The sequence below is a fragment of the Elephas maximus genome, chromosome 19 (assembly GCF_024166365.1).
Source record: "Elephas maximus indicus isolate mEleMax1 chromosome 19, mEleMax1 primary haplotype, whole genome shotgun sequence".
In the NCBI taxonomy this organism is placed as follows: domain Eukaryota; kingdom Metazoa; phylum Chordata; class Mammalia; order Proboscidea; family Elephantidae; genus Elephas; species Elephas maximus.
The window spans coordinates 30,900,576-32,049,048 of NC_064837.1; the positions used below are offsets into that span (position 1 = coordinate 30,900,576).

The following is a 1,148,473-nucleotide window of genomic DNA, read 5'->3' on the forward strand; positions in this document are numbered from 1 at the left end:
TGAGGCCTGTTTTCTCTGTTTAATAAGAAGGGAAAGGAGCCCCAGTGGCATAACTGCTGAGCACTTGGCTGCTAACCAGAAGGTTGGTAGTCAAACCCACCCTGTGGCTGCTCGGGAAAAAGTCAGGGCGATCTGCTCCCATAGATTCAAAACCAAACCAAGCCCATTGCTGATGAGCCGAATGCAACTCACAGCCACCCAACAGGACAAAGCAGAACTATCCTACAGGATTTCCAACTTGTAATCTTTACAGAAGCAAACGGCCACATCTTTTTCCCAAGGAGCAGCTGGTGGATTTGACTCCACGACCTTTCAGTTAGCAGCTGAGGACTTAACCACTGTACGACCAGGGCTCCTTCCCATAAAGATTAAACCCATAAAGATTACAGCCTAGAAAACCCTATGGGGCAGTTCTACTCTGTCACATGGGGTTGCTATGAGTGGAAAATCAGCTCCATGGCACCTAATAACAACAACAATCAAAAGGAAAGGGGGGGGCAGGGAGGAGGGACAGATTAGCAAGGCCTATTAAAAAAAAAAAACCTTTTGCCATTCAGTCAATTCTGACGGATAGCAACCCTATAGACAGGAGCCTATCTATGGAAAGTAGCATCCATGGCAATTAGTTTTAAATGGCTGAATGATCTCTCACAGTTGCAATGGCCTATAGAAACTGCTTATTGAGGCCTCTCCTCAAGTAGCCCAGGGCTTGGGCCCTACCTGCCATAGGTCATTTATACCTCTGCCTATAGGACAGAGTAGAACTGCCCCATAGGGTTTCCAAGGCTGTAATCTTCAAGGAAGCAGGCTGCCACATCTTTCTCCCTTGGAGTAGCTGGTGGGTTCAAACCACTGACCTTTCATTTGGCAGCTGAGCTCTTAATCACTGTGCCACCATGGCTCCAATAATACACTGTTTTTGATTGTCCCAGGCACCAGCCCAAACCAAAACCAAACCCACTGCCATTGAGTCGATTCCAACTCATAGCGACCCTATAGGACAGAGTAGAACTGCCCCACAGAGTTTCCAAGGAGCGCCTGGCAGATTCAAACTGCCAACCTCTTGGTTAGCAGCCATAGCACTTAACCACTACGCCACCAGGCACCACTGGAACTCCAACCAGGATCTCCTGTTTACTAGGCAGGAGCTTTAGCCAGCTAAGCCACGGTACCAGCTCCCTTAGCAAGGGTTAAAAACCAAACCCATTGCCACCCAGTCAATTCTGACTCATAGCCATCCCATAGGATAAAGTAGAACTGCACCATAGGGTTTCCAAAGAGAGGCTGGTAGATTTGAACTGGCAACCTTTTAGTTAGCAGCCGATCTCTTAACCACTGCTATTAAAACATCCGAACGTGACAACAGACTCCTTAAAGGAATCAGAATTGAAAATGGTTTTCTAATTAGAGATTTTGATTTGTTTTTAACAATTTGCCCATGTACTGGGGAAAAAGGGCCATATGGCATTCCCAGCACCAGTGGGTCTCCCCAAGTCTGTAATCACTTGTCTAGCTGGTTTTCAACTCAAGGACAGGTTTTTCTACCATCAACCCTTTTCCATTCCTCTTGCAATTCCAAAGTCCTGTCCTTATTCAAGATCTTGGTGTTTCTATGCAATATTTTTTGTATCTTCATCATTCACTTGCAAAGCGTGTTTCAGGTTTTGTAAGACCATAAACTTGCCAATGCTGTGTCAGTTCTGAGTCTGAAACAGGCCAGAAAATCAGTTGCCATCGAATCATGGGGACTTCATGTGTGTCAGAGTAGAGTTGTGCTCCATAGGGTTTTCAATGGCCAATTTTTTGCAAGTAGATTGCCCAGGCTTTCTTCTGAGGTGGCTCTGGGTAGACTCAAAGTGCCAACCTTTGGGTTAGAAGCTGAGCATGTTAACCATTTGTACCACTCAGGGACTCCCAGCAAAATCACCAAACCCATTGCCATCAAGTCAATTCCAACTCATGGCAACCCTATAGGACAGAGCAAAAGTGCCCCATAGGGTTTCCAAGCCTGTAATCTTTACAGAAGCAGACTGCCACATCTTTCTCCCAAGGAGCTGCTGGTGGGTTCGAACCACTGACCTTTTGTTAGCAGCCAAGCTCGTTAACACTGAGCTACCAGGGCTCCTTGGCAAAACCACAACCCTGGTTAAATCCAACTGTCAGCTTACTTAGCACCTGACCCCATGTAGCTGAAAGAGGTTCAAGAAAAACTCACAACCACGCTGGCTGCTCTCATTTTAAATACATGACCTCACACCTCAAATGGTCCCTTAATGCTGCCAGCACTCATACTACATATCCCTAGTCCATACATGTTGGCATATCCACTCAATAACTCTTTGTTGAATGAATGGATTAAATAAATGAATTGTATTTAGGGTCCCCTGAATGCTGTAGTGCCTCTGGTCCCAACTTTTAAAAAACTTAACAAAATGAATTTTGAAGCTAGGTTGTGATTTCTATTCAGGCTGAAATAGTCATCTTGTCATCTTTGTTTCAAAGCTGTCTTGGTGGTGTTTGCCTGAGCTGCTTCAACTTGTAGGCAGAGGAGGTTCTACTTGATTTAAATTGTCATTTGACCCAGCACTGGCCATGAGAGCCTCAGCACTTTCCTTCCTCCGGAAGAATCCTTTTGAGACAAGTCTAGGGGTCAGTCCAAAGCTCAGGAGCTGAAAATCAACTTATAAAGCTCTTTTATGGCATTACTTGACAAAGTAAACAGTCGGCTTCCTATTTCCAAAAAGGGTGTATTTGTTCTCCAGGCTGACTTGTGTCCTGGGCACCCACTGGACATGCTGGGGAGCCTAACCTCTCCCCTTCTGACATCGTTTTGAAATAGCCAGGGCAGTTTGGGCTGTTCAACCACCAAAAACAATGGTACATTGAAGCTGAAATACAAACCACACTGTTTCCCCACTCCCAGTTTTGTATTCTGCCACCTACCTCCTCCTAGCACTTACTAAGAGCGTGGGTTCCTTTCCACTCATTATAGGCACCTATGCAGATAATACGCATTACTTGCTTTTCATTGATGTCAGCAATGGTAATGATTAAGTGGAAACACCCCACTCCATTCAAATGGCTCCCTGTTACCTGCCCATCCCCACTGTGAGCGAGCGTGCGGTGTGCCTTCCAGCGTTCCTCCCAGAGCTTGTGGCTAGAGTGCAAGTGAGGCAAAACGGTAGACAGTCAGATCTTTTGCTTTGAATCATGCCACCACCCTCCCAGTGCTCTGAATGTTGACCTCCTCCCCACTCTGAAGCAACTGTCCTTGGCAAAGCCCAGAACAGAATCTTCTGGCACTAAGTAATACTGAACAAAAGCTGAAGATATTAAAAAGAAAAACTGAAAAATAAGCAAAGCGGAAGTATATGCGTATATGAAAATTTATCCAGCCGTCCACTTCAGGTGTGTCCTCTTTGTGTGAATTATACTTCAATCAAAATTTTTTTAATGAAGCAGAATTCTAGATCATGTTCTAACAAGTATAGGATTTCCCGATGGGGATAAGAACGCTATTACCCACTTTAAGATCCCAGTGGTCTGGGATGCCTTTGCCAAGAGAACACCAGGACAGTGAAGAACGATTACCAATTGTTGTTTCAAAAAAAAGGAAAATAATAAGAGGTAAGACACCCCACTCCCTACTTTTGCCCTCACATTCTCAATCCCTACAAGAGATTTTAAAAAGCCCAGGAAATTCCAAGCACGAATGCCTCGCCAGATAAGACAGAAACTGAAGAAAACCAAACTTTTTAAAGTAAGCATTTTGATCTTCATGCAAACATGGAGTTAATCTTGGGACAGCTAAGCACAATTACACAGATGAATTCATTGTGTGAAGTGGTCATTGAGCGTAGAGAATGTTAGCGCCGGTTCAGAGTCCAGGCTCGGTAGGGGTCATACCTGAATCTGCTGAGTTGGGCACATGGAAACCTTGGTGTGCATTCAGCCTTGACAATTCTTTTTGAATTATTTAAGAGTTGCTCACTGGGGTGGCTTTAAAAAAAAAAAAAAACCAAACCTGTTGCCATCAGGTTGATTCTGACTCATAGTGGCCCTATAGGATAGAGTAGAACTGCCCCATAGGGTTTCCAGGGAGCAGCTAGTGGATTCAGACTGCTGACCTTTTGGTTAGCAGCCGTAGGTTGTTGTAGCTCTTAACCACTGTCCTTTAGGAAATGTGAATCTACACGTCCAGAGTAGTGTTTGAAGAAGTGCAGGGTCTGGATGTACGTTAAACTGAAAATAGAAACATAAATCTTCATTTTCACTAAAAATGTTGTTCTTAAGATGCCTGTATAACTTCTATAATACTTTGTCCTTCAAATCAGCTTTGCATCCTACAAAGGGAAAGCACAGTCCCATGGCACCGGCATTAGATTGGACATGATGACAGCCAGGTTCTGTCTCAAACTCTCCAGACGTCCTGGGAAACTTCATTCCCAGACACTGGGCCTTCACACCTGTCCATTGAGGAGTCTGGACTACATGGTCAAGTTCTCAAGTTCTGAGGCTCCATCTCAGTGGAATTTGGAAACACCACTTACCCTTCAGGATTTTATTTTAAGCAAATGGGAAATATTTTTCAGCGTAAAATGCCCAGGACTCTACAGCCTGATTGACCTACCAAACCCACAGACCCAGAAGATCTTGCCTTTACTTTAAACACCTGTCCCTGTTCCAATCAAAAGCAAGTTCTAGATTTGTTAAGTATCATTGGCCATGGTGAACATGTGAAATTTAGCACTACCCAGGAACTACGTTATTGAGATATCTCTCTCAGCGTTCATAATCATAAAATATTTGAAAAAGTCCTTAGCAAGCATTTGGGCCCAGAGAGGTTAAACGACTGATTTGCGATCACACAGGCAGCAGGGCGGGAACCAGAACCAAAGCTTAGGTCTTCTCATTCCCAGCCCGGTCAGTAGTCCTGGATGTGCGCTTCAGAATGAGAAAAGCGCACCTTTTGAATTTGCCTTTCCAGATTCACCTACGCCCTTAACAGGAAATGGAAATACTGGATTTTATTTTTTAGAGTTAAATTCTGGCAAAATTCATTAGAGAACTGAATGTTAATGAAAAACTCACAACTCCCTAATCTGTAGTACAACTTCCCAAAAGAAATGAAGAAGGTATTTGTTTGAAGCTATTCCTACCTCATCACCAGAAGTGTAAACAAGAGGCAAGGGAAGGGAAGAGGGCCCTGGACTCCTCAGGAACTTTGTCACTGACAGAGCGAGCGGCAACCTCAGCTTGAAATGTCTATGCTGACTTTCCTAGTGTGAATCAGAACAGAGTGTAGCTTGCTGAGGAAGTTTTTGCATGGTCCCAGAATGTCCCCTGATCTTGCAACTTTGGGAAAGGGACTTCCATTTCCAGCATTCTCAACACACTTGTCTTCCAAAGTCAGACCTTGTTTATGAGCTGCCACACCTCTATTCAAATGCACACGGACGCAGGGACCATGTCCTCTGGGGAGGGAGGGCAAGGTGTGGGAGCAAGGAAAAGAAGAGTCAGCTGAAGCTGACAGAAATTATGAAGAGTCTAAAAATAAGTTAGCATGGCATGTTGGAAATGATATGGAACCACAAGAACCAAGTTTTGCTTTATTCCAGCTGTGTGGCACTGGGCAAGAAGCTTATCCTCTTTGTTTCCTCATCTGTGAGAAAGCATCGTTGAAGCGGTTGAAGGGGTTAAAGGAGATGTTTAGATAGATGTTGGGTGGACAGATGGACGGATGGACGCATGGACGGACGGATGGACGCATGGACGGACGGATGGACGCATGGACGGACGGATGGACGCATGGACGGACGGATGGACGCATGGACGGACGGATGGACGCATGGACGGACGGATGCATGGACGGACGGATGGATGCATGGACGGACGGATGGATGCATGGACGGATGGATGCATGGACCGATGGATGCATGGATGGAAGGATGCATGGATGCATGGATGGATGGTAGATATATAGCTCCTTTCCTCTTTCCCTTTTCTTAACAGCATCTCCATTGAGAAATGCTACTATTTACTGAGCACCCACTGTGAGCCAGACACCCAACTAGGGGCTTAGAACCCATTAGCTCATCTTATCTTCACAACTGAAAGTGTTTCTTCAAATGTCAGACATGGAAAGACATGGACCCAAGGTAGGATGTCACTTTGACACTCAACCCTCCTCCGCTTCCGTCAGTTAATACTATCATTTGTGAAACAGTAAAGTACAAGCAATTCACTTGAGTCTTTTCCTGTGTCTGTAAGGTTAGCTTCGATCTTCCCTTCTACCGTTCCCAGTTTCCACTCCACTGCTGGTGCCTTCTCCTGAAGATGAGGCTTATCCCTAACCCCTCTTGGGTAGGAGGAGCAGCTTCTGATAACTGAAAGTTGAGAGACCACACTGGACTTGGTGAGACACTGTATCTTCTTGTCCTGGTGTCTCTTTCCCACCCGTTTCCTCCCCCTGCCCTCCCACCCCACATTTAGTTCATACCATCCTCATAATGGACACTGTTGGCTGCAATCTGGGGAATAAACCATGAGCAGTTCAGGCTCTGCCACTCACATGGGCCAAGCCACTTTCTCTCTCTGAACCTCAGTTTCACTACTGGTAAAAGGAAGGATATGGATAATGTAGCTTCAAGGGCCATACCCGCTCAAATCTTCTGACTTGCTGCTATGTGACAAGAGTTATCTTACACCAGAAAATGCTTCTTTTTTAGCTCCCTAATGTAATTTTTTTTTTTTTTTTTAATGTAGCAAGGAGTCCTCTACCCATTCTAGGTATTCCAGACTTAATTTAAAGAGATCTTGTTTTGCCATGTTTTTCAGGCCCACTGCCACTTGGACGCCAAAATTATTCCAATGTCAGTGGCTAAAAGCAAATCAGATCAAAAAGCATCCCTGTGCCTCATCTGAACACAATTTCTGCTTTGAACCTTATGCCAAGTCTATGGCTTATCAGCCAGAGTGTGTGTGAATTACCATATGAAAGAACTCTCTTGGAGCACATTGAAAAGAATCCTTATTTCAATTTAGATAAGAAAAACACCCAGTCCTTCAGAAAATACATATGAATTCCTTTCTAAATGTTCGTGCAGATTTATACCCATAAAAAGAAGATGTAATTATCTCCTCCTAGAGTGAAGAAATCTTCCAGCTCATGAGGGGAGCCAAGACGCCAGAATGAATGTCCTGCTCAAGAGGACATGCAGCGGGCCACCATAGAACATTGTTCAAGTTGTTTACTGCATGAGAGTGCTTGGCTAAGGGTGTGTATGGGAGGCAGTAGGGGCTTAAATCCAGCCAGTACTCCACTGACCAGGCCATGTGTCAAGTGCAGAGTTAGTGTCAGTTCAGAGGTGCACCTCTTTGTAACTCAGCAAAGACACTGTATATGCTAGCAGGCAGCCCTCATCATGCAGAAACAGGTCTTTCCTCTGTTTACAAATATATTATCTCCCAAAGGTTCCTGGCAAGAGTAGATGGCAGAAAAGGAGAAATGGAGGCTGGGTGGTAGGGAGGATATGAGTAGAAGCTTCTCTTGGAGACCATCTGGGATGTCTAAACCAAAACCAAACACGTTGCCGTTGAGTCGATTTCAACTCTTAGTGACACTATAGGGTGGAGTAGAACTGCCCCATAGGGCTTCCAAGGAGCAGCTGGTGGATTTGAACTCCTGACCTTTTGGTTAGCAGCCATAGCTCTTAACCACTATGCCACTCTGGGGTATCTTAAAAAAAAAAAAAAAAATTATCTAAAGTGCCTTAAACCTCGAGTACTCCCCAGTTGGCTTCCAAATTAGAACAATTCTAAGAAACCAGTATGAGAGCACTCCCCTGCCCTTCCCCTCCTTCACCAGCCCTGTTTAGGTCTGACCTCTCAGCCTATACTAGAGTCCCTATTACACGTTCTCAGAGCACCTTTGTGTTTCCCTTATAACACTTGTGTTGCAATTTGTAATTACTTGTATGTGAGGACATTTGATTCACCTCTAGCTCCCCTGTAAGCTGTGGTGAGGGCAGACTGTGGCAAGTTTTGCTTTTGTGCCTCAGAACCCAGCACAGTGTCTGGGGCACAAAACAGGAGGTATGAACGAATGAAAATGTTGTAAGTTAAAGGGCATGGGCCTCATGCTTCTGCATCCCTTTCAGCTAGGCCTAGGGGCTGTCTATGCAGTTACATGGGGTCACCATGCCATAAGCCCTGTGCCTACACCTAGGGAACAGAGACTAGAAAAGACATCAAGGAAATTGGAGTCTAGAAGGATAGGAGAGACCCATACCCAGCACTAACCTGGCATCTGAAACTAACAGAAACCCAGCTTTCAAAACCCCACCCCAATAGACTGTGGTTCAGGCGTCTAGAATTTGTGTTTTAACAAGGTCCATCAGGTGACCCTGATCTGCCTATCAGGGTTGAGAACTCAACATATCATTGCAATAAGTATAAGGAAACAGGGCTGCTGTGGAAGCAGAGAAAAGGAGGCCAAAGTTCAACCTAAAGTTTTGTGGAAGGCTCTCGGGGAAGACACCTCAGCTGGGTCTTGATGGTTGATAAAGTGAGCAGTGTGAAGAGTGGAGCGAAGTGCATTCTGGACCAAATGACGAGTATGAACAATGACAGGGAGATGGGATACTACATGGAGTGTGTTTAGGAAGTAGGACTGGGTCAAAATGACAAGAATCAGGCTTCTGGTAGAAATTAAGCCTCAGTTAACCACCATTCAGCTGAGCCCCCAGAGCCCTTTCAAGCAGGAAGCCCAATTTCAGCAGCCCACAGAGATGCACCCCCATTTTTAATGCAGGCCTCATTCCTGTTTTTGGTTCCATTTATCTTCTGTCTCCAGCTAGACTGTGGCCTCATGGAAAAGCTTTACTGAGCCCAGAGTCCATCAGGGCAGCATTGCTAGGGGCTTCCTTGATAAACAGGCCTGACTTAAGAATCCCAAGCTGCCCTGGCCATAAATAGGAGGTTGCCGAAGCTGGCAAAACAGAACCACCTACAGCCAACATCCACAGACTGTCATACCTCTCCAACGTGACAGAAAGGGGGTAATTTTATTGGAGATAAAAGCAGTATCGGGAGCATAAAAGTTAGGCTCCAGAGGGACCTGCATATCATGTTTTCCTTCTGTCTTTTGGGGCCTAGAAGAGGGGTCTAAAGTTAGAAAGGATAGAGGGAGGTGTGTGGAAAGGGTGGGGTAGATCCTCAAAGATCCTTCAGATCCTTGAAGCCTGACCCTTCTCTGGAGTAGGAGCAATCCATGAGCTGGGTAACTTCAGCCGCAGGAACAACCTTCTCACCCCCTCTGGCTCTCTGTGCATACTTTCACATCCTTCCATTACCTCCTCTCTCCCTATTGCTCTCTTCCCCTGCCCAATCACACACAGTTGATCAGCGGGGTGGGTTGGCATGCTAACGCTCCCTCTTAACTGGACTTTTTTTAACTGAACTTTTCTTCAAAAGGGCCTTGCTGTTGTATGGACAGTCTTCTAAGCACATGTGCCAGGGAGAGGAAGGGAGAGACCTCAGCACATTTTCCCACTCTTTGGACCAGGAACCATTGTAGACCTGAAATCCTCAGTTTCTGTAGCAAGCTGCAGACCCAGCTGTCTTCTGAGCAATGTCCTACGCCACAGATCAGTGCCATGCCACCAAAGTCTGAACTATCTTGTCCGCTGTCAAGTTATAAATTAATCTCATGTCATCACTGATTAACTTATTCAAGCCACAGGAGCTGCTGAACCGAAACAGCCCCTTGAGGTTTTGAAACCCTCTGCAGTGTCGTGCGATGTGTGTGTCTGCCTGTGACCCTTCCCATTCTGGCCCTTGTGCTGTGTCAGCAGGGGTACAGGGATCGCCAGGCCAGGGTCCTGCTCTGTGCCCTGCTGCTCTGGAATGTACACTAGGTTCCCTGAGGTGGAGATCTGCACTACAAAGGTCCAGGGTGGTTTATAGGATTTGTTTTCTTTTCTCTGTTTGTTTTCATGGAAGGTTTTGAAAATGGGGTTGGGTGGAACATATTCTCTGGGGACATATGCCACCTGAATACAACCACTTGGGACTGATATGGAAGAAAGGGGAACCAGGTTTTGTTATTCATTGGAGGTTAAGGGGACTTAGGTGTCATCTCTTAGAGCATAAACCCTCACAGTGGAAAGAGGCCTTGGAGGTCATCGTTTTTAACTTTCTAATTGTATAGAAGCTAAGAAAGGAGCCTGACTCATTCAAGGCCATGCTGTAGAGCCAATAAGGAAAAAAAGGATACAACCTAATCTGTACCTTCAAGGAGTTCACAGTGTACTAGGGAGACCCCACATGGAAATGAACGATTTCAATCTGAGTGATTGTAAGCCTCTTTCCTTGTCTATAAGCTCTATGGGGACAAGGTCCATGACTGTGTCAGTCACTACTGTATCCCCTGTACCCAGCACAACTGCGAGCATATTTGCTCTCAATAAATGCTTGGTGAATGAAGGAATAAATGTGGTAAGTCTTGAGGCAGGTTTATGTACAGGTTCTGTGGGGTTGCAGAGAAGAGACTAACTTTCTAGGATGTTCAGAAAACTTACATGCTGTGATGTAGACAAGACTTACTGCAGCACTGAACCATCAAGATTTTCAAAGCTCTCCCTGGTGTAGTACTAATTCATGCAATCCTGAGTCCCCAAGCAAAGCCCTGCAAAAGTGGCTCCTTCCAGCCCACTATCTACTGCACGTGTCCTGGAACCCCTTCTTCTTGGGTATCCACAGACTCCCTGAGAAGGTTGGAGCCAGTCTAGACCAACTCTGTGCTCTGTCCAGGTTGCTCATAGTCTAGAGAAGGTGATATGTGTGCATACATATGCTTCACCCAACCTCAGCTGATGTAGTGTACTGAGAACAAGAGCAGAGGTGTGAACACAGGAGGAATCCGGAAGGGATAGTTCATGGGCCTGGAGCAGAGGCAGGTCGTGGAAGGCTTCCCAGAGGAAGTGACATCATTTCAGCACAAGATGCCTTGAAGTATGAAGAATGGGTTGATGCTGAAGTCCAGTTTCTGGGTTGGTATATCTCTTTTCATAAATCATTGCTTGTTTTCTTGTTCCTCCTTCCAAGGAGGGGTCCATAAGATCCTTAGATATAGCCTTTAGTACCATCACAAAGGCACCAATAAGACCCTCTTCTTATAGGTGACTCAGCTACTCAAAGGTAAGTGCCATAAAAAACAAAAATATGATATTTGACTTCTTGAGCCAACTAGAAGGAAGTGAATATATTTTTAACCTGGTTTCAAGTGCCTCAAAATACTGGGTGGCTAGGGCTGGAAACTGAATGCCATTGATATATGAGGGGCTCAGTAGAGACCTCTCCAGCACAGGCATGATCTTAGAGGAACTATGCAGCATAGCCTTACAAGAATATCAGAGTAGAAAGAGCAAGGAATTTGCAGACAGAAAAGCTGGGTGTAAAAAATAGCTCTGCCATTTACCAGCTGTGTCATCTTAGGAAACAAACTCTGAGCCTCAGTTTCCTCATGTGTAACATGCGGATATAGAACCTGATCCACAGGGCTGCTTTGAGAGTTAAAAAAGATAATACGTGTAAAGTATCCTGATCAATGTCTGGCAAATAAGAGACATCCAGTAAATTGCATCTATTATTTTTTCATGATTATTAGAGTTACTACTATAATTATAGAGATACCTTGCGAATTTGGAGAGTATGTGAAAATAAACTTCCATCAAAAAACTCCCTCTCACCCTACAGTTTATCCTAAAGCCTATTTTGTTCAAAGAACAAATGGAGCTCTGAGTTCTTATCCTGGACTAAATTGTAAGCAGAGTTGTAGCATTTACGATAAATACGTTGTTGTGGTAAAATACAGAAGTACAGAAACTGAAATTGAAACAAGACAGCTTCTCTGCCTTACAGCCTTTTCTGCAAAACAAAAAAACCCAGAGCACCTCAGTAGATATGCTGAGAGTGACAGATTTTGTCTCTAAAATATTTCAAGCTTCAATGTGAAATCTGATTTTAACGCCGTTTCTTATTAAGTCTTCAGTATTGCATAGTGCACTCATCTAAAGGAACACCTTATGAATGTAGAAACTCACATGATTGAAGAAGAAAAAGAAGAACAACCACAAAAGGAGGAGGGGGAGAATAGAGGGGAAGAGGGAAGCGGGGGAGAGGAGAAAAAGGAGGGGGAAGGAGCAAGAGGAAAAGGAAAAAGAGGAAGAAGGAAGAAGTCGCAGCAGCAATGGCTCTGCAATAACTAGCTCTGATCCCGGCTAGTTCATGAACTTGTGGATAAGGTATCTCTTCAAGAAGACTATCTAGTCTATGTTGAATTTCTCTGTAAAACCAAAGATGAGGCATTACATGTAGAAGTTCTAGGGACTGGGTTTGTTTTATTTAACTCTGTATGGATTAGCATATGCTTTCTCACAACCCCCACTGCCCCCAAAATATTTGGAAGTTATCTTCTCCTTGTCTAACTTCTAAATCCTACCCGACCAGTAGGGTCATACCCCAGCTCCCCCATGAAGTCTCTGGAGACCACACCCCATTCTTTTGCATTGGTGAACTCAGAATCACAGAGTCTTAAGGTTAAAATGGACCATAGAGGTTCTTTACTCTGCCTCCATCACCACCCCACCATCCCACTCAACTCTCAAATCCTCTTCCCTTTCAATTCTGTCTGCAAAATTCCCAAGCCGTCACTCAACTGCCTCCGAACCATCTCTGGCGATACGGGATGCATTCACTTATTCCGTTGCTGACTGGCTAGAAATGTGGGAGAACCAAAGTGTTTTCCTGCTGCTTCCATTCCTAGGGTCCAGTTCAGCCCTCAGGGCCACAGAGGGTTCCTCATGGGTATGCAACCTGTGCAGTTGCACAGGGCCCTGTGCTCAGAAAAGCATCCATACAATAGGCACTGTTTTAGCCACAAGGGATTCAGAGGTACATAAATCATGGTCCTTGCCACCTGACTAGAGAGGGAGGCAGACAAGTGAGTTACAAACAAGACAGCCATATGATGTAGTGGTTGTCAAAGTGTGGCTCCTGGACCAACAGCCCAGTATCTCCTAGGAACTTGTTAGAGATGCCAATCTCCCCCCTCCCTGAATTCGAAAAGCCTGGGCTAGGGCAGCAATCTGTGTTAAACAAGCCTCCAGGTGATTCTGATATACCCTAAAGTTTAGGAACCGCTGAAATACTACTATGCAGCCATTAAGGCGCCCTGGTGGCACAGTAGTTAAAGTGCTCAGCTGTGAATGGAAAGGTCGTTGGTTCGCTCCGCAGGAGAAAAAGATATGGCAGTCTGCTTCCCTAAGGATTTACAGCCTTGGAAACCCTACTCTGTTGTTACGGGGCCGCTTTGGGTTGGAATGGACTTGATGGCAATGGGTTGGGTTTGGTTTGGGCTATGCAGCCATTTAGATTTGTGTTTTCAAAAAGTACTAAAGGCATTGGAAAATGCTCTTGATATAATGATAAGGTTAGGGGGAAAATTAGTTTATAAAATCATACACAAAGAAAAAAAAAGCCTAATCTGTTGCTGTCGAGTAGATACCAACTCATAGCAACCCTACAGGAAAGAGTAGAGCTGACCCATAAGGTTTCCAAGCAGTGACTGGTGGATTTGAACTGCTGACCTTTTGGTTAGCAGCTGAGCTCTTAACCACTGCACCACTAGGACTCCTCAACTTAGGGGAATAGAGACTAGAGAGAGAAAGGTCCTAGAAATAAATGCTGTGAAATGTTGATAGTGGCTCTTCTGGAATTAGGGTGGTTATTTTCTATGTTGCCCAATACTATCTACATTTTCTGCTTTTATAGACGTAAATGTTATTTTTGTTTGTTTTTTTAACACAGATATTTCTTAATTTTTTATGATATAGTACAGCAAGCATATACAGAAAAGTATGGCAAATAATATAATGAGCACCCATGGACCTACATGCAACTTTTAAGAACTTTAACACCTTGAGTTATTTGCTGTGCATACACTTTCATTTTTCAAAGTTTTTGCAGTAAGCTTTTTCTGTTTCTACTGTGTATTAATCCTACAACTAAACACAACAAAAATTTAATTTGGAAACAGAAGTTAGTTATATACCAAAAAAGTTTGCAGATAAAGTTAAACCCTTCTGCCCATTCCCCTTCCTCTTTTCTCTGGATAGTAGTTACGACCCTGAATTTGGGGCTTATCACACATAAACAATATATAGTACAATAAACAATATATAACATCACTATATAATACAGTAAAACCTGTGAAAGCTGGAACATGGGTAAGGTGGAAACCTGCCAGAGAAGGAAAACTTAAATATTTTCACTAATAGAGAGTGATAGAATAGCGGTAGGACTGCACACTGTTAAAGGCAGAACATTTATGAGACCTGGGAAAACAAGGCGATCCTGTTGAGTTCCAGCTCTGGCAGGTTTCACTGATGTGGTCATCCTCCATTTTTGCATAATGCCAATTTTCACGTAACGACCTGGTCTTTGGAACCTAACCATGTCAATAAGTGAGGAGTGGGTGTACAATGAAAATAACATACCACTTCAAACCCATCAAATTGACATGTAGTGAGGCAGACAATACTAAGAACTCACAGGATGTAAAAGCAATGGAAACCATCATAATACTGTTGACGTGTGACTACTTTGGAGAGCATACTAGCAATCTCTAATATAATTTTAGATCCACACACGCAATCACAGGTGGTGAAAAAGTTAACATGTTCAGCTGTGGTTTTTAAAACTTGGTGTGTGTCGGAATCCTTTGTTAAAACAAATTCTCTGACCGCACCCTCCACAGTCCTAGTTCTGTAGGTCTGGGGTAGGGCCATAAACGTTATTTTTAAAGTACATCATTATAATTTGAGGCGTTCTGTAATAGTTGTCAGCTGAGAGCTGTGGGAGCTGCAAGGGGAGGGCCTCAATCCCCTTAAGACTCTGTTGAGTTTAGAGGTCACCAAGGCCCTGCCTCTTTGTCAAGGCGGTTAAGTTGCGTACTCACACCCTGCGCCTGCATAGTTGGCAGGACTGGATGTTCACACCCCTTTCATTTCCTATGGTAAGATTTGGCCCATGTCCAGATTACAGGAGCACTGGTGGTGTAATGGTTAAGCACTCAGCTACTAGCTGAAAGATTGGCGGTTCGAACCCACTAGCCTACATCCCAGATATGGATTCTTTCCTCCAGTGTGGTAACAATCCATCCCCTTACCTTGTCTGCCAGGAGGAAGAACAGTAAGTTACTGAAGCCTGTCACGTGCTAGCTACAGGGCTAACAGCTTAGCACGTGTTACTCACACTTCATCGCCCCAAGGATTCAAGCAGGTGAGTTAAATTATCCCTGTTTTACAAATGAGAAAACAGTCTCAGAGGAGGTAAGTAACTTGTTCAAGGATCACACCTCTTTCCTATCTGTGCCCTATCAACTACTAGCGGTTTTCAACCCTGGCTTCCTTTTAGACTCTTCTGGGAAGCTTTTTTTTTTTTAAAAAAAAATACCAAGCCTGAGGCCTGCTGCAAATCAATTAAATCAAAATCTCTGTGGGTAAGGCCCAGGCATTGATATTTTGAACAGACACCCAAGGTGATTGTAACGTGTAGCCAGAGTGAGGCCCATTGGCCAATTCCCTTTGGTACTTAGCCCTATGCCCCGCTCAGTAAGACAGAAAACAGGAAATACTTGCTTCCTTGTGTCTCTCTACAGGCCTATTTGGGTTTAATAAAATTGCCCCGGCCTGACATTTATTGTACTTGATAGATACTGCTAGAAGCCACGTGCTTATTGTAAAATAATCACTAGGAACACTAGAAACCACACTAGATCAAGGCCAAGGTTGTGTATTAGCATTTAGGTGTTAATGGAGGAGCCCAAGGCCTCGGCCAGGTGGGTGTTGCTGTTTAAACACTTGATGACTCACAAAGGATTTCAAATATTCACCAGACAATTTATACTGTTGATCTAATCACAGACACTCCGTCCAAAGAAGGAAGCCAAAAGAGCTTTAAAAGTTTGTTTTTTTTTTTAACTAAAGCATAGTTTTGTTTTATTTTTTCAGCTTTATTCCATTCCTATTTTCAAGTTGGCTTTTGGAGAAGTTTCTTGGTTTCCTCCTTGTTCATGTAACCACTAGATGGTGCACATTACAAAACATTTGCCCCAATGTGGAGTTGCATGTGTCACTTGGCAATGACTAGAAGGGAATCAGAGGTAGGATTGCCAGATTTAGCAAGTAAAAATATAGAATGCCCAACTAAATTTGAATTTCAGGTAAATAAATATTGCATGGGACATACTTACACTAAAAAAGTCCTCATTTATCTAAAATTCAAATTTAACTGGGTATCCTGTATTTTATCTGGCAAACTTAATCAGAGAGGACTCTAGAGAACAAGTGGATAACACAGTGGCTCTCAGCTTTTCAAATCCTAGAATGTTTGCTGGCATGCTTGAAGAGCTTAAAAGACTCAAAGCAACATGAAACAAGCCAGCAATTATTACAACATGATCACAACAACAACAGAGTAACAACGTCTCACAGAGTTCAAAATCCTTAACAGTTAACGCTCTACTCCCTGGTTTGCCCCACGTCATTGTGTGAGTCTATCTGTTCTTGCCCTGATCACGTCTCTTGTGTTATCAAGGCAAAGTTCCGAATGCTCCAGCAAACTTGTTTGTTTTCTTGGGCAATGGCTTGATGTGACCTTACCCTATGCCTCCTCACTCTTAAAGTAGGTTGGACTCACACTACTTTGAGGTGCATGACCCCTGAGCTCAATGCTCAATCTGACAGGGAGTAGCGTAGAAAATGACTTATAGCAAAATAAGTTTTACCTGTTGATCAAAATTTGGTGATATATATGTAAGGGTTAGTGTTACACTCCCTCCCCATAGCTGACATCTCTTGGCTGGCTTCAATTTTCATACCTAACAAAGAAGAAAAACAAAGCAGAGACTTTGCCTGTATTCTGAGCAATTTTTTGTAATCCATGCTTGGCCACAAAGCTGTGGGCAAAGGGGAATCTTCCAGAGGTGAGAACTGAAGAAGCCATATACTCACTACCAGGGCAGGACACCCTTGTGATTTCTGGCAGAACATGATCTGGGCTATGTACCTGTGACCTTTACCAGTACCCAGTGCCATTGAGTAGAATGACTCATAGCAACCCTATAGGACAGAGTAGAACTGCCCCATAGAGTTTCCAAGGAACGCCTGGTGGATTTGAACTGCCGACACTTTGGTTAGCAGCTGCAATTCTTTTCTCATTTCTTTCCTTTTCCAAGTAAGTTTTTACTGTAATTACCCTGTTCACAACTGTTTGCTGAGTACATCCACCTCGTTAAACTCACCATTTAGCCTCAGCAGGCCTGACAAGACCAGTAAGAGCTTCATATACCAAGTGAGAATGTCACATCACCCAGAGAACCTGAGCTGGATGAAATTGTGGCTTGTCTCTCTTAAAGGAAGAAGTTGACTGTGTTTTATGTAGATGGTGGATATTTTTTAAAGTATATTTATGGAAAGATAGGTATGTGTGGATATTGACCAGATTAAGGGTGGACTATATTATATATTGTTTTTGCAACCCGCCATTCACTCACTCTTCTTCTGATAAAATAACCTCCTCCAAATGTCAAGCCTTGTGGTTGGTTTGGCATGCATCTTGCCTGTTGGCCTAGAAAAAAAAAAAGGCCTAGAGAGGGGCCTTAATTCTCCTAAGTCAATCAGCATATCCGATCCCCTGACTATATAAAGACAGCCAATGAAGCTTGATATATACTTGGAAAAAGGAAATTTTCTCATTCCTCTCTTTCCATCTCTCTCCTGCAGAAGTTATTGGAAAGAGCACCTCTCTTTCCCTGGATGCCATTGCATGAAGATGTGAGACTTGCAGCACTGTGGTACCATAGAAGGCAGAATAGGGAGATGGAGAGAAACTGGCCCTTGGTGACGTTGTTTGATGTTAGTCCTCACCTGAATGAATCCTACTTTGACACTTTTCAATTACACAAGTCAAAACATCCTTGTTGTTTATGCTGATCTGGGTTAAGTTCTCTGTCAACAGTGTAAGGAGTTCTAACAGGTTCCATTAGCACAACTGAATCTTTTATTTTTTTAATAACAAAGCCTGTTATTTATCAAGAGCTTTATGGTTTACAAAGCGTTTGTATAGACAGGTCTCTTTTGATCTTTATCCTCTCCTATTTTTTTTATAGGGCAGACTGATCCCATTTTGCATTATTATCTTCATTTTATTAGATGAGGAAACTGGGCTCACAGAGATTCTATTTCGTCCAAAGATACCCAGTCAGTAATTAAAAAAAAAAAAAATGGCCATTGCGTCAGTTCTGACTCACGGCGACACCACGTGTTTCGGAACAGAACTGTGTTCTACTGGGTTTTCAGTGGCTGTGATCTTTTGGAAGTAGATCACCAGGACTTCTTTTGAGGTGCCTCTGGGTGGATTCAAACTTCCAATCTTTTGGTTAGTAGCTGTGCACTTAACCATTTGCACCATGCAGGGACTCCTTACAAGGGCTGGAACTTGAACCCAAGTCTTCTAACTTCAAGAAGAAGTCTCACATTGCTGTAGGGGTTGCACAGAACCCATAAACCTAGCTTCTGTTCTAACTTCTGTAAGTCAAACAAGACAGACATGCACCCAACCACCAGTTGATTTCCTTTTAGCCTCAAAGACTCCACTACGGTGCCTGGATTTCAAATCCTGAGCCTCAGAACAGCTGCCTCTGTGGGACGGGAAATGACTCTGTTGGAGATATCTGCCGGGCAGTCATGCGGGAGATCATTTTCCCTTGCGGTTTCATTGATTTTATGACGAGGGAGTCTGTGATCTTACTTAGAAATATTTATGTTTTAAGGAGAGAAACTCGGGAGTCAATTCCATCTGTTGGCCACTCACTCCCAAGGACTGTCTTAATTTAGTGACTTCTCCCCATGGCCCCCCTTCCTCTGTCAGTCTTCCTTTCAGCAGGGTGGGGCTGAGTGGGTGATGAATTAATAAGAGTAGAGCTCCGGAGCCCACATGGAGGAGTAAATTACAAGTGAATGCACCTCCAGGATGAGGCAGCCTCCCTTGTCCTGGCGGCACTTCAAAGCTTTCCTGAAAATTCCCCAAGAACAGCCAGTCTCAGTGGGGCTCCGTTCAACCTCCCATGGCTTTGCTAGTGGTCAGACACCCATCCTTATATTCTCCAAGATACGCGGGGTTTAACTCATTTGTTTCCATACCCCTCTCCCACATTTAGCCATGCCCCTTTGAAGGAGAGGCCAAGTTCGCAAACTTAGCAGATTTAGCAGCTGAACCCTCCTTCCAGATGACTGTCTGGGGTTCCATCTACCAGCACCACGTCCCAAAAAGCAAGGACCGTGTCTTATTTATCCTTGAATTCCCATCAGTAGGATGAATTATGGCAATAGCTGGGGCTCAATACATTTTTGTGGGAATAATGGACAATCTTGTTGTCTTGGCCTATAGGCCAAATATAATTAAAATCTAATCTGAATTTCCATTTTCTTTAGGCCACAGAGAACAACAGACTTAAGATGCCCCTAGACACTGACTAGTGTCCAATCTGAATCCTCGGTGACTCTTCAAGGTACCAAACTAAAAATACATTGGCAAAAATGCTTTACAATTTATAAAGCCCTTTTACTTATAACTTGTCAGTAATATCTACAGCATACTATGAGTCTGGCACAGCTATGTTCATCCCAGAGAAGATGGAAACTAAGGTACAGAGAAGTTAGGTAATGTGCCCAAAGTCACACAGCTGATAAGTGACAAAGACAGGACTTAAACTTAGGACTTTTTATTGAGTCCAGTGTTCCTTCCACTACATCACAGCAGGGGGTGTGTTTTTGTCCCTGTCTTCTCAGGGGCCCCCATAGGGGCTACTGGAAAAGGAGGGAGATAAAATTATGCATGGGAAATCCCTGACTCTGCCTAAGGCAATGGAGCAGGAAGATGAGTGTTGTCGCCAAGCTTCTTCTATTTCCTAAGCACCTACTGTTAGGCTCCATGCTACACCCTTACCTGCTTCTAGGGGAGGATTTACAGGGGAACCAATGCTTCAAGCCCTTCCTAAAGCCCTGGGTAATGAATGTCATCAATTCACTACACAAGAACACTTGAAATGAGCTCTTACGTGAAAGACATCTGATAGCGGTTTCCCCAAATTTGACAACACTAAAAATGTTCATGACATTACCAATAATGAGTTGTGGAATTAAATAATAACCTCTCATTAATAAAAAACAAATTTTGGTCAATCATGCTAAAGAAAAACTGAATTATCTTTCTTTTCTCACTGTGGAAAATGATATTATAAAATCTTTGTTATTTTAAGTTGTGTCCCCCAAAAATGTGTGTCAACTTGGCTAGGCCATGATTCCCAGTATTGTGTGATTTTCCACCATTTTGCTATCTGATGTGATTGTCCTATGTGTTGTAAATCCTAACCTCTACGATGTTAATGATGTTAATGAGGCAGGACTCAATATACAGGATTAGGTTGTATCTTGAGTCAATCTCTTTTGACATATAAAAGAGAGAATCAAGCAGAGAGGAGAAGGACCTCATTACCAACAAGCAAGAAGAGCCAGGAGTAGAGCATGTCCTTTGGACCCAGGGTCCCTGTGCTGAGAAGCTCCTAGACCCAGGGGAAAATTGATGACAAGAATCTTCCCCCAGAGCCGACAGAGAAAGCCTTTCCCTGGAGCTGACACTCTGAATTCAGACTTCTAGCCTCCTAAATTGTAAGAGAATAAATTTCTGTTTGTTAAAGCCACCCATTTGTGGTATTTCTATCATAGCAGCACTAGATTACTAAAACAAGGACTAATTAAAAAGTATGCAGTCCAAATGCAGGAAAGAGGCATTTTAAAGAGAATGTGTGTGTTCAGGTAGTTTTTTTTTTTTTTTAATATTTTTCTATATTTTGTGATATTTGTCAGCTTTTAAAATGTTATTTTTTGTCATTTCTAATTGTAAATAAATGTTCATGTTTGTGCCTAACTTATAATTGTAATTTTGAATTTTTTTTCTTAAAGAGGATCCTCTCAAATTGTAAAAGCTTCAGAGTCATAAAATAACATATGTCCCTGCATATGTCATCTTATTTAAATATTATAAGAAATATAATATTTTATATTTACATATTTAGATTATAATATAATAAATTATAACGAGTATTATAATAATCCATGCAAGAATTACTATTATTATTTTTATTTTACCTGAAATTAAGGTTCAGGGATGATCATTTTGCCCCAGATCCCACAAACTGGTAAGGATCAAAGCGTAGCTTCAAACTCAGATTTGACTCAAAGCCCGTATTCTTACTACCAGGATTTTACTAAAGCTAGTCTTTGTGGAAATTCATCTATGGTTGGCCGCTTAGTGCTTTGGGATACTATGATGGTTTTAAAGTATATCCATAAATCCTTTCATAGTCTTCCCTCCAAAAGGTAGTACCTAATTTCCTTCCCCTTGAATTTGGGCTAGATTTAGTGGCTGGCTTCTAATAACAGAATATGGTAGAAGCAATGGTGTTAGGTCTTAGAAGGCACTGTGGCTCTCTCTTCCTCTCTCTTTTGGATACCTTGCTCTGGGAGAAGCTAACTACCATGTTGTGAGACATTCAAGCAGCCCTAGGGAGAGGTCTTCTGTTTCTAAAATGTTTACAGAGGAGCTTGGTTATGACCGGCTCCAAGTAAAGCCATTGCCACTGGAAAAACACTTTCAAATTGGTGGATCGATAGTGTATTTCATTCTGAATTTCCAAACATCCAAACAGAAGAGCTATAGTGGTACAAGTATTCCAACTGCTCTGTCATAACCTAAATGATGTCTTTAAATTGAGAAGTAAAGTCAGGATTCAGGAGGAGAAATGTTTCCTTTTTAAAATTTGCAGTCTGCCTCATTTTACAAAGGATTTCAAATGTATTTATAATACTTATTCTTACATAAACAGGAAAATGGGAAACAAAAGTTAAACCCAGCAGAATAATATTGAGAGATCTGAATATCAAGACTACAGAAAGTTGGAATGTGTTATGTAAGCCCCAGGTCTTCCATAGTTATTAAAGACAACCATTAATTTTGGCTCTGAGCTTCCCAGTGGCTAAAGAGAACACGGAAACATCGTTCGTTGCAGATTCCCATCATCAGGGCCAGCTTCTTGTGTCTACAACTTCTAGGGTCGCATAGGGCCACACACTCAGAAGGACCCCACGCTTGAGGTTTAATGCTCTGAGGTTGCCATTTTGAAATTCTTAATAATTTTATCTTTGGAGTTGTTTTATAAGTGAAGTCTGATGGGAAAATGGAGCATGCTCTGGGAGAGTGCAACCTTGACTCATACAAGTGTCCCGCTTTTTATTGCCTCCCAATCTCCCCAAAACAGGTTCTTGACCACCCGTTCCTCTGCCCCCTGGTACCCTGGTCCTACTCAGCCTCCCCCATCCCACCAGATCCTGCAACCAATGTTGTCCTCTGCCCAGGGCGGTAGCTGGATCCATGGGCAGGGGTAGACCAGCATTCCACAATCTGTCTCCAATCCTTGCAGAAGCCTGGGCATGGGCATGGGGAAGAGTGAGATCAGGCATGTGTTTTGGGACAGGGCAAGGTGGCAGCTCTCTCCACCCTTCTCTGGCAGTGCCATGGCACCTTTGGCTGGCAACTCGGCAGAGGCCTTGGGCCCATCCCTGATCCAGGTACCAAGCCCACCCGTTGGGGGTTACCTGTCCACCATGGGTTGAGGCAGCAGCTTGTGGAAATGGAAGATTGACTTCCTTCCCCCTGCAAAAGCCCCACATTTTGCCCTGAGCTGCACAAATGATTTAGCCAGCCCTATAAAAAAAAAAAAAAAAAAAAAAAAAATTTTTTTTTTAATCCATTTTGCATCTACAGAAAGAACAAATCAATCCCTCAAGATTAAAGAAGTTTTTCTGACCCATGTGCCTGAAAGAAATACCCCTGTGATTCTGAGGAGAGGAAGGGCTGAAGAATATTCTTTTCTGTGTGGCCAAGATGATGGGATAGTAACAGAGGTGTGAAGAGTATGGCTGAGAGACTCAACCCCAGACAGGCAGACAGGGCTGCAGCTCTGTATTCACTTGTGGAAAGGAGCTCTGCAGCCTCAGGAATCCAACCTTAGCAACCAAATACCTACAGCACTAATGGGCCCTCACATTTGCCCATGAGGTGCAGAAACAGGCTGTACTGCATTTTCTCTGACCAGAAACTCGTTCTGCATGCAGCTAGCTAACTCAGTGAGCTCCCAGGACACGACAGGCACAGCAAAGGACACTTGGTCTGAGAGAAGAGGAACGCCCAGAGGCTTTTGGCAGCCACTCCATGTGTCCTGAGGGAACCTCTATGCTGTGCCTGGGACTGTTCTTTAGCATGGGGATAAAATTGCAGGGCTCAACGCTGGTGGGACATGGGCGGACAGACTTTACCATGAAGCTGGGGCACCAGAACTACCCTGTGCAGTTGACTGGGACTTGCTGTGAGGGTCCAGAGTCTGAATAAAAGGGAAGGACTCTATGGGAAGAATGCAAATACAAGGGGTTATAGGCTTGTCACGTGGCCCAACTCGAAACAGACTTTTCCTCTCTACCTTTCCATTTCCTCATTGCCAAATAAGGTGTTTCCAGTCGGGGCACAGCTCCCTACACAGGGTCTTCAGAGCCAATACTGAGTAGAGTGGAAAGTGCACCCAGAGAGATTGGTTTCATTATTCCTCCCCAGGAGGTGAGCTCTTCTTATTTCAAGACATTTCCAAATACTTCCTTGGGTTGACAAGTCTACTTGATTTGTTATTCGCATTTAGGATGACTAACAGTTTCTGTTTGTCTGGGTCTGAGGGGTTTTCAAGGATGCAGGACTTTCAGTGCTAAAATAGGGACAATCCTGGCAAATGGGATAATCAATCACCCTCTTGGTATTTAGGTAAGTGGGTGGCCAGGTAAATTCAGAAGATTTTTTTAGTAACAAAATAATGGTAATCTTTACTGCTCACCTTCAAGAGGGCATATATCTTAACAAGATAAAACTCTTTGAGCTTAATTTCTTCAGGAAATCTCAGAGCTTTGGGGGAGAGGGGAGGGAAGGAAAGAGATCTGAGTTTCTGAATTACACTCTTTGCCTTAAAGTTGAGTTCTGTTTAGCAGCGCTTGCAAATGATAACTCACCTGGAAGATTGTGCTTTTCTAGAAAGACAAGGTGAGAGGTAAATTGGTCATGTACCAACGCGCCTACAAGAGAGAGGACTGTTTAATTCAAAATGCAAGCAAAGAATCAAAACCACAATGAGATACAATTTCACCTTCACAAGGATGGCTATGATCAGAAAAATGGAAGATAACAAGTATTGGCAAGGATGCAGAGAAATTGGAATCCTCGTTCATTGCCAGTGAGATTGTAAAATGGTGCAGCTGCTGTAGAAAACAGTATGGCAGTTCCTTAAAAAGTTAAACGTAGAACTACCATATGACTCAACAATTCCACTTCTAGGTACGTACCCAAAAGAATTGAAAGCAGGGACTCAAACAGATACTTGTACACCAATGCAACATTATTTACAATAGCCAAGAAATGGAAACAAGGGTCCATCAACAGATAAATGGATAAACAAAATGTGGTGTGTGTGTGTATATATATATATATATATGTGATGGAATATTATTTAGCCATAAAAAGAAATAAAGTTCTGATACATGCTACAACATGGATGAACCTTGACAACATTGTGCTGTGTAAAATAAGTCAGACACAAAAGTACAAATATGGTATGATCCCACTTATGTGAAATATCCAAAATAGGCAAATGCATAGAGACCAAAGTTTATTAGCAGTTACCAGAGGCAAGTGGGAAGGGAAATGAGGAGGTATTGCTTAATGAGTACTGAGGTTCTGTTAAGGGTGATTTAAAAAATTGGGAAATGGAGAGTGGTGATGGCTGCACAACATGGAGAACAAAATTAATGTCACTGAATTGTACATGTAAAGTGGTTGAAATGGAAAATTGTATATATATATACATATATCTCACCACAAAGAAAAAAAAATTTAAATGCTAGCAAGGATCTCCAAGGTACACCTAATTTTTATAAGCACTCTCCTTGAATATGAACACAAGACTAGAAAATCAGTTGCACAAGAAAAGTAACTTAAAAAGCTTAATTTACTCTAAAATATATAGAAAACATCAACAACAACAAAAAGACAAATAACCAAATTAAAAAATAGGCAAAAGACACTTCACCAAAGAAGACATTCATCAAACACATGAAAAGATGCTCAAGATCATTAGCCATTCCATAAACCAAACCCATTGCCATGGAGTAGGTTCCAACTCATAGTCGACCCTATAGGACACAGTAGAACTGCCCCATAAGGTTTCCAAGGAGCTTCTGGTAGATTCAAACTGCTGACCTTTTGGTTAGCAGCCGAGCTCTTAACCACTGCACCAACAGGGCTCCCATTAGCCATTAAAAAAACAAAAAACCCATTAGCCATTAGAGAGAAGCAAATCAAAGCTACAATGAGATACTATCTTTGTCTTAGTCATTTAGTACTGCCTTAACAGAAATACCACAAGTGGATGGTTTTAACCAAAGAGAAATTTATTTTCTCACGGTCTAGTAGGTTACAAGTCCAAATTCAGAGCATCGGCTCCAGGGGAAGGCTTTCTCCCCCTGTCGGCTCTGGAGGAAGGTCTTTGTCCTCAACCTTCCCTTTGGTCAAGAAGCTTCTCAGGCGCAGGGACCCCGAATCCAAAGGACGTGCTCTGCTCCTGGTGCTGCTTTCTTAGTGGTATGAGGTCCCCAACTGTCTGCTTGCTTCCCTTTCCTTTTTTATCCCTTGAGAGATAAAAGATGGTGCAGGCCATACCCCAGGGAAGTTCCCTTTACTTTGGATCACAGGTCTGACCTGGGTTAGGGTGGTGTTACAATCCCACCCTAATCCTTTTAACATAAAATTACAATGACAAAATGGAGGACAACCACAGAATACTGGGAATCATGGCCTAACCAAGTTGATACACACATTTTTTGGGGGACATAATTCAATCCATGACAATCTCACTCCTGCTAAAATGGCACTGACCAAAAAAAACAGAAAATGACAAATACTGGCAAGGATGTGGGGAGACTGGAACCCTTATCCACTGCTGGTGGGACTGTAAAATGGCACTTCCTCAAAAAACTAGAAATACCTTATGATCCAGCAATTCCACTCCTAGGTATATGTTGTAGAAACCTAACAGAAGTGACACGAACAGACATATGCACACCTATGTTCATTGCAGCACTATTCACGATAGCAAAAACATGGAAACAATCGAAGTGCCCATCAATAGATGAATGGATAAGCAAATGCAGTACATACGTACGATGAAACACTATGCAACCATAAAGAAAAATGATGAGTCCTTGAAACACTGTATAACATGGATGAATCCAGAGGACATTATGCTGAGTAAAATAAGTCACAAAAGGACAAATATTGTATGATCCCACTTTTTTAAGGAGACAAAAAAAGTATACATACAGAAACAAATGTTTATTGGTGGTTACCAGGGATTGGTGAGTGGGCAGAGGGGGAATCACCTTTTAGATAGTAGACACATGTTATTTTTGGTGATAGGAAAGGTAACACCAAATGTGGGTGAAGTACACACGGCTTGGTAAATGCTGTCACTAAGAAGTACACACACACACAAAAGGACATTTTTGGTAAATGCTAGGACATATGTAATTTTCCAACAGCAACCAAAAAATATATGTGTAGTTACATATGTATGTATGTATGTATGTATATATATGTGTGTGTGTGTGTATTTTTTTTATAAACCCAAAACCTGTTGCCATCGAGTTGATTCCAACTCATAGTGACCCTATAGGACAGAGTAGAACTGCCCCATAAAGTTTCGAAGGAGCGGCTGATGGATTTGAACTGCTGATCTTTTGGTTAGCAGCCATAGCTCTTAATCACTGTGCCACCACAGCTCCATAGCTATATGCATATACATGTTTGTATGCATGCATGTATGTTCATATATATGATAAAGCACATGGGGGCATAGTTACAGATATTTCTTAGACATAACCAAACACCTAGAGGGATTGGTTTTCTGAGTTTGAAGTCTTAGGATCATATTCTTGTGGGACAACTTGGTCAACTGGCATAATATAGTTCATCAAGGTTACTTTCTACATCCGAGTTTGGTGAGTAACGTCTGAGGTCTTAAAAGTTTGAGAGTAGCCATCTAAGATACAACCATCAGTTTCTTCTCATCCAAAGCAAAATAGAAAGAAGGAAACCAAAGACTCAGAGAAGAAACTAGCCTACAGGACTAATAGCCTACAGGAACCACGGCCTCATTTACCGAGACCAGAACTAGATGGTGCCTGGCTACCACTAATGACTGTTCTCATCAGGGCCACAATAGATGGATCCTGATAGAAGGGGAGAAAAATGTGACAGAACTCAAATTCTTAAAAAGTCTAGACTTACCGACTCGGTTGAAACTAGAGGACTCCCCGAGACTGCTGCCCTGAGATACTGCGTAAACCGAAACTATTCCCTGAGGTCACCTTTCAGCTAAATAACAGGTTGACTCCTAAAGAATATTACCAGCGAGTACTGTGCACCTTTAAAAATTATGTACATGAGGGGGCCAAGATGGCGGACTAGGTGAACGCTGCCGCGGATCCCTCTTGCAACAAATACTCGGAAAAACAAGGGAATCGATAACATATATAACAATCTACGAACGCTGAACAACAAGCACAGACTTAGAGATGGAAAACGAACAAATACGGGCAGACGGCGACCGTTTTCAGAACTAGGAGCCAGCGTACCAGGCAGGTGACCTTCGGAGCCCAATCTGGGGCAGAGCCCAGGAGGCAGACGGCACAGACGGGGGGCCCAGCCCTTCCCCCCCGAACCCATCCCGGGAGGAAGTCTAGCTGGTTGGCGCGGGCAGCGTAGTGGAGCAGCCGGAGGGAGAAGCACCCGGGAGGTAGTGACTGATATTGGAGCGGGGAGAACAGCATCCCAGCTGGGGACCCATCCCGCCGGGAGTTTGGCAGGAAGCGGGCGGGGCGCGAGCGGGGGGGGGGAGGTCAGCTATATTTCCCTAAAGCGACCCTGGGGCGGGGCCCACACGTTCGTGCGGGAGGACGCCCACCCAGTCCGCGCCTGCCACGCGGCGAACTGGAGGGAGAAATCCCCGGAAGTGACTGGTCTCAGAACGGGGAAAACAGCGTCCCAGCCGACGAGCCGTCCCGCTGGGATTTGGGCGCGCGTGGGCGGGGCGCGAGTGTGGGGTCCAATTATATTCTCCTGAATAGACCCTGGGGGCGGGCCTACCCGTTAGTGTGGGAGACGCCCACCCAGTGCGCGAGAGCGGTGCCGCGCACCGGAGGGAGTAGTCCCTGGGAGGAAGTGACTGGTCTCCGAGCAGGGAAAGCAGTGTCCTAGCCAGGAAGCCGTCCCGCCCGGATTTTGGCAGACGGGGGCGGACTGTGAACGCGGTGTTCAGCTCTATATTCTGTGGTGCTACACTCCCAGCTCTCTGATCCCTCCCCCACCCTCCCCAGGCAGCTCCATTAACATCTGAATACCCGGAGCCAGAGGGAGAATTCAGATAGGGATCTGACGGCATTTTTTTTTTTAGCTGATTACCTGGAAAATCTAGTTTCCCAGTGATGGCTCGGAGACAGCAGTCCATATCAAACCACATAAAGAAACAGACCATGACAGCTTCTCCAACCCCCCAAACAAAAGAATCAAAATCCTTCCCAAATGAAGATACAATCCTGGAATTATCAGGTACAGAATATAAAAAACTAATTTACAGAATGCTTAAAGATATCACAAATGAAATTAGGCTAAATGCAGAAAAGGCCAAGGAACACACTGATAAAACTGTTGAAGAACTCAAAAAGATTATTCAAGAACATAGCGGAAAAATTAATAAGTTGCAAGAATCCATAGAGAGACAGCATGTAGAAATCCAAAAGATTAACAATAAAATCACAGAATTTGACAACGCAATAGAAAGTCAGAGGAGCAGACTCGAGCAATTAGAATGTAGACTGGGACTACTGGAGGACCAGGGAATCAACACCAACATAGCTGAAAAAAAATCAGATAAAAGAATTAAAAAAAATGAAGAAACCCTAAGAATCATGTAGGACTCTATCAAGAAGGATAACTTGCGAGTGATTGGAGTCCCAGAACAGGGAGGGGGGACAGAAAACACAGAGAAAATAGTTGAAGAACTCCTGACACAAAACTTCCCTGACATCATGAAAGACGAAAGGATATCTATCCAAGATGCTCATCGAACCCCATTTAAGATTGATCCAAAAAGAAAAACACCAAGACATATTATCATCAAACTTGCCAAAACCAAAGACAAACAGAAAATTTTAAAAGCAGCCGGGGAGAAAAGAAAGGTATCCTTCAAGGGAGAATCAATGAGAATATGTTCAGACTACTCAGCAGAAACCATGCAGGCAAGAAGGGAATGGGACGACGTATACAGAGCACTGAACGAGAAAAACTGCCAACCAAGGATTATATATCCAGCAAAACTCTCTATGAAATATGAAGGAGAAATTAAGATATTAACAGATAAACACAAGTTTAGAGAATTTGCAAAAACTAAACCAAGACTGCAAGAAGTGCTAAAGGAGATTGTTTGGCCTGATGACCAATAATATCAGGTACCAGCACAATACAAGGTCACAAAACAGAACGTCCTGATATCAACGCAACTCAAATAGGGAAAGCACAAAAACAAACAAATTAAGACTAATTCTAAAAAATAAATAAATAAACAAAATAATACACATAACAGGAAATCATGGAAATCAATAGATAAACGATCACAATAATCAAAAAGAGGGACTAAATATAGGAGGCATTGAACTGCCAGATGGAGAGGGATACAAGGCGATATAGAAGGATACAAGTTAGGTTTTTAATTAGAAAAATAGGGGTAAATAATAAGGTAACCACAAAAAGGAATATCAATTCCATAACTCAAGAAAAAAGCCAAGAAAAACGTAACGACTCAACAAACACAAAGTTAAACATTATGAAAATGAGGATCCCACAAGCTACTAAGAAAAACGTCTCTGCACAAAAAAGCATGTGGAAAAATGAAATGGCCAACAACACACATGAAAAGGCATCAAAATGACAGCACTAAAAACTTATTTATCTATAATTACGCTGAATGTAAATGGACTAAATGCACCAATAAAGAGACAGAGAGTCACAGACTGGATAAAGAAACACGATCCATCTAGATGCTGCCTACAAGAGACACACCTTAGACTTAGAGACACAAAAAAACTAAAACTCAAAGGATGGAAAAAAATATATTAAGCAAACAATAAGCAAAAAAGAAGAGGAGTAGCAATATTAATTTCTGACAAAATAGACTTTAGACTTAAATCCACCACAAAAGATAAAGAAGGACACTATATAATGATAAAAGGGACAATTGATCAGGAAGACATAACCATATTAAGTATTTATGCACCCAATGACAGGGCTGCAAGATACATAAATCAAATTTTAACAGAATTGAAAAGTGAGATAGACACCTCCACATTTATAGTAGGAGATTTCAACACACCACTTTCGGAGGACAGGACATCCAGTAAGAAGCTCAATAGAGACACAGAAGACCTACTTAAAACAATCAACCAACTTGACCTCATTGACTTATACAGAACTCTCCACCCAACTGCTGCAAAATATACTTTTTTTTCTAGTGCACATGGAACATTCTCTAGAATAGACCACATATTCGGTCATAAAACAAATCTTTGCAGAATCCAAAACATCGAAATATTACAAAGCATCTTCTCAGACCACAAGGCAATGAAGCTAGAGATCAATAACAGAAAAACTAGGAAAAAGAAATCAAATACTTGGAAAATGAACAATACCCTCCTGAAAAAAGACTGGGTTATAGAAGACATCAAGGAGGGAATAAGGAAATTCTTAGAAAACAACGAGAATCAAAATACTTCCTATCAAAACCTCTGGGACACAGCAAAAGCAGTGCTCAGAGGCCAATTTATATCGATAAATGCACACATGCAAAAAGAAGAAAGAACCAAAATCAGAGAACTGTCCCAACAACTTGAACAAATAGAAAGTGAGCAACAAAAGAACCCATCAGGCACCAGAAGAAAACAAATAATAAAAATTAGAGCTGAACTAAATGAATTAGAGAACAGAAAAACAATTGAAAGAATTAACAAAGCCAAAAGCTGGTTCTTTGAAAAAATTAACAAAATTGACAAGCCATTGGCTAGACTGACTAAAGAAAAACAGGAAAGGAAACAAATAACCCCGAATAAGAAACGAGAAGGACTACATCACAACAGAACCAAATGAAATTAAAAGAATCATTTCAGATTACTACGTAAAATTGTACTCTAACAAATTTGAAAACCTAGAAGAAATGGATAAATTCTTGGAACAATACTACCTACCTAAACTAACACATTCAGAAGTAGAACAACTAAATAGACCCATAACAAAAAAAAGAGATTGAAACGGTAATCAAAAAACTTCCAACAAAAAAAAGTCCTGGCCCAGACGGCTACACTGCAGAGTTCTACCAAACCTTCAGAGAAGACTTAACACCATTACTATTGAAGGTATTTCAAAGCATAGAAAAAGATGGAATACTACCCATCTCATTCTATGAAGCTACCATCTCCCTGATACCAAAACCAGGTAAAGACATTACAAAAAAAGAAAATTTTAGACTTATATCCCTCATGAACATAGATGCAAAAATCCTCAACAAAATTCTAGCCAATAGAATCCAACAACACATCAAAAAAATAATTCACCCTGATCAAGTGGGATTTATACCAGGTATGCAAGGCTGGTTTAATATCAGAAAAACCATTAATGTAATCCATCACATAAATAAAACAAAAGATAAAAACCACATGATCTTATCAATAGATGCAGAAAAGGCATTTGACAAAGTTCAACACCCATTTATGATAAAAACTCTTACCAAAATAGGAATAGAAGGAAAATTCCTCAACATAATAAAGGGCATCTATGCAAAGCCAACAGCCAATATCACTCTAAATGGAGAGAACCTGAAAGCATTTCCCTTGAGAACGGGAACCAGACAAGGATGCCCTTTATCACCGCTCTTATTGAACATCGTACTCGAAGTCCTAGCCAGGGCAATTAGGCTAGACAAAGAAATAAAGGGTATCCAGATTGGTAAGGAGGAAGTAAAGCTATCACTATTTGCAGATGACATGATCGTATACATGGAAAACCCTAAGGAATCCTCCAGAATACTACTGAAACTAATAGAAGAGTTTGGAAGTGTCTCAGGATATAAAATAAACATACAAAAATCACTTGGATTCCTCTACATCAACAAAAAGAATACCGATGAGGAAATAACCAAATCAATACCATTCACAGTAGCCCCCAAGAAGATAAAATACTTAGGAATAAATCTTACCAAGGGTGTAAAAGACCTATACAAAGAAAACTATAAAACTCTGCTACAAGAAATTCAAAAGGACATACTTAAGTGGAAGAACATACCCTGCTCATGGATAGGAAGACTTAACATAGTAAAAATGTCTATTCTACCAAAAGCCATCTATACATATAACGCACTTCCAATCCAAATACCAATGTCATACTTTAAGGGGATAGAGAAACAAATCACTAATTTCATATGGAAGGGAAAGAACCCCCGGATAAGCAAAACATTACTGAAAAAGAAGAAGAAAGTGGGAGGCCTCACTCTACCTGATTTCAGAACCTATTATACAGCTACAGTAGTCAAAACAGCCTGGTACTGGTACAACAACAGGCACATAGACCAATGGAACAGAATTGAGAACCCAGATATAAATCCGTCCACGTATGAGCAGCTGATATTTGACAAAGGCCCAGTGTCAGTCAATTGGGGAAATGATAGCCTTTTTAACAAATGGTGCTGGCATACCTGGATATCCATTTGCAAAAGAATGAAACAGGACCCATACCTCACACCATGCACAAAAACTAACTCCAAGTGGATCAAAGACCTAAACATAAAGGCTAAAACGATAAAGATCATGGAAGAAAAAATAGGATCAACCCTAGGAGCCCTAATACAGGGCATAAACAGAATACAAAACATTACCAAAAATGATGAAGAGAAACCAGATCACTGGGAGCTCCTAAAAATCAAACACCTATGCTCATCTAAAGACTTCACCAAAAGAGTAAAAAGACCACCTACAGACTGGGAAAGAATATTCAGCTATGACATGTCCGACCAGCGCCTGATCTCTAAAATCTACATGGTTCTGTCAAAACTCAACCACAAAAAGACAAACAACCCAATCAAGAAGTGGGCAAAGGAGATGAACACACATTTCACCAAATAAGATATTCAGGCAGCCAACAGATACATGAGAAAATGCTCTCGATCATTAGCCATTAGAGAAATGCAAATTAAAACTACGATGAGATTCCATCTCACACCAACTAGACTGGCATTAATCCAAAAAACACAAAATAATAAATGTTGGAGAGGCTGCGGAGAGATTGGAACTCTCATACACTGCTGGTGGGATTGTAAAATGGTACAACCACTTTGGAAATCCATCTGGCGTTATCTTAAACAGTTAGAAATAGAACTACCATAAAAAAAAAAAAAACCCAGAAATCCCACTCCTCGAAATATACCCTAGAGATACAAGAGCCTTCACACAAACAGATATATGCACACCCATGTTTATTGCAGCTCTGTTTACAATAGCAAGAAGCTGGAAGCAACCAAGGTGTCCATCAACGGATGAATGGTTAAATAAATTGTGGTATATTCACACAATGGAATACTACGCATCGATAAAGAACAGTGACGAATCTCTGAAACATTCCATAACATGGAGGAATCTGGAAGGCATTATGCTGAGCGAAATGAGTCAGTTGCAAAAGGACAAATATTGTATAAGACCACTATTATAAGATCTTGAGAAATAGAAAAAACGGAGAAGAATACATACTTTTGTGGTTACAAAGGGGGGGAGGGAGGGAGGGAGGGAGGGAGGGAGGGAGGGAGGGAGGGAGGGAGGGAGGGAGAGGGTTTTTTATTGATCAATCTGTAGATAAGAACTGCTTTGGGTGAAGGGAAAGACAACACTCAATACAAGGAAGGTCAGCCTAATTGGACTGGACTAAAAGCAAAGAGGTTTCCGGGATAAAATGAAAGCTTCAAAGGTCAGCGGAGCAGGGGCTGGGGTCTGGGGAACTTGGTTTGAGGGGACTTCTAAGTCAATGGGCAAAATAATTCTATTATGAAAACATTCTGCATCCCACTTTGAATTGTGGCGCCTGGGGTCCTAAATGCCAACAAGCGGCCATCTAAGATACATCAATTGGTCTCAACCCACCTGGAGCAAAGGCAAAGGAAGAACACCAAGGTCACACGACAACTAAGAACCCAAGAGACAGAAAGGGCCACATGAACCAGAGACCTACATTATCCTGAGACCAGAAGAACTAGTTGGTGTCCGGCCACAATCGATGTCTGCCCTGTCAGGGAACACAACAGACAACTCCTGAGGGAGCAGGAGACCAATGGGATACAGACCCCAAATTCTCATGAAAAGAACATACCTAATGGTATGATTGAGACTAGAGGAATCCCAGAGACAATGCTCCCCAGAACGTCTGATGACACAGGACAGGAACCATCCCCGAAGACAAATCATCAGGCATGAAAAGGACTGGTCAGTTGGGGGGAGAGAGATGCCGATGAAGAGAGAGCTAATTAAATCAGGTGGACACTGGAGAGTGTGTTGGCAACTCTTGACTGGAGGGGGGATGGGAAGATAGAGAGAGAGGGAAGATGGCAAAATTGGCACGAAACGAGAGACTGTAAGGGCTGACTCAATAGGGGGAGAGCAAGTGGGAGAAGGGAGTAAGATGTATGTAAACCTACATGTGACAGACCGTTTGGAACGGTAAATGTTCACTTGAAGCTTAATAAAAATTAATTAAAAAAAAAATTATGTACATGAGACCAAAGGGTCAACAATTACTCTAAAGCAAAAATGGAAGGGTAAGGGGATAGGGAAACCAGGTTACTGGAAATGGAACATCCAGAAGGGATTTAATGAGGATGTTAACACGTTTTGAAAAATGTAACCAATGTCTCTGAACAATTTGTATAAAACCAAAGCCCATTGCCATCGAGTCGATTCTGACCCTATGGGACTCTATGGGACAGAGTAGAACTGCCCTATAGGGTTTCCAAGGACCAGTTGGTGGATTTGAACTACCAATCTTTTGGTTAGCAGCCAAGGTCTTGATGGGAACCAAGTGTGCTATGTAAACTTTCACCAAAAACATTGTAAAATATTGTTGAAGGATGCCCTTTATCACCACTCTTATTCAACATTGTGCTGGAGGTCTTAGCCAGAGCAATTAGGCTAGACAAAGAAATAAAGTGTATCCAGATTGGCAAGGAAGAAGTAAAAGTATCTCTATTTGCAGATGACATGATCTTATACACAGAAAACCCGAAAGAATTCTCAAGAAAACTACTGAAACTAACAGAAGAGTTCAGCAGAGTATCACGATACAAGATAAACATACAAAACTCAATTGGATCCCTCTACACCAACGAAAAGAACATCGAAGAGGAAATCACCAAATTAATACCATTTACAGTAGCCCCCAAGAAGATAAAATACTTAGGAATAAATCTTGCCAGAGATGTAAAAGACTTATACAAAGAAAACTACAAAACACTTCTGCAAGAAACCAAAAGAGACCTACATAAGTGGAAAAACATACCTTGCTCATGGATAGGGAGACTCAACATTGTAAAAATGTCTGTTCTACCAAAAGCCATCTATAGATGCAACATAATTCCGATCCAAATTTCAATGACATTCTTTAATGAGATGGAGAAACAAATCACCAACTTCATATGGAAGGGAAAGAGGCCCTGGATAAGTAAAACATTACTGAAAAAGAACAAAGTGGGAGGCCTCACTCTATCTGATTTTAGAACCTATTATACCACCACAGTGGTCAAAACAGCCTGGTACTGGTACAACAACAATACATAGACCTTTGGAACAGAATTGAGAATCCACGCATAAATCCATCCACATATGAGCAGTTGATATCTGACAAAGGCCCCAAATCAGTTAAATGGAGAAAAGACAGTCTTTTTAACAAACGGTGCTGGCATAACTGGATATCCATTTGCAAAAAAAATGAAACAAGACCCATACCTCACACCATGCACAAAAATGAATTCAAAATGGATCAAAGACCTAAATATAAAATCTAAAACGATAAAGATCATGGAGGAAAAAATAGGGAAAACGTTAGGACCCCTAATACATGGCATAAACAGTATAAAAAACATTACTAACAACGCAGAAGAAAAACTAGATAACTGGGAGCTCCTAAAAATCAAACACCTATGCTCATCCAAAGACTTCACCAAAAGAGTAAAAAGATTACCTACGGACTGGGAAACAGTTTTTAGCTATGACATTTCCAGTCAGCGCCTGATCTCTAAAATCTACATGATACTGCAAAAACTCAACTACAAAAAGACAAACAACCCAATTAAAAAATCAGCAAAAGATATGAACAGGCACTTCACTAAAGAAGACATTCAGGTAGCTAACAGATACTTGAGGAAATGCTCATGATCATTTGCCATTAGAGAAATGCAAATCAAAAGTACAATGAGATTCCATCTCACTTTGACAAGGCTGGCATTAATCCAAAAAATACAAAATAATAAATGTTGGAGAGGTTGTGGACAGACTGGAACACTTATACACTGCTGGTGGGAATGTGAAATGGCACAACCACTTTGGAAATTGATTTGGCACTTCCTTCAAAAGCTAGAAATAAAACTACCATACGATCCAGCAATCCCACTCTTTGGAATATATCCTAGAGAAATAAGAGCCTTTACACATAACAGATATATGCACACCCATGTTCACTGCAGCACTGTTTACAATAGCTAAAAGATGGAAGCAACCAAGGTGCCCATCAATGCATGAGTGGATAAATAAATTATGGTATATTCACACAATGGAACACTATCCATTGATAAAGAACAGTGATAAATCTGTGAAACATTCCATAACATGGAGGAATCTGGAAGGCAATATGCTGAGTGAAATGAGTCAGTTGCAAAAGGACAAATATTGTATAAGACCACTATTATAAGAACTTGAGAAATAGTTTAAACAGAGAAGAAAATATTCTTTGATGGTTATGAGAGTGGGGAGCGAGGAAAGAAGGTTGAGGAGTATTCACTAATTAGATAGTAGATAAGAACTACTTTAGGTGAAGGGAAAGACAACACACAATACGGGCAAGGTCAGCACAACTGGACTAAACCAAAAGCAAAGAAGTTTCCTGAATAAACTGAATGCTTCAAAGGCCAGCGTAGCAGGGTGAGGGTTTGGGGACCATGGTTTCAGGGGACATCCAAGTCAACTGGCATAATAAAATCTATTAAGAAAACGTTCTGCATCCTACCTCGGAGAGTGGTGTCTGGGGTCTTAAACGCTAGCAAGCAGCCATCTAAGATCCATCAATTGGTCTCAACCCACCTGGAGCAAAGGAGAATGAAGAAAACCAAGGACACAAGGTAATTATGAGCCCAAGAGACAGAAAGGGCCGCATAAATCAGAGACTACATCATCCTGAGACCAGAAGAACTAGATGGTGCCCGGCTACAACCGATGACTGCCCTGACAGGGAACACAACAGAGAGCCCCTGAGGGAGCAGGAGAGCAGTGGGATGCAGACTCCAAATTCTCATAAAAAGACCAGACTTAATGGTCTGACTGACACCAGAAGGACCCCGGTCGTCATGGTCCCCAGACCTTCTATTAGCCCAAGACAGTAACCATTCCCAAAGCCAACTCTTCAGACGGATTGGACTGGACAATGGGATAGAAAAAGATGCTGGTGAAGAATGACACTTGAGACCATGTTGGCATCTCCTATCTGGAGGGGAGATGAGAGGGCAGAGGGGGTCAGAAGCTGGCAGAATAGACATGAAAAGAGAGAGTGGAGGAAAGGAGCCGGCTGTCTCATTAGGTTAAGAGCAATTAGGAGTATATAGCAAGGTGTATATAAATTTTTGTATGAGAGACTGACTTGATTCGTAAACTTTCACTTAAAGCACAAGAAAAAATTTTACAAATATGTTATTTGAAATAAATTAACTAAACACATTTTTTTAAGTTCTTAGTTTAGTTTCTGTTATAAGCACCATAGTATCATGGTGGTAACTTGATCTTAGCCAATTTTGAGGCCCCCTCTTTTCTTTGCTATGAGTCAGAGTCGACTCGGCAGCAAGAGGTTTGGTTTGGTTCTTTTCTTCAGGGTTGTATCTAAGTTTGGGGTGGGAGGGGAAACAATGTAATGGCCAAGGTGCAGGACAAGGGTGGGGTTGAAACCTGTTGCCACTGAGTCAATTCCAAGTCTTAGTTACCCTGTGTGTTGTAGAGCAGAACTGCTGCATTGGGTTTTCTTGGCTGTAATCTTTATGGAATAAGATTGCCAAGCCTTTCTTCCACTGCACTGCTGGGGAAGTTCGGACCACCAACCTTTAGGTCAGTCGTTGAGGGCAAACCATTTGTACCACCCAAAGACCTAAAGGTGGGGCAGTGGCATCTAGTAATACTAAGAGCAAATACTAAGTGCTTCCACTGTGCCAGGTCAGTACTGTGAGGGAGTACTATTTTATCCCCATTTTATCTATGAGGCATGGAGAAGATAAGAAACTTACCCAAGGGTTAAATGGCTAATAAGAGGAAGAGCTGGGGTTTAGAACCAAAAGGCCTCATGCGAGAGGCAGCCCACCTAATGTCATTCATTTAACAAACATTGATCTGTCACTTTTACTACCTGATCTAAGCCCTGAGACTGAGCAGTGATGAAAGCAGGCAGAAATCCCCACCGTCAAGGATTCTCCCTTCTGGCCACCTCCCACAGCCACAGAACCACCCAATCCCCAATCTAGCCCTGGGGCATCATTTTCCCCATGCTGCTGCGACACTTTTCCTTGTTTCCATTCAAGGAGACCCTTCTGGTCCTGTGACCCTCCTTTTGCTTCCACTCGGTTTACTGGGTTCCTCTCCTAGGGAGACGGACATTCATTCAGCTGTCTGCGCCGTGCTAGCTGAAGACTTTGCAGGGCTAAGTTCTCTTTTCTGCTCTCAAACCCAGGACATTCTGCCCTCTTATCATACCAGGGCCTGGGGAGCAAACTCAACAGGTGTCTCAGGCACATTTAACACAAATATCAGCCATTTCTATTCTAGGGCCTGGTCACCAGGCCTCACGGGATTCCCAGATCAACGGTGAAGAGGGCTCTGTGGCCCCATTTCTCTGGGAGGTCTATGCATGCTTCTTTCTCCTTCTAATGCTCCTCCTTTCCTGGGGCAAGAAAACTGGGTCCAACCCATCCAGTTAGTTTTATGTCTTGAGTTATCTCACGGCGAAGGATTTTGAATATCAAAACATTAAAACCTTTTCTTTGCTCTCTACAGAAATTCCCTTGTCTCCAACTGGGTGACTGTGTGACTGATCCTCAATGGCAGAAGCGTTAAGCAAGGGATAACAGAATATGTCAGGGCAAAGAAACCATCAGTTAACGCTGCAAAATGTTATCTCGCTTCAAACACCTGCCTATGATTATTCCTGCATCTCAGGCCCTGTAAATACACACGTTTTGTCCACTATTATTGCTCACACTATCTCTTTGAGATACATACTTCTCTGTGCTTCAGTTTAATCACTGGTAAAGTGGGCATAATTATAGTAGCATCTCATAGGATAGTTGGGAAGATTAAAATGAGCTAAAATATATAAAATGCTCAGCATGGTTTGTAGCACAGAGGGAGTGCCACAGAAAATTTTTGTTATTACTATTATTATTGTAATAATTTATTATCATATCTGCCTTTCCCTTTAGATATCTTACAGGGGAAGGACAATGTTTTAAAAATTTATCTCTGTATGCTCAGCACACACGGGCCCAACACGTAATAGTTCAGAATCTGTTGAATTTTAATTGAATGAACAAACTGTTTTGTTCTCTGGCTCTTAATAAAAAATCAGATTCAGATCTTTGCTGTAGAGAAGTCACTTGGTTTCTCCTCACCTTCCCATTCCTGGTAGAAGATTATATTCCTTAGAAAGTCTGACCTGGGAAAGACCTGGGAGATCATCTGATCTAACCTCAGTTGACAAAGAAGGATTATGAGCCCCAGGAAGAGAAAATGAAGTGCCCGTGGTCACCTGCTTAATAGCAAAGAAAGGGTTTATAATCCAGCAGCCAAGAGGAGTTTGATCATTTCTTCCAAATGGCCTTTCTCTGAGAGATAGAGCTCATCCCTTCCTTTCACTCATTTCTCATTGGCAACAGTTAATGAACACTCACTTTATGCTGTGCGCCAGAGTGGAAAAAGTACAGGCTACAATGCCAGATAGAACAGGGTTCAAATCCCAGTTCCGCCACTTGGTAGTCATGTGACTTTGTATAAACAACTTAACCTCACTGAGGCTCACCTTCCTCACTTGTAGAATGGGGGCAATAATACAGGGTCTTCAGGAATTTGGCTCCGGTAGCAAATCAAAGAAATGCAAGACATGGTCCTTGTCCTCAAGGAGATTATAATCAAAGATATAATGTATATCTTTGTGAGAATGAAGAAACTTGAGCAGAGATGAGCAGAAGGAAAGGTCAAAGGAGGGGAAAAGTCAACCAGAGATGTTTCATGAAAGAGGCGAGACCAGTTTTGAAGCAGAGAAAGAAGAAAGATTACCAGAGCAGAGTAGAAATGCTTCCAGTGTGCTTTTCTGAGAGGCCTTCCATGACCACCTGTATGAAGCAGGCCTCCATATTCTGTTTTTTTTTTTTTTTTTTACCAGCTTTGTTTATTCCCAGCACTTACACCCCTGACATACCATACGTTTTTCTTCCTGCTTATCGTCTGTATCTCCAACTAGAATGTGTGCTCCATGAAAGCAGGGACTTCCTTTGTTTTATGCTCAGTTTATGTTCTTAGAACAATGTCTGTCACACAATAGTCATTTAAAAAATATTTGTTGAATGAATGCATGAATAAGGTGTGACAAGTTACAAAGGTAGAAATTGAGTTATGGAAGGAAAGAACGATCTAACTGGGAAGAGAGATTATGCTTACAATATTGAGAAATACAGTAGATGGGACTATGGACTTGATCTGGATTGGATCATTTTCAATGGTGGAAATAAGGACTCTGTAGGGTCACTATGAGTAGGAATCGACTCGACGGCAACAGGTTTGGTTTGGGGTTTAGCGTGGAGCTGGAAGTGGGGCTAGCTTCCTTCTCTAGAAGGTCCACATTCCTGACCTTTGGCCAGCTGCTTTCTTGCCCATTCCAGCTGGTGAGGCTAGAGAGATAACCACCCATCCATTCAAGCCTTTGAGTGCTTTAGAACAGACCTTTACACGGGCATCATCTCTAGTCACAGCTAATTCTCTAGTGCATCTGACTTTGTTTAGCATTAGTCCAGTTAGAACAAAGTGTTAGATAAATGGACACGCAGAGCCACAAAGAGCATGGTTGAATCCCCAAGCATCTTGTTTGTGTTGGAAGGTGAAGTAAACTCCAGGAGTCTTCACCCATAAAACTGTCTGCAGTATTGAAAACATGCTTCATAAAAACTCCTTGGTGACTAGGAATGTACCCTTCTAACAGAGGGATATGGCTAAAAACATTTTGAGAGACTGAATTATTACTGGTTGCCTAGTGTCACTGATATACAGTAGGGGGCACTGTTGGTACAAATTACATCACTCAATATCCTGACTAATATCCTGACCACTGTCTCACTGAGTTTACAGATTTACATAGACACTTGGCCTTGGTTCTTAACACGGAATAGTTAACAGGTGTGCCAGGAAAAGAAAGTGGCTTGCTCAAACGGTTTGATGGATAACATTTTCCCGGTTGGGATCCTATTGACTGTGAATAGTTTTTTCCCTACAAAAACTTTTTCAGCTTTTTCAATCTTCAGCCTCTAGGAAGCCCAGCTTTCCTCCCTATAGAGGTTTTTTGTGATATTTATCCCAATGATAAATGTTTGGTGTCCCAAGAATCCCTGTGTTAGCAAAATGTCGAACTGCCTGAAATGTAAGACGGGGAATCCAACTCACACCCTAGATAGAGTCAAGCCTACTTCTCCCAAGAGATGAACTTGCTAATGCTGGAAAGGTAGTTGCTTGGAAAAGTTCTCTCGGGCTTCCCTATAAGTGAGACACAGTCATTTGGGGAAGAAAACTGCCCCTAAAAATCCCAAAGAGCGCGCATGAGAGCTTATGAGCGTCAGATGTTGTAGGGATATTCACCCTCATAGGGACTGAGCATTTTGCATTTCTGTAAACTTTGAGCTTACAGAATAAGGGATGAATAAAGGGTTCCCTGAGCCATGAATGAAGGGTGGTCTTCTTACCTCCAACCCTTTACCCTCTACTAAGCAACAAGTCCTCTAGGCTGGCTCAGCTTCACCCAGTCCTGCTTGGACCACCTTGGGACGCTCAAGTCATCACACGAGTCAGGAAAGTACCAAGACTGTTGAGGACACACAGATACTTTTATCTTTTTTGGAGTCTAGGACCTTCACTGACCTTGACAAGCTTGCTTCTACTTCTTCTAGCAAAGGAGGGCGGTGAATTCCTAAGAAGTTTCAGAGTTCCTCATGGTTCAAGGACTTTGAAACTGGGATCAAGACCCACTTGGTGTCTTAGGACCAAGCAAGGGGAGCAGCAGCCACAAAGTCCCTTCTGGCCCCTCAGCTCCCTCACCCTCCCTCCACACACTCCAGGGGACAGAGGTGCCAGAGAGAGGCTGGGAAACAAAGGTGGCTTTCACCCAGAGCCAGCTGAGAGGAGACGACAGTGGCGGGGTCTGCAGCCCTGAAGCAGAGTGCTGTCCTGTGACTCTGAGCTCAGAAATGTGTGAAATTTCTTTTTGCTGGATATTCTACATCAAGCGGAACCTGTTCTCAGAGAAACATTCCATTTCACAGACCCTAATGGCTTTCCTCTGTGCCGACGCATTAATGAGGCTCCGGCTCATTCTAATCAGAAGGAAGCCATGCAGATAATTGCCTGAATTTTTAATTCAGGGTTATGATAGGGGAATCAAAGTCACACTGCAGTTGCTGAGGCTGCCTCTAGTTCCAGGCCATTGACTTTTGCAATTTTCTTTGATTTCCCCCTCCCCGTCTCTTCTCCCCACCCCCACTTCTCTCACTGAGGCTTAGTGGAGACTGACAGTTTCGGGTTGGGGAGGGGTGGAGGAATAGGGGCAGCCCTTGGGGTCTCCTACACAGTCTTGCTTTCTTCCTCCTCCTCTTTTTCAACTTCCTCTCCCCCCCCCGCCCCCCATGAAACAGTGGATCCTGCCTGCACCTGTCACCCCAGGGCTGGTTCTGGGAGAGTGCCCCTGCAACTGGCCTCCCCACTCGGGGTCTCTGTGCCCGGGAAGCAAGGACAGGAAATTTGCCCCAAGAAAGGATCTCCCTTGGCAATTTACTTCTCATTTCATCCCAGTTCTTTAGGGCAGGGGAGAAAAATGAAAGGGGGAAAGGCAAAGAAATCAGATGACCAGAGCAGCCCGGAGTTTTCTAATTCCCTACAAAGGCAATGAGCTCTGGGTTGGGGCTAGGACCAAGGGTAGGTGGGAAGCTGGAGGAATCCAAGCCTGGGGTCCTTCCTGAATGAGCTTAGCTTGACATAACAATCACTGAGGGCTAGAGTTTTCAAGAAGTCACAGAACCCTGAGAAATTGTAGATAGTGCAAAGAGGTGAATGCAAACTAGTTGAATTATCAAAAAACTCAGAGTCTAGCACAGAAGGAGACTCCCTGATATTGGCCATTTTCCTGGGGTGCAGGGCCTTGGGGGTGATTAAGAATTTGTTTGAGTGAGAGTCAGCCTTTCTGGCTCAATTCTAACCAGGCAAGCTGGCTTTTCTAGGAAAACAACTATTCTTGCAAGGGAAGCTTCTTCCAGCATCTTGCAGTCCTGGCTATTGCAACACTATAGGTAAGCGTTATACTTTAAGCCGGTGCTCAGCAGAGTGACTCTTTTCTCTTCCAGACTGGACTGCTGAATCTTTGGGCACCAGTCACATGGACTCTAAGAGCAGAATTTATTTCCACATCTCTGGTTCTGTACATGTTCCAGATTACAACTTTCAAGAGAGAGAGAGAGAGAATATTTGCAGCATGATTATGTCCTAGATGCCAAGGCTTCATCTCCATCATTTCATTCAATCCTCCCAAGTACCTTGTGAAGAAGAGATGTATATCTTTATCTTACAGATTAGGAGACTCTGCCTCACCAGAAAAAAATGGAAATCTTGCTGCCCCCTGCACCTCACCTCCCAATAGACGTTTTCTTTTGTGGAATCTGAAAGTCCCTTTAAAGATGCCTTCCCAGGGCATGACAATTTCACTGCTAATACTGTCTTTCCAGCTGCAGTGTGCAGTTTTCAGAAATTATAAGGAGCGATTACCTTTATTCAAAAAACCAAAGCCATTGCTGTTGAGTCAATTCGGACTATAGTGACCCTGCGGGGCAGAGTAGAACTGCCCCATGGGGGTTTCAAGGAGCAGCTGGTAGATTCAACCTGCCCACTTTTTGATTAGCAGCCTGAGCTCTTAACCACTGAGCCACCAGGCCTCCTTACCTTTATTATGCTGGTGAAATTTGCCCAGGACGGGACTTTTTTTTCCTCCATAAAATGTTACCTCATGCTTGAATAGAACCCCTCTCCCAAGAATACCAAAAGGACCTTAAATATGCTCTGCAGTAATCCAAAGGCTGGGAATGAAGAGAAGAACAGACTCTTTAAGAACATTTGTAAATGCTCTCTCTTAGCCCACTGGACCTCATCTCGGGTCTATGATATTTTATGATACCACAGGGTATCTTAAGAGATGTTTGGGAACTGCTGTTGAACTTCCTAAGCAAAATATTTCCATTTCCTTTAGTTAAAAAAGAAGGCCTACGCTTTGGAACACCTATGGCAGAGTTAAGGTATCATTTATTCAATCAGCAAACATTTGATGAGCACGTACTGTGTGCCAGGCTGTGTCAGGCACTGAGGATGCTGAGATAGAAGAGGGACTCCTGCCCTCCAGGAGGTCACAGTTTAGTAGGGAAGATGGATGAGTAAATACTTACTATGTGTGGTAAGGGCTATGGCAGAGGGAAGCACAATATGCTATGAACACTGAAAGGAATTCCTGAAATCAGGCTAAGAAGATGCTGTGTAAACCCTAACGAAATTGAGAATCACGGTGAGAGCCCTTATTTCTGATCCCAGAGTGTAGATCCATTCAGGGACAGAAGACCCCCATTTAAGCTTTGGTCCCTTCCTGCTTCAAGAGCCATCTTTCTCTTAACTCTATAGACACCCAGCCTGCTCCTCAGGTCCTGTGCATTCCAGCTCCAGCCCTGTGAACTTGGAGTTAATGATTAAGCTGGGCGACAGTACTATGGCTGGAGGCCGAGGCTTCCTTAGGGTGAGCTGGGCGGCACGGCCCTGGAAACTGCCAAGTTCCTGGCTCTGCTCCAGCCTGGGATAGACCAGAGACAAATCCAGCCTCACACCCTGGATGAAGCTCATTTTTAAAGTTAACTGGAGTCGCAACAACATCCACTCAACGAGCCTCCTGGTACAAACATAAGGTGCTGTGGAACAGTAAAAGGGTATATAAAAGGAGAGAGAAGTCTTGGGTACAAATCCTGGGTCTGCTGCTAACTAGCTTTGTCTAGTCTCCTTACCCTTCCTGAGCTTTGGTTTCCTCTTTTGTAACAAAAGAAGTTAGTTGGACAATGTTCTCTCACATTTACATGCCTTTGCACCCTTCCTATCCCTTTTGTCTTGTCCTACTCAACCTTCAAGATGCAGCTGAGGTGTCACCATTTTCCGAATGTTCCCTGCCCCTTTCCCCACAAGATGCCCCTCCTTGTAGCTTCAAAACACTGTGTTTCTCTTTATCAAACACAGCCTACTGCTATTATTGCTTTGTTTGGCCCCATCTTCGCCCCTACCCCTCCAGCCTCTACTAGGCTGTGAGCTTCTCGAGAACAGAAGCTACAGTTTATTTGTTTTTGTATCCCCAGTAAAATGCCTGGTATCAAACACACGCTCAGAAATTTTGTGTTTCATCCAATTAGAGTCATTCATATTTCTGATATTTGTAGACTTATTTCTACCATCCTCGTTTACGTTTTCTTTTTATCTTTATTTACTTTCTTCTCTCTCTCTCTTTTTTTTTTTTTATTTGCATTCTACCAAATTGATCATATTTTCTTTTGTTTGGTATGGAAGGTTTATAATCTATTTCTATTCTTTTAGTGAAAACAAATTTTTAAGATAAATATTTGTCTTAAAAAAATCTCAAGTTAATCAATATATCTAACCTCTTCCCCCAAAATCTAAGAACCTGAAAACCCGTCGCTGTCAAGTCGCTTCTGACTCATAGCGAGCCTACAGGACAGAGTAGAGCTGCCCCACAGGGTTTCCAAGAATCTTAGCGCACTTTAACTTGTCCTTCCCAACTTCTTTGTCATATCCTTCTAGTACTTTGGTTTCATTTTATTTTTAAAACCACCAAAAATTACTCTTAAAAAAATTTTTTTAGCCCATGATTATTTAGATGTGTTGTTGTTGTGTGCCATCAAGTTGATTCCGACTCATAGTGACCCTGTAAGACAGAGTAGACTGCCCCCTAGAGTTTCCTAGGTTGTAAACTTTACGGGAGCAGATCACCAGATCTTTTCTCCTGTGGTGTCACTTGTGGGTTCGAACCATAGGCCTTCCAGTTAGCATCCAAACACTTAACCATTGTGCAACCAGGGCTCCTTTATTTAGATATAGCAGCATGTTTACATATATATATATCAGAATCGACTCGATGGCACTAGGTTTTTTTGGGTTTTATGTGTGTGTGTATATATATATGTAAACATGCTGAAGTACATCCTTTAGTAGTCCTTTCAGTGATGATTTGTGAGAAAAAACTGTCTGCAGGAAAATATTGTTTTGCCATCACTCTCAAATAATACCTTAGCTGAGTATAGATTTCTACACTGGCAGTTATGTTTCCTTTGCACTTTAAAGATTACTTCCACTGACATTACTTTGTAGGAAATGTCTTTGTATTTGTCTGTGGTAGCTTTAAGTATTTTTTGTCTCTATTGTTTCTGCAGTTTCATTATGATGTGTCTAAGTGTGCAGTTATTTTTATTTATCCTTTACGGAACTCAGTGTACGCCTTTAACCTGAAGACTCATACCTTTTTTCAATTTTGGAAGTCAATAACACTTTAAATATTGCCATTTCTACATTTTCTCATTCAAATATTTATGCACATATTGTTTTGTGACACATTGGTTGCAACCCCCACAATGTGACAGCTTACCCTCCCTGTCCACCCTGAGCCCCCTGTGTCCATTTGTCTAGTTCCTGTCCCTTCCTGCCTTCTTGTCCTGCTTTTGGACAGGAGTTGCCTATTTAGTCACGTATATTAGATTGAACTAAGAAGCACTTTCCTCGTGTGTGTTTTTTGTTTTATAGATCTGTCTAATCTTTGTTTGAAAAGTAGGCTTTGGGAATGATTCTGGTTCTGGGTTAGCAGAGTGTCTGGGGGCCATTGTCTCAGGGGTTCCTCCAGTCTCCATCAGACCAGTAAGTCTGGTCTTTTTTCATGAATTTGAATTCTGTTCTGCATTTTTCTCACTCTCTGCCCAGGACTGTCTGTTGTTATCTGTGGCAGAGTATTCATTGGTGGTAGCCAGGCACCATCTAGCTCTTCTGATCTCAGGCTGTTAGAGTCTCTGGTTCATGTGGTCCTTTAGTCCTTTGGGCTAATATTTTCCTTGTGTCTTTAGTGATCTTCATTCTCCTTTGTTCAGGGTGGGATGGGACCAATAGATGTATCTTAGATGGCCACTTGGAAGCTTTTAAGACCCCAGATGTTTCTTGTCAAAGGGGAATGTAGAACATTTTCTTTATGAACCATGTTATTCCGATTGACCTAGATGTCCCCCGAGACTACGGTCCCCAGGCCCCAGCCCCAGCTACTCAGTCTCTCAAAGTGTTTGAATGTGTCTAGGAAACCTCTATGCTTTTGCTTTAGTCCAGTTGCACTGACTTCCCCTATACTGTGTGTTATCCTTCCCTTCACCAAAGTTGACACTTGTCTACTATCTAATTAGTGATTTCCCCGCTTTCTCCCTTCCCACCCTCATAACCATCAAAGAATACTTTTTTTGTATGTAAACCTTTTCTTGAGTTCTTATAATAGTAGTTTCATACACTATTCGTTCTTTTTGCCTGACTTATTTCACTCAGCATAATGCCCTCCAGATTCATTCATGTTGCGAGATGTTTTGCAGATTCATCACTGTTTTTTATCGTTGCATAGTATTTCGTTGTGTGTATGTATAATTTGTTTATCCATTCATCTGCTGATAGGCATTTAAATTGTTTCCATCTTTTTGCTATTGTGAATAGTGCTGCAATGAACATGGGTGTACATATGTCTACTCACGTGACAGCTCTTATTTCTCTAGGGTATATTCCCAGGAGTGGGATTGCTGGATCGTGTGGTATTTCTATTTCTTGCTTTTTAAGGAAGGTCCATATCATTTTCCAAAGTGGTTGTACCATTTTACATTTCCACCAGAAGTGCATAAGAGTTCTAATCTCCCCCCAACCTCTCAAACATTTGTTATTTTGTATTTTTTGGTTTCTCTGATGGTTAATGGGAAAACCTGGTGGTGTAGTGGTTAAGAGCTATGACTGCTAACCAAAAGGTTGCCATTTTGAATCCACCAGGTGCTCCTTGGAAACCCTATGGGGCAGCTCTACTCTGTCGTCTAGGGTCGCTATGGGTTGGAATAGACTCAAAGGCAACGGGTTTGGTTTTTTGGTTTTGTAATGGTAAATGATAGTGAGCATTTCCTCATGTGTCTGTTAGCCACCTGAATGTTTTCTTTGGTGAAGTGTCTGTTCGTATACTTTGCCTATTTTTTAATTGGATTAGTTGTCTTTTTGTTGTTGAGGTGTTGCAGTATCTTGTAGATTTTAGAGATTAGACCCTTTTCGGATATGTCATAACCAAAAATTTTTTCCCAGTCTGTAGGTTCTCTTTTTACTCTTTTGGTGAAGTCTTTTGATGAACGTAATTTTTAGGCGCTCCCAGTTATCTAGCTTCTCTTCTGGTTTTCCTGCGTTGTTAGTTATGGTTTATATCCTACTTATGCCATGTATTAGGGTCCCTACTGTTGTCCCTATTTTTTCTTCCATGATCTTTATTGTTTTAGGTTTTTGTATTTAGGTATTTGATCCATTATGAGTTAGTTTTTGTGTGTGGTGTGAGGTATGGGTCCTATTTCATTTTTTTACAGATGGACACCCAGTTTTACCAGCACCATTTGTCAAAGAGACTGTCTTTTCCCCATTTAATGGACTTTGGGCCTTTGTCAAATATCAGTTGCTCATAGATGGATGGATTTACATCTGGGTTCTCAACTCTGTTCCATTGGTCTATGAGTCTGTTGTAGCAGTACTGTTTTGATTACCATGGCTGTAAAATAGATTCTAAAATCAGATAGTGTGAGGCCTCCCACTTTGTTCTTCTTCAGTAATGCTTTGCTTATCTGGGCCTTTTCCTTTTTCATATAAAGTTGGTGATTTGTTTCTACACCTCTTTAAAGAATGCTGTTGGAATTCGGGTCGGGACTGCATTGTATCTGTAGATTGCTTTGCGTAGAATTGATATTTTCACAATGTTGAGTCTTCTCATCCACAAGCAAGGCATGTTTTTCTCCTTATGTAGGTATCTTTTGGTTTCTTGCAGTAGTGTTTTGTAGTTTTCTCTGCACAGGTCTTCTACGTCCTTGGTTAGATTTATTTCTAAGTCCTTTATCTTCTTGGGAGTTATTGTAAATGGTATTGATTTGGTGAGTTCCTTTTCCAAGTTCTCTTTGTTGGTGTAGAGAAATCTTCCTGATTTCTGGATGTTAATTTTGTATCCTGCTACTTTGCTGAAATCTTCTATTAGTGCCAACAGTTTTTTTTTTGTGTGTGTGTGTGTGGATTCTTTGGGGTTTTCTGTGAATAAGATCATATTATCGGCAAATAGGGATAATTTTTTCTCTCCCTTACCAAGTTGAATGCCCTTTATTTCTTTTTCTTGGCTTATTGCTCTAGCTAGGATTTCCAGCACAATATGAATAAAAGTGGTGATAAATAGCATCCTTGTCTGGTTCCCATTCTCAAGGGAGATGCTTTCAGACTCTCTCCATTTAGAATGATGTTGGTAGTTGGCCTTGTATAAATGCCCTTTATTAGGTCAAGAAATTTCCTTTCTATTCCTATTTTGCTGAGAGTTTTTATCAGGAATGGATGTTGGACTTTGTCAAATACCTTTTCTGTGTCAATTAATAAGATCATGTGAATGAAACTAAAGGGACACACCAGCCCAGGGGCAAGGATGAGAAGGCAGGAGAGAACAGGAAAAGTAGTAATAGGGAACCTAAGGTTGAGAAGGGAGAGTGTTGACATGTTGTGGAGTTGGTATTCAATGTCACAAAACAATATGCATAAAAAAAAATTTACTAGCTGTTTAATGAGAAGCTAGTTTGTTCTGTAAACCTTCATCTAAAGGACAATTTTTAAAAAAGATCACATGGTTCTTTACTTTTATTTATGTGGTGGATTATGTTGCTTGATTCCCTAATGTTGAACCATCTCTGCATACCTGGTATGAATCCCAGTGGGTCATGGTGTATTATTTTTTGATATGTTGTTGAATTCTATTGGCTAGAATTTTGTTGAGAATTTTTGCATCTATGTTCATGAGGGATGTTGGTCTGTAGTTTTCTTTTTTTGCAGTGTCTTTGCCTGGCTTTGGTATCAGGGTTATGCTGGCTTCGTGAAATGAGTTCAGGCTTATTCCTTCTTTCCTATGCTCTGAAATATCTTGAGTAGTATTGGTGCTAGCTCTTCTGTGAAAGTTTGGTAGAATCCTCCAGTGAAACTGTCCAGGCCAGGGCTTTATTTGTTGGGAGTTTTTTTTATTACCTTTTCAATCTCTTCTTTTGTTATGGGTCTGTTTAGCTTTTCTGCCTCAGTTTGTGTTAGTTTAGGTAGGTAGTGTGTTTCTAGAAATTTGTCCATTTCCTCTAGGCTTTCAAATTTGTTGGAGTACAAGCTTTCATAGTACTCTGTTATAATCCTTTTTACTTCAGTTGAGTCTGTTGTGGTCTCACTCATCTCATTTCTTATTTGGGTTATTTGCATCCTCTTCTGTTTTTATTCTCAGCTAGGCCAATGGTTTGTTAATTTTGTCGATCCTTTCAAAGAACCAACTTTTGGTCTTGTTGATTCTTTCAATTGTTTTTCTACTTCCTGTTCCATTTATAACTGTTCTAATCTTTATCATTTCCTTTCTTCTGTTGCCTGAGTGTTTTTTTTTTTTTTTTTTTTTTTTGCAGCTCTCTTTCTGTTTGTTCAAGTTGTAAGGCTAATGTTTTGATTTTGATCCCTTCTTCTTTTTGGATGTGTGCATTTATTGCTATAAATTGACCTCTAAGGACTGCTTTTGCTATGTCCCGAAGGTTTTGGTAAGAAGTGTTTTCATCCTCCTTTGATTCTATGAATTTTTAAAATTTCATCCTTGATTTCTTCTGTTACCCAGTAGTTTTTAAACAAGGTATTGTTCAGTTTCCATGTATTTGATTTTTTTTCCTTGCTGTTTTTGTTACTGTTTTCTATTTTTATGGCATTATGATCAGAGAAGATGATTATTTTGATGTTTTATTTTATTTTGTATTGTTTTGATGTTTTGCATCTTGTTAACTCTTGCTTTGTGGCCTAAAATGTGATCTATTCTGAAGAATGTTCCATGTGTGTTGGAAAAGAATATACTCTGCTGCTGTTGGGTGGAGTGTTCCATACATGCCTGTGAGGTCAAGATGGTTGATCATGGCATTTAGATCTTCTGTATCTTTATTGAGTCGGAGTCGACTTGATGGCACTGGGTTGGGCTGGGGTTATCTTTATTGAGTTTCTTTCTAGATATCCTGTCCCTCACTGAAAACAGTATTATTGTGGAGCTACTTTTTTTTACTGTTACTGTGGAGCTGTCTATTTCTTTTTTCAGTGCTGTTAGAGTTTGTGTTATGCATTTTGAAGCCCTGTCATTGGGCGCGTATATATTTATTATGGTTATGTCCTCCTGGTGTATTGACCCTTTAATCATTACGTAGTGTCTTTCCTTATCCTTTACGGTGGATTTTGCTTTAAAGTCTATTTTATCGGAGATTAATATTACCATTCCCGCTCTTTTTTGGTTATTGTTTGCTTGATATATTGTTTTCCATCCTTTGAGTTTTGGGTTTTTTTCCCTTGTGTCTAAGTTGTGTCTCTTGTAGACAGCATATAGATGGATCATGTTTTTTTTTTTTTAATTCATTCTGCCACTCTCTGTCACTTTACTGGTGCATTTAGGCCATTTACATTCAGTGTAATTATTGATAGGCATGAATTTACTGCTGTCGTCATTTTGGTTTTTTTTTTTTTTTTGATGATGTGACAGTTTCTTTGTTCTGCTTAATTTTCTGTGCAGAGTTCTTTTTGTTTATGTATTTTCATTTCATCTCTTTCATTTTTGTTGATTTTGTGTTTACTAGGTCTTTATGTTTTTCTTCTTTTTTATTTTTATATGTGAGTTTGTTAGCTTCCTTTGTGGTTACCTTGAAATTTACCTTTATTTTTCTAAGTTTGAGGCAACGTTTAATTTCTTGATATCACCATGACTTCCTCTTTTTTGTTTTGACATTGTCATTGTTTACATATTGATGTCTCTGGTTACCTGTTTTCAGCCTTTTAGCTTTGATTTGTTTTTGTGAATTCCTTATCTGGGTTGATATCTTGTTGACCTGCCCTTTGTCCTAGTCTTAGATTGTTGTCTAATGCTGTTGGTTCTCTAACTGGAAGACTGCCTTTAATGTTTCTTGTAATTTTGGTCTAGTTTTTGTATATTCCTTTAATTTCTGTTTATCTGGAGATGACCTAATTCTGCCACTGAATTTTTTAAGAGAAAATTTTGCTGAATATATATAACTCTTAGCCAGCAGTTGTTTTTTTTTCCCCGCCTTTCAAAGCTTTATATATGTCATTTCATTTCCTTCTTGCCTGCATGGTTTCTGCTGAGTAACCTGAGAACTAATCCATTTTATTTGTTCTCCTTTGTAGGTGACTTTTCATTTATCTCTAGCCATTCTGAGGATTCTTTCTTTGTCTTCGGTTTTGGCAAATTTGATTATGATATGTCTTGGTGACTTTCTTTTGGGGTGTCTATCCTATGCAGTTTGTTGAGCTTCTTGGATAGATATCTTCTCATCATTCATTTAATATTAGGGAAGTTTTCTGCCAGCAAATCTTCAACAATTCTGTGTTTTCCTTTATCCCTTCCTGTTCTGGTACTCCAATCACTTGTAGGTTTTTCTTCTTGACATTATTCCACGTAATTCTTAGGCTTTCTTCTTCTTCTTCTTCTTTTTAATTCTTTTTTCTGATTTTTCCTCAAACAAATTAGTGTCAAGGGATTTATCTTCAATCTCGCTAATTTTGACTTCCATTGTCTCAATTCTATTGAGTTGTCTAATTCTGAAATTTTATTGTTAATCTTTTGGGTTTCTAGTTGTTGTCTCTGTATAGTTTCTAGCAGCCTGTTTATTCTGTCATTTTGTTCTTGTATTTGTTTCCTGAATTCTTCTATTGCTTTGTCTGTGTGCTCCTTGGTTTGGTCTGAGTTTTGCCTAATCTCTCGGAAAACTCCGTATATTAGTCTTTTGAATTCTTTATCAGGTAGTTCCATTGCTTTATCTTCCTCCAGAAGGTTTTTTGGTTCTTTATTTTGGTCACTGGCTGGAGCCATCTTATCGTGCTTCTTTATGTGATTCAATATTGACTGCTGTCTCTGAGGCATCAATAAGTTATTATATTTATTTATTGTATTTTGTTTACTGTGTCATGTATTTTCTGTCTGATTTGTTTTGTCTTGTTTTGATACATCTGGGTAGGCTAGGTGTGTGTGCTACTTTGGTTTTTGTGTCATTGACACTCTCACCTCTTGTCTCCAGGTGGTCAGAGCAGCTGCTAGGTTTGAGCCTGGGAGGCTGTTCACTGTTCTTGCAGGGGTGTGGTTGTTTGGTACACAGGTGTCTGGATCATCAATCACTGAGTGTGTGCACAGAGACTCTTGCCTACAGCCCTATTTGGGTAGGGCTGCATGGAGGTGTTCAGAGCAGCCACAGGTCTATGGTTGCAGTGGGGGGTGATGTGTAGGGCAAGACAGGGGGCTGTCAGCTGCCCCAGTTACCCCAGATGGAGGACATGTCCCTGTCCACTACAACATGTAGTAGGGGTAGTGCAGCCAGTCCTTGGGCACCTGGTGCTGTTGGCTGGAGGGATTGGAAGGCACCACTAACTCTCAGGTCTTTGTCGTGGGTGGCTAGATGGAGCAGATTGTGCTGCCAGCTCTAAGGCCCCTGTGTGGGTGAGTGAGGCCCCTTCTTAGAGGGTGGGGCAGTGTCAAATGTCACAAATCTGTAGCTCCCACTTGGCTGCTGCAGGTGAAAATGGGCTTCAGGTGGATGCCCTCCCATTTTATGGTAATGAGGGTGTGTGGTGTTGGATTGGCCCTTGAGGCACTGCAGTGGGGATGAAGGGTGGGGGTAAATGGTGCTGCAAGGCTGTGGGACCACTATGCCAGTAGCTGGGCAAAGGGGCAGGTGCCTCCCAGCCTGCTGTGAGTTCTTGGCTTAGGGGGCATGGCATTGTTGAATGCCCTAGGACTGGTGTTGGAGCATAGTGGAGAGTGAGTGAGGGGAAGGGAGTGCACCTCACCCATGGAGCTCTGGTTGGGGGTAGAGTTTTAGTGCCACCAAGCACAGTGTCTTGGGACCTTCCACTTAACTTTCAGAGGTCTGGTGTCACTCTCATTTGGTTCTAGAGGTGTGAACAGATTCTTAGCTGTACCAGATGGTGTGGGTTTTGGCTTGGGATGTTGCTACTTGCTTCAGCCTGTGTGCACTGTGCAGATTCAGCCAGCAGTATGCCAGTAATCCCACGTTCCATAGTTTCCTGTTTCCGCTGTTTTTGAATTGCTTCTCCTTTCACTTGCAGCTCAGTCCGATTCTTTAGCTTTGTCTTTGATGATTAGAGTTCCTAGATTGTCATATATATTTGATTCATTTGTTTTTTCTGGTCTTTGTTGTAATAGGGAAGACATGAAGCATCTGACTATTCCACCGTCTTGGCCCCGCCTCTCTTAGAAGTATTTTGGACCTTCTTAGTCTATTCTCCATATCTCCTAACTTCTTTTTCATGTTTGTCTATTTATTTATTCATAATTCACTTTAGGTGACTCATTTGGGGACCTCAGATCCATATTCCATCTCACTAATTCTCTCTTAAATTGTACCTATTTTATCATCTAGCCTATCCATTAAGTTTTAGGTTTTGGTGACTATATTTTCTTAGGTTTTCCTATTCTTTTTTTCATACTATCTCATTCTTAACCCCTTCTTACCATTTCAAATGTTTAAACATACATATTTTATAATCTGTTTCAGAATATTCTATTATCTCCAGTTTGGGGGAAACTAGTACTCCTACCCACCGCTCTGTCAATTTGTCGTGCTGTAGTGATGTCTTAGTTATCCAGTGTTGCTATAATCGAAATAGCACAAGTGGATGGCTTTAACAAAGAGAAACTTCCTCTCCCACAGTCTAGGAGTCTAGAAGTCCAAATTCAGGGTGCCAGCTCTAGGGGAAGGCTTTCTTTCTCTGTCGGTCTGAAGGAAGGTCCTTGACATCGATCTTTCCCTGGTCTAGGAGCTCTCAGTCCAGGGACCCTGGGTCCAAAGGACACAATATTCTCCTGGCTCTTGTTTCTTGGTGGTCTGAGGTCCCTGTGTCTCTCTGCTCACTTCTATCTTTTATTTCTCAAAAAAGATTGAATTAAGACACAACGTAATCTTGTAGATTGGGTCCTCCTCATTAACATAACTGTCTCTAATCCTGCCTTATTAACATCATAGAGGTAGGACTTACAACACATAGAAACATCACATCAGATGACAAAATAGTGGACAATCACATGATACTGGGAAATCTAGAATAGCCAAGTTGACACACATTTTTTGGGGACACAATTCAATCCATAAGGGGTAGCTTGAGTGTTGCTGTGATGCTGGAAGCTATGCAACTGGTATTTCAAATAGCATCAGGGTCACCCATGGTGGACAGTTTTCAGTGGAGCTTCCAGACAAAGATAAATGAGGAAGAAGGACCTGACAGTCTAATTCTGAAAAAAACTGGTGAGTAAAAACCTATGAATGGCAGCAGAACATTGTCTGATGTAGTCCCAGAAGGTGAGCCCCTGAGATTGGAAGGCACTCAGAATATGACTGGAAAATAGCTGCCTCCTCAAAGTAGACTCAACCTTTATGATGAGGATGGAAAAATCTTTCAAGACCTTCATTTGCTGATGTAGCACAACTCAAATGAGAAGAAACAGCTGCAAACATTCATTAAATATCAGAACATGGAATGTACAAAGTATGAATCAAGGAAATTTGGAAGTCATCAAAAATGAAATGAGATGCATAAAGATTGATATTCTGGGCGAGGCCAAGATGACAGAATAGTCAAATGCTTCCAGTGATCCCTCTTACAAGAAAGACCTTAAAAAACAAGTAAAATGATTATATATATGACAAGCTAGGAGCCCTGAACATCAAAGATGAAGTTAGAAAACAGACTGAGCAGCAGGGAGAGGGAGAGACAGTTCAGATGCAGCGAGGAGTTGCCAGACCTGAATCACCAGGAACTCTCAAGCACCATTCCCTGGAGCAGCCACGGTGGGGCTTGTGGTAGCATTCTGGATGTGGTTTCCTCAGGGAGAGACAGCCAGTCGCACAGCCTACTCACACCTCCGGAATGAGAGAAGGACAGCACTCTCGGCAAAAGTGAAGTACTTGGGTTTATTTACCACCTCCAGCCCCCACGCCAGCTTCAGTGGCTGTTGATTTCCCTAGGCCTGAGATAGGCCCTGCTGTGTGCCCTGAGACATCCTCTGGGTCTTAGAGAAGGAAAAAATTCACAATTGTGGGAAAAGATAATCTGCCAGCTCCACTAAACTGGGGAGCTCAGGACAGAAGTGGCTCCTGTCCAGGCACAAATGGCCCGCAGACTTTGACTATCTTTCAAATGGGCCCATTTCAGGAGAATAGGCCTTCGTTGGCAGACTGCAACTGATTCAGCTGTGCGCTGCAGAGGTGGGTGTTTGAAGTTTGACACCACTTTGCCTTTAAACAGAGTCCTCACCTACCCACATCAGGGGCCTAAGGACTGCTCGTTCCATCCATGTCACCTAGCCATCTGTGACAGGGGTCCAAGGATAAGTGGTACTTCCCTGTCCTTACAACCAAAAGCACTGGGTGCCCATGGTCCAGCTGCAGAACCCACCCACCTGTGCACTCTATGGAACAGGGGCGTGCTTTTCTCACAGACACTGGGGGACAGTTGTCAACCCCCTGCCTTGTTCAGAATGTGAGCCCCTCCCGCAATCAGATACCTGTACCTGTGCATACACCAATCACCCCTGCCCCTCTAAGACTGTAGGATACAGCCTGTACCACACACTTGATGACCAGCTACCTGGACACCTGAGCTAAATCCGTACAAGAAAAGTGAATGGACTCCTAGACTGATATACCTGATAACAGCACTAGCCATCTGATGACATGACATTAGAGCTTCAAAGGTGAAAATAATCAAGCTAGCTCACTCAAGCAGCCTATTTGGGCATATCAAAACAAAAAAAATGCTAGAACCTAGGATACAGTAAGCAAACATAAACTAATACAATAACTTACAGATGGCTTGGAGACAACAGTCAACATCAGATTGCATAAAGAAGCAGACCATGATCACTTCAACAAGCTCTCAAGACAAAGAATCAAGGAATCTTCCAGATGAAGGTATCTTCCTGGAATTACCAGATGCAGAATACAAAAGATTAATTTATAGAACTCTTCAAGACATCAGGAAAGAAACCAGGCAAAATGTATAACAAGCCAAGGAACACACAGATAAAGCATTTGAGGAAATTAAAAAGGTTATTCAAGAACATAATGAAAAATTAGTAAGCTGCAAGAATCCATAGAGTGACAGCAATCAGAAATTCAGAAGAGTAACAATAAAATTACAGAATTAGACAGCTCAATAGAAAGTCAGAGGAGCAGAATTGAGGAGGTGGAAGGCAGAATTAGTGAGGTTGAAGATAAAACACTTGGCACCAATAGAGTCAAAGGAAAATCAGATAAAAGAATTTTTTAAAATGAAAAAACTCTAAGAATCACGTGGGACTCTATCAAGAGAAATAACCTATGAGTGATTGGAGTACCAGAAGAGGGAGGGATAACAGAAAATACAGAGAGAATTGTTGAAGATTTGTTGGCAGAAAACTTCCCTGATATTGTGAAAGATGAGAAGATATCTATAAAGATTCTCATCAAACTCAACATAAGGTAGATCTGAAAAGAAAGTCACTAAGACATATTGTAATCAAACTTGCCAAAACCAAATATAAAGAGAGAATTTTAAGAGCAGCTAGGGATAAACGAAAAGTCACCTACAAAGGAGAGGCAATAAGAATAAGCTCAGACTACTCAGTAGAAACTATGCTGACAAGAAGGCAATGGGATGACTTATATAAAGCACTGAAGGAAAAAAATTGCCAGCCAAGAATCAAATATCCAGCAAAACTGTCTCTCAAATATGAAGGTGAAATTATTACATTTCCAGATAAACAGATGTTTAGGGAATTTGTAAAAACCAAACCAAAACTACAAGAAATACTAAAGGGAGTTCTCTGGTTAGAAAATCAATAATATCAGATATCAACCCAAGACTAGAACACAGCACAGAGCAACCAGACATCAACACAGATAGGGAAATCACAAAAATAAATCTAGATTAAAAAATACTCAAAACAGGGAAATAGCGATGTCATTATGTAAAAGAAGACAATATTAAAACAATAAAGAGGAACTAAGAAATGTAGTCATAGATCTTTCATATGGAGAGGAAGTCAAGGTGATACAAAGAAATGAAAGTTAGGTTTAAACTTAGAAAATAGGGGTAAATACTAAGGTAACCACAAAGGAGATTAACAATCCTACTCATCAAAATAAAATATAAAAAAAAAATACTCAGCAAAAACAAAATCAACGACAATGAAAAAGAGGAAAAGACAATATATACAGATAAACTACTCAGGACAAAAAATTACGTGGGAAAAAGGAAATGCCACCAACACACAAAAAAAGACATCAAAATGACAGCACTAAACTCATACCTATCTATAATTACCTTGAATGTTAATGGACTAAATGCACCAATAAAGAGACAGAGAGAGGCAGAAAGGATCAAAAAACACAATCTGTCTATATGCTGCCTACAAGAGACACATGTTAGACTTAGAGACACAAACAAACCAAAACTCACAGGATGGAAAAAGTATATCAAGCAAACAACAATCAAAAAAGAGCAGGAGTGGCAATATTAATTTTGGAAAAAATAGGCTTTAAAGTTAAATCCACCACAAAGGATAAGGAAGGACACTATATAATGATTAAAGGGACAATATACCAGGAAGATATAACTATGTTAAATATTTATGCACCCAATGACAGGACTTCAAGATACATAAAACAAACTCTAACAGCATTGAAAAGTGAGATAGACAGCTCCACAATGATAGTAGGAAACTTTAACACACCACTTTTAGTGAAAGACAGAACATCCAGAAAGAAGCTCAATAAAGACACGATCTAAATGCCACAATAAACCAACTTGACATATACAGAAAACTCCACCCAAAAACAGCCAAGTATACTTTCTTTTTTAGCACACATGGAACATTCTCTAGAATAGACCACATATTAGGTCATAAAGCAAGCCTTAGCAGAATCCAAAACATCAAAATATTACAAAGCATCTTCTCTGACCATAAGGCTATAAAAGTAGAAATCAATCACAGAAAAAGCAGGGGAAAGAAATCAAACACTTGGAAGCTGAACTACACCCTGCTCAAAAAAGACTGGATTATAGAAGCCATTAAGGATGGAATAAAGAAATTCATAGAATTCAGTGAGAATGAAAACACTTCCTATCAGAACCTTTGGGACACAGTGAAAGCAGTACTCAGAGGTCAATTTATATCAATAAATGCACACATACAAAAGGAAGGACCAAAACAAAGAATTACCCCTACAACTTGAACAAATAAAAAAAGAGAGCAATAAAAGAAATCCTCAGGCACCAGAAGAAAGCAAATAATAAAAATTAGAGCAGAATTAAATGAAATAGAGAACAGAAAAACAATTGAAAGAGTTAATAAGACCAAAAGCTAGTTCTTTGAAAAAATCAACAAAATTCATAAATCATTGGCCAAAGTGACAAAAGAAAAACAGGAGAGGAAGCAAATAACCCGAATAAGAAATGAAGTGGGCAATATCACAACAGACCCAACTGAAATTAAAAGAATCATATCAGCTTACTACGAAAAATTGTACTCTAACAAATTTGAAAATCTAGAAGAAATGGATAAATTTCTAGAAACACATTACCTACCTAAATTAAAACAAACAGAGGTAGAACAATAAACCCATAACAAAAGAAGAGATTGAAGAGGTAATTTTAAAACTGCCAACAAAAAAAAAGCTCCGGCCCGGCTGGCTTCACTGGAGAGTTCCACCAAACTTTCAGAGAAGAGTTAGCACCACTACTACTAAAGGTATTTCAGAGTGTAGAAAAGGATGGAATACTACCAAACTTGTTCTATGAAGCCAGCATACCCATGATACCAAAACCAGGTAAAGACACCATAAAAAAAGAAAACTACAGACCTATATCCCTCATGAATATAGATGCAAAAATCCTCAACAAAATTATAGCCAATAGAATTCAACAACATATCAAAAAAATAATTCACCATGACTAAGTGGGATTCATACCAGGCATGTAGGGATGGTTCAACACTAGAAAAACTATCAATGTAATCCATCATAGAAATAAAACAAAAGACAAGAGCCATATGATCTTATCAATTGATGCAGAGAAGGCATTTGACTAAGTCCAACACCCGTTCATGATAAAAACTCTCAGCAAAATAGGAATAGAAGGAAAATTCCTCAACATAATAAGAGGCATTTATACAAAACCAACAGCCAACATCATCCTAAATGGACAGAGTCTGAAAGCATGCCCCTTGAGATCGGGAACCAGACAAGGATGCTCTTTATCACCACTCTTATTGAACATTGTGCTGGAGGTCTTAGCCAGAACAATTAGGCTAGATAAAGAAATAAAGGGCATCCGGATTGGTAAGGAAGAAGTAAAAGTATCTCTATTTGCAGATGACATGATCTTATACACAGAAAACCTTAAAGAACCCTCTAGAAAACTACCAAAACTAATAGAAGAGTTCAGCAGAGTATCAGGATACAAGATAAACATACAAAAATCAATCGGATTCCTCTACACCAACAAAAAGAACATGGAAGAAGAAATCACCAAATCAATACCATTTACACTAGCCCCCAAGAAGATAAAATATTTAGGAATAAATCCTACCAGAGACATAAAAGACCTATACAGAGAAAACAAGACACTACTGCAGGAAACCAAAAGAGACCTACAGAAGTGGAAAAACATACCTTGCTCGTGGATAGGAAGACTCGACATTGTAAAAATGTCTATTCTACCAAAAGTGATCTATAGATACAATGCAATTTTGATCCAAATTCCAATAGCATTTTTTAATGAGATGGAGAAACGAATCACCAACTTCATATGGTAGGGAAAGAGGCCCCAGATAAGTAAACCATTACTGAAAAAGAAGAACAAAGTGGGAGGCCTCACACTACCTGATTTTAGAATCTTTTATACCGCCACAGTAGTCAAAATAGCCTGGTACTGGTACGACAGCAGATACATGGACCAATGGAACAGAATTGAGAATCCAGACATAAATCCATCCACATATGATCAGCTGATACTTGACAAAGGCCCAAAGTCCGTTAAATGGGGAAAAGACAGTCTCTTCAACAAATGGTGCTGCCATAATTGGAAATCCATCTGCAAAAACATGAAACAAGACCCATACCTCACACCATGCACAAAGACTAACTCAAAATGGATCAAAGACCTAAATATAAAATCTAAAACGATAAAGATCATGGAAGAAAAAGTAAGGACAATGCTAGGAGCCCTAATACATGGCATAAACAGTATACAAAACATTACTAACAATACACAAACACCAGAAGAGAAACTAGATAACTGGGAGTGCCTAAAAATCAAACACCTGTGCTCATCCAAAGACTTCACCAAAAGAGTAAAGAGATTACCTACAGACTGGGAACAAGCTTCTAGCTATGACATTTCCGATCAGTGCCTGATCTCTGAAATCTACATGATACTGCAAAAACTCAACAAAATAAAGACTAATAACCCAATTAAAAAATGGGCAAAGGATATGAACAGGCACTTCACTAAAGAAGACATTCAGGTAGCTAACAGATATATGAGGAAATGCTCACGATCATTATCCATTATCCATTAGAGAAATGCAAATCAAAACCACAATGAGATACCATCTCACGCCAACAAGGCTGGCATTAATCCAAAAAACACAAAATAATAAATGTTGGAGAGGTTGTGCAGAGACTGGAACACTTATACACTGCTGGTGAGAATGTCAAATGGTACAACCACTTTGGAAATTGATTTGGCACTTCCTTCAAAAGCTAGAAATAGATCGAGCAATCCCACTCCTTGGAATATATCCTAGAGAAATAAGAGCCTTTACATGAACAGATATATGCACACCCATGTTCATTGCAACAGTGTTTACAACAGCCAAAAGATGGAAGCAACCAAGGTCCCCATCAATGGATGAATGGATAAATAAACTATGGTATATTCACACAATGATATACTACACATTGATAAAGAACAACGATGAATCCATGAAACTTTTCATAACATGGAGGAATCTGGAAGGCATTATGTTGAGTGAAATGAGTTAGTTGCAAAAGGACAAATGTTGTATGAGATCACTATTATAAGACCTCAAGAAATAGTTTAAACAAAGAAGAAAATATTCTTTGATGGTTACGAGAGTGGGGAGGGAGTGAGGGAGAGGGGTGTTCACTAATTAGGTAGTAGACAAGAACTATTTTAGGTGAAGAGAAAGACAACACACAATACAGGAGAGATCAGCACAACTGAACTAAACCAAAAGCAAAGAAGTTTCTTGAATAAACCAAACACTTTGAAGGCCAACGTAGCAGGGGCAGGGGTTTGGGGACCATGGTTTCAGGGGACATCTAGGTCAATTGGCATAATAAAATCTATGAAGAAAACATTCTGCATCCCACTTTGGAGGGTGGCATCTGGGGTCTTAAATGCTAGCAAGCAGCCATCTAAGATGCATCAACTGGTCTCAATCCACCCGGAGCAAAGGAGAATGAAGAATACCAAAGACACAAGGTAATTATGAGCCCAAGAGACAGAAAGGGCCACATAAATCAGAGACTACATCGGCCTGAGACCAGAAGAACTATATGGTGCCTGGCTACAACCAATGACTGCCCTGACAGGGAACACAACAGAAAACCCCTGAGGGAGCAGGAGAGCAGTGGGATGCAGACCTCAAATTCTCATAAAAAGACCAGACTTAATGGTTTGACTGAGACTAGAAGGACTCTGGAGGTCATGGTCCCTAGGCCTTCTGTTAGCCCAAGCCATGAAACATTCCCAAAACCGACTCTTCAGACAGGGATTGGACTGGACTATAAAATAGAAAATGATACTGGTGAGGAGTGAGCTTCTTGGCTCAAGTAGACAATGAGACTATGTGGGCAGCTCCTGTCTGGAGGGGAGATGAGAAGGCAGAGGGGGACAGAAGCTGGCTGAATGGACATGGAAATACAGGGTGGAGAGAAGGAGTATGCTGTCTCATTAGGAGGAGAGCAACTAAGAGTATATAGCAAGGTGTATGTAAATTTTTGTATGGAGACTGACTTGATTTGTAAACTTTCACTTAAAGCACAGTAAAAATTTTTGAAAAATTGATATCCTAGGCATTATTGAACTGAAAGGGACTGGTATTGGACATTTTGAATCTGACAATCATATGTTTACCATGCCAGGAATGACAAACTGAAGAGGAATGGCATCATATTCATCATCAAAAAGAACATTTCAATATCTATCCTAAAGTACAACGCTGTCAGTGATAGGGTAATATCCATATGCTCACAAGCAAGATAAATTTGTGCACCAACCACTAAGGCCAAAGATGAAGAAATTAAAGATTCTTCCCAATTTATGCAATCCGAAATTTATCAAACGTGCAATCAAGATGCATTGATAATTACTTGTGATGGGAACGTGAAAATTGGAAACAAGGAAGAAAGATAGAAAATACGGCCTTGGTGATATAAATTATGCCAGAGACCGAATGATAGAACTTTGCAAGGTCAACAACTTCTTCGCTGTAAATATCTTTTATCAACAACATAAAGAGCAACTCTACATGTGGCTCTCACCGGATGGAATAAACAAGAATCAAATCAACTACCTCTGTGGAAAGAGACGATGGAGAAGCTCAGTATCATCAGTCAGTACAGGGCCAGGGGCCAAGTGTGGAACAGGCCATCAATTGCTCATATGCATGTCCAAGTTGAAGCTGAAGAAAATTAAAACAAGTTTTTTTTTTTTCTATGAGAGCCAAAATATGACCTTGAGTATATCCCACCTGAATTTAGAGACCATCTCAAGAATAGATTTAATGTATTGATTAACCACCAAAGACCAGATGAGTTGTGAGATGACATTAAGGACATCACGCACGAAGAAAGCAAAAGGTCATTAAAAAGATAGGAAAGAAAGAAAAGACCAAAATGGAAGTCAGAAGAGACTCTGAAACATGCTCTTGAATGTAGCTAGAGCAAATGAAAAAAATGATGAAGTAAAAGAGCTGAACAGAAGATTTCAAAAGGCAGCTCGAGAAGACAAAGTAAAGTATTATAATGAAATGTGCAAAGACCTGGAGTTAAAAAACCAAAAGGGAAGGACACACTCAGCATTTCTCAAGCTGAAAGAACTCAAGAAAAAATTCAAGCTTCAAGTCGCAATATTGGAGGATTCTATGGGCAAATATTGAATGACACAGAAAGATGGAGAGGAATACACAGAGTCACTGTACCAAAAAGAACCGGTCAGTTTTCAACCATTTTAGGAGGTAGCATATGATCAAAAACTGATGGTATTGAAGGAAGGAGTCCGAGCTCCACTGAAGGCATTGAAAAAAAACAAGTCTCCAGGAACTGACAGAATACCAAGTGAGATGTTTCAACAAACAGATCCAGCACTGGAGGTGCTCACTTGTCTATGTCAAGAAATCTGGAAGACAGCTACCTGGCCAATCGACTGGAAGAGATCCATATTTGTGCCCATTCCAAAGTAGGTGATCCAACAGAATGTGGAAATCATCGAGCAATATCAGTAATATCACACGGGAGTAGAATTTTGCTGAAGATAATTCAAAAGCAGTTGCTGCAGTACATTGACAGGGAACTGCCAGAAATTCAAACTGGATTCAGAAGAATAGGTGGAACAGGGATACCATTGCTGATGTCAGACGGATCTTGGCTGAATGCAGAGAATTCCAGAATGATGTTTACCTGTATTTTATTGACTAGGTAAAGGCATTCAACTGTGTGGATCATAACAAATTATGAATAACATTGCAAAGAATGGGAATTCCAGAACACTTAACTGTACTCATGTGGAAACTGTATATACACCAAGAGGCAGTCTTTTGAATAGAACAAAGGGATACTGCATGGTTTAAAATCAGGAAAGGTGTGCCTCAGGGTTGTATCCTTTCACCATACTTATTTAATCTGTATGCTGAGCAAATAATCTGAGAAACTGGGCTTTATGAAGGATAATGCAGCATCAGGATTGGAGGAAGACTCATTAACAACCTGTGATACGCAGATCACACGATGACACAATCTTCCTTGCTGAAAGTGAAGAGGACTTGAAGTACTTACTGTTGAAGATCAAAGACTACAGCTTTCAGTATGGATTACACCTCAACATAAAGAAAACAAAAATCCCCGCAAGTGGACCAATAAGCAATATCATGATAAATGGAGAACATTTTGAAGTTGTCAAGGGTTTCATTTTACTTGGGTTCACAATAAACACCCATGGAAGCAGCAGTCAAGAAATCAAAAAACATATTGCATTAGGCAAATTTGCTGCGAAAGACCTCTTAAAGTGTTAAAAAGTAAAGAAGTCATTTTGAGTGAGGAGTCCTGGTGGTGCAGTGATTAAAGCGCTTGTATGCTAACCGAAGGTCAAAGGTTTGAATCCACCAGCTGCTCTATGGGAGAGAGATGCGGTGCTTTGAGGATTAATTTGCACCTGGACCAAGCCATGGTACTTTCAATTGCCTCATATACATGTGAAAGCTGTACAATGAGTAAGAAAGACGGGAGAAGAATTGATGCCTCTGAATTATGTTGCTGGTGAAGAATATTGAATATACCATGGACTGCCAGAAGAATGAACAAATTTGTCTTGGAAGAAGTACAGCCAGAATGCTCCTTAAAAGTGAGGAAGGCGAGACTTCATCTCAAGTACTTGGAACATATTATCAGGAGAAATCAATCCTTAGAGAAGGACATCATGTTTGGTAAAGCAGAGGATCAGAAAAAAAGAGGAAGACCCTCAATGAGATGGACTGACATAGTGGTTGCAATGATGAGCTCAAGCATAGCAATGATTTTGAGGATGGCGCAGGACCGGGCAGTGTTTTGTTCTGTCCCCTATAGGGTCACTATGAGTTGGAACCAGCTAAATGGCAAATAACAACAGTATTCCTACTTGTCTCTGTTAACTCTCCCTCACGGTGCTTTGTTTCCTGGTATAGTCTATAATCTCTTTCAGAATGTTCTATCATCTCCAGTTTGGGGAATACTAATACCCGTACTTGTTGTCTCTGTTAACTCTCCCTCATGGTACTTCATTTCCTACTACAGTTTTTAACTTTTAATTATAGGCCTGCCTTCAGAGGGGGCTGTCTTTTGTGCAGTTTCACATTTGCCTCTTCTGGTATCCCAGTAATTTTACTTGTTCAAACTGATTCTTACACTGCCTCACCTCCACACCTACATATGGCATAGGCTTGGTTTACAATTTCGCACGGATGTCTATTTTTCTACCCCGAGTTTCAGGTGGGTAGCAAGGCTACTTGTAAATTCCTTAGGCTGGTGAATAGTTTTCCAACTCCCATTCATGTGCAAGATAATCTTTAGACTCCATCCCTCACTCCCACCTCCTCCTGTCCTCAGAGTTGCTCTTCTTGCCTTCACTTGGTGTTAAAAAATCTGTGTCTGAGACCTCTGTCAGCCACCACGGTCTCAACTCTCACTTACTACTTATTTTATTTTGCTAGTGCTATTTCCTAGTCCTATTGCGGGAAAGAAGAAGACCCTCAACGAGATGGACTGGCACAGTGGCTGCAACAATGGGCTCAAGCATAACGATTGTGAGCATGGCACAGGACCGGGCAGTGTTTCGTTCTGTGGAACATAGGGTCTCCATGAGTCGGAACTGACTTGACAGCACCTAACAACAACAACAGTGCTATTGTAACAGAAATACCACAAGTGGGTAGCTTTAAAGAACAGAAATTTATTTTCTCACAGTTCTGGAGGCTTAAAGTCTGAGTCAGGGTCTTGATCGTGTTGATTCCTTCCTTGTCAGTGGCCCGAAGTACTTCTTAGCTCCTTGACTTGTAGACTACCCTCATATGGCATTTGTACCACTCCTCCCCCATGTATGCATGTCTGTGTGTCTAATCTGGTCTTTTTGTAACTCAGAAGTGATTAGATTTAGAATCCACTCCTTGATCTAATTAACATAACAAAATCCTATTTCCGAACAGGATTGCATCCTCAGGTCTAGGGGTCAGGATCCCAACATATTCTGGAGGGGCACCATTTAATCCACAACACTACTCCAGCTTTGAATTCTTTCTTTGTTTCTTACAAGCTGATCTCTGTGTTTGGAAAAATAATTTTTACTTAAAACAGATTTTCTATGTGTTTGTAGCAGAAACGAGATCATATAAGTCAGTCTGTCTCATTACCAGAAGTTTCCAGAAATTTGTTTTTGATGAATGAATAAATGAATGACAGCCAGTGTCCTACAGTGTATAATTTTAAATGTATTCAAAAAAGATACATAACATCAGTAACAGAAATTCAAGAATCCTGTTCATCTTTCCATATCTTTCTTTTCTGTGGAAATCGAGGATCCAGTGACTCCAGCGGACACATGATTTAACACATAAACTGAGTTCTCTCCCAGTTATAATGGACATAAAATACGCCTAACTTTTTTATTCTTCAGAAGGGAAACAATTGTATTGACTTACATTGTGGAATATTGGAAGAACTAGTTTAAGGAATAATTTAACGACAAGTTTTGTGCATTATAATTTATCTCTGACAGTGCTAACAGTCAAATGTCAAGGCAACTTACTGATAGGCTCTTCTTCATGGGCATTAGAAATACCCAAGCCTACGGGACAGAGACTGAAGTATGATCCTCAGAAAATTTCCAGTCATGCCTCAGCAAATGAAGAAAATAGTTCGTAGAATCTGCCTTTCTAGAGTGAAGACAGGATAATAATTTGCTGTGTTGTAGGATTTTGTTCAGAATGCCTTGAAACTGCCCAAGAGAAAGCTATGTTCCTCCATTCCCAGGGCATGATTGTCCTGCCCATGAGAGTCCTTCAGTTCAGTTCTACAAACATTTATTGAACTCTTGCTGTAGACTTTCTGCGGTCTACATTCCAGGGCCACAGAAACTCACAATCTAGATGATATTTAATGTGGATGGGAAATAGTAACTTTTATGGGGTATTTTTATTTATTTCATTTATTTACCTATTTAGAATCTTTGGGTTTCCTCCAAAATGATTCCCCTTCCTCCTGAAGAGTGGTTATTGTAGCTTTTGTGGACTTAACTTCATGGTGGCTTGCTAGAGCACAGGGATATCTCAACCAGCCTCTTACATGAAATTCACCTTTGCCTTGAGACCATAAAAGACCATAGAAGGTCAGAATTTTAGAACAATCCAGCAGGAGCCTTCTTCTCTGAAGCCCCAGAGCACATTCTCTTGGAGCACCTGCCACTTTTCACTCTGTACTTTCATTACTTGCATACAGTAAGTCCCTGGGTTAAGAACCTCCAACTTACAGACAGCTAGTGTTTGCCCTTCAATGTTGTGTAAATTTGCCCTCACTTTGAAACAATAGAACCAGCCCCTACTTGCAACAAATGCTTCATCACAATCACCTTCACTTGCCACACAGGCAGCTTTTAAATCACTGGCAAGTCTTTGAACCTTTTCTTGCATTAAACCCACTGCCATCAAGTTGATTCCGACCATAGCGACCCTATAGGACAGAGTAGAACTGCTCCATAGGGTTTCCAAGGAGCGGTTGGTGGGTGTGAACTGCCAACCTTTTAGTCAGCAGCCGAGCTGTTAACCACTGCACGACCAAGATTCCTTTCTTGAACTAAATAAGAACCATATGCACTTGTTCCGACTTACCTACAAATTCTTAAAGACATACTTAGAAACAGATCTCATTCAGTAACCTGAGAACTGCCTGTGTTTTTCTTACCTCCATCACTAGAATCTAAGTTCCTAGAGGGCAGGGCTCATGTCTGGTTCATCTTTCATCCTTCCTATTAAGCTTTACGTGGGTCCCTGGTGGCTCAGTGGTTAAGAGTTCAGCTGCTAACCAAAAGGTCGTAGTTCAAATGTACCAGTCGCTCCTTGGAAACCCTATGGGGCAGTTCTACTCTGTTCTATAGGGTCGCTAGGAGTTGGAATTGACTTGATGGCAACAGGTTTGCTTTTCGTTGGTTTGGATAAAGCTTTACATAGGGCTCTGCTCAAAAATTAATTTAGTTTGATCTGATCCAGTCCGAAGTCCTCATTTTATAGCTAAAAATTTGAGACCCAAAGATGAGAAATGTCTTGCTAAAGGTTGCATACAAAGAGAGTGGCAGAGAGAATGACAGCAACACTAGGACCCATGTCTCTTGACTCTCCTTGTCATTATAAAAAAAAAAAAAAATTTTTTTTTTTTTTTTTTTGTCATTATACACTCAGTAAATTTCTCTTGTCTAACTCAGGGCTTCTCAGACTTGAATGTGCACACAGACCACCTGGGGATCTTGTTGAACTGCAGATCCTGGTTCAGTAGGTTTGGGCAGGGTCTGAGGTTCTGCATTTCTAAAGAGCTCTCAGGTGATGCCAGTGCTGCTGGTCCAAGGACCACACTTTAACTAAGAAGAGTCCAATACGTAAAACAAGCCAATACTGTGCAATGTACACAGGGAATGTGGGCTAGAGGTGGTGATTTGAAAATAAACAATAAAGTTGAAGAAAAAGAGAAAGACTCAGACCCTCCAAGCTCAGGGGCTACTGAAAAATACAGACAGGAAAGCATTTTGTTCCATATGGTACAGTTATTAATGAGGTGATAATAATAAGGTTAATAATAGTATTCTAGGAGCTCGGGAAAACGAAGAACCAATTATTTCCCTGGGTGAACGACGGAAAACAAGCCTTAGTACATTTCCTTGCAGGGTAGTCTAGGGATGGGTTTTCCTCTCTAGTGACAAATGCCAACAATTTTTTTTTTTTTCCTGAGCCCTCAAGCAAAACTGTAGCAAGGGAGCCTCCTCAGTCATGCCCACTCATGGACCCAGGGACCCCATTCTTTTGTGCACCCAGCTGCAGCATTTGGGGCCATAACTAGACCAGGTCCCTTACTCAGATTACATTGGCACAGACTCCAACCTCTCTGGTCCCTCCAAGAACAAATGCTTTGAGAACCCATCCTAGACAGATTGTGGATGCTTGAACTTTTAGTATGGTGTTGAGAAGAGGGAGAAATTACAGTGATAAGGGCAGGCCATCAGCCTATTAATTCTCATACCTCTAGCTGGTGGTCTTCTTGAGTGGAAGCCCCTTTACTACACCACTCTGATACCACACACTTGTTATATTTCTTGAAGAAGGGGAAACAGAAAAATTTATTCCAGTAATAATCCCATCTACATTTAATTACATTGCCCTAGGCATTTTTCTTTCACTGGCAATGATAAGTGGCCTATAAACAATGTCTAGGGCTCTCAGGCCGTAGTCACTTCCTACCAAGAGAAACTACGACGGGGATCTCCTGAGCCAGCCCAGAGCTGTGAGTATCCCAGGCCGTACTGTTCACCCTTGGAATGGACACATGACATCTGACAGTGAGCTCCCCAAATGGTTCTTTAAAATAAATTGGGAAAGAGAACAAAGATGAAGAAGGAGGTTTCTCCCAGGGCTCGCCCAACTTTTGTTACCAAAAAAGAGGCAAAGGGTCCTAGCTCTGCATTCTGTATATTCAATCCTTTCTTTCTAAAAGATTAAAAGGAAAAAGGCAGCTCAGCTGAACAGGGTGCCACAAAGCCCACAGGCCCCAAGCTTGTGGTTAGGGGAGAGTTGTGGCGAGCATACCATTGCCATGCCAACCTCAACATTAGCATCACCCCAATGGGCACTTTAGATACAGGTGGAATTTCAGGGAGGGACCTGAGGAGTTGCTAAATGAACTCCCTCATTTACAAATGGGGAGACTGAGGCCCAGTGAGGGGAAGGGGCTGATTTATGAAAGATCAAAAGCTGTAAAACAAACTCCACCATCCTCAACTTTCTCTTTGATACTATCTGGATTCCCTAGATTTGCTTGCAAAAAAAAAAAAGCACCGAATTTACAAAAAATGTATGTAACCATGTAGATCAGGGATTGGCAAACCATGACCCACTATTTTAGTACATCCGTGAGCTAAGAATGGTTTGTGCATTTTTAAATGGTTGAAAAAAAATCAAAAGAAAAATAGCATTTCATGGCACATGAAAATTATATGAAATTCAAATTGTAGTGTCCATAAATAAAGTTTTATTGAATACACCATGCTCATTTGTTCACATATTAACTATAGCTGCTTTTCCAATACGAAGGCAGAATCAGGTAGTTGCAATGGATACCATAACAACATCAAATTCTACCAACTGCTGCATCTTGGTTCCTAAAGAATTGTATTACAAGCGCTACTAGGCCCCATACCTTCTTTTACTGCTAGCTTTGGATCACAGATACTGCTGAAATAAGATCCAATTTTGCATCTATTAAATTAGAAATAAGATTGTTTTCAATGTAAGAATCCAGTGCTGGGTTACATTGCTGATAATACAAATTGGTATCAGCTTTCTAGAAGGTAACTTGCCAATACATATCAAAGAACCACAAAAAATGTCTATATCTGAGGACTTTTCCCCAAAAGATAAGTCAAAAGAAGAAAAGTTGTGAAAGGTGTCCATGTGGTGTTATTTAGAACTACTCAACGATAACATAAATAATAACACATCTCTAATAGCAGTACCGTTTGCTGAAATTCTCTGATAGGTCTTCATATGCTTCACAGCAACACTGTCATGTCTGCATTACACTCACTTCGTGGTTGTGGAAACTCAGAGCCAAAGGCAGTAACTAGATCAGTGTTACATGGCTAGTAAATGGCAGAACCAAGGCCCGATCCCAAGGCTTTGTGACTACAATGTCTCTGTTCCACTCATCCCTCAGATTGCTTTGGATTAAGATGCTTGAGCAGTATGAGTCTCAGGATGGGCCATGATGCTGTAGTTGCCATGGCAGGCATGAAAAAGATGCAGCAATATAGAAAAGGCATTTCTGAAATAACATTAAGAGAAAAGAGGGACCGCAAATTAGACCTACAGTATGATCATAATTTTCATAAAAACGTGTAAAAACTGAGATAGATGACAGAGGAAAAGAAGTTAGGTTAACATTTTGGGAAAAAAAAATGGGTGGTTGTTTTATTCTATTTTCTTAAATGTTGTTATATCGATGTCTTGACAAGTCTTAAAAAAAAAAAAAAGGCTAACTTGGCCACTGACTTGAGCTTAGTAAATGCATGTGGGTGGCGTTTCTCTCTCTTTCCTACCTTTGAGTAACTTCTCCACCCTGTCAGTTCTCTCTGTTTCATGATGCCTGGGCCTTGCTGAAACCATGACTTCCCCCTGGGGATTGCTGAGCACTGGGGAAGGAATTACTGGTAGGTCTTTTTCAATAGAGGTGAGAAGACATGGAAATATGACATCACTATTCAAATGGCACAGGAGAGAGGGAGAGCACCAAACAAACTCACACAACAAGGAGAAAACCAGTGGGCTTTTATGGTTCTGTTTATGGGAAGTATCTCACCCACCGAAAGGTCAGGAGCTGACGTGTCCAAAGGCACTGGAGCATTACATGAAATTGCAAAAATAGAACCTTATAAAAATTCATAAGCTCATGAAACACCCACTTGATCGTATAGGTTATGGGTGCGGTGGCTAGGATTTTGTCCAACTCTAAAAAAAGGAAGCATAATAGCTGTATACCAAACACCTAGAATGTTCTCAACACTGTCGAAGGCTCTTTTCATAGCAAAGGAATGTGAATAACTAACAAATATTAAATGCTTATCATACACCCACACTTTGTTGTGCTATTCCTGTAGTAACTGATTTAATTCTCCTATACATCCCTATGGTAGATGTTACCGGTTTCTGTCTTATCTTACAGATGAGGAAACAGGCTAAAACGAGGTTTAAAAAAATTGCCCAGCTGGGATTCAAGCCCAGGTCTGCCTGACACCAACTACTGTACCCTGCAGTCTTTCGCTATGCCACATTGCCCAAATGCTATTTAACCCACTTCTATCAATGACCCTGTGTGTACACAGCACTGCCTCCTTCATATAGAAGACACTGCTTTTCCCTTAGCTCAGGGAAAATTCTCTACTAACGCCCCTTCCCTAGATGATCAGACCTGAGTGAATGTTCATGGGTTTCCTGGATTTTCAGGGAAAGAGGAAAGAGGCAATGCGTCCTATGACGGAAAGAACGTGGCCTTTGCAACTAGATGAATCCGGGTTTGCATCCTGATTTCCACATGCAGTAATTTGAGTAAGTCACTGAATGTCTCTGAGTCTTGATTTCTCATCTATAAAATGGGGTCCCCACTTGCAGGTCAAGAGGATTGGAGTCCAGCACAGTACCTGGCATATAGCAGGAGTATGTTTACTTGGTTATTAATGCTGTCCCTTACTGGTTCTGGAGGAACCTCTACTGGCCAGGTATCCCCCTTTGAAATAAAGCTGTGGCAGAAGAGTGGTTGGTTGTCAGAAGTACTGTCAAAGTCCTAAAGTCTGATTGAGAGGTTCAGTGGTCTCTTGGTGATAAGGCACTAATTACCTACGATGTATCTCCAGGCTGCTACCTTTGGCCATTTCCTTTTGCTTTGCATTGATGCTACAAAGCTTTGCCTGATGTGTCCACCAATGGGTTTCTCTCTCCTTTGATGGACGTTCTCTCCCTTTCAATTATCCATTCCCAAATTTCTTAAGACATTTATCTTAATCTTTTCTGTGCCTAGTCATCAATGTCCTTGTTTATCCTCCCTTTCCAGCCTCGTCAGGTACTACATGCCTTGATTGTTCCATACTGACCTTTGCATGCCCTGTAGTTTGCACACAGAAAATTCCACTAGGGTACACTCCACAAGGGCAGTGACCATATCTGCTTCCCTCACCTTCTTATCTCCAGGGCCCAAGCATTGTGACTGGCATATAACAGGTGCTCAACACATGTGTGATAAATGAATGAATGACTGAATGAGGAATAAGCAGTTTGTAAGGCCTGAGTGGAGAGCAAGTCATCCTACAAACGTTTGCAGAGGACCTATTGTTGGCTGTGGGAGGAGAGTCACAAGATAGGAAGTCCATTAGGCTCCTTGGGAGTTGGGATGGGCTTTGCGCAGCCTCTCTGTTAAGTGTTTTATATTATTGTTGTTGTTCGGTGCTGTTGAGTCAGTTCCAACTCATAGTGACCGTGTGCACAACAGAAAGAAACACCGCCCTGTCCTGCACCATCCTCATAATCATTGCTATGTTTGAGACCGTTGTTGCAGCCACTGTGCCAATCCATCTCATCGAGGGTCTTCTTCTTTTTCACTGACTCTCTACTTTACCTAGCATGATGTTTTATATACATTATCTCATTTAATCCTCAGTCTAAGACAGACTAGGAAGAAAGGCCTGGCAATCTATTTCCAAAAATCAGCCAGTGAAAACCCTATGGATCACAATGGTCAAATCCACAACCTATCATGACGATGGCACAAGATCAGGCAGCACTTCCTTCTGTTGTGCGTAGTCTCCATGAGTTGGGGATCAACTCAATGGCAGCTAACAACAATTTAATCCTCAAAAGAAATCTATACACGGGGATGGAAATCCCTTTTACAGATAAGCCTAACTTGCCTAGTTACCTGATCGGGGGGGATTCTAACCCAGATCTCTCTGACCCCAAGGCCAATGCCATTTCTGAACACTAGAAGACTGTTTAGCATCATGGTGTAAGGCTATGCATAAGTATAAGGCATTGGTGTCAGACAATATGCATTCAAATTCTGCCTCACCTCCTACTAGCTGTGGGAACTCTGACAATTCATATGACTCTCCAAGTCTTAGTTATCTATAAAATAGGGATAATATTTTCTACTTCAAGGGCCGTCGTGAGAGTCAAATGAGATAATGTAAGTAAAATGCCATAAGCCAGGCACATAGTAAGTCTTCAGGAGCAGCATGGTAGAGGTAGCAGTAGTGATAGTAATACTGGTAGTAGTAATAGCAGTTGTGGAGATGGCAGCAGGAGTGGTAATAGAAGTGGTAGCTGTAGTGGTGGTTACAATGTTTGGAATAGTAGTAGTGATAGTAGCGGTAGTTAGTGATAGTGGTGGTAGTAGCAGTAACTGTAGTAGTTGTTGTGGTTCGGTGCCGTCGAGTTGGTTCCGACTCATAGTGTCCCTATGCACAACAGAACGAAACACTGCCCAGTCCTGCGCCATCCTTACAATTGTTGTTATGCTTGAGCTCATTGTTGCAGCCACTGTGTCAATCCACTTCGTTGAGGGTCTTCCTCTTTTCCGCTGACCCTGTCTGTACTCTGCCAAGCATGATGTCCTTCTCCAGGGACTGATCCCTCCTGACAATATGTCCAAAGTATGTAAGACGCAGTCTCGCCATCCTTGCCTCTAAGAAGCATTCTGGTTGTACTTCTTCCAAGACAGATTTGTTCGTTCTTCTGGCAGTCCATGGTGTATTCAATATTCTTCTCCAACACCATAATTCAAAGGCATCAACTCTTCTTCGGTCTTCCTTATTCATTGTCCAGCTTTCACATGCATATGATGCAATCAAAAATACCATGGCTTGGGTCAGGCGCGCCTTAGTCTTCAAGGTGACATCTTTGCTATTCAACACTTCAAAGTATTAGTATTATTATTAGTATTAGTAGTATTAGGGCAATTTTAATTTCAATGTACTCAGAAGCCATGGTGGTAATTAGAGGACGTCAAGTGGGCTTAACAATTTAACGTACTTCCAGTCTGGGAGATGGTCTGAGTGAGTGAATAGTAGGGGTGTAAGAGGGGTAGAATTGAAACCCTGCACCTACATTCTGGGACCCCAGTCATCCTTATGCCCAGGATGGCAAAACATGACAGCCATAATCTGCAGGCACAGACACAAGGTATGGCCATGATTTGGCACCCAGGATGACTGAACACTCTAGGGAAAAATAACTGGGTTAGTGTCATGGATTGAGTTCTGTCCCCCCAAAATATGTGTCAACTTGGCAAGTTCATGATTCTCAGTATTGTGTGACTGTACACCATTTTGTCATCTGATGTGATTTGCCTACGCGCTGTAAATCCTACTTCTATGATATTCTCATTCTGTATAAAACCTTCTTCCCTTCTCATGGCTAACCTTGCTCACTTGAAGTCTGTCTTAAATGCTAGGGATAAAATCATCTTCCTTTAATGCTCAGATATCCAACTCTCCTTGATTTGCCAAGAGTCTTCTGGGTCCCTAGGGTACTACCAGTTCCTGAGTGTCTTAGTCATCTAGTACTGCTATAACAGAAATACCACAAGTGGATGGCTTTAACAAAGAGAAATTTATTCTCTCACAGTCTAGGAGGCTAGAAGTCCAAATTCAGGAGGCCAGCTCCAGGGGAAGGCTTTCTCTCTCTTTTGGCTCTGGGGAAAGGTCCTTATCATCAACCTTCCCCTGGACTAGGAGTTTCTCAGCACAGGGACCCCGGGCCCAAAGAATGTGGTCTGCTCCCATCACTGCTCTCTTGGTGATTATGAGGTCCCCCTGTATCTCTGCTCACTTCTCTCTTTTACATCTCAAAAGAGATTGGTTTAAGACATAACCTAATCTTGTAGCTTGAGTCCTGCCTCACTAACATAAAAAAAAAAAAAAATTTTTTTTTTTAGACTGCCGCTAATCCTACCTCATTAACATCATAGAAGTATGATTTACAGCACATGGGAGAATCACATCAGCTTAAATAAACTCCAGGGAACCGAAACAGTGTTGTTGTTGTTAGATGCCTTCAGTCAGTTTCAACTCATAGTGACCCTGTGTACAACAGAACAAAACACTGCTCAGTCCTGCGCCATTCTCACAATTGTTGCTATGTTCAAGCCCATTGTTACAGTCACTGTCTCAATCCATCCCCTTGAGGGTCTTCTCTTTTTTGATGACACTGTACCAAGCATAATGTCCTTCTCCAGGGACTGGTCCCTCCTGATAACACATCCAAAGCACGTGAGACAAAGTCTCGCCATCCTCGCTTCTAAGGAACATTCTGGCTGTACTTCTAAAGCAGATTTGTTCGTTCTTCTGGCAGTTCATGGTATATTCAGTATTCTTCGCCAACACCATAATTCAAAGGCTTCAAATTTTCTTTGGTCTTATTTATTCATTGTCCAGCTTTCACATGCATATGAGGCAATTGAAAATACCATGGCTTAGGTTAGGCGCACGTTAGTCCTCAAAGTTACATCTTTGCTTTTTAACACTTTAAAAAAGTTGTTTGCAGCAGATTTGCCCAATGCAACATGTCCTTTGATTTCTTGACTGCTGCTTCCATGGGCATTGATTATGGATACAAGTAAAATGAAATCCTTGACAACTTCATTATTTTCTCCATTTATCATGATGTTGCCTGTTGGTCCAGTTGTGAGGATTTTTGTTTTCTTTATGTTGAGGTGCAATCCATACTGAAGGCTGTGGTCTTTGATCTTCATCAGTAAGTGCTTCAAGTCCTCTTTACTCGCAGCAGGCAAGGTTATGTCCTCTGTACGTTACAGGTTGTTAATGAGTCTTCCTTCAATCCTGATGCCATATTCTTCTTCGTATAGTCCGGTTTCTGGGATTATTTGTTTGGCATTACAGATTGAATAAATGTGGTGAAACGATACAACTCTGATGCACACCTTTCCTGATTTTAAACCATGCAGTATCCCCTTATTATGTTCAAACTACTGCCTCTTAGTCTATATATGGGTTCCACATGAGCACAATTAAGTGTTCTGGAATTCCCATTCTTTGCAATGTTGTTCATAATTTGTTATGATCCACACAGTCGAATCCCTTTGCAGTCAATAAAACATAGCTAAACATCTTTCTGGTATTCTCTGCTTTCAGTCAAGATCTATCTGACTCCATCAACGATATCCCTCATTCCATGTCCTCTTCTGAATTGGCTTGAATTTCTGGCAGTTCCCTGTCAATGTACTGCGGAAACCGCTTTTGAATTATCTTCAGCAAAATTTTACTTGTGTGTAATATGAATGATATTGTTCAATAATTTCAGCATTCTGTTGGATCACCTTTCTTTGAAAAGGGCACAAATATGGATCTGTTTCAGTTGGTTGGCCAGGTAGCTATCTTCCAAATTTCTTGTCATAGACTAGTGGGCCCTTCCAGCCTTGCATCCATTTGCTGAAATATCTCAACTGGTATCCCGTCAATTCCTGGAGGTTTGTTTTTTGCCAAAGCCTTCAGCGCAGCTTGGACTTCTTCTTCCAATACCAGTGGTTCTTAATCATATACTACCTCCTGAAATGGCTGAATGTCGACCAATTCTTTTTGGTACGGTGACTCTGTGCATTCCTTCCATCAGTATTGCAACTGAAGGCTTGAATTTTTTCTTCAGTTCTTTCAGCTTGAGAAAGGCTGAGCGTCTCTTACGGTTTTCTCATCCAGATCTTTGCACATTTCGTTATACGGTTTTACTTTGTCTTCTCAAGTTGCCCTTTGAAAACTTCTGTTCAGTTCTTTTACTTTTTCATCTCTTCCATTTGCTTTAGCTACTCTACATTCAAGAGCAAGTTTCAGAGTCTCTTCTGACTTCCATTTTGGTCTTTCTTTCCTATCTTTTTAATGACCTTTTGCTTTCGTAATGTATGATGTCTTTGTTGTCATTGCACAACTCATCTGGTCTTTGGTCATTAGAGTTCTATGTGACAAATCTATTCTTGAGATGGTCTTTAAATTCAGGTGGGATATACTCAAGGTTATACTTTGTCTCTTGTGGACTTGTTTTAATTTTCTTCAGCTTCAGCTTGAACTTGCATATGGGCAACTAATGGTCTGTTCCACAATCATCCCCTGGCCTTGTTCTGATTGCTGATACTGAGTTTCTCCTTTGTCTTTTCCCACAGATGTAGTTGATTTGATTCTTGTGTGTTCCATCCATCGAGGTCCACGTATATAGCTGCCATTCATATTGTTGAAAAAAGGCATTTGCAGTGAGTAAGTTGTTAGTCTTGCAAAATTCTGTCCTTTGATTTCCAGCATCCTTTCTATCACCAAGGCCATATTTTCTAGCTACCGACACTTCGTTTCCAACTTTCTCATTTCAATCACCAGTAATTATCAATGCATCTTGATTGCATGATTGATCAATTTCAGATTGCAGATGTTGGTAAAAATCTTCAATTTCTTCATTGTTGGCATTAGTGGCTGGTGCATAAATTTAAATAATATTCATATTAACTGGTCTTCCTCCTAAGCATATGGATATTATCCTATCATTGACAGTATTGTACTTCAGGGCAGGTCTTGAAATGTTCTTTTTAACAATGCTTTCGAAGCCATTCCTCTTCAATTTGTCATTCCTGGCATAGTAGACATGTAATTGTCTGATTCAAAATGGCCAATACCAGTCCATTTCAGATCAGTTAATACCTAGGATATTGATCTTCCTGCGTTCCATTTCATTTTTTACAACTTCCAATTTTCCTAGATTCATACTTTGCACATTCCAAGTTCCAATTATTAATGGATGTTTGCAGCTGTTTCTTCTCATTTTGAGTTGTACCACATCAACAAATGAAAGTCCTGAAAGCCTGACTCCATGCATGTTGCTAAGGTCGACTCTACTTTGAGGGAGAGCTGCTCCCTCAGTCTCTTTTTGAGTGTCTTCCAACCAGAGGGACTCACTTTCCAGGACTATATCAGACCATGTTCTGCTGCTATTCATAAGGTTTTCACTGGCCAATTTTTTTTAGAAGTAGATCACCAGGCCCTTCTTCCTAGTCTGTCTTAGTCTGGAAGCTCTGCTGAAACCTGTCCACCATGGGTGATGCTGCTGATATTTGAAACACTGGTGGCATAGCTTCCAGCATCACAGCAACACTCAAGCCACCACAGTATGATAGACTGACAGACGAGTGGTGGCCAAAGGGAGTGAAGGTTCATTTTAAGTATATCTTCCCTGGCCTCCTAAGCCTTCCTTGGCCTCATTATTTTTTTCTGAGAATGCAAGACCAACAAGTCTCCAAGGTCACTTGAGGGCCTTGGTATAGTGGATAGAGTTCCATGTGGAGACTCAAGGCAGGAGAATTATGGCTCCTTTCCAATCACTAAGTCCCTGTGTGGCCAGGGTCCCAGAGTCACTTGTCCCCTTCGGGCCTCAGCTTCCCCAGGCACAGGTTGCCCTGGAAGACTTCTAATGACTGTTCCAGTTGGGACACAGATGCCACCTCTAAAGTTCTCCGCAGCTCTGCCTGCTCTGCTCTCACCCCTCACACAACGTCCTTTGGGGATTCAGTGGTGAGTGAGTTTCACTTCTTTTTCTTTCTCTCAGTGCAGGGCAAACTTTCAGGCTGATGTAATCCCTCCAGAGACAGTCCGGGACACTTTAGGTAGATGAATGCAAACATGACTATTCCTTAATACAAGGGGTAGAATTGCTTGGGTTGCTGTTGTCCTTAGAAAATCACTACCCTTCTCCATGTGGTTTTCTCATCTGCAAAATGGGAAAGCATGCTTTGTTTTCACAAGCAATATCACTCCTAAGAAAAAATTTTTTTAATTGTGCTTTCTTTATTTATTTTGCTTTAGATGAAGGTTTACAGAGCAAATTTGTTTCTCATTAAACAATTAATACACGTATTGTTTTGTGACATTGGTTGCCAACCCCGTGACATATCAACACTCTCCCCTTCTCAACCTTGGATTCCATTACCAGCTTTCTTGTCTCCTCCTGCCTTCTCATCCTTGCCCCTGGGCTGGTGTGCCCATTTAGTTCAATGGTGTGCCCACTGAACTATGTGTGTTATTGTTTGTTTTATAGGCCTGTCTAATCTTTGGCTAAAGGGTGAACCTCAGGAGTGACTTCAGTACTGGGTTAAAAGGGTGTCCAGGGGCATAATCTCGGGGTTTCTCCAGTCTCTGTCAGACCAGTAAGTCTGGTCTTTTTTTGTGAGTTAGAATTTTGTTTTGCATTTTTCTCCAGCTCTGTCCAGTATCCTCTATTGTGATCCCTGTCAGAGCAGTCGGTGGTGATAGCTGGGCACAATCTAGTTGTGCTGGACTCAGTCTGGTGGAGGCCATGGTAGTTGTGGTCCATTAGTCCTTTGGACTATTCTTTCCCTGTGTCGTTGGTTTTCTTCATTCTCCCTTGCTCCCGATGAGAGCCGCAGCCATGTCTTAGATGGCCACTCACAAGCTTTTAAGACCCCAAACACTACTCACCAAAGTAGCATACAGAACATTTCTTTTATAAACTATGTAATGCCAGTTAAGCTAGATATCCCCAGACCTTGGTCCCCAGCCCTCAGTCCAGTAACTTGGTCCCTCAAGCGGTTTGGGTGTGTCTATGAAGTTTCTATGACTTTGCCTTGGTCAAGTTGTGCTGACTTTCCCAGTATTGTGTACTGTTTTACTCTTTACCAAAGTCACCACTTATCTATCATCTAGTTAGTGTTTTTCCCTTTCCACCTCTCCCCTTCCTCGTAACCATCAAAGATTCTTTCTTTCTGTGTGTAAACCTTTTCAAGAGTTTTTATAATAGTGGTCTCTCGTCCTTTTGTGATAGACTTATTTCACTCAGCATAATGCCCTCCAGATTCATCCATGTTATGAGATGTTTCTCAGATTCATCATTGTTCTCTTTATTTTTGTGTAGTATTCCTTTGTGCATATGTACCATAGTTTGTTTATTCATTCATCTGTTGATGGGCACCTAGGCTGTTTCTATCTTTTTGCTATTTTGAATAATACTGCAGTGAACATGGATGTGCATATGTCTATTTGTGTGATGGCTCTTATTTCTCTAGGATATAGTCCTAGGAGTGGGATTGCTGGATAATATGGTATTTCTGTTTCTAGCTTTTTAAGGAAGTACTATATCATTTTCCAAAATGGTTGTACCAATTTACATTCCCACCAGCAGTGCATAAGAGTTCCAATCTCCTTGCAGCCTCTTCAATACTTGTTACTTTCTGATTTTTTATTCATGCCAGTAATGTTGGGGTGAGATGGTATCTTATTTTAGTTGATTTGCATTTCTCTAATGGCTAGTGATCAAGAGCATTTCATCATGTGTCTGTTAGTCACCTGAATGTCTTCTTTAGTGAAGTACCTGTTCATATCCTTTGTCCATTTTTTAATTGGATTGTTTGTCTTTTTGTTGTAAAGGTGTTTGCAGATTCTAGAGATTAGACCTTTGTCAAATATGTCATAGCCAAATTTTTGTTTCCCAGTCTGTAGGTTCTCTTTTTACTCTTGATACTCCTAAGGAAATTTTGAAGGGCAATTCTATTATTAAAAATCTCGAGCAGAAACTTTTAGAAATGACTCCTTTTTTTGCAAATTACAAAATGAATAACTTCACATCTCCTCCTGCTGCTACTGCCCTCTCTTCAGTCCAGAAACTCAGGGGCTCTTTACAGAACATTCATCCCTTCAGAGAGGGAAGGAAAGAGTGGCTCTGATTCAACCTCGGGGGCCTTGAAATCTCATTTCATCACTGGCTGAACATTTCCCGAACAACCAGAGGCTTTTGAATAATTAATATTCAATAAACTGAATGGTTGACCTTTAGTAGCTGGGAACCTCCTGAAACTGCAAGTGTTGTGTGTGAAGGCAGTATTTTACGGTGGAGTCTAGGACGACGCTGAGTAAATGTCTCCTGTTAAATTCACAGAATGTGAGATTAGGTCAGAGGCTACCACAGCTGTAGCCCATTGCCCCAACCTCTGTTGAGGGCTGCTTAGGTGGGAGCTGGGCTCAAGTAGAGGGGCAGTGATAAGTGAATGACCATACTGTGTCTAGAAAGAGCAGCCATGTGACCAAGATATAAAAATGATCAGCTCTGCAGATCAGAAAGAGGTGAGACCCAGCAAGGTTGAAATTCAAATACCTGTCAGAGGCCAGGAAGTTTCTTTAATTCATTCATTGGATAAACATTTATTGAGAGCTACTAGTTGTTGTTCTAAATACTGGGGTTACAGCAGCAAACAAGTCAGACCTCCCCCAAATCCCTGCGTTCACAGGGCGTACATTCTAGTTGGGCAAGACAAACAATAAACGAAATAAATTGGTTTGATACATAGTTTGTCAGGTGGTAATACATACTTGGAATAAAAAAAACAGGGTATAGGGATAGAGAATACATAGTAGGAAATGAGTTGCAGTTTTTTAAAGGGTGGGCAAGGAAAGCCTCACTGAGAAGATGAAAATTAGTAGACTTGAGGGAGAAGAGGAGTAGGTCATGCAGATATCTGGGGAAAAGTATCCCAGGGCAGGGACACAGAAAGTGCAAAGGCCCTAAGGCAGATATGTGTCTGGCATGTTCCTGTAACAACAAGGAGGCCAGTGTGACTAGAGCTGAGGGTGTCAGGGTTTTTGCTCTGAGTGAAATGTGAAGCCATTGGAGAATTTCCCAGCAGAGAAGGACATGATCTGACTTTCAGTTTAACCAGGTCCCTCTGGCTGCTGTGTGGAGAATAAGATGTAGGGGTAACTTGCACTAAATGACCTCTTAGCACTGTTCCAGCTCGACACTCAGGGACGAGACGGGAGGACAAGAGAGAAGACTGGCATGACAGCAGGGATGTTGATGAAAGTGCCAAGAGGTGGTAGGATTCTGGGTTTAATTTAAAGGCAGGTCCAAGAGGACATGCTGAAGGATGAGTCCTTGATTTCAGACATGAGCAGCTTCAAGGATGGAATTGGGAGAGATTGCAGGAGAAGTAGGTTTGAGGAAGGAAATAGGAATGGGTTTAAACAACAGTGCGTGGGAGAGGCTTGTGGCACTTCTGCCCCACCCAAAGGGGTTCAAAAATCTTACAAAACTGTGTTAACCAGAGCATGTTGCATAAGCAATGTTTTGAGGTGGGGAAAAGCCCTGCTTTTCTGAGTCAGAACACCTGGCTTCCAGTCCCATGTTTGCCACTCTAGCCAAGGGATTTGGGCATGTCTCTGTGCTTCAATCTACTCCTCTTCAAAATCTGCTTTGTAAAATAGGAAACGCAGCACCCAGAGGCAGAGGTATGGTGGAAGGGGTCCAGACTCTGGAACTAAGAGCTAGGTTTTGAGCCTCTGACTAGCTACATGATGTTCAGCAAGTTATATGCATGAGTCTTGGTTTCCTTGTCTGTAAAATGGAGGAAATGCCTACCTCACAAGATTGTCGTGAGGATTCCCGACACAAGGTTTGTAAACCAGTAAGCAGAGAGCTTGGCATATTGCAGGTGAGTAATAATATATTAGGGTTATTACTACACGTAAAGTAACTGCTATTATAGATATATTTATCTGTGTGTTGGCCTTCTAGATAGTTGGTCACTGGTGCAAAAAATTCAGGGTGGCCCCAAAGTCTGGAAACATAGACATTATTTCATCATATTTGTTTTTTTATATTGTAATACAGTATAAATAAATGATTTATTATGTATTTGCCTGTGGCTAAAAAAAAAAAAAACAACAAAAAACCCATTGCTGTCAAGTCGATTACAAATCATAGTGACTCTAAAGGACAGAGTAGAACTGTCCCATGGAGTTTACAAGTAGCACCTGGTGGATTTGAACTGCTGACCTTTTGGTTAGCAGACATAGCTCTTAACCATCTTGCCACCAGGTTTTCCTGCCTGTGGCTTCCTGGTGTACAAGGACCCCTGGTGGCACAAAGGTTAAGCACTCAGCTATTAACCAAAAGGCTGATGGTTTGAATCCACGTAACGGCTCTGTGGAAGAAAGACCTGGCCATCTACTCCCTTAAAGATTACAGCCTAGAAACTTTATGGGACAGTTCTACTCTGTCACATAGGGTCGCTTTGAGTCAGAATCAATTCGATAGCACCCAACAACAACCCAAGGTGTACTTAGTGAGATTATGAGCTTCCAGGAAACTGCCTAGAAGCTAAGAAACAATACAAGAGGCTTAAACAACTATATCAAATTTTCTTGAGAAAAAAGACTCATTTTATTCTCTTTTGTGTCTTCCACTGCAGTCCTGGTTCAATGCCTATACCTGGGAGGTACTTAAGAGAGAGGTAGGATCAAAGAAGGAGGCCTTAGAGATATTTTTGCTTAGCCTTCTTTTTTTTTTTTAATTTTTGTTGTGCTTTAAGTGAAAGTTTACAAGTCGGACGGACTCTCAAATAAAAATTTATATACACCTTGCTATGCACTCCTAATTGCTCTCCCCCTAATGAGACAGCACACGCCTTCCCTCCACTCTCTATTTTCATGTCCATTCGGCCAGCTTCTGACCCCCTCTACCCTCTCATCTCCCCTTCAGACAGGAAATGCCAACATAATCTCATGAGTCTACATGATCCAAGAAGCTCATTCTTCACCAGTATCATTGTCTATCCCATAGTCTAGTCCAGTCCCTGTCTGAAGAGTCGGCTTTCCTGTTTTGGGCTAACAGAAGGTCTGGGGACCATGACCTCCGGGGTCATTCTAGTCTCAGTCAGACCATTGAGTCTGGTCTTTTTACGAGAATTTGTAACCACCTTCTTTTAAAACTAAGAAAACCAGGGCCCAGAGAGGGCCAGTGGCTTGTCAGAGTGACCCAGCGAGTAAGTGACAAATCTAGGGCTAGCGGTCAGCTCTCCTGAGTCTTACTTAGGCCAGTGGCTTTCCACTATACCTCATGCAGATCTTAAAATAATGGAACTGGATGCAATGAAATCAGGATCCTTTCATTGACTGATCCTTTCACAGGACTGCCATTTCAAAGGACAAGATCCTTTCACACTAGTCTCTTCAGTGGACGCATCCTGTTCGACAGAGATCCAGAGAGTTTCCTTGTAGTGACAGTAGGATAGATCAGGGGTTCTTGAACAATCACCTGAGCTTCTTGGATTTCTCTGGGGCCTGCGGTGTTTGCACTGGTCTAGACATTTTCCACCAAACCTCCTGGTAAATATTTGAAGCCCTTGATACAACATCACACAAATAGCCATATCTAAATCTCTCCCATGTAAACAGCCTGAAGTCCTTAGTCTCAGCAGTGATCAGAAGGAAAAACAAAACCCAAACTTGGCTGCTAGAAACATTTTTTAGAAGGTAAACCTCAAAGACGACCAAAAAAGCAGAACGTTTTCGTTGTGGGTTAAAGTCGCAATTGTTATTTATATGATTCATTAAAAGCTGGGAGGTGTGTGTGTGTGTGTGTATGTGTGTGTGTGTGTGTGTGTGTGTGTGAGATAGCTTTCCAGGGTACAGAAGAAATCCCCTGTGGTAGCAAATGCTGTTTTAGAAAGTAACTTTTAAACTTCAAAAAATCATGTGCCTCTTGTTCCCTTCCAAGTGTTGCTTATACAACCAACACTTTTATAATGTCTTTAACTTCAGGGGAGCGGGAAGGATTTTTAGAATTAGATTAAATAGAAAAAAAATTTTTTTTGCTCTAGATTTATGAGATGGTTCATATAGTCAGTTTCTCATCATTGGCAGAGAAAAAAATCACTATTTCCTCACGTATTAGCAAAGCTGGCAGTTGCGCTACGGAAGCTTTGGACAGGGAAATAGGCAGGCACGTGAAATCACCTAACAGTTGTTAACGCTCAGACCAAAGAAGCAACAGTGGGTAACCACAGATTACAAATTCCAGTACTATCACCTAGCCTGACTATCTAACCATCGCCATCCGCCACTCCCACCCTCCACAGGGTTTTTACACAATCTTCGTTACTTTTGCTCTCCCTTTTTTTTTTTTTTAACCCTAATAAATTGAGAGTCCTGTTTCCTAAAACCTTCTAGTTTGTTTATCCCAAGTAACTGAGGTTAATCTGATAAACTATTCTGGGATAATCAGTAAGCAAACCCTTTAATGGAAGTTGGTAACAAACTACCCTTAATGTATTTATTCTTCATAATAGTAGCAACTAACATTTATTGAGGGCTCACTTGATAACAATATTGTTCTAAGCGCTTTACCCACATTTCAATATTAATCTTCATTAAAACTATGAATTTGCACTATTTTATCTCCATTTTTAAGGAGCCCTGATGGTGCAACAGTTAAGCGCTCAGCTGGTAACCAAAAGGTTGGCTGTTCAAACCCACCCAGCGGCTTTGCAAACCTGGCAATCTGCTCCAGTAAAGATACCAGCCTAGAAAACTCTGTGGAGCATTTCTACGCTGTCACATGAAGTCACTATGAGTCAAAAATTGACTTGATGGCACCTAGCAACAACAACATCTTCATTTTTACCGATATGGCACCTGGGTCCTAAAGTGCACTGTTCTATCTAGCTTATATACAGGTAATACATAGGTAAGAAAGCAGACTGTCTCTTATTTTTTTATACAGTTCTGACTGAGGTTTTTTAACAAGCACCTATTAGTTTTATAATTAAAAAAAAAACAGTATTCTTAAAGTGAATGCTCACAGAGATTAGAAAAGCATTTAAGAATAAGAAAAAGAAGAAACAGTGAAAGCAGCAGGCTTGAGGGTCACTGCGTCTACAGAAGGTTCTTTGGAAATAATTTGGTAGACTTTCAGGATCATAAGCCTCTAAAGATCATATATTCATGCAGTGTCTTGCATGTTAATTCTCTTGGCTAATATTGGATTGGCAGTAATTCATAAGCAGTAAATGGGATCATACTATAAAAACATTTGAAACCTTTTTCCTCACTTAATATGTTGAGATGTCTTTTAAGAAATAAATAAGAACCAAAGAGTGTGAAAGGATAGACCCCAGCTGTCAACAGCAATTGAGATAAAGGAAACTTGCACTTCCTCATTCTGCTTTATTTTTTTACAATGCTGTATACTAGCAAAGGGGGAAAAAACGGTAAGAAAGTTATTTCCATTAAAAAAAAAAAATTTTCCAGTACTACTTAGGGCTGTGTAGCAGGACATTGACACGAACCTATTGATACAAAAAGTTAGTAATAATTGTTTACACCTACCTAGAGATTCAAGGTTTGTAAAGGACTTTTGCATATCCACTTCTCTTTAACCCTCACAATAATCCTGTAAGGTAGACAATACTGGACAGGGAAAAATAAGATCAAAGAGTTTACAGTGTGCATGACTTAAGGTTGTATATTATATAGCAAGGCAGAATTTGAATTTAGGTCTTCTGACTACAAATGCTGCTACCCCGTTACCTTTCTATAGTTACCTACCCACACTCCTCAGATCCTCAGTGTTTTTTGGGCTCTGTTCTGTGGCTTCTTCCTTAAAAATTTATGTTATGAGTTTTTACTCCAGGGACCTATACTTTTGAAAAAGATACTCATATTCTAACTGCTGTTCCTGATGGCTGGGAAGATGAAGATACACGTTCTTAACTTGTTCTTAGCTAGGCCCTTTGTAGCAAGGTGGTACCCGTATCATAGGGATAAGCACAGCACCTCCTGGAGGGTCCTGTCTCCTCTCTGTGGGCTTCCCTGATCCCTGACTACTCAGAGAGCCCACCACCAGGCCATGGAAGAAACTTCCGGAGAAAAATAACCATGGTCAGCCCTCACTGTGCGTTTCCTTTGGGCCAAGCACCTCTCACTGTTCTTTTTATTAAGTCGTAATAACAATAGTATCCCTATGTTCAGATGAGGAAACTGAGATTTAGAGAGGTAACTAGCCCATCGTCACAGTTAGTAAGGGGTGGAGTGGAAATTCAAATCCAGCAATCTGTCCCTACCTTACCATGGAAGAGAAGAAATCAATGATCCTACTTTGCTTTTTAAAGCATATATATACACACATATGTGTACACGTCTGTGTGAGCATACAAAACTGTCTGAAAGAAACAGGTAAACTGAATGGCAAGTGCTTAGAGAACAGGAGGAGGTTGAGAACCAATTAATAAATAGGTAAGAAAGTGGACTCTTTTTTCTCTATACAATTCTGATAGAGGTTTTTAAACAAGCACCTATTAGTTTTGTAATTTTAAAAAAAAGCATTCTTTAAGTGACTGCTCACATAGATTAGAAAAACATTTAAGAGTAAGAAAAGGAAGAAACCCTGAAAGCAGCAGGCCTGAGGATCACTGAGGTTGTAACAGTGCTGCAGTAGTGCCTGCCTGGCCTTTCGGAGGCCAAGGCTGGCTTTGGAGCTTTATTACCACCCCCTGCCCACCCCACCCCACCCCCCACCACCATGCTAGTCTCCTTGTAGGTGCTCAACTTACGTGAACTAAATCCCATTGTTCTAAGGAATGACTGAACCAGAGCATGTAGGCAAGTGGCAAGTCTTCCAAAAGGAAACAAAATAATGCATGGAAGCAGTGCCTCGGTGACGATGACAGGACTTTGTCATGTGTTTACATTTTGCTTCTCTGGGCTTCAGACGCTGCCCACCTTGTATCGTCACAGGATTATTGTGAAAATTCACCATTCATTCATTCAACAAAAATTGCATATCTCCTGGCCCAGGGCTAGATCGAATTAAAAAAAAAAAAAAATCCATTCAATAAACATTGCTTTCGTTTCTGTTTTGTATGATTTTATATTTTTGAATCATTTTATAGTCTGTGATTAGCTCTCCACTGAAGCGCCTTGTCTCACCCCTTTGTTTTCAAAGCAAGGGTCCAAATAGAAAAAAAGTGCTCAGGGTTCTCTAGAGCTTCTAATAAGACAACTTTCGATAGTTTTATAAACCCCAAAATTTTCTCCTATGCCCTACAGGAAAGAATTCCTGGGTCAGGAGCTTCTGGGAAACTGCCCATTCCTCTGCTCTCTGAAGAACCTGTCAGCCTTTCTAATCCATAATGGTCATCTCCCACTGCAAGGAGAAGTTAATGAGGTGTGCGGGACAGTGATGGGAAAAGGTCGGCCTCTACATCACTCCTGACACCACTGCTAAGTGAGGGGCACGGAGGGGAACCAGCAATAGGGTGAGAGAGATAGACCAGAAAACAATATCCACTTAATTAGCTGGTGATTCTGAATGTGTGTAAAGAGGCCAAGGTCCAGCCTACAGACTGTGACAGAACATTCTTACAACGCAGTGAGGTCTGGGCAAAGGCCAAGCCGAGAGCATACTCACTGTCTTTGTCCATTGGCATCTTGGGGGATTTTTCCTTTACTTTTTGCCTGCCTGCCTGCCTTTCTTCCTTTCTCTCTAACTCCTTTATCCCTTCCTTCCTTTTCCTACTTTCATTTCTTTCCTCTTCCTTCTTTCTCTCGCTTTTATCATTCTTCCTTCCTTTGTAAAATTTTATTTTCTCTCTTATTCTCATTATCCCCTTTTTCTTTTCTTCCTTTTTTCCTTTCTTTTATCCTTTGTCTCCAGTCAATTTCCTCTTATTTTTTCCAACTCTTAGAAAATTCCTGAGACTTCATGGATTCTAGCCTTTCTGGAGCCACGGAGGGTAGATGAACCCCTGAAACTATTGTCCTGAGATAATCTTTAAATCTTAAACCAAAAATATCCCCTGAAGTCATCTTAAAACTGAACAGTAGTTTAGCTTAACTAATAAATAAGGTCCGCCTTGAGCATTATGCTCTTTTAAGAACTATCTATATGGGATCAAATTGACAAGAGCAACTTGAGAGGTTAGATAGGAACCTTAAGGGACAATGAGTTTATGTTAAGGGGGGAGGAACACTTCAGAAAAGGGGGTGAGGATGGTTTCACAACTTGAAGAATGTAATCAATGTCACTAAATTGTACATGTAGAAACTGTTGAGTTGGTGTGTTTTGCTGTATATATTCTTAACAACAGCAACAAAATAAATAAAATTTAGGGAGAAAAAAATCCTGAGACTTATAACCAGGTTTCTGCTCATCCAAAAATATAATAAAATTTAGTGCTTTCATGCATTAGAACAGGGGTTCCAAAGTGGGTTGCATAAGATGATACATCGAGAGTACAGGATGAAAAGACAAGATCTTATTTTTATATTTACGTTTAATGCCATCCTTTTTATTTTTGTGTTTGCTTTAGAACGAGAATAAAACATTCGTGCAGTCCTACATGTAGCAAGTACAACAAATAATAAGAATGAGGTGCTCAAACTTTTTTTTTTTTTTGAGAGGAGTAACTCAGGAAAAATGTTTTCTAACTATTGCTTTAAAGAAAATTCCTTTAAAAGCCTAATCACATTTTTTTCAACTCATTCCTATTTACTGTCAGTGCCTTTGACTACACGTAAAGGTGATTTCCGGGCACACGTAGGAACTGAGCTGTGGGGAGGGCTGAGAGACTCCAGATCCTGATGAGAGCTGTCACAATGAGAAATGCCACTGAATTTGATTTTCAGCTTGTTAGCTGCCATCGAGTCAGCCCCCGACTCACGGCTATCCCATGCACACCGCAACAAAATGTTACCCTATCCTGCACCATCTCCGTGATCAGTTGTGGATAGGACCATTGTGACCCACAGGGTTTTTCATTGGCTGATTTTTGAAAGTAGATCACCAGGCTTCCTTCCTAGCCTATCTTAGTCTGGAAGCTCCCCTGAAACCTGCTCAGCATCATAGCAACACGCAGCTTCCACTGACAGACAGGTGGGTGCTGCACATGAGGTGTATTGGCTGGGACTCAATCCCCAGTCTCCCAATGGAAGGTGAGAATTCTATCACCGAACTTTCTACTGAATTCTACCCTGACATTGAGCTAAACGTCATTTATTTGAAAAGTCTTCCCTGATTACCCCTTGTTTACAATAGTGTCTCTTGCACTACCTTTTCACTTTCCCCTGCCCTTTTATTTTTCACCAGAGCACGCCATCATTCAATGTACTGCTTTGTGTGTTGTCTGTCTCCCACCCTCTCTAGAGCATAAGCTCTGTGAGGACAGAGACTTTGCTTGACTCACTGCTGTATCACCAGTACCTATCATGAATAGATAGTTGTTGAATGAACAAACTAAGTGCTGCAAAGGACTGAGTTAGAAACCCAAACAAGGCTTCAGGGATTCCTGTTAGAAATGGGGTCACTGAATGTTCTCTCTTCTCTTCTTTATCAATAGTCTTCTGAAGGCTCATTTCTCAGCAACTGAACGGAGCTATGGCTGCTAACCAAAGGGTTGGTAGTTTGAATCCACCAGCTGCTCCTTGGAAACCCTATGGGGCAGTTTTACTCTGTGCTATAAGGTCGCTGTGAGTCGGAATTGACTCTACAACAGTGGGTTTGGTTTTGATGTGGTGATGCTTCATCATGCTGAGTTAAAACACGCTCTAACTCCCTGACCAGAATGAACTCCATGAAGGTGGGAATTGTATCTTTACCATATTTAAATCCCCAGCATTTCATGTGTAGTAAATGCTTAATAAATGTTCGCTGAATGAGTAAACAAATGTACCCTGGGTCCTGGACATGCAGAAAGGTGAAATCAGCACAGAGCAAAAGAAGTTAGTAAGCAAGCACTTACAGAAGTTTATTTCCTGTGCTTTGGGGATTTAAAACTTGCTTAAAGGAGATAAAACATACAATCATGAAACGCCTTAATAATAGCTATAAGCAGTTCTGCACTTTCAGCAAGCACAACATAATAGATTAAAATGTGCTGAGGTGCGTTCATAGACCTACCCTCCAGCCTAGTCAATGAGTGTTGATACCCTACTGTGCATCATCACGGTCCCTGAGAAGCTTCCAGTCTAGACAAGTAACAAGGTCATTTTGGCAATGTGGGCAAAGAGCCAGGACAGAGGTCTAAACAGAGGACACTGGAATCAGACAGGAGGAACCAATAACCCAGAGTTATGCAACCTTGGCACTACTGACATTTTGTGCCTGATAATTTTTTCTTGTGGGGGCTGTCCTGTGCATTGTAAGATTTTTGGCAGCATCCCTGGCATCTACCTCCTAGATACCAGTAGCACCCCCCATCCATGACAATAAAAAATGTCTCTGTACATTAGGACCAACTATATAACTGCAAAGGAGCCCTGGTGGTGCAGTGGTTAAGTGCTCAGCTACTAACCAAAAGGTCAGTGATTTGAACCCATCAGCCATTCCCTGGGAGAAAGATGTGGCTGTCTGCTTCTGTAAAGATTTACAGCCTTGAAAACCCTACGTGGCAATTCTACTCTGTCTTATAGGGTCGCTATGAGTCAGAATCTACTTGATGGCAAGTGATTTGGTTTTTTTAGTACATAACTGTGGGGCCCAGCGTAAAATAAAAAAGCAGTGCCCCTTGTTCAAAAAGCAAGCAAAAAAAAAAAAAAAAAGCACATTAAAGATACTAAAATATAAACTTTTTCCCCCTTCTGTGGTTCCTTTCCCCTCTCTTCTCTCTCACTCTCTGTTTTTTATTTGCTATTTAATGTTGCATTCCTTAGGGCACAGGGATACTGACGTGGAGAGTTCAAATCCAGAACACCACCCTGTGACTCGTGACTCGAAGTTCATGCATGTACACAGCCCACCAGCTTCCCCCTCTGGCCAGCCATCAGACCAACACATTGTCTCCCAGCTGGGGGCATGAAAGTGAAGCCAGGCACCACCCCTTCCCATAGGCCACCACCATTTCAACCCATGGCAGGTGGAAAACCCCCAAGGGCATTGCAACATGGACAACCCGCAAGGGTATTGCAACCTCCGTAAAAGGACACACTTGGTACCTGAATCATGAGTGGCTAAGAGGCTTCCCCACTGCTTAGTCACCTGCCTAATGCTCCATGGTACTGCCAGCCAGGGGCAGGGATGACCACCGCCTTGTCCCACCCTGGGCATAGGGCAGTGAGCACTCTTTCCTGCCCCTCCCGACGCCTGTACCCAGGTCTCCTAAGGGGACAGGGGACAGCAGCAATTGCTGGATGGGAGTAGGGAAGGGGAGGCTGAGTGGATCCAGGAGGTGGAGGACCAGATGCCAAAAACCCATCTCAGAAAGGCAAGGAGGTGGTGGGAGTAGGGCCATGCCTGAGCTGAGGCTCCAAGTCCTTTGCACATGCTCCATTGTCCCATCAGACTTCACTTACAAAATGGAAAGTCAAAGGTAAAACTAGTAAGAATTTCAAGATGGCAACTACAGCGCATTAAACCCCAAGCACAGCCATGTCAGACATTGCTAAATCTTCTCTGGGGGGCAAACCACCCACAGCTGAGAACCACTGCTTAATAACTCAACATGGGGGTAGCTGGGGCTTCTCAAAGGGATTGAGCCCTCAGCTGATCCTAAAAAGTTGTGGGGGTGTGGAGTGGATATGATTAGAAGTGACATAGCTAATTAGGAAGGCCTCCTGCAGCTCATGAATTTTAAATCAAGTTTCCAGGGAAGTTGTGGAATCTGGTTTGGCTAGAAAGAGCTCTTCTAGGTGGAGGAAATGGCAGGTGCAAAGACGCAAAGATGCAGAAGTGGAAATTAGCAAGGTGCTGTAGGGGTCACTCCGGAGATGGCTTGCAGTGAAAGCGTTGGGTGAAAGGGGCTGGGTCTTAGCACCATGAAACCTAGTGAAGATTATTTCTGAACATTCCCATTGCTCCACTGAGGCTTCAGGTGAGTTGCTGAACTTCTGGCCTCCTCCTGGTCTGTGGATGCACTATACCTCATGCCTCCTGAGGCTCTGGGAGGGGAGCCCACCAGAGCCTGTGAAGAGTCTTCTTTCACAGCAACCCTCACCCATGCCCTGGTTTCCACCCCTTCTGCACCTGCCCCCCTACAGACTTGCACTCACCTCTTACAGGGATAAGGGCAAAGTCTCACGGAAGAGTCCCACAGAATACCCACGAGGCAATTTTCTCTCTAGCTAATTATTGATGGATAAAGAAACTATGGTATGTCCATATAATGGAATATTATTCAGCCATAAAAAGGGATGAAGTACTGATACATACTACAACATAGATGAACATTTGGAAACATTATGCTAAGTGAAAGAAGCCAGACACAGACGGTCATATATTACATGATTCCTCTTATATGTAAAATCCAGAAGAGACAACAGCACAAATGGTTAAGCACTCCACTACCAGCCAAAAGGTTTGTTCAAACCCACCCACCCAGGCACCTTGGAAGACAGCCCTGGCAATCTGCTTCTGAAATATCATAGCTCTGAAAAGCCTATGGAGAAGTTCTACTCTGCACTCATGGGGTCACCATCAGTCAGAACTGACTTGAGAGCGACTAACAAAAACAAGAGGTAGAAAGTAGATTAGTGGTTGCCCCAGGCTGAGGGGAGGGGAAGAAGGAATAGGGTGTGACTGCTTAATGGTTATAGGGTTATAGGATGTTTTAAGCCTTTTGGAGGGATGAAAACGTTCTGGAACTAGACAGTAATGATGGTTGCACAACACTGTGAACGTACTAAATGTGTCACTAATGGTAAATTTTATCTTTATGGTGTATTTTACCTTGATTAAAAAAAAAAAAGAATGATTAAGAGCTTATTGACGATGTATTTTCTAAGCACTTTATGTTACTCATTTATCCCTTAGAACCTCCCTGTTCAGCAGGAACTATTTCTATCACCATTTGGAGGATGAACACTGAAGTACAGAGAGATTTAGTGACTTGCCCATGGTACACCGTTAATGAGGTGTGAATCCAAAATCTGAATCCTGCATTTTGGTTCCAGAGTCCTCATATTTAAGCACTTCGCTCATTTTCTTTTATCTGTAAAATGGAGATAATGAGAGTAGCTTTGGTTGACTATGAGGATTAAATGAGATGTTGTTGTTAGGTGCCATCAAGTCGGTTCTGACTCATAACGACCCTATGTAAAACAGAATGAAACACTGCCTGGTCCAGGCAGTGTAAACGGTGTAAATCACTCAGCACAGTGATGTAGGCACTCAATTAGTAGTTACTACTATTGTTAATCTTGTTATGAGCATTCTAAAAAACAAGTTAATAATGGCAGGCCTCATCTTGAAAACTTTCAGAGACTTCTCATTGCCTAAGGTGAGAAGTTCAAACATGGGCTGGCATCCAGTGTTTGCTTCTAATCAGTCCTGTCTTTACTCTCCAGCTTCAACACTTGCAACATCCTTCCATAGTCCAAACAGCCCAGCCTGCCCTCCACCCCCATCACCTCATCATCTACTTTGATGTCTTCAAGTCTTTGCTCCGCTCTTCTTTTTGCCTGGAATATTCTCTGACTTTTCCTTGGTGTCAAAATCCCACTCACATTTCAAGGTCTCTGAGCCCCACAGAACTTTGCTGGCCCCTCTATTATTATCAACATTTGCTTCTCTTTGTTAATTGTGCCAGGTGGTTTACATATATTATCTTTCCTGATAATTTCTTCATAGGAGGAATTATTGTCCTACCTTTTACAGATGAGGAAACTGAGGTTCTTAGTGGCAACTTGACCAAAGTTACATCTAGGAAACAGCAGAGACAGGTTCCAAATCCTTATCAGTCTGACTCTAAGGCCCATGCTGATTCCCCTACAGCACCTGCCTCTTTGCTGGTGTAGAAGGATGTTTGAAGCCAGACAGATCTGGGTTTGAATCTTGACTCAGCGTGAGTAACCACAAGCTCTCTGAGCAACTCACAAGGTCTCTGAGCCTCAGTTGAGAAAACTAAAAATAGAAATTATTAGGGTTGCTATGAAGATTAAACGTGATATTTTATGTAAGATACAGTGCTTTTTGTGAAATCTACTCCATTCACCTAACAACAGAGGTAAGTATATAATAAACCCCTTTAGGACAGGAATTGAATCTTGTTCATCCTAACAGTGTCAGACACCTACCGCAGTGCTCAGCACATAGTGGATGCTCAATAAATGTTTGCTGCATTGACTCAGCCCTGCACAGCTTTCACCCCCAGGTCTGGGAGCAGGGTCTGTGTCTAGCTAGCAGGACATGAAAATAATACCTTGGTCATTCCTTAGCATTAAGCCAAGTGGTCACTCTCATGGCCAAGGTGTATGTCATGAGGCAGCACTCCTGACCCGACACAGGGTGATGCCTGGTCCCGCCATACAACTGGGGACTCTAGGATCTGAAGAGAGGAGATGTATGTGCTTGTTGGGGGGAGGGGAGGGCGGCGTACAGGGCAACATCAACTGGATAGAGGTTTCTAACTCATAGACTGTACCCAAAGACTTCCTTGGTATGCTTTAATGGGAAAAAAAGTGTTTTTCCATTACTCAAGCTTGACATCAGGAGTGGAAATGGAGGTATTATTATGTCTTATTCTTAGGCGTTGCACCTGTTCATGGGCAGCATTTTTTTGTTAACCTTGTCATTACACAAACACGATGAAGTGGAGAAAATACTGAAGTCTAGTTTCAGAAGGCTTAGATCGGAAGATAGTGCTTATGGCAATTTCAGGGGTCATTTTTCCTGTCTGACCCTCAGTCTTCTCACCTGTAAAATGTGGATAATAATCCCTGCCTTGCCTTCTTTGCAGAGTTATTTTGAGGATCAAATGAAGTGAGAAAGCTGTTTGCATATCAGAGCATATTGTACAAATACTATAGTTCTTTACGTGCCAGACAGCTCATTAGAGGGGAAAGAATTTGATCTCGCTCTCTAAGGCAATTACAAGATTTCTCTCTGCACTGAGGCTGTGCAGGGAAATTCTGTGGGCTCCCCCCTCTATTTGGGTGGGTAGAGGGCTTGGAAGGTGTGGAAGAGCCAGAAGTGAGGTACTTAACACAGAATTAGAAGGTCTGTAGTTCAAGTCCAAGGTTCCACCCCTCAGCCATTTTGGGGTCCTTGGGCCAATCCTTACCCTCCCAGAGCCTCGACTTCCTCATCAATAAAATGGGGGTGATAATGTGTACCTCATAGGTTTGTGGGAGAAAAAAAAAGAGAAGGGTGTAGCAAGGGCACTTCACTAACACTCATATGAATATAAACCTGAAAACACATCTGAAGAAATTTTAGTAAAAGTTACTGCTTTAGTCTAGACACCATAGCCTGGCCCATATTGTTTATTCAATAAACATTTATGGAGCGCCACTGTGTGCTGGGCCCACTGCCAATCTCTTTTGATGGGTGTTGTAGTAGAAGAAAGAAGAATAGATTATTGTTGCAGAGTGAAGCCTCTCTGTGCTAGGTGTAGTATTTATTAGTTTAATATCATACTAGGTCACTGGTCTTTTATTTAATCTTTTACAAGTACTGGGAACATCTTTTTTCTAAAAATGACCCAGCAGGAGGGGTTGCTGAATCAAAATGAAAGAAACCTCGTCTACCCTTTAGTAGTTTCCCTGGCAAGGATCTTATGATAGCAGCATGATTTGGAAATGAAATCACAGAGCTGGGACTTCTAGAAAGGAAGATGATGGTTAAGATTGGTGGGACCTGAGGTTTTGCCATAGCCATTCATTTCTCTCACAGCTCTCCCCAAGAGGCTTTGCACATAGTAGGCACTTGGAAGTGTTAGTGAACTTAAAACAGAACCTATACATTTAAATGGGAGAAGTGAAGGAAGAGAGGGAGGGAGGGAGGAAGGAATCCCTGAGCCATGTGCTATGATTAGGCAAGCCCTGGACTGGAAACCAAGCCCTGCTGTGCCAGTCCCCATACAAGGCATTTTTCCTGTGTTACCTCATCTAATCTTTCTAACAACCCTATGAGGCATAAATTCCATTACTATCACCTTTACATATGACAATAATATGTAAAGAAATCAAGTAACTTGCCCCAGACTCACACCTATACATTCTTATAACGCCCAGCAAGCAGCTGATGTCTCTGACTCCAAAGTTAGGGTTTCCCTACTGTACTGTGCTGTACCTGGGATCACTTCCCCCTGAGTCTTTTTCCTCATCCAGAAGAGAAAGAAGTTAAGTGCGATGATCTCTATGGTGCCTTTCAGGTCTATGGGTTTCTACCCGTATAAATTATCCTGGGGTTGACAAACTATGGCCCATGGGCCAAATCCAGCTGGCCAATTGTTTTTATAAACGAAGTCTTATTGGAACATAGCCACACATTCATTTATGTACTGTCTGTAACAGCAGAGTTGAGTAGTTGTGACAGAGATATATGTGCCACAAGTCTAAAATACTATTTGGTCCTTTATAGAAAAAGTTTGCTGAACTCTGGAATATACTATTCTATAAATTTTAATGATGATAAACTATACATGGTGGATAAAAGAGAATCTGGAGGGTCATACACTGGACACAGGGCTGAGTAGAGAGGTGACTTCTACTTTGGAATTGTTTATTAACTTAATTTACTTTATACTAAGTTATAACTTACATATAGCAACATGCACAAATTCTAAGTGTATGGCCTGATGAAGTAGCCACTATCCTGACCAAGATATAAAACATTTCCAATGCCCCAGAAAGCTCCTTCATGCCCTTTCCAAATATATCCCAAAAGATAACATCGACTCTGACCTCTATCACCATGGATTAGTTTTCCCTGCTTTTTAACTTCATATAAATGGAATCATGCAGTATGTATTCTTTTGTACCTGGAAAAGGTATTTATTTTTAAAATGTAACCTCATTACTGACAACTTGTAAAAACTGAGATGTACAAATACAGAAACAAAAATTATCTGTAAAGGCATTATGCAGAAATGATCGCTTACTCATTCACTTAACAAGTATTTTTATTGAACATCTACTATGTATCAGGCACTGCTCTAGGCACTGAAGAGTAAGACATGAGAAGGTCCCTGACCTCATGAAGCTTACTGTCTATGATGTATTTATTTGTGGGCTAGTCAAAAATCCTATGTTTACCACCACACAGGGGTCTGGCCTGAGCTCTTGGAGCATCTACCCAAAGGCCTGAAAGTGGGCACCCCAGTAATTTAAGATATCTTAGGAATTTCAAATCATAGAAATGTTAGGGAACTTAAATGGTCATCCCCAACTGGCCATTTTTCAAAGGTGGGATCAGAGGCCCAAAGAAGGTGCTTATCAAAGCCTTTGGGAAGCTGAAGAGTCGTCCAGGAAGGAGCGTTATATCTGGAAGTAGAACCTTAGGCTCCTGACCCTTAGGACGTTTTCCAGGCTGCAACACTGCTCTCTAACAGTAAGACCCACCCTGACCTCCTTCAGGCCAGGGTAGGGTAGTATTTATGTTTTACTTTAGAGATAATTTCATTTTGAGTCCTTCTAGACACTCTGTCCAATCAATGGGAAAGCCTTGGAAAGGACAGGGAACACTAATCTCTCCCTGCTGTAACCAAAGAAGAACAACCATGGAAAGTGAGGGGACAGCTGTGTGCTACAAGAGCAGGAAAAAGATCTCAGTTATGCTGCGAAGTTACAGGGGAGGTGAGTCCACAGGAGCCATATATGCCATTCTGTGAAATTACCAAGATGGTTCTTGGAAAACCTTCATAGAATGATGAGCCAAGTGGGATTTTAAGTTATTTTACTCCAGGGACTGCATTCCTCATAGAAAAGCTTGGATTTAAGCTGCAGATTTTCCACTTGAGTAGAAGAACTTACTATGGTCTCTTCAAATTCAATTCCTCCTAAAAATAAGCCGGCAATCTAGGAGCCTGCAGAGTTCAGTGTCTGCACTTCCTTGTACCCTTTTCATGATGTGCTTCTTCTTTCTAAACATGTGAGAGCCTGCCATATTCCAGAAACCTGCAGGTAAGTAACACATTTAATCTTCACAAAAACAGAGTAGAGCATTATTATTATTTTCCACATAAGGAAACTGAGGCTCAGAAAGATTACATAACATGCCCAAGTTCACAAAGCTGGTTAAGCAGATCTCAGACTCAAACTCAGGTCTGTTTTACTCTCAGGTCTGCCCTCTATTCTCTGCTCTGTCTCCTCTACCTTGCCCTGATAGAATCCGCCTTTCAATATCCCATCTCCCAAAGCAACAAAAGCTGGAGGCCTTTCTTGGGGTTGGAAAGACAGGCCAAAGTCTTTTCTCATTCTAAAGCCCTGCTCAAAAGTTCTGAGCTCCAATCCCAGCCCTTCCATTAATTTACTCCAGCAGCTCCAAGCAACCTCCTTAAACTGTCCTATGTCTTATTTCCCCACCTTTAAAATGGGCCTGACTATATTAGTTCATCACCAACTTATCCTAGATGAAGGATAAATTAAGATTATTTTAACTGTACTATTTCTTCCTCTATTTGGGGGAAGTTTAACAAAGGGGTTTATTAGATAACTCATTTATTTAGCATTTATGACACACACCTTAATCTGCTTTATGACATATAACCAGCACTATCTGCTGGCCTACTTTTCTTCTTAAACTTCCATGTGAAGAGATGGGTATTGAATCTGTTCCCAGATGCACTGTTGTGGGTACTTGGTGAGCACCCACAGTGTACCAGGTGGCATATACAAACTACATTTGGACAGGAGGGTTGCGAAAATTTGCTGGATATGAATGGCCAGGTTACCGGGATACTCACAGGAAGTTTTCCTTATTCTTTCTGTGAAACTTCTTCTAAGTTCACATAGTTGTCTGGGGATGGGGGAGAAATGGGTTTGCTGACACCTAAATTTTGAAAGATAAAGAGGCTTAGGAGTCAGACTAGGCAGCACAGCAGTTGGAACTACAAATTAAAGCTTTGGTGTTAAAAGGGAAGTGATTGCTGATTTTTTAATGGGCTTTCCCAGCTAAACACAGAAACTGGTCTTCATTACACTTGAGTGCTTCTATCATGATAGCAAGTGAGCGACAAGGAAAGAGATTGATCTCCAGGGACATATACTCTGAACACTTCATTATCGTTGTTGAGGGGAGCTGGGTAGCCAGGGAAATTTTTTCATTGGGCAGAACTGTGAAGGGCAAGGACCTGCCATATGTCACAACAAACTCAAAAACAATAAAGTGAAATGAAGGGCCCTCGTTTGCACGAACTTATTATCTCTTTCTCAGGGGAAGAAAGACAGAGTGGTGTTAACCTTTCCTAGGTCTCCATGCATACAACCACCACAATTCTTTGAGGTTCTCAGCTGGCAGGTGGCCCAGGCACCAGTAGCAGGCCCAGTATTTAAAAGAGGCAGCCTAACTCCTCAGCAGCTAGGCTGGAACCAATCACATCTGGGGTTTCAGCATTCATACACCTGGAAGATTTGTTCCTAAACTCAGCAAATGAGAGTGCAGGCCCTTCCGCCTCTAGCCAGAAATCCCTTTCTACCCCCAGCCCGACCTCAGCTTCCTCCTAATTATCTTTTGAAAGTAGGAGAAGTCGGAGAACTTGCTTAGAAATTCCTTTGCAAATTCCCAGCTGATTCTGAATTTGTGTCCCTAGCCTCTCAGTTCCTTCAACCCGAGTGCTACTACCAGCTTTTAAAGGCTGGATCTCCTTGACTCCGAGAACACTAAGTTTGGTGGGGGTGGAAGGGTAGAGGGGGCGGTGGCTAGATTTTACTACTGGGGTTTCTGCCCTCCCAGACTGGAAAGTGTGAACACTACCATGAGACCACAGGTTTCACGCGTGGTCTCATTCAACATGTATACAACCTCCCTGCACTAGAGGTATCTGTAGCATCCCCGTTTCACAGATGATGAAACTGAGGCTCAGACAGGCAAAGGAGTAGTCCTCTGTCCTAGGACGTAGGGATCTGTGAGAGATGTATCCCAATAAGACCCTTCCCCTGTTCTTCTGCGGGTCAGGTCCCAGCCTGTAGACTTGGGTGCGCCTCACTCAGCCTTCCGTTCCCTTCCGCGGGGAGGGGAGATGCGGGCGAAAGTTCGCTGGTGCTGAAAAACCCACACCAAGCCCGAGGTGGGGGGGAAAAAAAAAACTTTCGCTTAGCGAATTTGCCTGCGTCTGCCCAACTTGGGTGTTCACGACTCCAGCCTCGTGTGACTTCGCGTCTGCAAAGCGCGTCCTCCGCCCCGAACCGCGTGTGTCCAGGAGCTGCGAACAAACCAGAAATCAGTCGGCTCCATCCATCCAGCGGCGGGCCGAGCTTTGCTTTCACTGCTAGAAGGGAGGCCCGATAATCCCAGTTTTGCTCCCAAAGCGGAGGCGCTTTGATATCCCTTGTTTAGACAGGAGAGCGCTGCCCAAGCGTCCACCTCCCCCGCGGCTTGGCCAGGCTGGGCGATGGTGCAGCCCCGCTGCTGGGGAGCTCAACTTTGGCTACTCCCTCTGACCATAAATTAGTTGGCGCCTCCTTCAAGGGTCCTCCCGACCCTTTCCCCTCATCTACGCTCTTGGTGCCGGAAGTTCTGCAAATCCAAACCGCCCAACCCGGCAGGTGAGGGCCTCGGGCCTGAGCAGCGGTAACCGAAGTAGAAATAAATGGGGTCCCTCCAATCTACCATTTATTCACCCCGCTCAACATCACCCCACTTCCTCCAACTCTCTGCGCCCCTCCTCAAGCTGTCAGTTTCTCCTCCGCCCGGCTGTTCTCCTGGCCCACCGCCTGCGTCGGCTGGAACGCCTTAAAGAGTCTCTCTACTCTTCACCTCCTCCCTCACCCCCTTATTTCAAGAGCACCTCAACTTCCTCTAGTTCTCACCTGAACCCCCGGAGCGCAGTTTCTTCATCTCTCGGGACTAAGGCCGAATCTGCAGCCGGTGGAAAAGCCCTGGCGCCTTCCACACTAGGCTGCAAGCTACTTGCTTAACAAGTCCAAAGGTCAGCTAAACTTTGGCTGATAAACAGAATCAGGAGAAGAAGAGCTTTAGCCCCCCAGCGTGATTACAATGGATCCTGGCAAGCCCCGCTCGGCCCGGGGCCTCGGCTCCCAGTGTCTGCCCCTCGTGCTCTCCCTCTCTCTCGGTTTTCCCCCCTCCCCACCACCATTTGCATCTTGCCGAAAGCCGGGCCCTTCCCACTAATTTGCATATCTTATATGGCCTAATGGTGGCGATCATGGCAAGGTAGAAGTTTTCTGACTCCTCTGGAGGAGACTCCGGGCCCCGGAGAGTAACAGGTGTCTGGAGGCTGAAGGGTGGGGGGGCTCCCGGACTTGGGGTTCGCTGGTGAAACTCCCCCTCCACCCTCCTCTCTCGCACCCACCCACCCCCTCACCCCCTTTTTACCCCCGTCCTTGGAAAATGGTGTCCAAGCTCACGTCGCTCCAGCAAGAACTCCTGAGCGCCCTGCTGAGCTCCGGGGTCACCAAGGAGGTGCTGGTCCAGGCCTTGGAAGAGTTGCTGCCATCCCCGAGTTTTGGGGTGAAGCTGGAGACGCTGCCCTTGTCCCCCGGGAGCGGGGCCGAGCCAGACACCAAGCCGGTCTTCCACACTCTCACCAACGGCCACGCCAAGGGCCGCCTGTCTGGGGACGAGGGCTCTGAGGACGGGGACGACTATGACACCCCTCCCATCCTCAAGGAGCTACAGGCGCTCAACACCGAGGAGGCGGCGGAGCAGCGGGCCGAGGTGGACCGGATGCTCAGGTAGGCACCGAGCGAGGCTAGAGGTGTGCGCCTGAGACCTCTGCACCTTGGGCCCTGTGCCTGAGCGACACAGCGCTCAACCACTTTCGCCAGCCTGTTTCCCACCAGAAAAGTCCCCCGGGGGGCGCTCCGCTTCTCTCCCAACACCCGGACCCCTCCCAGTTTCTCAACCAAACGACTCCGGGACCCCGAGGCTTTCTCTCCCCAAACCTAGGCCCAGCGCCGGGACCCGAGGGATCCTCCAGGCTGGCTGGGGTTTGGCCGGGAGAACCGGCCGCTGCGAAGCCCTTTGCCTAGAGGTTTGCCCACGAGACTGGAGGTGCGGATGGGTGCCAAGACAGCAGTGTTTTCCCCAGTCCCAGATGCTCGGGCCTGCTACAAGCCCCAGGCCACTCATTTATCCTGGTTGCCACCTCTTGGGTCCGGGAAAAAGAAGGCCAGCCTCGGGCGCAGCGTTCTTTCGTTTCTTGCTGGGGGATTGGCGGCACTCAGGGCCAGGATCTCAGAGGCGGTTCTCTGGTGGGCACCCGCGCTAGCTGCGCGGGTGCAAGGTCCCTGGATTATCCCAAAGCCGGTTTACATTTGCAAAGGGGAATGCTTGATGTAGGATGATTGGGCCCACGCGGGGCAAAAGAAAGCACGCATTTAAGCCAACGTGGGGCAATTGCGGCCAAGAGCCCGGGTCTCAGCGAGTTTGGTCTCAACCTGAGAAAGGAGGGCACTTGGCGATCTCGCCGCCGACACTCTGGCGTTCCCCGGGGAATTCAGGCAGGCTGGCCGCCTATCTCAGTTCCAGGATCGTTTGCTGGACCTCCCCAGACGGTCCAGGGCTTTGACAGCTAGTTACTAATTATCCAAGGAGCAAAGCGGTTCCCTTAGACCACACGTCGCTCCCGGCCACTCGGCTTTAGGACCGAGCCGCTCGCGTGGCCTCGGACGCTCCAGCGCCTCGGTCTCGAGGCAACCGCCAAGACCCAAGTCGCTCCCGGGGCGCTGGCGGCCTCAGCCGCACGCCCGCGGCTGCAATTTGGGGTGGGGTATGACCTTGCATTTGAATTTGCGCTCCGGGGGCCCTACGGCTTGCCCTTCAGTCGGTGCATGGTGGGGGGGGGGGGGGAGACTTTATTTATTTTTTGAAGTATTTTGCTGCAATTCGTTTTGAGATTTTTTTTCTTCGCCTTTCCCCGGCGTGGTGGCGATTTCTCCCTGGCGGGCGTTAGGGCGCAGGAAAAGTGTGAGTCCCGGAGGTTGAGAGGGATCGGAAGACGAGTCCCTTGGAGCGTCTGAGGCACCAGCGCAGCCTGAAGGCTGACCCGGGCCTGGCCGACTACCCGAGCTCCCGTTGCCTTCCATCGGGGGCCAGCGGGCCTAGACCCTTTCGCTAGCCACAGGCGCCTGCTTTTTTGGCCCGGTGCTCGGAGGATCCGGGAAGCCCGATGGGACCTAGGGCGCCCCTCTACACCCAGCCCCGCGCCGGGCTGGTAGCAGCAGAGATGTAACATAAACTACAGCACGTGGAGTTGGGGTGTTATTAATTTATTTCTATAAATCATCAACAGAAAGATACACAAAGAGCAGTGATTAGGTTGAAAAGAGCAGCGGGTTATTCATTGGTGAAGTTGTAAACTAGGCTTAGAGGGGGAAGGAAATCCAAACTCGGACGCGGGGCTGCTAGCCGCTCCCAGCGCACACGCATAGTGCGCGGGGCGCGCCAGCCAGGCCCAGGTGCCGCCCGCCGTCTGACCCGGGCTGTCCGAGCGCCGGAGCCGCCAGCGGAGTCCGAGGGCCGCCAGAGAGAGCCAGGTCCGGCGGGGAGGACCCGGGACCTCAGCCCTGTTCCCTGTGCAAAGCCCCTCAGCTCCAGCAGGGCGGAGGGGGAGGGTGGGGACGCAGGACAGACTCCGAGGCTTTTCTTCCTTTTCCAAACGGGTGCGCCTCCCCTCCCCCACCCCCCCCCCCGGGAGTGGTCCGACTTTATTAAAGTAATTTTTCAAGAAAGTGTTAGCGGTTCCCAGGTCACTGCACAGTCGGCTCCCAAGCGCCAGCACACGCAGTCTCTTTTTTGTCCACCTTGTTCCCCTAAAGCAAAAAGAAAAGAAAAGGGAAAGCCACTTTTTTGGAGCGCCTGGACGTTCTTTATACCTCCTAGAAGATAAAGAAAAGAAAGCCGGGGAGTGCACGCTTCCCGGTTACCAACTCCCGGCCTTGCTCGCCGGCTTCTAGGGCTCGGGCGTGTTGGCGTTTGGAAAGTTAGCTGCTTTCAGAGAAGCCGGAGTTGAGCCTTCTTAACGAACGCGCGGCGAATTGCGGTAGGGTCGAGGGCTTTTCTGCTCGTGGACAGCCAAGTTATTGTTTGAAAAGGACCTTGCTGGGCGGACAATGCGGGCGCCGAGGTCGGGCGATTGACACCTGCGCTCTGAACACAATGGCCGCGCGCGCCTCTGGAGATCCGTGTATTTGTCCTGGTTGGAAACCCATGAAAATTGCTGTATTTTCAAATTAAAAAAAAAAAAAAAAGACTGCCAGTTCTCCGAGCTCTTCTCCGTGAATACATGTGAATTCTGGGGCCAGATAGCTTAAAGGTTTTACTATAGTTTATAGGATTTTCCTGAGATTTTTTTGTTTTTGTTTTTGTTTTGTTTTTAACCTTCCCAATTGTTGAGCTAATTTAGCACTCTTTCCACAAAACTCTTCTCACTTAAAACATTACACTATTTCATTAGGTTTCCTGAACACACAAAATTAACACAGGTAAAGAAATTTAAAACAAAACAAAAATAGCCAAGAAATCTGTTAAAGCAATAATAATAATAAAAAAAGCAATATTAACTTTTAAAATCCAGACACTTCTTCTCCCTTTTGAAGCGACTGTTCGAATTTGTTCGAAGTGTTTTTCCACCCTAGAAATACCCGTGGAAAAATTCTCCACGAGTTAGTTTTAAAATGATCTCTGATATTTAAATTGATATGTCCAAAATGCTTATTACATAATTTTTCTCTTATTCAAGGTCACTTTCCAAGCTTGAAACCGTAACACATTTTCTCATTTTGTTGTTTTTGTTGTTACTTCATTATTATATATTATGTGTCAGTACCTTTGTGAATACTTAAGAAATTCCTTATTAATTTACATATAATTAATACTAAAAGTTTGCGTTCCTCAAAAACTGTTAATCAAAGCTCGCGTTCTCCTGAATTTAATATCAAAGGCTTGCTTCAATAATCACAACTACTCAAATGCTTACAAAATATCTCGGTCTAGTTAATGGGCTTTTTTATTTATTCATTAGGCAAAGTTAATTTTATTTGACAAAGTATAGATAGCATGTAGAAATAAATTGGTTATTACATTGCAACACAGTATCTGTTTTGGCTTCTGCCTTACACCATTTTTTATTGCTTCACCCGAAATTAGTGCTTCCCTTTATTTTTCTGCTGTCTGTCAGGCTAATATACACATCAGCATACACTAGAGGGATGTTGGCTTCTGTAAATTAAATATGTAGCTGCATTAAATAGTGCATGTGGATGTATTGCTTCTTTAATATTTTGTTTGTACGGTGCATTATTGTCTTAATTTCTTGTTTTAAATAATATCTTATTTTTAAGTCTCCCATTCAATAAGCAAAAAAAAAAAAAAAGATATTGGCAAAGTTGAAAAACAGTTTAGATAAATAAAATCCAAACTTTTTTCTAAGCGAGGCACCAATACATTGCTCTTAAAAAGCTTTTTGCACACCTGGGTTTTTGAGAAATGAAAAATGTAACTATGTTCCTGCCCCAAGCTTGCAACTTATGAGAAACATTGATTTCCAGATACCCTTACCCTATATCAGAATAGACAGACTAGAAATGTAAGAATACAGAAAAGCAAGGTATATGGGATTGTTAATATCTTCTCTAGAAATTAAGGTTACTTGCACCATTGGGTTTTATTTGGGAGATAGGGCTGTGAATAATATTAGGGAAAAAAAAAACAACTTCATTTGCCTAACCGCATGGTATGATTGATTCCTCAGTTCCAGAGAGGAAGGTCTTGTATTTCTTAGAACTTTTCTACAACTCTGAAAGTTATTTAATATTTGACTAAGAAATCCTTTTTACTTCTGAGGAGGTAAACACATGTTTTACCCCCATTTTATTGATAAGAAACCGAGGCACCCATTCAGAAGAAAAATAAGGTGATAGAGGTCTAGTCTGAAATTTTAAAAAATTAAATTAAAATTTTAAAAAATTAGGTGAACTTAAAAACTGATGCTACCAAGCCCCCAAACCCCCTGCCCATGTCATTGCATGATCAGCCCAGCCCCAAGCTAATGGCATCCCCACTTTCCAATGGGCCTCTTGCCTTTAAATTTCTCACATTCTGGGAAAATGAAGGAAAGAAAAATAAAACAACAAGAGAGCAGGTGCTGGCAGTGCCCTCCCACTCCTGAAGATGGGAAGTCATCTTTATCTTTTCCTTCCTAACCTCAGAAGAAAGGGATAGAGTACAGAGGCCTTTACCTCCTTTTCTATTTAGGTTCCATTTTGGCCTCATACCCCTCCCAAGGATGTAACTAGGACAAGTGGAGAAATGGGTGAAGATTAGAGTTTTGCACAGACTTTAGGTAAAACCCCTAGAAAGAAAATATTTCCCTCTGGACATTGCCCACCAGCATCCTAACCATACGCTTGTCTGTCTAGCGAGGACCCTTGGAGGGCTGCCAAAATGATCAAGGGCTACATGCAGCAACACAACATCCCCCAGAGGGAGGTGGTCGATGTCACGGGCCTGAACCAGTCGCACCTCTCCCAGCATCTCAATAAGGGCACCCCTATGAAGACCCAGAAGCGCGCTGCACTGTACACCTGGTACGTCAGAAAGCAGCGGGAGATCCTCAGACGTAAGTGTTTTAATCCTGCCTCTGCCTCAACCTGGAGTGACCTTTGGCCTAATTCTGATCCCTGTGGGCTGCTTCAGTTTCCCCTTCATCGGGAAGGCCTACTGCTTGAGCACTTGATGAATACAAGAAAGCTGGCAGGTGGATTTGGTCTTCATGGTTGCTGTACAATGGACTGGCTCGTATTTCCTCTCTCACTATCCTTTGCTACCCAGCCAGTTGCTTTGACAAGCACTGAATGTGTACAATGTACCTTGAATTTTTTGGTCCCTGCTTCTCTTTGAAACCAAGTAGGTAAGAGAGTGAGATACCTTCCCCAAAGTAGGCTAAGTATATCCCCTTGATACAAGACTACAGGTCAGAGTTTCCAAAGAACACATTTCATAGCAGATCACTATTACTGTTATTTTCCTTCCCTCAAGAAAGTGTAAGAAATATAGGGTGTTTGCATAGATATATTCAGAACCTGTCCCTGTGTTATTTTGGGGGGAGGGGTGGGGGGGGACTGAGTCTTGAAATAATTTAAGGGACTTATTCACATTCACCAAAATTGGTAGTTTTGGGACCTCAGCTGGTGATCCTACTAATGAAGAAGCTGCTTCTAGCTAAGGCAGGGCAAGTAAAGATGTCTACATTGGGAACTCTAGCCAACCGAGTCCTATCATTTCCACTCCCACCCCAAAATTTCCTTTCTGTCCCAAGATTTCTTCCACACAATTACACTGAGAGATTTTGAAAGTGTGGGGAAGTTTGAACTGCGTTTGAATGACATATCATTTTTATTTTAGCAAAGTAGACTTTTACTCGACACTTCAGTTATTTCCATCTGGTCCTTTTCCTTGGAAATTTTTAATATCAGTTTTCAATCTCCCCACACACTATCCTCTAAAATTAGGCCTGGGTTTCTCTGTCTTTGTTAAGATGTTAGTCTTCACCACTTTCTGGGCTGAGTTTTTTCCTCCAGCTAGTTGGTCAGTTTTTTAAATTCACACTTGTTCACTGTCACACGTTGCTCTGAAGTGATTGTTTCAATATTCAGATGTCTCAATGTCTGCGGGCTAGAAAGGCCTTCATGGTGGAAGGAAAGGTTTTAGGTGTTCATCTCATATTGTGGTTGTTTCCTGGAAGCATTAAATGGATAGATTAGGAGTAAGAAGCAAAGTGAGAGCTGTTTGCTGCCTAGGTGCAGAGGCACCTTTTAAAGCATGGGTTTACCCTCTACCCATGGTGACTGGCTCTTTTAAAATGTGTTCCTGACATGAAGCAATTCTCTGTAGTTCCTGAAAATTCCAAGAAAATTCTCAGGAGCTGCAGTCCCCAAAAGCCAGAGAATCCTTGGGACCTTCCCTCAACACAATCCAGGTCTTACAAGACATCTACAGTCTGAGCTGCGTCTCTATGTTCAATGAGACTTCCCTCAGAAAGGAGAGGGAGGCTGGAAAGCCAATCTGGGAGCTTCTAAAAATACAAAAGTCCCAGAAATTTTTTCAAGATGCTTGAGATGAGACATTCTACAAAAATTTATGGCAGTCCTGGAAAGTTTTTGTTGTTGTTATTGTTTTAAAGTCACTTGAGACATAAATTTTAAGAACCATCATTCTGTAAATATGTGAACACCTATTATGTGGCAAGAGTTGTGCTAGGAAATTAAAAAAAAAAAATTGTGCTCAGCCTTGTGATGCACAAGTCTAGGGACTTACAACTTTACAACCTAAAGAGGGAGAGATGTTTAATAGTGATGATTGCTAAGAGCTGTTATACAGGCATAAACAAGGGGCAGCAGAGGAATTGTTAAATTGCCTGGAGAAATGACAGAGGGATTCCTAGAGAAGGTGACATTTGAAGCAAGGCTTGAAGGATAAATACAAGACAAATATGCATAGGATAAAAAATTAGGAAGTGGGAGAAATAAAAGAGTAACTCAAGTGAATGGGGTGGTCATAAGAAGAGAGGGGAGAGAAGAAAAAAAAGATGATATAGAATTGCACATTTTCCTGAAAAAAAAAAAAATGGCAGTATTCATGGACCCTTCTACACACGCAGAATCTCCTTGTCCAAGCTTGCTCCCAAGCCTATTAGGAGGCAGCTGGAGCCAACTTGCCCAAGTTAATTTTTATGGGCAATGAACATTTTCTCTTCTCCTGAATACTCTGAAAGGAAGTGGAGGGAAGTTGGTGGTGGTTGGAGGGCATACAGATGTCTAATTCTTCAAAAATTGAGAGAGGCTGGGGCCAAATCCGTGAGATGGGTAGAGCCTGAAGGCAAGCCAGTCTGGCTGATCCTGGCATATTCCGGGTTTCAGGCTGCTGCTCCCCAGTGGGCAACGGAGAGACAAAGGCAGCCCCCACACTGTGGGGCAGCTATGAGTGTGTCTTACATCCACCACAAAGCTTCAGGAGTTGGTTTTGTTATTTCCACATAAGTCAGATCTGAGAGTTTTGTGGCTGTATTATTTGGTTTTGGTTTTTAGTGAGAGGTGATACATTGGCTGGTGGCTAGGGGCTTTAAAGTCTGTAGGCTGGGTTCACAGCCTGGCTCCTGCCTCAAGTCCACACAACTTGGGGCAAGTCACTTAACCAGTCTGAACCTCAATTTCTTCATCTGTAAAATGAAGATAATAATACTTCTCACATGGAAAGGTTGTGAGAATTGGAGATGAAGGGATACATTTTAAGGACTTTGCATAAGACCTAACTATAGAAATGGTTCAATGAATGTTAACAGTTATTAAATCTGTCCACATCAAATGAAAATCGTCAATTGATCTCAAGTGCTTGGATTATCAATACTGGCTTTGGATATTAGTCATAGTAATTCCACAGGGCCACACAAAGCCAGAGGCAGAGACACTAAGACAGACCCTCACTGAGCAAGAAACTTCTTTATCCCCATTAGATTGTCCCTATAGTAACTGCACTTATAGAGCTGAAGAACAAATAAGAGGCGTGACAGCAATTTGAAAAGTATAACCTCTGTAGGAATTTGAGTTATCACCGTCATTATCATCCTGACTAAAGTTAAAAAAAACAAAACCCAGTGCCGTCTAGTTGATTCCGACTCATAGCGACCCTATAGGACAGAGTAGAACCAAAGTTAGATGTTCTAAAAGACTATTTCATGTTCCTCAGGTTTTTAGCCAGTAACATGCACAGGTGGGGAAGCTGATGACCCAGAAATTAAACAACTTGGCTGGGGTCCTATACTATCCCATTGAGTCTGTGACTTCTTGTGAGTATATCTGACAGCAACTCAGGTATCTAAAGGAGTTGTTGGACACCAGTGAAAGTAAAGTCCTAAGGTAGCCTAAGAATCATCCGAAGTGGATGGGTCCCAAAACAAACGCCCCAGTGACAAGCTCAGTCCATCTACCCAGGAGACTATTCATTAACTTGGCCAATCCGCAACTGGTTAATTAAACAAAGCCTAACACCACCTGCAGCTGGGATCCTAAGTCCAGGCTGATTAGAAGCCCACTGCTTCCTAGTGATAGACCAAAATGGAAATGGATCCTTGGATGAATAGTAAGTTCCCCATTGCTGGAGTTATGTAGACTGAAGGACCACTTGGTGGGGTGTCGTAGAGGGGATTCAAGCATTCGGTAGTGCCCCGACTTATGAAACCTCAAGGATTTTGGATTCCAGCTGTCCAAAGAAACAGGAAAGGCAGCATCTGTCAATAATAGCATGTCCAGACTTATTACCCCAGGGCTCAGTGTGACTGGAAGTTGTGACCTTCAAGGCTCTAAGACCTGCAGGAGTGCCTCCAGGAACCAAAAAAGAAAAACATCAAGGTCCAGAATATGAGAAATGAATATATTAGGTGTCCTTGCTCAGCAGGTGCTTGGCCTCTATGTTTACCCATCTGTAAAATGGAATTAATCAGCCCTGATGAACCCCTCCTTCATGCAGATGTGAGGGAGAAGACAATAAAGCTCTCTTCTTCTATGAGCAAATACTTAATCTCATTTAAACCATATAGGGTAAGGAGGTCTCACCACTAGCCTGAGCTGCTGGTTTTCTTTATTCATTCAACAAAAATGTACTGAGGGTCACAATATGTCTGGGCCCTGGGAATTAGACAGACAGGGAGCATCATTCCATCTACATTTATCCTTCTCCAACTCATTAAATACCATTTCTAAAAATGCCCCATGACTACGGTCTTCTGTACTTGCTATATTTCATATCTGTAGGCAGGTCTGTAAGACCTTTTCCTCTTGGACTGCTGCCTTCATAAATTGGTCCCTGGACACACACACACACCAGCACCTTTGGACACACACACATACCACCGCCTTTGAAATTATTTGTGATCTAAAGAGCATCTTTTCTTTGGGGCAAGTCACTTAACCGTCTTTCTAATACAAAGCTCTAGTTATATTTATTTCAAATCAGTATTCAAAGGTTTGGGGTTTTCTTAAAGAACCCACCGTTATAATATGGATAAAGCCAAACCAAACCCACCACCGTCTGGTCAATTCCAACTCATAGTGACTCTATAAGACAGAGTAGAACTGCCTCATAGGATTTCCAAGGCTGTAATCTTTACGGAGGCAGACTGCCACATTTCTCTCTCAGAGCAGCTGGGGGTTCAAAGCAGCTGAGCGCCTTAATCACTGTGCAACCAGGGCTCCTACATAATGTGAATAGCCAGAATATGTGAAGAGAGAGGTGGGGTAGGCAGAACTTTTTAAAGTCTCTGAATATTTTACCTAAGCGCATATAGATCTGAAACTTCATTGAGCTCATCCTCTCGACATCAAAATACAAGAGTTCAGGATTCAGAGTGTTGCTTTATGGCTGAGGGCCAGTGAGCCAACAAAAAAATAAATTGCCCTTAAAACAATGGTTGTCTGTGTTTGAGCTCTTTTAAAGAAAGGAGAGCGGTGGCTTTGGTGGAGTAAACTAAGGAGGGCAGTGAGGGCCCTGTCATAGGGACTCATCTCTGTAGCCCCCCATGCAATAATGGCAGCTTATAAAATTTAGGAGAGAGGAATAAAGGTGTCTTTGTCCGTCTGTCTATCTGCTGCGTGAAAGCTACAGACCCTATCAAATCTACTCCTTTCTCTTTTCAGAATTCAACCAGACAGTCCAGAGTTCTGGAAATATGACAGACAAAAGCAGTCAGGATCAGCTGCTGTTTCTCTTTCCAGAGTTCAGTCAACAGAGCCAGGGGCCTGGGCAGTCCGATGACGCCTGCTCTGAGCCTACCAACAAGAAGATGCGCCGCAACCGGTTCAAATGGGGGCCCGCATCCCAGCAAATCTTGTACCAGGCCTACGACCGGCAAAAGAACCCCAGCAAGGAAGAGAGGGAGGCCTTAGTGGAGGAGTGCAACAGGTAACACCACCAGCAGCTCATTCAAGTGGTCAGGCGAGCACATAGACCACAGACCCACCCCTAGTCCTGGGATACTGAGATACTGGTCATCCAAATAACCAGTGACCAGTTGCCGTCAAGTAGATTTTGACTCATGGCAACCCCATGTGGCACTGTGCTCCGTGAGGTTTTCAATGGCTGAGTTTTCAGAAGTAGATTGCCAAGACTTTCTTCTGAGGCATCTCTGTGTAGACTCATACCTCCAACCTTTCAGTCAGCAGCCAAGCACAATAACTCTTTGCACCACCATGTGGATAAATCAGGGTTTCCTTAAGTGTGTATCGCAGAACCCTAGTTTTAATATATTAAATAAGTTTGAGAAATGCCATATACGCACTTCCTCTTAGGAAATCATGACATACATTAAAGGCTCTGAGAAGTCCTGCAGTAAAGAAACCCACATAACTTTGCTGACTTGGTTGTTAACCATGGAATCCTTTTTCTGTAGAATACATACTAATAATACCCATGGAATTATTATTCTAAAGAAGGTACTCTGGAGAATGCTGGTCTAAGATATGATACAAGTGAAGTGAGAATTAGGTGACCCCATACACGCCAGGGCAAAACTATCCCTTAGCCACAGACTCTGGCTCTGGCCTCCCCCAATTGTCTTGCACCCATTAGTACAAAAGGAAACTTGGCAGGATAGTAAGAATTTGTCAGATCTTTTCAGTCCACTCTGCCCACCCTGGCTCAAAAGAGTTCTTTTTGTATCTTAATTACATGTAATTTCAAAGAAAATGATTGGAAACCCTTAGGAAGGCTTTTTGCTTCATTCCTGCCCCCTCCTCCCTGACTCTGATATTGACTCTAAAATCTACTCTTTTCTTTGGCCAAGACCTGTGGGCTCTTTCTCTGTCTCTGGGCTGGGTCATCTTCAGATGCAGAAGGATAAGACCAGGCAAGTCAGGGCAGGAAGTGGGGAGGAAGAAGAATCAGCCTTGGTGGGCCACAGAGGTCTTAGTCTGTGTTTCTGTTCTCCCTGCTAATGAGAAGCCCCTCAGCATCCACTGGTGTCTAAGAAATCTCTCACACCTGGATTTGGGGTTTTGTCACCACTGATAAAACCCCACCCAGCTAGCCTTTTAGAGGAGACTCCCGGGGTGTGCTTAAGAAATCTGGCTTCCCTTGCACATCTGTGTCCAAGCCTTTCAGAGTGCTTTGAAGGGACTTAGGCAGAGCCAGCAAAGGATTTTGCTTTTGATGAGGTGGGAAGAATGGCAAAACAAGGAGGCGTCAGTCAGGAGGCCCAGTCTGGACCTTTCCCAGGGACAAATTACTCAATAAGCAAGGTAAGCATGTGCTTAGGGCATCAACAAAACAGGGGCACAAGTTGTCCAAAGCAAAGACCCATAGATGCCAAGCAGACAGGACAGTGGAAGGGAACTGGCAGGGCACTAAGTGAAACTGGTACCAGCTCCAATGCTTAAGAATATGCCAGCTAGAAATAAAGTTCACGCAGGGTCACAAAGGTGCCCACACACAAAGTTGTTTAAGCTATGAGGCCCCTACCACTTCAACACCTTCATTGACATCTGTCTCCTACAGTCCCCTCCCGTGTAATTGAAACTCCTTATCTTGGTGAGCCTCTTGGAAGTATACTGTTTCTTTCTAATAAACAAGAGGTGGGGGTGGGCTGTCAAGTCTAACTGTGGCTACACTCACCCAATATGGAACTAAATCCAGCATAAGCGGTTACTGGGCAAAGATGGATTACATTAATAGATAACAGCTCTCTAATCCATTTGGAGAGAACCATTTTGTACATGGACATCTGCTGATCCAGCAACTCCAGCCAGGAGGGCCAGCCATGCTCTTTGCCATGATACAAACATGAGGCTATGTTCTTGCACATCAAAATTGAAGTATGAGCTGTTTAAAGCAAAACCAGGGATTGTCAATTTTTCATTGTGGGAGGTCAATAGAATTTTACACTGTTGAAACAGCTAAGTTCACTCATTCATTTTCTTTGTTGTAGAATATTCTTTTTGTAGAAAATGGGGTACGGTATTTTTATGCAAATAATGTGTACCTTCTCTGTTTGTTTGCCTGCCGTGCCCTACTCCCTCGAGGTGTTTTTGTAAACACACTACGTTATGTTTTTTTTTTTAACAGCATTGTGTGGAAGAGGATTGGCATGGCAGTGCTTGTGAGGGTGCCTCACGGGGGCAAGGTGCAGCCGGCAAACAAATGCAGAAGGTGCACGTTATTTGCGTAAAAATACAGTATATAGTAAAAATCTTAGTACCTCGCATCCACTAAAAATTTTATAATCCAGTTAATTTCATTCCACTAAAATGGTACACACCACTTTTGTGTTCAGTTGCTAATAATATAGCCACATTTAAAAAGAAGTTACACGATGGATAGCTAAGACACACACACACATATATATGCATATATATAACTCATATATCCCGTTCGAATGCGTAAGTAAGCAGAGGAGGGGGCACTACAGATTATCAGTGTTTAGGGCCCTCACATGCCTTAATTAGGCCCTGTTCTTTCCCCTAATTGCCTGGCCCCAGCTTGCTCTCTTCTCATCAGGAGCCACACCAGAGGCCTACACCCCTGACTTCCAGAGCAGCATCGCTTGCCTCGTACCTGTGTTCAGGGCCCACTCAAGCTATCATCATCAGATAATTAGATGGATTTACTTTTTCTCAGGACAGGATTTTTCCCAGCCTCCCACTGTATCCTCAGCTTCCTCACATTCCTAACCAAGACCACTATGATTTTGTGTTTGGGGCCAAGCACTGGCAAGCCCCCTTGGTCACCCTCACTCACCATCTCCCCTCTATCTATTCCCAGGGCAGAATGTTTGCAGAGAGGCGTCTCCCCATCCAAAGCTCATGGTTTGGGCTCCAACCTAGTCACTGAGGTCCGTGTCTACAACTGGTTTGCAAACCGCAGGAAGGAGGAGGCCTTCCGGCAGAAGCTGGCCATGGATGCCTATAGTTCCAACCAGACACACAGCCTGAACCCTCTGCTCTCCCATGGCTCCCCCCACCACCAATCCAGTGCCTCTCCTCCAAACAAGCTGTCAGGTAAGCAGGGTCTGGGCTTCACTGCCTTGGCAAGTGGACCACCCTGGTTTTTCCTGCAGGTCTCACCTGGCCCAAGAATTTTCACAGGAGTAAATGCTTTGGGATGGTACTAGGGCTGGTCTTTTCCCATTGCAAGATTATTCTCATGAAAAAAGAACATGGCTTTTTTCAGGTTTCTTCCAGCTCCTGGTCAACATTGCAGTGTAAGAGATAGTTTGGCCTCCAGGGAGCTATTCTTCTCTATTCCCTGTTTTTCTCCCTGTGTGGCTGCTGACTCAGAGGGTCAGTGCAGCCATCACATTATATACAGAGAAAGCTGCCTTAGTGGTATGCCAGGTGCAAGCCGCAGGCAGGGGGGGTCGTGATGTTGCATCATCAGTCATTGTGATGGAGAACGATGCTGTACTTCTCCATCCCTGTCCATGTCCCACCCCTGACACTCTGTCCAGCTGCAGCAGGAGAAGCTCTGTGGCCCTTAGGGAAGGGCCACTCCATTGGCAGCTTTTGCTTGTTGGTTTCTGTTCTCCATCAGGGTTAGGGTGGTGTCAGTCACTTGAAATCTTTTCAGTGATGAGTTGGCCAAAACCCATTGAATACCTACTGTGTGCTACTATGTGCTAGGCCCTGGCCTGGACTGGTGATGCCTCTTCCGTGAGGTTGGATTTGTCACGATGCAATCCTGCTTCTCCACTGTGGGAAAGTATCCTTGTATGCTGAGCGCTGCATCAGGCACAGGCTGGGGCTGAGCACTTCCACTGGACTTAGTTCTTTCAGGAAAGCTGGCTTCCCAGAATTGGTGTGTTTATTGGGGTCTCCATGGTGCCCATGTGGACAAAGTATGGCACGGTCCCCTTTCTGCTCTGGGGAAGGGCTTACAAAAGAAAATCCAAGCACTGTTTTTGACTCTAAGATGATTCTGAAATCTGTTCATTCACCTGCTGGTTGCCCTTCTGAGAGTTAATGCAAGTGTTGGGGTGACTAATATCACAAGAACAGGCTTAGAGCCACCAGTCAGGCAATATTCAAACATATGTTGCACAGCCATGCCCTCCCATAGTACAGAAATTTCCGAAGGGAAACTACCTTGGAGTCTCCTATCTTCAAGGGTCTGTGGAAACCTGATACTACCCAACATGTAGCCCGGGCCAGGGCTGGAAGCGTCTCTGGGTCACGCTTTCACAGGAGGGAAGAGCTCAGCTGGAGCGGGAGAAAGTTTGGGTTACCCTTGAGGGGTAGAAATATCCCCAGGCAAATACTGGCCTGATTGCAGAATAACTTAGCCCCTCTACGGAAATTTAAAGCAGGATTCAAAGAACAGTGCCAAAGGCATGTGGCTGGCACGGAACAGGACTTGGAGCACTTGCTGCCAGTGATCCACAGAACTGAATCTGGGCGCTGCAGGGGGCGTGGTTGGGATAAGGGACATTATTGTGAAGACAATGGCCATTGTGCTGGAACCTGTGATCTCCACACCAAAGTCAGGGAGCCTGCAAGCCAAACAAAGGCCCAGCAGCTTTCTGACAAGCTGGGGTTGTGTGGAGGTCACCACAGGGCCGTTAGCTTAAGCATTCTGTATTCCAACAGGAGACATCGAGAGCTAGGGCTGCAGGGATGGGGAGCAGGTATTGGAAATGGAGCAGAGTGGGTGTGAGATGCAGCCTGGATACCCCTCTGATGGCCTTTCCAGGGCCTGTGCCCCAGAAGTCTGGACCTTTTAAAAAAATCATGGAATGTTATAATTGTGATGGACTTCAAAGAAGAAATCTGAGGTCCAGGAAGAGGTAGTGACGTGTCAGAGTTACAGAGAAGTAGCAGCAGAGCAAGGACTAGAACTCAGTTTTGCTGATTTCTATTCTATGTTTTCCCGCAGCACAAGTGTGCATTGAGTGCTTATCCAAGTGCCAAGCACCATGCTAAGCATATATAAGGCACACATCTCTGCCCTCCTAGAGCTTACAGTCTAGTAAGGAAGCCATTATGCCAACGTGGAGTCCCCACAACCAGTCGGGGGTCAAGGTTATCTTTGGGGGCTTCATAAGTCTTTCTAGGGAAGGGAGCAACAATTATGGGACACAATATATTTTCAAGGAGCCCTGGTGGCACAGTGGTTAAAGTACTCAGCTGCTAACTGAAAGGTCAGTGGTTTGAACACACTAGCAGCTCCTTAGGAGAAAGATGTGGCAATCTGCTTCTGTAACCATTTACAGCCTTGGAAACTCTATGGGGCAGTTCTACTCTGTGCTACTGGGTCACTATGAGTCAGAATTGACTCCATGGCAACAGGTTTTTGGTGTATATTTTCAGCGTCTAGCTTACCCTCTGCCTCAGTCTTCACTCAGGGCTAATCGAAGTAGTCCTTGTCCCAAGCCCAGAGGCTGGATTCTCTGGAGTTAGTTTTGAATCATGGTTCTAACCAGCTAGGTTGTAATTTATATAACTTCTCTGAGTCTGAGTTTCCCATCTGTAAAACAGAGCAATAGTGCTTACCTCACAGGGTACATATGAGGATCAAATGAACGTGCAATACCGCATTTCCCAATAAACCATAACCACTGCCATCATTGCTCTTATTACAGATGGCCACATAAATAACCATGGAGAGAATGGCAGGCAGCAAAACATTTTCTTTTTGATTTCATACACTGGGGCATTATTCCTGAGAGGCAATGAGATATATCCTGGCACAGGCTCTGGAAGCAGAGGCAGCCACTGTGCTGGTGCCTGGAGTGCCCAGATGCTAGGACCACTGCTTTGCTCTCCCCTTTCAGGCTGCCAGGGAGGCCCCATGGGCTGTGACAGGCTCCTGAGAAGTGCATCCTGCACTAGGCAGATGAGCAGGCTGGAGCCAAATGCTCAGAGAAGGCTTTTGTCTGCGGTGTCTCAGCAGTGTGCTCCCCATCATGGTCTCTGTGGCCAAGATATGGTCTCTAGTCAAGCCCAAAACTTAACTGAATACAGAATTAAAAAAAAAAAAGCTCCATGGTGGCTGAGGTGAAGCCAACATCCACAGTCAGCACTAGCAACCTCTAAGGCTGAGCTGGGTAGGAGTAAGGCCCCACTCCCCTCATCCCCATTCCTAATCCTCTCTTCTACCCAAACATCAGCATCAAAGCCAGAAGGGCTGGCAGCACTCAGAGACAAGGTTTTCCCTGGGACTTTCTTCCTTGAGAGGCAGGGCATCGTTTCTCTAACTGAGCCCCTTCTCTCCCCGGCCACACTTAGCTCCTTGTGGCCCACTTGCCCACAGTGACCACAGTGTGACCCTGGTCCTGGAATGTCCGGCACAATAGGGATGGCAGGAGGAGCACTTTGCCTCTGTCAGCGGCTGATTGGTTACAAGGTGCCCTACAAACACATTGTCAGCAGAATCAGCTGTTTTCAGCGTTTCCCCTCCGTGGCTTTACAATCACACACCAGCATGCAGCCAGGGGTTGTCATGGCATTGTCTCCCTTATGCATGCTTAATTGACAATTAAGTTGGGGCTTTGAACCAGCCTGGCTGCCGCTGATGGGCCTTCATCTTTCCAGTGAGTGTCACAGGGGCACCCTTTGTTTGCTCTTCTTGGGGGCCTGAAGTTACTGTAGCAGGCTGCAGGCAGCCATTTATCTTCAGCCTAGAAGGCCTTTATCTGCCCCTCCCCATTCCAGCTCTCGCCAGCAGGAGCTGTCCCTGGTTATGGGGCCCATGACAGCCCATTCTGAGGCCTTTGAGCAGGCCCGGAGTGATGGCCTCTACCTCCATTCTGGAGCTGAATCAAGAGAAAGGCTCCCAAAAGGTCAGAGGGCAGGGCTGCCGCAAGGAAGAGGACTGGTTGGAGACTGGTGCTCGAATTGATCGGTTCAAGGAGGAGGAGGAAGTTGGCGTGGGATGGAAGTCGGGCTAGCCTTGGCCTAAGCCAGGAGATCTGGCTGCACAATCTGTGGTGGCCTTGCTCACTGTACCCTTTGCTCTAGTCTGCAGCAAACTCACCTGGCCGCTGCCTCACAGAGGGAGGGGAAGGACAAAAGGTCTTCATCTGCCTTTGCTCTCCCCAGTAGTGCCCTTGTCATTCTCCTGGAAAGAGACTGAGGCCCAGAGAAGAGATGAGGCCTTTCCAGGGGAACCTTTGGAAATCCTGGACCACAGCCTCTTTACCTAAGAGGAGACACTTATTTCTGTGGCTGCTACTCATCTATCCCTCGAACTCCATCCCTCTCCCTCCAGGCTCAGTGGACTTGTCTCTACTGCTAGTCAGATCAGAGCCTGAAAAACAGAGAATTCTGCCTCCTGTCTTCCCTACCTTCCCCCATACCCCCTCCCAAGTTGCCTGAAGGAATCTAACCCTAGGTCTAAGGAAAGTCAAACTCTGGACCAGGTTGCCTGTGTGGATGCTGCTGTTTTCCCTGATGCTAAAATCTTCAGAACCCAAGGAAATTTCAACAGTGCCCAGTGGCAAAGTTATAACTAAGTGTGAATGATTATAATAGCTAGTGTTGGTTGAGGATTTACAGGTACCAAGCCCTGGGCTGAGCATCTATATGTATCATCTTATTTAATCCTCACAACAACCTCGAGAGGTAGAAACTATCTGTATTTTTATCCTTATTTTGTTGTCAAGGAAAGGGGGATATTTAGAACGTAAATAATTCGCCAAGCTCATATAGTTAGTAAGTGACAAGCCAGGTTTTAACTTGTTCCACTTTCCATCTTTCTTTGCTATATACATGATGCTAAGTGTTTGGGTGCTAACCAAAAGGCTCTGCAGGAAAAAGACTTGGTGATCTGCTTCCACAAAGATTTCAGCCTAGAAAACCCTATTGGGACAGTTCTACCCTGTTACATGGAGTCGCTTTGAGTTGAAATCAACTCAGTGGCACCTAACAACAACAAGAACTTTCTAGGCACAGAAACCAACACACGCATACATATCCCAATCCTCCCACAGTCCCTTCTGCTCCCACATTCTCACTGTGTCCTTGTGAAGGACAGAGAAGCTTCGGGAGAATAGGACTAAGGAGGTGGGGTAAGAGTAGGGGTCTCCCAGTCTGACTAGTTTACTGCTTCCTTCCCAGCTGTTGTCCCTGCTCAAGGCGGATTCTGCACTCTGCTTAGAGAAGAAACCAAAGCCTACTCTTTCAGGACCCCATCCCCGTCTGTCCAGGGATTTGAACTGTCCTTGTAATCTGCACTGTCTGGGGCACTAAATGCCTTAACAACTTAATGGGGCTTCTGAGATAGAGCAGATACCTCAGCTCACCTCTGGGAGCTTCACCCCCTCCCTGGGCAGCAGACAAGTGAGGGGGGGGAGGTTATGAGGGCAGTTGTAAAAATATTCATCTTAGCAGCAAAGGTCCCCACAGTAAATAAACCCAACTGTCCCTAAGTAGCAGATTACTTCAGTTCAGAAGGGAAACAAATCATGCCTTAAAATGTCTGCAAAATATTTTAGGAACCGTCTTTAAAGTATTTGAAGAAGGTAAACACTTCTGTACTGACTTGGGGTCCTGTGGTAGACATGGGTCTATATCCTCCTTCTTAGGGATCTTATCTGGCTGCCATTTTATCTGTTGAATTTGAAGGCCATTTTATCTTGTGGGCACCACCCCATTGGCTGCCCCTAGATTGGGGAAAACAATCAGGATATTAATGAGACTAAGAGGCTCAACCTTCAGAGCATTCTGCTGTCAGCCTCTCCCTGATAGTGACTGGACCCTGGTCTGCATACAAAGAAACCTGGCTGCTGGGTTGGTGGCGCTCCCACCCCACACAAAGGGATTGTGGAGATACTGGGGTCCTATCACTGTAGGCAGCCCTATTGGCTATGCCTAATGCCCCGAAGGATCCTTAGAGAATTCAAGGACTCCTCGCTGCCCTCCAGTCAGCTCTGGGAAGGAAGGAAGCTGCTGGCAAGCACAGGGCCACAGCCTGTGAGTTTTGCAAGAAGTACCCTTGGAATCTGCTTGTTGTAAAGGTTTGATAGGAAGTGACAGGAACTTGTAGAGATCTCTACAAGGGCCTTTGAAGCTACATGCTTGATGGGAAGGCACAAGATCTGGCCTTATGCCTCTACCCACTTCTCTAGCGGGAAATACAAACATGAATGGGGAAGGAGGAAAAAATACATATATATATGTATATAAATATACGTACATATATATATAGAACATAACCCAGAAATATAGTCGAGTGAAGCATTTACTCATGGTTCTCATCCTAGCTGTTCACAAGTACTCTAGAACAGGGTCAACAAACTTTTCCTGTAAAAGACCAGATAGTAAATATTTTAGGCTTTTCAGGCCACAGAGTCTCAGTCACAATTACTCAACTCTGATTTTGTATTGCAAAAGCATTCGTAGTCAAAACAAAGGAACATGACTATGTTCCAAAAAACTATTTATGGGCTCTGAAATTAGAATTTCATGTAATTTCCACGTCATGGAATATTCTTCTTTTGAAATCTTTTCAACTATTTAAAAACCATTTTTAGCTTGTGGGCCACAGTTTGCTGACCTCTGCTCTAGGACACTTCAGAATCAACTGGGGAGCTTTTAAAAATCCCAGTGCTGGAGTTACCACCAAAACAAAACCCGTTGCTGTAGACTCAATTCTAACTCACAGCGAGCCTATAGGACTGAATAGAACTGCCCCATAGCATTTCCAAGGAACAGCTGATGGATTCGAACTGCTGACCATTTTGTTAGCAGCCAAACTCATAAGCATTGTACCTCCAGGGATCCAGCAATTTCACTCCTAGATATATACTCACGAGGACTAAAAACAAATAAGCACGGATGCTTATTGCAGCATTATTCATTACAGTCAAAACATGGAAATAATCCAAATGCCCATCTACTGATGAATAAACAAAATGTGGTACATCCACACAAAGGAATAGTATTCAGCCATAAAGGGAATGAAGTACTGATATATGCTACCATGTGGGTGAACCTTGAAAACATTATGCTAAGTGAAAGAAGCCAGGCACAAATGGCCACGTATTGTATGATTCCATTTATATGAAAAGGCCAGAATAGGCAAATCCATACTATAATCTATGGAAAGTAGACTAGTGGCTTCCAGAGGCTAGAGGAAAGGGGGAATGGGGAGTGACTGCTAATGGGAACGAGCTTTCTTTTTGGGGTGATGAAAACGTTCTGGAATTAGATAGTGGTGATGGTTGTACAACCTTGCAAATATACTTAAAAAAAATGACTGAATTGTTTACTTAAAAATCAGTTTGCATAAAACACATTTTTTAAAAATCCCAATGCCCAGGCTGTATACCAAAAAAAAAAAAAAAAAAAAAAAAAAGGCCTATTAAATTACAATCTCTGGGGGTCTGTAGTTAGAACTCTCTAGATGATCCTAATACGCAACCAAATTTGAGAATCAGTGCTCCAAGGAAGTGCTTCTCAAGTGTAAAAGTGCATGCTAATTACCTAGGGTGTGGTTAAAAAGCAAACCCTGGTTCGGCAGGTAGGTCTGAGGCCAAGCCTGAGTTTCTGCATGTTTAACAAGTTCCCAGGTGCTACTGAAGATGATGGCCCAAGGACCACAATTTGCGTAGTGAAAATCTTAAACCTACTAAATTAGGAACTAATTTCCTTTTATCTCTCAATCCCACCATTTAATATGCATTGATTGGGGTTTATTAAGTAGAGCCCTGGTGGCACAATAGGCAAGAGCTTGGCTGCTAACTGAAAAGTCAGCAGTTCAAATTCACCAGCTGCTCTTTGGAAACCCCATGGGATAGTTCTACCCTGTCCTATAGGGTGACTGTGAGTCAAAATCGACTCAACAGCAACAGGGTTTTTTGTATGTTTGTTTTGGTTTTGGGGCTTATTAAATGGGGCACTGAAAATGCTCTGGGAAATGCTCTTATAAATCCATTGGGAATAGCAACAAAATCATGGGCCGTGGAGTCAGACCTGAATTCCAACCTCAACTTGGAATTACTAGTCCAAATTATTATATTATATTCAAATTATTAGCTGTGTGATCCTGGGCAAGTGTCTATGTGACCCTGGGCAAGTCACTTCCCTCAGTCTATGAGCATGTGACTGGGATTTCTAAGCCTCAGTTTCTCCATGAGTAAAATGAAGACATCCATTCATGTAGATCCCAGAAGGATAAATGGTGTATGTAAAGCACTCCTAACGTAGCAGGCTCTCATAAATGATAGCTATTACCCTGGCTTGCAGAGCTTTATTGCCTCTCTCTTCTTCCCTCTGTCCTTCTGGGAGGTTTTGTTTTGTTTTTTTCAGTTGTGGTTTTTAGAGAATTTGACTATTTCCAAGTAGATACTTGTCTTGGTGTTTGCCGTAGACTCAGGCTGACTTCTTATGGCACATTAGGTAGAAGGAAGTTTCCTGTTCTTCCTAGAAGGAATGCTCTATGATATTCATAATGTAGTTTCAGAAATCATTCAAAATATGCTGTACAGTGAGAGGAGGCCGGGAAGCCCCAGGGACTGAGGGCTGGGAGGTGGGGGTTCATGATCATGTAGAAGGAGGTCAGGTTCATAAGATGACCCTGCATTTCCTGTACCAAATAGGGCATTTTTCTTCTTTAATTAAAGGATGTGTGAATACCCTGCTTGTGTATTTTGTTTGTTAGTAATTAGCCCTGGGAACCTGCCAATTAGAGGGAGTGTAGCACTCCTGGCAGAGGTGGTGTCTAAGAGGCTCAATGGCCTTTGTTCTTAGAAGGGAAGTTCCCCTAAACTTCAGGCAAAGGGCTGATTCTCTGAAAGCTACTTCTCTCAATCTATGAGCATGCGTCTGCTTAAGAAACCTTCCCACTGTCCTCTGCTTTGACTTCAGCAGCTTTTACAAAAGCACACTGTCTGAGTTCAGCCACGGAGGAGTCAACCAGCGAGAACTCAATCTCTCTAATGCTTTCTGGAAGTCAAGGGCCAACTTCCTCAAGATGGGCACTCTGGCATGCTTTTCCCAAGTTAAAGGTACACAAAGCAGGCAAACTTCAGCATTCAATGGCTTTCCTAAGGGAAGTCTACAACACCCTAGACAAGCTGGTTACAGGCAGTCCCTGCTCAGGACCAGACTCAGATGGATATGTCTGGGTTGCAAAGTGCAGTGCCCACAACAGGCTTAGACTTGAATTGTGGTTCTGTGACTATCTGGTGATGTGGCCTCAAACAAATTACTTAGCCTTTTTGAGCCTCAGTTTCTTCATCCATAAAATTGAGGTCATTATATCTATCTCCTTACGGCTGTCGTGAGGCTTAAATATGGTAAAACACGTTCAGTGCCAAGCACAGGGCCCGAGAAGGAAGGTTAACTTCCAGCACAGTGTTATTGGGTTGACTCAGGAACCGTCAGAGCATTAAGGGAGAGGCAGTGCTTTGGATCTGCCTGAGTCCTTGATAAAGGTGTGGCTTTACAGTTTCGCCCTGGAAGCATTTTCCTTTCTATGAGCCCTGCTTGTCATTTGGGACATCAGAAACAATGAAACCCAAGTATTAGCAAGATCCATGGGTCTCAAATCTCCTTCCAAGGCCACATAAAAATCATCTGAGTAGCTTATCAAAACTCTATATGGCTCATCTACCCACTCACATCAGAATTGGGTTGGGGGAAGGATCAGTCACGGGAAATTTCGACAAACTCCCTAAGAGATTTAGATGCACAGCCAGGACTAGACATCATCACTAGGCTACACGGGACAGGAGAGTTCTGAAGAGGTTAAAGACAATCCTGATTTTCCCTTTGCTGAATTGCAAGAAGTGAGGCAGCTAGTGTGAGGATCCCTGGATCAGGATTCAGGAGACCTGAGCCACCATGGAGTGGAGTGACCTTGGGAGAATCATTTAACTTCTCAGGGATTCTAGCAAGTGAGAGTGTTGGACCAGGGCCCTTTCAGCTCTGAACTGTTATTTGGAGATTTGTGTAGTATCAAGTCTTGGGGCCCAGAAGTGCTTGAAGTGGCAGTGGGAGGTTTGCCATTGTGATATTTTACTGTTAAGCTCATCCTCTGTCTCTTTCCTTCTTCTCTCTCACTCTCTCGCTCCTTCCCCATTTCGGGAACTGTGTGCTGTTAGAAGCCTTCCGTCTTTATTAGGGACCATTAGAGCTTTACAGCACCAGCAGATTGGGTGGGGCCAGTCACAATAAACAGATTTATAATGGGTATAAACCAGACACCTATTACTGCTGGAGGTTAACACTTTGAGGGCCTTTGAGTGGCAGCCCGAATGCACATGCCCTCTGGCCCTGCCACTGTGGGGTGCCTCTCCTGAGTCAGCACCTGTCGGACTGGGTTCTCAATGAAGCCCAAGTGAGTTCTTGCTCAGCAAGAAAGCCTCTGAATAACATCTCCCATTTGTGTAAAGTTCATTCGCATCGTGGGTACAAAGTAAATGCACAGTTCATCTTAAGATGTTTTACAAATGGGAACAGAAATGAGTAACCCCTCCTCATCTTTCTCTAGAATCCCACTACCAGGATTCAGAGGGGAAGCATAGAGTTTACATCCCTACCTGTCAAAGAAACAGAAACAAACCAACTAAGCCTTATCCTCACCACGAAGAAGGTCCCTAAAGTCTCTAAAGACCTACCTCACTATATGCTGTGTTCTGAATGGTAGAATAGTGGGCTCCACCAAAAGGCCCATAGTTTGAACCCACCCAGTGGCTCTACAGGAGAAAAAACCTGGCAATCGGCTTCTATAAAGATTATAGCCTAGGAAACCCTTTGGGGCAGTTCTACTTCATCAACTGGGGTTGCTACGATTTGGAATCAACTCAACAGCACCTAACAATAACAGCCAACATCTAAGCCTGAGTTGGATTTATTCGCCGTGGTGTCTCCAACACATAGCCTGTGTCAGACACATAGTAGACACCACATATTTAGGGAATGAAGATATCTATTATAGAGGGCCTTCAAAAGCTTAATGCATTTCCCCATGTTTTATATTCTTGTTACTCAGTTTTAGAGTTAAATTGCAGGTGAAATGAGTTTTATTATACATAATGTATGCATACATTATTTAAAGTATTTTTCCCTTTTCTAGACACAATATCATCCAGCCCCAACCCCACTAATACTGCTTAACTGAAATATAAAGTATCACAGTTCAATGTCAACATTAAATGCTACTAAAAGTTTTCAAAGAACATATTATTACTCTTAACCCTAATGTTCCATGGTTTAGTTTTTTAGTTTATTATATATAATCCCTTACCAGCATCTCTTGGGCAAGAGAAGAACAAGAATGCCTCCTCCTGAGTTTCCACTGAGTGAACTGAGGTCTAGAAAATGGATTGGGCTGTAGATCAGAGTCATTTGGAGAGACAGAAATGAAACTGCCCAGCTCTAGGCAACCACTAGTTCCCTGGTGGTGTTCCCTGAGCACTTGACTAGTGTTCCCGTTCTCCCAGCAGAATAGAAGCCAGTAATCATCCTCTTGCCAAGGTCTCAGAGCCCAACACCCAGTGCTTCATCCATGAGCTTTCGGGGTGATGAGTGGCTATCTGTCATGATGATGGTGATGATGATGATGATGATGATGATGCTGATGAAGCTGCCCTCAGTGATGGTGATGAAGAGGCTAAGGCCTGGCCAGGCAAACCCCTATAATGAGGCAGCTCTGAAACTAGCCCAGTCTCAAAGGATCTTCTCCCTGGGTATCACCTCCCAGTAGGGTCCTGCTAATGAATAGGTCCCAATGGAAAACTTCTCTTTTCTAAGGCAATTTTATTAGACCTTCAGTCACCATAGAGATGTCTGTTTATAGGACTTGACTTTTGTGTGGACACCCAGTGGCTCAGCCTGCTGATGGCTTTATAGCCTTTCCCCCATTGCCCAGACCCACTAGGGGCATCATCATTCTCATCAGCCAAGCCCAGGGACCTTTGTTACAGCCACATTGTTCTAGCTGCAAAGGCAGCCTCTCAGAAAAGACCAGGCCCCAGGAGCCAGTGTGCAGCAGGGCACTGTCTGTCCCCACAGCCTCTAGACCTAACGATGTCCACCATTAACCCTTCTTAGTCTTATCCCAGTTTCTTTGAAAAAAAAAAAGGCATTTCAGTTACCTATGTTGCCAAAGCAAATTTGCGTTAATTGATCCTTCTGTTTATCCCAAGTTAAACGCAAACGGCTTCAAAACTGGGTTCTAACTTGGTGAGTTTAAACTTGGGGTTCCCGTGTGAAGCCCAAAACCTTTGGAAATGGTCAGCCTGTGCTTAAGGAAGCCCCGTCTTTCACCCCTCACCCCTCACCCCCACCCCCCACCCCTGTTAAAGTGCCCCAGGTAATGGGTGTTGTGCTTAGGCCCCAAGAAGTGGAGAATGGGTAGGTACCCAGCAGGCATCCCATTGGCCATTTTGTACAAGATAAAGTGTTCTCTGGTGATCCGTGATCTTAGGTGTGAAAGAAGGCCTGCACATTGTACTTATTCTTCAGGGTGTCTACCTCATGCCTCTCATGTTTATCAGTTTCATGCCTTCAAACATGAGATTACCCAAATTTGTCAATACTATTCCTTCTATTTTGATTATATTTTAATCTTTCTTTCACCTCCTCTCTTCCTCTCTCTTACTCCCCCTTTTTCCTCCTTCAAAATATGCTTACCTCTCCATAACCACAGAAAAACTGGGAGATTTGGAGGATAAAGTTGTATCACTGTCACTTTTCTGACACTCAATGCAGTAGACTAAAGGTGAAGGGGTTTTGGAGCCCTGGGTTAGAGCTGAAGCGTAGGCTATGCATTCATCATTTACTCATTCAACAGATATTTACTGAGTGCCTAGCATGGGCTAGGCTCTGTATAGGTACTGAGAATACAATTGAGAAGACAGGCAAGGTCCTGCCTTCATTGAACTTATATTCTAGTGAGGGATCAAGCCAAGAAGAAATAAACAAACAAATAGAATCATTTCTATTAGTGGGTCATGACGAGAGGCTTAACAAGTCTGGAGTTGATTACGTGGTAGGAGAGGGTAAGGGAAAGGGTCAGCTTGGAAATACCACTGACTTGCTAGGAGGTTCCTAGGGTTGGAGATTCCTAACAAGAGGTAGTGAAGACCTCTCAGAGCCTCAGCTTTCTACTCTGTCAAATGGGCATCTGCGACACTGTGAGGCAGACTGTGTAAAATGCTCACACAAGTGAGGACTTCACATGTTCTTCAGGGCTGGGCTCATTTCCTTAACCTACAGCAGCAGTTTCCAGGCTGAAGTATTCATTGCAAGCCATTTAATATTTGCATACAGAAACAGCTCTCTGGTAAGGACGAAGTGTGGTGTGGTGACTGAGAGAGACCTTGTCGGGGAGCACAGGCTGAGCGAGCATTTCTGTTGCTCTTCTACCTCCCTGACATGCAATTTCCCCAGGTGCACTGTGCATATTAGCTTCTGTTCTCAGCCAAGATGCTTTTGATGGAAGACTTTTTTTTTTTTTTTTTCTTTTCTTGGTTACATTTGCTTTGATTTTTATAAGAAAACCAGTTTGTGGGCTTCCCTTAAGTATCACTCAACTTTAAATCCTTGAGTCAAGAATGTTTACCGTCCCTGCAGGCCTGTCTGTGTTTCTCCTCTTATGAACTAGGCTCCTAACTATGCCACCTTAGGTAGAAAGGGATCTGAATTAAAACCAGCCCAGTGTGCAAATTGCTTTCATCTTGCATCAGCTTTTTCCTCCCACGCTTTCAGATTTTTAATCTCCTAAACTCTCTGAAAACATTAATCTTTATCCCCAGAGAGAAGGAAATATTAATAAGAACTGGCAGTAGTCCCGTGTTACAAATGAGGAAACCGAGGCAGGAACACTTGCTTCCATGAAAGCTTTCATTTCTGGAGTTCCCAGTTTCAAGCCCGTGAATTTTTCACATTCTTTTATCCCAAATGAGTTTCTCAGAAGTTCACCAGACTGAATCATTTGTCTCTCTGCCTCTGTTCTCAAGAAAAGTGACTCCTCTTATGTGGGGGTGGAGCTATAAGGATGCAGGACTGGTCCATCAGGACTGGCCCAATTCCTCCCATTTCCCTCCCCAACACTATGTTTTGGCTTCATAGCAAAGAAGTTCTGTCTACCATAATCTACAGGCATGGTTGTTTCCTCTGGGAAGAGCTTTCTCCCTCCTGCCAGAGTTTCAATTCCCAGTTTTCAGACCCAGCAGGGTTGGGCTGTGCTCTGCATGAGGTTAGGAACACAGGGGAAGAATGTGTGTGACAGAGCCCTGGCCAGTTAAGTAATGTTTACTCTGTTCGTGGCTGGGACACTCACTCACGCTGGCAAAGGTCCACCAGGTGGAGGAACATTCCTGCATTATCAGGGATGGGAGATTGGCTTCAAAATGCCAAGGGTGAAAGACATCCCACCAGATTCTGGGTGCAGCTTGCAGACCCCAATGAAAGGGACCCTCAGATTTCAGTGCCAAAAGTCACATGGGGACAAGCTGAGCCTCACCTCGCCCAGCCCCAGGAGTTCCCACTTCTACCTCCTCTTCTTACTAAAAGAGCAATTCTGGTCATGCTTTCCTGGCTGATGTTTACCCAGCATTTTGTCTCCCAGGAGAACTCAATGCTTCTCTAACATTGTTTTATTCATTCACCATTCTGGCTTCTGAGGGAGATCTATAGGCCTGTTGTATGTGCAGAAATGCCAAGGCCCGGAAGTTGACTGGCCCAGAATTATCAGAGTTAAGGCAAAGAGAGAGAGGAATTAAAATGTGTAGAGGCTGGTACCCCGTTGGCCTCCGGATTTATGGGACTGGGGTCTCAGCTATTTTTTGAAGCTTTGAGAGAGTTGGATTAGCTATCCAGGGCTCTACGCACTGCAGCTCTAAACCCAGGAAACATGGGTTTCTGAAAAGTCTCTGTGGTTAACTACACCTTGAACAGCTCCTCTCTGGGCTCCTCCTATAAGGCATTTGTGCCTGGATTTGAACACAGGTGTACAGTCCGTTCACCTATAATCCAACAACAACAACAACAAAAACCATTGCTGATGAGTTGGGTTCCAACTCATAGCAACCACTGCATCACCAGGGCCCCTCCATAATCCAACGTACATATCCTAAAAATCACCACACTATGCAACATTGTGCAATAAAAACCTTACGGGGAAAATGGGGTTAAGGGCACAACATTAAAAAACTTCGGCAGTAACACATTAAAAAGAAGATAAGAATCTAATAAAAACTGCAGCACAGTTTTTACACTTGTTAAGTGCTTAGGAAATACATAAATGCTGTACAACAATAAATACGGCACTTTACCTTGAAAACGTCCTGAAGTCTGCCTGTGAAGTAAGTGGGCATCAGAAGAGTTGCATCTTGGAAGTTATTGTGAAGAGGTAGACAGAGGATTATCTGAAATCAGAAGGAACATTTTAACTGCAGATGTGGATGGATATGGCTTATAACACACACATTGAATTGAGGTAGCTGGTAGATGTTTGGAGAGAAGCCCTCGTGGGTCAGTGGTTAAAGTGCTAGACTGCTAACCAAAAGGTCAGCAGTTCGAACCCACAGCCACTCCACAGGAGAAAGATGTGGCAATCTGCTTCCGTAAAGAATTACAGCCTTGGGAACCCTATGGGGCAGTTCTGCTCTGTCCTGTAGGGTTACTATGAGTCAGAATCGACTTGATGGCACTGGGTTTTGTAGCTGTTTAAGGTGTGTGTGTGCGCACGCATGCGTGCAAGCATACACATGCAAGTTTAGTGAGTCCCTGCACAGCTCCACTCAGCTGGGTGCAGATTTCTGAATTCACATGTTTCTCAAGGATGAAATCTCTTATAAGCAAATGCAAAATCTGCATATTATACTCACGTCATTCCCTGATATAGTAATAGAATTAGAACAGATTCACGTTTTTAAAACAAGCATTATGGCAGAACTGAATGTATTTTCTCTTTCTACTAGAATTGACGCTTCTTGTTCTGGAATATGGGTATTCAAGGCAGCTGAGGACTCATACCTATATTTGATAAATAGTGACAGAGTCAGGCACTCTGCTAGGCTCTGAGGATGCAGCAATGAGTAAAAAGCCATCTCTTTCTTTGAGAGGAAGAGAGAAGTAAGCATATCGTCAGAGCACTACAGCACAGGGTGACTCCTGCTGTAGGAGTTTATGCAAGGTGTAAAACACAAAGGATGGAGCATCTAACCACCAGGATGAATCAAGGGAAGCTTCAGAGAAGAAGTAACGTTTAGCTCTCTTAAAGAACGTGACACGGAGAAGAAGAGGAAGAGAGCTCCCAGGCAGAGGGAACAGCATAAGCAACCGCACATAGGCAGGAGACAGGAGAGACTTTCCAAGGAGTGCTCTGGCATGGTGTGTCAGATGTGGTGGGAAAAGGTGAAAATAAAGCAGACTGGAGTCAGGAAACCCCTATTCTGCCAGTATAAGGTGTTGGGGCTTTTCCAGAAGGCACAAGAAGCCATCAGAGGTTTCCAAGCAGGGCGGCAATGTGGTGAGATTTTGTATTAGGAAGAAATCTAGGCCGCAATGTGAGAGTGCCCTGGACAAGGGCACTGGTGCAGGAAGGCAAGGCATGGAGATGTTGGTTTCTTGGAACCATTAAGTCTTCAGTTTCTTCCATGCTTTTGACTCTTCTGACCAGTCATTAGATTGAAACCAAATAATTTGTCTCTGTCCCATATGCTGTCAGGAATTCAGAAGTAACCCTACGTCCATGTTACTGAGGCCTGGGAACAAGTGAAAGTAGGTGACCTTCTCATCAAGGCCTGTAGACTCTAGGTAGGCTGTCTTCTACTGCTGGACACATTTACTGAGGTTCATAAGGCCAGTGATGGGGATATGGCCAATTAGTAGCTTAAGCCAGGAAGTGGGTAGAAGGTATGTGGCCAGCTTCTGGCATTTTCATTTCTCCCAGGGCCCTTTGTGGCTATCAACCTGGAACCTTTGCCCAGTCACTATTAAATGAGAGCCCTTCATTTCCAGAGCTTGCAATGGTGAAGGAAGAAGGGAAGATGCCATTCCACTTCTTCTTAACACAAGCTCCCTAGCACATTGCCTGGCATATGGGAGGTGCTCAGTAAAGCTTTGTGAACTCAACCTTCCTAAATACACCTTTTAGACAATGACAGTCCCAAAGTAGGAGGAATTATGTGTCTCGAGCAACTGTTACATGCTAAGCATGGGCTGGGTGCTTTCACATTCATAAACTCATTCAATCTTCACAATGGCCTAAGGGTAAAAAATATTATTAATGACAAGAAACTGAAGTTCAGGGAGGTTAAGTAACTTCCCCAAGGCCACACAGCAATTATGTGGTGGAGCCAGGATTTAAGCTCAGGCTGCCTGACTCTAGAGCCTACCTGCTTGCACTCCACTTTTGTTCTCATTTCAAGCACTCTTCTGAGTTTGTGAAATACACAAGGACTTGGTCTCTCCTTCCTCTAACAAGAACATCTATTTCTGGCCTATCGCCAGCAGACACCTTTTGATGACCCTTCACCCTCCCATTCCCCTTTAATAGTGTTGGCAGATTACAGCAACTCTTCAGTGTCCAGGGTGATCGCCAAATTCCTAGTGAGAGAAGCATTGCTGGGAAAGGTTACAGGTGAACTTGGAGCTGATGAGCAGTCTGTTTGCCTAGCTCCCACATGCCCCATGGTGGTAGTAGCCCTCTCCCTGCAGCTGGAAGTCCTGTGGTTTATAGATGAGGAAACTGAAGCTCACCTAGTAAATTGATGGCAGAGCTGAGATCAAAACAGAGATCCCCTGATTTCCAGACAGGACCCTATCCCTTAGCCAGAGGTTTTTAAAGGAATGTCTAGGCCTATCAGAGGGGCACATCTGTCTTGAAACAGAGCAGCTCCACCGTTATATTTCTTATACAATGAAGTTCTGCTTGGGGAGAAAAAAGTTTGAAAATGATAGCCTTAGGCTATGCTGTCTGGATTCTAACAAATGGCTCTTGACCCTCTCCTGCCAGGCTCCCTTGTAAAGAAGGCTTTTGTTTCCTGCGGATATCCTTGGTTAATTATTTTTAAATAAATAATTACGTAGCTTGTGGTAGGGGAGAAGCTTCCCTGTGACCCATATTTGATCATCAGAGGGCTGGCCTTCTTCCTCCAGCCAAATTAAATAGGCTAAACCCAGAGACTGTTTGATTTGAGACTGAATCGATGATGGGGACAGGCTGGGAGGTGAAAATACCCCTGACTCCCAGGGTTATCACCATTCTCTCAGGAGCAGAGCATCTTGGGGAGGTAAATAGCTGGTCAGAGAGTCAGAGAAAGCAGGAGAAAAACAGGGTGAAGTCCAGGTCCTCAAAAAGGAAAGAACAAGAGGGCAGTGGCCAGGTCTCCCTCCCAAGTTGCTCCCAGTAGGAGTGGGGTCCTTGGGAACTGTTCTCTTATGGAAAGGTATTTTCATTCAGTCCTTCAAATGTGCCCTAAACTATCTAGAATTCTAGCATGTTAGGGCAAATATCTTGGAGTCCACCTCTACCTCAGCTCACTCCCCACAGCATCCCCATTTATAGTTATGCTAGGAGCTTTAAAGATGTTACGTCTAATCCAAAAATAGCTCTGTTTGGGAAGTGAAAGTAATTTTCCTAAGATCACACATCTATTAAGCACAAAGTCAGGGTTTGAAGCTGAGTTTGTCTGGTTCCAGAGCCCATAATCTTCCCACTGCCTGTCATCATTAGGAAATTTCTCCTTTTATCAGTTTAAAGTCTGCATCCCTCTTTTCCATTGGGCCTAGCTCCACCTTCTGAGCCCTGAGGTTCAGATTTCTTTCTTCTTCTATATAACAACACTTCAAGCTGTTGGAAGCAGCCTGCTGGGAACCTGGTAGTGAATGTGAGTGGAGAAAAGGATCTAATTTAATCTAATGGAATAGTAGCGTTGTTGTTAGGTGCCATCCAATCGGTTCCAACTCATAGTGACCCTATATACAATGGAAGGAAACACTGCCTGGTCCTGCACCATCTTCACAATTGTTGCTGTTTTTGAGCCCATTTTTGCAGCCACTGTGTCAGTCCATCTTGTTAAGGGTCTCCCTCTTTTTCCCTGACCCTTTACTTTACCAAGCATGATGACCTTTTCCAGGGACTGGTCCCTCCTAATAACATGTCCAAAGTAGGTGTGACAAAGTCTTGCCATCCTTGCTTCTAATGAGCATTTTGGCTGTACTTCTTCCAAGACAGGTTTATTTGTTCTTCTGGCACTCCATGGTATATTTAATATTCTTCACAAACACCATAATTCAAAGGCATCAAATTTTCTTTGGTCTTCCTTATTCACTGTCCAGCTTTCAAAAACATATGAGGTAATTGAAAATACCATGGCTTGGGTCAGGCATACCTTAGTCCTCAAAATGACATCTTTGCTTTTTAACACCTGAAGGAGGTCTTTTGCAGCAGATTTACCCAATGCAACGCATAATTCGATTTCTTTTTTTTTTATGTATCTTTTTTTTTCTTTTTTATTGTGGTTTAGATGAAGTTTTACAGAGCAAATTGGTTTCTCATTAAACAATTAATACACATACCGTTTTGTGACATTGGTTGCCAACCCCACGACATGTCAACACTCTCCCCGTCTCTAACTTGGGTTCCCCATTACCAGCTTTCCTGTCCCTTCCTGCTTTCTCATTCTTGCCCCTCGGCTGATGTGCCCATTTAGTCTCGCTTTGTTTTATGGGCCTGTCTAATCTTTCGTGGAAGGGTGAACCTCAGGAGCGACTTCAATACTAAGTTAAATGGTGTCTGGGGGCCACACTCTTGGGTTTTCTCCAGTCTCTGTCAGACCAGTAAGTCTGGTCTTTTTTGTGTGAGCCAGAAGTTTGTTCTACTTTTATCTCCAGCTGTGTCCCAGATCCTCTATTGTGGTCCCTATCAGAGCAGTTGGTGGGGGTAGCTGGGCACCAACTAGTTGTGCTGGACTCAGTCCAATGGAGGCTGTGGTAGTTATGGTCCACTAGTCCTTTGGACTAATCTTTCCCTTGTATCTTTGGTTTTCTTCATTCTCCCTTGCTTCAGACAGGGTGGGACCAGTAAAGTATCTTAGATTGGTGCTCACAAGCTTTTTTTTTTTTTTTTAATAATTTTTATTGTGCTTTAAGTGAAAGTTTACAAATCAAGTCAGTCTCTCACACAAAAACCCACATACACCTTGCTACACACTCCCAGTTACTCTCCCCCTAATGAGACAGCCTGCTGTCCCCCTCCACTCTGTCTTTTCACATCCTTTTCGCCAGCTTCTAACCCCCTCCACCCTCTCATCTCCCCTCCAGGCAGAAGATGCCAACATAGTCTCAAGGGTCCACCTGATCCAAGAAGCTCACTCCTCACTAGCACCCCGCTCCAACCCATTGTCCAGTCCAATCCATGTCTGAAGAGTTGGCTTTGGGTATAGCTCCTGTCCTGGGCCAACAGAAGGTCTGGGGGCCATGATCACTGGGGTCCTTCCAGTCTCAGTCAGACCTTTAAGTCTGGTCTTATGAGAATTTGGGGTCTGCATCCCACTGCTCTCTTGCTCCTTCAGGGGTTCTCTGTTGTGTTCCCTGTCAGGGCAGTCATTGGTTGTAGCCGGGCACCATCTAGTTCTTCTGGTCTCAGGATGATGTAGTTGCTGGTTCACGTGGCTCTTTCTGTCTCTTGGGCTCGTAATCACCTTATGTCCTTGGTGTTCTTCATTCTCCTTTGATCCAGGTGGGTTGAGACCAATTAATGCATCTTAGATGGCTGCTTGCTAGCATTTAAGACCCCAGGCGCTACTCTTCAAAGTGGGATGCAGAATGTTTTCTTAATAGATTTTATTATGCCAATTGACTTAGATGTCCCCTGAAACCATGGTCCCCAGACCCCTGGCCCTGCTACGCTGGCCTTTGAAGCATTCAGTGTATTCAGGAAACCGCTTTTGGTTTAGTCCAATTGTGCTGACCTCCCCTGTATTGTGTGCTGTCTTTCCCTTCACCTAAAGTAGTTCTTATCTACTGTTTAATTGGTGAATACCCCCTCCCACTCTCCCTCCCTCCCCACCAAACCACAAAAGAATGTTTTCTTCTCAGTTTAAACTATTTCTCAAGTTCTTATAATAGTGGTCTTATACAATATTTGTCCTTTTGCAACTGACTATTTTCACTCAGCATAATGCCTTCCAGGTTGGTCCATGTTATGAAATGTTTCACAGATTCCTCACTGTTCTTTATCGATGCGTAGTATTCCATTGTGTGAATATACCATAATTTATTTATCCATCCATCTGTTGATGGGCACCTTGGTTGCTTCCATGTTTTTGCTATTGTAAAACGTGCTGCAATAAACATGGGTGTGCATATATCTGTTCATGTAAAGGCTCTTCTTTCTCTAGGATATATTCCAAGGAGTGGGATTGCTGGATCATATGGTAGTTCTATTTCTAGCTTTTTAAGGAAGCGCCAAATCGATTTCCAAAGTAGTTGTACTGGTTGACATTCCCACCAGCAGTGTAGAAGAGTTCCAATCTCTCCACAGCCTCTCCAACATTTATCATTTTGTGTTTTTTGGATTAATGCCAGCCTTGTTGGAGTGAGATGAAATCTCATTGTAGTTTTGATCTGCATTTCTCTAATGGCTAATGATCGTGAACATTTCCTCATATATCTGTTAGCTACCTGAATGTCTTCTTTAGTGAAGTGTCTATTCATATCTTCTGTCCATTTTTTAATTGGGCTATTTGTCTTTTTGCAGTTGAGTTTTTGCAGTATCATGTAGATTTTAGAGATCAGGCACTGATCAGAAATGTCATAGCTAAAAACTTTTTCCCAGTCTGTAGGTAGTCTTTTTACTCTTTTGGTGAAGTCTTTGGATGAGCATAGGTGTTTGATTTTTAGGAGCGCCCAGTTATCGAGTGCTTACAAACTTTTAAGACCCCAGAAGCTACTCACCAAAGTAGGATGTAGAACATTTTCTTTATAAACTATGTTATGCCAGTTGAGCTAGATGTTCCCTGAGACCATGGTCCCCAACCCTCAGCCCAGTAATCTAGTCTCTCAGGGTGTTTGGATGTGTCTATGAAGCTACCATGACCTTGCCTTGGTCAAGTTGTGCTGGCTTCCCCAGTATTGTGTACTGTCTTACCCTTCACCAAAGTTATCACTTATCTATTGTCTATTTAGTGTTTTTCCCTCTCCACCCCTACCTTCTCTCATAGCCATCAAAGATTGTTTCTTTTTGTGTGTAAACCTTTTCATGAGTTTTTATAATAGTGGTGTCATACGATATTTGTCCTTTTATGATTGACTTATTTCACTCAGTGTAATGCCCTCCAGATTTATCCATGGTGTTTCGCAGATTCATCATTGTTCTTTATTGTTGTGGAGTATTCTGTTGTTTGTATGTGCCATCATTTGTTTATCCACTCATCAGTTGATGGGCACTTAGATTGTTTCCATCTTTTTGCTTTTGTGAATAATGCTGCAATGAACAGGGTATGTATATGTCTATTCGTGTGATGGCTCTCATTTCTCTAGGATATATTCCTAGGAGTGGGATTGTTGGATAGTCTGGTATTTTTATTTCTAGCTTTTTAAGGAAGCACCATATCATTTTCCAAAATGGTTGTATCACTCTTCATTCACGTCAGCAATGCATAAGAATTCCAGTCTCCCCAAAGGTCTTTTGATTTCTTGTCTGCTGCTTCTGTGGCTGTTGATTGTGGATCCAAGTAGAATGAAATCCTTGACAACTTCAATCTTTTCTCCATTTATCATGATGTTGCTTATTGGTCCAGTTGTGAGGATTTTTTTTTTTTTTCTTTACGTTGAGGTATAATCCATACTGAGAAACCGTGGTGGCACAGTGGTTAAGAGTTCAGTTGCTAACCAAAAGGTTGGCAGTTTGAATCCACCAACCACTCCTTGGAAACCCAATGGGGCAGTTCTGCTCTGTCCTATATGGTCTGTATGAGTTGGAATCGACTTGACAGCGTACTGAAGGCTGTAGTCTTTGATTTTCATCAGTAAGTGTTTCAAGTCCTCTTTGCTTTCAGCAAGCAAGTTTGTGTTATCTTCATGTCGCAGGTTGTTAATGAGTCTTCCTCCAGTTGTGATGCCATGTTCTTCTTCATACAGTCCAGCTTCTCAGATTATTTGCTCAGCATACAGATTGAATAAATATGGTGAAAGGTTACAACCTTGACACACAGCATTTCTGATTTTAAACCATGCACTATCCCCTGGTTATGTTCAAATGAGTGCCTCTTTATCTATGTACAGATTCCACATGAGCACAATTAAGTGTTCTGGAATTCCCATTCTTTGTAATATTATTCATAATTTGTTATAATCCACACAGTCATATGCCTTTGTGTAGTCAATAAAACACAGGTAAACATCTTTCTGATATTCTCTGCTTTCAGCCAAGATCCATCTGACACCAGCAATGCTAACCCTCATTCCACTTCTTCTTCTAAATCTTGCTTGAATTTCTAGCAGTTTTCTGTTGATGTACTGCAACAACTACTTTTGAATAATCTTCAGCAAAATTTTACTTGTGTGTGATATTAATGATATTGTCCAATAATTTCCACATTCTTTTGGATCACCTATCTTTGGAATGGGCACAAACATGGGTCTCTTCCAGTCGGTTGGCCAGGTAGCTCTCTTCCAAATTTATTGGCATAAACGAGTGAGCACTTCCAGCATTGCATCTATTTGTCAAAACATCTTAATTGGCATTCCATCAATTCCTGGAACATTGTTTGTTGCCAATGCCTTCAGTGCAGCTTAGGCTTCTTCCTTCAATACCATCTGTTCAATCATATGCTACCTTCTGAAATGGCTGAATGTCAACCAATTCTTTTTGGTACAGTGACTTTGTGTATTCCTTCCATCTTCTTTTGATGCTTCCTGCATTGTTCAATATTTTGCCCATAGAATCCTTCAATACTGCAACTCAAGGCTTGGATTATTTCTTCAGCTCTTTCAGCTTGAGAAATGCCAAGCATCTCTTTTGGCTTTTTAACTCCAGGTCTTTGCACATTTCATTATAATACTTTACTTTGTCGTCTTGAGCCACCCTTTGAAATCTTCTGTTCAGCTTTTCATCATTTCTTCCATTTGCTTTAGCTACTCTACATTCAAGAGCAAGTTTCACAGTCTCTTCTGGCATCCATTTTAGTCTTTTCTTTCTTTCCTGTCTTTTTAATGACCTTTGCTTTCTTCATGATGATGTCCCTGATGTCATTCCAAAATTCATCTGGTCTTTGGTCATTACTGTTGAATGCATCAAATCTATTCTTGAGATGGTCTCTAAATTCAGGTGGGATATACTCCAGGTCACATTTTGGCTCTTGTGGACCTGTTTTAATTTTCTTCAGCTTCAACTTGAACTTGCGTATGAACAATTGGTTGTCTATTCTTCAGTCAGTCCCTGGCCTTGTTCTGACTGATGATATTGAGCTTCTCCATCATCTCTTTCCACAAATGTAGTTGATTTTATTCCTGTGTATTCCACCCATTCCACCATTCATGGGATGGTGTAGAGGGTGATAAATAGGAGGCCTAGAGCTCTGCAGAGATGCAGGAGATAGGACTGGGCAGGGGTTATTGGTTTGGAGATGTGGAAGCCTTTGTTCAACTTCATGACCTCTGTCTTCCCCCACCCCCAGAAATGTATAAGACCAATATCCATTGAATTCTAGTACTTTCCCATAGCCAATAACACTCTCATCAGGAGCCGCTTGAATCAAAGGATGGGAAAAATAGCCAATAGAAAAAGCCCGTAGAACAAGCATCAAGCCACTTCATAGTCAAACAAATTGCTCTTGAAAGTTAGAACCCTTCTTTAGGATTTATTTGTTTTTCCCCCAGCCCACTTAAGCTCTAGGTCATATCAGCCTTGGGTAATATACTTAGGAGGATCCAAGAAAAACTGGTTTGAGTCTCTTTAGGCAAACTTCATTGTAGTGAATTGGAGGCTGCTGGCTATGGCAGCTTGCCTGGTCCGTGGGGTGCCTTTGTAGCCTCCTCTAGAAGCTGAGGCTCCAGTGCGAACAGAAGGCAGGGTAAGGGGAAAACAGACCAAACAAATCAGTATACAGTAATGGCTCATCCTGGGAAACTGGGCAAAACGAGAAGTGAGGCCAAATGGTTGGCCCATTTCTCCAAATGATTCCATGCCTAGAGCATTTGGTTACCCTCATATGTAGGTAGGGACAAGGTTCCCCAAAACCTTTTTGTCAAATCCAGAACAAGAAATGAGAAGATTGTCTTTCTATGCTGTGAGCTTAGGGTAAGACATTCCCAGCTGCTCCCAGCCTTGTCCTTGGCTGTTTCATGGGCACATCAAGTGGGACTTTGCTTCTGCAAACTGGACCAAGGGTTCTTTGCCCTCCTTCACCTTCTTTCAGTTGCCTGGTCTCTGTCTAGCACTTTACCTTTCCTGAGAGCAGCCCTCCATTTTGGTTCCTGAGCAAGAGGGAGGGTCAGAGCAGTGGGGTTGTAAACAGACTGTGGTTCTTCCCTCCCTTGCAGACCAAATTGCAGTGGTTAACTAAGCATCCACATCCTGCCTGTGTGTGCCGCCTGCCCCACCTCCTAGCAGACGTGCCTCCCCCTGTGCCCTGGAAGTCAGCCAAATGGGACCCCATCAAGGAATGTGAGTTCCAGAGCCAAAGATTCTTAGCTGCAGTTCCATCCCTGTCTTGCTCTGCCTGGGTCTCCTGGCCTCTTGGGCTCTGCCAAAAAGGCAGTACACAGACTTATGCATTTTGCTATGGCTCTTACAGGGGTCACTGGGCAAGTTACTCTTCTTTGAAAAAGTGGGTCTACTCATACTTTGCAGCCCCACAGAGTCAAGGGATGCCAGGAAAAAATTTCTAGAAGGCACTTTGAAGAATAAAAGAACTACTCCAGCCAGAAGAAGGCCAGTCTCGGCCCCTAACCCTAGAAGAACTATGCTGAAGCAACAACTAGCACAATTCATTCATTCATTCATCCAGCAGATATTTATTGAGTAGCTACCAAGTACCAAGGCACTGGGAATACAGCAATGAACAAAACAACACAGATAAAAATGTCCTGCCCTCATGGAGCTTACTTTCTAGACTTAGAGGCCATGCCACCTTTACCCTAGAAAAAGATAGCCACTATTTCTCGTGGGCAGACAGGGGAGGAGAAAACAATTTTGTTTTCTTGTCATCTACCCTTGAAAACAAGGGGCCCAAGTCAGTGTTCCATTAATGTTGTGGCATTAATGTTGCCAATTGGGTTTGTGTTGTTTTGCAGGAGTTCGCTACAGCCAGCAGGGAAACAATGAAGTCACTTCCTCCTCAACAATCAGTCACCATGGCAACAGCGCCATGGTGACCAGCCAGTCAGTTTTACAGCAAGTTTCCCCAGCCAGCCTGGACCCAGGCCACAATCTCCTCTCACCTGATGGTAAAATGGTGAGTACACCTGGGCCATTGTAGCTCTGGAGCTGATAAGATAAGAGGCAAAACAAACACAACTTCTCACAAGGCCTGCCTCAAACAATGAACCATTGTAGCCCCACAGGGAAAAATGGGGGCTGTCCAGAGTTGGAACGGAAAGGTAGAACTGGTGACCCAGCCTTTGGCGGGTAGAAGAGGTGTTCAGTTTGAACCCAGCCAATAAATCTGACAGAGTCCTGCTCTCATTTTATTGATTGAATGCCTCATAAAGGACCAAGCCGGGCGGGACACTGTTTGTTCTGGGGCTGCCAATGACATTTGTGTTGATAAAATGTTCATTCATCCCCCCCACCCCAAGGCCTCCAAAGCCAGTTTTTTTAACCCAGAGAGTGCCTCACTTTGAAACGAGCCCCCTCCTCACCACCCCCTTGGTGCTAGCAAGGAGAGTCATAACAAGTAAGGATTTAGTGGATGGAAAAAAAAAATTTTTTTTTTTTTTTTTAGGAGGTAGGGAGAGGCTTCTTGAACTGGGATTTTGAAGGACACTGTATGCCATGTTCGGGAAGATCACAGCACAAAATGGCAGATGGGGTGGGGCAATGCTTACAGAGTGAGCGAGAAACACCGCCTTTGAAGTTGCAGTGACCTGAGTTCAAATCCCAGCTCCAGCACTCAATAGCTGTGTAGCCTTGGGCATGTTACTGAACTACCCTAGGTCTCTTATCTTCATCTATAAAATGGGATAATAACAATAGGTTGTTGGAGGAATAAATGTGATAATACATGTGAAATACTCAACACAGTGTTTGGCACAGTAAATATTCCATAAATGACAGTCTTGTTGTTGTGTGAATGTTAATGTTATTCTCTTTAAATTAAATGTTCTATAACCACAGCCCAACACCCACATGTAGGTTTAGAACACTTGATGAGAAATAGGCTATTTGAATCTTGAGTTTGCAAGGTCCTAGTCCTCAAACAACACATGTACGTGCAGGGAAGTGCAGCCAATGTGAGAACAGAAGCATTACAATACTTGTCAGGGTAGGAAATGGAAAACTTTATCCTTTGGGTCATGCTCTGTATTTCAGGTGAGGGAGGAGCCACAGCTTCCTGGCTTCCTTGCTGCAGGTAGAGCTACACACATTCCCTCAAGGTGTCTGACGCAGAGCCAGGTGGGGGCTGGAGTTGGGGGAGGGTGGCAGTGAAGCAGATGCCATTTTAGACCTTGACGTGTGTGCTATGCAGGCAACACAGAAATGGTGAGTCACACGTGATGGAGTCCCTGGCTCCCTAAAGGAAAAACAAAGTGTAGTTTCTTAGGAGAGAGCTGGCCCGGCCAACTCTAGTTTTCAGGGGACCTGAGCTGCTCTCCCTGGCAGTGGTCCCAGCAGACAAAAGTGAAAGGACACTCCCACAGGAAGCATTGTACAGCCCCATTGCCCTCCCCTCATCACTTAAGAAAGGTTATTCTTTATGAAGAACAATTATGTCAGTTACTGTTTTAAAGTCACAGACAAGTCCTTACAATTTTCTCAGTCACTTTGAAACCCAAATAAATTAGAGCTAAGGATTACCCAGGCTTCCCTGAAGAAGGGGGAGTTGTGGAAGAAGTCTTGATTTCTCAGTGGATAAAACCTTCCAAGTCTCCACTCTTATTGTTTGATGGTCCTTGGGGTTTCCCTTTGAGCTCTCCCGCCCTTCCATCTAAGAAGCAAACTGCCTCACCCAGGCCAGGGCTGTTCCAAACTCAGCCCACAAACATGCTTTTTTCTTCTGTTCTGCTCAGCAGTGCCCTAACAGAGCAGTAAATTACTGGACTGATAATTGACCGAGACAGTGTACTTCAACATTAGCAACACTTGGAAGTTCATCTGCAAGGACTAGCTTTTCACTGGTCTCCACCATCTTGCTTCCTATGTTGTGTCACCATCACTGGATGCTCACATTCAAGAGTCCATACTCTGTTAGCAAGAACATCACAGATCTTGGTCCACCAAGATAAGAGTAGGGTATAGTTAAAAAAGACTGCAGACACAGCCCGGTGTTCAAGCCTTGGCTCTGTCATTTATCAGCAATAGGATGAAAAAATTGTTTAACCTCAGTTTCTTCATCTGTAAAATGGAGGATAATAATTACTACATCATTATCATTATTGTGAAGATGGTGCAGGACTGAACAGTGTTTCATTCTGTTGTACATAGGGTCTCTATGAGTCGAAATCGACTCGACAGCACCTAACAACAACAATGCCTACATCACAGGGTTAGTGTGAAGATTGATTGTAGTTCTGCTGTTCTTTAGGTAAGCACTGTAATAGGAGCGATGATCTCTGTGTGCTGACTTTCAATAGGACAGGCTTTTGAAATCTTACCCCAGGGACTGGTTTTGGAAATGCCTATTCACATGAGCCCTGTGTTATACTGTGTGATTCCCATCCGCATGCTTAAATGGCATGCATTGACAAAACGCGGCCAGGTTTAAGGTTGTAGTCTGTGCTTGTTGAACCTTGCTACAAATTTTTTTTTAATAAATGAAGTACATACTGGATACTTCACAGTAAAGTTTAGGCCTTAAGACAGATAGCCTACTTTTGATGCCAATTCTACCGCTTGGGCACATTTCTTCTCTGAATTTCAGTTTTCTTGGCTTCAAAATAGGGATACTGATGCCAACCTCATAGACTGTAGGAACCTAAAGCACTTAGCACAGTGAAGGGACCTATCATTTTCAGCTATTAATATCAGTAAGGCTCTCTGAATTATCACATGAAGATCATCATAGATATCCTTGGCAAGTCCCTGGCTTCCATCAGTCCTTGAGGAGAGTAGAAAATAGTGGTTGCATTTTACAGTAGGAAGTAACTTGACCAAGGTTACTTGGCTCCCAAACATAGCAGACCTGGGTTTGAATTCTGGCTTCCTCACTTATTAATCAAGTAAAAAGTTATTCTTGCAATTTTTCTGAGTCCGTTTCTTTTCCTTCTTTCTTTTTTAATTGTGCTTTAGGTGAAAGTTTACAGCTCAAGTTAATTTCTCATTCAAAAATTTATACACTTATTGTTTTGTGACATTAGTTGCAATCTCCACAACATGACAGTATGCTCCCCCTTTCCACCCCAGGTTCCCTGTGCCATTCGTCCAGTTCCTGTCCCTTCCTGCCTTCTCATCCTGCTTTTGGACAGGAGCTGCCCGTTTGATCTCGTACATTTGATTGTACTAAGAAGCATATTCCTCGTGTATATATATATATATATATGTATATATACGTATTTGTTTTATAGGCCTGTCTAATCTTTGTCTGAAAAGTGGGCTTTGGGAATGGTTTCAGCTCTGGGTTAACAGAGCGTCTGGGGGCCATAGTTTCGGGAGAGAATCAGTTTGTTAGTCTATAACATGGGGGCAATAGTAATGCCAGCACTATTTGTGCCATTATCTATGGAGCAGAATCAGTGAAAGCACCTTACAAACTCTAAAGCCGTACACATTTAAGTTGTTTTTATTATTGGCATCCATGTCCAGCTTTCACCATTAAAACCAAACATTGGAGTGGCAGAAGGATTACTGTCACTTCCTTGACTCTCTCCACAGGACCACATTACCCAAGAGATTCAGTCCGAGGGCAGGTTACTGATTTTTTTTTTTTATGACTCTGACATTTTGAAAAACAAGTCCAGCAAACAGGCTGGTTCTTTCTTGTTTGATGTGGCTGGAATTCCTTTTTCATCATGTGACCTCTAGCTCATTTCTTGATGTTCAATTTTAAAAACACAAACAAATCAGTTTGGCTTTTCTTTCTCTCTATTTCAAATTAACCTTGGAAATGCTGGGGTCAATCAGAAGGGTATGGTGGGAGATAGGGCCTTCCCTGGATGCTGGTGTAAGACTTCTAATTTGCAGAGCTCTGGGTAACGCAAAGAAACCCCAGTGACATAGTGGTTAAGAGCTACAGTTGCTAACCAAAAGGTCAGCAGTTCGAATCCACCAGCCCCTCCTTGAAAACTCTGTGGGGCAGTTCTACTCTGACCTGTACGGTCACTATGAGTCGGAATCAACTCGACAGCAATGGGTTTGGGTAATGAAATATTAAAGAAGGGATGCCGAATGTCTTAGACATCTGATGTATCCTAACCCTAAAGCACCTCTTAGGGTTCCTAATGCCATCGGCAGTGTCTAGGTCAGTTCAGAATGAGGGGGACAATCCTTTCTTAATAATGTTTTTTTAATTATTTTAAAACTATAAATAGTGGACTACTTTATCATGAAAAAAAGTATGTGTGTGTGTGTGTGTGTAGAATTTATAGCTCCCTTATAATTAATGGAGAAACACTGAAAACATTTTTGATAACATCAGACTCAAAACAAGCATGTTTATTATAGCTGTTTTGTTTAATACTATTTAGAACGTTCTAATCAATGGATATGTAGACATAATATAAGATTAGCGAGGAAGAGACCCTTGTGATGCTTGTGATGCAATTATATACTTGCAAAAATGAAGAGAATCAATGAGGAAGACACTATTAGGAATAAACAAAAGAATTTAATGAAGTGGCCGTCTATTAAGTAAATTTTAAAAAACCAGTAGCTTTCCTGTACTAATCTGTCATTAAAATACAGTGATAAAACAGAATGGGAGTGATTGGAGCCCAAGGCATGTTTAGTAGACTTATTATTGCAACATCAGCTCTTTAAAAAAAATTTTTTTTTTATGTATAGCAAAGATTTGGAACAAGTGAAGAAATCCAATAATAGCTGAATAGTTGCAAGGTGAGTCCTCTATAACAGGTAATAACTTGGGTTCTGGAGTCAGACAAACCTGGGTTTGAATTACAGTTGTACCATTTACTAGTTATGGAGTCTTAGGCAAGACAGATATCTACTCTGAGCCTCAGTTTTCTCATCTGTAAAATGGGGTGACAGTAGGATCCCCCTATGAGGTGTAGGATTGTGGTGAGGTTTGTGAATTAATATACAAGGAGTGTATAATAGAACCTGGTACTCAATGAGGGCTTCTATGCCTGGTCCCTAATCTTCTATCACTTGGGAATTTCCAAGGCATTTCTTCAATTATTACTTTTAGCAATCATGTATCTTTAACCCTAATAATACAAAGGCAGAGAGCAGAACAGAGGATACATCCAACTTGAGAAAGTGACAACCATATAGTATACATGGGTAGGAGAATTTCTGAAGCAAGCCAGTAATTCAATGATAGTCAACAAATATGAAGACCATGAAGGCAAGGATTATTGTCTGTTTTACTTACTGCTATTTTTTTTTTTTATATCCTCAGCACCTAGAACAGTGCCTGTCCCACAGTAGGTGCTTAATAATTATTACTGAGTGACTGACTGACTGACTGAATGAATGAATCAGTGAATGCTCTCTAAGTAGCTATGCCAAGGAATTGTTAAGTCATGTCATTTTGAAAACTGTCGTTTGCAGTTCCAATTCTGCTCATGCTACTCTTGTTTTTCTCTCCAGCAGATCTCAGTCTCGGGAGGAGGTTTGCCCCCTGTCAGCACCTTGACGAATATTCACAGCCTGTCCCACCACAATACCCAGCAATCTCAAAACCTCATCATGACCCCCCTCTCTGGAGTCATGGCCATTGCACAAAGTAAGCTCTGTTCTTATTCAGAAACCTTAGGGGCAAGAAGAACAGGAATGGGAAGTAGGTCAACGTGCTTAAAAAAAGAATTATAGAAGACTCCCTTCAAGCTCACCCACAACTGGTAGATTTGATTTAATTTCTTTAGTATCTTATCTCTCTCAACAATATTTGGGTTTTTTAGCCTAAAATAAGAGAAAACTATGGAATGGATTTGGACACTGGTCACAGCTTACCAGCTATGCATCATCCTTGACCAATCATTTAACCCTTATGAGGTTTAATTTCTTCATCTGTAAAATGGGTTGTTGAGGAAATAAAATGACAACATATACAGACATGCTTCTAAAACAATAAAGCATGAGCATGTATAATATTGCATCTTATACTTCTGACTAGTATTCATTCCTATCAGCAAGTATATAGCAGGTTTTCCGGGAGGTTTGTGTTGCTAAAGATGGAGCAAGACATGATGGGCTTCCTTCTAAATGGGGAATTCTGCATGGTCCTAAGAGAGACCTCCTTGGCCAGTGGTGAAAACACATTGAGAGAGAGCCCTGTCGTAGCATCTCTGAGCCTTGAGAGTTTTAAGGAGAAATAGATTGTCTATGCCTGAAGACAGGGAAATGGATCGGGTCCTTCCAGCTTCAGGAGCTCATATTCTGCTAGTGAAGTTGTGCCAGGTCACAGATGGAGCATTTCAGGGCATGGGAAGGGTGAAGCTGGCTGTGACTTTGTATCTCTTAAAGAGTTTTAATGTTGATGAGTATTCAGCATATTTTTGGCTTCATCGTGACAGCTCCGGCCAAGTCATTGTTTCTCAGACTGATCATTGTGACCCATGAAAGTATTTCTGAGACATGTCAAGGAGACATAAACGTGGCACTCTGGTCATATCTTTCTTTCAACCTTGTATTTTGGCCTTCCTGCATCTAGTGCCCATGTTGACTGCCTCTTTATTTTGTTCTTACCTTTTTCTTTCCTTCCCTCTTCTCTCCCTAAGTCAGCTCTAGCCAGGTGAGGAGCTCTGATCACTTCTGAACAGGGCTTGGCTCATAGAAGTTACTCAATACAAATTTATTCAGTGAGCATGTATAGCTCTCATTCTGTCCTCAGCTGCTCAGAAACTGACACACTCTGAATTTATTTTTACAGAGGGAAAATGGGAATGGAGAAAACTTTAGAGGACTCACAACTTAAAAAATTACTGCTTTTTCATTAGACCCTCTCCAGGAATATAATAACCACACTAATACCAGGGTTTGGATTGAAAAATGAGATAGGATACCAGCTTGCATGCCTTCTAGAAGATCTGATTAAAAGACTTATGGATAAGATATCCTACTCCCTTATTTCTACAACCAAAATGAGACATACACCATTACACCCACCTTGTTTACACCCACTTCAAGCCTTGGCTGACACAATCATGTATGTTTTAAGGTACTATTGGAACTAAAATTTTCCCTGGGTTATTTCATATTTTTCAATTTTGTTCATCTTAATTTTCTCCAGCCATACTTCTCTACTTTATCAATGATCTTAATCTCCTACTGCAGATGGGCAATACCAGAATGTGTGCGTGTGTGTGTGTGTGTGCGCGTGTGTGCGTGTGTGTATCTGGGATGGGGTGGGGATGAAGAATGGGGAAGATCACCAGAAAACTTTGCCAAGACACTGTGGGCCCATCCTATCAAGTGGTAGCATGACCTGTTTGCAAACATTCTCATTTAGCTGACTCAGGACCTGCTGGGTACATGGGTCCTGCCTCAGAGGCTGTTGGCAAATATAACACTTTTCTTAACAGTACCAATTCCCCATTCTGCACTCATCTACTGGATGACTAGCATGCTTCTTCGTGGCCCACTCATTAAGCCGGAACCAGTGCTAGATCACCTGTCTCTGTCAGTTGGTTGTACTGTGGTGGTTTATGTGTTGCTCTGATGCTGGAAGCTATGCCACCAGTATTTCAGATACCAGCAGTGTCACCCACAGTGGGCAGGTTTCATTGGAGCTTCCAGACTAACACTAGGAAGAAAGGCCTGGCAGTCTACTTCTGAAAATTAGTCAATGAAAACCCTATGGATCACAAAAGAATATTGTCTGATATAGTGCCAGAAGATGAGCCCCCCATGTTGGAAGGCACTCAGTATACAGAGTGGCTGCAATAATGAACTTGGGCATACCAACAATCATGAAAATGGTGCAGGACTGGGCAACATTTTGTTCTGTTGTACATGGGGTTGTTATGAGTCGGAGCTGACTTGATGACAACTAACAATAACAACAGCACCCAGAAAACAGATAAAAAGACCAAGAGTCGTACACTGTGGAAGCTAGAATGACATCAGTAGTTCTCAATCCTGGAACTGAGGCACACTGGGATCACAGGATATGTTGAAAATAAAAGTCTTGGGCCCCACTTCTAAAGGTTCTGACTCATTAAGTCTTAGGTGAGGCCCAGGATTGTATATTTCTTAAAGAACTCTCCCAGATGACTCTGAGGCACAGGCAGGTTTCAGACCAGTGCCCTCAAATGTTATCCACTCTGAACCAGGATAATTTGCTTTCCTGAGCAGAGAGTTCTCAAAAAGAGCAGTGGCAGTGGGCTCCTGGGAAAAGAACAAATCAATGAGGGAAGCAGAAAATCAGGGTATCAGGTGAGACCCTGGCTTGGGAGAAGCTGAGCTCCCTGGAGAGTTGATGATACTGTTATTCTGGTGGTGATCAGATGATACTGGCCCCCCGCCCCCACCCAGGAGAGTCAGGAGGGGCATTATTCCCCCCTCACTTCTACTCAGGGGTCTTACCTTTTAGGTTTCTGATAACCATATCAGCTAAAGCTCTGAGTAGACAATTGTTGAGGGCTTTGTGCTATCTCCACTGAGGATTTCCCATGAACCTGCTTTGAAATCTTCTCCTGTTCAGGAAAGCTCTCTAGGTGTCTCTGCTGCATTTACCTAAAATAGACCTCTTTCTGGATTTCCTTCTTTGCCCCTTTCTTTCCCTCACCTCCCAGAAAGCAAGATCAAAGAAACAATGACTCCAGGAAAGAGGTTGGGGTATCTTCCCTCCTAATCCTCTTGTCCCCACTCCCACTCTGCCTCATCTCTCTTCCCCAGAGTCCTGCCCAGGCAGCAAATAGAGAATGGGTAGCGGGAGACCCAGTCCTTACAGTGCTGGCCCCAGTTCTGAAGAGGCCTCAGAATATAGACATAGTAGCCGCATAAGCCTTGATACCCTCAGAACAGAAAGATGGCTAGACTCACTATAACTGACAAGGGCCAGCCTTGAACTTACTACTACTTCCTCCTTTCAATACCTGGTCCTTTTGTTGCCACATGCCCTGCACTGCCAGATAAGAGTATACTCACTTCATCAGTTGAAAGGTTGGCTGAGTATAGTGGTGTTTTTGTTTTTTTTGTCCCCCCTTTCTGCTACAGTGAACAAAGCAGGCACCTGAACTCAGGGTTTTTGCACAGTCCACTAAGGAAGGGTCTTCGGGCTTCCTACAGGCTTTAGGGCTTCAGAGGTTGTTTTGATTTTAATCAGAATGTGGGTCCCTGCACACTCCTGCCCTCTGCTGGACAGACAGATCTGGGCTACAAATCTTGTAAACACCTTTAACTCTGCCCTGAGGACACCTGGGCAAGGCTGTCTCAGAGAGTCAGGCATGGAGTGGACAAGTAAAATCAGCTTCCCCAGAGCTCTGGTAACTGCAAGGGAACCAAGTTTGGTAGGTTACAGGATGCCTTTGGGAGACTCTCAGGTCTCAGTTGGACCTGTTTAAAATCTGTCTCCATCTACAGTTCACTGTGGGATTTGAGCAAGTCACCTAAATCGCTCTAAGCCTCAGTTTCTTTGTCTATAAGATGGGTCTATAAAATCGATTCCCATGTGATCTTTTATGTAACAAACTCAGCCCAGAGCCTCGCACATAGCAAGGGCTTAGTTGATGACTGTTCCCGTCCTTTTACCTCTCCTTATTCCAGAAGCCATCTCCGATCTTTCCCTCTTGCTCCCACAGGCCTCAACACCTCCCAAGCACAGAGTGTCCCTGTCATCAACAGTGTGGCCGGCAGCCTGGCAGCCCTGCAGCCTGTCCAGTTCTCCCAGCAGCTGCACAGCCCTCACCAGCAGCCCCTCATGCAGCAGAGCCCGGGTAGCCACATGGCCCAGCAGCCCTTCATGGCCGCCGTGACTCAGCTACAGAACTCACATAGTAAGGACATGGGCATGTTAGGGGAGGGGAGCACGAAGGGCCCTTCACAACCCTGCTTCCCTCTCTTGATCTGAACTGTCTTGGAAACTCATTGGTTTGGTCATTTTTCCTTAAGTAGGGCTTTTCTGACTTTGAGTACCCATGAAGACAATTTCTCAACCATAAGCCTTGAGTATTGCTGTGACTTTTCTAGTTTCGTTCTCTATTACCAAGGTTCCCAAGGAGAAAGTTTGAAGAGGACAATTTAGGCCTACATGTAAAGGGGAGTTGGAGATAAAGAGCAGAGATAGCATAATTGTGGAATACACGCCATGATTTCCCACACTGGCACCCATGGAAGACATCACCAAGTCAACTATAGCACCTTTTCCCAAATTCTTGTTAGTTGCTGTACAGTCGACTCTCAACCTAAAATTCCAAGCAGCTATTACCTAAAGATCAGGGTTGGCATGTGATTTGAAACCTGTTTCCCTTGCCCAAAATAGAAGAAGCTTCCAGCGCCCCATGCCCTCTAACTTATACACCCTAAACATCTCTAATCAAGAACTCATGAACATAGGTGGAAAGTACCAACCATGTGCCATCCTGGACAAGGAGTATTACAGTTTCTTTCCCCACCCACCGCCCACCCCAGACTGTTTCCCATGTCCAGTTTCTACCCCTGCTTTAATCTACCTTTCAATCCATTATTTCCCACCCATCCCTAGTCCCTGGATCTCCGCCCCCAGACCGCAATCCTCTAGCTAGACCTAGGTATATGCCCTGGCCTCCAAGTTTTGGGAGGCCCTGTAGAAAGGATGACTTCCCTGCCTCAGGCATAGTACTAGAAGAACGCTAGGGAAGTCTCTGGGACAGAATGCTAGTCCTGGAGGCAAACAGACCTGAATTTAAATCCTGGCTCTTACACTTACCAGCTATGTATTGTTGTTGTACACCATCGAGTCAGTTCCTTTCATAGTGACGCTACAGGACAGAGTAGAACTGCCCCGTAGGGTTTCTTTAGGGAAGAGATTGCCAGATCTTTTCTCCCGTGGAGCCGCTGGTGGGTTCCAAAGTCTGACCTTTCAGTTAGCAGCCTAGTGCTTAACCACTGTGCCTCCAGTGCTCCTTTACCAGCTATGTAGTCATTGGCAAGTTACTTAGCTGCTTTAAGCCTCAGTTCTTCATCCATAAAATGGAAATAATGTGCATACAGGATGATATGAAGATAAAAATAAATATCCACTCAGAGCCATTATGATGATGGAATAAAAATAGGCGTGAACTGTGTTTTGCTGGCATAAAGTTATAGAAACACAAGTGACTTTTTTTTTATTAATGGACTCCTAGAAGGCAGGGAAGGGGAAGAAGACTTGGGCTTCTCCCCTGGCTGCCTCAGACAGAGCTACAGGTCTGAGGGAGAGCAGCCAAGTTCAGTCCTCTTCTATCCTCAGGGCTCAATCCCTACTCAGGCTTGTGGAGCTGGTTTCTGAGCACCATCTCACATTCCAATCACATTTTTGTGCTTTTAAAAATCTGCCACAGCCTGTAGCAGAGTCTGGGGACATGTATGCCTCACTCCCCTTCCCCCCAGAGCCTGGCCATATATTCCTCACTTTCCCCCACCCCCTCACCTGGCCAGGCTTCCTAGTGGTCAGGCCTGGGTGGGACAGTCAGAGGTTGGTCACTAGTGGCCTGTGTCCTGCCAAGGCCCAGCAGGCCCGGCTGGTTACAAAAGATGCCGTATAAGGCCCTTGGTCCAGAAATAACCAGCCTCCCTGTACAGGACGGGCAAGCCAAGGAGTGGCAGTGACCTTCACTCTCTTTCCTTACTTGGTGAACTCCTTGGTAGGCTCCATGTTCTGAGGACAGGCTGGTCCATCTCTCACTACCAGGCACCCACGTGCTTTCATTAGTTGGTCCTGTGACCTGAAATTTACATGAATTTTATGGATAACTAGCATGAGTCAAAAGGTTCCAGACTTGGAAAACAAGTACAAGGAAAAAAAAAATCACACGCTCCTAGAGGTTTTATTTGAATCTAGTCTCCTTTTAAGGGGCCCTAGCAGCGCAACGGTTAAGTGCACAGCTGCTAACCAAAGCCGTGGTTCAAACCCCCCCAGTGGTTCTTCGGAAGAAAGACCTGGAGATCTGCTCCCATAAAGATTACAGCCTTGGAATCTCAATGGCAGTTCTAGTCTGTCACATTGTATTTCTGTGAGTCAGAATCAACTCCATGGCACCTGACAACAACAACAACACAAGTCTCCTTTTGTCTCCATAAGGCTATGATAACATTTTAGCGCAAATTGAACAGCCCAGAAACATACAATTAATTATATCTGTATAATTACAATTACTAATCAATCTACAACAGCTAGCGTGAGACCTCATGTTTGAGTCACAGCAGAAATGGTAAGCATATACTGGCCAGCTCCTTCATGTTTGCTGGCACGTAGAACTTTTGGGGCTTGAAATCCCAGATGAGCCACACTTGCCTACGGATCACTTGTTCGATATCCAGGCATCTAATATTTTATTGAAAGTGAGCATAGTAGTTAAGAGCTTGGCTGCTTACCAAAAGGTTATCAGTTTGAATCCACCAGCCGCTCCTTGGAAACTGTATGGGGGAGTTCTACTCGGTCCTGCAGAGTCGCTGTGAGTTGGAATTGACTTGATGACGATGGGAGAGGAACAGGAGGATCCCCAAATACCACTACATGTGGGCAGTGTATAAGGGTGTTTATTTATTCAGTCAAAAGTACTTTACACGTGATCTCTTCTCATCCTACGATAGTTATCATTCCCATTTTACCGATGAGGAAACTGAGGTTAAGTAACTTGACTGTGGATCCAGGATTAAAATACATGCTCATTCTTTTTACCACATCACGCTGCCTTCCTAAACATAACCACCACCAGCAGCGCCTTTTATCTGCCCAGGAAAATGGGAGCTATGGTGTGGAATGGGGGGGTCTGTAACTGTGTACATATCTGTGCTATCTCCAGTTGATTTTGTCTTCACTCTCTCCAGTGTATGCGCATAAGCAGGAACCCCCCCAGTATTCCCACACCTCCCGGTTTCCATCTGCGATGGTGGTAACAGATACCAGCAGCATCAGTACGCTCACCAACATGTCTTCCAGTAAACAGGTAATGTCAGCAGGATGCGGGTGGCGAACGGGGCCATGACTAAGGCTATTGATGTGCAGTAGGTGTGGCAAGCTTGGATGTGGCCTTAAGTTTGATCCTTCTGAGACTCTCTGTTACTTGCTAAAGGAATCCCTGGGATCACAGGTCAAAGAAGATGGACCACAGGCCAGGCTAAAGGGGGTTATTGTTCCCCCGACTCCCCCAACAAGAGCACTAAGTAAAGACTGAAATTTGATAGGTCACTGGAGACTAGATTACGCAGAACCTTTGTGTATTCCAGTTGAGTGTTCCCTGATGAATTGCTTGATGATCCATGGAAAAAGGTACTTCCAAGGAGGATTCAGGAGTCACATTCTTCTTACTGACTTTCATGCTTTGCAAGAGGGATTCCTGAGGATTTTCCACAAGTTGACCCCAGTTAGTCAATGGAGAAAGTGAGGCAGGGATCCTGAGGCTGTCCCCTCCCCCCGCCCCAGTCAAGGACCCATGCTGGACCCAGAATGCTGTAAGCTCCAGGGATGATCCAGTTCTTACAACCTATGGGGATTCCCCATTAGACAGCCTGGGCTTTCTAGGGGGCTGCATTCATTTGGTATTTTCAGTAAGAAACTTAGAACCAACTTCCTGTTGCAGAGCGAACGGGGAATCCAGAGGTTTAGTCACTGTTTCAGCTGATGACTAATTCCCCCCTTCACATAGAGGTGATCCGACTCGACAGCAATGGGTTAATGGTCACACAGAGGTGATGGCGTAGTCAACTGTGAGCCTCGCTGCTGCAGCCTGGACAGCTGGACTGCAATGGCACACGGAAAGTCAGAAAACAGGACAAGATGTCTGAACACTGATGACGACTCCAGAATAACACAATACAGCCTTTTAGTAGCTGGGGTCTGTGCAGTGTGGGAACTGTGTGGCCTTTATTGATTACTAGATAAATAGACAACAACCTTGAACTTCATGTCAGAGGCTCTCCATAGAGTCTGACCTTCTTGATGGTCTTTTTTTCATCTAAGCACTGCAAATCACACCTCATGCACTGCTGTGAGCTTCAGAGCAGGTCCTTCCACGGGCCTGGGGTTCTCTGTTCTTTCCTTTACCCCCATCTCCTTCCAACCAGTACAGAGCTTCTCCAGCCTTGTGGTGTAGTGGAGCAGGTGGCTCTATTCTTGGTTGTGCCACTTGCTCGGTGACCTTGACTTCCCTGAGCCTCTTTTTCATTATCTGTAAAATGAGAGTTGTAACATCTACTTATTCTGAGGATTTAGTGAGGTCATGTAGATTAAGTGCCTGGCATGTCTTGGGTGCTGAAACATGCACATGGCCTGGTCAGCAGGGCTCTGGAATTAGGGGTAGAAGGAGAGGTGTGTGGGACCTGCCTTGCCACTCTTCTCTCACCCAATGGAAGATGAAAGAACAACACCCCATTGCCCTGCCCTTCTACTCCTGTGCAATTTCCCAGTCTTTGTAGTGAGCAGGGAAAACATTTATCTATGCTCACAAATCTCAATCAGGGGGGCAGCCAGGCGCAGCAGCCCTCCTTGGGAATACCTTCCCTTTGAAAGGTTTATCAATCCATCTGCCGCTTGGTCAGCCCTAGACGGGCCTGTGATTAATTATTCCTGTCTTTCCCAAGTTGACTTTGATGCTTGCTTGTTGAAACAAGTCCTCTGAATTCAAGAAATGGCCTCTTAATCCAAATACTTTCAGATGCTCCCTGAGATCCTGCACCAGCCCCTGAGTGGCTCCCCCTCCACCGGACAGAGTAGCCAGCTGACCTTGAAGCTGCACGAGCAGCCCTCTAGAACCACCATGAAGCTTTCTCCATGTCCCTAGACTTTTCAGGAGTCTGACAATAGAAAAGTCTGGGATGATGATGATGATAGTAAGAATAAAAAGTATTCATGTAGCACTTTTACTGTTTATACTTCTCACAAACATTGCTTTATCATGTTCTCTTTATTATAACCTCCTAAAAAGCACAAAGAAGTACACTGATGCTCAGAGATGGGGAGTGTGACCTACCCAAGACACAGAGATGATAAATTCTGGAGCTGGCCCTCCGGACTTTAGTCTTTAATTCCAAATCCTGAACTCTTCCCACTAAACAATACTTGCCTTCCAATACCATCTTTAAAATGCTCGTGGTAATTGCCCTTCTTATGGTCACTAATGACCAGGAACAAGAATAAAAATGAAGCCCACATACTGTATTCATATCAGGAAACTCTTCTCACAGGCTGAAGCAGAGGGAGGAAATGGGAAAGAAGAATGAAGTAAAATGCGGGTAAGGGTGCTGCCTCCTGACAGCAGAGGCGTCATCCAAGGTGACAGTTTACAGACTGCTCCTAAGACAGAGGGTCAGAAGTGAGCTCCTAAAGAGACCAGGAGGCAATTCTGCTTTTTTTTCTTTGTTTTAAAGTATTGTTTTCTCAAAGGGATTTTAAAATTATTGCTAGATATCAGAGTCATATAGGGTGGGAGGAGAGGATTCCTTGGTCAAATATGTTGGGCAAACTGCTAGATTAAACAAGTTAAGCACCACCTGGCAAGGCTTCTCAGAACCTTTCATGTGCTAATGTGCACATTGAATAGGGCCATGTGGTGCACCCATGGAAATGCTATTTTAGAGGCACGCCAGCGTGGTAGGAAGCCAGCGTGGTAGGAAAAACAGACTGACCTGAGCTAATCCCAGCTCTATTGATCCTCTGCTATACAACCTTGGGCAGTTAATTAACCACGGTGAGACTCAGTTTCCTCATCCGTAAACTCAGAAAATTCTACCACCACAACCACTACCACTCCCTTCTCACCTCCACCTCAGAGTCCCTGGGTAGTGCTAACAGTTACACACACTTGGCTGCTAACCAAAAGGTTGGAGATTCAAATCTACCCAGGGGCACCTCAGAAGAACAGTTTAGCAATCTACTTCCAAAAAATCAGCCATTGAAAACTCTGAAGCACAGTTCTACTCTGATACACATGGGGCGTGCATGAGTCAGAGTTGATGGGACGGCAACTAGTTTTTACGCCGACCTCACAGAATATTCAAAGTGCCTAACAGAGTATCTGGTACAGAATCAAGTATTCAGAATGGTAACTCCCTGGGCCTTCTCCTTTCTGCTGATCCTTTTAGAAGACGGTTTTCTCCCCTCCCTTCTACTAACTCCTTCAACATTTAACTCAATCCTCAACCTACATGTGGTTGAAGGAGGTTCTGACATTAAAATTTCAAGATTAGAACAATCTCTCAAGCTCATTCATCCTCTTGGGCCTGGGCTGCAGATCACTGTTTCCCATTCTCCTGGTGACACAGGGGTTCCCTCTCATCCACCCCCAGGGAAGAAACAAACAGTTCAAGGGCCTCTCAAGGGAACCAAGCCCTTTGTGCTTAGCCAAATGCCTAGGCTATAGTAGATTTCAGTAAATATGAATAAATGAATACATTCAGAACTAGCACATTTTAAATGCTTCCCATTTGCCAAGAAGTACTCTGGGTGCTTTTCCTATTTACCTTTCCTGGCCAACCCTCCCTCTCATCCTGTAAGGTAGATATTTTTACACCTGATTTACAGAGCGGGAAACTGAGGTTCATAGATGGGAAGGAATCTGGCCAAGGTCACATGGATGATAAGTTCTGGAGCTGGACCTCCAGACTTAGGTCTTCTGACTCCAAATCCTAAACTCATTCCTTTAACGGTACTTGCCTTCCTATCCATTTTTTAAAAATTGTGGTGAAAGTATATTTACTAAAATATTGGCCAACACAACAACTTCCACATTTACAATCCTTCCTATCTATTTTTAAGCACCCATAATGATGACCCAAGGTTATAAAGGTATAAGGCTAAAACCAGGATTTGAAATTGTATCTGTCTGATCTCAATACTTCCTATTATCAAGACAGATATGCCCGAGGGGGGTCGTGGATCACTTTTCAGGAACCTCAGGCTGGGACCTTCTTATCCAGAATCCTCCTGCAGCTACTCCCATCTGTCCTTTGCAGAGCATATACCTTCTCCTCCTCAGCCCTTGGGTGCCAGTGAGGTACTGTCTGAGTGGGCCATGCTAAGCTCTGAAAAACAATGCCCGGCAGTCTGGAAACACACACTGCAGCAAGCACTGACCTCGGTCAGAACAAGTGTGGGCAGGCTGTGAGCCGACTCCTGCTTCCATGACTTCCCTACCTGCTGTTGCTGCACTTCCCAGTTTATAGGGAGGTCAAGAGAGGGCCTCCAGAGCAGTCACTAGCCGAGGGTGCTGACAAGAAGGTGGGCGCCTCATCATAAATTCCTTGCAGCTGTTCTTCTCCCTCCCAGCCCCTTTCATTGCACAGTGAGGCACTATTGCCTGATTGTTAGGAACTTGGACTTTAGAGTTAGGCAGACCCAGGCTCAAGATTTTACCACTGTTTAACTGCATGACCACAGGGAACTGTCTTAGCCTCTCTAAGCCTCAGTTTCCTCACCTGTAAAGTGAGAATAACGGGATCGTTGAAAGGACCAGATGCAGTAAGAATTGTAAAACCCTTAACTCAGTGCTTGGCTCAAAGGAATAATCTAGTACATTTTTTTTGGAAGCTGGGTCACACTCCACTTTCCTTCCTGGCAACCATGAGTGTCTCTAAAGCTTTAGAAGGAGATTTTTAAATGACAAAGGACATTTATTTCCCCTTGTTGCCACATTCAGAAGACTGAAGGAAGCAATCTTACAAGTGGTTTAGAGCACACATTTTGCAGTTGTGAGACCCTGGATGAGTTACTTGTACTCTTTTTAGGCCCCAGTTCCCTTTTCTGTAAAATTGGAATTACAATAATTATTTTTCATTAATAGAGCTACAATTACTCTAATGTAAGTTAATAAAAATAGAAGTGAGTTATGTATACTATCTTCACTTCCTCACCCTCAATTCTCTCTTGAGACCACTCTAGACTGGCATCTTCATGCCCATTCACAAACTCATGGGCATGGGCACATGTGTGCCTAATACAGCTGATGTTGTTGTTAGGTATTGCCGAGTCGATTTTGTCACATAGCGACAGTAGAACTGACTCATAGGGTTTCCTAGGCTATAATCTTTATGGAAGCAGATCACCAGATCTTTCTCCCACGGAGATGCTGGTGGGTTCAAACCGCCAACCTCTTGGTTAACAGCCGAGCACTTAACCATTGCACCATCTCAAAGAGAGCATGCCTAAAACGGGAACTTTTCATTTTGCCTGAGTTTCTCTCAACCCTAACTGCTTCCTCTGTGGGCTTCTCCATTTCAGCAAATAGTACCAGTTGTCAGGTGAGAGAGCCCTAAGAGTACCCTTGATTTTTCTCTCCACATCCCACATCCAGTACATCAATATGTTCTGCTAGGCATTCCACAAAATGCATCTTAAATCTGACCATCTCTCACCATCTCCATCAGTACTGTCCTAGTCCAGGTCACCTTATCTCTTACTGGTCTCCTACAGTTCCTCCCACCCCCATCTCCTGCATCTACTCTTGCCCCACTACCATCTATTTGCTACACAGCCACCAGAATGATTTCTTAAAAAGCAAAATCAGTCATATCACTCCCCTGCTCAAAACCTTCCAATAGCTTCCCATAACAACCAGAATAAAATTCAGAGGCTTACAAAGCCCTATGTGATTGGACCATTGCCAATGTCCCCATTCTCACCTCCTCCTCTCCTCTCTGGCTTGCTGCTTCAGCCATACCAGAGCTAATTCCCACCTCAGGAATTTTGCATTTAGGGTACGTTTTGCCTGGAACACTCTAAACTTGCATCTTTACATGCTTGCTTCTTCATTTCATTTAGTTTAAATGTCACCATCTCAAAGAGGCCTCTCCTGGTCCCACTCCCTAAATTATTCCCTTTTCCCTCAACTCACCCAACCTTTTACCATGCTTATTTTTCTACAAGAGGACTCATCCCCACCTAAAATTGTAATTGAGTGTGTGTGTGTCTATATATCTTTACTTGTTTATTGTCCAAAGCCCCCACTAGAACATTAGCTCCACAAGGATATGGACAGTGTCTTTTTCATATCTGCATTCTCAGTGCCTAAAAAAAGTGCTAAGAATGTAGCAGACACTCCAAAATATGTTAAATGAATGAGTAATTATCTACCTCAAAGGGCTGATGTAAGAATTAATTGCTATGATGCATGGAAAGCCCTTAGCATGGTGCCTTGCACACAGTATGTTAGCTATTACCATTATCTGAGGAATCCTCATAGAATTAGGGTGTCCTTAACAATACCTACAGCTACCACCCCTTTCGGATGGAGGGCTTCATAGTCACTCAAAGATCTTCTGGGCAAGGCCCCATGGGGCTGGGTATGCTGGGCCTCCGTTTCTGAGGGACTACAGTGTACCCCTTATCAGATGTTTGTGTTTAGACTCTGAAGGGGGCAAATAACTCTAGTTCCTCTGACAACATTTAGGGCTCTGCCACCATTTTATTATGTGAGCAAACATTTGATAGCTGGGAAGCCCATCCCTAATGACAGGTCATAGAATCTTGCTGGCGTCTCCTTATCTGCCCTTCTTGTTTGCTCTTCTATTGAAACCTGCAAGGTCACAAGCCATTTTCTCTCTCCTCCACCTGAATTCTGAAAATTGGAAAAAGGCTGATAGTGGGAAGTAAAGAGACTTGAGAGTGGGGGTGGGTAGAGAGAGGAAGAGGAGGCAAAGGGTATCAGAGGATCCTGACCAAGGCCTAAAGAATTTAAAAGGATCAGAAACCTGTCTCATCAAATGAATGTGCAGCTCAATCTTACTCTTAAGAGGACTCAAAAGAGCATCACGGTCTGAGTAACCCTGTGCAATACAGTATTAAGAATAACAATTATGCCAAGCACCATTCTAAGTACTTGACATGTATAAACTCCTCTAATCTTCACAACAACCCCCTGAGGTAGGGTCTCTTAATATCACATTTTACAGGTCAAGAAACTGAGGCATGGAAAGAGTAACTTGACCAAGAGCACAAAGCTAGTAGAGGGCTCTGAACCTCAGGGCATTGTAGAAAGAACACATGTTTGGAGGTTACCCAAAACTGGGCTTGAATCTCCGGCTCCACACTCTCCTACTTCTTGAACAATTAATTCACTGACTCTCTTTGAGTCTTTCCTAATCTATAAAATGGAGGTAATGGTAACCTCAAATAGGGTTATGGAATGAGGTAATAATAGAATAATAGGCCTTTAGTAGTGTGTGTGTATGTGTATGTGTGTGTGTGTGAGTGTATGTGTGTTTGAGGGGAACCCTTGAAAAAATTAGGCCAAAAGACAAAATGCAGAACTTTTCCCCTTAGATGCCAACAAAAGCAAAAGGGAAGAAGGAGGCAGAGGCAAGCAAAAATGGACTCCCTGGGAGAAAAAAGGAGAGTAATGATATTGCATGGCAGTTAACATGAATGCAGCCCAGAGCCCTTGAAGGGGTGGCTACCCTGGGCTGGGTCATGTGGCACCTCTCAGAGGGCTTCTCTAGACTTTTTGGGGTCTTCTGCCCTGGCGCTTTGAGAAGTATAGTACCACAGGCCTTCAGTCCCTGGATCCTTCCCCAGGCCTTCCCTTCCTAATAATAACAAACCTGCAGAAAGCACTCGGCTCTCTCAAACCTCCTTCCCTGATGGATAGTTGGAATAAGTGGTAATTTCCTCATATTGTTTATGGCCTTGCTGGTCAAAGTATGGATCGTGGATCAGCAGCACCAGGACAACCTGGACCTTATTAGAAACAGAGGATCTGAGGCCCCACGCCAGGCCTACTTTAATAGGGTCCCTGGTACTTGTATGGCATAGTGGTTAAGTGCTATGGCTGCTAACCAAAGGGTTGGCAGTTCAAATCCACCAGGCGCTCCTTGGAAACTCTATGGGGCAGTTCTACTCTGTCCTATAGGGTCACTATGAGTCTGAATTGACTCGACGGCACTGGGTTGGGTTGGGTACTTGTACGCACATTAAAATTTGGGAAGCAGTGGTTTAGGGATCCCTGTTCTTAGCGGTCTTAGGAAGAGACCCTCACTTCCATGAGAGGCAAGAGCTCCCCGTACAGCTGTCTTCTGAACCATACTGAGCAGTCTCACAGCAAAAGGAGCCCACTTCAGGATAAAGGGCTGCAAGCTATAACTATCTCCAGGTCCCCAGCAATTCACTTCCCCCTTCTGAAGTGGCCAAGAAATTTGGCTCCCACATTTTCCAAAATGGAGTCTGCTTTTGGACTAACATTGCAGAATGCAGCACACAGGAGGTCGCCAGCCCTCCACCCTCAGCTCTTTGTTGGTTGATTTGGGTGTTGGTGCTCTTGGAGAAGCCAAACTAATGGTCTGTGTCCCTGCTAAAATGCACACGGCTGAGCTCTTTCTCCTTCTCTCTGCAGTGTCCTCTCCAAGCCTGGTGATGCCCACACATCACTTACTTTGTGCGTAGCAACAAGGATCCTATTTTCCACACCATCACCCTCTGGGAAGCTGTCATGGAAAAGCCCAGTGACCTGACAAGCATCTGTGAGAGGTTCCAGCTTACCTGACATCCTGCTGGCGTCTCGGACAATCCGCTCTTGGGAGGCCCAGCCTGAAGCTCAGCTTCCCTTCTATGCAGTATTGTCATGATGACTCTCCCAAAGTCTTGTCTGTCATAAACTTGGGAGACAAGAAACCATGGAAGAGTCAGAGAAAGCTGCAGTGTCTACATTTTGCTCCTTCATCGAACAAACTCATGAGAAAACTTGAATCTGTTACTGAAATGAGGAGAGGAGGACACGTGCTATTGAACTGAGCCAAATACACTGTAAATATCAGCAAACTCCTTCCCCTTGGCCCCATCCCCAAATGATCTTGAGATTTCTTTTAAAGAAGTAAATTCGTCCAATGCGTGTAAATTATAAACTACTGTAATTAAGTGCAATTTCCCCTTTACTTCCTCTCTCTTCTGCCCTGTATATAATACTAAAGTGTTTATTAGTTTTCTTTGTAAAGGTCAGAGTTGAACCTTCAGAAGTGATTTTCTCCCTCTCTCTTCCCCTATGGAGAAATACCCTAAGTTGGAAGTGAGGTCCTTTGCCCCCACCCTCAGGCCTGGACACACAGAGTGACTATATATTTTAGACTGACTGCCAGCTAACTCCTGTCTCCTGATCTTAAGACACACCTCCAGATCTGTGGAGGGGCTGAACATGGGATCAGAATACCATCCTAGCTTCCTGTGGGCTTAGAGGTCCAGCCGGGGCACCCCCAAAAAACCCCAGGGTAGGAAAACTGGTAGCAAAAGAAAAAGTTGGCCTTTCAGAAAGCCTCCCATTAAAACAATTTATTTTATCACTGCCCAGAGTCTCATATTTCTGTCTCTGACACTTCCCCTGCCACAGTTCCACCAGGAACCCTTGGCCCTACATCTCTGTGGAATTTTCCGTTTGCTCTGCTAAAATCACAAAGTGTATAGTCTGGGGATATAGAGAGGTGGATGACTTTCACTTGCTGTCATATCCAAATTCTTTATGGTGGCCTTACTGCTAATCAAGGTAAGGAAGAGTTTATTCGTCCGATAGACTCTACAGGTCAGAGCTGGATCCAACGCCCTTTTCTTCTCTGCAACTCACAGGAGTAAAGCGATAGAGCCAATTCTTGGTGACTTGTGGTCACAGGAACAAATAAAAAGAAGGAAGAATGGGAACCCTGTGGATAAGTTTTCAATCTCATTTTAAACACTAATTCTAGCTTTTCCTCCCACCCTTCCTTCTGTAGGGCTGTTAGTCACTAGGAGAAGGGGTTCTTGTGGGTATTGGCTCCTGCCTGAGATTTTCTCTCTGGTGGGGATGCTAATGAATACAAATAGTCCTGAAGGTGAAAAGCCAAAGGCCTGGAGAATCCCTGAGCAAGGACAATTCAGTGTTGACTCCAGGAGTAAAGAGGATGGACCTGTCTTCTTTGCTGCCTCCTCTTTTGCATAAGAAAGACCCTCAGGTCTATGGTTTTTCACTTTTGGACAGAGCATTTCCAAGGGAAAGTGTAATCAAGGGAACCATACTGACCAGGCCTGAGCAACAAGCTTTGTCAATATCCTTGTGGGAGAAGATGTGAGTCTTGGTGAGCCAGGCAGATTTACTGAGTATCTACTAAGTACCCAGGGCAGGGATGGATGAATATGAAAATGCTGACCTCCATTTCTTCCTGGATCCCCAGGACAGTGTAATTTAGGCTGAAGTGGCCAAAGCCCATAGTTGAGAAGGACTGGTGACAAGGCCAAGCACCACAGTGTTAAAGAAGCCAAGATCCCCTTTCACTAGTTAGGATCTCCTGAAGAATGTCTCCAGCTACCCCTGGGACCTGTGAGTTCCAGGAAGAGGAAGGAAAATAGAGGTCTTAAACTCCAGGACCTATGTTGTTTCTGGAACAGCAAGTATCTGCATTTGGTAGATTTTAGATCTTATATTGTTGCAACAACCCTGAGAATCTGGAAGGTCATATAGATAAAAGAGGTTATCTGGGCAGAGATGCAGGTGGAAAGGAGGGAAGGTGGGTGGGCTAGGGAAAAACTAGCATCAGTCTCTAGGGACATTTCCTGACCCTGGCAACTGGAAGCACCAGAGAGGTTAGCACCTCCCTTCTTTTAAATCAAACAGGGATGTACCTCCAGTGTCTGTAAGAGGGACAAGAGGTCCCACTATGTGTGGGCCCAGATGTGAAACATCCACTTTGCAGATTTATTTGCAGCTAAAAACTCCCAGATACCTTCTTGCCAGCATGTTATGGAGCAACAGGCTAATAGATGGTTTTATTTTTTACCATGACCTGCTGTCATTTTCAAGGTTGAGCTCTGGGGAAGGCAGATCATTTTAACATCCCGGAATAGAAGGTGAAATTAGGGATGAAGACCCACCTTAAAAACTATTGAACTTTTCCATGCAAACAGTTGTGGAGTATTCCCTTCAAAGGTTTAGATAATGGGGTGTTAGCTACTGAATTCAGCTTGATAAGAATACAATGAGGACGGCCAAAGAATCTAAGTTCTTGGGTCACAGTTGGGGAAAAGTCTTTGATATTCTTTTGGAGCCAGAATGCCTTGATTACATAGACTCTCCAGCTGTACTGCTTCACCTCTCTGGTACCCTGTGTCCTCCTACAAAATTGGGATAGTACTTCATACCACTTCACAAGGTCATTTGAAGAATAAATGAGTTAATCTGTCTTAAATCCTTGGAACTGTGCTTGATACCTAGTGAGCGCTATGTGTTAGCAAGTATTGATATTAGGCCATCCCAGAGTCCCTTCTCATATAGTCTTTGGCCTTGCTTGATATTTCCTGGTAACCTAATCACAAATCTGTTGCTTATTAAAGAAAACTGCCAATAATTGGTAAAATGATTTTTTTCATTGCTATGTGGATGGCAAATCGAGAGGTGAACTAAGGATGAGTCAGGAAGGGAAGATCTAAGGAGAGGGGACAGGCTTGCCTGGGGAGTAACTTTGTCTTCCTTAGGGAAAGAAGATAAAATGTGATGAGTTTGCAGTGAGTAGGAGGGCCACAGAGAGCTGAGAGGCTGAACCTAAAACCAGCTTTGAGCTTGCAAAGGGGGTGGGGCTCCCGGAGAAGTCCAGGAGCCGAGAAAGGTGTGGGTGAGGAAGAACACAGGAACTGCTGCCCAGGGAAAATCAGGGCTGATGTGTTGCCTTTCAATTAGGAATTAACTGAAACAGATGCCATCAAATCTGTCCCGGAAAATAAGAGACTGTCAGTATTGGACTGCACTGTGCAATATGACACATCCATGTTTCAGTGCTTTGAACATCTCCCAACCACATCAAATAGGCTGAATATTTCTAAGAAATTACAATCAGCTGAACCAAATGCCTATAAGCCCCCCCACCCCCAAAGATGCAGAGGTCATTTCTGCTAGGCAAATACTGGATTGTCAGCCAAGATTTATAACGTGAGTGTATTTTAGAAATGACTCTTTGGGGTGTGCAGACTTTGCACACGCCTGGATGAACATTTCTTTTTCCTGGGTGAATGCAAGGTGCTATGTGCATGCACATACACTTTCTAAGGGAGAGAGAACAAAATAAACATGAGGAGGACAACATCAAAAGCAGGGATCATCAAAGCAGTTTTCATGTGGTATGTGTACGCACACTTATGCTAACAGGTCCTCGCAACACAAGCACAAGCTATTTGCAATTTCCACACATTATTTAATTTCCTTACCAGATACTATAGTGTGTTGTATTCCCAAAAGGCAGTTTTTTTTCCTGTGCCCTGTTTTCCAGACACCCTTAAAAACTGATTCTATTACATTTATTCCCAGTCAAATTATGGAAGATATAAAACAAGAAAGGCAATTTTTTTTTAAAGGACAAAAAAAAATTCCAGTATAAGAAAAGCACGCTTGATTTTTTAAGTCATTATAAGACCTTCTATGTATTTCTCTGCTTTTGGAAACATCATCTGGTCCAAAATAATTTTTCTTGTTCATTTATTCAAGAAATATTTACTGTTACCTACTGTGTGCCTTGGAAACCCTGGTGGCATAGTGGTTAAGAGCTATGGCTGCTAACCAAAAGATCAGCAGTTCAAATCCACCAGGTGCTCCCTGGAAACCCTATTGGGCAGTTCTACTCTGTCCTATAGGGTCACTATGAGTTGGAATCGACTCGACCGCGATGAGTTTGGTTTGGTTTTGACTGTATGCCCTGATGGTGCAGTGGTTAAGAGTTTGGCTGCTAACCAAGAGGTCAGCAGTTGGAATCCACCAGCTGCTCCTTCGAAACCCTATGGGGTAGTTCTACTCTGTCCTATAGGGTCGCTATGATTTGGAATTGACTTGATGGCAATGGATTTGGTTTTGGACTGTGTGCCAGGGACTTTTGTTCTAGTCACTGGGAATACATCAGAGGACAAAACAGACAAAATATCCCCCCTCATGGAATGTATATTTTAATGCAGAGAGATAGACAGTAAAAAAATATGTGAATGTGTGTGTGTGTGTGCGTGTGTTTGTGAGCAAGCGCGTACGTGTCTGATGAGGGCAGCAATTTTAAATGGGATGGCAGAGAAGGCCTCGCTGAGAAAGTAACATTTGAGATCCCTGAGGCCGCTGAGGGAGGAAGCCATGTGGACACCAGCTAGGAGAACATTCCAGGCAGAGGGAACAGTGAATGCAAAGACCCGAGGCAGGAACAGAAAAGCGGAGCTGAACAAGAGGAAAGTGGTGGGTCAGAGAGTAAGTGGAATACCGGGGCACAATGACAAATGGCATAGGGCCTTGCCACCAGGTGCTATAAGGACTTTGTATGGCTTTTACTCTGAGTGAGCTGGGAGCCTTCAAAGAGTTTTGAGAAAAGCAGGAACAAGATCTGACTTACGTTCTAAAAGAATCCCTCTGTTTGCTGAGATGTAGGGAACCCAAGAGTGACAGCAGAAGGCTATTGCTATAATCCAGGCAAGAGATGATGGTGGTTTAGACCAGGGGGTGGTGGTAGAGATTTCTGAAGTTCGAGCACCAGGATTTGCTAACGGTTTAGTAGTGGTGTGTGACAAAGAGAGGCATCAAAGATGATTCCAAGGCCTAAACAAAGTAGGAAATAGAAATTGGCATTGTAAAAAGTGGGAGAAAAAAGTGTTATCTGAGCTTGAAATCTATCTCAGTTTGTTTTTTTTTTTTTTTAAGTGCTATTTTAGGAAGCATCTTGGTAGTATGTCATGCTGTGTTGGCTGATATTATCATATCCCAAGGCTCTTTAGGCGGTCATAACATGACATTCACTCACTCATTCGACACATTGGAGTCCTTTCTATGTGCCACATACTCTTCTAGGCATGAGGAGAAAAGCATTTTAAAAATGTCACTTCTCTCATGGAGTTTATGTTCAACTAGAAGGGAGCCAATGATAACTAACTAAACAACTAGAGTCCACACCAGGTGTTGTTATGTACTAGGACGAAACACAAAGCAGAAAGGGGGAGAGGGAGGTGGGATGGGAGGAAGGAGGTCGATTCATTTTTGTAGGGGGATCTACTCGTTTTCCAAGTCAGGACTCCTTTTGGGCATCCTCACCAGAAAGATAGATGAGTAAATATTTCTGAATCACCTGTGTTGGTAGCTGAAGACTTCAGGACTTTTTCCCCTTGCTGCCTCCTCCTCTAGGAGACTATTTGTTTCCTGTGGCTGCTGTAACAAATTACCACAAATTGGGGCTTAAAACAGCAGAAATTAATTTTCTCACAGTTCTGGGGGCCAGAAGTCCAAAATCAGTATTGCTGGACCCAAATCAAGGTGTCGGTAGGACCCACTTCTTCAGGAGGCTCTAGAGGAGAATCCATCCCTTGCCCCTTCCACCTTTTGGTGGCTGCCGGCATTCCTTGGCTTGTGGCTGTATCACTCCTGTTTCTGCCTCCCTGGTCACATTGCCTCCTCTTCTTCTGTGGGTCTGTGTCAAATCTCCCTTGTCTTCCCTCTTATGAGGATACATGTGATTGACCAAGATTATCTGGGATAATCTTCCTTAGTTGATCATGTCTGCAAAGACCTGTTTCCTTATAAAGTAATATTTATAGTTTCCAAGGATTAGGACCTGATGTCTTTGGAGCCATTAAGAGACTTTATCACAAATCCAAAAAAGAGAACTTAAGGTTATAGTTTCTTTTGTACAAAACCTAAATCAACTTTTCTCAATTATAATTCATTATTTTTTATGAAATAGGTTGTCTTTCCAAGAAAGCATGGATGGTAACAAGAAAAATGGTTGTTTCTTAATCTTCATAAAATCTACTTTCGACAGAGGCCACGCTTTGGAGAAGTTTGAATCAGTAAGTAAATGAAAAACTTAGACATGTTGCTCGTGTTTGTATCATGGAGGCAAAACAAAAGATTGCCACTATAGGTAGGGTTAACCATTCATCCACCCATTTATTCATCTAGTAAATATTTACTGTTGGCAGACGCAGTTGTGGTTATGAGCTCAGGCTGGGTAGTTAAACAAGTCTGGGTTCTAATCCTGGCTCTACCACTTACTAACCATGTGATCCTAGGTAGGTTAGTCTGTTTCTTTACCTGAAAATAGGGTTCTCATAAGGATTAAATGAGATACAAGGCACGTAAAACCCTTTTCCTGGCACATGAGAAACCCATTGTCAAGTCGATTCCAATTCATAGCGACCCTGCAGGATGGAGCAGAACTGCCCCACAAGGTTTCTAAGGAGTGGTAGTGAATTCCAACTGCCGACCTTTTGGTTAGCAGCTGTAGATTTAATCACTGTACCACCAGAGCTCTGGCACATAAGGAAATGCTCAATAAACATTAGCTATTAGCATCCAGCCCTGCTGGGAATACAATATGGAAGAACATGACAGGTCCCATTCCTACCTTCACTAGAATATCTCCCCTTTCCCCCTAAATATAAGCTTTATGAGGGCAGGGACTTTGTGTTTTTTTCACTGTCTTTTTCCCAGCATCTGATACCTGGCACGTATTAGGCATTTAGTATTTTTTGAATGAAGGAATGATTGATTAAGTGTATGTATGTCATAACGTTAACTAGTGTTATGTCTGGAAAATGACCCAAATGTACACGTACCACCACCACCATAACTACCACTCTCTAATGCCTCCCAAGATTCAAAGGAAGGAGGAAGTCATTGGTATTACTTTTACAGATAGGGATAAAGAGAAAAGAAAGAGATAAAATGGCAGTCCTGTGTGATGCCTTATGGCTAGTTTAGTACCATGACTAGTTAGAATCATGGCCAGTACAGTTCTATTCTAAAAGTTAAAGTTAAAAGACTTCAGTGAGTTAAAGAAAAAGCAGGCCACCTCTCAAACCCATTTTAGCTTCTGAACTGGCACTCAAAGAGAGGGAAAACAAAACAAAGCAAAAAAAAAAAAAAAAAACCTTCCGCCTAACCACCGGTCCAATCTTACTCCCCACTGCAAACAATCCTACCATTCACAGAAAGACAACCAGATTGCAAACTTCTTAAGGACAGACACCTTATCTTATTCCTCTCATTACCTACTATGGGGCTAACTCAGGATTTTTATTCCTTTGACAATATTCTTTGTACATTTTCAATATGCAAAGCATCTAAGTGTGGTGAGGATGCCCATTTACTCATTCATTCAACAAACTCCTTTTGCACACTGACTTTGGGCCAGGCACTGTGGTGAGTGCTGGAAATACCAAGATGCCCTGAAGGAGTTCGCAGCCTGGCTGGAGAGAAAAAGTTAATAAGTAATTGCAATCTAGTGGGTAGGTGTTAGAAGGTATAGTGGTAGGACAATGGAGGAAATTCTGCTTAGGTTTAAATCAGAGAAGGTTTTTTGGAAGATTTTTTAACTGTATCATGAAGAATGAGTGGCAGTTCACTGGGTGGATGGGAGTTGTAGGAGACATTCCAGTCTGAAGGACCACAGAATGCAAATTGAGTATCTAAATCAATGAGTTTCCAGCGTTGTTTCAACCCAAGTCGTCTTCTATCCTTATGGATTCCCTCAACCCATCCTCTGCATGCCTAGGACCCTTGCCTGAACTTCTCTTGTCCTGGCTCTGTAAATCATGATCTGACACAGTGAAATGTGTTCTCCAAGCTGCAGGGTCCTCAGGTCAAGGCAATGGGTCACTAGCCTGACGGTGTCTCAGCAAAACGATCTAGGGCCTAAGAATCAAATATGTGGGCCCCACATCCCAGATGAGCAGAGCTAAGGCATGGGGCAGGGCATGTGATGTTTACGTTCAGAAACTGCAAAGCCACTAGCTTAGTAAGTGTCATTACGTCTGCAGGTGGAGGGTAATTTTCTCGTTACTCAAGGACTCCTGATCGGGCTGTGATTGGTTTCTGGGGAATTGTTTTATGACCCAGAGCGAGGCAGCGGTAGATAGGAGATGTGGTTTGGTGGGCAGAAATTTACAAGGCAGGAAATTGCTTCACTGGGTACAGCCATTCATAAGAAACAGCTTTGGGAAAAGGAGACCCAGGCTCCTGGCAGGTCTGCCCCTGGCATTTATTTACATCAGCAACAACCTGTGTTCCTGGTTACACAACATGGCAGCGTCACTTTGAGTGGGGGATCTTTGCCCCTTGGAAGAATAAACACATTCCTCACTCACACTGGAATTAGTAGACCTCACAAACTTTTCAGTGACTCTTCTGGAGGCCTTAATGTCCTAGGAAGGTGACTAAACATTATGAGCTGTACAAACTAACTCACTCCAAATTTGCTTGTATTTTCCTTTAAATGGTAGTACTAGGTTAGATTAAGATACTCCAAAGGTGAAGGGTGGGAAAGAGGGACAGTCTTTGTTAGGCAGTTGCCAAAGCCCTGCCAGGTTTCACAGGAACAATCCAGTCCCCTGGTTTAGGGGTCACTGGTCAATCTTTGGGGAGGAAGGGACAGTGCTATGGTTGTTTGGATAAGTTCCAAAGCCCACACTTCCATTGTTTTACCAGGTCTGCTTTTTCTTAGTTGAGTTCTAGAGTCCAGGGTTTTTTACACCTAGAGCCATAGAATCTGCACAAGCCATTGGGAGCCCTGGAAGGAAAGATAAGGAGCAGCAGCCAAAGTCTCCAGACCTGCAGGGGTCTGTCTAGTGAGTTATTGGAGGCCTCCAGTCCCAGCATTGTTCAGTGGAATTGAGTCACACCCTGGGCCCTACTTCTCCCCACATCATTGGTAAGCCCTATCTTAGTTCTGTCCTGACCAGGTGAGCTTCAACAGGCTGCTTTCACCTTTCTAAGGTCTCAGAATCTGTGTCTGAAATGCGGGAGAGCCATGCCACTTAACTTTGCAAATCTAATGTGAGAATTGGATGAAATAATGAATTTTCTCATTCTCAAGCATGTTTCCACGTTTACTGTTTGGTCTTTGTCTCTGGGGCAGTTGGGACGGTGAGGGGACTTAGATGGGACTTTCATTTTATATTTTTTGACCTTCATGTGAGGAATTATAGACAACCCACCATTACCCCTGACAATCTACTTAGTCCAAGACCTACTGTGTGTTTACTTATACTATTGGGCAGGGAGGGTCACCCCACATCCAGGGCCAAGAGCAGTCAGTAGCAGAAGACCCTGGGGTTGCCCCCTTGGATCCTGTTTCATTTGTTTCCCTGGAGACTATTTAATTTTGTCTCCCACATGAGACTGCAAGGTCTAAGGAGGCCGAGGTCATGTCAGTCTTTCTCATTACTATTTCTCCAGTACCTCATACAGTGCCTGGTACACAGTACTCTCTATAAAGACTTGTTGAATGAATAAACAAATGCATGAATGCCTTAACACCTGCATGAATACATACAGCGGTTGCACTTCTTCGAAAACGTGAAAACCATTGATAACTGTAGAGTGAATCCATAACAAACCCACTATGGACTCTGGATCACCTAATCTCAACATCATCAGATAAGCGGGGGTCTTGACCCCTAGTTTATTGTAAAAATGGAGCAGCTATGTCAGGGAAAGTGAGGTGGGGTATGGTGATAAAGCCAACCAAGGCAGTTGCAGGGACAATCCCGAGCCCAGGACCCTTTAGTAAATTAGTTCATTAAGTATCCACGTTAAGTTGTTTTCAACCTCCCTCAGGAACCTATGCTTACTGCTGCCCCTTCCCTGTTCATTCTCCGTGAAGGAGACTGTAAGAAGGTTTACAGCCACGCCACGGCCCTAGATATTTAGGGAGTAGTATTACTGGCCACCTGATCTTCAAGTCCTGCTAGAGGAACAGGGGTAAGCCCAGAGGAGGAGACAGGATCCTGGGGTGGGGGTGGGGGCCAGACTGGGAGGAGTGTGTAGCCGGGGCAGCACAGAATGCTAGATGAGAACATATCCAGAGGAGTATTTCAGGATCAAGGGTATGACCATGCAAGTATGTTAGAGGCCCACTTTGGGGTGGTGCCCCTGAATGTGGTAGATACGTATGGGCCAGATGTCTTAAAAGTCACGTTTCTTAAACTAGGGTATAGAGCAATTACCCAGAGGGTACAAGAAGCCACAAGAAAAACAGCTCATCTTCCTGGAGCATCAATTTTATTCAGAGATAAGTAATTTTAACTGTACTTTCATATAAAAGCAAATCGATAGATTATGATAATAATGTAAAATGTACATGCGTTTTTAAGATAAAACTTAGGGCTTAAAATGGCCTGGGTGATCTAAAAGCCCAAGGCCCTCAAGAAGTATGAATTCACTCTTCTCTTCCATTAGCGGTATTTCGATAGAAAAGTTTAAGAAGCACTGGCTTGAAAGAACCACACAGAAACTATCACCCCTGGGTCTCACATAGTCCATACATATAGCTAGATCTCCACCCCGTACATTGAAGCTCCCCGCAATGCGACAAGGGCATTGGCCTGAGAGGCCCCTCACATCATCCGGGCTGGCCCTCTGTCCCCAAGAGATCAGCTTGCTGTCCTTCTTGCCAGTTCTCAGGGATATAAGCCCCCTGTCTGAGAGGAGGTGTCCCTTATGCTATTATTTTCTCTATTCCTAGTGGCCAGCACAGCTCTCAGCACAAATGAGGCATTCCATAAATGTGTGTTAGGATTAACTGAACTCCAGGTGTCTCCATCCCTTCCTTCCTTCCTCCTTAGGGCAGAAGCAGCTCTGGCCTCAAATCCATGGGGAACCTAAACCAAACACCAAACAACTAACAAGTATGGCTTCAGTTGGGCACCGTGGGAGCAAGTTTTGCTTCCTTTGTTCCCAGGGTTAAAAAGCTGAGAAATTTTTTCCAGGTAGAGACATTACAAATTCTATTAACATTTTTTCAAAGAGGACACTGAAATCACATAGGGAAAAGGTAGACACAGAGATAGTTGGTGAGTTAACAGCTCCACTCTGGAATATACTGAAATTGAAGGTGAATGGGTATCTGGGTCTGTAGGGCCAACTTTCCCAAGACCCCAGGCTTTCAGTTGCCAGTGCAGATTTCCTGGGGGCCCCAGCTCCAGCTTCTTCCTCTGACCTGGCAAGTGAAGCTTCGATTGGTCTTCCTGACTCCAGGTTAAACCCCTGAAAGTGGGAATGCTGTCTAATTAACTGTTACACCCCTACTGCCCAACGGAGTCACTGCACATAAGACACCCTCAATAAATATTTGCTGGGAATGAGTACGACAGCATTCACTTAGTCACTTAACAAATATTTATGTGCTGTACAGTCCACTGGGCACTAGGGTTCAATGATGAATAACAAACAGTCTCTTCTCTCAAGGAGCTCACAGCTTTGTAGGGAAGACTGACATGGAAAACGCCAATTGCAATGCAGTCTAAGTACCACAACAGAGGCATGGGCAAAATAAAGAGCTGGTACCAGGGCACTCCCATAGTGGTTCTGCCTGATTCCTGCCAGTTGACTCAGTAGCTAAAGTGAGGACTTCTAAGGCCACTGAGCTGGGCTCGGCCTTCTGTAGCTGAAGTCATGGAGGCGCAGGGAGAGGGTTATATTTGAAGGTGGGCTTTTACAATCACAGGAATGTCTAGAGTGGGTGGGCTGGAGGGTGACCTCCCCATCACCCTGTAGGAAAGTGAGGCCCAGCTAACACCTGTTGAGACAGGTAACTCCCATTTGCCCATTGTCCCATGTTTGCAGAGGAGGAGCAGGGAACTCCAGGGGATGGGTCACAACCAGGTGAGCCTCTTTCGGCACCACAAGCATTAGCACAGAGATAGGGCAGCCCATTCTGGGCAGAACTTATAACTCCAGATTTCAAGGTCTTATCATAAACGAGCTCTTTCTCAGTTGCAACACGTCAGGAATTGGGGGAGTGGGCAGGCAGGGACAGAGTGGAGAGTGGTGTTAGGGGTAGGGGTGAGAATCTAGTAGCAATATGCAATGGAGGAGGTGGATGGGGAGTTTAGGGGAGAGAGAGAGAGAGGAGAGAGGAAGGGAGTAAGAGATAGAGAGAAGCAGGACTGTTCATGGCCACTATTGTATGGGAATATTGAGCTGGTTGATAGTGCTTTATTACTCGTCCCACTCCCTGTGGTCCTGGCCTGAAAGGCAATGATCATGTTTTGGAACACAGTGAAATCCCAGGCAAGCCCAGAGAGCCAGCCTTGTGGGTGCATTGTCTTGCCCAGGCTTCTGCTCTCTGAAAGCTCCTCCCCACCTTCAGGGTTCCTCGTCCAGTACATTTCATTTATTGGCAGAAGGGAAATCCGTATCTCTGGTCATACCTATAGCTTCTGAGCCAGTGTTCCCCCTTCAAGCCTTCTTTCATGTTCATTTTTACCTGATGACACCTGAATAAAAACAGTGCCCAAGGGAAGCAGTACATTCTGCAATTTGCCTTGGACTACACCCCTTGAGAGCACCATGAAGAGAGAGAATTGGGTATTTCCTTCCTTCACAGGCCTGTGAGGGGCTCTTCTAGCCTTGGGTCTGGCCTGTACTCTGCTCCTAGGTAGACAGTGGGCTCAGCAGGAATTGAAAGATGTCCTGTGGAGGACCCCTGGAGTGCACCTCCCTCCTCCTGCTTCTACTCAGACATCAAACACGCCAGGCCTCTGGCTGGCAGGTGGAGTTAACAAACATAGGCTTGGGGGAGGCTTCCAGGCCTCTCCTTCAGTCTTCCAACTCCAGCCTGAGCAAATCCCATCTAGAACTTCAAAGCCAGCAGCTTGTTTGCTTGACCACAGGGCAGCAACAATGCTTTCCCTTTTGACCTAAGAAAGCATCCCTGGCATCACTGCTGGAGAGCTGCTGGCCAGGGGGCTGACTAAGAGCATCGACCCCTGATCAGGGGCTGTGAGGTGGGCATTCTTGCCAGACCAACCTGCTGGTCCAAGACCAGGGAAATGTTTTGGGCAGGCTTGAAAGGAACTCTGTCCCCAGGCTGCTGGATATACTCCTGGAAAGGATGCCTCTGATGAGACCAGGGCAGAGAGGGCAGGCCTCACTCTACCCAGCGGGGCATGATTGGCCACTTCAATGCACCTGGGAATAGAGATGGCACCAAGATGAACTTGCTGATGTCCTGAAGGCTGCCCTTGTTTCCAGAAACTTCCCACCCTGAATGTGGCGGTGTGTGTGCTCGTCTATGCCAGGTGCATGTGTGCCCTGTACATGCATGTGCACAGCAATGTGCACAACCCAGGGATCCCAGACACCACCACACAGCTCTCTAGGAACTATGCCCTTGGCTCACATCCTGAAAACAAATGTGTTTGATTTAAAAGCAAGGGCCGGAGAATGGAGTATGAGTAGCAGTAACTTCAGTCAGTCAGCCAGCTCAGGAAATGAAGAATTCTAGGACGGGAACCTTGTGTAGCCTTCAGCTTACTTCTGCCAAATCGATGATGAAACACTCATACTTTCAGGGCCCCTCAATTTGAGGCTTGAAGAGCAATCCCAGATCATAGCATCTAGCACCCAGTTAAGATTTTTCTGGTAATGATCATGATAATGGTTTTTCCGTGAAGAACAGCCCCGTATATTTTCTACCCGATGCAAAAGAGTAGTGAGAATGTTCAGGCTCTTTTTGAAGATATGGAGCCATGACAGAGGCTGTGTAGTGTAAGGGGAAGTGTGTAGATGCTAAAGTCACCCAGAGCTTGGTTCACATCCTGACTCTGTTACTTACTCCCTGCATGATGCCACGTACATTACTTAACACTCTTAGTCTCGTTTCTTCGTCTATAGAGAGGCTAAACCTACTGGAAGATGCCACCCTAAGTAATATTCTTGATGATTGTAATGAGATGAAATCATTTGGCAGAGTAGCTTTTGGGTGAAACTCAGGGGTGGGGCTGCAGACCCCACACGTATGATAGCCACTGCAGCTCTTTTCATGGTGACAGGCAGCATAGCAGAGTAGCTAAGAGCCCAGACACTAGAGCTGGACTGCCCAGGATCTAATCCTACCCTACCACTTACAAGCTGTATGACCTTGAGCAAGTACTTATCTCTGTGCCTCAGTTTCCCCATCCATAAAATAAAGATAATAATTGTATATACCACATAAGACTATTGTGAGGATGAAATGAGTTGAAGTGCTTAGAACAATGGGTGCCACATAATAAGTGCTATACAAATGTTTGCAATTTTTCTTATTTCCCTGGTCAATATTAGGTACACACAACACTGTCCTTGTAAGTACTGCCCAGGCAAAATTACAAGTATTTGGTAAAGATGAACAGCATGTGTTGAGGTGGGGCAATGCCTTATTAATTTGCAAGTATGGATTTATAAGCAGGGCAGAGCCAGGGGAGAAATAGGTAACTAGAATTTTGGTCTTAAAGACGTAACCTGCAATTGTGCTAATTGAATAGAAGGGTGGATGATAACGCTGCTAAAACAGGGGTGCAACACTGAGCCGAGCACTCTGACTCCTGCTGTCTCCCCCTAGGATACCAGACTCCTATAGCTCTTCTATTATCTCTTAAGGGATTTTTAAAAAAATTATGAGATTTCTGGTTTCATGTAAGAAATTTTACTTTAACTCTACAGTAAATACTGCAAAATATCAATGTTGTGAAATTTGAGGAAAGTTTTATTGTCCTGGGACAGCAGTCCTAATAGCTTCATCTACCTCTGACCCCAACAGGTGTTTTCCTATTGGCAGCCAGCAAACTGCAAAGGCTGCTTGGCTTGTCTCCAGAACAGTAGATTTCTGTCCTGGTTGCCTCCCCACAGACCTTGTTCTGACCTGGAGAGCTCCACAGTTCTGTGGGGAAGGGCAGAGGGGATGGAAGAGGAGAAAAAGTTAAAAATGCCAACATGGCTCCTGGCCTGAATGATTAGGAAAGGCAGGGCAATCTCTCCTTGCATTCCCCAAGGAGACACTACACAGGCATGCTTTATCACAGAAGGCAGATTACAAACCAGGAACACAAATGATTAAATTTAGTGAGGTTATGTATAAAGTCCAGCCTTCAGGATTACATTTTTAGTAATATGGTTCAAGTAAAAAATATAGGGAGAGCTTGTTGTTGTTGTTATTATTAGGTGCCGTCGATTTGGTTCCAACTCACAGTGACCCTACAGGACAGAGTAGAACTGGCCCATAGGGTTTCCAAGGAGTAGCTGGTGGGTTTGCACTGCTGACCTTTTGGTTAGCAGTTGAGCTCTTAACCACTATGTCCCCAGGGCTCCACGGAGGGCTTAGTTAACCCTAAACTTAACATGAGTGAGCGATGTGCCAAAGCTGCTAAAAATCTAGACTACATCAATACAAGTAACTACGCCCAGATACTGTGTGACACAAGAGTTCCATTTTGTTTATTATCAACTCACACCTTAAAGTCAGGCATCACTTTTTCAAGAAGGACATTGATCGACTAGAAAGCATTGAGAGGAGAATGACCAGGATAGTGAAATGTCTGAAAAACGATAGCTGAATGTTTAGGGGTAGACTCAGGAGGGAAGATATAAGAAGAACAAATATGTGAAGAGATATTTTGTGGAGGAGAAAACATCCTGGTGTCTGGCCCAGTGGGCAGGTTGTGGCTCCACATGAGAATTATTCAACTGCTCAACAGTGAGGTGAACCCATTCCTGGCAGCTGGAAAAGGCTTGACGATGATCTCTCAGGGATGCAGCACAGGGGACACCTATACTAAATAGGGCTTGGATGAGATAAGAACCCATCCAACTATAAGAGTCTCTGAATCGATAAAATATTATAAATAGACAGAGCCTTTTTTTTTTCTCTTTAGGCAAAAGAGGACAACTGCCCAGAATTCCCACTATTAGAGTCATTTAATTGGGTAAAGGCATTGTTTGTTCCCAAGTATCTCTTGTAAAATGTAAATATGTTATTTGGGAAGGGTAACACATTAGTACAGATAGATTTATCAGTTAACTAGCTGGAAGGAAGTGTGGAATCATGGAAATAGCCTCAGACTAGGAATCAGAAGATTTTGGGTTGAATCTCCCACATATTAACCGTGTGACCTTGAGCAAGTTACCTCTTTGAGTTTCTTAAACTATTATATAAGACTAAAAACACCTATTCTTAAACACCAAAGACATATACATTTTGCTGTTAAAGGTTTAACAGGCACAGCATAGCTCCATAGAAACAGTTCTGGTGACACAGCTAAGCTAGGAGTTCCTTTAACTAATAGCTATCAGCTATTATCACTTTCATGCAGCATCTTACTGGCTACTCCAGCCAATGTGGTAAAGCAAGAAAATAAATAAAATTTATAAAGATTGAAAAGAAAATAACAAACTTGTTGCTATTTACTGACAATCCAAATAGGATTGTCTATATAGAGAATCCAAGAGAATTTATAGACGAAGTATCAGAACTATTAAAAGAATTGTGCAAGGTTGCTGAATTTACTATCAACATACAAAAAATTGAAATTATTCCTAATTAGAAAATGTAATCTTTAAGAATTCCTATCACCATTTTCACAAAAACTAAAAAATGTTAGTAATGAATCTAATAAAATAAGTGTACGACCCAAATGGAGAAAATTTTAAAATCTCATTAAAAGACATAACCAAAGCCAAACCAAACCCACTGCCATCTAGTCGATTCTGACTCAAAGCGACCCTATAGGACAAAGCAGAACTACCCTACGGTTTCCAAGGCTATAAATCTTTAGGGAAGCAGACTGCCACATTTTTCTCCCTCAGAGAGGCTAGTGGGTTAAAACTGCTGATCTTTTGGTTAGCAGCCAAGTGCTTTAACCACTTCACCACCAGGGCTCCTAAAAGACATAAAAGAAGACCTAAATACATGGAGCAATATACCGTGCTTATGGATAGAAAGACCCAATATTATAAAATAGTTAATCCTTTCCAAATTAATCTATAAATTCAGTGCAATTCCAATAAAAACCCCAACTTGGTTGTATCTGTGTACAGGAAATGCACAAGCTAATCTTAAAATAGTAAAGAGCCAAGAATAGCTAAGAACATTTTGAAGAAGAATAAAAAGGAGGCATTTGCCTAGCCAGATGTGAAACCTTGTAATAAAGCTATTGTAATTGAAAACAGTGTGGTACTGACACAAAGATAAATACCCCAATGGAATGGAATAGAGAGCTCAGAAACAGATCCATGTATGTGGGAACTTGGTATATTACAGAGATAACACCACAGAACACTGGATGAAGTGTGCACAATTCAATAAATGGTGCTAGAATAATTGATTATCTATATAGGAAAATAAAATAAAGTTAGCTTACTTCACACTATATACAAAAACAAGTCCAGGTCGGTTAAATGCCTTGGTGTAAACAGCAAAATTTTCAAGCTCATAGGAGAAAATATTGGAGAACATTTTTGTGCCTTTGGGATAAGACGTGACTTCCTAGGTAAGACCCATAAAGTACAATACCGTAAAGGATAAAATCACTATATTAAAAGGAAAAATTAATTTATTAATTATTAAATTACATTAAAATGGAAAGGGTATTATAAACAAAGTTAAAAGTCAAGCCATAGAGTGGGAGAAAATATTTATGATTACAACTAATAAAGGTTAAGTTCTAGCTTACACAGAGTTTTAACAAATTAGTAAGAAAAAGACAAAGAACCCAAAAGAAAAATGTGCAAAAAGTATGAAGAAGCAAGTCACAGAAAAGGAAACACAATAGTCAAAAAATATACACAACTACAATGAGATTCCATCTCACTCCAACAAGGCTGGCATTAATCCAAAAAACACAAAATAATAAGTGTTGGAGAGGTTGTGGAGAGACTGGAACACTTATACACTGCTGGTGGGAATGTAAAATGGTACAACCACTCTGGAAATCGATTTTGCAATTCCTTCAAAAGCTAGAGATAGAACTACCATATGATCCAGCAATCCCACTCCTTGGAACATATCCTAGAGAAATAAGAGCCTTTACAAGAACAGATATATGCACACCCATGTTCATTGCAGCACTGTTTACAATAGCTAAAAGATGGAAGCAACCAAGGTGCCCATCAATGGATGAATGGATAAATAAATTATGGATAAATAATTGTATATTCACACAAGGGAACACTACCCATTGATAAAGAACAGTGAGGAATCTGTGAAACATTTCAAAACATGGAGGAACCTGGAAGGCATTATCCTGAGTGAAATTAGTCAGTTGCAAAAGGACAAATATTTTATGAGACCACTATTATAAGAACTCAAGAAATAGTTTAAACAGAGAAGAAAATATTCTTTGGTGGTTACAAGAGTGGGGAAGGAGTGAGGGAGAGTGGTGTTCACTAACTGGATAGGAGACAAGAACTATTTTAGGTGAAGGGAAAGACAACACACAATACAGGAGAGGTCAGCACAACTGGACTAAACCAAAAGCAAAGAAGTTTCTTGAATAAACCAAACACTTTGAAGGCCAATGTAGCAGGGGCATGGGTTTGGGAACCATGGTTTCAGGGGACATCTAGATCAACTGGCCTAATAAAATCTACTAAGAAAACATTCTGCATCCCACTTTGGAGAGTGGTGTCTGGGGTCTTAAATGCTAGCAAGTGGCCATCTAAGATGTATGAATTGGTCTCAACCCACCTGAAGCAAAGGAGAATGAAGAATACCAAAGAGACAAGGTAAGTATGAGCCCAAGAGACAGAAAGGGCCACATAAACCAGAGACTACATCAGCCTCAGACCAGAAGAACTAGATGGTGCCTGGCTACAACCAATGACTGCCCTGACAGGGAACACAACAGAAAACCCCTGCCGGAGCAGGAGAGCAGTGGGATGCAGACCTCAAATTCTCATAAAAAGACCAAGCTTAATGGTCTGACTGAGACTAGAAGGGCTCTGGAGGTCATGGTTCCTAGGCCTTCTGTTAGCCCAAGCCATGAACCATTCCCAAAGCCAACTCTTGAGTCAGGGATTGGACTGGACTATAAAATAGAAAATGATATTGGTGAGGAGTGAGCTTCTTGTCTCAAGCAGACACATGAGACTATGTGGGCAGCTCCTGTCTGGAGGGGAGATGAGAAGGCAGAGGGGGGCAGAAGCTGGCTGAATGGACACGGAAATACAGGGTGGAGAGAAGGAGTGTGCTGTCTCATTAGGGGGAGAGCAACTAGGAGTATATAGCAAGGTGTATATAAATTTTTGTATGGGAGACTGACTTGATTTGTAAACTTTCACTTAAAGCACAATAAAAATTAAGAAAAAGAAAAAATATATATACACGAAGGTACTTGGCCTCACCAGTACTCAGAGAAATGCAACTTAAAAATCGCAATAAAAGAGATTTCCAGGTAAAGAAAGCCGATTGATCACTAAAATGTCAACAAAGACAGAAAAGTTTCTTTCTTTTTTATTTTTTAAGGCATAAATTAACAAGGATAAAGAACAGGAGAGAAGATTACAGCAACAAAATTTTGGAAGCTAGAAAGTAGATAAATGAGGGGTAACTGATTCAGTAGACCTAAGAAAGCTGAATCCCAAGCCAGAAATGGAAAAAGCTGGAAAGGAATCCATGTTGGTCTACCAGGTACCTCAAATAATGGTGATGAATGTAGAGTGAAAAATATGAAGACTGGATGAAAACCTTTAAAAAGCCATTAGCTCCCCATATTTCTTTCCCTGATTCAGTCAGACCTTTGCAGAGAACAACAGGTAAAGCTGAGGGCAGGTTAATATATGGAGAGTAAGAGGATCATTGTTTATATACCAAATGCTAAAGCTCCCAGGAATCCTTGGGATGAAGTCAAGAGAGTCTATAATCTCCAGATAGGAGATTGGGAAAAGTGCTTCCCTAGGAATGCTCACCATCAAAGAGAAAAAGCTTAAAACTACTAATATCAGGTCCTTCCCCAAGGAAGTGGCCCAGCCTGATAACCCGACAGTGAACCCCATAGTTGGCAAGCCCTACTCACAAGCTCAGAGCTTTCAAACAGTTTTTTAGTGCCCTACTTTAAAATATGAGTGAGCATCCAAGAATTACCAGACTTCTAATGAAGGCTTTTTATATGAAAGATAGAGACCAAACAAACAGAAAAAAGCAACCTTGAAAAAACAGATGCTATGCAGAAAAAGGGAAGCTAAAAACAAACAAAAAATACTATAACTATTATTCTTGAGGCAGTAAGAGTAGACATTACATCCGTAAAATAAGAACAGAAAGCTATAAAAGGAATATTCGAATAATTTTTTTAAAAAGAGCTATTGGAAGTTAAAAATATATATGATAACATTAACGAAAAACTTAGTAAGCGGATTGGAAGATAAAATTACCAAAAAAATCAAACCTGTTGTCGTTGAGTCAGTTCCAACTCATAGGGACCCTATAGGACAGAGTAGAACTGCCCCCATAAGGTTTCCAAGGAGATCCTGGTGGATTTGAACTGCCAACCTTTTGGTTAGCAGCCATAGCTCTTAACCATGACTCCACCAGGGTTCCAACATTTCAATTAGGGAGTGAAAAATGTTCCAAAGATTAAAGAACTTCAAAGATCCTTATGCCCCAAGTTATGACATTGCCATGAAAATGGGGCCAGAACAGTGTGTTTATATAATAATTTACCCTAAAACACAGTTTCCAGCCTGACCCTGGAGTTTCTGTTTTTCCAAAGTGACTGCACATAGGTAATTCCTCAAAAGAGGCCAATGCCTAGGACTAGGCTATTGTTTGACTGAAAGGTGACTTTGGGAACCCAGTTTTCTCAAGGCTCAAGGTTCAAAAGAAGATCTCAGGGCAATGGCTTGAGTGGGTCATTACAACTCCATGGGCCCCAGAAATATGGATTCCAGGAGAATGAAAACTGTTTCTCAAAAGAAAAAATAAAATAAAAGGTCCAATCCAGGAGGTCCAATATCTGAATAATCAGAGTTCCAGAGAGATCAGAGAAAACAGACTAGAGGAAATTTTTAGATAAATAATCCAAGAAAAATTTCTCAGATGTAAAAGACATGACTTTCCAGATGGAAAGAGCCCATTGAGTGTCCAGCATATTAGATGAAAATTGATCCATCCATACATAAGATAGATATTATTCATAATTTTTTTTATATGTATATGTAGTAAACATGTAAAAGTACAGAGGGGAATAGGAGAGGGGGCTGAGACAAAGTGAGTTTCAGCTAAATCTGTAATGTGTCCTTAAGGACAAGTGAATATGGCAAAATGTTAATTTTTATTAAATCTGGATAGTGAATACATGAGTACCTGTAATAGTCTTCAAAGTGTTCTGTATATACCTTATCATTAAAATATAAATGCAATGGGGCTCAAGAAGATCTATAAGAATGATCATAACAGCCTTATTCATGATAGTCCAAAACTGGAAATTACTGAAATGCACATCACAGGAAAATGGATAAATTATGGTATATTCATACAATGGAGTAGTATACACAATAACTTCTGATACATGCAACAATGTGAATGAATCTCAAAAACATGTTTATCAAAAAGCCAGATACAAAAGAATGAGAAATCCAACAACAGGCAAAACTAAGAGGTCAGAAAGTGTTTGCCTAGGAGGAGAGCAGAAGGGAATCTGGGGACTGACTGAAAAGGAGCACAAGGGAATTTTCTGGGGTGATAGAAAATGTTCTATTTCTTGAGTTGAGTGGAGGTTACATAAATGTATACAATTTTCAAAATTCATTGAACTGAACACTTAAGACTTGTCATTTTATTGTATGTAAATTAAACTTCAATAATAAATGAATGAATGAATGAAAACACAAAGTGGGAAGATCAGGTGACAAAAGAGAGCTTCAAAGTTAAATTTTGGGTTAAAGATCATGGTCTCCACTCTGACCCTATGGTGTCCATAAAGTAAAGCTTTATTGTGGGATGGTAGAGTCAAAGTTCCTGGATGTTCTCACTATGTCTCTTCTATATTTTCATCTGCTCCCAGAGTCCATGCGCAGTGGTACCAGGGTGAAGGTTTGCTTCAGAACTCTAGGAAGAGCTAGCCAACCCTGGGACAGATAAAGCCCACTTAAAGTTTTGATTTTTCAGGTTTCTCGGGCTGCTAGTGTCCCACTTATAGTATGTGCTGCCATTTGATCACTGGGAAACGCAAGTCCCACTGATATTCTTTGCCTCTCACAGTTCTTGGGATGCTAGTGACCCATTTATAGTATGTGCTGCCATCCGAAGGGGACACATATAAAAAATAATTCGGACTTAAAAGGATTACACTACACAAAAGTTAAAAAGAAGTCACAGGACCCAGACCTCATCTTGGCCAACCTCCATCTGATTCATGAATCTCCCTTACAACAGCCCTCACAAAGGGTAAGCCCCACAGTGGCAAAGAACTCCCTCCCTCCCTGTCATAATAACAACTAACCCTTATTGAGTTTGTCTGAAACTTTTCTAAGCCCTTAGCATGCATTATTGACTCATTGCAAGCAGCTCGTTCTGAATTTGGTGAGCTCTGTAGAAAGTTCAGACAAGGCTCTAAAGTTTTCCTCCTCACTGGTCTCTTACTAAGAAGGAATGAGGGTTTTCATTTTAGAAGGCAATGTCCATGGAGATTATAGGAGAAGACAGAGTTGTTGTCCACTGTGTTACATATTTATCATCATAAGCACAGTCTATACTGGGCTATAAAATAATAGCAACAGTATTAGTTAACATTGTTTGCTCACTTTACTTGTATTTGCCTCATTTAATCCATATTCCAACCCTGTCTTTCTACAGATGAGCAAACCGAAGCTTTGAAAGATTAAGTAACTATCTTCAGGTCACAGAACTAGTAGCCAGCATCCTAGCCCAGGCTGTCTGACCCATAGGCTCAGCTGTTAAATGCACCTGTTTGCTCAAGTTTTCAGAGTTAGTGTTTTTCTGAGAAGTAAAGATTTCAAAGTGTGGCATGAGAAGACAAAGTAAAGTACTACAATGACATGTGCAAAGAGCTGGAGATGGAAAACCAAAGGGGAGAACATGCTCGGCGTTTCTCAAGCTGAAAGAACTGAAGAAAAAATTTTAGTCTCGGGTTGCGGGAAAAATATTAAATGACGCAGGAAGCATCAAAAGAAGATGGAAAGAATACACAGAGTCATTATACCAAAAAGAATTAGTCAATGTTCGAACATTTCAAGAAGTAGCATAAGATCAGGAACCGATGGTACTGAAGGAAGAAGTCCAAGCTGCTCTGAAGGCATTGGGGAAAAACAAGGCTTCAGGAATTGATGGAATATCAATTGAGATGTTTAAACAAACAGATGCAGCGCTGGAGGTGCTCACTCATCTATGCCAAGAAATATGGAAGACAGCTTCCTGGCCTGACTGGAAGAGATCCATATTTATGCCTATTCCCAAGAAAGATGATCCAGCTGAATGTGAAAATTATAGAACAATATCATTAATATTACACGCAAGCAAAATCTTGCTGAAGATCATTCAAAAATGGCTGCAGCAATATATCGACAGGGAACTGCCAGAAATTCAGGCTGGTTTCAGAAGAGGATGTGGAACCAGGGATATCATTGCTGATGTCAGATGGATCCCGGCTAAAAGCAGAGAATACCAGGAGGATGTTTACCTGTATTTTATCGACCATGAAAGGCATTCGACTGTGTGGATCATAACAAATTATGGATAACGCTGTGAAGAATGGGAATTCCAGAACACTTAATTGTACTCATGAGGAACCTTTACATAGATCAAGAGGCAGTTGTTCGGACAGAACAAGGAGATACTGATTGGTTTAAAATCAGGAAAGGTGTGCACCAGGGTTGTATTCCTTCACCATACCTATTCAATCTGTATGCTGAGCAAATAATCTGAGAAGCTGGACTATATGAAGAAGAATGGGGCATCAGGATTGGAGGAAGACTCATTAACAACCTGCGTTATGCAGATGACACAACCTTGCTTGCTGAAAGTGAAGAGGACTCGAAGCACTTACTAATGAAGATCAAAGACCACACCCTTCAGTATGGATTGCACCTCAACATAAAACAAAAATCCTCACAACTGGACCAATGAGCAACATCGTGATAAACGGAGAAAAGATTGAAGTTGTCAAGGATTTCATTTTACTTGGATCCACAATCAACGGCCACGGAAGCAGCAGTCAAGAAATCAAAAGACGCATTGCATTGGGCAAATCTGCTGCAAAGGACCTCTTCAAAGTGTTGAAGAGCAAAGATGTCACCTTGAATACTAAGGTGCGCCTGACCCAAGCCATGGTATTTTCATTTGGATCATATGCATGTGAAAGCTGGACAATGAATAAGGAATACTGAAAAAGAGTTGATGCCTTTGAATTGTGGTGTTGGTGAAGAGTATTGAATATACCATGGACTGCCAAAAGAACGAACAAATCTGTCTTGGAAGATGTACACCCAGAATGCTCCTTAGAGGCAAGGATGGCGAGGCTGTGTCTTACATACTTTGGACATGTTATCAGGAGGGATCAGTCCCTGGAGAAGGACATCATGCTTGGCAAAGTACAGAGTCAGGGGAAAAGAGGAAGACCCTCAACGAGGAGGCTCAACACAGTGGCTGCAACAATGGGCTCAAGCATAACAACGATTGTGAGGCTGGCGCAGGACTGAGCAGGGTTTCGTTCTGTTGTGCATAGGGTCGCTATGAGTCGGAAGCGACTCAACGGCACCCAACAACAATAACAACATTTAATAGAAAAAAATCTCTGAACTGGGAGTGAGAAGACCTGACCTCTACTCTGTTTTCTGCCTCTTTCTCTGTGAACTTCAGCAAATTGCTTTATTCATTTCCTCATACATGAAACAAGGGAGCTGAACTAGATGATCCCTTTAGGCCCCTGTCTAATTCTGATAACATATGTCACAGGCTGAAAAAAAGAAAAAAAAAAAAATTTTTTTTTTTTTTTTGGCGTCTGTAATTCATTCCCATCTGTGATGTGCTAAACTAACTCTTGGGGCAACCAATTAACACGTGAGAATGATGATGATGAAGAAATCCACCGATGAATGAGGTGGTTTCCTGAATCCTTAGCATTTTCCTTTGCAGAAAGGTGCCCCTGGTCAGATGTTTCTGGAGGAGAAAAAGAGGTTCTCATCTTCCTTTTCAGCTTCAGTTTCTTTTTACCAGTTGATCTGAAACTCAGGTATAAATAAATAAAGCTAGTTTTGCCCCTGGCCTTTCTCTCAAGGCCCAGCTGTAGGGTAGAAGCAGAAAGTGAATATGCACAGAGTGGCCAATTAGTTCACTCAGTGCCCTCATGACCTCTGACCCCTGCTGGGCCACCCCATCCATTAGCTGTCTTCTTCCCCCTCCACCCTCCTCTCTCTGTTTGAATCGTTGTCCTGCCATTCTCTTTCAGAAAAGAAACACGCTCAGGCATTCAGCCAGCCGCTTCCACTTTCTGTTCTTTTGTTTCCTCTCTCTGTTGCTGTTGTTGCTAACCTGGTCACCACTCCTTGACCCTAGGCTCTCACCCCTCTTTTAGGGGGTGTGTGTGGGAGGGGCAGTACTCCAAGGCAGGGCTTGCTGGGAGGATGGGAGCACGATTTTGCTTTTCCATTTCACCTGGGTTTCATCGGACAAACCTGTTTTTAGCCATCGGGTGTTTTGAGCCCACTCATCACAAGAAATTCCATATAATGATTTCTTTCAAAGGCAAGCGTTTTGAAAAGTCCATGTTGGTGAAGGCAGTGGTTGGTTATTCCTCTTAAGGTCGGAAAAAAAAAATGTATTCCTTTATTTGAGACTGGGTAAAGGCTAATTCAAAATTATAGATGTGTGAACATTTATGGGTAAATGTAAAGCAAACACCAAAAAAAGGAAAATCAATGAATTAATTTTTAAATAGACTTTATTTTTTAGAGGAGTTTTAGGTTTACAGAAAAATTGTGCAAATGTCCGAGAGTTTCCATATGCCTCCACCCCCCGCACTCTGTTTCTCCGATGATTGACGTCTTTCATTCCTATGGTGCAGTTGTTACAGTTGATGAACCAATATTGATTGGTGCGTTATTGTTAACTAAAATCCTTAGTTTACATTAGGGTTCACTCTGTGCTGTACAGTCCTACGGGTTTTGACAAATGCATAATGTTATGTGGCTATCATTACAGTATCATACAGAATACATCCACTGCCCTAAAAATGCACTTTATTGCACTTAAAAAGTCTTCGAAATGTTGATAGCATCTGATAACTCTTTAGAATTCCAGCTTGGAGCAAAAAAGAGCTGGTGGTGAGTTTACTAGAAAAGGGCAAGTACCTACCTGCAAGTCAGACCGACTGGATTAAAATCCACTTGCTGACTGGGTGACTTTTGGTAACAATAGTATCTCCTACTTTCTGAGTTCGCTGTATGTGCCATGCACTTTGATCTCATTTAATGATTTCATTTAATTCTTATAACAATCAGTGAGGTAGATATTGTTATCAATTATCATCCCCGTTTTAGAAATAAAGTATTGGAGGCCAAGAGAAGTTAAATTATTTGCACTAAGTTGTATAAACAATAAGTGTTAGAAAAGGAATTTGAACAAAGTATGCTTAACTCTAGGGTTTTTAACTGTAGTACTCTACTTCCTCCAAGTTGTAAAGTACTTATTTAACTTTTATAAGCTTCAGTTTCCTCACTAGTAAAATGCCCATCTGTAAACCACCTAACTGTAGTAATTAACAACTACTAAAAAAACCAAAACCAAAACCAAAACCGTTGCCATCGAGTTGATTCTGACTCATAGTGACCCTATAGGACAGAGGGGAACTGCCTCATATGGTTTCCAAGGAACGGCCGGTAGATTCAAACTGCTGATCTTTTGGTTAGCAGCCTGAGCTCTTAATCGTTGCACCACCAATGGATCAAAATTCGCTTTAATGCCAAAAAGCCTCAGAAATATATCTTTTTCACAAAGTGAGATATGTCTCTATCAATGTTGACACTATAAAAGAAAGTAGGATCCTTGCCATAAACATGTCTAATAAATAGTAAGGCAGGGGGAAAAACAGTAAGGTGGGTACTTGTATCTTAGTCATCTTGGTACTTCCTCACCTTCCTCTTTCTATCCCAACAGCATCTAGAACAGTACATCACATATAGTGGCTGCTCTGTACATAAAAATATCTCTCCTAAATGAATAAATGAACGATACCTCAGGAAGGATTTGGTTGGGGTAAATGGTCTTTGGTTTGGTGGATACAGCAGCCCCCGAAGCTGGAAGACCCTCTTCCCTCTCATCTTTCCCTGCAGCTTCTCTGACAAGACCACAGGCTGAGCGATAGGGGCCCACTCTAGCAGAGATGATTTATGGTTCTTTGTTATACAAATCCTTTCACATTCCTCCCCATACTTTTTTTGCAGCCAATTCATCATGGTATTTAAATGAAACGTTAGCTACTAAGCTATGGCTCACAGCCCTGAGGATAATTGTTCAGGGTACCTTCTCTAGTATTCAGATCTATAAAAAGATCCCTTTTCCATCAGGATTATCTTAGATCTCCCTGCGTCTCCCAAGGACCCACAGAAATGCTTCATTTCTAGCTTAGACAATCCCAGGTATTTAGTGAGCCTGAGCAGTGAAAAGCAAGGGGGTGACGCCTAGCTAACTGGCCACAGGAGGCAATGCTCCGTAATTGCTCTATAATTAAAATAATGGAGGTCCTAAGGAAGATATTTCAGCATGGGCTGAATAACTTTGCAAAGATGACTCAGAGGTACCTTACTCAATGCTCTGGGAACTCCATTTTTACTTAGTCGATCTGTCATTAAAATGATGATGCAAAGTGAAACTTTAAAATTTTTCATGCTATTAATGTAAGCTGACATTGTTTTATTGTTGGATGCCGTCAAATTGATTCCAACACTAATCTAAAGTTAATTTTTATACTGGTTATAGAAGTAAGACAGGGGTAACCTTTCATCTGTCATTAAGCCTATTTCAACCACTTCACTTGGGATAATATATATACTGACATAATCCTGACTGTATCAGCTGAGTCAGTACAGACTTAAAACCTTAGGCAAAAATCACATATGCTAACACAAGATCATGTAGAATTAGGCACTTTCAATTTTACTTATTGTTATATACCCCCCCAAAAAAAACCCAGTGCCGTCAAGTCAATTCTGACTCATAGCGACCCTATAGGACAGAGTAGAACTGCCCCATAGAGGTTCCAAGAAGCGCCTGGCAGATTCGAACTGCCGACCCTTTGGTTCGCAGCTGTAGCACTTAACCACTACACCACCAGCGTTTCCATCACTTTATTGTGAAAAGAACTTGCAGCTGTTAGGTACTTATTACATGATTTTTTATAACCCAGATGCTTTCCAATTTTCTACTGTGTGGCGCTAAAAAATTCTCTTCGTGTTTCATTTTCTCTTTTAGCAGAAAGGAGATTAGGAGATGCACGTTTTGCTTCCTGTCCTAAAAAACAGAAAACTCAAAAGGCAACATGAAACAAAAAAGGGATGTTTTATAAAATGTTGTTGGGTGCCATCGAGTCGATTCTGACACATAGTGACCCCATGTGACAGAGTCGAACTGCCCCATGGGATTTTCTTGGTTGTAATCTTTATGGAAGCAGATCACTAGGTGTGATCATTAAGGTTGTGTGTCAGCTTGGCTCAGCTATGATGCTCAGTGGTTTGGCAGCTATGTAATGATATAATCTGGCAGTTATGTAATGATGTAGTTATCCTCTATTTTGTGATATAATGTAATCACCTCCATGATGTGATCTGATGTGATGAGCCAATCAGTTGTAAGGGGAGTTTCCTTGGGGGCGGGGCCTGCATGCAACATATATGGACATTCTGGCAAAGTTCGCTGGCTTTTGCTTGCTCTGGATCCTGCATCCAGCTCATCATCATCTGACTTCCAGCTCTTGGGACTTGAGCCAGCAGCCTGCTGTCTTACCTGACAATCTTGGGTTCCTCAGCTCCTGCAGCTACATGAGTCAGGAGAGGCCTCCAGCCTGATGCCTCACCCAAGACTTGGGACTTGCCAGCTTCTACCTCCGCACGAGCCATTTCCTTGAGATAAATCTCTCTTAAAAAAACAAAAAAAACCAAATCCATTACCATCAACTGGATCCTGACTTATAGTGACTCTATATGACAGAGAAGAACTACCCCACAGGGTTTCCAAGGAGTGGCTGGTGGATTTGAACTGCCAACCTTTTGGTTAGCAGCCATAGCTCTTACCCACTGCACTACCAGGATATATATATATACGTGCATATTGTGTATATACAAGTATATGTGTGTATATATGTATGTGTGTGTGTATATGTATGTGTGTGTGTGTGTGTGTGTGTGTGTATATATATATATATATATATATGCTTCACTGGTTTTGCTTCTCTAGAGAATCCAGCTTAAGACACCAGGTCTTTCTCCCGCAGAGCTGCTGGGTAAGTTTGAACCACCAACCTTTTGGTTAGCAGCCAAGTGCTTTCAATCTTTGTACCACCAAGGCTCCTTGTTTTATAAAATGTTGTTGTTGTTAGGTACCATCAAGTACAACTCATAGCAACCCTATGTACAGTGGAATGAAACACTGCCCGGTCCTGCACCATCCTCATAATCATTGTTATGCTTGACCCCACTGATGCAGCCACTGTGTCAATCGGCCTCATTGAGAGTCTTCCTCTTTTTTCGATGATCCTCTACCAAGCATGATGTCCTTCTCCAGGGACTGGTTCCTCCTGAGAACATGTTCAAAGTATGTCAAAGTCTCGCCATCATTGCTTCTAAGGAGCATTCTGGCTGTACTTCTTCCAAGATAGACTTGTTTGTTCTTCTGGCCATCCATGGTATATTCAATATTCTTCGCCAAACACCATAATTCAAAGGCATCGATTCTTCTTTGGTCTTCTTTATTCATTGTCAAGCTTTCACATGCACATGAGACAATTGAAAACACCATAGCTTGGATCAGGCACACCTTAGTCCTTAAAGTGACATTGTTGCTTTTTTACACTTCAAAGAGATCTTTTACAGCACATGTGCCCAGTGCAATGCATCATTTGATTTCTTGACTGCTGCCTCCATGGGTGTTGACTGTGGATCCAAGTAAAATGAAATCCTTGACAACTTCAATCTTTTCTCCATTTATCATCATGCTGCTTATTGGCCCAGTTGTGAGGATTTTTTTTCTTTATGTTGAGGTGTAATCTATACTGAAGGCTGTAGTCTTTAATCTTCATCAGTAAGTGCTTCAAGTCCTTTTCACTTTTCAGCAAGCAAGGTAGTGTCATCTGCATATCGCAGATTGTTAGTGAGTCTTCCTCCAATCCTGATGCCCCGTTCTTCTTCATATAGTCCAGCTTTTCGTATTATTTGCTCAGCATACAGACTGAATAAGTATGTTGAAAGGATACAACCCTGATGCACACTCTTCCTGACTTTAAACCACACAGTTCTGTTCAAACAACTGCCTCTTGGTGTACATACAGGTTCCATATGAGCACAATTAAGTGTTCTGGAATTCCCGTTCTTCGCAATGTTATCTATAATTTGTTATGACCCACACAGCTGAATGCTTTTGCATAGTCAGTAAAAACAGGTAAACATCTTTCTGGTATGCTCTGCTTTCAGCCAGAATCCATCTGACATCAGCGATGATATCCCTTGTTCCACGTCCTCTTCTGAATTCGACTTGAATTATCTTCAGCAACATTTTACTTGTGTGTGATGTTGGTGATATTGTTCAATAATTTCTGCATTCTGTTGGATCACCTTTCTTTGGAACGGGTACAAATATGGATCTCTTCCACTCGAGTGGCCAGGTAGCTGTCTTCCAAATTTCTTGGCATAGACGAGTGAGTGCTTCCAGCATTGCATCTGTTTGCTGAAACATCTCAATTGGTATTTCGTCAATTCCTGGAGCCCTGTTTTTTTTTGCCAATGTTTTCAGTGCCATCAGCTCTTGATCATATGCTGCCTCCTGAAATGGTTGAATGTCAACCAATTATTTTTGGTACAGTTACTCTGCATGTTCCTTCCATCTTCTTTTGATGCTTCCTGTGTCATTTAGTATTTTCCCCATAGAATCCTTCAATATTGCAATGCGAGGCTTGAACTTTTTCTTCAGTTATTTCAGCTTCAGAAATGCTGAATGTGTTCTTCCCTTTTGATTTTCTATCTCTAGGTCTTTGTACATTTTGTTATAATACTTTGTCTTTTCAAGCTGCCCTTTGAAATCTTCTGTTCAGCTCTTTTACTTCATCATTTCTTCCTTTCACTTTAGCTACGCTATGTTCTTCAAGAGCAAGTTTCAGAGTCTCTTCTGACATCCATTTTGGTCTTTTTTTTCTTTCCTGTCTTTTTAATGACCTCTTGCTTTCTTCATGTATGATGTTCTTGATGTCATTCCACAACTCGTCTGGTTTCTTCAGTCATTAGTGTTCAATGTGTCAAATCTATTTTTGAGATGGTCTCTAAACTCAGATGGGATATACTCAAGGTCATACTTTGGCTCTTGTGGACTTGTTCTAATTTTATAAAATAGCGTGTTCAAAAAAGTTGGCTGTATGTCTTAATTTCAGTGAACCACCCGGACAAAAACACAATACTTTAAACATACCAAGGAATTTCACACCATATTTTTGTAAAGTGAATAATCACCTTCCCTTGTATAATGGTTTTGAACATTCAAATTTTTGAGTAATAAAATTGCATAAAAGAGGTTCAATTAAACTTGCAATGTTCCTTGAGTTAACCCTGTGCACTTAGTAGTACAAAATATTTTTGTTACATATACTATCATTTGAAACATTTATCATCTACTTTCCTTGCTTCCCACTCCTTAAATGCAAGAATTTACCTTTGACTTATATGATGTTAAAATTTTATTGTTCATTCCAAGCTGATTCTGTTTCTGTTTTGTTGTCTGCAAAACAGAAGTTTATCCCCAATTAGACAAAAGAAAATAAAAGATATACATTTTTTCCATCCTTTGAGTTTTAGTTTGTGTCTCTAAGTCTAAGGTGTGCCTCTTGTAGGCAGCATATAAACAGATCGTGTTTTTTTATCCGTTCTGACACTCTCTGTCTCTTTATTGGTACATTTAGTCCATTTACATTCAGCGTAATTATGGATATGTGTGAGTTCAGTGCTGTCATTTTGATGTCCTTTTTTGTGTGTTGTTGACACTTTTTTCCCCACTTAATTTTTTGTGCTGAGTAGTTTATATATTGTCTTTTCCTCTTATTCATTGTTGTTGATTTTGTTTCTGCTGAGTATTTTTTTCTTGTATTTTGATGAGTAGGATTGTTAGTCTCCTTTGGGGTTACCTTAATATTTACCCCTATTTTTCTATGTTTTAGCCTAACTTTTATTTCTTTATATCGCCTTGTCTCCCTCTCCATATGAAAGAACTATGACTACGTTTCTCAGACCCTCTTTATTGTTTTAATGTTCTCTTCTTTTACGTAACAACACTGGTGTTTCCCTGTTTTGAGCATTTTTTTAATCTTGATTTATTTTTGTGATTTCCCTATCTGGGTTGACATCTGATTGCTCTGTCCAGTGTTCTAGTCTTGGGTTGATATCTGATATTATTGATTTTCTAACCAGAGAACTCCTTTTAGTATTTCTTGTAGTTTTGGTTTGGTTTTTACGAATTCCCTAAACTTCTGTTTATCTGGAAATGTCCTAATTTCACCTTCATATTTGAGTTTTGCTGGATATATGATTCTTGGCTGGCAGTTTTTTTACCTTCAATGCTTTATATAAGTTATCCCATTGCCTTCTTGCCTGCATGGTTTCTGTCGATTAGTCCGAGCTTATTCCTATTGACTCTCCTTTGTGGGTGACTTTTTGTTTATCCCTAGTTGCTCTTAAAATTCTCTCTTTATCTTTGCTTTTGGCAAGTTTGATTACAATATGTCTTGGTGACCTTCTTTTAAGATCTACCTTACGTGGAGTTCGATGAGCATCTTGGATAGATATCTTCTCATCCTTCACAATATCAGGGAAGTTTTCTGCCAGCAAACTTTCAACAATTCTCAGTATTTTCTGTTATCCCTCCCTGTTCTGGTACTTCAATCACTCGTAGGTTATTTCTCTTGACAGAGTCCCACATGATTCTTAGGGTTTCTTCATTTTTTTTAATTCTTTTATCTGATTTTTCTTCAAATATGTTGATCCCAAGTGCTTTATCTTCAATCTCACCAATTCTGCATCCCACTTGCTCAATTTTGCTCCTCTGACTTTCTATCGAGTTGTCTAATTCTGTAATTTCACTGTTAATCTTCTGAATTTCTGATTGCCTGTCTCTCTATGGACTCTTGCAGCTTATTAAATTTTTCATTATGTTCTTGAATAGCCTTTTTGATTTCTTCAACTGCTTTATCTGTGTGTTCCTTGGCTTGTTCTGTGTATTGCCTGATCTCCTTCCTGATCTCATTCCTGATGTCTTGAAGGGTTCTGTATATTAATCTTTTGTATTCTGCATCCGGAATTCCAGGAAGGCACCTTCATCCAGAAGATCCCTTGATTCTTTGTTTTGAGAGCTTATTGAAGCAATCATGGTCTGCTTCTTTATGTGATTTGATATTGACTGTTGTCTCCAAGCCATCTACAAGTTATTGTATTAGTTTATTTTGTTTGCTTACTGTATCCTAGCTTCTTGCTTTGTTTTGTTTTGATATGCCCAAATAGGTTGCTTGAGTGAGTAGTCTACTTCTGTAAAGATTAGAGCCTTGGGGAACCCTATGAGACAGTTCTACTCTGTCCTATAGGATTGCTATAGTAGGAATCAACTGGATGGCAATGGGGTTTCTTGGAAGAGAAGAGAAATTCATCCACTTTTTTATTTTCTGATTTCCTCAACTTTTAGGCTCCTGGGATTTGAAACCTTCATCCATTTTTTTTTTAAACAACTAGAAACAAAGAATTTATCTCTGATACATAACAAAAGCAACCCATTGCCATCTAGTCGATTCCGACTCACAGTGGCCCTATAGAACAGGGTAGAACTGCCCCATATGGTTTCCAAGGAGTGCCTGGTGGATTTGAACTGCCAACATTTTGGCTAGCAGCCATAGCTCTTAACCACTACACCACCAGGGTTTCTGACATGTTACAGACAGTTTTTAAAAACAGCTATCAAAAACCCTTTTCTAACAGGTTTATATCTTTTCTAGAGTCTTTTCTAAAAACATTTTATATTAAGACTTTTGTCCTCCGACCTCCACCCCCAAACTATGGCCTTCCATAAACTGTTCTGCTAAGGAGGCAGGCAGAATGAACTTGCTATACATTGATTACACAGCCTCTGTCTTGTTGTAGCTTAGCAAACTCCTTGGAAATGCTGTCTTTTCCTTTTAACTTTTAATTTTGATATAATTTCAGATTTATAGAAAAGTTGTAAAAACAGTACAAAAAATTCCTGTATATGCTTCACTCAACTTCCCCAAATATTGACATTTGCTTTGATTTTTTCATAAACACAGTATGTGCCAGGTTGCTCCACTGTAAATTTACTAGTTTTCTCTTTGTAATTAATAAATTTTTTGTGGAAACTTACCTCATGAGTTTGTAAATATCATGTTTCTCATCCAAACTTTACTCACTAGTTTTACCATCCAGTAATGATTCAATTATTACTATGATGGTTGCCAAATAGTGATTTTCTAATTCCATCATTCCTTCTATGTTTATTTAGTTGACATTCGACTGTAAGAACTCACTTTCTCTTCTTCATTTATTCTTTTAATTATTTTTATGCCTATGGATTCATATTTTATTCAATGATTTATAACCCATTACCATTATTGTTTATGCTTAAATCGTCCCTGATTTGGCCACCGGGAGTCCCTTCAGGATAACTCTGTGTTATTTTGACATGCCTTCATCGCTCTTAGAGCACTTCCTAACTTTCTAGCATAATGAGATGTTCAAAGTTCATCTTGTACTTTCCCAGCCCTAGACCCAGAACTGGCCAATTTCTCAAAGAGTTCTGGTTACTGGGAAACAGAATTTAAAAACCAAGATCTGGGTGCCAGGTGTGCTCAGTGCTCCTGAGTCACTGCTTCCGGGCTTTCGCAGTGAACAGAGCTAGGGAATACTCAGATGTATATACACACAGAAACACACATCCATAGCTATCCAACTGTATTAAAAACCATGAGTCCATACTGTTATGTCCAATTCTAATCCAACACCACAGGATTCATTCAACTCTTCTCCCTTTCCTTATTTATAACCTCCTTCTCTATTAAAAAAAAAAAAAAAAAATTTTTTTTTTTTTCTCTATCAGTGAGAAACCTGAATCCCATTATCCATATTTACTTATTTGCCCAATTCTAGAATACACAGAAAGTAGTTTCAGAATTGCTGGGAAAAGAAAAAAAAAAAACCTCCACTGTAAAAAACAACCCCACTAAAAACCTCCACTGTAAAAAACAACCCCACTATAGTTTAATATTCATTTACAGTTCATTTTTTCCTTTGGTCTGAGAATATATAATCAAAAAATTATATTCTAAAGTTACTTGGGTTGGGTTAATTCTCCCCATCCTCTGCTTTTTAGTGTGGTTATATTATTTATTTGGAACAGGTTGATTTGTTTGTGTTCCATTTTAGGGTTCCCTCTCCCCATTCTTGCTGATTTCTTTTTTTATATATAAAACATTAATATGGTTCCAAAAGATAGAACCACATAAAAAGGAATATTCCCGTTGTGTTACATATATTTTTACAACAACAAAGAAATATTCAAGAGAAAGGGTCACTTCTCAGCCCCACTTCATTCTACCTCATTCCCACCTACCTGTAGGTAACCAGTCTCATTAGTTTCTGGTTTATCCTTTCTGTTTTTCTTGTTGGTAAAAAAATCAGACACATGTATATTTTCTCACTTCCCTTTCTTTCTTACGCAAAAAGTAGCATACCTATTCCTGTATTTAGCTTTTTTTCACTAAACAATGTATCCTGGAATTCACCCCCTATCGGTTCATAGACATGTTCCACATTCTTTTTTTAACACATGCATAGTACTATGCATAGTAACACATGCGTAGTTTACTCAACCACTCTTCTCTTTATGGGCATTTAGGTTGTCTCCGGTATTTTGCAAATACAAACAATGATGCAATAAATAACCTTGTGCCTATGTATTTTCATATTGTTGGAGGTATATATTCAAAGTAAATGCTTAGAAGTGGGATTACTGGACCAAAAGTAAACACATTTAAAGTTTCACTAGATAACTAAAAAATCAAACCAAATCCACTGCTGCTGAGTCTATTCCAACTCATAGCAACCTTATAGGACAGAAGAGAACTGCCCCATAGGGTTTCCAGGGCTGCCCCATAGGGTTTCCAAGGCTGTAATCTTTACATCTTTCTCCTGGGAGTAGCTAGTAGGTTTGAACAGCTGACCTTTCGGTTAGCAGCCAAGTGCTTTTAACCGCTGCGCCACCAGGGCTTCTGTTAGACATTTTTTGTGATAATGTTTGTTATATATTTGTCCACGTAGGTGTTTCTGTTTTAGATTTTGAGTCACTAGATTTTGTATTTATATCTTTTAATCAGCACAATTACATCTTAACAAAAGTGCTCTAGTGACTATAAGCAATTAGACAACAAAATTCTTTCTAATATTGGATTTTTATGATTTATTAAATAGATTTTCACTCCATAAGTAATGCCGTACAAAAATAATGAGAGGATCCCTTAGATCTGAGAAACAATAGGTATGTAAGGATGGATCACATTCTGCCCCTGGGAGTGATCAAAAAAAAAAAAAAAACCCAAAACTGAGAAACAATAGGTATGTAAGGATGGATCACATTCTGCCCCTGGGAGTGAGCAAAAAAAAAAAAAAAAAAAAAAACCCAAAACTGAGAAACAATAGGTATGTAAGGATGGATCACATTCTGCCCCTGGGAACAATCAGGAACGTAATATTTTTAAATCTCTAAGAAGGAGGTATTTCCTCCCAGCAGAGCTGATAATCTAAAGTTGCTGGAAACATGACGAATAAAGAAGGGAGCTCATCTGCCAGGGCTACAGGACTGGTTAATTGTACTGTAAATCATGAAAACACCAACATATTGAACAAAAAGCTTCTCCAGTCATTTTTCCCTCTCACTAAAAGAACAGTTCTTTACAAAACAGGCAGATTGGTAGTTAGCTCAGGTTGAGAATATACCAAGGGCTGACATTAATCTCTAGAGATGCAGAGAAGTTTTATGGCTTTCAAATCCGTAAGGCATTTAAAAAATGTTTAAAAAATATGATTAGGCACTCTTGATTAAGCATTCTTGGAGTAAGGGTAACTAACTTCCACCCCCACAGTCTACACGCAGTACAATAACATTATTCTGGAATTTTTGCTATTTGCATCTTTCTTTTGGGTGGCTTCCCTTACATAGGGTTTAAGATTCACCAATATATTCCATATCCCTTAGAAAGCTAAATATTTCATTTGGAAACCTTTGTGGGATTTGGGCTTTCACAGATGGAGATCAAAGATAGGAATTAGCTCTCTGCTCCACTGCTGACCAATAATGTCAACAAGTCCTCCCTGTCCCTTTATCTTTTCCACTATAAAAGCAAAAGATTTTTTCTCTATGGCACAAAGATGTGGTGAAGGGTTTCAGGGAGAGGCCTCAAATTTACAACTGAGGTTCTCACTTGTTATTGCTGTTGTTATGTGCCATCGAGTCAGTTCCAACTCACAGTAACCCTATGAGACAGAACAGAACTGCCCCATAGGGTTTTCAAGGAGCAGCTGGTGGATTTGAACTGCCAACCTTTTGGTTAGCAGCTGAGCTCTTAACAACTACGCTGTCAGGACTCCAATGAGGTTCTCACTAGATCTCCTTAAATATATTATTACTTAAACCACTTCATGCTAAACAGTCTATACCTGGAAAAAACCAAGTTTCATTAGTTACTGCTTGGCTCTTGGCATCAGTAACATGAGGCTATGCAACCTTGCTAAAGAATCATATAGATTGGGTTCAGAATCCAGCATGGCTACTTACTACCTATATGATCTGAGGCAAGCTACTTAATGTCTCTAAGCCTCAGTTTCTTCCTCTGAAAAACAAGGATAATATCAACCTCAGAGGGTTGTTGTGCAGGTTAATATATAACATACCCAGGGCAGTGGGCAGCACACAGTAGGCACTTGATAAATAGTAGCTTAATAATAAAGTAAGAATGAGAATATTATTTTCTTTAGTTCTGAACTCTGATGAAATTTATTTTTTGGGTAGAGACCTTCTACAGTACTATAAACCTATACTGCTGATCCAGACTTAGCTCGCAACTGATTTAAACACAGAAAAGCATATCCCCCACCCTGGAAATACTCCCCAGGAATATAATCAGTGGGGTCTATGGACCCCAGAGTTCACATCAACTCTTTACTTCAGCATAGAGGACTGTTTCCTTAAAAAAAAAAAAAAAAAAAGATTTCAGAGTACTTGATTCTGACAAGACTGGAGTGCCACCCTGAGGTCAGCTTTGACCCTAGAGAATTCTGTCCTGATTGCAAGAATATTTGAGTAGTTACATTTACACTGCATTACATTTACACTAAAGCCTGAAAACTACACTCTATTGACTTTTTATCGATGGCATAAAAATTTAAAAAGTATAAAAATTTGGATTTCTTAAGTAGTCGATTTGGATTTCTAAAGTATTAGAGTATTGGTGTTTATCCAAGGGTGGTACAAAGAGTTAACACCTTCAACTAGCTGCTAACCATAAGGCTGGAGGTTCAAGAATTCCACACAGAGGTGCCTTGGAAGAAAGGCCTGGTGACCTACTTCCCAAAACTCCGCCACTGAAAACCCTATAGAGCACAGTTCTATTCTGACACACACAGGATCACCATGAGTCGGAGTCAACTCATGGCGACTAGAGTATTGGTGAATCTGGAGAATATAAAATTGAAAACTTAGCCCCAGGGAAAGTAATATTTTTGTCTATGTGTGAATGGCTGATAGATTTATCTACATTAAGTACCCTCTCCTCAACTTGCATTTTAATTAAGACCCTGAAGCTGTGGTCTAATAGTTTCTAGCTCTCTGTGAAGAAATACTTCCTATTTCCAAATGACCTTTAGAATCTCCACTCAGGAGTCCCACAGAAATCTCAGTCTATTCAGAATCAAACTTATTATACTGTTCTCAACCAAACCTGTTGTGTTGTTTTGTGCCATCAGGTCAACTCCTACTCATAGTGACCCTACATGACAGAGTAGAACTGCCCCACAGGGTTTCCTTGGCTGTAATCTTTAAGAAAGCAGACCACCAGGTCTTTTCTCCTATGGAGTGGCTGGTGGGTTCAGACCACGGACCTTTCAGTTAGCAGGTGAGCACTTAACCATTGCGCCACCAGGGCTCCTTCACCTAAACCTAACCCTCCAATATTTCCCATCTCCCTCGCTCAGCCCCTAAGTTTGAGACCTGGTAGTTATCCTAGGTTTCTCCCTCTCCCTGTCACTAAGGAAATACTATCAACTTTACTCCTTAACGTCCTTTAGATCCACTCCATTCTCTTCTTCCCTACTGCTACTGGTTTCTCCTCACTAGACTACTATTATAATATTCTCTAGGTCTCAGGTCTCCCTGACTCCAGACTTGCCTCCCTTCCACATTGTTGCTGGTGATCTTTTAAAGGTAAAAACTGTTCATATCACTGATTTAACATCCTTCAATGGGTCTCAGTGCCTACAAGATCAAGTCCAAACTCCTCAGTGTACACATAAGTGCTTTCAGGAACTTGTCCCAATCCCACTCCCGCAACTTTTGCTTCTTAATACATCATTCCCTTCCAGCTTTGTTTTCTGTTTGTTGATCCCCAAACACAAGAGTCTGTTTTCACTCTTCCTTATATTTGTTCCTGTTCTTCCCCCTACTCAGAATGCCCTTACCTGTCTTGTCTAATTGGTCAACATTTTATATTTTAAGTCTATTTTTAAGGTTCAACTCCTTTACAAAGCCTTTTCTAATTCTCTACAAAGCCCACCCACCTCTGCCACCAGAGCAACCACTCTCTCACTTCCTATAACTTAGACTACAGTACCTAGTGAACTACCTTGCTCTGTTTGAAAAGAGCTCTCTATCCCTACTTGACTTTAAGCAGGGACTGTGCCTAATTCATCTCTGCATCCCTAGGCCCTCGTCCATGCCTGGCACACAATAATAAAAAAAAAAAAAAAATTTTTTTTTTATCTGAATGTTAAGCACGTAGGTGAGGAGAAGATTTTCAAAAACACACTTTTAAGGCAGAGAATGAAAACTCTGTTCATAACCACAAGATATCCTAACTAGTCCCCACGGCAGTTTTATACACAGTTCATGTTCTCACTTGCTACAGCTGAGAGACCATGTGTGTTTACCAGTTAAACCATACTGGTTTTTGGAGAAATTCCAGTTATACAAAAGCACAATTAAATTTCCTCACAACTTTTATTGATGATGCTTTTAAAATAGTGAAGCAAACAAAATTCTGTGGCCAGAGCACTGCTTTGTTTTTTCCCAAGAGGAAATGGCCCCTTAATGACTCAGCTGAGAACTGCCAAAGTAGGAAATAGTATACCTCTGACATTTTCCATTTGGTTTCATTCATTCATCAGCCAAAATTTATTACAAAGCACCAAGCAAAAGACACAGGTCCATTCCTAAGTTCACAAGGTTGCGGGTTTAGGGAGGGATCTTTGTCTATTTTATATCACTTCATTAATTCAACAAGATTTATTGACCATTTACTATGACTCAGGCCCCATACAAGCAAATGTAATATGAAGATAAATGAGATACAGGCCCACACTTCCAAAAGCTCAAAGTCTGATGTGGGATGGTTGTGGAAACAATTACGATGTTAACAGGAAAGTAACTAAAATAGAGGTACTTAAAAAGTGTTAGGAAAACTCAAAGAAAGAGATGGATTATGTCAAGGAGGGAACATTCAGGGTAGACTTCACAGAGGAGGAAACATGTAAACTGAGTTTTGAAGGACATAAGGTTTAACAGGGAGGAAAGGGAGACAGGACATTATGGGAAGAAAGAAAAATATGTACGAAAGTTCAGAGTTATGAAGAAGTATGGCTAAAACGAGATGTGAAAACTGAAACTTAGAGGGTAAGTAACTTGTTCAAGGTCACACAGCTGATAACTGATAGGGCTGGGAGTTGAACCCAGGTTGAAATTATTTATAGGAGTATGTCATATTTCTTGAGATGCTGAAGTAGAAAAAGGATCGAGAACCACTGCTTACAGGGCCTGGTATACAAGTTGCGGAATCCCTGCGTAGCAAAACGGTTAAGCACTGCACTAGTAGCCAAAAGGTTGGTGGTTCGAACCACACAGAGGTGCCTCAGAAAAACAGGCCTGGGAACCTGCTTCTGAAAGGTCACAGCCTTGAAAACCCTATGGAGCAGTTCTACTTTACACACATGGGGTGACCAATGAGTCAAAATTGACTCGATGGCAACTAACAACAATAACATGCAAGTTACAGCAGTTTAGACTCCATTCAGTAGACAATGGAAAATCACTAGATTGTTAAGCAGAGAAGCAACCCCCCCTCAAAAAACCCAGTGCCAAGCAACATGGTTCCATTTGGACTTTACGAAAGTAATCCCAGCAGGGATTCTTAGCCCTGACTATAATTAGAATTGCCTAGGGAGCTTTAAAAAATTACAGGCCAGGAAGTCATCCCAAGCCAATTAAACCAGAATTTCTTGGGGCAGACCCAGTTTTGTTTTGTTTTTAAGCTCCTCAGGGGATTCTACTGTGTGGTTAAAGTCAAGAACTACTACTCCAGGAGGATGAACTGAAGCTTAGAGGATAAGTAACTTGTTCAAGGTCACACAGCTGATAATTGATGGGAGTTGAATAACTAGTATTTATTAACCATCTAATGTGTTTGAGATTTTGTTCCAAATGCTCTAAACAATAACTACAATGTATTAGGATTGCATGAATAGATACAGATATCTAGTATCCTGACCCACGTCAACCATTTCAACCCCTGTATGGTTAACCATTGTTACTCCTAGCCTTCAAGGTAGATATTACAATCCCTAATTTACCACGGGGAAACCCTGGTGGCATAGTGGTTACATGCTACAGCTGCTAACCAAGAGGTCAGCAGTTCAAATCCACCAGGCGCTCCTTGGAAACTCTATGGGGCAGTTCTACTCTGTCCTATAGGGTTGCTATGAGTCAGAATCAACTCGACAGCAGTCCGTGGGGGTTAATTTACCGAGGAGTAAACTGAGGCACAGACCAGTGAAATAACTCACCCAAGATTATCAAATTATTAAGTGACGCAAATGGATTCAACCTAAGTCTTTCTGATGCCCAAGCCCAGGCTCTTTCCACTACACACACCACTGCCTATGAGCCTAGGTTAATCCTCAGAACAATCTCGAAGTAGGTATCTTCATTCTCATTTTATAAATGAGGAAACGAGCCCAAGAGAGGTTAACGTGCCCAAGTAGAGAGGCTGAGGGATTTAAGGTATGAAGAAAATAAAAATAAAACGTGATAAACTAAATCATCTTGCTCTCTCCCTAAAAAAAATATTTGAATAGCTTCCCAGAGTGCTTAGATTAAAATCCAAATTCTTTACCATGCCCTTGTTGCAAGGTTCTATGAGATCTGGTTTCCGTTTGTCCCTCTAATTTATCTGTACCACTCTTCCTCACTGGAACTTGGCTCCAGTTACCTTGGCCTTCTTTCTATTCTCTCAACGTGCCAAACCTTTTCCCTCCTTCGGGCACATGCTTCCTCTATCTAGAAAGATCTTCTCCAGATCTCTGAAAAGCTGCCGCCTTCTGAAAATTCAATTAGCTCAAATATCATTTCATCAGCGTGAATTTGACTAATCTACCTATAAGTAGCCCCTTCTCTATTAATTAAACTTTCACTTGTTCAATAGCACTTTTCAATTTCAGAGATTATCTTGCTTCTTCATTTGATAACTACATCTTCTGTCCCCACTAGAATACAAGCTTCCTGAGGAGAAGGATTTTAGGTGTTGTTCAACAAGTGTCCCTAAAACGCTAGAAGAGTGTCTGGTATAAGAGGGTCTCCATAAATACTTTGTCAAAGACAGTTGGTGAATTAACGATGGACTTGATACAACAATGGAAACCCTGGTGGCCTACTGGTGAAGTGCTACGTCTGCTAACCAACAGGTCAACAGTTCTAATCCGCCAGGCGCTCCTTGGAAACTCTATGGTGCAGCTCTGCTCTGTCCTATAGGGTCGCTAAGAGTTGGAAACGACTCTACCGCAGCGGGTGTTTATACAGCAATAGAACTCGCGAGCCTCTCACCACAGCCAGGCTCCGCCTCCCTGAGACACTTCCGCCCACGGTCCCGCGGGAGACTGTCTTGGGCAGAGGAAGTCCTCTGCGCAGGCGCCGTTGGGCCGCGGGGCTTTCTGGGTAAAGATGGATGTCCACGATCTTTTTCGCCGGCTTGGCGCGGGGGCCAAATTCGACGTGAATCGCTTCTCGACAGATGCAGCCCGATTTCAGGTAATGTGCGCAGGGGGACAAGATGGTGTAGGGGGCCGAGTAGCCGGGAAGGAGCAGGAGCCCGAGAATGAACCGGCTGCTTGGGGAGCCAGCGCACCCGGTGACCCGGTAGCCTGGCCCTGACGATAATTGGGAACTTTTCTGTCCTCTTTTATTCATCTTACGGCAGACCTAACCGGTTCAGGTCCCGAGTTTTGAATGTACTCTTTCCGATTATTCTGTAGATTTAATTCGGTCTGGCACGGAAATGCTCTTTTTTTGCATCTTAATTTATTCAAGGCAAAGTTGGAATCCTTTCAAAGGGAACATTTTCGCCGAAATTGGTGGAAATTTTGAAAGCAGAAACAAATAAAAATGAAGAGTACAGATCCTTTCACTGTACACTGTCCAGATTTGACTTGGTATACATATCGTTTTACTGGACATGGTTCTTATTGTCCCAACCCCACGCGTGTTAAGTAACCAATGAGAAGAGTGGCTCCGAAGTAAAGGGCCTTGCATAGGGAAGTGGTGAGTGATAATTCAGGAGAAGCCAATTGGAGCCCGATTTTGAAAAACTTTGAATGTCAGCATTTGCTGTTGGGACTGAATGCTGTCAACAGTGGACAGTCACGAAAAGGTTTTCAAGTGACACGTGTGTTTTTTCTTTCTTTGGCAAGATAAAAACCCAAACCAAACCTGTCGCCGTTGAGTCGATTCCGATTCATAGCGACCCTATAGGAGACAGCTGCCCCATAGGGTTTCCAAGGAGCTGCTGGTGGATTCGAACTGTTGACTTTTTGGTTAGCAGCCGAGTTCTTAACCACTGTGCCACCAGGGCACCGACTGGCAGTATAATAGAGTTAAAAATTCGAATTCTGGAGCCAGATTATCTGGGTCCAAATTCTAGGCCTGCCAGTTACTAGTTTGTAGACCCTTGATCAGGTTACTTAACCTCTCTATGCTTCAGTTTTCTTATATGTAATAATGCTATTTGCTTCGTTGGGTTGTTGAAAGGATGAAGTAAATTCATGTGTAAACATGCCTAGAAATATGCCAGTGGCAATGGGTCTTAGGTACATAAGTAACATGGGTGTTAGTGCTCATATGATTATTTTATGAGGTCAGAAAATATATCTTGGGTTCCATTTGCCCAAACACACTTACCAACTCAACAAATATTTGGTGATTAGGTTTTAAAAAAAAGAAAAAGGGTGAAGTCAGTGGGCTTATGTCTTTCTTACTGCCAGTCCTGCTTGGATGAAAGCAATGCTATCTCTTAGTAGATTTTATTGTAAATTTTTTTGTTTTTAGTTAGGAAAAAGGAAACATGACTTTAATTCTTCAGAGGTGCTGCAGGGACTGGACTTTTTTGGAAACAAGAAGTCTGTCCCAGGTGAGTATGGCACATCCAGAATGCATCAAGAACTCCAAGGTGAAGAGAAAGAAGAAGAAAGCTTAATCGAAGGGAAGAGGAAACAGAACAAGAAAAAGAGAAAGATGATGACTCCAGGTTAGTGCTTGGTTTCTGTTATCCTTTTTCTCTTTAATTTTTTTCAGTTACAAAAGTAATACAAGCTTATGGGTACAAGTCAGACAGTATGTCAGTTGATGGCATTCAGGTTGTTTCCAGGTATTTGCCACTAAAAATATTGCTGCAATAAACTTGTACACAAATTTTCATAGCAACTTTGTTTGTCGTAGCTAAATGTTCTTCAACAGGTGAATGGATAAACAAATTGTTATATATCCGTGGAGTGGAATACTACCTAGCAAAACATAACACGTTAAGAGCTGTCAGCGCGTGGAACAACGTGGGTGAATCTCAAAATAACTGTGCCGAGTGAAAGAAGCCAGACCAAGACTAATATGTATTATAAGATTCCGTTTATATCAAATTTCAGAAAAACCAAACTAGTCTACTGTGACAGAAGGCAGATCAGTGGTTGCCTAGGGATGGATTGATGGGTCATGTGTGCTGATGGTTTAATGGGTCACTACTCATTATATACTTTAAATATATGCAGTTTATTGTACATCAGTTACACCTCACTGAAGTTGAAAAAAAATTTTAAATACCGGCTAGTCTTTGCTTGTTACTCTTCTTAGATTTTATTAGGTTATTCTCATACGTTTGTTTTTCTTATAAACTTTAAAGTTAGAAACCCACTTACCAAAATCCTGTCATTACTTTTAATTGAACTAGTCCTATTTATAGGAGAATTGCTGTATTTATAGTACTGACGTTTCCTAAGTATTGCATTGCATTTATTGCTGTTGTAAGTAAAATCTTTTCTTTCATATTTATTTTCTAGCTGGTTGTTGTTTGGGTATAGAAAAGCTGGCTACCTTAATTCTCTATTTAAATAGTCTTTCAGTTAATTTGCTTGTGATTTCCAAGTGTACAACCATACCATTTACCTTCTAAGGTAGCTGAAACAACCAAAAAGGAAGATGAACTTCAGAGCTCTGAATATAGCAACATAGAACTAATCTGTCCTTTTCTAATTTTTATACTTCCTCTTATCATCAGCTAGTACTTTTTTTTTTAGTGTGAAGATAGTAACCTCTTTGCTATACCCAAGAATGTCACACTTAAAATCTTCTAATTTTTAAAAATTTATTTAGAAATTACGTCTCCAGAAGAAGGAGCTACTATACAGTGGATATCATCTGTGGAAGCCAAGATTGAAGATAAAAAAGTTAAAGGAGAAAATAAACTAACTTCAGGCAAGTTGGAGCATCTCAGAAAGGAAAAGGTTAGAAAAAATGTCTTAAGCCCAGAAAGTGTATGTTTTTCTGACCTAGTGATTTTTTCCACTGTACGTGGGTTATTCTCTTGGTAAAAATGACTATAGTTTGCAAAGGTAGAAGATTAATTACATTATATTGGATTTTATTTTAGTGAAAACTTAAAACAAATTAGGCATTTGCGCTTTGGCTGGACATTTTAAAGTTTGAAATTCTTAGCTATAGCTATATATTTCTTGACCTGTTCAAGTTTCAGTGTGTTTAGAATTCCCCCTTTTTAATTCCATACCCTTGTGGAGCTGCCAGATTTTGGCCTGGGGCCGTACTTGTCAATCCACTTGGATAAACATAAAATTTAGTCCCCTTTCTCTGTGTTGAGTTCACTGGTTAAGAGATACTTCCTTTGATAGGGATTAGAGAGTTAGAATTCTTAAGAACCTTTTTTATAACTTGAGAAAAGGGTAAGTAGTATACAGAAGAAACAAGTATACTGTTATCATATGTGCTGTTTACCTATGTGTTGCTGGTGGAGAATTGTGTTCACCTCACTTCAGAGATTGCAGTGGCAGTGCTTCAGTAACCCAGAATCCAGAATGTGGTTGTCTCTAGATTAGAGAATGGGCAAACAAACCAAATCAACACCACTGGACTCCACTTCTGGCACTCACTTGTAATATATAGTTGCATAGTAAAGTTCTAGGGTCAATCATGAAAAAGCATCTAGACTTGCATGCTTAGTCCCATATGAAGAAAATAAATGGATTCATTGTCTGCCTTCTGACAATTTATATATAAAACTATGAGTAAAAAAAAAAAAAAAAAATGAGTATGACACCTTAATATGGATAACATCACTCATAGCCAAATATTCATCTTCAGCAAAATTTTACTTGTGTGTGATATTAATGATATCGTTCGATAATTTTCACATCCTGTTGGATCACATTAATATCACACACAAGTAAAATTTTGCTGAAAACTGAAAGGCTGTTGCAGCAGTACATTGATAGGGAATGTCCAGAAGTTCAAGCCAGTTTCAGAAGAGAATGTGGAACAAGGGATATCATTGCTGATGTCACATGGCTCCTGGCTGAAAGCAGAGAATGCCAGAAAGATATTTACCTGTGTTTTATTGACTACGCAAAGACACTCGACTGTGTGGATCATAACAAATTATAGATAACGTGAAGAACGGGAATTCCAGAACACTTTATTTGTGCTCCTGCAGAACCTGTACATAGACCAGGAGGCAGTTGTTTGAACAGAAAAAGGGGATATTGCGTGGTTTAAAGTCAGGAACGTTGTGTCAGGGTTGTATCCTTTCAGCATACTTATTCAATCTGTTTGCTGAGCAAATAATCCAAGAACCTGGAGTATATGAAGAGGAATACAGCATCAGGATTGGAGGAGGACTCATTGACAACCTTTGATATTCAGATGACAGAGCCTTGCTTGCTGAAAGTGAAGAGGAGTTGAAACACTTACTTCAGTATGGATTGTACCTCAACATAAAATAAAAATCCTTACCACTAGACCAATAAACAACATCATGATAAATGGAGAAAAGATTGAAGTTGTCAGGGGTTTCATTTTAATTGAATCCACAATTAACGCCCATGGAAGCACCGTCAAGAATTCGAATGAAGTATTACATTGGGCAAATATGCTGCTAAAAGACCTCTTTAAAGTGTTGAAAAGCACTTGAGGACTAAGGTGTTTCTGACCCAAGCCATGGTATTTTCATTCGCCTCATATACATGCAGAAATCCTGGTGGCATAGTGGTTAAGAGCTATAGTTGCTAACCAAAAGGTCGGCAGTTCGAATCCACCAGGCTCTCCTTGGAAACTGTATGGGGCAGTTCTACTCTGTCCTTTAGTATCGCTGAGTCGGAATCAGCTTGACAGCAGTGGGTTTGGGTTTTTTTTTTTTTTTTTTTTTTCCATATACATGTGAAAGTGGGACAATGAATAAGGAAGACTGAAGAAGAATTGATGCCTTTGAGTTATGGTGCTGGTGAAGAATATTCCATATACCATGGACTGTCAGAAGAATGAACAAATCTGTCTTGGAAGAAGTACAGCCAGAATGCTTCTTAGAAGCAAGAATGTCGCGACTTTGTCTCACATACTTTGGACATGTTATCAGCAGCGACTAGTCCCTGGAGGAGGACATCATGCTTGGTAGAGTAGATGGTCAGATAAAAAAAGGAAGACCCTCAACGAGATGAATTGACACAGTGGCTGCAACATTGGACTCAAGCGTAACAACGATTATGAGGGTGGCCCAGGACCAGGCAGTGTTTCATTCTGTTGTACATAGGGTCACTATGAGTTGGGACCGACTAAATAGCACCTAACTACAACAACAACATAGCCAAAACCGTTGCTATCAAGTCAATTCTGACTCATTATTAGGAGCCATTGAGTTGGTTTGCACTCATAGTGACCCTATGTACAACAGAATGAAACAGTGCCCAGTCCTGCGCCATTCTCACAGTCATTTGTTATGCCTGTGTCCATTGCTGCAGCCACTGTCTCAGTCCATCTCACTGAGGGTCATCCTCTTTTTCGCCGACCGTCCTACTTTACCAAGCATGATGTCCTTCTCCAGGGACTGGTCCCTCCTGATGACATGTCCAAAGTACATGAGACCAAGTCTCGCTATCCTTACTTCCAAGGAACACTTTGGCTGTATTTCTTCCAAGAGAGATTTGTACTTCTGGCAGTCCATATAGTCAATATTCTTCACCAACACCATAATTGAAAGGCATCCCCCAACATACAGCAACCCTGTAGGAGAGAGTTGAACTGCCCCATACAGTTTCCAAGGCTGTAAATCTTCATGGAAGCAGAGTACTACATCTTTCTTCTGTGGAGCAGCTAGTAGGTTTGAACCACTGGCCCTTCACTTAGCAGCCAGATGCTTAACCACTGCACCATCAGTACTCCTTTTTTACTCATGGCAGTGTGACACTTTAATATGAAGAAAGCGTGGGTAGAGTTCATTGTTATGAAGGTCTTCTTTCTATGAAAGAGCATGATTGATATCTGTAATTTTTTTTAAAGATGAAAGGAATCTTTCTTAAAAAAGGAAAAGATTAATATCTGTGATCTTTTAGGGTTTGCAATGTAACCAAAAAGTTCCGTATGCTACTAGGTTTATCCCAGAAACTATTATTGTTACTTGATAACATCTGGCAATGTATTTGGCCGATATCCACGGTGGCCCCTTTGCTTCACTTTTCAGATAAACTTCTTCCGGAATAAACACAAAATTCATGTCCAAGGAACAGATCTTCCTGACCCAATTGCTACATTTCAGCAACTTGACCAGGAATATAAAATCAACTCTCGACTACTTCAGAATATTCTCGATGCAGGCTTCCAGGTGCCTACAGCAATCCAAATGCAGGCCATTCCCGTTATGCTGCACGTGAGTATGCAGGTCTAGAATGCCTCTAACATTCCTTTCTTTGTGTGTTTGCTCACTCTCTTCCCTCTTTCCTTGAAATTCCGTTTCAATCTCCTACCTAATCTCCTCTGTTGAAATCTTTCTCTTGCTTTTAAGGCCCGTCTCAAATGTCCATGCCTCCATGTCTTAACTATCTAGCGCTGCTATAACAGAAATACCACAAGTGGGTAGCTTTAACAAACAGAAATTTGTTTTCTCACAGTGTAGGAGGCTGGAAGTCCGAATTCAGGGTGCCAGCTTTAGGTGAAGGCTTTCTGTCTGTTGGCTCTGGAAGAATGTCCTTGTCTCTTCTGAGCTGCTGCTGCTGTGCAATTTTCATGGGCTTGGCAGCCACCCCCCCACCACTAGTTTACAGTTTACGTTTAATCTTTTTTATGTCTCAAAAGAAATTGACTCAAAACACACTGTACACTAATCCTGCCGCATTAACATAATGATGGCAGCCTACTCCCAAATGGGATTATAACTATAAGCATAGAGGTTAGGATTTACAACACGCATTTTGGGGGGACACAATTCAGTCCATAACACTCCATAAAACTTGTCTTGATCCCCGCAACTAGATGTGATCTTTTCCCTTTACTAACACCTTTCCCCTGAACACATTATTCTCCTTGGTATTTAGTGTTTTTTTTTTTTTTTTTCCATGATTTTTATCTTATATTTTACATTTTACCATGTGTTTGCGCCAATTATATTTGTCTTTTCCATTTTTCTAGAGTGCAAACTGTCTGAGAATGGGGCCTATGTTTATTCACTTTGGATTTAGCTTATGATGCCCAGGAACTATTTCAGAAATAAGATACTTTCTAAAATTTTTGTACATACCTGATTTAGGTTTTTCCCAGTATTTGTATTATTGAAATACAATTTACATACAATAAAATGCGTAGGTTTTAAGTGCATAGTTAGTGAGTTTCAACAATGTAATCACTGCGCCAATTAAGATATGTAACATTCCTATAATCCCAAAAAATTCTCCTGGGACCCTTTTCATTTAGTTCTCACCCCACCCAAAGGGGTGCCCAGAGGTAACTGCTGTTGCGGTTTCTATCACCAGATATTAATTTTGCTTCTTCTAGAATTTCATGGAACTTTAAATGGAATCATACATTATTCACTGTTTTATTTCTGTCTTCTTTTGCTCTACATAATTTTTTTTAATACTTTTTATTGAGCTTTAAGTGAACGTTTACAAATCAAGTCAGTCTGTCACATATAAGCTTATATACACCTTAGTCCATACTCCCACTTACTCTCCCCCTAATGAGTCAGCCCTTCCAGTCTCTCCTTTCGTGAAAATTTTGCCAGTTTCTAACCCTCTCTAACCTCCTATCTCCCCTCCAGACAGGAGATGCCAACACAGTCTCAAGTGTCCACCTGATACAAGTAGCTCACTTTTCATCAGCTTCTCTCTCCTACCCATTGTCCAGTCCCTTCCATGTCTGATGAGTTGTCTTCGGGAATGGTTCCTGTCCTGGGCCAACAGAAGGTTTGGGGACCATGACTGCCGGGATTCCTCTAGTCGCAGTCAGACCATTAAGTCTGGTCTTTATATGAGAATTTGGGGTCTGCATCCCACTGATCTCCTGCTCCCTCAGGGGTTCTCTGTTGTGGTGTCAGGGCAGTCATCGGTTGTGGCCGGGCACCATCTAGTTCTTCTGGTCTCAGGATGATGTAAGTCTCTGGTTCATGTGGCCCTTTCTGTCTCTTGGGCTCATAGTTATCGTGTGACCTTGGTGTTCTTCATTCTCCTTTGATCCAGGTGGGTTGAGACCAATTGATGCATCATAGATGGCCGTTTGTTAGCATTTAAGACCCCAGATGCCACATTTCAAAGTGGGATGCAGAATGAAAACTTGTAATAGAATTATTTTGCCAGTTGACTTAGGAGTCCCCTTAAGCCATAGTCCCCAAACCCCACCCTTGCTCCGCTGACCTTTGAAGCATTCATTTTATCCCGGAAACTTCTTTGCTTTTGGTCCAGTCCAGTTGAGCTGACCTTCCATGTATTGAGTATTTCTACATAATTTTTTGAGGTTCATCCATGTTGCATATATTTGTAGTTTGCTGCTTTTTAGTTGCTGAAACTTGTCCATTTCATAAATATATCACAATTTGTTTATCCATTAACCTATTGATAGACATATGATGCCTTAGTCATCTAGTGCTGCTATAACAGAAATTCAGGTGGATGGTTTTAACAAAAAGAAATTTATTCTTTCACTGTCTAGTAGGCTAAAGTCCAAATTCAGGGTGTCAGCTCTAGGGGAAGGCTTTCTCTCTCTGTCAGCTCTTGAGGAAGGTCCTTGTCACCAGTCTTCCCCTGGTCTGGGAGCATCTCAGCACAGGAACCTCAGGTCCAAAGGACGTGCTCTGCTCCCAGTGCTGCTTTCTTGGTAGTATGAGGTCCCCCCTCTCTGCTCACAGTAAAGTAGGCTAAAAGTCCAAATTCAGGGTGTCAGCTTCAGGGGAAAGCTTTCTCTCTCTGTCAGCCTGGATGAAGGTCCTTGTCCTCAATCTTCCCTTGGCCAAGGACCTTCTCAGGCGCAGGGACCCCAGGTCCAGAGGATGCGCTCTGCTCCTGGTACTGCTTTCTTGGTGGTATGAGGTCCACCCTCTTTGCTAGCTTTTATCTCATCTCTTGAGAGATAAAAGGTGGTACAGGTCACACCCCAGGGAAACTCCCTTTACAATGGATCAGGGATGTGACCTGGTAAAGGTATTACAATCCCACTCTAATCCTATTTAACATAAAATACAATCACAAAATGGAGGACAACCACTTGCTATTGTAGACATTGCATGTAAATAGATTATATAATACTTGTTCTTTTGTGACTTTCACTCAGCATTATGTTTTCAAGGTTCATACATGTTGTAGCATACATCAGGACAAAGCCACTTTTTCTTTCAGCCATTCTGTATTTTACTGAAACCTTTCCTAGGGATTGAGCAACACAAATATTAGGACAAAAAGTTGATTTTTAATTTTGCTTTGTAAAAGAGTTTAGTAGGAGAGAAGAATTGAAATGAATGTGTATAGTAGAGTTTGTGAATAATCTTTGGGTTTCAGTTATCTACATTCTTTATAGAGTTCAGGTAGTACAAGTGGTCTTAAGTGTCAGTACCCAAAGACTCCTTGGGGTGGTGGTGACAGTGCTGGGAGATGTTAGAAAAGCTGTTATGGGTTAAGTTTAAAAAGTAGATGGGGACTTGAATGATTGGATTTGTTATAATTTTGTTATTTCTGTGGCTGGTAGCATTATTTAACTAGACTCTGAAAATTTATGCACTTTTCCTTGTACTTAGTGTACTCTATGTTTTTAGGGTCGTGAACTTCTGGCTTCTGCTCCTACTGGATCTGGAAAGACTCTGGCTTTTAGCATTCCCATTTTAATGCAGCTGAAACAACCCACAAATAAAGGCTTCAGGGCTCTGATAATATCACCAACACGAGAACTTGCCAGCCAGGTATGACTTGTAGCTTTTGAAGAGAATGTGTTTGGTGTTTGCTCCTGTGCTCTTTCAAATAAAAAGGTCTCCAAAGAGCAAGGTCCACATCTCTGTCATGGTCAGGTATTAATGTACAGAGCATACTACTGCTCTCTGTCTTCCCACGTATGGGCAAGTCTCTTAAGCCTTTTCGTAATTTCCTAAAAGATGATGGTTTTAACATTTAGACCTCTTGGTAAGTACTTTAAGATCCTTAAAGTTGAGAGGCTATTGTGATATACAGTCCCTATCTAAAATTTATTTTTCGTGAGAAAATAAACCTTGAAAAACAAAACCTCATCTCAGTTTTTGCGAATGTAAAACTAATAGTGATTTGCTCCATCATCCCAATCTGCTTAAGTAACAATATAAATACATGCCAAGAAGTATATATAGTCTTGTAGTTTTGCTGTATTCTAAAATGAATATGTAACAGATTAGAAAAAGGGTGGTTTTCTCTCTTAGAACTAGTTTACTAGGCCTGAAGAAACTATTGAATGTTATTGGGTGTTGAAATTTTGAAAAGCTGAGATTGCAGGTTAATCTACAGAATATTGCAGACTTAATTTCAGATATTCATGGGTCAGTAATAATTTTGTTAATAATAGAAAAAAACTGTAGATCTTATACAAGTATCTTAGCAGCTATTGCTTTTTATTATTTTCTGTTTTAGATTCACCGAGAACTATTAAAAATCTCTGAGGGAACAGGGTTCAGGATACACATGATTCACAAAGCAGCAGTGGCAGCCAAAAAATTTGGACCTAAATCATCTAAGAAGTTTGGTAAGGGATTCGTTCTTGGATATGTAAGGGATTTGGAAATTACAAGTATTCTAACATCCACCTAAGAGTTGTTAAGTGTAGTCTTATAATTGGTTTGATTTTTAGAGAAGCTGAAATAGACACCTTCCCCCCGCTCCACCTTCTGCTCCTGCCCAGCAACTACATAAATACAGACCAGTGGTTCTTTACCAGAGGCATCTTTGTTTTTTTTTTCCCTGTGCTTTAGGTGAAAGTTTACGGCAAATTAGTTTCTCATTCGAAATTTTATACACAAATTGTTTTGTGACATTGGTTGCAATCCCCACATTGTGTCAGCGCTCTTCACTTTTCTCTTTCCACCCTGGGTTTCCTGGTCTCATTCATCCAGTTTTCTTGTCCCTTCCTACCGTTTTGGTTTTATCTTTTGGGGAGGTGTTCCACATTTGTTGTCATATACTTGATTGATCTAAGAAACACGTTCCTCATGTGTGTTGTTATTTGCTTTATAGGCCTGCCTAATTTTTTTTTAATTAATTTGTTGTGCTTTAAGTGAAAGTTTACAAATCAAGTCAGTCTCTCATATAAAAAGTTATACGTACCTTGCTTTGTACTCCTAGTCGCTCTCCCCCTAATGAGACAGCATATTCCCCCTCTCCACCCTGTATTCCCTGTGTGCATTCAACCAGCTCCTGTCCCCTTCTTCTCGCCTTGCCTCCGGACAAGAGTTGCCCACATAGTCTCATGTGTCTACTTGAGCCAAGAAGCTCACTCCTCACCAGTATCATTATCTATCTTATAGTCCAGTCCAATCCCTGTCTGAAGAGTTGACTTCAGGAATGGTTCCAGTCTTGGGCTAACAAAAGGTCCAGGGACCATGACCTCCAGGGTAGGCCTGCCTGATTTGAAAGGTGAACTTTGGGAGTAGCTTCAGTTCTTAGTTAAAAGGGTGTCCAGGGACCGTAGTCTCAGGGTTTCCTCCAGTCTCTGTCAGAGCACTAAGTCTGGTCCTTTTTGTGAATTTGGTCTTCTGCATTTTTCTCCCATTCTTTCTTGGACCTTCTGTTGTAATCCCAGTCAGAGTGGTTGGTAGGGGTAGCCGGGCACCATCTAGTACTTCAGGCCTTGGAATCGTGTAGGCTCTGGTTCATGGCCGTTAATCTTTTGAACTAATTGTTCCCTTGTGTCTTTAGTTTTTTTTGCACTCTGCTTTGCTCCAAACCAGAAGAGACCGATAGTTGTATCTTAGATGACCGCTCACAAGCTTTTAAGCCCCCTGACTCTACTCACCAAAGTAAGATGTAGAACACTGTCTTTAAGAACTGTGTTGTGCCAGTTGATGTAGATGTCCGTTGAGTCTATGGTCCTTTGCCTTCAAGCCTGACAACTTCATCCCGTGAGGTGTTCAGTTATGTCTGAGAGGTTTCCCTGACTGTGCACCTTGCGTGCTCTGTTGTCTATAGTAATATATGAGGAGTACCTACAGTCATGTGTTTAGAAATTTCTACCTCCAAACCCATATATGCTGGTGAGTGTGCTCCCTTACCCACTCCCTCATCTGTTGGCATATGTATCTATGTATGTATCCATTTGTAGATTGTGTTTGTTAATACTATTGTTGCAGATTGTCTGTGCTACAGTAGTTACTTTAATCCTGTGTTCCAGAGACATCCCTGGCCTCCTTGCTGCCCTGGAGACATTTGGCAATATCTAGAAACATTTTTAATCATCACTGGGTAGAGGCTAGAGATGCTATTAAACATCCTACAGTGCAAAAGATAGCCACCCACAAGAAAAAGTTATTTTGCCCAAAATGCCAATAGTGCTGAAGTTGAAAAACCCTACTTTATACCAGTGATTTTAAAGTAGCCCTTTGGAACCCTACAAGACACCCTGGCAAAGAATGGCTTATATCCCTGCCTTTATATCATCCAGAGAATGTGCTTTTATTGTCTTTTATCTCAACTTCTAAGTAAAACTTCATTGAAAGACAGGGTTTTCCTGCCAAAAAAAAAAAAAAAAAAAATTTTTTTTTTTGTTTTTAAAAACAAACTATTGGATTATAATGTTCTTGTTACTTGGAAGTTAAGGAGGCAGCTTGAATATAATAAAAGGAGAGAAAGGATATAGCAGTTTTTGCTATCATGGATTAAAAAGATATATACATTAGCTTGGAGTCCTGGTGGCGTAGTGGTTAAGGGTTTGCCTGCTAACCAAAAGGTCGGCAGTTTGAATCCATCAGCCGCTCCTTGGAAACCTTATGGGGCAGTTCTTCTCTATCTTATAGGATCACTGTGAGTCAGAATCGACTCAATGGCGATGGTTTTGGTTTTTTGGGTTTGGTACATTAGCTTACTAATGAGGATGAATTTTGTTGTTGGCTAATGAGTACAACTACTCCCTCCACTTTCCACCTCAGGTTATTAACTGAAATTCAAGGAGGATGAATTCTCAAGGGCAAGAGGCACGATGCTTGTTTTTATAATTTGTACCCTTTATCTTTCCTGTAGATATTCTTGTGACTACTCCAAATCGACTGATTTATTTATTAAAGCAAGATCCTCCAGGAATAGACCTAACAAGGTACAAATAATATTTTCATGTCCTTTAGGTGTGTTTTTCATTTGGTTGTATTTTATGCTCAATTGCTTGTGTTACCCTTTGGAGCTTGCTGTCTGCCAACTTTTAGTCAGTGTTGGTGCTCAGAATAATAATTTTCACTAAATCCATAGAAAAATAACTGTCTGATCTGAAGAAGGAGCTCTGTTGATGAGTGGTTAAGCCTTTGGCTCCTGACCGAAAGGTCGGCAGTTTGAGTCCACGAACTGCTCCTTGGAAACCCTGTGGGACAGTTCTGCTCTGTCCTATAGTGTCACTAGGAGTTGGAGAATCAACTCAACGGCAACAGGTTTGGTTTTGACCTAAAGGTTACATATTTTTATAAGCAGTTACTGCAGAATTTTCTAGACCTTTTCACATCTTAGTAATGGGAGTATAGTTCATGAGGTTTATGTGAATCTCTTTTATTGCTAACTGGAATCTTATATCTTTGAGGTTTACCTTTCTCCTGCTTATTTTTTTTATACTTCTTTCTGTTATGATAAAATAGATCTGAGAGCAACATCATGGTCTGACTTCCTCATGTGTTCCCACAGTATAATGTCATTTCTTGAATCTTCCAGTTTAGTATCCACAAGTTGTTTTGTTATTTCTTAGTATTGAGTGGCTCGTGGTAGATGAATCAGACAAACTGTTTGAAGATGGTAAAACTGGATTTAGAGACCAGCTGGCTTCCATTTTCCTGGCCTGCACATCCCACAAGGTCAGACGAGCTATGTTCAGTGCCACTTTTGCATACGATGTTGAACAGTGGTGCAAACTCAACTTGGACAATGTCATTACTGTATCCATTGGAGCAAGGTAATTCTTCTTCCGCATTATCCCACTGCTTTTTTCTTTAAATACAAGTCAGTTTCTTAGAGTCAAGGTGATAGGTATTTGGCCTGAGATTAAAGGACAGGATTTTACTGATAGAGTTGTATTCTTTTAAGTGAAGACTGATTATGGATTTTCTGTTTTAAAATAATCCTAAGGGAGTTCTCAAAGTATCGTATTAGTATTACTATCATTACAGTTTTAGATGATCTCTCCCGCCCACAAAGTAGGACATGAGCCTGTGGCCATCCAGAGGAGTTAGCTTCTTGATAGCTTAACTAGGACCATAGAGAAGGGAGCTGATATTAGTAATTAGTTGGTTTATGATTCTTTTGACAAATTATTTTGGGGAGACTTTTATGCTAAATGAATACTCAGTGGTAGAGAAATTGTTAAGGAAATTATGATATAGAATATTATGCAACCCATGAAATGATAAATATGAAGGTTGTAGCTATGAAAAATGGAAACCCTGGTGACATAGCTGTTAAGAGCTATGGCTGCTAACTGAAAGGTCGTCAGTTCAAATCTACCAGGCACTCCTTGGAAACCATGTGGGGCAGTTCTGCCCTATCCTATAGGGTCACTATGAGTCGGAACCGACTTGATGGCAATGGGTTTGGTTTTGGTTTTAGCTATGAAAAAGTGCTTGTAATACCATGTTAAGTTAAAAAGAAGCCAAGTGGGATGGTAAAGGATGCCCTTGTCTGCTTTAAAATTCTTGTGTTTAAAAAGAAAGCAGAACAAAGTCACCATAAGTGTTATATAAAAGCAGACAATAGAATGTGAAAAATATTTGCAACAGTATAATATATTGCAGGATCCTACAGAGCATTAATGAAGTCTTAGTGTACCTCATCCCTAGATGCCTGTAAATCAGCATTTGCTAGTCATTAAGTTTAGCCATATGTCATATCCTTAAAAATGTTCTCATTACTTTACCCAGTAATTTTACCTTTGGAAATTTTTTTCTAACCAAATGATTAGAAATACATGAATATTTATGACTGGAATATACCAAAATGTCAAAGTTTATTCTAAAATGGTGGGATTATGAACAGTTTATTTTATTCTTTACATTTTTCTATACTTTTCAAATTTTCTGGAGGTGACATATTACTTTTATAATTTAAATATTTACAACTAACAATTTTGAGTTCAAATTATAGTATAAGCAAGTACTTATATTTAGTGGGAAAGTTGATTTTGTTGAGGTACGTACATTTTATTTAGAGTTCAAGGGAAAAAAAAGAAAAATTGGCTCTTGCAAACTAAGAGATATGTTTTCTTTTCAGGAATTCTGCAGTAGAGACTGTAGAACAAGAACTTCTCTTTGTTGGGTCTGAGACTGGAAAACTTCTGGCCATGAGAGAACTTGTTAAAAAGGTATATTGGGGCTACATTCTTGAATTTTGATAGAGGTCACCAAGCCTAATTATCACTGATAGGAGGCTGAGCACTGTTCCTGTATCATATTTTGTAATCCAGTGTTAAATTGTTAAGCACATTGTGCCAATTCTTGTCCCAAGGAGAAGAGGCTCACCTCTCAGAATATACTACATTTTCTGTTCCTAGCTCAAGGTAAGCTGGGAAAAGAGCTATCTGATGCCCTGAAAGCCTCATTTTTCTTCATCTGCATATGTATCTGCCCATTAAGTCCGCTGTCCCTCTCCTGATTTCTTATAGAGGAAGTGAGACATTATAAAATGAGTGCTCTGAGTGGGGCTTTCTGTATTTATTCCTTCAATAAGTATTGAGCAGAAAAACCAAACCCACTGCCATCAAGTTGATTCTGGAGACATCATGAGCTGAATTGGTTGGGAAAAGCCTTAAGGAAAAAATGCTATAACCCGAGCCTTAAAGGAACAAAAAGTGAAGGGGAAGAGTATTGAAGGGTAGCAGCTTGAGTTAACTCTAAGAGGTGGAGGGGAACATGATGCATTTGGAGACTGATGAAGAGGTTACTTGGGAATAGAGTTTATGGTGGGAAATTAAAGAAGATCAAGTTTGGGTCAAGTTAAGAGAGACTATTGGATGTTTTTTTTCTTTAAATTTTATGTATTTTGTTGTTGAGAATATACACAGCATGCACAGCAGTTCAACAGTTTCTGCGTGTACCATTTAGTGACCTTGATGACATTCTTGGAGTTGTGCATCCATTCTCACCCTCCTTTTCTGAGTTGTTCCTCTGTCATTAATGTAAACTCACTGCCCCCTAAGTTTCCCATCTAGTCTTTTGAGTTGCTATTGTCAGTTTAATACCATATAGATAATTCTTAAAAGAGCATAATGCTCAAAGCAGGTCTTTTTTGTTAGTTAAGCTAACCTATTTTTTGCTTTTAAGAAGAGTTCAGGGGGTATTTTTGGTTCAAAGTTCAAAGATTATCTCAGGGTAGTAGTTTAAGGGGTTCGTCTACCCTCTATGCCTCCAGAAAGTCTAGAGTCCATGGGAATTTGAAATTCTGTTCTACATTTTCCTCCTTTTGATTAGAATTCTGTGGAATCTTTGATCAAGATGTTCACTACTGGACATTTTTTAAAGAACATAGCCAGATAATTCTTAAAGAAAATTACGCAATGGTATGTAGGATGAATTGTAATAGAAAGAGACTGGAAGCAAGGAAACCAATTAGTGGGCTATTAGATTAGGCGGGGCAAAGATGGGAGCACTGGTGGCCCAGTGATTAAGGGTTTGGCTGCTAACCAAAAGGTCAGCAGTTCGAATCCACCAGCTGCTCTGTGGAGGCCCCATGGGGCAGTTCTGCTCTGTTATAAGGTTGCTGAGTCAGAATCAACTCGACAGAAACAGGTTTGGTTTGATTTGGTTTTGGGCAGAGATGAGGAGAAGTTAACGAGGGTGACAGCCTTAGTTATAGAGTGGGATGAATAGTTGGAAAATGAAAGGCGGGAGGTGTTTACAAGTGTCTGGTGACTGCAGAAGCAGTCATCTTTAACGGCTAAGAGCATGGACTCTGGAGCCAGACTGCCTAGATTGGAATTCTAGCTCCACCGCTTACTGTGTGATTTTGGGCAACTTACTTAACCTCTTCATTCCACAGTTCCCTTACCTGTAAAGTTAGGCTAATGATATCTACCTCATAGGATTGTTTTAGTATTAATACATGAGTTAATATAAATACAGTACCAATAATAGAGCCTGGTACTTAGTAAATGCTATGTGTTAGTTGTATTAGTATTTTTAAGGTTTGGCACTATGAAATTTAAGGTTTTCACAGGTATTCATGTGGAGATCTGTACACCTAGGATTTTTAGCCTTGTATGAGCCTAAGGAAGGAGCCCTGGTGGCGCAGTGGTTAAGCAATCACCTGCTAACTGAAAGATCAGTGGTTTGAACCCACCACCTGCTTGCTTTGTGGGAGAAAGAAGTGGCAGTCTGTTTCCATAAAGATGTACAGCCTTGGAAACCCTATGGGGCACTTCTGCTCTGTCCCGTAGGGTTGCCGTGAGTTGGAATCGACTTGACAGCAACTAGTTGGGTTAGTATGAGTTTTAGGTCTGTGAACTCTCTGAAATTATATCTTAAGGTTTTTTGTGAATGTGTGGTTGTCTATTAGAAACCTTCATAGCTTGTATCAGATTCTGTAAAGGGTATGTGAACCAATATAAAAAGATGAAGAAGTCCTCACATGGAGAGTACATGGATAGTTGAAAATTTTCAGAAAGCTGGTTTGAGTGAGTGAGAGGTGGGGTTCAGTGATTTAAATGTAAAAATCATTTGCTTAGGGCTAGTAGTTAATGTTAAGATTTTAGTACAATATGATAAAAATTATATTAAGAGAACTAAGAAACAAGGAGTAAGCTTTAGGGAATATCACAATTAGGAGAAAGAAAAAAAAAAAAAAGACGGTAGTTATTACATTTTAAGAAGAACCAAAAAAAAAATTCTGGGCACAGAAGCCAAGGTGTAAATGTTCCAAGGAGTGGGTACTCATTATTACTGTAGAAAGTTGAAGAGGAATTAATTTAAAAAGATTATTAGAATTAGCAAAATGGAGACTGCAGTTCAAGTTGACTGATAAGAGCAGATAGCCATTGTAGAGAGTGGCTGAGGAAGATGGAGGCAGATTTAGACCACTAGTTCAAGAAATTCACAGTGAAAAATGCACTAAACTGAATTAGCTTCTTTCATGAACTAAAATTATATTATGAAATACTGAGCAATTGTAGCCTTGGCTATGGGTTATGTGTGCTGATTTTTGCCTTCTTTCTTTTAGGGTTTCAGTCCACCTGTTCTTGTTTTTGTTCAGTCCATTGAAAGGGCTAAAGAACTTTTTCATGAGCTCATATATGAAGGTATTAATGTGGACGTTATTCACGCAGAGAGGACACAGCAACAGGTGAAGTCAAATATGTACTTTAAAAACCATGAAGAACTACTAAATTTAAAATTGTTGATACTAAATTTATGAATTACTTGTTTCCCATTCCTAGAATGGTACTAAAGCGTTTAATATATGATCTGTTAACCAGAGAGATAACACCGTGCATAGCTTCAGAGCGGGGAAAATCTGGGTTCTTATTTGTACAGCCTTGCTGGCAAGAGGGATTGACTTTAAAGGCGTGAACTTGGTGATCAACTATGACTTTCCAACCAGTTCAGTGGAATATATCCACAGGATAGGTGAGTTGTCTTTTATTTTCCCTCTTCCTCCCACCCATCTATCTTAGCATCTCTCCTATTCCCTTCAAACTTGTTCATTCTTCCGTGCTGTGAAAATCTAGTGACTTTTATATGTGAAATTTGAGGGTCCCTTCCCCTAAAAAAATTATTTTTTAATGGTACTTTAAGTTAAAGTTTATAGCTCAAGTTAGTTTTTCTTACAAAAATTTATACACACATTGTTATGTTCCCTAGTTGCTCTCCCTATAATGTGACAGCACACTCCTCCTTTCCACCCCAGATTCCCTGTGTCTATACAACCAGCTTCTATCCCTTACTACCTTCTCATCTCGCCTCTGGATAGGAGCTGCCCATGTAGTCTCGTGTATCTACTTGAACTAAGAAGCGCACTCTTCATGGATATCGTTTTATGTCTTATAGTCCAGTCTAATCTTTGAGGAGTTAGCTTCAGGAATGGTATTAGTTCTGGGATAACTGAGAGTCTGGGGGCCATGTCTTCTGGGGTTCCTCCAGTCTCAGACCATTAAGTCTCATCTTTTTGAGTTCTGCACCCCACTTTTTTCCTGATCCGTCAGGGACTCTCTGTTGTGTTCCCTGTCAGGGTGGTCATTGGTGGTAGCCCGGCACCATCTAGTTTTTCAGATGGTTTATGTGGCTCTTTTTATCTCTCAGGCTAATATTTGGTATTCTTCATTCTTCTTTGCTCCAGGTGGGTTGGGAATAATAGATGCATTTTAGATGTCTGCTTGATAGCTTTTAAGACCCCAGACACCACTCACCAAAGTGGGATGCAGAACATTTTCTTAATAAACTTGGTTACGCCAATTGACCTAGTTGTCTCCTGAAACCATGGTTCCCAGACCCCCTTCCCTAGGAGTGTTTGGTTGTGATCAGGAAACTTCTTAGCTTTTGATTTAGTTCAGTTGTGCTGACTTCATCTGTATTGTGTGTTGTCCTTCCCTCCACCTAAGATAATTCTTGCTTACTATCTAGTTAGTGAGTTCTCCTCTCCCTCCCTCCCCATGGTTGTAACCATCAAAGAATGTTTTCTTCTGTGTTTAAACCTTTCCTTGAGTTTTTATAATAGTGGTCTCATAGAATATTTGTCCTATCACAACTGACTAATTTCACTCAGCATAATACCTTCCAGATTCATCCATGTTATGAGATGTTTCATGGATTCGTCATTGTTCTTTATCGTTGCATAGTATTCCATTGCGTGAATATACCATAACTTGTTTATTTTTTTGCTGTTGATGGGCACTGTATTAGTCATCTAGTGCTGCTATAACAGAAATACCACAAGTGGATGCCTTTAAAAAAGAAATGTTTATTTCCTCACAGTAAAGTAGGTTAAAAGTTCAAACTCAGGGTCTCAGCTCCATGGGAAGACTTTCTCTGTCAGCCTTCTCATCAATCTTCCCCCAGACTAGGAGCTTCTCTGCGCAGGGGCCCTGAGTCCAAAGGATGCACTCTACTCCCTGCACTGCTTTCTTGGTAGTATGAGGTCCCCCTGTCTCTCTGCTTGCTTCCCTTTCCTTTTTATCTCTTGAGAGAGAAAAGGCGACGCAGGCTACACCTCAGGGAAACTCCCTTTACATTGGATCAGGAATGTGACCTGGGTAAGGGTGTTACAATCCCACCCTAATCATTTTAACATAAAATTACAATAACAATCACAAAATGGAGGACAACCACACAATACCGGAAGTCGTGGCCCAGCCAAATTGATACACACGTTTTCGCGGGACATAATTCAATCCATGATAGGCACCGAGGTTGTTCCCATCTTTTTGCTATTGTGAACAGTGCTGCAGTGAACATGGGTATGTATATGTCAATTCGAGTGACAGCTCTTATTTCTGTAGGATATATTCCGAAGAGTGGGATTGCTGGATTTTATGGTACTCCTATTTCTAGCTTTTTAAGGAAGTGCCAAATTGATTTCCAAAGTGGTTGTATTTTACATTCCCTTCAGCAGTATATAAGTGTTCCAGTCTCTCCACAACCTTTCCAACATTTATTGTGTTTTTTTGGATTAATGCTAGCCTTGTTGGGGTGAGATGGTATCACATTGTAGTTTTGATTTGCATTTCTCTATTGGCTAATGATTGTGAGCATTTCCTCATGTATCTCTTAGCCAGCTGAATGTCTTCTATGGTGAAGTCCTTGTTCATATCCTTTGCCCATTTTGTTATTGGGTTGTCTTTTTGTTGTTGAAGTTTTGTAGTATGTTGTAGACTTTAGACCTTAGACCTTGATTGGATATGTCTTAGCCAAAAATTTTTTCCCAGTCTGTAGGTTGTCTTTTTATTCTTTTGGTGAAGTCTTTTGATGAGTGTAAGTGTTTGATTTTTAGGAGCTCCCAGTTATCTAGTTTCTCTTCTGGTGTTTGCATTGTTAGTTTTGTTTTGTATTCTATTTATGCCATATATTAGGGCATAAATAGTGTTGTCCTTATTTTTTCTTCCATGATCCTTAATGTTTTAAATTTTACATTTAGGTCTCTGATTCATTTTGAGTTAGTTTTTGTCCATGGTGTGAGGTATGGGTCTTGTTATCATTTTTTTGCAGATGGATATCCAGTTATGCCAGCGCCATTTGTTAAAAAGACTGTCTTTCCCCCATTTAACAGACTTTGGGCCTTTGTGAAATATCAGTTGCTCATACGTGGGTGAATTTACATCTGGACTCTCAATTCTGTAACATTGGTCTGTGTATCTTTTATCGTACCAGTACCAGGCTGTTTTGACTGTGGTGGTGTAATAGGTTCTAAAATCAAGTAGTGTGAGGCCTCCCACTTTGTTCTTCTTCAGTAATGCTTTAGTTATCTGGGGCCTCTTCCCTTTCCATATGAAGTTGGTGATTTGTTTCTCCATCTCATTAAAAAATGCCATTGGAATTTGGATCAGGATTGCATTGTATCTGTAGATCTCTTTGGGTAGAATAGACATTTTTACAATGTTGAGTCTTCCTGTCCATGAGCAAGGTATGTTTTTCCACTTATGTAGGTCTCTTGGTTTCTTGCAGTAGTGTCTTGTAGTTTTCTTTGTATAGGTCTTTTACGTCTTGGTTAGATTATTCCTAAGTATTTTATCTTCTTGGCTATTGTAAATGGTATTCATTTGGTGATTTCCTCTTTGAAGTTCTCTTTGTTGATGTAGAGAAATGCAACAGATTTTTGTATGTTTATCTTGTATCCTGATATTTTGCTGAAATCTTCTATTCCAGTAGTTTTCTTGAGGATTCTTTGGGGTTTTCTGTGTATAAGATCATATCATCTGCAAATAGAGATACTTTTACTTCTTCCTTACTAATTTGGATGCCCTTTATTTCTTTTTCTAGGACCTCCAGCACAATGTTGAATAAGAGTGGTGATAAAGGGCATCCTTGTCTGATTCCCATTCTCAAGTGGAATTGGCTTTCAGACTCTCTTCATTTAGGAGATGATGTTGGCTGTTGGCTTGGTATAAATGCCCTTTATTATGTTAAGGAATTTCCTTTCTATTCTTATTTTGCTGAGAGTTTATCATGAATGAGTGTTGGACTTTGTCAGATGCCTTTTCTGTGTCAATTGATAAGATTATGTGGTTCTTGTCTTTTGTTTTATTTCTATGATGGATTACATTGATTGTTTTTCTAATGTTGAGCCATCCCTGCATACCTGGTATGACTCCCACTTGGTCTTGTTGAATTTTTTTTTTTGATATGTTGTTGAATTCTATTAGCTAGAATTTTGTTGAGGATTTTTGCATCTATGTTCATGGGGGATATAGGTCTGTAATTTTCTTTTGTTGTGGTGTCTTTACCTGGTTTTGGTATCAGAGTTATGCTGGCTTCATAGAATGATTTGGGGAGTATTCATCTCTTTTTTTGCTCTGAAATACCTTTAGTAGTAGTGGTGTTAACTCTTCTCTAAAAGTTTGGTAGAATTCTCCAGTGAAGCCATCAGGGCCAGGGCTTTTTTTTGTTCAGAGTTTTTAATTACCTTTTCATTCCCTTTTTTGTTATAGGTTTATTTAGTTGTTATACCTCTGTTTGTGTTAGTTTAGGTAGATAGTGTATTTCTAGGAATTTGTCCATTTCTTCTAGGTTTTCAAATTTGTTAGAGTACAGTTTTTCATAGTATTCTGTTATGATTCTTTTAGTTTCAGTTGGGTCTGTTGTGATATCGCCCATCTCATTTCTTATTAGGGTTATTTGCTTCCTCCCTTGTTTTTCTTTTGTCAGTTGGCCAGTGGTTTATCCATTTTGTTGATCTTTTCAAAGAGCCAGCTTTTGGTCTTTTCAGTTGTTTTTCTATTTTCTGTTTCATTTAACTCTGCTCTAATTTTTATTATTTCCTTTCTTTTGGTGCCTGAGGGCTTCTTTTACTGTTCTCTCTCTATTTGTTTGAGTTGTAGGGTTAATGTTTTGATTTTGGCCCTTTCTTCTTTTAAATGTGTGCATTTATTGCTATAAATTGACCTCTGTGCACTGCTTTTGCTGTGTCCCAAAGGTTCTGGTAGGATGTGTTTTTCATTCTTATTTGATTCTGTGAATTTCTTTATTCTGTCCTTGATTTCTTCTGTAACCCAGTAGATATTGAGCAAGGTGTTGTTCAGTTTCCATGTGTTTGATTTTTTTATCCTTGCTTTTTCTTTTATGGCTTTGTGGTCAGAAAAGATGCTTTGTAATATTTTGATGCTTTGGATGCTGTTAAGGCCTGCTTTATGGCCTCATAGTGGTCTATTCTGGAGAATGTTCCACGTGCTTTGGAAAAGAAAGTATACTTGGCTGCTGGTGGGCGGATGTTCTGTGTATGTCTGTGAGATCAGGTTGCTTGATTGTGGCGTTTAGATCTTCCGTGTCTTTATTGAGCTTCTTTCTGGATGTTCCATCCACCAAAAGTGGTGCGTTGAAGTCTCCTACCATTATTGCGGAGCTGTCTCTTTCTCTTTTCAGTGCCGTTAGAGTTAGTCCTATGTATTTTGGAGCCCTTTCTTTGGGTTTGTAAATATTTATTACGTTATGTCTTCCTGGTGTATTGACCCTTTAATCAGTATATAGTGTCCGTCCTTATCCTTTGTAGTGGAATTTTCTCTAAAGTCTGTTTTGTCAGAGATTAATATTGCCACTCCTGCTGTTTTTTGATTATTGTTTGCTCTTAAAATATTTTTAATGGTCTGATTTCTTTTAGGTCGAACTGGAAGAGCGGGACATAAAGGAAAAGCTGTTACATTTTTCACTGAAGATGATAAACCATTATTAAGAAGGTAAATTAGGAAAAATAACTTGGAATTAAGTTGGCAAAATTGCTTCATTGTTCTTAAGCGTGTATTCACTTACCAGAGAATTTCATCAATTCCAAAATGTTTATGTCCCAAATTCTGTTACAGTATTAGTTAACCAACTTTTAGCCGTGAGAAAAGGAAAACTGATCAAGGGGCTTGTTTTTGCCCTTCCATTATTAAAATTTGGAAATATTCATAATGGAATGTTCATTATTAAGTTTCAGACTCACACAGTTCTCTCAATACCCATCATTGGCTATTACTCATAATGTAATATTAAGGTTTTTGAATCAGGAAGTAAGTTTAAATTAACCCCCAGGTCTGTTTAGCTCAGTCAGCACTATGTTAGCATGGTGTATACTTCCCTTTCTCTCAATAATCCAACCTGATAACATCTGGTGATAATTTATCAGAATATTTAACCATTTGGATAATTGTAGTTTCTCTTATATTGTGCAGAGGGTTTAAGTACATAAACACCAGCTTGACATGATATAAATTTTTGTTTTGGGGCTTCTTTTTCAGTATTGCGAATGTTATACAGCAAGCCGGATGTCCTGTACCAGAATACATAAAAGGTTTCAAAAAACTTTTAAGGTACAGCCTTGAATTTACCTGGAGCCACTCTGTCTTTCTCTCTCTCTGCATGTGCATTCTTGCTTCCACATTCCCTCTTATGCATTGTAGTTCTAACAATCCTACTACTTTTAGAGCATATTAAGATAATTTTGCTTTTAAGTATTTGTGAATACTATGTATTCTTTGCTTGTAGTTTTTTTGAATCTTTAAATTTCAGATGTTGTTTTTTTCCTTTTAAATCATTCAGTTTGAGTAAAATGTGCTTAGAATTTATTTTAGTTCATAAATCTAATAGTAAAAAGCAGCTGATTGGCCTGAATCAAACTCTAATGCTTGTTGACATAGGACATAAAGTTGACACAGCCTGTATTTTAATCAGAATTAGTGTGGGGTTTTTTGTTAGTTTTTAATTGAATTTATCTATCATCCCTTTGTGTTAGGTCTAAATGCTAACAGGTAATCTGTTATATTAAAATGGATCCAGCCCCCACTTTAAACCAGTGAGTGGTTTAAAAAATGAATTTTATGATCAAGAATCAAAACTAGTTTTAGTGTTAGCTCTTCTAAATTAAGTTGCACTTAATTTAATTCTTTCCTCTCTTACTTTGTTCCTTTCAGCAAACAAAAGAAAAAAATGATTAAGAAACCATTGGAAAGGGAGAGTATTAGTACAACTCCAAAGTACTTCTTAGAGAAAGCTAAGGATAAACAGTAAGTATATGGTGAGAAATGGCTGCTTTTTGACTCCATCATATAGATAGTGGTAGGCATTATTTCTCCTTAGGATAAATTTTTAGAAGTGGAATCCATAGGTCTGCAGTCCCTTATAGAATGTGATAGAAGTAATAGATTGCCTATGATTTAGGAACTTGGATGATTCAGCATTGGAATTTTTCTGTATCTGTATATTAATCTATTTTTTCCATCTTTGAAAATATGATTTCAGTTCATTCTCAAGTAGATTTGATAGTGCCCACCGTCTTCACACAGCCTGCATTAGGGAATACCTCTGAGGCCAGTAGTTAAAACCATTATCTTAAATTGATTATTCTTGAAGCTCTGTATTCTGGGCAGGACTTCAACATGACTTTAGTCTTATGCTGAAGAATGTTGTAACACCTCTGAAGTGTATCACTTGGGTAAATTCATGATAGCTTAACTGAATTTTAGTAGGATTTTGAAACAGATTTTTAGCATACACACAGGACTACCTTTTTACCCATTACTGCTGGGAAGTAGGTTGATAAGAGTAGATTGAAATATTCTGAACAGCTTTATTCTTTTCACTATTTAATGAAAATGGCACTCTTCAAATTATACCACTACCTGTTAATACATGCTCTGATAGAATTGCTTGATTGTAATGATTTCTTTATTGTGTGTGTGTGTGTGTGTGTGTGTGTGTGTGTGTGTGTGTGTGTGTTTCCCCTGAGAGTACTGTCAATGACCTAGGATACTACAGTTAAAAATAAGTTAATGTGGCTTTCTGTTACCTTATATGTGTTCTGTGGAAGACATTAGAAAAACTGTTCTCATCAACAAGTAGGTACTTACTGAGTACCTATGGTCTTGCCAGGTATTTGGTGGTGGTAGGAAATACAAAAAGTATAAAATGAGACTCCTTCCCTGATGCTATGGAAAGGATATTAGTATACATGAAATAGAGAACAAATTTTAAATAAAATATAAGTTTAGAGAAGGGAATGATCAGCGTGGTTTGGTGTAGTTACAGAAGGTTCCAAGGAGGCAGAACTTGAACCTAAGTCTTTAACATTAGGGAAAATTCAGGCATACAGAGGGACCAAGGTGAACAAAGCCATGTAAATTGGAATATACTTATTTTCTAAGTGGGGCAAGAGTCTTCCTGACATTTTTGTATTGACTATGGGGAATAAAATTCAATTAGAGGGTATGGGATGCCCCAAAGTTTTAGTGCACTTCTAAAGCATTATTGACTTGGGGAAAATAAATGCTACAAACTTAAAAAAAAAAAAAAATTGAAAAATTAATCATTTAAATTTCATTTGTTCTTATTCAGTTTAGAGAATTCTTAATAAAATTTTATTTTAATTTTTTGTGGTAACAGTTTCTGGGTGACCCATGGGTTAGTAGAGGAGGTTGTCTTGCTTGGCCGTCTTGATCACCTAATCTGTCTCATTGCCTTTTCTTATGGGCGTTACATCAGAACTGTTGTACATGCATCAGAACCTCATTCTGTGGGTGATCTCAACGCTAGATGATAAATGCAGTTCTTCCAGGCGTGTTTGGCAGCTGATGAAAGTTTTTACAGAGGCCAGTCAGCTAAAGCATAAGATGGTCGTTGTGTTGAATTTTAATAAGAAACATCAGTATTGTAATATTTTAAATAATTAAACCCTAAATGTTGATTTTTCTAAGTTTGTAGCATTTATAAGGAGCCCTGGTGGCACAGTAGTTAAAGTGTTCAGCTGCTAACCAAAAGGTTAGAACTTTGAACCCACAGCTGCTCTGTGGGAGAAGGATGTGGCAGTCTGCTTCTGTAAAGATTTACAGCCTTAGAAACCCTATGGGGCAGTTCTGCTCTGTCCTAGAGGGTCGCTGTGAGTCAGAATCGACTCGATGGCAGTGAATTTGGTTTTGATTTTGGTGGCATTTATACTTCTGCGAACATTAAAGTTCAAAGCTGCACTAAGACTTTTAGGATGCTTGGTATGAATCCTGTCACATCCGTACTCTGTTTAAGACGCTTTGCTTATCCCTCCATTTTCCTCACATTTGAAGACCATACTTGTTAGAGTATAAACAAGACCCATCGTGATCTTGGGCTAGCTTATCTCTTCATTAATGATGTTCGTGTAATGGTCCCATCCATGCCTGTAGCCTCAGCTCATAGCTCTATGCTGATAATGCTGAAGCCTATATCTTTAGCCCCAGTTCATAACTGAGCTACAAACCTGAACCTCTGTTGTCTAGTGGACATTAGACAGGCACTACAAACTCAGCCTGGCGTAGTAGAGGGAAGAATTGGATTTGGAGTCAGAAAAACTGGCTCTGTTCCTACTTTCCTTTGTGACCCTAGGCAAGTCACATAATCTCTCTAAGCCTCTTTCCCCCTATATATAATAGAAATAATACTCAGGATTGGTTGGAGGATTAAAGGAGTTAATATATATGAAAATAACTTTGTATTACCATAATATGCAAACATTGAATATTTTCTTAAAACTTTTTCCTTTTTCTATGTTACCACTTAATGGCAGTTAATGTCATTCACCATTCACACAGTACTGAAGCTAGAAAGCTCTTGAATCACGTTTGACTTATTTGCCTTCCATATAACCAGCTTTGCCAACTTTTATTCATTTTTCTCTGCAAATACCCCTGCAGTTCATATTCTCCTGAAGACTGGATGGGCTCTGGAATCAGATTGTTGGGGTTCATGCCTAACACTTATACCAATGTATGATGGTTGGCAAATTATTCAACCATACTGTGCCTCATTTTCATCATCTGTATTAATTAGGATAATACGTTGTTAGGAAGATGACCCAATTTAATATATGTAAAGGGCAGATGTTCCACTGCTATTCATAAGGTTTTCACTGGCTAATGCTTTTCAGAGGTAGACTGCCGGGTCCTTCTTCCTAGTCTGTCTTAGCCTGGAAGCTCAGCTGAAACCTGTCCTCCATGGGTGATGCTGCTGGTATCTGCATACCGGTGGCATAGCTTCCAGCATCACAGCAACACGCAAGCCCCCACAGTACAACAAACTGACAGACACGTTGGGGAGATTCAGGCCGGTTTTCAGAAGAGGACGTGGAATTAGGGATATCATTGCTGAAGTCAGATGGATCCTGGCTGAAAGCAGAGAATACCAGAAGGATGTTTACCTGTATTTTATTGACTATGCAAAGGCATTCGACTGTGTGGATCATAACAAACTATGGATAACACTGCGAAGAATGGGAATTTCAGAACACTTAATTATGCTCATGAGAAACCTTTACATAGATCAAGAGGTAGTTGTTGGGACAGAACAAGGGGATACTGATTGGTTTAAAGTCAGGAAAGGTGTGCGTCAAGGTTGTATTCTTTCACCATACCTATTTAATCTGTGTGCTGAACAAGTAATCCGAGAAGCTGGACTATATGAAGAAGAACAGGGCATCAGGGTTGGAGGAAGATTCATTAACAACCTGCGTTATGGAGATGACACAACCTTGCTTGCTGAAAGTGAAGAGGACTTGAAGCACTTACTAATGAAGATCAAAAACCACAGACTTCAGTATGGATTGCACCTCAACATAAAGAAAACAAAAATCTTCACAACTGGACCAATGAGCAACATCATAATAAATGGAGAAAAGATTGAAGTTGTCAAGGATTTCATTTTACTTGGACCCACAATCAACAGCCACGGAAGCAGCAGTCAGGAAATCAAAAGACGCATTGCATTGGGTAAATCTGCTGCAAAGGACCTCTTCAAAGTGTTGAAGAGCAAAGATGTCACCTTGAAGACTAAGGTGTGCCTCACCCAAGCCATGGTATTTTCAGTCACATATGCATGTGAAAGCTGGACAATGAATAAGGAAGACTGAAGAATAATTGACGTCTTTGAATTGTGGTGTTGGCAAACAATATTGAATATACCATGGACTGCCAAAGGAACAAACAAATCTGTCTTACAAGAACTACAGCCAGAATGCTCCTTAGAAGCAAGGATGGTGAGACTGTGTCTTAAATACTTTGGACATGTTGTCAGGAGGGATCAGTCCCTGGAGAAGGACAGCATGCTTGGCAGAGTACAGGGTCAGTGGAAAAGAGGAAGACTCTTAATGAGGTGGATTGACATAGTGGCTGCAACAACGAGCTCAAGCATAACAACGAGTGTAAGGATGGCTCGAGACCGGGCAGTGTTTCGTTCTGTTGTGCATAGGGTCGCTATGAGTCGGAACCGACTTGACGGGAGCTAACAAAGCGCTGATGACAATGTTTAGCAGTTAATAAACACTCAGTAAATGTTAATTCTTATTATTAGGTCAGGATCAGAATCTGTCTTTCACACCATGTAATAGTGTCATATGTTGTGATGTTTCTGTCTCACTTAGGTTATTGCGGAGCCCTGGTGGTGTAGTGGTTAAGAGCTCAGCTGCTAACCAAAAGGTCAGCAGTTCAAATCCACCAGCTGTTCCTCGGAAACCTTATGGGGCAGTTCTAAGTTCTACTCTGTCCTGTAGGGCTGCTATGAGTTGGAATTGACTCAACAGCAATGGGTTCGATTAACAGATTAGGTGATTGTGAGTTTCTTAAAGGCAGAGACCATGTCTTTGTATTCCTGATGTCTTATATACTTGATGCACAATAGGTACTAGTAAATGTTTATTAGACTTGTAAAATTTTGGCAAGTGCATATAGGTAGAATTTCTGCTTTAACTTTCCCTACTTTTTTTTTTTTTTACACAGGGAAAAGGTCACTGGTCAGAACACCAAGAAGTAGCTTCTGAAGACAGAATTTAAAAGCAGACTTTTTAAGACTATCCTAGAAATATAATTTTATGATCCCAGCGTGAATGTTGTTGCAGAATACTTCACGTTATAAAATCACTTGTGTCAGTCGTTGGAAATCAAGTACAAGTACATAGGAGTGGTGAAGAATGATTTATGATTCTGCTGTCAATGTGTCATGTCAAATTTCAGTTTGAAGGTGACTTTTAAATGATTATACCATGGAAATAATGGTCATTGGCTTTCTTCTGTGGTTTGAATCCAAAGAGATACTTCTCATAGAAGGCCAGAAGCTTATTTAACAACACTCAGGTGTGGTGAGCTCCTAAGGATTTCCCTTTAAGTGTGAAGGAAGGTGTGCTATGTGCTGTGCACAGGCATCTGGAACAATTTCGAAGTAGTGATTGTCCCCGCCCTTGTCTTTGGATGGACAAGAAGCAGCATAGGCGGTCTACCAAGAAGAAATCCGCTGCTTTCTTTTTTACTGTTTCTTAATTTGTGATGGCCTTTTGTAGGGTGAGCCACAACAAAGAGATTCCTCATCTACGGTTGGTTATTCAAGTTACCTCAGATTTTTAATTCTTTGGCCTATTAAATATCCTTATACCTCATTGGTAAGGTAGCCCATACCTTCCCTGGGATAATGTTGCAGCTACAAGATTCTGGTCAGCCTCTTCTTACTTCATTTTCCATGATTTAACCAAGCTTTTTCCTGCCTCTTTCCATGCAAGATGATTTTGCTAGAAAACCAATAAACGTTTTACCATGATAGGGAAGAATGTTTCCGTTACTTGATACACTTCTTCTTTCTCACCTTATCTTTCCTGAGGCTTTTTGGCCCTTCATCTGTTTAGTAAACAGATTTCTCCCAGAGGTAAAGGATTATGATTATACAGTGATGGAAAATATCCATTGCTATTAGAAGATCTTTATTGCTAGTTTTGTACAGCAGAATAAAAGCATTGACTTCATACATGTAAAGTATTTAGAATGGTGCTTCACACATGCACGTTTAGCTATTACCAGTACTACTAAAATAACTGTAAGCTTTTCTTAGCAGCATTTGAATTAAACTTATTTCTTTTGTTCACAGACTTTTGACGGGTAGACTCTGGCTCGAATATTTTAGGTGGGACAAAAATTGTTCATCTTCAGAATTTATTTAAATGAAGATCTATTGCTCCAAGGTGCAAAGAATATTTATGGGCACGTAATGTTTTGTTCGTTCTTGCAAACAAATCCTTGACTCGGTATATATCCTGGAGTCAGGTATACCGTTGCTACCCATCTGTAGACTGTATGACGTTGGAGGAGTTCTTTAATGTCTCAGCGTTTCACGTGTTAATTTGTGAAATGGAAGTAATACCAATTTAACAACAATTATGTCTCAAGATTGGAAGTACCTACTTCTGAGCCTGACACAAACTCACAACAAATATTCATTTAACAGACATTTTAGTTTTTGTTAGGAATATAAGGCTTAATAACACAGTCCCTGCCCTTATAATGTAGTGGTGGAGAGAAGTGAAGGAACAAATAGTGTGGCAAGTGCTATGTCAGAGGTAAGGCTGGGATGCGGGAGCATTAAAAGAGGGCATCAGACCCAGATGGGGATGTCCTGGAAGGTTTCCCAGAGGCCTGAGCTGAGTCTCTTAGGAGTCAGCAGTTAAAGAAGGGCAACAAATCATTCCAGGCAGAAACATCACGTCTTCTATGACCTTGATACACTCCCTTCATTTGACTTAATTTCCTCTGTATAACCACCCATCCGTAAATGAAATGACTATATACCTGCACCGACTTTGTTCCTCAGTGGGTTAATATTGGCTTTAGCTGCTGTAGTTGACTGAAACTATCTCCTACACAAATTTCAGTTTCACTTGAGAAAGAAGTGAAATTACTGAATAGACAGTTATGACAAAGGAACACGTTCACTGCTTTCATAAAATGAGCAAAAACTTTGGAGTTTCAATCCCGCCTCTGCTGACTGTGGTTTATGACCTGGGTGAATTAACTTTTTAGGCATAGTTTCCTCACTCATCGAAAATGCCAGTACTAAGTAACACTGAGGATTTTTTTAAAATGCATATAAAGTTTCTGACCTGTAATTTGTGCCCAGTAAATGGTAGCTATTATTACAAATTGTTTTCCAGTAAAAGCCCTGAGGAAAAGGTGAAAGTAGATAAAGCTAATTAATCAAATACTACTAAGCAAACTCTGAGGGCTTGAAAAAGTTTACTCTTAGCTCCTGTATGTTATTTACAGACTAGTTTGATTAGAAAAAAAAAACCGAGAGAGGGTCTGAGTAATTTTGAAGTAACTGCTTTCGAAACACTGCAAGTATGGGAAAAACAAATGAATTAAGGGACTGTTAGGTGGCACGATGGCAGGACCGAACAAGACTAGTGCACCTTGGAGGTTTTATATGTCATTTGGGTTTGTGTGCACTTGGTTGGTCTCCTGAAATTTTAAATACCATCCATCAGCCCTTGGGGTGGGTACCAAAAGGAAGCTGATGAGTTGGAGGCAAAGAGTGGAGAGAGCCGATTAGCGCTGAGAAGCTATCCAAGGGCCATCCAGGTCCGGTCGATTCTTCACGTGTAAAGAACAATGAAAGAACACCCGCGTACCCACCATCCAGTTTAAAGAAGAATCTACTCTTTCCACTAACCAAGATGATCTCGTTTTCAAACTGAGAAACAATGGCGCCTTGTCGCTCCGCCGCCAGCTGAGGCCACCAGAGGGCCTTGCCAGAGACTTAAGCCAGATCCACTGGCGCTGCGCCCGCAACCGCCCCCCCAGCCCCAGAGCTACAATCGCACACCGAGGACCCCAGCGGCGGCTGGGTCACGTGGCAAAAGTGTGCCGCTCCTCCCGGCTGGGGCGGGCCGGGGGAGTCACGTGGGCGCGTGGCCCCGCCCCGTCACCCGGCGTGCGGTGAGGTGGGGCCTGGCGTTTGCCCCGGAAGTAGCTGTCTTCGGCTGACAGCGGCTTGTAAGGTGGCGGCGGCGGCGGCGGCAGGCCGGGAGAAAGATGGCGCTGCGGCCGGGCACTGGATCTGGCGGCGGCTCGGCCGCAGGAGCTGGCGCGGGGGCCAGCGGGGGTGGCAGGTGGGTGTAAAAAGCTGGTCCGAGCGCGATGGGACCTTCCGGCCAACCTAGGGCTGGCTCCGCAGCGGCGAGGGGTGTGTGGCGGTTATGGCGGTTTTCGCCAGCTCCTTTTCTTTTGGAACTGGGCTACTGGAGAAGGGTCGTCCTCCAGGGACCTAGGCCGAGGGGGCGGGTGCAGCCGGGGCGCCCGACTCCTGGGTTCCAAGCTCAGGAGCACTGGCTGCCTGGGGTCGAGTGAGGAGCGAGCGCGCGCCCTAGTGCGAGGAAGGGAAGGGGAGTAGGTGAGGGGCCACTCCGCGGGCTGGCTGGTACCCGGCTGGAGGCTCCTCGCTTCTAGCCCTGCACTGGCTGGCTCTGAAGCCGCAGCGCTTGACCAGGGACCGTTGTAGGAAGGCTCTGAAAAATCTGATCACAAAGCTGGAGGAACTGTTCCTAAGATGTGTGTGTGTGCGCGTGCTATTTGGTTTTTCCTCTTTTAGAGTGTCCTTTCCTCCTTTTTATTTATTTCTTTAGCATTCGAGAAACAGCAGGAAAATCTGAAGACTTTTGAATTAGTCATCGTCTTTAGAGCTCTTCTGTTGTAGACATAACTCTAAGACTTGTCAAAATCTCCTTTTTAAAAGGCCTAATAAAAATAAAAGAAAATTCACTGCTGACAGCACTTACACAGTTATTAGAAAAAAAACTTCCAGACTATTACTTAACCTTTAAACAACCTGCGCTCTGTCATTTTCAGCTAATAACTGCCTGTGGCTCTCATACTCAGACCCGTAAGGGAGATGACATTTATTGGCAACTTGAGAAAAGTCTGTTATCGTCTAAGGAACTGTTTTATTTTGGGAAGTTTTCACCCCACTTCTGTAAAGACCTAGTCTCATTTTGTTGTATTAGCCAGCACACACTGCACACACATGTGGTGGTAAAATTAGCTTCTTTATTTTCAGTATCCTAAATTATTTTTGGAAAATGATGTGTTAGTTTTTTGATATGTAATGCTTTAATTTTGGAGTCACGAACACTTTCGTAGTGTAAGGTCTTTTAAGTTATCACCTCCTGCAGGTGGCTGTATATATGCTAGGGAAAAAAAGCAGCTTCTGTTCAATAAGCCACCTGTGTGTAGCCCCATTTTTCATTTCCTCTGCTCATCTTCGACTTAAGATTTAAAACTTTTTCTTCTCTCTTTTGTTTTCTAACTAGTTTTCACTAACATTTGAGCTTTTCATGAATACTTGGCATACGGCAGTTTCTGGATGGAGGAGAAAAACAAGTACTAACATCTGTTTCTTTTCTGTGTGTGATGGTTTTTTCTAAAACGTCCCTGAGTTGTGCTACATTTTAATTTGATCTAGTGTATGATTAATGGTGATACTAAGTTCTAGGGAAAAATAAACTTAAAAGATTTTGGTATTGTAGGCCCAGATTTTTATTTTTTTTTTAGGTGGAGAAGACCTCAGATGCAAAAAGCTGCATGGATCATTCCTTTAGTTCATACTATTTTATCATCATATGTCCATGGACACAAATGTTTATAAGTATGGCCTGGATTTTGATAGAAACTCAAATGATTGATGTTAAAACTTCTCTCTTTTCTCTGTCAGTGTAGTAACATTGACATTCTAAAATTCTACAGGGTACATGTGAGAGAAAAGTGGTTAAAATAATCCTTACCTTGAAAAATGCATAGTAAATATGTTACATATATTGGAAATTTTTTAAGGCTGAGAAGTTGTGCGCTCAATAAAAAAAATATAGTAAATCCCAAAGACTCCACCAGAAAACATTTAGAGCAAATAGGAGTTTAGTAAAGTTGCAGGGTATAAGGTCAACAAACAAAAATCAGTTGGGTTTCTCAACAGCAATGATAAATCTAAAAGGGACATTAGGGAAACAATTGCATTTACAATAGTGTCTAAGAAAATAAAATACCTAGGGATAACTCTAACCAAGGACATGGGGGACTTATACAGTGAAAACTATAAAACTGCTGAAAGAGATTAAAGAAAACTTAAATAAATGGAGAGATGTTCTATGTTCATAGATTGGAAAACTTAGTTTTGTTAAGATGTCAGCATACTACCCAAAGAGATCTATAGATTTAATGCAATCCCAGTGAAAATTCCAACAGCCCTCTTCGCAAAAATAAAAAAACCAGTCATCAACTTTATATGAAATGACAAGAAGCTCTGAGTAATTAAAGCAATGTTGAAAGAGAAGAACAAACTAGGAGGACTCACACTTCTTGATTTTAAAACATACTATTAAAAAAAACCCATTGCCATCAATTCTGACTCATAGCGAAAACATACTAGAGAGCTACAGTAATCAAAACAGCCTGGTACTGGTATAACAATAGACACATAGACCAATGGAGTAGAATTGAGAGTCCAGAAATAAACACCTACATCTATGGACAACTGGGGATAGGAATCTCTTCAATAAATGGTGCAGGAAAAATTGGATTTCCACATGCAGAAAAGTGAAACAGGATCCATGTCTCATGCCACACACAAAAACAAATTGAAAATGGATTGAGGACCTAAATGTGCAAACTAAAACCATAAAATTCTTAGAAGAACAGAAGGCAGTGCTGTCAGGCCTGGCTTTCAACAGTGGATTATCTAATATAATAACAAAAGTACAAATAGCAAAAGACAAATAAATGGTACCTCATAAAAATTAAAAACTTTTGTTCATCAAAAGACTTTACAAAAAAAGTGAAAAGGCAAGCTACCAATTGGAAGAATATCTTCAGAGACCATATATCTGATAAGAACCTAATAACCAAAATATATATAAAACTTGGACAACTTAGCAACGACAAAAAGACAAATAATCATAAAATGAGCAAACAACTCAATAGACATTTCACCAAAGAAGGCATTCAAATGGCCATTAAACACATGAAAAGATGCTCAGCGTCATCAGCCATCAGAGAGATCAAATCAAAACCACAGTGAGACACCACTTCACTACCAGTAGGATGGCTAAGATTAACTGGCCTAATAACATGTTCAGTTCTACTTAATGTTCATTGCACAGTGCCTGGGGTCTTAAAAGCTTGTAAGCGGCCGTCCAAGGCACAACAATTGGTTTCTTTTCACCTGGAGCAACAGAGGAAGGAGAGTCAGGAATAGGAGGAGGATATGGAATGTGTGGCTAATTGTCTCCAAGAACAACTGCCAACCAGAAGAACTGGATGGTGACCAGCTACCATTACTGAACATTTTGATGAAAGATTCCATAGAAGAATCCTGATCAAAAGGGAGAAAATGCAGAACAGAATTTCAAATTATCATGGACTCCAGACTTTCTAGAGTCGTGGAGGGTGGATGGACCCCTGAAACTGTTGCCCTGAGATAATTTTTAAATGTTAAACCAAAAATATCCCCTGAAGTCATCTTAAAAACTGAACAGTAGTTTAGCTTAACTAGTCAAAAAAAGATTTGCCTTGAGCACTGTGCTCTTTTAAGAACTATCTCTCTGGGATCAAATTGACAACAGCACCTTGAAAGATAGGAACCTTAGGGGTCAATGAGTTTATGTTAGTGAGGGAGGAACAAGTCAGAAAAGGGGGGTGAGAATGGTTGCACAACTTGAAGTTTATAATTAGTGTCGCTAAATTGTGTACATATAGAAACTTGGATTGGTGTATGTTTTGCTGTGTGTATTCTCAACAACAAAAAAAATAACATTTAGAAAAAAAAGTGTTGTGGTTTTGAGAGAGCAGTGATAAGGACTGAAGTTGTTTTATAAGGAAGTGGACCTTATAGAGCCTTAAGCGTGTTTTACGGAAGAGGAAAAAGAACCAGGCCACCTCTCTAAGCTTTTAATGGAGATAAGCTTATAATGAACTATAATTGACCATATTACATAGATAAAAGTCTCTGTTCTAAGAGATGAAAAGCAGTGGCATTTTCCAATTTTAATAGTATTAGCCTTTTTTTTTAATTAAATTTATTTATTTACTTGTTATTGTACTTTAGATGAAGGTTTACAGAGCAAATTAGTTTCTCGTTAAACAGTTAATACACATATTGTTTTGTGACATTGTTTGCCAACCCCAGGACGTGTCAACACTCTCCCCATCTCAAACTTGAGTTCCCTGTTATCAGCTTTCCTGTCCCCCTCCTGCCTGGTATTAGCCTATTTTTGTCTGATGTTCTGAATGGGCTACTTAAGACTAAATGGTAGGGTTGTGTAAATGGCAAAATTTGCACAGAAGATGAGAAGTATAGATTTTTTTTTTTAATCAAAGCAGAAAAAAAGAGAGATCTAGACTAATCTGTATTCATTTAGCTGATAGTCATTGAACACCTGCATGTATAAGGCATTGTTCTTGCTGCTGTAATGAATTCAAAAGCTGTTCAGGATATGGCCCCCATCCTCCAGGAGTATACAAAATAACTGTAGTACAAGATAAAGGAGAACAAAGAGATCATGTCCTTCTGGGGTATTATCATTTGTGAACTTGTCTATTCTGCTCTTTTATAAACTCCTTGAGGACTTTCTCATCTCTTCATCTTCCATAGCTTCTAGCACATTCTTACACTGCACATAGAAAACAGTCTAAGTATTTGTGGATTCAAGCTGCATAGAAGGCAAAGAAGAAGTGATGTTTCAGCTGGGCCATTCATTTGGAAGAAAAAGAAAGGGTCAAGATACTGACAGAGAAATGGAAAGTTCTAATGAACATTAAGGGAACAGCAGGTAGGCCAGGTTGACTGTGGCTCTAAGTCTGGGAGAAAAGTGTTTGTTTGTTTATTTGTTTATTGTGCTTTAGGTGAATGTTTACAGTGCAAATTAGTGTCTCATCCCTACAGTGTGTCAGCACTCTGACCCTTTCCCTTTACACCCTGGGTTCCTTGTGTTCATTCTTATAGTTTTCCTATCCCTTCCTGCCTTGTCTTTCATTTTGGGGAGGGGTTGCCTGCCCATTTGGCCTCATGTACTTGATTGAACTAAGAAGCACATTCCTCATGTGTGTTATTGTTTGTTTTATAGGCATGTCTAACTTTGGCTGAAAGGTAGACTGCAGGAGTGGCTTCAGTTCTCAGCAGGGTGTCCAGTGGGCTATAGTCTCCGGGGTTCCTCCAGTCTGTCAGACCAGTAAGTCTGGTCTTTTTGTGTGAGTTTGAAATTTGTTCTACATTTTTCTGCCACTCTATCTGGAACCCTCTATTGTGATCCCTGTCAGAGCTGTTGCACCATCTAGTTCTTCTGGGCTCAGGCTGGTGGAGGCTGTGGTTCATGTGGTCTGTTTGTCCTATGGACTAATATTTTCCTTGTGTCTTTGGTTTTCTTCGTTCTCCTTTGCTCTGGATGAGATGGGACCAGCAGATGTACTTAGATGGCCGCTTGCAAGCTTTTAAGACCCCAGATGCTACTCACTAAAGTGGGATGTAGAACATTTCCTCTGTGAACTATGCTGTGCCAGTTGACCTAGATGTCACCCATGACCATGGTCCCCAGCCCTCAGCCCCAGTTACTTGGTCCCTCAGGGAGTTTGGATGTGTCTGTGAAGCTTTTTGACTTTGCCTTGGTAAAGTTGTGCTGATTTCCCCTATATTGTGTGTTGTCTTCCCCTTCACCAAAGTTAACACTTGTCTGCTAGCTAGTTAGTGATTTCCACTCCCCCCCTCCTTGTAACCGTCAAAGATTGTTTTTTTCTGTGTGTAAACCTTTTCTTGGGTTTTTATAATAGTGGTCTCATATTTGTTCTTTTTTGATTGGCTTATTTCACTCAGCATAATGCCCTCCAGATTCATCCATGTTGTGAGATGCTTCGCAGATTCATCATTGTTCTTTATTGTTGTGTAGTATTCCATTGTGTGTATGTGCCATAATTTGTTTATCCATTCATCTGTTGATGGGCTCTTAAGTTGTTTCCATCTTTTTGCTATTGTGAATAATGCTGCAGTGAACGTGAGTGTGCATATCTCTATTGGTGTGATGGCTTTTATTTTTCCAGGATATATTCCTAGGAGTGGGATTGTTGGATCGTATGGTAAGGGAAAGAAGAGTTTTGTGAGAGAAAACTGACAATAGAAAGTTGTGCCAGAATTGGAGAGGGCCTTGAATGTACACTAAGGAAATTCAGTTTAAGGGAGAATTATTACATATTTTTAACACCAAGGCAGCATTGTAAAAATGGTCCTTTAGGACGATGCACCTCACCAGTGCTACAGGAGCTGCACTGGAAGGGGTGGAGTCTGGACGTGGGGCAGTCCATTAGGAAGCTCTTGTAGCATCTCAGGCCTGAGATTTGAAGGGCTGATCTAGGTTAGTAACAGAAGTAAGGAAGAAAAAAAAAAAAGATACATGAAACAGGCCTGTGACAAGCAGAGCTCACAGTTCAGCTTTCTTACTGCAACATCCGCAGTAACGAATTAGTGGTTTTCTCTGTAAAATCAGATTGTTGGCCTTTTTGCTGCCCAATTTATTGCCAAGCTCTTGCTGTCTTATCAGTGTCTTAGCTGCTTGTCTAACCAGTTGTTAAGCATGTTGACATCCACGAGTTTCAGAGAAAATCATCAGAATGCCACATGGGTTACTAAGTAACTTGGGTTGGTAAATTTTTACTGGAACAAGTCATGTTTGTCAGTAGTGTTTTTAATTTAGTTTTTGTTTGGTTTGTTTTTGAAGTAACCTTTATACATTTGTTTCTGTCTGTTTGGTTGTCTTAGTTGGGATTTTGACAAAGTTGCTACTGTCCTGAACTGACAGAGGAAACCTGACAGGGTCCTCAGGGGATTGCTTAGAGCATCATAGTTACATTTTGGCAGAGCTGGAAAAAGAAAATGTTACTCAAGTTTCCGGTTTTTACTTAGCCACTAAGCCATATTGGTAATTTTAATTTTGAGGGCTAATTTTGAAAAGTTTTGACAGGCTAACTACTTAAATATATTGTGTCTAAGTTTATAAATCTTAGTATATGAGTTAATTTGTTTAAAAATTGAAGTTTTACCAAGCTTCAACTTGAAATTTAAACATTTTATTCAATTATCACATTATTAGCCAGTGCCTCTTGTGTGCAGTTCAGGAAAGCTGTTCACCATTTAGGCCCCTCTTTGGGTGCAAGCCTGTTTGTCAGCAGCGGAATTTGCTTATGATCCAGGTCCTCTATAAGGCTGCAATGTACAGCCACGTTCAGTGGCTTAGTCAATTAAGGCACACACATTTCTGGGGCTCTCCAATTAGAACTTTGTAAATGACTTTACAAAATTAAAAAAAAAAAACCATAATGTGTTAGTGCCAAAAAGACTATAGAGTTTGGTTGGTTTTTATCCTTTTCCTGGGGAGGGCAGGCATGTAATAGAAAAATGCAAGGACACATAAATTTGATATACATTTCCTGGATTTCACTGGACTCTCTAAAGGCTAAGCAGAATCCCCCTCCCTCCCCCAAGATCTTTGACTCTCAGATTTTTCTTCCTTTAAAACCAGTTGTAGTCAAGTCGATTCTGACTCATGGCGACCCCATGAGCATCAGAGTACAGTTGCATCCGTAGGGTTTTCTTGGCTGAAATCTTGATGGATGCAGACCCCAGGCCTTTTCTTCCAGGGTACCCCTGGGAAGGTTCCGACCGCCAGCTTTTGTGCTCGTAGTTTGTACCCCCTAGGGACCTCCAATCTCGGAGAAAGAAGTCTTTCCTTTTCAAAGCAAATATCTTTCGCTACCTTGCTATGTTAATCCTGTTCCCTCAAAGACCTGGTTTTATCAGTCACTAAGTAGTACATCTTTTGTATCCTAAATCTTTCTCCCTACGTGTCCCTTCTTCTACCACTGTTGAAACTGCTCACACAAAGATCACCATTTTCCAAAGTAGTGATTTATTCTCAATCCTCATTCTTATCAGCTTTTCTACAGCATTAAAAAACGAAACCTGTTACTGTTGACTTGGTTGTTAATGAACATTCCCATGAGTATTCTCCAAGGTCGTCCTCTCACTAAACATCCACATTCCCTTGGCTATTTCATCTCCAACCCAAACTTAATTTTTTTTTTTAAAAAACCTCTTTTTAAAAGCGCCTGAGCTAGATTTGGAGTGCCTGAGTGGTACAAACGATTAAAACTCTCAGCTGCTAACTGAAAGGTTGAATGTTAGAGCCCATCTGGATGGGACTCGGAAGAAAGCCCCGGTAATCCACTTCCAAAAAATTGGCCATTGGAAACCCTGGGGGCACAGTTCTACTCTGACACACACAGGGTCACCGTGAGTCAGAGTCGACCTAACAACTACTAGTTAAGCTACGTTTATCTAGGTGTCTCTCCTGAGTTTGAATTTCTTTTCTGATTGTCTGTTAGAGTGCGCCTTGCAGACATCATTCCTATTTCTAGTCTTCCCATACCTACTGACACTGGGTTCCTGATGGCAGTAAACATCACATCCTTGCAGTTGCTTTGGCTCCACGTGTCAGCATCAGTCTTCAGTGCTTTCTGCCGTTTCACTACTGTTCCCCTTCCTGGCAGTTGCCAAGTCCTATGGATTCTTCCTTTTAAATATCTTTCATTTACCCCTTCTTTTCCATTCTCATGACTCTAGTTATGACTCTTTTCCTCTTTTACTAAGATTATAATGGTATCATCATCATTAACCATCACAGAGATGCATATCAAAGCCACAGTGAAGTACCATTTCACTCCCCCTAGGATGGCTGAAATTTAAAAAAACTGAAAATAAATGTTGATAAGGGTATGGGGAAAATGAAACTCTTACCCATTGCTGGTGGGAGTGCAAAGTGATACAACTGTTGTGGAAAACAGTGTGACAGTTCCTCAAAACTCTAATAATAGAACTATCATATAATCAAACAATTCCAGCATGAAAACAGAGACTCGGTTGGGGGGAGGAACAACTCAGAAAAGGAGAGTAAGAACGGTTATGCAACTTGAAGAATGCAATCATTGTCACTAAATTGTACTGGTAGAAACTGTTGAATTAATGTATGTTTTGCTATGTGTATTCTCAACAACAACAAAATAAATAAAATTAAAAAAATATTATTGTGATAGTTGCTTAGCTAGTTCTTTATATTTCAGGGCATCTCTTTACTATATATACCCTGTTAACAGCACGTTTCTGATCATGTCACTCTCCTACTTAAAACCCTTTGACAGCTTCATTTAATATTCAAAATAAAATTAAGCATTTTAAAATCCGTCTGCAATCTGCTTACTCTTCTGATCGTATATCACATTCAACCTTAAACCATTTCTCTGAACACACCCTACATTTCTGGCCTCAGAGTCATTGCCCAAGCTGTATAGTGTGTCTCTTTCTTCCTTTGACATCCAGCTCACAAAACCTCCACAAAACCTTTAAAGATGTAACCATCAAAATTAATGTTTTTCTTTTCATCTCTGTTAGCATTTTGGACCTCTGTCATAGCACTTAGCACATTCTGTCCTGTGTTATAGTTACTTCTGACATCTGTCTCTTCAACAAGATTGTGAGCTGACTCATTCCTTTCATGTAGTAGACACTCAATAAATGTTCGCTGAATTAATCTACTCCAACCCTCTCACGTTATAGATGGGAAAATTGAAATCCAGGGAGGTCACACAGTGGCAGAGCCAGGACTAGTTGCCAGGTCTTCTGTCTTCTAGTTCAAGAACATTTCCCGCGCAATAACCTGTTAACATTGTTGTGTATCCTGTGAACATTCAGTCTGTATTGAGGTCGGACAGTTCAGTATTGTACTACAGAACAAACACTGGGGCCCTGTTTATGATCTTTTTATTTATGTAAACAATTACTTTTTATTTGAAATCTTTGTACATGTGAAGATCATGATGTATTTCTATTCTGTTTTCAGCTTCATGTTTCCAGTTGCAAGTGGAATAAGACCCCCTCAAGGTATGTGAAAGCTTAGGTTTTGAACTTTTATTTTTCACTATTATGTTTTTGAAATTAGGGATTAAATAGACAAAATAGGAAGTAAGTTTTATTGCTGCCAGATAGAGTAAAATGTTCCTACTGTTTTGAAAGTATATGATAGTTACTTTTAAAATTTCTCAAAAATTATGTAATTTCAGATAGTAATAGGTATCACCCCTCACTTCTCTCAAACTTACCTAAACATTATGCTAACAGATTGTTATCTTACTTCAGAAATTCAAGGAGACTTTTAGGACAAGAATATTAAGAGCAGGTGACAAAAATGAAATGACCTTATTCTCTTAATGATGTCTTCCCCCTTCTCGTCTTTGCTAGATTGGGAGCTCCACAGGGCAAGGGACCACATCTGCCTTATGCTTATTAGTGTCTTCAGCACCCAGCTTGCTGATGGCACATAATACGTTCTCTGTAGATGTTTGTTGAATGACTAAATGAACCTCTTTAGCTATTCTATGCTGTCAAATTTTCTCTGTATAAATTTGATCTTACTATTAAAAAAAAAGCTGCCATCAAGTCAACTCCGACTCGGGGCAGCCTTGTGTGTATCAGAGTGGAACTGGGCTCTGTAGGGGTTTCAGTGGCGGATTTTTTTAGCATAGATTGCTAGGCCTTTCTTTTGAGGAGCCTCTGGGTCGACTCGAACCTCCAACCTTTTGGTTAACAGCCGAGCATGTTAACTGTTGGCACTGCCCGGGGACTCTGGTCTTACAATAATCACATACATGAAAAAGATGACATAATCTGATTCAGTTTAAACCAGTTAAGTCTCGGTTTTATTCCTAGACATTTCTCCATTAGGTGTACTCCTTTCCTCTTGATTGCCGACAAGGGTCCACCTATATGAATTTTAGCCTTCTCTTCAACTAAACAGTAGTAAAGGGATGTGATCTTGATCTGTGCTGCTGTGCAACTAGGGCAGAACACTGAAGGAGAAATGTATCTGGCCTTGTCTCTCTTGCTTCTTTCTGCTTACTGCACACATCCCTGCTGCCAAGGTGCTTCTGAAAACTGGTCCATCTCACAAAGCAGTGTTGATTGGTTATGGTAGACTTGATAGAGAAACGGAAACTCATAAGTCACCAAGAGAGATGAAGGATAAAGAGCGGCTCAGTAGCAGGCCAGTGGCTCACACTGACTTTGTCTGCCTTTATAATCAGCAGTGGAGGTTGAATTTCAGGTAGAATTTTCTAAGGGTTAGTTGTATTCTTTTCATTGTGTTCACATTTATGCATTATTTAAGCTGTCTGTAGTTAGGTGTGTCCCAGATTTACATCAAATGGTTTGAGATCTTTTGTTCTTTAGAAAGGCACTACAGAGTTATGCATTCATTATCTTGGTTCAATAATTTGCATTTTTATAAACTTTCAAGCCAAAATCTACATACAGAATGAAGGAATGGGATAATAAGAGAACCCAAAAGGTTGTCTGATATTTTTTTTCTGGAATTTGAAATTGTTTTTGAGATTCTTTTTGAAAGTATGTTAAAATGAATATTGAATGATACAGGAAGCATCAAAAGAAGATAGAATACATAGAGTCACTGTACCAGAAGGAATTGGTTAACATTCAGCCATTTCAGGAGGTAACATATGATCAAGAACCGATGGTACTGAAGGAAGAAGTCCAAGCTGCACTGAAGGCATTCACGAAAAGCAAGTCTCCAGGAATTGATGGAACACCAATTGAGAAGCTTCAGTAGATACAACGCCGGAAGCACTCACTCATGTATGCCAAGAAATTTGGAAGACAGCTACCTGGCCAACTAACTGGAAGAGATTCATATTCGTGCCCATTCAAAAAAAGATGATCCAACAGAATGTAGGAATTATCGAACAATATCATTAATATCACACACAAGCAAAGTTTTGCTGAAGGTAAATCTAGAATGGCTACAGACATCCTGAAATGGCTGAAAGTTAACCAATTCCTTCTGGTACAGTGACTCTATGTATTCTTTCCATCTTCTTTTGATGCTTCCTGTATCATTCAATATTCATTTTAAAATACTTTCAAAAAGAATCTCGAAAACAATTTCAAATTTCAGAAAAAAAATTTCAGGCAACCTTTTGGGCTCTCTTACTATCAACAGGGAACTGCCAGAAATTCAAGCCAGATTCAGAAGAGAATGTGGAATGAAGGATGTTAGATGGATCTTGGCTGAAGGCAGAGAATACTGGAAAGATCTTTACTTGTGTTTTATTGACTATGGGAAGACATTTGACTTTGTGGATCATAACAAATTATGGATAACATTGCAAAGAATGGTAATTTCAGAACACTTAATTGTGCTGACCAAGAGGCAGTCATTTGAACAGAACAAGGGGCTACTGCGTGGTTTAAAATCAGGAAAGGTGTGCATCAGGGTTGTATCCTTTCACCATACTTAGTCAATCTGTATGCTGACCAAATAATCCTAGAAACCAGACTATATAAAGGAGAAATGGCATCAGGATTGGAGGAAGACTCATTAACAACTTGTGATATGCAGATGACACAACCTTGGTTACCAAAAGTCAGGAGAACTTGAAGTTCTTACTGGTAAGGTCAAAGGCTACAGCCTTCAGTGTGGATTACATGTCAACAAAAAGAAAAATTCTCACAACTGGACCAATAAGCAACATTGTGATAACCGGAAAATATTAAAGTTGGCAAGAATTTCATTTTACTTGGACCCACAATCAGTGCCCATGGAAACAGCAGCCAAGAAATCAAACAATGTATTGCATTGGGCAAATCTCCTGCAAAGACCTCTTTTAAAGTGTTAAAAAGCACATATGTCACTTTGAGGACTAAAGTGCACCTGACCCAAGTCATGGCATTTTCACTTGCCCTGTATGCTTGCAAAAGCTGGACAATGAAAAAGGAAGGCTGAAGAATTGATGCATTTGAATTATGGTTTTGGTGAAGAATATTTAATATCCCATGGACTGCCAGAAGAACAAACAAGCCTGTCTTGGAAGAAGTGCAGCCAGAATGCTTCTTAGAAACAAGGATGGCGAGCCTTCATCTTGCTTACTTTAGATATGTTATCAGGAGGGACCAATCCCTGGAGAAGGACATTGTGCTTGGTAAAGTAGAGGGTCAGCATAAAATAAGAAGACCCTCAATGAGATGAATTGACACAGTGGCTTCAACAGCGGGCTGAAGCATACCTACTACCGTGAGGCTAGCATAGGACCGTGCAATGTTTTGTTCTTTTGTACTTGAGGTCACTATGAGTTGGCACCGACTCAGTGGCATCTAACAGTAACGATGCTAGAATGGGCTCTTTGATCATTTAAAGACTTTAAATTATGCCTGGATTATTTTAGAAAGTATATACAAGAAACTGATAGCATGGACTACCCCAAATCATGTGTAGGTAAACAGGAGACAGGAAGAGAAGGAGACTTATTTTTCACTTTATATACTTTCAGGCCTTTTGGATATTGTACCAAATGCCTGAATTTCCCACTCAAGAATAAAATCAAATAAATTAAACAAAGCTTTACATCCAAAGAGATAAGAGAGGAAACATCTTAGTATGGATATGTTCAATCTGTGCATTGTAATTCTCCATGAGACCCCAGGCCTTTGCATTTGCTATTCCTTTGGAATAAAAACCGAAGTCATACCCACTGCCATTGAGTCAATTCCAACTCATAGCGACCCTATAGGACAGAGTAGAACTACCCCATAGGGTTTCCAAGGAGAAGCTGGTAGATTTGAACTGCCAACCTCTTGGTTAGAAGCCAAGCTCTTAACCAGCACACCACCAGGGCTCAGTTTCTTTGGAACGTTCTTCCCAAATATCTGCAAGGCTAGCTGTCTTACTTCCTTCAGGCCCTTGTTCAAAATGTTACCCTGTAGTGAAACCTTTCCTGACTGTCCTATATAAAATAGCAACCGCCCCTTCCCTGACTCTTCCTTTTCCCTCTTACCCTGCTTTATTTTTAGTTTAGCTCTTACCACCAGCTGATACAGGTTTTTTTTTTCTCTCTCTTTCCCAGTTAGACTGTAAGCTCCATGAGGGCAAGAACCTGTTTTTTTCACTCCTGTATCCCTAGAATGGTGCCAGGCATGGAGTAGGCAGTCAAATATTGGAATACATGATTGGTTGAATGAATGAACAAATGGCATGCTCCTAACAGCTGTTACCTACAAATGCGAATGTCCATGCTTCCAAAATTAAGCTGTGTATAAATAAAGGTACACAAAAACCACCAAGTAAACATGGTATACCCTTCTGAGTCTTTTTTTTTTTTACTTGAAAATGTGGTGAAAAGCTCCATATAATAGAACAAACGTGGGTATAACCGGTGGTAAAAGGCAAAATTAAAATGGAATTTGTATGTAGGAATTTTATTTTATTCACCATTGTATACTGAGCATATAGAACTATGCCTAACATCAAGTAGGCATTTAATATTTATTAAGTCACCACAGGGATGTGTGTTTATTCTCCACTGCTGTTAGGGATACTTCATGGAAGAGTTTGGGAGGTACTAATCGAAATCATATTTTTATGATAGTTTTCCTGCCATTTCATTACGTACTTTGCACAGTGGTAGATGGTTGTTTTGTGGTAAATGTTATAGTAACTATTCCTGTAATGAAAGGGAAGAGGAATAAGAGTTCGTTAGGTACTAAACAGTTTCACAAATGAGAAACCGAGGCACTGAAAGAAGTTAAGTGGCTCAAGGTTGCAAAGCTAGTAAGGTGACATTTCTAGTCAGCCTCCAGAGTTTATGCTCCTGCTAATAAATTTGTTATCTGTTGCTGTGTAACAAATAACTCCAAAACTTAAAACAATAAACATTTATTACTTCACACTGTGTCTATGGGTTAGGAATTGTAGAACAACTTTGCTGGGCGGTTCTGGCTCAGAGACTCTCATGAGATTGCAGGGTGTCGGCTAGGACCAGAGTCATTTGAAGGCTTGATGGGGCTGGAAGATGTGTCTCCAAGGTGGCCAACTCACATAGGTGACAAATTCATGCTGCCTTTTGGCAGGAGGCCTCAGTTCCTCCCAACATGGACTTCTCCATAGGACTGCTTGAGTATTCTCATAACATGGCAGTGGCTTTCCCCAGAGCAAGTGATCCAAGAAGACAAGGAGGTAGCTGCAGTGTCTTTAATACCTAGCTTCAGAACTTGTACACTGTCGTTTCCACAGTATCCTATTGGCTATATTTGTCAGTCCTGTTCATTGTGGGAAGAGACAATACACAACAGTGTGAATGCCAAGAGGCAGAAGTCATTGGGGCCATCCTGATGGCTAAATACCACAATTAGGCCATACTGTTAAATTTTTTAATATGCATAAAAATTCTGTCAAATAGGTGGTATTATCCGCATTTTACAGGTGAAGTTTTGTAACTTGCCCAAAATCACATAGCTATGTAAATCGTAGAGTTGGAATTCAAACTCAGACTTACTCCACAGCCTAAGTACTTCTTGCACTACAACTTCGCTGCCCCTCAAGTAACAAGTCCTTTATGTGCTTACAGTTTTAAGAAAATGAAGTTTCTGAAAACACGTAGATGTCAATGATGCCTTTCTGTTTTTTTAGCAGGCCTAATGCCAATGCAGCAACAAGGATTTCCTTTGGTCTCTGTCATGCAGCCTAATATGCAAGGCATGATGGGAATGAATTACAGCTCTCAAATGTCTCAAGGACCTATTGCTATGCAGGTACTTCTTTATCTGATTGTTTACGGATTTATTGTTTGTTGCTACGTGTCTGCATACTACCAGCTAAATGTAATTTTTGGAAATAAGTATAGCCTGCCTCTTAGATGACTTTCTTCAAAATTAAATGAAGACATGTTCATAAGAGTGAGAGAAAACAAGAGAAATCACTTAGGGAAAATCTGGCAACTTCTTTATTTGCATACCGGCGTAGACGAATTTAGAATGACGTTTTGGAATATTTAGGGGACTGATTCCATGAGGTAGCATTGTTAGAAGCAGCAGCACTGTTCTCATGAAAGGAGCAGTGTCATGTTTGAAAGGCTCAGAGCCAAAAATTACTATTCTTTATATTGAATTAACTCATCCGATCTTCATAATAACCTTTTAAAGAGGCGATATCCCCACTTTTCTGATGAGGAAACTGAAGTTTTGTGAGGATACTCAAGGACACAGTGATAGTAAGCTGGGATTTGAACCTAAGTCTTTAATACCTCTGTACTTAACCATATAATACAGAGTTCTCCCAGTAGGGGAGAAATTGGCAGTGGTGTATTGATTATGGTAATGGTGAAATATTTACTGTGTGCTAGATATGGAAAACAAGAATGCAGTTGTACAAGACATCAGCCAGGGGAAAAAGAAGTAGGCTGTCTGCTAAAAGACCCCACAAGTAGCATTCTTTTTTTTTTTTTTTTTTGATAAATTAAATGCTTAAAAACCTGACTTTGTCAGCATACTGAGAACAGACCTATCTCTTAATGAGCTTAGCAGTAACGGCACACATAAGACTGATAAATACAGTCAGACTGATACTTTATCCATTTACAGCTAATCACACGCTTAAATATGAAGTGTGAACCTTAGTGAATTCTACAAAGGAAGTGTACATATGTAGTGAGAAAATATAAAAGGACTTAGCATTGGGAGTCAGAAAAATTTCTCTGAGGAAGTGACATTTCAGCTGAATCTGAATGAAAAGTAGATATTAGCCAGATGAAGAGATGGGAAAAGAACACACTGGCAGAAGGAGCTGCATGTGTAAAGGCTCTAAGGCAGGAGGGAGTGTGGCATGTTTGAGGAACTGAGGCAAGCAGGGTCCAGGTCATACAGGGAACTTAGAGACCATGTTAAATATTTTGAATTTTCTCATAAGAGCATTAGGGAGCCATTGAATATTTCTTTTATTTTTTATTTTACCATTGAATATTTTAAAGCAGCAGAGTGACATGATCAGATTTGTGTCTAAAAGATCATTCTGGTTGCTCTTTGGAGAACGATTGGAGGGAGAAAGGAGAGCAAGAGTAGATGTGCGGAAAATCATTAAAAGGCTGATGTAGGAGAGCAGATGAGAAGTGTTGCTGACTTAAATTAGGGTGGTGGCAGAGGGATGGAGAGATGGGTGTTTTTGAGAACTACTTCAGAAACAAAATCAATAGGACTTGCTGAGTGATTGGATATTGGAAGTAAAGGAGACAGTGGGATCAAGCTGACTCCCAGTTTTCTGCATGAGCAACAAACTGGTGGTGCTGTTAATAAATTAAACACTGGAGGAGATTGTTTGGTGATACATAATGACATTCAAGTGGAGCTGTCCAGAAGCAATTTAATAAATTGACCTAGAACTCACATGTGTCACTCTGGGTTGAAGATTATAGGTTTGGAAGTCATCAGCATATAGAGGCAATTGATGCCAGAGGTGTAAATGGGAACATCAAGGAAGACTGTAGACAGAGAAAATAGAGCCTTCAAGATTTCAACATTTAAATCTCAGTAAGTAAGTTGCCAGTAGAGGATATCGAAGAGGAGCAGCGACGTAAGTGAGGGAAATAAATAAAAGAAAGCAGCACGAAAAATATGCCATTAAAGCCAAGAAAAGAGGAAGTTTTAAGAGAAAGCAAGTAGTTAACTTTGGTAACTGCTGCAGGGAAGTAGGTCACTGGGTAAAGCAAGCTACAAGGCCACGCCTAACCTCAGTGGGGCAGAAAGTGCAATCCTCCCGTGTGACTGGAAAGAAGAGAACAGAAATACTCTTGAAAGCACACGTCTATCACAGTGCATATAAAACTATATTGAGTTTTTTAATGGCTGAATAATATTTCATACTATAGATTTACCAGCATTTCCTTATTGATGAACAGTTAGTACATTATCCATTGGATTTAGCAACTCACTGGTGACTTTGATGAAAGCAATGCAATTTTGATGGAGTGGTGAGAAGGGGGTCAAAGCCAAGTTAGAATGGACTGAAGAATTAAATGGAAGGTAAGAAAATGGAGAAGGTAAATACGGACAACTCTTCGGGGGAACAGAAATACTCATGTCCACATGATGGATGCATTCTCTCTCAAGCCAAATGGGAAATTAAATCATAATCAGAAGCCATTTGATTGATTTTCAATAAGGAAATCAATGTCCCAGAGACTTAAAATACTGATTGTACATGGTGGGTGTATGCTTTCTATATACCACTTACATGAGGCAATATACCTTAGCATACATGGGCGTTAGAGTGGCTAGGCATGAGTTTGACTCCCTCCCTGTCCACTTACTACCATATTCCATTGATTCTAAAATGACCATTTTTCTCACATGTTAACACACCTGAAGACAGAATGCATCTTAAAAGGGATGGCACCTTTGAATCACTGTCATCCATTCATGAGCTAGCTATCATCACCTGTACATATGTGAACTTAATCATAACTGTTTAAAGTAAAGGGATAGGGAAAAATACACAATATAAATATTAACAAAAAAAGCTGGCATAGCAATAGTAAAATCAGACAAAATAGATTTTAAGGCAAAAATCCTTAAAAAGCCTAGAAGTAAGGAGGGTCTTTCATCATGATAAAAGGCTACACTCCCCCCAAAAGATATAACAGTTCCAAATTTGTATGCACCTAATAACCTGGCCTGAAAATGTATAAAGTAAAAATTGGCAGAATGTTAAGGAGAAACAGACAAATCTACAATCAATAAAGATTTAGGTTTGAACAACCTTCTTCACAAACTTGACTAATGGACGTATAAGAGCATGCTGTTCCTGACAACTGCAAAAAATATGTCTTCTTTTTAAGCAGACATGGAATATTTATAAAAATTGACCATATAGTGGGCCATAACAAACCTCAACACATTTCAAAGAATTAAAACCTTACATAGGACTATGGTATAGACTGGACTACGTTAAGGATCAGTTTGAGATTTGTAATCAAGAATTTAAAGCAAATCACCAGTGTTTTTCTTACCAGCAAGGTTCAGCTGTTTGGATATAAGCATAAGAGAAGGTGATTAGTTGACTCTAACCGAGGATGAGGTTTCCCAGGAGACCATACTGAGGAATGAGAGATAAGGGAGTTAAGGATATTTACAAGAGCATTATAATATTGAACCCTGGAATCTAAGCTGGACAGGAAGAGAAGTGAGGACGTGATGAGGGTGACGGATGGTGGGAAAAGTGGTAAGATTAATAGATGGCAGGTATTAACGAGGGAAGAGAATTGCTGGAGTAGATGAACCGGAAGGATAGGAGGTAATGCTCAAGTGGCGGGATTCTTAAAATCAAGATTTTGGAGATGATGCAGTTACTGGTACTGAAAAGACTGAGGATACACTGTGACCATGGAAAGCTGCATTGGTACGTCGGGCATGATTATGGTGAGGAGATCTAGACCTGAGAGGCCACAGTGTTAGATGAGTCATCTACATGATTGTCAACATCACCAAGAACAGTTTAAGGATAGAATGGAAGATAGCTGAGTTCCGAAGACGTCAGTTGAAGAGAGAGGGAGTTGAGAGTCGGTAGACGACATGAACAGGGTAGGATAAAAAAATCCAGTAACAAGAAATTAAATGTATCCCAGGTTTTGGAAGGAAGAGAGAGGAGACAAGGTTATAAGAAGGAAAGGGGCTCATTCCCCACCTACAAAGAATGTTGAAGCAGCAGCAACCTCCAAATGAAAGGGGTTCAGAGGATAGCCAGTTTCAGTCAGTGGCAGAAGGGAGACCTTTCAGGGGGGAGACTGAGGAGTAGGGGAGTTTTCACTCACTGAGTTAGCCATTGTCATTGCTATCATCATTATAGTATTCGATTTTGTGATTAGCTATTGTGTTACACTGTTCTTATTTCTGGACACTTCAGAAAGTTTTATACTATTGTATTGATATATCACTTATTGTTGATTAAGTATATTTTGTTTTTTATAGAAGTTTAGGTATTAAGCCTGTAACAACGAACATCAAAACATTCATTATCTGATCAAACAGACTGGAAAATCAGGTTTAATTCTTTTTGTAGAATGACTACTGTAAGTCATGTTCTCAGCTATTCTTGAAATTACAGAGATAGTTAAGATATGATGCCTATTCTCAAAGAATATGGATTAGTGAGCTCATAGGAGTATAAATTGTGCGTGCATGTTTGCATACACACACAGCCTGAAAGATTTTACACACACACACACCCCGCCCTAGATAGTTAGCAGTGTTACCTCTGAGAACACAAAAGGAATGGAAGTGAAGGAGATGTTAAGAGAAGCCTATGATCTTTGAATCTTTTATAAGAATGCATTAGTATAGTTCACAAATTTAAAAAAATTAAGAATTAATGGAAGTTACAGTTTTTCTTTGTGATAATTAAAAGGAGAAATTTTGTTTTTTAAGCTTTCGTTTGTTTCTTCTAGGCAGGGATACCAATGGGACCAATGCCAGCAGCAGGAATGCCTTACATGGGACAAGCGCCATTCCTGGGAATGCATCCCCCAGGCCCACAGTACACTCCGGACATGCAGAAGCAGTTTGCAGAAGAGCAGCAGTAAGAGACCTCTAGGGTTCAAGGATAACAAAGATACATGAGAACAGTTATTTTAAAACTTGTCAAATATTCTCTAATGCAGATTTGAATACCAGAACAGTCAAGTTGCCTTTCAAAATGTTGAAAATACTTTTACTGTAAGTTTAGAGCCAGAAGAGACCCTATAGATGCTCTTATTCAACCCTATTTTACGTGTATAAGAGCGTGGGTGGCTTAAGCGGTTTGCAGTCGGCTGCTAACCTAAAGATTGGCGGTTCCGACCCACTGAGTGGCTCAGTGGAAGAAAGACCAGGTGAACTCCTTCCAGGAGGATTACAGCCGAGAAGAGTCTGTGGAGCAGTCCCGTTCTGTAACGTACAGGATCTCCACGAGTCAGAACTGACCCGGTGGCACCCGGTTTGGTTTGGTTTACTTTACATCTGGGCAAATGAGGTCCAAAGAAATGAAGCAACTTTTCAACTAAGGTGTATTAAGCTTCTTAGTGCTACTGTTATAGATTGAATTGTGTCCCCCCAAAATGTGTGTCAACTTGGTTGGGGCATGATTTCCAGTATTGTGTGATTGTCCACAGTTTTGTTATCTGATGCGATTTTCCTGTGTGTTGTAAATCCTACCTCTGATGTTAATGAGGCAGGGTTAGAGGCAGTTATGTTAATGAGGTAGGACTCAATCTACAGGATTAGATTGTTTCTTAAATCAATCTCTTTTGAGATATAAAAGAAAGAAGCAAGCAGAGAGACAGGGTGCCCTCATACCACCAAGAAACAAGAGACAGGAGAATAGCGTGTCCTTTGGACCCAGGGTCTCTGCGTTGAGAAGCTCCTTGACTGGGGAAGGATCGATGACAAGGACCTTCCCTCACAGCAGACAGAGAGGGAAAGCCTTCCCCTGGAACTGGCGACCTGAATTCAGACTTCTAGCCCCCTAGACTGTGAGAGAAGAAATTTCTGTTTGTTAAGGCCATCCATTTTTGGTATTTCTGTTACAGCAGCACTGGATAACTAAGACAGCTACTATAACAGAAATACCACAAGTGGGTAGTTTGAAGATCAGAAACTTATTTTCTCACAGTTTAGGCAGCCAGAAGCCAGAATTCAGGATTTCGGCTCTGTCCAGAGTGGGGGAAAATCCCTGTCTCAGCTTCTCTAACATTCTTCTTAGCGTTCCTTGGAGATCTCCACATGGCATCTGTCTTTCCCCTATTCTGTGCCTACTCGGGAAACCCTCGTGGTGTAGTGGTTAAGTGCTGTGGCTGCTAATCAAAAGGTCAGCAGTTCGAATTCACCAGGCGCCCCTTGGAAACTCCAAGGGCAGTTCTTCTCTGTCCTATAGGGTCACTATGAGTTGGGATCACCTTGACGGCAGCAGGTTTGGTTTTTGTTGCCTACTCTGCTCCTTTTATATCTCAACAATGATTGATTTAAGATACACCCTACACTGATACGGTCTCATTAACATAACAAAGAAAACCTTATTCCCAAATGAGACTACATCCACATTTATAGGGGTTAGGACTCCAACATGTATTCCAGGGGGACACAATTCAATCCATAACACAACGCTACACAGTTACTGACAAAGGCAGGAACTAAATGCAGGCCTTCTGGTTCCAGATCGTTGTTCTTTCTTCCAGATGACACCACCTTCCCAAGTGGAAGTTTCTTTTTTATATGCAGAGCAAAGAGTGTCTTTATGTTTGTCTGCTTGCCTATCTGATTTTGAGAATACTTTTACATGAAAAAAGTTGTCTCCTCCCCTGGCAAATTAGACAGGAAATAAATTCATATGTATTACTTAGGTAGAACATGTTTAGACTCATTTCAAATATTTTGAGATTAATATAGTGGGAAAATAGGATTCTCATTAGAACAAAATTAGATATAATAGCAGTGGAGTGAGTTCATAGGTCAACAAATGCAAAATGAGTATAGCATAGTTGATAATCCCCGGAGGTGGTTCTTCACCAGATTCTTTTTCTTATAGAAAACGATTTGAACAGCAGCAAAAACTCTTAGAAGAAGAAAGAAAAAGACGTCAGTTTGAAGAGCAGAAACAAAAGCTCAGACTTCTCAGTAGTGTGAAACCCAAGGTAATGTATCCATGCCATCCCCGCAAACATGCCTCTTCTCCTTTTTTGTTGCTGAGATAGCAGCCCAAGCTGAGGCTGTGGTTGATTCGTTTTGGTTTGTCGTGTCCTGAACTGAAAAATTTTCCTTTTTCTGTAAAGATGCTCTATTGCTGAGGAATAGGATATCAGCCGTTATCTTCTCAGCTCCTTATTACTATGGCAATATTCATAATCTTTACTTGGGAACCATTAATCCTAAACTTGTGTGTGCCGTTGAGTGGATTCCAACTCAGAGAGAACCTGCAGCAACCCTATAGGACAGAGTAGAACTGCCCTGTAGGGTTTCCAAGGCTGTAACCTTTGTGGAAGCAGATTGCCATATCTTTCTCCTGGAGAGCAGATGGTGGGTTCGAACTGCCCACCTTTTGGTTAGCAGCCAAGCGCTTAACTACTAGGCACCAGGGTTCCTTAATCCTAAATTTGCTGATACGAAAATGCATTTCTCTTAATTCAGGATACTTAATATTTAGTAGCACTATCATAAAGCATTTATAAATAAGACTTTTAATTTTTTATTTTCAATGGAGTATCCTTTTATACATTTGCTTTGTACATTTATCAGTGCCTTTTTGACTTGGGAAATCATTTTGGCAAAAATGTTGGAAATACACTAATCTCTCTACTTTTAATTGGGGAGGTTTTCAAGGAAGCAAAAAAAGTGAATGAACGTACATATTTTTGTTGTTTCTTAGACAGGAGAGAAGAGTAGAGATGATGCCTTGGAAGCCATAAAAGGAAACTTAGATGGGTTTTCCAGAGATGCTAAGATGCACCCCACTCCAGCATCACACCCCAAGAAACCAGGTAGTTTTAATTTTAAGAGATGTTAAAATTTTCTTTTCTTTAAAAGTGATTTATAGTCTCAGTAACTGACCATTGTATGTGTTAAGAGTCAGAGCTGAACTCTTCCTTCTAGCTAAGTGCAAATTTGGATGGTTTAAAATTTACAGTGAGTTAACTCTTTAACAAGGGATGGCACATATATGCTCCAGCTATATTTTCCACCCCTGGAGGTTTATTGGCAGGTGTTTGAGCCATTTTAGTACATTCTGGCGTCATGGCAGACACTGGTGCCACTGCCTAAAAAATAAGGAAGTTGGTCTGCACTACATCTGAGTGTTGAGAGCCATCTGTATAGGGAATGCTTCCCGGAGGAGTGATTGTGTCTTTTGACTTCTGTAACAGCAAGATAAGGCGTGCAAGGATGTTACTTTTTCCTCTGTGTTATTGGGAAGGTACAGTTGCTGACATTCTGAAATATTCAGGTAAATGTTTTGGGGGTGAAAGCAGTTTGTGATGCACTTCTGGGCCATGGGACGGATAGGTACTGCGTGTGTGATATGCTTCATGGAACATGGGACCAGTATTGCCCACTTGCAATTGGCACCTCATTTTTTCAAATAATAAAAATCTACCAGTAGTGATTCAGCATCCATCCCGTTAGTGAAGAAACATGGCATCACCAAAAAATTAAAAAAAAAAAAATTCAGTCATGAAAGAGTTCAGAGCTGTGGCCTGGATAAATGTCTTGGGAGGGGGAAAAAAAAAACTCTCTTTGCCTAAGAGTTAAATGTCAGTATGACAACTTGAGCTGTAAATCTCTTTATCAATGAGTATGTTAACATTAGTAAAAAAAAAAAAAAACTATTATCTCAAAGCAAATGTAATAAAGGAGTTTACCATTTCATTTTTATTATTTCAAATTAATTTTACTTTTTATGAGCTAGCTAAGATTTTATTATTCAATGTGATTAAAATGGACCATTAAAAAAAAGTCTCAGGAGTAGTAATGCTCCTCATGAAATTTTAGTTTCTCTAACACATTTCTATGTACTTTTTACCATCGGAAAAACAAAAAAAGTACCTGCTTTTAGAGCACGGTGAAGGGATTTTTTTTGTTTTGTTTTATACATTTGGTAGTCGAAATGAGTCTTGTTTTTGTGTAATGGTTACCACATCCTTTTTTAAAACAATTCAATATTTTCACATTTTATTCTCAACTAATATCAAGAGTAACGTACCATTACTAGGCAAACAGTTTGCATAGATTATTCAGTCAACCAAGAAACTAGTGTCTTTTACTGGTACAGATTATATTAATACATTTTATCTTAAACCCTTTATTGTAATACCTTTTACAAGCACTATCAGGAGAGAATAATTGGCACCCACATTGATAACCACATTCTTGATTTTCTGGGATGGTTTCACGCTGTCCTCTTAATTTTGTTTGTTAGATTATGGTCCCAGATTCTGATTCCAAAACTATGCCCCCAAATAAAAATATACTGAGATTGAAAACGGAATGGGCCTTAACAACCAGATTGAGTTCAGACAGAAAAACCATCTAAAAATGAAAATTATAAACTGTATAACTAGTCAAGATATAGTTTAAATATATATATTGGAAGTTAATACTAAAACTGGACCTTGCATAGAACCAAGAAAAAGGAGAAGAAGGCAGAGACAATGGCCATTGTTAGGTCAACCATTGATCAATTCATATTGTTGTTAGTTGCTGTCAAATTGATTCTAACTCACCGCTATCCCATGTGTGCAGAGAACTGCTCCATAGGGTCTTCAAGACTGTGTGCTTTTAGAAGCCAGTTGCCAGGCTTGTCTTCTGTGGTGCCTCTGGGTGGGATTGAACTGTCAGCCTTTCAGCTAGTAGTCAAGTGCTTAACCATTTTCTCCACCCAAGGGCTCCTCAGTCTACATAAAATGCCCTTTTTGGACAGCCAGCTATAGTTTAATAATGAATATTCCTCATTGTTAAATAATGCAGTGGTGTTTTGATGTTCAGACAATCTGATGAGTTCAGTCAACGTGTGTACAGTTAACAGTTTCTAGTTAACTGCTTCATGCTAAGTCAGAAAAAAATGTTTCTAAAGCAAGCCTAGGAGTTTCCAGTGCCTCTTCAGTTAGGATCTTAAACCTAGACCCAAAGTACAGTCTATAAAAACAGTTTCCAACCTTTACACTACCAAAGGGTATCTTTTCATTTTCCCCAAAGGATGTTTTTTCTAAAACACTTAATATACAAACTGTATTTATGACGTAATTTTAATGATTTTTATTAATCATATACATAGCTGTGAGACTTTATGAGCCAAAATATATACCACATAGAACGAATGTAATTCCAGACAAATATAAAGAAACAGTGGTTGAGCCTTTGCAGCCTTACTGCTAATATAGGCAAGGTCCATTATGTCTTTTAAAAACATCCAAAGTAGAGCTCAGATTTCCATTACTTCTGCTTTGTGCTAGTGCTGGTCCAAGAAGGCTTTTTCTTTTTAACAAAAAAATTAAGGCAATAATTTGAATATTCATTATGTGTCTTTCATAGAATTTTAAACGTTTACAGCTTTTATTTTATTGATCCAAAAGAGAGGTAGTAAGCATGTAGTGTCCTCATTTTCAGATGAAAGCCTTTTTTTTTTTTTTTTTATAAAGACCACACCTTGTGACATTAAAACCCGTTGCCACTGAGTCGATTCTGACTTATGAGGACACTGTATATTACGGAGTAGAACTGCTCCATAGGGTTTTCTTGGCTGAAATCTTTAGGGAAAGGTCCCCAAGTGGTACAAACAGTTCATACTCAATTACTAACTTGCAGGTTGGTGGTTTGACCCCACTCAGCAGTGCCACAGAAAAAAGGCCTGGCGATCTGCTTCCATAAATAATACAGCCAAGAAAACCCTATTGAGCAGTTCTACTCTTTAACACATGGGGTCACGTGAGTTGGAATTGACTTGATGGCAACAGGTTTGGTTTTTGGTTTTTAATCTTTATGGAAGCGGTTTGCCAGGGCTTTGTTTCGAGGTGCTGCTGGTTGGGTTCAAACTGCCAGTCTTTAGGTTAGCAGCCAGTCAACTGCTTACGCCACCTGGACCACTCTCCTGTGACATTAGTCTTTAATAAATATTAAAGCAATTCAAAGTAGTTAAAATGTGAAGAAATAACAATAATATTGTTAATGAACCTCTTGTCAAATGTAGTAGACCAGGTTTATTACATAAATGAATCTCACATTTAACAATATAAAAACCATAGTGATGTTTTCAAACATAGCCATTGGTCGAGGTTAACTTTCATAAATGGGTTGTTGAATTGTTTGCTTTAGTACTTTATGGTCTCCCAATTTTTATGCTTTTCACAAGGAAATATCACCTTGGTAATATATTTAATGTTCTTGTTATCTTTTGTAATTTTCATTCCTTATGTTGTGATTTATGCCAAGTGTATGGATCAGGCATGATGTGTCAGAAACTACAAGTTTGTATTATGCATTCTTCCTTACTGTCAGAGTGAAGTTTAAACATTGGAGTATTTATTTGTCCAATCTGTAATGTGTTCAGCAGTATATAAATAGGTTTTCTTATATCTGTTTTTATCATCCAGATAAACAGATCATTTGGGTTTCAAAAGTAATCACCACTTTGATATAAATTATTATTGGTTTCAGTCAGAAAGAAAAATTAGTTCTAACCAAATCAAAGAAGGGAAGAAATTTTGAGTTTTATGGAAGTTTTTTTGTTGTTTATTTTTTAAGTGAATGCAAAATAGCTATAAAACCTCTTTTTAAAAAGACAAAGTTGCGTATAAATAGATATCACAGTGTTTTTGCACCCATTATGTAATTCCATTTGACTGTGGTTACTTGTGTTATTTCTTGTTCACCTCCACTATTCATATTTCAGTATATTCTTTTGAAATTGTACTACCTCTTGATTTCTTTTTCCCTGTTGGTTTTCATTTCTGTGTGTTTCATTGCCATTTTCCATTTTGCAGATTGTCCCACATCATCTCATTCTACTATAACTGTCTCCCCATCACCTGCCTTTCTTGATGAAGAAGAATTCAGTGACTTTATGCAGGGGCCTGTTGAAGTTCCCAAATGTGGGCCTTCTTCCACTTCCCAGCCTTTTCAGTCTTTCCACCCCACCACCCCAGTTGGCCAGTTGCATACACAGAAGGCTGGGACACAGCCTCTCCCTCCAGGTCAGATTCCAGTGTCATTTGCCTTACCTGATATCCCTGGGCAAATTCCTTATTTTTCTACTGCTTCAGCCTCACACATTGTACAGAAAGCAGGTAACTCCTAGCATTGTTAATGAAAATGTTCTTACAGTATTCTAGGAAAATTTACTTCTGTTATATAAGCAGAATAATGTAACGATGTTGGTAAAGAAACCTGTACATGCATTGCATGAGTATTTGGAAATCCGCCAAAATTAAAGTCTAGCTTTTTCAATTCTGGGGGCCTCGCGTTCTAGAAAAGTGATTTAAAACTTTTGCTGTCCTAAGTTAGGAACTTTGTAAACCACCTTACAACTTTGAAAACAAGCTGATTTCTTAAGGACATTACTCTTTTGTTTGGGAACATCATCAGTATCATTTTCTGAAGAATAATGAGCCAAGGAAAACTACTTTAGAAAGTGCCTCCTCTGATTCTGTGACAGACCATTTGGGGTCAGAAGTCGTTCGTCCTTGGACAAGTCTTTAGACATCTGTACGCCTCAGTTTTTTCCCCTGTGCAATAATGGGTGCAGTTATACACTCTGTCTTGAGATACAGCATAGTGATGGGAGAGATCTGAGGAGACACGCACTTAATCCAAACTCTCATTTGAGAGATGCGGAAACAGACCCAGAGATGTTACTGGCCAGCGGTCTTCCCAGTAGTTTGTAGAAGTGTCTGTATCTTTTGTAAGTCTCCAGATTTCAAAGTTAGTACTTCTTCTCCGATACCATTCTCCCTACGCTCTCATCAGATTCTTGAGAATCAGAGTAGAACATATGCATAAGTCCTCTAAATCTCTGAAGCCTCTCAAGTTCTATACAAACACAGTGATTTAATTATATTCAAGTTTTTATGTGGCTGGGCCTTCCCTGGAGAGTATGGGGCTGGAATGGATGATGGAAAAGATTAGAGATATGCAGTTGTATACAAATAACCCTTCATGCTGTTTGTTTAGGCCCTTCCTTGGAGGAGAAGCTCCTAGTATCTTGTGACATAAGTACATCTGGGCAGGAACAAATTAAATTAAATACTTCTGAAGTTGAGCACAAAGCCCTAGGCCCAGCTTCCAGTAAGAACCATCCCAGTTTAACGGCCAGTACCTGGGGTGCTGTAGATGGACGCATAAGTGGTGCCACCAAAGCAGAGGCAGAAAAGACTTCAGACCAAAACCTGTCAATTGAAGAGAGTGGTGAGCTCGTGAAACATTCAGCAAAAAAATTCGTTTAACCAAATGTCGCTTAAATGCTAACATATTAAGCATTAATCTTAATATGAATGCTGCTTGATTTTGCTAGTTGAAATCTCGCTTAAAATAAAGTTAATGCATCCCTTTCTCTAATTAACCACTAAGATTTTGCTCCGAATTCTTTCAGCACACTCTTAGGCCTTTTTAAAAAATGATTTTGATAACCAGTTTTCTTAATCAGAATCATTCCTGTTTTAAAATATTCTTTCCTCTCAATTTATAAAAACTGTGTTTTTTTTCCCCTTACAATTTCCATTCTTCCATAAAGATTGAGAAGTTAAAATTACAACTGGAAAAGTCACCAATGAGAATATAGTTTTGCTTTGGCACAGTGGTTAAGAGCTCGGCTGCTAACCAAAAGGTTGGCAGTTGGTATCTACCAGCTGCTCCTTGGAAACCCTCTAGGGCAGTTCTACTCTCTCCTAGAGGGTCAGCGTGAGTCGGATCGTGACAGGTTTGCTTTTTTGTTTTTCTCTGAAATAAATCATATGCACTGTAGCCTAAAAGATCCAAATTTTATAAATTCAGCTCATAGAGAGGAATTAAAATGTGGGCAGCCCAGGAGGCAAACTTTTAGAGGATATTTTATTGGCCAAGAAATTACTGTGTCGTGCAAAAAAACGAAGCAAAACAAAAACCCTATACATCTACGGCAGCAGCCGTCATATTCAAATTAAAAATCAGACTTTGTGAAGACGCCGTATTAAAAGCTGTAAGTCAAACTTGGGCGGTTGAATTTTTTATACATACATGGTTTTAAACCAGTGCCTGTCATTTTTTTTTTTCCTTTAATTTATAATACACATGAGATGATAAAAACCTCATATGATTTAGAATATTGATTTGGTATATTTTAGTTTTTCTATATATAGTTTATTCTTTAGGGCATACTTAATGTGTAAGAGTTGTTTAGAAACCAGATATTTTAGTTGTATTGGTGACTTTTTTTTTAAGTGTCTCCAGCCAGTGCTCTCCTGTAACAACCATGGCTAGATGTGATTTTCTCGTCTCCCTCACAGACCGTTAGACTCATCAGGGACTGTTCCTAATGCACCTTGTCTTTTAGGTGTGGGAATATTTCCCTCCCAGGATCCTGTTCAGCCCAGAATGCCTCCTTGGATTTACAATGAGAGCTTGGTTCCAGGTAAGAGTTCCTTGCTCGGGATCCCTTTTTGACCTATTTTGTTTCAGATTTTATAAGTGTAGTTGTAAATGTTTACTGTCGTGGTTAAAAACTATACAGAAGGAATTTTAAGTTTTTTCTCTTTTAACTTTTTTCTGAAGGAGTACAGAAGCTTAATTAAATAAATCCAGTGTTTCCTAAGCTACCTCCTGTAGGGAATAACTATAAAGGCGGGAGAAGTGTTTTGCTTTAATGTTTTATTGACCATCATATCCTTTTATTTCTAAGAGCTTTCTTGGATTTGTCATGCTTTAAGAGACATTATCAAATATTTACTAGATTGCCAGATAGCATTAATGTTTAATTAATTTCATTAAACTAATTTGTTTAATAAATATCAGTTTTTCTCAACTGTTAATGATTAGTTTATATTTTTTTAAATACTCTGACTTCTTTGTCATGTGATATTATATGAAGTAAAAAACTAGGTGGCATCTTTTTCTACATTGGAAGGTGGTATTTACTTTTTTTCTTTGTATATTATTTCTGCTGAGCCAGAAAAATCACAGAGGCGCACATTTTGTGATATTACTCAATTAAATGTGAGGAAATAGTCTACTTAAGCTAAGATTGGTATACATAGGCTAGTGACTGTTGCAATAGTATATGCATATTGTAACTTGTTTGTCAGTCTGTTCAAAACTAAAGGTAACTTTCATTAGGTCTTCAATTTTCTATGTTGGTCATATGCTAAAGTTCGTTCTTCTCCATGGCTGATTTAATAAAACTTATGCAAGATACCCATAGCTGAATTTCTATGTAAGAAACCATTAATGTCTAGTTTATATCATAATCTATATATGATATATATAGATTTGGGCATCCTGTTTACTTATTTGCTAAATGTGACAACCCTAGTTAGAGGAGCTGTTGGGGATGAAAAACCATTATATTTATGTATAATTGAAGTCCCATATTTGTCTTCAATTATACATAAATATAATGGTTTTTATTCCAATTCCCCGTTTACAGTTTATATCTTTTCCTCTTCTTCTCTGTCTTTAAGCCAGATAAATAAAAAACAACAACAAAAATCTAAATCTTGGTGTACTTTTAAGTTTTATTCATTTTTTCCTGACTTACATTTCTTTCTGTATCCTCCCTCCAAACATATATGTGTGTATACGTTCTTAGCCAAAATGTTTGTTTTAATGACCCACCTCTTAATTTGTATTCCACATTTATAATTCTAGATGTAAAGTTTGTGTTTTAAACATTTTTCTCAGTCTGCCTTAACCCTACCCACTTTTCATCCCCAACAGCTCCTCTAACTAGGGTTGTCACATTTAGCAAATAAGTAAACAGGATGCCCAGTTAAATTTGGATTTAAGGTAAACGACAAATAATTGTTTAGTGTAAGTCTGTCCCATGCAGTGTGGGTGTCCTGTACTTTACATGGCAACCCTACCTCTAACAGCCTTTCCCGCTGTGTTCTTTGGAAGCCCCAATTTATGAAAAACTACCGTTGTCTCTTTATTCAAACACTTGTTCTGCTTCCTCACCTTTTAACTAAAAGCAGATCTTTCCCTGAAGGTTCTGTTTCCATAGCACCTTCCCCAGTAGTGTTTTCTCTCACAGCCTCTGATTCTCTGGGCAGGGAAAAAGGTGGTGTTGGTATAACTCCTGCATCTTACTGCTATTTTCAAACTGTTTCCATCATTATTACTCTCTGATTTCTTTTCTTTTAAAGTACATAGCATCTGCTTATACCGCCCCCCGTCTTACTGTCATTACAACCTTCTACTGAATTAAAAGACTTTCTCGTACCTTCAGCCCTAAGTCTTTATCTTTAGGACCAAGTTCCAATCTCTGTTCTGAGCTTCAGACCCTGATTGCCTGCTGGATATTTCCACTTGGATATCTTTACAGCAGTTTGATTTAAGGTTGAAGATTATTTTTGTATAGCAAGAGCAACAATAAAAAAGATCAATCATTTGTAATGCGTTTACATTTGTAATATGGTCTTTCTTTTAATAGATGCCTATAAGAAAATTTTAGAAACCACAATGACTCCAACTGGAATAGATACTGCTAAACTTTATCCTATTCTGATGTCATCTGGACTTCCCAGGGAAACTCTTGGACAGATATGGGCCTTAGCTAATCGAACTACACCTGGCAAACTTACTAAAGAAGAACTTTATACCGTTCTGGCCATGATAGCTGTAACACAGGTAGACAATGTTTCTTAACTTAGGTCAAAAAACTTTTCAATATAAGTTGAAAGAGTATGAATCCTTTTTTGACTATAACGCTGTAGAAATCTGTACACTGAAATTTAGATCATTTTCAGAATACACTATAAAAATTCACAGCTTATATAATGTGCATCCTAGCAAAATATTCTTTTGTTTAAAGAATGTTTAGTATATTAACATCCTCTGGGCTAACTATATCCCTTCTGAACTTGAGAGCTAGTCAGTAATAGGTAAAATTGCTCTCGCTGTCCTTTGAAGTCCTTAGTTAAAATTCCTTAAATATCAAGTATTCTCAGTCTGGTAACAGTTTTTCTCATGTTATACAGTAATTTTGAATGATTAGATTATGATGAGTTAACCCAAATTGTCAAGAGAGGGGAATGTCAGAACTGGTATGTGTTGGCAATTTCTTTGTTGAGTATTATATTTTACATTAAATTTGCTACATTTTGGCGGGGGGAGGAGGGAGGGTATCAAATTCATAAGTTTTGGGAGAATCAGAGTAGAAACATACCAGGGCTACAAGTTTTATATTTAGGTCTCTGTTTGCCAGATTTAGATTGTATATGGTTTGCCATCCCCCAAAACGATTCCATTTTCCTCCTATTCTGTATAGAGGGGAGTTCCTGCCATGAGTCCTGACGCTTTAAACCAGTTCCCGGCGGCTCCTATTCCAACTTTAAGTGGCTTTCCTATGACTCTTCCTACCCCAGTGAGTCAGCCAACCGTGATGCCTTCAGGCCCTGCAGGCTCCATGCCTCTCAACCTGGGACAGCCAGTCATGGGCATTAACCTTGTTGGACCAGTGGGTGGAGCTGCAGCTCAGGCTTCCAGTGGCTTCTTGCCAACTTACCCTGCAAATCAGGTAAGTGGAGAAGCTGTGTATATTCCAAATAATACTTGAAAGTAAATCCGGGCAGCTTTTTTTCCAGGGAGGCATACAGAATATTGCTGAATTGTGATGGACCCTTGAGATGAAGAATAAACAGTATTCAAACAATATAAAATTTACTTTATTATTATTAAAAAAACAAAGATGTTTCTTAAGCCTTAAACTGTTTGAATTTTAGCTAAAAATTTATAGTTCTTTATAGAATATATATTTTAACCTCAACCTAATAAAATAAATTTTTTGACTGTGTGTTTTGAGGAAACCACCAAGCCTGAAGTTAAAAATACCTTAGTTTAAACTGACTTGAATTGTAAACTTTCACTTAAAGCACAATAAAAAAAATTAAGAATAATAATTTAAAAATAAAGTACCTTAGTTTATTTTTCACTTCTCAGATTAACAAAATTTAAACAAACTTATAATATTTAGTGTCAGTGAAAATGTAGGAAGAAGTAACTGATATACTGTAGGGCTTATTCATGCAGGCTTTTTTGGAAGGCGAGTTGGCAATAGCTGTCAAAATTTTAAATGCCTGTGTCTTTTGACCTAGCAGCCACACTATTAGGAATCTGTTAGTAACTCAAATTAACAAAGATATGCAAGGATATTTGTTGTAGCATTGTTTGTGAGAGTAAAACATTAGAAACAACTAAGTGTCCATCAGGAGAAAGGTCAGATAAATTTTGGTTCATCCATACAGTGGTAAACTATTAGGTCATTAAAATAAATGAGATAGATCTACATGTACTGCCTAGAAAGATGGCCATGTTACATGATTACATTGTTTTAAGGTACAGAACAATATACTACAAGCTCATTTTTCTGTAAGGCAGATGAAGTTTTGTTAGTACTTAACGTTGCTATAAGTTGGAATCAACTTGATGGCAATGGGTTTGGTTGTTTTTGTTTTGTTTTGTTTGATGTCTGGTCTGGTCAGTAACCTGGAAAATGCAATTCGGCTATTAAAAAATTGTGTAGATTCATTCTTTAAACCAGTCTTTTACCATTTGTACCAGAGAGTGTCTAAAAATACAAGATTCTTTCCTTAAGCACATATGTTGATGGTATGTCAGAAGAGCGTTCTTCTGAAATTAGGTAGTTGTACCTAAATGGGGGAATTTAAAATGCAGTCTTTGTGGTTGACAGTTGGAAATTCGTTGTTAACTATTTTATCACTTTGATGTTGTTTTCAACTTAAATGTCCCCTATAATCTTAGGTGGTAAAACCAGAAGAAGATGACTTTCAGGATTTTCAAGATGCTTCGAAGTCAGGATCCCTTGATGACTCATTCAGTGATTTCCAAGAGGTGTCTGCTTCTTCAAAAACAAATAATTCCCAGCATGGAAGCAGGTAGAAAAGAATTGACTATATTTAACAATGTGTTTAATAATTAAAAAAGAAACGTGCACAATGAGAAGACTAAGTATAAGAAGAAAATTGAGACTCCTTACTCTAATATTTTTCTTGATTATCCTGTCTTTATTCATACTTTTGGAAACCCTGGTGGTGTAGTGGTTAAGTGCTACGGCTGCTATACAAAAGGTCGGCAGTTCGAATCCACTGAGCACTCCTTGGAAATAATGGGGCAGTTCTACTCTGTCCTGTAGGGTTGCTATGAGTCAGAATTGACTTGACTGCAATGGTATTCATACTTTTACTCTTCTCACTTCTCTCTCCTTTGTCCACCTTAAACTTCAGCTCCTGCCATTTCATCGCTTGCCAGTATTTTCTTTTTGCCTTTGCTAAACCTGATTTATTATAGCTTAGTGCATGTGTGCGATGATGACTTCATGTTCTTGTGTTGGGTCCAGATCTTCAACTGTTGAAAAACTTTTTGGGCAAGGAAACATAATCTGATATTTTGTAGTATAATTTTCCACAGAAGTCATAATTCAGCAATCCAAATATAATTACTTATTCATGTCTCTCTTATATTTAAGTTGAGAGCAATGGCTTTTAGTCCTTCAGATTTCTGTTTGTTTGAATAGACAGTTGCACAAATATATCTCTAATGTTTTATGTATTAGTTTAACCTTTAGGTACAGTAACTGTTTCAGTATATTGTCAACACCTCCCTGTCTTGTTTTTTTTTTTTTTTTTTTTAAGTATTTAGATATTTCTTCCACAGAGTGGAACACACTGGACTTTGAGTAAGCAATATCAATTTCTTTGGTTTTATGTTTGGAACTTGTTTCTGCCAGGATACACAGTCTGTTTCTTTTATGTCCCTTTTTCTGCAAGTTGGTTCATCTCTTGCTTTTTAACCAGTTGATCATCTTTTAATTAGCACCTTCTGCATACCCACTGTAACAAGAACTCAGAGGTGGGATTATAGAGAATTACAAATTAGGGAGAGACATTATTCTCCTGATTTTAAGAACACATCAAACACATATAAGGGACATATAGAAGAAACAAGAGCCCTGGTGGCGCAGTGGTTAAGTGCTTGGCTACTAACCAAAAGGTTGGCGGTTCGAACTCACCAGCCACTTCGTGAGACAAAGATATGGCAGTCTGTTTCCATAAAGATTTATGGACTTGGAAACCTTGTGGAGCAATTCTCTGCTGTCCTATAGAGTCACTCTGAGTGGGAATCAACTTGGCAACAATGGGATGGAAGAAACATGATGGATGTCACTGTAAAGAAATGGGATTTCAAGACCTCTACACCAGGCTAGGAAACCCTGGTGGCACAGTGGTTAAGAGCTATGGCTGCTGACCAAAAGGTCAGCACTTCGAGTCCACCAGGCACTCCTTGGAAGCTCTGTGGGGCAATTCTACTCTGTCCTGTAGGGTTGCTGTGAGTCAGAATTGACTTGATGGTAGTGGGCTTTTGGCTTACACCAGGCTAACCTTATAGAAACATAAAGATATTTCTATCCCAGATCTCTTTCTTTGAAAAAAAAGTATATACATTCTGCTGCTAACTTGGCATCTCTATCTGAATGACCCAACGCATCTCAAATTCCCTGCATAAAATTAAACTCATTATTTTCCTACTCAAAGTTAAATAAAAGTTTTTTAGATCATTGTTTCCTGCCTTGGTGAATGGTATCACCATAACCAGTCATCAAATCAGAAACATGGATTTTATCTTTGACTCCCTCCTCTCTCCTTTGGGAATATCAACTCTGTCAGCTCTGCTTGGCATGGGAAAAAGCCTTGCATGATCTCATTCCTGTGTACTTTGCTGACTGTTTCCACTTTCCCCACAGCTTATGTTCCTGTCGTGCCAAAATGACTCCACACTGCCCATGTTCTTTCAAGCTTCTGGTCTTTGTGTGTTCTGTTTTCTTATGTCTGCAATACACTTAACTATTTCCTCTGTAGTTAATTCTAGTTCCACTTCAAAAATCGTCATTCTTAACCCTTTCTCCATCAACCTACACCCCCAAGGTGAGTAAGGTCCCTTCCTTCTCTACTGCTGTAAAACCAGTTGCCGTCCGATCAATTCCAAGTCATGATGACTCCATGTGTGTCAGAGTAGAACTGTGCTCCGTGGGGTTTTCAATGGCTGCTTTCTTGAAGTAGGTTGCCAGGCTTTTCTTTCTGGATGTATTCAAATCTCCAACCTTTTGGTTACCACATAGTACCTTATGAATATCTGTCCCTTAGTTACATTGTATTGTAGTTACTGGTTTACTTGACTGTCTCCCTCACTAGACTGTAAGTACCTAAAGACAGTCTGACAAATTTTTATACATAGGGCTTAGCCTAGGGTATAGAATTAGTAAAGGTTTGTTGGATGAATATATTATAGTATGTGGGCCATAAACTGAATTTATCAAATCAGTGATTCATTCTTCTGGGGGAAAAAAATCAGTAGTTGAAGTTAAAATTTGGGGGCAGAAAAGTTTTATGAAGGTGGCCAGACCTGACATACATGGGGTACTAACAATTTTATATGGGGTTGTCTCCACATAATAGTTTACTTTCACATATATAGCCATACTTCGTAGGTGTTCCTTTTACAGTTCAGACTTGACTACTTCCATGCTTTCCTTGAATGAAAATATTTTGCTGATAACTGAGAGTCCACACTCCTTGTCATTTATTTACTCTGGAAACATTTATTTAATATCTGCTATTTTTTTTTTTTTATATGCCAGAGGAGACTTGGTGGCACAGTGGTTAAGAGCTCGGCTGCTAACCAAAAGGTTGGCAGTTCGAATCCACCAGCCCCTCCTTGGAAACCCTATGGGGCAGTTTTACCCTGCCCTACAGGGTCGCTATGAGTCAGTATCCACTCAATGGGAACGGGTTTGGTTTTGGTTTTGTGTGCCAGAAATACAGCCATAATGCTCCTTAGAAGCAAGAATGGTTAGACTTCATCTCACATACTTTGGACATGATACCAGGAGGGACTAGTCCCTGAAGAAGGACATCATGTTTGGTAAAGTAGAGGGTTAGCAAAGGACAGGAAGACCTTCAGCAAGATGTGTTCACACAGTGGCTCCAACAATGGGCTCAAGTGTAGCAACGATTATGAGGATAGTATAGGACTGGGCAGTGTTTTGTTCTGTTGTATGTGGGGTTGCTATGAGTCAGAACCAACTCAACGTCACTTAACAGCAACAACAACGATGTGACAGACCTTGGGATAGGCACAGACATACAGAAGCAAAAAACCCAGTTCCTGCTCTAAAGAGCTTAGTTTTATCTGGATATTTATGTTAGCTGACACAGCTCCCTTCACGTTGGTGCTAAAATGTATATACAATGATTTTCCTAATTTATGATAATCTGTATTCCACATTGTGAGTTTATTTTTAAAGGAGATTTGTTAAATCATGGTATGAGTGGTTGAGCCTAGGTGGGATCACTTTCAAAGGTGTTTTTAAACAGAAAATGGGCATTTCTTGTCAGAGCCACTGAAAAGACACGTAAGGTATGAGAAGCAAGCTAAAATTTAGAGCATTTTTAGTCTGTGAGAAAATGATGTTAGTTAAGGGTGGCTCCAATCGTGGGATGCTGTATGATTCATGACTTAACCTGTAAAGCATTTTAGAAATCAGAAGTGGCATGATAAAAGTGATTCTTGTTACTGTGTGGTAACTCTGTGTGAAATGACGAGAAGTACTCTGGGTTTAGAGTCATCGACACCGAAAAGTATATCTCTGAGAAATTGGTTGGACTCAGTGTTGGACTGGATATTAAAGTCAAAGGGGAGATAGCAGTTGAGCCAAAATCCTAAGGCATCAAAGAGGGTCTGGCAGACAGCAATACCCGTTGCCGTAGAGTTGATTTCGACTTATAGCGACCCTATAGGACAGAGTAGAACTGCCCCATACGGTTTCCAAGGAGCGCCTGGTGGATTTGAACTGCCGACCTTTTGGCAACAATATCATTCATTTATTCATTCAGGAAATACTCCCTGAGTGCCGGCACTGGGAAGCCTATAATAATGAATGGAACAAACATGGGGCATTTTTGATAGAAAAGTTCAGGAAGGGTTAAGATATAGAGGTTTTTGGTCAGTTTATTTTGCCAAGTTCTAATTATTCCTTTTTAAATGTGCATATTTAGCAGGATGGACAGCTAAGTAAAAGGAGCTACCATAGCTGTATGAAGTGATTATAAAACATAAATGGATCACTGGAGAGAAAGAGCAAAATACTTTTTTTTTGGTGGCTATATTCTCTCTAAAGTCTTACCTTTCGATTGAATGTCGGTTCTTAAATTTTAAAACAATAACTGTCTCACTTGAGCACCTTCCTTTATTATTAAAGAGTAGAAGTAACAGTTTGGAACAGGTAATGACTATGATATATAACTGGTATAAACACTTCCATGGTGATTACAGTGTTTCCTTTAATAGTAACTTCGGAGAAAACCAGAATGAATTATTCATTGGCAATATGTATAAAATTACAGTCTGAGTCATAGCTTTTTTTGAATGGAATTTTGTTGACTTCAATCAACAGTACTTCATTACCCTGAAGATGCTCTTTTTTCCCAATTCTGTAATATAATTTTAAAATTAATAATGTTCAATTAAATGTCAGACTTAGAAAGATTTAACGTGACTATAGCTAAAGTTGGAGGGCCGTGAAAAACAAATAGATCATTCAATCTTGTGATTTTTTTTTCTAAGATATAAACTAACCTTATGCCTATACGTAACAGTCTGTACACTGAGCTGTAGTTTAATTACTTATGGAACTTTAAAAAATTCACCTAATATGTATAGATGATTACCTATTGCATTTATCAAGATCAAATATGTCGCAGCTGTTTGGTAATGATGTGAAATTAAATTATAGCTCCACTGTACTGTTTGATGGCACTCAGTCCTAAAGCACTGTGGACGCCATTAGCATGCATGTGCTAGAGCTAGGCTTTTACCTTTCTGGTAGGCCTCTGATAAGAAGATTTAAATGACTGTGGAAAGATTTTTGCTCCAAGGCAAAAAAACTCAATAGAAATCCATTTATATAACATGTATGTGGTATTGAACGACACAAACCAGTGGTGGAATGTAGTCATACATATGTAAAGGTGGTTCTTCCAGGGAGCTGCCTGGGTCTGATAAGAAAAAGAAGAAAGAAAAAAAAAAAAGCACTGCTTTCATAGTATGTGTTTAAGCCTTCCAGGAATTACCCACACAGATACTACTCATTACACTGTTTTTCCATCCAGTAAGAAATATGTTCACAGGCAAAAGTATCTTTATCTAATTTTGAAGTGATTGTTATTTTGCTACAAAGATAGCTTCAGGAGTCACTGATTTGATCCTTATAAAAATGCAAATTGTATTAACTCTACTGCTGCTTATCAGATGTGTGAACTTCTGCCAGTAAGCAATGCAATATGATCAAAAGAAGAACAATTTACATCTTGGCTTGAACAACATTTAATAAATAGATTTTTATCTTAACTATTCCACCTTGCACTCTGAACCTATTTTAGAGAATACTTTGTATGAAAGTTACCATAATTTACTTTCAAATATAGTTTCTTTCTCAGATGGGGTATACATATTTGGAGCAGTTTGCTTTTGCAGTTCTAAGTTAAAATTGCAGAAGGTCATCATTCTATAGTAATCTACTTCCGGTGCTATTCCAGTCTTTATTATTATGACTTAAAAAGATGGTTAGCCATTCAGCATGGATCTCACCCCTCTTAAATTTAGCAAATTATTATGCTCAGGTGTTGTTTTTGTATATATACATTCCGCCCCCCCCCCCCAGGAAAAGGGCAGTTAGCTATTTGTGATGTTATATATGTAGTTCCCAAGTTTTAAAACAAGAAGTCATGTGTTTTAGCTAGGTGCCTATTTGCCATTTTAATGCTAATCTCCTGTCTGATGATAGGAGCCCTGGTGGCTCGGTGGTTAAGAGCTCGGCTGCTATCCAGAAGGTCAGTAGTTCTAATCTACCAGGTCTAGGCTTTAAGAAATTTTTCTTTCTCCCTTTTAGTGCCCCTTCTTTGTTGATACCACTTCCTGGAACTAAAACATCAGCTTCCATGGATAAATATGCAGTGTTTAAAGGAATTGCAACTGACAAGACCTCTGAAAATACTGTTCCATTTGGAGGTGAAAACAGTTTGTAAATTCATAAACTTGTGAATGTAACATTTAACTGAATTGTCGAAATCTTTGTTTTTAGTGGTGGCCTTTTATGTTAAATGTGTGAAGTGCTTATATTGCATGGCAAGGATGCTTGGTTGACCTAATTTGCCTTACTTCTCTAAGTTGTGATCTCAGGGTTCCTAACCTTAACTGAACTTCTGTTTTTACACCATAGAGCCTGGCGATAAATATAGTGCTTTCAGAGAACTTGAACAGACAGCAGAGAGTAAATCTTTAGGTAAGTTTTTGATTCCTTCAATGGATAGATTATTTCCATTTTTTAATAAAAGGGACTTTTAGTGGTTCTTTCCGTGACACTCCTGAACATTCCATAATTTTATTGTGTGTGTTTATAGGAGAAAAAACCAAATGGGTAAAAAAAAACAGTGTAGTGGTGACTATTATGATTGATATTCAAACTGAAAATATTTTAATTCAATAAACCTTAATGGGTACCTACTATGTTTAATAAATATTGTGATATTTACTGTGCTGGGTAGGGGATTATTTTATGGAAGAGTGATAAGACTTTTTGTGTGTATGTCGCTGTGGAAATTATAAGGAGGCAAAATATGGAAATTATTTTCTAAAATTTAGGGCAGACCACAAATGGATGCAACTTCCTCTGAAGATAGTGTGCTCTTTCACTGGAAGCCTTCAAGCCATGTTCAATTCCTATGTCAGATAGAAGGCTATGGCTGCTTTTGGTTATCGTAGGTGAATTCAGAGATAGTCAACAAGACTTGAACTGTTGACAGTGCAGCAATCTATGAACTGTGCAGTAGGCAGCAACCAGTCTTTTACTCTTAAAGATTTTCAAGATAAGCTATAACGTAATGAGAAAAACGAAGAGGGAGGTGTATATGTGCATATGTGGTTTATAACTCTGATAAAAGGGCTTAAGTTGACTAAAAGGGAATAGAAAATGATCATTTGAGAGGCATGCATATACAATTATGTTTATGGTTATATCCAGCAATGAACATAGTGTTTGGGGTTTAGATAATCCATAAGTCAAATTACGCCCTCCAGAATTCTGCTGTGCATGCTGTAAAGTGTGTATGCTTTAATAAGGATTTTCTTCAGGGAACAGTACCACATTCTGTCTTTATGTACTGAATCCTCAAACTTGGAGCATCCTTCAAAAGTCATTTATTTCCACCTTTCTGCCTGGGTTGAGGGAGTGGGGGAGATTATACGAAAGTAAGGTAGATATGATGGAAACTGTACTACTTAAACACCACCAAAAAGGGAAACCCGCCTCTTCTAAGAATACTCAATTCCTCTGCAGCTCTTAGGTTCTGGAAATATTTTCTTGTGTTTCATCCAAGCCTTTAGGATGTACTATCTGTTTCTTCTACAGAGCCTGTATCAGGTTCTAGGAGTACAAAGATAAGCCCTAGAGGAACTTTTAGCTTGCTAAGTTTTCATTTAACTCCTAGCAATGCTTTCATCGACTCTTTGGCCAAGACAAGTTTGAAGTAAAGAGCGTGATTTAATGTCAAGGTTCTTTGTGGAATATGGTATTAGTGATCATATGACATGTGTTTTATTCCTGTGAAAGACAATGGTGCCACCAAAACATAAGCAGTACTTTCACCAGTTGTCACTTAATCAATTCCAACTCATGGTGACCTTGATTCTCATGTGTGTCAGAGTACAACTGTGCCCCATAGGGTTTTTAGTGACTGATTTTTTGGAAGTAGATTATCAAGTCTTCTCAACTGCCTCTGGATGGACTTGAACCTCCAGGCTTTTGGTTAAAAGCTAAGTACGTTAACCATTTATACCACCCAGGGACTACCTTGGGTACTTCGTTATTGTTTTTAAGTGCCGCAGAGTTGATTTTGACTCATAGAGACCCCATGTGACAGAGTAAAGCTGCCCCATGGGGTTTTCTAGGCTGTAGTCTCTATGGGAGCAGATCACCAAGTCTTTCTCCCACAGAACTACTGGGTGGGCTTGAACCACCAGTCTTTTGGTTAGCAGCTGAGCTCTTAATCGTTGTGCCACCAGGGCTCCAGGCAGTACTTTAAACTTGTTGCCGCCCAATCAATTCCAACTCATAGCGACCCTGTAGGACAGAGTACAGATGCCCAATAGGGCTTCCAGGGCTGTTATCTTTATGGAAGCAGACTGCTACATCTTTCTCTTCCACAGAGCAACTGGGGCTTCAAACTGCCAACCTTCCAGTTAGCAGCAGAGCACTTAACCATTACACCACCAGGCAGCAGTACTTTCCAAACCAAAAAACTAAACTCATTGCTCTCAAGTCAGTTCTGACTTATAGTACCCCTATAGGACAGAGTAGAACTGCCCTGTCAGGTTTCCAAGGCTGTAAATCTTTATGGAAGCGGACTGCCAAATCTTTCTCCCATGGAGCGGCTGGTGGGTTAGAACTGCAGACCTTTCAGTTAGCAGCCGAGCACTTTAACCACTGTGCCACCAGGGCTCCTAGCAGTACTTTAGTCATCCCTTTATTAACATAATCCCAGAGTATTATCGTCATTTGTTTGCTTGCTTTTATTCCTATCTTAACTTTAATTCTAAGGCCTTCCAACCCAGAGGTGCCAACTTTGGTTCATTTAAAAAAAATTAAAATAAAACAAACCTTTTGTCTTTGAGTCAGTTCCAATTCATAGCAACCCAACAGGACAGAGTAGAACTGCCCTGCAGAGTTTCCAAGAAGTGACTGGTGGATTCAGAGTGCCGACCTTTTGCCTAGCAGCTGAGCTGTTAACCACTGTGACACCAGGGCTCCATTTGAGGGAAATATATTTTATAACTCTTCATGGAGTGGTATTGTTTTTATACTCTCATTAAAAACACATTGGCCCACCATCATCAAAGTGTGTAAAGGCTTTGTCTTAAAATTTATGGAGAATCTTATAGTATTTTGTTAAAAACTGTGGTTTTCTTAGATTATTAAATGATGGAATTTAATAATGTTTTCTTTTTCTACTCCCTCAGTTTAAGCCATAACCCAAAGTAGATGAAGAAAATGTTCTACATAAAATAATGATACTTCTTATTGAAGTTTTAGCAAAATATGATTTCTTTTGAGATGTTCTTAGGGTCTAAAAAGTGATAATTAGAGAAGGAAGCTTATGAAGACTCCGAAGTTAATAAAAAACTGTCCGTGAAAGAATTTGTTTAATGTACCTACTGATATGCCAACTTCTAATGACTGCAACTAATTTATCTGCCAAAAAATTTGCTTTTGTGTTTGAACTTGTAAACCCTCTTTTTTTATTTGACCCTTTCACCCAGCTTACATTTCTGATGGAAAAGTTTACAATTTTTCAGTAAGTTTAGTTTGCTGTAGTGATTTGTTTTAAAACTAACAAACCAAAACTCATCAATTTCACAGATATTTCAAAGCAGCTCATCAAAAATTTAGGCCATGATAAAGTTGACTGCTTATTATTCTCTCATTTATAGAAATGATACAGAAATAATCAGTGATACATGTGCCTAAAATTCTAGGGTGATTTTTTTTTTTTAAGTTTTACATCTGCTTCTCCTGTTAATATATGAAATTGACTTTACATTTATTAGTGGTGTGTCTTAAAAACATAAATTACAGGAAGATGGAATGCTGTTCCCCCCATTCTAAAATTTCCTGTGATAATCGTAAATGCATTTCTCTGTAGTGATAAATTATACTGGTGAATTGGCTAGTACCTCAGATTAGGACAAAAACTCAGCTTCCATTGTTTTCCATTTGATACATCGAAGTATAAATCATGTTTCAAACACCAAACCAAAACCAAACTGCCATTAAGTCGATTCTGACTCATAGTGACATATAGGACAGAACAGAACTGACTCAGCGTTTCTAAGGTTGTAAATCTTTACAGAAGCAGACTGCCACATCTTTGTCCTGTTGAGCCTTTGGCAGGTTCAAACCACCAACCTTTTGGTTAGCAGCCAAGCACTTTAACCACTGCACCACAATGGCTCCTATTTCAAGCACAACATATTTAAAGTCTGCATTATTTTATATGCCAATTTTAAGAATTAGATCTTGGTTTTAAACATATTTTTATGGTTCATAAACTTCTGTATCTCATTTTTAGGGAAGGAATAGGAGTTTTTTTTTTAATGGGAGAGAAAATTAAAATTTATAAATTTCCAGAGATGGCAGTCATATTTTTAATAATAAGTGATGTTGGTATAGCTGTGTTTGGTATATGTCTGGTTCTTATTACCTGGAATAGCCTAATGGATTTTATAGAAGACCTGGAGACACCAGTAGAAAACTGAGATCATCTCTATCCTAACTCAAACCTATGAGTGATAACATTACCATGAAACAAAGAGTAGAAACCCTATTAAGAATCTTGGGCCCAAAGAGACAAGAAAGGGCCACATAAACCAGAGACTCCATCAGCCTGAGACCAGAAGAACTAGATGGTGCCCGGCTACCACCGATCACTGCCCTGACAGTGAACACAACAGAAAATCCCTGATGGAGCAGGAGAACAGTGGGATGCAGACCTCAAATTCTCATAAAAAAAGCCCAGACTTAATGGTCTGATTGAGGCCATGGCCCCCGGACTCTCTGTTAGTCCAAGACTGGAACTGTTCCCGAAGCCAACTCTTCAGACAGGAATTGGACTGGACTATAAGACAGAAAATGATACTGGTGAGGAGTGAGCTTCTTGGCTCAAGTAACACATGAGACTATGTGGGCAGCTCCTGTATGGAGGTGAGATGAGAAGGCAGAGGGGGACAGGAGCTGGTTGAATAGACACAGGGAATACAGGGTGGAGAAGAGGAGTGTGCGGTCACATTAGGGGGAGAGCAGCTAGGGTTACATAGCAAGGTGTGTGTAAGTTTTTATATGAGAGACTGACTTGAATTGTAAACTTCCACTTAAAACACACACACACAAAAAAGAATCTTGGGCCCAGATTTTTATGAACTTGTTAACTGAGCCTATTTAGGTATTTATGAGAAGTACATTAGTACCTATTCTCTCTAACAAAAAATAATTCAGTCAGTAATTCTGTTCTCAGACTAGCACAATATAAACTAAAGTCTTAATGATGCCCTTTGAAATTTTAAATAGTAGAGGTGGTATTTATTCAAATCTCTTTGAATTTTAAAAATAAGAATAAGTGCTCATTGGTATAGTGAAATGGCTGGTTTCAAGAAGACCCCGAACGCTCACAGATCTTTCTGTGAGATTCAGCTTGTTAGTTGGAGGGTATGGGGAAAAGCTACTTTAATATACTCTTAGCCACGTTGGCATTACAGTTCCCTTCAAATTAATGCTTTCATATACTTTAGCAAGTATCTGATGATAGCCTTAAAGTGCCTGGTTGAACCAAGTGTTGTACATCCTCAATTTAACAATGCAGGATTTCTCATAATACTTCACGAGTACCTCTAATTTTGTATTTTCTTATTGATGATTGAGTAACAGGCTGTAGAGGGCCACTATTCTCTCTTCAGCACCTATTTCTTATTCTGTTGTATGCTCTTATTGTGTGCTTGGCTGGCTAGCCATAGGGAGAAAATGTTCCGAGTATGCTTTTGGCCTTCTAAAAATATAAGCAAATGAAAATAGTACTGTTAGGTGTTCTCAGTTTGATTTTTATTTACTTCATTATCACTAAACTTCAATGTGTAAACAAGCATGTGGTTTCTTTCCAAAGGGGTATTTGATGGGTTTTAAACTGTGGTTAAATAATGTCAAGCCAGTGGAGAAAAGTCTATAAAATTATGTTTGTGATTTAACATCATGTGTACTATGTGGTTTTCAGTTCAACATTCTTTTTTATTTGGTTGTTTTTTCTTTCAGGAGAAAGCTTTGCAGAATTCAGATGTCCAGGAACTGATGACGGTTTCACCGATTTTAAAACAGCCGATAGCATATCACCACTAGAACCGCCAACAAAAGACAAAACTTTTCCAGCATCCTTCCCCTCGGGAGCTGTACAACAGAAACAACAAATACAAGTGAAAAATCCTCTGAATTTAGCAGATCTAGATATGTTTTCCTCAGTTAACTGCAGCAACGAGAAACCAGTGTCTTTTTCAGCTGCATTTAGTGGATCGAAATCTATTTCCACACGACCACAGCCAGCAGATTCTGCTGCAGCTACGACAGCATTGGCATCAACTAAAACTTCTAGTTTGGCTGATGATTTTGGAGAATTCAGCCTTTTTGGGGGATATTCTAGTCCAGCATCTGTTGGGGAGCAGGATGACTTTGCGGATTTTATGGCTTTCAGTAATAGTTCAATTTCATCTGAGCAAAAGGCAGATGACAAATATGATGCCCTGAAAGAGGAAATTAGTCCTGTTCCTCTCACCAGCACCTCAGGCGGCACAGTGAAGAGTGGACAGAGCCCAGCTGCTGCGCCTACCAAGTATGATGTCTTCAGACAGCTTTCTCTGGAAGGATCTGGACTAGGTGTTGAAGAACTCAAAGAGAGCACTCCTTCGGGAAAAAGTGATGACGATTTTGCTGACTTCCACTCCAACAAGTTTTCTTCCATGAGCTCGGACAAATCCCTGGGAGAAAAAGCAGTGGCCTTCAGACACACCAAAGAAGATTCTGCTTCGGTGAAGTCCTTGGATCTCCCTTCTATCGGTGGCAGCAGTGTTGGCAAGGAGGACTCTGAAGATGCCCTCTCTGTTCAGTTTGACATGAAATTGGCTGATGTGGGAGGCGATCTTAAGCATGTCATGTCTGATAGCTCTTTGGATTTGCCAACAGTTAGTGGCCAGCATCCTCCTGCTGCAGGTGAGGAATTGGTGAGATTGCTCTGGTGACGGTGGTGTAGATTTCAGAGATGGTTCAGTGGGTGTCAGCTGACTAAAGAGTGAAGCACTGGCCCTTTATCTTTATGAATTTCTAATATAATTAACCTCTTCGTTGCCAGTCCCCTTAAAGCAGTATTAAATTTGATTTGGTGGCAACTTAGAATGGAGAGCTAGATATTCTTATTTTTGAAATCTAACAGGCACATAAAAACCTACTGGTAAGCGAACCTACATTGCCAGAAATTTTATAAAGACTTCTGCAGTGCCAGCAGTGTTTCTCCATTTCTGTGAGTAAGGTCAATGGTTCCCTCTCCTTTCTTTTCCTTTGGATTTGTTTGGCAGCAGGCGGTATAGTATTCCATTTGGTTTACAAAACTGACTCTTGTTCTGCCAAGAAAGTAAAACATTCTAACCAGTTGTACTGCAGTTTGCCGTGACCCTTCAAGAGAAGAAGGAAAGGGCTTGTGCGTGGATGTCCTGTGTGTCAGGGTCTGGCAAGAAGGAGGGCATGTGTTGTTATTGTCAGTGGAATCCAGGTACTGTTTTTAGTGTTAACTCTATTACTGCAAGTGTTAAGTTGTAACAAATCTCTAGGTACTAGAATAGGTGACTACTAACTTTCTGATAAAATATTTGAAAACTGACCAACAACATCTTACGAGGGAGCCCTCTTTAAATCTGTGTGGGTTTACATGTAGCAGTTTATTCTCTAGTCCAACTTCCTGTCATAAAAACTAGATTCCCAAGTGACCTAGTTTTTTGTTTTGTTTTGTTTTTTGAAATGTATATAGAATGATAAACCCTATTTTGTGGCCTTTAATAATGAGAGCTATCTCAGCATTACTGTATTATTCTAGGGACTGTATTATGCTTATGAAGGTTTTTGGGGGGGGGATGAGAAGAACACTTAGGACACTTGCAAGTTTACAGACTTGGGCAGAAATTATAAAGTATTAAAGTGTCTGGGTCTATCAGATTGGTAAGTCAATCCTTCGGCTGTTGAAAGGTGTTCTTAAACAGGGTGCTGAATCAGGAGCAAGTTAGCGGAGACAACTCGTATTTCCTGTTGCTGTTTGCTAAGGTGTGTTTCAGGTGCAGTGGGCTGTGGGCAGAGCCCTTTGTGCCCTTGACTGTCTACTTTCCTTGTTTGTACTCGTCTCAGATGTTTTTCTGTTGTTGTTGGTGGTGGTTTGATAGAGTGGTTTTCTTTGGTTTTGGTCTGAGCTGCTTGAGCCACCACAACTGGTTGCAGTGCTCCAGTTTCTAACAACAGTATTGGAATTTTATTTACAAATTTCATAACAAGTATACTAGCCTTTTTGGACCCTGAAGTTATTAATTAGAGGCTATTTTTCTGAAAGTGCATCTGTATTCTTTCACAGTGCCAAGTTAGATGTCCTTAGGAGAGAAATCTAATCCAGGTTCAGGGTGTATTTTATTTGGGGAGGGAAGGTTGGTTTTTTTGATGGCGCCTGTTCTGATTAACCTGTTAAAATAATCTTCTGTGCTCATGTTCTTTTATGTATGTTTGGAACATTCCGAGCTTTGAACCTGTAACGTTCAAGCCAAGTCCCTTCAGTTTGAGGATATTCTTAAATGCAGCTTGTTTCCTACCTTGATCTGTAAACCTTATGTCGGAAAGGAGCAGTATCCCTTTAGAGCGGTTGTTAAAGGGGTTGAAATACTGACCAATAAGCTATATTGTTGTTGAGCAAAATTGCTGCATACATGTATTGTAGAAGGTAAATGGCAGGGACTTCCTCAATGTGATTTGGGTTTATTTTATCCTCATGTTCACCACAGTATCTCCTGCTCTCTTAGTTTGAGGGTTAAAGGTACTCATTATTGGAGGAATAAGAAGTGGGTATGAAGAGAGACTAAAACGTTGTAGATGGCTATGAACCATAACCCTGCTTAGAAACCCTAACTTAACTCTGAAGGGGATACTGTCTCTTTTAACTCTTGCTATAATTCTTTGTATGGAAGGTAGATAATACTAATAACGTTGCCTGAATCTCCACGTATTATTACATTTAACCCTTTGAGCCCTTGCTGCATATAATTTCAGCTCAGCTGCTGTTTCTCCCCCCTGGGTTTAATCTCTCTGGCACTGAAGCATCTTCGTGTGCAGTCATAAGATCATCTGGTTTTGTTGGCAGCGAGAGCTTACCGCTCATTTGTGACATTTTCAAAGGGTTAGCAAGACTTCTGTAGCTACCTACCTACCTGTGAAGTATCTCTTCTTGAACATTGAAAATCTTTGTATTTTAACCAACGCCTTATTTATTTATTTTGGCTGCTTTCTGATGTCTCTTTTTCACTTTGGACATTTTTCTGTGCGAATGTGCCTTTTCGAACTTGCTTTAGTATACTCCTTGGCAAACACTGATCTGCATGCTTGTTCTGATGACTTCCTTTCCAGCTCTTCTGTACCGCTCTCTTTTGTGATCTGTAAGTCTTGTGTTAATAAATAATTCTTTGGCATATTTTGAAAGTGTGGGGATGTGTGTAATTTGTACTTTTTCAGGATTAGACCAAAGAAATACCTGGTTCAGACCAAGTTTGAAACAGTAGTTTCTCCTCGGACTTGAGGGTTTTTCCCATTTGTTTTGTTTCCTCAAACACCTTTTTCCTTAGAAAGTATTAGTACATTTTAACTTTTTTTCTCTCTTATAATTCCACTGGTGTAAGTTTTTAACATGACATTGCAATCGAAATATAACTTTAAATGTTTGAAAAAATAAGGCAACCTCATACTATGTTAATAGGGAAAGATAAAATTTATCCCAGTTTCTGAAGAAACTGAGTAGATTTCATTGCTCAGTAAACCTCACAGAGCCTTTCTCTCTACTAGGAGTTACACTGTGAAGAGAAGGGGAAGATGAGAAGGAAGATCTAAGAGTTGAATATAGGGGAAAGAGAAGAACAGATATCTGTTAATAACTGCATGTTGATAAACTGAATTTAAAATAAATCATCAAATGGTATTGAGATGGACTTATGATCACAGTAAATATAAACTGAATTTAAGTTGATAATTTCTGTACTGCAGAGCATTCACTTAATGCCTAGAAGTCTTCAGGACTGAATTTGACTTTGAAATCGAGCACTCCATTCTCTGATTGTGGAGCATATGTTATCTTTCAGAGTTTTAGAGTGTATTATGAAGCCACTTCAAGTCTCTTTTACTGATACTCCATAAAGCAAGTTCTTCAGATGACCTTAGCTAGGCATGTGTCAGACAAAGTAAGGTTAAAAACATTTTCGATTTTTGAGAAAACACTTTCTAGAAGGATCAACGAAAGTTAGCAACAAAAATAGGCCAAACTTGGAAAACAACTTGTTGTTCATTTTAGAGTGTAATAGATAGGAGGAAACTTTGGAAGGGTTTTGTTTTTCAAGTCAGAAACTTTACACCAAGAAAAGCTGTGGAAAAAGTGTTATTTCCATGGTTTAAAATTTTTATTCTTATGATTTAAGGCTTTGGTTCTTTGTTCTTTTTTAAAATTTGAGGAAGAAAATTAAACCACTGAATGATTCCTGAGAGATCAGCTAGAGTGTCTGAAATAGTACTTTTTAAGAAAGAAAAAAATTGCATGTTGGGATTTAGATGAACTCTAAGAAAAGTTGGGCCTGCCATTTAAAATACTGTGTTTTCCAGAGTATGAGGCTTTAGAAAATTGAATAATACTTGGTTTCAAAAATCTTATAAAAACACATTATCCCCTGGTGGCACAGTCCTTAAAAGTTGGGCCGCTCCTTGGAAACCCTATGGGGCAGTTCTACTCTGTCCTATAGGGTCGCTATGAGTTAGAATCGACTAGATGGCAACGGGTTTTTTACTCTAATGATGATGTGTGCAGCTAACAGATTTGGAAGAAAGAGATCTTAGTGTAGCCTCCATCTAATGATAACACCATCTGCCTTTTACTTAGGATGTTCCGGTACTGTGTATAAGACCCATCTCTTGGTTCCATTGGCTGAAGAATTCCTTCACAAATGGAATTCTTTAATGCAGGGGTAGTCTATCTGGGACTGCCTTATTTTAACTCCTTTTTGCATTTATCTAAGCAGACTGCAAAAAATGACCGTGTGTAAAACATACATTCACAGACTAAGCAATGAATGTTTCCCCAGTAATAATACTACTTTTTAGGGAGATCATTTTAATAACGTAATAATATAATTTTTTTTTTTTTTTTAGAGTAAAGACTTGAAGAACTCTGTGCTACAGGTTTAAATAAACAAACAAAAAATGCTATGTTTTGTTTACCCCAGTGCCAATTAAGATATGGTTAGCGCTTGATTTCATACATCAGTGCATGAGAAATTACGTAAATGTATTTAGATTCCACAATTAACTCTTATTGGTTGCATTAAAATCCCTGCTGATTTTTAAAAGTAGCAAATGAACATGAACTCCTAAAACAACTCAAAGAATCAAGTTATTTTTAAAGAGCTGCTTCTAGATCTCTTTTTCCATCAGTTGAGTACTTTTGACAAATTGTGTTGGAAAATATTGGCCAGTAGCTTTGAGAGCATGAGAAGGTCATATGCTCAGGTCTCCTGGGTGCTGCTGGCTCCCCTTTTCGGCCAAGAGGCCCTAATTGCATTAACCATCTTTTGTGCTCATTTGAGAAGCTTTATAATGGTGACCATGGGCAGTCGCACTGTGTATCCTGACACCATCCCTTGTCATTCATTTCCTCTGACTTAAAAATTCCACAGTGTTGGCACTTTTCTTTTTTGAACTTAAAGCACTGACACAGAAACCTGAAGGTGCTTACAGTAGCATGGATATATTTTAAACCATAGATTTAAACCATTCATTTATACAAATGAAGACTGAGAAGTTTTCATGTAGACGGGAAAACACTGGAAGGCAGACATATAGCCACATTTTATAGCCTGTCAGACTTACACTATGATTACTTTCATTCCTGTTTTCTTCAACAGCACCTATCAGCGTGTTTGAGACTTACAGGATACAGTCAGACCAGGTTTTATAATTCATAGAGAATATGAATATGACCATTCTCAGAAAGAAGAACAGGATGAGGGATGGAGAGGAGCTGAAACGTATAAATATTTCATGGTTTGCTTTGGTAAATGAAGTTTAGATTAAATCAGTATTGGAAATTAAAAGATATTTCTTCCTTAGTCCAGTGCACATTTTTATTGTGATATAAAATACTTGAGAATAGTGGAATTTGCACGTGTTACCACCTTTCTTCTCTCTCTAAACCCCTTCCTTAAAAGCCAGTAACTCTTAATCACATGGCCATACGCTTACAGCTTTAGAAACATCCACGGGAAAATGTCGTTACCTTCTTTGTCCCAAGAAATACCTTGTTTTCGCCTACAACACCTATTCAAAAGGGATTTGAATAGAGCTTATGGAAGAGGCTGATAGGGTGACTTGCCAGCATGAACAAGAAATCCATGTCTCATTTGAGATCCATGATGGAAAGCAAATTGTGTAGTTCATTCTTTTGCCCTTTGTCATAGGACATTCCTGGTTGCAAACATAAACACATGTATTGAAGCACACAGTTTGGCATATTATCCATGTGCAAGTGCAGTTCAACCTAGCACAGTCCAAGAGTTCTCCGATAGAAATGGAAATAAAGTAGTGGGTCTCTGTTCATTTTATTGCATCCATTCTGTTTTCTTTTTCTCTTGCAATTTTCAGAATTCAGCTATCAAATTGAAAACCCTTCTGTAGCAAATTCAGTGATTACAAAAGAAAATATGGGTTATTCCATATTTTTCAAAACAGGGCTTCCATCACTTTTATGTTGTAGGTCTTACAGAAGCTTTAATATTTTTAAGACGATTATACGATAATATATATAATTTGACTGCTTAGCAGCTGTAGAACTGTTAACACAGGAAATGAGGAATTTTCTTGGTTTGACCTAGCCTAGTGACCTGATTTGCCGTATTTTTCTTAGAAAATGGTTTACAAAATTTACCATGCCTGGAAATACTACTCTGTTTTTATATTGTTTAGGGCTACCGAGTTATGTCTTACATTCCGTATGTAATGTCAATTTTTTAATACTTGCTTATGTGTTCAAATTAATTATACTTCACTCAGTTATTTTTTTATGTCAATTCCGACTCCTAGCAGCCCTATAGGACAGAGTAGAACTGTCCCATAGGATTTCTAAGCAGCAGCTGGTGAATTTTAACTGCTGACCTTTCGTTGAGCAGCCAAGCTTTTAACCACTATGCCACACTGTAGTAGCTAATAAATAAGCAAAATAATATATAAAATTCAACCTTGAGGTTTGCTTTTAGTAAATCATGTATATTTATTCTTCATTATTTAAATATGTATATATATGTATATATAAAGTATTTCCACTGTACTTAAGTCTTTCATTTGGTCATTTTTATGAGTTGTTCCAAAAGGCAAAATGTTTATATGTACCATTTTTTAATAAAAAATAAGATTTAGTGAAGATCTGTACATTATAGAAATGACTGAAAGCTCTTCAGCTAAGGTAACCCCTTATTGACTTATATATTGCCTTTTACCTGAGTATATTACAGTCACTTCTGTTTAAAAAAAAAAAATCTTGTTGCATAATTGCACAAAAGGGTCTTTTATTACCATAGCAACTTGGTTACAGTTTTTAAACTAGAGCTAAGTTTTCATTACATTTATCCTTGGTTTCTAGGAAAATTACTACCCTCTTAATAGATGAGATTCTGGGAATAGTTCCTAATATAACTTCTCCAAAAGAGCTTTCTGGCAGGGTCTAACAATGAAAATACCTGGGTTATGAAATGTTCTTCTGAACCTACCCCTTGAAGACCAGGCTCGTGCTTAGCTGCCTCTGCCTTCTGATTGAATTTCACCTCTTTTGAGTCAGGGTACCTTCTAATGCCTTTAAAAAGGGGGAAAGAAAACCACTACAGCCAGAGGCTTGTTTCATTCCCTCTAACCTATAAATTTTTCACCTGAATCTCTTTCCCCCTTCCTTTTTAATTAGCCACATTTGAAGGGTACCACTTGCACTGCAGAATTTAAAAATATATCGTCCTGTGATATTTACTTTTCAGTGGTTGGCTTTTTTGTATATCTAGGGCTCTCTATTGTTATTATTAATTTAGTACCCTTTTCCTAAGGGATTTTAAAGAGAGATACATATTAGAAGAGGTCTGGAAATGTTAAGAGTCCTTTAACTCTGATGAGCTATGCAGTGTGGCTGTGAGAGAAAGGTAAAAAAAGACCCAGTGCTGGTGTCACCTCACTGACTTCGTTAGGAAAATCTGGCCCACACAGCTTTCGAGACTTTTCCTTGTAAATCGTGTGTGTGGCTGCCAGAGGGAGATCTGGTGATTGGTCTTCTTGTCTTGTGTACAATGACTAAAATGAAATTAAACCTGGGTAAAAATCTAAATCGTGGCAGACGCCAGACTGACCGAGTGGACACGTAGCTTCTCCACAGCAGCCTGACGCAGCCACAGCTGCTTTGCCTTTTGAAACTGAGCAAGAAACTTCTTCCACAGTAAACACCACTGAAATAGTGAGTCTACTTTTAATTTTTACTTTGAAATACTTCCATTTTAGGCCCCAAGCTGCAACTAAATGCCTAATTGAGGCCGGAGGCAACTATGCTGAACAAATAATAGAATAGCTACTATGCATTGCTCACCAGGCACTGAGCTGAGCCCTTTACACGCACTTAATCATCCAAATACAGTGCTTCCAAGTACATGGTCTTCTCCGCATTTTATAGATAAGCAAACCGAGGTTCCGAAATGTTAAACAACTTGCCTAGTGTCATACAAGTAGTAGATAGCAGAGCTGGGAGTTGAACCAGGTCTGTCTAAATAAAAAACCTACACTCTTTCTTCATTTTTATGCCTCTTAAAATTTCTCAAATGTGTATTACGAATGTTTTGTAAAATGAGTCTTTTGCCCCAGGGTGTTTTTTTTTTTTTTTTTTCCAAATCGGGGATGGAACTCATAGTTGAATGAGAAACAGGAGCCCAACTGGACCCAGCCCCTTGACTGTATTTTTTAGGGGCTGACATAGACTAGATTGGTTTTTCTTTCCTCACACTCCACCACAGCAATATGACGTCTAAATTGACCAAAATAACAACTAGGTAAGTAATTGCTTGATTAAAACCTCATATTTGGCTTTGCCTGAAACAGAAATTTCTAATAATTGGTTGAAAGTTAGGAAACATTATTTTTACCTTAATTTTGAGAAATCGTAAATTTTTAATTGTCACATGCGTATCTTTTCATATGAATTGAACATGTTTTAAAGGAACATTTTCTAACAGGATGGAAGGAGCCATGTTTTAGGCAGGGAATATGTAAGTACATTTTAAAATATAAGTAAATAGACAAGTTGTTAAATGGCTAATCTTGTATCAAACATTGGTAGATGAACTGCCTGTTTTTTTGTAGTAATTTTTATATCCGAAGAAAATGGTTCTTCATGACTACATATAGATGCCAGCTGAAGGCTAATGTGTTATTTTTTTTTTTTTAAGATCAGATTTTACAGCCCAGCTATACCCTCTGAATGTAGTTAACTCTAATATGCACAAAACTAATCAGATGTGCTAGACATTTTGCTTCTGCAGAACTTAGGACAGTTTGCCTAAATTGTGAGCTTGTCTCTAATTGTGGGGTCTTATTTCCCTTTCAGATATAGAGGACTTAAAATATGCTGCTTTTGGAACCTACAGTAGCAATTTTGCAGTGAGCACTCTTACAAGCTATGACTGGTCAGACAGGGATGAGGCCTCTCAGGGCAGAAAACTCTCTCCATTTGTCCTCTCAGCAGGAAGTGGATCCTCCTCAGCTGCCTCAATTCTTCAAAAGAAAGAGACTTCATTTGGCAGTTCTGAAAGCATCACCATGACATCTCTCTCCAAAGTAACAACCTTTGCGAGTGAAGATGGTCTTCCAGAAACTACATCTCCGGCGTTTGCCAGTTTTAAAGATGGAATACCCCAGGCCAGTGAGCAAAAGGACTATGAAAGCGGAAGCTACAAAGATTTCACAAGTCAGGACCTGCCTTCAGCAGAACGGAGCCAAGAGGTTACATGTCCAAGCCCAGCTTCTAGCGGCACTTCTCATGAAACCCCAAAAGAATGTTCGGATGACTTTGGAGAGTTTCAAAGTGAAAAGCCCAAAATTAGCAAGTTTGACTTTTTACTGGCCAATTCACAAAGCAAAATGAAATCCAGTGAAGAAATGATCAAAAGTGAGCTGGCGACCTTTGACCTTTCTGTTCAAGGTAAGTAGCTTCAATGTAGACTTTGCTATCCTGGTTTCTTCCACTGAGATGTTAGATGTCCTTTCTCAGGAATAAAAGTTTGGTCCCTGGTTTAGCAGGAAATAGATTTCTTGACCTTTGAGAGAACGGCCTGTTAGCGATAACTATAAACAGATTTCCCTTACGTACAATTCTGTGAATTTTAGCACACATGTAGTTTTGTATAACCACCATCACAATCAGGATGCAGAACAATTCCATCACCCCAAACAACTCCCTTATCCTCTCCTTTGTAGTCATACCCTTCACCCACCCCAACCCATGGCAACTACTGTTGTTTTCCATGACTGTAGTTTAGCCTGGGGAAAAAAAAAAATTTCCCTGAGACTGAACTGAAGTCAAATCACTATTCCTCAGAAAACTCCTTTGTGGGTTAAAAACAAACAGAACATAGTCTGTTGTTCATTGGCTTATTGGTGAGGTGTGTGGAGCCAGAGGAATGCATTTGATGTACTTGTGGACAGGTTAGCTCTGCTCTTATTCCTGGCTATAGACTATGTTCTGTGGTCCAGAGGCTGCCATGTAGATCTAGATCCAGCCTGCAGCTCAGTTTTAATTGCCCACACAGAAGTTTTTTTTTTTTTTTTTTAAGGTTGAAGCAGTTGCCAATATTTAAAAATCATGAGAGATTACATAACCTGGATTTCTAGCTTTTCTTGAAAAGTCATTATATCTGTCAGTACTGGGCCTGCATTCCCACCTCTTGACTCTTAAAGCCAGAGTAGCAGTGCCCCTTTAGGTTGGGCAAGCTCTCCCCAATTTACCACAATCCCCACCACTCCCTATCTTCAACTGGGCTACTTCAGTCATTTACTTTACTTGCCTGGTCTCTGTAGGCATTTGAGTTTGCCTCTTCTGCTTTAATCCCATCCTGAAAGAAGGGATCATTGATCACAGATTGAAAGAATATTTAGGAGCTCAGTACAAATTCATAACTAATGACTAGAAAAGCAATACAAGTCTTATGCAGTGATGTTTAGAAAGTCACTTTTGTCCTCCAGACTCCAGTGATTCTGCAGTTAAAGTTCTGGAGGAATCAGCGTAGATCAGAGAAGAGTAATGGAAAAAATTAAAGGCAGGGAAGCCAAACAAGAGGAAGGATTGCAAAGATCCAACATGTAGCTTCCCAGGCAGAATGAATGAGAATTGTGTTTCTGAATGCCTTGTGACATAAACACCTGAAGAAGGGCTGTGTTGGCAGGGAAGAGCCTCTGCTTGAACTAAGCTGAGTGACTCAGACCTTTGGCTGTACTCTCCACTTGCAGGATCTCACAAGAGGAGTTTGAGCCTTGGTGATAAAGAAATAAGCCGTTCCTCTCCTTCTCCGGCTTTGGAGCAGCCTTTCCGAGACCGTTCCAACACTTTGAGTGAAAAGCCTGCTCTGCCTGTTATCCGTGACAAGTACAAAGACCTAACAGGAGAAGTGGAGGTAAGCAGGCTGGCCTTCCACAGGAGCCAGGTCAAGGGCACCAAGGGTCCCAGTGAAATGCCTTCAGCTTTCACCTGGGAAAACGAGGGGCAGAAAATCTCAAGACGCTGGGCATAAAATGTGTATTTAAAGTGAGAGAATGACATTAGTCCTAGATGAAAATACTTCCCAGATGTGGCATCTACTGAAAGTAGTTAGTGACCCTAAAATTGAAATGTTTCATGGGACTTTATGAGGAGAGAAGTATTTGGGAAATTCTTTCTGAGCATTTAAATTTTACCATCTTAAAACCAGAATCAAACCCATTGATGTCAAATTGATTCTGACTCATAGTTTCCCATCTTAGTGAATGTTAAAACCTCAAAATAGGGGAGGGAGGGAAAATGTTCTGGGTCTTCTAACTATTTATATTTGCTTCATCTTAGTCCCATGCTGGCTTCCTTCTGCAACCAACACCCTTAACTCTCCTCCTGCCCCCATCTTTATCACACATTCACATGCATCATAACCGTGGGGCAGAAAGCCAGTGGTTTGATGTTGACTCTTGTGCTAGACACCTACACGGTTAGTACCTTAGAAGAAAGGGTTATACCGTTACTGGCGGAAAGGAGGCAACATTTAAAGAGGGAAACTACTATAAACCATTTCCCTCAGATTTACAGGCCACGTGCTCTGAAGTTACATTTATTAGTCATTTAAAATAATCATTAGTAAGTTCAAAAAGATAAACTGGGCTTGAGCTAAAATAATTTTAATAAAAACAAAGTCTTCCAGTGCTCCTTGAATTGACAGAAGTCATAAATAAAGGATCCCAGGCGTACCCATTTAACCCAGCTTTTTTTTTTTTAATTCACAGGAGAATGAGAGATACGCTTATGAATGGCAGAGATGCCTGGGGAGTGCCCTAGATGTGAGTATGTCACTTGTAGTGTTCACACCTATGTAAGTGCCGTCTTGTGCCATTTTGTCTTCTCCTTGGTTCATTTGAATGGGTAGAGGCAAACTTGAGGAGAGCCTTCCCTTGATGGCCTTGTGCAGCCTGAAACTATGAAAAGTCGTCCACTGTAAGTGAGACTTCTTTCGCATATATAGTAGCAAACTCTGGCTCCATTGTCACTTGTGCCTTCATCTCTCATTGTGTTTAAGAAAAAACCAAGTGCCATCATTAACTCTGCCTAACTTAAAATAATGTTTAAGCTGGGGCATCTCTGTCTTTTGTCTTCCAAGGAAAGAGAGGATTGTTTCTTCAAGGTTAAAATTAAATTCTCAGATTTGTTTCAGCGTAATCATATACATACATCAGTTACTTATGCTTTTACATACCTCTTGGCTTTTTGGTCGGTTTTCTACTACTAATTAATAAATTGATTTGCAATGACTTTTCTCAGTTACATGAGGTGACGTGATTTCATTTCTTGTAGGTCATAAAGAAGGCAAATGATACCTTAAATGGCATCAGTAGTAGTTCTGTTTGCACAGAAGTAATTCAGTCAGCCCAAGGCATGGAATATTTATTAGGTATGTTCTTTTATATTTTAGTTATTTAAAATCATGGCACTTTGCATTATTTTCAGTATCCCCTTATGTTAAGTATTTTAATCTAGATCTCTGATGCCACAGACGACTTCACTTAGTAGCATCTGCACTTGTAGATAAGACGCTTAAGTCACAAGCGGTAACAACTATGAGACTTAAGGCCTCTATGGCTAAGTTTTCTAGTCCTTGTTATACACATAATAGCAACAGTATAAAATTACATCTGTGTTACTGGTTTATCGAAGAGTCTGAACTAGGTGAAGGATAAAAATGAAATCATTTTGTCTCCAATCACTGCCTCACCATGCTCTTTGGATTCTTTCTACCCATTAATGACATCACCAACAGATTCCTTAGCTTCCTGGCCTCCTTCCGCTCTTAAACATCCCAGTCCATTTAAAACCTCAATCTCTGTCCAATTCAGCATCCTAGCCCTCCTCAAGCTTGATCTTAGCTGTGGCCCCATGTGCTGGACCCTCATCTTTTTCAGATCTTTTCTCAAATATCACCATCTAAGTGAGGTCTTCTTCCCTGGCCTCACTTTCTCAAAACTGTCTCTCCTCTCCCCACCCCCTGACACTGCCTGTACCCTTCCCTGCTTAACTTTCTCCTTAGCCCTTACCTTTAATATTTTTTTTTTCAATCTTGTTTATAGTCTCTCTCCCTCCACTAGAATGACGCTCCAAGGAAGCAAAGATTTTGGTCTGTTTTGTTCACTGCTGTGTCCCCAACACCTAGAATAGTACCCAGCACATAATAGGCACTCAGAAATATTTGCTGACTGATTGAATAGTGAAGGCATGTGGTCTCTCCTCTACTCTGCCACCTCACTCTAGTTCCTCTTTTCCTGCCCAAACAAGCCCAATTTTGTTGCAAAGCAGATGTTCATCAGGAAATAGGGAACCTGGCCTTCCTTTCTAGTAGGTTTCCTAATCTCTGTGGGAGATTCTCTTAGAAGCCCCCACATGGCTTAGGGTGGGCAACAACCCCTGCCCTTCCCCTGGGGAAGGAAGAGGAAAAAGTCACAGTGCCCTACACGGATTGGTGACATACCCCTTGCAAGATCCCCTGTAATGCCTCCAGTCTTCTCTTTAAAGGCTAGGGTAAGGGGATTGGGGACATGGGGCTGTGTCTGGTGGCTGTCTTTAGAGTGTAAAAGTACGTGGCATCTATCGTCCTTGCTTGAAAAGTTCAGCCACAATTCAGAGATCACAGGATAAGAGCCGTCTGCATCCTGTGTCCTATGTAAAGATACATGAAGCCACAGAGTTTATAAATTGTTGGAACTTTAGAAGGATGAGGTATTTCTAAATTGCTTTGTGATGATACTAACATTTAGATTCTTTTAAACTTTCAATATTCTTGTTTTCAACCAGTTTAATGGGATTTCCCAAATTCAAACAGATGGGCTTATTAAGAATTTAGGAAAAAAAGAGAAAGCTAATACTTGCATAACACTTACTGTTCTCTGGGCACTGTTCTAAGCCATTTACATATATTAACCCATTTCATCTTCTCAATAACCCTTTGAGGACGTACTGTTATTAGCCCAGTTTTCCAGATAAGGAAACCGAGGCAGAGAGAGGATAAGTGACTTGCCCAAGCGTACATAGCTAGCAAGTGGCAGAGCTAGGAATTGAACCCAAGTAGTGTAGCTCCTGGTGGTGCAGTGGTTAAGCATTTGGCTCCTAACAAAAAACTCAGGAGTTGGAATCCACCAGCTGGTCCTTGAAAACCCTGCGGGGCAGTTCTGCTCTGTCCTATAGGGTCACTGTGAGTTGGAATTGACTCGACAGCAGTGAGTTTGGTTTTAGTGTAGCTCTAGAGCCTGTGCTCTTACAGCAGCCTTGAGGGGTGGGTTGGTCTCGAGGAATAGTAAGGTCACCTCTGTCCTTAATTCCAACAAAGATACCAGCAAATAATAATGCTGCTTGTTGTCTTGCTTATCTCATTCTCTACACTTTCAACACCTAACCCTCTACTCTCTTGCTCTGTCAGGTGTCGTTGAGGTATATAGAGTAACCAAACGTGTGGAGCTGGGGATAAAGGCCACCGCAGTGTGCAGTGAGAAACTCCAGCAGCTGTTGAAGGACATTGACAAAGTGTGGAATAACCTAATCGGCTTCATGTCACTCGCCACACTCACGGTAAGCCCACTAGACGGTTTAGCAGTTGCTTTTCTTTCCAGAAACCATGTTGTAAAACAGGACATACATTCCTGCAGTGGCACTTATTGGAATCTGAAGGTACCTAGCGGTCCATGTCATGTTAAAGGAGAAGGATGACATTTGTGCAGTTAGTTGAACAGTTCAAGTTGGCTTCTGGGGAGCTCCAAAACCATTGTACCTAAATTAAGAGGACAGGAAAGCATGTACTCTCTTTCTACATCCTTCTTAACTCACATACATGTATGCATGTCTTGCAAACTGTGGATTTGAGTTCCTCCCTTTTTACCTCTAGTTATTTGTGTTCTCTGTGTGTCCTTTGGAGCCCTGGTGGTGCAGTGGTTAAGACCTACAGCTGCTAACCAAAAGGTCAGCAGTTCAAATCCACCAGCCGCTCCTTGGAAACCCTATGAGGCAGTTCTACTCTGTCTTGTAGGGTCGTTATGAGTCGGAGTCAACTCAACGGCAATGGGTTTGGTTTGGTTTGTTTTTTTTCTGTGTCCTTTTAAAAGCTGTATGCTATATAACTTGTTGCTGTACTGTAGTTTGCTTAACCTCTTTACCTTTATTAGGCTCTTGGATTGTTTTCATTATTTCCTATTATGAATAGTTCTACTCTGAATATCTTTAAACAAATGACTGTTTCTTCTTCTGGGGATATTTTCCTCAAAGTGGGGTTCCAAGGTCAGAGTGTGTGCATGTGTGTGCACATGTACGTGCATGCATGCGTATGTAGCTCTTATTCCATTGATTATATGGTTTTCCTGATAGCTTGAACTAGTTGACTGTGGTACCAGCAGTATATAAGTATACATTTCTCTGTACTGTGTTCTAGCTTTCTTTAAAGATTTCTTAATTTAACAAGTGTATGATTCCCTAAAGTTGTTTGGAATTTACATTTCCTTCTTTTCTGGAAAAGCTGTGCAGTGTTCCAGATGATAATTTACTATTCCTGTTTCTTGTTCACATAAACTGTTCATCTCTTTTGATCATTTATTAAATGGAATATGACTATTGACCTTATACATTCATAATAATTTTTTAATATATATTGGATAGTAAGCTTTTATCAGTTATTTTCTTCCCTCTTCTATTACTGTCTCTTTTTACATTTCATGGGGCAAAGCTATTTTATTTTTATATATTCATACGTATCTCATTTGTCTTTTATGATATCCTTTATTTCCACAATAGTCAGAAATTTATCTTCCTTCCACAGCTGGAATAAATATGCTATTCCATTTGCCTCACTTTTCTTTTCCTTTTTTACATTTAACTACATGGCCCATCTGAACAGGATTGCAGCCATGTGGTAGGAAGCAATTCTTATTGCACTGTCCTGATAGCCAGGTGAATACCCAGCTATTCCAGCAACATGTCTTAAATAGCAAATCGCCTCACCATTGTTACGTTGCTTCTGGTTTGTAATATTACGTTCTTAAAGAGTTTAAATCATTTTCTATTTTGTTCCCTTGGACAGTTTTTCAATTTATAACCTAAAATCATACAGCATGGGTAATTATTTTTCAACAGTATTGTTCTGGCCAGTACAATAAGAAATGAACTATAAATATTTGAAAAGAGACAAAATTATATTTGATAATATGAAATACTTCTAAATATCTGAATTCAAGGACTTATATTTATTGAGTTTGGCAAACATTCATAGCATTCCCACATATTAACAATAGTTAGAAAATATAACAAGCTGGAAACTTTATTTTTAAAAATGTATTACATCACTCAGGCCCTCATCCCTTCTGAGCTCTCAGATAGGGTTACTGGTTCCATTCTTCATCCTCTATAAGTCTGGTCTGCACGCCACTACCAGACTGTTCTTTCTCAAGTGCAAATTTGATCATGTCATTTAAATCTCATTTAAAATCCTGCAGTGGGCTCTCATGGTCTTCAGGGTCAAGTTTAAACTCCTTTAGCTCAGCACATAAGGTTTTTTTCTGTCACTTGGACTGCCCTTGCCTCTCTGCGGCTGTTAAGCTGCTTTTGCCTCAGGGCCTCTGCATCATTTTCTCCAGAGGTCATCCCTAGCCCCCTTCAGTCTAAATTAGATGTCGCTCCTGTGTGTCTCCGTAGCGCATTGCTCCGTCATAGCACTTAACATGCTTGTTGGTAATTGTGGGTTTCCTTGTCTCTTGCCCACGAGCTTCTCAACTCCTTAAAAGCAAGACCGTGTCCCTTATTTCTTTATTAGAACACTAATAAGGTATTCCCACAATGTTTGGTGGGACTTTTTAGTGTTTTTGTGTATGTGTGTGTTTTTGTTGTTGTTTTTTCTTCTTAGTATTTTTACCTTGAGACATGATGGAAAAATCTTAGAGGTACACATCGAAAAATAAGACCTGATCATAGTTGATAGTGAAGACAACCTAACCAGAAAGCTCTGTCTGACAGCTAACATGGAAGCTGCGGTTCTGTGAGTGTGGCACACTGTACTTTTTGTTTTACACTCTTTTGAACTATATGATTTTTAAAAAAACTAGGTACCATGCATTTTTTTGTACTTGTTAATTTTAATAACTGGATTACATTTTTAAAGGAAATGGATGAGGAAAATGAAACAGGTAAAATGAGAGTAGGGAAGATAAGATCAAGCCAGAGATGAAGCTACGTGTACAAAACAGCCATGCTTTTTAAAGTGCTTGCATTTGCTAGGGGCGGGCTGTACAGTTGACCTTAAACTTTCTAGGAATTGATATAAAGAAGACATGCTCAGTTTCATGATTTACTGTGTTCATAATATAAAAATAAGCCCAGTATTAAGGAGAAGTGTAATTATTTCTGGTACTAATATCAGAAAGAAATACCTTTTATGGGTTCTTGTAAAGAGAAACTGTAATGTAACCAACATTATCTTTTAAAATATCCTTTCAATAACTAAAGCAACAGGTTTCATTGAGTAGCTTCTTATAATATCTGTCGATATAGGCAGAACGACATAATTCCAAAGAACATTTTAATGAAAGTCATCCTAAGTGTGGAAGAAATAGATTAAGTGGTAAACTAGGAAAAAGCGTAGCAATACATACTGACAATGGCCCCATGTCTTTGCTCTTCGAAGAAAGCATACAAGTCAATTACAGGTAAGCATTAATTCATATTAAAACAAAATTTCATTTTTTACCTAAGAATAGGCCAAATTTTTGTTTGGTTTGTTTGTTCGAATCCTAATAGCATTGATGTGGTAAAATGTGGACTATACATTAAGGAAAAAACCAAAAACCATTGCTTTTGAGTCAATTCCGACTCATAGTGACCCCATAGGACAGAACAGAACTGCCTCATAGAGTTTGCAGGGAGCACCTGGTGGATTCGAACTGCCGACCTTGTGGTTAGCAGCCATAGCGCTTAATCAACACAGTGGTTAAGAATTCAGGCTGCTAATCAAAAGGTCAGCAGTTCAAATCCACCAGTTGCTCCTTGAAAACCCTGTGGGGCAGTTCTGCCCTGTTTTATAGGGTCACTATTGAGTCAGAATCTACTCAATGGCAACTCGGTTTTTTTTAATACATTAAGGGAGAAATATAAATTGGTACCACCCTATGGGAAGGGGGTTTGGCAATGCATTTCCTCTTTACTGTGAACTCCTTGAGGGCAGGGACCAAGACCACATTTTGTTCATCTTTTGGTTCTTGATCAGAATACAGTGCTGGGCACTGCATAAACACCCAATAAAAGTTAAATGAATTAATGGAAGGACGTACAAAAGTTTGGAATAGTTGACTCAGTGATTCTACTTCTGGGAATACTTCCTAAGTCAACACATTTAAATAAATACAAACCCATAAAAAGAAGGATGTTAAATATACAACATTGTTCTTTTCTTAACTACTATGCTCTGTTGGCTTCTTGAAATGGGCGAGTGGTGTGGGTAGAATCAGAGAGGTACAAAACTTTTTTCTTGGGGAGTGGATGTGGGAGTATTTAGCATTAGAGTTAATGAGATGAAGCAAGAGGAGAGTATACTGGCAGCACTTGATATAATCAGTCAAGTTCTTTTCTGTACATTCCCCCGGTGACCCCCCAGAACAGCTTAAAAGCCTTCTTTCCATTAAGATTGTGAGGTTTTTGTTTTGGTGGCAGTCAGTTCTCATTGTAATTAGCACCTTGAAAACTAGATAAACCCTCAAATCAGCTACCCATGTCTTTTTTTTTTTTTTTTTGTGCTTTAGGTGAAAGTTTACAGAGCAAGTTAGTTTCTTATTAAACAGTTAATGCACAAATTATTTTGTGGCATCGGTTGCCAACCCCTCAACATGTCAGCGCTCTCCACTTCTCTACCCTGGTTTCCCTGCTTCCATTCATCCAGTTTTCCTGTCTCTTCCTGCCTTCTCATCTTTGCTTTTCAGCTGGTGTGCTATTTAGCCTTGTATACATGCTTGAACTACGAAGCACATTCCTCAGGTGTATTATTGTTTGCCCTACAGACCTGTCTAATCTATGGCTGAAGGGCGAACCTCAGGAGTGATGAGTACTGAGTTAAAAGGGTGTCCAGGGGTCCCATACTCTTGGGATGTCCTCAGTCTCTGCCAGACCAGCAAGTCTGGTCTTTTTGTGTGTGTGTGAATTTGAATTTTGTTCTACATCTTTATCCAGCTCTGTACAGGACCCTCTATTGTGATCCCTGTCAGAGCAGTCAGTAGTGGTAGCCAGGCACCATCTAGTTGTGCTGGACTCAGTCTGGTGGAGCCTGTGGTAGTTGTGGCCCATTAGTTCTTTGGACTATTCTATCCCTTGTGTCTTTTGTTTTCTTCATTCTCCGTTGCACCAGTTGGGAAGGGACCAGTAGATACATCTGAGATGGCTGCTCACAAGCTTTTAAGACCCCAAACACTACTCACCGAAGTAGGATGTAGAATGTTTTCTTTATAAACTATACTTTCCCACATTATAACCATGTCATTTCCTCTTGATAACTGGTAGGACCTCAGTCTATAGAATTTACTTGAATTGTCCACTGCATGAAGAATATAATACAGTCAACAGAGGCAGTATATGGTATGATTTGTCATGAAGAAGCTTGTACTTTAACAGAACTGATAAGAATATACTCATAAATGTAAAAGACATACAAACCAACATCTATGTAATTCAATTCATTTATAACAAAACTACATAGACTCTGAGTACTTTGGATTAGAGGCTTAAAACATGGGGATTGTTAATAGAGACAGGCAAGATTGAGGTTGTATAGGCAGCCTTCAGCCCTTTACACCATCACTTAGTTTTAGGTAGATGAGTTTCTTAACACCAAATTGCCACTGTCAGGCACTTTGATTCCAATAACACTGCTACCAGTAGTTAGCATTTATTTTTTACCCGTGACCTGTGGGCACTGTGCTGTCTGCTTGCGTTCATTCTCATTTAATCTTGGTAACAGTCCTATGAGGTCAGTAGTATAACCTTCATTTTTAGAGGTGAAGAAATAAGGGCTCAGAGAAGATAAAACTTGCCTGAACCTGACAAGCCTGGGGTTTGAATCCACATCATTGTGTCAGAATCCTTTCTCCTTGCTATCGTGTTTATTATTTCCAGCTTCGAAGATGCTGAAAAAGCCTTGTTCCTTCCCGCGAAGGCTCCATGAAATGAATCTGATCAAAAGGCATCTATCTGCCTTACTTTTCTCCGGTGAAAAGTCCCAGACTGTAGTGCTGCGTCACAGCTGTGGTGCTAGGCTAAGGAAAGTGGAGTCTACAGTCTTAAACTCCAAAGCAAACACAGCTCTACTCTGACACATATGGGGCTGCCATGAGTTGGAGCTGGCGCCATGGCAACTGGTTTTGTTTTGCTTTAAATGTTTATTTAGCTGGAAGTTACGCTGGCAGAGTTTTATGTCACTCTCTTGCTTTAGGACTCCTTTTATCCACGAACTAAGACTCCCTCTTGTGGTGAAAGAATATCTCCTCTGGGCACAACTAGGAAGTTCTTCCTTTCTCAAGAGGGAAAAATCGTGGATTTTAGTGAGATGTGATGCGCCCTGAATGTCAGCTCCCTGAATAAATTATTATTTAAGATTTTATTTTGTGGATGTGGATTGGAGCGTGCTAGGTTTGGAACAAAGAAAAAATTCAATCCTGAAAAACAACACTAACCCATTTTTTGCTATTTAAAATCCAAGAAAAGAGAAAGGAATGTTACTGTGCTGAAAATCACACAAGCTCTTTGATTCCAGTGTTATCCTCAATATAATACAAATTCCTTTGTTCCGCCTTTCAACTGGAAATAAGTGGTGAATTTCAGAGTAAAACTTGCTTCCAATTACTATGACATATCAGGAAAACAGATTATTTTCTAATAATGATACCATTTTTGTCATCCTACCAATTTATACAGTGTTTTAGAGACAGACTGTTCACCATGGTTCTGCATGGCTGTCCTCAGTTGACAGAAGGGGGAATGTTGTAGGCAAAGCAGTGACCTGAAAGGATTTCCCACTGTAATACCTGAAACCTGTGACTATGTTACCTTACATTGTAAAGGGGATTTTGCAGATGTGATTAAGTTAAGGATTTTGAGATGAGACTGAGATGGACTATCTGGGTAGGCCCAGTGTAATCACACACACACACACATCCATTGCTGTCAAGTCGATTCCGACTCATAGCGACCCTATAGCACAGAGTAGAACTGCCCAATAGGGTTTCCAAGGAGCAGCTGGTGGATTTGAACTGCCGACCTTTTGGTTAGCAGCCAAACACTAACCAGTACACAACCAGGGCTCCCTCCTTATGAAAGGAAGGCAGGAGACTAAGATTGAGAAAAAATGATGTGATGATGGATACAGAAAGAGAGAGAGATTGTAAGATACTATGCTTTTGGCTTTGAAGATGGAAGATGGGACCACAAGCCAAGAAGTGCAAGTGATCTCTAGAAGTTGGAAAAGGCAAGAAAACAAATCCTCCCCTAGAGCCTCCAGAAGATAGAGTGACCAACTGTCCTGGTTTGCTAGGGACTGGAGGATTTCCCTGGACATGAGGCTGTTAGTGTTAAAACCAGGACAGGCCTGGACAAACTGGGACAGGTGGTCACCCTAGTCTACTGTATCTTTAGGGTACAGATGCTATATAATGGTACTGCTGACATTTCTTGCCAAGTGACATACATTAATAACTTGAAATTAGCCATTGTGGGACTATTTACACCATGGAAGTCAGTCAGCGCTACAGATCAGGGCTTGATTCACTGTTTCATTGATTGTCTAGCATTTAGAAAGTGATGGAGAAAATGCAAATTAAACTTAAAAGTGTATTATGTCTGTAGCCATTACATTGTGAATAGCACCAAAAAATGGAAAATACTCTATTCAGTATTTGAGAGCTGTTACCTGATTCAGCAAAGAAGTCACTCACGTCTTTGACAGATAAGTGACGTTCTGAAATATGTCTTTGTTATTTCACTATTACCCATACCCCTATTATATGGAAAATTTTTATCACCCTGTAAATTTCCCTGTGTACCTTCCCAGTCAGCTCCCCACCCCAAAGCCATCACTGATACGATTTCCATTATTATAGATTTGCCTGTGCTAGAACTTTCTATAAATGAAATTATATGGTATTATGTATTCTTGTGTCTGGCTTCTTTTACTCAGCATAATGCGCTTTAAATACATCTGTGTTATTGTATGTGTCATTAGTTCAGTCCTTCTTATTGCTGAATAACATTTCACTGTATAACTATACCATGGTTTGTGTATCCATTTTCCTGTTGATGGACACCTGCGCTGTTTCCAGTTTGGGCTAACATGAATAGAGCTGCTATGAACATTTTTTGTACAAGACTTTTTGTGGACATATGTTTTTGTTTCTGTTAGATAAACTCTAGGAGTGGAGCTGCAGGCTCATAGAGTAGATGTGTGTTCAACTTTTAAGCAACTGAGTTTTCCAAGATTGGTACCTGCCCTTTAAATCATGGTGTAACACTCTCCATATTTCATGGGTTTGTTGTGAGGAATAAATTAGATAATGCGCGTAAAATACTTAGCAGAGCGCTTAGCACAAGTAAGTGCTTGACTTATTAGCTGTTGTTTTTGTTCCCTGTCTCTAGCTGAGGACGTCCACATCTCTTGCCCTTGAGCACTAGGCCTACATATCCAACCACCCATGTACACAACAGCTGAACTTAGCTGTCCTAGTTGGACCAAACTGAACTCATCTCCTCAGCCTCACTCCATCCCCAACCTGGTCCTCCTCTCAGGTACCACCTTATGGGGAATCCTCTCAGCTGCCCTAGCACATCACACAGGTCATCCAGCCCTTTGATCCTGCTGCCTTAACATCTCTTGCATGTGTTCGTTTCTCCATTCTCCACTGTTGTTACCTTAGCTCTCACCCGCAGTCTCTCTCTCCGGGATCACTATAATACCCTTCTACAAGGCCCATGCCATGAGGATTGCCACCCCCAATTTTTGCCTATGCTGCAACCAGAGGGATCTGTCCCTAATACAAACTTGATTCTGTCATGCTCCAGTTAGAACCCTTCATGGCTTCCCAGGATAGTCTCAACCCCTTGTATTCCTTTCAGAGCCATCCACACTCCAGCCTCATCTTTTACCTCCTCCCTCGTACGCTTGGCTCTCACCTGCTAGATTTCTTCCCACACCTGGTCTTGTTTAGAGATCTTTATCTGGGCTGCTTGTTTTACACAGAATATTACAGTCTCCCCTATCTCTTCCTACTCCGTCCCTTTACCTGAGTTACATCAGAATTCAGCCAAGACATTCCTAAATTCTAGGATGCATTCTCTAACTTTAGGCTTCTTCCCCCTCGGTTGGGGTAAGTGCCCATTCTTTGTGCTCTGGCACCCTGTACTGACCCTTAGTATGGCTCTTGTGGCCCTCTATTGCCTGATACCCACGCAGCTCCCACCCTAGACTGTGAGTTCTCAGAAGACAGGGACCATTTCTTGCTCAAGCCTGCATCTCCAGCACTAGAACTTAAGTGTTTGAGAAATTAAATGATTGTATTGGCGATTCTAGAAAATGTCCTTAATTTGCCGCTGGACCCACTGGGGTCTGATCACTAGGGGGTGAAGCAAACAGTGTCTGGAATTGCTGGGTTCTTACCTATTTGTCTTGTCATCCTCACAGCCAGATGAAAATTCACTGGATTTTTCCTCCTGTATGCTCCGCCCTGGGATTAAAAATGCTCAGGAACTTGCTTGTGGGGTGTGCCTCTTAAATGTGGACTCCAGGAGCCGGGTAAGTCAACCTGCTTGCGCCAGGCAGGCGGCAAAGTGCTGCTCTAAAATGACCTAGGAGATAACCTTATCTAGCTCACTTCCCTGCAAGGTCTGTGACCAGAGGTGGGATTTTATAAAGCCCAGAGGTGAGCTGACCATAGAAAAAGATAGTTCTTTCAAAAGGGCATTGGGGTAGGTGTATAGGCAAGCTGTGCTGATCTGCCCTTTCTAATGAGCATGCTATTTGCATTGTACCTGCAGTACGCTGTGCACAGTGGGGCTGGTAGAGAGAAAAGGTTCAACCTGTAAGTATTTGTTTGGAGGCAAGAGGCTCTGTTCTGGGGATTTTGTTGACTTACGGTTTCAACGTTATTTCAGAAAGAAGAGAAGCCTGCAGAAGAACATCCTAAAAAAGTATGAACCGGTTACACATTATCTTAGCGTCTCCATCTTAACTTTGAGTGTGGAAGGCAAGTCGGATGATTCCGCTGCCGTCTGAACCGTTCCAATCATGAATCCTTTACTGAGTCATTTTTGTTCCCATAATGTTTGATTTAATCAACTAACATGTCTGTGTGGATCCACTTCCGTCATGTTTGCATGTTTGTATCTCACAACTGGCTTCTGGTGTTGCGGTTATTTTTCTCTACAAGGAGCAGGGTAACGGAATGAGCAACTTCTGGAAGGCTGAAGTTGTATAGTGGCACACAGAATGTGATCAAAGAGCTAGACTACTTCAGGATTTGGCCATTAGCAGACAAAAAACAAATTGTTTAGGTTGTAGAGTCTTGTTTTATTTATTTGTAGTGCTTTTAGAAAACTAACCCCAGGAAGTGGCTGAGTTCTGGGCCACTCGTCCCTGGCTCACTGTAGCTTACCTGTAAGCATTATTCATCTGGAGCTAATTCTTATGTGTTTAATGTTCTTTTATTTTTTACAAACCCCGTATCTTTTGAACTTTTTAATTGTGTCAGACAAGTTAACAGCTCCCACTGGTATTAGACCCTAAGAGTTTTTGTCTGTTGCTTTCTAATTCTCTTACATTTTTTCTTTGAGGATAGGACTGTAGTCGGCCGCAGAAATTTGAATGCATAAAAGACGTTTAAGGGATTACATGTTATAATTCCTTAGGGAAGGGCTTCCTTCAGCAGAATGAGGGATAAAATGACCGGCAGCCCTTGGCTATTTTAGTTCCCAATGTCATGAAACCCCCTCCCCCATAGCCTCCATCTACTTTTTCTATGAAAGATTTAACCTTCTTTTGCTGAAACTAGGCTTAATGGTAAAGATTTATTAGCAGCAAAAAACTTTCTCACTTGAATTCCTATAGCCACCTGCTCAGCTTCTGTGTGTGTGCCATTTTGGCCTCAGACTCTGGAGAGGGGAACGTGTTGGTTGCCGATCAGCACTTTGGTGCAGAAATCTGACTTGCCCCATGTCTCTGTTTATTTCTGGCAGGCATTCAACTCAGAAACAGACAATTTCAAGCTGGCATATGGAGGGCACCAGTATCATGCCAGCTGTGCCAACTTCTGGATCAACTGTGTTGAACCAAAACCTCCTGGTCTTATCCTGCCTGATTTGCTCTGAAAAGCTCCTCTGTGAAGCACCAGCCAGTTTTTTTGTTTGTTTTTCCATCACACCCCAGGGGGTGACAGGGACCAATTAACAGAATGCAAGTATTGCAAAGTTCATCTTTATAAATCTATATGAAGAATTCCCCAAAAGGTAGGAGGAAAAAAAAAAAAAAAATCTGTGGAGGTTCCAGCCATTCCTGCAGGCACTTTGTCCCCTAGATTCCACCGCCAGTCTCTGGAATTTGAGATAAAATTGCCCTGTCCAAAATGCATGTGGCACCAGAAGTTTGCTAATTTATCTCAAGTTCTCATGTTTTAAAATATGGACCACAATTTTCTTTATCTAAGGAACAATTGCTGCTGCAATATTGAAACTGTGAAGAATTGATATTCGAAGAAAAATAAGTTATGATTGTAGGACTGGAATTGGCAAAACTGCTTCAAGCCAGTGCTTATTTATATCTAGAACACTTACTGTCCTGTGAAGTAGAATGCATTTATCTGCATGTAGTTTGTTAATACCTGACATGAATAAAAAGGGAGAAATGTGATTAAACTCATGCTTTTACCTTTTTATAGAAAAATTCTCCTCTCCATTGGACGATGGCAGGTGGGTGCGGGCAGGTTTCTCAGCTTTACTCTCACAACTGAACCAATTCTGTACTTTCCTTCATTTCTAAAATGGTCAACTCAAGAAAACTTTTCCCTAAAACATACCTGGGAGCTTTGCAGTGGATAAGAAAGTTTATTTTACAGAGGCCCAAGTCCTTGTTTATCAGGATCGGTATCTTTCCCTTTAGAAGCCCTCACTGAAAACCTTCTGTTTTACATCACACACAGACTTAACATGGTGTTTTTTTTCAGACAAGATTTGGAAAGGCAACTGACAGAAATATCTTTGCAGTGGTTTCTCTCTACATCTCCAAAGATGACCAGATAGAGACCAATGCTGCTTGTCTTTGCAGTATCCATGAGAAACCTGCAGGTTAATTCAGGGTTAGAAGGTGGAGTTCCTGGCCTAGTGAGGAGAATGGTAAGACGTGTATTTATGGTAAAGGTACATAGAAGCAGCACTGAATTTTAGGAAGAAAAGGCTCATGCTCTCTGAATTAGGGAAGTTTCTTTACTGTTAAAACTGAATGCATAAAATAAAAAAAATTTTTCTAAGCCAACAAGTTAAGGACTGTATTGGAAGAACATACCGATGTTAGGAAAACATTTCTCTGAACTGTCAATTATGTACTTTATAGAGAGATTTTGAATCTCGTATGCTTCACTTTGTGTGACTTGGGCTTTCTGCCTTAGACTTAGTTTGTATTTGTGAGCTGAAAAAGGTGGTTCTGTCCATATAATTGCTGCTTTCACATAATTAACTAATTTTTCCATCTTGTAGGACAAAACATGAGGGAGTACGCCTTTCTTCCCTCTTACACTTTTTCATCCATCTTCTCCAAGAGAGGTGTAGAACAGTTTCATTAAATGGTTCTTGGTGAGGCTCTTGCTTTGCCTTGTTGTGTGCCAGAATGCACAGAGAAGCACTGATGACATAAATCTCTTCTTATTTGCTGCAGATGACACCATTGCCAGGTATTAATGACTGAGACAGCTGTCTCAGAATTGTCACGTTAAAGCCTTTGCCCTCTGCAGGGTTAGTGGGGTGTTAGTGTCAACAGAGGCAGACAGGTTTCCAGCAGGCTCTCCTGGGGGCCTCTGTGCTCCGTGTCATCCAGAGCAGCACCAGTGTTTCACGTGGCACTAGACTTCGAGCAGGTTTCTAATTGGTCTTAAAAATCCCATAATGGAGTCATGATAACAGGCTCTCCCACCACGATGTCTCACAGTTGGACAGAATTCACATTGCTGAGACATTTATTTGCAAATGCTTTATGGACTGCAATTCTCTGACAATGGGCGGTATCAGTGACATTTTCAAAATATATGTTCACCTGTTAACCAGCTTGATTTCCATTCCTAGGTCTGTTCAGAATGTCTCAAATAAAATTCCTAAGTATAATTTCTGCTGACTTGTATGATAGGCTTAGTCACTTGGAAGGTGCGAGAACATTCAGCAGACATCAACAAAAAGCCTTTGCTATGAAAAGTATTCACTACTTTTAATATCTGTTTAATAGGGGAAGTGTTTTATGAGATACCACCCATAAGGACTGGGAGAGTGCGGAATACTATTGTGCTGATTTTATTTATATCCGTTCATTAAAATGATTCAGTGTTGCGTTTAGCTTCACCTCAGCTCTTGTTAGCCAAGAGCCCAGTGTCCTTGGAAACAGTAACCAAGGTTACTTATTACCATACTGTGTATTGTGTTAGGCAGCTTCACCCCATTGCCTGAGTGGCGATTAAAAGCAGTTTTCTTTTTTGGTACTTTATTTTGCCTTTTAAAATTTTATGGCTCAGTGTGTAATTTAATTTTTGTCTGAACATGTTTGAGATAGAAGAGGTATGGGGTATAGGGTATTATCCATGCTTTATTTTTCCCATAGCTACTAGTTAGCATTCCGTATGGATTGCATCTTTTAAATTATTTTGTGTAGATGTATTTTTTTGTTTTCTACTGAAGGATGCTTTCTAATTTCTGTTTACGTTTAAAAAAAATTCTAGGGCCTTTATGTTATAGCAAATTTGAGATACTTGCTCTGCACTGGGGACCACTACAAAAATCCCCCTATCATCACCTTTTGGGTCATACGCCTTCCTTTGTGACCAGCTAATAAACACTTTGACATTTTCAAAGACATGCTATCCAGGATGGTATATTATAGCCTGTTGTCAGCCATTCCAGCAAAGATTGGAATGAAGGGTGAAATGTGTTTGGCCTCAGTGGTTTTTCCTAAAGTTACGTAGTATTTCTTTAGAAAAGTATATACCAAATAGCAATATGGCAAGTCCCCTCCTTAACAAGGCCAAGCCCAGGAAATGAAGCTTAACTAAAGCATCTTTCTGGTGAAAATGCCACTTTACAAATACTTTTCTATCAAAACACCATTATAATAAAAGTGTACTTGATTCCATTATTTATATTTTGATGTGATTATCCTGTGACTTTTTAAAAAAAGTATTCATGTGTAAGTGACATCTCATTATTTTGTAGCCATGGCTGTATTAACCAAGGAATGCCATGAAAATGGGTTGTCTTTTGTGTTGTGTGGTGTGAAAGTTATTCCTGTATTTTAAAAGAAAGTGGCTTTTTTCTTTGGTTTATATTTTAATAGTTTCCATAATTGACATGTTTAGACATTATAACGCTTGGCCTGTAAAATATTTTGTTTGTTCTGAAATAACCACTTGCTAAACTTCACTGACAGTGAAAAACAAATGTAGAATGTCACAGCTACTAGACTTTCTCTCAGTCTTTTCCCTGCTGGGTCATAGATGCAAATGACGAGGATGAACAGGGGCCTATGCACTTAGACTAGAAAGGTAGAAGGCTTCCCAAGTGCTAAGAACACTCTCAGTAACATCCAAATAGTGATGTTTACTAGGACTGCTACAGGAAAATCCCCTTAATTACCAGGAACATCTGTCTTTGGGTGGGTTCAAATCGCCTGCCTTTGGGTTAGCAGCCAATTGCAAACCACTTGCGGTGCCAGACTTGAAGTATGTGTGCATACTAAAAGAAGCTTCCTGGATTGGTTCTGATCATGTGCTGATTATTAAGAACTATTAGTAACTTCAGATCTTCCTATTTAGGCAATAATTCTGCAGGTTTATAAACGTGAGCAAATGGTGTAAAACAAGAAAAAGGGAGACTATAGATGGAAAAACATTGCCAGCAACTAGGTAAACTCTGGGATATAATTTATATGCAGGTACTGGCATTACAGTTATGGCTTCTTGACATAAAGGACCAAAAAACTAGAAAATTATTCCATGGATACAACCTACCTGGCAAATGAAGTAAAATAAAGCAGTGCTGTGGCAGTGGTTCTACCGTATGGGCAGATTTCACAGTGGCTCCCCCTATCTAAAAGTAAGAGGTGACCTGGTAAACTCCCAGTGGTTTCCCAGGAGGGTAGAAAGGAAAAGAGCTCCACTGTCGTTGACATGATTCAGCTGGGTGATCTTCTCTAACTAACATCCGTAATTTGTCAGAGAGCCGTAATTTACCACAATTATTGGAGAGTGTCTTTCTTCCATCAACACACACACACCCTGAAATTAATTCTAATTAGTAAAAATGCTAATATGCTAAGCAGATATATTTATTAAAAATAATGCTAATATAATCCTGGGACACATTGATTCCAAGAGGGTCTTTGCAGCAGATTTCATTATGGTTACTTAACAGCTAAATGACAAAGGTTTACTTATTTTAACTTACAGAGTCACTAATAGAGGGAAAAGGAGAGAGTAGGGCTACCAATCCAGTAGAGACTGAAGCTGGTATCAGTCTTCCCTAAGCATCTGTTTGGTCGGCAGCCTTAAGCAAAGCTTGTCTCTAAAGGGTTAACTGGGGCCCAAAGTGATGTTTTTTGCACTGAGCTCCCCTAGCACCTGCAGTGGTGCCAAAAGGCCTGGGTGGGATTCAGAACAGAGCAGAACCTGACAGCTTATAAACTGTTCAAATCGTTAAAAATGATTAAAAGCCAGTTAAAGATTTTCATAAACACTATCCAAAATGTTAAGTTTTAAAAATGTTACTAGCAATGTATGCATTCCCTTATGTCCCTCCCCTCCCTTCTACCTCTTAAAATAAATTTGAACACCCAGTGTAAAAAACACTCCAGGGAGAAGCAAAAGTCAACCATTTGAAAAGAAAGGTGAAGAGGGGAGCAGACGGTGTATAGCAGATGCTGGTACTGCTCAGGGGGCTGCTGATGCAGGCTTTGGTGGCATTAAATTCCCCAGTAAGGCATCAGGTGTCGGGACTCTTTCTCATAAACGTCTGGAACTATGCCATAAGGCGTCTGTACCATTTTAACTGTTGACTTCCCAAAGAGCTGGCGCTCATAGTCTATCAGCTGCCTCCAGAAGCCCACGTTAGGCCTGATGACAGGCCTCCGGGCTTTCACCCAGTTGTACGCCTCCAGTAGGCACACATTGTGGTATTTCATCAGGTAAGCGATGCAGAGAGTAGCTGAGCGGCTCACCCCTGCAGCACAATGCACCAAGGTGGCCCCGTGCTTCCTGCTCACGCTGTGGATCTTGTCAGCCACTGTGTCAAAGTACAGTCCAATGGGGGCATGGGGCATGTCAGCCAGAGGCACTTTAACATATTCAAATTGGGGCCAGTTGAAATTGGGGATCTCTATGGTAGCATTAACGATGCAGGTGATCCCACGAGCCTGGAGGAGGTGCCGGTTGGAAGCCACACTGCCTCTGCCCAGGAAGAGAGAGGAGGTGATTTGAGCAATGCCTCCTATGTCTCCCTCGGAAATCATCCGAGGGGCCATGAGAGTCCGTGGTAGTGTGCTGTGACCTCTGGAGCTCATGAAGACGCCGGTAATCACACTTGCATCGTTGGCAGCAAGACCAGAGTGGGTTTTTTTCCTTCCGCCAAGGAATCCGAAATTACAGTCTTCTTCCTGCAAAATACAGATATCTGTCAGTACTTTAAATGCTATTGATTCATCACAGCTTTCTGCCGTGTCTGTGGAATGGGAAGGTGAAAGGATTAGAAATAGTTATTTTCTACAATAGTGTACGTTCTTTCAAGAATGTAGACAAATCATTTCCTGTTGATTACCAGGAAGAATACCCTAAGACTCCAATATGTAAAGTCAATGTAAAACTTAACTCTCTACTGACTATAAAAAAAAAAGCTCTATGTGGAAATAGTCATCCTATTTTAGGAAAAGGAGAAAACATGTTCAACTGTTTGGTTCCTGAACAACAATCTTGCAGACTCCTGCTCTTGTTGAAGGTGTTGCCTGATGAGTAAGAAGAAATCAGAAATGCTGATCCTCCCTACAGCCATGTTCTTTCATACCTTCCTTGCCCACTTCCATATTTTCTATGATAGCCTTTTAAAAAAAATTTTGTACAATGGTACAAAAATAATATTGCACTAGATAATGTATTTAATGAACTGCCTTTATGAACTAAAAAGATACTGAATTGGATCAACTCCAGAAAGCCAGGACGTATGATCACTGTAGCCCTTTATTGTTTTAAAATAGCTACTTCCCTATCATATCTGTGACGTCTGAACACTTTAGAAATCCAATTAGCTTAGGTAACTTGTGCTGTGGCATTTCCATGGAAATAATCCCAGGCAATTTGAAGGCCCTGGTCTCAACAATGCATTCCTGTAAGTTAATGAGCATTTGCAGCTGACCTGACCCTGCGTGTGGCTGAGCTCCACCTCCCTCTACCAATTCTAAGGGCCAGGATGACTCCCACTGGCATCAGATGCTGTATGTTGGAATTATTTAATATCTGAATATTTTCTCACTAATACAGTGTCTATAAAAGACATTCACTATTATACAGTATGTCTATAAGTAACAGAAAGGGAAATTTTTGGTTTGTGAGATTTCAGACACATCAGTTCCTCTCACTGCAAAATCACAATGCGTTACAGTCTGTGCCCACGGGGATGTGGGCTTCTCCACCCTGGGTAAGTTAAGGAGCCCCATGGGATTTCAGTCAAATGAAAACATGCTCAGCTTCAAGAGAGGTGGTACAGGGAATACTCACTTGCTGAGGAAGTTCCAGTGTACTCTGGAGCCCTTGGATCGATCCAGAAAATTCTCAGTGAGCAGTGCTGGTTATAGTGGATACAAATCAGACCTGCTGGAAGACAAGGATGCAGGAATATGACCAAAGTTTAAAAGAATTCCTCCTGGTTTGTTTTTTTTTTTTTTTTTACTAATAATTGGGTTTGACTGGAATAAATCTTGGAAGTAGAAGGCATGCTAAATCTTTCAAGATGTGCATTTAAAGAATACTCCAGTAATAATGTCAAGCTGATTCTCAGCTTTCTGTTAATGACATATAACTATAGTGAGACAAATGTTGGAAGTACAGTTTTGGCAGTAGCAAAGACACATTTTTGAAAGAAGGCTCAGAGACCAAAACACATCAATGAAATGTGAGGACTGCAGAACTCTGTAAGAATGCAGTTTTGCCTGCAAGATGCAAAACTGAAGGTAGAGTCTTCTTCCGTATACCCTTAGTTAACACAGTGCGTAGAACCGCCAAACAAGACGAAGGGAGGATAATCAGCCATGTGACTACAACACCCCACAGAGGACAGTGGGTACCAAGAAAAAAGTCTAAGTCAGGTGCTAGGGTGTGGGCAGGACATCATCTAGATGAGGCAAGAGGACGCTTCACAAAAAGCAGTGGTGTAAACATGAGCCATGAATGCCAACTATAGGTGTCCCCAGTGCTCTGGAGAGCAACTGGAAATTTCCTTTGTTTTCCATGTATGGCCCTCTTATTTCATTCATTTATGTAATAATGATGAGTCCCCATGAACAACATTTAAGAAGCTGGTGTTCCTCTTCTACTGGCCCCCTGACCTTTCCCAGGTAATCATCGCACTTAAATTTTTATTTTTTACGGCTCTGTTGAGGTATAATCGACATGCAAATTGACGTACAACTTGATCAGTTGTACAACTTGATGAGTTTTGACATAAGTAGACACTCTAGAAACCATGATCTCAAAGTAATAAATATATCGCCCTCAAAAGTTTCCTAATGCCCCTTTATAAGTGCATCTATCCTTCACCCCCACCCACATTCCGAAACAACCACTGACCTTTCACTATAAATGAGTTTGCATTTTCTAGACTTTAATATACAAATGAAATTATATCTTTTTGGGGGGAGGGTAGTTTCTTTCACTCAGCATAATTATTTTGAGATTCACCTGTTAGTGGGTATATCAGTAGTTCATTCCTTTTTACTGCTGAGCAGTATTCCATTGTGTAAATAAAATATACCATGATTTGTTTATCCATTCACCTGCTGATGGATATTGGTTGTTTCTAGTTTTAGGCTATTACAGGTAAAGTGGCTATAAAGGTCTTTGTGTGGACATATGCCTTTAGTTCTCTTGGTTAAATACCAAGGAGAGGAAGGACTGGGTCATATGATAGGTGTATGTTTAACATTTTAAATAGGTTTTTTTTTTTTTAATCTTTAAAAATAGTTATATCATTATAATTCAGTGGTTCTCAAACTTGAGCATGCATCAGAATCACCTGGAGGGCTTGTTAAAGCACATATTGCTGGGCCCCACCCGGAGTTTCTGATTGAGTTGTTCCAGAGTACAGGCTGGAGAATTTGCATCTCTCAGGTGAAGGAGATGCTGATAGTCGTAAATACATTTTGCCAATCCCTGCAGAGATGGAGGCTGTGGATTCTTCTCTTTAGGACTGAGGCACTCATTCCTCAGCTGCTGGGAGTGCTGGTGGTGCCTGATGGGTCACAGGTCCCTCCCCACAACTGGCCTTGCCTTAAGCCAGCTGTCTCCCCCAAGGTTGACCTCTCTTTGGAGACCCACATCAAATGACTAATAAGTAATGCAGGGGTACACAGAGGAGTATACAGGTTACATCTCATCATGAAGAGGAATGAGGAAGTAGTCACAAAAGGAAATGTGGTGTATGTGTGTACGTGTAGTTTGGTTGTTGCTGGGTGTCATGGATTGAATTGTTATCCCCCCAAAATATGTGTCAACTTGGTTAGGCCATGATTCCCAGTATTGTGTGGTCATCCTCCATTTTGTGATTGTAACTTTACGTTAAAAAGGATCAGGCTGGGATTGTAACACCCTTACTAAGGTCACATTTTGATCCAATGTAAAGGGAGTTTCCCTGGGGTGTGGCCTGCACCACTTTTTATCTTACAAGACATGAAAGGAAAGCGAGCAGACAGTGGAGGACCTCATACCAAGGAGAAAGCAGCAGAGCAAATCCTTTGAACCCAGGGTTCCTGTGTGGAGAAGCTCCTAGTCCAGGGGAAGACTGATGAAAAGGACCTTCCTCCAGAGCCAAAAGAGAGAGAAAACTTTCCCCTGGAGCTGATGCCCTAAATTTGGACTTGAATTCTACTAGACTGTGAGAGAATAAACTCTTTTTAAAGCCATCCATTTGTGTTATTTGTTATAGCAGCACTAGATGAGTAAGACATTGGGATTTTTTTGTTTTTGGTGTAAAATGTAAACAGGGGCAGAAACTTTTAGGAGAGAAAATCTTTGCCTGCAGCAGCACCATCTTCTGCCACTTCCAAGTCTTTCCCTGGCAGAACCCTAATAGTTTACAAAGCAAGGTCACTGTGGTAATGAACACACAAAACTAGGCCTTCAAACAGCAGTGATGAGTCCCTCCTCAATGTGGAAAATCAGGAAGATGCTAATCCAATTTCCAACTAGGTTATCCAGTTATTGTCTAATTAGGAGGGACTCCACCTTGTGGCCTCCCAGATAAGCATTCAGCTTGGGAAGCCACTCGCCCTTCTGAGGCAAGGGTGCCCCAGGCTTACTGGCCTTTTTAGCAGAAAGGCCTTCATCAAAGACCAAGGGCATGTAATGGGTGGGCTGAAAGCCTAGCTTATTCTATCAATTCTCATCCCTTGAGCAGTGACAGGTACTTGGTGCTGCAGGGAAAAGCAAACAGATTGTGAGTCCTCGGGGCAGAATCCAAGTTAGACAGACACGATGCTCTGTCCCTGCTGCTGCTAGTCAGTCTCGTGCCAACAAACCTGCTTAAAATGCCAGAGCTCATCCCAACTTTTAGAAAAACAACTTCTGCCAGAGAGCACTCAGAGGGCACAGATACTGCAGGTGCTCCTCTGACAAACACTCCTGACCCCTTTTACAGATTGAGAAAAGACAAGATTCACAAAAGGTGACATGACTGCAATGTGGAGAAGACAAGGAACAAGGAAAAGATCCCAGGTGTCCCGACTTCTGGCTCAAGACTGCACACTGCTTCCCTGTGGGGCTAGATGGCTGTGTTCTCACTGTCTGCCTTACAGCACTCCACCACCACCAGCCAGCACCTTCAGTGCACAAAAAGGTTCTTGGAACGGCCTAAGAAGAACTCGTTTAAATGCTACTTTCAGAATACACTGGGCCCAGATGGGCTAAGCCAGCTGCTCCAGTTTCCAGACTGCCCAGAAGAGGGAAATAATGCCACAGACTAATATAACCATTCAGTACAAAAATCACACTCCTGATGGTTGAGGGACCTAAGCAGGACTAGTCCCAGGTTAGTACAAGAAGCCCTAGTGTGGCCCATTTCTAAGATTAGCACAGCTTGATCATGAAGAATAAAAGAAAACATCACTGGTGTGTCAGACTCAACTTAGTAAATGTGTGCTGCGCAACAGAGAAAGGAGACCTGTTAGGACAGTAACAGATGACCCCCCACGGGAGGGGTCAGGATTGCACATTCTCTCTGAAAACCCCACTCCTACGTGGCACACTGGTCACTGGAACAAGGGTGGCCAGGAAGAACGCTGAGGAATGTCCATGTCGCTGTCCATGGTGTTCAACTAAGCCCTCCCAAATTCCTCTGGCAGCTACATTTACATTTTTGAAGGGCTTTCCTAGCCAGGGAGATGGTGGTAAGATGAGTAAAAGACAGAAAAAAGAAGCTGCCCTATGTCAACCCCAGAGAGTTATTTTCTAAGTTATAGGGAATGTTGCGTCCGAGATGATGTTGGTCTCTTTTAATAATAAGCATCAAAACCCTAAGCGCTAAACAAAATGCAGAATTAGTTGTCTGCCCAGTGGGCCTGTAATCTCAATAATGCATAAGGTAATAACAACCACTGATTGCTCCCTGCATAGGAGAGCCCCTGGGACCGGTGCAGCTTTGTGGTTAGCACTGGCGTCCATATCAACAAAGGCTACATCTCCGTACCAGAAGCAGTGAGCAGGACTCCGACAGCTGCCTGGAGTTGCTGCCTGTTCGGGGCAACCATCCTAGTGCCATGGGGGCTACTTTTCCTTTGTTTTTTAATCATGACAAACAACCACTAGAATCAGCAGTTAAAGAACTGAAATTCTATCTATTGTTTCCCCTCCTCATGTTGAATAAGCAGAAATGGCCACAATGGTGCTAGGGATGACTGTGTAAAATGATCTGACTGAAATATTTTTAGCTTTGAGAATTTCAGAGGGTCACAGGACATACTGGGGGCCTACAATGTTGTTTTTTAATACCTGAAAAGCCTACATAGCCACATTTTCCTCTTCCGTTAAAGTAAATGTCTATCTAGTTCTCTTTAAAAAGCTTGAAATTACGCTTTTTTTTAAAAAAAAAAAAAACATTTCAGCATAGACTGCCGTAAACAGATACCACTTTTGTCATTAATTTTCATTATTAAATCAGATGCATGTTTCATTGGGGAAAAACTTAAAATACCTCTAGCAAATAAAAATAGAATCACAGTGGGGCAATACTTCATTGAGGAAAAATAACTTTCTGAAAGAACATTAAGAGTAAGATTCACATAATTAAATACTGAGTTATAGTCATATTAAGGTAAAATGAAGTAAAAGATACTGAATTTGCAAATTGTTCTCAGTCATCTGGAAAGCTTTAGCAACTTGCCAAAAACACCTCAGTATCTTACATGTGGCGGGGGGGTTGTTTTTGCTTTCCCACCATATAAATTAACTGGTATGTTAAGGGTCCAGGGATGACGTACAAATCACCATTCTGATTCAGCAACAGTCATTTTCCCCTGTGACGCGCAGCTGTAGAGCAAACTGCCTGTGTAGTGGTGACCAGGATGACCACTTTGATGTCCTCACTTGGATAAGCAGCCCATTAACACAGCACTTCGTGAGTCTAGAAAAGCACCAATCATTGTTAGACACTAGCCAGCTGTTAGATGTTGATTATGCCACAGCCCAGAGAAGGAGCTGAGCAGACCACTTGCTGAATGCAGAGAAACAAAACATGCCAAATAGTGACATAAGATGCACAGAATTTTAGAAGTTTAGTTCCATATTATAAAGTCATAGATTCTCCATGGTGTAAATAAAACGCATACAGTAGGGAGAAGAGACTATCAGTAACCATAAGAGGTAAAGGGAATTTATCTGGGTTTCATGGGATAATTGGTACACACCTGGAATGGATATTTCAGTTTTATCCCCACCCCCATCAGCACCTAAATTACTTATCATTCATTCATACAACAATATTTACTGAGTCATGCCATGTGTTCAACACTGTGCTAAGCTTTGTTGGGGGCTGTGACCCAATGTGTTTTCCAAAGATGGCCACAGTATCTCCCATCCTACATGTTCATCTTACAATGTAACCTCGACAATACTCCCATCAAATGGTAAGGTCTATGACCCCTCCCCTTGAACCTGGAAAAACCTTTGTGACTGCCTCAACCTAGAGAGTACAGAATCTAGATTATAAAAGTGTCACACACTTGTTCTCTTAGGACACTAACTCTTGGAACACAGCTACCATGCTGTGAGGAAGCCCAGTTAGCTTAATGGAGTAACCGCATGGAGCGGCTCCATGTAGGTGTTCCGGCCAACTGCCCAACTGAGGCTCCAACTGACCGCTAGCATCAGCCACTGGCTATGTCAGTGAAGACACTTCAAGATGATTCCACTCCCACCCTTCAAGCTACCCCCGGGGTTTTGATTCAGCTGAGGCCCCAGATGCCAGCTCCAAATTCCTGACCCACAGAATCTGTAAGCACAATAAAAATGGTAATTTCACACCACCGAGTTTAGGGGTTGTGTGTTATGCAGCAATAGTAACTGGAACAGGGATATAAATGTAACACAGGACACAACCCTGTGCTAAGATTTTACCATTTTATAGAGTTGAGACAAGATACACATAGAAGCAGTTGCATAACAAAAGATAGCATTTAGTGAATCAAATTCAAGAATAGGTGCCACAGCAATGCAGGGAAGGCACAGGATCAAGGCAAAGTAGAGTATTCATGTGTCACTTAACACCCACAATAAGTTTTTGTGACACAGGATGTTATATGATTTGGATGCTGTGCAAACACTATATCACATACAAGCAATCCTCAGCTTAGGAACATCCAACTTGTAAAAAGAACAGACTGCCATAAAGCCTATTATATTAAAAATTTGAGTTAAATACATACAATAGTTCACAATAATGAATGCATGTCTGCTACGTACCATTGACCAAAAGGGATTTCTGGACTCTATTTTTTTTATTTTTTCTATTATAACCTTATGGGACCATGGACATATATGTGGCCAGACGGATGTTGCCTGAACGGACAGATGTGATGCTGTGCATGACTGTAGTCAGTGCTGCTAAAAACTGAGTTGTTCCTTAGGGAGAGGTGTCTCACAGATTATACTATCATGCTTTCCCTCCAATCCATTTAAAACATGCTGCCATTTTCCTTTCAAGAGCTTCATTTTTTAGATTTCAAATGGAGAACACAAACGCTTCTCCATAGCCCATCACTACTCAAAAAGTGTTGTCCAAGGTCCAGCAGCATTGACACCATCTGGAGCTTGTTAAAATGTGGACTATCACACCCTGCATCAGACCTAAGGAATCAGATCTTCAGTTTAACAAGATCCCAGGTGATCCGTATCCATACTGAAGTGTGAGAAGCACCACTCATTAATCTCCTCATTCTATCCCAATGGACTTGCTGAAGCAAACTTGTGGGCCCGTGCTTTGTAGGCCCCGCGAGCACGCTCAGCCTGTCACACACAGATCAGGGTCATAGAGCCCAGACAAGAAACAGAAGCAAACAGAGGCTTTCCCAGACTACACATGAAATTAGTAACCCCAGTGAGACCAGAACCCTCCCTCCCCTGAGTTGTCTGTTTGTTGATTAGTCATACAATCTGACCATGACAGATCAAACAATCTAAAGACCACCAGAATGTACAAAAAGAAGGCAATTAAGGAACATAAAGTCTTTCTCATTGTGCCCTACCTATAGTCCAGATATTAATCTTTAAAAATCTTAAACTGCTAAATGGTATGAGATGGTTTTTGGGTATGGAAATATCTAATAAACCTGAACCAAGAAAATGCTTGCCAAATTCCATGCCATTTAAACTTGTTTGGTAATAACTAGAAACCAATTTGTGCAATAGCCTATATAAATAATCTTCAAGGAGTAGTAAAAATTAAATATGAATCATAGATGCATGGTTACGTGGTAAACTTTGATTGGATTTATATAGGTCAGACTACCTAGAGGCAAAGTACTTAAAAAAAAAAAAATCACACCTCAGCAATAAAACCCAGACAGGTAGGAGTCTGACTCAAAATTGTCAAAGTTACTACCGCACTGAGAAGCAAGGCCATGAAATCTCAGAAAACACAGGTTTTTTCATAGGATCTCAGTTCTTAAAAGTTCATTATCACTTTAAGGAAGGCCAAAAAAAGAACTTATAAATTAGAATAAAGTTCACAGGACAAGAATTGAATAGTGAAGACCTGATCACCCTTTGATCATCTCATCCTTTGATGGCTGACTAGACACATCCAAATCCTTCAAACTTGAGCAGTGAGCCTCGACTTTTTCCCAACAAGGACTTCTTTATCACACCCCTGGCCAAATTCCATGTTTTTCAGGGTTTTATATCAAATTAACTTCATTTATAAATTAGAGGTTAATTTCCCATTTTTCATTATCAATCAAAGGCATCTATAATTATCCACTAGAGTTTCTGAGCAGGCTGAGATAACCAGGAAAGTCTCCTGCTTTAGTTGGATGGAGGGAATCTTTCCCTCCCATTCTGAGAGACAGCAGTCCTACCTCAGGCATTTTGAGGGTAACTGGGTGTTTCTAAACCCTCCTGTAACAAAGTAAAGAATCATGTTTTTTGCTAACCAGGAGTCAAAAGACTAAAATTATTCCCTTGACTTTTTGTTTCCTGAAATAATAGTGTCATCTTAATTGTTAAAATAGCCCTAACTTACTATCCACACACAAGAAGAGAATGCAATGGCTTCTGAACTCTCCACTCCTGCTTAAATCAGGGGTCAGCAAACTCTGGCTAGGGGCTGTATCCAGTCCACCACCTGCTTTTGTACAGCCTGTGAGCTAAGAATGGTTTATAAGCAAGTTTGTGAGTTTCACCTCATGGTCTCTCTACTCCAGGCAAGGAAGTCTGGTGCTCCACAGGCTCTCTCTGCTATGTTAATGTTTGTTTACTAGTCAGCAGAAGCAGCCTGTTCTCTCTAAAGAGTTTCCCCATGTGTACCCACAAAGTCAAAGACTTGAGGAGTCAAAAAATAACTGCCATAAGCCATTGTTGCTCGAACTATTCTGGGACAAAGACAGAAATAAACCCAGTAGTTGCATATGAATTTTAAAAGAAACTTTTTGTCCACCTAGACTTCAAGATGGCAGAGGGAGTGGAAAGGCTGACCAAGTGGAGTAGATGGTCACTCTCTGAGAGTGTAAGAGAATGGGAAGTGTGGAGGTAAGCTGGGTGGGCTGTGGGCCACACATAGTAGCCTGCCATGACCCTGGTACCCAGTCTCCTCACATGGGTTCCCACCGCCTGGTCCTGTGAGAGGTCAGAATTGGAGCTCCTCCTTGAAATACTGCCTGCAGGAAGGCCAAGGGGATATCAAAGAACACAAACAGGATTTCTCCCCCATCACTAAGGTTAGGAGGTTCTGACATGACTCTCTATCCCCTTCTATGGGTGTCTTTTCTTAACTTCTAACTTATATAAGTACTTTTGTAAACTTATTATTGAAACCTGAAAACAAGCTTTAGTAGACAAGCACAAAAATATTCATGATTTATATAAATAGAGACTGAAAAGAGAGCAAGTTGCAAACACATTCTTCGGGCTTCTATTCCTCCATCACTCCTTCATCTAAGGAAAATGATCCCGCTGGGGGCATTTTGTAAGCCTACAGAATTGTAGACTGTTCTTCTCAAAGGACAGAAACACTGTTAGCACATAATAAGTACTTAACAAATACCTGAGTTTAATACCTGTCCTGATCTCTCTCTCTCTCACAAACACATACACACACCCCAGCTGTAAATCCAGCTAGCAAAACAGCACACAGGCAATTCAAAGTTAACCTGGCAAATGTTTGCTCAAAAAGCAGGAATTCTCGGTATCAAAACAAACTCTAAACTCTCTACTGTCACAAACAAAGGAAGATGTGGAGAAAAGCTCAAACTCATTTTAAAAACTGTAAAACTGTCATTCCCATCACAGAGATGCTATGGTTGCTTTGGAATTGCCTAGGAAGTGTGACCCTTGGCCTGTGCTCAGTGCCTCTTGGGGAAGAAGCACATGTGTGTAAACACGTGAGTACCCAACCTCCCAGGGTAATTTAATTTAACAAGGACTGGCCTGGGAGCCTGCCCACATCACACTCACTCCAGCCAGCAATGTTGGCCTGCACACTGGGGAGTGGGCACAAGGCAAGCGTTCAAGAACACAAGTCACCATGTTAAGGCACTCAGGTTGCCCAACAGTAAGATTAACTCAAGACCTTTAAAACACAGATAATACATACTTTTATCTTTAATACTTCATTTTGCATACGTAAACTTTCCTGTTATACAAAGATCAATGGAAGGATTCTCTTGGGTAGTATGCAAACAAATACTAGGGAAAAACCATCTCTGGCATTTGGGCGGTAGTATGTTGGTCTAAACCAGATGATTAAACATAATATAAATATACTGAAGCACCATGGACCAGACCACCCAGGTGATATTTATTTTATTCATGTACTCAAGAAATATCCAAGCATGCTGTGGTTAGACAACAAATACAGTGGATTATAAATTCAAGGCTGACACCACTGGAGAATGTAAATTGGAACAATCTCTTTGGAAAATTGGCATTAGCCAGTAAAGCTGAAGATACCTATATCTATGATCCAGCCCTATTCCTAACTGCCCCAAGCCAGACACAACCCAAATGTCCATCAACAGTAGACGGATAATTTGTGGTATGTTCACACAAAAATGAACTAACTACAGTTGCAGGCAGCAAGATGGATAAATCTTAAAAAACATAATGCTGCAAGAATTTAAACCTAAAAATTTTTATCTATATGATGTTGATCAAAGAAAAAAGTAGGACCCAAAAGAATACCCATTATTGATCTATTTGCATAATGGTAAAAAAAAAAAAAACCTGGCAAAACAAAACTATATTATCTAGACATTTATATTTAAGGGATTAAAAATGTAAAGAAAATGATTCCTATAAAAGTCAAGCTAGTTACCTGGCTAGGTTACCTCTTGGGTGGGGGACAGGTTGTCATTGAAAAAGGGGGGAGGCAATTTCTTGACCTATAAGATGGTTATACTCGTGTTTGCTTCAAAATGATTCATTAAATTCTCCATTTATGCTTTCTACCCTTTCCTGTGTGTTATAATTCACAATAAAAAAAGGTTAAATAAATACAATGATGATTTCCAGGAATTTAGAACCATTACAAGTCTGGCCAATCCGGAGAAAGAACACTTCCTCTCTGTAAGTCACTATTAGCCCCTCAGCTTCGCGAGATCAGGGACCTTATATGCTTTCTATCCCAGTGTTCAGCATGGTACCTTTCTCATGGTAAAAGTCCTCAATAAGTGTTCAATAAATAAATCCATAAACTCCTGATACAAATTTTGTTCTAGCTTACCCTTTCTGAAATTACTGTGCCCACATTAACACTTTCTTTGTCTTCCTCCCATTGAAGCTTTCATAAATAACTAAAGCTACCACCTTAAATGTAAGCTTATACCCAGGCAGCCGCTGCTTTAGCAACTCTCCCTGCCTTCCACTCCCTTGAATGACTCCTTATAAGCAAAGAAAGGATGAATACACTAGTAGTCCTAGATTTTTTTTTTTTAACAGGTAAGTTTTCATTTGCAACTGAGAATAAAGCCTAGGATTTTAATGATTCAACTGCTTTAATGATTCAAAAGCTGTTTAAAAAGGGGTCGTTTGCCCACACCCCTGGGAAGCACTATGTGATGAGGGTTAATAAATACCATACTATCAGGGTTAATAAAACTTTACAACCAGTTGTACTTAAAAAACATGTTACCTGTTCAGGAAATAAGCAGAATATCTATGAACAGAGCCAATCAGTTTTAAAATAATTTCAGTTTAAAAATTACCTTTAAAAAGTCTAAAAGGATATACACAAACTGATAAAGATAGATATGGCTACCGCTTCTGGGAAAGATGCTCAAAAGAAGGCTTTAATCGTATCAGTAATCTTACTGTAAGTTTCTTAAACAGAGAAGAGTTAATGCATTTCTTGTGAAACTGGGAAAAGCATTTTTAATGCACCTTGCCTTAAAATCACAAATGCCAAAAGAATCCATCAAGCAGAGATCCCTTCTTTTAGCCCATCTTTTAAAAATGCTACAGCTGAGTCAAATGGGTTTCCTGGACTTATAAACCTAGCTGGTTTTTCACCATATGAACATACATTTATGTCATTCTATTAAAGAGTATCAAAGAATCCATACCTGCAGTCAACCAATGTACAAGATGTCAGACGAAAACTCAGCACAGACACCGGCGTTCAAAAGACTTGGAAGGAGGAAAACTGTCTCCCGTTTTATAGGAGAAAGACAAAAATATCAAGCAACTACCTCTCCTCCCCCAAGCGTCAGAAGATGAGTCAGAGCTGGAGGCAGGAACAGGGCCCATGTGTCAAGCTGCCTCGTGCAGGGCTCCTTCCTACCTCTGCGTGCCTGGCAAAGCGCTCCTCTCTGCCCAAGTCGGGGTCTCCACCCCAGCTTGTCCCTGATGTGAATTCTCAGGTGTGTCTGGCAGATAAGGTTATTCATCTAGGGGCGCCTCATTCCCCACACTTCTAAAGGGGGCCAGAGAATTCACTCAAGGAAGTGGGACTTCCAGACAACCTTGCACAACTTTGCAAAGAATGCTGAATCTTTGTTCCCTTCATTTTAAAGAGCAGCAAATAGCATGGAGAAGTTGTGACTTGTCCAGTGCCACTTAACTTTGTGGCAGAGCTGAGTTTCAAGCATGGAGCTGCTAAGCAACTCAGTGGCCCCCACCTGACTTTTAATTGATCTGTACAGTCTCAGGGAGGAAATTTCAACATTTTCCATTATACTTCTGAGTGGCCTCATGGACTAGGAATTCCAGGCACTTCTAGGTAAAATCTCTTGGTCCATATTCCTTTAAGCTCAGTAAAGAATCAGGAACTAGCTCTCTGCCTCCGTTTTAACATGTGTAAACCAGGACAAGACTGCTCTCCACCTACTTCTCGTATAAAACTAACGAACAGCTAACGAGTTCAAACATGGAAAATGCCTTCAGGTCTTGCTGGATAAGAAGTACAAGGTGCTTTATTAAAAATTTTTCCTACACAGAAAAACTGCATTTGTAAGCCACTCCTCCTTCCCTAGCCTCTGGGATGCCCAATTACCACACTATGGCTGGTGCCATTGGCAACATCCCCCTAAATAACATAGTTATACAACGCACTTACGCCAGTTACAGCACCCGACTCCTCTCTCACACACGTACAAACAACGCAACTTCGCTTTCAACCAAAGGCACTTAGGAGAAATCAAAAGACGTATGCTAGGACTGTGCACACTAATCTCCCACCGCCGAGAAACACGCAAGTTGAATACTTGGCATCGCTGAAAGTCAAGTTGCTTCCGAAGATAACACAACCGAAATCTTGGAAGATGCAAAAAGGCGCCGTCGGCTCGGGCGGCTCGGAGCGGGCGGCTGCAGCCCGAGGGGTGAGGAGGTGAAGGCAGAGGCCATGGCGGGGCGCAGCGCCGGCGGGTCACGAAGCAGGAGAGGAGAGGAGAGGAGTAGCCCAGGATGCTCGCGAAGGAGCTCTGAACACCGGGCACCGGGACGAGCGCGTTGGCACAGGGAGGGAGCAGCAGGGTGGGGGCCGAGCGCTGAGGAGGGGGCCCCGGGCCTCTCCCACCTCCCGCCCCCGTTGCCCCGGCGCCCAGAGGATGCGAGAATCGCTGAGGAGCAGGTGGGGGCGCCGGCGCGAAGTTTCCCGGAGACGAGGGTCGCGCGGGGCCCCGGCCTTCCGATCACGCTAGCGCCCGGGGGCCCTGTCGGCGCGAGGTCCCGCCCGGTCCGCCCCTCACCCCGGCCTGCGGGCCCCGTACCGGCCGGCTGTTGGGCTCGCGGCTGGGGCTGCGTCCTCCTGCGCGGCTCCCGGCTTCTGCGGGCTGCCTGCCGCGCGCGCCCCTCCTCATCCCCTCCGCCCGCGCCCGGGGCGGGCCATGCGCACGCTCCCTGCGCCTCACCGCCCTCCACCGTCGGGGGGCGCTCGGGGCGGCCGCGGCGGGGCGTGGCGGGAGAGGCGCGCCGCGCGGGGGGAGCCCGCGGGGGACGCGCGGGGCAGCGGGTGGCGCGCGTGCGCGCAGCGGCCTCGGTCGCCGTGCGGACGCGGCCCCGGCGCGCGGCGAGCTCCCGCGGCGCTCGCTCCCCCGCAGGCAGCCTGGTCCCCGGTGGTCTCCTCGTCTATTGCTGCAGGGATGGTGTCCTAGGGTACTACTTTCTGGTTGTGAGAGAACTAAAGGCAAGAAAACGATACAAATATAAAAAGTGTTAAGACTGCAGTTAGTGACTAATCAGCCGCCTCTCACCCCGCCCGCATCGTGTAATCAACAGGGGAGTCAGGGAAAACAGGTCTCCTGGCAACTCCGGGATGTATTTTTGCTTGTATATGTATAGGTTTGTGGATGGGCAGTTTCTTAGTAACTGGAAAGCTGTATCGTCCGAGACTCAAACGTAGATATAGATTATGGCCATCTGCTGCTGCCCAAAGACCACCAAACCACCACCATCACAGGTGCTCTTCTGAGTCTCAAAACACCAGATCCACAGCCCATGCCTCCGAGATAGAGCTGTAGAGTCAACCGAGCCCAGGCTGGACACATGCATTCCTTGAGGGGTTATTTGCCTGTGTCACCCTAGGGGTCTTTTTTTTTTTTTAGCTTTGCCCATCTGTGACATAAGTAGATGTACAAAAGGACGTTTTTAGCACAACGCTCCCCTCCCTTCTGCCTCTGGCAGGTGACGGGGAGACAAGGCATGTATAAATGACTTCCTTGAGGCTCTGCAGTGAGTCAGACACCTAAGAGTCCTGAGTCGGTGCCCGGTCCTTTACTCACCAGACCCACCTCCTCACATTTGTAAATCATTGGCATCAGAACTGGTGAACAGTCAAAGGAGTAGTCATAGCTTTGAGGGGAGGGCTTGCTGGGGGAAGTAAAAACAGCCACTGGGTTTACATCTCACTGCATCTTGAACCAAAAGCTTTAAGGCTTTTTTTTTCCCCCCAGCTCTTCTTGGTCTTCATTGGCCAACCTGACTCAGTCATCCCGAGACGACAGGATTTATCTAAAAGTTTTGTCTGCTTCCCAGACAAAAATATAATATCAAAGGCCTTTTAGTGATAAAAAAAAAATCTTAGGGGAGCTTAAAAGGCCTAGACTAGAGAGATTTCTTCATTTTTGCCTCCATAAAAAGAATCAAAGCTTTAAAATTAAGCAAAATTAATCTATGAGAGAACAAAACAGAATTTAATTTAGGGTAAAGCACTAGGGGTTCAAGTCTTGCCTGAGAAAGGCACCTTCCCAGCACTCAATTGTCCCACCACCAATTTATCTAGTGACTTATTTTTGACATGCCAATACCAAAATACCAAAATCTCTTATAGAAACAATGTATGCCGCTTTCATTTCTGCTTCTCCCCCCACAGTCCTTCCTTCAGTCAGTTCAATGACTCAGCATCCCTCTTGGGATTCAAGCCTGTTTGCTCTACAGAAGGGAGGTTGCCAGAACAAGCTCTATTAAGTAACAAGAACTGGGCATTTTCATGGATTATAGGAGGAAGCTTAGCATGAAGAATCATATTCTCATCAGAAAAGAGGAGGGAGGTGGGCTAAAACAGAGTTTGTATTGAGTGTGATGTAGTATAAAGATCTAGAGATTTTAAGTAGGAAGAAGTGATAAGTGTGTCTGTGTGCGTATATATATATATATATATACACACACACACATACATATATATGGGTGTAGGGATGTGCTTTATGCCTTTATAGAATGTGGCAATGTGGGCTTATATATGCCTCTGCAAAAAATGCAATTTGAAGATACTATCTTCTCGACCAGCACTGTCCAACAGGACTGTCTGCCACGATAAAAATGTTCTGTATCTGTGCTGTCCAATAGAGTAGCTGCTAGCTGCAGGTGGCTATTGAGCACTTGAAATACGGCGAGTATGACTGAGGAACTGAATTTTAAATTTTACTTACATTTAAATAGCCACATGAGCCTAGTGGCTGCCTTATTGAACAGCACATCTCTAGACTATAAACAGGTGTCTTTATAGGTGTCAACCTGGATGTAGGAACATTTTAGAAGTCATCTGCTACAAAAGTACAACTTGTCTGTGCCCAGGGAGGGTGTGGGTTCTCCTGACTACATCTAAATAAGCAGTGCTTTAGATCACTGCTACCTTTGTGCAGAATGAGTGCTGATCTGATAAGACATACTAAGTAGAGGGTGGAAACATCTATTCTGCTTGGCTTCTGAGGTCTGCCTTTCAAAAAATCTTCTCCTTAATTGCTTTGACAAGGACTGATCCTTCATTAATCAGACTTTGAGTCCCTCAGAAAGAATAATTGCGTCTTCCATTCATATACTTGCCTCTGGTTAACAAATTGACGGCAACTTTGATGTATCTGTCAGAATTGTGGAACAGCTGTGATCAAGATGCCCTACCCTATAGAAGTTTGATTCCAGTGTACCATCAGGTCCTCCGGCTCACAGATGTCTCAAGTGTGGCTTGCTAATGCCTGTAATTCTAGAGTGTATGCCATTGGTAACTATAAAAATGCAAATCTCCCAAGGGCAGTAAACCCTTAAGCTATTGTCCTTTGGCAGGTTTGACAGGGACAGTGGATACCATGTATCTGGGAGGAAACTCTACAAATGTGGAAAAGATAAAAGAACTAGGAGGAGAGGGGTCCCCCAAAACAATTCATCTATTACACAAGTTTGCCTAAGGCCTGTGCTATAAGATGTAACATGATACCTTATATGACTATCATAAGGATTAATTAGATTTTATTAAAACACTTGAAACTTTTAGAGTTTTCATAGTTCTCATAGAATTTATTTTTCTGCTAATAATGTCACATTACAAAAGAAGAAGAAAAAAACTATCAATCATAATTCTATTAACAAAACAACAATTAGCATCTTGATTTGTCATGGATTGAATTGTGACCCCCCCAAAAATATGTGTCAACTTCATTAGGCCATGATTCCCAGTATTGTGTAGTTGTCCTCCATTTTGTGATTCTCCTATGTATTATAAATCATAATCTCTGCCTGTGGTTAAAGAGGATTCAGGTGGGATGTAACACCCTTGCTGAGGTCACATCCCAGATCCAATGTACAGGGAGTTCCCCTACGGTGTGGCCTGCACCACCTTCTATCTTACAAGAGATAAAATGACAGGGAAGCAAGCAGAGAGTTGCGGACCTCATACCACCAAGAAAGCAGTACTGGGAGCAGAGCACATCCTTTGGACCCGGGGTTCCTAAGCGGAGAAGCTCCTAGTCCAGGGAAAGATTGATGAGAAGGACCTTCCTCCAGAGCCAACAGACAAAGAAACCTTTCCCCTGGAGCTGACGCCCTGAATTTGGACTTCTAGCCTACTACCCACTGCCGTCGAGTCGATTCCGACTCATAGTGACCCTATAGGACAGAGTAGAACTGCCCCGTAGAGTTTTCCAAGGAGCGCCTGGTGGATTCGAAATGCCGGCATCTTGGTTAATAGCCATAGCACTTAACCACTACGCCACCAGGGTTTCCTCTAGCCTACTAGACTGTGAGAAAATGAATTTCTCTTTGTTAAAGCCATCCACTTGTGGTATTTCTGTTACAGCAGCACTAGATGACTAAGACAATTTCTTTCTGGTCTTTTTTTTCCTATCCTTGAGTTTTTAGTTTTCTTTACACAGTTATAATCTAGTATGCATATGGTTTTGTAATCTGACTTCAAGCCCTTGAGTTAGACATATAAACCTGTTGCCGTTGAGTTCATTCAGACTCATAGTGACCCTGTAGAACAGAGTAGAGCTGCGCTATAGTTTCCAAGGAGCGCCTGGTGGATTCAAACTGCTGACCTTTTGGTTAGCAGGCGTAGCTCTTAACGACTATGCCATCAGGGTTTCTAGGCATTGTATCAGGGAATACATAATACAGTGTGTCTTAGGATAACTAGGTATTTAAAATTTATGTCTCAGCAATTTTTTCCCCTTAATTTAACTGGGGTTGCGACAATGATAACACAGTGGTGAGCACTCCAAGATAAACAAAACAACACCCTTGCCAAACGCACATCTGTCTGTTTTAACATTTGCTCTGTGCCTTTCGGATCTTAGTGCCCATTTGTGAAACTTCAGCATTATGTGAATGTGTGGTACAGGGATATCATGTGCTTGTTCATACCTCACTGGAGTTAAACTAAAATGTCAAAGGCTCACTGAGAAAGGGAAGGAAAGGGAGGTGGCGCCAGTTGTGTTAAATACTTTATCCCGTCTAATTCCTTTTTTTTAAATTCCAGTCAGGAAGGTATTATCAACCACATTTTGGACATTAGGAGTTTAAAAACTTGCCCAAGGTTGCATTATTATTAAGTAGCAGAACAAGGATTAGCATTCAGGTGTCTCTAATACACCAGGCAGCTAAACAAGCATTTATGTAAGGACAGTAATATAAACGATCCCACTTCTTCAGTTCTCTTTGCTGTAAGCTCTTCATTTAAGAAGAAGTGGTTTTTTTAAAATACTTTTTTTTTACAACTAGAATGTGTTCATGGATTTCTTGAGGGAAAAAAATGTTTTTAAAAAGAGGGGCAATGAAGAAATATTTCCCCCAAGAGTCAGTCATCTCTGGTAGTTACAATACCAACAATGTAAGAGACATATTAAAGACATTCTGAGTCTTTAGATGTGTTTGCCCTTTGCTGCATACCCACGACCCACTGCCGTTGAGTCGATTCCGACTCATAGCAACCCTATAGGATAGAGTAGAATCACCCCATAGAGTTTCTAAAGAGTGCCTGACGGATCCAAACTGCCGAATTTTTCGTTAGCAGCCGTAGCACTTGACGGCTATGCCACCAGGGTTCCCTTTGCTGTATAATCTCCTACAATTAAAAAAAAAACAACAACAAAAAACCCAAATCCATTACTGTAGAGTCAATTCCGACTCATAGTGATCCTATAGGACAGAGAAGACCTGTCCCATTGGGTTTCCAAGGCTGTAATCTTTACGGAAGCAGGCTGCCATATTTTTCTTGAGCGGAGTAGCTGGTGGGTTCGAACCTCTCAGTTAGCAACTGAGCGCTTTAACCACTGCACCAGCAGGGCGCCTTCTCCTACAAAACCAAAAAGAAAACACCAGGTCCTACTGAACGGGAGTAAATGTCCACGTCAGCCCAAGAGTGAAATGTGAATTGGGGGATGGTGGGTGAGGCAGAGAGCAAAGGTTCCCAGATTGGCTAGAAGGCAACATTTAACCTACTGTGTTCTCATCTGCTCTTTGCTTTGCCAAACAATAGCAAGCCTATGTTAGAAAAAGTCAGAAGCCTCAAATAATTCTTTACCAGATCCAAAAGGCACCCACTGCAAACATATTGTTGCTGCAAAATGTGCCTCCAGAGCCCTGGGGGAACATCTGGCTACATCCTGGCTGCTAACCAGGGGTATCTTCTTTCATCCAGAGGGTCTCTAAACTTCCAGTCCCTATATCCACTCCATCCTGCCACCAAAAAACCAAACCCGATTCTGACTCATAGCGACCTTATAGGACAGAGTAGAACTGCCCCATAGGGTTTCTAAGGAGCGGCTGATGGATTTGAACTGCCAATCTCAGGTTAGCAGCCGAGCTCTTAACCACTGCGCCACTGGGGCTCCCCATCTTGCCACATGTGCTAGGAATCTGTAGATTGCCTTTTTTTCTTTCCTAGTTTCCATGGAGATGCAACAGTTTACTTTTTCTCCCCCAACTATACGCCATGGTTATTTTTAACTGGAAAACTCTGAGCCAGGTCACAGCTGGGATCTGGATGATGCAATGACGTCTATAGCCACCCTTCTCTCCCACAGACGCCTTCTTTTCTGCAGTTGTTAGGGATGGAGGCACTCTTCGGAGATTTCACTCTCAAAAGCATTTTGCTTTGTATCGTGAAGTTAAACCTGTGCCCTGACTTTGATCTGACAGGTGCCCTGAATCTGAATGCCTAGAACAAGGTAAAGATTTTCTTGATGCAGTAGGAGCCAGGTAAGGTTGATGTTGTTGGCACTTATCCTGGCTGGAGCTCAGATAAAATGTCCTATGGTAAAAATATATCAAGGCATTATCTTCTAAGCAATAACGGCTCCGGTAGAGTGGCTTTTTCTGCTACAGCTTGTCCTTAGTTAAAAAGAAGCTCCTAATAAGGGATATTGTGTGGAAGAGAGACTGACCCACCTCTCCAAGGCAGAGAGCAAATTCCTGTATCAGGGTCAGAAAGCTGCTGCCCCCTCTCCTCTGCTAAAAGTTCCAGTCAGCCTACCCCCATTTCCAAGGCCCTTGGTACGTGGGAGCTAGTGTCTCCTTGGCATTTCTGACCTTTTCTTTCTTTTCCATGATTTCTGGGGAAAAGCTTTTAAATTCACCCTGAAAATAGCCTTTTTCAGCCTAGACAACTTCCAAAGATTGAAAACTGACAGAAACATCAGACTTCTTAGCCCCAATTCAAAATTAGTTTTCCTATAGGGCACGTTCACATTCATTGCAGACACTAAAATTCAGCCCAGGTTCCATTTATTATTTCTTAAAATTATATACATATATATACATTTTAAAGGAATTCCCTAAATTAAGGGTTTTTTTTTTAATAGGAACAGCAGTGGGTGGAATAGGGAAAAAGTCTTGATCAGTAGCTACCTATTGTCTAGTAGGCAAAAAAAGACTTAGGTCATTGTAAACAATTTCAGGATCGGGGAGTATACTGGGCAGATAGCTCTCCCAGAAGAAGAGAGACCTATTAAAAGTATCTTGAGCTGGCACTTAACTGAATAAGAGTGATAAGATGACAGCATTTTCAAGCATTTTTGCTTTCATTAAGGAAGTGTTGGTTTCTTAAAACAGCTATCAGGTCTTCTCCTTTGCACACTTACTAAGAGGCTACTTCTATTCAACATAACTCTGGACCAAGGGAGGAAGGATTACTAGCAAGTCACCTGGAAGCTTTTTGCCATATAAGACCTCTGGGGAGACCACGGCAAGGGGATAAAAAGTATCGCTTGGTTAAGAAGGAGAGATTAATTCAACTACATGATTAGTTTAGTGCTTAATCAATCCCCTGGGCTCCAAAGTAGAAAATAAGTGCATTAGACTCAACTATCCAACGCTAAAAGATCTAGAATAAGTCTGGGCTGCCAAAATTTAACTGCAGTGCTTCCACAGACAAGGAAAGGTACAGTGACATCCAGGGCTACATATATTAAATCAATTTTTTTGCAGCTCTCAGCTTTGGGTTTTTAAACCTTTTAAGTCGTCACCGTCTCCATTCTTATCTCTTATTCTTACTCTCAGCAGGGAAGGGAGCCTAGTACACAATACATAACAAGCAACTCATAGTGGCAAGGGAATTTTAATGTCAGATGCAGGATATTCAGACATTCCTTAAATTCCTGTGTTTTATCTGTAAACTTGCTCAACAGAGTCAAAGGACACCTGATACCCTCTAATCACAGTAACCTCAACTGCTGGAAACCAAGGTGGCAGGCAAACACTGAACAGAAAACCAACTCCCTCTCCCATTAAATATGGAAATTAGTTTCACAGATCTTTTAGTAACTATTCGCCTGTAACCTCCTCAAAAGTAGCTCACCAGCACTTCAGTTCTGGTGGATATTTCACAGATAGGCTACTTGAAAGAAAGAAAAAAAAAAAGGTTCCAAAATATTCCAGACTTAACTGCTCTTCACAGCATTCCTCTAAAAAAAATTTAATTAAAAAATGCTGTTTTCAAAAATTAGAAATAAAAAGCCAGGTACATATAAGTTATGAAGAAGTTTTCTGTGTTATTCAAAATAATGCAGTGTCTACCTAGAAGGTACCCACAAAGAGATCCTTAAAAATGGACGGGCGCTATTCCAGAATGCTGTTTAGAACACAGTACCACTCTCCTGCCCGGAGACAGTGAAACAGTATCTTGAGAGGTAAATATGAATGAGTTTTCCCAAGCTACTCTGTGTAATTTGGGGCTGATTCTTCACATCGAAGATTTTAGTTCTCTTAGGACACATTTCCTAAAACTAGGAATTTTAGGACTAGACTTACCAACTAGAACTTTTTCATTATTGATGAATGTCATCAGCCTTCCCATTTTTCCACCTACCACCAGCTGATGGTTTCATGACTGAAACCCAGTAAAACTGTTCTTACCTCTAGGCAACGTCTAGCTGATTAGCCCAGTTCAGATAAAATCAGTGGGAGGGGTAAACAATAAAAGGACAGATACTGGAACCTGGGAAAAGAGGAACGGCAAATATTTAGTCTTAGTCTCTCAGGATAGATGGTCTAGGTCTTTCGGCATAGGAGAGGGTCCTTACAAAAAGTTTGCTATTTCCCACTGACAGGGCAGGATATGCATAAAACTCCAGCAGAAACCTTCAGTGTTAAACTGCAATAAAAAATTTCTAACAATAAAAGGTCTTTATTCATGTTGCTGAATTTCAAAGCAAACATTCCTTCTTCTGAGAGGATCTAAACTAGGCAAGACCTCTATTAATGTAGTTGGTTCATGACCAACCTTGTCTAGAAGCAAAGGATAGAATGTTCTTTGAAAGGCCTTGCTAGCCTAGATTTTTAGTACCAAGAAGTGGGCTTCCCTAGGTGATAAGAACAAATGTATTAAAGCCAGCCACATCAAATATCAGTAACTGCTTTTCTATTATAAATGCAAAAAGATACCAACTCAGGGACTCCTTTCAAGAGTACTCGTTACACAAAGTACAGCTTGACCTTTGAGGAACTCATAGGGATTCTATATCTTTAAACTGGCAAAGTTGACTTTACCAAAACAATAATCATACTTTCTAAAATCCAGTCATTTGAAATTACAGCCATATTTTTCTATCACTATGTTCAACCATGCCATTTCCCTCATCAAATCTACTGATTCCCCATCAATTTTTTAGAGTTCAGTTGGCTCCAACGTTTCCATTAGACTGTCCTACCATCCTCCCCCCCTACCACAGCTGCCCCTCTTGTTCTAGCCAAATAAATCTCTTGGCACCATTTTTCTTACTCCCACTGCTACCTCCATATCATCCTCCACCCACTATGTCTGGAACAGTCTCCCACTTCCATCTGCCATTTTCTCTCTCTCCTTTCAATATTATCATTGCCTAAAAGCCCACCTCTCCCAGGAAGTCTTCCTTAATCAAGATTAGGACTCGAACAGATATCACTTGACACTGATGTCTAATGAATTTCAGTTTTTTACGACAGGAAAAGAAAGGGATGCAAAAGTTGTGGGATGTCAGTAGACATTTCACTCTCTGAAGACAGAAATTAACTTTCGGGGGTAACAGGTAACCCTTTATAACTGACTAGGCGTGATGGTGGTAGTGGTAGAGTATATTTTCTAAGAGATACAACTGTTTAAAAGAAAAGAGACCATTTTCACAAACCACCCTTTTTGAAGATTGAAGTCCTCTATTCCAGTTCCCACAGATTCTAAGAGTTTCCTTTTCTCAACCCCTAGATGAATTGTTAGCAATACATGCATGTTTACTTCAAGGAGTTTGAGCAAATGTTTCCAGCAAACAATATTTTAATTAGATGTTTTGAAAGTCGAAGGATTAAAGAATTAGCTACTGGATGACATCTGTGCAGATTCTGAAAGTTATTTCTGTGTACAACTTTGCTTCTAATAGAAATGGGACAGCCATGACTCTTGAGTTTAGCTTCTTACTCTTCAGAAAGGTTTGAGGACCAGGTTTCAGACGTGGTGGGGTTACTCACCCTCATATCTAGCGAGTCCCATCTATGAAACTGCTTTACTTTTGTTTTACATGAGCAAAAGTAGCTTTTATTGGAGGCTAGCTTTTCAAGGTTGAGAAATGAGAGTTAAGGTCTCAAATCAAAGCAAAGCTGAGGTCAGCTGCATCTTCTCCATCCTCCTTGACTGGTATCCTGGGTAACCCAGGGTAAGAACAGGGTGAGTCCAGGACACACATGTTAGCAGAGACAGTGCAGCGTGATGGGGCAGGCGTCCAATACCCTAAGTATGCGTTAGTTACCAGAATATTTGACACACCCACAAATTAAATAGCAAAACATTTTAATCCATTAATTCTAAAAATAACAGAGACATATTATATCTGGTGCCACCTCCTCCAAAGTCTACTGCAGATTAGACAGCCAGGCTACGAAGTTTGGGACAAGAACATCATGGGGAGATTTTCCTCCCCTTTGCTCATAAACATATATTGTCAGCTTAAAACATCCTTAAAAGGAAGGAAAAATTGTTCTCATGCTCTATAACCCTTCTCTGTATTTTAAAAACTTTATCTGTCTACAATGTTTGAAGGCAAAATAGATCATCAGAAAACCTACCTCTCAAGTGTAAGACTCTGAGCCGACTCCTGGGACCAATGACTGTGGTTTAGAGTTCTATTTCTACCAACACTGTGATATGAGGTACTATGGTTCTTGTTTTAGGTAAACGAGAGGTGTTAGGAATGAATGCCCACTCACATTTAATAATAACTCATCTAGCACACAACTCTGCAGCACAATACCAACAACAGGAGTGTTTTAAAGCAAGATAGAGACAAAAGTAGACATTAAAACAACGTAAGTTTTCCTTTGTCCTTCCTCTCTCTTTACAATGAGAATTCAGCACAAAACAAAACTTTCCAGAATACCCATACTGTCCTCCAGCCCACCACATTCCAAACTTCTGATTTCTGATCCCAAGTCCTTAGAGCCTCAGGCTTTAGTGATGTATCCTTCTCGGATGAGGAAATCATAGATTTTCCGGGTTTTGTTCACGTCTATCTTGATCAGTGCTCTTGCCTGTGCCAGTCTCAAGCCTCCTTGTTTGTTACATTCGTTCAACAGAGCGGATTTGTATTCTAAATAGGCTCCAGGGACCAACCTCACCATTTGACAAAGCTGCAAGACATGGCAAATTTAGTAAACATTAACATCTGTCATTGTCATCATTCAGTCCAACAGGTATAGCCAACATAAAAAAAGAGTGACCTCAACCTCCAGCTATTTATAGGAGCTGTTGGGTGGCTGCACTACATTCCATTTGGTGTCATCTCTGGAAAGAACACTCCCTAAAGGCAGACACCCAGGAAGAGAAAGCCAGGGGGTGATGCTGGGAGTATCTTTAGCACGAGCAGGCTGGCTCAGGGGCCTGGGCTTCTCGGGAATTAAAAGCATGCATTCCTGAGGAGCAGCCTGGCTCACTCAGGAGTAAAGCACTAAAGGCCTAGGTAGAAGCCCAGCACCTTCCAATACAGTCAGTCAGTCAGGGAAGAGCCACAGGGCACGGTGGGGTGGGGTGGGGTGAGGATGCAGACACTCTGACTCTGGAGTGTGAATCATATTATCTTTAGTGTTGGTATGAAGTAGTAGGCCCCGGCTTTTGTGATTACATTTCCTACTTGAGAAAGAAAGGAAATAGAAAGACCTTGTTAAGATGAGGCCACTTTAGTTGCTAAAAATCTAGAAAGCTGGCTCAATTCCAGTTCACCTGCTGTTACTCAGCTATGAGGAGTCTGAGACCATGATGTGCGTAAGGGTAAAAACTGCTTGAAATTCTAGGCCATTCATTACTTAATCAGACTGGCCTGTGACCTTCTTTAGAAACACTCAGATATAACATACACTTCCTTCTACTCCCAAACTAATCTTCACTGTTCTTGGTGGATTAAAGAAAAGACTAATACCACCAATTCTCATTATGTGCAGTAGTTTTGTTCTTATAAAGTACTGTGAACACTGAATTAGTGAATACTGAACCATTGCTTTTATGGGAAATGCAGGGTTAGATTCCTGCAAGCTTCTCTTCACAACATTTTGTCAACTGATCAACACATAACTTTGTTTTATATGTGGTTCTGTCCAAAGACATCTTATTTAATATGTATCATTAACATTGAACTGAGGGCCAACAGCACTATAACTCATGTCTGAACAAACCCTGTTTAACACCTGTATTTTCTCCGTAAGGGACATCATAACTTTCTTGCATTTGGGAACGCTGGGCAGCACTTCGGGACTATGCTTAGGAATAATTTGAAACAGAGAAATCACCAACAAAAAGTAGAAAAATACAAAAAACTTGGCACTCAACAGACCACAAAAAAGATGCTTGTTTACAGTATGAAAGCTGAAACAAGAAGGCATTGCTCTGTTCCGTCTCAGCGGGGAACCCGTGCACTGGACAACTCAAATCGTCCCCCGCTCTGCACGTGTCCGCGAATGACCACAAAGGCACTGTGAGTTTTGACTTTGGGGTTACAAAAAAATTTTAGTGAGCAGACAAATTCACAAACGTGGAATCAACAAATAATGAGATTGACTGTACCAGCCCTCTCATAGTGATTCTTCTTTATTGTCTGACCTAACGCCATGGGGCGGCAGATGGGGAGACTGATCTTGGGAACTGTAAAGGGAGCATATGAGAAGCACAAGAGGAATTCCTCTGTTGGAGTGGATTTCAGAGCTGTAACACATTCTTTTGAAAACCCTTGATGACTCTTTGGAGGCTGGGTTTAAAATTTACAAACAGCCAAAAGCAATATGAAGACAAGTCTGATGATTACAGTTGGGGAAGTAGGTCATGGTATTTTTTTACTAAAATTAATGTGCGACTACATTGTTTTTTTTTTTTTTTTTTATGGTTATAAGCATGCCCTGGAGACAATTCCAAAAATATTTTAAGTGATTATTATATTGTTGGGATAAGTGTAGAACTTCTCAAAGTGGCCATTCTAATAGAAAACACTTGTTTTCGTGAAAAAGTTATTTTAGGTTTATAAAAAGTTAATTTTATAAAGTACTTAATAGCACAGTATCCAGCACACGGTAAATGCTGAATGAATGATAGGTGCTGCTATTATTTAATTTCCATATGACACATTCTTCCCCCAAAAGAGGAATGGTGGCAGAATGATGAGGAAAGGGGTTCCTTCAAACTCCCCGAGGTTAGCTCTTTACTCTTGGACTTCTCCTAGGATAGATTACAGATATGTCAAACGAGTGGAGAAAAAGGGGTTTGATCCTGTAATGGGTTTTTAGTGACAACTCAATGAATAACCAGCAGCAATGGGTTTGGTTTGGTTACTCCCTTTCCTCGAGTTCCCCTTTTTTTGTTACCTCCTTTTCTTTCTCATTCAGCTTCTCTGTGCCCGGGAGGCCAGTGAGGTTCAAAGGTGGTGCACTTCGTCTACCTATAGACACAGAAGAGGGAATACAGCTCACAGGTGTGACAATTCCTTGGGTGTAAAACACACAAAGTTCAGTCCGCCAGGCCAGCTAGGTAAAGGATCATATATAGGAACCTCTATCCATCCACTGCTTAGGCCTCAGCTGAGCTGATAACACCGGTACTCCAAACTTCCACTTGAAAATATAAGCAGTACCGTAACCCACGTGCTGTTTGCTCTGCCAAAATACGCATACAATCACACATACTTTAGCATCAAACGACTGTTCACAGTAGTTATCACTTATTTCTTCCTAACCAAATGAGAATCCCTAAGATCTAAAGTCCAGATGTCATCCAGTTCAGAAAGGTCACATACTGCCTGCCTTGACAGCTGATGAATGGAAATACCAAGTCTGTAGGAGAGACATTCCCTAACCCTTGCCACTCTGCCAGCAGCACAAGGCAAACATGGTAATTAAGTACCATTCGCCTTCAGATCAAAGGCAGACTGTTAGGCCAGCATAAGGCCCTTCTTATTTATTATGTGAGAGAATATCTGTTCCTTCCAAAGTAGCTCTGTTTACCTGAAAGAGCCACACACAGAAACAATGAGCTATTATACTGCAAGGCAGAGGCTGAGGTCAACTCACATACCTGGGCAAGAAACCCAAGTAGGAATTCACTGCCCAAGATGGGAAGCTAGATGTACAAAGTTCTTTTTCCTTTGTTCTGTTTTCATTGTATACTTGGAATTCATGTTCAGTTGTGGATAGATGGACTAAGTTACATAAAAGAAAATGTAGACTAATATATTAGCAAGTCTTAAGGGGGTTACTTTTGAGGGGAGCAGAGAAAGGGGATGATGGGCTGTTATAGGCTGCTCTGCTGGAAATCAGGCTCCTCTGTAACATCAACAAAGGAGATAAGGCTTCTCGACAACCAGCAGGCCTAGCCTCACCCCCAAATGCTCAAAAATGGAGACTGAAAATCATTTGGTGTCCCACAAAAATCATCAGAGGCTAGGCTACAAATCACTGATGCCAGGTTTCTGACTCTGCATTGTTCAGAAGCAACTCAGAACAAAAGGGAGAAAGGGGTCTCCTCAACCTAAACACGGGGGTGAGAAAGGCTAACGCTCACCTGGGAAGCAACAATGAATAAGTGAGTATGGTTGGTGCAGAAAACACAAATATCAAAGTCATACATTCATTTTAATTATTTGTATCTCTGTACTTAGATTTTTGGGGGGAGGAGAATAAAAAAAATTAAAAAAAATTTTTTTTTGGAGGCGGGGAGGAGAAAGGCCCTAGGAAATAAGAAACTTACAAAATAAAACTTATATCTAGCTGGCTTGGCAACTCACTAAAAGGTTCCCTTTTCTCCCTTAAGTATTAAAAATAATAATGGAAAAAAATATATATATATCATCCCTAAAGAGGTCTAAGAGGCTAGCTACCTAAATCCTGAATTTACTGAGGTCTGTTGTTCCAAGCCTCCAAAGAATGGTGAAACTACACATGGGTTGTCTTTTTGACTACTCTATGTCTAATGAGTGGCGTGGTCATATGTTATCAGGGGAAATGGCTATCCTGCCATACGGAGCAGGGGAGAATGAAACCGTGAAAATGGGCAAAGAAACAAAACACTCTTGGTTTCAGAGCTCCTTATATAACTAATACCTCCCCAAATTACCAGTTACTGATTACCAATCACTAGGGGTTATGAGACAGCATATAGATTAATTTAGCTGTGTAAATTAAGCTAAAAATAGGATATACCCAAAAAGAAAAACTAAAAAATAGATATACCTTAAGTCTCCAACTTACTATGAAATTCTGGGTTTTCTGGCAAATAATGTATCTTTTTGCTCATACTGGATACAAAGTTTTTAATTTATCCCCTGCAGGACAAATCTCAAAATCTGTAGTAGATACATCCACAAGTAAATTAACTAACCATGAACCCTGGGAAGATAAAGACGCCTCTCTGGAATTCTTCCTTCTCCTGTCTCTGTACTCTGACTCTGAGTACAGTCCCCGACTGGCCATGAAGATTCTGAAGACTTGCCAATGTTTTATAAACTGGGCTAACACTTGCTTATCCTTACTCTGCCTAATCATCCCACTCCCACAAAAGGGGAAGGGGTGTTATTGGGTCACCATATCTCCTAAAATGCCAATTTCACAAGACTTGCTCCAGCATGAGAAATAGTTACCTGAATTTGAAGCCATCGGAATAGGACTCAGGCCGGAATCACTACAATAAAGAAGTGGAATTTAAACTTATGTCACATCAAAGAAGGCAATTTCAAAAAGCTCCTGTGTGTGACTAGATGCCATTCTTTAGGTGGGTCACTTTGAAGAGAGGTAATGAAATAGAGTGCACTATGTTTTACAGGATATGCCACTACACTAACCAGGAAAAACATCCTGTTCTCGGGGGAGAAAACCTCTTGGACTTGTTGAGACAAGCTCTTAGCCTGGGACACCACTGAGACTATTCATGGGATGGGACAGGAACATGACTCTCCAGTGGAAACCACATCAGTGGATATGGAGGCGGAGAGGGTGCGTGGGTGGGAGGCTGAGGGGGAAAACACTAATTTTTAAAAATAGTAGTAAAGTAGCAAAGTAGGATCTAAGAGGTCAGTTATGTTTATCAAAACTGCCAGTACCACACTGTTTCTAAGATGGACTGCTAAAATCTTTCTGAATTCTTCTAGCTGCCCAATTATTATTAGTCTGTCATCTTGGGGGCCCATGAAGTGTCAAAAAAATACATGTAAAAGCCAAAGTGTCCAAGAGGGAATGTCTCCATCACTCTAGACTAATTGCTCACATGTCAGCTTGCCGGCGAAGCCACTGCTGGCAAGCACTACTGTCTTGGATATACTGGAGAACTTCTGAGAGCATGGTGCGTTTAAGACGTTCTTCCTCTCGTGTCTTCTTGAGGTGATCATAGGTTCTGGCACCTGGAGGTATAGAAAACACAATGACTGCAATGACCAAGCGGCAGATCTAAAGGGCTTTCTAACTGACCAGCAAACAGTTGGTCTTTTTTTGGTTTCCTTAGAAAAAATTCTTCCACAATTATTTTTCCAAAAACAAAGTACATTTCCTTGAGTCTGAAATCTCCTTTCTTGACATCAAATGAAATGTTTTTCCCTTTTCTTTCATTAAGAAATTTAGAGGAAAAAACAAACAAACAAACAAAAAAAACCCAGAAAAGTACAAGGAAAATAACAGTCACTCCTATTTCCACCCCCCAAAAGTAACTAACTTAATATTGTCATACTTACTTCCTGTCTTATTTTTTCTACTTATGTATTTTTCAAAGTCACACAAATGATAAAAGAATATACTCTTCCTTAAAAAACAATTAGAATTACAAACAAAAATAAGTCCTCCTTGGCCAGTGAGATTCCTTTCCCCTATTTCCAGAGGCAACTGATATCAGGTAACCAAAACCGGGTATCAAAGTCTTTATACGCATCTTGAGAAAGAAAAAAGTTATGTGCTTTTTTTCCTACACATTAACGAGGGTATACAGATTCCAAAATAACCACACCAGCAGGTTTCAAATTATGTTCCACAGAGTTCCAGGATAGCATAGGATGCTTGTCTTAGGGTTAGTGTGTAGAGCAAGGGAAGTGCCAAATACTGGGCTCTACACATAAGCCATCGAATTCATCCAAAGCAGTTCCATTTTTATCTTATTTACAGACTGGAGTTTCACATAAAATTTCACCTCAAAACAGGTTTCCACTGTAAAAATAATTTCAGACCCATTACACTTGGCTGAGCTTACACCCACTGCACTATGTTAAGAAGCAGAGCTACTTGTAGATAGTAGGTGATAGCTTTCAACCATCACCGGGACTTGAAACAGCAAGAAAGAGGGAATGGGAAAGATCATTCCAATAATAACAACAAAACAACAGAAGCTATTTATTGAGGATTTACTGTTTGGTAGATACTGTGCTATGTTTTTACATACTATCTCCAATTAAATTTTCATACTAACGCTGAGAGGCTTAGAAAACTTAGGTAACTTGAACAGAATCACAGAGCTGATAAACAGGAGAGACAGAATCCAAACCCAAGTCAAAACCAAGTTTGAGTCTAGACCCTCAGCTCTTAATTACTATAATACACTGCCTTTCTCTTATGACCTGGCTCTACTAGTATCTCTTTAATTTCTTTAAATCTTAGTTTCTTCATTAAATGGAAATAACAGTACATATTTCATGAGTTTGTGATGAGGATCGAATAACATGATCCAGGTAAAATGCCTTGCACAGGGCCTGGTGCATGGTAAGCATCTGATGGATGTTGTTGTTGTTAGATGCTGTCAAGTCAGTTCCAACTCAAAGTGACCCTATATACCATAGAATGAAACACTGCCCAGTCCTGCACCATCCTCACAATTGTTGCTATGTTTGAGCCCATTGCTGTAACCACTGTCAGTCCATCTCATTGAGGGTCTTCTTCTTTTTCGCTGACCCTCTACTTCACCAAGCATGATGTCCTTCTCCAGGGACTGGACCCCTGATAATATGTCCAAAGTACATGAGATGAAGTCTCACCATCCTTGCTTCTAAGGAGCATTCTGGCTGTACTTCTTCCAAGACAGATTTGTTCATTCTTCTGGCAGTCCATGGGATATTCAACACTCTTCACCAACACTATAATGCAAAGGCATCAATTCTTCTTCAGTCTTCCTTATTCATTGTCCAGCTTTCCCATGCATATGAGACAATTAAAAATACTATGGCTTGGATCAGGTACACCTTAGTCCTCAAAGTGACACATTAGCTGCTATTACTATCATTACTACCACAACAACCCCAAGAATGTGGGATGAAAATACCTAGAGCCAGTTGAAGTTTGGTTATTAAGAATGATTAGACCATGCATCACTCAATTTAAAAGGTTTGAGACTAAAAACTGCAATATAAAACTCCTTTTTTAGTAGTCACAGCAGAATCCTAAATCTAAAGCAGCACCTCTCTTATCTATCTCAGATAATCCACATCAGGTATTTAGGGGGCTTAAGTAGATGAAATGTTACTGCAAAGTAAGATCAAAAGGTCATTCTGAAAAAGAAAAACGTGTTTTCAAAAAAATCCCCCAACACCTCAAAGACTTTCCTCTGTGTGTCTGGCAGACACTTGCCCTCAGTATGTAGCTTAAGCATACTTACTACAAAAATTGGTAATGCCTGCTGTCCTATATTCCTGGAGCCTCTTGATTTCCCTTCGGAGTTCAAATTCCACTGTTTTCCCCAAAAAGAACAAAGAGAAAAATTGAAAAAACAAAATTAACATGAATGAGCAGTTTGCTGTTGAGTATTTTCAGTAATTCTGCCTTCTATAAAAGACTGGGTAATTCCACTTAGAGAATCTTACTTGTTAGTAGCTTCTCATTAGAAAAGCCTACTCCAGCTGTCCTCCAGCTGCTGTCTCAAAGAGACGGCAGCTGAAATTGCCTCTTAGAAAACTTAGAGAATTGGCTGGAATCATTTGTCTACAGAATGAATATAATTTTTTAAACAACCAAGCTTCCCTGCTCTGTTAAAAGTTCTAGCCACGTAACCAAATTATTTTATAAAACATGTTTGATGTGTCCCTGACGCAAGAGAAGGACAAATGCTCTGTGCTTAGGACCCAGACAGTTTCTTTATAGCTTTTCTCCTATAGGGACAGAAAAGCATAGTTTTCCATAAAGTAAAAATTTTTTCCTCCTCTGAACACGCAGATCAGGTTGCACTACCCGGGGTTATTATGTGATATGACATTCAAATTTGGGTGCTTCTGGAACAGAGAATGAAGGAAGAGCCTGGACAGACCATGAGGTATATTTTGGAGGTGACACATAAACCAGGGATGGCACGGGCTGGGGCAGGGAGTAAAGGATCACTCACCCAGTACAAACCACACAGAGAACGCCAACCATACAGGGTGTCTGGTGAGGACAACCAATCTGACTCAGACAAATGCCTGCAACACTGATGCAGGAAACATTTGCGTGAGGAGGACAGGAAACATAAAGTACCTTTCCAGAATTAAACTGAGGGGCCAAATACAAAAATCTTACAGTGAAAGCTCAGAATAAGCCACCCAGGCCAGATTATTTTAAAGTCCAGTCTTACTGTCTTAACAACTTCAATTTTTTATAGTGAAAATCAAACAGTAACTGGCTAGAGCGCTCGCCGGAATACTCCACAGAAGTGCAAGAGCAACGATGGAAGCACTTTATCCACTGGTCATCTAACTCTGTCCCCAGTTTTAAAACAAATTTTAGTATTAAAATATTTATGGGTAAAATAATATGATGTCTGAGATTTGCTTAAAAACATTCCAGTTATGGGTGGGAGTTGCTTGGGCAGTAAAGATGAAACCAGATTGGCAAAGTGTTGATAACTGTTGAAGCTGGGTGATAGATACGTGGGGCTTCATTACACTATCTTTTTGAAAATTTCCATAATAAAATGGGGAAAATACTACGAATCTACTTTGTATGTGGGAAAAAAGTAAGCCATTAGGCTTTTTAATCTCTCTTCTCCCACCCCCACAGCCCCAAATTTATCTCATGGTAATAAAGGGGAGCAAAGACAGCAATATCCATTTATTTATTTATAGACCTTCACATAAAACACACTATTATCTCTCCTATTTATATAAACACACACACAAAGACTCGCGCAAGGCTCAAAAACCACCTACATGCATGGCTTTCAATGAACTTGTCATGTTCCACTGGTCCCACAATTCTTGCAAATCGCCTCATGGTTTCATAAAGGTCTTGGACTTCCTTGGGATACCGCCGTTCCATTACTTCAGAGAAAGTAAAAACACAACCATGTCATGGAAAACTTAAGGACCCCTAAGTTTTCTGCATTTCTTTTACAAGTGAAATGGGAGGACACTAGTCCCAACCTCACATGACTCACTTACCCGTGACAGGAAGCAAACGTGAAAGCTAAGAATGCAAAACACTAATCATGATTAACAGTCATCACGGTAACTATCACATAGAAATGCTGTCATCACCGGAGATCACCTCCACTCTGAGCACCCTGGTGACCTCCCACATCTCATTGTCTTTTAATGTGAAAGACAATTAAAGGTAGATTTTGCGTTCTCAGGAACAACGCTGGCTAAAATCTCTAGTATTAACTTGCACAGAAAAACAAGGAAACCGCAGACACAACAATCCGTCTAGAAGTAGGTTTTCCTGGGAAGTGTGTGATCTCTTGCCTTCCCCACCTGGAATCTTCTCCCTACCGACATACCTCAAGAGAGGCATATATTTCTTCACTCTCCATGTGGGTCATTTGCAATTCTCTTACCTAAATTAAGTACTATAACTTAATTTACTACTAATGAGGTTATATTTTGATAACTACCATGTGCTGGGAAGTGAGGGCCAGCCAACCTTGGGGATCACCACTGACCACATTTCTAATATAAGAGATATTGTCAAAGAAGAGGAGAGTAAAACCAATTGACAACAACTGACAGTTTATAGGGGCCAGGAACTCGAGAACGGCTGCTTGATCATTTCAATCAGATAATCAATAAAACTAGGCTAGTACTGTCCACTCTTCAACTAGATACAAGTGTTCACTTATGACAGTTATTTAAATTAAGTCCTCTTTTCAGATGAATCTCTTCCCTTGCAGGAAAGATTTTTGTCCACAAATTCCAGGAGCTGATGTGATTAGTAGCCACGGATTATTTTCACTACCAAAAAACCCTCGCTGCAAGAATAACACAGAAGAATTTGGAGTAAAATTTTAAAATCTGAAGAAGAAACAAGACAAAACAAAACCTGCCTACCATATTAAGGCCACTTGTACATTCAGTGTAATGGCAAATTGAATACTTCTGAAACCCACTGTACATGCCACTTCTACATTCTCAGAAGCAACAGAGCTTCCCCGTCAGCACTCTATTTAAGAAATATAGTTAACAGAACGAGGCCCAACTGACCTCTGTCCACCGGCGGAGAACAGAATTTATGTGAGAGTCAATGTCTACGATGAGTAAAGGTCAAAACTCAGCTGACTGATTCTGGAAAGCCCAGGAATTCGGACAGAGGAACCTACCACTGTGGCTACCAGAACACGACCAATTATTGTCTATAGGAAGGGCAAGGGAAATCTGATCCTGAATTATTTTTGTACCCCTACAAGTTCCTGATGAGGATGGGGTTAAACAGGCAATCCCATACACTGTAGAAGAAATATAAATTGATACAACCATTTTTTCGAAAGCAATCTGGAAGTATGTGTCAAGAGTTTTTAATGATTATATTCTTTGACATTTTAATTCCACTTCTGGGAATCTACCTCAAAAAAAAAATCTTAAATACAAACAAGCTTTTTTCACGAGTAAGTTCATCATGGCATTATTTATCAAGATTAAAACAACTGAAAATAAGTTTCACATCTAATAAGAAGACAGATTAAGCATATAATTACATACCTAACTATACATGTACACACATATACACACACAACATATTATAGAACTCTTAAAAGTGACATCCTCAAAACACAATAACTTGAAAACTGTGTTATGTAACGTTAAAAAAAGGACATAAAATGTACCATACTTATGATCATGACTATATATTTTTTAAAACTACATATGTTTATTTAGATTGAAAAGACATACAACTATTACAAACATTTTTATATGAATACTATAATTGTTATCATGAGATCATCCTTCGTATTTGCTGAACAAACTATGTTGTAAAAGGAAGAAAGTACAGGGACTTTTTCTGTCTAGCTTAGAGATCCCCTATATTTAAAACAAAAAAAACTACATTAGTATTTAAAATCATTCTAGATTATCACCACCCTATAATGCTAAACGTAATTTTTTGTTTGTCCTCCACCATGCAAAATAAAGATAACCAGTTTCTGTTGATCTTTCCCTGAAAATGTTTTTACAATCTGATGATCAAGGTTATGTAATGTTTAACGTGTAGCTACAAAATGTGACCCAATCTATTTCCAGAAAATATTCCATTAATATTCATGCTGTATACTATTTTTTAAGAAGAATTCTAATGCAAAGGTTGGTAACTATAAATCAGTGGTTCTTACCTCTCATTATACGTCAGAATCACTTTGAAGGCTTCTAAAAAATATAGCTGCTTTAGCTCCAACCCCAGAGATTCTTAGTCTGGGGTGATGCTCAGGCATTAGAATGTTTTAAAGCTTTCTAGGTGGTGCTAATGTGCTACTTGGATTAAGAACACTGCCAAAACTGATGTGTTTTAAACTATTTAACAATGTTGGAAGAAATTTTAAAATAAAGAAAACAGCTAATACTTACACTGAAACTTTCTAAGGTTGATTAGTCCATGGTCTCTTATAATTCTAGAATGAAAAACCACAATAATCTGTATAATTAGTTTCACATTTAATGTTTTCCACAAGTCGTTTTCATTAGAAATCCTCAACACTCGGAGGGAGAACACTGAGGTCTAAAGAAGTCACTCCCTACAAAGTTCTGCAGGCCAGTGAACCACTTATACAATTTTAGGCTCCCAAGCATCACATATTTTCCCCCTCCTTGGGCAAAATAGGCTCTCAATAGATACGCTGGATGAATGAATCAATCAATGAGCACTCACAGATACTGGAAAATACATCTGTCCCTTAAGACGAAACAGAAGGGAATCTGTGTCCACATCGTAAAAATTCATCTATTCAGATTGGGAAAATGATAATTGAGAACAGCCATTAAAGGGAAAACAATTAACCATAAAAGGGCACCATGATCACACAATGTACATTTACAACTGTGCATTCACATAATGCTTTGAAACCATTTGAAATAGATATATAGATATATAGATATATAGATATATAGATATATAGATATATAGATATATAGATATATAGATATATAGATATATAGATATATAGATATATAGATATATAGATATATAGATATATAGATATATAGATATATAGATATATAGATATATAGATATATAGATATATAGATATATAGATATATAGATATATAGATATATAGATATATAGATATATAGATATATAGATATATAGATATATAGCGCATGTTTTAATGGAAGGGCATCATAACACCTGAGATCTAATAGCACCTTAACTACTGAGTTCCACAATACTCTTTAGCTCCAACTATGTGTTTTAAGTAAAACAGAATTTAGGGAAGCCATGCAGACATGTGTCTGGAACCTGTGATTTATACCAGAAGTACTCATGACTAGGAATGAAGCTTCCCACAAGAGCAGCTGGGTAAGCTTCTTCAGTACTTCATGAAGGCTAACTCCAGACATGCAGAGAGTCAGCTTTAGCATAAATCACATCTTGGTCCCTCAAGAGTGCCTCCCAAGTCACTCTCCTTTTTACTGCTGAGATTGCACTGCGCCTCCTCTATTCAATAACACAGTGATATTGCTACACAAATACATCAACATACAATACTCACACACTCTGCATATCCTTCTTTGAACTTGTTTAAGTCTCCGTAATCTAAAAGGGGTCTGGGATCCATAATTTCTAAATCTGAATGTATATTTTTTTGATCTGTTGCAATGAGAAGGAATAACCAGGAGTCCCTGAAACGTGTTCAGAATTTCTATGAAATTCTTTTAGATGAAAGGCTTCTCATAAAAAATGAACAGTTAGAATGAGAGCATTAACAAAAATCATAACAACTTCATAACACTACGAATTTATCTTGTTCTTTTTTTCCAAAGAACTCCAAACAGTGCACCCATGTAATGACGGTGCTGGTCATCATAACCTTAGCAAGAAGTAAGGAGAAGGTAAAAACAGGGTGGGGATTATTACCCCCGTTTGACAAATGGAAAAATTGAGGCCCAAGAAGGCTAAATGTTTTCCCCATGGTCAAAAAATGAGTCACAGGCAGAACGTTCTTGTCAAGTATGTGCAGTCAATAGTCCAAAACTGAAAGAAGGCAGGAGAGTTTTCTGTACTTACTTTTTCCGCCTTTGTCTCTCTTTTAACCTGGAATGATAGATATCTACCACAGCCATCTTCAGAGCTATAAATAAATAAACAAATAAAGCTAAGACTGAAAAAACTCATTTACTCAAACTGTTCTATTGTTCAATCATATTGCTAAATAATCCACACTCACTGGTCTCTGAAAATCTGTCTCTTAGAAACTTAAAAATATCCTAGATACTGAATTTCTCTACCAGTAAATTATTATGAAGTTCTTTTTCCCTATGTATATATTTATATGGCTTTATTGTATACATAATTTCTGCTTTCAACTGAACACCACTTTTGGTCATTCTTATGTGTATTACTGTTGTTGTAATTAGTTGCAGGCTAGTTGGCTCTGACTTATGATAACCTTATGAGTAACAGAACATGGAAAAATTCCCCAGTCCTGCACCATCTTCATGATTGTTGTCGGTATGTTTGAGTCCGTTGCTGAGACTATTGTGTAGTGCCTTCCAACCTAGGAGGCTCATCTTCCAGCACTACATCGAACGATATTCTTTTGTAGTCCCTAAGGATTTCTCTGGCTAATTTTCAGAAGTAGATCACCAGGCATTTCCTCCTAGTTTGTCTTAGTCTGAAAGCTCCACTGAAACCTATTCACCATGGGCGACCCTGTTGGTATTTGAAATATTGGTGGTATAGCTTCCTACATCATAAATGGCAACATGCAAACTACTATATTACCACAAACTGACAGATGGGTGGTGGATGTATATCACCAGCTTTCACGTATCAGTTCAACAAAGGGTCTGAATTTGGTAATACATGGGAGTTAGAAATTTTACCTATTAGGCATAAAAATGAGTATTGCTTGTGGTCATAACTGCAGGGGAGTAAGCTCAGGGTATAGCACAGACACTTGCCTAGAGTGCTAGTTTTCAGCTGGGGAACAGCAAATATTTAGGGGGTAGAGTTTTGCATTCAGCAGTGAAAAGTTCCTTTGAACAGGCTAACCAATCCAGAAGCCATGGTCTGCTTGGTTGTCCACGTCCCAATCCTTTCCTGGCTTTAGTCTTTTGTTAAAAGACATGGGCAATAGGGAGAAAAGAGGCAGTGGATAACAAAAGTCTTACTCGATACAATAATTCTGGTCTTCTTTCTTCCCTGGCCACTCTTTTTCCATCTTCAGAGTTCCTCAGGGTTCTGTTCTCATTTCTCTTTTCACCCTCATCTTATTCCTATAAACTCATCCACTCTTATGGTTAGAATTATCATCAAAATATATAAGCTCCTGTTAAAGGAGACTGATGTATAAATAAGGAAGCAAAATAAAATTGGCATTCACTCGTATGTTTACTAAACACTAACTACATGCCAGACACTATTCTGAACTCCAGGGATGTAAAAAGTGATCTCTTCCCTCATGGAGTTTATAATCCAGGAGAGTAAGAGGCATTATGAGGTCGATATAGAGCACAGAGGTAACACAAAGTGTGGTTTCTCATTTGTTCGTATGATAACAGGAGGAGAAACAAGTTTGGCGGAAAGATAATGTATTCTATTTTAGACATATTTAACTTGGAATGATTACTGATTCTTCAAGCCAGTATTTCCCAATTCTTTAAATGTTTTAAAAAACAGTTACAGTTGCTCATTATTCATGGATTCCGTATTTGCAAATTGCCTACTTGCTAAAATTTACTTGTAACCCCAAGATCTATACTTGCGATGCTTTTGCCACACATTCCACAAAGGGTGGAATGGTTGATTCATGTAAATAAATATACAAGTATAGCCAAATATATATATGTGTGTGAGCATATATACACACACACATATATATATATGTAAAAGCTCACACTAAACATCTATTTTAAGCTCCAGGCCCTATTAGATATCTCATTCTCTCGTGACCTTCCATTGCAAACTTGTATTCTACCCCTTTGCCATTCTCCAAAGCTCTTACCTTGTTTAATGGCACCATAGTAAACCTAGTTGCCCAAGACAGAAATCAACCTGGACTCTTCCCTCCCCCTGTCCACATACAGCAGTCAATGAATTAACACTTAAACCTCTCTCAAATTCATCTTTTCCTCTTCATCCCTAACCCTATTCCTTACTTGTCTCACCTAAATCACCGCACCAACCTCCTTACTGACTCCGGTTCTGTTTTACTACAATTCATCCCCCTTTAAATGATATCAAGAGTAATATTTTAAAGTGCAATCTGACACATAATTCCCTGCTTATAATTCTTTTATCCACTTACAGGAATTCAAATTCCTATATATTATAAAAGACCCTTTATTATTTGTATCCTAACTACCTCTCCAGTCTCGGTTCCTACCACTCCCTCATAAGCCCTAAATGCCATACACAGCTGCTAAGTAGATCACACAGCTGCTAAGTAGAGAGCAGGGATCCAAGCTCTAGGTGGTCTGGCTCCAGAGCCCTGAGTAGGAAAGATGCTGAAACTGACCAACATGTTTACTTTCTCTGTAAGTAGGTTTACGTTCTTCGTGTTAGTCCTATATCCTAAATCTGGCTTAACTGAAAGTGAAATGTGTATTTTAAAAAATCTCACAAATAAAAAACTCCCACAGATTTTCTGGAGTCAGAAAACCTCTAAGGTTAAGAAATGAAGACCAATTCTTAACAACTCCTGAAGAAAATATAAGGAATATATAACTCAGCACTATGCTACATTATTCTATTCATTTATAATCTATTGAGTCTGAAGGCATCTTAAAATTTAAATTCAGTAAATTCTGAAACTATTTTAATGATTTATTATCTCCTTTTTTTTTTTTAGGCTTTGTATAAGTTGAGAGGTTAGTGTTTTTTGTTTTAATTACTGAATGTATTCCCAGAAGGAAAATGCTCTAGAAGACAATATAATGACCAGCTTTATGTGTGCTTTGAAAAACTAAAACACATTATTCAAATGTTAGGCAATGTAATTCCTAATAACACATCAGCCTTTATAGCAAAAAATTTGGCTATGTATGTGAATCACTTCTAGGATAATAAACTTCATTCCAAAATAGAGCCCAGAGCCTCTGGAATGCTGATAGACTCAAGATGACAATATGATCTCATTCCTCATGCAAAGAATGTGAGATCCAAGTTCAAGTTTAGCCCATGGAGGCATTGAGTCTGCAAGAATTTATACATTCTACTAGAGTAAGTTTTAAACCATTTTCAAATAAAAAAAATCTTATTTGGAACAGATAAAGTAGATCGACTCTAACTGATCCTTTACTTCCTAACTCTTTCCCCAACTACCGTTCCCCGTAGTAGCCCCTAAAGGTACTTCAATGAAATAGTTTGAAACCCACACCTCTGTTAGAACTAGATTTTAGGGTAGAAAAAAATGAGACCAACCAAGTAAGAAGAACAAAACACAATGGCTCATTAGCATCACTAATTTCTTTCACTGTGTGACCGACACCAAAGTTGCTGAACCACATACAGTATTAATATGATAGCCCTCTCAAGACAGTAGAAATAAATTCTGGATATTCCATCCTGACTCATTACTGCACACCTCTCCGCTACCTCTGCCCTTAGGATTTTCTCAGATTAGAAGGAAGAAATATCAAAATTTTCTATGTTGGGCTCTGAGCAGATGCACTATATATGTATGTAACTTCCATCACAGGGAGACGTCCAGGAATAGTTTATCCACACCTTTTTCGTCTTGGGTCCGAGATAAAAATAACCTAAGTCATAGCTGGATGATCTAGACAGGTGAGTGAATGTAATATTTTTTAAAGTTTCAGTATTAACTACCATGGATTCTTTGTTCATTAACTTTTTAAACAGTTCAAAAATTTAAACAATACTGCTTCATTTTTCCTCTTAACTGTCCACAAACTAAAAATAATACTATCAGGTTCAAGCTTTATGGTGATGGTTTTCAACTTTTTTATTTAGGTAGCAAAACTCTTTCTACAAGTGAAATCTTTCTTGATTTATAGGGCTGTTCCATATAAAAATTCAGATACTGTGAGGATTAAGGTTGTATGTCAAATTGGCTGGGACAGGATTCTTAGTGGTTTGATAGTCATGTGATGGTGTGATCACTCCCATGATGAGATTTGATATCATGTGATGGATCACCTCCATGACGGGATCTGCTGTGAGTAGCCAATCAGTTGAAAGGGAGTTTCGTTGGGCATATAGCCTCCACTGAATATAAGTGGACATTCTGACAAGGCTCGTGACCTTCTGCTCGTTCTGGATCCTGCAGCTGGGATTTGTCTATCTTCACAGCCTGTGAACAAGAGCCCTCCTCTCTCAATTTCCAACCCAGGGCTTGCCGGCTCCGATGGCTACTTGCATCAAGAGAAGCCTCTATTCTAACCCATGAGCTTGGGATGCTGTTCTAGCCTCTACAACTGTGTGAGCCATTTCCTTGATATAAATCTTTCTCTCTATATATATTTATACACTTTACTGGTTTTGCTTCTCTAGAGAACCCAGCCTAAGACAGATAACAAAGAATGACCCATACCCTGCCAATGTTCTGTAACACAGTTTCTGGAAGAATGATAGGCTTTAGAATATTATGCCAGGCTGCTACGGCTGCTAACCCAAAGGTCCGTTGTTCGAATCCGCCAGGCACTCCTTGGAAACCTATGGGGCAGTTCTACTCTGTCCTATAGGGTCACAGTAATTTGGAATCGACTCAACGGCAACAGGTTTGGTTTGGTTTTATGGAGCCACATTTTACATCCCTGTGTGGTGGAAGAGGTGGATAGGACCAGAGAGGAGAGGATGTGTTTCAGACATGCAGTACAACGAAATACAAGTTTTATAGTAGACTCTACTTCTTATGAGAGAGGATGAATTAGGAACTTAACAGTTCAAGACAAAAATGAAAACAAATGTAGCAATAATATATTAAGTACTTACCATGTTCCAGGCCCTCTACATGTCTTATCTCATCTATCTGACAATAATAATAGGAGCTCAACAGAAAATAAATGCCTTGAAGTCCAGTGGGAATTGCTACTAATTTTGACAAAACAGTCCTATAATTTTTCTAAGACACTACCTTACCCTGTTATTTATTTCCTAAGATTTTTAGAAGGATTTAATTTTTAAAAAAGAAAGGAAAAAACTTGAGACTGTGTTAGAAAAAAACCTATAAATAAATACTGCTGATAATTAGTCCTACTGCCTGATCATTTTAGTAGTTTAAACTTGTACAACCGGGTCTGGAGAACAAAGGGAAGAAAAGGAACACACAGAAACAACTGGGAGGGGAACTGGAAATCTCCCAGAGAAAAATTCATATTTGAAGCTATTTCTTTTCTTTGTAAAGCACATTCAGATAGAAGTAACTGATTACAAGATCTTCACTGCATGAATAACCCAGGGAAGACCACAGCACAGCAGGCAGAATGAAAATGAGAAGGCAGATACTGCAAGAATGAGAATCATTGGTTCACATTCTACTTAAAGCGACTGGAGACTCCAGGACAAGCTGGCAAAAAAAGAACCAGAGATCATTAAAAATAAACAAACCGAAAACACCCATGACCTATTCACTGATGCAAAATCTCTGATATCTCAGCTTTGGGGAAAGGTAGTCTCCTATAACTACACTGGGAACTGATAATAAAATTTCCAAAAGACTGTCCTTAAAATATTTCAAGAAGTGGGCAGAAGTCAGAGGCAGCTCCTTCCCACTGCAGTGTATTTCTAACATTGTTCAAAATAGCTGGCAACATGTTTCTGTTTTCCTGACAGAAGGCACTTACTGCTTGCTTGGCAAGAAAACCAACTCAGGGGCCTTAACTGCAGAGAGGCCAATCAAAATCCTTACTGCAACCAAACAAGCACAAACCTGTGACTCAGGTATTCCCCAGAAGCAAAACTGCTTTAAAGTCATTTCCCCAAGAAGCTTTTGACCAAGATGCGCACAATTCAACCCTATGACCTAATGGTTAAAGCCACCAACTAGGATGCCTTAGGCAAGTTACATAGCTTCTCTGTGCATTTCCCAAATATAAAACAGGAAAATATGTATCTATTCCCACTTTTGAGGAATGTGGTGACGCTATGTTGTTGTCAGGTGCCGTCAAGTCGGTTCTGATTCATAGCACCCCTGTGCACAACAGAACAAAACACTGTGGTGAGGCTATGGGAGGTAAAAAATGTGAAGCCTCACAAAAAAGAAATAGCAACACAAATTCAAAGTTATAAAGGCAGTAAGTATTGCACAGTATTAAGAGTGTAAACTGTGGAGATGACTCTGCCGCTTGCTGGCTATATGACCTCGGGCAAGTTACTTGACATTTCTATACTTCAATTTCTTCATCTTTAAAATGGAGATACCCACCTCATAGGGTTTTGTGAGGATTAAATGAGTTCAGCTATAGAAAAGACTTTGAATGGTACTGGCACACAGTAAGTGTTATAAGTATTAGCTATTATTATTCATGTTTTTTAAAAATGACCTATGCATAAAACAACCAAGTAACTATAAAGGAAAGGACACTACCAATAGGTGAGTGCCCACAGACATCAGGCTAGACCTCTGCTCTTGTTTTGTTGTTAGGTGCCTTCCAGCTGGTTCCAACTCACAGTGACCCTACATACAACAGAACGAAGTGCTGCGTCATCCTCACAATTGTTGCTATATGTGTTTGAGCCTATTGTTGCAGCCACTGTGTCAATCCACCTTGAAAGGGTCTTCCTTCCTTCTTCTTTTGATGCTTCTTGCTTCATTCAGTATTTTTGGACCTCTGCTCTATTAACTATTAAAGGATGAAAAACCAGATAGTAAGGGTCAAAGAAGTGAAATTAGAAAAAAAGGTGGGGGGCAGAGGGACTCTATGTCTGGTCAAAAAGTCTTACCGAACCTAGCTGTCTAAATAGAAGTAGAGTAAACTACTCCGATATGCAACCCTAAGAAGTGTTGAAAGCACAGACCCAACACATAGGAAGAAGTTCACAATGCCTCTTGCCCAGGTTATCGGTCAGACAGCAATGATTAAAAGATGCCCTACTCAGGGTTTCAGGATGCTGGAAAATTTAGCCAAGAGGGGTCCATAAAGCCATTTACAAGACATTTTTCCAAATGAAAGGAGATGTGGAGAGATGTCAGCAAGAAGGAAACTACATTAAACATCAGCACTGAGATCCCAGAACATACCATGAGACAGCAGAGTTCCAAATGATCTTTTCAGAAGAAGGGAAGTTACGAATCTTCTGTATCGCTCTCTATGTGAATCAGTAGTTTCTGTTTTCGCTATATGATCAGATGCCACTTAGATTCCTGAACTTCCTTATTGTCTTCCCAGATACTATTTCATCTGCAATGTCCTTTCTGGGCAGGATTGGAATGCAATTAATTATGCCTTCATTGTATCCCAGGCCTCTTGAATATGTCATTCAAACTAATTTCATTACACGAATTTTATGACTCAAAGGAAAATGTTTGGGTGAGAAAAGCACTTGGTGGCACCAGCTGATCTCTCAGGTGACCTGGGATTGAATACGAAATCCAGCCCAACGGTTTGCTTCCTCCAAGTAGTTACAAGTGAGAGAACACAGAAGGAACGTTGTTAAAGCTCAGTACTACAGAGTATAATGGCGTAATGGAATGCTTATAACAGCAATCGGAATTATGTATCATTGGTCATGGATGACATTCACATTCTCTGGCTAATTGAGGTTACCCCTTCTTTACTGGCAAGGGACACAAAGCAACCATGAGCAAGATTCTAACAACTTGCCCAAGACCACATAGCAACTCAGAAGCAAGCCTGAGGTAGCATCAGTGTTCCGATTTCCACAAAACCTCTGCCTTTCTCTTTTCCAGGTGTGTTCTTTCTCATTTCTTCCTGAGCCGCCTTCAGCTCTTAGTCCCTTTCACTGAGTATTCTGGGAGAGACGGGGAGCAATATGCCCCATGGACAGCCGGTCACACTGCAGGAAGAGTTATGAGACTCAGACCCACTAACACAGGATTCTTTTGTGACACCAGCAAGTCATCCCTTTGGTCTCCTGTACTGCCAAACCTCTTTAAAATGTTATCAATTTTCTAAAAAGTACCTATCTCAACATTTTACAGTTCACTACAGGTAGGGGAAGGGGGGAGGTGGGGATTATTATTTACTTTCTGTTGAAGCTACTTGTGTATACGGATTAATAACTAATGCTTGAGGTCTGGTTCAAATGAAAATTGGTGATTTACAAGATTGCAGAACTGAAAGAAGAAACAACACAAATAGCTAAAGTACGTGCTATAGACTTGAAAGGCCAACTAAAAAGACTGCTAGTCAATTGCTTCTGATTATTTTTTTGTCCCCACTCAATTACAGGAAGGACCACAAATGCACCATGAAAAAAATTACAAATCCTGATGGTACAAAGAATGGAGAGTAAAATTAAATACCAACCATTACTACAGCTGTCTTATTAATGTCAAGATATAAGAATGGAGATCTTGGGTTAGGGCCTAGAGAAGTGATTCAGCAAGTCCCTTACACAGTTGAGTCATTATTGGCATTAGACAATTTGACTTTGAAAAGTTCAGTATTTCTGAAGAATATCTAAAAGGATGGTACTTATGAAGCTGCCCTTTTTGCATGTGGAAAACTGGTGTTCTGGGTAAGGAAGATACAAGCCGGGATATGATACAATTTTAACTAAAGCTGGTGTGTACGAGGAGAAATACTGAATGGTAACCTGCACACTATCTTCAAGGGAATAACACGAGAGGTGAGAAAAGACAATAACATGAGTCACTGGGATTGAAGAGACTGACATGGAAAACTGAACAAACACAATGGATCTAGTGAATGCTAAAGTAGTTTGCTTTCAAGCTTTCCTCTTTTAGTTCAATCTGCGTCACTCTGACTTTCCATAAAAGTTGGGTGGGAGAAAAGAGGAGAAACGGAATTTTGTGTGTGGGGGTGGGGGTGGGGGTGGGGGTGGGGCTCAAGAAATATGTAGAGAAAAACTCTAAGATAAAATTTTTAGGAAGGTTTTTACTTGGTTCTAGATCTGGTGTAACAAATACCCAGGCAGCTTGTCTACGGAGAGACGAGCCATTTCCCTTCTAGTGACAGAGTACCAGTTAATACAAAATGAAACTTGATTTTCAATTCGACCCAGATTTTTACCTGCCTTTCCTGTCTTTTTTTTTTTTTTTTTCCTGTCTGGGATGTAGATTTACAAGAAATAATGAAGATGCTGCTTGGGGAATACAGGCTCCAAGAGAGCATTATCCATCTACTGTACCATGTTCAATTCTGGGCTGAGATGAGAGAAGACTGAGGAGTATTTTAAATGTGTAGTTCACTCAAAATGGACAGGGTGGGCGGGGGCAAAAAAGACTCAATGAAAGTCTAAGCACCCACTTTTAAGAGCCCTGTGACACTTACCACTGAAGTTTTAACAGAACAGGTGACACAAATGCTTAGAAGGCTAATCTAAGATGGGAATTCAGAAGTGTCATAAATTCAATAGCTCTAAGAAACAAGAAATTCTCATTGTTGGCCTAAAAACTTTTCAAATGAATGCCATTCTTGTTCACTGCTGTGGGAGATACGGGATAATAATTAAGTTACAAGTGAACACCTAGTACCAGTAGTTGCCACCAAAGTCCCCAGGTCTTCATGCTGATTCTCTTCTTTCTGAGGAGGCAGTGAAGGCCATTTAACCAACTACCTCAGTGTAGACGTAATCTCAGTTAAATGAAAGATCACACAGTCTGAGGGCTGGGGTATTCCCAACTACCATCGTATGTCAGCATTCTTACCATCACCACAATTAATCTTTCTCAATGTAGTTGAAATCCAGCAACAGGATAAGTTCAGCAATTTAACAGCTAGGTTTTGTATTCCTTGAGGGCAAAGGAGACATTTTATTCACCCTTATATCCCTAGCACCCAACACAGTATCTACCACATAGTTTGCACTCAATAAACATTTGCTAAAATAAAATGTTACCATGTAAAATGTCCGAGTCATCTTCAACAAAATCGATGTCTCTCAAGTCCCATTCTGCATAATTGTCAAACTCCTATTTGGGAAAAAAAATCCCCACCCCAAACCCATTAACTTGAATTAATAGCTTTACAGTAGTCATGACTTAGAAGCAAACAGAAAATACATAAGCAAGTATTTGTTTACAATAGTGAATGGCAAAAGGGGAAAATGCAGAACAGAATCACAAATTCTTATGGAATCCACTTTCTGGAGCCATAGAGGCTGGAGGAATCCCCAAATTTACTGCCCTGGGATAAGCTTTAAACCTTAAACCAAAATATTCCCCGACATCTTCGTAAAAACCAAACAATATAGCTTACATGACTAGTAAAGAATGTCTGCCTTGAACATTATACTTTTTTTAAGATCCATTTTTATGGGATCAAATTACAAACAGCTACTTGAAAGATTACTGGGTTTTTTACTTGAAAGATTACATAGGAACTTTAGGAGGCAGTGAGTTTATGTTAATCAGGGAGGAACAACTCAGAAAAGGAGGGCGAGAAAGATTGCACAACTGGAAGAATACAGTATCATTGAATTGTACAAGTGGCAACTGATGAATTGGTGTACGTTTTGCTGCATATATTCTCAACAACAACAAAAATAAATAAAATAAATTATTGAAAAAAATAGCGAATGCGGTAAAAGGTCAGGATGCTCCTACAAGTAATAGGAAGTCATGGGAAAAATCTGGAAGACTTTCAAGGCAGTAGGGACAGCAACAATCAGAATTTTGAGTTGAAGAATAAAGCCAAACCTATTCTTCTAAAAATTAAAAGTAGTCTGATCATTCCCGAGAAAACCTAACTTTGACGAGGCTTTCAAGTATTTGGGGGTAAGAAAAATGTCTGCATTAACTTATCTACCTTTTGAGTGCTCTATTTACTCAATAACATTGTTTATACTGTTCAACGGGTAGATTTGTTCATATTCTATTCAATGAATACAACCCGGGGGGTGGGCAGTGATGTCTATAGGGTAGCTCTGCAATATCACCTGCCATGAATAAAACGCTGACCTGGGTGTGGCTGGCAAAATTGTTTGTAGTTTATTAATAAATTCTCCAGTTACCTCCAGCAGCACTATAGTTGTGGATTAGACAATAAATCAAGAGACTTGTAAGTATATTCACACAGTTTTAATTCCATGGCTGGAGAAAAAACATATAGTTTTTATAAACATTCACTATTCCTTATATCTTTGTGGATGCCGTACAGGGGTCAGGAAACTGTGGCCCATGGGCCAAATACAACCCAGTGCTTGTTTCTAAAAATAAAGTTTTATTGGAAAACAGGCTCACTTGTTTGTTTACATATCACCTATGGCTGTTTTTGTAGCATAATGGCAAAGTTTAGTTGCAAAAGAGACTATATGGCCTGCAAAACTTAAAGTATTTACTATCTGGCCCTGTATAGAAAAAGTTTGCCAACCTCTGATACAATACAACAACCTGAAACCCCCTAGGTGTGGAATGAGAATCATACTGCAGAAATCCCATACCTACTGAAGAAGCGGGAGCCAACACTAATGCTACTTGAGAAACAGATGCTTGGTCTGAAGAACTTTTATTATTCCACACATAAAATGTTTACAAACAAGAAAAGGCACTGCCCTACAAATTACATTGCCTTGAAAATCTCTTTTTAGTGGTATGGAGCCTATGGGCAAGAGATATAAGCCTTGTTGGAAATAAATGTCTTGTGCCCGTGCTAAGAACAAGTTTCTCCTACCTCGATGAAGTCTGCTCGGGCTGGCATGTATCCTGCCATGTCCTGAGAAAGCAGGGAGTCAAAGGTAGGTCGGGGAGGGTCATCTGCAGCTGAAGAATTGAAAAGTTTTTCTTAGCTACTGAATATTAGTATGAAAAAGTGACACAGAGATAGCCTTCATCCACACCCTGAAGTACTTTTGTTTGGAGTCAGAATGTTTCCAAGAGAATTAATAAAATTCAAAAGGTTTTTATAAAGGGAAAAGTGAAAAGAGATAGTAAGGTATAATGGAAATACAGACTGATTTCTTAAAAAGGAAAATAAGACTTACGGAATCCTCTAAATACATATGGGGGCCTTAACTCTGATTTCTGCTTTCTTAACATGAAAGAAAGGAGCCCTGGTAGTGCAACAGTTAAGCACTCAGCTGCTAATGGAAAGGCTAGCAATTTGAACAAATCAAGTAGCTCCATGGGCAAAAGACGTGTCGATCTGTTTAGTAAAAATTACAGTCAAGAAAATCCTATAGGGCAGTTCTACTCTGTCACATGGGGTCATTATGAGTCAGAATCAGCTTGACAGCACCCAACAATAACAACAACATGAAAGGAAGCCAAGGACCTTTTCTTTTAATATTATAGAACCAAACTATTTACTACCCTGTCTACTTCAGCTCTTTTACCCCCGTAGGAACAATTTCAGTTTACAAATCTTATCCAACGGAAAGGCAACAACAAAAAAAAAAGAGTCCCAAGTTTAGCATCCACTAGTCCCCTCACCTTGGGCAAATTATTTAACCTTCTGAACCTCAGTTTCCTCATGGATAAAATGAGGAGAACACTTGCTCTGCCCGTCTCACTGGATTGCTCTGAGGACCAAAGGGTCTAATGGGTGTGGGAAAAAAGTACAGACCAACACCCAAAGTGCTATGCAAATAAGGGGTCTCATGAGACTCCAAGTTAGACAGCTATAAAACTATTTCTAGTAACTATGAGGAAAGGGAGAAGGGAAGAGAAAACATTCACATCTCGTTACTTATGCTCTGGGAGCCACTCAGGAAAGATGTCCATTTATAATTCATCATGTTTTTTATTGTGTTTTATTAAAAGTTCCATGGATCCCTCAGCTACATGACATTAGGCAAAAAAAAAGTTCGCCATCACTGCCACAACCAAATGAACAACAATAAGAGACTGCTTCTTGGACTTAACAGTGGGGTGATTAATAATAATTAATCAAATGCGGTGTGATTAATAATAATTAATCAAATACTGGGTTCTCTTAAGTAACTAATATCTATGATCACTAACTCTCTGAAGGAATTGCAAAAAGACTCATACTTACAACAGCATGAGAAGGTCGGCCCTTTCTGGACATCTTCACTTGCAGAAGCAAGCGTTAAAGTTAACTGATATGCTTAAGGGACTCAGAGTGGGTACAGCTACAAACTGGCTCCAGGCACCCTTTATCCAGTATAGATCTCTGATCCCTGGGATACATTCCCACCCTGCCATGTTATGGACCTGACACTCAACAACTGTCATGCCAACTTCTCCTATCTTCCACTAGCTTTTTAGCTGTCTAAGACATCAAACCACTATTTATCTACTACGGAAACAGGGCCTAAGGATGAACTAAGTATCCCAAACCAAAATAAAGGAGGCTCTTACAGTGAAATGGAATGGCTGTGTCAGCAGTTTTTGCCTCTGCTTGCTTCAGGTTCAGCAAGGTAGAAGCAAACAAGGGGTTATTGATGAAATGCTTCATATAGTGCTTTTCACACTCCTCCTTGGTCTTGGTACACATCTGATTGGCTACATCTTGCCTAGAGAAGGAATGGGAAAAAGAAAGAAGGAAACAGAGCTTTCATTTATGCGTAATGCTAAAAGCAAGGTTTGTTCTTTCCATGTAACATCTGGAGTTTGATACCTCCAGAATGATATCAAGAAGGTATCAGTAAAACAATGAGACAAATATAAGCCTAGTGTAAGTATAATCTGACATTCCAAATCTTGTTATTCTAAGATATAGAAATTATATCTAAAAAGTTCTCTATTCAACCAAAAGAAAGAAAAATCACTAAAAAATTTTAAATTTCTCTGTGAGCTAGTCTATAAGGAAAGAATTGCTATAAATATTTAAACCACTTCAGAAATTAAAAATACACATATAGTTTTATATTTGCAGTGTTTTATAGTTTACAAAACATTTCACATGAACAAACATTTCTTTACTACAGCTTCCAGTATTGCCAGACTCTGAACTAGAAACCTTCACAACATAAATTTAAGTTAATCCTAGTATTAACTCTGTGGTGTGGATATTATTACTCTCTCAATTTAGCAGCAAAAATGATGCCCCAAAAAGTTAAGAAACTTGTTCTAGAATACAAAGGTAGTAAGTGACAAAGTCAGAATTTATACTCAAGATCCCTGACTCCTAGCCCAGATGATGAAGAGGTAGAGATCATATCTCTCAAGGTCCCTGCCTCAGCCTCTCTCTTCCACAGTATTCTACTTATCTTTCTCCTAAGGTGTAACTATGCTCTGCTTTGTTTACTTCAACCATTTGTATATATATTTTGATTCCCCTAATAGACTATAAACTTCTTGAGAGCTGGATCCATGTCTTAATTCTTAGCTATAGCCCCCCTCACTACCCCGCTTAGTGCCTTACCCAATTTGAGTAGAGAGGCAATAAATAGTCTTTTATGCAGTTGACTATGAGGAAAGAGGGGCAGGGAGGACTAGCCCATTTTGGAGAGTTAGAAAGAATGTGAAGCAAAAAATAAAAACCAGGCCAAAGATAACTAGCAAGCTCTTCATTTTTTCTACTTTCTCTGGTATTTTCCGTAGTACACAATATTTTACGTTTAATAAATGCTAAATGAATGAATACAAGCAAAACGTGAATGGAACTCAGGTCTTCTTCAGGGCCCTCAGCATAAGAGAAATAACATAATATATTCTGATTAATATAAGGAAAAATTACATACACTAGGAAATCAGGACAGGGAGGATCTAGTTAAGAGCCCTTCAGTAATAAGCTATGTGATCATAACAAACAATTTTAACTCCCTAAGCTTCAGATTGTTCATGAACAAAATATATTCACGAATGCTTCCACTATCTAGTTAGGTATTAGTGTGAAATGAAATCATCAGTGTGGAATTGTTTCCAAATGGTAAAAATGGTATTTTTAAGTGGTGTTGCCTCCTAGGGCAATAGCTTTGAGAACTGGTCAATTTGCCAACCTTGGACTCAGGCAGGTGTTTGAAAGTTAATGACAAAAAATGCTAATAGGAAATCTATGAAACTTAAATCTCAGGTAAGATTCTACCTCAAGTCTGACTCTTAAATGATTAGAGCATCTACAGCCAATAAAAAATCATATAAAAGCACATTTGATAAGTCTAAACTTCCCCTATATTCAGAAAGGAACACTCAGCCTTTCCGATGTTGATACACCCAGAGTGACCTTTTAGAGATGCTCAGTCATAGACCACTAGGCATCCCACATCCCTGTGGGGCACTGCAGCCCTAGAAAAGAATGTGCACAGGCGAAGAGGACTTGCTTTAAATCATGGATCAGTAAGAAAGAAACATATGGCTCCCAAATTCCTCTCTTCAAGGCTCTTCCCTTTACCCTTCAACAGGGGCTTCCTTCTTGAGCCCACTAGCGCAGAATAACCCTAAGCACCAAGCTCTCACCAATTTCCAAAGCCACAGTCCATGACAGCTTCTAAAAGGGCCATTTCTTCTTGAGCAGTCCAGCTGGGATCAAGAACAGGAAAATCTGAGGTCTAAGGAGAAAAAAGTTTTGCCTAAGAACAGAGAAAGAAATGGAACCGAGGAACCCAACTGTAGTACTAGTTTATTTTTTAATGACTGTCTTTCTTGTTGTGTTGAGAGGTACCTAACGTACATCCTTACTAGCTGTCTACCTTCTGCATCCCTATTTTCACCATTAGCTGCAAGGGTCTCCAATAAATACTATCACTCCTAAACGCCATGCATCTCATGAAGAAATATTATTTTTTTTAACTTAGTACAAAGATAAATATTACAGCATGTTCCCATTTAGCTAAGAGGGAAAAGCAAATAGGAGTGTGTGTGTATGTTTATATCTTCTCTAATGGAAGAAAACATTATACACCTAAAAAAAAAACCAGTTGCTTATAGGGATGTGAGGGAATGGTGAAAAAGACAAGGATAGAAGCTAGATCTTTCTGAACATTCCTCATTTTATAGATTTGACTTAGAAAACATATAAGTATTGTACATAATTATAAAGTAACATAAAATTTTAAAAACACAATCCCTAAGAATCAAAAGCAAAATGTAACAAATAAACCTGTGAATCAATATGAAGGCAAAATCACACAGAAAGGAACTATTTCAAGTTACTTTAAGACACATTAATTTGACTATATATCCCTAGTAGAATATACCTTGTGAACAAAAAAGAACTGACCCCCCCCCCCAAAAAAAACCAAAAAACTGTTTTCAGTAGTGTTGGTGTGGTCATTCTGAGATTATTGTATCTGAACATGTTAAAGCAAACAAGTGATTATGTTGTCATCATTGCTAAGTGGGATTTTAGTTCGAAAAAAGATACAGGTGTAAGAGTTGTAAGATTATTAAACAAAACTTATAGTTCTGTATTTGAATTGAAAGTACTAGTATGAACTCATGATGCATTTTATCTTAACAAAAAAATTTCTCACCCTAACCACTGAAAATGTCCAGAAACAATTCTAGAAACAATGACTAACCCAGTAGCAATGAGTACTTCTAGTGCCCAGTTCACAGTCTCTGAGTACCATTTTCTACTAAGAGGAACCAGGGCCCCTTAAAGAAAAGGTTGATTCCAGGTCAGGGTCAGGAAAACAAAACAAGTCTGAAGCATCTTGTATAGCAGAAAGCAAATAATACAAGGGTCATGTCAAAAGGAGGCAGGAGCCAACTTATAGAAGATTCCTACTAAGCAAAAACGGAACATCTGCAGCCCACAATGATTAATAGATTTAAGCAATGATCATAAATGAGTATAGCAAACCTGAATGTAACCTCTAAATGTAACCAATTTTCAGGAAACACAGAAGACAGAGGAACATAATCAGCAAAATCTGAACTGTAGTCACAGCTGTAAGATAAACAATCCGGCTTCTTAAAAGCCAAATAAACTATAAGAAACGAAAGACACAGACAGAGACAGAGATGGAGGGAGAACACAGAATATATTTAAGAGGCAACTAAGTGCAATGTACAGACCTTATTTCTATCCTAATTAGAACTGCAAAAAGGAAAAAAATATATATATTTATGATACCACTATATACCCACTACCAAAACCAAACCCAGTGCCACTGAGTCGATTCCGACTCACAGCGACCCTATGGGACACGGTAGAACTGCCCATAGAGTTTCCGAGGAGCGCCTGGCAGATTTGAACTGCCGACTCTTCGGTTAGCAGCCATAGCACTTAACCACTACAGCACCAGGGTTTCCACATACCCACTAGAATAGCTAAAATGAATGAGACCAACAATACCAAATGTTGGTTAAGAATATAAAGAAGTTTGTAGAACTCTCAAACATCGCTGGTAGAAGTGCAAAACGATACAACCACTTTGGGAAACTTTTTAACAATTCCTTACAGTTAAGCAATCATTTACTCTGAACCCAGCAATTCCACTCTTAGGTATTTTTCTGAGAAAAATGAAGATATATCCACAAAAAGCCTATACAAAAAAAGTTCATAGCATTTTTATTCATAATTGCTAAAACCTGGGCAAGCCCAGATGTCAGTTAGTAGTCCAGCACTTAACTATTTGTGCCACCCAGGGCCATGTACTATACAACCATAAATATGACAACTCACATACTAGTTGAAGAGCCCATGTTATTCCCCAAATTATATTTTAGAACATTAAATAATCATTAAATCATTAGCCCTCATCAACTTTACTGTGAAATAAACAAGAACTTTCTACACCTCCACCCCCTCCCCCAAAAAAGGCATAAGGCAGTTTTTTAAAAAGGTGAATCAATGTTCTTCAACTCCTGGACCAAACTCCTGCCCTACTGAATCAGAATCTCTAAGAGCAGGGCTTAGGAATCTACATTTTAACGCGCCCCCAGGTGATTCTTACGCACTAAAGCTTAAGAACCACTGGTATAGAGGGTGTGGCAGAAGGAGCTGCCTTGACTTGTTCAAGGTTCTAAGAATTAAACAAGACAAAAATAGGCATAGGACTCAGAAATCTTGATTAATGCACCACCCACCACAGCATGAGTAACTCCCAAAAATATAGCACTGTGAGATGACAAAAGTACTAAAAACCGTTTAAAGTTATCTGAGGCTTCATATGCAAAAACTCAAGCTTTTAGTGCCTTCATGTACAGAAAGACAAACTTGGTCATCACTCTAGAAGGAAAGATTCACTGGGAATAGATAAGACAGGCAAAAAAAAAAAAAAAGCGAAGGAGTATAATTAACCCTCAAAAGCTCCCCAAAGTATAGAATTCTAAAATGTGTTTGTTTGAGTGTTGGATATGTGAGAAAAGGATGATGTACTCAGAAGAATTACGTGGACCTGGAGGGAAACTTAGTCAGTGCCTTCAGCACTATGCAGAAGACATGGTGCTCAGAATAGCTAAAGAGAGCTCATGGTCAGCTTTCTTACAGTGGATAAGCGTGACTCAACAACCTACCCAAGCTATATTAAATTACCCCTTGAAGGATTATTTTCACAATGAAAATGAATAAATTTGCCTCATGGTTCTAGGCATTCTTCTGTGAAATGGGATGACTAAATTAGCTTTCTAAAGATCTAATAACCTTGGTGAAATGAACTTAAAGCCTACTTTGACCATACTACCCCAACTCTTCACTGATTTTACAATTGATAAAAAGAAAAAAGAATTATATTAGGTCTTGTAATTAGTGAAGTTTACTAATTAAAAGATGCAAGGTGTCTAGAGGTATGGGAAGGCTAGCCAGCTGGCTGCCAAGAACTCTACTATACAACATTTCTTTAATTCATTATGGTCCAAGATTTGACTCTCAGCACTACACGCCTAGAAACCCACCTTAACAAGACTTCAAAAATGATCACATTCAGAGATGCTGAGCAGCCCTTTCTAAAAGGATTTTTAAGAAACTGAAGTAGATACATTGCTGTGGTAGCCAGAATTCCTGGCTATTCAATCAAACACTAACTAGATACTGCTGTAAAGGGACTCTGCCGATGGAATCAAAGTTACTAAACAAGTGATCTTAAAATAGGGAGAGTATAATGGATCATCCAGGTGGGTCCAATGTAATCACAGGAGCCTTTCAAAGTAAAAGAGAACAGCAGAAGAGTCAGGTTCAGCAGAAGAAGAGGCAGGAGATTGTGTGTGTGAGGAGGATTTCCCGTTGTTGCTTGCTTTGAAGATGGGGAAAGGGACAGAGGAGTCAGGGAATGTGGGCGGCCTCTGGAATGTGACAACGACTCCCAGCCGACAGCCAGTGAGGAAACAGACTTCAGTCCAACAACTGCATGGAACTGAATTCTGCCAAAAACCTGAATGAGCCTGAAAGTAGATTCTCCCCAGTGCCTCCAGATAAGAGCCTAAGGCCTGCCAACACCTTGATTTCAGCCTTGTGGGACCTAGAGCAAACCAGCCAGGCCTACCAATCTTCTACAGAACTGTGAGATACAAATGTGTTTTAAGCCACTTAATTTTTTTTTTATTATGCTTTAATTGAAAGTTTACAAATCAGGTCAGTCCCTCATACATAAGTTTATATACACCTTGCTATATGCTCCTAGTTGCTCTTCCCCTAATGAGAGAGCACATTCCTTCTCTCCACCCTGTAGTTCCGTGCCCATTCAGCCAGCTTCTGTCCCCCTCTGCCTTCTCATTTCTCCTCCAGACAAGAGCTGCCCACATAGTCTCATGTGTCTACTTGATCTAAGAACCTCAATCCTCACTAGAATCACTTTCTATCTTATAGTCCAGGCCAAACCCTGTCTGAAGAGTTGGCTTTGGGGATGGTTCCTGTCTTGGACTAACAGAAGGTCTGGGGACCATGACCTCTGGGGTCCCTCTAGTCTCAGTCTGGTCTTTTTATGAGAATCTGGGGTCTGCAACCCACTGCTCTCCCGCTCCTTCAGGGATTCTCTGTTGTGTTCTCTGTCAGGGAAGTCACTGGGTGCAGCCGGGCACCATCTAGCTCTTCTGCTCTCAGGCTGACGTAGTCCCTGATTTATGTGGCCCTTTCTGTCTCTTGGCTCATAATTACCTTGTGTCTTTGGTATTTTTCATTTTCCTTTGCTCTAGGTGGGTTGAGACCAATTGATGCATCTTAGATGGCTGCTTGCTAGCGTTTAAGACTCCAGACGCCACGCTCCAAAGTGGGATGCAGAATGCTTTCTTAATAGGTTTTATTGTCCCAATTGACCTAGATGTCCCCTGAAACCATGGTCCCCAAACTCCCGCCCCTGCTACACTGGACTTCGAAGTGTTTGGCTTATTCAGGAAACTTCTTTGCTTTTGGTTTAGTCCAGTTATGCTGACCTGTCCTGTACTGTATGTTGTCTTTTCCTTCACCTAAAATAGTTCTTGCCTACTATCTAATTAGTGAATACCCCCCTCCCTTCCTCCCTCCCCACTCTTGTAACCATCAAAGAATATTTTCTTCTCTGTTTAAACTACTTCTTGAGTTCTTATAACGGTGGTCTCGTGTTTCTTCTTCTACAACTAATTTCACTCAGCATAACATCTTCCAGGTTCCTCTATGTTACAAATGTTTCACAGATTCATCATTGTTCTTTATCGATGCATAGTATTCCACTTTGTGAATATACCATAATTTATTTATCCATTCATTTGTTGATGGGCACCTTGGTTGCTTCCACTTTTTGCTATTGTAAACAGTGCTGCAGTGGACCCATTGTGCATGTATCTGTTTGTGTAAATTAAGCCACTTAATTTTTGGTAATTTGGTATAGCAGTAGCAATAGAAAACTACCACAGCACCAAATGATTAATCTATAATGTGAGATTATTATTGTCAAGCAGATACCTGCCAGCAGACTTTTCTGTAAGAAAAACTGTGGGAAATCAAATGTCAGAAAACTGCTTGGTGAACTAGGAGGTTTAGCTATATGCTTAATACGCTCTGATAACTGACAAAACTATCTCAATAAAGGTATATATATCTTCAAGCAGATGAGATACTCACTTTGGCTTATAACTGTACCCACTCCCCAAGCCAGAGCTCAGAAGGAATACTACCAACACCTGCCTCTCAGCTTTTTTTTTTATAAAGGTGGCAACACAATCACTCAAATTACAGCCAAGTCTTATTGTGGACTAAAAATCAGTCTGCTTTGTAAAAGTGATTTTATGTACTAATTATCTCATTTGCTATGTGTTCATTTTATAGTTTAACTCTCAAGAGGTAACTAATTTCCCAAGGCAGGGGGATGGACTAGACATAAGCTTCACCACACTGCTCATATGAACAACATACAAATACTATGAGCCAAAACAGAGTAACAATATATTTGCTGTATGTGTATCAACAAGCCTAAAAAGTAGCATACCCTCTTCATATCAGTAAATGTCAAAAAGTATTTCATATAAATTACTTCAAAATTTTAAACAAAAATCTGAGTATATATAAAACTATTTTTGGACTTAAATACATGAGTAGAGCCACAAAACTCTAAAAAAAAAAAAAAACTGCTTGGGTAATGACAACCAAATTCAGAAGAGGAAAAAAAAAGATACTTAGAGATGGAACAAAGATACATTCCCAGTACAGTAACTGAAAAATGAATGGAAATTCCATGCAACTTCATCATTACCATTATTTCATAAGTATGATCACTTTGATGTTTCTTGTACTCAAATCCTCGAGTAAAACACTGCAAAACAAAAAGGAAATTAAGTTACCAATAGGCTACTTTTTGAAATGCTTTCTAACAGGATAGATGATTTCTGGGTGTTCTACTCTGGTGATGAGGAATTCATTTAATCTTGTCTACAGCTGCAACAGGATACTATATTCATGACTGCAGCTTTTTAGTGGCCCTCAAAGAGAAAAAAGCAACATGAAAAAAAAAAAAACTTTTTCTAGGACAACTCCTCCTTTGACAAGAGCAGGAGCCCTGGAATTAGACTGCCTACATTTGAATCCCTATTCTATACTTGCCCTACCTCAGCAATTCTAAGGCATGCTTTATTTTCGTATTTTAAAACTTTGAAATCAGGATTCGTCTTACAATTGAGGCACATTATCATTTCCCTCAGCCACTTTTACACATTTTAAAGTTTCTGAAATAATCAATGGCATCTTGGATCTGATGGAATATAGTATTTGTTGCTTGATCTTGGGCAAGTGACTCAACCTCTCCTTGCCGGAGTTTCTTCATCTATAAAATTGAGATAATAATATTTACCTCATAGGGTTTGTAGTGAGGATCATAACCGTTAATTCATGTAAAATACAGAGAATAGTGCCTGGCACAGAGTAAGCACTTATAATTAGCATTATCATATCCACAACATGGTTTGTTCCCTTGTTTGTCACCTGCCCAGATATCACTCTTTGGGACAATAAAGAGTGACACAGATGCTATCAGGAGAAACAGTCCTTCAGCTGTTTCCTGCAGTCACAATACTTTAGACCCACTGGCAAAAAAAAGTGTTAAGCACTAAATTGATAGACAGATGTGGACTATTCAACATTTTGTCTCATCCACCTGCTCTGTTCTCTAACTTGTCACTGGTAAACCATGTGGTGGAGGGTTGACTGGAAGGAACAGACTTAATAAGGTATGGCTCTCCTGAGCAATCAATAATAATCTCTGAATTTACTATATCCATAAAACTAGGCAAGCCTCTCCTTAGTGAGTTACCTGCAAGCAGAGAAAAAAAGGAGGTGGCCCACATTCAGCACACTTGATATAAGGCTCCATGAGGTAGGAGGAGCAGCCTCGGCAAGGTGGCTTATCAGAGGGATCATCTAGAGCAAAGGAAAAACAAATATACTAGCTTCAAAACATGGTATGATCATTTTAAGTGCAAGAAGGTGAAAATCTGCAAACTACACAGGTAGTGAGTTCTGCTGAAAAGCTCATGGAGACAAGGTGACCTCAATCCAAGTAAGAAAAAAACAAATGCTACTTTTTACTTCAGGGCAATTTTGTGCCTTCCTACAGTCAAGTAGACTACTTTAAACAGCGTTTAAGTTAGAATGGCCCCTGCAGAAATTTACAAACACAATCTTTAACTAGAACTGTCATGATGCCAGCAACTTATTTTTCAATGGTTCAGGTCAGAGGGAAAAAAAGGATACACACCTACACAACACACAGACAGATAAAGCAAATCTGACAAAACGCTAGCAATCGTTGAATCTAGGAGAGGGCATCCAAGTAATCAGTACACTGTCTTGGAATATATCAGTTTATATTTTATATCTGAGTTGGGATTTACACTCAGCAAAGTCTCTCCCTCCCTTTTTTCCATGCTAAACACAGAACATAGTAGACCTTCCTCCGGTTTCCAATGACAGTATTATGTCTCTAAAATAGTAAGGCAAGGAGTACAATCCAAACTCTCTAAAGCCAAAAGATGCAGATATGTGCGTCCCTGGTGCCCCAAACTCTGCTTCTCTGGTGGAATCAGGGCAATTTAGTAAATCATTCTCTGTGATCAATGGCAGGCGTCTAAGAAAACAAAGGCTTTGAAGGTAGATAAAGGGATTTTATTTGTTCAGCCTGAGGCAACAGTTCTCACATTCTGTAACAGCATTTTCCTCCCTAAAGTTCAAGAAACACTCTTCAAGGCATCTTTTTCTCCTCAAGTGGGGAGTACTATTTTTTGTTGCTTCTAAATGAAGACCTGGAGGAAACTGACAGGGGTGAGAAATGTATGTACTACTCCTGGCAGTAGCTGCCCACTTCTCTCATTTTAAATTGTGACACAGAAGAATGAAAATTATTTAATATTTAATCGCTAGACGCCAATTTTTACCAAATTACCCTCTTCCTGTTATTTCACTGACTTAAGTTTGCTTTTCTTTCCTCAAACTTCTCAAAAACAGCATCAGCCACAAATCAGAGTCTTTTTTTTAAATTAAGGTAAAATCCACAAAACATAAAATTAATCATTCTAAAGTACACAACTCAGTGGTATTTAGGACATTTACAGTGTTGTGCAACCATCACCTCTGTTTAGTTCCAAAACATTTCCATCACCCCCAAGACACTGCACCTATTAAGCAGTCACTATCCACTATGCCCTCCTTCAGCCTCTGGCAAACCACCAATCTGCTTTCTGTCTCTATGGGTTAACTATTCTGGATAGTTCATATAAATGAAATAATACAGTACATGACCATTTATATCTGACTTCTTTCACTTAGCTTAATGTTCTCCAGATTCATCAACATTGTAGCATGTATCAGTTTTTCATTCCTTTTTATGGCTGAATAATATTCTACTACACGAACACACCACATTTTAGTAAAGAGCTTTTAACCTCTCAGGTCCAAAAGCAATTATTTTATAAAAGCAGCCCATATTTATAGTTGCTAAAATTTTAGACATAAAGGTATAAAGTATAAATTGTCCATAACCCACTACCCTGAAATGTTCACCGTTAACGTTTTGATATTCTTACAGCCCCTCTTCTGTGCGTGTGCTTGCGTATTAAACAAAAGTGGGGTATTATATATGTTTTGTAAGGACCTCTGGTGGTGCAATGGTTAAACACTCAGCTGCTAACTGAAAGGTCAGCAGTTCAAACCCACCAGCCACTCTGTGGGAGAAAAGACCTGGTGATCTGCTCCTAGGAAACCCTACTGGGCAGTTCTATTCTGTCATATAGGGTTGCTATGAGTAGGAATCACGTGTTTTGTAGCCCGTTTTTTTCATGTGACGATATATTGTGGTCATCTTTTCATGACAGTACAGATCTTGTTCATTCTTTTTAATGGATGAGTAGTATTACATGGCTAGCTAGCTCTGATGGTACAATGGTTAAGAGCTCAGCTGCTAACTAAAAGGTCAGCAGTTCGAATCCACCACCTGTTCCTCAGATACCCTATGGGACAGTTCTCTGTCCTACAGGTTGCTATGAGTTGGAATCGACTCAACAGCAATGGGTTTGGTTTAGTTTGGTATCAATTATCTAACCTGGTGGTTCTCAACAGAGGTGGTACTGCCCCCTAGGAAGGCATTTTTGGAAATGCGAGGTGCTTTTTAGCTGCTACAATGATTGAGAAGAGCTACCTGGCATTTAGCAGGCAGCGACCAGGTAGGCTAGAAACCTTGCAATGCTCAAGACAGTCCTATAAAACAGAGTTGGTCCGCGTCCTGCACAACTTTCATTATGTTCCACTAGATATTCAAGTAGGTGAAAAACCTGTTCATAATTACATGAGCCTAGAACCTAACTACAATAGAATGTAAAATATTTTTGACAGTTTTACTATAAATAGACTCTTCTAGGAAGGCAATTGGATGTATAACAATTCTAGAGGAGACTGTATGGTTTTTTTTCAGAACTTTACCAGGAGTTACCCAAACTTGTGGTATTCCTGAGTCACTAATACAACACATCCGAATCATTCTGCATTTGTTCTGTAAGACTCAAACAGTGATTGGACAAATGGGTGCAAGCATCTGACTACTTAAGTCATTATGTCTTCTACTGTAGCCACGCCTAATATATTGAAATACATGTTATTTGATTATAAATCGCATTATTTTATTAGAAGTTACGTCCTGTTTACTTCTGCTTTGTATCATAGTCAGAGCATGTTTATGTTTTTGAAATCACACACACAGTTTTACATATTATTACATATTCGTATATTAACTGTATGTTATATTATCTATATATCTCATTACACAATATTAAAAGTCTTTAAAAATATTATAAAAAGAAATTACTGGTTCTGATAAGATTGAGAACTAATCTAACCAGTCCCCCACTGGTGGACATTATGTTGTTTCTGATTTTAAAGAACGCTAGAGACAACATTCTTGGTCGTACAACATTTCGTATTTGTTCTTCAGGATATATATTTTCCTGGAAACAGAATCGTCGAGCATACAGGAGGTTTTCTGAGGTTTTTGATACACACTCCCCTTCAAAAAAGTATTCCAGAACTTCTCCATCACCTAGGAGTATGGAAAGGCTTTTTCTTTTTTTTTTTTTACCCATCATTCAAAATCCAGATACAATAAAATATTAATAAATTTGACTACATTAACAAAAACAAAACAAATAAAAAACCCTGTCTTGGCCAAAAAACACCATGTTGTTGTTGTTAGGTGCCATTCAATCAATTCCGACTCATAGCAACCCTATGTACAACAGAATGAAACACTGCCTGGTCCTGCACCATCCTCACAATTATTGCTATGTTTGAGCCCAGTATTGTAGCCACTGTGTCAATCCATCTCGTTGAGGGTCTACCTCTTTTTTTGCTGACCCTCTACTTTACCAAGCATGATGTCCTTCTCTGGGGACTGGACCCTCCTGATAAGACATCCAAAGTACATGGGAGAAAGTCTTGCCATCCTCCCTTCTAAGGAGCATTCTGGTTATACTTCTTACAAGAAAAATGTGTTCATTCTTCTGGCAGTCCATGGTATATTCAATATTCTTCGCCAACACCATCATTCAAAGACATCAGTTCTTCTTCAGTCTTCCCTAATCACTGTACAGCTTTCACATACATATGAGGTGGCTGAAAATACCATGGTTTGGGTCAGGTGCACCTTAGTCCTCAAAGTGACATCTTTGCTTTTTAACACTTTAAAGAGGTCTTTTGCAGCAGATTTGCCCAATGCAAGACATCGTTTGATTTCCTGACTGCTACTTCCAAAGACATTGATTGTGGATCCAAGTAAAATGACACCCTTGACAATTTCCAATATTTTCTCCATTTATCACCTTTTACTTAACAGGTCCAGTAGTGAGGACTTTTGTTCTCCTTATGTTGAGGTATAATCCATACTGAAGGTTGTAGTCTTTGATCTTCATCAATAAGTACTTCAAGTCCTCTTCACTTTCAGCAAGCAAGGCTGTGTCATCTGTATATTGCAGGTGGTTAACGGGTCTTCCTACAATCCTGATGCCTTGTTCTTCTTCATACAGTTCAGCTTCTCGGATTATCTGCTCAGCATACAGATTCAGTAAGTGTGGCTAAACGTACAACCCTGATGCACACCTTTTCAGATTTTAACCTATGCAGTATCCCCTCGTTCTGTTCGAGAGACTGCCTCTTGGTTTATATACAGGTTCCACACGAGCAAAATTAAGGGTTCTGGAATTCCCGTTCTTCACATTGTTATCCATAATCTGTACGATCCACATAGTCGAATGCCTCTGCATAGTCAATGGACACAGGTAAACATCTTTCTGGTATTCTCTGCTTTCAGCCAAGATCCATCTGACATCAGCAATAATATCCCTTGTTCCATGTCCTCTTCTGAATCTGGCTTCAATTTCTGGCAGTTCCCTGTCAATGTACTGCTACAATTGTTTTTGAATTATCTTCAGCAAAATTTTACTTGTGTCTGATGTTAATGACATTGTTCAATAATTTCCACATTCTGCTGGGTTAGCTTTCTTTGGAACCGGCACAAATATGGATCTCTTCCAATCAGCTGACCAGGTAGCTGTCTTCCAACATTACCTCCTGAAACGGCTGAACATCAACCAATTCTTTTTGGTACAGTGACTATGTACTCCTTCCATCTTCTTTTGATGCTTCCTGCGTCATTCAATAACTTGCCCACAGACTCCTTCAATATTGCAACTTGAGGCCTGAATTTTTTCTTTAGCTGGGGAAATGCCAAACACGTTCTTCCCTTTTGGTTTTCTCACTCCAGGTCTTTGTACATTTCATTATAATACTTCACTCTTCTGGAGTTGCTCTTTGAAATCTTCTGTTCAGGTCTTTTACTTCATAATTTCTCATGACTCAAAATGAGAAGAAACAGCTGCAAACATCCATTAATAGTCGGAACATGGAATGTATGAAGTATGAATCTAAGAAAACTGGAAGTTGTCAAAAATGAAATGGAATGCTTAAAGATAGATATCCTAGGCATTAGTGAGCTGAAATGGGGTGGTACTGGCCATTTTAAATCAGACAATCAAGGTCTATTATGCCAGGAAGGACAAATTGAAGAGGAATGGCGTCCCATTCATTGTCAAAAAGAACTTTTCAATATCTATCCTGAAGTACAACACTGCCAGTGACAGGAAAATATCCATATGCTTATGAGGAAGACCAGTTAATACAGGTATTCAAATTTATGCACCAACTACTGATGAAGAAGATGAAGAAATTACAAAGATTTTCACCAACTTCTGCTGTCTGAAATCGATCAAACATGCAATCAAGATGCATTAATTATTACCCATGATCAGAATGCGACTGTTGGAAACAAAGAGGGATCAGTAGTTGGAATACACGGCCTCGCTGATAGAAATGACACCAGAGATAAAAAATGACACCAGAGATAGCATGATAGAATTTTGCAAGACCAAAGACCTATTCAATGGAAATACCTTTTTTCCACAACATAAACAGTGACTATACACATGAACCTCACCAGATGAAATACACAGGAATCAAATCGACTACATCTGTGGAATGAGAGACCGAGAAGCTCAATGTCATTAGTCAGGACAAGGCCAGGGGCTGACTGTGGAACAGACCATCAGTTGCTCGTGTGCAAGTTGAAGCTGAAGAAGATTAAAACAAGTCCATGAGAGCCAAGCGTGGCCTTGTGTATATCCCACTTGAATTCACAGACCATCTCAAGGACAGATTTGATGCACTGAAAACTAATGACTGAAGACCAGACAAGTTGTGGGATGACATCAAAGACATAAATGAAGAAAACAAAATGTCATTAAAAGACAGGGAAGACAGAAAAGACCAAAATGGATGTCAGAAGAGACTCTGAAACTTGCTCTTGAATGTAGAGTAGCTGAAGAGAATGGAAGAAACAAGGAAGTAAAAAACACCATAAGCAAAGTAAGGGCTAAAACCCCTAACATGCAAAGAATTTTTTAAAAATTGAGAGGGTGAAAAAGATCAAAATTCCCATCACAAATGACATACAGAGGTAACACACACACACACACACACACACACAAAACTAATAATGGTCCTTAACCATATGAACAGATATTCAGCTTCACTCATAACAGAAATAGAAATTGAAACTACACTGAGATATTTCTCACCCACCAGTTTCGTAGTGATGCCATGGGGAAACAAGCACTCTCATATATTGCTGGTGGGAATGCAAAATGGCACAAACCCTTAGCAGTAGCTAAACAAAACTACCTATGTATTTATCTTTTGATCCAGCAATCCCATTTCTAGGAATTTACCCTGAATACACATCTCCAGGAAACCCTGGTGGTGTAGTGAAGAGCTACAGCTACTAACTAAAAGGTCAGCAGTTCAAATCCACGAGGTGCTCTGTGGAAACTCTATGAGGCAGTTCTACCCCGTCTTAAAGGGTCGCTATGAGTCGGAATCGACTCGACAGCAGTGGGTTTGGTTTTAGTTTTTTTTATACATCTCCAACAACCCAAAAACACATATACCCAAAGTTACACAGTAGAGCATCATTTGCAATTGCAAAATACAACTTAAATGTCCGAGCATTGGAAATCAGCTGAATAACTTTTGGCACAGTCACACAATGGAGTACTAAGCAACTGTACAACAAAAATGAGAATGATCTCTATAAACTAATATGGAGTGCTTTCCAGGAGATACTATTAAACGGAAAAAACAATGCAATGGACAGTATATAGTACACTATCTTTTCAGTGAGAAAATAAGAAAGCATATATATGTCTGCTTAACTTTACAAAAAGAAATAAAGGACAGATAAACCAGAAAGTGAAAGTCTGATATCTAAATGGGGGGTGGGGTGGGGCGGGGTAGAGGAAGAGTGAGATTGGACAAACTCGAAATGAGAAATTTGTAGTAAAAAAGGGGGAAGGGATATATTCTTCAAAAGTGTCAATGTCACAAAAGACTAGGGAAGGCTGTGAAAATGTTTCAGTTTAAAGGAGGCTCAAGAGAGATTGAAACTAAATGCAAGATCTAACCCCTGACTGGATTCTGTACTGGAAGGAAAAATGTCATAAAGAGCATAATCAAGTCAATTGAAAAAACTGGAAAAAAGATGGTAAATGAGATAAAAGTATTTTATTACTGTTAAATTTATTAAAGTTGATAACAATCCTGAAGTTATACAACAAAAAAAACCCCTATTCTTAGGAAATAAACACAAAAGTACTTATAGGTAAAGGGCCAGGATATATGCCACTTACCTTCAAACGGTTCAGAAAAACAATATGGTATGTTTGCCTATCTATCTGTATGTATCCGTGTCTCTCCATAGATCGATAGAGAACACAAATAATAAAGCAAACGGAGTAAAAGGTACATGGGTATTCTGTGTACCGTTCTTCAAACTTTCCTGTGAGGTTTGAAATTATTTCCAAATAAAAAGTTTTAAGATTATTAAAAAAAAAAAAAAAAGGGGTGTTTTGGTTTAAATTCCCAGCATTGGGGTAATTTGCTTAGGTTCCTTATCCATATGGTATAAAATGAGAGGGCTGAACTAACTGTACCTGAAGACTTCATTCCAGCCTAAACCTATATAAATATCCCAAAACTTGAGTGTGGCTGAGAGTAAATTGTTCCCTGCTGTGGATTTATCCCTGACTCAAGCGATCCCGTGTGTTACAGAGTAAACAGAACTGCTCCACAGGGTTTTCCTGGCTATAATCTTTACAAAGTAGTTCATCAGGCCTTTCTTCTCAGGAGCCAATGGCTAGGTTTGACCTGCAAACCTTTAGGTTAGCTGGAAAAGTGAAAATCACTTGTGCCACCCAAGCTCCTTGAGAATAAATTGTTAGTTGCTGTCAAGTTGATTCCAACTCAGAGTGACCCTATGTGTGCAGAGAACTGCTCTATAGGGTTTTCAAGGCTGTGACCTTTTGGAAGCAAATCACCAGGCCTGTCTCCTGAGGAGCCGCTGAGCGGGTTCAAACTGCCAATCTTTTGGCTAGTAGTCAAGCGCTTAACTGTCTGCACCACTCAGGAACTCCCTGAGAATAAATTAGAGGTCCTTTAAAAGACTGCTGAAGAGGCAACAATACCCAAAAAGTACCTTTTTGAGTCTTTTCTTTGGGACTCTACTAAACATCTAGCAATGCGATTTCTAGTTTTGTCAAATCTCATACCTTCAGAATCAAACAACAGTATAATTTTTTTTCCATAGTTGGGGTTACCTGAATTTATTTCACACATGCACCATAATTCTGTGCATATTTTTTATTATATTACTGTTTACTCTTAAACCACATATTCTACCTACAAAGGAGGCATTTCCTCTATCCTATCACTGATGTTCTTTCTTAAATCAAGACACCTGAAAGATACTAATGGTTTTAAAGAGAAATCCACAGCTTAGTTTTCTTATACAAGCCAGAGTGATAGGCTTTATGTAATGCATTCAGTGGGCAATTGGTAAGTATTGGTTGATTTGATACTATTATAATTTCTTCAGGATCAGATTCACAGGACTTTATTGTTTAACTTCAAAGTGTTTATTTCTCTTCCTTGATCAGCTTCCACTTCAGTTTCACATGGGACTTGTTTCCACTGTACTTACTGCTAAAGGAACCCAAACGGTCCATTCCCTAATTGTCAAAGACTGCTCCTTTGATCTTCAAGGAGATTTCAGAACTGGCCAACACATACACCAAAGCTTGAGGAGCCCCTATGAACAAACAAACATGGCACATGGATCAGGAAATAATTCAAAAGGACAAGATAAAGAGGATAGTGCAAGGTACTCAGCTCTGTGTCCTGGCTTTATAATGCTGAACAAAGTAATCTCTATAAGCCTACTTCCTTTTCCTATGAAATGGGGTATATTATCTACATCCTAGAGTTGCTGTGAGAATTAACTATCATAACCAAATATCATAATTCATATAAATGATACAGCACAGAGCCTGGGCCATACTATCCCTACATATTTATGATGAACAGCTATTTTTTTTGTCTGTCTAGCATCACTTTTCCCTTTAGCCTTCTTTCCTTTGGGGAAGTGACCCTCCCACATTTCATATAGTTCTGGATGAGCTGGCAATCACAGAACTCCATCCCCTACCCCCAAATAAGCTATTGCAAGCAGATCTTAATGAAATCTGAACCTAAAGTAAGACATACAGGACAAAAGGGAACTGAAATTCAGTCATTCACTAGTCAAAGAATTTGGTCCATGACTTCTAGCTGTTGAGATCCCCAGACCGGCCCAATGGTTCAGCTCTTCTCTCAATCCTCTATCTTCCCAATAAAGCTTTAATTTGAATGAGTACATTTACTAGAAACCAAGGAATCCTAATACAAAATTCATTTATTCAGTCATCTACTCTATCAATAAGTATGTTCAATGCATAAAAAGTACCTTCTTTGAAGGGAGAAACGAAAGCACATTTTACCCTAGATGACTCAATGACTCCAACATGCCTCTTCTACATTCAGCTTTTGAGCTATCTCTTTTCTGGTACTTTTCACATTCTATTTTGTGTGGCAATTAACTCCTGGATGCGTATTCTTTCCACTTCTGGATTAAATGAAATCATGGACAACATCCAATGTAAATTTGTATGACTTAAAGTACCAAGCACCATGTCAAGCACATAGAAGAAACCCAATAAATGCATAAGGAATGGACAAATGTTGGTTCTACAATAGGTTAACCTGTGTCTTTTGACCCCCAGGAGTGACTTTCTTTTAAATTGTGCTTTAAGTCAAAGTTTACAATTCAAGTCAGTTTCTCATACAAAAAATTACACACACTTTGTTATATGACACTAGTTGTTCACCCTACAATGTGACAGCACACTCCTTTTCACCACTCTATTTCCTGTGTCCATTCAACCAGCTCCTGTTCCTCTCTGCCTTCTCATCTCGCCTCCAGACAGGAGCTGCCCACAGTCTCATGTGCCTAGTTGAGCTCCTCACCAGTATTATTTTATGTCTTATACTCCAGTCTAATCTGTGAAGAGTTGGCTTTGAGAATGGTTTTAGTTTCGGGCAAACAGAGAGTCCAGGGGCCATGTCCTCTGGGGTCCCTCCAGTCTCAGTCAGACCATTAAGTCTGGTCTTTTTACCAGAATTTGAGGTCTGCATCCCACATTTCTTCTGCTCCATCAGGGATGGAGTGACTTCTTTTACTCTGTTATTTTTAGGATGGGGAATTAATTCATCTTCAAGTGTAGGCAACACTCAGATAACATAGCTGTCAATTAACTTTTCTTTTTGGGGGTTAGGGGGTTCTCCTTCAGCTGTAGTCCTAGGAAAAGTTGGTCTTTGAAGAAAAATGAGTTTAGCAAAGGGTATTATGCACTCAGTAATAAAATAATAGCCAACATTTATTGAGCTTTCCCCAAGTCTCTGGGTGGTGTAAATGGTTAACATGCTTGTCTGCTAATTGAAAGGTTAGAGGTTCCAGTCCACACAGAGGTGCCTCGGAAGAAAGGCCTGGAGACCTGCTACCAAAAAATCAGCCACTGAAAATCCTGTGTAGCACAGTTCTACTCTGGCACACATGGGGGTGCTGTGAGTTCAGAATGATTCTACCGAAAATGGATTTAACTGCGTAGCACAGTGGTTAAGGATGTGGCTGCTAACCAAAAGGTCGGCAGTTCGAATCCACCAGCCACTCCTAGGAAAGCCTACTGGGCAGTTCTACTCTGTCCTGTAGGGTCGCTATGAGTCCGAATGAACTCGACAGCAACAGGTTTTTTTTTTTTACTGCTGAATGTGGATTATCTCTTTGAATCCTCACAACCCTACAGCATGTTCCTTTTTCAAAAGAGGAGTAGTGCCTGAAAGATTGTTACTTACACAGTGTCTTTACAGGTAGTGATCTCGGTGTCATTTCAGCTGTGCTTACCAGAAATGGTCAAGTAAAGGATGTGTAGAACAACACACTCTGATAAGCCATCGGCTGTCAGCACTCTCTCTGTCAGTACTGCAATAAGCAAAGTCTTTTTGTTACCTCTCCTTTCTCACGAGACCACATTTCTGACACTAACATCCCTGAGAGAATGGGTGCCAAATTTATCGTTTGCCAAATTCAAAGAAGTTACTGCGAGGAGGAAGAACAGAAGGTACTGTGAGGCACAGGATTCAGGTGGTCAGAGTAAAGGCACAAGCTTTGAAGTTTTGCAAACAAGGATTCAAATCCTAGCTTGGTTCCTTCTTAGTTGTATCACCTTGCACTAGTCATTTTACCTGAGCCTCAGTTCTCTTCAGCTCTAAAATGGAGCAAAAATACCGACCTTGGAAGACCTACGTGAAGACTCAATGTGGTAATGTCGGCCAAGAGCATGACACACAGCTGGGATTACTGTTACGCACCCCACTGTTAAGACCAGACAACTGCGACTGGGGCACTACGGTGCCGCCCACTGGGCGGGACGCGACCCAAACGCGCGGGGCGGGGCCGGGGTCAAGCTCCGCCCCACGTCGCCCTCCCCCACCGCGTGGCGTGGCCCTGCACCGCCCGCGCCCCCGCTGCGTCTCTCTCGGCACCAGGGTCCCCAGCCCGCTCATCTTCCCCCTACTTCCCTAGTTGTCCCCGCTTCCCCGTCGTCCCGCCAGGGAGACTGGCGCCCTGCCGCCTGTCCTCCCTGCGGAGCCTCGCGCCTCACCTCGCCGCGTCCCCCTCCTCCGCGCCGCAAAGTCGCAGGCCGTGCGCGCGCCCGTCGGCTTGCGTGCTCGCTCCTGGGCGGTGCAGGCGTGAGCGCGCTGCGCGCCCGCCGCCGCCTCCTTCGGGGCCACAGCCCCCTCCTCTGCTTTCCCCGGCCTTGTGGCCCCCGCCAGGTGCCGCGCCACTGCCACCGCCGGCTCTGCTCCCTTGCCGGCCCGCGCCGCCGCTCTTCAGACTTTTGAATCTGACCAGTAATCATTAATTCCTGTGTAGCGCTTTGCCTGTCGCCAGAGGCTCCCCGTGCGTGGTGCCATTTGACCCTCCTCACAGCGCAGCGAGGTGGACCGGACCGGTACTGCTTTGATTTTGTTTTTAACATTCCTACCCTAGCGCACTCCCCAACCTCCGCCCTGCTGTACAGCAGAGGAAACAGGCTAAAGGGACTGGGCCCAAGGACGGCGAGGAGTGGCCACCTCTCAAGTCTGGGCGTTGGAGCGCCGCTCGTGGATTAACCAGACTGATTGAAGGGGTGAACGGGGCACGTTTTATTCAGATGCGGCTGGAACGTCGAAATTGCCTTCTTTTGAAAGAATCATCCCGTTTTGGGGCTTCAGAGACCCAAATTGAGGCACAATGATGAGAGGATGTGGTGGTCCACTCTGATGTCAGTCTTGAGGGCTAGGTATGTCCCACCATCTCTTATTACTACTGATAATAATTATCTTAATAGCCACCATTTGTCGAGTACTTGTTGCATGCCAGACATTGTACAAACAGGTTACACACATGGTCTCATTTAATCGTCAAAGACAACCTTAGGAGGTAGGCACTATTATTACCTCATCTTCCAGGTAAGGAAATTTAGGCTCCAAGTATATAAATAACTGCTAGGAAGTGTTGGGGAAGGGGATTCAAATCTTGGTTTATTTTAAGTATTGTACTGTTTTATCAATTTTCAAGTCTGTCTTTCAGAAATTTGCCTGACCTCTTTTAGAATTCACTTACACTTTCTGCCTGTGCTACCTCTTTATTGGTTATTTAGTATCTAGGTAATACAAGTTTATGGTAAAAAAAATCAGAAAATTCACATTAGCGCAAATGATGTAAAAATCAGCTTCCACCACCACCAATAAACAGCTAATATTTTGGTATACTGCCTTTCAGACATTTTTCTACATAGCATGTCAATAATTATAGGGTAGTTTTAAATCTGATACATTCTGAAAATCTACTTATTCATTCATTCAGCAAATATTTAATGAGGAGGCCCTGTCCTAGATGCTGGGAATTCAACAGTGAACAAAACTAAGTCCTTGCCTCATGAGCTCATAGTGGGGAAGATTGACAATAAGCGATATATATTCTGTATTGCCAAATAATAGATAATGCCAGGTAATGTGAATGAGCATGATTTGAGGATGCTCTTTTAGGTAGAGTAGATAGGGAAGGCCTCTTAGTGGAGGGGCACATAAGCAGAAATCTAATCATTGAGTGAGAGATGGAGCTATGTGGATGTTTGGAGGGAAACTATTCTATGAGAAGAGAAGCAGCAGGTGCAGTGGCCCTGAGATGGGGACTTGCTTGGCCTGTTAGAGAAGCAGCAAGGAGACCAGTGTGCCTGGAGCACAGCAAATTAAGAAAAAGAAGGTAGAAAACACAGCCAGGAGCCAAATCATGTATCATTTGCTAAGCCATTGTTAGATTTAGAATTTTATTGGGATGTGATAGAATGCCGTAGCAGGGTTGAGAGCAAAGGAGTGATCAGATTTGTTTGAAAAGGATCAGTCTGGCAGCTGTGTGTGGAGAACAGACAGTAAATGCATTAAAATCACCCTGTACAGCATAAGCTGTCCTTTTACCCAGCAGTTGTCTCGCAGATAGTTCATCAGTGAAGCCAGTTCACCTACAGGTTTGCAACCACTCCTACCTTCCCCACAAATTGGAAATAGGGTCAAATACTTGGGGAATATCATCGTGCCTTTCTCACCTAAACTGAAACTTTTTTGAGACTGACTAGGGCATATATCCAAATCTGGAAGTCAAGATTGTCAACAAACTGAAGATGAGTCATCAGTGTTGTGCTACTGTAGAATAAAAACAGCCCCACATAGTACTGAGATCTGTTCATTAAAAATGTAGCATTCAAGCTACTGGAAATTACCCTTCTTAACTGGATGGTAGGCCTTCATTAGAATTCTAAGCCCCAATTTGATCAGTGTGCTTAAGAAAGATGTGTAGAAATTAAAATGTACAATAGGAGGAATAACATTGATTTAAGGCATTATTTTTCTGGGTTTTTGCCTTAAGTTTTGGGGTGGATAATAGTATTTATGAGATGGGAGAGACCAGCAGAAGGAAAAACAGATTTAGAAAAGAAATGAAAAGTTCTGTTTTAGATCAGTGTTTTTCAATCTGAATGAAAATAACAAATATATGAGTCTGGAGCTCAGTGGAGAGTTCAGGGCTAAAATTGTATAATTGTATTAGAATTGTTTCTTTGGATGTGTGTCTTCCTTAGACAGAGCTTTTTGAGGACAGGAACTGTGTCTTTTCTTCTTTGTAACTTCAGTGCCCAGAAGTGTGTCCTCAGCGAATATTTGTGAAATGAGCAAGTGAAGGCAGAGGAATGGATGAAGTCACTCAGGCAAAGTGTATAAGGTAAAAAGAGAATATAAGCACTCCATGCTTTCACTGGAGGTCAAGCACCATGACATAGCTTACAAGTAGAATGACCATAGTCATGATTTGCTCAGGACAATCCTGGTTGACGCGTGTTGTCCCTACGTGACGACTACTATCACTCCCTTTCACTCTGTAAAGTGGCTCAGTTTGTACAATAAATTATGTGGTCATTCTTTGTAGAAGACCCTTCAGAGTCTAGCTTCATCCTATTTCTTTATCATCACTGCCCTGTCTTACACTCCATTCTCCAGCCAGATGGAAGTATCCGATTCTGCCTTTTGAACATGTTACCTCCAAGCTTCATTTGCCAAGGTGACTCTTACCTCCATTTAGACGTCGCTTCCTCGGGAAAACCTTTCCTAACTCCCCCTGTCCCCCACCCCACAAGTCTGAGGTAAGTAGCCTCTTACGTGCCTCCAGTGCTCCCTGTAATATGTCAAAGCAGAGATGACTAACTGCCTGTTTCCTTGTTCGTTAAACTGTAAGTCTCATGAGGAGCAGGATTGAATTTCATTCACCAGTGTATCCCCAGGGCCTAACATGTGGTATTGGAGATGCACCAAAGATGTATTTTGGCCAAATGCTTGACTCAGTATTAAAACCAGTATTCAGCAGAAGCTGAATATTACCACGATAAAGTGAACTTCTGGGATATAAGAATAAATCTGAGATACTGTCAAAAATTTTTGAATTGTTTTTTATGATTACGTTTAAAATTCTAATACCATATTTTAATAGCTTGCCATTATGAGCAGTTACAATTATTCCTTGCTTGCCATTATGAGCAGTTACAATTATTCCTTAGCACTGTCACTACATTGTAGTTGTGGTCACTACTGTGTATTTGCAATATGAAACATACCCACTTTCAAATTAAATTGTTGAAGAAGCAAGATATTTTTTGGCTGGGTATGCCAGCCTAGGATACTGGTAACGATGATGTTACTACCAACTTACTCGACTTTCTTTCCTTTCCAAGGGTAAGGTCCTAGTCAACTCCTTGACTTGAAAATTTGATCCATTACGATTAGTGTGATCAGTTTCACCAAAGCAATCCCACAAACTAAAGCTTTGTACGTTGCTTACACTGCTTTCTGAATTTTTTCAGAAGCAGGCTTAATATTGCTGTAGATCGTTGCCTTCACTAGCATTTTTATTTCAGTTATTTCTGGGTTTTTTGTGTGCAATTACTGCATCACAGTTGAGAAAAATGGTAAAGCTCTTTCAGGAGATTTTTCACACCAACTTACATCAAAGATGGTTTACCTATATTTTAAGCGAATATTCAGATTTAACAGTAAATTTGAATAGTATGCCTTCATCATCTTAAAACATTGCTATGCTGATTAGATGTGGTGGTAACCACATGCTCATATGATTGTTGATTATGCACAAGTTCAGAGATCCCAGAAATGACACCAGAGCAGGCATTTTGGCTCTTCCATCTTTCTAAAAGCCAAAACTCAATAACAGATTTTAGGCATATACCAAGGCCAGAACCAAACTTTGGTTCATCTCTACGGCAGTAAATAATCATTAAATGCATAAATTCTGACATTCTGTAACTTGGAAGATAACATTGAGGCTCTAATTGATCTTTTTTTTTTTTTTTTAAGTGTTAACATTTTGAAGTGCCTGTCTTAGAAATGTATATAATTTTGAGTTGTGTCTTTGCTTTTAGGTGGTTAAAAAATTAATGTTTGTAACGTGTTTAGATTGGTGCCTGGCACGTGGTAAGCAACATATAAGTATTTATTTAAAAGATGATTGCCACCATTTCCTTATCTATAAAATCTGTACCTACCTTAGAGAGTCGTTGTTAGGCACAGAGTAAACACTCAATAAATGTTAACTGTTAGTAGTAAGAAGAGCCCTGGGAGTATAGTGGTTAAAGCACTCGGCTGCTAACTAGTAGGTCAGTGATGCAAACTCACTAGCCACTCCGTGGGAGAAAGATGTGACAGTCTGCTTCTGTAAAGATTTACAACCTCGGGAGCCCTGTGGGACAGTTTTTCCTTGTCCTATAGGATCTCTATGAGTTGAAATCAACTTGATGGCAGTGTGTTTTGGTTTTTATCATTATTATTAATAGTAGTATTTATGATTGAGGCATTGGTGGTTCAATGGTAGAATTCTTGCAGATTTGATTCCCTGCCAGTGTCAGTGGAGACTTGCATGTTGCTATGATGCTAAAAAATTTCAGTGGAGCTTCCAGACTAAGACAGACTAGGAAAAGAGGCCTGGCGATTACTTCTGAAAATCAGCCAACGAATACCCTGTGGATCACAATGGATGGCGCAGGACTGGGCAGTGTTTCATTTTATTGTGCATGCGGTTGCCATGAGTCAGGGGCCAACTCGACATCATTTATGATTGTGGTGGTTGTTGTCAGCTGCCGTTGAGTCAGTTGTGATCAATGGCAACCCCATGTGTGCTCCATAAGGTTTTCAAGCCTGTGACCTATCTGAAGCAGATGGTCAGGCCTGTCTTCCCAGGATTCTCTGGGTGGGTTTGAATCACCAACCTTTCAGCTGATAATTGAGCACTTAACCATTCGTGCCACCCAGGGACTTCCTATTTATGATTACTTCAAAAAGTTAAATATTTTGTCAGTCTGGCTATCAGTCTGTGCTTTGGCACTATGCTCAAATCTGATATTTCTGTGGAGCCATCACAGACATACACTTTAGGAGAGAAAACAAGCAATTAAACAAGAAATAAAGGTATATAACGTTATGAGTTATAAGTGAGTGTAGGCAACTGTGAGAACATAAAGGAACTTAACCTACTGTAGAGGGATCAGCACCTGAAATTTGACCAGGAATACTACTCCCTGTCATAACTTTGTTTCTAAGGGAAATGGGATCAGTTTTATTACTTATTTTTAGAAAAGCTTTTTTAAATTGCGGATTATAAAAGTAGTACAAGTAAATTGTTGAACACGGACGATCCAAAAAAAAAAAGGACAAAGAATGAAAAATCATCAATAATTCTACAACCCTGTGAAAAGCTAGTGTCACCCTTTTGCTGTACTTTCTTTCTAGTACTTCATATCTTTTTAATTATAATTAGAGGTAAGATCTACTTCATGACAAGCTGTGCAGGAACACAATGTGGCAAACACATGTTCTGTGGTTTTCAGTAAACTTTCATTCAACAATTTTATTGAGCACCAGGAAGGGATATTAAATTAACTATATATATATATATATATATATATATATATATATATATATATACCCAACTTTCCAGTTATTCCTTTGATTTCTTCCATTTAGATTATGAAAGTCTTACATCTCTGTAAACGAAGTGTTCTTTTGTACATGGGGTTGCTATGAGTTGGAACTGACTTGACAGCACCTAACAACAAAGGAATATGGAAAAATTCCTTCTGTCTCCCTGGCAGTGCAGTGGTAAAGAGCTCAGCTGCCAGGCAAAAGGTCGGCAGTTTGAATCCACCATACTCCTTGGAAACCCTAGGGGGACAGTTCTGCTCTGTCCTGTAAGGTCGTCGAGTCAGAATCAACTCTACAGCAATGGGTTTGGGTTTTTTTTTTTTTTTTTTTTTTTTTGTCTTCTTTAAGCTAGAAATTTACATTAATAATATCCAAGATAATTCCATTTGGACCAGTATTTTTGAAAATTGACCTTATCGCACATTCTCTAAGCCCTTTCCTTCTTAACTGAGGAAACTGACTTTTTAACTAGAAACCCAACAAGGAAAATTGTGTCTTATTGTCAAACTCTGTTACATGGCTAATATTGACTGAAACCAAAATATCCCAACATTTCCTGCTCAGCCGCTGAAGCTGCTGTAGTTAAAATCAGAAGTGCAGTTTCTGAGCCTCCCTCTCTATGGAAATGATTCTCTATTATTTCTTGTTATCTACTATGTCTTGGGTTTTAGGACTATGTCCAAGACTTTATAAACTTTATGTCATTTCGTCTCTATTTTTGCCAAAACTGAGGTGGCCCTCTGTGGTTTGGTTTAAAAATGGATAAAAACAGAAAGTACAAAAGTCTAACTATGCCTTCTAGAGATCTAAGATTTTACTCTTAGATGTACCCAGGCAGTATAAATTAGCCAGAGATTTGGGTCCTGGAACAGAGCCCTTTCCCAACTGTAGGGCCTTCTCAAGGCAAGGTGTTTTCCTATGACACACTCAGTGGAGAGAACTGCACCTCTCAAAAGCCTGAGGCTCAGGGCTGTAGGGTTTAGCTCTCACCTCTTTGAGTTCACACACTCAATTATTTTCACAGAAGCCTTGGCTCACAAGTGGTCTAGTTTAGAGCTAGCCTCCCTGGCCTCTGCTGCTGCCTCTTGCATTCAGGAGCAGTGCTCCTTTCCCATGCTGTCTCCTGTCTTTCCCTTTTTGTGGCCACCCTAGTCAAAGCAGTTACAGAATCAATCCTTTTCCCTCCAGAAGGTTCCAAGAGTCCTTATATAACTTGATCTACCTCTCCAGTGGCCAGCCTGCATAGGAAGGGTTGAAGCACCTTCTGCTACTCTACTTAAAAATGAAAGGTCTACAGGTAACCATTTCTCAAGCACTGGGGTCTGCCTCTCACTATTTAAAACTAAAGCAGGTATCAGAGTTTTCATAATCCCATGGCCATTAAACAGAGTTCTAGGAATTCAGCCCTTTGTTGCCTATCTTTTCTGCTTTTTCCTTCCCCATTGACTTCTTTCTGATCTGCAGAAAGTACAGGATACTTCTCATGAGTCACCAGGCTTTGGGTAGAATCTAAAAATTAGGTGAACTAGAAATGTTGCTGAGTAGCTTCCCTTTTTGAAAATTTTTATTGTGCTCTAAGTGAAAATTTACAAATCAAGTCAGTCTCTCATACAAAAAATTTGTATACACCTTGCTATATACTCCTAGTTGCTCTGCCCCCGATAAGACAGCACACTCCTTCCCTCCACTCTTTATTTTTGTGTCCATTCAGCCAGCTTCTGACCCCCTCTGCCCTCCCATCTCCCCTCTAGACAGGAGCTGTCCACATAGTCTCATGTGTCTCCTTGATCCAAGAAGCTCACTCCTCGCCAGTACCATTTTCTACCCCATAGTCCAGTTCAGTCTCTGTTTGAAGAGTTGGCTTTGGGAATGGTTCCTATCCTGGGCTAACAGAAGGTCTGGGGACCATGACCTCCGGGGTCCCTCTAGCCTCAGTCAGACCATTAAGTCTGGTCTTTTTATGAGAATTTGAGGTCTGCAGCCCGCTGCTGTCCTCCCTCAGGGGTTCTCTGTTGTGTTCCCTGTCAGGGCAGTCACTGGGTGTAGCTGGGCACTAACTAGTTCTTCTGGTCTTAGGGTGGTGTAGTCTCAGATTTATGTGGCCTTTTCTGTCTCTTGGGCACATAATTACCTTGAGTCTTCGGTGTTCTTCATTCTCCTTTGCTCCAGACGGGTTGAAACCAATTGATGCATCTTGGATGGCCGCTTGCTAGTGTTAAGATCCCAGATGTGAGTGGCTTCTCTTTATTATAAAATTTTAAGATGCCATCTAGGCAGCCTAGCTGCATATTTTTCAGCCTGATACAGGGCCTCCACCTTTTGTGTATCAAAACAGGTTCCTAAAGTATTTTGCATCATTCAGTGACAGGCAGTCTGTATTCTTTTGTAACAAATAAGTGCCCAATAAATGCTTGAAATATGATTGATAAGGAACCTGGCACAGTTTAATATAACTGAAAAAGCATGGCCTTTGAAACCTTCCTGAATTTAAATCCTGCCTTCACCTCTTACCACCTTCAAGAATTAGGCAAGTTACTATCCTTCTGTGCATTTTTTCTCCTCATTCATAAAATGAAAATAAAGATACTTAATTCATAAGCGTTTTTTAAGGCTATCATGAGGTGTGTATATATAGTACCTAGTTCATAGTGGGGGGCAAGGAAATTATAATTGTAACTTTAACTGTAGAGTTGTGCCACAAATAACCCTGGACTTGTATAGAAGTTGCGCTGAGATAGGTTGACTAGTGCTCAGCATTAGAATTTTCTTCATTATTTGAACAAGAACTCTATCTACAAGTCCTGCAGGTTTACGGAGCACCAGGGAATTAAACAGAATTTCCTTTGCTGTCCACTTCTTCAGCATCTTCCTCACTACAGAAAACTAAGGAAAGTGTAAATTATCTCACAGGTTACAGGGTAAATGCTTCCGGGATGGATAATCTAGCCTTGCCTCAAATGGAAAACAAACTCAGGAGCTGTGTTCCACAGTGAACAGACTTTCGAGTTATGAGCAATTAACACCACAGACTGTTCCTTAGAGTATAGAGTTAGTACTTTACTATTGTAATCAAGTAAAATTTACAAGGGTAATCTGACATATATGTAATGGTATATGTAATTGTTATTGTGCTGCCTGATAACTAGGTCTTAAATGTTAAGCTGTTTACATAAATGAGTATAATTGGTTATTTTTACATAGCCAAACACATTTTTCAGTTTTTGTCTGCTCGCTTTATTAATTTTCTGGTATCCGTAACTATGCCAAGGACAACAGTTTTCTCTGAAACCCTTTACTATTTAATCATGCACTCACACACAAAAAACACCCTTCCGAATAACACAGCAGGGTTCTTGTCCCAACTTGGTACTAAAAATAGCTACTGTGTTCAAGGCTCTCCTTATGTATTCTCTCATTTTAGTCCCTAAAAAAATCTTTAAGGGAAGTGTTGTTACTCCCATTTTACTGATGCAGAAACTGATGCTCAGTGTAAGTAGGCAGCATAATAGAGATTCTGACTCTTAGCCCCAAACCCTAACCACTGCTTTATACAACCTCAGGAGGGAATGGATCACAGCCGAGACATGTGAAGTTACTTTAGAAGATAGAATGGCTCCAGAGAAGTACAGGATATATATTAGTGCATTCAAAGAGAGAACGAGTCAGTCTTAAAGAGGGAAGGGTTAGTAGATAATGGAAGAGTTAGACCTTATTGAAGCCAACTTTCTTGGTGCCCATTTGAGGAATAGATTCTTGGCCAATGAATTTCAAGTATTACTGCCCCTTATAGACTATTACATTGTAGAGAAAGTTAATCAGCCTGATGCCATTGAATATTTGGATTTTGAAACTAATTCCTTATTCTGATTCCTTACAAAAGAATCAGTATGGGGTTAAACCAATGTTTCTCTTTTTTAATTATTTCCCCCAAGGAGCCCTTTTAGACTTTCTTTTTTTTCTAGTTGCCACCCTCCATGAAATTTTAATACCACAGATATGCTACATATCTCTTTCTGTGCTTTGTGTATATCTGTATACATAAAAGAGTAAGTTTGTTTTTTTTTGCCCCCCCAGAATAAGATTGTTATTCTTCCCTGTTGAGAATAAATAATGCAGCTTTCCATGTAGGCCGACCTTCAGGCTCAGGATATGCTAGTTATGCAAGGGTAATATTTCTGTACATATGACAGTTATATTTCTCATTGGAAATTAATAAATTGTCATTCTTATCTTCTGTATGAGCTTGGTTAGTGCGAATCTGCTCCTGAATAATGGGGCCGTTCTCTACATGTGGAAAATTTGGGTTTCTAAGGCTGTGAAACAGCTTGAAACTTCTAGAGTGTTCTTGTATGTCATTCCTTCATTCATTCAACAAATATTTATTGAGCCCTACTATGGATCAAGGACGGTGCCAGGTACTAGTAATTCAAAGAGTAATAAAACAGTATGTACCCTCAGGAAGAAGATTACTGTCCAGTGGAGAGAGAGATGTGTACAAAAATAATGCCAACAGAAGATAACACTTACAGTAACAGAGATGTGCTGGGTACACTGAGGGCTCCAAGAAGGGATTAGTTAATTCTAGCAAGAATTAGGAGGTAGGTATCTGGAAAGTGGTGAATTACATCTTTATTTTTTAGACCAGAAGTTTTATTTCTTTTTATTTTATTATTTTTAACAATATTTTATTGTGTTTTTGGTGAAAATTCACAAAAGCGTTAGGTTCCCATTTGACAGTTTCCCGACGAATTGCTCAATCACATTAGTTACATTTTCCACATTGTGTCAGTATTCACTTTGTGGTCTGGTTGTTCCATTTCCATATTCCAGTTTTCCTGCCCCCCTTATCTTTTCATCTTTGCTTTGGATTAAATATTGACTTTTTAGACTACTACAAATTTTTTTTTAGTAGAACATCAATCTCATGGGTAATATCCTTTACTTTTTGTGTTACTTTGCTTTTCAGCTAAAAGGTGATTTCAGGGGATAGTTTTGGTTCTAGATTTAAAGAGCACTTTGGGGTAACAGTCTCAGGGAGTTCTCTGGTCTCAGATGGTCCAGTTAGTCTGAGTTTTTTTTAAGAATTAGAGTTTTGAGCTGCGTTTTTATCCCATTCTGACCAAGATCATCTGTTGTGTCCCCAGTCAGATTGGTCAGTGGTGGTAGTGGAGCACCATCTAGTTCTTCTGGTCTCAGGGTAGTTGAGGTCATGGCTCGTGTAGGCTATCAACCTTGTAGACTTATTTCTTCTCTGTGACTTTGGTTACCTTCTTACTGTTTTGCTCCAGACATACAGAGACCAATAGTTGTATCTTAGATGTGAGTTAAGTCTTGGAGAATAACGAGAAGGAAATTCCAAGCAAAAAAAGCAAATTATGTAAAGCCCCAGAAGCATGAAATAGCATGGCCAGTTAGGTCAATGTGACTAGAGTGTAGAGAGCAAGAAAGAGGAGTTCTCTGTATATGAAGTTGCACAGGCAGACAAAGGTCTGACCATGAAGGGCTTTGTACATTGCTCCAAAGGCCATTGGGAGCCAGTGAAGCGTTTTGAGTTAGGGACTGGTGTTATCACTAATCTGGGTTTTAGAACTATCTGGTAGTGGTGTTGCCTGAAAGTGACAAAAAGAAAGGGCAGGAGTTGCAGCATGATGATGAGGGCTTGAACTAATGTAGTTGGAATGAGGATGGGGAAGAAGAAATGGGTTTAGGGTGTTTAAGAAGTAATAATTATTTATGGGGAGAAAAGTGAATAAAGTGGTAGAATTAAAGATGATTCCCAAATGTCCAGCTTGGTTGACTGGGTGAATGACGGTGCTACTCACCAAGAGAAGTAACAGAGCAAAGAGCAGACATGAAGGGAAAAAAAGCAGGCTTTGTTTCTGATATGTTGAGTTTGAGGTGCAATGGTGCAACAGTTAAGTGCTCGGCTGCTAACCGAAAGGTTGGCAGTTCCAACCCACCCAGTTGCTCCATGGGAGAAAGACCTGGCAATCTGCTTCCGTAAGGATTATGGCCTAGAAAATCATATTGGGCAGTTCTGTTCTGTTCTATATGGTCACTATGACTCAAAAAAAAATGGCATCCACCACCAACAACAAAATAGGATATATAGATGATGTTCACTAGGCAGATTCAAAATCCAAGGAAGAGGTCTAGGCCAGAGATATAGATTAGGGAATCGGCAGCAGATTGATAGGAATTTTGAAGCCATAGGAGACATTGAAATTGCCTAAGGTGATTGAATGGGGAAAAAAATGGTGACGAATAGACAGTTGGACAACAACAACAGGTGAGACACAGGAAAAGCCCGCAGTCCAGAAAGGGAGAAGTAGATTTAAGAAAGAGAAGCAGCAGTAAAGACTGGGAGGAGAAAGTTGTAGAGCCTGATTAAGACTCTTTAGGACTCTGTCTTAGTCTGAGTTCTCTAGAGTAGCAAAAGCAATGAAACGTATATAGCTGTATAGAGAGACATTTACTTCAAGGAAATGGCTCATTCAGTTGTGGAGGTTGCCAAGTCCCTTATCCATGGGCAGATAACAGGCAGATGACCTCTGCTGGCTCATGTGGTTGCAGGAGCTGAGGAACCCAAAACCTGCAGGTCAGGCAATAGGCTGTAGGCCTCTGTTGACTCATGGGGTTGCAGGTGTTGGCAAATCCACAATTTGGAGGTCAGAAGGCAGGCTGGAGACCTCTGCTAGCTCGCGGGGTTGTGGGGCTTGACAAATCCAAAATCTGTAGATCAGGTCACAGGCTGGAAGTCCCTGTTGGCTTACTTCCCAGGAATCAGGATCAGATGCCAAGAAGGTTGCAGGATCAGAAAGAGAGCAAACTTTCTCATAACATTCATTTTTATCGTGGATGCAGGCCATGCCCCCAAGGAAACTCATCATCCAACTGATTGGCTGCTCATATCAGATCACAAAATGGGAGGTGATACATAGTGTCTGCCAAGCCCCTGAGAATTCTAGCCTAGCCAAGTTGATACATAATATTAACCATCACAAGCCCTAAGTAACTAAAAATACTATGGTGGTTCCCATGTGATTCAAAATAAAAATATTATAAGCTGTAAGATAGATGAAAGAGAAATCCAACAAAATTCCAGTTTTTCCAATGATGACCTATTTGATTATTTTAAAATTACTCATTAATATATATGTGTATGTATGTGTGTGTATACATATATCTGTGTGTATATATATACACATATATATATTTCCCCTTCATAATTTTGATGCCTATGTTTTGTTAGTGCCCTAAGTACATGTTTCCTCACTTACTCAGTAATCTAGCACATCAGGGAAAATGGATTAGGCAACAGTGCCAAATACTATAGAGAAATCAAAGATAAAGATTAAAAACTGTTCACTGGAAAAAATTGTACCAGCATATGGGCAAGACAGGTATACTAATGGAATAGAATAGAAAGTCCAGAAAAAAACCAAAACACATATAGGAACTTAATATATGATAAAGGCAGGTTATTCAATAAATTGTGTGGACAGTTGGATAACTATCTGGAAGAAAAAAATAAACTTCAATCAATACCCTATACCAGGATAAACTACAAATGAATTAAATACTTAACATAGAAAAAATGAAAACCATAAAAGTACTAGAAGAAAATGAGAGAATTCCTTTATAATCTTGGAGTGGGAAGGCAAAATTCTCTACCATGACTCAAAATACAGAAGGCATAGAGCAGAGGTTAATGCTTTGGCTACATGAAACTCAAACATTTCTGCAGGGCAAAAGAATACCTTAAACAATGTCAAAACATAGATGGCAAAATGGAAGAATATTACAAAGGGCTAATCCTCCTAATATAAACAGCTCTTAGAAAATAGATAAGAAAGATCAACCACTCAAGAGAAACATTAATGAAAGATAGGTTTGGTTAAGGGCGTAGGGATTTTGAGGTCAACTACTGCTATGGATTGAATTGTGTCCCCCCAAAGTGTGTGTCAACTTGGCTAGGCCAAGATTCCCAGCATTACGTGATTGTCCGCTATTTTGTCATATAATGTGATTTTCCTGTGTGTTGTAAGTCCTACCTCTATGATCTTAATGAGGCAGGATTAGAGGCAGTTATGTTAATAAGGCAGGCCTCAATCTATAAGATTATCTTCTGTCTTAAATCAGTCTCTGTTGAGATATAAAAGAGAGAAGCAAGCAGAGAGACAGAAGGACCTCACAGCACCAAGAAACAAGAGCCAGGAAAATACTGCATCCTTTAGACCCTGGGGTCCCAGCTCTGAGAAGATCCTTAACAGGAGAAGGTTGGTGACGAGGACCTTCCCCCAGATCCAACAGAGAGAAAGCCTTCCCCTGGAGCTAGCACCCTGATTTTGAACTTCTAACCTCCTAGACTATGAGAGAATAAATTTCTGTTAAGGTCATCCACTTGTGGTATTTCTGTTATAGCAGCACTAGATACCTAAGACAGAATTTGGTACCAGGAGTGGGGTGCTGTTCTAACAGGTACCTAAAATGTGGAAGCAGTTTTAAAACTGTGAATGGATAGAGGCTGAAAGAATTTTAAAGTTCCTAATAGTAAAAGCCTCGATTTCCTTAAAGACACTTTTGGTGGAATTATCCACATCAAAGACAGTTCTGGTGAGAACTCAGAAGGAAGTGAGGAGAGCTGTTACACTGGAGATGGCACAGACAATGAGAAGCACAGCATAGAAACTGCAGCAGCAGAACCAGGAGACCATGCGACACAGCATGGAGCCAACCCATGGAGCTAGAAAGCTGCGTGCCTTACTGCTGAAGTTTGCTGGTGGAGTGGGGTGCCTCCAGGTACTTATCAAGAGCTTTGAAGCCAGGAAGCAGAAGCTGAAGAGCCAAGGAAAACAGGAAGCAGAGCTGCCTCATTCTTAAAGGGTAGGGCCACGACCTCAGGGGTCTCAAGGGATGGAGTCACCACTCAAATGGACTAGGAGAATGGGGCCACCCAAGCATGAGGGAGAAGAGTTGCCATTCCAGTAGGGCCTGGAAGGTGGAGCTGAAGCCCAGGGCCAAGGTTCTTCCATGCAGAATCCAGAGAGTATGGTCAGTACCTAGAGTCTGGAGGTCAGGGCCGTCGTCTGAATGGTCTCAGAGAACAGTGGATTATTTTCAAGCCTTGAGGGCTAATGTAGTGTGTTCTGCTGACTTGCCTGATGCCTGTTATCCCTTCTTTTCCTCCAATTTCTTCCATTTGTAATGGAAATGTCTAGCTGTGCCTGTCCCACTGTTCTACTTTGGAAGCAGATAACTTGTATTCTAGATTTCACAGATGAAGAGGAATTTTTGGATTTTGGACTTGGAGTCGATTTAAGATTTTTGGTATGATATGATGGGGTGAATGTGTTTTACATATGGCAAGAATGTGAATTTTTGGGAGCCAAAGGGTGGAATGTTGTGGATTGAATTATGTCCCCCCAAAATGTGTGTCAGCTTGGCTAGGCCATGATTCTCACATGATGTGATTGTCCACCATTTTGTCATCTAATGTGATTTTTCCTATGCTTTGCAAATCTTACCTCTATGATGTTTTTTTTTTTTTATGATGTTAATGAGGCAGGATTAGAGGCAGTTATGTTAATGAGGCAGGCCTCAATCTGCAAGATTAGGTTTTGTCTTAAGTCAATCTCTTTTAAGATATAAAAGAGAGAAGCAAGCAGAGAGATGGGGACCTTATACCACCAAGAAACAAGAGCCAGGAGAACAGCACATCCTTTGGACCCAGGGTCCCTGTGCTGAGAAGCTCCTAGACCAGGGGAAGATTGATGACAAAGACCTTTCCCCAGAGCCAACAGAGAAAGCCTTCCCCTGGAGCTGGCACTCTAATTTCGGACTTCTGGCCTCTTAGACTGTGAGAGAATAAATTTGTTTGTTAAGGCCATCCACTTGTGGTATTTCTGTTATACAAGCACTAGGTAACTAAGACAATTGCCTATGTTGGAATCCTAGCTCTGTCACTTATTAGCTCTGTGACTTGGACAAACCTCTAAGCTTTAATTCCCTCTTCTGTAAAACACAGATAATCATTGTAGCTGCTTCAAGGGTTAAATGAGGTGGAAGGCAGGTAGAGCAACCTGGTGATCCACAGTAAAGAAAGGAAGGGCACAGAGAAGATGAGTTCTAAATTTTTGTTACCTGGGAACCTAGAAGCAAAGAGAATCAGGTAAGAGGACCAACCAACTGTGACTCTTCATTAAGGTCAGTTATTTACTAAGTCTCTACCAGTACCTGTGGCTATCCTAGACCTGGGGATACAATGTAAGTAAAACAGACATGATTCCTGCTCTCAGTGTAGTTTAGCTCTATAAGAGAGACAGGTGTCAAAACACAGAAATACATAGTTGCAAACAGATGAATACCATGAAGAACATTTACATTTTAAAAGGATATAACAGGGAAATCTGAAGGAATTGAGGAGGTCAAAGAGGGCTCCACTGATGAAGTGGCTATTGAGCCAAAATCTGAATGATGATTAGGAGTTAAATAGGCAAACAGTAGTGAAGGAAGAGGAAAGCAGGATGAAGGAGTGAACACGGTGCTTCAGGCAGAGAACAGCATAGGCCCTGAGAGAAGAAAGAAGGAAGCTAATCCAGTGTGGTCGAAGCTAGCATAAAGGGAAGAGTAGGGGAAGATGAAATTGGAGAGCGAAATAGGGACCAGGTTATTCAGGGCATTGGCAGTCTTGTTAAGGATCTTGGATCTTAGCGGTGAGAAGTCACTGAATAGTTTTTAGTAAAAGAGTAAACAGATCATTTTGAAAAACTCAGTCTGGCTTCAGTGTGGAGAATTGTGAACAGACTAAAAGGAGGCAAGAGTGGATGTGGGGAAAGGCTATTGCAGTAGTTCAGGCCAATAACATGTTCCCCAAATCTACTTGTTTTTCTAACATTAGCAGAAGACAAAGCCTTTTATCCCTGTATAGTAAATGTGTGTCACATTTTACCTATTTTTTTAACCTCTAATTAGAGAGAAAAGGCTTAAAATTAATTTCCCAGGAAGAATGAGCATATTGAAGTGAAGGGTTTCACTTAAAGCGTAGATATGAGAATCCAGTTTTTTTCTGTCTGGAGAGGAGGAAAGGAGTTAGAGAGGTAAAAAGGGGCAGGTACCACTGAGGACACCAGAGATGCCAAAGACAGACTCTCCTAACTGCAGTGTGGCTCTTGCACACTGTCTGCTTTGCCAAAGTTTATTTTTACTGCCCTTAGTCAAATACAAATGTTGGACAAAGTTACTTTATGGCTTACCCTGGAGAGCTCAGTGATTTTGAGCAAAAAATAGGCCCAGGAATTTAGCTAATACACAGGTTGCAATTCTTTTACACCCTATAGAGTCATTGCAGGTACCTAAGAAAACAATTATCTAAATAAATCATTCTGAAACTGAATCTGTGCATTCCTTAGGTGTTTAATTTCAGAAAAAGAGAGTGACAGATGCTAGTAGTTTTTTGTTGTTGTTGCTGTTGTGCTTTAAGTGAAAGTTTACAAATCAAGTCAGTTCCTCATACAAAAACTTATACACACCTTGCTATGTAACCCTAGATGCTCTCCCCCTAATGTGATAGCACACTCCTCCTCCCCACCCTGTGTTATGTTTACTTTGTGTATTTGGTATTCTTCATTCCCCTTTGCTCCAGGTGGGTTGAGACCAATCGATGCATCTTAGATGGCTGCTGCTGACTTGCACAGTGCCTGTTATCACTTCTTTTCCCCCAGTTTCTCCCATTTGTAATAGAAATATCTAGCTTGTGCCTGTTCCACCATTGTACTTTGGAAGCGGATAACTTGTATTCTAGATTTCACAAATACAGAGGAATTTTTGGATTTTGGACTTGGAGTTGATTTAAGACCTTAGGTATGATATGATGGGGTGAATATGTTTTACATGTGGCAAGGACATGAATTTAAGGGAGGGCCAAAGGGTAGAATGTTGTGGATTGAATTGTGTCCCCCTTAAATACGTCAACTTGGCTAGGCCATGATTCCCAGTATTGTGTGATTTTCCCCCCTCTATTTTTTTTTATCATGAAGTGAAGCAGGTATTAGAGGCAGTTATGTTAATGACGCAGGACTCAATCTACAAAATGAGGTTGTGTCTTAAGCCAATGTCTTTTGAAATATAAGAGAGCAGAGAGACAGGGAGATCTCATACTACCAAGAAACAAGAACCAGGAGAATAGGGCATCCTTTGGATCCGGGGTCACTGTGCTGAGAAGATTGATGACAAGGACCTTCCTCCAGAGTCAACAGAGAGAGAAAGCCTTCCCTTGGAGCCGGTGCCCTGAATTCAGACTTCTAACCTCCTAAATAAATACCTGTGGTATTTCTGTTACAGCAGCACTAGATAACCAAGACAACCCTCAACCCCGCTATTAAGCAGAAAAAGACACATAACAGCAATAATGAAATACTTCTTCACAGCCATCAGATTGGCAAAATTTTTTAATTCTGAGATTTCCAAGTTAGGGAAGATGTGGAATAATGGACTTCTCTTTACTGCTGGTGGGACTGTATATTAGTACAACCACTTTGGAGAGCTGTATGCGGTCTTGTAAAGTTGAAAATGTATATATCCTATGTCCCATGAATTCTATCTTTTGTCATTCTCCTGGACATAGATATGTCCAAGAATATTCATCATGTAAGAAATAAACTACTATCCGATACTACCATATGTATAATGTTCTGTTCTTCTATAAGGCAGTAAGGACTTTATCCCCATAGCCTGCACTGTTTAGTCTTTAGAAGTACATTAGGGAACAGTACTGGCCTGAATGAATTCTTGGACAATTTTCTGAATATCATCTCATTCTGTGAGACCATGACGCCATGTTCCTAAATATATCCTTCTCCATCCTATTTTAAGTTTTTAAAAACAGGGCTTAAAATAGAACAGGATGTATCTGTTGTTCAAGATTTTCTTGTTTGGGGCAATGATATAGCCTTCATATCTGTTTCTTGGCATAGGTGAGTAATGCTAACTCATCTATACCAAGAAATTTGGAAGACAGCTATTTGGCCAACTGACTGGAAGAGGTCCCTATTTGCGCCCATTTCAAAGAAAGGCGATCCAATAGGATGTGAAAATTATTGAACAATATCATTAATATCATACACAAGTAAAACTTTGCTGAAAATAATTCAAAAACGGTTGCAGAAATACATCAACAGGAAACTACCAGAAATTCAAGCCAGATTCAGAAGAGGATGTGGAATGAGGGATATCACTGCTGATGTCAGATGGATTTTAGCTGAAACAGAGAATACCAGAAAGATGTTTGCCTGTGTTTTATTGACTGTGACTATTGGACATGTTATCAGAAGGGATAAGTCCCTGAAGAAGGACATCATGTTTGGTAAAGTGCACCACCAGGGCTCCTGGTAAAGTAAAGGGTCAGTGAAAAAGAGGAAGACCCTTAAGGAGATGGAATGACACAGTGGCTGCAACAGTGGATTCAAATATAGCAACGATTGTGAGGATCGCGCAGGACTAGGCAGTGTTTTGTTCTGTTGTACATGGGGTCACTATGATTCAGAACTGACTCGAAAGCACGTAACAAGAAATCTGTTATGATTTAAATACCTGTTTTACATTTACTCATGTATGTCCACTTCCTATTTCAGTGGAGCCTCTGGGTGGTGCAAACAGTTGATGTGGTCAGCTGATAGCCGGTAGGTTGAAGGTGTGAGTCCACTAGAGGCACCTCAGAAGGAAAGGCCTGGCGATCTACTTCTAAAAAGTCAGCCATGGAAAACCCTGTGGAACACAGTTCTACTTTGACACACATGGGATTGCCATGAGTTGGAATCAACTCAACAGCAAACTGCTGGTGGTGGTTGTGGTGGTATTTTTTTCTGAGGTTGCAGCTAGTAACTTCAGCCACGGGGTGGTGCAAATTCACAAAAGTCCTCTGTAAGTTTCTAAATTGTAGCCCAAGGCACTCTTGTTGTTACCCAGCACCAAGTAAAAACTTGGTGATATGGGAGGTTAGGTAGAAGAAAGGGCTCTTTGGACCTGAAGTTTTAGTATAGACATGGATCCAAGCTCCTCAGGAATGCAGTTTGAGTATTAGATGACTGGTAAGCTCAGGTCACTGAATAAGGAAAAGCAAAAGAAGGAAAGGAAAAAGGAAAGTGTTGGAATAAGGCCAGGGAAGAGAAAGATGAAGAAAAAAAGAAATACTAGAAAAAAGAATATAGCCTTAGAGAGATTTTTGCATGTTACCAACGATATAGGATGGCCCCTCATTAGTTTGTGGCCCGTGGTAACCAATAGCAGCTTTGATGTAAAAATAAACTTTACTTCATTCTCTTCTAGGAAGTCAGTTAGCCACCTCAACTATCCATTTGGTAGTATGACATTATCCACAAGTTTTTTGAGTGTCTACTATTGTGTGGTGCTTTGTTGGATACAAAGGAATATTGAGGTATGTAGTTAATAGACATTACAGGCTTCAAGCAGAAGAACCAGGGAGTATACATAAAAAGATAGTAACAGCCCAAAACAACATTAGGGCCATTGTGTGAACTCAGGAAATGGAATCATTCTGGTAACTGGGAGAGGGAGATGGTCATTAACTGGTATTTTAAGCATGCAAGCAGGAGTAGAGGATCAGAATGCGAAAAGAGGAGGGCTCACAGGACTGTCAGCCTGTCCAAGGTTTAAAAAAAAAAAAAAGTATTTCTGGTCCCTAGTTATAAGTACACATAGTAACTCTTCCTTGGAAAATAATTAGGCCTGGACAGGAACGTAAGGAAAGTGCTCTAGGTCAGGATCTGCTGAGTAGAAAAGAGGGTCCAAAGAGAGAAGAGGTTGGGGAGAGAGAAAAAGAATATTTAGGGCTAGAACCATCCTTAAACCCATCTCTGGTTGTTCATCCCTTGCATTAGCTAGGCACACAGTGAAGGAGGGATGCCAATGGCCCGCTGAAGGCCTGTAAGGCTTTTCAGAGATCCAGAGAGCCCTAGGTCACTTCCAATTTTGAGATCATGGGTACATCTAAAAAATGAGGAAATGGCAGTACACTTATAAAATTGTATATTTTAAATGTTTATATTTAACAGAGTAGTGCTCTCAACACACATACAAATATAACTACTTACTGAATTTTATTCAGCAATAGCATCAGAAGTTTAAATTGTAAGTTTTGTGACTGTACCTTCTTTGCTCTAAGCACCTACCTACCTTAGTAATCTTTGGGTCTGTCAAACAGTGTTGGGATAAGTTGGACCTTTAAAAAAAGGTGGAATGACTTCCAGTCCCCTCTAAAACTTGAAAATAAAGACAATTTAATAATTGCGGTAACTAGAAATATGGTAATAATATGTTAGCAAAAAAGGGGGACAGGTTTGAAATGGTATGAAGAATATAATGTTATTTGTGTAACGTGTATCTTTTTATGGATATGTGTACAGCCATGCACCTCATAAGGTCCATTCAGGCAATGTCTCACCGCATATAAGTCCGCCTTTGACAGGGTGCAGTCTTACCACTTTTCTTTCGCTCTGTTAGTGGAAAATATTTGAGTTTTCCTTCTCTGACAGGTTTCCACCTTACAGTTTTTGACTTTTGCAGGTTTTACTGTACATATATCCATAAAAAGTTACATGTAACACAAATAACATTGTACTCTTCATCTTTTTATATATGTAAATATATATATACACAGTAAAACCTGTGAAGGCCGGAAACTGTATAAGGTGAAAACCTGTCAGAGAAGGAAAACTCAAATATTTTCCGTTAATACAGCGATACAAAAGTGGTAAGACTGCACCCTGTCAAAGGCGAAAAACTTGCAAGACCTGGAGAAACAAGGCAGTCCCATTGAGTTCTGGCTTTCACAGGGTCCACTGTATTTATAATGTCTGTAAAGTGTTAATAGTGATTCCTCTCTGGGAGGAGGGATTAGGTATAATTTTTATCTTATTCTTTATACTAAACGTTTTTATGATGAGAATGTACTTTAATAATCAGAAAAGTATAGTGTGGTAACTTATTGAGAAAGAATTTGCAATAGAAACCTTGCTGACTAGTCACTTTCCAGAGGAACACTTGGCACTTCCCCATAGAAAAACGATGTTTCCGCAGAAGTAGTGTTTTGTCTAGTTGTGTCTATAACTTATAATGATGACGGAGGGAGAATTGTGTACTGCTGTGAAGTGATCTGCAGATTAAAGTCCACGTCCTAAAATTTCCATGGGAATTCTCCCTTCCTTCCCTTTGTGCCGTTTCACCCATCTCTTAGTTTTCAAAGATCTCCACTGATAAGGGAATATGGGATTCAAAATGGTTAACTGATTAAGTAATCAGAAATTCCTCAGAAGGAGGTTGCTTTGTCAGGGGAAGGAAATTGTCCCCAAAATAAAATAGACAGTTTTGATTCTGTCAGTACATCCTATAAGGAAAGTCAGGACAAATATTATCCAAACTAAACTCCTGTGAAGAGTTGATGAGTGTAGACTTTGCCACAGGTTTCATCTCCAGGGAAACTTCATGTTTCTAGATTTTGTGGTGGATGAGGCTGGGAGGGGTGGAGATGAATGTAGGCATTAGTCCTGCTTAGACCAAGAGCTTCAAAGCATATATTTTCCCTAGTGGTCCTGGAAGGGAACAAACTTCTTTTTTTTTCTTTCATTTCATAGGTGATCAAACTGAGCCACCAATGGCAGGATAAACTTGAGGCAGTGTTGTCAATCAGTGGCAGGGCGCAAACATATACTCGTCTACCCAAATGCCAGCCTTAGTGTTCTGTCCTCTCAATCTAATGTATTTCATGGGATGCTCTATGGAAATTTAGGATACCTAGAGGATCTCTGGAAACCCTAGTGGCATAGTGGTTAAGTGCTGTGGCTTCTAACCAAAGGGTCGGCAGTTTGAATCCACCAGGCGCTCCTTGGAAACTCTGTGGGGCAGTTCTACTCTGTCCTATAGGGTCACTATGAGTCGGAATTAACTTGACAGCAATGGGTTTGGGTTTGGGTTTTGGTGTAGAGGATCTCTAGGGCTTCCTTGAAAACCATCATCATCCGTAGTTTGCGTCTGTTTTGTCTTAGAAGGCTCAGCTTGAGTATTAAATCAGGGTTTAGGGCATTTTCCCCTGTTGATACAGTTTTGAGAATCACTTTTTTGGACTACGCTTAAAGAAAGAAGGATACAAGTTGTGTATGATTTTCACTGGAGAACTAAGAAAATAGAACCATTTAGAAACAGGCACCAAACACCAAACCTGTTGCCTTCAAGTCAATTCCAACTCACAGTGACCCTATAGGACAGAGTAGATACTGCCCCATAGGGCTTCCAAGGAGCAGCTGGTGGATTTGAACTGCCAGCCATTCGGTTAGCAGCCAATCTCTTAACTGCTGCGCTGCCGGGGCTCCAGAACAGGCGCAGTTTGCCAAAATTAAAGGAATGATTTCAGATCCTTATGAAAAGAAGCACCCTTTATTATCCCTCCTTCCATTCCCTTTTTTGCTTATGTTTAAACACTGCTTCAAAATCAGCCATTTTCACTTTCTCACTAAAATCTTATTTAGGCAGGTCAGACTTAACTCATCACTAAGTTCCCCTGAGGAATAGCATTATCATAAGCATTTTGCTCTGGAACCCTTGCTCAAAATGTATGCAGCTTGCTATTATGGTAGGTCATAATCTGCAGACCCACTTTAGTAATCGGGTCATCAAGAAACTTCACCTGGGTCCTATTTGTATGAGGTCCCTAATGTGTATAACATTTTACCTTAGTATTATTTTTAAAAATTCTTTTATCATTTAGTTGCCCATTTTGTCCATAGGAGAAGTTCAGTTAGAGTTGCTATATGTAGTAGCAGAGGCTAACTCTTGAAACCCTATGAGCATCAACCTGGGAAAGCGGGAACCTGCCCTAAGCTAATTGAGAGCCAGTGAGCATGGGTTCGCTGTGAGGATAACCAAGGAGTTGGTGAGCTGTGCCACACTAATGGTGGCTTTGCCCAGTTCCTTAGAGGCTAATGTTTAATCCTTTTGTCAAAGAGAGCAATAAGATCCATTCAAAGTGCTGGAGAGAAGACGTTTTGTTTTCGTTTGATGGGTTGGGAAAATACCCATTTTATGGATGTACAAAGTGAATCATAGAGACTTGTGGCTAAGTCAGCAACGGTGGCATGAGGGTCATTCTGACTGCTAAGCCCAGGCTCCCCCTTTCTTTGGTCTGGCATCAGTATTTGAATGTGATGTCCTTGTTGAAGATGCAGTTGTAAAATTGCCAAGAGAATCTACCCATATTGATTAACAATGGGGCAAGACTGCAGTATCTTTCATTCAATGTATGAGGTAGAGCAGAACTTTTCAGAAGTATGTCTGGTGGATAACAGTGATCCCTGCAGTTTTCTTTGAACTTGATGACTTAGGAGCATCTTGTCCAACCTAGAGATAGAGAGGAAATATAAATATAAAGAAAGATGCAAATGGATATTTCTTCATGTGCCAACAAAGGAAAAACTAAGTACAAAACCCCATATAATTCCAAGTACACATTGTTTTGGCTTTTTGCTACCCATTAATTCTAGGAAAAGTTATCATGCTTATATTGAGAAACTATGAGCAAGGTGCACATATGTAAAAAATATAGGAGAACCTAAAATTGGTTGGAACCTATAACCCACTAGCAGAGTGCCCCTCAACTCCTTGTTTGCCTTGAATGGATGAGGCCCTATGTACGCAGCTGCGCTGGATCCCAGACACAGTGATTCTACTTCATTTCTTGAATCAGGCCCAAACAACTTTGGTATGTTTTAAAAAGGGGCCAAATTACATAGTTTATAAAGAAAATGTTCTACATTCTACTTTGATGAGTAGTATCTGGGGTTTTAAAAGCCTGTGAGCAGCCGTCTAAGATACTTCACTGGTCTCACCCCTTCAGGAGTAAGGGAGAATGAAGAAAACTAAAGATACAAGGGAAAGATTAGTCCAAAGGACTAATGGACTACATCTATGACAGCCTCCACTAGACTGAGTCCAGTATAACTAGAAGGTACCTGGCTACCACCACTGACTGCTCTGACAGGGATCACAATAGAGGGTCCCAGGCAGAGCTGGAGAAAAATGTAGAACACCATTCTAACTCACAAAAAAAGATCGGACTTTCTGGCCTGACAGAAACTGGAGAAACCCCAGGAGTATGGCCCCCGGACACCCTTATAGCTCAGTAATGAAGTCACTCCGGAGGTTCACCCTTCAACCAAAGATTAGACAGGCCCATAAAACAAAATGAGACTAAAGGGGCACAACAGCCCAGGCACAAAGACTAGAAGGCAGGAGCGGACAGGAAAGCTGGTAATAGGGAAACCAAGTGGAGAAGGGAGAGTGTTGACATGTCATGGGGTTGTTAACCAACAATATGTGTACTAACTGTTTAATGAGAAACCGGTTTGTTCTGTAAACCTTCATCTGAAGTACAATAAAATAAACAAATAAATAAAATAAAAAGGAGCCAAGATTTGGGTCTATGTGGATGAAGTTTTTTTTTTATTAATCTCATCCTACCCTCACCACAGCTGAGTCTAAGGCCTGTCTGAATTTGTGTGTACTTTCTAAGTGCTTAACCTGTTATTAGCATAATTAAGATTTTTTTTTTTTTGTCTGCTTTTTCTTCCCAACTAGACTGTAAGCCTCTTGAAGGCAGGGTCCTTGGCACATAGAACATTTTCAGTAATACTTTGTGAAACATATAAATAAACCAATAAATACCAGTGTAGGAATTGAAAGACCTGGATTCTATTTTCACTAGCTGTGTGACATAGGGAAAGTCATGTAATCTCTCTGAGCCTCAATTTAAGTATCAGTAAAATGTAGATGGAAACCCTGGTGGCATAGTGGTTAAGTGCTATGGCTGCTAACCAAAGGGTCGGCAGTTCGAATCTGCCAGGCGCTCCTTTGGAAACTCTTTGGGGCAGTTCTACTCTGTCCTTTAGGGTCACTGTGAGTCGGAATTGACTCAACAGCACTGGGTTTGGTTTGTTTGTTTTTTTTTTAATTGTAGATACCTGCTGAGGGTTTTTGTAGGGTTCAAATGAGGTAATGCGTATAACATTTTGCCTTATTATTTAAAAAAATTCCTTTATCATTTAGTAGCCCATTTTGTTCATAGAAGAAATTCAGAGTTGCTGATGTATGATTTCCTCTATTTCTGGACTAGACTTTTTAGTCCCTTTGAGGCCTTTTTCTTCAAATGACAAATGATCATGTTGATTAGAGTACAAAACTAAAAATACACCATATAATAAAATCATACTAATTTGCATGGGCTTATCATCTAATATTAGAAGAAATGAGATTATAGAAAATCTTAGTTTAGACCAGAGATGACAAATAAGTTGCTAGTGGGTACTTGGAGCGCTGTGAGAAGAAAGACTGAGAGGCCGTGCCTGGGTGGAAAGAGTGCAGTGCTTGATTATTGGTATGTGCAGTAGACATAAAGAGTGGTGGCATGAGTGCCCGGAATTTGCCATCCTGGACTAGATAATCTTTGAGACCCATTCTTCATTTTCCTCACTTAAAAGTTTAAGCTTGGGCATTGTGACATTCATACTGCACAGTTGCCCTGTTCGTTGCCGTTCAGTCAATTCTGACTTGTGGCAGCCCCATGTGTGCAGAGTAAAATTGCTTTATAGAGACCCATTGTTAACATTATAATGCTACAAAAGTGAAAACCCTGTTTAATTTTGGAATTATTGGCTATCTCATCTCTTTGCCTTAGTGAGTACTGTAGATGTTTTGGGAATAAGAGAAGGCATCTGTCAATTTCTAGTATTCAAAGGCTGAGTCCACTCCTGGTGGGGAAGCTGGATTTAAAGCAGCTGTGTTGAGCCAGTGGCATAGTGTCTGTTTCAGACATCAAAGGACACTACTCATTTATAATCCTATCAGGTAAACCCAAGGGCAGAGAAGAAGGAAGTTGTTTTGCCAAGTCTTCAAAGTATGTGGTGCTTCCTAAACTTTGATGTACATAAGAGTTACCTGAGGGACAGAGTGGATATATATGTTGTGGTTCTGAAGCTCTTACAATTTAGGGGAACGCTTTTAAGAAAAAGTATACAGATTTTAAAATCACAGAATTGCATACAAGATCTTGGTTTGGGCCCATGGGTCTTGAAGCTTAAGCTTCATTAGTTTAACAGTAAATCCACTTCTTATTTAGGGAGCTTGTTAAAAATCTTAAAAATAAGATTCCTGGCCATACTGCAGACATTCTGATTCAGTATATCTGGGATATCTTCAGTAAGTACCCTATTTGGATTTGGCTAGGCTGTTGTTAGGAAAAGAGTTATACTTTCCTGTTTGGTGACACATTAAAAATTGCCCACATTTGCTTCGTAACTGAAGCAACCCCCTTCTTCCCCAATACTTATATATTAACCCCATTTTCTCCAGGCAAATGTTGTAAACAATACAGAGAACACTTTCCTTCTCAGGCTGAGAGTCAGGCTGGGCTTTGGCTACCCTGGGTTGCTGGTCTCCCATGCTGGCTCCCTTCCTTTGCCTTCCCCGCAACCACTGGCATTGACACAGCTCTCTGGCTCTCAGGCATTGACTCTGAAGGGGGAAGATGACTGGTATTAGTGTCTGGTGGTTTGTATGCATTTGGTTATCTTCCAAACATCATGTCAAGCCATTTAAAGAAATCATCTCTTGTAAAAAATATATTAGGTCTTACTGGAGCTATCCTCCCTAATGAATGTCCAAGTGTAACAGAGAAAGGAACTAGCATTTGGGGACCACCTTTCATACAGAATTTCAGTTAGCCTTCATAACCACCCATAAGAGACACGTATCATGAGTCCCATTTTACAGATGAGGCAACTGAGGTTGGAGAAGTCAAGCAATTTGCCCAAAGTCACTCAGCTAGTGAGTGTTAGTGACAGGTCTGTCCGAACTCAAAAGTCTGTGCTTTTCTCATTATGCCAAACTGCCTCTGGAATACAGTAGGCCCTTACAGATCCAGGCCAAAGACCCAAACTTACGGGGCATGGAACTTCAAAAATGACAAACACTATAATGGCGATTCTGCTGAGCAACAGGGTGGCAGCAATCAGAAGTTTGACCACAATGCTCCATTTCTGCCTCTTCGCTAGGCCGTCATCTGTTTCTAAAAGGGGAGAGAGGAATGGAAGAGGGAGAAAAGAAAATTTGAGAAAGGGAAGAAATTGACTCTTTGACTTGAAGATCTCCTAGCTCACAAGACTAATAGGGCTCCACCTGACTCAGAGGCAGAAGATGAATTTCCAATTCAGACTCAGAATCAGGAGTCAGGTGAGCATCCTGGGCTCTGCCCTAGCCTCCTTGCAGCCTCTTCCCGGGGATTTGGAATTTTTCATGATCAAGTAGGGCTAGTTTTTGCACTCAGGAGAAGAGGCTAGGTGCGCAAAGAATTCTAAATTCACCTTTCGTCAGCAGCTCTCTCAGGATCCCTACTCTTCTGCTCTGACACATTGTATGGGATTAGAAAATCATCTTTCCTATGTTCCATCCTCTTGGCTTTACTGGGGCATAAGGAGGGACTAAGGTGAATCGGCAGTGCTTCTGGGTCATAAGCCAAATTTGGGGGCAGATGGCTTGTATGCATTTTGTTATTACTAATCTCATATTTATTTTTTCCCCTGTAGAAACTGGGGTATAACCCAAACTGTAATCTTACATACAGAATTTGAGTCCTGGCCAATTTAGGGAGTCTTGTTTCTAAAAACAGTATACATGAAAACATGTTATTGTCATCAATGTTAGGATTATTTAGTATTGCAGTATCATCTATCTATACATACAAAATGGCTGGAATTAACCTACCATGTGAATAAGATTTATCCTGGCCTCAAATCTGGCTACAGGTGAACTTCGTTGGAGATAAAGGATCATTGATGGTGTCAACCTACAAAAATTTCTGAGACCATGTTTGTAGAGAAGCTGATTTTTTCTTAAGAAGTGGAATGATTTTCAGGTGTGAACTCTGTGTAACTTCGCAACCTCCTGGAAAATCCTAGGAGATACAAACTAATTTTGGGGCTAAAAATGCTTCCTTTTCTTTTCATTCTTGTCTTACCCCTTCTTATTCTGTACCTTGTTGTTTCGAAGGCCTAGAAAATTCATCGATACTTGTAGTTCTTGCTCTTTCTTTGTTCCCAGGAGTTATGGAAACGATAATGATGGAAAAAGTCTCTGATGAAGCTACCGTTACTGGGTAGACCTTACATTGGGAGATACCTGGTAAAAAAGCTGTAAAACAATGAAAGGACAACTGAGAAAATTTTATCCGGCCTTTGAATTTATCTAACACAAACCCTGGCTCTATTCAGCTGACATTACATTTCTAACTCTGGCCCCATTAATTTGTCCATAGGTTTAGGGTGTGGACACAAAGTAATGCCAAGAATAAATGAGGATAGGGATACTAATAAGAGATACAGATTAACCCCCATGGGGCCTTTGACTAAAGTAGGATCAGACCTTATCTTGATTGCCTATAATTAAGGCCATAATAATAAGGACGGAGGGCGTAACACTGTTAAAAGTTTCCTTCTTTAAAGAAGGCGGCTCCAAAGTCCAAGGAAGAATGTGAAATATAACTTGCCTTAATGATTGCTGCAATTCTAAGTCAATGGTGGAATCTAAGTTAACTACTCTGAGAGAGGATTGGGAAAAAGGAGGAGTTGGTAGGAGGAAAGGTCACCCAGTTTGTAAACTCCTCATTTTCATTCATTTAGCAAATATTTCAAAATGAGTATCTTATACATCAGACACTGCTTTGGGTACTTTGGATATATCAGTTGGATACATTCTAGCAAGGGAACAAGCGAAGGGAAGGGAGGGTGGAGCTGGGAGGGGAGGGAAGGGAAGCAGATAACAGTAAGCATAATAAATCAATTTTATAGTATGTTAGAAGGGGATCAGTGTTACTTTTAAAAAAAATTGAAAGGGAAGAGTCTGGAGGCAGGGGCAGCCAGTGGTTGGGCAACCTGCCACATAGGGTAGGTCTCATTGAGAAGGTAAGATTTGAGCCCAGACTCCTTTTTTTTTTCCAAGGAGGTGAGGGGGTTAGCGAAGCAAAACCTGGCTAAGTAGTGACAAGCAGATATCTGGGGAAAAGGAGATGGTTTGAGTAAAGGTCCCAAGGTAGAATGTGTCAGGCATGCTAGTGTTTTAGAGGAATGTCAAGGAGATTGGTGAGACTGGAATAGAGTGAAGTGAGCAAGGGTGATAGTAGTAGATGATGTAGAGGTAACAGGCCCATATCATATAGGGTCTGGTAGGACAGGTTAAGGTTTTTTATTCTGATTGAAATGGGGAGCCATTGCAATGTTTTGAGCAGAAGAGTGATAGAATAACTTATGTTTTTAAAGGATCACTCTGACTATTGAGAATAGAGCATAGGGGGACAAGGGTAGAATCAATCAGGGTAACCTGTTAAGGAGGCTATTTCAGAAATCCAAATGGGAGATGATGGTGACTCAAACCACTAGTAAAAGTGATAAAAAGTGAAAGGATTCTGGCCGTAGTTTGGAACTAACTTCTCTTGACTCCAGAACTGACCTAATCTAATTCAGACAGTGGTTCATATTTCAGTTTTATTGGTGTCATATCACTGCTTATTAAATTAATGTCTGTAACTTTTCTTGACTTTTCTAAACTATGCTTTCATGTCTTAAGGCTATGTGAAAATGATAGTTCTTTTTCACACATGCCAGTGGCCACAGTACTGGGCACTGTACCTGAAAGTCCAGGGGAAGGAGCAGTCCCTGATTTCAGTTTAATCAGGAAGACAGTGCTGGCACTTATAGGCAGAGATACGCATAGAATCAACAGGTTCAAAAGGAAATTATGTTAAGTACTTTCAGCATGGTGCCAATCAGTTCTCTGAAGTGATAACGTGTGTTTATGAGACAGCTGAGATGAAGATGAATAAATCTTACTTTGGACATGTCACAAGTCTGGTTTCCTTATCTGTAAGGTGGTTAAGAAAATACAATACTTGGTCAATCTATTTCATAAGGATGGTATAAGAGAAAACCCAAACCCACTGCCATAAAGTGGATCGTGACTTGTAGCGACACTATAAGAGAGAACAGAACTGCCCTATATATAGGGTTTCCAAGGCTGTACGTTTTTACGGGAGGAGGCTGCCACATCTTTCCCCCACGGAGCAGCTGGTGGGTACAAGTCGCCCATCCTTTGGTTAGCACCTGAGCGCTTTAACCACTGTGCCACCAGAGCTCCCTAAAAAACAAGAAAGCAGGCATGAAAACACTTTGTAAACTGAGCAATACTGTGATTGAAAGAGAACAAATCTAGAGATTCTTCTCTAAGTAGAAATATACCCTCTAGTCATGGGGATAATAGTATTTCAATGTGGCATATCTTCTACCTCCTGGGAGCCACTGTTTCAAAGTCTACTTAGTAGGCATCATTTGTCACTGCATTTTCAGTTCTGCCTAACTTCTAAGTGAATGTCCATCAATGTTGGCAGCTCCTGTCTCTTAGAGCTCATCTGCTAGATAACTGAACGTTAAGGTTGGAGCACACTGGTAAATGCAAATACCTCACTCCCTGTGATGATGGAATTCCAGCATTAGTTTTTCTTTGGCTGATGATATTTGAACAAGAATGCCCACTTTAAGGAGATACAAAAAAATCAGATTTATGAAGTGGATAGCTTAGGAGATGATTACCGTCCCAAAGGATGTTTTGCTTTACAAAATTACTTTAAATAGAAAATGTTAAGTACATTGTATCTAAATAGAAATTCCCTTAGAGATTATCCTCTAATAAGACTGTCACTTTGAAAGGCTATTTGAGAGACCTTACATACATTGCAGTTGGGTTTGTGCTTCAAGAGCTAACCCTCCACTTTGTATATCTAGAAATTAGACCATCTAGTCAAATCCCAAATACCCTAAATACCGTGTGGTATAAAGTCAGGAAAGGTTGAATCCTTTCACCATACTTATTCAATCTGTACGCTGAGCAAATTTTCCGAGAAGCTGGAGTACATGAAGAAGGACAGGCATCAGGATTAGAGGAAGACCCATTAACAACCTGCGATATGCAAATGACACAACCATGCTTGCTGAAAGTGAAGAGGGCTTGAAGCACTTATTGATGAAGATCATAGGCCATAGCCTTCAGTATGGATTACACCTCAACTTGAAGAAAACAAAAATCCTCACAACTGGACCAATAAGCAACATCATGATAAATGGAGAAAAGATTGAAGTTGTCAGGGATCTCATTTTACCTGGATCCACATTCAACACCCATGCAAGCAAGCAGCAGACAAGAAATCAAAGGATGCATTGCATTGGGCAGATCTGCTGCAAAAGACCTCTTTAAAGTGCCAAAAAGCAAAGATGTCACTTTAAGGACTAAGATGCACCTGACCCAAGCCATGGTATTTTCAGTCGCCTCATATGTGTGCGAAAGCTCAACAATGAATTAGACTGAAGAAGAATTGATGCCTTTGACTTATGGTGTTGGTGAAAAATGTTGAATATACCATGGACTGCCAAAAGAACAAACAAATCTGTCTTGGAAGAAGTACAGCCAGAGTGCCTCTTAAAAGCAAGAATGGTAAGACATTGTCTCACATACTTTGGACATACTATCAGGAGCGACTGGTTCCTGGAGAAGGGCATCATGCTTGATAAAGTAGAGGGTCAGTGTAAAAGAGGAAGACCCCAATGAGATGAATTGACACAGTGACTGCAACAATGGGCTCAAGCATAACAACGATCATGAGAATGGCATAGCACTGGACAGTGTTTCGTTTTGTTGTACATAGGGTCACTATGATTCGGAACCAACTCAGCAGCACCTAACAACAACAACGGTCAAATCCCAAGGAGCCCTGGTGGCACAGTGGTTAAAGGGGCCGACTGCTAAGGGAGAGGTCAGCGGTTCAAAATCACCAGCAGCTTTGTGGGAGAATGATGTGGCAGTCTGCTTCCATAGAAATTTACAGCCTTGGAACCCTGTGGGGTTGCTATGAGTCAGAATCGACTCGATAGCAGGGACTTTGGATTAGTCAGATCCTTCATTTGTAGCTATAGAAACTGAGCGTTGGAGAAATTGAGTAACTTGTCAGAAGTTACTCATCCTTACTCCTTAGGAGTTTCGAATTCCTATTTTACTCTAGAACATTTTAATGAACTGTCTTCTGACAGTTTCCAGGACATCTTCCTATGCAGACTAACCGGTCACATTCATAGTGTGGTACCTTCAGAAGGCATCTCTTCTATGACTTTGTAAGCATGACCATTTACCTAATTTTCATTTCAGCCCTATTCTGAGTCTGTTACATCCTAGTACTCAATGCAGGTTTAAATTTAGAATAGGCAGTTTTAAACTTATAAATGGATTTATGTTTTGGAAGTCCATTCATAAGTTGGTGGTTTGGAATTCATCATTATTCCATAGAAATGTGTGGTGAATTATGATTAGGTCCCCACACTAACCCACAAACAGCCATTTGATCTGGGAACCAATCACCATGTCATAGAGGAAGGATGAAGGGATTATGTTCCTCCTTCCCTGGATTCTAAGCTAGCCCAAGGCAAAGTTTTGAGTGAAGTCAAATTGATCTTTGGCATCTCTCCTCCCCACATCCAATCTCCAGTTGTCCTTGTCCCAAATTTCTGAGTGCTGTTATCCTTATTTGCCGTGAGCTCCACAATGCTTAGCACTGTATCAGGATAGATTCACCCCCTAGAGCAATCCAGACTCCATATTAACTTAAGTCCACTACTTCCCATCATAATGCCATTGACTCAAGGGGGTGCCACATGTTAAAAGGAAAGCAATTTGACTGAATTAATTTGTGTTAATATTAACTGTCTGAAAGTTAAGTGAGTTTTCAAGAGTTTATTTTTCGCACAAATTATCACTGGTGGAATTTTAGGAAGTATAATAAAGTGAGTGAAAACATTTAGGTCATAAGAGGATATGTAATTTATGGTACCTGGGCCACATCCTAAGAGCCTATCCACTTATTTCCCAACCTCTAGTCCCTAGGAAACCCTGGTGGCGTAGTGGTTAAGTCCTACAGCTGCTAATCAAAAGGATGGCAGTTTGAATCTACCAGGCACTCCTTGGAAACTCTATGGGGTGGTTTCTACCCTGTCCTATAGGGTTGCTATGAGTTGGAATTGACTTGATGGCAGTGGGTTTGGTTTTTTAGTCTGTAAATCGACTATAATTTTAAAGTTTTTTTTTCCATAATTCTGCATGTGAACTCCCAGTTTCTCTAAAAGTGCCAATTTTTATTTTATCTTTCCAGCACTGCAGCAGTAGCATCTAGGGGATTGCCTGTATATAAAAGGAGAACTACCAGTTCCAATTTATTGACGATAAACTACCTCATAAAAAGAAGGGGTGGAAGAAGAAAAGGAGGACAGAAGCAGTGAAACATAAGGTGAAGGTCAAAAAGCCCTGCCTAGGGGCTATGAGGGGAACAAGCAGTCTCACAGTGTTGGTAGGAGTGCAAAATGGACAAACCTCTATGGAGGATAATTAACAATATCTATCAACACCTTTGACACAGCAATCCTGCTTCTTGGAATGTATTCTATTGGTAAATTGCAAGTACACGGAGAATGTATAAGGTCATCGCTTGTAGCATTGTTTGTATCTGTAAGATTGGAAATAGCCAAAATATCCATCAATAGGGGACTGGTAAAATAAATTATAGTACAGAAATGCAAAGGAATACTGTACGACTGTTAAAAAGAATGAGTCAAATTTATACTTCTTGCTATGGAGCAATCTATAAGATACATTGTTGAGTGAAAAAAACAAGGTACAGAACAGTGTGTATGGCATACTACCATTTATATTTTTGAAATATATACATCCATACATGCTTGGAGCCTTGGCATAGTGGTTAAGAGCTCAGGCTGCTAACCAAAAAGTCGGCAGCTCAAATCCACCAGTTGCCCCTTGGGAACCCTATGGGGCAGTTCTATTCTGTCATAAAGGGTCGCTATGAGTCAGAATCTACTGGGTGGCACACAATGACAACAACATACATGTTTAGAGTACCTCTGGAAAGAAATACAATAAATCGTAATACTGGTTGCCTTAGGGATAGAGAACCGGAACACTGAGAGAACATTGAGAGTAGGAGGGAAACTTACTTTTCAACATAAATTTGTGCTGTTTGAATATTTTATTGTGTGCTTCAAAACAAATAAAAATCTTTTTAAAAATTCAAATTGCCATTGTCAAAAGAAGACCCATCAGAAATGTAGATCATATGAAAATCACAGCATGTCAGGGCCAGAAGGTCCCTTAGAGATTAGAAAACTCAGGCTCAGAGAGGACAAGATTTGCGCAAGGGTGGGGTGGGGGGCGGGTAGCGGTATCCATTTCCTTGTGGCCTTAGCTGCCACTGAACCTTCAAGGATGTCAACTAAAAGTCAGCGCCTACCTCCATCTCCTTTTCCAATCTCACCTTTGCCTGCCAGAAGGGATGCAGTCTGAGACTTGAACGTAGGGGCTAGGTGACAGCTTGGGGAGGCTGAGCTGTTTCTGCTGGGAGCAGCAATGACTCTTAGGTTCTTCAGAGTATACTTGACATTTCGCTTTTTCTCCGAATACATGAGACTGACTTTCACTTTGCTCCCAGAGCATTGCAGGGTAGCCAGAGTCTGATTTTGGATGATTGTGGCCCTTTTGGCTTCTGCCTGGGCTTCTGGAAGGAGAAAAGTAAGACAGAAAAATACAGCTGGTTCTTAATCTGAACATTGCCCAACTAAATTACTTCTACTTCCTACCCAGCCCTTATGACCCTGTTAAACTCCACTGTTGCACTTTCTCCTTTTTTCAGTTCACTTCTTCCTTAGCATGTGTTTTTCATACTAAATATACAAGCCAAACTTTTCCTCCTTCCTGCCATGGAGTTCCGTGAGAATGGGTGACTGCCATGAATTCAGCACAGAGAAATGCTCATAGATTATTTTGTTTAATGCAGAAAGGGTTGAATGCTGGTTCCTTCTCTTTCTTTACCCTCATCTGTTTGATTTATATAGTCATGCCTTAGGTAATAGCAGTTAAAAATTGGTTTCCAGAAAGCCTCTTGGAGGGGATACATATCTTTAAAATAGGATATTTAAGATCTAGCCTAGGAAGCAAGGAGACAAACAAGTTTTAAAGGTGACATTCCTTGGAATGGCAAAGTAATTTTCCAGGAAGGGCCCATTCCCTACCTTGAATTAGCATATCCCTGATGTTTCTCACATCCTTTGGGAAGAGCTCAGGCAGCAGTTCCACTTGGCAGCTGCTTTCGCTGATTTCTGAGGTAGCTAGAAAACAAAAACGTCAGGATTTACTGGGTTCTTATTCTTCAGAATTCTGGGCACTGAAGGGGGAAATACAAAAGAATGTAATCCCTTCTTATAAAACTGGCAATCTAATTAAGATGAAACTTCCCCCAAAATACTTTAAAACTTTCAGCCAAATATTTTTAGGAGTTAGCCTAGTATAAAGAAAACTGAGTAGCAACCTATTACCTTTAGGAGAAAGAAAGTTGAAATAGAATTAAGTTAATAAAAGACTACACAACCTATTCCCCCAGACCCTACTTAATTTCTCTTTTCCTTCATGTTCTGTCTGCCTTTTGGTGTTAAAGAAAATTTTGTCTATTAAGAATGTGTGAGTTTATTAAGTGTGAGAATCCAAGGTATATCTATAGGTTGCCACTGGACTGTAGATCATATTAATGCTTTGTAGTACATGACTCACAGGGTGTTGTGACTTTTCATCATTAGTTAAATTTATTACTGTTGCACATTATGCTGTTTCGCCTTAACTCTAACTGGCTAATTTTGGAGATGAAATGTTTTAAACACTTCAAAGAATAATGGTTTAAATAAACAATTATCAGCGAGAAGCAAATGGTGCCATTCCACCCCCACCTACTCTTTCCCTTAACTCTCCACACCCAGGATCATCCCCATCTGAAATTTGGATATATGACTCACCTTAAAAATGTTTTATGAAGGGTTACGAATTTGAGAGTCTTAGTTGATGACAATGCTGAAACTGTACCAGCACCCTTCAGTAAAGAAAGCCATCTAACAGTGAGAGAACTTTCAATGTTAATTACATGAACAAGACAGAAGAATGCATCACATTCTCTGAAAACCTCTCATCATGGAACAGACAGCTATTGCTCTGGGTTGAACAAATTGCAGCTCTGCGTAGAGACAAGAGGATACATGGGATGACATCTGCAAAGCATCACCTGCTGGGTATTGGCTATATCTGTATCTGGCAGAAGAGAGCCTAGGCATTGCCTTACAGGGATCTTTCTACGCCTTCCAATGGATTTTCTAGGCTATCAGACTAGAGAAATACTTACCTTTCTTGTTGACATCATAGGATATAATGATTAGGCTGAAGACCAAAATGGTATCCATGTTAACTTGAGCACATACTCCTTGCAGAGACAGTAAGCTGCTAATCTATCACAGCTTCTTATAGCCCACTCTCTAGCTGCTTTCACTACCCTGGACCTACGTTTGACTGTGGGAAAGTCTGGTTCCACCTTGATTATTTTCCCTCATTTCCTGAAGACCCAGGAATAGAGGTGATTGGAGAGAGGACCGAGTCTGTTTATTAATGATTGACTCAGAAGGTCTTCCCCTCACTTCATTGCTGGTGCCGGCAAAACTGTTAATTACATAGAGGCTTCCCCAGCAGAAAGGGCATTAACATCCAGTGATATGCTTTACAAATACTTGCTGAGAGACACGTAGACATTCACATGCGTGCTCACTGACCGAGGCATACAGATTAACACACTGACAAAGAGATGTGGAGCCTACTAAAGAATGTGGTCTGTAGAATATAGCAGGAAACTAGGACTGAATGAGTCATTGAGTTACACTGGAGAGAACTGAACTAGGTATCCACAGAATTGAGTTCTAGTACAGACCTTGTTAATAACATCACCTTGGGGATTTCAGTTTTTCTCCTCTGTAAATTGAGAGTTCCAGCCAAATGATCTCTAGAATTTATTCGCAGTTGTGCATATAAACTCATGTTAGGATAGGCATACCTATATAGTTTTGCACATTTTCACACTCTCCTGAATAGTAAAGTGAGAATGACTATTGGGCTGAGAGGTCAGTGCAATGGTTAAGATTGTGTGTCAACTTGGCTGAGCCATGATTCTCAGTGTTTGTATATAATCACTGCCATGATGGGATCTGCTTTGAATAGCTAGTCAGTTGAAAGGGAGTTTCCTTGGCAGTGTGGCCTGCATCCGAATATAAGCAGATGTTCTGGCATTTTGCTTGCTCTGGATTCTGCAGCTGCCTCATGTTCCTCTGACCTCCAGTGCTTGAGACTTGAGCTATCACCTTATCTGCCGATCCTGGGATTCGTCAGTCTTCACAGCCTGTAAGTGAAGCTCTGTTCCCCAACCTGCTGATCTTGGGTTCACCAGCCCTTGCAGCTACGTGAATCGGGAGAAGGCTCTATCCTAAGCCACGGACTTGGGACGTTCCAGCCTCTACAATTGCGTGAGCCGTTTCCTTAATATAAATCTGTCTATATATATTTATACGCTTTACTGGTTTTGCTTCTTTAGAGAACCCAGCCTTAAGACATTTGGTACCGAGAGTGGTTCTAGAGAAACAAAATTATAAGGATGAGTTTTCTAAATTGGTTCTCAAGTTTGGCTAGTCTTAAAGATGTTGATGACTCTGCTTCCAGCAGTAAAGAGGGCACTGCTAATCCGTGGGGTGAGGTGGCAATACAACTACGCAAAATATCACCACCAAGAGATGAGGTATTGGAAAGGTGAAGCTCTGGGTGAACACGTGTGATGTCTTTCTAGTTTCATCAGAATGTGAAGTAATAAGGAAGCTGATTTGTTGGTCCTAGACAAAAACTGGTGAAAGAAAGAGATGCTCAGGGCTTCAGAGTCAAAGCTCAGGTGCTGCATAGATGACCTCAAAGTTTCCACTTGTGCTTTGAAAGAACACCTTATTTCTTATAGTAACAGAGCTGATGTTGCTGAAAACCAAACCCAGACTTTTATTGTGCAGGTGGCTGCATTATAATGCTAGCTCTATTGCCAACCTCGAGAGGTATCTGAAGTTAAAGTAAGGGCAATGATTGGGAAGAAATGGGATCCTGAAACTTGGGTTGGGGACACATGGCCAGATAATCAGGAAGCTGGAAATACTGAGCCACTAAATTCTATTGAATCAGTCCTGTCAGCAGAATCACTCCCATCTGAAGAGGTTACTTCATGTTTGTTTGCTGAACTACCCTGCCCAGAAAAATTACTAACTCCTCCACTCCCATCTAATGAGAATTAGCCCTAGCCCAGCTGCCTCCAAAAAGCCCTTGCTTGAGTCGTTGCTTGGGGCATTGTCTGAGGCAGATGCTTTACAAGACAATGCTAAATGTTCTCAAAGCAATTCCACACTTTCAATCCTGGCTTCTAGACCTATAACTAGACTTAAGTCCCAGCGAGCCCCAAAAGGTGAAGTACAAAGTGTGACCCAGGAGGAGGTATGTTACACTCCAAAAGAACTGCTTGACTTTTCTAATATGTACAAGTAGAAACCTGGGAAATATGTGTGGGGATGCCTATTAAGGGCGTGGGATAATGGTACAAGGAACATAAAGATGGATCAGACTGAGTTTATTGATATGGGTCCACTAAGCACAGATTCTTCATTCAGTGTTTCAGCTCAAGAAGTCAGGAAAGGATCTAATAGTTTATTTGGCTGGGTTGCTGAAGCATGGTTTACAACAAGGTCTACACTAAATCAAGTTGAAGTACCGGACCCGCCTTAGTATAGTGTAGAAGAACGTATCCAAAGGCTTAGGGAAATTGGCATGATAGAGTAGATTTATCAGGTTAGACCTACAGACCCACACATGGAGTATTCAGAGGACACACCTTTTACCACAACTGTGAAGAACAAATTCGAGAAGGGAGCTTAGCATTCTTGAAGACTGCTGTGATTGCTATATTATGTAAATCAGATTTGACAGTGGGAACTGCCGTAACTGAATTAAGACACCTAACTACAGTAGGGCTAATGGGACCCCATGGTAGTTGGGGCCAGGTGGCTGTACTCAATCTACAAAGACAAGGTGGATGTGGTTAGAGTAATGGACAGTAATCAGAATAGTCTGACTTGTGTGAACTTATGGCATTGGCTACTTAGTCATGGTGTCCCTAGGAGTGAAATAGATAGGAAATCTACTAAATATTTACTTGATCTGTAAAAACAGATAAATTCTTGGTCAGGTGGACAGCAGCCTAACTGGAATCCCCAGAATAGAAAGTCACAGTCCCTCAATCAATTCCCAGATTTGAACGAGTTTAAAGACCCACAACTCCTTGAATGAAGGGGAGGTTGGGTTCCCTTGAGGAAGGACTCCAACACACTGCCAAAAATTTTTGCCTTTAATCTCTCTCCCAGCCTTTCCCAAAGGGATCTATGGCCTTTTGCGAGAGTGACTATTCACTGGGGAAAAGGAAATAATCATACTTTTCGGGGATTACTGGATATTGGCTCTGAACTGACAATAATTCCAGGAGACCCAAACATCACTGTGGCCTGCCAGTCAGAGTGGGGACATAGGGAGGTCAGGTTATTAATGGAGTTTTGGCTCATGTCCATCTCACAGCAGGTCTGGTGGATCCCCGAACACATTCTGTAGTGATTTCTCCAGTTCCAGAATGCATAATTGGAATAGATATATGCAGCAACTGTCAGAACCCCCATATTGGATCCCTGACAAATATAGTAAGGGCTATTATGGCAGGAAAAGCCAAGTGGAAGCCAATAGAACTGCCCCTACCTTGGAAAATAGTAAACAAAAAGCAATACCACATTCTTGGAGGAATTGCAGAGATTACTTCCACCATCAAGGACTTGAAGGATGCAAGGGTGGTGATTCCCACCACATCCCCATTCAACTTGCCTATTTGGCCTGTGCAAAAAACACATGGATCTTGGAGAATGGCAGTAGATTATCGAAAACAGGTGGTGACTCCAACTACAGCTGCTGTTCCAGATGTAGTTTCATTGCTTGAGCAAATTAATACATCTGGTACCTGGTATGCAGCTATTGATCTGGCTAATGCCTTTTTCTCCACACCTGTTTTGAAGCAGTTTGCCTTCAGCTAACAAGGCCAGCAATAGACCTTTACTTGCCTACCTCAGGGCTACGTCAACTTTCCAGCCCTATGTCATAATATAGTCCGCAGGGACCTTGATCACCTTTCCCTTCCACAAGACATCACACTGGCGCATTACATTGATGACATTATGCCAATTGGACCTAGTAAGGAAGAAGTGTCAGTGACTGGACTTTTTATTGGTAAAACATTTGTGTGCTAGAGGGTGGGAAATTAATCCCACAAAAGTTCAGGCACCTTCCACCTCAGTGAAATTTCTAGGGGTCCAGTGATGTGGGGCATGTCAAGATATTCCTTCTAAAGTGAAGGATAAGTTATTGCATCTGGCTGCTCCCACAACTAAAAAGGAGGCACAATGCCTAGTGGACCTCTTTGGATTTTGGAGGCAACATATTCCTCATTTAGGTGTGCTACTCTGGCCTAGCTATCAAGTGATTCAAAAAGCTGCTAGTTTTGAGTGGGGCCCAGAACAAAAGAGGCTCTGCAATAGGTTCAGGCTGCTGTGTAAGCCGCTTTGCGACTTGGGGCATATGATCCAGCTGATCCAATGGTGCTTAAAGTGTCAGTAGCAGATAGAGATGCTGTTTGGAGTCTTTGGCAGGCACCTATTAGTGAATCACAGTGCAGACCCTTAAGATTTTGGAGCAAAGCCCTGCCATCCGCTGCAGATAACTACCCTCCTTTTGAGAAACAGCTTTTGGCTTGTTACTGGGCCTTAGCAGAGACTGAATGCTTAACCAAGGCACAGCAAGTCACCATGCGGCCTGAGCTGCCCATCATGAACTGGGTATTTTCTGACCCACAGAGTCATAAAGTTGGACGTGCATGGCAGCCTCTGTCATTAAATGAAAGTGGTATATAAGAGATTGGGCCCAAGCAGGACCTGAAGGCACAAGTAAGTTACATGAGGAAGTGGCCCAAAAGCCCATGGCCTCCACACCTGTCACATTACCTTCCATCTCCCAGTCTGCACCTATGGCCTTGTGGGGAGTTCCTTATGATCAGTTGACTGAAGAAGAGAAAACTTGTGCCTTGTTTACAGATGGTTCTGCATGATATGCAGGCACCACTTGAAAGTGGACAGCAGCAGCACTTCAGCCACTTTCTGGGACCTCTCTGAAGGCCAGTGGTGAAGAGAAATCCTCTCAATGGGCAGAACTTCGAGCAGTGCATTTGGTTGTTCACTTTGCTTAGAAGGAGAAATGGTCAGATGTGCAATTGTATACCGATTCGTGGACTGTGGCCACTGGTTTGGCTGGACTGCCAGGGACTTGGAAGGAACATGATTGGAGAATTGGAGACAAGGAGGTATGGAGAAGAGGTATGTGGATAGACCTCTCTGAATAGGCCAAAGAAGTGAAGATATTTGTGTCTCATGTGAATGCTCACCAAAGGGTGACCTCAGCAGAGGATGATTTTACAATCAAGTGGATAAGATGATGCATTCTGTGGGAACCGGTCATCCTCTTTCCCCAGCTACTCCTGTCATTGCTCAATGGGCTCCTGAACAAAGTGGCCTTGGTGGCCAGGACGGAGGTTATGCATGGGCCCAGCAACATGGACTTCCACTCACCAAGGCTGACATGGCTATAGCCACTGCTGAGTGCCCAATCTGCCAGCAGCAAAGACCAGCACTGAGTCCCTGACATAGCACCATCCCTCGAGGTGATCAGCCAGCAGCCTGGTGGCAAGTTGATTATATTGGACCACTTCTGTCATGGAAAGGGCAGTGCTTTGTCCTTACTAGAATAGACACTTACTTTGGATATGGATTTGCCTTCCCTGCATGCAGTGAAATGCTTTTGCCAAAACTGTGGTCTTACAGAATGCCTTATGCATCATCATGGTATCCCACGCAATATTGCCTCAGATCAAGGGACTCACTTCACAGCAAATGAAGTGTGGCAGTGGGCCCATGCTCATGGGCTTCACTGGTTTTACCATGTTCCCCATCATCCTGAAGCAGCTGGCTTGATAGAACGATGGAATGGCCTTCTAAAGACACAATTACAGCATCAGCTAGGTGGCAGTACCCTGCAGGGTTGGGGCAGTGTTCTCCAGGAGGCTGTATATGCTTTACATCAGCATCCAGAATATGGTGCTATTTCTCCCATAGCCAGGATTCATGGATCTAAGAATCAAGGGGTGGAAGTGGGAGTGGTACCACTCATTACTACCCCTAGTGACCTACTTGCAAGGTTTTTGCTTCCTGTCCCCATGGCTTTATGCCCTACAAGTCTAGAGATCTTAATTCCAAAGAAAGGAATGCTCCCACCTGGAGACACGTCACTGATTCCACTGAACTAGAAGCTAAGAATGCCACCTGGCCACTTTGGGCTCCTTATGCCTCTGGATCAACAGACAAAGAAGGGAGTTACCATACTGGCTGATGTGATTGATCCTGATTACCAAGAGGAAATTGGCTTGATATTATATAATGAAGGTAAAGAAGAGTACATCTGGAATGAGGAGATCCCTTAGGGCGCCTCTTAGTACTACCATGTCCGGTGATTAAAGTCAATGGAAAACTGCAGCAACCCAATTCCAACATGACTACTAGTGGCCTGGACCCTTCAGAAATGAAGGTTTGTGTCACTCCACCAGGCAAAGAACCATGACCACCTGAGGTGGTTGCTGAGGGCAAAGGAAGTACTGAATGGGTGGTGGAAGAAGATAGTTCTAAATATCAGTTACAACCACATGACCAGTTGTAGAAACGAGAACTGTAATTGTTATATTTCTGCTTTGTATGTGTGCATCAAATATTTTTATTTTCTTCACTTATAAAATATGAGATATAGATAGGGCTAGTGCATTTTCAGCTGTACACATGTTAATTGTATCATTTTAGGCGCAAATATGACTTTGTAATTGTCTTTATTCAGAGATAATGTATGGTTTAAGGAGATGTGTACATGTGGCAAGCTGACAAGGGGTGGATTGTGATGGTTAAGATTGTGTGTCAACTTTGCTGAACCATGATTCTCAGTTTTTATATGTAATCACTCCCATGATGGGATCTGCTATGAGTAGCCAATTTAGTTGAAAGGGAGTTTCCCTGGGGGTGTGGCCTGGATCCAAATATAAGCAGGTGTTCTGGCTTTTTGCTTGCTGTGGTTCCTGTGGCTGCCTCCTATTTGTCTGACCTCTGGTTCTTGGAACTTGAGCTATCAGCTTATCTGCCGATCTTGGTTTCATAGATCCTCACAACCTGTGAGTGGAGCCCTACTCTCTGACCTGCCAATCTTGGGTTCTCCAGCCCCTGCAGCTACATGAATTGGGAGAAGCCTCCATCCTAATCAATGGACTTGGGACGTTCCAGCCTCTACAATTGTATGAGCCATTTCTTTGATATAAAGCTCTCGCTATATACAATTTATATGCTTTACTAGTTTCGCTTCTCTAGAGAACCCAGTGTAAGACAGTCAGGAAGAGTGGGACTGTCTGCAATTTGGGAAGGCTTTCCTAGACAGATGACTGTTGTTGAAAATTTTTCTAAAATTTTATCTTTTAGTAAAGATTATATATCTGGTGTAATATTATGTAGACTTTGTGATGGAATAGCTAGGTAAATTATAAAGTAGACATGAAGACCTGCTCAGATCCTTTACCTTAGTCCAGAGCCTCTGCTCCTTCTGCCCATTGTAAATGTAGTCCATTGGAGCCAACATGGGATTACTTATGTGTAAGAAGGTTCTGGAAGGTGAAACTCTGATAATGATGCAGGAGAACTTTGTTCAAGGGACTCCCAGTACCGGAGATATGAGTCAAATCATACTCTACATACTACCCTGTTTCCTGACATTTTAATATAGGTTGAAATCCAGCTAAATTGAGCATCAAGGAACATCCTAGTGGGAGGGAAGAGATGTCATTGAAGGACAACATGCTGCCTGAAATGTGGAAGAGGAGAGGAAGTGCTAGACATCTAACCCTAGTGCTTTTCATTCATTAATTCATTCAACAAGTATTTATTGAGGGCCTACTGTGTGCCAGGCACTATTCTATCAGTGAGCAAGGCAAAGTCTGTGTCCTCGTGGAATAATGGGAAGCAGACAATAAACATAGTTGAAAAATAAAACAGTACAGAAGGGCTAATAACAAACAGTATACAAATACATACATAAGGTCATGAGTGCCTTCTCTGAAAGAGGTAACATCTGAGCTGAGAAAACCAGGAGAGTGGGTGTCACAGGAGCCAAGAGAGGAGAGTAGTTCAAGTTCAAGTAAGGGGTGGTCAATTGATCAAATGCTGATAGGTTTTTATAATGAGGGAAGAATATCCACTGGGTTTGACAATTTTGCTAAGACCAGTTTCAGTGGAGTGGTGGAAGTAGGAGTAGGGTGAAAGGGAATTTGAGGTGAAGGTGTGTAGATAACTTTTTCAAGAAGCTTTTCTGTAAAAGAGCAAAAAAGTGAGGACATACGTGATTAGGGACGTATTTTTTTTATGTGCCTTAAATCTTTATTTATCCAGAGCAGCCCTACCTTACTCCTTTTTCCCTGCTACAGTTGCCTATAGTTGATTTTCTTAAGTAGGTAAGGCAGAATAAAGGGGCTCCATTGCCTTCCCAGGGTTTCATGGTTTTTGCTTACTACTTCTTAGCATCATTTTCTGCTCCCTTATGATATTAGATCCATTTCCCCTGTCACTGTATTTGAAATTTGCTGTAGATTAGTTCCTAGATGGCACATTACAGTGCTGCCACCTTGGTGCAAGGGTAGGGAAGAATCTGAAGGCTTGCTATTCTCATCCTGTGTCACAAGGTGGCAGAAGAGCTCACTTTTCCCAAAAGAATCCTTTGTACTTGGCCAAAAAAAGACCAAAGCGGAAAGAAGAGTTTTCCTCTAAGCCCTCATTTAGATCCTTTTCTTTTCCTTTGTAACTCAAGAGGCCCAAAAGTCAGCCTGCGTGTTGAAACAGACCATTCTTGGGGAGACAGAGAAAAAGACCTGGAACTATTTCTTTACTACTAGATATTTTGATTGGTTTTCTAAGTGTTTGGGATATCTGTGGAGGGAAGATTCTCTCTCCTGATCTCTTTCCCCACAATAAAAACATCAAAAGGAAAAACAGAAAAAAAGTTATAACAAAGGCAAATTTTGTGATATATGCAGATAAGAGATCTGGTGTCTGGAAGAAAGTAGGAAACTAGGACTGAAAGGATGAATCAGCAGGGGACTGTGGGAGGAGCACTTGACAGGAAGTCAGGAGGGCTACCTGGGTTCTAGATTAGGCTCTGTAATAGACTGAATGACTTTGAACAAGTCACTTCCCTGGGCCTCTGTTTTGGTTTCTTTAATGAGGTGGTTGGGCAAGATGGTTTCGAAGGTCTTTTCCAGCTCTAAAATTATTATCTTAACTCCTTCGAAGAGTTGCCATACTCTGCTACTCGTTCTTTTAAGAGTATATGATTTTTGTTCACTTGGTTTATTTTTTTTTATTGTAGACTATATCATGCGTACAGAAGAGTATATAGAATATAAGTACATTTTAAGTAATAATAACAATAATGTGAAAACCATGTAATTATCACCCAAATTAACAAAGTGAACATTGCTAGTAGTATCTTACAAGTTCTTTATGTCTGTCCCTCTGCTTACACTCCTTTCCTTTCTCTCAGGCACAACGGCTATCCTGATTTTTGCAATCCTTATTTTGGCATTTAAACATAGTGAATTATCTATATATGTATCACTAAACAACATTTTTAAGTTTTATTTTGCTTTGCCTGTTTTTGAACTTTATATAAATAGAACCAGACTATGTATTTTTAAGTAAAGTGAAATGAATACACCTTGGTAACTAGTACCCCAGAAATTCCCCTCATGTCCTCTCTTAGTTACTACCCACTATCAAGAGGAGCTATTATCCAGACTTCTAACACTGGCACCACAAATGAGTTTTGCCTGTTTTTGAACTCTATGTAACAGGAAGCATACATTACTTTTGTGTCTAGCTTCTTTTGTTCCACATGTTTATAAAATTCACCCATATAGTTTCATGTAGCAATAGTTATGCATTCTCATTGCTTTATAATATTTCATTTTATGAATATACCACAATGTATTTACCATTCTACTTCAATGAGACATTTGGACTGCTTCCAGTTTTTGGCCATAATAAACAATGCTCCTGGGGTACATTTGAAAGAGTTTTTCTGGGGTATAAACCACGAAGTGGAAGCTGGGTTGTAGGGTATGCAGGGTATGTTCAGCTTTATTGTTTTCTAAGGTCTTATCTCCATTTACACTCCCACCTGCAGTAGATGAAAGTTCCTGTTGTTCCACTTCTCTCCAGGGGGGTCAAAGAGCCTTTCCAGTATGCACAACTGTTGGCTTGAGCCGAGCCAGGAGCCAGGCGTACCTCACACTGCCAACCCTTTGGATGGTTCCCAGAGCTCAGGCCACAGTCATTTCTCCTGTTTACTTGCTCCCTCCAAGTAAGGGGAAAGGATTCAGATTGTCCCTAGGTCCCTGATGGCGTGCTATGTTACCCTGGGAATATGGATGGGATGGGGTGGATTTAATAACATAGTCATTCTTTGAATCAAGTGATCATCCGTAGGGTATTTGGTTCTTTACTGAACAATGGTAGAAAATAGGAGCGCAGGAAGAGAAAGGGGGAAGTAACATTTTCTGTGTGCCTATATACCAAGATTTGTGCTACAAGCTTTATATTTTGCTTATCTCACTTAATCAAAAACACAACCCTACAAGGTAGGTATTATATCTTGACTTTATAGAAAAGGAAACTGAGACTCCAAAAGGGAATCATTCGTTCAAGGTCACAGAGCTTATTAGATGAAGTCAAGATTTAAAGCCTGGCCTGTCTGATTAAAGAGCTCAAGCTCTTTCCAAATACAGAGCACAGAGAAGGCAAAGTCCTTGCTGTTCATGAGGTGTCTTTGTCTTAGATTCCCAGTACTCAGTTCTGCTTGCTTGTATTACCCCACAACTGTGGTATTCAATTGATTATGGCTATCTCATTCATTGATTTAAGCTATATTTTCTTTTTATTATTTTTTTTGTTTTCTTTATCCTTAATTCTTCCTTGTTGTTTTCATTAAGAAAATTGGGCATGTCAACATAGTGGGTCTACTGACAAATAAGACTTCTGTTGCAGAGATAGCTTTCTACCTGCTAGTCTAATATCTTAACCAGAGATGAGATTAAAACACACACACACACACACACACACACACACACACACAGAGGGACATTGTGAAATCTTCCGGTTCAGGTAGTGATACAGGAAAACTTTAAGACTGAAGGAATGAGAAAGTTAAAAAGAAGGTGAGCAATGGCTTGGTTTTCCTTGAAAGTAAAGGCTCTACAAAAAATTCTTAATATTGTGTTTTATTATTTATTGTTTCATACGTAATAACAATACCCTACCTGGGGTAGACAGGGTGGAGGCCTTAAAATGTAGCAGGAAAAAGCTGAGTCATATATAAGAGTAATGGAGACACTGGAGAAGTCTGAAGAGAAGGTAAGGATAGAAGCAGGAAACAAACTTGGCAGGAGCACTTTCACCAGGGGAGTGAGGTCAGAGATGGGTAAGTTGTAAAACTGGGTAATAGAAAATGCCAGAATCCCAGGATTGGGCAAGATCTACAAGGGTCATCTTGTCCATTTTTCTGCCTTTAGATAAAAGGGACCCTTAAACTTTCTCCAGGTATTTAGATGTAAGGTATGTGGAATTTAGAAAGGGAGATTTAAAAAGAAAGATATTTACTGGAGGCTTCATGGAGAGAGAAGCTAGGATTTGGTGACTCACTGAAGTATGGAGAGGGACTGGAAGTGTTCAGGATTGGCTAATAAGGAGGGAGGGAGAGCTGAAATGCCATGTGAAAACCCAACTGTCCATGTGAAAACATCATGCTGAGTTTCCAGTTTGAATGCTCTCTTTCATTGTGCAATCCTGCCTTTCATCATTATGACCAGACTTATAAAGTGGCCTCCCTGAGGACATTTTCTGGCCTTATAGTGTGCAGTTCCCTCATTGTCTTAACTCTGACAAACCTGAATAATTGACCGGAGCAAAGGGACACTGTTCAGATAAGGCCTTTGTGCCTTCTTTTTCTCTTATGACTGGAGCCACAATTCTGGGCAAGGCACTGACTTTCTTGACGAAGTCTGCTCATCTGCAAAGCCTCTAAGTAACCTACTGGAGGCTTTGCCTCCTAGAAGTAACCTGAAGACGGAAAAGAAGACATCAGGAGCAGAGTGGCCTTTCAGGTAGAGTTAATCTTTATTTCAATAAAGCATGTACGAATGTACCTAGTCCTACTCTAAGAGCTATAGTGGGGGTTTCAAAATATAAGAAATGCTCTCTGCTTTCAAGATCATTAAAATTTAGCTGGAGAGCTAAACCAAGCATGCATACACAAAAAATTACAGCATAATTAAATGCTAAACCATGTGGTGGTGACCATATTGCTGTAAGAATTCATGGAAGAAAGAGATCAGAAAATTAAGAGGGAGGAACAGTGAGTGAACCAGCATAAGAAAAGGCACAGAGGAATAAGAAGCATGGTTTAAGTGGTAGAAGCCAGATGGCAATGTATGTTAGGTATATACTAGGGGCCTCTGGGAAGTAATACCCAGTATTTCCTCTGTCCTCTGTCTTAAAGGTTTATCATTCACCTTGCTACTTATGGTCAGACAGACACCAGGACAGAGGGCTCTTTATGGTTCCTTTTTCTATTAAGGCACTTTCTTTCCTCCCTTGATTCCACTCAAGCCTGACCTGATAAACTTTCCTCTCCTGGAAGTGCAGGTGTGGGAGGTATTTCTGTTAAAAAGAGACCCTGGCAGCAAAGAAGGGAACAATAGCGGTAATGATTCAGGGAGAATCATTACTGGGGTTGATTGTTTAAAAATAAAATCTGCCATGGATATAGGAATGTACATTTTTAATGAACAGTGATTCCAATTTAGGTGGTCAGTAAGACATAGTTTTTGAGAGACACTGCCCTAAACTAGAATTGATAATAAAGTGCTAAATGGAGCTACCTGGACAGTGACATGCATATTGTTTATGTATTTCTGGGTTTTTTTTTTTTTAATGATAATTTATCATTTTTATGAGAATTTATCCTCTTCCCATCTATGGCTCTTACAAATTCACATTGCTGTAATCTAAGGAGCTAGAAGTAGACACTCTTTTAGTGTTAGCTTCCCAACTAGATTGTCATCACTTAAAGACAGGGACCCCTCTTAGACCTTTCTGACTTTCCCCACAGAAGGATGATACCATCTTTGATGTTGTAAGGTAGCTAGGATGCTTAGGACAAATCCCTGATGCTTTTATGCAGCCATCTTGAAAACCCAGGAAGCCATTTGATACTTGGGACCTTTAGCTTCAAGGAGCCCTGGAGGCACAATGGTTAAATGCTCAGCTGCTAACTGAAAGGCTGGCAGTTCGAATCTACCCAACGGCTCCACAGGAAAAAGACCTGGCAATCTGCTTCTGTAAAGACTACAGCCAAGAAAACACTATGGAACGGTTCTCCTCTGTCACATGAGGTTGCTATGAACTGGGGCTGACTCGATGGCACTCGATAACAAAAACAGTTTCAGCTTCTAGAAATGTATCACTCACCCCCTTCTCTTCCACTTTTAATCTTGTATAGTAAGTTCTCCCCATGCTTTGGCTCTCCTCCCCTGCCTCTTACAGACATAATGGCTTGCATGGCAAGAACTCATGCAACAGCTCTAAAGAATCTAGAGATGGGCAGGTTGTGGCATGTGCCAAACAATACTTAGGGGTTGTTGAAATTCTAGGTGTACTGTCTTAAAGACACAGTTCCTTGCCCATTTCTCTGCCCAGTTGTCCTAACATTTGGTGATAACAATTAGATTATTAGGTCCTATGTGAGTGGTTTTGGTGCAGCATAATTCATTTCTTTCACTTTAGCTTTCGTTAGGCCCTTCCTTAGCTAGTTATTTAGAGAGCTCAATTTCTTCAAATAATCAGTGAGGTCAAAAGCAGGACATGCAAGGGCTTACAAAGGTTTCATATTGTCGATTCCAACTCACAGGGATTCTGTAGTACAGAGTAGAACTGCCCCATAGGATTTCCTAGGCTGTGATCTTTACAGGAGCAGATTGTCAGGTTTATGCTCCCACAGAGCTGCTGGTGGATTCCAGCCATAAGGCTTTCAGTTAGAAGCCAAGCACTTAACCATTGAGCTTCTTAAATTTTCATACAAGGACAGTTATTGAGGGTAAATCTTGGTTTTGCAGTGCTCCTAATACACAGCAACATTGCTAAGAAAGAATTCTGGGGAGAATTCCTATTAATAGGAACTAGGAGAAGTAGATGAAAAATAAAAGAGCCAACTTCAAGGTTTTTGGTTCTGTCTAAAGTTACTTCCTTCATGCCAGCTTCAGATAGCACTATTAGGGTACAGGTAAGGCGTCCTGCTTCCCAGGCCACATTTTTATTCAGTCAAATCAAATGTCTTGTTAAACCAAGAAGTCTTGCTCAAGTATCTTTTTTTTTTTTTACAAAAGTTCTGAATTTTCCTATGTTTGTTCAACTGACAGCTGCATCCCAGGAGGGCAGTTATTGTGAAATATGGGTCACTTCTATAAAGTTCATATCTCATTTCCCAATTTATTTCTAATCCCTATTATTTAAAAAGGGAGCAAAGGTCAACGGTTCAAACCCACCAGCTGCTCCGCAGGAGAAAGATGTGGCAGTCTGCTTCCGTAAAGATTATAGCCTTGGAAACCCTGTGGGGCAGTCCTACTCTGTCCTACAGGGTTGCTGCAAGTGGGAATTGACTCCACGACATAAACACTTAAAAATGGGTTGGTAAACTCTTGGAGAAGCCACCAGTTAGTGGTGTTATGAGGGTTCCTAGATGAATATGTATTGTTCCTTGTAGATCAGTATCTTCTTTCTTCCTGCCTCCGCTTCTACCCAGTAACTTCTGGGGTGTGTATTTTATTCATTTTGTGCCCTCTGGCATAGAATTTCTTCCCAATTGCTTGTTACCTTCTGCACTTCTGGCCTCTATCACTTGCTTGTGTAAGGACCAGGAAAGTACTCTGGGTGCTCCATAATTTCTTGGAAGGGGTTAGAACTTATTCCTTTCTTCTGACGTGCAAAAGGCCCACCTCCAGTTTTCTTTCTCTTCCCGCCCAATTGTATTATGTGTTGGGACTCTTTCCATCCCCTAGTTACTACTGATTTTTAACAAACAGCCACCAAAAAAGCATTGCTATGAAATAAGTGGCAAAACTAGAGGAACTGGTTGACCCCATCTCAAAGGCTTGGTGTAACCACCCTGGAGGATGGGTGGCATTTGCCAATCGGAGAAGTTACAAACTGGCTGCCACCTATTTTCCCTTCCTGGGGTAGGCAGAAGACTGTTGTGTTTTGGAACACTGCCCATCTCAGTCTCCGGGATCCAGCACCTCAGATCACTTTAGGGTGAGCTGCTTCGGGGGCTGAGGACCGAGCCAAAGGGGCTGGATATGGAGTTCCAGAATAGGGGTTAAACTGCACCGACTTGGAAAGCAGCATGTGTAATCCTGGGCAACTCATGGACGCCTCTTCAGGTGGTGTGGGATTAACACCATAAGGTCTATGCAAGGTCCGCCTTGTTTGAGCACCCTAGTCCTGGCTACAGGCCGACCGGTCCTGGCCCCTCACTTTCTGAGTCCCAGGCGCCTTTACCCAGATGGAAGATGCATGTGGGGCCCTTTACCCCACAGCCCTCTCTGCCGGGAGGAAGAGTCTACCCGCGGGAAGGGGCGGCGAGAGCCTAGGGCCCCGCAACCGCCCGAAGCCCGCCCGCCCTCTCGCCGCTCAGCCGGGAGTGGCAGAGCCGCGCTCGGACCATCGGCATCGCCTCACGTCGCCCCGCCCCGCGCCGCCTTCCCATTGGCCGCGGCCGGGCCCTTCGGGACCGCGCCTCGCCCCCACGGCGGGCCGGTCCGCGCCGCATCCCCGAGCGGGGTCGGAGGTGAACGGCCTGGAGTAACCCCGGACGTAGTCACCTCATGGGGCTCGCGGGCTGAGCTGGGAGGCAGGGATAGGAGCGGGGCGGGCTCCCACGAAGCCCCGCCCCTTCCCCGTGTGCCCGGCCGGCCTGGAGCTGCGCGCTTGTCAGCCATCGCCGGAGCGGCCGGCGTCTCCTCACACGCAGCCCCGCGTCCGCGCAGGGTCTCCCAGGCCGCCGGATTGCGGACGCCGCTGCCTCGAGGTACGATGAGGGGCCGCCCCGAGCCAGCGGCCTGGGACCTGGAGAAGCTGGGGCCGGGAGGGGCGGCGGCGCGCAGGCAGTGGGCCACCTCCCAGCCTGCGCTCGCACGCGGCCCGGGCTCCATCCTCGCCAGACCCTGCACCAGCAGCCCAGCCCGCAGCGCAGTTCTGGGGCCTTGAGGCCGCAGCTTGGGAGACGTGTAGGCGCCTGAGGTCTCGGTGGGCTCTCGCACCCCGGAACTGAGAGGCGTATAGCCCAGGGCCCTAGAAAGGGGCCGGGGCGTGTGCCTGGAGCTCGCCGTCCACCCACCCCTAGTGCCCACGTGGTCTGGTTCCTTTCCAGACCTCTCTCCCCAATCCGATCCTGGGCTTGGGAAGGGGAGAAGACCCACGTGAGGGAGATGTCGAGGGTTGGGTCTAGTTGCATGGAAAGTCTCTTCCTTTTGCGTGCGGAATAAGGTGTGGTGGGGTGCAGCTTTGCTGTGTCTTTGTATCGTGGGAAAGTGGGTTGTCCCTGCTCTCAGGATTCTATGTTTTCTGTGAGGAACGTAGTAAATGTTTGTGCCTGTTGTTACTCTCTCCTTCCCGTTTGCCACACTGCTCAAGGGAAGACGCTGGAGATAGGACTTAGGTGATGTGAGGCTAGTGATTTCAGGGGAAAATACGCGTGAAGGCCCTGCCAGGGTCAACGCCAACATTATTTTTGGATTTGGAGAAGGGCAAGGGGACAGTAGTGGACACTTGGAATCAACTCTACAAATTAGGAACCCCATGTAGACTTTGTGGAATTTATAGATACTAAGGAGAATGTGACTACTTAGATAGATAGGAGAAATACTTAAATTTCAGATATTTTTGTTTTGGGGGTTTAAGACCTAAATCAAAAAGAACCTAGGACTTCCTGATAACTTTTGTAACTAAGTGGTGTTTCAGAAATTTCCCAATGTGCAGAATAAACCTTATAACCTCCCTCTTCAGTCTCAGAAATTGTTCTCCCTTGAGTCTCTGGTTTCATTCATTAATTTTTTCCCCCAGTGCTATAATGGAGATTGAGAAGCATACTTGGTTACATGGCTTCCTCTTCCTCAGTGGGTAGGAATACTCTGATTTGTTTCTTGCTTCTTGGTGAGAATGTTTTGAATGTCTGTGATGAGAAGGATTTCTGTGCTGCCTATTTGACAGGTACTTTTCAGGAAAGCCTTGTGGTCTAGTAGTTTTTTCAGGAAAGCCTTGTGGTCTAGTAGAGCAGGACAGCTGTTAATAGTATCCAGGTAGGTCCTTGCTTGCTACAAAGTAGCAAGCTTCTAAGCTTCTTCCCACTTCTCTTACTTCAGTTTTCTCTTTTCTAAATACTATTTAATACCCAACTGGAGAATTGTTGTGAACACAAGACGTAATTTACAAACATTGTAAAGTGGTGTATATCATGGACAAAGTATTAACTTACGAAGCTGCCTGTGTTGGTGTTGCAAAATTTTGTGTTTTTTTGTCTGTCTGTTTTCTTTTTGATTTGCCAGGGCAGAATGGAAATACATCGAGCATAAGATCTGATTGTTTTTAAAGTGGGAGGAAAGTTAGGGAAATGGTGGCATTTCACTTAATGAATTTAAAGTTCATTGTAAAGTCAGCCCCAGAGAGAACTCTCTCATCTGATGTTGCCTCTCTCAAAGTGCTGTGAAGAGATCCAAGTGTAGATGACTATGTAACACTCTATTTCCTTTCAGTCAGTGACTAGAACAGTTTTTTGTTTTTTTTTTACCTGTCACACAGACTGGCTTAACAGGTCTGGGGCAAGTATTTTTCTGTCCTTTTCATTTTTTTTTTTTTTCCTGGATAAGTAGTATCCTAATATTATAGTCTTGGTTGAAAGGAGAAATAAATTAAAATTGTTGGAATAATACGTTAGAAATTAGGATTTTCAATTGGGAGAGGAGAATCTTTAAAAGTCAGGAAAATAAGTTGTATTATTATCTAACATGTTCTTAAAGATTAATAATGATAGGAGCTATGCAGTTACAGTCTTTCTAAGCCCTTAAAACATAAGGTTACAAAGAAGTAAATGAACACTACAAAGTGGCTGAAAAAAATTAACTATTGAGGTGACATATTTTTGAAGGAAAACTTCATCAATCTTTCATTTCAACAGATTAGTGCTTAGTTTTTTTGTTTCTTTAATTTTAGAAAACTTTTAATTGAGTGTTACAACTTGAATATAATAGACTATTTAAAAGTGATTTTAAATAAATGGGAAACTCATGACTTGTGCGCTTACACAAAGAATATAAACCTGTTGGTAGGACCTAGTTTAGCCAGTCAGTCTTAATATGTGTGCTCTAGTGATCCACTTCTCTTACCAATTTGTTATTTATTCAGACTACCATTAAATCTCATAATGTTTAAGGAGGCAAGTGAAAAGTGGCTTTAACAAAAAGGGATGTTAAGGGCCTTACTTGAAGTTTGGTGACCCCAATTGGTTCCACTATCCAGTGATATTATTTGAGACTTGAACTCATTCCACTCTTTCAGCCTGCCGTACTTATTCTCCTTTATGTGAATAACCGCAATGATCTTTACCGTCCCATGATATCAGGAATTGAAATTGCATGGAAGTACTAGTTATAAAGTGGTTATCCTAGATACTTTAGAATAAGCATGTATAAATTATTTTCATCTTTTGAATGTTAACACAAAGTTTGAAAATTCCAAATAAACTCCTGGAATTAAGTTTGAAAAACAGTTTCAGTCAGTTTTGGAGAATCTTTTTCATGAGGTATAAGATCTTGTTTATGAATATTTGATTATTCCATACAACAGAAATTAAAAGTACACTCAGTAATGAAGTTCCTAAAAATTATCCTGTGTTTTTGTAGACAGCTTTCAAATCTATCTTTAGTCATGTGTTTGCATACATGTATATGCAGGTATTTACCCATGCTCTGAGTTGGGAGGATAGTAGGTTGATAGGAGCTTGGTTAGTTTTTATGTTTATTAGGAATGATATCAACAGATTAGCACCAGAAGAATGGATAGGTGGGTTGTTTGTGCTTCAACATTTAGTAGTATTCCCAGCCCAGCAAGGCAAGGTATTCAATTTCCCTTTGATTGCATCTCATAAACCCAAAAATTTAATAAAACTTGTAGTATTGGAAAGTACCTTAGGGATTTTCTAGTCCAGTTTTCTACTTAATATGAATATTTTATCTAATAAAACCAAAACCATTGCCATTGAATCGATTTCGACTCCTAGTGATCCTATGGGACAGAGCAGAACTACTCGATAGAGTTTCCAAGCAGTGGCTGGTGGATTTGAACTGCCAAACTTTTGGTTAGCAGCCAAGATCTGTAACCACTGTGCCAAGAGGGCTCCATTTTATCTAATACTCATGCTGAAAACTTCTAGCTATAGGCAGCTCACAGTCTGACCAAATGCATTATGGGGCACATGCTCTAATTATTTGAGAGTTCTTTATTATTTTTAACTTAAAACTGTCTCCCTAGGACTGCATAGGATGCTGTAACTCCAGAAGAATTAGGAATTTCTGCTTTAACTTGTAAATTTCTCCAGCTCTAAATTTCTGCCAGGTAATGTAAACTACAATGCCTTAACACATCCAGAGGACGTGGGGGTAAACATCAATATTTCCTCAAGGAGGAAATTATTTTTATCCCTGATGCTCTCTGGATGGTCACTGACACATCTGCATCATGGGTTCAGCTTATCTAAATGCTGCTCAGTGAAATAAAATTATGAGCGTGAATTGATTCATAATCCCAGAGGTTTTTGAATTTACAGAATGACTTTTTATCTGGAGTCCTCTAAGTGTTTCCAGAGACTAATATTTGAAATACACACCCTGTTCGTGATTCATGCCCCCTAGTTTTGTAAGTCAAATACTCATTTGAATTCTGATGAGGCACTCAGCCTATAAAAAAAGCCTAGTGTTTGTACAGAGTTGTGAGGTGTTGGGGGTGGTAAGTCTAAAACAATTGGAAGAGATAATGACTGTTTCAAGCCTTATTGAGGTGATAACTCAGAGTCAATTACACAGTAACACGTATTAATAAATAAATGAGTGGCATACAAGTTGCTTAGCTAAATGCTTAGGCAGCTATGGGCTAAGGGATCATAGTAGCATGGAATTAACTGGGAAAGCTTTTTATTAAACTTACTTAAAAATAAATGCAATTTTAAAGATTTTAAGTAAGTGGTTGTTGTTACCTGCTGTTGAGTTGCTCCCAACTCACGGGAACCCTATACACAATGGAATGAAACACTGCTGGGTCCTGCAACTTCCCACGATCGGTTGCAGATTGGACCGTTGTGATCCGTTGGGTTTTAATGCTTTTTAGAAGTAGATCACCAGGCCTTTCTTCCTAGTCTGTCTTATCTAGAAGCTTCGCTGAAACCTGTTCAGCATCACAGCAGCATCCAAGTCTCCCCTGATAGACACGTGGTGGCTGCACATGAGATGCATTGCCTGGGAATTGAACCCACGTCTCCTGTATGAAAGGCGAGAACTCTACCACTGAAGCCACCGCTACCTCCTAAGTAGGTAATACACAGATAACACATTCACATAGTTCAAAATTCAAGAAGTATACAAGGGTGTACAGTGTCGTCAGAGGCAACCAGTGTTAATTTCTTAAAATTTTTAATAATTACTATCAAATATTTTAATTTAAATTTAATGTTACTAATTTTAAAATAATTTCCAGACATTTTATGCATATTCAAGCAGATGCTTATATGTATTTTTCCTCCACCCACTTTTTGTACAGATGATGCACACTTTACACGACTTTGGTTTCTTCCTTTAATGTTATAGGGAAGACATTTTCACATACTTATTTTCTTCAAAGTTGTACATGCACATAATTTAAAATACTGTATAATTCCACATAATTGGTTAGAAAAAAACAGTAGTCCTTAGAGCTTCCCCTCATTATTCCTTTTCCGCTTTCATTTCTTTTAGCTGATGTATTTGTTATATACCTGCTTGTCTGTAAAATACTTACCTTGCTACTTCTTGATTTTTCTTAATAGGCATTATCTATTGATGTCTTACTATAGAAGGAGAGGATTCAGCTTTCTTTTCTCTCTTTACCTTCACGGCTCACTTTTACCTTTCCCAATCCCCACTATTAACTACCCAGATGAGTGATATTTTAACTTTGGATATTTCTGTGTTCAGTCTTTATATTATTAAGAATGTGTAAATGCCACATAGAATTTAGTTGGGTAATATCCCATGATTACTCTTCTATCCTACATAACTCTTTTCCTGGAGTTAATAATGGTCTTGATTTCTGCTTGCTCTGTTTTCTGTGTACTTACCATTCATTCAGTCTCACTCTTTACCAGTTTTCTAAATCCCTCAGGATATTGAGAAGGATCAAACATTTCACTAATTTTTATCTTCTGTAAAATTTCTCTCAGACTTTTCTGACTGTTCCAGTCTAAATTGCTTGCCCTCTGCAGCTGGTACATAGCAGTCATCTTGAACTTCTTCTTCACCATCATCCTGGGGATCATCTTTACTTCTCTTTTGCTGTGGAGAAATTATTTCCTATCTCTTCCTTATTATTGGTTTATTCCCTCATTTTGGTGGAAGATACCTTCCAGTAGCATCCTGACAAAGAATGCATGGGAGGTAAATATTTTTCCCAACTTTTTGTTTTGAAAAATTTTAAACCTACGAAAAGTTGAAAAGAATGTTACAGTAAATACCACTCTATACTTGACCTAAATTCACCTGTTAACATTTTGCCATGTATTTTTAAAAATAATACTGTTTTCGGTGAAAGTTTGCACAGCAAATTAGGTTCTCACTTAACAGTTTCTACACAATTTGTCCTGACATTGGTTACATTTTACACAGTATGTCAACTTTCTCATTATTTCTGTTCTGGTTCTGTTACCAGTAATTTAATTTCCCTGCCCCCTTACCTTCTTGCCTTTACTTTAGAATAAGTGTTGACTGTTTGGTCTCGTACAGGTGATTTTTGTAAAGGAGCATGGTACTCACAAGTGATAGTGTTTATTTTATGAGCCAATCTGTTATTTAGCTAAAAAATGGCCTCATGGGGGTGGGGGTTTGGGGACCATGGTTTCAGGGTACATCTAAGCCAATTGGCATAATAAAATCTATTAAGAAAACATTCTGTTCTGCATCCCACTGTCTTAAATGCTAGCAAGCAACCATCTAAGATGCATCAATTGGTCTCAACACACCTGGAGCAAAGGAAAATGAAGAACACCAAAGACACAGGTAATTATGAGCCCAAGAGGCAGAAAGGGCCACATAAATCTGAGACTACATTAGCCTGAGACCAGAAGAACTAGATGGTGCCTGGCTACAACCGATGACTGTCCTGAAAGGAAACACAACAGAGAACTCCTGAGGGAGCAGGAGAGCAATGGGATGCAGACCCCAAATTCTCATAAATAGACTTAATGATCTGACTGAGACTAGAAGGACCGTGGAGGTTATGGTCCCCAGACCTTCTGTTAGCCCAAGACAGGAACCATTCTCAAAACCAACTCTTCAGACAGGGATTATACTGGCCTATGGGATAGACAATGATACTGGTGAAGGATGAGCTTTTTGGATCAGGTAGACACACATGAGACTATGTTGGCATCTCCTGTCTGTAGGGGAGATGAGAGGGTAGAGGGGGTCAGAAGCTGGCTGAATGGACATGAAAAGAGAGAGTGGAGGGAAGGAGTGTGCTGTCTCATTAGGGGGAGAGCAATTAGGAGTATATAGCAAGGTGTTTATAAATTTTTGTATGAGAGTCCGATTTGATTTGTAAACTTTCACTTAAAGCACAATAATAAATAAAAAGAGATTAGTAAGTCTAATTTATAAGATTCTTGGAAGAAATAAGGTAAAATTTGCAAAAAAAAAAAGATGACCTCATGGAATAGTTTCAGGGTTTAAAGAGCATCTCAGGGCGGTAGTCTTGGGGAATCCTCCAGTGTCAAAAGGTCCAATAAGTCTGAACTTTTTGAGAACTTGAATTCTGTTCTACGTTTTGCTCCTATTCTATCAAGATCCATGTATTTTGTTCCTGAACAGAACGGTTGGTAATGGTAGCAAGGCACCATTTAGTTCTCGTTTTGTGTAGACTAGGTCATGATTTGTATAGACTGTCAGTCCTGTGAACTAGTTTCTTCTCTGAGCCTTTGGTTTCCTTCATTCTGTTATACTCCAGATGTGTAGAGACCAATAGTTGTATCTTAGATAGCCACTTGCAAGCTTTTAAGACTCCAGATGCTCCTCACCAAACTAGGATGTAGAATATTATCTTTATGAACTATGATATGCCAGTTGATTGAGTTGTCCCATGAAACAATGATCCTAAGCCTTCAGACTGTGTAAACCAGTCGCACAAGGTGTTTAATAAATATCCATGTTTGTAACCCCTATGTGCTTTATTGCATATGTAGACATATATGAATGCATACACTTACATATGTATATACACAGGCATATAGATACATCTATATATGCCTACCTATATACACATACATATGTATTTTTAAACTTGTACACATACATGTGTCCACACTCCTATTATTTAGTTGTTACACTGTTGTATATGTCCTAGCATAAAAACATCCTTTTCTTCTTGCATATTTCTTAGTGACATTTACCTTGGTCAGGCTGTATACATTTCACCCACATTTGGCGTAATATTTTCTGTCTCCCAAAATAACAAGTGTCTACTATCTGGAGAGTGATCTCCACCCCTTTCCCACCTATCCCTGGTAACCATCAGTGAATGTTAGTGGTTTTTGGTTGTACATAAGCAGCCCCAGCAGCTGTGTTTTTTTTTTTTTTTGTCGTTGTTGTACATACATCTATCACAACTTTTGCCAATTCAAATTTTTATAGGTTATTGACAATAATTACAATAATCGGCTATGTAACCCTACCCTTAATCAATGCAATATTTCCATCACCGTTAGCCTCCGTTTTCCCTGGTAACCACTAATCAGTTAGAGTCATCATACAGTATTTGTCTTTTTGTGATCGACTTATTTCACACGGCGTAATGACTTGTAGTTTCATCCACATTATATTTTGGGAACTCGTCATTACTCTTTGTGGCTACATAGTATTCCGTTGTATGTGTGTACCACATTTTGTTTATTCATTTGTCTGTTGATAAGCACTTAGGCTGTTGCCACCTTTTTGCTGTTATGGATAGTGTGACAATGAACATAGGTGTGTGTATGCCTGATTGTGTCTTTAGTATTAGATCTCTAGGATATATACCTAGAAGTAGAATTGTAGGATCTTAAGGCAGTTTCTATTTCTAATATTTTGAGAAAGTGGTGTTCTGTTTTCCATAGTGGTTGTACCATTTGTCATACTGTATTTGTTTTGTCTTTCTCTATCTCTTTATATATATGTATGTATGTATATACATACATATATAATTTCTTTTAACCATTTCTAAGTTGCAGGCCTCATTACATTTCACCCTTAAATATTCCTGCATGTTTCTCTCAAGAACTAGGACATTCTTCTAATTAATCTTAATGCCATTAACCAAAAACCAAACCCATTGCCATCAAGTCAGTTCCAACTCACAGCTACCCTATAGGACAGAATAGAACTGCTTCATAGGGTTTCCGAGGATTCGAACTGCCAACCTTTTGGTTAGCAGTTAAATGCTTAACTACCGTGCCACCAGGGCTCCATAATGCCATATCCTCCCAATTTAATATTCGTATATTTATATCTAACATATAGTCCATTTTAAGTTTTCTCACTTGTCCTAGTAATGTCTTCTATAGCTATGTGTGTGTGTGTTTTAATATATGACCTAGTCAAGAGTCATGCATCATGTTTAGTTCTCATATCTCTAACCAGTTACTGTTGAGTCAGTTCTTATTCATGGTGGCCCCACGTGTGTCAGGGTAGAAGTGTGCTCCATAGAGTTTTCTTTTTTAAATATAATTTTATTCATATTGAGGATAACACAACAAAACATACACCATTCAGTGGTTTCTACATGTACAATTCAGTGACGTTGATTACATTCTTCGAGTTGTGTAACCATTCTCACCCGCTTTTTCGGCATTGGTCCTCCTCTGTTAACATAAATTCACTACCACTTAAGATTTCTGTCTAATCTTTCAAGTTCCTGCTTTCAGTTTGATCTCATATAGATAGTTCTTAAAAGAGCATAATGCTCCTGGCAGACATTTTTTACTAGTTAAGCTAACCTGTTGTTTGGTTTCAAGACAACTTCAAGAAATATTTTTAGTTTAAGGCTTAAAGATTATCTCAGGGCAGTAGTTTCAGGGTTCTTTTAGCCCCTTTGACTCCAGAAAGTATGGAGTCCATGAGAATTTGAAATTTGGGTCTGCATTTTCCCCATTTTGATCAAAGATTCTGGATTCTGTTTCATTTTTCTGTATGTGGAAATCCAAAGATTCTGTAGAATCTTTGATCAAAACGTTCAGCAGTGGTAGCTAGACACTATCCAGTTCTTCTTGTCTCATGGCAAAGGAGGCAGTTGTTCATGAAGGCAATTGGCCATATACTAATATCCTCCTATTCCTGACTCTTCTTCCTCTGTTGCTCCAGGCAAAGAGAGACCACTTGTCATGCATTGGATGGCTGCTTGTAAGTTTTTAAGAGCCCAGGGACTACACAGTGAACTAGGAGTTAGGACAGAAGCAGTGGACACGTTATTAGGCCAATTAACCGGGATATCTCATAAAACTATGACCGTAAACCTCCAAACCAAATCCCATGAGGTTTTATGTTGTACATAAGCAGCCTCAGCAGCTACTCTTTTTTTTTGTCAGTGTTGTAAATATATCTATCACATACAAGTTGAATTTGCCAATTCTACTTTTTACAGGTGTACTATTTATTTAAAAAAATTTTTTTTTTTTTTACTATTTATTGTACAATTTTTGACAGCAATTACAGTAATCAACTTTGCAAACCTACCCTTAATCAATGCAATATTTCTATCACTGTTAACCCCCTCTTTCCCACTCCCTTCCATCCCTGGTAAACTTTGTTCTTTATACATTTGCCTTTTCTTGTCTTTTTATATAAGCGAGGTCAAACAATATTTGTTCTTTTGTGATTGACTTATTTCACTAAGCATAACGTCTTCCAGCTCCATCCATATTGTAGCCTGTATCAAGACTTTATTTCTTATACTGGCTGGGTAGCATTCCATTGTATGTATGTACCATATTTTGTTTATCCATTCATCTGTTGGTGGGCATTTAGGTTGTTTCCACCTTTTGTCTATTGTGAATAGTACTGCAGTGAACATTGATGTACAAGTCTCTGAGTCTCTGCTTTCAAGTCTTTTCTGTATATACCTAGGAGTTGAATTGCTGGATCATATGGTAGTTCTATTCTTAGTTTTTTGAGGAACTGCTACACTTTTCCACAATGGCTGTACCATTTTACATCCCATTATTAGCAATGGGTAAGGGCTCCAATTTCCCCACATCCTTGCCAGCATTTGTTATTTTAATTTCTTTTTTTTAATTTTAGCCATTCTAGTGGTAGTGAAGTGGTATCTCATTGTGGTTTTGATTTGCATCTCTCCGATGGCTAATGACACTGAGCATCTTTTCATGTGTTCGCTGGCCATTTGAATGTATTCTTTGGTGAAATGTCCATTCACATCCTTTGCCCATTTTATGATTGGGTTGTCATTTTGTCATTAAGTTGCCAAAGTTTTATGTTAGTGATTCTTGTTGGATATATGATTTCCAAAGATATTCTCCTAGTCGGTAGTTTGTGTTTTCACTTTTTTGGTAAACTACTTTGACGAACAAAAGTTTTGAATTTTTATGAGGTCTTATTTATTTTGTGTTTTGCTTATCGTGCTTGTGTTATTATGTTAGATAATCCATTGTTAAAAGCTAGGCCTGACGGCGTTGCCCCTGCTTTTTCTGCTAAGAATTTTATGGTTTTAATTTGCACATTTAGGTACTTAATCTATTTTGAATTTGTTTTTGTGTATAGTGTGAGGCTTGGATCCTGTTTCATTCTTCTGCACGTGGAAATCCAGTTTTCCCAGCACCATTTATGGAAGAGACTCTTCTTTCCCCAATAGCAGCACCCTTATGAAAAAAAATCGGTTGACCATAGATGTGTGGGTTCATTTCTGGACTCTCAACTTTATTCCTTTGGTCTTTGTATCTATTGTTATGCTAGTACCAGGATGTTTTGATTACTGTTGCTGTATAACCCAACCTAACCCATTGCTGTCGAGTCAGTTCTGACTCATAACAACCCTATAGGACAGAGTAGAACTGCCCCCATGGACTTTCCAAGGCTGCAAATCTTAATGGAAGCAGATTGTCATATCGTCTTCCTGTAGAGCAGTTGGTGGGTTCGAACCACCCACCTTTTGGTTAGCAGCCAAAGCACTGTGCCACCGTGGGTCCTTATGGTGTCTGTATAGTATGTTTTGAAATCAGAAAGTGTCAGTCCTCCTACTTTGTTTTTCTCTTTTAACATTGCTTTAGCTATTCAGGGCCTCTTGCCATTCCATACAAAGCTGAGGATTGGCTTTTTTATTTTCTGTAAAGAAGGCTGTTGGAGCTTTGGCTGGGATTGCATTGAATCTGTAGATTACTTTGGGTAGTATTGATGTCTTAACGATATTGTCTTCCAATTCGTGAACATGGAAAATATTTCCATTTATTTAAGTCTTCTTTAATCTCTTTCGGCAGTGTTTTATAGTTTTCATTGTATATGTCCTTCATGTCCCTGGTTAGATTTATTCCTAGGTATTTTATTCTCTTAGATGCTGTCATAAATGGAATTCTTTTCCTAATTTCCCTTTCAGATTTCTCATTGCTAGTGTATAAAAACCTAACTGATTTTTGTTTGTTGACCTTGCACCCTGAAACTTTGCTAAATTCTTCTATTAGTTCTAGAAGTTTTCTTGTGAACTCTTTGGAATTTTCTATATATATAGGATCATGTCATCCATGGATAGAGAAAATTTTACTTCTTTTCCAGTCTAAACAAAACAAAACAAACCCACTACCGTCAAGTCGATTCCAACTCACAGCAACCCTATAGGACAGAGTAGAACTGTGCCATAGAGTTTCCAAGGAGTGCCTGGCAGATTCAAACTCTGACCTCTTGGTTTTAGCAGCTGTAGCACTTAACCGCTATGCTACCTACTAGGGTTTCCTATTTTCCAATCTGGATGCCTTTTATTTGTTTTTCTTGTCTTATTACTCTGGCTAGGACTTCTAATACAATATTCAATAGAAGTAGGGAGAGTGGCACCCTTGTATTTTTCTTGATTTCAAAGCGAAATCTCTCAGACCTTCTCCAGTAAGTATAATGTTGGCTCTTGGCTTTTCATATATGCCCTGAATCATATGGAGGAATTTCCCTTCTAGCCTAGTCTTCTTTAGGATTTTCACCGAGAAACATTGTTGGATTTTATCAAATGTTTCTTCTGCATCGATAGAGATGATCACATGGTTCTTTTCCTTTGTCCTATTGATATTGTGTTTAGTTGATTGATTTTCTAATGGTGAACCATTCCTGGAGTAAATCCACTTGGGCATGGTATATGACTCTTTGACTCTTTTAATATACTGTTGAATGCTGTTTGTTAGTATTTTGTTGAGGATTTTTGTATCTGTATTCATAAGGAATATTGGCCTGTAGTTTTCTTGTGGTATCTTTTTCTGGTTTTGGTATCAGGGTTATGTTTGCGCCATAGAGTGAATTAGGTATTCTTTCCTTCTCTATCTTTTGGAAGACTTTAAACAGTATTAGTGTTGATTCTTCTCTAAATGTTTGGTAGAATTTCCAGTAAAGCCATCTGGTCTGGGACTTTTTTGTTGTTGTTGGGAGGTTTTTGATCACTGGTTCGATCTCTTCAGGTGTTACAGGTCTGTTGAGACTATTTCCTCTTGAATCAGTTTGGGTAGATTGTGTGCTGCTAAGAATTTATCTATTTCATCTAAGTTAACCAGTTCGTTGCCATATAGCTGTTCATAATATTCTGTCATAATTCTCTTTATTCTATCAGGTCGGTTGTAATGTCCCCTCTTTCATTTCTTGTTTTGGTTATTTACGTCCTTTCTCTTTTTTTTTTCTTTGTCAGTCTGACTAAAGGTTTGTCACTTTTATTAATTTTTTTCAAAGAACCAACTTCTGGTTTTATTGATTCTATCTATCGTTTGTCGGAAACCCTGGTGGCATAGTGGTTAACTGCTATGGCTGCTAACCAAGAGGTGGGCAGTTCAAATCCACCAGGCGCTCCTTGGAAACTCTATGGGGCAGTTCTACTCTGTCCTGTAGGGTTGATATGAGTCAGAATCAACTCGACGGCAGTGGGTTTGGTGGGTTTATTGTTTGTTTTCGATTTTATTTATTTATTCTCTGACCTTTATTATTTCCTTTCTTCTGGTAGATATAGGCTTAGTTTGTTCTTCTCTTTCTAGGTTCTGGAGTTGTAAAGTTAGGCTGCTGATTTGAGATTTTTCTTCCTTTTTTTTGTGTGTGTGTGTAGGCATTTATTGCTATAAGTTTCCTTCTGAGTACTGCCTTCACTGCATTAAGTTTTGGTATGTTGTGCTTTCATTTTCATTAGTTTCTAAGAAATTTGTGATTTCTCTTTTGATTTCTTCCATGATCCATTGGTAGTTTAATAGTGTATCGTTTAACTTCCATATATTGGTGCATTTTCCATTTTTTTTTTCCCCCGTTACTGATTTCTAGCTTCACTCTGTTGTAGTAAGAGAAAATACTTGTATAATTTCAATCTTTTTAAATTTATCAAGACTTGGTTGGTGAACTAAAATGTGGTCTGTCCTGGAGAATGATCCATGTGCACTGGAGCAGAATATATATTGTGCTGTCTTGGGGTGGCGTGTTTTATATATGTCTGTTAAGTCTAGTTGGTTTATAGTGTTAGTCGGGTCCCCTGTTGCCTTGTTGTTCTTCGTTCTGGATGTTCTAGCCAGTTTTTAAGTGGCATATTGAAGTCTCCAAATATTATTGTTTGTTGTTGTTGTTTGTTGTGTGCCACTGAGTTGATTCCAACTCATAGCGACCCTATAGGACAGAGTAGATCTGCCCCATATGGTTTCCAAGGAGTGGCTAGTGGATTTGAACTGCTGATCTTTTGGCTAGCAGCCAGGCTCTTAAACACTGTGCCACCAGGGCTCCACTATTATTGTAGTACTATTTCTCCCTGCAATTCTGTCAGCATTTGCTTTATATATTTAGATGCCCTGATGTTGGGTACGTGAATATTTATGATTGTTAAATCTTCTTGATTAGTTGACTCTTTTATCACTATATAATGTCCATTTTTTCTCTTCTAAGAGATTTTGTCTTAAAGTCTACTTGTCTGATATTAAGATTGCTACTCCAGCTCTCTTTTGGTTATTATTTGCTTGGAATGCTTTTTTCCATCCTTTCACTTTTAACCTATTTGTGTCCTTGGATTTAAGGTGTGTCTCTTGTAAACATTATATAGTTAGATCTTGTTTTTTTAATCCATTCTGCCACTCTCTGCCTTTTGACTGGAACATTTAGTCCATTTACATTCAGTGTAATTACTAATAAGAAGTGACTTACTTCCGACGCTTTGTTATTTGTGTTTTGTATGTCTTAAACCTTCTTTGTCTTTGCCCTTTACTATTGCTTGCTTTTGTGTTTTGTTCATTTACTGTACTGAGCCTTTTTGGTTCCCTTCTCCTTTCCTTTTGTGTACGTTTTTTACGTATTTTCTTAGTGTTTACCATGAATATTACATTTAACAGTTAGTATTTACAACATTCTAGGATAAGTTAGTACCAACTTAATTTCAGTAACATACAAGAATTTGTATGTACCATTTCCCTCCTTTGTTATTGTTTTTGCTAATTTATATTTCTTGTGCCCTGTAACATAATTTTATCCTTGCTTTTTATATATTTGTTATTAAAAAACATGAAGGACAAAACATTTAGAATTATCAAGCACAAATACCTTATTACTAGTCCTTATACTTGTCCATGCATTTACCTTTATTAGGTATCATGGATTGACTTCTGTCCCCCAAAAGTATGTCTACTTGGCTAGGCCATGATTCCCAGTATTGTGTGGTTGTCTTCCATTTTGTGATCTGATGTCATTGTCCTCTATTTTGTGATGTGTTGTAAATCCTAACTTCTGTATGTTAATGAGGCAGGATAAGTGTGGGTTGTACCTTAAGTTACAGCCTTAGAAGAGAGTTCAACTCAAGTCACACCCCACTGAAGTCACGCCCTTACTTAAATCACATCCTTGCTTTGAGTCACACCTTTTATCTTACAAGAGATACAAGGAGACAGAAGTGAGCAGAGAGGAGGGACCTCACTACAACCAAGAGAGAAGAGCCGGGAGCAGAGCACATCCTTTGGACCTGGGATCCCTGCTCTGAGAACCTTCTAGATCCAGGGGAAGATTGATGCCAAGACACATGGAGATCTGCAAGGAATGCTATACCCACAAATGTTGAAAAGAGACAAGGATCTTTCCCTAGAGCCTTCCCCAAGAGCCTCGTGTCCAGAATTCGAACTTCTAGCCTCCTAACCTGTGAGAGAATAATTTTCTGTTTGGTAAAGCCATCCACTTGTGGTATTTCTTTTTTTTTTTTAAATAATTTTTATTGTGCTTTAAGTGAAAGTTTACAAATCAAGTCAGTCTGTCACATATAAGCTTATATACACCTTACTACATACTCCCATTTACTCTCCCCCTAATGAGCAGCCTGCTCCCTTCTTCCAGTCTCTCCTTTTGTGACCGTTTTGCCTGTTTCTAACCCTCTCTACCCTCCAATCTCCCCTCCAGACAGGAGATGCCAATACAGTCTCAAGTGTCCACCTGGTACAAGTAGCTCACTCTTCATCAGCATCTCTCTCCAGCCCATTGTCCAGTCCCTTCCATGTCTGATGAGTAGTCTTCGGGAATGGTTCCTGTCCTGGGCCAACAAGGTTTGGGGACCATGACCGCCGGGATTCTTCTAGTCTCAGTCAGACGATTAAGTCTGGTCTTTTTATGAGAATTTCGGGTGGTATTTCTTTTGTAGCAACCCTAGATAGCTAAGATATTAGGGACCTTTCTTTTTATGTATAGCTTTGACTTATTTCCTAGTGTTTTTTCCCTTCCACTACAGAATTCCCATTAGTATTTTTTGTACAGCTAGTCTGGTGGATATGAACTCTCTCAGCTTCTGTTTGTCTGGGGATGTTTTAATTTCACTCTCATTCTTGAAGGATAGTTTTGCTGGATACACTGTTTTTGGTTAACAGGTTTTTCTTTTCAGCACTTTAAATATATCATTCCATTGCCTTCTGCCCTCCCCATGTTTCTGAGGAGAAAGGAGCACTTAATCTTAGCCTAAGTATAATGTGTCTTGGTATAGACATTTTTGGGTATCCTGCTTGGGGCTCTTTGAACTTCTTAGATTTGTAGATTCCTGTCCTTTGTTAGAATGGGGAAATTTTCAGTTGTTATTTCTTCAGATATTCTTTCTGTCCCTTTCTTTCGTCTCCTTCTAGAATTCCCACCATGTGTCTATTAGGGCTCTTGTTGTCCCATAATTCCATTAAACTGCGCTCAGCCTTCTTCTGCCTCTGTTCTTGCTCTTCAGCATCTGTAATTTCACCTATCTTAATTCACTTATTCTTTCTTCTGCCTGATTAAATCTGTTGCTAAGTCCTTCTGTTATTCTCTCATTTCAGTGATTGTCCGTTTCAGTTGCAATATCTCTTTTATTAGATCCTTATTTTGTTCGTGCATTGTTTTACCTTATTTCTTTTAGCTCTTTGTCTGTGTTTTCCCTTAGTTCTTTAATTATGTTTAATGTTGTATTATATTCCTTTTTTTTCATTATTTGGTAATTTCTGGTTGCACTTTTACTCCCTTTGTCATACTGATTTGAATGTGCCAATATTTCTCTGTTCTTTGTGTGTCTTGTGATTTTTTTGTTGAGGCATTGGAATTTTAAAGGGTGTTAACTTTCTCAGTTTTCCTCAGCATTCAGTGTTTTTGTCTGTACTACTTTCTGCAAAAAAACTCATAGGTTGTGTGATGGTTTAGGTTATCTGTAAACTTGGCTGGGCCATGATTCTCTGGTTTGGCAGTGCAGTAATGATGTAATTTGGCAGACATTGGACTGATTGCTCTTCTATAATATAATCATCTACATGATGAGATATGATATAATGTAAGCACTTCCGTGATGAGATCTGCTGTGAGGTGCCAGTCAGTTGTAAGGGGCATTTCCTTGGGGGTGTGGCCTGCATCCAATATATACGGCCATTCTGGCAAAGCTCGTTGGCTTTTGCTCACTCTGGATCCTGCATGTAGCTCGTTATCATCTTACCTCTGGTTCTTGGGACTTGAGCTAACAGCTCTTTGCAGATCTTGAGATTCTAAGCCCTCACAGCATGTGAGCCAGCGGCCTGCCATCTGACCTGCTGATCTTGGGTTTGTCAGCCCCTGTAGCTATGTGAGTTAGAAGCCTCCAGGCTGAGGCCTGACTCACAGACTTAGGACTTGAGAAACTTTGCAACTGTGTGTCATTTCCTTGAGATAAATCTCTCTCTCTCTGTTGTTGTTGTTAGGTGCTTTTGAGTTGGTTCCAACTCATAGAGACCCTGTGTGCAACAGAACAAAATGCTGCCTGGTCCTGTGCCATTCTCACAATCACTGTTATGCTTGAGCCCATTGTTGTAGCCACTATGTCAGTTCATCTTGTTGAAGGCTTTCCTCGTTTTCACTGATCCTTTACTCTACCAAGCATGATGTCCTTCTCCAGGGACTGGTCTCTCCTGATAATGTGCCCAAAGTATATGAGATGAAGTCTTGCCATCCTTCTAAGGAGCATTCTGGCTGTACTTCTTCAAAGTCAGATTTGTTCGTTCTTCTGGCAGTCCATGGTATATTCAATATTCTTCGCCAATGCCGTAATTCAAAGGCATCAATTCTTCTTTGGTCTTCTTTATTCGCTGTCCAGCTTTTGTATGCATGTGAGGTGATTGAAAACACCATGGCTTGGGTCAGGCACACCTTAGTTCTCAAAGTGCCATATTTGCATTTTAACACTTTAAAGAGGTCTTCTGAAGCAGATTTGCCCAATGCAGTGTGTCATTTGATTTCTTGACTGCTGCTTCCATGGGCATTGATTGTGGATCCAAGTTAAGTGAAATCCTTGACAACTTCAATATTTAATCCTTTATCATGATGTTGATTACTGATCCAGTTGTAAGGATTTTTATTTTTTTTATGTTGAGTTGCAATCCATACTGAAGGCTGTGATCTTTGAGCTTCATTAGTAAGTGCTTCAATTTCTCTTCACTTTCAGCAAGCAAGGTTGTGTCATCTGCATAATGCAGGTTGTTAATGAGTCCTCCACAAATCCTGATGCCGTGTTCTTCTTTATATAGTCCAGCCTCTCGAATTATTTACTCAGCACACAGATTGAATAAGTATAGTGAAAGGGTACAAGACTAATGCACACCTTTCTTGACTTTGAACCGCATGGTATCCTCTTGTTCTGTTCAAAAGACTGCCTCTTGGTCTAAGTACAGGTTGGGCATGAGCACAATTAAGTGTTCTGGGATTCCATTTTTTGCAGTGTTATCCATAATTTGTTATGATCCACACAGTTGAATAAAATAAAATAATAAAACATAGATAAACATCTTTCTGGTATTCCCTGCTTTCAGCCATGATCCATCTGACTTCAGCAATGATATCCCTCATTCTGTGTTCTCTTCTGAATCTGGCTTGAACTTTGGGCAGTTCCCTATCGATGTACTGCTGCAACTGCCTATGAATGATCTTCAGCAAAATTTTACTTGTGTGTGTGTGGTATTAATGATGTTGTTCAATAATTTCCGCATTCTGTTGGATCACCTTTCTTTGGAATGGGTACAAATACAGATCTCTTCCAGTTGGTTGGCCAGGTAGTTGTCTTCCAAATTTCCTGGCATAGATGAATGAGTACTTCCAGAGCTGGTACCTGTTTGTTGAAACATCTAGGTTGGTAATCTGTCAATTCCCAGAACATTGTTTTTCACCAGTGCCTTCAGAGAAGCTTGGAGTTCTTTCAGTACCGTTGGTTCCTGATCATATGCTACCTCCCGAAATGATTGAACGTAGACCAATTCTTTTTGGTACAGTGACTCTGTATTGCTTCCATCTTCTTTTGATGCTTCCTGTGTCGTTTAATAATTTCTATGTAGAATCCTTCAGTATTGCAACTCAAGGCTCAAGTTTTTTCTTCAGTTTGAGACATGCCAACCTTGCTCTTCCCTTTTGGTTGTCTATCTCCAGGTCTTTAAACATTTTATTATAATATTTCACTTTGTCTTCTCGAGCTGCCCTTTGATATCTCCTGTTCACCTCTTTTACTTCATCATTTCTTTCTTTTGCTTTAGCTGCTCTATATTCAGCAGCAACTTTCAGAGTGTGTTCTGACATCTGTTTTGGTCTTTTCTTTCTTTCCAGTCTTTTTAATGACCTTTTACTTTCTTCATGTATGATGTCCTTGATATCATTCCACAACTTGTCTGGTCTTCAGTCATTAGTGTTCAGTGTGTCAAATCTATTCTTAAGATGGTCTCTAAATTCAGGTGGGATATACTCAAGTCGTGCTTTGGCTGTCCTGGATTTATTATTTTATTCACCTTGAAATTGTGCATGAGCAATTGATGGTCTGTTCCACAGTCAGCCCCTGGCCTTGTTCTGACTAATGATATTGAGCTTCTCCATTGACTGTTTCCACAGATGTTTTTGATTTGATTCCTGTATATACCATCTGGTGAGGTAACCTTTTATGTTGGTGAGAAAAGGTGTTTGCAATGAAGAAGTTGTTGGTCTTGCAAAATTCTGTCATGCTATCTCTAGCGTCATTTCTGTCACCAAGGCCATATTTTCCAACTACCATTCCTTCTTCTTTGTTTCCACCTTTTGCATTCTAGTCACCGGTAATTATCAGTGCATTTTAATTACATGTTTGATCAAACTGCAGAAGTTGGTAAAAATCTTCAATTTCTTCATCTTTGGCCTTAGTGGTTTGTGCGTAAACTTGAATATAGTCGTATTAAGTGGTCTTCCTTTTAGGTGTATGGATATTATCTCATTATTGACAGCATTGTATTTCAGGGTAGGTTTTGAAATGTTGTTTTTGATGATGAATGTGATGCCATTCCTCTTCAGTTTGTCATTCCTGACAGAGTAGACCATATAATTGTCTGGTTCAGAATGGCCAACACCAGTCCACTTTAGCTCACTAATACCTGGGATATAGATCTTTAAGCATTCCATTTAATTTTTGACCATTTCCAATTTTCCTAGATTCATACTTTGTGTATTTCACGTTCCCATTATTAATGAATGTTTGCAGCTGTTTCTTCTCATTTTGAGTCATGCCACATCAGCAAATGAATGTCCTGAAAGCTTGATTCCATCCACGTCATTAGGTTGACTCTACTCTGAGGAAGCAAGTCTTCCCCAGTCGTATTTTTAGTGCCTGCAACCTGAGGGGCTCATCTTCCAGCACTATATTAGATAATGTTGTACTGCTGTTGATAAGGTTTTCATTGGTTAGGTATTTCAGATGTAGACTGCCAGGTCCTTCTTCCTAGTCTGTCTTAGTCTGGAAGAACCGCTGAAACCTGTCCACCAAGGGTGACCCTGCTGATATTTGCAGTACCTGTGGCAAAACTTCTAGTATCACAGCAACACGCAAGCCACAGAGTATGACAAACCGATGGACTCCTGGTGGTGTATGTATGTACACACTTCACTGGTTTTGCTTCTCTAGAGAGCACAGCCTAAGACAGGTGGGCAGAGCATATAGTCTTTGCTTACTGTTTCTTTTCCCTCTCTGTGATAGCTCCTCTTCCTCTTTGGTTTAATTAGGATTTGAAAGTTCCAGATCTTGGTTTTCAACTTTCAGTTTCTCCCAGACACTCCAGAGAACATGCTGTAGTCAATCTGTCCACCAGAGGGCACCACCACTCAGGTGCGATATCATGTACTAATCTATCCACCACAGTGTTCAGTCCTCTCTCTCTGGTTATTACTCTTTTCCCTTCGCTGTTTTGCAGCCACGTTTTTAGTTAAGAAAACCCATGACACCTAGTGAGCCTTGTTTGGGGCTGGGTATTTCCGTCTGGTTTTGCCTGAGGCTTTTTTCCCCGCCTCTGTGGGGGCTCCTTATATCTGAATTGAAATTCAGGGAAAGCACAGGCAGACTTGCCTCTGTTTCAGGAGGAGGAGGGGATAGCACCCCCCAAAAGGTCCTCTGAGAGATATGTGTTGTTGGTTTCAGAGCCCCATTGACTCTGTGGTAGTTGGGGGATCAGTCTCCACTTAGGTTACCCATCTCCTGACTCTGTTGTAGGGAACCTTCTGTAAGAGTTCATATCAGTTCAGCAGCCTAACTTACTGGTTGGGGAAGGCGTTGTCACATTCCAAATGGAACCCTAGGGAGATCTGCCTTGTTGCTATCAGAGACCCCTGTAATATGTTGGCTGTGGGTGTAGGCTCCACTACTCTTACTTGCTTCCTAGCACATAGCAGCCTGTCAGCAGTCCTCAGTGCCAACTGGAAGGGGGAGTAGACAGACCCAAACTGATCCCCAGGAAGGTCTTTCCTGTTGGTTTCAGAGGCCTGAGCTATGGGGTATACGCAGAGGCAGGTAGAGTGCTGACTATGGGAGCAGACTCCACTTTGGGGGCCTTCTGTAGCAGTTTGTAACAGCCTGACAACCAAAAATTACCAAGTGGCAAAGGAGGTTTCACACTGTGATCAGATCCCCATGGAGGTCTGCCTTGTTGCTCTCAGGGTCCACCCAGTAGATTGTTGGCTATTGAGTGTAGCCTCCACTCAAAAACCTCCTGCTTCCTAGCACACAACAGTTCTCAGCACTGCCTGAAAGAGAACAGACAGAGTTGAACTGAGTCCTTGGGAGGTCTGTCCCGTTGGTTTCAGAGGCCTAAGCTGTGGCGTGCACAGGGAGGCAGGTAGAGTGTTGACTATGAGAGCAGACGCCACTGCACTGGCCTTCTGTAGCAATTTCCAGTAGGTTTGCAGCCTACAGTGTCTGGGTAGGGGAGGAGCTGGAACACTCCAAATTAACGGCGCAGGTAGTTCTGCCTTGTTGATTTTAGAGCAGAAGCTTGGGGTCCTGTATCTTTGTCCAGTCAGGGGCTGTGGTGGTTAGGACAGCAAGCTCTTTTTCTGGGGCTGCTTCACCAGTTCACAGCAGCCAGCGGCCCACAGGGCTGGCGGGAGGGCAGGGACGGTGGGAGAAGCGATTTTCCTAGTATATGCAACTTGTTCATTCATTGATTCTTGCCTGTTTGCAGTTCCCCGTTGCTCTCCTCCGCTTCTCGATTCAGTCTCTCAAAGCTGAGCACAATTTCCTTGTTGTATTTGTGGGGGAGGGTCGGAACAATGGCCTGTTTACGCCGCCATCTTCCCAGAATCCCCAGGGTTCCTCCAAAGTATTCTCAGTGGCTGATTTTTCAGAAGTAGGTCACCAGGCCTTTCTTTTGAGGCACCTTTGGGTGGACTCCAGAGTGCCTTAGTGTTTGCACCACTCAGGGACTCCTTAATCTCAAATAATAACCCTATCCTTTTTTTGTCTTTCTTAGCATTTACCTTTCGTTGACACTTTTGAAGAGCCCAGGCCAGTTGTCTTGTAAATTGTCATACAATCTGGATTTGTCTAATCATGATTAGACTCAAATGAACCATTTTTGTCAAAAATGCCATATACATTGAAAGATCAATTTCGTAGACTTGTTGAGCGACTTGAATGAAGTAACGTATATAAAGTATTTGTCATGCTTGGCACAGATAATACTCAATAAATGTTGACTTAAAAAGAAAATGCTGCATGTATAACATCATGTATTTCTAATAGCATCACATCAGAAGGCATGTAATGCCAGTTTGACCTAATATTGGTGATGTTTATCACCTGGTTGAAGTGCTGCCTGTTGGATATCTCCATTGTGAAAGTATCTTTTTCCCATTATAATTAACATATAGCCTGTGAGGTGATCTTGTTCTCCAATAACTGTTTGTCCAGTGATTTTAACATTCACTTATGATCCTTGCCTGTATGAATTATTGAATTGGTCTTTGTAAGATGAAATACATTTTCTAATTTCTTCATTCTAATGAGTCAGAATCAACGGTGGTGGGTTTTTTGGTTCTATTGGTAATTATTTTGAAATCTTGCTGTCAGAAAATATTCTATCCTCACAGTTGATGAACACTTGATTAGGTCTATAATTCCAGGTTGAGAATAATTTTCCTTCAGAATTTTGAAGGCGTTTTTTTTCATTGGCTTCAAGCTTCCAGTGTTACTATCGATGAGTCTAAAAGGCGTTCCCGTTCTTGATCATTTGTATGTGACCTGGTTTTTCTTCTCTCTGGAAGCTTATAGGATCTTCTGTGTTACTGCAGTTTCTGAAATTTCAGTGATGTGCTTTGGTATGGGCCTGGTCTTATTCATTGTTGTGGGCACTTTGTGGGGCTTTTTAATCTGGCAGTCATGCGCCTTGGTCCTGGGAAGTTCTATTAAATTATTACATTATTTCTTGCCTTCTATTTAGTCCTGTTCTCATTTTTGGCAGCTTCTATTACTCATGGAAACCCTGGTGGTATAGTGGTTAAGTGCTACCGCTGCTAACCAAGAGGTCTGCAGTTCAAATCCGCCAGGCGCTCCTTGGAAACTCTATGGGGCAGTCCTACTCTGTCCTATAGGGTCACTATGAGTCGGAATCGACTCGATGGCAGTGGGTTTTGTTTTGGGTTTGGTATTACTCATGTATTGGACCTTCTGAATAGGTTTCTAATTTTCTCGGCTTTTCTCTGCTATCGTTCATGTATATCTTCTTCTTCTGATTTATGATTTTCTTAACTCTATCTCCTAACTCTTGAATTGAGTTTTTTCATTGCTGTGATCATATTTTTAACATCTCAGAACTTTTTTGCTTTAAATTTTTTTAAAGAGAAAATCCTGTTTGTTTCTTGTATCTGGTATCTTCTCTCAGCTCTCTCAAGAGAATAATGTTAGTTTTTTAACATGAAAAGCATTTTTTGAGGTAATTTTAGACTTATAGAAAAGTTGCAAGGATAGTACAGCAAGTTCCCATATTCCCTTCACCCAGCTTTCCCTGATGTTAATAACTTACATAGCCACAGTACGTTTGTCAAAGCTAAGTAACACTGGTATAACACTATTAGCTAAGCTGCACACTTTATTTGGATTTTGCCAGCTTCTTTTTTATTGATACGTTTTTTTCTATTTCAGGATTTAATCTAGGATATTACATTGCATTAGTGGTCATGGCTTCTTAGTCTCTCCTGATCTGTGATAGTTTCTCAGTCTTTCCTTTTTTAAAAAGACCTTTACAGTTTTCGAGGAGTACTTGCTAGGTATTTTGTAAATTGCCCCTCAATTCAGATTTATCTGGTCATTTTTCATGATTAGACTGGGATTATGAGTTTTTGGGAAATGTACCACAGAGATGAGGCACACAAGCCACCCCACTCCACCCCTGCCAGTTTTTAAAGTCTTCTTGTCCCGTGCATTCTCTTTCCTCAAGTTGCTTTTTTTTTTCCTGTAGGTGGTTGTTTTTGTCTCCTTCATGTTGGAGGTTTTTCTCAGACATCTGTTAATCTTTAACTGTCTGCTTATATTTAAGATGGGGAAACTGAAAAGCTGATTAGAGATTATGAGAATGTGAGTTGGGCTTGTTGACTGTTAACTTCACTGGGGGGCGACCTGATTGGGCAACTTTATTAGGAAACTCCAGTATTATTAACTTGAGGTTATTTTCTCTTGGGTTGGTCAGATTCTGCAAAGAAGTATCCTTCAGTCTCCCTCGAGGAGGCTGGAGAGGACTGGAGAGTTCTCACTCAATGTGCTTATTTAATCTCCCCATTTTTAGTATCATACTCCTGTACTTAACTGTTGCTGGTATCGCCCAATCTGAGACCCTTTGTTTGACCTGCTCCAGAGGATAAACCTTTAGTGTTTCACCAGGTAGAGCAACAAGCACCGGGTTTCACTACTTGGAAAGAAAGTCTGAGGATCTGAAGCTTCTGAAACAATTTCAACCAGTCCTTATTTTAGCTCCTTCACCTCCAGTTCCTGAGCATTTTGGAAATTCTCTGATATAAATTATGTTGATTCTGAGTTTACTACAGTCAGCTTATGATTCAGTTTTCTTGAGTTTGCCAAGTCATTTATAACTCTTCCATTTGCTTTCCAAGAAAATTATCTTTCTGTTGCCTCCTCTCACTTTTTTTTTTTTTTTGGTTTTGTTTATTTTTGGTAGAGCTTTTTTGGATTTATACCTTTAAAAAATCCTTTTACTTTTGTTTTAGTGAGTTTTCAAAAGGGCATGAAAGTGGGTATGTATTCAATTCGCTGTCTTAACCCAGAAATTTGGCAAAATTTCTTGAAAGTTGCAAAAGCTTGCACTAGCTTCATCCTTAAAAATAGCCTGTATTCTTGAGCTAAGAAATAGGGAATAGAAGAGACAATTGATCTCTGTTGTCTTCTTTGACCACTGTCCCCTTAAATACATACTGTTATGGATTGAATTGTGTCCCCCCAAAATTAGTGAGCTAACTTGGCTAGTCCATGATTCCCAGTATTGCGTGATTGTCCACTACCTTGTCATCTGATGTGATTTTCCTATGTGTTATAAATCCTACCTCTATGATGTTAATGAGGTAGGATTAGTGGCAGTTGTGTTAATGAGGCAGGACTCAATCTGCAGGATTAGCTTGTGTCTTAAATCAATCTCTTCTGAGATATAAAAGAGAGGAGCTAGCAGAAACGGGGACCTCATAGCACCAAGAAACAAGAACCAGGAGAATAGCATGTCCTTTGCACCAAGGGTCCCTGCACTGAGAAGCTCCTAGACCGGAGAAGTTTGATGACAAGGACCTTCCTCCAGAGCTGACAGAGAGAGAAACCCTTCCCCTGGAGGTGATGCCCTCAATTTGGACTTCTAGCCTATAAGACTGTGAGAGAATAAACTTCTGTTTGTTGAAGCCATCCTTGCGGTGTTTCTGTTATAGCAGCCCTGGATAACTAAGACACACACTCTTCTGTTTTATGAAAAAACAAAAAGCCTTGAGCTGGCATTTGAGGGAAATAACCTTGATTCTGTTGCAACCATTCAGCTGTAGTATTTCTCATAACTCATCGTATTCTACCATCTGGGTCTTTATTTAGATATCCTTTCTACATGGAATGCCCCTTCCTCTCTCTCCTTACATATCCCTCCAGTTCCTTACTGGTAATGTCTTCCCACTCCAGGAAGTCTTCATTGACTCTATTCCTCATCGTTACCACCTCCAAGTTTGGATTAAGTACCTTTCTTTTGTGTTTCCACATCTAGCAGTTATTATACTACTGTAATTGTTTATTTAATGTCCATTACCCACTTGGCTAGTGTCCAGATCCTATTATTCTTTAAATACACAGCAGCAGCCTCACTATTTGGGACACAACTGCCCATTATTTTTAAAATTTAAAACTTACAGGAAATAAAATGTGATTTAAAGATAAAAAAAAAAAAAACAAGCTGCGATCTACTTACGGGTCACTAAATTAGTACCAAAATCCATTTAAAATTTCATCAGTAAAATGATGAAAAGGGCAAATTCAGTCATTCTTTTTGAAAAATACTGTGAACTTACTATGGCTTAAAAGAGTAAGAATGTGTTGTATTAGCTTGGATACTTTTTTTTGGTGCAGTTCGATGACAAAGGTTACATACTTCACAATGTGTCACCATTCTTACTATCTCTAACCATAATGTTTTGACACCATTAAGGTAGACTCTTTGCCCTTTAAATTCTCATCTGTGCTTTAAGGTTACTGTTGTCAGTTGGTCTCATACAGGTAATTCTTTAAAAGAATACAGTGCTCAAGGTAGGCATTCTTTATTAATTGAGCTAAATTGTTGTTTACTTTTAAAATGACATAATGGGATAGTTTTGGTTCAAGGTTTAAAATTGTTTCCAGGCAATAGATTTGGGGATTCGCCCAGTCTCAATGGATCCAGTAAATCTGGTTTCCATGAGAATTTGCAGTTCTGTCTCACATTTTTCCTCCTTTTGATCAGGATCCATCTATTGGGTCCTTGATGAAAATGTTCAGTAATGGTAGCTAGGCATCATCCATTTCTTCTGGTCTCATTAGACCTGCAGTCCATTTCCTTCTCCCATTCCTGGGTCTCCTTCTTCCTCTGTTGCTCCAGGCAAATAGAGACTATTTGTTGTGTCTTGTGTAGCCGCACACATAGCTTGGACACTTCTATTAGTGGCTTCAAAAACTAATTACTGCCTCTTTGTTATAAAAAAAATAATAATTACTTGGAAAATCCAGTGTCATTTGAGTTCAAGGAGAACATCTTAACTGAGTTTGGTGAAATCTGTTCTGCTTATTTAGAGAAGTATCTCTGAATGAAATGAAGACTGACTCTTAAGTTCATTTGCTGTAATCAGCTTTGCCCCATTTTCAGGAATATAGGATACAGTTTGGGAGTCTTCAGATATTTTCAAGGATTCCTAAATAAAAGTTCAAGAATATTTTATACATTAAAAAAAATGTAAAAGTAAAAGAGATCTTACATTTTCAACAATTTAATATAATGAAGAAAATATTAATTTTTATTTTGATAAGCATGCTATCCTACAATCAGATATGGGGAAAGAGAACTCTGGGCCTTGTTTTGCAGGGGACAGGACAACAGCTGCATGAGCATTCCCCAGATGTCAACACCATTCTTTGTCTTCTTTCTAGAGGGAAGGGGCAAGGCTTCATGGCAAGGCTTTAGGGATCCCAAACTTGTATGCAAACAAAATTTTGTGTGAGGGTGGATTTTTGTCAGGAAAAGGTCCATAGCTTTTATCAGATTTCTAATAGTGTTTTGATCTAAGAAAATTAAAGAACTATTGATTTAGATACTGAACTCATTATGAGCTCAAGTGAGGAAATAATGTGAAGAGGGCAGGAGGATGAGGATAAGTTGTGGGTTGTTGACTTATTTTTTTTTTAACTACAACTTGAACTAAGATGTTGTGTACATCATGACCTTTGTATAACTGATTGTGGGGTAAAGGACCTAGTTTTACCCTAAGTAAGGTAGCCTTTGTTCTTGGCTCTGGAAAAATAATCCTTGGAGTAATTGGGGTTCCTTGGACTGGGACTTACAGGCCACACTGGAGGATTTATGCTGGTGAGTGGGGGCTGGCCAGCCTAGAAAAGATTCACTTGGGAGACTGATGTGAACTAGCCTCAGGAGGCATTATTTAGGCTATCATACAGGACTAGCTGTCAATAAAAGCCCGGAACACTAAGGCTCTGAGAGCTTCGTGGTAGGCAAAGGGAGGGTGATGTGCCCTCTCTGAGATAGGGTAGCTGTGAATGGGGAGTCTTCCCAGACCTTGCCTGTGCATCTCTTCCTTATGATGATCCTGATTTGTACCCTTTTACTCTAATAAAACCGGTAGTTGTAAGTATAATAACTTCTGTGAGTTGTTCCAGCAAATTAATGAACCCTAGAACGGTGTCTGCTTAACTTGTAAGATCTGACTTAGCCCTGGGTGGCTAGGGACAGAGAGAGGGGAAGTGCCATGTGGGCGGCTGGTTTCAAAAATGGAGAAGTAGGAAAGCAGGGATACGACTGATCTCTGTCTTCTGGGAATAGGCTTTATGCTGATTCTCATCCACAAAGCTATCATCCTATTGATAACAAAATTTTACAAAACAATTTTTACCCTTATCAAATGTGGTACAGTCTTAAACGTTTCCCATTCTGTTTCTTTTTTTAAAAATGTTGGCTGTAACCCACTAAATCTATTTCCTAACATCCTGCTGGGTGGTAACCCATAGTTTCAGAAACACTGGTCTTAGTGCATTATAGTTTACAAAATCATGTATTCAGTTCTCACAACAGTCCCAAGAGGTGTGTATCTATCACTGGTTTTGTTTTCGTCTTTATAGACGAAGGGGCTTAGAGATGTTGGGTGACTTTGCAAGTTTGTGCTGCTGTTCACACCTTGGCGGAGTCAGAGTCTGGGCCTGGGCCCTGCGGTCTGACTGCACCTTTGGTCATTGATTCAGATCACTTTCCCTTCCTCTCCTCACCCTGTTGCCCGACCACAACTGTCGGGAACAATTCTGTCTCAGACTAAATAAATCCTCGTTCCCCAGTTAACATAACTCACAGGATACATCTGTCCCCGATCATGTCCACTGTCATTTGGGGGTAATCTCTCAGGAGTTCTAGATTTCCTGTATCTATGTAATAGGTTCTTTTCCTTCTGTTTTCTTCTCCACCCTTAGACCAGTGGTTCTCAAACCTGGATTTGCATCAGTGTCCGTTAACTGTGGAACTTACCAAAATTCAAATCTCTGAGCCTTGAGAAGTGATTCTGATACAGTAGATCTGGGGTGGAGCTTAGATATGTTTATTTTTAAAAAGCTCCACACGTACTTCTTACGCATGGTCAATGTTGGGAATTTCTACCCTAGATAGATTACCATTGTTGGGTTTAGAAGGAAGCGCAGGATTTGGAGAATAGCTAGAGACTCCTTAGTATTTAGTATAATGGGAGCTCTGTCCTCTCTCTGGCTTCCAACCTTTGCTGGTGTAACCACTTGGAAAACATAATCAGAGCCTGACTAAATTGTAGAGAATCTAGTGGACCTCTTCTCCCCATTGCCCCCTTTTTGATGAAATATCAGAAGTTACACTGTTGGAATGTGTTCATTGACGTATACAATTGGAGAACCACCTTGTGAAATGGTAAGCCTGGGCTATTGTTTAATATTTTCATGAATAATAGAGTCGTTGTGTAATGCTTTTGTTGTACAGAATTGAATAAATAACTGAACTTTATGCTTCAAGCTAAATAACAGATTTGACCAGAAAATTTTTCTTTGAGAGTTATTTTGTGCTACACTGAGCAAAACAGGAATTGATAAAATTTGGATTTCTTAAAAAATTTCAAGTCTCTTTCTCTTTCTCTCTTTAGTTCTTTTTGGAGGTGGATATCTGCTCAGACAATAAGAATCACAAGAGGTCAGTTACAAATAATGCTCCTTCGTGTTTGCAATGTGTTTAAAAATTTTGTTCATGTGCTAAAATATTAAACTGTAGGCTATTACATTAAAAGTTGCTTTCCCCTCCACGCCAACCCCCCCCCCCCCCCCGCCCAAATTGCCTTCCACAAAAGAATAATGAAAGATTTAGGGTGGATAAGCTGAAGTGAACATGGAGTCTGTGACAATGGTAGCGTTTCACCTCTCTTTAATTCAGGACTAGAATCATTAGAAATGGGACTGGCTTTGGAACAGCTCCTGGATAGCTACTCAGTGATTTTCCATTCATGACCTTGCTTCTCTGTTGGTTCTTAAGCTTGTGGCTGGGAGTACCATTTAGTAGAGTTGCTAAGCTGCTTCCAATCTTTGCAGCCCTTTGGGGAAAGCTACCTTCATGTTCTTCTCTGCCAGAGGAAAAAATTTTGAAGTTGGCCTTATCAAGTCTGGCGTTTGTTAGCCTGGGAACCATGCTCTGTTTCCCCTTTCTGTTTCTTCTTTCATGAAATTAAAGAATTGTTCCTTTCACATGGCTCTAAATTTTTTTGAGTGGTCATCTGAGTTCAGCAGACTTTGAGCTAGAATCTGCATCTAAGGGACTTATTTTTCTTGTGAAGAAGGCAGCCATTATTTTCTGTTTTAGTTAAGATGGAATTTTATTTTGTGGATCTATCATTATTTTGGAAACCCTGGTGGCATAGTGGTTCAGTGGTGCGGCTGCTAACCAAAGAGTCGCAGTTCAAATCCACCAGGCGCTCTTTGGAAACTCTATGGGGGGTGCAGCTCTACTCTGTCCTGTAGGGTCGCTATGAGTCGGAATCAACTCAACGGCACTGGGTTTGGTTTTTGGTTTATCATTATTTTATTTTTTTATTAAACTTTAGATGAAGGTTTACGGAACAAACTAGTTTCTCATCAAACAGTACACACATTGTTGTATGACATCGGTTAACAACCCCACGACATATCAATACTCTCCCTTCTCAACCCTGGGTTCCCTATTACCAGCTTTCCTGTTCCCTCCTACCTTCCAGTCCCCACTGCAGGGCTGGTGTACCCCTTTAGTCTTGTTTTGTCCCATGGGCCTGTTCAACCTTTGGCTGAAGGGTGAACCTCAGGAATGGCCTCATTATTGAGCTGAAAGGGTGTCGGGGCCATACTCTCAGGGTGATCTACCATTATTTTTAGACTTGAGAATTCACTGCTCTAAAATGTGAAAGTGGTAGCCTTTTTGCTGCTGTACTTGTGTTCTTCAGAGTGGTGAATCTAGGAACTTTCTCCTTCCTTTGTTCCTTTTTCTCTTTTAAAATGATTTGATTTTCTTTTAGGCTTCTGGAAATGAATCCCTTTTTAAAAACTGGAGACATTTTGTTTTATTCCTATTTTTTGTAAAGAAACCTAAATTCCAAGGGAGACCTGTATATAGTCAATTTAAAATGTTTTTTTCCTATCACATGATACTTTTTTATATTTGATTCTAGTTTTAAAAATAAGAGATTAAGTAATCTTCAACTCACTTTTAGGAAATGTTTTATAGGTTTTTTTCTTTTTCTTTTTTTTGCATTCCTAGCAATTTGTTTGCACAGTTTTATTCCTCTAGCACAGTAGTTCTCAAACTTTAGGACTTGTTAAAACAGATTGCTGGGCTCCCCCGACCCTGAAGTTTATGATTCCCTTGGTCTGGAATAGGTCCTCAGAATTTGCCCTTATACCAAGTTCCCAGGCGATGCCAGCATTGCTGTTGCTGGTGGTTGTCTAGGAACTGCACGTTGAGACCCACTGTGCTAGCATTTGCAAATACTGTTTTGTCTCTGTAAATGAATAAGCTCTAATTCACAAATTATGCAAAATAATTATGTATGTGTAGTTTTAGCATGTTTAGTATCTATCTCCTAACATCCTTACATTTTGGCAAAGACAAATAATTTTCTAGAGTGGTAATTCCCAAGCATGTTTACATTTTGTTGTTTTATTGTTGTTAGATGTGAAAGAACACTGCTTCCCACCTACGTTTATACCTTAAACCATGTAAACTTTGTTAATAAGCTCAAAATGAAAAAGATTTTACTTCTGTCCGTAAAACAATAATATACGTGAGTTCTTGCCTTAGTTCAATCAAGTATACTCTAGACCAAATGGGCAACACCTGCCCGAAAGGCAGGAAGGGACAGGAAAGCTGGATGAATGGACAAGGGGAACCCGTGGTGGAAAGGGAAAGGGGGAGAGTGCTGACACAATGTGGGGATTGCAACCAATGTCACAAAACAATTTGTGCATAAATTTTTGAATGAGAAACTAATTTGTGTTGTAAGCTTTACTTAAAACACAATTAAAAAAAATTTTTTTAATCATACCAGTGAAAAGGTAGACCATATCTTAGAGCACTTTAAAATCAGAATTGGGAACCATTAGTCTCTGAATTAAAATGGTTGGTCAGGCTACAAGCTTTTTGATATTGAGTCGATGTATACTTTCTGAAGCTTTTTTAGTGGGACTTTTGGGATGACAGAATAAGTATTTTTATTTAGTTTTGGTTTTTATTGTTGTTGTGGACTTTGAATTATGTTTCAGTCTTTATTAGTTTGTTAATGCTAATATTAATCCTGACCAGTAAGGCCCTATATCTAGAAAAATAGTACTTAATTTGAGATGACACCTCTATTACTTTAATTATAAATTTAGTGGTAGATTTGCTTTCTCCCTATGTTGAAGTCAGCATATTAGAGCCAAAAGTAGATATTTTTAGGTGAATTTTTGAAAGATGTAATTTAAGAAAAATGTCGTGAGGACAGGTGAAGTTTGTTTTTAGTAAAAAAAAAATACTCGTTTGGAATTTGCTTTAAAGATGTGCATCCATGAAAATTTATAGCCTCTCAAAGTATAGTGTTTGGAACCTGATGATAGTATGTGTGATTTGCTCTGAACACCAAGTTTCAGACAACCACAGCTCTCCCCAAATCGCCGTGTACCCTTTACCCAATATTAACAACTGAAATTGTAGAAGTGTAAAAAGCAGATTTCATCTACTACAAAGGCTTCTTCATTGATCGTAATTGTCTCTTGTTACTATCAAATAATTAAAGAGATTGGGAATAACATAGTTTTTTGAGAGAGATTTCTTTGGGGAAAAAGGAGCTCACTTTTACTTTTTAGGCATAGTTAGACCATGACCCCAATTTTTCCCCATTGTGGAAAACAAAGGTCCTGAAGGAGAATAGCTAAGAAAGCTAGTACTCAGGTACTCAAACTCTCAAAACAAGCATGGCTCCTTGGCCTTCCAGGGGCCAGCTGTGGCATATTAGGTATACCCTAAATGAGTTAGCTATCCTCATGGAGAAAACAAAGGCCCTGAAGTAGACTAGCCAAGAAAACTAATTCACAGACTCTGCCTTGCTTCCAGGTGGTATATTAGGTATAACCTAAATGAGTTGGCTGTCCTCAGAGATTATCATCCATAACCTTTTTGGCTCACTTATTCTTCATTTTTTTTCTATAGCTCTGAGAACTCATTTTGAAGGAATGATGGATGAGCCCACTGCCATGGCCAAACCTGTAGAGCTGAACCAGCACTCTCGATTCATAATTGGTTCTGTGTCTGAAGATAACTCAGAGGATGAGATCAGCAACCTGGTAAAGTTGGACCTACTTGAAGAAAAGGAGGGCTCTCTGTCACCAGCTTCTGTCAGCTCAGATACACTCTCTGATTTGGGAATCTCTGGCCTACAGGATGGCTTGGCCTTACAGATGAGGTAAGAGGAAAGTTCAGTGGCTTAGGTATTTAACCAATCTTAATTGGTTTGGCTGATTTTTGTTGTGAGAAGAACGAGAATAAGTTTAGCCAAAAGAGCCTCACCCTTTCCTAGGTCAGTAGACTTAAAGCGCTGATGAGTAAGTGAGAAATGATGTCTTTTGCCTGGAGTGCAGGTTTTGGAAGTGTCTTTTCCTCAGTGTTCCTCTTAACTTTTTCCTGTCCTTCCTACATAGTAGGTCTTTGATTATGTGAAAGTTAGGCTGAAGAATTTCAGTCTCTATACTACTTTAACTAACGTTGTTACCATCTTGATGAGTGATGGGAATTCTTCAGGGGTGGACAAATTTGTAATAAATCTTTCCTTGAGCTGCTTCATTGTGTCAAGTTTTATATTCTGTTTCTAGCAAAGCCAGTCTTCAATAAAGGGCTGTGGTATGAACAAAGTGTTGTTAAAGAGCTCTCCTTTTTCTCTAGAAACATAATTCTGTGTATAATTGAGAATGTCAATAAATAGTAGCACTGAATTTTTCTTATTGATGTTTGATTATTACACAGCCAGTGAGATACTAACCTTTCGTGATATACTTTGCATTTCTGAGATTTAAAAGTCAGGATCAATAGTTCTTGGTTCTCTCTGTACATCAGAATCACTTGCGGAGCCTTTAAAAAATAAGCCCATCCCCAGAGACTGATTCATTTGGTCTTGGTTTGGCTTGGAGTTGGGGCATTTAAAAACAAATAAACAAAACCATCCAGATGATTGTAATGTGCAGCCAGAGTTGAGGTATGGGTCTAGCCTAGATAAACATAAATTAGGGTAGCTGTTGCTGCTGTTATTATCTTGGTGCTTCTATTGTTAATGGGTCGTAAAGTAAGTTAGCTCCTTTTTATAAACTCGAGGATATCCATAGACTGTGTAAACTGGTCTGGCTGAGTATAACTATCCTGCTTATGATTTTCTCTGGGGCTTTGGGGTCCTGGCTTCTGAGAGATGAGGGAGTATGTATCAGCAGTCACCCAATTTAGGTCTGCGAAGGTTGAAAGAAAAGCAAATTAATTGTGTTTTACTTCACAGATTCCTAGAACTGCAGTGAACCAGAGAAAAAACTTAGTCCAAATATTATTTTTTTAATTGATGAGAACACTGAGGCCCTAAGAGGAGAAACAACTTGCTTAAGGCTGAATAGCTGGAAAACTGGAATTCAAACTCACCTACCTTGATTCCATTACTGTAACTTTTCTACTCTTCTGACCATACCAGTATCTTAATTATGTAACTGGTCCAGACAGAGTTGGTTTTTGTGGAGTTACTGAACAAAGTACTATATCTCATCTCTGGGTTAAAAAAGAGAAATGGAAGACAGTATTAGTGGCAGGGAAAAGGGGTTAGATCTTCATATTTATGTAAAAAATTTTTATTCATAGTTCACTTAATGGTTGACCTGGTAATGGTATCTCTCCTTAGGGGTCTTTTGGAAATGTGTGGGGGTTATGACTGGGGGAGCTACTTATATTTAGAGGACAGAGTACCAATGATTCTAAACTTTCTGCAATGCACCGACAGTCCCATACAACCAAGAACTTTCCTTCCCTGAATGCCATAGTGCCCTTGTTGAGAAACACTGGGTTAAATCTAAATCCTTAAAGCCACATAACACCTTGAGAAATTTGCCCAGTTTGAGGCTATGTGAAACATAATATTCATTTCTTGAATTAGGAAATTGAGTTTGGCAATCATGAGTTAAATACCAGTATAGGGAACTCAGCTAATGGTATTACAGGGTAGTTTGTAGTTGCCAAGTATCTTAACTGTCTAGTGCTGCTACAACAGAAATAGCACAAGTGGGTGGCTTTAACGAACAGAAATTTATTTTCTCACAGTTCAGGAGGCTAGAAGTCTGAATTCAGGGTGCCAGCTCTAGCAGAAGGCTTTCTCTCTGTCACCTCTGGAGGAAGGTCCTCGTCTCTTCTGAGCTTCTGTTCCTGGGCAGTGTTCATGTGATTTGGCATCTGCAGTGCAGTGAATTACTTACTATGGCCCTTCTAGCCGTAGTCTTGTAACTTGCACAAAATGACTAGGTGGGACTATGCAAATAAGGTGCTTATGGCCCTCCAGAGGAATTGGAAAGCTTGCTGATAATACAAATAAGGTGCGTAACATGCTTGTGGGGGTGAGACCGTGCAAATAAGGTGTATAGAACCCTGGAGATGGAACTCTGTTATATTAAAATGAGCCATCCCAGAGGCAGAATGTGCGGAACATCATTACAATCAAGAAAGAAGAGCCGGGAGTGGAGTGCATCCTTGGACCGGTGCCCTGCGCTAAGAGCCTCCTAGACTCAGAAGACAGAGAGCTGTAACATGGAAGACAGTGAGAGATGGGGAGAAGCAGTGGCAGAGAAACAGTCGCAGCAGAGACAGCAGAACCAGGAGACCAGCAGGAGACAGCATGGTGGGCTTCCGAGCACATGAGAGAACTGAGCACCTTAAGGCAGAAGGTTTGCTGGCGGAGTGGGGTTCCTCTAGTTGCTTGTCAGTAGAGCTCCGCTTGCTGACCCACAGAGCTATAGAGCTGAGTGCCTTCAGGCGGAGGCTTACTGGCAGAGTGGGGTGCTTCCGGGCACTTACTGGTGGAGCAAAGAGCTTTGTAATACTTGCCGGAGCAGGACAGAGGCTGTACCGGCCCAGAAGGCCCGAGGGCTGAAGGGCCAGAGGTTAGAGAGAGCCCTGCCTGCAGGCACAGCTGAGAAGAGGCCATCCTGATCAAAGAACTGTATCCTGAGTCCGTCTTGATCCTGAATTGTAATTTGCTACTTCCCTAATAGGAGCCCTAGTAGTGCTGTAGTTAAGAGTTTGGCTGCTAACCAAAAGGTCAGCAGCTGGAATCCCCCAGCCGCCCCTTGGAAACTCTATGGGGCACTTCTACTCTGTCCTGTAGCGTTGCTATGAGTCAGACTCTATGGCAATGGGTTTCTTTTTTACTTCACTGATAAACCCCAAAACTGTGAGTATTGTCTGTGAGTTCTGTGTGGCCATTGCAACGAATTATCGAACACAGCAGAGAAGTAGAGAGTGCCATGGGAAGGATGGCTGGTGTCAGAACTGGTAAAAAGGCTGTAAAGAGGAGGTACGTCTGACCTCTGTCTCACAGGAGTCAGCGTTGGGCTGTTGATCTTGATTCTCCTCCCCCATGTGACCTTAGAGGAGGTTGAATTACTCTGCCAAGCCATTTGTACAGTGTTTCTCTTTCGCCATTTCTCTTCTTGTATGTTTGTTAAGGAAACCCTGGTGGCGTAGTGATTAAGTGCTATGGCTGCTAACCAAGAGGTCGGTAGTTCAAATCCTCCACGTGCTCCTTGGAAACTCTATGGGGCAGTTCTACTCTGTTCTATAGGGTTGCTATGAGTCGGAATCGGGTTAGTGGGATGTTTGTTTAATCTCTTTTATATCTCAGAAAGAGATCAACTCAAGATACACCCTACACCAATGCTGCCTAATTAACATAACAAAGGCAGCCCATTCCCAAATGGGATTATAACCACAGGCATAGAGGTTAGGATTTACAGTACATATTTTGGGGGGACACAGTTGAATCCATAACACCAAGTTATTCTCAAAGTTGATAGCTCTTATGCAAAGCCTATGTGGACAGTGGCATGAGCACCAGAGACTTCCTTTGCCTGCCCTGCTGTTGGAAAACTCATGCTCATAGCTTGTGGAGGAGGACTGAAGTGTGATCGGCAGCCAGGGAAGGAGAAAGTGCCAATCCCCAGTCATTTCTCAGCCAGCTAATGTTTCCAAAATAGAACAAAGACTACCTTGATTTATTTCTAAGTCACCTGTGGATTTGGTGTCCCTGGGAGTAATTTGGAAACCCTGGTGGTGTAGTGGTTAAATGCTATGGCTGCTAACCAAGAGATTGGCAGTTCAAATCTACCAGGGGCTCCTTGGAAACTCTATGGGGCAGTTCTACTCTGTCTTGTAGGGTCACTATGAGTCGGAGTCGACTCGACGGCAGTGGGTTGGGAGTAATTTAAATTGACGGCAGTGGGTTGGGAGTAATTTAAATTAATTCAAATTGAGAAATTCTTTTGACAGTAGAACTGTTCTAATACCAGATTTGCCATTACTTAGGTAAGTGACCATAGACAATTATGTTATATTCTTGAGCTTTCCTCCTCTGTAAATATGAGAATATTGATTCAGATACTCTTTGAGCTGAAAAATAGAGATTTGTTGAGTTTAAGATCAGGTTGTAGAATGAAGTGCCTATTCCTTCGCAGGTGATATATGTTAAAGAGGCAGGAACATTCCTAAGAGATGTTAACTGGGGGTCATCTGAAACCAAGTGGAGTAATTGCCATAGTATAAAGTGAGAGTTGACCCATTTAAAGCTTGGTTGGAAACCCTATGGGGCAGTTATACTTTGTCCTGTAAGTTCTCAATGAGTCAGAATCGACTCAACAGCAATGGGTTTGGTTTTTTTAGGTACTAAGAGAAGTCTGGAAACCCTGGTGGCGTAGTGGTTAAGTCCTATGGCTGCTAACCAAAAGATCGGCAGTTCGAATCCACCAGGCGCTCATTGGAAACTCTATGGGGCAGCTCTACTCTGTCCGATAGGGTTACTGAGTTGGAATCGACTCAATGGCAGTGGGTTTAAGAGAAGCCTAGTGAATGTGGTTGGATAGGCAGGAATAGAACCTAAACTTATCCAGGCATGATGATTTGCATCATGTATTTTCTAGAGTACAAGTGAAAGACTGGATGAATCACTTTCTAAGCTTTTTAACCTAAACATCTGGAAATATAGTAAGGCCCTAAGGAAGTTAGTATAGCTTATTGGCAATATACAGGCTTCATTGTAGACAACTGTTTTGGGGCTTTTTATTTTTAGATAAAATCAGCTAAGGGTTGATATATTTGTCAACTTTGTTATTAATAATTAATTGAATATTTGAGAAGAAAGACCATTAAAGATTCAATGTGGGTATCTTAATTTTGATAACTAGTATACGATTTGGTGGCATATAAGCCCATCTAATTCTGTTGATATTGGCAGTTTCTCTGTTCATTGTGGGATATCACTTCAGGCCAGAGGGTTCCATATACTTCATATACAGTGTAAGTCCAGTTCACTCCATGGAATGATGCAAACAGAGGATTGTAATTAGTTTTATCAACTAGTATGCTGAGTTCTTGATTGAAGTCCATTCGGGAACAGGTTAGCCCCACGTTTGGGTCTTTTACCTCTTAGGGTAGTATGATTTCTTTAAACCTCTTTTAGCCAGTAATTCATGGAGTATTTGAAACTCCATCTGAATTTTCTCTTAAACTTCTTAATGATTTATGCCCAAAGTATTGAATGGTCAACATTTTATACTTACTTAGTAAGTTTGTTAACAACTTTGAGAACAATCTGTAGTTGGTATTACTTGTTTATTTATAAATCCACTGTAAGATGTTCTCCAGCTGGAATTCAAGACTGCTTTGGAAGATGCAAGTGGTTAAGTTCACTCAGGAAGGGCTCCTTGAATGTGAGTTATATTCCTATCTCCTTTTTGGTCTAGAAAGAAAAATACTGTACCAATATTTTAGAAAATTGAAAATTCAGATATCAGATTGCCTATAAGGTGTTTGAGCTTTTCAAGAATCCAACTGGAGAATTTTGAAGTTATTTTGTAGTTAGAAATAATCTGTAAAATTAGTCCCAGGATACCAGTCATGGAATGAAACAGAACACAAACTGATGAGTTTGGAATCAGCTGCTAGATACCATATTGCATTGTTGAAGACTTTTTAAAAGTTCATGTAAATCTCTGCAGCCCTTCCTCCATAGGAATTAATGGTGCTGAGGCGAGAATCTGAGAAAGACTTCTGGTTTCTGTTCCCACTGAGTCAAGAGGGCCGTTCAGGAGACAAGAATAGTGAGATACAGGGCTGATTGCTGCTATGTCCTATCCTATTTTTCACAGTATCTTTAAGAACTAGCAGTCGTGTTTTCTCAGTAACTAATTAGAAAAATAATAGTAGGTAATATTAAGTGCTTTGCAATGTGCTAGACACTCTGCAGTGCTTTATGTGGAGTATTACATTTAATCTTCACAACAGCAGGTATTTTATGTTATTATTACCCACATTTTATGGGTATGGAAACTAAGACACAGGTTAAATAATATGCCTAAGGCCGCACAGCTAGTCATTTGCTAAAACCAAAAAACCAAACCCAGTGCCGTCGAGTCGATTCTGACTCACAGCGACCCTATAGGACAGAGTAGAACTGCCCCATAGAGTTTCCAAGGAGTGCCTGGCGGATTCAAACTGCCGACCTCTTGGTTAACAGCTGTAGCACTTAACCACTACGCCACCAGGATTTCCTCGTGTGCTAAACTGGGTATTAAATCCAGTCAGAGCTCATACTATCAACCACTACACTAAACTGGAAACATGGGTATAAAAGATATTCTTGTGTTTTTTTTTCTATTTTTGTGCAATTCTTATCTAAGTAAATATCAGCCTTATTAAAAAGGCATAGAAATTAGCAAATATATTTTAAAATAATGCTTTTTTTTTTTTTTTAAAGCAATACAGAAAGTTAAAAACAAAATCACAGGCAAGCAAAAATAAAGCTTCTTATTCACCATTCAGAGATTACCCCTACTAATACCCTGCATATAGTCTTGCTGGATTGTTTTATATGCATATACATGTATACATCTCTTTTATTGAAAAGAAATCATACTGTACGTACTATTCTATAATATTTTTTAGTCAACAATTTCTATTTTTAATAAATTTTCTATTGCGTTAATTTTCCTCTCATCTAATATACTTACCATATTTACATTTCTTCAGTTGACCACAAAATGCTGGTTTATCCAAAGTAGTATAAGACCAGATGTTATAAATTATGTCCCTTAAATTTCTTTATCACATTACGCCCTTTTTTTGACAGTGACTTTTGTAAGAGGACAATAGCAAATTATAAAGTACATGTCTGCTAGTACGTTTTGGTGGCATAGAGAGAAATGGAAGGAAAAATAAAGAGAAATTAACATTCTGCCCTTTTTATTGTTCCAGCAGTTGTAGCACAACAGTTTGGTGGTATACTAATGATGATGGTATTTTGACGACTTTTATGGTCACAAAGAAAACAGACATTGTAAAGTACAATATTATTTTATCAAAAGCTATGAAGGGCAGAGCTTTTTAGTGGTAACTGTATATGTTAGTGTTTGAACTGGAAAGAAACAGGATCCCCTTTTCAGTCTCTAACTTTAAACTGCATGAGTATAAAATGATTGTATTTAAATTTAGCAGTGGAGATAAAATTTAATAATAGTTGCAAAAGCTTTGGGAAAAATAAAGTATACCAGGAATATAATATGCTATTGTTATGGAGGAGTCCTTCTGTGAGGTAAACTTTAACTGGAAAAACCTCTTTAAAGATTTTGTATAATTGAGCTTAAAAAAAAAAAAAAAAAATTTTTTTTTTTTTTTAACTTAAAACCTGGAAATTTAGGTTTGAAAGGCATTTGATTAGAGCAAACATATACTATCAATATTATAATTCATATGCTGAGAATAGCCATTACTGAGAGGGCAGGAAATTATAATCCCCCTTCTATTTTTTGACTCGTCTCTCTCAAACTTCAACATGGAAAATAAGGAAACTGGTTCTAGTTGTAAGTTTATATTATGGCATGGCTCATGTATAGGCCTGGGAGTGTGTTCTTATGTTTTGGTTTTCTTAGCATTTGTCTTTTGAGCTTTCTCCCTTCCCCCAACAGTTCTCCAAATTCTGTACTCTCAATCCTCCTCCCTTAATAATCTGAGGATCCCAGTTGCCGTGGTGCCTTAGAAGTGAGTAGACAGAGAAGGACATTATGAGATCTCCAACTTGTATTCTTTTGTTAAGGGCAATAGTTTCTTCCTCTCTCTACCTCCCACCCACCCCTACTTTCCATTCAGAAAACTGGAGCTGCCTGTGTGTATATATTTTAGTCTCTGGAGTTTATTCTACAAACTTAACTAATTGTGAAAATAAAACTCTGAATGTTGTAAATAGGACACAGTTAGGACAGTTGCTTGAAAATGTCTTTATTATTTTTATTACTTCTAGTATAATTGCATTTATTTCCCTCTCTTTCTTTCTATTAACGTCCACTTACAAGTAAAATTTGTATTTCCTACTTTAAAAATTTTTGATATTAGAATATATGCCTATTATAGAAAAGTTAGAAATCTGAAAAGTATAAACACAAAAATAAAAATACAGTATATAAACATGCAGAGATAACCATTGTTAATATCCTTTTAATGTTTTTTACCCCTTAAGGATAACTTTCATTCAAAAAAAAAAAATATATGTAACCATAATGAATACACAGCTGTTTCCTACCTTAAAAATTTTTTTATTCATTTTGTTGTTGTTGAGAGTATACACAGCAAAACATAGCACCAATTCAAAAGTTTCTGCATGTACAATTTGGTGACATGATTACTTTGAGTTGTGCAACAATTAACTGCCTTTCCTGAGTAATTCCTTCCATTTCCTACTTTTTTTAACGTAACACTTTCTCATGTCCTTTAAATCTTTTATAAACTTAATTTTTTAGCTTTTTATTGTGAAATAATTTCCAATTTACAGAAGAGTTGTGCTATTGTTATAGCACAGAGTTCCTGTGTATCCTTTACCCAGCTTTCCCTAATATTAACATCTTATATAACCATGATACCTTTATCTAGAGTTGCCAGATTTAGCAAATAAAAATATAGGAAAGGTCAGTGGTTTAAAACCACCAGTCGCTCCTCAGGAGAAAGATGTTGCAGTCTGCTTCCATAGAGATTTACAGCCTTGGAAACTCTGTGGGGTCACTATGAGTTGAGATGGACTCCACAGCATTGGGTTTGGTTTTTGGTTTTAGTTGAATCTGAGTTTCAGATAAATGACAAATAATTTTTTTAGTTTAAGTATGTCCCAAGTATTGCATGAGACATACTTACATTAAAAAAAAAAAAAACTTTGTTGTTTGCCTGAAATTCATATTTATCTAGGTATCTTGTATTTTATTTGACAACCCTACATTTAGTGAACTAAGAAATTAACATTTGTATAGTGCTTTTAAGTAAAATATAGACTATTAGGATTTCCAACCCCTCCCTACCCTCGCTAGCAGAGATATATTGGTTTTCACAGAGTGCTGAAGTAGAGTTGGAGCCCTGGTGGCACAGTGGTTAAAAACTTGGTTGCTAACCAAAAGATTGGCAGTTTGAATACACCAGCTGCTCCTTGGATACCCTATGGGGCAGCCCTACTCTATCCTATAGGGTTGCTATGAGTCGGAATGGACTGGATGGCAGTGGGTTTGGGGGTTGCAAGTAGAGTTATGCTTGTTTCTAAGTGGCTTCCTCTAGTATAGATTCTTTGGTTCTGAGGCAGTTGCTTCTTGACCATTCACTTTCTATTTTCCACAATTTTGATGCCATCTCTTATCTGTTGAGATCTCTTCTTCCATTCTTTGTTCTTATGTGTTTATGCCTCTGTTACCATTTTACTGTTACTTTTGTGGAATTTCAGTAGGAATCAGAAATGAATGTTCAATCTACCATTTTTAACTTGTAGTCTCATTTACTTAAGCTGTTGTAGTTAGTCTTCTGCATCTAACAGTTCACTGAAAGAAAGACTACACTTAAAAAACTCACTAGTAACCTTCTAATAAGGAACCCTGGTGGTGCAGCAGATAAGCACTCAGCTGCTAACCGAAAGGTTGGCAGTTTGAACATAAAGGACTGAGAAAAAGTACTGGAGTTAGTGAATAGGAGGACCTTGGGGAGAACAGCTTTTGTAGTTTGCAAGAGATTAAGCAGTGAATAAGTGGTCAAGGAGTTGGAATTCTATCTGTATGCTACTCTTTTAAGAAGTTGATAGGAAAAAACAAAGAGAATAGTTACTTGAAGGGAGAGCAAGATGAAAAAAAGTTAAAAAAAATTTTTTTAAAAGAAGTAGAGAAAGAATTAAAGGTATTAGTTGACTGTATTAGCTTCCTAGGGCTACCATAACAAATTACCACAAGCCGGGTGGCTTAACACAGCAGAAAATCATTCTCTCACTGTTCTGAAGACTAGAAGTCTGAAATCAAGGTGTCAGCAGGCCATGCTCTCTGTGAAGTCTCTAGGGGAAAATTATTTCATACCTTTCTCTTAGCTTCTGGTAGCTCCAGGCAATCCTTGATATTCCTTGATTTGTAAACACATCTCTCCAGTCTCTGCCTTCATCATCACATGGTATTCTCCCTATAAGTCTCTTTGTGTTTCTTCTCTTGTAAGGGCATCAGTCGTATTGGATTAGGGTCCAGTGTAATGAACTTCTCTTACTTGATTACATCTGTAAAGTCCCTATTTCCAAATGAGGTCACATTCATAGATAATGGTTAGGACTTCAAACTATCTTTTTTGGAGAACACAACTGAACCCATAACAGAGGCTTTGACTTGAGGCTGTTATTTCAAGTTGGGACCATCTCATGCCAGATATACTTGAGAATCTTTCCTGTCTCTTTTTAACAATTTCAGATTTTAGGCATGTGGGTGGCACTGTTTGTTGAAATAATAATGAAGTTATTGTAATAACTATAGAACCTGATATTTTTCTGAATACCCTTCATAAATAAAATTCTATCCTCCTCCCGAGCAAAATCTAATGACAGTTACAAAAGTGGGACTGTATTAGTCAGGAAGACTTTTGGAAGATTGTCAATGAAAGATACTTAAGAGTTTTTAAAATATTTGGGTTTCAGGACATTCTGATCCATTAAATGCAAATGATTGTATCATGTCACCTCTATGTTTTTTTTCCCCCTCAAATTTTTCTTTTCAGTTCCCATTATCAATGACCTTACTTAGGTATTCATTATCTCTAGCCTTAGCTTCATCTATTGCAATGGCCCCGTGACTCTTTTCTCTGACTTCAGCTTCTCCTGACTTCACATCTGTTTAAAAACCTGCTTTCAGAGTAAAGCCTAACATAATAACAATCCCCACCTTTACCACCATTTATTGAGCATTTACTGTGAGTCAGGCACTGTGCTAAGTGTTTTAAATACTATCTCATTTAACCAAACAACAGCATATGTATAAAAAAACCAAAAACCAAACCCAGTGCCATCGAGTCGATTCCGACTCAAAGCGACCCTATAGGACAGAGTAGAACTGCCCCATAGAGTTTCCAAGGAGCGCCTGGTGGATTCGAACTGCCAACCCTTTGGTTAGCAGCCGTAGCACTTAACCACTATGCTACCAGGGTTTCCAGCTTCGTTAATTACCTTCATTTTACACATGAAGATACAGGCTCAGAGAGTTTATGTAACTTACCTACCTAGTAAGTGGCAGAGGCATAGCATGCAGACATTGCTTTTAAATCCTTCAACAAAACTGGCCAAAACTGATTTTTATAGTCTTGTCTCTCTACCCACGTATCCAGTGTTCTTTTTCTCCTTTCTCTACTCTAGTCACACTATACAATTGACTCCTTTCCATCTTTGTGCCCTTTGGTTTTTCTGTTTGTATCTAAGTCTCTTTCTGTCTGCTTGTGTGGTGTGATGGAACACTTTTGTGTGGCCTTTCTCTCCCATGGTCTTGTAACTTCCATCTAAGTGACTGGGTGAGACTGTGCAAATAGGGCGATTGTGACCCACCAAGGTTTTGCCTTAAAAGAGAGCCAATTCCAGAGCAGAGATCAGATACCACCACAACCAAAGAAAAACAGCCAGGAGTGGAGAATGTGTCCTTCGCCCCTGGGATCCCTGCTCTGAGAAGCTCCTGGACCCAGGAGACAGAAAGTGCCTGAGAAACGGTGGCAGAGAAGGATGGCAGGAGATGGTGTGGTGGGCTCCCTGGCACGAGGCTTGCTAGTGAAGCAGGGTGCCTCTGGGCACTTACTGGCAGAGCTAAAAGAGCTTTGTAACACTTGCCTGAGCAGGGCAGAGGCTGAGAGAGTGGCATTCCTGTGAACATGGCTGGGAAGAGGCTGTCCTGATGGGAGAATTGTATCCTGAGCATTCCTGTACCTAAATTGTAACCTGTTACTTCCCTAATAAACCCCATAATCGTATGGTCTGTGAGTTCTGTGTGGCAATGGCAATGAATTATCGAACACAGCAGAGAAGTAGAGAGTGCTACGGGAGGGACAGTTGGTGTCAGAATTGGTAAAGATGGCGGAAGGAGGAGGCATATCTGACTTCTGCCTCCTAAGAAGTAGCCTTGGGCTGTTGATCTTGATTCTCCTTCCCTCTTGTGAAGTTAGAGGAGGTCAGACACCACCACTGTGCCATTTTTACAGCCTCTTTCTCTGTTTCTGTCTGTCTGTCTTTCTCTCTCTGTCATGTTTTCTTATTGGAATGCCATTCCCCTAATTGTTGAAATATTATTCACCCTGTGAGGTCATCACTCTTTGCTGCTTGTGCTGTGAAAATTTTCTTGTTCTTTCTCTCTTTTGTTTTCTCTTCTGCTAATTTGGCCAACCATTTTCCACAACAATAATTTCATTCCTTCTCCATTGTCTTTAAGCTGGTAGTCTCCCTTTGTGCTATCCCTTGCCCTTTCTAGACACACACTTTAAATTCATAACTTCGCCTCCTATTTCATTGAGAAAATAGAAACTGTCAGGCCTTCTTGTTACAAGGACTTCTCAGGATGCTCCCTCCTTTAGTCATTCATTTTTCTTTTACATTGTAGATGTCTCTCTCTCTTTACCCATCATTCCTCTTGGCATTCAGACATGCTGTGATCTCATTCATCTTTATCAAACTCTTCTCCAATAGCCACGTTCCATTTGGACTACTGTCCTATTTCTCTGCCCTACTTTATGGTCAAGGTTTTCAAAAGTGCTGTTCATGCTTCCTTATCTCCCATGTATTCTTCAAGCTACTAGCCTCTGCCTTACCATGCTACTGAAAATGCTTTTGTTAAAATTACTAATTTATTAGTGTTGTTAAATCCAGGGGACACTTTGTAGTTCTCATCCTTCTAGACTTCTCAGTAGCTTTGCACACTTTTTTCCTTGAAATATAGCTTCTCTTTTCTACTGAAAGCCATGCTTTCCTTCTACCTCTTTGGTATTCTTCCCAATCTCCTTTGCACACGTTTTCTCTTTCTCTTAATTTAAAATATTTAAATATTGGAGTTTTTCATTGCTTGGTCCCGGAACTTCTCTTTTCACTTGATACACATTTTCTCCCTAGGTAATCTCATCTCCTTGCTACCACATATATGCCAATGACTCAAATTTATGACATCCATCCCCTCTACCCACTTGGTTAAACACTCAACTACTAACCAAAAAGTTGCCAATTGAACCCACCAGCTGCTGTATGGGGAAGGATGTGGCAGTCTGCTTCTGTAAAAATTATAGCATTGGGAACCCTACTCTGTCCTGTAGGGTTGCTATGAGTTGGGACTGACTCCACACCAATAGTTTCTACCCTCTCGATAAATTTGATCTTCCTCTAATTGTCCCCATTTCACTAAATAACACCTTCAGGCACTCTGCTCAAGCCAGAAACCTCGGAAGTTACTTAAGTTCTATTGATTCTAGCTCCAATTTTATCTCAGTCTGTTCACTTACCATCACCTTAGTTCAAGTCTTAGTCTACCAACTCCCGCTTGGACTACTAGGATAGTTACTTAACTGGATTCCCTTCTATTATTATACCCCTGCCTTCTGATTTCCTATTACACTTAGCATAAAGTACAAAGTTCTTAACATCACTCATGAAGCCCTCAATGAACTTACTTCTGTCAGCTTCTACTTGCTGGTAGTGCTCCAATCACACTGGCCTTTTCAGTTTTTCTAATATGCCAGTCTCTTCCTAGCGTAGGGCTACATGCACTGGTCCTTCTGACTGGACTTCTCTTTCACTCTTTCGGTGATTACTTTAGGTCTTCGTCCTTTAGGTTTCATGTTAAATGTCACTGCCTCAGAGTGGCCTACTAATAATGTTAAAAAACAAAACAAAACATAGCATTTGTCACAATTTGTTATGTTTTTATTGGTAGAATTGTTTGATTGTTTATTAAATGGTAAGCAACATGAGGGCAGAGACTATGCTGTTTTCACAGTTGTATATCCAGCACCTTCTAGGCACTCAATTAATATTTGCTCATTAAATGAGAGAGATATACAAGTTGGCCAAGGACAGTCATAAAGGGCTATAGTATAGAAAGCTATTTGGCGGTATCTTTTACAGCTAAATTTACACATACCCCATCAACAAGCATTTCTATCCCTGGATATATATCCAAAAGAACTGAGTATAATTTGTCCACCAAAAAACAACTATAGTCAAACTTTACAAACAACCCATAGGTCCATCAGTAGTAGAACAGATAAATAAGTCATGAGATACTCAGATGATGCAATACTACACAGCAATGAAAATGAACGAACTATTGCCATGTCACAGCATGTATAAATTTCGTAGACATGATATTGATCAAAAGCCAGACATGAAATACATATAGTATAATACCCCCATGTAGTCAATTCTTGTTATTTGCAGAAGTGATGTTCTAGAAAGTTGCCACAAACACCAAATTAGTGAATGCCGAACTGCTGCTCATGGTGGAAATACATGGGTAGTTTTCTGAAAGCCTCTGGTGACATTTTTGTCAACTGATCAATACATAACCTTATTTTGTGTGTTTCTGTTTAAAGACACCTCATTTAGTGTATTTAATTATTCAATTATCAATTGATTCATTAACATTGAACTCACAACCAACAGCACTGTAACCCATGCCTGAACAAAGCATGTCTTTTCTCCATAAGGCACATCACAGCTTTCTTGCGTTTAGGAATACCAGACAGCACTTCTGCACTGTGCTTGAGGGCGTTTTTAAACAGCAAAGTCACCAGTCAAAAGCACAAAAGTGTGGAAAATGTGGCACTAAATAGACTGTAAAAAGGACACTTATTTACAGTACAAGACCTGAAGCGAGGCAGAGCTTTGCTTTGTTCAGTCTCAGCTGGGAACGTGCATATCAGGCGATTCAAATGTCTTGCCATTTTGCACATGTCCATGAATGGCTGTGAGAGCACTGTGGGTATTGATTTTTAGGAGTTATAAATAAATTTTAGCAAGTAGGCAAACTCGCAACTATAGAATCCACAAATGATGAGGACCGACTATATGAAATTGAAGTACAGTGATTTATAGTGATAGAAGTCAGAATAGAGTTTACCTTGTGTCTTAGCTATCTAGTGCTGCTATAATAGAAATACCACAAGTGGATAGCTTTAATAAACAGAAGTTTATTCTCTCACAGTCTAGGAGGCTAGAAGTCCGAATTCAGGGTGCTAGCGGTTGGCTTTGGGGGAAGGTCTTTGTTAACAATCTTCTCCTGGTCTAGGAGCTTCTCAGCACAGGGACCCCAGGTCCAGAGGGCATGCTCTGGTCCTGGCTCCTCTTGCTTCGTGGTAATGAGGTCCCTCTCCTCTGCTTGATTCTCTTTTATATCTTAAAAGAGATTCACCCAAGATACAGCCTAATTCTGTAGATTGAGTCCTGCCTCATTAACATAACTGCCTGTAATCCTGCCTGATTAACATCATAGAGGTTAGGATTTACAACACAAAAGATAATCACATCAGATCACAAAATGGTGGGCAACCACGCAATACTGGGAGTCCTGGCATAGTCAAATTGATACATATTTTTGGGGGGACACGATTCATTCCATAACACTTGGGGAGGATATCGATTGGGATATCAATAAAAAGTAAATAAAACAGGCAGGACTTCCAGCTATAGCTGAGCGAGGAGATCAGCAAATTCTCAACACAAAAAGCAATTACACTGAAACCTGTGACAGCCAGAACTGGACATGACTGTCTTGTTCTTCCAGGTCTCCCAAGTTTTTTGCCTTGACAGGGTTCAAGTCTTACCACTTTTCTATCACTTGTTTTCGTGGAAAATATTTGTGTTTTCCTTCTCTGATAGGTTTCTGCCTTACACAGGTTTTTGGCTTTTGCTGGTTTTACTGTGTAAAGCTTGACATAATTGACAAAAACAACCATTTCAGTACTATTGAAGTCAACCTGAAGGCATACAACAATCTAAGAAACATTTATGCTTTAAAAACTGCTGTAATTCAGTAAGAACAGTGGAAGTCTTGTAGTATTCTTGCCTGGGACTGTTCCGACCCCCCTTACCCCAACTTGGTTGGTGTGGAGGTTTGGCCAAGGTATGTAGGCTATGCAGAGTAGCAGCTTTGATGCTGTGGCCAAAGGGGGCTTGCTCATTTTGGGTGGCAGGTGATGTCCTCATCCCGTGATGTTGTTGGTGGAAGTGATGATCTCAGCAGTGGCCAAGTATGGAGGACCAGCTGCTCTGCTAACCTAAGCTGTGGTTGTAGTTATATTGCTGGATGAGGTTGTGAGTCTGTACAGAAATGTGGTAAGGCCCAGCAGAAACTAAAAACTGGGGCAGACTTGAAAATTCCCAGAGCTTTAAATGTACTACCCTGCTATGCACAGATTCATCAGCAGAGTACAGAAGCCTTACTGACTTCAGGTACTTGAACATAACTCCTGACTAATCGTTGGCTGACATAGGGCCAAACCCATATCAGACATAGGGGCAACCCCTCAGAAGCCAGGTTTAAACAGAAAAATTAAAAAAGAAAATGAGACATCAGTGGCTACACACTGAGGGGGAAACAGATTTCAGATTTAGCCCAGGCAAGTTGCTAAACAAAGGAAAAACAAAAAAACAGCAGCAACAACAGCCTTCTTTGGGTAAAAGAAATCATTATCCAGAGTTTCTACAATTAATTATTGTGTTTAGTTTTCAACAAGAAATTGAGATGTGAAGAAACAGGAAAGTGTGACCCATATTTAGGAAAGGAAGTCAATAAGAAACTGCAAGTATCAAAAACTTCAAAACAGTTATTATAAATGTGTTCAAAGAACTAAAGGAAAACATATTTAAAGAATTAAAGAAATGTATGACAGTGAATCAATAAATAGAAATTCTCAATAAGGAGCTAGAAAGTATAAAAAAGAACCAAATGTCACCAAAGAGAATATAAAGCCAAAAAAACTAAACCCATTGCTGTCGAGTTGATTCCAACTCATAGCGACGCATAGGACAGGGTAGAACTGCCCCATAGGGTTTCCAAGGACCAGCTGGTGGATTCGAGCTGCCGACCTTTTGGTTAGCAGCCATAGCACTTAACCACTATGCCACCAGCGTTTCCAAAGAGGGTATAAAACCAAAAACCAAACCCGTTGCTGTCGAGTCGATTCCGACTCACAGTGACCCTATAGGACAGGGTAGAACAGCCCCATAGAGCTTCCAAGGAGCGCCTGGTGGATTTGAACTGTCAGCCTTTTGGTTAGCAGCAGTAGCACTTAACCACTACACCATCAGGGCTTCCAAAAGAGCATATACAAGTGGCAGATAAACACATGAAAAGCTGTTTAACATCATTGAAGATTGGGGAAATGTAAATTAAAACAACAATGGAATATTACTAAATGCCTACCAGAATGCCTAAAATAAAAAATAGAGACAACATTAAATGCTGGTGAAGATGCAGAGGAATTGGATCATTCACAAATTGTTGGTGGGAATATGAAATGATACAGCCACTCTGGAAAATAATTTGGTGATATTTTGTAAAACTAAACATGTACTTACCATATGACCCACCAGTTGTCCTCTTGAAACAGTTATTCCAGAGAAATGAAAACTTACATTCACACTAAAGCCTGCACATTATTGTTTATAGCATCTTTATTTATCATAGCTAAAAAGCAGCCAAAATGTCCTCCGTTAGGTGAATGGTTTAACTGTGGTATGTTCACCCCCCTTCAATGCTAATCAGAAATAAAAAGGAAGGAAATGTTGATACACTAAACAATTTAGATAAATCGCAAAGAAATCACACTGAGTGAAAAAGCTAGCCTCAAAAAAATTGTATACTGTATGATTCCATTTATATAACTTTCTTGAAATAATAAAATTATAGAGAACAAACAAATTAGTGATTGCAAGGGAGTAAGGATGCAGGGAGAGGAGATTACTATAAAGGGATGGCGCAAGGGACTCTTGTGATGGAACAGTTCTGTATCTTGATTGTGGTAGTGGTTTCATGAATCTACACATGTGAAAAATTGCGTGGAACTACACACACACGCAAATACAAATGAGTACACATAAAACTGATTAAATCTGAATAAGGCAGGTAGATTGTATCAGTGTCATTTTCCTGGTTTTGATATTGCTCTGTAATTATGCAGGATGTTACCATTGGGATAAACTGGGTGAAGGGAACTCAGCATCTCCCTGTACATGTTTTTTTTTTTTTTTTTTTGCAACTTCCTGTGAATTTATAATTATTTCAAAATAAAAAACTAAACAGAAACAAATGCAAATTCAAGAGATGGAAAGCGCAATAACTGAAATGAAAAATTCATGAGAGAGGATCAATAGTAGATTTGAGGTGACAGATGAAAGAATTATTTTGAAGATAGAACAATAATTATCTAGTGTGAAGAACAAAGAGGAAAGACTGAAGAAATGAACAGGCAGCTGAGACATCTGTGGGACAATTCTTATGCATTTGCTAGTGGGAATGTAAAATGGTATAGTGGTTTTGGAAAGGCTCCTCAAAATACTCAGAGAACTAATATTTGTGTAATGGGAGTTCCAGAGGTAAGGAGAGAGAAGGGAAAAAAAATTTTTTTTGGAAGAAATAAGGGCTAAAAATTTCTCTTATTTGATACAAAACATTAATCTACTTATCCAAGAAGCTCAACAAACCAAGGAGGACAAATACTAAAAGATCCGCTTCTATAAACATCATAGTCAAACTTCATTTCTCCCAGGAGCACTGGCTCAGCATTCACTGGTTTGGTCATGGCGACTTTATAGAACATAACTACTGCAAATAACAAGAAAAAAATCTTGAAAGCAGTGAGATAAAAACAACTCTCACATAGAAGAGGAGCATCAGTATCATAAGTGACTGACTTCTCATCTAAAACCCAGCAGGAAATCTTCATGACTGTGGGTTAGAAAGTGGTTTCTTAGATATGACACCATTAGTACAAGTAACAACAAAAAAATTAGATAAGTTGGACTTCATAAAAATTAAATTCAAAGGACACTATCAAGAAGGTGAAAGAACAATCCACAGAATGGGAGAAAATATTCGCAAGTGTATATTTGATAAGGAATTGATATTTATCCTGATGTCCAGAGTATGTAAAAAACTCTTACATCTCAATAATAAAAAGACAAATAGCCCAATTAAAATGTGCAAACAGGGAAAGGATCTAAATGGACATTTCTCAGAGAAGATATGCAAATGGCCAATGAGCGTATGAAAAGTTACTCAGCATCATTAGTCATTAACCAAAAAACCAAACCAAACCCATTGCTGTTGAGTCAATTCCTACTCATAGCGACCCTACAGGACAGAGTAGAACTGCCCCATAGCGTTTTCAAGGAACAGCTGGTGGATTGGGACTGTCAACCTTTTGGTTAGCAGCTGAGCTCTTAACCACTGCACCACCAGGCCTCCAATCATTAGTCATTAGAGAAATGCAGATCAAAGCCACAATGAGACACCATTTCGTGCTCACTATGGTTAGACTGAAAAAGCCGGTAACAAATGTTGGCGAGGGTGTGGAGAATTTGGAGCTCTCGTGCTTTGCTAGTGGGAATGTGAAATGGTGTAGCAGCTTGGGAAAACAGTGTGACAGTTCCTCAGAATATTAAACAAAGTCTTACTGTATAACTTAGCAGTCCCACTCCTATATATCCAAGAGAAACAACAGCATATGTCCATACAAAAACTTGTACATGAATGTTCATGGCAATTCATAGTAATCACAAAATGGAAACAACCCAGATGTTCATCAGTTGATCAATGGATAAATAAAATGTGGGATAGTCAATACAATGGAATAGCATTCAGCCACAAAAAGTAGTGAAGTACTGATACCTGCTACGCATTGAAAACATCATGCCAAGTGAAAGAAGCCAGTCACAAAAGACTACATACTGTATGATTCAATTTATGCGAAAGTCCAGAATAGGCAAATTTATAGAGTCAAAAAGTACATTAGTGGTTGTCTAATGCTGGGGGAGGGCTTTAGGGGAAATGGAGTAACTTCTGGATATGGGTATGAAAATGTTCTAAAATTGATTGTTGTGATAGTTCACAACTATGTGAATGTACTAAAAATCATTGGATTGTACACTTTAAATGGGTGAAATATATGGTATGTGAATTATGTCTCCATAAAGTTAAAATTTAAATGAGTATAGCAAGGTCACAGGGTACAAGATCAATATACAAAAATGAATTGCATTTATATATACTAGCAATGACTAATCCAAAAATGAGATTAAGAAAGCAATTTTATTCACAATAGCATCAAAAAGAATAAAATATCTAGGACTACATTTAACAAAAGGAGTGTAAGACTTATACAATGAAAATTATAGAACACTGCTTAGATAAATTAAAGATCTAAATAAATGTGGGATAGTTCATGGATCGGAAGACTTAATATTGTCAAGATTGCATTTCTCCCCAAATTGATCTATAAATTTACAAAATCCATATTAAAATCCCTGTAGGCTTTTTTTTTCCCCCGGGAGGATAGGTCGGGGCATAAAATTTGACAAGCTGATCCTAAATTTACATGGGCACCCTAATGACCTACACTGCCAAACAATTTTGAGAAAGGAGAGAAGAGTTGGAAGCCTTATACTAACTGATTTCAAAACCCACAGCAACACCGCAGTTATCAAGACAGTGTGTCACTGGCTCAAGATAATCATAAAGATCGGTGGAACAGAATGTAGAATTCTCAGATAAACCTTTATAAATATGACCTGTTGATTTTTGACAAAGCTACATCCTCTATCCAATATTTCTAGCCTGTAAAAGTGCCAGTATGAACAGTCTATCACAGCGTGTGCTGCAGTAGTAACTCACACTGCATTTGCAGCCAAGCCAGCTAATGCATCGCTGGCTGCTGGATAAACTGCTACGTCATCCTTGGTGCTTGGCATGTTACAATGCTGGGATCAGTGTGGGCTTCTAGTTGGATTTTGTGGCAGGTACGTGTCTACCTTGGACACTATATTCATGGTAGATTAAAATGGAGATGCTTTGAATTTGGAGGAATGAATGTGGCTTTTTATTTTCTGTGTTCTAATATTATTGAAGGGTTGTGGGCAGCATTCATAAAAGAGTAGAAATTAGCTTTGTTTTTAGATCTGAGTGTGCTGTGTTTGTGTTTGGTTGTTCCTTTTAGTGAAAGAAAGCACAAACTGGATTACTGAGTGTGACTATTTAGTACGTTTTTCTGATACAGTTAAATGTGAAATGGCCTGCTTTATTCTATACTTAGTACTTTATTTGCTCTTTGAATGTCGAACTTATATAACAAGGGCAGAGTGATTCTTTTTCAGAAACTGCCTGTATCTGGAGATACTTAGCTTTGTGTAAAATCTGAGCTGCTGCGACATCTGTGGTCACTGTAGCTGTCCTGAACGAAAGCCCCAGTGGTCTATTTTTGAGACATGATATTCTGAAGAGATGTAAAGAAAGGAGGGCTCCTCGGTGTCATCTTGATTCTTTGAAGGAAAAAATAAATTTGACTAACTTTACGGGCGTTGGAATAGTGTGGAAGGGGTGATACAAAGTGGTGCAGACCGCAGACCAGAGAACAAACCAGGATTTCCATTTTTTATTATGGCTAGTGATCATGTTACATAGATTAATTGAGTCTTTTCAAGTTGGGCCACCTGAATGTCCTATGATAGGGATTTGTTTAATCATTTGTCTTCTATCTGATCATTTATCTTTCTGTGCGTCAGGTCATTTGTGTATTTCTGTTTTGCAGAGTTTTTCTGGAAGGTTAATAGGTTCTCTGCGTGGTTAGCATCAGTTTTTTTAACTATTTCCAGCATTTTGGTGGGAAATATTTTTCTGTGGTGCATGATCAGGTTAGATATGACTCTGGCTAATTATACCAGTCCTGAGGACTTGTTTCAGGAAGTTGAGATTCTGTAGATCCTAAGATGCTCTTTTGCCATTGTTTTTCTCTCATTAAAACCAAAAAACAAACAAACTCATTGCCGTTGAGTCAATTCCAACTCATAGCGACCCTATAGGACAGAGCAGAACTGCCCCATAGAGTTTCCAAGGAGCACCTGGTAGATTCGAACTACTGACCTTTTGGTTAGCAGAAGTAGCTCTTAACCACTACGCCACCAGGGTTTCCATTTCTCCCACTAGAAGGGGGCAATATCATGGGCTTCCTACTGAAGCAGGAAGATGTTACTATATAACATTCAGCCATTGTTGCTTCTCTCTCTTACAAAATTAAGTTTTTTCTTTTCACTGAAGCCTTGTTGTATTCATTTCCTCACAGGATCTGTCAATCTGTGCCAAATTTGCTTTCATAACAATATGTGTGTCCTGGTAGTCTCTCTCAAAAAATAAACCAAACCCATTGCCTTTGGGTCAAATTCCGACTCATAGCAACCCTATAGGACAGTGGACAGTAGAACTGCTCCATAGGGCTTCCAAGGCTGTAATCTTCAGAAAAGCAGACTGCCACATCTTTCCTCCACAGAGTGGCTGGTGGGTTCAAACTGCTGACCTGTCGGTTAGCAGCCAAGCACTTAACCACTGCACCACCAGGGCTCTAGGCAGAAGCTCTTCCCTGCTTTAACTGGGTTAGACCTCTTTCTCTAAAATATCTGCCTTGGTCTGTTCCAAGGATTTTATTCACATCTTCTCTATATCGCAGTTGTACTAGCTCCTTTCTTGTTGTCAAGTTGTGGTGAATAAAGTATTAGATTTTGTTGTTTAAGAAGGTTTAGTGTATATATGTCTGTGTATCACTATTTTGGTCTGAAAATTAGAATCATGATTCCCACTTTATTCAAACTTCTGTAATAAGTGGCACGTTCTGTCCTTTGTATTTGCTTTCTTTCCCTCCTGACCTGCTTTCCCCCCTCTTGCCATCTGATAATCAGTATTATTTGTTTTGATTGGTTCTCAGAAATTACCTGCTTAGGCTGTGCTGTCCTCCTCCCTCTGGATTTCATGACCTCATTATTTTCTTGGCTCAGTTGTCCTTGTAAACTTTGTCTTCTTTCTACCCCAAGCTCTCCCTATCATGTGCTTCTGGCAGCCAGGAGAGGTGGTAGAGCTGTTCTCTGATGACTGTCAGAAGAAGTGACTGTTGTTGAAGCATGTTTGCTGCAGCTAAAGCAGAGCTGCTGTGATCTTTTCACTAGTTATGCAAGCTTTTATACTTCTCCCCCTCTCTTTTCATTCCCCTTGAGAAATTGACCAATTCTGTGTGTGGGCCAAGTGTAGCAGGAAAATACGAAAAGAGGGAAAAGGTAGGGAAATAAAGAAATTGGGGACAAAGACAAAAAGGCTATAGTGTGAGGCCATTAGGAATACTCTAGTCTGACAGAAGCAAGGCCAAGAAGTAGGCAGAAGGCATAGCGTCTCTTGTCCTCCTGGGTTTTAAGCAGCTGCAACAGGAGGAAGAACTGCAGCTTGTGTTTACAAGACCAAAATCTGAAGAAAAATCTTCCATTCGTTTGTCATCTTGATATGGAGGGTTCTGCAGAGGAAAATAAAGAGATGAGATATTACATGCTCCAAAGGTAAGTTTTAGGATGCCATATTTGGGTGATACACACTTTAAACAAAACAATAAGGCACAGACAGCTAAGCCCTAGAAATATGGGACATTTGATGTTTTATTGTTTCTATAAGAAAATGAAAGCTGTTTTTTAAGGAAATGAATAAAGCCTGGCATAGTTGCTCCTGAATTTCTAAACGTTTATTTTATATTCAGATTTGAACCAAAGATATCTGAGCCCACACCTGATATTGTAGTCACATTAAAATAACACCACAGTACAGACATTGCTGTGCTATTATTTCTGTAAGGAATCTGCCACTCTGTGGCCAGAAAAGCTCACTGGATTTGGCTAGTTTTTCAAGGGTGAAGGCCTTTCAATTGTGAGGGAAGGATATCAGTTCTACGTAGTGCGTAGCATCCTGTTGAAGGTAGTTTTGCAGAAAACCATTTCCAAACGTGTCTCTGGGGCCAGAGAAGGTGCCTGCTGCAGTTGTCCTGGCATGTGACAGTGGTAACTAGGCTGGAGTTGTAGAGGAGGCCAACCAAGCTTCTTTACCCTGGAATCGTTCTTCTTCCTCCTGTTAGAACTGCAGCTGAGGGAGATGAATCAGACCCTTTTGGGCCTTCTTAGGCCTGTTGCAAATCTGTGCCTCCCCAGCAGAGACCTGGATTTCTTGCTACTTCATTGACAAAAAAGACCTGTATGATCTGCTTGACAGCAGTCATTAAGGGTCCCTCCATTATCTTTTTTGTTTGTTTGCTTGCTTTGGTAATCTAGAGTTTTTACTGTAAACAAAATTACTGAAAAATTAAACTAGACCTTGACAAAAACAGAAAACAACAAAAATCACTGAGTTGGCAAAATTTGTCTTTAGAACAATCATCTTTTCCTTTTCATTGCCTTTTCTGCCCCTTTGGGGAAAAAGCAAGTAAAAATTCCACTGAGTCCAATAAGTAAAAGCAACTGAAAACAGAGAGATGTAAAAGCACGTGGTGGGGGTGGGGGGGGGTGGGTAGGGAATACACACACACACACTGAAACCTGTAAGAGCTGAAACTCAATGAGACTGCCTAGTTTTTTCAGGCCTTACAGGCTTTCTGCCTTTGACATGGTGCAGCCTTACTACTTTTCTATCGCTCATTCTAGTGGAAGATATATGAGCTTTCCTTCTTTGACAGGCTTCCACCTTATACAGGTTCCAGCTTTCGCAGGTTTTGCTGTATATAAAATAGAGTTTTTGTAGAATGAAAAGGGACCTTATTAATCATCTACACATCTTCAAATATATACGTGTAGATAATTTTGAGTGAATATAATTTCATATTTTTAAGAACATAATTTTCAAATTCAGATAAAATAAAAACAGAAGACCTATTTTATTCCTCTTCCACAACATAGTTGTTTCTCCTGTGTTTTATATCTGTATTTCAAGTAATAAGTTTACCTGATGTTTCTTGATTTTCCAATTTTATATATCAGCCATTGACTTCCCTCTGTGGAAAATGCGGATTAGCTCTTTTACACCCTTCTACAACTTCACCCCACGCATGCTTTCCCACCCCACCTTCCCATCGTTTAATATGGTTATTTAACAGTTTTTTATTAAATTCATATTTATTATTTACATTTTTATGTCTATGTACATATTCATAGCTAAGCTGCATGCTGTTCTAGAATTATATTTCTTTTGTGAATTTATTTAATGATTGCATTTTTTGTTGCCTATTCACTAATTTATCTTTAAACTCTTTTGACAGCACGCTAAAATTCTCCTTAATATGGTTAAATACTGCGGGTGATCTGTCCTTTTTTTTTGGGGCCAAGGAGGCATCCCCCCTAGAATAGTTGGCCTTCCTCCAGTTTGAACTGGTTGCTTTCTAAGTCTGTTGTGCAACAGTTGTCTAAGGAATTCCCTTCTCTTCTGTGTTGGATCTTCTGTGTCCCTTGTCTTCGCTTTTAAATTTTATTTTTGTTTGCTCCTTCCTTTTGGAAGACCACCTTCTCTAATAGCTTCCTGAGAGAAGGTAGACAAGAGTAAATATTCTGAGATCCTCTTGTTTTCACATGGTGTCTCACTTCTGCCCTCACCTGTGCCTGGTAGACAACCACTTCCCTCCCGCCACCCCGTCCCTCGTGCAACCCCTGACCCTCCCCATGTCTAAAGTAGTTCTGTCACTTCAGAGAGTTAACTCCAATAAACTTAATTGCTGGAGTCGTACTACTTCAGAGAGTTAACTTCAGTAAACTTAATTACTGGAGGGGGGAACCAGTAATTGTGTGGCTCTTAGGATAAGATGGAGGGGAGCTGGGTATCTGTGGTGTTCCTACTGCTGCTTATACAGACATCCAGTCAGGTCTTTTGCCTTCAACTTTACTCTGCCCCTAACCTTCCATGGCACTTATGTGATGCCTCTAATCCTTGAGCCTTTGTGGGTGTGCTGTAAGAATTGGGTTGCTGCTTATTGTTTTCTTACTCCTTCAGCTTTTAACAAAGCAGAGAAATCTAAAATTTGATCAAGTTATCACACTTTCTTTTCTTGTCCTATAATACAATTTTGTTGACAGTCTTACTTGCTGTAGATTCTCCTCCTGTTCTCTTTGTCCTTAAGGACACGTATCTTTTTGCATGGGCCAGAGAAAGATGCTTGAGTTTAGTCCACCTTATTTAACCAGACGTCTTCTCTTTCTTCTAACTTGCTTTCAGAATACCTTTTGTTGTTGTTGTTATTAACTTCAAGCTGTCCTTTGAGAGGACTTTATAATCTTTGCCCGGATTAGGAAGTGAGTTGGAATTGACTTGATGGCAGCAGGTGAGGGGGAATCAAAGTCTGCTTTTCTCAAGAGGCTTTGAGAATTTCATAGCAGCTTGATGGCAGCAAGGGTAAAACCTTTAGAGACTTATCAGTGGGACAGAGTCTAACTGCTCATTGCTCTTTTAGTAGTATGTATAGTGACTATTCCTCATTTTTGTACTCATAGCTACCCTATATGACAGAGTAGAACTGCTCCATAGGTCATCCAAGGAACACCTGGTGGATTCGAACTGCTGACCTTTTGGTTGGCAACCGAACTCTTACCCACTCCGCCACCAGGGTTTCCTAGCAAGGTGAAACTGCCTTCACAGAACACAAGTCATACCCGTTTGTGTGCTATGATGCTTTTAGGGACCTTACAGATGCTCCGTACCCCGCCTTTAAAGCCACCTGTTATCGTTTAGGCCACTGGGCAGCACAGAATTCTCCTTAAAGGTTGTGCATCTTTGCTTATAAGATTCATAAACATATTTATTATTGAATATATGAAACTCATTCTGAGTTCTGACTTTTAAAAATTACTTTCCTAGTGAGAGCAATCAAATTAACATTCCAATGTTTTCAAATTTTTGCAATTTAAAAGAAAATAAATTTTTTTCTCCTAAGATATGTCGCGTTTCACTCTTGCCCCTTCCTAACTCCTCAATTTTATCTTTACTTTTTTAAAACTTTAAGATTATGTCTGCTTAGCTTATCTCCTCTCAGATCAATATAATCTTATCAATTATTTATTTTGTAATAGTTTTAGCCATTCTCTGAGGGAATTGGGATTTATAATGGTTAGTATGGCAGACGTGTATTTGAAGGGCTCATATAAAAATTAGAAGACATGACAGTAAAGATACAAGTAATTTGTTCTCTAAAACCATATGCAAAAGAAAAAGAAAAAGAAAAACAACCCTGGTGTTTGTTGTAAAGGCCTAATTCTTTGCATGAGTATGCAGTGAGATTATAAACTCTGACACTGTTCAGTACATTTGAACTGTTGTTGTTTGCCATTGAATCACTTCTGACTCATAGCAACCCTGTAGGACAGAGTAGAACTGCCCCATAGGATTTCCAAGGCTGTAATCTGGCACTGGGTTTTTTTTTTTTTTTTAATCTTTACAGAAGCTATCTGCCACATTTTTCTCCCACTGAACAGCTGGTGGGTTCGAACCACCAAGCTTTTGGTCAGCAGCTGACTGCTTAACTACTATACCACTATGGCTCCTTGCAGTTGAACTAAAGAGACGGTATTGTAGAATGGTCCAGCTCAGAGTCTAGATTCAGATCTTAGCTTCGTCACCTCTAGCTGTATGTATCCTCATGGGTAAATTACATAATCTCTCTGAGCCTCACTTTTTCTTCATTTGTAAAATGGGGCTCAAATGTCATAACGTTACTATACGGATTAAATATACCAGTGCATGTAAAAAAGATGAGCAGTGTCCCATAGCAAGTACTCAGAAGTGGTGGTGGTTATTTTTATGTAGTTATCAAAAACTAACAAACAGTAACAATAATTTGAAAATGTTTGAGTGGCTCCTATACGTTCCAGGTACTCTTTCTGGTGCTGGAGATAGAGCGATAAAGAATCCCTGACCTCTAGGTTACAGTGTTTCTCAGGGGAGACAGACGTGTAAACTCATAAATTACAATATAGCATGATAAATAGGAAAGATGTATGTGAAAATTCTGATGTAGCTCAGTAACTTCCTTAGGGGTTGAAGCTGGAAGGATCGGTGTCAACAAAAGGTCACTGGGAGAACTGACAGTTTAGTTGCATTTTGAAGGATGATTGGAGTACTTGTTGGAAGACAAGGAGGGAAGAGACATTCCTCACACAGAGAACAAGTACAAGGGACTAGAGGCTGGCAGTAACAAGTCTTATTCTGTAGAGTCGCTATGAGTTGGAATCAACTAGATGGCAACAAGTTTTTGTTGCTTTTCTGTATCATTAGTAACAGTATTTTGTTTTTAAATTATTTATTGTGTTTTCAGTGAAAGTTTACACAGCAAATTAGGTTCCCTGTTAGCAATTACTACACAAAATGTTCAGAGATATTGGTTACATTTTTCAGTGTTTTAACCTTCTCATTAATTCCCTTCTGAATGCCTCGCTTCAAGTAACCTGGTTTTCCTGGCCCCTTACTTTTCCATCTTTGCTTTAGAGTAATTGTTGACCATTTAATCTCATACAGATGATTTTTTTTTTTTTTTTAAATGCGCAGGACTCACTGGTGATGTTCTTTATTTTATGAGCCCATCTGTTATTTATCTAAACAGTGCCCTCAGGAGGTAGTTTCAGTTCAAGGTTTATGGAGTATCTAGCCTCAGTGGGTCCAGTAAGTTTGGACTTTTTAAGAATTTGAGTTCTGTTGCACATTTTTCTCCCCTTCTGTCAGGATCCATCTATTGTGGCCCTGATCAGAGCAGCCATTAATGTTAGCCAGGCACCCTCTGGTTTTTCTGATCTCAGAGTAGATAATGCCGTGGTCTGCATAGACTGCTAGTCCTGTAGACTAGTTTCATCTTTGAGTCTTTGGTTTCCTTCTTTCTCTTTTGTACCAGACAAGATGAGATCTATAGTTGTGTCTTAAATGAAGTAACTGTTTTAAAAGTCAACTTTATTGAAGTATAATTTAAAACAATAAAATGCACCAATTTTAAGTGGACGGTTGGATGATTTTTTTTTAAGTCAGATTTGTTGGCGTGTAAATTACCTATAGTAAAGTTTACCTTTTTTAAGTGTACAGTTTGAATTTTGACATACCTGCATGACCACCAGCATAATCAAGATCAAGATATAGAACATTTCCATCATCCCTGTGCCCCTTTGCAGTCAATTCCCCAACCCTGGCCCCTGGCCAACCGCTGATTTGCTTCTTCACTGTAGATTTATTTTGCCTGTTCTAGAATGTGATTATAAATGGAATCATACAGTATGTACCATTTGGTGTCTGTCTGCTTTCTCTCAGCATAACTGAGATTTATCCATGTTGTTACTCAGTTTTATACACTGATACTGATCAGGGCCTAAAAGAAATAAGACTGCATGGCAAATAACTCAAGTTATAGGCCAGGGAGTTTATTTTTGTTATTAACACATGTTTTCAGGTCACTGGTTTTTATCTTCATCAGAGATTTTCCATGTTGTAGTTGGAAGAACACTGAAATGGGACCTAGGAAAACTGGCTTTTGGTCTGGCAACTACCTCTGTGACCTTGAATTAGTTACACTACTTCTCTGGGCCTCATTTTCCTTGAGGCTTCTCTTAGCCTTAAAGTTCCAATCCGAATGCTAGATAACTAAATCCCTGCATGGGAAAGGATAAAGAAAGTATCTAGTAGATCAACAGTCTTAGAGTCAGTTAGCAAGCATATATATTGAGTGCCATTTGTGGAATGTGTAGCCTTTGTGGTAGCCATATCTTTAAGTATAGTAGGTAAAGTAGACACTCGTGTTTGAACTGTCTTTTAATGTTACCTTCCCATAGGTGGTGGTGGTTTGGGAAGTTAACAAGAGCTACCTCAGTTGCCTACAATGTAAGGAAATGTTTTGGGGAAACGCCTTACTGAGTCTTATTGATAGAAGCATTAAAAGAAGAAAGAAAGAAAGAAGATTGGTCTAATTTTTTTTTTAAGATCTAGAACACTATATATCAGCAGAAAGCCAGATGGTATGCTGGTTACTGTAAAATACAACCTTGTAAGATTTGGTGGCTGCTTTCAGGAAGACTTAAACAGTCTAAAGGAGAAGTAGAAATATTTGCATATTTAAAATTGTAGTCAAGAGTAAGAAATAGTACTTAAAAACTGGCAAAATACAGCAGAGGGAAGCAACTTGAACATTTTTGTTTTGGTGGTATTTTTCTTTTATTTATTGTTTCCTTTAACATAGAGTGGCTTTTGTGTGTTGAAAGAACCTGGGTTAAAGTTGGCGAAGTTTTTTTTTTTTTTAAGTTTTTCCTAATTACTGAATTCTTTGTGCTGTACCATTTAAATAAATTTATGGATATTTTATTTGTACAAACATACCTACTTAAACCTGCTACAGGACAGCTTTTTGTAGCATTGTTTTAGTATCAACTGATGACCCAATATGTAATTGCCATTTCATTTTGTAAATGAACACTTAAGAATTAAGCTATGTGCAATACTAGAGTGTTCCACAAAGTATAACATTTGATTGATGGCTAGGGAAAAGCATTTGGCACACGGGATTTTTTGGTTTGTCAATTTTTTAGTAAAGTTTGGAAACAACTGCAAATAACAATATGACTGTGGCTATATGGAGGATCCCATCATTAAAAGATGGATTTCTGTTTTTCTCTCCAATTTCCTTATAAATGACCCTCAGAGCACATCTTTACTACCTCCAGAGATCACTGATTAAATCTCATGACTAGTTCCTTCTGCAGCTTAATTTTGTCAGTAAAGGCTTTCTTCCCCTCTTGTCTCACACTCTGGCAGCTCCTTTGTTGGTTCTTCTCTGTCCCTTCACTGCCTCCCTAGATACTGAAAGCTGATCTCTTGAGGAGTGTGTGGTTTTAATTCAGGTGCAGAGACGTATATAATCACAATCCTTGGTTCATGACACAGTTGCTCAGCATTGGTCCACATGTGGCCCAGTATTATTTAACGATTAATTATTTAGCTATTTAAAAAAGTAATTTGAAAATCCACCACCTAAAACAAAAACAGATCTTTGCCAGTAACCTACATGTAGCCATATAGTCTTTCTTCCTCAGCCTATCTCCCTGGCTCCTCCCCACAGAGAGAACCACTTTCCTTAATCCCATTCTCATCATGTTCCCTTGTTGTCTTTTTTATACGGTTTTACTGTATCATCTGTGTAACAAAAGTATATATATTGTAATTGTTTTTAACTTTCTAATCTGTATGTAATCTGTTATATGTAATATTTTGGGACTTTTAATGTATTAACCATATAGCTAGACACTTGCTTCCTATTATTTCTAATAATTGGTCTGCAGATTTTTTTGTGTTTTCTATGTTGATCCCCTTTCTCTTTAATTTGTTTATATGATTTACATTTACAGATTTTCTGCATTCTTGCATGGGATAAACTCAATTTGGTCATGGTGAACATAGTTTTGATTAATATTTTCCCCATTCTTATGAGTAAAATAGACCTGGAATTTTTCCTTCATATAACATCTTTGTGTTGCTATCACTGTTAAGCTAGCTGGGGAGTTTCAATTCTTTTCCTGTTGTCTGGAAGTTTGGTTAGAGCTACTATCCTTGAAAGTTTGGAAGAACTTGTCCTTTAAAACCATCTGGACCTGCTGTTTTCTTTGTGGGAAGATTTTAATCATACTCTTTTATTTTGAAAAGATAATTGACTGCTGCATCAAAGTTAGATTGTAGGGGAAAGGAGAAAAGATAGGAATAGAAGAAAACTGCTGTTTACCAAATCGTGTTTAAAAAAACAAACAAAAAACCTGCATAGATAGAAATATCTACTAGTATGTGTAAGTACAGATATATGGGTGCAGGAACATATTTTTATAGAAGACACAATGACAGACACTTCTCAGATATAACCAAGCACCTTGCAAGATTGGTTTTCTAGGGTTGAAAGCTTAAAACCTTAGGCTCATGGGATGACTCAGTCAATTGGCATAATACAGTTCACAAAGTTTATGTTCTGCTTCCTAATGAAGTGAGTAGTGTCTGGGATCTTAAAAGCTTGCAAGTGGCCGTCAAAGATGCAACTATTGATCTGTACTCATCAGGAGAAGAAACCAGTCTATAGGACTAATAGCCTACACGAGCCATGGGCTCATCTACCCTGAGACCAGAAGAACTAGATGGACCCAGCTATCATTACCAACTGTTCTGACTAGGGTCACAATAGGATGGTGCCAGATAGAGTGGGAGACAAATGTAAAACAAAACTTAAATTCTTAAGAAAGGCAGAACTTACTGGACTAGTTGAGACCAGAAGACTCCCTGAGACTGTCACCCAGAGACTCTCTTTAAACCTCGAACCGAACCTATCCACTGAGATCACCTTTCAGTGAAATAACAGAATGTAACACAAAATAACAGATACCGTCTGCAAGTACAGTGCTCTACTAAAAAACCATCTATGTAAGACCAAAAGATCAACATTTACTCTGAAGTAAAGATGAGAAACTAGAGTTCTGGAAATGGAACAATCAGAACACAAAGAGAACGTTGACACATTGTGAAAATGTAAGTAATATCACTGAACAACTTTCATGGAAATAGCCAAATGGAAACCTACTGTATTTTTTTCACAAATAATGCCTACACGTAAGATGCACAGATAGCTCACTTACGAAACTAGTGGTGGGGGGAAGGGTTGCGTGGTTGGTAAAAAAGTATAGTGCACGCATTATTTGCGTAAAATATGGTAATTTACTGTGTAAACTTTCACCAAAAAACACCTTAAAATATTACTTAAAAAAACAACTGCCTTTGAGTTGATTATGACTTATGGCAACTCCATGTGTGTTGTAGTAGAACTGCAGTAATCTCTCCAAAATGAGCCCTGGTGACACGGTGATTAAGCACTTGGCTGCTTACTGAAAGGTCGGTGGTTCCAACGCACCAGCCGATCTGTGGGAGAGAGATGTGGCAGTCTATTTCCATAAAGATCATTGTTGTTAGTTGTCGTCAAGTCCATCCCGACTTATAGCGACCCTGTGCACAACAGAACAAAACACTGCCTGGTATTGCACCATCCTTACAATCATTATTATGCTTGAGCCCATTGTTGCAGCCACTGTGTCAGTCTACCTCGTTGAGGGTCTTCCTCTTTTCCGCTGACCCTGTACTTTACCAAACATGATGTCCTTCTCCGGGGAGTGACCCTTCCTGACAACACGTCCAAAGTATGTAAGACGTAGTAGCCTCGCCATCCTTGCTTCTAACAAGCATTCTGGTTATACTTCTTCCAAGATGGATTTGTTTAGATTACAGCCTTGGAAACCATATGGGGCAGTTCTACTCTATCCTATAGGGTCACCGTGAGTTGGAATCGACTCGATGGCAATGGCTTAATGTTATGGAAGTTGAGTAGCTGGGTGGAGTTGAACCACCAACTTTTGGTTAGTAGCCAAGCACAAACTGCGCCACCTAGGGACCACATGGTGTATTGTTGTGTGCCGTTGAGTTGATTCAAACTTGTAGCAACCCTATATGACAGAGTAGAACTGCCCCATAGAGTTTCCTAGGCTGTAATCGTTACACCAGGTCTTTTCTCCTGTGGAGCCACTATATGGGTTCAAACTGCTGACCTTTCCCTTAGCAGCTGAGAGCTTAGCCATTGCACCACTAGGGCTCCAAATAGTGTTTAAAGGAGCTTATATCCATTATCTGATTTAATCCTTACACCATTCTTTGAGAGGGTCTGTCAGTCAAGGTCCAGTCAAGGAAAGAGAAACTGTATTAGTTTTATAAACAGAAAGCATTCAATAGTGAGAATTGGCTATTTAGGTGTTAGAAGTGTCTGGATTTTAACTGTCTTTTTTTAATAGGTGTGTAGGAGAGGAGTCCCTGGATGGGACAAACGGTTAAGTGCTCAACTATTAGCTCAAGGATTGGCAGTTCAAACCCACCCCGCATCTCCTCATTAGACAGACCTAGTGTTCTGCTTCCAAAAAGTCACAGCTTTGAAAACCATATGGACAGCACCCATTCATGGTAAAAACTCTCAGCAAAATAGAAATAGAAGGAAAATTCCTAAACATTATAAAGAGCACTTATACAAAGCCAACAGCCAACGTCATCCTAAACAGAGAGAGACTGAAACCATTCCCACTGAGAACAAGAACCAGACAAGGATGACCTTTATCACCATTCTTATTCAACATTGTGCTGGAGGTCCTAGCCAGAGCTATTAGGCTAGATAAAGAAATAAAGTGCATCCAGATTAGCAAAGAAGTAGTAAAAGTATCTCTGTTTGCAAACGACATGATCTTATACACAGAAAAACCTAAAGAATCTTTAAGAAAACTACTGAAACTAATAGAAGAGTTCAGCAGAGTATCAGGATACAAGATAAACATACATAAATCAGTTGGATTCCTCTATATCAACAAAGAGAGCGACAAAGAGGAAATCACCAAATCAATACCATTTACAATAGCCACCTAAGAAAATTAAGTACTTAGGAATAAATCTTACCAGAGATTTAAAAGACCTATACAAAGAAAACTGCAAGACACTACCACAGAAACCAAAAGAGACCTATATAAGTAGAAAAACATACGTCGCTCATGGATAGGAAGACTCAACATTGTAAAAATGTCTGTTCTGCCCAGAACAATCTATAGATACAATGCAATTTCATTCCAAATACTAGTGACATTTTTTAATGAGATGGAGAAACACATCACCAACTTCATATGGAAAGGGAAAGAGGCCCCGAATAAGTAAAGCATTACTAAAAAAGAAGAACAAAGTGGGAGTCCTCACACTGCCTGATTTTAGAACATAGTGTACCACCATGGTAGTCAAAACAGCCTGGTACTGGTACAACAACAGATACACAGACCAATGGAACAGAATTGAGAACCCAGATATAAATCCATCCACATATGAGCAGCTGATATTTGACAAAGGCCGAAAGTCTGTTAAATGGGGAAAAGACATTCTCTTTAACAAATGGTGTTGGCATAACTGGATATCCATCTACAAGAAAATGAAACAAGACCCATACCTCACACCATGCGCAAAAACCAACTCAAAATGGATCAAAGACCTAAATATAAAATCTAAAATGATAAAGTTCATGGAAGACAAAATAGGGACAACGCTAGGAGCCCTAATACATGGCATAAACAGTATACAAAACATTACTGGAACTGTACAAACAGCAAAAGAGAAGTTAGATAACTGGGAGCTCCTAAAAGTCAAACACCTGTGCTCATCCAAAGACTTTACCAAAAGAGTAAAAAGATTGCCTACAGATTGGGAAGAAGTTTTTAGCTATGACATTTCCGATCAGCAGCTGATCTCTAAAATCTACATGTTACTGCAAAAACTCAACAACAAAAAGATAAATAACCCAATTAAAAAAATGGGCAAAGGATATGAACAGGCACTTCACTAAAGAAGACTTTCAGGTAGCTAACAGATACATGAGGAAATGCTCACATTCATTATCCATTAGAGAAATGCAAATCAAAACTACAGTAAGCTTCTTTCTCACTCCAGCAAGACTGGCATTAATCCAAAAAGCACAATAAATGCTGGAGAGGTTGTGGAGAGACTGGAACACTTAGACACTGCTGGTGGGATTGTAAAATGGTACAGCCACTTTGAAAATTGATTTGGCACTTCCTTAAAAAGCTAGAAATAGAACTACCATATGATCCACCAATCCCCCTCCTTGGAATGTATCCTAGAGAAGTAAGAGCCTTTACACAAACAGATATACCCACACCCATGTTTATTGCAGCACTGTTTACAATAGCAAAAAGATGGAAGCAACCAAGGTGCCTGTCAACGGATGAATGGATAAATAAATTATGGTATATTCACACAGTGAAATACTATTCATCAGTAAAGAACAATGATGAATCTGTGAAACATTTCGTAACATGGAGGAATCTGGAAGGCATTATGCTGAGTGAAATTAGTCATTTGCAAAAGAACAAATATGGTGTGAGACCACTATTATAAGAACTCAAGAAATAATTTAAACAGAGAAGAAAATATTCTTTGATGGTTACAAGAGGGAAGAGGAAGGGAGGGAGGGAGAGGGGGATTCACTAATTAGATAGTAGACAAAAACTAATTTAGGTGAAGGGAAAGACACAATACAGGAGAGGTCAGCACAATTGGACTAAAGCAAAAGCAAAGAAGTTTCCTGAATAAACCAGACGCTTCAAAGGCCAGTGGAGCAGGGGCAGAGGTTTGGGGACCATGGTTTCAGGGGACATCTAGGTCAGTTGACATAATAAAAACTATTAAGAAAACATTCTGCATCCCATTTTGGAGAGTGGCATCTGGGGTCTTAAACGCTAGTAACTGGCCATCTAAGATGCAACAATTGGTCTCAACCCACATGTAGCAAAGGAGAATGAGTAACACCAAAGATACAATGTAAGTTTGAGCCCAAGAGTCAGAAAGGGCCACATAAATCAGAGACTACATCAGCCTGAGACCAGAAGAGCTAGATGGTGCCCAGCTATAACAGATGACTGCCCTGACCGGGAGCACAACAGAGAATCCCTGAAGGACCAGGAGAGCAGTGGGATGCAGACTCCAAATTCTCATACAAAGACCAGACTTAATGGTCTGACTGAGACTAGAGGGACCCTGGAGGTAATGGTCCCCAGACCTTCTGTTAGCCCAAGACAGGAACCATTCCCAAAGCCAACTCTACAGACATGGATTGGACTAGACTATGAGACAGAAAATGATACTGGTGAGGAGTGAGCTTCTTGGATCAAGTAGATGCATGAGACTATGTGTGCAGCTCCTTTCTGGAGGGGAAATGTGAAGGCCAAGGGGGACAGAAGCTGGATGAATGGACATGGAAACGCAGGGTGGAGAGAAGGAATGTGCTGTCTAATTAGGGGGAGAGCAACCAGGAATATATAACAAGGTATATATAAGGCTCTGTATGAGAGACTGACTTGATTTGTAAACTTGCAGTTAAAGCACAATAAAAATATAAAAAGAAAACCATATGGAACAGTTCTACTCTGTACATGTGGGGTGGCCATGAGACTGGAGGGCAACTGACAATAGCAAAGAAAAAAGCTTCTAATTAAGAAAGACACCATCAATTGTAAGATGCATCCCGATTTTAGAGATTTTAAAATGTAAAAAAAAAAAAAAAAGGAGCATCTTATAATTAACAAAATAAGGTATATAGTGCTGCCTTGTAAAGAATTTGGTTTTGCAGTTGTTGATTTTGAGATACCCATGGTATACCCAGATGAAACATTAAGTAGTTACAAATGTGGATTTAGAGCTCATAAGAAAGATGGAAGCTAGAAATACAAAGATGAAGGTCTTCTGCATGTCAGGGTCATGATCCAAAAACAACCTTGCCAACTGCATTTTAGCTTTAACATTCCCTGAGTCCATTATTTATGTTGTATCATTTCATTCAACCTTTAGCCCATCTTTTTGTGATGGCATGTGTTGGTAAACCTTGATACTGTCTCTTATTGCTCCGAAACAGTTTTTTGTCTTTGTTCTTAAATTTCCACAAACAAGGAAATGCTTTCCTATTTGAAAAGTGTGTGGTCTGTCAGGTTGCAGTCTTCACAAGGATGCAGTTGGGAGTCCTGTCACAAGTATGGCAGTGAAGAGCAGGTCTCCGAGAGAGAGATGGTGTGAAGAAATCTTATCTATAGCCCTTCATGGTTACTCTATTTTTATAGGTCCAGCATGTCTGGTATGTACCTAGTGAAACAGGGTCGAGACCGAAAGAAAATAGACTCACAGCGAGATTTCACTGTGGCTTCTCCAGCAGAATTTGTTACTCGTTTTGGGGGAAATAAAGTGATTGAGAAGGTAAGTTGTAACTTGCTAGATTATTTTTTTTTTCAAAAGTAGATGAGGTTTAATACCTTATTGTCTGAATTTGCTCAAAACTGGTATTTGGATTTTCAGAGACTTTGCCTCTTTATGTGGAATTATCCTTTTCTGCCTTCCTAGCATCTTATTAAATCATTTCACTATTTTCAGGAATATGTATTGACCATTAAAAATTTAGTCATAAGTAATTAAGATGATGAAATAGTGCTTGTAAGGTTCTTTTTGAAAGATCTTGTGGTTTTACAGAGTTGAGCAGCACTGATCTGAGAGGGTATGAGATATTAATTGGTTTATGGAGTGGTGGTGGGGAGATACTGTATGTCACAGCATGGTATTTAGGCCTAAGGGAGTAGGAAGAGTTTCAGAATAAAAGTCTTAAACAGTTTGATACACTGTGCCTTACTGGGTTTCACGAGGTATTTGAAATGTTTAGAGGGAATATACCACATGTAAAAAAAAAAAAATTTTTTTTTTTTTTTAATATTTAAAGATTTCAGGTATTTTGAAATGTTATGAGTAATCCTGTGTTACTTTTATCTAAACCATGTCAGAGCTGATAGGATGACTTGGTTGAAATAGTGTGCAGTGAATAAAGGATGGCACCCTGTATTCCCACTCCTGAAAGTATTATTCAGTGGTTTTCTCTGTTAATCTTCCAATAAATATAAGTTATGTGTCTCCCTTGCCTTTGTTATCCTTGGGGACACGATTATAAGACAAGTAAGGAGATGAAAGCTTTGTTTACAGAGAAGTTTCAGGATGCTTCGATTCTTCTGCTATTTTTCTTGTGAACACTCTTTTTAGTGGGCACTTACTAAGGTATTTGGTTAGCTAGCATTTTAAAATACCATCTGCTTGATCATGTGGGAGCTGGTTCTTAACTGCCTAGACCAGTAGTAATAAGAGTTTCTGGTTGAAAATCTGGCTTTTTCAGAGAAAGATAAATCGCATCTCTTTTCCTCCGATTCCTATCCTCTCACTTTCATAGGTTCTTATTGCCAACAATGGAATTGCAGCAGTGAAATGCATGCGGTCTATTCGTCGGTGGTCTTATGAGATGTTTCGAAATGAGCGTGCAATCCGGTTTGTTGTCATGGTCACACCTGAAGACCTTAAAGCCAATGCAGGTGAGTTATCAGTTTTAAGAAAGCATCATCTTCAACAGTAAAACATTGAATAGTACAGTTTTTAAATAGGAGAATGTTAGCATTGGGGAATTCCCAAATCCTAGGATATTCGATGAAATCTTTTAAAAAGGATTTCTCTTTTAAAAATTGTCAATAATAGGCATATAAAAGTGATCACACTATATTTAACCTCAACACAGATTCGCGTGTTCTGCGTATAAGTAGATAGAAGTTGAACTAGTGTGTTGATTTTGGCTTTCAGGTTTATGCCTTTTTCAGTGTTAAGTATTTGCCATGCCACCTACATTAGCGTGGATAAGCAGAAAGGTTTGGAAAAAAACAAAAAGCTATTTCCCTTATGAACTCTAGAAGTTTGGAGAAACTTACAGTTAAGATTCTTTTTATTTTTTTTTCCTTCTCCTGAGAGAGCAACCTCCTAGAACCTGAGTGGGTCTCCTTATGTAAGCTCTTCTGTGTATTCTCTTTACTTGGGTAGTGCTCCATCTGAGAGTTGTAGATAAGACTGTTGGTATAGTGAAAGGTGTGGCTAGTCTTTCTTCACAGTAATACATTTATCTGTAAGGTATAGTCTCTAAGGTTACTCATAGCTACCTTTGGCTTAAAGAGCTATCCTTTTAAGAAGGAAGCAAGGAGAGAATTTCAATAAAGAAGAGTCCATTGTATCAGTAGTCCAAGAAAATAAGAATGGAAACCTGCCCGGTAAATCTGTTACCAAATCACTGATAGCAGCTTGTAAGAATAATTGCAGTGGAACAATGTAAGTATGCAGACTGAAATATATTAAGGAATGAATGAACGGGAGGGGATGTGGAGATTGTCAATATGGACTAGTTTTTTTTTAAGAATTTTGGATGAGAAAGGAAGAAGAAAAGATACTAACTAAAGAGGAATTTAGGGTCAAGGGAAGATTTTTATTTTTTAGGATTAAAGAGATTTGGGACTATTTATAGTCTGAGAGCAAGGAGCCAAAGAGGGAGAGGGAGCTGAAGTACATGAGAGACCTTTCATCTCTTGAGGAACTGGAAGGAGATGGAATCAAGAGCACAAGTGGACAAAAATATGCCTATCTTCTGACCAGGAAGTTCTGTTTGCTATAATTTTTCCTGAAGAAAATAAATCAGTAGTATGGGGGCAAATATATCCACAAAAAGACTTTTCATTGCATTATTACTTAAAGTAGAAACTGGAAGTAACTTCACTGTCCAACATTGGTGGATTAGTCTAGTAAAATGTACAACACCACGCAGCCTTAAAAAAAATATTTTGTTGAATAACATTAATCTGAGAATGAGTTTTGGCATATTGCTGTATTAGTTATCTATTACTGTGTAACAATATTACCACTAATTTCGTGACTTAAAACAACACATTATCTCACAGTTTCTGTGGGTCAGTGCAGGACTTAGCTGAGTCCTTGCTTCAGAGTCTCACAAGGTTGCAGACAGGTGTGATCTCGTCAGTGCCCACTGGGGAAGGATCTGTTCCAAGCTCACATGGCTGTTGAAGCATTCAGTGTTTTGTGAGCTGTCAGACTGAGACTTAGAGACTACTCTCAGCTCCTTGTCACATAACCAAAAAAAAAAAAAAAACACAGTGCCGTCAAGTCGATTCCAACTCATAGCGACCCTATAGGACAGAGTAGAACTGCCCCATAGAGTTTCCAAGGAGCGCCTGGTGGATTTGAACTGCCGACCTTTTGGTTTGCAGCCATAGCACTTAACCACTATGCCCAGCAGGGCTTCTGATGGGCCTCACCAAAATGACTGCTTGCTACTTCAAAACAAGTAAGATGGGTTATATTCTTAAGTAACATTATCATGGAAGTGACATTTCATTACCTTTGTTGTATTTCATTGGCTAGAAGCAAGTCATAGATCCTGCCACACCCAAGGAAAAGGACTTATTGAGAGGCATGAATACCTGGAGGCTGGAGTCATGGAGGCCACCTTAGTATCTGTCCACCACAATTACTAAGAAAAAAATTGGCTATACAAGGAGATTTGTAGCATAATGTAGTAATAGAAAAAAGTGTGCTGTGTATACCAAAAAACCAAACCCATTGCCATCGAGTCAATTCTGACGTATAGCGACCCTAAAGCACAGGGTAGAACTGCCCCATAGGGTTTCCAAGGAGCATCTGGTGTGTTTGAACTGCCGACATTTTGGTTAGCAGCCATAGCTCCTAACTGCTACACTAGCAGGGTTTCCAGTGCTGTGTATAGTCATAGAAAAAGGCTGTAAGGACATACAACAAAATGGCAATAATGGTTTTCTCTGGGGGTGAAATTTTGGGATGTTTTTATTTCTATTTGTATGTTTCTGCTTTTTTCCCAAGTTTCTTTTTTTTTTTTTTAACATGGAGTTTATACAATTTTTTTTTATTAACTTTTATTAAGCTTCAAGTGAACGTTTACAAATCCAATCAGTCTGTCACATATAAGTTTACATACATCTTACTCCGTACTCCCACTTGCTCTCCCCCTATTGAGTCAGCCCTTTCAGTCTCTCCTTTCGTGACAATTTTGCCAGCTTCCCTCTCTCTCTATCCTCCCAGTTTATACAATTTTATAATTTAAAAACAATATTTAAAAAATATAACTCTAGAAAGGTTTACTATACCAAAAAAACAAAAAAACCCCAAACCCATTGCCATCGAGTCGATTCCAACTCGTAGCAACCCTATAGGACAGAGTAGAATTGCCTCATAGGGTTTCCAAGGAGCAGCTGGTGTATTCGAACTGCTGACTTTTTGGTTAGCAGCTGAGCTGTTAACCATACTCCCACCAGGGCTCCATACCAATGATGCTGAATTAACAAATTAGTATTATGGGTGATTTTTTCTGTTCTACTTTTTCTAACCTTTCTATAATATTACTGTATTTTTTAACAGCTTTATTCAGTATAATTCACAAACCGTGAAATTCATCATTTTAAATATACAAATCCATGAGTTTTAGTAAATTTATACCGTTGTGTAGTTATCATCACAGTCCAGTTTAGAACCTTAATTATTTTCATAATTTTGAAAATTGTGATAAAAGGAGCCTTAGATAGGAGAGAAATCTTGTCCTCTGAGACTGGAGGGAAAGGGGCAAATTTTCTGATGAGGATGGTGTAATTGAACAGTTGCATATTTTTATTTCATCATAGTTACTGGAGAAGTTGGATGATTTGTAAAATCCATGCTAAAGAGTTGGCATTCTCTTCTGAGGAGAGTTTTCTTATTTGTGAATATGCTCAAGAATATTGTCTTTGGTAGTAAAGGAACTGTAGAAACAAGATGATAGAGAAATAAAGGTTATATAATTAGGGTGAGCTTTCTTTTTCTACTTCCTAGGGCTTCTCGTTAGGTACATTAATGATAATATCAGATTGGTTATTATAGAACTTTAAACTGTTGTTGGTTGGCAGCAGCAGTACTCTACCTGTGTGTAGGTCAGCAATTAAAGAAGGCTTTTCCTCTATCTAGGGCCACTGAACTACAGAAAAGCTGTTTAACAAGCCACAGAGGAAAGGTTGGGTAGAGTTCACTACATAAGAAATAAAAATATCTATTTGGTAAATAAAAACAGAAAAAGTTAAAGACAAATGATGATTCGTAAAATGTATTGCCAGCAAAGAGTTACTATATATAAGAAAAAGATTTCCTTCAATAGAAAATGAACAAGAACACAAATAGGTAGTTCATAAAAGAAGAAACAAAAAGATCAGTAAACGTAAGAAAAGAGATTCAGCATTAATGGTACTTGGATAAATGCAGACCAAAACAGTGATAGATCTGTTCGTTTTCTTAACTGATAAAAATGGCAAGAATTTAAAAAGATTGATAATACCTGATAGAGGTGAGAGCATAGGGAAATTGGCCACCCATACTACTGGTGAGAATATAAAGTGGTTTAATCTTTTAAAATGTGCATATTTTTTGACCCAATAGTTTTGTATCTTATAACATATCCTGAAGATAAAATTGGATAGTAAGACAAGGATGTTCATCATCACATTATTTTAATACTCTTCAATTTAGGAATAATGTATATTTCTATCAATAGGTTATTAAATGAATTATGGAGTATCAAAACATTAGCCATCCATTAAAATATGTTATTAAATATATCTCCTTTTCCTAATGTTGGAAGATACCCACAATATATTGTTAAATTTAGCATTGTGGTGGTTTTTGGGTGCTGCAGAGTAGATTTTGCCTCATAGCAATGCCATGTGACAGAGTAGAAGTGCCCCGTAGGGTTTCCTAGGCTGTAATCTCCGGTTATTTCTTCCTAGAGCCTTTGGGCTGGTCAGGTATGCTAAAGTGAACTGATTATCTCTGAATGGTGGGACAGTGGGTGATTTTAACTTTTTAAAAATAATAGCATTAAATTCTGATGTCTAAAATTTTTATTATTAATTAGCACACTTTCCTTTTATAATCAAAGAGAACAATGAACACATTTTCATTTTGAACAAACTGTGGGGCTCTGTATCTTTTAGTGAAAATTTTTAAAGAAGAACTTAGAATCTTTCAAAATTAACACAAAGTTTAAGAAATTTCATAACTATGGTAGATACGGACTTTAAGCAATTTACTTAACCTCTTGAAGCCATAATTTCCTGTAAACTGGGGGCCAATAATACCTATCATACATAGGATTGTTGCAAGAATTAAATGAGATAATACGTATATAAAGTGTTTATTAGTACAGTGCCTTCACATTGTAGCTGCTCTGCTATAATTGTTGCCATAATAGGAAGAAAGAAATATCAGAAGACAAATTTGAAAGTGAATACTGAGCAAAAAAAAAATATATAAGGAGGGAAAGAGGTAGTCTTTCTAAAGTCTCTTTCAAATACCCTTTACCTCTAACATTCCAGATAAACCCTTTTCAAGATCTATAACTAACCTTTCCTGTTTAGCCAGCCTACGGGCTCTCCATACCCTACCTTCTTCCCCAGTTCTGTCCCAACTCCACACCAGGAAAAGGGTGCGAAGCAAATTAAAGATGTCACTAGAACTCTTCCTCAGAATAGAATAGTTATACTCAGGTTACTAACTGACAGACATACCAGCCTTGATATAGGGAGTCATAAAGACCCTTTAGAAGAGTTTCACAGTGAAATGTTTGAGAATGGCTGTTTTAGTGTAAGAGCTTCCTAAATGTGGATTGGCTCATATTAGTGCCTGTGACTTAACAAAGTCAGAGCTTCCAACTAAATGGTCCTGGAAATTACCCGATTAATGTTGTTTGCCCTGTGGTTACCTGTGGTAGTCCCTGTTCTTTACATTGTCTTGCTATACCATTATATTTCTGAAAATAAATCATGTGTTTATTAATTTGCTTACATTTTCAGAATACATTAAGATGGCAGATCACTATGTGCCAGTGCCTGGAGGACCAAACAACAACAACTATGCAAATGTAGAATTAATTCTCGATATTGCTAAAAGGATCCCAGTACAAGTAAGAGATCCCAATGTCTCCTTTAAAGCCATATTCAGCCATTTGATAGTGAGGCACAAGGGAGATCCATAGAAAAACTGGGATTTTATTTAAGGGGGCGTTGGTAGTTCAGTGGTAGAATTTGAACCTTCCATGTGGGAGACCAGGGTTTGATTTCCAGCCAGTGCGCCTCATGCGCAGCTGCCATCTGTCTGTCAGTGGAGGCTTATGTGTTGCTATGATGCTGAACCGGTTTCAGAGGAGCTTCCAGACTAAAATGGACTAGGAAGAAAAGCCTGGTGATCTACTTCCAAAAATACAACCAATGAAAGAACTCTATAGATCACAGCAGTGTGATCCAAAACCAATCATGGGGATGGAGCAGGACTGGGCAATGTTTTGTCACATTGTGCTTGAGGTTGCCCTTAGCCAACTCAACACTATCTAACAATTTTATTTAAAACACCCTTGTTGAAAACTCTTAAATGCCTTTATGTAGGATAACTAAAAGACAGGGAAGAGGAAGAATTGAATGAGTCACAATAAACAATATAAACAGAGGGTTGGAAGGGTCTTTCAGTGATTATTTACTCCATCCATATCACCTTCAAACCATCCAAAGTAAATGAAAGTTATTGATTTTCAATGGAATATTCTTAGTCCAGAATATGGTGGTGTTTCAGAGAATTAGTTTCTTTCCTATCACACTGGGTTACCAAAAACAAAAACAAAAAACAGACCTTGTTGCTGTCAAGTCAGTTCTGACTCATAGCGACCCTACAGGACAGAGTCAAACTGCCCCATAGGGTTTCCAAGGAGCAGCTGGTGGATTCACACTGCTGACCTTTTGGTTAGCAGCCATAGCTCTTAACCACTGCGCCACCAGGACTCCACATTGGATTAAGAAGATTAACTACATTAAAGCCCAAAGAGGAAAAACTCTACACTTGAATGACAGTGTAACCACTAGGTATAAAAGTGTAGTTGGGTGACCAAAGTAATTGAATCTGTGAAAAATAACCAATATTTCCGGAAAAGACTCTATAGAATCTTAGTTGAAAAGCTACGAATTGAGTTCCCAAAGAACAACTCTAGATGGAATCTTAATATCAATTTCAACTTGGTTTTGACCTCTTCAGGGGTTTTGCCACAATGGACTACTTATTGTTGTTTCCTAAAAAGTTTGTCGGTAATACAAGCATAGAAGCTGAGTTAAGCATGAGACTGCTTTGGAGCTATTGTACTTCATGAAGTAGGACCGGTTTTGGTAGAGAGTAATATAGTTTGTGGCTATTTCTTAACGTAAATTTTAAGAATGAATCTTATTGTACTCCTTTCTAGGCAGTGTGGGCTGGCTGGGGTCATGCTTCTGAGAATCCCAAGCTCCCGGAACTTCTCTTGAAAAATAGCATTGCCTTCATGGGTAAGCCTTTCTATTCCTGTCTTTCTGATCGTTTCTGTCAATTTTGCCCATTTATTGATTTTCTTCTGTTTAACATTTACTGGGCTTTTTTTTTTTTTTTTGTCTTAATCCATAGCTCTCAAAATAACCCTCTTCATTTCTTACAACCTGCTTATCCCACTTCATTTGATTGTGTTTTCTGTCCTTGGATTCTTTTCCATGAGGTATGGGGGAAGCTCTGATGTTGAAAACACTGACTTTTTAAAACTTTCTACTAACATTATGAAAGCATAATGTGGAGAAAGGACCTATTTGTAAATAACGAAGGTAATTGAATATTTAGAATACTCTGTCAATGGGCCCTTATATATGAATTGGTGCCTTTGCATTTAAGCCATGTAGGTTATATTCCTATCGAAGAGAGCTGTTTGTGACTTTTCTGTTCTCCTTATGGCAAAGGGAAAACTCAAGGTTATGTAACTTAAAGTGTTTCTGTCTCTGTCTCTGGGATCTTCTACAGTGATGATTATCCTCTGTAAAAAAAACTATTAAATTTCCTCTTTGGTTCCCCAAAGACCAAGGAGGGCACAATATTTCACATTTTAACCCCAGAACTTTATAGTCCCTATTTTAGGATATTGATTAAAAAAAAAAAAACCAACTTTGGTAATCTGGTACAGTTGGATCAGGAAGGATGATAAAATTAGGGTAAGATTTTTCAGGAATTTAATTCAACATATATGTAGATTTATTATAAAAAGCTTATACATTAGCTATTATAAAGGGTACAAAGAAATCGTTCTCATAATCAAGTTTATGATTTCCATGTTATGTGATGGAAGGAAGATAAGACAAATACCAAAATAATTATAATACAAGGATAAATATATATGATGAAAATGAGGCAAAAATGTTACAGTTGGGATTCTTTTCTTGTTTTGATTTAGGTCCTCCGAGCCAGGCTATGTGGGCTTTGGGGGATAAGATTGCATCTTCCATCGTGGCTCAAACAGCAGGTATCCCAACTCTTCCCTGGAGTGGCAGTGGTAAGAAGCTATTTTCTGTTTCTGTCATAAAGTACAGCAAAGCACAGTAGGGCATTTGGAACTGTAGTTTGGGGTTTAAATTTGTTCAAAATGTATTGGGATACTTGGCCAAGAAGTAGAATCCAAGCTGATTAATGGTACCCTGTATCTCCTGGCTTGATATACCTTTGATTTTATCATGTTTTAGGAGTATGAATTTAGTACCAAATACATAGATGCTAAATTTTGATCCATAATGATGTTGGGACTTAATTTGGAGAAACTCTGGGAAAAACTCATATGGTTCAGTCTGTTCTGTGTGGACTGGAATTTTCCTTGGAGATGTACTTCCTAGGAGGAGTTAGGCCTTTGAACCTGCCTTGCCAGGCCTGGTTTACTAAGATAAAATCTAAAATCTATGTATCTAAGTGTTCACCTGCCAATGTTTTCTTGTCAACCCACAATCTATTGCTTTGCCTGTCTAATGCCATTTGACCTCTTAAGTTGTCCTCGATACCGGCTTTTCTTCCAGGCATGCAGAAAGATAAAATTTTCAAAAAATGATTTTTTCTTGACAAATTCCTTAAAAAGTACCATGGGAATTATTATAGCTAATAAAAATATATAACAATATAAACTCCCCCTCCCCCCTCCCTTTTTTTTGAATACTCAAGTGCAAGGAGTAGGCATACACTAAAACCTCTTTCAAATGGGAATGACCATTGTCTCGAAGCTGAACAGATTTGAACTCTTGTTGCCCAGGCTCTCCAGGGGGATCGAATATCCTCTCCAGACCTGCTGGGTCAAATAGTTTAAAATAAAAGGTTGAATTTGTTCTGTTTGAATAGAGAGGCTATAGCGTTCCCCTTGTGGCTGAGTACAGGGACATTCAGGGAGCTTGGAATCATAACTCTGTTGAGACCCATAAAACCGCCATTTCCATTTCCAAGGGCTCATAAAGATTGAATTATTTCCCAGACCTCTGGCCCTGGAGCGGGCCTGAAAACCGAAGGTATTTTGCCTGCTGAGTTGCTGTGAGAAATCTGCCATACTTTTTTTTTTGGTCTTGTGTGTCCTTGCATTTTTATTAGTCCTTCCCTGTTAGCACCTGGCTTTTTCCAGAGTGAAAATGTAAGTAGCCAGGTTCTGCTGTGGCTAAAGACTGTCAACCTCAAGGACTGATCAGGTTTTTTTTTTTTTTAATGTCATTCCTTTTTCTTCCACCTATCCTCAATTTTGGATAAATATGAGAACATTTTAAAGAAGGCGTAGCTGAAAATTGACAAGAGCAGAACCTCTCATACCTCTGCTTAATCACTGTTACTCATTGCAGGTCTTCGTGTGGACTGGCAGGAAAATGATTTTTCGAAACGTATCTTAAATGTTCCCCAGGAACTGTACGAGAAAGGTTATGTGAAGGATGTAGATGATGGGTTGAAGGTAGGTTACTAACTCCAGTGAGTGATGCTTTTCAGCTGACAGCTATAGTGACAAATACAGGGATTTGGAGCCAGGTTCATGATACACCCATGATGGTTTTAGGGTGGTAAGACCAGGAGGTGTATAGTTTTAAAATTTGGTTTGGAGCAAGCTGATCATCTGGACAGAACAATATTTCTCACGTGTTTAAATCTGAGTTTTAAGGGGCTACTGATTCTCCATTTCTCTACCACCTGTTAGGGTGTGAGGGAGTCCTATGAACAACGCACTTTTTCCCCTGCTTGAGTTCAGAACTAAGGAATCAGGCAGGTAGAGATCAAAATGTCAGCTTTATTGCAAGTAGAGATGTTGGTGAACTGGCTTAAGTGTACGGCAACACTCAGATTCCTAAGCTGAACGTTAAACAGACTTACTGGTTGCTGGCAGTGCTGAGTAACCACAGACTTCCTTCTGTAGAAGCAGAGCTTTAATACCATTCAACTTATTGTATGACTGAAAGCTGACAAAGAACCTGTGTTTTGCAGTGGACTGATTCTAAAGGAGAAGAGGCTGATTGTGTGTGCATTCATTTCCTCCTTCCAAATTCACCAACCACATAATTCACTCTTTTCCCCTGGCAAGGAGTAGAGAGAGGCCAAAAATGTTAGTCTAATCATCGTCCATCCATGTGGAATCCTGAACCCAGGCAAAAGGAGAGCCTTTCTTCAACATATTACCTCTTCTGTCCTTTATCGTTATCTGAAGTTTGTTCCTCTTTAACTGTTCAACTAATTAGAAGTGTCTAGGTAGATTATGAAAGAGGCTATTTTAGAAAAACAAACTGCCTATGTTTAACTGGTATGTTCTTGTTAAGTATTCTTATCAAAGAGATTAGTGACATGCTTAATATTTACAATTGAATTGCAGATGCTATATACTATTTGGTATAATTTGGAAAAGAGTAGAAGCTCCTTTGTAGGGAAGTAGTTATTTTACTTCCCAGGGAAAATTATATTTTTTTCCTGGTTGTAATTTTAAAACAAAATTTCCTGGTAAAAAATTCGGAAAGCCAGAAAAGAGATGATAAAACCACCCACAAATCTATCATCCAGAAATAATGCCTATTAATGTATTCATATATTTTCTTCTAGTCTTTTTTTAACTTACAGATTCATGTAGTAAATTCATGTAATTATAATAATTACAATAAAAATAAAATTGGGATCCAACTAAATATATTGTTTGATGATCCTAGATATTTTTTCCCATTTAATATTATATGGGAACATTTCCCCCGTCATTAAAATTCTTCTAAAATATTTTTAATGACTGACCTACCAGTGGCTAGAGCGTTCATATGTTTTTAAAAGGCTGACCTTCTTACTGACTGACTGCCCATTACCTACTACTTAAATTTTTTCCATATTTGTGGCTCTTTGTTTCTTTGATCACCTGTCACCCAGTGATTGAGTTCGTCCTGTTTATATAAGCTTAGAAAAAGATAGAGTTAATGGACGTTTAGAAGAGAAAGAAACATGGGTGAAGTATTTATCTCTAATCTACTGAGACAAATTAAAATTTGAAGTAATGTTTTCTAGTGACAGATCTTTTGGATATTATTATAATGTAGCAAAACCTTGAAAGACGAGATGGGATTATTTGATAAAGGAATGACTTGGTTATTTAAAATTTTTGGTTAATTTTTTCCCAGCTTACTTTTTTTACCTTATTAACATAATTTGGACATCTTCCATATCTTTGCTTATGAAAGCTATTTGTTGTTTTTAATAGTTGCATAATATATGGGTCTATCTTGATTTGAACAGCTTCCTACTTGATGAATATATAATTAATGCAAAAAGGCGTGATGTAGCATGTGCTGAAAATTAGTTTTCTCACTAGCTTTATCAATATTTTGTCATTTTTATCTTTGATAAAAAGTTGAGTGGAAAAATTTCTGAGACCTCAAGAGTTCTGGTTTATTGAGTCTTGTATGGTAGAAAGCTGTACTGAGACCACCTACTGAAGTGAACTACTTATGTCTTTTTTTCAAATAAAAAATATGAGTAATACATAAATACTTGCATACTATAGGAAAAAAAATCCAATACTACAGAACTGTGTTCTGTAAAAAGTGAAAGTTTCCATCTACCCATCTTGCTTGTATGGATAACCACTGGTATATATTCTTCAAGCCTTTTTTTTCTTTGTACTTACATATGTGAGTATATGAATACATATATAATCATATGTAAATATATACAGTTTTGTTGTTCTTGACCTATGTGGGATTATGTTAGATTGAGCCATATGAAATTGCCAATATTCAACCATTTTTAACCTACAAAAATGGTGATTTCTTTTGACCAAATACCACAAATACTGTTCTATTATTTTTTTCAACTAATACTTTGTATAATACCATATATAGACCTTCAAAATGACTGCTTTCTTGAAGAGGGAAAGTGCTAGTTTTCTCCTTCTTTTCTAATACTACCCTTTCTCCCATTTTTCTCTTGAAGGCAGCGGAAGAAGTTGGATATCCAGTAATGATCAAGGCTTCAGAAGGAGGAGGAGGGAAGGGAATCCGAAAAGTCAACAATGCAGATGACTTCCCTAACCTCTTCAGACAGGTAGGGTATAAGTTATTTTTGTTCATTTGAATTAACGTGTATCAGAGATAGATGACTTAACTCACTATAATTTGAATGTCAGAGAATACATAATTTTTTATTTTGCCTATAACTAATCAGGTCTTTCTCACTAGTGTCCACCTGCTTATTAGCAAGGAAAATAAGTTAATCAGATGTCCAGTTCAGTTTAAAGTTTTGTTCAATTAGGTATTCAAATAATAGAGTTATTCTGTCATAACTCTTTCCTATAAGATGTGTGTGGCTCATAGGATCTCCTAATGGCAAGGGAGAGTTGTTGTCTTTGTCCATTTTTATGCCCCTGTTCTGCTGCCATTATAGATAAAGTGTGGGATATGGTTGACGCCAGATCTGGTAGCTTTTGGCTTGGGCAGGCCCAGGCTCTGTGATTGGCTTTATCTCACTTTAGTTCCTGTTGGCTATAGACCTCTGAGTTTCTGCCATGTGTCTCACTTACCCTGCTGGCATAGCAGTCTACATCTTTTCTTGTGCTGCCAGACCACCACACCCTGGTACAGAAACCCTGTGGCAAACCCATGAGAATTGAAGGTGGCTCAGAAAAGCTAAACCAAGGGTCTCTCTCTTTGTCTGACCCTATGCTTTGTAGCAAAGTTGATGTGGCCATACTGTAAGTTGATTGTGGTGGCAAGCAAGGAGATGAACTCTTTTCAGAGTCTTAAAACAGAGAGGGAGAAGTGAAACAGGAGCCTTCTTTGCCCTGCTCTAATGTTGCTCTTACCTGCTTGACTCATTTCTTTCTCTCCTATCAACACCCAGAAAAAGGAAAATTTGAACATAGTTCTGGCCTTTTCACTCTCCCAGCTTCCCTATTTTTCATCTTTTACTTACATTTGCCTTTTTTTTAAAAACTTTTCAGCAGCAAAATTCTTGCTTTATTGTCCTGGGCTAAAGGGAAAACTCTATGAACTGCATCTTCCATGATACGTTGTTGTTGTTGTTGTTGTTGTTATGTGCTATCAAGTTGATTCCGACTCATAGCAACCCTACATACAATAGAATGAAACACTGCCTGGTCCTGCATCACCCTCACGATTGTTGCTATGTTTGAACCTATTGTGGCCACTGTGTCAATCCAACTCATTGAAAGTCTTCCTTCTTCTCTTTCTTGCTGACTCTTTACTTTACCAAGCATGATGTCCTTCTGCAGGGACTGGTCCCGCCTGATAACATGTACAAAATAAGTGAGATGAAGTTTCCCCATCTTCTCACTTCCAAGGAGCATTCTGGCTTTATTTCTTCCAGGACAGATTTCTTTGTTCTTCTGGCAGTCGATGGTATATTCAATATTCTTCACAAACACCACAATTCAAAGACACCAGTTCTTTGGCCTTCCTTATTCATTGTCCAGCTTTTGCATGCATATGAGAGGATTGAAAATACCATGGGTTGGCTCAGGTGCACCTTAGTCCTCAAAGTGACATCTTTGCTCTTTAACACTTTAAAGAGGTCTTTTGCAGCAGATTTGCCCAGTGCAATATGTCATTTGATTTTTTGACTGCTGCTTCCATGAGCGGCAGTTGATTGTGGATTCAAGTAAAATGAAATCCTTGACAACTTCAGTTTTTTCTCTGTTTATCATGATATTGCTTATTAGTCCAGTTGTGAGGATTTTTGTTTTTTTTATGTTGAGGTATAATCCATACCGAATGCTGTATATAGTCTTTGATTTTCATCAGTAAGTGCTTCAAGTCCTTTTCTCAGTATAGTAGATAACAAAAAATGGTAAAAATACTGCCTTGCTGCATTCTGTTTTGAAGGTCAGAAGCTGAATATTACCTCCGTCTTTTTCTTTACATTTCTCTGTAATAATACTAATTTTATATGAGGTAGATCAGTGTCTCATGTGGTATAGAGAAAAGGTCTCCTGCTCTTAGAAGCAAAAGAAAAAGCATGCTTTTTTTTTTTTTTTTAATCTTTTAGATAGTCAAAACTACGTATCATTATGGAATCAAAGAGTTGAGTCTAGAACACCAAAAGGAAGTTCTATGTGAAAACTCTTAAAGGTCCATTAATGGTCAACTAGATGACTGAAACCAATGCTTCCATTGAGAACAGCTAGAAGAGCTGGACCAAATTTAAGAAAATTTTTTTTTGTTGTTGTTTTAAGGCATTAGAGACCGTTTAAGGCAGCAAAGAATTATGGGACTAAGATGTAGAAGGGGGAAACCTGCAGAGATGAGCCTGGATTTTGAGGCCACTCTATCTTTCTCTAGAGATATCTTCCAGTTTGGGAAGAGGTAACTGAAAAGCTTATCAGAACTTTCAACAGATTTACAAGATTAGGGGAACAAAAATTAAACTTCAGTACTTGCTGAAGAGGGGGAACCCTGGGAAACCAACCACACTTTAGGTTGGGATCCTAAAGGGCTGTATCTCAAGATAAACTGGAAATGGACCTACCCTCACAGATTCTAAAGTTCAGCTTCAAAATACTCGAGGTGTTCTAGGATTTGTCGTGCCCCTAGCCTAGCCACCTGCAGGGGTCAAATGCAGATCCTCTCCAGAGAAGGGTAACATCCCAAAGCTCAAATTATTTCTATTAATTTTTCACATATAGCATCAAGCATCTGGTTAAAAATAAATAGACATATAAAATTACATAATTGAAAACCAAGAAAAACAAAATACAGTAGGAACAGACCAACAGAGGATGTAGATAATGGAAGTATTAGACAAGAACTTTAAAGTTACTATGTTTAATATAGTCAAGGAAATAAAAGACAAGATTAAGATTTTGGCAGAGAAGTGGAAACATAAAGCAGAACCAAGCTGAAATCTCAGTAGTGAAAATTGCAATAACTACAATTAAGTAAATAGAGAGGTTTAATAGCACGTTAGATGCAGTTGAAGAGAGAATTAGTGACTGGAAGAGATGTCAGAAGAAAATCCAGATTGAAGCATGAAGAGACACAACAGGATGAAAAATATAGAGAAAAGCATATGGGAGATTATTTGTAAAGATGACCATAATAACTCTTCCCATCTCTATATGCACACCCCTTTACATATGACTTTGCTGCTCCTCCCATCAAGTGGTAAAGTCTCTTTTTCCATCTCTTGAATTTCAGCTGAACTTAGGACTTATTTTGACCAATAAAATGTGGCAGAAGTGGTGTAAAATTTCTGAAGCTTAGACCTGAAATGGTCCTGTAGCTTCTGCTCTTACGCTTTTGGAACGAACGCTGAGACTGCTATGTGAACAGCCCAGTCTAGCCTACTGGATAAAGAGAGGCCACATGAAACAGAGATGATTTATCTCAGCCGAGGCCTCCTAGACTGCTAGGTGACAGCCAGCATCAACTATGGGACATGTGAGGCCATATTACCCTCCAACCCCACTGAAGCTGCCAGATGACCACAGCTACAAGAGTGACTTCAGGCAAGATCAGCAGAAGAACTGCCCACCTGAGTCCAGCTCAAAATACCGATTCACAAAATTATGAGCACATAACATGGTTGATGTCCTGCGCCACTAAAGCTTTGGTGGTCTGTTAGGCATCAATAGATAACTGTCACAGAAATTGATATATAGAAGTGGGATACTGCCATAACAAAAAAGCTAAACGTGACGTTGATTTTGAGATTGGCTGTTAGGTAGATGCTGGAAAAATGGTGAGGAAGATGTTAGTGGAGGCTTGAGGAATGGGAACAGTTTGTTAGTGGAGGCTGGAAAGGTGATGAGGAAGTTGTTATTGGAGCCTGGAAAAAAGGCTACACATGTTCTGTAATGATGGAACAATTGGTGAAAAATGTTGCCTGAGATAACTTGCAAGACAGAAAATTTGTTCAGTGAACATGTGGATCTGATAAAGGAGATCTCTAGACAAAGTGTTGAAGGTATCTGTTGAATGCTCCTAGTTGTGTATGCTAAGGAACTACAAAAGAGAGATGAGTGCAAGAAGGAAATGTTTAGTTTGCGTGCAGAATTTAGAGGATGCGTAAAGGGCCCAGGACATGCTGGGTTTGAAAATAGAACTGTATTTTACTCCCAGTCTCTCCAGCTAGCAAAAGATTCTGAAAGTTAAGAAATGGCCTCAGAGTAAAGGCCAAATCAATAGTGCCTGTAAGATCCTTGAAGACCTCAGAAATATTTATGGCAGTACCTGTTAGACTCTCTCAGCTAGACAAAAGGGCTTCTAATAATTTTAAGGGTGTTATCTTAAAGCAGACTGACATGCCCAAAGTATAGAGATCTGTCTGGAGAAGACTTATGGATGTGGCTTTTGGGGCAAGGACTGAACCCCAATACAATTCATAGGAAGCCCACAAAGTTTTTAAGAGACTTACATTGATGAATGCACCACAAACTTGGACTAAAAGATAGACAATGACAGTTGTCAAAATGAAAAAAAAAAAAAAAAAAAAGCTTCTGAACCTTCAACTTTCTATGGGCAAGAAGCAAGCTGAGAAAGCTCCTCAGCTGAAAACATGGTCATTTCTAATAAAAAGACATATTTCTCAGAGAGCAGAGCCAGAAGCCCAGAAGGCAGAGCTAACAGTAGTGGGGAGCCATGGATTAGGGTACCACATCCAGGGAGCAGAGCCAGATCTTAATTTTAAAAAATTCCCTGCCCCTGGAATAAGGTAACCTGAAAACATGTACTATCTGGATTTCAGAATTGCTATGGATCAGTGACTTCAGTGTACCTCCCATTCCTTTCCTCTTTGAACTGGAATTATATATTGCAGTTATCCTCTCCCCATCTCACCACTATGTATTGGGAGTGTTGGGGGCAGATAACTTGTCTTTTTAGTTCCCAGGTCATTGGACCAAGAGGAACTTCACCGTGTGGAGCTGTACCCAAGGAACTGGATTTGCTTCTGGACATGACTCATGAGAAAATGGACGTCAAGCCTGATGCCATGCTTGGATAAGACTTTGGGGGTCTTGGGAGGGGGTGAGTCTGTTTTGCATGTGGGAGGTATGTGAATTATTGTGGCCAGAGGGTGGATCACAGTAGGCTGTTTTACAGATGGCCACAATAACTCCTCCATCCCTGTATGTACACCCCTTTGCAATGTGACTTTGCTGTCCCTCCCAGAAAAGGTGGAGTCTCTTCCCCACCCCTTGAATATTAGCTGGCCTTGTGACTTGCTTAGACCATTAGACTGTGGCCAAGGTGGTATTGCATAAGTTCCAAAGCATAGACCTCTAGAGGCCTTGCAGCCTTTGCCCTCACCCTCTTGGAACACCACTAAAGAAGCCTAGTCTAGCCTGTGGGAGGATGAGAGGCCACATGCAGCAGAGATGAGCTGTGCCAGTTGAGGCTTCCTAGACCTATCAACCAACAGTCAGCACAAATCACCAGACATGTAAGTGAGACCATCTTAGGTCATTCATCCACATTTGAGCCACCAGATGATTGTATACATGTAAATGACCCCAGCAAGACCAGAAGAACTATCCAGATGGGTACAACATCATGAGACGATAAAATAGTTGATGTCCTAACCAAGCCACTGAATTTTGAGGTGACTTGTTATACAGCATAAATGATACAGAACTTAAAAGCCATTTGGGATACAGTGAAATGATCTAAATCATGTACCTGGAGTTTCAGAAGAGAAGAATGGAGCAGAAGCAATATCTGAAGAAATAATGGACCAGAAACAATATTTGAAGAGATAAAGACTTAAGAATTTTCCTGAACTGACAAAAGACACCAAACACAGATTCAAAAGCACTATGAATCCCAAGCAGGACAAATACAAAGAGAACCACTTCTAAACTTACCAAAGTAAAACCACCCCTCACCCCAACCCCCACTCCAAAAAAGAAAAAAAAGAAAATTTTAAATGCAGCTGGAGAAAAAAGATTACTTTCAAAAGAAAAACAATAATATTGACAGCTGACATCTCAGTAGAAGCAGTGGAAGGCAGAAGACATTGAGTTGTCTTCAAGCCCTGAAAGAAAATCATTGCTAGCGTAGGATTCTGTACCCAGTGACAGTATTCTTCAAAACTGAAGATGAAAGTTCTTTGAAAAGTAAAAAAATTATGACAATACAGTATATGATGTAATGTGAAACAGGAAAAAGTATCTAGTGTGCTGAGAGTTGGACAGTTGCCTGTACAGAGTTGATGGCAGTATTTTGCTGTTACGGGATTCGTGTGTATGTATACGTGTGTATTTTCAAATATTTTGTTGTTTACCCTTGTAACACACTGGATGTTCATATGTTTTTATAGTCCTTAATTAATTTTTGTTACATAACTAAGAATGTAGTATCTTAAATATAAAAGGGCATGGGCTATATTTTATTCTTTTTTTTTTTTAATTTCTACTGATTAACGTGGTTCCTGGCACTTCTAGGCATCTGCCTGTTAAAATTGAAGCAGCTTATCAGGACAGCAAGAAGTGTTACCAATTAAGAATTTGCTGTATCTCCTTTTCTAATACAGGTTCAAGCTGAAGTCCCTGGATCACCTATATTTGTGATGAGACTAGCCAAACAGTCTCGTCACTTGGAGGTGCAGATCCTAGCAGATCAGTATGGCAATGCCATCTCTTTGTTTGGTCGTGACTGCTCTGTACAGCGCAGGCACCAGAAAATTATTGAAGAGGCACCTGCTGCTATTGCTACTCCAGTGGTATTTGAACATATGGAACAGGTGTGTATTTGAGAAGCTTTGATTTCTGTTTTCTTATACTGAACTGCTGTAGTTCAGTTCATGTCCAATCTGAAAATAGTGGAATTTCAAGCAAGGATTCTGGATAATTGATAGGATTTTTTTTTTCTGGAGGAAAAAAAAAATTCTGCTTTTCTTCTCTAGGAGAGTCACCAATGAAAATAGTTACCTAGTTAAAAAAGAAAAAAACTATGTTGGGTAGGGATAAAGAGGAGAAATGTTTCAGAATTTTTAATCTTATTGCTTGATTTTCTAATAAATTTCTGATAAGTAGTTCTGTTTTCTAGATTGATTATAATCGAGTCTTCACATGAATTTATCTAAATACATTATCTTTTTGAAAGGTTCCGTAAGTATCTTTAAAGTTCTGTAGTTTTGCATAGAATATAATCTCTCAGAGATTTTCAAGGATGCCTTGGAAACAGTTCTAGCTTAAGAGTCTGAACGTGGTCTTCCCTGGAATTGTGATTCAGTCTTTATCTTATTGGACACGTGTTTTCCACGTCTTCTTTCTTCTGAATTCTAAATAAGCTAACTGTATGGTAATCTGTGTTGCAGATTTAACTCCTACTTCCACACGCTCATGTGCGTGTGTTAGGATGCAGTATTAAACTGCTGTAATGAAGAGACTTCCAAAATACAGTGGCATAAAATATATATATAAGTTTCTATTTCTTTCTCTCATCATAGTTCAGAGGTGAGCTATCCAGTGTTGTGCTATGGCACTGCTCCATGCCAGAGCCAGCGAACTATGACTCTTAGGCCAAGTGTGACCTGTTTTTGTAAATAAAGTTTATTGGAACACAGCCAGATGATTTATTTATATATCATAATAAATTTATTTATATTATCTATGGAATCGACTCAACGGCACTGGGTTTTTATGGTTACTTTAGCACTATAATGGTGGTGTTGAATAGTTGCAGCAGAGACTATATGACCTGCAAAGCTGAAAATAATTACTATTTTGTTCTTTACAGAAAAATTTTGCCAGCCCTTGCCCTAGGATGGTGTCATCATCTTGATTAAACCTAGCTCACAAGATTATGTTCACATTGTAGCCTGTGGAAAGAGGAAAAGAGGCGACATGGAGGGCAGTCATATAAAGACATGATCTAGAAGTCACATATGTCACTTCTGCTCACATCCCATTGGACAAAATTCAGTTACACAGTCACACCTAGCTGCAAGGGATGTTAGCAATTATAGTCACTAGCTGGGTGGCAATGTGCTCAGCTAAAATTCAGGAGGTTCTATTACTAAAAAGGATAAAATAGAGAAAAATTACCAGAGGGCTTTTAGCAATCTGTGCCACAGTCTGTTCCTCTGGTTACCTAATATCCTTTCACACCCTTTTCCCACACTGCTTCCCTCAAGGAAAGCAGCCTACATTCTTTTCCAGTTACTGCATTCACCTAAAAATCCAAGATCACCCGGTGGTGTACATTCCTCTTCATTAGATATGCTTGTGACTTTTCATGGGCCAGTGACCTAAAATACAGGTTAATCGACCCCTTGTCAACTCTCCTCCCCTTGTGTATTCAAGATACTGTGGTGGATTAGGAACAGGATAACTCCCATTTGGGAGAGGGAAAAATGAAAAATTACTTAGCAGTCATTGGTCTCTAAAACCAAAACCAAACCCATTGCTGTTGGGTTGATTCTGAGTCATAGCAACCCTATAGGACAGCGTAGAACTGCCCCATAGGGTTTCCCAAGGCTGTAATCTTTATGGAACCTGACTGCGACATCTTTCTCCTGTGGAGGAGCTGGTGGGTTTGAACTGCCAACCTTTCAGTTAGCCAATTACTTAACCACTGTGCCACAAGGGCTTCTCATTGGTCTGTAGCAGTAATCACAACCTTCTGGGCAGGAACTGTGATGATTCCCTACCATGTAGTGGAGTAGTACCTCAATTAGTCCTCTGTCTGTCCCTAGTTCTGCTCTTTGGGAGTAAATCCCATGCCCATTGTCCCTCAAGGCACTTGGCTTTGCTCTTTGTGAAGTTTTTCCTTGTTCAGTTTTCTCTGTGAATTGGGATATGGAAACTATAACTTCTTTGGCAGAGCTGACTTCTGGTTCAGGATTGGGAGCACAAAGATTACTGCAGTCACCAATCACAGGCTTTTGAAGGCCAGGTTTGTGGTTTCTTTTGTCGTACAATCCTTCACAAATTTAGTAGGCTTCTGGGCTGTTTGCTTCCAGTCAGCTTCAGGTTAGAATAACCAAACGCAAAGATTTTTTTCTGGATGATACAAAGTTTTCCTCTTTTACGCACTGGCTTCTGTGGTTACCCCATCTCACTCCTCAATTTAATGCTGGCTAATTTTTTTTTTTTTTTACATTGAAACCAGCTGAAACTAAAGTGGCACCCTTATCTGACCTTTGACACTGCAGTGTTTCTAATCATCTGTTTTGGGGGGTACAAAAGCAGTTGGCAGCTTTAACATTACTACTTTTTCTAACCATTTTTCTTAAAGCTTACCAAATGTTTTTTATGCCGTAGCAAGGAGGCTACCAGCTTTCCAATCTACAGTATGTTTCCTTGCCATCCACCACCCTCTTGCTAAGCCAAAACCACATATTTTAATTTTTTTAACAGCAGCATCCTACCTACAGTTACAATTTTTGTATTGGTTAGATTTGGTTCAGTGGTAGAATTCTCGCCTTCCATGAAGAAGACCCAGATTTGATTCTGAGCCAGTGCACCTTAAGCACAGGCCCTACCCATCTGTCTGTGGAGATTTGCGTATTGCTATGATGCTGAACAGGTTTCTACAAAGCTTCCTGAGTAAGACAGACTAGAAAGAAAGGCCTGATGATCTAATTGCAAAAATCAGCCAGTGAAAACCCTGTGTATCATAATAGTCTGATGCAACCGATCATGGAGACCAGGCATGCTTTGTTCGTTTGTGCATGAGGTTACCACGAGCCAAGGGCCTACCTGACGTCAGTTGATAACAACAGGATACAGGTTTAGCTAATGTAACAAAAAGATCCAAAAAATACAGTAACTCAAATAGGATAGTTTATTTTTCCTCTTCCAGAATAGTTTGACGTAAGCTTTCCAGCGCTGGTGGGACAGTTCTATTCATGAGGCTATCTTGAGATTCAGGTTCTATCTCATTTTGCCATTCTTAGCATATTCTCATTTGCATAGTTGAAACTGGCTTGCACTATCATGGCCATGTTCCATTCATAGGAAGGGGAAACTCCAAGAACAGAGGGCAAGCAATTTCCTTTTCAAAACATGACTCAGGAGTTGTGCATATGTCACTCAACACTGTTGACTGTTGACAATACCTAGTCACTAGCTACAAGACAAAACCAAAAACCAAACCTGTTGCCATCGAGTCAGTTCCGACTCATAGCAACTGTATAGGACAGAGTAGAACTGCCACATAGGGTTTCCAGGGAGCACGTGGTGCATTCAAACTGCTGACTTCTTGGCTAGCAGCCGTAGCACTTAACTACTACACCACCAGGGTTTCCAAGAGAGGTTGGAAAATCTAGTTTCTAGCTGGGCAGCCATGTTCCTAGGAAGAAGGGGAGAATATTGGGAATGCCAGAAACTAAGGGACAGTGATGAGTCTGCCACAGTGTGTGTTTGCATCATTCCTCATTGGTGAGGTTGCTTTTGATCCAAATTGAAGAATCCTCAGTGTTCTCACAGCTTTTCGTTGAGTTTGTCATTTGTGTCCAGGGATCTTGTATAGTAATCAGAGTGAAATTTGCTTTAATGTGGCTAAAAGTCTTTGGTGGTTCTTATAAACATTGAATAGTTGAGTCAGAGAGAGGCTGTATGTAGATAAGCAATGGTCCAGCAGTGGCAAGATGAGATACTTATGTTTGCTTATCTTTCATCTTTGAGTGTGCGGTGAAACTTGCCAAAATGGTTGGTTATGTGAGTGCTGGGACTGTGGAGTACCTCTACAGCCAGGATGGCAGCTTCTACTTTTTGGAACTGAACCCTCGGCTACAGGTGGAGCACCCTTGTACAGAGATGGTGGCTGATGTCAACCTCCCTGCAGCACAACTCCAGGTGAGTCACCCTGATTTGAGTTCAAGGAGGAGCCTAGAGAAGTTTAGAATTTTAGAGATACCTAAAAAACTGATTTAACCAGTGTCTGATAAGAGAAACCAAAAACCAAACCCACTGCGGTCAAGTTCATAGTGATCCTATGGGACAGAGTAGAACTGCCCCATAGGGTTTCTAAGGCTGTACATCTTTATGGAAGCAGACTTCATTCTACAGCGGAGCAGCTAGTGGGTTCAAACTGCCGACAGGTTGATTAGCAGTGGAGCACTTTAACCACTGTGCCACCAGGCCTTTATAAGAGAAAAACACCTCCTATTTGAGTCTCACCTAATGTTCATTTCTCTTGTGCTGTGTTATGTGGGTTGTACAGTGTGGGTTGGTTTCCCTGAAATGGGAAAATTACTATTTTTTTTTTTAGCCAGCTACATCGGATATAAACTCACGTTTCAGAAAGAAACTTTACAAATAAAATGCTGTATTCAGTTGTTTAATTATAGAAGACTTTACAACTTTGGAATTGCTTCCTACTCCTTTTTACCAGTGTTCTGTATTGGAGAAATTCCATATGAAAGTGGTGGATTTTCCTGTAAGACTCTGTTATCCTGCGTTTTCCCCCCACATTTGATTTTATAATGTATAAAGTGCTAGTTGTCACTTAGCACCTCCTCTCAGCCCAGGGACACAGCCCTGGTGACGCAGTGGTTAAGAGCTTAGTTCCTAAAACCAAAAGGTCGGCAGTTCAAATCTACCAGCAGCTTCTTGGAAACCATTTGTGGCAGTTCTACTCTGTCCTGTAGGCTCGCTTTGAGTCAGAATCGACTCAACAGCAATGGATTTGATTTTGGTTTTGATTTTCTTAGGCCAGGAAAGAAATATTATTGGAAGCAGTAATAGCTAATGATAAGGTTTGGTATTATTTATATCTAACATATTTTTTGCCACCTCTGGGTTCTCATTAAGGACTAAAGATTTATTTTACTTCCTTCACTGGTTTGTGGGAATGACAGAGATAACTATGACAGAGTTAGAACTTTTTAGCTCTCTGAACTTATTGGATAACCACTGATATTGACATTTCCCTTGGATATTTTCATGTTGATTTCGTGATGGAGAATAGACACTAAGGGGAACTTGTGTCTATTGCATTAGGAATTGGAGTATTTTTTTAGGAATGAAGAATATCTAGCAACTTATCTGTAGTGACATATTCTGTTTCAGGTAACTTAGAGTTACTTGTTTGGTAATTATAGAATACAGACTATAAAAATAGAATGTTTTAGGTGGTGGCTAATGAAATGAAAAACTGTAGGTAATCTGATAGCCTTCACATTTTAAGGAAGGTAACTATGGAAAATGAGTAATGTGTGTTTTATTAACTTTCAGATTGCCATGGGGATCCCTCTATATAGAATCAAGGATATCCGTATGATGTATGGGGTATCTCCCTGGGGCGATGCTCCCATTGATTTTGAAAATTCTGCTCATGTTCCTTGCCCAAGGGGCCATGTTATTGCTGCTCGGATCACTAGTGAAAATCCAGATGAGGTAACCCATGACTTAAAAAGTTTACGCCTTTTTCCCCTTGGGAACTTTAGATAATATCTGAGGGCATATGTCTGAAACATTTTGGGACTTTCTCTCGGGAGGGAAATGTATAGAGGTTTTGATCGGAGCAGATAAATAAGTGATCATTGCTCCACTGGTCATATAATCCCACTTTATCACTATAAGATCCCCACTGGGTTTGTAGCACTGGACCTTGATTTTTGTGCATCATTCTGCTTCTGTGCATGATTAATGGAGAGCCTAAACAATGAATATATAAATGTCGTCTTTCTTAGAAATGTGATACAGTCTCTCGTATTCATCATTCTCTAACAGGGTTTTAAGCCCAGCTCAGGAACAGTTCAGGAGTTGAATTTCCGCAGCAATAAGAACGTTTGGGGTTATTTCAGTGTTGCTGCCGCAGGGGGACTTCATGAATTTGCTGATTCTCAGTTTGGTCACTGCTTTTCCTGGGGAGAAAACAGAGAGGAAGCAATTTCGTGAGTATAAAAACATTTGGTTGCATTTTACAAAATAAATTCATATTAATCTTCAGTGAAGGGATGAGCACAGGAATGAGAACCATTTATCTGCTACAAAAGTACCAATATGGTCAGCCTTATTGATGAAACTATTTAAAATCATACTTACATTTACATTATGTAAGATTGTGCTGGGTTTGACAGATATTTTTCTGATTGTTGTTCTAAGACTTTTGAAGTATTTTTTTTTTGTGTTTCAAGTACTTTTGATAAACTTATATAATTGATTGGTTTAAGGGTGTCATATTTTTCCTTATAAACGGTACTGTGATTGGGGATGAGGAGTGGCGAAAGGGAGATTCTTGCCCAAGGGTTTGGCATAAATAAATCACAAATAAGATCTGTCATTTGTCATAAAAATAGTGATGTAACTGTAAATGCCCTATAGATATTTAAACTAATAAAGTTATGTTGCTTGTCTTATGACAAGGATATAAGAGAACTGTCCAGAGTGCTTAGATAAGATACCCTGCTGTGTTATAAAGTATACACACAGCTTATACAAACATGGCTGGTATATCCTAAAAAAAAAAAAGTGTTATTAATTAGTATTCTTTTAATAAACATTACATATTAAATTAACAGCAATTTTGCTCGCCTGAAAAAGTAGGGCTTTTAGGACATAATTTGGACAGCTTGGATGTTTTAGAATATCCAAATTGAAGGTAGTACTTTCTACTTTTTAATTGTTGGTTTTTTTATACCAAATATTTAATACCATTCTCTTGACCTTTGAAATATACACAAAGAATAGGTAATCAATAAGTATTTATGGATAATATTGGTTATTAATAATGTTTCAGAAGTAGGGAAGTCTCAACATTTCTCTTTTGTCCTGTACAATTCCTTCCATGTATTCAAAACTATCAGTCGAGTTTTTCAAAATTAAAACAATGCTACCAGAAAAACTATCTAGTCTAAAGTTACCTTTTTTTTTTTTTTACTGCCATATCCTGCTTTGCCAAAGTGTGTATCATGTTTACATTAGAGCTTGCAAACCTGTGGCTTTCAGGCCAGTCTCAGCCTACAGATATGTTTTGATTGGCTCATAAAATATTAATTAAAAAAAATTGCTAATATTTAAAAAATTGGGAGATTGAAATAAAGATTTAGAGATTAAAATAAAAATCTAGATTTCTACATTTTCTTAAAAAATGGGATGATAATGACAATATGGATTTTATATTCCACTTGGCAAAAGTCAGCTCAAACTTTGTGTGACTGTTTATTTGAGACACGAACTCTCTAGTTCACCACAGCCCCATCCCCTCTTCCTCACTCATTTATCTTCCAAAGTGGTCCCTGTTTGCATTTAGATATATGGTCCTGATTCAGTAGACCACCGTATGCTTTCTATGAGGCACGTTCTGTGTCCCAAGCCAGAAGCCTTACTCTTTCCTTCCTGACCGGCTCTGTATAATTTTCTTAATGAGATTAACTTTTAGCACGTTAAAAATACGGTCTCTACAATAAGCTCGCTTCTTAATACCAAATGTTTATTCTTCAGGTCAGAAATTTTTTTTCTTTTTTTAAATTACATTAAGTCTATATTCTTCAGTTTGGTGTTTAGATTATTCTCCAAAAATAGCCCTAAGCTGTGTTCCGATTCTCCCAGATTATAATCTAAATACCTTGAGGGTAGGACCATGTCTTCTTGCTGCTGCAGTATCTCCTGACCATAATAAGCATTCAGAAAATGCTTGTTGAATGAATGGATTGCCCAGTAGTTCCCCTACTCACCCCCTCTACTGTACTGTCTGCTTTAATCATACCGTTCATCTCTTGAACACAACCTTTTTCTCCCCTCTTTACCTTTGTTCTTGCTATTTTTTCTGTTCACATATTCATTCATTCTATTCAACAAATATTTACTTAGTATCTACTATGTGCTGGTTCTGGGGATACATTGATGACCAAAATAGGATCTCTGCCCTCATGGAACTTTACAGTCTAAAGGAAGAGAAAAATTAAAACACAGTGTATTAAGTGCTATGATATTGTGACATATAAGGATGTCATAGGAGCTTATAGCAGAGGCAACTAACTCTGTCTAGAGGGGAGTCAGGGAAGGCTTCCCAGCAGGAAGTGACATCTAGACTGATACCTGAAGAGTGTATAGGAGTAAACCAGGCCAATGAAAGGCACAGAGAAGAAAATGGAGGTGGAAAAGAGAATAATGTTCAAGGCTGAGGGAATGCCTGTATCACCTGGAGTAGTATTCCTCTCACAGTTAAAATCCCAGTTATACTTTTAGCCCACATCAGGTTTCATATTCTTCATGAAACTGTACGTAGGTAGATTTTTATCCCTTCTTAGAACCTCTCCAGCATTTTGCTTGTATCTCTCCAACGTCATTTATAATATTCTGCCTTATACTTTAAAAATAATTATTGTGTTTTTAGTCTCTGCCTTATGAACCTAGTCTGTGTCTTGAATATGTGAGGTGCATATTCAATTATTTGGTGAAGTAACTAGTAGCCCTACACAAGATAGATTACTGGGTAGAAATATACAGAAAAATTCCATAATACTTGAAATTCTGTTAAAATTAGACCATTTTATACTTAATTGAGAAGTAATAAAAGTAAAGACCAAGTCATTACACAGCTTAAGAAAATGCAGGTTAAGAAACACTCTCATATGTAGTGTCAGTTGATGATACCTGACTGCACCCAGACAGCTGCCTCAGTGTATGTAAACCTTTAAGGTATTAGCATTTGTCAAAATTCATTGAACTGTATACTTAAAACCAGTATATTTTATAGTATATTTTGTATATTGTTTATTTTACTGTATATTATAAAATTTATTGTATACTGTAAAATATACCTTAATAGAATAAATAAGGTGTTAAGGATGGGGAGAAGTATGCCCTAATTCTATTTAGCCAGCAGTGATGAATAGGATGGTAACCTAATAAGTAAAAACTGAAGGTGGTTTGTATATAATTTGTTCCGTACTTTATATGTGAAATGAATGTGATTTGCTGATGATCTTATGGTAATATCAGTCAGAATTCATAAGTTTGCTGACTTGCCAGTTCTCCCTACCTGGAACACCCATGAATAAGCACACTTCTCTGTGCACCCTCATTTGTTCTTGGATTTGTCCTTTCTCCACTCCCTCCGAAGAGTTCAAAGGAATAGAGCAATCCTTTAAAATGAGTGGAAAAACACTGAAACGTTTGTTGCTGAAACAGACCTGCTTCTGTTCTTCTCCCAGAAATATGGTAGTGGCTTTGAAGGAGCTGTCTATTCGGGGTGATTTTCGAACTACAGTTGAATACCTGATCAAATTGTTGGAGACTGAAAGCTTTCAGTTCAATAGAATTGACACTGGTTGGCTGGACAGACTGATAGCCGAAAAAGTACAGGTGTGTATTTCTCCACTTGCAGAAACAGCTCCTGGGATTGAATTTTTATAGGCTTGTGGGATCACTCCATGTCACTAGATTAGATTTATTTGTACTCATTTAAGTGGTTCTTCATCTACCTGGAAAAATGTAGGAGTCAGTGTAGTTTTAGCACTGTAAAAGTTCTTGTGCCTGTTACACAGTCATTTTATGTGTTCTAGTGTTACTTCCTGGGATATATTTAAAGAGACATACAGGGATTGAAATACTTCCTCTTTCCTCATTTGATGTTTCATCTGTTTCAGAGTTCCCAACTTTCACAGTTCTGCTGAGATGGGCCTCATTTAAATCAAGAGGGTTATTACCCCTTGTTCCTAAATTCCTGGATATTCTGAATTACCCAAGGTTTTGTGTAAAATCACTAGATTCATGTTAATTGTTTGATGGTCCAAAATTTGGATGCACTCCATTTTTCTTTGAGATTAACAGTATCCAAATCTTTGTACCTTTTAAAATTCATTTCTCTCAAAAATCTGTTTTTGAGCTGCTCTCTGAGCACCTCAGTGGAAGTTTTAGGGAGAGTGGTAGAAGGGAAAGGTGTTTCCCCCCCAATCTTCCTTTCATTCATCTCTATTCAAATGAGGTGTCTATTCAGATTCTAAAATGAGATGTGTTCATTTTTTATCTCAAAAACCAATTGGGCAATAAGGACGGAGATTTTCAATATTAGTTGTTTTTTCATTGCAAACTTGAGCCTGATTTGAATTGAGGGGCCACAATGCCAAGTGACCAGGCTTTTAATCTACCCTCTTTTTCTTCCTTTCAGGCAGAGAGACCTGACACCATGTTGGGAGTTGTGTGTGGAGCTCTCCACGTGGCAGATGTGAGCCTGCGGAATAGCATCTCTAACTTCCTTCACTCCTTAGAAAGGTAGGCTTTGTTTCTTTTAGGTTGCGCAAGCTTACCATTGGTCTTGAGTATAGGACTGAGGCTCAAAGACCTGTTTATTCTTCAGTCTGTTCCTGACAGTTTGTGAGTGCTACTTGTTATTTCACTGACCTTGGGGGAAGGAGGAAGAGGAAAATTAAGCGTTTATCGCAAATTATTTTGGGACTCTAACTGCAGCTTCCAGAGATTAGTTTATATCACAGCTAGATAGGTTGCTGAAGTAAACTTTTTATTCTGTACAAGCATCAAATCTCTGGTGATAAAAATCTGATGCTTTTCTCTAGCTTTGAACCTTAAATATTACATGTATTACCTATAATACATTTCAGGAATTAATAATTTGAGCTGATATTTAGGATGACCTCATAAGACTTTCAAGTAAGGGTCAGAAATGTATGGTGCTAAGCGAATGCTTAACACCAATTCTGGAGTTCTGGAGACTAAGCTAAGCTCTGCGTCTCAGTCCTCGGAGAAATGGTCCAGAGGCTAACTGTTTTCAAGCACTTTAATCACAGGCATTTTATTTCCTTCTCTGTTATTAGACTTAAGTCAACTCCTTTGTGAGGTGTCTGAAAGTTGAACTGAGGTTTCAGTTATTTATGGCTAATATTTTCATTGTTACTTTCATACACTAAAACCTTCAGCAGCTCCGGTATTTCTTATGTATTAAATCTAAACTCTTCAGTATGACTTTCAACCCCTCTGTACTTTAGTCCCTTTTTGTCAGTCCAAACCAAACCAAATCCAACCCTGTGCTGTGGAGTGGATTCTGACTGATAGCAATTTTACAGGACAGAGTAGAGCTAACTCATATGGTTTCCAAGGAGCTGCTGGTGCTTGTCAGTCCCGTCTTACTTATTTCCGTTCCTCAACATGCAATCTCTCTTAGTTAAATGTTTTCCCTATTGTTGTACAGATGTGCTACATGCAGTCTCCTCTCCTCTCTAAGACTGTTTTTAAACGTTTTTTTATAAAATTTGTTTTTAAAACTTGTATTTTAATTTCAAACTTATAGAAGAGTTGCATCAATAGTACAAAGAACTATGTTTTCTTTACCCAGATTTACCAATTACTAACGACTTTACACGCTTTGTTTATCCCTCCCTTTCTCTTATTATCAAAAGTCTTTTTTGGTATTGTTTCCCTCTTTGGTAATGTCCTTCCTTTTCCACTTTCACCTCCACCCAGCCATGGCCTACTACCTTTTTTTTTTTTTTAATTTAAAGATCCTAAATAAAGTCCCAGCTGATAGGAGTAGATGAGGGTTGATTGCACTGGGGCTTTTATTGATTTTTTTTAAGCTTTAATTTTATTTATTTTTAAGGACAGGTAATGCATTGACATGGTTCAGAATTCAAAAGGCACAAAAAGTATGCAGTGAAAATTCTCCTCCTCACCTCTGTTGCCTGCCTATCCAGTTCCCTTCCCATTAGGCAACGAGTGTTACCAGGTTCTTATGTAATCTTTCAGAGATATTCTAAATTTATAAAACCTATGCATTTAATATTGTTTCTTTCCACTCCTCCCCCTTTTTTAGAACACTAATAGTAGTCCACTCTAAAACTGTTCTATACCTTGCTTTTTTCACTTAACAGTATATTTTAGAGAGTTTTCCATATTCCTAGGTAAGGCTTCATCTTTCTTTTTTTAATGACTGTGTAATATTCCATTATATGGCTCTTCCATGACTTGTGAATTCAGTACCTTACTGATGGTCATATAGGTTGTTTTTAGGTTTTTGATATTCCAAGAAATGCTGCAGTCAATGACTTTTGAGCTTCCTTTATAAACTTTTAGAACTTTCTAGAAGAACGTGTCTCTCACATTTTTGTTCTTTCAGGGGTCAAGTCCTTCCAGCTCACACACTTCTGAATACAGTAGATGTGGAACTTATCTATGAGGGGGTGAAGTATGTACTTAAGGTATGCTTAATCCTGCTGACGCCTACATCTTATTTTTTTAAATTTTGTTGTAAAGTATGTGTAACAAAACATTTGCCATTTTAACCATTTTTAAGTGTACAAGTTAGTGACATTAATTCACTGTGTTTTGCAACCATCAACACAATTTCCAAATGTTTTTCATCACCCAAAACAGAAACTCAGTACCCCTTAAGCAGTAACTCCCCATTTCCCTTGGAGCCCTGGTGGCATAGTGCTTAAGAGACATGGCTGCTAACCAAAAAGTCAGCAGTTCAAACCACCAGCCACTCCTTGGAAACCCTATGAGGCAGTTCTACTCTGTCCTAATGGGTTGCTGTGAGTAGGAATCGACTTGATAGCAACGGGTTGTTGTTGTTAAAGCCCCTGGTAACCACTAATAAACTTTTTGTCTCTATGTATTTACTTATTCTAGATATTTTGTATACATGAGATTGTACAATATTTGTCCTTTTAGTCTGACATTTCACTCAGCATATGCACCTTACTTTTTGTCTCTTTGTTATCTTGCTTTCTTTAAAGGTCAAGAGGTAGGGGGAAATATTTGGTTTATTGCAGGGGCTGGGACATTAGTGAAATTACAGTTATATTATTTATGTCAGTAGCATAAAGCAGTATTTGATGATTCTGTGACAACCTTTTAGTTGCTCTTCAATTTCACATATACAGCCCAGAGATAAAGGGGAGACGGGAACAACCAGAGCAGGGAGAATAAGGTAGCCCTGTTGGCTTGCAGCAGCACTGAACCATGCCCACAGTCACTCATGCTAATAGCACCTATGCCATGAATTTCTTCCCTCTGACAGATCTTTTTGACCGGTATCTTTGAGGTACTGAAATTTTGTCTGAGGCACCACATGGAAGGAGACATTGACTTTTTCCTTCTGGTACTTCTTAACCTACAGGTGACTCGACAGTCCCCCAACTCCTACGTGGTGATCATGAATGGCTCATGTGTGGAAGTAGATGTGCATCGGCTAAGTGATGGAGGACTGCTCTTGTCCTATGATGGTAGCAGCTATACCACATACATGAAGGAGGAAGTAGATAGGTGAGTGGCTGTTTGAGGTCCAGACTCTTGAGATTTTTCAAGGCCTTTTTTGATACTCTTTTTTTTTTCCCCCCAAATAAGAAAATAATACACGCAGTTAACAGAAATTCCAGGATTACAATTAAAACCATGTCTCCCTACCACTCTGATGTGAGTACACAATGAAAAATAAATTCTCCTCTTTGTGGGCAACCATTGATAACAGCTTTGTGTACAGTTTTCCTGAAATTTTATATGCATAAACAAGTTATAGATGTGTACACACTGTATTTTTCTCTTAAATATATTCACAAATAAAAACATCATTTAAATGTTATTCTGCACCTTGTTTTTTTTCATTGAGGATATCAGTCATACTGTTGTGAGTTAAAAGAATTAACACATGTAAAGCACTTAGAACATTGTCTGGGAGATACTAAGGGCTCAAGAAATGTTAGCTACTACATCATTATCTTCGTGTTTTGTTTTGTCTTATAGAGTTGCCATTTTTTGTTTTTAATTTTATTTATTTTGTCATTGCTGTTGAGAGTATACATAACAAAACAAACGAGTTCAACAGTTTCTACATGTACCATTTAGTGACATTGATCACATTGTGCAACCATTCTTTCCCTCCTTTTCTGAGTTGTTCCTTCTCCATTAACATAAATTCACTGTCCTGTAAGCTTCCTATCCTTCAAGTTGCTGTTGTCACTTTGATCCCATATGGATAGTTCTTAAAAGAGCGTAATACTCAAGGCAGACATTTTTTACTAGTTAAGCTAAACTGTTGTTTGGTTTTAAGAAGACTCCAAGGGATATTTTTGGTTTAAGGTTTAAAGGTTATCTCAGGGCAGTAGTTTCTGGGATTCTTCTAACCTTCATGGCTCTAGGAAGCCTGGAGTCCATGAGAATTTGAAATTCTGGTTTGCATTTTTCCCCTTTTGATCAGGATTCTTCTATGGAATCTTTGATCAAAATGTTCAGTAATGGTAGCTGAACACCATCCAGTTCTTCTGGTCTCATGGCAAAGGAGGCAGTTGTTCATGGAGGCAATTAGGCCCTGTTTTTTTTTTTTTTTTGATGGCCACATAGTGTTCCATTATATGGATGTATCATGATTTAGGATCCCTGGTAGCACAGTGGTTAAGTAGCTTGGCTGCTATCCACAAGGCCACAAGGGGTTCAAACCTACCAGCCACTCCATGTGGTGATCTGCTTGGAAGCCCTATGGGGCAGTTCTACTCCATTAACTCAGTGACTAACAATGTTTGGAGCCCTGGTAGCACAATGATTAAGAGCTACAGCTGCTAACCAAAAGGACGGCAGTTTTAATCCACCAGCCACTCCTTGAAAACAGTTGAATTGGCTTAACAGCAATGCATTATTTTTGGTTTACCATAATTTATTTAATCTGATCCTTATTGAAGGAAATTTTGCTTATTTGGCTTTATAAACAAGTAACATGTGCTTGTGGGGGGTGCAGATAAAGTTTTCAGGTTTTTGTTTTTTTTTTTTAAAGATTGACGTTATTCTACCATATTCCTTTATATCTGAATTGCTTTACTGGCTTACATACTTCACTTATCTCCTAGGTATCGCATTACAATTGGCAATAAAACCTGTGTATTTGAGAAGGAGAATGACCCATCAGTGATCCGCTCACCTTCTGCTGGGAAGCTAATCCAGTACATTATAGAGGATGGAGGCCATGTGTTTGCTGGCCAGTGCTATGCTGAGATTGAGGTCAGGGTGGTGAATGGGCTGTCAGGTCATGGGAGGGAAGGGAGAAAAAGCGTTGGCTGGATGGACTAGGACTGAAGAGTATTAGATAGGAAAGAGTATCAGTTGGTATAACTGGGGTTATGAACCATAAGATTTTAAAAACAAGTAAAAACCTCTTAGTTTTTCTTTGACGTAGGTAGGCATCTCTAGCTCTAAAAATAGATACACTTGCTGAGTATTAGGTGTTATGCTAAGTGTTGGTTATACAGAGTAAATATGATGGTAGATGGAGTGGGATACAAAACAAACAAATAATTCAACATGATGAGTTGTGAGAGAGCTAAAGACAGAGTACAGAGGACCACCTAACTCAAACAAGGGTGGAGAGGTTGTAGATGGATAGTAAAAGAAGACTTCCTGTGAAAGGAAACGTTTGTTCTTAGTTTTGAAAGATAAGCAGTAATAGACCGGGGGAAGAAAGGCAGAGAAGAGTGTTTAAAGCTGAAGGAACAGCAGGTACAAAGGTACAGAAGAGCAAGAGAGTATGGTGTATTTAGGGAGCTGCAAAGTGGTATTGCATGAGAATAGGGGATAAGGTTTAATGGAGGGGTGGCAAGCAAAGATGCTAAAGAGGCAATTGGATGTGAGATCACAAAGGATCCTATTAGTCATACAAAAAAGTTTAGACTGTCTTGAAGGATGTTGGAAGTCACTGAAGGATTTTAAGCAGGAAAGTGGCATGATGAGATTTGGGCTCTAGAATGATTGTTGGAGGATGTATAGGAAAGAGATACAAAATCATAGGTGGGGAAATCTGTTAGGAGGTTTTTGAAGTACTCTAGGCCAGAAATGAGGGCCTAAATTAAAGAGATGGCAATAAAGAGTTTTGAAGAGGTTTAGAAGATGTGCTTGACTGGGCTCGATAACTGGTAGATAAGGGAGAAAAAGGAGTAAAGAATGACCTGGACGTCATAGGTAGACAAGACTGTCTTGAGAGTGAGAGGCTAGAGCCGCTGGTATAAGGAGGCTAAATTGTTCATCACTTCTAAGTACAGAACAAGTAAAAATACAAACTGTGGCAAGATTTATTTAAAAGTTAGAAATAAGATAAATGTAAGTGTCCTTAATCCCTAAAGCTGGGTCCTGGGAGAGATTATCTTATTGCTTGCCTTTCTAGTCTAGAGGAGATTTTGAAAGATTCCTATTTTTCTGGAGTGAATTAGGTATAGACCAATTTAGATGCTGAGGGAGAAACTGATCTCTTAAAGTCATTCTTCTATGAAAGGAGAGATCAGGTTCTAATTTGTATTTTTCACTATAGGTGATGAAGATGGTGATGACTTTGACAGCTGCAGAGTCTGGCTGTATCCATTATGTCAAGCGGCCTGGAGCAGCTCTTGACCCTGGCTGTGTAATAGCCAAATTGCAGCTGGACAACCCCAGCAAGGTCCAGCAGGTGAGCAGGAAGGTACTCTGAATATTACTCTGCAAGAGCTGAATGGTACGGCAGGAGTAGTGTGAAGAGCCAAGTGATTTCAATGCTTGGTTTGCCAGTTTTTCTTAAGCTCTTTTTTTTTTACCCCTGATTATATATACCTTGTATTTTGCTTATGGTATTGTGGAACTAGAGTTTGCAAGAGTTACTAGGCTACTGAGATTCTGTAATTTCCTCATGATGTTGCCTCCGTTGACTTTACTCCTGGTAGCTGGGTATGGTGAAAGGATTATTTGGGTTTTGAATGAAGACTGAGTTGCATTGATACCTTTGTACCCTGAATAGGAGATAGTGGATGACTTCATCTCTCATTGCGGTTGACAGGCTGAGCTTCACACAGGTAGTCTGCCACAGATCCACAGCACAGCCCTCAGAGGCGAGAAGCTCCATCGAGTTTTCCACTATGTCCTGGATAATCTGGTCAACGTAATGAATGGATACTGCCTTCCAGATCCTTTCTTTAGCAGCAAGGTATGAATCACTTCTCTTGGGGAAGGGATGTACAAATGGGGTACCTTGTCTCCAAAATAGTTTAAAGTCTCATAAGGATTTTTTAGAGGGAGGGAAAGAGCTATTTGGCCTGGAACTCTCTCACCCTTTGTTATGAAATTTGAAGTCTGTAAATCTTTGATTCTTATCTCTGTCATTGACTCCATGTTTAATCGAAATTACTCTTTTAAACCAGAGAGCAAGGACAGTGTTTAGTTAGATGCATTTATTGCAGTTTCAAAGTAGATACTATGTGGTAGTGAATTCAGGTGTTTTATTTGGGGATTACGTTAACTGTCCGGATCCTGTTTTATTGTTTCCTTCTCCTTAGGTAAAAGACTGGGTAGAGCGATTGATGAAGACACTCAGAGATCCCTCCCTGCCTCTCCTAGAATTGCAAGATATCATGACCAGTGTCTCTGGCCGTATCCCCCCAAACGTGGAGAAGTCTATCAAGAAGGAAATGGCTCAGTATGCTAGCAACATTACATCAGTCCTCTGTCAGTTTCCCAGCCAACAGGTACTTATAGTGTAACACTATCATTATTTCCTATTGACTATCAATATTGAGTTCATGTTTTTTGTAAGACTCCTTCCTGTTTGGAACCTCCTTACTGTCTGAATGTTGTGCTTTTGCAATTTTAAGCATTGTACCCTTCACAAAAACTGCCTCAAGATACAAGCACAGTAATGAAAATACCATCCGTGAAATGTAAAGTATCTATGGTTATGAGAGAAGCATACATTGGCCATGCCCTAATGAGAGGTATTTTACTGAATGTAAAGTAGAGGGATGTTCATAGTTTCATCATTGGAGACTTCTTTATTACCTTAGCATCATGCTAAAGCAAACATACAAAGCTGGGCAGATCTTGCTTGTCGGAGCCTCTGGTAGCATGGTAGTTTTTGTGATGCAGTCATTAATCCATCCGGGAAAGGATGAAGAGAGAAAGTTACTTGCTTATTTAACACAAGCCCCTAACCTATACCCAATAACTTCCAGCTGCTCCCAGCATATGAAAGATAGTAGGAATTGTTGTGTTGTAACTAAGGAGATTTTTAGTAGTGATGCTATAGAGGTTGGTGTTTTGGGTTCTTTTCGGGGTTGAGCTTCATTTTTCCCTTTCTTGTGCCTTAGATTGCCAATATCCTAGATAGCCATGCAGCTACACTGAACCGGAAATCTGAGCGAGAAGTCTTCTTCATGAACACTCAGAGCATTGTACAGCTGGTCCAGAGGTAATTACATGTCTCTTCTGGTTCCCTTTCCTATAAGTAGTCAGGGAGAGGTTTACCTCAGGTTTGACTTAAATAAATTAGGAAGTACCAATAATAGAATTGTGAGTTAGCTCTCACACTCAGTATTTCTGATGATTTCTTTCTGGTATATTCTACATCTTTCTATCAGTTTTTAAAGCACAGAAATTTTGTTGTTTTCTTTTTCCTCGTAATTTTGATGATGCTCCTCATTACTCTTCTGGCACAGGACCAAGTATGGTATTTATTCCTCTTAGCTTATATAGCCAACTATTGGACTAAAGGGAGATCCACAGAGGATTTTCAGCTCTCAGATACTCACTTTATAAATCTTTCAGACGTGCCTTAGCCTTTCCAAAGATGTGGTGATAATTTCTACTTAGCAGTAGAATCAAGGCACTGTTTGTCAGGCTAGGAGGTTTTTTTTTTTTTTTTTTCTTTCTTTCCTTTAAGAAAATCTTATCTATAGCCAGATTTCTCTTAAGCCTGAAATTTGAATTAATGAGGTTAGATAATTCTAGGCTGCCCCCCGTCCTACCCTGTATTCCAAGGAAAAGCAGTCCAGTGTAAAGTCTGAAAAATAAATTTTGTCCCTGTGTATACTATTTAATAGGGCTGGCCTGCCAGGTTTTTCAGTGGAGACTTTTTCTGTTTGTCTAGGTATCGAAGTGGCATCCGAGGCCATATGAAGGCTGTGGTGATGGATCTGCTCCGGCAGTACCTGCGAGTGGAGACTCAATTCCAGAATGGTAAGCCTCTTTCTGAGGACTCTATCTGAGTAGCTTCTGATGCTGGTGACCAACTCAATCTATACTTTTAGGACTGGCTAGCAGCTAAGCCAGTTCATCCTGTCACCAATACTTCCCATTAACAAACTGTTTCTTTTTCCTCACTCCATAAAAACCAAACCTCCATATCCCACTAGCTCCAAAGAAAGAACAACAACAGAACTCATCTTGATGAGATTGTAAATCCACTGTGCTTCTGGGAAAGGGCTGAGATAATTTTTCTGGTAGAGATTAGAATTACCTATTGATATCTTCTTGACCTTGTATAGTTCAAGTTAAGTCATGACCAGGCTGAAATTGAGAAACCCATATCAGGAGGGCTTGCCTCTCAGCAGCTAATCCATGCATTGAGCCACAGGCATCTGGGAAGAGCCCATATTTGCAGTACTTTTCAGTGTATCATTTAGGTGTAATTTGTCCCTGGCTTTCTCTGAAGAGCTTCACTAAATGATACATAAAGTCTTAAGTGTGAAATACCCTGGATGAGATATTAAAGCTGTGTTGATACTGCTTCGTGCCACAAGATGGCAGTGAAAAACCACAGAATTTGAAACATTACCAAAAATTTTCTTTTATCTGTTCTGATCCCTTTTGTATCCATTAAAGGATGGCTTTGTCACTGATGAACAACAACAAAAACTCCTAAAGTAAATGTTAGCAAACTGAGTCCAACAGTGTATAACATAATACATGAAAACCAAGTTAGGTTAATATTGGAAATATCAATGTAACTTACCATGTCATAGATTTAAAGGAGGAAGAACATGGTCATTATCTCAAGAAATGGAGAAGAAAAGCATTTGGCAAAATTTAACATCCATTCATGATAAACTCTTGGCAAATTACAAATGAAGTGTACTTTCTTAATTTTATAAAGGGCATCCACAAAAGACCTATAGGAAAGATCATATATATGATGAAATATTGAAAGTATTCTCCTTATGATTAGGAATGAGACAAGGACACCGCTATCACTACTTCTGTTCAGCATTATACTGGAGGTCCTAGCCAGTGCAGTAGGATAAGAAGAATTAAAAGTCAAAGACTAGAAAGAAGTAAGGAAACAAATTTTCCACTATTGAGCATGATGTGATGTCTATTTAGAAAACCTGAAAGAATCTACAGATCTATTATTAGAATTATTAAGAGCCTAACTTGGTTACTGTATATAAAAATCACCATATAAAATTCAATTGCATTTCTTTATAGTAGGGCAATTAGTTAAAAAAGCAATTGAGAAGAATATGCTGTGGAAAATAACAGTCAAAAATATGAAATACCAAGGAATAAATCTAACGAAAAATATGCAAGCCTTTTTTGGAGAGAATTATAATTAGTGAATACTATTAAAGGAAATCTAATTAAATGGAGATATAGCATGGTCTTTGATTGGAGTATACACTATTGCAAAGGTGTCAATTCTCTCTATAGGTTAATCGAAGTTCCGATAAAACTCCTATGAGGGTTTTTTCATGGAATTTGTCAAGCTGATTCTAAAATGTACATGAAACAAAAGTCTGACAATAACCAAGATACCCCTAATGAAATAAAAGGTGAAGGAATTTGTCCAATCAGTTATCAAGATTTAATATAAAGCCATATTAATCAGAAATTGTGATACTGCTGTTTTTGTTGTTAGGTGCCATCGAGTCAGTTCCGACAATGAAACATAAGAGGGGGCCCAGAAAGAGATCCGTACATATATGGAAGAAAATTTATGACAGAGAAAGCATTGTAGGTAATAGGGAAAGGATAAATTTTTCAATAGACGATATTGGGGAAATGGGTTATCCATTTGCAAAAGAAGAAATAGAGTCCCTGCCATATACCATACACACAAAAATCAATTCCAGATGAATTAAAGACATAAATATGTATTAAAGGCAAGACTACTACAGCTGATCATGGGGATGGTGCAGGACTGGGCAGCGTTTTGTTCTGTTGCACATGGGGTCACGATGAGTCGGGGGCCACCTCAATCACAGCAACAATAGGAGAATATTTTCATGACCTCAGAGTAGAGAAGATTTTGTTATATACAAGCTACAAAAGAAAAGACTGATTTTAGTGCACCTAAGTACTTCTGTTTAAGCTCCCATAGGCACATCCAAACTCCCTGAAGGACCAAATTGCCTGGCTGAGAGCTGTGGGGACCAGGTCTCAGGGAACATCTAGCTTAATTGACATAACATAGTTTATAAAGAAAATGTTCTACATTCAACTTGGTGAGTAGCATCTGGGGTCTTAAAAGCCTGTGAGTGGCCGTCTAAGATACGGCACTGACCTCACCCCTTCAGGAGCAAGGGAGAGTGAGGAAAACTAAAGATACAAGGAAAAGATTAGTCCAAAGGACTAATGGACGACAACTACCACAGCCTCCACCAGACTGAGTCCAGCCTGCCACCACTGACTGCTCTGATAGGGATCACAATAGAAGGTCCCAGACTGAGCTGGAAAAAATGTAGAACAAAATTCTAACTCACAGAAAGAGACCGACTTACTGGCCTGACAGAGACTGGAGAAACCCCGAGAGTATGGTCCCTGGACTCCCTTTTAGCTCCGTAATGAAGTCACTCCTGAGATTCGCCCTTCAGTCAAAGTTTAGAAAGGCCCATAAAACAAAATGAGACAAAAGGGCCACACCAACCCAGGGGCAAGGCTAGAAGACAGGAGGGGACAGGAAAGCTGGTAATAGGGAACCCGAGGTTGAGAAGGAAAGAGCGTTGACTGTTGTGGGGTTGTTAACCAATGTCATAAAACAGTGTGTGTACTGTTTAATGAGAAGCTAGGTTGTTCTGTAAACCTTCATCTAAAGTACAGTAAAAATTAAAAAAAAATAAAATAGCTTGGAAGAAGAGCCAGCATCTTTGCAGGATAAGTCTCATATGCAATTAATTTGTGCTCTATACTCTCTGAACCATGGAACTGGTTATATGATGATCATGACAAATGGGTCAATCAAAGATCATTGGCAGAAAGAAGTCTCCTTACAGTCCCAGACAGCTAGGACAATCTGTAGGGAATTCTGGATTTAGTTAGAATCAAAGGCTGCCTAAAGAAGTTTTTTTTAGAGAGTGGGAGGAGATAAACCCATTGTCTTTGATGTATTGGGGTATATTGTGCTCAAAAGTTTCTAATTTTTTAGTACTGGTTAGAAAGAAAGGTGTCATGTTCTTCTATCCCATGAATGTTTCTTTGAGTCACTGAAAAGGCTTAAACCGAGTATCTCAGTTGGCCATGTCTTCAGGATACCTCCAAGCTGCGAAAGCCTGTTGGCTGCCATGTTTTTCAGATTTGGCAGTGTGTTATGCATGTGTGAGTTCTCCGAAGCCACTAGACGGACTGTGCAGTTACTACTCATATTACTCAGATGGTGCTTACTGCTAGGCTTTGTGTGACCCACCCAGCTTCTGATTCTTTTCTGCTAGTCACTATGGGCTGCGTTTTCCCTGCCACTGGGCCTCTCAGTATGCTCTTAAATGGCCCTGCTGCCCCTTGATTGTAAATGTACTGCTCTCGTTTCTTGGCTATACTTACAGAAACCTGAGGATGGCATTTTAAATGTCTTATTTTCCCTTCCATTTGCAGAAAGGTAACACACCACATTCTAGATGGAATTACTTGATCCGTTCGTTGCTTTCAGTTTCATTACCAATCAGAGCCTATGCCTCTGAGTCCTGATTGCAAGTCATCTTCTCAGAATGCTTCCTCAGGCTGGATTATTTGTCAATGTTCTAAAAATAATATTAGAACTTGGGGCAGATGATCTAAAATGCCTGTGTGAAAAGTCCTGTGTATTCATATTGTTTTTTTATTTATCTGTTTCTGCTTTCAGCATATGCTTATTCATGCTGGAAATGTGTTTACATTAGGGAAATAAAAGTCAACACAGTGCAAAAAAGAACTTCTGTTTATCAGAAGACATCATAAAGAGACTGAAAATACAAATCACAAAGTGGGAGAAGATATTTGTAAAACATTCAATTAGCGAGGGCCTAGTATCTAGAATATATAGAGAACTGCTATGACTCAATAAGAAATAGATAACCTGATAGAAGAACAGAAAGATATAACACGGAAGAGGAAACACAAATGATCTGTAAACTTATGAAGGAGATGCTCGATCTCATTAGTAATCAGAGAAATGTCAACCGAAATAACAATGAGATTTAGTTACCCTCTCATATTGGCAAAAATTATTAAAAAGACCATACTGTTTTGCTGCTGGTGTAAGTACAAACTGACTCAACTACTTTGGAAACTGGTTTATCAGACCCTAATGAAGTTGAACACATTGATCCTAGAAATTTCAGTCCTAGATAATATACTCTAGGGAAACGCCTATGCGTGTTTACCAGGAGACATATACAAGAATGTTTGTGGAAGCTTTATTCATAATAACAAGAAAGACAGGAAATAATCCAAATTTCCAATAATAGAATAAATAACTGAATTCTCACAATGGGTTACTATACAGCAGTGAAAATGGGTGAGCTATAGTAGACACATGAACAAAAGCATGAATCTCAAAGACATAACGTTAAGGGAAAGAGGCAAGTTACAAAAGAATCAGTACAGAATGATGCCGTTTTTATCACATTCAGAAACAGGAAAAATCAAACTATACATACATTAGTGGTAAATGTAAAGAAAAACAAATAAATGACTAACCTAAAATTCACCTTAGTAGTTGTCTCTGAGGAGGAGCACACAGGGACCTTTTAAGGCACTAAAAATGTTCTATTGGATCTATCTAAAGAAAGATGATAGTACGTGAGTGTTAGTAAATGTTTTCAACATTCTTTCGTATGTATATTTTACAATAAAAAGTTTTTAAAAACTGGTATGCTTAGTGTCACTGCTTCTTTTCTATTAGCATTCCCCTCCCCCTGTGAAAGTGAGTGTATTCTCTTTATTTTCCCTGGTCCTAGTAGTTCCTGTAGTCTAGGTATATTTATGCTCTCACTTCAAAGCTAAGTCTCAGTAGAAAGAAGTGTGAATTTATAAAGAACCACCAATTTCTAAATTGCTTCCTTTTTGTTCTAAATGGTCTTTTATGAAATTAGGGGCTATCTAGATATTGCAGTTCACTGTTCTTCAAACGTATTTTGGGTTCCTTTTGAAATAAAACCTTGTGTCAGTCTCTAATATTTAAAACAGATAAAAAGCAGAGTTTCCCTGTTTGAATGTCCTAAGTATTCTAGGAACCCATGGTAGTGCAGTTTGAATACTACTATTCTGGTTTTTAACACAGAATCTGAACTGAGGTGATAATCCTTTATTATTTTCATGATTTCATAAATTCTGATCCTTGAGAATAAATATTCAATCACTAATTCCTCATTACTTGGAAATTTAATTTAGAGGTAAGCTGTTTTCTAAAGGCCTGAATATTACCTGTATTCCATGGTAGTTATCACTGTAGTATACCTGAAGCTTATGCTTCTGTCGCAAGGCACAGCTTTCCTATCAGCACTAACTTGCCTCTAGTGGCCTTACAAAAAACAAAAAAAAAAATTTTTTTTTTTTTTTTATGAAAGGCCAGTGAAAATATACATAACTGTAGTCTCCCTATGGACCTTTTGGTTTAATGCAAGGTTCTCCTCAATCTATGCCTTGGTTTGGATTTGGAATTCCTAGGTAATGCTTAGCTGTTTCATGGACTTACAGGGACAAGTGCTGATTCTAGAGCTGGCAGCCACAACTGCTTATAGATATTGATATTTGTTTGGTGTGTTAGGTTTTTTTTTTTTTTTAAGCTAAAATTGTTCCTATCAGTTAGGATGAAATATTTTCAGCGAGTTAAACATGGAATCCAGAATCTAAAGCTGTAGGCTTTAAATATTATCAAGGTTAATGGTATTGAAATTTATTTTTAAGCAACAGAACCCTTTCTTCTAAGGAAATTATTCCAGGAAGCTAAATGAGAGAGTTTAGAGTATGGGTGGGACTGGAGTTATTCTCAAACCCCCAGTATTCAAGGCACACCCACCCCAATTTTTTTTTAATATAATGAAATTGAGGTCAGAAGGTAAAGTGATTTGCCCAGGAGCACATAGAAAATTGGTAACAGAGCTAGGCCTTTAGCCTAGGTTTTATGTCCAGATTTCCTGACTCCTAGTCCAGCATTCCTTTTTAATAAATCACACTACCAATCCTGTACAAATCCTTCCAAGAAAATTCAAGAGGTTTCTTGTCACTGCTTATCAGGGGAATTATAGACATTAAAAAAATGTAAATATGAGCGTTCTTTTTGCTGCTTGCAGGTCACTATGACAAATGTGTGTTCGCCTTACGGGAGGAGAACAAGAGTGACATGAACACTGTACTGAACTACATCTTCTCTCATGCTCAAGTCACCAAGAAGAATCTTCTGGTCACAATGCTTATTGTGAGTTCCATTCTTCAGGATCTGGAAGGGTGGTTGATGATATGGGAAAAAAAAGCATTTTTCTCCTTCTGATGGCTGTGGTCAGAGAGAAAGCTGTTTGTTGTAATTGTGGGATGAGCGGGGCTCTAGTTGTGAGTTAACGTTTTCTTAGATCTGCCTCTGTCTTTGACCTGAAGAACCCCGACCTAGTTAGGAAAGGACTGCTCTGGCTGTTTTGCATATAATCATGCACAGGAACTCAAATCTCTTGACTTCATTTAGAGAGGCCCTGTGCTTCCCCATTTGTGTTGTCACTCATGATAAAAAACCCAGTGCCATCGAGTCGATTCCGACTCATAGCGACCCTACATGACAGAGTAGAACTGCCCCATAGAGTTTCCAAGGAGCGCCTGGTAGATTCAAACTGCTGACCCTTTGGTTAGCAGCCATAGCATTTAACCAGTACACCACCAGGGTTCCCTGAAACTCATGATAGTAGCTTTAAAATGTAGTCTTATCTAGCCAGTGTACTCTTCTATTATAACTATTTTGTTCCATGGATATAGACAATGGCTGTCATGTCAAAACTTAAAAAACTGAAAACAAAACTGTTAGAAATCCAGGAGTGCCCAAAGAAATTTAATTTATTCTGCAACTTCCTGGGTCTCTTTCTGTTTTATTTACATGAAACTCTAAGCAGAGATTATTGTATTGACAGTAGACATATGCATTGGTTCGCATAACCTAGTAGTATGAGCATTAGCAGACAGCGGACATGGGGGCGAGACTGGTAAACGTGAATGTGAATGATGGACATTTGACCACTGGGTAGAATTTTTAGGGACTCAAGGATTTTAAAAACTGATTTGCTTTTAGATCTTTCTGACTGAGTTAATTCTAGGGCTCAGAGAACACTAGGATTATTCTTAGAGTCCGCCACCCCATGGTCCTGAGCAGTTGCTTTGCTAGTGCATGTTTGTCTTTTGGGGGGACTACAGTATTTTTCATTTTTAGAGAGTTTTCTTTTTTGTCCCTTTGTGGAACTGGCATTCTTGGTACCTTAATTTTACCATTCCTTCTTGGAGGAAAAAAACATAAATTTTCACTGCCTTTTTTTATTTCATATTTCAGAATGAAGGGAAACTATCTACCTCACATTTTAAGGGAGGATTTTTCTTTTTTTTTTTTTAGCTTGAGTCTAAACTTTGTCTTTGGTTAACAGCAATGCCACTCATTCAGTTCCTGGCCTAGCTGTTTAACTCTAGAGAATATAACATTTTTTTAGAATAAACCCAAACCAAAAACCCAGTGCCGTCGAGAATAGCCAACTTTTTAAAATATTTAATTACCAGGAGAATTCATTACCTCTGCTAGCCTAAAATAGCTAGGTAGTGGGAGAAACCAGAAATGCTTTGGGAAGATAAAAAAAAATACATATATATATGTATGTATCAGCACTGTGTAATATTTCAACTTTCTCAAATGGCAGATTTCAGGAAAGAATTTTTTTCCCCTCAATCAGAGGGGAAAAAATCTCGGAATATTTAGCTTTTTTTTTAAAAAAAAATTTATCGTAGGATTGTTAATTCTTATTTGAATAAAGCCATGACTGTCAGGCAGAAACGGGTAATGATGAAGAGGTAGAGGAATCCGTCAGTTTGGGCCTAAAATGTGGCAGACTTTGCCTTTATTGGAAGCTAATTATCGTGGGTTTTTCACTTTATTATGATTACCTTTTTAAGAACCTAACAGTTTTCTGCACTAAAAATAGACCAAAGCCCAGAATCCTTGGAGCAGCAGAAGAGTAATGATCGTCCAAGACTGTCGCTGGGTTTCTTAAATTCTAATTTGTAAGATATAGGGGCTCGGCTCGCTCCTTTTGCGGAGTGATTGTAAGTAACGCTTGCCTTAAGAATCTCATTATTGGAACACGGAGCCATATTTCCTCTGAGAATTCTGGAGTAGCTTTGAGCCGGGGCTGTTCATTTCTCAAGTAATCACGCTGGTGTGATGGAGAGAGAAAATGGCAGCTGTTCGGAGCTCAGGCCTTCAATTTTCTTCAGAGTCCAGTCACTCAAGTGTGTAATTACACGGGGGGTGCTGCAGAGGCGTTGGGCCCTGTCAGAGAACTGGTTTGAGGCTTTGCTTTCTGCTCTTGCCAGTCAGGACAGGCAGAAGCCAATGGGACTCTGACTTGCTGTTCTTTTTTTCCCCATCCTGTCATCCTGATTACTTCTTACCTGCATGGATGGGACCCAAACTTTTCTTCCCAACAAGCCAAGCTCTTTGGAGAAAAGAGTTCATTCTTAGTGTTTGGGTTTGGATGAATAGGATCGGGAGGAGGAGGAAGATTAAAGATGTGAACCACAAAGACAGATTTGTCCTTTTGTTTTTCTTTTGAAAACAAAATAAAACTCAGTAAACCTAAGTAGGGTCTATAGGCTTTCACATTTTAATTTATTTTGAAATATTCATTATTTTCACCCTCGTCTTAGAGATTTAGAAATCAAGAAGTTAACTGACAGGATTGAGCACAAGATCAGCTAGCAGTGACTTACGGAGAAGGGTCAAAAGCTCAGAAGGTGCTCGTTTCTGATTTGACATTACTGAACACCAGACATCTCCTTTCTTCTTGGATAATAGTAAGATACCGCCCCACCCCTGACACACACACCACACACACACACACACACACACACACACTGCCTTAATGCTGGTAGTAGCTGGATAAAAGCCTTTTTAGTTGTTTGGGTTACTATTTCTGTAGGTCTCATTGACCTGCTGCCTAGACCTAGACCTGCTGCCATTGTGATTCTCCCAGTTTATGTTCTTTGCTGGTTCCTCTTTCTTTGCTGACCTTGGCTTCCTGATTGGTGGTTACATGCCCTGCGTTCCGTTCTCTGCTTTCTAGAAGTAGGAATGTTGATGGTGTGCCTTTGAACCTAGAAGAGGGATAAAATAAATAAATAAATAAAACCAGGCTTCTGAGAATCAGTGTTAGGGGATGTTGGGCTGCTCCAGGTTGAAGAGATACCTTCATCCCCTCCAGGTATTACCATAACATGCCTATTGGTAACTTGCTTCAGGGATGTTCATACTAGCTGGAAAGCAAAACATCAAGTAGAATGCTAAAGTCTCACCTTGATTCTTCCAAATGGGAAACGTTGTGCTACAACTGAAAACAAAGTCTGGAAGGCTGATGGTAAATTTATTTTTGAAATATAACTTCATAGGCAAAAGCTTAGAGCTCAATATTTTGTGTCTATTTAGGGATACATAGGGGACTATTTAACCAAATTAAGCAATTTTTTGTTGTTGTTAATTGCCATCAAATTGATTCTGACTCTGGCACCCCAGGTGTGCAGAGTAGAACTACTCCATAAGGTTTTCAAGGATGTGTGACCTTTTGGAAGTAGATCACCAGGCCTGTCTTCAAGGCTCCTCTGAGTGGGTTCATACTGCCAACCTTTTAGCTGATAGTCACGTGCTTAACCTTTTCGTCACCCAGGAGCTTCTAATCAATTTAGTACAAATAAAAACTATCAACATCTGCATAGTGTCTACATAAAAAATATCTATCCTATAGCCACTTGGATTCTGAGTGTAGTCTTTCACTGCTTATATTTTATTTCCGGTATGGCCCACATGAACATGCTCCTTTGTGAATAATGCTATGCATATGAGCTTTTGATTTGGTTTAGACAGGAAGCATTTCAAAAGTTGGTCAATGCATATTCTTCCTTCTCAACATGCAAATAACCTTGTCCAATATGTAAGTAAAGAAGAAAAGTCTTTCGCAGTGAACCCACGTTTGCTGAATAAGGGTGATAGTAATAATTCATTAGACCTGTTCCATGACATCCTTGGAATGTCCAAAAGTCCAGGTGTGATGGCTGGAAGAAGCTCCCAGTTCATTACTGACATTGGGATTAGTGCCTTACCCAGTTGAACAAGTTAATGTCTTGAAGGCATTACATGTTAGGTCATTCTTTTCATTCACAATTGCCTTCCTCAGAGGCATTTCACGCCTAGGTTGCTAAGAGCAAGTTGCACTATATTGGACTTTTCTGATTGTCAGTTACTTAACTTTGGCTGTAGTGTTGGCACTTACACATGTATAGTGTATTTCTGCAGATTTAAGATATTCCCAATAGTTAGCCACCATCCAGGTCAAGAATAAAAGCAAGAAATAACTGTTGTACCAATCTTAATCATCGCTGAGTAATAATGTTCACTTGGGCCTACGTATTTATGCAAGTGACTTGTAATCCCAAAATCAGCAGGTAGGTTCTTTAAATGAACTTCTTTATGTTGAGGAAACACATTTGCTGGCATAAAAAAAAAAAAAACCCAAACCCACTGACGATGAGTCAATTCCGACTTGTAGCGACCCTATAGGACAGATTAGAACTGCCCCATAGGGTTTCCAAGGAGAGGCTGGTGGATTCAAACTCCCGATCTTTTGGTTAGTAGCCAATCTCTTAACCACTTAACCACTGTTCCACTAGGGCAAGCATAAACCATCATTAAGTGGCATTGTCACAAAATGTTCACCAAAATTAGGTGGCTGTCCAGTTACCCAAAGTAAGCCTGCTTCTAGGATAAAGGACCATAGCTTTCTATTGGATGTTTGCATCTTAGGAAGGGTGATTATGAAGAGCAGGATGGTCTTTTACCCTAGTGGTTTCTTTTAGGACCTGAACACTGTGTCTAGGTCAAGGACAAGAAAGGGTTAAGAAAGTTTCTCTACACACAATTTTCTATTGCCAGTCTTTTTTCTAAGTACTTTTGATGACAACGGAAAAAATAATATTTGAGTGGAAAATTTCTAAGACAGGATAAACTAATGGTAGGAGTGGTTTTTCCATACTGTGTTTGATATTTCCCATCCCGGAAAGGTCTGGTTTCTGTACTTTGTCACAGGTAGCCCAGAAGATTGTCAGCTGGTGATAAAATCCATAGTTCACTTTTCTTACAGATACTGTTTCTTACCTACCTCCTTTCTCACTCCCTTTTCTCGTGGTAGAAAGATGAAATGAAAAAGTTGTTTTGAGCATTTTGCTTTGTTTTGTTTTTTAAGTTAAAGCATCATCTATAGTTGGGCAAGAGGATAACTCCATTTTTTTTTTTTTTTTTTTGCTTTAGTTTTATTTCAAAAGGTGAACATAGATTTGCTTTAAAGGAGAAACATTCCATATCAAATCTGTTACAAATTGAGAAGGTGACTAGTATTTTTATTTTGTTGTGTCGGCTTTTGTTGTTAATGTTGAGACTTTACTCTGGCCGTTTGGAGAGTAGCTGATTTGTGGTATTACCCCGGACCCTTGTTATGTTTTTACATCTTTCAGTGAATCATTCTGATGATTGAAACGAGTACCTCAGAAAGAAGTGTGTTTTTTCTATTAGGAACATTATGGAATCCCTGGGTGGTGCAAATGGTTAACGTGCTCAGCTGCTAACCAAAAAGTTGGAGGTTTGAGTCCTCCCAAAGGGGCCTTGGAAGAAAGGCCTGGTGATTGATCTACTTCTGAAAAATCAGCCATTGAAAACCCTATGGAGCGCAATTCTACTCTGACTGACGTGGGCTTGTTGCCATGAGTCAGAATCAACTCAACAGCAACTGTTTTTTGTTTGTTCCATTAGGAGCATTAAGTAAGAGGGTTGAGGTAGGGAAAACTTACTTTGGCTTCTCTACCCACTGTAATTTATCCATTCTTTCCTTCTGTCTTTTTATGGTCTTGTCTTTGGTGATTTTATATAGTCCCTTGAAATTCTATTTTGTTCATTAGTTCTCAGCGAAAAATGGGGCTTAGTTAAATTCCCCCCCGCCCCCCGCTCCTTTGCTTTTATGCCCTAGGACCAGTGGAACCAGTCCTTTAGCTATGACTAGATATTCAGCAGAACCCTGGATCTTTAAAAAGGAGCATTTCTTCTTCCCACTCAATGAGTGAAGTCCCTGTCTTAAATGAGTGAAAACAGTATTTTTCCTTCCTTAACTATACATCTCATAATATATTTTATCACTCTGGACACTTGGAGCAGACCACTGCTTGGTGAACTGGGAACTGGAAAGTGTTTCCTGCTTGATGATGTTTGAGAAGTCTTCTTGATAGCGTAATGGTGTTGAGTATTCCAGAAGTATTTACCTTGTGATGTGGAAATGGTAGTGGTTTTGGAAAAAGTGTTTTGGTAAATGCACATCTGCCCCAAAGGCCAAAAGTTCCAAGCTTTTTTTTGTACTGCTGTGACAAAGGACTATAAAAAGCATCCCTGCAATGGAGATTCTTCCAGAAAAGGGCTGATAATCAAGGTAGAGAGAAGATTAAAAAGCAACAACAAGAAGGCCCTTTGGGATTTCGTTGTCATCTGCATGTCCCATTCATAGTAATGAGAGAATAAAGATTCACTAAAATATAAAGGCAATTATTTCAGACTCCCAGGTAGAGGGAACTATGCCTAAATATGTATATTTTAGACAATGTGGTATGAAGAACTACTGCTACAAATAGCTCTGTAAAATTTAAAAAGGACAAAGCATTTATAAAAACTGAATCTGCAGTTTTATCTGTTTACATGAAAATTACATGGATAATGGATAAATTTAGGGAGTAAACTGATCCTCCACTGGACTCCGGAAGAAATCTTTCTCTCAAAATACGACAGGAGTTTTCTAAAGACGTTTTAAAATTTTTGCAAGAGGAAGGACCCAATACTGAATAAACCTTGGATTCTATAATATGAGCTCATTTCTGCCCACTAATCCAGCTAGGATTGACCATATTTAGATATGATAAAGTGATTCTTGGTACAGTGAGAGGATAAATGCTGGATGCAGAACTGCCGGAAAATGAAATGGTGTTTTTATTTAGTGCATGTTTATAAGTGAGTAATTTGCTCTTGTGTTTTGTACCCTCTTGGGATATTGAACATTTGGTTTGTGGAATGAAAACCAGCAGGAATAGCTTTATATTGCCTTCTTTCCAAAACTGGGAGAGGGAGCTGGAAGCCTGGTTTAGCCCCTGTATTGTTTAAAACCTCTTAAAACTTTGAGACATCATCTGCTTTTTCTTACTGAGAATCCCTTTGGCCCCTTTTAATGGTCTCTGATGATTTCTTCTGCATGTTAAAAAGTGTAGTGTTGATTTATAAAAAAAATACATTAGTGATTTTGAATCTGAATGGCTGAGGGATTTGGGCTTCTTCTTAGCAGCCACCTCCTATGAGATCTCCTTAACCACTTGTTGAGGATAAAGATAACAGGAATTTTGCATTTTCTTGTTAATCCGACTATGTCACTTTGATTTTTTTCTCTTTCCCCATTTCAAAGTCCTATTCATCTCAGTTCTTTTTAATGTGTATGTTCTTTAATAATTAGGATCAGTTGTGTGGCCGAGACCCTACTCTCACTGATGAGCTGCTGAATATCCTCACAGAGCTAACCCAACTCAGTAAGACTACCAATGCTAAAGTGGCACTTCGAGCACGCCAGGTAAGGACATTTGTTGGCTGTGGTGAGTGAGGAATGATTTTCATAGGTTGGGCTGTCCTAGACACAATGAACTTCTTTAATTCAGTCGCATGAGAAAAGACCACGCAATTTTCTATTTATATTGCATTGCCCTGAGAACAAATTTTTTCATGTGGTATATGTTTTTTAAAGAGAAGGGAAAAGATTAACGTGAGTCTTATTAAATAGGACTCCTTTCCCCATTAAAAAATACTGGTGTTATTCCCTACCTTCCCTAGTAGCCCTGTGGTAGTATATCAGGGTAAGGTGGAGAAAAGGAAACTAAGGGAAGGAAATAGACTCAATTTCTGAGTTCCCAAAGAGACCTTAGAAGCAGATGAAAACTTTTAAGTATATAGGAAAAAAATCAAGTCTGGAAACAAAGATAATGAAATGCATCTTAGTCACTAGCAATCAGAACAACCCCAGAGAAGTCCAGTTCACTTCACCCTGCAGTCTTCATTTCCATTCCAAAAGGTTTCAGCAGGCAACCGGTGAGCTGGCGCTCCCTTTGTGTTTCAGTGCATGGGCATGACAAGGAAGCAGCATTTGAAGCTGTTCAATGACCTTCTGCTTTCTCTACAATTGTATCCATGTCACTGAACTATCCAGAGTTATTGAACCTCTCAGTGACCTGCTGAGGGTATTCAGGTCCTACTGTGTCCCTGTTTGTTTGCGACACTGCTTTCACTCTCTCTGCTCCTCACATGCATTGGTGTTACTTCCTGACATCTCCTTGGTGCTGAGTACCTGGGGTTGTCAGAGCAGCTTTTCCTAGTCTTTCTTTCTGCTTCTAAGTTGCAAAAAGCTAGTTAGATCTCCTGCAACCACCTTCCCCCCAGCTGCTCCCTGCCAGATCTGATTCCCAATTAACAGCTAGTCATGCAGTCCCCAGGACTAGCAGCTTTGCGATGGTAAATCACATGCACTGATGGAACTTGATTGAAGCTGTTTTCTCTCCCTTCCCCCTACCCCCGTGGGAAATCGCCCACAACGCAAATCATGGTGAGAGTCAGCTGAGATTCCGTATTTGGTGGCATTGGCTTTATGTTACAGAACCTAGAAGTTGTTTTACTTGGTCTCTGTTTTATCTCTGATGCCTGCACTTACAGATTTATATTTATTGCTTTTGTATCAGAGCTGCCTAATAGGAGCCTAGAATAATCACTCCCTTAGGAACTTATGCCTCTTATTTTGCCCTCACTCCAGGTTCTTATTGCCTCCCATTTGCCATCATATGAGCTTCGCCATAACCAAGTAGAGTCTATCTTCCTATCAGCTATTGACATGTACGGACATCAGTTTTGCATTGAGAACCTGCAGGTATATTTATAACCCTTTTCTATCACTTTGCAGTCTTGTCCCTTTTATGTCCAAGCATAGTTTAATTAATCAATCAATCAGTCAATCAATTTTGATTTTCAGTGTAATGAAATTTTATACCTTGATTTTTAAAAACAATTTATATTTATGAATTTTTTTTTCCATGCAGTGCTGTTAGAATTGTGATTTAGCTTAAAAATCAAATAGTGGGAGACATCTAGGTCAATTAGCATAACATAGTTCATAAAGAAAATGTTCTATATCCTACTTTGGTGAGTAGCATCTGGGGTCTTAAAAGCTTGCAAACGGCCATCTATTGGTCCCATCCCATCATGAGCAAAGGAGAATGAAGAAAACCAAAGACACAAGGAAAATATTAGCCTAAAGGACTAAAGGCTCACGTGAACCACAGCCTCCACCAGCCTAAGCCCAGAAGAACTAGATGCTGCCCAGCTACTGCCACCAACTTCTTTGACAGGGATCATAATAGAGAGTTCCGGACAGAGCAGGAGAAAAATGTTGAACAAAATTCAAACTCACAAAAGTCTCAGAAACTCTGCTAACTCAGAATTGAAGCCACTCCTGAAGCCCACTTTTCAGACAAAGATTAGACAGGCCTATAAAACAAACAATAACACACATGAGGAATGGGCTTCTTAGTTCTATCAAATATATGAGACCAAATGGCCAACTCCTGCCCAAAAGCAAGACGAGAAGGCAGGAAGGGACAGGAAAACTGACAAATAGACATGGGGAAACCCGAGTGGAAAGGGGGAGAGTACTGTCACATTACAGGGATTGCAACCAGTGTCACAAAACAATATGTATGTAAATCTTTGAATGAGAAACCGATTTGAGCTATAAACTTTCACCTAAAGCACAATGCAATTAAAAACAAATAAAGATCAAATAGGCCTGCCTACTGAAGTCTTTGCCCCTTGTGCTTTTCCTAGAAAGTTTTCTAGGTCAGAATTCCGTGGCAGCCCCGGTTGATTTCTGATATTTGAATCAGATGTGTATATAACCCATTGCCACCGAGTAGATTCCAACTCATAGCGACCATATAGGACAGATTAGAACTGCCCATTGGGTTTCCAAGGAGTGGTTGGTGGAGTTGAACTGCTGACCTTTTGGTGAGCAGCCAATCTCTTAACCACCGTGCCATCAGGGCTCCAGATGTATACATAGATAGTTGTTATCCTTCTGGAGGCAAAACTATTTAAATATCATTTATTTTAATGCTTACTATTAAGTTTTATGAACAGCCAATTTTGTAATAGAGTATCGGCTAATTTTATTACAAATTGGAAAGACCTTGACTATTATTTTTTAAACAACATCATTTTCTTAGGAGTGACTTTCTGTTTTTCTTCCTGGAACCATACTATTGTTATATCTGGCAAAGGGGCTCTTCAGGCTTTCTCTAGATTTCTTTCCAGGGAAAGTAGAAGGAGAAGAATGGACATTTTTACTTACTTGATTCATACTTGAAATCTAGGAACCACAAGGTTTACTGTAGTGGAGTTATGAGACATTTAGGAAGAGCGGTACAGATGTATGTCAGAAAGGATAATAACAGTCATAAACATAGTAGCATATCATTAATGCATTATTTTAAGGATTATACATATATTAACTCATAGAATCCTCACAACAGCTGTATGATGACAGGAGCTATTATTTTCCCCATTTTGTAGTTGAGGAAACTGAGGCACAATGAGATTAAGCTCATATATGGTATTCATAGAAAAAAATTCTTAGGTTTCACTAGCTGCTTTGAATGCCAAATAGTATCTACTGAAATTGTTCTCTCTAGGAATGTAGTAACTTAAGCCTGTCTTTATACTTTCCAGAAACTCATCTTGTCTGAAACATCTATTTTTGATGTCCTACCCAACTTCTTCTATCACAGCAACCAGGTAGTGAGGATGGCAGCTCTGGAGGTAAGTTTTTATGGTAATGTGACACATTACCTTTTTCTTTGTTTCTAGCTGATTTACTCTGTCCATTTGGCTATTGTATCAGTTCTTTTTCTTTGATCACAAGGCTTTTTAAATTAAACTGAATTTTTTATTGTAAAAATATACATAACACATAACCCAAGTGTTTCATCTGAACTCATTGCTAGCTTCTAGCTCCAGTCACAGGAAAATAGCTGCCAGCATTTTTCAGTAGTCTGTATTTTCCAGGTATTTGAATTCTCCTACTTCATAATGAATTAGGATTCTCCATAACACAATGAATGAAAAAACATGGCTAATCAGAACATGTGTAACCTTACATTATGTGTTTCTGATCAAATTAAATTTTAGTTAATATTTTGAATTGTCAGGCAGCTCTTAAGGAATATTTCCTCATAGGAAAGAAGGTAATACCATTTAATGGACTGTGTTTTAGGTGCTTTATTTTTCTCACTTAATCCTACACCTAACCTTATAAAGTAAGAAGAAAGTGAGACTCTTGAGAGGTTAAGTGATGTATCCAAAATCACATAGATAATAAGTAGAGTTTGCATTTGAGCTCAGGTCAGTCTGACTCAAAAGACTTTTTACTCATCAGCACGCTACATCAGCAGGTAAAAAAATTGTAGGCCCTGAACACTGCTGTAAAATTGCCAAGTATAAACAACAGATGTTGGTGAGGATGTGGAGAAATTGGAGCCCTCATCCATTTCTTGTGGGATTGTAAAATGGAACAGCCACCGTCGAAAACAATTTAGTGGTTCCTCAAAAAGTTAAATGTAAAACTACCATATGATCCAGCAGTTCTACTCCCAGGTACATACCCAAAAGAATTAGAAGCAGGAATACAAAAAGATACTTGTCCAACATTGTTCCTTGTAGGACTATCCACAATAGCCAAAAGACGAAAATAGCCTAAATATCCATTAACAGATGAATGGGTAAACAAAATGTAGCACATCATTCAATGGAATATTACTCAGCCATAAAGAGAAATGAAGTCCTGATGCATGCTACAACGTGGACAAACGTTGAAGATGTGGAGCATGAAATAGTCAGTCACAAAAGGACAAATATGTATGTGGCAAATTGTCTGTGAAGTGGCTGAGATTGGGCTGATGGTTTTTCCTGTTGCTGTTTCTTCAACACTGAAGTTAGTGCATTTGAGATATTATATATCAAATTATGCTTTACTGCTTTTGCCTAGGGATTGGGGATATAAAAGATCCAAAATTGAATTTGGGGCATTGAGAGAAACAAAAGCAAACAAAGATGCAGGATTGTAAAAAGAGTTGAACTGTATCTGTCTTCGGTATTCATTCATTAAATTGCCTAGATTCAGCGCCTCTTACTTTTCTCACTGCTTGCTTTTATCTTCTGTGGAAATGGTCATGACTAATGAGTTAGTAGCTGTGGCTCTTCTGTGTGCTCGTTTTTGCTCAAGATCAAGCCTCCACCTGAGTTTAGGCTAGCGTGAAAGCAGGTTTATGGTACACCTAGAGATGTCCAGCAGAGGCAGGCTGGTTCTGTTTCCACATAGTCATAGTTATAGTATTAAAGTCAAAACCAAACCCGTTGCCCTCAAGTTGATTCCGACTCATGGCAACCTCATGTGTTACTGAGTAGAACTGCTCCATAGGGTTTTCTTGGCTATAATCTTTATGGGAGCAGATCTCCAGGCCTTTCTTCTGCTGTGCCACTGGGTGGGTTTAAACTGCCAATCTTTCAGTTAATAGTCAAGCACAAGCCATTTGCACCACACAGGGACGTTACAGCCTTAAAACTCCAGCTTTATTAGTTAAACCAAGCTATGCACAGAGCCTTGAGACTCCTCTCACCACAGACCACCTACGTCTGCATCAGATAACCTCTTTTCGAGACTGTCTTTTTCCTGAACTAGCCATGTCTTAGTTTCTGTTTTCAAAGTGTATTTACCGAGGATTATTTTTTAACCAGGTATATGTTCGAAGGGCTTATATTGCCTATGAACTTAACAGCGTACAACACCGCCAGCTTAGAGACAACACCTGCGTGGTGGAATTTCAGTTCATGCTGCCCACATCTCATCCAAATAGGTAAGTTTGAGCTGGCATGTGTACCTGAGCAAACCAGAGCTATGTCAGGAGGGTTAAGGGAAAAAGCGTATGACGAGTCCATGTTTTTTTAGCTAGAAACGCGGAGCAGAAAATAAACAAATTTGACCCATAGGAGAAGAGCCTTTTGATGCCTACTTCTTCTGATCTTTAATTTAAAAAAGAAAATATACCCTAATTCAGATAAAAGCATTACTCCATTCATTTTTGCTTATATTTTGTCATTGAGGCAGCATTGTTTTTTGTTTTTTTTTCTTTTAAGTTAAAAAGAATTTACTAGCATTTTACTTGCAGGAACATTGTCAGGAAACCAGTCTTTTAAACAGTTTAAGGTCAGTAATTGGAACATAAAAAAACCTGGGGTGGAATGCTTTGCTTTTCTGTATGTTTGCTAGGGATTAAAGGTATATCTGAGCCAGTTTTATTATCTCCCTAAAAACAGACACATTAATTTCGTAGTTGAAATTCAGTCTGTTTTTACAGGTCACATTTCAGAACCAAACTTCTTAAATATAAGTAAATTACTTAATTAAGCCATGCCAATTCCATTTTTACCTTCTCAAGTCCTTTAAAAAATAAAATATATGTTTGGAAATTTGTTTCAGTATTGCTTTGGCTTTAAAAGGAAAATACTTCATTTATCTGTATTGTCCTTCTTTTAAACTATACTAAGGCAGTGAAAATCTACAAATTCACCCACACATCTGTTCACCTTCTCCTGTATTTTCATTCTTTTTAGTAATACCACAGGAAATATAAATACCACAGCCAATCTTAGCCTGCCCCCCACCATTTCTTCTTTATGCCTTCAGTTCTTCACTTTGTATTACAAAGTACTATGTCTTTGGGGATCTTTAGTTATAGACACCAGAAATGGTTTTGTTCTGAATTGCCACTTCACCCAAAGCAATAGTAACCCTTCCTAGAGACAAAGAAGTCTGTGATGAGGTTTCTGGCCACTGGATGCCACTGTTGATCCAGCAGAGGTCAGCAGAAGAGCTGTGGCGTCTTCAGAAAAGTACTTCTTTTCTTTGTCTCAGAAGATTCTTTCACTTCTGTACCTCAGAAATACCTTATGGCTGGCAGAGAAAAGCATATATCCTTGATTTAGCAAGCATCTCTCGGTACATTTTTGCCTCTATGGATTTCAGAATCTCATTTTATAGAAACGAATAGTTGTCCTTCAGCGAACGGCGAAGTACTCATGGCACACATGGGCTCAGCACTCAGTCTTTCTTTTCCTGCATTCCTTGAATAATTGTAGAGAACTACATGCTGTACTTAATGTTCTTTGTAATTCTCAGGGCAGTCTCCTTTTCTTTCTGCTTTCTTCTACCTCTTTCCTTTGGACAGTGATTTGTAGTCAGGCTCCAGGGCTGCTTTTGATTTCCTTCCCTCCTTGTCTTTCTGAATTGCTCTCCTTGTCCTACTTTTTTGAGGATATGTGTCCAGTTTCATGAAAGAGTGACTGAAAAATGATGTATTAACAGAGCAGTTAATAAGGGCAATTCTTATTAACTGCTCTGTTAATAGATCTTTTTCACCTTTCCACATCAATGGCTCAAATCTCTGTTTTTTCTGATGTGGTTTCCAAACTTGTAAACTAGTCCCTCTAAACGTCTGAGCATATACACCCCTGTGGATAAAGACCGGACTTGAGCAGAACTGTAATCCTGTAGTCTCCCTATATGAGAGTCTTCCTTGGTTGTGTGTATGATTTTAAAGCTGTTTTTACTTGGATTTATTAGTATTGTCATTATCAGTATTACTGATATATATGTGAAGGTAAAGATAAGGGCAAAATACAGAAGGAAAGATAAAATAATCTTTCTGAAAACCAGAAAGATACTAAAATTTTTTTAATCCTTTTTTTTAGATCCAAAGTTCCTTTGTTAATTTAGGAATATATCACAAAATCATCTATTCAGTTTTAGAGTATAGCTTATTTAGACGGTTATTGTAAATTCGCAGCTTGAATTTACTTTTGTAAGATTTTATATTTTCTTAAAAATGTTTTTGCTTAAAAAAGAAACTTAGGTTCCTTTCAGTAGCTTTTGCTATTTTTGAGCCAAAATCCAACTTTTCTTCCAACTCTAGTACTTTTATTTCTTTCTATTCTTATTCTTTTAAATAAGCAGGCAGTAAGCATGTTGCTTCTTATTCTTCAAAAATAAGTTACTGGAGACCATCTACCACTGTCCATTCCACTTCTAGTCCTTTAAGGCTAAGGACATTATTGTGTTCACCAATCACTAGATTAATGATTCTTAACTAGTGATGTACCTTAGAATTACCTGAGGAATATTTGAAAATACACACATTGGGGCTGCGACTCCCAAGATTGTCAGTTAGAGTCTAGATGAATACTATTTTAAAAAAAGCTGAGAATTCTGATGAACACTTATAATTGAGGATCATTACCTCTAGATCAGCTTTGTTGAATAGAAATATAATGCAGGCTACATATGTAATTTAAATTTTGTACTGATCACATTTAAAAAACATATAAACAGGTGAAATTAATTTTGTTAACATTTTATTTAAGTCATTATATCCATAATATTTCAACATATCATCAATATAAAAAATTATTAATAAGATTTTTTTGTTCTTTTCCTGTACTGTCTTTAAAATTTTAAATTCCTAGTGTATTTTTCACTTAATGGCGTATCTCAATTTGGGCTCGCCACATTTCAAGTACTCAGTCACTGTGTGTAGCTAGTGGCTGTCATATTGGGCAGTGCCATTCTAGATAAAAAATAAAATAAGACAACCACAAATAAACACTGAGTCCTCTTTGCTTTATGTTAATAATAGTGCCTCTTGGAGGGAGAAAAGCTCTTATTGTTATGTTGCTTGCTCTCAGAAGTTACAGGAATTAACCAAACCTGATACTGTAGATAATACATTACAATGTTTTATGTGTGCTTTAAAAATTATTCAGTGAAAATAAAGAACAGGCATATTAATGCCTTATCATACATATTTTACTTATCACTACAAAACAGAATTTTATAAAGATTTGTTTCTCAATTAGGGGTAACAGACCAAAAATCCTTTAGAGGATAAAACCAGATACTTTGTTTAACTGAATTTTTCCCATTTCCTTTCCTGGCCTTTGGTCTTCACATTCCTAGCCAGGCATTCATTTGACATAGACTAAATTTGTCCAACAAATCCTTAGAAGCCAGCATCTTGTAAGCTGTAATATCAAAGCAAGACTAGTGTCTTGTTTTTTATGGGGTCACCTAGTGGAGTTCCATTCCTGCAGTTTGTTTTTGACTAGAGATTTAGCACCCCGGGTTGGGATGAAACATGGTTCTCTGTCTGCAAACTGACAGCAACAGAGTATATTTTCAAGAAAATGCCCTAGATACTGTTTGGATTGAAGACCTCTGTCCCATTGGGACCTGTTTTGACTTTTAGAGAAGGCGAAGCACAAGCAGTTGCCATTGCAAATGACAGCAGCATCGTCTAAGGGAGAAGGCACTCCTTTTTAGCACACTTGGGCAGTTAGCGTGTGGCCAACATGTTTGGTACCCTTTTTTTTGTTGTTGTAATTTCTTATAAGGACTTTATATCGTTTTGACATTTAGTTATTTTTTTTCAATTTAATAATCTATTTCGGTATAATTTGACTGTATTTTTTTCTCTCAATATTAAAAAAAAAAAAGCAGCAACATATTACTAAATAATTTATTTTATTCCTAACCTCTGTGACTTCCTGCATCACCGCTCTTACTAGGTAGGCTTCCATCAAGGCGTCTGTTACCTTCTTCTTGATCTTCAACCCAAGACTTCCAAATTTTTTCTGGTATTTATAGTTCCAGCTTGTTTTGCATCCCCAGGTCTTACTTATTCACCAAAGGAGCTCGTTATTAGAGTTTCACTCAGGGAAGCTCTTAGTCTGGATTTACCCTTTTCTTCTTAAATTCTCTTCAGCTGAACAGTAGCTGCAGAGGTTTTCCTGACTTAGGCATAGTTGGAAACCTGTATATATGTGATACATGTGTATGTTTGTATGTATGTGTGTTTTTCCTTGTTTATCTCCTTAGCATTTACAAGCTATGTCCTACTGTGTGAGAATTTTTTTGAGGGAAGAGGATTTTTGCTGTGTTTTTGTTTTTGTTAAAGGTGATTTGTAGCCAGTTAGCAGTTGTTTTTGAAGGAGAAGTGAATGGGTTTCTTCAGTCCTTTTTTTGGTGCAGGAATAATCAAAGCAGCTGGTCTACACTAAGGGAACATTTTATTATTATCCAGATTTCTAGGACCTAATTCTCTTGTCGAAGATTCTATCAGTCCAGCCCTTTAGTGAGTTATACCTGTATTTTACATTGATTAAGCCTGGAGCTCTACTATATTGTTCAGCATTTCTTTTTTTTACTGTTTTCCTCCAGTGAGGCTCAGGGTTTAGAGTCAGAAGTATATGTGTGTCTGTCTTTTTTCCTATTCTGAAACCCGTTTATCTATCATTGGTGCTAGTGATATAAAGACATGTTACAGTGAAGCATCATCCTGAATATATCTTTACTTATACAAACGTATGTAAAGTATAATATCCCATAAACTCTGTGGCTATGCATATGGCTGTATATATTATGACAGTCTGGGAGTACAAAATTTAAAACTTCAAATGATTTTCATATGTACATCAGTGAAAGTATTTTTTTTTTTTTTTTACTTTTGTCAAATAAGAAGCATCAAAGTTGATCCAGGAGATTTAAGTTTACTTTGTTGTATGTTTCTGTACATTTTGGACCTATTAGTGTTTACTTCCACCAATTTTTAAATGGAAATCCATGTTTTATTTAGGTTAGGTTGTGGTACACCTTCTCTGCTATTTGCTCCTTGTGAATTTGGCCTCCTGTGTTATCATATTTTAATTCGAGCACTTTCCTTTTGTCATGTCTTATATCCAGAAGAGGTTGGCTGTGTACTTCTCTGATAGCACATGTTTTGGTCATGACTGAGTTCAGGCTGCTGGGCACCTTCAATGTTCAGCTGTCGGTGGACCTTCTTCTTCGTGAAGGTTAGAAATCAAAAGTTGTCCATATGACTAATCAGCAGCCTGCTGCTATCCTTGAGGATTCTGATATCTTTGACACTCAGACATTGGACCCCTTTTTGGACGGTACTGAGACACTCAAAAGTCATCCAACTTGTAACATTTTTTAGCAATGGGGGCACTTGTAGTTAGCAGGCCAGAATGAGCTATAAATAAATAAAATCCTACAGTGCTTGCCTCCCTCATTCAGGGTAGTCCACTGATAAGATGCAAGCATCTGGCAGAAGAGAAGATTCTCAGCAGGTTTAAGTGCTTACCAAAGTGCTTTCCTGTATCCATGGCTCAGCTTCTAGCCTCTGCTGTGTTATTTTGGCACTCTAGACTTGTAAGATTGGAGAGTCGTGTTTAAAACTCTCAATATATTATTAAGGTAGCCCAAGGTCCTTTCTTGTCAAGGAACACTAGCTGATCCCAGGGGGAAGGAAAAGCAGAATCCAGGGCACCTGTAAATCCCTGTGGTTTTGTGCTGTGGGTTTGTAGCTAATTATACAGCAAGCAGCCATAATATGCTGTAGCCCTGTTGGTGTACTTGTTTCAGAAAGTGCAAAATCTTCCAACAGAGCAAAGAAGGGGCTTTGGAGGGGCTGTAAATGAATGAAGCAATGATCATTTTAATGTAAACTAAAGCTCTGCAGTGGAATCAGGGCATCTGAACTGCAGTGGGCTGGTGGGAGAGATGCCAATAGAAATACATGGTTCAGATGTGTTTTACAGCTTTTGATTTGGATTCTCCTGCAGGAATATGGTCACGCAAGGAGACCACCACTGGTCACAGCCAGTCAAATTGCTCTTTCTCCTATGGTACTGCTGTTAGTGACTGCTAGTAGGTTATTCAGCCGGCCTCTTCTGATTCTGCTTTGCTGCCTGTTTTCAAAAGATTTGCCCTATACTGGCTCTCAGTCACAGCTTGATGTAAACCCTGCTTGTTTGCATGCATTCACATCATTTTCATATAGGGTCCTTTTTTTTTTTTTTTCTTCAAGTTAGAAGGCAAAAGAAGCAGGAGCATTTTTATACGGTAAAAGATTTATTCAGGGCCCACTAGAATCAAGCAAAATGAAATTCAGCTGGAAGGGATGGTAAAAGGCTCAGAGAACTTGTGACTACCAAAGAAGTCAGTATTCCTTAAAGAGGGTTCAGCTAGCAGGCAGCAACTCTGACTTTGCATTTGTATTGAAGTAGGCTCGCCAGCCATTCTGGGCAGGCAGATCAATAAAATCACAAGTGACTTAATGCCAAGAACCTCAGAATTCAAAGGATTTCTCTTGTCCTTCTTTAAGGTCTATATCGATGTGGAGTGCTAGTCTCAGGAACTGAGATGAGAAAATGCCAGGTCTAGATTTTGGTTTATGACACCATATTGAACAGTGTCACTGGAAAGCATCTGCTTTGGTTTCTCAGTTATCACACCTCTAAAATGAAGCTAATATAGTAGAGGGAAGGTGATGCCGATATTTTTTGCAACATCATGACAGAAGAGTTATCATGGTAAAGTGCTTTGAATAGTCTAAACAGCAAACTTCTGAATAGTGAATTTTTATCTCATTTATGTATTTGAAAATGCAGTCCATTGCTTTATCAGAGATTGAGCAATTTGGCTATTTTTGTATGATAAGTATGTGGTGAAATATGGAAGATTTTATCTTTAGCTGCATAAATGGAATTCTTGACTCATACAATCTCTTCCTTAGTTGTTTATATTGTGCAGACCATGAATCTAGCCTTATGGATCTATTGTGTATCACAGTAGTACGTACAATACCATACTTGTTATATCTCAAATCAATCAAATAGCCCTGTATAAAGAAACAGAGTAAGTGATCATTATGGACATGGCTAAGTGTTTAACTGGTAATATACAGTTTATCCTTCTATCCCTGCTCACTACCCTTACAACTCCAAAGATTTTTATTCTACCGGAGAGAATAGCCTGGCTTTGAACTTACCTCTTACATGATTGATTTAGGGCCATTCCTTTAAAAACTGGAGATATTGGGAGTTTTTGTTTTTTACCCCATACCGTGTAGATGGTGCACGATTCCTGTAGCAAGGCAGCAGGGGGCTCCCTATGAGAGCTTGAGAATTGCTCATGGAGAAGGGCAGGCTTGTTGTTCTTTTCAATTCAGGCCCTTTTCTACTGAAAACTTGGCCCAAATCCTGTGAAGACTCCCTAAGGGATTAGAGTGTACTACAGAAGCAATGAGACCATTTTATTAGTTTATGGAATGGGTTAACCGTTGAGACAGATTATGCTCATTTCTAAACTCCAAAATCCTGGATGGATGGAGCCTGAGATTGCTTTAGTTGTAGAGATCTTCTTTATGAACTGAGGTTCATGTAAGAAACTGTACAGGTGGCCCCTTTCTTTAGAATCCTGTATATCTTAATAGGAAGATGTGTTCTCATTAGCCTCTGCAGCTAGTTTTCTGCCTACCCACGCCTCCCTCTGCTGTAGAACCTGTGTTAATGAGAGCCACGTGCCTTATAACTGAGGATCTGTTGTAAAATGAAACCCACTTCCCTGAGTGACAGGTTCAAGAAATCCAAACAGCAGAGTTTCAGGTTTTTGCACTAGGAGGTTGCTCTTGCTGTCTTCCGAATTCACTCTATGATTCAGGTTTGATGCAAAGAGCATTGCTACTCACAAATCACACAAGGTATACAGTTTGTGTGTAGTGATATGTCACTGCTTTTTATTTATATGGCCAGCTCAGTCTATTCTGCTCCTTTCACTGCCATGGAAAGTGTATCATTTTCCTCCCTCTATCCTCCTTCGCACATATCATCAGCACCACCCACTGTGCTCTGCCCAATAAGTCCTCTGTGTGCTGGAAAACCCCAACAATGATTAAATGCTGGCAAAAGAATGTTAGAAGGTTAAAATATCAACCAATCAACCCCCCTTACAGTGTCCCTAAATTGTGGGTGCAAGAATAAATTTGCCCTTTTAACATTGAAAATCAAGATTTTTTTCAGTTGAGGAAATGATTAATGTCAAATTAAAAAAGAATTGGTAAGAGAGATCAAAGCGAATGCAGGAGACTTGGCTTGTAGTTTTTCTTCCTTATCCCAGCCTCTCTTTCATGATTTTGGCACATTCTTTATAAGGAAATTGTAGGGCTAGCCGAATTTAGGTAAGGTTTTGTTGATGAGAGGCCTAGAGTTTTTAAACTTAGAGCAATTTTTAAAAATCATTATTACCCTAAAATCATTTAATTAAGAAAATATCAATTAATTGATTTTAGCAACTTACATAACTCTTGTCAAAGAATCAGTTATCATTACCTTCTTGCATTATTTTTAGATCCTTTAAGCTCCCGTAGTACATAGCACCCTTCTCTTTTCCCCTGTCCTGTGGGAGGAAGAACATGTTTAAAGAGACTTAGAACAGGTAGCTGGGAACCCAATTTACTGAATTATTTTCTTTGGAGGATAGCTTGTAGGTTTATCACATCCTGAGAAACAATTAGAGTGGGAGGGAATATGGAATCAATTTCTGTGGACCTCCTTATTACACCTTTGGTAAAATAGAAAAAGAAAGAAGAGTCTCTGAGAATCTTGTCTAAGCATATTCTTAAGAATTATATTTCACATTGAGGCTTAAGATATATACCATATTATATAGCTTAAACTAATTTTCATCCACCTGTATTTTACTACTATTCTGCATTGTATTTTATAATAGAGTTTGTTTTTTGTTTTTTTTAATCCATGGTAAATACATTTCAAATCTTTCCATCAACAGCTGCTATGGTGAGGTAGGTCAGGAGGCATGCCTCTTTAGAGGCACCCCGGGGGTTGAAAAGTAATGAGCACTTAAGTATGTCTGCTGAATGCCAGAGCTGCCAAACTGGAGCTCCTCAGGACTGGTCTGTATCTGCTCTGACAATTCTTTTATTATGGCTTTCACTAACCTATCAGTAACTAACTCTGGTTGTTTAATTACAGAGGGAACATCCCCACGCTAAACAGGTACCGTATGTTAAGTTTCTTTTCCAACTAAAATTACCTTTTTTGTAACTTTTAATAGTGAAACCAGGAAGAAATAACACTACCCTTGATAAGCTAATATGGTTGCTTCTTCTAGGGAGTCCTGAACTCCCCTTTGAAGACACTACATTATTCTTTCTGTTTGCAAAACATGTCTTCAGCTTTTCTTCAGTTGTTCAAAAGCAATACCTAAAAAGCCGCAGTCTGGAAAAGCTCCCATCTTGCTGTATTTGATAGGGGGTTCATCTGCCTGATGTTCGGCTTTGCTGGAAACATCTTTTGCTGCATTCTCTGTCTCTAGTTTGGGGCTTTCAGAGGAGAAACCCCTAAGGTTAATCCTATCACGGAAAATTGTTCATAATTTTTTCAATATTTAGTTTCTCTAATTTGCTTCTCCTTTTAGAGGAATGCAAATCCAGAAATAGCTGATTTCATGTTTTATCAGTTCATTAGCTATTTTTTTCTAAAGTGTTATAAGAAATTTCAAGTTTTATAGTAAGATTAATATTGAAAAAGTATATTTAAATTTTGATATATATATAACCCTGTGAAGAAGTTTTCGGCCAGTATAAATCACGCCAGTGATATATTAGTATTCTGAGTTTCTCCTGCTCCTGAGCCAAGCAAGGCAACACCATGCAAGTTTGAGAGGATAACAATTGTGATTGGAACTGAACCCACAAAAGGCTCAAGTACTAAGCTCTTTGTAGACCATCAGCTGGACATTGCAATATTATATAGGCTTGTGTTTATTTTGGCCCTCTCCCTTTAAAACATTAGGTAATCAAAACTGATCATAGCTTTTGGAATTCAGTTTGGATGGGGAGAGGAAAGGGAATGCTTTTATCTGGTCCTTTTATCTGCCCTTAAAGGGTGGGCTTGGCCCATTGCTGCTTGCCTTTGGCTGTCCTGGCCCTTGAGCCTCCTGAAGGAAACAGAATAGCAGATGTTTCCCCTGGGATTCAATTTTAGTGAAAAAGATACTTAACCCCATGTTTGCCACAAACACAGCCTATTAGCTTACTCAGAGGGAGTTCCCTTTTAAGTGTTAATCTGGAACCCTTTTGCCTTTCCTGATATAATGTCTCACAAACTTGCTCCATTAGTAAGTATATTTGGTGATCCTAGAAAAGAGGAGAATGATAGCATTTCTGAGTTAATACAGCTCCGAATCCCAGTTTCTAGTGAGCACCATATGTTAAGACTTGCTTGATGTGTGCTTCATTTGTTTGTTTCATTCGTGGTATCAGTACTTTCCTCTCCACTCTGCCTTTCTCTTCTCCAGTACTGTCAAAAGATGAGGTGCCTTTTTCATAGTCCTCGTTTGCCAAAGGAATAAAAATCTGAGTGTCAGTCTCTATAGTCTGTGTGAGCAGCACTCACATCCTACAAAGAATTCCATTGCGTTTTATAATTACGATTTGCAATAGGGTGCAGTATGTACCCAGATCTCAAATCCACCATTGCTAGCTCTCTTCCCCCTGCAACCCTGCAGGTGGTGCACTTCAAGGAGATTTTTGGGCAGCTTCCCAAAGTTGAGTTGCCATTGCCTTGCTCTGAACTTGCTTCAGATCAGTATGCTGGTAACATGTCAGGCAAGTCCTGGAGGCATTCTTTAGCTTGGTCCTTCCAAAGAGGCTCTCCTGGTTGACTAGGCAATCAGAAACACTTTACAGTATTATTTATCAGTACCTACTGCCGAGGTGCATCAAGGAATAAACAGATTCATTATATTTTCAGATTGAACAAATCAGTTCAGTTCACTTCAAGCATCTCCATTCAGCACCTGTTTGTCATGCTTACACATACTTTGAGACCCATGCTCTGCCCTTTTGCATCTTGCTGGGAATTAAGGGTAGATGTTGTTGTAGAAATGTTTAAATATAAAAAGGAAAATTTGCAATTCGAGGTTGAAAATTTTCTTTCTCAAAAAGGAGGAGAGCTGTAATCCTAATAATTACCATCTCTATCAACCCATTAAAGGAAAAAATAATACCTCAATAAAATTCCTTTACAGACTGACTTGTTCCTATACCATAGTGGTTTTTTTTAATGTAGTATATATAATTACTTACTAAACCATTCCAAGTGACACGAGTTGCTGTTTTATATATACATCTATGAATACTTAATCTATTACAATTTCTAGAGAAAAATTCCTTGAGTATTGCATAGTTATAACTCATTTGGCTTGCTTACTTCCTTTTAAATAAAAGAGTGTTATTATAGGGAAGGGGAAGATGCAGGATGGTTTTTAACCCCTTATGTGCCACTCATTCATTAGACACGGCATAATGCCGTTGTATTAAAAGTGCCGTGAAATTCCAGGCAGCCTTTGGGTTTTTTATTTGGAGATATTTTGGGATGACAAAAATATAGTTTGTATGGGGAAATCCAGATGAAAGGGTTAACATGAATCTAGCTGAGATAGCCTTAGTGGGTAAAAAACCAAATCTGCTCTGCAACCTGACCCTACTTCAGAGTTTTCTTCTAACTCCTTTTCCCTATTGTTGCTCTTACAATCCTTGCTCCTGCCCTCCCTGTCTAATAAATGTGGTTCAATTGCCGTTTAGAATGTCCTTCTCCTCCAACCTCAACCACTATGGCATGACTCATGTAGCTAGTGTCAGCGATGTGCTCTTGGACAACTCATTCACTCCACCATGTCAGCGGATGGGTGGAATGGTCTCTTTTCGGACTTTCGAAGATTTTGTCAGGTAAGACGCTGTGGAACTGTGTCTTGTACAAGGGGAGCTATGGGTGTCTCTGTTTTGGGGTCTCAGCCTTCTCAAGCAAATAAAGATCCCCACAGTAGCCATGAGCCAGTTAAGGACATGTAGCCCTTGCTATATATGCCCTCAGAGAGACACGTGTCCTACCATTTCTGCCTCTCATTCAGACTCTACAAGCCTCTACCTGTAGTGTGAGCCGACTCAGAAAAAAAAAAACGAAAACCATCTTTTCCTTAGGAGGTAACAGAAGAAGCTGTCTGCTCTATGATGAGTGAAATGTCAGGAGAAATTAAACACAACACTAGAGTAAGCCCCACTAGAGACTATACATCTTTTGATTAAATGCATTCAGCATCTATCTCTTGATGTATACTGATACATTACCCTAGGGGGAGGGGTAATTACATTGGTCTGTCACTGCTCCAGTCCCAGTCTCTTTCTGTTACTTTAAGACTGATGATGACAGCAGTGCTCATATCTTACATATGAAAACAAACAAAAAAGCTTTAAATCATTTTTTTTTTTTAAAGAAAAAATATATATGGGTTATTAAAGGTTAAACAATCCATCCTCCTAATTTCTGCCACTTGGTGAAATTTTGCATGTCTCCTCTAGCCAGTGGTGATTCTATTCAGTTGGCTTTTGAGCACAGGGCAGGATAAATTATTCTTTTAGACAGAGCTGGAAATGGCAGCGTTAGTTTCCTGCCACTTGGGTTTTCATGGTGGGTGTTTCGCTGATATTTTTCAGGATCTTTGAAGAAGTGATGGGCTGCTTCTGTGACTCCCCACCCCAAAGCCCCACATTCCCTGAGGCAGGTCACACATCTCTATATGATGAAGACAAGGTATAGTGTCCCCTTTAAGAGACTAGTTTGTTCCTTCAGATACGGGATTTATACTATATACTTACTAGCTTTCTGATTTTGGAACATCGTAGGGCAAAATTCGTCTTCTTATTACTTTATATCATTTAACTTGTATGCCTCATCAAAGCATTTTTTAGAAATGGGGGAATATAAATTCTAACTTAAAAAATATTGTATTAATTTTAGACTCTGTAGTATTGAATGGGCTTAAGTATATCCATTACAGCTGCCTCTGGGTCTCTGAATATTGTTTTTTAAGAGTTGAGCTTTGGTTCTTGAATTCTTACCCAGTGATCTGATATATTTTTGCATAGTGGTGCTATCATAGTCTTCAGGAAATGGTGGACTTTAGATTGCAGAAAAAACAGGCATTTTGTTTAAAACTTTGTCCTTTTATTAAATCCCTCCTTCTCATTTCTCAGTAAACAAATTGTCCTGTTCTTTCCTTACTAGATTATTTTCCCTGTGGCTTGATATTTCCATTGTTTGATAAATTAAAAGGAAATATGCTATGTAGAATATGTTCAGGTGGCTACTTTCAATTATTTTTTTTCACTTTCTGTGAAGGGAGATGTGGCAAATGGTTTCACTATCATTTTTTGGTGAAAAAGCAAGGACATAGTGATCTACAATTTCATGTCAAGTCTAGATTTGGGGCCACCTCTGGCAAATGCCTTTGTTGCCTTTTAAAAGTTACTTTATTTAATTTCTGTTGTAGTTATTGGGAGGTGGTTTCAATTTGTTTATTCCTACTAGTGGGTAACCCGAAACACTACATGGTATGTACCTCTTTTTCAGGTGTTTTACCAAGTACTGTAACTTTTCCCTGCTTCTGTATTAGCCGGCCTCATACTCTCTTGGGTTACAGGTCCCCAGGGAAGAGCCAATTCACATTCTGAATGTAGCTATCAAGACTGACTGTGATATTGAGGATGACAGACTGGCAGCTATGTTCAGAGAGTTTACCCAGCAAAATGTAAGTCCTAGATTGGGTGGAAACTGGTGATGGCCCCTTTCTGCTAGGTGTGTATCATATTTATCCTTTTATCAGTTGCTACTTATAAGGTCTATCACTGCTAATTGCTATGTCTTTTATATAGTTCTACATGTAAGAATAGAATTCCAAAGTAATTTAATAATATTGAATATCGTTTTCTGTCAAGAAATAAAGACCTCAAATACTTAAAATGTTCTTAGGGAAATTGTGTTCTTAAATCTTTCCTAGAGCTCCAATCTTTGAACTTACAGTCTCTTGGTGAATATTTTCCTTTGGTAACATCAAACTCTACATGTCTAAGCCCAAACTCCTCTCAGGTCACTTCTATGTCCTCCTCCCTCCTTCCTTGAAAAAATATCAATTATATTTTCATCCTCTCTCAATTTTATGTCACTTGGATAGCTCACTGACATCAAACTCCATAATCTAAATGTAAATTCCCATCATTTTCCTTCATTTCTTCTCCCCGCCACACCCCTCGAAAGAAAAAAAAAAACAACCAAAACCATTACCCCCAATCATTAAGAAATCGTTGACAGTTTTCTTTCCTTGCCATTCCCTTATTCTACTCCTCTACCATCTATACACGTTTATTTGTATCTGGTCAGTCACCAAGCTCTGTTTTTTCTTTGCAGTGTCTCTTACCCTTTCTCTCTTTTCTTGTTTTCAGTTTTTTAATTTCTACCGCCATCTCTCTAGCCTAAACCCTTACTACTCACACCTGAGACACTGCAACAGATTTATTTTTGGTCCATCTATCTTCCTTTACTCTCTCCCTCCAGACAGTTCCATCCTGCTCACCACCACAAGATTAAATGGCCAAAATGCCCCCTTACTGTGTTATTCTCCCACTAAGGATTCTCTCTTACTTTCAGGATACCACCTTAACTTAAAATTTAACAGGCCACCATAACCTAGCCTTTATTGTTCCGTGGGAAGACTTAGGTCTTCCTTGTCTCGTGTACCTTGTTTATTTCCTCACTTCTACTTCCTCTGACCTGGAATGTTTTCGTCTTTTTTTCTAAGCCCTGCTTATCTTAACGACTTCTCTAGCCCTAACTAAAATGTCTTATTTTCCCTTGAATTCCTAATCAGTCAGCATATATTTATAAAAGTGCTACATAATAACATTCTTGATTTATAAAGAACTTCCATGGAGATTTTTTTATTTGCACCTTACCACATCCCAAACCCATTGCCGTTGAGTCAATTCCGACTCACAGCAACTCTATAGGGCAGAGTAGAACTGCCCCATAGAGTTTGCAGGGAGCATCTGGTGAATTCAAACTGCCAACCTTTTGGTTAGCACCCATAGCTCTTAACCACTGTATTCCAAGTTTACACAAGGGGAAGAGCTTAAGCTCAGAGGGATCAAGGACCCTTAGTCACCAGCCAGTAGATCATAGAGCAGAGACTAGAGTTTAAGGCTTTTGACATCAGCTCTGAGGGGTACAGATCTAGGGGCTTGAGTCAGTGACACATTCTTAGCCTTGACGATGTTTATAGTGTAGTTGGGACAAACTCATTGCTGTTGAGTCAATTCCAACTCGTAGTAATCCTATAGGACAGAATAGAACTGCCCCATAGGGTTTCTAAGGAGTGGCTGGTGGATTTGAACTGCCAAGCTTTTGATTAACAGCCAAGCTCTTAACCACTGAGCCATAAAACGATAGTCTACAATTACATTTCACTGTGAAATATGAAGGATGCCAAAGCACCTCTCTCTCAGGAAACCCTGGTGGTATAGTGGTTAAGTACTATGGCTGCTAACCAAAAGGCCGGCAGTTTGAATCCACCAGGCGCTCCTTGGAAACTCTTTGAGGCAGTTTTACTCTGTCCTTTAGGGTCGCTATAAGTCTGCATCCACTCAACGGCAACAGGTTTGGTTTGTTTTTTTTAAAAGCACCTCTCTTACTGCCCTAACAGCAGGATCTATGTCTTTTCTTTGAATGGAAAGCACCTAGCCTGTTGTTTTATGATTGTGTGCTGTAAAGTCGATTCTGACTCACAGCAACCCTATAGGACAAAGTAGAACCGCCCCATAGAGTTTCCAAGGTAATCTTTACAGAAAGGAGCCCTGGTGGTGTAGTGGTTAAGCACTCAGCTGCTAACTGAAAGGTTGGTGGTTCAAAGCTACCAGCTGCTCCATGGGAGAAAGGTATGGCAGCCTGTATCTGTAAAGATTACAGCCTTGGAAACCCTATGTGGCAGTCCTACTCTGTCCTGTACGGTTTCTATGAGTCAGAATTGACTTGACAGCAGTGGGTTTGGTTGGTTTTTACAGAAGCAGATCGCCACATCTTTCTCCCACTAGTGGGTTTGAACCACTGACCTTTCAGTTATCAGCCAGGTGCTTAACCACTGTGCCACCAGGCTCCTGCCTTACTATAAAGAAAGAACTCAATAATTTTTTAAAAATTTTATTCCATGGCATAAATAATTGGTACCATAAACATTCACATCATATAAGGCTGATGGTAGACACCCAGGGAAAATGGTAACTTTGTGATTAAGATGAGTGCTAGCAATTACTCCATAATGCCCTCACAGCACTTAAACTGACTATGGATTTGCAGTGGCCAACAGGGGGAAAGGTACAAGCAGAAGAAATGGCTGGGGATTTTTCTTTAGAAGAGAAATTTACCTTCCTTCTTGCCTTGACTTGGGACCACATAAAATAAACCTGAGGCCCAGTGACCCAGGAAACCTTAGCTGAAGAGTCCTAATGTCGTGGGTGGCTGCTGCTGCTTCCTGAAATAATCTATGAAAGTTTCTTTCCAGGTTTTGAGCCACCAATTATCCATATTGGATTTTTTTTTTCATAGTTTGATGTCAACTTTAGGCTTTTTATCATCCTCAGTTCTAAATATATATCATTTAGATATATATTTAAAGAGGCAGTTTCTTCATTTTCATTATATATATTTGTAGCATTAATGAGTGATAATAAATTACCCTTTTCCTTTACTCTGCTTGTAAACTGAGGCACACAAAAATCCAATGTCTTTCCCTAAGGCTACTCAGGAGGTACTTGTAGACTGTGTAGACTCTCTAAGCCACAAGAAGCAATTAACTGCATCAGCTTATTCAGGAATATTTGTCATTTGTGTCTCCTTGTTTTGAAAAAGGAGCCCTGGTGGCATAGTGGTTAAGAGCTACGGCTGCTAACCTAAAGGTCAGCAGTTCAAATCCACCAGCCACTCCTTGGAGACCCTGTGGGGCAGTTCTACTCAGTCCTAGAGGGTCCCTATGAGTCGGGATCAACTCAGCCACAGCATGTTTGGTTTTAAGGTTTTGTTTTGAAAAAGGAAAGAAAGAAAAGGAAGGAAAAGCAATTTTAAAAAAGCTGAAGCAATAACTAGTTTCATTTTTTTACTTCATGATCATGTTCCTAGCAGCTTAGAAAAAGTTTTTTTTTTTTAAAGCACATATTAAACTATCAAATAGGTTGATCCAAATTGTCCAAATAATCTTCTAGTCCCAGCATGTCTTTTTTTCTCTCATAGAAATTAGGATCATATATTTGTAAATGACTTGTGGAGGAGATTGAAGCAGTCAGTGTAAATGGAGTTTCTCCAGGTGCTGACGCCTAATCGCTGGGTGATAGCTGTGGACTCGCTGTGAGACCCACATTATCACAATGTAATCAGAATCCTGTTGCTCTGCTGTTATTGTCAGCCACTTGTGGAATTTTAAAAGCAATAACAATTTTGATTTTAAATCATGGCGTTATTAAAGTTATTTTCTTCCCTTGCCAGAACATAGCTATTGATGCTTGTCTTTGAAGGACTTGTCTGTAGTGGAATTCTTTGTTGGTGTCAGAAGAAATGTTTCTGTTCCTGGCAAACTGAGAGACTGAGAAACACCCTTCTTTCAGCACAGTTTTTCTTATTATAGTGGCAACACTTGGTTACTTACACTAATGAGTATTAAGGCCGTACAGATAATCTTAAGATGTGGTTAAACCACAATTTATTTATATTTGACCTGGGAATTCATTATTAGAGCTTACTTATAGGTAATTAATTTTCCCAGTTATCTTTTTTTATGCTGTTAATAAAATTAAGTTTATTACTAAGCAATGCCATAGCAGAAATAGAGAAATAGGACATACTCAGTTATAAGAAGCCAATTTGAAATTTTAAAAATTCAAATTGTACCAAGAATTAAATTAAATTTCTAATTTAATTGTTACAACTGTTAGGAACTGTCTTTGGAACATATCTCTTGGTTAGAGTTATAGCAAGGAATGTGGTCAACTAAAGTGTGAATTTAGTTTGTGAAATATTCTTTTTTCCCTATTTGTGCTATTTGTTTATTCTTTCAGGTCATTCAGCTGGTGATTGGCTTTCTGCTTGTTGGCATGTAGTCCCTCTTTGTTGGGGACTTTTAAAAACAATGTTTTTACTAAATTCATTAATCTCTTTCTTTGTCTCTGCCTCTTGAGGTAAGTGAGCAGAACAAGATAGAGGAAGGCTTAGGTCCAAAGGCCCAAGATTCATATAAGGAGCTGTCTTGAAACTGCTGGTCTCTGTTGACGTCTGATACACTGCTTATTTGTTCCAAGTGGAGATATGAATAGTTAAATCACTAAATTTAAAAGACTGTCAAGCCTTGCTTTTAACAATTTTTAAAGAAAACCTTTTTTTTTTTTTAATCACGTCTTGTAAGGTAGGGGAAGTGTTTTAGAAGAATTGAAAAATTCGGGAATTGCTAGGTTGAATTCTAGGAATGCTGTATCTGATAGTAGGTAATATTTATCATCCACATAACAGTTTACTACCTTTATTTTCTGTTTTTATAGGCAGTTCTTTTCCCTCTGCCTGATTGCATGTAGCTTCTGTATCACTATTAATAATCTCCACATTTGGACACACGCCTACCAGTGTGATTTCTGTAACCAGAAGTTGGGTTAAGGTCTACTTTGGTCTGAATCAGTCCTGAGAGAACTGAAGTGACCTCATGTGACCCTTTCTCCTCCACAGAGTTCTCTTTCAATTTTGTCCAGATCAATATAAAACCTATTCCGTAAGACTTAGTCCCGGGAGGCAGATTAAGATTTGTTTATTTGCAAGTTTGGAAGTACTGAGCCAAGACGTAGGTTTCCAAAAAAGGTGCTTGGTCTACTTAGAGACTTAAGAGGACTGCATGAGGTAAAATTTTGGATGAATGGGGAGCTCATCTATTTTCTGTTTTACATGTTTATTCATAGAAAGCTACCCTGGTTGAGCATGGAATCCGGCGCCTTACATTCCTGGTTGCGCAAAAGGTATATCGGCATATAAATTGTACCTCTCTAATACTTCTTGTGGAAACCCTGATGGTGTAGTGGTTAAGTGCTATGGCTGCTAACCAAAGGGTCAGCAGTTCGAATCCACCAGGCGCTTCTTGGAAACTCTATGGGGCAGTTCTACCCTGTCCTATAAGGCTGCTGTGAATCAGACTTGACTCGATGGCAGCAGGTTTGGTTTTTTGGTTTAATACTCCTTGTGCTGCTTGCTAGAGCTATTAAAAATAAAAAATGGGATTATAGTCATATGCTTACTTGTAGAATTTTTAAAAGGAATTAACTTTTTCTATAAATTTAATTAAGGAAAAACATTAGTTTAACTCGTCACCTTTTACTCAATACGTTTTTAATTTTGTTACTAATCACCAGCTTCTGCTGTTTTCCTTTCCTTTCTGCTTTTCACTTGAAAGGATTTCAGGAAACAGGTCAACTGTGAGGTGGATCAGAGATTTCATGTAAGTAAAAGGAACAATAACAAAAGATTACTTACTGTTTTATTTGTATGCCATTGATTATTTAAACATAGAATACGTGTGAGTCATTTAAAAAGGCTGGAGTGACGTTTGGTTCCTCTCCTTTTAGAAAGTATTATAGTGAATATTCAGTTCTTCTGTTGAGTATTCCAACTAAAGGTGTTTTTGGTTTTGTTTTTCTGTAATGAATTCTCAGTGTATTTCTGAGAAATAGCTAAGAATGAGCATATGCATTTATCCAGATGACTAAGGTAGAAGCAGGAGCTAACTGGTAATTTCTTTGATGCATACAGTGAGTCAGTAATCAAGAACTGCCACTTGCACTTTGGGGTCTTGGCTTCCACCAAAGATGGATTCAAGTTCTATTATTGCAAATTTTTAATTCAGAAGAAAAATGATTTATTATTTAAAATGCCTTAGCAGAGCTAAGTTAGTGGGGTTTCTTTTTTTTAATCCCCTTGTTATATTAATTATGTTAATTCTAAGAGCAGGAGATAAAAATTAAACAGTAATTTGCTTGTTTTCCCATTTAACTGAATTAACTGTTAATATTTATGGGGTAAAATTTTTATTGAAAAGAGATTTGGCAGTGGGGTTAAAAGTCCAGTTTGCAGTAAATTTCTCGTTCTCTAAAATGGCTGATTGTAGCCACAGTATCTCTTTAAAAAGTGATCCTAATGTACTTAAATAAGATTCCAGAAGATATTATGAAGTTTTACTTTTCCTGATAGGAATTTTATTTATTTATTTATTTTTATGTTAGCAATTAGGATAATTTCGTTTTCAAGCCCTATTCATTTGCATTAATGAAGATAGCATTTCAGATTCTGGAAAGGACTTTCTAAATTCAAGGACCTACCTGTGATTACTTTTATTGCACTTTTGTTTATTAGGTCTCTAGCGCATGACGTTTTGTTTTCTCTCTCACTGTTCACCTTATTGGGCTAGTCTATAAAGAAACAAGAGAACCTACCTGCAAGCTAAAGAACTAAGATTTTCTGAAATGCTTCAGGAAATGTTATGGACTACACAACTTGCCTGTGTTATTGATGTCAGGAAACCAAGCAGAGTGCAGATATATATCGATCAATAACTTTAAATAGGAAACTGGGGACAGTGGAGAAGTATGAGGAGCTTAAAAAGAACCCCTGGGCTTTAAGAAGAAAAATCAGGAGCTTAGAGAATAAAATTGTTACTTGGGGGTAGAATATGAAAGCCTATGAATAAATACTGTGGCCAGTAGATGCTGGTCAGAACTAAGGTAGACATACTAGAGCCAGGCCCTGGCTTTGGAAAGAATGTCGGGCAAGAATCTTAAGTGTTAACTTGATTTTTCTTATCTCACTGACTTTGGAATATAGTCATATTATTCTAGGGAAAAATACTGAATTGGTAAAATTGTTTTTCTTTTTCCTTATGGCTCAGACAGAGTCTTTACATCTGTAGCATGCTAACTGGTTTCCTGTGATAAATTCATTCCATAATGAATTAAAACTCTCCACTAAAATATTTTAAAAGCCAGTTGACAGTAGTTCTCACTGACATTACTTTTAAGTGTAAAATATGTAACAAAAAAATGCTTTCTTTGTGAATCTATGTCATGTCCTAGAGCATATCTAACAGCTTTAAAACATTTTCTCTCCCTGCTTTCCCAACATCACTGATTTAGGTTAAATAGAGACACATATAGGCAAAATCTGCTCGAAAGTGAGCCCAGCAGGGATTCTTCCCTGGGAATCATTGTCCAGTTCCTATTTATAGTGGCATCAAATGAGAAATCAGTTAAATAATCAAGTGGTTTGATTTGTCATGTATAGGAAAAGCCACTTCAGACATAGAGGATATTTAGTTGTGAACTGATTTGCTTTGAAGAATTGAAGGACAGAGGAGGTGGAGTGTTTTTATTTTAGGCCCCTTAGAAATGATTAGTGGTTATGCAAGGGGCCAGGGCAACTATTACTGAACTCCAGTCAGGATCTACAATAGCCCAGAAGCCTTGGCAGGAGTTGTACAAATCCGGGGCTCACTGCCATGGCGCTGCTGTGAGTGCCTCTGCTGGTGGTAGCTTGGCATTCATGAAGGATGCTTAGCCTCTGTCATGTCATCTGATGTGTGCTTGCCCCTTAGTTAGTGTAGTGGAAAAAGAGGATGCTTTCTGGGAGTGTTAGAGATGAATCCCTTGATCGCTCTGGCTTCTTGGTAATCCACTGTGATGTATGCAGCCTTCCCTGGTCTACACTGTGAAATCCCTATATTATTGAATAAAAGAGAGACTGTGCACATGAGGGGGCAAGGAGAGGAGGAAGGTTACCAAGACTGGCTCAAGAATAACATTGGCTGGTGGGGAATGAAGCAGCTGTACTGTTACATAGTCTTCAGACAATCTTTCGGACTGCCTCAGCAGCAAGCCACAGAACCAGAGCAAGGCAAGCGAGGGCCAAAGTAGTAGAGGTTCCAACAAAGTCTGTATGTTATTAGGTGTTTTTTCAGATGCCATTGAGGGTATAATCATTTTCTAAACTTTGTTGTTTAACCGCCATAGTCCCCAGAGATGTGTCACAGGAATGTCTACCACTGCTGTAGTTTGTTCACTCTAATGGAGACTGCTCTTCTGAGCTGGCAGTATTCACCGGCGTTAAAGAGACTTAGTGTCAAGCCTATTTTCATAACCATCTAATTAAATCAAGTACCCATAATGGGACTTGAATAACTGCTTAACATTGATATTTAAAATGGAAAGTTTGAGGAAAAACAAGTCTACTATCTTAATCGTATTAAAAAAAAAAAAATTGAAGCCTTGAAAGTAGAAGAGCCTCCTTGAATTTCTAAAGTTATTTAAGCTGCAGTTCTACAACTTTCTATAGTATAAAGGGGCCCTGGTGGTGCAGTGGTTAAGCACTTGCTCAGCTGCTAACCGAAAGGTCTGTAGTTCAAGTCCACCAGCTGCTTCACAGGAGAAAGATGTGGCAGCCAGCTTCCATAAAGATTACAGGCTTGGAAGCCCTGTGGGGCAGTTCTGTTCTGTCCTAGGGGGTCCCTGTGATGGCAGTGGGTTTGGTTTTTTTGTCTCTATTTCACATTTCAGGTCTGGGAATGCCAAAAAGTACAGCAGAATGTACTGTCTAACAAAATACAAGTATTCTTTTTGAAGCTTTCCATATTTTTTCGACTAAGCTTTATTAAGGATACCAAAATGCATATTTTCAGGATTTTTTCATATCTTTTGCCACCTAAACAAAGGCATTAGGCCCAAAAACTGTGATAAGATTCTTTATCAGTTTTGCATCTGTTAAAATGTTTCCTTTGTTTCTTGCTTATAAGACTTCATGAGATTTTAAAATTCTGCTATAAATCACCCAAGAGGTAATTGTAGTTTTACTGATTGTTAAGTAAGTGACTCCTACTTTAAAATTAATTTTTTTATTTGTTTTTAAATTTGGGCCTCAAAGGAAGAGCCCACCGTCATAAACAGTTATCGTAGTTAGTAGTTCATTTCTTTTCTTTTTTTAAGTAGTTCTGTTTGCTAGTGGACCAGCTATTACTTTTTCAGAAGGTTTGGTTTGGATTTTTGTTTTAATTACAGTCTATATAATTAGTTCTCAGCATGTTGAGGTAAAAGAGAATTGCACCAGCAAGCTTCCAATTTCTTCATCTCATTAGGTTTTTAACACGATTATTAGTATCATAATCAGCTATGAGGTTTTCTGTTGCAGGTTTTCACATTCTCTGATTTGCAGGGTGTCTTGATTGGCTAATTTAGGCAAATTATTTTGATTGTCTTGATGACGGTTGGCTGATTAGAACACAGCAGGAGTATAATTTCTTCCTGAGAAATGTTGCATTCTTTTGTTTTTTGGTACCAGAACACTCAGAGTGTTTTTCTTTGTGTACATTCAATTATGATATTTGCCCATAACACTAGTAGAATGCCTGGAAAGCAATTACATTAGTGATGGAATAAGCATGAATGCTGTTAGTGGAAAAATTGCGGTATGAGGATGAAGCGGGATGAGAGAATTTACTAAAACTATACAATCAGAGACTTTTGGATTTTTTCTTTCCTATCTTTAGGATCTGTTTCTGTGGTTTTTGAGTGCCGAAAGCAGTGTTATTGAATAGATTTTTCTAAAAAAGTCTTCAGACTTCCAGATCTCTTGAAGAATTGCTTGGCAGTGCTACTTTATTATTGCATCCTGTCCTGAATGTGCCATACTTAAATTGAGGATTTTGCTGTAGGGCTGAAAATTTACTCAGAAATTTTTTTCCAAGAAGTTTGTTTATATTATCTCATGACATTTTTTTCCTCAATAACCTTAATGGAAGTGGTTTTTCTGACTGGTAGTCATTTCCCACCTCTGCCAACTTTTAGTGAGTAGCCAAGAATTAGTCAATCTCTTTCACTATTTGTAATAAAAGTGTTTCCATTCAAGTTTGCTTTTCATGGCCTTTAATTACTACAAATTTTCTTAATTGGTGTAGCAAAAAAGGTTGTTTTTTTTTTTTTTGGTTATTTTTATTTTTTGAAGGAAAATGATTTTTGATCTATAAATATCTGGACTTGAATAAATAGCATACTAAATATTTTAATTAACTAGCTAGCTAATTAATAACTATGACAGAATAGAAGAGTGTGTGCTTAAAATTTGTATTATCACTTTCCTTGACTTTTATTTCAGAGAATTTCATAGAACGGTTTTGTTTTCCTTCCTCTTTTTGTTGTGTTACTTTTTTAGGTAATGCTTTCAGAAGCCATACCTCTCTAGAATAAAGCCAAAACTAGACTGTACAAAGCCATGAGCATGAAATTTACCGACAATTCAGCTGAACATCTTTCTGTGTAACCTTGAAGCCATCCTCTTGTTCTTCACTATCATTCAGTGGGGGTCAGAATTTAGAGCAAAACACCATCAGTAAAAGATCAGTCCTGTGTAAAATCCACTTTCAAAGGGCTTTCAGAGATCCTAGCCTGGACAAGGGGTTTCCCCAGGCTTGGTAAATGGGCTCCTGGGAGCCTGTTAAATGCAGTTTTACAGTTAAAATGCCAGGGAAAATGTAAAATGATTTATTAACCAGGTAAGCTTTGGTTAAGGTGAGAGTGAGGTATAATACCTGTGGAAAATATTCAAGAAATTTTCAATAAATTCAAGAACAAGTTTTCAGCATCAGTTTCACTTTGTTAGTTTTCTGCTTTTTTCTTTAAAGTCTTGGTTCCTAATTTTTCTCTCATCAAAGAAAAATCCTTTAAATAAGAAATTTGGATGATAACACAACTAGAAAGGTAGTACCCTGTACTTGAGAGGTGGAGTGATATAGATGAAAAGGGCCTGATTCTGGCATTAGAGAGACCGATGTTCACATTCTGACTCTTCATCTGTAAAATGGGGGTCATAATACCTATTTCAAAAGGTTGTTGAGAGCATTTGATGGAACAGCACACCAGGCTGCATGGCACCTAGGCAGTGTTCAGTCCATCTTCCTTTTGTGGTTCCTAAAGCTCTTTGAGGAAGATTTAAACAGCTAGTCTTGGTCTCTCTGCCTTACACCAATAAGTATTTGATTATTTTGCTCTCATAATGAAGAAGATGCCTAATGAAACCTCCTATAGAGGCAAATAATAATGACTTGATTCCAACACTACATGTAGAGCTTCCCATCCGAGAAACAGGAGTATTTGGTGTTAATAAGTTGAATTTCAGAAACTAATGAACTCTGCTAATTGAATTCATCTTTGTTAATTAATAAGGTTCTAGTAAATTGGTTGCTTTCTTGTTAATGCCCTGCAAAAGAGCAGTAAGACCTGATGATTGCAAGTTCACTAGTTCCACCCCATTCTTTTCTATGCATATAACGGTAGTGACCAAAGTAGCATCTTGTACTTTTCTTTGTCTTGAAATGTTATTGTTTAAACCCTTGAAATCATTGACTTGAAAATGAATGTGAAAAAAAACGTGAATTGGGGATTCTATGCTGTCTGGCTGGTTTACATTTTAAGAGTTTTTTAGGAGAAACTTGGGAAATCAGTTTAGTAACTACGATTGGAGTGACTGCAGCATAAGGGTGTATTGGTTTTATTTGCCAGATTGTGCCAAGAGCAGCACCTACGAGATTTTTTTCACTTGGAAGATGACAAAAATACCAATTTTCCCCCCTAGGAGAGGGTAGATACTGAAATTAGATTAATAGTGTGGTGATTCTTAAATTCGGAAGTGGGGTCATTAACCAAAGGATCGTTCATATTCCCTGGACTAAGCTTAAGTAAGTAGCATGTTTTCTAAGACACTGTCTTCTACATGCTTGACTGCCTCTATACTGTTTACCCCAAAGAGCCGTATCTATGAAAGGCTGACACATTCTCCCTCCTTCTTCCACACAGAGAGAATTCCCTAAATTTTTCACATTCCGTGCAAGGGATAAGGTAAGGACTGATTCCTTCCTCTTTTTTTTTTTTTTTTTTTTAATAAAGGCCAAGAGTGGCTTATCTTTGCCATATGCTATCATACCCATCTCCTTTCTCTAACTGAACTTGTGCTTCCCTTTGCCTTACATGTGTCTTGGAACTAGAGAAGACTTCCTTCTGAAAGAGTTTGGTTTAGGAAAGAGTCAATGTGTTAAACAACCCAAAGAAGGCGATAAATTTCAAAATCATCCCTATTTAGAATGATCCTAATGATGTGATATTAAAGGGCTACTACCTGTTAACCAAAAGGTTGGCAGTTCAAATCCACTAGCTGCTCCTTGGAAACCCTATGGGGCAGTTCTACCCTGTCCTATAGGGTTGCTGTGAGTCGGAATCAAGTCGACAGCAATGGGTTCATTTTTTGTTTTTACCTATTTTTTTTTTTTTAGTAGGACTGTTCTTGCCACCTACAGATAGTTCATTTATAATCAATTCTTGTTTGTGTGCATATGTTTTTCAATTAAAGTAAATAATTTCAAACCATGTTGGTTTCTTCCTGTTACCAACTTACATTTTTGGTGTTCTCTCTCTGTTCACTCAGTTGAAGTGTATGCTGACAAAACATACAGTGAATGTAGTAATACAACTTTTTAAAAGGATACATAATTAGTTATACAGCTATAGATACAGTATGTTCCAAAACCAAGTATCTCTTTAAAATGCATATATATGTTTATTTGTTGAATATTTACTATGTCCTTCTTATTGTGCCAGAAATGATTGGAGTATAAGACATGGGCCCTGCCGTTAAATGTTTTAGACTAGTTGGGTAGGCCAAACACTGACATGTGAAGTAAATATTAATGTGAACCAGCCTGTGGATAAATGTCAAAGATGAATTATAAAAACATTTACGTGCAGCAAGATTTCTGAAGGAATTGAGAAAGGTTTTCTTTTTGTTTTGCTGTTTTGATTCTTTGGTTTTTAATGGAGAGCATCACTACTCGTAAAAGCATAAACGATGAAAGCTTGGGAAGTAAATAGATGCTTTAGTACGTAATCTTATGTAAGCTATAGCTGTAGCTCATTTTTGTTCCTCATTAGCACATCATTTCTGTTTTCAAGCATCTCTTTTACATATGCATTCATAATATAATTTTGTAACTGCCTGTCGTGAGCTGTTTTTTTTATCCCATTCTTGTGCTCAGTTTGAAGAGGATCGTATATATCGTCACCTGGAGCCTGCCCTGGCTTTTCAGTTGGAACTGAACCGGATGAGAAATTTTGACCTCACTGCCATCCCGTGTGCTAATCACAAGATGCACCTGTATCTTGGGGCAGCCAAGGTGGAAGTGGGCACAGAAGTGACAGACTATAGGTTCTTTGTGCGGGCAATCATCAGACATTCTGACCTGGTCACCAAGGTGGGTGTTGTATTTTAGTGTAGAGTTATTCCTGTGAGAAGGGACAGAAAAACAGGCATGGTTCAAAATCATGTTTTTATTTTTTAAGTCAAGGCTCTTGTATTCTACTCTCCAATAACCAGGAGATGTCTGGAAGTCATTTCTCTCGCAAAATAAATATTCCGTATAATAAAGTGGTTTTTTGCCTCCTTTTAATTTGATTTTTCTTGGTAATGGAATCATAATAGTACCCACTTGAGAAGAGGAACAGCATACTAACAGAAAAATCAGTTAGAGTTGGGTGATGATGGAGGACCCCTGTGTAAACCTGTCCAGAGGTATGGGCAGTGTCTGTATATAGCAAGGCACTTACTGGTGTGTTAGTTATTACTCCATCCCATAACCATAACCTTTTTTCAGCTTTCCCTTCCTAAACAGGTTTAGTTCTGTTTGGCATATGGGAAATATATAATCATATTGGGGCTACAGCTTTGGGAATGTTCAGCATCTCCACCTGTTGAAATGATACACTGAGAGGTGGCAGAAAGGACTGACAGGGACTCTTTCTGAACCCTGCCTGCCCCTGCTACCTGTGGTCATTGGGCTGACTGTGTATGACTCTAGGGAAAAGGGTAGATAACATTTTCTCCCGGTGCATTATGATTTATGACATACTACTGTTTGAGTAATTATAACAACTATTCTTTATTGCCTCTTTTAAAACACATTAATGTTGATGGTGACCTTCTTCCTGCACAGGAAGCTTCTTTTGAATATCTACAAAACGAAGGGGAGCGGCTGCTCCTGGAAGCCATGGATGAGTTGGAAGTGGCTTTTAACAATACAAATGTCCGTACTGACTGTAACCACATCTTCCTCAACTTTGTGCCCACAGTCATCATGGACCCATCAAAGGTACATTTCTCCTCAGCTTTTCTCCCAGCACTAGCAAGCACAAGCAGAGAGGTTCATTCATATTTATTCTCACTTGGGCTCAGAAACAGGTACACCTGTTGAGCTGGTTGAGTCCTTAATCTTTGAAGTTTACAGAATGCCTGTAAGACTGGGTTTCTGGGATGGTGTAGAAAATTTGGTACAGCCATTGAGAGCAGAGCTGAAAGCTGAAGGTGGTACGATGATACCATGCTAGTCATTTATAAGCAGTGCAAAAACATACAAACTCTTTCTCTTCCCGATTGGTGCCTGTTTTATGATATTTGCCTTGATAGGGGTCCTATTTTATATGATTCCCTAGGATTTCTCATCTAGAATATTTATTTTGTTGTTTTTGGACATTTTGGCAAAATCGCATGAACTCTACAGTCTATATGAGTACCACTGAGTAAACTACTGCTTCTGTAAGCTAAATATTACTTACCTGGTGACCTTAGCAGGGTAATGCACCTTTCCAGCGTGCCTAACTTATTTCTCGGTAGTATTTTTTCATAGAGCATGTGTTTGATAAGGAATTTCACATGTATTACGTGTGTTTTCTTCACTGAGGTTCTATTCTAAAATGCATTCCCTATAATTTAAGGAAGGAAACAAGGTGTTTCTGCACTTGACGGTTACATCCAGGCGTAAGGAAGGCAGGCCGCTTTCTGCTCCTGCTCACTCTTAACTTTTCTCTGTAATATTGTGGCGTTTGGGGTAGAAGGACCAGCAGCCCCTTTCTCAAAATCAGTTGTAGGCACGGACTTGGGCTTTTTGAATTTTGGTAAGAAAGCATTTTAGGAAGAGATTTCATGTAAGAAAACATTAATTTTGAGTTGTATGCCCTAGCGGACACCCTGGTGGCGTAGTGGTTAAGTGCTGTGGCTGCTAACCAAGATGTCTGCAGTTCAGATCCGCCAGGCGCTCCTTGGAAACTCTGTGGGGCAGTTAGTTCTACTCTGTCCTACAGGGTCGCTGTGAGTCGGAATCGACTCAGCGGCAGTGGCTGTGGCTGGGTGTGCACCCTAGCTACCTGCAGCTGTACTGGGGGGAAAAGTTTCCCTTTAGTATGTCAGTAAGGAGAAATGACGTGTAAAGCCAGTTAAAGTAACTGTCTTAACCCTGAAAACTAGGGGCGCTAAGCTGCCTTGGTATAAAGCTTAGAGAAACTACCTAAATCTCAGTTGGACTTGGCAAAGACCAAGCTTCAGACTCTCTTTAAAGAGAACTTTCTAGCAGCACCTACAAATTGCCTTTCTTTAATTTGTGCAATTTACCAAGAGGCATATATTATAAAGTTTAATAAAATTGTATGGAAAAAAAAACTCATAGTGGTAATTGCTATGTTGACGTAGGGTCCTGTAAGTGCAATGAAACATAGTTACCATGCATATAAATGCTACTTAATAGCTGCTTAACTAGAGATTTTATTCTTACTTGGGACTTTCTCTTAAATCCCCTGGCTTATAATTTTAGATAGTACAGAGCTTTGATATAAACCAGGTATGAATTTAATTGGAAAAAGGGGAAGGAGTTGTACAGATTTGGGTGTTGTGAGCCAGCGAAAACCTCTCAAATGCCAGGTCGGCATGAAATCATCCCTGACTTGTTCCAAGCAAGAGTAAGATTGGGGAGAAACTAGCTGACCGCTTTTTGTAAGGACTGTATGTAGGACACATTTCCAGAAACCTGCATCTTTTTCCGAAGATGGGCAGTCCTGAAACAGGTCCTTGTTACAGGGTATTTAAGTTTTGTGCTTGGTGATATGTTTGTGTCAGATTGAGGAATCTGTGCGGAGCATGGTAATGCGCTATGGAAGTCGTCTGTGGAAATTGCGCGTCCTCCAGGCAGAACTGAAAATCAACATTCGCCTGACACCAACCGGAAAAGCAATTCCCATCCGCCTCTTCCTGACAAACGAGTCTGGCTATTACTTGGACATCAGCCTATACAAGGAAGTGACTGACTCCAGGACAGCACAGGTATGGTAGTCAAGCAGGCTCCTCAGAGTTCTGATTTGGTCCCACAACTAAGCCGTTTATCCTTGTTGTGGAAGGCTCAAACTTGCAAATCCCATTGATTCATCTAGTGGGGTTATCCTTTCTCAGCTTAGATGGTTGTATGAATTTGGAAAACTTTTCATTTGCCTAGAAGATGTGCCTATGTTCTTGATCATGAACCTTATAAAACCCTCAACCTTTTGTCACATATTGGTGAGTACTTGACAGATGCCACGTGAACCTGACTCCAGAGGTATTTCTGCAAATTAGAGCTCTTTAAGAGGGCTCTTAGGCCATTTCAGCATTCTAGTCTCCTCTGGTGTGATTTGTCCTTCTTCTGTTTTCAGCCTAGATAGACCACTCTTTGGCAAGTAAGGAAAAGAGGATTGTTGGAATATGCTGCCCACTTGTGTCTTAAAGAAGGGAAATTTCAACATAGCATAATAGCTAGTGCAATATCAGTGACTTTATCATATTTACCCATTATGTTAATCTGTTTGTACTTTTCCAAAGAGTTCACCAAAGTTTCTTCAAAGATTATCACCTTTCCTTCAAAGTTCAGTTGTTATATATATCTACAAAAGGGCTAAGTGGCAAACTGTAACCCATTTTTTCAGGTAGAAAAATGACAATATGAAAATGGAAAGAAAGTGAGTCTTTCCGTAGATTGATTCTGTGATAACAGAGAATTCATTTTAATCTGTTTTGCCACCTTCATTTCTAAATATTTGGTTTATTTTCTGTGCTACTAGATTTAGGTTGGTTCACCATTGCTCATGTCTTCTTAAGAACTGATATTTTAGGTCTTTGGCTTGAACTTGGGAAGTGCATTCCTTCTGATTAAAGGTCACACTTGCTCCAGTATGTATAAAGAAGGCTTTTTGTATGGGTGCCAGGAACACCTTATGTGTTTCTTTTTTTTATCTGTCCTTTTAAATCTATGAACACAGGTAGGCAAAGATATTTTTTCCCAGTCTTTTGAAGATGAATTTTAAAAATCTGAGTTTAGACAGTTATCAGAGTGACCTTTCATTTTGCGCTTCGATTCCCAGTTAGATGGCTGGAGAAATCTATCTCATGAGAAGTGAACAGTTAGAGAGAGAGTGCAAGAGCATGATGGGTGAGCAAGAGACAGAGTTTTCAATAATTTTTGCTGTATTTGATGTTTTCCAAGACAACCTTAAAGACATTTTCAGTCAAAGCTTTCCATGGGCAGGTATGTTTTTAATTAACTTCTACAATGGCTTCAAGACAGGTCTATTTGTGTGAAAAATAAGATGGCCACTTGAGATTTTAATGTTTTTGATAAATATGGTTGTTCTTCATAACTATTTGTTTTCTTTTATTAGAAAGCTCTCAGATTTCCCTCAAGCTGGCTAGTGGTATCACAGGGGCATGAAAAGTGCCTGGCACAAAATATACACTCAATAGATATCTGAATGAGTGGCTGAGTCACCTCAACTTAAGGGGAAACTTCTTTTACCATGGGTCCTTCATATTTAGGAAGCCCTGAAGGAAGAGGTCTCCCTCAGGCTCTTTAGAGCCAGTGCTGCAGATGAACTAACTTGTGAGCCCATGACTAGAGGAGGGAACTGACAAAAGGAGCAGCCTCCCAACACAGCTGTGGTGCTCCTAATGCTTACTTGGGCTCATCACCAACTTGTTTTTCACCTTTACTTGAGTGAATTGTTACATGAGTTTGAGATAATATAGAACCATGTATGTCATTTGTTTCTTAATTCAACATTTATTGAACACCTGTAACGTGTCAGGCACTATAGATGTCAGAAACAATCTCTTTCATCAAGAAATTTACATCACAATGGGAGAAGACAGGTAGATAGTCTTTATGGTATGGTAAGTGCTATCATGAAATAAGCACAGAACTATAAGGGATCAGTGGTTGTTTTCCAAAAGAGAAGCCTTTTTGATGGAACTTTTCATTTTCCTCCTGTAGTCTTGGTGGTAATGGATGTAACAAACACTGATGTCAGGCAGTCAAAGTGCAGAGAAGAGATTGGCTAATCCATTACTTAAGTGAATTGACTTCCGATGTGTTGTGGGGAAGATATACATTTTAAATCACTTTTATTGAGATAATTATTTGCATATAGTAACATACATCCATTTTATCTGTATGGTTCAGTACATTCTGACAGTTGTATACACCCATGTATATAATCACCATCATAATCCTGATAGACAACATATTTGTTCCCCCAAAAAGTTCTCTCATTCCACTTCGCAGTGAAAGATAGAGGCACCAATCCCAGCCCCAGGCAACTAGTTATTTGCTTTCTGTCACTGTAGATTAATTTTTTCTGTCATCGCATAGAATTTCACATAAATGAAATCAGACAATATGTACTATTTTCTGTCTGGCTTCTTTTGCTCTGTATAACGTTTTTGAGATTCAACCGTGTTGCATGGATTACTGATTAGTTCCTTTTCTTTGCTGGGTAGCATTCCATTATATGGATATACCATAATGTTTATATTGATTCATCTGTTGATGGACAAAGCTGTTACAACCATTCGTTTACAAATCTTTATGTGGGTATGCTTTCATTTCTCTTGGGTAACTACATAAGAATGTAATTGCTGGGTCATAGTAAGCATACTTTTAGCTGTAAAGTGAACTGCCAAACTCTTTGCCAAAGTGGTTGTACCATATTAAATTCCCACCAGCAATGTGTGGATGTATATATCTGGAGGACGTTCTCCAACCCGCTTCTTCAGTGCACACAGGTTGTTTAACTATGACCAGCATAACTTCATTCCAGAGTCTGGCAAAACTGAATTCCAAACCCTGTACCCAAAGGTCTTATCTCTCTTATAGACAGGAATGCAGTCCCAAGAACCTGCTGATTTTACTCCATTTTCTTATTTTGATCCAGCTTATCTCCTCTGAGTCCAGTTTTCTTGTACCAACATCCTTGCCTCACTTAACAGTTTGAATCTCTTAAAACATTAACTACTTCTGCCTCTCACATTCCTAAGACATTTCTACTTCTTCCTTCCATGTGGTGACTTTCCCCAGTGGTCCTGTGGAAGAAGACTGGGAGCTCTCTTCTGTGGGGCTTTATGCAGCGTTAGACAAGTTTTGTCTAGAACGGGACCTGATTGACAAGCCAGCGGAATACTCTTATTCCTCAGAGCTAAACTAGGGCTAAGGATTCACTTAGCTGACTGGGAGAAGGGAACTGTGCCCAGGGTTTAGGAAAGTACTTAATTATTTTCGTATGCCTGTATATCGGGTCTACAAATCTATTCATTAATGGTAGATTTGTGATTATATTTTTTAGACCCAAATAGATATGTGGGTGTATCTATTGTATCCCAATCTTCATTTGTATTCACTACATTGGGAATCTATATGTATTCATGCGTAAAGTGCCTAGTTTAGTGTGATATAACCTCTGGGCACTCAATAAATATTAATTGACTTGAAATAGCATCCCTTATAAATATTCATAAGCAAATAAAACTATCTAAATATATGGAGTATGAGGTACTCTTCTAGAAATATTTGAGTTAAAATGATTAAAAACTGGTATGGTGATTTCATTATGTGGCAAGATAGATATTGCAGGAGCTGTTCAATAGTTATAACCATGGTATATTGGGGAGAAAAGAATATATATATATATACACACACACTTATATTACTATAGACTATGTCTTGTATGTTAACTACATAGATGGATGAAACCCACTTCTAAAAATTTTTGAAGGCTTTGTGTGATTAATAATGCTTATAAAGCACATTCTAATCAAATAGACTAAACCACAGATAATATACTAGAATCTTGATCTGGCTTTCTACCGTTGGGAAAAGAACAGAATTATCTTTTACTGCATAGCTGTTCCTCAGGTTAAATAGTAGGACTACTCAGACTGGTTAGTGGACATACTTTGTTTCTGTGTATGTGGGATTCATTTTCACATTAGAAGGCAAACATTGTCAGTCCATCTGTGAAAAGTGAAATTGATGCTGTGCTTTTTTGTTGATTTCAAGTAATTAAAAAGCAAAAGCACCCTATGGTGTACGGTTAGTTACATACCATTTTTTTGGAGTTGGTTAGTCTGTAGAGATATGAAAGTATCAAGTACTTAATGTTAGGAGAAATGTCTTAGCTACCCCCGTCCACCACCAAAAATGTGTTTCAAGAAATAACACTTGTGAAAAAGACCTTCTAGGAGCTAGCTGATTTTTTTTCTCTCTGCTTAACTCCCCATGTTCTCTTTTTTCCTGCAGATCATGTTTCAGGCATATGGAGACAAACAGGGACCACTGCATGGAATGTTAATCAACACTCCATATGTGACCAAAGACCTGCTTCAATCAAAGAGGTTCCAGGCACAATCCTTAGGGACCACATACATTTATGATATCCCAGAGATGTTTCGGCAGGTAAAGATGGCTAACTGGGGGCTCTGACATGTTCCAGGAAGGCAAGCTTTTCCTCAGTTTTCATCAGGTGCAGGTTTGACCAGAAAGGGGCTATTCCCAAAGGGCAGGAAATATCTTGATTCTATTCTCATTTCATTCTTAGTCTGGGATTTGTTGGCTGTCAACTTGGGTTATTAGCTGGTTCTTTAGAATTGGCAAGGAGATATGGTGAGACTGGAAACCTCTATTGAGTAGAAGAGAATAAACTGAGACCACATGTCTGTGGTGGTAGTTTACAATGGCCTATTTGAGGAGTTACATTCAGGTATAAATTTCCTAAGCCTATATTCAAGTTATGGATATTAAAAAGGGATATGAAACTCTAGTTCTCATTTTCCTGTTTTCCAAGGTAACCCAGGTCCCTAGCTGATACCCTAAGTTAATATGATGGGAATCAAAGTAGATAACATACACAAATGGATATAGAGTTCATTGTACACAGTTTAAAGTTTTTTTTTTTTTTTTTGGGTGGGAGATTTATTATTATAGCTGAATAAAAACTAGCGTGCGAAAACATGACATTATGAATCTCATCCTGTATGTGAAAATAAATTTCTTTGATCTGTATAGTGAATCCTCTCTATGCTGCAGATTTTTTTTCCATCAGTGAGAAGCAAGAAAAGTATATCACCAACAAAAAATGCAAGAGATAAAGAATAAGGTATCAAAAGAATAGTGAATTTGTCCTTTAAAACAGTCTATGAATATAGGATTTTTCCAAGTCTTTTAGTCAATACTACCAATATTACCCCATTTGAATTTTAATAAAGTAATATATGTGGCCTTGGTAAATAGTCTACAATACCTGTATTATCCACAAATACAAGTGATTCCCTTTATGTAACCATTTGTTTACAAGTGCTGTCTCTTGAAACATAGATATATCTTCATTCAGTATTATCGTTTTATAGTATTCTTAACCCAAAAGTTGAGTGTTGGTCCTATTCCCCAATGCCAGTGTTATAAATGGAAATTCCATTCTATGTAATTCTTCCTGTATAATAGACATAAATACAGTGGTTAAGACATGTAGGTGTATATGAGTCATTTGGGCTTTAAATGTTGCTTTAAGGCAAGCAAAAAAAGAACTGAACCAGTCCCCACGTCAGCAGGGATTTGTTTATTCATATGAAGTTGGGAATGAAAATCATGTTTTTAAAATGGACAGGTGTGTCTGTTTTCTCAAACTGGAGCAGACTTGATTTACACATTTACATATAGCCTTACTTAATTTGGTTTCTATGCCTATGTATCAGGTCTACAACTCTAGTGAGCTAAGTCCTATATATGAGCCTTTAGCTATGAAAAGATATTAGAAAGGGGATGCTTCCTCTGAATCTCTAGTAGAAACTCTAATCTTGACTTCCTGGGTTTTCTTTGTATTAGCTGATTGTCGTGTCACTTTCTGGGTTACTCTCCTTTCTCTAGAAATTTTTTTCTTTTTCTTTAGAAGGAGTTGATGCCACTTACTTAGTTTTTTTAATTTTCCTGGGATATCGCCAAGTCTGTTATATTTGTTAATGCTCTAGTGCTGATTTGAAATCATTCAGTAGTTTGACTTTGTTGGAAACATGCCTGATTTCTGGCAAGGATATTGTTTTTTACAATTTTGTTTTAACTGAGAATGGAAGCTGGAGAATTTAGTCTAACACTTAGACTCTAAACAGAACACTGGGGAAAAGAAAGAACAATACCGGATTGGCCTAATGTTTATATTCATTGTTGTCCATATTGAAATGTTAATTGTCACTGATTTCTCAAATTTCTTTCCTTCACTAGTCCCTGATCAAGCTCTGGGAGTCTATGACCACTCAAGCATTCCTTCCGTCACCTCCATTGCCTTCTGACATACTGACGTATACTGAGCTGGTATTGGATGATCAAGGTCAGCTGGTCCACATGAACAGGCTTCCAGGAGGAAATGAGGCAAGTAGTTAAATCCTTCCTCCTCCTGTTTCTCATCTCTGTGCCCACTAGTACCAGCTTTCTGTGGGAGTGGTTATTAAAGAGTATTAATGAAAACCCAGGTGGCATAGGCCTCAAGCTAGTCTTACTAGTACTGAGTTCTTTAAAAAAAGAGATAGCATTGATTGGGTATTAAGGAATTATTGTCAATTTTTTCAGGTATGATAGTGGTATTAAGATTTTGCCTTTTAAAAAAAACAATATTTCTGTTAGACATACATATTAAAATATTTACAAATTAAATGATCTGATGTCTGGAGTTTGCTTCAAAATAATGGGGGGATGAGAGTAGGGGTATAGATGAAACAAATTTGGTCATTAGTTCATAATTGAAGCAAGGTGTTAGGTACAGGGGGCTATGTTATCTTCTCTATTTTCAAATATATTTGAAATTTTGTACAATAAAAATTTTTACTTTTGCTTGATGTTTTTCTTTATTTGGGTACTTACTTGTATACTAATGTGGATTTTTTTGGTGTCTTTTCCATGCTCAGTTCTCTTGATCTGTTGCTGTTGTGAATGGGGTAAATATATTGCTCTTAAAGGGCCTCAGTAAGGACCAGGAGTTTAAACATAAAAGAAAGTAACAGAGAACACATTTCTTGATAAGTATCCAAGAATTCATTTTCTAGCTTTGGAGTCTTTTTTCATGTTGTCGTTCAGTTGCTGTCAAGTCGATTCTGACTCATGGCCACCCCATGTGTGCAGAGTAAAACTGCTCCAAGGGTTTTCAAGGCTGTGACCTTTCAGAAGCAGATCACAAGACCTGTCTTCCAAGGCTCCTCTGGATGGGTTTGAACTGCCAACCTTTCGGCTAGTAGTGGAGTGCTTGACCATTGGAAGCAATATAAAGTCATATTCTGCCGTATCCCGTTATGTCTTCTCCCATACATAAAGATTCTTCCTGATTTTAACTATGCTTCTAATGTACGATGGTAACAGTAACGAAACTAAAAAAGATAATTTTTATTTCAATCTTAGGTATAATCCCTAGATAAACCTCATTCCTTAGAAGTAACTTTCACCTGGGTATTCACCATAAACAGGCTAGGTAGAGCTTTGGAGATGTTACACAATTTTTTGCATTTTATACACTTTTTTCCCCCCAAAATTTTACTATATGTAAAATGTATATGGCTGTTTTAGTAAATGCACCAGTAGATGCCAAGAGTAGATGATTTGGTATGAAGATGGATGTAAGCATCAGACCAAATGGAGAGTATCAGACTTGTAGGAGTTCTTCTAATCTAAACCCTGACAAATAGCAGAAGCAAGAGGATAGGGAGAGAGAATACATAGAATTTTGACAAGAGTAGATTAATACTCGTCAGCACACAAAGTTGCAGCAAAGGTTTGTACCACTGTCTGTAGCATCTGCATAGTGAGCCCCTCAACAACAAAGAAAAGCTTTGTGCTGTACTTAAATTCTGATTCATTAAACAGTGTAGTCTTCAGGAATGGAAGGCACCCTTGTGAACATGGGGCTGAGAAAAAATGTCTTTAACTAATGTAATTAAAACACAAAATGAGATTTGGGGCCACATGAAAGCTAGCTGCAGTGCTGTGTGAAACCTCTTGCCATGATCTTTCTCTCCTGCTTTCTCTCTGCTCTCATTCTATGTTTGAGCGAATGGAGACTGGAGGACTAGTGAGGTCCCAGAGGGACAGAGCTCTGTTCTTGCTGAAATTACAAGCACAGAGCTGCCTGGGCATGAACATGTAGTGTTTACTCTGCCAGTATGAATACAAATAGTCTTATTATACGGAACTCGGTACCCAAAGACCACACACACACAGAAAAAAAAGAATAAAAAAATTAAAGGTTTTTTTTTTTTTAACCCTTTTAAGACCTAACTAACCTTGGTAGAAAAGAGATGTCTTAACCAGTTGTGTAGGACTATAGCTATTAGGAGTAAAATCAGGATAGAGACCACGTGTTTTCCTTTGCCCAGTGTTTTAATAAACTTGAAACCGCTAAAGTTAATTGTTATTTTTGGAAAGGGTTTCTTTTTTTTGCTTTTGTTAGTTCTCACTTTCTTCTTATTCTACACTTTTTCCTCCTTAGCTGCCTGTTTTCTTTTTTCTTCTTCTTCAAATGATTGACTAGGATTGAAGCTGAGTGTTAGCTTGCTGTCTCTGAGTCTTTGAGCTCAGGAGGAATGAGACTGATGTTCTTTTGTGAGCAGTTGGTGACTAATGCCCAGGAAGGCTGGTGAAGTCAGTCAAAGGCCTTAGCTAGATTATAGGATGCTGCACAACAGGAATGAGATTGCGTATTGGTATCCAACTCTGCTACCCATAGCTTGAGCATACAATGGAGCACATCCACTGAGAGACTGACCAATCTGAGAATGGAGTTTCAGCATTCTGAACTCTGGGGGACAGCTGTGCCTAAGAGATGACGAGGTGTCAGTAGGATGTATTTCTTCATGCTGAGCCCAGTTTTATCAGGGCAAGTTGACTTTCAGCTACTGCAGTTTAATTTTCTTTGGCCAAAGAGACAAGTCTGTCATGAGCATGGCACTCTACATATTACCCCTAGAATGATGTGAGGGAAAAGAAGAGAGCTCATGCTGATGAGATTTGGAGCAAATCTTTCCTATCCCAAAGAGAATGGGCATCTGAACAGAGCCTTGAAAAATAGTTTTATTAAAAAAAGGAATCAAAAATTGGCCTGTTAGTGTTCTGAGAGCCTGGGCTCAATGTAAATGCATTAATACTACATAGACATTAAATCATCACAATGTAATGTTCTCCAAAGATGATGGCTGTAGCAGGCCATCACTGTGAGTGGTACTGCATTACCTTGAAGGACTGGAGTTTCTGGGTTTAAAAGCTAGCCCACGAATATAAGGAATGAGGGTAAAACAAGAGATTCCCACAGTTTTTCCATGAATTAAGATGCTTGTCCCTACTATCAAAGGCAGAAAACCTGCACTTATCAGACCATCGGCTGTATGGGTGGCCAGTCTTTCTTCCCTATTTTTTTTCTACGACAGTAAATAGGTAAAATGGTGATGGGACCAGGACTTAGAACAATTCAGTTCCATTTAGTTTTAGGTAACTTGTTTGCCATTTGAGGAAGAATATTGGCTGTTTCAGCAGAGATGTGACCTGCATTTTGAACATTTGTGCCTGTGTTAGAGGCAGGAGAAAGAGCTTTTCTGATGCGACATTAGGTACTTTCTCCTGTTTCCCTCATTGTCCCTTCCAAGTAAAGGAAGATGTACCTGAAGGAATGCCACCTAATGCATGATGAAAGGTATCGGAGAAACATTTTTCTCATTGTCAGATCTGAATGGCATTGCATTTAGTATGAACGGAGAGTAGGAATGAAAAAAAGATGTAGACCAAATCTGTTAACTGTGTTACTTGCAAATAGCTCCAAAGATGGGTTGTCCGGGATTATTTTTTTTTTTTTTTAATAGTTTCAAGTAAAGGTGAAAATTGAGGAAAATGTGATTGCAACACAGACTAAATTGATTTCATTTCTAACTGCTGTGATGCTGCAGTGATGGGCACAATATGTAAATACATAGCTGGATGCATGTGAGCTGTTGAGCCTGGACACAGAAGAAATATAGCTAACCAACAGTTTTGCTTTACTACTCCTCAATTTCGGAGGAATCGTTTTCATTTTCCTGCCAGTTTGCTAACCTGTTTTGATCATTTGGTGGAAGCTGTAATTGTAGGTGGCAACATTTTGAGTAACAGTTCACAATCCAGTGCAGCTACTTTTCACACTAAACCCCGTTATTAAAAGGCTCAGACTAAGATCAGGCCAAGAGCTGTAACAGACTTGACAGAGAACAACTCAACTTTGCCTGGTAAGACAAAGAAAACACTGGCCTTCTTGAGAAGGTGGTCTTATTTGTTCTGAAACAAGTTATTAGCGTTCTTCTATTATATTTACTCACAACAGCTCTGTAAACTAAATCAGGAATCCCTAAATTGGGCAATGATGAAAGATATATAGAAAGGCAACTATTATAGTAACTTCAGGGTGAGTGGAAGTTAGGACCCTTTTTTCCTTAACATTTATGAACATGGGATTTTTTGTAACAGTATGAACCCATCTGTTACCTCATCACTCCTCTTATAATGAAAACAGATGAGAACGTGCTGTGTTCAGAAACAGTTATAATAATTAGGTAGAGAATGTGTACTCAAAAAAGGACTGGTAATCAGAGACTGAAATTCTTGTATTAAATTTTTTTTTCCTTAAAATTTTTCTGAGAGAAAAGTAGATTCCAAATTGAATGCAATTTCATGGCTACCTCCACACGAACGACCAGACTTAAAAGAATTGTGGTGATTCCAGGTTTCATTTTTTCAGATGGGCGCTAGGTGTCAGGGTTTTTCCTTCTCAGCAACTTAGCATTCAAACAAGCCTCTTGAATTGCCGTTTGGTGAAACGAATCCAGGAATATCCCTCCCTTTTTTTTCTTTTAGCTGGTGTGGTAGCCTTTGCTTAGTGTTCCTCACAATATGCAATAGCATTTTTAACTCTTTGGGTAGAGATCTATTGAACCTTAACTTCGTGACTGAAAACATTTTTAGAAGAAACATGTTTTTGGAAAAAGACTGATTAAGGAGGAAAAAAAATGAGTGTAGTGACCAGTATTGTGGTTTTAGTTCTGCTTTATGTTCTCAGGGGTAAAATGATAAGGATGGTAGGTATTAGGAATTCAGTTCTTGAAGTGCTCAGCTCTACCAGCATGATCATATTTAATTGTTGTTTAATTACTGGCACCACCAAAGTGTAAACATTCCTTTAATTTTTTTTTTATTTCAGCCATATAGAAAAATATGGAAAGTGATATGACAAATATCCCTGCACCTACCCGTCAGCTTGTACAAATCTTACAATTTTGACTGTATTCCTCATTTATATATTGCTTTAATCATTTGAAATCTCTGATTACCAAAGAGAAACATTTAGGAGTTGAGTAAAGAAGGGAAGTTGTTCAGCTTATATAAGCCTAAAAGACTGTAAGAAATTAATTAGTAGATCCGCTTTGATAGTTGAACCTCTTAACTCAAAGGACCTCTTATTTTAGAAGAACCACCCTGACTCTCAGTCTTAATTCACTTGGTTGGCATTTTCTATACTCTCAAAGGGATTGCTTGAGTTATCCTGGACTTGAATTGTAGTAGGGACCCATTATGATCTGAAACTCTGTGACTGGAGGAACCAAAAAAATAAACCCGTTGCCATCAAGTCAATTCCGACTCACAGGACAAAGTAGAACTGCCCCATAGGGTTTCCAAGGCTGTAATCTTTACGAAAGCTGACTACATACAACATTTTTCTTCCGGAGAGCGGCTGGTGGGTTTGAAGCACCATCCTTTCAGTTAGCAGCAGTGAGAGCTTAACCACTGTGCCACCAGGGCTCCTGTGACTGGAGACAGTGTGTATGTTTGTAGACTCGGATGAGGGAAGGGTTGACTATTATTACTCATGAACACAGAACCCAAGTATTTTTCTAGTTTAACATTAGACTGTTGTACATTGTTTTGCTCAATTTAACCTCAGAATAGTTGATGAATGTGAAGCTAATTTGGGTGTACTTTACTGTGCTTTTCATTCATTCCTTTGAAATCAGGTTACCTTTTCATGCTGAGTGTGGAAATTAAGTCAATGTCAGCCTTTTACATACATGTTGAAAAAAGGTGTATTTGTATGTTGAAGTTCAGCTCTAAAGTAATCCTGAGAAGAGCAGATCTCTAAAACAGGACCATGGTCTGTACACTAATGGTTCTACATATAAAGAGGGACTAGTGGTCCTTGCCACCAATCAGTTCCTGAAGATGGAGAATGTTTGTAAGTGCCTTGAGATCCTCAGCAGAAAGGGACCGTGTAGCATTCATTATACATAAACATCTATAATTCGTGCTTGCCTTATTTTTTGTCAAGGGCTTCAAAAAATCAATTCTTAATCCTTGCAGGGCTAAGCAAGATAGAAATTACAAATATAGAAAGAAGAAGTATGTAATATATAGTAAGATAGTTTTATTTAAAATTATGATGTGTTTTCTTTATCAGCCATATTCTAAGTGAACATATTTGACTACAAGTCTTTGTCTAAAATGATCTTCAGAACCAACGTTGGATCCCTCATTAGAAAAATATTGAGGCTAATTTTGAAAGATAAGTGTTCCTACCATGAAATTACTCCTAATGAATTTCTAACACTGTGCTTTTGGGGTATGTATGTAGAATTCCTTCTGAATGACTTTTATTGGTGTTGGAGATTTCTCATCAGGTTTATTAGTATTTTGACCCATTTTCATTGGTAGCAAACTAAGGCCCAGTGAGCTTGATTGACTTTAAAAATCCTAATGTATCCATTGACCCTAAAGCAGCACTTATGGAAGGCTCCTTGGTTTCTTTCAAATGTAAATCCTAGAGATAGCCTTTAAACAAAAGGATGTACTTGCCAGCATTTTTGTGCATGTCTTAAGTTTTAAGATTTTCCCTAAAAGAATGTGACATAGTACCCTATGTCTAGGAACTTTACAGCTCCAACTAGAGGCAATAATGAACCTCAGGACAGCGGCAGATGACACCAGAGAATGAGGTGTGGCATGGATCATCAGAGTTCAACATTCATTTGTATGATTAATGGGCAAAGCCTCTGGAGCTATAGTAGGCCAACTTGGTTAATTTCCATATCAACCAATTAATCCTGTACCCCATTTCTCAAATACCACTGGCTCGTATGTGCTCCAGTGCATTCTTTTTAAACATCTGGTGTACTTATTAAATTACTGTGTGTACGTGTGTGTATAAAACTACTGTGGTTTCGTGTATATAAATATTACAGGGGGGAATAATTCCCCTGTTCAAAATTATTGTTTCCAATCTTTGGTAACATTTTCAAAGAATGGAATGAAAGTTTTTTGCTCTAAAAAAAAATTTTTTTATCACTTTTTACAAGGGTCGAGTTAAGTTTGTTCAGCCATTTTTGAATGATCTAAGCATGAAAAAAAGAGTTTTCAGCTGTTAAGAAAATTGTTTTGAGCTGGTTTATGTGATCATACAACACTATGCAGTAGAATATAATATAAGGCAGATAATGCAATATAAGAAAGGCATTGACTCTTTTTTTGCATGGCTTTTCGAATGGCACAAACTACATCACGTATTGCATTGTCTTATGGTCTAAAAATATACTTTTTAAGGCCAAATAGTATTTTCTGATGTTTCATGAAATATGTCTTGCCATGAGATTCTATCATGAGTTAAAATTACAATTTAATTATTTTTGATAGTATCTAGTTAAAAGTGCAGATTTGATGTTCCACAGAAGATACAAACAGGGGGAAAGGATAACATTTTGTTAGGTGTCTGAAAAGGAGTTCAAGTTCAAAGTCCTTCCCTCTGGATCTCAGTTTTCTCATCTTCATGATGCAAAATAATGCCTAAGTTCATTTCGCTCTAACATTCTAGGGTTCTTTGTATTGCTGTTCCAGGGCTATGCAGGGTGGTGTGATCTTCCTGGCATTAGCAGAATTAGAACAATAGCTATTGGAGGCATTGCTATAAAAACTCTTAGATTTTTAGCATGAAAAATAACAAAGCTTCAACATCTCCACCACAAGTCTAACCTATATTTAAATATATGTAGAAAGATATTATTACAGCTCAACTCCAAGTGCGGAGTTAAAGGCAACTGTGTTGAAGATATTCTCTTTCTGCTTCCCACAGCGTGGCTAGAATTGATGGATACTTCTTACACTCTTAAAATACAAAATCCTATCCTGTTTTGCCCCTTAGCTGTCTCTTCAGATTTCTTTGTTGAGCTTAATATTGTTGCTATTATGGTAACAATAGCAGCTGTGGAAAGTGCCTCTGTATATGCTTGCACATTCTGTCCACACCGATAGTACAATTAGTGTTGATGTCAATTTTGGTGTTAATTTTGGGTCTTGATTAGTGTTGACACTTTGTGTCAGACTAATGGCATTTATGGGCACCATCAGAATAAATGTTAATATTATCATGTTTTTACTATCTGTTACAGTAATGTTAAACCAAGGTCCTCCCAGGAGAAAAAATACATATATGGATAGATAGATAAAGCCTCTCTCTATTGCTGGTGTTACTCAGTGAGAAAATGACATCTCAGGGCGGAATCCTAATCACTGTTTGGAGCATCAGAAATAATGATCACCTCTGATCGGAGGTTGTGAATAATTCATTCGGTTTGATTTTCACGTCCTGTCCAGTGATACTTTTCAAACCAAATGTGTTTCTACAGGAAAATAATGGTCCCACTTCTTATGGAAATACTGTGGCACAAATCATTTTACCCACATAAAAACAGTTAAATAAGACTGTTCTCTTCTGCCTGCTTTCTCCTCCCCATTCCCTCCTCCCTCACTTGAGCTTGTTTATTCCAGGATCAGATTATGGCCAAAGAAATATTTTCTTCCTTAGAGCATGTGTTAGGAAAACAAATATTTATTTCTCCTATCCTTAGCTTATTAACTGTAACTCTTTTACCCTCTCCCCTTTTTGACTTTAAGATAATGATTTTAGGTTCATAACCCTAAACTAAGAAACCTGCCAATTGGAAGGTTCTGTTATAAAAAAAATTTTTTTTTAACTATTAACTTTAAAAATTATTTATGGCTATATTAATGAAAGTATAACATGCAGTAAGTACCGGGGACCACTTGGTTAGTCAGTTATTCAGAGAAGCAGTGGTCAGAGAAGAGGGAGGTGGCACCACTAGTGCCAAAAAAGCCTGAGTCTCAGGCTCATTAAACTGTAAACCCACAAGCCCCTTTCAGGCTGTCTGTTGCCCTTTTATTGTTTCCTTAGCCCTTCAGTCCTCCTTCAGCTCTTAGCCCTGGAGTGTCATTTTTACCAGGTTTCCCCTGGATAAAAACATTGGGAGGAGAGAAAAGGGAAAACGAGGGGACTCGATGAAGGGATTTCCCTTGATTGTTACTTTTCAGTTAATATACAAGGCAGCTTGAGCTTAGGTGAAATCAATGAATGTCACATTCCTAATCACACTGTCACACTTGTGTATACTTTTATAGTGATTGCATAATTTTCAATATAAAATCCCCATTGTGTGTATAATATAGATACACCCATCTATAAAGAGTGATTTGACTGAAAAACTTACAGTGCCCTAATTAAATGAGGGGAGAATCTGACTGTCTTCTGAAGTGATGGCCCAATCCTCTGAGACAAAGCTATTCTTAGATAGAGTGTTTTGAACCATTTTTCCTGAATGTTGTGACCCTTTTTTTTTTTTTAAATCTAACAGGGGCAGGGGGAAGCTTTTTTCAACCTAGTTTTCATTATCAGACAAAGTATTTTGCATTCAGAAACCATTTCCAGTATCAAATTCAATTTTGTCAAGTGATTAGTTGAGTTTGGTAGAGAATAATTTAAACGCACAAAGCTGGAAATGGCCGTAGTGCTTCTACACTCAAGGAGAGCTGGGGCTGTTCTCAAGTTGAAAGCCCCATTTCAGTGACTGTGCATCACAACTTGGATTATTGTGTTACATGTCTCTGCAGCTGTTACAGACCTGCATCTGTTGACACCATGTGTCCCTATCCAGGACTGCTGGAAGAAGTAGGGGAGTGGATGAATTGATACCTTGCCTGCCTATCAGTGCAAATGTTCTGTTATGTACATATGTTTGTAAAGCTCTTTAGCCCCCTTCAAGATGAAAGTCTCTGTATAAATATAAGCTTTCGATTTTAGTACATGTTTGTAATACATGTGGTATAGTCCTAAATATGTATTTAGCTGATAGGCACTGTTCTTGTCTATCGTACAAATATTGACTTTAAATGTATAAATATGTATTTAGACATCAGACCAGAAAAACACTGAAGCAGTTACTTCTCAGGTAGAGATATTAATATTGTATAAACCTATATATACATATGTTTACATTCTACCACATCAATAGCACAGCACTTCTTGTAAAAAAAAAAAAAAACTAAAAAGTGATAGCCCCAACAAACTAAGACAGCTTCTGATATTCTTCTCTCTTGATTCTTAATTTCCAGATGTTTATATCTTTCTAATTTTATATAAATATAATCTCTTATAGTATGACTAAGACCTAGATCACTTCCTCTAAAATGTGGGAAATCCGTTAGGTTGGTGAGATTTTTTTTTCCCGTTTAAAATATGTTATTATAGAAATGTTCAAACAAATACTACAGATAATAATTTAAATTTCCATATGCCCATCACTCAGTTAAGAGACAATTTATAGTCCTCTTAGTTATTTTTTTATGTGTATGGTAAAAAAAAAAATTTTTTTTATGGTAAATATGTATATATATATATATATATAAAACAAAACATTTGCCATTTCAGTATTTTTTATATCAACAATTCAACAAGATTAATTATGTTCATCAGTGGAAAAACTGGTGAAATCCAAATAAAGTCTGCAGTTTATTTAATAGTATTGTACCAATGTTAATTTCTTAGTTTTGATAATTGTCATGCAGTTATGTAAGATGATAATACTAGGGGAGGGGGTCCCTGGGTGGTGCAAATGGTTAAGCGCTTGGCTACTACCCAAAAGGTTGATAGTTGTGCAACTCACCACCATCTATTTCCATATTTTTCCCTCACCCATATCATGTTAGCTATTTTTAATTTGTAAAATTTTAAAGTTATCAATATAATATAAACACAAATTTGGAAGATGAAAAAGAAAATACCATATAATCTCATCATTATAATTCTCATTTTTCTAAATGTCTTTGTTTTTTTGTATAACATGCTTTTTTTAATGTGTATGTAGTTGTAACACGTATTAAGCACTTATTCTATGCCCACTACTATTCTAGGACTTAACATGTGTTTAACCCTCACAACAAACCTAAGCAGTAGGTTATTATTACCCCATTTTACCGATGAGGAAACTTGAGGCACAGAAAGGTTAGTAATTTACCTAAGAGTATATGGCTAGAAGAAACTCTGGTGGCGTAGTGGTTAAGTACTATGGCTGCTAATCAAAAGGTCGGCAGTTTGAATCCACCAGGCGCTCCTTGGAAACTCTATGACGCAGATCTACTCTGTCCTATAGGGCCGCTGAGTCAGAATTGACTCGATGGCAACGGGTTCGGTTTTGGTTTTGGTTATATGGCTAAAAAACTGACTGAATCTGTTTTCATCCCAGGTAGTCTGGCTCCTCAGTCTGTGCCCTAAACTGCCACACTATTTTGCCTCTCACAAAAGTTATAGTATGTGTACAATCCTACTTATTTTTTCTAATTTAGTATTAGATCATGGGTATTGTAAAATGCTATTCATAGTCTTCATAACTATCATTTTATAAGGCTGCACAGGATACTAACAATGACCCCATTAGTCAGTTTACTTCCTTCCCAAAATAGTTTTTATCATGACATTTTTTTTTTAACTTATTATGAAATAATTTTATATTTACAGAAAAGTTGGAAAGACAGTACAGGGACTTTCATATACTCTTCACCCAGCTTCTCCTAATAATGTTGTTGTCGTTGATAGTTGCTGTTGAGTGGATTCCAACTCATGGCGACCCACGTATGCAGAGTAACACTGCTCCATAGGGTTTTCAAGAATGTGACCTTTTGGAAACATACCGCCAGATCTGTCTTCTGAGGCACCTTTGTGAGGGCTGGAACCATCAACCTTTCGGGTAGTAGCTGAGCACTTAACCATTTGCACCACCAGGGACTCCTTTCCCTGTTATTATCATCTTACATAACCATAGTACAATTATCAAAACTAAGAAATTAACATTGGTACAATACTATTAAATAAACTGCAGACTTTATTTGGATTTCATCAGTTTTTCCACTAATGTCCTTTTTACTTTCCAGGATCCCACATTGCATTTAGGTGTCAATGACGTTTGTTTGTATTATAATTGATACTCATCTTTCCATGTTGTATTCAGCTAAATTGCAGTAGCACTAGTACTACTTAAGTACTTAGTAAAATAAGGTACATACTTCCTTATAGTCTTTAGTAAAGGAAATACCAATTCTCTTTGTATGGACCTTGTTTTTAAAAAATTCATACCAGCTACAAGAAAAATATACTTAATTGCTTCATGCCTCATTTTTCTTGTGGCAATAATTACAGCTACCTTTGATTTAATAATATTACTACCAATAGCTAATATTTGAGGGCTTTTATATGCCAGACCCTGTACTAACTTAACGTGTTGTTCCTCACAACAGTCCTTCCAGAAAGGTACTATACCCCCATTTTGTAATTGGAAAAATTGAGGCTGTAAGAGGTTAAGTAACATGTTAAAGGCTATATAGTTAATAAAGAGTAAAGCTAAAGAGGTGAACCAAGATAGCCTGACTCCCCAACCTAAGCTCTGAATAACCACAATCAGTATTTGTCTCAACATCTAGTACAGTATAGCATATAATAGATGTTCAGTTAATGGTAGCTATTATTCTTCTTATTATTTATTTAAAAATAAAATAGTTTAATGATATTTAGGACTGTTATTCACTGGTTCCCAGAGGTAAGTTAGGGTCAATGCTCTAAGTCCTTGATGTTAACTATTTACCAAGTGTCACTTTAAAAAATGAGATGACTATGGTACCAGCAAATATTTACTGCACCTATATTATGTAGAGGGGTCATACTGGGCATAGGAGGAGATGATATAATGGTTCAAGAGGGTAAACTAAAAGTACTCCTAAGCACTATGTGATTGATTATCAAATGAGTTCTGTACATGAAGGTTTCAGTAGAAGATTGGAGAAGGGTGGAGTCACTTTAGACTGGGGGAAGCTTTACTGAGGAAATGAAATTTGAATGAACCGTTTTGGAATGGGTAAAATTTAGATAGATTGAAAGCAGTGAAAAGGTCAAACTTTGTATGTTGAAGTTAATACAGATTTCTGCTGCCAATAGTTTATTTAGCTTCATCGAACCCATAGGTATTTTTTTTTCCTTAATTTTTTATGTGGGAACACTGAAGTGCAATAAAGTCAAATAATTTTCCCAAGGTCATACAGTTAATAAGTAATAGAGCCTGGATTTGGATTCAAGTTTGTTTGACACTAAAGCCCATGTCTACCATTATATTCCCTAGTGTTTGACTAGCAACGAAATGTAAATTTTAATGTCAGTTCAATAACAGATGCTTTCTTTCATGTTTATCCATTGTGTTCACTCAAAACTTAATCTCTTCCATAAGGAATCTTGCTATACTAAGACTGGGATAGTACTCTACTCTCTGTAATGATACTTTTTTAGGGGAGGTGTCGATTTTAGGCACACTTTGGAAGGACATTGATAAAGAGTAGTGTGTTCCTGGTGCCACTGTGTTGACACCTCATTAGAAGTCAATATTGCAAGCATAATGACCTGGCCAGTTGTTGAACTGACTGCCCAAGTGACACAGAGTCCCCAGGTAATAACAAAAGATAAGAGTATTATTTGCCTGCCCAGTGCCACATAGTCACAATGTTTACATTAGCATGCAAACGCAGAAGTAGATTCTTCAGGGCTTGTGTCTAAGCTGTTTCTGGCCTAGATAGCTAAGGTTAATATATCATAAAATTTTGTGTAAAACCCAATCTTCCTAACTACAAATGCATTTAGAGAAAAGTAGAAAAGAAATAGCTTTTCCTTCCTGAAAAGCAAAAGAGGTGTTGGGTTAGAGAGGTACATGAGAAGGCAGGTGAAATATTTCTCCCCAGGCAGGCAGTATATTAACCAGCTTCTTAAAAACCACAACCAAAATTATCCTAATACTTGGAGTTGCTTTATGCTGTTTTTTGTATAATCTGTTTCTCCTTCCTTTCTGTCTTTAATGAACAGATAGAGTAATATCTTATCTCAGAAGGTGACTGGATTTTTTTCCTGTGTATTATATCCATTTTGATTTGTTTTTGGGCAATAGTATGATGTATTAAATAGCTTTTATTTATCTGTGAGTGTTTCATATATATGTTTCTTAATGCTGAGAATCACAAATAGCTGTGTGGAAAGCTTCAGCCAACCTGATTACAGTGGATGTGCAATTGGATCGAGGAATGTGTACTCAGAGCTTATGATCACTGGCCCGGTTGAGTCTGGGTGATGCATGTGGCTTTCCAGGGATGCTGCTATTTACATCTGTTAATGGCCCTTCTTGATGGCCGGCTCCCCAATGAGGTGATATGCTGCAGCCTGGGGATGAGGGACTAAGGCTGCAGATGTGGCTGGGCTCCATTAGGCAGGACCAAGAATACTCATCTGGTAGGCTCTGTGTTTGGGGGCGAGTAAGCAGGGGGGGGAAACAGAAAGAAAGGGGGAAAAAAGAGAATGGAAAATATTACTTATCCAGGTATAGGGGAAACAGGCAGGCAGGCATGAAAAAGTGCAGATGTAACTGGTGTGTGAGTGAATGAAAAGAAATGGAACTAGCGAATAAACAAGTGGAAGTATTGGCTTGTTTTCATATAGAAGGGGATTAAAAGAGGAGAGGGCTGTGAAGGTTTGGAAAGAGACATGTTACCCCTGCTTTTAAGTCAATATCATTTATTTGTGTGGGCTGAACAGAGGTTTACATGTATCATTATGCAGCAAGAGATTAGTTCCTTGCATCGTTTCGTTCTCTGGTGCTGGGAGAAAGCAGCAAGAGAAGAGGGTGCAACACTGAGCTATAGAAAATTCTTGCAGAAAGAGAAGATACCTAAACCAAGCCAGTGAAGAGTGCTTCTGTTATTCCCATTAAATGCTGGAGGATGATAAAAGGACCCAGGATCACAACAGTTGTATAGTGCACAAGAAATGATCCTTTCTCTGCTCCCTTCTCATGTCTTGAAGATTTCTTGGAAGGAATCTCACAAAAGAAGAAAATAATGTCTTAGTAGAGAGGGTAGAAAGATGGGAGTTCTGGATTTAAGTACCGGCTTCATGGCATCCTCCCAGTGCACATCTTGAGTTCATTTAGACATTGGTTTTCCCATCTTCTTTGAGTGGCTCAAAGAAGGAGTTGAGACTACTTTGAAATACATTAGTAAACTAGTCCTTCTCAACAAAATCTAGAGAAGTATGCTAAAATGTTGTTTCTAGTTTGGTTCTTCAGCAATACATATCTTTATGTGAAGGCTTTGTCTAGGTACAGTCTGACACTTTCAAGGAACCTGGGGGGAAAATCTGCATGTGAGAAGCTTGTATTCATTTGTTTGTTTATGCCTTTACAGATCGGCATGGTAGCTTGGAAAATGACCCTTAAAAGTCCTGAATATCCAGAAGGCCGAGATATCATTGTTATTGGCAATGACATAACATACCAAATTGGGTCCTTTGGGCCCCAGGAGGATTTGCTGTTCCTCAGAGCGTCTGAGCTTGCCAGGGCAGAAGGTATCCCACGCATCTATGTAGCAGCCAACAGTGGAGCAAGAATTGGACTGGCAGAGGAAATTCGTCATATGTTTCATGTGGCCTGGGTAGATCCTGAGGACCCGTACAAGGTACAGACTGAGAAAATAAAATACTTCGAGACACTATATGGTTATGCACGTGTGTGTGTACATGTGTAGAAGGGTCGAGGAGAGGTAGGAGGATAAATTCAAAAGTCAGCACTTGAGGTGAACATTAAATATAATCAAAATTATGGAAATTCCTTAAGAAGGAATTAGTTCTTTCTCATGAGAGACAAATTGTCTGTCAGTATGTTCACCTAGTTTTTCCTCCAGCTTTGAAACAGATTGCTGTCTTCTTAGTTGATCTCCCCTTTAGCATACTAGATGAATTGGGAGGTATGCATTTAGCATGGGCTGTGCTAAATCAAAACCATCTATCTTTAAACCCTTTCATTGTGGCTTCTGGAATTTATGGTCATTCACCAGCAAAATCCCTTATATCTTTAGCTTCTGTGATGATTCTCCAGCCTTCTTGCTGTACTTGAAGTCTGTTTCTTCCCTAAGGACACTGCTTCCCCTGTAGCTCTCTTAAGTAATGACTGATTTTTCTCTTTTTCTTGTACCACTGATCTTGCAGGTGGAAGTGTGTCTTCCTTGTTCCTCATTGCTGCTTCCAGGGCCTTTTTCTTCCCTTCTCCCTGAGTGCCCCCAGCTCATGCCACACCACCTCATGCCACATCACCACTGTTCCTTATTGTAGTATTTGGTCACTCTCATTCTTTGCGTATTTTAGTCCCTAGTTCACTTCCACACTCTCCGGTACTGCTGTTTCTCGGCGATTGCCATATCCACATAGATGATCCTTTCCGTAACTGGACCTCTTGGATCCTTGACTTCCTTTCCTCCAATGTTTGTGTCCTCCGCTCTACTTCAGCCTCTCACACCCTATAATCTCAATTTCAAGCATCACATTCTTTGCCAACTTCCCGTTCCATCTTTCCAGCTCCCTCTCTCTAGTGTCCCAAATCCAACAATCCTTTGAACCTACCAGGACCTACAACCATTGATCCTACCACTTTTCCTCTGTCCCTTACTTGGACCTTATACCTTCATTTCATTCTGACTCAGCTGAAATTCCAAGGTCAATCATATGTTAATTATTATAATTACATTATATAGTAATCACTATCTTTCCTATACCCTCAACTTTTTTGCTTCTCCCTTTATTCAGCTTACTCTGTGACTCTGTAAAAACTTTGTCTTAAGAACAGGAGAGAAATATAAATCCCAAAAAGAGATGGTATAAAACATACAAGGAGCTATAATTCATAGCCTCTAAAAGGAATTAATTATAAGTAGCATCCTTATTTTATCTACCTTTAATAAAGAAAAAAAAAACACTGCTCATTAAAACTGTTAGAATATTTAAAAAAAAAAAAAAAACTTTGTTAAAATTCAACTCTCCCATCCCTGCACCTGCACAGCTGAACATTGATGGAAAAAAGTACAGTCCTGTTGATGGGTCTTATTTTAAAATCAAGATTACCAACCTTACAGATGACAATTTCACATCTTCTTCTCTCTCCCCAAGCCTTTAACACCCTCTTCCCCCATCCTCACTCTTAGCTGATGACCTTGTTCCCCAATTCACTGAAAAAATAGAAGCAATCTACAAGCCCCCACGTATCTGCATCTGTGCCTTTGTTTTCTTCTCTTCTCCTGTACTTTGGATGAACGGTCCCTGCATCTATCTAAGGCCAGTTTCTCCTCTTGCATGCTTGATTCTCTCCTTTCTTGCCAACTTAAGGGCATCGATCAACAGTGTTCCCCTTCTTCCTTGCATCATCACTATGTCTCCTCTTAACTGGATCTACCTTTCAGCGTACAAACACTTTCCCCTCTAGCTACTACCCCTATCTCATTCTCTCCTTCCGTTTATAGCAAAACCTAAAAACAGTTGTCTGTCCTGGCTGCCTCCGGAAACTGTTCTCCCCTTACACCTTGGCCTCACTTCAGTCAAGCTTAAATCAGTTGCTGTGCAGTCAGTTCCAACTCAAGGCAACCCCATGGGTTTCAGAGTAGAACTGTGCTTCGTGGAGTTTTCGTGGTTAAGACCTTTCAGGAGTGATTGCCATGTCTTTTTTCTGAGGCGCTTCTGAGAGGGTTCGAACCCCCAGCATTTTGGTTAGTAGCCCAGCACTTAACTGTTTGCGCCACCCAGGGACTTCTACTTCCAAAAATGAGCCAGTGAAAATTCAATGGATCACAGTGTTCCAATCTGCAACTGGTCATGGAGATGGCGCAGGACCAGGCAGCATTTCAGTTCAGCTGTGTCTGGGATCCCCTTGAATTGGGGGGATGTGGAGCAACTTGTCAGCAGCTAAAAACAGTAAGCTGATGAATTCCAAATTCATGTCTTACCCCGAACTTCAGATTTACATATCTAGACTTAGATGTCTGCCTAAATGTAGCTTCTAGTCTTCTTCTATAAATTTGTTCTTCCTACAGTCTCTCAGTGAATGGCACCTTCATTCTTATATTTGTTTAAATAAAAGACCTTGGAGTTATCCTTGGCTTCTCTCTCTCTTATATCCCACATCCACTCTGTCAATAAATCATGTTACCCCTGTCTTCAAAATACATCCAGAATTCAGCCGCTCCTAACCATTTGCACTGCTGCACATTAGTCCAAATACTCTCATTTTTTACCTGCATTATTGTAATAGGCTCCTGATTGGCCTTCCTGCTTCTGGCCTTGCTTCTATCCCCACCCAAATTCTATTCTCAACAAAAAGTAGAATGATCCAGTTAAAATATAAATCAGATCATGGCTCAAAAACATTCCTCTGATAAAACCCTTCAGTGGCTTCCCAATGTGCTCAAATAGAAGCCAAAGACCATATATTTGCCTGCAAGGCCCTGCAGAGATTGACCTTCCAATACTACTCTTCCCTCATTTCTTGCTACAGTCCACTCGTTCCACACTCTGGTGCTACTGGCCTCTTCACTCCTTGAGCCCGTTAGGCTCACTCCTGCCTCAGGGTTATTGTACTTGCTGTTCCTTCTGCCTAGAATGCTTTCCCCCCAGATAACCTGATGTCTCATTTCCTCACCTCCTTCAGGTATTTACTCAAATGACACTTTCTCAGTGAGGCTTTCCGTAACTATCCTTTCTGAAATTTCAACTCTCCTATTTTATTTTTCTTCTTAGACCTTATTCCCATGAATTTTTTACTTATTTACCTTGTATATTGTTTGTTTTCCCAAAGTGAAGTTCCAAAAGGCCAAGAGTTTTTGTCTGTTTTGTTCATTCGTGTTTTTTCAGCACCTAGGACAGTGCCTTGCATGTAACAGACACTCACTAAATAATATGTGCTTACTCACACACTAATAACGCTCAGTGCTACCATGCGTTCCCATCATGAGTCATGCAAGACCAATGGCAGATTCATGTCTTTTCTGTGGTGTGTTCACTGTGGGACATAAAGTCATTGAGTTAAATGGTGGGCATAATTTCTCACAATATTTAAAATATTTTTACTTGTTTTCTGGCTGGGTGACTAATTCATTTAATTTAAACACATGTCATGTAACTCTACTTTGTGTATGAATATGTATGTATATGTATAAAAACAAATCAAATATGGAATGTTAGTGTAATTTTGAAAAAGTAAATAGGAATAAGAAGTTGAAAAAATCAAAAGTAGTGAGTTCAGGGTTCACTATTGGCACTGCATGGACTTCAAATTTTAATAGCAAATCTCCTAGTTTTATGATTCTCTTAATTATTCCTTACCTATTTATATTTCATTGATACTATGGTTTGTGAGAGTGACAAATGGTAGTTCTCACAATTCTTTAATTTTGTGTTGATATCTTTAAAAAACATGTCAATGAAGATTAGACCCTTTAACCTTCATGAAAATGAAGTGAATGGAATGTACTCGGAGCTGCAGCTACAGGGTACCTTGTTTCAAGGACAGTCAGTCACTGACTAGAGAAATAAGCACTTCTGTCTTTAAAAGGAGACCTGTCTATGCTAGTATCTATTAGGCAGTAACTCTAAGAAGTGATGTGGCAATTTGAAGACAGCTTTGGAACGAGCCGCATTATGCATGCTTTGCTGTATCTTCTGGCAATGTGATGATGGCAAATAATGAGTTAAAAACTATTTGTGCTTCTCAGGGATACAAGTATTTATATCTGACCCCTCAAGATTATAAGAGAGTCAGTGCTCTCAACTCTGTCTATTGTGAACACGTGGAGGATGAAGGAGAATCCAGGTAGGTATATATGTTATCAGAATAATTTGGTATGGACTAAAGAAAGAAGAATATGGTATTTTTCCTACTGTCCTGCTGATCATGACATTGAAGAGCATTGAAAATTGGTTGGGTCCTAAATTTGTATCCTAACTCTACCACTTGTTACCTGAATGACCCTGTTAGTGATTGACATTTTTAAATTATATTTATAAGACTTAATTTGTAGAAAAATTGGAACATGTAAACAGGAAGAAAAAAATAAAAATCAACCATAATCCTATTCTGAGAAATCACTATTATTAACGTATGTTATATTTTTACTGTCTTTTGTATAGACATTTTTTTATTCCCACATAATTGGGATCATAAAAGGTAAACTCTTATATAATTTATTCTTTTCATTAAAAAGTATTTTGGGAAAATGTCCTTCTGTTCTTGAGATGTTTAGGAACATGCTGTCTAATGGCTACATAGTATTTCATCATAATGAATATATTTAAACATTTAGATTATTTTTAAGTTTTCACTGTTCTACCCCTGGGCTGACTATTCTTTCATAGATAAACTTTTATGAATATCTCTGATTATTCCCTTTGAGTTAATTTCTAGAAGTAGACTTGCTAGTATGTCCATTTGTAAAGGTTTTGGTGGATAATTCCAAATTGCTCTATCAGGACCTATGCTGTCACTAGCAGTATATGAGAGTGTTCATTTCCTCTTCTTCTCTACTCTTGCCAACGTTGAGTATTGTCAGTTAATAAAATACGATAAAAACAGCAATTGTTATTTTAACTTGAATTATTTTGATTGCCAGGGAAGTTGAACATTTTTATAACCTATCTGCAAATTTTTACGGAATGTTAATCAGTTGCTCTGATACTATTTATTGACTAATTTGCACTTTCCTCACTTTTATAATAATTTTCACTCCATTACTAGGTTCTATATTCTTTTGTTGTTGCTGTCTGAATCGACTCAATGGCACTGGGTTCTGGGTCTGGATTCTTGGGCTAAAGCCACATTTTAAACTATCCTTTTGGGCAGATTTCCTCATATTTTTAATTCTTTCCCCAAATTTATTGGCTATTTTTGCCTTTTCATATACATAGGATCTTTTTTTTTTTTTTTTTTTTTCAGTTTCCAAAAATGTTCCATAATGATTTTGATTGAAATGGCATTAGGTTTATAATTAATTTAGGAAGGCTGGATATCTTCATTTATTCTTCCCAATAAGAAAGAATGTTTTTTCCATTTATTTAAGTGTACCTTTTAAAGTTTTGTAGTTTTTTCATATAGGTTATGCCAGAAGTTTCCAAGCTTTCTTGGTTCACAGCATCCTTAGTGTCTCGGTAATTTTCTCATGGCAGCCTAGATATACCTAATAGTTCTGTTTACTGAGTATTAGACCCAAACAACTTCATAAGTATTTATATCCTAACAACTTAATAATTATTTGAAAACATAATACACCTAAATTTTAAAGATATTTATTTTATTTTAGAATAACTGTAATTACTAATTTAATGTAATGTTTACACCTGTATAACTTCTCAAACCTTGAATGAGATTGGCCATGGCCACCCTCCACATTGCTTTTTGTGCAGAACTTACTTTTTACTACAGAAACTGTTGGAAATCCAGCTTTGTAAGAATAAACCATCGTAGAAAGTAGTGTAGCACTATCTGGTGTTAAACTATGAACTACCGAAAGCTAGTAGTTCACACGGGATTTAAAAGATATTGCATATCATAATATTTCTCCTCATAATTTAAAATATCTTTCAGTGCCCCTGGGAGTTCACTATGGCACCCTGGAACACCTTGATGCATAGTTGGGTCCAGTGGAATTTTCCCAATTTCTTTGTTTAATCTTGGATTTTTTTGCCTTTTTTCCTGTTACTTCGAATGGGATATTTTTCCCCATTATATTTTTTAATCCTTTATTACTAGTATCAAAGAAATCTATGGATTTTTGTACATTGCTTTTGTTAAAGCAAGTGATTTTTCTCCTCCTCATCTGTAAGGTAAAAATCAAGTAAACTAATATAAAGTTCTTAGCACAGTACTGAGCACACAGTAAAAATAAAAAAACCAAACCTGTTGCTGTGGAGTCAATTCCGAGTCACAGTAAACGGTCAAAAATCCTGGCTGTTATTATCATCAGTAAAGTGGAGATGATAATACCTGTCATACTGGATCAGCAATGATATACACGAATGTGTTTTATTAAATGCAAAGGTTTTTACTGTTGTTGTTAGTTGCCCTTGAGTTGGTTCCAACTCATGGCAACCCTGTGTGTGCAGAGTAGACCTTTTGGAAGCAGATCACCAGGCCTGTCTTCCAAGGCACCTCTGGATGGGTTCAAACCACTAACCTTTTGGCTAATAGCTGAGCGCTTAACTGTTTGTGCCACCCAGGGACTCCTGATTTTTATTATAAATAGCATTAAATTTTAGTCCTACCTGTGTTGAACAAGGAAACTCTGGTGACATAGTGGTTAAGAGCTATGGGTGCTAACCAAAAGGTCAGCAGTTCAAATCCACCGGGCACTCCTTGGAAACTCTATGGGGCAGTTCTGCTGTGTCCTGTAGGGTTGCTGTGAGTTGGAAGCAACTCAGTAGCAGTGGGTTTTGTTTTGTTTTGTTATGTTAAAGAATGACAGTCCTAGATGGTAGAAGAACCGAGGTCATTGAACAGAAAATGAGAAGTTTTTATTTTTCATATCATGCAGTGGGAGAAGATGCCATGTGATCAGTCACAAACAACTGTGAAGCAATATGCAGTCCTTAGGAGGGAAGGATCTGCTTTACAAGGAATGCTGACAGAGCCCATGAGTATTTGACTATATGGCATGTGGGCCTTATAAGAAGAATACATCCCCTTGCCCCAAGTTAACATTGCTCATTAACCTCTTAGGGGAGATTAGCTTCACCTATAACATAACTCTAGAGTCTAGAGCAAAAGGAAGAAATTGGGGAATTATTGGGAGAGGTTAAAAATAGAAGGACAAGGAAATTTGGGAAGCAGAGATACAAAGCCAGGGACTGACAGCAAGGGCAAAGAAAGGAATTGATCGAAGCCTGGAAATAAAGAAGGGAGAAGAGAAATATGTGGAGAAGAAAGCTGTTTAAGAGCTCCTATGGGATACTTATTTATTATTTCAATTTATAAAACTGTACCCAGTGCCAAGCCTTCTGGGTACACATGGAACAATAAATAATATATGCCCACCTCTATGTCCAACCTAGTTTTTCTCCTTTCTTTTATTAGTTGCATTCCCCATCTCCCATTTCCCATTATCAGCTATCACTCCTAATCCCCTGACCAGAAGAGAGATGAGTGACTCCCACTGGATCCACAGGATGGTTTCTGGACAACTTGGTCAGCATTTCACGTCTGTACACATTCCACCTGCCCCTCCAGAGGACTATAGCCAGGAACCCTCATGTATACACTTGATATTTATGAGGGAGCAAGAATGGGAGTACACAGTTTTGACCTTCCCCTTCATCCCGGTCTTGGAAAGGGAGATGTTTTTGACTTGAGAAACTGGGCTGAACATTGCCACTACCTCTCTATTTGATTTTTTATTCCTATGTAACTTGTATCTGAAGTTATTAATCAATGGCTACTGCTTAGTACAGAAATATACATTGATCCTGCTTTCAAGACACTTATTCTAGAAAGCAAGAAAGGACATCTAAAATTTAAGGGCAAGCTATGTGTCAAATCCTCTCCTGGTTGCTTTAATTCAACTCTCCTGTCAACCCTTGGAGTAGATATTATCATCCCCATTTTACAGAAGTTACTGATATCCCCAGAGTCATACTGCTGTATGTGTCAGAGCAGGGATTTAAACCCATTTGCTTAAAACCGTTTCGTTACTACGTTTTTTCTTTTTTTTTTTTTTATGGCATATGTTTTCAGTATTGGGATGCATGCTTACTAATTGAATGTGTTTAAATTTTTGGTTGGTAATTTGGGTTTTGAGAAATATGGTCTGATAATACAAGCTACCAATGAGGCGAGTGGCACTGTGCTGCCATTGACCTGTGGTATGACAAATATACCAATGAGAGCCACCTAAATAATTTATTGCCAGGGCCTTTTCATTAGATTACATGGGGAACCTCTGTTTTTCCAAATACTACACAGAAAAACTGAAACAAACTCGTTAGAGCTCCCAAAGTATCACACAAGCAAACCATAATTATGCTTGCAAACCTTATCTCACAGTAATAAAGGAAAAAAAAGACAAAAGTTTACAAAACTAATACATGTAGGAAGCAACACCTTAATTGAACGCTCAACCTACACAACAGAGAGGCTCCAACTCTAGACTCCTGAGCTTCATGCATTTCAGAAGGGACTCACTTTGACACTAAATGCACTAGAACTGGAATAATGCCCTACCTCTGAGGTCCAGAGGCATAAAAAGCGGCTTGTGTACTGTTAACAAAAAGGTTTTAATTCTAGATTCTGCTCTTGCTCCTATACTGTAGGGCTTCAGGTAAAATAGGCCCTGACCTACAAAGGAAAGACTTACGGGTGAGGAGTATGTAAAGAGGAATATAAAGCCCTGGTGTTAAATAGAAGCTTTCGGAATGTTTTTAGCAGCATTTTAGTGGTGATTATTCTGGTGTGGTGGTTAAAGAGCTCAGTTACTAACCAAAAGGTCAGCGGTTCAAACCCACCAGCCTTTCCTCGGGAGAAAGATGTGATGGCCTGCTTCCATAAGGATTTACAGCCTTGGAAACCCTATGAGGCAGTTCTATTCTGTCCTTACAGGGTTGTTATGAGTCAGAATCAACTTGATGGCATTGAGTTTTTTTAGTTATTCTTCTTGTTATGAGTCGGAATCGACTTGATGGCATTGAGTTTTTTTAGTTATTCTTCTAATGGACTGTTGTTACTGTGTTTTAACCTTTATAATTTGGCCTGACTGTATCCAATAGGTACAAGATAACAGATATTATTGGGAAGGAAGAGGGACTTGGCGCAGAGAATCTTCGAGGTTCTGGAATGATTGCTGGAGAATCCTCACTGGCCTATGATGAGATCATCACCATCAGCCTGGTAAATATTGCCAGAATGTGAAATTTTGGAAGAGCTGGCTGTGTGGCTAGAATTTATTTTTGTGCCCATCACTGCTATATTCAGTCCCAGATGAGAGAATTTCTCGAAAATTATATGTCTGCAATTTTATTTTAATCATGCATGATAGTGAGAGGATAGGATAATGGAAATAACTGAATTTCCCAGAGAAATCTAGTACCTCATTTTAACCTTTAGTTCAACTTCTTATTTCTCTGTAAACGTTTTACCAGCATTTTAACAGCCTGAATATCTTTTCCCCTTACCATTTTCTTTGCCCACACCTCTAGTGGAGATACTAAGGGTCTGTGAGATGGGCGAAAGTATAGGAGAACTAAAGGGCCTAAATTAACCCTTTAAATACCTAATACTTGAATCATTGAATGAATTCTAGCTCTTTGATCCGGAAATTGGCTTTTAATTTTGTTGTTTATCAAACAGTCTTCATAAAAAAAAAAAGCAATAATTATTTCTGTTAATATGGATTTTCCATGTCTATGCCTTGGTTCTTTCAGCTTGGGAAGGACATAAATATGTGATACGTAGAATTTATTCTTTTTTTAAGGTGACGTGCAGGGCCATTGGGATTGGAGCTTACCTTGTCCGGCTGGGACAGAGAACCATCCAGGTTGAGAATTCTCACTTAATTCTGACAGGAGCTGGGGCCCTTAACAAAGTAAGTTTCAAGATTTTGGGAAAAATGTGTGAAGCTGTTTAAAGATCATTGTGAATTCTTAATTCAAGATCTGACTGGGAGGAGGCCATTCAATCCATGCCTTCCTCAGTCTGTTTCTGGCCTTCTCTCTCCATTTTCCCTGCCCATTGACTTGTTTGCTTTTTTATTCATTTCATTCATTCAGCAAATATTTTAAGTACCTACTATGTGCCAGGCACTGTTTCAGGCCCTATGGATATGTCAGTGAACAAAGTATTTAAAACCTCTATTCCAAAGAGCTTACATTTTAATGCCTCTCAGGAGAGACTGAGATTAATTAAATACTTGTTTTGCCCCCCTTTCCCTTTTTTCTCACCTATGAGTAAGGAATATGATGAGACCTGTTCACACATGTGGAGCTGAATCTGATTCCGGTTGTACTAGTTCCCATTTCAGAGCTACAAGCATGGATTAGACACTCGCCTAGATGTTGAGGATAGCGAGTTTTAATATTTTGAGAGATCCGTGAGCACACCTCTAAAAAAGGACATTTAGGATAGCCCTTTGTACATAGAATAAATATCCAGTAAATATTGAGTGGGAGGATGAACGCATGGATGGATTGCTGAGTACAGTATGATGTAGAGATTTATCTTCCCCTCAAAAAAGGTGCTCGTGTATTTTCAATCCAAACTCATAGGGGCGATTCCAAAGAAAAGAAATGGATGCCGAGTCAATGCTTGTAAGCATGAAAACTATCTAAGGATACCTGAATATACAAAGGACAGTGCAGCTCTGACTTCTTTGCAGGCATGGGAAAATTATATTCTTCAGAGCCGGGAATATGTAATGCCCTGGTCTGGGACTGGCTGACCTTGTGCAATTTATATAACCTCTCAGCTTCTCGGCTTTCTTATCTGCAAAAGGGGGTAATAATTTACACTTTTAAGTGATGCTGTGGAGATCAAATGGGAAAACGTAAGTAGCAGTAACTAGTACTTGGCACAAAGTGTTGGGCCTCATCAAAATTTCAGCTCCCTTTTCCTCTCTCTTACATGGTTTGTTGATTGAGCTGGTGGAAATATATGCATACCAAATTGTACTAGATATTGTGTTCAGTAGACTTGCAGCAACTTTTTTTTATCAAGCCTTGACTTTTGAGGGGAAGGATAGGAACTAAGTGTCCTATCCATCATTCCCATTTAGAAAAGGTTGATACTTCCACTGGTCCCAATCGCTTTTGGAAATGTCAGAAATTAGGAGAATTGTTTGATGTGATCGGCTTGCTCACTGCATACATATGAACTCCGTATCCTCTGGGGTTGCTTTTCTCTCCAAGGAAAGGCAAAGTAATGCTAACAATAGGAAATTTGGCTGTCCTCCTCCCTTTTTGGAGAGTAGCCTAGAAATAGAGATTGTGAACCACCACTGCTGAAGGAGATGATTGCAGTGGGAGAAACTGCTGAAAGTCTTCAATTTTTTTTTTTAAGTTGCTCTTTTGGATACTGTTTTAGGATGAGCTAAATAAAAAAAAATTTTTTTCTTTTTCTTTTTTTATTGATACATGTTGAAGAGAATTTTAGGTACCATTATCTGTGAGGATAGACTTTAAAGAAGACACACCTCTATTTCCATGATATTCCTTTTCTTGGACAGAGAGCTAATTTCTGAAATATATCTTGTTTACATTGAGTTTCTTCTTTTCCCCCAGATATACATAAAGAATATTACAAAAAGCAAAGCATTTTTTTTTTTTTTTAGCCCAGAAACTTGCTAGTTTAATTTCACTTGTGCCATAAAAAAAGCATTAGGGATTTTTTCCTTAGAATTCACTGGTTGAATTGTTCTGATCAAATTCATTATATTCACCTTCCTCCTAGCCTACAGGGCTACTTATTAAAGGAAAAATCTAGTTGTAGGGGAAAAGACAAGTCAAGCTGCAGCCTAACTTAACAAAAGAAATGAAGCAGGATCATTTTTAGCTGAAGGGAGTGATCAGTTATGGAGGTTACCTCATCCTGCTTCACGATCTTCCTGTCAATGCCTGTTAAATATAGTCGTGTTGCTGAAAGACACCCGATTTCATGCAAATTCATTAAGACTGTCCTATCAGCCCCTTTGCCTCTCAGGTTTGAAAAAGGAAACTATATGGGATCTGCATGCTCAGAGTGCTTTCTCTCACTCCTTGTGCATGTTCTGTCTTTGTGTGCGTTGGTGTCTTTCTACATGTCTGTCTGTCTTTCTTTCTGTAGGTATCTGTCTTGCATACTCTGGATGTGAGCAAGTCACTCTGAGTGCATGTCCCTTCCTGCGTGAGTGCTGATCTCTCAGTCTCTTTGTGTCTGTGTGCTTGCTTATAGAGCCCTCTCTTTCTCTTGTCCACGCACCTCCCTGAATGTCCGTGTGTAAGTCTTTGTGTGTGTGGAACTCACAGTAGTGCCTCCTTTTTTAAGCCTTGACCATTTTGCTCATAGTATGTGTGTACCTGTGTGAAGTGGAAATGTAGGTGGCATATGCAAGCTTTTAGACCGTAAATATTTGACCCCCACCTTTTGAGTCTTCATCCTTTATGTTAAACATTGGGGTGAAGAATAAGAAGGGGGGTGCACAGAGGTTGTAGGAAAAAAAATCTTGTGTGTGCAAGTGCCGATCCCATTGACCCCTTTGAAAATTGAAATAATGATAATGCGCGTCTCCTGACTGCATCAAAGTATCAGCACATCAAAAGCCAGGAGGCATGAAATGCAAATGATAAAGTGAAAGCAGATGGATTGTGCATGATCGCCTGATGCCCAATGAATTTTAAAAGGTGCTGGTTTGGAAGGGGGAGGGTGAGATTGGTGGTGGGGGAACCGAAATAAACACGTTATCCCTGTGATTTTTTTTTTTTGTTGTTGTTCTTGACGCTCACTCCTGACGATATTTTTTCACACTCAAGTGAACACCCACTGCATCTTTCTCTTTCTTTCTCCCTCTCTCTTTCTTTCTGTCTCCTCTCCAACTCCCTCCCTGCTGCCCCCCCTCCCCAACACCTCTTACACGTCTCAGGTCATGTCACTGCAGCTCCGGTGGAAATAATAAGATATAAACCACGAGGTTGTTATTTGCATAGAAATAGCATGGAGCCCCAGGCAGCAAGGGAGAAGGACACAGGGATCATTTGTCTAAAATTTTAATGAAAACTTTTGCTGAGGTGGAGATTTTTTTAAAACTTTCTTTCTCCCTGCTTTTCTCTTCCCCACCCCGACCCCCCTCCTACCCATCACTGATTTGACTTAACATGGTTCAATTTGAAGAGGAGAAAGGGTTGACACTCTATATGTCATACTCCCATAGTGCAGTAACATGTCAATTGTTTGTTCCTTCAGTAGATATGAAACTGAAGAAACACACATTCCCAACTTAATACATTGATGCCTTTATGGCTACACTGCATCTCAGTGTATAGGTGATGTGACCAGTCTTTAGCTGACCTGTTTTTAATTAGTTTAGACCTTCCTACCTTTTGCTTCCAAACACTTACTTTTTAAAGGATCTCTTTTTTGTAGCCAGCAGTGGTAACCAGCATATAAAATTATAAACATTCTGGTAGTTTCCCGTTTTTTTTTTTTAACTTAAGGTGGCTTTGCTATACATTTATACCTTTTATTCATGGGATATCATCCTTTGCCATTGCCTTTTGTTCCAAAATCAGAAGGTGCTTCTCACATTTGTACTTTTCCTTTCCTTTTGTGATCTCGATATCTGTATACTCTCTTGCCATGTTTTTCCTGCTCTTTTTATTGCGTGCAGTTAGCTGTAAAATATTCAAGATATTACCAAGTTGAGGAAGGTTACAGTACCTGTATTCTCTTGAGTGTTACAGAAACAGATTTGACATTCAAACTAAAGGCAGTGGCTGGTGAATGGCTTTATTTGAAACTCAAAATCAAGAACATCTGTGTCGTTCCTCGACACCCTCTGGAGTGGGCTAATGATGTGACACCCATTTTATAGATGGGACGACTAAAACTGTAAGAGGGAAAATAACCTAAGACTTTCTTTGTTAAAAAAAAAAAAAAATCGACAGAGACAAAATTAGAGTCAGAAATTGAGCTCACATGTGTCCCTGAGTCTGATTTAAGAAAGGCTCAATCCTCTGTGCTTAGTGTCCATAAAGCCTGAGAAGAGAAGGTAGACTGGTCATTTTCATTTTTGTCCAGCGTTGTAAGAATGATGAGATAAATAACAGAAGCTTCTAAGGGCTTGTTATTTCCTATCACTCAAGGTAACAGAGCTTAGGTTCCTAGCTCTGAGAACTGTAGGCTATAGGTGGCAGATCCTTCAAAATGCCTTCCCTAGTGTTAAGAGTAAGAACTTATCAATGTGAAAAAGTATGCTGCTTGAAGGGAGTCATGCTGGCCTGGCAAGCCTGTGTACTTGAGGAACTGGTAAGATTGACACTTAAGGAGCTGAGATGATTTGTTTTATAAATTCCTAAGTCAAGGTGCCACTTGAACATTTGCAGTTAACTTTCAGATTTACTTCCTCTTATGAGTTGAATTATGTCCCCCCCCCTCCCCCCGCCCCCTGCCAAAATATGTGTTGTAATTCCTAACCTCTATGCCTATGGTTATAATCCCATTTGGGAATGGGTTGTCTTTGTTATGTTAATGGAGCAGGATTAGTGTAGGGTATATCTTGAAGCAGTATCTTTTAAGATATAAAAGAGATTAAACAAGCAAGGAATCAAGAAGAGATGAGGAAAGAAAAATGCCAAGCCACATGAAGATCGCCCAGGAGCAGAAGCTCAAAGAGACAGGGACCTTCCTCCAGAGCTGACAGAGAGAAAGCCTTCCACTAGAGCCAGCACCCTGAATTAGAACTTCTAGCTTCTAAAATGTAAGAAAATAAATTTCTGTTTGTTAAAACCACCCATTTGTGGTATTTCTGTTATAGCAGCACTAGATAACTAAGACAGAATTTGGTACTGGAAGAGTGGGATGCTGTTCTAACAGATACCTAGAATATGGAAGTGGCTTTGGAATTGGATAACAGGTAGAAGCTGGAAGAATTTTAAGATGCCTAATAGTAAAAGCCTAGATTGCCTTGAAGAGACTGTTGGAGGGATATAGACATTAAAGAAAATTCTGGTGAGGGCTCAGGAGAGCTATGGAAGTCTCTGTCATCTTAAAGAATACACATGGTGCCAGCAACAAAATGTCGCTAGAAATGTGAACGTTAAATGTGCTTCTGGGGAGGCTTAAAAAAAAATGATGGACATGTGATTGGATAGTGGAAGAAGGGGCGATACTTTTTATGCAGTGCCAAGGAACTTGTCTGGATTATGTTCAAATGTTTGGTGGAAGGCCGAACTTGTAAGTGATGAACTTGGGTATCTGACTGATGAAATTTCTAAGCAAGAACTTAAAGGGACCATGTGGTTTCTCCTTACTTCTTATAGTAAAATGCAAGAAGAAAGGTGGACTTAAAAATGAACTGTCTAAAATGAAAACAGAACTTAAAGATTTGGAAAATAATGTTGTACAAACTAAGGACACATCATCCTAGAATGTTCACCAAGGACATGGCTACACAATCTTTTGTTAAAGAGATTACGCCTGTGACTGGTGGACCTAACCAACTGCCACAGCAGAAGATTCCTCAGATTAGACTGAAGGAGGACAGAGAAAGAGTGAAAGCAAAGAACACTGTCTAACTCTTGGAATTCTACAGGCAGGAAACTGGCCAAAGGAGCTACATGTTGTCCTCTAAAAAAGAAAAGGGCCAATCTTGGAGCAGCTCCTAGATCAGCAGAGCTGTTGAAAGGAGCACAGGAAATAGGCCTTCTCAGTTTCAGAGGGTAGGGCCACACTCTCCTGGATCTCAAAGGGTGGGACCACAGCCTCCTGCGTTTCAAAGAGTCAGATGAACTCCGGAGTGTTGGGCTGCCATTAAGGTGTGCCAGGGGGTGGGGCCACCGCACAAAGCTGAGGGCGCAGGGCTGCTGTATCCAAGGGGCAGAACAAGGTCTTCTGGGGCCAAGGGGGTGGGGTTACCACTCAGATGGACTAGGAAAATGGGGCGCCCAAAGCCAAGGGAGCACAGTTGCCATCACAGTGGGCCTGAAAGGTGGAGCTAAAGCCCGGGGTCCAGGGGCCTCTACCTAGAATCCAGAGGGTGTGGCCAATGCCCAGAGTCTGGCAGGTGGGCCATTGGCCAGATGGTCTCAGAGAACAGAGGATTATTTTCAAGCCTTGAGAGCTAATGTAATTTGTTCTGCTGAGTTTTGGACTTGTTTGGTGCCTATTATCCCTTCTTTCCCTCCAGTTTCTCCCATTCGTAATAGAAATGTCTACCTTGTACTTGTGCTACCATTGTACTTTGGAAGAAGATAACTCATATTCTAGATTTCACTGGTTTACAGATGAAGAGGAATTTTGTCCCAGGGTGGAATAAGCTTAATGTCTCACCCTTGTTTGACTTCTAGATGCTTCACAGGATGAGATTTTGGACATGGAGTTAATTTTAGGTTTTTTATGATGATGTGATAGGGTAAATATGTTTTGCATGTGGCAAGAACATAAATTTTGGGGGGCCAAAGGGTAGAATGTTATGGATTGAAATATGTCCCCCCAAAATGTACCATAAAACCTAACCTCTATGCCTGTGGTTATAATCCCATTTGGGAATGGGTTGTCTTTGTTATGTTAATGGAGAAGGATTAGCGTAGGGTGTATCTCGAGTCAATCTCTTTTGAGATATAAGTGATTAAACAAGCAAGGGAGCAAGCAGAGATGGGGAGAGACGCCAGGCCACAAGAAGATCACCCAGGAGCAGAAGCTCAGAGACAAGGACCTTTCTCCAGAGCTGACAGAGAGAAGGCTTTCCCCTAGAGTTGGCACCTGAAATTCAGACTTTTAGCCTCCTAACCTGTGAGAAAATAAATTTCTGCTTGTTAAAGCCACCCATTTGTGGTATTTCTGTTATAGCAGCACTAGATAATGAAGATACATCCCCACCCACTCCCCAACCCCTGAGTTTCTATTTTATGTGTTAATGTAATGTCAGGTGGTGAATAGGCTGGAAACCAAAAGAAGCCTAACCTGATGCCATTGAGTCAGTTCTGACTTATGGTGACCCCAATGTTACAGAGTACAGCTGCTCCATAAGATTTTCTTGACTCTAATCTTTATGGAAACAGATGACCAGGCCTTCCTTCCACAGTGCCTCCTGGTGGGCTTCAACCACAAACTTTTAGATTAGTAGCTGAATACAAACCTTTTGTGTCACCCAGAGACCTTGGATAGGCTGGAAGGACCTAATATTGGAGGGGAAACTAATGTAGACTAGAGCCTACTAGCTCTTCATCCATTGCCCCACACTTGATGAGAACCCCATCTGTACCTAGAGAATCAGAATTTGCAGTTTATGACTTGCTCTCTGGACAGTAACTACCTGAGGAGATAAGGCATGTACTAGTGACTGGGGGAACAGGTGCGCCATAGATTCACTCAGGGGGTGATAGGTGACTTCCTTCTGGTAAGCATTGTAAAGCTTCTTCTCTTTTAGAGAGAATGGGGGGGGGGGAAACACCCCTATAATCTCATCACCTTTAATGAGATCAAGCCCCTACTTCCACTGAATGTGCCAGGAAAAAAGAATTATATGATGGGTTTGGCTAGGGCTATGTTAGCCCTATAGGGAGCTAACGCTGTGCCTCTTATCTTTGAAACTTAGTACAAGCAAGTCACATTCCTCTCTGGATCTCAGTTTCCATATACATATTCTTATGTAGCTGAGCAAAATGAAATGTGAAGTTGTTGCAGCTGACTGTACTGGGTACAGTATCAGAGTTCCTCCTATGAACAGGGCTTGTCCACAGCGCCAAGAGCCTATACTGTACAGTCTCCATTCTCACCCATGATTATATGGCACACAACCTGAGAGTTACAGAGGCTCAAGAAGGGAAAGATATTTAGCTCTCACTGTGAGGCAGCTTTGTAACTTTAACAGATGGAGAGAGAGAATAGTTAAGAGCATAGACTCTAGAGCTAGCCTGCTTGGACTTAATTCCTGTTTCTACTACTTACTCATTTTGTGACACTGGGTGATTTATTTCTCCAGGTCACAGTTTCATTAAATGCAGAATAGGGATAAGAATAGTGTCTGTCTACCGGGGTCATTGTGAGGATTAAGTGAATTAATATATGTAAGGCACTGGTATTGTTGTAGTCTTCTCTAAGTTACATTTGGGGTCCTCTCTCATTGCAAATCATTATCAAGGTCCTAGAAAGAAAATATAAACATGACATTCTCTATAGTCTGATTCTTTAAAGGCAAAAATTCCTTTAAGTGTTAGATGGCAGTCCTCACCGTCGCAGTACATTCATGTATTTACTTTCTCAATAGATGTTTTCTAAAGACAGTCAATGCACTTGGCAAAGCCATTACATGAAAGGAACCATGTTTGGTCATGATAAGGTAGTATATATGTCAGTCATCTGTCTATAAGAGTCCCCAAAGTCTTGTTGATAACAATAGCCCATAATCGCTCTAAGGATCAGCCCAGCAATTTGCATTTTTAAAAGTCCCTAACTACCTATTTTCACAATAGACAGCCCCTGTACTACCGTAGCTCCAGATGGGATCACTCTCCTTTCTAAAGAGGACATTTTAGCTTCCTTTCTGAGTGAGCCTTGCCTTAGCATTATGAATGAGTTCTCATAAAGGATTTGCAATGGGCAGATCTCTAGTTTTTAAGCCCACCAAGATACGGGTAAATCTGCTTCCACTTTCGCGGATGTTTTGTTTTGTTTTGTTTTGTTTTTGATGTTCCTCAGGTTTGGTAGAAAACTGCACCTAGTATGTTTTAATCTATTAGTGAGTCTTGGTGATATGCCGTAGCCTGATCCTGAGCACTCCTATTTGGAGCTCTTGCAGGGTGGAATTGCTGATTTCTTAGAGGGCTCCGTGTGGGCATGGTACCTTAGAGAGTAATGCTTGAGAGAACTTACAACAGGTACCAGTCCAGAGATTCTAGGTAAAGTGAAAACTTTGAGGTCCTCCTTGGGTCATTGAATACAGACTCAGGAGTTATCATATTTGATGGCCTATTATAAATGTGTACAAACTTTTTGAAGTCTACATTTGGATTAAAAGAAAAGAAAAAACTTTGATCAATCCCCTCCCTGCCATTTAGTAGATAAGCAACTTTGGGTTTCAATCAGTTTGGGTATCAGTTTCCTCTTGGGAGTGATAATACATTCCCACCTTAAGGTGAAGACCCCAAAGGTAAAGACCAGTAATGTCTTAATTTAAAAATTTATTTTATTTCTGATATTCTGTGTTGCTCTAAAGATGCATGTTGATTTGTAGCCAGGGAACCATGTTCAGCTATGGTAGGGAAGAGAGAGATTGGAGTGGGGAAGATCCTAAAAAATATACATTACATATTAACCCGTTGCCACCGAGTTGATTCTGACTCATAGCGGACAGAGTAGAACTGCCCCAGAGGGTTTCCAAGGAGCAGCTGGTGAATTCAAACTACTAACCTTTTGGTTAGCAGCCAAGCTCTCAACCACTGTGCCACCAGGGCTCCATTACATATTAGGGTGTACGTATTGGTGAGATTACATACTAGTGATATGTAAGATTATTTCATTTTAATGAGATTAGGAATGGAAGTTGTAGAGCACAGTGATGTAAGATTTTTTAAATTTTGTTAAGTAGAAAATAAACGCTATCTATGTGTATGTGTTGTCAGTGACAAGTGGCCATAGAACCTTAAATGTTGGGAATGGAAGGATCCTTAAAAAGTCCAATCACTCAACCATTATGTGAATTTTCTGTATGACGCTGTTGCCAAATATTCACTTACTCTTGAAAAGCTCAATTGAAAGGGAGCTCAGTACTTCTTGAGACAATCGCTTTCATCTATATAAAGTTCTTATATTTGGCTAAAACCTGCTTGCCTGTACAGACTGATTTCTCTCTTAAAATAGTGCTGAAAATTAACAAAGAAACTCCCAGTTTTGTGGTCTGACTTATGTGGAATTGAATGGAACCAAAATCGTTTCCATATACTTTTGCTTTCAGGGTCTGGCCGTGTCTCAAAAACAAATGCAGTGAAGATGAAAATGCTATTTCAGAGAAAAAAAAGAGGCTGGATTCATAAATAACATTCTTGCCAGCTAAAAATATGAAATAAACAGTAATTTCTAGAGAAACAGCCAAAACTCAACTCCACTTTGAGGTGCTCTGTGGCACCTGAGGATTCTGCCGCACTGTGTTGTGCACGAAAAGACACAAGGCTGTTGGAGTCTGACTACCTCCCGATACTTGATTGGAAGATAGGTCTTTTTGAGTGCTGTATTTTCAGATATCATTATAACTCTTTGGGTCCAAGGTTTGGTGGTGGTACTTATTTCAGGAGTTGGTAAAGCTAATATAGACTGAGGTACTCCAGAGCTCTAAGGGAACACAAACAGAAGCTAAAATGCTAGAATGATTACTCCTCACCTCAGTGAGCAGTCTCTGGCTCACTTCATCCATGTGGACCTTTGTTATCTCTCTACCCTATCTCCAGAGTGTCCATTTCAGCCTCCAGGATTCCAATGCTTTCTAAGTGTTAGAATGAAGAAATGTCTCTGCTTCACGGGTTCTGTGGCACATAGTGTCTCTGCAGTTTCTGCCTCTAGTTAAAAGTTGGCCCTGCACTCAAACTCAGTGCCCTCTTAGGTCTGTGAGCATGGTCCCTTAGGCAGAGCAGTTTTCTTCTGGTTTTTCATTTTCCATTCAGTAAATAAGTATTATTTTTGCCCTCTCCCCCGCTCCGTTACGCCTTCATATGTTGGCTTTTCTTCACTTTTCCTCTTTCTACACATGTTCATAGCTCTGTCTTTGCAAATCAGCGTTTACTTGAAACTTCGCTACTCTGTCTGCCCCTCTTTTCTCCCCTTAACCTTTCTTCTCCCCCAGCTCCAGCCTGAGACCCAAGTAAATTACCTTCTCACCCTTGCCCCCCAGTTTAAAAAAAATCCTATACTCCTCCAACAGTGTGTGTTCTTGGATTTGCAGTCAGCAGCCATCTCCTATAACCATCAGGCTGTCAGCTTTGCGGCTCCCCACTACCTCCCACCTCCCCCATCACTCACCAGAGGAAAAAGAGAGCCAGAGCAAGAGCTTGAAATATATCATGCAATAGTGTATCATGAATTTGTTGTGAATCACAGCGGTGAAGCAGGTTTATTTATTTCTGAGATCTTAAATCAATACAAAGTAGGTCTCTTAGTTCTGAAGCTGGGATAGAGTGTGAAAAAATGAGTCCATTGTACTCTTAAAACTTTGGGGAAAGGAGATGACAGCTATATAATTCCATTTACCAGGCACTAGGGGCTTTAATGTGAAGGTGACAGGGAGCTCTTTGTGCATTTAGAGCACCATATCTTCTAAATAAAAGATCTGTAGACTTGATAGTGGAGCATAGCTCCAAGTTTAATAATCTCCAAGCATTAGACCGAGCCAATGTGTTCCCAAGTCAGAGAGGTCCCCCCCAAACAGTCATAAATTAAAAGTGCAAGAACTGCACATGTTGGTAGATTAGAGATGCAAGGACTCAAGTCTTTTGCTTGGAGGAAGACAGACCTGAGTCCTGGCCGTGCACAGATGCTGTGTGAATATGATAAAGACTCAGGAAGCCAGACTGTAGAAACCTGACTCGTGGCTGTTCATCATTGTAGGGAATGTCCCCTGTGCATGGATCCAAATCTAGCTATGGTCCCTCTCGTTCAGAATCGCTGTCATCACACAATCTAATCAGCTAATGTACACAGTCAGGAGTGTTGAATTATAAAAGGAGAAGCTCTAAGAGCTATTTAGATTGAACTACAGATTACTACACCTGGGCTTCAAGTTTTTCTGGTTGATTCTTGACCAGGTCCTAATTTTAATAATGTCTCAGTGTTTGGAATTTAAGCCCTTAAACTAGTATGCACATGAGAGAAATTTGAAATCAGTATTATTAAGGAGAGAGAACCCACCCAAATATAACCACCAGCATAATATGCAAATGTGAGAAGTCAAGACCATTGGAACATATAATCTTCATTTTCTACCTTACCGATTGGTAAAATATGCCTTTTCTCAACAGATAAAACAGGTGTATGCGGCTCAGTAGAGCAACCCTAATATAATATGACTTTATACTATATAGAGTTATTATTTTAATTTGAGCCCAGGTAAAGAATTTTGAAATAAAAAGCTCATAGTGTCTACACTGGGGAAAATGGAAAAGATAGGAATGACACTTGTTTTAAGAAACTAACTGCATATTATATAACATTAATATGAAAGACTTCTTTTGCTTGTGCTAGTTCAGCTTGCTGAAAATATAAATCAAAGCCGAGCTTTTACAGAACACCAGGAATTGTGGCAGTTCACATGCATTTATTCCGTACTCGTTATGTGTAAAGCTCTGTTCTCATGGTATGGGGATACAAAGATGATTCCTGCCTTCATGGAGTTTAAAATTTAGGCTAGAAGACAATAATAGGCTTTTCATGTATTTTAAAGGGGAAAAAAATCTAATTGCCACCCAGGAGGAGATGCAAACGAGAAAACACAAGCAAAAAGGCTGCCAAGATGAGGAGTCAGTGCTGCTTCCCATGAAGCCAGGCTCCTGTCTGAACTCTTGTGCCTCACCTCTGTTGGGCATGCGTAGTCAGTCATGCAGCCATCTGCTCTTTCATACCAATCTCATGCCTGACACTACACCAAAGCAGCACTGGGAGGTGACTGAAAAATAGGGTTTTGTTTTTTTTTTTTAATTTACATCTTTAGAAAACGTGTTTTTGTTGAAAGCCCAATATTCAGAGTATATAAAGGTGAAGAACTAATAGCCCTGGCATGCAGTAACAGTGCAGTCAATGGTTAAACTTTTTACTGATGGGGGCTGAGATCCCTCCCCGTGGAAGGGATCCCCATGGAAGGCAATGCACTGAAGGGTACAATGTCTCAGGCAGAAATAAGGACTATGGAATTAGATGCCTGTTCTTAGAGACAATCAGTGCTTTAGAAAAAGACAATGGAAGACTGAATGTGATTATCAATTAAAGGTTATACATGCCACTATGGAAAACAGTATGGCACTTCTTGAAAAAGCTAGAAATGGATCCAGCAATCCTGTTCCTAGGTATAGATCCTAGAAATATAAGAGCAGTGATACGAATAGACATATGCATTCCTATGTTCATTGCTGCACTATTCAGGATAGCAAAAGGTGGAAACCACCTAACCTAAGTGCCCATCAACAGAAGAGTGAATAAGCAAACTGTGGTACATACATACAATGGAATACTACACAACTATAAAGAATAATGCAGAGTACACAAAACATCTTTTAACATGGATGAATCTGGAGGACATTATGCTGCATGAAACAAGTCAATCACAAAAAAACAAATACTGTATGGTGTCACTATTATAAAAAATCAAGAATAGATATATACAAAGAAAGCAAAGTTCTTTGATGGCTACCAGGGATAGCAGGGAGAGGGAGGGGGAATCACTTTCTAGACAGTGGACACTTGTTACTTTTGGTGATGAGAAAGACAGGACCAAATATGCGTGAAGTTAGCACACCCTGACCAAGGTAAACAAAGACACTAAGAAGTACACAAGTAAAAGGGGCAATTCTGATAAATGCTATAACATATACAGTTTTACAACAACAGTAAAAACAACCAAAAAATATGCGTGTGGTTACATGGGTAGATATGGATGCATATATGTGTATAGAAAGGCAGACATTAATAAATGCATGTGCACATATAGGTATATCTGTAGGCGTATGTATATACACATGGATGTGAGTTGCATGTGCATCTACATAGGGGGCACAGATACGGAGGCTTCCTAGGCATATCCAGACAACTTGCAGGATTAGTTAACTGGGTTAGAAGGCTTGGGACCACAGTCTCGGGGACAACTTAGTCGATTGGCGTAACATAGTTCACAGAGATAATGTTCTACATCCTAGATTGGTGAGTAGTATCTGGGTCTTAAAAAAAATTGTGAGGGGTAATCTAAGATACAACTATTGGTCTCTACTCATCTGGAGCAAGAAAGAATAAAGGACACCAAAGACTCAGAGGGGAAACTAGTCCACAGACTAAGAGTCCACACGAACCACAGCCTCCTCTAACCTGAGACCAGAACTAGTGGTGCCCAACTATCACTACTGACTGGTCTGACTAGGGACACAATAGAAGGCCCCAGATAGAATGGGAGAAAAATGTAGAACAAAACTCAAATTCCTAAAAATGGCCAGACCAATAGAGACTAGATGAACCCCCAAGATTATTGTCCTAAAATAAACTTTGGACTTGAATTTAAAGCTATTTCTGTAGGCCACCTTTCAGCCAAATAATATGAATTATGAGATAAATATCACCTATGAGTAATGTGCTGTCTTAAACAATCAACTACACGAGACCAAATGGTCAACATTTACCCAAAAGCAAAGATGAAATGGCAAAGAGGGGAAGGAAACCTAGATTATTGAAAACAGAACAGATAGAATGGAAATAATGAAAATGCTGACACATTGTAAAAGGTGAAATCAATGATATGGAATAATTTGTATAAAAATTGTTAAGGCACAACCTAAATTGCTGTGTAAACTTTCACCTAAAACACAAAAAAATATTATTTAAAAAATAGAAAATATAAAGAATCCTCACAAGTCAGTAACAAGGAAACAACACAGTTTAAAAAAAAAGGAAAAGAGGTTTGAACAGACATACCACCAAAGAAGATGGTACGTAAGCACATGAAAAAATGCTCAGTATCATCCATCACTAAACCATTAAAAAAAAAACCAAACCCACTGGCATCAAGTCAATTCTAATGCATAGCTACCCTGTAGGACAGAGGCCAGAATAGAAGTGCGCCACAGGGCTTCCCAGGCTGTAGTCTTTCTGGAAGCAGACTGCCACATCTTCTCCCACTGAGCAGCCAATGCCTTAGCCACCGTGCCACCAGGGCTTCCCTCATCATCCGTCACTAGGGAGATGCAAATTAAAACCACAGTTTAAAAAAACCAAGCCAGTTGCTGTCAAGTCACCGCTGGCTCATGGTGACCCACGTATGTTAGAGTAGAGCTGTGTTCCATAGTATTTTCAATGGCTGGTTTTTCGGGAGTAGATTGCCATGCCTTTCTTTCCAGGTGCCTCTGGGTGGATTTGAACCTCTAACCTTTTGGTTAGCTTCGTTAACCATTTGCACCACCCAGGAACTCCAAAACCACAATTCCAAACCCGTTGCTGTCAAGTCGATTCTACAACCTAGTACAACCTAGCACAACCTAGCACAACCTAGCAACTCCACTCCTAAGCATTTACCCAGGAGAAGTGAAAATATTTATCCCCATAAAAACCTGTATATAAATGTCGATGGTGGCTTTATTCATTATCACCAAAAACTGGAAAAACCCAAATGTCCACCAATAGAACTATCAGGACAGAAAGTGGATCAGTGGTTGCAAGGGGCGGGAGGAGAGGACTGATTTTTAAAGGAGGATGGGGGAACTTTTTGAGGTGGTGAAAATATTCTGTGTCTTGATTGTAGTGGTTATATGACTATATGCATTTGTCAAAATTCATAAAATTGTATACCTAAAAACGGAGAATTTTACTCTATGTAGATCATACTTCAATAAACCTGACGTTAAAAAATTTCTATACTTGGAAGTAATTTATTTTCAGTACTCTCAAGTCCCTAGCAAAATGAGCAGTAAATAGGTCCCTGCAATGAGTAGTTTTTTTTTGTTTTGTTTTTAGCAGTCAGCTTTCTCTCCAGAAGCCTACACTTTTTCTCTTATATTTGACAAGTCAGCTATCATGTGGCTTTCTTCTGCTCCTTTTACATTAAGAATGACTCTCTTGTTCTTCACCCACTTGACTTTAAAATCCTTATCATCACCCTGCCATCCAACCATTCCTCTGTGTTCTCAGTGAGCCCTACACCTTAGTAAGCAGAAGTCTTCCAGTGTTGCTTCAGGCCTGTGTCTCAATCTCTTTGTTGCTAAATACCTTTTCTTTCCTCCCACTGACAGCGCAGTCCCTTTCTCCTAGTTTATCCTTAAACAAACATGATCACTTCCTACTTTTGCTGTTTATACAGAGATTTTTGGTCTTGCAGTGGATTGTCTTGAATCCATCTGTGGCTCAAGTCAGAGGCTTTTTCCTCCTCTGCCAGCAATCTGTCCCTGAGTACTTTTCTCTAACCCCCAATCCTAGGTTACCCACTGCCAACCAGTACTCCAGGTTGGCAGGACAGTAGTGGCTATATATATATATACACACACACACACATATACCTATGAATACATACTTGGGCAAAGGAAGCTGTAACTATGGCTGTGTGTTAAGAGACTGTTTTGGAAACCCCAAATATTTTTCATCACATTAGGTGTGGGTCCTGTCTCCCTAGAGATTTAATTCCATTCACCCTTGGATATATTCCTGGAGAAACATTTACACAGTAATATGTGCTGCACCACTTAAAATTGTTAATTGGAGATTGAATTACTTGTCAGCTTTTAAAAATGTAGTTCTCTCAGGTCAGGAAGGGAGGGTGTTGGCAGTGCTGAGTAGATGAGCTATCGCATTTTTTTCTCTCCTTCCCCTTTTCTCTCCCACTCCCTTTTCCTCTGTCTCATCCTTCCTCTTTTCTTTTGTCCCTATTTTACCACTTTTTCCCTTCTCCCACTTACTCTTTCTAATAGCTATCTCTCTGCCTTAGCCATGCCCTTATCAACAACCTGGCAGATCCCAGAGTGACTTTAATATCTAGAATCATAGATGAAGTCCAGTGATGACAATTGCTCAGTAAATTTACAAAACCCCTCCTCAGATCCTCTTGAGAATGGGAATATACTAATGAGGAGAATTGCAGAGCGGGCTTAGCTTTGTGTAGCCTGATTCTTAGATGTAGGAGGAATTTTATACTCCCTACTACTTTTTTTTTTTTACGACTTTAAATAGAAAATGCCCTGATCCACCAAAGGTTGTTTAAAGGGGAAAAGATTGGATAAGGTAAGGGGGAAATAAGCAGTGGTCATTTTCCTTTTTTTGTTCCATCCGTATGCATCCTTATTTTTCACATCTTTAGCACATGACTGCAAATTTTGCCCATAAGTCTGAGTCCCCAACATAATGCTTGTATCAGGACAAAAGCAATTTTTAAAAGTTGAGCTAGGTAGCATCTCTGAAACTTGGAAATCTCAATGCCTGTGCTGACAAATAGCTTGACAGGTAAATACTACACTCATTCAGTATTACATAGTGATTTCATTTGCACAAAACCTCACAATGCTCTGCCACTTCAGTCAAACGTCTGGAGCACTGGGGAAAGGAAGAACGTGTTTATCTTGATCTCCAAAAGGGATTTAAGGGAGAGAGCAGGCGGTATATTAGACTGTTTTCATTGCCTGTCAGCTGTGGTAAACCTGAGCTGTCTGCAGTGTCTCTAGATAAGCAGCAACAGCAGCAGAGGCCTTAGCATGTAAAACTGCTTTCATTTGTCCTTCTTATGTATCTCAAAATGCTGAAGGCTGCGCAGCACCTTTGGTGGAGCCTTTAACGATTGTGTCTCTGCTAATCACTGGCCTTTATGTAAAAAAAAAAAAGTGATGCCCCTTAATTCTCAGGTCTGCCAGCTGCAATGAATGAAATGCTGGATGAGGCTTAAATTTATATTAAGAGCGGATGAAGATCCTCTTAGATTCAGCCCTTATTCCTTTCTGTTGGTGTGGGCACTGTGGAGAAGACCCCGAGATGGTGCTCGTTCCTAGTGTTTCATGGTGCTGCTTTTCTACCAAGGCTTGGAGGGCAGCAAAGTGGGGCCTCAGCAGAGTCATATCTGTTTGAATGGCTCCTGTGTTTAAATGGTTATTGATGCTTGTTGGTCAGATACTTACAAGTTTATATCATACAGTAGAAAATGCAAAAGGAATAATTTGGAAAGTGGAACATGGCAAACAGCTTGACTAATAAATGCTTATGTCAAAGTTTAAAAGATTGATGAATGAACCTCACCTTCTTCAGGAAAATACTATGTTGATGAGGGTTGTTTACCCCAGATTTTTCCGAGGAAGGTTGATAGGTCAACATACTGAAGAATGAAACAGTGGTTCTGTGTATGTGCGCTCTTTTCTTTGCCTTCCTAGATGCTGATCGAGGTTTGTGTAACTGTTCCAGCATGCTCATTTCAGAGTTAGGCGGAATGGATTTTGTCCCAGCCTAGATTCTGCTTCCTTGGTTGGAGCTTTTGTTGTGAAGTATTCTAAAATCATTAAAACCACTTGAGTCAGCAATGACCCCTATAAATCAGGAGCTATTGTGTGCACCCTCATTCTACTGGTGCGTGTTCCAAACATACAGTCATTTCGGATGAACTGGAGAGTGCTGGCTTTCTCTTCACTGACTGTTAAGTCGCTATGATTGTTAGCATTTGTTTGTGGTCTGTGGAGCAGGTTTCATTTCTATACCCCCCCACCCCCCGCCCCCTTAAAGCTGTTCAGAGAGAGCTATTTGAATACTTTCTGGGTCTCTCCTATAATTTTTCTCTTTAATTCTCAAATCGAGTGAATCTTCTCACATGACAAACAATTTTTTAGTCCAGAAATCATGTTCTTGGTTGTGTTAAGCCCTGGTTAGGTTTTTGTTTGAACCTAGAGAAGAAATATAGAAATACTGTTGCCTTTTCAGAACAATGCCAAAGCGTCAGAGCCCACAGTTTCAGCTAGCAAGGGGAAGACATGCTAAGTTGAACTCTTGCTCCTTCAAAGCCTGGCTCCTATTAGTTTGTAAAAATATAGGGTGGAATGGGCAAGTGGTAGAGTAGCCTGGCTCTGGATGCTGTCTTTCTCCTTGAAATGAGGAGGAAAGACTTCTGAGGAAGGTGTATTTTAACAGCAAAGCAGCTCTTGGTCTGCCTGGGTCCCTTACTTTTCATGAGATTGGTCCTTCATCGGTCCGTTTTGGAGATGTGTAAGATCTTAAATCGTTGGATATTATCAAGTACTAGAGTCAGGCTTTCATAGGAAAGAAAACAGTGTTTCTGAGTAGAAAATGGCTCCAGCTATCTCCTCTTGGCAGCAGGGAGTACTTGGCTCCTGACATAGATTGTGAACATTAGATATTCAGGGTCAGCGCAGTGTCTCCTTTTTATTCCTTTTCCCCCTTTCCAATTTTATTTTAATAATTAAAAATACTGCTGGTCACACTGAATGACTTCTAGTAGAGAGGCAGTCTGTCCCAGAAGGACCAGCTGTGGGCCATCGGGTTTATGACATCCATAAAACCTGAGTCAGATCAGAGCATGGCCTACCTGAGTGACAGGGTTTCTGCCTCCACCAGGGTCCCCCATCAACTGACTGCTTTGGATATTTGTTTTGCTTTCGTTTTTTTGTTTTGTTTTGTTTCATGATGCATGTAGGAGTGTGCACGTGTGCACACATTTAAAGATATAAATGAAACAGGTATGTAATGCCCTCTGCCTGTTAGAAAGACTAAAGCTATAAAAATAACAAACGGCGTGTATTTGCTAGAATGTCAAAGTTATGAGTTTATTTTGTAATGATGTGCTCCTGCCTTCATGAGGTAAACTGGCCGTGGCGGAGGTGTTATTAGTAATATGGACTCAGTGGAGCAGAAAGCCAAGTGACCGAGAGATCAGTGTATCAGTCAGGGAGAGGGCAAATGGAAAGAGACAGCAGGAGAATGAGAAAAGAGCCGCAGTGCCTGGGCTGAGATTAAAGACGGACTGAAAGGAAGATGGGAGCCCAGTGGTCAGATATGGCTGTCTCCCCTGTTCCCAGGACGCCTTCAAAGGAGCTGCCAGCATGTTGCTCAGCTTGGGGCTGCCTATAAAGGCTTGTTCCCTGCACTTCTTATCAAGGAAAGCAGTAATCTGCAATTTTGCTTTCCATATTCATTTCAGGAAAGCCCCTTTGTCCTTCCTAGCTGAAGTTAAATGGAACCAAGACCAGCTGGGTCACACTGGGGTTATCACTCTGGTCACCAACTTTCTCAGCCTTTGAATGTGGGAGCTGACCTACATGCAGGGAACCTATCAAGGTTCCTGACAAAAAGGGGCAAAATAGTAATACCCAGGTAGAATTTACTGGTCTTTAGTTTATTAGGTTCTTCCCAGAGACTGGAAATGAATAAAAGTTAGCAAGAGGAAAAAATTTCCTGTTGTTGATTTTTTTGAAAAGGAAGAAGGGAGAGGGAAAAGAAGAGGTAAAATACAGTAAATACTCTGCAACTGTTCAGAGTTCTCCAGGGCTACCCTAGATGACTGGCAATTACTACACACTCAGCAGTTTGCAATAGTCAGTGAGTAGGCTGTCCAGCTTCCATCTGCTGGGTCAGAAAACCTCCCTCCATGAAAGAAATTATTAACCAACCTTCAAGGGGAAAAGAAACCCTATCATTTCCAAGTCCAAGAATATTCTTTCTTTTTTCTTCTTTAAAGAAAACTTTGTAGTTTCCAATTGCAGGTGTCTTCCAACCTTAACAAGGGTTAAAATCCTCCAGGGATACACAGGGGACTGAGTCCCTGAATTCCCTCAAGGCTTGGGAGGGAAGAAGGGAGGGGAAGCGGGCTTGCGTATAAATCACAGCCATGCACCCAGCACACAAAGAGGACTTTAGACTCAGAGGTTCATGTATGTATTATGACTTGCTTCAGGGTTTTGCCAGCCTTAGGGCCTGTGTGTAGGGACCAGCTTTTAAAATCAAATTTAAGGGAGAAAAAAATCCTTAAATGAAGAACTCAACCCCACAGCATTTTTTTAGCCAAGACTTGTCACTAAAGATTGTTAAAAGACAGACAGGCTTATTTCCTATTGTTAAAAGACAGACAGGCTTATTTCCTTTGGTGTGCGTGTATGCACAGTAACTCTGCAAGGCCTGCAGATGAAGAGGTAGCCTGTGTCTCAGGGCTCTAACCTCACCCACCACTGCAGGTTCAGCTCAGAGCTGAAATATGCTACGGGTAGTTGTGGCAACTGGTAGAGAGAGGGGCATGCTGGTTTTTAAAAAGCAGTTGTACATGGGATTGTTAAAACCCTTGTTTGTTTTCTGAGTGTTTTTTTTAGGATAAAGGTCCGGATTGTTTCTCGAAAAAATCCAGAGAGGCTGAAACCTCTGTCTTGTGGAGGAAAGAACCCATGTGAGTGTAAATTAGGAAATAAGCTTCGTAGAGACAAATGTCCTTTCTGTTGCTCGTTTCTCCAGGTCCTTGGGCGGGAAGTGTACACCTCCAATAACCAGCTTGGGGGCATCCAGATCATGCACAACAATGGGGTGACACACAGCACCGTGTGTGATGACTTCGAAGGGGTTTTCACTGTCCTGCATTGGCTGTCTTACATGCCTAAGGTAAGCACTGCCTATCTGGGACGGACGGAGCCCACAGAACTGGTCATTTCCCACCACAGCTCACTACCTCCATGTTGAAGGTCTCATCTTCATGGCAGAAGATTTTTTTTTAATGAATTATTTCTCTGAAGGCTGTGTATTTCTTTTTCTGAAGGCCATCTTTTGCCTTCTCTTTTTAAAATGCCTTTGGATTTCATCAGTTAGCCTCTTTCTGACGTTCTCCAGCCATGTAAGCCTTCATGGCCTACCTGGGCTCAGTTCCCAGGCTAGTAAGGTTTTCTCCCATTATGGGTTTTCTCTTTTGTAGTAGCAGCCATGCATCCCGCCCCCGCTCCCCGCGCCCCCCCCAACCCCCCCCCCCCCCCCCGGGAGCTTCCCAGAAAACATGAACACACTGAAACCAAGAGTCAAAATGTACCACTTTGTGCCAGGGGCCTGAGTGAGACTTGAGACCTGTACATGCTCCTCAGGGCTTGGCAAACAATTGGAACTATTGGATATAATTCTACCTGTAGGCCCTGCCCTCGTTGTGGAAAATGAAACTATTGTTGCTGAGTTGTTGTTCACTGATCACTGTGCTCTTTCCCTCCCAATCTCTTTTTAGAGTGTATACAGTTCAGTTCCCCTCCTGAACTCCAAGGATCCTATAGATAGAATCATCGAGTTTGTTCCCACAAAGGCCCCGTATGATCCCCGATGGATGCTAGCAGGCCGTCCTCACCCAAGTACGTATACGTTTGAGGTGCCTCTGGTTCCCTGGCCCTTGAGCTTTTAGTCTTATCTATCAGTGTCCAATTCCTGCACAATAGCATGTGACAAAGAAAACAGAATTACAGAGTACCTAGAAATGAGAAAAATCTGAAAAACGACTGTGAAGAAAAAGGTGGGAAATCCATCATGAGCAAATGAAAAGTAAATGATACGAGATTTATGAATAAGCCACTGAGTCACAAGCAGTGTAGTCACTTTCACGTCTTCTGTTTATTTTTATTAAAGCACTTATCATGTAATGAGTTCAAAGCTTTAAAACCGTTCAGTGTAAACCACAAAATCACAGAAATTATAGGACTAGAGTCTTCGACCATATAGTTCCTATAAGCAAATGGAGATTAATCAGGTTCATTTTAGAAAAGGTCTTTGAGACCCTTAAATGTGGAGTATGACTAAACCTTCTCAAGAAGCTACTGCTGTGTACCCACCTGCATGTGCTGTTGTTTCCTTATGCTATTGGTGTTTGTTTTAGTTATTAATGTTAAGATTATTCATGAAGAAATTGTCCAGAACCTTAAATTGTATAAATACATACGGAGAGAACAAACCCTCCTTCCAGGTTCATTTAATACATATCTCTGTCTTGAGGCTGATTATACCTAGCTTAAAAAAACAAAAAAAGTTACCTTCGCATAAGGCAAATGTATATTCTCACCAGCCTATTTGGCTATCTTACCAAAACTTACATGGAGGTTCTTTTGTGAAGCCTCAAATCCCCCTGGTACATTTTGAATCTATTTTTTCAGGTTGTGTAAGGAAGTACCTTTCATTTTGTTTGCATGTTTGTTACAACTATTTCAAAGAAAAGCTATGTGTAAAAGAATGCAGAAGATGTTATTTCAATGTTATTGAAGAGTGATTATGATTTTGTCAAAAGAGGAAGAGGTCTTCATAAGAAAGTCTTAGTAAACTTTTGTGGGTATCCAGTCTAAGCCTGGTGGGACTGTAAAGCACTCTGTATACATTACCTTATTCAACCTTCACTACCACTCAGAGTAAATAATAGATAACGTTATTTTACAAGCTCAGAGAAGTTAAGTGATTTGTGCAAGGTGACACAGCTGTTACTTAGGATCTGGGGCTTAATCTGAAGCCTACTATAAATATTGTAGAAAAATCACAAGAGAAATGTTAATTTTAATTTTTACCTATTGTCCTTAGTGCCTTTTCTTGCTAGTCATAATAAAACTAAACAGTTTTTCTTACATAGCCAGAAAAATCATCACAGTAACCTCTCCTGTTTGTACCATGATTGTAATAGGAACTGTGAGTCTTAGATACCTGTCAGTCTTAAAACCCAGGACTTCTAAGAGTGAAGTGGGTCTCTTTACTTCTGTAATTCAGAACGAGATTCAGTGAGTGCTTTCCTGGGAAGGATAGGGAGCCATCTTAGCTGGCATCTAAGCTCTCTGTATGAAATGAATATGGCCTGCACTTTGGGGACTGCAAAGGCCAGCTGTAGTAGCCATAGCCCACCAATGATGCACCCCCAATCAACATATAAGGCAGGAAGGTTTTTAAAGGACAGATATTTCCATTTTGAAATGAATTCTGTAGTTCTAAATCATTGTTATTGAAGTGAGAATCATAGTGATCCCAGCAAATAAATTTTTAGTGTTTTGATGACTTAGAGGTTTGGTTTAGAACTTCTTTCAGGGGGTGGACAGATGTGTGTGGTTGGGCATTATCCTGGATGTTATTAGTGAGACCCAGAAAATAAAATGAAATTTGTGATAAACTTAAGTTTTCTGTTTTTTGGATAATATTTTTTCATTGACTCCCTGGTAATTCATCCTGCTGTCTATGTGCAGCTAACACTCGCTCCCAAATCGAGTGACTTCAGTTTTAATTTAGTGGAAGGCGTTAAGGAAAGCAGATGATTCCCTGTGATAAGTTAAAGCAGATATCTTCTAGGTGAAAAGTTAAAGTCATTTATTAGAGGAGATAGTGCTGTGATATTCTTCAAACTGACGCCCAACACGAGACCAGAATCTAAACGATCAGCTTTGGGCTCACGATAGAGAGATAATTTTGAAATGGATGATCACATTTTACACTGGGGCCATAGAGGCAAGGAATGTAGAACACAGTAATTACAAGTTTAGTCTTGATAAAACACTCTTCATCCTGTTTAAGTCAGCAGAGGTTAGCTTGCTCGGATCTCCACTTTTAATTGGTTTTGGACTTGGGTTTTTAAGGGGCGGATGGCCATGTTCAAATTAGAAGAATCGGTGAGAAACCTGAGCTGAGAGGGCAAGGTAGGAAAACAGTTATTTGCAGAAGCTTTTATGGGGCCTTGGTCAAACACAGATACCTGTGGAACAAAAGTTTTTTTCTTAGACTAAGATGTTGAAACTTCTGTGTCTTAGTGAAGGAAATTCTGTGTGCAAGGGAGGTTAATGCCATTAACTGTGTGCATCTGAACCATTTTCTTTTTTACTGTCTGTCAAGAATATGTCAGCTGTAAATAAAGAGGATATATCCTGTTGCTTTCCAGCAGAGAAGCCGACTCCTTCTCTTTTCCCCAAATTCGGGTCCTCGTCTGATCGTTAATACTTATTGTTTGACTATCTTCATCTTTCCATTAAAAGAAAATCAGTGGAATCAAACAGAAAATTATAAGCTAAGTTTTAAAACAGCAATAGGCATTTTGAAAACATCTTTAATGACTTGGCTGCCTTTTGACAAATGTTTGCCATATCTTGAAAAAAACAAGTTATTTATTTAAAAGCATGCAAACTCCCTCTGGTAGCTGAACCCCATCGTTTAACAATAAATGATGCCTTTGCTGATAAATGATTCTTTCTATGCAGACTAGCAAATGAAATAGGAGATGATGTCTGAAGGCAGACAAACATCCAGCTGCCTAACGCTTCCATCTATTATAGCATGGTTAACAAAACAACAGCAGAACCCCCAAAGTAACCCCCCAAATCCAACCTTAAATTTGTCAGTTCCAGTGCATTTTCAACAGATTGTCTTTAGCCTTTGTTTTCTTTTTTTTTTCCTTCTGTAGCCCAAAAAGGCCAGTGGTTGAGTGGATTTTTTGACTATGGATCTTTCTCAGAGATTATGCAACCCTGGGCACAGACTGTGGTGGTTGGCAGAGCTAGGTAAGACCTCTTTTGTTTTGCAAGTTCTTTTTCTTCCCAACTAAAAATAAGAAAGGCAAGGCCCATGGCTATATAAATTCTTACCAGTAATGCTCTCTTTATCTAAACTTTCTAATGCTGTTCGACTATAGCCAATCCCAGTTATACAAGGGCACTGGTTCCTAGTAGTCATTTAGTAACATGTTTACTCTGAAGGCTGATTTGGACATTTCCTTTTCATAATGCGGAAAGAAAAGCTCTTTGGAAGCTGTAAAGTCCAAGTACAATAGCCATAAGCCACCAATGACTCCCCCTCTCCCAAAGAGCATTTTCTTTGAGGAGTAGGTAGCACATGAATCAGAGAGTCATCTGCTTCTCTTTGTAACCTGAAAGAAATCCCTTCATGGCATCCAGATTATTTAAGTGACACGGCAAATGTACTAGACTGGCTTATAATCAGATCTGAATTGCCTTACCCCTCCCCTCCCCCCACTGAAAAAAAAAAAGTTTACCTGAAAGAAGAGTAAGTAAAATAAGCTAGAATAGGTTGCTGGGGTACCCATATTTTTCAAGTGAGAAATTGAAGTTTCTATTACATTTTAATACCCACTCTAAGAAGTGCTTCACTCAACAGCAGGCGCTGCACAAAATAATCTGTAGCACTTGCTATAACAAGCACCTGCCAAGGCTGCTCTTAATCTAGTTCTGCACTGCGGAGACATGCTGCCCCAGGGACCTGCATCTGGAGCTCACCTTCCTCTCGGGGGCAATCAGTTTTCCTTATCTTGGTGAAAAGTGGCACCTGCTCAAGATTCTCAAACATGCCACGTTGGGTTGAGATTTAGATTCTAGCCTTGGAAATAATTCTAGGCTTTGTGGTTCCCTCAGAACAGCAGGTCAGCACACCTCATGCTGCCAGTGACAAGGAGCCATCAGATGGCAACTCCCACAGACAGGAGCTTCCACTGTGACTCTGAATAGGAGTCAGGCCTGGATCCAGTTTAGGCTGAAGCTCATGGGGAGCAGCTACCTGATTTCTTTTGGGTCTCAGCTCTTCTGCCTCACCACAGGCTTCTGGGTCCCAAGGAGGGCAGCTTTTTGTGCCTGGTAAAATATATACACTGGGGAGGTCAGGGTGGGGCACACGAGAGAGAGGGCCCTCCTACCGGTGAATCAGTTTGTTGTAAAGAATCCTCACATTACACTAATACCAACTTTTTTGAGGATTTGTCTCTTACCTATTCTATTTCAGTTTTCCTGTCTACAAAAAAATGACAAATTTTAAGCCTCAGAAAGCCAAACATTTGTTAAGGTGTTTAAGATCCTCCCATGAGAAACAAGAGAATAATGCTTTCCACTGCTGATTGGAAGAATAGGGATTACAGTATTCTGCAACCAAGATCAGTCAAGCTTGGCTTTGGTTAGCTCTGCCATTGTTTATAACGACACTCACTATGACTTTTTCTTTCCATCTGATGAGTTCTGGGCTTCTTACTCCAAACACATACACATGCTCACAAGTATATAAAACACACATGGAGCTAGCTTCTTTCAAAAGCAACGGCATTTCAAAAAATAAATATAAATGTATTCTTCTGGGATTGTTACTATAAGTGCTGCCAAAACTCATCCTTGCTATGTATGTTTGGAATATGTGTGCTATTGGCTGTAAATTGTCTTTTATTATTCCATGGCACCTTGTCCAGGGACACACTATAAAACAAGATGTAGCATCTTCATGTGCTAGCCTGATAAAATTTATATGAAGTATAATAGAAAACAGAAGTTGTTCTGAGCTGTTTTCAAGTTCAATAAATAACCGTAATACTCGGATAAAGATGTTCTTTATTAGGTCACATGGGCCCTAATATATAAGTTACCGATTTAGGGTGGCTTTTGCAATTACAAGTTTCCAGTTGGATTGTTAATCATTGTGAACAGAAATATTTCTAAACCCTCCTGTGTACCTCCTGCTCGTTGTCTGGTTGTCTAGAGGGCTTTTGATTCTGATTCAGTGCAGGCAAGTGACGTGGGGGTGGGTGGTCCCCACTCAGGCCCCATCAAGTCTCTTGTGGTGACTAGAATCCATTTCCAGTAGCAAATGTAACAACCAAAGACCATCCTTCATTGAAAAGTTCGTTATGGAGATGCTGTGTGGAATGAGAGACTGTAACATATCCCAGTCCTTACCCCAAGGAATGAGGCTGAGAAAGTTAAGATTGAATCACGTTTTCAAGAGTAAGAGCTCTCCCTATACCTTGCGCTTGCTTTCTCTTGCGATTGCTTGCGTTTGCACTCCCTCCTTCTCTATACTTTCACTCAACATCTTATCTGGAACCATGTTATTAGTACTCCATAGAAAACCACATCTCTATTCCAGCAAGGCCAAAACTCATTAAAACAGTTAATGAACATCTCCAAGTTCCTACTACCTTTTCAGACCATTTCCCGCCTTCTCCAGCAAAGAGATGCTCTAGAGTGAACTGAGAAATTTCCTTTGGCAGCCAAAGAAATTGGTGTATGTGCTGGGCTGTTGAGTTTAAATGGAATTGATTCTGCGAGTGGTTTCCCATCATATTTACAGAGTACCAGATCCATAGAGTACCAAATCCTCCCTCTCTCCTTCCCTTTCTCTCTCTTCCAGATTTTTAGTAGGAAATTTTTGAGAACCAAGTTGGAAGGATGTCATGGAATTAAGATGATCTAGAGGCTTTGAACTCCTGAACAGTTTTTTAAGTTAATGTAGCCTTAAGATTAAATATATATTTATGATATTGATCACCTGTTTCACCAATATTAAGTACTACTGGAAAATTTTCCCTGTGCCTTTGTTCTTTTCTAATGAAAAAGAAAGCTAAGGGCTAGCTTAACCACCTCCCTACCCTTGGCACATATTTTTCATCATCCCATAACACAGTACATACTCCCCCATCCACAGTGGTACAACCTGCTGTATTTCACTCACGTCTTATCTGGAACTATATTGTTAGTACTCCATAGAAAACCACATCTCTATTCCAGCAAGGGCAAAACTCATTAAAACAGTTACCAAACTTCTGCAGGTTCCTCCCTTTTCAGACCGTTACTCTCTTTCTCCGGCAAAGAGATGCTCTAGGGTGAACTGAGAAATTTCCTTTGGCAGCCAAAGAGATTGGTGTGTTGTGCTAGGTGTTGAGTTTAAATGATAATCTTGTGATGTGGAGTTTAGAAACGGATTGGTTCTTCAAGTGATTTCCCACTGTATTTACAGAATCCTAAATCCACGGAGTCCCACTTTTAACCCGTAGAAAAGTCAGATTCCCCTTGCTTTCTGTATTTGTTTCAAGTTTCTTTTCCCAATGTTTTGATGAGTAACTGGAAAATAAATGATTAGCTGTAATGTTGGCATACATGGGGTCCTTATGTGCCTCGTCTTTTCTCAGGCTAGGAGGAATACCTGTGGGAGTAGTTGCTGTTGAAACCCGAACAGTTGAGCTAAGTATCCCAGCTGATCCTGCAAACCTGGATTCCGAAGCCAAGGTAGGTCACCTTGAGCATACTGTGCGCCTGTGCTCGCAGCTGTGCTTCCCTTCTGCAGAGCTTATATATATATATACCGGGAGCATTGCAAGCCAATAATTTTAGAGGGAAGGGCAGTTGGCAGCCTCGAATGATTTCAGACCATGATATGCTCACTTTTGTGATGACACGTGAGGTTGCCATGAGTTGGAATCGACTCAATGGCAACTTTTTTTTTTTTTTTTTAAAGATGGATTGCAATCTGAGTTCTGCCTGTAAAAAAACTTTGACAGTGGCCTACTAGATGTTAGACAGCAGTCTACTCACGTTGGGAAGGTAGTTTCATAGAAAGACAGCTGAGGCAATGCCAAGGGTTTTTTGGACCCAGATTCTGGGAGCACACATACGGAAGAGCTACAGCTAGAATTAATAATGAAGTCCGCCCTAACTCTAAGTACAAACCATAGCCATCTTTTTTTAAAGGGTGGATTAGGTTTTTACATCCTGACAAAAGAGCCAGATAGTGTCGGGGTAGGAGAGGATTAGAGAGGGAGCTCTGCAGCAGTGTCACATCAAGTGGCGGTTGGTTAACCGCAGTGTAGAAAAAACTGTCCAAAGCACAGACATAAAAAGACTTTGGGAAAAAGAACACACTTGGAGACTGCACGACTGGCTTGCTTTGAGTAGTGTAATTGAGTCATTTGGGAAGCCTAGAATGAGGGCTTCTAGGACTGCATTCTTCCACTATAATCAGTAAGGTTTCCCCCTTTTAACTAAAGAATGGAGATGTGATCCAGGATCCTTTCTTTTTAAACTTCACAGACAATCTTCATGAATGGCGGTTTTTATTTGTTGGGTTTGGTTTTGAATTTTTAATCGATAAAACCTTGTTCGCCCTGGAGAGATTCGCCGTCGAACTATGTTGTTAATTGTGTCTTCCTCTGACTTTCTCCAATAGATAATCCAGCAGGCCGGCCAGGTTTGGTTCCCAGACTCTGCATTTAAGACTTACCAGGCTATCAAAGACTTCAACCGTGAAGGGCTGCCTCTGATGGTCTTTGCCAACTGGAGAGGCTTCTCTGGTGGGATGAAAGGTGATTGACCAGCTCTGTGCTAGATAGGCCTCACTGATTTCAGGGCAACTTTGTGGCAGAGGGTGAGGGAGGCACAGGGACTTAGACTTGGGCAGCGCCTACAAGTGTCCTGACAACCCATCACCCTAGTCTTCTTAGAGATCTTCTTAGATATTATGCTCCCTTTGAGATATCTTCTGAGTTGCAACTTGAATGGGAAAGTTCAGTGTTTTACAGTTCCATACAATCTGCTGTGTTATCTAGGCCGGCTACTGTTGTAGATTTAGCTTTCATGGGTGGATGATGGACCATTCTGATGATACTAGGGATATATGATTGTTCTTGTTGCTGTCTCTTTTCTGGGCATACTATTTGTTGATATTATTCTTTAACATTCTGTAATGACCAAGACAGCTACTGAAAATTAGCATTAAGGGGAAAAAATGAACAAATGCTGCACTAGAGGCCGTTCTTAGTGGTAGTTTGTGGTGTGTTCTATTATTATCCAACAACAGCCCTGGGCTTGTGGCTCCAGCATATTAGACCATTATTTTAAAGGCTCTGCTCTGTGCTGTGGGAATTACTTAGTGATTAGGCAGCCAGTACCACCGTTTACTGAGAATCCTCCATGTGCAGAGCCACTGTGGACAATACAGGGAGAGCCAAAGGAAGCACACTACCTCTTACCGTAGTGAAGCTCTGTTTCCAGTGGCCAGATTCACAGCCTTGCTGAGGCCAGAGACTGAATCCCAAGAGAGTATTACAGTGTGCAGATGAGTAAACCTCATTCATCTAGGCAGAACTCCTAATTCTGAAGTAGTAGCATGGATTATGGAACAGAATGGGGAGGTATTGATACTGCTAGAGTAAAAAAGAGTGATCAGAGAGTGCTGAGGGCATATAAAATGTGATACAATGAACTCTCAATAGAGCATCCAGAAATAGCTTGGGGCAGCAGCTTCTCTATCCTCTGAAAGAGAAAAGGCCTGAGGAAGCTCCTCTTTTATAACTATGTGTAGAAACAGAGACTTATGCCACCAACTTTCCCTTACTCGAATAAGAAGAGCCCTGTATAGCCAGGCCTCCCTGGCAAAATGTAGAAGACTAGTGTGTTTTGTTTTGTTTTTTAAGTTGAAATTTCCCCTTTGCCCATATTTTCTTGGGACAGACTTGGACTATACGTGCAAGTTAATATTTGCATGTTTTTTTAGACTACCAAGGTGAATTATTTTTTGACGAAGATAATAAATCTATGAAAATGCCAAGAGAAATTGAGAGTACAGGTTAAGCAAGGCAGTCCTACGCATATCTACTGAGTTCCTATGTTCAAGAAACTATGCTAGCCACTTCAGAAAAAATAAAAATAAATCAACAACAGATATTACCTCAAGGAGTTAAGAAAAATGTCTTGGGCAGAATGATAAAACCATAATATATAAAGTATAAAAAAACACTAGGGTGTTCAAAAAAGGATGACACTGTATGGAAGTTTGCAGACTGGTGGAACCCCTTCCATTCATATATATGAGGTTCGTTTAGCATCAGATTGCACTTGATCCCAAATTCCCTAGCTATGCAATCCACATTAAGACCTGGGAAAGAATACAGTGATATTCCTCGTTAGTTATCTCTCTGCTGGGGAGCCATTGACATTACTTAAGGAGCGAGTCAGCCTATTTTATCCTAACTGGAGTTCAAAGTTCAAAATTTCTGATGTGCTGCTTCTGGGAAGAGCTTTAATTCTGCTGTGTATTTTGGCTCAGGCCCAGATTGGCCGCTGGCCCTATGACAACAGGAACAACAATTAAGATTCATTGAGCTCTTTTCCCCAGAAACTATGTTAACCATTTTATATGCATTATCTTACATAATCATTGTAACAAGTACCTCTAAGGGGTAGGTTATATTGTTATTTGAATTTTACATAAATGAAGCTTAGATTAAGTAAATTTCCCAAGATCTCTCAGCTAAGAAATGACAAAGGTGGGACAGGAACCTAGATCTTTCTGACTTTCTGTAGCACAGCTGGCTGATTTTAGAGCCTAGGACTAGAAGCAGATCTGCTAGAATACCCCCAGAATAGAATATCTGGATTCCTTAGGAAGTTTTTCTCTACCTGCCTCCCCCTCTGCTTTGAGATTGTCCTTAGTTATTGTGACAAGTAACTTCCAGAGCTCTGACATGAGTTATTGGCCTGATATAGACCAGGACCCGTCCTGTCTTCTGAATTTTGCATACATAATACAAATACGCTTTGGGAAGGAGAGAGATCAACATGAAAACAGGAGGGGGAGGGCGCCTCCCATAACTTACGTACAGGCCAGGATGTTTCCTACATACTATCTCATGTAAAAGGACCTAAGCTGAGAGCCTCTTGTCACTCTCCACATCCCTTGGGGAGGTGTTTGCAGTTTTGGTTTCAGTACTGGCTGGGGATTATGCAGGGAGGGAAAATAAACAATTATGCCATCCCTCAGTGCGCACAAACACACAGCCAGGAGCCGACTGCACTGTGGGTAAAATGACTCCAAAATTGTGTGTAATGAGTAGGAAAAGATTAGAGACAGCTCTTGCTATGCTGAAAATTGACATTAGTGGAGGGGGTGGGGGGAAAAACTCTTTACTAGTCCACCTAGGAGGTCTAATTCAAGCAGTAAAAATATAAATAAATAAATAAAAGCACGTCAAGATGGTATTGGTTCTTTTTTCCAATGAGCTCTATCTGGCCGGAAGGCTATTCAGCATAATGCAAAATTAAATTATAAAAACTGGCTGAATATTTAGATGGAAGAGCTATTTGGAAGCAGTTTATTTAGACGAACCGGCAATGACCCACAACAGGGAGACATGAAGCGTGAAATTTACTAGAAATTAGCACCAGGGTCCCAGCCTCAGCATGAATAGCTTGATAGGATGCAAATCCCAGTGATATTAAGCTGCCTCACTGCTGGTGCTACAGGGTCACTCTCAGTTGGCTTTTCATGTTATACTTATTATTTTTTCCTGGGACAGGCTATAAATAACAATAAAAAAAAATTTATTGAAAACTTTAACTGGAATGAAAGTCTATTTTAAAATCTCTTATTACTTGGATGTTAAAATACAGTGTCAGCCAGCCTTAATGGACTCATAAGAGACATTGTGTGTACACAGCTTGTGTATGCCTAATGTTTACCGTCAGCTTCTAGCAGATAATCTAGCCCAAGCCAATAAGATCTGCTCCAATTTCAAGAGTGTGAGGAACCGTGGAAACACCCTGCCACCCTGCTCTCTTGTTTGGTACATGTGGCTGCCACAGTTTAACCATGTTGTGTAACAGTGAAGGCTCCAGGCTGGCTTGGTGCCTGGCTGCTGAGAACAGGCTGGAAAGGCTGTACGTGATCCCCATTCATGCATGTGTGCTTTGCCCAGAATGCTGGAAGGCTCCAAGCTCCTGCCTCTCTGCTAAAGAACCTATCAGTATTTTCCATTCTCAGTTGCATTTCTCAGGGCCTAAGACAGTCAGCATATACATAGCTTTAAAATTTCCTTAACTGATTTTTAGCGTAAACCCTTGGGGATCCCCCTTCCCTGCCACTCATGGCTGTGCTTCTGCTGTCTTACATGTGAAATTATTTCAGATAAATGTATGTCAGATTGTTGTCTAGCACTTCAGCCTGACTTTCAGAATGTGTAGTTTGGGGCAGCTGTAGTTCAGTATGAGATGCTGTTTATAGAGCTTGTTTATATTTTAATAGCCTTTGCTGCTTTTTGGGTGTTCCGATGGCTGGATTGTGGATCTTTTTGGTGTTCCATGTTTGACAGAGGCATTACTTTCAGTCCCAAGCTTGTCAACTTTAATGAAACTTGATGTCCCTTTTCTACTCCTAGTCCTGGGCCCTGAAGATATTTGTTTGGGGTAAGATCCAGGCCCTTCACAAAGCTGGAGTTGTCATCGGTACGATTTTTGACATTTCTGACCATACAAAAAATCTAGAACTCTTCAGTCATTTGTTCAAGGCTCTTTTCTGACTTTTTACTCAGCCATTGTATTAACCTGTTGCCATCGAGTCAATTCCAACTCATAGCAACCCTATAGGACAGAGTAGAGCTGCCCCATAGAGTTTCTAAGGAGTACCTGGTGGATTCAAACTGCCGACCTTTTGATTAGCAGCCATAGTACTTAACCACTACGCTGCTGGAAAAGATACTACCTCAGCCTCATCCTCTCTTTCCTAGCAGTAAAGATGATGAGTTAAGAATGAGGTAGTCATGGTTTCAGGCGCCATCTAAGTCAATAAGGGCATGATAAAATCTATTAAGAAAATATTCTGCATCCCACTTTGAAGAGTGCCGTCTGGGGTCTTAAACGCTAGCAAGCAGCCATCTAGGATGCATCAATTGGTCTCAACTCACCTGGATCAAAGGAGAATGTTGAACACCAAGGACACAAGGTGATTACGAGCCCAAGAGACAGAAGGGGCCACAGGAACCAGAGACTACATCATCCTGAGACCAGAAGAACGAGATGGTACCCGGCTACAACCGATGACTGCCCTGACAGGGGACACAACAGAGAACCCCTGAGGGAGCAGGAGAGCAGTGGGGTGCAGACCGCAAATTCTCATAAGACCAGACTTAATGGTCTGACTGAGACTAGAAGGACCCCGGTGATCATGGCCCCCAGACCTTCTGTTGGCCCAGGACAGGAACCATTCCTGAAGCCAACTTTTCAGACAGGGATTGGACTGGACAATGGGTTGGAGAGGGATGCTGGTGAGGAGTGAGCTGCTTGGATCAGGTGGACACAACTTGAGACTATGTTGGCATCATCTCCTGCCTGGAGGGGAGATGAGAGGGTGGAGGGGGTTAGAAGCTGGCGAAATGGACACGAAAAGAGAGAGTGGAGGGAGAGAGCGGGCTGTCTCATTAGGGGGTGAGTAATTGGGAGTGTGTAGCAAGGTGTATGTGGGTTTTTGTGTGAGAGACTGACTTGATTTGTAAACTTTCACTTAAAGCACAATAAAAATTATTAAAAAAAGAAAAAGAATGAGGTAGTAAAATGTGGACTTTGAAGCCAGAAAGGTCTGGGTTTAAGTCCTATCTCTGCCACTCACTTATTTAACTAGGCCTCGATTTTCTCACCTATAAATTAGATATAATAATAAGGTGATGTTTGATGATAAAATTATATGTGTATGTGTGTATATTATCATGCTACCTGGTACAGAATAAGCTAACTATAATGATGATGATGAAAAAGAAGAACCAAAGCAATTCCACAAAGATAAAAAATGCACACAAACTCAACCTAAACAAACACAAACTATTTGTATTTTTTTTTATGAAATAGTTTTTTTAATTAAAAAATGATACATTTTAAATAAAATTCCTCCCTTTTTTTGGAGTTGGATCTGATAATCATAGATATACAGAGAGAGATTTTGATGTAGATACATCTTTAACAAACAAAAATGAAGAGGCTGGAAACTGTCTTCATTTACCTCTGTTTTTTCTTTTTCAGGTGAAATGGCTTTTTGGTGCTGTTTTTTTTTAATTTTCTTCTTTTTATCTGCACCTTCCTTTTCTCCTCTGTGCATGATACTGTCGAGGGCCACTCCTTTCTGTGACTTGTTCTGAGACCGTACTCTTGGCAGCACTGAAAAATGTACTGCTAATTACACAATTATTATGTAGCACTAGTTGAAATATCCACTAAAGAATTAATTTACTTAAAATAATTTGAACTGAGCAATTATTTTCATAACCACAGAATTAGCGTAAAGCGCTTAAAGTCCTCTACTCCCTGCTCTTCATACAGCAGTTGTGTAATTAGCAATAAATTTTTTTTGGTTTTCGCTTTCTTCCCAAAGGAGTACATGTCTTCTCTCTGGTCATATATACAGAGTATATGACCATACATGGTCACATAGAGCAGGGAGTTTTTCTTGAGGCAATTTGGAATTTCTGAAGTCTTCATAGTGACCAGGTTTGGGGACTAGAGAAAGGCATATGCCTTGCTGTGAAGTATGCTCACTGATGGTTTGTATATAGATTCATTTTTACTTTGCAGAAGGTGGCAGTTTAATTTGCCACTAAGTACAGTGAAAGCAATTTCTATTTGGTTTGCTCTTAACTTCCTCAAAAATGTTTCTTTGCTTTGAATTTCCAGAATTGATTTATTCCAAATTGAGATACTCTTTTTGATAGGAAAGTTTGAACTCAGTTGAACCTGTTATTTGGTGTTTAGAAAAGATCCATTGTGGTTCTGCTGAAGTACTCATTAAACATCTGGAAACACTGCCTAAAAGTTTAGCCATGTTTGGACTTCACTGAGCTGGGAAATGGGAAGAAGTCCATAAAATATTGGTAAATAAATAACAGACCCTGCTTCCCAAGGACACGCTTTTATGTATGCATCAGAGGTCCCTTTTCTTCAGGCTACTCCTGCCCTTGGGGGGATCACAAAGCGCACACTTTCACAGAATGAAGAGGTAATAGCTCCTGTCTCTATGTGGCTGTGTGATATTTCCAGTAAATACATATACTTTTTATTTTCTCTCATTGATACCTGATAAAATGCAGCTGTTAATTAAGTTGGTTTTCATTGTTATTTCCAATGTGCATATGTTCATTCATTCATCCAGCAGACCTTTATTGAGCACTAGCTGTGTTCCAGGCACTAGGCAGGACACTGGGGATACAAAGATGAAAGATACAGTTTTTGAAGAATTCATTTCCATTAGCAGCACGTTTTAAGAGCTCATCACATTAAGTATCATGAGAGGAATTGAAAAGAGCTAGAATAGTTCCTCCATCAGAAAACTTAATGTAGTGGGAGAGATCACATATTGACATGAAAAATATTCAACATTTGTAGAGCAAGTGTGAATTAATGTGGTGAAACCTGGATACAGAAATTCAGGGAGGTTATAAAATGGATATGTAATCTGAAGACTTCTTATAGGGAATGAGGGTTGAACACTATAACTTGTGAGAGGCTGTGCACTTCTCTTTTGCTCCCTTGTGCTTTTGAACATCCTCTGGGATGGCAAGCCAGGACCTGGAGTAGCTGGAACCCCCAGACCTGTCACCTCTGGCAATGAGTAGCCTCATCATGGAGGCACAGCGTGCCATACCATTATTGTTCTTCTGTGTGTACCATGATGTTTGGAGGCGCTGCTTTGGAAGGGCAAGTTTCAAGATTTCTAATTGTATCATTCTCTGTAGATATGTACGACCAAGTGCTGAAGTTTGGTGCTTACATTGTGGACGGCTTGCGCAAGTGTTCCCAGCCTGTGATGGTTTACATTCCTCCCCAGGCCGAGCTGCGAGGTGGCTCCTGGGTTGTGATTGACCCCACCATCAACCCCCGGCACATGGAGATGTATGCTGACCGAGAAAGCAGGTAGCGCTCCTTCTTTATTTCCATTCATTGCCTCCAGAGACCTTCTCACTATTGGTTTCCTCCTGGAGAACATTATAACCAAAGGAACTTTGAATCTATCCATTCCCAGAGGACTCCAAGGTCAGAAAAATAGGCTTTCTAAATAGTGTCTGCTGGCATAAGAAGGAAACCAGGCTGGAGTCAAGCTTTCTCAGTGTGATCCCTCCACCCCATGTTCTTTTACCATGAGGTTTTCTCTCCCAAGCACCTCCAAACATCGAAGGGGTTCTCCCCGTCTTAACTTGTGTTTGAGATCTTCACTCTCTCTCTCTCTTTTAGGTATGTGGCAGAGGGAGCTTAAAGCAGTTGGAATCAAAGGACTGAATTGTTAGCCTGGAGCTCTAACAAAGTGTTCTTTACCCAGCTCTGCCACTGACTAGCGAGAAACCTTGAGCAGTCACTTACTCTCCCTGGGCTGCTTCTGCATGTTTGTGAAACTAGCTGGGTGATCATTAAGGTGCATCATAGCCCACCAATCTGTGATTTCAAAGCAAAGCTTCTCCCTTCCTAGGAGTCCAGTGTCTCACTCTGGGACTCCAGGAGGCTTGCAGAGCTCAGTGTTTGCAGTACCCAAAGAACCAAAAGGGAGAATCCTGGGCTTGCTGGGAGGTGGTACCTGCAAATACTTAAAACAGATCAAATCCAGTACCCTTTCATAATCTCTTCTCAGGCCTTCAAGTGGATAAACGTCACAGTGTATTTCCTTGACTTTTTCCAGGCCATTTCTTACATCCAACCGTTTTATTAGAGCATTTGCTTCTCTCTTTTCCCAAAAAACGCAGCCTTCCACTCACCCCAAAAGCTGCTTAAGAGAGTGCAGTTGTTTGCTGTCAGTCACTAAGCTTGTGTTCTATACTTAGGAATTTGCTTTTCATGAATCCTAACCTAGCCTTGGGAGTCCCTGCATGGTGCAAATGGTTAACGTGCTCAACTGACAATTGAAACGTTGGAGGCTGGAGTCCACGCAGAGGCTACTTCCAAAAAATCAGAAAACTCTATGGAGCACAGTTCTACTCTGACAAACATGAGGTCACCATGAGTTAGAATTGACTTGACGGGAGCTGGTTAACTGGTGATTAACCTAGCCTTGATCTGATGTTAAATCAGAGATAATTCCTCTGTAGACTTTGGAACCAGACTGGTTTCAAATCCAGCTCTGCCATGTATTAACCCATTGCCCATTGCCGTTGAGTCGATTCCAGCTATTAGGCTTACTTAATTTCTTACCTGTTTCCTCATCTGTAAAATGGGGGTAATAATAGTAGCTTATTTTACAGGGTTGTTGTAAGGATTTATATGTAAGCCTTTGGAATAGGGCCACACACATACTAAGCATTAAAAAAAAATTAGCTACAATTTTTTTTTTTTTAAAAGCTTAAAATGTTTAGGGCAAAGTTCCTGGTAGTAGAACATCATTAATATGCACTAGAAGTAAACCCTATACTTTTCACTTTGAGCGTTTTCATAGCAGCAGCCAGAATATTTTACTTACAACTTGGCCCTGCCTACTGTGTCCAATCAGAGTCCTGCCAGCAGACTGACAGCTGTGGTTGTGGCACAGGACTGATCGGCTTTGACCCCTTATTGTACAGTCTAAGTGCTAGAGGTTGTTCCCTGCCACTGTGCCTACATCATCCCCAACCCTTGGAAAATAATGTAATTCCTGTCATCCTTGTCAGCTGTAGGTGGTGGAATCTATATTGATAGAGGAAGACTGGTGTGGTGTGATGGGAATTATTTTAATTGCTTTTTGCCAGGCCTTTCTCATACCTCACATGGGCACGTCTCTGGTGCCTGCTTTTCTCCTTCCAATTACTTTGGTGAACCATGGGTGGGCAAAACCATAATGAATCTATTTACGATTCCACAAATTATAATTGGCTTCATTCTGTTGTCTCCTTCCTTTAAAGTGCCTCTATTTTTGTTTTGTTTCTTTCTGATCCAGGGGATCGGTTCTGGAACCAGAAGGGACAGTAGAAATCAAATTCCGCAAAAAGGATTTGGTGAAAACCATGCGTCGGGTGGACCCCGTCTACATCCGCTTGGCGGAGCGATTGGGTATGTCTGCATGTCCTCCTGGCAGATCAGTGAGCCATTCAGCTGATGTGTAATGAGTGCATTCATAGGCCAGGGGAGGAGGCACTGAAGCATTTGATCAAATTCATGATAATCTTTATTTACTGTCCTCTATATGGCAAAAATACTGGTAGAATGAAATAGTGTGTGTAATAGGAGAGAAAGTGGGCCCTGAAAAAAGCAAAAGTCACTTGATTTTTCCTCTGGTATTTCCTTATACTTCAAATAGCCCATCTTTCTAGGCTCATGGATGTCCTTGTAAAGAATGATTAGCTAGAAGTTGCTATTGGGGGCAGCCTAACCAGGCAGAGAATAGGATTGACTTAAATATGTCCTCTTTCTGTTTGTCCTTTTGGACAGCCAGTCTTGTTTCGGAGGGCTGTGGGAGTCAGTATCATCGGACAGAGAAGCTGGAGTCCCTGGCCAGGCAGTGCCCTGGGTTCATCCCGTGCTAGAGAAATGGAAGTAAAGACTGTGCACTGTGTTCTTCCAGACAGAGGCTGCGGCTGCGGTAGCTCTGGGAGCATTCTTGCTCGACGCTTCCCGCCATTACACTGTTGCCCGTTTGTTTTTGGAGCTTTTTGGAAGGCACTTACAGTTTGAATGTATGAGAAAATTGTGGGAGCCCTGTGTTGAGTCTATAGTTTGAGTGAGTTTCAGATTCATTTAAAATACTGCTTTTCTGCCCAGGCTGATCTCCTTGCTATGTTAGTAAAGGTAATTGCTGGAGGTTCTTTTGTTTGTTGTGTTTTTGTTTTTCTAACAGACTAGAGAGATTATCTTTAAAAGGTAGTGAAACTCAGTGAATGGGAGGAGTAAAAAGAGATACACTAGCTTATTTATGGCCCAAGTAGTAACTTAATTAACGAAGTGCCATTTGTGAACTCTATATTCTCACCATTTAGAAACAGGAAGATCTTCTGGGTGTTGCCTGCACCCTAGAGACTGCATCCCTGCCACAGGGGGACTTGGATTACGATAAACCCTGTTTGTGGCCCGTTGTTTGCCATTAGGTAACAACCACCAATTACTCCAACCCACCACAGCCTGATCCTTTTATAGGAAATGCACACAGGCAACAAGAAATTGGCAACATTGTTTCTAAAATCTATTGCCACCCAGAATTGTTGAGGTAGTGTTTTTTTTTTTTTTTTTCTCTTTCTTCTCCAAACAGGATAATTACTTCTGACCAATCCCATACACTTTAATTAAAGTAACTGCAGCTCAAGAGCAAGTTTCTTACAACTGTACATAGTGAGAGCTCTAAAAGCTTCAGCCACTGATAAGCATCTCACTTAGATGGCTCATAATTGCTCCCAGCATCCCGAGATCCTTGCTGCTGTTTGTGCCACTAATTCTGTACAAAGGCAGGAATGCCACGATTGTAGGACACAGTGAATTACATATATATATTTTTTTTTTTTTTTTTTTTTTCTGCTGGTTTTCTTTCTGGCCAATTTAAAATTTGTCAAAGTCGGTCTTCTTCTGGATCACTGCCCTTTGATATTTCGCGCACTCCATTTGCCACAAACAAGCCGCAGGGCCGCAGTTCATGCTGACTCTAGCAGAAGCAGAGAGAGCTCCATTTATCTTACGCTGCCTGCTGAATTCCTACTCATTAACTGGGGGTTCACTGCCTCTTTTTAACCCCCCAATGGCTGTTATCATCCCTTCAGAGTAACTGGGTGGCGGGAAGAGGGATCCTCTCTGACATCTGTTTGCACGACTGGATGCTGAGGAGTGTGGGGTAAAGCTTCTTCCTCTTGAAGGAAAGTGATATTGCTACTACCTTCACCCAGCACCTTTTAACTTTTGAAGCACAAGAAGGAGAGGGGGAGGAGATTTCTCAAGTGATGGCCGTTTAATCATTTGTTACAAATCATCTCATTATCAATTTCCTATCCGCACTGAAGAAAACCATATTTATTTAACCTTGACCAAAATGGCACTAGAGAAAGAATTCTTAGTATGCTAGATGTGAGGCAGGCTCTGGCCCAAGGCAGCTTGGGAGCAAGGGCAGTAGACCTGGAATAACAATAACTTGGTACAAGTCTGGTGACGTAGTGGTTAAGTGCTACGGCTGCTACCCAAAAGGTCAGCGGTTCGTATCCGCGAGGCACTCCTTGGAAACTCTATCGGGCAGTTCTACCCCGTCCTATGGGGTCGCTATGAGTCGGAATCGACTCAACGGCAGTGGGTTTGGTCCAAGTCTTGGTTATGTTGTTTGCAGGTAAATTGTTTAACTTCTCTCAGCATCAGTTTCTTCATCTATAAAGTGGAGATAACACCCCCAAAGAGCTGATGTGAGAATCAGATGAATATGCATTTTTTTAATCTGTGAAGCATTTTTCACACATAAGGATTGTCATCATTTCCTTGCAGTCTTAATCATTAGAAGAAGCTGATGGCCGTGTTTGGTATCAAGCATTCTCTGTGGCTGACGCCCACTGCTGGAGTGAGCAATATAGAAAAGGAAATGAAAAAGAAACCGAACAAATGGTCCTGTCTCTCAGGGAGTTTGCATTCTTTCAGGGAGATCATACACACTCAGTCACAACGGTAACAACAGATCAGGGGTTCCGTTTGTAATGAAACATACTGTGAACCCCCATACTGTTGCTTTTGGCTCCTTTCACATGCTTTAGAACCAGAGTCAGACAAAATGTTTTTTCACAAAATAGGTGAAAAATGACCTCAATATCCAGGTTGGGAAATTGAGGCAAAAAGAAGGGTTAAAGGAGTCATCCAAGATACAAATTAAATGTACAGTGAGGGCACAGGATGGAATTCTGGTTCCCTCTGTTCTACCTTTCCTCAGGATTTCCTCAGATTTCACCTTGGCTAAATACTGAGCCTGATCTAAATTAAACAAGGATCCGTTCCCTTTGCGATCTAAAGTCAGTTCCACTAAGAAAAATCTGATTTAGGAGAAGCCTGTAGTAGTGGGTGTTAGCTTGTGTTCCGGATCCCTTCCCAAATGAGCCTCTGCATTGGGGAGATGCTCACAGATCACTGAGACAAACCAGTGCCCAACTGAATGACTGGGTTCAAAATCTGAATTACTGTTTAGTCTCTAAGGGTAATGAGGAATATCTAATTTCTAAACAGCTAACTTCATCTCCTTTTTAGAATTTTGATTTTTTTACTTTTTAAATGGCCTTTTGTCAATTATATGGTTAGTTTGGGTAGGAAGGTGGTGAATTACTAGTTTGCAGTTCTGTGATTATAGAGTATAGAAATAGTGCATACATTGACTCTTAATGGAGATAAAAGGAAGAATTACCCCAGAAGGAAAAGAGAACTAAGCCCAGATTCCAGAGTCTTGCAAGGCTGGACCAGTTCTAACCCTGGATTCTCAGAACTGGGGCTTTTAGAGTCACTGCAGAAAGGATTATGTCCTACCATTCTGGTTGGCTTAAGGCCTCTTCTATCTCTGATGACCTTTTTACCTCCTCCCAGATCCAGGAAGAACATGGAGAGTGGCTGTGAACAGGTGGCCTTCCTAGCCAGGCCTCTTGAATACTGTGACCTCAGGTCCTCTCCTGCATCCTTACCCTCCTCTTGTATTCAGGAGGGAAATGACAAATCAGTTTAGATAGAGAACTGTCCAGCCCAAGTGTGAAGCAATGTAAGTTCCCCACTGTCCCTTTCAATAGAAAGAGCACCTGGGCGAAGGAGCCACTTAGTGGGACTTTATTCTGCTCAAGGCAGATGTGTCTCAGTCATGGCCCTGCTCCCAGGGAGCCTACCATATAGCACTTGGCCGTGCCCACCAGAACCTGCCCTGGGAGCACAGGCAGCGGCAACACTGGCTGAGCTACTACGGGCCCTTGACTGGTCCTTCCAGTCCTGTCCAGCATCCGCCTGCCTTCTGACCCAATGCGCCCCCAGGTACAAATAAGAGTATTGTGGCTATGGCTGAGGATAAATATGTCTTTGAAAATCTTTGGCAATGTCTTCCTCCCAAGCCTTCTCTTTAGCAGTCAGGGTGACAGGAAATGGACTGTTCCTTGGGTTAAGGGGACTCAGGTTAAACTGCTTTTCTAGCAGAGGTGATCAAAGTATCTGTGCTGTGTGTGTTTTTTCCATCTTTTTTGTGTCCATCTTCAAGATGTTATAAACTGAAAAGAGCCAAAGTGGCTTGTTTGAGGCAGAAAGTAGCATCCTTGCCTGGAAAGTTGAGACTAGGAAAGAAAAACATTCCAATAGCCACCCCTAGGAAGTAGCATCTCACCCTCTCACCTGTTATACAGAGTGTCCCTCACTGGCAGTATGGCCACCAAGCATTGGGCTCTGTGGTAGGTAGGCTGATGAGAAACAACATATGTTTTATATCATGAAGGTAGACATGATGGGATCTTGCCTTCGTCCCTAAGTTAGCAACAGCTTAAAACCGACCTCATCACATTGATTCAGAAGCTACTCGGCTTGGTGCAGTTGGAGTGCCACAGTGACAGCATTTTTTGGGAAGAAGAAGGTCCTTTCAGTCTGATCATTAATCTGATTGTGTTTATAAAAGCACGGTGGCTTGTCTCCTTCCAGGAAGCAGTGATTCACAATTCTTTTAGGCCAGAAGAACCTGGCCGGCACTTTGTTAGAGCAGATCCGAGCTTTTGCCTGCCTGAAGGCTGTCGTCAGAATACGCCTGGGAACCTGTCTTCCCCACTTGGCCCCAACTGACCCAGATCCTTGGCCCTCAAACTGCCAGACTCAGGGAGAGCTAATTGGGGAAAGAAAATAGACTGCCGAGGCATGTCACCACCAGAATTCAGACAATTCTGTGCTGTTTCCTGACTCGTGTGTGTGTGTGTGTGTGTGAGAGTGTGTGTGTGTGTTTGTATGTGGGCACAGGAGACAGGGCTGCAGGGGAATAATGTGTTTTTTAGCTTTTATTTGGAAATCTCTGCTTTTAACTCTAATGACTTTTAAAAATGTGACTAGGAGAGCACTGACACCACTGCAAGGAACTTTAGGGTTAAACATCCCTTGAGAGCATTGCTGTTAAAATCAATATGCAAATACGGTTGTATTAGATAGGTATGGCCCCCTTTGAAGAAGAGTAGATATAAGGAAATGGGATTAAAAAAAAAAAAAACTAGAAATTATTCCCATTACAAAAGGATTATTTGCTTTACCAAAGGATTCACTGCAGGGTTCTTTCTAAATAGCTCCCTTAAGGAACTTAAAACAGAATCTGATTTACACAGTTTTTCAAGAATGCTTTTGTGTGAAGAAAGGCACACCTGTTATAGAGATAGTTCTGCAGGTTTTTTTTTTTCCTTACCCTATCTTACTATCATTATAGAGAAATTTCTTTCAACATAGAAAATGTGATTATATAGATCTTTTAAACAGCTACTTACATTTATACTTCTGAATATTAATAAGATTCCAGCCTTTTTCATGCAGATTTTTCCATCTCAGGGTTGAGGTATGGGTGTATGTCCTTATACCTGAGACATTCAGGAGCTTTGCAGGTTAGAGTGGTCTGGTTCTTATCTCTAACATCTCAAGTATTTAACCAATCAAAGCAAATTGCTTTCCTAAGAGAAGAAGGGCCCATAAAAGTTAAAATTGGGTTTAAATTTATGTAGGCTTCTTAGTATAACTTTTTAAAAACTTTTTAATATCGGGTTCTTTTATAAGACATTTTCCTTGTTTGCCAGATTAGGATTGTTGTTTCACAAACGAGACTGAGCTCAGGAAAGGAAAGGGGTTTCTGCAAGGTCACCTAGTACCTTTGGCTGAGCAGAGGATTTTCAGCCTAGCAGTCTGCTTTTTCTTCAAAGCTTTGAAGGCCTCACCTCCCCACCCCCAAACCCTACTCCATGGAGTAGGTAGGGTTGGCCTCTTTCAGTATCATTGTTGGGCAGTGCTTCAGAGCAGCCCTGCTGAACTGGCCAAACACCTCTGCTACAGAAAGAGCTGTCTTCTCTAGGAGCTTCTCTGCAGCTTTGACCCCATGGAGGAGGGCTGTGGCTCTTCATTGCCCTGGGGAACACCTCACAGGCTGCTGCGCTGTGAACATTAGTGGGTCAGTTTAAACTGTAGTGTTTAAAGAACCAGGTTGTTGTTGTTATGTGCCGCTTAGACGACTTCAACTGATAGCAACATCCTGTGACAGAGTAGAACTGTCCCATAGCGTTTTCTAGGCTATAATCTTTATGCAGCAGATTGTCAGGTCTTTCTCCCACAGAGTCCCTGGGTGGATTCAACCACCAGCCTTTTGGTTAGCAGCCAACTGCTTAACCATTGTGCCACCAGGGCTCCTCAAAGAACTCGACTTCTCTTTGTGTACCGTCAAGTTAATTTCAACTTATAGCGACCCTATAGGACAGAGTAGATAAGTTCAAATCCCAGCTTCACCATTTCCTAGCTTTGTGGCCTTAGGTATGCTGCTTAATTTTTTGTCCTCCATCTCCTGATCTGTAAAATAAGAGATCTTTTAGAGTTGTGAGGATTAAATGAGATGAAAAGTACTTAGAACAGTACTAGCACATAGTAACACCTCAGTGTTAACTAGGATTATTTGATCAAACTAGTCATCCCTGTTCTGTATTTAACTTTTTACATTGAAAAGTTTTTAAGTTATAAAATTGGGTTTTAAAGATTTCATGGAGACTTTTTATTCTGGAAGTCTTCAAAAGGAAGGGATGGGTATAACCTACCATTCTTCTCCCATTTTAGCCTGTGGCATATTCTTACACACACACACACACACACACACACACACACACACCGACTTGCTTTCCTAAAAACCCTGAGGCCCTGCAATCTGGCTAGAAAAGAAAGAAAACCATTCCAAGATATTTAATTGTACAGGGAGCTTACAGGATTGATCGAGAGCTTAGCTTTTTACAATAGTCCAGTGAATAAGAAATACTCCTGACAAACGATCAATGATAGGATAATCACTCTTTATCCCCCTCCTCATTCTTACCTTCTTTCTTTCAGGAGAACAGGGTTCAGAAGTCAAAAATCTTTATAGACGCTGCTTTTAAATTAAGCAGAAAATTGACATTGACATATTTGTTAATCTCCCCTAAATCATTACCGGGGCTGGCTGCTTTGCTGTACAAGGAGAGAGGGGCCCTCGGTGTGCAACACCAGAGTATAACTAGCTTAAGAAAAGTGCTTTATTTTTAGACAATAACATTTAGAAAACCCTTTCTTTCCCCCCCTAAAACAAAGTACATGAATCCTTGGCCTTCTCATATGCATCTTAAAATACGTACATTTTCTGCTTCTGTCTTTTCCTTGCTTTGATGCTTTTTTGAAATAGGTCTTGAACTGTGTGGTCAGAGGCATTACTGAAAGAATCAAGCAGGGTGGCTTTTAAGAGAATGCTTTGTGGTCTCTCTAGTCTCAGGAGAACCCAAGAACATTGCAGATATTTATTTCATCACCCTTTCAAAGCCCTAGAACAGCCTTGGGTGGACGTGACCTTTGTTAGCCCAGGAACCAGCCTTCTCTGTCCTCCAACTTGGTAAAGCCATAGCCTTGTTCCCAGAATGCCCCACTCCTCAGCCCTCATGTCCTCCCTCTTCTGCACCTGATGCTGAGCCTTCCTCTTAACTCCTTTCTAGCAAGATGAGCCAAACTCTCCAGGTTGTTTCCCTTCTCCCACCACTGCCAGAATACCTGCTTGGCCACGTTCAGTACCATTTAATGTGGAAGAACACAGGCCTCAGAGAGGGGCAGGCCTAAGTATAAATCCTGACTTTGCCACTTAAGAGCTGATGCCATTGGCCAAGTCACTTTCCATCTCAGAGCCTTGGGTTTTCTCTTTTGTAAAATAGAGAACCTGTCTGTAAGGTTGGGTTGTTATAAGGGTTAGTGATATATGTGAAGCAACTTGGAAAATGCTCAGTACAGTTAAGGTATTTGGCCTGGCAGCATAGTGTTAACAGCTGACCAGACCTAGGTGCAATTGTGTTGTATGCAGCCCAGCATATACTAAATGCTCAATAAATGGTGTGTCTATATGCATGTCATCCAAGTGCAGTGTTGGTTGTTTACCCAAAAGGAGAACGTTAAAAAGAGTCTGGAAGTCCCTGTTCAGCCACATCCGTGGTCCTGTCCTCCCCTCCCTTGCCCCAAGGCAGGACGGTAATTTTACCTACTATTGTATTTATTGTATTAGTTCTTTAATCTCACAATAACAGGAGGGGCTACCTTAAATCTGAGGCCTGTCTAGTAAATAGTGTCTGACCCACACTATGGGAATTATTGGAGGCATTGTCCAGGTTTTAGTTGTGGAATGGGATTAAGATGGAACTTCAGCTTTGTCAGCCAGGAGTCTGCCACCATCACTTAGCCTTTTCTGAAATTATTAAAGGGATACTGCTGCTACTGAAGCACTTGTCCTCTGCCCCCAAATAAGCAAGTAGATAAACGTAACGTAGCACTCAAAACTTCAGGAGCCAAACTGCTGCGCGTGAGTCCTGGCTCTCACTTTCCAGCTTTTGTAAATTACATAAAAGTCTCCCTGTGCCTCAGTTTCCTCACCTGTAAGATGGGGATAATAATATCAACCTCGTGAGTTTTTGTGAGGATTAAGTGAGTTAATAGATATGAAGCACATAGAATAGAATGCAGTACTCTGAATATTAGTTATCATTATTGATTGTATGCATGAAGGAGCCAGTAAAAACGTTTTTTTGTTCTTAGCTTACTAATTTTTAAAACTTTTTTGATACAATTTCACAGAAAAGTTATAAGAATATGCTTATATGGAGAACTTCTGATGCCCTTTTCTCAGATTCACCAGTTGTTAACATTTTCTCTCGATGCTTTCTCATTTGTACACACTCAAGTGTGCATTCTCTCACCTCCGCTCCTATGCACACACACATTTTCTTTGAACCATTTGATGTCCAGTTTATATACCTCATGCTCCTTTATTCATATATATTGTGTATTTTTATAAACAGACTTTCTCTTACAAAACCACTTTTATCAAATCAGGAAAGATAACAACATTGATACAATATTACTGTCTAATCCATGGTTCATATTCCAGTTTTATCAGCTGTCTCTGCCCCTTATAGTTTGTTTTTGTTTTTTCCCTGATCTGAGATCCAGTCCAGGACCACAGACTGCAATTCGTTACCAGGTATTTTTAGTCATCTTTAATCTGGAATGTGAGACTTAGCATTTTTGAAGAGTATAAGCCAGTTTTTTTTTTTTTTTGTAGCATGTTCTTCAACTTGGCTTTGTCTTATACTTCCTCCGACGACATTCGAATTATACATTTTCGGCAGGAATATTACAGAGTGTTGTGATGTCTCAGGATGTCATTATTAGAAGGCACATGATGTCATTTTGTCCTATTAGCAATCATGCTAATTTTTATTACTTGTTTTGTTCACTAGGTTAATCCATTGTAAAGTTACCATTTTCCTTTTTGTAATTAATAAGTAATTTGTAAGGAGATACTTAGAGACAATCTAAATAACCTGTTACTCATAGATCAAACATTTACCCATTAGTTTTAGCATCCATTGGTAATTGAGTGGATCAGTTACGCTGATGGTTGTAAAAATGGTGATTCTGTGATTCCATCATTCCTTCTACATTTATTGTTATTCTGCTGTAAGGGAGAGCTTTACCTTCCTCCATTCCCACATTTATTTCATTGTATCAGGATGGACTCAGATTCTTATTTTACTCCATAAATACTCTGTTACTATCATTACCTATTTTGATGCTCAAATTGTCCCAGATTTAGCCAGGGGAAGTCCCTTCTAACTGGCTGCTGTGTCCTTTTAAAATGTCCCCATTATTTGTGGAGTGCTTCCTTGCTTTTTGTCACAAGAGTTCCAAGCTCTTCTTATTTGTATTTTCCCTGCTTCAATCCTAGAATCAGCAGTTTCCCCAGAGAGTCTTGATTTCTTTGAGTGGAGAAAGAAAAATTTTCATTTCTCTATCAAGGGTGTTCTAGCTGAGACTCAAAAGAAACTAGTCAGCTCTCCTCCCATCAATTCTCCAGGCAGGGCAAAGTTCATTCAGCTCCACACTAGAATGAATGGGTCACCGTCTCCTTCCAGAGTGTGGGACCCGGCACTCTCATGAAGTTTACCTGTTTTGGAAAGATGCTGAGATGTCAGGGGCCTGAAGCAGTAGGTCACTGATTGCCCTCTATGTGAGAGCAAAGAAAAGATCTCCTCAGCATCCTTTATCACAGCTTTAAAGTAGTGAGAGTTAAACAAAAAAAGTGAAGTTGGGTATCCAAAAACCTCATAAAAATGAAACTAGGTACTATACACCCACTCCTCACTTATCAACATGGTTAGGTTCCACAGACCAGATCGTTATGTGAAAATTGGCTTTATGCAAAAATGGAGAATGACCACATCAGATCACAAAATGGAGGATGACTACATCATTATATAACTGCCAAACCATGAAGAATCATGGCCCAGCCAAGTTGACACATAACCTTAACATCACAGCCAACATTACTCTCACCTCACACCTCGGCATTCATTATTGTGAGGTGTGTGTCATTAATGCACAAAATAGATTTTTTATTATTGTCGTAAATGTGAAATGTCAGATAACAGAACAGTCGATAAGTGAGGAGTAGGTGTAGTTACATCCCTCTTCTGTTAACATGTGTTTATGTATAATACCTACAGCTCACTCAGCAGCCCAAGGCTGTTTATGGCATATGATTCATAGCAGCATAAAAAACAAGGCCTGTTCCCAGACAGGCATGCTTGAATTAGACCTTTCTCTTCTGCATCCCATCACCTGTGGTCATGTATTTATTTGTCAGCTTTGGTGACAAAGCACTTCAGGTGTCCCCAACACCAGGGGCTGTCACCTATTGCTCCTTCAACTAGACTTACTCCTCCTTACTAGGCGGGCAACTAAATTTTCAGTATTGATTGTAGGTCCCATTCTGAGAGTAATCAGGAAGAAAAGCACAATGTAGCAGCCCTCCTTCTGGGACAGTATTGATTGAGGGGGAGGGGGTGTCCTCCTTGTTATACGGAATTCTAAAATCTCCTATCTATTGAGTAAGGTACTGCATGTTTATAAGCTCAGTGATCTAAATGGAGTTTGTGGACTGCCCTTCTCTTTTCTCCGTTCCTTCTTTTTTTTAGCCCAAGAACTAGAATGTCTTTATTACTCTGGTCAAGGGCTGGCTCAGTGAACAGCCCAGGAGGGAGGATGGGGTCCAGCTAATCCACTGAGCTGACACAAGACACACTCATCTGGCTCTAGTTAGGTGGATTCTACTAATTTGAGGTTGTTGTAGTTCTTGTTAGTTGCTATTGAGTTGGCTCTGACTCATGGAAACTCTTGTACAAAAGAATGAAAAGTTGCTCAGAGTGCGCCATCTTTATGGTCGTTGGTATGCTCAGTATCATCATTGCTGCCGCTGTGTATTTTGAGTGCCTTCCAACCTAGGGAGCTCATCTTTCAGCACTAGATCAGACAGCATTCTCTTGTGATCCATAGGGCTTTCCACTGAGTAATTTTTGAAAGTAGATCACCAGGCCTTTCTTCCTAGTCTTAGTTTAGAAGCTCCACTGAAACCTGTCCACCATGGGTGACCCTGCGAGTATTTGAAATACTGGTGGCATAACTTGCAGCATCACAGCAACATGCAGGCCACCACAGTATGACAAACTGGCGGATGAGTAGTGGAAGTTGAGGTTAGGAGTGTCCAAACAGGAGATGAGAGCCTGTGGAGTAATGCAGCTCACAGCTTTAGGAGTTATTCAGATCCTTAGTGAGTTTGGTGGGTATCTGCTATGGACGTGGGGAGACAAGAGCTGCTGGTTTCTGCTCAGTGGCATAGAGGATGCAGTCCTCCCATATCCCACACGTGGAAGAGTGCAGCCACTCTAACACTGGTCAGCAGTGGGTGGGCATGGTGCCACTGTTGTGCCAGCATTGGCCTCTCATGGGGAAGAAATGCAGAAATGAACTGATTGAAGTACAGAGCTCTAGGTTGTTGTTTGTACCTGCTCATTGAGAGGGCTAGGCAATAAACAGCTCCTGTGGCTGCTTTTATAGTTGTGACCTCCCAAGGAAAAGAGGACATGTGAGCTCTCCGAGGCAAGGTGAGGACAGGTCTGACATTTCCTGTAGAGCCCTGTTACTCAGCAAAGAGGTGGTGAAGACAATGGAGAGCCAGGCCACAGAGGAAAGGGCGCTGGGATGGATTCCGAGCTTCCTGTGACTGTGGCTATTGCTGTGCAGAGAGATTCCTGGTCATCACAGAGTGTGACGGGCAGGCTTATCTAATTGCAGGCACCCCAGAGCTAAGCCAAGCTGAGCGGAACGAGCTGGAGAACAAGCTGAAGGAGCGGGAGGAATTCCTAATTCCCATTTACCATCAGGTAGCCGTGCAGTTTGCTGACTTGCATGACACACCAGGCCGGATGCAGGAGAAGGGTGTTATTAATGTGAGTATGATGGCTGCCACTTCTTCTGACTTGTTGGGACCGCGAGCAAGCATGTGTGTATGTCTTATGCACAGGAGCTCACAAGCAGGGAGCTGTTGGGGCTGGACAAAGGCAGCTCGTGCAGATCAAGTCACTTTCAAGTGTTCTGAGAGAGTTTCCCCCCTTTTCTCTATCCATTATCTTCCTAAAACACTTTGATTTAGGTTTCCATGAACTCCTCAAGAGGCAAGCTCCATTTTACTGGTGGGAAACTGAGTCACATGTGACTTCAATGGCAACAGCTTCCTGGGTTTTCAGGCCATAGATTACTACAATGTCAAGGTTCCAGCAGCAGCTAATTCACATTAGATCTACATTCAGGTCGTTTGAGCAGTCTGCTCAAAACCAGTTTCTCACTCTGGTTACCTGGGAATTCACAGCCTTTTCCCCAGAACATCTCAGCCATGTGCGCGGTTGGCATTAGCCAGGCCCATTGCTGTGCATGGCGCTGCAGCCAGCTCTGTTGGCAGTGCGTGGGGGCTGCAGTTCTGAACTGATGAGAAGTCTGGAGGTGCTTGCAGCCCGCTCTTGAGTCCCTTAGGGGCCTACCTGGAGAGCAGGTTTTTGTGTCGGTGGAGTTCCCTCTGGACTGAGCAGCTTTAGGGCTGGTGTGACTCATTCTTGTCTTCATGTAGGACATCCTGGATTGGAAAACATCCCGTACCTTCTTCTATTGGCGGCTGAGGCGTCTGCTGCTGGAGGACCTAGTCAAGAAGAAAATCCACAATGCCAACCCCGAGCTGACTGATGGCCAGATCCAGGCCATGTTGAGGCGCTGGTTTGTGGAGGTAGAAGGAACTGTGAAGGTAGGTGAGGCACCCAGCCTTTATGCTGTGCTCCTCACCCCAATTGAGTATTGCAAGGCTTATTGTCTGAGAATCCCAGGCCTCTAGGTGACTGGAGTGGAAGGGAAGCATATAGGCCTGAGCCGTACTTCCCCCGCCATAACCTCACCTCCCGCAGTAACACGTCAGGACATCTTGTTAGCAGAGGCGGTAGGGTATTTTTTGTAGCTTATTAAATCATTTAGCAAACCTTTTTTGAAACACTTGCCACGTGCCAGACGCTTCATTAAGCCCTAGGGTCATGGCAATGGAACAGGCAGGCGTTCCTGCACACACGGCACTCACCGTCTAGAGGGGAGACAGAGAAGTCATGGGTAACCATGAGGTCAGTGCTAAACAATGCAAACCTGGACATTTTGGAACCCAGAGGAAGGACCCCTGACACGCTCTTGAGGGAGGGGAAGGAAAGTCTGGGAAGAGTTCTAGAGAAACTGATGTCTCAACAGAGACCTGAACAAAGTAGGAATTAACCAGGTGAAGAGGTTGGAGTGAGGGGAGGAGGCATGTTCCAAGGCCTGAGAGCAAGAGTATCATGCATCCAAGGAACTGCAAGTATTTCATTATGGCTCAAAGGCTGGGTGCCAGGTAAGAAGACGTGAGCAGGACCTGATGATGCAGGGCTGTGTAAGCTGTGTTGAGGAGTTTGGACTTTGTCCTGAGGTCCATGGGAGGCCACTGAGGTATTTTAATCAGTAGAGTGACATGCTCTGATTTGTGTTTTAGAAAGACCTCTTGGGGGCTGTGTGAAGGGTAGAACTGAAGGGGACGGGAGCAGGAAGCTTAGCAGGAGATGTGATGAGTAGAACTAAAGATTTTCTCATTTCTAATCAAAGGTAGAAGGAAATGGCTACCCTGCATGCAGGAAACTGTGAGTCTAGCATCTTCCTGGGGTGATCTCAGGGGGAGCACACACACCTCAGAGCAGTGACCCCACTGAGATGCTTTCTTTCCCTGGTGCTCTCACCTCTTGGTTAGGGATGGGGTAAATCTGAGGCCAGGATGAGGTAGCAAGGGCACCAGCTCCTGGTGCAGCAAGGAGAGTGGTATCCACAGTGGGCTGCAGAGGACAGTCAATGGGAATATGCGAAGAAAATACTAGAACTTTTATTTCTGTTTATTTTTACTAAGAAAAAGAGAGAAATTAACCTTTATTAGTCATATATGGATTAAAAGTGAATCATATATATGTTTAGTTGGAATATTGGCCATATGTGCTCAGAATATTTTTGTCTACTTTTCTAATAGGCAGTTTGGTGACTGCTAGGTTAGAGTACTGATGGGAGGCTGGATGGCTGGCAGTGGCATGAAGGGTCCTGGCCCATGAAGAGGGGTCTCCAGCCTCTTCCTGGCAAGTGTTGCCTGAAGTCCCTGCTAACTGTTCTCCGGAAGAAACTCCAAGATTTGCCAGCAGCTTGAAAGCCAGCAAACGGGGTGCTTCTAAGATTCACCTTTGTGTTAAGTCTACCCATTTCTTTACGACTGAAAAGCTTCTTTGGATAAATATTTCAGATGTGCAGCGGGGAAGCTCAGCCTTATGCGACATTTGGTTCAGGTTAAGGTCAGTCTGTGGCATCATAATTGAGTGAGACAATTTTGTCAGCGGCTACTGGCAGCTTCTAGTGAAGTTGGCATTGAAAGTCATGCAAGTGTAAAATAAGCAGTTGTTCTCCAGTTAAGTGTGCCCGCCAAGTAAATGGAGTGTGTGTGTGGCCAGGAAAGGCCTGCACTGCCTTCCCACCACATTAGTCACTAATGGACATGCACAGCCTCAGTGGCCACAGGAGGAGAAGAGGCTGCTCCCCCTCTGAGCATGGAGTAGAGAAGGCCCCTTCAGTTGCTCCTTAGCGTCCTGCTCCCAGGGAGACGGTGTGTCTGACGAAATAGGTCATTGCCATCTCTTACCTATGGAGAGAACTGTTGCCTGTATGTGCACGGACACCAGGCCTGAAATCAAGTACAGATGTATGGACGGAGGCTGCCGAAAGGCACTGGGAACCTACTGTACTCAAGAATGGGGGCTGTTGCCCTTGCTTCCATCTATAAAAGGCAGCTCTCTCCCGAGCTCTCAGCCTAAGAGGACAGCCAAGGAGAGAAAGTAAGGATGGATGATCCCAGGGTGATCCTGCGATGCCAGGGCATGAAGCTTTGAAATCTCCTTCCTTATTCTGCAGGCTCAGCAGGACCTAGTTTAGTGTAGGGTGGGGGTTGGGATGGGTGATAAAATCTGCATCGTCCTTGAGAGAATAAAGTGCTGCAGTGTTAAAAAGCAGTCTCTGCTGCCTCTGAAGGGCTGCCGCAGGCTCTGTTTGGGGTTCAGAATGGCATAAAGCCGTCCCTTTTTTTTGCTGGTTCTTCAAGCAGTGATAGATAATATGTGCTGTGTATCTCTCAAGTACAAAGACTGGCGGGGTCTAGACCTTGGCTTTACATTAAGAAGTGACCCTCTCTGATCCTTACTGTGGTTGCTGGTAGTGAAAGACACTTAGTGATAGCTATCTGTTAGCCATGCTGTGTGTTCTTTTTTTTCCCAGAGAATTTGTTTTTTAATCTTAACCCTGGAAAAAGAGATTCCAGGATAGAAATTTTGAAGACACTGTGGTGTTATAAGTGAGCAATGTAATTCTTTTGTTTCCCTTAGGTATCTGTTACAGTGAGTTATGGAGTTCTGTTTGACTCCACTGGGACAGTCCTATTCTAGGAAATAGTAGGGTTTATGGTCCACAGTTTCACTGTAGGCAGAAGAAAAACATCACTATGGCTCCCTGCAAAAACAAGAACCGTAGTTTAAATTGGATCGTAAGAACATGGCAGACATTTGTTTCCTGGGCTTGTTTTCTCTCCTGATTCTGAGATCCACAATTTGAGGTATATGGTGTTTGTATCATTTTTCAAGCAGACTAATTGATTTTTCCCAAGCTCCAAAAGTAGAAGTTGAGATTAGAACCCACAAGGAGCGATGAAAAGAAAGTCAATTTTGGAATCTCTCAAACTTCTTGGATTCCAGCTTTGCTATTTACTGGGTTGGCCATATCATTTAAGCCTCCATTTCCTCATGTGTAAATGGGGGTATTTATTTCACGGGGCTCAGCGAGTTTTAAATAATGTGATAAGTGCGGAGCACAATGCCTGGCACTCAGTAGACACAAGAAGTTTCCTTCTCTCTCAGCATAGCATATTAGAAGGTAAAACAAGAACAGCAACATGCTATGCTAAGAGTAAAAATGTGTAACTTAGTGATCTTGAGGTGGGCGAGGTGGGGGGTTGGTTCCATGAACACAGTAGATGCTCAGTAAAGCTTCTTTGATTTGGTTTGCTGCAGTGTACCCGGCAACCTAGAATGCTGCCATACATTCTTATTGTCCAGATAGCTATTCATATGCTCTCATTCTGGATTTCCAAATGAAATAAATGGTCAGTGGAGGCCCTGGTGAGGATGCTAGAGCAAAAAGCTTCATTGATTGGGCTCCCTGTTTTGATTTCCACTGTCCCCCTAGCCTGGCCTCAAGCTGCCCATGGGTTAGTCTCATGCATCAAACTTCTTATTAAGGGCCAGTTAGGGAAGAGGTGAGGCAGAACCTGGAAAGCATTGCCTGGCCCTGTGTGGGCCGGTGGCTGAGACTAGGGTGGCTCACATATAGCCCACATGGCTTTTTTCTGTTGTGCTGTTAACCGTGCTGAAAACCTGTGAAGAAAGCAGGTTCCTTCCTGGGCTTCAGTTGGGTAGGTCTTAACCTTGTAGGTGTAGGTATATTGAAAATGCCTTTTTTTTTTCTAATGTATGCATATACTCCCCAATCTGTGTGCGACCCCACCCCTGCCTCTCATTGGGCTGCACTGCTCCTTGAAGTCTAGAAAACGAGAAGTGGAAGGACCCTCCCCAGCTGGAGGTGTCTCCAGGCAGCTCAGGAAGTGAACTTATTTGTAGGGCATGGTAATCAGGGCACACATCCATCGTGTTGTTTCCTGGTCACTCCTTGGCACTGCTGTACCATTGACTAAGGAGAGCTTCAGCTGTCCAATATGTTAGAAATGAAAATTTCCAAACAGGTCATTTAGATTTTGTAAGATAGACTAATGACGACATATACTTAGTAAGGCTGAGTAGTGCCTGAGATACTTATCCGCTGATGCAGAGAGATAAAGCTAAGTATCTGCTGAATGAATGTATTGTAAGGTCACTGTTGTGATGTTTAATTATTGATATTTTATTGACATTACAATGTTCTGGTTGGGATGAGTGGTGGGCAGGTGACACAGGCCCAGGCCTGTCATAAGGTTAGCAACCCAGCATTTCACAATTGCTTAAGATCCCTGCTGGAACACTGGGAATAATCAGGCGTATTTTATGGCTTTAAGGGCAGAAATGATAATGGCTGTTTTTTCTGGCAGTGAGGTTGGCCCACCCTTCTGGATGGCTAGAACGCTGAGTCTTGTGCACAGCTCTGTTCTAGAGGGCGAACAAGGAACTGTAGACTCCCTAGCCCAGTAGAAGGGAGTCTTGCTTTTCTGGGTGGAGGAAATTAGCTCACAGCACTATGTTAAACCCCCTGGTGAGAAAAACCTGTGGCCCTGCAGGTGCTTGCTTTTACTTATTATTGCCTAAAACGCAGCTGATTAGGCCCCTTTGCCTTGGTGCTATGTGCTCTGGGCTGTGATCTAAACTTGACTGGGTTTTTGGCTTGGTAGTTGTCATCCAGTGGTTGTACTTTGAGTGAACAGCAAATCTTTCCTGTATGGGCCCATGTTTTCAAAGGGGAGACTTTAGAACAACTCTGAAACCTGGAATGTGCTGCTGTCCTCCTGTGTGGGAACTTCAAACACCTAGCATACTCTGTGTCTGCAGGAGGGGAGGCAGGAGAGTTTTCTCTAGAGGGTAGTGTCTGAGCGTCGTTAGAAGCAGGCATCTTGTTCGCTAATACATTACACCAATCAAGGAGAGTTATCTTAAGCCACAGTTAATCTGCTCCCTGGCATGTGTTGATAGGAAAGCATCATGCTGTTTCTTAATTAAAAGCAAACGGATTAAAAATGATTAATAAGAGTATTAAATATTCTCCTAAACTAAAGGCTTTGGGATTCTTGGGTAAATCTAGGACTTTTTTAATTTTTTCTATTCTGAAACCCAAGCAGCATTCATTATTTTTTCCTCCCCTGCTTCTTCCTCAGTAGGGAGCACGTTTGGAGGTCCTCAAGCAGCAGGTCAGAAGTCTAAATTACCAGTGATGGAAATGGAAGTACAAGGGTCAGATGGCAGTGGTTGTTAGGGGTCCAGGTATTTCCATCCACACATGGGTGTGCAGCGAGCTGGGACAGATGCAAGAGAGAATTCAACCAACCACCTTACAGGGAGAACTTTGCTATCTCCTCCCCACCCCCATTTATGGGGAAATGTGGTGCCACCCCTCCTTGGAACAAAACACTTCCCGCCTTTTAGCCTCAAGAGATGTCATTAGTCCTGTGCCAAGGCACAGAGGGGTAGAAAGGCTTGCACTGTCTTGGCCACACCAGCCTAACTGGAGGTCTGATTTTTTTTTTTTCTTTCTTTTAATCAGTGATTAAAACAGAGACTGGCAAATTTGGGGCCAGAAGAAGAAAAGGACAAGAGCTAGAAAATGTGCATTACTGATCCTTAATCTTGGGGCTATTCTGAAATGCGAAGGACGCCTTAAGAAGTCTTAGGAATGTTGAAATCAGTGAAATGACATATAATAAATAACCAGTCACAGCTAACTTGCCAGCTAAGTTAGAGGTGGGAAAGTGAAAGTCTGAAAAGAAACCATTATTTTTTAAAGGCACGAAATAGAAAGTTAGAAAACAGCCCAATGCTCAGTTTCTTATTACTTGGTATCTCTTGAAGAGTGTGATGAAAACATTTCCTCTGTGCCTCTGCAAGCCCTGTAGTTACAACTATAGCTTTTGCACTATTGCTCATACACAGGTTTCCTGTAGCCACATCTCAAGCTTCAAAGCCTCCGAGAGTCCCTAATGTACCCACCTATTAAATTACAGCGCCAAACTCATTGTCATTCTGACTTTGACTTCGTTAGTGATAACAGAGAAGGATAGCGCACCTTTAAATGACGAGCTTTGTGTTTAATTACCCAAACAAAATGACATAAATATGAATGAGCCCTAATGGTGGTACTTGGTTTTCCGGAAACCATTAACAAAACGATTCCTAAATGATTTGTAAAGAAAATGAGAGGAGAAGTGAACAAGGAGAAGGCTATTAGGCGTCTAACACACTCCTGAATTATTATGTAGTCAACTACCTAGGAAATACTCAGCTAAATGATCTTGAAAAAAGGAGGCGAGAGGTGGTTTGTTGAGACTTTCAGGGTTATAGACATCTTGACCCTTTTGAATACTCTCATAGATCATAAAATGGGGGTTAGTTTTCGGACCTGGTGGCTCTACCCTAGTGGCAAGACCTCTCTCACGTCAATCCCTTCTAGATGCCTTGTTTAAAGAGAGCGGGCCATATATTCCAGAAGACTTCTACAACTGAAGGGCTGAGGCAGTCCAGGAAACTCGAGGCAGCTCATCCACCACACCTGGCTGGAACTGTAGACTTTCGTCTTGGGAATTGTATTTCAGTTCCTTGGGAAATACACCTTTCATTTCACAAATGCCAAATAAGCACCCCTACACCCTCAGTCAGCACTTTAGTAAATAATTGGGGCTTTTAACTGTTTCTCTCAGATCTGTCCACTGAATTTTTAGCCTTTGTAGAATAGGCAGACATCCAGAGTCTGATAGTACCCAAGTAAGAGTCTGAGCATTGATGCCCTCTGGAGAGCCCAACAGAATGCTTTGAATTTGCATCTTGTATCAAAAGAAGGAAAGGGGGAACAAGTACACCTCCTGTCTTGGGACCTGTTTCCTCTTTCTACTGTTCTGCCAACGGTGAAGGAGAATCCTGAACAACTTGTACATTGAGCAAGCTTTTGGAGTAAACTTTCCAGTTATTGAACGATCCAGGTGTCCACGACTGGCGGGAGCCCTGGTGCTTGACCATGGGTCATCTGTTTGCAGGCCTATGTTTGGGACAATAACAAGGATCTGGTGGAATGGCTGGAGAAACAGCTGACAGAGGAAGATGGTGTCCGCTCAGTGATAGAGGAAAACATCAAATATATCAGCAGAGACTATGTCCTCAAGCAGATCCGCAGGTAAGACCAGCAGAGTTGGGGAACCTTTGATAGAAGTGGGGTTAATTTCTTTGGAATAAGAAGTTTAAGATCCCTGAGATGATGGCGCCTTAGAAACTGTACGCTCTACTTCTATCTGAGACTGATACAGTTGGCCCACAAATGAGAACACAGGCCTGAAGCACAAGTATCTCCCAGCGGCTGGTTCCCGGGGGCTCTTAGTAATCTCAGCTACACGAAGGCTTAGTTCGCCGCGCCCACCTGTTAGCTGGAAGTGCAGATACTCAAGCCGGATGAATGACTCTGTGAGGAGGGGAGGGTGGTAGTTCTGGGACACCAGCTCCCACCCTCCCCAGGCAATGTCAGCTGCTTTCCTCTAGAGTCTTCCCTCCAGTCTTAACTTTTTTTTGAAACATTTTACTTACAGAAAAGTTGGCAAAAATAAAAACAGTTCAAAGAACACCCGTATATGTCCATATCTAGATTTACCAGTTTACATGTTTTGCCCTATTTGCTTTATCATTTGTGAGTGTGCTCTCATGTATATTATTTTGTCCTTTTTCTGAAACACTTAAGGGTAAGTTATGTATATCATGGCCATTTACCCCTAAATGCATCAGTGTGTATTTGCTAAGACTAGGGATATTCTCTTACATAACTACATAAAATTATCAACTGTAGTATGTTTAACATTGATGTAAACTGTAATCTACCATTTGCATTCCAGTTTTTTCAGTTAATCCAGTAATGTCCTTTTACGCCCTTCAGTAAAGGTTCCTTTAAGATCAAATATTGTATTTAGTTGTCATGTCTCTTTAGATTGCTTTAATGTGGAACATTTCCACAGCCATCCTTTGTCTTTTACGAATTGCCATTTTTATGTAGTCGCCCAGCACTCCTATACGTTAATAAAATATTCCTCCTTTTCAGTTTGATGTTTCCTCAGGATTAGATTCAGGTTATGCAGTCTCAGACTATTACATAAGTCATGATGTTAATTTCAATTACCTGGTCAAAATGGTGTCTGTATAATTACTGTTTTTTGCCCTGCACCTAATGAACAGTCTGTGGGGAGACACTTTAGGAGTCCCTGTGTGGCGCAAACGGGTAAGCATTCACCTACTAACTGAAAGGTTGGTGGTTTGAATCCACCCAGAGGCACCTAGGAAGAAAGGCGTGGCGATCTAATTCTGAAAGATCACAGCCGTTGGAAACCCATGGGGCACAGTTACTCTGAAACACATGGGGTTGCCGTGAGTCAGAATCAACTCTATAGCAACTAGTTTGGTTTTTGTTTTTTGTGTGCGTGTGTGGTGGGGAGTGTGGTGGGGAGACGTGGAGACACTTTAAGACCATCCTAAGGAAACCCTGGTGGCATAGTGGTGAAGAGCTATGGCTGCTAACCAAAAGGTCGGCAGTTTGAATCTACCAGCTGCTCCCTGGAAACCCTATGGAGTAGTTCTACCCTGTCCTAGAGGATTGCTAAGAGTTGGAATCAACTTGACAGCAACAGTTTTTGTTCTTTCTTAAATATCCCCCTAGATTTAGCATCCACTGATGCTTCTTTTTTTGGACCACGCCTGTTCAGGGCATGATGGGTCACATTTTCCGTTGCTGATTCTTGCCTGATCCAGCCTTTACAGTGTGATTGCAAAGTGACTTTCAAGCTCTAACACTCCCTCCAGTTCCTAGTCACCATCAAATTCTACCGTAAGACCTTCCTTTCTCCCCCATTTATTTATATATTTATTGGTGTAGAGACTAATGAATTTGTTTTTCAGTAATTTATAATTCATTACTACGCCTTATTATTTTGATGTTTCAGCCAGTGGGTGCCCTTTTAAGCTGGCTCCTCTGTCACACGTACCCACTTTTTCTGTTCTTGTTCCTCATACTTCCTAGCATAGCAAGATGTCTGAGTTTCTCTTGTACCTAATTTGATGCACTTACTTTGATGCTGGGGATGTTTTTAATGTAGGAATACAATCATGTGAGGTGGTCGCTAAAGCACCTGCAGTGGACTGTGTTAGCACGGTTATTGGGCAGTAATTCTTAAGCTTAGCTGATCTAGACACTTCTGCCTCTCTCATCTTCACCATCCCACATCTTCCTCTCCAGCTTGGTACAGGCCAACCCAGAGGTCGCCATGGATTCCATCGTCCACATGACTCAACACATCTCACCCACTCAGCGAGCAGAAGTTGTACGGATCCTGTCCACGATGGACTCCCCTTCAACATAGGAAGAGCTTCCTGTCCCCTCCCTGCCCTGCCTCCAGAGAAAGGGCTGGAACTGCCTTTTACGACTGAAACCACTGTAATGAGATGGCACAGGAGACCCAGCTCTGGAATCAAAGTGGCATTTTGCTTCCCCTCGAATGTGTTCTGGTTATGCATGACATATACTGGGCTATACAATCACGAAGTCCCACTCCAGCCACCGATCACACCTATCCCATTCACTATTTATTACCCTGGCTGCAGTTACCACCCTCTCTCCCTGCACAGGCCCTGAGAAGACAATGACGGGTACAAGCACGTACCCTGAAGTCTTACTACACAAAAGCAGGGCTGCGCCTCCTCTCTTGGCAGCCCTTGGTCCCATCATGGGAAGTGTAAGGAGTTGCCAGGCAGTCAGCAGCACTGCCTCAGCCCCAGCTCCATGAGCCTGTGGCCTCTGGCGACAGAGGAGGGCTGTGGCTGAGCTCACAGCCCAGCACAGGTCTGAGGAGAAGAGGGAGGCTCGTGTCAGTTGTTTCTTTAGCCCCACATTCAGCCCAGCACACACTGGATACTGGCAAGGAATCAGTCCCAGTTTGACCACAGCGTTCATTAGGAAGGAATTAAGAGCATGAAGTTTTCTGCAAGCTCCACGGGAACTCAAAGATGAGGGTAAAACCACAATGCAAGAAGCAGAAGGAAGAAAATAGACCAAAGTTGTCATTCTTGACGAAAGGACTTCAACCTTGGGTTAAATTCTCTTAGAACAGATGGAATGGCAGTTGATCTGCCATTGGCCTGCACATCACTGCTGACTGGCTGTCGCATCTGGAGGGGAGCTGAAAGACCAGCACCTGAAACGCCCCGCCCCTCTGCCAGGGGACCCACAAGCACTGCTGTAGCCTAAGTTGGTGGGGACAGTCAGACGGACGTGCCATGTACTATCTCTGGTGGAAACTAGTTACTCATACCACAGGGAGAGCAGACCAGATAGCCTCTTTCTAGGACTTCGAAGATTGTTACCAGTAAGCCAGGAGCTTTGATAGTTACAAAAGGTTCATGGTACCTACCGAGCCACTCTATCTCTAAGGCAACTGTGAGCTACTCTTCAAGCAGCTGACATTCCAACCCCATTTGGGTCTTATCTCTTCCCCAGACTGTACACAGGCAACAGGTGCAGCCGGTCTCCCCACAGCTGCTGAAAGGAACCCTGGTGATATCTGGGCTCTTGGCACCAGGATCCCACCCTCCTCGGTGTGGGGAGGCTTCCAAGGACCCACGTGACTTTAAGAATATCTGCAACTCAATAATGGTGCTGTGGTCTTCCAGGCTTACTGGTCCCTTCCTGGCCTCCTCAGGGGTAGTGGAGAGAGTTATTTTCAACAACCAGATCATTCAAGAAAAGCACTTACTGGCTCACCCATCTGTATTCCTAAAGCAAGAGTGGCAGGTGATCAGGGCTGGGGTAGCACTCAGGTCCTGTGGTGCAGCTAATTGCATTTGTCACCAGTGACCACAGAGGAAATCACTAAGACATTAGAATGAAAAGTATGAATACTTACATACAAGCTACAGTTTTGAGCCTTAATCCTAGTTCACACACAAGAAAGAGCTCTACTGCCCCTTCTTTAGGAAGTGTTTGTGCAGATGGCTTGGCTGGGCTTTTCAGCAGTTCTAACTTGGAGGTGGGCACTTTACGTGCAAATGGTTCTGATGACATGTGCCTGGGTCCATCACTGACTGCCCCTGGGAGCTCGAAGCCATAGCCAGGCTGCCCCTCATGGAAGGCGCAGTGTTTGACACCATCAAAGCAGGGTAGGAAAAGTGGGGAGCAATTCTCAGTCCAGGAAGAAGCAACGCTGTTGCTGGTTACTTGCTTATGGATGAATCTTAGACCAGATTATGCCTCTACACTTGTAATAAATACAATTGCACGTCCCTGCAGGTGGTCGGAAGTCCTGCACTCCTCAGTTGGCCTGTCTTCACCTATACTTGCCCTGACATTTCTTCAGAGGCAGGATGGGTTATGCTCTTTTTACCCCCTCCCCAAATTATGACACATTAAATGAAGACATTTCCTCTCCAGAACCCTGTAATGCCTACTCCCCGCCAGCCGTCCTCACTTGAGGTATTACCCTGGACAGGGATTTTTCACAGGGAGAAGTCAGAAAGCGCCACAGAATGGGAGCAATCTGATAGTGCCCCAGCCCATTACACGTGCAAGGTTACTGAGGCAGGAGGAGTGTAAATGATGTATTGACCAAGACTCGCTTGAACTGCGATTGCCATATTATCTCTTCACTTGTTCACAAAGCAGCCTTCACTTGTCTCGGTGAGAATTCGATGGACACAGACCTTGATGAGCAAGGAGCTTCAGTCAAACTATTCTTTTCACATTTTGTTGAAATAAACCTCCACATTTGTAGAAGAGTTACTGTTTGTCATTTCAGCCCATGCCCAGCCACCTCATCTACTCCACTGTCAGCAGGGGAGTGGGAATGCAGTGGTGGGGTGAGCCCTGCCATGCCCCTGCAACATGTTCCTGTGCTTTGTCTCTTTAACTCACATAAGAAGGAGCTGGGGAAAGCAGTAAAAAGCTGACCTTGGCCAGCCCTGGCTTACTGGCCGAATCAAGGTAAAAATGCTGCAAGGCTGTCAGTACTCTGGAACTCCACAGCTGAAAGTCAACTCTTCAGTGTCATTTTTGTTGTAATTTTCTGAGAATAGGTTTAGGGCAGGGGTGAGAAAGGCCACAAGGAAGAAGGAGCTTGACCCACTGGTAGCATGTGCTGAGCCGGAAAGCCACCTGAAAGCCTTTGAAGCCCCGAGTCAGTTCTCTCAGAAGTCTCCTCTCTAGCAGGCATTAAGTTGAGAAGGTTCTAATATGCTCAGTCATTAACACTGGGACCAAATGGCAGATATTAGAGACTTTATGGAAAGGTTTTAGATTGTCTTCATCATTAGCTACTTAATCCTTCTTGAAGTCTAACTTTGGGCACAGGAAGGCACTAGGGGAGGACACTTACAGGATTGTATGCCTTTAACCCTCTACCTCAGTTTCTCTCAAAAGGCACTCTATAAACCCACATGGTTGAGGCAGGAACAAACACCAATCCCTAAACATCTACAAAGAAAGGTGCAGGCCACAAGGAAGGAGGGAAGGGAATTAGTGGTCTTGGCTGATTGTTGAAACTCAGTGCTACATGTCCATCTCCCTCTTCAGAATATGTGGTAAAGCAAAGAATGGCTTTTTCTAAAATGAAATGTTACATTAAAAAAAAAAAAAATCAGTTTGAATCACTCTTAAACATGTCTAGAAATGGAGTAGGAAGGGAGATTCAGGATCCAGTAGGGAAATTGCTGCTCTTTGCCTCCTGCTGCCAAGCTCTATGAGCAGGGAATCCTGGTCAGCATTGAGGCCCTCCACTCTGCTGAGATGATGGCTTTGTGAACATGAGAAGACTGTGTATAAAGGTTTAGAATACAGCCTGGTTCAATGAAAAGAGCATGGCCTTGCACACCAAGAAATCAGGGTCCAAACCCAGCTCCATCATGTGTGCAGCCCCCAAGATATAGGGGTCACCCAGTGCAGTAGACCTGGGCCACCCACAGAAGACATAGAAATAATAATGGGTCAGCTATTCTCAATACTCTCAAAAATCCTGCATGCGCCTCAGTCAGGTGTCAGAGGCTTGCCATGCCATTGTCTTTCTGTTGACTGGGGTTTTACCAACCCAGGAAGGTAGCACTAGCCACCTTATGCTCACCAGAAGCTCAAACGGACAGTTGTTAAACAATGAGAATAAGATGTCTTCATAAATGCATTAGTTCGTTAAGCAAAATTTTCCAAAACATGGGATTCCCTGTGGTTAGTTGAGGGACAGAATAACAGAGGCTCAGCCCTAACAGGGCTGGGAACCATCCACTGGATCCAGCCCACTAGGAACTGTAGGGGATGGGGTAGACTAAAACTCAGAAGGGTTAAATGATGGGCTTAATCCAAAAATTCTGACTCTATGATTGGCCCTCTAGAGTGAACAGGAAGGGCTGGGGTGAGGAGAGAGAAACCACTATAAAAGTCCAGGCCTCAGATTAGGAAAAAGCTAACAGAATTCTTCTCCATACTAACTGGTACATTAGAATCCACTTAAAAGAGCATAGACTTTGGAATAAGCCCGGACTGGGTTCAAACATCTGGTCCCTCATAAACTCCTATTGTCTTTGGACAAGTTCCTGACTTCCTCATCTGTGAAATTTGTAAAATAATAGGAGCCTCAATGGGGCTTTTTGAAAATTATCTTAAGGTAGTTAACAGGAATCGAGTGCTGAGCTTTAGTAACAAATTCTCAATACATAGGTTTCTCTGTGCCCTCCCCCTTACTTATGTTCACAAGATTGGGGACCCGTCATCACTCAGTAGTACCTTCCTTGTAGGGTGTTGTCATGGAACCATCCCGTTGGTGAGGATAGTATCTAGAAAAGAGTGTCTCAGGCATTGAGCTACATGAACACTAAGCAGTGTCACTGAGGAGCAATGCAGCTGAGTCAGAAGGCTGAGCTCTAAGCATGGCTGCCCTCACAGTGGGGCCTTGAGCAGCTCAAGGGCCTTTTGGAGTCTTGGTTTCCTTGTATAGATCTCTCTCAGCTCTAAAAAGATTATAATCTGGGTTAATATAATGGATGAAGCTGCAGTTTGGATAAAAATGTTCTGATTTAGGCTGGACTTCCAATATGGTGGAGCCCTGGTGGTGCAGTGGTTAAGTGTTTGGCTGTTAACCAAAAAAGTCAGCAGTTTGAATCCACCAGCTGCTCCTTGGAAACCCTATGAGGCAGTTCTCCTCTGTCCTGTAGGGTTGCTATGAGTCATAATCAACTTGATGGCAACGGGTTTGGGTTTTTTTTTTTTTTTGGACTACAGCAAAGCAAGCCCAGAAAACCTGCAAGTTTGCTGCTGGAGGGGGCTATTTGGAAAAAATTGACACCCAGTGGCATTGTCACTAACAAAAGTGATTTCAGTGGCAAACAGGGAAGACCAATGGCTCAGTTAGCCTAAAATTATGTTCCTGGTTGACTCAAACAACAGACCAGCAGGCTAGACAGAAATTTAACAGAAACAGGAAATTAGATAGCCATAAAAAACCAAACCTGTTGCCGTCGAGTCAATTCCGACTAATAGCGACCCTACAGGACAGAGTAGAACTTCCCCATAGGGTTCCCAAGGAGCAGCTGGTGAATGTGAACTGCCAACCTTATGGTTAGCAGCCCAGCTCTTAACCACTGAGCCGTAGATGACCTTAATAAGCTCTCCACACATCCACAGAGGACAGCTGAGAGAGGACCCAAACTATCTATACATCCCCAGCTGACAATAAACCTGTGAACAAGATATGAGAGGGCCCAGGAGAAAGTAAAAGCCAGGGCAGAGTTAAAAACTGCCTAAATTTTGAATGTGCTCCCCAACACACATACAGATCTATCAGTATAGGGTAGGAGCCTTACTGGCTCCGGTATTTGAGCACAACTCCTCCCAAATCTTTGGCTGACCACTAGATGATGCAGGCTCAAGGGTGACTCCTAGAAGGCTAGGCTTAAAGATAAGAGCAAGAATTTTAAAAAGACAAAAACTGATAGAGACATCAGTGTCTGCACACTGCAGGGGATACAGATTCCATAGACTTAGTCCAGTCAAGTTATTAAGCAAACCAAAAATATGCAACAAGAAGACACTTCAGGGGAAAAAATCAGGATCTGTAACTACAATATATTATAAAGTCCAGTTTTAAACAACAACAAAAAATTATGAGACATTCAGAGAAACAGAAGTCTAACTTCTACTTGGGGAAAAAAAAGTCAGTAAAAATTCTCTGAGTGAGTCCCGATATTGAACTTAGCAGAAAAAGACTTCAAAATCAGCTATTATAAATTGTTCAGAGAACTAAAAGGAACCATGTTTAAAGAATTAAAGTATGATGACAATGACTTAACAAGAAGAGAATCTCAACAAAGAAAGAAATTTTTAAAAAAAAAGGAATTCTGGGGTTGAAAAGTTTAATAACAAATGAAAATTTCACTAGAGGGACTAAACAGATTTGAGAGAGAAGAATCATAAACTTAAGATAGAGCAACAGGAATTACCCAGTCTGTAGAAGAGAGAGAAGAATCAAAAATGAACAGAGCCTCACAGACCTGTGCAACAATATCGGGCATATGAATATACCATATTTTTACACAAATAGCACGTCCCTTCTGTTTGTTTGCCAATCACGGGGGGAGGATGCAGTTGGCAAACAAGTGTAGGAGGCATGTGTTATTTGCGTAAAAATATGGTACGTGTAATAGGAGTCCCAGAAGGAAAAAACAGAAAGGGTCAGACAAAATATTTGAAGAAAAAGGCCAAAAACTTCCCAAATTTGATGGAAAACAATCTGCAGATCTAAACAAGTTCGATACAAACCCCAAGTAGGATGAGCACAATGATCTATACTTAGACACTTCATAGCCAAAATGTTGAAAGATAAAGAGAAAATCTTAAAAGCAGCAAGAGAAAACTCATCACAAAAAGAAGAAAAACAAATGTCCCCTGACTTTCTTCAGAGACCATAAGGCAGTGGACTGATATATTCAGAGTGCTGCAAGGAAACAAAACAAAAAAAAAACCTGTCAACCAAGAATTCTTTATAAGAAATCACTGAGTGGTACAGATGGTTAAGCTCTCGACTACTTACTGAAAGGTTGGCAGTTCAAACCCACCCAGAGGCACCTTGGAAGACAAGCCTGGTATCTGCTTCTCAAAGGTCACAGCCTTGAAAACCAGGTGAAGCATTCTCCTTTGCACATGTGGGGTCGCCATGAGTCAGAATCAACTCAGTGGCAGCTAACAACAACAAAAGTCTTCATACAAAATTGGCAGAGGAAACAAGTATAAACTCCCTGACAGACTGTCAACCTAAAAATCTACCAGATCCTACAGGGTCGCTATGAGTCGGAATCCACCTGATGGCAGCGGGTTTGGGGTTTTTATATCTAGGAAAACTATCCTGAAAACAAATGAAGGAGAAATAAAGATATTCTCAGAAATAGGACTGAGAGAATTAATTGCCAGCAGATCTGCCTTATAAGATATTGAAGGCAATTAGCCAGGCTGAAAAGAAAGAATCCAAGATGACAACTCAAATCTATACAAAAAAATGAAGAGTACTGGAAAAGGTAAATGTATGGCTAAATATAAATGTGTGTCTGTGTGTGTATTCTCTTCAACTTCTTTAAAAGACATAAGATTGCATAAAACAATAATTATACCACTGTATTGTTGGGTTTATAACATATAAAGGTAATATATATGACAATCACACAAAGGAAGGAAGAGAAATGGAGCTCTGTTGGAACCAGGATTCTGTATTTTACCACAATTAAGTTAGTATTTGTCTCGAATAGATTGCAAAGTAATCCCTAGAATAACCACTAAGAAAATAACAGAAATACATAGCAAAAAAAGAATTAAAATGGTACACTAAACACAAAAGAAGGCAGTAAAGGAGGAACAAAGGAACAAAACCTTATCAATAATTACATTAAATGTGAAAGGACTGAGCACTCCAATCAAAAGGCATAGATTATCAGATTAAAAAAAAAAATCCAACCATATACCTCTACAAGAAATACACTGTAGATCCAAAGACAAATAAGTTGAAAGTAAAAGTATAGAAAACTAAATACCATGCAAACAGTAACCATAAGAGAGTTGTAGTAGCTATATTAATACTGGAAAAAAGATTTAAGAAGTATCACTAGAAACAAAGAGATATACTTACTGTGATAAAAACATCAATTCATCAGAAAGATATATCAATTCTAAGCACCTAACAACAGAGCCCCAAATTACTTAAAGCAAAAATGGTCAAAATTCAAAGGAGAAATAGATAATTCAACAATAACTTGAGCTTTCTCTTTAAGAAACTGAAAGAAAAGCAAACCAAACTAAACCCAAAGCAAGCAGAATGAAGAAAACAATGAAGATTTGAGTAGAAATTAATGAAATAGGGAGCAGAAAATAGAGAAAAATAAAATTAAAAATTGGTTCTTTGAAAAAGTCAACAAAAATGACAAATAGGAAATAAGACTCAAATTTCCAAAATGAGGTATGGAAGAGGGCACATCACCAGCAACCCCGCAGAAATTAAAAGGATTATAACCATGTTTTGATCAACTTCATGCCTCCTGTTGGACAACTTAGATAAAATGGAAAAATTCCTAGAAAGACACAAATTTACCAAAACTTACGTGAGAAGAAACAGAAAATCTGAACAAACCTATAAGTAATTAGTAATTTAAAAATTTTCTCACAAAGAAAAGCTGAGTCCCAGAAGGGCTTCCCTGGTGAATTCTATGAAATATTAAAGAAGAAATAATACCAATCCTTAATAAACTCGTTCAGAAAACAGAGGGAGTACTTTTTTTCCCGATACCAAAGCCAAACAGACATCATAAGAAAACTACAGACCAATATCCCTCATGAACATAGATGCAAAACTCCTTAGCAAATATTAGCAAACCAAATCCAGCAACATATTTTCAAAGAACTATACACCATAGGATTTGTGTATAATTTGTGTGGGATTTGTCTCCGAAGTGTAAGGTTAATTTAACATCCAAAATCAATGAATGTAATATATTAACAAAGAACAAAAACCACGAGTTCCTGAATAGATGCAGAAAAGCATTTGATAAAATGCAACACTCATTCCAGATTCTCAACAAATTATGAATGGAAGGGAACTTTATTAACCTGTTCAAGGGCATCTATGAAAAACTTCAACTAACGTCATACAGACTAGTGAAAGACTGAATGCTTTTCCGCTAAGATCAGGAACAAGGCAGCGATGTCCACTTTTGCCATGTCTACTCAGGGATTGTACTGGAGGTTCTAGCTAGTGCAATAGGCTAAATAAATAAAAATGTAAAGGCTACCAGATTAGAAAGGAAGGACTAAACTCTTGATTCGCAGATGACATGATCCTGTAAGAGGAATCCATTAAAGAAAAAAAACTACTAGAATTAATAAACATTTAGCGAAGTTGCAGGGTTACAAAGATAAATATTAAAAAAAAAAAACCTTGGTAGTTTTTCTCTGTACTACTGTCATGGATTGAATTATGTCCCCCCAGAAATGTGTGTATTAACTTGGTTAGGCCATGGTTCCCAGTATTTTCTGGTTGTCCTCCATTTTGTGATTTGTAATTTTATGTTGAAGAGGATTAGGGTGGGATTATAACACCTTTACCAGGTCACATCCCTGATCCAATGTACAGGGAGTTTCCCTGGGGTGTGGCCTGCACCACCTTTTATCTCTCAAGAGATAAAAGGAAAGGGAAGTTAGCAGAGAGTTGGGGACCTCATACCACCAAGAAAGCAGTGCCAGGAGCAGAGGGCGTCCTCTGTATGGAGAAGCTCCTAGTCCTGGGGAAGATTGATGAGAACGCTGATGGAGAGAGAAACCCTTCCCCTGGAGCTGACCCCCTGATTTGGACTTTTAGCCTACTTTACTTTGAGAAAATAAACTTCTTTTTGTTAAAGCCATCCGCTTGTGGTATTCACTGTAGCAGCACTAGATGACTAAGACAACTACCAAGGAGCAATCCAAAAACAGAATTAAGAAAGCAATTTCATTCACAGTAGCATCAAAAACAATAAAATACTTAGGAATAAATTTTTTAAAAGATTGCAAGACTTACACTGAAAGTTATAAAATTTTGTTTAGAGAAAACTATAAATAAATGGAGAGACAATCCATGTTCATGGTTTAGAAGACTCAGTGTTAAGATGGCAGTTCTCCCAGAATTGATCTATAATATAAATCCAGTGCAATCCCTATCAAAATCCCAGCAGGCATTTTAATAGAAGTTGGCAAATTTGTCCTAAAATTTATATGGAAATACGAAGGGTCCACAATAACCAAAACAATTTTGATAAAATTTGGAGGACGTAGACTACCCGATTTCCAATTTTTACTGGTGTAAAAACAGGCATATAGAGCCCAAGACAGGAACCGTTCCCAAAGCCAACTCTTCGGACAGGGACTGGACTGGACTATAAGATAGAAAATGATACTAAAGAGGAGTGAGCTTCTTGGACCAAGTAGGCACATGAGACTGTGTGGGCAGCTCCTGTCTAGAGGGGAGATGAGAGGGCAGAGGGGACAGAAGCTGGCTGAATGGACCGGGAAATAGAGGGTGGAGAGAAAGAGTGTACTATCTCATTAGGGAGAGAACAACTAGGAGTACTTAGCAAGATGTATATAAATTTTTATATGAGACTGACTTGATTTGTAAACTTTCACTTAAAGCACAATAAAAATTAAAAAAAAAAAAAAAGTACAGCCAGAGTGCTCCTTGGAAGGGAGGCTGGTGAGACTTCATCTCACATACTTTGTACATGTTATCAGGAGGGATCAGTCCCTGGAGAAAGACATCGTGCTCGGTAAAGTGGAGGGTCAGCGAAGAGGAAGACCCTCAACGAGATGGATTGACACAGTGGCTGCAACAACCGGCTCAAGCATTACAACGATTGTGAGAATGGTGCAGGACCAGGCAGTGTTTCTTTCTGTTGTACACAGAGTCACTATGAGTCAGAACCAATTCAATGGCACCTAACAACAACAAAATTGTTAAATAAAAAAGCAAGGTGCAAAACTGTACAGTAGGGTACCATTTTTGTGAAAAATAATGTATGTTGACAAAGGAGAATGGAAGTTTTTATATACACATTTATTATTAATGGGTAGATTATCTATGGAAGAAAATGAAAGAAACTTCTAACAGTAGCTTGAGGTGGCAGGGTGGAGGTTGCAAAATGGAGGACTAGGGATATTGAAAAGGAGACCTACTTCTTTTCTGTAAGATACCCTTTTTCTTTGTTTTTGGAATTTGTACCATGCGCATGATATATCTGTTTAAAAATATTAGGCACTCTACCAAATTGTATGCAATTACATGAAAAAAAAAATTAGGAGTTCATTCTTGCCAAATACTAACAGTTGTCACATGAGATTGTGGGTGATTTTGTTTTCATGTTTCTATTTTCCAGTTTTTTTAATGTGATTTTTTTGCTTTTACAATTAAGGAGAGAGAAAATTATAAATAAAGACATAAACAAGTAAAAAAAAAAAAAAAAAACAGGCATATAGAACAGAACAGATTTGAGAGTTCAGAAATAAATGACCTTACCTTGATGGTCATTTGTTTTTTGACAAAGAAGTCAAGGGGGGATAGAATAGTCTTTTCCACAAGTGGTGCTGGGATAATTGGATATCCATATGCAAAATTATATTTTTAGACCCTTACACCATACATAAAAATTAACTCAAAATAGATCACTGACCTAAATGAAAGAGCTAAAACTATAAAACTTCTGGGAGAAAACAGGAGAAAATTTTTTTTCCCTGGGTTGGACAAAGATTTCTTAGATTTGACACCCAAAGTATGATCCATAAGGGAAAATAAATTAATAAATCAGACTTCACCAAATTTAAAAACTTTTTTAATGAGAAACTAATTTGCTCTATAAACCTTCATCTAGAGCACAATAAAAAAATTAAAAACTTTTGTGCTTCCAAAAGACACAATTAAGATAAAAATCCCAATAGCCTTCCTTGCAGAAATGGAAAAGCCCATCTTCAAATTTATATGGAAGGGCAAAGGAGCCCAGATAGCTAAGAAATCTTGAAGAAAAAGAATAAAATAGGAGGACTCACACTTCCTGATTTAAAAACATAAAGCCACAGTAATTAAAACAGCCTGGTACTGGTCTAGTAATATACGTATAGGCCAATGGAATAGAATTGAGAGTTCAGAAATAAACCCATACATCTATGGTCAACTGATTTTCAACAAGGTGCTAAGTCCATTCAGTGGGGGAAGGAAGAGTCTCTTCAATAAATGGTGCTGGAAAAATTGGATTTCCACATGCTGAAAAAATGAATCCATGCCTCACATCATACACAAAAACCAGTTCAAAATGGATCAAGAACCTAAATGTGAAAAACCATAAAATTCTTGGAAGAAAATATAGGGGTATGGCTGCAGGACCTAGTTTTTAAGTTATCAGATATGACAACAAAAGCCCGAGCACAAAAGACAGAACAGATAAATGGGGCATCATAAAAATTAAATACTTTGGTTCATTCAAAGGACTCTATCAACAGAGTGAAAGACAACCTACAGATGGGGAGAGAATTTGGGGGACCCATACCTCTGATAGAGTCTAATATCCAAAAAATATATAAAACTTCTACAACTTAACAAGAAAAAAGATAACCCAATCAAAAAATGGGTAAAAGTTTTGAAAAGACATTTCACCAAACAGAATATTCAAATGGCCAACCAGCACATGAAAAGACGCTGCTATTAACCATTAGAGTGATGCGAATCAAAACCACAATGAGATATTACTTCTCTTCCGCTAGGATGGCCAAGATTTAAAAAAGTAAAAAAACAAATGTTGGTGACAATGCAGAGGAATTGGGACCCTTATCCATTGCTGATGAGAATGCAAAATGGTACAGCCACTGTGGCAAACAGTTTGGTGGTTCCTCAAAAAGTTAAAGATTGTACTACCATATGGCCCGGCAATTTCCTCCTAGGTATGTATCCAAGAGACTTGAAAGCAGTAACACAAACAGATACATGTGCACCAGTCTTCACTGCAGCACTGTTCACAATAGGCAAAATGTGGAAACAACCTAAATGTACGTCAACAGATGAATGGATAAGTGTGACAATACATTCAATGGAATACTACATTCAATGAAGTCCTGATACATGCTACAATGTGGATGAACCTTGGAAACATTATGTTGAGTGAAATAAGTCAATCACAAAAGGATAAATACTGTATGATCTCATTTACATGAAATAACAAGAACAGGCAAATGTTTACTGACCAAAGTTTATTAGAAGTTACCAGGGGCAGGAGGAATGAGGGAAGCGGGAGTCACTGTTTAGGAAGCAGTGGGTTTCTGTTTATGGTGACGAAATTTGACGGATTATGGGTGATGTTTGCATAACATGATTAATGTAGTATGACTGAATGGTACACCTGAAAAATGTTGCATTGGCAAATGCTGTGTTATTTTTTTTTTTGTAATTTTTATTGTGCTTTAAGTGAAAGTTTACAAGCCAAGTCAGTCTCTCACATATATACACCTTACTATATACTCCCACTTACTCACCCCCAATGAGTCAGCCCACGCCCTCCTTCTAGTCTCTCCTTTCATGACTGTTTTGCCAGTTTCTAACCCCCTCTACCCTCCCATCTCCCCTCCAGACAGGAGATGCCAACATAGTCTCAGGTGTCCACCTGATACAAGTAGCTCACTCCTCATCAGCATCTCTCTCTAACCCATTGTCCAGTCCTATCCATGTCTGATGAGTTGGCTTCGGGAACGGTTCCTGTCCTGGCCAACAGAAGGTCTGGGGACCATGACCGCTGGGATTCTTCTAGTCTTAGTGGGACCATTAAGTCTGGTCTTTTTATGAGAATTTGGGGTCTGCATCCCACAGCTCTCCTGCTCCCTCAGGGGTTCTCTGTTGTGCTCCTTGTCAGGGCAGTCATCGGTTATGGCTGGCCACCATCTAGTTCTTCTGGTCTCAGGATGATGTAGTCTCTAGTTCATGTAGCCCTTTCTGACTCCTGGGCTCATAATTACCTTGTGACCTTGGTGTTCTTCATTCTCCTTTGATCCAGGTGGGTTGTGATTCATTGATGCATCTTAGATGGCCGCTTGCTAGCATTTAAGACCCCAGACACCACTCTTCAAAGTGGAATGCAGAATGTTTTCTTAATAGAATTTATTTTGCCAATTGACTTAGATGTCCCCTGAAGCCATAGTCGCCAAACCCCCGCCCCTGCTCCGCTGACCTTCGAAGCATTCAGTTTATGCAGGAAACTTCTTTGCTCTGTGTTATATTTTTACCAGAATAAAATATATATATATATATATATATATATATATATATATATATATATATATATATATATATATATATAATTCTCACACACACAGAAACTTCTACAACTTAAAAGACCTAATCAAAAAATGGGCAAAGGACTGAAGAGACATTTCACCAGAGGATACTCAGATGACCAACAAGCATATGAAAAGATGCTCAACATCATGAGCCATTGGGGAGAGGCAAATCAAAACCACAGTGAGATACCACCTCACCCCCCATTAGAATGGCAATGATAAAAAAAAAAAAACCAAGAAGAAAAAACGGAAAACAACAGGTGTTGAGAAGGTTGTGAAGAAACTGGAACCCTCGTCAATTGCTGGTAGGAACAAAATTGTACAGACACTGCAGAAAACAGTTTGGTAGTTCCTCAAAAGTTTAACATAGAACTTACCTACCTATATGACCCAGCGATCCCAAAATTTGGGTGTATACCCAGAAGTGGAAGCAAGAATGCAAACAGAAACCTATGCCTCAAAGTTCACTGCAGCACTTTCCACAGTAGCCAAAACGGGGAAACAGCCTAAATGTCCATCAGCATATGAATGGATAAAATGCGGTATATACATACAACAGAGTGTTACTCAGCCACAAAGAGAAATGAAGTCCTGATGCTGCTACAGTATGGCTGAACCTTGAAAACATTGCGCTGAGCAAAACAGGTCAGCCGCAAAAGGACAGATACTGTATGATCTCACTTATATGAAATAAGTAAATGCACAGAAACCAAAGATTATTAATGATTACCATGGGTGCGAGGGAGAGGGAAAGGGGGAATTCTTTCTCAGGGGACATTGAGTTTATGTTAATAGTGGTGGAATAATTTAAAGAAGGATAGTGATAATGCTTGCACAACATGAAGCACGTAATCGATGTCACTGAATTATAATGTAGAAATTGCTGAATTGATAAATGTTTTGTTGTATCTGTTTTCACCACAGTAAAAAAGAAGACAATGTTAAGAAAGTGATAAGCCACAAATTGGGAAACAGTATTTGCAAATCATAAATCTGATAAAGGACTTGTATCCAGAACACAGGTAGTCCCCGACTTACAACGTATTCAAGTTACAACGGACAGCACTTACAGCCATCTTTCTGGGTTTTTTTGTGTGGAACATGTTGGTAATATGGACTACATACAATGTTACTGCACATGGTTTGCTGATGTTATCATTCTCAGATGTTCAATTTTATGATTTACTGTTTAGAACACTGCTGTATAGATTCAGCTTTCTAAACTAAATCAGGGGCTTCAGTTGCTTGAAAACATGGACCCAAACACTGATTGCTTAATAAAGTCAATAGGCAGATTTGGAAAGCAGTGAATGTTACTGCAAAATAGATGAAGCAAAAAAGAAAAGGACCACACAGACAACTCTCACTAATTTTCTGACTAGAAATACCATCCTCATTCCCAGGAATAATCCAGATGATCCAGAACCTTCCACAAGTGGAGTTATTACAGCAACTGACAAAACGCCAACATCATCCAACTCTTCTTCATCATCAGAGTAAATTTTTATGATTTGTGTATTTTTTATGTATGTCTTAGTCATCTAGTGCTGCTGTAACAGAAATGCCATAAGTGGATGGCTTTAACAAACAAAAGTTTATTCTCTCACACTCTGGTAGGCTAGAAGTCCAAATTCAGGGTGTCAGCTCCAGGGGAAGGCTTTCTCTGTTGGCTCTGGATGAAGGTCCTTGTCATCAATCTTCCCCTGGTTTAGGAGCTTCTCCACACAGAAACCTTGGGTCCAAAGGATGAGCTGTGCTCCCAGGCTGCTTTCTTGGTGGTATGAGGTCCCCCTCTCTCTGTTTGCTTCCCTTTCCTTTTATCTCTTAAGAGATAAAAGGTGGAATTCCAACAAGGCTGGCATTAATCCAAAAAACACAAAATAATAAATGTTGGAGAGGCTGCAGAGAGATTGGAACTCTTATACACTGCTGGTGGGAATGTAAAATGGTACAACCACTTTGGAAATCTATCTGGCATTTTCTTAAAAAGTTAGAAATAGAACTACCATACAACCCAGAAATCCCACTCCTCGGAATATACCCTAGAGAAATAAGAGCCTTTACACGAACAGATATATGCACACCCATGTTTATTGCAGCTCTGTTTACAATAGCAAAAAGCTGGAAGCAACCAAGGTGTCCATCAATGGATGAATGGTTAAATAAATTGTGGTATATTCACACAATGGAATACTACGCATCAATAAAGAACAGTGACGAATCTGTGAAACATTTCATAACATGGAGGAACCTGGAAGGCATTATGCTGAGCGAAATTAGTCAGAGGCAAAAGAACAAATATTGTATAAGACCACTATTATAAGATCTTGAGAAATAGTATAAACTGAGAAGAACACAGACTTTTGTGGTTACGAGCGGGGGAGGGAGGAAGGGTGGGAGAGGGTTATTTACTGATTAGTTAGTAGAGAAGAACTACTTTAGGTGAAGGGAAGGACAATACTCAATACACGGAAGGTCAGCTCAAATGGACTGGACCAAAAGCAAAGAAGTTTCCGGGATAAACTGAATGCTTCAAAGGTCAGCGGAGCAAGGGCAGGGGTTTGGGGACTATGGCTTAAGGGGACTTCTAAGTCAATTGGCAAAATAATTCTATTATGAAAACATTCTGCATCCCACTTTGAAATGTGGCATCTGGGGTCTTAAGTGCTAACGAGCGGCCATCTAAGATGCATCAATTGGTCTCAACCCACCTGGATCAAAGGAGAATGAAGAACACCAAGGTCACACGACAACTATGAGCCCAAGAGACAGAAAGGGCCACATGAACCAGAGACTTACATCATCCTGAGACCAGAAGAACTAGTTGGTGCCCGGCCACAACCGATGACTGCCCTGACAAGGAGCACAACAGAGAACCCCTGAGGGAGCAGGGGATCAGTGGGATGCAGACCCCAAATTCTCATATAAAGACCAGACTTAATGGTCTGACTGAGACTAGAGGAATCCCAGGGGTCATGGTCCCCAAACCTTCTGTTGGCCCAGGACAGGAACCATTCCCGAAGACAGCTCATCAGACATGAAAGGGACTGGACAATGGGTAGAAGAGAGATGTTGATGAAGAATGAGCTACTTGTATCAATCAGGTGGACACTTGAGACTGTGTTGGCATCTCCTGTCTGGAGGGGAGATAGGAGGGTAGAGAGGGTTAGAAACTGGCAAAATTGCCACGAAAGGAGAGACTGGAAGGGCTGACTCATTAGGGGGAGAGTAAGTGGGAGTATGGAGTAAGGTGTATATAAGCTTATATGTGACAGACTGACTTGATTTGTAAACGTTCACTTAAAGCTCAATAAAACGTTCACTTAAAGCTCAAAAAAAAAAAAGGTGGTACAGGCCACACCCCAGGGAAACTCCCTTTACATTGGATCAGGGATGTGACCTGGGTAAGGGTGTTACATCCCACTGTAATCCTCTTTAATATAATCTTGCCTCATTAACCACAGGAGGAGATTAGGATTTATTGCACATAGGAAGATCTCACAGTGGAAGACAACCACACAATACTGGGAATCATGGCCTAACCAAGTTGACATATTTTGGGGGGACACAATTCAATCCATGACAGTATATATATATTAAAATGTATCTGTAAGTTTTTATGTAATGTTTCCAACTCCCAAAGACGAATAAAGATGAGATTTATAAAGATACTGATAATAAAAGGCAATAATAATGAAAACTAAGGAAAAAAAATAAGGTATTCAACTTACCTAAGAACCGACTTACAATGGAGTCATCAGAATGGAACACTGTCCCAAGTGGGGGACTACCTGTATATAAAGAACTTTACAACTCAGTAAGAAAAACTCAATTGAAAATGAGCAAAAGATTTGAATAGACTTTTCACCAAAGACAGATATATGAATAGCTAATCAAAGCATACAAAAATATGTTCAACGTCATTAGTCGTTGAAAAATGCCAGTGCTGTTGGGTCGATCCCGACTCATAGCGACCCTATAGGACAGAGTAGAACTGCCCCATAGAGTTTCCAAGGAGTGCCTGGCGGATTTGAACTGCCAACCCTTTGGTTCGCAGCCGTAGCACTTAACCACTACGCCACCAGGGTTTCCCAAGGTAAATGTAAATTAAAATCATGAGTCCTTATAATCGAAAACACCTACAGTCAGACAGACAATGAGGAGTATTAGTGAGGCTGTGGAGAAACTGGAACCCTCAGACACTGCTGGTAGGAATGTAAAACAATACAACCACTTTGGAAAACAGTTTGGCAACCTCTTAAAAAGTGAAGCATAAACTTACCATATAACCCAGCAACTCCACACCTAAGTAGCTACCCAAGAGAAATGAAAACATATGTTCCACAAAGACTTTATTGTTCATACCAGCTTTATACATAATAGCCAAAATCCAGAAATAATTCAAATGTCCATCAATAGGTGAACAGATAAAACGTGGCATACCAGTGCGATGGAATACTCCAAAACCCACTGCTGTCGAGTCAATTCCGACTCACAGCGACCCAATAGGACAGAGTAGAACTGCTGCATAGAGTTTCCAAGGAGCTCCTGGCGGATTCGAACTGCTGAACTCTTGGTTAGCAGCTGTAGCACTTAACCACTACGCCACCAGGGTTTCCAGTGGAATACTAGTAGTGGAATACTAGTCAGCAATAAAAAGGAATGGACTACTGACATCTGCTCTAACTCACATCAACCTTATGCTAAATGAAAGAAGCCAGACACAAAAGTCTACATTTCATAGGAGCCATTTTATGTGAAACATTCGGAAAAGACAAATCTATAGATACGGAAAGAAGTTATTGCCCAGGGTGGGGGATGGAAGCGGGATTGACTGCTAAAGGGCATGGAGAAACTTGTGGGGGTGATGAAAATTCTAAAAGTAGACTGAGTTCACTAAAATTCTATAAATTCACTAAAAACCACTTAATTGTGTAAAAGATTGAGTTAATGGTGGCACAACTCTATAAATTTACTAAAAGCCATTGAACTGTGCATTCACAACAGGTGAGTTTTATGGTATGTAAATTATACCTCGGGGCAGTGGTGGTTCAGTGTAGACTTCTCACCTTCCATGCAGGAGACCAAGGCACCTCATGGGCCGCCACCACCCCCCTGTCACTGGAGGCTTGGGGGCCGCTAGAATGCGGAACAGGTTTCAGTAGACCTTCAGACTAAGACAGACTAGGAAGAAAGGTGTGGTGATCTACTTCTGAAAATCAGCCAATGAAAATCCCGTGGATGACAACGGTCTGATGGGGCAGGACCAAGCAGCGTTTGGTTCTGTTGTGCACGGGGCTGCCAGGAGTCAGATGGAGACTTGATGGCAGCTAACACCAAAGCGTACCTCAGTGAACCAGCAAGGGGTAGGAGGTACGGAGGTGTACACGAAACGAGTCTGGCGGTTTACTAGTGACTGTGAAGCAGGAGGACGGGCAAGGGGGTTCATTAAACTGTTCCTTCTACTTTTGTGTATGTTTGAAATTTCCTGTAATAAAAAATTTAAAATGCTCTGAGAAGGGACAGGGTTTCTGGGTGCCATAAACAGTTTGCGCTTGACAACTAAGCTAAAGGTTGGCAGTTCAAACTCACCCAGCGGTGCCACAAAAGAAAAGGCCTGGAAATCTGTTTCCATAAAGATTATAGCCAAGAAAACCCTATAGGGCAGTTCTACTCTGTAACACATGGGGTCGCCATGAATCAAAATAGACTTGACATCAAGGGGTTTGGTGTTTTGGTTTTGAGAAGGGAAGAGTCATTGATGACTCAAACATTCACAGCCACAGCAGTCTACAGTTAGTCGTCTACAACCTGGTTTGTTCCATAAGTGACTGGGGCAGTTGCAAGCTCTCTTGTCTCAATCTCTGCCACTCTGAAGCTAACAACCACTCTAAAAGCCAGATCAGAGCCTTTCCACTGCAGAGAGGCCAGAGTCTAGGCCCACCCCGTGCAGACCTCGCCCGGGCCCACCTGGCCAGCTCCACGGCTGCAGCTGCAGGCTGTCCACGTCCCCAAGCCTCCCGTAACAACCAACCTTACTACCCACACCCATCAGCCTGGCCTCCTGCCAGGTCTTTGCACCTATTTCCACAAATGCCTCCTCATTCTCCAACGCCCACTGCTCCCCCTGCAGAGACCCTCCCAGACTCCCCAAGTAGTTGGTTTAAATTTAGTTCATGGCATTGTTTGTACAATGGTTTGTTTTCCTGCCTGTCCTCCCAGGACACCCAGCTCCTCCTCGAGGTCAGGTGCTGTGTCCATTAGCTGTTCTCTCCCAATTCCTATAGAAAAGCCCGTTAAAGAGAAGGAAGACCACCTGTGTCTGAAGGGCCTTCTGTAGGCCTTGGCGATCTCTCCATAGAAATAATGAGGTTTAGGCTTCTACTCAGCAGCCAAGCATGGACATTGACCCTGGGCACCTTTCTAAGCTGAGTGGCAAAATGATCCTTTTAGGATCAAGTTCATTACAAGAGCTGCTTCTATGACCCATTTTATTAATACCTTTTCTCAAAATTGACTCTGGTCTGCCAACCTCTGATGTACCCCAGCCAAGTCCTACCCTGTGTCTGAGAAGGCCTGCCGGATGATGATGAAGGAGAGGTGCTCCAGTCACCTGCAGCAGCACCTGTGTTCACGCACAGGTCTGCGATAACCAGGGCAGCCGACTAGGTGCTGCACTGCTTCTGTGACCTCAAGTCCCAGCACAGCCCTGTTCACAGTTCTTCCGTGCAAGCCACAGCCTTGCCCCAGCCCCCAGAATGGATTTAGTTACTCAGCACCCAACAGGAACGTAAGCAATATTATAAAAAATTTATAAGCAACATGAAATCACAGACCTCCTGGCTGGTCCATACACTGGCTGAGTGGTGGGAAGACCCTGGAGGGAAACACAAGCTTGGCCCTCACGGAGCTCCAACTGGAGGCCTCGCCGACAGTGAGGACTGCACACCTGACCCCCATCACAACTGCACAGGCGCAAAACAACCAGCAGCACGTGGACTTCGGGCCAGCACTGCACACAGGCCAGCCGGGCTGGGGCTCCAAGTGACCAATCCCTGAGTGGTGCTGCCCAGAGGGGAAGGCTCCTGGCTCTGCAGTGGACCCCTGCCCGGTGGGAGTATTAACTTGTGGTCACAACGTCCTTACACCATTTGCTGCAGACACTACCCCCACTTCTAGGCACACACACAGATGCAATCACGGGAGGCGGAAACCATTCAACTCCACCAATGCATCTAGAACTCTACCCTAAAATATCTGCAAATTAAACTACCAAGGACAGTTAAGCATTCAAAGGGAGAAGATCAAAGTGTTGTCATCTTTTAATTTAATCCTTTTGTTGCATCAGTGGTCTTAAGAGGGATGAGAGACATCAAAATAAAAATGGAAACAAACTATATCTTTGTGGCTGTTGTGTTTTAGTCTTTTTTCTCAATTTGGGCCACAAAATAGGTCAGCTCCATTACTGATCAGCCTTCCCACAAATATTTAAAACAAATTGAATTGCACACCCAATACCCATCACAATTACACCAGGCACAATAACTAAATTAGCAATTCAACAAAATAATTGGAAATGCGATTCTCTCTATTCCACCAGTCTCCCTCGAGGGTTTAGCCGATCTATGGGGGAAAACTCAGCTTTCCTAATTCTGCAGCTAATTAGAGACACACTTGTAAATGAAGTTGTTTGTCTTAAAGTTGAAATTCTCTTTTGGGGGTGGGGGAGAGGGAAGGAGAGATGAGTAAGTCCCTCCACTCTGGAGCAAGTATATAAACAGGTATAAAGAATTTTTTAAAGAATACACGCCTGGGTTCTAATTAGCAGCCATATCCTCAATTAATAAAGAATTACTATTTTACCATCACTTATCTAGTAATGAGCAACTTCAGAAGAGCCAGCCTGGTTGACATCCTCCTGAATAAAGAGGCAGCACTTTTAACCGCACTTGAGACTAGGCGCCTCTGGCTACACAGTGCTGCTGTTTGCTGGGTGTGGCAGGACCACAGGGCAACAGGTGCAGTCAAAGGCGAGGCTCCAATGCCAACCAGACCCTCCTCTCCCCGGACAGCGGTCAGCGGCAGGACCAACCCAGGGACCTGCTGGCTGGGCTCCTCCACTGGCCAGAGGTGGCAATCTCCCTTGACCCACTTGCTCAGGCCACTTTTGGAGACGCAATCTTGAGGTTTCTATTAGGGTGTCCTTGGCCTCTTTTCTGTTCCTGCAGGAAGGCAAATCTCGGCTTAATTGCATAACTGCGAACTAGGGCTTACATCTGTCCCCTCACCCTCCCCCGTGGAGATCAGAATGTGACCTTAAAATGCAAACTCCCCACAGGGCTCCAGAGGCTGAGGCACTGGCCCAGGGGAGCCCATTCCCTGGGCCAGGCTGGGGGACAGAGCTACACTTGGGACCTCGTGCACTACACACAGGGAACAAAGCCCTGACCCTACCAGCAAGGTCAACAGATGAAAGGCGTGAAAGGCGGCCTCGAGGGCCGGGAAGCCTCCACTTCCAAGATCCTCCTAGAACATCACAGCACCCTGGTGAGGGGTGAGGAAGGATGAGGTGTCTGCTGCCACACTGATAAGCACCTGCTCCTTCCTGCTTATCTCCTCAAACAATGTGAACCAGGAGTATCACATTGAAAGTGTTCTATATTAGCCTTACACTTGGCTCTTAAAGGCAAGCGCCATGTGCTATGACTTTAAAGGACACAAGAGTCACACTGGAAAATGATTTTATGGTATCATGGAGTTAGTTCCCAACCTAGTCCCTCAAGAGGAGAGATGGGGCTGAGTCTGCCTCCCACGGCTCCCGCTCTGCCGCTCTGGGCACCAAGGAAGGAAGCCACTCACCTCCCCACCCCGTCCCAGCCCCCCTGGGTCTCAGGGCCAAGAAATCAGTGGAGACAGGTCACATTTCCAGCCGCCTCTCAAGTCTAGAGCAGAGCCTGCTGCCCAGCCTGCTGGGAGGGGGCCCAGGGGCGTGAGGGCACCGAGTCCCTCAGCCCTGGGGCAGCTGGAGCTCCTCCTGCCTCGTCTGTTGGCCGTTTACCTGCTTTAATTTCAGTTGTTTGCTAGGACTTGAGAAAGGTTGGGAGGCACTTGTACAGACCTGAGCTGTCCAACAGGGTAGCCACTTGCCACACGCAGTGGCTGTTGTGTGCTGTCGAGTTCATACCACTCATAGCGACCCTACAGGACAGGGAAGAACTGCCCCACAGGGTTTCCTCAGCTGTAATCTTCACAGGAGTAGATGGCCAGGTCTTTTCTCCCATGGAGCCACTGGTGGGTTCGAACCACTACCACTGACCTTTCCATTAGCAGCTGAGCACTTAACCATTGCACCACCAGTGCTCCTCCCACAGGTGGCTACTTACGTCTAAATTAGATAAAATTAAATTTTTGGTTCTTCAGTCACACTAGCCACATTGAAGTGCTCAAAAGACATGCTTGGTGAGAGACTATTATTCTGAGAGCACAGAAAGATAGGATTGTATTTCCATCCTTCCAGAAAGGCCCACTGGACAGCTCTGGTCTAGACACCGTGGATGACTCCTAGGGTTAGAAGAGACATCTCCAGGGTTCCCCAGCCCTCCCCACAGAATGGGGGAACGGAGGCTGTGAGCTGCATTCGCTGAGGAAAGGCAGACAGCTCAGCGCAGCAGGCTAATTGCTTTGTGCTCAACATCTGCGATATCTGCATACTAATGCACCTGGCATCCTGGAGCCCGGCTTCTCAGCACTGAAGAGACCCAGGAGGGAGTGCCCAGGAGCAAGAGGGCTGCTGCCCTCCTGCCAGGCTGAGCCTCACCTTGGGAAAGCGATACCATGCCTGAAAATAGCATAGAGCCTGGGCTTCCAGGGGTGCCCACCAGGGTTAATAGTGACAGCTCCAGAGGATGCAACAGGTTTTGATCAGACCCCAGTTAGAAGGTGTGGAACTCTATAGAAGAGCGACCTGCCAAACAGTGCCTGACACACTGTAGACTAATAAACATCTGAACGAATGGATGTACAGCATTCTTGCACATGTGCATTCTTGCACTTGTGCCAAACCCAAGTCTACAAAGATGCCTTTATTTTGAAACAAGAGCTTTAGAACTGGAAGATCCTCAGAAATCAGTTTAGCCAACCATCTTACATTCCTAATGAGGATGCTGAGGCCTAGAGGTTACACGACCTGCTCACGGTCACACACCTAGCGGGTTTGATTTCTAGTCCAGGATCCCTTCCACTATCCCCACCTTTCATTCATAGCTTACCTCTACTCAAAAGAGAAGCCCATTCCAGGGCTATGTGACTCCAAGTCTCTATTAGAACCTGTCACAAAGGCCCCTAGATAGATACGGCGCCTGCCTAAGTCAGGAAGGCAAAATTACCAACGAGGAAGTGGCCTGCACCACCTGACGGTGAGCCTGGCACAGACAGAGCCCACTTACAACCTGGTCATAAACCAGCAGATGGAAGAGGGGCTCTTTACTGGTCACTGGGACCTTATATTCTTTTTCTACCCTATCAGTGATGTGGGATTTTTTTTTTTTTAATTCTTTTAAATTTTCTTTTCCAAGTATCCTTGACCTCAAAAAATGAACTCTGAGAACCCTGAACCAGGGGAAATAAACCAAGCAAATGTCTCAGGAATATAAATGCTGCTGAGGCAATGATCCTGTTGGCCGACCCCACACGATGGGCAGGAAGGCGCGGGAAAGGAAATCTATAGATGTACAAGGAAAACGAAAGTTAGATAACGCCCCTCCTCCTGCCTGTACAGCTGCTCTCCACAGCCAAGGCACAGGTAATGAGGACTCCATCCGTAGAGCTGCTGGACAAATTGAATACATACAAATCAGCACAGCGATATGGATCCCCTGGACTTAAGAGAGAATTAGTTAATGAACTTACCAAATTACTGGCAATTATTTTTGAAATGTTATAAACAAAGTAAGGAAGACGGAAAGAAAATGAGGTAAATAAGCTTTAAAAAAAAAAAGTCAGTTCACTAAGGTAAGCTCAATTGAAATCCTAGTGTAAATGCCCCCACCCAGTAAACAAACACATACATAAATTTAAAAAGTAAAAACACAAACTAAGAAGCAGAAAAGGAGGCTCCCTCGCTGCGGACGAGGCTCGCTGTTGAATTTGTCTTTATTAAACGCACAGCAGAACAGCTGGCACACGGGGTAGCCTGGCCACGGTGTCAGCAGAGGGGCAGACAGAGCCGGCATGGACACCCACTCCCCTGCGGCAGCCTCGGGCTTCTCCATGACATCCCATACCTCTGCTGTCTGCGCAGTTCTGCTGAGACGTAGCTGTCTCATTTGTGGGTCTGGCCCAGGTAGGTGCTTGACATTAACACATTCCATACATGGAGTGACTTCGTGTCCTGAGGAGTGGCACCACAATTTATAACTCAAGTCACATTTGGATGAATGCTGAGCCTCAAACTCGGCCCCCTTTTATCAGCGGTCAAGAGGCAGCACTCTTGGAGAGGTCTGAGCAATGCATGTGGAGAGTAGGAAATAAGCTCCAAAGGGAACCTATTTTTCTGAACTGGAGATGCAGAGTCTGCTCCTCAGCTGGTTGGAGCTGGCTCCGCGTGTCTTCTGCTGGCACTCAGGGGTAAGGAGACCCCAGTGACGTTCAATAAAGCATCTAGGTTAGTGACCTCAGTGAGAAATGGCTACACACCAAAATCAACGTATAGAGCAGCAGGGAGAAACTCAAATCCAAACAAGGCAAGGAAAACCTACTGGGATGGTATGCAGGATGGAGGCATTTAAAGTAGCAAGAGCAGGTCAACCAGAGGGGACAGTGGCGGGCAAATTACAGGCGATCTAGCAGCCAAAAAAGAGGTATGGGGCCCAGGGAGGGAGATGATGGTGTCGCTCTCTATTTACCCACCATCTTTCATTGGAGCATCTCAAAGCACATCTCAAAGGCGGCAGCTCGTTTATCCTCCCAGAGGAGGATGCTGATTTGAAGGGTTCCCCAGGGAGCAAGAAATAAACCCCTGGATCAAACTCCAGGGCCAACCTCCTCTCTGCTTCTCAATGTTCTTTGTTGCAAATGCCCTCACCTAGGCAAGTGAGGAAAAGCGAACGAGGGCCTTAAAACAAGCCGCAGGAACATGTGCCAAGAGCCTTCCAACTATTTAGATTTTTACTTGGTTCACTTTACTTCTAAAAATATATGCCAAGAAAAACAGTAATTTCAAAAAACACGATAAACAAGCTTGATGCACAAACATCTTCCTGAAACATTATCCCTAATAGCAAAAACCTGGAAACGATCTACATGTCCAGCAACAGGGGATCTGGTTAATTACTGATGATGCATGCCTAAAATGGAATATTAAGTTAGCAATTAAAATATTTAAATGATATCTATAAAAGCATGGAAATTATCTTTCGCTGTAATGTTAATATTAAAACCAGAGTACTGCGTACCACTGCTCCTCACTGGTGGTATGTGTGTGCTGGGAGGCATGGGTGCATGAGAATTTTTATTATTTTTGTAAGGGTAATTAAAACATTTCAAATAGCCCCAAAGCAAAAACGAAGCCTTCCCCCCAACTGCTCCTGGCGCCTCTCCAGGTGAGAATCACTGGTCCTATTTGGTATGACTGTACCTGGACATGGAAGACTCTGAGTGAAAGTATTAAAATGTTAACGAGAAGTGGTTATTTCTGGGTGGCAGGACTAAACCTAAGACTTTTTTTAATTTTAAATAATTTTTATTGAGCTTTAAGTGAACGTTTACAAGTCAAGTCAGTCTGTCACATATAAGCTTATATACACCTTACTCCATACTCCCACTTACTGTCCCCCTAATGAGTCAGCCCTTCCAGTCTCTCCTTTCGTGACAATTTTGCCAGTTTCTAACCCTCTCTACCCTCCTATCTCCCCTCCAGACAGGAGATGCCAACACAGTCTCAAGTGTCCACCTGATACAAGTAGCTCATTCTTCATCAACATCTCTCTCCTACCCATTGTCCAGTCCCTTCCATGTCTGATGAGTTGTCTTCGGAAATGGTTCCTGTCCTGGGCCAACAGAAGGTTTGGGGACCATGACCCCTGGGATTCCTCTAGTCTCAGTCAGACCATTAAGTCTGGTCTTTATATGAGAATTTGGGGTCTGCATCCCACTGATCTCCTGCTCCCTCAGGGGTTCTCTGTTGTGCTCCTTGTCAGGGCAGTCATCGGTTGTGGCCAGGCACCAGCTAGTTCTTCTGGTCTCAGGATGATGTAAGTCTCTGGTTCATGTGGCCCTTTCTGTCTCTTGGGCTCATAGTTGTCGTGTGACCTTGGTGTTCTTCATTCTCCTTTGATCCAGGTGGGTTGAGACCAATTGATGCATCTTAGATGGCCGCTCGTTAGCACTTAAGACCCCAGATGCCACATTTCAAAGTGGGATGCAGAATGTTTTCATAATAGTATTATTTTGCCAATTGACTTAGAAGTCCCCTTAAGCCATAGTCCCCAAACCCCTGCCCTTGCTCCGCTGACCTTTGAAGCATTCAGTTTATCCCGGAAACTTCTTTGCTTTTGGTCCAGTCCATTTGAGCTGACCTTCCGTGTATTGAGTATTGTCCTTCCCTTCACCTAAAGTAGTTCTTCTCTACTAACTAATCAGTAAATAACCCTCTCCCACCCTTCCTCCCTCCCCCCTCGTAACCACAAAAGTATGTGTTCTTCTCAGTTTATACCGTTTCTCAAGATCTTATCATAGTGGTCTTATACAATATTTGTCCTTTTGCCTCTAATTTTGCTCAGCATAAGGCCTTCCAGGCTCCTCAATGTTATGAAATGTTTCACAGATTCATCACTGTTCTTTATCAATGCATAGTATTCCATTGTGTGAATATACCATATTTAACCATTCATCCATTGATGGACACCTTGGTTGCTTCCAGTTTTTTGCTATTGTAAACAGAGCTGCAATAAACATGGGTATGCATATATCTGTTCGTGTAAAGGCTCTTATTTCTCTAGGGTATATTCCGAGGAGTGGGATTTCTGGGTTGTATGGTAGTTCTATTTCTAAGTTTTTAAGAAAACGCCAGATAGATTTCCAAAGTGGTTGTACCATTTTACATTCCCACCAGCAGTGTATAAGAGTTCCAATCTCTCTGCAGCCTCTCCAACATTTATTATTTTGTGTTTTTGGATTAATGCCAGCCTTGTTGGAGTGAGACGGAATCTCATCGTAGTTTTAATTTGCATTTCTCTAATGGCTAATGATTGAGAGCATTTTCTCATGTATCTGTTAGCTGCCTGAATATCTTCTTTAGTGAAGTGCATGTTCATATCCTTTGCCCACTTCTTGATTGGGTTGTTTGTCTTTTTGTGATTGAGTTTTAACAGAATCATATAGATTTTAGAGATCAGGCGCTGGTCGGAGATGTCATAGCTGAAAATTCTTTCCCAATCTGTAGGTGGTCTTTTTACTCTTTTGGTGAAGTCTTTAGATGAGCATAGGTGTTTGATTTTTAGGAGCTCCCAGTTATCTGGTTTCTCTTCGTCATTTTTGGTAATGTTTTGTGTTCTGTTTATGCCTTGTATTAGGGCTCCTAACGTTGTCCCTATTTTTTCTTCCATGATCTTTATCGTTTTAGTCTTTATGTTTAGGTCTTTGATCCACTTGGAGTTAGTTTTTGTGCATGGTGTGAGGTATGGGTCCTGTTTCATTTTTTTGCAAATGGATAACCAGTTATGCCAGCACCATTTATTAAAAAGACTATCTTTTCCCCAATTAACTGACACTGGGCCTTTGCTAAGACTTATTTTTATTCTTTTTACATTTCTGTTTAACTACTTTTCTGTAACTTGAAAAAAAAAAAAATTTCATGGTGTTTTCGGTGGAAGTTTACAGAGCAAATCAGTTTCTCATTCCCCAGGTTGTGCATAGAGCGTCCCATGACCTTGGCTGCGATCCCCACACTGTGTCAGCGCTCTCCCCATCTCCGCTCTGGGTTCCCCGTTTCCTTTCCTCTGGTTTTCCTACCCCTTTCTGCCTTCTCATCTTTACTTTTGGGAAAATGTTGCCCTTTTGGTCTCATATAATTGTTCGTTCTATGGAGCATGTTCTTTTTGGGTGTTATGGTTTATAGGGCTGTCTGTTGCTTGGCTGGAAGGTGGTTTCCAGGAATGGTTGCAGTTCCAAGTCAGAGGGGTGACTTAGGGCCATAGTCTCAGGGGTTCCTCCAGTCTCTATCAGGCCAGTAAGTGTGGGTTCTTTTTTTTTTTTTTTTTTTATGAATGTGATTTTTTGTTTTACATTTTTCTCCCGCTCTGTCTGGGACCCCCTATTGTGATCTCTGTCAGTAGTGGTGGCCGGGCACCATCTAGTTCTGGTCTTAGGGCCGCATAGGCTGTGCTGTATGCGGCCCACTAGTCCTTTAGACTAACTGTTCCCTTGAGTCTTTGGTTTTCTTTGCTCTCCTTTACTCTGGACGGGAAGAGACCAGTAGTTATATCGTAGATGGCTGCTCGCAAGCTTTTAAGACCCTAGACGCTACTCACCAAGGTAGGATGTAGAACATTTTTTTTATGTACTATGTTATGCTGTGATTAACTTTTAAAGTAGAAATAAATTAAGAAAAGAAGCCCGTCTTGATATCTTCTCTATCCTGAACGGAGGGGTTCACGGCCTCCATTCCAGCTTCTCCCTCTCATGCAAACCTGAGCAGGGTGGGTGCTGTGACCAGCTCGCTGCCTCACTGTCCCAGTGAGACAAATCGTCAAGGTCTATGGTTTCTTAGCATCGTGTGTGAAGTAGTCAGCAGGGCAAAAATAAAATAAGCAAAGTCCACACAAAAGAGAGGAATGCTTCAGGGCTCTGGATTGAAACTCTTGATGACTGTTCTGAACTCATTTAAAAATCAACATTAGCTACCAAAATGTAAAGTATTAGTTTTATTAAAATGCAAATCAATCAACTAATCTGTCTTTCTAGTAACAGTTGAATTGCAGTATCCGTGTCAATTAAAATAGTTTCCAATTTATTCTCGGCTCGAAGGAGGGTGGTCTTCTGAATTTTAAAACGCCAAGTCTCTACTGAAAATTCTAGCAGTTTCTTCTTTCTCATCTCTCCTATTTTTAATTCATTTTAATTAAACATGCTGGACTCCTGTTTAAATCTTTTTTTCATCAGATAAAGAGTGACTATGACACAGGCCATCTCTTCAGGGAATGTGGGTTAGCATCAAGCTCACAGAAAGTTCGCTAGGAAGAGGTTCTGACCTGCTATTCTATCGTGCATTATGCAGAATCCCCAGCCTAAATGGATAGGACTAGACATTCTATATTTTAGAAAGTGATCACTTTGAAAGGAGAGAAAGTAGGAGAACTCTCCTCTTTCCGTTGGTTGATCTTTTGGGTACCTGGAGACACACTGGAAATTAAATATTTCCCTGACAGTCAAGCCCAAGAGCTAACTACCAGGACAGGAAAAACAAATCACCATGTACCAAGGGCCAATTAATTTGAGACAGAAAACCCCTCCTCCCTCTAGGTGCCCCATCCTGAGTTCAGCAGACATATTTATGTTAAGACTGGGCTGTGATGCAGATCAAGTCCACGACACTTCCTGTGGAGCCCAGCCTATAGGTGCTGTAGTGGTCCCCAAGCCAGTGACACTGAGCCAATGACACAGAGGGTTCCTGGGCACAAAAACCTATCACTTTGTATTGACATTATAAAACAATATCATATAGAAAATGATACTGGTGAGGAGTGAGCTTCTTGGATCAAGTAGACACATGAGACTATGTGGGCAGCTCCTGTCTGGAGGGGAGATGAAAAAGCAGACAGGGACAGGAGCTGGCTGAATGGACACGGAAATACAGGCTGGAGAGAAGGAGTGTGCTGTCTCATTGGGAGGAGAGCAACTAGGAGTATACAGCAAGGTGTATATAAATTTTTGTATGAGAGACTGACTTGATCTGTAAACTTTCACTTAAAGCACAAGAAACATTAAAAAAAAATAAAACATTATCAAAGCCTGGCTTTAAAAATAATGGCTGGCTATTAATGACAACTGCACTTAGTTGTCCAGCTTCAGCGTTTCTTCCCCAGTTCCATAGCGCTAATAAAGGCTTGGGCGCAGGACCGCCGAGCCGGTCAGCCTCGTGGGCTAGCACAGCATACACACACTTGACTTACACAAGATCATCTTCATCGTATATTGACCACCACAGGCCAATAAATCCCCTTTATGAGGATTTAATTCCCAGCTTTTGACCTTTGGATGAAAAATAAGTGAATCATTTCCTACTCCTAGATTTATACCAGAGTTAATCTCAATAAAGTGTTTAGGAATGGTGAATGGAACAGGGCTCTGGGAGAATGTTTATGGGGGTAAAGAGGAAACAAACAAGTCAGAGATCTGCACTTAGCGACAAACAGGCAAAGGCCTCCAAGTTATAAAGCCTCTACCCTGAGCACAGCATATGGGCTGAGAGCCCCTACTTCTCCGGACCGTGAGAAACCACTGAACATTATCCACCCAGAGAGCGTCCTGCCCTAGAGTTACTCCTTCCATGACACTGTATATTGATGAGGAGGTGGTCTGGCTAGAAGAAAAGGAAAACCGTCCCAACAAACCTGTCAGCCTGCTAGGGCTCTAGTAGGACCTTCTAAGTGCCAGGTGCTGCGCTGGGCACCCCATGCAGCTTAAGGACTCAGTCAGCGGCAGTGGCAGTAACAAGGCCCTTTATTTGTGACAAGTAACAGACAGGGGGAACAGTTCTCTTGCACACTAGTAACCACTGGAGACACAGAAACTTGATTGCAGGCTTCCTGGGATTTATCCGCACATGTTCTGAACGTTCAAAACAGAGTACCTTCCCAGGGATTTTCCCTAAAGCCCGATGCCATGAGGTCAGGAGGGCACCTCCATCTGGGCTGGAGGCCCCGCCTCGAGGCCTCAAGGCAAGAGAGATAGGAGACATCAGTCCTTGTGGCTGTTGCCAGGAGGGTTGAGTTTGCCAAAAAGAGATCGATATAGCTCTGTCCTGAAAGACAAACAAAACAAACTGGTTAAAACATTGGTTAATTTTCAAAGCTTAAAAAAAAAACTAAGAAGCTAGGAAATACTTCAATCTGTTTCTTCAATAGAAAACACGGCCGTGTAATTAAAAATGCACCCCCACAGCACTTCTTCGCACATTGGAAGGAAAGAAGAAACCCAGAGAAGCCAACTGAGTCCAGCACAGAGATATGTAAACTGCCCAGGGTGGCTGGATACCCTGTCTCCAAGGAACGAGTTTTCTCTTAAGTTTGCCCTTTACGACAACAGGCTCTTCAACTAAGAAAACAAGATTGAATATTTTAGTAGGATGTATGAGATCGCCACGCGATGAGGAGGATTCAATCAGAGAGGGGATGTAGGGGGATATAATTTAGTTTTCATACATTTTCTTGGACTTGGCGGTACTTGAAAAACAATGAAAATGACCCAGCAACAAGATTCCAATTAAAACCACAATATGCAGCTGTGCGGCAGCAGAGCCAAACCTCTCCCCACCCCGGCCCTCGTGTCTATTCTCAATCTAATAGATAATTCGATTGGCTAATTTATTTCTAAAGTTGGGCTTTGACATTTAAAAAAAAAAAAAAGGTCATAACATGCCAGGGTTTTGGGTCTCTGAAAATAAACCACTCCTAGCCTTTGTTCCTGCTATTAAAGCCAAGGTACCCACAAGCATCTGGCCAGAGCCACCTGCCACAGGTCAGACAACCCAAAAGAGGGAGAGATGGGGCAGGGCTCTTCCTATCATTGAGGCAGAAGCTCCAGAACACTCTCCCCTTGTGGATTGAGGGCAGGGTCTTCCCAAAGAGAAACAAAGAGCCAAGATGACCCAAACAGGCTCAACCCATGTGACAGCATCTACCACGAGGGAGGTGGCTGCTAAGGACACAGCCAACCGGGGAGCTGACTGCTGTGTCACTCAGCACAGAGGCCTCACCAGCAATCCTGGGTGGTGGGCACCCACAGGAAGCAAACCACCACGGGTGAAAGCTGTACCTTCCCTGTTTCGTATTTTCAAGATCTAGGCTTTTAAAAACCTCAGCAAATCTGACTTAAAAAAAAACAACTATCTTTCCAACAGCTATTTTGACATGTGGGTAGGAATAAAAAATAGTGGTACTGTAATTTAAAAACCCAGCAGTGGGAAGAGCATATCAAAACTTACAAGAAGTGAAAATCTTAAAGAAAACTCAGAAACTAAGAATGAAAACTAACCTTCTACTGGGGACCACAGGCCGGGCCGTGAGAAAACAGAGGCCAGGAAACAATGGGTCTTCCACGTCAGGACAGGAATTTACCGCAGGGATTTAGTAGTACCCCACTCTGCACCACCAACCAGCACAGCGCTCCTCCAGACAAAGGAGGCAGGTTCACCCTGGGCTCCTTCTTCGCCTCTGTTTCTCTCCATACACAGTGGGCCTCGCCCTCCTCCAGCTCCAGACGAGCCACACAAAGGTGAAGGCAGCCTCTGAACAAATGCAAATGAGCGGCAGGCCTCACTTTCAAAGGCAGCAGCTCCCAGACCACCAGTTCCATCACAATAAGGACAGCAGGGCCCTGCCCAGGCTGCACGCCAGTCTGCTCCGGCCTGCCTATCTGCCAATAAAGACAAGTCTCCCCAGACATTTCGACAAAACAATTAAATGGCATAAAGGGGAGAGTCACCATGACAAAAAGGACAGTATGACTTTAAGACTCCACCATGTGATGAGAGGGACGTGCAGGCACGAGGCTATTTAGCCCTCCACAATCATGCCCTTCCCACCTCGCCTTGCTTGCTTGCACCAGACCCCATTATTACCACCAGCAAATGCTTCCAGTCCCGCTGCAATATCAGAGAAACGCTGGGCTGAAGGCAGCAGTTACTGTCCGCAGCAGGGTTCACGTGTCAGGAGCAGAGAGTGAAATGCTGAAAGCCATGTTTTGATAGAACATCATTTCACACTCAGGTGGGCAAAGCTGACAAACATATGCAGCTGGTCATGGCAAAGCAACCTGGAAAGCTAAGTGGCCCTGTTTCTTTAAAAAAAAAAAAAAAAAATTTTTTTTTAATGAGGGAGGGAGCATATGAATAAGGAATTATTCCAATCTAAAAATCCCAAATTTCCAATCTTACCTTATCCTTATCCTCACCCACTCCCACGAATCAGGGCCATGTTTACACTCCAAGCACAGAGACCTCAACCTTCCCATCCTCTAGGACCCCACAGTTTCAGAGCTTAAATTTTCTTCTCCCTTCTCTCCTGCCTACTCTCTCCATCCCCTTGGCCCCAATACTAGATGCTGGCCAAGCAGACCCACACTGGGGTCCAGGAGCGCTGGGGTCCAGGAGCACCACCAGGATGAAGATCCTCCCACTCAGCCTCAGTCCTTCTTTGTCCTTCCAGAGGCTCCAGGGCAGGCTAGACTTCCACCCCCAAGGCTGAGGGAGAGCTAGGGAAAAACAGCCACAGGGTAGATAGAGTCTAGGGTGAATTCTCTCTGCTTATACACCCTCTAAAAGAACTGTACAAAACCATGCACCACCCTCACAAATTTTAAAGTTAACATATAAAATTTACACATTAAATGTAAATTGTCACAAAGAACATAATTACCAGACTCATTGCCATCAATTCGATTCCAACTCATAGGGACCATACAGGACAGAGTAGAACTGGCCCATATGATTTCCAAGGAGTGGCTAGTAGATTCAAACTGCAAACCTTTTAGTTAGCAGTTTAGCTCTTAACCATTACGCCACCAGGGCTCCATAATTGCCAGAATGTTGTGACTATTAACTTTTACAATAAAACTTTGTACATTCCTTTTATATGCACCCAACGGCATCTACAGGTTTGATACATATCACCCTTCATTTAAATAACATATCAGTACGTTCTTAAAGTGCTGAGAATTTTACATCACCTTTTTCTTTTTAATTTGTATTTTCATCTGACTTTTCCCTACAGAATTTTGTCCTAATATAAGTGTGTTCTGCTTGAAAGTCTTTTATTGATCACCCTCTCGTACCTGTTGACCACAAAAATAAGTGTGTGAAGCTAGAAACACTTTTTGAAATTTAAAAAACCAAAATAAAAAATTTTAATTTCTTGAAACCATAATGCTCTATTGAAAAGAAAAAAAACAACTTCTGGATTGGGTTATCATTATAACTATTATCAGGATTATATATATATATAAAAGACTATAACGTATTATAACTTTAGTAAAAATTTAATATACATAAATATGTAAAAAATGTTATTGGAAATGCATCTCTTAATGAAATAAATGTTTCCCCCTCCCCACTTGCTTACATATCCACAGATGAGTATTACTTTTGAAAGAAAGTTCAATATCAATTTTATTCCTACTTCTTGTTTTTTGCAGCTATAAGTGCTAAGAAACCTTGCTCACCTAAATAAGTAGATGGGAACAGAAGAGTTTTGTTACAGCAATGCCACTCATTTCTTTCAATTCTTTCTGAATCACATGTCAAAGAAATCATATGGTGATCTACCACCAAAAATTACTGGTGACAATTCAATTAGGTTCTCCTGCAATTTTGTTGAAAATAAAGACCCAGAAATCACCTGACCTGCAAGGGGTTTGTTATCCAGTCCTTAGCCATTTCCTTTCTTGGTCCCTGCACCAATATTTCCAACCGTCCCTGTATTTGGTGCCCTGAGGTCTGCCCATTCCAGGAGAATGTCCCACAGCAGGTTATGAATGTGTGCAGGATGGAAGAACCAGATGGTGCCCGGCTACCACCAATGACTGCCCTGACAGGGAACACAGCAGAGAATCCCTGATGGAGCAGGAGAACCAGGGGGTGCCGAACTCAAATTCTAGCAAAAAGACCAGACTTAATGGTCTGACTGAGACTGGAGGGACCCCAAAGGACATGGTCCCCGGACTCTCTGTTAGCCCAAAACTAAGACCATTCCTAAAGCCAACTCTTCAGACAAAGATTAGACTGGACTAATAAAATGATACTGGTGAGGAGTGTGCCTCTTAGCTCAAGTAGGCACATGAGACTACGTAGGCAGCTCCTGTCCGGAGGTGAGACAAGAAGGCAGAGGCAGACAGGAGCTGGTTGAATGGATGTGGGAAATACAGGGTAGAGAGGAGGAGTGTGATGTCACATTATAAGGAGAGCAACTAGGGTCACATAACAATGTGTAAGTTTTTGTATGAGAAACTGACTTGAATTGTAAACTTTCACTTGAAGCACGATAAAAAAGAGAGAGAGAAAAAAAGAGTAGGCACAGGGGCCCCCAAGAGACGCGCTAAGAGGAGCACCTGCGTCTCCAGCATGGCCCATCCTCGAGCAGACCAATTTTACGAAAGAGCATATATCTGGAAATGGATTCCTTAAAAATATCTGTGTGTACTTCCTCCTTGCAAAGTCCTGGCGCACGCCATATGAAGGCCGAGGTGTAGGGAGTACCGAGCTTTTCCGCAAACCCAGACCGGTGCTAGATTTGGTGCCGACGCTGCAGGCAAGGTCAAAGCACCTGAAAAGAAACAGAGCATGTCTATCTCCCTCATCCCATCTCCCCCCAAAAATAACTAAAATCCAAACCAGGCAATAAAAAAGCCACCGTGGGCCTGAGTCAGCTGCCTTCTACCACGTGGAGCGCTTTCCCCTGCAGCGACTCTCCTCACCAGGGTTTAGCCATGCAGAGAAGCTAAACTATCAATCCTTCAGGTTAACCTTGTCTCCATCCAATTCTCCAGGGTAAGTGTATAGTTTAATACTTGAGGGCCCCTTAAGGCTATGCATAATGAACTTGGTTTTTTCAAAATACATAATGCCTCCTCCCTATCACATTAAGAATCAAGATGTGAGTCACTGAGCTGCAATGCCCCCCTCGTCCCCTCCGCTGCCTTGGTCTCAATGGCCAGTGGGAATGCCCATTGTAGAAAATGTACTGACGTTGGTATCGTGCAGGAGAAGAGCCCACAGAGTAATTAACAGGACTCAGACCTGAGGTAGAAGGTCGATAGCAGGGGCTCTTCCTTGAATGAAAATTTAACTTACCCTTTATTACAACCTACAAAAGCAAGTAATGAACACTAACATTTTTATTTCTTTTAAACTGTCATTTAGGCTGTAGAGGGGATAATTACCTATCTTGACTGTAGTAAGGTTTTATAACCCTTAGTGAGGCATTTTCTAATTTAATATTTTTACTATATTATCATAAAACCTGTTTCTGGAAAAAAATGATCATGGATTAGCAGCCATTTTTCATAAAGAGAGAGAGAGAGAGTGAGTGTGTGTGTGTGTGTGTGTGTGTGTGTAAAACCCATTGCATAACTCCGGCTTATTTATTATGTGATTCTTTGGAAAAGACTTCAAGTGTACCCAGTCTAGCTCACTGTGAACAGCAATCACTTCAGGGGCGGGTGAGGTTTAAAAGGCTCTAAATGAAATGGGGGTGAGCGTATATAACAGTGCAGCCCACAGATGTGTGCATGCAAACATACTCCCTCAGTTCCGCATGTGCACACTCACTGGCTACAACACACATCATTGTCTTTCATGATGTTATTTGGGCAAACAGTACAAAGGAGCGTATTAAACCTGCAAATGATCTGTGTGTGGCTTTCAATTTGCTAGGTCAGTAGCTTGCAGCATCTGGGATGGCAAAGGAATCGTATGTCTGCTCCCCAGAATGCCGCGTTCCTCCTACTCTGGCCTGGACACCCCCAAGCCTCCCAGAAGTCCCCCGCGCTCTACCTGCCTGCTCCCTGGGCCAGGGGCAGGCAGAAAGCGGAAAGCAAGCAATTCTACTGTTCCCTAAAGAAACCCGCACAGCCTCCGAAAGTAAAGTGTATTCTCCAAGCAAGTATTACACGTCAGGGTTCTGAGCCAGTCTGCCAAACGTGCTGGCGGAGACAATATTGCTGCTTTCTTGATGAAAATTATACACCTTATTTTCCCTTGATTAATTTGAAATTGTTCATTTGTTGCTTCACGGGGTGTGTGTGTGTCTGTCTGTCTCTAAATATACAAAACACCCCACAGCACATCCTGGCCCTTGTTCCCTTTCCAATCCTCTCCCTGTCTGTGTGTGCCCTGAAGGATGAAGACCTGTCCTGCACGCAGGCATTGTGTGGCAAGAATGTCATTAAGTCCTCACACAGACATTTAGGAATCAGAGGAAAACAAGAAAGCACACGAGCAAAGGGCAGAGCCAGGGTTGCAATTTCAACACTAGCCCATGTCTGGCACAGTCTTGATCATCTCAGAGTCCTTGTGAACAGCTGGTGCAGATGTCCACACGTGTGCTTGCTCTGCACTGGCCAGTGTGTCTGCAGTGACACATGTGTGCTTTTAAAAACCATTTGTCATGTTACTGGTGCCTGCCTTTTTTCACACATCTAGCTTTGGGAAACAATTGACTTATTAACACCATGGAAGCTTATAAACATGCATTAGGCGTGCATGGTCCCCGGCCTCGAAGTATAACAAAAAGGTATAATAAATTAACAAAAAACATTTGAATGCCTGTTTAAACTTTGTTAGATTTTGTGGAAGATGACAAGACATGAAAGCCACAGCAGAGGCCGAGTTAGGAGGGATACTGTTACTGTGAACATATCCAGGAAATCTGTCTAGGACAGCCTGCCCACTCCTCATGCTGGACCCAATTCTGCTGCCTGTAACTCAGGCCCACCACGGGTCTTGTCCCTCCAGAGCAGGACAGGGTCCAGGCAGATTGCTGTGGCAGCAGTTTGCCTATTTGATGTCTTCCTTTAACTAATTAATCTGTTCTTTTCTAGGTTAACTGGCGTAAGTTCCTTCCTTTCCTGCTGTGACTAAGCTCGAAGCCTTCTTGCCACCCTGACTGAACTTCTCCAAGCCCCCCAGTTTGCCAAAGATCCCAAAGCTGGCAGGGCAGGACTATATCACCTCCTTTATTTTGAACATGGGCCTCTCCTTGCCTTCGTAGTTTCCAGTCCCTCTGTTCTGTGTCTACCAAAGTACCTGGAACACTTTGAATATCTATTGAGAAAGATATCTTACCAATTATCACTTGGCATATACCAATGCAACCAAACAAAGGCATGCCCCCAGTAAAATGAACACTTCCGTTCTACCAGTCAGGTCACTGCAGAAATGACAGTGGCCCAGTGGGCAAAGACCACTCACTACTCCATTTTCCTCTTAGAGATACCTAGAGATCACCAACAACCATTTTCTTTTGTTATATACTTGATCAAATGAGAAACGAAAATTAAATAGAAACCTCTAAATGGTAACAGTCACCTAAAGTAAAACAAATCATTTTCATATGGCATATAAACCAAACCAAACCTGGTGCCGTTGAGTTGATTCCGACTCACAGTGACCCTATAGGACAGAGTAGAACTGCCCCATAGGGTTTTCAAGGAGCAGCTGGTGGATTCGAACTGCCCACCTTTCGGCTAGCAGCCAAACACTAAACCACAGGTGTAATAAATGTAGAGGGCTGTCATTTGGAGCCAGAGCTGGATCTGACTTCCAGCTCAGATCCTTACTAGGGCTCTGACCTTAGACAACTTACTTAACCCTTGTGAATCTTAGCTTCATCGTCAGTAAGGTGGTGACATCATCTTCTCTAACATAAAGCAAAAAGTCCATAATACGCAAACAGCTTTATCACCTATGATCATGAAAAACTGAATGAAACAGAATAGCCAACATGTTAGCACCGATGGGTCATGTCAAAGGACCCATCTGAATTCTTCTAGTCTGCCGCCAACTAACACTAGAGACAAAATGGTACCTTTCTTTAATCTTTCGTACCTTCTGCTTCCTCTGACCCAAAGCCATGCTACTCTGTAGCAATGACTTCACAAATAAGAAAAAGATGGTTGAGAAATGTCTCTATGGCGTAAAAGGGGAAATGCAACTGCCCTGTGTGGAGTAGAAGGTGAGCCCACGCATGTCACAGGAATGGGGTCAGAGGCGGGTGACATACCCTGAACTCAGTTTCTCAGGAAGACTGAAGCACTAGAAAGAGAACCCAAGTGAACAGTCAGACGCAGCTCTTCTTACTGAGTCAGAATGACATGCAAAAACTCTGAGAGCAGAAAACTCAGGATCCCTAAGTGCAGCAAAAAGGCTGGTGTTGAATTCTCCTGTTTCTCCTCCCAACACACCCAACAACAAAAGCAGGCTTCTTTCCTGCAACTCATAACAATTTCATACCAACAAAACATCCAGAAATGAGGTCAAAGAAAAGAAAGCAACCTTTTCTCATTAAGACTTATTTCTTACCAGGATCAAGTCAGAAGAGTAACAGTGACTCAAAGAATATGCTCTCACTAATTACCTAAATCCACACACAGGGCACATCTCCAATTAGACACTAGCTGAACTCCGGATGCTCCAAAACAGCCAAGCCACAGCTGCCCATGACTGCCACAAGGTGGCAGCACACGACTCATTTCTAAGTGGCCCAGGCTAGCGTGTGGCTCCAGGCAAACTGCACCCATAAATTTCCCAGTGTGTCTGCTCTCATCACCATCCTCCCCAGTGCTTGAAGGAGACTCTGGAAGGTCTGTTTCAATTCGCTCTTTTGGTCAGGTCAGAACTAGGTCCTTCAAACCTCTACAAATGCTTTTAGCCCCACAGCTTTAAATTACAGATGGTGACAGGTGGCCTCTGATCTGTCTCCTAAAGATCAGACAGACTGGAGATTTATAAATGTTCAAAGAAGCAGGTTCAGGCCCCAAACAAAGAAACTGAAAGGATGGGGAAGAAAAGGTGCTTCGGGTGGGGGAGGAGGCTCGAGAGGTGAGAAGGGAACTAGGGTTCAATTTATAAAGGTTTCTCTTCAGTTGTACCCTCTCCTTCTTCAAGTCAGTTACAAATTCACTCCACTTTAACAAGGGAAGAAAAATACTTGAAACTTCCATCATCCTAACTAGCTTCACGTCTTCCATAGCATTAAAAAAAAAAAAAAAAAATTTTACCTCAGTGGACTTGCAGGGGCAGGGGAGGGGGGAGAGCCCTCTTCAGACAAAAGGGGTGCCCTCCTTTCCTGTGCATTAATATTTCCATATTCCTGGATGATTTCCACTTTCACAGTTTGACTGTTTTATAACAGATTTGATGTGAGAGAAGACAAATGGCCTTAGAAAGGAAAGACGACAAATCATCTCACTACTTTTAGCAGGATTTTCTCTTTATTTTTATTTATTTTTACTCTGTAGCTGGGCTGCAGAGCTCTCTACCTTGCTGAGCTTTTAATATTAACGTCAAGCCACTGCAATCCTGGCAATAGAGTTGGCCGGTGTTGTGTTTACGGTTTTGTGACTGCTGGCTTCAGGAAGATGAAGCTCCTTGTTCAAACAGCAGCCCCTCTAACAGCTCCTGTTAAAAGCCAGGGGATGCTTCACTGCTTGGACGTGAATCACTTCCTCCAGCGGCGCTAAGGTGAGACTGACAATGAAGTTACATTTGTATCCACATTCAGCCTGCTGCCCAGCAACCCAGGGCCTGTGGGGCAGCATATGACACATCTCTCAGCTCCAGTTTAACTTCTGCTTTTAGGGGGTCAAACTACACAGAAATTAGCGAGGGTATTTATTGTCAACCCACAGAGTTCCCACAAGGCATCCTGCTATTACTGTTGGTAATAAGTTGGGGGACTTACTTGTTTATTATAAAGCCAGTCACGATGCAAACATCAAAGAAGCAACTACTGAGCAAACACACAGAGGCACAAACCCTGTAAGACCAGGCCATGGGCTCAGCTCAGCTCCCGTCAACACAGATACTGCCAGACGCTCAGCAGCAGGTCCGTCTCGCTGCTGACCAGCCACGGAACTCTCCTCCCTAGAGTTCAGTGCCTTTGTATTCTCCTGGTTCTCATCCTACCTCCTGGTCTTTTTTACCTTCCTCTTGGCCTGGAAGCACAGACCTTCTCCTAAGTCTGTTCTCAGCCCTCCTCTCTTCTTTCTCAACCCCTGGCCCTGGTCATCTCATCCATGCTGGGTCCTAACAAGCTCCTCTATGGAGGATGCCCCACAGCCAGGGCTCCAGTGTCCACAGGTCACTGAGACACTCCAGCTGATTCAGACTAAACCTGAACTCACCCCCTTACCCTGCAAGGCTGCTCCGCCACCTAAACCACCATTTCTGTTAGTAATGGCAGCAATTCTTTGTTCTTCATGTCCTATACTTAACAGTTATGAGACAAAGTTACAGAAATCAATACCACATTTTCTGATCAAAAAATAAAAGCTGCTCTGAAATAGGGCTCTTGTTTGGATAGTTTACTTGTATTAATCGATGAAATACAAATTGCTGCCCAGTTTTCTTCAAAGAACTTCCCTGTCTTCTCTGGAAATCTGACTGAAGTTTGGGACAAGGAAGGTTTGCGCTAGGCATCTGCCAGCTTAACCTTTCCCCAGGAGTACTGACCAGGATGCCTCAGCTTCTGGGACTTACCCCACGAAGAAAACTTAGGAAAAGGCACAGTGATGCCTTCAGAATGTCTGCAACAGGGCCACCTCCCCCCGTCCAGCTTCACCAGCTAGTCACAAGTCAGCAATTCGATTACCTCAGCAGGTTATACGACTGACTTTAAAAAGCTTGATTGCTAAGTGCAAAATGAGCAGTTTGCATTTCTTCCCTGAAAGCTAGTGAGTCTGTTTGGCTGCACATTGTGCCTCCCTCTGCAGGATCCGAATCTGGAAAAGAGGAGGCGGAGTGCTGCCAAGTGCATGTACGAGAAAATGTGTATTGATTTCTTCTTTCTTATAAAGGAGCACAAAGCATTGAAGAACAATTGCTCATCTTCACAGGGTTTCACATTTCACACAAGTGACAAAAGGCCCAACCCCCACCCTCCTCCCAGAAGCAGAAAGGGGACCCGCACAGAAAGGTGTCTCCCCGGTGTTGGCAGCCACCACTGTTGTGGCAGTCAGCTACTGGGACTCCAAACACCCTGGGGTCTACTAACTCTTCACCTGCCTCTGATCACGTAATGTCCCTCTCTGGACTGATGCTTCCTCGTCTATATCAGAGAAGAAAGAGCCTTCAGTCTTATTTGCCTTTTGAGTAGAGGTGCCCAGAGGGTAAAAGAGTTAACATTTATAAAGTGCTTTGCTCCCCAGAGGAAGACAGTGCATAAAACACGAGGTGTGGTTATCATTCATTCAAGACCTCATTTCCGAGGATGGTTACAAATAGCTTCCCATAACCAAATGCTGCTCTCCCTGGCAACTTGAACTCAGAGTACAAGGTAATGCCGTGTATTTAAATGTCCCTTTTTGGTCTGACGCTTAGTACCAACACTAAAAACCACAAAAGGAACCAGGGATTATTAGGCCTTGTTAATGTCCTTGGAGGCACAAATTGTTAAGCGCTCGCCTACCAGCTTCAAGGCTGGCGGTCTGAACCTACCTACCAGCCTGGCAACCTGGTTCCGAAAGGTGACAGCCTTGAAAACCCTATGGAGCATAGTTCTACTTCACACACACGGGCTTGTCATGAGTGCCAACTGACTCGAGGACAACTAACGACAACAACAATGTATATACAGAACCCATTCCAGAGCTGTTTTCTCCTTAAAAAAAAAAAAAAATAAGCCGAACAAATTCTGAAAGTGGTCCAAAAACCTGACCTAACACTGTAACTGGTCACCACAGGGCCCTGTCTGCACTCTCCACATTTCCACGGTAACTAATAATTTGTAGGAAAGCCATCAGACACCAAACCTATTCTAAATATCACAGCTAAGATGGGAGAAGACCTACTGGATGCAACAAAGTTTGGAGTATGCACTCCTGGAAGGGATGGAAGTGCAAGAGTGCTACTGTCTGTGCTCAGGCAAGTGCTCAGGGAAAGGAACACCGAGGTACTTTATAGACAGACGTGAAAACACAGATTTTGTTTATTTAAATAATTATCTGTACATTATAAACACTCCTTCTCAGAAACAAAAAATTTGAAAAGAACATTTCATGCTCAAGAATCTGGTGAGGAAGAAGGGCTATTTTCATTTTATAAATGAAACGGGGGCTTCTTCCTCAGGGTCACACTGCATAGCATGCGCTCAGCAATCCTGCATCGGCCCTCCAGCTTAGAGAAGGCTGACAGCTACTGGAAAAGGATCTTAAATCAATGTTTAGCAAATAATACTCATGCTACCAAAGTGTTATATATTAAAGCAAGATACAATGGGAATCAAAATATATTATTCAAATATATGAGCATACAACCATAACATCAAATATTATAAGATTTCAGTAAACAGATACATGCCACTTTGACTTGTAAGTTAGCAGTCTTAGAAAGAAAAGAATCCTAATAAGTGCTTTTGTGAACTGTAATATATACAGCCAGGATGCTCCTCAGAAGCAAGAATGGAAAGACCTCGTCTCACATACTTTGGACATGTAACCAGGATCAGGAGGGAGCAGTCCCTGGAGAAGGACATCATGCTTGGTAAAGTAGAGGGTCAGTGAAAAAGAGGAAGACCCTCAACAAGATGGACTGACACAGTGGCCGCAACAAGGAGCTCAAACAGCAATAACTGTGAGGATGGTGTAGGACCGGGCAATGTTTCATTTGGTTGTGCATGGGGTCACTATGAGCCAGAACTGACTCGACGGCACCTAACAACAATAACAGTATATACCATTAGAAAGATATAAGTAAAATAAGGGTTCAAAGGAGAAAGCCTCCCTCTCAGCGAGGGATGGGGAATCATAAAAGTCTTTGTGGAAAGGCTGGTGTCTGTGGAGGGCTATCCGCATTCCAACAGGCAAGGAGAGGGGTAGGGTGAGGAGGGGCTCCAGAGCAAGTGAGCAGAAGGCACGAACACCAGTGGCAGGTACAGACTGTGTTCTGGGAATCGCAGGGGTCCACCCTGGATAGCACGAAGGGTGTGAGGACTGAAACAGGTGATAAGGAGAAAAAAGGTATGGGGCTGACAAATCACTGGAGGCCTTGAGTGGCAGGCTTGAAAGTGTGGGTTGTATTCTACAGGCACCGAGAGGTAGCATGCTGAAAGTGATACTGGAGGAAGGCTAATCTGGCAATGAGAAACAAAACGGATTAGATCAGAGACTGGTAGTTAAGAGGCGATTACTGCAATAGTCTATCTGGAAGTGGGAAAAAAAAAGACTGAACTGAAGAAGCAGCAGTAGAAATACGAAGTATAGACCATTGAATAATATATTAAAACAGAGTTCTAAATAGATTAACAGTAAGAAAGGAAATTAGACAAAACTAAGGGAAATTATAGGTGAATAACTGATCCTGGGATATAGGAGAGATTGTCTAAGTATAAAAGCCATGAAAAATACCCAAAAGAAAAAAAGTTTTTATATATTTGGCTACATAAAAAAAGTAAAATTTATATACGACCAATAAAAATAATTGACATCAACAGACATGCAAAATGGAAAAAATATCTACAAAAAACATGAAATATGGGGTATAACCATCATATAGAACATATACAAACTGAAAAGAAAAACTCATAGAAAAGCAAAGAATACAAACAGAAATACAATTAACAAATATATATTCAAATTTACTATTAAATAATAAAATAAACGTTAGGTACTTAGTTCAGTGCCTAGCACAATGCAGGTGTTCAATAAGGTGGCATTTAAATAAATTTATTATTTACTTATAAATAATAAATGCCTTTCAGCATATCGAATTAGAAAATCTTTTTAAAACTCTCCATATTAGCAAAGGTACAATGACATAAGCCTCAGCTGGGGGCAGAGAGGGTATGTACATTAGTAAAAATCATCAAGAATTATTAGTTTGCACTTTTGACAGAAGAGTTACCCTTCTAAGAACATATTCTAAAGACACAAGCAAAAACTAGAATGTAGTTCACAGAACACAGTACAAATACGCTCACTGCAGTATTACTTAAACAGAAGTAAAAACAACCAGAAACCACCTAAATGTCCAACAATAAATAATAAATATTCCTTAATAGAACATTATAAAGTTACTAAACTGCTTTTAAAAATAATTAAGAATCTGGATCAAATTTCAAATTCTCATGGACTCTAGACTTTCTGGAGCCACAGAGGCTAGGTGAGCCCCTGAAACTATTGTCCTGAGATAATCTTTAAAACTTAAGCCAAAAATATCCCCTGAAGTCTTCTTAAAACCCAACAATAGTTTAGCTTAACTAGTAAAAAATGTCTGCCTTACGGGGGATCAGAAGCTGGCCGAATGGACACTAAAAGAAAGAGTAGAGGAAAGGAGTGTGCTGTCTCATTAGGGGGAGAGCAACTAGGAGTAATATGGCAAAGTATATATAAATTTTTGTATAAGAGTCTGACTTCATTTGTAAACTTTCACTTAAGGCGCGCACACACACACACACACACACACACACACACAAAACAGTCTGCCTTGAGCATTAAGCTCTTTTAAGAGCTATCTATACGGGATCAGAAAACCCAGGTGGCGTAGTGGTTAAGCACTAAGCCTGCTAACCAAGAGGTTGGCAGTTTGAATCTGCCAGGGGCTCCTTGGAAACTCTGTGGGGCAGTTCTACTCTGTCCTATAGGGTCGCTATGAGTCGGAAAGTGACTCGACGGCAGTGGGTGGTGGGATATGGAATCAAATTGACAACAGCAACTCAAAAGATTAGATATGAGCCTTAGTGGGCAGTGAGTGTATGTCAATGGGAGAGGATAAACTCAAAAAGGAGGCTGAGAATGGATGTACAACTCAAATAATGTCATCAATGTCACTAAACTGTACACGTAGAAACAGCTGAACTGGTATATGTTTTGCTGCATATATTCTCAACAACAACAAAATAAAAAAATTTAATGGCATTAAAAATGCTTATAATATAAAGTTAGCTGGGGGGAAAAGGATTCAAACACATATGTATGTATCTGATTAAAATACATACACATAAAAAAATCTTCAAGAAAACAAAAGTTTTAATCATGTTCAACTGTCAATAGCAGGATGACAGATTAATTTATCTTTTCTGTATTTTCCAAATTTTCTTCCATAAATTGTTTTTAATTACAGGGAAAAAAGATATTGTGTCTAAACAAAGTAGGTGACAGGTGCCTGAGAATGACAGAACTGTAAGAGTAAACGGACTGAATATACTAGATCGAGCTTCAAAGATAGTTCTGAGGTTCGTAGTTGCTACGGGCCAACAGTTTGTTCTGACTCATGGTGATCCTATGAGCCTGAGGTTTAGGATCTCTGTAATCAGAAGAATGATATAATCATTCATGAGAATGGGTTTGAGAATTCAGTGATTCATATGAAAATGTGAACAAATGATTAGCAAAACCTCCTCTATAGAAAGTCTCTATTACAAAAGAAAGAAAGGGAGGGAGAGAAGGAGGGAAGAAAAAGCATTTGAATCCAAACAAATTTTTAATTGATGGAAAGGCCGTGTGTGTACTGGGAGGAGGGGGAGGGGCTTCCCTCTGGCACATGACTCCCACACACTCCTAAAAAGCTTGCTGATTTCTTGGAAGCAGCGGCAGGGTTAGGAGTCACACTCCTGGATGCAAACACCAGCTCCACTACTTGCCGTTTAGCATGCACAAGTTACTTAATTTCTCCATGCCTCAGTATCCTTATCTGTGAAGCACAGATAATGACAACCACTTCACTGGTTTCTTTTAAGAACTGAATGAACATGTACAAGAAGGGCTTAGTGCAGTGCCTGGCATATAGTAAATGCTCAGTATGTGAAATGTGAGATTATTCTATGTCATTTCATTGCCAATCAGAAATAGGGTGACAGACTTAAGGTGGGTAAATCAGAGCAAAGAATAAATGCTACCTATCTTAGGGTTTTTTTTATCTTAGCAACCTAATGCTAGCTCCGTGATCACTGTGGGAAATCTGTTAATAAGAAGATATGAAGAAACCAAACCAAACCAAACCTGTTGCCACTGAGTCGATTCCGACTTATGGTAACACTACAGAACTGCCCCATGGGGTTTCCGAGGAGCAGCTGGTAGATTTGAACTGCCAACCTTTTGGTTATCAGTCAAATGCTTAACCACTGCGCCACCAGGGCTCCAAGGTATGAATGGATAACATAAATAAAGGTAGAAAACATTTAGGTATTACCTCCCTATTTGCAAGTGACTTCTTTGTAATTAATACAATATCTATAAACTATTATGACATATTTAGAAAAACAGTAATAATAAAATAAAGGAAATTAAAAACCATAAATCCTTAAGGGAAGCATTTATACTCATTTTAAAGAATGTGAAATATTCTTTCAGATAAGAAGGGTTTATAACTCTTGGAAGAAACTACTGGAATGTGATTTCAGAAAAGAGAAATATACTCAAGAAGCCCCATTCTGAGGAAGGACGTGTCTGTTCAGCACCTACGATCTCTTTCTAGAAGATGGGCTCTTCTTTACCTCCGTTTGGTACCAAGACTTTAGTCTGAGAATGCAAATTCTCTAGAATCGTATAAAACAGAACAGTAGCAAATTAGCGAAACCAAGAAAACAACAGCAGTGTTTTCTTTTCAATCCATTTTTAAAACTCTGGCCAAAGTCTCAGGTTTGAACTTGAGAGTGTTTCCTTTGCCCTTTCTGACATTCCTGGAGGAGGAAGGCTCCATGCCTCCTATCTCTGTGTTGGACGCCATCTTTAATGATGATATATGGGGGACCTTTCCCCTCAGCACTGCTGGGGGGTCAGACATGTGACATCTCCCATCTGAGTATCAACAAGCGAATTATAAACTGTGTCAATCCGAGTTAATACAAAGCTGTAATCCTCTTTAACGAGAGATCAAATCACTGCCATGAGTTATGTTCATTCTGTAATCTGATAAGGAAGAGAGGGAACCTCTAATAAAAGAGTAATGGGAACCTTTAATGATGCCGGTAAAAGGTAGCACCAGTTAAAATATTGCTCTTGTTCCTGCTGATTAGATCAATGTTGCATATTTGCCCAGACTTGTTTCTCTTGTCAGAATAACCTTTGTCTTCTTAGGAGATAAGAAGCCTCAGAGAAAACATCTGTAGCTCAGCCATTCTTGCTTGCAAGTTTTTAACCAACAGAAAATGCTCTATGGAGGGTAATTCTGGGGCTATTAGCTGATGCGCTCTCAAATGTTGAGCAAGTACACGAAGATATTTCACCGTGATTCAGTGCATATTTCTATTAAATAAAACAGTGGCATAGGCAAAGGGAAGTCAAAATGGTTTAAGTAACCTCTGGTTACCAATTAGGTGAAAAGAATATTGTCAGTAGAGTGGAAGAATATGCCCATATTTAGGGTGCAGACCCACACACAAAAATGGCAAGCTGAAGATAAATTGCCTGTACAAATTCTATTATACCAAAGCACCTCAGGAACGTGGCAGTGATGTTGACAAAGCACTTTACAAAGCTGGATTACATTTGTACATTTCTTTTCTAAAACTCTAGATGTAAAACAATAATGTATTTGGTACTTAGTACTTAGCATTAAAGGATCATCTCCTTGTTCTTTTTTAATGCCAGCAGCTTCATAAAAGAAATGGAGAAACTGCCTTTTTTTTTTTTTTTTTATGGGGCGGAGAGGGGGGAGTAAAGAGCTAAAATTGAAATTCTTGATCCTGTTGAGAATTTGAGTTTTTGCAAAGGAATGGAGTACCTATAAAACATTAATATTGCTACCATCTTTGTAATAAGAAAGTTACCTAAGAAATTGTAATAACCTATGCTTTTACAGGACAGTACCATAATTAAAATTAAAAAAAAGCCTGTTGCCGTCGAGTGGATTCCAACTCATAGCAACGCTATAAGATAGAGTAGACCTGCCCCACAGCGTTTCCAAGGAGTGGCTGGGGGATTTGAACTGTTGACCTTCTGGTTAGCAGTCAAGCTCTTAACCACTGCACCACCAAGGCTCCAGAACCATAATAAGATTCATCTAATAACCCGTCCCTGAAACAGCAGGTAATACAAGGCAAAACACCAGTTTTCTCTGGCATACAGCAAGCTGACTGGTGCTGCTCAGACCAGAGTCCATGCCAGAGTACGCGGTTCACATGGTTCCCTTTCCCAAGTGTGAGGGGGTGGCCAGTTTTGTGAAACACATCTTTACCCCTCTCAGAGGTCGATATTTAGTCTCCTACTTGTCACACCAGCATTGCACTATCTGACCTACGTTAACATAACAGAAGGAAAAGAATGACTTCTTTAAAAGTTTGCTTCAGAGGGTCTGTCAAAAAACACAGGAAAAAAACAAATTATTTCCATAGCCCCCCAATTCCTCATTTTGTTAAAACCATAATAAGAGAACATCTGAATGTTTACTTTAGACTCCTCTTGGTCTAAAAGGACTCCAGGGGTTTTACAACATGTAAAGTAAGTTCTGCTCTAAAACGTCTTTGATAAGCTTAAAATAATTACCATAGTCAGAGAAGTGAACAGCAAGCCTTTAAAGCGTGCCAGCAACATCTCAGCTTGCCCTGTGGAAAACGATATGCTTAAAGGGGTTCTCTACCAATGAGATGTCAAAGCTCTCCTCCACCCTAGCCCGCTGAAACTAACTGCAGTCTCACATAACACCTCACCTTCTTTGCACAGATGACCCTGAAGGGCCAACAGTAGCTGCTCTGGGAGCTGAACTGCCCTGTGCCAAGAGTCTCAAGGGCTTAGTCGAGCCAGTGATTTTTCAGGTTTGTGGTAACCTCCTGCCTTGCAGGCAAACACGTGACTATGTGGGCAAAATGGAATTTTCTTGTTTTGTTTTGTTTTCTTTCAATACAATGAACATTTCTCTGGAATGTCATTGAAACCACCTGCCTGTCTCAGAATGGAGACAAGTACAGTTTTACTGGACCGCACACATAAAGAAGTATCAGGGGTTACCTCAGACTTTCACCAACAGAAAGATACCTGAAGGCACATGAAGGTAATTAAAAAGCCAGTATCCAAAGTATACCTAGAAGGAAATGTCCAAAAGGGAAATCTGGTAACACAGGGACATAACTGGACTGCTTTGCATTATAAAAGGAGGGCTTTTTAATGGATTACCTCAAGAGAAAAACCCCTAGTGCCAGAAAAGAGGGCAGAATGGATATCGACAGATATTAACAGATAGCAGTATACAGATCACACCACAGGAGAAATCCAGGTGCTTCTTCACTGTTGTTCGTTGACATTGAGTTGGCTCCGACTCATGGCAACCTCATGCCTGAAAGCGCTAAATGCTACCCAGTCCTGCGCCATCCCACGATCAGTAGCAGATCGGACCATTGTGATCCATAGGGTTTTCACTGGCTGATTTTCAGAAGTAGATTGCCAAGCCTTTCTTCCTAGTCTGTCTTAGTCTAGAAGCTTTGCTGAAACCTGTTCAGCATCATAGCAACACGCAAGCCTCCAATGACAGACAGGTGGTGGCTGTGTATGAGATGCATTGCCTGGAAGGCCAAGAATTCTACCACTGAACCACCCATGCCCTGGCTAAAGATACTTCAATACCCTGTGTTAAAGATCTCTTTTCTCTCCCTTACTGAGAGCTATGTACCAGGTTAAATTCAATTCAACCCAGTGCAAATGTATCGAGCTCAAACTGGACAAGGGATGTGGGGATTCAACGATGAGTAACATCACTCCCTCCCCTGTCTATCCCAACACTGGGCATCAATCCAACCAAGACACCAACTAAGGAAAAGAGGAGGACTTCTCTCTCCAGACCTAGATAAGCTAGGAACACCAAAGGTGGAGCTGCCGCTGGGAACAAGAAATCAAAAGAGCTGGGAAAAAGGTTAGCTAAGTCTTAAAAGAAAACCCTGGTGGTGTAGTGGTTACATGCTATGGCTGTTAACCAAAGGGTTCGCAGTTCGAATCCGCCAGGCACTCCTTGGAAACTCTATGGTGCAGTTCCATTCTGTCCTATAGGGTCCCTATGAGTCGGAATTGACTCGAAGGCACTGGGTTTGGTTTGGTTTAGGTCTTAAAAAGACAGTTTTATCCTGATGTTCCACAGGACAGCCAACACAAGGAAGAAACTTTTCATTTAACTACTTCAGTACAGAAATAATCAGGACCTTCACACCTCCTCTTTATGGTGCGCATATATATATATATTTATACCTGGTGGCGTAGTGATTAACAGCTACAACTGCTAACCAAAAGGTCTGCTGTTCGAATCCACCAGGTGCTCCTTGGAAACCATATAGGACGGTTCTACTCTGTTCTATAGGGTCGCTATGAGAATCAACTCGACGGCAGTGGGTTTCATATAGAATTTCACAATGAAAACTTCATTTTTTGTTGATTAAAAAATAATACAAGCTTACTGTAAAAACTTCAAACAGTACAGAATACAATAGAAAGTAAAATATTGTCTTCTACTCTACTCTACCCAGCAATAAACATGAACAATTGGGTATAAATGGTTCCAGAGCTTCTTATTTTTTAATTTTTTTTAATGACAACTAATCTGAATCCATTCTCATGGCAAAATATTGAAGCCAAATAGCAGTATAACAAATAAAATACCAAAAGTCTCCCTTCACTCATCCCCACTGCATGCCCTTATCCGTGCGTGGTGGTGGTTGTTGCTGTTGGGTGCTGTTGAGTCAATTACAACTCACAGCGACCCTATAGCACAGAGTAGAACTGCCCCATAGGGTTTCCTAAGCTGTAATCTTTATGGGAGCAGATCGCCAGGTCTTTTCTCCCATGGAGGAGTTAGTGGGTTTGAACCACTGACCTTTTATCAATTAGCAGCAGTGCTTACCTCCACTGTTCCACCAGGGTTCCTTTTTATTCGTGGGCAAACACTTTTACTGTTAGTGCTAATATCCTTAGGTCAATTCCTATAAGTGGATACTGTGGGTCAACAAATTCACATACTTTATAAAAAATTTAGAACACACAGCCCTTGAAAAAGATTTTACCAATTTATATTCTCAACCACAGAATATGAAAGTGCCTGTCTCCTCACACCACTATTAACACTGGGATTCCCAGGCCTTTTAATGTTGTTAAATTTAAGAGGGAAAAAAATGAACTCTCATTATTTTAATCTACATATTTCTCTGATTAATGAAGTGAAAAGTCTTTATGTTTTCTGGCCATATGAGATTTTTCTTTCATGAAGTTTCAGTTTGCTTCCATGCTTTGCCCATTTTTCTACTGAAATATTCTTAGAAATTTATAAAAACTCTTCACATAGGAATGAAATATGTCATACACTGAACTTTTTCTTTCCAGCTTGTCATTTACCGATTAACTCTGTTTTTGATGTCTTTTAAAATGGTGACATTTATGTAGTCAGACATAGTATGGTTTCTGCCCTTGGTATCATGCTTATAAAGGCCTTCTCCACCTCAAAATCATAAAAATATTCTCTACTCATGTCCCCCCCCCCATATGATGCATCTTTAACTTAGCAACGTAAAACTACTCAGTTGTGGAAAAGCAGTACGCAGTGATGCTGATACTTTAACAATTAGGAGCTTCCCATTCCTCAGTGATGATGTTGCACAATGTATAAAATAAGACAAGCCCGGCTACAACCGATGGCATCCCTAACAGGGAAAACAACAGAGAACCCCTGAGGGAGCAGGAGAGCAGTGGGATGCAGACCCCAAATTCTCATAAAAAGACCAGACTTAATGGTCTAAGTGAGACTAGAAGGCCCCCAGTGGTCATGGCCCCCAGACCTTCTGTTGGCCCAGGACAGGAACCATTCCCAAAGCTAACCCTTCAGACAGGGATTGGACTGGACAATGGGATGGAGAGGGATGCTGGTGAGGAGTGAGCTTCTTGGGTCAGGTGGACACTTGAGACTATGTTGGCATCTCCTGCCTGGAGGGGAGATGAGAGGGTAGAGGGGGTTAGAAGCTGGCGAAATAGACACGAAAAGAGAGTGGAGGGAGGGAGCAGACTGTCTCATTATGGGGAGAGCAACTGGGAGTACGTAGCAAGGTGTATATAAGTTTTTGTGTGAGAGATTGACTTGATTTGTAAACTTTCACTTAAAGCACAATAAAAATTAAAAAAAAAAAAAACACAAAATTGTGTAGTAATATTATTTCCAGTTGTGGAATTCTCTAAAGAAAAACAAAATAGGCCAAGCTACTACTGCCTCCTTCTGACTTAAGATAAAGTGAGAAGGCCTACTGAACCTGGAAGTTTTTTTTTTTTTAATTTTTATTGTGCTTTAAGTGAAAGTTTACACATCAAATCAGTCTCTCATACAAAACCTTATATATGCCTTGCTAGATACTCTTAGCTGCTCTCCCCCTAATGAGACAGACAGCACATTCCTTCTCTCCACCTTGTGTTTCCATGTCCATTTAGCCAGCTTCTGTCCCCCTCGCCCTTCACATCTCCACTCCAGACAGGAGCTGCCCACATAGTCTCATGTGTCTACTTGATCCAAGAAGCCCACTCCTCACCAGTAACATTTTCTGTCTTGTAGTCCAGTCCAATCCCTGTCTGAAGAGTTGGCTTCAAGAATGGTTCCTGTCTTGGGCTAAGAAAGGGTCTGGGGGCCATGACCTCCAGGATTCCTCTGGTCTCAGTCAGACCATTAAATCTGTGAACCTGGGAGTTTTGATACTAGACACAGAAAGTGTCAATACCCAGTTATTCTATCCATGGGTTAATCTGGTCTATTTAGACTACATAGTATGAGCAGTAACGTGGATGTCTGCCTGTGTCCTTAGGAAACACAATGGAAATGGAGTGCCCTCTGGTAAAAACAAATGCTCAGTTCTCCGGCTCTAAGACTTGTATTAAAGTCCTTGTTAAGTGATTAAACCAGCTGCAGAACAATGTTGATGATCAGCAGTCAGACAGTCCACAAGGAGTGACCTTTTTCCCCATAAATACTGAATGGCACAGAAACACTGTGGTAGACGCAAGGGTTGTTATCCAACAAACACATTCCCAATTCCCTCTCCCATGCCTATTCTATTAGAGGTGGCAAGGTAACACAGCTCTGGCCAATAGGATACAAAAAGTTGACTGAGAGAATTCTGGGAGAGTTTTTACTTTTCTGAGAAAAGAGAACACGTATGGTTGGCACCCTCCTTCCCTCTTCTTCCTGCCTTGAATGGCTACAGCAGACATTTTGGAACCACCTGGGAAAAGCCAAGAGATGTTGGTCCTAACATTATAGAAAGTGAAAACCACTGCCAACAATTGCCTACCACTCCTAGAATTATTTTGCCAGGAAAATAAACTTCGATTTGCTTATGCCTCTGTAGTCGGGTTTTGTTTCTTGAGCCCAAGCACAAGATAATCCTAAATACAGTCATTTTCAAATCATTCTTATCTACATATAGACACTCAAAAAATTATATGTGAATAAATAAATAAGATTCTGCAAAACCAAGTGCCTCTGGGGCACCAGGTGATTCAAGAAAAATCCCAATTAAGAATGACAGGAAACAAATGTCCAAATGATCTACTAATACTGTTGTCATGGATTAGATTGTATCCCCCCAAAATATCTGCCTACTTGGCTAGGTCATGATTCCCAGTATTATAAGATTGTCTAACACCTTGTCATCTGATATGATCTCCCTGTGTGTTGTAAATCCTATCACTATGATGTAATGAGATGGATTAGTGGCAGTTACATTGATGAGATCTACAAGATTAGACAGTGTCTTAAACCAATCTCTTTTGAGATATAAAAGAGAGAAATGAGCACAGAGACATGGGGACTTCATGCCATCAAGAAGCAAGAGCCAGGAGAATAACATGTCCTTTAGTCCCTATGCTGAGAAGCTCCTAGTCCATGGGAAGATTGATGACAAAGACTTTCCTCCAGAGCTGACAGAGAAAGCCTTCCCCTGGAGCCGATGCCCTGAAATTGGACTTCTACCCTACTAGTCTGTGAGAGAATAAACTTTTGTTTGTTGAAGCCATCTACTTGTTATATTTCTGTTACAGCAGCACTAGATGACCAAGACAGAATTTGGTACCAAGAGTGGGGTGCCGCTCTAACAGATACCTAAAATGTGGAAGTGGTTTTGAAACTGTGAATGCATAGAGGACTCAGAAGGAAGCAAGGAAAACTTTTAACACCAGAGATGGCACAGATGGTGAGAAGCAGCAGAGGACCGGCAGCAGCAGAGAATCAGCAGCAGCAGAACCAGGGGACCAGCACCACACAGCACCGGAGCTGATCCATGGAGCAAGAGAGCTGAGTACATTGGCACAGGAGGCTTTTTTGGCAGAGTGGGGTGTCTCCAGGCACTTATTGGTGGAGCTACAGTGCCTTGGAACACTTGCCCCAGCAAGGGAGATGCGGGCATGAGGCCCAAGGAGCCAAGGAGCCAAGAAACCAGGAAGCAGAAGCTGAAGAGACAAGGAACACAGGAAGCCAAGCTGCCTCAGTCTCAAAAGGTATGGCCACGACCTCTGGGGGTTTCAAAGGGTGGAGCCATGGCCTTTGTTGTTTCTAAGGGTGGAGCCATGGCCTTTGTTGTTTCTAAGGGTGGAGCTGCCACTCAGAGGGTGCGCCTAAAGCTGAGGGAGCAGAGTTGCCATCCCAGTGGGCCTGAAGGGTGGGGCTGAAGCCCAGAGTCTCCACTCAGAATCTGGAGAGTGTGGCCAATACCTAGAGTCTGCAGGGCAGGGCCATTGTGTAAATTCTCTCAGAGAACAGAGGATTATTTGCAAAGCCTTGAGGGCTAATATAATGTGTTCTGCTGACTTGCCTGGTGCCTGTTATGCCTTCTTTCTCTCCAGTTTAAATATCTACCTTGTGGCTGTTACACCATTGTACTTTGGAAGCAGGTAGCTTCTATTCTAGATTTCACAGATGAAGAGGAATTTTTGGTTTTTGGGCTTGAAGTTGGTTTAAGACTTTTGCTATGATATGATCCGGTAAATGTGTTTTGCATGTGGCAGGGATGTGAATTTTGGGGGGTCAGAGGGTAGAGTGTCATGGATTGAATTGTGTCCCCCAAAAATATCTGCCAACTTAGCTAGGTCATGGTGCCCAGTGTTGTATGATTGTCTACCACTGTGTCATCTCATGTGATTTTCCTATGTGTTATAAATCCTATCACTATGATGTAATGAGATGGATTAGTGGCAGTTACATTGATGAGGTCTACAAGATGTTGTCTTAAGCCAATCTCTTCTGAGATATAAAAGAGAGAGGCAAGCAGAGGGACATGGGGGACCTCATACCACCAAGAAGGCAGTGCCAGGCACAGAGCACGTCCTCTGGACTCGGGGTTCCTGCGTGGAGAAGCTCCTAGTCCAGGGAAACATTGATGACAAGGACCTTCCTCCAGAGCCAACACAGAAAGTCTTCCCCTAGAGTTGATGTCCTGAATTTGGACTTTCAGCCTACCTTACTGTGAGGAAATAAACTTCTCTTTGTTAAAGCCATCCACTAGTGGTATTTCTGTTATAACAGCACTAGATGACTAAGACAACTATATTCAAAAGATGCCCCTAGGATTTAAAATAAAAATCATAAAAATAGTCCCTATTCTTTATTTAAAACCTCTTTTAAACCAGGTTTTACTTTATGTCTGAGACAATGCGACCTTAAAGAATTTGGTTTAGTTTCAAGCATCTAGTTTTCCCTTCTTGTTGATTTTCTTTTTTCATGTCATTCAGGACAGAATCTAACATGCATTCATTTTTTTCTACAACTTTTAAAAGCAAACTGGATCCAGATATGAATAAAAAAACAGCCCCGCCTAGGCATTAACTTGCAAAGTATAAGAGAGCATATGAGATCACAAACACAGACATAAATGTACTTAGAATCATCCATAATCACTGAACAAACCAAATAAAAAGTCAATAATAATTGCATCCATTTAAGCTTGCAGATCTACCACTTTTGAGGCAAGGAGAAAATTGAATGCGGTTGGTGGAAAACTAAATACTCTCAAATAAAAAGGTTAAATGTAGTTTGAGGACTAACGCCAGCAGAACCTACATGTACCTGTATTATAACCAGTAATTTTACCTGGCAAAGATTTGTATGTAAAAATGTCCACCAAAGTATTACCTACAACAATGATAATTGAAAACAATTTATATGTCCAACAATTAGTGATGAATTAAATATTATAAAAATATGACAATCATTTAAAATTACTTTTGAATTATTTTAGTGATATGAAATGGTCACAGTATACATAATACTTAATGAAAAATTCACAATAGTGGAATATGATTTCAATTATATAAAAAAGAAAAAAATAGACTAATAAAGATGGAAAAGAAATATTCTGAAATGTTAGAAGTGGTTTTCTCTTATGTATATGTGTGGGTATACACACATATTTCCTAGCCAGAGAGTCTAGAAACAATGATACCCAGGAACAATGAGCACCCTTAGCACCCAGATCTTGGTTTCTAAATACCATTCTCCACCTAAAAGAAGCAGGGCTTCTGAGACAAGAAACTGATTCCAGGGCTAGAACAGGGAAGGTGTGAGTCTAGAACATCTTGATGTACCAGAAAGTAAGGAAGTGCTCAAAGAATGATGGGGACATCTCAAAAGGACATAAGCCAACTTGAAGGGGCTTCCACTAGCCAAATCTGGAACAATTTTAACATCAAAATAAATGACAGTTATAGATTATAACCCACTGAATAAAATAGGAGATGATGAGTCCATACCAATATAAATAAATGAATGAGTAAATAAATGGGAGAGAAGTGAAAGCTCTTCATTATAGTAGATGCCAACCAATAAATACAGATGGAATGATTCTTAACAAAATGGCTATCTCTGAATTGTAATATTATGAGCACACATTTTTGTCTGTATACATTTCTATCTTGTTTCAGCTTTATAAAGTCAGCACATATTTCTTCTGTATAAAGATCATAAAAAATCCTGAACAGCCACCTCAACAAACTAACATACGATAACGCACATTTCTAGAGCCATTTTTAAAAGGAGAGCACATGTACAAAACCCCCAAACACATAAAGCAAGCATGTGTGCTGTCCTGACCCCTCTGTCCTAGAGAAGAGTTCAGATATCCTAGGCAAGTTAAAAAGAAAGCAAAACAACAAAAACAAGTTTGAAAAAATAGTCAACACAGCACTGAGACTTACGGAAATTTTTGGTTAGATTTTATAGTAATTATGGGAGTGAAAAGTTGTGACAGCGGTCCTTGCTATGATGCCAGTGACAAATGGTTAACTGATAAGAAAAAATGGAGAGGGTGACAGGCTGTAGAACAGGTCAATATCAGACTGTCATGAAGCCATTTGAGGCATCTAATTAATCTATTACTCACCTGGCATCATCATTCATTGCAGTATGGTCAATAGGTGCCATGAAGCTCAGCAGCTTGCTAAGGACATGAAACCTAAATAAAGCAGGGAAGAAACAGGCAGCAACATTAGTTAACTACTAACCTAGAAAAAGAAACACATTGTATGAGCTCAAAAACTCCAGCACTGATCACAGAACATTTGGCTCCAGAGTAGAACAGGGGACAATCCATAGATATTATCGCTCACCAACAGATTTTCCCCTTTTTCATTAATGCTATGGGGGAAAAGTCTGATAACAGCACATTGTAAATAGCAGTAATTCAACACAGAGTCATTTATATCACAGCCCCAAAAAAGAGGAGATACACTTGTGTTCTTGAGCAATATGCTAACCCTTAAACATCATTCTAATAACAGAGAAAGTAGAAATTCATTACAGAAAATTTGAAAAATAAACAAAAAAAGCACATAAAGAAAAAGACAGTCCCTCCACCTATAAACAATTATTAACATTTTGATTAGCTGTTTGTTTTACAGTGATCCTGTTACATAAATACAATTTTGTATTTCATTTTTTCACTTAGCATTGCAAACATTGTCCCATAAACAGTATGTGAATGGCAGCACACAATGCTGTGGGTGGAAGTATAATATATTTTCATATTGTTGAACATCTATACTTCTTCTGTTTCTAATTCTTCACTTACTATTATAATAATGCAAAAAAATTTGTACATCATGCTTTTTTAAAATGTCTGTTTTATTCCCTCCAGGCGCTCCTTGGAAACTCTATGGGGCAGTACTACTATATCCTCTAGGGTCGCTATGAGTTGGAATTGATTTGACGGCAGTGGGTTTGGTGTTATTCCCTAATTATAAAAATTAAAATGTACAGAGAACAGCAAGTCCCCTGCAGTTCTAGCCCCTAGAAATAATTGCTGTTAATTAAAACTGTTAAGTTTGGCTGTAGCATTTTCCATGTACAAACAAATATAAAGCTGATAAATATTTTATCATAAAAATAGGATTGTAATATACCTAATATTCTACATTATGCTTTCTTGGTTTCACTTATCATATTCTATTCTTTTTCATGGTTACAGAATATTCCATTGTGTCAATGGATTATAATTTAATCAATCTTCTATTTATGGGCATTTATATTGCCTCCCCCCACTTTTTTAAACCATGTCAAACAATGACAAAATGAAGATTATCATACATGTCATTATAAGTTTGTCCACGTATTTCTATGGGAGAAATTTCAAGATGTAAAATTGCTGAATCTAAAAGTATGTACATTTAAAATTGAAAGACTGGGCCAAAAAAGCTGCCCAAATCTGTGTCATTTTAATTGCCTGTTGTTGCTGTTAGTTGCCCCTGAGTAGAGCCTGACTCATGAAGACCCCATATGTGCAGAGTAGAGCTGCTCTATTGGGTTTTCAAGGTTGTGACCTTTCAGAAGTAGATCACCAGGCCTGTCTTCCAAGACGCCTCTGGGTGGGTTTGACCCACCAACCTTTCAGCTACCAGTCAAGCGCTTATTCGTTTGTGCCACTCAGGGACTCCAGGTTGTGTATATTACCACCAGAGTACAAGAGTATAAATACTCAAGTAACCCTTTTGTTTAAATATAAAGTATTAATACTGTTAATAAATGCTTTTTAATGTCTTTAAGCTTCATAAGCCTTGAGTATGCATCTGAAAAAAAGAATATTTTTCTTGGTTGTGTCCAAAAAAAAAGACAGGTTTAATTCACTTTCTGGACAAAGAATATCGGCTATCTATGAGTCTGAATCAACTCAACAGTGATGGGTTTGGTTTGTTTGTTTTTTATACTCTATGGTTGGCTATCCAATGCAGTGGCCACTCACCACATATGACTGAACACTTGAAATGTGGCTATAACTGTAAGGCACACATCAGATTATGAAGGCTTGGTATGAAAAAAAATATATCACTAATAATTTTTAGAATACCAGATCGCTGAAATAATAGTTTGGCATACTGGGTTAAATGAAACACATTATTAAAACTAATTTCATTTGCTTCTTTTTACTTTTTTAAGGTGGCTTCTAGAAAATTAAAAACTATATATGTGGTTCGCATTAATTTTTATTGGATGGCAGTGTTTTATAGAGTGTCTTTATACTTTAATACAATATATCCAATAACTAATAACTGTATGATGAAAGACTTTAAAAAGTAATCAGATTAAAAAGACTACTTAGTAATATGTAGTTAATGCAATGCATTTTCATCTAGTCTCAGTGCTGCCGAGGATGGATACACGCTTTAGTGTTAAGAAGCCTTTAACCAATCACACTAAGGAAAGATAAGTGTAATTTTGCTGCAGAAAAATAGACCAACACAGTAAGACATCTCATTATTAAAGGCTCGAGGTTTAATTGCTTTAAATGATAAGGCCTGATTAAATCATGATCAAATCCACTTATATATAATGCTGAGTAAAATGCTGATAATCAATAATTATAATTATACCCAAAAAGAAAAATGTTTCTTTTTTTACAAATTACCTTCTAGTAGCCAACTAGCAAGTTAACATGCCCAGTCTGATGCAACTACTGACCTACTATCATTTAAACTATTGTTTTCACAAGGTAATGTTGATCTTTGCTATAACATTTATGAAAATCTTATCTTTTCAATCCTATCACAAGCAGAGAGCAAAAACTGCTCATTGGTGGGACCTAGTATCAGTGACCTCCTTGAGGTCTAATTTAAGGGAGATATTTATAATATTTTCAATTAGCCAGGGCCACTTGGTTTAATCCTTTAGGACAGGGTGCTAATATAGCCAAGATGTCATTTTGGTGCCTGCACAGGCAGGTGGTCCTGCCCAGAGAAACAACTCAGTAGCTAGGAGTTAGAAACATGAGCTCTGGAATCAGACCATGTAGATAAATCCCAGCTCACTACTTCCCAGCTATGTAACGCAGGTGGGTTATTTCTCTAAGTGCTTTAGATGAATTAGCTCATTTAATCTGTGTGATAACTCTATGAGATGTGACTCTTATTATCACACTCTTTTCACAGATGAGGAAACTGAAGCAGAGAGATATAAAGTTACGCGCTCAAGGTCTCAAATCCAGTAAGTAGAAGAGTCAGATTCCAAGCCTATTCAGTCTGGCTTCAGAGCTTCACTCTTTCTGCCTCTGTGCATAAATTGCTCAGCACAATGCCTGACAGTTCTAGAAATGCCAGTCAGCTATTACAACTGCTATTAATAAAGATTACTCTCTGATTCTGACGACATTCCTCACATCTATAATCACAAGGGGAGCCAGGCGAGTACCAAAAAATAATTAAAACACATGAGCTTTTTTTTAAAAAAAAAAAAACTATTTTGCAGTAATTTTAGACATAAAAAAAATTGCAAAAACAGTACAGAGACTTAAAGTATACACCTCACTCAGCTTCCCTTAATGCTAGCAAATGACATAACCACATGGCAGTCATCAAAACCAGGAAATTAACATTGGTAATACTATTAATTGAACTATAGACCACATTCAAATTTCCCCAATTTTTACTCTAGTGTCCTTTTTCTCTTCCAGGATCCAATCTAGCATCTCACATTGATTGTTATGTCCTCAGTTCTCCTTGTTTTTCATGACCTTGACACTTTTGATGAGTAAAAATCAGTTATTTTGTAGAATGTTTCACAATTTGGATTTTTCTGATGTTTTTTCATGAGTATTTTGAGGTTTGCATTTTGGGCAAGAATACCACAAAAATGACATTATGTCCTTCTACTGAAGACACACAGGAAGAGAGAAGTCTCACTGCTGATGTTGCTAATCTTGAGCACTTGGTTAAGGTAGGATCTACTGATTACTCTGCTGTAAAGTTGCTGTTTTTCCCTTTGTAACTGATAGATTCCTTGGGAGATACTTTGAGGCCATGCAAATGAACTATTTCTCCTCAATCTTCGTCCACTGGTAGATCTAGTTTGCAACAACGATTACTGTGGTGGTTGCCTAGTGGTGATTTTGTATTTCCCACACCCCCTGGAAACCCTGGTACCGTAGTGGTTAAGAGCTACAGCTGCTAAGGTCAGCAGTTCGAATCCACCAGGCACTCTTTGGAAACCCTGTGGGGCAGTTCTACTTTGTGCTATGGGGTCACTATGAGTCGGAATAAACTCAACAGCAATGGGTTTGTTTGTCTTTTTCCCTCTACATTTGATAACTGGAATTGCACATGACCTTCTGATGGTTCATCAACTGTATTCCAAAAGGTTTTCATGAGACAAACCAGTCAAGATAGTAGAAGTTTATGCAGAAATTCTTAATATCTTTTAAGTACGTATAGTTTCTTAGTTTGTACTTTCTGGGCTTCTACAATAACCCATAGCATCTCATGCCTGGAGAAATGTGATCACAGATAAAACTTCCCTACCCTACTTGATTTCTGTGACACATCCAGCACTTCTGATTCCTTATTAAACACTCCCCTTCCTTGCGCTTTACAGCACTCCCTCCTGTCCTCCAGCTCAATGACCATTCCTTCTTGGCATTCTTTACTGCTTCCTCTTCTTCTGTCTCTCCCATTACATCCACATTCCTCAGGGTTCTGTTCTTATCACTGTATGATCTTGTCACCCTACACACTCCTTGGGAAATAGGAACTGCTTCCAAAATATCGACTAATACCTATATCCTCTTTTGACTCAAAAATCTCTTAACTTGATTTTCTCAAAGTTGTGTCAAATTCAACGTATTTTTAACCTATTCTATTCTCTCCCTCAAAAAACAAATGATTTCTTCTTTGTAGCTTCTCTTTATACATACCAATGAATGATACCACAATCTATCCAGTTCCATCAGAAACCCTGGGAGTCGCTCTAACCTTCTCACTTCTCTTTAACTCCTCCTATCATCACTCCTGGAAACCCTGGTGGTATAGTGGTTAAGTGCTACAGCTGCTAACCAAAAGGGTCGGCAGTTTGAATCCGCCAGGCGCTCCTTGGAAACTCTATGGGGCAGTTCTACTCTGTCCTATAGGGTTGCTATGATTCGGAATTGACTCGACGGCACTGGGTTTGGTTTTGGTTTATCATCACTCCTAAGTACCAACTACTTACCCTCATAAATATCTCTCAGTCCATCATCTCCTACTCATTCCAGCCCTTGCTCTAATAAAATTCTAATCCATTTCTATAAAACCCCTAGAACTATCCTTCTAAAATGCAGATGTGATGGCAACGTTCCTCTGCCTAAAATCTCTCAGTGACTACCGTCTACGGAATGAAATACAAAATTCTTAGTACAGCCACAGTCTAGCACTTGCCCACTCATACAACCTCATCTCCTGCCATTCCCCCATACTCACATTAAGTCTCTGCCAAAATAAAGTACTTGTAGTTCCCAAAATGGGCCATGTGCTCTCTCAAGTCTGTGTTTTTGGAAACGTTCTTTTTGCTTTCACTAGACTCTTACAGGTCTCTCAAGGCTCAGTGTGGATGTTGCATCTTATAGAAAGTTTTCCTGAGCGGTGTGCATTCTCAGGGTGAGGCAGTCATTCTCCAGGATTTAATCTAGATCCCACATTGCACCTTGCGGTGATGTCTCCTTAGACTCCTGCGATCTGTGACAGGTAATCTTACTCCAGGATTATGCCTACCACACAGTATCACGCATCCTGATTTCTTAACCTACTTTATGTTTATACTTACAGCCATTTCTCGTTACCTGATGAGCACTTTAATTTTACTACTATCACTAATCATCCAAAATCATTTTCTGGTTGACTAATGTCTACAAGCACTATACTAGATAGTAAGTTTGGAATTGTCTTAAAAGATAAAGTAGCACAATTCTTGCCCTCAAGGGGCATACAAATATAATTATTTGTCCCCCAAATTCATAAAAATATAATAATATAGACTAAACACTTCTCTAGGACAGACTGGGTCTTACCCAGGATCTAGCATGGTTCCTAGAACAGGAAGGGCACTCAAACCATTTATTATATATTAATGTTTAAACCTATTGCCATCTAGTCGATACCTACTCATAGCAACCCTATAGGACAGATTGGAATTGCCCCATAGGGTTTCCAAGGAGCAGCTAGTGGATTTGAACTGCTGACGTTTTAGTTATCAGCAGAACTCTTAGCCACTGCACTAGCAGGACTCCATATTAATGTTTAGTCCTGTTTAAACAGAATGTCTGTCTCCTGCCTGTCTGTTGCTGAAATAAGATTTTAAATGCCCCTGAATATATGGGGTTGCAGGGATCTCAATTACTATCAAATACCACAAGAAAAAAAGTACATAATTTCATTGACACATATCTCTAATGAACAGCTTAATGAGATTAGTTTAATCAATTAATGTAACAAAAACAGTTGTTATTCAAATAATATCCTGTTTTATCTTTTAACCTGATAAATAACAACTCTGATTTGCAAAACAACAGGCCCATGCTCTCCTAAGTTATTTGCCATGCTAGGAAAGTACTTCCTTCTCTAACACTCATCTAGATTTTGTAATCTATTTTATGTTTACAGTTACAGCCATTTCTCATTACCTCATGAGCATTTTAATTTTACTACTATCATAATCATCTAAAATCATTTTCTGGCTGACTAATGTCTACAAGCACTACTCCAGATAATAAGTCTGGAATTGTCTTAGAAGATAAAGCAGCACAGTTCTTGCCCTCAAGGGGCATAAAAATATAATTATTTGTCCCCAAATTCATAAAAATACAATAATGTAGAAACGGCTTTTTCCTCTCAATTCTTTTGGAAAGCCTATATTTCGACAGCACTGGGGTGGTTTTTTGGGTATATTTGCAATAGAAATATCAAGAAATAAACACAAGAGAAACCAAAGAAACTAACATTTTTGAATGCCTACTATGCTAGATGTTTACGTATTATATTAATCTTCAAACCAAATCTCTAAAGTAGGGTTATCGTACCACTAAGTACATTAAGAAAAGTAAGGGTCTGCAAATCAAGAACAACCAAAATCATACAGCCAGACAGAGCCAGGATTTGAACCCAAGTCTTCTGATTTAAAATCCTGGGCTCTTTCTTCTAGAGAACATGGATGGCCGCATAAAGCTGTAATTTTAAAAGTACAGTACTAGAGGAAAAATCTAAATTCAAAATTAAAGAATAAGGTAATCATTCAGCCTAGTCACTTATAAAGCAATATTAACAACATTCTTTTTTAAATCCTTGGGGAAGGGTGTAGGTACAGAGGAGAGGCATATGAGAGACAAAGTAAGTGAAAACTGGAGTAGGAAACAGATGGAGTCTTGGAATAATGATAGCAATACTAATGGTAGTAATAGTGGCATCAATCTGTATACAGAGCTTACTGTGTACCTGGCACTGTTCTAAGAGCTACACACACACTTACCCATTTAGTCCTCACAGCAACACTTCGAGGCAGGTAGGATTAGCATCTCTATTTTACAAATGAAAAAACTGGCACAGAGAGTTTAAGTGTCCAGTCCAAAGTAACAATTAGTCAGTGTCAAAGCTGGGATTCAAACTCAGGCAGTCTGGCTCTCAAGGGCATGCTTTTAACCACCACACTAAAAATGAACTTGGAGAAGTAAGAAGATGTACAAACTTACATGTATAAAAATGTATAAATTATAACAATTCAAGCTGAGATTGAAGTAGTGCCTTTGAATCAAAAGATAATGAAAAGTTGCTCTGCATTTCCACAAGTTAAAGAAAAAGGAACATTTCCTGATGATTTGTTAAATACTAGTTAGCTGTGAAATCTGTTTCTCTAAGGTCTTAAAATGAGATAAACCCAATCTGTCTAAAGGAAAATTAATGATAGTACAGGCACTAAAATAAGGACCTGGGATTAGCTACCTGCCTAAGACTGTTCTAGCACAAAGAGTTTAAGATTTTTTCAATGTGCACCTAAATTAACAAGTAGTTTCTTTGACACTGAGGCTTTGTGTAAATGATATTACGTTACACACGCACACACACACACGCACACACAGTTACAAGGATCTAAGTTTAAAAGTACAGAAATGTCGATCCCTACTGTTGCCCCTTCTTTGGTCTATACACTTAATATAAAACTCCTTAAAGAGTTCACAAGGTTGAGGACTCTCCTTCAGCCAGAAATTTTCTTATTTTCTCATAAAAATTATATTTCTCATTTCATTTAAGCACATTGCTAAAACTCTATGCAGTCCTTCATTGTATCTTTTTAGCATACCATGTACATGTATGGCATCATGAAAATGGACCAATATACCAGTAATCCTATTCTAAATAAGACCTTAAAATAAAATTTTTATACTTTCTATAGAAATCATTTTTAAAAACTAAGATAATTTCAACTACTTGTCTTTGTTTTCTTGTTATTTCTCTTTCATGGAAATGTACATATTATTTCATCCACCCATTCACGACAACGGAACAAAAAGTAACCAATATATTTTCATTTCAGAGTCAGAAAAACCAAGTTCCAAAAAAGTCTCAAATATTGTTTTAGCTATTTTCCTGATCCTTAAAGGCAGAATTATGAAATAGAAAAATTACATAATAGCCAAAATACCAAAAGAAGAGACACAACATACGTTAAATTTTTCTAAAAAATAACTCACCTAAGTTTTCTTCCTTTGCTGGCTTTCCTATCTACTTTCTTGTGGATTTTGCTTCGTAACTTCTGGATTGCAAGCCACTGCCTGGGAAATTCACAAGCAATGTTATGCATCATCACTAACAGAAATAACTATACCTATTGACAAACTGGAATTTTTCTCACTAACAACCCTGCAGAAAGAATTCATCAACCTACATCAAGGTCCTCAAGGTAGTCTGGGGCCAAAGCCACTAATCAATTGAAGAGGATTTGTGCAATGGTAAAACACAAATGGCAGCTGGGAAATTCTACAGCAAATTTGGTTAACAATGCTCCTTAGTATCTGCAGTTGCTGTGACGAGCACGAAATCTACCAGTCTGCAAGAAAACCCATCAAACTGAGTATAACTGCTTGGGTTTTCTTTTAATGTTTTAGCAATGCAATCTGCTCTATTATTAACGCTGCTACTGCTGTTCAGTTTGAATACGTGAATTCTTTAAATTTAATTTTCTTTTTGCTAACATCCAAAGTGCTTTTTCTTGTACTTTCCAATTTTTGTTAATTTTTTATAATTATTCACTACTGATACTAGTTTTAAAGTCATTTTATTTGATTTCCATTTCATCTGTAAATATTTCAGTGTGTTGCTGAAAGATTAGGACTCCCTCCCCCCAATATGACCTCAATACCATTATGATAAAAAAGTTAACAATTCTTTACTATCAAATATTCAGTCAGTCTTTAAATTTTCTGGATTGTTTCGATTTTACAGTTGGTTTGTTTTAACTAGGATCCAAACAAGATTCACATATTCTACAGTCATTTTAGATAAGGAGCTAATTTTTCAAATAAAGGATACTGGCTAAGCAAATCTTTATAAATTGCTTATATGAACAAATGTTTAAAAAAAAAAAAGGCAGCAGCAGTCATTCTACCTGATTTATATAACGAAAACACAACATCAGAAAAAAAAAATCTAGGGAAATCCAATTACTGTAATCTTAATATAATCTTAATTACCATAATCTATTTTATTGTAAAGTCAGATAAATGTACAATATAAGCACCACTTAAATGCAATTTGCTCTGTAACACTAAATTTATAGCAAACAGCTCTCTATAACATTCCAGAGATGCACAAAATATCAACATCATCCTGTCCTAAAATTCAAATAATGTTTTACTCAAATAAAACTATTTTATCAACACAAATTTTTCATTGCTTTCTCAAATGCTGCTCTGCCCTCAATCCCATTCTGGCACTTGCAGCTTTTGTTTCCTTTCATGCTTTTGCAAATTACGGCTCATGGCTATTTAAATGTACACTATTCATTAAGTAGCACTCTAAAAGCCCTTTTTATTTTCAACCACAGGATGAAGCAGACACACAAGAGCCTGCCTTCACTACTTTACATTCTACCCTGACATCTGGGTAATGCTGCCACATTCCATTTCTAATTGTGCTGAAGCTTTTACTGAAGAGGTGGAGGTCTAAATTAAGGCAGACTCTAACAAAGTAGGCTCGACTGTGAGCAAGGAACCTGTTGTACACACCGCCCCATTCTGACAGTTGAAAGCACACGTGTGGGTGACTACTTTTTACTCACAGGTCAGCAGAGAGATATGGATTCGATCACAACCCACACCAGAGAGCAAAGAGCATAAGGACTCTGGAAAATACACCCTAAAACAAACACATACAGGTGCTTTCTAACGTCTTTTCAAACTGCACTATGGCAATGTAGGGTAAGTATTAGGATTTCTGACACTTTGTCTTTCTAGCTCTTATTATCGTGCTTAACTTTTGTAATTACAGGATCAATCACTGTCTTTGAGGCAGAATTAAGGGAATTCAAAAGGAGAAAATATTACACATATTATTCATGCAAACAGCCTATACAGGTAGTCCCTGACTTGGGACGTATTTGAGTTATGACAAACCGTACTTCGACCGACCACCTGTTTTTTTTTTTTTTACATCTTATTGTCGGTACTGTGTTATACACACAATGTTAAAATATATCTGTAAGTTTATATGCAATGTTTCCAACCTCCACAGACAATAAAGATCAGATTTATAAAGATACTGATAATAAAAGGTAATAATAATGAAAACTAAAAAAAGAGAGGTATTCAACTTATGTCAGAACCGGCTTATGACAGAGTCATCAGAACAGAACTTGGGGACTACCTGTATAGGCTGCTTGCATGAACAGAAAGCCGTATCTAAATTACCTTCCCATGGCCACCTGATCATTGGGATCCAAGGAGCTGGTCTTCCGTTCTATGAGTTCTCGAAGGAGCTAGGGGAAAAAAGAAAGTGACTAGTTTATTTACCATCTCCTAGCACCAACTGACTTTAAAAGGGCACAGCAGGAATCCTGAATGGCATAGTGACAGCTCTAAAACTACAATCAATAAGGGAGAACCCAGTGGTAAGAGCATGACTGAATTCCCATTAACCCTTTCATATTTATATATATTTAAAAAGGTAGCATAGCAATAGCTGAGAACAGAAGTCCATTTGGAAGACTTATTGTACTGTGATTCATTTCTAATGGATCAATGAGTGTGCTACGTTCCCCTCATTGTTTTTATGATTAGTTTCGTCCACCCCATCAATATCAATGGAGAATCTTTAAAAGGTCAGGTTGGAAGGGCTGTGTGGCAAAAAGGAAAACCCATCAGCTTCTCACCAATAGGGTAATAGTGCATGGTTAACTTCTGACCTATAACCTCCAGCAGGCAGCAAGATCTTCCTGAGGCAAAAGCCTTTATTGTATCTAATTAAAAGTGTAGGCTTCATCCTCTTGCTTTCTCTACCTGGTACACTACCACACTTACTATTAAGAATTTGACCATACATGACACCGACATATTCACAGCCACAAAAATTGTAGGAAGCAACCTAAAGAAAGTCATGTATGTATACTGCAAATACAATACGGAGGACCAGTCCCTCAACCTATACAATTAACTCCATGGGAACTCTAAATTGCTCTCCTACTCTCCTCTTAATCCTGGGTACACGCAATCCATGTCCACATCTACACCCTTCACACGGACTTAAGAATTCACACTGGATCTTAAGGCAATAGATTTAAAAGTTAAACATTAAAGGAGGAGAATTTTAAATTACAATAATAAAACTAGATATCATCTTTCCTATACCAGGGCTATATGCAGAGAAATGGCAACAGAGATTAAAATTCCAAAAATCTTCTGAGAGAAACCCAAGGGAAGACACTCATCATTTGTCAGTAATACGGGTTTGACTTTAAAGTTTGTTTCTTCACAAAAATAAATAATTATTTTGTAATAAGACATGGTAGCAATATAAATATTTCACCCATTAAATAGCTGAAGCCTGTGGGAGGATAGAGAAGGAGGAATAAATTCCTATGAAAGTAGTTCACTTTCTACCTCTCATTTGTTTATCTAAGTAGGCACTGGAAGTAGTAAAACAAATTTGTTAAAATATTCACTTCCGTAAGATGACTCTTTATTGCAAAACAGAAAAGGATATCTGAATCACAATTAAAAAACCTCCCGTGACGGTTTTTCAGTTGCTTCTTTTGGACATTATTACCACAACAATTACATTTAAAAATGCGGGGACCAGAGGCCACTGGTTTATTATCACTAGAAAACAGCAAGCTATTTCTCTACCCTGTTTATCTGATTGATTCCCAACATCTTCCCGGCAGCCAATCTATCAGTTTATCTCTCCTACTTCATCACAGTCACTTCTGGCAGCTAAATACAAGATCCAAATCCAGTGTTACACAGACATACGACACAGTGAACCTATGTAACACTGCTACTCTGTAAGCAGCTGCCCTGAAGGCTAGGCAAAAATGGGCTTCTGGTTCCTAGTCAATATTCTGTCAAAAGCAAAGTTGGGGGGAGGGATGGCTAATTTTTTTAAAAAAAGAAAAAGACAGAGAAAGAAAATAATAAAAAGAAAAATAATGGAACGACTGCATTTCATTACCCTTACCTTGTTCCAGACACATTAGAGATTACCACAACCATTCCTGGTTTTCCTAATTGTCTGTGATCCCTTGAGACTGGGTCAATCACAGCCACTGGGGAGCAAGTGCTCATGGAAGGCTGCCCCAGCACAACAGGGGCGATCCTTTGGAAGAGAGCTCATATGCTCTTCCCAAAGGCTGGGAACTGTAGCCACACAAATGCAGTGGAACTATTACATTTGCAGTGATCTCTGCAATTCAAACACCAAGCTGGCACGGCATTTACTTTCAGGCACTCTGTGTACTTTACATATTCCGGGCTGTATTTTCATTACTCAGGTGCTTTGTGTGGCTATTTTTAGTCATTCATGATTAGGAAGATTGTTTTATTGGTCTATCTGGCTAGATATGGTCTATTCGGTCCAATGTTTAGAAGATCCTGTTGTGTTCAAGAAGGAATGAGAAAGCAACAATAACAAAAAATAAAATTAAGCAAACTATTCCCGTGGCTATCACTGTTCCCCACAGCTATCACTATCACTGGGTTTAAATTTAATTAGAAACACGGCTTTCAAAAAAAGCTGCTGAAAGATGAATCTTCAGGGATATTGGCTGGGAAATTTAATTCTGCCTGAGTTCAATTTTTATATAAGCCTAACTTTGTGAACAAAGTTTTCCAGAAAATTCAAGTTTCTGTTACAGTTATCAGGATTTTTTATTTTGACAATGATAACAAAACTTTTATAGTACATCCTTTCTTCACTTACTGACATGGTTAAGTTCCAAAGACCAGGCTGTTACGTGAAATCAGTGTTATACAGAAATGGAAGATGACCACATCAGATCACAAAAATGGAGGATGACTATATAATTATATAACAGCCAAGCCACATCACTATACCACTGCCAAGTTACATCATTACATAGCTGTTAAGTTATTACATAACTGCCAAACCACTGAGAATCATGGCCCAGCCAAGCTGACACATAGCTTTAGCCATCGCGGCCAGCATTACCCTCGCCTCACACCTCGGTGTTTGTTACTGCCAGATGTGTGTCATTAATGTGCCAAATAGGTAGTAGATTTTTTTTATAATTGTGGTAAATGCAAAATGTCCAATAACGTGACAGTCGATAAGTGAGGAGATGTAATTTCATCTGTGACTCAGAAAATGAAGAGATCTATGGAGGGGATTTGAGGCCAAGTGCTGCCCCTGTTGCCACCAACATGGAGACTTTGTACCAAGTCCTGTTCTTAGTGCTTGAATGCCCCAACCTGAAAATGAAGAAGTTGCCTGGGCACACATGCCATTGGCCATGGTTGTGTATGCTCTGGTGGTAGTGCCTTAATTCCTCATCACTGGAGGAAGAATTTAGGACGTTACTGTAGAACCTCCAAGTGTTGGCTCTATGACTGATGATGGGCATGGGCATCAGAGGCCAGTAACTTTCTTGGCCTACAGAGTAAATACCCAGTGCCGTTGAGTCGATTCCGACTCATAGTGACCCAATAGGACAGAGTAGAGCTGACCCATAGAGTTTCCAAAGAGCACCTGGTGGATTCGAACTGCCAACACTTTGGTTAACAGCCATAGCACTTAACCACTACACCACCAAGGTTTCCACAGAGTAAATGGACAATGTATTAGGGAAGGACTCACATCCAGTTTCCTATTTACAATGGGAGGTTTAATTTTCATAATCCTGGACCAATCTAATGCACCAAACATTCCAAAACTCAATAGATTTCTTGTATACATTCATCAGATTCTTCTGTGTCCTACTAAGTTTTTTTATGGCCAGAATATTCATGAGAATGAAACCGCCAGGCTACCTGATGGGTTAGTGTACCCTTTAAGAAGTCAGTGGATACCAGATTTGCTCCTGTTAATGAAAACCCAACCAAAACCCACTGCCGTTGAGTCGATTCCAACTCATAGCGACCCTACAGGACAGAGTAGAACTGCACCACAGAGTTTCCAAGGAGTACCTAGCGGATTCTAACTGCTGACCTCTTGGTTAGCAGCCATAGCACTTAACCACTACGCCACCAGGGTTTCCCCTGTTAATGAAGGCTGTGCCAATCCTTAAGCTTATCACAGTATTTTTTTTCCTACTAACCTAGAGTGACGTACCAATGATGTTAAGTTGTGTTTTCTTCTTAGTTTTCCATTTCTAAAAGAAAATATACTCCATTTCTACAACTAAAATATTGAATAAAGTGATTATTTTTTACAGTCGCTTAACATTTATTGGAGATGGCATTTCTGATTTTCAAACATTAATGTTAAATCAGGAAGCAAAATTCTATAAGCAAGGAACTCTGGAGAGCTGATCAGCTTTCCCTATAGTACTCTGCCTTTAAACAGAGTGTGTGACACATTATTTCAGACATGTGTGTAAGGCTGTTTCCTGTCCCCTGTCCGGAGGGAGGATGAGAAGGCAGAAAAGGATAGGAGCTGGTTGGATGGACACAGGAAAGGGGGAATGTAATGTTACATTACAGGGATTGCTAACTAGTGTCACATAACAATATGTGCATAAATTTTTGTGTGAGAAATTAACTTAAGCTGTAAATTTTCACCTAAAGCACAATTAAAAAAAAAAAAAAAAAAAAAGACTGTTTCCTGAACAACAAGACGTATGAAAGGAGCAGAAATAAATACTTTTTTTCTAATTAAAAAAAGAGAGAGATCTACGGAACAGGTTTGTTCTACTCTAATTCCTCCAAACGGTTCTCAACTCAGAAAGGCTTGACTGTTTCTCTAGTTCTAGGGGACATCCTTGATGTGGCTAGGTTTCCAGGTCAGCCAGCAAAGCCTATTTAACCCATAGTGCGCACGAGGAACAGTACTGACCGCACCACTCAGCAGCTCCTAATCAGCACTGGTAATACTTTGCCTGGAAAAAAGCATTTCAGAATCAGTTAAAAATGGCACATTGAACACATTAGTTTAGCTCGTCTCCCCTCTCAACTCCTCTAAAGATAGCAGAGAAATAAAATAAATCTACTAAGCCACAAGAAAGAAGAGAAAGGGGGAGCTAACGAGACCAGATTTTCATAAATTTCTCAAAGACGGTAAGAAGATGGAGGAGTAAAAGGAGAGAATAAGCGTGAGGGCAGATAAAATGTGGCCCAAATGCTGACCCTTGTGAGGATCGGCACTTCGAGTGGCAGGGACTGTGAGAGATGGGAGAAGTGGGTGGGGGCAGGACCACTGGGCCCTCTCCCTTATCCCACACAGCCAACTGACTCATCACCTCTACCACTCCCCCCTCACCAGGAGAAAAGAAATTTTATTCTCCAGAAAAACTGAACCACAGAAGCTCTAGACTCAGGGATATCTGGCACAGAAGAAGGCTGGGATGAGGTACAAGGAAAAGGCTCTATGCTAATCTCTGCGACCTTCTGCCCTCTTCTCCATCCTATTTACAGAATGCTAGCACCCAGCAGAGGAGTCATTTCTGGAGAAAATGGATGGTCATTCCTTCTGTTCTCAAAAATAACACTTCTGGGTTCTGACATTTGGGGATACTCCAACCAAGAGTTAGTTCACAGTATAATTATACTTCAAGGAAGCCCATCAGCCAAAAAATTCTACCCAGGTTCAGAGATTTCAAATGCACTCTTTAATGCCTCCTATATATCTGTTACCCTTAATAAAAAAGCATCAAGCATACACCAAAACACACAGAAAAGGGGGATTCAAAGAGACAATGCAGAAAACAAAAGAAGCCTTAAAAATAAAAAAGAACTTATAATGGGTATTCTCAGAAAGGTGAGAAAACATACACTTCCAGAAGAACTCAGAGAAAAGACCAAAACAAGAAATTAAACACAAAACAAAAATTTTTTAAATTTCAATAAACTAGGAGATAAATGCAGAAAAATCTGAGCTATAAAGCTAAAGAAAAAAAGAGAACATCTTCTCACTTATTTGAAAGAGAAGAAAAAAATTTAGAGGACAAGTGAAACAGTCAAACATCTAACACAGGCTGAGAAAAAAAATTTTTTTAATATTTATTTTTAATTGTGTTTTAAGTGAAAATGTACAGCTCAAGTTAGTTTCTCATACAAAAATTTATACACACATTGTTATGTGACCCTAGTTGCTATCCCTATGTCAGCACACTCCTCCTTTCCACCCCGGAGTTCCCATGTCCATTCCCATGTCCCCTTCTGCCTTCTCATCTCATCTCCAGACAAGAGGTGCCCATTTAGTCTCACGTATCTCCTTGAACTAAGAAGCACATTCTTCACAAGTATCATTTTATGTCTTATAGTCCAGTCTAATCTCTGTCTGAAGAGTTGGCTTCGGGAATGGTTTTAGCTCTGGGCTAACGGAGTCTGGGGGCCCTGTCTTGCGGGGTTCCTCCAATCTCAGTCAGACCATTAAATCTGGTCTTTTTACTAGAATTTGAGTTCTGCACCCCCACTTTTTTCCTGCTCCATCAGTGCTTCTGCTGTGTTCCCTGTCAGGGGGGTCATTGGTGGTAGCTGGGCACCATCTAGTTCTTCTGGACTCAGGCTAATGGACTCTCTGGTTTATGTGGCCCTTTTTGTTTCCCAGGCTAATATTTTCCTTGTGTCTTTGGTGTTCTTCATTCTCCTTTGCTCCAGGTGGGTTGGGACCAATTGATGCACCTTAGTGAGAGAAAATTATTAAAGAAATAATGAAAATTTCCCAAAACTGAAGGATAGGAATGAGTCTACAAAGATCTAGTGCAATCAATGAGAAAGGACCTTTGCCAAGTCACATCATGATGAAATATAAAACATCAGAGGTAAAGAGAAGATCCTAAATATTTTCAGAGAGGAAAACTTGGTCACATACAGAGGGTGACCATGTGCCCCAGTTTACCCAAGAGTGTCCTGATTTGTGCCTGTTGTCCCAGTATTCTGTCAGGTGAGCAGCTCAAGTACCCCAGTTTTGACAATAAATTATATAGTCACCCACATATTATGGAACAGAAACCAAAACGGCATTGGACATCTCAATAGCAACAGCACGTACCAGAGGACAGCGGAGCAATGCCTTCAAAATTCTGAGGAAAATCACTTCCAACTTCAACGGCAGTGCCAAATTATTGGTACACAGCCAAATTATCCATTAAGTATGGGAGTTATATAAAGACATTTTCACACATGCAAAAACTCAACAATTTACTTTTCACATATTCTTTCAAAGAAAGCTATTAGAAGCTGTGCTTCACTGAAATGAAAGCATACACCAAGAAAGAAAAAGACATGAGATCTTAGAAAACAGAGGTTTAATACAGGAAAGAAGCAAAGGCAAATGACAAGACTACAGAAAGTGTAGGCAGAGAGAGCAAGCATTCCAGGAAGGTACAGGAGTCCAGAGAGCTCAGAGAGTGAGGACTCCAGGAAAAGAAGAGGTGGGGCAGGGACAGATGATAGGTTACTTTATATGTTCAAGGCATTTGGAGCATATGGGGAGAAACAGCAATAAGCAGATAAAAAAAAAACTAAGCAAATCTTTTTTAAAATAGGCATTATTAACTCTAGGAAATACACACTTGTAAGTACATTACGCAGTACATTACTTGTGAACACCACTTTCTCAGTCATAATAATGTAGGCACTGATTTGTTTTGACAAAACTACAATATGAGTACACTGAGAGAATGGCAAACTAAAGTGGAGAAGGGGAGGGGCAGGGAGGAGTCAGGGCCTAACTACAATAATGGGAAGTCAATAATGACTGAAACTGATAAACAGCAGTATAAACATTATTTTAAAATATGCAAGTAACCAGGAAAAAAACCAAAAATATTGGAATTTTCGGCCTACAGGACTTCTCAGCATCACAGTATTTTAACATCTCTAAGGTAATGGAGAACACAAAAAGAAGAACTTGTCAATATTTATCTAGCAATGTCCAGAGGAAAGAGTATAGTAGTTTCTGAAAAATCTTCCTACTCTGAAAATTGAGAGAAACCTCACAATTCCTACAGGGAAAAAAAGGCAGGAAGATCAAATACATACACTGAGTAAACCTATTTAGGGAAAATTTTTATGTTCCTTAAAATTAAACAAAGGCAACACACCCGAAATAATACCAATAATATTTATTTTGATTTGCTACAGAAAATGCCAAGTAATTATTAACAACTTTACTAAGATACAATTCACATCCCATACAATTCATCCATTCAAAGTATATAATTCAATGTCATTTAGAATAATTTAGGGTTGTGCAACCATTGCCACATCTAATTTTAGAATATTTTCATCCTACCTAAAAGAAACCCACACCCATTAGCTGTTATTCCCATCCTCCCGTTACCTGGGTGCTTTTAGCAAACAGAAATTTATTCTCTCACAGTTTAGGCTAGAAGTCCAAAATCAGGGCACTGGCTCTAGAGGAAGGCCTTCTCTGTTGGCTCTGGGGGAAGATCCTTATCTCCTTCCAACAACCGTGGGTCAGGGGTTCCTTGGAGGTCTCCATGTGTCCTGGCATCAAACTTCCCCTGGGTCTAGGAGGTTCTCAGCACAGGTACCCCAGGTCCAACGAATGCATTCCGCTCCCGGTTCTTATTTCTTGGTGGTAGTGAGATTCTGCTCTCTCTGCTGGCTTCCCTCTCCTTTTATCTCTTGTAAGGTAAAAGCCACATCCCGGAGAAACTCCCCTTCCATCAGATCAAGGCTGTGACCTAAGTAAGGGTTTTGCATACCACCCTAATCCTCAGTAACATGACCTAATCCAGACTCATTAACATAACGGACAGCTCTCTCCCAAATGGGACCGTAACCATAGGGATACAGGATACGATTTACAGCACATCACAAAATGGAGGATAACCAGATCACAAACTGGAGGACAAGCACAAAATACTGGGATCAGGACCTAGCCAAGTTGACGTGTATTTTTAGGTGACACAATCAAGCAATGACACCTATCTCCTCCAGCCCTAAGCAACCACTAGTCTCTCTGTCTCTATAGTTTTCCCCATTCTGGACTTTTAAATAAATGAAATCATACAATACACGGTCTTTTGTGACTGGCTGCTTTCACTTAGCATAATGTTTTCAAGGTTCATCCATGTTGCAGCATATATCAGTATTTCTTTCCCTTTTTTGGCCAAGTATTAATCCATTGTATAGATACACCACATCTTGCTTATCTAATCTTCAGTTGAGGGACATCTGTGTTGATCTCACCTTGTGGCTATTATGAATAATGCTTCTGTGAACATTCACGTACAGGTTTCTGTTTGGACATGTGCTAGGCGTGGAACCACCAGGATATACTGCAACTCTGGAGTACATGGGTGGTGCAAATGGTTTAGTGCTCAGCTACTAAGCAAAAAGTTGGCGGTTCAAATCCACCTAGAGATCTATTTCCAAAAGATCACAGGCATTGAAAATCCTGTAGAGTGCAGTTCTACTCTGGAACACATGAGGTCATACTGAGTTGGACTTGACTACATGGCAACTGGTTTTAAATGGTTAGCTCTATGCTTAAAGTTTTGAGGAACTTCCAGACTGTTTTCGAAAGCATCTGTACCCCTTTACATTCTCACCAGCCATGTATGAGGGTTCCAATTTCTCCACATCCTCATCAACACTTGTTATCATCTGCTTTTGTTATTACAGCCATCCTACTGGGTGTGAAGTAGTACCTTATTGTGTTGTTTTTTAATTTGCCACTTAAGCATTTTTAAGTGCACAATTCAGTGACATTAATTATACTCACCATGTTGTGCAACCATCACCACTACCTTTCTAAAAGAGTTTCAACACGCCAAACAAAATTCACCAACCCTTAAGTAATAACTACCCACTCCCCTCTCCTCCTAGCCTCTGGTAACCCTAATAAACTTGCATTTGTATGCATTTGCTTATTCTACATATTTCATGTAACTGAAATTAAAGCATATTTGTCCTTTTGTGTCTAACCTACCTCACGTATCAAAAGGTTTTCAAGGTTCATCCCTGTCACAGTATGTACAAAAACTTCTTCTTTGTGGCTGAATAATACTCCATCTTTATTATTTCCTTACTTCTGGTAGCTTTGGGCTTAGTTTGCTCTTCTTTTTCTAGCTTCTCAAGGTGTAAAGTTAGTTTATAGATTTCAGATCTTTCTTATTCTTTAATGTAGGCTTCTACAGTTATAAATTTCCCTATGAGCACTGCCTTCACTGCATCCCACAGTTTTTGTATGTTGTGCTTTCATTTCTAAGTATTTTCTAATTTCCCTTATGATTTCTTCTTTGACCTATTGGTTAACAGTGTTCTGTTAAATTTCCACATATTTGTAAATTTTCCAGTTTGTCTTCTATTACTGATTGCTAATTTCATTCCATTGTGGTCAGAGAAGACACTTTGTATGATTTCAATCTTTTTAAATTGATTGACACTTGTTTTGTGACTTAACATATAGCCTCTCCTGGAGAATAATCCATGGGCCCTGGAGAAGAATATATTCTGCTACTGTTGAATGAGTGCTTTCTAAATACCTATTAAGTCTGGTTGGTTTATAGTATAGTTCAAGTCCTCTATTTCCTTATTTATCTTCTCTCTAGATGTTCTAGCCATTATTGAAAGTAATGTATTGAAGTCTTCAACTATTACTATAGAACTGTCTATTTTTCCTTCAATTCCGTCAGTGTTTGGTTCAGATATTTTGAGGCTCTGTGGGTAGGCGCATATATAATTGCTGTATTTCCTTGATGAATAAGCTTTTTAATTATTATAAATTCCCTTTTTTGTCTCTTATAACTTTTTATTTAAAGTCTGTTTTGTGTGATATTAACATAGCCACCCCAGTTCTCTTTTGGTCATTGTGGTTTTGATTTGTATTCCCTTGATGGCTAATGATGCTAAGCATGGGCGTACTGGCCACTTGCATATCTTCTTTAGAGAAATGTCTATTCAGATTCTTTGCCCAGTTATTTATCTTTTTATTATTCAGACGTAAGACTTATATATTCTGGATACCAGTTCTGTATTCTCTCCCATTCTGTGGATTTGCCTGGTCACTTTTTTGATGCTATCGTTTACAGCACAAAAGTTTTTACTTTCAATGAAGTCTAATTTTTTTTCTTTTGTTGCTTGGGCTTTTAGTGGATCTAGGAAACTATTTCCTAGCCCAAGGTCATGAAAGTTACTCCTATGTTTTCTTCCAGAAGTTTTAGTTTTAGCTCTTATATTTAGGTCTATGATCCATTTTGAGTTAATTTTGTATATGATGTGTGGTAAGGATCCAACTTTATTCTTCTGCATGTGGGTACTGAACTGTACCGTTTGCTGAAAAAATCGTTTTTCTTCCCTTGAAGAATCTTGGTACCCTTGTTGAAAAGCCAAGAAATTTTTCAAGCATTTGGTTTTATGGCCACATACTCCCCGGCTTTAAAATTTGTGAGCCAGAGTTACTGATTCCCACCTCTCAGACTCTAACATGGTTCACAGTCACAGATGTTTGAGCTGGAAAAGACTTGGGGCAACCCTCTATCTAACTTACTTGGCCTTAGCTGAGTTAGGATTCCTCAAACTCCCTCCTGAATACATAGTGTGCTGAAACAAATGCAACCAACTCCTCTTACATGTGATCTAGACCCTCCCTCACAAAAGCAGACACACAGGCTTGGGTTTACTCCTCTTTCAGCTTCTCTTCTCTATCCTACAAGAATTCTCAGTAAAATGTATCTATGTACTCTCTGCCTCCTGCTTTACCAACTTTATCTATTCTCAGCTCCCTGGTCTTTCATATTATGCCCCAAAGGAGTCACTTGCTATTTTCATCTATTATATTTAAAGTATATAAAAGATAAACCCACATATTCTCCAATTTCAAATAGTTGGGCAGAAATTACCAGAAGTTTCTATAGTATAAAATGACCCATTTCCCACAGGTGACCATTTTTTCTCTGTCTCCCTTCCCACTTTGCCCTCTCACTTCTCAACCAACCTGACCACCTGTCAGCTTATCCTCCTCTTCCCAGCCATTAAATGCTAACATTCATCAAGACTCAGTTCCAAGCTTTCTTCTCTTTTCACTCAATATGCTTTCCCCAAGAGTTTCATTCTATTTCAAGGCTTCAATAACCTAAGAGTTTTCCTTGAAATTCCTTTTTCCTTACACTCAATACCTAATCCGTCACCAAGTCTTATCTATGTGATCTGCTAATTCATGATTCTGTCCATTTTTCCCTATCTTCACTACCTCTACCCTACCAAAAATAGAAAACCAACCCAATTCCCACTCATGGCGACCCCAAGTGCTACAGAGTAGAATTGCTCCATAGGGTTTCCTTGACAGTAATCTTTACAGAAGCAGATCTCCAGGCCTTTCTTCTGTGGTGCCACTGTGTGGGTTCAAACCACCAAACTTTAGGATAGAAGGTGCAAACCATTTGTACCACCCAGGGACCTTAGTACAGGCTGAGTATACCCCAGTACAAGTTATTATCATCTTCATTGATTCCATAAATACTTATTGAGCATTCTGGGAAAACAATGAAGAATAAAACAGACATAGTCTCACCTGAATTAGTATAAGGATTTCCTCACATTTATTCTTGTCACTCCGCCATGTAGAAAAGTGGCATTATAGCTAGAGTAGGATTTTCAAAATGTAAATATGTCAGAGGATAAAATTCCTATTGTGGTCTAAAGGTCCAATACAGTCTGGCCTTTATCTCCCTCTCCAGCCTAACCTTCCACCTCTGTGCTCCAGTTCCACCAGCCTTCAATTCAGCACCTGCAATACTCCATGCACACTCCTACCACAGAGCCCTTTTTTGCACATGCACTGCCTAGAACATGCTTCCTTAACATGAATCCCAGTTTTGGTGCTTACTAGCTATGCAATTTGGGACAAGTTACTTAACCTATCTGTGACTCAGTTTCCTCATCTATAAAGTAGTAATAATTGTGCCTCACAGAGTTGCTTTCAGGCATTAAAGAGATAATAAAAGCAACCAAAAAAAAAAAAACAGACAAACCTACTGCCGTCGAGTCAATTCTGACTCATAGCGACCCTACAGGAGAGAGTAGAATTGCCCCATTCGGTTTCCAAAGAGCAGCTAGTGGATGCGAACTGCCGACCTTTTGGTTAGCAGCTGAGCTCTTAACCACGGAGCCACCAGATCTTCAGTAAAAGCAATGCATTTAGCAAATGTAGGCGCTCAATAAATAAAAATATTACCATCAGATATTAATACTCATATATAATTCCAAAACCCTATTTGGGGCAAAAAAATTCAACTCCTTTGTGTAATAAAGAATTTGGAGGCCCTGAATAACTAAACCAATGTTGAAAGAGAAGACAAAGTAGGAGAACTCACACTTCCTGATTTTAAAATATATTATACAGCAACAATAATCAAAACAGCCTGGCAGTGGTATAATAACAGACCAAGGGAATAAAACTGGAAGTCCAGAAATAAATGCCCACATCTATGATCAACTGATTTTTGACAAGGGTGCTAAGTCCATTTCGTGTGAGAAAGAAGTGTCTCTTCAATAAACGGTGTTGAGAAAAGTGGATTTTCACATGCAGAAAAATCAAACAGGATCCATGCCTCACACCACACACAAAAACAAATTCAAAATGGACTAAGAACCTAAACGTGCAAATTAAAACCATAAAATCCTTAGAAGAAAATGCAGGAACAATGCTGTTGGGTTTAGCTTTTAACAAGGGATTATCTAATAAACAACAAACACATAAACAGCAAAAGACAAAATAAATAAATGGGACCTCATAAAATTAAAAACTTTTGTTCATCAAAAGGCTACCAAAAAAGTAAAAAGATAAGCTACTGACTGGGAGCATATCCTCAGAAACCATATATCCAACAGGAATCTAATAGCCATAACATATATAAAACTTTGACAACTTAACCCCAGAAAGGCAACCCAATCATAGAACGGGCAAAGGACTTAAATAGATATTTTACCAAAGAGGACATTCAAATGGCCACCAAACACATGAAAAGATGCTCAGCATCATTAGCCATCAGAGAGATGCAAAACTACAATGAGATACCATTTCGCTCCCACTACAATGGCTCAGATAAAAAACAGAAAATAACAAATGCTGGTGAGGATGTGGGATGCTGGTGGGAATGCAAAATGGTTCAGCTGTTGTGGAAAACAGTATGGTGGATTCTCAAAAAACTAAAAATAGAACTACCATTAAAAAACTAAACCAAACCTGTTGCCGTTGAGTCAATCCTGGCCCATAGCAACCCTATAGGACAGAACAGAATTGCCCTATAGGGTTTCCAAGGAGTGGCTGGTGGATTTGAACTGCCAACCTTTTGATAAGCAGTCGAGCTCTTAACCACTGTGCCACCAGGGTTCAAAAACTACCACATGACCCAGCAATTCCACTTCTAGGTATATACACAAAAGCCTTAAAAACAGAAACTCAAACAGAGACCTGTACACCAGTGTTCATTACAGCATTATTCACAATAGCTAAAAGGTGGAAACAACCCAAATGCCCATCAACAGATGAATGGGTAAACAAAATGTGATACATACATACGGTGGAATACTACTCAGCCAGTAGAAGAAATGAAGTCTTGATACATGCTACAATATGGACGGCATCTGAAGATATTATGCTGAGTAAAATAAGTCAGCCATAAAAGGACAAATATTATATGACCTCACTTATACAAGAAGATAAGGCAAATGTACAAAGACCAAAGTTTATTACTGATTACCAGGGGGCAGGAGGGAAAGGGTGGATAACCAAAACCAAAACCAAAACCAAACCCAGTGCCGTTGAGTCAGTTCCGACTCACAGCGACCCTATAGGACAGAGTAGAACTGCCTCATAGAGTTTCCAAGGAGCTCCTGGCGGATTCGAACTGCCGATCCTTTGGTTAGCAGCCATAACACTGAACCACTATGCCACCAGGGTTTCCAGGTGGATAACAGCAATGGAAAAATCGCATTAATTAAGGCTACGGTTGCACAGCCGATTATTCTAATTGTTGTCAATAAGTTGCACACCTGTAAAAAGTTGAACTGGCAGAAGCTGTGTGACAGATATATTTATAACAATGACAAAAGGAAAAAAAAAGAGTAGATGCTGAGGCTGCTCATGTACAACCAAAAACCTCATGGGTTTGGTTCCTTGGTTTGAAGGCTTAGGGTCATGGTTTCATGGGACATCCTAGTTAACTGGCCTAATAATGTGTTTACTGGTTCTGTTCTACATCCTAGTTCCCTGTGTAGTGCCTGGGATCTTACCATCCAAGGCATGAAAATTGGTCTCTACTTGCCTGGAGCAACAGAAGAAGGAGGAGAGTCAGGAATAGGAGGAGGATGTGGAATGTGTGGCTAACTGCCTCCACAAACAACTGCTTCCTTTACCATGAGATCAGAAGAACCGAATGGTGCCTGGCTACCATTACTGAACATTTTGATCTAAGATTCTATAGAAGAATCCTAATCAAAAAGGGGAAAATGCAGAACAGAATTTCAAACTCTTATGAACTAAGACTTTCTGGAGCCAAGGGGGCTAGATGAACCCTTGAAACTACTGCCCTGACATAATCTTTAAACCTTAAGCCAAAATATTTCCTGAAGTCTTCTTAAAACCAAACAATTGTTTAACTTAACTAGTAAAAAATGTTTGCCTTGAGCATTATGCTCGTTTAAGAACTATCTATATGGGATCAGGTGACAACCCCAAGGTTAGACAGGAATCTTTTACCCTATTTGACCAACTAACTGCGGTTCCCTTTCCACGACCTGCAACTTCCCCACTATTCTCTGATCACACAATTCCTTCCACTTAGAATGCCTCCCCTCTCACCTCAGTATATCTAAGATCCTATCTATCCTTCTTTGAAGGCCCAGATCAAATGCAATCTCCTCCTCCCTGAAGCCTTCGCCAATTCCACCTGTTATTCCTTTCCCCTTCTTCTAAATTCTTTAGTATATCACAATCAAGCACTGTAGTTGTTTATATTTGTTACCTCCTCTGCTTGGCTGTAAGCTTCTTGAGGATAGTGCCTCAAATTCTCACCCCCCACAGAACTCGGCACACTGCCTTGCACACAGTGATTATTCAATAATATTTCTAAAATGAAAGAGTACCAAGCAGTCTTCCAGGTCTTGTGACCAAGGATGAAAAGCATCCAGCTTTTGCAAGGGCAAGTACAATATTTACAGGAAGAATAATACAGGGAAGAATGGAGGAAAATCAGAACGTGTGAATAAAATCCAAGAACATCTTAGAACTGAAGTTAAAAATAATCCACCTATGGTATAGGATACGCGAATGTATAGCTAGAGGCTACCACTGAAAAAGTCAGCCTAACTCTGCCTCACTGCTTTTGGTCTTTAAGGATTTGATTAGTTTTTCCACTTTCTGATTCAGCCTTGCATCATGCCTCCACTCCAGAGCTACAGCTAAAGCCTGTGATTTGGAAGGAATGATAAATCCATTCACTGAATAAAGTAACACTGTTTTCTCAGCACAAGTCCTAAACCATTTCAAAGGGCATAATATTTCACTAGGATTGGCTATTTGGGTTAAAATTTATTAGTCAAAACAGAAAACTTTCTCATCAGACCTCATACATTCCAACAGGCATGATATATACTGTCTCCCAATGTCTAATTATTAACTAGAAGTGTAAGTAAATCACTATCAGAATTAAGTTCTGATGTGTGAAGACAGAATAAGAATTAAGCAATGCAAATGCTAAAGAACTTCTATTTGTCAGTTTGCTTTCCTTTCTTTTTTCCTGTAAATAAAAAGATTTTACATGGACTAAGTGGCTGGTTACGCTACTCTTTCTAAATTATACCAATAACCAATACCTCCATAACAATGTATGGAGGGCACTATTTAGATTTTCCAAGAGTCCCTATTTCAAATATTCTGCACCTACGTCACCAGATATACATCCTGATGTATATCTTTTTTTTAAATCTACTGATAATACAGGTGGGGAGAGGGGTTATATATCCTCGGGACACCAGCTCAATCCCTATTCCTGGGCATTCTTTGGCAATGTTTCTTTTAATGGCACCATATAATACATCATTTGTGTTGAAAGAGTGAAGAGGAATTCATTCAGAACTGTTTGTTATGTTGCCGTTAGGTGCAATAGAGTCGGTTCCAATTCATAGTGACCCTATGTACTACAGAACAAAACACTGTAGGTCCTGCATCATCCTCACAATTATTACCCTTGAGCCCATTGTTGCAGCCACTGTGTCAATCCATCTCTTTGAGGGTCTTCTCGTTTTCATTGACCCTCTACTTTACCAAGCATGATGTCCCTCTTCAGGGACCTGTCCCTCCTGATAACATGTCCAACGTATGTGAGACGAAGTCTTGCCATCCTTGCTTCTGGCAAGAATGAGCATTCTGGTTGTACTTCTTCCAAGACACATTTGTTCATTCTTCTGGTAGTCCAAGATATAATTCAATGTTCTTCGCCAATACCATAATTCGAAGGCATCAATTCTTCTTTGATCTTCCTTAATCATTTTCCAGCCTTCGCATGCATATGAGTTGATTGAAAATAACATGGCTTAGGTCGGGCACACCTTAGTCCTCAAAGTGACATCTTTTCAACATTTGAAAGAGGTCTTTTGCAGCATATTTGCCCAATGCAATGTGTCCTTTGATTTCCTGACTGTTGCTTCCATGGGTGTTGCTTCTGGATCCAAGTAAAATGAAATCCTTGACAACTTCAATCTTTTCTCTGTTTATCATGATGTTGCTCATTGGTCCAGTTGTGAGGATTTTTTTCTTTATGTTGAGGTGTAATCCATACTGAAGACTGTGGTCTTCGATCTTCATCAGTAAGTGCTCTTCACTTTGAGCAAGCAAGGTTGTGTCATCTGCATATCACAGGTTAATGAGTCTTCCTCCAATCCTCATGCAGCGTTCTTCTTCATATAGCCCAGCTTCTCAGATTATTTGCTCAGCATACAGGTTGAGTAAGAATGGTGAAAGGATACAACCCTGACCCACACCTTTCTTGACTTTAAACCACACAGTATTCCCTTGTTCTGTTTGAACAAATGACTGTCTGTTGGTTTAAGTACAGGTTCTGCATGAGCACGATTAAGTGTTCTGGAATTCCTATTCTTTGCAATGTTATCCCTAATTTGTTATGATCCACACAGCCGAATGCCTTGCACAGCCAATAAAACATAGGTAAACATCCTTCTGGTATTCTCTGCTTTCAGCCAGGATCCATCTGACATCAGCAATGATATCCCTGGTTCCATGTCCTCTTCTGAATCTGGCTTGAATTTCTGGTAGTTCCTTGTCATGTACTGCTGCAGCTGCTTTTGAATGATCTTCAGCAAAATTTTACTTGTGTGTGTGATATTAATGATATTATCAGATAATTTCTGCATTCTGTTGGATCACTTTCTTTGGAATGGGCACAAATATGGATCTTTTCCAGTAGGTTGCCCAGGTAGCTGTCTTCTAAATTTCCTGACATAGACAAGTGAGCACCTCCAGCACTGTATCTGTTTGTTGAAACATTTCAGTTGGTATCCTGTCAATTCCCAGAGCCTTGTTTTTGACCAATGCCTTCAGTGCAGCTTGAACCTTTTCCTTCAGTAGCATTGATTCCTGATCATATGCTACCTCCTGAAATGACTGAATGTTGACAATTCTTTTTGGTACAGTGACTCTATGTATTCCTTCTACCTTCTTTTGATGCTTCCTGCATTGTTTAATATTTTTCCTGTAGAATTCTTCAATATTGCAACTTGAGGCTTGAATTTTCTCTTCAGTTTGAGAAATATCAGCCGTGTTCTTCCCTTTTGATTTTCTACCTCCAGGCCTTTGCACATTTCATTACAATACTTTGTCTTCTCAAGCTGCTCTTTGAAATCTTCTGTTCAGCTCTTTTACTTCATCATTTCTTAATTTGTTTTAGCTACTCAACATTCAAGAGCAACTTTCGGAGTCTCTTCTGACATCCATTTTGATCTTTTCTTTCTTTCCTGTCTTTTTAATGACTTCTTGCTTTCTTCATGTATGATGTCCTTTTAGAACACATCTGGTCTTCGATCATTAGCATTTAATGCATTGAATCTATTCTTGAGACGGTCTCTAAATTCAGGTGGGATATACTCAAGGTCGTACTTTGGCTCTCCTGGACTTGTTCTAATTTTCTTCAACTTCAACTTGAACTTGCATATGAGCAACTAATGGTCTGTTCTGAAGTCGGCCCCTGACCTTACTCTGACTGATGATATAGAGCTTCTCCATCATCTCTTTCCACTGATGCAGTCGATTTGATTCCTATGTATTCCATCTGGCGAGGTCCACGCATACAGTCACTGCTTATGTCGTTGAAAAAAGGCATTTGCAATGGAGAAGTCACTGGTCTTGCAAAATTCTATCATGCAATTTCTGGCATTATTTCTATCACCCAGGCCATATTTTCCAACACCAATTCTTTTTTGTTTCCAACTTCACATTCCAATCACCAATAATCATTAATACTTCTCAACTGCATTGCTGGTTTACTTCAGACTGCAGAAGTTGTTAAAAATTTTCAGTTTCTTCATTTTTGGCCTTCATGGTTGGTGTAAATTTGAATAATTGTCATATTAACTGGTCTTCCTTATATGCGTATGGATATTTCCCTATCCCTGACAGCACTGTCTTCAGGATAGATCTTGATATGTTCTTTTTGACGATGAATACAATGCCACTCCTCTTCCATTTGTCATTCCTGGCATAGTAGACCATACGATTATCTGATTCAAAATGGCCAATACCAATCCATTTCAGCTCACTAATGCCTAGGTTACATATCTTTATGCATTCCATCTCATTTCTGACAACTTCCAGTTTTCTTAGATTCATATTTCATACATTCTACATTCTGATTATTAATTCACATTTGCAGCTGTTTCTTCTCATTGTGAGTCATGCTGCATCAGCAAATAAAGTCCCAAAGGCTTGACTCCATCCATGTCATTAAGGTCTACTCTACTTTGAGGAGGTAGCTCTTCCCCAGTTGTATTTTGAGTACCTTCCAACCTGAGGGGCTCATCTTCAAGCACTATATCAGATAATGTTCCGCTGCTATTCATAAAGTTTTCACGAGCCATTTTTTCTGAAGTAGACTGCCCGGTCCTTCTTCCTAATCTGTCTTAGTCTAGATGCTTCACTGAAACCTGTCCACCAAGGGTGACCCTGCTGGTGTTTGAAGTACTGGTAGCAAAGCTTCCAGTATCACAGCAACATGCAAGCTACCACAGTGCAACAGACTGACAGACAAGTGGTGGCATTCAGAAACAGAGAAGATTTTATTAATACTACTTACTAGCTTGCATTTGAAATTATGTCCTTTAAGGATCAGAAGTCCAGCCGAAACAAACCTCTCCCTATCTTTCCAGCATTATCATCTAGCATCCAGATGCTAATAGTTCTTCCCCACCAGGATAGATAAATAATCCACTGATCCTGTCACCTTTCCAGCATCCCTTATCCTCTCCTCATGTGTTCACTGCCACCCTTACACAGGTGCAGTTGATTCCATAGTCCATCAGAATAATCACCCCTGCTACATATCCTCAACTCTCTTGTGCACTGTCCTTTTGTTATACAGGTCCACAATCCCTTGGGGATTAATGTGTTTTGGAATTTAGACGTTTTAGGATTTTAAAAAGTCAATACAGTGCATATATCATAAATGCTCTAAAATCAAATGCAATAATATCTGCACATAAATATTCCCACTTCATTGCTGTTAGATGCTGTTGAGTTAGCTCCAACTCAAGGTGACCTTATGTACAGTGTAAATAAAGCCTATAAATAGCTTTACGACCATTCAATTCAGGTATTGCCACAATAGTCTGCCCAACTTACCAAAACAAACATACAAAACACTACGTTTTCAGAACTTTTTTTATTTCAGAATTGCAGGTAAGGGATTATGTACCTGTACTTCATTCACAAAATCCAAAATCATGCTAAATTTCAGTACCTGCACCCATGTGGCTAAATACAGCTAGAGAAACAGACGAGGCCACGTTAACCCGTCTTACTCACTTTAAATTCATTACCTCTAACCTTATTTGAGTCTTCTGTGCTATCTGACAATTCTATGACATTTTCCTACCCCATTCATTCTTCTACTCTCTCAGGTAGCTTTCCATACCTTCACCTATTTTCTCAAACCTCCCGTTCATACCACATCTCTTCCCTCCTCTCAGTCTCTTAATTCATATAATAAGCAAACAAACATGCAGATGAGAACCTCCACATGCTCCCAAAACCATATTTACTTGCAACTATACCTATTTTTTTTTATACCTATTATACCTCTATGGAACCCTGACGGTGCAGCGGTTAAGAGCTACGGCTGGCAACCAAAAGGTAAGCAGTTTGAATCCACCAGCCACTCCTTGGAAATCCTACTCTGTCCTATAGGGTCGCTATGTGCTCAAAGTTCGAACTGACTAGACGGCAATGAGTTTTATACCTATGTACTCTGCCTTTCCTCCAATATCTGTGGTCTACCACTCCTGTAAAGTAGTTTCTTCTTTGAGCCTTTGGTTTTCTTCTTTCTCTTTTGTTCCAGATGGGTAGAGACCAACAGCTGTATCTTTCTGTTTACCTTTTTTAGGATATCATCTACAGCACAAAAGTTTTTTAATTTCAATGAAGTAAAATTGTTTTCTTTTGTTGTTTGTGCTTTTGGTATCAAATCTAAGAAACAATTTCCTAGCCCAAGGTCATGAAGATTTACTCCTATGTCTTCTTCTAAAAGTTTTAATAGTTTTAGGTGTTACATTTAGGTCTATGATCCATTTTGAGTTAATTTTGTATATGAAGTCAGGTAAGGATTCAACTTTATTCTTTTGCCACAAAATAATTTAATTTAGTAATATCCAGGTATTCAACTATGTGGATCATAACAAATTATGGATAACACTGCAAAGAATGGGAATTCTAGAACACTTAATTGTGCTCATGCAAAACCTGTACACAGACCAAGAGGCAGTTGTTCAAACAAAACAATGGGATACTGCATGTTTTAAAATCAGGAAAGGTGTGTGTCAGGTTGGTATCATTTCACCATACTTACTCAATCTGTATGCTGAGCAAAAAACCCCAGAAGCTGGATAGGAAGAACGCTGCATCAGGATTGGGGGAAGACTCATTAACCTGCAATATGCAGACGACACAACCTTGTTTGCTGAAAGTAAGAGGACTTTAAGTACTTACTGATGAAGATCAAAGACCACAGCGTTCAGTATGGATTATACCTCAACAGAAGGAAAACAAAAATCCTCACAACTGGACTAATAAGCAAAAAAAGATTGAAGTTGTCAAGGATTTCATTTTACTTGGCTCCACCATCAACGCCCACAGAAGCGGAAATCAAACGACACGGTGCATTGGGCAAATATGCTGCAAAAGACCTCTTTCAAGTGTTGAAAAGAAAAGATGTCACTTTGAGGACTAAGGAACACCTGACCTCAGCCATGATATTTTTAATTGCCTCACGTGCACGCGAAAGCTGAACAATGAATAAGGAAGACCAAAGAAGAATTGATGCCTTTGAATTACGGTATCAGTGAAGAATGTTCAATATACCATGGACTGCCAGAGGAATGAAGAAGTCTGTCTTGGAAGAAGTACAGGCAGAGTGCTCCTTGGAAGTGAAGATGGTGAGACTTTGTCTCAGGTACTTTGCACATGTAATCAGGAGAGGTCAGTCCCTGGAGAAGGACACCATGCAGGTAAGGTAGAGGGTCAGCAAAAAAAAAAAAAAAAGAAGACCCTCGAAGAGATGAATTGAGACAATAGCTGCAACAATGGGCTTAAACATATCAGTGATTATGAGGCTGGCACAGTACCAGGCAGTGTCTCATTCTGTTGCACATGGCGTGGCTATGAGTCGGAACCGAGTCAACGGTACCTAACAACAACAACAATATCCAGTTGCGCCATTTGCTAAGAAGACTGTTCCTTCTCCCTTTCACTTATCTTGGCACCCTCGTCAAAAATCAATTGACCATAAATATAAGGGTTTATTTCTGAACTCAATTCTATTACATTGGTCGATATACCTAGCCTTATGCCAGTACCACAATGTCATGATTATTCCACCCAGGGACTCCAAATACATAGTAAAACCAAAAAACCAAACCCATTGCTTTCGAGTCAATTCCAACTCATAGCAACCCTATAGGACAGAGTAGAACTGCCCCATAGTTTCCAAGGAGTGCCTGGTGGATTCAACCTGCCAGCCTTTTGGTTAGCAGCCATAGCACTTAACCACTGCACCACCAGCGTTTCCAAATACATAGTAGGCACTCAATAAATATTTGTGGAATGAGTAAATGGAAGGAAGAAAGAAATCTAAAGGCTTTACTTTAATTTTTTTATACAGAAATTTTCAAACATACACAACAGTAGAGAACAGTAAAATGAACCCTCAGGTACACACCACCCACCTAAAGGCTCTGCTAACCTGAAATATGTTTCAGTGGATACCAGCATCTCAGTTTGGCTTTCAACAATAACTATATTCTTAGAAACCTGGGAATTTATATCACCCAGTGTTTGTATCAAACAGCATCTCTTAGAGCCTCCTAACGTTATAGAGAAATGACTTTAGGAATTACATCAAGTGTATGCTGAGAGGTAAATCAGTATGCAGTGAATGCGTGAGACGTATTTGTGAAAGGACAACACGGAAGAACTACATGTGTATTTCTATATCAAGGACCTGATTGTTCCCTTTCACCGTTTATTTTCTCCACGTAAATTCTAACAAAATCACTTTTAAAGAGGAGCTGTGTGACTACAGACACTTTTAAAGAGGAGCTATGTGACTAAACAAAATTAGAGAGAACCACACTCTTGTTAGATGAGATAAATTCCTGGGGCAGAGATTTCCTCTGATTAACCTTTATAAACACAGCATCTGACATAATAAATGTACATTAAATGACGTTCCTAATTGTGTAAAAGTGATACATGTCAGTTGTCAGAGTACAAACAGATGCACTAGATCGCCAATTTCCTAAACAGACATAAATCTGAAAAGGAAATTTTCAAAAGGATTTTTAAACTTGTCCCATCAAAGGCAGCATAACTAGCTGGAAAGAAAATCAAATTAGAAGCAAGAACACTTGGATTTCAGTGTCTTAACTCACTAAGTGGGGTGACCTTACAGTAGTCATTTGCTTCCTCTAGGCTCTAGCTTCCTCACTGGTAAAAAGCTTGAACTCAGTGGTCTCCAAAGGTGCTATGTAACTTTTAAATGATTATATTCTCTTTTAGATCCACAACATACATACCTTTCGAAGATGCTTATTACCTTCCATTTTCTTTGCTAAATCAATTTCCCTGTAAGTTACTTTAAAGGAGCAATACATTGAGTAGGATTTAATACCAATATATCATGCCTAATTTAGTGAACAGGTAGTATTCCCCGTTTCTTTAGGAATGCCAAGTTCTTTACTTGGGGCTACTAAAGTACTGCTGGAATTGTGTGTTAAATTCACACTCAGCCACCTGACTCTGTGCTTATTGGTAGAGAAAAGGCAATTTTGGCCACATATTTACCTAGTAAACTCCCAGGGTATCACTTGTGTTTGAAAAAGTTTCTTAAGTAGCTCTAAACCAACTCTTATCTCTTTCCTAGCTGGCCCTGTAAAATGTACTCTTTTAGACTTTGTTCTAAGATTTTACCTGTGTTTAAAAGAACTAGTAGTACTAATGTCATGTTCTGATGTTTTTTAAAAGAAACTAAAAGAAATGAGCACCAGTCACGTGTACATTCCCTTGGTGCTACCATCTGATAAAATTTCAGGATCTTGCATTTCAAATGTGGCTTTGGGCTCCCATCCTATGCAGCCGCTACAATAGTAAGCCCAAGCTAGCAATCACTGCCAATATTGATGCCACATTTGGGTCTGAACATTGCCAGATAAACAATGGCAGCATTATCACTGGAAACTGTCTTAAAGAGGCAGCAGAAAAAATTACCACACATCTCAAATAAAATTATTATAGATGGTCACAAAATTATCTTGTAATTATTAAACTGGAGCTTGGAAATTGGCTTTTGGTTTGAGTTTTTTTTTTAACATCTAAATCTAAGTGATTACTTCTCTGCTATATCTTCAATCATAATTCCATTTTTTTTAGTTCATATATACTTTATGGAAACCCTGGTGGCGAAGTGGTTAAGTGCTATGGCTGCTAACCAACAGGTCGGCAGTTCGAATCCCCCAGGCACTCCTTGGAAACTCTATGGGGCAGTTCTACTCCGTCCTATAGGGTTGCTATGAATCAGAATCGACTCGATGGCACTGGGTTTTTTATATACTTTATGCATATATCTATTCTAAAATCTATTTGTAAGTTGTATCACACTTTTAAGAAATGCTATCCAGATCCCAAATGAAAACAACATTTTAAAGTAACTGAAAATAAAATACTGCTCTGAACAGAAGGCATCTGTTTTCTAACAACTCATTAAAAGAAGCAGGTTCAAATAAAACTTTAAAACATGTTATTAATCATCAGCTGAACCACTGGAAAAATACGAGCCAATAGTAAGAATACTATATTGTCATTAACCGTAGGGATGGCTTGAGAAGCTCTTATTCATGCTAAGATCTAAATGCATACAATTAAAGCCACCAGATCAGCTGTCCATATTAATCACTTACCAATTTAATTAAAGTAAACCATCTTGTCAGAAAGCTTGCCTCTTCTCTATTTCTCAACATTATCAACTTTTAATAGTTCACCAAATTTAGTAATTACTTGTTTATGGCATTATCAAATGTCTTGGATACAAAAGTCCAGCATGTGACAAGGTTAGTTATAGACCTGTCCTGATGGCAAATGAGAGGAGAAATTTAACCCATCAACGCAGTCACCAGAAGAGCAAAACCTATTATGTCTTTTCTCTGGATGCTCCTGGTTAGATTCAAAGTGACAGGACAAACCAGATCAAAACTAAACACAGCTAGAAGCAACATACAAAATCCTAATGAACTCTTGGAAATCCAGGTATGGATCAGTCAATATCTAAGCTCAATTAGTCCTTCCAGAACAAAACATCTCATGAGATGACAAGAAACTAGTTTGAGGTCTGAGATATGCTCCTGAAATGAATAAAACTAGTCACTTCATACAGTTTATTGTCAAGTGCAGGCCTAGCACAGTGTGGGGGTCTCGAGAGGATTAAATAAAGATGTATGATGTCAGGTACCTATCTACCTAGTCTACGAGCTGGCACGTAACTCGTGTTCCGCATGTGTTAGCCCTTCCCCAATTCTTTAAAAACTCAGGCTTATCAGTCAAATCAAAGATCCTCTGACGGTTTAAAAAAACAAACAAAACAAGACAAAAACCTTCAATGGTGATATAGACAACACATCTAAAAGAACTTAATGTTAAAAGGTAGCAAATAGGGAGCATGAAAATGGAAAAAGAGATGCTGAAAATATTTCTGAATGGCTCATCGTTTGTGGTCATTTACAATTTTCCCATTTTCTGCGATTGTCTTCAGGGATGAGCTTTGGCAAGAAATAGGCCAAATGCAAACTAATTCCGTTTAGGAATAAAACTCAGCAATGCTTCCAGCAGGTGAACACTCCCTTTCATAAAGCCCTCACCACTGGGTATACTTCAAACTTTCAGCAATTCCAGTTTCCAAACAAACCAGTAACGAAACTACAAAGCTAATTTTTTCATTAGAATTGTTAAATAACAGGAGTCAACAAATCATTTGCCTAAGGAAAAAAAAAAAAAAAACTACTTTCTAACATGCATAATATCTCTTCCAGTTCTAAGAAAATGAAGCTTATTTATTTACAAACTAAAAATTGTAATACTACAGCGAAGTCTTTTTATGGCTCATGAATGTAATACTTAAGAAATAAAGGTACGATGGAAAGAACAAAGCTTGGTCTAAGAAGTCTTAAGGTCAAGTATTAGTGTCGCCATTTACTATATGACTTTCAGGAAGTTCCTTCTTAGGAACTCAGTTTCTTGTAAGGTTCTTTTCAGCTCTAAAAATGACATGATTATTTACAATAACTTAAACACTTCAGTGCCCCTCCTGCATATACACAAACACACATATACATACACATTTACATACATATATACATGCATCTTTATTAAGAAAGAGAGTGAAAGTGAGTGAGTGTGTGTGTGCATACATATGTGTGTGCACGTGCGCTGCATGTATGTTGGGTGTTTCGACCCCGGCGCACCGTTCTCAGTAGTGAGGGCACTTACAAAGCCTCAAGATACATGAATTAACCAAGTAAGGCTTTAAAGCCTTACAATGAAACATTCAGTGTGGCTATAACCTCTTCCTTACAAATACCAGGTCCGAAGGGTCTGGCTTCAAGTACAGCTTTTTTTAAAAAAAGCAAGATGTATCATATTCATCACCCAGCTCTTCCATATGACCACATTAAAAAACACACACACAAATGAAAACTCACAAGCCCATTGTAATATACTATACCATTTCTGAACACAACACTTAGCTCAGGCTTACTACCCTGACAAATAAAGGAAAGCACTTTATGAAGCCAGTTTAATTGGGAGGTGACAGAAAACATACAGCCATTCTCTTTAGCCTTATCACTGAATTGGCTTCAGCTCCAATCTCTGGCAAATCCCACTCAACAGAAGAAATTAACCAGGTCAGCAGAACAGGTACTTCGTTGTGTCTGTCAAGGGCCTGGCACCACCACAATTACTTGCACACAATGAAGCAATAATCTTTACAGATCATCTCTCCCAAGAAGCATATTGGGGAGGAGGAGGAAAACTGAAGAGAGGCGGGGGAAAGTGGGAAGAAGAAGAGGAATAGGAGGCAAAGAGAAAAGGCAAGAAAAGAAAATGAATGTGCAGCTGCCTTGCAGCTCAGCAGATGTCGGGCTGTGATGTACGAGGCTAGGATAAGCTGTCGTACCCTGCTGCCAAAGAGTGGTAAGTGATTAAAGCCTGCACAGTTCTAAGCACCATATTTAGAACCTGCGGGGGTTCAAGACTTGCATCCATTCCTTGCTGTGCTGCCAGATGTTGGCAACTGGTCCAGTTCCTACTGACTGTGCGTGGATGGCAGCAGTTGGTACAGCAGCAAAGCAATCTGGAATGCTTCCAGAGATGCTGTACATTAACAAGTGTCACCCATCATTCACCTTCACAAAAGGCTGAAACAACTCCAATTTGCTGCCACTTCCCTCTTGGGAAACAGCCAAGATAAAGTTGTGCCTGGCAGCCCCATTTGTTTCACTCAGGTGTTTCGGCTGCCTTGCTGACCTCTATTAGTTTAAGTTTTAATTTAGATTAACCCCAGCACCCCAATTAACCAGCAAGGGGAAAAGCTAAGATGTGACTAGTCATAACTCTGAAATCAGAATTTATCGAAGTTAAAATTATTAATTGGGATGAAGGGCCAATCAAGTAATGCTATTTCTTTTAAACAGACCTTCAGGCAAAGGAAAAAAAAATCTTTGAGACTAAGGATTGCCAGTGGAAGCAACTTCTCCTTAGTAATTCCAGTTTATTTTATTAAGCCTATTTAATTTATGATGCACTTTCCATTGAGGAATGTACACTTCAATTAATGGGGACTAGAACATTTTTGATTGTCTCCCATGATCTCATACAATTATACAGCATTAATATCCCATACCAGGTACTTCCTTAGACACTCCAGAACAACATAGAGTTCCCTACTCATCTGACAAATGAATATAATAAGAGCAGAAAAGGAAAAAAGAATCAGGACCTCTGACTGGGAACACCTGAGGCCACACCAATCCTCCTTCCTATACCCTCTCATCATTACTCTTAAGACTCACTATGGCAATCATTTTACTGAGTATTACAGAGTAATAGAAAATTCCTTTCCTTTTTTTAGGGCAAAACCAGAGGTATCCCCAATATAGAATCACTAACTCTACTGGCTTTATAATTTAATTTTCCTAGGAAGTTCCTTTCTTTCATACTCCATACATACAGTAGAGCTGTCATGGCTAACCTTTAACAAATAGTTGCAAATTCTTTGGCAAAAGTTCTTAACGCACTAAAAATTCAGCAGAGAAAAAAATTATCTTGATAAACACTGGCAACAAAAACTGGTACGTCACTGTTGAACAGCATCCTCGACGCTCCACCAAGATAGAAAAGGTACAGCCTAAAGCCCATTTCATTAAGAAGTTTAACTTATCAAGAGACTCAGGATCACAGGACATTATTTTAGTGCTTTAGAATAGCCCAGATGGTTAGTCTACCTCAGCAGTCATCGGCATCATTACGAACAGCATATGCCAGCAGATAATACGAAAATGTTAGGGAAAAAATCAGGGTGACAGTTGTGAAGCGATACTGGGAACTTGATTATATTTCAATTTCTACCAATTCTGTCTTCAAAGCATTACACTATCATTACAGTCAACAGTAGTAGATACCCTCAATACATTCTTAAAGGATTTGAGCAGGCATTAAAAAGACATTAGACCCACTTTGAAATGTGGTGTCTGGGGTCTTAAATGCTAACAAGCGGCCATCTAAGATGCATCAATTGGTCTCAACCCACCTGGATCAAAGAAGAATGAAGAACACCAAGGTCACACGACAACTATGAGCCCAGGAGACAGAAAGGGCCACATGAACCAGAGACTTACATCATCCTGAGACCAGAAGAACTAGATGGTGCCCAGCCACAACTGATGACTGCCCTGACAGGGAACACAACAGAGAACCCCTGAGGGAGCAGGAGATCAGTGGGATGCAGACCCCAAATTCTCATAAAAAGACCAGACTTAATGGTCTGACTGAGACTAGAGGAATCCCAGGGGTCATGGTCCCCAAACCTTCTGTTGGCCCAGGACAGGAACCATTCCCAAAGACAACTCATCAGACATGGAAGGGTCTGGACAATGGGTTGGAGAGAGATGCTGATGAAGAGTGAGCTACTTGTATTAGGTGGACACTTGAGACTGTGTTGGCATCTCCTGTCTGGAGGGGAGATAGGAGGGTAGAGAGGGTTAGAAACCGGCAAAATCGTCACGAAAGAAGAGACTGGAAGGAGGGAGTGGGCTGACTCATTACGGGGAGAGTAAGTGGGAGTATGGAGTAAGGTGTATATAAGCTTATATGTGACAGACTGACTTGGTTTGTAAACTTTCACTTAAAGCACAATAAAAATTATTAAAAAAAAAAAAAAAGACATTAGAGCCAAGAGACTTAACAGGTGACAGAACCAGAAGTGTAATTCAAGAACTCTGGGATCCCAGTCCTTTACCTACATATCTCATTCTAATAGTAACGAGATAAGAAACCAAATAACCAACAAAAAGTCTCCCTTTAACAGCAAAGAAAGAATACACCTGACTCAAAAAGACTAGTTTTATGGATAATTTACACTCAGCAACAACTAATGAAGGAGTTATAGCTGCTTTCATTTCAAAAGGAAAAAATATAAAACAGAAGAAAAGCACTATATCCAGAACTACACACTAAGTTGTACACAGGTGTTCTAACTCCACCTGATTCTATCCTCCATCCATAGGAGTTCTAACTGAACACAGGAGTGGGAACTCTGTCTGATTCTATCCTCCATCCACAGTAATCTACCTGTTCGGAGGATTCTATAAGGTGTTTTAAAATGCTAAAACCTAATTTGTAACAAAAGAAAAGAGTGTAAATATCACACCTGGTGGTAAAAGTCATCATCATCAAAGATTTCTTCATCCAAGTCCTTCAGGTGAGCATTGGCAGGGGCCTGAGGAAGGGTCTCCTATACCAACAGGAAGGAAAAAAAAGAATAAAGTCTCAACGAGGTTACCAAAGTAACATAACTACTATAAATGTGTATATGGTCAAAGCACTGTTTTCCTTAAAATATAAAGAACCCTTAAAATTAAAAAACAAACACAGTCCAACAGAAAAATGGGCAAAAACATTAATAGGCAGTTGACTAGAAAAAAAAAAACATAAGCAGTCAATGATCATATGAAAATGTTTAACCTCACTGTCACTAAATACATGCAAATTAAAATGTGAAGGTACCAGGTAAAAACCTGCAAGACTGGCAACACTCAGTATTGAAGAACACAGCTAGTGGGAATGGAAATTAACACAGCCTTTTTGGAGGAAATCTCTGAGCATCTATCAGGATTTAAGGAAACCCTGGTGGTATAGTGGTTAAGTGCTACGGCTGCTAACCAAGAGGTCGGCAGTTCCATTCCACCAGGAGCGCCTTGGAAACTCTATGGGGCAGTTCTACCCTGCCCGATAGGGTTGCTATGAGTCAGAATCAGCTCAACGGCAGTGGGTTTGGTTTTGGCTTATCAGGATTTAAAATGTGTATACTCGTTGACCTAATATTTCTACTTCAAGAAATTGATCCATATAGTCATAAAAATATAAATCGAAATGTTTACTGCAGTGCTATTTATAAATCTGGAGACAACATAAATATCTACTGTTTGAAGAAATTATAGTATACATCCATACAATGGAAGCCTCTGCAGTCATTAGGAAAAACGATGTAGATCTCCATGTAATGATATGAAGAAGTATCCAGGCTGTATTAAATTAAAAAAGCAAGTTGTGATATTTTATATGGAGTTGTAATATTATCTATACATTTATACACAAACTCATCCATCCCATTTAATAAAGAAAAAAAAAAAGGACAATCACATTTTTGTATGTGTGTGTTATGCACAGAAAATACCTGAAACCCTGTTAAAACCTATTAACAGTGGTTAAACCTGAGGAGTGGAGTTTTTGGAACAGAGAATTTTACTTTTTATTTTAAATTCTTCTGAACTTAAAAAATGTATTAAGTATATAGTTCCATAATTTAAAAAAAAAAAGAAAATATTTCCTTTGGACAAAACAACCTGATTATTCCAATTCTAAATTCTTTCTAGAGGATCTAAATGTCCAAGAAAAAGCCTGAGATACACTTTTGCTCCAATTTAAAATTAAATCTAAAAAATTGGATTATGAATGCTTCCATTAACATATCAAACTCAAAATTAAAAGACTATTACACACAATCATTGGTGGCATAGTGGTTAAGTGCTACGGCTGCTAAGCAAAAGGTCAACAGTTCGAATCCACCAGGTGCTCCTTGGAAACTCTATGGGGCAGTTCTACTCTGTCTTACAGGGTCGCTATGAGTTGGAATCGACTCGACGGCAACAGTTTGGTTTTTTTTTTTTTGGTACGCACAATAGTTAATAATAGCTCCTTTTTTTTTTCTCCTACCACATACTCAGTTTCTTTCAACAATTCAATAATGTGCTTTTTCTTTCTTTCTTTCACTAACTTCTTACACCGAGAATAACGCCTACAAGAAGATGATCAGATTTTTCAGTTAATCAGCCTCCTAGAGACTGCCCCCATAATCACCCTGCATCACAGGATTCTTACCGGTTGTCCTGGCAAACTCTCAGGGACAGGCTGAGCTGTCAGTTCAGGTCTGCCAAGAACTCGGTAGACAGAGCGCTTGGTCTGTGTCCTTCGGAGTAATCTTTCTTTGTCCATCAGAATATGATCGATCTGAGTCAAGATTGAGCGTTCAAAGGCACCAAAACCCTGCAACATTAACCAGTGTCAGTGTCAGATAATGCAGAAAGTCAGTGCTGAAGGCAGCTACACCGGTTTCTCTTTCTGTGTCAGCAGAGAAACAGACAATCCTCTTTTCAGAAGAGACTTTGTTAAAGACTGAGTTTGTGAGTGGCTGTAACTGGTCTTAGGAAAAAAAAATTAGCCTTAACAAGCAGGTCATATCACTTTTTTATACCCAGGTTAGCTTCTGCTCCTTTAATAATAACTTTTAAAAATCGATTTCTTTTAAAGTATTGTGTATTTACAGCCTTTAAACACTTAAAGAGCCACAATTTCTACAATGAAATGTTCTTTCTAATAAAGTTAAAATCCCAGGTCTGAATGGTATAAATTCCCAGTTCAGTAAATTCTGCTACAGAAATTACTGATTACCATTAATTACATCATGACATTATTCATATAAACGAGCTGTCGTTTCAACTTCTTAAAACTGTCTCAGGTTGCCACAACCTATCTTACACACAGACACACACACTTGCCTTCCCCAGTTTTCCAGAAGCCAGCTTGGTTTTGTCATGCCACTTCTGAAGTGTGCGGTTCCTGTAGACGGTAAAGTCAGCAAAGCGCTTTGCCATGAAGCTAGGATAGTCGTCCATCTCCAGTTTCCTCTTTGGTGGGGCCCTTCTTTGCTGCTTCTCCTTGACCAGTTCATCATCTTCACTAGAAATCTCCTCCTCACTAGAAAGCCATAAGAACACTAGGTCCAATGTAAAGAAACACTACCAAGTGAAGAAACTAGGCACACATGTAGCGGGGAGTATTTAGCCTTGCCTATTTTTTTTTTTTTTATTTGTTGACAGAGCCCTGGTGGCACAGTGGTTAAGAGCTTTGCTGCTAACCAAGAGAGTCAGCAGTTCAAATTCACCAGACACTCCTTGGAAATGCTATGGCGCAGTTCTACTCCATCCTATAGGGTCACTATGAGTCAGAATCGACTCAATGGCACAGATTTGGTTTTGGTTATTCTGTCTACATTTGAAATAACACCATAGATATGAAGAGAGCTTTTTTGTTGTTTGTTCAAAAAGAATGTTCATGAGATTAATCAAAAACTCACATAATTTTTCACATAAATATGAAAAGAACTGGTTTTAATAAATATATGTAATTTTTAAAAGGTAAGCAAACCATAAAAATGAGGTTGTAAAAACATTATTAGAAATGTGTACAAACCAGGCCTGTCCTGTTACAAGATGGTCTTTAAAAATTAAACACATAATCATACTTCTATGACCTTAATCCCCAAATCAATAAGGAAAATGTGTCTCTCTGTAACCAACTATTCAGGAAAGCTGAATAAATGTTAGTTGAACCAAATGGAGAGAAGCTGAATGTGAAGAAAATTCAAAGAGGCGAGCAACAGAATGGGCACTAAACTGCAATATATGCAAATGCCATGAGAATGTAATATAATATCCCATTATATAGCCAATTACACTCACTAAATTACTGACTCCAACACATAGTAGGTGCTTAATAAACGTGAGCTTCCTTTAGTTTTCCTTCTAACTAGCTCAGCAGAAAAGGATAAAGCAAAGGACAAGCCCATGGGGAAAAAGCAAGCAGGTATCTTGTGTAACAGGCTCAAACATGGGGGGAAAACCTTCATTAAATGTGATAATTTCAGAAAAGAAAAAGGTTTACTTTGCTGTTCTTTTCAGAATTTTTTCCACCCTTTAAAATAATTGCTTCCTCCTTCACTGAAGAGATGGTTGTGGACAGCAATTCCATGGTATGGGTACAAAGTGCTTAATAAACACTAATTAAGCATTAATATTAAAAAGTGCTTTTATCTATTAATTTCCATAGATCTAGAGAGAAGGTAGGTCTTTTGCTTAAGACCACAAAGAGAATCCAGGCACAAGTGAGCATAAATATCCAAAATCTAGTTCCCAATGTATGTGCCATCCTGGCCACCAGTTAAACTTGAGAGGCTCTTTGTATTTTATTAAGTCTGATGTCAAGTCTGGAAAGGACTTAGTTTTCTTTTTCATAAATGACAGGAAAAGGTCCAGATGAATATTACCTATAAGCAACTCCATCGTTCCATTCCTTACCTTTCTGCTTTGGGTTTTGTGCCATCTACCAGGTATCTAGTGTCTGGGTACTGGAAAAGCAGCTCTTCCTGAAGATCCACCAATGACCTCAACAATGCTTTAAGTGCCTTGTGACCTAAGAAATAAAGCACAGAGAAGGGACTTTATCTACAATTCTTCAAAGTAGATGATTTCCATAACTCACGACTCCCGAACAGTTCTAGCTGAGGGAGAGAAGGGAGGGTGCAGGGTACACAGGGACTAAGAACTCTCTGAAATAACAGAATTCCTAAATGAAAATAATAACACTGCCTACCACATAGGGTTGTTGTGAGGGGCACACAAGATAACATACGTAAGATGCTTAGAAAAGTGTCTACAGATAGTGAGAATTCAATAAATTGTCAGTTCTTAATATTTGTTAATTTTGATAAAACCTTTTCCTGCCAATCATTTTTTTCCTTTGGTGTTAGTTTCCGTATTTTTCTACAGGTTACCCACTGGCCTTTTAGATTATCCCTTCAATCACCTCCTCAGGCAATTCCTCTTCCTCCCCTAAAGAGCATGACTTAATTCTGGGGCCCCTACTACCACCATCACCCTCCCCAGGAAATGTCATTTGCCTCTGGTTTGAGCTGCCACATCATTCATTCTCTCCACACATATCCTTATCGAACATCCCTGTTCACATACGAAAACCCAAGTTAAACACTAATTGTTTGCAGGGTAAGTACTCTGAGTTGTGTATTAAAAATCCGTATGCTGAGAGTATGTTCTCACTTGGTTCTCCTCATAGCCAATAGGATAGATACATTTGTAATACAGCTGGTTGGGCTCAAATTTATGGTTTATGGCTAAGAACTTTCAGAATAAAGACCGCCCTCTGATAATTGAACCTTTACCTTGTCTATTAGCATAATCCACTAAAGGGGCTAAATAGACACTGACAATCACCATTTATTTATGTGTTGATGGCACATCAAAATTTCACATTTCCAGCAACTGCCAGAAAATCTTCACGTGAATACTGCATCATTCCTTTAAACATAATGTCAGAAACAGAACCTTTTTCTTTCTACCTAATATTTTCCCCTTTTCTAAATTTCTCTTATCTGCTTGATGTGTTTTCATGGAAGATCACTGAAATTTTAATGTCCTTATTCTATACATTTAATCAGTTGCTAAATCCTATATTTTCCATTCTTCTTGTCAATAATTGTCTATTTATCTCTAGCCATGCTTCTATCACTCCGTCCCTCTTTCCCATAACTGTAATCTTCTCACAAGTATCCCCACTTTCATGCAACAATCCCTATTTTTATTCAACATTCTACACTAACTTCAGACCACACAAACTTCAGTTTAAAAGATTTTTATGATTCTTATTCTATCTTTTCTGCTTCTACCCTGCTGTCATGGTCATCTAGTGCTGCTACTAACAGAAATACCACAAATGGATGGCTTCAACAAAAAGAAGTCTATTCTCTCACAGTCCAGTAGGCTAAAGTCCAAATTCAAGGTGCTGGCTCCAGGGGAAAGCTTTCTCTCTCTGCTGACTCTGAAGGAAGGTTCTTGTGATGCATCAGTCCTCCCTTGGTCTGGGAGCATCTCAGCGCAGCAACCTCAGGTCCAACGGATACGCTGTGCTCCAGGCACTGCTTTCTTGGTGGTATGAGGTTCCCAACTCTCTGCTTGCTTCTCTTTCCTTTTATCTCTTAAGAGATAAAAGGTGGTACAGGCCACACCCCAGGAAAGCTCCCTTTATACTGGATCAGGGAGGTAACCTGAGTAAGGGTGGTGTTACAATCCCATCCAAATCCTCTTAACATAAAATTACAATCACAAAATGGAGGACAGCCACACAATACTGGGAATCATGGCCTAACCAAGTTGACACACACATTTTTCAAGGGACATAATTCAATCCATGACACCTGCCCAGCACGAGTAGCCTCTTCACTATTTTACATCCTAATCTATCTCATCAATGGGACACCAATACATGAGATAAACAAACCCACTGAACTAACAACGACCACATAGGACAGAGTAGAATTGCCTCATAGAGTTTCCACGGCTGTAATCTTTACAGAAGCAGACTGCTACATCTCTTTCCCTGTGGAGCAGCTGGTGGGTTTCAAACTACTGACCTTTTGGTTAGCAGGTAAACACTTAACCACTGTGCCTCCAGGGTTATACGTCATACTATAGCATTTTATTTCAGCATAGGCTAAGTGCTAACCTACCTGGAAAGCCTTCTCAAGCGGGCCGTAAGGAAATCAATGACCTAATAACAACCTCGCATTCCTTCAAATGATCTGCAGATAAGACTACACTAATACACCTTCCCTGTTTAAAATAACAGGTAAGACCCTTGATCACATTTTCTGGATCCTATACTCTACTCCTTTTATAATGAATGCATAATCCATATGCGCTAGAAGGATTTGCAGTACATAAATAAGTGCCTCGTGTTCCAAATCAAGCTTCTCAACCTCTTAATCTTAAAAAAAAAAAAAAAACTTTCTACCAAATACAGAGATAAAAAGTGATACTCATGAATAAAAAAAAAATTTTTTTTTTTTTGAATTCATGAATAGTACACAATTATTCTTCTGTCTGTCGGCTTTTGGGAAATGTACAAATAGGTATAAATAAGATGAAAAGCAGGCAAAAGAAAAAGATACAACAATTTTAAAGGCAAGAATTATTTAGTCTAAATGTGTTATAAATGTGTAAGTAGAACAATGCAAAATTATGCAAATACATGGAAAAGTTTAAAAGGAATGAGAGAAAAGAATACAAATGATAACTATAAATGCTTAAATTACCACAAATGCTCAATTGTGAAAACAGCTGGCAATCGCTAACCGATATCCTATAGAAACTAAGGTTCAGAAAGGATATGTTGTAGCAAGAGCCTTAAAAAGAAAACAGAAAAGACACTAATGCTTGGAAGAAAGCCAGTGAAAATACAGCACTGTCATCCAAATTCGGCGTATGGTATCAACCAGTGTTTTTACCTGCTTTTCTAGGAATAATTATATTTTAAAAGACAGATTCCATGTTCTCCAAAGTGAAATCACAAATCAATTTTGCATTTGCAAAGTAGTTTTAAAAATTCCCAAGAGCAGAGTATAATAGATAATCGTTACTATTCCAGTTTGTATCTGCACAGAAAAAAAAAAAAAAAATCAGCTATTATCCTTCAAATTTGAGCCTAGTCAAAAAGAACAGGAAAAGCAAGTACCTGTCCTTTAGTCCCTCTAGGTACCATGAGTCCATGATCTAAAATAGGAAATCAAGAACTACACAGGGAAGATGCCACAAAGCAGTTTATAATGTTTATAGCTATTTGCTCCCAACAAGCAAGTTATAATTTGACTCTAACATGTAACATAACCAAGAATTGTGAAAACATCTAATGAAAGACTACAACTTTCATGGGCTACTTTCAAGTAGCTATACCAGCCCTTTTATTTTGTTCAAGTCAGTTTTTAAAAAATCCATTGCAGATATAGTAGATAGCATATCAATCCAACAAGAAAGTGGAGAGCCAATGTCAGTAAATCAAAGTGTGCCTTTCTGTTAATACTCTCCCATATGTTCTCATTTTATACACCCCTTCACCCAGTCAGAAAGTATCCCTGAAGTATTTAAACTCCATTCAGGGATAGCACCAACATGCATCAAAGTGTCAAGAGACCTACCAGAGATGAAATCTGCAATTCTGTGCTTCTAACCACCAAAAAAAAAAAAGAAATGTTTATCAAAGTAAATGTCTCCACCGGCCCAACACATGGACAACTTCCTGTAGAAGACAAGCCAATGCTAATTTCTTGGCAATACCTGGGCCACATTTTCTTCCAGTAAATAGTACAATGGTAAATTCTTTGCTGGAGGTGGTAGGCTGCCCCAAAGCCATAGCTGACAAGACTGAGGAAAGACTTCCTGGAGGTTCAAATCGAACAGTGCGTTCTTCTCCCCAGCAAAAAGAAACCTCTTTATTATCCATGGAGAGCTGGATTTCGTTTGTTCAATCCTATGAATAATAAAGAGATGGAATCAACAGTTTCTAATTCACCTCTCATTTTTTTTTTTTTCAATGATTGTAAGAGTTAAGAAAAGCAGCAAAGATGCATATACTTTCTTCTCTCTCCCTCTTGGCACCTGGCGACAAAACAAATGGAGACCGTCAAGGATATATGTTTATCTTGTCCTACATGGTCCATTTCCAGAGGCCTTTCCCTTAAGAAGAGATTAAGGACATATGCCTCGCCCTATTACCAAGAGCCTACTTAAGCATCTGGCCACCAGCTTTAGGAATAATTTTCTGAGTAAAGGATAAATGGAAAGAGTACTTTACTAAGGGTCAAGAGCCCTGTATTCTAACTCACACAATCACCAACTAGTCATGTTATCCTGAGTGGACCAATTTCATTGAGTCTCAATTTTCTTACCTATAAAATGTAGATAATCCTTTGCCTGCTTATCTCACAGAATTAAGGTGAAAAATAATAAATACGTTATTGTATATTATTTTAAAAAGGAAAAAATGCTATATAGAAACAGAAGGTATATCACTCTGAAAAAAGCATCATCTTTCACATAGTAAAAGTCTTGTAAGCTCTGCTTGTACCGATCTACAATGCTAGGATTGGACTAGTATTCATAGATTCCTTTATTAAGTATTCATTTACATGCTACCCATATGCAAGCATTCTATATATAAAATGTCACCAATCTAAAAACCATTTCCACCTAACAGCTTTATTTTTTCTCCTGATTCATCTAGGCCGTCCAACATAAACAAAATTGTAGGCAGAGGATAAGTTTGGACATAGGCACACAGTTCATTAGTAAGATTATAAACCAACGATAAAATTTCTGGCAATGGGATGGAAAAAGAATGGGAAGAGTAAGTGTGTAAAGTAAAATAAAGCTTAATCAGTTTAAAAATATCTATATTTATTTTTAAATAAATACACACATCAAATTATTTATATACAAAAACAAGTATGCATAAATTCCCACATTTCCATTAACCCAGATAAATACAATGAACTGGAATGCACAGATTACAAAAGAATTTTTTTCTCCTTCAAAAGTAACTCTAGAACTAGAGCTAAACTATAGGTCAAAATGACATACAATATGTTGGCCTGAGAACAATACTTTTCATTCAAATCCACACAAGCCTGCCACTTGCACTAGTCATCCCCGGCAATTAATCCCCCAAGAAAGACGTTTGATTAAATCTTTTCAAGCAAATCCTTTGCTTTGCTTTTGTTAGTTCACTTCTTGTCAACATCTATTAAAATATGCCTTTAATTCTCCCACAATCTTAAAAAACACCGATTCCACTGTCTTCAACTTTAATCAACTGTATGGCCGGCATTTTTCATTTCATAATAATGTGCTGCTTGGAATTCAAGAGGCAGGCTCAGCATCAATCATCTGGTAAGAATTTTTCCACTGCAATAAATATGCAAATGAGGAGAGCCAGTCAGTCGTATTTCAGGCCCGACTTGCTAGTGTTTTAAAAAAGACACAAATTTATTAATTGCCGGTGGCCAGAGGAATCCTATTACTTTGGGCATTGATTACAAAGCTGTGTGAGTGATTATTGTGCAACTCGCGGGCTACCCAGGCATGAGGAAAAATTATTAAAGCAAGGCAGAGATTATCAACTCAGAATAACAATAAGCCTTAACATTTAGGCCCTAACTTCTTCAACAAAGAATTACGTGAAGGCTCCACTGTATCATAATTCGGGATTCTGTCAGTATTACTGTTTGGGCTTGTTCTATATTCCCCAAGCAGAATGGCATTACCAGTGAGAAAGTACTGCAGGTTACAAATTCCTTAACACCAACCATTTGAATGAGTCTCTATCATTTCCAACGTACGTACAACTATAATTTTTATATACACATATATGTATACATACATACTGCCAAAGAATATTGAATATACCATGTACTGCCAAAAGAATGAGCAAATCTGTCTTGGAAGAAGTGCAACGAGAATGCTCTTTAGAAGCAAGAATGGGGAGACTGCGTCTTACATACTTTGGACATGTTGTCAAGAGGGATCAGTCCCTGGAGAAGGATATCATGCTTGGCAAAGAAGGGTCAGCGGAAAAGAGGAAGACCCTCAACGAGGTGGACTGACACACTGGCTGCAACAATGAGCTCAAGCATAACAACGATTGTAAGGATGGTGCAGGACCAGGCAGTGTTTCCTCCTGTTGTGCATCGGGTCACTATGAGTCGGAACTGACTCGATGGCACATAACAACAACATACATACATACAGGTGTGTGTGTGTACGTATACATATATTTACAGAATTAGACAAATGGGTGTGCTATTATGAGAACTATGGTTTCAAAGCAGAGCATAGGGACTTAGATTCTAAAATCATGAAGGCTAAGCCAAAAGCAAGGAGCCCTGGTAGCACAGCAGTTAAGTGCTTGGCTGCTAACCAAAAGGCCAGCAGTTCGAATCCACCAGCCACTCCTAGGGAGAAAGATGTGGCCATCTGCTTCTGTAAAGATTACAACTTTGGAAACCCTGTGGAGCAGTTCTACTCTGTCCTATACGGTCGCTATGAGTTGGAATCAACTAGACAGTGGTGGGCTTCAGGGTTTTTTTAAGCCAAAAGGAGACTTAGGTTTTCCTACCCAGGAGGGCACCACAGTAGAAAGAGCTCAATCTATGGAAGAGCCTGTGGAGGAAACAGTTGGATAGGCTAATTCTGAATACAGAGTGTTTTTGTGAGAAACATTCAACCCAAGACATATTAAATCAAATACGAAAGAGGACTCAGAGGACAAAACTTATTTTTTTCTCCTAAGAGAATGATGTGGGGAATTGGGGGAGTAAGTGAAAGTCGAAATAAGGGAGAGACGAAGAGACACATAAAATATATGTTAGGTGAGCCCCCTCACAGAAAGAAACAAAAAGAAAAAAATCCTTAACGTTTTACAATACTGCCACACTAAGTAACATGATAGATAGTGGGCATTTTTGAGTTCTGTGGAGGGACATCCCACTCAAGCTGTAATTTCTGACCAGGCTTGAATTTATAAGGAAGGGAAACGAACTGTAGAATTTTGTAGGTTTCCCTGAATACTCTCTCAAATATCTTGATGAAGTGGGTCAATAAATCCTTAAAAAGCCCTACAGGACACAGCAATCTAACTGATCAATGTACTTCCTGAAATTCACTACAGTTAACTTCCATTTCACAGTTGCGAGAAAACCTTCATTGCTCTTGAGTACTTTTCCTAAAAAGGGAAATTTACTTTTCCCCGTTTAAACAGAAAGAATAAATGCCCAGAATATAAGGTACACTTAAAGTCCAAGTTTATTTACAAGTAATTGCTTATTCACATGGAGAGTGGGGACACTGACTTTTACTTGATACACTTTTGAACTGTCAGAGTATTTTATAACTGTGTATTATTTTATAATTTAAAAAATATTAAAATTCAAAGTAAACATAAAGTAAGGAAACTTATTAAAAATAAAATTAGAACCACAATCCAAGTCGCTCTCTCTGTTTTATATAAAGTCTAACCCTTTCATATTATACAGGTTTTAAATAAACAGCCTCTCTGGTGGTGAAACTGCCCCTAATCAAAGGTCCAAATTCTCTTTAAAGTACTGGAAACAACCTCCTCTGAAAAGCTTTCTGAAATGGGCATTCCCATGTGGAATTAATCACTTCCCTCTCAATATTGTTTGTATCATTGCTACAACATTTATCATATTGTACCATGAGTCTGATTTCACTATACTGTAAACTGCTTGAGGGGCACAGACCTTATCCTATCTGTCACTCCAACATCCAACATGTCACCTGAGCCATAAAAAGTATTCTACAAATATTTTAATTTCAGAGAGATGGTGCCTAAATCACATGGCAGAACATCTGTTTATACTATCTTTTCCAAATCTAAATACTGAAAAGCAAACAAAGGTGGACTACATATTTGCTAACTTTAATATCAACTACGTATCCTCATTGCAGTGGGGTATCCTCAACAAACTGACCTTTTTTTGCAGAAGTAATCAAACTTGACATTTTCCTTATTATAACATAACAACCATAAGATATATGGGCTACTCTTAATAGCCTAAAAACTGTTTTAGCAGATTTAGGAATTTATAAACATAAATATAATTAAATAGCTTTTATTAGGGACATTACAACACATTCTCACGATTTGCTCAGTAATTATCACCACTTAACAGATGGATAAACTGAGGCTCAGAAGATAAAAGAACTGCTTTAATTTGTGCTTAGTATTAGTAAGACTAAACATTTGTTTATTTACCAATTCAAAATGAAACACTTTGAGAGGTTGTGCTCACGTAAAAACACATTCAGGAAAAGCAAGAGAAATTAGAGGACGACTGACAAAAGTTTTAAAGCTTTATGCTCCAAAAGCTGTTTACCTATCTCAGAAATCTTACCGTGAACTCCTTCAGAGCAGAGACTGCGCACTATTCACCTTGGTATGCTTGGTGTTTGGCAAATAGTAGATGCTATTTTGCTGAATTAACTGAATATAAAAATGGTGTCCTGATTTTTTTTTGGCATATTCTTTTCATATGTCCACTTCAAGTCGTCAAAGACTAACCGTATGTACAGTACTAGCATTTATTCACATAACCCTTTCAAGGAGACAGAAACAAATACTGTGGTCACAGAGCTAGAGCCTAAGAAAAGATAGTGCTATCACCATTAAGATTAATAGTTAATACATACTAAGGATCTATTAAGTTCTAGACACTAACTTAAGCGTTTTCTATGTATTAATTCATGAAAATCCTCACAACAATCCTTTGAGGTAGGTACTGTTATTATATCACCATTTTACTGATGAAGACAATGAAATGTACTACTACAAACTTAAAAAAAAAAGACAAACTGCATTTTCCACTTTCTAGATCAACGTACCCTTGTGGATTATATGGCAAAACTATCTAGGAAACAAAGCGTAATGAAATTTTCAATTATTTATAAATGACAAACTGTCCTCCCCAATACTACCACAGGATAAAAAACACTAGTGAGGCTTTGATAAAATATTATGTCTAAACTTAGTTTCCACACTTGAAAACACAAAGTGAAGAAACTAAAAAAAAAGTCCAAATCATATGGATAGAAAGCAGGTCCAGTAAGACAAAATAAAGGAATATTTTTTGCTTCATCTGAAGAAGAGAATGTTAAGAGATGAACTAACAGCCTCTTAAATTCAAATGACCACATATATCAGAAAAGACACTTGGCCTTAACTAAAATAAAAATTTTATATATATATATGTGTATATATATATATATATAAAACAATGTGATATTTTCTGATAATGCTTAGTGCTGGCAAGAATGTGAGAAAAGGGCACTTTCCATACACAGATAAGAGATTAATTAGCACAACACATACCCAAAAAGCAATCTGGTAAAATGTATCAAAGATCTATATATGCACACCTCCTGACTCTACTGTTCGATTTCTAGAAATTAATCCTAAGGAAATAATCAGATAAGAAAGTGAAGGGGTAGGTACAAAAACATTATTTCCAGCATTGTTTATAATTTTTTTTTATTGTTAAAAATTGCAAACATCTTAAGTATCCATTTGTAAAAGGCTGCCTAAATTACTTTTAGTTCTGGAAAGTAACTCTCTGTGTAGCTGTTGAAAAGAATAAGCACAAATGGAACTCAGTTTGAATACACCAACCGTAAAATATTCTGGGGGCAATTAAAGTAATCTGAATATGGAGTGGATATATTAGATGATCCTAAAGTCATTAACCCGTTGCCGTCGAGTCAATTTCGACTCATTGTGACCCTACAGGACAAAGCGGAACTGTCCCTGCTCCAAGGAGAGGCTGGTAGATTCAAACTGCCCACCTTTTGGTCAGCAGCCACCAAGGCTCCAGGTGACACAAAGGAAGTATTCATTTGGTTAGGTGTGATGGATTGCAGTTGTATCAGGAACAACCTCGTTTTTTACAGACGTACACCGAAGTATTTAGAGGTGAAATGCCATGATGATTGTAATACACTTGAAAATACTTCAGCAAAAAGAAAAAGAAAACAAATGCAGCAAAATATTTTTTTAAAGAAAGAAAAGGTAGATTTTTATGAGCTTAACATGGGAAGATGTAAAGTATGATCTCATTTGTGGTTTATAAAAAGGTTTAGACAGACGTAAAGTATTTGGAAGGATATACACCAAACTGTTAAAAATGGTTATATCTGGAAAGCACTGTTAAGAGTAGGGAAAAGGGACTTGGACTATCTGTGTTATATATTTCAGAAACCATGGTGGTGAGGTGGTTAAGCACTACAGCTGCTAGCCCAAAAGGTCGGCAGTTTGAATCCACCAGGTGCTCCTTGTACCTCCTATGGGGCAGTTCTACTCTGTCCTATAGGGTCACTACGAGTCAGAATCGACTCGACGGCAATGAATTAGGGTTTTTTTGTTGTTGTCATACATTACAGTGCAGTTTGGGGAGGGAGGAACGAACCAGTACTGTTTGGGAAAATAATTTTTTTTTTTTTTTACTACAAACAAGTTTTACTTTTATGATTTTTTAAAGGTAATTAAGATTAAATAAAGATTTCCAAGAGTACAAAGAGGTCTTCTAAGGTAGATATAATTCGCCCTGTCAACAGACAAACAAAAAGAAACAAGTTAAAATAAAAACAGTATCCAACCCTAGAAATATTTTAAAATTTTCCCTGCTTGATTTACAAAAGAAATACCAAGGAACAACAAGGGAAAAAAAAAAGTTTACCCTCATTAAACATCAAGAAATGTAATTAAAAAAAAAAAAAGTCAAAATAAGTAGATACCATTTTCCACCTACCAAAGTGACACAGCTGAAACAAAATTATAATGCCCAGTGTTGACAAGCACCAAGACAAGAAACTGACCTTCATACAAAGAAGGTGAGTAAACTGAGATACGTTTTCTGGAGGGCATCTTGGTGATACAGATCAAAAGCTTTAAGACTTTGCATGTCCTTAGAAAATACTACACTGATTCCACTTCTAGAATTATATTTTATGCAACAAATCAATCATGAGTGTGAGTAAAGATTTAGTAACAATGATGTTTATTGCATTATTTATAAAAATGAAAAACTGGAAACAATCCAAATGCCCAACAATAAAGAACTGGTTAAACTATCCATATGATGGAAAGTCTATATGCTGCCATTAAATACGATGCAGTAGAACAATATTTAATGACATGGAAAAATATTCATGATCTGTTTAGGCAAAAAAAATCAGTTTGCAAAACAATATAGAATATGGTCTCATTCTGTTCTAACTACATACCCATGGTGGAGGTGGGAGGGAATGGAAAAGATATATATCAAAATATTAAAAGTACTTAACTCTAGCTGCTAAGATTAGGGATGACTATTTCCTTACTTTGCTTGGCTGTTTTCTAAATTTTACACAATGAACATCAATTACACTTATGATAAGGAAAAAACTTAACAATTTATTTATTTTCTTATCACTCAAAAAAAAAAAAAAAAAGACTTACCTGCCTGTAAGAGGAACTAGATGGGCTGATCTCCCAACAGCCCTTCTAGTTCTATTACTGACAAAACTATGTGCAGGAAACACCATCTTCAGAAAAACTGAAGGACACATCTACACTCACACTCTAAGCCTCTGTCCTACAACACATTCATCTCCATGTTTGCCCTGCCTTAATTTCCTTAAGATTAAGCATATGTTCTATTTCTGTATTACTTGTACTTTCATCAAAAAATAAAAAACAAAACCCTCAGATAACAAAGCTAAACTATAAACTATATGCATAGTTGGAGCCCTGGTGGCTCAGTGATTAAAAGCTCGGCTGCTAATCAAAAGGTCAGTAGTTCAAATCCACCAGCTGCTCCCTGGAAACCCTATGGGGCAGTTCTACTCTGTCCCAGAGGGTTGCTATGAGTGGAAATTGACTCGACAGCAACAGGTTTGCAGTTTTTCTGGTTTTACATGCACAGTGATTGGACAACGTGGTCAAACACAGAGGCTGTGAAGCTCAGCAGATCTCAGTTTCCTTACGGGCTTTGCCGCTAACCAACTGTGTGACCTTAACCAAGTTACCTGGCTTCTCTAAGAGCTGATTTCCTCTTACAACAGTTTTTAGCACGTATTTCACAGGCTGCTGTGAGAGTTAATGGAGACATCTATAAAGATCTTAACAGGGTACATGGGGAGTACAATTAACAAATGGGAGCTACTTTTATCATTATTAGAGTGTGCTGGCATCTAACATTGTTCTTGCACAATAAAAATACCAAGATGGAAGTAAACTGATAATCCCTATTTTCAAAATTTCATCACCGATTTCTTTTTCACTCATGCTCTCATAGCTCATGACTCTTCCTGGGGACGCCAAAAATGCTTTCTAGTTACTTGAGTTAGAATGTTTGTCTCCGCCCCTTCCCAAGCCCTCACCACTACTGACGTTCACGTAGCATAGATTACGCAGCTTCTTTAGGGTGATAGAATCTTTAAGGCTGTCTAAACAGCTTCTCTACCTACAAAAGTTTTCCTCGTATGAAACAGTATAAATAGCTAGTAAAAACTCTTCTCAAAATACTTGCATTTTAGATTCTGCCAGATCAGATTTACTCAACTGCCCCAAGAAAAATAGGATCTGATAGATCTAAGACTAAACACCAAGCAAAACAATCAATATTATATGAAAAAAGGCATTTAAAATTACCAAAGAACTCAAGCTAAAGTCAAGTGTAGCCCAAGCATAACAAACTTTCAAAGCAGGTCATATACGCAAACTTATCTGCAAATTATAAATATGATAACTACGCAGTAGTTAAGCACTAGGTTGCTAACTGAAAGGTCAGCAGTTGGAACCCACCAAAGGCTTCACGGGAGAAAAGACCCTGTGATCTGCTCCCATACAGACTACAGCCTAGGAAACCCTATGGGGCAGTTCTACTCTGTCCTATAGGGTCGCTGTGAGTCATAATCAACTCAACAACAACAATACTACAATAATCAAGATATAATTACATCTTAAAAGTACCAGGATCTTCTCTAAGATAATTTATAAGTAACATTATAGCCTACATATTTTTTCTTCCTCCCTTCTCCCTCTTAAAACGTAGTAGAATAACACATATAGTAGAAAATGTATATATATACACACATATTAAAACGTTTGGAAGAAGATACCCCAATTGTTAGCTACATTTTTCTCTGAGAGGTACATGTAGGGATCTGGGAAAGGGGGAGAGCCGCTTTTCCTTTTCACTTTATACATATCTACTATACTCCAAATTTTTTTTATGGGACTAGACTCATAGATCTAGTCCCAAAAAATCCTTAGCAAGTTTCACAAATATCAGGGAAAAAAATGTATCCACTCTTTCGGAAAATATAGCTTCTTATGGTATTTTCAGAGACAGACTAGGTACTAATAGGAAAATACATTATGAATAGGTAAAAAAAGAAAACTAGCCAAGGTTAAAACTGGAAAAGGAGGAACCTACTGAACAAGTGATCTGATTTCATGCGTCCAGCTGCTTTTTACATTCTCTGACACATCAAGATGGAGTCCACCACTGGCTTAGACTGAAGTTTCCCAGAGAACCCAAACACTCCAAAGCATGAGTTCCTGAAAATGCTGCTAAAAATAGGAATATTATGAAACAGCTTGACATGGGCATAGAGGAGTGTTTGTGTCCATTTCTGGGGTTATCTGGGTTATGAAAGGCAACTTCATTTATCAATATAACTACTATTATTGGGGGGGGATTTTCAGGATAAACAGAATTGCAACTTAACACTTTTCACACTTAACCAAATAAATGGGAGATCCAACAAAAACCAAACACAAAAAATCTGTATGTCTTCCAGGGGCATTTTTTCTTTAAACAAAGGATTTACTCTCTACCTTCCACTGTGGCCCCTCGTTTGTATCATTTGTTCCCATTTTGGTATAATATATCCCTAAGGAATTTCAATGAGTTGTGAAATAATTGTTATTCACAAGCAAAAAAAGAAAAAGCAGGATTAACTGCAATTGCCACTACAACTGAGAAACTTGCACCCTGCACTTTTACCATGTAAATAATGCACAGATCCTGCAGGAACATGCCCAACACCACAAGTCTTAATTAATGGAGCTCTTTAATGTGCAAATCAGGAACAAATTGCAAGTTCTGACTTGCATTGATTATGAAAACATTAATTGAATGAGCAAGACCCTTAAAAAAGACAAGACTTCCAAGTCTTTGAAGAGACCAAAAGAATACAGAGCTCTGGAAACCAGACAAGCTTGACCAGTGTCTAAAATGCAAACCTAAAACTGAGTGTTGCTCACTAGCACACAATGAACTAAAAAAAAAAAAAAGTTTAATCAGAAAGCAATCACTATAAAAGCATCTATTCCACCAATGTCTTTGCACTAAGCAGAAAAATGAGTATTTACTCCAAAAGCTTACAGATACCACTTTAAAAGGGGAAAAAAATACTTTATATATATACATACTTATATGTATATAGGTATAACAAAACAATGCTGTCTCTTTAAAAAGAAATTCATCCTATATAAATTATAGCCATAAACTTTTCCTGCAGTGCAGCCTAATTAATTCTTGTTCTATACACAAAGGGAAATGCTGGGTGACAAATGGGAGTGAAGCCAGAAAGCTGCCAGGTCTGCAAAAACATTTTCTACTTCAATTTATAAGCAATTTTGCAGTAAATCATCAACCAGACCCTGGAATCTCAGGAATCTCTGAGTGTCCAAACCACATTATATCACTTATCAAAAAGAGAAGGAAAAAGAGTTTAAAGACATCTCATTTTTCAGTTGTAACCCACATCAAAATCTAGAAGCTCTGTGTAATCTATTATTCTCTTCTGGGTAAGATTTTAGTACCAAAGATATATTTTTCAAGCAAAAATGACACTATAGGTTGATATAGCCCATTCCTCTATCCCTAGCAGTTCTGTATCATGTATCCATTACCATAAGAAATATTCCCAGACTTATCTGGGAATAAACACACAACTCTTTATACACCGCCCCCCACTCCCAGCAAAACGTTCACAATAATGCCAAGCTGAAGGGTTCAACGGTAAGCTACACTATGGAAAAACAGGTGAGAAACACTACAAGGAAATGAAGCTACTGGAGAGGAAAATGGAGACCCATAGAAAACAAAGGAGAAAGCAGAATATGCCAGACAATTATTGGTTCAAGTCCATAAAACGATGTAAACACAACCCTCAACTTAAAAAACTCAAATGCCAAGAAGCTACACCACTTGGAAAGAAAACACACACGCACACACACACACACACACACACAAACCCTAGCATCACATCAAGAAAAGATCAGTGTTCACAAAACCCATGCACAGAGCTGCACTTTCCCCTACAAGTATGATTCCCAAATCTTAGGAATATATCTGTACCTCGTAGCACAGCGACAGGAACACGGTAATCTAAGAGAAAGAAGTGAGGCACCATTAACACATATTATCCAAGCCTGGCTATGGGATCAACTCGATGGCAACTGGTTTGATCTTTCAGTTATGGAGATGGTATACTCACAAAGTTAACATCTAAGAACGTATCAGGTAGATACAAATGGTGCTTTCTACATTCTTAAAAACCAGCACCAGAAACAGAGTTCTCAGTGAAAGAGGCACAAAGAGATACAAAATCCCATGGCATAGCCACAATACTGCTTAAGGGACTGGGTGCTCCCATGTGCCAAGCATTATGCCAAGCACCAAGGAAGAGGTCTGTGAGAGAACACTAATCTGGCTATCTAACCACAAAAACACAGACTTCCAGTTTAAGATGGAGAAACCACACACATTGCTATATACATACACTGGCTGGGATCCCCTCAGCCCCCTCCTGTGTGTAAAGAGGAGACAGCAGGCATTTAAACCACGCAAAAACTAGCAAAAAACACAGCGGATTTTCCAAGAAGAAATTTAAGGGGACTGAACTGTTTGGAGAAAGCTAACGCTTTTAGTGTAGATGTAGGTATTCCAGAGCAAAGCCTTTGTCTTCCTGGCAGAGCCTGAAAATTGCCCTGCCAAGACTTGCCCTTCCGCAGAGGGGACTCCTAGATAGGGGTTCCACTCAGAAAAGAAACCTCATGGGAAAACAGCCCTCTGACATCACAGAGGAAATGCCAGTCACCTTAAATAGAAGGCATTTAGAAGGCATGGCATCACCAGCTGTATGAAGAGAGCTAATTAACAACACTAAAAAGGAAGCCCAACACTTACTTCTAACAAGGCAGATTTACTTGTTTCCTCACCTATAAAATGGGCATGGCAAACGAGCCTATCTCACAGGATTACGGTATGGATTAAAAGGTTTTATACACGTAAAGTGCTAAGAACAGTACAGGCATAGTAGGTGATGAACAATGTTGGCTACACACATGCACATGCACACACACACATGCTTTTCAAATCTTTTGATCCTTTCTGAAATACCACTAAAAGGACAGTAATTTTCCCCAGTTCATTTTTTTAATTTTTAAATTTATACACAGTAAAATTATTTTAGTTGCTGTATGGTTCAGAGTTTTAACACACGCATAGATTCCTGGAACCACCATGATCAGAATACAGGATAGTTCCATCATCCAAAAAAATTCTTGGGACTCTCTGTAGTCAAACCCTCCCCCAATGCTTAACCCCTGTCAACCACTGATTTGTTCTTTAACCCTATGTTGTTGTTGTTAGGTGTCACTGAGTCGGTTCCAACTCAGAGCGACACTATGTACCACAGAACAAAACACTGCCTAGTCCTGCGCCACCCTCACAATCGTTGTTATGCTCGAGCCCACTGTTGCAGCCACTGTGTACTCTACTTTGACGAGGCAGCTCCTCCCCAGTTGTTTCTGAGTGCCTTCCAACCTGGGCAGCTCATCTTCGGGCACTATATCAGACAATGCTCCACTGCTATTCATAAGGTTTTCACTGGCTAATTCTTTTCAGAAGTAGACTGCCAGGTCCTTCTTCCTAGTCTGTTGTAGTATGGAAGCTCAGGTGAAACCTGTCTGCCATGTGTGGCCCTGCTGGTTATCTGAATACCAGTGGCATAGCTTCCAGCATCACAGCAAGGTGGCAAGACCCCACAGTACAACAAAGTAAAAGACACGTGGGGGGTTATCCCTATAGTTTTACCTTTTCAAAAATACCATATAAATGGAGTTTTACAGTATATAATTATTTGAGACTAGCATCTTTCACTTAGTATAATACCCGTAAGAGTCATCCATGTTTTTGCCTGTAGCAATAGTTCATTCCTAACAGAGTATTACTCAGCCATAAAGAGAAATGAAGTCCTGACACATGCTATGACATGAATGAATCTTGAAAACATTATGCTGAGTGAAATTAGTCAGTCACAAAGAACAAATCCTATATGATCCCGCTTATATGAAATATCTAGAATAGACATGTTTACAGAGATCAAACTTTATTAGTGGTTACCAGGGACAGGAATGAGGGAGGGGGAAAGGAAGACACAAAGCTTGGGGGATACTGAACTTCTGTTAAAGGTGATGGAAAAATCTGGGAACAGTTAATGATGGCTGAACAACACAATGAGCATATTTAATGTCACTAAACTGTACCTGCGAAGACTGCTGAAATGGCAAACATTTTGTTATCTATGTATTTACCACAATAAACTTTTTTAAACTTAAAATAGTTCCTTTCTTTTTATTGCTGAGTAATGTATTACAATTTGTTTATCCATTTGCCTATTGAAGTTTTTGACTATTATGAATAATGCTGCTATAAACATGCATGTACAAGACTGTAGACATACGTTTTCATCTGTGTAGGGTAAATATCTAATAGTGGGACTATTGGATCATATGGAAAACAGATGTTTAACTTTATAAGAAACTGCCAAATGGCTTTCCAAAGTGGCTGTATTATTTTGTAAACCCACCCGAAACATGTGAAAGTTCTAGTTGTTTTGCATCCTTGTCCACACTTGGTACTGTCAGGTGGTTTGTGGTTTTTTAGCCATTCTGACTATGTAGTGGTATCTTACTGCGGTTATAAGTTCCATTTCTCTAAACACTAATGATTACGCTAAACATCTTTTAATGTGCTTCTCTGCCATCCTTCTTTAGTGAAGTATCTATTCAAATCTTTTGCCTATTTTTTTCTTCATCGCTGATTTGTTTTTATTCTTTCTTTATACATTAAATTTCAGTTTGTAGAGGGGCATGATTTTCATTTATACATTTTTATTGTTTACTCCTGCATCAATATCACATTTTGATAATCACAAAATTGTAATATATTTTGGAAACTTTTAGAGATGATTATTCTTCCATAAGGATCCCCTGGGTGGCTCAAATGGTTAAGTGCTCAAATACTAGCTGAAAGGTTAGCAGTTTGAGCCCACTCAGAGGTGCCTCAGAAGACAAGCCTGGAGATATGCTCCCGAAAGGTCACAGGCTGAAAACCTTATGAAGCAGTTCTCCTCTGCACACATGGGACTGCCATGAGTCGGAATCAACTTAATGGTAACTAACAACAATCCTTCCGTAATTTTCTCCTTCTTTTGCTCTTTAAAATAATTTACAAAAATAAAAACCAATAGGACCAAAACAAACATTTCTCCACAGTTAATACCCTGCTGGAATTTTTATTTTTTTAATTTCTTTTACCTTTTTTTTGAAGTTAAATATATTTTACATAAAATTTGTCATTTTAACCATTAAGTGTACAATTCAGTGCCATTAATTACATTTTTGCCCATTTTTTAAAATGAGTATTTTTTTTATTGTTGAGTTTTGAGAGTTCTTTATATATTCTGGATACAAGTTCTTTTCCAAATGTGTGATTTGCAAATATTTTTCCTGGTCAGTAGCTTGTCTCTTAGCGCTGTCAACAGTCTTTCACAGAGCAAAAGTTTAAAATTTTGCTTTAGCCCAATCATCAATTTGTTCTTTTTACAGATCATGCTTTTGATGTCGTGACTAAGAAGTCTCTGCCTAACCCAAAGTCATGAAGACTTTTCTCCCATGTTTTCTTCAAAATGCTTTATAGTCTTAATTTTACATTTAAGTCAATAATGTATTTCATGTCAATTTTTTAAAACATGAGGTATAGGTTGACGCTCTTTTTTTTTGCATATGAATATTCAATTGTTCCAGTATCATCTGTTAAAAAGGCTATCCTTTCTCCACTGAACTGACTTTACACCTTTGTAAAAAGTCATTTGACCATACATGTGATACTCTATTTCTGGACACTCTATTTTTTTATTCTAGTCCACTGATTAAAGTAATTTTTAAAAGGAATAAACCCACAAAGGAAGGAAAAAGGATGAGATAGATGATAGCAACTCAGTTTTGTAAGTTAAAAAGCAGATGGACTACACAATTATTAGAATGTCTAAAATTAAGACTGACCATACCACGTGTCTGCGAGGATGTGGAGCCACTAGAGCCCTAGTGCACTGATTGGAATGTGAAATGGTATAACCACTCTGGAAAACAGTTTGGCAGTTTCTTGAAAAGTTAAACATATACTTAACATGTAACCCAGTCATGCCATTCTGTTACCCAAGAGAAATGTCCACACAAAAATCTGTATATAAATGTTTATGGCAGCTTTATTTATAGTAGACAAAACCACGAACAAAGCAATTGTGGTATATCCATACAATGGAATACTATTCACCAATAAAAGGCAATGAATTATTGACAAAATAATTACGCTAAGTGAAAGCTAGACAAAAAAGATACAAATTGCATGATCCATTTATAAAAAATTCTAGGAAATGCAAACCATATTGACAGAAAGCGAATTAGTGGTTGCTTTTTTTTTTTTTTTTTTTTAGGGATAGGGAGGGTCAGGAGGGGGAGATCACAAAGAGGCTGAGGCCACTTTTGAGTATGAGAAATATATTCATTGTCTTGATTATGGTGATGGTTTCATTAGTATCTACATATGTCATAACTTTTCAAACTGTACACTGCAATATATTCAGTTCATTATATGTCAATTACACCTCAATGAAACAGTATTTAAAGAAAGCAGACAGACAAATAATAACTGAGCAAACCTGAGCAAGCTGACTCCGCTGTTAGCAGTGGAAAAGAATGGGAAGCAATTTTACTTACAGTTCAGAAAAGAACCCCCAGAAGTCTCAGAAATTGGTAATGCAAGGCACCTCTAGACGAGGGGATGAAGACAGGACTAAAAACAACAGAAGGCAGGTAAAATAACAGATCCTTTCCCTTTCCCAGGCAGAAGTCTGGAGGTTTATTCTTTGAAGAGAATTAAAAAGATGGTACAGAGCAAGGGTGTAATACCAAAAACAGAGGGAAAAGTTAACGCCCACAGACTGAATGCCGAGATCCCCAGCCTACTCATGTCCTAGAATGCTGGCAGCCAGAAAGGAGACTGGGAATCTTCCCTAGTGACTATGATTCCATAAAGAACAAAGATCTACTTTACACCGGAACTTTAAAATGAAAATTTTACAATGGAAGCCATAGACAAAGGTTCCATCAACTTTTTGGTACCCTACTCTGAGAAGTCAACAGAGAACAAAAAGATCATCAAATAACTGAGGAAAATATCTAACATCATGTTACATAGGGGTTAAAACAAAAGGAAGAAAACAGACTATACAGGAAAAAGAACATTTAAAAAAAATATGTATAGAGCACAGAGTTTCAGTTCACAGTGATGGAAAAAATTGTACTGATTAAGGGTATGGGTTGCACAGCCAGTTAGGGTAATTGACTTAAGCTGTATGCCTGTAAAAAAGCAGAATCGGCAAATGTTCTGTAACACATACATTAAAAAAAAAAAAAAAGCAGGTGCTGAGGCTGCTTGTGTACAACCAAATACCTCATGGCACATTTGGTTTCTCGGTTTGGAAGTTTAGGGTCACGGTTTCCTAGGACATCCCAGTTAATCGGCCTAGTATGTTTAGCGCTTCTGTTCTACCTCCTGGTTCAGTGCACAGTGCCGGGGTCTTAAAACCTTGCAAGCGGCCATTCAAGGCACAATAATTGGTCTCCATTTGCCTGGAGCAATACAGGAAGAAGAGTCAGAAATAGGAGGAAGAAATGGAATGTGTGGCTAATTGCCTCTATGAACAACTGCCTCCTTTACCATGAGACCAGAACTGGACGGTGCCTGGCTACCATTACTGAACATTTTGATCAAAGATTCTATAGAAACATCCTAATCAAAAGGTGGAAAATGAAAAACTGAAGTTCAAATTCTCATGGAATCCAGACTTTCTGGAGCTATGATGGCTGGATGAATCCCTGAAACTACTGCCCTGAGATAACCTAAGCCTTAAACCAAAAATACCCCCTGAAGTCCTTTTTAAACCAAATTACTTAGCTTAACAAGAATATCTGCCTTGAACATTGTGCTCTTTTATCAACTCGGTATCAAACTGACAAAAGCAACTCCAAAGATTAAACAGGAAGCTTAGGGGGCAGTGAGCTTATATGGGGGGAGCAATCTGGAAAAGGAGGGTGAGAAGGTTGCACAACTTGAAGAACATAATCAATGTCATGGTATTTGCTGAATTTGTGCATGCTGACTTGGTGTATCTTCTACTCTGTATATTCTCAAGAACAATAAAAACTAAATAAATTTTTTTTTTAATTATACACATATATGTATACATACATATACATATACACTTTCTTTTTTTTTTTAAAGCCCTGGTGATGCAATTGTTAAGAGCTTGGGCAGCTAACCCTGTAGGGCAGCTCTGCTCTGTCCTATAGGGTCACTATGAGTAGGAATCGACTCAATGACAACAGGTTATAGGGTTATGAATCATTCTAACATACATGTCCCCAGAGAAATAAAATTTAAATATGAAAGAAGAAATAAAAAGCTCAGTAGGAAGGCTTGAAAATAAAATTGAGGAAATGTTTTAGGAAGTAGAATAAAAAAGGAAACAGAAAACTGATGAGAAAAAGAAGAGAAAACAGAGGGGAAGAAATCAATAACAAAATAATTTCAGAAAAATTTTCCAGGACTGAAAGGCATGAGTTTCTAAAGTAAGAAGGCCTCTAAGTACTCTGCACAATGGATGGAAACAAACCCATACCATGGTGTACCATCATGAAATTTCAGAATTCTAAGGACAAAGAGAAGACCCAGCTTCCCAGGAGGGAGGAAAAAAAAGCAGGATCAGGAGCCAGAATGGCTTCTGACTTACCAACAGCAACTTTGAAAGTTGGAAGGTAATGGAGCATTCTATAGAAATCTATACACTGTCAAACAATCAATCAATTGTGGTGGTAGAGTAAAGACATTTTCAGACAATCAAGTTCCTAAAAAAACAGCCCCCATACACTTTTTAGGAAGCTACTAGATGTGTTTCACCAAAACAACAGAGTAAACCAAGAAAGATCTTGGAGTAGGAGAGCCACAGAAACGAGATGCTAAGGTATCTGCTGAGTGATGGTGAAGGGAGCTCCCAGGATGAGAGCTGGGCACCTCAGAAGGTGAAAGGTCCAAATTCAAGCCTCTGGGAAAAACTTCTTCAAAAAGATAAACTGGCAGAATATCTGATGTAACTGACTACCCTGAGGGGAGATTTATATAACTGAAGAAAATTTGGGTTTAAATCACTACATAAAAAACTAAACAAACAAAAATGCAACAATTATAACCTCTAGAAAACAAAATGATGTGTGGGAAAGGAAAATTAATCACAGAATATACACTTCTTGGCTCAACTATGAATAGTGTTTACATACAAATAATAATGTAAACACTGAATATTGATCTAAGCAAATTACAATGTAACTATGAAGGACAGAAAGTGTTTATGACTGTAGTAGGAACAAGAGCTAAATTCTCCTTTTCATAACCAGGAGTCAGTAGATAATGCTTAAGAGTAAAAAATCAAGTAGAAACAGATCATGTTAGATATTTGGAGATAAATCCATGGATTCCAAAAAAATACAACAAAATAATTAAAAATGTAATTGTTATTCAGAAGAATGGATTATGGCATGGGGTGACATGCAAACACAGCAGACCCCTGCTTTCCATAACAAGTTCATAAAATTACTGACTCTAAATTACACACATGCATAACTTTGATGAATATTAAAAAGAGAAGAAAAGGTCCAAGATAAGCAGAATAGCTGGGACGATTTGAGCAACTAAAGAGAACGTTAAAAAAAAGCCAAAAATCTTTAGTACCTAATATAATCTCAGGAGCCCTGGTGGCACATGGTTACATGCTTGGCTGTTAACCTAAAGGTCTGTGGTTCAAACCCACCAGTAGCTCTCTTGAAGAAATGTCCTGGAGATCTGCTCCCATAAATATTTACAACCTAGGAAAATTTATAGAGCAGTTCTACTCTGTCCTATAGGGTTGCGATGAGTCAGAATCGACTCTATAGACTCTATGGCACACAACAACAATACCCTCTAAGTATATTAATTATATTAAAAAAAAACCTTAAGAAAACAAAACACTTCTTAGAGATGAAATATATGATTGCAAAAAAAAAAATCAATGGAAGAACTTTAAATCAAAGTCGAAATCTTTCAGAACATAGACATGGAAAATGACAAAAAGATGGAAAATGTTAGAGAACACATAAGAGACACAATACCAATTCAGGTTTAATATCTAAAAGAGCAGAGAAAATGGAGGGTGGGAAATCAAAGAAATTAGAAGAGATTTTCCCAAAACCGAAGGCCCTCAGCCTTCAGATTTAAAGGGGCCAATGAAAGTGTTCAGCATAGTAAATGAAAAAGAACCCCCACCTAGACATAAAAAAAAAAAAAAATTTATTTTATGTTATTTTTTATCATACTGTAATTTTAGAAAACCAAGGAAAAAAATCCCAAACACTTCCAAAGAGCAAAAACAAGTCACCTACAAGGGACTGAGACTCAAACCAGAAACCACTTTCTCATTAACAACGCCAAGATGGTAAAAGACAAGAGAACCTGTGGTAGGCTGAATAACAGTCCCCTAAAGATGTCCACATCCTAATCCCCAGATCCTACAAATATGTTACCTTACATGGCAAAAGGAACTCTGCAGATGTGATTAAGTTAAGGATCCTGAGATGGGAAGGTTATCCTGGATTATCCAGGTGAGACCCAAAATCACAAGGGTCCTTAAACATCAGTGGAGGGAGGCAGGAAGGTCAGAGTCAGGAAAGGAGATAGGATTGCTGGTTCTGAAGACGGAAGAGGGCCCATGAGCTATGGAATACCGACAGCCTCTAAAAGCTGGAAAAGGCAAGGAAACAGATTGTCCCCTAGAGTTTGCAGAAGGAATGCAGCCCTGAGGACATAGTGATTTTAAGACTTCTGACTTCTAGAATTGTTAAGTGCCTTAGTTAACTAGTGCTGCTACAGCAGAAATACCACAAGCAGGTGACTTTAACAAAGAAATTTATTCTCTCACAGTCTCGGAGGCTAGAAGTCCAAATTCACAGTGCCAGTTCCCGGGGAAGGCTTTCTCTCTCTGTAGGCTTGGGGGAATGGTCCTTGTCATCAATCTTCTCCTGGTCTAGAAGCTTCTCAGTGCAGGCACCCCAGGGCCCAAGGATGTGCTCCCCTCCTGGTTCCTCATTCTTGGTGGTATGAGGCCCCTCTCCTCTCTGCTTGTTTCTCGTTTTATATCTCAAGAGACTGACCCAAGATACATCGTAATTACAGCCTGCCTCATTAAGATAAACCACTGCCTCTAATCCAGCCTCATTAACATCATAGAGGCCATGATTTACAAAACATAGAAAAATCACATCAGATCACAAAATGGTGGACAACTACACAATACTGGGAATCCTGGCCTAGCCAAGTTGATACACATTTTTGGGGGACACAATTCAATCCATAACAATAAGATAATAAATTAGCATTGTTTTAAGCCACTACATTTGTGGTAGTTTGTTACAACAGCAATGGGAAACTAATACAGGGCCATACTTTCAAAGTCTGAAGGGAAGTAATTTTCAACCTAGAAATGTATACCCAATCACAACATCAATTAAGAATGAGGGCAGAGTATTTTTAAACCTACAAGAACTCAGATAATTTACTCCTCCTGCATGTTTTTTTTTTTAAGAAGCTACCCAACAAATTGATGAAATAAACCAAGATAATGGAAGAGTACCCAAAAGCAGTGGCTCCAACCTAGAAGAGCAATACACCACAGAAGAACTGTGCTACAACCCCAGAGAACCAGTTCAAACTGGAATATTTTTATAGAAGAGTTGGTATGATTTAGAGTTTGGGGGGGAAAAAAAAGCTTAAGATGATGAAAGCAAGGTACAAGGAAATTGGAAACTTAAAGAAAAAAAATTATACAATAGCCCATATGTAAAACAAACTAAAATACTGCATGAGTTTCAGTAACTAGCGGAGGATACCAAAAGACACACTTGCCCTTTGAAGCTAGGCACCTTCTCCTTTGAATGGCCTAGGAGTCAAGACGCTAAATCCATAGAAAAGTAAATGAAATTTTCCAGTTCTGCCCTCCCCTGGTATTATACTTTAATTCCACAGTTATAACATTATAAATGCAGTTTGCTGGTTTTCAACTCTTAGAGTCAACAAATAAGTAAAGCACTAAAATCCTGGTTATACTTACAGGGCAGACTGTAAGACCGTATTGGAAAGAAGATGAAATGGCTATTTCATACCTTCTCCTCAAAATCTCTACTACCTCTTCCTCTATTCCTCATTCACAATTTATGACCTTGATTTCTGTTTCAAAGAAAATTTAACACTCAAAAGAGAATTTTTACAGACTCCTACCTGTCACTATAGCTAAGCTGTCCACACTGCTATCTAAGCCCAACCCTTCTTGTGCACTGGTCCCATCTCCTCTTCTTACCTACTCAAGGGCACTGCTACAGCAGATGTCTCCCATCTTCTACATCATCAATTTTCCCCTCTCCGCTGCATCATTCTTATCAATATACAAACATGCTGCTATTTCTTCCATCTCAAAAACACAAAAACAACCAGAAACACTATTTCTTGACTCCACGTCACTGTCCATCCAATGTCCTTTCTCTGTTCCCCTTTAAAGCAACATCCCTTAAAAGAGCTGTCTATACTCACTGTTTCAAATTCCTTTTTCCATTCTCTCTTGAACCCACTCCAGTCAAGATGTATCCCTACCACTCCATCAAAATGGCTCATCGAGGTCACAGCTCACCACCATGTTGCTGAGTTAAATGGTCAACGCTCAATCACATCTTACTTAGCTTCTCAGCAGCATCCTCAACTCTCATACCAGAGAATGAATAAACCAAGAAACAGTGACATAATCGAACTACCTAAAATTCTATGAGTAAAAGACAAACAGAATAATGCTAAATGTAAGGCAAAGGATTGTTGCTCTTCTTCCTGAATGCTTCTGTGCTATTTATCATACTCATATATGTTTTGAATAAAACAATTTAAGAATATGCCTTAAGACTGCTACATAATAACAATGGAGTAGCATCTTATAAAGTGGTTAGGTTTTAAAGGCTGAGCATAAAGCAAAAATCAAGATCTAACAAACTTATTTTGAAAGTCCCTTAAATTACCCATAAAGTAGAGCACTATGCTGTCTCTCAATAAGTTCAATGCTTTTCTCCTCACATAATTAAACACACATAATTATATCTGGGAACCATGCTGTACAAACACTGTATGTGTTAACTTTAAACACTAGGTTCATATTCTGTATAAGGAGATGCTCACTGGAGAGGGACCCAGGAACAAAGAATAACTGAAGTAAAAAACAGATTCCACCTGCCATCTCATACTCACTCCAGGGCATTCACTCACTGAATAAAATGGCAGGCAGAATTACTGCCATTATTCAGATCGTTTCTCCCTTCCCTCTTTTACTTTTGGCCAGGCACATACAGTTAAATCTAATTAAATGCACATATAAAGAGGCTCCAACATACATTGGCGTGTACAACTTCGCCGTGAATACAGTGGATAGAGTGAAACTACTAGCTACTACAGGTCAGGGTTCCTTCCTTTCCCGAACTCATCACTATTAAAAAAGTGTTTCTGATGCTGAAGACAGCCCTGATTCCTAAGAAATCCAACTCTAAAACAGTAAAACAAATCTGACTAGATTGGTCTCAGTAGTTTTCAAGCTGTCCTTAACTTCCACAGCTCCCTGGCCAATTTAAGACTCATTTTTTCAGATAAGGTAGGAACACAGCCTGAGAATCTGGCACTTCCTTCCTGGTTCCACCATTTGGTTACTTTGAAAAAGCACCTTCCCTGTGATCCAACTTTACTCTCCACATACTATAAATCCCTTATTAGCCAGGTTGGGAAAATTAAGTAATAGCTCAAGAGGGACCAGAAGTCTTTCTACTCAGAACTCATTCTCTAATAAATATATAAAACATTAGCATATATTTCAATGCTAATTCAACAGGCGTTATATAAATACCAAACAGAAAGTTATCAAGAAATGAAAGCCTTTATTTTCCACCTACAGTTTATGAAACATAAGAGATCAGAGATGCAAATCAAAACTACAGTGAGATACCATCTCACCCCTGAAATGACACTGATTAAAGAAAAAAAAAAAAAACAGAAAACAACAAATCCTGGTGACTGGATTTGGGGAGACTGGAACCCTTATCCCCTACTGGTGGAACTGCAAAATAGTACAACCACTATGGAAAACAGTATGGTACTTTCTCAAAATGCTAGAAATAAAAAATACCTTATGATCCAGCAATCCCACTTCTAAGTACATACCCCAGAGATCTAATAGCAGTGACACGAATAGACATATGCACACCTATGTTCATTGTGGCATTATTCACAATAGCAAAAACATAGAAACAACCTAAGTGCCCCTCAACGGATGAATGGGTAAGCAAAATGCAGTACATACCCACAACGGAATACTATGTAGCCATGAAGAACAACGACGAGTCCTTGAAACATAATGTGGATGAATCTGGAGGACATTATGCTGAGTGAAACATGTCAATCACAAAAGGACAAATATTGTATGATCACACTTTTATAAGAAGACAAGAACTGATAAACACACAGAGACCAATGCTCATTGGCAGTTACCAGGGGTGAGTTGCGGAGGGAGGGGTAAGCACTCTTGAGATAGCAGACACTTATTAGTTTTGGTGATAGGAAAAGTAGCATCGGATGTGGGTAAAGTACACACAGCTTGAACAAAGTAAGCAATGTCACTAAGAGAAAAGGACATTTTGGTAAAGGATATGACAAACATAATTTTGCAACAACACCAACAATAACCAAAAAATACGTGTATGGTTACACAAATATGTAGATAGGCATGTAAGCATACAAGTATGAATACGTGGGTACGTATGAGTACACACATAGAAGTATCTATAGGCATACGTGCATACAGGTATGTGTGTGCATGCATGTATATCCACATATACAATAAACCACATAGGAGACACAGTTACAGATACTTCTTAGACATAACCAAATACCTCACAAGATTGGTTTTCTGGTTCGAAGGCTCAGGACCATAGTCTCATGGGACAACTCAGTTAACTGGCATAATATAGTTCAAAAAGTATATATTCTACATCCCAATGTGGTAAGTAGTGTCTGGGGTCTTAAAAGCCTGCAAGCAGCCATCTAAGATACAACTATTGGTCTCTACTCATCCAGAACAAAGGAGAAAGAAGGAAGCCAAAGACTCAGAGGAAAGCAGTCTACAGGGCTAACAGTCTACCAATTCATGGCCTCATCTATCCTGAGACCAAAAGAACTAGATGGTGCCCAGCTATCACTACTGACCATTCTGATCAGGAACACAACAGATGGATCCTTACAGAACAGAAGAAAAATGTGGACCAGAAATCAAATTCTTAAAAAGTCCAGAAACCAGTTGAAACTAGAGAACACCCCAAGATGGTCGCCCTGAGATATACTTTAAATCTTAAACTGAAATTACCCCTTGAGGTCACCTTGTAGCTAACTAACAGACTGGCTCACAAAATAAAGAATATCACCTGTGAGTAATGAGCTCCTTTAAAAAAATTATCTATAGGAGACCAAATAGTCAAAAATTACTCTAACGCAAAGAGGAGAAGGTAAGGGGGCAGGGAAACTAGAATACGTTGGTCTCCACTACCCCCCCCCCGCCCTCCACCGCCCATCCAAAGTTTCTCTTTCCACTGTTTCAGTTACTCATGGTCCAAAATGTTAAATGAGTACCATGATGAAATCTTGCGCCATCCTGCTCCATCCTGCCCAGGGACCACATTCATATGCCTTTTATTACAGTATATTATTTATCATTGTTCTATTTTATTATTGTTGTTGTTAGTCTATTACTGTACCTAACATATAAATTAAACTTCATCATAGCTATGTAGGTATAGGACAAAACAGTATATTATTATTATTCGGTATTATCCAAGGTTTCAGGCACCCATGGGGGGTCTTGGAACATATTCCCCGCAGTCAAGAGGGGACCGCTATCCTGGAAATGGTACAAACAGAGCGGAGTGAATGAAAATGATGACACACTGTGAAAAATGTAAGCAATACCACTGAATACTTTGTGAAGAAACTGTTACATGGGAATCTAATTTGCTGGGTAAACTTTCACCTTAAACACAATAAAATATTAAAAAAAAAAGATCAATAATACGCTGTATTGGCAACATTGTGACAGAGACAGTAACTGTTACAAATGAAAACGTAAATTGTTACAACTCTTCTAAGGGCAATTTGATAATATATTCCAAAAAAGTCTTTAAAAAAAAAAAAAGGCACTTTCCCTTTGTCCTAGCAATAATACTTCCAGGGACTGGGGATCTGTACTGTTCAATAAGTATCAACTACCCACATGTGGCTACCAAGCACTCGGAACGCGGCTAGTCGAAATTGAGATGAGCCGTGAGTGTAAAATACACTCTGGATTTCAAAGACTTAGTATGAAAAAAAGAATATTAAACACCTCAATATTTTTATACTGATTACATGTTAAAACTATAATTTTTTTATATACTGGGCTAAATAAAATACATTATTAAAATTGTATCTAATTTTACTTTTTTAATGTAATTACTAGAAAATTTAAAATTACATATGTGGCTTGCATTACATTTCTACTGGACAGTGGTACTTTTAGATGAATTGCACAAATGTGTATGTACAAGGATATTTATCAAAGCATGCTTTAAAAAAGTGAAAACCTAGAATAAACCTAAGCATCCATCAATACAGATTGGTTAAATAAACTGCAATAAATCTATGAAATGGAATACTCTGTAGCCACTGAAAATGCTGGTGTACATCTAAATATACTGACATGAAAAAATATATTAAGCAGAAAAAATAAACTTACAAAATAGTACATATATGATTCCATTTTTATTTTAAAAAGAAGTATGAAAAAAAGAAAAGCGTGTGACTATGACCACAGAAAAAGGTCTGAAAGGATATTCATCAAAATGACAACAATGGTTACCTCTTAAAAAAACCAAACCCGCTGCTGTCAAGTTGATTCCAACTTGTAGTGACCCTACAGTACAGAGTAGAATTACCCCATAGGGTTTCCAAGGACCGCCTGGTGGATTCAAACTGCTGAACTTTTGGTTAGCAGCTGTGGCTCTTAACCACTATGCCACCAGGGTTTCCATGGTTACCTCTAGGCAGTAGGATTACAGGTAATCCTTGTTTTCTTCCTTGTATTTTTATATATTTTCTGAATTTCTGAAATAAGCATGACATATTCTTATCATTAGAACAGCAAATCGATTTTTAAAAAATGATAGCCATCGGCTGAAATAAAACGATTAATCTCACATCATGAAGTCTGCCATAATCAGGATACTTAAACCCACACAATGCTATATTTGGACACACTAAAAAGTGCCTTCACCCCAAGTAATACTTACACCCATCCCAAGTAATTAAGAATATTTCAGGGTTCTACAGATCACTGGTGAGAACTTTGCCATGAACCCATAAAGTGTTGACTGAGAGAACACAGAAATATAAGTTCATAGATTTGTCACCTAAGGCAACTAAGTAACTTAAAAAAAGAGAGGATTCACTGATAATATAGGGGTTACCTACTGGATAGGGAACCTGGCGGCAGGCTATAGAGGCCTCAACGAGGATTTTCAATACATAATCTTTAGCACCTTTTGAATTTTGGGGAAAAAAAAAAAAACGGAAACATTAGCAAGAACTACATGACTGTCCACAGTTTTCTGAATATTTGAAAAAGTATTCTGTCAAGTGTCTATTAGTGCTAAGGTCAAACGAGTATTAAAAATTTTAGTCTATTCAAGTCAAAATAATTTGGGGGTCAGCGGGAGGGACCACAGAGCTGAAAGGGTGAATATGACCTATAAGTGGTTAAGAAAAGACAAAGAGGAGCAAACAAAATATAATTTATTAATAGTTAATTTGTTTTTATACTCTTCAAAGTAAAAAAAGTGAACACTTCCTCTGTATTTATACTACATTATACTGTGTTCTCAGCTGTTTTTTGATTATGGGAAATATCAAAATGTCAACCGTTGTTTCTATTAAAGGTCTTTAATAATACTGCATTTTAGACTTGTAATGAAACATGGTGCTTACTGCAGTTTGTAACGCATCTCATTAAATACATTAATAACATGCATTTCACTAAAAGGTCAACTTATTACGGCTGAAGTTTAGCTTTCTTTTAATCACCTCATTTAAAGCAACAGAACAAACTCTGAAGACAGTAGAGCATACCTGTGAGAGAAATGCTCTCAATTCTCCCACCCACTGAAATCAGTTACGCCTATTAAGAAATCAGTGTCAATGTTTTCGTGTGAGATAATGGTATTGTACTTTTTAAAAATTCTTATCTTTTAGAGACACATGTTGAAATATTTACTGATAAAATGATAGGGTGCCTGGTATTTGCTTCAAACTAACCCAGAGATCAGGGGAAAGTACAGATTAAACAAGATTGACCATGAGTTGATAATTATTTAAGCTGGCGACAGTATACGGGGGCTCATTATACTAATCTCTCTAGTACATCAAATAGCATTGATATTTTCCATAATGAAGTTTTAAATAAAAAACACATGCTGACATTTCCTTAGTAACTTCCCTTCTTCCTTACATACTGTTGCCACCAACATAAAAAATACACCTCCCGAACTGAACCTCAAATTCTTAAAAAAAAATCCAGACTTACTGGACCAGTTGAAACTGGAAGACTCCCCAAGACTATTACCCTGAGATACTCACAAAATAATGAATAATAATAATAATGAATACCACCCATGAGTATTGCTCTACATGAGGCCAAACAGTCAACAATTACTTTAAAACAAAGACAAGAAGGTAAGGGGGCAGGGAAACTAAATTAATGGAAATGGGACAACCAGAACGGAAATAATGTCAAGAACATAACCAATGTCACTGAACAATTTGCACAGAAATTGTTGAATGAGAACCTAAACTGCTGTGTAAACTTGCACCAAAAACACAATATAGTATTATTTAAAAAAAAAAAAATTCTATTAAAATATTAATATACTGAAGTCATAATAAAACACACACACAAAAAAACCCTCCTAATGCTGTAGAACTTTTTAAAAGAAAAGCAGAGAGAAACGTCTAGCCTCTTTAAGAGAAATTATTTTGTACACAGAAAACCCCTTACCTTTGTTAAGGTTACTTCATGATTTACCACTTATACAGCCACTAAAATATAAAAAAATGCTTTGAAACTACTTCAAGGCTCTAAAGTTATAAGACTTATAATTACTAACATATAACATACAATAAGTATAGCAAGCATATACATAAACATACACGTTTGTCGCTGTTGTGCCGTTAAGTCGATTCCAATTCACAGTGCCCTTAACCACTGCACCACCGGGGTGCCTATATTTATGCTCTAAGACCCAACAGAATATTAAAAGAAAATAACAAGACATATTAAAAGTAACAAAAGCAATATGCAAGTACATATATGTTATTGTGTAAAAACAAAAAAAGTAAGGGAGGGATATACAAAATTCCTTACATATACATGGAACTTCTCTGGAAAGATACAAGGTACCAGAGCATTTTATGTCAAGAGATACAAAATAGGTTCTAGTGAATAAAGGTTGATGAGGGACTTTCTACTTCTTACCTTTATGTATTTTATGAAGTTATGCCAGAATTACCTAGTTCAAAAACAGATATTGTAGAAAAGAAAAAAATTAGTTGTCTGTAAGATAAGAGTCAAGACAACCTGGGTTCTAATCCCCATTCTGTCAGCAAAGGAAAAGTCTCCACACCCAGGTGACTGGGGAAAAAGCGCATGTGTGTGTTGGGGGAAGGAAGAAGGTATGTGCTAAGAGTTTAAGGTGTTAAAGGTACAAAGACATGGTGTTTAAGAGTCTATCATGGCTAGAATATAGCTGAAAGTCCAATGTTTTTAAGGTTATACTTAGGGCTATGAAAGCAAATGATAATGCCAAGAAGAAAACATATTGAGAAAGCACAACTTGAGACCAGGATTCTAAATGCAATGAAATTCACACTGGGAGGATAAAAAAGAGCCTGAGAAGAGAAGGAAGCAGAAAAGTAGAAGGAGAATCCAAACACCATATGGAACATCACCAAAGCCAAATGAAAATATTTCAAGGAAAGGTTAAATGTTTCAGGGAAGTAGTAGCTGGGTTTGGAAATAAGGAAATCTCTGGCCACCTTTCCAAGCAGTTATAAAAGGCTGAAATAAAAGTATCATAGTAAAACATAACCCTGTCCATTTTCCAGAACAAATTATATAGGGATTTCGAGTAATAACTGTTACAGGTTCACTTGTGCCCCCAAAAAGAAATGCTTAAGTCCTAACTTCCAGTACCTGTTAGTGTGAGCTAATCTGGAAACAGGGTCTTTGCAGATGTAATCAAGTTAAAGTAGTCACACTGGTTAGAATGGGCACTAAATCCAATGACTAGTGTGCTCATAAGGAAAGATTTGGGCATACAGAGACACAAAGGGAAAAAGACTATGTAAAGACAGAGGCAGACACTGGAGTGATACAGCTACAAGCCAAGGAACCCCAAAGACTGCTGACAACCACCAGAAGGTAGGATAAGGCAAGGGAAGATTCTTCCCTAGGGTCTTCTGAGGCAGCATGGCCCAGCCAACACCTTGATTTTGGACTTCTAGTCTCCAGAACTGTGAGAGAATAAATTTCTGCTGTTTTAAGCCATCTAGCCCTACGAACTAATACACTAATAAAGTAAAAAAAAAAAAAACACTGAAGACAGTGAGGATGATAGTTAGTTGCAGTGATCATTATACAAGTAGTTGAACATTGTTAAATGCCTCTTTCAATAGAAAAAGGCAATCTTGGTACCTAACATTCATAAGTGTACTGTGTGCCAGACACTATGCTACTGCTTTATATTATGTCCTTTAATCCTCACAAATGTATTATCCCCATTTTACGTTGAAGTTAGGAGTAATTTAACTTGTGCAAGGTCACATAGTTAATTCATTGTTAAGATGGAATCTAAACCCAGGCAATCTGACTTTAAAAACTCTGTAATATCAAGTAATTTGATACAAATTGAGATTTAATTAAAGACAGTAAGTTCCAGTGTTGGTACAAATATCAGTCTTTGTTCCACACCAGCTACATAATATGTAACACCAAAACCAAACCCGTTGCCGTCAAGTCGATTCCAACTCATAGCGGCCCTATAGGACAGAGCAGAACTGCCCCATAAAGTTTCCAAGGAGCGCCTGGTGGACTGGAACTGCCAACCTGGTTAGCAGTTGTAGCACTTAACTGCTACACTATTAAAAAAAAAAAAAAAAACAGTGCCATCTAGTCGATTCTTATACAAAGCGACCCTATAGGACAGAGCAGAACTCCCCCACAGAGTTTCCAAGGAGCACCTGGTGAATTCGAACTGCCAACCCTTTCATTAGCAGCCGTAGCATTTAACCACTACGCCACCAGAGTTTCCAACTACACTATAAAAAAAAAAAAAAAACTATAGCATAGTATAAATTGTTTATCCAGGGTAATGTAGCGAAGAAAATTTTTCTTAAAGCTCTGTTTACCAACAGAGGGAAGTATACCACATATTACATCACATTGGCATGAAAAGAAGGCTGAAACAAACCCACCAAAAGTAGCTACCCTTCAGATGCCCAGAAATTCTGGCTGTGAAAGAACACTCCACCCTCCCATCTTAGAATATGTGATATCAAACAAACATACCCTCCCTCTCCCTCCTCCACCATGCTGTCAGATTAATAAACATTTGTCAAAGTAACTGATGATGCAAAGTGCCAACTGGTTAAATACAAAAAAAGAGATAAAAAGATCAGAATTATTGTAAAATAAAATACTAAAATAGTTAAAGAAAGTAAATCATATCCAAATATATGTCCACATTGTTTCAGGGAACATCTAAGTCAATCGGCATAATAAAATCTATCAAGAAAACATTCTGCATCCCACTTTGAAGAGTGGCGTCTGGGGTCTTAAACGCTAGCAAGTGGCCATCTAAGATGCATCAATGAGTCTCAACCCACCTGGATCAAAGAAGAATGAAGAACACCAAGGACACAAGGTAATAACGAGCCCAGGAGACAGAAGGGGCTACACGAACCAGAGACTACATCAGCCTGAGACCAGAAGAACTAGATGGTGCCCAGCCACAACCAATGACTGCCCTGACAGGGTGCACAACAGAGAACCCCTGCGGGAACAGGAGAACAGTGGGATGCAGACCCCAAATTCTCATAAAAAGACCAGACTTAATGGTCTGACTGAGACTAGAAGGACCCCGGTGGTCATAGTCCCCAGACCTTCTGTTGGCCCACGAAAGGAACCATTCCCAAAGCCAACCCATCGGACATGGATTGGACCGGACGATGGGTTGGAGAGGGATGCTGGTGAGGCGTGAGCTACCTGGATCAGGTGTACACTTGAGACTATGTTGGCATCTCCTGCCTGGAGGGGAGATGGGAGGCAGAGGGGCTTAGAAGTTGGCAAAATGGACACAAAAAGAGAGAGTGGAAGGAGGGAATAGGCTGTCTCATGGCGGGGAGAGTAATTGGGAATATGTAGCAAGGTGTATATAAGTTTTTATGTGAGAGACTGACTTGATTTGTAAACTTTCACTTAAAGCACAATAAAAATTATTTTTAAAAAAAGAAGTCCATAGGCACACCTGACACTGGCTAATCCTAAAAATACTGTAATTAAGATCAATCTCCAAAAAAAGAAAAGGGCTCAAGCAAAAAAAATAACGAGTCACAAAATAGAAAAGCCTTATTATCAAGAATTTAAGACATTTAATCTAGAGTAGTCTAGGTCTCATTCCAAAGACACACCAGGAATTAGGGTACTGGGGCATTAAAAATAGCACAGGAGTGCTCACAAAAAATCTCGAAAATAAGGAAGACTGCCAAGCTATTGTTTAAAAAGGAAGGGGAGCTGGGGGAGGGAATGTAAAGGCCCCTCCCACAGGGTATATGAAAGGTTCCTAGAATGATCGCCCAGGCTAGCTCTTTCCTATTTACACACAGGAAACAAACTTCAAGTATGGCAGACATACAACCTAAACACTGGTCACTAGGAAGTTCATTTCTAATTAAACCAGGTACTCTCCTACAAGAAAGGTTCACAGAATTCTCTACCATAGAAATCTCACACAATTATCTTTTGGTTTAAGATGGTTCTACCATGAGGCAGCAGCCAAATTCGATGTCTTCTCAGGTTCCTTCCAACTCTAAGTCCATGACACTGTAAGTTTTAAAGAGCAAATGAAAACACTGGTCTCAGCATGCAAATAAGACACAGCAATCCCAACCACAGTGCACAGAAAACTCAACCCAAATCACCGTCCGCCTCAGTCCTTCGGTGCCACTGAGCACAGAGGCACACAAACACAGGCGGCAGTGTGGAACGGCAGGAAGACTCCTAGATCATAAGGCAGAAAAGCTGGGGTTTTGTCTCTGCCATGCATGGACAAGCTCTGTAACTTTGGGCAAGTTATTCTCTGGGCCTCAGTTTTCTCATCTGTAAAATGAGGGAATTAGGAACCAAATAATCTCTATATTCCTTTTCTAAAATTCTTTGACTTTATAGCTTGGTGGTTCTCTTCTAAAGCTTGTTTCTCCCTCTGTAGTCATCATCTTTCCTCGCTCTAAATATATTCCACCCAAAGGAAGATCAGGAGTTACATCATCTCAAGCAGGCTGTTTTAAAAGCCTCTCAATTGGAAGCCAGCTCAAATTGTCTGATAAACTAATAAATATTTAGTCAAATTCAAGGTTTAAAAAAAAAAAAAGCCTCCCAAACAAAGAGAGGCATCTTTTAAGTACATGGTAAACCAACTTAAATGAACTGAGTTTAGTCATTCATTCTCTCCTTTTTTCTGTACCAATGAGTTTTCAAACAGTGTTCCCGAAGCCCTGAAGAAGTAACACAGAGACCCCAAGGGGAGCGGGAACAAGGGCAGGTGAGAAGAAGGTGGAATAGACATGGCTCAAGCACCCAATCCATTTCAAAGTCATCTTCATTTGATAAAAGGATTACATTGTTATTACAGAAACAAAAAAGTTGAAAACCATTACTCTATACCATAATATCACTGAAACAAAATCCCTTCTCTAGCCCTGTGGTGCTGTAGATACATCAATCCCAGTGGATCGCAATGAAGCCTAGTGATTCTAAGTATTCCAATATAGCATAAGTATTCTTACTATTTTTTAAGGCACTGGCAAATTCTGGGCCACCTTGGTCCTTGAAAATAGGAAAAGCATCTGGTTGAGGAAGCTGATTGGTGGTCAACAGAGCCTTTTGTAGTTTGATCCTTCCTTCCAAGAGCTGGTCCCACAGTGCTGAGAAAGAAGAAAAGAGAATCCCATTCCTCAGTCATAAAATCTTCCTCGGTGGGGAGGGGCAGAGGGGCAGGAAATCACACCAGTTCTCTAAGCAGCAGAGCATTATCACAGTTACATGCTATGGAAACACTATTAAAGGAAATAAATTCGGCATCTTGCAAGCAAATATTTGCTCACGAAAGAGGGAATGCCAAAGCCCAGGGAGAAGAAAAAACTCTCTTCTTTTCAAAGTAATCTTCCACAGTAGCCGGAAGTACTAGAGCAGAACCAGCTAAGCAGCTCGGTGTAGAAATGGCTGGCTAAGCACAGAGGAATGGCTTTAGGCCTCCAGGTAAGTGGCGCATGTCACAAACTAATTGGAAGGGCACAGGTGAGAGACACCAAGCCAAAACTAAGCAAAACAAACAAACAAAAAAAGTAGATCAAACACAGATACTTCGAAAAATAAGCAGTCAGCAAAACCATGTACAAACCTATCTGGTTCTTCACAGCTCTTCCTTTCTCCACTTCCTCGGATACTTTGACACCAGAAAAGGTCATCACCACACCATCATCTTCGCTGTTCCTGTCTTCAGCCCTGTCCTCCTCACTCTCACCCTCAAAGTCTTCTTCACCATCCCCTTCTTCCGTATCACTCTCTTCCTCTTCGTCTTCCTCCTCCTCCTCACTGCTCCCAATGTCATCCATCCCCTCGGTGAATTTTTCAAAGTCAGTAATGCTCTGGACACTAAAGCCCGATGTTTTCCCAGAACGGTTTCTGCTCTTCTTCCTCCAGGCCAGACCATTCTCCCCATCATTGCCAGACTCCTGTTCTTCAGCAGCACTCATGTGATCCTCATCAGACTCCTCCAGACCCAGTCCCTCTGAGTCTCCATCTCCAGACCCTTCCTCATCAGATATTTCCTTGTCTAAGGGGAAAAAAATGGGTATTACTTTAAGAAAGTAATATATTTTTCATTTCAACTTAAGGACTATGACGTCTATCAAGAAAAAATGTGTTACTGTTCCCAGCAAATATTTATCATACATCTACTATCTCTAAAATGCTACGGGAGAAGAGAAGATGAATAAACCCTAATGAAAGGTTCTAATGGGGCAGACAGACCCATAAAAATTTTAATACAGGGAGAACTGAAAGTGCTTTGACTGAGTTTTGATAACCCAGATTAGGGAGAATTGCAACTGTGGGGCAAGTGAATTGGTGGCATAGTGGTTAAGAGTTATGGCTGCTAACCAAAAGGTTCGCTGTTAGAATCCGCCAGGCGCTCCTTGGGAACTCTATGGGGCAGTTCTACTCTGTCCTAGAGAGTTGCTATGAGCCAAAATTGACTTGACGGCAACGGGTATAAGGAACAGATACATTTTGTCCAGGCACTGAAGAACGATAAATTTCAACTGCTGTTTTCCCAAACCTGCATCTGAAAAAACATGGTTTATCATTATCTATCCCAAACACACAATCTCTATCACACCAGTGTACCTGATTTATTACATACTTATTAAATACTCATTATTAGCCAGGCACAGGTGAAAGTAAAGGAAGGACAAATAGAATATAACACCTGTCAGTGAGGGGTTCATAGTCTAGTGGGAGTGGTAGATATGTATACCTATACTACAATGCCATTAGTGCAAAGTATATAGAAAAGGAACCACCTAACCTTCCTGGAAAGGTAAGAGAATGCTTCATGTGGAGAAGGACACGTTATAATTTCACTTATTAAACATAAGTAACAGCTCTTCAGACAGAGAAGGGGGAGGGATAGGAGGAAACAGCATATTTGAAGGTCCAGCACCACAAAAGTACACAAGAGCACAGAATGCACGAAGCAGTGGTAGGAGGGGAGGCCAGCGAGCTGCTCATGGACAAGATCTGGAAGAGCCTTGTTTCCCGTGGGATGGACTATGAACTTGATCCTATAATAGATGGAATGTTAGTGAAGGCTCCTCGTTTTACTTATGCTCAGGTATCACCTGATACCTAAGTCTTTACTGATTGCTCTGATAGAGCATAAAGGCCCCATGTGCAGCAAATGCAATTATTAGATACAGGGACCAGTTACCAACAACTTTCTCCAACATGATAAAGATTTTATGAAAATATGATGAGTCTTCAGTACTTCTTTATACTACAGAACGGTATAGAAACTCAAGACACATAGGCGACCATCAGAAATATAAACATAAAAATACAAATGCAAAAACAGTAAGCAGAAATAATCCTTTCAGAAACATTCACACAGAGTAGCGCTGGAGAGCAGAAATCTTGGAGTCAGATTGCCTTCATCTGAATCCTAGCTCTTCCGCTACTAGCTGTATGACACTGAGCAAGTTATTTAACCAATCTGTCCCTCAATTTCCTCATCTGTAAAATGGGGATAAATAGTATCAACTTCATAGGGCTACTGGAAGAATTAAATGAGATGATACATGTAGTGATAATGGAGATAACATTTTTTTGAGGAGTCACTGTGTCCCAGGCTCTTAGAGCTTAGTTTACCACAGTGAATGACACATGGTGGAAGGTCAATCAGCATTATCTGTCTCATGATTGGTCCTGTTATCAACCTCTAAGCAAAGAACATGGAATAAGCTTATTAGGACCTCCCAGACCTGTATCAAGGATGAAATCATAGATATCATATTCTGAATGATAATTCCTTTAACAGTATCTGGATGGTACTGCTGACCTCTCTAAAGAAAAGCAAATGGTATCCACTCAAACCGTCATATCCAGCCCCTTCTTCCACTCTGAGAAACTTAACAATGCTTTAAAACTGTAAGTTCACATTCTCCTAACTCTCTTGCAGGGAAGAGACAAGGCTTGTTTTATTACTACAATGGTAAAATAAAGTGAGTTTCACAAATAACCAATATTATATAGTAACTCAATGCAAACGCTGAAAACCCAAAGGAAATGGCTCAAAACTCAAGATTAGCAGCATGCTCATCAGACACAGTGCTTTTTAAACACACAGCCCTCTTTAATATCCAATATGCACTGCCCTTTCTTTTAGGGTGAACCATTGGTCTGAATATAAGGAGTACAGCAACTAATCACTCTGGATTTTAGATTCCTTATGGAGTGAAATTAAATACCCTCAAAGGCCCTTTCTTGTGCCAGATCAATGGTCTCTCCTAAAATAATATGTAAGGGCACACAGATTAGTCTTGCAGAGATCAACCCCCACTACACACACATACCAAAACCAAAACCAAACCCAGTGCTGTCAAGTCGATTCTGACTCATAGCGACCCTAGAGGACAGAGTAGAACTGCCCCCATAGAGTTTCCAAAGAGCGCCTGGCAGATTTGAACTGCCGTCCCTTTGGTTAGCAGCCGTACCATTTAACCACTACACCACCAGGGTTTCCTCCCCACACACATACACACCAAAAAAAAAAGGATTTTAGCACATAAAAATTACAAAGGAGTAGCATGCAAGTATGTCTACTCACCAGATGAGCCTGGCAGAGTCTGCTCCCAGTGGTCTTCCTTCCAAGCTTTTCTAGAGGTGGTCTTGCCTGAATATCTTTTGTCTGTGTCCAAGAGGGACGCTGATGCCAGTTTTCTGATGCTACCCACTGCCAGGAAATCACCTTCCCCATCTTCCCCTTCATCAAACCTGTCAATCACTCTAGCAACAGTGGCTGTGGAGGAGGGGGAAAGTAATCAGAATCTCCATGTTAGAAGGAACTTAAATGATAACCCTAGTCAACCCCTTCATCTGACACTTGAATGTCCACTACAAAATCCCCACCAACTTCCAAGAACAGGAAACTCATTACTTCCCAAGACAGACCACTCACCTCACTGCTGTACCTCAATAGAAAGTTAACTCCCTGAAGCTACTCACAGGTAATATTTCTATGCCTGGGATCATACAAAACTAGGCTAATTTCTCTTTCATGACAGTCCCTCAAATTCAGCTTACAAGTCAGTCATCATGTTCTATCATCATGCCGTCTCCATCCCTCAGCGAGTTTTCTTCGCTTATACTGGCTAAACAGCCCCAGTTCCTTCAACTGATATTCCTAAGACACGGTCCAACTATTCATATTTATCCCTCCTTATTCTCCCTTCCTCACACTTCTCTGACTCAAGTCTAAAGCAAGATTATTCTCAGCGACACCCTGAACGTCAGCTTAAAAAACACGTCTCACTCCTCAGACCCTGACCAAGTGTCTTGAGGCCTAAAGAGGCTTAAACAGCATCAGGGAATTCTACTTCTTCCTTTATTCTTCAAACAAGGTCTTGGGGGCAGCTAGAGAAAGAAATGATGGGACTTCTTTCTCCCCATTTCTAACGCAACACCAGTAAGGGTATCCTGAAAGCTAACTTCCAGCCTGCTATTATATTCTGGCTCCCTGCGACAGCCCTCGACCCAAAACCGGGTCTTCGCCTGAGTCTCCCGAGCATTCCCCCCGCCAGAGCACCAAGTCTAGCGAGTGCGTGTCAGAAAGACGCCAAAGCCCCCTCCCGGTCCGGGAGCTTTTCTCTGCGTCAGGCGAAGAACTGAGGGTTAGGTGGAAAGGCCGGGCTGCCCGCCCCTCATTCGCGGCCCCCGGGCTCGCACAGGGCCGGGCCCACCGCTCCGCACGTGGCCTGCCCCAGTCAGGCCTCACCCTCCTCCGGGTCCGCCTCAGGATCCGCCTCGCGCGGTCGCGGGTTCAACAGCTGTTCCAGCTGCAGCGCCAGGGGCTGCGGCCCCGCCATCTTCACCAGGTCTCGGCCCGCGTGACGCACGTGAATTTGCGACCCAACCAAAGCCCTGACGTTCTCTCCCCACTAGGTCCTCCCCACACAGCCAGTAACTGCCCTGCTCCCTGCGCCCAACTCCGGGCCGGCAACTTCCGGGAGCCGCGCGGGAGGGGCGGGGCTACGAGTCATTCCGAGCGTTGCTAGGATGAAGGCGGAAGCGCGCGGGAGGCTGAAGGGATTGTCTGCGGCCGGCCTCGTGTGCGCGTGCGCGTGCGCGTGCGTCGAAGCGGCGTGCTGGGCGGTGCGGGAGCGCGCGAGGGCACGTGGTCGCCGCCAGCGCAGAGCGGAGGTTGCAGTGTGCGGGGCCAGCGTCCCCTTAACACAAGATATGCGGCAAGATTTGTGCGAGACTCTCTTAGGAATAAAGTGCAATGTAGCCATGGCCCATGGTGGTTTATTTGGGGAGGAAGAGGGGGCCAGGGGTCAGCATCTGGAACCTCGTTCAGACTTGTACCAAAAATAGGTTTGGCGTTTCGCAGTTTGGAGGAGCCCGGGGCCAAGCACATGTCTCTGGCCCTGTGCCACGATTTGGGAATCCTATGTCAGGGATGAGCATTTTAAGTCTTCGGCGGACTGCTGGCGTCTTTTATTAAGACGAATAATTAGAAGATCACTAAGGGCATCATGTTTGGTAGAGGGTTAGTGAAAGAGAGGAAGATCTTCAACAAGATAGATGGACACAGTGGCTGTAACGATGGGTTTAAACATAGCAACGACTGTGAGGATGGCGCAGGACCGAACAGTGTCTCGTTCTGCTGTACATAGGGGTCGCTATGAGTCTGAACCAACTTTGCAACTAACAACAACATGGTTGTGCATAAATAAAAATCGTTTTTGTAGCTTCTCCAAGTAGCCTTGTCTGAGCAGGGGGAAGAAAAGGAGGTGGGGATTACTCTACTGCATACCCCCTCGGTAAGAAACCAAAAACCACACCCACTGCCGTCGAGTCAATTCCGACTCATAGCGACCCCCTCGGTATTGATCTTTTCTGTGCAAAAATGAGATGAGATGTTCACACACCTAAAACCGGTGTACAAAGGCAGAAAAACTCATGTCTACCGTTAGAGGAGCACAGGTAGACTCGAAATATAAAGACTTAATAGGATAAATTTAATAGCATTCAAGCACACAGAAAGATACAATTCCTTTACACTTGCCTGCATTCATCAAGCATTCCCTGACTGCCCGCTACGTGGCAGGCACTGCTAGATGAGATACAATGATGAGTAAGTTAGATTCTGTTCTGTTGGTGAGCAGCCTAGGGGGCAGACAAACATGTAAACAGAAACTACAATAAGGAATGATAAGAGGTGAGTAGGAAGTGCTCTATCATCCCACTATCTGTTTGAGGTCACCTGAAGAGACCTAGAACCCCCTAAACAGACAGTACCTCTAAAGGATTCAGAGAAGAGATATTAGGGGTGCACTGTGGCAGTGCCCCTTCTTGGGTTCAGCCCAGGCCAGTTGGACCCCACAGCTGAGTAGCCTGAAATCCTCAACTCCTCAGTGTCTCCTGTGTAATCCAAGGAATGTGAGGGTCTCTCTCTTCCTATGCCCTAAGGGTCAAGAGCAATTAGAGGCCAACACTTTTGTATGCCATGTCCCATGTTCCCACCCTAGGTGGCTCTTGAAGAATAACGACTAGGACATAGGCACCATAGGCTGGGGGCTCAGGCCAGGAAAAGTGCATTTTACCATCCCCTTGAGTAAGAGAACTCTGGTGAGAACAGATTTTTTTTTTTAACTTACCCCCTGTAATCAAAGCCTGGTGCCTGCTTCTGGGCCCTCCAGAGCAGCAGCATGCTCCTCAGGCTATAACAACTGGCATCCCCCTGTGCTTCAAAGAACAAAAATATTTCTCCCACCCCACATTTAGGAAACTACTTCCCCCAATCCTCTTCTCCTGCTGTGGAGGACATTAATAATGCTTAGAAACCTAGGCTTGGGGTAAAGAGAAGAGGGGAGGGAGGTGAGTCAGGGGCAGAGACCACCTCTGAGCTGTCATGCAAACAGGTCACTGCTGGATGATTCTGGGGCTGGGCTGGGCACACAGCCAGAGGAAAATGCTGTAGATCTGCTCATCTACTCTGCCTTCTCTCCCTGGTCTCTGCTGACCTAGGAAACCTTTTTAGGAAGTAATAAAGACCGCTCCACTCCTGTCACATACATCCCAACCAAAGAACCGAACTCATTGCCATCTAGTCAATTTCGACTCATAGTGACCCCGTAGGACCGAGATAGAACTTCCCCATGGGGTGTCCGAGGAACAGCTGGTGGATTTGAACTGTTGACCTTCTAGTTAGCAGCCGAGCTCTTAACCATGGAGCCACCAGGGCTCCCATATACATCCCAGCTACCCCCAAATGCTTCCCCTGCTCTTTTATTCCACACTGATGGTTGGAAGGGGCCCACAGGAGTGGATGCAAAAGGATTTAAGAACTTAAGATGTGACTGAGAGGAATTGAGACACGGTCAAGGACTATAACCTCCCAAATGTTCTTTCTGGGGCCTGTCCCTACCAGCATTCTAGTTTCTTGAGATCCTGGGGAGGAATGCCTGATGCAAATGGAGGATGAATTATAGGAGGGGAGATTTCAAAGACTATACTTCCCTAGCAGAAATTTCAACCTCTAAATGCTCAAGCAGGGAGATGAGAATCAACCAGGAGCCCTCATCCAAAAGAGCAGTCAGTCTTCTCCAGAGAAGGTAACGGGGTCTCCCAGTTCACAATCTGTCTGCCTGCTGCCTAAGGACTACAGAGTGGTAGGCAGATGTAGGAGCAGCAGATGATGGGAATAGGTGAGAGGGGAAACCCCCTCCCATTGCCCCAATGAATTCTTCAAGTGAGTAGGGGTTTCAAGAGTTTTGGGAAACCAGGTCCAGACCTGCCTCTCTTCTCAGACCCCTGGAAATGCCTATCCTGGCTCTCCAGGCGTCCTCCTCCCCGACCCTATCTCTGTCCGAACCAGCCCCTAGCCTCCACCAGTCTGGAGAGGTTGGGTGGGTGAGCTTCGGCTCCCTTGCCCGCGCAGATGGCGGCTCCCCGCTGCTGGAACCCCGAGGGCAGGTGGCGGGAGGCAAGGGGGAGGCGGCTTTAAGATGGCTGCGAGGAGAAACCAGGCTGCTAGACCTGGCCAGAGAGGAAGCTGCCCTCCTGGGCGGGAGGGGACCGCTGTGGCGCTCCCCTCCAGGCCGCAAGCCTGCCCTGGGAGCTCCCAACGCAGCCGAGTGGGCAAGATGCAGCGCAGCCCCGTACTTCTGGCCCGGAGACGGGCAGCGCAGCCCCCATGGGAAGGGACCGTCTCTGCCATTCCTAGGCCGCCTCTTCCCCGGCTTTCGGCTCCAAATTTGACTGCCGAGCGTTCCCACCTGTTCCGGTATTTGCCAGGGTTGTGGATAACCCGCGGAAGGGAAAGACTGCGCCGCGGCGGCGGAGTCAGAGAGAAGAATTGAGTTCACACCGTGGTGCCTAACTCTACAACACTTCTTCTCAAGCTCGCGGTGCCGCAATAAAGCTGCTAAATAATTCAGCAGTCCTGATAGGAAAATGCAACTTCCCAGTGAGCGCGCGTTCAGTTAAATGAATGTCCTTAAAAAGGGAGGGGGACTCTATGATGAATAAGTTGGCTATGATTTAATGTACATAAATGCTAAAAGGGCGAAAACAAGCTGATCTAATGATTCTATGTGAAGCAGGTGAAGAAATCAGCTGCATGCGGAGACTAAGAGTTTCAAAAGTCTACCCTCTCTTTCATAAATTCCCATTTCTGCAAGAACTGTGCCCAATTCTTCCCTGAGAGTCCCATCACCCCACCCCATTAGGTAAACAGTCATATGGATGCTGTGAAATATTGCTTATTTTAAAGCCTTCTCTGCAGGAAGGATAAACTTGGTTGTGTCTTAACAAAACATGAAAACAGCACTGGAAATTACAGACCATAATGTAAGAAGTTTTGACTTTTAAAATAAGGAAATAAATAATCCAGATATGCAGGAGTAATCCTGGAACTCTAATAGCATCTGATATTAAAGCAGGCATACACCCACACACACCTATTTCATAGTAGATAAAATATTTAAATTCCTTCCATATCTAATGAAGGCTTGGAAGGGATTGAACTGTTTTTTAGAACCTATTGGCAACTCGCAGTTGAAATTTGATTTCTATATTGGTTATTTTTGTTCACCTTCCAGAGAAACTGAATATGTATCTTGTGCCAGGCAAAATATTTTTCCTTCTGGGGAACTTCAAATGTAACAAATACTATAAAACAACGATTTCATATCAGCTCTGTGAAAGGGATTAAAGTATTTCATTTCTAGCTGTACTGTAGATTCATTTGACGTTATCTTTCAAACCGCCAAATTAGAAAGCAGGATTATCTATGGGAAATGAATTGAAACTGGAAAGGATCATCTCTAACTATATATTTACAGGTTGACATTCACAAGCCTGGTTATGCATTGGGGGGGGGCAGAGAAAATGCACAGAGTATCATGCCTAATCACAAACTGGACCACTCATTTTTAGCCATGGATTTGATTTCTATTTCAAATTCTGTATTAATTTATCAGCAAACATCTCTTCAATTGTATCAGTTAAATCCACAGAATGCAAATCTGTAGTTAAGAACAGCAGGAAGCCACAGAGAAAAACTCGGGCTGGCATTAGCAAGGGGGTTCAACCATAGCCAAGGCGAAAATGGATACATCACCCCAATCCTGCCTCTTTCTTCCTCCTGGCTTCTGAGGGGCCATTCAGTTCCCCATCAAGGCTCTCCGCTGGGCGTTAAAATATCAAATAACACACCAATTATCTAAACGTCAGGTTTTCTATTTTTATTAAAAACTCACAGATTTATTCAACATGTTTTCTTTCATACAGTGAATGGTCTAATATGCACTGGAGGTCACACAAGCTTAGGTTTATTAGAACAATAAAAGACATATGAGAAATTTAATATATAAAGAAAAAAGTAGCAGCTGTTGACTGCATATTTGACCATAAAATTTAAATATTTTGGACTTTGATTTTAAAGACACAAAAATAAAACCTGTGTGGGTCTATATAAGTCATATTAACAATTCCATGAATGTTCAACAGGACTAAAAATTAGCAAAGATGTTTTTTTAAACCTTGTAACACTTTTTTTTTTTAAACACTTTCTCAGGTTGCTGGTGCCAGGCACCTTTACAGTATTTGTGCTATAATTTTTCTATTTGGCAACTGTCTGAATATTGTTTTCTCTTTGCCTCGTGTAAACAACACCTTTTTACGTACTAGCACAGTGAGCTGCAAGCCCTGCAAGGCTGTCGGAACATCTACAGGAAAAGAAAAGAAACAATTTTGGTTGATTGCTCAAAACATTTTGTTCTTGAACAAGAGGTTTCAAAACAGGATATATTAGTAAAACACTGAACTCCTGAATTTAACATTTAGACGTAAACAGTTGACTGTTTTTAGTTCAATAGTCTTTATTTATTTATTTATTAACTTTTCATGTGTGAAGGTAGAATACTTCTCTTGTACGGCCGATGTTCAAGTCATTTTAGGGAGAGGTCTGGCTGGAGACCATTCTAACGTGTGTGTCTGCGTGTGTATCCGCGTAAGTGGGGGTAGAGTTTTGCAAAGGTAGAAGAGTTGATACTGAGGGCTTTACATTTAGAATTTTGCAATTTTGGCAAAAACAAAAAACCAAAACCCAGATAGACAAAATATATATATATATATATATATAGTCCCACCTGATGCACAGCAGGTCGGCGTTTCTGAAGCTATACAGAGTTTGTTGTCGCTGTTGCTGAACTCTGAGACAACACTAAGAAAGGGTTTCCCAGAGCCAGAACCTTCCTGGCCTGGCCCAGGGCGCCCCGGGCCGCTTCACCTCCCTCACGGGGCTGTGCCGCGCGGCCTCCCTTCCTGCGGCTCCTGGCATCTCCACTGGCCGCGCACGCCGGCGGTCGCTGCATGTGACTCTCCATCGCCCGTGGACTAGGCGCGCACGCCCGCGGGGTCCTTCCACGGTTCAGCGTCCAGAGGGGAAGTGGGGAGAGGTCTGCCTTTCCCTTCGAGAGCCCCAGTTCTGCACCTTTCTCTTCGGCGAGCAGATCCCAGTCCTGCCTCGAGGTGGATTTGGATCCTATTTCGTGTCCCCCTTTCCCATCCCGTCTCTCCAGACCGAGAATGGTCCCCGAGGCTGGCGGAAGTGGGGGAGGACTTGCTTTTTATTTATTTATTTTTTTTCTTAAATAAATGTTCACTTCTGTACAACCACGAACTCTTAGAACCGTGCGAGGCCCGCTACCACACTGCTGCCTCGTTCATTTCGGGGGGGTGGGACAGGTGGTTCCCGTAGCTTCCCCCACCATTGACCGACAGTGATGAGAAGGGTGGGCTGGGCCCGAAGACCTCAGCCGACATGGAGTGCAGGGGCCCGGGCAGGCTGGGCTCGGGGCTGGGCGAGTCCCCAGGGGGGTGCGCCAGGATGTCGGTGAACCGCTGAGCCTCGGTCGACGGGTGGTGGCCGGGCAGCGGGTGCTCCAGGCCGCCCAGCGGCGTCCCGGAAGGCCCGGAGGACGGCACAAAGGGCAGGTCCACAGGCGTCTGGGCCTGCGAGGACGGGGGGCCTTGCGGGAAGAAGTCGTAGTTGCCCCCGGGGCCGTAGTACTCGCTCTGGTAATCTGCAGGATGGCGGAGAGAAGGAGGTCAGGGCGGCGCCCTGGGTCAGGAGGGGCACTCAGGGCGGGAAAGCGCGCTCTGAGCGGGACCGGGAGTGCGCGCGCCCGGAACGCGTGGGGTGCCCCTGTGGAGCTGGGAGGAAGCTGGGCGCACACGCTGGCACTGCTCCCTCCCTGCCCACCGCCTCATTCAGGGTCGGGATCCCCCACCTCCCTTGGCTTTACTCCCTCATCTTCCCCGGTTGCTCCCTAACTCTTCATTTCTCCGGGGAAAGCGAAGAGCACCTCCCGCGCTGCCACCCGCTTCCAGCGAAGCCACCCGCTGCCTGGTCGCGCTCCGCCGCTCGGCCGCGCACCCACCTCCATAGAAGGAGAAGGGCCCGTTCGGAATGAGTTCGCCCGGCTCCAGACGGTCCACGAGCGGCCGCATCCGGCGCGGACTGCGGAAGAAGGCATGGCGCCGGGCGCCCAGCGCGCTCAGTTGCTTCATTCTCCTTTCCTTGGAGCGCCGGTTCTGGAACCAGACCTGAAGGACACACCCGTGCGGGGTGAGGCCACTGAGTATTCCCTAAGCCCGGGTGAGCCGCCCCGCCCCTCACCCCTCCACTGCCCGACTCCAGGCGCCAGGGTGCGTGTGTGTGTGTGTGTGTTGGTGGTTGAGTGTCTCTAGTGGGGATCGCGCTGGGTGGACCCTGAGCCAATGGTGAGCAGGATTCCCAGCAGGAGGACCTGGGCAGGTCACCCTGTCCGATGTGAGGCGGTCGGCGTGGCGGGGGGGGAGTAGCCCCGTTGTTTCTAACAATCACTGTCACAATTATAGCTTTTTGAGGGCTGTACACACTCAACCTCCCCAAAACAGTGTCACACATGCAGCTTCTCTTTTGCAGTCTCTTGCAACTCCCCACATGATAAAAAAAAAAAAAAACATGGAAACGGCCTCCTGTTGACATATCATCTTGCAACAATAACCAAAACCCACCATCTCCTTTTCAAACTCACTCGCACCCTCCCAGTCCCAAACATTTTCACACAGCCTCTGAAACAGACCCTCAACCTCCCATTTATGTGAGCGCAGGCTCCTACAGCCTCCAAGAGGCCGCAGGTCCTCCTGTTGAGGGCGGCCTGCACGTGTACACTCGGCCTCTTAGGCACACCCACCCTGGCCTCGCAGAGCCTCCCAGGCACCAGGCTTCTGACACGCAGGCTTGGATCAGAGACTCGCGAATCACAAGCTGCCTCACGCCCTCACAATGCATAGGCCCAGCTGCCCCCAGATGGTTGCCTCTGCTCTCTGCTCCAGAGGGAGAGCTGAGTCTCCCTCCAACCCGTTCTCCCTCAATCCAAGACGCCCCACCTCTGTTTGGAGGGTTAGTCTTTGCTCTGGGCCTTATCTAACCGGGATGAGGGACACACAAAATTGAATTTAAGGACACAGAAGCCAGTGGAACAGATTAATGCCGGTGTGCCCACCGACCTCCCGGCTCCTCCCGAATCCGGAAAGGGGTGATGGAGAAAGAAGGGTCCCAACTCTCTCTGCGGTGTCCGATACAGTCCCCCTCTCCAGCCTCCTGCTGAGCTCCCCGCTCCTCCCCCTCTACCGCCACTGTCACCTCAGTTGTGCTGGGAGGAGGAGGAGGCTGTGGGATTTCCTGGTTCTCTAGGCATCCCGCGGTGTTTCAAAGGCCCGGCGGGGTTGAGGTGTGTCTGAGTCTACCCCCAACCCCCTCCCCCACCAGCCTCTGTCGACTCGCTCTCCTCCTCGCCGCTCGGCTCTCCCGGGCTGGATCTGGGTGCCTAGACTGGCAGTGTGGGCGTCTAGGTGGCGGAGTGGCGCGCCCCGGCCCTGACCTGGATGACGCGCATGTTGAGGCCGGTCTCTTGGGCCAGCTGCTCGCGGATGTGGCGCGTGGGCTTGGGCGTGGCGGCGAAGGCGGCCTTCAGCGTCTCCAGCTGCTTGGCTTTAATGGTAGTGCGTGGCCCTCGCCGCTTAGCACCTAGATTCTGGTCGTCATTCTCGTTGCTGCCCCCTTCCTTGTCCGACACGTTGGCGCTCTCCGAGTCCTTGGCGTCGTCCTGCGACGGGTCTTGGGAGTCCGGTGACAAACTGGGGTCGCTGCCAGTGGTGGCTGCGGAGAGTGAAGGGACAGGTGAGCAGCGGCCGTGGCGGGCCTTCCTTTCCCAGGACCCGCCCGCCCCTAGGGAGACGGGATTTGGGGCCTCACCCGAGTGGAGGCTGTTCTCTTTGGCCAGACTGCTGTTGCTTAGGTAATCCTCTTTGCAGACGAACTTGTTCTCGTCAATGATGTATAGCTCTTCGCCGGTGGAGAGTTGCTTGTTACACATCATGCAGGTGAAGCAGTTCAGGTGAAACACTTTGCTCCGCGCCCTCCGCACCAGGTCGCTGGGGGAGATGCCCTGCGCACAGCCAGCGCATTTGGTACCGAAACACCTGCAGGGGGCCGGGTTGGCGAGGGGCAAGGGGAGACAGAAGCCGGGAGAAAGAACCACAGCAGGAGAGAGAAAGAGGAAGAAGGAGTAGGACGAAGGAGAAAAGGGGAAAAGAAAGGGAGAGAGCCAGAAAGAAAGAGAAGCAGAAGGCCGATTAAGCGGGGGAGGAGGCAGGAGGACAGTGCAGGGGACCAGGGAAAAGTCAGGGGAGAGACACACACGGTTAAGGCTAGCTCCCCAAATTGCCAGCACGAACTCTCGTCCGCTTTACCCCAGGGGAGAAAAGCGCCGCCGAAGAAGGCGAGAAGGCGGCGGAAAACTTATTTAACGATCAGATTCGGAGGACAGTTCAATTTTAAAGTCCCACATAAATGCGCCCTGAGTGCCACTTTTCTCTCCTAGCGTCGGGCTCTCTCTCACGGTAAAAGGACACGCGCACAGACTGGTGGTTGGCGAGATCCCACCCCGCGGCGGGTAAGCTAACACCGACCGTGAGAGCCGGGCAGGCGCAGCTGGTTTGTGCCACGTTGAAGCTCAAAGCCCGGCAGATCTGCACAAGTGGCAAGCCGCTGTGGGGCTGAGCCGGCTCTAGGCGCTCCGCCACTCTTTAGGGAGGGAGGCCTCGGGCGTCCACCTGAAATGGGCACCCGGCTCCGGCCCGGGGAAACCTAGCCAGGTGGGCCACGGCTCAGAGGCTTAGGCCACGCTTCCTCCGGGCGGTGCGAATGTGCACAGCTCATTATTCCATGATCCCTCTGCACCTGGAGCCATGTGTCCTGAAGTGGCAATGGGAACAGCGTGTCCCAGACCTCTGAATAAAGTGTCCCGGCTTTGAACATCCCCACGCACACACCAGCTAGATCTGTCACCACAGACTCAAGAGAAAACCAGAAACCAAATCAGCCGAGTAAGCCGGGAGATTTCGAATCCGCAAAGAGGAATTCGCTCCTGAGCCTTTTCTTCTCTGTTGACTATGTTTGTGTGGGTGAGGTGGCAAGATGGTGAGTTTAAATGAATACAATTAAAAAACTAAAAGGGGTGGGGGGCGTAGAAAGAGATCTCCCGGCTCGGGCCAGCCAAATCTTGGCTGTCTCCTTGATTTCAGCAAGGAGGTAGCGGCTGCTGCCGGGCAGTGCCTGGGAGGGCGAGCAGAGGAGCCCCTCGCCTCCGAGCCGGGTCGGCGTTGGGCCAAGACCGAACCACCCGCCGACCTTGGCAGCCAAAGAAGCGGGGGAAAACTTGCTCCGCGGTGGCTGCGGTCTTGGGGCACTTAACTGGCGACAGTGCGGCAGTTTGCCAAGCCGGCGCTTAGAGGCCAGAGCAGGTTTGAGGCAGACCCCCTGGCGTGCGGAATCAGCCTCGGGACCGAGCTTTTCCCGGCTGCACCCACGGCAGGCGGTCCGGACACACCACGCAAAAGGCTCGGCGGTTCCCGCCAAGACCTGTCTGAGCTGGAAAACAGTGGGAGGGAGCGAGCCCAGGTTTCAAGGCTCAGCCAGGAGAACGCAGTTGCGGAGAGCTCCGCGGCGGAAGGACAGGCCCCAGGCTGCCCTGCCTCCTTCCAAGCTTGGAGGGGCTTCCGGGCCGAGGTAGGCTCAGACCTTTCTTTCCGCGGCACGTGCAGCCAAACCCGGACCCACAGTTCCAAGACGCAAGCAAAGCCGCATCTCGGGCTCCTAGCGCGCCAGCTGGCGAATAGAAGGGCGCCCGCGGGATTTGGCTGCCCTGTCCAGAGGCAGCTCCTGGCGCGGCCGCAGCGGCCACGCTGACCTCTGATCCGAAGCTGGCCGCGAAGGGCGCGCAGGGAGGGAGCAGCCCGGGCGCGCGAGGAAGTACTCACCGGAAAAAGTCGTTCTTGCAGTAGAGCTTGCCCTCCCGGGAGAAGCACTTCTCGGTCAGGTTGCATTTACATTCACAGCACTGGACGCACTTGACGTGCCAGGCCCTGTCCAGCACGTTCAAGAGGAAGCGGTCCAGGATGGGCCTTTTGCAGCCGGCACAGTGCACCATGGTCTTTGGTTTGGTCGGGTCGGACCCGGAAGGAAAGGGGCAGGTAGAGCCGAGGGGCTGACTCCCGACGATGACCTGCACTAGTTCCCCCAGCCTTCCAATAGGAAGGAGACACACGCGGCCTTGCAAGCCAAAAGCCGCACCAGGAAATCAAAAGAGGGGCAACGAGGCTGCTGGGGGAGGGGAGCGCCTTGGTGGAGCGCGCAGCCCAGGAGTTCCAGGGCCCCGGGCCGAGCACCGGCCCGTAGCTCCCCGAGCGATGAAAAGGAGTCTCAGGCGAGCGAGAAAGCGACCCTTTTTCCCAGAGCCGACTGAGGAGTGAAGGTCACCGAGAGCGAAGGTGGGAACGGAAATAAATAAATAAGCGGAGAAGCCGGCACGGCGAGCTCAGGTTGCAGGGAAAGCGCTGCTGAGTTCTCCGGCTTGAGGTAGAGCTGTCAGAAGTCAAAGTGCATCTGCTTTTGTCCTGGGTATGAGGGTGGGAGTGTGCGTGCCGGGCTGCCTACCGCCAGGATTTCCCCGCTCTTTAAAAAAAAAAAAAAAGTCAAGGAAAAAGCAAAACGAGAAGAGAAGCTTTGGATCCTAAACTGCCGGCATCGCGCAGCGGGTCCGGACGCGCCGGGCGCCCGCGCTGGGCCCGGGGGAGGGGCGGAGGCAGGCCGTTTGGGGAGCAGGGGGAGGGAGGCAGGAGGGAGAGCTGGTGGTTGATTGCTGTTGTTGCTTGGGTTTATCCCCTTTCGGAGAAGTGTGTGTGTCAATCGAAGACAGAGAGAGACAACTCTGGGCAGACGTAGCTAGACGCGCTCGCCCGCTCCCCGCCGCCCCAGCCCCGTCACCTCGGCGGGTGTCCTGCCCAGCGGCCTCCGTGTCCTCGGGGCGCCCCTCCCTGCGCCTGGGCTCCTTCGGGGAGGCGATGCGCACTGGTTCCTCACCGCGCCTGGCCGTGCATCGTGGCTCCAGTCACAACTCGCGGCCGCCTGGGCGCGCAGCCCCGCATCTCTCGGCCCGCGCTCCAGCTGCCTGAGTCCAACCCCACAGTCGCGCGACTTTCTCTCTCTTTTTCCTTTCCCCCCTCTTTTTTCGTTGTAGTGGTAAATCTGGGTTTTCTTTCTAGCCTCCTCCCCCCCCCTTTTTTTTTGTAGCGGGAGGAGTCGGGGGAGGGGTAAGCTTGGAGAGCTTTTAAAAAAAAAAAAAAAGGTCCTGGTGCAGAGGCTACAGTAGTAGGCTGGCGGCTGGAACAGCGCGGCGCTGGCCGCCGCTGTCGCCGCCCGGGCCGCGACTCGTTGTTGGCTCTCCCCGGGCGTGCGTCCCTTGGTCCCCGATCTCTTGGCCCAGTCCGCCGCCCCGGCGCGTCTCTCCCCCGCTCTGGCGGCTCGGTCACTGCTCCTGGCTGTTGGCTGAGCTCTGGAAGCCCCCTCGCCTTAATGCAGCGCCCGCCGACGTCACGGCGGCTTGCGACCAATCAGCGGCTCGCGGTCCCTCTGTAAACCATTCCGCATCCCCCGGCCCGGGAGAGTGCGAGGAGACCGTGTTTCGAGGATCAGCGGCGGCGGCACCCGCGGGCCGAAGCGGGCAGCAGGAGGCGATGTGCCCGAGTCCCCTCCTTGTCTGGTAGGGCGTCGGTTTCTGTGGAAGGGACTGAGGAAGGGCGGGAGAAGGCGCAGGCGGAGGCTACAGTTCTGCGGGAGAGTGGGAGTCATCCAAGACCGAACCCTGTCAAGGGTTGGGGTGCACGGCGTCCGTGTACCCCGACGGCCCTGGTGCACCGTTTGGCTTTGTTATTCAGCGGGTGTTGGCTTTTTTTTTTTTTTTTTCCTTCCCCCTTGCTGTCTTGGCCTGGAAGTTTGCCCCGGACACGGCGCGCGTCTTTGAGGGCAAGGCGCTTGCCAACAGAATCTCCTTCCGCCTTCTGTCCTGTCTCCTTCCCCGCCCCCTCCCCCAATCCATCCAAAGTCCACAGGGTCCTGGTCTCTAGAAGACCTGGGTGTCTGTCACCCGCAGCGCGCTCTTGGAAAGTTGATTCCGGCAGTTTCCTGGTGGGGGCGGGGGAGGCCGGAGGCGCGGCGCGGGGGAGGGGAAGGAGTGGGTGGGGAAGCGCCTTGGGTGAGGAGTCGCAACCTAGGCGAGAAGCTGTGAGAAAACTGTGATCCGGAGACGCCTTTTACATACCAAAATAAACGAAGAGGCGGGAAACCGCCGGGCCCCAGACGCTGCGGGCGGTGCAGATGGGGGAGAAGGAGGGAGGAAGCAGCGAGGTCGCGGGGGCGCCAAGGGAAGGCTGCAATGGGTGGGGTGTGCAGCGGCGGGTGGACCTGGCTTCCAGTCCTCGGCTTTCCAGGCTCTGGGCTGACATCAGCTTTCCCAGGCAACCACAGGCCACTCCCTCCATAGTCCACTCTTCTGGAAGGCCTTCCCTCCCGAATTCCGCTCCAGGTGTAAACTCGGGATTACTGCCCGCGGGGGCGGATTGCCCCAGATATTGTGGTCGAGGCTGGGTTCTGGAAACGGAAGCCTATCGGCGTCATTCTAGTTCCCCCGTGGACGCCAGTGAACCCCCAAATTCCGTTGCCGTGGTACTTTTTCTATGCTTAACCGGGATTCCCCCCGAGATGGGGTCTGAAGGCGGCAGGGCTGAGTGGTCCTACTTTTTATTTCCTGTTTTTTTTGCGGGGGCTGGGGGGAGGAGCGGGCGCAAGGAAGGCGCAGACCACCCTAGTGTGGAAGGAAATCAGCGTGGGCCGCCACGCCAGATCTTGCAGGTACTTTGGCATTGGCCTTTTGACGCCACTTGCGGTGCGGGACTCAGGCACCGACACAGGGCCCAGGGCTAAGTTGAGGGAAATGCTCGGAAACTCAACTACTGTGACTCTAGGCCGGCAGTGACCCCAGCTCTCCGCAAAATGAAATACCCTCTTCGGACGAACGGCGATGTCACTACGGCAAATTTGCTTGTGCTAGGTGAAACTCTTGGGTTTCCGGGCTCTGCCTCTGCCCTTTTCCTGTCACCAAGCCTCAGTCTGCATCGCCCTACAATCCCGAGCGCCTCCTGGAGTCCTCACCTTGCGGGCGGCGTCACATTTTTATTGGAAATCCGTAGCGAGGCCCGCTGTGTGCTTCTTCTGCGCTCGGCCCCTCCCTGACCTCCGGGTGCCGGGCAGGTGTACTGCCTTCTCCGCCCTCCCCCCAAAACGTCGGCTCGGGCTCGCAGCTACGGGGTGCCGCGGAGCTACGGGGTGCCGCGGAGCAGAGGCCTGAGATCCCCAGCACACCAAACCCCTCGGCGGGGCTCTCCCAGGCTCGGGCACAGGCGGGGCAGGGAATGGGGAGGGTGATTTTCTAACCCAGCGAGAGTTTGCCCGGGTTTGCACTTGGCTGTGCACTCTTCTTGCGGACCCGGCGTTTCCGGGAACTAGCCCACCGGTGCCTGGACATCCGTACCCGGGGAGGCGCTAAGCGCGATGTGGAGTGGAATCCTTGCTCACCCGCCGGGATCCCGCCCTTCTCTCCAGTTGGCAGCGTGGTGAGGCCCGCGGGGAGGGGCCGGTCCCACAGAGCTGTCCCCACACTCCCCCACCCCCAGCTGTCCCAGTTCTCTCTGCCCGCGCCCTCGACCCAACCACCCATTTCAGGAATCTATAGCTGCCCCAGTCCCGAGTGGCCCGCCCCCGCCCCAGCTGGGCTCCTTCTCAAGCAAAGCAGAGGGGGAACTGTCGGCGGGAACCTACGGGGCGACAGCTGGACCCGGCTGCAGGCCCCTCCCGAAGTCAAGGCCCGCCGCCTCCCTCCGGGTGGGGGGGAGGAGGTTGCTCAGTCCGTTTGGAGGGTGCAGAAACCTTGGGTCCTCGACCTGAGGGAAAGTGGGACCCCCTTCTTGCGGGCGGCCCAGCGCGGTGGGGAGTTGGGGGCGAGGACCGGACACAGGCTCTAGGGCATCCGGGTTCTGCTTGTTCCCTGTCCAGATGGCGCAGCAAACAGGTCCACGGGAAGCAACCCCGGAGCCTACAACCGGGGTTGCGCAGCGCAACTCCAGGCGCGCCTCCTGGCTCCTGATTCTGGGTTGAAAGTCCAGATTTAACGCCTCCACGGCGACAGCACACTAGATTAATGCTTTTTCGTTTCCGATGAGCTTTTATTTTAAAACGTACTAGTCGCAGAGTCATGGGAAGAAATCCTGCAGAGAAAATTCAGTCCCCGAAGCCGCGGGAGAAGAGGGGGCAGCCCTGCGTTGACACCAGTGTCGGCTCAGCGAAGAGCACCAACCTCACGTTGCCCACCACCACGCTTACTGTCTCAGTCCTCAAGTACAGGAGCGCTGTCCTACCCAACGTGCTCCAAGCCACACAGACCCGCAGCAAGCATCCCCAGGATGTTTACTTCCTGGCGCGGGGTGGCGGGGGGGGGGGGGCGGGGAAGCAGTGAGTGGCCTTGACTGCTCTCCACCGCATCCCAGGCTCTGTCAGCAAAGGTCCAGGAAGGGCTTTGGCGCCCAGGTTTTTCCTTCGGGAAGCGCCTTGAGGATCTGTCCGAGGGTAGAGACCCAGTGCAGGAGCTGGGGATAAAGGGGTTCTGCCAGCCGCCCCTGCCGCCCTGCAGTTTGGGGGCGAAAGGCGGCGCCCCCTCCTGCACTGCTTTCTTCCTGCCGCCTGCCTGCTCCCCAGCCCTACCTACTCTGTTTCCCCCTACGTCCCTGAGTGGCCCGCAGGGCCCAAGGACCAGAGCCTGCCGTGTCACCGTCGGCCGGTGTTGATCCCTAAAGCAGCGGCAGCCACTGAAGGCGTCCCTCCCTTCCCGCCCCGCTGCCGGGGCACGGAGGAGTGGCGCTGCCTCCCTCCTTTCCAGCCCACGAACCCCAGAAAAGGGCGGTGAGGCGACGAAAGGAGGTGCCTCGGCGCAGCCGGCTGTGGGTTACCCCGCGCGGGGCGGCAGGGACCGGGTGCACTCAGCCACGCAGAGCCAGGCGGAGGGAGCGAGGAGCAAGCCAGGTGCATGTCTGGATAGGGTAGGTCCGCGAGGCGGCGCGGACCCGGCACAGACTGGGTGAGGTCTTGACAGATGCGACGCAGCTGAACTGTTCCTCCCGGGCCCTTAGATCCAACCGGCGATATTTAGGCGTCTCCTTCCTCTCTCGCGTTCTCTCTTGCCTTGAGTTCCCCCTGTCTCACTCCACCGCTCTCATAGAAATGACCTGCTTCTGTGCAGCACTTTACAGTTTACATCACTCTCCCCCCTGGACCGCATACTAAGTGGGGGGTCGGTGTTATGGAAACCCACGTTAGGGGCTTTGCCCGAGACCCCTAGGTCCCTGCACTGTTGGAAGTGAGAAGTTTCGAGGGCTGGTCACCTTGCTCCATTGTGTACTTTGCATCCTCCCCCCACCCCGCCACGTTTTCCGGGGAGGGGGGGCTTGAACGGGCGGAGGAGCCCACGAGCTGGCAAAGGGCAGCATCCGGCTGGGGCGTCATGGTGTGTGCTCGGCCTAGGTAAACAACGCTGGCTTCCCACGGGGAGTGGAGGGGACCCCAGGGCATCTTGGGGGGGGTGAGATCCAGCGTGATGATCTCAGATGCAAGTCAGCGCCGTACAGGCCAAGGAGCAAAGACCAGACGGGGAGAGCCTTGGAAGGGAGAGGGTGAGCTGGGGAGACCAGAGAGAGAGGGAGGAGAGAGAAAACAGGAGAGAAGGGAAGGAATGCAAAAAGTAAGCGGGAATGGAGGAAAGATCAGGTGGGGAAATGCGTGGAGGAGGAGTGAGGGAGGAGAAACCGAAAGGGGGCCCAGAAAGACACCCAGCCATAAACTGAACTCGAGGACCACAGGCGCGGAGGGAGCATCCGGCAGGACTCCGAGAGTGCGCGGGTGTGTGATAGGTGTGTTCGCAGGCGGGAGAAGAGGAGGCGGTGTGTTTGGTAGGAGACTCAGCGCCCGTGGACAAGCGTGTGAGCAGCTCTGGGCAGGAATCCAACAAATAAATAAAACGTCTAAGACGGCGTGACAACAATGTGTATTTGGGTGCGTGCCCGTGTTCCTCTGTCTGAACGCACACTCACACCCCGGTAAGGAAGACAAACGGGGCTCGTGCCTCGGAGTAATTAATCCTCTCACTAATTGACTCTCTCCCTTTAGCTAATGGCGGTGGTCACTGCCGATATCTGGAGAGATACCAAGTGGGAAGAAAAAAGGAGAGAGGAGAGCCCCCAAAGTAGCCACCTTTGGGGCTGGGATTGAGTTCTTCCTGGACTTGGCAGCTCTAAACCCTCCTCCCCCACCTCTTTTTTTTTGGGAAGAATTCAATAAATGCTACTGCCTCGGCCCCTCCAGTCCTGGGCAGTATTAATAAAGATCTTTTTAGGTTAGGGTGACCGGGGCACCCCCCCACACACACACTGCCTTACTCTCAGGCCTTCTACATCCCTCTATCTGGAGTTAAATCTCAGATGCTGAAAGACATCCCCTGCCTCCCTACTGGACTTTTCTTACCTCTAGACCATACCATTTCTTCCTCTTTGCTCCCCCAGGAGTCCAGATCCTGCACTTCCTTCTTTTAGTCACTGTTACTCTTCCAAGAGTCTGGGATATGTCCTGTGGTCCCTAATAGTGCAGTTGAGCTTTTAAATGGGTTGGGAAGCAGCCTTGGAGGGCAGTGGGGTCAAGGCAAGGATGTAGAGAAGCTTCTAGAGAAAAACCCACTCAGGGGTGGAAAGAGAGGGAAGTTCAGGTAGAGCAATGCAGACCTGGCAAGAGTGAGGTCTCTGGGGACAGAGAAGGGAAAAGTAGAAACCATGGGAACACCATGGGAGAGAGTGTCAAGTGTATGTGAGGAGAGGAGGGTGGCCATATCTGTGTGACTGTGAGGGGGACAGTTCTGGTCTCTGAGTGTGAGCATGGGGAAGGATTCCCCTTCTGCTCCCCACAGCACCCTCAGTTCTCAGGAACGGGAAGAAGAGGTAGGGGAAATGGTGTTGGATTGGCCCATCTGTAGGTGAGTTGGCTGGAAGGAACCTGTCTTAGTTATCTAGTGTTACTATAACAGACATACCACAAGTGGGTGACTTTAACAAACAAATTTATTTTCTCACAGTTTAGAAGGCTAGAAGCCCTAATTCAGAGTGCCAACTCTAGGGGAAGGTTCTTGTCTCTTCTTCTGAGCTTCTGCTCCTGGTTGATTTTCATGTGGCTTGGCATGTCTCTTCCTCCATCTCTCTTCTCCTATGTTTGTTTAATCTCTTTTATATGTCAAAAGAAATTGACTCAAGACACACCCTACACTAATCCTATTTCGTTAACATAACAAAGACAACCCATTCCCAAATGGGATTATAACCACAGGCATGGAGGTTAGGATTTACAACACATATTTTGGGGGATACAATTCAATCCATACATTTCACCCTTTGACCCCCCAAATTCATGTCCTTGCCACATGCAAAACAAATTCACCCCGTCACAGGTTCCAAGGTCCACAATCTTTCTGGAAATCAGCTTTGAGGCTTGGTTTTGGGAGGTACATGGCAACTCTCACCCCTGTGAGGTGGCAGTTTTGCTCTGTTGGCCTCCTCAGAGGCTAAATAAATAAATGCTGAGATCCATAAACCACTCAACCCAGAGAGAGGAAGAAGGGGGAAGGGCAGCTCCCCAAGAAAAAAAAAATTCACTCCCTGCCTTCACTAAACACAGTCTTAATTGTCCCTTGGGAACATTTGTACATTTGACCAAAGCAAATCCCCTAGCAGTCATAGCAAAATTAGCCACAGGGGCTGGCAGTCCAGAGAGCTGGGGACCTGGAGAAGGGGGAGTTGAGGAGAGGTAAAGGCGGGTTTAGGAAGGTGAGAAACTTGACTCCTCTCCCACTGTCTCTGTCAGGCTTTAAAAAGAAAGTGAGCAAGAGGAATAAAGTTCCAGAGGAAAGAAAGAGAAGGGCATATAAAAGGCAAATCCAAACTAGAAAGGAAAGAAAGTGAAGAAGAAAGAGAAACAGGGGGAGGAGGGAGAGACTATAATAAAAGAGGGTGAAGGTGGCCCCAGGAGGCTGGGCTTCGTCCCAAACCATACGTCTTCATTGTCTCCGTGTGTGCAAAGGCAACTCCAGCATAAGGAAAAGCCACTATTGGAGCCTCGGCTTTATTTTATATCCTATACATCAGGAGGGAGGCAAAGCTTTATTTTCGCCAAGAGACAGATATTTTATTTCTCTCTTACGGTTTTATGTGTGAGAGATGTCAGGTTGCCACAATGGATGGCTAATGCATAGGCAAGAGGAAGCCGTGTTGGCATGCTGTGTGTCATGGGGTCTTGGGGGGGTGAGTGGGCCTGGGATTTAGGGCTGATGGGACACTCTGGGGGATTTCTGCTAAAACATCTCTCTTCATAAATCCAGAAGCATGGTCAGCTCAACAGGGAGAAGAAGGAGTTTTAGAGGGAAAAGAGTTGGGCTTAGTAATAAAGGAACACACAAAGGAACCGCTTACCTTTCAACAGGCTTGGGCAACAAGGGCACCACGATCCCATGGAAATTCAGAGACTCATGTAAAAACATACACGCCATTCACGGGGAAGCATTTTCCGGCCAGCATCCTTTGTGAGTCCTGTGAGTCTCTCTCTCCCCATTTTATGTTTTTCTCCTTTTTTTTTTTTTTTTTTTTTGCTTTCACCAGCAATCTTTTTTAACCTCCTCAGGGCCTTGGGGGGAAAGAGCTATTAATTTGCAAATCATCTGATCTGTGAAAGGATCAAGATGCCTGTTTTTCGCTGCTAAATCCAATGTCTTGAGTGGACACACGTATGCACACATGAGCCCATGCCTAAGTGAGTCCTGGGAGTGTAGGTGCCAGACTTGAATCCAAGAAGAGCCTCCAGGGACCTGTAGGCAAATTAAACATTAGATCCCAAACTGCATAATGTTCATATTTTAAGCCTGGAGAGAAGGGGGAAGATAAGGGGGACAAAGGAATGGAGGGGGAAAGTTTGTTAATTAACATGTTCCATTCAGGGCTTAGACCCGTGGTCTCCCCCACCTCAACCCTCCAAGCCAATTCCTTACAAGAGTTGCTTTTATTCTCATATCCCACTCTTTGAATTTTTTGATGTCTTGGTTTGTATCCACTGTGGCGCAAAAAGACAATCATGCCCTTTCCCTTTTCTCAGAGGATTTGAGGCAGCACAGAATCTCTAGACGAGGAGAGTGAGGACCTGCCACACCGTGTCTGGCTGTGGCCTTTGGAGAACACATTTAACCTTTCTAGGCCTCAGTTTCCTCATCTATAACACAAGGGGATTAGACTCAATGATTGCTGAGGTCCCTTCCAGCTCTGACCTCCTCTGACAGAATAAGAAAATGTGTGAAAACACTTTGTAAAAGGTAAAGCCCTATGAATGCCAGGGATTATTATTACGATTCTGATCAATCCTCTTTTCCCCGCATGGATCTTGGCTGTTTAGCGCCAGCAAGCAGGCAAAAGAGGGCTGAAAGCGAGAAAGCTTAGCGCAGATGGAAAACCTCTGTGCCGTGGAGAAAAAGACCAGCATCTCCAGAAACATTCTGCATCTGTTTGCCCCCTGAGACCTGGTGGGTGGAGAGTGGCAATAGGAAGGGGTCTAACTTTGTGTGGCCCATTTCAGCCTACATGGAGGTAGACAGTGTATTTCTTCAAAAGCATCATTTGTCTCCAAGTGACTGATGTGGAAACCTGATGTGAAGGCGATTTGCAATTTTTTTTTTCCAGGAAGAAAGGAAAAGGCAAGGTGTAGCTGATTAGCAAGTTAATTATTTCAGTACCCCAAGGGTTCCAGTGTGGTGGTAAGTTGTCCAGTCCCAGTGTAATTTCACAGTCCATGCCTTTCCTGGGGAGCACCTGGGGTGCCCCGGTCTGTCTCTCTCTCCATCCACCTGCCTTGTATCTTCCTGACACACCTGAAGAGATGAGCAGCGGCTGGGGTGGTGGATGATGCAACATATACCTTGGGCCAAGGAGGCAGGGTGGCGGGTGGCAGGTGGGGGACAGACAGAGCGGGGTGGAGACACCCTAACTGATGCCATTTACCTCTGCTGAGTGCTTAATTATCTGGCCCTTTCTTCTTTTTTTTTTTTTTTAAATCTTTTGTTTAATAAATATTCATGAGGCAGATTATCAGGAAGTGGAGTTGCTTGGAGGTTATTTCCCCAGACTTAGTGTGCAAAGAAAGTGGGTTTGAGGGGCCCCTTGGCCTTTTACCTCCTCTTGGCCCCGGCCACCTCTCTGATGCTCAGTATTTGATTCCCCACTTCTGGCCACCACTAGTTCTGCAGCAGCCTCCTCCAGTCTGACTTTACCATCTGATCTCCCCTTGAGGGAGACGAGGGAGGGTTGTGTGCTCCAACGGACACCTCCTTTCAGAGAGATAACTTGGGGATGTGAACATTAGCCTCAGAATTCACAGCTCCTGTTGCTCTCTGGGCTGGTACAGCCAGCCCCCTGCCGCTCCTCCTGAGATGGATGAAGGGAGGGCTCTACAGTTTACTTAAGAGTGGTCCCATCTGCTCAGACTGGCCTTTCATAAGGGGAGGGATTTATGAAGTGTCCTTGTGCACAGACCTGGGATTTGGCTGAAAACCTTGGGCCTCTGAGAATATTACTGAACACTAAAATGTTCGGCCATGGAGGTGATTCATGATTTGTCTGCATGGACAGGGTGTATGTGTGTGTGTCCGCACACACCCGTGTATGTGTGTGTGTGTGTGTGCGCCTGCGTGTGTATGTGTGTGTTTTGGGGGGGCAAGTACATTGATGAGTGCTTTTCAAAATTCTTACCTTTAATCCAAACATTAGGAAAAAAATTTTTTTTTCTCTGTATTCACTCAGGAGACAGCCCACAGCATCAAGCTGCAGAGAGTTGACTTCCTGACTTCAGCTGGTGTGAAGATGACACAATACTTTCTGGTTCTGGCAGTCAGCTGTCCCCCAAGCAGGTTGGCTGATATCCCTGCTGGCTTCTCTAGCAGCTGGAAATGGTGTGGCGGGGGCGGGGGGGGGGGCGCCAGGGACTGCCTGGTAAAACAGTTCTGATGACTGCTTTGTTGCTGGTGGCAGAGGATTTGGGGAGTGTCGCTGTTTAAATTGGACTTGGCCGCCTTTACCTTATAGGCACAAGGGGTCTCGGTAGGAGAAAAGTTTATCAAAGAAACTTAGGATGCAGGAAGTCAGGCATAGGGAAGATTCCTTGCCTTAATCTTTGTACTTCTATACCAAAATAAAGCCCAAGGATGGTGGGAAACAGATCCTAGAAAGCAAGGCTTCAAGGTTCCATTTGGGATCTTGGCCCTGGCTCTTGGAAGGTTAAGGAATCCTTGGCAAAATTTGGAAAGACCATTTTGTTTGTTATTTCTGGGAAAAAATGATATCTGTTTTCACTGCCCAGTGGCTGGTAAGGGAGCATTTTTAGCTTGTGTGACCCTCATTTGTGTCTCTACCATCTTCTTCCTCCTGTTCTGGTTTGGCCTTTCAGATGAAGACCCAGCTTTTCTAGCTCTTTAGTTTTTCTTTTCCCTGAGGCCGTTCACAGTTCAGCCAACATTCTGGTCCAACGGCCAGCACGCATGCTGAAATGTGATCCTACAGGCCTGTAACTATGTACAAGGCTGTTCTCATTTGGGCTCAAGTGAGAATATAGCTTTCCCATAAAAAAGAAGGAGGGGACCACTTTTATGAATCTTTAAATGAAGGCTTTACCCCTAATTTGATAAGTACGATGTACTTTTTAAGGATTCTGAATGAATAACTTTTGTCGGTCAACCTCAGGGTCTGCAGAACCTACCAAAAGCCTCCTTGGGTCTCCTTGTTTTACACATGCTGGGGACTTGGGTCTGCCTGTGATAGACTGGGGAGGAGTAGAAACATTCCAGAGACCAGGTCTTACAGTGTTATCTCTATGCCCACCCCAAATCCTCACCCTCCACTTTATCTCTCCTTACCACAAATGCAGAGACCTCCTAGGGAAGTGTCAAGGGATGGGTTTTAATCAGATTTGGAGAGGGAAGGGGACTAAGATGAACCCAAAGAAAGATGGGGACAAATAGGATTTTTAGTTGAAACTCCTCTGTTATATTTGTCACGTGTTATATGTTATAACCTACAAACTATGCATTTGTTGCAGTCATCTACAATGGATATACCTGTTTGCCAAAGGTTGCTTGGCCGAGACCGTGTTAAATAAAATTGTAAGAAATGCTCCCAGGGCCTTGTGTGGGTTATTTAATTCTATCAATGATAAACAGTGTTAACGTGTAACATCTCAGCCTGTACAATATTATGTTTCATTTATATATGCCAAGGTCTATTTAAGCCTGAAAGTTAATAGTTTTCTGACACATATATTTTGCAACGATTACTTGGGAGAAGTGTGATGGAAACAGCAGACACCTTCTCTCTCCACATGAACCTGCACTCTGCCCTTGCACATGCAGACTCCCAGGCACACACATTCACACGTACAGGCAGCCATCCACATATTTTCACATACACGCCGTCACCAGTCTTGTGCACTTGTGTAGAATCATGGACACATCCACCGGTACACACATCAGACACTATTTCAGAATCCTTTATACACTTACACATATTTTCTCACACACCTGCACTCCTGCATAGATGGATGCTGACCTGAACATGCATACCATCCCATGCATGGATATTGACATGTACACAAGTAAGTAATCTCACTGCCTGGTGCTGATGGCTCCAGAAGGATATGTGCCCACGTGCAGGAGGATCCTCTACATAGGTTCTCATATAAGTGTACATTGATGTACATTTACACACACATACACGCACACACCTTGCTCTGGAGTCAACACTGACATTCGCTCACATGCTCCATATGGCACCGAGCAACAGCTGCCCTTTTACTCTCAGAGACTCCCGGCCTGGCTGCCAGTTTTTGAATTGAGAATTTGTGCGTTTGTCCTGCATGAGCCTTGAGGATGGGTGGCCTGGAAGAGCAGGGTAAAGATGCCAGCCTGCCTGTCCTCTGATGAACATAATATAAAAATGTGGGATAGGGAGTGGGATAGGGGTGGAGGGCTGGCCTCTGCAGACAGAGATGCCTTCAGAAGAGGATCAATCTTTTATTTGCTCATTTAACATGTTAGAGAGGTCAGGATATCCGATTGGCTTCTCTGGTCCTGGTTCTGCTGCCAGTTAGCTGTGTGAGCCTGGGCAACTTACTCTCTGTGTCTCAGTTTCCGCATGGGTCAAATAAAGTATTGGCCTAAACCAAACCAAAAAACCAAACCCACTGCCATTGAGTCAGCTCCAACTGATAGCAACCCTATGGAAACCCTGGTGGTGTAGTGGTTAAGTGCTACGACTGCTAACCAAGAGGTCGGCAGTTCAACTCCACCAGGTGCTTCTTGGAAACTCTATGGGGCAGTTCAACTCTGTCCTATAGGGTCACGATCTACTCGACAGCAGTGGGTTTAGTGGGTTTTTGGGAACAACCCTATAGGACACAGTAGTACTGCCCCATAGGGTTTCCAAGGCTGTAAATCTTTGCAGAAGCAGTCTGCCACATCTTTTTCCCTCGGAGTAGCTGGTGGGTTCGAAAGCCAACCTGTTGGTTAGCAGTTGAGCACTTTAACCACTGTACCACCAGGGCTCCTTGGCCTAGACCAGTGGCTCTCAACTCTTGATGCACAGTAGAATCATCTGGGGAACTTTAAAAAAAATGTAGATACCTGGGCTCTGCCTCAGACCAATTAAATCACAATCTCTGGATGTGGGTCCCCAGCATCTGTTTTTTTTTTTTTTTTAAAGCTCCCCAGGTGATTCTACATTCAACCAAGGTGAGGAACCACAAGCCTAGATGATATCCAAGGCCCTTCTAGCCCTAGAACTCTATGGCATGGAGGACTTTTGTATACAAAGCACTGTGCTAGGCACCAGGGCACTACTGAAAGATTTGAATTGTATAAGATCATAAAAAGTCATTAAAATCCTTCTTTCACTTTAGGAAGAGAACAAATTTTGAGGAAACTATACTTATCCCAGAAGAACACGTTCTTATATTTCCAGCTCCCATTCTGTATCTTTGTTCTCTTTCCAATCTCCCATCTCTCTGACTCTTACTGGTCAAACCTTAATGATATGCGATATATGCAAATAGTATAAGTGGGTGCCTGATAAATACATTATACATACTTTTGCTATTCACACATATCTCCTGTCTAGCTCCTCACCCAACCTGTTGTATAGCATAATATTTTTAGCAGGGTAAATGATAAGGGACAGGCCTCATGAGGAAAGATTCCGCCCCCTCCCCCCAGCTCTGAGCTGGTGTGCACCGGCCCCCAGGCCCCTGCCCCAGTTCTGGAGGCTGTCGTGCGGTGGCTACAGAAAGCGTTGAGCTGTGTGTCCTAGAAAGCTGCTCTCAGACCTGGGCCTTTGGGAATCCCACGTTAATATTCTCCGACAACAGTTCTCCAAGTAGAGGCAGTTCCCCTCGGAAACAAATCTGGCCGTGGCCGCACCTCCTGGAGAAGGCTGAGGCATCTGGTTCTTGTTGCAAGCTGAAGGCAGAGCTGAGACAACCCGAGCTGCAGCCTGCGGGCACCTTTCTTTGAGGATGTGTGTGGGGAGGTGCTCTACCTTTCACCTGAGGTGGGACGGAGGAGTAGGTGTTCATTTGCAGGAGGGAGGGACAACGGCTTCTACTTTCCTCTCAGTGTTATCAATTACTGAAGTTGGAGTTCCAGGCTTACAAAGGGTACTCAGAACAGTGTGGTTCTTTCTGGCTCCCACTTTTTCCCTTCGGCTCAGGCCTAGGATGCAAGCTGGACTCCTGTGAGTGAGTAGCCTAGTTTTCCTTAGGAAGGTTTATCCATCATGGGTGCTGTTGGTCCACTGTCTAGATGAGTGCTGGAGGTACTGATGGCCTGAGACTTCTGTGGGTTTAGAGTAGACTCTCACCCCCTTATCTACTTCTGCTTGCTGTCTGTTCATTTTTCATCTTTTCCCCCTCCCTTCCGTTTTGTCTCCTTCTCCTCAGATGACATACTGAGTTAGGTCTTGGCCCCAAAGGGGCCTGCACACAGGGCCGGAGAGGTTGCTGATCACAGTGGGCATCTGGGGCCATGCCCAGACCCATCCCCATCTCCCTCCCACCCAGTCCCTCTGCAAGGAGGGAGGATCGGTGCTGAGGGGGAAGCTCCTGGACGGCCCAGGGTCCTTCGATTCCAAATCCAGAATCCAGAGCCCAGCTTCCCCTGGCCTAAGCCCCTTCCCAGGGCCCACCTCCCTTCAGGCCTGGGGAGCATCACACCCCAGGACGTGATGGATTCCCCAGGCACCTTCAAAGGGCTCCACGGTTGTTTGCAATGCGGACCTTGAATCTTGCCCTGGTCATAAATGTTGTTTATTTTGACTAGGACCTACTGAAAGGGAATTGGGAGGCAGAGAGGGTAAAGAGAAGATTCCATACGGAAGATCATAAAACCATTAGCAGAGGAGGGCTTTTAGGGGTCATGGGATCATAGAATTTTCTGGCTGGAAGGAACATAGGTCATCAGAAAGGTCAGAGATGACCACTTTGTCAGCAAAAAGCCTCTAGGGGCTACCCGGGGCTGCGGGGGGGTGCGGTTTGGACCCCTTGTATAGGAACTTTTCCTAGAAAGTGGACACAGGGTGTGGGGGCATGACCCCCCAATAACCTTACACCAGGTGGCGGAGGCCAATAGCTGCTGAGCATGATGGATTTGTCCTCCCAGTAGGAAGAACCAGTTGCGTGGCTGTGGAGTAGAGCCTCTTGTTCTGGGGAATGGCCATAGCTCCTGAGTAGACGAAATGAAATAAAACCACCTTCAATTCTGCTTTTACATTATTTGTTGAGCAGCTAGTATGTACCAGATGCTGTGCTTGATACTCTTCAGTACCTTGTCTTAATCTTCAAAACACTATGAAAGAGATGTTTTCATCATCATTTTGCAGATAAGAAAACAGGCCCAGAGAGGGAAGGTGGTTTGCCCAAGGCTGCACAGCAAGTTAGCAATCAGGCTGGGTCTAGACCTGAAGACTTTGGGTTCTTTAAACCTAATCTCCTTACCACCTCCCTGCCCATCTACTACCGCAGCCTGCAGTTATGGAGACTGAATGGGAACATGGCTCCCCTCCTGCTAAAGTGCATGTTGGGGCTGAGGAAAGCTCAAGAGTAAACCTAGTACAGGAGAACAGCAGAGTCTTGGGCTCCTTCCAGTCCCTGGAAATAGGCTTGGCTCACTGTGCTGAGAATACCCTCCCAGAAATCCAGCTATGGTGAGGAAACCATCTAGGTTGCTCTTCACTTGCTGTGTGACCCAGAGCAAGTCACTTCATCTCTCTGAGCCATAACTTTCAGATCCATCTCCAGACCTAGGAGTCTTGGTGGAAAGTGAGGATTGATGGAGGTGGTGGCAAGCTGAATCCATTCAAGCCCTTTGTGAGTGTAATAGCTTTAGGGGGTGGGGGGAGATGAGACTTAGTTTTCTCCCCAAGTCTGATTCCTATTACAAAAACGCACCTCAAAAGCAGGCAAGGAAAGGCTCCGTAAGATTCCTGCTGAGAACAGGAAAGGCTGAGAGCCAGGGCAGAGGCTGGGCCGTAAAGAGGCAGCTTAAGTATTGAGTTCTTCCTTGATCCCCTGACTGTGTAATCCAGTTGCTCAGAGAATGGAAAATCCCCTTCTCCTCCCCCGACCCCCTCCCCCACAAATGCCTCCTAATAGGCCTGCCAGCTTTGGGGTGCTAATCTGCCCCAACATCACCCTGGGAGCAGGTTGCTTGGGGGCCAATCCCAGCTGCCCCTCAGTAGGAGACAAGAAGGCTGCAGGGATGGAGGGTGGTGGACGGGTAGGGGCAGGGGTCTGGGAAGCTGGAGGAGGGGTTCTCCTGGTCTCTGTCCTGCCCAAAGGATCAGGAAAGCAAATGGGCCTCTGTGTGGAGGGGAACCTTCTGGAGATAGGGGCAGGGTGCGGGATCATTTGGAGGGAGGTGCCTGGCAGAGGTGCTGTGGGCGGGGCTTATTATTAAACAGCCCCATTATTTCATCCACTGTGCTCCTTTCATTTTTAAAGACAGCTCCTTCCCCAGCACCCTCACCTCCCCCCCCCCCACACTTTCACTCATCCATCGACTGAGCCGCTGACAGCTGCCCTTCGGGTGAACTCCTGATCCTCCTCTGGCTACAGAAATACCGGCAGGCTCTGGCCAGTGTGCCCCCGCCAGCCCCCAGCTCTTCTCTGTCTCCCCATCTCTCTGTCTGTCTCTTCTGTCTCTCCATCTCTCTTTCTCTCTCCCTCTTTTCCTGTCTCTTCATCTCTCTGTCTCTCTCCATCTCTCTAACTCTCTTTCTCTCCCCATCTCTCTCTCTGTCCCTTCATCTCTCTGTCTCTCCATCTCTCTCTGTCTTTCCCTCTCTCTCTCCATCTCTGTCTCCATCTCTCTGTCAGTCACACATACATGTATGTGTGTACACACACACTCACACACACACTCTTCCTCGAGATAGCTCTACTTCAGTTCTCTTGAATAAGACCAAGAAAGAAGAAAATGAAGAAGGTGAAGAAGCAGGCTGGAGAGCCAGGAGGTGGATGAAAAGGGAAGAAATGGCAAAAAAGGGAGGGGAAGAAGAAGAAGAAAAGACAAAATAGAGAAGTAGGCAGTGAAAGAGGAAAGAGAAAGAAATGGGGACGGAAGAAGAGGGAGACATGGAGAACAAGGAGGATGGAAAATTAGGAGGATAAATGAAGAAAGGAAGGGAGGGCAGAGGCCAGGAGGTTGGGAGAAAACTCCTAGGGAGACTTTATCCTTAATGGCTGAGAAAGCTGAGGGGAAGAGGAATGGGGCCATGAGGGAATGGGGGAAGGGAGAGGGCTGCACAGGCTGGAAGGGAAGCTGGGAGTCTCTCCAGGTGTGAGGGATGAAGCTGGATGGAGCTTCTCCCACCCAGCTCCTACCTCTGGGGGATGCACCCCTCCCTTGGGTGAAGTTAATCAATACGATGCCACAGACCATGTCAACGGCTGCCCAGGCTGTAATCAGAGGGGTCTCTGGCTTAGGGTGGTCGAGGTTGTGAGGAATGGCCAGTTCCTTCCCAGGGTGGTGACAGCTCCTACCTTGGTCTGCATGCCCACACCAGCCTCAGCTGGCCTCATCATCTGCAACCGCGATAGACTGCCCACTTCTCTTTGGTTACAATGCCCACTGGGAATTGTTCCTAAGCATGGGATTCTATGATGTTATAAATATTTTCATCCCTTCATTTTACAAGTGGGGAAACTGAGACCTGGAGAGGGAAAGATCTTGCCCACTGTCACCTAGTGAGCTAATGTGGAGCCCTGTCTTTACTAACTTTGCAGGCTAGGACCGAGACAACTGTCAGAGAGGAAGGGGGTGGCATGGCATCTCTCTGTAGAGGGCTGGCATTCGGTCCCACCTGCTGAGAACACTGTCATAGTGTTTCGCCTCCTGGATGAGGAAAAATGTCTGTGATTATGATAGCATATTCTGAGCACCTACTATATACCAGGCACTTTGGTATTCGTTATTCTCAATAAATCTTCACACACACCCTGTAAGGTAGATATTGTATGCACTGTGTTTGCAGAGAAGTAAACCAAAGCCCAGAGAGGTTAAGAAACTTGCCCAAAGTCACTCAGCTAGGAATTTGAGCTAGGATTTACACAAAGTCCATACTAAGTTTCCTATGCCATGCTCTCTCTTGGATGATGATAGCTAATATTTCCCACCCCCATCCCATTCCTTCCCCCACATCATGCCCCAGGAATTAGCTCTGAGACCCCCATACCGTATAGAACTGATATTGTCAGGGAGAGCCCAGCTGGGTGGATCATCTGAACATCTCCCCTTGACTCCCTCCTGAAGACCCTACAAGGACAAAGGTGAGGTCCCCTGAGCCTCTGGGTGATTTATCTGGTGATATTGTTATTTTATGATATGGGCCAAAGAGGTGTCAGGAAGCAAGTTTGCTGTAAATCTCCTTTCTCTGCTTCTTTTCCCTCTGAGTGTCCCTTCCTGGGATTTATGATGGAATCTGTTCAGAGCTAGGGACTTGGGGCTAGAGTTCAGGCTTGGTTGGAAAGGCAAAGGACAATACATCTTCATCCTCTGGGGTCTGCTGTGTGTGTGTGTTTGCATGTGTGTGTGCATGTGCCACCCATGCTGCCTTACAAGCTGAAGGGTGTAGTCCACAAGCATTTATTAAGATCTCTGCAGCATTCTGGTTCTGTAGACAAAGCAGCAAGGCCTGCACTAAGCGGTGTGTGATCAGAGCCAATACATAGGCTAGTGCCCATTCGTGTCTCCCTCACTGCTGGGCATGAGTTTCTGAATCCAGGCAGGAGCCTGGGAACGGAGCCCACCTGGGACCAGGTGTGTGACCCATACACAATGACTCCAAGGATGCAGAAAGGCAGGGCTCCCATGGGAACTGTGGGTCATGGGGTAGTTGGAAAGGAACCTGCTCTTGGGTCTGTTTTGAGTTGGGGGAGACAGGAGGGCAGCTTGGAGTTTGGGCCCTGCACCCAGGGAAGGCAGACCTCAGCTGGGCCCCTGGGGAAGCCTTGCTGACCTGCACTGAGGGTATGGCACTGTGCTCCAGCCTGACTCCCTGGAGGTATCGTGAGAGACGCTGTAAGTCTGGCTGCCCACGTGCACGGTGCCTGGAGCACGCACATCTCTTTGCTCTGGGGTCTGTACCTGAGGTGAGCATGAGCTTATACACCTAAGAGGGCTGATGGAGCCTGGGGTACCAGTCCTCACCTCACCTCCTTCTCCGAGGACTTCCAGGGCTGCAAATGCTGGACTGTCTGTCCTAACTGAGCTCTGTGCCTGCCTTTTTGCATGCTTGGCCAGCTCAGGGGCTGGCAGATGCTGGCTGCAGTCAAAGGTCTAGGGACAGCTCAGCCCAGAGAGGGAAAAGAGGAGTGGAAGGAGGGCAGAGAAGGGGGAAGGAAAGAGAAAACAGGGGGAAGGGAGTTGAGTAGGGAAGGGAAGGAGGAGGAAGAAGAAAGGAGAGGCTAGGGAAGGCCTTTCCTGACCTATCCAACCATACAGGCCTTTTTCCCTCTGCTGAATGCCTCTCCTACTCACAGGGCTCCTTGTGCATGTTCTGCTGGCCTCCTGCCACGGTGGCCTCCATCACTTACTAGTCAGCTGTTGCAGGGGGATTTCTCCAAGCACATCACAGCCCCTGGAGGACATGTCCAGTGTGCGGCACCTTAAGGCATGCTCAGTTAATCCTGGCCAAATGAATCTAAGAGAAAAAGGGAGACATCACCCTTCAAGTGGCTATCAGGTCACTCCCTGCCCCCCCATCCTTGCCCTGCTCCTCTCCTGGCTGCCCAAACCAGAGCTGCGCTGTGTCTCCTGTTAAATATATGGAATTATCTATTACAATACTTCAATATTTATTACATTGATTTCACTTTAAATGCTTTGTAAATCATAGCAAAAAATAATGGCCTTCCAACAGAGAGTCATATACCGTAATCAACTGGAAGAAAGTCGGCATTGTAATTTAAAATTAAAAAAAAACCCTTATGTGAGTCTCTCGTTTAAATTAAGAGACAGGACGTGATTCAAATACTAAGACCCAAGCGAGGCTGGTTTTTCTTGGCAAATTAGTAGAGGTTTTAACTGGAACTGAAAAGGTGTTAAGGTGGAACACTGACCTTATTAGACCTTAATTATTTTCTGTTGTTACATTCCTGGAGCTGAGGTTTTTTTCCCCAAAGTGGCCGTGTTAAGCCTCATCTCAGGAACTTTGGCTTTAGAGAGATATCACTTCTCAGGAGGCATTAGTGGGATAAAAAGCAGACGCTTCACTCAGGTCCCTTTCACCATCCCAGGGTTTCCCGGGAGCCCAGGATCGCTGGTTTGGAGGAATGTTCTTGTCCTTAAAAGTTGAGGATTCTCCCTACGCAGTGTCCTCAGCTTCTCTGGCTTCTTACACTCAGCTCTCTTAGTGGCAGCCTCCTCGCCCTGGGTGTGTCCTCTGCCCAGACTGGTGGAGCCAGCTCCCATTTGGCCAAGGGCGGGGAGAGGGACGCATTGTATATATTGTGTGTATGTTTGTGTGTGTCTGCTGGTTGCGGGGACACAGCAGGCAGTGCTCTCTTCACCTTTCACGACAACCTTCCCACTCTAACCTCCACGGCCAAATTTGACTGGACATATGCCCCAAAGCTAGGCAGGCCCAGCCATAGATGCCCACTGCACCTGGAAATAAAATGGAGCAAATGCCACCCTGTTTAAGTGGAAGCAAGGCAGATAAATGGCCTAGCACCCTGCCTGGCACTAGGAGGATATCAACACTGGTGGCTTTCCTTTTTGCTGGAAGGAAGGGCAGTGTCTTAGTTATCTAGTACTGCTATAACAGAAATACCACAAGTGGATGGCTTTAACAAAGAGAAATTTATTTTCTCACAGCCTAGTAGGCTAGAAGTCCAAATTCAGGACATTGGCTCCAGGGGAAGGCCTTCTCTCCCTGTCGGCTCTTCAGGAAGGTCCTTGTCATCAATCTTTTCCTGGACTAGAAGTTTCTCGATGCAGGAACCCTGGGTCCAAACGATGCGCTCTGCTCCCGGTGCTTCTTTCTTGGTGATATGAGGCCCCCCACTCTCTGCTTGCTTTCCTTTCCTCTTATCTCTTCTATGATAAAAGGTGGTACAGGCCACACCCCAGGGAAACTCCTTTTACATTGGATCGGGGATGTAACTTGAGCAAGGCTGTTATATACCACCCTAATCTTCTTTAACCACAGGCAGAGATCATGATTTATAACACATAGGAAAATCACAAAAGGGAGAACAACCACACAATACTGGGAATAATGGCCTAACCAAGCTGACACATATTTTTGGGGGACACAATTCAATTCATTTCAGGCAGTCAGAACAGGGTCTTTTCCACTTGCTCCCAGACTCCCTTCCCAACATGCCCCAATGGCCCTGGGATTGGGTAGAGTGGTAGGGAAGAGATACTGAGCCCCCAAGGATCTCAGTGCAAACATCCATTCCACAGCACACCCACCCCTTCCTCAGAGATAATCCAGTTGAAATTTTTTTATTCAATGTAATCAGCTCCATTCTTCACACTGGTTCCAAATTGATTTTGAATTTGATCAAAGTAAGAAATAACTTCTTCTGAGTCCTCATTTCTTGGGGTTTGTGTCTGGTGGTTCATTACTATCCAGGAGAAGGTCTAGGTGGGGGTGGGAGATGAGGTAGAAGCAATGAGAAAGGACTAGCAGTGAGTGGGACTCCCATTACAGGTAGGAGGGATCCCCAAAGGAAGACAGAGACCAAGGTTTTCTTCAGTTATCCATCAGCTGAGGATGCTAGGGTGTATACTGTAGAGGTGAGTCCTGCATTCTGCAGAGAAGAAAATTAAAAGTCCTAGAATATCAGGTCTGAAAGGGCTTCAGAGGCCATTTAGCCAGACGCCCTTGCTTTATAGAAGGGGATCCTGAGACCACTTGAAATGATCAAATGCCTGCCAGTGGGAAGCAATGTTGAGATGGTGAGGGAGGGGATACAAGGCTACAAATGCCGTGGCCTAGGATGGGGAAGTGGCCTAGGATGTGGAAGTGGCCTGGATGAGCTGAGGGTGTTCTGGGGCTTGGTGTGCAAAGGTTCACTGTGGGCAGGTGGGCCCATCCCTGCTCTTGGCCAGCTGCGGTGACCCTTTCTGGACCCCACTCATGTCTTTCATCACTCAGGAAGGCCACATGGATGAGGAAGGACTTCCAGGAGGAGTCAGAGGGTTGGTCTCTGGTCTCAGGGCTGTGTGACACAGGAAGCACTTTCTCTTTCTGAACCCCTGTTTCCTCCCTGTCCTACTTACTTAGTGCACCCAAAGGTTTGCTGGGTGGCTGGTTGTGAAATAGCTTTGTAAACTGGCAAGTGCTGTGTATGTGGAAGGGACTGTTGTGGCCAGCTTAGATTGCCGATCTGGGTGACTGAATTGGACCTTCATTTGTGGGCTCAGACTGGACTTCTGGCTTTTACCTCCCTCTCTCCTACCCTCCCTGTGGCTTAAGTCCAAATTCTGCCCTGAACAAGGAATGGGACAAGGGAGGGGGCTTAATCCACCCAATAACATTACTGTAAGACAGGTATTATCATTCCCATGTTACAGATAAACTGAGGTCCAGAAAAATTAAACAACCAATGTCACACAGCTGCTGAGAGACAGAGCTAGGATATAAACTCAAGTCTCCCTAACTCTAAAAACATCAAAACCCCACCTGGAAGAGTGATAATACACACCGGTTGGGGAGCTTCTGGAGGGCAGGGATTTGTATATGATTCGTTCACTGCTGTATCTCCAGCCCTTGGAGCACTGCCTGGCATATAAACCCAAAACCAAACCCCTTGCCACCGAGTTGATTCCGACTCATAGCTACCCTATAGGACAGAGTAGAACTGCCCCATAGGGTTTCCAAGGAGCAGGTGGTGGATTTGAACTGCCGACCTTTTGGTTAGCAGCGGTGCTCTTAACTACTGCACTGCCATAGCACATAAAAAAAAAAAGTGAACAATAAATATTTTTAAGTAATGAGTGCCAACTTTAATGGAAAGTTTGGTATAACAAAGGTCAGCTAGGCATAAACAAGTTGTTTGGAGATACAGCTTACATCACAGTTCACAGAAGGCTCTGTGTGGTGAATCTGGGGTCACATTTTATTGTTCATGGTAGCTTCTTCTGGCTATTTCTCCACCCAGCTAGCACCATGTTAAAGGCTTGGGGCTTCAGATAGTGGTTGAGTAAAAAGGAAATAAAATTAGGAAATGGCAATCTTAGCAGTAAAGTAAAATCTCTGTAGCCAAATACAAATTGTATTAAAATCAGGTCATAGAGGGAAACACTTTCTTGTTCCTTGGTAGACCCCTTGGAAAAACCTTATGGAGAAGAGAACAACATGGCATGTGTTTCTAATTGGCACATCCTTTAATTTTATTTATCTAAAGATTTTGGACCTCGAGGCAAAGGAACCAATCTTTCATTCAGTTAAATTTACTGAGCACCTACTATGTGCCATACACTAGAGTAGGCCTTGGTGAGCACAAGGATGTCTAAGGCATGGCCCCTGGCCCTCAGGACAGTCTAGGCCAAGGACCTTTCTAGGGAGATCTCCCTAGGGGCAGATGGGAGCAGTCAGGCATGCCCAGGGCCTTGTTTGGCCCAACTTAACACTTTCTTCTCTGTCCCTGGTTCCTGGAACCTGGCATCTTACTCCAGGAGGTCAGCCCAGGGTCTTTCTCTCTCCTCCTCCTCCCACTCCCCCAGTCCCCTACTCCCTGGCTTCTCTGGCTGACTGAAAAGGTGCAAGAGGGAATCTGAGGGCTTCTGTGCTGTTTGTTTTGGGTTCAATGGAATCTCATTTACACGTGTTAATTGCAACTAATTGGCACTAATTGGATGAACAGGAAACCCTCTGGGAGCACTCATACCTTTAATTTGTAGTAAATATCATTAATTAACATATGCTAATTAGAGCCAATTAACATTGATTAAGGGTTGCCAGCTCCTTGGAAAGTACTACTCTGTGTCCTCCTCCCTTGGTTGCCTGAAGTCAGCACAAAATATGACACAAGAAGCCTGGGGGAGGTGAGGCTGGCCCATAGACAGCATCTGGGGGTAGGGGCTTCACGGCCTCAGCCACTTCCAGCTTTGGGACAGGAACCCAGGCTCCTGGAGGATGGCACCCTGCCTCCCCTTCCGCAGGGTGAAGGGGCCTTCAGGGGGAGGGGTCTGCAAGGTCAGCCCTTCTCAGGGAGTGGGAGGGAGGGGATGGAGGGGGCATGGGGGGAAGGGTCCTGGGTGTTGGGATGTTCTCCTCTTGGCCATGCCTGGCTGCTAGATGGCAATGAGAGCCAGACTGGGCTGAAAGAACACTAGGGCTCTGGCTGGCAGGGAGAATGGGGACGCTGAGACCAGATAATGTTTGGTTCTCCTCCTCCAGGAATGTGAGTAGTGAAACACCCATGTGCCCTAGTCCACTTGGCAATGTGTGTGTGTGTGTGTGTGTGTGTGTATCTGACATAGATGCATGAATGGGAATACCTCCTCTGTCTGACAAGAGGTGCAGATAACTATCCCCGTTACCCATTTTGGGTTTTTTTTCCCTGCTCAAGATTGGGATGCTGTTCAAACTATCCAGCGTATTGGTGTCAGATTAAAAAAAATTTTTTTTGCCTGGGAACCAAGTCTACTTTCAGTTCTGTTGCTAACTAGCTATGAGATCTTTGAGATTCATTTAAAATGTATATAAATTATTTTATTTTAGTCCAATTATAAAAGAAATAAATGTTTATTGCAGACGCTATTTCCCCGTAGGTTTCCTTTTTCTGTAGTAGGCTTCCAAGGCCTGGCCCTTCCTTTTCTGTGATATTTGCCTCATTGTTTCATGTCCAGTGCCCACCTTTACCAACAGGCGTAAGTTCCCAAAGGGAGGGTTTGACTCTGTTTTGTCCATTGTGGCACTTCATGGACACTTCAAAAATATTTGTTGAGTGAATGAATGAGCACATAAAACAAAACCCATCTATAATTTCTACCACCACAAAGAAAACAACATTTGGGGTGTGAGTGTATGTGTAAAATTTATATCATGTATAATCTATTGCCATTGAGTTGATTCCGTCTCATAGCAACCCTATAGGACAGAGTAGAACTGCCCCATAGGGTTTCCAAGGAGTGGCTGGTGGATTCCAACTGCCAACATTTTGGTTAGCAGCTGAATGCTTAACCACTGTGCCACCAGGGTTGCTATGAGTCAGAATCGACTCACAGCAATGGCTTTTTTTTTTATATCATGTACATAAGAATGTATGTGTTACATATATTTTAGCATATATGTAGTGTATACCTGGCTGTTTCAAAAGGCTTAAGGCTTAGCACAGATTTCATTTTAATAGCTTCAAAAGTATTAGTGTTACAAACTTAAAAAGAAAAAAATTAAAACTTAAATTAGATTTATGATACTTAATTTTGTGACTTTTTTAATCACAAGTTTTTTGTTTTAGTTCCTCTGAATGAAGGTGGTAAGCAGTGTTAAAAATCAAAACTAAAAATTTATTATTAAAAATTCATGAGACTAAATATATGTAAAATAACTTTAAATAACTCAATGTTCAAATGGTACTTTTTATAAGCTTGTAACACTGATACTCCTGAAAATATTAAAACTTAAAACTGCACTAAGCTTTTTGACCCATTCTATATAAACACCCCTACTTTCTCTTTGACAGACATGGCTAGAACAGGCTTTTACAGGGTTATATGATATTCCATAACATAGACGCACTGTAATGTATTTAACCCACTTGTTGGACATTTAGGTTACTTCTATTTTTTTTTGCTAGAACGAATAATGCTGGGAGGAATATTCTTGCATTTTAGAACCTTACAGACATGTCAGATTGTTTCCGTAGGAGTAATTCCTCGAAAAAGTATTGTTGAATCAGTGAGAAGACCCATTTTTAGGCTTTTGCTGCATGTTGTTGCCAACTAGCCCTCCAGAAAGGTTGAACTAATTTATAGTTCCATGAGCAATGGCTGAGACTGTGAGTTCTTCTCATTCCTGCCAGCACTAGCTGTTCTTCTCTTTCAACCACTAAGTAAGTCATTAAGTCTATTTTCTCATCTGTAGAATGGGTCCAGTGATGCCTGCAATCGTTAACTCCCCACGCCTCTCATTCAGGAGCATGTGAGTGATTGTGTAGGCCAGAGAAAGGAGTATTTGTTCTCCAGGCAACTGGGGAAGAAAAAGCTTTAAAGCTCCCAGAGCTGAGTGACTGGCTCTGGTAGAAAGAAGCGGGGGCCCGGGTGGAGCAGAACCTGGCAGAAACCTTACCCCCAAGGAGGCCCCTGTGGTAGACCCTCACTCACCTGACTCAGAGAAACAGGGCTGTCCTAGAGGAGTTTGGAGTTCAGGGCAATGAAAATTGCAAGGCTGGAAAAATCGCTCTGGAGGGGGGGGTTGGCCCCACACAGGAGAAAACCAGTTGCCACTGAGTCAGCTCTGACTCAGAGTGGCCCCGTCTGTGTTAGAGCAGAACTGTGCTCCACAGGGTTTTCAGTGGCTGATCTTTTGGAAGTAGATCCTCAGGACTTTCTTTCAAGGTGCCTCTGGGTGGACTAGAACCATCAACCTTTCAGTTAGCAGATGTTTGCACTGTCCAAGGACTCCTTGCACAGGAGAATCATGTTAAAATAAATATCACATGGCAGCCCTTTCTGTGGGCTAGGTTCTCTTCTAAATGCTTTACATACATTCACTTAGTCCTCCTACAGTCCAATGACGTAGTTACTATTATCATGCCCATTTCACAGATGAGGAGACTGAGGCTCGGGTAGGTTAATTAATGTGCCCTGCTTCACATAGTTGCCAAGTGGCAGGGCTGTGATTTGAATTTAAGTTTGGAGTCCACTTTTTACCTGATATGTGCCATCCTCTCCCCCCCACCCCAACTTGTGTGCCTGCAGAATGACTCCAGGGTGCTGTGGCTCCTGAGGCAGAATTTCCAAGGTCCCAGCAATATTGCTGTCCCTGTTCAGGTGGACCCCCACACGGTCCCCTCTCCATGGAAATCTGGGGTTGTAGGGAGAGCTACCGGTAAGGTTCACAGCAGCTTAATTACCAAAGTGATTTTAATTTGTTTTTGTGAATTGAAATCTCATTAAGCAACTAATTTACTCCAACACAGCCCAGGAGTCCACAATTCTGTGGGTGAGGAGGCAAAGAGGTTTTTTGACCCCGCCTTAATCTGGGGACTTCATCTTACTTTATCCTGTGGCATGTGTGCATTTGAGTGTGTGTGTACTTGGGCCTTCCATAGGAGGGTCCTCCCAGGTGCCCAAGGGCACCCTGTCTCATTTGCCCACACCTCCTGTCTTAGTTTCCTTGGGCTATCTAACAAAATACTGCAAAATGGGTAACCTGTAAGGACAGAAATTGTCTCACAGTTCTGGAACCTAGAAGTCCAAATTCAGGGTGTTGATTGTGGTGATTGCTTCTGAAGGACAATCTGTTTCATGCCTCTCTTCTAGCTTCTGGTGATGGCCGGTGATTCTTGGTGTTCCTTGACTCGCATCTGCATCATGCCAAACCTCTGCCTCCACCTTTACTTGGCGTTCTTCCTCCTGCCTCTGTCTCTGCGTCTCTTCTCTTTTATAAAGACACCACTTAGGTTAGATTAGGACACAAACTACTCCAGTGTGACCTCATGTTGACTGATAACATCTTTAAAGACCCTATTTCCAAACGAGGTCACATTCACAGGTAGTTCCCTGTGGAAGCTCCAAGAGGGCAGAGGGGCTTCTTCATGGCAGTGGCTCTGGCTTAGCTATGGAGGTTCTCAACAGGGTGTTTCTCAATGGAGCTACCACTGGCATCTGAGGTGGGCAGTTCTTTATTAAGGAGACTGTGCTGATAATTGCAGGCCACTTAGCACTCCTGGGCTTTGTATACTAATTGCCGATAGTATCCACTTGAAGGAGCCCTGATGGCGCAATGGTTAAGCTCTCGGCTGCTAACAAAAAGGTCAGTGGTTCGAACTTACCAGCCACTCTGTGGAAGAAAAGGCCTCAAGATCTGCTCCTGTAAAGATTATAGCTTAGGAAACACTATGGGGTAGTTTTACTTTGTCCTTTAGGGTCGCCAGGAGTCAGAGTTGACATGACAGCACACAACAATAACAATAGCATCCCCTCAAATAATTGTGATAACCCAAACATGTCTGCCCACATTTTCAACCTTCTTGGGCAGGATGGGGATTTGGAACAAGTACAAGTGCCTGCCCACCACTGGTCTGTCAGTGTCTTACTGTGGTGGCTTGAGTGTTGCTGTGATGCTGGAAGCTATGCCACCGATGTTTCAAATACCAGCAAGGTCACACACACTGGACAGGTTTCAGTGGCACTTGCAGACTAAAACAGACTAGAAGGAAGAACCTGGTGATCTACTTCTAAAAGTTTGTCCAGTGAAAACCTTATAAATAGCAGTGGAACATTGTCCAATACAGTGCTGGAAGATGAGATTCTTAGGTTGGAAGACACTCGAAATATAACTGGGAAAAAGCTGCCTCCTCCAAGTACAGTCAACCTTAATGATGTGGACGGAGTAAAGCTTTTGGGACCTTCATTTGCTGATATGGCACGACTCAAAATGAGAAGAAACAGATGCAAACATCCATTAATAATCAGAACATGGACTGTATGAAGTATGACTCTAGGAAAATTGGAAGTCATCAAAAATGAAATGGAGGGGGGCGGAGCCAAGATGGCGGACTAGGCAGACGCTACCTGGGATCCCTCTTACAACAAAGACAAGGAAAAACAAGTGAATCGATCACATACATAACAATCTACGAACCCTGAACAACAAACACAGATTTAGAGACGGAGAACGAACTAATACAGGGAAGCAGCGATTGTTTCCGGAGCCTGGAGCCAGCGTACCAGTCAGGTACGGCACAAGCACAGAGAGCGGCTCCACCCCCCTGAACTAACCCCGGGAGGGGGACCAGCCGGTTCCACGGGCGGCGTGGGACGCAGCCGGTAGGAGAAGTCCCCGGGAGGCAGTGACTGGTCTTGGAGCAGAAAGAGCAGCGTCCGAGCCAGGGAACCGTCCCGCAGGGATTTGGACTGGACGCAGGTACAGCATAAACACAGAGAGTTGCTCCACCCCCCTGAACTAACCCCGGGAAGGGGCCCAGCTGGGTCGCGCGGGCAGCGTGGGACGCAGCCGGTAGGAGAAGTCCCCGGGAGGCAGCGACTGGCATTGGAGCGGGGAGAACAGCGTCCCAGCCGGGACACTCGGTCACGGCACAAGCACGGGGACCTGCTCCACACATCTGAACTAACCCCGGGAGGAGGCCCAACTGGTTCTTGGAGGCGGCACAGCCACGGGCTGGAGGGACGAGAAGTCCCCGGGAGGCAGCGACTGATTTTGGAGTCGAGAGTGCACCGTCCCAGTAGGGGAGCCTTGACGCTGGGCGTGGGGCTGGAAGCGGAGGATCCGACCGTGACTCCAGCGGGCCAGACCCCCCGGGGGCAATCTCCACACAGCCAGCACACATAGGCGACGCGCCCCGCGGGAGTCTCAGATATAATAGTCATTCCAAGCAAGACAAGCAACTCTGGCTATATTCTGAGGTGCTACTCTCCTATCTCTCTGTTCCCTCCCCCACCCTCCCCAGGCGGCTTCATTAACATCTGAATAGCCTGAGCCAGAGGGAGAACTCTGATAGGGATCTGACTGCATTTTTTTTTTTAGCGGATTTTCTGGAAAAACTAGTTTCCCAGTGATGGCGCGGAGACAACAATCCATATCAAACCACTTAAAGAAGCAGACCATGACAGCTTCTCCAACCCCCCAAACAAAAGAATCAAAATCTTTCCCAAATGAAGATACAATCTTGGAATTATCAGATACAGAATATAAAAAACTAATTTACAGAATGCTTAATGATATCACAAATGAAATTAGGATAACTGCAGAAAAAGCCAAGGAACACACTGATAAAACTGTTGAAGAACTCAAAAAGATTATTCAAGAACATACTGGAAAAATTAATAAGTTGCAAGAATCCATAGAGAGACAACATGTAGAAATCCAAAAGATTAAAAATAAAATAACAGAATTAGACAACGCACTAGGAAGTCAGAGGAGCAGACTCAAGCAATTAGAATGCAGACTGGGACATCTGGAGGACCAGGGAATCGACACCAACATAGCTGAAAAAAAAATCAGATAAAAGAATTTAAAAAAATGAAGAAACCCTAAGAATTATGTGGGACTCTATCAAGAAGGATAACCTGCGGGTGATTGGAGTCCCAGAACAGGGAGGGGGGACAGAAAACACAGAGAAAATAGTTGAAGAACTCCTGACAGAAAACTTCCCTGACATCATGAAAGACGAAAGGATATCTATCCAAGATGCTCATCGAACCCCATTTAAGATTGATCCAAAAAGAAAAACACCAAGACATATTATCATCAAACTCACCAAAACCAAAGATAAACAGAAAATTTTAAAAGCAGCCAGGGAGAAAAGAAAGGTTTCCTTCAAGGGAGAATCAGTAAGAATATGTTCTGACTACTCAGCAGAAACCATGCAGGCAAGAAGGGAATGGGACGACATATACAGAACACTGAAGGAGAAAAACTGCCAGCCAAGGATCATATATCCAGCAAAACTCTCTCTGAAATATGAAGGCGAAATTAAGATATTTACAGACAAACACAAGTTTAGAGAATTTGCAAAAACCAAACCAAAGCTACAAGAAATACTAAAGGATATTGTTTGGTCAGAGAACCAATAATATCAGATATCAGCACAACACAAGGTCACAAAACAGAACGTCCTGATATCAACTCAAATAGGGAAATCACAAAAACAAACAAATTAAGATTAATTAAAAAAAAAATACACATAACAGGGAATCATGGAAGTCAATAGGTAAAAGATCACAATAATCAAAAAGAGGGACTAAATACAGGAGGCATTGAACTGCCATATGGAGAGTGATATAAGGCGATATAGAACAATACAAGTTAGGTTTTTACTTAGAAAAATAGGGGTAAATAATAAGGTAACCACAAAAAGGTATAACAACTCTATAACTCAAGATAAAAACCAAGAAAAACGTAACGACTCAACTAACATAAAGTCAAGCACTATGAAAATGAGGATCTCACAATTTACTAAGAAAAACGCCTCAGCACAAAAAAGTATGTGGAAAAATGAAATTGTCAACAACACACATAAAAAGGCATCAAAATGACAGCACTAAAAACTTATTTATCTATAATTACCCTGAATGTAAATGGACTAAATGCACCAATAAAGAGACAGAGAGTCACAGACTGGATAAAGAAACACGATCCATCTATATGCTGCCTACAAGAGACACACCTTAGACTTAGAGACACAAACAAACTAAAACTCAAAGGATGGAAAAAAGTATATCAAGCAAACAATAAGCAAAAAAGAGGAGTAGCAATATTAATCTCTGACAAAATAGACTTTAGACTTAAATCCACCACAAAGGATAAAGAAGGACACTATATAATGATAAAAGGGACAATTGATCAGGAAGACATAACCATATTAAATATTTATGCACCCAATGACAGGGCTGCAAGATACATAAATCAAATTTTAACAGAATTGAAAAGCGAGATGGATACCTCCACAATTATAGTAGGAGACTTCAACACACCACTTTCGGAGAAGGACAGGACATCCAGTAAGAAGCTCAACAGAGACACGGAAGATCTAATTACAACAATCAACCAACTTGACCTCATTGACTTATACAGAACTCTCCACCCAACTGCTGCAAAATATACTTTTTTTTCTAGTGCACATGGAACATTCTCTAGAATAGACCACATATTAGGTCATAAAACAAACCTTTGCAGAGTCCAAAACATCGAAATATTACAAAGCATCTTCTCAGACCACAAGGCAATAAAACTAGAGATCAATAACAGAAAAACTAGGGAAAAGAAATCAAATACTTGGAAAATGAACAACACCCTTCTGAAAAAAGACTGGGTTATAGAAGACATTAAGGAGGGAATAAGGAAATTCATAGAAAGCAACGAGAATGAAAATACTTCCTATCAAAACCTCTGGGACACAGCAAAAGCAGTGCTCAGAGGCCAATTTATATCAATAAATGCACACATACAAAAAGAAGAAAGAGCTAAAAGCAGAGAACTGTCCCTACAACTTGAACAAATAGAAACTGAGCAACAAAAGAATCCATCAGGCACCAGAAGAAAACAAATGATAAAAATTAGAGCTGAACTAAATGAAGTAGAGAACAGAAAAACAATTGAAAGAATTAACAAAGCCAAAAGCTGGTTCTTTGAAAAAATTAACAAAATTGATAAACCATTGGCTAGACTGACTAAAGAAATACAGGAAAGGAAACAAATAACCCGAATAAGAAATGAGAAGGACCACATCACAACAGAACCAAATGAAATTAAAAGAATCATTTCAGATTATTATGAAAAATTGTACTCTAACAAATTTGAAAACCTAGAAGAAATGGATGAATTCCTGGAAAAACACTACCTACCTAAACTAACACATTCAGAAGTAGAACAACTAAATAGACCCATAACAAAAAAAAAGATTGAAACGGTAATCAAAAAACTCCCAACAAAAAAAAGCCCTGGCCCGGACGGCTTCACTGCAGAGTTCTACCAAACTTTCAGAGAAGAGTTAACACCACTACTACTAAAGATATTCCAAAGCATAGAAAATGACGGAATACTACCCAACTCATTCTATGAAGCCACCATCTCCCTGATACCAAAACCAGGTAAAGACATTACAAAAAAAGAAAATTATAGACCTATATCCCTCATTAACATTGATGCAAAAATCCTCAACAAAATTCTAGCCAATAGAATCCAACAACACATCAAAAAAATAATTCACCCTGATCAAGTGGGATTTATACCAGGTATGCAAGGCTGGTTTAATATCAGAAAAACCATTAATGTAATCCATCATATAAATAAAACAAAAGACAAAAACCACATGATCTTATCAATTGATGCAGAAAAAGCATTTGACAAAGTCCAACACCCATTCATGATAAAAACTCTTACCAAAATAGGAATTGAAGGAAAATTCCTCAACATAATAAAGGGCATCTATGCAAAGCCAACAGCCAATATCACTCTAAATGGAGAGAACCTGAAAGCATTTCCCTTGAGAACGGGAACCAGACAAGGATGCCCTTTATCACCGCTCTTATTCAACATCGTGTTGGAAGTTTTAGCCAGGGCAATTAGGCTAGACAAAGAAATAAAAGGTATCCGGATTGGCAAGGAAGAAGTAAAGTTATCACTATTTGCAGATGACATGATTATATACACAGAAAACCCTAAGGAATCCTCCAGAAAACTACTGAAACTAATAGAAGAGTTTGGCAGAGTCTCAGGTTATAAAATAAACATACAAAAATCACTTGGATTCCTCTACATCAACAAAAAGAACACCGAAGAGGAAATCACCAAATCAATACCATTCACAGTAGCCCCCAAGAAGATAAGATACTTAGGAATAAATCTTACCAAGGATGTAAAAGACCTATACAAAGAAAACTACAAAGCTCTACTACAAGAAATTCAAAAGGACATACTTAAGTGGAAAAACATACCCTGCTCATGGATAGGAAGACTTAACATAGTAAAAATGTCTATTCTACCAAAAGCCATCTATACATTTAACGCACTTCCGATCCAAATTCCAATGTCATATTTTAAGGGGATAGAGAAACAAATCACCAATTTCATATGGAAGGGAAAGAACCCCCGGATAAGCAAAGCACTACTGAAAAAGAAGAAGAAAGTGGGAGGCCTCACCTTACCTGACTTCAGAACCTATTATACAGCCACAGTAGTCAAAACAGCCTGGTATTGGTACAACAACAGACACATAGACCAGTGGAACAGAATTGAGAACCCAGACATAGATCCATCCACGTATGAGCAGCTGATATTTGACAAAGGACCAGTGTCAATTAACTGGGGAAAAGATAGCCTTTTTAACAAATGGTGCTGGCATAACTGGATATCCCTTTGCAAAAAAATGAAACAGGACCCATACCTCACACCATGCACAAAAACTAACTCCAAGTGGATCAAAGACCTAAACATAAAGACTAAAACGATAAAGATCATGGAAGAAAAAATTGGGACAACCCTAGGAGCCCTAATACAAGGTATAAACAGAATACAAAACATTACCAAAAATGATGAAGAGAAACCCGATAACTGGGAGCTCCTAAAAATCAAACACCTATGCTCATCTAAAGACTTCTCCAAAAGAGTAAAAAGACCACCTACAGACTGGGAAAGAATTTTCAGCTATGACATCTCAGACCAGCGCCTGATCTCTAAAATCTACATGATTCTGTCCAAACTCAACCACAAAAAGACAAACAACCCAATCAAGAAGTGGGCAAAGGATATGAACACACATTTCACTAAAGAAGATATTCAGGCAGCCAACAGATACATGAGAAAATACTCTCGATCATTAGCCATTAGAGAAATGCAAATTAAAACTACGATGAGATTCCATCTCACACCAGCAAGGCTGGCATTAATCCAAAAAACACAAAATAATAAATGTTGGAGAGGCTGCAGAGAGATTGGAACTCTCATACACTGCTGGTGGGAATGTAAAATGGTACAACCACTTTGGAAATCTATCTGGCGTTATCTTAAACAGTTAGAAATAGAACTACCATACAACCCAGAAATCCCACTCCTAGGAATATACCCTAGAGATACAAGAGCCTTCATACAAACAGATACATGCACACCCATGTTTATTGCAGCTCTGTTTACAATAGCAAAAAGTTGGAAGCAACCAAGGTGTCCATCAACGGACGAATGGGTAAATAAATTGTGGTATATTCACACAATGGAATACTACGCATCGATAAAGAACAGTGACGAATCTCTGAAATATTTCATAACATGGAGGAACCTGGAAGGCATTATGCTGAGCGAAATGAGTCAGAGGCAAAAGGACAAATATTGTATAAGACCACTATTATAAGATCTTGAGAAATAGTAAACCTGAGAAGAACACATACTTTTGTGGTTACGAGGGGGGGGGGGGAGGGAGGGTGGGAGAAGGTTTTTTATTGATTAATCAGTAGGTAAGAACTGCTTTAGGTGAAGGGAAAGACAACACTCAATACATGGAAGGTCAGCTCAATTGGACTGGACCAAAAGCAAAGAGGTTTCCAGGATAAAATGAATGCTTCAAAGGTCAGCGGAGCAAGTGCGGGGGTCTGGGGAACATGGTTTGCGGGGACTTCTAAGTCAATTGGCAAAATAATTCTATTATGAAATCATTCTGCATCCCACTTTGAAATGTGGCATCTGGGGTCTTAAATGCTAACAAGTGGCCATCTAAGATGCAGCAATTGGTCTCAACCCACCTGGAGCAAAGGAAAATGAAGAACACCAAGGCCACACGACAACTAAGAGCCCAAGAGACAGAAAGGGCCACATGAACCAGAGACCTACATCATCCTGAGACCAGAAGAACTAGTTGGTGCCCGGCCACAATCGATGACTGCCCTGACAGGGAGCACAGCAGAGGACCCCTGAGGGAGCAGGAGATCAGTGGGATACAGACCCCAAATTCTCATAAAAAGACCAAACTTAATGGTCTGACTGAGACTGAAGGAATCCCGGCGGCCATGCTCCCCAGACCTTCAGTTGACACAGGACAGGAACCATCCCCGAAGACAACTCATCAGAAATGAAAGGGACTGGTCAGTGGGTGGGAGAGAGACGCTGATGAAGAGTGAGCTAATTATATCAGGTGGACACTTGAGATTGTGTTGGCAACTCTTGTCTGGAGGGGGGATGGGAGGATAGAGAGAGAGGGAAGCCGGCAAAATTGTCAAGAAAGGAGAGACTGAAAGGGCTGACTCAAGAGGGGGAGAGCAAGTGGGAGTAGGGAGTGAGATGTATGTAAACTTATATGTGACAGACTGATTGGATTTGTAAACGTTCACTTGAAGCTTAATAAAAGTTATTAAAAAAAAAAATGAAATGGAATGCATAAGGATCTGTATCCTAGGCATTAGTGAGCTGAAATGGACTGGTATTGGCCATTTTGAATCGGACAATCATATGGTCTACTATGCCAACAATGATAAATTGAAGAGGAATGACATTGCATTCATCATCAAGAAGACCATTTCAAGATTTATCCTGAAGTACAGCGCTGTCAGTGATAGGATAATATCCATAGGCCTACAAGGAAGACCATGTAATATGACTATTATTCAAATTTACACCAACCACAGAGGCCAAAGATGAAGAAATTGAAGATTTTTACCAACTTCTGTAATCTGAAATTGATCAAAAAGGCAATCAAGATGCATTGATAATTACTGGTGATTGAAATCCAAAAGATGGAAACAAAGAAGGATTGGTAGTTGGAAAATACGGCCACGGTAATAGAAACAATGCCAGAATACAAACAACCAAAAACTTATGCATTGCAGATACAACATAAATGGTGACTATACATGTGGACCTCGCCAGGTGGAATACACAAGAATCAAATCAACTACATCTGTGGGAAGAGGTGATGGAGAAGTGCAATATTATCAGTCAGAACAAAGCCAGGGGCCGACTTCGGAACAGACCATTAATTGCTCATACACAAGTTCAAGTTGAAGCTGAAGAAAATTAAAACAAGTCCACGATCACCAAAGCATATCCTGAGTATAGCCCACATGAATTTAGAGTCCATCTCAAGAATAGATTTGATGCATTGAACACTAATGACTGAAGAGCAGATGAGTTGTGGGATGACATCAAGGACATCATACATGAAGAAAGCAAAAGGTCATTAAAAAGACGAGAAAGAAAGAAAAGATCAAAATGAATGTCAGAAGAGACTCTGAAACTTAATCTTGAACCTAGGGTAGCTAAAGCAAACAGAAGAAATGATGAAGTAAAAGAGCTGAACAGAAGATTTCAGAGGGCAGCTCTAGAAGTCAAAGTATTATAGTGAAATGTGCAAAGACCTGGAGTTAGAAAACCAAAAGGGAAGAACCCACTTGGCATTTCTCAAGCGAAAGAACTGAAGAAAAAATTCAAGCCTTGAGTTGCAATATTGAAGCATTCTATGGGCAAAATATTGAACGATGCAGGAAGCATCAAAAGCAGATGGAAGGACTACACAGAGTCACTGTACCAAAAAGAATTGGTTGACGTTCAACCATTTCAGGAGGCAGCATACGATCAAGTACCGTACTGAAGGAATAAGTCCAAGCTGCACTGAAGGCATTGGCAAAAAACAAGCCTCCAGGAATTAACAGAACACAGATTGAGATGTTTCAACAAATGGATGCAATGCTGGAAGTGCTCACTTGTCTATGCCAAGAAATTTGGAAGACAGCTAGCTACCTGCCCAACCAACTGGAAGAGATCCATATTTGTGCCCATTCCAAAGGTGATCTAACAGAATGCTGAAATTATGGAAAATTATCATTAATATCACACATAAGTAAAACTTTGCTGAAGATAATTTAAAAATGGTTGTAGCAGTACATCGACAGGGAACTGCCAGAAATTCAACCTGGATTCAGAAAAGGACTTGGAGCGAGATCCATTGCTGATATCAGGTGGATCTTGGCTGAAAGCAGAGAATACCAGAAAGATGTTTACTTGTGTTTTATTGACTATGTGAAGGCATTTGACTGTGTGAATCGTAACAAATTATGGATAACATTTAGAAGAATGGGAATTTCAGAACACTTAATTGTGCTCATGAGGAACCTGTACAGAGAACAAGAGGCAGCTGTTTGAACAGAACAAGGGGATACTGTGTGGTTTAAATTAGGAAGGTGCATCAGGGTTGTATCCTTTCACAATACTTATTCAATATATACGGTGAGCAGATAATCTGAGCAGCTGACTATATGAAGACGAATGGGGCAACAGGATTGGAAGAAGACTCATTAACAGCCTGCAATATGCAGATGACACAACTTGCCGTGCTGAAAGAGAAGAGGACTTGACACATTTACTGATGAAGATCAACGATCACAGCTTTCATATGGATTACACCTCAACATAAAACAAAAATCCTCACAACTGGACCAATGAGCAACACCATGATAAACAGAGAAAAGATTGAAGTTGTCAAGGATTTCATTTTACTTGGATCCACAAGCAACACTCATGGAAGAAGCAGTCAAGAAATCAAAGGATGCGTTGCATTGGGCAAATATGCTGCAAAAGACCTCTTTCAAGTGTTAAAAAGCAAAGATGTCATTTAAGGACTAAGGTGGCCTGACCCAAGCCATGGTGTTTTGAATCGCCTCATACGCATGAGAAAGCTGGACAATGAATAAAGAAGACTGAAGAATTGACTCCTTTGAATTATGGTGTTGGCTAAGAATATTGCATATACCATGAACTGCCAGGAGAACGAACAAATCTGTCTTGGAAGAAGTACAGCCAGAATGCTCCTTAGAAACGAGGATGGTATGACTTCGTCTCACATACTTTGGACATGTTATCAGGAAGGACCAGTTCCTGGAAAAGGACATAATGCTTGGCAAAGTAGAGGGTCAGCAAAAAAGAGGAAGACCCTCAATGAAATGAATTGACACAGTGGCTGCAACAATGGGCTCAAACATAGCAACGATTATGAGGATGGTATAGAGCCGGACAATGTTTCGTTCTGTTGTACATGGGATCACTATGAGTTGGAACCGATTTGACATCACCCAACAATAACATTTAACAATAACAACAAGTACCGGCACACTGTCTGGCGCACAGCAGGATTTAGTGAGCCTTTCCTGAAGGGGTGAAAGTGTCCATGAGGTGTACCTCTGAGTTTGTTCGTGCTTCTCCTTGATATGTGTGTATGAGTGACTGCAAAATGGGTGTGCTGCCCCTCTGGTCTGTCCCTGGGTGTCAGCAGAGGGTTATGGGCCCTATGGCAGACTGGGGCCCTGGTTCTCCAGATCTCTGTCTGCACCAGGCATTTTCCCTCATGGCTTGTCCCCTGGCTGCCTCCTCCCTTTGCCTCTGACTACAGCCGCTTGGTAGTTTTCCAGGCCTGACATTTTGAACATGCAATGCCATATGTATTGCCACTCTCAGGTAATTATCACGTAAAATTAAGCTAGTCTTGTACATGAAACCAGCAATTAGCCAGGGATTGAAGGTCAGCGAGAGCTCGTTTATAGAGTCGCTAACAAAATGTTAAGTGGAAGTGTGTGTCAGATGGGCCAGGAGGCTGGATTAGCCAGGGTCGCAGCAGTGGGACCGAAGAGCCATGGAGACTCCAGGCTCTGCAGCGTCGGGCATGGTAGGAGGAATCAGGGATTTATGGCTCACACTTTTCTCTTCCAGCTCGTGATCTGGGGCGTGGCTTTGAAGGGAAGGTTGCTAAACCTGCTAAGTCCCCACACACACCAATGTCATTTCCCCATTCATCCTGAAATCTGGTAGCCCCTGCCTGCACACCTGTATGTCAGTTCTACCTCCTGCCTGGGGCCCGGTGCCTTAATCCTTACATTCTAGTCTTTCTGATCTGCTTTGGGCGCCTGAAGAGGGGGAGATCTTTCAAGATTCAGAAACTTAGCACACGTTGTTCCCTCTGCTTGGAACGCCTTTCCCTATCTCCCAATGCCTTTATTATCAGCCTGGAAAATTCCTATTTCTCCCTTGAAAATCGCAGATGTCGCTTCCCCCAGGAGCTTTCCCAGACTTTCCACATTACTTCAGAAGGGGTCAGCTCCACTTCTGTGCCATGAGTATGTTTTCACTGTCATGCTTACACTCTATGGCAATTTATTGGTTGCTTGTCTGTCTCCTCTACTGGACAGTGAATTATTCATCTATTCCTGACAGCCTGAAGATGTTCAATAAATGTTTGTGGGGTAAATGTATAAATTGTTCTTCTTCGTCCTTTGTTCTTCTTACGTGTCCTTTAAGGCCCTGCTCAGACGTCACCTCCTCTGTGCAGCCTTCCTGGATCCCTTCTCTGGTAGACTTAATCATACCTCCTGTGTTCCTCTGGACTTTGTATACACTTTTATTACAACACTTAACAATATTTCATTATTGCACAACTCCAGGGGGGCACCATTCATATTGAGTCAGGCAATGCGGAGATGGTGGCAGTACTTGCCCACTAGGCAGTGACCTACTCCAGAACCAAGACCGTGTGACTTTTTTAATAGTTTGCGTATAACTTATTCTCACTGTCTATGTTTGTGTTCACTCAGAGTAGGCATGCAATTGACATACGATAAGCGTGCATTTAATTGTTGAACAGAGACAGGTGGTTCAGTGAAGACAGCTCTAGATTCAGAGTCTGGGGACCTGGGTTCAAGTTCTGGCTCTGCCAGTAGATGCTGTGCATCCGTAGGCAAGTCGCTTAACCCCTTCGGTCCTTGTCATTTTAAGTCACGTTATATATGCCAAAGTACCCAGCACAAAGCAGTCAGTTTCCCACCACCTCTTCTTCATCTGTAAAATGAAGAATTTTAAGATTCTTTGGGCTCTCTGGATTGGTAAAAGCTTGAAAAGGCCTTTGGTCTAAAACCTGGCATCTATGGTAAATGGTCATCCAGTTCTGGTTTGTACATCTCTAGTGTCAGGGAGCCCACTTCCTCACAAAGCAGTCCATTCCACCTTCAGACAGCTCTGTCTTTAAAAAAGCACCATTATCTGACACTTGGCTTCCTGGAGCGTCCATCACAGGCCCTGATTTTGCATCATGAGCCTTGTTCCATCAGCCAAGATGATATTTGTAGCCTGATCCGCTCTAGGCTTAAGGACACCAATTCCATCACCTTTCCTTTTGTGATTGGTTTCAAGCCCATTCACTTTCTTGGTTACTTGCCTCTGAGCATGCTCCCCTTTGTCTAAAGACCTCTTAAGATGGGACACCAGAACAGACTAGGATTATCACCTTCCTTCGCTTAGAACTTGTGCTTCTATTAATGGAACCCATGATCTTGTTATTGTGACCTATGTCTCTCCCAACCCTAGCAAACATTCCACCAGGGGAGGCAAAGGTGAGAAAACACTTTCAAAACATTTTATCCCACATTAAAAAAAAAAAAAAAAGCCTGTGTTAAAAACCAACTAACCAACCAAAGACCACCATAATCAAGTCCAAAAACAAATGACAAACTAGGGAAAAATTACTTGCAACTCCTACCACAGGCAAAGGGCTGATTTCCTTAATAGAGAATCCACAAGTCAAGATGAAAAAGACCCACAACCTAATAGCAATATGAGCAAAGGATATCAGATAGCTGGCAGAAAAGGACCTGAAGATTACTCTTAAGCATAAGAAAAGATGCTCAACTTCACTCATCATAAAAGAAATGTGAATTAAAAGTACAATCATTTTTCACCCTTCACACCGGCAAAGATAAAAAAGTTTGATAACATTTTGATGGTAACAGTGTAGGGATGTGGCACTCTGATACACTGCAGGGTAAATTGGTACAACCTCTGTGGGGGGATTGGATTTATCTACTAAAGTCCAAAAATGCTCAGACACTTTGATTCCTCGATCCCACCGTTAGGACTTTACCCCAGACGTTCTCACACATGCGCCCTAGAAGGTGCGTTCCATGAGGGGAGGCACTTTTGTCTGATTTATTCACCGTGCTTTCTGCATCCAGATTGCTCCCTGGCACAGAGTAGATGCTCAACAAATGTCTGTTGAATGAACGAATATGCAAAAAGACATGTGTTCAAGGTTATTCATTGCAACAATTTCTTGTAAGAGAAAAAGATCAGGAATAATGTAAATGCCCAACTATAGTGAAGTAGTAAAGCCCTGGTGGCACCATGGTTAGGTGCTCAGATGCCAAGCGAAAGGTTGGAGGTTGGAAGGCACCAGCCACTCTGCAGGAGAAAAGACCTAGCAGTCTGTTTCTATAAAGATTACAACCTTGGAATCCCTATGGGGCAGCTCTATCCTGTCCTATAGAATCACTATGAGTCAGAATCGACTCAAGGGAAAACAATAGTGTAGTACAAAAAAAAATTCAGACTCATGATGACTCCATGTGTTACAGAATAGAGCCGCTCCATAGGGTTTTCTTTGCAGTGATCTTTATGCAAGCAGCTTACCAGGTCTTTGGGTTAGCAGCCAACTGCAAACCGCTTGGGCCACCCAAGTTTCCATGGAGTAGTACGTTGTTGTGTGCCGTCAAGTCGATTCTAACTCATAACCACTCTATATGACAGAGTTAGAACTGCTCCATAGGGTTTCCTAGGCTGTAATCTTTACAGAAGCAGATTGCCAGGTCTTTTCTCCCCTGGATCCGTTGGTAGGTTTGAACCACTGACCTTTTGGTTAGCAGCCTAGTGCTTAACCATTGTGTCACCAGGGCTCCTTCATGGAGTAGTATACTGCTGTTGAAAAGATCAAAGCAGCTTTCCAAGTACTGGTGTGTACAGATCTTCCAAGGTACATTAATTAACTGAGAAAAGCAAGGTACAGACATACGTGTGTAATATGTTCTATTTGCATAAAAATGCAGATGGATATTTGTCTGTCTATGTACAGAACATCTCTTGAAGGAAGCCCTCAAGCTGACCTCTGTGCTTGCCTCTAGGTAGAGGAACTAGGGGTCTGGAATGTGGGGTGGGAGGTAGCTTTACTTTTCAGTGTATTCTCTTACATTCCTTTTGAATTTTAGATCATGTGAATGTATTATCTATTCAAATAATAAATACAATTCAAAATTTAAAAATGTAATTCTGGGCCCAGGAATTAACCCTATGCTTTTGAGTACACAGTTATGTACATATGTCTGAGGATGTATGTGTGTGTATACGTGTGTATGCATGTTATATTTCTAATCCATTTTGTTCATAATTGCAGATTAATCTTCATAGTTCTCAAAGCTTTCCCCTGCTCAACAACCTTCAATGACTCCCTATTGGCTACAAAGTCCAAACCCTTTGTCATGGTCTCAAGACCTCCTGTCATCTGATCCCAATCCACCTCCCACCACTCCCCTTACACAGCCTTTGCCATCAAGACATGGAACAGCTTGCTTTCTCTATGCCTGCTTGGCAATATCCCACCCTGTGCCTTGGGCTACAGTCTTTAGAAAACCAAGAACCCCTTCTCCTCCATTGTCACATGCCTCCTTCTCCCGGAGGGTTTCCTTGATGTTCCCAGCTTGAAGTGGTCTCTCCCTCTGATAGCCTGTAACTCTTTATCTGTAGCTCTCTTACAGCATTTAGGTTTCTTTCAACCTTGTATTAAGGCTGCTTCTGTATCTGAAAACTGTTCTACCAAGCTATTGGAAGTCCCCGGGTGGTGCAAATGGTTTGCGCTCAACTACTAACCTAAAGGTTGGCAGTTTGATCCCACTTTGGAGAGTGGTGTCTGGGGTCTTAAACACTAGCAAGCAGCCATCTAAGATGCATCAATTGGTCTCAACCCATCTGGAGAAAAGGAGAATGAAGAACACCAAAGACACAAGGTAATTATGAGCCCAAGAGACAGAAAGGGCCACATAAATCAGAGACTACATCAGCCTTAGACCGGAAGAACTAGATGGTGCCCGGCTACAACTGATGACTACCCTGACAGGGAACACAACAGAGAACCCCTGAAGGAGCAGGAGAGCAGTGGGATGCAGACCTCAAATTCTCGTAAAAAGACCAGACTTAATGATCTGACTGAGACTAGAAGGACCCCAGAGGTCATGGTCCCCAGATCTTCTGTTAGTCCAAGACAGGAACCATTCCCAAAGCCAACTCTTCAGACAGGGATTGGACTGGACTATTGGATAGAAAACGATACTGGTGAGGAGTGAGCTTCTTGGCTCAAGTAGACACATGAGACTATGTGTACAGTTCCTGCCTGGAGGGGAGATGAGAAGGCAGAGGGGGACAGAAGCTGGCTGAATGGACACGGAAATACAGGGTGGAGAGAAGGAGTGTGGTGTTTCATTAGGGGGAGAGAAACTAGGAGTACATAGCAAGGTGTATATAAATTTTTGTGTGAGAGACTGACTTGATTTGTAAACTTTCACTTAAAGCACAATGAAAATTAAAAAAAATATAGGTACTTAGCCCAGAAAAAAAAAAGTTTGGCAGTTTGAACCCACCCAAGGGTGCTGAGGAAGAAAGGCCTGATGACCTGCTTCCATAAAGATTACAGCCAATAAAACCCTATGGAGCAGTTTTACTCTGTAACACATGGGGTCGAGATGAGCTGGAATTGACCCAATGGTTTTTGGCTTCATTGGAAGCCAGGGTCCAAGTTTGATACCTGTTTGTCTTGCTCTCAGAGCCCCATAAAATGCCAGGCACACAGTAGGTCCTCACCAAATGCTGAAGATATACGTAAAACTAGGTGGCAGGTCATAACTCAATCTGGTCCTTTTGTAGTCTAAACCATCATTATTGTCTGCATGACTCACTGGGGAAAAACCTTTTCCATACCCAGCTGCACATGCCTTGTGTGGAGCCTTCTGAAGAGCGGCTCATCATGAGCCCCCGCAGCCCATCCACACCCACCAGCCAGGCCTCAGAAGAGGGGCCCCGATGTGACCAGACAGTGAGGCAGCCACATTCCAGACGGGTGAGGCATACCTGATGAGCTGCATGTCTGACCACCAACCCACCTGCAGGCACTGAAGCTTTACAGACCCTACAGCCAACCTGGGGTTCAAATCTTCACACTCTCTCTCTCTTCACCCATGTGTGACCCTGCACAAATGCAACTCACTGAGTCTCAGGGTCCTCATCTATGAAATGGGAATGGTAAGACCTGCCCTGTGTTCTGCTGTAAGGCTAGAGAGTCTGGGAAGTGTCTTGCCAAGGCCCTGGCATCAGGCAAGTTCTCAGCGGCTGACTTTCCCGTAAGCAGGGCTGCCAAGCCACAGACATGCAGGAAACCACATCAGCCCAAGCTAAACCTAGAAAGGTAAGCGTATTGCCAAAAATCGCATATGCCAAGCAGTGCTTTATTGCAAAGCCAAACAGATCTTTTTTTTTTTTGGATCAACTATTGTTTGGGATTATTTTGCCACAGTTAACACTCTGTTTGGTGAGAATACCCAAGATCTACCCAGGGTGTGGCGTGTATGGTGCATACACATGTGTGGATGGGCCTAAGAATGTCTGGGTCTGTGCACATACACACAGACACACAGACTTGCGTGCTTAGTGTGTAGATGTGCACGCTAAGTCACATGCATGTAGACTCACCAACAGCTTATGCACGGGAGTATGTATGTGCTACATTTGTATGTGTTTGCACGTGACAACCACCCATGCAATGATGCAGGTGTGGAGACCTGGGCAGACTGTAACATGTTACCTAAGGGGATAAGGACTGGGTAGAGAAATACTGGGAAACAAGAGGGCAAAAAAAGAAAAAGAAATTCAAGACTAAAAATGAAAGGGAGCAGAGGGTGGTTGCTAATAGCACAGACTTTAAGCCAGTCTCCTGTGTTTCAATCCTCCCTCTGATAATTCCTAGCTGGTGACCTTCAACAGGGCACCTTACCTCTCTCTGCCTCAGTTTCTCGTTTGTAAAATGGGAATTATAATAACAGCAGTTCTGAGGTTGAAATGAGTTCACACAGGTGAAGTGCTTAATGGGGTCTGGGACAAAGTAAATAAAATGCTTGCTCTAAAAAACGGACAGGAAAAAAGAGGGGCAGGGAAGAATCTCCCACCCTGCCTCTTTCCCCATCTTTCTTTCACTCCCATCTAAGATGTCGCCTCCCAGCTTCTTTCCCTTTTCCGTCTTTCTCCACTTCAAGTCTCCCTTGTCGCCCCTGTTCTTGCCCCCCAACAGAGCCAGGCTGGAAGCAGGCAATGCGTGCCAGTGGCAGGGAGAGAAAGCCAAAAGGGAGCAGGAGGAGGTGGAGACGCTGGCTCCAAAATGTTGCTTCTGTTTTGCCCTGTTTCCCCAGCCATACTCCCAGAGGCAGGGAGGTTTGGCGGGGCAGCGGGAGGGCTCCAAAGAACAGACAATCCCAGCAATTCCCTGGTGGGCTGGGGGTCAGGCCCCCTCCTCGCTCCATCTGCCTCTGCTGCAGCCTGTGCCATCCGGTTTGCCAGCCCAGCCCAGCCCAGCCCAGCAGGCTGGGATCCCAGGCTGTGCCAGCCCCGACTCAACTAGGGGTGGGAGTGGGCCGCAGCCTGGGGTCTGGGAAGGGTTCTCCTGGCTTGTTTTTTCTCTTTTCTTTGCTTTCTGAGACCCGGTCGTTCCCAGTCCTGTGACTCTGACTCCATCCTGCACCAGCCTCTCTGCTTGTCTCGCCTGTCCCTGCATCTCTGCCACCACCTGCCCTGGGTCTCCTGCCAGCTCTGGGCTCAGGGAGCATCAGCCCCTGTCAGCCTCAGCTCCTGCACACCCCCTCTCCGCCCCCTGGACTGAAGGCTGGCAGCCCCAGCATCTGGAGGGATTGGCTCTCTGCTCCGGCTGCCCTGGGCTCAGGGCCCCTCCCTGCTCCCCAGCCTCCTTTTCCCTCTTTCTCTCTCCCCAGTGACTGTAGTCCTCTTCCCACCCCTCTGCCTCCTCCCTGCCCAGGACAGCTTGCTTCTCTCCAGGCCTTGGCCAAAGGCTCACAATGAAGCTGCCTCCCTCCACAGACTGGGAGGTGGGGAATCACCACAGCAACCAAGAAAACCTCCCCTGCCTCCCCTCCCTTTCCTCTTCTGGCTTCACACACTGGGCTAGAGGTCTGATGGGGAGTCCAAGCCCTCAGGGATACAGGATGGAGAATGACAGAGGGACAGGAGTAGCTGATGGAACATTTGTGAGAGAGACAGACCTTAGGCCGATTGTAGGACCACAACTCTTGGGGGGCTGGGTCCTGCCAAGTGTGTGACTAGTGTGGCTTCAGTCATCAGTTGAGTCCTGAAGTGTGGCTGTCTGTCATTCATCTGGGCAGCTTGTTAAAATACAGAGCCCCAGACCCCATTCTAGACTTACAAATCTCTTTCTCCAGGATTGAGTCCTAGGAACTCATATTCTCCCTACGTGATTCCTATACATACCAAAGTGGGAGACCTGTGTTTAAATCCTGGCTTGGTCATGCAAAGTCAGGGGGTAAGACTTGTAATCTCCCCAAGGCTCAGTTTTCCCTTTTGTAAAATGGGACAATAGTACCAGCCCCACAGTGTGTCGTGAGAATTGTTCTCATGGATAAAACACCTTGCACAGAGCCTATTCTAGGCTGCACCATCTCCAGGGGGAGGGCAGGGTTCATGGGGTACTGTGGATGGTTACCCCCAAATGCAGAGCTTGACCTCCCCTTCTCCTGGCCTGCCAGGGTCTGGGGCCTTCTCTGCCATTGTGTGTTATAAGACACTGTGAATTCTCCACACCAGAGCTACACGAAATCATTAAGGCAAAACAATAAATAAAGGCCTAGAAGTTATTACAGAGCTGACAGCACACAATGCCGTCCTGCAAAGCAAATATGAATTATTTCAGAACATTTTAAAATGAAAAATCCTCTCTTCTTCCTGCCTGGCCCTGTAATCCCTTAACTCCTCTTTCTACCCCTTTCTCAGGGTGGACAGTGGCCAGGCCAGAGGGGTCCCAGAACGTACCTTCCTGCATCCTGGGCCAACCCATTCTTCCTGCCGAGTCAGACTTGAAGGCAGCCTGCCTGCTTCTTTGGCCTGAATGCCTTATGGTTTGCTAAGCGCCTCTCCTTGTTCCATGTCCCCACCTGGAATCACTGAGCAAGCATTACTGTGAGCCTCTCCTACTGGGAATATTGTACATCCCTTCACAGTTTACAAAGAATCCACCCAGCTACAGGAAGCTGGGCTATATTCTTTGCATTTTACAGATGGGGAAACTGAGGTTCAAAAAGGTGAAATGACATGGCTAGGGTCTGGTAAATGGCAGAGCTGAGACTCAAACCTGGGACTTCTTACTCCAAATTTAAATGAGATTAAATGAGACAATATATGCACGACATACTCTAAAAGTTATTATTATTATTATACCCAAGTTTTTTTTTTTTTTAACTCTTTCTAATATGCCCTAGTTACCCAACATTAATTATGATAGAACTACTGGGGCCATCTATCGTTTTTGACTGGTTGGCTTCTCTTCCCTGTTCTGCTGCTAACAGCACTCTTTTTCCTTTGGAGTGCTACCCTTTCCCTTTCCGTGTCATTTGATGAGCTGTCAATCACTGTCCCAAGCCCTCTCCTGGCCTCTGGTGTGGACATGAGATCCAGGCTTGCCCAATTATAGCACCCCGTTCTTCTGACTACAGGGATTGGACCTGATATGGACTCATCAGAGTCTTCTGCTGGGGTGTCATATACACATTCTGAGGGAGGCAAACTTGCCCCCGCTCTCCCTTGCCAGCTCCCTGGAACTATCTGTGGCCATGTCCCCCCCTTCCCACCCACCTCTCCCTAACTGACACGGAGGAAGCCTACTGGGAGGATGAGAGGTTGTGACCAGTACATAGGGAGAAGCAGAGTTGAGAGATCTTGTGATATTGCTTGAATACCTGGATCGAGCTGCAACAGAAGGCAGCCCACCTGCCATTCCCAGTTACAGAAGACAATGCCAAACCGAACCTGTTGCTGTCTAGTTGGTTCCGGCTCATGGTGAGCCCCCGTGTTGCAGAGTAAAACTCCAATCCCTAGGATTTTCAAGGCTGTGCCCTTTCGGAAGCAGATCACCAGATCACCAGATCTTCCTTCTGAGGTAGTTCTGGGTGGGTTTGAACCACCAACCTTCTGATTAGTAGTGGAACACTTAACCATTTGCACCACCCAGGGTCTCCCACAGGCCAGCAAACTCCCCTTTTGAATTAAGCTAGATTAAGCTGGCTTTCAGTCCCTTGCTCTGATGGACACATGTGTTGTGTGCACGGGGCGGGGGGCAGTATATGAGTTTTGAGTTTATATATCCAGAGATTCAACCTCAACCCAGGAGATCCATGTAGAATAAGGCTATGTCTCATCATATCCTAACTCTTCCAGGGGTGTAGGAGGCTGAGTGTGCTCATGGAAAGGGCCCTGGACTGGGAGATTGAGCCCTGGAGTACAATCCCAGCAAAGTCATTGATTCAGCCCTCTGGACAACTTGAAGCAATTCTCCCTTCTCTGTATCTCAGCTCGGTAAAATGAAGGGTTGTTGTTAGATGACACTTAGTTGATCCCAACTCCTAGTGACCCTATAGGACAGAGTAGAACTGTCCCATAGTGTTTCCTAGGCTGTAATCTTTATGAGAGCAAATTGCTAGGTCTTTCTCCCATGGAATTGCTGATTGATTCAAACTGCCAACCTTTTGGTTAGTAGCCAAGTGCTTAACCGTTGTGCCACCAGAGCTCATTAAATGAAGGCTAGGAGTATATTATATTAAAGGGGCTTGTACGGCTAATGTTCTAGAATTCACTCTATACACCAATGTGTGTTAGGCTTGGCAAACTGTCTACCCATTTATTCATCTATCCATCTACCCACTCATCTACCCACCCACTCCTCCATCCAACCAACCACCAACCAACCAACCAACCATGCCCTGGAATGTGTCAGGCACTGCCCCAGGTGTTTCAGGTACTGTCCTTGCCCTCATGGAGCAAACAAGTGAATACAAGTGTGTTGAGAGTTAGGAAGGGGAGACCTAGGATGCTATGGCAGAATCTAGAAGGGGGTATAGAGAAACAGTCCTTTAAGGTGAGCCCTGAGGTTGAATAGTCAAGGGAATAAGGACATTTCAGGCAATTGGAACAAATGGAGAATGTTGTGGGTGAAAGAAACTCACCATGGTTAGAGCATAGCCAGTAGGAAGAAGAGGAACACAATATGTGGCTAGAGATGTTGGTGGGAGGCGGGTAATGAGAATGATTCCTTTGCTACCCTGTCCATTTGGCAACTCTTATTCATCCTTAAAAACCCTGCTGAGATAGCACTTTCTCTGAGCAGTGCCCTTTCTTCCTCTCTCCATTGTGTGGACTCCTATAATTGCACCTGTTACCCTGTCCTGTAATGACCTCTTTCTACCTTTGTCTCTCCTCTTAGACTCTAGGTTCCTTTAGGGCATGAAGCTGATTGTAGTTGCAGTGCCTGGCACACATAGGCACTCAATAAATGCTTTTGGGCTGAATTGAATCACAAGGAGTGTATGTAGCCATGAGATAACTATGTTTGTGTTTAAGGAAGAGGCAGGAGGAGTGACAGGCGTGTATATGGGTATCTCTGTGTTTGGATTTAAATTCAACAACGTTTCCAGAGGGCTGTTTGGAGTCAGTGGACTGTGACAAGCTGCTGACCATTTTCTCAACACCAAGAAAACTCATCCCGCTGGGGGTGTAAGCTGGCTGGGTCTAAGGCTGAGCTCTCCCACCCCTCCTTGCTTTCCTGCCTCTCTCTCCCTCAGTTCCTCAGGGTGCTGTGCGGGGTGAGGGGGTGGGCTGAGGTCGTGGCCCCCACCTGGGTGCCCACTGGCCTCTGGCCAAGCCAGCTTCCTCTGTGAGGAAGCAGATCACTGGGGCCCCAGGCCTGGGGTGAGGGGAGGCCCTTCTCCCTAATCTGTATCGACTGTGCCTCTTTGCCTGCCAATTTGTATCAGGCTGTTGTCTCCAGTGGTGACGGGGAGTGTCGGTCCCACTCCCGGTGATCCGTGAGGGGGATCAGAGGCCTCTGCAAGGCTGGTGGGGGGGTGGGGTGGGCGGAGGGGGGCCTGCATGGGTAGACAGACATTTAACCAGTCCTGCGTTACTGGAAAGCAGATGCATCAATGTTCTTCATCCTCTTTATCTTCTTAAACTCTAGGGGGCTAGTCCTTTCCAGAGACAAAAGAGCTAGCGGGGAAGGGAAGAGGAAAAATGGGCTACTGCCCCCCTCACCGGCCATGTCACCTGCAAACCAGACCCAGAGCAGAGCCCCTTTGCAGTCCCAGCAACCTCCAGGCATGATATGCTCACCCCAGTCATCTTCATCATCAATTAGCATGGCAGCCTACCCCATGATTCAGGGTGGGCAGGAAGCTGGCAGCATTTGTGGAGGGTCTCCTATGTGCAGGCTCCTGGCACAGCCGCATTTAATCCTTTCAACCATCCCGGGAGGCAGATATTTATATTATTATTCCCATTTAGGAGATGAGAAGGCTGAGGCTCCAAGAGGTTCAGAAGCATGCCCAAGTTACATGATGAGCAAATGGCAGACCTCAGGGCCCGAAGGCATTGATTCCTGACCTCATGGTGCTGCCCATCAAGGGAGGGGATAGGACACTTACTGGATGCAGTCTTGAAGGTGTAAATAGCCAAAGAGGATGGGCCAGGCCTTCATTTCTGGCCTACAAGCATCCCTTTCCCCCAGTGACTGCCCTGGGGCCCTCTGGCTGTAGACCAGAACCCCCTGTCTCTCTTCTCTGCTTCTGAAGATGCCTGGGTCTTCTTCTACCCCTTCCTCTCCTTTCTACCTCCTGATCCCCAGAAAGCCACTCCTCCTGCTAAGTTTTGGTGCAAGAATGAGGGAGGAAGTCTCTGCTGCATAGTTGTTCTGGGTTGGACAGAAGGGAGATGGGTAGGTTCCATGCCTGGAGGCTCAGGTTGGACCTAGAATCAGCTTTCCTTCAGCCTTCCAAGGTCACAGTGACCTTGAGCAGATTGCTTAAGGTCTCTGAGCTTGTTTTCTCATCTGTAAAATGGACCTGTACCTTTCAGAGTTTTGTAAAGAAGCAAACAAAGAAAAAAAACTAATCAAGTTGCCGTTGAGTCAATTCCAGCTCATGGGGACCCCATGTGTTGCAGAGTAGATTTGTACGTCATAGGGTTTTTAAGGCTGTGCCCTTTCAGAAGCAGATCACCAGGCCTTTCTTCCTAGGCTTCTCTGGCTGAGTTTAAACCACCAACCTTCTTGATTAATAGTCAAGTGCTTAGGCGTTTGCACCATCCAGGGACTCTGAGTTTTATAGAGGAGGCTTGAATGAGATAATGTGCGTATTGCCGTGTTGCAGGCACTCAAGGGATGTTTAAATGTAAAGAGGACAGGTGAGAGTTAGGCTGCAGGAGCATCAGTGCAGGGTGGGAGTGGCAGGAAAAATGGAGCTGGTATGCATGGAAGGGGCGGTGGGGGTGAGGGAGGTTGAGGATTGTGGAGGGCACTGGAAAGAACATTAGGCTGGATCGAAGGAGTAAAGTAAGGCAGGGGAGGTAGAGGTTTGGGAGAGTTCTGATCGCCAAGCTTTGAACTATGTCCCATGGACGAATGTTTTCCACACATCTTTAGCCATAGAGTCCTTTGCTCATATGAGGTCTTGTTTGAAAGTTCGATGTTGTTGTTGTTAGGTGCTGTCAAGTCGGTTCCAACTCTTAGCGACCCTATGTACAACAGAATGAAACACTGTAAGGTCCTGCACCATCCTCACACTCATTGTTGTGGTGGAGCCCATCATTGCAGCCATTGTGTCAGTCCATCTCATTGAGGGTCTTCCTCTTCTTCTTTGCTGACCCTCTCTCTACTTTACCAAGCATGATGTCCTTCTCCAGGGACTGATGTCTCTGGATAACACGTCCCAAGCATGTGAGATGTAGTCTTGCCACCCTTGCTTCTAAGGAGTATTCTGGTTGTACTTGTTCCAAGACAGATTTGTTCGTTCTTTCAGCAGTCCATCGTATATTCAATATTCTTCGCCAACACCACAGTTTAAAGGTACCAATTCCTCTTTGGTTTTCCTTATTCATTGTCCAGCTTTCGTATGCATATGAGGCTATTGAAAACACCATGACTTGGGTCAGACACACCTTAGTCTTCAAGGTGACATCTTTGCTTTTTAACACTTTAAAGAAGTCTTTTGCAGCATATTTGCCCAATGCAATGCCTCTAATAGGGCAACAAATACGTGGTGGAATAGAGGCTAGTGGGCCCAGAGCCCTGCCTTTCAATCTCCCTCTCTCATCTCCAGTCTTAGGACGGGCTTCATGGACTCAGAGAGCTCCACTGAGCACATGTTACAAGCCTCTGCAGTGGAGAGTAAGAACAGATCCAGATGAATTTCTGCCCAGGCCTGTGGAGGTCTGAGTGAGGAGGGCTGACGGAGAGGTCTCAGTGTCAGGGGACACCACCTTCAGTCCCCTTGTGGCTTCCCCTCATCCTCATGCTGGTTACAAGTGAATTGTGGCATCCACTGGGAAGGCTAGGTCCAGCTACCAGTTCTCTCCCTGTACAGAACAACTGGCTTTGCATAGACAAGAACAAGGTTCAGGGGCCACGGAGGGAAATCCTGGGAAAATCAAGCATCGTGTCCCATCAGTCTGGGTGGTCTCCCTCTGGCATCAGGGCTCAGAGATGAGTCCTCCATGTGGGGTGCATCACCATGTGGTCAAGGGCAGTTGTGTCCCCTCCAGCATTTACTCACTGCCACTGACATTCTCTGCGAGGGTTGGGCATGTTCCCTCTTCTACTCCAGTTCTCCACCTGGGCCAACTCAGCTTACACACAGCTTCCTCTAGAAAGCTGGCCTTGTCCCCCTCCTCTGCCTACCCTTTCCCCACTGCCTTGTGGTGGTCTCCCTTCTAGCAATGATCCCCAGGTGCTGTAATTGCTCATGTGTCTCTCTTTTTGGGCTTGATTTTAAGTTTCAGGGCAGGGAGTCTATCTCCAGAGACTGGTACAGTGCCTGACACAAGAATACCAACAAACAAACAAACAAACAAACCCCTTGCTGTCAATTCCTGCTCATGGCGACCCCATGTATTACAGAGTAGAACTGCTCAGCAGGGTTTTCTTGGCAGTAAGCTTTATGGAAGCAGATCACCAAGCCTTTCTTCCGTGGTGCCACTGGGTCAGTTTGAACATTCAACCTTTAGGATAGTAGTCGAATGCAAATGTTTTGCATCACCCAGGGACCCAGTAGGGCTTCATAAATGCTGGTGAAAGAATGAATGAGTGTTACTCCAGCATGGGGGCAGGAAGAGATCAAACAACGGTGCGAACACTTCACAGTTGACAGATAAAAACCTGAAGCACCGGCTGCTGAATGGGAAGGAAGCCTGGTGTCCTAGGTGGGGAAAGATTGGGAGGGGAACCCAGGCATAGAGGTTCCAGGGCTGGGGGTGGCTCAGCACCACTACTGTGTCTACCTCTTTTCACCCATGTCTTTCCTGCCTCAGAGTTTGCCCTCTGAGTTGTGGCTGCTCTGGGTGTTGTACCTGTGTCTGCTCACCACTTTGCATGCCCACCTGAGCAATGTACATGCACCCAGGTGTGCTAGGTAGATCTTTGTACCCCCTGGCTCTGAATGAACATGAGTGGGTACTGAGCTGCCGGGGTGTGTTTGCATGAGTAAGTGGTGTGTACACTTGTGTCTTCGTGTCTCCAGGTGTGGGTGTGACTGCTCTGTGTGCACAGCTCTGTGTGCAGAGCATGTCCAGGCGAGCCTTTGTATTTGTGAGCGTGCATGCGCTTGCACAGACGTGCATGTGCCCGCTGGGGCCGGCTGGGGCCGGGTGTGTTCTGTCACTACACCCTGATTAGCCTTCGCTCGGAAGCATTTAGGTGACAATTTACAGCTGCACCTGACCCTGGCCCCTCTGCCCCGTCCTGTGTGCGTCTGTGGCTGCCCCCTGGCCTCTGCCCACCCCCTGCCCCTTGGCCACATAACTGTGATTTATGGGTGGCCTATGGGGAGTGGGCCCCCTCCCCACCACCCACCTCTCTGCAGCTCCTGCACCAGATGGGCTGCCTGCTGCTCCCTGGAGCAGCTCTGCCAGGGAGGGCGAGGCAAGATGACCGGTGGCCAGGCCTGGCTCGGGCCCCTCCCTAGCCCACTCTCATCCCTTTCAGACAGTCCCTGTCATTCTGTCTTGGGCTTGTTCCTGGCTGTTGTAATTGTGAGCTGAGATGGGTGGTCAGTCTGTGACATAGAACAGAAACTTCCTCCAGTCCTCCATTCATCTCCACTCTGGACACAGACAGACAGACAGATGGACAGATGCACACAGATAAAGGTACCAATCCTTCCTCAAGCAAGGACACTCACAGGGTCAAGTCTGACAAACTCATGAGCGGGTTCATGCGCAGGCACACACAGTGAGTGTGTGTTTTGGGAGGGAGATTTGCATATGTGTGGGGGGTGGGGGATGGTGTAGAAAGGAAGCCAGGCCCCCTGCAGCCAGGCCAAGCCTCCCCCTGCCTCTTAGGGTCCTTGTTGTACCCCTTCCCCTGTGTCTACACTCCCTGATGCCAAAATGTATCTCTCCAGCTCGTGCCAATCCATTGTGAAGGTCCACTCAAGCAGCAAGGGCACTTCTGGGGGTGGTGTGGATGTTCCCATGGTGGGCCTTTGGGGGCTGGGGCCCAAACTTGTACCCTTGGCTGGTGTTGCTGGGTGCAGTGGGGGGTGGAGAGACCCGGGGCTGTGTCAGGCTGAAGGTGAGCCCTGGAAACAAAAAGATTGGAGTAAATTATTATTCCCCCCATGGCTTTCCCAAGGAAAGTGGAAGCAGCAGCCTGAGGCCCGTTTTCCTATTTGATGGGGAATCAGATAAATGGCAGGCAGCTTGCTCTGATAAGGCCTTGCTCTGGGCACAACCTCTCTCTCTGAAACCCTCTTACTATGCATAGAGGAAGGCTATCTGTGCAGCTGCACCTTGACACAAATATATCTGCACCCGAGATGAAGCAATTCCCCCAGAAATTACAGCAGGGGGATTGCATCTGAGGAGGGGGCCCTGGGGAGGGGCGGAGGCTTTGAGGGAGGGAGGCAGGAGGGAGGTGAGGTCTAGATGGGGCAGGGAGGAGGAAGGGGAGGCGGATGGGAGACTGGGAGTGGGGAGGGAGAGGTCAAGAGGACTGTACCAGGGGTGGGGCTCAGAAGCATCTTTGTGTAAAATTTATACATTTTTTTTTTCCTACCAAGCAGCTTTCACAGAAATATTCTTTTCCTCCTGCATCACCTTCTTAATAGGGCAGCCCTCACCGTGCCCCACCCCCTTACGGTTGCCCTCCCTGTACTCTCCTCTGCTCAGAGAATTAAAAATAAAATATGAGGATAATAAAATAGATTTTACAATTAGTCGACTAAACGGAGGATTCTCAGTTGCCCTAGAACACGCCTTTTCACAGGGAGAGAAGTGGGGTGGTAATGTGATTTAAATAAAGAAGTCCATAAATAAATCAATATTTTTGGAAAGAAGGAGGACACAGAGTTCTTACTGTTTGCACATTCAAAACCCTTTTCCGAGTCGTCACATGGCTCCCTGCATGTATACGTGTATGCATGCGTGTGTGCAAGAATGTTCGCAAATATGCCTGTTTGTGCGTGCTTATGTGGATGATTCTGTCGGCTACACACACACACACACACACACACACTCACACACACGTGCAGACATTGCTCTTTTCATTGAGTCTGACAATCCTTTCTTTCCCTGACATCTGTCCATCTCTGTGAGCTTGTGTATCTCGCCTCCCCCCTTCCCAGTCTGAAAAACCAAAGGCTCCAGCCACCAAGGAGGTCTCCAGAAAACCCTCTGGCCCCAGAAAGAGAAGCTTGAGTGAGAGACATCCCATCACGCACAAAGGTTCCCTGTCTCCTGCCAGATGCCCCCCACTTCCCTCCTTGCTCCTCCTGGGCTAGGCAAAGGTGCCCAAGGGCCCTGGCAGCAGGACTTGGCAGGACAAGTACATGACGGAGGGGCTGTGGAGCCACGTGGGGTGGGAGTACTGTCCCTAACAGCTCTGGGTCTTGGGGTACAGAGGGGGCTTGTTGGGTGAGAAGGGCAACAGGAAGCATTGCCTGTGCTTGTGGGGGCTGAGGGAAGGAAGTGGAGTGTGAGTGCATGTATGGGTGTTCCCCTCCCTTCCCAAACTGGCACCTGCCTTGGGTCTGACTGTCAGAGCAGCTGCGAGACACAAGAGTCAGCCGACAGATGCCATGGCCCCAGCCTTTGTCTGAGCAAGAGAAAAATCACAGCCTCCCCTTAGCCCCCTGGGGCGGGTGAGGCTGGGAGGTTTTGCCCATCTCACCCTCCAACTCCATCTCCAGCCCTGGAAAGCCACAGGGACTGTTCACCCTGTTCTGCAAGTTCTGGGAATTTGAGGGTGATGGGGAAGATGCAAGAAAGGGAAGGTTTGGGGGAGAGATGCTTTGAACTCTTTTGCCCAAGCTGTGTGATAAGCCCCCAGAGCCCACCTATCTTGTGGGGTGGTGGTGCTGGTGAGGGTGGGGGTGGGGGTAGGATGGGGGGGCTCTGTCATCCCAATCTAATGAAGCTGAAAAAGGGTTGAGCTGGCAGGCAAAAAATCAGCCTTCTTGTTTCATCTCTGCCACTAATCTGTGGCCAGTTAGTTCACTCTTCTGGGCCTTGCTTTTCATATCTGTAAAACGTGTCATTCAAATGACAAATGCAATGTTAAATAACATAGACTACCGTTGTTTTTAAACAGATACCCAGCTGATGACATAAGAATGGGACCAGTTGTGACTATATCTTAACTGCCACTGGTTTGGGTGGAGTCTTGAGAAACTCAAGGCCTGATCTCCCCGCAGGAAATACCTGCAACATGTAATTACATAAATATGTAAAAAAAAAAAAAATAGGCATGGCGCGCTTATGAAAATACCTAGCAGAGGGAGGGCAAGCTTGGCAAACAAAAGTAGAAAGTGCGCATTATTGTCATAAAATAGTCTCTGAAAAGACAGTACCTTCTTCTGGGCCGGTGGGATTCTCTGGACTCATTTTCAAGTTGGCTGTGGAGATGGGCTGATGAATAAAACCCGTTGCTGTTAAGTGATTCCAACTCATAGGACTTCCAAGGCTATAATCTTCGTGGAAGCAGACTGCCGCATTTTTTTCCTATGGAGAGGCTAGTGGGTTTGAACCACTGACCTTTTGGTTGGCAGCTGAGCTCTTAACCATTTCACTACCAGGGCTTCTTAGGCTGGGGAATAGGAGCCCTCCAAATAGCTTGCACTAGCCTACTAACCAAAAGGTTGGTGTTTTAAAAACTCATCCAACAGCACCGTGGAAGAAAGGCCTGGCGATCTTCTTTCATAAAGATTACAGCCAAAAAAACCCTATGGAGCTCAGTTCTACTTTGTAACGCATGGGATTGCCACGAGTTGGGGGCCAACTCGATGGCCGCTAACGACAACCACAACAATAAGGGTAACTACTGTGAGTAATAAGGCTGAGGCACTTTGGGGACAGAGCACTGGCCCCATCCCAACTTTTTCTTCAGTGGAGGACTTAGCAGGGGTCAATACAGTCAGGGAACCTGAGAACTTCACTTTAGAACAAATATGACAAAGGGAAACTCTCATAGGGAAGACCAGAGGGCATGAGGAGGTAACCTATTGTTCTCCATATTGGCAAGCTGGCCTCCATTTGGGGACATGAACTTCCATCCATACCTGTAGTGAGGCTTTGGTTATCATTGATTTCACATTGGGACACTGACTGTCAAACCCATCCTTGTATATCACTGAGTGCCATTGATGGTGATATTGGGACATTGATCCCCCTCAATCAACTCTGTATTGGGGCATTAATTTCTACCTTGAGACATTGACCCACTTACCCATACCTATGTTGGGACATTGATTCCTCTCAACCAACCCTGTATTGGAACATTGATCTACACATGGGACATTGGTTACCTCAACTAAATCTTCACTGGGACATTGATTCCGGCATTGGAATGTTGACTCCCTTTCCCATCCACCTCTGGATTGGGATATTGACTCCCACATTAGAACACTGATTTATTTATCTCGCCCATAATCTGGACATTGCCTACCACACAACCCTGAATAAGGACTTTGATTTTTTATTTTAGGATATTGGTCCATCATCCCATCAATCATTCATTTGTCACATTTACTATATGTCAGTTTTTGTGCTAATGGTTGTGATATCTGTTTTTCTTCTTTTCCTACCTTCTGTCCCCATATTAAGACCTCAATTCCTCTTCAGTCCTCATAGTTGAACACTGGCCAACCCTCTGCATCCATTACTCCATTCTTCCACCCCTAATGACTTCAGAGTAGGGTCTCCATTCATTAGTCAGATAAGGGGAACCTAATGAAGCTGAGGACGGTATGTGGCATATCATAAAAAGCATAGACTTTGGAGTCATGAGTTTGAATCTTGGGCTCCCCCACTTACTAGCCTCAGTTTCCCTATCCTTCAAGTAAGGCAGGGTAAGGACCCTTATTTTTCAGGCTTCCTGTGAAGATTAAATATGAGAACACCAAATGGGGATTGGAGAACAGAGGGCACAGTATTTTATACCAAGGCTTTCCCTTTCCTGCTCCTCTTCCCCCAGCCTAAAGAGATATCTCTTTTTGGTGAAAATATATACAAACATACACCACTTCAACAATTTCTACATGTACATTTCAGTGACATTGTTCACATTCTTCAAGTAGTGCCACCTTTTTCGACAACATTTTCCAAACTATTTTACCATTATTAACACAAACTCACTGCCCTCCTAAGCTTCTCATCTTTTTGAGTTGCTGCTTTCAATTTGATCACATATATATAATTCTTTAAAAGAGTATAATGCTTAATGCAGACATTCTTTTCTAATTAGGCAAACTATTATTTGGTTCAAAGATGACTTCAGGTGATAGTTTCAGTTCAAGGTTTAAAGGTTTCCTCAGGGTATTAGTTGGGGGGGGGGGTCATCTGGTCTCAATGGCTTGGCTCCAGAAGGTTTAGATTCCATGAGAGTTTGAAATTCTGTTCCTCATTTTTCCCCTTTTGATCAGGGTTCTTCTATAAAATCTTTGATCTAAATTTAGTAATGGTAGCCAGGTACCATCCAGGTCTTCTGGTCTCATGGCAAAGAAGGCAATTACTCATGGAGACAACCAGACACTTACTCCATTTCCTCCACCAATTCCTGGCCCTCCTTCTTTAGGGAGATAGCTCTTAAATTGGTACATCCATGCGCCCTCATTCCACAAACCACTGATGGGGCTAAGATCTTCCCTCTCCTCAAATCCACCATGTTCAGCATCCCTCAGGAAGTAGTTCCCTCACAAAAATCCAGGTCTTGCTCTCTTTTGTAAAAATCTGTATTATATAGATAGCAAAGAAGACAGCAAAGGAGCTCTGGTGGCACAGTGGTTAAAGTGTTCAACTGCTAAGGAAAGGTCATTGGTTCCAAACCACCATTGGCTCTGTGGGAGAAAGATGTGACAGTCATCTTCCGTAACAATTTATAGCCCTGGAAGCCCTACGGGGTCCGTATGAGTTGGAATCAACTTGATGCAGTGGGTTTGGTTTGGTTGGAGAGAGGAGCGCAACTTTTCTACTCCGAGCCTGTGTGTAATTACATATTTTGTCCGCGTGCTAGGCCTGGGATAAAGCTGTATGGTAGTGCAGGCCAGGGCTTATGATGTAGACATACATGCTAATTTTTAAACCACAAAATCATGGCTGTTTTTCATTTCTGACAACACTGGAAGAGATTAGGTCCTATTAAGCACCATGGGGCCTATCCTCCCCTTGGCCACCTGCGGGGCTCCTCATGGCTTTTGTGGGCTTGTTGGGCCTGGTGCTGAAGCAAAAACATCCTTCTAATTGTAGGGCAAAGCTCTGCCCAGGAGGAGGTACCCAGGTTGGCAGACCTGAGGCCGTCTTCTATCCTATCTCACCCTGGGCTGGGGCTAAGTCTCACTCCTGCCCAGGGAGGGAGAACTCAGAGCCTGCAATGCCCACCGGAATTGAAATGCTACCAGGCTGATGTCTCTTCCCATGGAAGAGTAATGTAGGTTGCCCTCTCCAAAGCTCTGGGCTGTTCTGAGGGGTCTGAAGGGCAAGGGCACAAGTCACTGACCCGGTCGGCCCTTTCTTTTTTTTTTTTTAAATAATTTTTATTGTGCTTTAAGTGAAAGTTTACAAATCAAGTCAGTCTCTTACACGAAAACCCATATACACCTTGCTACACACTCCCAATTATTCCCCCTCTAATGAGACTGAGACAGCCCGCTCTCTCCCTCCATTCTCTCTTTTCGTGTCCATTTGGTCAGCTTCTAACCCCCTCCACCCTCTCATCTCCCCTCCAGGCAGGAGATGCCAACATAGTCTCAAGTGTCCACCTGATCCAAGAAGCTCACTCCTCACCAGCATCCTTCTCCAACCCATTGTCCAGTCCAATCCATGTCTGAAGAGTTGGCTTCAGGAATGTTTACTGTCCTGGGCCAACAGAAGGTCTGGGGGCCATGACCACCGGGGTCCTTCCAGTCTCAGTCAGACCATTAAGTCTGGTCTTATGAGAATTTGGGGTCTGCATCCCACTGCTCTCCTGCTCCCTCTGGGGTTCTCTGTTGTGTTCCCTGTCAGGGCAGTCATCGGTTGTAGCCAGGCACCATCTAGTTCTTCTGGTCTCAGGACGATGTAGTCACTGGTTCATGTGGCCCTTTCTGTCTCTTGGGCTCGTAATCACCTTGTGTCCTTGGTGTTCTTCATTCTCCTTTGATCCAGGTGGGTTGAGATCAATTGATGCATCTTAGATGGCCACTTGCTAGCATTTAAGACCCCAGACGCCACTCTTCAAAGTGGGATGCAGAATGTTTTCTTAATAGATTTTATTATGCCAATCGGCTTAGATGTTCCCTGAAACCATGGTCCCCAGACCCCTGGCCCTGCTATGCTGGCCTTCAAAGCATTCAGTTTATTCAGAAAACTTCTTTGCTTTTGGTTTAGTCCAATTGTGCTGACCTCCCCTGTATTGTGTGCTGTCTTTCCCTTCACCTAAAGTAGTTCTTACTACTATCTAATTAGTGAATACCCTTCTCCCACCCTCTCTCCCTCCCCCCTCTCGTAACCACAAAAGAATGTTTTCTTCTCAGTTTAAACTATTTCTCAAGTTCTTATAATAGTGGTCTTATACAATATTTGTCCTTTTGCAACTGACTAATTTCACTCAGCATAATGCCTTCCGGGTTCCTCCATGTTATGAAATGTTTCACAGATTCCTCACTGTTCTTTATCGATGTGTAGTATTCCATTGTGTGAATATACCATAATTTATTTATCCATCCATCCGTTGGTGGGCACCTTGGTTGCTTCCATCTTTTTGCTATTGTAAACAGTGCTGCAAGAAACATGGGTGTGCATATATCTGTTCGTGTAAAGGCTCTTATTTCTCTAGGATATATTCCAAGGAGTGGGATTACTAGATCGTATGGTAGTTCTATTTCTAACTTTTTAAGGAAGTGCCAAATCGATTTCCAAAGTGGTTGTACCATTTGACATTCCCACCAGCAGTGTAGAAGTGTTCCAATCTCTCCACAGCCTCTCCAACATTTATTATTTTGTGTTTTTTGGATTAATGCCAGCCTTGCTGGAGTGAGATGAAATCTCATTGTAGTTTTGATCTGCATTTCTCTAATGGCTCAGCCCCTTCTTGATGTGTGACTTGTGCAAGTCACTTCCCCTCCTTGGGCCTCTGTTTTCCATCTGTCAAGCCCATGAGAGGGTAAACTTCTGATTCTAACATTCTGCATTTGAGCCTCTTGTCCCCCACTAAAGGACAAACAGGGCAGTGATGATAGCAGCTAATGTTGGTTAAACACTTAACATGTATTCAACCATAAATGTTTGTTATTTGTACTTTCCTTGGGGCCCCTGAAGTAGCAGAACGCTAAAGAGCAAATCCCAGCTTCAGCACTCACTGGCCGGATGACCTCAGTTTTCTCATCTGGAAAATGGGGGTGTGATTGATAACAGTGCTAGCTCATAAAGTATTATTGAGATCAAATGAATTGCCAAAAGTATACAAGACATTTCGAACAGGGACAGGTACATGCTCAGCATCACATAAATGCTGGCTGTTATTATTATTTTGCAGATAAGCACTCTGTGGCTGAGAAAAGGGTGAATAACTCACCCAAGACCACACAGCTAGAACCAAATTGGAACCCTGGTCCCCATTGGTTGAGATTCTTTATCTCATCGCCCCTCAGAGAAGCAGAGACAGATTCTTGACTCTTTTCCCTCTTCCTGGGCACTGAGCAAAAATGGTGGCAGGTTTAGTCATAAAGTGGAGTATATTATCCAGTCATAAAAAGAAAGAAAGTACTGATACATGCCAGAACACAGATGAACCTCAAAAATAAATAAATAAATAAAATAAAAAGCTATGCTAAGTGAAAGAAGCCAGACATATTGTACGATTTGTTTTTTTTTTCTTTTTGAAGTATTCAAAAAAGATAAAACCACAAAGAAAGAAAGTAGATTAGTGGTTGCCAGGGGCTGGGAGGAGAGGGGAATGAGGAGTAACCGCCTAATAGTAGGAGGCTTCCTTTTGGGGTGTTGACATTGCTGTGGAACTAGACAGAGGTGACAATTGTACAGCATTGTGAATGTACTAAATACCACCTTATTGCGTACTTTATATCTTGTGAATCGTACCTCAATATACGGCAGCAGACAGATGCTGAGATAAGAAAAAGGGTCTGAGAGGGGACCCTGAACGGGTTGGAGCGGGGCTGCCACTCCCAGTCTTGACTCCCGGGGTGCTCAGGCACAAGGGAGCCCAGCCTCAGCCTGTCGCTGGGATCTGGGCAGACCCTCTGCTTGTCTGAGGAGCGGGAAGGAGGGAGGGAGAGAGGGAGGACCGGGGAGGAGGCGCTGCGCCCAGCCCCCTTCCATTCTCCTCCATCTGCACCCAGAAGCAGCCGAGCGTGGCGCCCGGGGCCAGCCCTCCCACTCCCGCCCCCTCGTATTCTCCCCTCCTGGGCGAGGGCTGCCCCGTCTCTGGGGGGGAACCTGGTCTGTGCTCAATTTCATGCCACTTAATTCGCAAGTCTGCCCGTGAAAATGGCGACAAATCGGCCCCAACTGCCCAAATGTCCTGTCCCATCTCGGACGTGTCTCCCTGCAGCCCCCTCCTCCGTCTGACAGCCCCTCACCCGCCAGACTAGACAGGAGCCTCCCGGCAGGCAGCCTCGGGCTGAGAGGGCCTCTCCGCTGACCCAGACCCGCTGAGGGCCGTCCTCCGCGGTCCCCCACCCCATGCCTTCCCCACCAGAGCCAAGCCTGGAAAGTAGACCCCGGCCAGGCACCATCGTGCCTCCCCCAAGGGCATGGTTGAGGGGCTGGGCACTGCTTAATTTGAATTTGAATGATACTATATAATGCTTATTATTTTATTTGTTTTCTTTTAAGAATAGTTTGTTTTTTGAATAGATAATACACTGACATGATTGAAATTTCAAAAGGCATAAAAAGGGAGGGTGAAATGCTGCCCTCCCGCCTCTGCCCCAGTTCCCTGGGTCCTCCTACCCTTTTCTCTCCCAAGGGTAACACCAACATCCCCAGGTTCTTTGGTATCTTTCCACAGATCTATTCTGCAAAAAAAACAAATATGGATAGCCTTCCTGCCATTTCCACAAATGGTCTGCCCCTCGCTGTTTCCATTTACCCTTCTGTCTTGGCAACCAGAGTCTCCTCAGCCCCTCGGCCGACCCACCTACCCACCACAGGGACTATTCAAAGTTCTCCTCCCTCCACCTGCCCACCATGAGGATTTTAGAGCCAGACAAATTCAAGCCGTACCTGTGCCATCTACCCCTGGGTGCCCTTGACAAGTTCCTTTCCCTCTCTGGGTCTCAATCTCCAACTCAGTAAAATGTGGATGTTAATGTAAAACACCCACCTCACAAGACTACTGGCGGTGGGTGGGTAATAAACAAGATAATGGGTGCAAAGCACCAGGAGGTGATGTGTAACTGCTCATTCTTTTCCTCTTCCTTCTTCTGTCCTCTCAGCAGGTGAATGCCGATTCATCCTTCAAGGCCTGGTTCAAAGTCACCTCCTCCTGAAGCCCTCCCTCACCCCCCTTCCCCCCAGTTGAAGGAATGCAGGCCTCCTCTTTGCATCCGTGGTGTGTTAACTTGCCTTGAGGAGAGTGCTTGTCGCTGTGGGGTGGTGTAGCTGGCTGTACTCACTATACCTGTCTGCCCTCTGGGAGGCTGTGAGCGACTCGAGAGCTCTGCAGGAGGCAGGAACCAAAATATGAAGATGTAAGTATTTACAGCCTTTTTTCTCCCTTCTCCTTAGCTGATCAAGGTGATAGGTACAGATACAGAATTGAAAACCCTTCACCCAAGAAAGAGCACAAAGTTACCAGTGACAAAGATGGGTCAGGATAGAACTGATTTAGCTGGAGAGCAGTAGAGGCCACAGAGAGCAGGCTTGATTTTTAGGAGAGGCAAAGGAAAAACGGGTGGGGGAGTGTAGTGACCTGTGAGATTTTGGGGAGGCAGGACTCAAAGGGACTTTGAGAGAGCTTTGCTGTCTGTGGAGTCCCAGGGTGGTGCAAAGAGTTAATATGGTTACTGCTAACCAAAAGGCTGGTGGTTCAAGTCCACTCAGAGGTGCCTCAGAAGAAAGGCCTGGCGATCTGTTTCCAAAAAAAAACAGTCATGGAAAACCCTATGGAGCACAGTCCTACTCTGATATACACGGGGTCGCCATGAGTCAGAATCGGCTTGATGGCAACGTTTTTTTTTGCTGTCTGTAGTGTGATGTGATGTAATTCCCTTCTGTGCCTTGCTGCTAATTTAAGAGAGTTCAGTAAAGGCTTTGTTGCAAATCAGTGGTTTTGGAGCTTCTTTTGGGTGTGCCTCAGGCTGAGACTGCCCTCAGGTTATTCGGGTTGCATTGTGCATGTTAAGCCCAGCTGAGCAGGAGTGTAGAGAGCTATAAAGACGAGAAGGGCAAGTGGAGAGAGAGGAGGAGTGCTCGTGCAGGTGGTGGCTCTCAGTTCCGTCTCTGGGCAGCCCACGTGGTGAGTGGTGTTCACGTGTTCACGTCAACATATTTCCCAGGGAGACCCTAGATTTTGATGAACCACCTCCCTACTCCCTGGTGCTCCCCAAAAGTGAGTAAATAAAACCCTATGATTTGTAGTTGCCACAACAACTAAGAATGTACCAGAAACACTCCTCCTTGTGGTTGTGGCACAGACAGAAGGGAACAGATTTTAGGTGCGATTCTTTATCAGCCTCTTTCTTTCTCCTCTTGAGAAAGCTTATCAGGAAGCATGTGAGTGTGAGAGGTGTCATTATGGGGACAGCCTCAAACCTGCTATTATTCATAAATACAAATGAAATCATTTACCAACCTCTGTACCATGTTGTTAGTAACAAAAGACTTGAGCCACACTCAAAACCAATTGCAATATACCTGTTGTCCCAACACTGTGGAGGACGTTTGATTGGCTGGGGGCAGGCAACACTCATGTGGGTGAATTAATGAAAGGACAATGAAGTGTTTTGTTGGTTGACACTGACTCTTAAGAATTTAGATGGAGGGCTGGTGTGGAAATAGCACTGAAATGGGGGTCCAGAGACTTAGATTAGTCCTGGCTTTGTCACCAGTGTACTGTGCAACTTTCGGTGAGTTGGTGACTCCTCTGTAACATGAAAGATCCGACAAGCTCAGTCGTTTTAAACTGGCTCTCTGGAGCCCCATTAGGAATTTGAGTCCTTGGATAACTATTTAACCCATTTGCCTCAGTTTTCTCATCTGTAAAAGGAGGATAACAATAATTTACCTATCTGCCTGATAGCTTATTTGAAGAATTAAATAAGTTTAGCATTTGTTGGTCATCAGCCTCTGGGCTAGATACTTCTAAATAAATATTACCTCATTTTACTCTTTTAGCAATGTCAGGAAGTGGGATTTTGTCCCCATTCTCATTTCAGTTTCTAATTGTTTATAGCTAGCATATAGAAATACAATTGAGTTTTGAATATTAACCTTGGAGCCCTGGTGGTATAGTGGTTAAGAACTCAGCAGTTCAAATCCACCAGGCACTGCTTGGAAACCCTGTGGGGCAGTTCTACTCTGTCCTATAGCCTCGCTATGAGTCAGAATCGATTGATGGCAACAGGTTTGATTTTTGGTTTATCCTGCAACCTTGCTAAATGTACTTACTTGTTCTAAGAGCTTTTTTTTTTTTTTTTTTTGACAATTCTTTACGATTTTCTGTAAAGATGATCATGTTTTCTGTGGATAAAGACAGTTTTTCTTTTCTGTTTTGAATGTGTATGTCTTTGATTTCATTTTCTTGCTTTATTGCACTGGATAGGATCTCCAGTGCAGTGTGGAATAGAAGTGGTAAGAGCAGACATCCTTGTTTTCTTCCTCACCTTAGGGGGAAATTCTCTCCATTTTATAGTTGTTAAAATTGAGTCACAGAGATGTTCAGAAACAAGCCCAGGGGCTCCCAGTTAGTCAGTGACAGTGCCAAAATTAGAACCCAAGTATGCCTGGCTCTAAAGCACATACCCTCTTTATTGCTCCAAGCTTTGTAAATAGTAAAGTGCTGTATAAAAATGTGGGATTATGATAATTACCTATTTGTAGTACTCTGCCCAGTCCCAGGCACATAGCAACTGTTTGATGAAAACTTGCTGTCTGATTGGAAGTGGGGGAGATGTAAGCTGGAATGTGGTATGGGATGATCTCCCACCTTGAGGTAGGCATGCATAGTGAAGTTGGTGATGGGGGAATTTGCATCCCATTCTGGAGCCCCATTTCAGGAGGAACGGTCTCTTGGGTGGCAGAGAGGGTGTCACTTAGGGTCAAATGAGAGACTTAGTTTAGAAGACCAATTTGAAGGGCAAAAGCAATGTAGGGTACAGCTGGATCTCCAAGAAAAACAGCTGATGGGTAAAAATGAAGACTGTGGAAGCAGATTTCCCAGGTTTGAAGCCCAGTTCCACCACCTACCAGCTGTACGATCTTGGGGCAAGTTCCTTAGCCTCTCTGTGCTTCAGTTGTCTCATCTGTAAAACAGGTATAATTGCATTTCTATCTCATAAACTCATTGTGAGGTTAAATGGGTTAATACATGGTAAAAAGTGCCCATACACATACAAGAGTGAGTGACTATTATTTTTATTGTATTTATTTTTACTGAGTGACAAAACTGTCTGAGAAAACCAAAGACACAAGGGAAAGATTAGTCCAAAGGACTAATGGACCACAACTACCACAGCCTCCACCAGACTGAGTCCAGCACAACTAGATGGTGCCCAGCTACCACCACTGATTGCTGTGACAGGGACCACAAATGAAGGTCCCAGACAGAATGGGAGAAAAATGTAGAACAAAATTCTAACTCACACACAAAGAAAGACCAGACTTATTGGTCTGATAGAGACTGGAGAAACCCGGAGAACATGGCCCCTGTACACCCTTTTAACTCAGTACTGGAGTCACTCCTGAAGTTCACCGTTTAGCCAAAGATTAGACCAGCCTATAAAACAAACAATAACACAAGTAGTTCAGCCATGTATACAAGACTAAATGGGCACACCAGCCCAAGAGCAAAGATGAGAAGACAGGAAGGGACAGGAACATTGGATGGATGAAAATGAGGAACCCAAGTTTGAAAAAGGGAGAGTGTTGATACTTCGTGGGGTTGGCAACACAACCAATGCCACAAAACAATATGTGTATTAATTGTTTAATGAGAAACTAACTTGCTCTGTAAACTTTCACCTGAAGCACAATTGAAAAAAAAAATAGAAAAACTGGGGATGAGGTTGAAGCCACTGAGGACTGTTCCTCCTCCCTTTTTGAAAACACACACACATATTCTGCTTCAAACCCCCATAATTATATATAGAGAGAACTGTGTCTCTCTCAAGTGGCCAAGCTACTTAACCTCTCTGAGCCTCAGTTTCTTCAGATACAAAATGGGATAATGAGCCCTACCTCCTTATCAAGAGGCAGCCAGCTAAGGCATGGTAAAGCATTGTTCACATTAGGTAATAACAAAAATAATTGCAACTTCCAAGTGCTTCCTCCTTGTGAGGCAGCTGGGGGTGCTTAATCTCTGTGTTCTTACTTATTGTCACAACAACCCTGTGAGGTAGACCAGTTGTCCCATTTTCTACCTAAGGAAATCTAGCCTCAGAGAGGTCAAATGACATGAGGGCCTTCAGCCATGATCAAACCCAGGTAGGCCGATCTCCAGGGTCTGGATCATTATTATTTTTGCCCACTTCTCCTTCTGGAACTGAGAAGCCCAAGCTAACAGCATCTGGGTACAGGTGCCCCCTCCCCCCAGCAGCCCCTTCTTGTCCCTCCCCTGGGTGAGGGGCTGCCCTTCCGTCACTTGCTTGTCCAGCCAAATGTGGGCGGCCGGCGGGCGGCTTTAGTGCATGAGGCAGATGGGACCTTCACAAAAGCCCCCGCACCTCTCCAAGCTGGTCCCCCCCACACGCCTGATTACCCCCCAATACCCAAGTTACCATTGATACAGTGGTGCCGGGTGATTCAATTAGTGCAGCCGGCATGAAGGCAACAGCACAAAGAGCTGGGGTAGTTAGAAACTCATTTTCTTTTGATTATTATAGCATCTCACACGTGGAAGCAGAAAATTATAGGCTCATGTGTCTTTGCTTAATATCCTCTGGGGCCAGATTTGTCGTCATGTTGAAGTTAGCTGTCAGAATTGACAAAACCATGTGGAGTTGATGGATTTACAGCGCATGGGCCCAGCTAAGCTGGAGAGGTACAGACCCACACAGACACACAGATACTCACAGAGACAGGCACAGACACACCCCGCACACGCTGATACACCTCATACAGACACACACCTACTTACCTTACCCATACTGACACACTCTCACACTGATTCGTGCTCAGAGGTACACACTCCCTGCACACTGAAACACACCCATTCAGGCTCACACATAGATATACACACATTCACACCACACCCACCCACACACTGATACACCACACAGACACACACAAATATATCCCACACGCTGCTATATGCTCACCCAGTCTCTTGCAGGCTACACATCCCCCCACACTGATGCACCCCACCCAGACACACACACATGCATACACATGCACACACGTGCATACACATACCCTGAACGAAAACAAAACAAAACCCAGTGTCGTCGAGTCGATTCCGACTCGTAGCAAAGCTATAGGACAGAGTAGAACTGCCCCATAGGGTTTCCAAGGAGCGCCTGGTGGATTCGAACAGCTGTAGCACTTAACCACTACGCCACCAGGGCTTCCCACACATACCCTACAGTACGTATATTGATAAGTAGATACACACAGTGATACACACAAAAATATTCACTTTCCACACTGATAACCCCACTCAGGCACACACAGACAGTAACACCTGTATATACTGATACACATCCGCTTAAACATATACACAGATATCCATACACACACATTGATTTACCCCCACTGAACCACACACACAGATACTCATCCTCCACACTAATACACACTGAACCTAGACACACACTCAATATTCACACATACATTGATATACCCCCACCCAGGCACACAGAAATAGACACCCATACCCTAATAAGCAAATCCACATTGTGATACACACATAGATACTCACCCTCTATGCTGATACAACCCCATCCAGACACATACTCAGATAGTCACACACTTCCACACACTGATACACCCCCACACAGACCCACATAAACAGTTACAACCGTACATTCTGCCCCACCCAAACAAGTACACAGGTACACGTACACACACAGTGATTCACCCCCACCCAGACACACACTCATCCACTCCCACTAATATACACCCACTCAGACACATACTCAGATATTCATGCACACATTGATATGCCCCCACCTAGACACACAGAGATACTCTCACCCATACATACTGATACACATTCATTCAAGCATATGCCTAGATACACAGAAACACACACATACTGATAGGCTCCCATCCAGACCCACACGTATACAGAGACCACCCCCTGATGGATACACACATATGCAGGCCCATACATACATCACACACAGAGACAGGTGCACACACACATACACACACACACTAAGAGCCAAAAAACAAAAAAACCAAAGCCGTTGCCATCGAGTCGATTCCTGACCCTATGGGACAGAGTAGAACTGCCACATAGGGTTTCCAAGGAGCACCTGATGGATTCGAACTGCCGACCTTTTGGTTTGAAGCTGTAGCTCTTAACCACTGTGTCACCAGGGCACACAAAGAGCAAAAGACACAGAAATCTCCAGCAGACACAGGCATGAAGACATGGTGATACACTTGTACACATACACAGTACCCAGACAAGTACACTGACACGCGGCATGGATGAAGAGACAATACAGAGCAGCAGACACATGAAACACAGAGAAAAGCATCCACAGAGACACCCGTGCACACACAATAGGCAGCTTCCAACTGCACCACTGCACCCAACTCCACCCTTTTCCTTTCTTTCTCTTTCTCTCTTCATCCTCATTCTTGGTTACCCTGGCTGAGTGGAGAGGATCTTAGGGAGCTATATGGATAGAGGAACCTAGACAGGGTGAGGACTGGGGCAATCCCCCACTTCTGGGTGCCTAGTATGCCCAGCCCCAGGTTTCTGTTTGTTAGAGTGACTGGTAGCCAAAGGGATTCTGGGGGGTGGGGTTGGCAGTGAGGAGAGGTTGTGTGTACACAAAGGAAGAAGGAAGGTAGGAAAGGATTTAACCTTCATTGAGCATCCATTACTCTCTCCATTTTACAGATATGATTGAGATTGAGACCCACAGAGGCTAAGTTCTTCCTCAAGGACACAAAGGGTGCTCCTTTTGGGCAGGGGGCACAGGTTGGTGAGTGGACTGGGGGCTGGATTTTAGCCATGCTTGGCCCCTCATGTAGGGTACAACTTTACTCAGCAGCTGTGGACACAACTGTTCTCTGAGGAGAATTCCTGGGGCAAGGAAAGGGAAGCTGCCCAGTGCTGGAAGGTTTCTTGGAGATGGCCCAGACCCACTGCCTCTTTTTACAGAAGGGGAAATTGAGGGACAGAGCTCCCCACCACTGCATACCAACAAGTTACAGGTGCCTGCTGTGGAAGAATCACTGGGGACCATTCTCCCAGGCTTCTTGAGGAGAGCAGAGGTAATATTCCCCCATGAGCTCCTACTCTTGGGGCTGAGGGACCAGTGAGAGGACCAGCAACTGTATCGTGGGGAGAGTGGTTATGAGCCCAGACCCGGCTCAGCCAGATCTGAGTCTGAGCCCAGAGTGTCACTTAGAAGTACTGAGTTAATGCTTGTGTTGTTGTTTTCTTGCTTTATTGCACTGGTAGGATCTCCAGTGTATTCACAGCAGAGCAGTGGAGGAGCCTGTGGTCACCCTGCAAAGGCCCCAGAGATCCAACTCTAAGCCTCTGGGGGTGGTAGTGAAGAGTCGAAATCCTAGAATCTTTGAGCCTGAGCTCAGCCAACTTCCATCCCCTAAACCAAACCAAACCAAACCAAACCAAACCCAGTGCCGTCAAGTCGATTCCAACTCATAGTGACCCTATAGCACAGAGTAGAACTGCCCCATAGAGTTTCCAAGAAGCACCTGGCGGATTCGAACTGCAGACCCTTTGGTTAGCAGCCGTAGCACTTAACCACTATGCCACCAGAGTTTCCTTCATTCCCCTGGAAAGAGGGAAAATCTACCTTGTTTGAACTCCTGCTGGGTGTCTTAAGATACTTGGCCTCATCTCTTCTATCTACAGTCCTGTGAAGTTGGCCTTATCATTCCTGTTTGGTTAAGAAAGAGTCTGTCTGACACTCAGACAATGTAAGTGACTTGCTCAAGGTCACGCAGCTAATAAGAGACAGAATTTGAACCCAGGGCTGCTGGACTTCCAAGCCCTTCCTCGCTCTCCTTTACCATCTGGCAAACCCTGGTGGCGTAGTGGCTGCTAACCAAAAGGTAAGTAGTTCAAAACCACCAGGTGCTCCTTGGAAACTCTACGCTGTCCTGCAGGGTTGTTATGAGTTGGAATTGGCTCGACAGCAACGGGTCTGTTTTTTTTTTTTTTTTTTACCTCAGACATAGAGCCTGAGCGGGTGCAACCTCCTAGCTCAGCCAGGCCTTGGGGTTAAGGGTCTAAACATTTTCTCCCCCTGGGTAAGGTTACCCCCTCCAAAAGTCCCTCTCTAGTGGGTAGGAGGCAATGACTAGAACAGAAAAAGCATGAACTTTAAGCATCAGACCAAGCTGGGTTCAAATTCTGACTCTATAACCGATGGCCTGTGCGTCCTTAGGCAAATCACTTTGCCTTTCTGAGCCCAATTTCCTTATCTGTCAAATTAAGATAATATCTGTACTTAGTTGGAGAGAATACACGTGCAGGGCCTAGGTATTTAATACGTGAGAGCTGTTTTTAGTAGTTACTATCTGGTGGATCAAGGCCCTCCAGCGGGCCTAGGGCAGGGTCCTTGGCCCATCCCCATTTTGGGTTACTCACCCCATCTTCTGATTTTCTCTGCTTTTTGCATGGCCCTAGCCTCAGCCCAGGTTTGGGACTCTGAGGGCCTTGGAGCCAGAGGGTCCCTGGAGACTTGAGATAGATCCATGGACTTCTCAGGATATCATGTTCTCTGAGTTTTAGAACACTAAGGACCCCAAACATCATTCAGCCCACAGGTTTTCAAGCCAGGCTGCATGTTAGTTGAGCTTTAAAAAAATACAAGTGTTAGGCTCTTGTCCCAGAGATTGATTTGGGATGAGACCCAATCATGGTAGTTTTATAACGCTTCCCAGATGACTCTAATGTGCAATGAAGGCCTAGAACCCTGAACTAACCAAAAACCAGTTGCCATCATGTTGGTTCCAACTCATAGCGACCCTATAGGACAGAGTAGAACTAACCCATAGGGTTTCCAAGGCTGTAAATCTTTATAGAGACAGACTGCCACAGCTTTCTCCTGTGGAGCAGCTAGTAGGTTCAAACCACTGACCTTTTAGTTAGCAGCTGAGCGCTTAGCCACTGCCTCACTGCTCCTGAGCCTTGAACTAAGCCCTCTGAAGTGTGATCTGTAAGCCAGCAGCACCGGCATCTCTTGGGAGCTTGTTAGAGATGCAGAACCTTACCCAGACTCACTGAATCAGACGCTCATCTTAGGAGGACCTCCGGGTGACTGGTACTCATACTAAAGCTTGAGAAGCTCTGCCCTGGAACATTCGCTCGCCTGAGAGATGAGCAAGATAAGGCTGAAAGAGTTTCAATGGATGCAGCAGGGTCAAGGCCCTAGTTAAGGTCCTCACAACCTAAACTAAGGATCCTTTTCTCCAGAAAAGGAAATTGAGGACCGGACATCCCTAACCTTCTCTGGGTGGGATTCCTGGTTATTGAATCCCTGATTGTCCATCTCTGGGCACCTCTGCTCATCCTTGCAGCCTCTGTCTCTGTCTGGACTCAGAGATATGCTAATCAGTTTGGTAGTCCACCCTTCCACATAATTATCATATACAAGGCTCTCCTCATCTCAGGATAATTTTCTCATCTGTATAATCATATTTGACTTCCTTACGGATATAATAGCACCCTTACCTTGGGTGAGTTAATAGTCATTGATTGAATATCAAATTCATTGGAATGTAGGAGATGAGGCGTTTCTTTCTCAGCAGAATACTCCCAGTCTGAAATCCTTGCTCAGCTGGAGGGTTGGTTAGCTTTGTCTCTGTCTGCTCTCTCCCCTCCTGTTAAGGCCGCTCCCCTTATGACCCACTTTCTTGGTGACCGCATCTTTCCAGCTTCTGCTTCTTCTCTCTCTCATTCTTTCTCTGTTTTGTCTCCATCTTTCTATCTCTGTTGCACCCCTTAGTGTCTTGGCCTTTTGAGGGGATCTGTTTTTTACCTTGGTTTCCTTTCCTTCTTGGTTTCTCTCTTTCCCTCCCTTCCCTCCTTTCCTTTCTTTCTCTTGTTCTCTCTCTTTCTGTCAATACCCCTCTCTCCCTTTCTCAACCCCCTATCTCTCTAAATCTCAGACCCTTCCTTTACTTGAAAGCCAAATATCTCTGTCATGTCCCCACTCATAACTTGGTGGAAGAAACAAACAAAAATACAAATCCAGCATGAACTCATTGCAGAAGAAGGTGAGATTCTCAGGAAGACAGAGGGCGTGGGCAGGGGTGGAGGTGGGGAGAGGGACAAGGAGGGAGGAGGACAGGATGCCCTGGGACCTATGATGCCCTGGTTCCCAGGCCCCTGCCTGGGAGGCCCATTCTCAGATTAGAAAGTATCAATCCTACCCAGTAATGGTTTTCACAACAGTGCTGTGAGTTCGGTAGTAGTTTCCCATTTTGCAGATAAGGATATGAACAACATGTCCAAGTCTCATGGGTAGTGGTGGGACCAGGATTTGAACTCAGGCTTGTCTAACCCTGGAGGCAGCTGATGGTAAACATTCCTTGTGATTATTCAGGAAGACGCTGAAGCCAGATTTTCTGATCCCAGCAAGCCTTGAAGCAGGTGAAGGAACCAGATGAGTCTAGAACTTGTCATCTCTCCTCAATCCCCTCCCCAATCTTGGGAATGAGCCCCAAGGGGTCATCTGGCCCTGGGAGGAGATTTCAGGACACAGGATTTGTTCTCCTTCCAGGCCACTGGGATTGTATCTCTTCGACTTTGAAGGGCAGGAAATAGACTTCCCAGTTTCATCTCTGTGGGGGACTTATGCCTGAGGCTAAGCTGTGCAGAGCTTGGAACCTAGACCTTGTATCTCATGTTATTTACTAGTTTATTCATACATTCATTTCTTTGCTGAACTTATTCTATGTTGTAAGCATCTTGGGAGGCACTGGTGATATAAAAATTAATGGGGCACAATTCCAACCCTGGAGGGGTCCACAGTCTGGTCAGAGAATTGGATACAGGAACAAATAATTACAATGTACTCTGACAAGCTCTGTTGTGGAGGTTTCTGTAAATGCAACTCCCTTTACTACAGAAAGTCAGGGAAGATTTCAATAAGGAGACAATATTGGAAATAAGCTTGAAGGATAAATAGGAGTTTTCTACAGAAAGAAGAGGAAGGGTGAAGTTTCAGGCAGAAGGATCAGCCTGCACAAACACCCACAGGTATGAAGAACAAGCTGTGTTGGGGAACAGTAGAAATTCTGTGATTCAGCACATTTTCTTTTTGAAGGTGGAGGTGATGTTGAGAAATGAGGCTAGAAAGATGGTGGAACCCAGATCACAAAGCTAAGGACTTTGGACTTTATTCTTCAGGTTGTTGTTATTGTTGGGTGCGGTTGAGTCTTTTTCGACTCTTAACAACCCCCGTGTGACAGAGTAGAACCTGCCCCATAGAGTTTCCCAGGCTGTAATCTTTTACGGTAGCAAATTGCCAAGTTTTTCTCCCATGGGGCAGCTTTGGGTGGGTTTGAACCTCCAAGCTTTCAGTTAGCAGCCAAGTGCTTAATCATTATGCTACCAGGGCTCCTTATTCTTCAGGTAGGGGGGAACATTTAGAAGTTCTGAACCAGGAAAGTTAATGTATTATGCCAGGTGTTATAAATGTGGTTAGGTTAACTCTGCTGCTATAATAAATGTAGGGTCTCAGAACCCTCTGCTGGCACCCAGACACAGGCCAGAGGAGTAGCACACTCATTTCACAGTCACTTGTACACATGTATCTCAGAGAGCCCTGAATGAAGTCAGAGGTACACCTCACGGATACTCTGTCACCCCATCAATAAAGGCTCACTGAGTCCTATTGTGCACCAGAGAGTGTGCAGCCACTTGTTGTTGTTGTTAGGTGCTGTCGAGTCTGTTCCAACTCATAGCGACCCCACGTACAACAAAACAAAACACTGCTTGATCCTGCGCCATACCCACAATCATTGCTACGTTTGAGCCCATAGTTGCAGCCACTGTGTCAATACATGTCGTTGATGGTCTCCTTCACTTTTGCTGACCCTCTACTTTACCAGGCATGATGTCCTTCTCCAGGGACTGACTGTTCCCTCCTGATAACATGTCCAAAGTACACGAGACAAAGTCTTACCATCTTTGCTTCTAAGGAGCATTCTGGCTGTACTTCTTCCAAGACAGATCTGTTCATTCTTCTGGCAGTCCATGATATATTCAATATTCATCACCAACACTATAATTCAAAAGCATCAATTCTTCTTCGGTCTTTCTTATTCATTGGCCAGCTTTTGCATGCACACGAGGTGACTGAAAATACCATGGCTTGGGTCAGGCACACCGTAGTACTCAAAGTGACATCTTTGCTTTTTAACACTTGAAAGAGGTCTTTTGCAGCAGATTTGCCCAATGCAATACATCATTTGCTTTCTTGACTGCTGCTTCTATGGGCGTTGATTGTGAATCCAAGTAAAATGAAGTCCTTGATAGCTTCAGTCTTTTCTGTGTTTATCATGATGTTGCTTATTGGTCCGGTTGTGAGGATTAAATAACCCCCCAAATTTCACTGGCTTCACCTAAGAGATGTACTTCTTGCTAATGCAACCATCTAGTATGGGTGCTCCTGGTTGATGGGTCACTTCTTGCACATGGTGATTCAGAAACTCAGATTCCTTTCATCTCTAGGGCCTTGGAACACCCCACTTCCAGCTGGTTGATAATAATAATAATAAACTAATATAATAATAATAATAATAATGTTGTTGTTAGTTGCTCTTGAGTTGGCTCCAACTCATGGTGACTCCATGTACAACAGAGTGAAATGTTGCCAGGTCCTGCACCGTCTTCATGATTGTTGTTGTACTCGAGTCCATCATTGAGGCTACTGTGTATTTTGAGTGCCTTCCAACCAAGGGGCTCATCTTCCAGCACTATGTTGGACAATATTCTGATGTTATCCATAGAGTTTTTATTAGCTAATTTTCAGAACTAGATTGCCAGGCCTTTCTTCCTAATGTTAGTCTGGAAGCTCTGCTGAAACCTGTCCATCAGGAGTGACCCTGCTGGTGTTTGAATACTGGAGGCATAGCTTTCAGCATCATAGCAACACACAAGCCACCACGGTATTACAAATTAATAGTGATAATAATAATAACAGTCTTGCATGGCAATTGTAAGGATTAAAACCCTGCATACAAAACCCATAGCATAGTGTGGAGCACACAGTAGGAGCTCAGCAAAAGTCAGCAATTGCTTCATATTATTATTAATGCTATTATAATCATTGATGTTATCATCATAATCATCATTATCTCTGAATCCCCAGTGCCTAGCACCATGGTGGAGCCCTGGTGGCACAGTGGTTAAGAGCTCGGATGCTAACCAAAAGGTCAGAACTTCGAATCCACCAGCTGCTCCTTGGAAACCCTATGGGGTGACTCGATGGCAAGGGGTTTAGCACCATGGTAGATGCTTGGTAAATATAAAATTAGTGAATGAGTGACTAACTATAAAAGCTCCGTTTACACCTTCATTACAGTTCCTGGCTCCCTGACTTCATCTCTCCCGTATATTTTGGGGAAGGTCTGCTTTGTGGCAGGATAGGGTAGTGATTAAAAGATTGGCTCTGGAGTAAGCAAGGTCTGGTTGTGCATCCCAACTCTGTTACCTGCTAGCTCAGTTCCTCCACCTGTAGAATTAATAGTACATGCCTCACTGGGTTGTTGGAGGTGCAGCTGAGACAATGCTTGTAGCACTGTGCCCAAGCCCTGGCCCTGTAAGCACTCAAAGGTTGGCCACCTTCTGCTTTAAGGTAAGACTTAGCCTGGGCCTGTGGAGAATTGGGGGGTGGGAGCAGAGGTTCCTTGCAGTTGCAGAGAGAAAAAGTGAGACCAGGCTGTGAAGGCCCTAGATGCCAGGTGTGGTGGTTCTAACTGGACCTTGCTTTCTCTTTCCCAGACTGCTGGAAAGGAGACTTGGTCTGAGGGCTCCGCCTGCAGACCCTCTGAGACAAAGCAAGGCTACAGGGATCCTGCAGGGAACTCTTCTCTGGACTCAGCTGTCCCTGGCTGGAGCTGGAGCCATTTGCAATTCAGATCTGGGCAGATGGGAAGACGTTGTTTCCAGGGGCACAGATCGGTCAAGGCAGCTGCCTAACTTCTCACTCACGTCTTGACCTCAGCCCAGCCCTTTCCAACCAGCCACAACCCCTCCGAGCACCGCCCAGGCTCTGACATGTACCAACACTGCTCTATGTCCTTTACATGAGTTAATTTATAATTGTTCAAAGGAGATACTATTATTAGTCCATGTTACAGATAAGGGAACTGAGGTCCAGAGAGGTGAAGCCACTTGCCCTAGGTCATGGCAGAGCAGGATTCACACCTATGCCCCTGGTTCCAGACCCCATACTCTTATTCATGCCTTAAACCAAAGACCAAACCCATTGCCGTTCAGTCGATTTCAACTCATAGTGACCCTATAGGAAAGAGTAGAACTGCTCTGCAGGGTTTCCAAGGCTCTGATCTTTACAGAAGCAGACTGCCACATCTTTCTCCTGCAGAAAGGCTGGGGGGTTCAAACAGGCCACCTTTTGGTCAGTAGCTGAGTGCCTACCCACTGCACTACCAAGAAAAAAAAAAAGACCCATTGCCATTGAGTTGATTCCAACTCTAGCGATCCCATAGGACAGAGTAAAACTGCCATATAGGGTTTCCAAGGAGTGGCTGGTGGATTTGAACTGCTGGCCTTCTGGTTAGCAGCCAAGGCCTTAACCTCTGTGACACCAGGGCTTCTTAATCCAGGCATTACACCACCTAAAATTTCCTCCCAATGGTGGCATCCCCACCTCCTGCACCAAAGCCCTGGGAGGATGGAACATACTTTACTGAGTTTCTTCTGTGACCCTGCACCAGCCCCTAGCATCTCCCACCATCTTCACAGTCCAAGCAGCTCTCTGGGGTTGCAAAGCTACCTTAGCAGAGAGGTCAAGGAGCCTAAGTTCTTCCTACTCTCTCAGTCTCATTGGACACCTGGACTGTCAGTGGGGACCCAGATGATGTAGTTAGTGGCCAGACCTGGTGCAGGGACTCACAGTCAGGAGACCCTAGATGCATGGTGAATAAGATCTGGGACAAAGCAGCTCAGATTGCTAGGGCTGCTGGCTTTCTTCTCCCTTTCCACAAACAGCACCTTCCCATACAGTGCCGTCAACCCCTCTCCAGTGACCATGGGGTCTTGGAGGCAAGATTGCTGGCTCCATCTTACAGATAAGAAAAATAGCTCTTTTAACAAGGCCCTTGGTCAACCGTAGACTCTTGATGGAGAAAAAAGTTCACCTCCCATGCTGTCTGCTCCTGTCGCCTGGGGGAGAATGGATGTGTGGGGTGGTAGCTCCCACTCTGATGGTCCTTTCCCCTCCATGGGGACTCCATGCTGATGGAGCAGTTCATCCCCAGGTGGGAGGCGATGTGGCAATGAAGAAAAGCGATACTGCGCTGGACAGACTCCTCCCTGCCGAAGCCGGGCTTTGGCCCTCACTAGGTGGGTGACTCTGTGCAAGCCACTTTCTCTGTACCACCATCACCACCTCATCCATGAAATGGGTAGCAGAATTCCTTCTTAACAAGATTAGTCTGTGAATCCAATCAGCTAGCACCTCTGTAAGCCCCATACAGTTAGTGCTTAATTAATGAATCCCCCAATCACACCCCCGACAAGTTCTTGGTTCTCTAGTGGAGCCCATCCTCCTCCCTCTGTGACCTCTGGCCCTGTCTCCCTCTCCCCTCAATTCCTTCTCACAGGGGGCTGTGAGCCCCCTCCCCCAATGAGGCCCAGGGGGCCCAGAGAAATTAGACTGATTCAAAGCAGAAAATGAGTTTTCATTCATCTTAGAATGATGCAAGAGGTTACAGGCAAGACAAATAGCAGCCTCCCCCTCTTCCTTTATCACTGTCACCACAATTAATAGGCTGTGGCCTTCGTTATCCAGGCCTCTGCTAAGGAGAGCGCAGGCCCCGGGCGACGCTAACGAGGTAGAAGAAGGAGGGAGAGGAAGCAGGCCCAGCTACAACCAAGTTCTGTCACGTGGCCTCATGCTCACCTGGTCCTTGAAATTCGCTGGTGGGGTGTGGATGAGCTAGGAGGGGGTTCAGCAGCTCATGGAGTAGCTAAATAGGCCCAAAACCTGAGTCTGAGTGAGAGATCCCCAACGCCCTTGAGAGTGCCAACCAGTCCGTGATCACGTAGCGGCCTCTCCTCTCAAGTGCTTCCAAAGTGTTGCGATTACCAGGTGTCATGGATTGAATTATGTCCCCTCCCCCCCAAATGTGTGTATCAGTTGGTCTGGGTGGGCCACAATTCCAGGTATTGTGTGGTTTTCCTATACGTTGTAAATCTTACCTCTATGATGTTGATGAGGGAGGATGGGAGGCAGTAGTGTTAGGGAGACAGGACTCAACCTACAAGTTTGGACTGTGTTTTGAGACAATCGCTTGAGGTATAAAAGAAAGAAGCGAGAGCAGAGAGACAGGGGGAACTCATACCACCAAGAAAGCACTGCTGGGAGCAGAGCACGCGTCCTTTGGACCTGGGGTCCCTGCACCTGAGAAGCTCCTAGACCAGGCCAAGATTGAAGACAAGGACCTTCCTCCAGAGCAGACAGAGAAAGGCTTCTCCTGGAGCTGACATCTTGAATTTTGACTTGTAGCCTACTTTAAAAAAAAAAAAAAAAAAAAATTTTTTTTTTTTTTTAAATTAGCCTACTTTACTGTGAGGAAATAAACTTCTGTTTGACTTGTGGTATTACTAACAGCACTAGATAACTAAGACGCCAGGCATGTCTTACTTCCTCTTCACACAACTACCTGTGAGCTAGGTACCTGCTTTCTGATTTTTGTGACCAGGTAAATGAGATTCAGAGATGTACAGCTATTTGTTTGAGATGACACAGACTTGGAAGAGGTGGAGCCGGGATTTGAACACCAGTCTGCTTGACCCCAAAGCTTGGGTTTCTTGGTATCGCATTTTATGGCCCAACAATACAGAGGGAGTGAGAACTGTGAAATAGGTCCCTGAAAGTCTCTAATTCTAGAATTCTAGTACAAAAAGAGCCTTGGAGATAAACTGAGTCAGTAATAGCTGCCCACCTGTTCCAGACCTAGGGGCCTCATACCCTGAAGGGAACTTGAAGTTATTGCTAGCTCTTAGCCTGAAACAAGTCTTTGTCATGCACCAAAATGAAGTCCTCTCTTTTTTTTCAAGTATTAGTAGACACTACTGAAATAATGTAAAAAATGAATTTATTTAAAAGGTTACTAAATTCCTAGGAAGTTTTGTTCATTGGGTATTTGTTCAGTCAATGAAGACTGTTACTTATCTACTGCAGTGTATATGAATTAACCCAAAACTTAGCAGCTTAAAACAACAATAAACATCTAGTATCTCTCATAGTTTCTGTGGGTCAGGAATTCAGGAGTGGCTTGGCTAGGAGCTCTGGCTTAGGTTCTCTCATGAAGTTATAATTGTGTTTTGACCTGTGCTGTAGCCACCTGAAGACTTGACTGGGGCTGGAAGATCTGCTCCCAAGATGGCTCGCTCATATGGCTGGCACACTGGTGCTGGCTGTTGATGGAAGGCCACAGTCCCTCCACATGTGGACCTCTCCACAGATGGCTCACTCATATGGCTGTTGGTCAGATGGCCCAGTTCCTCTTCATAAGGTCCTCTCCACAGGAGAGGTTGTGAGCACTACATGGTGGCTAGCTCCCTCAGAGCTGTGATCTGATGTAGGAAGGCAGAAGCCACAATGCCCTTTAAGACTTAGCCTAAGAAGCAGTATACTGTCACCTCTGCCATACTCTACTGGTCACACAGACCACCCTGATTCAATGTGAGTGTGTGTGGGGGGCGGGGGGGTGGTGGTGGGGACCACACAAGAGTGTGAATACCAGAAGGTAAGGATCATTGGGAGCCATCTTGGGGACTGGCTACCACAAATGATAAAATCAGTTGAGCATCTGTGACATTCTTTAGTGGTTAAAAGGGATCATCAAGGTTCAAAAAATTGGCAAAACTAATCTATAGTGTTAAAAATCAGGATAATTTTTGCTTGGTAATTTTTGCTAGGGACTTGGTAGGGTTATGAAGGGACTTATAGTAAGCTGGTAATATTTTATTTCTTGATCAGCGTGCTGGTTACGTGAACATGTTTACTTTGTGAAAAACCATTGAGTAAGAATTACGCACTTTTCTGTATGTACATGATACTTCAGTGAAAAAGTTTTAAAGGGATCCTCACCCTTGAGAAGATTTGGAGTCACTCACGCAGTTGAAATCTTCCCATTTTATAAGAGAGAAAATCATGGGACTCAGAGAGGAATGGTGACTTGCCCAAGATTTTTTGGTGGATCAGGGGTGGGGTCTTGGACTGGCATTCAGGCCTCCTGGATCCTGGGGAATGGTCCTTAGCAGGCACTGTGGGCGTAGAAGCCAGATGCCATCACAGGGCTGGGACTGGGGCTCCATTTCCCAAGCCTCGATTGCCTTTCATCTCCCCAGCTCCTTCAGGGTTGCTCAGAACTGATGAGATATGGTGCTGGCTGTGTCAGGTCAGCTATTTGTGTGTGCAGCCTACATCACCCTCCTCTCAGCCTGCCCTTTCTGAGGCCATTTGGGGCACTCTCTGCCCACACACAGCCTGTGTGAGCTCAGAGAAAGGGTGGGTCTCAGGGACGGGCCATGTCCTGAGGTAGAGAGGGGACAAGTATTGTGGGGAGAGAGTTTCTCACAGAGGTGTTAGAGCATGCCTCTCAGATGACAGTGTCCATTTCCCTTGGTAGGATTTTGAGGCCTTTCGGGGTGGAGACCCTGCCTGATTCAGTTCTGTGTCTCTTGTATCTGTCCACTTATCCAACAAATATTTACTGAGCACCTACTATAGGAACTGGAGATAGGACAATGAACAGAAGAGACAAAATCCCTGTGCTCAGGGAACTAATGTCTAGTAAGTGTAAGCAATGAGAACAGCATAGGTAAAATGTAGAGTGGGGGGGGGGGATTCGAGTGTGAATACGTTTGAGTGGTTGTGTCAAAGAAGACTTTACTGAGGCAATGACATTTGAGCAAAGATTTGCAGGAGGTGAGGATGAGTCTGGGGTTACCAGTGGACACAGGGAACAGCATATGCAAAGGCTCAGAGCCAAGAGCATGCCAGGCATGCTAAGGAATCACAAGGAGGCCAGTGAGGCTGGAGCAGGGTACACAAGGAGGAGGCAATGGAAAGCCTGGCACTCAGGTGCCCATCATACCTAGGCGTGAACCTCGGCCCTGCCATTCCCTAACTAGGTGACCTGTGGGCCCTCCATTGTACAGTCAGGGTAATAACACCCTCCTCAGAGATACTGGTGGCATAGTGGTTAAGTGCCACGGCTGCTAACCGGAAAAAAGTTCGGCAGTTCAAGTCCGCCAGGCACTCCTTGGAAACTCTATGGGGCAGTTCTACCCTGTCATATAGGGTCGCTATGAGTCGGAATCAACTCAATGGCAATGGGTTTTTTTTTCTTCAGAGATCCTTATGGAGCTTAAACTCAACCATGACTTTACACGTCCACAAATGCTGAACAAGCCAGAAAGTCCTCATCCATCTACTTTCATGGAATATAAGCTCCCCAAAGGCCAGGGATTTTATCTGTTATGCTTACTGCAGAATCCTCAAATCCAGAACATAGTAGGCCTGGCACATAGTTGGCCTTCAACAAGGGCCCTCACAGACTTTACAGAGAACTGAACAAACAGTGACAATACTTGTGATGATACACACCTTGAAGGAGAAATGAGGAGGCTGTGGGGGTTATGGGCAAGGGAACCTAAGACAGACTTGGAGGATGGCAGGGAGGGGTTTTCTTGGGGTGGGGCTTGGGGCTGAGACCTGCTGATAAGTAGGAGTTAACCAGACAAGTGTTCCGGGCAGAAGGAACAGCATACGCAAAATCCCAGAGGCTAGAAGGAGCAAATTATTATTTCAGAAGAGCTAGAGCAGAGCATTAGGAGGAATGAAGGGGTAGGGTGGTATGGGGTGGTAGAGGTAAGTGGTGGTGGAGGGGGAGATGGCTAGGAATTAGGTAAGCAGGACACTGTGTCCTAAGAGCAACGGGAAGACCAGGGTGGTGACTATGTATGTAACACTGTACTTGGCACACAGAAGCAAGATAGAGGGAGGGAGGAAGGGAGAAAGAAGAAAGGAAGGAAATGAACTTCGGGCCACCCCAGTCTAGCTCCATCCCTGTTTGCAACAGCAGCTGTGGCTGGAGCATCTTCAGTAACCCTATGGTTAATCAGCCTTCAGATATCCCTGCCCTGAGGAGGAGGCTATCCAGCCCCATGACACCCCCTTCCAGGCTTGACAGAAACCAAGGCTTCCTAGGACCAAGTCTGTCCTGCTCCCTCCCTCTCTCTGCACTCCTGGCCCAGAGTGGGGTTGACGAGGGCTCCAGGCTCCCAGCAGCGGACACAATGTTCTGGTTCAGTGGAAGGACCTTAAACTCAGAGACAAGGACAAGGCAGTAAAGTATGATGTGGCCGAACCCCCTGGTTCCGCTGTGAGCAGACCCCAGGTGTGTGATCGGGAGCAGTTAAATTTCATCATTACCCTTTCTCCGATGGTGTTTTTTATAGTCTTTTTTACTACTGGCACTAAAGGTTCTGGACTCATCCTGGCGGAGTGGAGGACATCAGTCGTTGGGCTGACTGCTCCATGATATAAAAAAATGACAAGTCCTGGCTTAATCTTTCTGATAACTGTGTTCCGCACCCCCATCCATCTCCACCAAGGGGTTTGGGCGAAGCTGGAAGACAAGAGCATCCCAGCGTTTGAGAATGAAAAATTAAGTGCCCTTTTTAAGCACAGCGTGGAGCTTCCTGGCTTGGTGCTGTTCTGGAGGTGGGGCTGCTGGGGGGCAGGGGAAGCAAGAGCAAGTCAAGCTGTGTCTCCTTCAGGTCCCGAGGCAGGGGAGGTGGACAGTGTGTCCCAGACAGTGTCGTGGGTATGTCAGCGTGAGTGTATTTGGAAGTGTGGGAGAGTCTGTGTGCTCATCCAGGTGACCTCCTTACTCAATGGTTCTGAGTCCCTGTCCGTGTGGCTGTGCTTTTGTGTGTGTCTGTATCTGGTAGTGCGTACCTAACATGGCAGAGTGGAACTAGCCCTATAAAAAAAAAAAAAAAGCCCTATGCTGCGGATTAAATACCAGCTCTGCTTTGATAAGCTATGTAGCCTTTTTAGAAAGTCACTTCCCCTCGCTGGACCTTAGTTTCCTTGTCTGTAAAATCTGTGAATTGGGACCACATGAAGCCAAAGTCCTCAAATTGAGGACTCACTAGCCAGTTGACCCTGGGCATGTCACACCCTTGGCTTCAGTTTTCCCATGTGTTTTTTGAGACCCTTGCTCTAGGTGACTTCCAAGGCCATTTTGGCCTTAGGATGTGAAGACCCAGAGCTGGGGAGTCGGTGAGGATCCCCAGCCGGCTACCCCAGCCCTGATCCGATGCTGGTTCCAGTGTGGCTCAGACGCTTCTGCTTGTTGGGCCTCGGAAAGCAGCCACCTGTTTCCTTTTCGTGCCCCAGAAAGGGCAAGATGCAGGGGCTGATTTTGGGAAAAAGGTGCAGAGGGCAAGAACACAGGGTTTGGAGACATCAGACCTGGCCTTCGGTTCCAGTTTTATTTACCAGTGGGTCTATGATCTCTCCGAGGCTCAGCTGCCTTACCCATAAAATGGAAACAATAAACCTCTCCCACTGAGCTGATGAGAGGACCAAATAAGCTTTTGCAGGTAAAGCACTTAACAGGGGACCTAATACATAATAAGTGCTCAATAAATGTTGGTTGTTATCCAGTGTCCCTGCAGGGCAGCCCCACCACCCTCCACCTTTTATAACCACAACCCCCCTAAACAGAATTTGCCTGTCTGCCACCCCCTAATCCCATCTCCTCCTCATTGAAATCCAGCTGGGGTGGGGCGTGGGGACAAATGGCTGCCTGGCTGTCCACGCAAGATGCAAAAGAGAGAGAGAGGGGAAGCTGAACTGGGAGACCCTGGCTATCAGAGAACTGGTTTGTCCCAGAAGGGGTTCAACATTTGTCGCTAATAAGAGCAAGATGAAAAAAAAAAAAAAAAACAAAAACAAACCTGCCAAAAGCTCCCACCTGGGCTCAGGCAGATGCAGGCACACACAATCCCTTTATCACCAGTGGCGGTGGTTTGGAGGACAAGATGACAGGCTGATTAGGGCCTTAGTTATCTGGGGCAGGCGGTGTTTATCTGGGAAGTTTCTGCAGGCCAGGTCCCCACTGGTTGGTGTGTGTGTTATCTGGGCCTCTGAGGGGGAGTAGCTGGGGCCTTGGGGCCTCCCCATTCCCCTGCCCAGGCCAGTGGAAGTGGGGAAGCTTCGGGAAGGCAGGGTAGACAATGAGGCTGTCTTGTGTGGTTGGGAGGATTTTTGGTTAAGAATGACCAGGGCCTAACAATTCGGAGAAATGGAGGGTGAGAATGGTTGCGCAAGGTGAAGAATGTAATCAAGGTCACTGAATTGCACATGTAGAAATTATCGAATTGGTATATGTTCTGTGTACATTCTCAACACAACAAAAATATAAGATATAAAGAATGACCAGGACCCACTCAGACTCCAGGCCCAGGCCTCCCACCCCCGGGCATTTGAGGCTGGGTAAACTTGCCCCAGAGATTTGGTGTCACCCCTGTGATAATTACTGCCACAGCAGGAGCCCTTGCCGGGCATAGACAGTGATCTCATTCATCCTAATATATACGTCGCACTGGGGGCAGGAGTATCATCCCATTCTATAGGATGGGCAGGTTATGTCACTTGCCCAAAGATGTGCCGCCCAGCCTGTAAATGACAGAATCAGGATTTGAACTCTGAATTCTGGTCTGCCTGATTCCAAAGACCCTTGCCTGGGACAAATCCTATGACCAAGGCAGAGTTGACCTCTATGCCCTGCAAAGGAGTGACGCATTACATTCTCAGAGACTGTCTGTGTACATTTGTTCTACTGATCCCATTCCAGCCTGGGGGGTAGGGAAGTTGAACCTTATTATTATTTTAAAATTTTTTCATTGTGGCAAAATATATATTACATAAACTTGCCACTTTAATCATTTTTAAGTGTACAATTTAATGACTTTAATTATATTCACAATGTTGTACAGCCATCACAACTATTTCCAGAGTTTTCATCGCCTCAAACCGAAACTCAGTACTCATTAAGCAATAACTCCCCATTCCCCATCCTCCCAGGCCCTGTTGTTGTTGTTAGGTGCCATTGAGTAGGTTCCAACTCATAGCGACTCCAAGTACAACAGAACGAAACACTGCCCCGTCCTGCGCCATCCCCATAATCATTGTTATGTTTGAGCCCATTGTTGCAGCCACTGTGTCAGTCCATCTCTCTGAGGGTCTTCCTTTTTTTTGATGAGTCTCTGCTTTAGCAAGCTCTCAGTCCCTGGTAACCACTAATAAGCTTGTAACTCTATGCATTTGCCTATTCAAGGTATTTCAGATAAGTGGGATCACACAATATTTGTTATTTTATGTCTGAATTATTTCACTTAGAAAAATGTTTTCAAGATTCATTCCTGTCAACACATGTATTAGGACTTCTTTTCTCTTTGTGGCTGAATAATATTCCATGGTAGGAATATATCACACTTTGTTTAGCCATTCATCTGCTGATAGACACTTGGGTTGTTTCCATCTTTTGGCTACTGTGAATAATGCTGCAGTGAACATTGGTGTAGGGAAGTTGAGTTTTATCACTTTTCCCATTTTATAGGTAAGGAAACAGATACTCAGAGAGATACAACCCCTTGGCCAAAGTCACCCAACTTAGGGTACAACTGGGACTTTGAACCCAGTCCCCTGGCTCCCGGTCTGCAGCAGCCCTGACCCTCTCCACCCTCACAGCCCCAACAAGGAGGGCTTTCCCTCTCCTCTGACCTGCTGAGGCAATTACCATCTGTACCACTTATGTGGCCCTTAATCATTTACTGCCCTTGCAAACAGCCCTTGGTCAAAAGCAATAAAGTTCTGACTTGGACAGACCAGACTTGTGTTGCTGCTATTTGTGCACGTGGCCTGCCTCCCCTGCTGTCTGCAAGGGCCTGGAAGGCAAGAACCAGGTGGCTGTATATTTTTGTGCTTTTCCTACACTGCTAACATGCTGAGGATGTTCAGAAAATGTTTGGCGAGTGAATGCATCAACTTGGACCTGATGCTTAGAACACTGAGCAGGGAGCAGCCATGGGAGACAGGGATGGCAGGAGGAGTGGCATCTCACACTACGTAGGACCAAAGTTAAACTCGGGGTCTGCCCCATCCCCAACAGTCAAACTTACTTATCCATTGGTGCCACTTCTTCCAGGAAGCCTCCCCTGACTCCTACTGGGTTAGGTGCCACTTGTCCATACAAGCTTGTGCATGCACCTATTATAGCCTTTAAAACACGGAATGGGAGTTGCCTGCAAACTTCTGTCTGTCTGCCTCTTCCATTAGATTCTAAGCTCCATGACAGCAAGGACTGTGCTCCTGTTTACTGAGGTTGCTTCTCAGTGAATGTTTGGGGAAGAACGAGTACTTGACAATCTAGGAATCTCTTCCTGGATTCCTGTAGCCCCTCAGAGAGACTTGGCCTGAGAGTCCTGGGAGATGGGAAACGGAAGTCATGGAGTCCCTCATCTTGGCCCCAGGAGGGCTCCCTGGGTTGTTCTTAAGCATTATCTTCTCCATCCATTCCTGGGTGCTGTTGCTACTTGTCCACTTCAACTACTCTCCTACTGCCACATTGCAGCCCCCTCCGCAGATATGAAGAGTGGGGGACAAGGGTCCAGAATAGGGCTGCCCCTGCAGAAACCCTAAAGTCACTGGTGCCAGGGTCCGGCAGAGTCAGGGAGAGGATGCCTGCTTTCAAGTCATGGAGGGCCTCCTGGAGGAGATCTGGGGCTCCAGGGCTGGCTGAGTGCTCACCAGGCCTCCCCTCCTTCCCACCCACCCCCTTCCTGGGAGCCTCACCAGCCCCTCCCCACACTGCCCTTCTTGGCAACTGCCGGGACCCATGCCCTCCCTCTCCACTCTGACTACCGGGCCCTGGCAGAGGGCGTGAGACTGTGAATCCTGTATGTGTATCCAGCTGTTGCTTGCCACAGCTGGCTGCATCAGCCTCAGCAGGGCCAGGAGGGCAGACCCTGCCCCCCAACTCCCCCCAACCCACCACCCCCACCTTCCAGTTAACTCCAGGATTGGCACAGGGTGAACAGAACACGGGGACGTTCATGGGCATATTCAGTTCCAGGCCCAGATTGAGTATCCCGTCACCTTTTCTTTTTGAGCTTCCTGAGCCCCAGCCCTCCCTGCTGCCTTCATGCAGGATGGTGAGAGGTGATGCCATTCCCCCTCTGGAGCCTCCATTTTCCCCTCTGTACAATGGAACATAGGCTGCTTCAGGAAGGCCCTCACCCTGGGATGTTTGCACTTCATCGAGCAACACCCAGGAGTTGTGGGAAAGACTCCTGGTGGGGAGCTAGGATCCAGACCCCTGCTCCAGGGTTGGGGAGTGCTCAGAGGTGGGGAGGGCTGGAGAGAGGGGTCTGTGGGAAGAGTCTAGAGAGGAGAGGGGAGGAAAGCACAGAACACCCGGCCCAGGGCTGCAGTGTAGAGGACCCCTCCCCAGGGCAGGGCTTGGGGTGGGGCTGCCTGCAACTCTGAGAACAGCACTGTCCTGGATGAACCAGGAGAGCAGAGGGCCTCAGAGGGTGGAGGTCCCCAATGGCAGCCTGAGCCCCAAGCACAAGCCTTTACCAAACACTTACTACGCACCAGGGAAGAGGCAAGTTTCTGCCCCTGCCAGCAGAGTCTGACCTAATAACAACAGAAATTGCCGTTATGAGGAGTGATAAGAGTGGCCCCGGTACATTGGACCCCTGGTACGTACCATGGAGTCCCTGGGTGGGGCGTAAACGGTTAAGCGCTCGACTACCAACTGAAAGGTTGGTGCCTTGAACCTACCCAGAGGCACCTGAGAGGAAAAACCTGGTAAGCTGGTTCCAAAAGGCCACAGCCTTGAAAACCCTATGGAGTGCAGTTCCACACTGACACACATGGGGTCGCCATGAGTACGAGCTGACTCCCCAGCAACGGGTTTGTGTTTTTTATGTGTGCCATGCCTGTTTTCTGCGCATTGCAGGTGTTAGCTCGTTTTTAACCCTTACGACACCTCTATGAGGTAGGTACTATTGCCATCATCCCCCCCTCTTTTTTTTTTTTTTGGTGGATTTAACTACTTAAAAAAAATTTTTTTTAATGCTCATTTTTTTCAGGGGTTCCAAGTTCCACAGCTTCCCAGGGCTTCAGTAATTCTACTACATAACATTTTTACAATTTCCTATATATCAGAGTTCTGGTAATTATACTAGGCACAGAAAAAAACAAACTCCATCCCAGTAAAACCTAGAAGGCAGGTGTTAGATTGATGTCCTGTTGCTTTTCACCCCCATTTTATAGACAGGAAAAGTGAGGTACAGAGACGTGGAGCCACTTGTCCAAGAGCACGCAGTTTAATTCACCAGAGATGGGGAACCTGCACTCAAACCTGGGCTTCTGGTGCCAGAGGGCTTTCCCAACCCCTACACCATTCTGCTTCCTCCCCAAGAGGCAGGGAAAGACCCCTCAGGGGAGCTGTCTCAGGGAGGAGAAGGCATTTGAGGGGGCTGAGGAGCTGCTGGCAGTAGGAAAAGCATACACCAAGGCATGGAGGACTGGAGGACAAGGAACATTTGAGAACTGAGAGCTTTCTATTGTTGGATCAGAAGTACGAGGGACAAAGCTGATCACAGAGGCAAAAAGCAGACCCCAAGATGTTTGGATTTTATTAGGAGCCACTAAGGGGTTTTAAGCAGTGGAGGGACAGAGCTGGATCGGCATTTGAGAAGGCTCCTCTGGCTGCAGTGAGGATGAACGGGATAGGTGGTGAACTGTCAGGAGGCTGGGCAAAAGTCACATGAGAAGGGGTGAGGGCCTGACCTGGGCAGCAGCCAGGGAGGGACTTAGGGATACTCAGGACAGAGAATGGGTAGGACTTGGGGTGATCTCCTCCTGGCCACAGCCTACCTCATCTGGGGGTGCCCTGAGCCTGCATCTCCCCTGTCTGAGCATGAGCATGGTACCACCACTGTTGCTGATGACCCTGGCGGGCCAGTATAGTGGCACTTAGCTGCTGTGGATCAGGGAAGCTGAGATCAGGGTGTGTGCCTGGGACAGAGTTCCATGAGGGTTGGGAGGGGAGTAATGAGGCAATTTAAAGACAGTGATAATAGAACCTAACATTTATTAGGCCCTTACTATGTGCCCTCAGATAAGCACTATTTTCACCCCCATTTTACAGATGAAGAAACTGAGGGTCAAAAAGGGAAATGGCTTGCCCAAGATCTCATAGCCATGTAAGTGGCAGTCTGACAGCATTCTCAACTCTGTAGCCTGATGTCCCTATATCTAATCCTATTTCCCCCTTGTGCACTGGCTGTGTCATGCCTATAAGATGTGGTGTGAGTGTACACACACACACACATGCACGCACACACACAGCGTGCATGCACGCATGCACACATGAGGGTTCTATGTGACCTTAACTCTGCATGCTCGGGGACCTTTGTCCAAAGAGAACTGAGCCCTCCTGAAGAAGCCTTCCACCCTGACTGTAGGGTCATGAGTGCAAAGATGTGCCACAGGTTACAGAAGTCAGTATAGCATTCACACATGGCCTTAGAGTCAGATTCACCTGGGACTACATTCTGGTAGGCAAGTTACCTAGCCACTCCGAGCTTTGCTCCCCTAATCTGTAAAATGGGGATTATAACTAACATTTATTGACTGTTTATCATGTGGTACTATTCCCATTATCACTATTCCCAGTGCTTTAAAGTTTTCTTGTTTAATCCTCACAATGAGCCCCTAAGGTACCTTCTATCATTGGTACCTTTAGAAAAAAAATACACATGAGGAAAACAAGTCACAGAGAGGTTACGTCACTTGCCCAAGGCCACACAGCTGGGAAGTGGTAGAGTCAGGACTTGATCTCAGGCTGTTTGGCTCCTGAGTCCACAATTTCAACCTCTACTCTGTTGGGAAAAAATAATGAGCACACAGGCATTGCTGTGCTCCTGGCATCAGGCTAACCACCTCACCTGGATTATCAGGTAAATCATCCAGTGCCAGCTTCTCTATTCCAGGTGAGGAACAGAATGAGGGAAGGGCCAGACCCTCCTGGGAAATCCCCACTCCACATGCTGCACGCTTCCCGCTACCACGTAGGGAAGTCTTGAAGCCCAGCTTTGTCATGAGGAGGGGGTTGCCTCTACCCAGCCCCAGGCATCCTGTGCTGTGGACAGACACAAACCCATCTGCCCCAATGCCCCTGCAGCCTGGCCCAACCCAACCGAACACCTACCCTCCCATGCCCCAGTCTCTGCTGGTACCATCTGGCTGGTGGCAAGGTGCCCACCCCTGGGGTGTGGGTGCCAGGGGCCAAGAGGGGAGCAGCTGGGAGGCTGGGCTGACTTATGAGCTGTGGTCCAGCCCCTGGGCTCTGTATGGGAGCTGCAGTGGGGTCATTGCAACTCCCAACCCCTGAGAGACACTTAGCAAGCGTCCCCCACTATCCTGCCATCCAGGCCAGCTGGACTTAGAGTGCCAGGACCTAGCTTGGACTTTTACCCATTGTGAAGTCCCATGTCTGGGAACTCATCTCCTGCCCCACAACTCATTCCACTGAAGGAACACGGAGTACAAAGTCTTCCCAAACACCCTAACCTGGAGCGCTCAGCTCGCCATACTGCCACCGCATAACAACAAAAGCTTGCCCTTCTGCATCTCTCACTAGGTGCCAGGCTCTGTTCTAGTGCCTTTACATTCGTTAACTCATTTAATCATCACACCACCCTGTGGGGTAGGTACAATTGTTAGCCCCATTTTGCAGGTAGGAAAACTGCGGCACAATGCAATCAAGTAGCTTGGCTCAGGTTGTACAGCTAGGAAGTGGCAGAGCTGGGATTAGAACCTAAGCAGTTCAAGGTCTTAACATTGATTTGGTACTTCCTAGGGGCCTGATATTGCTCTGAGTGTTAGCTCATTTCAACCTCACAACACTATTATTATCATATCTGCTTTATAGATGAGGAAATTTGGGGCACAGAGAGATTTCGTAACTTAGCTAAGGTCACACAGCTAAGAAGAGGAAGGGGTGGAATTTGAACCCAGGAAGTCTGATAGATTACAAGGATCTCAAGGCTCATGGGTGAAAGGGCTCAGTAAAGTGCTGTAAGAATAAATGGAGGTGGCTCATCCCTGCCCTCTCTAGTCCCGTGGCCACCTTCTGCCTCCTCTCTTTTCCACTCTACTTGTCCTCCCCTCCTTTCTCCTCTCTCCCTTCCTCCCGTTCTCCCACTATCCCATTCCTGGTGGTCACAGCCAGGGGGACAAGGCTCAGGGAGGAAAGAGCATCTGTGAGCAGGGCGGGCAGGCGCGGGCAGAGCCTGCAAGTGCTCGAGACGTCTCTTCTGTGGCCAATTAAACAAATTGCAGCAAAACAGCATTTTATTAGTATTTGCCCACAGCAGTCTGGGGCTGCAATAAATTTCCTCCCGGCTGTAGTGCTGGAGAGGCAGGCGGAGGGGTGCGTGTGTGTCTGTGTATGGGGGGAGGTCCGTGCCACTGGAACGGTGTGGGGAGCAGGATGTGGGAGAGAGAGCTGGCATGTGAAGCAGTGGATGGTGGAGGAGAAACATCAGGAATGGCCCTGGGGGCTGTTGGGTATCAGAGTGGCTGTTTTCCTGAACAACCACTCTGCTTCATCATAAACACAGTGAGTTACGAGGCAGCGCTGTGTGCTGCACACCAGCAGCCATACCAAGGAAGCTGCCTGCCCAGGTTAGGCTGGGGGTGGGCATGGGAGCTCAGGGCTTGGCTGTGGGTCCCACCTAACTCCACCTGCCCTGGATCTGGCCCTCACCATGGGATACCTGGGTCACTGAAGTGGACTTTTAACTAGTCCCTCTTCTTCCAAGCTCTGTTGTTCATTCATTCAAGAAGTATTTAGTAAGCATCTGCTGTTTGCCAGATCCTGGAATAAACCGTCTATAAAGCATGTCATCTTCCTGTTCTAAAAAATTTAATGTTTCCCTGCTGCTTTCAGGATCAGCCCCAAACTTCTGAACCTGGTGCTTAAGGCCCTTTGCAAGCAGGCTTCTGCTTCCCTTTCCAGCCTCTTCTGTAGCCACTCTCCTCCACTTTAACAGTAATAACAACAACAGAAGCTAACATTCACTGAATGCTCAGGATGTGCCAGGCACTGGCCTAACTGCCCTAAACGTATTAACTCATGTTATCCCCGTCATAAACCTCTGAGGCAAGCGCTCTTGTATCAGTCAGCACAGGCTAAGTTACGCTGCAGTAACAAACAACTCCCAAACCTCAGTGACTTAAAACAACCAAGGTTGGTGTGTTGCTAAAGCCTCGCGTTCAGTGTGCATGGTTGGGGATTCTGCTCACTGAAGAGACTCAGGGACTTGGACCTCTTAAACTTGTTGGTTACTTCCCTGTGCCAGAAAGAAAGAAGGAAGTTCTGGAGGCTTTCAGACTGACCACTAGATTCCCAGGCCTGGAAACGACACTTCTGCTTCACAACTCATTGGCCTGGACTACCCACATGGCCCGACCTAACCATATGGTGCCAGAAAATGCACTCCTACCTGTGCCTGGAAACCCTGGTGGCGCAGTGGTTAAGTGCTACGGCTGCTAACCAAAGGGTCCACAGTTCGAATCTGCCAGGCGCTCCTTGGGAACTCTATGGGGCAGTTCTACTCTGTCTTATAGGGTCGCTATGAGTCGGAATCGACTCGATGGCACTGGGTTTGGTTTTTTTGGGTTTACCTGTCCCTGGTGGGCCTGGAAAGGGAGCTAGCCAAAAATAGTTGGCCAATAGCACTAATGACTCACACAACTATTACTAGCACCCTTTTGGTGGCACAGTGGTTAAGAGCTCAGCTGCTAACCAAAAGGTCAGCAGTTTGAATCCACCAGCTGCTCCTTGGAAACCCTGTGAGGCAGCTCTACTATGACCTATAGGGTTGCTATGAATCAATTGATTTGATGGCAATGGGTTTTTTTTTTTTTTTTAAACAGATGAAGAAATGGAGGCACAGAGAGGTTAAGCAAACTGCCCAAAATAATGGAGCTAGAAAATGGCAGAGCTGGAATTTAAACACAGGCATTCTGGCTCCATTTCTGCATAGTAGCCTGACAGTTTCTCTCTTCATCCCTGCACGCTTTGCTCATGCTTTGCCTCTGCTCAGAATGACCTCTCTTCACTTCTCTGCCTGGCAAACTCCTACTCAACCATCAAGACCCTGCTCGAATACCTCCCCCCACCTGGCTCCAGGCATATAGAGCTTCCCATCTCTGACCCTGCACAGCACCCTGTAGATGCCTCCACTCTGGCACCATGGCACAGTCTTAGAGCAGTGCCCTGTTCTGTGCACTCCTTAAGGGCAGGATTTCCTTTGTTGTCTCTGCATCCTCGCTGCCTCACACTGGAACTGAACCGGGATGGGGCTGCCTGGCAGGGGCTGGGGCAGTAGGCATTGAGGCCTTGCTAGAGTGAGAGCTCGCCCTCATTCCATCCTGGAAGTCCCTTGGCCTGATGGGACCTGGGGCTGAAGGAAGAGAGGGAGTGGTGGAGCTCTGAAGGCTGCCTGGGGAAGCAGCAGCAGCCCTCGGGGCCTTTCCGGGGGGCACAGAGGGGTCGCTGGGGCTGGGAGCCCAGCCTGGGAGCTGCTTTTGTACCTACCTCCTGCCCAGCCAGTCAGCTGTTCCAGGTGAGAGCTCTCAGCCACAAAGGTTGTTTCCCCATCCTGCCAAAACTACATTCCCTCCCCTCCTCACCTACCTCCAGGCCCAGAGGGACTAACTCAGATCCAACCTGTCTCCCTTCCCCTTCTCACAGCATCAGAGGCTGGATGTCAAGGGAACCCCCTGTCCAGGCCCTCCCCGCATTGCTGGGGCAGCTTCCCTGGGTAGAAGAGAAAAAAAGGGGGTGGGAGGTGGGGAGGTGTTAAGTCCAGGGCTCTGTCCCACACTTACTATAGGACCACTAGAGGTTTTTAGGGTTCAGACCACACTGCTCTCCCCACCTCCTTGGAGAGAACCAGCTTCCCTTCTCCCCTCTCCTCCCCAGCACTCAACATTCATTTCTCTCCAGGAGAATGTCCTTCATCTTTAACTGCCAGGAGGCGTGTTTTCTTAGTGTGGGTGCCCTTCTTTCTCCACTGGCACACAGTAGGGATTCTATGAATATTTGCTGAGAGCGTGGATGAATGAAAACATTTCATTCAAAAGAGAAAACTTAACTCTTTCCACCCATGGTAGGGAAACAGAGCCGAGTCCCCACCTTCATCTTGTCAGTAAAAGGATCATTAGTTTGCCAATACTCAGCCATTCCACCTCAAATCTTAATGTCTGAAGCCCTGATGACACCCAAATCCGGCTGCCCCCCCATGAGGAAGGCAACCACAAGCCTCCTGCTCTCAACAAGACTGTACTAAAGTCCTAGAAAATGTGCCCCCAATTGGTCAACCAAGGAACATCTATTGAGCACCTACTGTGTACGGCATGGTGCTTGGAGGTCCAGAGACAAGGAGGCCTAGTGATGTCACTGTCCCTAGTGGTTCACAAGCTGGGAGGGGAGCTGAGACAGGTGGGCTCCAGTAGGGGGAGGTCCAGAGGACATTAAAAAGAGGGGGGCAGAGAGGGAGCCATCTCATTTTTTTCTGTATATTCTTGTATTTAAACGTTTGCTAGAGTAAAACAAGAGCATGACTTGTTTGTGTAACTTTTCAAACAGTGTTGAATTTTTTACAGAAAGGCATGATACCCATTTGCAGGAGGCTTAGGAGAAGTGGGGCTGAGCTCCCCTACCCCAGACACAACTATTAGTAGCCTTTGGAGGTGTGGGGCTATCGACTCTCAGATTGCAAGGCAGGGATGCCAGGTTTGAAGCCAGGATGACTTGGGGTGGGAGAGCAGGGCTTGGAGGCCTTGTCCTAGCCTGGCTGGGCCATAGGATGTGAAGGAAGCAGCCAGGGCTGGTTTGAGGGAATGGGGTGAGAGCCCTATCTATCTCCCAGCGAATCAAGCCAAGCGAGTCTAGGGGCAGGCTCTGGCACTGCCAAATGGGAGGCGAGGTGTCAGCAGAGTTCTAGCATTGGTCTTTCTACCTCTGCTGCAAGGCTTGGGAGTGGCATTAGGGCTGGGTGAGACCCCTGTGACTGGCTGGGGAGAAAAATACATAAATATATATTATTATGTATAGGGCCCATTATGTTCACAAAGCACTTTCACACTCCTAAGACAACTTGTCACCAACAGCCCAAGGAGATATTGTTATGCCCATCTTACAGATGAGTATCCTGAGGCTCAGAGAGGTTAAGTAGTTTGCCAGAGATCACACTAGTTACCCAGCAATCTTTACCCAAGTCTTCTGATTTCAAAGTGTCTTTCTCTGTGATGTCAAGTTGTTCAAGTGTTTCAGGTGGTGAGGAGGACAAACAGCCTGACACAGCTTCCAAGCCCTCTCTCAAAACAGCTGTGGGGGGAGAACAAGGGTCCCCACCAATTCGGTGGTCCGCCTGCAGAACCCAGTGCTTCCAGGCTCTCCTTCAGGACACAGACTCACAGTCCCTTGAACAGGAATGACACTTAGGGCCCTATATTTGGGCTCCTTGTAAACCTTAATGTACAATCCTGAGAGGAGGAAGGGCTGGTAAGACTCTTTCCAAGTTGAGAAAGCTGAAACTCAGAGACATCAAGCAACTGGCCCAAAGTCACGTAGCAAGTAAATACCTGAGCCAGGACTAGAACCTGAGTGTATAACTCGGAGGATTTCTTCCCTGAGTCCTCTCTGTTTTGCCATCCATCTTCCCACCTCCCTTCCCATCTCTCCCCCAGGGGCTGGAGAATGGCAGCTTCTGGGCATCAGACTGCCACTTTTCTTCTGAGACAGCTGGGTTTTTGTGGAGAATTCCTAACCTTCTCCCCAGAGAGACCCTTAGGAGTGTGGCATGGGCCTCTGTTCTATACCACCTAGGCCCCCAAGTGGCCAGGCTCTGGTTAGGAGTTTGGGCTGGGCAAGTACTCCCCACTGGGGCCCCCCAATCTCTCCACCCCCCACCACTGCCTCACCACCTGTTTGAATAACCAGTGGTATCTTGGGCTCATTAGTGGACACCTCCCCCTGCTGGGGTGTGCTGTGCCCCACTGCAACGCTACGGGCGGTGGGTACGGGTGACTGACAGTAGCTGGCCCCAGTGGTGGACCATGAAGATAACTGCTGGTGACAGATGAAGACGCAGCCCAGGTAAAAGCTACATCCTATTTGGCTTTTAATTTGGAGGCCTTGCGAGTGAATTCTGAAGCTCCTGGTCTCCTCCTCACGTGCAAAGTGGATCTGACTTTCAGGAAATGACCTGAAGTGAAACCACATTACTTATCAGTGTCTCTCTCAGATTCACATCCTTTATGCTCCTACCCCCATTCCTGAAGGGACCAGAGCTTCCCCTTGCGTCCCCTCAAACACACCTCTGTCATACTGGGAGGCAGCTAGTGTAGCCCAGAGTCCTGGTGGTGTGTGGGTGGAGGGTGGGGTGAGGCGGGGTACTCAGCTATAAGCTGGGAATTCAGAAGCTACAATCAACAGTTTCATCTAAACCAGGGATCTGAAAATGACAGCTTGCAGGCCAAATCCAGCCGCCCACCATCTGCTTTTGTCAGGCCATGAGCTAAGAATGATTTCTTTTTTTTAATGATTGGAAAAAAATCAAACTAAGAAATTTTGTGACACGTAAAAATCATATAAAATTCAAATTTCAGTGTCCATAAATAAAGTGGTTCTGGAACACAGCCAGGCTTATTCATTTACTTATCATCTAGAGCTGCTTTCAAGCTACAACAGCAGAATTGAGTAGTTGCAACAGAGACCATATGGCTCTCCAAGTCTAAAATATTTATTATCTGATAGCCTTTTACAGAAAAAGTTGGCCAACCCCAGATGTAAACTCTCATTTCTCCAGTTGAAAGCATTTTAAGATCATTTGGGGGTCGGGAGGACAGGGGAGGAGTGGTCCTGAACATCCCCCCACATACCAAAAACGATGAGGGAAGAGCTGCTAACTTGTCCCACATCTCTGAGCCTAAGGGAGGGAAACTGTGATAGTCAAGCGTTCAAGCACATTCATCACGTTTATCAAGCCCCAACTCTAATCAGCCCCGTGATAGGCAGTGGAGATAGAAAGATGACTGAGGCCTGTATCCATTCACTCCCTCCCGCAGCACAAATACAGGCAGCCTTCATTGCAGGGTTTAGCCCTCAGCACAATGGTGAGTGCACCTGGCCCTGCACCTGGGCCTTCACAGTCTGGGGTGGGAGGTCCAGACAGAGAGGTAAACAGGAAATCACCATGCCCTGTGGTAGGTGTGACCTGTAGAGATATGCCCTAGGGAGGGGTTAAGGAGACAGAGCGGGTGGGTGCCTAGCACAGCCTGGGGGTTAGGAACAGCTTCTTGGAGACACTCCCCACCCCAAGTAGTCCTTCACCCTGGCTGCACTTGGGAATCACCTTGAGGGCCCTGAGAACCATGCTAATACCTAAGCCTCTGGAGATTCTGACTTGATGGGTCAGATGTGGGTCCTGGGCATGGACATGTTTTTAAAGTTTCCCAGTGATTTGGATGTTCAACCAGGGCTGTGAACCCTCTAAAGAACGAATAGGAATGGCTGGGTGAAGTGGGGAGAAGGTTGGTCCAGGGACAAAGGCCAGGATTCCCTGTGTCCCTGGATGTGTGAGCTGCCCAGGCCAGCGGGCCACTCACACCCTGTCCACAGAAGGTTCCCTACTGTGGGCCTCCCCACAGAGCATCCCCCACCCACCTCCCCTCAGAGCATCTCCCACCCACCTCTCCATGGAGGGTCCTCCACTTGCCTCCTCACAGAATATCCCCCATCCGCCTCCCCACAGAGCATCTGCCACCCACTTCCCCACAGAGGGTCTCCCACTTGTCTCAACCCTTCTCCCTGCTGCTCTTCCTCCCAAAGGAAGTACCCCTCCCCACCTTGATAACCCCCCTATCTCTCCAGGAAAAGCACTGATCTGATCAGACTCATTCACAAACTGAGCCAATTCCCAGGTTCAGGAAAAACAATGTCCCTGGGTATTAAGATAAGGAAGGAAGTGATGATCCACACATCATTAGGTAAAACATCCCCTTCCCCATCGCTCCTCAGGCCAAGGGCTCTCTGCAGTGACCAGACCCAGGTGGGAACAAGCTTTGAGCCTCAGTTTCCCCTTCTCCCACACCCCCACCAAAACACAGGAACATGGCCTGGAGAAGAGCGAATGGGGTGGAGGTCCCTAGTTCAGACCTGGCTCCTCTGGCGCTCCCAGCCTCTCCGGGTCCTCTGAGTGCTGACTGCCACAACCCTCCTGACTAGCGGCCCTATCTTTGATCACTCAGGTAATGGCCTGGTCTGCTCTCGGTGGAGGCAGGGAATAGAGTTAGCACCCACGCTCCGGGAGCCCTGACAGCCCGTTTAACAAGGTGTCCAACATCCCATTTCCTCTGCACTTCCTCTTGCCTTAATCCTTTTATGCGAAACTCACTCAGGAGCAAGCCCTGTGAAATTGAGGCCTCTGTACACACAGTCTGGCCTGCTCCTGCTCTTCCCGAAGGGCAGCACCTCCCACCCCAGACGCCTGGGAAAAGCATGGCTGGACATGGGGAGAGGGCCTGGGTGCCCCAGAAGGTCATCCCCAAACTCTGGAGGTGAAGTGTGAAAGGGGCACCTCAGAGATGGCTTAGCATCTCTGGTCGCATCGTCGGGGCTTTGGGGCTTTAGCTCAGGCCTGAGTTCAGACCACCATTTGGTCACCCACCTCTCCCTCCTAGGGTGGGGGCCTCAGGCCAGAGTCACAGCTAGAAGGAAGGTGGTGGCTCCTGGTGGCTCTAAGGAGACCTCTGACCCCATGACCTCCTCCCCTGACCCTTTCCCGCCAAAGAAAAACAAACTGTTAACATTTCGGCATTATCATCCTTTGGGAAATGAGAGTCCTCCAGCCCCATCCCAGCCAGGGCAGGAGATAAGGCCCAGGTTATCTTGGATGATGGCTGATGGTGGGGAATATAAAATGCTAATACTGAAGAGGAGGAGGTTGGAAAAACGCAAGCAGCCCAGTTCTCCACCTTTTCTGGCTCGGCCTCCTGCCGCCTTTCCAGCCAGCTGCCCTTCCTGCCATGGACTCCTCACTGGATTCTGTTCATTTGCCAGATGACTCTGGGCAAATGCCTCAGTCTTCTCTCAGGAAAATGGGGACAAAGCTCCTTTCTTACTAAGGAAGGAAAGCACCTGGCATAGTGCTGACAACTGATGCTAGTGTACTGCTTTTCTCTTTTCTGCCCGATAGTTCCCCATTCCTCCCCTCCCTTCCAGGCCAGCTCCCACCAACCCACTTCTGCCAGGCCCCCTGGTAGGGATGGGGGAGTTAGGGAGGTTTCAGGGCAGGTTCCTCCTGCCTTTGCTGTGGATGTAGGACAGATAGGAGCTACACCTAGACAGTTGGCCATGATGGGAAAAGGTAGCTTAGGCTTTGGGGGTGTATGTGGTAGGGACAGGGCCCCCTCACCTGCAGGCTCTCCCCACTTCTTTTCCTCCCAGGGACATAGGCCCTGCAGCCTGGCTAGAGCACACCTTCCTAGAGAGGACTGTCTCTCTCCGCCTCTGACCTCATTACCTCATGCAGGGGGGTTGTGGCTACACCCTTGGCCAAACTGATGGCCTCTAGATTTGGCGCATCCTGATGGACGGTGCTGGATCACACAGTGGGTGGACTAAGCCTGTGCCGAGAGCACCAGCAAAGTGGGGACACCTGAGTACAGTTTTGGAAAGAATTTAATATTCCAGAGAAAGCATAAAAAATAATACAGAGGAGCAGAAATTTATTGGGCTTTCTTACACCTATTTAGGAGCCCTGGTGGCGAAATGGTTAAGTGCTTGGCTGCTAACCGAAAGGTTGGCAGTTCAAACCCACCTAGCAGCTCCACAGAAGAAAAACCTGACAATCCACTTCCATAAAGATTACAGCCAAGAAAAACCTATGGGACAGTTCTACTCTGTCACTCAACAACATTGCTGAGTTTTTATTCGTTTATTTTTAAGTTACATTTGGGGAAGGGGGTCTAGTGGTCTTTTTTTAAAATAATATTTTATCGTGTTTTTAGTGAAAGTTTACACAGTAAATTAGGTTCCTATTTGACAATTTCTATACAAGTTGTTCAGCGACATGAGTTACATTTTTCACACTGTATCAACATTCTTTTTGTGTTTTGGTTGTTCCATTTCCCTTACTCTAGTTTGCCTCCTCCCTTATCTTTTTAATCTTTACTTTTTTTTAGAGTAAATGTTGACCTTTTGGTCTCATATAGACGGTTTTTTAGTAGAACACTGTACTTATGGGTCATATCCTTTATTTTGTGTGCCACTCTGTTGTTTCAATAAAAGGTGATCTCAGGGAATAGTTTCAGTTCAAGGTTTAAAAAGTAGCTCAGGGCGATAGTCCAGGAAGTCCTCTGGTCTCAACTGGTCCAGTAAGTCTGGGCTTTTTCAGAATCTGAGTTCTGTTCCTGTTTTTCTCTCCTTCTATTACAGTCCATCTATTGTGGCCCTGAACAGAATTGTCGATAGTGTTAGCTGGGTACCACCTAGTTCTGGTATCAGTGTAGATGAGGCCATGGCTATTAGCCCTGTAGACTAGTTTCTTCTCTAAGACTTGTATGGGACAGTTCTACTCTGTCACATGGGTCACTATGAGTTGGAATTAACTTGATGGCACCTAACAATACCTGTTTATTGCTAAGTTTTTATTTATTTATTTTTAAGTTACATTTGGGAGAGATTTAAAGGTCTTGATGTGGCCCTGATGCCCACCCTGTCACAGGCTATACTGAGGCACAGACCTCTTACTTGCCCCCAACCTGGACAAGCTTTGGATTTCAGCCAGCACAGGATTGTGGGACCTTGGGCAGGCCACATCCTCCCCAGACCTCAGCTGATAAATGAGGGCCTAGATGGGGACTCTAAGGCCCAGCGTCTCTAAGGCACTTCCTCTCAGCCACACCTCAAGGCCCTCCCCTGCTAAGGGCTCATACCTGCCTACCTTGCAATCTCAGCCCTGGAAGAGGATCAAGGGTCACAGAGAATGCCCTCACCAGTTTATGAAGGAAGAAACAGAGGTCCAGAGAGCTTCCGTGATTTGTCCAAAGAAGACACAGCATGGACGGGTGCCTCTGCCAGTCCAGGCCTTGCCACCTACCTCTCGGCCCCACAGCCACTCTGAGATAGGGAGGAGAGCCTGGCCTGGCCTGTCATTGGAGAGCAGCGAGCCAGGACAGAGAAAGACATGCGAGGGATTCCCAGGAACTGAAAAAACACAGAGACAGACTCAGGGCCAAGAAAGAGGAGGTGAAATGTGAAGGGACAGAGGGAAGAGAGAAAGGAGGGTGAGAGAGCCAGAAACAGAGAGAGAAGAAGATGGAGCAGCCCCTAAGGAATTCTGATCTTTAAAGCTGACTGATAAAAAGCTTGTTCCAAAGACAAATTCTTTCAAACCAACAGCTCCAGTGAGGCTTTCTGTCATTCTCTCTATCACAGCCTGGCCCCTTCTCTCCAGGAAGATGAAAGAACATCTTCATCTCCTTCTCTGCCTCCTGGCCTCCTTCCCTCCACCCTCCGCCCTCCCTCCCTCCCGTCTCTTTCTCCTCTCCTAGCACCTGCCCTAACCCAACCTCTGAACCTCCCAGAGCTGGGAGCCTCTCCCCTGACCCCCATCCTTCACCCCCTCACCCTGCTGTCCTGCCTCTCCTTTTCCCACTCCCTCTAATTTCCTGCTTCTCAGGATCAAAAGCACTTCCAGGACCTCTCCCCTCCTGTTTTTTCCTTCTCTATTCTGTCATCAGGTCCCTGAGTGACCCAAATAGTTTGTGCTACACTACTAACTTAAGGATTGGCAGTTTGAACCTACCTGGTGCTGCTGCGGAAGAAAGGCCTGGCACTGATTTTGTAAAGATTACAGCCAGGAAAATCATATGGAGCAGTTCTATGCTTTAATACACGGGGTCGCTGTAAATGGGAATCCACTTGACAGCAACGGGTTGGGTTTTCTGGTTTGGCACTGTCATTACTTCTTTTTTTTTTTTCAGTGATTGAGTATAGTTTTATTTGTTAACTGCATGAAAAGCTTTTTTGCTCTAACTTTTTTCAGAAGCAATGTGATTGATGATTTTTCTAATTTGTCATTACTTCTTGACATTGCCCCTGCACCCTGCAATGACTCATGTGTGAGGGCCCTAGCTTTGTCCCCGGAGTTTCTGAAGCAGCTATATCAGACAAAGCTGCCTGTCTGGGGAAGTCAAGGCCAGGAGGGACCCCTCTTCTTATCTCTTTCTTCTCAACCTTGGCCGTCCTCGTCACTCAGAAGGTCTGGGAACCAGGCCTGATCCCTGCCTTGGCCTGAGCACGTGAACCAGGTCTCCCTTGGGTGGAGGGATTCCCTTCCTACTCTGCCATCCACTTCCCAGTTATGGCTGAGGCCAGGTACCTCCTTCCACCACTCCCTCCACCCTCTCCCTGCCCCCAGCATTAGGTCTGCTCAGTGGCACGGGATATGCCCACATTTAGGAAACATGTCCCATATGGGTCTCATCCCACCTCACTATCTAAGAGCATCTTGGTCTGAGACCCACAAAAGAATTCCGTCTCCTTTTGTTCCCATCCAAGGTCTCTCCTCTGTCAAAATCTCTGCTCTCTTCAATATCTCCTCCTCTTGCTATGGAACAGCTTGTACTTACTCTTCAAGGCCCCGTTGAAATACCATCTCCTCTGGGAAGCCCTCCCTAACTCTCCTTTTCTGAGCCACTTTTGAGCTCTCTTTGCACATAATAACGGGCAGCACTGTAACTGCTTGTACGTGGGTTCATCTTCCTGATGAGATTGTGAATACTTTGAAACCATCAACTACATCATTTTATTTAACAAACACTTGTTGAGACCTACCGTGTGCCAGGTGTTGCTTCGGTTACATAGAGATTTATTTATTCATTTAACAAATATTTATTTGAGCACCTAAACTGTGCCATACTGGGGATATCATGGTGAACTGAGCAGACGCAATCCTTCTCCTGGGGCTTAATGGCTAGTGGGAGGTAGAGACACATAAGAGTTACCATATGGGATGGTAAGTGGTGTGGTGAGGGGAAGTGAAGGGTACTCTGGGGCCCCAATGGAGGCACCTATCGGAGCCTGGGGGGTCAGGAAGGCTTCCTGGGAGAGGGAAGAAGATTTATTCAGGTGTAGACGAGGGGAGGTGGGCCCTGGGCAAAGGGTACTGGAAGCGTGAGAGAGCATGGTTAGCATGGGGACCACGAGGAGGTAGGTGAGACTCTTTGGTAAGATTGACAGGTGGTAGAGATGAAGAGCCATATCTCAATCATCATCTTCCTCCAGGGCCTTGCACTGTGTCTATAGCCCACAGTTGGAATCAGGTAAATTTCCTGACATTGAAAGAATGGGGTCCAACTAATAGACACTTATCAGGTGTTTACCATGTTCAGGACACTGGGGATTGTGGTAGAAGATAAGATTTACATACATAATAATAATAAACAATCAGTAACACGTATTAAACTGAGGCACTGGCGGTTCAGTGGTAGAATTCTCCTCTTCCATGCGGGAGACCCAGGTTTGATTCCCAGCCAATGCCCCTCATACACTGCCACTGCCTGTCTGTCTGTGGAGGCTTGCGTGTTGCTATGATGCTGAAGAGGTTTCAGTGGAGCTTCCAGACTAAGACAGACTAAAAAGAAAGGCCTGGTGATCTACTTTTCAAAATCAGACAATGAGAACCCCAGGATCACAATGGCCTGATCTGAAACCAATCGTAGGGATGGCTCAGGACCAGGCAGCGTTTTGTTACACTGGGCACGGGGCTCGCATGGCAGCAGCCAATAACAACAACAACATATATTAAGTTGCTCACCTACTGTGTGCTGGGCACTGCACCAAGCGCATTACTAGTGTCATCTCCTTTATTCCTCATGGAAGCCCTGTGTGGAATGATTCTGATGATTCCCACAGCCGGCATGGGTGTAGTAAGGCTCAGAGAGGTAAAGTGAATTTCCCAAGGCCACACTGGAGCCAATATTTGAATACAGGCTTAATCGCAACACAGTTGCCTCTCCCCAGACAAAGAAGGGATTGGCCTTCCAAGCTTGCAGACCGCCATTTTGCAGAAGCCCTGGTGCCCCAGCCTTCTGAACTACCACCTTTCCTCCCTGGGAGCCAGCCTTCCTAAGAAACACATCCCCCACCTCCGCCTCCTTCTTTCCTCTGCCCCTGAAGCCTTGATCCTTCAGTTCCTTCTGGTCTGTCCCCTCCCCACAAAGAGAGAAAATGGATCTTTAAAGATACATGTACCCATCACTATTATTTACATTCTAACGTGCCTCTGTGCCTCGGCTCCAGTGGGGGAAATGTAAATCAGGTGGACACAGCTCAAAAGCCCTAAAGAGCTTGGCTCCGCCAAATTAGAATAGAAAGTGCTGTTTTAAAATGCACCTTTAATATGTAAAAGTCTGCCGAACTGGGCTCTAAATAAACCAAATTTGAACCAAATGCCAAATAGAGTAGATGAAGGCCAGGTGCACAGAGGGTCCCAGGCTGGGGAATGAGGCCTAAACAGCTATTTATATTAATGCAAAGAAAGTTCAACATTCTTCCCCTTGATATATGCCGCAGCGGGAGGTGGTTTTTGTCCCACCAGCGAGAATAAAACGCACAGCTCATGATGGGCAGGGTCACATGTACGAGATAAAAAGCTCTGGCTGTAATATATGTCTCCACCAAGTATTCTCTGCAGGCTGTGCGTTCGATCTGCGGATGACAACAAGAAAACACTTACTCAAGGTTAGACACCGCTTGCCAGGCTTCCAATCATAGCTCCCTGTCCTGAGGGACTGTGCTGCCTCAAAATGGACCTGGCAGAGCCCCAAGCTGGGCTCCTGGGGTGCCCCACCCCCCCGGTGCCTACCCCGCCTTTAGGTTGAGCAGGCAGTTGGACCCTGGCTGGGGCTGGGAGTTTAAGGGCTGCTGGCCTGTGTGTACCAGCTAGAGGTATGTTTTAGTTTCCTAATGCTGCTGTAACAGAAATACCACAAGTGTGTGGCTTTAAACAACAAAAGTGTATTTTCTCATAGTTCAGAAGGCTAGAAGTCCGAATTCAAGGCACCAGCTATAGGGGAAGCCTCTCTTTCTGTTGGCTTGGGAGGAAGATCTTTCTCTCAGTTTCTGTAACCCCGGCATTCCTCAACTCCTTGGTGATCTTCACGCAGCATCTGTCTTCCTCTCTTTGTGCCTGCTCCTGTGTCTCATCTGCTCTTTTTATATCCCAGAAGTGATTAGGTTTAGGGCACACCCAATGCTGGTATCACCTCGCTAACACAACAAAGAAAACTCTATTCCCAAACAGGATTGCATCCACAGGCATAGGTTGGGATTTTAACACAGATTTTTGGGGGACACAATTCAATTTCTAACAAGAGGGAGTGTGTGTCCTTCCCACGTGGGATACCTCTGACTGTCCTTCCCACGTGGGATACCTCTGACTGTCCATAGACTCCCAGCAGCCTGGGCAGTTTATAAAACAGGCATCTGTGAGTGTGGAAGGAGATGCTCTTTAGCTCTTTCATAGGCGTGTTACAGGTTAAATTCCTGACCTCCTGTTTGCATAGAAGTCAGAATTCATTTATTCATTCATTTATTAACTTCATGCAGTTATTTATAAACATTCATTAATTCAACAGAGTATTACTGAGAGTTTTTGCGGGACCATAGGGGAGGGAGTAGAATGTTGAGGTTTTGGAGGATATAAAATGAGGATAGTAGAAGTACTTGTTCACAGGGATCAGCTATGCACAATGTTTAGCCCAGCAGGGCATATGGTAAGCATTCAGTAAATGGTAGCCTTATTGTAGTTGTTGTTAGGCAATGTGTTGGAGTGAAGGGGGCAGGGGACCAAATGATGACTGAGAAGCTAGTCGCCTCACGAGGAGCTTACAGTCTAGGGATGTAGTTGACGGATTCACAGTCTCATTGGGAAGATGGACCCACATACGGGTAGTTACAGTGCTGCTCCTTATTATGTGCAGAAAGCTCAGAAGGGGCTCAGAAGGGGAGAGTCAGAGAGGGCTTCCCAGAAGAGGTGGCAGTTCAGCAGGGCCTTGCAGAATAAGTAGAGGTTGTTCATATGATAAGTCTACGAAGGAAGCCATGTTCAAAGTGCTATGAGAGGCACACATCAGAATTGGCATAGGAAGGCTTAAAAGAGCAGAAACTATTTGACCCAGGACTTTAAAAATCAGTATAGTCTCCTCAAGAGGAGATGTGAGTGGAACAGCATTTTAGACCAAAGGAACAGCTTGTATAAAGAAATAACTTGTGACAGGGCTAGATGTAATAAGAAAATGGGGGGAGAAACTCCATGTTCCTGGGTTCTGAGATGTAAAACAGGGTTGGGAGCATCAGGAAATATGGTTGGAGAGGGCTTTGAAGACCAAGGTGAGGAGTTAGACATTTATTCTGTTAAATATGGAGAGTTTACAAATAGAAGAACTGTTTTCTCCAATTGACCCAAAAGCAACTAATCCCCACACTGGCTCAATTAAAAGCCCAGTCTGGGTTAAAAAGATGAGCTGGACCAACCAGAGTCTCTTTGGTGGTTTAGTCAGGACCAGCTAGGTTTCACTGCAATAACAAACATCACCAAAATCTCAGTGGCTTAACACAACAAAAACCTATGTTTTGCTCATGCAAATTCTGCTCTGAGTCTGGGCAACTCTCCAGGGCAGCTGCCTCCATGCAGTGACTGAGTATTCTAGGTCCATTCCACCACGACACCTCCATATCAGCATGTGTGTCCATGGTTGCTGGGGAGGAAGGCATGGAAAATTGTACATTGGCCCTTAAATACCCCCAACCTGGAAATGACACACACCACTTCTGCTCACATTTCATTGCCCAAATGAGTCACAAAGCCATACCTTATCTTAGTGGGACGGGGAAGTATAATCTTCCTGTGTGCTCCGAAGGCAAACAGAACTAAAACCATGTTGGGCACTAATAACGTCCATCGTACTTGGACTTATAGAGAGGAAGAACTATTTATCAGTGAGGGGAAAAGCTGAGTGGAGATTGAGAAGTAAGCACAGTCACGGAGATCATGGTGGTTGTGAACCATTCGAAGAGATGAAGGAGCAGGTGCTGAGGAAATGGAGTTTAAATGTAGATCTAACCAAATGATATTTGAAAAATACAGCTATGAGCCTGGAAGATAGGTGTCCCCACCAGTCCACTGGAATCAACAGGTAACTTCAGACTGGATCTGACTGATTGTAGACCAACAGCCAACATAATTAGACATCATTAGAAAATATCAACATTATGTTCATTCCCTGAAACCATACATTGTCAAGGACCTGCCATCCTCTGTCCACCTGTCCTTTATACAGTCCTGCAGCCATGAAGAAATCTGGTTGCTCAGCAAAGAGGCTGACCACCCAGCTGGAGGATCTTGTAAAAGTCTGGGCCTCAGTTTCCTCATTCATAAATGAGGGGGATATACTAGATGACCTTGGAATCCTTTTCTGGACTGAATATGCTGTTGTTCTGTGAGGACACTTCATGCTATCTGCCTTACTCTTATTTGGGTACTTTCTCTTTTTCTTTCCTACATGATCATGTGCTCCTTGAGGGGAGAGAATGTCTTATTTATCTTTGTATTTCCCAGGGCCCCTAGTAGATAGTCAGTAAATTTTTGTGGAATAATGGACTGAATGACTAAAAAATGAAATCATCCTAGACCATTTCAAGGATGCCAGTTCAGTTATCCTTTTTGGGGAATCAAACGTTCTTTTCTCAGCTGCCCCTTCTGTATGATGCTGCTTCTGCCTCTGGAAAGTGGGGCAGCCAGGGTCATCAGCTAGGGAGGCATTGTTGGCTTCTAGAGAGGGCACTGCATGGGAATTCCAAAGACCCAAGGTCACGGCCTGGCTGTACATGGACTGGCATATTTGTAAACCCTTAAGTTAAGTTTGAGGCCCCTGCGTGGCACAAGCGATTTGCTATCAGCTGGTAATCTAAAAGTTGGTGGTTCAAACCCACCCAGTGGCACTGCAAAAGAAAGACCTGGCAATCTGCTTCCATAAAGATTACAGCCAAGAAAACCCTATGGAGCAGTTCTCCTCTGTAACGCATGGAGTCGTCATGAGTTGGCATCAACTCAGTGGTAATGGGTTTGATTCTTTTGGTTTTAATCTATACTTACTGAATTCTACTGGATCTTGAATAAGTTTCTTCTACTTACTGAGCCTTAATTTTCCCCCCTGAAAGATGGGACATTAATCCCCACCTGGTTCACTTCAAAGGTTTGTGGTGAAGAGACAATAGAGGTGAAAAATGCTGAACATACAAGAATCCAGGAAGGATAGAAAAAGCTTTGTGTTAAAGAAAGAGGATGCTGGGATAGGCAGGGGAAATGGAGATCCAGGGCAGTCACTGGGAGCAAGGCTTGAGGGCAGACAACCAGGATGGAGATAAGAGGGGGGTAGTTTTTACTGATTAGGACTCCAGAGATGGTTAAGCAGAGAAGGTTGGGCAGGCAACTCCATAGGCAACTCCACCACAACCAAGAGGAGGAATCGTGTTCAGAGGGCAGAGTGGGCACAGTGAGGGGTCAGATATGCCACCAGGCATGGTTGATTTGCTTCCTTCCTTCTCCTGACAGTTGCCTTTCGAGTATCTACTATGGACCAAACGTTGGTTCATTGGTGTATCCTCAATGTCTAGAAGAGTGCACACATCAGCTAGTCAAAAAGTATTCGTCGAATGAATGAATTACAAACAAAATGATATGATTATAATTTGAACTCAGTCCTCAGATTTCTTTGACCTGATTATAAACATCATACCTTTAAGCAAAGGTGGAGGCTGCTGGAGCTCCCATCTTTGCCAGGAGTAGCTGCTTCTATTACGGAGATGGCAGGAGTGACCATGGTTGACTGCTGAACAAGCAGGTTTTTCTCTTCCTGGCTGCTAGGGTTCTGGCTTGGTATGAGCCTCAGTTTCTCTTTTGTAAAGTCACTCCCAGCTCTAGAATTTGAGAAGTCTAAGCTGTCACAGAAGCCTTGCGATTTCCAGGAGTGGGAATGGGATGCTGACAGTGCAGAGGAAGATGAAGAAGGGCCCCTCAAGTCCTTCTCTACCCAGAATTCTACCAAACCTTGGAAAAGGGCTTGATTGTGCCATTGGGCCTGAGTGAGGGGTTGTCATTCCCAAGGGAGTTTAACTCCCAAGGAATATAAATGATACCACAAATCATGGGGTGCCAGGTCAGGCTAGGCGGCCCCTAAGGTCCTATACAAATGGATGAGCCTCCAGGGGCCAAGAACTAGATCCTGGGTGGGGAGGAGTGGAGAGGTGGTTCTGTGTGCCCAGCTGACTCCTGAGAGATCATGGGAAGTGCAGGGAGGGGTCATGGGAAGGGCATGGCACTGTGGTCCCAGGGACTGAGGTGGGAAGGGGAAATGAAAGGCAGGGAAAAAAGAGAAGATGAAGAAGAAAGGAAGATAAGAAAACAGTGGAGGTGAGGGGGAAGGAAGGAGAAAAGCAAAAAGAAGTAGAAATAAAGAAGTCAAAGAGAAGAGAGGAGGGAAAAGAAAGAATGGTCAAGAGAGGAGGGGGAAGGAAGAAAAGAGGAGGGAGAATCAAAGTATAAATAGTGGGGAAGGGAGACAAAAAGAGGAGAAAGAGCAAAAAAGGAGAAAGTAAAGGGGGACGAAAGAAGTGAGAAGAAAGAGAATGGTAGGTGAAGAGAAAGATGAGAAAAGAAGGGAAGGAAAAAGAAGAGTTGGAAGAGGAATTAAAGTGAGAGGAGAAGAGCGCCGGTGAAGAAAGGAGTTGAGGAAAAGGAGAAGAGAAAGAAAGAGGAAAATGGAAGAAGGAAAAAAAGCACAAGGAAGGAGAAGGAGGAACTGAAATGGGGGAGAGGAGAGGAGAAAGGACGAGAAGTTGGGAGCCTGAGGAGCAGCAGAGGACCCCAGGCGCCTGGCGCTTCTGGGCCCTAGGAGTTGAAAGGCAGGGCGCCTGGCTGCCACGAGGGGAGCCCTGGCGGGCGGGCCCTCTCGGGCCATAAAAGAGAACACAGTAGGCCGCTATGAAGATCTATTGGGCCCCGCAGTGCCATTGTCTTCAGAAGGAATTAAAAACAAATTGCTGAGGGCCAGCACATAATTTAAAGACTCACGGCAATTTTATGACTTGCTAATGTTCCTAATTACATGCCCGTGAAAGGCTTAATTAATTGGGGGATGTAGCAAAAAGTGGAGCCTATGTTTGTTATCATGGTTCCACTGCATTGATTTTAGTGCCTATGGAGAATTTAGGGCCTCTTTATTTGCACAAAGAAAATGCAAGTCTCTCGAAAAAATGCACATTAAGATCAACCCCTCGCTGCTATCTAATATACTTTCCTCTACTTAACCAAAGCGCTTGTAATCATATTTTGTAAATGTTGGTGCCGTTAATTGCATTGTGAGGGAAAATAGGTTCCGCTCGGCTGGTCGTGGAGAATTTTATAAAGTTCGTTCCCAGCGTCCCATTCCAGGGGACTCTTCCGAGGAAACTTGCGGAGAAGTTGGGATGCCCGGCTTGGGAAGCTGGCATGGCTGCCCTGCATTTCCCTGCTCTGGCTATGGCTCCAGCCCTTGCTTAGACTGCCACTACCTCTTGCTGCCGGCTAGGGGCCAATTAACCAATATGCACGGTGCACAACTGTTTACAGTAAGCAAGGTACGCACCGACTTAATTGTATTTATTTACTAACCTGTAGTGCACAATTTCACGTGGGCTTCACTATGAAATTGTGCACTACAGATTAATAACCTGTTGAAAACCCGTTGCCGTGAAGTCAATTCCCACTCATAGAGACCCTCTAGCTACCCTATAGGACAGAGTAGAACTGCCCCACGGGGTTTCCAAGGAGCGGCTGTTGGGTTCCAACTGCCGACCTTTTGGTTAGCAGCGGAGCTCTTAACCACTGCACCACCAGGGCTCCACAGATAAACAAGTAAACACAATTAAGCCCACGCATACCTTGCTTATTGGGTATTCCATCCCTGCTACTAGAGCACTGATGGAGGGTGGAGGGCAGCTGAGCCCCAGTGGGACTAGGAGTGAGGGCAGAGGGTGTGGAGAAAGGTCACATGGTGGACATTCCTCTCAGCCTCCTCCCTCCTCACCACCTCTCCTCTCAAAAGCCCTGGAACAGAAGACTTAATTCTGGTGTAGGCCCAGCCGCATCTTACCTGTGAGGCCTTGTGTAAGGTACTTAGCTTCACTGAGCCTCAGTTTCTTCGTCTGTGAAATTGGGTAATGACTCCTTTCCTGCTTACCCTATGAGATTGCTGTGATGGTCAAATAAGAGGATGGAAGTAAAAGAATCCCGGATCTAAGGCTTTTGGTTATTTTCATGAGCCTCTGTCTCCACTCTTTCTTCCTTAGGGCACCACAGGGAAGCTTTCTTTCCAGTTGAGGGTGCTGTGTGAGACAGGTACAACCACTCCGTAATCTGCCTTCCTGTAGGGAGAGGCACAGAAGGTTCAGCTGAGGGGGTAGGGACTGGAAGGTAGAGGAGAGGAGCAGCTCATGTCACCTCCCCTGAGAAATCATTTCTGACACTGCTCCCTTCTTGAGAACAGGCCCTCACCCCTCCTCTCAGCTACCAAGGACTGTGCGTGGGCTTTCCGTGGCCCAGAACTTTCCCATGGATTGTCTTCTCTTTACTACAGACTCCTCCAGGGCCTCTCAGCTCTCTATCGCCAGTGCTTACGTAGTACCTGGCACATAAAAACAAACCAAACCCACTGCCGTTGAGTCGATTCCTACTCACAGCACCCTATAGGACAGAGGAGAACTGCCCCATAGTTTCCAAGGAGTGCCTGGTGGATTCGAACTGCTGACCTCTTGGTTAACAGCCATAGTACTTAACCATTACACCCCCAGGGTTTCCACCTGACACATAGGAGACACTTAATAGCATTTTACTGAATGAATGAAGTCATTAATTTGGACAATGGAGCTGAATCAGAGTGGACTACCGTTGTCTCCGTGGCTGAGCTCTCTGATCAACAGCTTCTTCCCAGTCCACACACATACTCCCTAGGGAGGCCTCTGGGCAAAAAGGGCCTCCTGGGGATGATTATACTTGGAGTCTTAGGCCCTAACACAGGCGCTGTCAGTATGCTTCCTCCCTATAATCCTTTCCCTACATGGTGACCAGAGTGATGCTTTATAAATGAAAATCAGATCATGTCAAGTTCCTGCTTAAAGCCCTGAAAGCTTCCCATTGCACTTAAAATAAAAGCCAGATGTTATGGATTGAATTATGTCCCCCAAAATATGTGTTATGGGGCCCTGGTGGTACAGTGGTTAAGAGCTAGCCACTAACCAAAAGTTCAGCAGTTCAAAATCCACAAGACACGCCTTGGGAACCCTATGGGGCAGTTCTACTCTGATCTATAGGGTTGCTAGGAGGTGGAATGGACTCGATGGCAATGGGTTTTGTTTTTTTTTTAACTATGTGTTATAAACTCTAACTTCTAGGCCTGTGGTTATAATCCCATTTGGGAATAGGTTGTTTTTGTTGTGATAATGATGCAGGATTAGTATAGAGAGTACATCAAGTCAATCTCTTTTTAGAAACAAAAAGAGATTAAACAAACAAGTGAGCAAGCAGAGATGGGGGAAGAGAGATCTCGAGCCACATGAAGACAGCCCAGGGGCAGAAGCTCAAAGAGAAAAGGACCTTCCCCCAGAGCCAACAGAGAGAGAAAGCCTTCCCCGAGAGCTGACTCCCTGAATTTGGACTTCTAGCCACCTACACTGTGAGAATAAAAATTTGTTTGTTAAAGCCACCCACTTGTGGTGTTGCTGTTATAGCAGCACTAGGTAACTGAGGCACCAGACTTCTCATCACGACCCACAGGGCCCGTTGCACGAGCCCACCATTGGGTCCCTGCCAATCTCTCTTACCTCATCCTGTGTCACCCGGGTCAGATTAACCAGTAAGCAAGGTACACGTGGGCTTACTTGTGCTTATTTACTAATCTCTAGCGCACAAGAGGAAACCCTGGTGGCATAGTGGTTAAGTTCTACGGCTGCTAACCAAGAGCCTGGCAGTTCGAATCCGCCAGGCACTCCTTGGAAACTCTATGGGCCAGTTCTACACTGTCCTACAGGGTCCCTATGAGTCAGAATCGGCTCGATGGTACTAGGTTTAGTTTTGGGTTTTAGTGCACAAGTTGTACACTACAGATTAGTGAGTAAGCACAAGTAAGCCCATGTGTACCTTATTGGGTGAGCCGTACCTGTGTGTCACACTCCTTTAAGGTCATCACTGCCACCACACTGGCCCTTTTCTGTTCCTTAACAGGCCAAGTTCAGTCCTGCCTTGGGGCCTTTGCACTTGCTGCTCCCTCTGCCTGGCTTATCTTTGTGTGGCTGGCTCCTTCTCTTTATTTGTCTTATTGCAAATGTGTTTTCCTCAGAAAGCTCTTCCCTGATCACCCAGTCTAACGTTACCTTCTTTAGTCACACTTAATTCCCTCTTTCATCTCTTTAAACACATTAAATATACACATTTTTTTGTTCTCTATTTGATTGGGTCGGCAGTTCAAGTCCACCAGACACTCCCTGGAAACTATACAGGGCAGTTCTACTCTGTCCTATAGGGTCACTATGAGTCGGAATCGACTTGACGGCACTGGGTTTTTTGTTTTATTTGATAACTCCATGCTATGAGATTGACAGGGACCCAAATCTGGTGTTCATTGCTTTGGCAGACTCTCACTCACAGTAGCTTATTTCCTTGTGTGATGTGTAGTTTCGGAATGTGGGCTCATGCTTGAAGAGGCCTTACTGATGAGAGTACTGAGAAGCCTGGGTTAGAGATGTCCTCCACAGAGGATTTGTCTTTATATAAATTAATTTTATAACCTAACTAGTTGGTAAACTAATGAATTAACTAAAATGGACCTAAAGCTGATACCAACTTAGGCTGATTTTAGTTAATTTGTAAACTTGGGTTTTCTTGCTCCACATGGATGGTGTACATTAGAGCCCCAAGCCTCATGAAGCAGGCCTGTGGTTATGAAATTCTCAGAAGAGGATTATTGATTTTCACTTGGCATCCAGGTGAAGACAAGAACAGTCGTTTTAATCTGTGAATTTCCTTCGCATATGTAGATATCTTCCCCCTAGTTCACTCTTTTGCTGAGGGTGTAGCTTTTCAAGGGTCTTGGCTTTATGTGTTTTTGTGGGGAGACGGGTATCTCAAGTCCGTCTTTCACCTTGCCTCCTGTCCCTATTAAGGCCCTTAAAATTCAAAGTTTCAGGTTGCTAAAGTTGGTGCAGAAGCTTTAGCCTCATCTCATCACTCTGGTTTCTAGGCTCTTCTTTGTTTTCAATCCCAAAGGATTTCCCTCACTTTTTTGCTTTTAGCTGTACCCGTAATAGGATGTTTGTTATATTTTACCCAGCATTTCTAGATGCTTTGTATTGAAAGTCCCCCCCAACGGGGTGTTCAGTGCATCACAGTTTAAGAATTGGAAGTCCCTCAGACACTCTCAACCACGTTACCTGCTTTTATTGTCTTCCTAGCACTTGTCATTACCTGAAATGATCATAATCGTTTGTTTTTGTTGACTGCTTTCTTTAACTGGAATATAAGTTCCATGAGAGCAGGATCCTTGCCTGCTGTTATGGATTGAATTGTGTTCTTCCCCAAAATGTGTGTTGAAATCTTAACTCCTATACCTACCTGGGAAACCCTGGTGGTGTAGTGGTTAAAAGCTTTGGCTGCTAACCTAAAAGATCGGCAGTTCAAATCCACCAGGCGCTCCTTGGAAGCCCTATAGGGCAGCTCTACCCTGTACTATAGGGTCACTATGAGTCGGAATCGACTTGATGGCAATGGGTTTTGTTTTGTTTTGTTTTATACCTACCTGTGGTTGTAGGAAACTCCAGTGGCATAGTGGTTAAGAGCTATGGCTGCTAACCAAAAGGTCGGCAGCTCGAATCCACCAGACGCTCCTCGGAAACCCTGTGGGGCAGTTCTACTCTGTCCTATAAGGTCTCTATGAATCGCAATCAGCTCAGTGGCAACGAGTTTACCTGTGGTTGTAATCCCTTTTGAAAGTAGGGTTTTCTTTGTTATATTAATTAGATCCTACCAGAATAGGGTGGTATTTTAGTTATCTAACAACAAACACAACCAGTTGCTGTCAAGTTGGTTCCAACTCATAGTGATCACATAGGACAGGGTAGCACTGTCCCATAGGGTTTCTGAGAAGCACCTGGTGGATTCGAATTGCTGACCTTTCAGTTAGCAGCCATAGCTCTTAACCACTACGCCACCAGGGTTTTTGGTTTTAGTTATCTAGTGCTGCTACAACAGAAATACCACAAGCAGATGGCTTTAAAAACAGAAATTTATTCTCTCACAGTCTAGGAGAATGTGCCAGCTCCAGGGGAAGGCTTTCTTTCTGTGCTGGCTCTGGGGGAAGGTCCTTGGCATCAATCTTCCCCTGGTCTAGGAGATTCTCTGCGCAGGAACCCTGGGTCCAAAGGATGCTCTCTGCTTCCAGCACTACTTTCTTGCTGGTATGAGTTCTTCCTGTCTCTCTACTTGCTTCTCTCTGTTATATCTCAAAAAAGATGGATGTAAGACAAAACCTAATCTTGTAGATTGAGCCCTGCCTCATTAACATAACTGCCTCTAATCCTGTTTTATTAACATCATACAGGCAGGATTTACAACACATAGGAAAATCACATCAGGTGACAAAATGGTGGACAATCACACAATACTGGGAACCGAGGCTTAGCCAAGTTGACACACATTTTGGGGGGACACAATTCAATCCATGACAGGTGGGTTCTACGTCTAATCACTTCTGAGTAGTAAAAAGAGCAGATTAGACACAGAAATCCGTTCACAAACTTGGGAAGACACATGCCATGTAAGGATCACCTACAAGCCAAGGAACCGAGAGCTACCAACCAAAGAAGGAATCCACACAGCTGAGACTCTGATTTCAACTTTTAGCCTCTAGAACTATTAGAAAATTAATTTCTGTTCTTTAAAGCCACCCACGTGTGGTGTTCGTGTTATAGGAGCACTGGGTAACTAAGACGTTTCCCTTGCTCTCTGCTGTCCTTGGCTCAGACAATGTGCTTGATAAGTATTTGTTGAATGATTGCATAAATTAGAGGGCTCGGGTTTAAATCCCAGTTTAGCATCTTGGGAAAGTTACCTAGCTTCCCTGAACTCAGTTTCCCCGTTTATAAAATGGGAATAGTAATTTTTACCTTATGGGAGTCTTGTGAAGATTAGATGAGACGATACATGTCAAGCTCACTTGACGCAGTGCTGGACACTCAATAATTGGTAGTTGTTATGACCGATGGCTTCTGGGTTACACGTTGCCCTGACCCTCCCACCTCACATGAAGTCACAGCTCCTTAACTCTGCCAGTTGGAAATCACGGCTCCACCTTCTATCATTGTGCAGAAACTGACACCTCAGATGTGCCCTATTAATTTTGTTGACAACTTTGACAGAATTTAGGTAGACCTGCCTGCTGCGTCATAGAATCCTGGAGGGCGCCTGAGATGTCGTCTCAGCCAGGCGTGGATGCCACAATCACCAGGAGCTTTTCAGATGCCTGCATTCCCTTCTCTTACGGAAACAGACTCTGGTCTCCTTGGGTAGAGATGGAGGGAATGAGTATGAATCTGATAACTCTGCCTGATTGACTATCCCTGACCTAATCCACCAGACTCACGCTGCAGATGAGGAAACTGAGGCTCAGAGAGAGACAGCAACTTGTACAAGGTCACACAGGAAGTTATGAAAGAGTTGGGACCTGACCTCAGGTCTTCTGAGTCCTGGCCTGATGGCCTATTGCTAGTCTGTCTCCCTGTACTCTCCCCCCAACTTCAGGCTGAAGTCTTTTTTTTTTTCTTTTTAGGAAGAGATCCCCTATGACAAGGATATGGGATGATTTAAGGAATCCTTTCCAAGTCAGGAATGCAGCTGACTTGGAAAGGAGAAAGCCGGAACCAGGTCTAAGAGGTTTTAGAACTTTCTCTCCATATATATCTCCTCTTAAATTATCCTTCACAATTATAGTCTCCCACTTCCATTCTTATTTTTTAAATTATCTTTTTTATTATGAAATATTTCTTGCACAGAGACAACTATAAACAACAATATAATGAACTCCTGTGTATCTCCTACCCAGCTTTGTTATTTGTTAAATCTTAACACTTGGCCACATCTGTTTCGGGTGAATATTTTTTAAAGAAATAAAACTTTAGAGATACAGTGGAGGCTCCCTGTGTGTTCCTCCTCCATCTCATTCTCCTCCCTCCCTTCCCAGGGGTAACTACCCTCCAGAATTTAGAGTTTAGTCTTTCCCTCCAGGCTTTAACTACAAATTATAAACATAAGCCATACATAGTATTTGCATACTTCTAAATTTTATATAAGTGGCATCCTGTAAGTAAACTTACAAGCCTTGTTATGCTTTGTTCTGTATGTTTTGGGGATTTATCCTTGTTGTTACATGTAGCTCTGTGCCATATTCATTGAATGATGGAATATGCCTCAATTTATCCTTCATTTATTGATAGGCTATAATAAGCCTCCTTGTACAGATCTTCTTGTGTACACATGCAAAGGCTTTTCTGGGGCATATAACTAAGAACGGAGTTGCTGGATGACAGGTCTCTTAGTTACATATCGCTGCATCATAAACCACCCCAAAACTTAGTGGCTTAAAACAGCATCCTTTTATTTGCTCACAATTCTCTTCTACAATGCCTGGGGTCATACAGCTAGAGCCTGGTTGGAACAGCTCAGCTGGGGACATATGTGTGGGTTCTTGGTTTGTTTTTCACATGGGATCCTCAGTTGTCTTCCTCATAGCCTCTTCATGTCGCTAGCTTGGGCTTCCTCACAGCATGGTGGTTTCAGGGTTCCATAGGGAGTGTTCCAGAGGACGAGCCCCATTGTGCAAGTGAGTATTAAGCCTTTGCTTACCTCACTCTTGATCATAATTCCTTGACCAAAGCAAGCCACATGGCCAGGCCCAGACTTAATGTGAGAGGGGACCATATGAGGGTGTGAATGATACTGGGAGATGTGGTTCATTGGGGGCCACAATAGGGTATGAGCATCGTTCACTTTACAGGATATTGCCAAATTGCTCTCCAAAGAGATAGTATTGATTTATAACCTTCCAAAAGTATCCATGTTGTTCGACATCATACCAACATATGAGTATTGCCAGACTTTTAGTTTTCGCCAACCTAATTATTTGAAAAGATGTTGCATTGTTGTTTTAATTGCATTGTTCTGATTATCAGTGGAGCTGATCATCTTTTCCTATGTTTCTTGACCATTTATTTGGATTTCTTCTCCTGTGAATTGCCTGTTTCTATTTTTTACCCCCCATTTTTGTCAAGTTCTGTTTCTTTGTCATATTTATCGTTGTTTATATTAACTGGATCCCCAATTCTTGGAAGTTTAAGCTGATTGTGGAGGGGATGTCTTCTCATTCCCAACCCCTTGGAATAAAATGCTTTTATTGAGAACCCAGGGGAAAACCTTAGGTGGGGAGCTGGGGACTGCAAGATTCTTTGGGGTGTGACTCTAAATGGCCTAAGCATCAGTCCCACGCTTCAGGTCTTTCTGCAGACTTAGGATGTGGATGGGGAGAGCTGGTAGTGAGACCTCACACTGTTCTGTTCTCACATGGCCCATAGCAGTTTGGCTTTCCTCCTTGTTTTCTCCCTTCCCTGCCCATCACCTCTAGAAGACAGGGACACAATGGCCCTCATGGGAAAACTGGACAATGGTTAGAGCGTGACAAGGTGAAGAGGACTGGGAAATCTTTATGTCTTGCTAAACCTGTATGCATCCTGTGCACTGGGCATTGAGCCTGAACATACCCTGCATTTCCTGCCTCAGTGCCTTTGCTTATGTTGTTCCCACTGCCTGGGATCCTCTTCCTCACTGATCTTACCTATAGACCTCCAAGATCTGCTTCAAGTGCCCCTCCATGAAACTCTCCCTAGGTCGCCCTCCTAATCCTATATTGGATGTAATCTATCCCTCTTCTGACATCCCATAGAATTTTCTTTACACCTATTTGTCACCTTTTACATACCCAGATTTGAGTTCCAGATAAGATGAGATTACTCAACGGGCAGATTTAGTGGTTAAGGTGCCCTTAAAGAAAAACAAAATCCAAACCCAAGAGTTCAGCTTTGGTGAATTTAACTGGAATTTCAAAAGCAGAAAATCAAGAAAGGAGTGTTGTTAATTTAGCATATAGCTCTGAGCTGTCCAATACAACAGCCACTAGCCACAAGATATGGCTACTGGCTACCACACTGGGCAATGCAAATACAGAACATTTCCATCATTGCAGAAAGCTCTATTGAATAGTGTTGATTTTTATAAGTTCTATGTGTTTGGGCTTAATGTTATTTCTTTTTTGAAATGCCTGTGCTGGAAAAGAAACAAAAATCTCTTCATTGTTTAGGTTTTCAAAGGTATATTGCCCTGATTCCAGCTTAACCACTAATTTGCTGTGTGACTTTGAGAAAGTCACCCTCCCTTTCTGGATCTCAGCTTGCTCATTTGTAAAATGAAGGCGCTGATGTAGGAGGCCCTTCCATCTCTGATCCAGTCTCGTTTCCCCTAGGAGAACAGCTGTTTGTGCCCTGGTGGAAAGAGAAGAAGAAGGGGTAGGGTGGGGAGGGGAAGAGGAGGTAGAAGAGGAGGAGCTCATGAATGGCTCCCATATTCTTGCCTTTGATCAACTAGAATAGAGCCGGGGGCGGGGGGGGGCCCAGGACATGGGGTGGTGGGAGGAAGAAAGGAGCCAGGGGGTTAAGTGAGAAGTTGAGAGATAGTGGGTATGGGGGGAGGTGGGGTAGGGACACCCTGCCTCTTTTCAAGGAGCTGAGTGAGTCCCTGCCCAGAGGCTGGTCCCTTCTACGACTCCAACTTTCTGAGGGGGAGTTCTATGGTAAGGCTAGGGTATTCCTGCTCACCAACCCCCCACCCCCACCAGAAATACGAAGGTGAAGCCAGGGCTGGCATGCCTGGAGGAGAAGAAAAATTAAGCTTCCTGGTAGAAACTTGGATGGGTGTCCATCCTGCTTGTGGAGGTGGGGGAAGGAGGAAAAGGGGCCCCCTAAAAGTAGCATTACAGCTGCTAACCAAGGGGTCGGCAGTTCGAATCCGCCAGGCGCTCCTAGGAAACTCTATGAGGCAGTTCTACTCTGTTCTATAGGGTCGCTATGAGTCAGAATCGATGGCACTGGGTTTTTTTTTTTTTTTTAAAGTAGTGTACTTTGAAATAAGAAAGGGGCGGTCTCTTCTGAGTGTTGGCTTTGACGGAAGCATATAACTGGATTGGTGACTAGGAATTGGAAGTTACCTTCCATCTTTGGACTGGGACTAGGACTTTCCAATGGGGAGACAGCCTTGGATTTAAAATCAGAAGGTTTCCAATCCTGACTCCTTGGATAAATTATTTGACCTCAGAGCCTCCATCTCCTCATCTGTAAGATGGAACCCAACATACAATAACAACTGTGAGGAAGAAATGAGGTTCCTTTGTGTATAAAGTTATCTGGCCCTCAGTAGATGCCTGATACATAATTGGGAGTGTATGTGTTTTGGAGTCCTCTGTAATCTGAGCTGGCACTCAGGCAGGGGACACTACCCTGACAGTCTCACCCTGACTGTCACTCCCAACCCCGGACTCAAGACTGCATGATGGGGAGGGGGCCAGGATCCTTTGATCTTGCAGGTCGGAAGCCACAGCAATAGCGATGGAAGGCTGGGTGGGGAAGGCTGGGTTGTGGAGGGTGGGGGAGACACTGGAGTCTGGGCCTGCTTGGCACAGACCCAGCAGTCCAGGTTTCAAAGGCAAGCTTCAAAGGCAGGGTTGTGTTAATGTGGCTTCTTTTGTACCTGCTCAAGGAAGGAAAACAAGCCACCCCCCTCTCGCCACAGGATGGCAGATCAGATCCCAGGAGATACTCCCAGCCCCCACTTCATGCCCCAATACAGTTAGTTTGATCTCTCCATCCGCAGGATTTTTGTCTCATCAAATCAGCGATTAAGGAGCCGATTAGGGTGGGCCCTGTCCTGTCTCACCTGTGACCCAGGACTGTGCTGGGGTAGGGTGGGGACTCCTTGATGATGGGGAGTGTAGGAGGAGCCGGCATTGAAGGTTGGAGTGCCGTGGGGCTGGGGTGGGGAATTAGAGGGAAGGAGGCCAGGAATCATAGCTTTAATGGAGGGGCGAGTGGCAGTGCAGCGAAGCACAGCAGGCAAGAGAGGTTTGAAAACCTGGGAAGGTGACTGTGGCGGGGTGGAGGGGGGGACTTCCCCTCACCTCCCCCTCTCCTCAAGCCCTCAGAGGAGGCCTCTCATCTGTCACCAGCCCTGAGAGGGCCCTCCCCTCCTCTCCCTTCACTGGCTACATCTCACCTTGTCCAGCACAGAATGGGGGCCCTGCTCAGCTCCCCCACCCCAGGGGCTGGCTGTGCCAACATCTCTGTGACCCTAGCACAGCTCCATGCCGGCATCTCGGTGACCCCACAGGTGCCCTGGCCAGGCCCCAGCAGGGGTGAGGGGTGAAGGGAAGGTGAGCGTCCCAGTCCCTCCCACAGTGGGGGGCAGAGGCACTCTAGCAGAACAGGGCTGGGGCAGGAGGTGGCTGGAAGATGAATGAAGTGCTTATTCTTCTGTCGACACCCACACCTTGGCCTGAAATCCTGGGGCCTCATCCGTGTGGAGAAACTCTGCCCCTGAGGAAAAGCCTCCAGCTGCCTGGTCCCTCCTGGTAGAAGTTTCAAAAGTTCTCAGGCCCTGGATGACCAGGGCTCTCTGGGAATTGCTTTTCAGATCTTAGATTTCTAAGTGGAGCACCCCATACCCCTCTCTGGGAACTGCCAAGTGTGAATTCATTCAGTCATGCATTCATTCATTTACGCAGCAGTGTTTTGTTGAGCACCTACTAGGCACCCTCACAACAACTCTGTAATGTGGACATTGTTATCCTTATTTTCGGAGCCCCTGGGTGGCGCAAATGTTTAATGCTCTTGGCTGTCGAGGGACAGTCTGGCAGCTTAAGCCCACCCGGAGTTCCTTCAGAAGGAAGGCCTAGCGATCCACTCCTGAAGCACCAGCCATTGAAAATTGTGGAGCACAGTTCTCCTCTTACACACGTGGGGTCATCATGAGTCGGAGCAACGCAACAGAGAGCCAGGGAGGTTAGATAACTTACCCAGAGTCACAGCGGCTGAGGGGCACTCCCAGGACCCCTACTCCCTACATCCAGTTAGTGGGTAAGGGAGGAGGGCTCTCCCAGCCTGGCAAGGATTAGCCCCTTTTCCTCCTTCTGCACCTACACCTGATGCTGGCAGACTGCACGGAGCCCATTGTGTTGCTTGGGTACGTTCTAATCTTGCATGTGCGTGGAACTTTGAGTGAGCTCTTCTCCCGGGATGCAGCAATGTCATTATCATCTGAGCACAGTTCCTCAACAGTGGAGTGAAGTGGATAGACTGGTTTAGTGGTTACTTTGACCCAGGCTGCACATTAGTAATAGTTGAAACATACTCATGCCTCCTCACCCTCTTCCCCCTCTCCATCCCAAGAGATTCAGACTTAATTGGCCTGGGCTGCGCTGCAGGCATCAGTGTGTTTTTTAAAGCTCCCCAGGTGATTTAAGGGTACAGACAGGGCTGAGAGCTCTTTGGACTTCTGAGGCTAAGGGTGAGCCCAGCTCCTTTCCCAGGCTTGGGGACCATGGGTACAACTCCATCACTATCATAGCTGCCTATAACCTCTGAGCCTGTGTTCTCAGGGTGCTTACACTATGAAGAAACAGTGAGCAGCTGTCTCTTTAAGGAGATGGTGTACTGGGAGCCAGCAGAGAGCCAGGCCTGATAGGGGATCTTCAGAGGGACTGGCCTGTGGGTCAGGTGGCCTGGAGAAGGCTGGGGAGAAGCAGGTACCTCTACAGGAGCCTGGGGAGGAAAACTTCCAAAGGGAGGCAGGGAGGAGGGAAATTCCTTCAAGCCTGGGGCAGTGAGTAGAAGGGCTGAGGCCCTCCTCCCTTTTCTGGAGAAGCAGCTCCTGGGTCTGACCCTTAGGGGTCAGCTCTGGGGGGTGCAGGGCTGAGAGCAAGCAGGGACAGGCCATGAGAACCAAGAACTGCGGTGCCTCTGGGGAAGGTGAACCCAGTGCCCTTGGCCACCTGCCCTGCCATCCCTGCACATAGCGTTCTTACACCCTCCCCCAGTCCCCACGTGGGAGGGGAGGGAGCTAGGGGCACCTTGACTCTCCTTCCAGAAAGATCTGCTGACAGAGACAAACTTCCCCACCCCCACCTCTTTGGCTGTGGTTGGCAGGCACCTCAAACAGCTCAGGTTGGGGAGAGCCTCTTCCCTCCCTCCTTCCCTCTGTGCTCTCAGCCACACACTGTCAAGCCTCAGCTCTTCCAGGGTGGGTGTGAGCTGCTCAGAACTTGGGGGCCCAGGGCAGGGGAAAGAAGGGGCCCCTAAGACCTGGGCCTGCCCTTTCTCTATTCAGTTTTCAGCTACAGCAGGGCTTCTCAAACTGGGATGGGCAGACACATCACTCTAGGATCTCGTTAAAATGCAAATTCTGATTCAGTAGGTAGGGCCTGACACTCTGCATTCTGTGAAAATCCCCTGGTGATGCTGATGCTGCTGGTCCACTGACCACCCTTGGAGCACAAGGAGCTGGAACACCCCCACAGCTGGTCTCTGAGCCCAGCCCTCTGATGGGCTGGCAGGCAGCTGCTACCCATCAGGGCAGGGCCAGGCTGGGCCGAATGGGTGGACAGTCACCAGCCCCCAGTGGCTCCGAAGGAACAAGTGGTCCTCATGAGCCTGGCATGTGGCATCATCAATGGATCAGTGCCCAGACAGGGAAAACATAAAATCTCATTTCAAGCCCCAATGATGGTTTGGTTCAGCTTTCCTAGCTTTTTAGGAACTTAATTCCATGCATTTTTCTTAAATGCAAGGCTGTGAGGCATATCTGTTTAAAATGATTTTTTTCCCTCTACATTTGAGTAGAGACAGGCAAAGGGAAGTAAAAGCTTTTCCTTTCCTTTTTTAGGACTCTGGTTCTCTCTGTCTCTGCTGGATCTGTTTTGATGTCTGTCCTCATTGGCTTCTCTTGTCCCTGTTTCTGTCTTTTCCTTGAAATAGTGCAGGGCTTTGCATCTGTACAGACCTGAGTTTGAGTCCTTCTTCTGCCACAGTTGATTAGCTCTGTGACTTGGGCAAGACTCTTAATCTGTCTGGGTCTCATTGTCTTCATCTATAAAATGGGTTCACGAATGGGCTCTTCACAGAGTGGTTGTAAATATTTTTATATGAGACCATAAACATTAAAGCACTTTGTAAAGCTAAAAGCGTTGGCCAATGACATGGAATCCTTATAAAACAGCAGTTAAGAGCACAGGTGCAGGAGCCAGAGTGTCTAGAATGTAATCCTGACTTTACCAATTGTTAGCTGTGTGGCCTTGGGTGAGTAACCTAACTTCTCTGGGCCTCGGTTTCCCTATTTATAAGAAGAAGGTAATAACAGTATTTACCCCACAGGATTATGATGAGGACTAAGCAAGATGTTATACAGATACTGCTCAGCACTGGAGCCTGACATAGAGTCAGACATACATCACACAAGCACACACACGCACATTCTTTCTGTCCTATCCCCCCTCCCCTTATAATACATCATGAACATATCCGCATGTTATGTATTGTTGATGCTGCATAATGTGTGGAAACTGGAGGACTAAATCCCCTTATTGTCGGTCATTTGGTATCTCTGGGTGGAGCGTGTAATTAACGCATTTGGCTGCTAACTGAAAGATTGGTGTTTCCAGTCTACTCAGAGGCACCTTGGAAGAGAGGCCTGGTGATCTGCTTCCAGAAAAGTAAACCACTGAAAACTGTATGAAGCACAGTTCCACTCTGATACATATGGGGTTGACTTGGCAGCAACTTTTTTTTTTTTAATTGTTGGTCACAATGGTTATTGGGCTGGTAGTCTGGAGAAAGGTTTTTGAAGAAGAGAAGGAGGACCCAAGAACCATTCCTTTCCTTCCTTTTCAGCCATCCAGATGAAACACTACCTCCCTGGCCCAGAAACCCCTCACGTGAGGCTTTAACCAACTGGTTTCCTCACCCATGGCACATCCTGCCAGGTAGGGAGCGTAGAACCCTTTCCTCCTTGGAAGTCTTTGTTAGCTCCTGGTGCTGCAGTGCAGGGTGTATGTGTGGTGTGTGTGTGTGTCTGTGTGTGTATGTGTCTGTGTCTGTGTCTGCGTGAGCATGCACACGCGTGCACACATCTGCTGTGGTTTGCCCAGTGCTGTCAGGACAGAACAAATGAGCCAACAGGAGTACTACATGGAATACACAGATGAACAAGCCAGCAAGAAATCAAGGCCTTCTTGATGCTGAGAAAGAAGTACAGGCACGGATGAGGGATAGGGATTCCCAGGAGCTGTGGGCAACTCCCTCACATTCCATTTGTGCTACAGCAGGGCTTCCCAAAGGAGGTCTCTGGGGCGTTGGGCGAGCCCCAACTGAACAAGGAAAACAGGTTCATTTTCCACTGTCTTGGGAAGTCCCACTGCTTACTAGGAGTGGGACCTGGGAAAGGTTTTCTTAACCCCTCTAAGCCTCAGTTTTCCCATCTGCTAAAAGGGGATAAAAGAACATCTACCTCCTTGTGCAGTTGGGAAGAGTTCCTGAAAAGGTACCTGTAAGACAGCACGCGCCCTTCAGCCAGAGTTCCAAGTGTGTACCAGTGCTAGTTGCCGTTGAGTAGGTTCTGATTCATGGTGAACCCGTGTGTCATCAGAGTAGAACTGTGCTCCACAGGGCGTTCAATGGCTGATTTTCCAGAAGTAGATCACCACGCCTTTCTTCCAAGGTACCTCTGGGTGGACTCAAACCTCCAAACTTTCAGTTAGCAGCCAAGCATGTTAACCATTTGCACCACTCAGGAAATCCTCAAAGAATGTAGCTGCAGCTATTGTCATAACCTTTCTTGTCTCCCAGTCCTAGTCCATCTATCTCCTCTGTCTGCTTTCCAAACCCCTGTCCCAGCATCTCATTGTCACCAACCCTCTTATATATAGCCTTCCCCTCCAGTAAACTCAGGCTGTCCTGGGGGAGATAACACCAAGAAGCAGGGCTTACTCTGAAATCGTGTAAAGAGCCAGTGCAAGCACGAAGCACTGGTGTGCGAAGGCTAACCTTACCCCTGCCAGAGCAGTGTGTCTAGAGACCATGGGAAATTTGGGTGGGAGTGAGGTGATAGCAAGGATACACGTCCTGGTAGTCCAGGTCCCAGGATTTGGAGATTCCCCAGCTTCAAGGACACAGCCTTTGCCGTCAGTACTGTTGATTCACAAAGGGCCATACCACATAGCCTTCCATATCCCCAGAAGACCCAACAACAGCCGGTGGATTAAATTAAAGAAGATGATATTTGAGTGAGATACGAGGAAGGCTCTCTTGATACCTGGGATGATGTGCAGGGGAGGTAGGGGGAGATGGTTGTACTGCCCTGTCCCAGGAAGGGAGGCCGGAAAACTGCTGCCTGCAATGGATTTTGGCTTAGAGCTGGTGCAGGTACTCAAGGAATGTTGGTCAAATGAATAAACTGGAGGCAAGAGGGAGGGTTAGCTCATCTCTCGGGTTCTAGAATGTAATCATTTAATTGTGGTTTGACACCTAAGCTTCCCTTAAGCTTGAAGAAAAAAATGTCTATATGAGCTTGAATGTGGCATTCAGCAAAGGTCCTGGCTGACAGGGGCCCCCACCCACACCCTCCAAGTTTCCTGAAGGCATGTTTGGCTAAGAGACTAAGTTCGAGGTGTGAAACCCAACTGTCGATATAGTCACTCTCTGCAATCAGGCAGAATTAATTGTGTGAACACCATTGATCAAACCACTTAATACTTCCAGGGGCTGAGAAGGAGCCGAAATGTAATTTCATTACCAACCTGCTCACCCCTAATGAAACTCCTAATAACTCTCTAATTTTTCGTTCAGATAAGGACTGATAGGTGGAAATGGGGGTAGGGTGGTGGGGGAGGGATATGGAAACTTACTTTCTCTTCTTCACTAGACTTCTGAGGTAGATCCAAGTTAAATACCTACTCCTAGGGCACCTTGTCAACTCAAGCCATTTTAAAGCTGGGGCCAACCCTGAGATCATGGCCGGAATAGGGTGAGCGTGGGGTCAAGGAGAAGTTGGGCCCAGATGATCCTAAACTGTAAGCGAGGTCAACCACAAATCAATTCCGATTTGACTTTGGTTGATTATTCAGTGATTTCAGGGCAGCTGATACCTTTTGAACTGAAAACAAAACACATGTGGGTTCCCTGGGCAGACAGCAAGGGATGAGGCTTGTGGGGTGTAAGCAGAAGCGGTCACAGGTTCAAAACTGTCAGAGGATAATAATCGCATGGGGAGGGTCACAAGATGGGTGACCACCTGACACAGCAGGTACTATGAGTCCTGGCTCAGGCCTTGAGTGGACTGAGGGGAGTTCCCTTTCAGGGCCCTGCACACTCACACACAGATACGCGTACACAGGGCATGGATACATATTGCAAGCACATGTGTACACACACACACACACACACACACACACACACGGGTGAGTGTAAGTTCCAAGAGGACAGAGATACCACCTGTCATGCTTGCTGTTTTGTCCTGTGCTTCGTAGGGTGTTTGAAACATAGCAAACACTCGCTATCTGGAAAATATGCACAAATAACACGTGCATATACATACACACAACCTGCACACGCATATGCATGTATACACATGGGTACACACACTGTCTCCCACCTTTGCTCTCTGGGAGACCAGTCTAATTTGCCATTTTATCCCTGGCACATAGCAGGCACTCAAGAATATCTGTGGAGAAAATAGCTGGGTGCAATACACCCCCAGCAAGGCTCATCTGGTTGGATCATCCCTTAATTCAAAGTCCTGCCCAAGGCTCCTCTCCTCCAGGAGGCCCTTCCTGCTTTGTCGTGCTCTCAGAGATGGCCTACTTGCCTGCGTGGTTGCTATTATCTATTTACAGTGGTCGCTATGGATGCCTTTAGCGTGTATCTCCCTCATCAGACTCTCGTCTTGCCAGACCACCATGCCTTCTGCTCCACATTAGACTAGGAACTTCTTGAGAGGAAGGATCCTCTCTTACCAAAGCGGGAGCTCCTGAAAGGACATAGATTGTACCCCACTCCTCTATCAGGCTGGAGGCTAGGACACAGCCTCCCCCATTAGTCTGGGAATTCCAAAGACAACAAGCATTCCTCATTGGGTTCTATTTTTTTTCCAACCATTTTTAAAATTGTGGTTAAAAAAAGAACAGTGCTTCATAGGTTTTTCAACATCTGATTTTTCAGAAGTGGATAGCCAAGCCTTTATTCTGAGGTGTCTCTGGGTGGACTTGAACCTCTAACCTTTCGGTTAGATAGTGTATTCTATAGTGTGTGTGTGTATGTATATAAAACATAAAATTTGTGATTTGAGCCATTTTTAAGTGTACAATCAGTGACATTAATTCCATTCACCATGTTGCACAACCGTCATCATTCTCTATTCTCATTACAGTCTTGTAAGAGGTGCCCCCCTCCAATCCCCCAGTGCCTGGTAGATGCCAGCAAGCCTGCCTGGTGCCCAGTTTCTAGGGCTGAGCTTGTAGGGTGGGCATGTAGGCAGAATGCGAGGGAAAGAGCCTAAACAGCTGGGCCCGGAGGGGTGTGCGTGTGTACGTGTGCATATGTGTGTGCACACAGTGTGCGTGTGAAGGCAAGTCCTGCCTTCCCAGATTTAGCCAGTCTGGGCAGTATAATCCAGGTTTCCATGACCTCAGTCCCGCCAAGCTCTGCCCAGGACACCCCCAGCCCACCTCAGGCTCTAGAATTGTGGCCTTTCTGAGACAGGTGTAGGTAGGGCTGCCCCAAATCTTTACACCCAAATCCCACAGCCTTCTTTCCTTCCCCAGCTCCATTTACCTGCCTTCTGAGCTCGGAGAGTGAGGAAAAGGAGGGGGAGGGGAGGATCGGGGTGAGAGGAGGGCAGTGGAGGGTAGTTATTTACAAAGCCCGTGCCCTCGGGACCCTTGTCCTGGACAACAATTACAAGCCCTTAATTAACTGAAATGCAGTCCTCCTGTCGATGGAGGCATGTCCCCCACTGAAGTTGGCTTCGCCTGCCACTGTCTAGTACTGGTTAATGAATATAAATCAGATAGTTTATAGTTAGCGAGCAGGGACTGGGCTGGCAAGGGCCTGAATTCCAATGCAGAATGCCCGAGGATAGGAACATACCCTCCACAGCGAAGACCAGGGCACCCATGGCGGCAGCACTGGTGGGGAGGGATCAGCCTCCCATCCCCGCCTGGCACTCAGGCTCTGAGTGCACACACAGGTGTATGTGCAGCCCGTGCACAGAGGAAACACCCTGCACAGGGCATTCCCTGTACACACAACGTTATACACCCACAAAAGTACACAATACATGTATGCCTGTGCCTTCTCCAAACACAGAGGAACACCGGAAACACTAAGGCACTTGCTGCAGACTCAATTCCGACTCATGGCTACCCCTTTTGTGTCAGAGTAGAACAGGGCTTCCTAGGTTTTTCAATGGCTGATTTTTCAGAAGTGGATAACCAAGCCTTTATTCTGCAGTGCCTCTGGGTAGACTTGAATCTCTAACCTTTCGGTTAGCAGCCAAGCACCTTAACCACTTGTACCGCCCAGAATCTAAGGGCTGACCCAGGTCCAGGATGCTGACCTAATACCCCCTCCCTAGGCTGAAGTCGCTGGGCTGACAGACCCACCGTGCTCAGCAGGTGCCATGGTTAGGATGACTACAGCTGTGGAAGCCTGGTTCTGGGTGAAGAAGCTTCTAGAACGTGTGCAGGGATTTTACCCAGGGCCTTCATGGCTGCAAGGGAGATAAACTGACATGGTGCTGCTCAAGGTCGGGTTCATGGACTGGTGATCTGTGCATAGAGCCCAGCACTTAGAACAGACCCGTGCTTGGTTTAATGCTCTGCTGGTACCTGGGTGACACTTGGCTGCTTAATCGAAACTTTGGTGGTTCAAATCCACTTAGTGGTGCCTTGGAAGAAATGCCTGGTGATTTGCTCCCGTAAAGATTATAGCCAAGAAAACCCTATGGAGCAGTTCTCTCTGTAACACATGGGGTTGCCGTGAGTTGGAATCAACTCAGAGGGCAATGGGTTTGGTTTGGTCACTGTCTTGAAAGTCTTAATAATTTTTAACAATTTCATTTCACATAGGACACGGCAAATTATGTAGTCAGTCCTAGGCCTTGGGGTAGGAAAGAATAGTGGGACAAAGTTGTTTGCAAAGCATAAGATTGGGGAGCTGGTTTTAGGTAGTCCTTGAACAGGGGTCTTGCAACAGGGGTCCTGCTAGCTTTGTCACCTGGGCTGGTCATCTCAACTCTAAGGGTCCCCAGTTCAGACTTCCAGGGAGATGACCTCTCAGCTCCCTTCTAGCCTGGCCACTCCTCTCTGGGGAAGAGGCCAAGCCTCCTTGGAATCTTGGTTCTCACACACACACACACACACACACACACACACACACACACACACACACACACACACACACACACACACACACACACACACACACACACACACACACACACACACACACACACACACACACACACACACACACACACACACACACACACACACACACACACACACACACACACACACACACACACACACACACACACACACACACACACCCCCCCCCCCAGTGGAAGTCTCAACACAGAACTGTGTTATGGCCTTTGGAGAGGTGAGAACGCCCCACACCCAGGCAAGTCTGGACAAGCTGCTTCTAAAATACAAAGGACAGCTAACACCTTTCCTGGGCTTGTTTATTCCCCTCCTGGGTGGTGAAGGTGGCGGGGGAGGGTCTCCAGCTGCGGGGAGTGGCAGTGTTTATGGCTTGTGGAGGGCCAGATAAAGTAATTGGGCATCGAAGACTTGATGACATCCCTGGCTCGGGCTGGGAGGGACGACAATTATTTACTCCTCCTGGGCCCCCTGCGGGGAGAGCTGTGGGAAGGAGGGAGAGGATCTGCTGGTTGAGACAAAGGAAAATGATCCTATGACCGCGTCCTCAGTGGCAGCGGGCAGGCGCGGGAGGGGAGAGCACCATGGAGAGGCGGGCCAGAGTGACCCGGGGCGGCTGGGGGTGCACGGGCGGGACATCGGAGGTGGCCCCAAAGTGGCCAAGGCCGCTGGAGGAAAGGGGTCACCGCCTCATCGCCTGCCCCGGGTCTGCGTTGGGTTTTAGTTCCCCGCCCTGCCGTCGGGGGGCGCCTCTCCCTGACACTACAGGTCGGGTGTGGGGGAGGGGGTAGGCAACTTCTGGCACTCCAACGGGGGTCTCCGGGCAGCGTTTAGGGGTACCCAGCCTCTACGCTTATCGGATAGCCCAGGGCAGGGGCAGACCCTGGTCCTGGCTGTTCTTTCTTTTTCGGGGCGGCGGGGGGTTGGGGGGGTGGGGGGAGAGGCTGCTCAGCTCAGTCTGAGCCTCATGCCTCAGGGAGTAGGTCTTTCTCTGACCCACAGAAGCATCCCCCAATTCAATACACCCATTTTACAGATGGAAGATTAAAGAGACAATGTGCTCCCAGGAGGCATGCAGCAACATGGAGGTGAAAGGTCTGGTGACTCCTCCCTCATTCCCCACTGGGGTCCTGCTAAGGCAGTTAGCCCCCTAGCACTCCAGTCCTTCCCCCACATAGGCATCATACACACCCCAGAGGTGGGGAGGACCTGCATGCTGGTGTCAGACTTCGGAGAGGTGAGGGAAGAGGAGGGGCTTATCCTGGGGCCTCTGATGCTTGGGCAAGGGTCCCCCAAACAACACGTCCTAATTAGCCCCTTTATGGACAGCAAGTATCTGCTGATCTACATAGCTACCTTGTGAGGGAGACAGGAATGGTGTCAGGAACTGAATTTACAAAGTTTGAAGTCAGAGAAGGACCTGGAAGGGGCTTGCATTGTGAAGCCACCTCCAATGTTGATTCCCAGCAGAGAGCACCCATATATACATCTGATGCCCAAAGGATGTCTCGTCTTAAGAAACCCAGCTACCAGAGTTGGGGTGGGTGGGAGAAGGTATTTTTTGTTTTTTGGTGAGAATCTAGCCAGGTTCCCCCACCTTTTCCTTCACTTATGGAGTGACCCAGTCCTCAACATAGTGAAAAAAAAAATACCATAAATGAGTCCCTAGACACTGGAATCTACCCAGAGGTACCTCGGAAAAAAGGCCTGCAATCTACTTCTGAAAATCATAGCCATTGAAAACTGCACAGGACCCTTCTCTACCCAAACCCACCATCCTCTCTCCCAGTCCAAGCTCTGCGCTGCCTCCAGCACCTATTGACCAACAAGTGCTGTAAGAGCATTGGTTTTACCAGGTGAGGGGATACCCTGGGAGGTCATCCCAAGAATTCAGAGACAGAACTTCCTTATCTCCTGGGAGAGCTTCAGGTCCCCAGGGTGAAATCAGGAGACCTCACTTACCCACAGGTTGAAATTTTACCTTGCAGAGCTCAAACCGACAAACCTAGGGGTTCAACTCTGAAACACATGCAATCACCATGAGTCAGCATCAACTCAACAGCAACTGGTCTGGTTTTGGTTTAAGGCACTCTTGAACGTCAACGGCTCAGTGGTCTTAATCAGGAAAGATTTCCCAGGGGAGACAAAGTTGGGAGTCGCTTTGAACAGGGCAAGGACAAGCCTGAGGCAAAGATGGGAGACTATACCCAAGTGGGCAGTCTCGGCTCAGCAGTCAGGTGTGGCTCAGCCATTCAGCTTGAGGTAAAATTAGGAATTACAAGCTCAGGAGACCAGTTATCCTGTTAGCTGACATCACCCTATCAGACTGTAAGATGGATGGCCTGGGAAGGGCCTTAGGCTCATCCTTGGCTTAAAATTGGCAGAGTTGGTGCCTTAGGCAGGATCAGGCCCAGGCATCTGCATGCCGTGCCCCTCCCTGGAGGGAGGGAGGGGAGAAGGCAGCTTTGGTTCAGATCTTTCCATCGCCTCTCAGAGCTCTCTCCCCAAGGTGTCCTCAAACTGGCTCCCACTTGACCCCCACTCACAAATATCACCCTCCTCACCTCCTCCCCCTAGGACCCAGGGAGGCAGGAAGACACCTCTAAGACTCACTCTCATGAACTTGTCACTCTATGTGGGAAGGAGGAGACGGAGAGAGATGAGAAGAGGAAACACTGTCATCCACCCCTAAGTTTGTCGGTTTGAGCTCTACAAGTTAAAATTTCAACCTGCGGGTAAGCGGTTCCCCCAATGTCACCCCGGGGACCTGAAGCTCTCCCAGGAGATAAGGAAGTTCTGTCTCTGAATTCTTGGGATGACGTCCCAGGGTATCCCCTCACCTGGTAAAACCAACACTCTTACAGTACTTGCTGGTCAATGGGTGCTGGAGGCAGCAGTGAGATTGGACTGGGAGAAAGGATGGCGGGGGTGGGGTGAGGAAGGGTTGTGTGCTGGAATTTTCTTGGGCCTTCTCTGCTAGCCCCTTCCCCCTGGAAAGAGCAGAAAAAACATGGATCTAAGAGCAGAGAGAATGGGTTTGACTCTCCAGTTCAGCCACTGTGTGGCTTGGGAATGCCTGTAACCTCTGTGGCCCTCAGTTTGCCCCTCTGTACTAATCTTTCCCTCCACGGGGATATTTGGAAACATAGGGGCGGTCAAAAGAGCCCTGGTGGCAAGATGGTTAGGAGCTCGGCTGCTAACCAAAAGGTTGGTGGTTCAAACCCACCCAGCAGCTCTGAGGGAGAAAGACCTGACAATCTGCTCCCGTAAAGATTACAGCCTAGGAGACCCTATGTGGCAGTTCTACTCTGTCACACATGAGGTCACTATGAGTCAAAAATTGACTCTACGGCATCTAACCACAACAGAAGCACTCAAGGTGAAAAGCCTGGCACACAGGCTGTGGCTTATTATTATTATGAATGAATATTTTTCACAACCGTGAATAAATGTCCATTTATGCACCACTGGGGAGGAGTGGGAGTGGGAGCTCCCCTACAGCCCAACGTAGGCCCAGACTCTTAGATTTCTCTCCCCATTCTCCAGATATGATAAAACCTCCACCAGCCCAGCCTACCCTGGGGAATGTGTGTTTGGAGACAGGCAAGGAAAGCAAGGGAAAGGCTGGCTGCTTTCCTCCCCCCTCCCTCCCTTTAGTGTGGGTGACACCAGCGAGAAGCGAGCAGCTGACCCGGGTTTGAATTTAGAGTGTTCATTAATACGATATTATGCCATATGCTCCCGCACACTGTCTCCCTCTAATGCAGCCGCCAATTTGCTGAGCAGCCCTAATTAGTAATGGTATAATGAGAGTATTCAGAGGGTAATGTGGTGGGTGGGGACGAGAAGGGTGGGATTGCTCCTGGTCCGTGGGGGAGGGACAGGGTCTGGCTACAGTGGGTTGGGGACCCGGCAAGGGGTCATCTTGCCCCAACGCTGCCTGAGGCCCAGGAGACAAGACACCTCCCCTGCAGCAGAGGCTCAAGGTTGAGGTTGTGGAGTGGGGTGGGCCACAAGGGGGTGGACAGGGAAGAGGGAGAGGACTGAGAACTTGGGTGAAGGAGAAGGTATGGATGGTCCTTTGTTTTCTAACCGGAGGTGGCTGATAGAGCAACAGTGCTGTTGCATATGTGTATGTGTGTGTGTTTTGTGGACACTAAATCTCTTGAGTCTAGACACTCTGCTGGCCCCTCTGTCTTGCCTTAACTCTATGAATCCTCAGAATCACCTTGCCAGATGGTATGACCAGCATCACTTTTCAGATGGGGAAACTGAGGCCACTCAGCTGGTGAAGGAACAGAGGACTGGCAGCCAAGACCATCAGACTCCAGAGCTGGAGATCCTCAGCTTGACCCTGACTATATGGATGCCATGGTCATGGGTGAAGGGGAGAGAGTAGGACGGAGGGTTATGGACGGACAGGGGACAGGTATGGGAGTGGCCAAATTGCTCATGTTCTTCTTTCTTCCCTATCCCTGAGTGTTTTATCTGTCCCCTCCTTCCTTTCCAGTTTCTAGTTTCCCAGCCTCAGTCCCTCAGGTGAGACAATTCACAGGATTCTCAGTTGAGAAGCCACTACCTATGAGGACCAGGACATACTCCACACCTTTGGCCATTGCCAGGCCAGTTGCACCCCCAGCCTGGGCAACTTGAGCCTCTGAGCTCATAGCAAAGTCTGCCCCTAACCAGAGATGAACCCCAAGGAGGGGTTGGGAGCCACAGGGAGCATGAGGGATTTGTGCCCCAGCTTCAGGGCTGCCCCACCTCCTCTGAGCCTCCCAATCCCAAGGATGTCAGTGGGTGGCAGGTGGGTGGGCCCTGGAACCTGCATCTTTGAGACCCTATTGCCAGTGCCCTCCCCTCCAGCCCCCTCCTTCCCAGGCAGGGCTGGGCAGCGCTCCCTCCCGGGGTGATCACAGCTCTCCTGCAAACCCACGCTTAGGAGATGAAATATTCATCACGTACATATTGGCTCCTCCAGCGGCTTTTAGGGAAAGCAAATGAGACTGACTCCTGGAAGGAAATGAGTGTGAGGCATGGGGGTGGGGGGCACCGGTGAGGACAAGGGTGAGGAAGGGCCTTCCAGCTTCAGCCTCTCTTGGATCCAGCTTCTGGGAGCAGGCTACTGTCTGTACCTTCAATTTCTGATGCCCCCAGCTTTCCTGGTGGCCTCCAGTGCTCCCCTAATACCTTTGCCTCCCCACCAACCCTAGAGCCCCCACCTCTTCTCCTCAAAGATGAGAGTTTACAGTTTTACCCTCTAACACATCCAGGAAGAGCCGCGAGACATGGATCCATTCAGTCAACAGCCACTCTGAGCCAGTCTTCCAGGCACTGAGTTTACTGGGGGCAAACAAGGCAGCAAGATCCTGCCCTCATGGAGGACACAATGAACAGACTATGGATATATAGGACAATTTCAGGTGGTGTGTGGGTGCAACAAAATCCCTATCTTAGCTTGGGTGCACAAGGAAGGCCTCTCTGAGAAAGTAACACTGGAGCTGAGACCTGGCTGGTAAAGAGCAACTTTCCAGGCAGAGGAATGGCAAGTGCAACGGCCTTGAGGTGGGAATAAGTTTAGAGCATTCAAGTAACAGCAAGAAAGCCATGGTGCCTCTGACACAGAGGGAGAGTGAGCTTAAAGAAGGCTACAGGGCCTCATCGGCCATGGAGGACTTGGAGTTTATTCTAAAAGCAAAGGGAACCCATTGGAGCAGCAGGGAGAGCACTGGATTTGAGCTGAGGACCTAGCTGCCAGGTCTGAGTAGGTCACCTAACCTTCTAGCCTCACCTTCCTCATCTGTGAAATGTGCACAGGAAAGCCCCGCTCACAGGGCTGCCGTGAGGGTTAAATCCAATCATTTATCTCTGTGTTGTTCTTTGATGCTAATAGTAGAACATTCCCCTCCTCCCATCCCGGGGTGAACCCCTAAAGGTCTGCTGGGACAATACCCAGCCGTAGACCCTCAGAAGCCTGGAGTATTCCATAGTATTTGTGGAGCAGTAAATGAGTATTTACTGCATGCTTGGTACTATGGTGGGTGCCAGGATGCAGCTTGGAATAAGACAGACTCAGTGTATGGGCTGAAGAGAATTTGACCAGCCCGTTTCATAGGCACGATATGGCAAGGTCAAGGCCACAGAATGTTGAACGAGAATGAGAACCCAGGTCCCCTTATCACTAGCCCAGTGTTCTATCTGGGATTCAGACAGTGGGCACCGCTCCACAACTCTAGCTGTACCAGGGCCCATTTGGGAAAGAAGGTAGCTCTCTGTCCTGTGGCCCTGCTTGGAGTGAGGAGGAATTCTGTGGGGGTTCAGGAAGCTTTCTGGAGGAGGTGACAGCTGTGGTGAGTCTTTAAGGATAATTGAATGGGATTTGGCTGTGAGGAATGGAGTTGGCAGCAGGGACAGCATGAGCAAAGGCTTGGGGACAGGAATGCATGGGGCATGTGTGTTAAATGGTGACTGGGTCTTCAGAGAGCGAGAAGAGGAGCAGGGAGTGATGGGCCTGGAAGGGCAAGTTGAATGCCACTTTCCCAAGCAGTGGGAAGCCACAGAAGCTATTTGAAATGGGAACTGCTCCTTAAAAAGCTCTGGGAGCTCCATGCAGGTTGTATCAGAGGGGGAAATGGAGGCAGGGAGATCCGTGAGCAGGCTATTACAGTGGCCCTAGTAAGTGTTAATAGAGGATCCCACTAGAGCGGTGGCAGTGGCAAAGAAGAGAAAGGAACAATTTGAGAGGCATTACAGAGGAGGACGGCAGAGGAGCTGGCCCTGGATCGTTGTGGGGAGCAGGAGGGAGGGAGGAGGAGACAAAGAGCTCTCAGAAGATGGGAGATTTAGCTGTTCTTTATTGATTCCACGAACATTTCCTGAGCACCTGCAGAGGGTCAGGCCCTGTGCCATTCAGGCAGGAAATTGAACAAAATTGTGCAAAACTTAAAGGCTCATGATTTGTGCTCTTGTTGGGGTGGGGAATGGGGAAGTGGGGGCAAGAGGGTCATCTGACCAATGGTGCCCCTCTTAGAGCCTTGATTTTGCTCTCTGTAAAATGGAGGCATTTCCAAGGACAGGTGTCCTTTGAAACAGCCCCCAGGGCCAGAGGGTACGCTGGCTGGGTGCTTTAGGAAGCTGCTTCTGGATAGACACTCAGAATTCTGGAGACACTGTGAGATGACAGTGTGCATGTACGGGGGAGTGGGGAGAAGGACAGGACTCTCTTTCGTGGCTGGGGAGGCAGACCCAGGTAGCAAGGAGCCCTCTTGCGGGCCGGGGGTTTTGTCCTCCTGGGATTGTGGGGATGGGGTCTAAGTGCCTCCCACTTTCTCCCCAGGGAAACAGACCCAAGAAAGGGGCATTTTAGGCGCAAGGGATGTGGCAGTGATTTCTTCAACAATAGCAGCTAATGTTTCCTGAGTCCTTCCTCTTCAAGGAGCTTTACATGCATTGGTCAGTTAATCCTCACAGCCTCTAGAACAGGTACTAGTCAAAACCTGTTGCCTTCACAGCAACTCTGAAGGACAGACAAGAACTGCCCCACAGGGTTTCCAAGGAGCAGTTGGTGGATTTGAACTGCTGACCTTTTGTTTAGCAGCCCAGCTCTTAACCACTGCACCACCAGCGCTTCTCAGGTACTGGTAGTGACTTCCCCATTGTCCTGTTGAGGACACTGAGACCCAGGTTGCTGAGACCAGTTAGAAAATAACAGAGGCAGAACTGGACCTCTGACTCCCCGACTCCCACTTAACCTCTAGCACTTAACCTTTTCTCAGATCCCCTCTTCTGATAAGCCACTCAGGACCTGGAGCCCACCTGCCCTGCAGCCCTCTCTACAAATGGCTGTCCCACACCACCAAGCAGTAGCTCCACCTTCCCACTGCAGTGTGAGGCAGTAGAATCCAGGGCACCTTGGTGGGAGCAGAAACATTTGAAGAGAACGGTGGAGGACAGGTAAAATTTGCACTTGCCAAGATGGGGGAGGTAGGACATTCCAAGTGTGACTTTGTATGATGGGGTAAAAGTGTGGTGGCCCCTCCAGTGTGCGCTGGAGCTGGGGGTGGGGGCGGGGGCTGCTGAATGTCGGGACCTCCTTTCTCCCCATCCTGTTACTAGTTTTCCAGGAAGTTTGGCGTCTCCCCCAGCCCTCCCCCACCCACTAGGGTGAAGGTTTGTGGGGAATGTTCTCCCGCAGAACTCGGCACGAAATAAATTCCATTCTTACTCTGCAAATGACACTGCACATAAATATTCGGTAAATTAGCAGCACGCTTTTATAGATTTATCAGTCATTGCAGGCACAAAATGACAGGCAATGTTGTAGCTGAAATATTAATGCTGACAAATTAATGATTTCTGAGTAAATGATGTCATTTTTGCACCGTTTCATTAAAATTTACTCACTTCTGCTTCATTTCTGGACCTAAAAAAAATTAAAATCATTTCTTTCTCTCTTTCTTTTCAGTGTGGGATCAGTTCCCAAATCTGAAAGGGACATAAATTTTCCCCAGTAGCACTCTGGAAACGGAGGGGGGGAGCCCCAGAGGGCTAGCATCTCCCTACCCGCTTCAGGCCCAGGAGAGGAGACACCCCTGGGTCCCAGAGAAGGTTCCCGGGCCTCCGCCATTAGTCTAGGTGGAACCTAGCAAAGCGGTTTCTCTAGGTCGAGCCTGGGGTTAGGGTGGGGACTGTAGGGGAAAGTGGCGAGGCAGTTTTGCCAAGCGGGTGTATCCTGGTGAGAGGCCCGAGGGGCAGCGGTGGGAGCAAGTCATTCCTCCCCCGTTAGTTTGGAAGCCCTGAGGACCCGCATCGCCCTCATCCCTGGCCTCCTCTGTTGCAATAAATTTGGGGAATAATTAATTCCGGAGACTTCTGTAGTACAAGGTAAAGGGAAAAAACCCATTGTATACATATGCCCGACAAACCACCCGACCAAGGCCCTCCGGAAGGACAGAGCAGCGTCCACATCGGGGTCCTACCACTTACACGGTGTGACCTTGGGCGAGTGCGGTAGCCTCTCTGAGCCTCAGCTTCCCGTTGTCTAACTAACTCATCTCTCAGGGGTCTTGGGAAGTTAAATGGAATGACATGCTGCAAAGGGACAGGCTCCCCAGTCAGAGCGCCCCCCACCCCCGCCCCGCCGGGCGCCCTTCCCTAGCCTCCCAGCCGCCCCCCGAGCAGCGTGCGGGGGAGGAGCAGCTAGGCCCCTGCACGCGGGGGTTGGGGGCCCAGGGTGACCTAGTCCGACCCTGTGGGGTGGGGGCCCAGGAGCGAGCAGATCCTGAAGCCCCGCGCCACCGCCCGCCTCGGTTTGGCAGACGTGGCCCGATGCAATCCACCTCGCTTGTCCCCGGCCGGCGGCGGGAATGGAGGGCGGCGAGGCAGAGCGAGGCAAGGCGGACACAAAGGAGAGGCGCGGGGGCGCGCGTGCGGCCGCCGGAGCCGGCCGAGCCGTATCGGGCAATCTCCAGGCTAATTCGTGTCAGGGCCGGTCTCCTATCTCCTGCCCAGCTCCCCGGCCGCTGATAAAATTGAAGTGGAAATGAACTTGGATGCACTGGAGGATCCGCGCAACGACGGGGCGGGGGCGAGGGGGCGCTCCAAGCCCGGCAGCTGCGCCCTCGGCGGCCGCCCTTGGCGCTGCCCTTGGCCTGGCGGAAGGAGGTGGGGCGGTGAGGGAAGGACGCCCCCGCGAAGCCCCTGTCCCCGCCCCACTGACCATTTATTTACCCAGCAATGGCGGTGGGGTAGGGATAGGGTGAGGAGGAGGCAGAGGGCAGGGATGGGGGTGGCAGCCGGAACGCGGAGGGGGCGCTGGGCTGTAATGACGTGCTCGTTTTTCGAGCGCTTATTGTGTGCCAGGCTTAGTGCCAGGTGCGTAAAGTGAGTTATTCTCTCTTTTAAGCACCTCATTTAACCAACCCCCGCCCCCCGCCCCCCGCCCCCGCCCCCGCCCCCGCCCCCGCCCCCGCCCCCGCCTCATCGTTGCTCGGATTCTCCAGTGCATCCAACTTCATTTCCACTTTAATTTTATCAGCGGCCAGGGAGCTGGGCAGGAGATAGGGGACCGGCCTCAAACCCCACATGAGGTGGATCGAGTAATTGTCCCCATTTTTACAGACGCAGACACTGAGGCGCCCAGAATCACAGCTAGCCCAGGGACAGCTAACAGAGTAGCAGGGAATCTAGCTGAAGTTCTTAGCCACCACAGTAGCCTGCCACTTAGGAGCACCCCAGTCTGGCTCAAAGAGGTCTGTGGAGCCGGGCTGGGCGCTGGCAGCTATGTGCATCTGTTGTGAGCCATACTTTCCAGTCATTATCTCCCCTGAGCTCAAAATCTCCCTGAGAGGTTGATAGCATCTCCACCTGAAGAACCTGGGTTTGAGAGGGGGCTGAAGGAATCCAGCTTTGTGTCTGGACATTAGAGGATGCAGGGTGCTAGCCTTCTGAGTTGTCTTTCTGACTCTAAAACTCCAAAAAGTCTATGCCCTATCATACTCTTTCGGGGTGGAGGGGAGAGGAATGGGAGCCTGGAGTTGATGCTTGGCCCTTGTAATGCTATTCCGTTATTATTCATTAATATTTTATTCATAAATTGGCCCCTGTCTACCTGACTCCCATCACCGCTGCCTGCTCCCACCTTACTTTGGCTCCAGCCCCACTAGCCACCTTTCCCCTTTCAATGCCTTCAAAATCTTCAGCTCATCTCTGCCCCAAGGTCTTCACAATTCTCAACCCTCAGGCTGGAATGCTCTTCTCCTAGCCAAATTTCTCATCTTTCAAGTTTCATGGTCTTTTTAATGATCTTTTTAATGGCGTGGAGTTGGTATACCAGAATGTATACACTTTTTTTTTTTCAATTGAGTATGGAACAGTAACCTAGATTGAGCACCTATTAGGTCGCAAAGGAAGTCTTAAAGCATTCCAGAGAATTACATTATACAGAACGTGTTCTCAGCCCACATGCAATAAAATTAAAAATCAACTGAAGAAAGAGAGCCAACAAAGTCCCTCATGTTTTAAAATGAAAATTCTCCGGTCTACATAATCCAGGGGTTAAAGAGGAAATCAACAAAAATTATTAAATATTTAGAATTAAGTGATAATGAATGCCCTAAGTATCAAAATTTGCAGGGTGCAGTTAAAGCAGTATTTACAGGAAAATTTATAGACTTAAGTGCATGCGTCACTGTCGTTAGCACTATTCACCAAATATTTCTAGCTCTGTTTTCTGTGCAAATCCAGAATACGTTCCCTCTGTTACTCTCTTTCAAAGCACTTGTCACATATAAATATTTATCTCTGAGCATATTTCTGAGCATCTGTCCCTCCCACTTCCTGGATAGACTGTATACTCTATAAGAGCAGGAATTATGGCTGTTTTGCTCATCATTGTGTTCCCAGCATCTGACACAGGGCTTGACACACAATTAGTGCTCAATAAATATTTCTTGAGGGAACATATATATTAATTTAGTAATAAAATCACACCCTACCTACCCTCTTTCAAAATGGATTTGACATGGTCTATAAATATGGAGTCCCTGGGTAGTGCAAACAGTTAATAAGCTCAAAAGGTTGGAGGTTCAAGTCCACCCAGAGGCACCTCAGAAGAAAAGCCTGGCAATCTAATTCTGAAAAATCAGCCATTGAAAACCCTGTGGAGCACAGTTCTACTCTGAAATACATGGGGTTGCCATGAGCTAGAATTGACTTGATAGCAACCAGCCTGGTTTGTAATAAATACATATAGGTTGTTAAAAGTACAGCTTGGCAGAGAGATTAGAATCCTGGGAAAGGAAGAGGGAGAGGTGATAATTAAGTGTGTTGGGGGGCAGCACTGGGGTTACTGGTGCTCAGATAACCTCCCCAGGGTCAGGCTTGGGGACAGCTGAGAAGGTGGGCAGGAAGAGGAAGAAGAGGGTCTGGGTGAGTAGTCAGACTGAGGAAGGCAAGTGGATACCCTTGCAGACACTAGAGGAAGGATGCATGAAGTTGACACTTTGTAGTGGAGAATAGGGCTCTCGCACCAACTAAATGGGTGATGGGGAGAAAACGGAGATGAGAGACTGAACATTTGTTCATCCCTATGAGCTCTGTAAGTAAGGGCTGTAGAGCTGGCACTAGAATTGGGTCATGGCTGCAGTGGATCTGAGTTCCTGGCACTGAGGTTTTGTGCCCTCTGGGACAGTTGGGTGGATCTCTTCTGTGGTCAGCAAAGGACAAGAGCCCACAGTTCCATAGAACATCCAACTAGGTTTTGTCTCAGTTCTGCTGACCACCTAGTTTAACCTTCTGGTCTTCAATTTCTAGTTTCACAGTAGCTCTTCCTCAAGAGGACATTTGATAATATTCTTTCCTACTGAGATGAACAGCTCTTTTGAACTGTTTTTATGGCTCTTTCTAAGTGCATAAGAGAGGCTTACACAAAGGAACCTCTATCTGGAACCAGAAAACTGGTCTCTGAGTCCTGGCTCTGTCACTTACTTAGTTGTGTGACCTTGAGCAGGTTGTTTTTCCTCTCTCAACCTCAGTCTCTGACTCTGTAAAAATGGATATAAAAATGATAATATCTGTTTCACAGAGTAAATAGCATAGATATAAGTAAATAGAAATGAATTTGTGGGTGTATGTATGTGTGTTAGGGGGATCTGTAAGCCATGAAATCTTATACAAGCATCAAATTTGTATTATTACAGTATTCCTGGTCTCCCTTTACCTCTAGTCCCACCCTGTGTCTATCCCTCGAGATCTTCTACAGGTCTCACTGCTCCCACAAGGACATTACACATTCTTCCCACACCCCATTCCAAATCTAAATTAATTTCTCCCCATCCGGTCTTCCAGCTGCACCATGTGTGGACCGCTGCGGGCCCTCTCACTATCTGCCTTGTATAGGAATTACTAGTGTTTGGTCTCCCCCTCTCTAAACTAAAAATCCCTGAAGAAAGTGACCTTGACTTTTCCGAACATTTTATTGTGGTTTAGGTGAAAGTTTATAGAGCAGATTAGTTTCCCATTAAACAATTTATACACAGCTTGTTTTGTGATATTAGTTGCAAGCCTCTCAGTGTGTCAGCACTCTCCCCCCCTTCTTCCCTGGGTTTCCTGTTTCCATTCTCTCAGCTTTTCTGCCCCTAAACTTTGCTTTTGGGCAAATGCTGCCCTTTTGGTCTTGTATAGCTGATTGCTCTGAGGTGCACATTCCTTGCAGGTGTTATTGTTTGGCTGAAAGGTGATCTCAAGGAGTGGGCTTAGTTCCTAGTTTGAAGGGTATCTAAGGACCATAGTCTTGGGAGTTCTACCAGTCTCTATCAGATCAGTAAGTCTGGTCTTTTTTATGAAATTGAATTTTGTTCTATATTTTTCTCCCACTCTGTCCAGGACCTTCTATTATGATCTGGGTCAGAGTGGTCAGTAATGGTAGTTGGGCACCATCTAGTTCTTCTGGTGACCTTGACTTTTCATTTTTGGATCCTTAGAGTCCATCACACACATAGCAGCTCAAAAAATGTCTATAGAATTAGATACTTTTGACCCTTTGTTAATTTATCAAACCAATATTTTCCAGGATAAACACTTAGTTTTATAAATTATAGAAACAAGATAACAATGTTAAATATAATTTTGAGAAGAGAAAAAAATCACCCAGACTCCCACCAGTATAAGTCAATAATTATTTTCATTTTTGCTTATTCCTTTCCAGTCTTTGTTTTATGCCTCAATAGGTTTACATTGTTGCAAATATAGCATGTGTTTAGTATTCTGTTTTTTCATTTCACATTATCTCAAACATTTGTACACTTTCTACATTTTCATAATGATGTTTTTAATAGCATAGAATAGATGTACCAAAATTTATATATTTTTTTCAATCACACATGGAACAGTTACCAAAATTGAACATATATTAGACCACAGAGGAAGTCCCAAAACATTCTAGAGAATCAACATTATACAGAACATGTTTTCACACTAGAATGTGAGAAAATTAGAAGTCAACCACAGAAAGAAAGCTAACAAAATCTCCTATCTTTTGAAACTAAAAACCAAACTTCTAAATAATACACAGTTGAAGGATAAATCAATGGAAATTAACCAAATATTTATAATCAAACGATAATGAAAGGGCTAACAATTCTGAAATCACTACATGTGTGTACTGGACCATTTGAGTAAACGGAAGGTGGATAGTGAGAGCCAGGTTTCTCACTGTTGGAGTGGAGGTAACAGGTAAGCAAGGGGTTGAGACTATGATCCATCTGTAATGGATTAGAGTTGGAGACACCAGTATGAACTCGTGTTCAGCTAAATATAGATCCAGATGGTTACATATAGAAGCATTTATAGATAAATAGACATACGTGAGTTCATATACATACATATATGTCCTTGCTTTGCCAGCTGAGAGGGCCTAGAAGCAAACACACCTCAGTAGCAACGAGCACACCTAGTGCCCAATACCATTCCCCAATGGAAGAAACCTGGGCTTCTTGGAGAATTGGCTGATTCTAGGACTGGGGCAGGAAATATACAAGATAAGCCAGGAGCATCTTATAGTGCCAAAAAGTAAGGAAGTGCTCAAAACCAAAACAACCCAGAATGATATGGGGGTATGTCTAAGAGACATAGGAGCTAGTTGGAACAGCTCCCAGTGGCCAAAGTTGGAGCAATTTGAGTAACAAAATAATGTAGTATTGGATTAAAACCCAAAGCAAATAAATATTCAAGAGTCCGTACAGATATAAATAAATCATTGAATAAATAAATTAATGGGGGGAGAATAGACAAATCTCCCAAGCAGAATAGTTCCAAATAATTTATGTAATATGGGCTTAGCCTAGTGACTTCCTTACAAAGACTTCAGTATGAAAACGGGGCAAAAAGGAGCAACTTTGCGGTGGAAACCTGACAAGGACTACCTCAGCCAGGTGATCAAGGTTAATATCAATAGTTATAAGTTTCACTGATAGTAGGTACCTGTGGCGTGATGTGACGAGAACGGCACTTCTGTAGTTTTCCTCCTCAGCACCCATAACTCTAGCCTAATCAGGAAAAAAACATCACACAAATTTCATTTAAGGGCATTCTACGAAGTACCTGACCAGTACTCCTTAAAACTGGCAAGGATATCAAAAAACAAGGAAAGTCTGAGAAACTGTCATAGCCAACAGGAGCCTAAGGTGACTAAATATTTGTTAATAATGGAACTGAAACATGACGTTAGGTAAAAACCAAGAAAATCTGAATAAATTATGGGCTTTAATTAATATAATGTTTTTTTAATCAATTTTGGTTCATTAACTGTGACAAATGTACTATGTTGTTGTTATTAGGTGCCGTCGAGTCAGTTCCGACTCATAGCAACCCTATGCACAACAGAACGAAACACTGCCCAGTCCTGCGCCATCCTTACAATCGTCGTTATGCTTGAGCTCATTGTTGCAGCCACTGTGCCAATCCACCTTGTTGAGGGTCTTCCTTTCTTCCGCTGACCCTGATGTCCTTCTCCAGGGACTGATCCCTCCTGACAACATGTCCAAAGTATGTAAGATGCAGTCTCGCCAACCTTGCCTCTAAGGAGCATTCTGGCTGCACTTCCTCCAAGACAGATTTGTTCGTTCTTTTGGCAGTCCATGGTATATTCAATATCCTTCGCCAACACCACAATTCAAAGGCGTCGACTCTTCTTTGGTCTTCTTTATTCATTGTCCAGCTTTCACATGCATATGATGTGACTGAAAATACCATGGCTTGGGCCAGGTGCACCTTAGTCTTCAGGTTGACATCTGTGCTCTTCAACACTTTGAAGAGGTCCTTTGCAGCAGATTTTCCCAATGCGATGCGTCTTTTGATTTCTTGACTGCTACTTCCATGGCTGTTGATTGTGGATCCAAGTAAAATGAAATCCTTGACAACTTCAATCTTTTCTCTGTTTATCATGATGTTGCTCATTGGTCCAGTTGTGAGGATTTTTGTTTTCTTTATGTTGAGGTGTAATCCATACTGAAGGCTGTGGTCTTTGATCTTCATTAGTAAGTGCTTCAAGTCCTCTTCACTTTCAGCAAGCAAGGTTGTGTCATCTGCATAACGCAGATTGTTAATGAGTCTTCCTCCAATCCTGATGCCCTGTTCTTCTCCATATAGTCCAGCTTCTCGTATTATTCACTCAGCATACAGATTAAATAGGTATGGTGAAAGAATACAACCCTGATGCACACCTTTCCTGACTTTAAACCAATCAGTATCCCCTTGTTCTGTCCTAACAACTGCCTCTTGATCTATGTAAAGGTCCCTCATGAGCACAATTAAGTGTTCTGGAATGTACTATACTAATATAAAATATTAATAATAGGGGAAGCTAGGTGTGGGATATATGGAAACTCTCTAGGTATTATTGTCAAAATGTTTCTATAAACCTAAAACTATTCTAAAAATAAAAGTTTATTTTTAAAAAGATAATGAAAGTACTAGGTAAAATTTGTAAGGAGCAGTTAAAGCAGTATCTAGAGGGAAATTTATAGACTTAAATGCATGTGTCATAGTCATTAGTGCTCTCTAGCAAATGTTTCCAACTTTTGCCTTCTGGTACATGGTAAGACTGCACTTCCTGGTCCCTTGCAGTTAGATGGGGCAATGAGTTGTGAGCTGAAGTGATGTGTACCACTTCCAAGAAGAAGCATTTAATTATAGGTATAAGACCATCCAGTGCTCTCTTCCTCTCTGCTATGGCAACCACCAACATTTTAGGTAGTGGCTATTCCACCAGCTGGTGGCCTCGAGTGAGCATGACATAGAGTAGAGCCCCTCGCCAACCTATGATGGACCAGGATTATGAGGGAGAAATAAATTTTTTTTTGTTTTAAACTACTGGGATTTGGGTGGCTATTTGTTATTGTAGCATAAATTAGTTCATTCTGGCTGATAACAAAAAAAGGGGAAAAAAAGAAAACCTGTGCCTTCAAGTCTATTCCAACTCACAGCAACCCTATAGAACAGAGTAGAACTGTCCCATAGGGTTTCCAAGGAGCAGCTGGTGGATTCAAACTGCCAACCTTTTGGTTAGCAGCTGAGCTCTTAACCACTGTGCCACCGAGCCATATAGCATATATTTAAGATACTTGATCAGGTAAATTACTTTCAGCTGTTAAGCAACAGAAAACCCAGTTTAGAATAGCTTAAACAAAAGAAGATTTATTAGCTATATCACAAGACATTCTGAGGCAGAATTGGCTAATTCAAAAGCTCAGTGATGTCATCTTTCTGCTCTGCCATCGTCGCTTGCTAGCTAGCTCCCTTCATCGTGGCAGGATGGCTACAATGGCTCTGAGTATGCACTGTATTAATTATCAATAGCTGCATTGTAAGTACCCCAACACTTAAACAGTTAACATGGATTACCTCACAGTTTCTGTGGGTCAGGAATTCAAATGTGGTTTAGCTGGCTAGTTCTGGCTCAGGGTCTCTATTCAGGTTGCAGTCAAGATATCATCTGAAGGCTTGACAAGGGCTGGAAGATCTGCTTCCAAGGTGGTTTATTCACATGCTTGGCAAGTTGATGCTGGTTGTTGGCAGGAGGCTTCTGTTCCTCCATCCATAGGCTGCTTGAGTATCCTCACAACATGGCAGGTGGCTTCACCCAAAGCTAGTGATCTGAGGGAAGCAAGGCAGAAGCCACGGTGTCTTTTATTACCTAACCTCGGAAGTCATCATTTCTATAACATCCTATTGGTTACACAAGTCAACCCTACTCAATGTGAAAGGAGACTACACAACAGCATGAATACCAACTAGAAGGCAAGAATCACTGAGGGACATTTTGGAGTCTAGCTACCATACCAATGCTGAAAGGCCAAACAATGACTTTTATTTTCCTTGTAATTCTGTTTGAGAGTTCAAAAATCTGTTACAAAAGCTCCTCCCAACAGACTTTCCCTCATGTGTCACTGGCCAAAACTGGTCCACACATGTCCCTGCTTAAGCCAATCACTGGTGAGGGGAATGCAATTACCAGCATCGACATAGATTAATCAGAATTCATCCCAAGGTTGTGGATGGCGCCAGCCTTCCATGAAGCACGTGGACACTTGAATAAAACTGGGCTTCTGTTAACCCTGGTAAGGTAGTGGTTAAGTGCTTTGGCTGCTAACCAAAAGATCAGCAGTTCAAATCCACCAGGCGCTCCTTGGAAACCCTGTGGGGCAGTTCTACTCTGTCCTGTAGGGTCGCTATGAGTCAGGATTGACTTGACGGCAATGGGTTTGGTTTGGGTTTTCTGTTAACCAAAAATAAGGGAATAAGGAAGGAATCTCTCACTGTTGGGTAGCCACCAACGGCCTCGGCCACAAAACTACTGAAAATGAGATAGCTGAGTGTGTGGCTCAAGAAGCTAGAAATATAAAAGAACACTCCCAAAGGAAGTAGAGAAAGAAACAATAAAGATAAAAACAGGAACTGATGAAACAGAAAATAAAAGAATAATTGGGATGGTCATCAAAACCTGGAGCTAATTCTTTGAAAAGATAATAAAATAGGCAAGCCTTGCCAAAACTGATCAGGAAAGAGAGAGAGACAGAGAGGAAGGTGTAAGTAATTTTAGCAGTGAAAAGGGAATGTGACTATAGATATAACGTAGAATAAGAAGTATTAAGAGAAAAACAAGCAATTATAATCAATTCAATTATACACTTGAAAGTCAAGATGAAAGAGTCAAGTTTCCAAGAAAACATAATAAATTGCCAAAATTTATTGCAAAAGAGATATCCCAAAAAGAAACCTGAGTTGACCTATAACCACTAAAACCGTCCCATCTTCTACATACACCCTCCCCAAAGCATCAGACTCAAAACTGCTATTTATCAAACTATTATACATTTCTATATTATACAAACTACCCAAGAGAATGGAAAAGAAGAAGAGCTATCTAACTCATTTTATGGGATGAGCGTAATCTTGATATGAAAGCCATCTGTAGAAAAAAGTATAGGTCAAATCCTCACTTATAAACAAGAATACCAAATTCTACATAAAATAGAATTCCACAGTGAAATCTATCTCAGAAATATCAGGATGCTTCGATATTAGAAAGTCTATCAGTTAGCTTACCACATTAGCAAAAGAAAGGAGAAAATATCAATAATAATTTCAACAGACCCAGAAATATCATTCTCTAAAATTCAAGATCCATTCATACAAAAACTCTTTACAGGCTAGGAACAGAGGAGGTTTCCTTAACGTGCTAAAGGTATCTGCCAAAACTGATAGCAAATGTTACGGTTCTTAACAGTGAAACTTTAGATGTGTTCCCATTACAGTCAGAAATAAGATAAGAAGCCCCCACATCACCACTACAGTTCAACAATATACTGGCAGTCCTAGTCAATGCAATAAAACAAGAGAAAAGCTACAAGAGACGTAAGAATTACAAATTAAGAGGCCACATTGTCATTATGTATACATGATCATTATTATCTAAATAAAAACCCCGAGATAATCTAAGGACAAACTAGTAAAACTAATAAGAGAGTTAAAAGGATACTGGATACACAGCCAACATGCAAAAATCAACCTGTTTATACCATCAATAACCGTATAGAAAATATGACAAAAAATACACCATTTATAATAACAATAAAAGCTATAAAATACTTAAGAATAAACCCAACAAAAATATATTATACCTTGATAGAGAAAATTAGAAAACATTATAGAAGGACTACAAAAGTCCTCCACCAATGTAGAGAGACATCGTATTCATAAATGGACTCAGAAAGATGTTAATTCCCCCCAAAATTTATCTGTAAATCAATGCAATGCTAAACAAAACCTCAATTGGAAATTTCTGAAACCTTCACAAACTGATTTTACAACCCACATGGAAAAGTAAAAGAGTAGCTACTTTTGCAAAATAGGAACCTAGAGTAAATTCGCCTTGCTAGATGTCAAATTATATTACAAAATGATAGTAATTAGAGCAGTGGATACTGGCCCAGGCTTATGCGGATATGCTAACTGTCCCCCGACCCCAATCCATTCCTCCCTTCTTGCATTATAACGGGGTGGTAGTTAGGCTCATGGCAGTCTAGCTGCGCACTGCATTTCCCAGTGCTTTTTGCAGTTAGATGAAGCTATGAGACTATGTTCTCACCAATGGAATATGGGCAGAGATGCTATGATTCTTAAAGCAGCAAGAGTGTTTTCTCCATGAAGTTGCTTCTTCCTTCCTGGAGACAGAAACCCAGATGTGGCACTGACTCAGCTTTCAACAGGAGTTGATTGAGCCACAAGATGGAAGGAACACGGCCTCCTGAATGGCTCCATGGAGCAGAGCTCACTCTGAACTATTATGTGTGTAAAATATAAACTCTGTTCCTTTGGTCGCCTAATTGTTGGAGAATCCCTTTGTGGCTTCAGCGATACTGGCAATATAATCTCTCTGAGCCTCAGCTTCCTCATCTGTAAAATGGCACCAATCTGCCCTATCTCTCAGGGCTCTTGTGGGATTTCAGTGGGATCACCTCTGCACCAGGCTCAGGCCTTGGTGGTAGTGCTCAGTGACCAGGGCTAGAAGCTGTGCTATTTGTTGTGCCTCCCCTGCATTCTCCAAGTCACCGCCCTCCCCCCGCCCCCCTCTGGGCATGCCACTCCCCTGGGGCTGGATTTGCCACCCTGGTCCTCTCATCTTTCTCTAGATTAATTGCCCTAAGAGTTGGGTCTCATCCCGAGGATGGGAGGAGACACCAAAACAGGTGGTGGGTAATCAAGGACTTAAAACGACTCAACTGTCCCCTGGCTGCAACCCCTGTTTCCCAGGCCATCTAAGCCATTTCCAATTTTAGAGGATTAACTTGCTCGCCTGGAGTTGCAGAGAGGCCCAAGGTCTCTTTTGGAGCCCAGGACAGAGACACTTAGGGTTTCCCCTGGGAGAATAAACGGATAAAGAGGGGGAGGCAGAGCTCAGATCTTGCTTCTTTTCCTCCTTTGCCGTTCACCACCCCCGAGCCAGGTTGCCATCCCATGAAACCCAGCACCCCGGGGTGTCCCTGGGGGGTGGGCTAGGCCCGGCTGGCCCCTCTCTCTTCACAGGGAGGCAGGATTTGGCTAATAAGAACCAGCTGTGTTGGTGGTGGGGTTTTTCTCCACCCCTCCCCTGCCCTTGCTCTGATAGCTGTGAGAAACCGATGACAACCTGTTTGACATTTGACCTCCGAACTTGACCTGCTGCTAATACCTCCAGCTGCTGATTGCTGCCGAGCCCTTTGTCTCAGGCTGTTTGGAAGCCAGGACAGACAAATGATTTCTATTTGTCCTCTGGTGCCGCGGACCGAGCTGATCAATAGGAACCGTGAATGATGTCAAGGATTTGTCACCAGAGCTTACGAATGACAAAAACGCTCCTTGACGCTCCCCCCTCCCCCACCTCTTCCCTCCATCCTTTAAGAAACACCTTTTGGGGGAAAAAGACTGAAAGCCGAAGAAGGAATATCGATTTTTTTTTTTTTTTTGCTTTCTTAAATAGCAGCTCGAACCACAAAAGAGAGAAAGGCAAGGCTTTCCTGTGCTAAAATGCGGCAAAAAGCTTCCCAGAGAACAAGACTAGTGATTAGATCAGCTATTGCATTTAAGTACCACAAACTGCCACACACCACAACTGCTCAATTTTGCCTGCTGAAGGCTGCACCAATCTCTCGCCCGTTTCTGAGCACTCCCGACGCCAGGGAGGCTCCGAAGAATAATGCACTTGGCTCTTCTGGCTTGTTTGTCTGTCTCCAGCCCAGTTATGAGGAGCTCTGTCCCTTTCCCTCTCTCTCCTTATTTCTTCCTGGTTGAGCATGGGCTGGGCACAGCCAGGCCCTGGTATGTGAGTCTGAGCCAGATGTTGTTGTTGCTATTGGTGTTAGGTGTCCTTGAGTTGGTTCTGACTCATAGTGACCCCCTGTGACAGAGCAGAACTGCTCGGTAGGGCTTTCTTGGCTGCAATCTTTATGGAAGCAGATAGCCAAGTTTTTCTCCCACGGAACTGCTAGGTGGGTTCAAACCATCAACCTTTCTGTTAGCAGCCGAGTGCTTAACCACTTGTTTCACCAGGGCTCCTTTTGAGCCCATTAGCAGCCTCTGTGTAGATTACCAGCAGCCTTTGAACTTGGATCTTTATCTGGAAAAGAGAAGGCAGAGGGTCGGGAAGTGATAGCAACAACTTGGGAAAGACTCTCCCCAGTTCTCCATGGAAGGGTGAAGGACAGGCTTCACAGGAGCCTGGGGGAGGCTCTCCACATCCTCTGTGGAGACCCAGTAGGCCCTAAGGTAGGTAGGGAAGCGGGGGGCCTCCTACCCCACACTTTAGCATCTGACACATTTATTGAGAGCCTGCTGGGGCTGGGGCTGGGACCCCAGGGTGAGCGAGGGCCCCCTGTTTGTTCTAAGGGTACTCACTCTTGGTATAGACAACAAACCATTACAGTGCAGAAGGATGAACTCTGGGGCGGAGTGGAGCAGAGAGTAGGTAAATCTGACTCAGGCTAGGGGTGGTGATGGGGGGGTGAAACTGCCCAGAGGAGGAGGCACCCTTTTTGAGCTTTGACAAATGAACAAGAGTAGAAATTGGGTCACTGCATTCCAGACTGTGGTGACCAAAGACCTCACAGCTGGCAGGGGTAGAATCTTCAGGCAATGCCCTAAACCTGTTGCCATCAAGTCCATTCTGACTCATAGCGAGGCTACAGGACAGAGTAGAACTGCCCCATGGGTTTCCAAGGCTTTAAATCTTTACAAAAGCAGACTGCTATATCTTCGTACCGTGGAGCGGCTGGTGGGTTTGAACCACCAACCTTTCGGCTAGCATCCAAACATTTAATCACTGCGCCACCAGGGCTCCTCGGCAATGGCTTAACAGGGGCGAAATATGCAAGGGAGCCTCCAGAGTGAGCGTCTATTGCATTAATGACTCAGAGGTTCCATTTTCTCCTCTGTGAAACAGACATGGCAACGATATTTGGCTCATAGAGTTGCTGAGAGATTAAACGGAATAATCCATGTGAAGTATTTTTACGTCCAGCCATGGTGGCACAGTTAAGAGCTCAGGCTGCTAACCAAAAGGTTGGCAGTACAAATCCACCAGGCGCTCCTTGGAAACCCTATGGGACAGTTCTACTCCGTCCTACAAGTTTGCTGTGAGTCAGAATCAGCTTGACAGCAACAGGTTTGTTTTGGGTTTTTTTTTTTTTTTTTTGGTAGTACTCGATGACTGCTATTGTTTTTATCTTTAAAAATTTTATCTGTTATTATTTGAAGACTTGCTTCCAATCTGAGGAGTCCTCAGTCAGGTGGGTTGAATGAGGGCGCCTCTCACACCCTCTAAGTAGAGGCAGGAAGTTCATATAGTGGGGAAGCTGAATGAATGGGGTCCTGGCAAGACACAGTCCCTGACTGAGGTCAGAGTGTGGTAGAACAACAGAATGACCTGTCTCCTCAAGCACGGGCCTGGGCATGGACAGCAGGGAGTACTGGCTCTCAGGTGAGGACAGTCGCATCACTAGAGTTGGTGTCACCTCACCCAGTGTGGTAACTATGTTGTCCTGCCCTCTTCCATGGACCTCCTCCCATACCAAACCATACAGAATCCTTAGTAATGTTTTTGGCACTAATGTTACTTGTAAATTGTAATTCCTGTATACCACTCCTTCTTTTCCTTTAATTACAACTTCATTCTCAAAAAAGTTACTGATATATGTTTCCCAAATACTAAGTACCACAATATTGTAGCTCAAGCCCCAGAAAGTTTGATAACATCAGCTACTCTAAAAACACCGCAGCAAAGAAATCAACAGCTTGGGCTTGCAGGGCACGTAGAGGAAACCACGTGATTCAAAGGGTCATTGTGATTGGGTAATAATGATAGCTCTGATTGCCTTAGAAGGTTAGAAAAGGAAATTAGCATAGGGTTTTAGCCTTGTAAGTACATTGATACCTGTGAGCTGGACTTACAAAAAATGCTTTTGTTGTTTTTATAACTACAGAAATATTTTTATAAAGAGATAATAAATTTCTGCTGAAACACTGCACAAAGATTTTACAGACAGTCATTTTGAGGTCACCCTCTCTGACAGTGTTACCTGGTGTGGTCCGCACCCCCTTAGTGAGGCCACTGGGTGAGGACTGGACAGAGTAGCTGGAAGAGTGCAAGGAAATAACTTGGGTGACTTGGTCCCGGTGTCTTGGATCATTGCAGTAGCCTCCTACCTGGTCCCAGATCTCTCCCATCCATCCTCCACACCACCATCAGGCTGCTTTCCCACTTCAAAATCCGAACATGGTACCCCACTGTTTAAATCTCTCCAGTGGCTCCCCATTAACTTCGGGATAAAGCCGAAACTCCTTATCCTGGTATTCAAGGCCCTCTGCAATTCAGGCTCCTACCTACAATCCAAGTCTCCCCTTAGGCCCCATATTATGTTCCCTATCCTCCAGTCACCCTGTTCCAAATCCGTACATCCTGTCGACCCTACTACTAGGCCTCTGCTCAAGCTGTGCCCTCTGCCTAGAATGCCCCCTTTGCTCCATCTTAGTAAGACTCTTCTTCTTTCTCCGTATCTTCCCACAGCACATAGTATTTCCATTGCAACACTGACAGCAGTCTACTTTCGATTTGAATGGTTTCTGCCCACTTCTGTCTCCTGTATAGATGGAGGGCCTCTGGAGGCCGGGCGACCTGCTGTGCAAGAATCCCACACAGTTGACAGTGCACTGAGTGGACTAGATGGAAGATGTTTGAAGATGAGAGAAAATTTAGGGAAAAGTGAGGGTTGGTGGGGTAGGAGCGGGAGGGACATGAACTTTTACTGACAAAAAATTACAGTAGGCAAGGATTTTGTTTTCAAGTTGATCAAAGTGTGAGGTTATTGTCATTGGTAGCTCACTAACAGCTATTTAATTAAAAAAAATTTTTTTTTAATTGAAAACACTACACACTCATTGTAGAAAATTTAAGCCATATGGAAAAGTATTAAAAAGGGAGCCAAAACCTTGTAAAATCCCCTTGTATTGGTTAGGACTGGAAACCCTGGTGGCATAGTAGTTAAGTGCTATGGCTGCTAACCAAAAGTTCAGCAGTTTGAATCCACCAGGCACTCCTTGGAAACTGTAGAGACAGTCCTACCCTGTTCTATAGCGTGGCTATGAGTCGGAATCAACTCGATGGCAATAGGTTCGGTTTGGGTATTGGTTAGGACTACTGTATTTCTTTTACAAGTGATAGAACACACTCAGGTCAAACTGTTTTAAGCATAAGGGGATTATTGGTTCATGGAACTGAAGATACAGGGGTGGGCCTGGCTTCAAGAGAGGCCTGGTTAGGGCTCAAACGATGCCCTGTGGACCTGTCTTTCTCTCTCTCTCTTTCCCCTGCATCCCTTGGCTCTCCTCCAAGCTGGCTTCATGCACTGACTTCCCCTTTGTGGTTCCAAGGTTGCTGCGGCTGTTCCAGATCTTACGTCTCTCAGCCGCGAGTCCAGTGGGGAAGGAAGACAGTCCGTGGCAGGTTGTGCCTTCCACAGAAGGTCACCACAGCATCTCCCACCCCACATGCTCTTCCGCAATTTGACCTTGCTGCTTCTCCACCGAGAGCTGGGGTCCAACTCCCCTCCGCCTTGAATCTGAGCTGGCCTTTAGCGACTCACTTGCACCCAACAGTATGCAGTTGGAGTGATGCTCTCATGATTTCTGAGGCTGAGTTGGGAGAAACCTTGTAGCTTTTCCCTTGAGCTCTTGAAACACTCACCCTTCAGATTCTTCCCTCTAGGGGACACTTCCTCTTGGAACCTGGCTGCCATGCTGTCAGAAGCCCAAGCGACATTTAGCCCACATATAGGTGCTCGTGTCGGCAGTCCCAGCTAAGCCCGGGCTTTGAGTCATCCCAAGACGTGTGCTAGTTGTGTGAGTGAAGGGCACTCCAAGTGATTCCAGCCCCTGCTCTTCACATTCCCAGCTGAGGCCCCCAGATACCCTCTCTGAATTCCTGACCACAGATTTTGTGGAATTATACAATGGAAATCAAATGATGCGCTGTATTGGGCAAGTCTGCTGCAAAAACCTCTTTAAAGTGCTAAAAAGCAAAGATGTCACCTTGAAGACTAAGGTGTGACTGACTCAAGCCATGGTGTTTTCAATTGCCTCATATGCCTGTGAAAGCTGGACAATGAATGGGGAAGACTGAAGAAGAATTGACACCTTTGAATTATGGTGTTGGCAAAGAATACTGAGTATACCATGGACTGCCAAAAGAGCGAGCAAATCTGTCTTGGAAGAAAAAAGTACACCCAAAATGCTCCTTAGAAGTAAGAACTGCAAGACTTCGTCTCATATACTTTGGCTATGTTTTTTTATCAGGAGGGATCAGTCCCTAGAGAAGGACATCATGCTTGGTAAAGTGAAGGGTCAGCGAAAAAGAGGAAGACCCTCAACAAGATGGACTGACACAGGGGCTGCAACAATGGGCTCAAGCATAACAAGGATTGTGAGAATGGCACAGGACTGGGCAGTGTTTCATTCTGTTATACATGACGGTCACTTATACATCAGAACCAACTCTACGGCACCTAACAACAACAACAATATAAAATGGTTGCTGTTGCACACCAGTAAATTTTGGAGAGCTTTGTTATGCAACAGTCTTTCTCAGAAGCCCCAGCTTAATCTACCTCCATTGGGACTGGGTCCCTGTGGTCAATTCCCTGAGCCACAGCCAGTCATCCTGATGTTAGGGTGAGTTAGTTCCACCAGAATGAGGAAGGGAGTTGGGCAGCTAAGAGTGAGTGTGGGGACTGATTGCCAAAGAAGACAAATGGATGTTGGAAAGCACAAACCACAGAAGCCGCCATTCCCACTGCCCAGAAATTGTGGTGAACACCCTTCCAGACAGTTTCCTGAGCTGATGTCCACACATAAGTATAAAATTCAACTCCAATGAAGCATGATCTTTTGTAACCTTTTTTAATTGAATGGACCATGCGGGTCTTTGATGTCAGTGGGTACAGATCCGCATCATCATTTTTAATGGCTGCGTAAGATTCCATTATCTGAATCAACCATAATTGATGCAACCAGTTCTCTATTGATGGGTTAGACCATTTTCAATTTTTTGCTATTATAATTAGTGCTGAGATAAACATCCTTACACATACATCCTTGGGTGCATATTCCAATATTTCCTTAGGATAAATTCCAAGAAGTGGAATTGCAGATTCTAAGGTTATGCACATTTTCGAGGCTGACTCTCCAAAAATGTACCTCTTTACATTCCTGTTGTCCCACTAACAGGGCAAGAAATTGGCCATTCCCACACACCCTCATCAGCATGGAATTTTTGCCAAATGGAAAATTGAAAAAAACGATTCCTCATCGCTGTTGTAATTAGAATTTCTTTGATTACTGGTGAGGTCAAACACCTTCTCATATGCGTATTGACTATTTCTATTTCTTCTTTTGTAATATTGCCTGTTCGTGTCCTTTGACCAATTTTTAAATTGCAGCATTCATATGTTTTATTATTGATTTATAAAATCTTTCTGTATAGTAGAGCATTAACCGTTTTTTGGTCATATGTCTTACAAATCTTCAAGTTTCTATAGGGTGGCCACTCTTAAACCATGTAACAAAAGCTCCCAAGCAAGGCACAGTATAAGCCTTCAAAAGCAGTTGCCACCTGGTGAGAGAACTAACTTGAAGCACTCTTGTCAAAGAGGACCAGCCACCTCAAGAAGAATCTAGGTCTGGGGAACTGAAAGCGTCAACAGAATTGACCATACGGGGAGGAGTCTCAGCACATACACTAGAAGGGGGAAGGTGGTGCCTCCGGGAAGTCCAATGCTGAAGTATCAGATGAAGGTAGAACTGGGGAGGAGTGAGGGAGAGGAGTCCTGGAGCCAGGGACTCTGCCCTCTGCTGTGGCAGCCCCTTGTAAATCTGCCTCCACGGCAGGCTACATCTCAGTGCAGGGCAGCAATCTCTGCTTGGTCTCTACTCCTGGGGCCAGGTAGGAACATGGGCCACCTTGGGGGCAATGCCAAAGATAGGAGGCTCTTAGGCTCTGCCAGCTTGGAGAGCCGTTATGAGCAGCAGCCAGAGAAGTATGAAGGTGATTTGGCCCAGGGTATTACCGAGGGCTCCATGCCATTGTCAGGGAAACAGGACTGAGTGCTCAGACTAAAGGGCAAGGCAAGCACACTCTGCCCAGATCTTCTTTACTGCTGTGAGTGTCAGCTGCTGGTGGCTCTTAGTTGCTCCCATGTTCAGAGAATTGCCCTTGCTAAATGGGAGCTACCTCCCCTAAGAGGTTAAACACCCCCTTTCCTGGGCAGCCAATGACCAACTGACATGGGACAGGGGGGTACCAAAGGCCAGCCCTCTTGTTTCAAGAAGGGGCCCACTCTTTGGTGGAACTGATGCTCCAGAGCTCCCTGTGGGATTAGGCTGAAGCTAGAGTCCACTGAGACTTCATCCTTGCTTAGCTCTTTTTCTCGCCTCATCCTGCTTCTACATGTCCTTGCTCATGAGATCACTCCCACAGAATCATGCGTACCAAATCTCTGTCTCAGGCTCTGCTTTTCTGGAGCCCAGCCCCAAATGAGTCCTAAGCTGCAAGTTCAAGAGAAGGTTAGAATGAGATCAAAATGAAGGGGCAGAGAGGAGGATTCAGAACCAAGGCTGGGAGGTTTGACTGGGGGCTGGAGGTCTCTTCACTGAGGGTGCTGGTGTGCAGAAGGTTACCGTTGTCTGCCTGGTACTCACTGCCCTTTCGTCTCAAAACAGAAGTCCAAATTTCCTATAAGAACCAATAAAAACTCCCTTTTTACTAAAGCCAGTTTAAGGAGCGCTTTCTGTCACTTGCAACCAAGAGTCCTAGCAGATGTGCATAGTGTCTGTTGACTGCTCTGCACAGAGTTCTAAGGGAATCCAGCAAACCCACACAAGTTAAGGCCAGAAGAATGTGCCCTGGTCTGTCTCCCTGCACTTCTATCCCAGGCAGCCACCTCCCTCCCCAGAGTCTACTATGTTCAGCAGGGGATTTTGGCCAGAGTGAGACCAGTCCAGGGCAAACCCACCACTCCTGTTGTTATTCAATGATAGTGGCCAATTCCCTCCACTGTGGTTTTCAGATTCTCTCCACTGCCCCCCAGGGAATTCATGGCATATTCTTTCCCCCTTTCTGGGATGGATCTAAGGTAGTCCATTCTAGGCAAGGAGAAACAAGCATCATTAATTAGATAGTTTCCTGTCAGGGCTAGGACCCAGGGAGGTAACACGGTGTGGAGGAAAGGGGAGGGGCTTCGGAGCTGGATATACTTGGTCTCCAGTCCTGACACTTCTCACCTGGGTGGCCTCTTGTTTAACCTTTTTTGAGCTTCACTTTCTCTACCTGTAAAGTGTGGATAAGGATGTCACCCTTATCGGAGCCCTAGGGCACACATCCCATAAGGAACTCTAGCCTTTACTGGGCTGGAGGGGCAGAACTGAGTCCCTCCCTGGGACTGTCAGGGAGTCTGACTCCAGCAATTAACTGGGTCCAGGACAGCCTCCCTGGGGTGCATTGTGGGGGTGGGGCAGACAAAAGAAAGCGTAAGGTCGGTTTGGGGAAATCACAGTGGGGTTTAGGCTTCGCACTCTGGGGGTGGGGGCACTGAAAGATTTTCAGGAGAGAAGTGACATGAGCAGCTCTGTGCTGTATAAACCCTGTCCTGCTAGCAGTGAAGAGAAGACATGGGACCAGGCAAGGTTGGGGCAGGGGACCACTGAGAGACAGTTGTAATGATCCAGGTGAGCGCTGATGAGGGTTCAAACTAAGGTGGGGACAGTGGGATGAGATACCCCAGGTCTGTCTTCCTGGGGTGGAATGACTATGTAAATGTTGTCTTTACCTGCAAAGCAAGTATCTGGACCATAGCTGGTGATCCCAGGCCACCCCTCCTGACTCAGCCAGCCCCATTCCCTGGATGGTCAGCTCAGCCTTGGCCACCTGTTCCCACCACCCAGTGATATGGGCTGCAGGGATCATTAACCCAAGCCATGAACTCACCCTTCCTCCCAACACATCTGGCGGATAGAGGCCCCCGAAGGGGCGGAAGAAACTGGGCTTCCAGCTCAATCGAGCATTTCCCTTCCTGCAAGAATGCCAGAGACACACACCTGCCACTCTCATTATACTAGAATGCCCACTAGTAAAAGGAGCATGTATCTGAATCACATGGCGTCACAGAAGGAGCACTGGAAGAGGAGTCAAGGGGTCTGGACTCAAGTCTCAGTTCTGCTGCTCATGAGCCCTGGGGCCTAAGCAACCTACTTATGCTCTCTGACCCTTGATTTTCTCATCTGCACAATGAGTGTAAAATACCTGCCTCTCAGGACTTCCCTGTGGATAAAAAGAGTGTAAAAGAATATCCTCTGTAAATCTTAGATATGTTACTTAAATGTTGGATTCTAGGTACATTTTCCTTCATCCCACAGATCTCTGGCAGAGCTCTAACTCTGTCAAGTGCCAGGAAATTGGCATGCCTTTGTACTTCCATAATTGTGCTCCCATTCCAGTCTCCAAACACCCTTGATGAGGAAGAACTTTGTTCGAAATACAAGCTACGTTCACATCCTGTATATGACAAATGGGAAAATGGCTTAAATTAAAGGAGGAAAGATTTTATCAAGACCAACTTTCCAAGGCAGAAGTCTGGTTGCTTCCTGGAAATCTTCCCAGAAGAAGGAATCAATTAAGTACTTTGCACAGAGTAGACACCAAATAAATTGTTCAGTGGAATTGACTATGTCACTTCATTTGCCAAGAGGTGGGGAAATGAATCAGATGACTTCTTGGGACCCCCTTCTCCCCTCCTCCATCTGGTTTTCTATTATATATATATATATATGTTTGCATCTTTGTTGCAGGGAAGAGTCTAGGAATGTCAGTCAGAAGACATTCCTCTAGCCAGCTGTATGACCTTGGACAAGTCTCATGCCCTCTCTGAGCCTGTTTTCTCCACTGTTTATTATGGAATGCCAATCTGAATGAAAAACCTAACAAACCTCCCAGGATAGTGTCTGCACTTAACATTCCACAAGCGTTCTCTGAATGAATGAATGAATGAATGAATGAATGAATAGCACTTAGTAAGGTACACGATTCACGTTACCTCCCTCTTTCCTCTCTGGGCCTGAATCCGTCCACCTCTCAAATGTGGGCATTGAGCTGCCCATCTCCAAGTTTCCTGACAGTCTGGCTTGTATGATCTGCCACTGTGCCTGGGAGGAAGGCAGCTGGGGGATTTGGGGTCTGCATCTTCACACCCAGCAGCTCAGGCTGCCCTCCCGTCTCAGGGCATGGGCAGCAGGTATGCGCTGCTGTTCCCACGGGGCCGCCTGGCTTCCTCCAAGGCTCCGTTTGCTGGGAGAGTAGCCTGGCTGCAGCCCTGTGCTGACCTGCTCTTAACCCCCAGGAAAGTTACACAAACTCCTCCACGCTCTGCTGGGAGCTGAGTCGCACAAGGTGGGGGCAGGAACAATGCTTCCCCTTGTGCCTGCAGCCTATTCCACATCAGCACACTTGGGGGAGGGATGCAGGAGGCGAGCAGAGGGGGCAGCCTAGCTCCGGTTTCAACCATGCCTGGAAATTGGATCTTCCTCCCTGGCCAGAGCTCCCTGGGGCATGAAGCAGGGCTGGGGCCCTGGTCTCAGCAGAAACCTGCTTTTTCCTCCCTGTGGTCCCCCCTCTAAGCCCAGCTCTGTGCCTCAGTGGCAGAGCAGGTCTATGGAACGCCTTACCATCGCCTTTCCCTTCAGCAAATGCACCCTGGTTCTGTGATATACCTACATCAAGGTGGTGAGGAGGAAAGAGCTCTACTCTGGGAATCAGGAAGCCTGGGACTGAGTCTGGTTCTGCATTGCCAAGGGTCAGACTAGCCAAGGGCAGGGAATGCAAGCTCTAGAACCAGACTAAAATACCAGTCGCCATTGAGTTGATTCCGAGTCATGGAGACCCCATGTGTGGCAGAGTAGACCTGTGTTCCATATAGTTTTCAATGATTTTTCAGAAGTAGATCTCCAGTCCTTTCTTCCAAGGCAGCTCTGGGTAGATTCAAACTGTCAACCTTTCAGTTAGCAGCCAAACACATTAACCATTGTACCACCCAGAAGGACTAGAGCCAGACAACCTGGTTCAAGCTCCAGCCCTGTCATTTACCAGCTGATGACCTTGAAATCCTCTGACACTGTTTCCTCATCTGCTTTAACAGTACCTACCTCCCTGGGTCTTTATGAGGAGTAAATGAGTTCTTATGTACAATGCACTTAGAGCAGCATTCAGCGAATGTCAGCTGTATAGTCTGCTCTCTCCACATAGGTTGTGTAGGAAGTGGAGGCATTTGTAGTCCTTCCTCAACTTCCCAGGAATTGTTCCAATTGTCTACAACAGAAGAGAACTACCCAAAGCACATGAAACTCACTGTCAAAATTGTGAAACACTATCACAGTTTCGATTGCTCTGTGACTGTGTAAAAATTGCAAATCTTTCATCAGGCTGGAAAAGAAAAACAAAGGATAGCTACCATCGGTGCAGCCACCACTCCCTTTGGTGTCCTGCGTGCCCTTCTGAATCAGTCTGCGCATGTTGGCACGTGCACTGCTTTGTATCACTTGAGAAACACATTCCTTATTCTTCTTCAGTCATTTTATTTTAGGCAGTAGTTGGTAGTGGTTGGCTTCTTTCCAGGTAACCGTTATATGAAAACTATGTCAAAACACAAGTCTCTCCTCTTCTCCCTGATGGTCTGTCATAACTATGCCTGTGTCCACCATCCTTCTCTTTCAATGCCCTCCCTTCTGCCCCAGAACCCCCTCTTCTCTCCCTTGGCTCAGGATCCTTGGAAGAGAAGAATCGGGAATCACCAGCGTCCAGAATGGGAGAAATAAGCAGGACTCATCCCCCCCCCAATAGGGTGAGCAGTTTCAGGACCATGGACAACGGCAGGTGTCAGCTCACCTGCTTGTTCCCCACATCCCGTTTTAGTTATGAGTATACCTCCTTGAGACCTGATTTGCTCCTCTGTGAAAGGAGGAGGGGGAGTCCCTGAGTGGTGTAAACGGTCAATGTGCTCAACTGCTAAGTGAAAGGCTGGCAGTTTGAGTCCACCCAGAAGTGCCTGGAAAGAAAGGCCTAGAGATCTACTTCCGAAAAATCAGCCACTGAAAACCCTGTGGAGCACAGTTCTACTCTGACACACATAGAGTTCCCATGAGTTGGAATTGACTCGACAACAACTGGTTTATTTTTTAAAAGAGGGGGCAGAGGTAGGAGGCTAAGGCCTTTTTATAGCTGTCTGACCCTAGGCTTTCCCTCCCTTCCCTTTTCCCTCCTTGTCTTATCCACCATCTGTACAGCCATCTTTCTCTCTCTTCCTCCCTTTCTTTTCTCCTTTCCCTTACCTTCTGTCTCTCCCCTCCCTCCCTCTTTTTCTCTCTCTTTTCTCAATAAGGACCTTCCATTTTAACTGGCTGATAGCCATCACCCAGAGAAAGCGCCAAAGGACAGTGCTCCCCTCTCGAGAGGAACAGCTACCTAACCCTCAGAAACCTTCAGAACTGCACACTGAGGAGTTTCCCAATTTTCCTCTCTGCTTCTAGTCACTTAGACATTGTATTAATTATGGTAAAAAGCCGAACCGCTAAAACAAAGTCCACTGGCTTAAAGAACAGAAGAGTTTACCTTGATCCCATGTAAAAGCGTGGGTAAGGGGCTTTTCTGCTCCACAAGTCATACAAAAATCAGACTCCCTCCACGTATCCGCTACCCCTTCGCCATGCCGTTGTCTGCATGGTCACACTGGCTCATGGGCACGTCCACATAACATCTTCAGGAAGGAGCAGAAGTGGGGGGAGCACATGTGTGGTGTTTTAAGGGCCAGTCATGTGCACTCTCATTCCTTTAGTGGGGATTTCATCACATGGCCACATCAAGCTGCAAGAGGGCTGGGAAATTTAGTCCCTAGCTGGGCAACCATGTGCAAAGGTACAACTTTCTACTTTGGAGGAAGGTAATAGACTTTCGTTCAACCAGTGGTGTCCACCATCAATATTATCTTGCATTTAATGGATGAGTTAGAGATGTGGAAATGGGGAGTTTTGCTCAGGTACGGGGAAGGGAATTTACTGCCTCAGACACTGCGCTAAGTGCTTTCCTCTATACTTAAAATTTCCTGGTGTCTCATCTTCCCAAATGTTCAACACAATCCAGTTACCTCCACAATATTTGCCTGTTTCGTTTCTCCACCTGGAATGCCCTCATCTCTTGGATAAGCTGGTCCCCCCCTTCCTTCCAGCTCGAGAATCACCTCCTTGATAATAGAATTCTGGAGCCAGAGGAAGCCTTAGAAACCATTTAGGTCAATGTCTCATTTTATAAGTGATAAAACTGAGGCCCAGAGAGGAAAAGATACTTGCCCAAGGTCACACAGCAAGACATCTATGTGTCCAGAACTGGGAGCTAGGGCTTAGGACTCCAAGTTCAGTGTTCTTTCTTCTGCACAGCACTGAGAAGCCCCTGCTTGCCTCACAGGCTTCTGTTCCACCTCTTGTGTGTGACTTTGGACAAATCTCTTGGCTTCTCTGAGAAAGCTGTGAAGTGAAGAGGTTGGATCAGGTTGCCCCTAAGGTTCTATTAGGACATAGACCCAATTATCTAATGGTAGGACCTCAACAGATTTTCAGATTCTGGCCCCTCTTAACCATGGTGAGACAACCCCAGACAAAACTACTAACCTCTCTCCACCTCCTCCCATGGCAGAATTCACAGTAGATTCAGCAAAAGGGCCTCCATTCTTCCTACCTCCTTGGGGTTGGGCGTAGGGCTGAGTACTTTCCATGCTGTGTCTAATTTCCTCTTTCAAAACTCCTTGGGAAGTGGGTGTTATCATCCCTATATTCTAGATAAGGAAACTAAGGCTCTGAGAGGTTAATGGCTGTTCAGAACAAATAGATTAGGCTTGATCTTGGGATCCCCAAGGTGGAGCAGTAGGACCAATGGGGGAAGTTACAGAGAGATATTGGCTTGATGCAATAAAGAACCTCCTACCAATAGGCTGTCTTAAAAGGAAATGATTTCCTGGTCACTGAGGGATGCACATGCAGAAGGCAAGACCAAAGAATTTTAAAGAATTTTAGCACCACAGGAGTAGAGGCAAGGGCAGGGAGTGGACTGTATCAGTGCTTCTCAAAGATTATTTTAGGATATTATTTTAGACTAGCACTAAATAACATTGTTCTCACAGAGAAAAAAGCTACTGCAATTATTTTTCAAACTTTCTGATTTTGACCAGGAGAAAGTCTTAGTTTGGTGCCGGTATAACTTTCATGCCTCTCCACCACTTGTTAGTTCCCTTTTGAACAAGGTGAGATTAAGCCTTAGGCTAAAAGCTCAGGAGCAGCAGCGTTTGTAACATCTAAATGTCTATCAGTGGACGAGTGCGTAAATTAATTGTGGAGTAGTCATATGATGAAATACTACGCAGCAATCAAAAAGAACAAACTCCTATCACATGCAACATGAGTGAATCACAAACATAATGCTCAGTGCAAGAAGCCAAACACCAGAGAGCATATCTCATATGATTCCATTTCTGTAAAATTTTTTAAAATATGCAAAACTGGAGTCCAGAGAGCAGTTACCCTTGGAGGGGATTTGAGACTGGAAGGGGCCATGTGAGGACTTCTGGGGTTCTGGTGACGTTTTGCTTTTTGGTCTGGGTGCTGGTTACACAGATGTGTTTCCTTTGTGGACATTGTTCCAGCTATTCACTTTTAAGCTGTGCACTTTTCTGGATGTGACTATAATATTTTACATAAAAGTGGGTCCATTACAAATATTTATGTAAACAGTAACATAGGGGGAAAACGCCATGGCTCATCAATTCTTCCCACCCCTCTGGCCTCCACCCCAGGATATGCTCAACAGAAATGTGTTCACGCATCCACCAGGTACAGGACTGCTCACAACAACATTAATTAACAGCCCCAAGCTAGAAACACCCAAAAGTCTATCAAAAGGAGCATGGATGGATACATTGCGGTCTATTCATACAATTGAATGCTATGCAGCATGTAAATAGGGAAAACTATTGCTTCATCCAACCACGTGAATGGAGCTCACAGTTATGACCTTGAGGGAAAGGAGCAAGTCACAGAAGAGGGCCTACTGGGTGAGTCAACTTATATGGAGCTCAGAAACAGACAAAAAGAATCTGTGGTTACTAGCTGTGAGGGGGGATGAGGGAGTTTTCTGGGTGTTGGAAATGTTTTATATTGTGATAGGAAGATGATAACAGAGTGGGTTGTTGTTATCGTTAGCTGCTGTTGAGCCGGCCCCCAATTCACGCGACCTCATGTTAGAGTAGAACTACCCCATAGGGTTTTCTTGGCTGTAATCTTTATGGAAGCAGATAACCAGGCTTTTTCTTCTGCAGTGGCACTGGGTGGGTTCGAACCACCAACTTTTCAGTTAGCAGCTGATCACAAACCACTTGCACCACCCGGGGTCCTTACAGGGGTGGGTATGCATGTAAAAAAAATTGATCAAGCTGTACACTTAAGATATACGCACTTTGTTTTAGGTTTAAAACACAGAGGAAACTCAGAAATGGTCAACATTATGAAAGTAGAACACAAATGACTAAAATTTGGGAAATAGTGGATGAGAAGTTCTTCCAAGGGCTTCCCGCCCCGAGACTGGGATCCTCTAACTGCAGCACCATCATCCCCTCCCCATTAAGCATCCTGAGGTCCTAAGGTCAGTGGGCGACCTCCGCCTTATCTGGCCTGGTGATCGGTGAAGGCATGAGGTTTAGAGGGTCAGACGCCAGTTGCCCCCACCTGTCCCCAGGGTCCGCTCTGAGCCCTGCAACCTGAGGCTTCGGGATCATGAGGGCAGATTCCTGCCTGAGCCTTTACAAACAAACATGTCTGCCATCCTCCTTGCTCATCCCCAGGCATGGTGGGCTTTCTCCTGGGTGTCCTGGGCCTCCCCTAACCTGCCCCCATCTTGGACCCAAGCACCTCTGGGCATCTCCCTGTGGACTTGGTCCCAGCATCATTTTCTCCCATCCGGTCTTCACAGCTCTTTTACAAACACATTGTGGGAAATATCACAGCACTTCCCCTCTCCATGCCTCACTTATACTTCTGTAAAATGTGGGGACAAAGAAGACTCAGAAGCCGTTCAGACTAGAAGTACAGACCAGCCACACCAAATGCTGGGTTACCTTCTGCAACCCTCCTGGCAGGCAGTCACCCAGGCTTTTTTGGAATACTTCCTGTGACGGGGGGCTCACCTCCAACTGTTAGAAAGGCTTCTGAGAAATGAGGTGCATCCAGTATGTGCCTGGAAACCCTGGTGGTGTAGTGGTTAAGAGCTACGGCTGTTAACCAGAACGATTGGCTTCAAATCCACCAGGTGCTCACTGGAAACTCTATGGGACGGTTCTACTCTGTCCTATAGGGTTGCTATGAGTTGGAATCGACTCGACAGCAATGGGTTTGGTTTTAGTACGTGCCTCTTTTTATAAAATATTAAAATTATCTATCATTTATGTAACCATATATATACCATTTGCCATACAGTCGATTCTGACTTATGGCAACCCCTTGTGTTGCAGAGTAGAACTGTGTTCCATAGAGTTTTTAAAGCCGATTTTTTGCAAATAGATTGCCAGGCCTTCTGGGGGCATTCAAACCACCAGCCTTTCAGTTAGTAGTCAAGCACTTAACTGTTTGTGCCACCCGGGGACTCCTATCTATCATTTATCTATCTATCTGTCTGTCTGTCTGTCTATCTATCTATCTATCCATCATCTATCATCTATCTATCTATCATCTATCTATCTTTCATCTATCTATCTAATCTATCATCTATCATCTATCCATCTATCTATATCTATGTATCTCTATCTATCTATATCTACCTCTGTCTCTTTATATCTATCTATCTGTATCTCTAACTATCTCTCTCTCTATCTAATACATGCCTAATATACATAGGAAAGCTCTCTCTGGGAGGCTATATATTAAACAAGCAATAACGATTTCTTCCGGGGAGGGGAACTAGGAGGCAGGGGTAGGAGGGAGGTTTACTTCCCACTCTCACCCCTTCATACCTTTTGAATTCTATACCATATGTGTACATGACCTAGTCAAACACTCAGCAGACCACTTTTGTTTTTAATTTTTATTGTGTGTTAAGTGAAATTTTACAAATCAAGTCGGACTGTCATACAAAATTTATAAACACCTTGCTGTATACTCCTAACTGTTGTCCCCCTAATGAGACAGCATACTCCTTCCCTCCACTCTCTCTTTTCATGTCCATTCAGCCAGCTTCTGACCCCCTCAACCCTCTCATCTCCCCTTCAGGCAGGAGATAAGCAGAACACTTTTGCGAGGAAGTTCTGACACTACTTGGCTGGCGTGGCTCTGGGCGAGGTGGGGCCCCGGCTGGCTGCACCCCACCCACCAGTCCACACCCTCTGCAATAGAGATTAAGGCTTTGGAGGCAGGCAGACACCTGAGCCTCAGGCCACCTTCTGCCAGTACTCATTGTGAGACTGTGGCAAATCGCTCAACTTCTCTGAGCCAATGTTTACTTGCCCGTAAAATGTGAAAATAATAATATCTACCTCACCAGGTAACTGTGAAGATTAAGGCACTACCTGGCTCAGACTAGGTGCTTGATAGAGTTTGTTATTTAATCTTGTCCACGTATTTCACCTGCGTACCTACACCTTTCAATTTACAAAGTGTTTTCCTATTTAATTCTCACAACAATGTTGTACAGTGGGTATTTTTGTCCCCAGTTTATAGATGAGAAAATGAGGCTCAGTGACTTGCCCAAGGTTACATAACAGGTAGATTGCCAAGCCCAGAATCAGGCCCCTTGATAGCTATAGTGCTCTTTCCTCTTCACCAGGCTACCTCTGGGTCTGGGATCTTTGTTAGGCATCTTAATTATTCTCTGAGGGTCATGGAGATGGCCCTACCCCTCTTCTTCTCACCCCAAACTCCACCACCCAAGAGTTATCTCTTTCCCAATTAAGTCTTAGTCCTGGAACCCTGGGCATTTCGGGAGGGAAATGGCGGGTCTCTCCCCATAGCCCAGCCCAGCTCTGGTCAGGTTTTACCCCACAAAAACTTGGGTCCCTGAGACTTGGCTGGAAGAAGCCAGGAGGAAAGATCAGCATATCTAATGTCCTTGGGGCTATATGAAGATATCATACCTCGAGAGGCCGGAAAAGGGCAGGCAGCTATAATAAGAACTTGATTGGAGGTCAGCATGGGCTAGGAAGGCAGCCCCAGGCCTCAGGCCTGGCCCAGACACAGCAGGGCATGAAGGTCCTCTCTCAGATTCCTCTGGCTGTAATGAACCAGCAGGTCACCATCCCCAGTGAGGACATGTTCATGGGGTTATTCATTGAAGTCCGTCTCACCCCTGGGCTCCAAGCGGGTTCACTCATATCTGTCATGCTCAGCAGCACCTGGCACAGACAGGGTCTGGCACATACTAAAGCCAAAACCAAACCCATTGCTGTCAAGTTACTTCCAACTCATGACGACTTCATGTGTTACAGAGTAGAACTGCTCTGTAGGGTTTTCTTGGCTGTAATCTTTACAGAAGCAGACAGCCAGGCCTTTTCTTCCGAGGTGGCAATGGACGGGTTCAAACTGCCAATCTTTTGGTTAGTAAATTAAAAATTAAAAAAAAAAAAAAAAAAACCCATTGCTGTCGAGTCGATTCTGATTCATAGTGACCCTATGAAAACCAAAAAACACACACACACACACACACATACACAAACCCATTGCTCTCGAGTTGATTGACTCATTGTCTCATAGAGACCCTATAGAACAGAGTAGGATTGTTCCATTGGGTTTCCAAGGAGAGGCTGGTGGATCCGAACTGCCGACCTTTTGGTTAGCAGCCGTAGCTCTTAACCACTGCGCCACCAAAGTAAAATTGCCCTATATGGTTTCCAAAACTGTAATCTTTACAGAATCAGACTGCCACATCTTTCTCCTGGGGAGAGGCTGGTGGGTTCAAACTGCCGACATTTTGGTCAGTAGCCAAGCGCTTAACCACTGCACCACTAGAGTTCCTTTCCGGTTATAGTGAAGTGCAAACCCTTTGTACTACCCAAGGACCCTTTGGCACATATTAAGCACTCATCACATATTTGTTGGATGGATGAGAGGTACCTCACAGGTCATCCCATCCACCCCCCAGCCTCTGTGCACTGCTATCTGCATCACTTATCCATTTCTGTGGACTTGGACCCTCCCAGTGTCTGGAAAGTTCTAGCTAAAGCCTGCCCTCCATCGTCCCAGGATAGCCTTGCTCCTGCTCCCGCAGTAAATGGAGTGTCTGGCTAGGGGCGTGGTAATATTTACAAGGAGCCACAGTAGAGTGACTGCAACCCCCTCAGCTCCCAATGTGCAGGAAAAAATTCAGAGCTGTTAATTTCCCCAGGCAGCACCCCACCCAGCTCCTCCTCCCAGATTTCAGCCCCTTAGCCCATGATTTACCAGGGAGAGAAGCAGGAGCCTCAGGAACCGCCTCCGCAGGAAGGGGACCGGCACTTTCATCCCAGGCAGAGGGGAGGTTGTCACCCCAGGTCTGGGGCAAGAACGCCAGTCGTCTACCAGAGACCCTCCTTCCTGGGTCTGGCTCTTCCACATTCCAGCTGGCATCCTCTGCTGGGGTCCTCGTCACCCCGTCCACTCCACCCCGGGTTCTCTGGGCCCCAAAACTTTTGGGAGGGGAAACCAGGAACCATCAGGTTCCACAATCACTTGCCTTCTACCTCTTCTTTCCCATCCGTCCAATGGGGTTAGAGAGACAGCTCTCTGCAATGGGAGCACTCCAGCCATGGGGTGCCTCTAGGACTGAGGAGAGAAACACAGCATTCATTCTTTCTCATTCATTCAATCATTCACTCGAAGCCAGGGGGACCCCAGATTGCACAGAAAGGAAGCTGCGGAGTGTCCAGAGGGACCAGGGCTGGCGCTTTCAATTCATTTCAGGCCTGGGCCTCCTTCCACCAGGTCGTGATGGGGAGAGAACCCCAGCTACAAGTCCAGAGGTCTGGATTCTGGTCCCCACTCTGCCCAGAGCTCCCTATGTCCCCCTGGGTAAGTGTCTGGCCCTTTATGGACACCAGTTTCCTCATCTGTAAAATGGGGACCTGGGCCAGGTGGCATCTAAAGGTTATACATGAAGCCTGAGGGGGTACCCTCCACCCCATCCTCCCTGGAGTCCACCTCACATCCCATGGCGGCCATTCACCCATCTGGCTGCAGAAATGATCCCCTGACCCCAGGTCATGGTATGCTGTCCCCATCCTACTCCCTGATTCTGAAGGAGGACGGGAGTGGAGCTTGCTGTCTTGAGCCCCCTCACCCCAGGGGCTGTCACTGAGGCAGAGCCCCCCCTTCTCAGCCTTGGGGCACTGGCCCTTGGAAGCCCCCCTCCCTCCACCCCTACCACCAGGAGGACTCCTCCCTCTAGCTCCCTCCCACAGTGCCATCGCCCAGAGGCAGAAGCCACCATCTCAGCCCCAGAGCGGAGCCCTGAAGGACCTAGGGCTTCTTGTCCCCACACCCCAGGTCTCATTTCCCTCCGCTCCAGCAGGAGCAGAAGCCAGGGAGCCCGAGAACTTCTGAGAGATCTGGATTAGGGGTGCTTCTCCTCTGCCCATCCCCAGCAGTAGGCAGGTATGGGGGTAGTCTCCCTATATCAGGGCCCAGGGGTCAGAAGGAGGAGCGGGTGGTGAGGGGACACCCATCACAGGTCCAATCGCTGGCAGTCAATCGAAAGCAGTCAATCGCTGCTGGGCTGTGGGTGGCGCATTGGGGCCTGCAGGGCATGTGGGCCAAGTGGGGAGCTCTTCTGGGGTTTTCTCAGGCCGTGTTTTATAGTTATCCCACAGTCAGGTAACAATAAGGATGGCCACATGTATTGAACCAGACCCTGTTCTAAGCACTTTACCTGTAACAGCTCATTTAGCCGTCACAAGGACCCTAAGAAGTGTGGACGACTATTCTCCCCAACTTACAATGGAGGACAATGAAGCCCAGAGGGGATGAGCCTCTTGGCCAAGAAGAGAGACCATGGCGGGCCTAAAACCCCAGTGGTCTGGCAGGGAACTTGAGATTCACTCACCACTCCATGCAGCTTCTGAGCATTAGAGGGACGGGCCCTGGTTCTAAGGAGCCCTGGTGGCACACTGGTGAAGAGCTTGACTGCTAACCGAGAGGTTGGCAATTCAAACTTGCCCAGTGCCCTCACAGAAGAAAGAACCGGCCATCTGCTCCTGTAAAGATTACAGCCTAGAAAACCCTATGGGGCAGTTCTACTCTGTTCCATGGGGTCACTATGAGGGGAAAATCAACTTAATGGCATCTAACAACAACACCTTGGTTCTACTCCTCTATTGGGAAACAGAGGCCAGATCAGAGAAAGAAGTCCCCAAGGCCTCACAGCAAGATAGAAGCAGCCCTTTTGCTTGAACTGGGACTCCTGAGGGCCTCTCCTGGGTGCTGGTCCATATTCAGCCAGTCCCTGGTAAGCCCGGGGTCAGAGTGGCCCTCGCCATCGAGAAAAATGAAGAACACGCCCTTCCCCTTCCCACTCTCACCCTCTCCTGAGTCTTCCCGATGTGTGTGGCTGTTCCGTGGTGAGGGGTCAGCAGTCTAAAAGTCTAGAAGCTCTTTAAAACCAGACCCAGTGTCGTTGAGTTGATTCTGACTCATAGCGACCGTAGCTCTTTGCATAACACAAAACCCATGGTTCAGATCATCAAAAAAAGTGCATCATTTTTTGTTTTTATATCAACCTTTGTTCTTAGGATCAGTTTTGCCATCCTGGAACTCAGGTCAGCTGATGGTGAAATCCTCAGCCTGCCTGAGATCTCGTATGGATAGCAGGGGCGTGCCCTGGGTCCCTTTGGGTGGGGGGCCACCTGCCCAGGGACTGGTTTGCCTCAGATTCTGGGAAACAAAAGATCCAGACTCAATTCAGTCAAGCCATGAGTGGCTTTTTGCCTGTAAATATTTTATTTTTTCAAGGCCTAAACTCCCCCAAGCAGGGTCTGTGTTTTTCCATTAGATTGGGGGGTAGGGGGTATCCAAGGCAGGACTGTGTCTCCCCTATCTCACTGGGGGTTCTCCCAGGACAGAAATGGAGTCTCCCCCATCCAATTGAGGGCTTTCCCAGGCCAGAGCTTTGTCTCCCTCATTAGGGTGATAATTCCCTAAGGGCAACACTTTGTCTCCCCCATCAGACTAGTTACTCCCTGAGGATAACACTGTCTCCCCCTCAAACTGAACAAGAACTGTATCCGCCTCCAGCCAGTCCCCATCCAATAAAGCATCGGATGGCAGAGAAGCTCACCCATCCCTCCCACACCATCCACAGGGAGCCAAGCCAGAGAGACCGCTGCTAGAGGCCACTGGGGGCCTGTCCCAGGCCAGCAAGGCCCAGCCAGGCCCACAGGCTCCTTTCCCCCCTGCCACCCCTGCTGGACAGCCCAGCGCCCCTTGACCCCATGGCCTTCCATCATGGGAGATCTATAACATTTACAATCCCAAAACAAAAGGCCCCGAGAGCCAAGGACAGAATTCATCTTCCCAGCTGACAAGCCTCGTTAATTAACGACTTGGAAATCGATGACGAGAAGGGACAGGCGGCAAATGACACCTCATCGTGAGCCAGGAGGAGGGAGGAAATGTCCGGGGACTGGCGGACACGCACCACGGGGTTGGCTGGGCGCCTGGGAGAGCCACTGCACCCATCTGTCACTGTCACTTCAAACGCGGTCAACTACCCCCCAACCCAGAAATTCTAATTTCTCATCATAGCAAGCCCCCAAGACAGAGGGGGTCTCTGCCCAAAGGGTGAAGGGAAAGTAATTTATGGAGCACCTACTATGTGCTAGCCCTTTTGCTAAATGCTTTTCATTCATTATTACTTCTTACAGAAGCCCCGGGAGGTAGGTTTTATTATTCCCATTTTAGGGATGAGAAAATTAAGGGCCAGAGAACAGTCAGACTAAAACTAGGGTTGCTGCAGGTTGGTGAAACCAGATTTTGGATTTAAAGAGGCAGCTTGGCAAAGAAAAGAGCTGTGAATTTGAGAGCAAAAGATCTGAGACTGAGGCTAGGCTCCATCCTATCTGGGTAAGATCAGGCAAATGACTTAATTTCCCTGTGCTTTGGTTTCCTCATCTGTAACATGGAGAGAATAATCCCCACCCTGATTACCACACGGAGGGTTTACTAACCGTTGTGGATGAGTTTAGGGGCCTACACCTAGGGATCAGACATAATTTTCTTGTCACCAGGCCTGTTGATCCTCAGTCACCCCCATTCAACTATGGGGCAAATGTGGGATGAAATGGTAGGAAGAGCCAGGAAGGGCTGTATAAAAGAAAGGAAGATTCCAGAGGGATTAAGGGTGGACATCAAAAATGTGAGGGCAAGGCCCTTGGGCCCATCTGTGTGGAATTCAATCTCCCTGCAAAAAGGAGATAAAATTACCTACCGCACAGGGTTGTTGTGAAGTTCAGACAAATCATCCAAAGAAAGGGCTTAGCAAGTGCCTGGCACATAGTAGGTGCTCAATAAATGTTATAGAGTGTTGTTCTCCTATTCCCCCTCCGTTTCCGACACAAACGGTTATTGGGATGCGGTGACACAGGAGAGAATAAGCATATGGAAGACTTTCCTGACCCAGGGCTAGAAGCTGAGGGCCCAGGGAGACAGCCCGGCTTCTGCTCTTAGAGAAGAGCCCTGAAAGTGGACCTAAACCAACACTTAACCGTACTCTGTGGTGAGCTCAATGTTGGACCCTGAACAGGGCTCTCTGAGAGGACAGAGGAGGGATGTTGAGTTCGGCCAGGGACACAGGAAGGGTTTCACAGAGGAGGGGCTGTCGGAGCTGGGTTGGGAGAATGAGTAGGAAGCCGTCAGGTAGGGACTTCGGGGAGAAGGGGCTCAGCAGAGGCTGGGGTGAAGGAGCCCAGCCCGGTGCATGGCACACAGTAGACACCTCCTCCTTCACCTGGCCTAGAGCTCAGCAGAGTCCAAGAGGTGTCTGGGGAACATTGAAAGTCCCTAGTGGGTGCTGGGGGGTATAAGACTGGGGTAGAATAAGAGCCTGTAGGGCAGCTGGGGCCAGATAGAAAAGGGTCCAGAATGCCACACCACACTAGGCAGCTTAGAGCCTCAGCCTCCTTATTTATAAAGGGGGACCAAGAACCTCTTTGGCAAGAATCCTACTTTAACAACTGGACTAAACCAAAAGCAAAGAAGTTTCCTGAATATAACCAAATGCTTCAAAGGCCAGAGTAGCAGGGAGGGGGTTTGGGGACCATGGTTTCAGGGGACATCCAGGTCAACTGGCATTACAAAATATATTAAGAAAATGTTCTACATCCCGCTTTGGTGAATGGCGTCTGGGGTCTTAAACACTACCAAGTGGCCGTCTAAGATGCATCAATTGGTCTCAACCCACCTGGAGCAAAGGAGAATGAAGACCACCAAAGACATAAGGTAAAGATGTGCCCAAGAGACAGAAAGGGCCACATAAACCAGAGACTACATCAGCCTGAAACCAGAAGAACTAGATGGTGTACGGCTATAACCAATGACTGCCCTGACAGGGAACACAACAGAGAATCCCTGAAGGAGCAGGAGAACAGTGGGATGCAGACCTTAAATTCTCATAAAAAGACCAGACTTAATGGTCTGACTGAGACTAGAGGGACCCCAGAGGTCATGGTCCCTAGACCCTTTGTTAGGCCAAGACTGGAACCATTCCCGGATCCAACTGTCCAGTCAGGGTTTGGACTGGACTATAAGACAGAAAATGATACTGGTGAGGAGTGAGCTTCTTGGCTCAAGTAGACACATGAGACTATGTGGGCAACTCCTGTCTGAAGGCGAGATGAGAAGGCAGAGGGGGACAGGAGCTGGTTGAATGACACGGGGAATACATTACAGGGTGGAGAGGAGGAGTGTGCAGTCACATTAGGGGGAGAGCAGCTAGGAGAACATAGCAAGGTGTGTATAAGTTTTTGTATGAGATACTGACTTGATTTGTAAACCTTCACTTAAAGCACAATAAATAAATAAATAAAAGAATCCTGCTTTATAATACCCGAAAGGTAGAAACAACCCAAGTGTCCATCAACAGATGAATGGATAAACAAAATATGGCACTCACATAAAATGGAATATTACCCATACGGAAAAATAAAGTCCTGATACGTGCTAAAACATGGGCGAACTTTGAAAACATTATGTTAAGTGAAACCTTGAAAACATTATGCTAAGTCAGTCAAAAAAGGACAAATATTGTATGATCCCACTTACATGAAATATCCAGAATAGGCAAATGTATGGAGACCAAGAAACCCTGGTGGCACAGTGGTTAAGAGCTTGGCCGCTAACCAAAAGGTTGGCAGTTCGAATCCGCCAGCTGCTCCCTGAAAACCCTATGGGGCAGTTCTACTTTGTCCTATAGGGTCACTATGAGTAAGAATCGACTTGATGGCATCGGGATAGAGACCAAAGTTCACTAGTGATTACCAGGGACAGGAGGGAGGGGAGAAGGGGAGTCATTGCTTAGGGGACACGGAGTTTCTGTTAAGGGTGATGGAAAAATTGGGAACCGGATAGTTGTGATGGTTGTACAACATGATGGACGTAACTAATGTCACTGAATTGTACATGTAAAAAATATTGAAATGGCAAATGTTTGATTATATATATATTTGTTTGTTTTCCACAATTAAAAATTTAAAAAATCCTCCTGCTTCAGCAGCCTTTTTGAGGAATGCCCTGGGATCAGGGTAGCCCTGCACTGGGTGGACCCTATGAGTTGAGGGTGGGAGAACTCAACCTGCTGCCCCTCCTCCTTCTTTCCAGCTAAGCTCAAACCCCCCTACACCACCCCTGGGCCCAAGGCATGGGGAGAAAGTTGGCCAGGACTGGGCCAGCCTAGGCCTTCCTCTGAGAGCAGATGGCTTTACTTTCCTCCCCTCTGTCCACCCTCTCCCCCTACCCCCAGGCCCTTAAAGAAGAAGAGAGCTTTCCAGAACACGTCATCGAGCTGTAAATGTCAAATTTAAATTCATACTTTGTACCACCTTTGATTTCAAAGGGGATTACACCTCGGTGGTGAAAGGCGGCCACAGCTCGAGGCCTGAGCAGACCTCCTGGGCCTCTACTGGGCTCAGAAGCATTGTTAACTCCTTCCAATTCATTAGGTCTAATCCTAGTGGCACTTAGTAAGGGGCCCTGGGCTGGACCCAGCTCTCAGGACCATATGTGGCCATTGTATCACTCCTCCGCTAATCCAGCACCCGTTGTGGGCACCAACAATCTGAAAAAGGGCTGTGGCCACCCGCTCTGGGCCAGGAGGGGATTCTGGCCCTGAGTGGAGTCGGGGGAGGGGAGCAGGCAAGGTCTGGGTAGGAGTGCTTGGCCTCAGAACTCCCACAGATTCTTTGTGGATTGGGCTGACAGGACCACTGAGTGGGGATGAGGGGGTGGGAATCCTAGGAGAGATGGAAAGACAGATGCCCATCTGTCCTGTTCTTCTTTCCCCCAATACACACTCACGTACACACCCAATATGAACACACTGTCACACACCAGGTACTGGGGTTGAGGCTGCCTTGAACCTTTAACTTCTGGTCTGATCTCTCTCCTCAGCCTCAGGGCCCCTCCTAATTATCTGTCACTTCTATTTGAATACTCCTCTAGAGCCTATAGGGTCACTGTGAGTCAGAATCGACTGGAAAGCAATGGGTTTGGCTAGGGCCGCAAGTGCAATGGTTCTAAAACAAAGGTTAAAAAAAAAGAAAAACCAAAAAGATTCTTCACTTCACCCCAAATGCCTTCCTTTACACTGTCATTTTCCCCAGCCACGCAGGTCTCACCCTCTTTCTCTTGCTCATGACCAGTTGGGCACCATGATACTCACCAGGAACGCCCTCTTCCCTATATGCTCTGAGCCTACTCCCCTGATTCTAGCATCCCGAGCCAGCGCCCGACTCCAATCCAGCCTCCATCCCTTCCAGTCAGGTGGCAGGTATCCACCCCAATCTCCAGTGGGTCCCCACCATCTCTAGCTTGAAGTCTCAACACTCTTGCCTGCGAGGTCTCTAATGGGCTTCAGCCGTCTTCTCCCACAAACAACTCCTCGGCTTTAGGCCAGCCTGTCCATCATCCCAAGCAAGTGTTGCAGTTCACTGTTCCCAGGAGAAGCCAAGGGCATCCCAGTCAAGAATTTGCTCATGTGCCCTCAATCCCTTTCTACTCCTTCAAGGCCAGCAGGGCATCTACTTCCTCCAGGACCCTACCTGCCCTCCCTCCTATGTACACCCTCCTTTGGCACTATCTCTGCATCACCCCAAGGGTGAAGAGCCTCTTTTCTTAACTTTATGATCTTTATTTCATTCCCTGCTAGATGAGGGGCTTCCCCAGGCAAGGACTATATCTCCCCCATCAGGCCAGGAGCTCCCCCAGGAGACAGCTATGTCTGCCCCATCGGACTAGGAGCTCCCCCAGGGCAGGGTCTGTGTCTCCCCCATCAGGCTGGGAGCTGCCCCAGGGCAAGAGATGTCTCCCCTATCAGGCTGGGAGCTCCCCCAGCACAGGGCTGTGCCTCCCCCATCAGACTAGTAGCTCCCCCAAGGCAGGGGCTGTGTCTCCCTCCTCAGGCTGGCAGCTCCCCTAGGACAGGGCTGTCTCCCACATCAGATCAAGGAGAGCGCCTGCCAGGGACTGGGTCTCGCCCAGGGGCCCCTCCTAGCAGAGCCTGCATCTCTGCCATCAACTTGGAACAGGTAACACCATGTTCCCTATTCCTTCTGCTGCTCTGTCCATGGACTTGGACCTCAGGTGGGATATTGCTGAGCTTCCCTCCCATCTAGGCACCCTTGATCCCACCTTTTCCCGGCTTTGGCTCTCTGGACTGCAAGAGAGAGGCCACTGCAGTCACGAAACCACCTCGGGAGCAGAGAGCACCTCTCTGCCCAGGGAAGCTCCAGGGCAGCGTCAGTTTGGAGTTCTGTCCCCTTCGACCCCCACCCCACAACCTCCTCAACACCTGTTTACAGCGCTATCCCCTGCTCCAGCACGCCAAGAGAGGCCAGGACTCCCAGAGCCACAAAGCCACTTGTTAATTAATTGCACTAATTAGCTGGGATGAGGCTGGACATCTGGACCGTCTCCTGGGTACATTCAGACCCTCAGCACACTGGGGCTGAGGAAGGTTGTCCAGCAGGGGCACCATCTCCAGTCTGCAGGATCCGGTGACTCTTCCACAGGTACAGAGCACCCACACACACTCCGAGGAACCCAAAGGGAGTAGAGAAGCTGAATCAGGCCGGGGCCAGGAGCATTCAACTGCTCTCCCACCAAAGACCACCCCCAGTCTCATCTGGGGTGAGGAAGAGAGTGCTTGCTGAACTCTGGTACCCACCTCAGGGCACAGGCTCAATAAAGCTTTGTGGAACAAATGAGCAAAGTGAATAAACCTGAAAACCAAAAAGCCTTGCCCAGGTTTCCCAGGGGTCTGGGGCGGGGGGGGGGGGGGGGGTTGCGTCCTCTGATTGGACTGCCCTTCTTTGGCCACACCCACTTTTCAAACCCTCACTTTCTTCAGCTCCAGGCGTAGCCCGCACGGGTTTATCCTGTGGGTCTGGCTTCTTTAGGTTCTCGTTCAGTCTCCTCAACTGTCAAATGCAGCTGTTGTGAGGATTAAATTAGATTAATCATGCAAAGCACTTGCCCAGTGCCTGGAAACAGTGAACAGTCAATAAATGTTAGCTGACATTTGTGATGAGGAAGGGTGACGGAGTGAAGCCGGAGTGGGGCAGGTCCCCAAGAAGATCCATATCTGCCCCTCTTTCCAGACCCTGCAAGCTGAGTAGAAAGGATAAGAATTAGGGCTCTGAGGCGGAGAGCAGCTAAGTGTAAAATGTTAGGCTATGTGGGGAACTGAAAGGCTGGAGAATGGAGCTAACGTTTATTGAGCAACTATTACGTGCAAAGAGTAATCGCTTTTACCCATAATGCCATTCCCAGCCTCCTGCTGAATGCACCATGCACCTCTGTCACGGCTCACACCATATTTGCAATGATATATTTCCACATTTGTCTTTCTTGCTGTGGAACTCCTTGAAGGAAGGACTGGACCTTGCCCCTGTCTGTGTCCCAGTGCTGTGTAAGCATGAAGGCAGGTTAGACTTATCCTTGTTTTCTAGGTCAGGAAATGAAGGCATATGAAAAGTAAGTACTTCATCCAAGGTCATTCAGCCGGTGGGTGTTGGAGCTGGGATTGGGCTGTGTGACTCCCTACGGGGGGAGGGGGGGAGGAGTTGCTAAAGAGAATAGAGATGGGAGGGTCCTAGCTGGGCATTGGGGGTGAGGAGTCTCACCTTACAGTGCCTTCATGATGCAGTAGCAACCCCATCACTGCCACCAATATTGAGCACCGGCCGTGTTCCTGGGATAACACACGTTATCTCATTTCATCCTCTCAGCTACCTTGGGAGGCAGGACCTATTTCTAGCCACCATTTTATAGGTGAGAACACTAAGCCTCAGGAAGACAAAGTGACCTGCCCTCTATCACATGGCTGGACAGAGGCAGAATCAGGATTAGAACTCCGTCCTTTCCGACTAAAAGCCTGTGCCCTTAACTTCTACTCTGTTCTACAGCCTTTAGGATAGGCACCAGCCACCCCTCCTGTCCCAGAATGCCCCAGTTCCCACAGCCCCATATTTGAGACTCATAGATTGATTATCGATTGATGCATTTGTGGTCTGGCTCTGGAGCCTCTCAGTCAGGCCCTGGGCAAGGGCAAGATGGGGATGGGGTGGGGTCCTCCAACCCCAGGAAAAGCCCCCAGGCTGCCCCCCTCCCCAGCATCTCTGCTTCTGGTCTCCACCACTGCCAACTCAACCCACCTTCCCACTGCCCCCTGGATTTAAAGGCACAGTGACAATTAATCACCCGGTGACATGGAGGGCAGACTGCAGAGGAGTTAATTAATTAGGGAAATTTCTCCCAGCCCTGTGAAGGTGAAATGTGTGGGGAGGGGACAGGGCCAGGGACAGTTATTATTCAAGCTAAACAGCTCATTCTGAAACAAGACTTCTAGAGCAACTCCAGGGGGTGCTTTAGGTGGGTGGAGGCCTCACCAGGGTAGTTTGGCATGCCCAAGGCAGCACTCCTTAGCCCAGCTCTAGGCCTCCAGCCACAGAGGGGTGGGGTCCCCCTCTTTAACTGATGGGCTGGGGTTGACCACAGGGGCAGAAGGGTCTCTAGGAACCAAACGGAATTAGAAGGGAAAATCTGTTGCCTGAACCCCCTCCCCAAATAAAGTGACCAGTAATAAAGTGTATGCCAAAGACCCATGGGAATGATGTGGGTGTTGTTTGCACATCCTGGATGCTCCAGACACGTGATTAACTGGGAGGGAACTCTATGGGACCAACCCAGGCTCAGGAAGGGAAACTAGGGAGAGGTGCCTGGTCATGGGGAAAAGGGTGGAGGGGAGGCTCTTTGGACCCCAGCCCCCCCAACCAGCCATGATCTGGAAAGGTTGATCGTCTCATGCTGGTGAGGGCTCCATTCTAGCTGCCAGGTTGGGCTGCTGCCCATAGAGGCAAGAAGGGGCTGGCCCTGCAGGACCCCATTTTCACCCAAAGATGGAGCAGGTGGTTGACTTGGTCATGAGATTAGGATCAGTAGTAAAACCACACCACACACCAAGCATCACCTCTCTGCAGTATCAAGAAGGACCATAGTCTTGGAAGCTAGAGAGACACTGAGGTGACAGAGATGCTTAAGGCCTGGTTGTACCTCAGGTGTACCCATGGACCCTCCAACACCATTGACAGACAAGGCGAATGTCTGAGGCCAAACCATGGCAGATGTAAAGGCCCATGGAAGTGTGAAGGGGGCTAGGTATTATAATGATGCAGGCATCAGGGAAGGCTTTAAGAAGGTGGCGTCATCAGGGTGAGCACCTGGAAAGAAAGCTGAGACGTCAACAAGCATTCCAAGCAGAGGAGTGACCTGAGCAAAAGACTGGAGGTGACAACCTGCACGGTATACTTGGGGAAGATGAGATGGTCAGTGGGGGGCCACTATCCAGAGTGGAGAACAGGGAGCATAGAGAGGAAGGCTGGGAATGAGGCCAGAAAATCAAGGTGGGCCGGGCAGCAGAGGGCTTCAGATGCTGGTACTGGGCATTATGTGGGGAGGGAGTCTTCAGGGACTTTAGGGTATAACCTGCCAGGACTGATGAGCTCTGGGCTCTGGATAGAGCACTCTCGCTGCTGGGGGACAGACAATGAGTTCATTGGAGCAGGATGAGAAGATGGGAAACCAGGAAAAGGCAGTTTTCATGGTCTAGGAGAGAGATGATGATGGCTTTGATCAGGAGATGGAGCAAAGGGGGACGGAAATATGACTTATTGTCCACCTACTCTGTGCGTGGTGCTGGAGTGGACACTTTCCATTCACCTTCTTGCTTTAGCCTCAGGACTTTTATCCAGACTTTTTATCCTGGATTTCTGAGCAACTAGGGAGCTGATGGAAGGCAGTGGTAAAATTCTTGCCTTTTGATTCCCGGCCAATGCACCTCATGGGCAGCTACCACCTATCTGTCGGTGGAGGCTTGCACGTTGCTGTGATGCTGAACTAGTTTCAGCAGAGCTTCCAGACTAAAACAGACTAGGAAGAAAGGCCTGGTGATCTATTCCAAAAACCAGTTAGTGAAAACCCTGTGGATCTCTACAGCTCGATTCTGATGTGAATGGGGTCTCCACGAGTCAGGGCCAACTCTGCTGCAGCTAACAACAACAGGAGAGCAGTGTCTGCACACCTGAGCAGGTATGTTTGCCGAATTCTTTCCCTACCCTGAGATCCCTCCCCTGTAGAAGGGTCAGAGCCAGGATGGGTCAGGGCCATGGGAATGCTGCCTGTGCCCAGCTCAGGGAACCTAACGGAGAAAAAGTGAAAAGCAATGCCACAAAGCCCTCACCACCCTCACCCACTCCCCCATCGCCACCCCTCCAATCACTTGTACGACAGGAAGAGAACCTAATCCTGAATCTGAAAAACTATGTGATGGAGGATTTACAGTATTAGAAGGCAAACAGTGGCAGGTGTAATTAGGAGAAAAATTTGTCATGCTCTCGACTTGGGGAAGAGAAGGGAAGGTCTGGCATGGCAATCTCGCTGGTGTTTACCCAGCGTGCGCACACACACGGGTGAGCGGGCGCTGGCCACCGGCAGATTAATATTTGATGCGAGGAAGAGAAACCCATGCTGTTCATGTTTATTTAGGATATTGTGAAATACAGTGAAATTTGCAATTTTATTGGATTTGGGGGGATGGTGTTTTGGAGAAGTCTTAAGCTGCGTGGCAGGACACACACATCTCTCTGGAGCATAGAGGCACCAGCTTTGGTAGCGAGCCCCCTCTCCCCCTCGCTTCCCAAATCCAAACTTCTAGTTCCATTCCCCTCCTGAAATTAGAAAGGATTGGTCCCAGGGGTATGGGTGGAATAAGACAGAAATCAGCTGGGCCTCTTAATTTGGAGTTTAGTGGCATGTGGCTGGCACAGAGAAAGGACCTCAATGGGGGTGGGGGTGGTTCTTGTCAATTACAGAAGGGCTGGAAGCCATGGAAGCCAGCTTTAGGCACTGGTGACCCTGGCCCAGTTTGTGGGGAGAGGGGGAAGGGTAGAGTGATATAAAGAGTTTTCTCTTTGTGTCCAAGATGGCAAGCACCTTAAAAGGCGTGAGTCTAGTCCCTTCTCCTCAGTCAAGGACTTGACTCTCCCTGCCTTTTTCCCCAAGTGGTCGTCTAGCCTGGGCTTCCACATCTGCAGTGCTGAAGAGCTCATTAACTCATTCTGTTGTCAGACAATGCTTGATAGAAAACTTTTTCTTAGAAACAGTCTCTAAGCTACATAGTTGTTGTCGTTGTTGTTAGATGCCATCAAGTCGGCTCTGACTCATAGCAACCCTGCGTACAACAGAACAAAACCCTTCCCGGGCCTGTGCCATCCTCACAATCATTGCTATGTTTCAGCCCATTGTTGCAGCCACTGTGTCAATCCATCTCTTTGAGGGTCTTCCTCTTTTTTTGCTGACCCTCTACTTTACCAAACATGATGTTCTTCTCCAGGGGCTAGAGAAAAAAAAAAAAAAAACAAGAATCAGGTCATACGCATAGAATGCTCTCATTTCTTTTAAAATAAAGGAGATGGATGAATGGATGGGTGGATGGATAAATGAATGGATTGATGGATGGATGGAAGGAACGATGAGTGGTAGGTAGGTAGGTAGATAGTTGTTAGGTGCCGTGAAGTTAATTTTCAGTTCATAGTGACCCCATGTGAGCAACCCCATGTGAGAGTAGGACTGACTCATAGGGTTCTCTAGGCTGTGATCTCTACAGCAGTAGATCACCAGTTGTTCCGCAGAGACACTGGGTGGGTTTGAGCCGCCAACCTTTTGGTTATCAGCAGAGTACTTAACTATTATGCCACCAGGGTCTGGTAGATGATAGATAGACAGACAGATAAGACAGACAGACAGACAGGGTAGGCAGGTAGGTGGGTCAGTCAATAGGTAGATGTGCTTGTATGCACAGTATATTTCTGAAAGATAATATAAAAATTGCTAACAGTGATTGTTTCTGTTGAGGGAAACTGGATGACTGAGGAGTCTGAGCAGAGACCTCTTTTCCACTGTACACCTTTTGTACAAGTTGAATTCTTTATCATGTACCTGTAGTACTTTTTCTCAATAAAAATACTGTTTACTTTTTTAAAAAGAAAGAATGTTTATACTTGGGAAACAAGCTGAAAAGAGATAGGATGAGATATAAGGGAGAGGAGGAGATAAAGAAGTGCAAGAAAACTAAAATTGCAAAAGCAGAATTAAGAGAGAGATAGAAATCACCTTGATCATCCTGTTGAACCAAAGGCTGTCTCCTTGGAGCTTCCGCACATTTCCCACTGTCCTAGTTCTACTCTCTGGGCTACACAGAGGAAGTCCCTTCCTTCTGCCCCACGGCAGCCTTTTAGATGTTTGAAGATAGAATGAAATCCCACTGGACCCACTGGCACCTATAAATATCCGAGCTGAATCAAATGGGTCTTGCCCCCTTCCCCACCCAGACTTCCCTCCTCCACTATGTATCACACACCTTTTCTCAAAGGTGAGGTTTAATGTGTTCTCACAAGGCTTTGGGGCTTTGGCCCTGTGCTCGAGGGCTAATGCTGTTCTGAACTGGGAGCCCAGAGCTGGGCTGAGCCTCCTCCAGTTTGGTGCTCTGCCTACAGTTGTCTTAAGCTGTCTGCCTTGGACAGAGGCCCAACCTCCCTCAGCAGCAGACTATGGACATCTGGAGTTTGATGGCCCCAGAACCCATTGCATTCAATTCCCATGTTTTAAAAATGGGTAAAATGAGGCCTGGAATGGGACAGAGACTGGCCTAAGGTCACACAGGACTTCATGGGTCAAGGTTTCTTGATTTCTAGCTCCATGTTCTTTCCTATCCTCCAGGAGGGAAAATACTCTGGCACCGAAAGAGTGTCATGGAAACAGCCTGTTGTCTACTTCCTCTCCTTCTTGTAAACCTTTGGGAGCTCGGGTGGATGGAACCTTGAAGTGGGAGCAACACCAGTCAGCCTGGGGGAGTACACACCCCCCTGTTGAGAGTGACTCTGTTTCCAGAAGAGATGCAATAAACCCAAAGACCTGGGCAAGCCAGACAGGGCTTGTGGAGAAGACAGAGCCGGGCAGGTATCAGTGTGCGGAGGGAAGGTGGCAATGCCAGTGCTTGCATGTGCTCGTCCTTTTGAGTGTGTGTGTGGTATGTGGGTGCACACGTGAACCTATGTAGGTGGCGTCTGTGTGAACGTCCACATAGGTGTGTGTCTGTGTGAGAGCAGGGATTGTGTGTGTGTGTGGCTGTGAGTTTTGGCAAGCATGCATGCCTACAGCCACCCAGGTGTTTGAATGTGTGTACGTGCATGCTCTCTACCTCTGCCACAGCCCTCAACACGCTGACTTGCCTGCATTTCTTCACAAGCCTGCCTCCTCCCTTGGACTGTGAGTTGAGATTTCATCTTTTTTTTTAATCTCAATATTCCCAGTGCCAAGCACAGTCCGTAGCATACAGAAGGTGCTTAGTCAACATTTAGGGGACCGAACTTGATTGAACTGAACTCAATTGCATTTTCCTGATGCGTGTCTGTGTGTACAAGTCGGTGTCAGGGCCAGGGAATGAGCGTGTGCCCACTTGGGCCATGGCTCACGGAGCATCTGTGCATGTGTGTCTGGGGCACATCTCTGCATTTGGACGTGGGTCCATATGCATATTGTGAACATGCTCTGGCACAAGTGAATTCAAACCACAAGGAGTGAGTGTGTGCATGCATGCGTGTGTGTGTGCACGTACACCAGCTCTGACAGCTTCCTCATGCATGTAGAAAGCCCAGTGACTCCCCAGCTTCAACTGAGCCAGGTTTCTCCCCAGTAAACCTGGAGCAGCTAAAATTAGTATGAAAATGGTACTGTTCGGTTAAAAGGAAGGGGGGTGGGAAGAGATGAGGGTGCCCGTGAGTGCTATTTTATTTCTCAGTGAGAAGATAAAGTGATTTTTCCTACATAATTTTTGATGTAGAGGCTAAATTAGGCCGGAGAAGAGGGACAAAGCAACTTTCGCCTTCATTAGTATTCCGGCCGCGTTGGCCCAGCCATGGCAGTTATGTATTTTTGCAAGTATGCATATAATTTATTGTGGAGAACACAATTTACATGGTAGTCGATGCCTGTTTTATAGCCTCACAAATAGATGTATGAACTCAAGCATATAATGGCCCAACCAGCAGGCGCAAATACGTTCTAAATCTTCTAAATGTGCTTCACAAAAATGTAACTGAGGAATATAAAACAGATCAATTCTTGCATGTTATATATTGGTTTTTGATTTACAAATCTAATCTGGGACATTTCTTCAGAAATGAGGGGATTTTTCCACCCTCCTCCTCCTCCTCCTCTTTTTTCACCAACTTCTCTGTGCACAGACCTTGCCTGCTGGCCAGGTATCTGCAGGTGCTGCCACCTCCGGGGAGTAGACACATGCATGTGTGCCCCAGTGTGTGTCCACATGCGGGATGCCAGCTCGTGCGCAGCTGCCTGTGTGTGCACTCTCAGGTATGGTGGGAAGCTGCAGACCTCGGGCGGAAGGGATTGGGTGGCCTTTGCACCATCTGTGTGACCTCCCGATTTTGAGGCCAAACATCGTGGAGAGCCCCAAAGGTGGTGTGGGCATCTCTGGGGTTTAGTCCCCCTGGTCTCCTGCCTCAGTGGTCTGTTTCCTCTGCGGACGTAGACTGACTTCATGTCTGACTTGATCAGGAAGAGAAAGTAAGGGTCTCAGAAATGAAAATTAAACTAACATCTGTTGAGTTTCCTTTTTAATTTTTATTTTATTGAAAATATTTTTATCGACTTACCTTCACGTACATGGCATTTCAAAAGCCCACTCCATCAGTACTGGCATGGATCCATAAACTGTGGCATATTCATATAATGGAATACAATCCAGCAAAGAAAATGAAGAAACCGCTGCTGCATGCAGCCACAGGGGAGAATCTCACAAACACACTGTTAAATGCAAGAAGCCAGACCCTAAAGAGGACAAGCAGCATGATTTCATTCATACAAAGTCCAAACACATACAGAACTATCTGTAGGGCTTAGAGATGGTAGAGCTATCTAGAAAAGCAAGGAAATAACTTACCATTAAAGTCAGGATAGTGTTTATCTTTGGGGGAAGGGGGTCAGGTGGGGGGACAAGAGGGACATCAGGGAAGCAAGCATGTTCTGTTTCTTGACTTGGATGGTGGTTCTATGGGTCTTTGCTTGGTTTTAAACTACTGAGCTGTACTTCATTTTATTTACTTTCTGTACATGTGTTATGTTTTACAATAAAAACATCTGCAGAAGTAACCCTTAAGGGTTTATAATGAAACGCGAATGACCCAGCTCCACCTTCCCCAGCCGTGTTCCCCAAAAGCAACCACTGGTATCCATTTCTGGTAGTTTTCTCCGTATCTCTAGAAATGTGGAGCTTCTTTCGAACCTTCATGTCAATGGAATTTTATCATCCTTTTTATTTCTGCAATGTCTTCACTTTCATTCCTGATTTTAGTAATTTGAGTCTTTTCTTCTTTTTTTTCTCCCCCCTTCCGTCTAGCTAAAGGTTTGTCAGTTTTGTTGATCTTTTCAAAGAACCAACTTTTGGTTTTGCTGATTCTCTCTGTTGTTTTTCTATTCTCTGTTTTATCTCTTCTCTAGTCTATTATTTCCTTCCTTCTGCCTTTGGGTTTAGTTTGCTCTTCTTTTTCTAGTTCCTTAAGGTGGACGGATAAGCTATTGATCTGAGGTCTTTCTTCTTTTTTAATATAGGTGCTTATAGCTATAAATATCCCTCCGAGTGCTGCTTTTGCTGTATCCTATAAGCTTTTGGTATATTGTGTCTTCGTTTTCATTCATCTTAAAAGTATTTTCTAATTTCCCTTGTGATGTTTTTCTTTGACCTGTAGGTTATTTAGGAGTGGGTTGTTTAATTTCCACATATTTGTCAATTTTCCAAACTTCCTTGTTATTAATTTTTAATTCATTCCCTTGTGGTCAGAGAACATAATTTGTATCATTTCAACTTTTTAAATTTATTGAGACTTGTTCTGTAACCTAACGTGTGGTCTATCCTGGAGAATATGCCACGAGCACTTGCTAATTCTACTGTTGTTGAGTGGAGTGCTCTATAGGTGTCTATTAGGTCCGGTTGGCTTATAATGTTGTCTAAGTTTTCTATTTCCTTGCTGATCTTCTGTCTAGTTGTTCTATCTGTTATGTCAATGGAATTTTTTATTCTACCTACATGGTGCTTATAATGTAAAAGTCACAGCCCCAATTTCAGGGGCTTATCATTCAGTGGGAGAGGAGAAGCTTTGATTCTACTGAGCTGGGTCTATCCCATCCCTGTTTCCCCATACAGGATGGTCTCCTTCATCTCCACACTGTCCTGTAACCTGGGGTCTTGGGCTGCTGTGAAACTCCCACCAGCCTTAATTATTCCCCCACATTCCCAGGGTTACTAACCCCGGTGTGACCAAAGCAGAACTAGAAGAAGTCTTAAAGACCATGTAGAGGTCAATGGCCTAGTGGCATGGATGGGGAAATTGAGGTCCAGAGAGGGTAAAGATCTTGTTCTAGGTCTCCTGGAGCCAAACTCAGTGGTGTCCCATCATGTGCTCAGTCTATGGCATCAAAGACTGACCCACTGGTTGTCAAGAGAAAAGAGACCTTGCTGATAGCACCGTCTTTGTCATTTCCATTTGTGGTGTGCAGTGGTGGTTGGTGAAGGCAGGACTGGAGGAGGCAAGACAGGCTATGATGAAGTGGATATCCCACAGCACTTAGAAGGCCTAGGTTTCCATCCCAGCTCCAGTACTCTGAGCTGTATGACCTTGGGCAAGTCACTCTCCCTCTCTGAACTTTACTTTCCTCATATACAAAATAGAAAGCATCAGGTTCATGCCACCATTTACTGAGTCCCCACCATGTGTCTAATATTGTATGTATATAATCACATTCAATCTTCCCAACAGCTTTGGAAGAGGTAGAAAACTGAGGCCTCTGAAGGCAAAATAACTCACCCAAAGCCACAGCTAATCAGTGCCAGGACCAGCATTCAATCATGGCTCTCTTGTGGCTCCAAAGCCATAGCACAGAAAGACTCCCTGCCACATGGCTTTCCATTCATCCTTACAGCTTGGGTTTATTATGAAATACTCCACCAAGACTGCCTCATTTTATCATGAGTTTGGGCTTGTGGTACATTTGCCCACCTGTCCCCAGGACTTCCTCATTCCCTGCACCTCGTGCATTCCACCTTCCATTTCACACCCTTTAGACTACAGCTCCAGTGGACCCTCCTTCAGCCACCCCCACAGAATACTCCTCCTCCTGGTTCCCTTAGCACCTATCCCAAACCCGAAAACTAAACCCATTGCCATCAAGTCGATTCTGACTCACAGAGACACTATAGGACAGAGTAGAAGTGCCCCATAAGGTTTCCAAGGAGCAGCTAGTGGATTCAAACTGCTGACCTTTTGGTTAGCAGCCAAGTCTTAAGCCAAGCTCTTAACCACTGTGCCACCAGGGCCTCCCACCTATGCCAGCAAGCATTTATTCAGCGTCCACTATAAAGCAGGCCCTTTCGCTGCTCCCACAGCTCTGGGAGGTAGATATAAACACACAAATGGTCTCTGAAGGAAGATGTCCTAAGGTAAAAAGACACTTGTGAGCCAGCTGGGATTGGAAGATGGACTGAATATCAAATGATAGTCATCAGTGGGATTTCTGTTAACTTTGTTTGGTGTGATCATGGCACGGGTCAGTTTTCAGCATACTGCAAGATTTCTAGGTAAGATGACATAGTATCAGGGATTTGCTTTCGAAGAAGTACAGCCAGAATGCTGCTTGGAAGCAAGGATGGTGAGACTTTGTCTCACATACTTTGGACATGTCATCAGGAGGGATCAGTCCCTGGAGAAGGACATCATGCTTGGTAAAGTAGAGGGTCAGCAAAAAAGAGGAAGACCTTCAACAAGCTGGATTGACGCAGTGGTGGCAACAGTGGGCTCAAGCATAACAATGGTGATGCTGGCGCAGGACCGGGCAGTGCTTTTTTTTTTTTTTTTCTGTTGTTCATAGGGTTGCTATGAGTCGGAACCGACTCGAAGTCACCTAACAACAACACACCAGCAAAGGAGTCCCTGGGTGGCACAATTAAATGCTCATCACCGAGTCACAACTATCAGCTTTGCTAACTACAACCGAAAGGTTGGCGATTTGAACCCACCCCGAGGTACCCCAGGCCTGCCAATCTGCTTCTGAAAGGTCACAGCCTCGAAAACCCTGGGGAGCGCAGTTCTACTCTACCCCCACGGAGTCTCTGTGGACTGGAATCGACTCTACAGCAACTATACAACAAGAGCCGAGGAAAAAGAGAAGAGAGGGCAGGTGAAACGAGATTAGCAAAGCTGATAGTTGCTGTGACTCAGCGATGGCTACTTGGGATTCATTAAATTGCTCTTTGGTTTTTATGTTTGAAATTTTTCATAATAAAGCATTAACAAAAACCCTCAGGTGTTATGGCTCCAGGTAGACCCCACATAAAGGAATTGATGGTTCAGGATCTGTCTCGCCAGAAAAACTGGCCACTACTCAGAGGACTACTTTCAGATCCCTCAAAGTCCCCAGTGCAGCAGGGGTCTGGTCTCCAGGAGAGGGTGGCTTATTGTCTGGAATGCAGGTGTGACTGTGTGACCACAGGCATTTCTCTTCCTGACCTAATCATCTGCTGGCAAGGACCTGAGAAGGCAGGAGACCAGCTTCTGATCCTGAGACTCGCGTGTTCCCCAATGTCAGGAAGATGGAGATAGCCATTTTCTCCCTTGACCCGGGATAGCCCTCCTGAGGGGAGGTGGAAGGGATGGGGGCCTTTGCGTTAAATAAGGAAAAGGCTTAGATGGGATGACCCTTCAATCTCCCTCCCCAGATAAACACACCCCAGCTGGGGGTCTCCACCTGCCAGGAACGGGAGGGGCTGGGAGGCTCAAGCTGGACTTCTAGGCCTGTATTCACAGCCAGCATCCCCATGGCAACAAGCTAGTCAGAGGGTCCTCAGCACAGCCTCCTGGGGCCGCTTATCTGCCCCCCAGGAGGGCAGCATTACCAGTAGGGCAGCATTAATGGGCTGCCCTGGCCCCATCCCCCTCCTGGCTATCAGGCCTTCCAAGACCACCCCACCCCACCCCCCACAGACAGTCTCCCTGGTATACAGAGCCCAGGAGACAAAGACCACCCATCCCTGGCCAAATACACACATACACACTTCTCTCATACACATACTTCTCTCTCTCTCACACACACACACATTTTTGTCACACACACTCTCACACTCTCACTTCTGTCTCTTACATGCTTCTCTCACAAACACAACTTCTCTCTTTTACACACGCACGTCTCTCACACACACACATACTTCTCTCTCACTCACATGCCTCTCTCTCTCACTTCTTTCTCTCACACACTTCTCCCTCTCTCTCTCTTTCTCACACATGCACACACACCCATACACACAGAACCTGACTGTCTGCTCCCCTCAGCCTGCTAAAATCTGAATAGAGCCTGCTCTAGGTTCAGTAGGAAGAAAAAAAGGCAAACATTTACTCCCACATTTATACATATGCCCAGCTTCCACATACTCCCACCACATGTCCCTATTCATGTACACATTCTCACAGTCACACACACACACACAGAGCCTGGCAAATCAGAATCCCCCACCTCCACCCAGCACAGGCTCCAGCCTGGGAAGACTCTGGCTCTGGTGTCAGGTGTCACATATACCAGCTAGGGCCATCCTGCTCCATCATGTGGCAATAGGTAAGTTGTTGATCCTCCTGAGAGTCAGTTTTCTCATTTCTACGTTGGGAATAATTAGACAAACCACCTGTGCCCATTGTAAAGGTTAAATCTGACCACAAGAACAGAGACCACAATTTGGTTACTAAATGTTTCCTCCTTCCTCCCACTGAGCCTGGAGCAGGCTCTATCTTTGGGAAGCTATGCTGGGCTCTGATTAGGTTTAGTTCTGGAGTCGGACAGCCTAGCGGGGTCCAGTTCTGCTGCTGACCAACTGCATGACCTGAAAAAAAACCAAACCAAACCCAGTGCTGTCGAGTCGATTCCGACTCATAGTGACCCTATAGGACAGAGTAGAACTGCCCCATAGAGTTTCCAAGGAGCGCCTGGCGGATTTGAACTGCCGACCCTTGGGCTAGCAGCTGTAGCACTTAACCACTATGCCACCAGGGTTTCCTGCATGACCTGACTAGTCCTGTAATCTCTCAGAGCCTTCATCTCTTCATTTCTGGGTGGCTGTGAGGATTAAATGAGTTAATAAAGCATTTAGTCCAGTGCTTGGTACATAGGCATTCTTATTGTAATAATAACAGTAGTAATGATGGTAATAATAATAACAGAACCATGATGCTGACGATAGCAAATACCGCCTGTATGAGAGCTCACTGTGTCTCTAGCACTCTGCTGATGCACGATCTCAGCTAATCCTCACAGTCTCTATGAGGTTGGTAGAGTTATTCCGATTTCACAGACGGCAAAATTGAGGTATGGAGATGTTAAGAAACTCATTCAGGCCACAGAGAGAAAGTGGGACTCAGGAAGTGGTGCCGCTATTTTTATTAGCGACGAGGATGGATTGCAGACCCGCTGAGCCTCAAAGTCGACCCCCTCCCTTGGCAGAAGACAGGGCAAAGTTCTGAGTGGGACAGTCCCTCGCTAAGGTCACCCCTGTGGTCATCAGCAGAGCTCTGGACGCTGTCCCTTCACCTACCTGCCTGAGATCATCTCCCCAGTCTTGTGTCTCTAGAGTGGGCCTCTGGGTCAGGGTCCTGCAGAGAATTGGGGCCTCTGCCTCTGGTTGGGAGGGTCACGGTGCCTGGGAAGCTGGAATCAGGCTCTCTTTGGCAGAGACCCTGGCATCCTGCCATAAACCCCCCAGACACACACTTTTTCTTTCACCCTTTCCTCCCTCCCTCCCTCTCTCTCCTCCTTCCTTCTCTTTCCCTTAAATAAGTTTGACTAAGTTTCAGTTCCTTGTAAGCAACCTCTCACCCTCAAGAAGACTGCACCCTCCCTACCCTGGTCTGTCCACCAAGCTGGACAGTGCAGAGCAGGACTTCAGCCACTTCAATGGAATACTTCACCCTGGGCAACACCCAAAGCCTCTCAGTTTCCTCATGTGTAAAACTGGGGTACCAAAAAAAAAAAACATTGCTGTCAATTCTGACACATGGTGACCCCAAGTGTTACAGAGTAGAACTGCTCCACAGGATTATAGTAATATTTTTGAAAGCAGATCATCAGGCCTTTCTTTCGCTGAGCCTCTGGGTAGGTTCAAACAACCAACCTTTGGGTTAGTAAAAACTAATAGTAGCCGAGTGCAAATCACTTACACCACTCAGGGACCCAAAATTGGGATATAGAGCCCTAATTCACAGGGTTGTTGTAAGAAGTAAATGAGTTTAGAAAAACCCATACCAAAATGCCTACATGTTGTGGTGAGTACTCAAGAAATACAGCTATTTTTACTATTATCATTACCCAGTAATCAGCAGCACGCCAGACCCACCCCAGAGCTCCTCTCCTACCCCTTCCTCCCAGTCTCGCCCTCTAGGTCCCAGGCTCATGCATTTTTTCCTCCTCCAACGATGTGTTGAGCACCTATTTGGGACCAGTTCAGGTCCTAGGCTAAGATATTCAACAAGCCTCCTCCCTGCCGTCAAAGAGCTCTGAGCGAGTGACGGAGACCAACCTGTACACAGAGAAACGATGACGATAGGCAGCTCCAGTGCTCCTCATGGGGGGATGTGCATTAGAATTTCCTGGTATTCCCATGGCCAGGTGTAGCCCAGACTAATTACATCAGAGTTTCTGGGGTAGAGCCCTGGCATGATTATTTTCTAAATCCCCCAGTGATTCCAACGGGCAGCCAGCCAGGGTGTTGAGAATTATGCCAGAATAAGTATTGTCCCAGGGAAGATCATGGTGGGACAGGCTACTGGGGACACAATCTGACCCATGGCAGCCACTCAGCACCACGCAGGAAAAGCGGAAAGGAAGGAAGTGTGGGGAGAGGCTGGAGAGAGGGAAGGGATTGTATGTTTCTGGGAGTCTGGTGGGGGCAGGGGCTTGGCAGAGCCAAAGATGATGAGTTAATTTTAGTATCAAGCATCACCCACTCCTTCAGCCCACTGTAACCAAGGTGGTTCCTCCCCATGTCCTTGCGTCCCACTCACCTAATTAAGTAGCTATGCAAATGGCATCAGGATGGAGTTGCTCACAGGGTGGAATGGACCACTGCATTTTACGGATCCCTGGTCACAGTGTGGGCTACAGACAGGAGGCGGAGGAACACATCACCACCATTAGGAAAGGGTCTGGTGTCCAGCCCCATCACTACCACCACCACCACCACCAAGTTGTAGAAATAGGACTCTCAAAGCTAAAACGCATCAGAAATCAACCTGTCCGACTGCTCACTATAAAAAGGTGTAAACTGAGGCCCAGAAAAGGGTGTGCTAGAGGTCACCAGTTTCTGGGTGGTAGTGTTGCTTGTGAGACAGCCCTGCACAGTGCCTGGGTTGAGGACAAGGAAGGGCGATGTTTTCTTGTTTTAAGAGGCTGCCAAAAAATCATGCTTGAGGCAGGTGAACCAAGAGATTGAAACAGCGGCTGCCTTAGGTTCCTAGGGTTGCTGCAAAGAGTTACCACAAACTTGGTAGCTCAAAACAACAGACATTTATTCTCTCACAGTTCTAGAGGCCAGAAGTCTGAAATTAAGGTGTTGGCAGGCTTGGCACCTTCTGGAGCCTCTGAGAGAGAATCCATTCCACACCTCTCTCTTAGTTGCTGGTGGCTGCAGACAGCCCTTGATGTTCCAAGCAACACCACCACTTAGAAGTTGGTGACTTCCAACACACACTTGTCTGGGCCTCAGTTTGCCCCACACAGTTTATAGCTGTATAACTCCAATCTCCGCCTCCATCATCACGTGGCCTCCTTCTCTGTGTGTCTCTGTGTCTCCAATCTCCCTCTCCTTTCTCTTATAAGGACACCAGTCATTGGTTTTTGGGCCCACCCTAAATCCAGGATGATTTCATCTCAAGGTGCTTAACTTAATTGCATCTGCAAAGATCCTATTTCTAAATAAGGTCACATTCATAGGTGCTGGAGTTAGGATTGAACATATCTTCTCGGAGGCACTATGCTAGGTGCTGGGGAGGAGCCAAAAGAGGAACCGAAGAGTTCCCGTTTCGGAGGGTCTCACAGTCTTGTGGGGGAGCCAGCCTCACACACATGGAGCTGCACTGCGGCTGGCAGTGCCTGGCAGAGGCTGAGGCATCCCTGTGGGGCAGAGACACAGGGGTGCTCGGGCTGCAGAGGAGATAAGGGAGGTGAGCAGGTGATGCCAGGCCTTAAAGGATTAGAATGATTTCAAAGCAGAGAATTGTGGAGGGTGTTCCAAGCCAAGGGCCAGAGCCCTGAAAGCCCTTGGTTCAGAGAATGAGGTGTACTCTGCAGCTGGCCCCTGAGTTTGTGTTTGTGGGGATGGGTACAAGGAGGCCCTCCTCTGGGAGCTCCCCGAGCTGGGCCCCAGGAGGCTCTTTACCACACCTGTATCACTGGCTGTGTCCTCGGCTGAGGGCTCCACCAGGCTCTGAGCTCCTAAGAACAGAGGCTAGATAATTTCATCAGGGCATCCCCAGGACGGAGTCTGGCACACAGTAGGTGCTCAATACATGTGTTGGCTAAATGACTAAATTGACTGCCAAAGGACTGCTTTAGCAGGGAGCCTCTAAGAGGAGCCCTGAAAACCTGGAGGTGAGGAAACACCTACAAACCACACCTCCAACACCTGCTACCATTCATTACCATCACTGCTTCACTCATTGGCTTCCTGATATACCACCATGCCCCCCCACCCCCACCCCAAGGACTTGAGGCAGCTTGGAAAAAACACACAACAGGGAAAAATAAAATTCAAATAAGCAGAGGGAAAATGGGAACCAAGGAAAAATGTGAGTAAAGATTGTCGCAGTCATCCATTGAGTACCTACTGTATGCTTCCAGCTTCTAGGGGGAGGGAAGAAGTCCGATGAGGGAAAAAACTAGTCAATTTACAATCTCAGAGTTTTAAATTTGGAAGTGCCTGAATTCAGTCCCCTACACAAAGCAGAATGCCTTCTATGTCATTCATTCACTCACTCATTCATTTGTGTATTCAGCAAATCCTTAATGAGCACCTACTGTGTGCCTGTTGCTAAGCACTGGTAAGACAACCAGCCAGTCTCCACAGAATTACAGTAATCTATTACTTTTCTATAAGCCTTTGCTCTTTACAAAGAGATCTCTCAGGTGCTGCTCCTTGCTATGACCCTGCAGGACACAGATGCAGAGGCTGGGACCCCACCTGCCAGGGGTTCTTAGTAAGAGAGAGAGGTAAACCCAAGCCCAACCCAGGTTTTCTGGAATGGGAAAGGAATTGACACCAAGCATTCTCATAGGCCGTTTCACATGATGCAGTGTGATCTTGGGCTGGATGCTTGGCTTCTCTGTACCTCCCTAACCTAATTTGTAAAGTGGAGATAATTGAAAATTAAAGGGCCTTAATGTATGAGCTAAGGCCCTTAAATTTTTTTTTTTGGTATGAATTTTTTCCCTTTTTTTTTTTTTCCCTAATGTATGAATGGAGCTCTGGTGGTGCAGTGTTAAGAGCTTGACTGCCAACCAAAAGGTTGGCAGCTTAAATCCACCAGCTGCTCCTTGGAAATGCCATGAGGCAGTTCTACCCTGTCCTATAGGGTCGCTATGAGTTGGAACTGACTTGATGGCACCTAACAACGACAACGTACGAATGTTCGTTTCTCTGTTTTGACAAATGTACTACGGTCACATCAGATGCTAACAGCAGGGAAACTGAGAAGTTTATGGGTACTCTGTGCTATCTCTGCAACTTTTCTATAAGCATAAAATTATTCCAAAACTGATCAAAACAAGTAAATTTTTTTTTTTAATTTGCAAGGAAAACTTACTAAGCACATGATTAAATGTTGGTCCCTGAGTGCTGCAAACAGTTAACAAACTAAGCTGCTAACCGAAAGGTTGGTGGCTTGCGTCTACTCAGAGGCATCTTGGAAGAAAGGCCTGGCAATCTACTTCCAAAAAATCAGCCACTGGAAATCCTTAGAAGCACAGTTCTACTGTGACACACATGGGGTCACCATGAGTCAGAATTAGCCCAACGGCAACTGGTTTGTTTTGTTTTGTTTTTTAGATATTACTTAATTTTCAGAAAATATTGTGATGGAGAATATTATTCCCAATTTTCAAGCTAGCTTCGGAGAAATTCCATGACTTACCTAAGGTCATACAGCTAGTAATAGGTGACACCTGGATTCACACCCAGGCCTGAAGTGTTCTAAAGGCCATGCTCCTACAACACAGTGCTCCCTCTAATATTCTAGTACTTTTGGTGACAAAAAAATAACTGCTCGCCAGGAGGCTCTGTTCTTATTGAACAGTTCTGGGTGTTAGAACTGATGGTTATAAATGATCAAGTGTGCTTTCCTATAGCTTTCATGGGTTGATCCTGGTTCTACCCCTTGGGACTGCGTGAACCGCACCTCCATCTTGTGCCCTGGCTGGCCGTCAAGACTATGAAGCAGAGTCCATGTTCTATGCTGAGAACAAACATTCTTGGCCTCCCATAGCACAGCCAGGATGGCATTGCTCAGGCCTGGATTCCAAAGGCTAAAGTGATGTCCACCTCCAGGTTCCCCAACTGTCCCGCCTCATCTGGCCTGGCTCCTTCTAGCCAATCTCTCTCTCTTTTCTTCAGGTGAGAGGCTCAGAACAGGGCTCAGGCTCTGGGTGGGGCCCCTTGGAGCTGAGCCATTCTTTTCCTCCGGAGACCTGGGCATCACAGTTCTGCTCATGCAACCTGGGAGTGAGGTGGATTTTGAGCAGCCTTGTCTTCCTGTCTGAAGAGGATGGCAAGAGCATGGCCCAGGCCCTGAGGTGTCCCGAAATCAGAAGACATGGCATTTAGTCTGGTGTCTCTGTGAAGCAGTGTGGTGTTGGGAAGTCCTTTAAACTGGCATTTAGTCTGGTGTCTCTGTGAAGCAGTGTGGTGTTGGGAAGTCCTTTAAACTTCCTAACCCTCAGTTTCCTCATCTATAATTTGGAAGACTACCTCTCAAGGAATCTCAAATGAGATGGGATGTGCCAGCTCTGAGCTTCCACAATCCCTCATACTTCCTTATAGCATAGCGTGTCCCACGCGGGACTATAACGCCAGTTTCCTTGTATCTATCTCTCCCACTGAAGTCTGTGATTTCCCCTGGGGCAGCAACTGTATTTCATTCACCTTTAGATTCCCAGTGCCTAATAACAGTAACAGTAGAAAACAGTACTTACTCTGAGCAGGAATTACCCAGTAAGCGAGCTATGCAGGGGCTTATAGTAAACAAGGTTCGCACAGGCTTAAGTGTGTTTACTTACTAATCTGTAGTGCACGATTCCACATGTGCTTCACCACACCTTGGAAATTGTGCACTACATATTAGTAAGCAAACACAAGTAAGCCTGTGTGTACCTTGCTTATTGGGTAACCTGCCCCTGACTCTGAGCCAGGCACTATTCTATCACATTATAACTCAATTCTTACATCAATCCTGTAAAGTAGGTCTTATTATTATCCCTATTTTATAGACGAGGAAGCTGAGGCCTAGAGAGCTGCCCAGAACTGTATCTGGTACATAAAAAATGTCTAATAATATTTTTTAGATGATGAAAGAGTGAATTGATGAGTGGATGGATGGATGGATGGATGGATGGATGGATGGATGGATGGATGGATGGATGGATGGATGGATGGATGGATGGATGGATGGATGGATGGATGGATGGATGGATGGATGGATGGATGGATGGATGGATGGATGGATGGATGGATGGATGGATGGATGGATGGATGGATGGATGGATGGATGGATGGATGGATGGATGGATGGATGGATGGATGGATGGATGGATGAGTAGATAGATGGATGAGTGGGTACATGGGTAGATGGACGGATGGATGGAAGAATGGATAGGGGCATGGGTAGACATGTAAATGGAGGAGTATATGGGTGAGGGGTGGGGGATGGGTAGGCATGTGGATGGATGAATGGATGAGTGGATGGGTAGAGGGGTGCATGGGTAGATAGGTAGGTGGATGGACAGATGAGTGAATTGAATAGATTGATGATGGATGGATGGGTGCATGGGTGGGTAGGTAGATTGTTAAATGGATGAATGTATGGGTGGAGAGAAGCCCTGGTGGCACAATGGTTAAGCGCTTGGCTGCTAACCAAAAAGTCAGCAGTTCAAATCCACCAGCCACTCCTTGGGAGAAAGATGTGGCACTCTCCTTCCATAAAGATTTACAGCCTTCGAAACCCTATGGGGCAGCTCTACTCTGTCCTACAGGGTTGCTATGAGTCAGAATCAACTCAAAGGCAATGGATTTTTGGTTTGGTATGGGTGGACAGATGAATGGTAAGATAGGTAGGTGGACAAATGGCTGGGTAGGTGGATGGATGAATGGATGAGTGGGTGGTAGTGGGTGAAAGGTGGATGTGTGGATGAGTGAGTGAATTAATGGGTGAGAGGATGGGTGTATGAGTAACGGTTCTGAAAATGCTTGTGTTATCAAGTCCTGAGAGTGGGGAGATAATCTTGTGACCGTTTAAAGGGTGGAGGTATTTAGAAATAACAAAGGAAATCTCCATACCCTAGCACTGGGAGCGGGAGTTCCACCACCCCAGATTCCTGGGCAGGCCGTCACCTCCCAGGCCTGTGAATTTCTCCTCCCCCGCCCCGACACCGCCCCCAGGCGGCCCCCCAGGCCTGCGGATGAAAGGTTGGCAGAGGCAGCGGGTGGGCGGGCGGCTTTCTCCGTCATTGTCGGCGGTAACCTTCCTCCCGGCTGCTTGTTCCGCGTAACGTTACACTTGTCTTCCCGCAACACTTGGATACCCGAGCCAATTTTGTCATGCAAATGAATTCAGCCCATTGTAAATCCCGCAGAGGGGGCGGCGGGTCTCACCGAGCCAGTGGGGGCGGGGCTGCGCTGAGAGCGTGGCGGGCGTCCCCTGCTGTCCCCTTCACTTCCACCGTCAAAGGGGGTTAGAGATCTTGGCTGTGGACCCGTAGCCCTTCCTCCCTAGAACCCCAGGCTGTTAGAGGCAGAACAGGCTTGGGACATGGAGCCTCTCTTGATTATAGGTTAATAATCTCAGGCCCAGAGAGGGGCAGTGACTTTGCCCAGCCACAAAGCCAGTTGGCCAGGGCTCAGCCAAGTATCCTGATTCTCAGCCGGCACTCTTTCCACTGAGTTGAACTGCCCCTGCCATCGTCCTCATTCAGAGCCCACTGACCACCAGGATGGCCTGAGTCTACTCCTGCACCCAACCCATAAAGGCCCAGGGTGACCCTGAGACCTTCCAGGACCTAGGACCTCCCAGTAGCTAGCTCTGTTGCAGGTGGCAGGACTGAAATGTGGACATGGGACAGGTCTGGCGTGGAGAGGCAGGAGGGTCTAGGGGCCAGTCTGTGGGTCTAGGCAGGTGAAGGTCACATCTGGATACGCTGGCTGTGGCAGGGCTGGGCCAACAGGTGTTACTGGCAGGGGGAGAGGAAGCGAAGGAGTACAGATACAGGGGTACTGCCAAGGAGGTCAGGCCAGGGGCTGATGCCAGGACTTCAGCTAACGCAGAGGATCAGGAGTGCTTGAACCCAGGACAGACCTGAGTGACTGAGACACAGGGCTGCCTGGGGCCCCAAGCAGAGGAAGCCCTGCAGGGAAGCTCTGCCCAAGGAGGGCAAGGACAGAGGTACCAGGGAACACTGGCCCAAGCAGAATGTGGTAGTGCTGAGGGTGGGGGAGAGAAAGAGAAAACTGGCATTTGTTTCAAGGCTGCAACATACCAGGCACTTTACACCATCCTTCTCTAATAATTCTCGCAGTAATCCTGAGGTAAGTATTGTCCCCACTGTAGAGATTAGAAAACTGAGTCCAGGGAGATTACATGCCTGGACCTCAAGGTCACAAAGCTTGAAGAGGAAATTTAAATCTAAGTCCACGGCACTCCTGAGTCTATGTTCTTTCCACTCCACATTCTGCCACCCCTTGCCAAACTCTACCACCAGGAATCAGCCCCTTCTTGAGCTGGTGACTACTGGGGTGCAAGGGGAGTGATGAAGAAGTGGTCATTGGCAGAGCTGGTTGCCGCTGAAAGGGAGTCCCCAAAAACCTCTCCCCAGCCTAACCTTCTAAAGGTGAGAGTTATAGTGGTCAGGAACCCTACCGGGGCTCCCAGTGATGCACCGAGAAAGCCCTGTCTCCTTACCTTCCTATCATGTCCCTATGCCCTCTCCCATGCACACACCAACCTGACTGTTCCTGAACATTCATTCCATGCCCCTCCTTGCCTCCAGGTCTTTGCATAGGCTGTTCCCTCTGCATGGAATGTCTTTTCTCACCTTGTCCACCTGGAGGACTCCTTCTGATCTTCAAGAATTGACTGAACCATCCCCTTGCCCCTGTCCCCTTGACCCTCCTTTTTCTACCCTGGATAGTGCTGGTTCATCCTGACCCTGAGCTCCTGTAGCTCTCTCATTTACACCTATTGTACTTGTAGTTTGCAAAATTATATTGTGTTGGTCTTCCCCTCTAGAACTGGAGGGCGAGAGTGGTGTATCACCACCTACCTAGTACCTGCCTAGGGCATGGTAGAGGCTTAATAAATGTTGCAGAAAGGAATGGTTGGTTGGAAGGAAGAAAGGAAGGGAGGGAGCGAGGGAGGGGAAAGAGAGGGAGGGAGGGAGAAGGGAGGGGAGGGAAGGAAAAAAGATGGGGGGAGGGAAAGGAGAAAGGTGGGAACAACAGAAGGAAGGGAGGTCAGGCTGGCCCTAGAACCAGGTAGCCTTAGAAGGAAAGATACAGGGCCAGATGTAGAGTGCATAAATCTGGGACTTGAGACTGAGTACTGTGTTCAAATCCCGGTTCTGGTTTACTAGATGTATGATTTTAAACCTATTGCTTAATCTCTCTGGGCCTCAGTTTCCTGGCACGTAAAATTCAAATGGCAATGCCTTCCTCTTGGGTAGTTGTGAGATCAGAAGATGAGTGCAAAACATGTGACATGTAGGGTGTGCTCCAGAGATGCTGGGTCTCTTAACCTACCCCCTGCCCAGTTTTGGACTCTGGCCAAGAAGCCTGGAGGGGGTGAGTTGGGGCACTGGTGGGAAGTATCTGGGCTTGATCATCTACAAGGAGAGGCCATGGCTGATGTCCACATTGCAGATACTGTGGTAATGATGCCCAGGCTGCCACCGCTATATCCCCAATGTCTGTCTGGGGCCCCTCTCCCCGCCCTGGCCCCCCCCTTCCCCCATCACTAAATCCCTGTGCTGGTGGTACTCTCCTGCTTGAGGCCAGGTCTTCCAACGGGTTGGTTTTGGTTCAAACCCCTGATGAGAAATTGCATTTCTAACAAGTTCCCTGTTGAGAATTTGCATTTCCAGCCCACATATACTGAATCAGAATCTACACTTCAACAAGATTCCCAGGTGATTTTTATGTTTAACTTCCTGGGAAGGAACAGGTTTGAAGCCCTGCTTGAGCCAAACCAAATGTGGGAGATCAATCGATGCTAAGAGCACTCAGATTCCTGAGCCTGGCCCAGCTCCTTTGGAGGAAGCTGTAGGCTAGAATATGGTCCCTGGGGCCAGTGGCAGGCCTTGGGCCACTCCATCCCCCAAAGCTGCAAGCACCATGGCTGCAAGCTGGCCAGCACCCAGGCAGAAGGCAGGATGCTGCAAAGGGAAGCAGTTCCCACTAGCTGTGAGACTCAAGCCCTTTGTCCAGCTCTGCCTGCAATCTGCACGTGCTGGGCCGGTCCTTCCTTTCCTAGGATCCATTTTCTTATCAGCCAACTGAGAGGGATGGGCTAGGGGAACACCAAGGCCTCACCTTCACGGGAGCAGGAGAGCAGGGTGGAGCATTCACTTACATCTCAGACACGTCTCCCTGGAGGCCCTGCCCTGGGCCAGATAAGGAGGAAGCACTGAGCTGTACAGAAGGCCCTTAGGCCCACAGGAGGAACAGTAACTGTAAAGATAATACCAGGTGGCCTTTGTACTTAGTATGTCCAGGCATTGTGCAGAAAAGCCTTCTTACAGAAATAATCTTATCTAGTCCTCACAACCACCCCATGAAGTGGGCTACATTGTTACCCCCATTTCACAGACAGGAAAAGAGAGAAGGCCCTTGTCCCGAGCTGCTCAGAGCCTAGTCTGCGGCCCCTGGTCCCCATTCTTTCACTGTAATGCTTGGTCCCAGTCTGGCTTTAGGACATTCGTGGGCCTCTCTTCCCCCTTGCTAGCCGTGGAAGGAGGATGGTTCCACAGTAGGTGGACAGGAGGATGGATGGCCAGTGGGTTTGCACACGGTTGTTGCCGTGGAGTCAATCATGGCTCAGCGACCTCAGGTGAGCAGAACTGGCCCGTTGGGTTTTCTAGGCTATAATCTTTACGGGAGCAGATCGCCAGGTCTTTCTCCCATGGAGCTGCCGAGTGGCTCTGAACCACCAACCTTTCAGTTAGCAGCCGAGTGCTTAACCTTTGCACCACCAGGGTTCCTTTTGCACACAGTGTGCCCCACAAAAATGTGACTTCAGCCTTAGGCGAGGTGTTGATGGAAGGGAGGGAGGATGGAAGAGTGACGGAGGGAGGAGCCCACAGAGCCAAGGTGTTAAGCATAAGTATGTGACCCTCCACACACACCCTCACACAGACAGTGGTCTGGTGTACAGGGAGGCAGGCATCTCTCAGACTCCATATGTGAAGCATGGACTGAGGGGGAAGACCCCAGTATCTGAAGAACCTCACTGCCCCTCCCTGACCAGAGGCCTCAGGCACACTCCTCCCCTTCTCTGGGTCTTGGCCTCCCCAGCTGTGCAATGGTAGAACCAAAGAACTTTCTCTCCCCGCCCCAACCCACATTGCTCTCCCACCAAGCCCTGCAGCCCAGCAAGCTTCGGAGTACCCCAGCTCTCACCCCTGTTGACGTACATGCTGTGGGCTCCATCCAAGTGCCCAGGCTGGGGTCCCTGATGACAGAGCCCCTCGCAGCCATTCATCGAGACCCATTGGGTCCCCGGGCTGGGCCCTAGGGCAGGCCTGGGCCTTGGCGGCCTGCAGTAATGACGCCGCCTTTCACTTTTGCTGGCATAATGTATGCCCTGTACTGCCACCCCAGTCACTCAATCCCAGCCAGCCTGCAGAGGCAGAGATAGTCCTTAATGAGAAGAGCCCAGGCTTTATCTGCTTTCTACTTCAGCCATTATCTCCCCCAGTCTATAGACACGCAGTTACCTCTGACAATAATGCTCAGAGGCAACAAATGCTGATGAGTTTTCTATGCAGTCCGCACAATAAGTCTATCAAAACAACCTCGGAAAATTATGAACCCCCGTGACAGACAAATACAACCGGCTTCGGCGTGAATTTAGAGCCCCCAACGCTACGTTTCTTTTAATTCTTCAGGCTTTCCTTATCTCCGCTGTTCCTCTTCTGGTGGGAAGATAACAGCAATTCTTCTCTGTGCTGGCTTTTTTTTTCTTTCCCTCCCCCCCTTTGCTTTTTTTTTTTTTTTCAGCCCACTGAGTGAGATGTTTTCCGTGTCTTTCTGCTTGCTAAAGATAAAGGGTTAAAGACCAACTTATGTTGGGTGCTGGGGAAGGGGGGAGGGGGCAGCGGAGAGGGGAGAAAAAAAGTAATCAGCATTCAAGAGATTGCTATCGGAGAAACCGCGCAGAGAACAGTAATTTTGCTGGCTTCGGCGAGGGCTCTCTCCACTCCCCGCCCCCCTTTTTTATGAATGCGCATAATGCCTGGAGTGTTGGGGGCAGATAAAAGAATTAGCAGCAGCCAGGGGGACGGAGGCCTGGAGAACAGGGGAGAATTAGAATGTCTATCTTTGTCTCTTCCGGCTCATCCAGCCAGCCGAGGCTCCCAGCTCGTAAACAATTTAATCTTTTTGCTACAGTTAAAATACAAAGACAGCAAGCCTCCTTCTTCCAAATGGAAAAGGGAGGAGGAGCTGGAGAGGAGAAGGATTGAGTTGGGGGCTGGGGGGAGTGGATGAGGGTGGGAGACAGAAAAAGGCTGACATCACAAACTTTCCTGCCACTGGCTTAAACCCCTTGGCTGAGGAGACCTCAGACTTCTCCCTACACGTCCCCCCTCCACGAGGTGGCCCCCACGGAGGACACGCACTGCCCAAGCCAGGACTGGAGGCTCAGCTCTTGGGGGCAGGGATCTTGTCCTGTCCATGGGTTCCTGGTTCCTGTTTTCCTGGGAGGCAGCAGCTGCTGACCATTCATCCCATGCTGCTTTGCTCCCACAAGCCAAGGCTTCTCCACACATACCCTCCTTATTCCTCCTCTTCATCCTTCCTCTCCTGCCAGCTCCCTCTTCTCCAGCCTCCGCCCTTCTCCTGACACCTAGGCTCTGGTGAGCGCTCTCAAGTCATCCAACATGAGCACTCCTCTCACCAGGCTGCAAGCTTCCTGGGGGTAGGGGTTGTGGTGACTTGTCCGCTATAGCTGTACTCCCCCCACAGGGCCAAGGATGGGGCTCCATGCCTAGTCCAGGGGTTCCAGCTGCTGCTTAAGACCAGCAATGGAGACACAGACACACAGACACACGCACGCATGCGTGCACGCTGTTGGGAGACAGAACTCTAGGAAGCAACATAGCCCAGAAGGAGGAGGAGCCCTTTTGAAAGGACAGCTCATTTTGATGAACTGGAATAAAGAAGCTTTCTGAGGGGCCCTAGGGCTAGTGGGTTAGAATAGGGGGATCCTCTAGCCCAGGAAAACCAGTGGCGCCTGCAGTGACCAGCTGGGCATCCTCAGGGCAATCCAGGTAGTCAATGTCCCCATATGCCCACTGTTGCCCCAGTTTCCATAGGGCCAAGGTGAAAGCTGACTCCTTATACCTCTGGGCCCCAGAAAGCTTCCTTTGATGCTCCCAGGGGGTTCTGATCCCAGTGTATTGGCTTGAGAGCTCCTAAAGAGGCAGGGTCAAGCCAGGACCAGGTCCCCCTCACCTCTGGACCCCTATGATGCCTGCCCAAGTGCAGCAAATGCTTGCCGAGGGATTTGGTGGATGGAGAGATGATGGAATGAATGAAGTTAAAGAAAACCAGGCAGGGAAGCAGAGGGTGGGTGAGAGGCAGAGCTTCAGCCCCTGGATACCATCCCACCAGACACGTACTGTGAAGAGAGGGGTCACTCTGGAAAAGATGGGGGTGGGAGGAAGAGGAAAGGAGAAATGAAGGACCAGAGAAGAAGGATAGGGAATGGTCCTGGGAGCTGTACCCCTTCCCCATGCCCCCAAAGCCAGAGCCACTCAGGTAACAGACCGAAAATAGTGATCAGGGCCCAGCCAACTGCATCCTGGCTGGGGCTTAGTGACACTTAGAATTCCCCAGTGCTTTGGCATGGGGCCCCTCCCAGGAAGCATGATGTGGGGTGGGGGTGGGGGAGCATAGGCCTTGGGGTCAGAGAACCTGGATTCGCCTTTTAGCACTACCTCTTTCTTGCTTGCTGTTAAACTCAAGTAAGGCACTCAATCTCTCTGAGCCCCAGTCTCTCATCTGTAAAATGGAAATAATGCTCACCTCTACCTTGCAGGGTTGGGGCCCTGCATAAGCCAGTCCTATCTAATTAAAAGAAGTAATGCTCTGTGATGACAAGCATAGCAGACACAATAAACCAAGGATGCCAAAAACACAAAAATATCTCAAAGCCCCACAGACAAGCTTTCAATTATTTATTTTGTAGTTACTCATCCTACCACTGCCTTTTGTTGTTGCTGTTGTTAGCTGCCTTCAAGTCAAGTCAACCTACAACTCATGGCAACCCAATGCCCAATGGAATGTAGCACTGCCCAGTCCTGCACCATCCCCATGATCCACTGCAGATCAGACTATTGTAATCCATAGGTTTTTACTGGCTGATTTTTGGAAATAGATCGGCAAGCCCTTTCTTTACTCCTTGGATAACTGAAGTTGGGCTAAACCATGATGTGGGAGTCAAGGCTACTACCTTCAGCTCCTGTGTCCTCACTCAAGGCCAGGGTGGGGGGCCCAGAAATAGCTCTTTGGACATTCCATTGAGGTGGCATCCTGGCTGAAGGGACCATAGTGACCTGCACCAGTTACTCCAGCTTTGCAGATAAACTCTAGCCTGCTCTTCTCTTAAGCCCCTTCAAGTCTAAGATCTGGGCCAACCTCTTCCTCTGGTCCCAATTCCAAACTCAAATGTTCCTTCTTCCTCACCCCTGACTCCAATGTTACCCTGAAAATGTTACCCATGTATATGAGGAGACATGAGAGTGGAGCACAGAATATGAACATTAAGTTTTTATAAACAATGTTTAAATAAAATCAGCATTGGGGTGAGGGTGGGGGATTTGGGGGGTGCAAGAGTAGATTTCTTAAAAGATCCCAAGTGATTCGGTTGAGGACCCTGGTTTGGAACTGGCTGTCTTTAGCCACAAAGAAATAGACTTCCTTTTATTCATTAATTCAGCAAGTAATTTCTGAGTACCTGTTAGGCTCTGCATCATGCATCTTCTTGCCTTTCTCTGAACTTTCCTGTATCTCTTGGGAGAGGAGAGAGTGGGGGGACGTAAAAAGAAGCTGAAAAACCTGTAGGGGACAAGAAAGCAGTGCCTAACTCCCCACCTCCAAAGAGATCCCTCAGGCCAAAATCTTACCCAACACTGGTTTCCACCCTCCTGATATCCATAGGGTTTGATGCCTGTTCTCTACTTAGGAATAGAGCAGAAATACTCACTAATTAAGAATCTACTAAGTGCCAAGCACTGCACTAGGAATTTAACTGCACATATGATCTCATTTAATCTTCACAAAATCTTTGTGTGGTATCCATTATTATTCAGATATTGTTAATGAGTAAAGAAAGGTACAAAGAGGCTGAGGAACTCAAGTTGACAAACCTAGCAAGTGGCAGGGTTGTTTTCCCCCAAATTTTGTCGCTTAAGTGCAGGTTCTTGAAATTCTATTTCTTTATTATTAATCACAGCGCCTAGCATTCAATCATCCACTCAGCAAACTGATAAGCCACCTACTGTGTGCTCCTAACTGTGAGGGATCAATATGAGCCTGCCCTCTGGGAATGTACAGTTTAGGAGGGAAACTCAAACAGTTGCACAAATAATTCAGAAGCAGTAGTGAGTCACTAGAGTTCAGTGGAGAGAGATTCCTTCTGGCCTCAGGGACTCACAATTTCAGAAATCCACCAGAGGTCCTTGGCAAACACTGAGGTCTTATTTCATCAGAGAGGTGAAGCACCTCACCCAAGGTCACACAGCTGGGTGCCCCATAAATGCGTGATGAATCGAATGAGATTATTCACCAATTCCAATTACATCTTAAGGGATAATAACTTGGCTCCGGCTCCCCTAATGGGATTTCCTTCTTGGACATCAGCTTTCCCTTCCCCCTTCCACAGACATCAGCCAATTAGAAAAGGGCAGGCGTTGTGATTGGGGTCACAGTAAGCAGAAGGGATGGAAAGGACCACAGCTCACCTCCATCGTTAGGCTGAAAAGGTGATCAGAGCTTGGTGTTCACAGCCTCGTGGGATGAAGAGTCTGGAAGAATCCTGCCCATGTGGAGAGAGGGGTAAACTTCGAAGTTCAGCTCCTCTAACATTAATGCCCAGGGGGACACCTACTTTGGACACAGCACCCTGTTTTGCTTCATGTTTCAGATCAGCAGACCTGAGGAGAGATGTAGGGCTATACACAAAGACATTCAGGCAGACCAACAGATCTGAAGACAGACATAGACAAGGAGAGGAAATGACCCCAAGAAATACGCACAGACATGAAAAGAAACCAGACATAGCTAAACACAGAGCCACAAAACTCACTTCTGAAAAAATCATTGAGACCCAGAGATGTGCAGACAATCAGACAGGCAGACACAAAAGGATTCACCGACATCGTCAGATACCCAGTCATTTGTGCCAATTAAATATATCAGGCACCTACTATGTGCAGGAGCAGGGAATACAGAGATAAAAGGGACAGTCTTTGCCCTCAAAGGGTTCATGGTCTAGGGGGAGAAAGCAAGCATGGAAATTACAATACAGTGAGCAAAAACACAAGAGGTGAAAAAAAAAAAAAAAAACATGCAGAAAAGCAGAAAAAGAGATCCTGAGAGAAAAAGACACAAAGAGAAACTCAGAGATGCTGACAGAGGGGAAGGCAGAAGTGGAGATACACAGAGGTGTTCAGATAGCAAGAGGCAGAGACACCCAGAGCTGTAGGTGCATATACACACGCATGCATGTGCCAACACTTGTGCTGTGCTGGAGCACAAAAGAGGCTCCCTTCCCAGAACCCCCTCCCAGCAGACCCCAGGCTTTCTGCTGTGGGGATGCAGAGGTGGGGCTTGGGTGTGGCTAAGCCTTTTCTTTGGAGGCACAGCAGATTCAGCTGTAAGGGCCAGGCCCAGATGAAGACAAACAAGGTCTGCAGATGTACAGATGACGGGGAAAATGCAGCTGCTGGGGCTGCCTCCCATCCGCATGTTCTCCAAGGCCAATGGCTAAGCTCTTGCAGACTCTGAGGCAGAGAAATTGTGGCTGTGATAACCATGCTTGGGTGAGCATCCCCTTCCCCAAGCCAAGGGCAGAGTAAGGTTCTTTCCTGACCTTAAGAGTGTCTCCCTCCCAACCTCCCACCCCAGTCACCTACTCTAGAACCATGAACTCCTTAGGGCTAAAATTCTCTGGGTCTAACTTAAATTCCTCTCAGTGCAGCATAGGTCCAAGCACTCAGGCTCCGGAGCAGGTATTTCCGGATGCCTGCTTTCCTTCTGATCACCTGTCAGAAGTCTGGCTCACTGGAAGTAGTCACCTAAAGTAGTACCTCCTCAGAGAGGCTCGGAGCCCAGTTCCCTCATACAGAGGAAAAGGGTTATATAGATGAGGGAACCTGGCCAAGATTTTGCAAAGGTGGATTTCAAATCCTTTTCCCCGCAGTATCTGCCACTGGTCCACAGGCCCCTAGTAGGAGCGTGGCCTGCACCTGGGGGCTTGAGGACAAGAGACTGGCTTCTGCCCACAGCCCACACACAGGGGATTCTGAGGAGGGCTTGGGTGGGGCTGTGAGGGGACATGGACATGAACCTAACCCAGCCACACTACCCAACTCCACGTGAGCCCTACACACCCGCCTCACACCACACAGCCATGACACCCAACACATCACTCCACACCCCAGCCTGGCTAGGCCTGCCTCACTTGCCCCTTGCACCACCTGAACCCTCCTGTCACCTGCTTTCTTTAGACTCTTTGCTCACCCAAGTTTACGTTCAATGTATAAATATTTGCTGAGGGCTTCCTCACTGGGCTAAGCACTTGAGTGCAACGGTGACAAAAAAAAGACAAAACTACCTTAAGGAGCTGGAAGGCTGGTGAGAGGGTTGGTGGGGAGGAAGGCTCACCGGAGCAAATAACCCCACAAAATGCTTATCAGGCAGACAAGACATGGCTCAAGGGACAAGCCCAGGCGCAGAGGTTCCCTCTCCTTGCGCCATCGACCCCCGGGCTTCTCCCACCCCACCACGACCCAGCCCTTGGTCTCCTCCCGGCCCCTGTCCACTCTGCCCCTCCGTGTCCCCCGGCCCCCGGCTGTGCGCACCCCACCCTGACCCCCGCCCCGCTCCTCAACCTCACCGGCCTCTCCCACCCGTCCCGCCTGGGTAGCCCCAGCCTCATCCGGCCCGCCCTTCCTACACTTGGATCCCACAAGCTCTCGAGTCCTCCCCGCCCGGGCTCGGCGGCCACGCTGAGAGCGCCTGCGCACCGGCCCGCGCCCTAGGGCTCCCCAAAGCTGGGCACCGCGCATGGGGCCTGCCCCCCCGCGTGTTAAGTGCAGGGCCCGGATTTAAGTAGCAATTAAGGCTGCCAAAGAAAAAAGAGAAGGCCAAACAGCCTGTTTATTTCCTTCCCGCCCTACCCGCATTACACACACACCTTTTAGTTGATAGAAAAGAGGAAAAAAGTGAGAGAGAAGGGGGGAGGGGGGAGAAAAAACAAACAACTAAACCAACCTCACTGCAATTAGAAAGCTGGCTGGGGAAAAAAGCTATGTATTAAATGGATGTTTCTGCACAAAAACCCCAGGCTGACAACATCTCTGGCCTTGTAAGGGGGAAATGACCATGCCTCCGTGTTTACATAGCCGAAATCAGGGGGAATTATGCTGTCATAGTGACAACTGTAGGAAGACAATTTTAAAATTACACCGTTCAACACCTTTAATGATTTGTAACAGAAGAGGTGTGGCTACTCCTATTAAATGTGTTGCCAAATCAATAAAAGGGATAATTGGAGTTGTTAGAGCAAATTATGGCAGCGTCTCTTGTGTTGCTGTACAATGTTCCCTTGTAAACTGCTATTACAGGCAGCGCTGCCGTATTTCTCTCTTTGGCCGCTTTGTAATGAGTTGGCATTTTGCAGCATAATAGTTCCACTTTCTTTTATGGAGCTCTCACTTTAACTTTTTCTCCTTTGTGCAGCCTATAATTTCCTCGCCCTCCCTGCCTCCGCGCCTGTTTTCAGAGGAGGCCTCACTGCCTGTCAGCAGCCTCTGGGTGATAAACTATATTATTTCACATTATTTTCAGGCCTTTTCAATTGGCATTCGGATGGGGTTGAGGGGTAGATGGGTCTGAAGGGGATGGGCATGTGGAAAGAGGAAGAGGGGAGACAGGGCCAGGAGGAGAACTAAAAAATTCTCAGAAATCTATAGGAAAGGCAATGAAAGGGCATGAGGCTGACCTTCTTGGGGGGGCGGTGGTGCCTGGTGCTTTAAACACAGGACTTTCCAGAGGATTCTGAGCTGAGCAGAGACCCTGGCTGGTGGCTTAGCTTTTGACTTGGGCTGTGCAGTGTCTTGCCAGACCCCAGCTTCAGCCTCAGCACCCCAGAACCTCTATCTCTTCTTGCTCAAAAAAAACAAACCTATAAACAGCTTGGAGCTAAGAAGCTATTGATTCTCCCTGCCCCCTCACCTGCCTTCTCTGCTGTGGGGCAGAGACAGACACCAAGAGCTTAGGCTAGGTCCACAGGAATAATAAGGGGGTTGCACCCCTGGGCAGCAACTTGTGGCTCCCAGCTGGATGGGTCTTAGGGGATGAGTGAGCCATTCTCACTGCAGACACAACCTAATGCCACAGGGAATTTTGAGGCACCGTGGTCCCAGCTGAGGCTAGAAGAGGGGGACCATAGCAGCCCTCTCACCTCCCTGGGGTCCCACACCTGTTCCTGGGGATGCATCAGTTGTCCTGGAAAGAGAACTGGACCAGGAGTCCAGAAGCCCTGGTTTCAGACCTGAAGGTCCCTCCTCACCTTACCCACATTCGGGCCTTGGCCCCTGGTTGGCAGAAACAGAGTCCCTGGGCAGCTGAGAACCAGCCTTATGTGACTGTCCTTCAGTTCCTGAGACAGTAATGAAAATCCCGCCCCAGACAAACCGCGCTCAGTCAGGCCCTGCGTTGGGCTACAGGACAATCAATCCGAATTACCAAGAGGTCTCAATGAGAGACAATTGAAAAAGAAACGCCACTTTATTACTTGCACAGAGCTCCATCCCTGGAACCCATCTGCTGCCACGCAGTGCGGCAGCAAGACCTGCTACAATGAGCCGATAAGACTTGATGGTGAACAAATGAGATTCATTTGCAATGAGCACCATCAATTTGCTCACCAACAATGAGCAAAGTCCTAATTCTCTGTGGTAGGTTTCCTGTGGCCTTTGAGCGTCCTCTTGTTTCCATCCTTCATCCTTTGAGCTGTTTTTTCTTAAGAGGGCAAATGAAAGTCAACCTGAGTAGGTGCGACCAGAGCAGGTTGGGATTACTGAGGTTTGAGGGAAGGCCAGTTTAGCCTGTGATAGATTTCCAGGTACCAGTCAACAGCTTCCTAATTTTAGCAACAGAGGTAGTCCCTGACTCATGATGGGGTTCCGTTTCAACGAGTCCATCATAAATCGGCTCTGACGTAAGTCAAATACCTCTTTTTCTTTTCAGTTTTCGTTGTTATTGCCTTTTATTATCAGTATCTTTATAAATCCCATCCTTGAGCATCTGCAAGTGAACACCTGAGAATGATAATATCAGCAATTTGCGTACTGCAACATTGTATGTGGTGCATATTATTAATCACAAGATGTACAAAAAAAGATTAAGATGTACAAAAAAAAAAAAAGATGGTGGTAAATGCGGTTCACCGTAACTTGAATATGTCGTAAGTTGGGGACTACCTGTAATTTAGTCCCATAAAATCCCAGCAAAAGGAAAACATGGAGACAGTTCCATAGCATCTGCTTTACCAGCAGCTAACGTTTTTCTTTATACTGGTCTGTGGTAACAGAGCTTTAATTCAGCCAGCATTTATTCCAGGCACTGCCCTGATGGCCGGGGATCCAGTGGTGAATGAAACATATACCCTCTCTTCCCTCCTGGAGCTGACATTCTGGTGGGGAGCTGTTAATAATAACAACGACAATAATCATAGCATAGTCATCCTTACACTAGAATTCTGCAAAATTGACAGCAAAACGCTTTTACTCATGGCCTCATCAGAGGCAATGGGGTGTGGTGGAAAGAGCATTGAATAACCAAAGCTCCAAGTCTAGCCCCGGGGCTGCCATCTGAAGGCACTTTCTCTCTCAGTGCCTCAATTTCTTCAGTTGTAAACTGAGGGTGTATTTATTCATTCAACAAACGGATTTTGAGCACCTACTATGTGTCAGGCACTACATTAGGTGCTGGAGATACAATAGTGAGCTAGGCCAGTGTAGGGTTTTCTCCTATGGAGCTTGTGGTCTAATCACAGAGACGGACATCAATCAAGTAGTGACATCAGTATGTAATTACAGAATGTGATGAATGCTGGGAAAGAGAGACATGAGCTTATTTGTAATGGCCCAAAACTGGAAATAACAGCAATGTCCAAAGGCCTGAGTGACTGGAGTACAAGGGGGAGAGTGGTCTGAGATGAGGCTGGAAAGGTGGGCACGGGGGGGGGGGACAGGTCAAGGATTTGGGCTATGATCCAAAGGGCAAGAGGAGGCGTAGATGGGTTTTAAGCAGGGCAGTACCATGATTCAGTTTCCATGTTGAGAACACCACTCACTGAGGCTGTAATAGGCAAAAAGGATTAGAGAGGTCCAGAGCAGAAGTGGACCCTTGGTGGCACAGTGGTTAAGAGTTTAGCTGTTAACTAAAAGGTCGGCAGTTTGAATCCACCAGTTGCTCCTTAGAAACCTGATGGCAACGTTCTACTCTGTCCTGTAGGGTCACTATTAGTTGTAATTGACTTGACACAATGGGTTTGACTTGTTTTGTTGTTGTTGTTTGTTTTTTTAAGAGCTGAAACGGGTAGTCAGTTATGAGGCCTTCCCAGTGATCCAGGAGAGCATTGACAGTGGCTTGTAATAAACACAGAAGAGACGTTCAACATCATTAGTCATCAGAGAAGCACAAATTACAACTGCAATGAGATTCTATTTCATACCTATCCAAATGGCTAAAATAAAAAAAGATCAACAATGCTAAGAGATGGTGAAGATGTGAAGCAATTGGAACTCTCATACATTGCTGATGGGAATGTAAATTAACACAACCACTTTGGAAAAAATATTTGGTAGTATCTACTAAAGCTAAACATAAGTATATCCTATGACCCAGCATAAGGTCCACCAAAAGACATGAATTCTATTGTAATAGCCAAAAACTGCAAACAACCCAGTGTCCAACAATGGTAGAATGGACAAATAAGTTGTGGCACATATACACAGTGGAACATTATACAGCGATGAAAAAGAACAATCTATTTACACATAATACATGGATGAATCTCACAACATGGGAGAGAACATACTGTATCTTTCTATTTATATAAAGTTCAAAAACAGATGGAAGAAATCTAGACGGATAACAGAACAGTTGTAATCCTTGGAAGGGTAATGACAGAAGAGGAAGGAGAGGGCTGGAAAGCTGGGAACATTCTAGATCTCAATTTGGATGGTGATAACACAGGTATAGAAATCTACCAAGCTGTATACTTAGGATTTATGTACTTTACTAAATACAAATTGTATCTCAAAAAGGCTTAATAATAAGAGTTGATTGTGGCTTGGGCTAGGAAGGTGACAGAGGTGATGGAGAGATGCGGACGTAATAGAGAGAAATTTAAAAGGTAAAATGATGCCCACCTAGCTTGCCTCACCAGAGTGTCCTGAGGATTGAATGGGATAATGGACAGGAGAGGTTGTTACCCTAGTGGCTTTCTTGCTATGAAAATTCCAATTAAAACAAAGGATTCTAGGCCCAGAGTTAATTTATTCTGAACACCCCTGCAACTAACACCAACCTCCCCAGACTCCAGGGGAAGAGCACCATAAGAGTGATGTTGTAGAAAATATAGGGGCAACCATAAGCCTCTGCACCACCTAGGCTGAGGGACCCCCATGCTTCCAGGTAGTAAAGAGGCACTTGCTTTCCAGCAGCAGCCTAGCCATTAGGGACTGCCCCCAAGTTACTCTGTATCCTAATTGCATCATATCATACCATTTTTGTGGAATAACGGGATTTCCATGGGTGACATGGGGTTGCAGTAAGACTGGATGGGGCTGCTACCAGTGAAATAGGATGAGGGGTCCTTAGGGAAAGCCACGGTTAGCTTACAAAGTGTTCTCCTCACACCTGTGTGAAGTAGGCATTTCTAATAAATGAGGACCCCAAAGCTCAGAAAGGGCAAGTTGGTTGCCCGGTACAAGTATAAGAGCAGAGTTGAAACCTGAGCCAGATTTTCCAACTTTCGAGTACAGTGACATTGCCACCACACTGCGACCACCCTGCCAATCCACTAGTGTTAGCTCCCCCTTCCCCTACATCCCAAGTTCTGACAGCTTAAACCATAAAAAACCCAGTGCCATCAAGTCGATTATCCAACTCATACCGACCCTATAGGACAGAGTAGAACTGCCCCACAGAGTTTTCAAGGAGCGCCTGGCGGATCCGAACTGCCAACCCTTTGGTTAGCAGCCGTAGCACTTAACCACTACGCCACCATGGCAAGACCAAATTCACTAGTGGAGCCCTGGTGGCACAGTGGTTTAAGAGCTACAGTGAGCTACAGCTGCTAACCAGAAGGTCAGCAGTTTGGAATCCACCAGCTGCACCCTGGAAACCCCATGGGGTGGTTCTACTCTGTCCTATAGGATCGCTATGAGTCAGAATAGACTCGATGGCAATGGACTTTTATGGGTTTTTGACACACATAGGCTAAACTTTAAAGAGTTGCTGGTGGGTCACTTCCCTCAGCAGACACCCCTCTTCTTTATTCCCTGCGGGTCCATTTCATGGCTCATTCATCTTGAAGGGCCCTCAGGGAGCAGTGTTGATCTGAAGGAGACAGGCCCCCCGGGATCTAATGAGGTAGACATGGGCAACCAGTCATATCTGCTCTGAAAGTTTTTCAGGCCAAGATCATTCTTGTCATGGTTGATGGTGTGGAATCGTGGGTCTAAATCAAGTTCCTGTCTATGAGCAGGATGAGTTCAAAAAGACTTCTCTGAGGAAAATCTTGGGTTTGCCTATACAAGAGGGCCCTCAGTCCTTATGCACACACAGGTGAGGAGACCTTCCAGGTGAGGGTAATGCTTGCCAATCTCCTTTTGTCTTAGGATGTCATCCACTGTCCTATGTTCCAAAACCTAAGGACCCCACCTGCTTCACCATCAGTGGGTGATTGAAACTCCAGGCTTGCTTCTGTATGCCCAGAGGACAGTGCAGACTTGGAATGTATTTCTCCAGCCCAGAGCAAAATTCCAGCTCAGGGTAGTATAGGAAAAGGCTAAGGTCCAAAGACTCAAGGTGTAAGATAAAATTTCCTTTCATTTTCTTCAATACAGTTGAATTTTCATTCTGAGCCCCCATTCCACTGGCAATGGAAGAAATTCAATCTCAGTCATTTCTGGATTTCCCTGAGCTTTCATCTTTTCATTAGACTTATATCTAAGTTACCGAGAGCTTATGTAGTGCTGAGGTCAGGGTGGGGAGGATACCATGTGATCCTCCATGTTATCTGGGCACCCTCTAAGAGAACCCCTGTTCTTGCTCAAGTAGCCCCTTCAGTCCTGCACTCTTCCAGGTCATTATGGGAGGCAGAATAGTACTCTATCTGGGGCATAGGATTCTTTATCAATCATCTAAGATGCCATCTACCAGGACCCACCTGTCTGCCATGCCCTCTTGGTTCTCAGGTTTCCGCCTGTGTTCAGGCCTCATCCACTGGAGTCCAGCAAATCTAAACTCTCAACCTAGAAACGTTGTCCATTCCCCCAAGGGGTTAAGCTCTTGAAGACCAAAGTCCCAAAGCCTACATGATTTCCACTTTCTACCCTGCCCATCCCTCCATTGAGGCAATGGTACTGGAGGGGTGGAGAAAGGGAAAGCTATGGGGGGAGAAAAAAAAATCAACAACCACTTCAAAAATATCCCACTGCAGAAATGACATTTAGGAAGACATTCTATAGCATCTTTACACGTATTGAACTCATAGACTACATCAAGTACTATACTGGGGAAAAGAATTAACAGAATCAATGTGCTAAGTAGGAGATTGTGGTATGATGGAAAGCTCAGATTCTGATTTCAGACTGTCTGAGTTCTGATCATGACTCTGTCACCCCAGCCCTTTGACCTAATAATACAAGTTATATAACCTCTCTAACATCCATAAAATGGACTCATCATATGGTTTAGATGCAGTAATATTTACATTCTTTAAGAGTGTCTAGAACAATTCCTGACAAACAGTAGGTGCCTAATGAATGTAGTCACTGTGCAAAGGAAACAAAGCTCAGAGGAGGATTGGATGGTGTTGGGCTACAAGAAAGCAACCAGGAAGTGATGTGATTTTTTTTTTTTTTTTTTAATGTACTCAAGTTTAGAGAAAAAAGTAACAATCACCCATAGTCTCACCACCCAGAATTAGTTACAACAGCAACTAACAACAACAGCATCTTGGCACATTTGTGCCAAGATTTTTTTTTTCTAAAGCAACATCAACCTATTGTTTTTGCAAACATGATCCATACATGTTATAAAGAATTCAAACAATAACTAAAAATTCCAAGCCGGGAACAAACCAATTTACCCCAAATTCCACCATTAGACTATTGGTGGATTTTGAGCCCGTGGAGTGTGGGAGCGATGATCAGTTCTACATATTGGAAAGATCACTGACTACTCAGCAGAGAAGAGTATGGAGGGAGATCAGGGAGAAGGCAGGAAATGATGAGGACCTACCCTAGGGTGGTGGTGGGGGGAAAGAAAAGAATGGACTGGATTTGAGAGACAGCTGGGGCATACCCTCCCATTGGCATCCTAAGCTTTCCTTGCTTCAAGCTAAATCCCTAGAAAGCCACATACCTGGACTGCATTAGCTTAGCCATCTGTAGGATCACCTTCATTGAGTCTGAGGTTTAATATTGTGCGCTTAGATTTTATTGAGGGCAGATACAAGAAACAGCCACATGAAGATCATGACTGTACTGTTTGTAAATCTGCCACTGAAGGCTTTGTCCATTACTCTGGTTAGAGTCCCCTAAGCAATGTCTTGTGTGATAACTGTCTGAATATAGTGCCATGGAACAGTCTTTCTCTCTTGATAAAAAGTGGCATGCTTATTGCTCTCAGATAATGGAGATAATGTAATCCAGTATATTTCCCCTTTTGCTGAGACTGCCAGGAAGCTCAGAACCTAATTTCCTGCCACATTGGTGCTATTCCTAAACATCTTTTCTGTCTTCTCATTGATTTTCTATTTTAATTTTAATAACTTTGTTGCAAATATATCTTTTTAGAAAATCCTTTTTTGAAAAGAGCCTCCAGCACAGAGTCTGGTACATGATAAGTATTCACTAAGTATTTGATAAATGAGAAGAGATAGTGTCATGGATTGAATTGTGTCCCCCAAAAAATATGTGTCAACTTGGTTAGGCCATGATTCCCAGTATTGTGTGGTTGTTCTCCATTTTGTGTTTGTAATTTTATGTTAAGAGGATTAGGGTGGGACTGTAATACCACCCTTGCTCAGGTCACCTCCCTGATCCAGTGTAAAGGGAGTTTCCCCGAGGTGTGGCTGGCACCACCTTTTATCTCTCAAGAGATAAAAGGAAAGGGAAGCAAGCAGAGAGTTGGGGACCTCATACCATCAAGAAAGCAGCACCAGGAGCAGAGCCTATCTTTGGACATGGGATCCCTGTGCCTGAGAAGCTCCTCGACCAGGGGAAGATTGAGGACAAGGACCTTCCTCCAGAGCCGACAGAGAGAGAAAGACTTCCCCTGGAGCCGACACCCTGGATTTGGACTTGTAACTTACTAGACCGTGAGAAAATATATTTCTCTTTGTTAAAGCCATCCACTTATGGTATTTCTGCTATGGCAGCACTAGATGACTAAGACAGACAGTAATTAAAAAAAAAAATTTCAATTCTGCATGGCAGCCAAGCAGAGCAATTCATAGGCAGACACCTCCAGTTGCCTCCAGTAACCATGGGCACAGCCCACAGGAAATGGCGGGGTATTTAAGAAATTAACTGAACAGCCTCTTCTGCACTGAGTGAGCATAACTCTCACCCTAGCAGAGCCTGAGCACTATTCAGAAGACACTGAACCAGTGAAAGGAAGAAACGACAATGCGGCATGAGTATTCCACTTACCTACGCTGAGCCTCAGTTTCTTTGTCTAAAAAATGAGGGATAATGAATCCAACAGAAAGTGGGCAAATAACATGGAAGGACAACTCACAGAATTCAAATGGCCAATAAGTGTAGAAAACATGTTTAAGCTCACTGCAAGAGACAATGAAGATTAAGACAATAATAAGATACATTCACCTCCCTATTGAAAAAAAAATGTAATTATAAAGTGTGCACTGAAATGTACGTCTCATGCATGGTTAGTGGGGATGTAAATTGATATAACCCTTCTAGAAAGCAACTTGGCAATACGAATCAAGAATCTTAAACAATTTATACCCTTTGGCCCAGTAATTCCACTTTGAGGAATCTGTCCTGAGAAACTATCAGAGATGTGGACAGAGATTTATGTACAAAGATGTTGACTGCAGCATTATTTATAATAGTGAAAAACTGGAAGCAACCTACACACCTAGCAAGTACAATAATGGTTAAAGAAATATGGATTATTGACTTCATCAATACGGAGCAAACAGAAAAATTGTGTTTAAAATATTTCATAACACAGAGAATGTGCCCTATGTAATGTCTAGTGGGTAAAATTGTGTAAGACTGTATATACCACGCTATACTAAGAGTGGGGGTGGAAAGCACATATATTTGCATAGAAAAAAAAAGCATGGCAAAAATGCATCAATACATTGCCACGTGTTACCTCAGAATGGTGGCATTATGTCTGAGATCTATTTCCTTTCTCTATTACTTCCTGTTTTCCAGTGTTCTCCATTTAGCATTTATTACTTTTATAATCAGAAATATAATAATACAAACACCTTAAACCCTGAACCCAATGGAAAATGGACAAAGCATATGCATAGATGAGATATAAAAAGGGCAAAGAAGACAGAAAAAAAGGCAAAGAAATATAAAGCTTCCCAATCTCAGTAGTAATCAAGAAAATTAAAACAGCAAAGATCTTTATTTTTCATATATCAGCTTAGCAAAAACAGGGGGGGAGGGAGATATATGTATAATGAACTTCAATGGCAAGGATGTGAGGAAAATGGGGTTCTCTTATATGCTTTAGGGGGAGTGTATGGCCATTTTGGAGCACAGTTTGGAAACAGCTATAAAAATTTTAAAGGCCCATTCTGTTCCATTCAGCAATTCCACTTCTAGGTACTGAGCACATGTGCATAAAAGGCTGTGTTAGAATGTTCAGGGCAGCATTGCTCGTTGCATTTAACTTCAAAAAATTGGAAACAACCCACATGTCCATCAAGGGGAGAATTATGGTGGTGAATCCATTCTGTGGAGTATTAGGTAGAAGTTAAAGGAATGAAATAGATCTACATATACGGACAGAAAACGGGGGAAAAGAGCAAGCTGCAGAATAATATGACAGAAGGATCAGTCACAGAAAAAAAAAAACCCTCTATACATTGATATGTGGATATATATATGTGTATATATATATATACACACACATATATATGGCATACATTGTCATACACACGCACTTCTAAGAATAAACACACACACATATATATATTCTTAGAAGAAATACAATCAGAATGTCCTTAGAAGCAATGATGGTGAGACTTGAGCTCACTTACTTTGGACAAGTCATTAGGAAAGACCAATTGCTAAAAAAGACGTCATGGTTGGTAAAATAGAGGGTCAGCGAAAATGAGGGAAATCCTCAATGAGATATATTGACACAATAGCCACAATGGGCTAACAATGATGAAGATGGTGCAGGACCAGACAACGTTTTGTTCTGTTGTACATAAGGTCATAGCCAACTTGATGGCAACCAACAACACACACACACACACACATAATTTCTGTATGGAAATGCATAGAAAGGTTCTGGGAATATTCTACCTCATAGCCCTCACCTGTCACCTGTGAAAGGGAAGGAGAACGAGACTGGGAAGGAGGAAGGTGAAAAGGGACTTCTCCCTTTGATTCCATAAGCTTCTCTCTCGTTATTAAGAGCTTTGGGTTAAGAGATCAAGCTCTGGAGACAGACTGTTGCCTGGGCTTAAATCCTGGCTCTATCACTCATTGTGTGACTTTGGCAAGTGGCTTCACCCCCTAAAACCTCAGTTTCTTCATCTGTAAAATGGGAATTATAGTAGTACCCACCTCATAAGGTTGTTGAGAAAATACAATGAAGTAATGCAGATAAAGCATTTAACACAGTGCCCCGTACATAGCTGACCCTCAAATGTTAACTACCATTCTTATAATCATTATGATCAGTGACGTGACATGGCATTTAAAATGGGCCAGTAAATTTATCTACACCTTAATGGGAGTGAGGATTCCAAACAGGAGGGAGCTGGCACACAGCAGGCTACAAATTTGGTTCCAATCCAGAATCTCCCACTTGCAAGTTGTGCAAGTTATTTATTTAAAAAAAAAAAAAAAAATTTTTTTTTTTTTTTTACAGACCTATAAATACCTGTCTTGTGGGATAATAGGATAAAATGAGTTTATATGGGATAACATTCTTGGAAAAGTGCCTGACGCAGAGTAAGCATTAACTACAATGTTTGTGGTTATTGATATTATTGTTAGAACTACCAGTAGTAGTGACATCACCACCCCCACCACTACTACTACATGTCTCATCTCCTCCAGGTGGCCTCTAGACTCCTCCAGGGCAGCAACATCTCATTCTTCTGAGCCCCTAACCAGTGCCTGACAAGAGCAGGCACTTAAATATTTGCCACATCGCTATAACCGCTTTTGTTTGATGTTCCATTTCAAAATCAAAGTGATAGGCAGCCAAGGAAGTGTGAAGCACATAAGCTTCAGAGCCTGGTGGCCTTAGATCCCAACCTGGGTTCTTACCACCTGGGTGACCTCAGGCTGGCATGTCATTGGCTGAACCTCCTTGATCCTCAGGATCCTCATTGGTGCGATGGTTTAATAATATTATATACCTCATAAGGTCATGAGAAAAATAAGTGAGGCAATGCATGGGACACCCCCTGCCCTCAGTAGGTGCCCAGTAATACTGACTCCTTAATGCTACTTCCCACACTGGCTTAATAAAAAAACCCTAGGGATGACAAAATCAACTGTCTACAAAGCTTTAATGTTTGGACCATAATTAGACACACCTATCCACAGCATGCCGCAGCTTCAGGCCAAGTGCCTAAGAGGAACTAACCACCTGGAATGCAGAATTTGCAAGCTTGCGGAGGGATAGTAACTTCACAGAGGTTCGTTGTGCAAAACGTGGGTGGAAGTGGGGGAATCTAAATGGTAACAATAATGATAATAGCAATCGTGTCTGTGCCAGACACTGTGCTAAACACCTTGCATGTATTCTTTGATTTTCACAACATTCCTATACAATTTCACTCCCAATATAATTACTCCCCATTTACAGATGGGGAAACGGAGCCTGAGAGCAGGGAAAAAGTTTTCCCAAGGTCACGAGCAGGAGGTGGCAAACTAAGGACCTGAACCCAGGTCGATCTGCTTCTAGAACTCAAGCTCTTAACTTCTCTTCTTGGAGGGGGATAGCCCCCACCCCCACCCCAGCCGCAGCACTCACCTGGCAAAGGTGAGTGGGTCTGTAGAGTATGAGAAGTATTTGCCCCTAATTCGTCTTCCCTAGTGAAGAAAAAAGTGACATCACCCCCCACATCTAGGCATTGCTGGGGCCCTGAACCCCAGAGTCTGGCTCCTGGTTCAGTAGGAATAGCCCTCGTCCTGCCTCAATATACAAAAGTGTCTCTTGTGTGCTCTCTAGTCGGTTTTGCTTGCCAGGTCTTTTCTCCCGCCGAGCTGCTGGGTGGATCTGAACTGCTGACCTTTTGATTAGCAGCTGAGCAATTAGCCACTGTGCCACCAGGGATCCTTTCAAAAGTGTCTACGCCAGTAATAACAGGAGTTAGTGCTCCACTGCTAACCAAAAGGTCAGCAGTTCAAACCCACCAGTGGCTTTCTGGAAAAAAAGACCTGGCAATCTGATCACTTAAAGATTTCAGCCTAGGAAACGCTATAGGGCACTTCTACTCTGTCACACAGGGTCACTATGAGTTGGAATTGACTCAACATTACACAACAACAACAACTATCCTGAATGATTCCAAATTTTTACAATAAAAAAAACTATACAAAAACCAAAATTAGGGCTCCAGAAAGCTGGGGAGTCAGGCTTAGGCGTTGAGGATCACAGGGCAGTAAAAGCAGAGAAGACCAGCTATGCTGCCCTCTTGGGGCCGGCAGATGGCGGGGCGGGGGCAGGAGGCCTGGGATAGACTGGTCCCTGTTTGGTCTAAGAAGCAACCCTCCATCTCTCAAGGTCTGGAGCACACACGGGCCCAGGGGCCACCTTGGCATTGGGCATCCTGGACCCCCACCCCCAACCCAGGCTTTCCAGGAAGTGATGGGTTGTCTGGTTATGCAACAGTTTTTCTTTCCTGCAGGGTGGACAGGGTCTCAGCCCCAGGCATGAGGGCAGTTGGTGTCATTCACAGAAATGAGAGAGTGTGGCCATTGGGACCCATTCACAGCTCCCCTTATTTAATCGCCAAAATCTGTGCTTTGTGGATGGGCAAGAGGTTTACATGAGAATTTGATGTGTGAGAACAGGAGGGACAATGTGTAACTGAGTGACAAAGCCAGCCCTCATGTGTGCCCAAGTCCACATGGCAGCGTGCAAGTGTCTGTGCACAAGCGCCCATTTGGGAACGTGCAAAGGGAAGCTGGCCAGAGACTCCCCATGTAACCTGACTTGCTTTTTCCAGGCTCCAGGCCCTGGGTTTCTGTTTCAGAGCGTGAGAAGGAGTCAGGTGGTGAAACTGCCTGCATTCAAGTGTGCAAGACGCAGCGTGGGAGAACATCACTCCCAAGACTGTCAACACGGGTGTGTGTCGTTAGGTACCAGAGCCAGCTGGAGAGGCCACTGCTCCTTTCCTACCTAATCCAACCTCCTGGCATTGACGGGGGTGAATTGGGGTGGAGAGATCTGCCTCACCATTATCTCTGCTCTTGTGGCACCTTCTCCTCCCTCCCCCCTCCCTTTCTCCCACCCTCCTTCCATCCCAGCTTTGCTCCCGCCTATGAAAAATCAGCAAATAAAAAGTTACATTAACCCCACCCTGACCTCACCGACATAATACACTGCAGGCTGATGCGCTGCCTTGGGAGGCTCGCTGAGAACCTGTCACTCTCCAATGTCCCAAGCACAGCCTGGGGAGCATTTACCGGATAATTAATATATTAAATGCATGAAAAATAGTTACACAGACTTCCCCTCCCCGCCCAGGGAGGGGGGGTGGGATGCAAAAAAAAAGACAGATTCAGGCTGTATACCATCAATATAAAAGCATCCCCAGAATAGCCGTCATAAAAACTGTTCATAATTTTATAGCTTCATTCCTGTTGGAGCACCATAAAGGCAAGTCATATTTTTTACACTCAGGATGCCCCATAAAAAAAAAAAAAAGGAGCGAGCGAACGAGAAAACGAGAACTTGGCAGGAGGCGCCTTCACTATCACCTGCGGGTGAGGGACAGAAGGCGCCCCCCACATTTGTCCTCCCTGACCCCCTCCTTCCACACTTTCCTTGGCCTGGCTGTGAATTCTGATGAGTCCATCAGAGTAATTATTAATTGGATTATTTTATTACTTTTTATTTGACTTTTTTTTTTTTTTCTTTTTGGTCTTTCCATATTTGCCTTTTATGAGGACGGAGATGGGGTGGAAATGAGGTATCTCTGTATTCAGGGCCTCCACCCTCTGCCTTTCTTCTGAGAGGCTGGGGTATGAGAAGTGAAATGATGGGGATTTGGCTGGACCACCTGGATCTGTTAGAGTCCAGGGGCAGAGGAAAGCAGGGGCCATGAATGGCTTTCCTGGGAAATTCAAACCGGTGGTGGAGAGATAGGAAGAAGGAAGTGCTGGGCACAGAGTGATTTCCTGACCTTGAGGTGGCATGGGAAGGAGCCCGTCAGGGTCTCTGACAGAAGCCGGTGTGTGCGCACACAGATGCCCACAAGCCCTCACACAGTTCAAGATTGGGGCAGGGGGACATCTGCCATCACATACAGATCCAGGCCTGGCCCCACCCAGGAGGTAAGCAGAGCAGCCAGGGCTTAGAGGAGGCTGTTCCTCTCCCTGCCGGGCCCCCAAGGAGATATGAATACTAAGATGACCCCTTGCTCCCACTCACACTCGCTTGCACAAACACACACAGACACACACACACCTAGGACTTCAGGGAGACCTGTCACCCTTCCGATCACGCTGACCCCAAGAAGAAGCCTTGACCTTCCCTACCCTGGAGTGTGGGGACAGGGGGAGGTGAGGGAAGCGTCCCCCGTCTGCAGAGTCGGGCGGCGCGGGGCCAGTGAGGGAGGCGCGGACGCGCACACAAGACGCCTCTGTGAGGAGCTGCCGACGCATGGGGGAGACAGATCCTTATGCAGGAACGTGTGAGGCAGGCTCCCACCGCCTTTCACATACCCCGCCCACCCTTCAAGGCCCAGTCCCTATAGACGGAGGGACAAGCACACATAGAAGGGCCGGCGGCTGGATTCCAGCCCAGCGCAGGGGCGGCTTTAGGGGTGCGCGCCCGCGCTCCTGCTGTGTGGCTGCTGGTCGTGGTGCTGAAACTGGGGCTTTCTAGGCACTGAGGAAAAGGGGCTGCGGAGCTTCCAGCCTGGCGTGACTGGTTCAGCCCACTTGGGTGGGCTTGTGTTTATTTCTTCCCAGCTAAGCTGAATGATTTGTGCTTCTCCTCCTTTGGGGTTTCTGAAGTTTGCCTGTCTCGATTCTCCCTGCCATCCCTGTCAGGTCGAAGCTGCCCCAGAGTGAGTACCATGCCTCCTTAATAAAACTGGAGGATCTGTCACGCTGATCACACTGGCATTCCCTGAGGCCAAGGAGTCTGTCTCCTCCAGCAGTTCTGGTGCTCCCTGGGGGTAGGGTCTGGCCATTCCCATCAGAGGGGCCTTCTTCAGACCACGCTGTTACTCTCATCAGACCGAAATCTCTCCCAAGGCAGACTTTGTCTCCATTAGACCTGGAGTTTACTTACAACAGGGGTTATGTATCCCTTACCAGATTTAGAGCTGTCCTGGGTCAACAGTTTGTCTCCACCATCAAACTGGGAGCCCCCCACCCCCCAGGACAAAGACTGTGTCTCTTCTATCAGATTGGAGTTTCCTCCAGGGCAGGGGCTCAGTCTTCCCAACCAGACTAGAAGCCTTCCCCACCCCCATCAGAGACTAGGTTTCTCCCATAAGACTGAAATACCTCCCAGACCAGGGACTGAACCCTGTCATTAAACTGGGGGTCCCTATAGTAATGAATATGACTCCTCCATCAGATGGGGGGGGCCTAAAGGACAGTGGTTCCCCCACCAGACCAGACTGTAAGCTCCTCTCAGATCATGAGCCAAGTCTCTCCATAAGACTGGGGGCAGGGACTTGATTCCTTCATCAGATTGGGGGTTCCTCAAGGGCAGAAGTTTCCTCTACACTCCTATACACCAGGTTCCCCCTGGGCAGAAAGTATGTATCCTTTGTTCAGCCCCAGTGACTTTGCACCACGGAGAGGTGCCTGATTCCTGCTGTGGCTGAATCTGACTGCACCATCTGTGAACTGGACAAAGGGGACTAACATTATCAGTCCCTCCATTTGCCATCTACAGCCCAGGCCCTTCACACCCATTATCTCATGGCCTCACCCCCATCCTGCAAGGCAGATATAGTTATCCCCTCTCTGCACATGAGATGAGACTGACCCAGCAGTCCCCCTTCAACTCCCTCACTCCAAGCCCTGGTCTTTCATGCCACCCCCTTCCCCATGGCTCCTTCCCGACCCTGCAGATCCATTCTTATAAAAGCAGTCATGCAGGCCAACTCAAGGCCAGAACCTCAGGGCTTGAAAGAAATCAGACTTCATTAAAAGGAAAGGCTGTACACCAAGGGATATTTTCCCCTCTTCTTGGGTATTCAGGACAGTCGGCATGGGGACAGGCATGCAGGTCACCAGGGGACTCCCATTCTCTCTAGAAGCCCCCATTAGTTCTGTGATTGTGTATGCACTGGGAAAGGAGAGGTGGATGGACAAGGAGGGTCACTGGGATAATCTTTGTAAATCAGGTTTTCTGATTCTGCTTTTCCTTTTTTTTTTTCCACCAAATGACAATTTAAGACCTCTCCTCCCCCCTCCCCAAACCCAACACAGTATCTCAACATGTTGGGGTGGGAGCAGCTATTATTATGTCTGTATTATGCATTGTTTTCTGTGTTTGTAAAAAAAGAAAAACAGGTGCACCTCCTCTTCTAAAACAGAAGTAAAAATAGAGAGGGAGGGGGTGATAAACATCCTCCTCCCCCAAAAGGAAAAGCATCAACTAATTTGAAAAATATTTAAGAAACTCTGGGTCATCATCCACTCGCCTCTCCCTGCTCCATAATTACACTGCAGTGCCTGATATTTTCATGGGACATTAAACCAGGAGTCAGGTGATGGGTTCTTTCCGTCTACGCCTATCCGTTAGCTGCCAGGCCCCCGCGGACCTTGACATTATTAATAGTCCTATTCATTAAGTATTACTCTTGTAGAATGAGTAGCATAATATTGGCCTGGAGATAGGAACAGGCAGAAGGAATAAGTCAAATTAATTTTCCGGAGCAAACGCCCCGGTTCTGTAAATGACATTCTGTACTGTTAGCATTTTAAATGTGGCACGAATGGCAGGAGACACAATTTGAAAGCAAAATACTAGAAGACATGGCTCAGGGTGGAACGTGGCAGCAGGAAAATCTAAGAGCGTTGGAGACTTGGGGGTGTGAGGGTATGGCCTGTGCAGTGATGGGGAGAGGAGGATTTTTTTTTTTATGGGCATTTATTTAAAATACAGTTGAGGGAGGAGGAGAGGAGACCTGGTGGTGCAGTGGTTAAGAGCTTGGCTGCTAACCAAAAAGGTTGGCAGTTTGAATCCACCAGCTGCTCCTTGGAAACCCTATGGGGCAGTTCTACTCTTTCCTATAGGGTCGCTATGAGTCAGAATTGACCTGACAGCAAAGGGTTTGGTTTTTTCTTTCTTTTTTTGAGGGAGGAGAAAGGCAAGAGGGCAGAGAGTGAGGTCTGTGTGTAACAGTGTGTGAGTGTGTGGAGGGGTGTCATATTGACTAGGAAAGAGGAATCCATCAGAATTCTCCTTCCCTCTCTTCTTCTCCAAGGGGATGTCCTAGGGTTGGAGCTGAGGGCTTCCTGCCACTTATTCCCCTAGTGAGATGTTTTCCGCCTCTTTTAAGTCTTTCTCACCAGAACTAGTGAAGGCAACTCTTGCCTTCTTACTGCATGTAATGTTTGATTTTTAGGGTAGAGAAGGACGTTCACTCACTCACTCAACCCTCTATGTGACCACTCAATAACACATGCCAATTCTGGGACAAACCCTGTGTTAGGTTTTAGAGGGTGAGGCACACACAATGACTAGGAAAGGCCCATGCCCATTAGTAGCTTCGAGTCCAGTGGTTGAGCCAGGAGGAGCCCAGGTAAGTGTGATACAATGGAGTTTGTGGTACGTACAGTGAGGGAGGGAACTACAAAGGGTTGTGGAATGTTCAGGACAGAGAGCCCTTCCCATTAGGTAAATCAGAGGACACTTTCCTGGGGGTGATGGTATTTACACCTGAGTTTTGAAGGATGAGTAGAATTTGGTCATGGAGTAGTGGAGAAGGGCAATTCAGGTGAAGGAAGCAGGATGAACCAAGGCTGGAGGTCCCTAAGGGAACAATATGATAGGGGGACATTGAGGCTATTTTCCAGCACAGAAGGCTTAGGAAGGGTAATTATTGGCGATGAGGTTGGGAAGATCACTCTCAGAAAGTCCTATATGCAGGCATCTGAAAGTACAGAAGCTAGTCTGAGAAAATCGTGCCAGTCCATACTCATGCCTCGTTCTCCCCAAGACACACAGTTAGGTGCTTGCGGGGAGCAGGGAAGAGCGCAGTGAACTGCGAGCCATGCCTTGGATATTTTCTTATCCTGTACCAACCGGTATCCAAGCATCCCAGCCAGTGCCTTGGCCAACCAGCAGTCTGGTGAGAAATCAGATTGCATCTCAAAATACCAGGCTTGGGTGAGTGAGAAGGTGAATGTACATTCATGCTCATCTGCTCTTCCCACCACAAAGCCAGAAGAAGGACCCCAGGACTCCTTTCCATTCAATGCTCAATTACCAGTGGGGTTTTGGGGCCCAACAGCCACCACCACCTACTCAGGTACTCTCAAATGTGCCAAATATCCCAAGAGGACAGGCAGAACCTTCATCCTGGCACCCTGCCTGGAACTGGTTTCCTACATCACTGTGTTCCTGTCCTCCTCACCCTATCCTCACACAAGCTTCAGAAATCTTCTTCCTCCTCCTGTTTGGGGAAGGCAATGTCTGAACTCACCTGGATCCTAAGTAGGGCCTGAGGCCATTCAGGACGTGAAAGAACCAAATCCCTAAGATGCAGACTCCAGAATCAATCCTTAAGGAACTTAAGAGTTGAAAAACAGATATAAATACATAAACAACTTAATGCAATGCAGTTTATGATAGGGGCCTAGGGAAGTACATATACATTGTTAAATCAACAAACCTATCATTTACATGGTAATTGCTATATGTCAGTCACTGTTCTAAATACTTTTACATATATTAATTCATTTAATTCTCACATCAACCTTATGAGCTGCTATTACCCCCACTTTACAGATGAGAAAACTGAAGCACATAAGAGTTAATTTAACTTGCCCAATGTTACACGGGTAATAAGTGTCAGGTTCAGGTAAATACAAGAAGAACCTAAAGCCCATATTCTTATACGAGGCCCTAGGATATTGAGGGCCTAGAAGATCTGGGACCAGGGAGGTTGTCTGAAAGACTTTTGGGATCAGAAAATCCACGTATTTTGGCCTCTCAGACAGGGCTGAGTAACCAAAGAATTCCCTTTCCTCAAGCCCTGGGGAGGAGATGCGGTCTTAGGTCTGTCTGGTCAATGTTTGGCCATGGCCTGTCTGGAGCAGAGAGTTGCAGAGCCAGGATGTTGTATAGCACTTGGTTGGGAGTTAAGAGCCTAGTCCATCCCTATGGGTCCTGGAGAAGTCATGGCCCCTCTGAACCTCAACTTCTTATCCGTGAAATGAGGAACTTAAGCCAGGTGTTTTCCAAAGTATCTCTCAGATCTGACATTTTGTTGAAGGGATTCTCAACTTTGGATGCATATTGACCACCTGGGTAGCTTTTTAAAAATATCAGTTCTTGTAGCAGTTGACCTCCATGGCCACAGGGGAAATTTGGAGGGTGGTAGAACTGTTCTATGTCTTCATTTTAGTTGTGGTTACACAACTGTATGTTTGTCAAAACTCAGAACTGTACACTAAAAACGACAAAGCAAATTTTTATGTATTAAATTACACTCTAATAAACTTGACCAAAAAAGAAAAAATAATGTATATCAATGCTTGGGCCACACCCCAGACTAACTGAATCAAAACTTTTTGGAGTATAACTCAGACACTGGCATTTTAAAAAACTCCCCCAGGTGGTTCTAATGTGCATGCATGGTTTGTAGATCCCAGGTACATTGAAGACCTAAGACTACACTTTCATTCTAGTCTAATCAGAGTTCTTCAAAACTGGGAGCCAGGTACCTGGGGAGTGGCTTACAGGAAAGGAGACAATCCTAGTGGATCCAAGAGTCTCAGAGTAGCCCCAGGCCTTGCAGAAAAGCAGTCTATCAAAAATGACTGATTAGAATCAAACCATGTTTCTGTGGGCAAGTTTCCAAGCTAGGAACCATATGGGGCCTCCTGGGACAGTGGGCCTGGCTGACCCTTTTTGCTGCTAGCATCCAGATCCTAACACCTAACATTTCCCCCATTTTGGGAGGCATATCCTCCCACAAGTTCCTCCAGAGAACTGGGGTTCCCACCATCTTCCTCCAGACCCCTGGGGCACGACATCTTTAATGAGCAGACTAAGGAGGAAGGCTTGTTCCACCCAACACCAGAAGAGGAGCCCTATCTTCCCCTTACAGGGCTGAATAAATACATTTAGCACCGCCTCTGCCTTTTTTCCCCAATTTAGTATTGTTTAATATGCATTTAATCAGGCCATTCAGTATTACAGCGGCTATGTAGCGTGACTCCCCCCGCGGGCGCGGGGGGAGGGCGTTATAGGCCATTAGGCTAAAGTAATATGTATGAGGAGTCACTTTTCCCCAGGGCGCAGTAACTATTTTTGCTCCCCAGTCGTCCCCATTAAATCATTAAACCTCATGACTATACTTTCTGAACTCTACCATGATCTTTAAAAAGCCAAGCATTAAAGGGCAGCTGTCACCCTCCACCGCCCAGGCCTCAGCCGCTTTATGTATTCACAGCATTAAGTCCTTTGTCAGTCTATACATCATTGGTGGTGGGGGCAGAGGCTACAGCGCACAAGGAGTCAACATCTAGTCCCCCAGTTCTCCCCTGGGAAGGGCCCATGGGGTCTTGGGATGAGCCCCTCTCAGGAAGAAGGTTGGTTTTGCGCAGCTGATTGAACAAGAAAGGCCAATGCTGGAACTGTCCGTGGTCCTGAAACCCTGTCCTTCAGACAGACGTTGTCCTACCTCTCCCTAATCAACTAAGGTTGGTTTCGTCGGCAAGTCATTTTATAACCAAACATTTCCTGCAACTCTTAACTTTTCTTCCTCTAAAGTGGGTATGATCCTGTTCAAAGTAGTAGGGGCAGTGGAAAGATCTGTGGATTAGGATTCAGAAAACTGCTGGGACAATTTGGACAAGTCTGAGCATCAATTTCTTCATTGGTAAAATGGTATTGATAATACCAATATCAGAGGGTTGTTAAGTTTCAATGATATTATGTTTGTTGACGTTATTTGCAAACCATAAGCACTTCACATAATATTTAACGTGTTGGTAAATGTTGATTTATATCAATTTTTATTATTTATGAAGGATTTCTTTTTATTGTAATTACTATTATTATGTTTTGTTTTTTTGTTGTTGCTAAGTGTTACTCAAGAACAATTTCCCAATGTCTTCCTTCTACCCTGGGAAGCCTCCCCCCATAGGGCTACCATCAGTAGAAAAAAAGAGGTGGTATGTTTTTATTTTATTCTATACTCTATGGATCAAAATAGTGAGGACCCATGAGTGCCTTCTCCCAAGACCCTGGTACCAATCCTGTGGGCAGCCTTGTCCAACCCTAGCTCCAACCCCCCAATCCTCATCCCCAGCACACAGATGCTTTCTCACTCTGCATCTCCATGTCTGCTTCACCATCAGAAGGCTGGACAGGCAAGAGTTAAACATCTCAGCAACCTCTGACAGGGTCCTCCTCACAGGCTGGGAAACAATGGAGCCATCAGTCTATATTTGACCTTTGCCCCCACAGCGTTTATGACTTATTCCTCTCCTCCACTGCCTGCTGCTATCCAGCCTTCGATCTCCCACCCCTTGCCAGAGCTGAGCTGGCCTCCCCCAGCACCCTCCCCAGCTTCTTTGGCCTCCCTCCTTCTCCTTTTCTGTCCCTTCTTCCTCACGTTTCCCTGATTTCTTCCTGTCTCATTTCCCATGCTGTTTTCTTTTATTTCCTCCCTCATCTCCTACTCCCACTTCATGCTCTCCAACCTGACTTCCATTTCTCTCTCTATTTCTTTCCTTCCTGCCTTCTTTCCTTCTTTCCTCCATTCCTCCTTCCCTCTCTCTCACTCTCTTTTCTTTCTTTCCTTCTCTTCTCCTTCTTTCTCTCTCCTCAGCTTTTTTCCTTTCCCCCTTACCACACTAACTTAGCAGCTTGCATGCCAGGTTTGAATGAAGACCCTTAGAAAGTCTCAGCTTGCCCTCATCTCTCCCTCTGCCTATCCTAAACCTACTGATCTTTCCCGTGCGTCTTCCATTCCCTGACACCATTGTGTCCAAGTGGTCATGAGTTGGCACAATGAAGGAGTGGGGAATGGGGAAGGTGTTGCATGCATTCAGGGGACAGGGCACCCAGGAGGTGGGAAGAATGTCACCCAGACCAGAGCAGAGATAAATTGAGGGGCTCATCAAAGAGAAGAAATTCAGGAAAAGAGAACACAGTCCTAGGTACCAGGAAAAAAAATAAGATTCCAGTCCTAACTCACCCACCCACTAACAGAGTGACCTTGGACAAATCATTTATCCTCCTTAAGCTGCTCTTCCTTCCCTGAAAAATCATATGTAATAATGCCTGTCTTAACTTGGCTTCCAAGGTTGTTGTAAGGATCAAGAAATGTAGAATATAAAAGTGCATTGTAAACTGTAGAGGGCTATAGAAATACAAGGGGGTGGTCTGTTATTTTTTTCTTGGAGCCTCAGCTGACTGTCCTGCCACACCCACCCCACCCCACCAGCGGGATGAAGGAAGCACTGGGCCATGCAGCCATCCCACACACCTGTACCGCACCTTTCAATTTGAAAAGCATATAGACAGCTTTTTCAAACAGCCCTATCAGTGGAGGACATGTCATAAGCCCCATTTTATAGATGTGGGCACTGAGACTTAAACAGGTTTTAAGTGACTTGCCCAAGGCCATAATGTTAGTAAGTAATAAAGTCAGAACTCAAGCCTAAGTTTTCCGCCTCCAGGTTCAGTGCTCTTTCCACTATCCCCTGTGGCTTCTTGCTTTTCCCCAGGCCCTCCAGGCTGGAAAGTTATCTCACACCCTGTTACACTTCTTGCAGTGTTTCCATGTCCACCTTCCTCCAGTGATGGTGAGCTTCTGGAAGGAACTCTACTGGTGGGCTCTCAGTAAAACTGTTTGCCAAAGAAATGAATGAATGAATGAATGCCCCTGGCCACCCTATCACACAGTGCTGCCCCTGGGTCAACAACTCTTGCAGCTGCTTTCAAAGTGGGGACATCTGGGATGCAGGGGGATGTCATAGCAAGTGAGTTACAACTTCATCCTCACCCTGTAGAATTCCAGAGTGCTGCTGTGTGGTTGGAGAGTGGGCTCTGTTCTCTGACATGACAGTCTGTCCTGGGGGAAGGATCCAACATGCCACCCCCGCAACACACAGTGCTCAGCCCCTGCCCCCAGCCCTGTGACAGCAGCCTCTGTAATGAATGACTCTGCAGTGGGGCCCAGCAAAAGGACAGGAGGGCACGAGACAAATCATAGCTGCCAGGTGGTAATCTTCCCCTGGGAAAGTCACCTCCTCCCCCCTCATCCATCACCGGGCACTGGGCTGCCACCATACCCTCACACGTGCACCCGAGACAACTGCTGGGCCTGGGGATACATGTGAGAGTGCGAGGAAGGTGAGTTCCAATGTACATGTGGAAGCTCCTGCACATGGGCAGGGTAGCCAGCACACCAACAAGGCCATGATTGCTCCAGACAAGGCCCCTGCCTCAGGTCCCCCACCCCCAGAGAAAGTAAAGCCTGATGATTCAACAGAAATCCTCTGCACCATACATTTGTTTAATTACCAAAAAAAAAAATGCTTGTTGAGAATCTATATAAGGTAAGAAATGTTTATAGAGGACACAGAGATGAGCAGAACAGTGTCTAATCCTAGAGGAGGCCATGGCTCAGCACGAGCAGATTCAGGCCCAAAAGGGACACTGGAAGGAAAAGAACATGAATTATGGGAGAGGAGGAAGAGGGAAAATCAAGGGAGAGGTTTCTCCCAGCTGACAGTTTAGGGACAGTATCCTTGAAGGAGGACCTTGAAGGATGAGCAGAATTTGCAGACAGGATAAAAGCAGTCCAGGAACAGGGAAGAGGGTGAGCAAGAGCAGAATGTAGAAGGTGAAGGGTACATATGAGGGAGGGCAATAAGTAGTGTGTGAAGGGGAGCAACAAAAGATGAGGTTGGGACCAGTACAGCAAAGCACCTGAATGCCAGGTTTAAAATGCCAGATATTCACTCTCACTCACACATTCCCAACACACACCAGAAGGAATCCCAGCCTCATGGAAGGGAGGAGCAGGGTTTAATTTTTTTTTTTTTTTATAGGTCAGTTTCATGAGATGTGTCCAGTCACATGCATATCTCCCTAATAAGAAGTTATAGAGGCGGGACCTATTTCCATAAGCCATGTGTACAGCCACCTGTGCACAGGGTCACGCTCCTGAGCAACATTCATTGAGCACTATTCCAAGAGTGTTACATGCATCACCTCCCACTAGAATGTAAGCCCCATGGGGACAGGAGTATCAAATGTCTTCCTCGCTCTGAATCACCAGAACTCAGAGCAGTGCTTGGCACATAGTAGGTGTCCAACAAACTTGTATTGACTAAATAAATGAATGATGGATCTCATGACTTTATTTAATAGGGTTGTTACCCTGTGAGGTAGGTACAAATTTACCCCATTTTACAGAAGAGAAAACTGAGTCTTGGAGAGATTCAGTAACTTGCCCACTGATCATGCAACCACTCAGTAGAGAACCGTAGTTGTAAGCCCAGCTCCATCCCTCACCAGAGTGCAGGCTCTGTGCCACAGCACTAAGGAGCAGCAGCCCACAGTTGACTTTCATACCTCTGCGCCACTGTTAGGCCTCAGGAGGCATAATCTGAACCTACTCTTCTGGAATCTGCATAATCATGAAAAATTATAACAAGGCACTAATATATACATTTTTTTTTATAGTTATACACATTCTGTTGGCTCGTTTTAAGAAAGCTCAGTACAAACAAAAACACCCAATTTCCAAAGTAGATAAATCTAGGAGGGCTTATTTTCCTTTACAGAAAAATTCTTTGCACTATGAAAAAAGAGGACTCATCAAAGGACTTTTAAAGGAGCAGAACTTCTCAAGGCACCACAGTGTTTAACTTAAGGGCGATGGGAGACATTGTGCCTAGGGTGTGCCAGGCAACTAACAACCCTGTAGAAGAGGCATTATTATCCCCTTTTTATAGATAAGGAAACTGAGTGTCAGGTTCAACATATTCACTCATTCAAAGCATAGTTATCAAATCCTGCTCTGTGCTAAGAACCAAGCCAGACCTCAGGAATCAGATACATACAGAAAAGTCCTTACCCCCAAAGAGTGTGCACTCTAGCAGGGGGAGGTAGCTAATAAGCAAATGAATGAGCCAACAAACTTTTGAGACCACACCATGCTATGATAAATGCCATGAAGAAAATTAATAGGGTGAGAAGAGAGGGCTGGGGTGTCCAGTGCAGATATGGGGGCATTAGGAGAGGCCTCAGAATCCTCATGCAGAAGCTGACCAAGACCATCAAGGAAGAAAGGGAGAGAGGGAAGGAGGAAGGAAGGGAGAGAGGGAAGGAGAAAGGAAGGGAGAGGGGGAAGGAGGAAGGAAGGGAGAGAGGGAAGGAGGAAGGAGAAAGGAAGGGAGAGAGGGAAGGAGGAAGGAAGAAAGGCAGGGAGGGAGGAAGGAAAGGAGGGAGAGAGGGAGGAAGGAAGAAGAAAGAGAGGTGGGGGAAAGAGGGGAAGGGGATAGAAGGGAAGGAAGGAAGATAACATTCAGCCTGCTCCTTCTACCAATACTACATTGGCAGAACTCCAGGCGGGAGGCGTTGCTAGAGAAGCAAAATGTATAAGAAGCCATTGTCCACTACAGACCTATCTGAAGTTAGCTCTGAAGCCCTGGCACCAAGTCTCTGGTGGGAAAACAGGAATTTGATTTGTAAAACTTCATCTTAGGCAGCTTGGTGGAGTGCTGGAGGCAGGGAGTGTTGGGCTGTGGATGGGCAAGGTGAAGCAGGTTGAGCAAGGTGAGGCTTGACGGAGGGTTAAGAGCCAGACTAAGAAAAAAAGGTTCAAATTCTGACTCAGCTACTGTTATGGATTGAATTGTGTCCCCCCAAAAGATGTTGAAGGTCTAACCCCCCGGTACTTGTGAACATGACCTTGTTTGGAAATAGAGTCTTTGAAGATATTATCAGTAAACATGAGGATATACTGAAGTAAACCAAAAACACCTGAGTTGATTCTGACTCATGGAAACCCCATGTGTTACAGAGTAGAACTGAGCTCCATGTTGGTTTTCTTGGCTGTAATCTTTATGGAACCAAATCACCAGGCCTTTCTTCCACAGTGCTGCTGGCTATGTTCAAATGGCCAACCTTTTGGCTAGCAGCCAAGAGTAAGCCATTTGAAGCACCTCTTACCTTTACCTGTTGCCGTCAAGTCGATTCCAACTCCTAGTGATCCTAAAGGACAGAGTAGAAGTGCCTCATAGGGTTTCCGAGAAGCAGCTTGTAGATTAGAACTGCTGACATTTTGGTTAGCAGCCGTAGCTCTTAACCACTATGCCACCAGAGTTTCCTTGAACTGGTTAATCCACCCCCGTGTGAGACTACAAATTTCTGTTCTTATAAACCACCCAAATTGTGATACTTTGCTAAGGCAGCCCTGGGAAACTAATACAGCTACTTAAGGGCGTGTAGCTTCAGATTAATCAGCCTTTTTTGTACTCCAGTTTCCTCAACAGTAAAATGGGGATAATGATAGTACTTACCTCGAAGATTGTGGAGGGGATTAAATGAATCTATACATGTTCAACGCTGCCTGACATACAGTAAGCAATAAAAAGGTATTAGTTGATAGTATTGGCGGAGGCATCAGAACGACACTCTAGGGACACAAATGTGGAGAAAGGGCAGGAGGAAGAACTGGGAAGAAAAAAGTGGAGGAAAGAGAGAGCAGGCATACACTCAGTTACAAGATTCCCTTCAACTTCCCCAAAGCTTAATAGATTTCTAAATGGGCTTATTATCACCACCTATGAATTCTCTTAAAGGATCTAATTATAAAACACCAAACTAGCTAATTAGGTTTCCTGAGCGCACCCTGACACAGGTGCAAACAGGCTCTCTGGATGGTGGCTCTGGCAAAGCCTGCACAGCCGGAGCCCAATCAGTCAGGGCGCTGCCATGGCCACATGATTAGGCCTGTAATTGTAGGTGCCTTTCCGCCACTGCCAGGCCACCAAGGTGCCCACTGTCTGATCTCCCTCATCCAGTGGGCAGGGCAGGGAACTACAGAACAGAGCTTCAGCTTCCCTTGGGGCCCTCCGGGCTCAGGGCTGAGGATGCAGAAGTGGGTACCCCCAGAAGCCAGCTCTGGGTGAGGTGGTCAAGGAATCAGGCCCCTAGCACTCCTCCATCCCTCTCTGGGGTAAAAATGCCCAAGGGCAGGATCCCCACCCCCTCAAGTCTGCTCAGAGAGGGGGAGCAGAGCAGAGCCATTGAGATGCTGAGAAAATGCTCTTGTCTTTCACATCTGTGGAGGGATGAGTGGCTTGGGGTAGTAAAATGGTAGAGACTTTGCCTCGCCCCCATTGAACTCTCTTGGGGAAATAGCTATCCCCCCCTCCTCCCATTGGGCAGGATGGGGCTACATGAAACCCTGTCTCTACTGCAGTGATGTCCGAAAGGTGGTCCCCAGGCCCCTAGCATCAGCAACACTTGGGAACTTTCTAGAAATGCAAGTTCCCAGAACCCCCACCCCCCCACCCCACCCCAGGAAGGGCCTAGCAAACTGCTTTACCAAGTTGTCCAAGTGATTCCAAGGCAGGCTCAGGTTTGAGAACCTCTGCTCTCCTGTACCTGGGAGGAGGCCATCCATCTCTGCAGCTGCCAGTGGTGGGCTGCAGCTGAGAGGTGTGCAGAGGGGCCTGTTTCTTAAATTGAACTAAATGATGGCCATTAAGGGGGCACCCGCTGCACATAATGAATCCTCCTTTTGCTAAAAGAGGTGGGCGAGAATTGGACAGCTAACAATGATCACTCTCATTCCTCCACCACCCTTTTCGCCCCCCAGGGTCTTTCTCTTTGGGCCCCGGCACACCAGTCTGATTCTCTCTCCAGGGGTGACACCACCAGAGTCTGAGATTTATGAGCTATACCACACTCACTTCCCCAAGTTCCATACCACTATCCCTTTCTCCAAGCCAATCCCCCAGTCCTCTATAGCCATCCTAGGCACCCTGTGCTAAACCTCAGGCCAGGTTTAGTGATGGTCATTGCAATATTGGGGCCTGAAGAAGCAACACCATGATCCTCCCAGACGGAATTCTATAGTGGAATTTTCTTCCAGATGCTGAGACGAGGTTAGATGTAAATCCAAACTCACTCCCCAGACACCTCCCTAGTGGGCTCATTTGTCTAGGCTGTACACCTACTGCCCAACGCAGGGGTTCTCATATTCCTTGGCTATTGGCCATTCCATCCCATGTTCCATGGCAATTGGCCATTCTACCCCATATTCCATGGCTACTAGCCATTCCATTCCATATTCCAGGGCGATTGGCCATTCCGTCCCATGTTCCATGACAATTCGCCATTCCATCCCATATTCCATGGCATTTGGCCATGCAATTCCATGTTCCATGGCAATTGGCCATTCCATTCCATGTACCATGGCAACTGGCCGTTTCATCCCATGTTCCATGGCTATTGGCCATTCCACCCCAGGAAGTTTGAGCTCAGTTTTGCATTTGCAGAAGTTTTCATCAGCCTGATTTGGAAAAAAAAAAAAGAAAAAAAAAAACCAGACAACTTGGGCTTTGCTCCCTTTTTGATCCTTCTCTTCATGATTTGGAGCCCTCGTGGCGCAATGGTTAAGAGCTCACCTGCTAACCAAAAGGGGCAGTTCTACTCTGTTCTATAGGGTTGCTATGAGTTGGAATCGACTCGATGGCAATGGGTTTGGTTTTTTTTTTTTGATCGTTTATTTGTGATTAAAGGAGCCCGAGTCAGAATCAACTCGATGGCACTGGGTTAGTGGCACAGTGGTTAAGTGCTCAGCTGTTAACTAAAAGATCAGCAGTTCAAACCCACCAGCCACTCTGCGGGAGAAAGATGTGGCAATCTGCTTTCATAAAGATTTACAGCCTTGGAATCCTTATGGGACAGCTCTACTCTGCCCTACACGGTCTCTACGAGTTGGAATAGACTTGACGGCAACAGGTTTGGCTTTTATTCATGATTACAGACAAAGGTTGAAGACCAGGAGAGGGCTGAGCTGTGGGTCAAGAATTGTGTGGGGGGAGGGGTATGCTTTGGTCACCTTGGTCTCTTGACAAACATTTGGGGTGTGATGGAAGGAAATGGGCAGGGGAACTGCCCCTGTCAGCCAAAGAGCCCTGCTGTAAACAGCCAGAAGCTCAAGTCTGGTGAGGGAGACACATTTATAACGCATCCTTAAGAAGAAGGGACAGAAGATGAGCGAGGAGACAAATTGGTGCCAGAAAATAGGGTAACTTAAGGAGACATACTTGGTTCAAATCTTGGCTTTACCATTACGTAGCCTTGTAACTTTGTAGAAATTATTTAACTTCTCTGAGGCCCTGTTTCCTCCTCTATAAGATGGGAAAAATAGAAAGAACCTCAAAGTATAAGATTTAGAGATGTGTGGGTAAGCACCTGGCTCATTGTGGAGGCCCACAAATTGGTGGTATTATTATTCCCGAGGCATCGGATTTCCTCATCTTCCAGGGGTCCACCCTGCCTCTGCAGGGTCAGGATCTGAACAGTTCTAGGGACCCTGGGCTTTGGAGTTAACCAGATGATCCTTTAATACACAAAGAAGTCCCAATGGGCTTAACCTCATCCGAGGCACGGAGAGCCCAGCCACCCAGCTAATGCTGGCCCCGAATCCTGTTCTCCATTATTGCATCTGAAAATCCGTTAAAATTTCACACAATTTCCTGCACAGCAGTGTGCTTCATAATGCTGGGAGCCAAGCCGGCCCAGTAATTGGGACTGGAGTGGGGCAGAGTCCAAAGCAATTAATCCAGCCTCCTTCCTTGTTTGTGCCAGGATAAGCCTGATGGGGTGGAGAGTAATTGGAAAGAAGCGGCCTCCATCCCCAACTCCAAATTAATATTTTCCTGTCCTGATTTAATTCCGCCTGGGAACAGTGACACAGAGACACGCCGTGTCAAGCGCTAAGTAATCCGCCACGAGCCACCTGAGGAGGAGGAAAGGACTTTTCTTTTTCTTTGCAGTTGGTGGGGGATGGAGGGGGGAGTCAGCTAACAAGACAGAACCTCAGAGGCAGAGGGCCTTCCAAGGATATCTGTTGTCTAACCTCCCTCCCAACGTAGGGACACACCACAAAGGAAGGAGAAAACCAGGTTCTTGGGAAGGCAAATAGGCCTGACTTCAAGTCCTGGCTTTGCCACTTGGAGGATGTATAACCCCAGGCAAGTCATTTAATCCTGCTGAGCCTCAGTTTTCTCATCCGCAAAATGGGGATAATAATACCTACTAGGAATGAATGTTGTAAGGATTCATTATTAAAAATATAAGGCGCTTAAAAAATAAATAAATATATATATATAAAAAATAAGGCACTTAGAAAACAAAACAAAAACTCAGTTGCAGTCGAGTCAATTTTGACTCCCAGTGACCCCGTGTGTATCAGAGAGGAACTGTACACCTTAGGGTTTTCAATGGCTGTGGTCTCTCAGAAGCAGATCACCAGGCTTTTCTTCTGAGGCACCTCTGGGTAGATTTGAACCACCAACCTTTCAGTTAGTAGCCAAGCTCTTAGCTGTTTGCACCATCCAGGGACTCTATAAGGCACATAGTACCTAGTTAAAAATAAAAAAAAGTTGATTCTGACTAATGGTGACCCCACGCGTTACAGAATAGAACTGCTTCATAAGGTTTTCTTGGCTGAAATCTTTACAGAAGTAGATCTCCAGGCCTTTCTTATGCGGCACTGCTGGGTGGGCTCGACTGCCGACCTTTAAGTTAAGAGTCAAGCACAAACCATTTCATAGGTGACTGAAAATGACAGTTTTTCTTCTTGTTATTCTGGCTTTTACTACTATAAGCCAAGTACAATGCTAGGCACTGAGAACACAAAGGGGAATAAAACAAGGGCCTCAGTGTTTAAGGCATTTCCATTTCTAACCCAGATATACTGAATCAGAATCTACGTTTTAATAAGATCCCCAGGTAATTCTTGTATATAACTTCCTGGGAACTTGTTAGAAACGCAAATTCTCAGCAGGGGTGGGAACTGGACAAATCAATTCCAAGCCCTGGTTTAAGGTGCTTGACTTCTAGTCTCATAGATTCAGGGCTAGTACACAATAGGTGTTTAATATGTGTTAGTTCCCTGCCTTCTGCCAATGACATCTCTGGCAGGTGATCGTCTAACCTCTACTCAATCACTTTCAATCACTAAATCATCACCTGCCCCTTCTGTTGTTAAGGCATTTGCCTATGAGTCAGGCCTTCTTCTCTTCATCCCACTGGTAGGGGACCTAGCTGCCTCCCTGTAACCTCATCCCACTGGTTCTAGCTCTGCTAGGAAGAAGGGGCCTTCAGAGGAAGGGGTCCAGGTGCAGGAGTCAGGACTCTTGAGAATCTGCACGTTTCTACTGAAGGACCTCCGTGCCCTGGCCTCCACTATTGGGGAGGAGAGGTCTCAACTTGATCCTAAGTTGTGTCACCCCTGAGGGACAGGCATGTTGGGCCACCTGGAGAGCTGAAGCAGGAATAAGCTCAATTGCTCACAGTGGTATCCCTCCCAATCTCACCTCCCATCCCTTCTTGGTGTTTCTTTCACTTCCCAAATAAACCATTGCATTGGGTTCTTGTGTAGGGTCTGCTTCTATGGGACCTCAGAGTAAGACAACAAGTATTCTGTAACCCCGGGGGGGGCTCAAGTAACCCTGCTATGGGAGCTCTTTAACAAAAGACAGCACCAAGGGACAGTGGATGCCTGTCTCACCACTGGACACGCTGGCACCCTGAGGGTTTCGAGGTATTGGCAAAAGTTCCTGGTAGAATGGCAGAGGTTACCCAGTAGGAGTTGTTAGGTACAAAATCGGTTCCAACTCACAGCAACCCTATGAACAACAGAACAAAACACTGCCTGGTCCTGCATCACCCTCACAATTGTTATACCTGAGCCCATTGTTTCAGCCACTGTGTCAATCCATCTCATTGAGGGTCTTCCTTTTTTTTGTCGACTCTCTACCAAGCACTATGCCGTCTCCCAGTAGGAGAGGGCAGACTTATTCATGCACACACTGAGACCTCCAGGACACTCAGAAACAATGGAAAGTCACTTGCTAGGCAGAAGGGACAAGAGCCAGGGAAATCTGGTTATGTCGCTATGAGTAGGAATCAACTCAACAGCAATGGGTTTCGGTTTTGTTTGTTTGTTTGTTTGTTTCCCCAGTGGATGGGAAGAAAACCAAGTTGAGGGTAGGGGAGGAAGAAGATGCCTCAGTGGGCTCACAACTCTCCCAAATAAAACCATCCAAGCCAAAGCAGGGAGGCATCAGGAACACCGTGTTCGACAAAACTGCAGGGAAAACACTATGCAGATGCTAACTGATGAGGAGAGGAGGGGGGAGAGGGATGGGAATAAACCAAACATTAAATCAAATCGGTAGGAGAATAATAGCTAAACTCCTTCCTACTTGTAGCACTCAATTCTGCAGTCGATATGGTCAGAAGTGAATGAACGGCTGCCGGGAGCCACATCTAAATTCAATGTATGTAGCACCCCAACCTCCACCAGGGGAGTCAGCCAGCCAGGAGCCATCCTGTCTCCACCTGCACATCTGCCTCCATAGGGGCAAATGAGCCTGGGGAGGGGACAAACACTGATGCAGCTGGGGCATGGAGAGGGGAGCTGGGCCAGTCACATCTGCTCTCTGAGCCTCAGTGTATCAACCAGGCCAGCAGGTAGAGGGTGTTGATGGGCATGGAGGGGCTCAGAGGCCTGCTGGGGACTAAGTGGTTGGCCACAGGGCAAAGATGGGAATGAAGCAGGTCTCATGGGGCCTTGGTGGGCATGTGCCAGGCAGGCTGTGGGGTGCCAGGTGGGCTGTGGGCTGTCAGGCTTTTTTTTTGTTTTTTAATTGTATTTTTGGTGAAAGCACATACAACAAAACAGGTTTCCATTCAACAATTTCTACACATAACGTTCAGTGACGTTTGTTATATTCTTCAGGGTGTCAACATCTTCTTTATTTCCATTCTAGTTGTTCCACTCCCATTAACTTAGTCTCACTCCCCTTCCCCCCAGACTTCTCATCTATGGCTCAGGTTACTACTGTACATTTGGTCTCATATGGATACTTTTTCAAAAAGTGCAGTTCTCAAGGGTGAAATTCTTTACATTTTGAGCTAGCCTGCTATTTAGTTAGTCTTTGTCATTATTATTTTTGGTGGCAATATACACAACCATCAGGCTTTTGTCTTGTGGTGAGGTGGATGCTAGATGAGTGTCAGGGTTGGTTTTTTAAGACATTCTCTGGGGCTGAGGGAGACAGCTGTCTGGAAGACAGACTGAAGGGCAGAAGAGAGAAGGCCAGGGGGTAGTACGGTGAGTTTGGAGTGTGGCTTGTGATGTGATCTGCTCCCCTGTCTTCCCACGAAAACCTCAGTAAAATCCATACTATTCATCTGCACTTGGAACCGGGTACACATGTGATGCATGGGTACAGGGTGAGAGTGGGGTCGAGCGGGGGCTGGAGGGGCCCAGGCGAGTTCAGGCCCCCATGTGTAGCCACATTGCGTAGAGGACCACCGGATCAGCCCCTCCCTGTTCCTCCATTCCACAGCCATTCATGGATGGCAGACCTGCACTGGACGCGGTGCTAAGGCTGGGAGCAACCACGAATGTGATGTGGCCCTTGCCCTTGGCCAAAGACCAGAGGAGAAGACAAAAGTAGATGTTTCAGTTCAGAGCCCAGGTGAATTCTGCCTACAAGGCCAGGTGCTGGGGCCAAAGGGCAAATCAGTCCTGCCTGAGTACTCCCTGGGAGCAGGGCTGATGCCAGCACTCACTCAATCCCCAGAAACTCAGAGAGAACAGGGAAGGGCTTGGCGTCACACAGCTGGGAAGTGGTGAAGCTAGATGTGAACCCGCGTCTGACACTTTAGAGACCAACTTTGTCATTTTGTTAAAACATCACCATTCATTCTTGCTGTGTTGTTAGGTGCTGAACCAATTTCTCTAGTCACCCCATGTGACAGAGTAGAACTGCCCCATAGGATTTTCTAGGCCATAATCTTTGCAGAATCAGATGGCCAGGTCTTTCTCCAGAGGAGCCTCTGGTTGGGTTCGAACCACCAACCTTTCTGTTAGCAGTTGAGCGCTTAACCGGCATGCCACCAGGGCGCCTTCTCACCATTGATACCTATGTAGAAATAAAGATGCTGGTGGTAAAGACAGAACATGCTTTCCTTTTGCCTGGGGCAGCATGAGCATTATATTGGTGTCTCAGGGCTCCCTCTGCATGTGAAGGACCACTCACCACCAGTCTTTGGCTTTATCCAAAGTTCCAGGCATGACTTAGGACCAGCAGAGCCTCACCTACTCTTCCTTCACCCTGCCTACCACTCCTGCCCCTGACCTCAGGAACTACAGTGGACATCCATGGTTTTTATCTGCCCAGAATCTATCTCTTTTGAAATTGCACCTCAAATTTCCATTGGAGCCATTCGCCTCTCTGAGCCCATGTGGTTCTATAGGGGCAGAGCCCACTTCCTGGCTCCCGGGGATGAAATTCTCTCTCTGCCCCAGGCTACAGTGATTGCATCACGAGTGGGCATGAGATCTAAGTTGGACCAAAGAAATTCAGTCTTGGGAATTTTGGTGGTACTAGGAAAGGAGCCCTGGTGGTTAAAGTGCTCAGGTGATAAACAAAAGGCCAGCGGTTTGAACCCACCAGTGGCTCTGTGGGAGAAAGATGTGGCAGTCTGCTTCCATAAAGATATACAGCTTTGGAAACCCTATGGGGCGGTTCTACTCGGTCCTATAGGGTCACTGTGAGCCAAAATCGACTTGACTGGAGTGGACTTGGGTTTTCATTTGTTTGTTTTTGGTTTTATTGGGAAGAAGATGCTACGTTTCCCTCAGACTGTTGAGCCATCAGGATGTGGATCTAGCACTACTGGCAGCCATCTTATCACTACGAGGAAAGAGCATGACTGAGAAAGAAGCCAGCCCAGAGGAAGACAGAGCCAAGAGGTGAAGACAAATCTCTGACAACACTCTTTGAACTTCCAGATCACAGTGCACCTGCAGATTCCCTTAGTCTCCTCGGTATATAAGGCAATATCTTCTTTTTGCTGAAGCCAGCTTGAGCTTGGGTTTCTATCAGCTCCTTTCTCCAAACTGAAAAGAATCAGGACTGTGGGAATTGTGCCAGTGTGTTAACCCCTGCCCATTCTAATTCCTTAGAAGGAATCTCAGAAATCATTGCGTCCAAATCCATCTTTTGACAGTGGAGGAAACTGAGCCCCAGATAAAAGAAGTCATTTACCCAAGGCCATATAGCCTATTAGAGGCAGGACTGGGATTCAAACCTTAAGACCCTTATTCCTGTGTCCTTTGTGGATCACCTTATGATCCATTTTGTCCGGCTCTGAAAAGGTTTGTATGCAGAGTGTATACATGAGTGTATGTGTGTTTCTGTGTCCCCAGATAGACAACAAGATCCCCAAGGGCCAGGCTGTGCCATTGACATCTCTGACATCTCCCCAACCAAGTGAGTACAGAGCCCCGCCCCCCACCACCAAGTGATCCCGGACATCAAGCATAAAAGGGCAGTAACATGGTTCTGGGAGTGACATGCTGTGTATCCAGGGGAAAGGGTCAACGCTTCTGAGACTCAGGCTGATGCGAGGTTGAACATGAAAGGAATAGTGTCAGCCAAAGAGAACTCACAAGAAAATGAGGCACTGGCTAAAAAGAAAGCTACCCAGTGTGGTCCACTTGGAGTCCCTGCGTGGCACAAACAGTTAACGTGTTTGGTTGCTAACTGATCAGCTGCTAACTGAAAGATTGGTGGTTCATGTTCACCCAGAGGTGGCTTGGAAGAAACATCTGGTGACATACTTCCCCAAAAATCAGCCATTGAAAGTCCTATGGAGCATACTTCTACTCAGTCACACGTGGGGTCACCATGAGTCAGAGTCATCCATATGGCGAGTGGTGAGTTTCTGGCAGTCTACTTTAAGAAAATCTAACACACAAAACCTAAATTTGCCTTCTGAATTTAGAGGATAAAGGACAGTTTTACAAAATGATTCCAATTGCAACAGCAGTTCCACTGAGGACCCAGGCAGTTGTTTACAGGCCTCCCTGGCATGGAGGCAGAGATGGGAAGATCAAAGATGCTTGGAGCCAAAGGGCTAAAGCTGTGGCCACCGAAGACCCCCAGAGGACAGCCAGAATCTCCGAGGAGGTAGAGGAAGAAATCAGGGGGCAATTGGCCTGGAGACATATAATGGTGTAAAGAGGGCACACCTGGGTAAACTAATGGAGCTGGGCCAAACCCCCCTGGTCCACCCAAACAAGACCCTGCACCCCAAATTCTGGGGCAGGCTGGACCCAGGCCCAAGGCCTGGAGTGTGTGGTACAGTGACTTACAATATTCGCTGCCCCCTCTCCCGACCCCTCTCTGTACGAGGAGTGTACTCCCAGCTCCACTGACAGTGAGCTTGATGATATGACTCCTTTTGGCTAATGAAGTAGGAACAGAAGTGACATATGTCACACCCCAGCAAAAACTTTAGGACCATCACACGTTTCCACCAGCTTTCTTGCTCTTTTCCCTCTGCCACTGGAATAACATGGCTCAGATTAGGGCTGCCTTGACAGCCTGAATCCCAGAATGAAGAGGTGGAGCACAGCCACGACCAACCCACAGCAGATATGTAACGTGACCGAGTTATTTACTCTTGTTGTGTAAGTCATTGAGATTTTGGAATTGTTTCTTACAGCACCATGAACCAGTGAAAGCTAATACAGAGGGCAACGTTCACATCTTCAAGGCCACCTCTGACAACCCAATGGATAAGTGGCTTAGATGTGTCTCTTCAGATCAGTGGATGTGGCAGTTTACAATAGACCGTGCACAGGAGTCACGTGGGAAGCAACATGTAAGAGAAACCCATTGCACTGCAGAGAGCTAACATTTATCGAGCAGCTTCATTCTGGGGAGTTTTTACTATGCTGCAGGCATTGCTGTAAGTTTTATACAAATCTCACGTAATCTTCACAAAACCCAAAGCCAGGAGATAGATTCTATTACAATTCCCATTTTACAGATGAGGGAATGGAGGAACAGACAGGTTGGGTAACTTGCATACGATCACATAGCTAGTAAAAGTGGCAGAGTCTGGATATAAACCCAGGTATTCAGTCTGACTCCGGATGTTAAGCACTTAAACTCTCTAAGCCTAAGAATCAAAAGATGTAATGTAAGAGAAAGCATTTTGAAATTCAAGTGCTTTAGACATGCCAGTCTAAACAATAAACCTGAAGATTTATTAAAAAAAAGAAAAAGTAAAGGAAGAAAGAAAAAGAGGGTCACATGGGAGACATTAAAATGCAGAGATCTCAAGGTGGCTTGCCTTAGATCCCCTCTCTGAGATTTGGAGCCAATTCATCTAAGTGTAGAATCAGTAGTTTTGACAAGCTCTGTCAACAGACTACACTTGGAGAAACCCTGACCTAGTGAGTCCCATCTTTTTGTTTGCCAGAATGATGCCCAAAGAGGCACAGCAACATGGCCAAGGTCACACAGCAAACTGGAAACAGAACTTCAACTCTTTTCCCTCAAGCACACTCTTCCTTCCCAGAGAAACAGAGGAAGACTGAAGGGAAAAGAGAAACTTGAAGTTTGAAATTGCAGCCCCAGAGCCAGAGAGAGACCAGCTGAGACAAAGGGGTTCAAGTTGAGTCAGGATCCAGGTTCCAAAGGGAAGAAGGGGCTGCCCTGCGGGTGTGGGACTAGCTGGCCCCCTGGGGCCTTCCCTGAAGGAGCAGGTGGTGAGGGAACAGTCAGCTTACAGAGCAGGGAGGCCAGAGGAAAGAGAAAGAAAAAAATAAAAACAGAAGGGGGAAAAAACCCCAAAAAACTCCCACAGCCCTGGTAAGCCCAAACGGCCCCAGCATCGCTGCAGGAGCCGCCCCAGCCCTCTTCGATTTTGATGTACAGTTTGAAACAAATCAATAGCGGTATAATAATACTCAGCACGCTGTGTAATTTTTATATCATTAGTTTTCATTTTCTGCTCCCCATGCATCAAAAAACTTACAACGGGCTCGTAAAGTTTATTTAGTATTCTATGAATTCCTAATCAGTTTCATTTCATAATGATTCAGGAGCCGCCCGCTGCCTAGGCCCCCGTGTCAAAAAATCGATAAAACCAACACAGTTTTCCTGATGGCGGCTGCAAAAGGATCTATTGTAGGGGAATTATGATTTATGCCCCGACCTGAACCATGAGCAGCAGCCTCCACCCGGCGGCTCAGGGCTGAGGTCTTCGCCAATAATGATTTATGCACCTTCTGACGGCCCCACCCTAGCTCCCTCCCTGCCCCCGGCTGGCCCCTGACACTGGGGGGAGGGGGGAGGGCCCAGCCAGGAGGGAAAGAAGGAAGAAGAAGGTGTAAGGGGGATCCCCAGCAGATGCATGGGCCCGGCATCTGCCTCTAAGACCACCCAACTCAGGGAGGCCTGGGTGGAGAAATGAAGTGTTTGGAGAGCCCCACCTGGCCCCAAAGGCACTGCAGAGAGAACAGGACTGGGACAGGTATATATGGGTAGGGCAAGGGTGACCCTGGCTCTCCAAATGCAACCCTGGCTCCAGTCCAGCTGCCCTTCCTGGCCTCCTGCCCTCTTACCCATGTAGTTACTTCTACTCGCTCCCTGGCCCTGCCCCCAGAGGCTCCAGGGAACTTAAGCGGGTAAGGGATCCCCAGGGTCATGAGGGCCAAAAGGCATCAGCTGGACCCAATGGGATACAGTCACAGCAGGCCCCCAGGAATTCTAAGGCTAGAATGGAAATTTCTAAGACTCCCCAAGAGGGAGCAAAGGTGGGCTTGAGTATCTCAGGCCCCTCCTCTATGCCAGGAGGCAGCTAGGCTTCGTTTTTATGACCCCCATCCTCACCCTCCCATTCCGGTCCTCCACTTGGCATGATTAATAGGTCTAGGAGACATGTTAATGGGATGGGCATTAAGTCCAACAACTGATTTAATTAACAGCAACTAACCCAGCCCCCAGATAGAGAGATCTCAGGGTAGCTTCATAGAGGATGGGACCCCCTGGTGTGACAGGCAGTCACCAGGATTGGGGCCACCGGTTTGTAGTCCCCCACCCACCACCTACCAGCCAGGTCTCTTGGCCTGTATATGGTATCTCTGGGGAAGAGTGGGGGATCTCATTTAGGTGGGCTAAGAGGGGCAGAAATTGGGGTCTGGGTCCCTGCAGGGACTCTGTCCTGCCAAAGTTGGCACTCCAGTCTTAGACCCAAGTTAGAAGAAGTGGGTTTCTGCCTCACACCTTCATTTGCTTTCTCATTCATTCACTCAACAAACATCCGGGAGACACCCTACAGCCACTTGTTTTATATGTGGCTCAGAGAGGAAAAGGTACTTGCCCATGTCACACAGCTGGAGAGTGGCAAAGCCAGGATACCAACCCAGGCCTTCTGGTTCTGAGGACATGGGGTGTCTGCTTACCTGCCCATGGCACCCCGGCAATCCTCTCACCTCCTGGCCTGTGTTCCTCTCCCCAGGCCTAGTCTGAAGGGCAGGGGGAGCAGGGTATGGCAGGCAGCTGCATCCCTCCATTTCCATTCCTAACCTCATGCACCCAGCAGAATGGAAAGAGCCCAGACTTTGGGACCAGACCTGGATTCAAATCATGTTTCCACCACTCACTGGTTGAGTGACCTTGGGCAATTTAATTAACCTTTCTGAATCTGGCTTTCCTCGTGTGTAAAATTAGAGTAATAATTTCTGCCCCATAGACCAGGGAGGAGTCAAAGGGATGGCCTATATAAAATACCCATCCCCAAGAGACCCCTGCTAAATGTCTCCTGCCCTTGCCCCCTCCTCCATGCCTCTCAGCTTCATGTCTCCCCAGAAAGTCATCTGTGTGGTGTTGGGGATGAAAAGGGAACCTGGGTCTCTCCCCATTCCTCCAGAATAATCAGGAAACCACAAATCAGCCAGGACCTGACATCGGTGGGCTCACGCCTGTGGCCACTATTTACTGAATGTGGCTGGAGGGGATGAGTCCAGCCTCATCTTCGTGACTATGAGCCAAGGCCCCTGCCAGGGCCTCAGTTTACCGATCTGTAAGACAAAGGGGTGATTCCTTCTAAGGCCAAAGCCCGACATGTTCTAGGAACCAACAGCTTCTCCTTTGTCAGGAGCCAGAGGGTGGGAGGGGCTGCGATGAGGAGTCAAGATGGGCCCCAGATTTGGATGGGAGAAAGAGGGACCCTAGCCTGGAGAAGCCCTGCCTGCCCCTCTCTTTCCCCCAAAGGGCCATGAGAAGAAGTTGGACCTTCTCCCTGTGCAGCACAGTCCACCCCTGCACCACTTAAATCACCCACAAGAATCCAAGTTCTGAAACAGAGCACGAGCCCAGCTACTACTCTAAAGACACGAGCAGGACCTGTAGCTCCAGGCCAGGCTGCCACTGGTCTTCCTGGCCTCTCTCCCCGTCTCTGTCTGCCCCAGTGTGTTTCCTATCCTTTTGCCTCTCCTTCTCCCCTCTGCCACCCACTTCACCCACTGGGGAAGATCAACAGTTCACTTCAAAAGGCCAGAGGCACTCTAACACCGCCTCCGCCCAACTGGCAGTGCTAAAAGCCCTGAGATTTCAAGGGATCAACTTCTCTCCCCTGCTCCCCTTTCTCCTGCCAGGTGCCCCCTTTGTCCTCTTAGCTGTTCTATCACCCCTGGCCTGAGTGAGAGCCCTTCTGGGTAGGTAGCAAAGTGGGGCAGGGCGCTGATCAAGACTGGCCCAGGCCCAGAGCTGGACAACCACCAGCTGGCACTGCAGGGTGGATGCCAGCCTGGTCCAGCAGCTGAGGGATGGGGACAAAAACATCAGCCCCTTCTTCAACCAGCAGCAGTTGCCATCAGTCCTGACCCCATGTGTGTCAGAGTAGAACTGGGCTCCACAGGGTTTTTGATGGCTGATTTTTCAGAAGTAGGTTGCCAGGCCTTTCTTCCAAGACACCTCTGGGTGGACTTGAACTTCCAACCTTTTAGTTACCAGCCAAGTTCAATAACCATTTGTACCATTTGTACTACCCAGGGACCCTGCCTCTTCTTTGTTGTTGCTATTGGTAGGTGCCATGGAGTCATTCTGGGTCACAGCGACCTATGTGACAGAGTAGAGCTGCCCCATAGGGCTTTCTAGGCTGTAATTTTTACAGGAGCAGATCGTAAGGATTGCCCCTTCTTTGGATCCCCACAAACACAAGTACACTCCTCAACTTCAAGGGACCAGGTCTGCATTTGAGCTTTGCTCCCTCCACTCTCTCCCGAACCCAAAACCAAACTCATTGTCATTGAGTTGATTTCAACTCAGAGACTTTATAGCACTGAGTAGACCTGTCCCATAGGGCCTCCAAGGCTGTAATTTTTATGAAGCAGACTGCCACATCTTTCCCCTGTGGGGCAGCTGGTGGGTTCAAACCACCAACCTTTCAGTTAGCAGCCAAGTGCTTAACCACTGTGCCACTGGGACTCTATTCTCTGCCTTTCCCTGCACTCGCCTCTCATTCTACACAGACCAGAACCCACCAGGCCCATCCTGGGCCCAGGTTAGGGCCTTGGTCTCAGCTGCTCCAACTCCTTGATGAAAGGGCCCAACTCAGGCTCTCTGAACATCAGTAGTTTCATCTGTGAAATGAACTCAGTGAAGCTTTCCTTGTCAAAGGTGGGCCAAACTAAAACCAAATCCACTGCTGTCCAGTCAATTTAGACTCATAGACACCCTATAGGACAGAGTACAAACTGCCCCATAGAGTTTCCAAGGCAGTAATCTTTACAGAAGCAGACTGCCACATATTTCTCCCACTGAGCTGCTGGTGGGTTCGAACCACCAACCTCCCAGTTAGCAGCTCAGCACTTAACCACTGCACCACCAGGGCTCCTTTTAATGCTCATACCAGCGCTCAAGACCCCACGGAAGAGCCCAGGCTTTGCAGTCAGCTGGATCTGGGCTCCTGCTCTGGCTCTGCACTCCTTAACTATGTGACACTGAGCATGGAAGTTCAGTTTCCTGAGCCTCGGTTTCCTGGTCTGTAAAATGGGACCAATTATTCTTATTATTGTGAGGATGAGAGACCACAATGGGCTGGAAGTTCTGAGCACAGCATTCCTGGGGCACAACAAACATTGATTTCCTCCCCCCCATCCTGGGATTTCAGGCATTTTGTCCCCTCCAAACAGCCCTCCATGATTGCTCCCTGTTGGGGAGGGCAAAAGCAGCAGATGTGTTACCATCCCTCCTTTCCTGCAGGCCTAGGTGGGGGCCAGGGAGGGTAAAGTTTGTTCCCACAGTGTGTGTGTCAGGGGGAGGGTAGAGTTGGGAGGCACAGACACAGAATGTCTAGATAGGGAGAGAGAGAGGCTGGAGAAGGGGATGAAAGAGAGAACAAAGAGAGACCAGGAGCCTGTAGCCCCAACACTTATTCCCCAGCCTCTATGTCCTATATCCTATGGGGCCCATCCGAAGTTATTGGGGTGCAGAGGGTGAACCATTTTCTGTGGAAAAGAAAACATCTGGGTGTTTCTCAACTACTCCTGAAAACCATTTGAATGGGACTTGTGAAAAGTGAGGTTACTGGCTGCCAGGCACCATGTGTGGCACACCCCATGGGGCACCATACTCCATCTTCTCCACATCCACATGAGGCAGAGATTATTACAGATGATGACCAAGGCCCAGAAGGGAAATGACTTACCTAAGGTCACACAGTGAGTAAGAGTCAGGGTTGGGACTCAGGCCTCTTTGCAGGTTGTTGGAGGCTGGAGTGGAGTCCCAGGGGGTTCCCCAGCACTGATTCCCCACCCCCCATTCTCCCAGGCCTGCCAAGGGCGCTGGTGCAGACACACAGTATGTCACATGCAAGAGGTCGTAGACCATTTGCCCCTCCACTTTACAGATGAGGAAGCCGAGGCCTGGTGAGGATAAAAGGCTCAGCCTAGGACACACAGCCGAATCCACCAGCCTGCCTCAGTTAAAAGGAACTAAACTACTTAATGGTCTGACTGAGACTGGAAGGACTCCAGAGGTCATGGCCCCTGGACTCTCTGTTAGCCCAAAACTAAAACCATTCCTGAAGCCAGCTCCTCAGACAAAGATTAGACTGGACTATAAGACATAAAACAATACTGGTGAGGAGTGAGCTTCTTAGCTCAAGTAGACACATGGGACTGTGTGGGCAACTCCTGTCTGGAGGCGAGATGAGAGGGCAGAGGGAGACAGGAGCTGGTTGAATGGACACGGGAAATACAAGGTGGAGAGGAGTATGCTGTCACATTGCAGGGAGAGCAGCTAAGGTCATATAACAATGTTCGTATAAGTTTTTGTATGAGAAACTGTCTTGAGTCGTAAACTTCACTTAAAGCACAATTAAAAAAAAAAAAAAGGAAACTAAATTATCCTGCTTCCTGCATCAGATAGACCTTCATTTTCTGGCACATGAAGACAAACTCCTTGTCCTGCCAGTCTGAGCTGGTTGGCATTTCGGAGGGCCAGACTTTTGACCTCAAACCCTAAGCCAGCCATCACTAAAACTGTCCCTCCTTGGGGGTGTCCCTCCTCGGGGGTGTCCCCAGGGCAGAGCCTCCTTCAGGTTGGGCCTTGCAGAGGGAGCCACACATTCGATTGCTTCAGTGTCCACACAGCGGCAGAATAAATCTCATTACATCAAAGCCATTAACAAAAGTCCCGGTGTCACCAATATATTGCCCAAACCAGTCCAGGAGACACGTAACTAGATCAAATACCACCTCCTTAAAGTATGGGGCAGAATGGTGATTTTCATGTTGCCATTTCACAAATGAGGAAACTGAGGTTCAGAGAGTGTAAAAACAGCCTGGGGCGGGGGCGGGGGCAGATTGTATGACCTTCTCTAACTCCCAAGGGGAAAGGAGAATCAAAATCAACAGCCCAAAACTGATTCCTACGAAGCAGGGTGGTCAGACGTGCCTCCTCTCTCTGCTGTCTTTACTAATTCTGACACCATTCATCTCTCCCACAGCACTTTACTTCTCTTCTGAGTTCGATAATTCATTGCAATGGCCACACAGAACTCACAAACCATACTCACAGTTACGGGGTTTATTAGGGAAGTAACAGCTTACAGTTCAGGCTCAGGAACACTCAAGGATACAGATCTTGCATCAAGACCGCCTCTTCCCAGAGATGCTCAAAGGCAAGCCTCTCCCTGGCCCTCAGTCTCTGCCCAAAGGCGTGCAGCTTTCTCACTCCATGGGCTGGGAAGCCCACTGCTCTGTCTCCTGTGGGTCTGTCCTGTGGGTCTGTCCTTCCTTGGTGGTGGTAGGCTCTTCTCTTTCCCACCTCTGGGGTGGCTCATTTCAAGACAAGTGGGATAGCAAAACTGACCAATCCCTTTGGTGGGCCACAATTATCCTATTACACAGTCCCTGCTCAATCACTTGGGTGGAAATTACAAGACCATGTCTAGAAAGGCCACACAGAAGCAATCCATTACACTGCACAGAGGGAGGAGTGAATGGTCCCTGTGTGTCCTGCCACAAAGACTTCCAAGCTCTTTCCACGCCCCAGACCTTCCTGACCCAGGTACCTGGTGCAAATGCATTTGACTCTCCCTGAGAGGGACACACATAAGGGATGCTCTTGCTTATGCACTGGGCACATGCCTGTGACACTGTGCCTCCACCATACACATGCAGGTGGAAAGTGAACACACCCAGACGCACATGCACACATATGCACAAGCACACACAGACCTTAGGGCAGCAGCCCTCAACCCTGGATGCACACTGGAGTCACCTGGGAACTTTTAAACTCACCTGTGCCCAGCCCCACCCCCAGAGATGCTGATGGAAGAATGTGTATCAGTTATCTATTGCTGCATAGCGAATTCCGCCCCCCAAAAATTAGCACCTTAAAACAAGAAGCATTTATTATCTCATGAGGTTTCTGAAGGTCAGAAATTCAGGAGCAGCTTAGCCAGATGGTTCTGATGCAAGATTTCTCATGAGGTTGTAGTTAAGATGTCAGCCAGGGCCTCAGTCATCTGAAGGCTTGACTGGGGCTGGAGGGTCTGCCTCTGAGGTGGCTCACTTACCTGGATGTTGGCAGGTGGCCTCAGTTCCTTACCACATAAGCCTCTCCACAGGGGAGATGTCCTCATGACACAGCTGCTGGCTTCTCCCAGAGCGAGTGATCCAAGAAAGAGCAAAGACGAAGCCACAGTGCCTTTTATAACCTAGTATCCCAAATCACACGCTGTCACTGCAGTTTTCTTTTGTTGTTGTTGTTTATTTGTTTGTTAAAAGAAGCCCACATTCAAGGGGAAAGGAGTTAGATTCCACCTCCAGAAAGGAGCGGTATCAAGAATTTGTGGACATATTTTAAAACCACCCCAGGTTATGAGGTAGGGCTAAGCCATTGGAATGTTTTAACAATCCCCAAGTGACTCCAGTGTACAGCCAGGGCTAAGAGTCACTGAGTTAGAAAGGCATCGGCTGGAGGGGGCTGAGGGTGAAGATTCAGCAAGACATGACTTCAGGGCTGAGCCAGCCCCCAAATCCCCCTTCCCCGGGGAAGCCCTCATCTATGGCCTCAGTCTGGGCCCTAGGAAGCCAGGTAGCATGCTCCCCAACCCCTCCCTCACCCCTTCCAATTTACCTGCCCCTGGCGGCCTTCTCAGAGATGCCAACCACAGGCTCCAGGCCTGGCCCCAGCCCGGTGTCATCCCTCCTCTGGCTGCCCCTAGGGCTGACTTCAGGTCTGTGCAAGTGTGTGGGACTGTGTGTGGACACGTGTGTGCACATGTGTATGAATGTACTCACACATGCCCATCTGCTCACAGACCAGGGGCTCCCTGACGGGATGACCCAGCCTCTCTCTTTCTCCTCACCCTTCCTCTATCTTTCTCTCTTCCTCTTCTCTCTCTTTTTGCTCTTGACTTATCTCTTCTGTCTTTCTCCATTTCTCTCTCCCCTCTCTGAGCCAGTGGTCTCCATGCCTTCTCCTTCTTGCCGTCATGAGGCCCAGCGGCTCGTCTATGAATATTGTGATTATGTAGCCAGCACAGAAGCAGCCCAGGGCGACTAGGGACTGGACCGGGGCTTCCCTGCTGACCTCCAGGAACTCTCTGTGCCCCCTCTGCAAAGTCCACCAGCTCCAACCAGCCACTCCTCCAGGCAGGGGCAAATTAACCAGTAAGTAAGGTATGCACAGCCTTACTTGTGCTTACTCACTAATCCGTAGTGCACAATTTCACCTGTTTTTCATCACATCCCGTGTGTACCTTGCTTACTGGGTAACAGTTTGGAAATGGACATGGCGCTAGTGCCGACTTCTTTCCTGGCTCCTGCCCGCCACCCGTCAGCTATGCCCCTCATCCCCAGGATAATGCAGGAAAGAAAGCCCTCCACCTCAGACCCCAGAGTGGCCTGCAGGCATTATCCCAGGGATGAGGGCCACAGCTCAGGCGTGGTGGGCAGGAGCCAGGAAAGCAGTCGGCACTGGGGCCAGGTCCATTTCCAAATTATTCCCTTCTCTCTCACCCAGACTAGCTGCCTGTTCACTGTGGGCCTGACCTGCTGGCCTCTCAGACCCCAAAGCCTTTCTTCCTCTCCATATTCTCTTTCTGTCTGTCTTTGTCTGTCTCTCCTTTTCTGTCTCTCTGGCTCTCTCGGAGAGGAACAGGCCTTGGCCACAGCTCTGAAGGTTGTGGAAATGAGAAAGAAGGCTGCCCCTCATGATGACAGTAGTTCTGCCCCAGTAATGAGGAGGAAAGAGAACTCTTCTCGGGAATTAATGAGACCACCAAGAACAAAAGAGGCGACCAGCAGAGGCCGGAGAGGCGGGGCCCGGTTAAGCCGTCCCCGCAGAACTGAGGCAATAATAGAGTGAGGAAAAATGGAGTCGAGATCCCTGTGGTAAAAACTATTAGAGGAGGCGAATTATAAAACTATTAACCAGAATGTAACTCCCAATTAAAAGATGATTTAACACTGGAACCTGATGGATGAATTTTGATTAAATGGAGAACTATTAGGAGCCCAGGGATAAGGCTGCTCCTGCCAGTTCTAAAAGTTAAAAGGCAGTTTGATATAAAAATTTATAAATTAAGGTTAATTACTTTAAATAACATGGCTGGAAGCAATGAAAGGAAATTTGTCAGAATCTCCAGAGTTTGGGGCAAGACGGATACAGATGTCCAGGCAGGCCCCAGGGAAGCCAGAGGTCAAGGCCAGGACGGTGGATGCCAGGAGGAGGGCAGGTGATGTCAGTGCTGCCCACACAGAAGACAGGGCCTGCTTGAGGCACCAGGGTGGGGATACTCCTGACACATACCCTCCACCTAAACTCAGCCCTCATCGCCCCCACCCTGAGACCACAGCAAGAGACATTGATTCTCAGAAAGGGGTGGAAAGGACTCAGGTACCGGACTCAGGTACCCAGCCCCTATCTTAAGGAGCTAGTCTGTTGGAGGGGACCTAGCCAGGAGTCTCCAGTTCATGCCCCAACATTTACAGAGCACTTACTATTCAGGCAGCAGGTAGTAGACAAATCTCACCCCAGCTGACATGGCGTCACCAGCAACCCCATGCAAGACCAACCACCCTGCTCAGCACCTCCTATCCCCATGAGGCCTGCCTGGCAGGATGGGGCCCTGCAAGGGGACCCTGCAAGGTCCAGGCTACTCTTGCCTGACACCCAGGGTGGTTGGGCTATAGCCACACCACAGGGTCCCCTGTTCCATGGCTCTGGACCGTCTCTGGGGCTGAAGGACTGAGCTTCCAGAAGGTGGGGGGCACTTCCCACACCCAGGGCTCTCTGAACCCTCTGCCACCCAGCGGTCTCCCTCGCTTGCTGCTCTGTGGTCAGCTGCTGCCCAGAACCCATACCCCCATTCCCGGGGGGATTTTCCAGCATGCCAAGGGGGTCAGCCTGTGAAGTACTGTGTCCTGCCCTTGGCCCCAGCAGAGGAGGGTACACAGCTCACAGCCACAGCCAGAACTTAGGAGGCTTTGAAAGAACATGGCCCAGGAGGAGTTAATATAAGGCTTGCCCAATGGTTAAGAATGCAGGCACCCAAGTCAAATTTCTTGGGTTCAAGCTCCACCTGCAACATTTACCAACATTTTGCCTGTGAAATTGAGATAATAATCTCTTCTTGCAGGATTGTCATGTGGATGAGAAGTAGAGCCTTAAAACATAGTTGGTGCTCAATAAAAGGCAGCGATTCTCATCTCATGTCCATGATATCTCATCTTAGTAAGAAATGTAGCTATCTGGCAATTCTTCACTGAGAGCTTCGGGCGTGTTGTAAACACTTTACAGGTATAAGGTAAAAATGCCTTATTTAATCCTCCTAACGCCCTTTGAGGAAACCCTGGTGGCCTAGTGGTTAAGTACTACGGCTGCTAACCAAAAGGTCAGCAGTTCAAATCCACCAGGTGTTCCTTGGAAACTCTATGGGGCAGTTCTACTCTGTCCTATAGGGTTGCTATGAGCCAGAATCAACTTGATGGCAATGGGTTTTTGTTTTTTTGGTAACACACTTTGAAGTTGGTCCTGTTATTATTTTCATTCCACTTGTAAGGAAATCAAGGCACAGAAGGGTTCAGTTATAGGCTCCAGGCCTGACAGCTGGCAATGGCCAAGGGACAGGGCTTTCTGCTCCTGACTTTCACCTCATGCTGCCTCCCAGGGCACTGATATTGAAGGCTTTTACATTCACTCTTGCTGTGTCTCTTACTATAAACCTTAAATAGTATTCACAAGTAGAATCAATAGGAAAGGAAAGAGGGAGGGGGGGGTAGAGGAAAAAAAGGAAGGAAGGAGGGAAGAAAGGAGGGATGGGGGAGGAAGACAGGTTTATGGGCTTATTTTTTAAATAAATCTCTATTGGGTTAGAAGTCAAAAAAAAGAGAAAACAAACCCATTGCCATTGAGTTGTTTCTGACTCACAGAAAGCCTACAGGACAGAGTAGAACTACCCTATAGGCTTTCCAAGGCTATAATCTTTACAGAAGCAGACTGCCACACCTTTCTCCCACAGAGCAGCTGGTGGGTTCGAACTGTTGACTCCTCAGTTAGCAGCCAAGCACTTAACCACTGTGCTACCAGGGCTCCTTTTGTTAGAAGTCAAAAGTGCTTAACCCTGGGGGAGGGGGAGACTGGGAGGGTTCACAAGAGTATCCTGGAAGCAGGGTGCTGGGGATATTCTGTCCTGATATGGGTGCTGATTACACCGGTGTTTTTCCTTTGTAAAAATTCATCACTCTATACTGGTGATTTGTGCTCTTTTATGTTAAAAAAAATAATTACAATAAGTAATTTCAAAATGAATGCAATAATGGGTGATTTATGGTATGTAAACTATACTTCCATAAAGCTGTTTTTTTAATGAATGTGGTACCCCAAAGAAACCTCTTACATTGCACTGAGCATAATACAAACTAGATAGTATAAGACTAAGAGTTACCCAAAGCAGCTAAGTGGCCCTGGGAGGGCTCGTCAGGGAGGTTTCTCAGAAGAAGAGTCAGAATCTGTGGTGGCAAGAGCTGTGGAAGAGGAGGCAGGAGACACGGGATCCTGGCCTCACCACATGCCCCAGGTACTTTACACTCGAGTTTCCCTCATTTCTCTCAGGAACGACGCTGGGAAGGAGGGGAAGGGAAGGGCAACTCACAGCTCAGGCAAAGTCTTGGGGGTCAGAGCAGAAGAGCTCCAGGTACAATGAACAGTTAGCCCCTACAGGCTTGAACTGCCCCTGAGCTCAAGAGAGGAATTAGGCTTTTGGATTGAGCAAGGAGAGAATGGGGAAGGGAAAACTTCTGAAAAAGCTTCAAAAAAAAGCATGAGCAGAAAAAATCATTTAGATTGAGACAAAGCTAATAATGATAGTGACCTCTTTCTTTCGCGGTGTTACCATTATTGTCATTGACATCACTGTTATTGTTAGGGAAATAGCAGGGTGAAGTACAGTGTTTCCCAAAATGAATTCGAAGGAAACGCTTCTCCCACAAGACTCTCCTCAACAAACTTTTTCACAGTGAAGAAGTTTTGGTTAATACCACTTACTCTGTAATTAGCCAAAAAGAAAACCCATTTCCACTGAGTCAATTCCAGCTCAGAATCACCCTATAGGACAGAGTCGAACTGCGCCATAGGATTTTCAAGGCTATGATCTTTATGGATGCAGGCTGCCACATCTTTCTCCCACAGAGTGGCTGGTGCGTTCAAACAGCCCACTTTTCCAGTTAGCCAAGCATTTAACCATTGTGCCAACAGGCCTCCTCAATGCACATTAGTGTAATAAAGTCTCTGAGAAGTCTTGCAGCAAAGAACCTATTTACCTTTGTTGAAAACAGCCTTCCCCAAACGGAATTGACCACAGAATCCTTCCCCCCCACCCCCACCCCCACCACATAACACCTATCAACACTCTCAGGAACAGGCTTTGAGAAATGAGGGAGAGTGGAGAACACATAAGCCCAGAATCAGATAGACTGAGTTCCATTTGCCTGTTTCAGTGTGGGTAATTTGCTTAACCCCTCTGTGCCTCGACTTTCCCAACTGTAAGGTGGAAAGATTAATGCCAACCTTATAAGAGTATGATGAGGTTTAAATTATTTGTGGCACATGATAGGTACTCAACAAATGTTTGTCCACCAATTTTGCAGATGAGCTGCCCAAGAACACACAAGCAGTCGGCAGCAGCCAGGGCTGAGACTCAAATCTAGGTTTGCTGTTTGCTGGAAAGGGAAGGGGCCCCTGCCTAGTGTTGGCATGTAGGGTAAATGAGGTCCTGTTAGCTAAGGAGTCACGCCCTGAAGCATAAGGAATTCAGGATTACTTTCTGAGAAGATAGCGCAGTACAAGCTCTGGAATCCGGCTGTCTGGGATTGAGTTGTGTCTCCACCACTTAGGAGCTCTGTGACCACGCAAAAGTCACTTACTTGTTCTGGTTTCTGTACCTACAAAGCGGGCATAAAAATAGTACCCTCTACATAGAGGTGTTGTGAGTCAGAAATGAGTTCATACAGGTAAAATGCTTAGACTAGAGGTTGACACAGGGACCAAAAAAAAAAACCAAACCTGTTGCCATTGAGTTGATTCTGACTCATGGCGACCCGATAGGACAGAGTAGAACTGCCCCATGGAGTTTCCAAGGCTGTAAATCTTTATGGAAGCAGACTGCCACATCTTTCTCCTGCGGAGCAGCTCATGGGTTTGAACTGCCAACCTGTTGGTTAACATCCGAGTACTTAACCACTGCGCCACCAGGACTCCTTATTGTACCACCAGGGTCCCTTTATCGGGTATATCAGCACACAGTTGTTGCCATCCAGTTTGTTCCTTGAGGAGCTTATGGTGATTAGGAACTAACCTGAAACAATTAGACAACGTGAGAACCTGAGCTGTATTTAGCAGACACTCTTTCTGGAAAGAGTGGTCAGGGGATGTATTTCAGAGAGGGAAGGGCTTGAGCTGGGTCTTCCTCCCAAAAAAACAGGATGAATAGGCATTTGACTAAGGGATGAATGAGGGCATTTCTGGAAGGACACCCTGAATCTGCAGAGGAACAGACAAGAAAATGCACGAAGTAGCGTGTTTACTGCTTCTACTTCCTAGTTTGCTGTGTAGTGCCTGGAGTCTTAAAAGCTTGCAAGTGGCCATCCAAGGCACAATTGGTCTCTATTTGCCTGGGGCAACAGAGGAAGGAAAGTCAGGAATAGGAGGGGACATGGAGTGTGTGACTAATTGCCTCCATGAACAACTGCATCCTTTGCCACGAGACCAGAAGAGCTGGATGGTGCCTGGCTATCGTTACTGAACATTTTGATCGAAGATTCTACAGAAGAATCCTGATCAAAAGGGGGGAAATACAGAACAGAATTTGAGATTCTCATAGGCTCTAGACTTTCTGGAAACCATGGAGGGTAGATGAACCCCTGAAACTATTGGCCTGAGATAACCTTTAATCCTTAAACCAAAAATATCTCCTGAAGTCATCTTAAAACTGAGCAATAGTTTAGCTTAACTAGTAAAAAAGGTCTGCCTTGAGCATATGCTCTTTTAAGGACTATCTATATGAGATCAAATTGAAAAGATTAGATAAGAATCTTAGGGGGCAGTGAGTTTACGTTAATGAGGGAGGAACAACTTAGAAAAGGAGGATGAGAATGGCTGCACAACTTGAAGAACGTAATTGATGTCATTAAATTGTATGTGTAGAAACAGTTGAATTGATGTATGTTTCCCTGTGTGTATCCCCAACAAGAAAATAAATAAAATTTAGGAAAAAAAAAAAGTGCACAAAGAACAGACAACTTGGAGCTGGAGACATTGAGAGAGACAAGGCCAGAGAGACAGACTAGGGTCAGGTCACCTAGGGTTTTGAGAGCAGGCCGGCCAATCTGGGCTGTAACCCCTGAGTAGTGGGGACCCATGCAAGGTTTCTAAGCAGAGGAATAAAGTCAAATCTAAACTGTGGGCAGCTAGCTGGTGGCTAGTGGAGGAAGGGAGGCAAGCAGGGCTGAATACTGCAGAGGCCCAGGTGAGGGCACCGAAGGCCTGCCGGGGGCAGGGGTTGTAGGGCTGGCAGTGAAGGGCTGGGTCCATGTGCTGGCAGTGACAGTCAAGGACAGAGGTGGGGAAAGGAAGGAGGGCCTGGTTCTAGGTGAGGGCTTCCTCCCCAAGCCTGTATCTCTTACTGCTCCTGCCCACCTCCCCTCTGTTAACCTCAGTGGCCCCAATTTCTCTGTCCTTTTCTAACGTCCACAGGCTAAAATGTCTCCAGGAGACAATTTATCTGCTCCTCCTATCTCCCATCCTTTCCTTTGTGACCCCAGGAACCAGCTGGAAGCTTCTCTTCTCACCAAGCCCCCCACTTACTGTTTCCTGCTCTTGAAAGCACGAGGAATTTCTCAAAAGTCACAGGTTCCCTGGCCGTTGGAGTTGGTCATCAAGTGCTGCCCCTCCAGGTCACATGGGGAAACAGCCTAAGTGGACTCAGAGGCAAATAAAGCCAGTTTACAAGAGTTCAGGGGTTAGAGTATGGGCTTTGGAGTCAGAGTGACTATGTCTGAATTCCGGCCCTACCAGCTGCTAGTTGTGTGACCTTAGACAAGTTGATTGACCTCCCAGACCATCTGTAAACCGGGGACGATGGCGGTATCTACCTCCTAGGGCTGTCTTAAGGACTGAATGAGTTAATAACATGTAGCACATTTAGCACACTGTCAGGTACACAGTAAGTACTCAACAAATATTGACTTATTTTTATATAGCAGGTCCTATGGAGCCCTGGTGGTACAATGGTTAAGAGTTCGGCTGCTAACCAAAAGGCTGGCAGTTTATAATTTGCCAGCCACTTCTTGGAAACCCTATGGGGGCAGTTCTACTCTGTCCTAGAGGGCCAATATCAGCCGAATCAACTCAATGGCAATGGGGTTTTTTTGGGTTTTTTTATGATAGATATTAGGGAGGCACAGATGTCCCTGCTTTCACAGGGCTAACAGAATATGCAAAGAAATCAATGCCTTTCGGTCTGGAGCAAAAGGCAAAAGAAATAGAAGATAGCACTTAAGGGTATCTTAAGTCTGGGGGTGGTGCTCAGTCTCTGCCTTTCCAAAGCTCAGGGTCTCCTCTTATGTGTCTCATGGAGATACGATCCCCCCCAACCAGGGAGCTTCCAAGCTGCTGGGGAGCCATGGACCTTCGTACAATGAGGTCTCTCCTCCTGGGCTACTCTTTCCCATTTGATCATCTGGAGAACACCTCCTCTTTCCTCAGACATCATCTCCTCTGGGAAGCCTTCTTTGATCCCCACCAGATACAGGGAGTCTCTGGTCTTCAATGCTTCCAGAGCACTTTGTCCCCTCTTCCATCAGAGCTTTACACCCTGCACTGGAGAAGATTTTGTGTGTGTGTGTGTGTGTGTGTTGTTCAGGTATTTGTTTTCAGATCACCTGCCCTTCAAACCCCCACATTTGTGAAGGTGGAGTAAGAGTCCTGTAGTAAGAGTCCTGGCAGGTAACAGGTGCTGAATAAGTGTTTGATGGCTAGGTGACCGAATGAATGGATGGACTGGCTCACAATGGAGACACAGTCTGGAGACACTGGATACTAGAGGAGACAGACACCAGGCCAAACCACATTCTCTTTGACTTGGAAACAGGATGACGATAACCTTTCCAGGGCCTCAAAGAAGGTCTAGGGAGGCAAGAGCAACAGAGGTTCCAGAGAGTACCCCTGCTTGCCCTCTCCATACAATGCCAGCCTGCCCTCGATGACCCACCCCAGATAATCAGCAGCAGCACCCTCCCTCCCGGGGCTGGCGGTCTTCCCACCTGGGCAGCATGCCCTGAAAAAACAACTGCAAATGTAATATGTGTTTTGTGTTACCAAACAGAAAAGTGGGGGCACATAAACAGAAAAAATCACAGTGTGTCCCAAGCCCTCTCATGGCGGCCTGGGACCTCTCTGCTCATCCTCCGATGGTTTGTGCAGGCCAAGCCAATAGCAAAGCAGGTGTCCCAAATGTGCTGGACATGTAATGATCTGAGGACCCAGAGGGTAGAGAGCTGGCTGTACTCTCTTCCTCCGAAAGGAACTTCTCCCAAGAGCCCAAAGGATAGCCTATGGAAGTGTTGGATTCATGTCCTACCAGCTACATGATCTTGGACAAGATATTTGGCCTCTTTGAGCCTCAGCTTGCTAAGCTGGAAAATGGGTATAATCACCACCAGGCACAGAGCTGCAGTGAAAACAAAATGTGAGCTTGCATTTGGAAGAGCTTTGTGAAGGCTAAAGGCTGCCCAAACAATAGGCTTGAACCATTTGAATTGTTTTAATTAGTAGAGTGGACGAGCAGAAACTCCAGAGAGGCACCTCTACCTTCCACCCAAGCTGTGGCCTCCTGAGGGCTCCCCAGCATCTGCTCTGGGCTGGATTGTCAGGTCCAAGATCTACCCCAGGTATGGGACAACTGACAAGAGGAAAGAAGGATACATACGTGTGTGAGTGTTTATGCCCACGTAAGTATGTGTCCATAAGGGTGTATATGTGAGTCTGTGTGTGTGTTCCTGAGTGCGTATGAGTGTGTGTACTTAAACGTTTAAGTGTGTGTACACGAGCATGTGTGTGCCTGTGTATGTGTGTGAATGTGTAAGTGCACCTGTGTACATGAGCTATGTCTGTGTGTGTATACATGAGCATGCGTGAGTGTGTGTATGTGCATGACCATGTGTGTGAGAGAGAGAGAGTGTTTGTGTGTGTGTGTGTGTGTGTGTGTGTCTGCCCAGGATGGGGGGAACAGGGCAGAGGAAAGAAGTGAGAACCGAGAAGAAAAGGACAGGGAAGAGGAGGACTGAGGTATTCGGTTACATGATCTAAATTCTAATCAAACATCATTTAAAGCGTGTTTTATTTCAGCCTCAGGAGAGCCGGTCCCTCCTGGCTGCTCACCATGGCAACGGGCCGCTCATTTCAGAAGTGTCATGCCACATTATCGTCCTGCCGCCTCACACGCTCCCGCCGCCTGACAACTTCGCTCTGCCCCTTGCGACAACCGTCCCTGCTCCACCGGTTTATTTTTGGTGTCAGCCACCTTCTCCCCCTGCCCCCTCCCCGTCATCAGTGGATTGAAAGGCAACCTCGGCCCTCCAGCTGGTAAGCATCGAAGCCTGTTTGGTGATAAGAGATAATTTGAGAAGATATTTGCTTACATGTGTATGAACAATTTGCTGCATTAAGACAATTCCACCTGGTGCGTGGGGATGGAGAGGAGGTGGCCAGTGCTCAAGCTGACAACGTCCCAGGAAAGAGGAGAGGGGGGACGCTCCTTACTCCTCAGGGCCCCTCCACACTGGGGGCCCTGTGAGATTCTCATCTGGCTGCTTCCTCAGCATCATCAAAAGATGATCCCACTAACTTGCTGTGTGACCTTGTGCAAGTCACTCTCCTTCTCTGTTCCTCCAATTCTTTATCTGTCAACAAAGCGGGTTGGACAGGCTGCAATCCCAGATCCCTGCCAACTGTGGAATGGGGTGAGTCAATGATTCGAAGCCGAGGATCCAGAAAAAGGACAGTCACCTTGTCCAGTCACCAGTGTGAAGATGGACGAATGGAGATAGGTTAACCTGATCCAGTCCATCTACATCCATGACTGTGTCAGCTCAGAAATAGCAGGTAGGGGTGGGGGGGGGTCCTGCATCTCCCCACTCTAGTGGAGACCGGGAAGACCCCAGACCTAGGGTCAGACTCTGTCCTGGGAGGGGCTCTTCTGGGAGACCCTTTCCTGCACCCTGCCTGACCTCCTCCTTCACAGGACGAGAAATGTCCCTGAACCCCCCCCAACATGCTCATACATGTACACACACACACACACGCACACACATACACACATGCTGCCATGTGCATCTCCCCCAGACGAAGGGCCAGAATAGAGGTGCAAAGGCAGATTCAGGAAAAACTGAGAGCCCTGAGACCCCAGGAAGGAAGATGGGATCCTGGCTCTCAAAGCTGAGCACAGAGGTAAGGCACTGATAGACAAGGTGGCCCCATCCCAAAGCCTCCATTGACTAAAAAGTCAAGAATAATAGGAGCTGCCACCTGCTGAGGACTTCCTGATGCTGGGCCTGTGCTGAGATTAAAAGGGTTTGGGGCCCCCTCTCTAGACACTGGTGATAGGAAACAGGCCTGGGAGCGAGCTAATCTGAGGGAAATCTCTGTTTACTCATCTGTCAAATGGGATTAATAATAGTTCCTAATGCATTGGGTGGTTGTGAGGATTAAAAGAAGGCTGAGCACAGCCCTGAACACATAGTAGGTGTCCAGTAAATGTCAAATATTAGAAGTTGTCATAGTAATAGGGTCTGAGGACCTAGGGCTTTCTGTTTAGTGGGCCTTACTCCTCCACCACCTCAGCCTGCTGTGCACCTGGGTGTTGTGGTTGGGTTGGCTCCCACCTGGGCCCTGTCGTAAGGACCATGGGCTTCCCTGGGATGTCTATACCTGCCTCCCACTCTACTTGGTTTCCTTGGCTCCTCCAGGAATGTTTCAGACCATGAAAGGTGATCTCTTTCCCACCCTAGACCCCACTTCAGAGCCCACAGCCCCTCAGGCCACAGTCCACAGAGCAACCCTCTTCTTCTGTCTGCCTTTGCCTCCTCCATCTGCTCAGGGCTGGGGGTAACCATCGGTCAGGAACCCACAGAGTCCCTGAAGCCATAAAGCCAGCTGAGAGCTCAGACCTCTGCTTACCTCTCCTGGGTACCCTCACCCTACCCTTTGGCCTGACCCAGGGCCCCACCCAGACTCCTCAGAACTGTTCCAGGGAAAACCACAGTAGGGAGGCAAATGCCTGCCTCCACTGCCATCGAGCTCTGGGCAGGGCTTTCCCAGGACACAGACAGTGGGGTGGGAAAACAGGGGCTGCAGGGGGAAAGCTTTCTTTAGGGGCAGTGGAACTTGGGTTCAATCCCAGCTCCACTGATAAAATGGGGATAACAACACCTACTTCATAGGGTTACTGGGATGATCAGAGATACACCTAGCACATAGTGGGTGCCCAATAAAACATGGCTAAAATTGTGAATAGTAATGAACAAAGATGCCCCAAGTGGAATCAGGGAGCCATTTTCTTCCCCCTGCTGAAGGCCTCAGTGTAGATGGGCAGGGGCTGGAGGCATCCCTGGCCAGGGCCCTGTGCGCTGGGCTTACTCTTCCCCTGCCTCCTCCCTACCCACCCTGCCCTACAGCTCTCCCAGAGCCTGGGAGGGGACACGCTGGAGGGGGGACACTCTGGGGGTGGGAACAGCTGTCCTGCTGCTTTATGCCTCCACTCAGGCAATGCACGCGTGCCCCAGCACATCTCTCTTTTTCCCTCTCTTCCTCAGCAAAATAAAAAGTGAATCAAATTACTCATCTCAACATTCCATTCACATTTGACTGACTCAGAACCGGGAGGGTTCAGGGGACCCAATACCAAATGGGAGGGGCAAAGGCAAGGGTGTCAGTAAAGGAAGGTTTGGCCTAAAGGAAGAAAGGGCAGATTGAGGGTTATCAGATCACACTCATAGTTCTGTATTTTTTTTTTTTTTAATATTACCAGCATGTATATTTATTATTTTTATAACCAGGACTTCCACACAAAAGCAAGGTGAGGTTTGCTGGAGGCCACCATCTTCTAGCACCCACAAGCACCCCACTGCCACCCAGACCCCAAGTTTCTTGGAGGCAGTACAGTAGGGGGGCACCATGCCCTGGTTTCTCTACCTCTTTCAGCCATGTGGCCATCAGCAAATCCCTAGACCTCCTGAGTCTCAGTGTCCATCTCTGCACTGTGGGGATAGTGGCAGGCCCTGCCTCCACAGCCCTGTCAGGAGTAAAGTGGATGATGTGAGTGTACTCCCTGCGCAGTACCTGGCACTCGGGGGAGCCTCCCACCCATCCACTTGGGACAGAAGCAAACTGCCCGGGAAGTGCCAGCTTTAAGCTTTGGCTTCTCAAGACGTCTTTCCTGAAGCAGCTTTGGGAGGAGGCAAGAGCGACGGGGAGGTGGGAGAAAAGAGCCCCCACATAGGAAGGCCTTCCCCAGACCGGGCGCCAGCCCTCCCCGCTGCAGGCATTGTTGGGCGGGGGGTGAGGTGGAAGGAGACGATGCGGAAGCTGCCCACCCCGCCCGCCCCTGCAGGGCCTTGGGGGAAGGGAAGGGGCGGGCGCCTCCCGCTCACCTTCTGACGGTGAAATGTGGCCATTTACCTTCACGCTCGGATGCCAGCCCTAAATCACTGTCTCCGCGCCGGCGCTCAAGGTTGCCCCGCAGCCGGCCGCCAACAAAGCCTCCGTGGCCGCCGCCTGGGACTATGGTCGCGCGCCTGGACCCCCACCCCATGAAAAGACCAGGGAGGACGATCTCTGGCCTCCTCTGCAGCGCCCCTTTCGCTTGCCTTCGTCTTCCCCTTCCCTGCCTTCTTTTTCATTCTTTCTCTTTTTTGGTCCCAAGGACCTATCTCAGGGAGCAGGGCAGGACCCGGCCCACGCGCACCAAGAGCCTAAAGTTAAGGTTCCTATCCCAGAATAAGGCTATAAGGACAACCGGCTGGAGTGGAGAAGGCGTTTCTAAAACTTGGGGTACTCGGGGTACCCAGTGTAATGCCTGGAGTACACGAACCATACATTAATATTTTTTTAACCCAGTAACTACCTTGTGAGTAACACTTTGATGTATAATTGTGTGTTTGTGTTGAAAGAGCTAAATAGTAGATGAAAAATAATTATCCCATCTCTGTGACCCTGTTTTGGCGTTTCTTCCTTAGGTCCTGGCTCTTTCACTCACCTCATTTTCTTTCCTCCTCCTCCCCCCCATCTTTCTCTTTTGTCTCCCTCAGAGATCCCCACTTATCATCCTTGCAGAGAGGAGGAGAGAAGGGAAGGGGGCACAGAAGAGGCCCCAGTCCCCAAGGACTACCCTGGTCACCCAGGGCACTGGGGGCCTCTTTGGAAACAGAGGAGCAAGACAGGGGCCGTTGGCATTGAGAGGCAAGGAGGGTGTCTCAGTCCCTGCCCAGGCCTGAGGTATCCCCACTAGCCAAGCTGTGGGAGAAGGTCAGCCTGGGGACAAAAAAGAGAATATCCCCTAGGAAGGGAGTCCCAGACTGTGGTCAGAAACCTCCCAGTCTGGCCCAGTGATGCTGTAACACCAGGGGCTAAGTTCCACCCTCACCCTCTGAGCACACTATTTGCAGTGTCTGTTTGCTCTGTTGTGTCTCATTCATTTGCACCTTAATTCCACGTCTCCTCCATCTGATTGAGGGTTCCCTCTGGACAAGGGGCTATGTCTTCCTTATCAGACTGGAGACCCCCTGCAGCAGGGTTTGTATCTCCCCATCAGGTTGGATGCTCCCCAGGACAGGGCCTGTGCCCCTCACCCCCGTTTGACTGGGAGCTTCTCCTTGGCAGAGGCTCTGTCACTCCATTAGACTCGGGGCTCTCCCAGTGCAGGAGCTGTGTCTTCCCCATCAGACTGCAGTCTCCCCAGGTCAAGGACTGTGTCAGACCAGGAGCTCCACCAGGACTCTGTTTGACGTAGTGACCCCAGGTCCTTCCCCACTCTCAGGCACTATGGTTCTAGGAAACCTCTGGTCTGGATGCAAATCCAGCTTTATCATGTCTTAGCTTTGTGACCTTGGACAAGTCACACAACCTCTGAAGATAATACTGCTATAACTGAGGAGCTTGTGAGGCTCTGGTGAGGCAGCATGTGGTGAAAGGCCTAGCCCAGGGTCCAGCAAATAGTAGGTGCTCAGTTAGTGCTGCCCTCATTTCCTTCCCCTCGTTAGTCTGACAAGTATATTCCAAGCCTGCTCTTCCAGCTTGGGCTGAGAAGGCAGAGGGGAACCAAAGTTGGAAAAGAGCACCCACAAAACACACACACACACACGCACATGCACACACACACTGATCCCAAGCAACTGGGTAGCGGCCTCCTTCATTAGGGGATAGGGCGGTGGCAAGGAGTTAAATGTATTAAGCAATTTACAATTAATATAGAAGTCATTCCAGAGATAGCTACTAGAAAGAGTACAACAGGGCAATTAACCCACTAATACACTAGGCTATTACATCGCTATGTCTCTTATTTTAGCCCGAGGTGATTTGAAACGCATTGGATTAGAGGATATTACAGGAGATAGCATGAAAAATAGCTTAATGTAATGAGCCATCCCGTGATGTCTGCTATTAAAGATGATTTGCAGTTGAAAACTACAACATACAGTAGTTCAGCTATTTGAGGACCAAGGGGGTGGGGGCTGGGCGGTGCTGTTAACCCTTGCCTCCTTCCAGCTGCCCCCACCCCCACCAGGCCCTCCACTACCTCCATGCCAAGATTATCAAGTGCATCTTATTAGGTAACAATGGCTTCATTGGGAGATTGGAGCCCGAGGTTGATAAAGAACCAATAATCTGCTAATAACCTTTAAAAAATAGATTCCCCCAGGGAGCTATACTAATGGGCTGAAGCTGGAGGTAGGTTGATTGGCAACTGGGCAGCTGATGTGGAAAAGGGTGTGGGATTAAGGTGGGGGAGAGGCTTCCCTGGATAGGGGAAGGTCAGGGTGGCCCCTTCACCCTGGCTCCCCAGAGTGAGAAGGCAGGAAGATGCTTAGGAGGTGTGCTTAGGTATATGTGTGTGAATAATTACAATACACAAAATTTAATTTTGTCTGTTTAAAGGATTTTTCACATGCATTAGTTCTTTTAACTTTACATACATCTAGAGAGGTAGGAGGAGCCCCGGTGGCACAGTGGTCAAGTGTTCAGCTGCTAACTGAAATGTCGGCCGTTGGAACCCAACAGCCACTCCATGGGAGAAAGACGTGGCAGTCTGTTTCTGTAAAGATTACAGCCTTGAAAACTCTATGGAGCAGTTCTACTCTGTCCTATGGGGTCACTATGAGTCGGAATCAACTCAAAGGCAATGAGAGGTAGGTGGTCTTCTATCTTCATTATATAATCAGGCATCTGAGCTTAGAGAAAGTAAATAACTTACCAAGGTTAACACAGCCAGTTACATAATAAAACAGGGCTCAAAGAGAGGTTTTCTGATTTCAAAGCCTATGACTAGTTTCTACCTAAGCCTTTGCCTAAGACTGCCAAGATCTTCTATGTTTTCTTCTGGAAGTTTTATTGTTTTACATTTTATATTTAGGTCTGTGATTCAAGTTAATTTCTGTGTATGGTGTGAGGTAAGGTTTGATGGTCATCTTTTTTTTTCAACTGAATTATATGTGCATTTGGACTCCAATGTGTGTGAATTCATGTGTGTGGAGAAGGCACACACATGTGCTAGCTGCCAGGGAGAGGATGTGGTCTGACTTGGGGGGCAAACATAGAGACAGTCCAATGCAGACACATGTAGAGACACACTGAAGGTCAAGGATACACCAGCACAGTGGACATGAGGAGTGAGTGTCATATGCTGACAGGGTGAATACCCAGGACAGGCATATGAATGCATACATGTGTATGTCACATGTATATGTGGTGTGTGTGTCTATCATGGGCATGTGTGTTGGGATGTGTGTGTGAGTGTGGATACGTTCATGGGCACGTGTCAAACCGTGTCCGTGTGTGTTCACAGCTGTGGACTTTGGGCATATATGTTTGTGTTCAGCATTTGTGAGCATGTGATTGTTGTAGCCACATCTGTGTGTGTGCATGTCACCATGTGGTTGTCAGGCTGTTGCCACACGTGTTACTGTGTGTCTGTGTCTGCATCTGCATGTGCAGAGCGTTTTTTGTGTGTGTGGGCGTGTGGCTGCATCTGTGTATACATACCACCGTGTGTGTCAGTCTTTGTGCACATGTGTTGGTGTGTCTACATGTGCACGTCATTGTGCCCATGTGTTGCTGTGTGTCTGTGTCTCCCCTGGTGCTGCCACTTCCGACAGCTGCAGGGCCAGCCAGGAACAGCCCCCGCGCCCCCCTCACTGCTGTCTTTTATCATCATTTGCCACGAAAGGGAGCCCAGGAGGACGGTGATAAATAAGGGCCACTTAAAATACGAGACGACCACTCTGACTTTGGGGAGTATTCTATGGAGCATCTGGTGCCGCCTCTGTCCTTGTGGAAAGGGGTCCCAGGGGCCGCCAGCCCCTGCCCAGCTTTCTCAGGCTCTCTGCTTCCTCCCATCTCCCTCTCCCCGCCCCTGCCCTGCCAGCTCTGGTCCCGGAGGCTTCAGGAGGCCTGAGAAGGCAACTGCGGAGACTACCCGAGGCCAGTGGGGCGGGGCTGGGCAGGGCAAGGGTAGCCCCAGTTCTCCTTGAGGAAGATTTTGGTATTGTAGGGGTGCCTGGAGGAAGATTTGGGTATTGTGGGGGAGAAAGCAGAAGGGGCTATGGGCCAGCAAGTGGCTGAGACGAGATTGGAGGGTGCAGAGCCTCAACCTTGTGGGGTTCTCCTTCTGATTCCATATCCCTTCTAAACTCAGATGAGGGAATGATTGGGAAGCCCCAGCTGAGATATATGAAGAGACACACATATACCCACATAAGCCAGTCACACAGTTTTGAGCACATACTGTGTGCCAAACCCTGAGATAAAGACACAAAGACACACATCCCATGTAGAAACAATAATTGCCCACACACTACAGTTGCTATACTAAGATACACACAGATATCTAAAAGCCTTGTATAAGACTTGAGGTAACCATAAGTGCTGGGAAAAGGAGAGAGAAGAGAAGGAAATTGAAGGAAGAGCTGAGAAAAGAGGGAAGACACAATGTGGATGTGAAGGGTACACAACTACATGAGGATAGAGGTGGTCCCAGGGCAGGAGGGATGGGATGGGGGTTAGGACTGCCCTACATGGGTGTGCAGGTTGTTCACTTCACAACAGACAAAGGAGGGCTAAAGTCCAGCCTTTACTCTTCTGGGCTAGCCATGCCTTGGTGTGAGGCTGTGCCCACCGGGGGAAGGACGCCTTTTATTGTTGACAGAAAACGCCATTAACCAGCCAAGCCCTGAGTCCTCCCAGAGGAGGTACTTTTTTCTAATTCTCACAGAGGCGCTTTACAAATTCACCAGGCCCTAGAGACAGGGCCCTTCAACTATGTCTGTAAGACTCTTATTTCCTTTAAAAAAAAAAAAAAAGGAGAGTGGAAACTGAGACAGAAGAGAGTGAAAGAGAAAGGAGGGAAGGAAAAGGGAAAAGAAAGGAGGAGAAGAAGGGCAAGGAGGAGCCCGTGGAGGAGCAAGGGGAGATCAAACCACTGAGACTTTTTCTAATCAAAAAACTTGTCATTCTTTTGTATGAGAGACTGACTTGATTTATAAACTTTCACTTAAGCACAATTGAAAAAAAAAACAACTTGTCACTCTGAGACTAGAAGGACCCCGGAGGTCATGGTCCCCAGATCTTCTGTTAGCCCAAGACAGGAGCCATTACCAAAGCCAACTCTTCAGACAGGGATTGGACTGGACTATCGGATAGAAAATGATACTGGTGAAGAGAGAGCTTCTCGGATCAGGTAAACACATGAGACTATGTGGGCAGCTCCTGTCTGGAGGGGAGATGGGAGGGCAGAGGTCAGAAGCTGGCCAAATGGACACAAAAATAGAGAGTAGAAGGAAGGAATGTGCTGTCTCATTAGAGGGAGAGCAACTAGGAGCATATACGTGTATATAAGTTTTTGTATGAGAGACCAACTTGGTTTGTAAACTTTCACTTAAAGCACAATAAAAAAAAAAACTTCTCACTGTCACTCTTAGTTAAGATGCCAGGACTGATCTGGGCCTACCAGCACTGGGGGGGGGGGAGGGAAGGGTGGGTCAGGATTAACAGGTGACACTCACCTCCCACGCCCACCTTGTCTCCCTCCTCGGCCCATCCCACGCGGCCAGGGACCTGTCATGTCTCACTTCCTTCTCCCAGGACAAGGATGGGGAGAGGGCAGGGGGAGGCCATCTGAGCTGCCCTTTTCTTTTTCAGTTTCCCTCCCGAGCTCCTCAGCCATCAGACACAGGCACGCTGACAACTTCATCTTCTATGACCCCCCAATGCACACAGTGCCATGTCACTCCCATCCAGGGCTGCCCCTGGGAGGAAGGGAGGGGCAGGACCAAGGTGGCCCCCACTCTCATCTAGGGCTTTCAACTCTCCAGCTCCCCAGGTGGGGCCCTAGGACCCACCCACACCCTCTCTCCCCGTGAGATCCAGACTGCTGAGGATCTCCCACTACGACCCCCCACTATCTGCTCCCCCTACCCCTGACCCCAGACCTCCCAAACATTTTCCAAGTTCCTGGAGAAAAAGAGCAGAGCTAACATTTACTGAGCACCTACCGTGTGCCAGGGACCCTGGGCGCTTCCGTTTGTAAGCATTGATGCTCACAAGAACCCTTTGAGGCAAGTTTTAACTCAGAATCTTCAATTTATAGAGGAAATTTCAAGCCAAACCCTCACCACCAATAAGTAGGGCTTCAAGAAAAGAGGCCCAGGTCTCTCCACTTTCAAATTCTGCTCTTTCCATTACAGCATCAGACTCTTTTTGATAATTCGAGGGTTTACTATAATTGCTTACCAGGCACTATGCCAAAAATTTACTGTTTTCTCATTCAACTTCACATTGACCCATGAAATGGATTCTATTATTAATCCCCATTGCACAGATGAGGACATCGAGGCACAGAGAGGTTGAGTGACTGGCCCATTTACACAGCCTGGGAATGGAAGAATCAGGACTCAAAATGAGTCTTCTGCCTCCTAATTAATGCATTTTGCATAATATGATGATAACACGGATTCTGCTGCTACTGCTGGCAGCCTGGGACTAGCAACAGGACCCCCAGTCCAGGCCCCTCTACCTCCCCAGGGTCAGCAGAGAGAGATTAAAGGAGTTGAGAGCAGGGGGCTCAGGCCTCATGAAGACAAACGGGAAGGAGGTATGGGGTCGAGGACTCTGAGTCCTCTACCTTCCCAGGAGCGCCGGCCCCATTGTCCCGACAAGTGCCCTCAGATTGTCAGAGCCAGGGTCTCATCTGGCCCTCAGGATATATGGCCAAAGGATAATATGACGTTTAGGGGAGGAGGGTAGCAGGTTGGGGTGGAGGGGCAAATGAAGAAGGCTTCGCACAGCCCCCAGAAGAAAACTTAATAGTCTGGGGGCTCCCTTGGGTCCTCCTCATTAAAAAAAAAAATCTCTATTTAAATGCAAATTTGTGCTGGAGCTGGATGGGGCAGCAGGAGGCAGGGAAGCATCCAGACGGGGATGGTAGGCGTAGCCATTGAACCCTGTGCCCCAGTCTTGCCTTGTAATCTGGGGCATCCTCAGGAGTTAGCTCAATCCTCAAAGAGCATCCCCCTGTCTACCTCTCAGGAAAGCCCCGTCCAGCTTATCCCCCCATCTCTCTGTCTCTGTCTGTCGCTCTCTGTCTTTCTCACATACACATGCATACAAATACACACACACACTCACACTCCCTCCTACTTCTAAACAGAAATGTGCTGTGGGGTGCGAGGGGCAAGCTGTATGCCTAGATTCCAGTTTTCTTCCTCTGTCTAGGAAGGGGGGCTTCTGAACCCACCCCCCTCTTTACACACCTTCCTTGAAGGAAAGAAGTTTGCAAAAGGAGAGAAGAACATGAAAAGCTGTGCCTCGTTTTGGCCTACCCGTCTATGTCTCCTATTCCTTCCCCAAACTAGAAAACCCTTGAGTTACACACACACACACACACACACACACACACACACACACACACACACTGAGTAGGTTTTAAACCAGGTAATAGAAGACAAACCCAAACTTCAAATACAATTCTTGAAAGAAGACAGGCTTTGGGCAAGGAAAAACTAAGCCATAGCAGAACCCCTTCCTCCCCTCCTGGAACCCAGGTCAGACCTTCAGCATCACTGTGGGAAAGCAGACGTGAGGGGGTGGAAGTTGGAGCCCACACCTGCCCAGTGGCCACATCCTGTCCCTGTCCACCTACCACAGATCTCCCCCTGCTCCCCTTGCCTCAACACACCCCTAGGCCTGAGCTCCCCTCAGCACCCCCAGCCCAATCTCACCCCCACCTCACTCTCACCCCCACCTCTCCAAGCCCATTACCTCCAGGGATAATTATGTGGGTGATTCGGTGGCCCTGGAGAGCTCTTCAGTGGCATTAACTCAGGATGAGGGAGGGGAGGAGTGTTGCCTTGGTTACCACCCTGCTTCCCCTCTTCCTCCACCCTTTACCATTGAGGGTGCTAATTTAGGGAGTGAACACTGAGATGCTATGTAAAACCATCTAGGACCCAACTGCAAACACCTGTCCCAAAACTTTATACTTCCATTTCTAGGTTCCTCAGGGGAAACTGAGTCAAGAGCCTCACCCTGGGGGAAGAGATGATCTGATCTTCCGGTTAAGAATGCCCAACATTCTCTACTAGCCCAGCCTTAATTCTGCCCCTCCTTCCAGCTTCTTTCCTGCCTGCTCCCCCCAACTCCTGCCTTTGCAGATCCTGCACCATTATTAGTCCAGGTTGGTTGGGGTGAGCAATCTCTGCCATTACACGGTATAGAGAACCACAGGTAGAGGAGGTTCAGGATTGGGATAGGGCAGGCACCCAGGAGACCCCTTAAAGCTTCCTAAACCAAAAAAAAAAACCAAACCCAGTGCCGTCGAGTCATCGACTCATAGCGACCCTATAGGACAGAGTAGAACTGCCCCATAGAGTTTCCAAGGAGCGCCTGGCAGATTTGAACTGCCAACCCTTTGGTTAGCAGCCAGAGCACTTAACCACTACGCCACCAAAGCTTCCTAGCCATGTCAAATTTCAGGCTTTTCTGGCCATGGCTTTGGCAGCTATTGAGAAGAGGGACGAGCCAGAGTGAATTCACCCACTGCCTACTTTCCAGTGTTTGTGGCCTGCACCGTGCTCTCACTGTGAACACCATCATGAGGAAAGACCCCTGGCATGGAGAGTTGGCAGAAGAAATCTGGGGACCTTGAGTACCATGAGATAGAACAGGGAGGTGAGGATGGGGGAGAGACACCCCTCACGCCTACTTCTGAGAAATCCTGAGTGAAAGATAAGCAAATACCGTGGGGAGAGAAGGTAGGACTCACAGAGGTTAGGGTGAGTAGAGCCACTGAGCTGACTGGCTGAGAGAGAACTGGGGCCCAGGAAGGAAAGGAGTGTCCTTAGGTCACACAGCACAGAGGGAGAAGGTGAAAACTCTGCTGACCTCAGTCCACGTGTGCAGGCAGGGTCTACAGTGTGCACCTGTCTGCATGCATTTGCACACACAAGTGAGTTGGTGTCTGAATGTGATGGTTTGTCCAACTGTGTGTCCACCTACATGTTGTGATGTTTGCATGTGTGAGCATGTCCACGTATAAGGGGTTGGGTCACACGTGGAGGCCTTCTTGGCCACGTCTTCAGTGCCCCATATTCAGAGCATCTCCCAGGGCTGTCCCCAAGAAACAGATGATGGTGCTGGGCCTGGAGCACACCTCCCACCCCTAAACATGCCTGTGTCTTTGACCAGCCTCCTTCCAGAAGACGCTCCTGGAGATGGTGCTGCTGAGGCAGAAGGCAAGGCCACGTCCTTCTATTACAAGCCCGTGTTAATGAAGGTAGAAATAATTCACTGGAAGAGATGGCTAATAACCAAAGGAAAACACTTTTAGATATAATATTACAATCTCGCCTCACAAACCACGAGGAAATATAGTTTATCATAAACACATTTTTAAATTTAATTATATAATCTTTGAGTTTTTTTTTTTAAAGGTGGGAGGCAGGGAGAAATGAGACTTTTAAACAACCTCATTGCACTTCTCATGTACTCACTATCAGCCAGGGCAAAGGAATGTTAATGAGAAGCTGATGGTGGAGGTCCTGGGAACAGGCCATGCCCAAAACTGTCCCTAAGTTCCCCATAAAGCACTGTCACAGTACAGGTGGTCTCAGGAACCACCAGACAGGAGAACCAGGAGGAGATATCACAAAACTAATCCATCACTTATTTCAAGGGGAGCAGAGGCCCTGGCCTACCTCAGGTGGTCCACTCCACCCACGGAATCAGTCACTCCTACTGCCCTCTGCCTCACATGCACATAGACTCACACTAAAACACACTCACACTCAACACATACACACAACCTTACATACACCATAGGCCCTGCCCTCAGGAGACCCACTCACTTGGAGAACTGAGGTGTCACACTGTGACTGACATCAGTCCTCATCCGGTAGTGCACAGAGAGGAGCCAGGCAGGCCAGACAGACACCCATATGCCAGATCCCAACCCTATAAAAGGTCCCAGAAGAAGAAGAAAAATAAGGCTCCTCCACTTGACCCCCCACATACTGCTTGGCTTTGGGCAAATTGTTGAGCTCCTTGAGGCCTCAGTTTCCCCATCTATGAACTATGGGAGGTGGGGGGAGCGGATTAGCTGGTGTCTAAGATCCTTTCTAGTTTTAAACCCCTCCACCTTAAATTGCCATCGCCAGTGCAAGCCTCCTCCTTCCTCCAGGTCTTTCCTTAGGGATAAGAAGCAGCACTGATGTCAGGCAAACTCCAATCGGCGCCTCCTACTCACTAGCTATGTGATGCAGGGCAAGTGGCCAAGCCTCTCCATGCACTATTTCTCAATCTGTAAACTGGGGAGAACAACTATGCCTCCTTTGAGGACACTTATGAAAATGCTATAAGATTTCAGCCAAATCCCCTGCCCATGCTAAGTGTGGAATTCACGGTCTCTATTTTTTATCATCATTGTAACCCTAGTGGTGCAGTGGTTAAGAGCTTTGCTGCCAACCAAAAGGTCAACAGTTGGAATCCACCAGCCACTCCTTGGAAACCCTAAGGGGCAGTGCTGCTCTGTCCCATAGGGTCACTGTGAGTAGGAATTGAATCTACAGCAGGCAACAGGTTTGGTTTTTTGGTTTTATCATGCTCATTAGTCCTCATGGGAGACCATGAAAAGTCGATGAATGCTCTCCAGGGAGGAATCCAGCCAGTGCTTAGGGGATTTAGCAAACACTGGCAGGAAGCAAATTAACACACACACCCCTTTGGAGGCCCCATTCCAACTCAACCTACTGCTCAGCTGTGGCCCCTTCCACTCTCAGCCTTGTGACCATTGACCTTTACCCCACAGCCAACTCTAATCACCTCCTTATCCACCCCTTGCCCAGGTCTAAGGGCCACATCTTCCAGGCCACGGGGGCCACAAGGGCGACCATAGACACCCAGGTGCCCGTGACTCCCAGCCCAAAGTCCTGGTGCTGCCAAGATGGGGCAGTCCCAGGCCACGGGGCTACTACCACAGCAGTAAATCTCTGCACTTAGGTACTAATGCAGTAAGTCCTATCAAGACACAGTGAAACGAGGCATAATTTTTGCAGAGAACAATGCAGGTGATGTATGCCCGGGACTGGCACACAATAAAACAGTAGGAGAGCACAGAAAGAATGCACCCAGTCAATACAATAAAATCGGCACAAATACACCCAGGTAAAGCAAATAAATCTCCCAATCTGAATATTTCACAGCACGCACACCGCTGTAAAGGAAGGTGGAGGACTGTGTGTGTCTGCACCTCGCAAGTCTTCTCAGAATTCTCCATGGGAAATAAATAAAATGGCCAAGGAGCCCCTACCCCCAAATAAGTAAATAAGCAAATACGCAGGACTTGGGGGTTGGTTTGCATTTCTGGCTCAGACAGTCGTCTGGCAAGGCAACTGGGGGCTGGAGGCCCCCAAATTACCATTCATCTGGCCTTGTTGTGGAAATTTTCAAGGGATTTGCAGTAATTATATGACAAAATGCTTGCAAATCTCACTCATTGCTGAACAGAAACAGGCGGGTCAGGGATTGAACACTTTCAGCTGGGTAATTTGTAAACGTCAATCAGGCAACGGGGCAGAGAGAAAGGGAGGGAGAGAGAGTGAAAAGCCAGGAAAATACTGTGGCAACCTCAAAGCAAGAGGGCTCTTCATCATCCCGGGAGCCCGGAATGGAAAGGCTCAGGCCAGAGTCAGGCAGGAAGAGGAACAGAAGGACAGAGAGGGGGAGGGAAGAAAGAGAAAGAGGCTGAGAAGGAGAGGGAAGGAGGAAGAGGAAGGGAAGAAGGAGGGAGAGGAGAAGGAGGGGGAGGAAAGGGAGGAGGAGGAGGAAAGGGATAGAACCCCAAAACAGACACAGGAAATAGGATATGAGGGGAGGGGAAAGAGGGGGAGAAACAGGGGAGAGGGAGTTATGGATGGAGAATTGAAGAGAGTGAAGCAGGAAAAACAGTTTAAATAAAACCAGGGGAGATTAAATTAACTGATACATACATTCTAAGAGGTAGGTCGTGGGAGCAGCCATAAATACCAGCTCCCTATCTCCCCTGCTCAAGACAGCAGGGAGAGCAAAATAAAATTAAAAAGATATAACAATAAAAATTACAAATGCATCTGGAGAGCCCTGTACATGAGGTCTGCAAGGGAGGCACTGGACAGACTGAGCTTGGGGCAGGGGCCTGAGA

The 1,148,473-nt window shown here is 42.4% G+C and overlaps 9 protein-coding genes, 2 long non-coding RNA genes and 1 pseudogene across 50 annotated transcripts; 6 read left to right on the forward strand and 6 right to left on the reverse strand.

Annotated features, from left to right (window-relative positions):
• Nucleotides 1-17,895: 17,895 nt before the first annotated feature.
• On the forward strand, nucleotides 17,896-22,961 carry LOC126062785 (uncharacterized). Its single transcript, XR_007514142.1, has 3 exons — nucleotides 17,896-17,978; nucleotides 19,557-19,633; nucleotides 22,948-22,961. It is a non-coding gene; the product is annotated as an uncharacterized LOC126062785 (long non-coding RNA).
• A 77,318-nt stretch (nucleotides 22,962-100,279) lies between these two features.
• LOC126062951 (uncharacterized) lies at nucleotides 100,280-105,236 on the reverse strand. Its single transcript, XR_007514178.1, has 3 exons — nucleotides 104,926-105,236; nucleotides 104,400-104,534; nucleotides 100,280-103,792 (listed from the first exon to the last, which is right to left on the reverse strand). It is a non-coding gene; the product is annotated as an uncharacterized LOC126062951 (long non-coding RNA).
• On the forward strand, nucleotides 104,941-167,333 carry HNF1B (HNF1 homeobox B). Of its 6 annotated transcripts, none has more exons than XM_049861009.1 (9): nucleotides 104,941-105,284; nucleotides 109,971-110,170; nucleotides 115,242-115,506; nucleotides 118,360-118,595; nucleotides 144,786-144,946; nucleotides 150,418-150,553; nucleotides 154,572-154,766; nucleotides 157,780-157,898; nucleotides 166,272-167,333. In XM_049861009.1, the coding sequence occupies exons 1-9, from the start codon at nucleotides 104,941-104,943 to the stop codon at nucleotides 166,290-166,292; spliced, it is 1,677 nt and encodes a 558-aa protein (XP_049716966.1). In that variant the 3' UTR covers nucleotides 166,293-167,333. The 6 variants fall into 6 exon arrangements, with proteins under 6 accessions (XP_049716966.1, XP_049716967.1, XP_049716970.1 ...); XM_049861010.1 differs by having other exon boundaries at nucleotides 150,421-150,553; XM_049861013.1 differs by having other exon boundaries at nucleotides 115,320-115,506.
• Nucleotides 167,334-210,103: 42,770 nt separating this feature from the next.
• DDX52 (DExD-box helicase 52) lies at nucleotides 210,104-241,183 on the forward strand. 2 transcript variants are annotated; one of them, XM_049860393.1, is made up of 15 exons: nucleotides 210,104-210,213; nucleotides 211,507-211,705; nucleotides 212,821-212,951; nucleotides 216,191-216,376; nucleotides 219,746-219,889; nucleotides 220,584-220,695; nucleotides 223,182-223,254; nucleotides 223,888-224,091; nucleotides 225,402-225,492; nucleotides 228,342-228,464; nucleotides 228,598-228,748; nucleotides 233,928-234,003; nucleotides 234,547-234,618; nucleotides 235,219-235,322; nucleotides 240,043-241,183. In XM_049860393.1, exons 1-14 carry the CDS (start codon nucleotides 210,127-210,129, stop codon nucleotides 235,313-235,315), a joined length of 1,746 nt encoding a protein of 581 aa, XP_049716350.1. In that variant the 5' UTR covers nucleotides 210,104-210,126; the 3' UTR covers nucleotides 235,316-235,322; nucleotides 240,043-241,183. The 2 variants fall into 2 exon arrangements, with proteins under 2 accessions (XP_049716350.1, XP_049716349.1); XM_049860392.1 differs by having other exon boundaries at nucleotides 235,219-235,311; nucleotides 240,043-241,181.
• Nucleotides 241,184-243,060: 1,877 nt separating this feature from the next.
• Nucleotides 243,061-319,763, forward strand: SYNRG (synergin gamma). Of its 12 annotated transcripts, none has more exons than XM_049859106.1 (23): nucleotides 243,061-243,194; nucleotides 253,011-253,051; nucleotides 258,645-258,766; nucleotides 263,449-263,579; nucleotides 265,563-265,668; nucleotides 266,400-266,511; nucleotides 270,505-270,807; nucleotides 271,691-271,924; nucleotides 273,048-273,125; nucleotides 275,142-275,338; nucleotides 275,979-276,227; nucleotides 277,472-277,605; nucleotides 283,674-283,792; nucleotides 284,004-284,066; nucleotides 289,638-290,585; nucleotides 299,284-299,877; nucleotides 301,182-301,345; nucleotides 302,202-302,255; nucleotides 302,767-302,863; nucleotides 304,880-305,028; nucleotides 314,150-314,260; nucleotides 314,620-314,655; nucleotides 315,700-319,763. In XM_049859106.1, exons 1-23 carry the CDS (start codon nucleotides 243,118-243,120, stop codon nucleotides 315,829-315,831), a joined length of 4,251 nt encoding a protein of 1,416 aa, XP_049715063.1. In that variant the 5' UTR covers nucleotides 243,061-243,117; the 3' UTR covers nucleotides 315,832-319,763. The 12 variants fall into 12 exon arrangements, with proteins under 12 accessions (XP_049715063.1, XP_049715065.1, XP_049715069.1 ...); XM_049859108.1 differs by having other exon boundaries at nucleotides 299,290-299,877; XM_049859112.1 differs by having other exon boundaries at nucleotides 299,422-299,877.
• Nucleotides 319,764-320,051: 288 nt separating this feature from the next.
• DUSP14 (dual specificity phosphatase 14) lies at nucleotides 320,052-335,958 on the reverse strand. 4 transcript variants are annotated; one of them, XM_049859119.1, is made up of 3 exons: nucleotides 335,882-335,958; nucleotides 322,476-322,568; nucleotides 320,052-321,361 (listed from the first exon to the last, which is right to left on the reverse strand). In XM_049859119.1, the coding sequence occupies exon 3, from the start codon at nucleotides 321,266-321,268 to the stop codon at nucleotides 320,672-320,674; it is 597 nt and encodes a 198-aa protein (XP_049715076.1). In that variant the 5' UTR covers nucleotides 321,269-321,361; nucleotides 322,476-322,568; nucleotides 335,882-335,958; the 3' UTR covers nucleotides 320,052-320,671. The 4 variants fall into 4 exon arrangements, with proteins under 4 accessions (XP_049715076.1, XP_049715077.1, XP_049715078.1 ...); XM_049859120.1 differs by having other exon boundaries at nucleotides 322,476-322,571; nucleotides 335,882-335,954; XM_049859121.1 differs by lacking the exon at nucleotides 335,882-335,958 and adding an exon at nucleotides 334,238-334,339.
• A 2,955-nt stretch (nucleotides 335,959-338,913) lies between these two features.
• TADA2A (transcriptional adaptor 2A) lies at nucleotides 338,914-394,782 on the reverse strand. 7 transcript variants are annotated; one of them, XM_049859460.1, is made up of 17 exons: nucleotides 394,730-394,763; nucleotides 393,921-394,047; nucleotides 391,675-391,782; nucleotides 382,858-382,964; nucleotides 381,805-381,864; nucleotides 375,653-375,744; nucleotides 373,613-373,767; nucleotides 371,964-372,052; nucleotides 370,192-370,264; nucleotides 360,250-360,313; nucleotides 358,592-358,635; nucleotides 355,967-356,077; nucleotides 354,445-354,516; nucleotides 352,081-352,213; nucleotides 351,458-351,498; nucleotides 349,191-349,264; nucleotides 338,914-346,973 (listed from the first exon to the last, which is right to left on the reverse strand). In XM_049859460.1, the coding sequence occupies exons 3-17, from the start codon at nucleotides 391,697-391,699 to the stop codon at nucleotides 346,788-346,790; spliced, it is 1,326 nt and encodes a 441-aa protein (XP_049715417.1). In that variant the 5' UTR covers nucleotides 391,700-391,782; nucleotides 393,921-394,047; nucleotides 394,730-394,763; the 3' UTR covers nucleotides 338,914-346,787. The 7 variants fall into 7 exon arrangements, with proteins under 7 accessions (XP_049715417.1, XP_049715418.1, XP_049715414.1 ...); XM_049859461.1 differs by lacking the exons at nucleotides 393,921-394,047; nucleotides 394,730-394,763 and adding exons at nucleotides 392,510-392,634; nucleotides 394,358-394,609; XM_049859457.1 differs by lacking the exon at nucleotides 393,921-394,047 and having other exon boundaries at nucleotides 394,730-394,782.
• A 69-nt stretch (nucleotides 394,783-394,851) lies between these two features.
• On the forward strand, nucleotides 394,852-716,054 carry ACACA (acetyl-CoA carboxylase alpha). 11 transcript variants are annotated; one of them, XM_049859444.1, is made up of 58 exons: nucleotides 448,008-448,061; nucleotides 451,559-451,642; nucleotides 452,439-452,613; nucleotides 478,147-478,193; nucleotides 481,707-481,959; nucleotides 519,838-519,970; nucleotides 520,983-521,121; nucleotides 526,489-526,598; nucleotides 527,919-528,000; nucleotides 528,927-529,025; nucleotides 530,338-530,444; nucleotides 532,946-533,056; nucleotides 539,498-539,707; nucleotides 543,597-543,767; nucleotides 545,148-545,309; nucleotides 545,646-545,809; nucleotides 549,074-549,224; nucleotides 550,030-550,133; nucleotides 551,992-552,073; nucleotides 552,997-553,142; nucleotides 554,717-554,867; nucleotides 556,168-556,302; nucleotides 556,666-556,812; nucleotides 557,162-557,350; nucleotides 557,969-558,069; nucleotides 558,748-558,836; nucleotides 565,142-565,266; nucleotides 572,621-572,734; nucleotides 573,962-574,075; nucleotides 575,929-576,018; nucleotides 577,993-578,111; nucleotides 587,143-587,166; nucleotides 589,758-589,901; nucleotides 590,667-590,763; nucleotides 591,653-591,760; nucleotides 596,994-597,050; nucleotides 597,482-597,526; nucleotides 603,918-603,959; nucleotides 605,150-605,365; nucleotides 606,104-606,259; nucleotides 608,056-608,259; nucleotides 612,536-612,691; nucleotides 614,510-614,656; nucleotides 629,894-630,163; nucleotides 634,241-634,338; nucleotides 639,276-639,396; nucleotides 639,980-640,090; nucleotides 661,354-661,497; nucleotides 662,102-662,222; nucleotides 665,285-665,381; nucleotides 668,783-668,879; nucleotides 669,817-669,952; nucleotides 677,141-677,318; nucleotides 679,303-679,415; nucleotides 691,701-691,855; nucleotides 692,530-692,700; nucleotides 699,775-699,911; nucleotides 702,009-716,052. In XM_049859444.1, exons 5-58 carry the CDS (start codon nucleotides 481,730-481,732, stop codon nucleotides 702,130-702,132), a joined length of 7,044 nt encoding a protein of 2,347 aa, XP_049715401.1. In that variant the 5' UTR covers nucleotides 448,008-448,061; nucleotides 451,559-451,642; nucleotides 452,439-452,613; nucleotides 478,147-478,193; nucleotides 481,707-481,729; the 3' UTR covers nucleotides 702,133-716,052. The 11 variants fall into 11 exon arrangements, with proteins under 11 accessions (XP_049715399.1, XP_049715398.1, XP_049715404.1 ...); XM_049859442.1 differs by lacking the exons at nucleotides 448,008-448,061; nucleotides 451,559-451,642; nucleotides 452,439-452,613 and adding exons at nucleotides 394,852-395,410; nucleotides 397,298-397,386; XM_049859445.1 differs by lacking the exon at nucleotides 451,559-451,642 and having other exon boundaries at nucleotides 447,997-448,061.
• Nucleotides 418,977-432,088, reverse strand: C19H17orf78 (chromosome 19 C17orf78 homolog). Its single transcript, XM_049859474.1, has 7 exons — nucleotides 432,031-432,088; nucleotides 430,877-430,963; nucleotides 430,123-430,362; nucleotides 423,767-423,896; nucleotides 422,651-422,771; nucleotides 422,088-422,222; nucleotides 418,977-419,054 (listed from the first exon to the last, which is right to left on the reverse strand). The coding sequence occupies exons 1-7, from the start codon at nucleotides 432,086-432,088 to the stop codon at nucleotides 418,977-418,979; spliced, it is 849 nt and encodes a 282-aa protein (XP_049715431.1).
• Nucleotides 716,055-733,770: 17,716 nt separating the features above from the next.
• On the reverse strand, nucleotides 733,771-849,462 carry AATF (apoptosis antagonizing transcription factor). Of its 4 annotated transcripts, XR_007513991.1 has the most exons (13): nucleotides 849,144-849,462; nucleotides 847,977-848,168; nucleotides 844,992-845,426; nucleotides 844,378-844,515; nucleotides 806,609-806,723; nucleotides 805,031-805,229; nucleotides 804,354-804,518; nucleotides 802,624-802,707; nucleotides 772,190-772,257; nucleotides 769,976-770,056; nucleotides 761,381-761,452; nucleotides 735,384-735,636; nucleotides 733,813-734,151 (listed from the first exon to the last, which is right to left on the reverse strand). XR_007513991.1 is itself a non-coding variant. In XM_049859455.1 (12 exons), the coding sequence occupies exons 1-12, from the start codon at nucleotides 849,232-849,234 to the stop codon at nucleotides 734,088-734,090; spliced, it is 1,704 nt and encodes a 567-aa protein (XP_049715412.1). In that variant the 5' UTR covers nucleotides 849,235-849,462; the 3' UTR covers nucleotides 733,813-734,087. The 4 variants fall into 4 exon arrangements, 2 of the variants coding, with proteins under 2 accessions (XP_049715412.1, XP_049715413.1); XR_007513992.1 differs by lacking the exon at nucleotides 844,378-844,515 and having other exon boundaries at nucleotides 733,771-734,151; XM_049859455.1 differs by lacking the exon at nucleotides 735,384-735,636.
• Nucleotides 774,890-776,062, forward strand: LOC126062219 (oligosaccharyltransferase complex subunit OSTC-like; annotated as a pseudogene).
• A 6,118-nt stretch (nucleotides 849,463-855,580) lies between the features above and the next one.
• LHX1 (LIM homeobox 1) lies at nucleotides 855,581-860,415 on the reverse strand. Its single transcript, XM_049859464.1, has 5 exons — nucleotides 860,246-860,415; nucleotides 858,180-858,406; nucleotides 857,806-858,083; nucleotides 856,318-856,483; nucleotides 855,581-855,960 (listed from the first exon to the last, which is right to left on the reverse strand). The coding sequence occupies exons 1-5, from the start codon at nucleotides 860,413-860,415 to the stop codon at nucleotides 855,581-855,583; spliced, it is 1,221 nt and encodes a 406-aa protein (XP_049715421.1).
• Nucleotides 860,416-1,148,473: the final 288,058 nt, after the last annotated feature.

Bases quoted from the DNA above. Each gene is read 5' to 3' on its own strand.
- HNF1B (XM_049861009.1), top strand. From the start codon at position 104,941: ATGGTGTCCAAGCTCACGTCGCTCCAGCAAGAACTCCTGAGCGCCCTG. The intron at 105,285-109,970 runs GTAGGCACCGAG...TTGTCTGTCTAG, and splicing joins GAGGTGGACCGGATGCTCAG to CGAGGACCCTTGGAGGGCTG. The intron at 157,899-166,271 runs GTAATGTCAGCA...TTCTCTCTGCAG, and splicing joins ACATGTCTTCCAGTAAACAG to TGTCCTCTCCAAGCCTGGTG.
- DDX52 (XM_049860392.1), top strand. From the start codon at position 210,127: ATGGATGTCCACGATCTTTTTCGCCGGCTTGGCGCGGGGGCCAAATTC. The intron at 211,706-212,820 runs GTTAGTGCTTGG...AAATTTATTTAG, and splicing joins GAGAAAGATGATGACTCCAG to AAATTACGTCTCCAGAAGAA. The intron at 234,004-234,546 runs GTAAATTAGGAA...CTTCTTTTTCAG, and splicing joins GATAAACCATTATTAAGAAG to TATTGCGAATGTTATACAGC.
- SYNRG (XM_049859106.1), top strand. From the start codon at position 243,118: ATGGCGCTGCGGCCGGGCACTGGATCTGGCGGCGGCTCGGCCGCAGGA. The intron at 302,864-304,879 runs GTATGTTCTTTT...TTGCTCTGTCAG, and splicing joins AGGCATGGAATATTTATTAG to GTGTCGTTGAGGTATATAGA. The intron at 314,656-315,699 runs GTATGAACCGGT...TATTTCTGGCAG, and splicing joins CAGAAGAACATCCTAAAAAA to GCATTCAACTCAGAAACAGA.
- DUSP14 (XM_049859119.1), bottom strand. From the start codon at position 321,268: ATGAGCTCCAGAGGTCACAGCACACTACCACGGACTCTCATGGCCCCT.
- TADA2A (XM_049859457.1), bottom strand. From the start codon at position 391,699: ATGGACCGTTTGGGTTCCTTTAGCA. The intron at 360,314-370,191 runs GTAACATTTTAT...ATTTATTTATAG, and splicing joins TGACTCGGACATTTTACATG to CTCTGAAGATGGCTGTGGTA. The intron at 346,974-349,190 runs GTAACAAAAAAA...CATGTCTTGCAG, and splicing joins TGAATGAGAAAGAAAAGGAG to CTTTGTCAAATGGTGAGGTT.
- ACACA (XM_049859441.1), top strand. From the start codon at position 395,373: ATGTGGTGGTCCACTCTGATGTCAGTCTTGAGGGCTAG. The intron at 574,076-575,928 runs GTATATTTATAA...TATACTTTCCAG, and splicing joins TTTGCATTGAGAACCTGCAG to AAACTCATCTTGTCTGAAAC. The intron at 578,112-587,142 runs GTAAGTTTGAGC...GTTTAATTACAG, and splicing joins CCCACATCTCATCCAAATAG to AGGGAACATCCCCACGCTAA.
- C19H17orf78 (XM_049859474.1), bottom strand. From the start codon at position 432,088: ATGGATACCATTTTGGTCTTCAGCCTAATCATTATATCCTATGATGTC. The intron at 430,964-432,030 runs GTAAGTATTTCT...TAGCTACCTCAG, and splicing joins CTATGATGTCAACAAGAAAG to AAATCAGCGAAAGCAGCTGC. The intron at 422,223-422,650 runs GTAAGTTTGGGT...TTCCCCCTTCAG, and splicing joins TTTTTGAAGTTCCATGCCCC to AGTCAATGCCTGAGAGCCAG.
- AATF (XM_049859455.1), bottom strand. From the start codon at position 849,234: ATGGCGGGGCCGCAGCCCCTGGCGCTGCAGCTGGAACAGCTGTTGAAC. The intron at 845,427-847,976 runs GTGAGTAGACAT...TTTTCCCCTTAG, and splicing joins GACTCTGCCAGGCTCATCTG to ACAAGGAAATATCTGATGAG. The intron at 772,258-802,623 runs GTGTGATATTTA...TTTTTCCCCTAG, and splicing joins ATGATGACTTTTACCACCAG to CTCCTTCGAGAACTCATAGA.
- LHX1 (XM_049859464.1), bottom strand. From the start codon at position 860,415: ATGGTGCACTGTGCCGGCTGCAAAAGGCCCATCCTGGACCGCTTCCTC. The intron at 858,407-860,245 runs GTGAGTACTTCC...GGCCCCCTGCAG, and splicing joins TGCAAGAACGACTTTTTCCG to GTGTTTCGGTACCAAATGCG. The intron at 855,961-856,317 runs GTGGGTGCGCGG...GCCATCCTGCAG, and splicing joins GCCCTTCTCCTTCTATGGAG to ATTACCAGAGCGAGTACTAC.